Source organism: Rhipicephalus microplus, chromosome 4 (genome assembly GCF_043290135.1).
Source record: "Rhipicephalus microplus isolate Deutch F79 chromosome 4, USDA_Rmic, whole genome shotgun sequence".
Lineage (NCBI taxonomy): Eukaryota > Metazoa > Arthropoda > Arachnida > Ixodida > Ixodidae > Rhipicephalus > Rhipicephalus microplus.
Window position 1 is genome coordinate 189,205,440 of NC_134703.1, and position 965,720 is coordinate 190,171,159.

Below are 965,720 nucleotides of genomic sequence, written 5' to 3' on the forward strand. Positions count from 1 at the left end.
AGGGCACAGAACTAAAAGCCTGGGTAGACAAGCAAACTGAAAAAGCTCACGCCAAAAAAGCAAGCAGAGTGAGAGGTTACGAAGGAACGCTTGGAGATTGAAGAGCGAGTCCTAGTGTTACTGGTCAACTTGGCCTAATCTGGAAATAGGCAAGTAAAATGAGGCTGGCATACAACAGGTCAGAATCAAGTAGTCGATTATTATTAACCCTTACAGTGTCATTCCCGTCTTCAAGGAGGATCGCGATAGTCTCGACAAGTACCTCAAATGTTTTGAATTCTTCGCTACTGGTCAAAAATGTTCGCAAGACTAGTAGGCTACAGCACTCAGCTTGGGTTTCGAGGGTTAGGCCCTGACGGTTCTTGGTCGCTTGTCCCTTGCAAAATCAGGGGACTACAGCTAGGCTAAAAAGACATTACTTCAATGGTTTCGCTGCACGGCTGAGGGCTACCGGGAAAAATTCCGGCGTAGCAGTCCCCAAGATGAGACAACAAAGCAGAATGCGTTGAGAATCAAAGGATTCTTCGATCGTTACCAACCAATTGATTGATTGATTGATATGTGGGGTTTAACGTCCCAAAACCACCATATTATTATGAGAGACGCCGTAGTGGAGGGCTCCGGAAATTTCGACCACCTGGGGTTCTTTAACGTGCACCCAAATCTGAGCACATGGGCCTACAACATTTCCGCCTCCATCGGAAATGCAGCTGCTGCAGCCGGGATTCGAACCCGCGACCTGCGTGTCAGCAGCCGAGTACCTTAGTAACTAGACCGCCGCGGCGGGGCGATCGTTACTAACCGAGGAAAAGTGTTTGAGGTCGTCTGTTCCCGTTACTTAAATAGACGACGAAGGTAAATGACACGTCTAAACATGATAATCATGATATGCGTCTCATATGAAACATGATTACATGCTTCGCACATACCATGCTTGCGGCCGTTTCGCTAGCTCCACATGTACCAAACTTGGTATCAAACGATGTGAAAAGACGACAAAAGTAAATGACATATTCAAACTTGCTAACCATTATAGGCATGTCATGTAAGACAAGACATGGGCTAAGCTCATAGCGTGCTCACGGCCGCTTCGCTATCTCCACATGTAGAAAATAAGGTAGTACGTGCTGTGAATTGACGACGAAGGTAAATGACACGTCCTATTATGATAATCATCACATGCGTGTGATGTAACACACTACTACGTGCTATGCTCATAGCGTGGTCGCGGCTGTTCCGCTAGCTCCACATGTCAGGTCACGTGATACTGTCAGGCCATGGGCTTGGTGGCTGTGCCACATTAGCACCCACTAATCCACTCCTCTTCGCCATGCAGGCTTTCCATTCGAGCTGACCTCCTGCTAGTGCTTGTTCCTGACATGAATGCTATTTCAGCGTGCGCGGTACCGTCTCATCCACCAAATATCTGCGCTGGTGGTGCTCGTGCTGCGTATCTGTGGTAGCTGCCATGAGGCGACATATCAACAGTCATTTCAAATTGCACTCGCACCCGCTGGTCATCAATCTACCTTGGCTCGTCCCATCGCCAACGACAACCTTCGCAGTGTCGCCTATAAAGGAGCCGCATGGATCTGCGCCGCCCTGTGGGCTTGGTTGTTGTGCCGCATTAGCACCCACTAATCCACTCCGCTTGGCCATGCAGGCTTCCATCCGAGTTGCCCTCCTGCTAGTGCTTGTTCCTGACATGGATGCTGTTTCAGCGTGCAAGGTACCGTCTCATCCACAAAAACTCTGCGCCGGTGGTGCTCGCGCCGCATATGTGTGGGAGCGGCCAGGAGGCAACATATCAACAGTCTTTCCACAATAGCACCCGCACGCGCTGGTCATCAATGTACTTTGGCTGGCCCCATAGCCAACGACAACCTTCACAGTGTCGCCTATAAAGAAGCCGCATGGATCTGCGCCGCCCTGTGGGCTTGGTTGCTGTGCCACATTAGCACCCATTATTCCACTCCGCTTCGCCATACAGGCTTCCATCCGAGTTGCCCTTCTGCTAGTGCTTGTTCCTGACCTAGATGCTGTTTCTGCGTGCACGGTAACCTCTCATCCACAAAATCTCTGCGCTGGTTATGTTCGTGCCGCGTATCTGTGGGAGCTGCCAGAAGGGAACATATCAACAGTATTTTCACAATAGCACCCGCACCCGCTGGTCATTAATCTACTTTGGCTGGCCCCATGGTCAACGACAACCTTCACAGCGTCGCCTATAAAGAAGCCGCATGGATCTGCGCCGCCCTGTGGGCTTGGTTGCTGTGCCACATTAGCACCCACTAATCCACTCCGCTTCGCCATGCAGGCTTCCATCCGAGTTGCCCTCCTGCTAGTGCTTGTTCCTGACCTGGATGCTATTTCAGCGTGCACGGTACCGTCTCATTCACAAAATTACGGCGCCGGTGGTGCTCGTGCCGCGTATCTGTGAAATCTGCCAGGAGGCAACATATCAACAGTCTTTCCACAATAGCACCCGCACCCGCTGGTCAGCAATATACTTTGGCTGGCCCCATAGCCAACGACAACCTTCACAGTGAGCCTATAAAGAAGCCGCATGGATCGGCGCCGCCCTTTGGGCTTGGTGGCTGTGCCACATTAGCACCCACTAATCCACCCCGCTTCGTCGTGCAGGCTTCCATCCGAGTTGCCCTCCTGCTTGTGCTTGTTCCTCACCTGGATGCTGTTTCAGCGTGCGCTGTACCATCTCATTCACCAAATCTCTGCGCCGGTGGTGCTCGTGCCGCGTATCTCTGGGAGCTGCCATGAGGCAACATATCAACAGTCTTTTCACAATCGCACCCACACCCGCTGGTCATCAATCTACCTTGGCTGGCCCCATGGCTAACGACAACCTTCACAGTGTCCCCTATAAAGGAGCCGCTGTTAAGTTTGGCCTGGAAATTCGTCTGGGCAGACGCCATTGTGCGTAAACCGGTCCACTGGGGAGGCTCTCAATCCCTTCAGCGCCCAGTCTGACAGACGCTGTCGACGATTTGAACAAGTATCTAGACCATGCGGCAAGCAAAGGCGAGTTCCCGTCTTTCAAATGCCGACCCTTTTGTCGTCTCTTTGAGCAGAAGCGGTGACTGATGGCCTTGGCGACTCATCGGTTGACGGAAAGCTGGCGTGACCGGCGCCAGAGCTGACGGCGGAGCGGCGCTTCTTTAATCCTCAGTAAAGTAGCCGACCGGCCGACTGCCTATGCCCGCTAGGCATTGTCCCTGCTGGCCGGAGGATGAGACGTCGTGTCGCCGCGACGCCACGACGATAGAGGACAGCAGGGACGGCGTCTTCCTGGAAGAGACCGCGGCGACCACCGCAGATCGCCCCGCTTATTGGGCGAGCTGTGCGGCGGACGCTTTGAAGTATGCTGCCAGGATCGTGGGAACTCTCGACTAGCGGCAGACACACGACGAGGAAGAGCCCTGCTGGCGCCACCTTGCAGTGAAGTGTTCACGTGGACCGTGCATGCTCGTCCCCCTCACCTGTGTGTGTGTGTTTGGTGTTTCACTCGGAGAGGAGGAGCCCAACAGGGCTTAAAACGACGCCGCAGAGTGCTGGACGTCGCTCTGAACTATGTAACGTTCAACCACCACGCTCGTGGTTTGTGAAACCACTAACCTTTCTTTTGTGTAAATAAGTGTAAATAGTGCCATAAACATGCTTGTTTTCGTATCCTCCAGCGACCTTCCTTTCAACTTTGACAACTGGTTGGCAGCGGTGAGATGGATTTCACGACGTGGTGCTGTGCTATGGTGAGTGCTTGGTCTTTGCTATAACTTTCCAGGCTTTATTTCTTGAGTGTGCGTTGATTAGAAGCTGGATTTTGTGTGAGTTAGAGAGATCATCTATTTGTGTGTTAGAGGAATCCCCTACATTTGTGTGAGATGCAGGACCAAAGTACAACGGCAATCATGGAGGTTAAGACACTGCTAAAAGATGGTCTTTTGTACATTTGTGAAGACTTTGGTATAGGATTAAGGAAGGAGTGGGCAGGTCAGAAATTTTAGAGCTAATTTTGAAAAGCGCCAGTGAGGAGGATATTGGGTACGCGTAAAAGCTTTAAAAAGGTTGGAGGAACGAAATCAGGAGCGAGAGGAACGGAACCGAGAGGAACATGAAAGAGAGGAACGGGAACGAGAAGAACGGAAACAAGAGGAACGCGAAAGAGAGGCACGGGAAAGGGATAGAAAAGAGCGTGATCGAGCACGTGCCTTGGTGCTCGAACAATTGGAACAGAAAATCGAGGCAATGAGGCGGAAGCTCCGGCTATTCGCAAGTGTAGCGCACGAGAAGTGCGAGGTGCAGCCCAGAGCTTTAGAGAAGGCTAGCACGTGTGAACATAGCAGCGGATTCGAAGGCAAATTGAGTTTGAGTGCTGCAAATCATGCTGCGCTGAGTAGAGAGGCCGACGAAGGCCAGAGCGAGTGCGACAAGGTGCTGTGCTAGTTAACTGTTAGCGAAACAGCTAGAATAGCTGTAGACAATCTGGCACAGACCTCAAGTGTGTTTGTCGCAACGGTGGAACTTGCAAACAGTGTGGAAGTACGCAAGGACACCGAAGAAAGCTCAGAAGCAGCGAAAGTAGGTAGCGGGGATATCAGTGCAGTCGCAGACAGCTCTCGGCAATGCGAGCTAGAGTGTTTGAAGGAAAGCAGCTGCACTGTTCCTAAGAGCGTCAAGCTGTCCGCCAGTCTAGAGTGTGAAATAGGTGATTTTTTCGAAAATCATTTAGACAGCGCGGCGTCGACAGCTAACGGGTGCAGTGAGACTGTTAGCGACTTTGAGCTGCGAGCGGTAGGTTCAGAGACGAGTCACAAGAAGTGGCACAAACGCAAGAGACGCCCGAAAGCCGCGAGAGAGAAAAGAAGTACTACGCTTGTAAACGAGGGCGCAAAACCTTTGAGCGTAGCAAGTAGTACTAAACACTTTGCATGGACGTCTAAGTCGGCTTGCATGCGTCCGCACAACCGGACGAAAAGTAAGGGAAAAGTGGGTTCGCGAATGAATTTACGTGGGGAGCGCCGGTCTTTCAGTTCTATCCACAACACGATTCAGGGCGCCAGCGAGTGCAGTCTTAGCACCGGTGAATCGGCCCGACTTGACAACAGTGCTAAGAGACCAAAGGGCCGAAGTAAGGTGGCAGGTGGTGCAGAAGAACCCTTGAGGTGTAAAGCCAGCAATAGCGCAACCCGAGATCAATGTCCTAGTTGTGCGAAAAGGGTCGGTCACAAAAGTTGCCGTAAGAAAGCGAAGCGACGAGAGGGTAGGCCACAGCATGCATTCTCGCGACAGAATTCGCGGCAGAGGTTTAAGGCTCTCCGCGGACAAGAGTGTCGAAGGGGTCCCAAGAAAAAGGCCACAATAACGGAGCAGCGCGCGGGTGCAAGCCCAAAAAGGGCATCGTCACGCTTTTCAGCGGATCACTACTGTCCCCTCCGCGAACCTGACAAGGGCAGGCTGAAGCGCGAATGATGCGTGACTGCACTGTTCAGCATGTAACACTTGCGCGACATTGCCTCGGGCGTCCTCGAAATCCGGCAAGACCGCGACCGCTGCGTGTGCGATTGAGGTGAGTGACAGCTGTAAGCTAGAGTCGGGCAAAGGAATTTTCTTAGAAGCATGTGTGTTTGAATATTTTTGGTTTTAAAGTAGTATTCCTTTGTCATCTCCCCAGCTAGTTCATATAGCAGAAGTGTTTCCCTTCAAGATTTTTTTTAAAAAGCATGGCAAGTGTCTTTAGTTGAGTTACAGGGAAATGGCCTACGGTTAGGTGTGCGATTGGTATGCTACCGTTCTTTGAATGAGAGTATGATGTTGTGCTAGGGCGCACAGCAAAGTCTTGTGCGTTCTTTAAAAACATGGGCTGACATGAAACTACATTTAACAAATGAGCGCGTTAGTACACGGGTTGCATTTCCCTTTATTATTTTAGTAGGTGCTCAGGGATCAGGCGAATTCTTTAGCTGAGCGTTATGTTATATCAAACGTTGAGTTTAGAGATGCGTTTTAAGGATTTACACAGTTCAATATATTGACAGAATGAAGAATGCGCCCAGATAACTTGTGTATAGGATATGGCAGAATTCGTGTGAAACCTTTGTATTTGGATGTGTTTCATGAAATTAGTCATGAAATTAAATGTCAGTTACAACTTAGTAGTGCGGGTGGTAGGAGAAAACTGGTTTTGTAAAATTAAGATTACGGATATATGGGGACAATTTGTATTTGCCTTTGTGTGCTTTTTTCGCACGGCAATTTGTTCCATCTTTGGTAGGCATCTCCACGTCCAGGATTGTTTTAATTTTGGCGGCACAAAATCGTCTCAAAATTTTAGCGTACAGGTTTCTGTTTTGTTTGTGTTGAGAAACCTGGAGGATTTTAAGCGGGTCCAATGTGCTTGACTGCAGCATGGTATTGTGTTGTGTGGTTTGCATTGCTGTTGTCAATTATTGTGAGCTGGTTTGAGAGTTGGTTTCGAGTTCGCAGCTGGAGGGAGAAAGCCAGGCCATCATCCTCGTCACCTACCATTCTCTTCGAGCCCAGCGGTTGGGAGCGCTGGGCACGAAGGAACTGTTATGTTTGGCCTGGAAATTCGTCTGGGCAGACGCCATTGTGCGTAAACCGGTCCACTGGGGAGGCTCTCTATCTCTTCATCGCCCAGTCTGACAGACGCTGTCGAAGATTTGAGCAATTATCCAGACCATGCGGCAAGCAAAGGCGAGTTCCCGTCATTCAAATGCGGACCCTTTTGTCGTCTCTTCGAGCAGAAGCGGTGACTAATGGCCTCGGCGACTCATCGGGCAACGGGGAAGCTGGCGTGACCGGCGCCAGAGCTGACGGCGGAGCGGCGCTTCTTTAATCCTCAGTCAAGTAGCCGACCGGCCGACTGCCTATGCCCGCTAGGCATTGTCCCTGCTGGCGGGAGGATGAGACGTCGTGTCGCCATGACGCCATGACGAAAGACGACAACAGGGACGGCGTCTTCCTGGAAGAGACCACGGCGGCCACTGCAGATCGCCCCGCTAATTGGGCGAGCTGTGCGGCGGAGACTTTGAAATATGCTGCCAGGATCGTGGGAACTCTCGAATAGCGGCACACACACGACGAGGAAGAGCCCTGCTGGCGCCACCTTGCAGTGCAGTGTTCACATGGACCATGCATGCTCGTCCCCCTCACCTGTGTGTGTGTGATTGGTGTTCCACTCGGAGAGGAGGAGCCCAACAGGGCTTAAAACGACGCCACAGAGTGCTGGACGTCGCTCTGAACTATGTAACGTTTACCCACCAGGCTCGTGGTTTGTGAAACCACTAACCTTTCTTTTCTGTAAATATGTGTAAATAGTGCCATAAACAAGTTTGTTTTCGTATCCTCCAGTGACCTTTCTTTCAACCTTGACACCGCATGGATCTGCGCCACTCTGTGGGCTTGGTGGCTGTGCCACATTAGCACCCACTAATGCACCCCGCTTCGTAGTGCAGGCTTCCATCCGAGTTGCCCTCCTGCTTGTGCTTGTTGCTGACCTGGAAGCTGTTTCAGCGCGCGCGGTACCGTCTCATCCACCATATCTCGGCGCCGGTGGTGCTCGTGCCGTGAATCTGTGGGAGCTGCCATCAGGCAACATATCAACAGTTTTTTCACAATCGCACCCGCACCCGCTGGTCATCAATCTACCTTGGCTGACCCCATCGCCAACGACAACCTTCACAGTGTCGCCTATAAAGGAGCCGCATGGATCTGCGCCGCCCTGTGGGCTTGGTGGCTGTGCCACATTAGCACCCACTAATCCACTCCGCTTCGCCGTGCAGGCTTCCATCCGAGCTGCCCTCCTGCTAGATCTTGTTCCTGACCTGGATGCTGTTTCAGCGTGTGGGGTACCCTCTCATCCACCAAATCTCTGTGCCGGTGGTGCGTGCCGCGTATCTGTGGGAGCTGCCAGGAGGCAACATATCAACAGTCTTTCAACAATAGCACCCCCACGCGCTGGTCATCAATCTACTTTGGCTGGCCCCATAGCCAACGACAACCTTCACAGTGTCGCCTATAAAGAAGCCGCATGGATCTGCGCCGCCCTGTGGGCTTGGTGGCTGTGCCACATTAGCACCCACTAATCCACCCCGCTTCGTCGTGCAGGCTTCCATCCGAGTTGCCTTCCTGCTTGTGCTTGTTGCTGACCTGAATGCTGCTTCAGCGTGCGCGGTACCGTCTCATCCACCAAATATCTGCGCCGGTGGTGCGTGCCGCGTATCTGTGGGAGCTGCCGTGAGACAACGTATCAACAGTCTTTTCACAATCGCATCCGCACCCGCTGGTCATCAATCTACCTTGGCTGGCCCCATCGCCAACGACAACCTTCACAGTGTCGCCTATATAGGAGCCGCATGGATCTGCGCCGCCCTGTGGGCTTGGTGGCTGTGCCACATTAGCACCCACCAATGCACTCCGCTTCGCCGTGCAGTCTTCCATCCGAGCTGCCCTCCTGCTAGATCTGGTTCCTGACCTGGATGCTGTTTCAGCGTGTGGGGTACTGTCTCATCCACCAAATCTCTGCGCCGGTGGTGCTCGTGCCGCATATATGTGGGAGCCGCCAGGAGGCAATATATCAAACTTTCAACAATCGCACCTGCACCCACTGGTCATCAATCTACCTTGGCTGGCCACATCGCCAACGACAACCTTCACAGTGTCGCCTATAAAGAAGCCGCATGGATCTGCGCCACCCTGTGAGCTTGGTTGCTGTGTCATATTAGCACCCACTAATCCACTCCGCTTCGCCATGCAGGCTTCCATCCGAGGTGCCTTCCTGCTAGTGCTTGTTCCTGACTTGCATGCTGTTTCATCGTGTGGGGTACCGTCTCATCCACCAAATCTCTGCGCCGGTGGTGCGTGCCGCGTATCTGTGGGAGCTTCTAGGAGGCAATATATCAAGTCTTTTCACAATCGCACCGCACCCGCTGGTCATCAATCTACCTTGGCTGGCCCCATCGCCAACGACAACCTTCACAGTATCGCCAATAAAGGAGCCGCATGGATCTGCGCCGCCCTGTGGGCTGTGGGTGGCTGTGCCACATTTGCACCCACTAATCCTCTCCGTTTCGCCATGCAGGTTGGTCCATCGTAATAATTATACTCCAAAAAACCAGTAACTTCATGTTGGTTCAGCTGCCGAGCCCGCAGTGTTTGTTGTGTATCTGTTGCGATTGTATTGCTGTTCTCCGCATTATAATATTGCTTGCGGGACATATAGAAACTAACTCAAGACCAGAAACGGCAAGCATTCTCATCGAGCTGAAAAAACTGTCTGCTGGACAGTCCAAGTTACTAGCAGTAATACAGGACATCGAAACCCAACCCCTTGTGAACAGCGCTGCCAATTTTGACCTCAGCACACGTTTGGCTAGTTTTGAGACGAGCTGCCATCGTATTGAACCCATGTGGGAGCAGCTGTAATCGATACATTCGGACATAGTTTTTTCGGCTAGTCGAATTCTAACATTGGAAAACTGCCTTGAAGAAGCCAAAAATCATTCAAGGCTTAATAACTTGTTGTTCCGCGGCATCCCTGATACTGACCTTTAGGAACCATTCGTGCGCTCCGAAGAAATAATTATTTGCCACTGCGCTGAACAGCTCACCTTCACATTAGACCCTCAAATAATTGAGCGAGCACATCTGCTGGGTAGGCACATTTAAGGTCGAAAACCACTAACTATGGTAAAATTCAATCTTTATAAAAACAAGAAAGCGATACTATTGAACGGCCGTAAATTGAAAGGCACTCCTTTCGGTATTAACGAAGACTTCTCCCGGCAAGTGCGAAACGTGCGAAAGCAGCTCGCTGGTTTTGCAAAAAACAAATCCGTTCCTTACTTGCTCGGTTATAAAACTCTGTACGTCAACTCGAAGCGATATGGCTTTAACGAGTCATCTGAAAATGTCGAGGAACTAACATAGCTATAAAGCCGTATTAAAACGCCTTGCCACGCTACGCGTCCTGCTCGTGCGCATACGTCTTTTTCGGTTATCTACACTAACATACGAAGCATTCTTTCAAAACGAGACGCTATATCAAACCTTGTTTCATTGTCTGGGAGTAACCTGCTCGTACTAACAGAATAGTGGCTTAATGCCGATGTTCCTGATGCGGAAATACTGGAAGACCTGCCAAATTTTGGACTAATCCGCTAAGATCGGCAAGGAAGCAGAGGTGGCGGCGTCTTCATTGCCGTTAAGAAAGAACTATTGTTTTGCACCATTGATATACGTTCCGACCTGGAAATTTCATGCATCCTACGTCGCTTCAAACCATAACTTGCTCTCGTTGGTGTGTGCTATCCCCCCAAACAGTTCTTCAGACATTTCTACGAAATTAAACATCTTAAGCCAGCTAGTCCAAACGTACCCGGACGCGCTCCTTCTACTCCTCGGAGATTTTAATTACCCGAACATTGTTCGCTCAAACCTTCCACTATGTACTGGAAGTCTGGAATCTAAAGAGTTCATAAATATCTGCTTAAACTTCAACCTCACTCAAATGGTAACCGAGCCAACACGTGTCACGCTGACTAGTGCTAACATCCTTGATCTAGTATTGTCCTCAAGCCCTGAAACACTATCTTCCATCACCTATACCTAATGAATTAAGTGACCACAAAGTAATTCATGCAGCTTTTACTCAAACCCAGCCCATGAATCAGTCACATAAGAAAATGATCCGTCTCTATAATAAAGGGGATTATTTAGCGATCAATAATGAATTTGAACAATTTTTTTAGGAATATGAAGCAACGTTTCAATAGCACGACATTCGTAAAAACAGATCTTTTTTCAAAGAAAAAATAGAATATTTAACAGATAAATACATTCCAAGATTATCAATCAACGCTAACCGGCATTAGCCATGGTTAAAAAAAACGTTAATGAACTTCAAAACAAGAAAAAGCGACTTTTTCGCCAGGCTAAACAAAACCCACAGCACGATTCATGAGAAATGTACTACGAAGCTAAACGTACATATCTTACGGCTATCTGGCAAAGCAAGTACACCTTCTTTCACTACGACCTGGCTAAGATGATCAGTGAAAACGCTAAGAAATTTTGGCAAACCATCAACCCACAGTGAACTCACACTATATCTTTACCCGACGAACAAGGTGAAATTCTATCAGATGAAGACACCGATAACATGTTGAACACCGCGTTTTCTTCTGTTTTCACCAAAGAACCTGATGAATCATTACCTACGTTTCTTGAACCTTTTGAGGCTACAATGCCTCCTATCACCTTCTCGATAGACGGCATTTCAAACATAATTGCCAACATTAAACTGACATCATCCGCTAGTTTCGATGAAATCACATCGAAGTTTCTGAAGAACGCCAAATTCATTTCCGCGGCTTATCTAACCGCTGTTGTTTTCCAAGTCACTGTCATCTGGAAACCTACCGAAAGAGTGGAAAAAGGCCAAGGTCGTTGAAGTCTACAAATACGGCAGCAAGAGTTCACCCTTAAACTACCGCCCCATTTCCATCACATCAGTGCCTTGTAAGATCATGGAGCATGTCATATACACTCATATAATTAGCTTCCTTGATTAAAAAAAAAATTTCACCATTCTCAGCATGGGTTCCGCAAGGGAATATCCCGCGAAACACAATTAGCTGCCTTTCTCTATAAACTGCACCTCAATCTAGACGCTAACACTCAAACTGATGCAATCTTTCTTGATTTCGTGACAGCATTCGATAAAGTTGCCCGTAAACGCTTACTACTGAAACTCTCCCGACTGAATCTAAACCCCACAGTTCTAACATGGATTGAGCAGTTTCTCACTAACCGCCAGCAGTCAGTGCGCGTATGATGCGGCGTCCCTCAGAATTTGGTATTAGGCCCCCTACTCTTTCTAATATATATTAATGACCTACCATTGCATGTTACTATCAAAATCCGCATGTTTGCTGATGACTGCGTTATTTATCGTTTAGTTTTTAACATTACTGACCAGTCTGCTCTTCAACAGGACTTGCAAAACATTAAAGACTGGTGTCAACGCTGGTTAATGATTGTGAATACTGGTAACTGGAAAACAAGGTCGTTTTTCGCAGTCCTAACCCAATAAAACTCAAATATGAAATAGCTAACCAGCTACTAGAGACCGTAGACCAATAAAAATACTTAGGTGTGACGATATCGAATAATCTCGACTGGTGTATGCAAGCGAACAACGTTATTGCATCATCTAACAAAACATTTTGGTTTTTACGACGTCATTTACAAAACGCTGCTCAGCATGTCAAGTTACTAGCTTACAAAACACTAATACGGCCCAAACTAGAGTGCACATCAGCCATTTGGGATCTTCACGAGATATTACTCACAAACGCCCTTGAGGCTTTTCAGAATCGTGCCATTCGTTTCATTCCTTCCCCCTTTTCATACGATATCAGCGTAACATCTTTTAAATCGGAACCTGGTTTACAAACACTTTCTAATCGACGCCACATTGCTAGTTTATCATTATTGCGTAAATTCTACCTCAGCGCGCTATATTAGGCACCGTATATTTTGCCACCATCACGCATATCCTATCGCATTCATCACCATCATCATCAGTCTGACTACGTCCACTGCAAGACAAAGGCCTCTCCCATGTTCCGCCAGTTAACCCGGTCCTGTGCTTGCTGCTGCCAATTTATACCCGCAAACTTCTTCATCTCATCTGCCCACCTAACCTTTTGTCTCCCCTTAACCCGCTTGCCTTCGCTGGACATCCAGTTAGTTACCCTTAATGACCAGCGGCTATCCTATCTACGCGCTACATGTCCGGCCCATGTCCATTTCTTCTTCTTGATTTCAGCTATAATATCCTTAACCCCCGTTTGTTCCCCAACCCACTCTGCTCTTTTCTTGTCTTTTAAGGTTACACCTACCATTTTGTTTTCTATTGCTCGCTGCGTCGTCCTCAATTTAAGCTGAACCCTCTTTGTAAGTCTCCAAGTTTCTGCTCCGTAGCTAAGTACCGGTAAGATACAGCTGTTATATACGTTCCTCTTGGGGGATAATGGCTATCTACCTGTCATAATTCGAGAGTGCTTGCCAAATGTGCTCCACCCCATTCTTATTCTTCAAGTTACTTCAAACTCACGGTTCGGCTCCGCGGTTATTACCATCCCTAAGTAGACATAGTCTTTTTACAACTTGAAGTGCACTATTACCTATCTCGAAGAGCTGCTCTTTTCCGGGGTTATTGTACATTACTTTCGTTTTCTGCAGATTCATTTTAAGAGCCACCTTTCTGCTCTCCTTGTCTAACTCCGTTATCATGAGTTGCAATTCGTCCCCTGAGTTACTCAGCAATGCCATGTCATCGGCGAAGCGCAGGTTACTAAGGTACTCTCTATTAACTCTTATCTCTAGCTGTTCCCATCCTAGTCTTCTGAAAACCTCCTGTAAGCACGCGGTAAGTAGCATTGGGCAGATTGTGTCCCCCTGCCTTACACCCTTCTTGATTGGTATTTGGTTGCTTTCTGTATGAAGCACTATGGTAGCACTTAATCCTCTGTAGATTTTTTCCAGAATGTTTATATATACTTTATCGACGCCCTGATTCCGCAGTGTCTGTATGATGGCTCATATTTCTACTGAATCAAACGCTTTGTCGTAATCTATGAAGGCTATGTGTAGTGGTTAGTTATTTTCTGAGCATTTCTCTATACCTGATTGATAGTATAAATGGGGTCGATTGTTGAGTAGCTTGTTCGAAATCCTACTTGTTCTTTTGGTTGATTGAAATCTAATCTTTTCTTTACTCTGTTAGCAATTACCTTTGTAAATAGCTTGTATACTACTGAGAGCAAGCTCATCGGCCTGTAATTCTTCAAGTCCTTGTCATCTCCTTTCTTATGTATTAGGATGATGTTAGCGTTCTTCCAAGACTCTGGTACTTTTCCCGTCAGGAGACACCTCGTAAACAGGGTGGCTGGTTTTTCTAAAGCAATCTGTCCTCCATCTTTTAGCAGATCTGATGTTACTTGATCTTCACCAGCAGCTTTGCTTCTTTGCATGCAATCCAAAGCTTTTCCGACTTCTTCTATCATTACTGGTGGGGTGTCATCTGGGTTACCACTAGTTCTTACAGTATAAAAGTTGAGGTTGTCCCGGCTACTGTACAGATCTTTGTAAAACCCTTCCGCTATTTTAACTATCCCATTCATATTGGTAGTTATTTTGCCTTCTTTGTCCCTTAGTGCACACATCTGATTTTTGCCTCACCCAAGTTTCCTCTTCACTGTTCTGACGTTTCCTCCGTTTTTCAGAGCGTGTTCAATTCTGTCTATGTTACACCTTCTACATCAGATACCTTACGCCTATTAATCAACTTCGAAAGCTCTGCCAGTTCTATTTTGTCTGTTGTACTTGAGACTTTCATGACTTGACGCTTCTTAATGAGATTCTTCGTTTCCTGGGAAATCTTTCCAGTGTCCTGTTTAACTACCCTGCCGCCAACTTCCACTGCAAACTCCGTAATGATACTCGTCAGATTATCATTCATTGTATCTACGCTAAGGTTGGTTTCCTCACTAAGAGCCGCGTACCTGTTCTCAATCAAGACTCTGAATTCCTGTACTTTCCCTCTCAGTGCTAGCTCATTGAGTGGCTCCTTGCGTATTAGTTTCTGTCGTTCCTTCCTCAAGTCTAGGCGAATTCGAGACCGTAACATTCTATGGTCTCTGCATTGTACCTTGCCAACCACTTCCACATCCCACACGATGCCTGGGTGTGTACTCATTATAAGGTCTAGTTTATTCGTATTTTCGCAATTAGGGCTCCTCCATGTCCACTTGCTGTTTGCTCGTTTTCGGTAGAAGGTATTCAAAATCCATAAACTATTGCATTCTGCGAATTGTACTAGTAGCTCTCCTCTGGCGTTTCTAGTACGGATGCCATAATCTCCTACTACCTGGTCTCCAGCCTGCTTTTTTCCTACCTTTGCTATAAAATCTCCCATCAGTATAGTATACTGTGTTGTTACCTTACTCATTGCCGATTCCACGTCTTCATAGAAGCTTTCAACTGAAGCGTCATCACGACTGTGGGCGCGTTAGCCTGTACCACCTTCATCTTGTATTTTTTATTCAGTTTAATTACGATACCTACCACCCTTTCAATAATGCTGTAGTTTTCCTCTATGTTGCCAGCTATGTTTCTGTGAATTAGGAGCCGCACTCCCAGTTCTCTTCTGTCAGACAAGCTCCTATAGCAAAAGACGTGCCCAATCTGTAGCACCGTATTGGCCTTATCTGTCCTCTTAATCTCACTGAGTCCTAGTTTACCTTATTTAACACCCTCTAGCTCCTCGAATAGTACAGCTAGACTTCCCTCAATAGATAAGGTTCTAGCATTGAACGTTGCCAAGGTCAGGTTCCTATAGTGGCCTGTCCGGATCCAGAGATTCGTAGCACCCTCTGCTGCGTTGCAGATCTGACCACCGCCATGGTCAATTGCTTCGCAGCTGCTGGGGACTGAGGGCCATGAGTTATTTGCCGTACGCGTGGGAGGTAGTGGCCAGACACTGCCCCAGGGTGGCCGATCCTTCTCTGGTGAGGGAGTGCGTTCCCGGCGGTGGTTACTGGTGAGGCCGCACCCCAGGCCTCTTAATGCAGTTAAATCACCACGCGGATTTTTTTTTATCCGGTTGGGAACTGCGTGGCACCGAGATTTGAACCACAGACCTTTTGCATGTGAGGCGGATGCTCTAACCAAAACGCCATCGCTGCATCGCTGCAAATTAAGCACCGTATATTTTGCCACCATCACGCATATCCTATCGCATTGGTCATCACTTAAATGTTGCCCGTCCTCATGCTCGCACAGTCATCTTTGCATCTTCTTTTTTTCCTCGAGCAGCCAAGGACTGGAATGACCTTGCAGAATAAATCACTAACCCAAGCCCTACTGCCTTATTGAAGCGATCACAACACAGTATACCATATAATAAAGTGTTCAACCTGTTGTATATATTGTAACCCACCCCTTAGGAAATACCCCTGTTGGGGTCTTTAAGGAATAAAAATGAAAGTAAAAAGTGAAGTGAAAGTGAAAGGGATTGTTAGTCAGGTGCCAGAACGCAATAAGTTCACGTGGTGCGTGATGCCATACAGGCTCATGGAGTGTTCTACTCTCGCCGCTATGGCTGCTGGTGGCGCTGACTGACACTCCCATCTGTATTTCACATATATATCTGGTGAAGTGGCTGAGGGGATAGCCGCCGTGGTAGCTCAGTGGTAGAGCATTGAACGCGTTATTCGAGGGTCACATGATCGGTTCCTGAGCACGACAAATTATCTTTTCATCCGCTTTTTATTTCTTACACACAAGTTGCAATTAGGTCTATAACTTCCCCTATACTATCCTTGGCATTATTGTCTGTTAGATCGCATTATTATTATGTCAACACACTGAATACGAGTCCTTAAGTATAATACACTTCGGCTCCACTAATTCCAACAGGTCTACAGGAGCAGTGGTTGTTCCATGTGAAAATGTGTTGCTTCAATACAAGTTTTCTCACACCAGGACGTCGACAGCAGCAGAACTCGCAGCTTTTCAAGGTGCAGTAAAGTATTCTTCGGCAGCAACCTAACCAATGGGCTATTTTTTGCGACTCGAGGTCAGCCTTACAGACACTACGGTTTGTTATGCAGCACGGGTTACAAGAACAATCAGTATACCAGGTAAGGCACGACTACCACGAAACGCTCAAAGAAGGGAATGATATTGTTTTCAGTGGTTCAATCAATCAATCGATCAATCAATGTTTCTTTAATAGGCATCAGAAGTGTACATTGTGAGTAAGTATGCAGGAGGAGGTCCCAAGGTAGTAAACCGCAGGGGGGACCTCCTATGTTATTACAATGAAAAATCTAAAATATGAATAACGAAAGAGCAAGTCACGAAACATTTCGAACTTTTTTTTTCTACAAACAAAGCAAGATATCAAAACTTAACGAAATCTAGCAGTTATACGTTTAATAGAGACTTTTTCAATTTCCTCTTAAAAACATAAATGTGCATTAAGTCTTTCACATCATGTGATAAAGAATTCCATAATGAAATTGATGGAAAAAAATGCTCATTTTTCCATACTTATTGCGAACTTAAGGTAATAACAGGTTATGGGCGACTGCGAATCTAGTATTATTAGAATTATCCAACAAGGTAATAGGAAAGATGTCGATAGAGAGGGTACGGTGCAAAATTTTTAAAAACAAAACACACACATTGTAAACGTACATTTGGGAGATCGGTAATACGTCAAGCTGGCGAAAACTCTCATGTGATGGCGCTTGACATGAAGCGAAAGTTATGAGTCAAATTGCTGGTATTTGCAATACCTTTAACGGCCAAATGTGCACCGAATATGAATTACCCCATTATGTAACGCTATAACTGAGATGACTGTGTATGAATGCATAATACAATGCCTTCAGAGTTTTGATGTTAAAACACATTTGTAACTTGACCAATGCCCTGATACCGTACGAAATGTTTTTACAAACAGAATCGATATGTTGCTAAAATTTCAGATGTGTGTCCATCATAACTCCTAAAAATGACGTATGATCACTTAAAGGAATAACTACTGAGTTCATATTAACGTAAGAAATAAATGATAGTTTTTGTTTGGTGAATAAGAAAGCATAAAACAGGTTTTGTAAGGATTAATCAACAATCTATTACAGTTGCACCAGTCAACAAGACAATTAAGGTCAGCTTGAAGTCTTGACACGAGAGTCGCTAAATCCAAGTGATGAGAAAAGAGAGTCGTGTCATCAGCGTAAAGTAAACAAGAAGAATTAGTAAGGCAACGTGGTAAATCATTTATGAATAATAAAAATAATAATGGACCCGAAATTGAACCTTGCGGAACACCTCTTGTAATAGGGTAAGGACTGGATGTAAAATTATCGACCGAGACCACCTGCAACCTATTAAGAAGAAAGCTCTGTAATAGCGTTAATGCGGGACTAGTTATGCCATAGTACCGGAGTTTGCGAAATAGGATGAAATGATCAATACTGTCAAATGCTTTAGTAAAGTCGACGAAGACAGATCCTTCGATGTTACCATTATCAATTAATGATCAGATTTTGTCAGTGAAACAAGCAATTGCAGTATCAGTGGAAAGACCAGCCCTAAAACCAAACTGACAAGGAGAAAGTATGTTAAATTTGCTTAAATATTTATATATTCTTACTTCAATTAGTTTTTCCAAAATTTTATCTAGGAAGGGAAGGACAGATATGGGCCTGTCATTGCACATGCTGAGGGTATCACCTTTTAAAATACCGGCACTACCTTCGCAGCTTTTAATTTATCCGGGAAAACACCTTTCTTCAAACAGCGGTTAAAAACATGGCCTAATATAGGAGCTACAAGAGATCTTACAAGTTTAATGTGCTTTGAATGGATATTGTCTCATCCAGCTCCGGTAGCTTTTAATCCAGAAATAATTTAGGAAATTTCTGAAGCACATGTAGAAAAAAGAAACATCGACTGAGGGCCGTGACAACACGGAGGTACGTAGTCTCAGGAGAAGGGGACTGCAAGGCTAGTGGAAAAGTGTACATTAAAGGCGTTGGCCACGTCAATGGCCTCAGTGAGGGTGACGTCGACACGAATAGAGGTCACTTTTCTGTGCGACTGAGTGGAATTTAAAAATTCTTTTAAAATCTGCCATTTTTTCCTGAGTTATGTCCACAATCCTGTAGTTCTTGCTCATAATAACTTTGTTTAGCCTTTGTCAAAAGTGTGGCTAATGTGCTGGAGTAAGTTTCATAGCGTGATTTCAAGCGTGAGTTAAAAGGCTGACGTTTAGTCTTTTTATATAGGTTCTCTTTTTTGCGAAGAGATCGTATCAGTGATTGTGATAACCGAGGGCACCGTGGGGCGAAGTAGCGTCTGTTAGATGATTGCAATGTAGTTAAACGCTCAACTGCTGAATAAATAGCGTCGTAGAACCTAATCAAGGCCTCTTCAGGATCATTCGCGGCATATACACTGGACCAATCTTCATCGACAATAAGCATGCAGTACTTGTCTGAAACAAAGCGGTACTTTTGACGTATTATGTTGCTACGAGTGATGACCTGTTCAAAATATAGGAATACAGGAAAGTGATCTGTGATGTCACTCTCAATGACACCAGCGTGACTGACGTCATCAATGTTTGTGAGGACGTGATCCATTGATGACCGTGAGCCGCTATCAGAACAGCGTGTTGGTACAGATATTAGCGATTTAAACCCAAAACTATGAAAACAAGTCCTATACTCGAGAGCAGAATGGTTAGAGGAATCTAGTAAATCAAAGTTCATATCGCCCGTAATTATTATATTCTTGCGCTCAGCAGTAAGTTTATCAAGCAAGTTTATCAAGCAAGCTCCACTCTCCATCATTCACTCCGTGGTTATGTTGCCATTTTTTGTTTCTCTGCGAACGTTCAACTTACAGCGCTTTCATGAAAGCGTGCGGTAGCACACGGCGGCCTTCCGTGGCGGCCTCAGTAACTTAGTAGATCATGAACCAGCCGACGGCCTTCAATTGTAGTACGGTGGTCATGGCGTCGTTATTTTGATGTATGGCATCGTTTCTCGATAGAATATGTAACAGTTTCGTGTTGACCGAGAAAAATTATTAAATCCAGGCCGTGTGCGACACTAACATTTCGCTCGCTTGTTCTCAAGAGCCTAGACTACCTATCGGCAGCATTTTCTGACCATGCTGAAAAGCTGTGACAGGGCCCTTTTAAGCACATGTACTAAGAGCATGAGGTTACAAATGCTTTTGTAAATTTGCCACCATTAAGGGTGAAGTAAAAATAGGAAAAAGAAAACTTACGTTCAAAACCTTATTTCATATCTTATATAGGTGGTCGTCATTTTGTAGAACGAAAGTCTTTTAGCACGCGTTTCCCCACAATGTGTACGTGGGCATGTGTAGACGTTCAACGGATCAAGCACAGCCACGCATCCAAGCACAGCCACCTTCAAATAGGCAACTTCAGCGACCTGCTTGCATGCGTGACGCCTGTAGCGACATATATCTGAAAAAAACCATTTAGAAGTTGTCCAAATAAGGCCTCGTATGTAAGTCCAGATGTAGAACACCAGATTAAAAAATATATATATGCGGCAATCTTCAATGAAAGCTGAGTCACAAAAGTAAACGCTGCAGGCTGCTTTTTCGTACTCGGTGATAAAACGTCGGATATTGCTCGAGCAGCTTATTGTCTGTGCAAGGTACCCTAATATTGATGACAATGAAATCCAAGAAGTATTGTTAGGCTCTGTGCCAAATCACGACCAAAGTGCCCGGCCATTTGCTGACACCATCACAAGGTTTCCTCTTTACATAGGTATTAACATGCAGCATCTTCGTTAAAGCTACGACGGTGCAAGCGTTATGCCTGTAAAAACTAATTGTGTTCAAGCCGCTGTTCGTGAGACATATCTAGTTGCACTCAACATTTACTGCGCCAGTCACTCTTTTAATCTAGTTCTGTGTGCGGCATGCTTCATCACTAATACCAGAAACTGTTTTGGGACTCTAAAGCATTGTCTGTGTTTTTCCGTAAATCTTCTAGCAGCTCATACGTTCCGCAAAAGATAAGTTTGAGGTGCCACAAGTCTACAAAGTAGCGCTTCTGAGATTCTGTGAAACGCGCTGGTCCGAGAAGTACGATGCAGTTCTTTCTTTTGTGAACCATTTTGAGTCGTTGATCGCCTCACTAGAGAGCATTCAACGGAAGCAGTGACGGTCCAGCGCAGGTCCCCAGTATAATTTTGGTATTTTTGTCACCAGCCTTCCTTTTAAGCCTCCATGTTGCGGAGCATGTGTTAGCGCTGACTTTACCACTGCCAACAAAGTTGCAGACGTGTAGTATTGACACTCGCGCTGTCATTGATGGCACATATGTGGTGCAGCAGACAATTCAAAATTACCGCAATGATACGAATGCACCATCTACCATAATATTTGCAGAGGTACAGGCATTTGGAGAAAAAACTCAATGTAAAAATCACCTGCGGTCAAGCCAGTGTGCGGAATTATGACCGTGAGACCAATGCATTCGAGAGCGTGGTTGAATCTCTTCGCAGAAATTTGTTCATTCCATTTATGCACTACTTATAAGCCCAAATAAACCAATAGTTTGAAAAGCTCAGGGCAGTTCTAAAGGACTTTTTATTGCGCTACGCACAATATGGAGCAGGAAATTTTCTGACCATTCTTGCGCGTGACGTCGAAACTAGGGCTGCTTTTAGAAGAATTGCGACTACTTTGGGCAAAGTGGCAGAATAAAGCCAAAAACCGGCGTTCCAGAACAGGAACCGATGCCCTCTTCTCATTGCGAGAGCAGGTTCCAGCCGAATGTGTACAAACTGCCGCAGATTCTAGTCACTCTTGCAGTGACAACTGCCAGTGCAGAGAAAACGTTTTAAGCACGAGGTTACTAAAGAACTGTTTACACTCCATGATGTTTGAGGACCCAGGTGGTCGAAATTTCTGGAGTCCTCCACTTGGGCGTCTCTCATAATCTTGTGGTGGTTTTGGGACCTTAAACCCCACACATCAATCAATCAATATATGATGTCTGAGGAACGCATGGTTGGCCTGGCATTTGTCAATATGAGCATGTCAGAAGGTATAAACCATTTCGCTAAACTTCCTCACCAAGTCAATTTTATTGATTGATACCAAGCAAATAAAATTAATAGCTAGGAAAAAACTGCCGTTCTCGAGTTCAGGTCAATGAGCGAGTAAGTAAGATGCAAAATTATTGTTCACCACTTTTTAAAACCTTGAAGTTCTTCAACCTTTCAACAGTTAGCAGCGTGACGTAACGTGAACATACAATTACGACCATCAGGTGGGCCTTAGCTAATCGGCATCTTCTCATTGTTCGCTGCGAGGTCGGCATACGCGGCCTCACCAAACCAATTCAGCTACTGTGCATCGTCTGTGACTTTGATTTATTCTCTTTATTCGTCACTGAGTTTTGAACAATATGCAACACACTGCTTTTATATTAAGAGCAGAATAATAGTTAACACTTTCAAAACACTTTTGACACACTTTCTTGCATTATTTCTGCGCTATTTCTTTGTAGTTCTGCCCGCAAGATGCGCCCGCGACAGCAGCTTCACCCAAGCACATCACAGTGTTTGCGATTGCGCTGCGTGTTCTTTCGCCTTATCTTCGACATCATTTATAGTGATCCTTGCTTAGTTATCAACATTGATTTCATATTCAAATACACGTTTGCAAGCTCATGTGTAAGCAAACCGCGCACACTTTGTTTCCGGTGACCTATGCTCTGCCCGTAATTAGGGTGTACTTCCCTATTATTGGTTTTTCTTGGCGGCAGCAATAGTGAAAAAATAATAACATTTTTGTGTAAAGAACCTGCGTTGAAGTAGTCTTCGTCCTGGTTATTTTATGCGCTTCATTTTTTGTTATCGGGCTCTTCTTGAGCTGAATACTGAGGCATTAGCAAAGTTGACGTGATATTTGTGATATATCATTTCTCTTTCTTTCACACCAAAAAGCACAAAAATTCGATATATGAATTATTATACAAGAAAAGATTATGCAGGAATGCCAAAAAATGACATATTTTGCTCGTTATTGGCCGTGCGCAGCATTTAAGACAAAAACGCAATGAGGAAGCCACGCTGCAACGTGAGACCCTCCGAAGGAATTTCCTGGCTACGACACTGGTACAGCCGTTGCTGAGCAAATGTGGTTACGCCAGCAACACATTGCAGTATATTACCTGCATAGAGATTATCTTTTTTGTTATCTCGTCCTAACTATACCTTTGCTCATAGCACCATCGCCACTGAATTACTGTCATCCTAGCTGCACCCAGCTTACCCGAGTCGCTTAGGCTTCCCGGCATTTCCGAAGTAGTTAGGGGCACTGTTTCGTGAGAATCCTTATATTGTATGAGCCAGCCTCAGTATGCATATTTATGAGGAATGGCAGACCGCAAACCCCGACGCCATCGAGGCGAAGATAGGGTATTCAGAAGAGCGCCCCTGGGGGTTTTTACGCTCGACCGAGAGCGACTGCTGACGCGTGCGCCGTGGCTGCAGTTAGGAAATGAGACACAGGGAAGCCCAACGATGCTTGTTGCGCCGGCTTAGATGAACACGGCGAGCGTTCATATTTCACGCGCTCATTAGGGTAGAGTGCACCCGAAGACCGTGCGCAAAGCAGGGGCGCTCTCCTCTCTCGCCCGTTCCCCTTCAACCCTCGTCGCCGCCTTGACTACACCAACACGTGGGGTCGACTTCGCGTTCGCCGCCAACCAGGCACGATTAGTGCGCAGCTATGCATTCGTTATGCTTGTCCATGTGGTATTCGTCATGTCTGGTGTGTAAAAAGCTACACTAAATTACAGCGCTAAGAAGTAGTTTTTGCAGATAGGCCCTTGTCGGAGCATAATGGTATGCTTTACAACGAGCTCGTCCGATCATTGCTGATTTTTCTTTTTTTTTAAAAGCAAACAGGCGTCGCGATTTCGCAAAATCTGCATATAGCTTTATAGCATGATTCCTAATAGTGCACTAAAAGGTAAATCACAAACATAGTAATGAAAACCAGACAAGGTGGGAAATTGAACTCAATAATTATTTTGTTCTAACGCTAACCTTGGCTTATGCTGGGCTTACGATATGCCTGATGCTAATTTCACAGTAGGTAAGACGTCTTTTTCCTCTGAATAGAATTTGTCTTGAAATTTTTTTCGCTGTTCACTACACTGCCTCTAGTGACACTTGGAAAAAACAAATTCTTACAGCAACAGACAAAGAAATTTTTTATAGCAAAAATGTATTAGGTGGTGACAACAATAAAGGCTGGGTGAAAATGAACAATTCCAGCACCTTTTGCTTCGATAGTTGTGAAAGACATTGTAAAAAACACGGCTATGCTGAACCCTTGTGAAATCGGTTCGGCAAGGAAATCATGAAAACTATACATACCAATATGCCTTACCCCAAGCGCAATGTTCGGCGGAACTGATCCAAACCCACAATAATACTTTCAGAACTTGAAACAAAAGAGAAAGTGAAGAAATCATTTTAAACTAAACTATTCAGATTACTTCCAGGTCAACACACAAGAACACTCCAGACATCGCCATAATATGTATATACCACCCCTAGTCCCACGTAACGATTGCTTTAAGTTCAGTTACTTTCCACGTGCTATTGAAGATTGGAATATGCTGCCAGAGTCTATAATTGGTTGTTCCTCGCTTACATCATTTGAACAGAATCTAAAACGTTTATTTTCCGAATAACAGTGACATATGTTTTTTTTTTGGCGTGTGTGTGTACTTTTTGTTGGTTGCATGATTCTGCAGTAGTTGTCTTTCAAATCTTCAGCGCGGTGCAAAAGTGCCGCCTCAAATGCGTCATGTGCTGTTCTGCGCGTATGTATTGCATCGCATGGGTGTTCCATTTATATATGTTATGTATAACTTCGAGTTGCTGGTCACAATAATACCGAGAAATTATCTCGAGACCTGTACGGTACTTCTTTTTTGCAAATAATTGTTTGTACTTCCACCCTGTAACGGCCCACTTTTGGGCTAACAGTATAAATAAATGAATGAATGAATGAATGAATGAAAAAAAACGTCCTGCTTGTTTCCCCCTTACAATAATGCCCAGTTGGGCGCTGTAGGTATCTGAAAAATAAACAAAATAAATAAATGAATTGTTTATCTAGGAACCGGTATAACAGATTTGATGGTTTGATATGTGGGGTTGAACGTCTCAAAACCACCACATGATTATGAGAGACACCCTGGTGGAGGGCTGCGGAAATTTCCATAACCTCGGGATTTCGAACGTGCACCCAAATCTGAGCGCACGGGCATACAGCAATATCGCCTCCACCGAAAATGTAACCGCCACAACAGGGATTCAATCCCGCGACTTGCGCGTTAGCAGCCGAGTACATTAACCACTATCCTATCGCGGCGGGGTCCGGTATAATGGAGGAGTTTGAGCGTTTATTGGGCATAGTTTCACGACAAGAGTGAAGAAATGAATGCTACAGAAAGCAATTGTGATGTCACACGAATAACTACAAGCAGTTCGAAACCCCTAGCACTCACTTCAAGCAGAAAGCACGTGCTAAATGTGCATACACCGGACAAGCGTGAGCTAAAAACTATCACAGCTCGGCACTTGAAGCGCGCTGCTCAAACAGAGATACTGTATAACCGTCTTGAATTGGGTTGGTTGGGATATACTGACTTTGAATGCAGAAAAAGTGCTGGAACAGAACGCAGACGTGAAGAAACAAACATGGCACTGACTAACAAGCATGATTTATTGCGTTTGCAAATGTATATATATATATATATATATATATATATATATATATATATATATATATATATATATATATATATATATATATATATATATATATATATATATATATATATATATTTATATATATATATATATGTATATATATATATATATATATATGAGATGCAACAGACAATAATGCCAAAGAAAGTATAGGGGAAGATATTAGACAGAATTGTAATGTAACCATGAAGAAAGAAAAGTGGGTGAAAAGATAACTTGCCATGGGCAAGTTATCTTTTCGGCCACTTTTCGTTATATATATATATATATATATATATATATATATATATATATATATATAAATATATATATATATAAATATATATATATATATATATATATATATATATATATATATATATATATATATATATATATATATATATATATATATATATATATATATATGCAAGAAAGGGACGACGAAACTTTCACACGGAAGCGTCTTTACCTAACGTTTTCAGCTGGTGGACAAGCCTTCGTCAGAGTAATGTGACAAGAATTCATACATGGCTTTAAAATATTCTTTAAATAACAGAACAGCGCCATCTGCGCTGGTTGGCATTACAATGTGCATCATAAAATTTCACGTGCTTCAGAAAAAAAGAAGAAAACAGAGAAAAAGAAAAAAAAAGGAAAAGGAGAAAGGCACACATACTGAACACACGGTTTAAGATTCCCTTGCATGTACTTTGGCGTAGTACCGCGCTTATATGTAGGTAAAATATGTAGAAGCGCAGTAGTGTAATGACATTGCATGCCAATATGCGAACAATCTTAGTGATATGTGAGCGTATAATAGAAGCCATTGTGAAATGATTGAAAATAAATTTCAAAAAAAGGCAAACCTAAAAGGCGAAATTCAGGTGGTACAATGTGAAAGAAGTGCATCATCGCTTCTAATCTAGTGAAAGACAGGTCAGTTTCCCTTTGTTTTCGTTGATTCCAGCACAAACAGTCTTAAATTTATGAATGAGATATGATTCGCGCAGTTCACGATCATGGCTGGTACGGAATCCCGACTCTAGTATCGTGACTTTGAGGTTACTAAATGAGTGGCCGAGCATGTTGACATGTTTTGTTAATGGAAGGCTTGGTTGGGGTTTAGGATGCGATCTGTGATTGTTGAAACGTATTCTGAATGGGGTATCAGTGTGGCCTATGTATTGCATATGGCAGGTGCCACACTCAAGCAAATACACTACATTGGATGAATCACAATTAAAGCTGCCCTTAATTGTGAAAATGAATTGGTTAGATGTGCTGATGGCCGTTAATGACAGTTCTATATGAAGACACACTTTACAACGTGGTTTCTTACAGCGGCTACTATCTGGACGGTTAGTGATAGCAATTTTAGAAGACGTCAGGATGTCACCTATGTTTTTTGGGCGCCTATACACTATTCGAGGGGGCTCAGGAAACACCGCTTTTAATCTGTCGCTTTGGGTGAAGATGTTGTAATGGTTACGCCGTATACCTTGAGCTTTGGGTATGGACGCTGAGTGTGTTAGTACCAAATTGGCTGACTGCAGCCCGTTGCTTTTTTTTGCTACCTTTTAAACGGTCCATCCGATCGCGTCCTCTGGCTCGGTGTATCGCGTCGTCAATAATGTTTCCGGATATTTTCGTTTAAGAAGCTTCTTCTTCAGATCATGGCAGCAGGAACATATCATGATCTTGATAGGATCTTGATTTTCGGAACATATGCGCCTAAAGCGCTGTGCCTGGCTATATAGAATTCCACTCTTCCAATGGCGCACGTGTCTACTTTCAAAATAAAGGAACTGGTGATTATCTGTTGGCTTTTTAAAAAGCTTTGTAATTAGGTGTCCGTGGGAAATGATAATCATGACGTTGAGGGAGGCTGCAGACAAGGGTGAGTAAGTATAGAAGAATGTTATAGCAGGATGTACCTGGTTGAATTTCGCTATATTGTTAGAAGTTCGGTTTCACCATGTGTCTAAATAAAAATATGTCATCGATGCAGCGTTTGAAATGCACAGGCTTTAGCGGCACAGTCTTAAGAATCGAGTCTTCTAGCACTTCCTTGAAGATTTTTGCGTATGTAGGGCCTATTTTTGTACCCATCGATGTTGCACTGATCTGTACGTCATGAGAGTTATTGAATTTAAAGTTATTCAACTCGAGAATCAGCTTCAGCAGTGTTTCGAGAGTTGACGTGTCAATTAGCTTGTGAGATTCGGAGCGCTCATATGAATCTAGAACAGCCTGTATGCCGTCCTTGTGGGGGATATAAGTGTAGAGGGAGGTGACATCCATCGTCACCAAAAGCAAAATCAGGCACTGTTAAGTTCGATATTCCACTGAGGAAATCGTTGGCATCCTTAACAAAGAAAGCGAATGTGGGCGGAAGAAATTTCATCAAACTCTCAGTGTAACAAGATATGTTTTCTTCTGTTACTGTTCAAATGCCCGAATATATGTATATATATATATATATATATATATATATATATATATATATATATATATATATATATATATATATATATATATATTTATTTATTTGTGTGAGTGAAGCGAAGATTAAGTTCACAATGAAGCAAGCCAATTCAATTGAGCCTTTCATGAAATTTTTAGGCGTTTTTCATCCAGGAAAGTGGAGGACACTGTGTCAGCATAGCTTCGCTATCGCTTCGAAAAAAAAAATCAGAGGGTGTATCTCTTGAAAGTGGGAATGGACATGCTTCATCGATAACTTGTTCTTAGATACACTCACCGAGTTTGCTATGCTGCATGCGTTGACGTGCAGACGCTAAAAACATGTTTGTAAGTCAGCAATGTTTCTTCATTTAAATTCAAAAACAAATTGATTGATATGTGTGGTTTAACGTCCCAAAGCTACCATAAGGTTATGAGAGACGCCGTAGTGGAGGGAACCGGAAATTTTGACCAATTGGTGTTCTTTAACGTGCACCCAAATCTGACCACACGTGCCTCCAAACTAAAAAATTAGCCCCGTATCTGCATGTTTCACCTCCAATGTCGTCGAAAGATGATAGTCTGGCATGTGGAGAGAGTGAACAAAACGTTTATTTGATGTTCTGCGCGATAAAATCGGTGAATTGCATTCTGGGAGAGCTGCGTTAGAAAGTCTCGATCCGTACAGTGAAGGTGAATGAGCGCATCGAGGCACGTTAGACACGGGCGCCATCTGAAAGTTATCTTCGAAAACGAAGGAAGGCGCGAGCGCTCGCGGAGAAAGATGCGTGCCTGTCTTGCAGGCGATAAGGAATAGATCACAAAGCGACGGGCAGGTGCCACCACCGGGTCGTCTTAGCAAAGCGTTGGAAACGCTTGCCTTTTTTAGCATAGCGTTGCACTGTCAGCGCAGCGTGATAAACGCTACCATTGAGTCACAACGGTGCTTGTAGCGTGCTAAACGCTACGGTCCTTAGAATTACTTGTGTGTACCTTCTCTGGTATAAAGGCACACATACAAAACATAGACCTGTATTTATGGTGCTTCAGATATGCGCAATAATTGCCTTTCAATTGACAATCATACAACTACGAACGCTGAATTTTGAGCAATATTTGTGGGCGCTGCGGATGGGGTTTGCAGTCAAGATATCGTTTGGTGCCTTCAGGGAAGTCGTTACCGCGGACAAAGAGGCAAATGTACAGACAGACTGAAAGACAGACAGACCAAAACATTGGCGTTGAAGGTCCCCAAGAAAGACTATCGTCATTGAAAAGGACGCATGAAAAAAACGCACAAGTGTACACAATACGACGCAAACTGTTTCAAGCAGGGCAGATCAGAGAAGATCCGGCAGCCACGCGGGCACCCTCGCTAACGCTATCCTGTTTTGCTGTAGGCAACGCTCAGCTGTATGCAGACCATCATGGTCTTTGGCAGCTGCGCAAGTAGACGACTGACATTACCACTTCAACCCATGGCAAGATCAGCGTCCTTCCAGGGCTAGCTGGTGGGGGGTAAGGCGTTTCTGGAAGCGTCATAAAGGGAGATGGCACTGTTGGGCTGGTATCAGAGCAGACCCGGCACCCACGCGGGCGCACTCGATGGATGATTGATTTTTTTGGTTTAGCATTTTGGGGTTAGATTTTTGGGGTTTAGCGTCCCGAAACCACCATATGATTATGAGAGACGCCGTAGGGGAGGGCTCCGGAAATTTCGACCACCTAGGGTTCTTTAACATGCACCTAAATCTGACCACACAGGCCTACAACATATCCGCTTCTATAGGAAATGTGGCCACCGCAGCCAGGATATGATCCCGCGACCTGCGAGTCAGCAGCCGAGTACCTTAGCCACTGGACCACCGCGGCAGGGCACGTGGGCACTCTCGCTCACGCTGTCCTATTTTTGCAGCAGGTAGGCATCCAGTGTCATTACATATATGTATAAACTAAACCTTTCACTGTCATGGCTGTTAGTCTGCTCTGGTTCCTTCCGCGGTTTTGAGTGCTTTTTGAGGTTCCCATTTTAACATTGTGCTGTGCATTTACCATGACTGGAAAGAGCGACCTGAAGGATGCTGGTTCTGATGCATTAGTGACTTTTACGATGGCTTTGAGTAATAAAACCCGTAACAGCATAAAGGAAATTGCAAAAGTGTTATTGGAAATGATCACAAAACTTACCAGTGCAATGAACGATGTCAAGTTCGAAATGAACAAACTTGATTTCTTGAACAATGGCATGAAAGCTGAGCTGCTTTCAGTAAAGATGTCAGTGGACTTTGTTAACAAGAGATTTGAAGAACTCAAGATTTAAAATCGTTTCGGCAAGAACTTGCAGACGTAAGGAAAGAAAACATTGAGAACCCGAATACAAATAAAAAGTTGAGCAGTGAAAAACAAGAAGTTAGGAAAGAGGTAACGAAAGTAAAGCAGTACGGAAGAAAGAATAATGTTGAAGTGAAGGGTGTTCCGCTTGCGGAAAACGAAAGCGTACTCTACTCAATTAGAAAGGTTGCCAAATCCTTGTGCATTGAACACTCTAACAAAGGAATTGATGCTGCACATTACCTTCTCACAAAAAGTAGCTCGCCCCAAAATATTCTCGCTCGATTTCTGTCTCGCACCTCTAGAGACAACTTTTTGAAAGCAGCCAAAAAGCATCACCAAAACACTTTGATGCTTGGTTTTGAAAATAACACGTCGGTGTTTGTCGATGAACATTTGTGTGCAGAGAACAATGTCTTGCTTGGTAAAGCCTTACATTTATACAAGAGAAGAACTAGAAGTTCGCAAGGATATCCGATGGAAGGATACTAATGCGTAAAAGTGAGCCAGAAGTCCCGGGCATTTCAAGTGTCATGTATAGACGACCGCAATAGGATAAATTCACATGCTTTAAGGCTGAGACTAAGAAATATAATCCTAAAAAAACGCAAATCTTTTCCCCTGCAACATGCGCAGTATTAGCAAAAATCTTCATCTTCTTCTCGTGTCTATCTCACGGCATGACAAACATTATCATGTCATAGCAGCCACGAAAACATGGCTGAGAAAGGAAGAAAGGGTTACTATATATAACTATAAAAGTATATCACAGCCACGTGCATATAACTATCGCAGTGGAGGCACTGCTTTTTTCGTAAAGAACGGCATTCACCTATCTGTACTATCTGAATCCACTTTCAGCCTTAAATATGTAGGAGCACTTTTTGTAATGGTAGAAATCTCTGTTGTCGTTGGTTTGGTGTATCGGCCACCGAATGCAGACGCTACTTGTTTTTTTTGAAAACTTGAGGGTATTCTTACTACTCTGGCAAGGAATGAATGATTGTACTTAGGGTATTATTCCTGGGAATATAAACATTCATGCCTATAGTGCTAGTTACAAAGGCTACTGTTGCCTAATACACTCATGCAACTTCCGCAATCTAATCATTGCGCCTACTTGAGTGACAATAACAACAGAAAACATTTTGGACCACGTTCTCACAAACTTTCCTAATATTATAACGGCAGGTGTTCTTATTGAGCCCGTCACTGACCACATGCCAACTTTTATCACTCTAGGTAGAGGGCGTATATTGGATCATCGGATAAATACTATTTCTTATAAAACTGAATACTCAAAGATTGCTACTCTCTTACCTCTTTTTTATGGCACGATGTTTATCGTAATGACGTAGACCAGTAATTTAATAGCTAATTATTATTATAACAAAATTTATACATAGCTCGACAAAAGTAATCCGAAAGTAGTCAATTACAAATTACAAAAGTAATCATACACCAATATGTCCATGGGTGACCCAACCTTTATTAGAGGCGCTTAAGGAGAAAGAGTACTGGCATAAGTAGTGCAAACGCGATATGGATAAAGCGCATTTACTACATGAATCTAAAACTGCTCGTAAGAGTTCGGTATCCATGTCGCCTAAATGTAAATAAAGAGACTATTATATGAAGCCTACTGATAGAGCTTCCAGAAACTCGCGGATAATATGGCAAATTATACATGAAGCACTCGGGCATGCTTGTGCTGAAAGAACGGTATACCTGACATTGTCACTGAGGAAGCAGTCAACGACTTTTATACTTACGTTACAAATGATGGTCCTTCTTTGGCGAATATGCTGCCTATTCCTAACAATCCGTTGTATGAACCAGTTTATTTAGCAAATAGCTTCGTAACAAACAACATAAAGTAGAATAAAATTTTGCTTATTGTGATTAAACTAATAATTACCAAAGCGCCGGGTCAAGACGCGATTCCGTTGCGCGTAATAAAATATAACATTGATTTTATTGGAGAAGTAATATCTAACCTATTTAACCAATTATTACATGCTAGTCAATACTCATCAGTACTCGAGATAGCCGAAGTAACCTTTGTTTACAAAAAGGGAGATAGATTTGATCCTTCTATGCTAATGCACGACATCAGTACTGAGTGTTCTTTATAATATCTTCGAAAAAATTATATCGATACGTATCAATTCATTTTTCAGCAAGTATCAAGTAGTATGTCCACACCAACATGGATTTCGGCCAATGCGCTCTACAAGTACAGCAGTGCTCATAATAAGTCATGTTTTCAATACTGCCCTGCAAGATAACAATTTCGCCGCAGAGGTTTTTCTAGACCTCAGAAAATTGTTCGACACAGTAGACCACCATATTTTACTTTACAAATTACGCAAATGTGGGTTTCACAACAATATGTGCAATTTTTTCTGGAGTTACTTTCAAGATCAGCAACAGATGATAATTATCAATAATATTAATTCTTTCCTCCAGACCATACAAACAGGAGTGCCGCAAGGTTCCGTATTAGGTCCGTTACTATACTTGCTTTACATAAATGACCTACCTCTAGTTCTAACGAATGCCGAGATGATTATGTATGCTGATGATACTGCCTAAATATTACCGGAAAAAAATCTGTACGACATAGAAAAACAAATAAATACTGAACTAGCTAAGCTGACTGTTTGATTTGTAGCTTATAAGCTTACTCTGAATGACAAAAAAACAACAAAATATATGGTATTTCATTCCCGTACAAATCTAACTCCATGTGATATACAACTCTACATCAATAATTGCTGCCTTGAGTGTACTGGCTCTTTCACTTATCTTGGTGTTGTTCTAGACAGCTGTTTGAATTGGTAAACTCAGATAGACGCAGTCTGCTCAAAACTAGCGTTGAGTTGTTACACTTTTTTGCAAGCTCGCAAATGTTTTGCTATTACAATTTTGCGCATTTTGTACTTTAATTTAATAATAGCCACCACCTGTACTGCGTGGAGTCTTCGGGTTTGACATACGGCTCTTATCTCGAGTCAGTACGATGGCTGAAAATACGGGCAATACGCACGATCATATTCTCACGTTACTACTAGCATAGCAAACCACTGTTCTCTAGGCTGAATATCTTATCATTTGACTTTGTGCGGGAAGTAAAATTAGCCACATGTATTAACAGTATTGTAAGAAACAATGAACTATTTCCTATTCCATTACTGAGTATACCCTGACGCCTAATGAACCATACTTTTAGCAATTTCAATATACCTTTCACAGAAAACATCAATAGCCAACGACTGCTACAATACACGGGAGTGAATGCTTGAAATAGCATACCAAATTACATAATGAATTCCCAGACCTTGTCCTGTTCATTGAAAAAAATAATTCTTTGTATTACTGTTTTTTGCTACAGTTCACTGATACCTCAGGTTTTAATTTTGTACTATGCATATATATGTTTCCCTTTCTATGTTTTCTTTGCTAGGTATAACAGTATTCTTGTTCTTTTAATTTATTTATTTATTTATTTATTTCAGGTACCCTCATGGCCCAAAGGGCATTGTTGAGGGGAGTGGTACAGGATCAAGATGTTGAAAGGTGTTCGAATTGTACAAACATTGCACACATATCAGCAAATATACAAAAGCACTGAACAAACAAGTATACGGCGGTGCGTAGAAGTATACAAAAGTTTAACACGAATCTACACAGGTATTGCCTCTAGCATGAAAAGATAACAAAACTAACATTGACAACTGCATGCATATGACACATTATAAGGTAAATAAACACTGTGAAGTTGAAGCTACACAGAAGTGAAGTAATCAGACACTTTTTTCCTATACTGGTCAATATTGTTAGTAAGCACTAGGGATGGTGGCAGGCGATTCCACTCTGATGTAGTTCTAGGAATAAGCGAATTCGAATATGATACAGTGCGACATTTCGGGATACCAACTTTGCAAGAATGATCTATGCGCAATTAAACATGAGCAGGGGGTAAGATAAGAGCAGTTTTAAGGGTGGCGTTCAATTTATAGATTTTAAAGAAAAGGCACATGCGCCATATCTTCCTGCGCAGTGTGAGTGGTTCAAGGGATAGAGTTGCTTTCTTTTGCGTTATGCTTGATAAACGGCCGTAATCGTGAAGGATGAAACGCGATGCCCTGTTTTGGGTTGCTTCAAGTGCATTTATTAGTGAATTATTGCATGGATCCCATACTGAAGACGCGTATTCGAGTTTAGATCGAGCAAGTGACTTGTACAATAACAGCTTAACAGAAGCGGGGGCTAGAGAAAAATGTCGCCGAATAAAACCAAGCGTCCGGTTAGCATTTAAGACAATAGAGGAGACATGCATATTCCAACTCAGGTCTGCTGTTAAAATAACCCCGAGGTATTTCTAGGACGACACTGGTAGCAATGGGGAGCTGCTTATACTGTAAGAGAAAGGGTTTAATTTACGTTGGCGTGAGAACCGCATTACTTTACATTTATTAATATTAAGTGTCATATGCCAAGTCGAGCACCAATTATCGATAGCGTCAAGGTCCTGTTGAAGCAAAGAAACGTCAGTAGCATTTTTTATTTCGCGGTAAATAACACAGTCATCGGCAAAACGTTTCACAGAAGAAGTCAGATTGCTAGGCAGATCATTATATATATAAAAAAAAGCAGTGGACCTAAAACTGAGCCTTGTGGGACGCCTGAAGTGATAGGTAGAGTTGCAGAGTTAAAACCATTAACATGAACAAATTGAGAGTGATCTGTTAGAAAACATTTAATCCACTTAAAAACGTTAGGGTCGATATTCAGTTGGCTTAGTTTGTGAAGAAGCAGGCTGTGGGGAACTTCATCGAATGCCTTACAAAAGTCTATGAATATGCACTCAGCCGCGAAACCATTATCAAGTAAAGAATGAAGATTGTTTGTGAAGGCTACCAACTGCGTTTCACACGAAAATAATTTTCTAAAGTTATGTTGCTCAGGTGAAAAAAATGAGAATGATTCAAGAAATTTTGCCAAGTGGGAAGCGATGACGTGTTCAAATATTTTACAAGAAATACTCGTTAACGAAATGGGGCGATAGTTCGAAGCAGAATGTTTGTCACCAGATTTATGGAGTGGAATCACTTTACCTATTTTCCAGTCATCTGGAATCTCCCCTGACTGAAGAGACGGAATAAATATTTTGGACAATATTATAGCAGAATAAGCCGAGGTGTTTTTGAGCACTTTTCTATTAATGTCATTGGGACCACAAGTAGAAGATAATTTAGGCTCTCAATAATGCGTACAATGCCATCAAAATCAAAATGAACAGGGTCCATGGGGAAAGCATAATGAGTGTGACAGGCAGGGAGTGACGAGTTAGTACAACTGGAAAATGCTTTTGCAAACGTGTCATTCAGAGCGGCGGCGCAATCAGCGTTGCTAATTCGGTTTGACTGCAAGAGAAATTGTCGAATCATCTGTATCCTTAATCAGACTCCAAAATTTTTTAGGGTTTGCGGAAAGAAGTTCAGGTAATGTAACAATCACAAACTTATGTTTTGCTTGCTTTAGAGTTTTCTTATATGTACATACGACATCCTTAAGTGCTGACCAGTGCTCCGATTTTTGAGACCGCTTTGCTCTGATGAAGAAACACCTTTTTTTGTTAGCAAGGCGTTTTAATGCACGGCTGAACCAAGGAAACTGACGGTTAGTGGTAATGACCTTTTTGGGAATATGATGTTTAATAAAGTGTGAATTGTACTTTTAAACAGGTGCCAGTTTTCAGAGACCAATCTCTCGTCGAAACCAACAAGAAACTCATCCAAAATATCTTCAGCCCATCATTAATGGCCGAAAAGTTAGCCTTTCCGTAATCGTAAATAATCTAAGGGTTATTATGGGATAAACAAGTTGGGACATTCAACATTACGTGTATTACGGAGTGATCGCTAATTTTCGGTAAATAGCTGATGTCGGTGACAAGATCGGGAGCTGTTGTTAACAGTAGGTCAAGTGTGTTAGACGTGGAACCAGCTATTCTTGTTGGCTCAGTGATAACCTGAGTCAAAGAAAACGTTGAACAGAGTGCCACAAAATTTTATGATTCGCATGTTTCTTCACTTGAGATAGCGGGTGACTGCCAGTTAACATCGGGAAAATTGAAGTCACCGAAAAGAAATATCTGCTGATTAGAAAACTTTGTGTGAATGGTGTTAAGAGTGTCGTGAAGATCATTACAAAAGCCTAGTGGCGTAGACGGCGGACAATAACATACACAGAGTAGAAACTTCGTGAAGTTAACAGATATTTGGACGCAAGTGAACTCAAGATTTGTAGTGACATTGACTTGTGAGCATTCAAAATTGTGGTTAACAGCAACTAAGACACCACCGCCACGCTTTAAGGAGCGATCGCATCGAAAAATATTGTAGCACTTTTGAGCAGAAAAAATTTCACTATCCCGCACAGATTCGTTCAACCAAGTCTCAGTTAATACAGTAATGTCAGCGGCAGTAGTGTCAGCAGCACAAGAAATAGAATCGTGGTTACGGACTACACTTCGTATGTTAGTGAAAAGAACTGAAATGTTACTTGGCGCCCGCGGCACGTTATGTGGACGGACGGTGAGCTATTCTGTGGATGCATGTGGAAAGAGAGTTGAATGCGGAGCTTTAGAGGCACTGGGGTTTCTGCATTTTTCCTTCACTTCACCGCTTACCTCGCAATAATCATAATACCTATTGTTTAAAGTGAGTTTGTTATGGCGGAGTTTGAATTTTTCATCTGGCGCTGAGCGTTTCGCAAAGTCTACTAGAATTTTACGGGCATGTCGGGTAGCTGGCGAGAAGAATTCACTAATTGTGATGGCTGATCCTTTAAGTTTAGTTTTTGCGCTGAGTACTTTTTTATTTGTTTTGTAATTTGCAAACTTTACTATTATTGGTCGAGCTTTGTCGCGATGCAGTGTGCCAACTCTATGCGCACGCGCGATATCGCTATCGACAAGATTAATTGACATTTGGTCAAGTACAATCTTCTTGACCTCCTTTTCCGAGTCCGCCCATGTTTCCGAGGGGTTATCAGGCACATTTAAAATAAAAGGTTGTCCCTTCCCGCTCTATCTTCCAGGTCTGACAAACGTACTTTTAACAAAGTATTTTCCTCTCACTGAGAGTATATAATTATTGTAGATATGGTAACTATTATTGTTACTTGTAACTACAGGATTCATTCTTTTGTTCTGTACGCCTATAATTGACCACATTTTGTGTTAACTATGATTTATGTACTTTCTGTTTTTCTTTTTTGTCTGCTTTATCAAATTCAAGTGGCTGTTGTTTCCAGATAAGCATTCTGTCTTGTATGACCATATGAAATCTCAATTGTTTACTTCTGTCTATGTTAATTAGAAATAATACAGTTTCTGTTATGTACACTTTTGATGAGACCGGTACTAGCCTCAGCCTAAGGGACCATACAGTTTTTGCATATCTTGTTTGGATTATGTGTGAAATATAGAACATTCATTCATTCAATCACTCATTTCCTACTTCTTTGTGTCTGTACACTATAGTGTGTGGGCAGCGTGCTGCTTTCGTAAACGCGGCCCATCATAAAGTCAGAGGACCTTCGTGCGCACTCTTAACCACTGTGACTTCAAAGCGAACTTGCAGTGTAAGCACCAAATTTCATAAGGGCTGAACCGCGAGAGAAGGGCGGGTGGAGTGGGTGCGCGCGTTCATTGCAACCCATGGAGCGACGACCCTTAGATTGTGCCCAACCAGCACTTGCCCAATGCCAATGGCTGCTAATGGGGACTGCATGCGCGTTAACTAAAAGTCGAACGCTTCTGTCTCCGATTCCCCATTAGCAGTCATTGAAATGTTCATTGGGCACAATTCTTTATTGTTGAACAATGCTCAGAAGAAATTTCCCACCGGCACCACCTTCGAGGTCAAAATGTAACAATTGTTACACACTACGACTCAACGAGGGACGAACGGGTGCCGCTATTCACCTTTTCATAAACGCCTCCTTGAGCGCCGCCATAGCCCTCCTTAGACTGTGCAAATTGCCGCGTCCCCTAGAAAATGCACTGGCAACGCTGCGCCCTTAGCCTTTGTACTCCCGCGCACAGCCCATCATGGCGGTGTTTTTTTCCTTCCTGTGAAAAGGTGTATAAAGAGCTTCGCCCTTAAAAAGAAGTTCTTCATCCCCAGCTACCCATAGCAGGCTACGAAGCTCACGAGCTCACTTGGCTACGCAGACAATGTTTGACGATAATTATGTGCTCGAAGATGTGCAGACATTTCCACCTGGCCGCTCAAGCCACTGGTTAACTTGGTCATGTCGCTTGCGTTGCGGAGCTGAAAAATTGTTCCCTCAGTCAGATCACCCAGTTTATAGTAAGGCGTTTACTCATACTCAAATTTTTTTTCGTTGTCAAGTAATTAGGACTTGAAATATGCACAGAGAGTGAAAAACAAGATTGCAGTCCAGAAGTACCAATAGAAACTTCAACGAGTTCATTGGCACGCCTTATAAGCTCAAGTATGATGGTTATTGGGGTTTCGTGGCACAGGGGCCATAAGTGGCCAAAGAGTGCGACGTTCTTTTATGTGGTGCTGGTGGTGACCATTGTTTGCAATGACAGAATGTATTATGGCTGTATAGAGGGCTAAAATCAAAGTGCAAGAAACTGTGTATAGCTGGTAAAATTATGGTAATAATGCGTAATGTGAACCATGGGTGTACAATGAGTTACAAGTGATTGTGATATATACAGGTGAAAGATGGACAACAGCACCGACGCCTCCTCGCGGCCTTTGTGGCTAAAGGCAGGGAGACTGGTGCTTTCTCTAATGAAAATACTGCAGCAACAGCCTCTCTTCAGAGGTCGTGCTACGGGTTGCATGGGTATAAGACGTGAAAATTCTCAATTTTTTGAAAACGCAAACAACAACTGATGTTTTAAAACTGGTTTACTACCCCTGAAATACAATGAATGAAGTGGCACTTGTTTTCGGAGGATAGATGGAAATTACTTTTTACTTATGTGATCGAGTTGAGTGCATTGTATAAGAATATGTAGCATGGTGAGTGGTTAACCGCACTTATCACACAGAGGTCGATCGGCACAGGACGAGAAGTATGAGCGTGTACTATTTGTGTGTCCTATTTTGAGTATGTCAAGTGTTGCTTCTGTTTGATGTGACTTCAATACTCGCGGCCGATTCCCAGGACGTGATTTTATGAGATGACGTTTATTTTGTGTTCGCCTGTCCCATGATATGTGACAAAGTTCTCTCAGCTTTCGCCTAAGAAAAGGTTTCAGGTGAAGTACAGTGACATTTATGGCTGTATTAGCAGTGCCATCATGGGCAGATTATGCTAGCTGATCTGCCAAGACGTTTTCGTAGATATCGTGGTGCCCTGAAAACCAGCACACTATGCCATGTAGTTGAAGGGTGTAAACTTCACATAACATTTCGTAAAGTAAGAAAAGAACAGAATTTTTGTATTTTCATAGTTTTTAAAGCCTTTACCACACTCAGGGAATCGGTGTATATTACTGTCTTTTGTAGATTTAGTTGCTTGATGTGTTTTACGGCTGCAAGTATCGCATGAGATTCTGCTGCGAAAATGATTGTAAAAGTGTGCAAAATACTGGCATCTCAAAAAAGCGGACTGACTGCTGCCTATGACACAGAAGTGTGACATTTAGAAGCATCCATGAAAAATTCAGAGCAGCTGTACTTGTACACCAGTTCAAGGAAATATGTATGAATATGTGCAAGAGGGGAGTGTTTCGAAACTTTCACGAAGGACACATAGAGCGCCACTGCCATGGTGGAAGATTTGCAGCGGGGGCTACCAAACATTGTTCCTGAACAGGGACACCAAATTCTTCGGCTAGACCCTTCACATGAAGTACGTAGGGCTCTCTCACAGATGAACTGTTATAAAAAGGGTAGAAGTAGATAGATCATTGACAGTGCAGTACGAAGGGTGTTCCTTGTTTGCGTTTACCAGGAGGAATTATAGAAACGCTAAGTAGTACGTGAAGTATGAAAACATACAAAAGCTAAGTGTTCTGCAGATGGAGTGACCACGCAGTTGATTCAACATAAGGGCTTTCTACTAGGCTGGTACGAAAGGCACCCGTAAATAGGCAAATGCCTAGATGGTGGATAGGATTTAGCCATTGCAAGACGATTGGTTCTATAGACTGATAATCAATTGCCCTGTAGTCAAAGTAAATGTGTATGAGGCTTTTATACAAGTTATCGGAAATGTTTTGTCAGTGCCCCATGTAGTGCCTGACGGAACATTCAAAGCATTCATTGTTTTGATGCATTTGTTTATGTGAATACTTCATGCATTACATGAAAGTTAGCTTGCTATTCTGGGTTGGGCCTAGCAATTTGTGCTCCGTCTTCACAGTGAGATCTCGACCATGGAGATGAATATCTGGTTCAATATGAAGGCCTCGCGTATACGTTAGAACAGAAGGAAGGTGCTTTTTTAACATTAAAACTGAAATAATTCTCCTTTACCCACATTTCAAGCTTCTTCAGACATAGCTGGGCTTCGTTCTCACACATTGAATATAGCATGATTTAAAACCGATTTGCACATCGTCGCCATAAGTGCAATAAACTAGATCTTGTGGGGTGTAAAACCACAAGGAGTTCATATTGATGATAAACAGTGTACAACTAAGTACACCACCTTGAGGCACTCCTGTTTCTTAAAAAAATGCGCGGGAGAAAACATTGCCTACTCGAAAATCAAATGTTCGGTTGAAACAGCAACTTTCAGTTATGATTAGCATTCTATCACGCCAGCCAAGGTTGAAAAAGTCACTCAATATTCGAGAGCACCATGTGGTGTCATAAGCCTTTTCATATCGTGGAGCACATAACTACTTGGTTGCATATAGGAGCATCTCGATTCTGTGCCTCGATATGGGCCAGGTGGTCGGTGGTGGATCGATCTTCTCGAAACCCGCACTGTAATTGGTCAAGGAGATCGTTTGTTTCAAGAAAATACAGAACTCTGCGATTTATCATCTTTTCGAGGAGTTTTTTTAGGTAATTTGTTAGTGCGGTAGGTCTGTAGCTGGCGACGGAGAATGCATCCTTGTCTTGTTTTAAAATGGCAATGACGATAGCCATTTTCCAACAAGAAGTCATCCATCCGGAAACTCACACAGCATTGTACATGGAAACGAGGATCTTTTGTTTTTCGAAAGGTAGGCTTCTCAGCATTTTATATATTGCCTGGTCTGATCCTGGGCGCATTTATTGCAGCAAATACGCGTTATTATTAGTACAGGTAAACAAGAAGGTTCACTATATGCTTCGTATTTTGTACACTTTAGCTCCAGTTTCTGTTTTTCTATTCTTGTTTTGTAGCACAAAATGCCTCAGAGTAGTGAAATGAACTCGACACCTGTTGGAAGCATTCGCCAAGGTAGTTCACATGACCTTCCAAGCTTTCATGCTCTGTGTTTACCAGTAAGAGTGATTATACGTTTTTCACCCAATACCCCATTTACCCTTCTATACACTTTATCCTAATGGGTGTATGAAAAGACGCCTGATAGAGTCTTCTGCCAACTTTTCCATCTCGCTTGTCGTCCTGCCTTGCGACTTTATGTTTTTGAAGTTTGTGAGGTTTTCCGCTTTTGGAATGTCCCGCAGCAACCTCCAGGCTTTGTTTCATTTTTTGCGAGAGTTTCGACATTCGTTATTCCACCTTGGAACACGTCATTTTCCGGGCTGTTTATTTGTTTGTGGGATACATTTTGTTGCAGCGTCGATGAGAAAAGCTGTAGAGTAGTCGACCACAGCTCCTATGCTTAAGGTACAAAGGTCAGTCCAACTTAAGAGAGTGAGGCTTAAAAACAGTTCCCAATTGGATGCATCCCTATGCCAATTGGGAACTTCTGAAGGACAAGGATTTGTTATTGATGCGCTTAGAATTATTGGTCACCTCCACATGGTTGCCCAATAACTTCCCAATTGAGGAGGAGAAGACGAGACGGAAAGCGCTGCTGAAATCTATGGAAGAGAATGTTTCATTCGCAAGGTGGTGCTATATTGCGACATTTTGATTCAATAGACATGCACCAGAAGAAAAAAGAAATTGTTCAATCATTTGGCCTCGTGCATCGAAACGACAGCCACCCCAGAGACTGCTATGTGCGTTGATGTCCCCAAGGTTGAGATAAGGTTCTCGTAGCTGATCTATTAGGAACTGGAGTTTATGTTTTTGCAAATTGTGGTTTGGGGGTATATAGACAAAACAGATTCTGGTGAGTTTATTGAATATAACGGCTCCAACAGCCACTGTTTCAAGAGAAGTTGAAAAGGTAGTTGCGTGCATATTTCTTTATTATCAATAAGAGCTACACCACTGAATGATGCCACGGCATCATCTAGATTCCTTCGAAAGGTAACCTAATTCCGTAAAACGTTTTTGTTGTTTGCTCTCAAGTAGGTCTGCTTCACAAACAGCACTTGTGGATTGTGTTTGTGGAGCAGTTTTTGTAGGTCATCAAAGTTTCGAAGGCCTCGAAAGTTCCACTGCAGTATTTGTGCCTGCATGGTTAGCATGAAATGGTGCCGTGTGAAAATAATAGGTTTAGTATACTTCAGGGTTCGGGAGGAAGGATCAATGTATAAATCCGTGATTGACTTTCTTGATTTTTTTTGACGCGTTCTAGAGAATCGCGGTGGAGTGGCGGCAACAGAAATACCGGTGTTGTTTCCATTGCTTCCTGAGTGGCACTGGAATACCACAGGTGTGGGTTTTTTGTTGGACTTTCAGTCCTCGCCTATTGTGACAAGGCGTTGGTACCCGATGGAGTCAATGGTTGCTGTTCACAAGTTAGTGGTGTGAACTTGCCTACTGCTGCATTGGGGGCAGCGACCACAGCCATTGGATCATTCTGCGCGGGCCTGGAAGTGGCGGCATGTGGTGCGGTGTCTCCCCATGACAAGCCACTTTAGCGTAGGTTGGGCCGTAGAACGGTTAGCACCTCCTTCTAGCCTCCCAGAAGATGTTTTCCGTCACTCTCAATGTAATTACGTCCTTTTTACACACTGGACACGATCGGCAGTGTGCTGGGTGGTCCCCCCAAACGTTCGCACAGTGACATGGAGAATTGCAGTTTTCGGAGATGTGGTCTGTTGATGCTCATTCGATAGATGTGGATTGCCCTCGGCCAGAAAGGAAGCCATGATCGTACCGTTGACACTTGAAGACTTTCGCGGGTTTGATACGTATGGCTGCACTCGGAGTTCAGTGTAGCCTGTTTCAATGTGTTCTAGCAGTTCACTGGAATCAAACGCAAGTACAATGTATGATGTTGCCTTTTCTCTGTTGTCTCGTCTGATATTTATTCTCTGAACGTTTACAACAGTTTGCTCTTTTCATCCGTCGAGTATCTCAACTTCAGTTAGGTTCAGACGGTCATCATCGGAGACAACTCTTCGAACCATATTCATTGACCCATGTGGACTGATCATGATAGGGATTTTTCCTATGTATTGCTTCCAGTCTCGCAGTTCAAGCAGCAGATTGCCGCTAGCCATCTTAGAGGCCTTGTAGCCATGTCCTAGCACGGATGACTGCTTTGTTCCGAGGTTTCGAAATAACTACATGTCTCAAACAATGCAATACAATCTGCCGAGGATTGTCAATAATCACAATCACGTAAACAGGTTCTCAATAAAAGAACTGCAATCCTTTATGCGACTATGAGGTAACTTTTTCACGGTTTACATTTCGCCGTCTTTCAAGCTTTCATTTTTTTTTTCAGTGTGGTCGTCTATAAACTATCAAATAGGCTACACTATCAATAAGCTATAGTATGTATTTTAGTATCTGCAAATACTTATTTCTTACATCTGTCCAAAAGAACGTATTGCAAGTAATACACAGGAAAACAATTTGTTTATAACTTCCCTGACATTTGTGAGTTCCTTAAATTTTGTGGCGGTTTCTAGCTTTTAGTCAGCATGTGAGGCAGTGATCTCTAAGCCGAACCTGGTCGACTAACGCCAAATTGTAGCCTGCACCCAGCAGGTGGTCCAGGTCAGAAGGTTCCTGAATTAAGGGTCCGTCTCACATTCACTTACTGGCCATCTATAAAGGTTTTCTCTCTCTCTCTCTCATTTAGGTCACGCCCATGCAGTTATATTTTACGCTATTTTTGTATCTAAATGCTCTCGTACAATTTTTTATGTTTGCAGTTTATCCTGCACCGTGATTGGTTATTGCAGTATTTGTTCATCTGTGTTATGTTCCGTCAGTCATATTACACATCTTCGTCATTATTTTTACTGCATTGTAAGAAGTTCACTGGGCTCGTGAAGTTCACGGAACCTTTTTCTTCGTGGGATGGTGAAAATGATTAGAATTTCTTCGATTTGATATTTCATTTCATTCACAGCGACAATGTGGGTGATGTCACTTTCTTTTCTTCGTAATGCTTTCTTTTCACGCCTGTCTTTATCTTTCCTTTTTTTGTCTGTCTCACCCTCAAATCTGTATTCATCACTCTTCTCATGCACCACCTTGCTATATTGAACTATGCAAGACTGTGGTATGCTCTGCTAGCGTGGCTCGATGGCTAAGTAGTTAGAGCGCTTACCTTCAGGTCACGGGCTATGTCTCCTTGCCGGGAAGTATTTTTCTTACAGTTTCTCGTTTTGTCTATATTTATTTCTTTTTCTCTTTTATTAGATTTCGCGGCGGAGAAGTTGGTGCTTATGTTCTGGAAGCAAAGCAGAAAAAGAAGACAATAATGAAGATGATAAAAAGAGCAAGGGATGCACCACCATGATGACAGCCCTCGCTGAGGATGACTTTCTGTTTGTTCTAAACAGATTAACGCTCCGTTTGCGCAGCACCTCGGTCCTCTCCTGCAAGTTACGGAACATCCTTTGTAAGACCACAGCGCAGTAAGGTATACCTTGTCGAAGGATTTCTGGGTGTACACGCAATAAATAACATGATCTAGCACATCTTGCCCCGGCTACTCAGCGTGAGAAATTGATAGGAAGCTAACTTCATCCTCTAAATATTTTATTTGTGAAGCAGAAGAAAGGAGTCTGTTTGAAATAACATCTACAACTTCGTGCTGTCGCACAAGTTCTAAGTGTTGAAAGCCTATCTCGAGCTTAAAATTCATTTTTTTTCGAAGGGATTTAAAGCTGTTTTCTCGTGAGAAAATTCGTGCCTCTGCTCTTAAAAAACTCATGAATTATTCTTAGGCCATCTTGGAGTTTTTGCTGAACTGTTTGCGTACATTGTGCCCACATGGGCCGATTGTCTAATTATAGTGGACAATACAAAGTGCCAAGTAATATAAGGGACAATTCATCCAAAATGCAACAAATTGAAAAGAGGGGCTTGTACAGATGTACCTTGACAGCTCTTCCTCACAGTTCTGCAGCCTAGAATTCTATACCAGGCGCAATCTCATCGGCTAACTAACTTCATGCTCATTGGTTTTGCCTTCCTCTGTGTCACTGAAGATTTTCCTTTGCCATGAAATCCGAGATTCATCTTAGTGATCGGCCAACTATTCCCTACATAAGTAAACCGTGTAGTAAATCAACGTGGCTTGTTGTGTAGAATACTCTCTTTATATGTTCTTAGCCTTCTTAGCGGACAATGAACAAGATAAGCGCCTGAGATCAGTAGTCGTGTGTAGTCATATATCAAGATTATGCATTCTTTATATTGCATTTAGAGCCCCAGCAGAACTTTTTGTGTGTTGCGCTAAAAAGCAAACTCTCGCTAGCAACCGTTCGTTGGCATGTGACTTCCCTTCATACTGAAACTCTAGTGCACACAAAAAGAGGGCACAGGCAAAAGATTCACAAGAACCAGCGCAGACCGACTGACCTTTATTCAATTATAAAAAGCAGTATATACTCCTTCAAGCACTTCATGACCACTACGCTGGTCTCTGTGAATCTTTCAGGGGGGTCCTCGTGTCGTGTGCGCTAACGTTTCAGTATGCAGTAAAAGTAACTAGCCCTTATTATTGATTTTTCCTGCTTGCAATGGCTTACTACAGGTTATTTCGGCATTTCTCATTCTTTCGTAACAACTTCTGTGTGTGTGTGCGCCGCCGTATCAGAGAAACTGAATAGCCGATGTAATTCAAACATCCATCTCTGTGCAGCTAGTTAGAACAGATCGGAACGGTTTGCTTAATTTATCTAAACTTTATGAATGACCATTGCTTTTGTTAGCATTAAAGCGCAGAATCAGACATTCGCATACAACGTGAGACGCTCGAACGTTCACCTAATAATTTTTAAATAGGAAGCATTTCATGGCAAACTTTGGAGACATTGAGCGCATCTATCTATGTATCTATCTATCTATCTATCTATCTATCTATCTATCTATCTATCTATCTATCTATCTATCTATCTATCTATCTATCTATCTATCATCTATCTATCTATCATCTATCTATCTAACTATCTATCTATCTACCTATCTATCTATCTATCTATCTATCTATCTATCTATCTATCTATCTATCTATCTATCTATCTATCTATCTATCTATCTATCTATCTATCTATCTATCTATCTATCTAGCTAACTATGAATTAGAGTTTTCCTGGCCGTATCTATATTGGTATCAATACCAAACATAGTAGGGTGTAAAACGAGGAAAGTGACTTGTCATAACTGGAAAATCATAACATGCATGTCATGATATACATTTCATGATCTTGCTGTTTTGCGGTAGTTTGGTTCACATGACATGTTGCAAAACTGAAATGGTATGATATGACTGCAGGGTGAACACAGGCGACAGACCCTAACAGGAAAATCACGATATGCGCATTATGTAAAAACATGACTACATGCCGCACGTGATGCCCTCCTAGCCGTTTCACTAGCTTAAAATATACCAAGTTTGGTATTACGGGACGTAAATGGATGACGAAGATATGTGACTGGTGCAAACACGATAGTCATCAGATGCGTGTTATGTAACAACATGATTACATGCGACGCTCATGATACGCTCGCGGCTGCTTCGCTAGCTTCACATGTACCAGATTCGGTATTACGTGACGCGAACAGACGGCATAAGTAAATGACACGTTCAAACATGATCACCATGACATGCCTGTCATGCATCAACATGACTACATTCCACACTCGAGATACGCTCGTGGCAGTTTCGCTAGCTTCACATGTTCCAAATAGGCTCTTACGTCACGTGAATGGATGAGGAATATATTTGACTTCATGGTGTAAACATGATAGTCATGAGATGCGTGTCATGTAAAAACTACCTCCACACTCAAGGCGCCCATGCAACTCGACGTGACCAGGCAGGCGTGCGTGCCGGCTTTTGTTTCGTCGCGTCACGCCGGCGTTGCCACGCCAGGCGCTGATCTGCCTGCCCGGCATTGGAGTGCACTGGCTTCGCAAAGTCAGAGTTTTACAAAAACACTTCATCTGATTCGCCGAATCGCATCAAAAGCAGCTGGAGCTCGTACAGGTGTAGCTTGACAGCTCGTCTTCACAGTTCTGCAGCCTATAATTCTATACCAGGTGCAATTTCGATGGTTAGCAATGGCACAGGTGGCACAGTTGGAGACAATTAACCATAATGCTATGCGCAAAATAAGTGCGTTACTTCTCGTCCCTCCCATACTACCTCTACAAGAGCAGGGTCAGCTAAACGAAATCACAGAGCTAATTTCGCCAAGCGAAAAAGCTGGTGAGATAAAAAAATTGGCCCCGTATCTGGATATAATCTGCAAAGGTCGTCGAAAGACGATAATCTTGCATGTAGAGACAATGAGCAAAACATTTATTTAATGATCTAAGCAAGAAAATTGGTGAATGGTATTCCAGAGGCGCTGCCTTACAGTGCCTCGCGCATGCATCGCAGGTAAACGAGCGCATCAAGTCACGTCACACCAGAGACGTGAGCACCATCTAGCAGTTTTTTTTCTGGATAAGAAAGCGCGTGGCCCTGAGACGGGCGTGCGCGCCCGTCTCAGTGGTGATAAGGTGTAGAACGCAAGGTGACGGGTAGGTGCCACCACCATGTCGTCTTAGCAAAGCGTTGGAAACACTCGCTTCTTCGAGCAAGCGTTGCATGGTCAGCGCAGCGTGATAAGTGCTACGATCCTTAAAATCACTTATGAATGCAATTTCTAGTAAAACATGAACATGCAGAATGTTTACGTGTTCTTATGGTGCCTCAGATATGCGCCATGATTGCTTTTTAATTGACAATCGCACACGTATGAACGCTAAATCTTGAGCAACACTGGTAGATGCTGCGGATGGGGTCGGTCGTTTGGGGTATCGACTGGTGCTGTTTAGAGTACCCAGTTCACGGTAACGGTAGACAAATAGACAAATGTACAGGCAGGCAGACAGACAAACAGACAGACTAAAGTTTTTGCGTCGAAGGTCCCCAAGAAAGATTATCGTCCTTAAAAGCAACAATCGCAGTTGTTGTGTTGCATGCTCACTTTCAACGTGGCTCTCGCATTGACAACCAGCCCGAGTCAATGCCTCCCTGGGAATTCATCACCATTACATCTAATAAAACAACAAAGTTACGGTGCAGCGATATATCAGGTATATTCACCAACGCTCCAGCGTCAAAACGCAATGCGCTAACACCTGCAAAACATATACAGATGCTGCTATACTACAAGACGGCAGAAGGACATCATTCCTGAGTACTAGGCATAATTTTGTCAGTGGCCACATTGTTATATATCTACGGAAGTTATTCCTTTTGTGGTGGAACTTCGAGCCATCCATGATGCGATCAAGGATGCCACCTCTAATCTGCCTACAATTAGGCAAATTGACGTACACGCTGATTCTTTGAGAGCTAGTAGGAGCTCAAAAAAGTTCACAAAGCGATGGAAATACACGAGGTGATTTATAAGATGAATCAGCTACTTGCGTCAAAGTAAATTGGAGTCGAGGCCATGCTGCGAACCCGCGCAACATTGCTGCTGGCCAGCACACGCACTGCCCTCTAGATGTAAACCTTCCAGCTATATCCTTTCCACCTCAGTGCTTAAACTCACTCCATACCCGTAAAAATGCTCTACGGCAGGCTACATATGTTCTTATTCCACCGTGTGTCTTCTCTCCCTCCTTACCTTAATAGGCTGGAGGATGTTTTGCTTAGCAGGCTTCGGGATGGCTTGGCCTTTACACCGGCTGTTATATCATCATAGAAGTGGTCGCATTTACGAATTGATGATAGGCGTCTGTATTGCAGCACTCCAGTGGTACAAGGAGATGCATACCACCTTATATATCCATGTCAAAGGTTGCAGCCGGAACACGTAAAAGTGCGTAGAAGAACAGGCCCGTTCTATTACACACTTCATGACCTACATGCAATCGTTTCGCTAATTGCAGAAACCATGTGTGAAGCATGCTCTCTTTTTGCACTCGTCGCAAAATAATACCACAAGAAATAGTCCACCTCTCGGTAGGCTTCGTTACGTCACCGGAACACTCGTTTAGAATCTGCAAGATGCTAAGTTCGAAGCTGTACGCAATGTGCGGCTCCACCAAGAAGTTCTGACCAAGAGCTTGCGTTGCACCAGTGATCCCGTGGGTGCACACCGAAGGATGCGGGCGTTTTCACGGTTTGTCGACCCCAGAATGGAGTGGCTGCGGCAACAACTGAAGCAACTTCGGAGCCACCTACAGGGAAATAAACCGACTCAGAGGAGCCCTCTTCACGGGGCTTCGCAGCTTAGTCTTCCTGGGTTCGTCTACGATGTGCTCTCACTGGATCCGAAGTACGCTGTCGAAAACAAGAGGCCACCAAAACAACGGTTTTCCATGGTGAGACAGCTCGCTAAACACGTCCCTGAAGAGGAAGCTTCCCACGTTGTATCCGAAGGTGTACACGTCAGTTCACGTCATCGTGTCCCACGTCCCAAGTACTCTGTAAAACGTGTTTCGGAGTATTTGACGAGCAATTTCTTGTGTGTTGCCTGTTGACAAGGAAGGTCGTTTTGCTGTTTTGCCTACAGCCACGTTTTGCACTTATGCAGACAAAGCCATCTCCAGTATTTTTAAAAGGCATCATCAGGTCACTCTACCTAAGGTTAAGGCGCGACCAAAAACTGTGTACTAAGCTTAATCTTGACAAGTCAATGGAATGTAGTAATGACAGCAGGTTATGTCACCTTGAAGTTTTCTTCAGCGCTAAAACCCACAAACCAGACGTCCCTTTAGGAGTATTATATAAGAGAATGACACATGGCAGAATTCTGCCGCTTTGTTTCTTCAAAGAAACAAAGCGGCAGAATTTCAAAGAAACAAAGCGGCTTTGTTTCTTCAAAGAAAGAAAGCGGCAAGATCCCTCCCGAAGGATCTGGATGTGCCGATCATACATCTTATTCGCTATTGTGTTTTAAACGAACATGCATTTTATGTTAAAATTACAAGGCGAAGCGTTTTTGAACTTTTGTATATTCATTAGTGAATACTTCTTATGCTCGTATGTTTACTATGTACTTTTGTGTATTTTTGTGTTGAAGATGTATAGCGACGCGTTTCAAACTTTGTATATAAATTTGTTCATTGTTTTCGGATGCAAGTGTTTTAAATTATCTCTATTTCTTACTGTGCGTGTGTGTACATAAATCTGTTCTTGCATTGCATTTTTGATCTTGCCCGCCAACTGTTTGTTGCAAAAAAAAGGGGCACAGACCTCGTCAAGCCGTAATGTGGCTTTTTGTCTGTGTCTCTGTTATCTGTACAATGTATAGATGCGAAATAAAGTTCAAAGTTCAAGAGCTTGCCTATTTACCCGTTAATGACTATTTCTTGACTAGAAATTCCGATAAGGTAATTGAATTCTTGAATAATTACAACCATGGCCGTTACCGATCCTTTTCGGTCGACAATAAATACTTGTATTACTCCATCATTCATAGTGCTATGTTGTCTGCTATTGAACGTGTCATAGATGATTACGGTGCCACGCGCTTTCAAAATGAAGCTTCATTGTGAACTAGTCAATTCTTAGAACTTTCCATTGTACTTGCAAAAAAAAGGGTGTGTCCATCGGCTCATGCATAGCGACCATTCTTAGCAATCTGTTCTTACCCGCTCTTAGCACTGTCTTTTCTAACACCCCGATGTGCAAAGCATTTCTTTTTGTCGATGATTTCCTGTTTTTAATTGACTGTGCACCTATTGACTTAGAAGCGAGGGTGGACGAAGCGTTACCTGCAATAAAGTGATGCATGGCGCCCCTTGAAGTTACTTGCGAACTTTCCCAAGATCTCTTTATTAGGTTTTTGGATATGCGGTTGTGTTTGTTAGAAAAGCACACATGTTGGTCGTATGAGCAACAGGCAAACGAGCCTTTTCTTTCTTTTGTCTCAGCGCATTCAAACTATAAAAACAGAGGAATCGCAAACGTGTGCTTTAGAAATGCCCTAACCAAACCGTGTTACCACAACATGGCGTGTAGTTTTTAGACTGCGAGCAAACGTCTCACCGAAGCAGAGTGCCCAGTCTACTGCGGCTTTCTGTAGCTGAGCGCATTCTGAAAGTTTTGCACAAAGACAGGCAACAAGTGTTCGAGCGTTCGCTTAGTAGAATAGGTGTAATTTCATACATGGACAATATCTCTCATAACTTCAAGAGTGTGGCCCAGCGGGCTAGCGTACGCGTGGTGTTTTCAGCCTCCTAAAAACTAGGGAAGCATTGCAAGTTGACCTGCCCAAATAATGTTATTCGCTTGGTTTTTCATAAGAGACACCAAGTTAGAAATGTAGATTGTGTGAGCTGCGTTGTGTACTTGTTTTAGTTATTGAGCGGAAAGTAATATATAAGGCAGACCAAGTGGCGTATTAATGATATGCTGCATGAACATGACTGCAACGCAAGAAAAACTTTCAGCGGGAGGGTTCTTAGCAGCGTACTGCAAAGGTTGTGGGTGCTCCCCTGATATGTACAGCTGCATCATTACCGGCCGGTCTCATAATCAGCTGACACGTAAAATCAAAGAAGCTGAAGCCATAGCAGAAATGTGAGATTTTTGTGTGAGTTCACCACCAATAGCATTGACGGATAAAGAAATGAGGTTTCTTGTAACAAAATAACGAGCATTATCAGTTGTGTTTTCTGGATGTCAAGAAAATGAAATAAACAGTTGGAAGTTTAGTGCATACCTTTTTAGACGTCTCTATCATCTTTCACTTTTCATTTTCACATGTGCCGCACTAATAAGAGCTTAATTTATGATAACCAACTCGCCCGAGCCACAACACTTTCGAACTTTATTCCCTGAAACCGAGAGTAGCATTGAGTTCCCGACATCTTGGGAAGCACAAAATGTACAAAGTGCCGGAATCCCAATATAAGCCTGGGCGCGAGTGAGCCAACTTGCTAGAGATCATCTATACGCACTTCGACCATGTCATGTGAAGGCGCGCGCGCGCTTAGTGAAATGTGAGGTGGCACGGCACGACGACATTTAGAGCGTGCGCGCCTGTTGAGCCATCTAACTGCTAATGACGAAAATGCGTGGAAATTACTGAGCTCGGGGACCGCCAGTGGTATATGGTGTATATAAATGGCTTGCTGTTCACTCATTAGAAAAGGTTCTCTCTGTGGCTTAGTAGTAAAGCCCGAAACACAAGCATCGCTTTTGCCAGTGATTTCTCGGTGCTGCCTCCATCGGCTTGATCGGGTCAACGGCGCAAGAGAGGTTGGCAACGGAACTGCTAACAGAATTGGTAAAGCCAACAGAACTGCTAAAGCAAGTCGGATTACTAACCATAGAAAGCAGTGCTAAAATAGCAAGATTAAAGCTTCTATTTAATGTATGAATGGAGGCATTAAATCTGATAAAACCAGGTTCATCTCATTAAACACTACAAGACAAAAAAAACGGAAACACTCCCAAACAATGACTGAAGACTGAACCTACACAAACTCCTTAAAAAACTGTTATTTTTCTGGTGCAATTAGAGACTGGAATGAACTATATAAATCGATCACTAATACAAAGTCCGTAAACGCGAGTGTGACATCATTACAAAATGATCTCATGACCATGTAATTGAAATAGCCCTTCTATACATATGTATGAATGGAGGCATTAAAACTGAGGAAACCAAGTTCATCTCAATAAACACTACAAGACCAACAAAACGGAAACACTCCCAAACATTGACTGAATACTCAACCTACACAAACCACCTAAAATACTGTTATTTTTCTGGTGCAATCAGAGACTGGAATGAACTATATAAATTGATCACTAACAGAAAGTCCGTAAACACGTGTGTGACATCATTACAAAATGATCTCATTACCATGTAATTGAAATAAACCTTCCTATTGTTATTTTTGCACTTTTTGTATTGAAAATTTGCTGTTGCAGTCTTCTCAATGCATCTACACAATACAAGCATCACACTATTTATTTCCTCATCTTATACTTCCGCCTATACTTACGATGTCTTTATGCCTATGATGTGACGTACTTTATTTTCATTACTTGAGCCACAATGATTCGCTGCGGACGTTAGTTGGATGATATGAAGGGTGCATAGTGCTAAGGAGCAAGCTATGTACTACGTATTTATTTTTCTTGTTATTTGTTTATTACTATTGTATGTGACAACGTCTTCCTCCTACAATGATCTCGAAATAAATTGGCACTTTGTCTGATAACTAAATAACTATAAGTAAATAAATATAAATAAATAAATAAAATATTATGAAGTGCGCCAAGGCCCGCGTCAGCTCAGCGCCCCACAGTGTGTTGAAGAGATTAACCAAAGACCTCGCAAGGCACTCTGCAATGTCGGCCAATGCAGCAACAACAAATAATCCTGAAAATCGGTTTCATGCCTTACTTGCAGTTCTGGCGTCAGAAAAACAAACCACAGTAAAGAGATTTTTTTTCTTCTAGCGTCAGCTGTTGAGTATAAGAAGAACCAGGACGTTGATATATACGGCCCCCGAGCTTGGACATTCTTGTACATCTTTGAGGCCACGTATTCAGCCAATACACTCAAGCCTGTTAAACCTACTGATGAACTTGAGTATGGCGCTCGAAAGCTGTTCGAAGAAATCCTGACTGCTTCCTGTCGATGCTTCTGAGGAATAAGCTATGTTGAATTCAAGCTTCAGTTGCAAATTTTTGGGCAACACAGAGCATGGCGACAACTTAATAGATCTGTGGTGGGCGGCAGCCATTTCGGCAGCAGCAACGCTGCCGTTACGTAGCGGAAGTCGCTCGCAGCCGTGAGCTGATTGTATCTTCATCCATCGACTCTCCTCCAGTGCCGAGTGACGCCAGGGTACGATAAGCCGGGAAAACGCTGCATATGTTTCGGGTTTATACTTCGCGCAACGCCGCTGGTTTTACGCCCGACTGCGGAACATTTGCGTCTTGTTCTTGTTTTTTTAGCAGTTCATTCTTATGTATTTTACAACGTCATATTCATGGCAGAAATACGTCAGTCAAACCGTGGTAGACTCCGGCATGGAATACTATCGTGTTAAAAGTTTTTGAATGATTACTTGCAACCACTGTCAGTAATTCACTGCCTCTCCAGTGCAGGATTGGCCACCCTGGTCCAGAACGTGGTCACAACTTTCCTCATAAACGCATCAATTGACCCTCTGCCTTCAGTTTCCAGCAGCTGTGAAGGCGGTGGTCAGACACACAGCTCAGCAGAGAGTGCTAAATATCTCTGGGCTGAGACAGGCCACGCCATGTTTAACACTAGAACGTTATCTAGTAAAGCGAGTCTAGCAGTGTTGTTGAGGAACTGCAGTGTGTTAACAACAATGTAGCAGCGCTGAGCAAAGTTAGGAAGGCACGTGAGGTTTATTCGTTTGTGTAAAATGAACACGTTCCATGCTATAGTGGCCTGGTTGACAGGAGAGAACTTGGGGTGGAGTTTTTTATCTATAAAAATATAGCTGGTAACTAAAAGGGATGCTGCAGCATAAGTGAGAGAGTGGGAAGTATTGTAGTTAAGTTTATTAAGAGGCTCAAGATCAAGGTGTTCCAGGCGTATGTGACTAAATCCAACGATGAATATGTGGTTAAATGGGTATACGATATACGAAAACGAAGAATCGGCCATTAGTAAAGTGAAGACACAGAATAACGTACTAATGGGTGACTTTGATGCCAAGGTAGGCAAGAAGCAGGGTGGAGACCATCCAGTGGAGGATTGAGGCATTGGTTCTAGAAATTCCAGGCGAGAGTTACAAGTAGAGGCAGCAAAACGTAATACTTTATGAATCTCGAGTACCTTCTTCAAGAAACGGTCTAAGTGTAAGTGGACACTGATGGGCACTAATAGAGAAACTAAAAATGAAATACATTTTATTCTATGTGCATACAAGAACAATGTAGAAGATGTGGAAGCAGTTGCGAAATCCTATGCAGTGACCATACAATGGTAAGGTCTTGAATTCACCTATATATAAAAAAAGCAAACGCACAAACTGATAGGCAAGCAGCCTATTAATGAAGCAGCGGTGCGAGGTAAATACAGTAATTCTGAACCTCGCCTCAGAGTATATTCATTGGTGTATTTGAAATAACCAACGTTAGCCCCGACTTAGTGAACGGTAATGATAATCCCGGAAGAATGGCACTACCCAGCAGAGAGGATCGGCTGCTAGGCGTGCTGCTGTAGAATTTGTGAAACAAAAAAAGACTAAACAGAAGAGAAAAATGAAAAAAGAGGGCAAAATATGAGAAAAAGATAATCTAAACAGAAACAAAATATTCATGACAATTTTGGTGTCTTTCAATGCAACGCTATCTTAAGTGAAACATAAACTACTTATTTGATGTCATTGAGGTGAAAGGATAGATGAAGCATATTATTTTAGATTTACTGAAATATTTACCATACCATGAAATAAATATAGCCCTGTAAATGACCCTGATTCAGTGTCCTAGTGCCGATGATCTCAGGGAAAGTTATGCCGATGCAGAAAGCTCAAGGCCCCTTTATTAAAAAAGTGGTATTACAAATCTTTGCCTTAGGTTCTCATAACTTCGACACTCCATAAAGAAGTGCTCGATCATTTCTGCTTCATTTTAAAAGATATAATAGGGTGATGGAATGCATCCCAGCATGTGTAAGTAGAAGTTTAATGACGGTAATCTGCATTGATACTTTGTTACCGTGACTTCCAATTGTCTTGTGCTGCACCATGAGCTATTCCACGAATACCGGAGGTGCTGGACACTTGCGTCACTCAGTAAATAAAATTCAGTTTTTTCCTCGTGAAGACAAAGGTTTCTGATATGCGCGTACGTGTTATAGCGGGATGGTTTTGGAATATTTAGGACAGGTCCTTTAACTAATGCTACCGCTAGGCTGTCCGCTGCTTCATTTCATTCCAATCTAGTGTGGCCAGGTACCAAACAAGACAGACATTTCACACATGATTTGTCATATACGAATAAAGTTCTGCGAGGCAGCTGGACAAGTGAGATGCTACTGGCGCAGTGCACACGGACAATGCATCTGTCAACACCACTTCTGAAGAAATGTGTGATGAGAGTTTACGCAGTGCAAGAGTAATTGTCAATAATTATGCCTGAATGATTGGTGCGAAGTCGGGCGACTGAAGGCAAAGGGACTAACTATGATGCGATGAATATATTCCTACTCGAGCCTTCAAAGAAGTATCTGTGGCTACTACTGGATTTATCGGCATGCTCGTGAGGTGGTCTCCAAACAACTTTAAATACGTGGTGGGGAGTAGTTTAGAGTTTCTCGGAAATTATCAATTATATTACCGGTTTGGGAGCAAGTAAGTTTGGATAAATTATATGACAAAGTGATACTTGTATTTGTTAAAAAATTATCCGCAAATAATATTTCAACAGTAGTCTGACTATATTCATTATAGAGCGCGCAAGAGAAGTTGCGAGTACAGTCATCAAAAGACATAAAGTCTTCATAAAAGGACGTGAAATTATGAAAGCCTCAATTGCATTACACAAAACACAACTGACAAAGCTTTCGAAGTTGATGAACAAGCATGAGGTAGCCAACACAAAAAAAATATGACATAGAGAGAATTGGACTAGCTATAAAGAACAAAAGACGCCCAAAAGTCGTGAAGCCAAAACTGTTCACAGGTACAAATCAGATTTATGTATTAGGAGCAAGGAATAATATATCACAGCCAATATAAGTAGGATACTTGAGGTGACGAAGATGTTTTAAAGAGCTGTACAGAAGCCGGAACATCAAGGATAATATTGTGAGAAGCCATACTAGCCAAGAGGAATTTGACATTCTACTAGTAACGACCTGAAAAGTTAGAAAAGCCCTAGAGGAGATGGAGTGGCAAAGCCACTGGCGAGGATAAGGCAACAACGGGCTTCCTGAAAGATGGCGGATACATCATGTTAGAAAAAAAAACTGACCACCTCATATACGAAGTGTCTCCTAATGGGCAGCGTACAACAATTTAGCAAGAGTGCTAACAACATAAGAATCACAGCATATCCACGGAGTCAATAGTGATGAGCCAGGCGAAGCGTCCGTCAGCTCGTCCGTGCTTCCGTCCACCCGCGCGACCGTCAGTGTGTCAATCCATGCGTCCGTCCATTTGTCTGTGCGTCCGTACGTTCGCCTATCAGTCCGTCCTTCTTCTAGCCTGTCTGTCCGTCCGTACGTGCGTACATCTAGTGAACACTCCAAGTAACGCCATCTCCCATCTCGCATCCCGGTGGCTACGTAAGACAACGGCGGAGGATGGACAGACCCGCGCCTTAAGAAGATTCGTCCCTGAATTCCATAAAAATGGGGATGTCAACGACTTAAAGAATTAAGGCCAATCAGCTTACTGTCTATTGTCTATAAGGTATTTACGAAAGTATCAGCTAATAAAATTATAACGTGATTAGAGTTCAATCAACCAAAGAGCCAAGTGGAATCCCATTCAGGCTACCGAGGAACATCCTGTATTCACCTATCAATGTGCCCCGTCACTATGGTATAGTGTCTAAGGTACTCGGTTGCTGACACGCAGGTTGAGAGATCGGATCCTGGCTGCGGTGGCTGCATTTTCAAAGGACGCTAGAGTGCTGTAGGCCCGTGTGCTTATATTTGGGTGCACGTAAAGTACTCCAGATGGTCAAAATATCCGGAACCCTGCACTAAGAAGTCTCTCATATTGATATGGTGACTTTGGGATTGATGTGAAACGCAACTTATTGTTACGGGGATTATGAACGCACGTAAAAAAAACGAGTGTATTTTCAATATTTGTGGCAACACAGGGCAGCCAGCGTCTCGCGCGGCGAGTCTGCATCTTCTTCATCAATTTGTCTACAGCGGTGGAGCCATACCCACTGCCTCATAACATCACCCCCGGTGGACAAAGCGTCGTGATGGTGCCGCTAAGTCAATCAGGACTAGCAGTATAGTTGCGTGTTAGTCGAGACACATGAAGCACATCAGTAGGTGGTGTGGCAGAAGATGAGTGTGGTTGAACGGCAGTGATGAGGTAGTTGACGTCGGTAACCTTGTGGAGAACTTTGTAGGGCACTGTGTATCGAGGGAAGAGCTTCTCGCACAAGCCTTAACGTCGATACGGCGTCCAAGTAGGGTGAGAGAGTCAGCAGGTTAGTCAACGTCACGGTGCCAGTCACCATAGCGAAGTTTTTGTGATGCCTGAGAAGCAGTGAGCCTAGTGTGCGCGATTTGGCGAACAACGCAGGCTCGAGAAGCAACGTCCTGAGCATACACCGTTGGATCAGTAGTATCAGAAGGAACGAGTGTGTTGAATGCCAACGCAGGGTTGTGGCCGTACAGAAGAAAGAACGGAGAATAGCCGGCGGTGTCATGCCTTGACGAAATGTATGCAAACGTAACGTAGGGGAGCATTGCGTCCCAGTCATGGTGGTCATAATAGACGCACATAGGCAACATGTCTGTAAGAGTTCAGTTGAGGCGCTCCGTGAAACCGTTGGTCTGGGGATGGTAGACAGTAGTAAGGCGATCTTCGGTAGAGCAGCTACGGATGATTTTGTCGATAACTTTTGCGAGGAAGCAGCGTCCACGATCCGCCAGTAGCTGGCACGGAGCCTCATGCCGCAAAAAAGACGTCATTCTATAGAACGTCTGTGACGTCTGTAGCACAGCCTTTGGTAAGGCACGAGTTATAGCGTATTTGGTCGCAAAGTCAGTTGCGACAGCGATCCTTTTGTTGCCTGACACATACGTCAGGAAAGTAGCAGTAGTAGTAATAGTAGTAGTAGTAGTAGTAGTAGTATTTTTATTTACAGTAAGCCGGATACAGAGCTCACTGCAGGGGCAAAGGGCTAAAGGCGAACAGCCTGACAAAGGCCCTTGTCCCTCCGCAGTCCGTGACAGTGCAAAGCTTAGACATCAGCACTGACAAACAATATATATATATTCAATACATTGGTTTGAAGCAACCTGAAATTGTAAACACAAAATTCAAACATAAATAGCATAAGAAGTTTACATAACACATTTTAAGAATTAGAGGTCACTCTCGTTAAAATTCACAACTAAACAATATCAATGAAACAAGTCAAAAACAGACACAAAATGCATGCGGATACAATGAATTCCGCTGTATACACTCGTATAATCGACATAGAAGTTTATGAACAATTTAAGCATTTGCAGAGGCATGAGACTCCATTACGTAGTTTCGATAGTGTAGACCGGTGGTTATGAATAAGTTCGTTATTTGTTTCTTGAAAGTCGCACTACTAGCCCTAAAGTTCAATTGATCTCCAAGGGTATTTAAAACCTGAGGTACCTGGTAAGCAATACTTTGTTTTCCATACTTGGTTCTTGTTCTAGGAGCTCGTTTCTTTTGTTCTCGCAGACTGTAGTGTGGTCTTTCGGTGCAACTTTCTTCATATAGCTTAGTCTTTTGTATTAACTGAAGTAATTTAAAATGATATAATTGATCAATTCTGAGTATGGAATGTTTAATGAGTAGTGGAGCAGTGCGCAAGTCTTGTAGATTCCCCCTGTAATTTTCAAAGCAGCGCAATATTTTCTTTTGTATAGTTATTAACTTATGGTAATTCCCTTGTGATGTCGTTCCCCAGACTAACATCCCATAACTTACTTTAGAATGGAAGAGTGCATAGTACATACTTATTTTTACACTCAATGAGATTAAGTGCATTGTTCTAAAAAAACAACGAACTATTCGCGCTAATGCGGTTATCAGATGATTTACATGTGTGTTCCAGTTGAATTCCTCCTGAAACCATACGCCAAAAAACTTTTGTTCCCTAACATGTGCGATGCAATTTCCTTCGAATTTTACAGCTATGTTACTAATAGGTTTGTTTATAGGTCGGAGTATCATATAGGTTGTTTTTTTGCATTCAAGCGCAGTCCATTTTGCCTTAACCAATTTGAAAGATTGCTTAGATAATTATTTACACTGACCTCAAGTGATATTAGATTGTCTGTTGAAAAGAAAACATTCCTATCGTCAGCGTACATTATAAGTTCAGGAGAATGAGGTATATCGACAATATCATTTATATAGGCAAGGAACAATAATGGCCCCAGTATAGACCCTTGGGGGACTCCTTGGTTCAACTTTATCTTTGCAGAAATAGTGTTATTCAGTTTTACATATTGATAACAATCTTCTAGGTAACTTTTAAACAGTTGTAGTGCAACTCCACGCACCCCATAACTTGATTATTTATGAATCAATGATTTGAATTGTATGGAGTCAAATGCCTTTTGAAGATCGAGGAAGAGCTCAAGAGTATATATTTTGTTTTCCATATTTTCGATTATCTTATCTTTGATATACAGTAGAGCTTGTTCTGTTGATTTCTTTTTTTGAAAACCATACTGAATTTTTGTTATTATTTGGTGCTTATCAAAGAAGGATGCAAGTCTATCATAAATAACCCCTTCAAATATTTTTGATATTGTTGCAAGCACGGATATAGGTCGATAGTTCGCTAAAGTATTGATATCACCACCTTTATGTACTGCAGTGACTTTTGCTACTTTTAGCTGCTCTGGAAATACACCGTTAGTGAGGGTGAGGTTGATAATATAGTCCAAGGCATTAGATATCAATGGTGACACCATTTTTAACTCAACAGAACCTATCTCATCAATCCCTGATGCAACATTGTTTTTAAGTTTTCTGATTATTCTTTCTACTTCAACCGAATCTGTGGGTGCGAGAAATATAGAATACGGCAAAGGAGACTTATCAGGAGTTGGAGCATTATCTCGCTTTTCATCCGTTAAAATAAAGGAACACGTATTTATGAAATGTTCATTCATGACATTGGCCAACCTTTCACCACTGAAAATGTCACCATTAATTGTTAAGTCTTGTGTCCTATTACAACCCTTATTTCTGTTCGTAAGCCCATTTATGACCTCCCATAGCTTTCTCTGGTCATTGTAAATGCTTTCAAATAATTTTTCATAGTATTTCTGTTTAGCCTTCCGTATTTCTGAATTTAAAACGTTTCTGTATTTCTTGTACTCAGCTAAGGCGTTTGTGTTCCGCGAACGGATAAAATCATGATACAATTTATTCTTTATTTTTATGCGCCGGTAAAGATCACGATTCATCCAAGGCTTTCTGCATTTCTTATTTCTGCCACGTGAGCGCTTCTGAAGTGGAAATGCCGTATTATAGCTAGTACTCAATAACGTCATGAATGTGTTATAAGCATCATCAGGATTTTCTTGTCTATAAACAGTGGTCCAATTTATGTTCTGAACTAGCTGAAAAAAATGTTCCCGAGTTTTGCTGTTTTCAATTCGGTGGAAAGATGTCTCTGTTTTCTGAACAATTTGAGAAGTAACTCGTGCAAGAAAGAAGATGGGCATATGATCACTTATGTCATACGCAAATACCCCGTATTTTATATTCTGTGAACTTATTTGAGGCGCATATATCAAGGAGCGTAGCACTTGTTGATGTAATCCTAGTAGGTGAACGTATAAAATTTGTACTTCCATATGTGTGTAAGAGCGTTTCAAAATCTTTGGCATAAGGATCATTGGAACAGAGGTCAATGTTTATGTCACCCATAACTATGCAAGGAGTATTCCCGCAAACAGTGGATAACACAACATTAAGAAACTCAATGAATTTCTTTTTGTGGCGATGTGGTGGCCTATATACGCCAATTGCTATGAATGGGCCAACACACATTGTAATGCATTCAACATCATTGTTCATAACAGTATACTTATCAAGCAGTTCACTCGAAAGCGTATCCTTAAAATAAATAGCAAGACCTCCACCTTTTTGCTGGTTACGACAGAGAAGTTCATGACTATAGCCTGGAAAGAACGGCGCATCTTCTTTATAAGTAATCCGTGTCTCGGAGAAAACTAGCACATCAAATCCGATAACTATAGACCATATAAAATTAGCAATGTCGTCGACCTTTCTTTTTATGCTTCTACAATTTATATGCAATGCTTTAAACAAGCCTTTTCCGGATTGAAATGCCCTATTAAAGTCTTCAACACTGTAATACTTTTGGTTATTTACAAGATGAGTCGTAGTGGAATGTTTTTCAATTTGTTATGACATATGCCACATCTAATTTCTAATTTTAGCCAGGCTTGTCTCATCCGCAATGTGTATCGCTCGCGATCCTTCATCTTTGCGTGCAAGGATTTTGCCACCGGATGTCCAGACAAATTTCCATGCGGCTTCTTTCTTTTTTTGTATTGCCGCTGCAAGCAATGCCTTGCCCTTCTGCGTCAAATGCTCATTTACAAAAATGGGCGTTTTTTTGTCATTCCCAAGCATAGAACTATCGAGCCTCTTCTTTGTACATTTCGCCAGTATGTCCTCACGTTTTGTTCTTTTTACAAAACGAACGATTATTTTCTTCACACCAGGCTTAGGAGTGGGAATCCAGTGGCATGCGTCAATATCCGACAGATCAACTGCCGTGCCAACAGCTTCGCTTATCTTTCTTACAACATCCACTGGATCATTCCCGACCGGCGCACCCTTTATCTCAAGATTGTTTAGGCGCTGATATTGTTCGAGCTCATCGCATTTTTGTGACAGTCTCTTATTTTCCGCTTTCAATTCCATGTTTTGTCTTGTGAGCTCTTGCATTTCAGCTCTCATATTCTTAGTATCAGTGGCTACATCTTTCACCTCACTGCAGGTGTCAGAGCAAAAGGCTATGCTGTCTTTAATTTCCCGAATCTCACTTCTGAAATCGCGTTTGAAATTTTCAAATGCCTTCGACAGCTCTTTTAAATCCTTTACATCTGCTGCGTCCCTTTCCGCGTCTTTCCCCGCATATTTTGCGGAATCCTTTCCCATAGCAAAGCAAGAACACTTCACTCAAAGCAAATACACTTCACGCTGTGTTCGGCAGCAGTGCACAGGCACAGGAGCAAACTTAGACGTGAGTAACACCGTTTCTCACCTGCGAAAGCAGAACATTTGTTACGTTGCGTCCGGTTCGTACACTGCCGCCGAACTGCGTGGTCCACTCGGCGATGCCATCTTTTTAAGCGTTTTCCAGGTCCAGGTCACGTGAAACTCCAAGCGCAGGCGCAGGACCATGATGACCAAAGTGGTGGCGACGCGACCCGCGTCCGTCTATCAAGGCGATAAGGGCGGTATCCGTGAGCCAAGTTGTAGCCAGCAAGCTGCGAAAGCAGAAGATTTGTTACGTTGCATCCGGTTCGTGCACTGCCGCCGAACTGCGTCCAAGGTCCAAGCAAGTCGAGGCCGACGCGGAAGAATGGTTCTGGGGGAATATCAATAGGTTGGAGCAGGCTAGCCGTAAGGAGAGCAAGACGTTTGCAACGCTGGCAGCGCTCGCAAGCACCGGCATAGTGGCGCACAAATTTATACAGGCCAGACCAAAAGAACCGTTGCCGCACGCGGTGATAGGTGCGTGAAAAACCCAGGTGTCCTGCCGTCGGGGCGTCGTGCAGATGTTGAAGAATGGTGGCACGAAGATGCCGAGGAATAACTAGCGAAAATTCCGGGCCATCAGGCACCATGTTGCGGCGATACAAAATTTTGTTGTGGAGGACATATTGACGGAGCGAAGGGTCGGAAGATCCTCAACATACTCACTCAATGACTGTCTTGAGGGTTGCGTCCCGGTGCTGCTCTGTGCCGATGTAACGCAAATCAAATATGGCGAGCACACAAGAATCGTTCTCATGGACAGCGATTCTAGCAGGGTCCTTCGGATAACGCGAAACAATTGGCATCTTGGTGCAACCTGCCAGACTTTTAAATTACGTCAAAGTTATACTCCTTGAGACGTAGAGCCCAGTGACCGAGGTGACCAGTTGGGTCCTTGAGCGACGATAAACAACACAGAGCGTGGTGGTCCGTAATAACTGAAAACTACCGGCCATACAAGTATGGGTGAAATTTTGCTACAGCCCAAACCAACGCAAGACACTCGCGCTCGGTTATCGAATAGTTTCGCTCAGATGTGGAGAGAAGGCGGTTGGCATACGCAAAAACAAGCGTTTGGCCTCCCTGGTGTTGAGCGAGAACGGCACCGATGCCGTCAGCACTGGCGTCTGCGCAAACTACAGTCGTAGCGGACGGGTCAAAGTGAGCCAGTACTGGTGGTGAAGTGAGCAGGTCGATCAGCGTGGAAAACGCAGCTGCTTAATCTTGGCCCCACGAGAAGGGCGCATTCTTTTTGAGAAGATCAGTTAGTGGTCGTGTGATTGCAGCGAAATTGCGTATAAAACGTCGGAAGTACGAGCATAAGCCCACAAAACAATGAACATCTTTGGTAGAAAGCCGAGAAAAGTTTTTGACAGCACTAATCTTGTCAGGGTCTGGTTAGACGCCAGCAGCACTTACACGATGACCAAGGAGCATGATTTATCGTGTGCTGAAATTGCATTTTTTAGAGTTCAGCTTGAGTCCCGCTCAACGAAAAACGGCTAAAATGGTCTACAATTAAGTTAGGTGGCTTTCAAATGTCGGGGAAAAGAGAATCGTATCGTGGATGTAGCAAAGACAGATGGACCATTTATAATCACGAAAAAGAAAGTCCATCATGCATTCGAATGTTGCCGGGGCATTCCACGGCCCAAAAGACATAACCTTGAACTCATGAAGGCTGTCCGGTGTGACGAAGGCAGTTTTTTATCGGTCTAAGTTGTCGAGAGAAATTTGCCAATAGCCCGAACGCAGATCTATAAATGAGAAGTATCGCACGCCATGAAGGCAGTCAAGGGCGTCGTCAATTTGTGGCAGCAGATAAACGTCTTCGCGGGTTATCTTGTTCAAAGCACGGCAGTCAACGCGAAATCTTGAACTGCCATCCTTCTTTTTGACTAAAACAACAGGTGACACCTAAGGACTTGAAGAGGCCTCAATGACTACTTTGGAGAGCATCTTCTCAACTTCTCGTTGTATGACCTGCCGATCGGACTGGGAAACACGGTATGGTCACCGTCTAACAGGACTAGCATCGCCGGTGTGTGTTTGAGGTCGCACGACGGACGTTTGACCTAAAGGGCAGTCATCGATGTCGAAAATATCTGGGTTGGTGGTCAGAACAAGGTGGCCTAACAGGGCAGAAGATCAGGGGCAGTCATCATCGTGATTTCGACGGTAGGTGCGGTTGCCCGGCTGGCTACAATAGGGGGTGAGCAGTCTTCAGGGTCCAATATCACGATATTACTTGCATCAAGTGGGGAAACGTTGGCTAAAAAAATGCCTTGCGAGAGAACTAGGTTTGAACTACTAAAGTTGAGGAGCGGAAGCTGAACATAGTTGTTCACGACAGTCACGATGGTATGCGGCACAGCAACACTTCGGGCCAAGGGCGCATCCACCAATGGAGACACTATGTAGTCACTGTCAGGAAGCGCTGGTGATATCGTTAAGGCCGCACACGTGGTGGCTTGCGATGACAGCCGAACATAATCAACAGTGCACAAGCGGTGCGATGGTGAGGACGGCGCAGCCCCAAGTCGAGGCAGCTCAAGTTCGAGAACGCCGGTTGCACATTCGATGAGAGCGGCATGAGTGGACAAAAAATCCAATCCAAGAATCAGGTCATTGGGGCACTGCTCAATAACTGCAAAGCGAACAAATGTGGGCTGATCGGCGATTGTGATGCATGCTGTGTACATTTCTGTCATGGCAAGACTTCTTCCGTCGGAGGCACGAATAAGGCTAGGAGCAGCCAGTGTGAGCACTTTCTTCAGGCGGTGACGAAGCCAGGCACTCATCACAGAAATATGCGCCCCGGTGTCAATAAGCGCAAAACAGTCAGGCCGTCAACGTCGACGTCGACCCAATTTCGTCGTGTAGGCTGTACAAGGAGAGGATTTGAGGTCGGTATCGAGGATGCAGCTTCACCTCTAAGAGCTGCACCGCTTAGTTTCCCTGATGAGGATTGAGCGGGGAGGTCGGGCGTCATCGTAGGAAAGAAGCGGATGACGGGCGACGTCCAGGCGGCGGACGAAACTGGTGACGTCGAGGTGATGGTGAGCGACTGTGCTGCGTATCAGAGGCACCGAAGGCGTAGGAATCGAAGGTTAGAAGGCGGCGGTAGTTGTCGGGATCGGCGCAGGAGACTGTAAAATGCGGTAGAGGTCGGTGCGGCGAGCAGTGCTATACTGGGTTCGGAACGAAGACCAATGGTTGTGGCAATACCATGCAACATGACCTATGCGGTGGCAGTTAAAGCAGATCGGGCGATCAACCGCAGTTCGCCATTCGGCCGAATCGCGAGAGCGTGGATAAGACCATTTCTGGGGTGGTGACCTGAGGTGAAGCGGCGACCTTGAACGGACACCAATTGGCCGAGACTGAGCAACGGCGCAGATTGAAACCCAAATTGCTAAGTTTTTCCCGAACAATCGACTGTACCAAGCAACGTGGGCGTTGGTGGGAAGAGCAGGTATAATAGCTTCGACTTCCCGCCGGACAATTCACGTAATTTCAGACGCCGGTGAAGACTGCTGACGAGAGGGCAGTGAATCTTCGCAGGAGGACGTCGCAGCGGTGTTGGGCAGTCGAGTGAATGATTTTGAAACACGCCTGCTTTTTGCCAGTTCAACACGCCGGCATTCCTGAATAATTTCGCCGACGGTCGCACAGTTCTGGCACAATAGCAGGTTTAACGCGTCATCCGCTTTCCACTTGAGGACATGGCCAACCTTATCAGACTCTGACATGTCGTTACTGAATTTACGACATAGAGCCAGCGCGTCCTGTATATACGTGATGTACGGCTCTGTGGACGTCTGAGCGCGTATAGACAGCTCCTTTTCTGCAGCCGCCTTTCGACCAATGGGCTTCTCTAATAAGTAGCGAAGCTTCTTCTTGAATGTGTCCCAACTGCCAATCTCCTCCTAATGGTTCTCATACCGAAATTTGGCCATGCCTTTCAGGTAAAACAGCACTTTGGCCAGCATGAGAGTCCGGTTATAACGGTTAAGCACACTGGTACGTTCTTAGTCGGCTATCCAGTCGTCGACATCAGTTGTGTCCGCACCGCAGAACGTTCCTGGATGTTTCGGATGCGTCAGCACGTACGGTGGGGGTCGGGGGTGGAAGCGTTTTCATCGATGGTGCAGGCGTTGCCTAGGCCAATGGAGAGGTGGCCGTGGGATCACTTCCGTGCCCCATCACGGAAACTCCGAATCGACGATCACTGCGGAGCTCCTTTGTATGGCACTTCGTTACCCAGCACGTACACCAATATGTTACGGGGATTATGAACACACGGAAAAAAAATCGAGTGTATTTCCAATATTTACAGGTAGGTGTGACACCCCTAGGCTGCCAGCATCTCGCGTGGCGAGTCCGCATCTTCTTCATCGAATCGTCTACGACGGCAGAACCATGCCCACTGCCTCGTAACCATATCAGTCAATCAATCAATCAATCAATCAATCAATCCTATAAGTGAGGTGGCCTAAAATTCACGGAATACAACTAGCCCCTGTACTTAGCTTTCACAGATTAAGAGAGATTATTAAGAGAGAGAGATTATTATATAGTTGAGATATCAGCAGTCATGAATGCACTGCAGCATGAGGGTATTGATGAAGCATGTATGAAAGAAATCTACTGAAAGAAATCTACAGTGAATCTAGAGCCACCATTGTCCTCCAAAAAGCGACAGAATCGCAAAAAAGAAGGGCGTCAGACAGGGGAACACGATTGTTTCAATGCGATTTACCACCTAGATTGCGAAGAGTTAGGGAAATGAGTTACCATAAAGTATCTTAGGTAAAAGGCTATTCGCTGATGACAATGCCTTGATGAGCAACTCAGGGGACAAACTATACCTCAAGATTACTGAGCTTTACATAAATTCAGAAAAGTAGGTTGGAAAATTAGTATGAATAAAGCTAAAGTAATGTGCAGCAGTCTCAACAAGAAACAGCGTTTCGTGATAGGTGGGAAGACACAGCTAGTTGTAGAGGAAAAAGTCTACTTAAGACAGGTATAGTAACCGTGGAGCCGAACCGTGAGAGTGAAATACCATGAAAAATAAGGATGGGATTGATCACATTTGACAAGCATTCTCAAATTATGAATTGTAGTGTACAACTACCCCTCTGGAGGACAGGATATGACAGCACCATCTCGGAGGTTCTTATTAAGGACGATAGTCTTTCTTAGGGACCTTCCACGCAAAAATTTTGGTCTGTCTGTCTGTCTGTCTGTCTGTCTGTCCGTCTGTCTGTCTGTCTGTCTGTACATTTGTCTGTTTGTCCACTCTTAGCAGCATCGGGTATTTGAAACGGACGCCCCATCCTCAGCGCCCACATATGTTGCTCAAGATTCAGCGTTCATACTTGTACAATTCTCGGTTAAAAAGCAATTACTATGCGTATCTGGGGCACCATAACAACACGTATCTATTCTGCATGTGCGCCTTTGAATAGAAAAGGTATATATATGTAATTTTAAGGACCATAGCGCTTATCACGCTGCGCTGACCATCCAACGCTTGCACGGAAAGGTGAGTGTTTCCAACGCTTTGCTAAAACGAGTTGGTGGTGGCACCTACCCATCGCCTTGAGTTCTACACCTTATCACCTCTGACGAGGGACCGCACACCAGTCTCAGAGCCACGTGCTTTGTTTAAAAAAAACTGCCAGATGGCGGTCATGTCTCACGTGTGACGTGACTTGATGCACTCGTTCGCTTCCGCTGCACGCTCGAGGCACTCTAACGCAGCGCCTTCAGAATACCGTTCACCAATTTTCTCGAGCAAAACATCAAATAAATGTTTTGTTCACTCTCTCCACACGCAAGACTATACTCAGTCGACGACATTTGCAGATTAAATGCAGATACGTGGCCAATTGTTTCACTTAGCAGAACCCCAGAGGCTGACATAGGGAGTTCAACTTAGTTTGAAGACGACTCAATGAGCGATACAAAATAAAAAAATCACCCTATATCCATGAAGTCCAAAAGCCAACCCCAGCAATTTTCCGTTCTTGTCAAGGTAATGGTGTTTTTATGTTCCTGAAACACTATTGTCACGAGCCCAATAGCAGAAATGCTCAGTAAAACTGAAAATAATTTTTAATAGGCAAAAACGTGCAAAACCGAAACAGAAACTCAACCAGGTGTCCTGTCTGCGTATGACGTACTACTTGGTAAGCACCGGAGGCCGTTTATTGATTCCACCGGCGCGTAGTATGAAAACTGTGAAAGACAGACCAGCGAAGCGCCGGCCAAATACCACAAAAGAAGGATGAAAGCTTTCCCGTGCTATACCCGTGTCAAACGCTGCCACCGTCACCTTGTTGTCGGCACAATAAACGCTGTAGCGGCCAAAATAACAATACCATCAGCTGCATCACTTCCGTTGACATGCCAAACACGACGTCACATAGACAGTGTTGCCAATTATTCTGGCAAGCCAGACGAGCTTTTCGAGGCAAACTTTAAAATTCATTTACAAACAGTCAGCGCACCTCTCAAGCCCGTAATTTAGCATAAATGACCTGAATATGCAAAAAAACGTAGCACGTGAATTTCATTGAGATCCATTGACCTCAAAAATTTGCCGGAGTTTGCCTTTAAGGATCTTCTTCAGATTGCCTTTTTCTGTCAGGGCATCGTGAAGATATGTATGATTATACTGTACACTCACAAACAAGTGAAGTTCGTGGAGAAACCGAATGTTCTGTCCCCGCACGTGTGTGCGCGCGTGAGTCTCTCTCTCTATGTGTGTGTGTGTGTGTGTGTGTGTGTGTGTGTGTGTGTGTGTGTGTGTGTGTGTGTGTGTGTGTGTGTGTGTGCCTGTGTGCGTGTGTGCGTGCGTGCGTGTGTGTGTGTGTGTGTTTGTGTGTGTGTGTGTGTTTACATATTAGCAGAACATGCGAAGGTTCCATATAAATGGTATTCTCCGGCTTGAGTTTATCTTAGCACATGTATCAGGAGTTTATATGAAATGCCCTTCAACGTGGCCTAGCAGACCTTGGAACTGTGTCTGGCTTTTACCATTAAAACGAATCTCTGCCTAGTGAAAGTTATTGTGGTGGTTGACTAAGGCGAGATTTGTTCCTGTGGAAACAAGTATGACAAAACAAAAAAACAAAAAAAATTGCTGTGGCTTGCTAAAGAAAAAGTAAGGGAAGCAAACTATCACTTCGTGTGGTCTTCCAAGGGCAGGATCTTTGCAAGAAAAGAACCTAACGCCCGTGCGATAAGGATCGCCTCAGAAGACGATGTAGCTAAGATCTCGTGAACTGCTGCCAAGAGCAGCAAGAAGTGACTGTAATCTTGAGTAGACATGACGTCGTACTTTGATGCAGACCTCTTTATTAATTTAATAAGCAACGATAGTCATCCTCCTAATAGAACCCTTTCCCTATACCATTTAAACGCGCAAATTTTTAAAAACAAAGCAGAGGAATGTGAGGCGAATTTGCAAATAATAAAATATTGCTTTGCCATCATTGGCTTCTCAGAGACGTGGTTTAGATCCCACATAGATGTCAGGCATTTTTCTGGTTACAAAAAGATTTCTATGTTCCGTGAAAATAAACGGGGAGGTGGTGTGGCTCTGTACGTAAAAGCAAACATGCTTTATTACATTGTTCATGAGTTTACTGTTATCAATGATGCCTATGAAGCAATTTGTATTGTTACTAACAAGGTCGCTGTTCTTTTATTATATCGTCCTCCTCATAGTAAAGTAAAAACATTTTCAGAATTTGTTGAGTGTTTTTTTTTTGGAATTTGCGGCTCTCAACAAATGCAATGTGATAATATTTGGTGATCTAAATATAGATTTACTTGCAAACAGCAATGTTAAAACAAATCTGATTGAGGTAATGTCGTCTTATGGGTGCGAAATTGTCATTAATGAACCCACAAGGGTCACTAAACAATCTGCCACATTGCTTGATGTCTGTTTTACAAGTTTTCATCCGAAAAACATAGTGTCTGGTATGTTTTTGTCGGGAGTGAGTGACCACTTGCCTTTTTTTGCTCTGTTCGCCATAAAAAACCAAGTATAAAAATATAATTACACGCGTCGGATAATAAACCCCACTAGCATTATGAAGAACTTCTGTTATTTAATGAGTGAAACTAGCTGGGGTGAATTGTACCGTGAATCTGATACATCAAAACCCTATGATATCTTTATTCAAAAAATTAGTGAGAACTATAAATATGCTTTTCTACGTGTTAGGGTTAAGAACCACAGAAAAGTTAGAAAAGAGTGGATCACACCGTCTTTATTTAAACGCATTAAAGAAAAATACTTCATGTTCGCTTGTTTCCTGAAAACAAAGAATGAGGCATACTTAGTCGCATTTAAAAAGTCTAGGTATATATTAAGCTTGGACCTAAAGAAAACAAGAAATGCATATTATCAAAATAGGATTTCGCCGCTAAGTAATAACCCTATGCGGCTTTGGGGTGCTGTTAACAAAATTATAGGAATTGAACGACCACGTATACCTGCTAAACTACACATAAATAGAACAACCATCTCTGGCACGACGCTTGCAATTCAGTTTAATATGCATTTTTTGACATCAGGTGTTTTTCTTGGCTCCAAGGAAGCATCATCTTCAAAGTCTGCTATTTCCAACATTCCTACAGTCTACAAGGATTCAAAGTTTCTAACACCTACCTCAGATGTAGAGATAGCATCTGCGGTGTTCGCACTGAAAGACACGTGCTCACCCAGTTACGATGAAATCAGCGTTTCGCCGATTAAAGCTGCTATCTCTGACATTTCTGCCCCACTAACTTATATTTGCAACAGAATGTTGGAGACTAGCAATTTCCCTGACAAAATGAAGGTTGCACGTGTTACTGTCGTTCATAAAGGTGGAAGTAAAAATGACCTGAATAATTATCTACTAATATTGGTACTGCCTTTTATTTCAAAAATCGCAGAGTGCATTATTTATAAACGATTGTAAGATTTTATTCAAGTTAAAAATATTATCTCTAAACACCAGTATGGCTTTCAATGTGGAAAATCAGTGGAATCTGCTCTACCGCAGGTAAGGAGAAAAGATACTTAGTAATTTCGAACAGTGATATTTTACAGTTGGAATTTTTCTTGACTTTCGAAAAGCGTTTGATTCGATCAAACACCAAATTTTGTTTCATAAGCTAACGACATATGGTATCCGTGGACTGGCCCTTACAATATTAAAGAGTTACCTCGAAGGCAGAATGCAATATACACAGCTTTAGGGATTAAAGTCAGACTTAGGTAAGATAAACTTTGGGGTCCCACAGAGATCTATTTTGGGTCCTTTGCTCTTTGTTTTATATATTAATGATATTGCTAACATTTTTTCCACTCCCGCCATTGCTATGTACGCCAATGACACTAACGTTTTCTTTTCTGGTCCAGATCTAAATTCATTAGAGCACCATGCTAATATCTGGCTAAACGAACTTCATACCTGGCTTACTGTCAACGAAATAAAATTAAACGTACAAAAAACACAGTACGTAATATTTCGTCCAAAAAATAAACCACTCCTTCATAACGTAGAATTGAGCATCAATATCAATATAATAACGCCCGTCAACTCTTGCCGCTTCTTGGGAGTCGTTTTTAGGTTTGACCTCAGCTGGTCTGAGCACATAAATTATGTTCGTGCTAAGCTATCTAGATCTCTTTCTATGTTATACAGGCTAAAATATTTATTGCCGTTGCGTGTTAGAAAACAGTTGTACGTCGCTTTTATTCATTTCCGCTTCACATATTGTCACCTAGTCTGGGGTACATGCAACAAGACTGATGTTGAAGGTGTTTCCTTTATACAAAAAAGGAGCCTAAAAATGATTTCTTCCCATCCTCCCCCATTAACTGACTCTCTGTATAAAAGTCTGAACGTACCACCATTCTCAGTGTTATATCAGCTTTCTTTAGCAGCAATGATTTTCCGCGAATTCAAACGTGATCGCACCATGTTCTCAAGCAAATATCTAAACTATTTCATTGACGGATCAAGGCCAAGAACTAATTATGGTACTAAAACTATGTATTATCAGATTATTTCATTGCTGAATGCATACACATCCCTAATTGAATTGGCTAATCAGAACTCAAGTATGTCTCGTTTAAAAAAAACAAGTAAATCTACTTTTCTTGCCTCCTTGAAATTACAATTATTTTGCTTTGAACACGAAAATATGTAATTTTGTATATTTATGTAACTTTATAAAACTGTTAAACCTGAACAATTTACATTTTCTGTATATTTTGTCCTAATGTGTTTTCAACTGCTCGTTTTTTGTTTATATAAGTTGTGCAATGAGCATTGTACTTATTTTCTCTGATTTTGCTCCTGGCTGTCCGACGTGTAAGTCCGGGGTAAAGGCCTCGTCAGTCTCCTTTTGCCTTGCCTCGTGGACATATTTCATGTCATGTAACTATGCCCGAAATAAACTGAAAACAAACAAACAAACAAACCACCGCTGCAGCAGTATTCCCATCGCCAAGCCAACTTAAAACGCTCGCAGCCGAGATTACTGCCCAAAATCTCCCACAGCAGCAATGCCTGGACAAACACCATGACACGTTTTTAGATGCGGAGCACCGTATACTCGCGCCTTGTAGTGCGCCGTCCGCACCGCTTCTCGAACATTCGACAGCTGACGCGCGCGCATGCGCCGTCGCGCCGTCGCCCACTCTTCCACCATCTGTGCATCCCTTCCTCCTCTACACACCGCGCGCGCTTCACTCCTCCACCATCTGTGCACCCTTCCTCCTCTACACACCGCGTTCGACATCTACAATTCTCCTGATTCTCCAGTGGACGCGCATGTGGCGTCGCGCTTCGAGAACATTCAACAGCTGACAGTGCATGCGCCGTCGTGCTGTATATATACTCAAGGTCGGCGCTCGCTCGCTCAGTTGCCGCTCGTCGGTTGGTTTGTACGGCGCGTCGACGTCCAAGGTCGCGGTGAAATGAATTCCAACGAATCCACAAACACAATGATCGACGTCCCTTCGACCAGCGCCGCCCTTTCGCATACGTGTGTACGTGTTCACTCATTTAACACCCCCTCCTACAACCACGTTAACCAATTTAGCCAGACATTATTAACTGCAAAAGCGCCCACAACTGATATTGTGATAGTAGCACCGGCTAGTTTCTAACTTATGTCAGCGCAAATTGACGAAAAAAAAATCACAGCATATACACGAAGTGGAGGATGATTGGTGGGGCAAAGCGTTCCTGAGTCCATCCGTGCTTTCGTTCGCCCCATCGTTCTTGCTTCCGCCCGTACATTCGTCCGTCCATGCGTCCATCCGTGTGTCCGTCCATCCGTGTGTCCGTCCATCCATGTGACCATCCGTGCTTCCGTCCTTCCGTGCGTTCCTCTATGCGTCCATCCGTATGCCCGTTCTTCATTCTGTCCATCTGTCCGTCCATGCATGCTCTCGTGCGGCCGTCCCTTTGTCTGTCCGTCCAATCATCCGTCCATGCGTCTGCCTATCTGCTTGTCTGCGCGTCCGTCAGTCCATCTGTACGTCTATTTAGTGAACACTCCAAGTATAGCGATCTCACATCTTTTAATGATGTATTCATCATAAACAAGGGCCGCCATTCAGCGGGCATTCTGAGGGCCGCTCTTTCGGGTATGTGCCACCGGTGGCTACACACAGCATCGGAGATTGGACAGACCTACACCCTAAAGCGATTCGCCCCTAAAAAAAGAGAGAAAGTGGTGAGAAGGGAGGGTTGAGCAAAATATTTGGGGGAGGGGTGAACCTTTCAAATTCCCCCTTGGCTACGCCACTGAAACGTTTTGCACCTCAACTGGTTTCGCACTGCTTCCTAGATTATACCCACTTTTCATGGATCAATAATGCCTTGTGATGAAGTCATGATACGACACAGCGACGCTGTGGCGATGAGTGACCCTCAGATTATGGTCATCTGTGAAGCCAACACATGATGACGGTCTTGTGCAGAACTCGTATTTACGCTTGTGCCTCGTAACTCCACTAGTGGTTGTTTTCGCAATTGACAAGGTACCCTGCCCACACCATTGACTTTGATAAATGAATAAAAGAAAACAGCTAGATTTTTTCGCTTTGTTCAAACCTGGGGCCCCACAGTATGCGCGTGGTATCAGTTGAAACGCATCAATTTTTTTGGAATCATTCTGCCGAATGCACCCTGAAGGAGCTCAAATCTGCCGTAAAACAAGAGTCTTTTTCAACGTTATCGCTCGTCAAAGCCGGTCAGCAGGCCTGTTAGGCAACGCATGCTCCTGGGCGACCCGCGTCAGAGCCCCCAACAGCCGACAAGTGTCGGCCTGCTGAACAAGAGCGGCAGCTGACGTGCTCTACGCATACGAGAGTGCAGCTGCACTGTACATGTCACAACTGCATTGTACATTACAAAGAGCATTGCGCGATAGAGTGAGGTTTTATACAGATCCAGCTTGAGCACCCAGCGTTGAATGATTGCCATTTTTTGGCAGCCTTATGAAAATTATTACTAGGAAGTACGTGAACGTGTCTATACGTGCTGATACCGAGTGTAGTATTGTTGTCTTGCGACAAAATACTGGGACCTTGCGGTAAACCTCAAAGATCCAATTTTGTTAAGTGGCTCATTTTAATGGCCACAGCAGTAAAAAATTGAAAAAGCGAGAAAAAGAGAGAGTGATAAAAAAACGTGAACAGAAAAACGGACTATAGCTTATAGTTGTTTTGTTGTTGCAACTTTCGTATCTCCAGTTTCAAGCTGAACGGTCTATGGGTTCAACAGTTGTATTAATTATGTGATAAGTTGATTGAATTACATAATCGCTCTTTTATTGATAACCCAGTCGATTCTCGGAATACAAATTATTGGAATTGCTCTTTCAGGAAACACACTTCTCTTTCAGTGGACTCTCGCTCTATGAGCTGCCTATAATATATTCACGCAGCTGAGGCACATCTCGCTGCCTCTGTATCAGTCTCGGTCACCGACCAACGGCTGCCGTCATCCGAGCACAGCGCCGGAAAGCTCATCGACCAGGCATTTCGAAACGCACTACAACGACCGCACCAGGCACGAGCCACCGTTTCGGAAAAGAACGCTCGGTAGCCCAGCAATTAGTGTCGCTGCCAATTAGCGGACTGCTCGACGATCGCAAAGCTTGATTAGCGCTGACTGGTTCGTCAGGGAAGCCGGTGGCGGTTTCGGTCTGCTCGCCTTCCGTCCATCTAGACTCTCCCATCGTGCTCTACTATATAGCTGCCATCTTACATTTATCCATTTATTCTTTTTGTCCATGTCGGCCAAACCACCAGGTGCTGACGTCTGGTCCAATTACGCGTAGCCACGCTATGCCTTCCTTGCGGCGACGACGGCGTATCGGGCGTGTTTTCTGATTTTCTGGACCAGGCTTGTATTGTGAACGTACCTGCTGTAATTTCTATGGCCAACCGCGTGTTCTAGGCGAGGGCAAACCGGAAATGAGATCAGATGAACTCGAACGGAACAGCTCGAACTGCGACGTTACGCGTGGTACATTAAGAAAATGAAGCCGTACAGGAAGAGGCTTTCCAATGCATGTAGGTATCCATAATTGTTTTACATACAGACCAGTTTCCGTACGGCGCACTGTCACTGTTCTGTGTTATATATCATGCTACAGACATGCATAGAGACATGACACATATCAATGTGCTATATCCTATTTATTTATTTTCATTTACAGAATACTGCAGGCCCAAAAGAGGGTCCAAGCAAGGATCAATGTACAAAGAAGTGCATTTTAACAACATGAAACGCGTACACACGTTAGAAAATGTCGATAATACATAATGAGCAAAAAATAACACTAATAAATATAAAACAAAAACAAACATGAAAAAAGAAGACACAACCATACAATTGTTAGGAAGAAACAATGCGAAATGTAGACACCAAAAGTAGTCAAAACCAAAAGTAGACACCTAAATATAGTCAAACGTACGATTTTCGGATATTTCAAGATAAAGTCACTATAATAAGAGCACGTGATATGTAGATACTCATATAAACGTGACAAAAAAAGAAATAAATCTTTTCCAGAAGCGGGTGGAATAAATTACAGACTGCGGATCAGAGAGCACAAGATAACCAAGTAATGAAGGTAAAAACAGAGCATATGAATGACTGTAGGGTCAAATGACTACATATTCTGAAAGATCGGCGTTAGAAAGACGTAAAATAGGTAGGTTGTTCCAATCTGTTATGGTGCGTGAAAAGGGGAAATATTTCAAAAGATGGATTTTTCTACAATAAGGTGTTAAAGAGTCAGCGTCACGATGCCGGGTTCTTTGAGTTGTAAGTGGTTGTAAATAATGACTTGGGTTTATAGCTAATAAAAGCTTATTTTTGAGCGAAACCAAAAATTTTAATCGCTGGATCTTTCTATGCAACTGAAGTGGTTGAATGCTATGCTGTGTCATTAGACTTGAGTGTGAATCAATATTACGATATTTAGAAAAGATGAATCACACACCTTTCCGCTGAATCGTTTCGAGAGTATCCATGTTGTTTTTGTTGTATGAATCTCATACAACGCAGGTATATTCGAATTTAGGTCGAACTAGTGATGTGTAAGCCATTATCTAGTACTAGCAGGTATATGTTCTAGCTTATGTCTGAGAAAGCAAAGTTTCTTGAACGAATAGTTGCATAAGTTAGAAATTTGAGTATTCCAGCTGAGGGTGTTGGTTATTGTGAGTCCAAGGTACTTACACTCGCTGACTTTTGTAAGCAGTTCGGAGCTTATAACCTGAACGAAGGTTTTAATTTTCCCTCGGCCGAGTGTATATATAGTTAACGGTGCTTTTCCGAGAGCCAAATACATCGAGCAAGAAAGATGCAGGTAAAGTGAGCACAGATTTACGAGTCACTCTCAATATTTGAAAGGGCACATTATACGAGGTTGAAGTAATCACAGCAATTTCACTCTTCGATATTTGCAACTTCGAGATTGAGCGACAATCAGTGCCTCGAGTGAAGACATTCGCAAGAAACAGGAGGTTAAATATATAAAACGAATAGCACGGTTTTCACTTCGCTCTGAATGGTTAGGCACATTACTGACAATGTGCATTAAGTGAGCACTTCAGATTAAGAAACTGGATGTGGACTGAAATTCAAAAGGAGACGAATATATATTGTGTTATAGCACGAGATGTTGAACAGTTTGTTTTGATGGGTTAATTCCTAACTTGCCAAACACTTAACCTAGCAAACTCTTTTACCAGCTGAAATTATTTAATGTCGCAATCGTAAAGTAATGCTGGCAATTTTCATCTACGTGCAAATAAAGGAAACCTTGCTACCGTTTAGATAAAAATCAGAGCAGACGTGAGGCTGCTTTTAGACATAGCGTTTCGTTATGAATTACCGCAAGTAGTGCATCAATGGCATGTGCGAAACAGAGTACGTGAGCTCCACACTGGGACACGCTTTACGTGATGGGTGAAATGACCACTAGATCATGTTTGTAAAGCATGCTTTATCCAACCAAAAACATTTGAGACGAAAAAGAGGCAGTTTCTTTTCACACACACACACACACACGCACACACACACGCACACACACACACACACACATACACACACTCTCACACACACACACACACACTCACACACACATAGCATACAGTTTCGTAACGATATTAGGGCAAATGATGCGAATATAGTTGGTCACTTGTTCTTTTCTTTTAACATGTTTATATTAAAGATGTCAATAGTAGGCGATGGCTGAGGCTTGAAGAAATATCTGCAGTATGCGTCATATAATTTGTGCCTTTGAAAGCAAAGAAAACATCTGAACTTCGGGATGACTAGGAATATACTACATCTGAAACGTGCAGTTCCCCGCCATGGTTTTAAAGACAAACAAAACCCAACCCAAAAATTCTTGAGTTTATAGAAGCTTCTGTGGAATGAGTACATTTCGATAATCAATCCATCGATCGATCGATCGCTCTATCTATCTATCTATCTATCTATCTATCTATCTATCTATCTATCTATCTATCTATCTATCTATCTATCTATCTATCTATCTATCTATCTATCTATCTATCTATCTATCTATCTATCTATCTATCTATCTATCTATCTATCTATCTATCTGTCTGTCTGTCTGTCTGTCTGTCTATCTATCTATCTATCTATCTATCTCTCTATCTATCTATCCATCTATCTCTCAGTCTATCTATCTATCTATCTATCTATCTATCTATCTATCTCTCTATCTATCTATCTATCTATAGCAGCGGAGCTTAAAGAGAACAAACGGCATATCGAATAGGGTCCCCCAGATATATGCAGAATGGCTCGTCGACTTCTTAGTCATCATGTACAAGGCTTTGCTCCGATGGAGTCGGCTGGCTTGCGGCAAGCATTGGGTCTACCCACCATCATACAGACTGATAGGAAGTCGAGAATCATCATACAATTTCTTTGTTCATCGTGTGACATTCGCATGTGCATTATCTATAAATCTGCCTACATCTATCCTGACAACACAAAAACACTTTTTTTACATATTAATTCAAAGAAACCTTTCAAGACGAAATGACCTTGTGGAAGCTTATATTTACAAATCTGAGAGGAGTATAGCAAGGCTCTGTTGTAATTCTAGGCATTTTAAATTTAGGTGGACAATATTACACATAATGTAACACATTTTACATCGCTAAAACAACGAGGGTTTTAGCTAATGACAGCTCAATGTACATGGTGTACTGTAGCACATCGGCGCCAGCTCTGTGCTAGTGAGAGAAAAGACGGCGACGTTCGTGTGTCGCACTCTCGGCCTTCTATTTTTTGTGCTGCAGCTTTCTTGCTTGCCCTGGCGAATCTGTTGCTGAAACTCCTCCGAAGAAGACGCTTGTTACATTTGGTGGAGCGCTGCTTGGTTGTTCCCCTCCCCTACCTGGCGTTCCGCAACCAGACTAAACCATCTGCCCCCAAAATGGCCGAGATAGCCGCTCCTCCCCGAGCAACACCTACGTCCACGTCGGTAATGTGTGTTGGAATGCTTCATCAACATGACCCTCCAATGTTCAGCGGCACCGACGAACTTTACGTAGAGGACTGGCTGGTAGAGCTTGAGCGTGTTGTGGTCTCAATAAATGGAATGACCCTTCTAAGTTGACGCGTGTCAGCTTTTACCTGACTGATGTGGCCAAGCTGTGGTACTACAACCACGAAGCCAAGTTCAATACCTGGTTGGCATTCAAACATATCATCGCTTCGTTCTTCGGTCAGCATGGCCTGCGCAAGCTTCGCGCTGAACATCGTCTCCATGGCAGAGCCCAGAGGAGCGGAAAGACTTTTACTAGTTAGTTTGAGGATGTCGTCGACCTCTGTAAGTCGGTAAATGCACCTAAGGCGGAGTCGGACAAAGTAATTCACATACTGAAAGGTATAGATTGCGATGCATTTGATATGCTGGTAGCCAAATGCCCTCAGACAGAAGTGCAAGTCAATGAAGTGTGGCAAAGGTTTGACAAGCTGCGCAAAAAGCGTCTTTCTACCCGCCGCGCCGGTATGCCCGCTGTAGAAGCCTCAAATTTGGAGGCTAGGAGCACTCGCGCTCCATATTCCACTTTGCGGCCGCAAATTAAGCAGTGCATTCGTGAAACAGTAGCTCGTCAGCTCTCTATTGTGACATTTGCCACCGAGAGTGCTACAGTACTGGATCACTCACTTCGACTTGCCATTCAGGCTCAAGTTGCTGAGGCGCTCCAACCTCCTGTACCACTAGCGCAGCTTGCGGTTCTCTCACCCAAGCTGAGTCCGTTACACGTTCTTATTTTCGACCGACATCACCACCATCCGCCACAGTCAACAACTTCTACTCGCCGCCACCCCTTGTTCACCCAATACGCCCAGATCCCGCACAACCCCTCCACTTCCGGGTCACCTCACAACCCCTTAGTGCACTCTATATAGCAGGCCCATCTGCTACGCCTGCGGCTATCTTGGTCTTGTTGCACGTCGATGTCGTTGTCACCATTGTCTTTAAGCCAACGATGACATCCTAAACCTCGACCACATGCAACAGTAGACAGCACATTCTGTTTCTGCCGACTCATCGGGAGTTTATTCGCGCCGTGCCAGTTCCCCCTATCGTGGATCTCCTCCTGTCCGGCACTGCTTCATTTTTTTCTATGTTCCTTTGTTCTAACCCCACGCCAGAGGAAAACTAAGAGCCAAAGTTACTGAAGCACGAACTGCGCCCTCCTCGAAAGTTTCAAGGCCTCAACTTTCACCTCCGAGCAAAATCACTGTTATTATTGATGGTGTCGTGACGAACGCTTTTGTCGACCGAGAAGCTACAGTTTTTGTTTTAAGTGATCTTACGAGCCGCAAAATGCAGAAAGTGACGATACTCGTTTCTGATCTTTTAATACGGAAGGTGAGCTCGCAACATATTCAGCCTTTTGCAGCGTGCACGGCCCATCTATTTATCAATGACGCATTCTTCATTGTGGAACTCGTTGTCCTACCGCGTGCCTTCCATGATGTTACCCTCAGTTGGGACTTCCTTTCTACACATCATGCGGTCGTTGTCTGCGCTAGAGCTCAACTAACTCTGTCCACGTTGAGTACCACAGTCGTCGACGTACTCAGCCTGGTGCCTAAATTGGTTGTTGCTGCTGACACTAGCACTTCTCCGTTCTATACCACCCTGGTGTCCGTTTCCCGCTAACTGTGTAATTCGACCACCCTGTTTGTACCATCTGAACACCGTGCACGCCGACAGAACCTCTTACTCCCGTTTGCCGTCGTTACCCTTGGGAATCGTGCCGGTGTGGTCTACGCGTGCAATCCCTTTTCTTGCTCGGCTACTTTATTATGTGGCGAATGTGTTGTACATTTATACAGTTTTGACGCAACGTGTGATAACGTGGTGTTGTCTAACGTGAATGCAACATGAAGATAACGTGGATGCAACGTGCGATAAGACACCGTTGCCAATAAATGCTCTCACTTCCACAACGGCTACCACTACCCCTGTCCAAGACATTCCGCTGCGCAGCATCGATAACAAGCTTACGCAACTCCAGGGCACAAATGTTGTTCAACTGCTTGAATGCTTTCGTGGCTCTTTCGACGTCGGCCAGCCATAATCGGGGTGCATGTCTGAAGTGGGCGATTGTATCGACACTGGTCATCATGCTCCCTGGCGACAGCGTCCCTTCCGAGTATCAAAGGCCAAACGCCGCGTTATTACTGACAACCTCGATGACATGCTGCAACCTGGTGCGATTCAAGAATCGAACCGTGGTGGAGCCTCTTCTGTCGTGCTGTTGTGGAAAAAAGATGGTTCGATAAAATATTGCGCTGACTGCCACCCGCTAAGCAAAATTACACGAAAAGATGTTTATCCTCCCCACGCCTCGACGACGCCCTCAACTGCTTTTGCGGAGTGGAATATTTTGGAATATTTCTCATCACTGTACCTGCGCTAAGGCACCTGGCAATTGCCCTTGTGTGAAGCCGACTACCCGCAAACCACAATCGTCACCACTGACAGTTTAGAATAGTTTAAGGCAACGCCTTTCGGCATTTGCAATGGGCCCGCTACCTTGGAGAGAATGATGTCTGCCATTCTCAAAAGCCCCAAATGGCAGACCTGTTTATGGTACATCGGACATGGCGGTTTTGTTGTCTGCAGATTTTCCTTATTGTAGCTCGCCTTGAGAGAGTTCTCGAGTTCCTCACTAATGCAGCTGGCAGTTATACCAAAAGAAATGTTATTTTGGCGCCCATCAGCTTACCGCGCTCGGTCACGTTTTCTCCAAAGAAGAAATTTTGCCAGATCCGGCCAAACTTTGAGCGATTGCCGAATGCCCCAAGCCCAGCATTTTAAACCAAGTCATAAACTTCATAGGACTGTGCTCATATTTTCGGCGCTTCTTCCGCAATTTCAACTCCAATATATCTCCCCATGACCTAGATTCTCGCCGCCAGCAACGACCTCTAAGCTTGGAATGCCGATTGCGATGAGCAATTTATGACGCTCTGCCTACGTATCACGTCTACTTTAATTCTGCGCCACTACAATCTCAATGCGCCTACAGAAATACACACAGACGCTAGTGGTGTCGGAGTTGGCGTGGTAGTCGCTCAGCGGAAAGCAGACTTTCGCGAGTACGTTGTAGCATATGCCGGTCGTACTCTCACAAAGGCGGAGGCAAATTACTCCGTCACAAAAAAGGAGTGTTTGGCAATCGTTTCAACAATCGGCGAATTTCGCACCTACCTCTATGGGCGTCAGTTGGATGTTGTTACCGACCACCACACGCTATGCTGGCTGTCGTTCTTAAAAGAGCCAACTGGAAGCCTCGCTCGCTGGGCTTTACAATTACGGAAGTATGATATACGTGTGATTTATCCCTCTGGACGAAAACACTCGGACGCTGACGCACTATCTCGATCACCCCTGCCTTCCGACTGTGGCAGCTTACTAGCTTCTACTTGTTACTCATTATCTATGACCATCACCAACATGCCGGAAGAACAGCGCAAAGATCACTGGATCGCTTTTCTGCTTGACATTTTGTCTCAACGGCCCCCACATTCCGTCTCACGCATGCTTCGTCGTCAAGTTCAACACTTCGCCCTTCGTGAAGGCTTGATGTATCGGCGCAACTACATGATCGATGGCCTCAGGCGGCTCTTCGGGATCCTCCGTCATTTGCGTGCGGAAATTTGCAGCGCCTTCCACGACGACCCTCAATGTGGTCCCGGTGGAATGTTCAAGACGTACTTGCGTCTTCGCCTGAGGTACTATTGGCGATGCATATATTGATTCGTTCTCCGGCTTGTTCAGTGGTGCCCTGCGTGTCATCGTCGCAAGGCTCCTACTCACAGAACCGCTGGTCCTCTACAGCCATTGCCCTGCCATGCCCGACCATTCTACCGCGTCAGAGTCGATCTCTTTGGCTCACTACCGACTACTATCGGTGGCAGCCACTGGATAATAGTCACCATCGACCACCTCACGCGGTGCGCAGAAACAACAGCGCTACGAGCCGCCACAGCGAAAGACGTCGTATGGTTCCTTCTTCGTCATCTCAGTTTGCACCATGGATCCCCACGTGAATTACTCAGTGACCACGGCCACGTCTTTCTCTTAAATGCCTTCGCGGTTCTGCTGAAATAAGGCCGCATTGTACACCACACCGCTTCCACATACCATCCTCAAACTAACAACATGACGGAATGTTTCAATTGTACCCTTACCAACACGGTGGCGATGTGCATGTTGGAAGACCACACAAACTAGGACGGCGTACTCCTTTTCGTCACCTACGCTTACAACTTTGCGTTCCAAACTACCACTGACTTGTGTCCCTTCTTTCTCCTGTATGGACGCAAACCATCATGTTCCATGGACACCACTCTGCCGTACCAACTAGATGTTTCTGCAGACAAGCCAATCACTCAAGCTGCTGCGTACGCTGAAGAATGCCGTAAACTGGCTAGCTCGTCACGCCGAAAATGTCGTCATGACAACTCTCCGTCTGATGCCCATTACTCTCGGGAAAACTGGTTTAGCTTTGGGTCCCGTCCCCAACTTACGGACTTTCCACCAAGCTTTTGTCCCGGTGCCACGGTACTTACCACATACTGAAGAAGACATCTCCCGTGAACTACGTCGTCGAGCCACTCGATCCATCGCCCGACTATAGCTGTGGTGGCCGTGAAACAGTTCACGTCACGCGACGTAAACCCTGCTATGACCCACGTACAGCGTCTTTTTCTCAGTTCACCAGGATGGCTCTTCCTTGAGCGGAGAAAAACTGTACCACGGCACATCGGTGCAGCTCTGTGCCAGTGAGAGAAAAGACGATGACGTTCGTGTGTCGCACTGTCGGCCTCCTGTTTTCTGTGCAGCAGCTGCGTTGCTTGCCCTGGCGAGTCTCTTGCTGACACTCCCCCGAAGAACACGCTTGTTACAAAGGTTATAAGCACCTCAAGAATGGGTAGTAATAACAAGAAATTGCATTGACACCAAAGAAGTTAGTTTTCAATATTAATGTGTCCAACCAAGCAGAAATTGAGGTCTTAAATTTCTGCTTCTTTCCTTGCCTGTCTCCTATTTTGCTACCATAAGAGATTGGTGCTGTGAATGAGGAACGATGATATGTCACAATAAAATCACCACAAAACTACGAGGTGGAGGTAAATTATGCTGTACACTACTTCTGTGTCATGATTATCATGTTTGGATGTGTTGTTTACCTGCGTCATCTAATTACGTCACCTGATGCCAAATTTAGTATATGTGAAACTAGGGAAACGGCCGTGATCACGATATAAACGTGGTATGTTGTATTGTTCTTACATGACACGCGTGTCATGATTATAATGCTTGCACCAGTCATATACCTCCGTCACCCATGGACGTAACGTAGTACCAAATTTGGTATATGTGGAGCTAGCATAACGGCCGCGAGCGCATATTGAAGGGCTCAATATACTCCCACATAACGTTGAGGCGCCTGCACGCTGGGCGCAATGACGCTATGAGTGAGAAAACGTAAGAACTCTATATACTGATGCCAGGCGTGACCAGTGCGACCAGCGTCCGTTGGCGCGGCCCGACGGCAACCGGCGCCAAATGCCACATGCTGCATTTCGCGCCTATGCGTTACCCAGAGCACTGCGTCTGCCTCGTTTCGTGACGGAGGCACGCAAGACACGCTGAAACGCGCATGCGTGCAAGCAACGCTGTGCGGCGCACACCTGCGAGTATATGGCAGACTCTGCACCAGGCACGGCAACGCCGGTGTGATGCGACCAAGTAAACGCCGGCGCGCACGCACGCCGTCTCACGTCGAATTGTATTGGTGCCTCGACTGTGGCATGTGGTCATGTTGTCACATGACACGAATTTCATTATTATCTGGTTTGCACCAGCCACATAGCTTCGTCGTCCATTACCGTCACGTAATACTAAATTTCGCGGATGGGAAGCTAGCAACACGGCTGCGGGTGCATCATGTAGTCGTGGTGTTACATGGCAAGCATGTCGTGATTTTCTTGTTTGGATGTGTCATTTACTTGTATCGTCCGTTCGCGTCACATAATACCGAATGTCGTACATGTGATGTTAGAGAAACGGCTGCGAGCGCATCATGAGCGTAGCATATATCTCGTGTTGTTACATGAAACGCATCTCATGTTTATCATGTTTGCAGCAGTCTCATGCCTTCGTCATCAATGCACGTCCCTTAATACCAATTTTGGTATAAGTGAAGCTATAGAAATGGCCGCCAGCGCATCTTGGGCGTGCCTTGTAGTCATGTTGTTACATGTCAGGCTTCTTATGCTTATCATGTTTGCACCAGTCACATACCTTCGTCATCGTATCACGTCCAGAAATACGAAGTTTGGTATATGTAAATCTAGCGAAACGGCCGTGAGCGCACCATGAGCTTGGCAAGTAGTTATGTTTTTGCATGACACGCATCTAATGAATAATATGCTTGCATCCGTCACATACCTTCATCATCTATTCACGTCTCGTAATACGAAATTTGGTATAAGCGAAGCTAGCGAAACGGTGACGAAAGCATCATAATTGTGGCATGTAGTCATGTTGTTACATGACACGCAAATCATGATTCTCATGTTAGGGTTTGCTGCTTGTGTACGCCATGCAGTCATGTCATACCATACAAGTTTTGCAACATATCATGTGAATGAAACCACCACAAGAGCAGCAAGACCATTAAATGTATATTTTGACAATCATGACATACTTGTCTCAATTTTATAGTTATGACTAGTCAAGTGTTGCTCGTCATACAGTCATGTTATGCCATAGCAAGTATGGTATCGATACCAATATCCAAATAGCCAAGGAAGCTAAATGTCGTAGGCAGATAGATAGTTAGATAGATAGATAGATAGATACATAGATTTATTTTTTTTATTTATTTATACATACTGTCAATCCCAGAGGGAATATAACAGGTGGACAATCTAAGGCAGTGATTAAGTACAATCAACAGAAAGGGAAAAAATTAAGAAAAAATCAACAAAACAACAACAAAAACAGAAAACATATAAGCACATTTGTCAAAGTACAACAATATTGGCACTTTACCTAAATAACAAGAAAGATCACATAGCACCATATTATGTTTGCGAGGCTATCAAGTCACTTTCTACTAGTTTTGTGAAAGGGGCTAAGGATGTGCTACTGGTAATGGAGAAGGACAGGCTAGTTCATTCTCTGATCTCAAGCGGGAAGAACGAGAGTTTGAAGGCATATGTGTAAAATCTGTAAGGGGCAAGGGTATGAGAGTATTTGTGGCGGGTAGTTCTAGCTGCGGATAGCTTTGTGTAGCGGGACTTGTCTATGTTTAGTTGACCATGTAACAGTTGGCACATCAGCTTTAAGTGTGCCAATATCGCCCGGTTTTTTTATGGTTAGTAGTCCAGCCTTCTTATGCAGCTCCGTAGGTGAATCTGTTCGGTTAAATTTGTTAAATATGAACCTAAGCACTTTTTGTTGAACACCTTCGAGCTTGATGGTTAGTTTTTTTGTGTACGGGAACCAGGCAGTGTTTGCGTACTCCGAAATGGGTCGTATAAGTGTATTGTAGGCCAGTAACTTTGTGTGTGGTGGTGCTTGCTGTAATAGCCTTTTTATAAATAACAGTCTTTTCAGCGCAGATGATGTGATGTAATGAATATGAGCGTCCTACCGTAGGTCATGTGACAGAATGACCCCTAGATACTTATGTTTCGTGACTTTAGAAAGAATAGCTGAATTGATGACGTAATGGAAATGGAATCTATTGTTTTTTCTAGTTATAGATAAGAGCGCAGACTTTTTTTCGTTGATGTTCACTTGCCAATCACTGCACCAGGCTGAAACTGCATCTAGCACTGTATTTAAGGCGATATGGCATCGTGTGAGTGGATTTCTTTGTACAGAATGCTGTCATCTTCATATAATCTGCGTCCAACATTAACATATGAAGGAAGATCGTTCACGAAAATTAAGAATAATACCAGTGCCAAAACTCTGCTGTGCGGTACACCAGAGGTCACCGGTACGATTGAAGATTGGACATGGTTTAATTCCACGAAAAGCCACCTGTCTCTTAGGAAGTTAGTAATCCAGCCAACGATTTGCACTTGCCTAGAAGAAGTTGGAATTTCAAGATGAGTTTGCTGTGCGACACCCGATCAAATGCTTTCGAGAAATCTATCAGAATAAAATCAATTTGTTTTTGGCGATCGATGCTTAATGAGGCGTCATGGACCATTTTAATGAGTTGTGTTACAGTAGACATGTCCTGGCGGAAGCCGTGTAGAAAAGAGGACAGTATTTTGTGTTTTTCTAGGTGTTTTGTTATGTGCTTTAGGATTATGTGTTCGAGCAGTTTACCAACCGTACATGTTAATGAGATGGGCCAATAATTGGAAGGTTCGCTTTTATTTCCGGACTTATGTATAGAAATCACTTCTGCTATTTTCCAATCATTTGGTAGGGTACGTGACGACAATGATTGTTTAAAAAGCAGGCACAGGTATTTTGTTATCCATTCGGCATATCTTTTCAAAAACGCGTTAGGTATGTTGTCTGGTCCGGAACTTTTTTGCCATCCAACTTTAATAGTAAGCTGAAAACTCCCTCTTCTGAAACGAATAATTGCTTAATAGATTTCTCGTCTGTCATTTCTATGTGAGGCTGCTTTCCATCGTCAACTGTAAAAAATAATTGAAAATAACTACTTATTACGTTTGCGGAATAGGCATTTTCTTCAGGCGTTTCGTGGGTCATTTTACGGACATTAGGATTCATGTATTGTCAAACTTTCGTTGGGGAACTTTTTATGAACCGAGGTAGAGTTTTTTTTTTCGAAATGAGTAGACTTGGCTGCCTTTATTTTATTTTTTATGTCAGTTATACCTGCGCTCAGATTTTGTCGGTTCTAAATATTTGGTTTCTCTATTAGATTTTTCCTCAAACGCTTCACCTTTCTTTTAGCATGTATAACGATACGTGTGACCCACGGATTCATCTTTCTGGTCTTCTTTTTCTTCGATAGAGTATGGTTTTGTAAGCAATAAAGAACAATTTCTTTCAATTTATTCCACAACATTTTTATAGTCGCAGTGGAGTCTTAGGCTAATTCTTGAATTGTGAAAATTCGTCGAACAGTAAGTAATTTATGGCTACGTCATTGGCATTACAGAAGTCTGGAAATGTTTTCTCTGCATATGCAGGCGTTTTACTGTCCTTTATAGGTATCCTAGAATAAGTTATCTTTTGGTATCAAATGCCGTCTAGCAGTTCTATCTTTGCTTCATGTACTGGAAGGTTATCAGTGAGAAAGATTAAGTCCCGCACACTCAAGTTGTGTCCCTGTACACGCATAGGCTGCGTCACTATTTGTGAAGGGTTTAAAGTGAGAATTAAATCGTAAATAATTTCCGAGCAGTTGATATGGTACTGCATTGATTCCCGGTTGAAGTCAGGCAGATTAAAGTCCCCCACTAGAATAACTCTGGAATTAGATGCGTGATGCCGCATATACGTGCACATGGTATCCATACACTCAAGGTTTAATAAATAGATAGATAGATAGATAGATAGATAGATAGACAGATAGATAGACAGATAGATAGATAGATAGATAGATAGATAGATAGATAGATAGATAGATAGATAGATAGATAGATAGATAGATAGATAGATAGATAGATAGATAGATAGATAGATAGATAGATAGATAGATAGATAGATACGCACAATGTCGCCGAATTTTGCTGAGAAGTTCTTCGCAATTAATAAATGAGACAAATGCTGTACATAAGAAAAAATGTAAAGAAATGTATGGCAAGCCGCCAGCATCTCGGAGAAGACGAAGAAGTTGTGCCGCTGCTGCTCCGCGTGTGCGAGCCAGCACGAGAGAAGAGGACACCAGCAAGAACGACAGCGTCTGTGGACGTCCATTACAGAGCAAGGATAAATAAAATATGTAGGAATCCAAACGACGCACGCATTCCTACAAGTAGTGACCCGGACTTCGAGTGGCAACGCGCTCCTCTCCATCCTTTTGTCAACGCACCGAATGTCACGACCATTTCTGCTTCTTCAGCCCCGTTCATTTTGCCTAACAATGAACACCACACCCAACAGTGATGCCTCGACGAATCCCACGGCAATTGACCCTGTTGTCGCTACCCTCATGCTCCCGGAGCCTTGGCAGGGGTACTCTGAACACTGAATTCTGAGCTCGAGCCACTCTTCCGATGACACCGGGTAACGTCGCCCAATTACAATTACGTCATCGGCGCTTTATCACCTGCTATCATCACCATCGTAAGAGATATTCTGCGTTCTCCACCTCCTGACAATTCCTAGGACACCCTTAAAGAGAAGCTCATACGCCGGACAACTGAGTCGAAACAGCGTAGGGCGCAGCAGCTACACACCTCGGAAGAACTCGGTGACCGAATGCCTATGGAGCTTCTGCGTCGCATGCGACACCTGATTGGGGACCACTCTGCTGCATTGGACGCATTGATCTTACGCGAATTCTTCGTACAGCGATCGCCACAGCAGGTGCAGATGATTTTGAGCGTATCGTCTACAGAAACCCTCGAGTCACTAGCACGGATGGCGGATAAGATTATGGATGTTGGGGCACCGTCCATATCTGCGACCAAGGGATTACGTGAGTCTATCTTCTCAGCACCGGTTCACGACGACCGCTTGGACCGCCTTCTTCCAGGTAACGAGGAGCTCAACTACAAGTTGGATCAGTTGGCCACTGAACTGAGCGCGCTCAAGGTAGACCACCGCCAGAACGCGTCACGACAATGGCGTCAAAGCCGCGAAAGAAAGCCAAATCTGCTTCTCGGCGTCTGCTGGTACCACCACCGATACGGAGCTCGAGCTCGTCAGTGCAAAAGCCATGCCAGTTTACGGGAAACACGCGGGCCACGCACTGAAAATGGCCAGTGTTTCAGGCCTTACATACAGACGCCTATTACACGTCACGGACTGCGTCACCAAAGTCCGCTACCTCATTGACACAGGTGCCGTAGTGTGTGCTGTTTCTCCTACGTTGGAGGACCGCGAACGACGCCAGACCTCGCTGCCTGTCACCGCGGTCAATGGTTCGACCATACAGACCTTCGGACAGAGGTCTGTTACACTTGACATCAGCCTGAGACGCACGTTTCAGTGGATCTTCTTAATCACTGACGTGCGTTTAATCATAATCGGTGTGGATTTTCTTTGGCATTTTAAGCTTGTGGTAGAGCTAAGACATAGCCATCTCGTGAATTCTGAGACCCTCCGCACAGTTCAGGACGTGACATCAAATTTGCCACCCTTGCGTCTCGCGCAAGCTCATGCCAAAGTCTCCCCGCCATGGTCTACGCTTCTGCAAGAATTCTCCAACCTCTTTCGTGCTCCATCTCTTGAAGGCGCGGTACGCCACAATGTAACTCATCACACGCTGACAGTAGGGGAGCCGGTCTTTGCACGAGCTCGTCGCCTTGCTCCTGACCGCTACAAGATTGCACGCCAAGAATTTGAGCACATGCTTGAACTCGGATACGTCCGCCCCTTTTCCGGTGCCTGGTCTTCACCGCTACACATGTTTCCCAAGCTCTCAGGTGACTGGAGACCATGCGGTACCGCGCCCTCAACAAAGTACGGTACTAGACCGCTAACTGATACCGCACATCCTAGACCTCACGGCGTTGCTGCATAGTGCTACCGTATTCAGCAAAATCGACTTAGTAAATGCATACCACCAAATACCTGTCGAGCCTTCCAACGTAACGAAGACTGCCATATTAATACCTTTTGTTATGTTTGAATACACGCGTATGCCTTTCGGTCTACAATACGCCGCACAAAACTTTCAACGGTCTGTGGACTTGGTACTTCATGGTTTGACCTTCTGCTTCGAGTACATCGACGACATTCTTGTTTTCAGAACCACTCCAGAATATCAAGAACTTCCCCTGCGTCAGGCTTTCACACGACTCCGCAAATATAGACTAGTCATTAACGGACCAAAGAGCGAGTTGGGCGTTTCCTCACTGGACTATCTTGGCCATCACGTCGATTCGCGTGGTATCTCACCACCGGCTGTGCGTGTTGAGACTATATTGAAGTTTCCACGACCAACAAATGTTAAAAAACAAATATCAAGAAACGAAGCCGAAAGCTTCCATGTTTTGGACGCGCGATGCAGAGACAGACGGTAATTATAACGATAGTTATCGTCATAACTATCGTCATAGCTATCGTCATGCCATACCAACTAGCCCAAGCTGCCACACTTCTAAGCAGAGACAGCTTTCAGTTTCATCAAGGAAGCTCTGGCTAACGCAATGCTCCTCGCGCATCTAAAGAGCGACGCCATCACGTCACTCACAGTGGACTCCTTGGACATCGCCATAGGCGCACTCTGGCAGCCGGTCGCTTTCTTCTCACGGAAGCTCTCACAGACTGAGCGCCGTTACAGCACATTCGGTCGCGAAGTGCTCGCTGCCTATTTTGCTGTCAAGCACTTTCGACGTTTCTAGAAGGTTGGCAGTTCCATTTCCTCACTGACCACAAGCCACTGACGTGGCAATCGACCACTACCAATTCTTCCTACACTACACGTGAGATCCGCCAGCTTGCCTACATATCGGAGTTCACGAGTGATACCCGGCACATCAGTGGCAAAGGCAACCCCGTTGCTGACGCTCTTTCCCAATTAGAAATCAACGCAACTATGGTTGAGAGCCCACCAGTCGATTTTGCGGCTATGGCTACTGCACAACAAGACCACAGCGAGCTCCCGGTGTTGAGATTCCAAGAGATCTTACTCAAGCTCTAAGATTTCCAACTTTCAGGCTGTGCGATCTCTCTCCTTTGTGACACCTCCACCAGTTGTGCTCGCCCTTACGTTCCAGCACCATTTCACCGCAGAGTCTTTGACGCCTTGCATTCCTTGTCGCATCCCGGTATACGTGTGACTCAGCGCTTCATCACAGGGCGATATCTATGGCCTAGAATGAACATCGACGCCCACCGCTGGACACGTGCGTGCCTCAAGTGCCAGCAAACCAAAGTCCAGCGCAACACAGTCAGCCCACTGGGTACCTTTACGCCTCCCGGCTCGCGGTTCAGTCACGTGCATCTGAACCTCGTAGGCTGTTTGCGCCATCGCAAAATGACTGGTATATGCTAACCTGCGTATAGCTGTTAACGCGGTGGCCTGGGGCACTGCCCCTCACCGACATCACGGTAGAGTCAGTCGCTGATGGACTCATGGCCGCGTGGATAAGCCACTACGGTGTTCCCAAAGCCATCAGAACGGATCGAAGTCATCAATTTGATTCCACGCTCTTCCGCACCTTGTCCCGAGTGCTTGGTGTTAACCACATAAGGACGACGGCCTACCACCCGATGTCGAATGGCATAAATGAGCGATTTCACCGTCAACTCGACGCTTCGCTCATGGCCTTCCAACCACTTATACCCTGGACGGAGTGAATACCACTCGTCCTCCTCACCCGGCGCAGCACGATACGTACAAATGCGCCCTGCTCTTCAGCTGAGCTCGTATTTGGCACTATCCTAAGCTTTCCTGCACAGTTTTTCGACACATCACTGGTATCACCATCGGACGTAGCTGCTTATGCTAGTCTCCTCAGGAATGCCATGAGAGATGTGTCCCCTATTCCGGCACGTCAACACTTACGCCCAAGTTTCGCCGGTCATGCGCTCCGCGACTGCACCTACGTCTTCGTGCGACATGTGGCAATCAGACCACCACTGCGACCTCCTTACGATGGATCCTTTAAAGTCGTTAAGCGTTGCCCGAAGCATTTCGTTCTGCTGCTTAATAGACGCGAAGACAGTGTCTTCCTTGACCGCATAAAGCCGCCTTTCCTCGACACTGAAGCCGTCCTCGAAGACTTCAAGCCATCCGTGAAATCCAGATGAACGTGCTTCGCAATAGCAGAACCTGCAACCTGCTCATAGGGTTCGCTCCTTCGCACACGGGCTACCTCGTTAGAGGGTGGGGGGGCTATGGCAAGTCGTCAACATTTCGGAGAAGACGAAGAAGTTGTGCTGCAGCTACTCCGCATATTCGAGCCATCACGAGAGAAGAGGAAACCATCAAGAACGACAACGTCTGTGGACGTAAATTCCAGAGCAAAGATAAATAATATATGTAGAAAACCAAACGCCGCACGCCTTCCTACAAATGCATACGTCCTCGCAGGCCATTGTACTGTTGGCTCCAGCCCTATCATCAATGTTGATGAAGCACAATCTTCGCATGCAACCACATTAAATATTGTAAAATGGGAGAGCCCTAATGGTAACATCTGCTCAGCAGCAAGAAAAAAGCTGCAGCATATACAAGTTAGCATTTACAAAAAGGGAAGATGACGTTGCACAACAAATTGTTCGACGGCGGTTCCAAGAGCAAGCATTCGTTGCTTCCCCATACCCAGAATAAGGCTGAAGCAGATTCGCGATTTGTACAATGTTCATTGTAGAATAATTCACAACACGCCGATCAGTTCAAATTCGTGGGCTATAAGTAGCGCTGCGTGTTTTCGGATCAATCAGACAAGAATTGATAAACGCTCGGTGGTAAAATTATCGACAATTTTAATTGACCCAACAAACTTCGATTTCAAAAAAGTACCTTCAGCGTTTGAAGGGCACTTTCAAAGCTTAAAGTCGCTTGCCGAAAAGAGCGCACCTGTATCAGCGGCAGACATGTCCTGAAGTATACTTGAGCCTAATATACCAGTCTTTCAGGTTGTGATACGAAGAAATGCAAGTGCTACGTATTGCAGCATTTGTGCTTTCTTGTATTTGTGTTCGCGTGTTCAAACGTTTCAGATATTTAGAATAAACTTAATGTGTTTGAATGTTTTCGTGTTATTTTATCGAAGGTTAGTGGTACTGCGAGTTATAGCAATAGTCATAACAAAACCACCTTAATATGCAGAAAAGGTGAAGGAGTTGGGTAAAAAAAAGCCGAGAAGCAGCTTGCTTACGTCTTGCTCTCCCTATAAGTACAATTTGGCCAGCTCCCAGCCGGGCACAACAGCAGCCTTATTAACAGGGTAAATGAATAGGACATTGTAACAACGCATATAGATAAATAAACGACGAATTTCAGAAAATCAGAAATTTACAGCAAAATCAACTCTGATAAACGCTGAATGTCCCTAAAAATAACGGTCTCCGAAAAACACGCCCCGAATCCCAAAAACAAAGGAAAGCCCCCCAAAAAATCCCTATGTTTTCAGTTTTTTGCTAAGTTTTCTTCGTAGAAAGCGTCCGATTGGGTTTTTCTCGCACGAAAGAGCTACACCTGGCAACTCTCGTTGCCGACCAGCTATACAGTTTGTTATACGTCGTTACTCAATGTAATGAGCTTGCACGACCGTTACAATCGCATTCTGGTCAAGGTGCGTGGCACCAAGGTCGCAAACCTTGACGTTTAAAGCCTTTTAAAGTCAGCCCGCCTTCAAGTTGCCATGAATTAGCTGAGTCACGAACTTTTAACTGCATTGGAGCTTCTTATGCGGCAGCTAAAAGGATTCGGGTGGGTGCTGCTTGCGTCAGCGTCGGCGTGCAAAACAACAAACTGAAATGTTTTCCGGAGGAACTGCATGGATACCCCAAAAAGGGTTATTTGCTTCTCCAAAAGACAAAACGTGCGCAAAAGATTGCTCATGGCACGGCTTGTAGGGGCAATTTGCTCCTTGTGAAGTAAAGCGCTAGTTTTTTTTTCTTCAGTAACTGCTGGAATGCTCCCAACGTGTGAAAACAGTCCATCGGTGCCTACACAAGCCTTGTTTCCTTTCAGAAGGTGCCGTAGTATTGTGGGGTGTAGTTGTTACTGTACACGCATGCTGACCGAGTCATCATGAGTTCGGATCCCCTGTGTTTGCTGCAAATTTTCCGAAACTTATTTCTGAATACGTTGGTTACAAATTCATTGTACATCTAATCGATTGTCTGTAGGCCCTGAGAAAGGCTGGTTAAGTCACAGAGAACCTGATTTTTCTTTTTTGTGACTTTTGCTCCTTTGAGCAGTAACCGCGAGAGCATGGTTACTTTTTTGCAGTTACTCCCATACTGGTGCAATGTGTGTGGCAGGTTAGTTACCCTCCTGAAAGAGCAACCTCGATACCCCTTTTGCTCCTCTACATTTTTGAGTGAAGCAGGCGCTTCCTCACCCGGAGGATGGCGCCAAGATTCGTAACTGGAGCTGCGCTTCTATTTTCCTTGGTGCAGTGTTCACGTTCTAGCCGAGAGAAAAACTGCAAACTGAAAGGGCAGAGCCTATATCTGCACGCTAAAGCATAGCCAGGTGAATGTTTTCACCTACCTTAATTTTTATTAGCGCACTTAAAAAGCTCACGCCCTGCTGTGACTATTAAACAGCTGCGTCGGGAATTGAGCAGAGAGTTGGGTTATGGTTATCATGTCAAGATTGCGAAAGGTAAGGTCAAGAAAACGCAATGTTTCTTTTTTTAATCTGGCCAGCTATTTCCACTGTTTCGCCGTAATGTCTACAGATAGTGCAGTTCTGTCTCGCTTCCAACTTTGCTGAATGAAGAGATTGTTATGGCGTTTATTAGCCGGCACACAGCGAGTCTACACAATGGCGACAGTAACGGCCAAAACACGGGGTCTCCGCGCGAGCGGCGTTCTCTTTGGGCAGACCCACTAGAAGGCACATAAGAGTTCGACCCACTTCAGTGTTCGGCGGCTTCTGTACAATTACCCCGGGGTCGAAGAGGGAGCCGCCTGGCGACCTAACAGCTTGTCACTACGAGCGGGTCATAGTAAGCCTTCAGGCGTTCCACGTTGACTATGTCGCGCCCGCGGCGGCGCATGTCCGAAGATTGTTCAATTGGCTCGATAAGATAGTTGACCGGAGATGTGCGCTCGATCACACGGTAGGGACCTTCATATTTCGGGAGTAGTTTGGAAGAAAGGCCAGCTACAGAGGTCGGGATTGAGAGCCATACAAGGGAACCAGGAAGGAAGGTGGGCTCAGAAGTGGCAGAGCCATCACGAATACTCTTCTGCCGCTCTTGCTCATGCGTCGTAAAAGTCTTGGCAAGCTCGCGACACTCTTCAGCAAGCCTGGCGGTCTCGGAAATAGGTGTACACTCAGATGGATCCGGCGTGTACGGGAGTATCGTGTCGATGGTGTGTGACGGGTGCCTTCCGTACAGCAAAAAGAAAGGTGAAAAACCAGTCGTGCTCTGAGGGGCGGTGTTGTAGGCGTAAGTGACGAAGGGCAGTATGGTATCCCAATTGGTGTGGTTGGCGGCGACGTACATCGACAGCATGTCGCCGAGGGTGCGGTTAAAGCGTTCGGTCAGACCATTCGTCTGCGGGTGGTAAGCAGTAGTTTTGCGATGGACAGAATGGCACTCAGTGAGAATGGCATCGACGACTTCTGACAAGAAGACACGGCCTCGATCGCTGAGAAGCTCCTGGGGTGGACCGTGGCGCAATATAAATCGATGTAGTAGGAAGGACGCAACATCACGCGCAGTAGCCGCAGGGAGAGCGGCGGTTTCGGCGTATCGCGTTAAATGATCTACGGCGACGATGGCCCAGCGGTTGCCAGTGGACGTCAGAGGAAGTGGTCCGTACAAATCGATACCTATGCGCCCAAAGGGACGGTCAGGGCAAGGTAGCGGTTGCAGACCGGCTGGTGACATGTGTGCGGACGGTTTGCGGCGTTGGCAAGCGAGACAGGAGCGAACGAACTGCTGGACGTAGCGGTACATCCCGCGCCAGAAGTAGCGTTGTCTAATGCGATGGTAGGTTTTGAATACCCCAGAGTGCGCGCACTGTGGATCAGAATGGAAGGATTCACATATCTCCGACCGCAGACTGCGGGGTATCACGAGTAGCCACTGCCGGCAATCGGCGTCGTAATTGCGTCGGTGTAGGAGGCCGTCACGAATGGCGAAATGGTGAGCGCGACGACGCAAGGCACGCGTGGATGGCGTTGCGGATGGATCAGAGAGCAAGTCGATCAGTTGGGCGATCCAATTATCCTTTCGCTGTTCGGTAGCGATGATGTCAACATCAATGGCAGAAACAACAACCGAGGATACTGAGCAGAGCAAGTTAGCTTCAGGCAGAGGTGAGCGCGAGAGGGCGTCGGCATCAGCATGCTGGCGTCCGTTGCGGTAGAGGACGCGGATGTCGTAGTCTTGTAAGCGAAGAGCCCAACGGGCGAGGCGGCCTGAGGGATCCTTCAATGATGACAGCCAGCATAGTGCATGATGGTCAGTGACGACATCGAATGGGCGACCATACAAATAAGGTCGAAACTTTGTAAGAGCCCAGACGATTGCCAGGCACTCTTTTTCCGTGACGGTGTAGTTTGTCTCGGCTCTTGTGAGCGTACGGCTTGCATATGCCACAACATAATCAGGGAACCCGGGTTTGCGCTGCGCCAGGACAGCGCCGAGGCCTACACCACTGGCGTCCGTGTGCACTTCTGTTGGGGGGCCGTAGGGTCATAGTGGCGGAGAATGGGAGGAGACGTCAACAAGTGGCGGAGCTTCAAGAACACGTTGTCGCACTCTGACGACCACGAATTGAGGGGCCCGTTACTTCCGAGGAGCTTCGTCAGCGGTGATATAATCGTGGCGAAGTTTCGTATAAAGCGTCGGAAGTATGAGCACAGGCCCACGAAACTACGCAGTTCTTTGACGGACGCAGGTTTTGGGAATTCGGCCACGGCCCGAAGCTTGGCTGGGTCAGGAAGAATGCCATCCTTGGACACGACGTACCCTAGGTTGGTGAGTTGGCGTGCTGCAAAGCGGCACTTCTTCAGATTTAGTTGCAAGCCGGCATTGCTCACACGTGCGAAAACTTCTTTTAGACGTTGGAGATGGGTGGAGAAATCTGGAGCGAAGACAACAACGTCATCGAGGTAACACAAGCACGTGTGCCATTTCAAGTTGCGCAGTACGGTGTCCATCATGCGCTCAAACGTCGCAGGTGCATTACACAGACCAAACGGCATGACGTTGAATTCGTACAAGCCGTCGGGTGTGATGAAGGCAGTCTTCGGTCGAGCGTCATCAGCCAGGGGTACTTGCCAGTACCCCGAGCGCAGATCGAGAGAAGAAAAAAATTGGGCTCCGTGAAGGCTGTCAATTGCGTCGTCGATGCGCGGCAGTGGGTAAACATCCTTGCGAGTGATCTTATTGAGCCGTCTGTAGTCCACACAGAACCGCACAGAACCATCTTTCTTCGCAACAAGAACAACAGGAGACGCCCAAGGACTGTCCGAGGGCCGAATGACGTCGCGTCGGAGCATATCGTCAACCTGCTCGTTAATTTGCCGGCGTTCAGCAGGCGACACGCGGTATGGACGTTGCCGTAATGGTGGATGGGCACCAGTGTCAATACGATGCGTAACAGTGGACGCGCGACCGAGAGAACTTCGCCCGACATCGAAAGAAGAACGGTATTCTTGCAACAGGTCTAGAAGCTGGGAACGCTGCACTGACGTAAGGTTGTCATCAATGAATGGGCCAAATACATCAGGAGATGATGGGTCAGAAGTAGAAACAGCACTGATGGTACGTGAATCGGGACAACGCGAGTCTTCGGGTACGTCCAGGACTTGTGCGTCGTCGACTGCTTCCACTCTGCCGAGACGTTCCCCTTGAACCAAGGTAACAGTGTACGGGGATGGGTTGGTCACAAAAATAGCGGCGTTGCCTTGGATGATTTGCACGGTCGCGAAAGGTACTAGCAACCCTTTCCTCCTGGAAGCACGGTAGGATGGCGAAACAAGTGCAATTGTGTTGGAGAGACCGGTGCAGTAGACCGATACGCCCATCGTCGAGCTTGGAGGCACTATAGTATCGTCTTTCACAAGAATCTTGTTCAGTGTCGAGGGACCGTCTTCTGGCGTCAAATGCGAGAAGGGCGAGAGTTCAATTTCGGCGGCGGCACAATGAATGACGGCGTCGTTGCGGGAGAGAAAATCCCATCCCAAGATGACGTCATGAGAGCATGCAGGAATGATGATGAATTGGGCGACATACAGAACGTCCTGAACGACAACGCGAGCTGTGCAGCCTGCTGTAGGATTAATACGATGTGAGCTAGCGGTACGAAGGGACAGTCCAGAAATCGGCGTCGTCACTTTCTGAAGCAAGCGGCAAAGGTTTTCGCTCATAACTGATACCGCAGCTCCAGTGTCAATAAGAGCAGATGCATGAACACCGTCCACAAGCACGTCAATGACATTAGATGGGCGGCTCTGAGGGCTTTCACAATGCGATAGCGTCGCAGTCCTTGCCTCTGGGACTGCGACAACTAGTTTTCCCGCTCATGAGCAGAAGAACTTGGCCGCATGGGGGACAGAGACCGACGTCGTGGAGACGGCGACCTTCGAGCAGACGGACCTGGGCGAGACAGTGGCACAGACGGCAGTTCCTCGTTATACGAACGGCTAAGGTGGCCAGCAACAGGAGAAGTGGGAGCCGGCTGTAGTCGAGAGCAATAACGGGCTACGTGACCGGCGTAACCGCAAGCAAAGCAGATGGGCCGGTTGTCGGGTGTGCGCCATCGGTTTGCCGGGGTGGGTCTCGCCCGGAACGGTGTCTGGAAAGGCTGCATGGTGGGCTGAAAATGAGGCTGAGGGGTTGCGCCAACATATGCAGCCGGCACACCCGCTGCAAAGGACGGAGGTCGTGCGGCAGCTTCGGCGTAAGTCACTGGTGCAGGCGCTTGAACGACTGGAGGTGGCCTTGCGACCACTTGGGCGTAACTTGGGGGTGCAGGGGCCGGAAGTTGTTGTGGGTGGTACGCAGGCATGACCTCCGCTATTTTCTGCTCAATCGCTCGGCGGATGGGTGGAAGAATGGTAGGGGCCGATTGTTGAGCAGCCGGTGGGTGGGCAAAGGGCAGGAGAGAGAACTGCCTCGCGATTTCCTCACGTATGAAGGACTTGAGATCTGCCAGCAGTGCCACCTGATCACAGCTCGCTTCCAAGCCTACAAGCCCTGCATCTCGTGATGTGGAGCGACGGGTCATCGAACGCTGCCGGCGGAGCTCCTCGTAGCTCTGGCACAGCGTGATGACCTCAGCTACTGTGCCGGGGTTTTTGGCAAGCAGCATCGTGAAGGCATCATCGTCAATGCCCTTCATGACGTTCCGGATCTTGTCTGATTCGGACATGCTGTCGTTCGACTTCTTGCACAAGTCCAGGACATCTTCAATGTAACTGGTGAATGACTCACCGGCCTGCTGAGCGCGTTCGCGTAAGCGCTGCTCGGCTTGCAGCTTGCGAACGGCAGGGCGGCCAAAAACGTTGGTGATAGCAGTCTTGAAACCGGACCAGGTTGCAAACTCGGACGCGTGGTTGGTGTACCACAAACTTGCAACGCCCGCAAGGTAGAACACCAAGTTTGTCAACTTGCCGTCCTCGTCCCATTTGTTGGGGACGCTCACGCGCTCGTAAATGGTGAGCCAGTCCTCCACGTCAGATGGGTGGATCGCGGATCCTGGGGACACCGGGACATGGGGGTGGCATGGGAGGAGGCGTTTGCTGAGAGGCGTCGTGGGACATGGTAGATTGCAGCGTACGTGAGCGTAGTTCCAAGGGCATCGAAGGGGATCGTAGCACTCTTCACCAATTTGTTATGGCGTTTATTAGCCGGCACACAGCGAGTCTACACAATGGCGACAGTAACGGCCAAAACACGGGGTCTCCGCGCGAGCGGCGTTCTCTTTGGGCAGACCCACTAGAAGGCACATAAGAGTTCGACCCACTTCAGTGTTCGGCGGCTTCTGTACAAGATAAATACTTTTTTGTTTTACTAGGATAACTATAGGATGACTATAGGATGACAATATTGGTGCGTTCTTTAATTGGGTATATTATGCTCAACCACAAAAGGAACAATAAATTATGCAGGTAATTCTTACCGTAGTCATATTGCGGTAAATATAGCTGCACTTTTTAAATTCACTGACTAACGCTAGTAGCTTGCAGGACACAGCGCAAAAGTTAAACGAAAAACTACACCAATCTAAACGAAGCTAAACCAGTCACAGCTTCACTGTCTGCATTCTAAGAACAGATGTATAAGACTGAAGATTCTCAAGAACACAAAACACCGACTCTCAAAAGTGAATACACGAAAAAATCATGGCTAGACAAGGTTTCTTTCATGTAAGAACAGCAACTGAAAATTCGAACATTCCTCTTAACGCCTTCCTTTTGAGGACGTTGGTTCGTCCCCACCTCCATGCGTAGCTGACTGTGCCACGAAATTAGAAATCACTTGGAAAAGAGCGCTCTCGAAATCACATATCATTACTATCACATAATAAACGCCACGTTGATTTATTCCTTCCACCTATGATGTTGGTTCTTCTTCTCAAATGAGAGTACTAAGCGTTTATTTAGGCAGTCTCTACAGTTTAAAAAAACAGATTTGCGATTCTAGAACAAGAGACCACTGAAAAAGTTTGATATCGTGATGGCGCACAACTTACGGCAAACAATCACTGGCTTTCAATGTACCGAAACTCTTGAGGAAATATCAAAACAGGGTATTGATCTTGGCAACATTGGTAAACAATGTCCATGTTGTATTTGTGTCTGATATTTACTAAATTAACTATCAGCTTCTACCACTACACATTGCATTCATTGTATGGTGTAAAAACGTCTTTTCAATTCATGTTCTATAATTTTATGTAGAAATATAAAAATGTTCAATGCAAGTACTTTAGAATTTACTATAATACTTCTTTTTATTTCTGTTTTTACATTACATATACATGAGTTACGCTTGTTTTAACATGTTTAAATTGTATGTTTTAGGTTTTCTAGTATTTCTATGTTTTAAATTGTTCTATGCTCACAAAAATGTACGCCAACACTGCCTCGTGGATGGGCCCCCAAGCACTTTCAAGCTGCATTTTTTGCCACATCTGGGGTGACCCCCAACAACTGTTAGATATAAACTTTCTTTGATCTTGATCCTTGATAGGCCAGAAGAGCTATGTCAAAGTTACCGCTCCGACAGCAGCTTTTCTCCAAGTTAAAAATACACAAAATAATAGCCAGAATAACAAGGAGGAAAACTAAAAAACCAAGATTATAATTTAGTTTTCATATACGTGCTGTATGCATGACTGGCGTAATCGTATGCTGGATAAACGGAACTCCACGTGAAAGCTTCTCCCACACCGACGTTATTTTGCTGTATCTGCGCTTGTAATTTAACATCTGCGCCATGAGGTAGAGAAAATGTGGAATTTTCGCGCTTGCTATTTTCGAAAGCGTTCTGATACGGAGGAATGGCTGGAAACTTGTCACCGCTGGTAATGTTCCGGAATGAAGCAATAGAATTTCGACAACCTTCCTTCGAAAAATGCAGCCGCCTAATGGAAATATTTCTAGTTAGCGAAGAAATGAGGGCTACTTTGTAATTAGAGCAGTTATGCATACTTGCTGGGAAGGGATTAAACAAGGGACACATACGCAGGCAAGTCTCTGCACAGACCCTCTTTTTGTGTGTTTTTGGAATAGTATTTAGTGCTAGTGTGACGACAGAAGTCAGATGGCCTGACTTTTTTTGTAATTGAACAAAAAAGCATTACAGTAAGTTGAGACAAAATCAAAAAAAGTTCTCAGGTTCGCTTAGACTTAGGTTTCCAGAGTGACAATACAGCAAGCCATTCACTGAAATTAGGAGAGGCAGCCGTCCTTGTTCTTTTTGAAATGTGTTGGTATTTAAGAGATTATTTTTGTAGCTGGATCCAGGTCGCTCATTTTCTGCTCCTTTGAAGACGATATAAACCTAATGATTGTTAAGAACTTAGGTTGGTATAATAGCACTTAGTACGCCAGCACTTTTGACAAATTAAGCATTACTAGAATCAGACCAAAGCAGGCAGGAATGGCATATTATCTATTATTTTAATGATTCGAAGCGCGATCGCAAAATATATTGGTACAGGTCCATTAGGTAACTATTGAAAAGCTTAATATTGAATGCTTTATTGAGCCCGTTGGCAAAAAATCATCAAAAATGATTATGTATGTTCTGAAACAATTCATTTCTAGTTGAGTCTTCTAGATAAATAGTATTGTCAGTGGTTGTGATCATAAAGTTCTTCAACTTTCTATAATAAATTTCTAATGTTTCAGGTAGTGATTTTGTGCAATAGTTGACTTTAGCCACATTTAGGGCTTTTAAGTGCTCTCAAGATTATTTGTAGATTGGCTAGTGAAATGTTGCGGTTTGACCAGTGCAAAGCGCAAGTCTGTCATTAGGTCTAACAGACTTGCACAGTGATAGTGCAAGTCTATCTATAGGGCACATGCACAACCTCACAATTAATAATTTTCTTCCACGTCTACGGGCTAATTTACAAGAACCGTTTGCCTCCAGTCAATGAAAGGTGACTACTAAACTGTGCATGCCGTCTTTGAAAGACTACAGGGGACGTTGTGGCTTGTCAATGAGTGCTCCGGTAAATATAACAGGTTTTGTTTATTGTGGTATCCATAATAATCGCATGAACTACTAGGCTTCTGCTTTGGCCATTTTTGCCACTGTTACACCAATGTTCTACTACAAGAGTGCGGAGCGAAATTTCAAATAATGGCATGCTTCTAAGTGGCGCATACCTCACGTGTAGAGGCCACCGTGTCTGCTAGCGTGCTCACCGATATTGAGGAAATGTGACGCTATCACACATGATTACAAGCATAATTAGCACCCCAGTATAGTTCGCAAGGATAGCCACGGCAGGCTGTAACTGTGGAGAGCTATAGGTACTCTCTCGTGTTCTTTATACAAAATAGGGATGCCTGTCCAGCTTGACGGTGAACCTGGAATGTCCGTGAACATCGAACTACAGTTACCAGAAAGAAAGTACGTACGCTGAAACTTCGGAAGATTGCGAGTGGTCACGACAAAAAAGCCAGCACGCATTTTTTTCACTGAACAGTGTCTGTGCTTTGATAACAGAAATGAACCAATTAATAAACTTGATTGCTATGTGAGGCCTAACGTTCTAAAACCACCATATGAATATAGGAGACGCCGTAGCGGAGGGCTCCCAAAATTTCGACCACCTGGGGTTCTTTAACCTGCACTGAAATCTGAGCACACGGGCCGACAGCATTATTGCCTCCATCAAAATGACAGCCGCTGCAGCCCGTATATCATCATCATCATCATCATCGTCATCCTGACTTCCCCCGCTGCAGGACAGAGGCCTTTCTCATGTTCCGTCTGTCAACTCAATCCTGCGCTTGCTGCTGCTACTTTGTACTCGCAAACTTGCTAATCTCATCTGCCCACCTAACTTTTTGTCCTATCTCACTCGCTTGCCTTCTCTTGGAGCACAGTCTGTGGTCCTTAATGACCGGTGGTTATCTTGCCTTCGCACCACGTGCCATGCTCATGATAATTTCTTCCTTTTTTCTACTATGATGTTTTTAACACTGGTTTGTTCCCTGATACACTGTGATTTTTTGTTTCTCAGGGTTACACCTATCATTTTACTTTCCGGTGCTCGCGATGTCGTCCCCAACTTAAGCTGAACATTCTTTGTAATCCTCCAGTTTTCTGCTCTATAGGTAAGTGCTGGCTGGTAGACGCAGCGGTTATATAATTTCCTCTAGAGGAACAATGGCAATCTGACATTCACGATTGGAGAATGCTTGCTGAATGTGCCTCACACCATTCCTAATATTTTAGTTTCTTCACTCTCATGGTTAAAATGCGTGGTTACTACCTGTCCTGAATAGGCGTACTTCTTTACAACATCAAGTGCACTGCTGCCTATCTCGAAGAGTTGCTCTACAATGGTTGTTGTTCATTACTTTCGTTTTCTGCAGGTTAATTTTAGGACCTACTTTTCTGCTCGTCCTGCCTTTTTCAAAAATAATAAATTGCAATTCATCTTCTGACTTAGTAGGGCAATGTCTTAGCACGAAAAATACAGAGACGAAAGAAAGAGACGTAGACAACATCATCGCAAACTTCAAACTAAGTTTATTTGGAAATAAACATGAATGTATTTCAAGTCAAATCACGGTAATCTCATGCCTTCCTCTATTGCAGATAAAGTTCTAGCGAACATCATTCATAAACATGAAAACACAAAGTCCGTAACTAAACAGATAAATGGTGCATGCGTAACTTGAACGAAGAAACAACTTAGAAAATAACCTACAAAAATAACCCATAAACTTACAAAAACTTGCAAAACATCCCACGAAAAAAACATACAAAAGCTAGAACACTTATTGCGCCGGCATATCGCGATTAAACTAAGAAAACATGTTAATTAGGAACAAAAACTCTTTATTATGAAGTAGTACAGACGACCGACTCACGCATTTGGAGGCCTGCTTTCGGATAATGAAGGCCTCAGTTATTTCCTGGGTTACTTGCCCCGCCGCGGTGGTCTAGTGGCTAAGGTACTCGGCTGCTTACCTGCAGGTCGCGGGATCGAATCCCGGCTGCGGCGGCTGCATTTTCGATAGAGGCGGAAATGCAGTATGTCCGTGTGCTCAGATTTCGGTTCAGGTTAAACAACCCGAGGTGGACAAAATTTCCGGAGCCCACCACTACGGCGTCTCTCATAATCATATGGTGGTTTCGGGACGTTAAACGCCACATATCTATCTATCTATATAACTATCTATCTATCTATCTATCTATCTATCTATCTATCTATCTATCTATCTATCTATCTATCTATCTATTTATCTATCCATTTCCCGGGTTACTTGCCCTCTGTAACAAAATAGCAGTTCTGTTTGTTGACAAAGTGGACTGCAGCCACACTACCGGCAATGTAAGGTCTAAGCCCGTGTACTCAGATTTGGGTGCACGTTAAAGAACCCCAGGTGGTCAAAATTTCCGGAGCCCTCCACTACGGCATCTGTCATAATCAAATGGTGGTTTTGGGACGTTAAACCCGACAAATCAATCAATCAATCAGCAATATAATGTCAAGTGCGATGACGGCATCTTTCAATGAGCTGCGGTGCTCGCGTAGACGGACATTATTACATCACCCAGAACGCGATACGACGATAGCTAGCTTATCGGCTTTTATTTATTGAAGTCTTGTGGTGCCCTTTCTTATAGATTAGGATGATGTTAGCATTCTTCCAAGATTTTAATGACCTCCCCGTCCGGAGACACTTCGTTAACAGGGTGGCCAGTTTTTCTAAGCCATTCTGTGCTCTTCTTTCATTTGATCTGATGTTACCTGATTATCACCCACAGATTTTCCTCTTAGCATTCCCTCCAAGACTTTCCTGTCCTATCTGACCTTACGGGTGGGGTGTCATCTGGGTTACTGCTAGTTCTTACATCACAGACATGGTGGTTCCGGCTCCCGGTGGAAATCTTTGTAAAACTCATTCGCTCCTTTAGCTATCCTATCTATATTGGTAGTTACTTTTCTTTCCTTGTCCCTTAGTGAATTCATCTGATTCTTGCCTATTTGAAGTAGCGGTTGCATTGTGCGCCATACGCGACGCACGGAGAAAACTAGGCTTGGCACCCGAAGCGTGGGCGGGGAAGGAAAAAGAAGACACACAGATGAGACGCGGGTGGAAGCTCCCTCTTATTCTTTCCATGCGTGGTCTTATATACTCCCATGAAGTGCCCTCTGAGGTTGACGACCCGGAAGCAAAACCAGAACCATTTGGCTGAATACCACATTATCCTTCCTTGAAAGAATTTAACATAAAGGAGTCTAACATTCGTATAATTTTGAAAGCAGAACACCCACTGATGTGTAGCGAATTCTGCAACCTTATGCATTACAAAGCAGAGGTACAACAAATACACAACGAGTACAACCTTGAACAACTGTAACGCCATAATCTTACCACCACCCCTCGTTTTGAATTGAAGTTCAGAGAACCGCTATTAGAAGGGGAAAAACATAGCCACGCGTGCAGCGCATCATGGCTGAACTTACTTATATAAACAAAATACAGTGGAAGAGGAGGAGGAAAATGCGATTAAGCAAGTGAGTTTGTGTTGTTTACGCACCTTGGGCCCCCTCTTGGCCATCACATTGCGCGTAGGTGTCCAGACCAGTGTTGCGGAATTGTCACCTCCATTTCACTCCGATATCATTCCGCGGAATCGGGATTCGCCGCACACCTCTTTCTTTTATTTCCTCGGAATAAAAACTTAGCCAATTTCCAATTCGAGAATGGCTTGCCAGTTAAATTTCGTTCCTGTAACTCCTCAACGCACGAAATGCATCATGATATTTTTTCAGCTAATACTGAAGGGCTCCTTAAAACTGGCCTCATGAGATGCATTAGAAACTGCAAAAGTACGCAAGACACGCCACCAATGCCGGGCGATAGTAGCTAGGTGTTGTATATCAGTTACGAAGTGCGATAACGCCACATACTGTTTCGCTCGTGCTGTGCTATCAGTTTTCTCCCTCGCCACCTGAAGCGTTCATAAGCCGTTGCGACGACCTAGATGCGAGCCACTCTGTAATTTGACCTTACGTTGTCCACCGGCAGACAGGTGGCTGTATAGTTACTTTGGTATGCAATAAAAGCATGCTGATCAACCGGCTAGATTCCTTCAATGGGGCGTGCATGACCCACAATTTAAACTAGTGACGAAGATAGGATTCTAGCTTATGACTTGAGGGCGTCCTCGGTGGCAAGGACCCCGGAACTAACATGCACGCACGCGAGCAAGAGCCTGGTCTAGGCAATGACGTGGTCGAATGCGTGCAAGACGCCCACAGTGGCTGTGCAGCTTGGACAAGTAGAACCTTTCGAAGCCTTTTCCGGTGATAGGCAAAGTTTCCAATAGCGCATTCAGGCATTCCGACGAGCTAACCAGGCTGACGAAAAGCGTAAAGTGGACGTCTTCATAAGCGTAGTAGGACCCAAGTAGTATGCCTTATTGAAGTCTCTAACTGCTCCCGTGGCACCACCCGATAAATCTTTATAAATGCTAACTCAATTGTGCTGTCACCTGTCGCCGAAGCCAGCGTTTATTGGAGAAGGAGCGAAGTTTCATCCCCTCTCACAGCATGAACAAGAAACCACTCCGCTGTTTGTTTCTGACCTGAGGACGTTAGCGCAAACTTGCGAGCTTGGCGCCTTTTTGAATGAAGCCTTAATTAAAGGACCGGTTTGTTTGCGGTCTGCAGCGAGTTGATTTCGAACGTCACTTGTTCAATGGAGACAAAAAAATTAACTTTCCAGCAGGCAGTTAACCATGCTATAGTGCCGGAAACTGCGCTGAAAAATGCATTGGCTACGCACGAAACAGCAGCAGCAGGGTTTGAGGTCCACAATTTACGCCCCCTGATAAAAAAGTTCGTGTCGTGTTTTCGCTGTGGCTTAACAAAGCAAGGAGCGAGAGCTTGTCGTCAAGCAAGTGCGATCAGCTTTGATTGTAGCAAAAAAAAAGACACCTTAAGTGCGCATGCGGTGGTCGTTAAAACTGAGGCTACTATTTTAAACCTTAGCCGAACCAAGTCAGAGTGAATCGCAGAGGGTCAAGATGGAGCAAGTGACTGGATTGATATGTTGGGTTTAATGTCCCAAAACCACCATATGAATATGAGAGATGCCGAAGTGAAGGGCTTCGGAAATTTCGACTACCTGGGGTTCTTTAACGTGCCCCCAAATCTGAGCGCATGGGCCTACATTTCCGCCTCTAGCGGAAATGCAGCCGCCACCGCTGGGATTTGACCATGCGACCTGCGTATCAGCAGCCGAATTCCTTAGCCACTAGACCACCGCAGCGAGGTGAGCAAGTGACTGGAGACAGCCAAATATGCTCGATGTAACAGTTTAAGGAAGGCCCTTACGCATGGAGCTCAATACTAGTGCTTCCATATCGGTGATACCGGAGTCGCTGTTTTGTTCAATGTTTTCAAGTGTCGCTCTTCGCAGATCTACGCGACCATACACTGGCGATCCCATAAAGGCAACTGGCATCGCCTCCTTCTCAGTGCAGTACAATGGTCCATCCCAATGTGTGCCTCTCTACGTGCTGCGTCATAGTGGCTGCCACTTCTTCATCGCAACCAGCTGCAGCAGTGTGAGCTTAATTGGACGCAAGTGCAAGGCCTACTGAACCTGAAGCACCCCCGAAAACCCAGCACCGAACTGCAGCACCGAACTGCCGAACTGCATTGGCTCCTGAACAGCTACGAAAACGCGTTGATGGACGAGTTCCTGCCATTCAAAGTGAAAAAGCTACTTTTCTGTGAGGATAACAAAAAAACACGTATCCCTAAAGCACGGAGCGTTACCTTCGTTTTCAGAGCAGCGTTGGAAGAAGAAATGTCTCAACTAGAAGCGTTGGGAACAAGTTCACCAGTTGCAAGCAGCGAACATGCTCCGCGAATTGTACCTATCGTTAAGGGAGATCGGTCAGTTCGGGTTTGCGGGGACTACAAAGTCACTGTAAACCCAATGTTGGACATAGAAGAGTACTCGCTTCCCAAAGCACATCAGTTATTCTCACTGCTTGCTGGAGGAGAAAAATTCTCCAAAATTGACTTAAGCCGATCATACCACCAAGTTGAAATGGATGAAGAATCTCGACAATACCTCACGTTGAACACCCATAAGGGTCTTTTTGCAGTCAACCTGTTACTGTTAGGTATTGCATCTCCACCGGCGGCCTTTCAGCGAATCATGGATAATGCGCTAAAAGGGATCCCATCAGTATCGTGTTACCTTGACGACATTTTAATCACTGGTCAAACGCAAGAAGAGCCCCTATGTAGCGTGGAAGATGTTTTAAAGAGACTGTCGGAAACGAAACGGGATTCGAGTGAAGCAAGCAAAATGCGATTTTTTTTCAAGATAAGCTGCAGTACTTAGGACATGGGATCGCCAAAGACCTCACACCATACGCAAGCAGAGAGACTGAAGAGATCAGAGACGTGAGAAAACAAAACAAACTTTACTCTAGTGATATTGCAGCACACAGTATCTAGTACAACACTTGAATACAACAAACAAAATGCATCGACACTTGATACAATTAAAGAATTATATAAAAGAAACAATAAATCAGCTTACGAGAGCGAACTATTACAAACTACGCAAACTAACAAAAATAGAACTACGGAGGAGAAAGTTCGAAGAGATAAACAGGTGAAGGCATACGTGTGATGACCAGCAGCGTTGCGTCCCCGACGATCGGATGCGAGAAGTCGAACAGAGTTCTGACACGACTGCGATGTCGGCGGTGTTGCAACGCTGGTGGCTCCTGGAGGCTAGTGCTTGCAGGTGACCTCGGGCAGGTTGAGCTAACTCGAGGCGAAGTCCCGATGTTTCCGTTGCAGACGTTAATATCGCGTCACAACTAGACGAACGGCTAAGTTTAGGTGGCCAGCCGATACAGAGCCACACTAAAAACTTCTAGAAGAGATGCTTGTTGATCTGTTTCTACACCATGTTGGTCAGCGACTAGTCTGCCTAGCAGGGCAAAATCCTGCGCTTAAATACCCCTCGTGTCCCCTCGCTCTCTTCCTTGGGGACAAGAGGCCTCTACATGGGTCCAATCATGCACGCTTCATTGATGGGAACTCCGCCCCAAAAATATATTGACCCCACCCCTTTTTAATTGGAAGAGGGCCCTCAACTAGCGAGAGTGACAGCCTGTTGAGATGTTGTCATACGGCTTGGCCACCAGAGGTTTTCCCACGGTTTTCCTCGTGAGAAACGGTCAGACTGGCTCTCAGCAAGTGCGTCCCGTAGTCTAATCCTTGTTCGGGGTACATCGCGGCCTTCCACGACCTTGCAGACGCCGCCGCAGTTACAAAAGAATCAAACGTCGGCGGCGACGTTCCAAGAAGGGCACGCCATTCTGCACTTCTCGGCTCTCTTTTATGCGTCCGCCGTTCCCACCGTCAGTGGGGAAGTACGGCACCCGTTCATTGCCATGACGCCGGGTCGCCAAAATTGACCGTCCGTGACAGGGTACTACAACAAAAGAAAACATTGACAAGCTCACAGTTTTACAAAAACTCGTGATTCTATTAGCATGCAAGGCTCCATACCTCTGACACACCAGTGACCTCTTTATAAGACCCAACATTGTTCCGGTAAAGTCAATCTTTAACTATATTATATGTGGGCAGTAAAAATCAAGCTCAGTCAAAAAACTAGTAATCTACAAACGCCAGCAGGATCACATGCTACCCTAATAAAGTGTAATATACGCAAACCTGAAGAATGGCAAATTAAGAAATGTCGCACTAGCTATATTCAACAAATGCTTTGGTTCACGCTCTAAGCTTTAATAAATGGAATCAGTAAAGAGCAGCTTTTTAACACTCGGGAAACTTCAATAAAATAAATACGCAGAATTTTCACCACAGTATTGTTATCATGAATGCGCCTCATAAATAGTGCCGCCTTCTTTCGTGATTCGCTGTTTCTGAAGGGAAACATTCTTTATGGTGTTTTCTTTATCATGTTCATTAAATATTATTACTTTTCTGCATGAGGGGTAGTCCTGTTCAATTATTTATGTGCATATATTTTTTTCGATAAAACATATTCATGCACAATGTATTATGAATCCATTTCTCTTTTCTGTTCTTTTTTTTCTTTTCGTTCGGTACCACCTTTAACGCTGTAGCACGTGCAGGGTGGCCAGGACACCCTCAAGCTGATGGTATCAGCCTTTTTCTCTTAGTCACTCACAACATTGTGTTGTAAACTAATAAATAAATAATAAAATAAATTCGTACTATGGCAGTTGCTAGACTTTAGCGTTGGGTGGTTGCATTTTCGGCGTGTACGTTCACCGTGAAGTTCAGACCGTCAGTTCCCAAAGTGGACGCTGACTGCTTGTCACGCCTTCCACTTCCGCAATCTGATGTTGACGGGTCTAATTAAAACTTTTTAGTTTTGCGTTTCGACATCAAGTCAGTAAGCAGCAGACAAATTAGGGCAGAAACGACACGGGATTCAGTTCTGCGTGAAGTAGTGAAGTGCAATCTGCATGGGTGGTCGAGCCGAGTATGTGATGAGATAAAGCCTCCATTTTTTTTGTAGCAAGCTCGAACTGCCTCTCTATATAAAGGAATAATTATGCTAGGAATCGTTCTTTTGTTCTGAAGAAGTACCAATGGTCCGTATTAGATGAACTACGTCAGGGACATCCTCGTAGTTGTGAGAACAAAGGAATCATCTCGAAGCTGTGTGGTCATCAGCAATACATAAAGATAAAGAGCACTACATCTCGTCGTGCAAGCTGTTCATGGAAGAGCGAAATTTGGTGATCAAAGTGCCACTTCACCCGTTGGCCTGGCCTACACAACCTTGGCAGCAAGTTGACATACTTTGCTGGCCCTGTCAAAGGACTCTGGTACATGGCGATCGTTGACGCACATTCAAAGTGGCCGGAAGTGTTTCCAATGACGTCGATTTCGACGCAAGCAGCAATTTCATGTCTGCACAGTGTTTTTTGTGGCTTCCTTTTTCACGAGACCCTAGTATGTAACAACAGTAGTCAATTCATGTCTGCCGAATTTCAATCTTATCTGCAGGGTATTGGCACGACACACGCGAAAACAGCGCCATATCGCCCAAGCAGCATCGACTTGGGCAAGCGCTTCATCCAGACACTGAAGTCAGCGCTTCGAAAACAAGCCATCCCTGCAGGGGCGTCTGTGCAAGCGGGCGTTTGATGTGTAGCGACACCAAGGACTCGAGCTAACGGGGGGGGGGGGGGGGGGGTTCGACTCCTTCTTATGCCTACCCGTGCGTGCCTTTGCCGTGTCCTGAAAAAAGGGGATCCTGGGAGTTGAGCCGGCGCCGAGTCATTGGACCTTTAAGGCCTTCAGCAGAGGCACCACACTCCTTTGACCCCGGCTTCACGTAGATGGCACCGCTGAGCCGACCATCCCAGGCAAAATCGGCACTCGCCTTTTCCTAACTCTCTCCCCGACAACTTTCTCTTTACGTGTCACTTTCAGTCTGTCCTGTCTTTTTCTCTCTTCTGTTTACTCCCAATTTTTCTGGCGACAAGGATTAACCCTATGCAAATAGCCTATCTTCACCTAGGCGCATTGTGTTATGGCAGTATTGTATGGCTGACGTCTGCAAGCTTTCAGCATCCGCAAATTTGCAGCGTCCCCTTGTTGGGCTCTGTGGTTGGTGGCTACCAACGTTGCTGAATGAAAATAAGACCAGCTTGCATAGAGCATTCCCCCTACTTACTGACCGTACCGGCTTAAAGCGCGTACACACCGATGACATATTTTTTTAACCAGCCAATAGAAACGTTTCTTTCCTTCCATGTCATTCACTGTAAGAAAACTGGAAAGCAAGCCAGGACCGTATCTCCTTTCGTAGTTGCCAGGTGTCTTACCGAAACTCTCGGGGCTGAATACAAGGTCACCAAAATGGCTAGTGGAGACCTCCTTCTCGGAATTTGCGACAAAAAACAATTTGAAAAGCTAGACGGCCTCTCAACTTTCGGTGACGCACCGATCACCGTAATACCACACAGATCAATGAACATAACTCGCGGAGTGGTATCTGACGCAGACTTACTTGACCTGACCGAAACTTGACTTTTGGAGCGAAGAGCCAAAATGCCACTAATGTACAGAGAAGTATTATCAGAAGAGATAACAAGAAAACACCAACGAAACTGCTAATACTCACGTTTTCTTCCAGTAAAACGCCACAATCTACTCAAACAGGGCACAGGAAGACATCTGTCAGGCCCTACATCACAAACTCTCGTCGTTGCTTCCAATGTCAGAGGTATAGTCATGGCTCGAAAACCTTTCATGGTCACCAGAGTTGTGCACAATGTGCAGTCCTAGGCCACGTGTCTGAGAACTGCAAAGAACCGTCACACTGTGTAAACTGTGAAGGAAACCATGTCGCATATTTGCGCTTCTGCGCATATTGGAAGAAAGAAAAATAGATAATTACATTGAAGGTGAAGGAGAACATGTCATTTAACGAAGCACGGCGAACAGTATCACCATTCTAGGGACTTACATATGCTGATGCGGCGCGTCAGAAGCACCGCCGCAACAGTCACTCCTTCGGCCCGCCCATATCGAGCCGGCGGTTGTGGCACCTGCGTCCAATGCGGCTGTAGTCCAGACTATTCTGCCTACCTGCGAACAGATACCAGAGACTCCAGGGTCCTCAGGTCTAAAGGCCTCGCCTCACCAGGCGAGGCCCACAATTTAAACTATCAGCTTGCACGTGCTGGCATCCACTGCCTCCGAGCAAGCAATGGATACGTCGGTACCCTTTGTGTTGGAAGAGCGGCAAGGCTGCTTGGAGCGTGCCAAAAAAAGCATATAACAGTGCCTAGTGACGGCCCTGTTACGCGAATTCAAGCTACCAACCTAAACAGCCACTCACTTTTCGCCCACACAGCACTACTTAACACTCACTATGAACATTCAAATTATACATTGGAACATCAGGCGCCTTCTCAGAAAACTTGACGACGTCCAAGAACTTTTACACGAACACTCACCAAAAGTGCTGTGTGTCCAAGAAACTCACCTAAATTGAAAACACACCAACTTTCTCCATAAATATGTTATTTTCCGAAAAGGCCGTATAATGCCATGACATCATCCGGAGGTGTTGCCAATATAGTGAATCAAAGAATTGCAGACGCACACTTTCAACTCCGATCATCTCTAGAGCCAGTGGCTCTTCGAGCTGTGCTTTTCAGCAAACTGATCACAATTTGCACTCTACGTACTTCCAGCTATCACGTACAAAAACATGACTTCTAGTCCTTAGTCGAGGAACTTTCGGAACCTTTTGTTCTCCTCGGAGACTTGAATGCGCAAAGCAGGCTAGGGGGCAACTCTCGTGGTGACGCCCGAGGTCAACTGATTGAACACTTTCTTCTCTCTTCCAGCGCGTGTCTCCTGAACCGAAAAGAACCAACCTATTATAACCTTGCTAACAATGCCTATTTCTCCATGGACCTAAGCATAGTATCTCTATCGCTTGTGCCTCTGCTTCACTGGAAACTCATCACAATTCTCTAAAGAAGTGACCGTTTTTCCGTAGTTTTGAGCACACCTACATCACTTGAATGCCCGCCACAGGTTCCCAAATGGCTAATAAGCAAAGCCGACTGGGAACAGTTCTATACCATCACTCATTTAGGTTGGCGCGACATATGCACTTTAAGCATTGATCCGACTGTCAAGTACTTCACGGCATTTCTGATTGATGCAGCAACAAAATGCATCCCCAAAATGAATGGACACCCTGGAAAACGACGTGTGCCATGAGGGAACTCTGAGTGTCGAAATTCGTGCAAGCAGCAAGACAAAGCATGGAGCTTACTTCGAAACTCATTGAAAGCAGAAAATCTGGACACCTGGAGTCTCAGGCCAGGAGAACGCGTTGGCAGGCCAGAAGAGAAAGTTGGCAGAAGTTTTTATTAGGGATCAATTCATATACACAGGAGGCAAAAGTCTGAAACATGGTTGGTAGGGTAGCAGGAAGACAAGTACACACACTCCCACTCTTAAACACACTTGATGACACCTTTGAAGATCAGGCGAACTTCCTCGGTGCACACTTCGAACGTGTGTCCAGCTCTTTACACTACACTGATTCTTTCCAAAAATGCAGAACAAATATAGAAAAGCAAAAACTCGAACACAAATGTACATGATATGAGGCGCACAACCAGGCTTTTAGCTTAGCTGAGCTACAAACATCACTGAAACCCTGCAATGATTCCGCTCCAGGTTCTGATCATGTGGTTTACGAAATGTTAAAGACCTACCTATTGAAACGCAAAAAAACTTTTTTTGTTTTTTCAATGCTACCGGGTTCTCTGGCGATATCCGTACTTCCTGGAAAGAGGCTATTGTTATTTCCGTTTTGAAGCAGGGCAAGGACCCTTCTTCAGTTTCGAGTTATAGGCCTACTGCGCTTACAAGCTGCCCATGCAAACTTCTCGAAAAAATGATAAACTGCCGACTTGTGCATTTCCTTGAAACAAACAATTTGCTCAACCAATTCTAGTGCGGATTTTGAGAAGGTAGGTCCGCCACTGACCACCTTGTTCGTATCCAGGCGCAGATCAGAGATGCTTTCATCCACAAGCAATACTTCCTTTCGGCATTCCTCGACATCGAAATGCTGATGACACAACTTGGTGCTTTGGAATATTAAAATAACTGTCCCACTTTGGCGTGCGTAGTAGAATGTTTACTATGATGGAAAGTTACTTGTCAAACCGAATTTGCCAAGTTCGACTGGGCAGCGTTCTTTCTCAAACATTTGTCCAAGAAACAGGCGTGCCGCAAGGTGGTGTGCTTAGTTTCACATTTTTTATTATGAAAATTAATTCTTTGTGCTTGTCCATTCCTCGCAATATATTTTATTATATATATGTCGACGACATCCACCTTGGTTTTAAGTCGTGCAATCTGGCCACATGTGAGTGGCAGGTTAAGCTTGGTTTGAACAAAGTCTATAATTGGGCAGGTGAAAGTGGGTTCCGACTGAATGCACAGAAAAACACGCGTGCCTTATTATCCAGGAAGAGAGGCATTCATTCCAAACCCGATATTCTATTGCATGGGCAATGACTTTCTGTTAATACCGAACACAAATTCTTAGGCCTAATCTTGGACACCAAGCTAACCTCCGTACTACACATCAAGTATTTAAAAAACAACTCCATAAAAGCTATCTATCAACGTTCTAAAAGTGTTGTGAAGCACTACGTTGGGAAATGACAAGAAGTGTTTAATGAATTTATATAAAAACCTCATATATAACCACTTAGACTATGGGACAATAGCATATCAGTCTGCGACACCTGCTGCCTTTAAGACGCTTGACCCTATTCGTCATTAGGCATGCGCCTCTCTACAGGTGCTTTCAGCACTAGCCCCGTAGAGAGCCTGTACGTGGAATCAAACGAATGGTCGCTCCACCTACAGAGATGTTACATGTCTTTTAAATATTATCTTAATGTAAACGCAGACAAGGATCTACCATCACATTTCACAATCAATGACATGTTAAGCCTTGCTGTGTTTGAAAAACAACCTTCTATGAGACGGCCCTACTCACTCCGTGTGAGGATCCTAGCGAAGGAAACCGGTGTGCCACTTGAACTCTGTTTGATGGCTCCCGCAGTATGGCTGCCACCGTGGCAATGGCAGGCGATAGATTGCGACGTGTCTTTCTTGGTGGTTATGAAGCATGTACCAGTTGCACATATCCAGACATATTTCTTAGAACAACAACACAAATACACATGTCCTGAGTTCTTTACGGATGCATGAAAGTTCGACACTTCTGCTCGTATGCAGCCGTCGGCCCATCCTTTTCGGAAGCCGGCGTTCTGCACTCTGATTCAAGCACTTTCTCCACAAAGCTTATGTGATACTTGCGGCTGTAAAACACAATAAACAAATAAAACTACAAAAGCCAATAATATATACAGATTGCCTGAGCGTAGTAAAAACTCTGAAAACCCTTAAAAAGCACAAAAACCCTGTCCTTCTCTCGCTTTATTCGCTTTCATGCGCAGTTGACTCATCTAAGCGGCATGTTGTAGTCTGATGGGTGCCAGAACACCAAAAAAATCAAGGCAACGTTCTTATGGGCCAGCTAGCTGGATCCGCCAAGAAAACCACTTCAAATGCATCGATGCCAGTTCCTGCACTCGACTTGAAACCTTTTCTAAAACGAAAGCTCAGGAGTTATGGCAGAGCACATGGGAGACAAACGCAGGTAATAATTTACATGTCAAAAAGCCGCAACTTGGACATTGGCGGCCAATATCAAAACCACGCCACACAGAAGTAATCCTGACGAGGTCAAGAACATGACATTCACACAAAACACATTCATTTCTTTTTTATGGGGCCGATCCACCTTTCTGTGATAGATGTGAAAAAGCACTCACCATACCTCACATTCTAATCCAGTGTAAAGAATTAGACACGATGAGAAGACAACACTTTCTGTTACCCTACCGACAACAGATACCAGTTCATCCTGCAATGTTCATCGGTAGGAAACCACTTTTTGCACATGAATCGTTGTTAGCTTTTTGAGAGAAGTTCTTTGTTTTCATACATATTCTGGCCTTCCGTAGCACGATCTCTCCAGAGAGGTCTCTGCTGCGGCGGCTACACTGAACAAAGCACTCGTTTTATGGCCCTTGGACGCAAGGGTGTGAACAATTGAGGCACTTGTGCTAGCACCATACAAGTCAACCATCATTTTTATTGCCACAAACTTTTGTCATCCATTACCACCACACACTTTTCACGGCATGGTAATGATTTTCTAACCTCTATGTTTTACCTGTATTAGCATGAGGAATTTTATGGTCCTTAAACAGCCGCTTATCACAATCATTGTCCATATCTCTAGTAAGATGAACTGGTGCTCTTTGGCCATGAAATATCCCTTGCGCCACACAACATCAAACATCATCATCGAAAAACAAGCCATGGCACGTCACCATCTGAGCTAGCAGCTTTTGTACTAGGCTATCGCAACACGCCACACGCTACAACAGGAGAAGCTCCTGCCATGCTGCCCGTGTGAAGGAGGCCCCGTACCAGGTGGGACTTCGTTAGACCATTCATTGAGGAGAACGTCGCACGTAGGCAGTTCCAGCAGGCCCGGTACTGAGGCATTATTCAGCGAAGGTTATGAAGTACGAGTGCGTAATTTTCGTGTGGGAGCAAAGTGGATGCAAACACCAGTGCTAGCCCAAACGGGACCAGTGTCGCTCTGACTGCACATTTTCTCTGCACTGTCGCCTGCCATTCTAGACCACCTTCTTTTTGGTTTCCCCGCCAATATTTAGTGTATTGGCCGGGAAGCCAAAGAAGGACCTCCCATTTGTCCCATGTGCTGTGGTCGGGCAGCCCACAGCACATGGGACGAATGGGAGGTCCTTCTAAAGCATCAGGATCTGGACTCGCAGGTTCTCTGTGTGGGCCGGCACGCCATTGCTCTGGCTCTGCGTGGTCTGGACCACTGTTGCGAAGTTACATCTCGGGAATTGGAATTATTCCAGAAAATTCCACATTTCCATGACCCCGGATTGGAATCGAAATGGAAAGGTGACAACGCTTGAAGGAATGTATTAGGAATGGAGTTGAGCACATTTTACCCGGAATAGAATTACGTCTTTTTCTGGAAATAAAGAACGTTTTCTTCCACGTGTCGTTGTTCAAACTTTATACAGTAGCATATCAGAGCCTCGCATTTAACTGTAAAGCATCATTTTTAAACTGGCTCGACTGTTTACGTCACCCCTAGTGTATTTGATTTATGTGGTCGTATTTTCTGCAACACTTGACCAACGTCTAGAGCGACTACGCACAGTATTGGAAGTTATTCATTCAGCAGGCTTGACAAGTAAACCTGAAAAATGCCGCTTCGGCTTCGAAGAGCTGCGATTCTTTGGGCATGTTATTAGTTTCGATGGCGTTAGTCTGAATTCCGAAAAGACAGCCGCTGTTCCGAAGTTCCCCACACACAAACACAAAAGGTCATTGCGTCGATTTTGGGGTTTATGTGCTTATACTTAGACGATTTGCGCAAAGCTTCTTGAAAGAAACAAATCCCCTTACAATACTAACAAAAAACGACGGGCCCTTCACACGGAACAGCGATGAACAGGAAGTTTTTGACGAATCAAGAAAACCGCTACAAAGTTCACAAATACTTACCCATTTTAATCAGAGAGCTGACACTGAAGTTAATACCAACGCCAGCAGTGTTGGCCTCGGTGCCATGCTGATCAATTGACACTATGGTCAATAAAAGGTGCCAGCCTATGCCAGCTGCAAACTCTCAAAAGCTGTGACAAAACTACTCCGCAACTGAAAAAGAGTGTCTCGCAGTCATCTGGCCAAGAAGCAAATTTTGACCCTACCTTCATGGTAGACCGTTCAGAGCAGTCAGTGACGACCATGCTCTATGCTGACTGGCAAATGTCAAAGATCCGTCAGGTCGACTTACAAGATTGAGCTTAAGGCTGAAGGGTTATGACAATACTGTAGTATACAAATCCGGGAGAAAACACAGTGATGCCGACTGCCTGTCACGCGCTGCCGTCGATAAAAGTTGGCCTGAAGAAGATTTCCCCTTTCTAGGCGTTGTCGACGCATTAGAAACTGCTGAACAAGAACGAGGTGACCCAGATTTGCTGGAGCTTACACAACAGCTACAGAGCGTGGACGATCAAGTCCCTTGCATATTCTTTAGAGGGCGCTCTACGTTCTGTCTTCGAGGAAGTGTCCTTTACAAAAGAAACTTCGAACACAACGGCGAAAGGTTTTTACTAGACGTACCAACAGCCCTGCGAGAGCGAATTCTGAGCATGCCGTGACGAGACAGCATGAGGACGCATGGGTGTGAGGTGAACGTTTGCCAGGATTCGCCTGAAGTACTATTGGCCTAAGTTGCTCGCGTCAGTGCAGCGCTAAGTGATAAATTGGTTATGTCAACGGCGCGAAACTCCACCCGAAAAAGCAGTCGGCCTTCCCGAGCCAATCAACCTTCCGGATGCTCCATTCCAGCGGATCGGCATGGACTACTTGGGACCCTTTCAGACATCGTATGCAAGCAAAACGAGAATAGTCGTAGCCACAGACTATATGACGTGTGACGCTGAGACTTACTGTCTGCATAGTGCAACAGCTGCCGAAGTCACCAATTTCCTTGTGAACAACATAGTCTTCAGAAATAGTGTGCCATTGGTCTTTATTACGAATCGGGGAATAGCATTTACGGCAGAACTAATGCAATGCCTAATGTGTGTGACAAATACTGATCTTAAAAGAAACACGACTTATCACCCTCAATCCAACGACTTGACCGAACACCTAAACAGAACTTCGATCGGCATGCTATCAATGTATTTCGATGTTCTACATGAACAGTGGATTGAAATATTAGTCTACATCACATACGCATATAATATATCCGTTCAAGAAACAAACCACGTTGCCCCTTTCGAACTTGTATTCGGCCGAAGAGTAACCACCCCACTAAATGCCATGTTGCCACTACAGGATGAAAGCAGCTATCCACCTGACCCAGATGACTTCTGGCAAAGATCCGATGAAGAACGACAAATGACAAGATACAGAATATGCTGCCAACGGCGCATCGGTTATAATCTGTACAACAAGCGACGCAGTGCTGCACTTTATCAGCCTGGTGACAAAGTGTAATTGTAGACCCCAGTGGGCTGCAGTGGACTCTCTGAAAAGCTTTTTTGGCGATATTTCGGCCTTATGAAGTATTCCTTCATATCAGCGGCGTAACTTACGAAGTCAGATCCACTGGACACGAGAGCTAGAGACGCCGCAATCCCACGGAAGTGGTACACGTAGTCCGCATTGTTACGACCGGCCCTGGGGAGCCAAGCAGGAAGAGGTTTGGGGGAGAACCGGTTCTTGACCTAACGGTGTCGTCCACCCCCACCTCCCCATTCGGGTTTCTCCTCGCCGGGAGAGCTCCGGGGTCTGCTGTGCGTTCGTGACCATGTTTGGTAACATTTTAGGGCGCCGTGACCATACATGGACCTCGTGTTGGGATGTGCCACTCCATGTGTTGTGAGGTGTGTTTCCCCCTCTCTCGTGGCCGAGGGGCCGGAGACACCGTATTGGCTGACGATGCGGACGGGGCGCCCAGTGTCAACGGCGCGGCGCTATAAAATGCCGAAGACGTTTTGTATCACAGGCACTCTTCTCTCTTTGGGTCAGTTGACCACTTCTCCACATGTAAATAAATATCTGTTGTTCGTTCGGGCGCTTCTTCTCGCTGAATTGTTGGACGATGGATCCTGCGACGGGGCCAGCTACCGACAACGAGACCGGCAAGACCCGGAGTCCCAACAACTGGTGGCAGTGGTGGGATGCCGATAACCCCGAAAGCGACCACTGGACGGAGTGAGCCCGAAGTTCAACAACGGGACGACAGGAGAAGGATTACAAGAGCTCATCGACTTCCAGAGGGAATCGAACGGCACTTCTGAGAGAAGCACGACGCCGGAGACATGACTGCGAACTGGGTGAGTGCCGGCTTTCTCTGTTAAATTTTACCACGCATTTACTCTATGTGTTAAGTAAAAGCTGGTAGAGAGGGGCTGTCTTGGTCATTTGGTTAACAGGTAACTTGCGTCAGGCAGAAATTGTGTGATAGCTTGGTTAAGCTCTTTCTGTCAGTGGCGTCAAGGTTAACAGTGACAGGGCAGGATTCCGTGTAAGAGCTTTCGAAGCTTTATTTGTAGACTAAGTTAACGGAAAACTTGAGTCAAGGCAGGTATCTAGAGCTGTCGTTGCCGTCAAGGTTATAAGTTGCAGAACAGGAATCTTTGTGGAACAGAGACAGCGGTACTGGAAGCAGCCATGAATCTTAAATCCCTGCGAAAGTCCATGTTGTTGCTACTTGCAAGGGAGTTGAATCTGGAGGTGTCGGACTCTCAAAGAAAGCCAGAGCTGATAGAGGCGATTCTCGCTTTGGGGGCGGAGGATGACGAGCTGTCAGAATGTGTCGCGGAGATTCAGGAGAGGCAAGCGGCAGAGGCCGAAAGAAAGGCGGCTGAGGCCGAAGAAAAGGCGGCGGAGGCCGAAAGGAAAGCGGCAGAAGCCGACGCAGATAAGATGCGAAAGCACGAGCTTGAAATGAAGCGCCTCGAGCTAGAGATTAGCCATAATAGTAGAACAGGAGGCAGCGAGGCATCCGGTACAGCAGAGCGGGTCAGGTTCAAAATGACGGACCTAATGAGACCGTAAAAGCTAGGGGAGGACATTGGGCTGTTCCTCGTCAACTTTGAGAGAACTTGTGAAAGGCAAGGTTTCAGCCAGGATACATGGTCTCAACGCTTGTTGTGCCTACTTCCGGGGGAGGCCTCAGAAGTAATCGCGCGCCTCACGAAAGAGGAGGCTGACGAGTACAGTGAGGTAAAGTCGAGCCTTTTCAAGAAATACAGGTTGTCAGCGGAAGGTTTCAGGCAAAAATTTCGCAACGCCGTAAAAGAGAACAATGATTCATACCCGGAGTTTGCTTACAAGTTAATGGCCAACATGGGGGAGTGGCTCAAAGAGGCAAAGGCGTATGGGAATCATGACAAGGTGCTCGAGTGTATCGGTCTGGAACAATTCTATCAAAGGTTACCAGAAAAGGTGAGGTTCTGGGTGCAGGATAGACCGGACGTGAACACCGTAACGAAAGCCGCAGAGCTCGCTGAAGAATTCGTTACGCGCCGCGCCCTCGGGGCAAACAGCGAGCCTAAAAGGGAAAAATTCCTACGGCCGAATAAGGCGCCGTTTAGAAAACAACCGACAAGTCTCGCACAAAAGGGTGAGGAAAAAAATTCATCTAACCATGGGGCGTCGGCAGAGGCAAGCAAAAGGAAATTTGAGGCGAGAAAACCGGCTGCTTGTTTCGATTGCCACGAAACAGGGCACTTCGCGAAACACTGCCCGAAAGAAAAGGTGGCCTTTTTATCTATAAATGAAGCCGACGAGAACATGAAGTTGTTAGAGCCCTATATGTACGACCTTACCGTGAACGGCAAGCAGTGTCGGGTTCTTAGAGACTCCGCAGCCACTATGGACGTAGTTCATCCGTCTTTTGTTCGGTCCGGACAGTATTCAGGAGACTGTGCCTGGATTAGACAAGCCGTAGAAGCAAACAGTCAGTGCTTCCCCGTAGCTAAAGTTGTCCTTAAAGGCGCATTTGGTACGTTGGAAACGGAAGCCGCGGTATCGCCATATCTACCCCCTCAGTATCCTTACTTGTTTTCAAATAAGTCAGATCAAATGCTGAAGGAGAAAGGTCTAACGTTGGGAGAAGACATAGTGCAGGCACTGACTAGATCGAAGGCACGTGCGCTGGCTGCGAGAGCAACATTCACTGAGGCAAACAAGCCTCAAATCGACAAAGGGCCTGGTTGTGAGTTGGGCACCACGGTAACAAATCGACTTGTGCGAGAACAGGCTGCAGAAGCCGTTGTAGCGGAGGCAACCATTCCTAAAGGCGACGTTGAACCTCCTCCCGAATTGGAAGGGGTCAATTACGCCTCGTTGACCGAGCAAATAGAAAATGCCGTTGCTCCCAAGCCGATTCCTGCTAGTACAGAGGATAGCACAGAGGGTGACACATTCCAGGTACTAGGAAATACAAAAGAGTTGTGTGGCATGCCAACTTCGGATAATTTCAGTCGGCTGCTGAAGGTGAGCCCCGCTTCATTAATAACCGAACAGAAGGGGGACCCGACGCTTAAGCAATTCCAGGACAGTTCGAAAGAGGGAATCGCCAAACGAAATGTGAGATTCCAAGAGAGGAGCGGCATACTCTATCGAAGCTATCTAGATAGGCGAGGAGTAGAATTTGACCAGGTAGTCGTACCTCAGGCGTATCGTCAGGATTTGCTTAGTTTGGTGCATGGAGAATCATGGTCAGGTCACTTAGGCGTAAAGAAGACGAAAAATCGTCTTTTACAGGAATACTACTGGCCTGGATGCTTTAAAGATTTAGAGAGGTTTGTAAAATCTTGCGATGTGCGTCAGCGAGTGGGTAAGCCGGGAGATAAGGCGAAATTTCCAATGAAGCTGGTACCCGTAATCACGGAGCCCTTTCGTCGGTTGGTAATTGACACAGTAGGTCCTTTGCCCAAGACAACTTCAGGCTACCGTCACATCCTGACCTTAATCTGCCCAGCTACTAAATTTCCAGAGGCGGTCCCGCTAAAAGAGCTAAGTTCCGTGGAAGTAGTGAACGCACTTCTGTCCGTGTTTGCCCGGGTAGGCTTTCCTGCCGAGATACAATCAGACCAGGGCACCATTTTCACGAGTGCCTTAACGACAACCTTTCTAGAGCGGTGTGGCGTGAAATTATTGCATAGTTCAGTCTACCATCCGCAGTCGAGCTCGATAGAAAAGCTTCACTTCGTGATGGAGCGAGTGTTAAGAGCCAACCTGTGCTTAGTTCACCGGACTACTCGAGGCCTTTCATAGTCTAATGCGACGCTAGTGATAGAGGCATGGGGGCAGTTCTTAGTCAAAAGGATGAGGGGGATCAAGAGCATCCCGTCCTCTATGCTAGCCGGAAACTCACCCTTCGCGAGCAGGTTTTCAGCGCTAGCGAAAAGGAATGTGCGTGCTTGGTTTGGGCAGTCCAGAAACTGGCTTGTTATATTGCCGGAAGCAAGTTCATTGTGGAAGTGGACCACTGTCCTCTCACCTGGCTACAGACCATGTCCTCTAAGAACGGCCGCCTGCTGCGTTGGAGCCTCGTTTTGCAACAATATACGTTTGAAATACGCTGCAAAAAGGGTGTACTCCATGGCAACGCTGATGGCTTAAGTCGATGCCCCTGACGCGAGAGGATGTCTCGAGAACTCTGGCATTTTTTTTCCTGACCTAGACAAGAGCTAGTGATTGTTTTTTTTTACTCTTTTAGGTGTACTTGTTTGAAAACGTGAAGACACGGCTATCCAGGGTTTCGGGTTCGGTGTGCTTCCAGTGTTGTTGTTTTGTGTCACCTTAAAGTGTGAGTAACATTTTGAATAAATTGTGTATTTCCTTTAATATCAGTTAAAGGGGAAAGTTGCCTGGTGGAGTTTGGCGGAATTGTCCGGCGCTCACTGGCTGAGTAGTTGTGTTTTCTTGTGCGTATGTGATGTCTGTTGAGCCCTCAATGAAGCAGGTGTTGCCCTCTACTTCATCAAAGACGGTCGTCACCAAACCGACTGCCGGCGCTGATCTCTCCGGACAGTGGCTGCAAACCTCAGCCCATCGAGATCTTCACCCCCCCGCGCGAGAGCCTGTTACGACCGGCCCTGGGGAGCCAAGCAGGAAGAGGTTTGGGGGAGAACCGGTTCTTGACCTGACGGTGTCGTCCACCCCCACCTCCTCATTCGGGTTCCTCCTCGCCGGGAGAGCTCCGGGGTCTGCTGTGCGTTCGTGACCATGTTTGGTAACATTTTAGGGCGCCGTGACCATATATGGACCTCGTGTTGGGATGTGCCACTCCATGTGTTGTGAGGTGTGTTTCCCCCTCTCTCGTGGCCGAGGGGCCGGAGACACCGTATTGGCTGACGATGCGGACGGGGCGCCCAGTGTCAACGGCGCGGCGCTATAAAATGCCGAAGACGTTTTGTATCACAGGCACTCTTCTCTCTTTGGGTCAGTTGACCACTTCTCCACATGTAAATAAATCTCTGTTGTTCGTTCGGGCGCTTCTTCTCGCTGAATTGTTGGACGATGGATCCTGCGACGGGGCCAGCTACCGACAACGAGACCGGCAAGACCCGGAGTCCCAACAGCATTAAGCCCTATCATGACAGATTGTCGGAAAACGAGTGAGAGTGCACATGCATCCTTTCACTGTCTCAAGCATCGGGAAGATGCGTCTGAGGAGTGGGATAATGGCGTGACTGATCGGTCACGTTCAAGTAGCGTGCCGCGATCATCGTGGCACAAGCACTAAGCCAGACCCGGGTCGCATGCCACACGCGGAGACACTTCTCGACCGACGAGCTGGAAGGTTGTCGCTGCGCGCTGCTGCAACGAACGCTTCTGGCGGCTGTCAACAGTTTTCTCGTACCGCTCATCACCAAGGCGGCTCCCCTTGTAGGGGAGCCCACTCAAGAAAGGCGATGATCGCACCGTCAAGATTCCAACCCCTCAGCCAACTGGATGATGCTTCTAATAGCCAGCCAGCGGAGCCCACCATCCAAGGATCATCCCCGTCAAGGCTTCAGAGCGATATTCTACCAAACGGCCCCACCACCGCAGAAAACCAAGTAATCCTGCGCCTTTTTGCTGAGCGTCATGCGGCATCCGAGCATACAGCTATGGATGGCAAGGAAAGCTGGACTGTAGTCCAGAACCGAACACTCCAGCAACCCAAGCCGCCAACCTCCCCACAGTGCCAGACCCTAATTGGGACAATAATGTTGAGGCCTAAAGTATTTACCATCACCCAGATTCCGCCGCACCAGTATGCGTATAGACTCCGTCTAAGTCTTCCTCAAATAAAGGGGTCGGACATCCACTGCAGACTCCTCACCAAGTCTAACCTAGCAGTAGTTGATTTCTACACAGAGCAAGCTGCACATCTACTGCTGAATCTGGAGCACCTGGTTATTGACGATAAAATCTTGCAGTTTAATACATATGTTGCGCTCCGTGAAGTGCGCATAAGAGACGCCATTCACAGAATCAAGGGATTAACTGAAGAGCAGGTAAAGCAAGGCCTGACAAACTTAACTGACAAAATTGTGTCAGCACGGCCCCTTGGGTCGTCTAGCACAGCGCTAGTCACGTTCAACGGTTCAAACCTGCCAGAATACGTGGCTTGCGAATCAGTACGTTTCCCTGTGCACAAATACAGACCCAAGATAACGTCATGCTTGAACTGCTTAGGCATAGGACACAGACCTGACGTTTGCACAGCCCCAAAAAGGGACGCACGAGTTTGCACAAAGTACCATACGAAACATGCGGAGGATTTCATCTGCACTACGAAATGAATGCACTTCAGTGGACTCCTTGACTCGCGCTCGCCCGACTATCCTAAGGTAGCAGCAGCTTCTGCTGCTCTTCTTAAGCGAGTGAACAAACCACACAAGCCAGCGGCACCATTTATCTCATCAAACCGCTGCGCTTTAGGCAACAAGACCCAGAAGACGCAACAGTCAGAAGAACAGAAACTTTTCGTCTCTTGCAAGTGATCAACTAACACTCACACCACAGACGCGCCCGCAGTCGGCAACACAAACTCCGACGCAGCTAGCGTGCCCCACCACATATGCAGCTAAGGTGCATAACATGCAGTCTCCACCTAAAGCCTCGACTGCACCACAGACGCATCCAAGCGTTCTGTAAGAACTAGTGGAACTACTAAACATCCAGAAGAAGTATCTGCAAAGTATCAGTGACCAGCCGAAAAGTACTGATGAACTTAAAACTGTTATTATCCAACTGAAAGAACAAAACGCTGCCAGAGACACTCTAACCTTGAGTCAAGGGCAAATCTCCCCCAAGCATGATCAATACGAGCATCGCTTCGAGCTATTCGCTGCGCAGCTACAGCCCATGCAACGCATTATGGAGCCAATCAAACCGAAAACGTCGGTTAAAGGTAACAAACGCGTCAGGCCTATTGCCTGTGCAGATCAAAAAGAGATCAGAGATTCAGAATCAGGTCTCTAATAATTCAGTGGAGTGTGAGAAGCCTTCCAAACAAAGTTGATGACTTTCTTTACATAATAAACGCTCTAAAAAACTCTTGATGTCATTTGCATGCAGGAGCCGTTTAAATATTGCCCAATTCCAGGCTATGCTGGCGTTTCATCCGGTCGATGTGTTACGTATACAAAGAAGAACCTTGCGGCGCTTCACAACCTCCTTTCTTCAGTTTCATTCTCGTGCATTCAAACTCGTACCGAAATAGAGGGCAAGACATACGAAACATTAAACTGCTACATTCCTCCCAAATCAAGTAATGTGGAGCTACCCCTCAGTAAAGTAGACCTTGAAGGTCCAATATCAATTCAGAGAGACTTTAACGCACCATGCATCTTCTTGAGATACTCACAATATTCTCCTATAAGGAAACAACTCAAAAAAGTTTTGGAAAACGCCTTTTTTTACCCTCCTCAACACGCCAGGCCAATACACAAGAATTGGTGGCGTGAAACAGAATAAAACATGGCCAGACCTCACGTGGGTTTGGCACCTACCAAAAGGTACGCACTGGAACTTATGGCCCGACAATATTGGCAGCAGCCACCTGCCAATTGTGATTGCCTGGGGCAAAATTTTTACTATGTCAAAGGAGTGTTGCTTCATTGACTGGGACAAGTATCGGTCTTATATGGATGGATGCCCTGAATTAGTCACCCTTGATGAATTAAAAAAAAACATGTACGAGAAGCAACAAGGAAGGCAAGCAAAACCTACCAAAAGATTCCTCAAAAGCCTGCGCCTGATAGGCACCTCTTTAATTGTGGGGGGCACGCATAGCTGCTTTACATGCATACAGGACTGAAAAATTAGCTCGCAATCGTCTGAAGCTTAAGCTTCTGACGGGACAAGCATCAAAGTACGCATGCAAGCTATGTATGCAACAGTGGCAGGATTGCTGCAACCAGCTACACAGTCGGATAAATAATTAAAGACTATGGAACAATATGCCGGGGCGAATCTCGAACGGCCACTGAAAAACTGTTTGTTTTCCCATTCATCAGCACCAGCCAACGCTGATACGTGTGCTAACACAATTCCTTCACAACCAGAAAGGCATCCGGAGTGACCAAAATGGCGAGAGAAAAAACAAAGCAACGACGTAATGAATGCTCCCTTTACATCTCAAGAACCTATGTTAGCACTAATAGAGTGAAATTGTAAAACAGCTTCCGGCCCTGATATGATTACCTACAAACAAAACAGCAACTGACAGAAAAACAACTAACCCCTCTTCTTTCCATCATCAATCAAGTATTGAAAGATGGCAATCTCCCTAAAAAGTGGAAACATTCAAATGTTATACCACTGCCTAAACCGAACAAACCTCCAACGACTGCAAGTAACCTTCGACCAATTTCGTTAACTTCAGAAATCGAAAAGCTGATGGAGCGAATGGTAAACAAGCGGCTAACATGGATGCCAGAAAATAAGGGGCACTATCACTAGACGCAAACTAGCTTTAGACCCCACCTGTCTAGTCAAGACACACTTCATCGACTATACGAGGACGTACTAAAGAACCCCTTACCTTATTGGCGGATCGCTATCACAGGTATTGACGTAAAGAAGGCTTTTGATTCGGTGCCCCAAGATACTATACTACGAGAGCTCTCAGAACTGCCGGTTGGTAGAAGGCTGTATAATTATATCCGGAGTTTTCTTTAGGACTGGACCTTTTCTATCAAAATAGGCTCTTTCACCAGTCAATCATACTACAACAAAATCGGAGTTCTGCAGGGAGCCGTTATTTCTCCAGCACTGTTTACGATAACAATGCGCCCACTTGCCTTTCTTCAAAGAGAAGTCCAGTCCATCTCCACGGGAATCTATGCCGACGACATTACAATTTGGTGTAACCCACAAGACATCTCTATGCAACAGCAGCAACTCCAGAAGGCAAATACTGTTATCACCACTTTCTTTAACAGGCCAGGTCTCCAGATTTCACCGGAAAGGACAGAATTTATTGTTGTTCTGAAACCTACAAACCACAGCAAGCAGCACTTTATTCGAGATAAAATCCAACTTCCTGTACGCAACACAAAAATACAGTGCAAAGAGCACATTTAGGTACTAGGCATAATTTATCAACAAAACGCCAAGTGGACACTGGTAGAAAAAGCGCTGTGCACTACGAAACAGACAACAAGATTGCTGTGAAAGTTGACAAATTGCGTCAGGGGCCTATCCGAAGGTCAAATTAAAAGGCTCGCACAAACGTTTGTCCACTCAAGGCTCACATATGGACTACCCTTCCTGCCAGTGACAGCAACCCAGCTTAAAAAACATGAATGCATTACCAAAACATGCATTTCCATTGCCACAGGGCAACCGAAATACACCAAAGTTGAAGACCTGTACGGAAGAAGTCTACTTCTTCCATTACGTGACTATGTAGAGCCTGCACTGCAAGCTCGAAATGAGCGCCTCAAGCCAACCCGCCCTGCAAGAGCCATCAGAAGCGAGCTAGGTCTAAGCAACCAAGACCTGCCTCGAATTCTACTCACCATTCCGCCTTAGGAAGATATTACCGTGACTAGATGAATCCAACACAGGGGCATTGTTCAACCTGAAAACAGGCAAAGCATTCTCATTCTTTATTACTCAATGCTGCTTACTGCTCGAAGCAGCTGAAGAGTACGTTATTTCGAAAGCTCTGACCCATCACATTCAAACAGGATCATTGCCAGAAGCTACACACATCTTTACGAATTCGCAGCAAGTGCTCCAAAACACTATAAACTAGAAGAAAGCTACCAGCTAGAAGAAAGCTACTCCAGACACATCCTGCATTATGCCGTGAAACTTCAAGAACAATCAGTCCCGGTACAAGTTCATTAGATTCCTGGACACACAAATATACCTGGACACGACCTACTTTATCAACGAGCCTTGCAGCATCATAGCAAAGAACTACTCGGGGATGCGAGCTCGAAGCAGGCCGCAACGATGACCCAAGATGAGACCCATGAAGGCAACTACTGAGCGACTGTTTAACGCCGGCGGCAATTCAGGGCCAAATTGGAAGAAGCCACAAAACACGATGCCCCGCCCCCAAGATCCACCCGCCTCTGCGAGATCACACTCAGAAGATTGCAAATATGATGTTTCATGACAATCTGGACCCTTCACAAGATACACTCGACGAAGTACTCCGACCCCAATTGTGACTACTGCCACGAGCCAGCAATGACGGAGCATATCCTCTGGGAATGCCCCGTTCACAAATAAAGCCGAGCTGCTTTTATAAAAAAAAGCCCAACGTACCCTGCCTCAGCTACAGCAAGACATGAAAGGGACTACCAACTTGATACTTGAACCAAGCGGGCCAGTTTGAGGTCACTCGAGTTTTTTTTTTCATGGTGCTGAAACTAAAGAGCGAGAGCACATTTTAAATAGTCCAATAAAGTTTTCAATCAATCAAGGATGCGACACGCGTTCGTGTGCTCTGGCTGCAAGAAGAAGAAGCAGTTGGACAGCTGTGAAATTCAACTGACTCAGACTTTGACGACTATAGTTCACCCTTAAAAATACGTTTTTTATTAGCCTGTTTGTCTCAGCATTGCTACCGTACATAAATAAAAAACTAAGTTCAGTTTATCCTGAATTTATGCAAACTTTATGCCAGTGAAGCGTTCTTAAAGACCCCAAAGAAGGTATTAGAATGGGCCATTTTAGACGGATACGACGGCAAGAGCTCGTACAAATATGCCGTGCCGATGCAGCCTCGAAAACAAACTTGCTGGGGAAGCCGAAATTCAACCATCTCCTCAGTGGAATTATATGCTGACTTATAGCATCAAAGCAAACTTTATGTGTACGTTATTTTTTGTGTTTTTTTTAAGTTTATGTGACTTTTATTGCCTTCAGCTCAAAAATGAGCAGCTCAATAAAGCTACACAAAGGTTATTTTGTCCCCTGTTCAGCTCTAAAGAAAGTTCTTTCTGAAGGGAATAGAAACAGTAGTTTCTGCGGAGAAACAAGATACGTCATTAAGCACTGTCGGACGTTTGAAGCGCTGAAAGCGCAGCAAATTACAACAAATTTCAGCCGCCTGCCTAATGTCACTAATGTCACAAGCGTCAACAGGTATCCAGCCCCATCGGATCTCGCGTCCATAATTCGCCAAGTAGTGCGTGAAAAGCTCGACCTACGGGATGCAATTTCTCGGCTCACGTTCAAGAATCTTATGTTTTGGCGAATTGACGAATCTGAAGAGTCCAGACCTTTACACGTGGGGCGACTCCACCTTTATTTTTTCCGCATCTGGTCTGTCTCGGCAGCAGCTTGTTCCCCGCAATTCTACCGCCTCCATTCCTGCAATGCGATGCGTGCCTTCGATTCCATGAAAGACTTGGCGTCGCGTCTTGCAAGTGTACGTGGACGCGGCGGCCCCGGACGCTATGCCAGAAGAAACGAAGGCGCGCCTTCTCAACGCCCTTGGAGTGGAGAGGTCGCAAGCTTACTGCGAAGCTCCTAACGAGCAGACACTGCTTGAAGACGTCCAGGTTTCAGAAGATGGCGCAACTTGCGACGTGTACCAGCAGGCCTTAGACTTTCTGGACGCATGCTTCGGGCCGCCTGAAGACGCTTTCTGGGTACGCGCCCGAATCCGGTGGAGAGTTCAAGAGATGGATTAGACTGCCGTTCTATTCATTCTAGCGCTGCGGCGTTTCGCCAACAAATGCAATTTCAGCACCACAGAAGATGATACAATGATACAGGACCAGATTCTGCACGGCCTGCGAAACATCGACCTGCTTCGGACAATCATTCATATCAGGGACGCTTTCACTGTCCAGGCGGCGTCATAACATGCCAGAGAAGAGGAGCACGTCGACCACACGTTGTAACAACTGCGTGCTCTGCAGGTCAGCTTGGTTACGCGACGTGAGCATCAACGCCGCGGCGTTCGTCCTCCTCGACCTATACGGCTAGAACGTGATGCTTCCGACCCTGCTTTGCCACCGGCCCCTCCGACTTCTGCGGAAATCGTGCCAATTCTACCACTTTATACTTCCACTTCACGTGCAGCGACTATCCCTGGCCAGATAGAGAGTGTGCTCACTTGCGCTGTACCTGCTAGCGTGCCAGCGGGCTTTGCTTCTGAGGCGCCTGCTTCTGAGGCGCTTGAATTTGAGCATACTCTGACTCAAAACGCTTCAACTGAGAGTACTTTTACTGCGAGGATGGTAGTTCCGGTCGGGTCTGCTGATGCTGACAATGCTTAAGCTTCATCAGCTGTCCATCCTTCGGTTGTGCCTGCTGCTCCCGTCTTGCCTGCTGCTGCTTCCACCCCAGCTGTGCTTCGTTCAACTGGCGGTGGTCTCTGGTATGCTGTGTCTATTCACGACCCACTGGAGGTGCATCCACGAAGCGTACTGGCCGAGATTCAGGAAGTGGTTCTTGTTGTTTATGCTGCGGAGGTGCTACCAACGTTCACGTCTGCGCCATCTGTGCGAGTTCTTGTTCTGTGCACGGCGCCTGCATCGGTGGCACCGAGCAGTGTCCCGTCGCAGCTTCAGGGCATGCTTGTTCCGGCCCCTACTATGCTTGAAGTGCACTGGAAAGAGAGCACATCGGTCGATTCTTTCGCACTACCAGACTGCATAGGGTGGCGACAGTGCCTGGCGTAGTTATGGCATCACTACAGGCATTTACGCCATAGACTCAAACACCACGGTGACTATGCATACATCCTCTCTCAAGAGAGCAGATAATGTGGTGGTGATTTGGCCCCGCCTTGGTGGTCTAGTGGCTAAGGTACTCAGCTGCTGATCCGCAGGTCCCGGGATTAAATCCCGGCTTCGGCGGCTGCATTTCCAATGGAGGCTGAAATGTTGTAGGCCCGTTTGCTCATCTTTTGGGTGCACGTTAAAGAACCCCAGGCGGTCAAAATTTCTAGAGTCCTCCACTACGGCGTCTCTCATAATCATATGGTGGTTTTGGGGCGTTAAACCCCATAAATCAATCAATGTGGTGGTGATTTGGCAATGCGCCTTGCTGTTGTATTGTTGGTCGGCATGCTACACATTTTTAACCTATCATTAGTTGTGCTACGTGCGGTTTGTGCTTGTGTTACGCGTTATTTTTTCTCAAGTGTGCATTGTCTTGGCATTTTTGTGTGTTTACGGTGTTATGCTTCACGCTGTTATGCTGTGCATTACTTTTCTATGTATTCTGTACATTTTATTCGTATTGTGCATTGGTTGCATGAAGGACCCCATATCATCTTCATTTCAAGGGGGGAGGGTGGTGATGTGCTGTCGCGGCTTCGGTTCCGGTTCGGGAACCTGTTGTTCAGCCCACTAGAGGGCTTCGTATATATGTATATATAGCCATGCTCGTGTCGTGTAAAGAGAGTTCCTGCTTGGCTGCCGGCTGCTGCATACTTCTTGACAGCCAGCGTTTTGGCGCCGTGCCCTGTGTTCTACGTGCGTCGCATCCGACGCACGATACTACATAACATATGCCTGTGTCACCTTGGCAATTTCGTCGTCATTGTACCAGATTTCACAACAAATCTTGTCTGCCTGAAACATGTCCTGATGTGTTTGAAAAATGCTCCGCTCCAACTGAAGCTAAATAAATGCCACTTCACTGCGCCGAAGCTCACAATTCTCGGTCACGTCGTATCAAAGGACGGCGTTTTTCAGACCCGGCTAAGGTACACGCTATCGCTGAATTCCTCAAACATTGACTAAAAAGCAGCTGCGCAGCTTTGTAAGATTATGCTCCTACATTTGTCGGTTTTTGCACAGCTTCGCCTCCATATTTGTCGATTTGATCTTACTTTTAATCCGTGCCAATGACGTTTCGTCTTAGTCTTCCGAGTGTTATCACGCATTTACCATTGTTCGCCGTCTCTTGACATTACCGCCTAATTTGCGCAACTACTATCCCACGGCTGCAAAGGATTGTTACAGACGCCAGCGGTGTCGGTCTCGGGGCAGCTCTCATTCAACTAAAGCCTTGGTTCCCTGAGTATGTTGTCGCCTTCGCCAGGAGAATGCTCACCAAGGCTGTATTAAACTACAGCGTTACCGAAAAAGAGTGCTTGGCCATGTTTTGGGCGCTTGTAAAGTTTCGCCCGTACTTATATGGCTGTACGTTTGCTCTAGTAACAGACCATTGTGCTCTAGTTACAGACCATCTTGTTGGTTGTCGTCGCTGAAGGATCCATCATGTCACCTTGCTGGTTGGGCTCTTACACTCAAGAATATGACATCCGCGTCGTGTACCGTTGCGGCCACAAACATGCCGATGCTGATGCGCTCTCGCGATCATTACTGTCCACTGAGGCTGCCTCCAAAGGCTCTATAGAACACACGCTGTCAGCTCTTGACGTCGACACAGTCTCCTCTGCACAGCTTGACAATTCATTGATTAATTTGCTTCTGGACGTTTTATCTGAGGCGCCTACCCTTCCAACCACTTGAGCAATGCGACCCCAGGCTTCGCACTTCCCCATATGCACCAGTGATTCATAGTTTTGTCACAAAGGTTGTCAGCGCTTCAAGGATTTCTGAATAACGAATGTATAACATTATCAAAAAAGACGTAGAAAACAAGTGACTGCACAACTGCTTTATCTCATGTAACAGTGTATTGAACAGAACAAGTAATTCGAAACAAGTGTTCCCAACGTTGCAGCCACCATAACAGCACACAAGAATGTCTTACAGGAGATGAAGAAATAAACATGAAATAGTAACAGGCCTAAAGCTGTTAACGCCCTACGGAGGCTTCAAAAAATTATTACATCTTTCAACTGTGATTTATACTGACACTGAAGGAGTACTGTCCTAATATTTGTCACCGTAGCATCAAGAAGAAATGCAGCGAGCATAATCTGACTTACAATGCTAAGACACGTGCTGGATGATGTGTCGCTGTAATGAGGGTGAAAATATTAACTGTAATAAGGGCGAAAATAATTGATATGTATTCTCGATGCATGACCAGCCTGTCATCCCTCTGTATCAAATCGAGCCATACACTGTTAAATGCATGCGGAATGAATCTTTTGGCATTCACTGGTGCAATATTTATTTTCAAGCTCTCGGATCTGAAAGTATTCCGTAGACTGTCGCACATAGAGATTCCTCCTTGTATGGTGCACTCGTGGGTACAAGTAGCGCGCGGTGAGAACCACAGTCTTCATGTTATGCAAGAAGCGTGAAAGATAGGTCATAAAAGACGTGTTTATAATTTTAACGTTGTAACTTCGAGAGGCAGAACAGGTGGCTTTGTATACTGTTAGGGAAGATTTTTCGATTCAGAGCTTGAGATTTGAGGAGGCTAATCCGAAGTCAATAATCGCTTTCTCCGCCGACAATTGCTGAGACACAAGGCTTTGTGCGAGCAGAAAAAAAATTTGAGAGTATGCAAAGCCGTTTTTTATAGTTTGTCCAGTAGAACCATCACGGTAGAAGGTTAATACATCAGACGTTCACGGCGTTTTCTTTTCAGCCTTCGCGAATGGGCCCGTACTCTATATAGTAGGAGCCTCAAGCTCATCTAAGCTTGTGGGCAGCAATCACTGAATTTAGGGAGAGAATTCTCATGATCACAAGCCAGGGCACCAAACGCAGGCCATCAAACGCGTTGACGAGTTGGCGACCAGGCTTGACCTGATAGCCCTCGCCCCTTAGGAAACCGTCAGCTGCCCTAATAAAGTTGTTTACTACTACTATCAGTCGTCGAAGAGTAAGAGGTGGACGAGAAAGGAAAGAAATAAAAGGCAGAGAGGTCAGCCAGACGCGTGTCCGGCTTGCTACCCTGCACTGGGAGAAGGAGTGAGGGGGTTGAGAAAAGGAAGACGTAAGAGAGTACCGCGTCGGTACATGTGCGTCTGTTCATTTCACGGTTATAAGCGGTCACTTAGTACAGTCGACTTTCGGAAACCTTGCAATGCCCACGTCGCTTTGCTGGCCTGCGACGTGTAGAATCTTGAACAGAGGATCTCAATTCCTATCGCAAAAAGATTGTTTAACGTTTCGCGTAGCATGTTAATTGTGTTCGCGTGCAAAACGTCCAGAAGAACACACTAGATGTTCTAGTGTCTCGTCACTATCGCATGAGTCTCATCAGTCTCATCGCATGAAACACTATCGCATGAGTCATTCCTATACGAAAAGAGTACGCCTTCGTGCAGTTTATTCCTAAGCACAGACGGCACAGTGTAGTTGCGTCCCAGCGGGAGCACTCCGATGGAACTAGAAGCTTCCTCTAAGCGTCCAATTAGTGATCGTGGCAGTTCCCGACACTATAGGGTCACGAAGCCAAGTTTCCCACTTAGTATCAGCGAACAACCAAGGCCCCTGGCAGCATCGGTTCTTGACGCTGCAAAGTCGGTTCTTGACCAAGGGTCGGAATAATTAAGCCCAGGCAGTGAAGGGTAGCTATTGAAATGCCTATAATGCCACCATTTAAATGTGTTATCCAACTTCGTTTGGACGGTACTAGAATATTCAGCCGTGGTCTGTATCAAGTGATGCTTAAGAAAAAGCGGGAGATATTACAGAGACTAACAGTGCGCTTCATTTGTTAAGGGTACCGAAGGGAGCAGTTGGTCAAGCTGGTGTTGCGGAGATTCAGCTTAGATTCTCTTGAAATACATCGAAATAAACATAGACTGAACGTAATTTTCCGAATATTGCATGATCACCTTAATGTTGATTATCTCAATAGCTAAAGGAGACTTGGTGTTTAGATTTGAGAAATTTATGAATAGACTGACCTCCAGATTGTCTCAAATCTGGATGCCGACCATATGGGGTTCTTCAGGAAAAAAACACCAGACTTGCAAGGAAGGCGCATCACAGTCACAGCGAAAGCTAGAAGTGCGGACTTTCAGAGTTTTTTCTAAGCACTCATTTTAACTGCTTCCAGCACACTTTCTGGGTTCCAACTACGGCATTATTAATAATAACTTCTCGGCAGTAGAGCAGCATTCGCTGTGCTATTTTTCGTCAACCTTCCGAGAATCATTGTATCCGCTAAATACTTGCAAGGAATATTGTGCCACTTGTTCATGCAGTGGCTGACAATGATGACGAATTATTCCTGAAGTGATTATGTGCCACAGATTATAACTCAACCTTGCATAGGCAAGTTGGCAAACAGGTCGTGGTGGTGCTGGAAAACATTTATTAAGAAAAGCACAGAGATTTGCACTACAAATGCACTTGGGTGGTCTCCTTATTCCAGAAGTCGACTGGAGGTCATCTCTGCTCGGGCGCGGATCAGCAGAGAGCGCTGCCCCGCCGCGGTGGACTAGTGGCTAAGGTACTCGGCTACTGACTCGCACGTCGCCGGTTCAAGTCCCGGCTGTGGCGGCTGCATTTCCGATGGAGGCAGAAATGTTGTAGGCCCGTGTGCTCAGATTTGGGTGCACGTTAAAGAACCCCAGGTGGTCGAAATTTCCGGAGCCCTCCACTACGGCGTCTCTCATAATCAAATGGTGGTTTTGGGACGTTGAACCCCATACATCAATCAATCAGTATATTGTAGCGGCGAGAGAAGGAGAGACGTGAGATGACGTCGAAGGCGGCCGATGGGGACGTGCCGATCTCGCCACTTTATTGCAGGCCTGAAGCGGAGCCACGTCGGCTACCAGCGTCCGCCACGCCAGGCGTGTCAGCTCGTTCTAATTCTCGCGCAGCTCGAGCTCACATCAGCTGCGCGAGAGGCGCGGCGCGGTGATTGAAAAAATGATGATGCTGATCATGCACTACAGGGCTCCCCCCCTAGCGCTTTGCGCGATTTGAAGTGTATATAACAAAGAAAGGGAAAGAGACTATATACATGAACGACAATCCGCAACGTGTCCGTTTAGGAAGTCCAGTTTGTCAACGTGTAGTGACCATCGGGAACCAGTGGGTCTCTGGTGGGCGACACTGGGAGTTGCGCAGAGGACGAAGGAGGAAGTGCCGGGTCACTGTGGTAGCCGACAAGCGGGTCTCACGGTGACCTGGTCGGACAGGCCGAGAGTGGACCGTGTGTCGCGAGGTCATGACAGGATGGTGGGTGACAATGTTGGCGCTGGGTGCAGAGGACACTATAGTACCACCCGTCGAGATTAGAGGTCCCGACAGGGCCCCATGATGGTGGTGGTGGTGGTGGTGATGGTGGTCATGCGCCAGTATCTGCGGCTGGGTGAACGTCGGTATCTGCACCAGGGATTGGTGCTGGTCTGTCTGGAACGCACCCAGTGTGGGCTGGGCCAGCATGGTCTGCGTGGGCAGTATGGCCTGCAGCTGTTGCAGCGTCAGTGGCTGTCCCGGGACTATGGCAAACGAGGGGGGCGACATCATGCGTGGCAGTGTCAGAAAGATGTTGGGCCTTGGCCCCAGGTTCTGTGGAATGACAAGCGTTGGGGTGCCAGGCGGTCCTGGATGTTCCCCATGGGGCCTGGGTCCCGTCTGAGGTCCCAGGGTCAGGCCCGTGGCATGGGGTGGCCGCAGGGCCATCTGGACCCCCTGTACCTGTCCCAGAGAGCTCTGGGTCTGCCCCGATGCGCCTTGTATCAGAATCGGGCTGTGGCCCAGGCCCGGAATGTACTGGTTCAGCAGGAAAGTGCCCTGCGCAGGTCCAGCCGGAAACATGCCCGGCTGCGCTGCCGCGGGGTTCCCGATGAGCAGCGGACTCCCCGTGTTGAGCCCCATCGCGGCTCCGCGCTGCACCGTGGTCGCAGGCTGCGGCGCCGGTACAGGCGCGGGCCGCGGTGTGGCCTTGTGCTGAGCCGTCCGAGGAGACTGGGACCGGGTGGTCGCCGCTGCCGAAGGCGACGTCATGTTCGCGCTGCCGCTCGACAGCTTGGGCAGGATCTGTGGCTGTTTCGGCTGGATGAGCCGGGGGGCACCAGAGGTGCGAGGACTGGGGCTGGCCGAAACCAACTGTGCGACGGTGGGTCTCGACGCAGGTGCCTGCTGCGGCGCCACGGGCAGAGGGGCGACGGTGGCTGTTGCTTTGGTGGTTGCCGATGTCGACGCCGACAATGAGGGCAGGCTCTGGCTCCGCGAAGACACGGCGCTGGGGCCCGTCATAGACCACGAAACAGAGACAGGGACAGGGGCGGGGAGCGGGGACGCCGAGGGTGGTCGGCTGCTGGCCGGGGAGGTGCGAGTGGAATGTGGCGAGGCACCCGGCAGGCCATTGCTGACACCAGTGGCAGGTGGCGGAGCGGCAGGGGGCACTGTCGAGGAGCTGACCAGCAGCTGCGGCGAGGAGGAGGCCGAGACGTCTGAGCTGGTGGTCGCGGAAACGGCGAGGGCCACGGTGTCACGTGCCGTCGCTTGCTCTGCGTGCGCTTGCGTGCGTACCTTGCTCTGCGACGCCGGGGAAACCTGCCTGGTGCGGGTAAACGGAAGCGGATGGTATGTGTTGCCGCTGCGGGCGAGCACCGCAGTGCAGAGGGCGTCGTAAGGCTGCGGGCTGGTGCTTGAAGTGGCAGCGAGATGGCGCAACTCTACCGGGAGGGCGTCGAGAAGAATGGCGTGCATCTGCAGCTGGTCCGTGACGCCATTCAGCGCCAGAACGGCATCGAGCTGCATGAACCATACCTTGGGGTAGGTCGATTGGAACGGTGGCACTGGCGGGCAGAGTTGCGGGAACATGGCCGCGGGCCGCTCGGCGAAGGGCGTGTTCTCCGGGTCACCAATGTAGCGGCGAGAGAAGGAGAGCCGTGAGATGACGTCGAAGGCGGCCGATGGGGCCATGACGATCTCGCCACTTTATTGCAGGCCTGAAGCGGAGCCACGTCGGCTACCAGCGTCCGCCACGCCAGGCATGCCAGCTCGTTCTAATTCTCGCGCAGCTCGAGCTCGCATCAGCTGCGCGAGAGGCGCGGCGCGGTGATTGAAAAAATGATGATGCTGATCATGCACTACAATATCAATCAGCAGAGAACGCTGAGCGTCCCGGGTGGAGCAGCCGATCAGGAACTCCTCCCAAGCCTTTCCTTTGGGTAGGGAAATGGGGATGAAAAAGGAAGAGGTATAGCTTGGCATACGGCAATTATGAGGTACGTGTCGGCCAGCACCCCACAGTGCGAACAGTAGCCGTGTATACCCGGCATGAAATGCTGGGCGGCTGCAGGACAAAAGAAGGTGTTTCTCTGCAAGCGTCTCAGAAGTCGCTCGTCCGCTTTAGCGAGACCCCGTGCAGTTTGTGGGTAAAGACTGCGTGAGTTTCGATAGTAATCAAGGATTTCGCGGTACTGCGTAAGAGCTGAGGTGCCTGGGGATGACGCGGGGTCGAAAGAGGTAACGGCCCGGGAGAAAGAATACGCAGGCAGCGGCATGAGCCGCTTCGTTACCGGGGAGACGCGCGTGGCCAAGAGACCATACTATGCGGATGGAGTGAGGTTCAAAGCGCCATGAGGCAGCCTGGAGAATGTCCGCGGCCAGAGGAGCAATGGTACCTTGCAGGTATAGGGAACAGGCGATGCGCGAGTCCGTGATGATCACTCTTGCTGAGCGGTGAGAGACTGCCAAAGTGATGGCTACCTCTTCAGCCCGAGTTGCATTCGGTGAGCGGAAAGAGATGCCGTCAACGTGGTGACCCTCGGATATCGCTGCGGCCGTAAAGTGTCCTGTGGACGTTGGGCCTGAGACATCTACGTAGCAGCCACCAGGATTGTTGGAGTATCAAGTATGGAGAAGTTGTGTTCGGGCTAAGCGTCTGCCTGCATTTTGACTTGGATCCATGGTGTGGGAAAAGGCTCGACCCAAAGTTTTTGCCGCCACAGCTCCGGAACGGAGGAATCTGGTGGTCGAGTAGAGATCGTGTTCAGTGACAGCCTGTCCAGAAGGCGGCGTCCACGAACCTCTCGGGACAGGTGGTTAATTTGATTGGCGTGATGAGCCTACCGCAACTCAGCATACGAGTTGTACACACCCAAGGCCATAACGCGGCGATTGGAGGCGGCGATGGGGAGGTCTAGTGCTCGCTCATAAACCGATCGTAACAAGGTGTCCGATTGGTTCTCGTGGTGGCGAGTCAAGCGAAGGTATGGGGTAGCATAGAGGACTAGGCTGGTTACAAACGCGTGAGCCAAGCGAAGGGAGTGCCGACCGTGAAGGCCGCCACGTTTGGTGGAGACCCGCCGAATCATATCGGCTAACCTGCTCACTAGTGCGCCGAAGACACGCAATGGTGGAGCCCAATATGCGGAGTTCTGCGACAACCGGTATGGGGCCAGACGGCAGAGATATCTGAGGTGGCGGTAGAGACGATACCGAGAGAAGAGATGATTTGGTAGGGGAACACTCCAGGCCGCATAATGAGGCGTAAGTGTCCTCAATGAGTGCCGCGCGCTGTATGCGGTCTTCAATTTCTGCAGGGGAGCCCTAATTGGTCCAGGCAGTGACGTCATCCGCGTATAGAGCGTGCTGTATGACTTCGACCTGAGCGAGGAGCGCAGGAATTTTGAGCATGGCCAAATTGAAAAGAATGGGCAATAGAACCGCTCCCTGTGGTGTACCGCGGGTGCCTAATGTGTACGGACCATGTTCAGCGGAGTCGATGTGAATGAAAGCGGTGCGATGTGAAAGGAATGACCTAATGTACCAGAAAGCTTTCGAGCCACAGTTCGTGCTGTTAAGATTGGTAAGGATGATGCTATGCTTTACATTGTCGAATGCACCCCGGAGATCGAGGACTAGGGTGACTTTGTCATTGTGGTGTATTGTAGTAGGTACAATGATGTCGTGCTGGAGTTGGAGAAGGACGTCCTGCGCAGACAGATGGGGTCGAAACGCGAACATCGAGTCACCAAAGACGCCCTTCCTTTCCAGATACGCAGACAGGCGGTCGTGGACCATGGTCTCTGTAAGTTTGGCCGTGCAAGAGGTAAGCGAGTTGGATCGCAACGCCTGAATGCTGACGGGCTTGCCTGGTTCGGGAATGAATGTGATTACCGAAGTGGTCCAATCCGGGGGTAACGGTTCACCGTCCCATACTGCGTTAATCAAATGTAAGAGCGAGAGTAGTGTCGAATCGGGAAGGTTGGCTAATAGAGTGACTGTGATGCCATCCCTACCTGGTTCAATACCTCGCTTCATTTTTGCTAACGCCGCCAGAAGATCGGGGAGCGTGAAGAGGGCATCAAGTTCGGAGTTGGGGAGCCCGGAGTAGACGTACTCGGAGCCCATGGGATCAATCGTACGGCAGAAATAGCGCTCGCAGAGGTCGTTTGCGAGTTGGCTCGTCGGGCCCTGGTACGCGTAGTAAGCGCGGCGAAGCTGGTGTCGTGTTTCCCCAAAGGTGGTAGAGGGTTCCAAGAGGCTTCGAAATAGTCGCCCTGTATTGTTCGAGCTCATCTGACCTGCACCCTTCATGCAGGCATCGACCCAATTTGCATCCGCAAGCTGGGCAGAGCCTTCGAGGTAAGCATTTCAATGCAGCCTCCGAGGTAAGCATTTCAATGCGGGAGCGAAGCTTACGATTTAGCTTAGATCATCGCCACTAGTGGGTAAGGCTGTGGCGTGCATCACAAAGGTGGAGGAGGTGAGATCCACTGCAGGGGATTCACCTGCAGGAGATCCACCTTCCGAAAAATTGTTGTATCCGCTAAATACCTGCAAGGAATGTTGTGCCACTTGTTCATGCAGTGGCTGACAATGATGACGAATTAAGCCTGAAGTGAGTATGTGCCACAGATTATATTTCAAGCTTGCATAAGGCAAGATTGCAAACAGGTCTCTAGCACCGGCGTGGCTCAGTTGTAGAATACAGGGCTGACACGCAGGGGACCCGGTTTCGAACCCAACTGTGTCTTTGGTAGTAGGTGTTTTTTTTTTATTTCGCGTCGGTGGTTACAGACATCGGCAGCGGTGGCGTTGGCGGCATCAGCGCCGGATAACTACGGCGCTGCATGGTGTGGCCCGAGTACTGGTCTCATACCAGCTTTTACTGGAAAAAAAACTCATGAGACGAGTGCAAATATTTTCCGCCGTAAAAATAACAGACTCCTTGTCGGTCTTAGGTGTGTTCACGGCATCCGGTGATTCAACAGTTTCAGGCGAATTCAACTCCCTAGTACCGAATCACCTAACTCAGGTGCGATTAGTATGGGTGCCGAGGTATAGATGCATACCTCTATTTGAAACAACCGATGGACGAGCGAAAGCGGCGTTAGACGGACCAGCTATCAATGTTGCCCTTGCAGCAGCCTTTAATGTAGCCCGTATATTTCTGAGGCAAGTGATGATGCGAGAATTCTCTACACGATCTTTAAAAAACTCTCTGTATTTCAACCATCTATTGACACCTTGGAAAACTTCCTCATGTCATAACCGATGCCTGCAAGTTTTAATCACTTGAGTTCGCTGCCGTATCTTTCCAATAAATTTTTATTTGTTTAGAGCAGGCTTGACTCCCTGTACACTTTGTTCTTCTTGTGGAGAAGAAGGAACTGTAGAGCACTTTTTGATCTCTTGAAGAAAGTTTTCAGCATTAAGAAAGGTATTACTAGAAATACCATTACGAATCCTTGGCTTACCTTTGACAACGTCAAATTCACTATCCCTAGGTGCACATACCCCAGGGCACAGCAACGGGAAAGTGTGCGAGGCCGTGCAGGATTTCATTGTATAGTCGGGAAGATTTACTTCATAACCTTGATACCGAAAGATTCTCAGTTAGCCAATGTGGGCAATGGAAACATTTTCTTTCGTATCAATAATTTATTGCTCATTCGGTAAAACTAATTCATCAAATTTTTCCCAAGGATAATTTACAAAAAAAGCTATATTTCTAGTAAATATTTTTCGCCAGTATTTAAATATATACATTCCTTTTTGTTTTTGTTAAGCTACCCGATTCTTAGCCGGTCCCCAGGCAGGGTGTGAGCCACAAGATTAGGATTTACATCTACATCTACATGTAGCCGACCCGAGCAAACTGTTGATAACCGCCATAGACAAGCTCGTAGGACAAGTATCATCTAGCAAAGCCACAAACATTTTATTCCCTGTGAAACCACCCATCGGATCATCCCCACGGGCCGCTTGTTCGAGGTCACTGCTTTTGAGTGAGGCCATGAGCTAGCTGCACGGCTGAAGACCCTGGCTAAATGAATACGTATGATTACTTCTGTAACATGATGCTGATCGGTTACCACGCTTCGCACATTTTTAGGGGCCTTTGCGGATTTCTGGCCCCCAACAAACTACAGTGTATTTATTTTTTTATTTCCCCCACACCCGACAGAGATTGAAATTATTTCTTTATTTATTTTTATTTTTTATTTATCATATACTGCGAACCATTTAAGGTCCAAGCAGAAAAGGTACAGCAAGTTCGAAGGTAAAATAAAGGTACAACAAAGTTACAACAAAATTGATACTGGTATACACGAAATGTAAAAAAAACATAGAAATCACCATCAAATTATACTCGTTTCCAGAGGGCTGAGTACACCCACTGTAACACAATCCATAAGCAAAGCACCACACTCTTAGGCACACAACAAGTTGTTAAATCAAACAAGTATTGTGAAAGCCAGGAAACACAAGGCGCATTTTATGGTGAAAAGGAAAGAAGAGTAGAGTTTCGGGGCAACAAGTTCCACTCAGAGATTGATTTCGGGAAAAAAGAGTGTTTGTATAAATTAGTTCTTGCGAAAATTGGCTTGATGCTACAGCTGTGCTTGTGACGGGAAGGCCTGGAAGAATCCCTTACCATGTAGTTGTCTGGCTTTATTTCGAGTTTAGAAAAATATATTAGACGGAGTAAGTTAAGTCGAGCAGCTCGTCGTCTGTCCTCAAGAGGTTCAAGATTTGCCAACCGCAACATCGCAGAGGGGCAATCGCGGCGTCTATACCTACGGTAAATAAAACGGGCTGCTAGGCGCTGAATTTTTTCTATCTTTTGTATATTGCTTTTTGTGTGAGGGTCCCATACAACGGAGGCGTACTCCAAGGAAGGCCTTACCATTGTTTTGTAAACTTTAAGCTTTAAGGAACTGGGGGCATTAGCTAATCGATGCTTTAGAAACCCTACTTTTTTACGTGCGGAAGAGCATGTATTTACTATATGGGTTGTCCAGTTGAGGCTTGAGGTTATTGTAACACCCAAATATTTATATTCTTCGACTTGTGTAATCTGTGACTCTTTTATAACATATTAAAAGTGAAACTTGTTGATTTTGTTGGTGATACACAATTGAGCAGTTTTTTCTAGATTAATTACCATGTTCCACTCGGAACACCAAGTTTCCAAGTTACCGATGTTTCTGTTTAAAACTTGTTGATCTGCCATTGAGTTTATGGCTTTGAAAAGAATGCAGTCGTCTGCGAACAGTTTAACTGATACGCTGGTATCTATTGCTTGAACCAAATCATTATTATAAATGTTAAATAAAACAGGACCGAGTACGGACCCCTGCGGTACTCCGGAAAAAACGTCTAAAAAACGCGAGCGCGAACCCTCAATCTCTACGTATTGTTTACGGTTTAGTAGGTAAGATGTGACCCAATTTGTTATATCTGAAGGAACGCCAATTGACTTCAGTTTATTTATTAATTTTTTATGGGGAACTTTGTCGAACGCCTTCGAGAGGTCAAAAAAGATCGCGTCAACCTGGCTACCAGCATCTAGGGCCTTCGCAAATTCATTAATTGTAGTTAATAACTGCGTAGTAGTAGAAAGACCTCGTCGGAAACCGTGTTGGTGCTCAGTGAGAATATTTTGGGATTGAAGAAAGTTATTGAGGTATTTTGCGATAATATGTTCCAGCAGTTTACAACAATGACAGGTGAGAGAGATGGGCCGATAGTTACAAAAATTGAGACGGTTACCCTTCTTATACACAGGAGTCACACGTGCAATACGCCAATCATCAGGTATCGCACCAGACGAAACGGATTTCTGCAAAATGACTACAAGGAACCTGGCTAACAGTGTAGCATAGCGTCTGAGAAATGCGGAAGGGATATCGTCAGGGCCTGTCGATTTTTTGGGATCCAATCGCAAAAGCAATTCTTTGACACCTTCCAAAGAAATCTGAATGACACCACAATCACCATTTTCACAAACAGCCCCGTTTAAAGGATCTGACGTTGAAAACACACTTTGGAAATACTCGTTAAACACCTCCGCCACTTCTCTTGGATCAGTAAGTACCCGATCACCCTTGGCGATTTGATCAAGCCTCGTGCCACCCTTATTTGATAAAAATTGCCAAAATTTAGAGGGACTTTCGGATACAAAACGATTGAGTGTCACATTAAAGTAGTGATCCCTAGAAGCAGCTCATTTGGACTTTAATGTAGCCTGTAAATCAAAAATGTCTGCTTGAGCAGCATTTGAACATTTCCGCAAGCGTTTTAATTTGCGTTTCACATGAATTATTTCTCTATTTATCCACGGATTCGTCCTGCCAACTTTTTTCACTTTATCTGGAATAAAATGCTGGATACAGAAATGACAGTGCGCTTTAAACTTTGTCCATAATGTATTGATGTCATCACTATCATCAAACAAAACAATGGCTTCCTCGAGATAATTAGTTATATTTACATCATCTGCAGATGTGTACTGCTTTATAGTGATAGGTTTGTATTGGGGTGGGTTGGATTGACGTGGGAGCAATGACGTAAAGTATACCAATTTATGATCTGAAATTCCCTCACAAATATCGGTGGTAATGTCAGTTATAGTTGAGGAGCACAAGACGAGATCTAGAATCGAAGACGTACAGCTTGTCACCCGAGTGGGAAATAAAACGGTTTGGGTCAGATTAAACGCCAAGAGCATGTCCAGAAAAATTTCGGAATTCGGTATGTCTGTTGGGCCGCACTTTAGCGTTTCCCAATCAATACAAGGCAGATTGAAATCCCCAACAACTAAAAGAATTTGGTTGCGATACTGATTTAGCTTGTCGTAAAGTTTTAACAAGAAATCTGGCTCAGCATTGGGTGGTCTGTACAGACCTACGACGATGATTCGGTTTCCTAAAAATTCACATCTGCAAAGCACACTTTCGTGGTCGACATCAATCTCGGGCAATTGATATGACGGCACACCACTTTTGACAAGAACTGCAGTGCCACCGCCCCTTGTTTTGCGATTCTTACGATAGCACGTATATGAAGGCGGAAACACGCAACTATCTCGATCGTCAGGGTGCAACCAGGTTTCTGAAATTACGGCTATGTGAGGGTCATAGGATAGCAGAACATGTTGAAACTGTTCTTGTTTGTTCCGCAGGCTCTGTGCATTGAGGTTTTTCAAACGAAGCCGTTTGTGCGCTAAGGTTTGCTCGTCACCATGATGTCAATCTTCTGAGCGCGCAGCGCTGCGCAACAGTTTCCTACGGTTTTGATGCTCGTCCCATACGTAGACGTCACCATTGATGTAAAGCTTGTCATAAACTAAGTACGCCTTATCACCCTGACTTCTGTTATCCTTTACTGTTTTCCAGAGCTTTTTTCGTAGCTGAAGTGTTGCTTGCGAGTAGTCGTGAGATATTGATACACCCGAATCTTTTAGTATGCTACACTTCTTGAAAAGCAAAAGTTTTTCGTTGTAATTGTACAACCGCACAATGACCGGCCTTGGGCGTTGTTCATTCACCCGTCCAATTCTATGAATGCGCTCCACGGAAGTAACTGTGACCTTTAAAGTGTCTTGGAAAACTTTAGAAACAACTTTGTCTTCCAAAATTTCTCTGTTTTCGTCTGGTCCTTCCGGTATGCCGAATACGACCAAATTATTCCTTCTTGAACGATCCTCGTAATCGACAAGCTTTTTGTCTTGTCCTGTCAGGGCTTTTTCTACGCGCTCTATTCTTCCCTCCAGTTTATTTTTTCTTCGTTCGCGTTTGATACCATTATTACTTCGTCTAGTTTGGAAAGTTTTTTGTTAATATCTAAAAGTATGGTGTCGCGTTTCTTTTGTTCCTCTTTAGATTGTTTTAGTTCAGCTAGTATACTATTTATAAGTTCCTCAAGATCTGTACCAGGGTTGCTCTCCACATCACCACACAGCAAAATCGTTAAGACAGACCAGCAATCGTCAACAATTTGGGCACATTGCCGAGGGCATGGCAGAATCAAAAGCGCGTAGCAACTAGTACGGACAGATGAATTAGGGGTGTGAAAACTGACCTGCACGACAATCCATGCAAGCTTAGACATGTTGTTCTGAAGAACGTTGCCGTGCCCTCTGAGGCGGAAGGCGAAATCTTGGTGCTTTATACTCGGCTCCACTGACGTCACCGATGACTGAAGCCAACGGCGTGGTTCACTGGAGACGAGGGTGCGTAGCTGCGATGTCGACGGTGGTTTCCACGTGCCTGGAGCGCGATCCAGCGGCGCATGCCCAGAGTGGGATGGCCGTCCAGTATCAGGCAGCGGACCAGGCTTGACAAGAAGAAACACCTGCACGACAATCCATGCAAGCTTAGACATGTTGTTCTGAAGAACGTTGTCGTGCCCTCTGAGGCGGAAGGCGAAATCTTGGTGCTTTATACTCGGCTCCACTGACGTCATCGATGACTGAAGCCAACGGCGTGGTTCGCTGGAGACGAGGGTGCGTAGCTGCGATGTCGACGGTGGTTTCCACGTGCCTGGAGCGCGATCCAGCGGCGCATGCCCAGAGTGGGATGGCCGTCCAGTATCAGGCAGCGGACCAGGCTTGACAAGAAGAAACACCTGCACGACAATCCATGCAAGCTTAGACATGTTGTTCTGAAGAACGTTGCCGTGCCCTCTGAGGCGGAAGGCGAAATCTTGGTGCTTTATACTCGGCTCCACTGACGTCACCGATGACTGGAGCCAACGGCGTGGTTCACTGGAGACGAGGGTGCGTAGCTGCGATGTCGACGGTGGTTTCCACGTGCCTGGAGCGCGATCCAGTGGTGCATGCCCAGAGTGGGATGGCCGTCCAGTATCAGGCAGCGGACCAGGCTTGACAAGAAGAAACACCTGCACGACAATCCATGCAAGCTTAGACATGTTTTTCTGAAGAACGTTGCCGTGCCCTCAAATCTCATTCAAACCAAACAATCTGTATAACATAGCCTTAGAAATCAGGAGATGAATGAGGCTGCATTACTGAATTTTCGAGCAAATAGCAGGTTCAACAAATGTGGTCTGCAAAAAAGCACTTGCGGGGTTCTTTTTTTTATTCCCAAAATATCATGTTTTTAGATGTATATTTCCCAATTGTCGCTTTTAGGTGGTTACGTGACAATAACTTCTGAGAAGGCTTGTGGTCAGTGCTTCATTGAACCTATGCGTACACAAAGGTGCAAATACCAACGACGAGCTTCCTATACACTATTATTAGCCGATCTTCAAAAACGAAATACAGTGTGAAACTCATGGAGTGAGTATTTGTTGCTACCACTTGCACAGCAGCTGCATAAAAAAGAAGGTGCGGTCTATTGCATGCCGCCGAAGCACCTTCTCGGGCATAGTTCATCTCGCCCCCACTCTGGTGCCAAAACTTCTCCCAGAAAAAAAAACGCCTTCCCACGCATTGCTACGCGTGATAGTGACTTCAATCAGGCCATTAATGACGCGTTTTGTAGTTCCATATCACGGCTTCGACTTGGCATTGTTAATAGAAGTACCTATTCAACGTCAATCACTCAAGATTGTTACACAATAAAATTTTACACAATGAAATTTACAGACGAGGGTCCAATAATCCACGACTTCAGCGAGACTCTGCGTTTAAAATAGTTTAAAAGGACATCTAAAAGGAAAAAGTGAGCAGTTGAATTGATACGAAAAAAAATCTGACAAAACTAATCGAAATAAAAGTGATCCATTGGGATGATAAGAATGAACAACCCACATAAGAAGCAATATAATGAGTATCTAAATATACATTTGCAAATAAAAAAAGTGTAATGGCCTGTTAGACCTGGTGAAAAGATGATGAAGTTTATATAGTCAGAGGTATATAATTCCACAGTTTAAAGCCGATTGATGTCGAGGTCAGTTTGCCGTAGTTATTAAGATAACCGGCAAAAAAAGTTGGATCTGTATGTAAACCTCGTGTTATTTTCAATAGTTAGATAACAGGAATCAATAGGCTCGTATAAGAGCTGTTTATTGTACATTTTATAAAACATTATATTGAGATGATAGCTAAATAAGCCTGATATATGCAATAAATAGTGGTCATGAAGCAACGGAGACGCATTGGTAAAAAGCTGCTGTCAGTGAAGATGCAAATGGCTTGGTTTTATAAATGCTGAGTGAGTGATAAATGGCAATGATACGTATTGATTGATTGATAAGTAAGGTTTAACGTCCCAAAACCACCATATGATTATGAGAGACGCCGTAGTGGAGGGCTCCGGAAATTTCGACCACCTGGGGTTCTTTAACGTGCACCCGAATCTGAGCACACGGGCCTACAACATTTCCGCCTCCATCGGAAATGCAGCCGCCACAGCCGGGATGTGAGCCCGCGACCTGCAGGTCAGCAGCCGAGTACCTCAGACACTAAACCACCGCGGTGGGGTGGCAATGATACGTAGTACTCCAGGAGACAATGCTATAGGTGATCCAACTGTGAACGAACTCAAAATATAATGATCATAACGCATCTGTAGCGAAGTACGATCTTGATCTAGTTAGTGCTCTCAAACCTAATGTACAGTTATGTTTGTTGAAAGAAATGTGATCAGAGACCTTAAAGTTACATTCTAGTTTGATGCCCAATATTTACTATTAGAGTCCGGGATGATAAGACAATTTAAAATCAAATCAGGTCTATTTGGTAGTATTTTTTTAACAGTTTAAAAGATCATTAACGTAGTTTTGTTATTACTTATACTTAATTTGTTTGAAACACACCATGCAACCATTAGTTCAAGTTCAATCTTCAGTTAAAAACTAAGCTAGATAGAGGTTTACTATATTATGAGATCGTAGTGTCATCTTCATACAGCCCACACTTTGCAGGGTTAAGACGTGATGGTAAGTCGTTAATGTAAAGAGAATAAAATTAGGGACCAAGTATGGATCCCTGTGGTACACATTGAATTATAATTTTGACTTTACAATAAACACCACCTGTAAACATTGTTTTCTCTCCAGTAAGCAAGTAACTTCGATTGAGGGTCTGGTATTGCTAAACGACTCCCATTCTACAAAAAACTACTATGAATAGTAGTATGAATCATTTATTAAAGCCTACGAAAATATTGCTACAAGGCAGTAGTGGGATTGGGGCATAAAGCGGTAGAGGGTCCCTGGCAAAAAGAGAAGACTACGAAGTGGATAGAGACTGGTTCCAGCCCGCCAGTGCGCCAGGCATTGTCATCGCGTGTAATCGTTGTAAATATCTGTAAATATACGTTTTCTTGTAAGATTATTGGTGGAGGTGCTGGGTACGCCTACCTGGCTTTTCCGGCAAACCAACACGGAACTTCGGAGTGGTCGCCACCTTCATTTTTCTGCAATGGCTCAACAGGCCCACCCACAAGAGCAACAGCAGCCGCAGCTGCAGCAGCAGCAGTACCAGCACCAGCAGCAGCAGCTGCCTCCTCTGATTCTCCTGCCTCCACGAGACCCCGGAACCTTCTCGGGCACAGGCAAGGACAAGGTGAATGTTGAAGATTGGGTCGCTTTGTACGAGCGCGTGAGCGAATACTATAGGTGGGACCCTACGTTGATGCTGGCCAACGTTGTATTTTACTTGCGGGATACGGCGCTCACCTGGTATGAGACGCATGAGTCGGAGTTGACCAGCTGGGACGTTTGCAAACTGAAGCTTCTCGAGTTATTTAGCAGGCCATTTGGGCGACAGCAGGCCGCGAGGAAAGACCTGGAATGTCGCGTGCAGACATCGACAGAATCGTATGTATCTTACATACAAGACGTATTGGGCCTCTGTAGAAAGGTGGACGAGAACATGAGCGAAACTGACAAAATCGCTCACATATTGAAGGGAATTGCCGATGACGCGTTCAATCTGTTGATCGTTAAAGATTGCGCCACCGTCGACGCGGTTGTGAAGGAGTGTCAGCGCTTCGAGCACGCCAAGAACCGTCGCATAACCCGCCAGTTTGCGCGTCTGCCTAATACTGCAGCCACTTCGACCTGTGAAGACAGCCCCAAGTTCACGCAAGCTACATCGTCCGAAAATGTCACCCGAATCGTTCGTCGCGAACTCGAAGCAATGGCTCCTGCAGCCATCGCCTCTGACGGTCCTCAAGACAACGCATCCACCGTCTCTCTCATCCAAGCCGTCGTTCGCCAAGAAATAGCAAATCTCGGCATCACACCTGTTTGCGCTGTTCGCACCACCGAGAGCCGCCCTTACCGCGTCTCCGCCGCCGAACGCTCTGTCATCCAGAAAGAGGTCGAGAAAATGCTCGCCAAAGGCGTCGTCGAACACTCATCTAGTCCGTGGGCATCCCCGGTAGTGCTTGTCAAGAAGAAGGACAACACATGGCGATTTTGTGTCGACTATAGACATCTCAACAAGGTCACTAAGAAGGACGTTTACCCTTTACCAAGAATAGATGACGCCCTTGACTGCCTTCATGGCGCAAAGTTTTTCTCGTCCATTGACCTTCGATCTGGTTATTGGCAGATCGCTGTTGACCCACGGGACCGAGAAAAAACAGCATTTGTAACCCCCGATGGGTTATATCAATTTAAAGTAATGCCGTTTGGGCTTTGTAATGCGCCGGCCACCTTTGAGCGCATGATGGACTCCCTTCTGCGCGGCTTCAAATGGTCCACTTGCTTATGCTACTTCGATGATATAATTGTTTTTTCACCGACGTTCACAAGCCATCTAGAGCGACTGTCCAGTATTCTCCAAGTATTTCGCAACGCTGGTCTTCAGCTGAACTCTTCCAAATGCCGTTTCGGCCGTCGCGAAATAACTGTACTTGGTCACCTCGTTAACGCATCTGGGGTACAGCCCGATCCGGACAAAATTCGCGCATTGACTCAATTTCCCGTGCCCTCTTCTCATAAGGATGTCCGGAGCTTCCTTGGTTTGTGCTCCTATTTTCGCCGCTTCATCCGAAATTTCGCCGATATTCCGCGGCCTCTCACCGAGCTTCTTAAAAAAGACGCCCCATTTACTTGGAATTCGCCTCAGAGTGCTGCATTTTCGGCGCTCATTGCAGCCCTCACGACTACGCCAATATTAGCCCACTTCGATCAGACTGCCCCGACAGAAGTTCGTACGGACGCGAGTGGCCACGGAATTGGTGCTGTTTTAGCCCAGCGTCAGCATGGACGTGACTGTGTCATCGCCTACGCCAGCCGCCTTTTATCCCCTGCCGAGAGGAACTATTCAATCACCGAAAGAGAGTGTCTTGCTCTTGTTTGGGCTGTCGCTAAATTTCGCCCGTACCTCTTCGGCCGCAGTTTTACTGTTGTAACTGATCACCATGCACTCTGCTGGCTTTCCTCGCTAAAGGATCCCACGGGACGTCTCGGTCGTTGGTCTCTACGCCTCCAAGAATACACCTTCTCGGTCGTGTATAAATCTGGTCACCTCCATCAAGACGCCGACTGCCTGTCACGGTATCCAGTGGATCCACCAGACGCCACAGAGAGAGCTACGGAGGCTTGCGTCTTATCAATATCAGACTTTCTTGATATCGCTTCTGAGCAACGCCGCGACCCGGATTTACTTCCCATCATAGAAATCCTGAGTTCCGCTACTCCACCCACTTCTCTGAACTTGTATTTCCTTCATGAAGGAGTTCTCTACCGCCACAACATGCGCCCTAACGGCCCTGACCGCCTTCTCGTCGTGCCTTCCCATTTGCGTGTAGATGTTCTCCGACAGCTTCACGATGAACCTGCCGCTGGTCACCTGGGAGTCACTCGCACTTATGATCGCGTCCGGCGTCGTTTTTTCTGGCCACGCCTATATCGCTCTGTGCAAAAGTATGTTGCCAGCTGCGACCTTTGTCAACGTCGAAAACGACCAACATCGCTTCCAGCTGGCCTTCTTAACCCTATTGAGATCCCTGCTGAACCATTCTACCGCGTAGGGCTCGACCTTCTCGGGCCATTTCCCACTTCTGCATCCGGGAACAAATGGGTTGCCGTGGCGACCGACTACGCGACACGTTATGCGATCACCCGCGCTCTTCCAACCAGCTGCGCTACCGATGTCGCCGACTTTCTGCTACATGACATCATATTGCATCACGGCGCTCCTCGACAGCTCGTTACTGACCAAGGCCGATACTTTTTATCTCGCGTCGTCCAGGATATTGTACGTTCCTGTTCCACGAACCACAAGTTCACAACGGCATACCATCCACAAACTAATGGACTTACAGAGCGCCTGAATCGCACTATCACGGACATGTTGTCAATGTATGTTTCTCCAGACCACCGTGACTGGGACGCAACGTTGCCCTACGTCACCTTCGCTTACAACTCTTCCAGACATGACACCGCAGGCTATTCCCCGTTCTACCTTCTTTATGGACGGGAACCCTCTCTGCCTCTTGATACACTCCTTCCCGCTGGTTCAAGCTCCCCTGTCACATACGTCCGCGATGCCATAGAGCGAGCCGACGCAGCACAACAGATTGCCCGAGAACGACTCATGCTTTCTCAAGCCTCTCAGAAAGATCGATACGATCGTCACCACCGTGAAGTTTCGTATGCACCAGGTTCTCTCGTACTCTTGTGGACCCCATGTCGTCACATCAGCCTCTCCGAAAAACTTTTATTTCGCTATGACGGACCATACAAAGTCCTTCGCAAGATCAGCAACCTCACCTACGAGATACAGCGAGTCGTCGACGAAGCGCACTCAATGCCACCACCATCCACTGTTGTGCACGTCGTAAGACTGAAGCCTTATGTGTCACCCAACACTCCCCTTTCGTGACAAGCGCCGGGTCGGCGCTTTAACGCCGCGGGGTAGTGCCACAAGGCAGTAGTGGGATTGGGGCATAAAGCGGTAGAGGGTCCCTGGCAAAAAGAGAAGACTACGAAGTGGATAGAGACTGGTTCCAGCCCGCCAGTGCGCCAGGCATTGTCATCGCGTGTAATCGTTGTAAATATCTGTAAATATACGTTTTCTTGTAAGATTATAAGCGATAAAATTTCTCTTGTCAAGCGAGTGACAAATAATGTCTCCTAGTGATAAAAAAGCTGAGTTAGTAGAACTCCCCGCATGAAAAAACGAATTGACAAAGATTTAACAAACACCACATATGTCAACAGTTTTCCCTGGTACCGCCTATTCTTCACAGGTTAGGCCTCAACACTATCCATGAATGCTGTCCGTTTGACTCACATGAAATTAAAAGGGCCACAGATCCCGTCGATGCGAAGGCAATCGCTGGACAGACTTCGAATGCTAACGTCTCAGCTCACCCGTACGCACCGCGAAAGTACTCAGAATTTAAATGTAGGTCATTTTATTGGGCCAACTACACAGGTTGTTGTCCAAAGACCGAGTTTAAAGCAAGAGTGTAAAAACAAAATATATCCTAACTAAAAGTAGTACAAGCATCATACAAACTTTCACATTGGGCAGGTATCAATTATAATTCAGAAAATCACTTCAGGGTATTTAAAACAACGCGAACTTTCTTACCGTGCTACAAGTGCCACCTCGGGCATCAAAAAAGGTACAAGAACACTTGGAGGCTTTGTTTATTTAACACACGTGGGTACGTCACGAAACATTGAACGTTTCGCGAACATTTCTTTTCAAGAAAACAATGAAACCAGCTCCATCGCTGATCATCGTCCCGGCGACACTCTTTAAAACAGCACTCCCACGGTGGCACTACACGACTCACTCGAGCCACTCGAACTACACAACTGTTTCACCAAGTTTACCACCCCGGCCTATCCTCCGTCACGTCTCATTTGGATCCTTCCCTGTTTCGCGAAGATTACAAGTAACTGTACAGCGCATATCACGTACCACAGCGACAGCCAGGAAAATGACTTTTGTTTCGCCGGTTTGACTGTAGAGAGGGTCGCCCGTAAAGGAGGCCCCGCTATGATGAATAGGATCATCCCAATATACGCTGTTTGCCGCCGTGAGTAGAAGTGAGGAGCATGCTGTGGGTGCCTTTTCTTGACACTTGTTTTCTTGTTTCCCTCCACGTGCCCATGTAAGGAATGGTTGCAACGCTGATTAGATGCAGTCATGTAGAGGCCGTGGCACGCGTCTGATTCAGCACTAATTTGTGATACAAAGTAAGTGCTCTGTTACAAATAATACGCTTGCCGGTACGCTCATCGAGACTGTTGATCGCAGAAGAGTAAGTTGTAGAACAGCTGCATGGCGTCAGGCCACTAAAGAAAGCCGTCTGCCAAACATCCGCGCACCAAGGAATATCACTCGAGAACAGGAAACATGAGGCAAAGTGCCTCCACACGTGATGACATACAAAAAAGCATAAGAAAGCACACCAAAAAACACTCGAACATGCACTAATTCTTACGCAACAACACTGTAACACGAAGTGTCATCCGATTTCATGACTGGAGCCTCAAGGCCCTCCCCAAAAAAGCAGAGGCAACTGCGAACTCAGCGGAAACACCCTCGCCCATTGAAAGGGACGCGATGCAACAGGCCGCACCTTCTTTTTTATCCAGTGGTTGTGCTACTTTCATGGGCTACTTTCTATGTAGCCAAAGCAATTGCGTCACAAATTTTGACAATCTGTGCTGATGTCGTAATGACATCTTTATGATGTGAATGCGTGTTGACTTTTTCTCTCGTTTGTGTTGCGCCGATGCTGATTGTGTGTTTTAGCGTTTCTTCGTGCATCTAAGATTATGGCCCTAATGTGTAGGGTCAATCAACAATATACTTGGAAAATGTCATAATTGTAGATATAACCTCATGTGCCGTGTGGTCGTGACTGTTTATTGCCAGCACCGTCAAACGTAGTCAACATTACGCAGCACAGGCCAACAATAGCCTATTGTTTTTTAGGGCTAGCCAAACTTAGCAATTGGTAGGCAGCACTCACAGTTAACTAACATTACTAAGCGCAGCCAACCCAATGAGGCATCATTAGACTGTGCTAGCCCACACTGGGCACCACAAGTCATAAGGAGCTCACGATAGTGATAGACAACCAGGATTAGCCACATATATTCAAGCATGACCTACTCTACCAACTCTTCGTGCTTCGTGCTGTTGTTCCAAAATTTGTTTATATTGCGCAAATATGGCCTTACTGAAACGCATGATGTTGTATGCCACAACTCGAGTATAGAGATTAGGAGACCTACAATTCTGCGTAATATTGTTTGCTGTTTAGTGTTTATTTTTTAGTTTATCGCTACAGTACTAAGCTTTGCTTCAATGCTTGACATTATATTGAAAAATAAAACGAATGAAATCAAGGTATTGGGTACCGATATCATCTCTGCAAGCGACCCTCTGCAGATGATCTGCAGGTGGTCCGAAAGTATGTGGCAAAAAATAATCTGAGAAAAAAATGACTTGAATAGCTTTTGAAGGCTTTTGAAGGTTTTGAAGGTCGGCTTTTGAAGGTTGGAATAGCTTTTGAAGGCCGGAAGAAGAGCTAGCTGTACAAGTCACGGCATGATGATAAGGCCGATGCAATGAAGGACAACGCGGGCGTTAGCACATGGATGGGGATCGTTTTGTTGCAAAGCACTGCTAACTGATTTGTTCACGGTGATTTAGGCTTCTTTTAAGAGCTCATTTATTCCTGTAAGAAATGTTCCAATCTATAGTGATCAAATTCAATTCTTACTTCTCTACACCCACGATCTTAGACAACATAGATCTTACCCGCTTTGACGTATTTAGGTGGCATGAGCACACTGGCAAAAAACTTGTTGCAGTATACCCAATAATATTGGCAGTAGAAAAAATGGTTTTTCTTAGTTTTAAACAAAGCAACTTGGTCCTTCCTAAAAAAAGCTGCTAATTTACTCTTGATCTTAAGTATCATAACAGAAATATTTGCAACCGACACTGATAATCAAAGCCCGCCTTCATGTACAAAAGTAAAACACCTCACACGGCCCCGCCGCGGTGGTCTAGTGGCTAAGGTACTCAGCTGCTGACCCGCAGGTCGCGGGTTCAATTCCCGGCTGCGGCGGCTGCATTTCCGAAGGAGGCGGAAATGTTGTAGGCCCGTGTGCTCAGATTTGGGTGCACGTTCAAGAACCCCAGGTTGTCGAAATTTCCGGAGCCCTCCACTACGGCGTCTCTCATAATCATATGGTGGTTTTGGGACGTTAAACCCCACAAATTAATCAAAACACCTCACATGCTAATGTATTCCCGTGTGCTTTACAGGTAACATATGGCAGAGTCGGAGGGTTTGCGACAATTGGAAGATTGGCAATCGCGTCTCTCCCTAGCAGCAGAGTTGTCAGTTACACTCATCATAAGCTTGATTGGGCTCTCTTATTTTGGCGAGTCGCTTGTAAAAAGGAAGGAACACGAGAGAAAAGAAACGCCAGTTGGTACAGCAAGTACGGAATTATCCTTAAGAATTTGTCTTACTGTTCCAATGGAAACACTTGAAATCGCTAGGGAAGTGGTATTTAAACAGCTACTCACAATAGATACGAAAAGTAGAGTAGCCCCGATGATATATCAACTGTATTCCTCAAGCGACACGCACAATAGATGTCACATCATCTAACCATCATCTTTCAAAAATCTTATACAACGCACTCACTGCCATGAGATTGGCACCCTGCATTTGTCATTGCTGTAATTAAAGGCGGCAATCGCAAACTGGACACAAATTTCCATCCAGTATCACTCACTTCCGTTGCTTGCAAAGTGTTTCAACACATAATAGCCAAACACATACGCGCATTTTTTTATCAGAACGATTTGCTGTACCTTTACCAACATGGCTTCAGGAGGGGTTATCAACCGTAACCCATTTAACAGAAACAATTCATAATTTGGCGGGTGCTATAGATATAAGACAACAGGTTGATGTTATTTGTGTGGATTTCGCGAAAGCGTTTGATAAAATATCTCATGTCCAATTAATCTTCAAAATATGTCATGCAGGAATAAATGAACGCTTAATGAAATGGATTGAAGCTTATTTAACAAATCGTACCAGGCAGTGAAAGGGGATGATCACTTATCACAACCCTTGGTGGTACTTTCAGGAGTGCCCCAGGGCTCTGTGTTGGGACCACTATGGTTTCTTCTGTACAGAAAGTATATCAGTAGTGGGGCACAAGAGGGGGTTCATGTTAAAATTTTCGCAGATAACTGCTTAATCTATGCCGCAATTACCAAACTAGACGGCCAAAACAAAACTCAGGTTTCTTTGCAAAATTTATATAAGTGGTGTAGGAAACAGAAAATGGCAATAAATTATTCTAAATATACATGTACACACATCAGCAAAAAGAAAACAACCCGTTCTTTTTTTGTACAGCATTGGTGAACACTTGTTGGTAAATGCGATCCAGTTAAAGTACATTTGGGGAACAATTACGCAAAAATTAACATAGAATGAGCATATAGATAACGTTTTCGCGAAAGCCTATAAAAAGTTATATCTATAGAGCAATAAACTGCAGGATGCATCGCGCGACATAAAACACATTGCGTACACCACCTTCGTTAGGACTGTACGAGAATATTCATCCGTTGTTTGGCACCCCCATCAAATTACTCTTAAAAAGAAGCTAGAAAAAATACAGAGACAAGCGGCACGCTTTATTTATTCAACGTACTGAAGGAAGTAATCAGTCACAGTGATGTTACGGAGATGCAATTTGGATTCTCTCGAAATACGTAGAAATAAATAGAGGCTGAAAGTATTGTTACAAATATTGCACGATCAGCAGAAGATAGATAAGCTGAAATATTTACGTGCTCCAGGCAAAAGAAATCCGCGAACTAACCACGATTGTGTCGTATAAGCTTACTGAACAATTGCTGACACATTTCGATATTCTGTTTTTTCAGATGTCATAGAAATTTGGAACAAACTGCCAAACTTAATTGATGCTTTAAAATATGTTACTGACTTCGAAAATACGTTAGAAACGCCTTTACCTGATTGCAAAATGTAAACTTTTTTCAGTGCCATGTGATGTAAGCAACTTCATGTTCATAGCAAATATTGTGAAAAACGATTGCGAATTCTGAATTGTTCCTGAATTGTTATTTTGAATGTTGAGTCGTTAATTAAGAGAATACCAGTTTTCATTGTAAGTTGTTAAAATATTAAGAAACTTTCGTAATACTGTATATTCTCTATTTATGACCTCTCTGTTATGAGCTTCTTTGAGGGTTGAAAGTATTACCAAATAAATAAATAAATAAATATGCCTCGATAGCAGCCCTGGAGTCTGAATATATTGTGTTTGTACACCATCTGTCAAGGCAACTAGGTAATTTTTTCTTTGACCTGGAATATGCCAATAATATATTTTAGGTGGCTGTCTAATCTAAGTCTAGATAATTACAATATTAATTTGCCCTTATAGAAGTGGCTGTGACGAATATATGAGTAACTAAGGAAAGTTTTCAGTAGTTAGACGGCAATGAAGCAAACTTTGTTTTCTATGCACTTATGTGTAATTGGTTTAAAAGTTTCACACCATTCGAGCACATTTTACACGTCTTTATTGATGTAAATTGTGAGTGTTGTGAGACATTTGTATGAGTTGATGATAGTGCTGTCGTCTGTCTAAAATATAGATTTAGAAACGGACAGACAGTTCGGGAAATCATTCACGTATAATTAGAACAGCAGAGTATGTAAATTGGAACCTTGGGATATTTTATTGTTGGTGAACGTGATTTTTGAATAAATACCTGAAATATTTATTACTTGCATTTTTATCCTAATTAGTTTTGCAGCAAAAGTAGGGCTGGTCCAGTAATTCATATCTATTCAAATCTATGCACCCATAATTTATAATTTATTTTCTCAAAAGCCTTTGTTAAGTTTACAAACACCGAAGCAGCCTAAGGACCTTCATCAATTGCAAGTTTCAGGTCATTTGTTAGTGCAATAGGAGCAACCTCAGTTGAAAGCCCTCCTCCCTCCCCCCCCCCCGCAGGGGCGCCTGCGCTAGCAGGCGTAGGGTGTGTAGCGGCCCCACGGGCTCGAGCTAACGGGGGGTTGAACACCTTCCCACGCCTAGCCGTGCGTGGCTTTGCCGTGATCGGGGAAAGGGGCATCCTGGGGATCGAGCTGACGCTAAGTGATCTGACCTTTAAGGCCCCCCGGCCGAGGCAACACACCCTTTTGGCCCTGACTTCACTTAGATGGCACCCCCGGATTGACCCGCCTGGGGGGAATCGGCAGTCGCCCATTTCTGTATCCCCCTCACATCTTCGTCTTTTCACTTACTTTAATTCTTTCCTGTCCCCTACTATCTCTCATTGACTTCCGTGCTTCCTGGCGGCAAGGGTTAACCCTGTGTGGCTATCCTACTTTGGTTACACCATATTCGGTTATAGTGGTGGCGTACAGCTGGCGTCTGCAGGGCCTGTGCTTACAGACTCTGCAGCGTCCCCTTGTAGGACTCCATGGTGGGTGGCTGGCACCGCTGCCGAAAATAAACATTTTCATATGGCTAGTTCCTTCCCCCCACTCCTTAATCGCCCTCAGAAAAGAGGGCGCACCGATGAAGTCTTCCAGTTTTTTGGTCACCAGAGAGCATCTTTTCTCCGATTCCATGTTATCCACGCTGACACACCCGGCGAATCTGTGCGAACACTTTCACATTTTCTAGTTTCGAAGTCTTTGACGGAAATCTTTGGCCCAGGATATAAAGCATCGAGAATGGCAAGTGGTGACCTTCTGTTGGAGCTCCGCGTCCAGAAAAATATGAAAGACTGCCTAATCTAGTGAAATTTGGAGATACCAAATCAATCATAACCCCACACCGAAACATGAACACCACCCGTGGAGTTGTTTCAGACGATGACCTGTTAGGAATGACGGAGGCTGAACTCTTGGAGGGTTTCAGTGAACATAATGTCATCAACGTGAAACGAATTAAGATGAGGCGTGATGGCAAAGAAGTCCACACTAAGCACCTGATACTTACTTTCAATTCAAGTGTACTGCCCTACTCCATCGAGGCTGCGTACATCAGGCTTCGAGTAAGGCTATATATATTAAACCCTCTCCGATGTTTCAAATGCCAGTGGTTCGGCCACCGTTTACAGAACTGCCGAGGCCGCCTAGCTAGCACTAAATGCAGTGCTGAAGAACACTCATCTGATGCTTGCGAAAACTCTCTTCACTGTGCGAACTGTAATGGTGAGCATGCCGCATACTCAAAATCATGGCCATGCTGGAAAAAAGAAAAGGAAATTGTCACAATTAATATAAAATAAAACATTTTATTTGAAGAGGCACGAAGGCAAGTGACCTACCTACCAGAAACCAACTTTGCCGAAGTGGCGCGTCAGGGTGCAGCGCCACGAAGGCCTCCGGTGGCTGCCTGGCACACGTGTAGTGAGCGGGCGGTGACGCCATCCGCCCCCTCGGCGTTTGCAGCCAGTGCTGCTCCGCCATCCAAGAAGGACCCACCATCCTCCGGGCTGGGAGCCGCGAAGGTCTCGTCTTTTGAGGCGAGGCCTTCAAAACAAACGCAGTGCTCGCAAGAGTGCGTGTCCAGTGCGTGGCAAAAAGCAATGAACGCAACACCGAGCATGAGGGTGCAGCCAGCGCCTAAGGATCGGCGGGACTCCGTCGACCGATCCAAAGCAGAAAAATCTCATGTCACGGCCCCTGAAAAGGGTCCGTGAGCTAGTTTTTCATCCTTGAGCACACAGCACAAAACACATTTAAAATGGACGCACAGATCTCACAGCAGACTGTGAAGGGACTTCTCCATAACTTCGATGGTATTAGAGAACTTCCTAATAAACATACTCCAAAGGTGCTGTGCGTTCAGGAAACACATCTCAAGTCGAGACAAACTTTCTAAAGCAATATGCCATCTTCCGCAAAAACCGTGACGACGCTGCCGCCTCGTCGGGTGGGGTCGCTATAATAGTTGATAAAGGTGTTGCCTGTAAGCGATTACACCTCCGAACTTCTCTTCAGGCAGTTGCTGTCCGGAAAGCTACTAACAATTACTCATATTTACAGTCCTCCGTGCTATCAACTTTCGAAGACACAATTTCAAAGCTTCATTGATGAACTTCCTCCACCAAATATAGTCGTTGGTGATCTAAACGCACATAATTCCCTATGGTACGACTCCCGTTTGGATGCGCGAGGACACCTAATAGAATACTTCCTGTTTTCGTCAGGTGCATCTTTACTGAACAACAAAGAACCAAGATTTTATAGCACTACATACAGCACAAAAAATAAAAAACACATACTCTTCTATAGACCTGAGTATTGTCTCGAGTAGACTAATTTCATATCTGGAGTGGTCCGTTCTCAAGAACACCTTTGGGAGTAACCACTTCCCGATTATGTTGAAGTTAACGAAATAAGATACACGCTCGCCTGACTTTCCTCGTTGGAACTCCAAGTCAGCCAATTGGGAACTCTTCCGAGAAAACATATTTTTAGACGGAGATGACATTGCTGATTCTATTATAGACGTTGCTGTGGCATACGTAACAGGTTTTATTATTGACGCTGCAGTGAAATGTATCAAGCAAACTAACGAAATGGCTAATAAGCGTCGCATAACCCGGTGAAACGACGAATGTCAGAAAGCACGCAATAGTCAAAATAAAGCTTGGAATATACTCTGAAATTACCTAATGGCTGAAAACGTCGTAAATTTCAAACAGGTCAAGCCACAAGCTAGAAAAACGCGTCGTCTTGCAAAGAAAGAAAGTTGGAATAGGTACATCTCCGGTATGCATTCTTACACCGACCAAACGAAGGTTTGGAATAAAGTAAACAAGTCAATGGGTCGGGAGTCCAACCCCGTACCTTTGGTAAGTAGCCGAGGTGAGAGCCTAGAGGAGCAGGCGGACTGCTTAGGCGAACCCTTTGAATATGTCTTAAGTGCATCACACTATACAGAAATGTTCCTAAGATTCAAAGAACGCCAAGAGCGGTAGCCCCTAATTGTAAACGTCCATTCAGTGAGACTTACAACTGCTCATTTACATTAGCTGAACTTAAGGCATCTCTTGCGTGCTGCAACAACTCGGGGCCAGGTGGCGATTGTATAATGTAAGAAATGATCAAGTACCTTCACCCCGAAGCACTTAAACACTCCTAATCCTCCTCAATACCATGTAGGCCGCTAGGTATATTCCATTGTCATTGAAAGATGCGATACTCATCCCGGTACATAAACAAGCAAAGACCAGTCCTTTGCCGCCAGCTACATGTCAATAGCGTTAACAAGCTGTCTATGCAAACTATATCAAAATATACCATATAGACCCCCTTCAGTGTGGTTTCAGAGAAGGAAGGTTGTCAATAGAGCACCTTGTTCGCAAAGAGACATACATCAGAGATGCATTTATTCAGAGGCAGTTTGTACTTTCGGTATTTCTAGACTTGAAGAAGGCGTACGATACCACATGACGATTTGGGATTCTACGCGATCTTGCAGCCATGGGCAAGCATTGGAACATGTAAACACAATTGAAAGTTATCTGTCTAACCGAATCTTCCGCGTAAAAGTGGGAAATGCTCTCTCTTGAACAATTACGCAAGAGACTGGTGTTCCGCAGGGGGCGTGCTTAGCTGCACAATCTTTCTTGTAAAAGTGAACTCCCTGCAGTCAGTAATTCCATGCGCGATGTTTTAATCTGTGTATGTTGATGATGTGCAGATGAGTTTCAAATCATGCTATATGTCTATCTACGAACGACAAGTGCAGCCTGGAAATAATAAATTCTCTAAATGGGCGGAGAAGGCTTTTAAATTAAACACCCAGAAAAGTACTGGCGTACTCTTCTCCAACAAACGAGCAAACGAGGAATAATGCCACTACAAAATATTGCGATCAAGGGAGACCAACTCTCTGTGAGCAGTGAGCATAAATTCTTGGGAACCACTTTAAATTCTAAGCTCACGTTTTTTTCCCTAAATAACTATGTAAAAATGCAATGTCTGAGAGCGATAAACGTTCTATAGCTCCTATCACGCGCAACATGGGGTAGTGATCGAAACTGCCGCTTGAAGTTGTACAAAAGCCTTGTCTGGTCGCGCCTTAATTATGCCACTATATTTATCATTCAACGCCAAGTGCATTAAAAATTCTAGACCCTGTTCACCATCTGGGTATCCGACTTCAACCGGTGCATTCAGGACAGGTCAAATTCAGAGCCTCTATTTAGAGTCAAATCAGTAGTCACTTCACTTGCAGCGATCCTATAGCAGTTTCACATATTTTATAGTGGTACGTGCAAACATCAAGCATCTTTCTTATTCAACTATAAACGATACGACCGCTGCCCCCCTCCCATAATCAGCCCGCAGCGAGAAAGCCGTTCTCTTTTTGTGTGAGAAACTTAAGTGAGGAAATGGTTGTTCCACTGCTAGAACTTTGTCCTATGCCAAAGCGAAACATTTACCGCCGTGGCAGTTGCAGCTTATACGTTGTGACACCTCATTTTTCGAGATCACTTAACACGCAACAGAAGCACATATTAAAATGCTCTTCCGAGAACTCCAGTTCAAGTACTCATGCGTAGAGTTTTATATTGACGCTTTTTAGTCACATGCACGTGTTGCTTATGCAGCCGTCGGAACATCCTTCTCATAATCTGATGTGCTGCACCCGGAAACAAGTATCTTTACGGCTGAGGGTTATGCACTATTGTCGGCGGCGAAGCATATACGGAAATAAAACATACAAAAATCAGTTATACTTACAGACTCGTTAGGCATAGTAAATGCATTAGGATCACTTTTCAGATTAAGAAATCCGGTAACAACTGAGCTGTATTCCGTTTTGTGTACAGCGTATATGTCCAACCAGCATGCTACTGTTTGCTGGGTATATGGCCATAGAAGCACCGAGGGCAATGTGTTAGCTGCCCAAATGGCCTGGTCAATTATATTGCGGGATATTAACCCTACCGCTACTGTCCCTGCAACAGATCTAAACATTTCGTACGTAAGAAACTTCGAAGCCACTGGCAACGCTTGTGGGACACAGAAATAAATAATAAGCTGCAGTTAAGCTACCGGCTCTCCGCTACGAGAACACGGCGAACTGATGTCCTATTCTGTCGCCTCAGAATATGACACACTTATGGTACCCATAGCTTTCTGCTGACAGGCGAAGAACCTCCTACTTGTGGTAGACGTGGCGAGAGGCTAACCATCCTCCACGTCTTCCTGGAGTGCCCATAATCTAAAAGAGAGAGAAAGAAGTATCCTTTCCTTTAGCATACCGCAATGATCTTTCTCTACATTCTAGTATGCTTCTCGGCGAAGAGCCGCTTTTTGACGCAAAATCAGTCCTTGGCTGTCTAAAATATCTCGTATTGAATGTGTTTAGCTCAACGAGTTCATAGCGCATCCCTTGTCCAGAAGATGCCGCTGTGATGGCAGCTTTGAATGAGCCCAGGCCTCCATTCCTTTGTTTTAAGGGCTCTGTCGAGGCACTAATGCTCCACGCCAAGTTTTTATTTCTTATACGTATCATTTTAATTAATTTTGTGTCTCCATAGCAGACATCATTTGTCATTGCCATAAGTTTACTCTATGTATATTTTACGCACCTACGCACCTACAGCGACTCTTTTAGGCCCATTTACAGCCACGTCCCATCTGTTTTATCCACACTACGCAACGCAGAGTCCATTATCATCGCTCTAGCGCTCTTTGGCCACATCTGGCCTTTGCGCCAATAAACTCGTCTAATCATCATCATTTGAATGCCCTGGGCGAAAGCCATATTGTAAAGGCGACAAAATAATAAATTTCCCTCAATAAGTAGTCTAGCATTTTTCAAAAGCTTTTCAAACATGTTACTGAAAAAATCGTAATACACAGATGCCCCATCCCTGAATTCGAATTACTTTGAAATAAACAGCGATCACCCTTCTTGAAAAGTGTTGTAATCCTGCCTTGTTTGAGTACGTTCTGGGTAGAGTCAACTTTAAACACTTGTTTTATTATGTGCGTAAAGCTATTGGGTAAGAAGGGTTTGGGAATAATTTTAAGGGGAACGGGTAATTTATAAATTCCTGCGTCGTTTAACTTGGTCTTGTTTGTAATGCTTAAAACTTCCTGAGCGGTGGTCGATAATAAAAAAAAAGATTTGGGGAGGTGGTGCAAGAAGGAGTTCATAAGAGCCGTCATTTGCTGTTCCTCCCCGAAAAAGAAACAATACATGACTAAATAATTTTTAAAAAGTTCTTCCCGGTATCAACTGTTACGCACAGTGGAGAAAATGAGCGAGGTAAAAAAACTATTAGGCTGCATGAAGAGCACCTGCAGAAAACCATCTCTGGAAATTGACGTATCATTCCAACTCGGGATGAGAGGTTCATAGGAATGGAGTACTTCATTGAACTGACAATTCGTCCAGTGAGGTGAAACTGTGGGGCTAATTAGGGGCTAGTTGATTGTACTTACCTGACATATCAAACATGCTGTTTTACCACGAAGAAAGACACACGGAAAAATTGACCCTGTATCTGCATGTTAATCTGTAAATGTCGTCGAAAGACGATAGGCTTGCGTTTGGAGAGAGTGAACAAAACGTTTATTTGAAGTTCTGCGCAAGCAAATCGATGAATGGCATCCTGGAGGGGCTGCGTTAGAGTGCCTCGTGCGTGTAGCGGAGGCGAACAAGCGTATCAAGTCACGTCACACGTAGGACATGAGCGCTATCTCGCAGTTATCTTGGAAAACGAAGCGTGCGGCCCTGAGACGGGCGTGCGCGCCCGTCTCAGAAATGATAAGGTATAGAACGTAAGGCGACGTGTAGGTGCCACCACCTTGTCGTCTTAGCAAAGTGTTAGAAACGCTTCTCTTTTCGTGCAAGTGTTGCATGGTCAGCGCCGCGTAATAAACGCCAAGCTCGTTAGAATAGCTTATGTGCACCTTTTCTAGTAAAAGACGCACATACTGAATATATGCGTGTGGATATGGAGCGTCAGACGTGCTGCGTTAATAGCTTTTAAATTGACAATCGCACAAGTATGAACGCTGGATCTTGAGCAACATTGGTGGGCACTGCGGTTGAAGTTGGCCGTTTGGGGTATCCGCTGGTGCCATTTAAAGTGCCCGGTGCACTCTAAAAAATTTTACCCAAAGCGGGTGTACTCAATAAACGCACCCACTTGAACACCCTTTTTACACCCCATATTTAAAATTTGAGGTGTTCGTGCACAGTAAAAATTTTTACACCCAGAAGGGTGTAAATGAGCTTGTCCCGTGGACGACACCCTAAGGGTGTTAATTCAGCACCTTCCAAAAAGGGTGCTTTACCATGCACCCTTAGAATAGGGTGTACATGTAAAAAAACTGTAGGGTGTTAAAAAAACACCCTTAAGAAAGGGTGCCTTCGATGTCCATCACATTTTAGCACCCTCTGAGGAGGGTGCGAGAAGGGTGCACAAGGGTGCACAAGGGTGTTGAGTGCCCATGGCAGGGGTGGCGACTACTGCCACCAATAGATATCAGCATGCACTGATTAAACACTACTTGAAGAAAGTGGTCCTGTTTATCGATGGTGCACCACCTGTCGAGCTCCATTCATTGCGTGTGGGCAAAAATATAAACGCGTACAATCGTGTATGAACTTGTGCTGGATCTATATATACTTCAGTGTATATGCATAATGTGCGTTACAGAAAATGAAGCCTTGCTGCCCTTGCATATTGCGTTTATTTAATAGGCAAATAAAACATAAACTTTTCTTCTGCCACACAACTTTTTCACCAGATATACGTTCACGTATACGTACAATACACATGCAACACCTCAAATGTTTATATTTTTTCAGTTTCACTTTATTGACAATTCTTTGCAACATACAATTACACTGGTTTCAGTTTAGTATACTGCTTCAAGTACATAGAGACTACAAATGAAATACACGCTAATATATCCCTATAATTCTTTCAGGTATCTACAATCCCAGTGGTTTCCAGTTTAATACTCCTTCGTGTACACAATCGGTTAATAGGAATGAAATACAGGCAAATATATACTTATGATTCTTTCAAATATATACAATCACCATGATTTCACTATATACGCCTTCATGTACACAATCGTTCCCAAGAAGTGATGCACACAAAAATATATATGGATAGTGTTTTCAAATGTATACAATCACAGTGGTTTAAGCTTTGTATTCCTGGATGTATAACAATTGGTTATGAGAAATGATGTACATGCAATCATATACGGGTTTTCGCACATATAACTAGCGAATACTTAAGAAACCAATACAATGATCAGAAACACAATATGCTAAAAACGAACACAAAACTGAGTCAGGACACACAAAAAACAAAAGAGGTAATGCATAATTATGGCTAATGACACAGCTGGGTCACTATATGCCAAATGTCCCAGCCATTTTGGCAACCATCTCAAATGTATTCGAAAAACTCGTGCTGCATTGAAAATAGTGAACTTCTGGAATATTTAGGAGAGGAAAAATATTTGGTCACGTGGCTGCCTTCTGAACTTTCTGGAATGCCGTCTAGGTGTTGTATGTGAAAAATTTTATTTTAAAAGCACCGCTCCTTCTTTCCATACGAAACTCCGTCTACGTGTTACGTAACAAGAGCTTAATTTGGGAGAGTTGGTTCATCGTGGTTGTGTGCTAGTGACAGCGCGACAGCTTTAGGAAGAGACAGAAAGGACAGGAAAGAGCACAGACTGTCAACTGAATTTAATGAATGTGCTACGAGCGCTTTTATACGGAGTACAAGAACCGTGTTCATGCGCGACGACACGTGTGAGCACTTCAAAATAACTTTAACTGTGAAAAGAATACTCCCTCTCGGAAAGGATAAGTGAACGTGTAGTGATGCACTGATCATTGGTTTACCTGATAAAAAATATTTCTACAAACGTTAAATTGGCATTAAGTAAACCTATTCTAGTGACGAATGGGGCAAGATTGACTATTCCTGTTGCTGTTTAGTACACACACTTTTGAAAGCTTGCAAGGGGTGGAAAAGAACACGCTAATATCATATCTGCTGGCTATTTTTCTAGTTGTGAGACACGTGATGTGGTATAACATGCAAAGGTTTTGGTCATTGTTTTTTGTTGGTCCTGTCTTCTTTAACTTTACTTTCTGCAGGAGGGTTTTGCAAACGGGTGTGAAGATTCTGTTGGGATACCCAGCATCTTTTAGTCTTTTAATCTGGTTTTTAAGCCTGACCTCACCCTTGTGCTAACATGACTTCTGAAGGGTGGCCTGAATACATGTGGTATCAATTCCTCTTTCTATTAATTTTGAATGCCCACTATCAAAAGGCAGAACATTCTTAGCACTCCTGGGCTGATAGCACTAGCCAATACCCCAACAGCATCATCACACTTGTTTGCGAAACCCTCCTGCAGAAAGTAAAGTTAAGGAAACAGGACCAAAAGAAAAAGAGAATGACCAATCACCTTTGCATGTCACATGGTACTACGTACATAAGGTGTCTCACAATTTTAGGAAAAGAGCCAGCAGATATGACATTGTTGTTTTCCACCCCTTGGAAGCTTTCAAAAGTGCATGTACTTACAGCAACAGGAATAGTCAATCTTGCACCATTCGTCACTAGAATAGGTTTACTGAATGCCAATCTAATGTGTATGAGATACCGCTAACACGTGGAAAAGTAAACATAGGACAAACTGGGCAATGCTTCAATGATCAAGCAAGACAGCATGCTTCAAATGTTAAGAAGGGCTATAGTAGTCTCATGGCCGGACACCGTAAAGAATGTAAGTGTAGTCCTAGGTTTCATAAAACACGGTTTTTGAAAAAAATGCAAGCAGAAAAATGAGAGATTTTAGAACTCTTTATCAGGAAGGCCAAGGATCAATGCATCAGTACACTTTCACTTATCTTTTCCGAAAAAGAGTATTCTTTTCTCGGTTAAAATTATTTTGTCATGGTCACACATGTGTTGTTGCAGATGATCCCTGGTCTTGTGCTCAGTATAAAAACGCTCGTAGCACCTTCAATAAAATTCAGTTGACAGCGCTCTTTCCTGTCCTTTTTGCGATCAGATTTTTATTACAGAAAAGAATTTCATTTTCTTACAGTTTAGGTATAATGATGAGTTTTTATTGTATCACAACATGGAGCAAATTGCATCTCAATACGGACAAAAATCACGATTTTGTGAAATTAGTGATATTTTCTCGTATATTTCAGCAGCTTGAGAGGTATAAAGATATTTTTTCCTCAGAATATACCTTCTGTGGAGTAAGTATTCACTGCTCAGATATTCATACAAAGTGCAATATTGCAATAAAAAATGCAAACATAACACATTTTGGCTTTATTCTTGGAAGCGAATGTTGCAAAAAAATTGCCCTATTATTATTGAGCTTCAAATACCTTACGGAAGCACATTTACTTAACAGGTAGACCGAATCTGCTTTAGAAAAAATAAGCGGTAGTTTTAAAACAAAATTTTTCACAACCAGCACACAGACAGCATTATGCCAGGAAGTTATAAGCCAGCCAAATGAACAAAACTTTTTTTCTCGCTGAAGTATTCTAGCAGTTCACTGTTTTCAACGCAGTAAGTCAGCACATTTTTTTTTTCAAATACAATTCAGATGGTCGCCAAAGTGGCTGGGACGTTTGGCATGGAATGGTCCAGCTATATTTAAGCAAAATAACTTACACAAATAACAATATTTGTTCATCTACCATGAACACACTAGAAAAAGTTGTTCAGGCATTGTGACACTAAAATTTTCAGCGTCGTACTGCCTGAACAACTTCTTTGATAAACTCCAAACTCACGCCGAGAAAAAGCCGCTCAATCACGGTGGTTGTTAAAGGCCTTGCGGCCGTAGACAATGTTGAAAATAAAAAAAAAATCAACTCATCAGTGCTGTCACTCCTTCCTTCTTCGTCATTACTGACACGGAAGATTTTTCGGCTGACACGGAAGATTTTTCGGTTATCCTTGTGGAGGTTCAGGAAGTAGGCTTGCTCTAGGCTGAGTCCAGGGTAGACTACGCAGGACGTCAGCGGCACCCTCTCATCCTGTAATAAGAGCAAATATGACTTCTCATAAAAAATTTTCGTGCTGTTCTGGCAGCACCATATATAAAGAATGTGTAGTGTGTATCCTTCGAAATGGCGTGTAATTGACATTACACTGAACTCGAAGCATACAACCCATACATTCCAATAATTTCGTATGATAAAGATAAGAGTTTTCCAGCATACAGCGAATTCCCGAAATGAGGTGAAGTGTAAGACTACAGCTCAAAAATGGCACTTACGAAAGCCTGAACTCACTTAAGAATCAAATTCCTTCTAGGGTAGTGAGCCAGTGTGAAAAACAATTCTTAAAGTACAACGTTTAGAACATGTAGCATTACTCAAAACGCACAAGAAACTTACCTCTTCATGTACAAACAGTGAAGACATCTCTGCTTTCTCTTTTACATGAGAACAAATGATCTTGGGCGTGGCACTAGCGAAGAGGTCTGCAAAAAAAAAGTAAACGATTTACTTACTTAAATCACGCCTCTAACAATCTGAGGAATTGATTGATTTGTGGGGTTTAACGTCCCAAAACCACTATATGATTATGAGAGACGCCGTAGTGGAGGGCTCCGGAAATTTTGACCACCTGGGGTTCTTTAACGTGCGCCCAAATCTGAGCACACGGGCCTACAACATTTCCGCCTCCATCGGAAATGCAGCCGCCGCAGCCGGGAATCGAACCCGCGACCTGCGGGTCAGCAGCCGAGTACCTTAGCCACTAGACCACCGCGGCGGGGCACAATCTGAGGAATTGTTACAAGTCACCAATCAGTGCAATTCTGACTGCCTCTATAAGGGCATCAAAAATGAACAATTTTCTCGTTCTTTCTACTCTCACAAGACGCTCCGTCAATGGAATCTAATCCAAATTTGACGCTGTGCTTCCTATTTGCCTGCTTTCTAGACGTAGGGCTGCGAACATGTGTTTTGTGCACCTAATCTAGCACAGAAATTCGTCATCTATAATTCAATCATCTTAATTCATTGTAATTTGATAAAAGATGTGATAGCTCGTCCAGTTTTTTAAAGAGTTGCGGGCCTGCAATAGGCACTGCCTTGCACGTATGAAAGTACTTCTTTAAAAAAAAATTCAAAGCTTGCTTTCAGAAAAAGCGTCTGGCATATTTCGACAACCAAGCCCATCCTCTGATGGCAATCAGGGGCACGCTATTAGCGATTATTGACTACGAGATTTACAAACGTAACCCGTGCCTAAATACTCAGTTAAACACAATCACGCAAGTAAGAGCGCTCGAACGACACCAACGCGCGCGGACGCCGACTACGTTGCAGCAGCCATGGCTTATGCTAGAGAAACCGCACATAGCTCCAACAGTCACGTATACTTTCTCGATTCTGTTATAACGCCGAACATTATCGCAGATGAAAGTGAAGCACGAAAACAGCAAACAGAAACGAGGGAAAACAACGCACGGCGATGGCCACAACAACACGCCTTTGGAAGTCTGCTAGATCTTTCCTGTTGCTGGTGGCACTTGTCCTAAATAGCTTACCGAGGCACACGTGCTGGGAGCATCGCGGCATATCAGCACCTCCAACTATACCGTTTTTAAGCAAAAAAAAGCCATTTCGCACAGTGCGCCTTTGTACATAATTTTTGCTTTTTCTTTCTTTTTTAGCGCTTACACCTACAGAAGCACGTTGCACATATGAGTATTAATAGAAATGTTATTACGATGTAGCCCAAAGCACATCTTAAAACAATATCAATCACTTTGTGCAGTGTAGAGACAATGTGCGATCAGCAACTAATCCCGCCCTTGTTAAGTGATCACATCACTCACTGTATGAGTGATGCAGGCACTTACACAACACCGCGCATAGCAGTGTGAACTCGTTAAGTCCCACGTTTAATCGGGCATCTGCAACAGGCCCGCGAACGCATGCTGTTGTAAATGGCTGGCAGCCTACTTCGGCAGAGCTGCTGCAGGCGCCCAGCTAGCGCTGTATGATTACTATTTACGAAAACAGTACACTCACCGTTAACAGGCCCACGTTGTCCGTGTCCGCCACTCCATGAATATTCCTTAATCCGAGCGTCACTTCGAACACGGTGTCATGCGTGACCACCATTGAATATGCGACTGTTCGCTAGAACACACACAGCGACCAAGACCCCCGACCAACGCAACGCATTTGAAAGACTGATGAGACAGAGAGGGCAACACTGAGAGAGAGAAGGAGGAGGCACGGGCGGCGGCGTGGCGGCGCCGCAGCTGTCGACGCAGGTGTCCGGTGACGCAACTCTTCGCGTATCTATGCCGCCGTTGTGGGAGACACGCTGGCCGGGTTGAGCGGGGGGGGGGGGGAGGAGCGGCAAACCCGCCAAGACGGCACCGAAAGGCAAAAGCTATGGCGCATACGGCGGACGGCCGTTCAACGCGGAATGACTCCTTGTAAACGGCCACTCTCCTTCCAGCCAGTCGCACAGCGACGCAGGTTATTTACCAGCCTCGGGTTCTTTGAGTATTTTGACGGAATGCGATTGCAGTGGGCGAAAAATAGTGAAGCAAAACTTGCGCAAAACAAAGCGCAGCATGGAATGGCCAGAAACAATAATTATTTCGTTTTCGGTGGCATTAGCGGGAGAGCATCGCTACACCTTTTTCCAGAGAAATTTCTTTTTGCATTGTCTGTGTCAGGCGATTCCGCGTATGGTGCCGCAAACACTGAATGCGTGGTTGAAGCTGGAACAAATTAATCCACAGTAGCGGATGTTTAGAAGGCTTGTCATGCACCACGAAACGTGCCGAGGTTGTTATAACAAACTTTTTGCTGACCACATGATCAGCACATAATTCCATATGGTTGCCCAATGAGCTAAGCACCTGTAGCAAAGGCAGTGCACGTTCTTGTTAAACGTTGTTAATATAAACGATGGTTGGGCATAAGTGCAGTGACAGCTTTCCGTGTGAATTGGTCATAACCCACGTTTTCGAGCGTAGAAGCGCCTCAACGGAGCTAATCAGTTACCACAGCAAGTTCGTAAGCAATGATGAGGTACGAAAATGTGCAGCTGTTTTCCATGTACTGAATAGTTAGTGTACAGTGCTTTGACCACCGCCATTTCTTAAGCCACCTCCCATATAGACTCCCAGTCTGAACAGGTGTGGGACCTTAAACACTAAGAAGCAGTGCCCCCCCCCCGCACACACACACGAAATTTGAGGGCGCACGGGCTGATGCACACGCATACTTGTTCACAGGCGCACACACATACACGTATACACACATACGGCAACACACACACGCGACCGTAAACGCACGCATGCATGGGCATACACATGTGCACAGGCACGCTTAACACAAGCAGGGACTCGCACATACACGCGGCACGCACACATGCACGGGTGTACAGACAATCGCGCTTACACGCGAACACATGCGCAGGCTCACGCACACACACCCATACTCGGGCGAACATTATGTTCCTGTATATAATCCACAGCAAACATGTAGCTTATAACCAACGCTAAGGTGAGCTTTCGTAATGTGGATTGCAGTTAATTGCCATTATAGATGAAACGCGATTTGCTTCTGCTGGCATTCTGCTGTATTCGGAGAGCACCTTCACACATTCTAAGTCAATTAGGCCGTCATTTAACGCAAGGTCCACATACTCGTGCAGTAGCTACGCTGCTCGGCCGCCAATCCGAAGGTCGCGGGTTCGATGCCGGCCGTGGCAGTCGAATTCAGATGGAGGCGAAAAAGTAGAAGCCTGTGCACTGCGCGATATCAGCGCCCATTAAAGAACACCAAATGGTCAAAATCTCTAGAGCTTTCCACTACGACGACCCTCATAATCATATCGACGTTTTTGAGACGTAAAATACCAAATATTATAATTATGTGTTCTTCTTATGCTGCCAATTCCATCTGATGAATCGTCACCTACACCCTTCTCAGGCACAAAAGCACCCTTAGAGCCTATTTTAGGGTGCTATCGAGGCAAGCACCCAAACAAATGGGTGCTTTTTTTTTCAATCGACCATTTATGGGTGTTAAAGGGTGTTGCAAAGGGTGCTTTCTCGTAAAAGCACCCTTTTTACACCCTTTTGGGTGTAAAAATTTTTACTGTGTGAATAAAACATCCTCAAAACACCCCATTTACACCCTTATATTTGGGGTGTAATGAACAAGGCTACAAATGATCAATTGATATGTGGGGTTTAACATCGCAAAACCTCCATACGATCATGAGAGACGCTGTAGTGGAGGGCGCCGGAAACTTCGGCCGCCTTGGGTTCTTTAACGTGCACCCAAATCTGAGCACACGTGCCTATACAAGGCTACAAACGCACGACATTTTCGGGCCCTTTTGCTTATACTGTTAGTATACATTAACCATCTTGATACCAGCAAGGCTCCTACTAGTAGCTGCTTGCGAGTCTAGCAATGAATCGAAGCAGGAAGTAATGTGACAAAACGCAGTTATCATCGATAAAGCACGCAAACTACTATGAGTCTGAAGATACAATAGGAGCGCCACTTGTCCAATAGAGTAAGGGCCAATTCTCCTGTACCTGTTTCTTTCATCTGTGTCATATGCGTGATAAGTCAACACTCACAAAGTGCACTGATTTGCCTGAACAAGGTAATTTTATTTATTTCATTTACAATACTGCTAGCCCTTGCGGGCTGTAGCAGGGGTGGGAGGTGAACAGGTTAACAATACACAAACAATGTTAGGCAAAAAACAAGTCCAGCCATCGTTGAAAATCCTGTGAGGATCTACATCCTGTAAGTACCTCGGGAGGAGACGCATTCCAGTCAACAATAGATCGCACCAGAAACGAAAACTTAAATACATCCACCCGCGGTACATAAGCTTGGACAGAAAATGAGTGATTGGTACGAGCGGATACTCGTCCTGGGGGGCGCAGGTATACACTGGGATCCAGCTTGTAGTTTTTATGATACAGGTCATAAATAAATTTTAAGCGAGCTATTTTTCTACGTGTAGCTAACGATTGAAGGTCAGCCCTAGCAAGCAAAAGTGATACAGACTGTGTTCTCATGTAATTTGAATAAATAAACCTCGCGGCCAATCTTTGTACTCGTTCAAGTTTGTTAATTTCAGTTTTAGTATGCAGATCCCAGATGATAGCTGCGTACTCCAGCGTTGGTCTAACAATAGTCTTATACACCAACAATTTAACAGAGGGCGGTGCATTACGGAGTTTCCTTCTCAGAAAACCCAGCTTTCGCTTCGCCAGTCCTGTAATATTGTCAATATGCTTGTCCCACTTTAAACTGCTGGATATAGTAACACCTAAGTATTTAAGCTCATTAGAACTCTTAATTTCTCTATTGTTTATTGTGTATTTATAGTTAAGGGGGTTTTTTTTATTTGAAATTGTCATGCACACAGTTTTATCAAAATTAATTTTCATGTCCCATTTTTCACACCAGTTGTCAATACATCGAAGAGCATCGTTGAGGAGCATTTGATCAGAAACACTTTTCACATGACAAAACAAGAGACAATCATCTGCATATAACCTTACATCAACAAAAGGAGGCACAACCGTTGCAATATCATTCACATAAATGAAAAAGAGTAGAGGTCCCAACACGGAGCCTTGTGGCACACCTGAGGATACGCGTAAAAGAGACGAACGTGCGTTACTTATTTCAACAAACTGCAACCTATTGCGCAAGTACGCTTCAACCCATCTTACAATTGCGGGATCAATACCAAGTATTAACATTTTTTGTCTGATGACATACTCTATCAAAGGCCTTAGAGAAATCAATTGCTATGACATCGACTTGTTCTTTTGAGTTTATCGCTGTAGCGAAAGCATGAACAGATTCAAAAAGCTGAGTGACGGTTGAAAGGCCTTTTCTAAAACCGTGTTGCGCACATTGGTGTAGCCATGCATAGAACACCCCCCCCCCCCCCGTGCTCCATAAGATCGAAGCTTTTAAAGCTGGAGTTAAAATGTCCGCCACCAGCAAAACAAAACAAAACAAAAACAAACAACAACAACAGCACAGTTGTTTAGCCATAACCACTACGTAAGCAGACCATCAGGTCCCTTAAAAACGAACATTGACGTCATGTAGTTTTAGCAGGCACGTTTTATTTAATTACTATGGCGAATGTTCCTCTTCATGTGTCCTTAAGAGTGTGTCTTGGAAATTAGAAAGAGGACACCGACCATAAAGGAAAATGCCGAATAAGGACATTTCAGTGACCTTGACGAAGCCTTGCACACAATGACGGGAGCCTTGTGGACTAAACTGCGAACAAAGCTCTCCTCAGGGGAGCCGAAACGCATTCTCTAGTTCCCTCTCACTCTCTCTCTCTGCGTTTTTTTTTGTGGATCCCCTTCTTTTTTCTATGTAACTTCCCCAGCAGACGTGCTTCGGTCAAAGCCTCGACATTGTAGGTAGTGAGAAAACAACATCGATGAATTATTTTCAGCCGTGGTCTTGCTCCAAGGACTGCAAGCTAAATACAAATGTATTGCCGCAACGTGAAGAGAGAAGTGGTAATTAAAAGGTTGAGAAAGTAGCAGCAGGTCAGTATTTTTATTTACTGCGCGCCAGAGCGTTCCTCTTCTTTCTTGTTATTGCTTGCTGCATAAAAGCGTGCAGATGCGCGTATGCGCTGTCGTCTTCGTCTTCCTAGCAGTACACAAGTAGCAATATGTTCTCATCGAATAGTGTGACGGCCGATGAATGAAATGTTGCAATGTCTTTACCAAAATGAAAGTGCTGATAAAATATCGCCTGCGTGACCCTGAATGTGCAGTCCCTAAAGACTGATAGAGCTAAGCAAAAAGCATCAGCTTAGCTTTTTTACCAAAATTCACTACATTAGGTCGGTGAAGGTGTGCAAAATATTGCTGCTGAATATTACAAATGCGCGTTCTGACTAGTAGCTCGTGCTGGCCGCACTGCACCGTTACAATGTTCACTGCGATTCAGAGGCACTGTTAAAGAACGAGTATAACGCAACAAATCACTGCCGCAAAAAAAAAGAAAAAAACCAGCGCCCGCGCTAATAGCAGAAGGCCGGAGCTAGCGTTAAACCGCATCTAGCCGGTCTGAGAGCGCCACAAGGTGCCATGAAGTCTCGTCACCTAGACAACCTTGGCTGCCCGGTATTGCTGCGTGCCGGGCGCACAGCGCGGGAAAGGGGTCGACATCGTCTTACATGTCACTTCGTGCGCTGGCGAAAAACCCTCCCGCGTGTGTGCGTGTGATGCGAGTGGCTTCTCGATCGGTTGAGTTTATTAGTCGGTGTTTAGTTTGAAATGTGCCTGCGCTTTGTACTCCACCAGTGTGTTCTGTCAGTGCTGATTATTGCGAAGGTGCACCATCCTAAAGACAGGAACTGTGGATTCATATTGTGGAGCACTCGCAGTGAAATAGTGAGTACCGCTCTCACGTTGTTCCGTTCAGCGCTTTGTTAACTTTGTGAGCACGAAAATAACGCCTTGAAACAATTTTGTTTTCAACTAGTTGATGACAAGTCAGCATTTTTTTACTTAGCGAGAATATTTGTCCGGACTGTTTCACGGGGATGATGGCAAAGTGTGAATGTGGGCAAGTTTTTGTTTGTTTGTTTAGATTGTTTGGAGTACAAAGCAGAGTGAGCGTGCACCGCTGAGGTTCAGCGAAGAAATTGAACGGATTTTTGCGGTGCCCTTTGTTGGCAGCCGTTTTTAACGGGGCCCGCTCGTTATGCACATCAATTTTAGTTTACTAATTACTACATGTGCGGGGACGGCGCCTGTTAGCTCTAAGCATCAACCGTATCTAAGACGCATATGCTTGGGCATATTGGTAGTTCATTTACTCTTTTTTTGTTACTGCACAAAAAGACCGAGAACGGAAAACAAGGTTGTAGGCCCGTGTGCTCAGATTTGGGCGCACGTTAAAGAACCCAAGGTGGTCAAAATTTCTGGAGCACTCCACTACGGCGTCTCTCATAATCATATGGTGGTTTTGGGACGTTAAACCTCACATATCAATCAACGGAAAACAAGGGCGTGATGTCCATGTCGTTCTTTTCGGTTCTCTTTCGTTTTGTGCGGTAACACTACCGTGATAACTCGGGTTGATGCATCGGGTGACAAAACAGCATATTGCTTCTCGTTATAAGCGTCCCGCGAAGTTTGCCTACTTGCTAATACATTCAATTTCGCTAAATTTGTCTTCACCGGTGTTTTCGTTCACCCGCAACATAGCGTGACACTGCCGACAGCCGTGCCTGTGTAGCGGATCGAGCACTGAAGCTGGACTTTTGTTTGAACAGACCTTTCGTCTGTGTGTGTGGTCGAATCGCCTACTTGAACAGCGCAAACGCTTGTTTGAACATAACTGCAAACGTTCGAGCACATTTTGTTGAGATTGTTTCCATCATGTGTAACTTTCAAACTATTCTTGTTATTCAGAGTTTTATTGCCATCGGCTCGCTTTGGCGTTTAACTTCGCTAAGTACTTCAGATATTAAGGGAAGGTATCTTCGCTATGTGAAGCGTATTATTAGTTTTTTTTTGCACAAAAACACTTTAATGTTATGCATACTGCACGGTATCTAATTTTGGCTGCATGTGTTGCAGCCACAGTGTAAGACTGGGCAGCATATTTATCAGGGAGCACAACACGCGCAGCCACTGAACAGCCTACGCTGCCTCGCGAAGGAGTTTTGCTTTCTCAGCCTGCCAGCATGATTGAAACAAATGGCGCTAATTTAGCAGTATGCACTGGTCATTCAGTGAAGGTAACAGGGTCACTTTATTTGAAATTTCCCAGCTAATTTTGCGGCTATGACAAATGTGTTTGAAAAAAAAATCGTGCTGATTTAATGCACCGAAAACAGTGAACTGCTTGAATATTTCGGAGAAAAAAGTTTTTCATCACGTGGTTGCCTTTCAAACTTTTCAGAATGTTGTTTGAGTGTTGTTTGTGAAAAAATATTTTAGAAGTTCCGCTCCTTTTTTTATACCAAGTTTGGTACATGTAAGGTAACGGGGCTTATGTAAGGTGCTTGAAACTCGGCAGTATTAACACAAATTTTCGGCCAGATACGTCTGCACGAATTTAGCCAAAGTGTGTTATGTTTGCATTTTCTCATTGCGATACTGCACTTTGTATAAATATCTGAGCTGTGACTACTTACTTCAAAAAAATATATTTTGATGAAAAATTATTTTTAGATATTTTAGGCTGTTAACCTCTACGGGAAAAGATCACTCATTTCACAAAATTGTCATTTTCGTCCGTACTGAGACGCAATTTGCACCGTGTGGTGCTTCAATTAAAAATCACTTTTTACCTAAATTGAAAGCAAATAAACAGTTCTTTGTATGTGACAAGTTTCATCATTACAATTTCTACTTCAAGGAATAAATTTTGTTTTTAAATTTTTCCATAACGGCAATGGGGAACTTCGAGGCATCGGCTGCCAGATGACCAAATGGCGAATGGGGAACTTGGAACTTCAAAAATCATTTAGGGGCAAAGCTCTTGAGGCCGTGGGTCGTTCCCTCCTGTGTAGTACTACTAGTATTATGTAGTCACTTGATGAGTTGCAAAATGAATAGCGTTAGTGGTTTTCACAGCATATACACGGACAAAATGATGATTCGTGGGGCGAATCGTTCGTCCGTACATTTGTACTTTCGTCCATTTGTCTGTGTATCCATCCGTCCGGGCTTCCGTGTGTCGCTCTGTCCGTGAGTCCGTCCGTCTTTCTGTTCGTCCATACTGGCGTCAGACTGTCTGTCCATCCGTTTGTGCGTCCGGACGGACGAACGCTACGCCCCACTCACCATCATTGACTCCGTGGATTTGCTGTGATCTTTTTCTCAAAACATAAATTGCTATTAGAAAATTTGGCACATGAAAATAACTGTTCATTTTCTTTCGATTTATGTACAAAGTCTATTTTAATTCAACCCCCATATGGTGCAAGTTGCGTCTCATTATAGACAAAACAACTATTTTGTGAAGTTTACGATTTTTTCTCGTAAAATTTGACAGCTTGAGAGGTCTAAAATATTTTTCCTCTAAATATACCTTATGTGGATTAAGTATTCACTCTTCAGATATTCATTCAAAGCGCAGTATTGATACAGAAAAATGCAGATATAACACATTTCGGCTAAATTATTTGAGGCGTATGTGGTCGAAAAATGGTAATAATGTTACTGAGTTTCAAACACTTTACGCAAGCCCTTCACTTGTAGACCAAATTTGGCACGGAAGAAGAGATACTTATGAAATAATTTTTTTCACAAACATCTAGACGAGATTCCGGGATGTTCGGGAGGCAGCCACGTAACCAAAAAAATTTGCGAAATATTCTAGCAGTTACCTTTTAAATGCAGTAAATTCAGCGCGATTTTTTTAGAATACATTTGAGGTGGTCGCCAAAATGACTGGGACGTCTGACATGGAAGAACCCAATAGCCAATTATTCCATTACATAATCGTGTAAATGTGAGCCAGTTCAAGAACACTAGTATCATTCGCTTTTTAATACGTAACTGTACAGTACTTAATTTTACAAGTTACCTGCACTGATTACGTTCTCAATGCGCATGCCGTCATGTATGCTCAGTGGCATTGTGCTTTTGTGCAATACAGATAAAATATGTATCTGTTGCTCGTCGTACTGTTCTCCTTTGAATAAATTAATCGAATGAGTACCATGGTAGATCTGCAGAAATACAATTGCAGCTGTTTTGATGTATACTTAAGCATATAAATTGACATTCACTTAGATTGGTTGATGCATGCAGCTAATGGAACATTATCAACTTGGAGCAGCACCTTTTTATTTGCCTGCGTGAGCAAGGTTAAAAGGTAAAGTAAGGTTCATATCTACGCATGAAAGGCGTAAAGACTTTGCCACAGCGCGTTTTTTATGGCGTTTATTGCTCAGCATACCTTTTCTAGCATTTCTCACTGCAGTGGAGGCCGATGCCACTGAATATGCTTGCTATGCACTCAATTTATACTTACACATAAGAAAGCAGTTAGTTATGCAGGGTGCATACTGTATGTTGCACTCTTTGTGAAATTTCGGTCATTGTTCCTTGTGTATTTATTTTAGGTTTCCAGGATTGAATTTCCTGTACAGAAAGAACAGCTTCGCCCCACTTCTCTCGAAGGCACCAGTCATTTTAGCAGCTGAAGATGATTTTGCCAGCAGTAGTGACGAGTGGTTTTGCAGTTAGAAGTATACCAACACTGACATTACATTATTACAACCCCAAGTACACTACCTTGCCGAATGTTCTCTTTTTTAATGTCGAAATATATACTGCGAGATGTAATAGGTTGTAAATGTGACTCCAGAAACTCGCTTACTCTTTCTACGTGTTTTTTTCTATTGTATAGGTGTCAATCAACGCCATACCTCGCAGTCGTTTTCCCGGCTAGCGCAAATGTTTTTGAAAGTTATGAAAATTTATTGTATTGAAAACAATAAATTTCTAGTACAGAGAGAAAAAAAGAACTTTGTCACGTGAGATATTTCAAAATGTAGCAGAATGCCATCAGAGTCCTGTTTGTCAGGCTTGCAGTTTTTCTATAATAAAGGCAGATGTTAACATATGGTCCTAATTGTTTTTTGCTTCGCCGTTATGTTTGATTGAACCTTACGCTACAGGTTACACCACTACTTGCACTACTGTGGTGTGGTGTGGTGTAATGTGGTGCGCGCGCGCTCGCGCGCGCGTGTGTGTGTGTGTGTGTGTGTGTGTTTGTGTGTGTGTGTGTGTAAGTGCCTTCCGCGTCTTTGTCGTTTTCGGCCAAGTCTACGTACACACATATACACTGGTCTCATGCAGCTCATTCAAGACCACGGCACCTTATTTTATCAGCTGCATGCATGCAGGTATAAGTGCAGTGGGTGAAACCAGTATCTTCCTTCTTCTCTGTCAGCAGCAGAGAAGGTTCATTTCTTCTCCCTGAGAACAATTGAGGCTTGGGCAAGTTGGTGATGCATATTTGATGGAATGAAGTGCTATGAACGGCTCTCCTCAACACACAAGACTAAGCGTCACTCTTGTGTCTCTGCTTTTGTTGTCCCATTAATCACGCTTCATTTTATCAAGTAGGCTTATCCATATAACTGCCATCGTTTCAAAAGGGTTTATAGTGTTGCGCCCCACTCGCGTGGCTGTAGCTTCATCCTACACCCATAGTTTAGAGGTGTTTATAACACCTAATAAAGTAGGATGTAAAACATTATACCCTACGGTTTCGGGGTGTTTCTAAACACCTTATTGTTTTGGGTGTTCCTAGATACCCTAAAAGGGTGTTGCCCATGGAACAAAAAATACACCCTTATGGGTGTAAAATATTTTAAAGTGTACCGTTAAAATCAGACAGACAGAAAAATGCACAATTAGACGGACAGACCAAAATTTTTCCGTCGAAGGTGTGCAAGACATAAAGAAACATAGTACATTTCTTTATGCCCAAGAAAGACTATCGTCTTTATGTTAACTGCCGGCGTCTTACCACGGGGGGAACTCGAACAAACGAGTCGCAGAGCGGGAGGGTATCGCGCTAATGTTGCGTAATTGGTTATGATTTATGAATGCTTATTCAATATTTCGTGTTACAATACTTATTTATTGAGTGAAGGAGAAGCGTTGCCTTCAACGAGTGTTGGAACGCTGACGTCGTATCAGTGCCTACATATACGGGGTGGCCAGTGATCCATAGAAAATATTGGCAGCATATCGACGGAGTGAATGATGGAGAGTAAGGTGAAGCATTCGTCCGTCTATTTGTTCTTTCTTCCGTTCATCCATGTGTCTATCCGACCTTCCGTGCGTGCATCTGTTCGTGCGTCCGTCCCTGCGTTCGTCCATGCATCCGCCCCTGCGTCTGTTCATGCGTCCATCCATGCATTTTTCTGTGTGTCCCTACGTCCATCTATTCAACATTCCAAGTACGACCATCTCGCATCTTTCCATCATATATTCCCCATATAGAAGCACTGCGATCCGGTGGACATTTCAAGGACTAAACGAGAGGTGGCACATGCACATTTTCTTACGGCTTGCGCTTCGGGTCTACCTCCCACCCACAGTGCTCCCACCTTTAACCACCTCGTGTTCATGCTTTATACTAGGGTACTGTATTCATGGCACTGCGGCCCAACGCTCGCTAAACTTTTCTAAAACCAAGGAAGTCAAGCCCGGCGAGTATAACGTAGCAACCTTTCCCTGTCAGATAGTGCTCAATGTACATGCCAATGGCTGCTAAGAGGAACCGAGAGATAGGAAAATTCGGCTTTTAGTTTCTTACGGCTTGCGCTTCGTATCTACTTCCCACCTTCAACCACCTCGAGTTGGTGGTATATACTACTTTATTGAATTCATGGCACTGCGGCTCAACGCTCGCTAAACCTTTCTAAAACTAAGGAGGTTACACCCAGCGAGTATAACGTAGGAACCCTTTCTTGTGAGATAGTGCTCAATGTACATGCCAATGGCTGCTAATGGGGAATGAGAGACAGGAGCATTCCGCTGTTACTTAAGGCGCACGCCACGAATTTTTTGTTGTTCAACAAAGCACAGGAGCAACAAAGCACCGGCACCACCTTGCAGGTCAAAATGTAACACTTGTTACACACTACGACTACGAGGGACGAACGGGTGCCGCTTGAGGAGCTTCGCCCCTAAAAGAAAGAAGTTAAAACTTTTTTTCTTTCTTTCTCCAAGGGTGAACGGTTGTTCAGCTCGAGCAGTCGTGTTTTACTAGCAGACGCTGCCTACGTAGGTCTTGCGAGGTGAGAGGGGGTGCGTGGGGAGGAAACAGTCGGCACGAAACACAAGCAAGCGGCATGGTGCGCGAGCATGCGCAGTGGAAGTGTGAGCATCGCCACCGACGCACGACGCATGACATCGTGCTACTAGAAAACTCTCCGCATTTAAAAATCACAGGCCGTACTTAACACGAGCGTGACTCAACAACTGTTTATTTGCTGGAGTTTGAAGAAGCAATTAGACAGACTATGGGACAGCGTTTATCCTTATTTCCTGATCACAAGGTTGGTCACACTTTGGTGCCTAGGGCATGCAAAACAAACGCCGACGAGAGAGAGGCGTGCTGTGCGAGCCGATGTTGGACGCACCGACTGCGAACGGCACTGCCACCGCCCTGTGAATGACGAGCTATAAAAGCGAAAATTTTGTGCGGTTTACGAGCAATGGTGCCGTGACACGCACTTGTGGAGTGCACGTGGGCCGTTCACAGCATCATCTTGGCTCATATTGTGCATCTACAATGATATTAAATGAACTTGCTGCTTTGAACTTCGCGTTTCATTCACTGAATGCGAGAGAGCAACGGTGCAAGTGGGCCGGCTCATCACAATGGGCAGGTTGTTTTCCGAAAAAAGGTAAGTTCGGGGTGCGGAACATATTGTCACAGTGAAATGTTATTTGGCCTTGTTACTTAGTCAGATGAAGCACCTTGTGATCATTCCTTGCCCGTTTATGTCGGGATACGTGCGCGCGAGTATTGGTCACAGCAGCGCGGGTCGGCTGACTCTGACCATATCGAAAAAAAACTTGGTCGAACCTGAGGTTACGACGCACAAACCGTAAACAGGATGCTATATTTCAAACGATAAATCACCTGTGTCGGGCTCGTCTGTAATTTATGACTTGGCAAGCTACGGTGAGCACAGTGCCATGCACGTACTGCTTTCCGATATTTGTGACCGTCGTACAAGCTAATGGCTGACCACTGCCTCTGGCATCAAGTGCGATGGGCACTGCCACTCTCGTGTTAGAATTCTAACCTTCTATCACTGAGGCACGGAATAGCACACTGCCCAAGCAAAACAGTGAAGCTGTGACGCCAACCATTATCGGAGAAGTAGTCGCGAGCTTCGAAAACACCCACCTTTTACCGCAGGCGATATGAACTAAACTCGCAACCGGGACGACCAACGCTCACTGTCGGCTTCAAACACATTGCATCATTTTCGAAGTGCAACAGCTGTATAAAAATGCCAATGCGGAAGTGCAGCCTGCTCTTGACAACGCGGTCTTATGAGTGGTAATGCAGGCGACATAAGACGACTACGTGACCAAAGAATCCCACAATTGCGCTGCTAAAACACGTGACTTCCGCCACAATTTTCGCTCAGCAGGTCGTACTGCGAGGTCCTATTCTTAGCCTTGCTTCCTCCATAGTGGGGGCTAATGGCTTCCCGGTAATTTGCAAATGGCAGGGCTAAGTGCCAGCCCATTGTTGTAGAACTGTGGGGTTAACCATCGCCCGGCGAGGTGTTATTGGGAGAACTGAATATGAGCCTCTTGAGGTGATCTGTGGGGACTAATGGTTGCCTGGTAAAGTGTAAACTGGAGAATTAAATCTTAGTCTGTTGAGGTGCAACTGCGGACTAATGGTTGCCAGGTAAATATAAGCATGATCACTATTTGATAGTACCGTGAGGCGATGTTTGGGTACTAACTGTTAGACTAGGTGCCTTTGGTCTTGAAAGGCATTAAAGTTTGCGGGCAGCCCCATGAGTCTCCGAAGAGATAAACAGCACAGCATATTGAATGAAATAACAAATTTTATTTCTGGTGAGATACAGAAAAACGAAGCGAAGCTAAAGGCCATTCGGCAGGACGTGGCTTCGCTACGCGAAATGATAAAAGTTCAGCAAACAGTGCTACATTGATTCAAAATACAAGGAGGAGCATACCAAAAACACAGAAATATCTCAAAAGCAAAAATAGGTGACATATAATAACAAAAAAAAGGCTGCATAGACACACAAAATCAGACACCGAGGCTCTTTTCATTACATATTCAAAAAGACACATACTTACTTATTGATATATTCATATAATACACTCATATATTCATGCATACATCTGCCCATATGCGCGTACATACTACTGTATATACACGCGTTTTGTACCTAAACGTGAGAGTATATGTGGAACCAAGTCAGAAGTTTATTGGAAACATGATGTTTACTTTACTCAATAAATGAGGATATGTTTTATGTGATATTTGAATTGCGTTATTGAAAGTTTAAAATTTAATTGTTCACCTAAATGATTCATAAGCTGTGGGGCGTGGTATGCAAAGAGAATTCTATCATGTCCAGTCCTAGTAGTTGAAACGCGAATTTATCGCCTATGGAGCGAGTATTTGAGTGCGCCTTCTTGTGCCGTAATAGTGTGGAGTTTATTTTTATAAATGTAAAGTAATAGCTAGTATTCATACACCTGTTTAGCTTTCAGTATATCATGTTTTAAAAATAGTGGACCGCTAGGCATCTCCCTTAGGTTGCCATATTAATCATCGTATAGGCGGAGAACTTTTTTCTGTAAGATTTCTAGTGAATTTGAATTCTTCTCACTTGTAGCGCCCCATACTAGCATACTAGAATTCAAACGCGAATAAAAAAGAGCATAGTATATCTTTTTTTAGCCAAATTGGTATAAGTGGATTTATTTTAAATATGCACCCAACAGACTTACTTAGTTCGGATGCGAGACTATCAACATGGGTATTCCAAGACAAATTTTCTTAGAACCACACTCCGAGGAATTTTTGTGAGTTAACCTGCTCCAGCCTCTTCTTTTTAAAAAAGATGTTGATGTCGACCTCGTAGGGTTGTTGATTGGCTGGAATACAGTGTACTTACTTTTAGATATATTAAGCATAAGCTTACTTTCATGAAACGATTTTTTTAATTTGAGTAAGTCATCATTTACTTCAGTTTCAAGGTGCATGAGTATTCTACCTGTAAAAAATATGTTGGTGTCGTCAGCGTAAATAATTAATTTTGGGAACTTGGAATGTCACACAGATTAATAATATATGTAATAAATAGTAACGGTTCAAGGATTACACCCTGCGGTACACCATTTTTTACAGTTTTTATTGGGGAAACAAGGCTACCCACCTTAACATATTGTTTTCTTTCAGTAAGGTAGCTTTTTATCAGTTTATCTGCCACGCCCCTTACACCATATTCATGCAACTTAGATATCAGAATATTACTTTTGATTGTGTCAAAGGCCTTTTTCAAGTAAATGAAAAGACCTATGGTGTGGGTTCTGTTTTCCATGTTTTTTTTATCTCCTATCTCCTCTTTCGTATCTAATAGCGCCGACTCCGTAGAGTTACCCTTTTGAAACCCATACTGTGCTTTATTGATTATCAGGTACTTAGTGAAAAAGCATTCAAGTCTGGAGTGCATTATTCCTTCAAATACATTGGAGAGTACCGGTAGAACCGATATCGGGCGGTAGTTCGATAATACATTTTTGACACTCCCTTTATGAATAGGACAAACGTGGGCTATTTTTAGTTCCGAGGAAAAAATGCCGGTTTCTAACATAGTGTTTATTATGTATGAAAACGGGTGTGAAATTACTGACGCTACATGTTTTATCGGGCTGGCTGCCATTTCGTCAACACCTGCAGTAACATTGTCACGTATTTTACAGATTAATGTTTCAAGTTCACAAGGTTTAACTGGAGTAAGGAAGAGTGAGTGTGATAGACGCTTTCTATCTGCTACAGGCGGATCTGTTGCCCCACAAGATGAGTCTGTGAAGTCGCCAGCGTTAACAAAATACTCATTCATGGCTGATAGTGCTTCGGCGTCTGCCTTATCGTCTGCAAAATCAGTGATATTAACATACCCTTTTTTGTTACGTTCAGTTAAGTTAATTACCTCATTCCACATTTTCCTGGGATAATCGTAGATTTTTTCATATGTGTATTGATAATATGATATCCTGGCTCATTCAATTACAGCATTTGGCTTATGGCGAAACTTTTGGTTGCCTTCAAGAAGTGATCGCAATATTTTACAAACGTGTGATACATTTTGTTTTTTTTTTGTATTCGGTCATACAGTGCGTTGTTAATCCACGGCTTGCGTATCTTGTTCTTCGAAGGCTTTTTTGTTAAAGGGAAGGCGTGGTCATATATGCTCTTAAGTTGCTCAAGAAAAAGATTGAAAGCCCGGTTTGTATCTCTTTCTGTGCACACTATATTCCAGTTCGTCGAAGCAACTTCAGCTGGGAATCGGTTTAGTGCGCTATTATTTATTTTGCGATACTGTTCAACGATCTGCTTTTTATTTTTTGTTGAATGTAATGATAAAAGACAAAATATGGGTAGGTGTTCACTTACATCGTATGACAATAACCCTGAAAGACATTTTGTGCTTGGAAGATTTGTGACACTTATATCAAGCAGCGTCGAAGACTTTTCCGAAATGCGACTAGGCCTTGTTATCGTGTTTGCGCATGCGTATGATTTCAAAATTGACTGCAGTTGTTTAGAGCTGGGAGAATCGCCTAGCATAATAACGTTGACGTCACCAATAATTAAAAAAGGCATGCGCATTGTGTGTAGCTTTTGTAGGAGAGTATCTATGTAGTCAAGGAATTCGTGCTTTTTACCAGCTGGTGGCCGATACACCACGACAACAATTACGTTAGTAACTTTGACTACAAGACATTCAATGCACGGTGAATTGTACGAGAGAACATCAATTACTTCATTATTTAGTTGTTCTTTGACGCGTACAGCGATGCCTCCGCCTCGACCGGAATGACGTACCAAGCCACTGTAAGTATAACCAGCAAATCTTGGCAGGACATTATTTGGTGTTAGCCAAGTTTCGAAAAATGTTAGGGCGGCAAACTTTATTGCTAAAGAGTCGAGAAAGTCATCAAAATTTTCATTTTTGTTCTTGATACTTCGAGCGTTTAGATACAGGACACAAAAAGTGTGCGAGCTTTGATTAACCAGCTTGTTGAAACCGCTTATGTCATAGTACTGGCTATTGACAAGATCCATTTCGAAGTCTCGTTAGTATAAGGCTTGAGTGGAAAGTCTACATTGTCATTTTTGCAATATCTGCAGGCTCAACAATCTTTATCTCAGACGACTCTGTTTTGTGCGCAAACACCTTGCCACCGTTTGCCCACACGAACTTCCATTTTGTTTCTCGCCTCTTAGCAACTGCTAAGCCGAGCAGCTGCCTCGCGTGTTTGGTTAACTTCTCATTCACGTATATGGGCTCATTTGATTTGAAACCCATATCTTTCGCAGACGGCCTTTTCATTCGTGCTTTAGTTAAGACAGCGTTCCTTCTGTCACGTCGGACGAAACGAACGATTACACTCTTGTCTCCAGATCTGCCAACAGGTATTCTATGACACGTGTATATGTCTGATGCCAAGATTTCTTCCTCATTGGCATCGCCAAGCTTCTTTACAATTTTTATTGGGTCTTCATCACTAGGGATACCTTTAATTTTCAAGTTATTCGCACGAGTGTACTGCTCGAGCTCATCAACCTTACGTTGCAATTTCTTGTTTTCTGTTTCAAGATGGTCGTTTTTTTTTGTCTAGCATGTTGCAGCTCTTCACGAGGCAACTTAAATTCATCTGACAGATGCTTAACGTTGTCACAGACTTCGCTACAAAATTTTACAGTTTAGCGTATATCTCTTAGTTCAGCTCGCATTTCACGGCGGAAATCATCGAAAGCTTTTGTCATCTCCTTTGTCATGATGGAAACAGTCAACTTCAAATATACAAACACATACCTACAGCCCGGCAGCCGCGGAAAGGTCTACCGAGAAAACACTATAGGAAAGGTTTTGCTCACCTGTGTAAATGAACAAATATAAGTGCTGCGAAGACCAAGAGCGCTGCTGCCAAACAGAGGGGGCCGACACAGGAAAGCCCACTTTGTAGTTTTCTCGGATGACGTCGCTGGCGAATCCCCGCGCCGGCGCAGAGCGTCAACAGCGGATCTTGATGCAAGCCCGGCCGAGATATTGCAGATTCCCGTGTATACGAAGTGGACAGCTGAGAGTAGGCGTATCTTTTCGGTCAGGTGGATGTCGGATGCCGGGTTCGGTGGACAGCGTTGCCAAGTTTCTCTGCGTAAATGAATAAATATAAGTGCTGCGAAGACCAAGAGCGCTGCTTACAAACACAGGGGGCCGACACAAAAAAGCCCGCTCTTATAGTTTTCTCATATGACGTCGCTGACGAGTCCCCGCACAGGCGCAGAGCCTCAACAGCAGATCTTGATCCCAGCCCGGCCGAGATATTGCAGATTCCCGTGTATACGAAGTGGACAGCAGAGGGTAGGCGTATCTTTTCGGTAAGGTCGATGTCGGATGCCGGCTTCAGTAGACGCGTTGCTCAGTTCCTCTGCGTAAATGAACAAATATAAGTGCTGCGAAGACCGAGAGCGCTGCTGCCAAACTCCTTTTAGGTTAGGGTGTATATTTAGGGTGTATATAGTAACTTGAGGTGTATATGCTAACTCCTTTTGCCTTAGGGTGTATATTATCTTTCTTGCAGTTACAAAGTCGAATAGAATATTATGACAGCTTGAGGAATTGTTAAACACATTTGCAGAGTCATTAACCGAGGCCTAATTTATATAGCTTTTTGTGTTTCAGCGACTGAAAAAAAAAACAGTTTCGCCGCAAGAGTGAAGCAACGAATACGACAGCTACAACTTGGAATGTAACGCTGAGAACGGCTTGCAGGTCAAAACGTGTAGTGCGCTGCTCACGCACAAATGATGCTCGAAAGCAACATACACAGGGCGAGAGCTAGCTATCGGTGATTTAGCTCGACACATAACGCCCTGTTTAAATAAAAATCATAGCATATTCATGGAGCAGGGCGAAACTGTGACGGTTTTATCGGTAAACCGTAAATCGTCCGTGTGCCCATCCGTCCGTCCGTCTGTCTCTCTGCCTGCCTGTCTGTCTGTCTATCTACCTGCCTGTCTGTTTGTCTCTCTGTCTGCCTGTTCATTCGTACGTACGTCAGTCCATTCATTCGTCCGTCCGCCCCTCCTAAGTGAATCATGACTTAGCCAGTCTCGTACCGAAACGATACACAAGGAATGAATATACCCAAGGCTTTAGGAGCTTCGACCATCCGTCCATCCATCCTTCTGTCTGTCTGTCTGTCTCTCCGACTCTCTGTCTGCCTGCCTGTCTGTCTGTATGACTCAGTCAGCCAGTCAGTCAGTCAGTCAGTCAGTCAGTCAGTCAGTCAGTCAGTCAGTCAGTCAGTCTGTCCGTCTGTTTATCCGTCTGTCCATTCTTCTGTCTGCCTGTCTGTCTAACTGTCTGTTCATCCGTCCGTCCACCCACACCTGCTGAGTGGTTCGTAGAACTAGGCCAGCACTTACCATACGAGACGCAAAGAATGGACAGACTCACGGCTTTAGAAGCTTCACCCCTAAAAGGACGCACGAAACATAATCACAGCCACAGACATGACTGTGACCTAACAAGTGTCCCTGTTGTTAGGGCTGTTCAGCTGGCGAACTGATGTTTGTGTGCCTGGCCACTAAACGTATTTGTTTCGTTATTAGAGAGAGAAAGAGAGAAACTGGTTCTTGAAAAAAGGAAAAAAGCACCTAATTTCTGTTGGCGACACGGCACAATACCTTGTAGGGGAGAGGGAAAGGAGCGATAAAAGGAATAGTGCAAATATCTAGATGCAAAAATAGGACAGGCAAGCGACAGAAAAAGAAGATGGGAAAACTGGGAGCCGGTCGACATCCGAAGACGGGGCACAATTCAGCGAGAGCTGCATGGCATTAGATGGTGGCGGAATGCGAACCGGTCGGCGAGAAATACGCTGGTGTCGGAGGTCGCGATTGGCTCAACCGTTCAGCTTTAAATACACTGAGCAACTCCACGCGATACTCTGCCACCACAGGACAAACAGACAGAGAGAAAAATTTTATTAGCAAGTGTGTTTGGACCCTCCAGGGTCTCTGGAGCGCCACGCGGTCCCGCACCACGTCTACATGGCCATGCTTCTCGCCGCAATGACATCAGCTGCCCTCGTCACCGCAGTGTTATGGCTGTGAGCGATGAGGCCTGGGCTGATATCAACTGTTACGAAGCGCGCCTCCGACGATGTTACGAAGGGCGCCACGAACCTTGCCGCTGCCACCACTGTTACGAAAGAAGGCGACGCCAACACGGTCCCTAAGGCGCCACTGCTTCGAACTCCGCCGCGAAGGTCACCAGCCGTTCTCTAGCGTAGGTTTCTCAGCTCGCGAATGCTTCTGCACAGAGCTGATAGACTAGCGGACGAGACTACGGTGAGTTAACAAGGCTTATTTACAGCAAAGAAATAGAGGCGTTACAAATTCGGCACTGGGGCCGACAGTTTAGAGACTCGAAGAGCCAAGCTCTCTTCTCTGACACATAAGTCAACTGCTCGCGACGCACCGCAGGGCTTTTTTATATGCACCGGGTAGGTTCTTCGAGTAACCAAATGTCCAACCAGAAGCGCCGCTGGCCGTGAGGTCAGAATCCTTCAATAAGGTCGTCGCTTGGCCACGTCATTCTCATCAAATCAGGAGCCGCTGCGTGTGGTTGCAGCCAAGGACGAGTGACGACGCTACGCATTGCATGAGACTTGTCAGATTGGAAGGCGCCTATTGCTGCAATGGGCTCGTGGGCTGAGGTGGCTCGCTGTGCGTGCGCGACAGAAAGGCGCCGCCGCGTGATGACGCCGTTGAGTTGTTCGCGTCAGGCGGGCTCGCGTGCTGGCCTTGACACAGAGTGCCTTTTTCAGAGGCATGGACGTTCGGTGTGGACTCGCAGGCATAACAGCACCCCCGCCGCCAGACAATGCGCCGGAAAGACAAGCTGCTTCCACGTGGCTCGGATGTTAGGCGCGCTCGTTCGCCAGGTCCCTCCAGGTCCGCCTCCAGGGCCATGGGGAGAATGCAGCTGCAGACTCCGTTCTGAGAACAAATCCCATTGTTGAGGACGGATTCCAGCTCCACTGGCATGTCGCCACAACTTGCCGGCCAGCTTCGCTCGTCTCTTCTGACGATCTTTGGTCTCAGCACTTGTCGATGGTTCTGCAACTTGTCAATAGCGGTTCGACAACAGGCAACACACAACACAAGCAAGTGCACTCGGTCACCCGACAGAACACCAGACAAAGTATATTACAACATATACCTAGATACGTGTCTATCGGAATTTCGTTCTCTCTACATCAAGAGGCACATGTGGGACACAAGACTCTTAAAATGAGAACTCACATTTTTACACGCACGACAACGTAACGAAATAGAATACAACATAAAGTTGGCTCCTTGAGCTCACTCTGGACGAGAGCGCTCAGCTAAGGCCGTGATGAGGACAAAATTTCGCCCCGAATCGCCAGCGAAAAACTGAAAGGCAGAGAAGAACTAAACGCACGGCTCAATGCGTCTGCATTAGCGTTTAGCTTTCCTTTTTTGTAGCGAACGTCAAAGTTGTGCTGTTAGAGTATCATGCTCCACCTCAGTAACCGGCCACTTTTAGGCGACATGTTATTTAACCAGGTTAGAGGACAGTCGTCCGTTTCGACCACAAACCTCGAACCGGAGATATACCAAGCTAGCTTTTGAATGGCCCGCGCGAGGCAAGCGCATTCCTTTTCAGTGGTACTGTATGCCTCTTCCCGGCCGCTGAGTTTTGGACTTAAATACAAAACTGGCCTTTCGTTACCAGCACTGTCTTCCTGGCACAATATAGCTCCCACGCCGCGATCACTCGCGTCGCATTGAATCACAAATCTCTTAGAGAAACCGGGTGCCATGAGAACGGGCTTTTCGCTGAGGGCCTGTTTTAGCTGGCAGAACGCATTCTCCTTTTCCAAGTCCCATACTACTTTAACCGGCTCGGATTTTCGAAGCGCGTCAGTTAGAGGGCCGGCAATGCTAGAGTAGTTTTGCACGTAATGCTGATAGTATCCAGCAGGCCCAAGAATGCCCTTATCTCAGATTTTGTGGTTGGTCGTTGATAGTTCACGACGACGGCTACCTTAGTTTCTGAAGGTGTACGCCGGCCATGCCCCACAACATGTCCCAGGTAAGACACCTCGCCGCACCATAGGTGACATTTAGTAGGTCTCACGGTAAGACCAGGTTCTTTCAACCTTGTCAGCATGACGCGTAAATGCTCGACCTCTTCTTCCTACTTGTTTGAGAAGATGGCGACATCATCAAGATACGGCAGAGCGAACTCAGAGAGGCGTTTAAGAAAGCGGTTCATTAGGCCCTAAAAACAAAAAGGCGCATTTTTAATCCAAAGCTCAGCTTAAGTGGACGATACATTCCAAACGGAGAAACAAATACGGCATAGCGGCTAGCACGCTCCGTAAGGGCGACTTTCCAAGACCCTCGCACAAGGTCTAACGTGGAAATATAGCTGGACGGCGACGCAGTTTCTACCCTCTTTTCTAGGTTTGGTAGCGGATGTGTTTGGTCTAGAGTAATGGCGTTAAGACGCCGAGAATCGAAGCATGGCCTCGGATCTTTTCCTGGCGCTTGAACTAATATTAGAGGGGATGTATATTCACTCTCGCCCGGTACTAAGACTCCCAATTCCACCATTTTATCGATCTCCTCTTTCATGATGTGCTTTTGCACAGGGGAACAACGATATCGCTTGCTACGGATTGGCTCCTCACAAGTTAGCTTGATATCGTGTTAGAGTGTTCGATCACCGTCATGTTTCCGGGACGGTCCGAAAACACGTCTTCAAACTCGGAAACAATCCTTCTCAGGTCCTCCTTCTGGACTTCACTTAACCTAGGCTCTAGGTTCAACTGCTCCAAGATTAACTCCAATCCCCTTTCGATTACATCCCTATAACTCAAAACTTCTGCTCCCTCTTCCTCTGAAGCATTCAACAGCAGATATACGACGGCTTGACGTTAAACGTATGGTTTCATCAAGTTACTGTGGTAAATTTTGTTCGGCGGGCTTCCTAATTTCACTTCATAATTGGTATCAGGAAGCTTCGATAATACTTTGGCGGGCCCTTCTCAATGAACCTCAAGCTTCTTTTTTTTAGACGGCCGCAGCAGCATTACCTGACTTCCTACTTCAAAAGCGCGCTTCTTCGCCGATTTGTCGTAGTACTCCTTCGACAACACTTGTGCAGCCTTCATGTGGCTTCCCACTAGATCTTTCGTTTTACCAAGCCTCTGAAGGAAGTCTACAACATATGCAACTACATTAGGGCCCTCATAGAATCCCTCCCAGGACTCGCGTAGCATTCGCAATGGTGTTCTTAAACTCCTGCCATACACAAGCTCTGTAGGGCTAAAACCAGTGCTCTCATGAGGAGCTTATCTCAAAGCAAACATAGCGGGAGGAATACTCGCATCGCAGTCGAATTTATGCTCGTAGCTAAGAGCTCTCAGTATCCATTTCAGAACGTAATGCATATGCTCTACCGGATTAGATTGCGGGTGACGGATCGAGCTGTGCACTACTTTTATTCCACATTTATCCATAAAGGTAGAGGTAAGGCAGCTGGTGAAGACACTACCATTGTCGCATTAGATTTAAGAAGGAAATCCGACGTTTGCAAATATGGATAGCAGTGCATCCACGACAGGAGGGGAATTGAGTTCCTTAAGTGGTATCGCTTCAGGAAATTTTGTGGCTACACAGAGTTCCATCAGGATGTGCCGACAACCTTCTCTTGACTCTGGCAATGGCCCGACGATATCAATTACTAGGCGCCGAAAAGAATCTGTGATAATTGGCACAAGCTTCATGGGTGCCTTCCACTTGTCCGTTGATTTCCCCGCTCTTTGACAAGTGTCACATGAGCGTACAAAGTCTTCGATATCTTTCCACCATTTCGGCCAATAAAACTCAAGGGAAACTCTAGCCTAGGTCTTTTTTTATGCCGAGATGCCCTGCCTACGCGTTTTCATACGCCACTTTCAATATTTGGCGACGATACTTTTGTGGCACCAAGAGCTGCGCATACTTGCGACCTTGCGCATTTGTGTAGCTCCGATACAGGAGCCCTGCTTTTCAAAAAAAGAAACATTGTTTTCCTTTTTTCCCAAGTTTACGCTTTCCATTAGCGCTTTAATCGAGAGGTCCTCACGCTTCTCTCGAAAGAGCGTTTCTCGATCAACCCTCGACAGCTCACTCCAACTTTCCGCTACAGGCGAGAGCGTTGCGCCCCTCTCACTCTGACTCAATGGCGTCATGTCGTCTCCTCCTGCTACGGAAACTGCGCCAGTCGCTTCGGCGACGAGCCGCTCACATGACTCACACGGCGAATTTCCTCTTAAAAGTTTCGTCAACTCACCGCCAAGGTCACTTGATGCTTCATTACATTGAACAAAATCAAGCTCCTGCGAAAGTATCCGCGCTTGAGATCGCGTGAGGGTCATGTACGCTAAGTTGGAGAAGAACGATTTACCCTGCTCTTTGAGAAGCTGTTCTGAGTTGTTAGAGAGAAGACAAGGAAAACGATCGGGAAGCCTGGCAGACACAGCCGTTTCGGTGCGAAGCTTACCGAACGGGCCTTCAATGACAACCGTAGCGATTGGCAAGCAAGCACTCTGCTCCTTGGCGACTTGCCTGATCCACGCGCATTCTCCTGTAAAGTCATCCGCTGACACCCAGGAAGGATGGACAAGGTCCATCGTTGCCGCTGAGTCTCGAAGTGCTCGACACGTTTCCCCATTCACACTAATTTCTTTGAGATACGGCTCTAACAACCGCATGTTCTTTTCCGATTCTAGGATTGTTGCGAAAGCAAACTTTTGCTTACAGTTTATCGCGATGTGCCCTTTCTTTTTGCAGTTGTAGCAGATAAGCGGCTTCTGTGATTCAAACACCCGTGTGGTATCAGTGCGTTGTTTAGGAACCACACTCGATTTCTCTGCTTCCGTTTGCCCTTCCCCTACAGTGTCCTTCGTATGAGACGGGTCCTTCTTGACATTATGGTGCGGAGCGGGTTTCCGTTGATAAGGTTTCTTTGAAAAGCCCTCTTTCCTTTCATCCTTTTCAACACGCACTGCCGTGCTGTGAAACTATTGGCGAGTATAATACTCCTCAGCTATCTCTGCAGCCTTGTTTAGCTGTACTTCACCAAGTTTGTCCTGCAGCCAAAGCTTGACATCCTCCTCGATGCAGCGGTAGAATTGCTCCAATGCAATGCATTCCACCACTTTATCGCGATTGTCATAAACACGTTCGCCCTTGAGCCATTCATATAAATCGGCTTTAAGACGAAACGCGAAGTCAACGTGTGACTCATTCCCCTTTTTATCATACTGGAACCTTTGCCTGAAAGCCTCGGATGACAGCTTATAACGTCTCAAGAGCACTTCCTTAACCTCGTCATAGCTCTCAAATGCTTCCCCCGACAAGCAAGTTATCGCGTCGGAAACTTTGCCGGGAAGAAGAGCTAACAGGTTCTGCGCCCAAAGAGATTGCCCCGAAGCATTTCGCTCACAGACGTGTTCAAACTTGAAGAGATACTTCGCCATGTCCTCGCCTACTACGAACAGTGGCAGTTGGTCACGAATCATTTGACCGCTGGCCCCGCCGCGGTGGTCTAGTGGCTAAGGTACTCGGCTGCTGACCCGCAGGTCGCGGGTTCGATTCCCGGCTGCGGCGGCTGCATTTCCGATGGAGGCGGAAATGTCATAGGCCCGTGTACTCAGATTTGGGTGCACGTTAAAGAACCCCAGGTGGTCAAAATTTCCGGAGCCCTCCACTACGGCGTCTCTCATAATCAAATGGTGGTTTTGGGACGTTAAACCCCACAAATCAATCAAATCAATTTGACCGCTGACCTGAACTGGCGCAGAAGCTACGCTAGGCACCTGCGAACACTGTAGGATTGCCAATTTTATTCGTTTCAACTCAAGGCGCCCCTGTCTATCGGCCTCCTCATGGCGTTCTCGCCTTTCAGCTTCTTCACGTTCGCGAACTTCTCGCTTTCAGCTGCCTGGCGGCGTGCTTTATTATCCACTCAGGCCTCATCAACTTTCTCAGCCGACACTCCTTCATTCTTCATGATCTCAAGGATCGATTGCTTTTGTTTCGCACGGCCCAAAGTAATGCCTAGTTCCTCACAAATTTCGATGCGTTCCTTCACTCTAAGGTTCTTCATCGTTCACATTAGCCTCTTGATGTTTGCCCCTGTTAAGAATCTACTTGCCAGACCCACTATAGGTCTAGTAGCAAGACGCGCAAGCAATTTTTAACACTCGCGTGTTTACACCCTCCGCATTACTTTGCTTTCAAAGCGCTCTGACTTGGCTTGAAACGATTAAAGCTCACTCACCAATGCTTCACACAGCCCTTCTCTAAACTACTATAACCTGAGCTAGAGTAGTGTGATGAATTGAGGGGAAAACATCAGGCACTCACCGCATCGATGTCGCTGACGCCGGCCGATCCCGCCGCTGCACACCACTGTTACGAAGCGCGCCACGAAAAAGGGCGCCACGAATCCCACCGCTGCCACGGTGACGCCAACACGGTCCCGAAGGCGCCACTGCTTTGAACTCCGCCGGGAAGGTGACCAGCCGTTTGGTAGCGTAGGTTTCTCAGCTCGCGACTGCTTCTGCGCATACATGATAGACGAGTGGACGAGACGAGACGACGGTGAGTTAACAAGCTTTATGTATAACAAAGTATTGAGTCGTTACAAATTCGGCACTGGGGCCGACAGTTTGGAGATTAGAAGAGCCAAGCTCTCTTCTCTGACACATAAGTCAACAGTTCGCGACGCGATGCAGGGCTTTTTTTTTATAGGCACCGGGTGGATTCTTTGAGTAACCAAATGTCCAACCAGAAGCGCCGCTGGCCGTGAGGTCAGAATCCTCCAATGGGGTCACCGCTGGGCCGCGTCACTCTCATTGAATCCGGAGCCGCTGTGCGTGGTTGAAGCCAAGTACGAGTGACGACGCCACGCATTGCGTGAGACTCGCCAGACTGGAAGGCGCCTATTGCTGCAACGGGCTCTTGGGCTGAGGTGGCTCGCTGTGCGTGCACGACAGAAAGGCGCCGCCGCGTGATGACGCCGTTGAGTTTTTCGCGTCAGGCGGGCTCGTGTGCTGGCCTTGACACAGATTGCCTTTTTCAGAGGCATGGACGTTCGGTGTGGACTCGCAGGCATAACAGCAGCAAGCTGCAACGTCTGGTTCCCAGACTGGAGGAGGATCTTCCAGTCCTCCCAGCTTGAGATGGCAGGCTAACCTTCTGGGGGATGCAAGCACGGCAGCCGAACAGCATATGGGAAAGGGTGGCGTGAGGTTCGTTGCAGAGGGAATATTCTAGGGAAGTGCCACAGTAGTGGGACTGCAGCTGAGGGAAAGAAGAGTGCCAGTTTGGAGACGTGTTCATAGCATTTGTTGGGAGTGCGTAAGAGAGAGATTTGCAGGAGGGTAGATCTGACGGTTCAAACGGGGTATTTGCGTGAGCTCGGCGAAAGTGTGAGGCCGTTCCTTCGAGAAGCCCGAATCGAGGCTGTCCTGAGCCCGGCAAATCAACCCTCAGGCGAATTTATCGGCAGCGTCATTTACGGGGTTCGCTGATTGATCCGGTACCCACTAGAGCTCTACCAATCTCGGTAAGTATTGTGTGGGGGTGTTCAACAACTGCCAGGTAGAGAGGTGTATCCTTCCCCTGGCATAGTTGTACAGAGGTGATTTCTAATCAGTGGAGGCGTACTGCACATCGGATTGGGTAACGGCGAAGGCGATTGCGGTCTCCTCTGCCTCCTCAGCTGTAGAGGATGAGGGGGGGGGCAAATAATGGTATGAGATAGCGTATGGTTGTAGGCAACTGCCATACCTTCCTGTGCTGTACAAGCGGCAACTTGTCAAATGGCATCCTCAGCTTGTCCGTAGTTCTTGTGGAGGGCTTTCGCGCGAGCTACGCAGCGAGCGATGGGATGCTGAGTGTGGGTATTGTGAGGCAAGGCTTTAACTGATATAGAGGCATGAATGTGGCTTGGAATGACCAGGCAGGTTTGTTGATTAGTGGGTATGTTTATGTGCACAGCGGTGAGAATATGACGGCCAGTGGCACTGGCAGAAAGCCTTAAATAGTGTGCCCGAAGATGTGCCTCAACTAGCTCAGAAAGGGTGTTGTGCGTACCCAGTTCAAAAAGTTTGGCTGTGCTTGTGCCACGAGGAAGTTTCAGGGCTGCCTTAGTTGCAAGCAGGATCATGACATTCACCTGTTCAGTCACTGTGCGGTTCAGCTTAAGATATGGGGTAGTGTATAGAATGCGGCTAATCGTGAAAGCAGGTACAAGTTCCATGTTGTATGCTTCGTCTAAACCCTTCTGCATAGAAGATACGCGCCGTAAAAGCTGCAATACCCAATGCGAAGAAGCGTCAAGTGTTTTGAGGGTGTGGTAATTCTATCCGGAATGCTGCAAATAAAGGCCAAGGATTCGCCGTATTTGCGTGAGGGGATAGCAGTTCCTTGTAATGTGATATCGATGGGTGAGTTAGCGGCTGATTTTGGTCTCATAAGAAGGAGCGTTGATTTAGAGGGGAAGCATAGGAGTCGAATAGATGACGCGTGAGCTGAGATGGTGTTGGCTGCTAATTGAAGAGTTTGTTGTATTTGCACATCAGGGCCATACGTAGTCCATTTCGTTATGTCATCCGCCTACAAGGTATGCTTTAGGTGTAGGATGAAATTAAGTTTCTGGGCTAAGGGCCCACCGCAGGATAAGTGCGCGGATAAAGCCCCTTCTTCCGCGAAGGAAAGCACGCGTGGAAGATGAGCGTACATCGGTGCGTCGCAACGAGCTGTGTGCCTAGCTATACACTGAGCGCATTTATCACGCCGTCTCGCTGGTATTGCTGAAAACACTGTATTTCTCCCCGAGATAGGCGCCACCAGCACTGAGTGGTAGTTATGAATCACTTGGTGTTTCAATGCTAACAGAGGTGCTTTTTTCATGGCTCGGTGGCTAACGCCGCGTGCTCCCGAACTAAAGGTCGGACGTTCGAGTCCGCGCGCCGGATTCTTTTTATAGATTATTTTAATTTCTGGCATCTCGATCTATATAGATACTTACAAATATATGGGGAATGACGGCGGACGCCGACGCCGGTGGCATAATTCAGTCGGTAGTTCGTATAATTGCTATTACAATAAAAAAAAGCACCACGAACCGCCAGTTTTCACCTCCCTCAGCTCAATGGCCACACACTTTACGCAGGCTCTGAACATCTCGCCCATAACTGGATCGCAGAAGAGCGCAGCACTCGTGTGCAACACACACACACACACACACACACACACACACACACACACACACACACACACACACACACACACACACACACACACACACACACACACACACACACACACACACACACACACACTGAAAGATGTGTTCTAACGCACTCTGTGTCAAACATTGGCCTTACACTCTGCATATGCGATATGCAAACGGCTTGTGAACGTAATGCCAGTGCATGTGTTCTACCAAAGAAGTTCAGTACAACACAACAAGATCAGAAAAAAAACAGAAAACAACGGAAAAGGAAAGTTAGAGGTGAAATTGCAAAATTAGTGCGAACATTTGAAGCTAACGAAACCTAACAGCTTAGAGGATTTTATTGTTGTCCGTGGCAGTTGTTATATAAACGAAACGTGGGGCGAAACGTAGGGTGCGTGGTACAGGCGTGATGAATGGCTACCCCATTTGCATGAGATGTGAAATTCAGTAACACAACTTGACGATGCTCAATAAGCAAAATTTATAACCACTTTTTTATAACGAATTTAATATATTTTATAACGACTTTTTGTTTGCTGCAGTTGGTGGAACCCGAAATGTTGCGACCAGACAGTGTTTCCCAAATATAAGAGAAGTGACCTGAATTTCTTCAGAATACATGCTCACGCAATTTTATTGAAAACAGTGTCAAACGCGTGTATTTTTCTGTGCATTATGCCTTGGATTACGCCAGACTATGAAAGAAATCATCTGGTTTATTTTTGCCCACTAAAGCTAGGATGTAACATGCTTGTTTTAAATCTCGATTCATGTTTTGTTTACATTATGTTTCTGAAAAAGTCTTGCTTTATCTGCTTATGATGAAGGAAGTAATTTAAAATTGAAATTAAGGCTAGCGTTGACATTATTTTTCACAAAACTTGCCTTTTGTAAGCGCTATGATGTGCTATGCATGTCGGAGACATAGGATGATAAAGTCAGTGTCCGATTTTTTTTTATTACGTTAGTTGGCATAAAACGTACCAAGCAAAACATAAAGTTGTGCAGTATCTTATTTTTAAACAAGGGCTTTCAGGAATATACTGCCAATGTTCCCTGAATATATGCTGAAAAGCATGGAATATGAAGGCATGTGAATCTCGTCAATGAATAAGAAAACAGAACGCATAAGTCATCGGCATCGCGTTTATTTCTATTTTTATTTCTTGCCTAGAACTTTAAATCCCGACACACGTTTGTGCGAAATACAATGCGTTGTCTTGGCCTTCGTTGCCCAGCAAAAACAGAAAGGCGCCTTCGTTGCGGCGCCTCCCGGTAGTGCGAAAACACCCCGGGCGCATGGCGTTGGCTGATGCCCGGTCGGCCCGCAGCGTCGTTGAGAGAAAACCGAAAGAGATCCAGCGGCGCAAAACCTAACCACGCGAGCATTGGCCCGAACCGCGCCTTTTTCGCTGCCTTTATTCTGGCGCATCAGGTGGCGAGGGCGGAGCCCGGGACGCGGCGCTGCGAGCGCGCGGTCGAGAGCGACGCGGGGTTTTGTCGGGTGAGAGGCCTCTCATTTGATCGCCGTCGAGCGGCTTCAGAGTCGTACAGGGCCGCCACCGAGCTATGCACGCCGCCGTGTGGTCCCAGCCCGGCCGACGCGCCAAACTGAGCACCGCGCGATCGGTGTCTGTCGAGCCGCAGGCTACCTCGGGAAAAGCGCTGCTCGCCGTCTCCGTCTTCCTGGCCATCACGGGCGGCTTCCTGGCCGCACTCGGTCTCACTGGGTGCTTCGTGCGTGGACAGCACAAGCTGCACTTGGGCTGGGGAATTCCCGCCGGAGCCTGCGCTATGATCAACGGCATCGCAGGGTCACGCATGGCCAGTCTGCGCTGCAAGCCTTCTTGCTACGTGCTGCTCTGCCTAACTGCCTGCGCCGGCTGCCTCACCATGGTTGTGCTGGGAGCGCTGGCCCTAAGGAACGAAGGTTCGTCTCTCATATCCGTATTAGCTGGCACAGAGACAGGCCTGGGTGCCATCGCGGCAGGCCTCTGCTCACTGGCAGTTGCACTCGCTCTGCACTCCAACAGATATCCGACTCCGCCTAGAGTGCAGTCCCGAAACGTCGTTCAGCAACAGACGCCTTGAATGGCCTACTTACAAGGATGATACGCTGGCTGCCACGTCGTCACACGACACGGGTGCCTCTGCAGACGTGTATGCCTTGTCAATACCTTGAAATTGAAAAGCCCCGGAGGAGAAATTGGATGTCGCACTGAAAGAGTTGCTTTCAATGTGACCCACGTTAGAGACGGGTAATTCAGCGAGTGTGGCTGCGCTAGAGGAGCCCTGACATCATTCCTGATCATATGAAACCGAGAAGTATTGAACAGTGCTAAAAGCGCGGCTCGTCGCGCTGAAGTACTCGTGAAAATGGGCTGCCGAAGTGTCATGCATACTTTATACCACTTTTGAGCAGCAGTGTGAAAAGAGTCGTCACTATCCAAAGTGACAAACTGTATGCCAAAAACAGTTCAGATCTTTGAAAAGCCAACTTAATAAAGTGGCCTATAGTAGAGCTTGAAGAGTACGAAGGGGGACCACTACGCAAGAACCTGTGTTTATTATACATTAGTTTTGTGTTTTTGTGGTTTTTTTCACTTCAAGTTTGTTTCCAGAAGCCATGTGAATGGAGGTACCCTCGCATAAAGCGCTCTCATAGTACTTACAATTCTCAGGCGTATGTGTTACTCTGTGTGAATTTTTTACAACGGGCTGAAATACACGAAACTGTGCCAATCACAGGCTGGTGATTCTTCAGCGTGTGTTTTCAATCAAGCAACACATGTAACGATGGCGACAGCTGTGCATCTGTTTTACAGCGCCCGAGACAATGAAATCAACACCAGCAAGAGGGCTTCCACACATTCACGCTCGTCGAAGTTCCTGAGAACAATCGTTATGTTTGCAGAGTGTCCTGCAAGAGAGCATCATTGAATGTTGAAGAAAGTGTACATCAAGCGATCTCTTCGGTGCGCATTGTGATGTCGCTTTTCCAGAGCTTATCTGCGTCAAGAATTGACTGGTGAGTGTGCAGACAAGTTTTGACACTGATTGCGACTCGAAGTTGTAAGGAAATAAAAGAGAACTTCTCGCTTCCGGGTGCGAAAGCAAGACAGTTCGGCGTAGTATCTGTGCTATTCAGGCAAGAACTGTACCGTGTGTTTCATATGCATACATGGCAACTACTTAATAGTCGCCAGTTTTTCTTGTGCTCAGAAAAGGCATATGCTTTTCTATTGCACACACAATTGTTTTCAATGGAGCTATCAGGACAAATTGCATTCATCGTGTACAGGGACGAAGCACCGCTATTTATGTCTGCTCTTTTTGGATAGTGGCGTTAAATGGCGGATTGAGGGAGTTTTTGCTAACTTAGATGAAACGATTGATTTCGTCAGTGGTAGCTAAGACGTCACTAACGCCCGTAATAAGCACAGAAAGGAATTTCGCTTTCGTTGTATAAATATTTAATTTATTCAAAACCAGCTTTGTAATACAGAAACTAACAACAGCTCACATTTCTTGTGCTTTTCTACTAATGAACTGCCAATACAAGTAGGAGAACCTACAGATTATGCATTACCATTCTCAACTTTTTTAGAGACAAGATGTAATTGATTACATCAGCGATATCTTTTAAGTACAAAATAACAAACCATGTCTACTTTAGCATAAAAAGGCAGTAGTCTATTACTTTGAAAGTAGAAGCAGAATAATGTAAATCACACTAAAAACTAAAATATCGCACTGTATATCAGTGACAGCATTTTAAATGAATGTTAGTCAATTCTGCTGTCACTATACTTTTTGTTACAAGCAAAGCTGATTCTGAGATAATCGTAGGCGATGCTTCCCACTTGCCTGTCTTTGAATGAGTCAGCAACATTTATATAGGCCACAATAAACAACGTTGCTTCTAAGGTTCCAGCGCAATCGAAACGCCTTGCATAGTATATGATTTGTAGAAACGATGAGATGTTGTTTGAACTTATTTGCCATGCAGAGAGATGACTATGTATCTAGATGCGAAAAAAAGAGAGAGAGACAAGGGTACATCGTGGTTATGTTGTTGATACATACCATTACCCGTTTTCGTAACGTTCAAGTATTTTCCAGTGTTTTCTCTTCACCAAGACGAACTTATTTATGTGTAGCGGTAGTCATCAGCACTGACTGTTTATTAAACTCATGCTTGATGATGTTCAAGTAAAAAGGCTCAACCAGTCGTGTATTCATTTCGCGGTTAATATATTGAGACCTCATAACATTTTGCGAAATGCACTACAAGAACATCAATGAATTAAAGAATAGAAACTTGTATAGATCAAAAATAAAACTTTTTAAGCATCATACCCTGCAATTCTTCTTTTCAGAAAAAATTCAAACATATGCTGATTTTTTTTCAGCGTAAACAAGAATGAGGTATCACACTGGGTCGTAGTTCACAACGCTTACAAGGAGGTTTTGGCTCGGGTGTGCATTCGTTCAGGTTCATTGGAAGCCAAAGAGAGCTTAAGCACTACTTTTTTGTCGCTTGAACAAATATTTTTTTTAAATTTTGGAATAGGCCGCATGACTGTGGAAAATTATTTTCATTTGTTAGAACACATCTTTCTGCAAAGATTATCAACTACTTCTGGGATTTCAAAAGCGAGCAGTGTGCCTCAGCACCATGAAACAGAGCATTACTTTTTCAAAGTGAACCGCCAAAATAGAGGCATTTAAGCCGGACTGTTTTCTACTCCTGAACTTTAGGGTAATGCATGATGAAACGAATGAATAATTGTGCAGTTGCACGTTAGCAAGAATAGTTACACTGGCAGGAGCGAGAAACAGAGTATACCACACCCTTGCCACATTCTGATAAGCTATGCCTGAGTTCGAACCCGCACTTCTGTGCACAACGTTATTATAATCTGGGAGACCTGCCACCGTCCCAATGGAAGATTTAAAGCCTACTGCTTATCAATGCGAAGACACCCTTCAACGATTCTGTTTTTACACTGAAGCGATTGTAAGTGTAGCTCAGTTTATGGCCAAATGAAAATTCTGGCACGGCACAAGGAACGTACCACACGTGAGGTTCGGGAAGCTTATTTCATTTTCAAAGACGTAGATAGTTGTGTTTCCAAGCCCTCTGAGGCATTACACGAAGCAGAAATTGTGTGTAACTTGATTCGAATATGCTGGTCTTTTCTCGTGGCTAATTTTGCACATGTGGTTCCTAGCATTTTTTAATAAATTTTCAGGTGTTAATACGCGTTTGTGTTCATTTCTTCAAATATGTACGTATTTCGAGCAGTTTAACTCAAATTGAACTACCAACTTGCGCAGCAGTCCGTTCTACGTCCTGTACCTCCAGGAACATCATGCGACAGAACAAGAGCCTTTCCTTTCTTATTTAGTGGAGGCTTTGCAAGAACCATGGCTTAATATTACCGCTTTGTAGTGAGACTTACATCAATTAGTTCATGAATCAATCATTTAAACAGCAATTCAATCAATTGATCAAACAATAATCTATCAATTGTTATTTTGCTACAGTGCCTCTTTGTGTCATATAACAAGTAGTGTCAAAGCATACGAGTGCCGCACACTCTGCAAACTCATTACTTCAACTTATTACTCATTACTTCAACAGTGATTCATCTCTTTTGTAAGCTTTCTTTCATCGTTAGTGCTGTACGTGAATTGCCCAGGTTACTGGCGCGAAACCACGATATGACGCCCAGGCATTTTGTAGTGAAAGACTGGGTATTAACGTCGATCAAACTGGGTTCGTCGACGTGCATTTAAATATAACTATACGGGTCCTACTGAAAATTATTAGGTGGTTGGTGGATGGTGGCATTGTTGGCAGATGCGGTGGAAAGAGTGGCGGACAGGGTGGCAATAATACTGTATGCGGCGAAAACAAAACTGAATAAACTGGAAGCTTTGGTGGTTTTAATGGAATATTATGGGGAGAGTGAAAAAAATGACAGCGATTAGGGGTGGTGCCAAGCTTCTTTTGATGGAGGGGGCAAGCCATTGATGGTGACAGTGGAAAATGCTGGCGGATGGTGGTGATGCAGAACGTTTTGACGGAATGCTTGGCGAAAACAAGTGGGATGACGGTGACAAAATAGAAGCCTGGTGAATGATCGCAGCATGGTTTAACTGCACCTTGAAGTATATGTTAAACGACTGCCCTGTATAATGTTTCCCTCTTCTATGTTTGCGGTCCAAAGTAGCTAACACCAATCATGGTGTTTTCTAGCCCACATTTTTTTAATTCACGGGACGTCAAAAATTGGCTCAATGTTTGTGGAGCACAGTAGGTGTGAATGTTTACATTTTCAGCGCGTACCTACAACAATTTGAAATCAGCGACATGCTGCTCTATGGTGATGTTTAGATCACAAATGATGAACACGTCACGGTTGATTGCAGATAATCTGAATGCAAACGGGTTTTCAGTAACAATTTTATGACGCTGAAACATGAAGAATAAAAGGCGCGTGAACTATCCAAAATGTTTTTCATCAGAAATTAGGGCTATAATTCTATATATGAACTGTCTGTTTGTCTACTACATCATCAAGTACTCAATCTGAACGCAAGACTCTGGTTTGGGCGAGTTGGCGAATGCTTAGTCGAAAAAAAAACAGCGCAAAGAAGACAAGGACAGAGGAACACAGTAATCTGGATGAGTGTGGAACTTACAGCTAACATCTTTTGTGTTCCTACCGCTCGTTTTATCGCCGCACCAAACAACGTCCACCATTACAAACAGCCCGCCTAACAAAAGCCTCATGTACGCAAGCTACCAAACTAGTTTTTACACGATGCAGTAGGTAATTAACCTTGATTGGCAGGTGGCAATGACCAGCTGTGTTAGACGCGTAACATCGGGGTTGCAGCTTCGCAGCAAGATCGCGATCCTTTTTATCTTTATGTTTCTTGGTAATAACGTCGTTGCTGAAAAAACGGTTCGCATTTACATGATTTGCAAACAACAATGACGTGTTCATCTTCTGCGATATAAACATTGCAATAGAGCAACACGAACGTTGCTGATTTTAACATGCTATAAGTGCGGGTAGAAAATTTAAACATTCACGCGTGCTGTGTTCCACCAAAATCAATCCGGTTATTGACGTCACACTAATCAACATACCATTCGTTTTCATAAACGGGTTGCTATGTTCAGTAAATATGTTACTTTTAGTAGGCCGAAAAAACCACGCCTGTTCTGAGTGTGTGACTGACAAAGCCGAAATGAAACGGCGTGTTTGTATGTTGAGAAGTCACTGTATGCTTCTAGTAAAGTATGCGTCAGCGTGAAGTAGTCGTTTTTAAGGGCCCTATTCCTTCTGCGTGTAGTGATAAATGTTTCTTTATTGTTATTTGCAGGCTTTCTGTAAGACATCATTATGTTATTGGCTGTGCAGAGCATTTGGAGACGCACCATGGATGTAGTTCACCTTGAAGTCGATTTTCGACGTGCTCCTGAATGCTCGCAAGAGTCGCTGACTTCATTTATAGAGTTGTGAAACTTGAATACGCTGTACTGAATTGGGTACCTCACATGGTATCTGTATTGCAATTTGGAGACACTCTGTACTTGCTATCATTTCTGAAAACTGAAGCACTGCGCCAAAGAACAATAGGAATGTGGCGTATTGGTAAAATACACGGCTCAAACAGTGATGCTGGAACTTTCAACTGCTAGTGGCCACAATGACTGTTTCGTGCTGTCCTTTTTTGTACCGATGCTTGCTACACTTTTTTCTGTGCAGTTATGTATGTGTGAAAGTAAGCACAATAGTACTGGCGCTGCAAGGCCGTTCGCGTTACTTAATTTTTCCGTATCCATACGCCACATACACCACATGTGGTGTAGCCAGCATACACCACATACCACCGTAGTTCAGCACCGTAATCCACCAGGATGCTTAGTCGTGGAATTCACATTCGTTTGGTGGGCGTACTTTCAATAGGGTCGGTGTTTGTGAATTTTGTCACCGTGAATATGTGGCTCGCGTAAATAGTAATCCGTCCCGCGTCCTCACCCTGCGTTACTAAAGCTAAACAAGGGCCAGACTTTTATGGCTACAGTGTGTGCTCCTATGAGATGTATATAGACGAGAACATACTAAAAACGCAAAAAGGCAGACAAGAGCTTCTCGAGACTTCCTTTTACGCAAAGCAGAAAAGAGAGACTGCGATAATCAAAGCCTTTCTTGGCGGAAATAGCGACGGCGACGAAATGTTTTCATTTCTGCTTTCGCTTTGAACATACGAGCTACACTTTCCAAGCATCGCTTGTTTGCTGAGTGAGTCAACAAATATTTGAACAGCCTCAAGAATTTCTATTACTCTAATGCGTAGAGTCTCTTTGCGCTGGCACTTTTATTCGGTCTCAACCGCCCCTACTACGCACAGACACACGAGCGCAAGTGATACGTTACCAATTTACTGCTTTTTGGTATTTCATTACTAAGGAGCCGTGATTCTAACTTGACAATAGAAACCATCATAACGAACAACATTTGAAGGAAAGGACATTGTAGGGACGCGAATAAATATTAGCTGCTTGTTATTTTAGGGAAAAAACAGAATTATGACAAAAGAAGGAAAACAGAATGATGACAAGCAAATTCACATCCCGTTTTGTTATTCTGTGAAATAGACTTGCTTACCCTTCTGGCGTAAAACTCTGTGTCTCTATGTATATACGCTTATTGCATGTGAACTGTTATATATCCCGGAAAAGAGCTAGGTACAAACAGCGCTGCTCATACCACAGCATCGCCTTAGTGGCCACAGTGCACGGGTAGGCATAGGTTCGGTACCTGTCTTGGTCATTGCACTTCAATGCAAAGGAAGTGCTGCGCGCTTGGTAGTACTGTAGTAGTACTGATGCCAGTGCGGTACTGTAGTACTGATGCCAGTGCGTGTAAAGAAACACTTTCGTGGTCGAAGTTATCTGGAGCCTTTCAATACGGGACCCCTTATAGCTTTGGGACGTGAAGTTCCTTGAAAAACCAACGAACAGATATTTAACTGCAATAAGCAGAAAGTAGAGTTACTGAACAAAAACTGAATGTACCATGTGAGACCTAATAATGGATGCCCATTCGCACACTTCATAATTAGCTGAGAATCCTAATATTCTGGTTATTAAGAACGATCTAGTCTTGAATTCGTTATTCTCGGGCACATTTATACTCAGAAAAAAGTATAGATTTCATAACAAACTCTTGAGCAGTGTTCTTCGGAAAGTTAAGCGTTTGAACCATAGTGTGTATTGGCGCAAATCATTGGAGGAGTACAAGGCGCTTAATTTTTAGTGAACATTGCTGCACGTTAAAGACGCACTTACGAAAGCTCATAGTCGCGCAGCAAGGGCGAGGCACGACTGCTTTTTGGAACGGAATGGCTTTCTGACTGTCAATTGAAATACCGCGAAATAAGCGGTGAAAGCGCAGCCCCTAGAAGCGTAGGATCCATCTACTAATGCTTGTCATAAGACCATGCAGTTACCCTTGATAGTAGTTCGCAGTTGTTGCATCGGAAATATATCCAACTAAGCTTTTACACCACAAGCCCAATCCAGTTGATGTTCCTTCGACTGACGCAGACTGCCGGCTCGTTTGATGCCCGCTTGAAACGGACCAGTCTTCTCATGCATTGGATCATACGAAGACACGTACGACACATAGGGCCATTTTATCTACTTGGACTTTGCATGAATTATGATGGTTACGGCACAAATTAGCCTCGAAAGCCCATCTCAATAAATATGAATGGCATCACTCATACTAGGGAACTATACTTTGACAATCAGAAATTCTCCGATATCAACATCAGAAGCTTAGTAAAATAAACGTTTATATTCTGGGTTGACGATACGTCGAAGTTTGAAATGAACCGAGTAAGTCGTCTAGAACAGCGTCTGTTTAGGCCTATACGAACTTCTTTGTCGGTAAAAATGAATTACAATTCGCCTATCGGGAGTGGGAGACCTATAAAATGATGTATAGAAAATTGTATTCAGTATACACTTGTCCATTATAAATATATATATATATATATATATATATATATATATATATATATATATATATATATATATATATATATACTATGCACAAACGAACATAAATCACTTCTTCGCGCCCGCATCATAACTCTGTTAGAACTGGAAATGGGTAATGATAAAATTACAAAGATAACATGACCATCAAAATATCAAAACACCGCGTGACCTACAGTCAGATTGTACGTCACATACACAGCTCAGTCAATGGAATATGAATAAGATGAGTAGTTGATGCTTTTATTGGAGCGTGCATGTTGAAATACAGCCATCCATTTTCATGATAACCGCGGGGAATAATCAACACAAGTAACTGTCAAGCTTGTATACACAAATATACGCAAGAGAAGAGGTATTAGAGACGGTACCCAACAAACTTGACACATCCTAATAGATCACGACACAGGCAGTGGGTTCAGGTTGATAATGCTCGGTGGCAACTAGAAAACGTTCATGTACTTTCGTTTATGCCTGATGACATGGTGTTGAATTTATAGATGAGGTACAATTGGCGGATTTCACAATCGTAATGAGAATGAAAGTCCGGTTCAAGTATTGTGATGCTGTTTTTTTTTTTCGAAAGAATGCTTTAGAAGCGATTATGTTCTGAGAGTGAGAGGTAAGGTAGCGTATTGTTGTGCGGTCTACGGTTGTTGAAGCGTGTTCAGAATGATGTTTCTGTTTGGCCAATGTGCTGTTCTTGGAAGACGGTGCACTTGAGCATGTATAAAGTTAGAGCTATCGCAATTAAAGGAGCAGCGAATTTCAACGGTGAAGCTTGACGACGTACTAGCGGCTTTCTGGGTGGTTTGCATATGTAGACAAGGCTTGCAACGTGGTTTGTTGCAAGGTGCACAGCCAAATGTTGTGGGTTCGTTTAATTTTGACGGTGTTAACACATCGCAGAGACTCTTCGAGAGCCGGTTAACTAGGAAAGGTGGTTCAGGAAATATATTTTCAGATGCTCACTTTGGGCAGCGATGTTGTGATGGTGTTTGAGTGTAACAAGAACCTTTCGCACTGATGCCGAGTAAGTTAAGGCAACATTAGTTCCAGCAAGTTCTTCAGGCAAACGGTTTCCGCTGCGAATGTCGGTTCTATTCAATTGCTCCGCTCGGTCTATGGCGTCATCAACCAAGCCCACCATATACCATCGTTTGAGTGTGCTTTTACGTTGCTCGCACTTAGATAAGAAATCTTCGCGGTCGGAACACAATCGCCTAAAACGATGAGCCTGACTGGAGGTATACCTGCCTTACAATGTCGCACATGAATGCTCCGGAAATGGTGAAGCTAGTGTCTATCACTAAGTTTGCGGTATGATTTTGGGAGCAAATTTCTCTCGGAAAGCGTGACAGTCACATCCAGAAAGCTTAGCAAATTTGTCGAATAACTGTGCGAAAGCTTGATTGACGATAAAAATGATTGAATCCATCTATAAATTCTAAGAGCGTGTCCTCCTCATACGTCCAAATTTGAAATATATCATCCATAAACCGTCTATCGAACAAAGGCGGCAGGTCAGTGCTGGAAAGATATTTATTCTCTAGAATATGCACGAAAAAGCTCGGTTAAATAGGGCCTATTCGGGTTCACATTAACGTGCCGCTGATCTCATTGTAATAGCAATTATAAATTCAACGTAATTGAGTTCACGAATAAGCTTCAATCGCAATTACAGGGCTTCTTTATCGATTTGCTTCTCGCAGCAAGAATCCTCGTATGCCTGAAGCATTGCAGCGATTCCGTCGGCATGTCGTATATTAGTATAAAGTGCGTCGACGTACAGTGTTACAAGTATCGCATTTTGGTGAATGTTAAGATTTATTATTTCTTGAAGAAAATTATTTGTGTTCTTCACGAATGATGTAAATGTCTCAGGAAAACGTTTATTGGCGGAATCAACATAGCGCGATGAGTTAAAGGTTGTAGTGTTTATACCGGAGATGATAGAACGGTCCGGTTAGAGCTTGCTTATAAATTTTCGGGAGTATGTAAAGTTTACCGGCCACAGGTCTGAGCGGAATAAGTGACCAACGATTTTTACCCTAGTTTTTTTTCTCTTGATAGTCAAAGGCCTATTTTGCAAGATGGGCTTAACACTGTCTGTAGGGTTACTCGGGAGGGCTCTATAAAAACTGTGGTCCGAGAGTTGTCAGGTACTTATGAAGCGTGGAAACTTAAGCAAGTTGGTAGGACATAACTGAATGGAAGAAACAGCGCAACATAGAAGTAGTTACTTCTTAACTACGGAAGTTCTTAAAGAGTTATGCTGAGTGCACGAAAAAGTGATTTCTATTTTTTAGTGTTCCATATTTCCATATAGATATTTTTTCAGCATGATATCTGACTGTACCGTCATGATCACGTCACGCCATGGATTGTCTAATTGCTGATATACGTCATCACCCTACACTATATGCAATATGAATCATCGTATTTTCAAGGAAACGTACTTTTTACTTTGAAAAAGGCTGATTCACTGGCTGAAACGTCCGAAAATATAACGTTCAAAACCAACGTGCGTCGTGCTCTATTTTTCTTATTCAACCAGGGCCAGCGGGTTTTTCTTGCTGTGACTACACACACACACACACATATATATATATATATATATATATATATATATATATATATATATATATATATATATATATATATATATATATATATATATATATATATATATATATATATATATATATATATATATATATATTAAGAAAAAGAGAGATAACGTTGATGACTTTTATGCTACTGCAGGATGTCTTACTTGTTTGTATCGGTGGATGTATTAATAACAATATATTGTGGCTTTTCAAAGGCACCTGGATGTCAGCCAGTGAATTCTCAGTCAGAACGAGCGAGCACATAACTAAAATGAGCTTTGTTTCTCTGAAACATCTTACATACATCCAAAAAAATGGTGTTTAAAAGTCTATGCCTCGGACCATTATCAAGCAACCTGCTTTTAACAGAATGTGACAAACTACTATGATAGCGCAATGACACTTGAATTGTTGGCTGACTTTTTTGCTATTTTGATCACCATTCTTCTGTTTTAGACGTAAGTAACCAATCTACTGACGCAAATATTGTGGGCGCTGTGGTTTTCATCAAGAAATGCCTGAATCATCTGCATGATTTTAAAAAAAGCCCACAATATAACCGCCTGAGTTTTGAAGACCTTAAACTACATTTCATGTCATCATAGGTGTGTGGTTCTTGATTCGTGAGGCAATAAGGCCATACTAAACTTTCATTAGGCTCACTATAAACTGGTAAAAATAATCATTGTCAGTAGTGCCTAAGAATTCCCTGACAAATCCTGTGTCGACACTGTTTTGTCCTGCTTCACCAAACAATTTCAGTGCTTAAAACTGGCAGCCTACTCTCACAATTGTTTAAGGTCCAAGGCAGAAAAAGTTGTTAAAGTCTGTCAAGGATGCTAATCGTGCTACTATGATTTTCGGTGGAGCCACACAATCGGAAGAGGAAAAGTTTCCAGTAATCCCGTACTTACATCGAATTAGCAACAACGTTAAGCGTACTGGCACGCGAGCTGGTGCAAATGTTTTTTCAGACCCCGAGAAGTTTCTGAAAACGTGCCATTTTATGAATTCTGACACAAGACCCAGAAAACTGCGCACCACCAAGCATAAATAAAGGTTGGTTTGTCCCGTGTGAAGAACTCGTATTCGATGATGTACGCTATCTTGTCACACTGAATATGCCGGTCAGACCGGAAGATACCTTAAAGAGCGTCTTATGTAACGCAGGTACAAGGTAAAATGTAGATAGTGATAAAGATGGGCATTTGAAAATTAGTGGTCGGGATCGTGTGTCCCAGCCTCTTTTAAATCCTCAACGTGTAGTGGCAAGAATCAAAAACAGGACAGCGCGCGAAATAATAAATGCAGAGGAAATCTTGAAAAGCAATAAAAACTGCATCAATGCAGCTTCGCTTGCTCTTTCGAGCAGAAAAAAATGAATTTTCATCATTTACTGTTTGTTCATCCAGGTTCTGTGTGCGGGGAGACGTTGAAATTTTTACCTAGTTCGCGTATGAAGGTTGAGCCCAAGGAGGTTTAAAAAAAAAACTTCTGGAGTGGAGGTCCCCTATTCACGCCTACGCAAGCGGGTGAAGCCGGGGAAACCGGTTGGCGGCCATCTTGCTCCAGGCAAGAGAGAGCGCAGACAACATATCCAGCGCGCTTCCGTGGCGGCTTTTTCGAATGAAACGGGGCACTTAGTGTAATTAATTTCACTCGCATTTTTTTCTTCGTGTTAGATAAACAAGATCTGTACAAAGCCGTCAGTTACGATATTACACGTGAGCCGTACGCGACTACGTATTAGCGAATATGCATTACAACGGTTAGCTGCTGTAAGTGCGGATTCGCTTGCAATTCTCGAAATGAGGCTCACGGTGGAAGCAACACAGGGGTATATGAGTTTTTATTCATTCAAGGCTTTATACAATTTCCAAAAGCACATACAATAAAACAGAAACAATTCACACGAAAACGGCCTGATTCCCAAAACGCAGGTTATATCAGGCAACTCTATAACAACACACTAAAATTGCAAAAAATATAGAATATACCAGCTGCTCCGCTTTGTTCAACGCTGGTTCTCATCTGTACATTACAGATTTTCAAATATAATAGTCCTTGTCAGCTGGGTTCGTACCCCACTGCGCGAGTTCTTGCGGTTGATTTCTTTGGAAATGTGGTGAAGCCTGATTGTGTTAGTGCAGCTCTTTCAGATCCAGAAAGAGACTCGATGAAGAAATACCCCAGAGGTATTTTTAGTCGCATATTCATGCCGACCAGCATAAAAACGCAGACATTTGTCGCTTCGGGCAGGCTATCATCGGAGATACCTGTTCCAAGATCGATGTAGCCTACCACTTTCTTCCCAACAAGCTGAACATGTTTTTTGATGGCCATGTCATCCATCATGAGTGCTGCGATCAGGGGTTTCTCCTGGCTTTTGGCTAAATTTTTAATAAAATCAAAAGCCTCAGAGGTAAAACCCGGATCGCCATTTACAGATTTGTACCACTCACGCAACGTACGTTGCGAAGGCAAAGCGTTGTTAAATTTCGACCGCACATACTCATACGCTGCAGCAGAGTAGTAGTGCAGAGTGAGTGCGAATGCGCGTAGCTCTGGGGGGTACATCTTGTTTGTTTTTTCATGGGCTCGGACAAGAAGCTGTTGAATTTCAGGCGAGAAAGTTGCTTCAAAGACCTCAAGGCCTTTTTCTGACAAAAGTTTCCTCTCTTTTAGCTCCTTGATCAAATTTTCTGACGCATCACACCGCTTGTTTAGCCTTCTTTTGGATTGCTGCAGCGTCTTAACTTTCTTCTTTAGTTGGAGAACCTCTTGTGCAGACTCCTCTGCCTTGGAACGGTACCAATCCTTCGACGGCGAAGAAGGCTCAGATGGCATTTGAACCGCTGCCTCAGCACTGACGACAGGTGACAGTGCAGTCCGACACTTGGGGGCCTCTCGCTTTCTTTTCGCCTGCAAGAAAAAAAAAATCAGTTATGCTCCAAAGTTCAGAAGCCGGGTATAATGGTCCCACCCACTGCTTAGACTGACTAGAAACGGGATTACTACCTCGGGGATCTTTTTATAGTTTCGGTGCGGAAGTTTAGCGTGCCCGTATTTATGCACGCACAGTGAAAAAAAAAAGTTGGACAAGTAAGTGTACGTGACGTGCGCTTTGTCAGAGAGTGGTGCGATTTTGAACAGCACGTAGGAAACGAGAAACTGTGCCTACACATTCGGAAATCTATAGCCTATTTACCGTAACGAAAATGTACATTCGTGATGGTACTCACTGGTTTCTGGAGATGCGCAGGGAACGCAGGAAAAATGGTAGAAATGCTCCCTGGTCGCAGTCTGGTCGTTTGGCCCGTCCTGTCAAAGCAGTTGGCTTCAAAGTGCTCCGAGCAGAGAACGACCGCATTCTTAGGCTCCCAGCCATCTCTCCGAACAGCACGCTGCCATGCGTCACGCAGCGTCTTGTCTTTCGGAAACCTGCTGTACCACACGCACAAAATAGGTTATTCAACTTCTACTCTCCAGCTGAAAAATGCTAATGAAAGTAAGTTTTCAGCTGAAACCGCGCTTCTCGAATGAGGTAGCGCGCCGAAGGAGACAAGCGATTGAAAGCGCTTTTTTCCGCGTACTTACACGTGAAAAGTGATTCCTGGCTTCTGCTTCGCACGATTAGTGCAGCCGAAGGCGACACACGAGCTCACCATAACGTCCGGAATCGTGTCAACTTCCTTTAGAACTGCACAAAATCCGCACAGAACAAAAGAACGAGGGACAAACGCGACAACTGTTGTTCAGTGGCGCGAACGGCGGGGGCCCAAATGACCGACGGCACGTTTTTTGCCTGGAGCAACATGGCGGCCGTCGGCGTCACCATAGGGCAGGCGCTTCCACTCCAGAAGTTTTTTTTAAACCTCCTTGGTTGAGCCCTTCAGAAAGTTGGCCTCACCGGGGTGGTCTAGTGGCTAAGAAACTAGTTTGCTTGCCCGCAAGTCGTGGCATCGAATCTCGGCTTCGGCGGCTGCATAATCAATGGAGGCGAAAATGCTGTAGGCCCATATGATCAGATCTGGGTGCACGTTAAAGACTCAGAAGTGGTCAAAATTTCTGGAGCCCTTCACTACAGTGTCTCTTATAATCGTAAGATGGTTTTGGGACTTTAAACACCACATAATAATCAATTGATTTCAGAATAATGTTATTATGGAACAGAAACAGAACACGCACAGTGAAATTTGAACAATTGCTTGATTTGAACGCGAAAGCCTTAAAGAGCTGGCTTGGCAGGTATTACGGCGTTGGTTCTTGTGAGCGAAAAATCTCCATTTTGTGCGCGACTGAAGTGTCAATAGAAAGGCCAATAAAATAAATGTTGAAAATTTCGTTATCGAGTCAGAATCGAACCGATGTCGTTTACGTATCACGCAGGTGTTCTACCACACAGTCAGGTGCCCGCTTGAATGTACAATCAGAATATATTTGTCTCCACGAAAAAGCACTAAACATAACGTTCATGTTTTGAAGACATGTTTTGCAGACGTCACAATGCAAGAGGAAATATCGCAAGATTATTGCGTTTTACATGCGTGCATTACCATCGGGCGTCAATGCGTGCAATTATATTAACGACTACGTGGTTTAAAGGTGGCTTTCTATAACAAAATGCACGCACGTAACTGCGTATGCGTATTCCTTCAAGGCCGCGTAGTGGGTGCCGGGCAAGTTCTAAAACATTTAACGCGCGTAATTGTTCGTGGTATAAAGCATGCCAGCCATTAAACTGAATGCAGCCGTATGCGATACCTTCACTGGTACACGTCACTTGCAACTTTATCTATTACATTGTAGTAGTCCACGATACTTCTCAAGTTGCATAGCTATTGCGTTCAACTCTTCGAGGTGATGCTTGGGGCTGCCTTATTTTTTTTTAAAGAACGTCATTTTCACGTCTTGTGACTCACGACAAATGGAAGTTTGTAGTTGAGTACCAAATTCCTTAAGGATGGTGCAAAGAATCTTCGTCTTTGGAACATGGTACGTGCTCCTCAAATAATTTCTACTGCGCAATCGTCGTTAGAAACAATTTTAGAGGTTTCTTTCAGATGCAAACACAATAACATTCGGAGCTGTGGCTTACGTGCAATAAAAGACGAAGAATTGAGAAATAAAAGCAAGACTTGTCGCAAAATCAACAGTGGCAATCCAGATGACTTACTAACTCTAGGGTTACCTGTGCAAGCCTTCGGTCAAAACTTTTTCTGTTGGAAGGGTCCTAGATTGCTGTATCAGCCATGATCAACAAGGCCTACAGAAGCAGAAGGATTTTCTACTCCATACCAAAATATGCGTTAATGCGTGACCTGCGACGCATTATCCTTTACGGAGAAACACAAGAGGGGTGCTATTCTGCAGGATAATTATTGTGATGATCAATAGTTGTGAGAACTACACGCAAACGGTGTGCTGCCCGGGAAGAGACGCCTTGGTTGCCATAAAGGATGGAGACTGGCACCCACGGTGGCCGATTGTCGCTGCTCGGAATGATGGGTGTCGCCTTTGCACTGATCCTACCGTACACCGAGTTTAGTTTAATAAATGTTTGTTTTTGTTAAGACGTGAAGCCTCCGCCGTCCTCCCTTACGTATACCGACGGGACGATAGCTGCCATCCAATGTTACGAAGGCACGACGCCAACACGGTCCCGAAGGTGCCACTGCTCCGAACTCTGCCGCCAAGGTCACCAGCCGTTTGGCAGCGTGTCTTCCTCAGCTCGCGACTGCTTCTGCGCAGAGCTGATAGACGAGCGGACGAGACGACGGTGAGTTAAGCAAGGTTCAAGTACAGCATAGATATAGAGGCGTTACATATTCGGCACTGGGGCTGACAGCTTAGGGACTTGAAGAGCCGAGACAGCTTAGGGACTCGCACGCATACGTCGGCTTCTCCCTGACGCATAGATCAACTGCTGGCGACGCGCCGCTTGTCTTTTTTTATAAGCACCGGGTGGATCTTTGCGTCACCAACGTCAAACCAGAAGCGCCGCTGGCCGTGACGTCAGAATCCTCCAACAGGGACCCGCCGCAGGGCTGCGTCATGATCATCAAATTCGGAGCCGCTGTGAGTGGTTGCACCCAAGGACGAGTGACGTTGCCACGCATTGCGTAAGACCAGTAAGATACGCCAGACTGGAAGTCACCGATTGCTTTATCGTTTATCGCGCTCGTGGCAGAGGGGGCTTACTGTGCGTTGCGTAGGACAGACCGGCGCCGCCGCTTGATGACGTCGTTGAGTTGATCGCGTCAGGAGGGCTCGATCGCTGGCATTGACACAGATTCCGTTTGCAGAGGCATTGACGTTCGGTGTGCACTCCCAGGTGTAACAGCGCCCAACGCAACTTCCGCTCCCGCCCATAGGAATGGTAAGAATGGCACGGTGGACGTAAGTCAAGATTTTGGAATTGATTACCGTGCTTTCGTCTTCAGGAACTTTTTAGTGCGTGTATTTTTTGTTGCGCGGTATTTTTTCTGCTCATGGCGCAGGAAGACAAATATTTCCTGTTCCAGGACTTTCTTGCTCACCGCCGACAAGGATTCGTCTCTCCAGGCGGCGAAACAGCTGTTAGCACAGAAGTTTGACACAATTCGGCGTGTTGCTGAGTTATGCAACACGATCGTAGACCACGTGAGCACTACGGCCGTGGAGCCACAGAGGGTAAGTGAACCACAGTTCTCGCCGCAGGTCCACCTTCCAATGTATATAGGCTACAACAGACCAAAATCAGTAGCTCACTGTCTAGACCAAGTAGACAGCTATGCCAGAGCTACTGGCACCTCGGAAGCTTACAGTGATGGCTCGAATCCTGTCGATCGCTTTAGGGGATATCACAGGACGATGGTGGAGGCTTTAATCGCCTTTAGTCACTGGGGCAGATTTCGAAAAGCTTTGCGGTGAGAAGTTTCTGTCTTTGGGTACGAGCAGCGAGTCCAGCGTGAGATAGAACTGAGGACCCTGCACCCGGACGAAAGTTTTCTCGAATGCGCGAACAATACAGGAATTGTATTTCTGAGCAGCACCGACTGCCCCGGAACGAGACAGTCACTCAGGTCATTCGGCAGAGTCATCCCAGATTCAGGTCATTTCTTTACGGGTGCACAGTCAAAACCCTTGGCGATCTCGCACGGGAGGCCCATGGTGTACAAGTCACCCTGCTACTGAGAGCACTTAAATTCTACCACCATCGCCTCTATCTGCTCTTGAGCCGTCACCGGCTTGGCGTGCCCTCATTGCCATCCCTTCGGTTGACCTGACGAACCCAGGCGCAGTCACGGCTGCCTCTTCGGACGCCTGGATTCCTTCGCATGCGAACAAGGGCAGCGCGGGGCCTCATTAAGTACCGTATGTGGAGTCAGCTGTTCTTGGGGGCAAATGTCCGCAGAGCAGCGTCATAGTACGGAGCACTCGCTCTTCACTCGAGCATAGTCATCTGGACACCAGTGCCGATATGCCGGGTTCACAAGTCCTGCGCGAGCCAACTGTGATAGGCACTCTTGTAATGGGTAGTTTGGAGGTCACTCCACCGAAAGGCGTGACTTCAGTGATAGGCTCACTGGCCAACGCAGACATGCCGAAGGCGTATGGTACCAGTGTGGCAAACTAGTCACATGAGGCGGCACTGCTTGGCGCGCCGTACAGCAAATACCGATCATTCGGGAAACTGCTGCAGCCAGAGAGACTGAACACTGGCAGTGTGTCCCAGCCCATGACCATCAATGGCAGGAGCGTGAAATGCTGTCCAGTACGTACAGACGAGGAACAACAAGCTCGGTGAGTCAGTCGTAATTCCCTTTGTTTGCGCATAGCACAGGCGCATTCACCAGAAACCACACTGAACGTTTAAGCGCTGGGAAATATCGACCAACCCTTCTTAATACTGCCTCGTGAATATATTTGAACAGTTTCAAGCTAAAAATCTGAAGCTTCGAAAAGCAAATGTTTATTTGAGATTGGTAACAAACCACGTATCAAACGCTGAAACTTCTGTTTGCTTGGCGATAAGCTTTAACGGCAAAACGAAGCGCCACTGATAAGTTGGTTTGCCGGGTCACTCAGTGCCAATGCTTTAAAGGCGAGATTTTTTTGCAGACGAGGGGTTCACGTTTCACTTTTCGGCAGGAGGCTACCACCTTCACGGGCAGCCTGATATAAAACACTTTGCGTAGGAAAGCGACCCCATCCCTATACCGGGAAGCAGGGAAGACGTGGAATCCCTGCAAACCACCCTGCAGTCATCCGTCGTGCAGTCCTAGATGTACTCCACGTGTACAGACCACCACCGGAAGCAGTTGGAGGCCGTTCTGACACCATTGTCTGGAATGTTCACAGAATTTCCCGGGAGGACCAACAACCTAGTGCATCGCATCAACACTAGTAACGCCCAGTCTTAGAATTGTAACCCGATACCGCTGAGCCAGCACAAGCAAGCCCTTCTTGGTAAAGCACTGGACGAAATGGTCGACAACGGAGCTGTGCAACCCTCGGAAAGTCCGTGAGCCTTCGCATTTGTGCTAGCACGAAAGAAATGCGGTACGCTACGCCTTTGTGTGGACAACGCTTCCTCTATTTCAATGTCAATGCAAACGTGTGCTTCTCAACAGGAGCCATCAGTTCGCCCTAATTCAGGGAGTGGACGTGAAGCGGCGCTATATGAGGGGTCACGCTGTCCGCGTCACACGTGCGTCCGAGCCTTTTCCCCCGAAGATGCGATACACTTGTTTCCACCACAGATATCATACTACTGTCAGATTCGCTTATTCATGCTGCTTCTTTATTGCTAGAGATATTACCGCCACCGAGTCACAGAGCAGCGCATGCAGAAACGTTGCAGATGTTTTCATATTGGTTGCCCGGATAGCGCCACCAACAGTGACATGCTATTTTAAAACACCGTATATTTCTTCAAGCTAGTGTGACTGCCAACACTCCTAGAAAATGTCTGTTTCCGCAACATATTGCTGGTAAATTGTGGCAGAGGATTTCCGTAATTCAAGAAACAACAGGCTACATTTCACGGAGGATCTGTAAATTTATTTTCTGCAACGCCTGACACAAAAAGCTTCCGTTATTACGTGTACGTCATCTGTCTGTTCCTAAACAAGGCTGCTGTATTGTCCCTAACACAGAATGACACTGTAAATAAAAATACCGAATCTCCACTATATGAAAACCAAATAAAAGGTAGTTGCCTCAGAACGGGCTGCCCGTAAATTATTCTATTATTGAATGAAAACATAGCCTTTCAATGCTTCTGCCACCTTAGAGGAAAAATTTAGACACAATACCGAATATAGGAGGAGAGCAAGATGACGCTCTTTTCCACGGTTTCCTGGTGCTTAAGCGCCTAAAATTTTTCTCTAGCTGTTATGCCAACTATTTCAGCAACACGTTATTCGAGGTACTCGAGTCAGATTTCCCACTTTTCTTTACATTTTTTATTTATTTATTTATTTATTGATTCCTCAAAGGTCCCATAGGGACATTACATGCGGGGTGGGCATGACACGGCACTTGAAAGAAGGGTAACAACATGGTAACGGCAACAGACTATGTACAGGAGTTATTTTTGTCGCCACTCGGAGCGAAAAACAGGTGGCTTTGTAAAGTTGGCATATCTGTACTTAAATGTGCTGTTGTGCTTTTTCGTTGTATTGAAAAAAAATTTTTACTGCTTTACAAACCATAAGGAACACGTTGTTTGGAGGTAACCTAATTTGCCAAAATTAACGAAAGCTTTTGCTGAATTTTGGGCAGGTGTTGAACACTAGTATTGCGAAAAAGCTAATGTTTCAAAGGACAGTTGATGCTTATTATGTTTTGAAAGCAGGGATTTTACTTATATTCAATGTACACAGCAAGAATTGATGTTGCATAACGCATGGTGTTTGCACGTTTGACATTGCTGTTTTACCTTACACTATAATATTGTCTGCATGTACTGTGCACATACCACTCATGCTGCTGCAGGCCAAATACATAATGGTTACCCATTCAATGAAATATTGCTTTGTTTTTTTGAACAAAATAAAGAAATGTCGTTAATTGGCTTCTGGCATTTTGACGGACTTTATTCTGCCACTATCGCACTTTGTTTACTCCTGAAAAGTATGTAGAAAATAAAAAGTTATCCGAACATTTCCGTTAATCAACAACGTACCCTATTGCAAAAACAGCATGATGCCAGTACGTTTCTTGGCACTGGTACACGCTGGAGATGCTGGTACACGCTTGCAATCACTGGACCTTCACTGGGCGCACTGGGAAAAAGCTGAGTCGCACTGACAGGGGCGCTGGCTCAACCGCTGTAATGCTGGTGCGCACTGCGAAGCGCTGGAAGCGCTGGAATTTTCACTGGCAAGCGCTGGTGAATACTGGCACCCACTGTTTCTACCAGAGCAGCTGCAGCGTGCATGTTAATATAGCGTGTGCTGTGGATTGTTTCGGTGTCGTTGAATATAAAACGCTTGATTCGACGGCAGGGAGATATGCTACCCTAACAGATACTGAGCATACGCAATTTTTTTAACAGATACCGAGCATACGTAAGCGGTCTCACCCAGTGCCCGGCCCAGCGAGCAATAAACGTGTCATGCCAGCCACGTTGCTATATATGTTACCGGCAGTTCTTGCTTCCTGTACACACAACTTTAAAGTGTGAGAATAACTGTAAAGTATAGTTCAGACATCCAAGAACCTAAATAAACTATTTTGTCTTTTTTCGATGTTCGCACAAGGAGCGCTGACGATGGAATGACGCGCTGTCAGCTACGCTAGCTGTCACCGAAGGCTGCCGGCCGAACTTAGCCGGTACTTCTCCGACTGATATGTAACAACACGCAATTTTCATTTGGTAATTTAGTACGCCTTAGTGAACTGACTCCCTGGCATACGCTTTCAGCGGATGGCATTGGTATTTCTATGGGTGTTTTTTTTTTTCATTGTCGGTATTGATATAACTGCATATATCTGTACACTGGCACGCCCGCTGTTTACTGCCAGCGGAGGCCAGAAAAACGGCTGTCCCTCGCCATCGCCACTCCGTTAATGCATATCTGGCATTGATGGACCTTCCACTTACTTCAGGTACAGTTTAGGTAACAGTTAAAAATATTGCGAAGCTCAAATGCAGAAACTTCAAGCATTACAACTCAGCTGCTTCGAAAGCAGCCTTACCCAGTGCTTCGTCCCAGCGAGGCCTATCGTGCCGCCCGCGTCGTTGTACCTGCTGCCGGCGCTTTTTACTTTAGGTGGGCACAATTCTAAAGTGTAAGCATGACTGTAAAGTACAGTTTAGACATCCCTGAGCCTAAATCGACCTTCATCCGCGTGTGCGGAGCCTGCACAAGGAGCGGCGACGATCGATGTGTCGTGCTTTCAGCAACGTAGGCTGTCACCGAAAGCCTCCTTCTGAGCGCAGGAGCTGGTACTTCTCTGACTCGTACGTAATAACACGCGATTTTGAGTTGCCAATTTGGTACGCGTTAGTGAACTAACATACTGGCATACTTTTTCAGCGGATTGCATTAGTCATTTCTTCGGCGGTTTCTTAGTGTCAAGTATAGATATAACTGCAAATATGTAATCTGGCACGCTAGATGTGTACTGCTACGTCGTCGCTTGCGCGCAATAAAAACACTCAATATTCCCTCGTGTGCGTGGATATCTACCAAACAAGACGTGCAAATCATCTGACTTGTTGACCAATAGCAAGTGCTAGAAACGACTATCAAAGGAAAAAAGACTTTCGGCAGCAACAGCTGACAATCTGTGGCTGCTCCTCCAGTCAATTTGAGATTTGTCAGAGTTAAGATGTAGATGCTTCAAAATACTTTGCGCTCTTGCTAATATCTGCACGTTATTCGGTGCCCGGAGGCCGTTCATCACTGTCGAATTAAGACGCATTTGTTATGTGGAAAGGAATATTGTGTTAGTCTTGACTGTGCGACTTGTAAACACGAAGTTAAATGGTGCGTTCTTCGGATAAATAGTCGTTTTACAACCCGACAAGGGCGTTCTGGCGTGTCGTAGTGGGTAGCGTACTGGGTTAGAGATCAGGAGGTAGCGAGTTCAAATCCCGTCAGCTGGGGTATACATTTTATTTTTATTTTTTTTTAATTTTTATTGTGAATGCACGTTATTTCACCGATATATTTATTTATTTCGCTTGATTCGACGAAATGCAGCTTTTTTCCCTTCGCACCAAACCACGTATACATTGTATTTTCGTGTACTTGTCACGTGGTTGAATAAACTCAAACTCAAACTCAATTTATGGCGAATGGGCGCCCCCGTTTTATCCCTGGGAAGCCATTTTGCGCAGAGTACTGGGACGCTGGAGCGGCCGCTTCCCAGTACCTGCACTGGAAGGCGCTGGTACCAGCGTCATACTGGGCCCATAATCAGGCAAGGCGCTGGACGCTGGTACCCAGTGGCGTTGGTTTTTGCAATAAGATACACACTCCTGATTTGCAATATTGTGACGTCCCCGGAAGCGCGGACCGGGTCTTTCAAGATGTTTAAGTCCATTTATTCAACCCACGCCTTGGTAAAACGAAAAAAACTCCCGGGGTAATGAAAGCGCATTTAGGAGTGGAGTTGCTGGAAGAATTATCTCGATGGTTTCGTGGGTCCACCGCTCAAACGCCAGGACCGTGTGGTAGCTTCTTGTCTACGGACACTACGGTACCGATGCACCATGCGCGCCCTTCAGAATTATGGCAGGGTGGCAGTGCAGCGCCTTTTGAGTGGTTTCGTTTATGCGATCCTGCTGTAGCGCTTGTGTCGGGCCACGCCTGACGTTCCGTCAGCCTCCGTGGCTGCCGGGCTCATTACTGCGTTCTCCCTGGATGACCACTTGTGGCGTTGAAGGACGAAGTGGTGGCGACTGCAAAGAATGGTGCGGAAGACACCGGGTTGGCGGCGTCAAAACACTATTGGACATTGGGTCGCCGTGCACCAAAAACTGGGGAAATTGGGGCAGCCAGAAATTTTTTCAGCGCACCACTCCTCCGCGCGTCGGTCATCAGAGACGACACGCTTTGTCTGGGACTCCTCGCCGCCCATTCTTCACGTCTCATCAGACAGCTCACCGTTTCTCTCTCTCTCTGTAAATTTGAATTTTGCACATTGTTATTTGCATTACTTTGCTTTAGAGAGAGCTTTCTACCGGTGGGGATGCGGGGGCAGTCGTCGAGCTGACACACACCGGCTGACAGAGAAATATGTCGCGTCAACAGTGGCAATTGGTTAGGTGCCACGGAGGTGCCACGTAGGGGCGGAGTCGGGTCCTACTAAAAGGAACCGCGGGAGCACGGAGAGAGGAAGATGCAATGAGAGTTATGGAGACGATGCAATGAGATCAAGATGGTAAAGAAACAGAATGGAAAAGGAAGATAATGGTGTGAAGAGTTGGCGTTGAGAGTCGATGAGATGATGACTGAAGGAAGAATGGTATGAGGACGAATGAAAGTTAGGAATGGGAGACGAGGAGCCGAGTGATTGGGACAATATAAAAGAGGAATAAGATGGAATTTAATGAGAAAGACGACGAAGGTGACGATGACGAAGACGATGAAGACCTTGACGAATTGAACAGTGACCACTGAAAAAAATTCTGAGCCCCGACTCAAACAGCCAGCTCTTAGGGCTCCGACAACATGAATCATTCGTGAGACGAAGTTTACGTACCTTATTTAGACGAGCTTTGCAGGAAAGAAGCCAGCGCTTTGAGACATTGTGCGATTTGACAAACTGACGACTTCATCGTGTATGCGTCGTCGCGCCGTTTCTTTGCATTGTCACATCATTGTATTGTCGCAGTTATTTTCCTTATGTGCCCTGTGTCGCACGTCGCGAGTGCCTAAATCATGTGTTACAATTTTGCGCAGCTAAATTGTTTTACGGGGGCACCACGTGTGTACGCCGTTTGCCATCACTCATAAATGAAATCCATAAGTAATTATAAAAAGGTCGTGGCGTCTCTTACTTCCCGGCCCCAGCGCGAATCTCTGTATGTGGAAAGTCGTTGAGATGCATAGCCTAGAGGGACCTGAGAAAAGGGATTGAGTTGTCTTCCCTCTCTTTGGCGGTTGGTAGCGGGGGACGTCTCGATATATATATGGCCCTTGCTGTGCACATTACCATAGTTCTAGAAACCAGGGGAAGTGTGCTACAGGCATTGCCCGACTGGCTCTGATCACGTCCACAGTCAGCAGCATCATTTTCAGATATGCTTGTTGGTATATTAGAAAGAATATAGAACTTGAAAAACGTGAAACTGCACACGCCAAAAAACTATCATTGTCTCTCTGTGTGAAGCGATCGGTGAAGAAAACATAACAATACAGAAAAAAAACACTATCTAACAAACAGCGGCCGTTAGCATTTTGTTTCCTTTGTTTTGTTATTTGTCGCGTTTGTTTTGTGTGCTGCTTAGCACAGGCAATATACGATTAATTGCCCCCACGTGGACGAGTTGTCAACCTTTGTGCTTTTATAGCATAGGCGGCTGTCCTGCCGAACTATACAAGCTCAGGTACAACTTCATCGATATCAGTGTATAATACACTTCGTGATCCCAACAGCTGTTCGGCGCAACAGCTCTGCAGCTGCTCGTGTTCTGGCTTGGCAACGTTTTCACGTTGCCAAGCCAGAACACGAAAGTGAAAAAAAAATTCAGTGAAAAAAAAATTGTGTTTCAGCGGAAAATATTGAAGTTGCGGTGTATAATTCAAACTGCGCTTTGAAAGAGAACACAAGGACGTGCACTGCTGCAATGCACTTCGGCAAAAACTTCAGGTACTACTTGCAAGTGCCTACGTTTCCTACTATGTCTACCAGCATGCTCGCTGCAACTGTACGTTCGATGTCCAGGCGCTATATGCGCCACCGTAATTGAAAAAAAAAGATGAAAACTAACGTGGCAAGTAGTTAATACTGTAAATCAATTGATTATTACGTTTCTGAGGCTGTGTTCGTCATTTCAATTGCCTGCTTTTTTTAGTAACCTGCACAAGTCTTTTAATAGACTGCCACAATGCGCATGTATAAGAAAACTGTTCCTGTCGCTTCATATTTACGTTGCTTACTAAGTTATTAAGAGGTTTGGTGTGAGAAGACACATTGAAATTGACTGCCCGTCATTGCAAAGCATCCAGCAACGAGCTTGAATATTGTATATGCTGACATAGGCCTCTGAATTAGAAGAATGTAGCAAGCGAGATTTGAATGACATGCATGCTCTTCCCCATGTACAACTTCATAAAACTGGAGAGAGAACCAGATTCCCTATGGGTAATCCATGAACACACCATTAATAAAGCTGTGAACATGAATGCACCATTAAATAGGCTGCCGCGCCTATTTTCAGCTACTATGCGCCCATAGCTGCGTTAAGCAGCCTTGGTGTTGCCATAACCTTCGGTGGCGTAACCGCTTGAACATCAGAAAGTAACGGATAGAAAAAAAAACATGCCTGATTCTTCTGTGATAGGAAGCAGTAAAACACGAAAGTTCTGTCTGTCTTCACAATGGAATAGATCGTGTATTGCGATTTTCGTTTTGCCGCAAAGGCGAAAGAGCAAACTGTAATGTCACGCGAAAGATGACAAGCAGTCCGAAATTTTCAGCGCGCTTTCTATCAAGAAAGACGTGTGGAAAGAACATGCACTGGCCAAGCTCTAAATGCTATCGTGTTCGAAAATTACCACATGCTGCCCAAGCACAAAGGAAGACACGCCAAATAAACGCACAAGTATACAAGGGACGAGCACGAACTAAAAAAAAAAACACACAAGGCTTGCGCGAAACAAACAGCACTGTCGATGATGATGATGATGATGGTGCTGTTAATGATGATGATGATGATGATGAAGAAGATGCCTCCAGTATGGCTCTTGCCCACTCAGGGGGATCGGCCAAGAATTCAGGATATAAAATTTAAGGCCTTTTGAATGATACCTGATCCTAACAGAAGGAGGATAAAGCACACGTAAATACAGAAAGAGTGCAATATTTTTTTTGCCATTTCGACCAGACAGAATAATATAGATTTTGAATTGAAATTGCAGTAATTTCGAACACGTTTAAAATTGATGTTTATAACTTGCCAAATATTATAATAACAACTATAGATTAGAAATTTAGAGGCGCATTCGTTTGGTTTCATGAAGATAACGGCAAACGGCATCAAAGGCATTCCTGTGGCGGTAGCCCAGAGCCGAAGCACCAAAGGAGAGTATATTCCCAATTGTGAAGGGCAGTCCAATAGTAGCAATTGGGATGACAAGGAGACGTTTTCTTAATAGACTGTAACGGCAACATGACAAAAAATGATGGTTTATTGATTCCAGGTCTGTACAAAAGCTGCATAGGCGAGATATTCCCAGACATGCCCTCAACGAAAGCTTCTTCTTCTTCTCCTCATCTCATGGCTCTTACCCAATGCAGGGGATCGGTTGAGTGTTAGGTGATTATTTATGTTTTTTGTCTTCGCAATACAACTTGTATATGCTAGGCATAGGTTACACAACAAAAATTTACTCAGACTAAAGAATAAAGAGCTACATTATTCCTTTTTATAAGCATTTATATATTATTATTCGGTAAATATTTGTTGTGTAACGAAAGCTAGAAGAGCGGCCTTTCAGAGCCTCTTCTAAAAATCTTCGGCAAACTGCTAAAGGTACAGTTGCTGAGTACCCACTACGCCATAAATATTCATAATTTATTTGTAGTAGGCCAGCGTTTATTATGCTATCCTTCGTCATTTTTCGGAGAAGCGTGGTATGCGCTACACTTGCCAAGAATTTCGTGCAATTTTTTTATGCGCCATCTGACGACGATGAAGAAGTAGGCCTGAAGAGGGTATGCACCACCGTTAATAGGTGATCAAGTACAAAGTTTTGTAATGGGTTGGAGCATTGAACGACCCACTAGTTACGCAATTTGCATCGTTTGACGCCTAGATGTTCCTTTGCTGTTTTAAACGCGTTATTACCTGTAAGAACGCGATTCATTTTCCGACTTCAAGCCTGCCTAAGGCCGGTTTAGAACCAAGGTTTAAGCACTGGCGTGACTCAATGGTAGAATAGTGGTGTGGCACGCAGTGGACCCGGGTTCGAATTCTACTGGGGCTTTGGTGTTTCTTATTTACTAAACGTTTTCTTTTATTTCGTGCGATGGTGGTCACGGACACCAGTGGCGATGGCGGTGGACAACTACGGCGCTACACATGACTGGTGTTGTGCTCTCATAGCAGCTTTCACTGTTAAATAATAGGGGAGTCTAAAGTTTAAAAACCACGACATGATTAAGAGAGACACCTTCGTGGCGAACTCTAGAAATTTTGACCACCGTGGTTTTTAACGTGCACCTAAATATAAGAGCAGAGGCGAGTGAGAACAGTGGTCGCAGTGCCCCGCCGCGGTGGTCTAGTGGCTAAGGTACTCGGCTGCTGACCCGCAGGCCGCGGAATCGAATCCCGGCTGTGGCGGCTGCATTTCTGATGGAAGCGGAAATGTTGTAGGCCCATTTTCTCAGATTTGGGTGCACGTTAAGGAACCCCAGGTGGGCGAAATTTCCGGAGCCCTCCACTACGGCGTCTCTCGTAATCATATGGTGATTTTGGGGCGTTAAACACCACATATCAATCAACAGTGGTCGCAATTTTTACTTCTTTCGTGTGAGCGGTGCGCGTCTTTTTTATACGCGGGTGCTGCAGCGAGGGAAGTGAGTTTTGTACTCCCCGTGGCCTCTACGCCTACCGCGTGTGTCAGCAAACGTTACCTAAAGCACCATTCCGCAACGGGGAATATCTGTGGTAGGAAGTAAGATCATTTTCAGTTGTCTCATGTTACAGTTGTCTCATGTAACAAAAACAACAGTTAGCAGAAGCCGCCAGACCATAGCAGCTCTGTGTAAATAAAAACTAAGATACGAAGTCCGACAACGTAGTCTAGTGATCGCAACTCTTGATTGAGAAAGTTTACTGTTCCACCGTTGTCTGTGGTGCTCAAATTTTAATGTGGCTGTTTTAAGGTCTGAAAAAGTCTTCTAATAACATTTTTCACCTTGTTCTAGTACCTATTATGAATTTAGACGTTGGCAGGAGACGCGTAACCGTGAAATTCAAAGATGTCTTTGGTAGCACGTCCGCCACTTCATTAAGAAATATGCCCTTATGACCTAGAAGCCAAAGCAACCTATTCAAATTTATAAGGGCCGTACCTAAGGAATTAAATGCACTGAAAACTTATGATTCCTCGATTCCTGAAAGGGAAGAACACACCGATAAGGAATCCGTCAAACATACTGCAGAACATAGGGATGATCTTAACATTCAAAGCGCTAGAATTATCTCAAGAAGTTCTACGACAAACATGGGCACGAAATGTGGAACGTGAAGGGAAAAAGACCAAGCTAGAGTTTGAACGAAAATGCCAATGCCACACCTTTCTTCACTTTGAGAGGCATCAGTTGCAATCACTGTCTTTATTGGCATGTGTGCCAGGTGATCACTTAAAATGCAGTTTAAAGTTGGTATGACATGAACTCAGCGTTTCTTGAAAAAAATATCATCGCACTGTATGTTGGCATAGTTGCTGTTATTACTGACCTTAGTCAATTCACCAATATTAACATTAATTCGGCCAAGAAGACTTCGTATAGCCAGTATTTGAGGCGTGCGATATCTCGGCCAGTATGATCCAATAAGTGAGCTTAGATGGGAAATAAAATGTGTTTCCGGACGTCTTATGGTGAATTCGTACAGACTTACAAAGGTTTGCAAAGCTAAAAATTTCAACCTGGTAACAAGTGAGTGTATCCGAACTTCCATATGCAAAACCTTAATTGCTACGAATTTGGGGAGACCTAAACATAACCTCAAGGCTTGTGTTTCAATCATTACGAGAGGATCAAGCTTATACGCAGGTGCTCCAACAAATAAGCACCCAAACTCCAAAATCAGGCTACTGCAAAGCTCTCGGCTTAACTTCTTCATTTTCATCACCCAGATGCAGCATAAGCAAAGTGAACGTATTACTTTACTGGCGTTCAGCATGTACCTTGCTCGACCAAACAGTATCAAAAACTGCTACAAAGGCTGTTCTAGACTTTATAAAAAGCACTGGACTAGATACTAGACTGTAGGTTACTATGCTAAGTGGCTACTGTACATACGGACCACCTCTTCTTGTTCCCATCATCACCCTTCATCGTTCTTTTCTTCCCCTTTTCCTTATCCCCTGTGTAGAGTAGCAGGCTAGAACGAACTAGCTCAAGCCGACCTCTCTGCCTTCTAATAAACTCTCACTCTCTCTCTCTCTCTCTTGCGGAAAGCCAAAACAACAAACACACTTGGTCTTGGCCCATTATGAGGCTGCTCTAGAATGCAAATTTAGCAGTAGTGTAATCAGTGATTGTTCAATAAGGGATGACACTAACATTATATATTTAGTCGAGCCCTGAGCCTTGAAGTATAATGGACTATGTGCCATCACTCAGTACATTTGGCACCTACTGTAGGAGCTTAGTAGCAGTGGCGTTAAGCAGTTATGTGGTAAGGCGGGTTAAATTTCTTCACAGGCAGATATATCTCGAATGCGGCTTAGTATAAAAATGTTCGTGCACTGCAATTATTATGGCGTATAAGAAAATGAACGGAAGAACACTACTTCAGAGTTTCTGCTCCAGTGATTTCACGCACGAAAGAACGAAACAAAATTATTTACGATGCACAAAATTCTGGAATATTAAGAGATGAACATCATTTAAGGGCTATTCATATCTAAAAAACTCTTCTGTTACACGTTGTCTTTATATTTATACCTAAAATGCCACTCACAGATTAAAAAATTCCCCCGCATCTCTGTGTTTCACTTCACATGTAGTCGAAAAACGGTAGTCTTGCGTCTGAAGAGAGTGAACAAGACGTTTATTTGATGTTTGATATAGCAAGCGTGCGGCGTGCGGGCCCGTCTGCGAGGCGATAATGAGTAGAACGCAAGGTGATTGGTAGGTGCCACTACGGTGTCGTCTTAGCAAAGCGTAGGATACACTTTTCTTTTCGTGCATAGCGTTGAATTGTGAGCGCAGCGTGATAAATGCTACGGTCTTTAGCATTATTATGTATGTTTTCCCTAGTATCGAGAAACACATCATAGAATATTGGCGTGTTGATATTGTGCCCTAAGATATGCGCAATCTTTGATTTTAAATCTACCATCACATATGTATGAACTCCCAAACTTGAGCAATATTAGTTGGCGTGGCGGATGCGGTTAGATTTTAGCTGTTTCTACTATCGTTTCGGGGGACAGACAGACAAATAGACCAACCTACCGGCGTATTGATAAACACACCAACTAAAATTCTTGCGTTGAAGTATCGCAAGAGAAGCTCAGTTTACATGGACGCGTCACTTGCAAAAGGAGGCATAGAGTGTCGCATAATGACGCACTACGTGTTAATATTGAAATATTAATGAGCATGTTGTTATTGATTCTTTTGTCCGTCCCTTATGCAATACACTGAAAAGGGCATTTAATTGATGACGATGATGAAACAAACGCGAGCCGCTACCTGCTCGTTTGCTTTTTGGAGCGGTCTGCAAGTTCTAAAAAAAATGAGAAGCGATTGAGCGCTAGCTGTAGTAGAATGAAAATGCAAATACCAGTATAGTCTATAATGGTTTGTAACGGTTAAATCTTCACCACCCAAAAAAAAGGCAAACCGAACCGGGTCACAGGGTGAGACCATGGCAATATTCTTCTTCACTCGCTTCTATCGTCGCTTGCGAAGCTTTCAAGCTCTTGTTCACACGTGCGCTGCCATATTTTACACTTACCTCTGACAAATAGAAGAACGCACTTGGTAAATAATACAAACACAAAAGCGAGCTCTTCGTTCCGGAGTGCCTACAGCTTCCTTTATGGCTGCTCTGTAGAAAGAGCGATTCATCGAAGAAAAATAGTAGCGAAATGTGCTCTGCAAACGCGTTCTCGGCTTCCGCCCTTCCCATCGCTCGCTTTTTTTTCCTACAGAGAAACGCGGAAGTGTAGCCGCCCCATGGTGGGTTGTGCTTCACTGCTTTTGTGCACGTATTTCACTGGTCGGCGGCAACACGGCGCTATAAGTGTCGGACGGGGAGGGCGGCCTCCAACCGTGCAACACGCACTGCGAGACGTCGTCTTCTCCGCAAGCAATCCGGAAACCCGCGTTTTCTCCAGACTTCATCGTAGTGCCCGATGACAAAGTAGATCAACGCAGTGTTTCGGCAAAATCCATTTATAACTGGAAGGTGGTTTGGAAGTTCCTGTGTCGTGGACTCTCTTTCGAGGCGAACCGCAGCAACAGCGCGTGACAGGGCGGACTCACATCGTGCTTTACGCTTTAGGGCGAAGGGCGGGATGAAGAACAGCGTGGCAAAAGACAAAAAAAAAGAAAATTTATGAACAGAGTAGCTAGTGATGCGCAATGACAGAGGTCTCCGGAAGGTCGCAGTTGCTCGACCTTCTTTGCAGGCGCTCTATAGTTATTTGTTTTTATACTTGTGCAATTTTGTACTGCGGTCACTGAAGCTGGCACAAGCTTTACTAAACGTCCCACCTAAACATATCACTTCTATTTTACAATCTTCAATAATATCGTATAAGTTCTAGACTCATGTTTTTTTAGTTTTTTTTTCCTTTCGTGGTCGCCAAAAGTGCACAGCTACAAAAACATGCTCGTTTGGTGTTGTGCTCTCTATCATTGAAACTCTTGTCCGCAAAACTAACCCTTCTGCCAGCAATACTGGTGTTTGTTTGTCGGTTATTTGCATATAAATATGCAGTGGCTAGATTTTGTGTTGTATTGTGAATCAGACGAAATAAAGAATAAAAGTGAAGGCCGAAAATGACGTGAACCGAGTGATACTGGAAGTCACATTGTAGCTCACGGCATTTTTTCATATACATGGAAAAGTGCAGGAACGCAAAAACCTCATTCAATGAACATGTGAACATATTTTTCTGCATAACCCATGTACACATATCACGTTCTTGAGACGTACTGTATCTAGTATTACTCTACTCTTCTGTTTCTATTTTCCTTTCCTCACACGTTTGCTAAGGAAAACTGTGGCTATACTCAGGTATCAAATTTCTTATTTGAATTGCCGTTGAAGTGACTCAGCCTTGTCATGTTTTTCGGAACATTTATTGTATACTGCTTGTATAACTTATGTGATCAGTATGCTGTAGTTATTGTTGTTGTCAACATGGCTTTTTTTTGCGCTTTGTATGTGACAAAATATTGAACTGCGACGAATTAACTGTAAACGCCTTTACCACTGTTATGTCTCTGGCGCTGCGAGTAGGGAATAATAATAATAATAATAATAATAATAATAATAATAATAATAATAATAATAATATAATGATGATGATGTTGATGATGTAGGTTATTATTACCATATTTAGGCCAAACCACACAATTTTGACGACTTTGAAGAAATTTCTCATGTGAGACTCAATTATATGAACTAACAACTGATCTGCGCGCTAACATGGACGAAGATCTACAAACTGATTGTGCTTTCCTTAATTTTTCAAAAGCATTTGATCGAGTTCTCCATCGCCACTAAATTTTATATTTATCAGTTCTCCAAATAGATTCTTTCACACATACACGCATTCGAATTTTTTCGCGCAATCATAAACTATTCACAGTAGTTAACATGCATTCATTTCACTTCACTTGCGTCACCTCAGGTGTACCACCGGGAAGCGTTCTTGGACCATTACTATTTCGGATATAAATTAACGACTTACCGAGAAAAATTTTCTGATACGTGCGCATATTTGCAGATGACTGCATCCTTTACCGTCCTACTAAAAGTAACGCCGATCACCAAGTCCTCGAGAAAGACCTTGAAGACGACTATCTTGCATGACAAACAATATAAATACATTGGTGGTAATTTAGCTTCTACCCTTTCATGATCAAGTCATATTGAATACATTTGCGCCAAGTTTTCCAGATGTTTAGGATACATACATCAGAAGTTACATCATTCTACTAATAATATTCTTAAATTAGCATATCAAACATTTGTACAACCTCAGCTTGAGTACACAGAATTCTTTTGGTCCCCCTTCAAGAATATCCAATAAAAATTCTATCTGTATAAAATAGGGCGGCACGTTTCATTTCACGTTGTTACGACTATAGCAAAAGAATCACGCAAACTAAATTTTGACTTATCTCTTAAACCTTTGCGCATTCTTCAGGATGTTTCTCTTCTAACACTGTTTTATAAATACATCTATAAGACACCGTCATCATTCTAACACCTTCAAACTCCCCCATATAGGCCACAACGTTTATATAAACAGTTTACCTTCATGCGCATTTACGGAAAGACTTACTCATTTAACTATTCCTCCTTTCCAAAGGCCATTCGATTTTTAAACGACCTTTTTACCACTATTGCTTCTGAGAATAACCAATAAAACTTCACGCATCTACTAAATTGACGTTTGCTAATAAGATATTTTGTTTTACAACTACACTTGTTTTTTCACACCCCTATTATCGATATTATTATCAATTTCTTATTATTTCGCTTTACTCCTCATTTTGCATCCTCTCAGTATATTGTGTAAATGAGCTGACGTGATTGAAGGTGTATATTTCGTGCCTTTTTTGTTGAATTGAACATAACGCAATCACATTACATACAGCATTCCCAATTGCGTTACAAAAACAATTTTGTGCTGTTCTCATATACTTTTGATCTTTTTATACATCATACACGTTCAAAATCTTTCTTGTATGGCCCTCTTACACAATGCCTTTAGGTGCCTGTAAGGTATTTTAAAATAAATAAATAAACAAATAAATAAATAACAAAGCATGATACAATAAAGCTAAAGAGACCATGAAGGTCTTCGAACACAAAAGTGGTCTCACTAGTTCACGTCTTGACAACGTTGAAGACCGGGAGTGCCGTGATAAGAAAACTTACACTTGTTTTCTTCTGTTAAAACGATCTTTCATGGGCTGCCAAACGACAAGGAATCTGGGGCACAAACCGAGGAAACAGTAAAAATACGCACTACGCAATGAAAAAAGAAATGGTATGCCAGGTTCAGTAGCGTGACACATTAGAAGAGGCGAAACATGCTGTGTGCTTCGTTGTTCGTCACAGTGAAATATCCACCACTTGCTTGCCTGCTTGATTCTTTTTGTTGGCTCTCACCAGCTAATGGCGATTGATATTAATCAATACCTTAAGAATCAATACTTTAAGAATAAGAAGGGAATTAGGATTACTTTGTTTTAAGTTGGCGGGATTATTTTTGCACAATGTGAAAAAAAGTGAAAGAAGAGAAATAATGGAACTTTTCAAATAGCTGACGTGTAATCGTTATATTAAATTATTCTGCAGGATAATTCATTACAGCGCAATAGTTAAAGGATAAGTGTTATAATGGCTAGTAAAAATCGAGAGCTGATCACTGACTCGGCAAGGTAAGCTTCTTGTGTTACATAGGAATTCGCAGAAAGCCCCGCAGATGGTCCTGTCGCTGAGTCCTTACGAAGCTACCCCAAAGGACAAAATATTGGTAGCAGTAAGTGATATTCCTAGTTAAAAAAACTTTTGAAACAATTTTTTCTTAGATTTTTAAAACGGTGGCATGTGAAAAGAAAAGGGTCAATGTTTTCGGGTTCATTGCAGTTTGAGCGCAACGGGGATAGCAACAGACCAGATCTGTTTAGGCAGAAATTAAGAGGTGGTACATGGCAATGTAATTTTGTTATGGAGACTTCATTTTACGCGTGGGACACCATTAATTATTCCATGCGAAGTGCAGGTACGAGAAATCTGCATTCGGTATCGTAATTTTTCTTAGCCTTCAAGGAGAAAAGTTTTCTGAAGCTCGCTGCTGTTACATAAGCTGTAAGAGGCATGATTGGCACAATCGGAAGATCAAGGGATGCTCGCGCGAGTGTGTCAGCCATCTCATTTATAAGTGTACTACGATGGCCTGGCACCCATATCATTCGCACCAGCAAATGTTTGCTGGGATTAATGATTTAAAAGTTTGTACTACTGCTGATTCCGAAGACGATGATAAAAATGAACACACGGAATACGAGTCAGTCACTATCACAGCTGTCGAATGAGTCGCAGGAACTTTACGAATAGCTCGTCTAACGGCCGTTATTCCGCTTCAATTATTGAGGTATAATGTGGGAGGCGTAATGAAAATGACCAGAATAATGAGAAAGAAAAAACACCCACACACGCCTTCTCGCCACTCATAGATGCATCCGTTGCAAGGGCTATATTAATACCTAATTGAGACAGGTGTTGTTCTAATAAGGCAATCAAATATTTAGAGGGCAAGTGTTTCGCACTCGCTGAAAATATATCGTCAAATTCTGTTCTCACTTGACCGATTGTTTTGTCACATGGTGTGATCTCGAACATATTAACATTTCAAGCGTCTAAAAGTGTTAGAACAAATAGCACCTTGGGTTTATATACACGGAACCAATGCTCATTTAAAAAATACCTGGCTGAGCAAAGAATACGAACTGACGTCTTCTTAAAGTGGATTCCAAAAATTTCAAATAGGTTTTAACTGTTAAAATACGGAATCTGCAAGCAAGAGTGTGCATCCGAGCTTCTTGATACAAAAGATTGTTAGCTGTGACTTTTGGCACACCTAAACAACTTCGAAGAGCTTCCCGCTCTAAGAGAATGAAGGGGTTTATTTTGTATGCTCGTCAACCAGAGAATAGTACACATCCGAATTCACGAATAGGACGAACGTACATGCAGTAAATATTGATCAGCGTATCTCTGCAAAGACCGGAACGGAGCCGGCTAAGCCTACCTATCATCTCAACCACGTGCGTAGCCTTATATTTATTATGTTCAATGTGATCACGCCAGCTCAGTTTTTGATCATACAGTACACCCAGATATTTAATACAGTTAACTTGGGGAATTATTTCTTGATGGTAGTGAAGAGAGTGGCACGTCCAATGGAAAAACTGTTATAGCACATTTAGTTACGTTTAGTTCCATGCGAATTTCCTGAAACCAAGTTTCCAATGTTGCCAAATAAAACTGTAATGTTGAATGTAGTAAATGAATATCACAATCAGATGCAGAAGACGCAATATCATCTGCATATAGATCTACTGGTACCTTATCACTCAGTGTTATTGAAATTAACAAAACGTTAAATAGCACTGGCGATAGAACAGAGCCTTGAGGAACACCTCTCGTTTGGCTATATACTTCGGTGTTGAAACAGCTCGTTGAGAGCAATAAAATTCTCTGTCTTTTAAAAATTCATAGACCCAATTTGTTATATGCTGCGGGAAGTTTGTCTTTTAGGGCATTGATAAGAATAGCATGTTCAGCACTATCATATGCTTTGGCTAATTCAAGGGTTAATAGGGCCGCATATTGTCGTCTGTGGTGAGCAAGCTTTACACGAGCCTCTAAATCAACGTGCACCCACCATATAGAGTAATATGGTCTAAATCCAATCTGTCACGTACTGAGTATTGCATAATCTGTTATGAACTTCACAGTTTTAGTGTAAAGTATTCTTTCTATCAACTTAACTACATGTGATGTTAAAGCCATTGGCCTATTCTTGTCTATCTACATTCCTAGATCTGTTTTTAAGAAGTGGTATTATTTTTACAAGTCTCCAGTGAGGAGGTACCCATTTATTTTAGAAGTGAGTGGTTGGCACCATTAAAAAGGTCTTTAGGAGAAATATCGAATATTATTTTTAAGATTCCTGAAGTGACACCATCTGGTCCAGCACCTGTGTTTGGCAGAAGACGAACGACGTGCGCAAGTTCATCCCTACTTACTTCAATAAAATCATTTCCGAATGAAGATTTTACAAACTTTATTTGTATTGGCGATGTAAATCTTAAATACAAATAAACATCTGGTCCTGCACCTGTGTTCGGCAGAAGACGAACGAGATGCGGAAGTTCATCCCTACTTCAATAAAATCATTTCCAAATGAAGATTTTACAAACTTTATTTGTATTGGCGATGTAAATCCTAAATACAAATAAAGTTTGTAAAACCTTCACTCGGAATGCTTTACTCGCCACCCGTTAACTGGCGCATCATCGCTTTGATGGTATGTTTCAAGTAGTGCTTCAAACAGACGGCTTTAAAGTAAAGATGCACATTTGCATCTTTAGTTTTATATAAGAAGCTTCAGTTTCTTGGCCAATTTTGTCGGTTATTCTGACAGTGTCTGTAAGAGAAAAAGTATTTTACGCAGCAAAGACAAATCTTCAACTTATAACATGTATAGTAGTTGGATATGCCCATTTTCGCGGCACATAACCACTTGCGATATACCCTGACAATGATATGACACGCCGACAAGCCGATACCCTAAGCTGCTTCGCACTTAAAGTAAATGATGGAATAAGCGACAATTGGTATAATCCATCGCTTATGTATATGACCAAAGGATGGTCTGTGCACATAAAATCGAAACTATATTCTGATTGGGCTCATGATGAAATTGAAAGAATTACGTTAAAATCAGATACAGAAACTACGGAGCGCTATGTTCTCGTTTTGCGACATCGTTTGTACTTTCACAACTACCACTTTGTCCTTGCCTATAAAATGTGAGCGTGGTAGCACTTCATCACAACTACGGAGAGACACTAAAAAGACTGTTTTTTATTTATCATAATGAGTCACGGGAATGCTCAGTTTTAGAGAAGCTGGAATTATTTACGCTCGTTAAACCCCACATATCAATCAATTATTTACGTTGGCTGCTTAGACTTTATTGGCAGCTGGAAGACCATAGCTAATCCGAGGAACCAGAGTGCCGCAATTGAAACACCAAGTTCTAATTTGGAACGAGTAAATACTATTTACTTTGTGCTACAACCGGCACATCGTCTGGTTGCATAATTAGCATCCTCAAAAATGCAGTATGTCACTACAGAACAGAAATTCCATAGGCAGTATAAACTGAGTGGACAGAGCATGAAGGTCACTTGAACAAATGCACATGCTTCGGGTACAAGTAACTTTCGCGCAGTATTGCAGTGTTTAAGTCGAATTGATTTCACAAAAAGCGCAACAAAACGGACGGGATTTTATTCAAGTGAGTTGTGAAAGATCCTATTTTTTACTAAATGATATAAAATTATCTGCGGCTGTGTTTCACTGTTTGCGCGCTTAGAAGCGAATTTCTAACAAGAATGAAGCGCCTTCATCCTACGACTCTTTCAGCCACGCCTCAACGCTTCAAATTGGGTGGATATGTTTATTCCAGCTCCACGGTTTCTTCAAACAAACTTTCATATGGCAATCTTGTACAAGAAGTAATCGTCCTAGTGACCAGATTGTAAGTGATATTGATGCTTCCAAATTTATTCATTGAGAAACGAAGTCTGAGGAAAACCACGTGTATAGATTTCAAAAAGGCAGGAGCATTAAGCCAACACTAAAGGAATAATGCTTTTAGGATTCAAGCATATATACTTGCGATAACACAGTAATGAGGAACTTGTGATTAGGTAAGAGTTATCTTTCAGCAACAGCCTCTCATATGACCGATTTTTCAAGTACCATCTAAATCGCAGGTGTCTCAGCTCAGGCAAATGAGTGAACTTTTGACGCTTGTGTCTAACAAAGCTGGAAGAATTGTCGCGAACTGCAATCTGTGTATTTTCAACTTGCAAAAAAAAGAATGTCCCTATTTTTTTTTAAAGTGACTAAAACTCAGAGCTGTTGCAAAAGTATTTAGACAGTTGGTCACAAGTAAACCGGGGCACCCTTACGCTATACTCATAATGAAACCAGCATCAAAGATGTGGTTTGTTAGCTGTTAAAAACTCCATTCATTCTACTGCTACTGCTGAAAAGTGCTAGACACTGCAACAGCTGATACACAGCGCAGGGTACCCGGTAATCACAACATTCAACTTAGGCGTAAAAACTAGACACCCGTACTGAAGCTCAGCTACCACCCACGTCTTTTCCTGTTCATGTTTTGAAAATTTTCTGTAATATAGCAAAGCACAAACGTTCTAATCCGCTATCTCAGACCACGTTATTAGAATAAAGTCAGTTTTCAAAGCTCCGCCAAGAGGTGGGCCAGGTGGCTAACGCGAGAACTAGTGGCGGTGCAGTCCGATATTGCTCCCACGACGTGAGCGCGCATGTTGTGATCGGCGGCGGCGATGGCGAGCAGTTACCGCGAATGGTTGCGCTGTATTCAGACGTCACTTCTCGGCCTTTTCTCGGCAAGGCGTAATTTCTTGTACGAAAACACGTCTGTCATGTATGAAGCGCAGCGAGAAGGAGCAGATTTAAGTTCAGGAAATTCCTACCGAAATTCCTAATACAGCAATTTCAATTTGCTACTGTTTTACAAAAAGCAGAAGCAGGGACGAAAGATAGGAAAGTCTGACCACGACCTTGGTTTTTCTCTACAGCCTCAACTAAAAAAAACACTTAAGAGAAAGCGTAAGCAATGTAACCATAAGTTTAGGTGCACCAGCAGGCGTCGCAAATAGTGTTTTGCCAAACGTAACTTGCAGTAGGTGTACTGACAGTAGTTCTGGGGCTAAAACGTGTACCTGAGTACACGTGCCCTACTTCATCAATTTAGCCGCTCGTCTTTTGGCGCGTGAACATTTCTTTTAGCATTGTTGGACAAACGATGGGCCATTGTCGTGACTACAGCTGCTATTTTCAGAAGTTGTATTCTATCAACTACAGCAAGAAGGAACCCAGCAGGGTCAAACAGGTCCACTTTACGAATGCACTCAGAGTAATTACACAACTCCCCGAAAACGCTGAAGACAGCCGAGTTCCCTGACGCCACGGAAAATACCTAGAGAGCATAGTAGCTTTTCCCGGTAGAGTATGCCTCTATAAACACACACACACACACACACACACACACACACACACACACACACACACACACACACACACACACACACACACACACACACACACACACACACACACACACACACACACACACACACACACACACACACACACACACACACACACACACACACACACACACACACACACACACACACACACACACACACACACACACACACACACACACACACACGCACGCACGCACGCACGCACGCGCACACACACACACACACACACACACACACACACACACACACACACACACACACACACACACACACACACACACACACACACACACACACACACACACACACACACACACACACACGTCACACCCAAAGAGGGTTTTTAAAGCTCCTATAGGGAGTTTGTAACCACGTGACCTGAAACTCCCTGGGGAGTTTAACAAGGTCATGTCGTTCATAAACTCTGTGATTAAGCAGGGGCCGTCTTACGATGACATGTGCCGAGTTCACTCCCTATCAGGGAGTAAATATTTGGGGCAGGGGAGTTTTGTGGGCTCATGTGCTGGAGAAACTCTCATCTCGGCTAACTTTTGCTTACAGTGCAGGCGTTGCGAAAGAACCGGAACAGCGTGAAAGACATGTAATAATGTGCAACAGCTGTAATAAAGCGGTTTTACTGAAACGCAAGAACTGTTGAATCCCGCTTTCACTCTTCTCCCGTCTGCCGAAATAGCTTAGTTGGGAGAGCGTTAGACTGAAGATCTAAAGGTCCCTGGTTCGATCCCGGGTTTCGGCGTCCAAAGCACTTTTTTGTTAAATCTGTCGGTATGCAAGTGTTTTGCAATAATTCTAACGAGTGAAACGGTTACGCAGGTGAACACACATGCTTGATAAAAAAAATGCTGATTCAGAATTCCTCGCGGCAGTAGGCGTTGCAAAAGAACCGGAACAGCGTGAAAGACTTGTAATAATGTGCAACAGCTAAAATAAACCGGTTTTACCGAAACGCAAGAACTGTTGAATCCCGCTTTCACTCTTCTCCCGTCTGCCGAAATAGCTCAGTTGGGAGAGCGTTAGACTGAAGATCCAAAGGTCCTTGGCTCGATCCCGGGTTTCGGCGTCCAAAGCACTTTTTTTGTTAAATCTGTCGGTATACAAGTATTTTGCAATAATTCTAACGAGTGAAACGGTTACGCAGGTGAACACACATGCTTGATAAAAAAATGCTGATTCAGAATGCATCGCAGCAGTAGGCATTGCGAAAAAACCGGAACAGCGTAAAGACATGCAATAATGTGCAACAGCTAAAATAAAGCGGTTTTACCGAAACGCAACAACTGGTAAGTCCCTCTTTCACTCTTCTCCCGTCTGCCGAAATAGCTCAGTTGATTCCACTTCCGGGTGCGAAAGCGTGCGGACGTGTGTATCATGAGCTTCGTTGGAGCGGCATCGGCGGCTCACCTCAGCCGCGGCTCCAGGATTGAAATGCCCCAGGACAATGCTGTTATTTTGCCCCCTCTGCCGACTGGGTATGTGGTTCAAAACACTGTTTTTCTGCATGCGGATGTAAAAGGAAGACCTTATCACGTGGAAGACTTTCGCGAGCCACTTTTTCGACGTGTTCAGCCCACCGAGGTTCTTGCACTCGGCGCTTATCAAATGAACCACGTGTGGGCAGTGACGTGCCGAAGCACTGAAGGTGTAAAGAAACTTTTAGCTGATCCGCAATTGACTGTGAAAGGCCTCAAATGCATGATAATCGACCCAAGCCACCGCGACGTCCGTCTGAAGCTGCATTGGTTGCTCTACCACGTACGAGAAGAGGACGTACGAAATGCACTGACCCCATACGGGACGGTGCTTGACGTAGGAATGGATAAGTGGCGAATTGACGGCTACACCCAGCAGAATACCATGACGAGAACCGTGACGCTACGGCTAAAGGCTAACGTTACGCTGGACGATATACCTCACCAGTTACGAGTTGGAGGAGAGCTCGCACTTATTGTGGCAACCGGAAGAGCGCCGCGGTGTTTGCGCTGCCAGCAGATTGGCCACATTAGGAGGGACTGTCGAGTCCCGCGGTGTGACACTTGCAAGCGGTTTGGACACGCCCTTGGGAACTGCACGAAGACGTATGCAGCTGCTGCACTGAACACCGGGAGCATGGATAAATCCGAGCTCACTATGGAAGAGACCGAAGCAGAAGAATCGGTGAAATCGAAAGCGGCTTGTGAAGGAAAAACACCTAGTGCAGCAGGCATGACGCGATTGCAGAAAAAACCGCCAAGGTCAACTGACAGTGGGGGAGTGCAACCTATCGCGGATGCATTGACGAAATCACAGGTGACTTCTGCGGAAAAAACATTCAGTACAGGAGGCGTGATGGATGTGAAAGAAGCAGGACAAACAAGTGAACCAGCGTGTTTGCAAGCGGCCGCAGAATCACTGACGAGCGCAAAAGAGACTGATGTTTTAAACGACGCAACCGCTGCTACAGACGAGAGTGAAACATCTACTCAAACTGTCCAGGAACCTGCCGAGGGTGGTGCCATGGAGTGGCACGACGCCGAGGAACCAGGTACGGGAGGAACCAGGTACGGGAAACGACCACGAGACACAACCTCAACAGAATCAAGTGACATGAGCAATCAAGAACCGCCACCGAAAGCAGCTCTCCTTCGGAGGCAACGACTGGCGGTCAAACATAATATAACAGAAGGGGAAAAGAGGACGGGAAAACCGGCCTCTTGACAACACATTATGTGTCGCCTTCTACCAAGAAGGTGCACCGGACGACTAAATAGGCGGAGTTCGGCTAAGACGGTATGGTGAGCAGCTACTTGTTTAAAAAAAAAAAATGAGCCTGAAGCTTAACAGAGCAATGCGTTTTGCCAGCTTAAATGTACGCGGATTATCTTCAAGAAGGCGGCAGTACCAGTTGAGTAGGCTGTTTTCGGAGCATGACTTGGATGTGATTGCTGTGCAGGAAACTAAGATAGCGGCAGAGAAAGATACCAATCATATGACGTTGCCTTTTCGCTCAATGTATGACATTTGTGTATCCCATGCTGATGGCTTATCAGGAGGGTGTGCGCTCTTCATACGACGATCGATAGGCGTTGTGGAAAGAAGTGTAGCAAGCAGCGATAAAGGACGCTTCGTAGTGTGTGATTTTTCTTTCTTGAATTTCGATAGGCGTGTCATATGCGTTTATGCTCCGAATCGAGACAGTGAAAGGAAAGTTTTCTTTGAAGAAATAAGTAACTTACTGGAATGTGACAAATATGTAGTCCTTTTTGGTGATCTTAACTGTGTTTGTAGAAAGGAGGACCGTGCCAAGCCGGCCCAGTCATTTGATAAAAGCGCAGTGTTCTTAAATGAGATGATTGCAGAAAATTGCCTGGAAGATGTTGGTTTATGTATGTCTAATTGCAAGGTTCAGTTTACGCACTTTCAGGGTCTAAGCCACGCACGTTTAGACAGAGCGTACATATCACTGGACCTTATTATGTGCTGTGATGAATATTGTCACGTTAAAGAGACAGGAGACGTTTTTAAGGCGTCCTCACAAAAGTCCGAAGAGCGGTCGGCTCAGCGCAGCCAAAAACAGAACAATGGCACGAGGGGAACTGCCACTTCGTCTGCCTCTTTTGCGCTGGCAGATCAAGCGCGCGGCACTGCCCCTCCTCCCTGAAGAGCATCGCCTCGATGCTAAACGAAGCGTGTATCGTAAAAAAAAACATTGTCACAGTGTGTGGTACGGTTTTAACCGCACCACGTGCACAATCTCGGGTCGTAGCTGTCGGCGTCGGGGTGGTTGGCTTCCGTCCGGAAGGACTTCGTAATTGACGTCGCTCACTTGTCGTAGCACTTTGTACGGGCCAAAATACCGACTGAGAAGCTTCTCAGAGAGACCTTTGCAGCGCACAGGGGTCCAAACCAACACCTGGTCACCTGGTTTATAATCGACTTGTCTGTGGCAGCGGTTGTAGCGCTGTGCATCGACGCCTTGTTGTTTCTTGATGTTTACGCGGGCTAGTTGACGTGCTTCCTCGGCTCGTTGCACGAAACACTCAGCATCTTCGTCGAGATTCTCGATGTTGTCAATGTCGCATGGGAGCATTGCGTCCAACATCGTCTGAACGTCCCGACCGTATAGAAGACGAAACGGAGTGAATCGTGTGGTCTCTTGCGTAGCGGTATTATACGCGAATGTTACGTAAGGCAGTATTTCATCCCACGTCTTGTGCTGTACGTCTATGTACATAGACAGCATATCAGTCATCGTTTTGTTAAGCCGCTCGGTCAGTCCATTTGTCTGAGGGTGATACGCTGTTGTCTTGCGATGCGTGGAGTAACTTAACTGAAAAACTTGTTCAAGGAGCCTTGCTGTAAACGCTGTTCCTCGGTCTGTGATGACACAGGATGGAGCACCGTGGCGTAATACAATTCTCTCGATGAAAAACTGAGCAACTTCACAAGCCGTGCTTTTAGGAAGCGCCTTAGTTTCAGCATAGCGGGTTAGATAATCTGTAGCGACGATTATCCACTTGTTGCCGGAAGATGACAAGGGAAACGGACCCAGGAGGTCCATGCCGACTTGATCGAAGGGTGTTCTGGGTGGCTCGATAGGGTGAAGTAATCCCGCAGGCTTAACAGATGGGGATTTTCGGCGCTGGCATTCGCGGCAGGCTTGAACGTACTGTTTAACGCAAGCGGCAAGTTTCGGCCAGTAGTAAGACTTTCGTACCCTAGCGATGGTTCGGGTGATGCCCAGATGGCCCGATGGAGGCTCGTTGTGGCAGGCAAATAGAATTTCCTCACGCAGCTCTGCGGGGACGACCAACAGGTAAGTTTTGTTGCTGGCGGCTGCGTTCTTCTTGTACAACACGCCCTGTCGTAAGCAGAAGGATGACAATCCGCGAGTTATATGCTGGGGCAGTGATACGTTGCGGCCCTCTAGATGTTCAATGATAGGTCGCAATTGAGCATCTGCTCGCTGCCGTAAAGCCAAGTCTGTTACGCTTACGGAGCCAAGGAAAGGGCAGTCCTCTTCGAAGCTCTGAGCGGCAGGCTCAACTGGCGCGCGTGACAACGTGTCCGCATCTTCGTGTGCACGACCGGACTTGTACACGATAGTGACGTCGTACTCCTGCAGACGTAGGCTCCACCTTGCCAGTCGTCCGGAGGGGTCTCTGAGGTTCGCAAGCCAGCACAGCGAGTGATGATCCGTCACTACTCTGAATGGACGGCCGTAAAGGTAAGGTCGAAACTTAGCAATTGCCCACACGACAGCAAGGCACTCCTTCTCCGTGGTACTGTAGTTTGACTCCGGGCGTGTTAGGGTTCGGCTTGCGTAGGCGATAACCTTTTCAATTCCCTCCTGCCGTTGGACGAGTACCGCGCCCAGACCGACGTTACTGGCGTCGGTATGAATTTCTGTTTCGGCTTCCTCGTCGAAATGTCCAAGAACAGGTGGTGATGCCAGGCGAAGCCGAAGCTCTGTGAATGCTGATTCTTGTTCAGTACTCCAAACGAACGGCGTATCGTCTCTAGTGAGTCTAGTTAATGGTTCGGCAATTTTCGAAAAATTGCCTATAAAGCGCCGGTAGTACGCGCATAGACCAAGAAACCGCCGCACACTTTTCTTATCGGCAGGAGTCGGGAAGGCTGCGACAGCGGCGGTTTTCTCAGGGTCAGGACGGACGCCTTCTGCGCTTACGACATGTCCAAGGAACTTTAGTTCTTCGTAACCGAAATGGCATTTTTGCGGCTTTAACGTAAGGTTAGCCGTCCGAATCGCCTCAAGTACTTGTCGTAGTCGCTTCAGATGTTCGGAGAAGCTGGTTGAAAACACGACCACATCATCCAAGTACACAAGGCAGCTTTGCCATTTTAAGTCAGTCAACACAGTGTCCATCATGCGTTGGAAGGTAGCTGGCGCAGAGCAGAGTCCGAACGGTAGCACCCGAAATTCGTAGAGGCCATCCGGCGTGACAAAGGCGGTTTTTTCGCGGTCGCGCTCATCAACCTCAATTTGCCAGTAGCCACTCTTTAAATCCAGGGAAGAAAAATACTTCGCTCGTCGTAGTCGGTCAAGCGAGTCATCAATACGCGGCAGCGGATAAACATCTTTTTTTGTGACGTTGTTGAGCTTTCTGTAATCTACACAGAAGCGAAGCGTACCGTCCTTCTTCTTAACCAGAACGACCGGTGAGGACCAGGGACTGTTCGAAGGCTGGATAACGCCGTCGTCGATCATTTCTTTCACTTGCTGCTTGATAGCTGCGCGTTCTGTCGGCGAGACGCGGTATGGCTGTTGGTGAATAGGTCTTGCGTCGTCGTAAGTGATTATCCTGTGCTGTGTAATTGGCGTCTGACTCACTTTAGACGACTGAGCAAAGCACGCCCTGAATTCAAACAATAGCTCTCGCAAGGCCCTCTGGTTCTCTTCTGGCAGTGCACTGTTCATGTCAACATCTATTACGGTTTGTCCATTGCGGCTACTGTCTTCACAGGCAAAACACTCAATGACGTCCTCCAAGGCTTCAGCGTAGGCGACCGCAGTGCCCCGGAAAAGGTGACGATGCTCATTGGTGAAATTTGTAATCATGACCTCGGCTGTACCGTTCCGAATGTCAATGATGCCTCGTGCCACAGAAATTCCAAGCGCCAGCAGCAGGGAGACGTTGCACTCTGCCACTGTTTCACCGTCACTGGTTCCTTCGGAAGTCACCTGAATTAGGATACTTGCACGAGGTGGTATTGTGACACTGTCGTCGGAAACACGGAGGGCGGTTGTACGGCGGTTGGAGTCCCTTGACGTAGCGTTGACTGTCGAAAAGGAAATGCAGCGTCGCCGTAGGTCGATTACGGCGCCATATTCCCGAAGAAAATCGAGGCCGAGAATTAATTCGCGGGAGCAGTCACGTAGCACGATGGAGCTGACCAAAAACGTGCAGCCTCGTATTTGTAGCCTGGACGTGCACAAACCAACCGGCGTTACATGTCCGCCAGCTGTACGTACATGCGATCCTGTCCAAGGCATTATCACTTTCTTCAAGGTACGTGCCAATTGTCCGCTAATAATCGAGTAGTCAGCACCAGTGTCTATTAAGGCAGTTAAATTGCGACCGTCGAGCAGCACAGGTATGTCCATTGAAAAGTCGCTCAGCTGGGATACAGGCGCCGGCGTAGTCGAATTTCCGTTGGTCCGATGTCGCGTCGATTGGAGGGCGAGGTCTTCATCACGTCGAGAATCAGCAGCCTCGCCTCGAAAGGTCGCTGGCGTTAGTTTTCCAGGCGAGGGCTCGGAGACCGTCCTTGCGGCCTTCGATTTCCGTTGCCTGAATAAGATGACGACCGCGGTGACGGTGAGCGCGACTGACGCCTGAGTGGGACGTTCTGCCGAGCGATAAAATCTTCAATTTCTGGTGGTCTCTGTCCAAACCGGGGGCGGGGTGAATTGGCAGGAAAACCCTGCAGCCCAAGTCGGCGGTACTGGCAGTCTCGGTAGAGGTGACCCGCTTCACCGCAGTGGTAGCAAAGCGGTCGTCGGTCGGGCATGCGCCATATGTCGGATTTACGCATGACGGGTCGAGTGTCTGCAAAATAAGGGACCACCTGTGCGGACTGCAGTGTGGCGTACGGGGTTGCGGCTGGTAGTGGGACTGGTGCAGGTGCGTTGTGTTCGAACGTGTCGGTATAAGTGGTGCGCTGGAAACCACTCACTGGGGATGGTGTCGTGGACGACGGAACGGTGCGTCTCAATACGTCTGCGTAGGTCACCCCTAGAGGTTCACTTGAAGTTGCGAACGCCTGAAGTGGTGCAGCAACCTGCGTTGGTGTCTCGCGGCGAGGTGTGCCGAGCGCATGCTGAACTTCGTCACGTATGATGGTGGCGATGCAATTCGTGGAAGGCTGCTGCTGCGCCTGGTTCAGCTGTTGCAGCTGTTGTAGCTCGTCGCGAACAACCGAACGTATCAGCTCGCGAAGCGCTCCCACGTCGGTCGGGAACGAGCCTAGCCCGGTGGTATAGGTAGCATTCACTTGCCGATCGTACTGGTTCCGCTGCTGCAGCGCCTTTTCCATGGCGACGGCTTCAGTGAGGAACTCCGCGACCGTTCTAGGCGGACTACGAATGAGTCCAGCGAAGAGCTGCTCTTTCACACCTCGCATCAAATGTCGCAGCTTCTTGTCTTCCGGCATGGTTGGATCGGCGCGAGTGAACAGATGAACCATATCCTCCACGTATGTAGCCACACCTTCATTAGGCATCTGCATGCGGGACTGGAGGGCCCTTTCAGCGCGCTCTCGACGATCGAGACTCGAGTACGTTTCGCGGAGCCTGTGACAGAACTCATGCCACGACGTTAGGAGGCCCTTGCGGTTCTGGAACCATGTGCGAGCACCATCCAGAAGACTAAAGTACACATTCTTGAGCTTCGCTACTTCGTCCCACCCGTTGAAATCCGCTACGTACTCGTACTCAGCCAGCCAATCTTCCACATCTTCATAGAGGCCACCACGAAAGGGACTCGGAACACGTGGTTTTTGTAGCGTGTAATGAGTGGGTGCAGCTGCGGGTGCAGCGGTTGGAGCAGCGGCGGCTCCAGCGGTAGGGGAAGCGGTGACAGCAACAGTATTCTCCATACCAGTCGACGTACTTGTACTGTGAGGCACAAACTCGGGGGACAGTCCTCGAATCCTCCGACTGAAACGGTGTACCGGCGTAAGCTCTGGGTTTTGGGTCACGTTCCGGCTGCTAGAAGGAGTCTGTTGCATAGGTGAGGTTACCCAGCACCTCCACCATTAAAATGTCACGTTAAAGAGACAGGAGACGTTTTTAAGGCGTCCTCACAAAAGTCCGAAGAGCGGTCGGCTCAGCGCAGCCAAAAACAGAACAATGGCACGAGGGGAACTGCCACTTCGTCTGCCTCTTTTGCGCTGGCAGATCAAGCGCGCGGCAATATGTTGTTACACCAGTGTCTTTCAGCGACCACTGTATGATTAGTTTCACACTTGGCGCTAAAGACAGGACTCCTAAATTTAACTGGCACTTGTGGAAACTAAACAGCCAAATCTTGAAAGATGAATCTTATGGTAAAGATGTAACCGAAGCCCTCACGAAACTCTACGGTAATCAAAAAGATGACTGGAAAACAAAGTGGGAATTTTTCAAACAAGAGGTTAAAATGAATGCATTAGAACGCTCTACAAAAATAAATTCGAGAAGAAACAGGCGGAAAGGAACCTGCGAAGGCAATTACAAGTGCTCTTGCAGGAAGAAACTGTGAAACCCGGCTCCTTTACCAATGAAATAACAGATACTAAAAACAAACTGGAGATTTTAGATAAAGAGAAGTATAAAGGCGCTATAATAAGAGCTAGAAGTGAAAAACTTTGGATAGGTGAGACACCCACAAAACGAGCTTTGGGTGATGAAAAAAAAATACGCACAAAGAAATGAAATCAGAGAAATAGTACGCAATGACATACTGACGAATGAAAAAGATCAGATAATGGAGGCGTTTGTGGACCATTATCGTAATCTGCTCGGAAAACGAGTACCGATGGCCACGGGTTTTGGGATGTCTTTCTTGATACAATGCCCGAGCTTGACGACGATACACGAGGAAAATTAGGGGCTCCTATCAGCGTACAGGAAATAAAAAAAGCTATTGACGACCTAAGTACAGGCAAGACGCCCGGCCCTGATGGAATCAGGGCGGAGTTATATAAAGTTTATAAAGAAGACGTGGCAGTTGCGCTATACGAAGTTATCGTAGAAGCATACAAAAAGAAAAAACTGCCACGCTCTTACACGCAGGCGCATACTGCCTTGATTCCGAAGACAGATGATAGCAGCAAACTTCATTCTGTAACATCATATCGACCTATCAGTCTTTTGAACACGGATTATAAAATATTCATGAAGGTTTTAGCCAGGAGAATTCAGAACATCATTGAAAAGATTGTAGGGACACACCAGACATGCGGCATAAAAGGTCGCAGCATCACCACGAACATACATATAGTAAGAAGTGTACTAGAGATTTGTGACCCCTGTGAAGAATGAATAGCAATCATGCAGATAGATCTACAGAAAGCTTTTGACCGTGTCTCCCATGAAGTATTGTTCAGTGTGTTGAAGCTTGTGGGAGTTGGTGACGTAATTTTTGATGGTTTGAAGATGGCATATTCACAGTGTGTAACGCAGTTGATAGTCAATAAGCAGCTCAGTGAAGAAATTGAAATACTAAGTTCTATCAGACAGGGATGCCCGGCCTCAGCATTGTTATTCGCCATCTACCTAGAACCCTTTTGCTTATCAATCATTCAAAATTCAAGTGTGCAAGGCTTTCGGTTACAGAACACCGAGATAAAATTACTCGCATATGCTGACGATGTGGCAGTACTCTGCCAAGATAGACAAAGTATATGTGAAGTCGTTTACATGGCAAATAAATTTTGTGACATGACAGGCAGTGTAATTAACTGGCATAAAACAACTGCCTTTCGGTATGGCAATTGGGATGTGAGGCCTGAGGTATACCTTAACGTAAAATGGGAAAGCAAACCCCTAAAATACCTCGGTGTACCCTTGGACAGCTATCGCGACAACGCGGATTACTGGAAAGGTGAAGCAGAAACCCTCAGGCAAAAAACAAATGCCTGGGGTGGTCGGGATCTGTCTATATTCGCACGTGCAACTGTGTGCAACATGTTTTTGATATCAAAAATCTGGTATGTCATGCAAGTTATCTGTATGTCACGCGTCAATGTACAGAAGTTTCACAGGATTTTTGCTGTGTTTGTGTGGAAATCGCCGTGGGAACGTACAAGCCGGTCTAATTTATTCCAGTCCGTTAGTAATGGCGGACTCGGTTTATGTCATTTATTTATTAGACAAGTTGTCTCTCGGTTTATTTTCCTTCGCGATCAAAGAAACAAATTTCTGCAAACAGTGATAAAAGTAAGGCTGTCATCACGCATCCCTGATTTTGTTGTGTCTACAAACAGTGATATGTGCCGATATGTGTCTGGTTTTTTGAGAGAAGTTATACAGTCTTTTGAGTTTTTGAAAGATATTCCGCTTTTCGCAGGAATATCTTGCCACTGTTAAGCGAAAAAATCTGTACAGGGATCTCCGTGATGTCTTGTTCCCAACACCTTTGTACAGATCTATGTTCAATGCAGGACCCGGACAGGATGTTTTGAAAAGGGTCAAAAAGATGAAAGTAAAAGCAGGGGCAAAAACTTTCTTTTTTAAATTGCATTCCGGGACTCTCCCCGTAAAGCAGTGGCTAGCGGACAAAGGAATTGATGTACCATGGACAACCAATTGTTTACTTTGTAAAACACCTGAGACAATAGACCATGTGTTTAATCATTGCTGGGACGCTGTCTTTCATTGGGACATCCTTCAAAGAACATTGAAAAAAGATCTCCCCATTACAAGCCATGGCATTCGTTTTCTCTGTGTGGATGAGGACGACGGCATACCATACGACATGGTTATGTTAATTAGCCTTCACAGCATCTGGCAGACCACTATGGCTTACAGACATCTTGACCAGAACATACGTCCTGTCCGGGAGAACTTCATTGCAAATATGCGGTATATCACTGAGGTGTATAAACAAGAAGAAGAACCTCCCAGCTGGCTAACAATGTTAGAGGAATTGTGCAACTTGAAAAAATTTTAATGTGAGCACTTCGGATCAAATATTGGTCCAAGTGTATTTTATCATTCATGTTTCTGTGTGAACACCTGTAAAGGAAAACAGGTAATAAAGAAAAAAAAGCCGAAATAGCTCAGTTGGGAGAGCGTTAGACTGAAGATCTAAAGGTCCCTGGTTTGATCCCGGGTTTCGGCGTCCAAAGCACTTTTTTGTTAAATCTGTCGGTATACAAGAATTTTGCAATAATTCTAACGAGTGAAACAGTTACGCAGGGGAACACACATGCTTGATAAAAAATGCTGATTCAGATTGTATCGCGGCAGTAGGCGTTGCGAAAGAACCGGAACAGCGTAAAGACATGTAATAATGTGCAACAGCTCAAATAAAGCGGTTTTACCGAAACGCAACAACTGGTAAGTCCCTCTTTCACTCTTCTCCCGTCTGCCTAAATAGCTCAGTTGGGGACTCCGCGTTCGGCTTCGGTGGGAGACGGACGTGTGATGGCTCGCTCCGTGCGAGGTGCTTCGGCGGCCGCTGCTGGCCGTGGTGTTAGGTTCCCTTCTGCACCATCGGATTACCGGTTTTTGTTGCCTACATTGCCATCGGGTGACAGTATGGGAGAGTGTGTGTTTCTGCACGGGGATTTGGAAAAAAGACCATACCGGTTGGAAGACTTTCGGGCCCCGTTGGAAGAAGTGGGACTCATCAAGGCGATCACTGGCATCGGAGCGCTCCAGATGAATCACATCTGGCTGGTGAAGATGCGAAGCAAGGATGACAAAGATGCATTACTCAAAACAGGTGGACTCCGAGTCAAGGGTGGCTTTTGCGCTATCATCGACCCTATCCAACATGATGCAACCGTGAAAATCCACTGGGTTGATTTTGCGGTCTCGAATGAGAGCATTCGACAAGCGTTAGGTGAGTTTGGTGAAGTTCTGGAGGTTTCCAACGACAACTGGACCGTCGCGGGCTTTGAACACGCGATATCGATGACGAGGATGGTGCGACTGAAACTGAAGGAAGGCGTGGTGCTAGAACACTTGCCGCACCTTTTTAAGATTGGAGGGGGCACCGTCCTTCTTGTGGTCCCGGGTCGGGCACCGCTTTGCCTAAGGTGTCACATGCAAGGACATATACGACGAGACTGCCAGACTCCCCGCTGTGGTGTATGCCGAGCGTTTGGTCATGAAAGTCAAGATTGCGTCAGGAGTTATGCTAGAGTTACGAAGACCGTGCTGCCAACAGACGACGCCCAAGATAATCTAATGGACGCCGAAGAGGCTGAAAAGGTGGCCCCTGGCAGCAACGCCGTGGGACCGGACGCCACGGTTCAGGCAACTGGAGAAGAGACAGCCGACGCGACAACGCAAGATGGCAAAGACTCAACGAAAGAATCCGAGGAGTTGGCCGCAACAGGCGGCCAGCAGGACATTCAAGAATCGATGGAGGAAGATATGGGTACCAGTGGCGAGATCGCTACGCCAGAAGCAAGCACAAATTCTCCGGAAGCGACCACGGGATGCGGCAGGCGTTACCGAGTGGAGAGCACGGAACGCAACCTGAAACGCCCGGAGCGTCTGTGGCATCGCGTCACAGGCGCTAAGAGTAAAAAATATGCCCTCGAAACCCGGTCGGCGTCATCGTCGCCGGTTCGGGGACAGGATCTACACGTGTAAGACCCCGGTTTTCCCACTGCACAGTATACGAGACACGGTAAGCGCAGCATTGTAGTTTTCATCTTTGTCATCAACATGGCTAGCATGACTGCGCCTTTACGCATTGGTACGCTGAATGTACGTGGTCTAAGAACGCGTCGCAAACAGTACCAGTTGAAACGCTTGATGCAAGAAAAAAACCTTGACTTGCTCGTGGTCCAGGAGACTAAAGTTAGTACTGAGGACGCGACTGATAGCTTGGTAGCAGGATTTTCATTGCGGTACAATGCGTGTGTGAGCTATGCAGTGGGAGCATCAGCCGGATGTATTATTTCTGTCAAGAACTCTCTTGGTATTGTAGTGGAAGAGGTCAAAAGTTGTCCTTATGGGCGTTTTGTTTTGTGTGACTTTTGTTACGAGAACACTAAATTTAGAGTTATCTGTGTATACGCACCTACAAATTCGAGAGACAGATGTTTGTTTTTTCTGGAAATGCAAGCGTACTTTGAATGTAAGAAATGTGTGATTCTGTTGGGTGACTTCAATTGTGTTTTGACCCAAGAAGATTGCACCTATACTGCTAAATTAGGTGATGAAAGCGTTGGTTTGCTTAGAGACAGCTTTAATAAGTACTTTTTACATGACGTAGCTCTGTTTGCGATAGGTGGCAGTCGCCAGCACTTCACACATTTTCAAGGTTCGAGTCACGCACGACTAGATCGAGCATATGTTTGTTCTGAGATAGTACCTTTATGTCAGAACTATGACGTTTATGCTGTTTCCTTCAGTGATCATTGCTTAGTTTTGTTTGAGATAGGTAGAAAGTGCAAAAAGAAGGTTGTATGGGAAACATGGAAACTGAATACTAAGATAATTACGCACGAAGGGTTTGTAGATAAGACAAAGAAGGAAACCGAGAATTTTTTCAAAAACGCAGAAAGAAGTGCCACGGAAAGATGGGAATTATTTAAGCAAAAGATAAAAATGAACGCAATAGAGTGTGGTTGCTACATGCAGTATCAAGCTCGAAAACAGGAACGTGAGCTACGGGCAGAGCTAAATGATTTGGTGAATATTGAAGCAGAAAACCCGGGCTTATTCACACATCAACTGCATGTTGTCAAAAACAAAATTGAATGTCTTGAAGAAGATAAATATAAAGGCGCAATTATACGAGCAAGAGCTGAGAGATACCTCGTGGGTGAAGCCCCGACAAAGCGAGCCTTGTCAGATGAAAAGGCATATGCTCGAGCTCACGACATACTAGAGATAGAATGGAATGGTAAAATATTGAAAGAACATAAAGATATTATGACAGCTTTTGAAAACTGTTATCAGGACTTGTTTGCTTATCGCGAACCAAAGGAGCCGGGTTTTGTAGATGAGTTCTTGATAGAAATGCCGACACTTTAGGCTGAGGACACAAATTTATTGGAAATTTCTATTAGTGTAGGGGAAATTGAGAAGGCTATCGATGATCCCGGCATGGGCAAATCACCTGATCCAGATGGCATTAATGCCGCCTTTTACAAGGCGTTCAAGGAGGATATGGCCGCCGCATTGCATGAGGTTTTTTCAGAGTCTTTAGATCGCGGAGCTCTGCCTCCGTCGTTTAATCGAGCACACACCGTGCTGATTCCTAAAGGGAAAGAGCAACATGTTTTACGCAAAGTGACAGGATACAGGCCAATCACGCTAACAAACGTAGAATATAAGGTGTTTATGAAAGTTCTGGCTAGGAGGTTGCAAGGAGTTATATACAAGTTGGTCGGGTCCCATCAGACTTGCGGCATCAAGCGTGGGAGCATATTCACGAATATTCATGTTGCCAGGAGCATTTTGGAGTATTGTGACGCTGCGCTTCTAAAAGTAGCTATGTTGCAAATTGATCTAGCCAAGGCTTTCGACATGGTTCCACACAATATACTCTTCATGCTAGCTGAGTACGTTGGTCTTGGTGCGATCATATGTAAAGGTATTAAAATGGCATATCAAAATTCAACACACAAATTTAATTGTAAATAGAGAACTCTCACAGCGCATACAAGTACTTTCCTCCGTGCGCCAGGGGTGTCCTTAAGTCATTTGCTCTTGACTCTATTTTTGGAACCATTGTGTCAGAAAGTGATTCACCATGCAGGGATTAATGGCTTCAGGTTGCAGTCATGTGAAGTGCGTGTTTTGGCATACTCCGACGATATTGCCTTTTTTGCAGTTGATAGAGAGAGTGTCACTTCGTTATTAAAAATCACTCAAAGGTTTTGTGACACGAGTGGAAGTTTAATGAACAAAGAAAAAAGCATTGGTTTATGGCATGGTAATTGGGACCTTACGCCCAGTTCTTTTGGAAATATTCAGTGGCTCACGACGCCTAGTCATTACCTAGGGGTACCGTTGAACAGGTATCAAGACAGTGAAGCATTTTGGCTTGAAAAGGCTGAAGAACTGCGCGCGACCGCCGAAGGATGGGGCGGTCGTGGCTTATCAATTTTCTCTCGGTCAGCTGTATGCAACGTGTTTGTAGCTGCTAAAATTATGTACCTTTTGCAAGTACTTAGTTGTAAGCGTAAAACCATTCACAAAGTCCACAGGATATTCGCTACGTTCATCTGGAGCTCTACGTGGGAGAGAACATCTAGAACGAACTTGTTTCGGCGGGTTAAGCAAGGAGGGCTGTCTCTGTGCCATCTGTTTCTTAACCAAGTAATATCACGTTTCCTGCTCATTAGAGACCAGAGAGACTCTTTTTTACGTTCTTTATTTCAAACAACGCTGTTACACCACATTCCTGACTTCTTTGTATCTTCAGACAGGCGAGAACGACACACCTTGTCACCGTTCTTGCGCGAAGTTGTGTTCTCATAACGTTTCTTAAGGGCGAGGTTTTCGATAGATTACCTAACTAATGTGAAAAGAAAGCGCCTTATGAAAGACCTAATACAGAATGTTTTTCCTGTGCCCCTGTACCGTTCAAGGTATGAAAAATCATATGGTCATGACGTACTAAAGCGAGTGAAAAACATGTGCATACCACCCAATGTGAAAACCTTCTTTTTTAAACTTCATACGGGAACCTTGCCAGTAAACACGTGGCTTGAAGAGAGAGGGATTCAGTACCATGGGGAAGCAGCTGTCTCCTGTGTAACAAACCTGAGACCATTGAACATGTGTTTATTGATTGTAGGAACGCTATTTTCTTTTGGGACATTTTACAGAGGACTTTAAAAAAAGATTTACCTCTTACTTCATATGGAATTCATTTTTTGCCTTGTGATAGTTCTGTGCAAAATTTGGATGTTATATTTGTACTTGGTCTTCATTCGGTTTGGCGTAGTATGCTATCGTACAGACACTGTGATGTGAGAGACACTGTGATGTGAATGTGATCCGTTAATGAGTGTTTCGTGCAAGCTGTTATAAAAGTGCGAGATGTGTATAGGACTACCGACTGTAATGAAGATGTAATATCTTTGTTTGACGCGTTGTCACGCATGAAACACGTGTGATAGTGATTGTCATATTAGCTTGACCTGTAGTAAAGAAGGCAATAAAGAAAAAAAAAGCTAAAATAGCTCAGTTGGGAGAGCGTTAGACTGGAGATCTAAAGGTCCCTGGTTCGATCCTGGGTTTCGGCGTCCAAAGCACTTTTTTGTTAAATCTGTCGGTATACAAGAACTTTGCAATAATTCTAAAGAGTGAAACGGTTACGCAGGTGAACACACATGGTTGATAAAAAATACTGATTCAGATTGTATCGCGGCAGTAGGCGTTTCGAAAGAACAGGAACAGCGTAAAGACATGTAATAATGTGCAACAGCTAAAATAAAGCGGTTTTACCGAAACGCAAGAACTGGTAAGTCCCTCTTTCACTCTTCTCACGTCTGCCGAAATAGCTCAGTTGGGAGAGCGTTAGACTGAAGATCTAAATGTCCCTGGTTCGATCCCGGGTTTCAGCGTCCAAAGCACTTTTCTGTTAAATCTGTCGGTATTCAAGTATTTTGCAATAATTCTAACGAGTGAAACGGTTACGCAGGTGAACACACATGCTTGATAAAAAATGCTGATTCAGATTGTATCGCGGCAGTAGGCGTTGCGAAAGCACCGGAACAGCGTAAAGACATGTAATAAAGTGCAACAGCTAAAATAAAGTGGTTTTACCGAAACGCAACAACTGGTAAGTCCCTCTTTCACTCTTCTCCCGTCTGCCGAAATAGCTCAGTTGGGAGAGCATTAGACTGAAGATCTAAATGTCCCTGGTTCGATCCCGGGTTTCGGCGTCCAAAGCACTTTTTTGTTAAATCTGTCGGTATACAAGAATTTTGCAATAATTCTAACGAGTGAAACGGTTACGCAAGTGAACACACATGTTTGATAAAAAATGCTGATTCAGATTGTATCGCGGCAGTAGGCGTTGCGAAAGAACCGGAACAGCGTAAAGACATGTAATAATGTGCAACAGCTAAAATAAAGCGGTTTTACCGAAACGCAACAACGGGTAAGTCCCTCTTTCACTCTTCTCCCGTCTGCCGGAATAGCTCAGTTGGGAGAGCGTTAGACTGAAGATCTAAAGGTCCCTGGTTCGATCCCGGGTTTCGGCGTCCAAATCACTTTTTTGTTAAATCTGTCGGTATACAAGAATTTTGCAAGAATTCTAACAAGTGAAACGGTTACGCAGGTGAACACACATGCTTGATAAAAAATGCTGATTCAGATTGTATCGCGGCAGTAGGCGTCGCAAAAGAACCGGAAGAGGGTGAAAGACATGTAATAATGTGCAACAGCTAAAATAAAGCGGTTTTACCGAAACGCAAGAACTGTTGAATCCCACTTTCACTCTTCTCCCGTCTGCCAAAATAGCTCAGTTGGGAGAGCGTTAGACTGAAGATCCATAGGTCCTTGGCTCGATCCCGGGTTTCGGCGTCGAAAGCAATTTTTTTGTTAAATCTTTCGGTATACAAGTATTTTGCAATAGTTCTAACGATTGAAACGGTTACGCAGGTGAACACACATGCTTGATAAAAAATGCTGATTCAGACTGTATCACGGCAGTAGGCGTTGCAAAAGAACCGGAACAGCGTGAAAGACATGTAATAATGTGCAATAGCCAAAATAAAGCGGTTTTACCGAAACGCAAGAACTGTTGAATCCCGTTTTCACTCTTCTCCCGTCTGCCGAAATAGCTCAGTTGGGAGAGCATGAGACTGAAGATCCGAAGGTCCTTGGCTCGATCCCGCGTTTCGGCGTCCAAAGCACTTTTTTGTTAAATCTGTCGGTATACAAGAATTTCGCAATAATTCTAACGAGTGAAACGGTTACGCAGGTGAACACACATGCTTGATAAAAAATGCTGATTCAGATTGTATCGCGGCCGTAGGCGTTGCGAAAGAACCGGAACAGCGTGAAAGACATGTAATAATGTGCAACAGCTAAAATAAAGCGGTTTTACCGAAACGCAAGAACTGTTGAATGCCGCTTTCACTCTTCTCCCGTCTGCCGAAATAGCTCAGTTGGGAGAGCGTTAAACTGAAGATCCAAAGGTCCCTGGTTCGATCCCGTGTTTCGGCGTCCAAAGCACAATTTTGTTAAATCTGTCGGTATGCAAGTATTTCGCAATAATTCTAACGAGGGAAACGGTTACGCAGGTGAGCACACATGCTTGATAAAAAAATGCTGATTCAGAATGCATCGCGGCAGTAGGCGTTGCAAAAGAACCGGAACAGCGTGAAAGACATGTAATAATGTGCGACAGCTAAAATAAAGCGGTTTTACCGAAACGCAAGAACTGTTGAATCCCGCTTTCACTCTTCTCCCGTCTGCCAAAATAGCTCAGTTGGGAGAGCGTTAGGCTGAAGATCCATAGGTCCTTGGCTCGATCCCGGGTTTCAGCGTCGAAAGCACTTTTTTTGTTAAATCTGTCGGTATACAAGTATTTTGCAATAGTTCTAACGATTGAAACGGTTACGCAGGTGAACACACATGCTTGATAAAAAATGCTGATTCAGATTGTATCGCGGCAGTAGGCGTTGTAAAAGAACCGGAACAGCGTGAAAGACATGTAATAATGTCCAATAGCCAAAATAAAGCTGTTTTACCGAAACGCAAGAACTGTTGAATCCCGTTTTCACTCTTCTCCTGTCTGCCGAAATAGCTCAGTTTGGAGAGCATTAGACTGAAGATCCGAAGGTCCTTGGCTCGATCCCGCGTTTCGGCGTCCAAAGCACTTTTTTGTTAAATCTGTCGGTATACAAGAATTTCGCAATAATTCTAACGAGTGAAACGGTTACGCAGGTGAACACACATGCTTGATAAAAAATGCTGATTAAGATTGTATCGCGGCAGTAGGCGTTGCGAAAGAACCGGAACAGCGTGAAAGACATGTTATAATGTGCAACAGCTAAAATAAAGCGGTTTTACTGAAACGCAAGAACTGTTGAATGCCGCTTTCACTCTTCTGCCGTCTGCCGAAATAGCTCAGTTGGGAGAGCATTAGATTGAAGATCCGAAGGTCCTTGGCTCGATCCCGCGTTTCGGCGTCCAAAGCACTTTTTTGTTAAATCTGTCGGTATACAAGAATTTCGCAATAATTCTAACGAGTGAAACGGTTACGCAGGTGAACACACATGCTTGATAAAAAAATGCTGATTCAGAATGCATCGTGGCAGTAGGCGTTGCAAAAGTACCGGAACAGCGTAAAGACTTGTAATAATGTGCAACAGCTAAAATAAAGCGGTTTTACCGAAACGCAAAACTGGTAAGTCCCTCTTTCACTCTTTTCCCGTCTGCCGAAATAGCTCAGTTGGGAGAGCGTTAGACTGAAGATCTAAAGGTCCCTGGTTCGATCCCGGGTTTCGGCGTCACAAGCACATTTTTGTTAAATCTGTCGGTATGCAAGTATTTTGCAATAGATCTAACGAGTGAAACGACTACGCAGCTGAACACACATGCTTGATAAAAAATGCTGATTCAGAATGCATCGCGGCAGTAGGCGTTGCGAAAGAACCGGAACAGCGTAAAGACTTGTAATAATGTGCAACAGCTAAAATAAAGCGGTTTTACCGAAACGCAAAACTGGTAAGTCCCTCTTTCACTCTTTTCCCATCTGCCGAAATAGCTCAGTTGGGAGAGCGTTAGACTGAAGATCTAAAGGTCCCTGGTTCGATCCCAGGTTTCGGCGTCCAAAGCACTTTTTTGTTAAATCTGTCGGTATACAAGAATTTCGCAACAATTCTAACGAGTGAAACGGTTACGCAGGTGAACACACATGCTTGATAAAAAATGCTGATTCAGAATGCACCGCGGCAGTAGGCGTTGCGAAAGATCCGGAACAGCATAAAGACTTGTAATAATGTGCAACAGCTAAAATAAAGCGGTTTTACCGAAACGCAAAACTGGTAAGTCCCTCTTTCACTCTTCTCCCGTCTGCCGAAATAGCTCAGTTGGGAGAGCGTTAGACTGAAGATCCAAAGGTCCCTGGTTCGATCCCGGGTTTCGGCGTCCAAAGTACACTTTTTGTTAAATCTGTCGGTATGCAAGTATTTTGCAATAATTCTAACGAGGGAAACGGTTACGCACGTGAGCACACATGCTTGATAAAAAAATGCTGATTCAGAATGCATCGCGGCAGGAGGCGTTGCGAAAGAACCGGAACAGCGTAAAGACTTGTAATAATGTGCAACAGCTAAAATAAGGCGGTTTTACCGAAACGCTAAACTGGTAAGTCCCTCTTTTACTCTTCTCCCGTCTGCCGAAATAGCTCAGTTGGGAGAGCGTTAGACTGAAGATCCAGAGGTCCCTGGATCGATCCCGGGTTTCGGCGTCCAAAGCACATTTTTGTTAAATCTGTCGGTATACAAGAATTTCGCAATAATTCTAACGAGTGAAACGGTTACGCAGGTGAACACACATGCTTGATAAAAAATGCTGATTCAGAATGCATCGCGGCAGTAGGCGTTGCGAAAGATCCGGAACAGCGTAAAGACTTGTAATAATGTGCAACAGCTAAAATAAAGCGGTTTTACCGAAACGCAAAACTGGTAAGTCCCTCTTTCACTCTTCTCCCGTCTGCCGAAATAGCTCAGTTGGGAGAGCGTTAGACTGAACATCCAGAGGTCCCTGGATCGATCCCGGGTTTCGGCGTCCAAAGCACAATTTTGTTAAATCTGTCGGTATGCAAGTATTTTGCAATAATTCTAACGAGGGAAACGGTTACGCAGGTGAGCACACATGCTTGATAAAAAAATGCTGATTCAGAATGCATCGCGGCAGTAGGCGTTGCAAAAGAACCGGAACAGGGTGAAAGACATGTAATAATGTGCAACAGCTAAAATAAAGCGGTTTTACCGAAACGCAAGAACTGTTGAATCCCACTTTCACTCTTCTCCCGTCTGCCAAAATAGCTCAGTTGGGAGAGCGTTAGACTGAAGATCCATAGGTCCTTGGCTCGATCCCGGGTTTCGGCGTCGAAAGCACTTTTTTTGTTGAATCTGTCGGTATACAAGTATTTTGCAATAGTTCTAACGATTGAAACGGTTACGCAGGTGAACACACATGCTTGATAAAAAATGCTGATTCAGATTGTATCGCGGCAGTAGGCGTTGCGAAAGAACCGGAACAGCGTAAAGACATGTAATAATGTGCAACAGCTAAAATAAAGCGGTTTTACCGAAACGCAAGAACTGTTGAATCCCGCTTTCACTCTTCTCCCGTCTGCCAAAATAGCTCAGTTGGGAGAGCGTTAGGCTGAAGATCCATAGGTCCTTGGCTCGATCCCGGGTTTCGGCGTCGAAAGCACTTTTTTTGTTAAATCTGTCGGTATACAAGTATTTTGCAATAGTTCTAACGATTGAAATGGTTACGCAGGTGAACACACATGCTTGATAAAAAATGCTGATTGAGATTTTATCGCGGCAGTAAGCGTTGTAAAAGAACCGGAACAGCGTGAAAGACATGTAATAATGTGCAATAGCCAAAATAAAGCGGTTTTACCGAAACGCAAGAACTGTTGAATCCCGTTTTCACTCTTCTCCTGTCTGCCGAAATAGCTCAGTTGGGAGAGCATTAGACTGAAGATCCGAAGGTCCTTGGCTCGATCCCGCGTTTCGGCGTCCAAAGCACTTTTTTGTTAAATCTGTCGGTATACAAGAATTTCGCAATAATTCTAACGAGTGAAACGGTTACGCAGGTGAACACACATGCTTGATAAAAAATGCTGATTCAGATTGTATCGCGGCAGTAGGCGTTGCGAAAGAACCGGAACAGCGTGAAAGACATGTAATAATGTGCAACAGCTAAAATAAAGCGGTTTTACCGAAACGCAAGAACTGTTGAATGCCGCTTTCACTCTTCTCCCGTCTGCCGAAATAGCTCAGTTGGGAGAGCATTAGACTGAAGATCCGAAGGTCCTTGGCTCGATCCCGCGTTTCGGCGTCCAAAGCACTTTTTTGTTAAATCTGTCGATATACAAGAATTTAGCAAGAATTCTAACGAGTGAAACGGTTACGCAGGTGAACGCACATGCTTGATAAAAAATGCTGATTCAGATTGTATCGCGGCAGTAGGCGTTGCGAAAGAACCGGGACAGGGTGAAAGACATGTAATAATGTGCAACAGCTAAAATAAAGCGGTTTTACCGAAACGCAAGAACTGTTGAATCCCGTTTTCACTCTTCTCCTGTCTGCCGAAATAGCTCATTTGGGAGAGCATTAGACTGAAGATCCGAAGGTCCTTGGCTCGATCCCGCGTTTCGGCGTCCAAAGCACTTTTTTGTTAAATCTGTCGGTATACAAGAATTTAGCAAGAATTCTAACGAGTGAAACGGTTACGCAGGTGAACGCACATGCTTGATAAAAAATGCTGATTCAGATTGTATCGCGGCAGTAGGCGTTGCGAAAGAACCGGAACAGGGTGAAAGACATGTAATAATGTGCAATAGCCAAAATAAAGCGGTTTTACCGAAACGCAAGAACTGTTGAATCCCGTTTTCACCCTTCTCCTGTCTGCCGAAATAGCTCAGTTGGGAGAGCATTAGACTGAAGATCCGAAGGTCCTTGGCTCGATCCCGCGTTTCGGCGTCCAAAGCACTTTTTTGCTAAATCTGTCGGTATACAAGAATTTCGCAATAATTCTAACGAGTGAAACGGTTACGCAGGTGAACACACATGCTTGATAAAAAATGCTGATTCAGATTGTATCGCGGCAGTAGGCGTTGCGAAAGAACCGGAACAGCGTGAAAGACATGTAATAATGTGCAACAGCTAAAATAAAGCGGTTTTACCGAAACGCAAGAACTGTTGAATGCCGCTTTCACTCTTCTCCCGTCTGCCGAAATAGCTCAGTTGGGAGAGCATTAGACTGAAGATCCGAAGGTCCCTGGTTCGATCCCGGGTTTCGGCGTCCGAAACACATTTTTGTTAAATCTGTCGGTATACAAGAATTTAGCAAGAATTCTAACGAGTGAAACGGTTACGCAGGTGAACGCACATGCTTGATAAAAAATGCTGATTCAGATTGTATCGCGGCAGTAGGCGTTGCGAAAGAACCGGAACAGGGTGAAAGACATGTAATAATGTGCAACAGCTAAAATAAAGCGGTTTTACCGAAACGCAACAACTGGTAAGTCCCTCTTTCACTCTTTTCCCGTCTGCCGAAATAGCTCAGTTGGGAGAGCGTCAGACTGAAATTCTGAAGGTCCCTGGTTCGATCCCGGGTTTCGGCGTCCGAAACACATTTTTGTTAAATCTGTCGGTATACAAGAATTTCGCAATAATTCTAACGAGTGAAACGATTAGGCAGGTGAACACACATGCTTGATAAGAAATGCTGATTCAGATTGTATCGCGGCAGTAGGCGTTGCGAAAGAACCGGAACAGCGTGAAAGACATGTAATAATGTGCAACAGCTAAAATAAAGCGGTTTTACCGAAACGCAACAACTGGTAAGTCCCTCTTTCACTCTTTTCCCGTCTGCCGAAATAGCTCAGTTGGGAGAGCGTCAGACTGAAATTCTGAAGGTCCCTGGTTCGATCCCGGGTTTCGGCGTCCGAAACACATTTTTGTTAAATCTGTCGGTATACAAGAATTTAGCAAGAATTCTAACGAGTGAAACGGTTACGCAGGTGAACGCACATGCTTGATAAAAAATGCTGATTCAGATTGTATCGCGGCAGTGGGCGTTGCAAAAGAACCGGAACAGGGTGAAAGACATGTAATAATGTGCAACAGCTAAAATAAAGCGGTTTTACCGAAACGCAACAACTGGTAAGTCCCTCTTTCACTCTTTTCCCGTCTGCCGAAATAGCTCAGTTGGGAGAGCGTCAGACTGAAATTCTGAAGGTCCCTGGTTCGATCCCGGGTTTCGGCGTCCGAAACACATTTTTGTTAAATCTGTCGGTATACAAGAATTTCGCAATAACTCTAACGAGTGAAACGATTACGCAGGTGAACACACATGCTTGATAATAAAATGCTGAATCAGAATGCATCGCGGCAGTAGGCGTTGCAAAAGAACCGGAACAGGGTGAAAGACATGTAATAATGTGCAACAGCTAAAATAAAGCGGTTTTACCGAAACGCAAGAACTGTTGAATCCCACTTTCACTCTTCTCCCGTCTGCCAAAATAGCTCAGTTGGGAGAGCGTTAGACTGAAGATCCAAAGGTCCCTGGTTCGATCCCGGGTTTCGGCGTCCAAAGTACATTTTTTGTTAAATCTGTCGGTATGCAAGTATTTCGCAATAATTCTAACGAGGGAAAGGGTTACGCAGCTGAGCACACATGCTTGATAAAAAATTTCTGATTCAGAATGCATCGCGGCAGGAGGCGTTGCGAAAGAACCGGAACAGCGTAAAGACTTGTAATAATGTGCAACAGCTAAAATAAAGCGGTTTTACCGAAACGCAAAACTGGTAAGTCCCTCTTTCACTCTTCTCCCGTCTGCCGAAATAGCTCAGTTGGGAGAGCGTTAGACTGAAGATCCAGAGGTCCCTGGTTCGATCCCGGGTTTCGGCGTCCAAAGCACATTTTTGTTAAATCTGTCGGTATGCAAGTATTTTGCAATTATTCTAACGAGGGAAACGGTTACGCAGGTGAGCACACATGCTTGATAAAAAAATGCTGATTCAGAATGCATCGCGGCAGTAGGCGTTGCAAAAGAACCGGAACAGGGTGAAAGACATGTAATAATGTGCAACAGCTAAAATAAAGCGGTTTTACCGAAACGCAAGAACTGTTGAATCCCACTTTCACTCTTCTCCCGTCTGCCGAAATAGCTCAGTTGGGAGAGCATTAGACTGAAGATCCGAAGGTCCTTGGCTCGATCCCGCGTTTCGGCGTCCAAAGCACTTTTTTGTTAAATCTGTCGGTATACAAGAATTTCGCAATAATTCTAACGAGTGAAACGGTTACGCAGGTGAACACACGTGGTTGATAAAAAATGCTGATTCAGAAAGCATCGCGGCAGTAGGCGTTGCGAAAGAACCGGAACAGCGTGAAAGACTTGCAATATTGTGCAACAGCCAAAATAAAGCGGTTTTACCGAAACGCAAGAACTGTTGAGTCCCGCTTTCACTCTTCTACCGTCTGCCGAAATAGCTCAGTTGGGAGAGCGTTAGACTGAAGATCCATAGGTCCTTGGCTCGATCCCGGGTTTCGGCGTCCAAAGCACTTTTTTTGTTAAATCTGTCGGTATACAAGTATTTTGCAATAATTCTAACGAGTGAAATGGTTACGCAGGTGAACACACATGCTTGGTAAAAAAATGTTGATTCAGATTGTATCGCGGCAGTAGGCGTTGCGAAAGAACCGGAACAGCGTAAAGACATGTAATAATGTGCAACAGCTAAAATAAAGCGGTTTTACTGAAACGCAAGAACTGTTGAATGCCGCTTTCACTCTTCTGCCGTCTGCCGAAATAGCTCAGTTGGGAGAGCGTTAGACTGAAGATCCGATGGTCCTTGGCTCGATCCCGCGTTTCGGCGTCCAAAGCACTTTTTTGTTAAATCTGTCGGTATACAAGAATTTCGCAATAATTCTAACGAGTGAAACGGTTAAGCAGGTGAACACACATGCTTGATAAAAAAATGCTGATTCAGAATGCATCGTGGCAGTAGGCGTTGCAAAAGTACCGGAACAGCGTAAAGACTTGTAATAATGTGCAACAGCTAAAATAAAGCGGTTTTACCGAAACGCAAAACTGGTAAGTCCCTCTTTCACTCTTTTCCCGTCTGCCGAAATAGCTCAGTTGGGAGAGCGTTAGACTGAAGATCTAAAGGTCCCTGGTTCAATCCCGGGTTTCGGCGTCACAAGCACATTTTTGTTAAATCTGTCGGTATGCAAGTATTTTGCAATAGATCTAACGAGTGAAACGACTACGCAGGTGAACACACATGCTTGATAAAAAATGGTGATTCAGAATGCATCGCGGCAGTAGGCGTTGCGAAAGAACCGGAACAGCGTAAAGACTTGTAATAATGTGCAACAGCTAAAATAAAGCGGTTTTACCGAAACGCAAAACTGGTAAGTCCCTCTTTCACTCTTTCCCCATCTGCCGAAATAGCTCAGCTGGGAGAGCGTTAGACTGAAGATCTAAAGGTCCCTGGTTCGATCCCAGGTTTCGGCGTCCAAAGCACTTTTTTGTTAAATCTGTCGGTATACAAGAATTTCGCAACAATTCTAACGAGTGAAACGGTTACGCAGGTGAACACACATGCTTGATAAAAAATGCTGATTCAGAATGCATCGCGGCAGTAGGCGTTGCGAAAGATCCGGAACAGCATAAAGACTTGTAATAATGTGCAACAGCTAAAATAAAGCGGTTTTACCGAAACGCAAAACTGGTAAGTCCCTCTTTCACTCTTCTCCCGTCTGCCGAAATAGCTCAGTTGGGAGAGCGTTAGACTGAAGATCCAAAGGTCCCTGGTTCGATCCCGGGTTTCGGCGTCCAAAGTACACTTTTTGTTAAATCTGTCGGTATGCAAGTATTTTGCAATAATTCTAACGAGGGAAACGGTTACGCAGGTGAGCACACATGCTTGACAAAAAAATGCTGATTGAGATTGCATCGCGGCAGTAGGCGTTGCAAAAGAACCGGAACAGGGTGAAAGACATGTAATAATGTGCAACAGCTAAAATAAAGCGGTTTTACCGAAACGCAAGAACTGTTGAATCCAGTTTTCACTCTTCTCCTGTCTGCCGAAATAGCTCAGTTGGGAGAGCATTAGACTGAAGATCCGAAGGTCCTTGGCTCGATCCCGCGTTTCGGCGTCCAAAGCACTTTTTTGTTAAATCTGTCGGTATACAAGAATTTCGCAATAATTCTAACGAGTGAAACGGTTACGCAGGTGAACACACATGCTTGATAAAAAATGCTGATTCAGATTGTATCGCGGCAGTAGGCGTTGCGAAAGAACCGGTACAGCGTGAAAGACATGTAATAATGTGCAACAGCTAAAATAAAGCGGTTTTACCGAAACGCAAGAACTGTTGAATGCCGCTTTCACTCTTCTCCCGTCTGCCGAAATAGCTCAGTTGGGAGAGCATTAGACTGAAGATCCGAAGCTCCTTGGCTCGATCCCGCGTTTCGGCGTCCAAAGCACTTTTTTGTTAAATCTGTCGGTATACAAGAATTTAGCAAGAATTCTAACGAGTGAAACGGTTACGCAGGTGAACGCACATGCTTGATAAAAAATGCTGATTCAGATTGTATCGCGGCAGTAGGCGTTGCGAAAGAACCGGGACAGGGTGAAAGACATGTAATAATGTGCAACAACTAAAATAAAGCGGTTTTACCGAAACGCAAGAACTGTTGAATCCCGTTTTCACTCTTCTCCTGTCTGCCGAAATAGCTCAGTTGGGAGAGCATTAGACTGAAGATCCGAAGGTCCTTGGCTCGATCCCGCGTTTCGGCGTCCAAAGCACTTTTTTGTTAAATCTGTCGGTATACAAGAATTTAGCAAGAATTCTAACGAGTGAAACGGTTACGCAGGTGAACGCACATGCTTGATAAAAAATGCTGATTCAGATTGTATCGCGGCAGTAGGCGTTGCGAAAGAACCGGAACAGCGTGAAAGACATGTAATAATGTGCAACAGCTAAAATAAAGCGGTTTTACCGAAACGCAAGAACTGTTGAATGCCGCTTTCACTCTTCTCCCGTCTGCCGAAATAGCTCAGTTGGGAGAGCATTAGAATGAAGATCCGAAGGTCCTTGGCTCGATCCCGCGTTTCGGCGTCCAAAGCACTTTTTTGTTAAATCTGTCGGTATACAAGAATTTCGCAATAATTCTAACGAGTGAAACGGTTACGCAGGTGAACACACATGCTTGATAAAAAATGCTGATTCAGATTGTATCGCGGCAGTAGGCGTTGCGAAACAACCGGAACAGGGTGAAAGACATGTAATAATGTGCAACAACTAAAATAAAGCGGTTTTACCGAAACGCAAGAACTGTTGAATCCCGTTTTCACTCTTCTCCTGTCTGCCGAAATAGCTCAGTTGGGAGAGCATTAGACTGAAGATCCGAAGGTCCTTGGCTCGATCCCGCGTTTCGGCGTCCAAAGCACTTTTTTGTTAAATCTGTCGGTATACAAGAATTTAGCAAGAATTCTAACGAGTGAAACGGTTACGCAGGTGAACGCACATGCTTGATAAAAAATGCTGATTCAGATTGTATCGCGGCAGTAGGCGTTGCGAAACAACCGGAACAGGGTGAAAGACATGTAATAATGTGCAACAACTAAAATAAAGCGGTTTTACCGAAACGCAAGAACTGTTGAATCCCGTTTTCACTCTTCTCCTGTCTGCCGAAATAGCTCAGTTGGGAGAGCATTAGACTGAAGATCCGAAGGTCCTTGGCTCGATCCCGCGTTTCGGCGTCCAAAGCACTTTTTTGTTAAATCTGTCGGTATACAAGAATTTAGCAAGAATTCTAACGAGTGAAACGGTTACGCAGGTGAACGCACATGCTTGATAAAAAATGCTGATTCAGATTGTATCGCGGCAGTAGGCGTTGCGAAAGAACCGGAACAGGGTGAAAGACATGTAATAATGTGCAATAGCCAAAATAAAGCGGTTTTACCGAAACGCAAGAACTGTTGAATCCCGTTTTCACTCTTCTCCTGTCTGCCGAAATAGCTCAGTTGGGAGAGCATTAGACTGAAGATCCGAAGGTCCTTGGCTCGATCCCGCGTTTCGGCGTCCAAAGCACTTTTTTGTTAAATCTGTCGGTATACAAGAATTTCGCAATAATTCTAACGAGTGAAACGGTTACGCAGGTGAACACACATGCTTGATAAAAAATGCTGATTCAGATTGTATCGCGGCAGTAGGCGTTGCGAAAGAACCGGAACAGCGTGAAAGACATGTAATAATGTGCAACAGCTAAAATAAAGCGGTTTTACCGAAACGCAAGAACTGTTGAATGCCGCTTTCACTCTTCTCCCGTCTGCCGAAATAGCTCAGTTGGGAGAGCATTAGACTGAAGATCCGAAGGTCCCTGGTTCGATCCCGGGTTTCGGCGTCCGAAACACATTTTTGTTAAATCTGTCGGTATACAAGAATTTAGCAAGAATTCTAACGAGTGAAACGGTTACGCAGGTGAACGCACATGCTTGATAAAAATGCTGATTCAGATTGTATCGCGGCAGTAGGCGTTGCGAAAGAACCGGAACAGGGTGAAAGACATGTAATAATGTGCAACAGCTAAAATAAAGCGGTTTTACCGAAACGCAACAACTGGTAAGTCCCTCTTTCACTCTTTTCCCGTCTGCCGAAATAGCTCAGTTGGGAGAGCGTCAGACTGAAATTCTGAAGGTCCCTGTTTCGATCCCGGGTTTCGGCGTCCGAAACACATTTTTGTTAAATCTGTCGGTATACAAGAATTTCGCAATAATTCTAACGAGTGAAACGATTAGGCAGGTGAACACACATGCTTGATAAGAAATGCTGATTCAGATTGTATCGCGGCAGTAGGCGTTGCGAAAGAGCCGGAACAGCGTGAAAGACATGTAATAATGTGCAACAGCTAAAATAAAGCGGTTTTACCGAAACGCAAGAACTGTTGAATGCCGCTTTCACTCTTCTCCCGTCTCCCGAAATAGCTCAGTTGGGAGAGCATTAGACTGAAGATCCGAAGGTCCCTGGTTCGATCCCGGGTTTCGGCGTCCGAAACACATTTTTGTTAAATCTGTCGGTATACAAGAATTTAGCAAGAATTCTAACGAGTGAAACGGTTACGCAGGTGAACGCACATGCTTGATAAAAAATGCTGATTCAGAATGCATCGCGGCAGTAGGCGTTGCGAAAGAACCGGAACAGGGTGAAAGACATGTAATAATGTGCAACAGCTAAAATAAAGCGGTTTTACCGAAACGCAACAACTGGTAAGTCCCTCTTTCACTCTTTTCCCGTCTGCCGAAATAGCTCAGTTGGGAGAGCGTCAGACTGAAATTCTGAAGGTCCCTGGTTCGATCCCGGGTTTCGGCGTCCGAAACACATTTTTGTTAAATCTGTCGGTATACAAGAATTTAGCAAGAATTCTAACGAGTGAAACGGTTACGCAGGTGAACGCACATGCTTGATAAAAATGCTGATTCAGATTGTATCGCGGCAGTAGGCGTTGCGAAAGAACCGGAACAGGGTGAAAGACATGTAATAATGTGCAACAGCTAAAATAAAGCGGTTTTACCGAAACGCAACAACTGGTAAGTCCCTCTTTCACTCTTTTCCCGTCTGCCGAAATAGCTCAGTTGGGAGAGCGTCAGACTGAAATTCTGAAGGTCCCTGTTTCGATCCCGGGTTTCGGCGTCCGAAACACATTTTTGTTAAATCTGTCGGTATACAAGAATTTCGCAATAATTCTAACGAGTGAAACGATTAGGCAGGTGAACACACATGCTTGATAAGAAATGCTGATTCAGATTGTATCGCGGCAGTAGGCGTTGCGAAAGAGCCGGAACAGCGTGAAAGACATGTAATAATGTGCAACAGCTAAAATAAAGCGGTTTTACCGAAACGCAAGAACTGTTGAATGCCGCTTTCACTCTTCTCCCGTCTCCCGAAATAGCTCAGTTGGGAGAGCATTAGACTGAAGATCCGAAGGTCCCTGGTTCGATCCCGGGTTTCGGCGTCCGAAACACATTTTTGTTAAATCTGTCGGTATACAAGAATTTAGCAAGAATTCTAACGAGTGAAACGGTTACGCAGGTGAACGCACATGCTTGATAAAAAATGCTGATTCAGAATGCATCGCGGCAGTAGGCGTTGCGAAAGAACCGGAACAGGGTGAAAGACATGTAATAATGTGCAACAGCTAAAATAAAGCGGTTTTACCGAAACGCAACAACTGGTAAGTCCCTCTTTCACTCTTTTCCCGTCTGCCGAAATAGCTCAGTTGGGAGAGCGTCAGACTGAAATTCTGAAGGTCCCTGGTTCGATCCCGGGTTTCGGCGTCCGAAACACATTTTTGTTAAATCTGTCGGTATACAAGAATTTAGCAAGAATTCTAACGAGTGAAACGGTTACGCAGGTGAACGCACATGCTTGATAAAAATGCTGATTCAGATTGTATCGCGGCAGTAGGCGTTGCGAAAGAACCGGAACAGGGTGAAAGACATGTAATAATGTGCAACAGCTAAAATAAAGCGGTTTTACCGAAACGCAAAACTGGTAAGTCCCTCTTTCACTCTTCTCCCGTCTGCCGAAATAGCTCAGTTGGGAGAGCGTTAGACTTAAGATCCAGAGGTCCCTGGTTCGATCCCGGGTTTCGGCGTCCAAAGCACATTTTTGTTAAATCTGTCGGTATACAAAAATTTCGCAATAATTCTAACGAGTGAAACGGTTACGCAGGTGAACACACATGCTTGATAAAAATGCTGATTCAGATTGTATCGCGGCAGTAGGCGTTGCGAAAGAACCGGAACAGCGTAAAGACTTGTAATAATGTGCAACAGCTAAAATAAAGCGGTTTTACCGAAACGCAAAACTGGTAAGTCCCTCTTTCACTCTTCTCCCGTCTGCCGAAATAGCTCAGTTGGGAGAGCGTTAGACTTAAGATCCAGAGGTCCCTGGTTCGATCCCGGGTTTCGGCGTCCAAAGCACATTTTTGTTAAATCTGTCGGTATACAAAAATTTCGCAATAATTCTAACGAGTGAAACGGTTACGCAGGTGAACACACATGCTTGATAAAAATGCTGATTCAGATTGTATCGCGGCAGTAGGCGTTGCGAAAGAACCGGAACAGCGTAAAGACTTGTAATAATGTGCAACAGCTAAAATAAAGCGGTTTTACCGAAACGCAAAACTGGTAAGTCCCTCTTTCACTCTTCTCCCGTCTGCCGAAATAGCTCAGTTGGGAGAGCGTTAGACTTAAGATCCAGAGGTCCCTGGTTCGATCCCGGGTTTCGGCGTCCAAAGCACATTTTTGTTAAATCTGTCGGTATACAAAAATTTCGCAATAATTCTAACGAGTGAAACGGTTACGCAGGTGAACGCACATGCTTGATAAAAATGCTGATTCAGATTGTATCGCGGCAGTAGGCGTTGCGAAAGAACCGGAACAGCGTAAAGACTTGTAATAATGTGCAACAGCTAAAATAAAGCGGTTTTACCGAAACGCAAAACTGGTAAGTCCCTCTTTCACTCTTCTCCCGTCTGCCGAAATAGCTCAGTTGGGAGAGCGTTAGACTTAAGATCCAGAGGTCTCTGGTTCGATCCCGGGTTTCGGCGTCCAAAGCACATTTTTGTTAAATCTGTCGGTATACAAAAATTTCGCAATAATTCTAACGAGTGAAACGGTTACGCAGGTGAACACACATGCTTGATAAAAAATGCTGATTCAGAATGCATCGCGGCAGTAGGCGTTGCGAAAGATCCGGAACAGCGTAAAGACTTGTAATAATGTGCAACAGCTAAAATAAAGCGGGTTTACCGAAACGCAAAACTGGTAAGTCCCTCTTTCACTCTTCTCCCGTCTGCCGAAATAGCTCAGTTGGGAGAGCATTAGACTGAAGATCCAGAGGTCCCTGGTTCGATCCCGGGTTTCGGCGTCCAAAGCACATTTTTGTTAAATCTGTCGGTATGCAAGTATTTTGCAATTATTCTAACGAGGGAAACGGTTACGCAGGTGAGCACACATGCTTGATAAAAAAATGCTGATTCAGAATGCTTCGCGGCAGTAGGCGTTGCAAAAGAACCGGAACAGGGTGAAAGACATGTAATAATGTGCAACAGCTAAAATAAAGCGGTTTTACCGAAACGCAAGAACTGTTGAATCCCACTTTCACTCTTCTCCCGTCTGCCAAAATAGCTCAGTTGGGAGAGCGTTAGACTGAAGATCCGTAGGTCCTTGGCTCGATCCCGGGTTTCGGCGTCGAAAGCACTTTTTTTGTTGAATCTGTCGGTATACAAGTATTTTGCAATAGTTCTAACGATTGAAATGGTTACGCAGGTGAACACACATGCTTGATAAAAAATGCTGATTGAGATTGTATCGCGGCAGTAAGCGTTGTAAAAGAACCAGAACAGCGTGAAAGACATGTAATAATGTGCAATAGCCAAAATAAAGCGGTTTTACCGAAACGCAAGAACTGTTGAATCCCGTTTTCACTCTTCTCCTGTCTGCCGAAATAGCTCAGTTGGGAGAGCATTAGACTGAAGATCCGAAGGTCCTTGGCTCGATCCCGCGTTTCGGCGTCCAAAGCACTTTTTTGTTAAATCTGTCGGTATACAAGAATTTCGCAATAATTCTAACGAGTGAAACGGTTACGCAGGTGAACACACATGCTTGATAAAAAAATGCTGATTCAGAATGCATCGCGGCAGTAGGCGTTGCAAAAGAACCGGAACAGCGTGAAAGACATGTAATAAAGTGCAATAGCTAAAATGAAGCGGTTTTACCGAAACGCAAGAACGGTTGAATCCCGTTTTCACTCTTCTCCCGTCTGCCGAAATAGCTCAGTTGGGAGAGCGTTAGACTGAAGATCCGAAGGTCCTTGGCTCGATTCCGCGTTTCGGCGTCCAAAGCACTTTTTTGTTAAATCTGTCGGTATACAAGAATTTCGCAATAATTCTAACGAGTGAAACGGTTACGCAGGTGAACACACATGCTTGATAAAAAATGATGATTCAGATTGTATCGCGGCAGTAGGCGTTGCGAAAGAACCGGAACAGCGTAAAGACATGTAATAATGTGCAACAGCTAAAATAAAGCGGTTTTACCGAAACGCAAAACTGGTAAGTCCCTCTTTCACTCTTTTCCCGTCTGCCGAAATAGCTCAGTTGGGAGAGCGTTAGACTGAAGATCTAAAGGTCCCTGGTTCGATCCCGGGTTTCGGCATCCAAAGCACATTTTTGTTAAATCTGTCGGTATGCAAGTATTTTGCAATAATTCTAACGAGTGAAACGGTTACGCAGGTGAACACACATGCTTGATAAAAAATGATGATTCAGATTGTATCGCGGCAGTAGGCGTTGCGAAAGAGCCGGAACAGCGTAAAGACTTGTAATAATGTGCAACAGCTAAAATAAAGCGGTTTTACCGAAACGCAAAACTGGTAAGTCCCTCTATCACTCTTCTCCCGTCTGCCGAAATAGCTCAGTTGGGAGAGCGTTAGACTGAAGATTCAAAGATCCCTGGTTCGATCCCGGGTTTCGGCATCCAAAGCACATTTTTGTTAAATCTGTCGGTATGCAAGTATTTTGCAATAATTCTAACGAGTGAAACGGTTACGCAGGTGAGCACACATGCTTGATAAAAAAATGTTGATTCAGAATGCATCGCGGCAGTAGGCGTTGCAAAAGAACCGGAACAGCGTGAAAGACATGTAATAATGTGCGACAGCTAAAATAAAGCGGTTTTACCGAAACGCAAGAACTGTTGAATCCCGCTTTCACTCTTCTCCCGTCTGCCGAAATAGCTCAGTTGGGAGAGCGTTAGACTTAAAATCCAAAGGTCCCTGGTTCGATCCCGGGTTTCGGCGTCCAAGTACATTTTTGTTAAATCTGTCGGTATCCAAGTATTTTGCAATAATTCTAACGAGTGAAACGGTTACGCAGGTGAGCACACATGCTTGATAAAAAAATGTTGATTCAGAATGCATCGCGGCAGTAGGCGTTGCAAAAGAACCGGAACAGCGTGAAAGACATGTAATAATGTGCGACAGCTAAAATAAAGCGGTTTTACCGAAACGCAAGAACTGTTGAATCCCGCTTTCACTCTTCTCCCGTTTGCCGAAATAGCTCAGTTGGGAGAGCGTTAGACTGAAGATCTAAAGGTCCCTGGTTCGATTCCGGGTTTCGGCGTCCAAAGCATATTTTTGTTAAATCTGTCGGTATGCAAGTATTTTGCAATAATTCTAACGAGTGAAACGATTACGCAGGTGAACACACATGCTTGATAAAAAAATGCTGATTCAGAATGCATCGCGGCAGTAGGCGTTGCAAAAGAACAGGAACAGCGTGAAAGACTTGTAATAATGTGCAACAGCTAAAATAAAGCGGTTTTACCGAAACGCAAGAACTGTTGAATCCCGCTTTCACTCTTCTCCCGTCTGCCGAAATAGCTCAGTTGGGAGAGCGTTAGACTGAAGATCTAAAGGTCCCTGGTTCGATCCCGGTTTCCGCGTCCAAAGCACATTTTTGTTAAATCTGTCGGTATGCAAGTATTTTGCAATAATTCTAACGAGTGAAACGATTACGCAGGTGAACACACATGCTTGATAAAAAATGCTGATTAAGATTGTATCGCGGCAGTAGGCGTTGCAAAAGAACCGGAACAGCGTGAAAGACATGTAATAATGCGCAACAGCTAAAATAAAGCGGTTTTACCGAAACGCAAGAACTGTTGAATGCCGCTTTCACTCTTCTCCCGTCTGATGAAATAGCTCAGTTGGGAGAGCATTAGACTGAAGATCCGAAGGTCCTTGGCTCGATCCCGCGTTTCGGCGTCCAAAGCACTTTTTTGTTAAATCTGTCGGTATACAAGAATTTTGCAATAATTCTAACGAGTGAAACGGTTACGCAGGTGAACACACATGCTTGATAAAAAATGCTGATTCAGATTGTATCGCGGCAGTAGGCATTGCGAAAGAACCGGAACAGCGTAAAGACATGTAATAATGTGCAACAGCTAAAATAAAGCGGTTTTACCGAAACGCAAGAACTGTTGAATGCCGCTTTCACTCTTCTCCCGTCTCCCGAAATAGCTCAGTTGGGAGAGCATTAGACTGAAGATCCGAAGGTCCCTGGTTCGATCCCGGGTTTCGGCGTCCGAAACACATTTTTGTTAAATCTGTCGGTATACAAGAATTTAGCAAGAATTCTAACGAGTGAAACGGTTACGCAGGTGAACGCACATGCTTGATAAAAAATGCTGATTCAGAATGCATCGCGGCAGTAGGCGTTGCGAAAGAACCGGAACAGGGTGAAAGACATGTAATAATGTGCAACAGCTAAAATAAAGCGGTTTTACCGAAACGCAACAACTGGTAAGTCCCTCTTTCACTCTTTTCCCGTCTGCCGAAATAGCTCAGTTGGGAGAGCGTCAGACTGAAATTCTGAAGGTCCCTGGTTCGATCCCGGGTTTCGGCGTCCGAAACACATTTTTGTTAAATCTGTCGGTATACAAGAATTTAGCAAGAATTCTAACGAGTGAAACGGTTACGCAGGTGAACGCACATGCTTGATAAAAATGCTGATTCAGATTGTATCGCGGCAGTAGGCGTTGCGAAAGAACCGGAACAGGGTGAAAGACATGTAATAATGTGCAACAGCTAAAATAAAGCGGTTTTACCGAAACGCAACAACTGGTAAGTCCCTCTTTCACTCTTTTCCCGTCTGCCGAAATAGCTCAGTTGGGAGAGCGTCAGACTGAAATTCTGAAGGTCCCTGGTTCGATCCCGGGTTTCGGCGTCCGAAACACATTTTTGTTAAATCTGTCGGTATACAAGAATTTCGCAATAATTCTAACGAGTGAAACGATTAGGCAGGTGAACACACATGCTTGATAAGAAATGCTGATTCAGATTGTATCGCGGCAGTAGGCGTTGCGAAAGAACCGGAACAGCGTGAAAGACATGTAATAATGTGCAACAGCTAAAATAAAGCGGTTTTACCGAAACGCAAGAACTGTTGAATCCCACTTCCACTCTTCTCCCGTCTGCCGAAATAGCTCAGTTGGGAGAGCGTTAGACTGAAGATCTAAAGGTCCCTGGTTCGATCCCGGGTTTCGGCGTCCATAGCACTTTTTTGTTAAATCTGTCGGTATACAAGTATTTTGCAATAACTCTAACGAGTGAAACGATTACGCAGGTGAACACACATGCTTGATAATAAAATGCTGAATCAGAATGCATCGCGGCAGTAGGCGTTGCAAAAGAACCGGAACAGGGTGAAAGACATATAATAATGTGCAACAGCTAAAATAAAGCGGTTTTACCGAAACGCAAGAACTGTTGAATCCCACTTTCACTCTTCTCCCGTCTGCCAAAATAGCTCAGTTGGGAGAGCGTTAGACTGAAGATCCAAAGGTCCCTGGTTCGATCCCGGGTTTCGGCGTCCAAAGTACATTTTTTGTTAAATCTGTCGGTATGCAAGTATTTCGCAATAATTCTAACGAGGGAAAGGGTTACGCAGGTGAGCACACATGCTTGATAAAAAATTTCTGATTCAGAATGCATCGCGGCAGTAGGCGTTGCGAAAGAACCGGAACAGCGTAAAGACTTGTAATAATGTGCAACAGCTAAAATAAAGCGGTTTTACCGAAACGCAAAACTGGTAAGTCCCTCTTTCACTCTTCTCCCGTCTGCCGAAATAGCTCAGTTGGGAGAGCGTTAGACTTAAGATCCAGAGGTCCCTGGTTCGATCCCGGGTTTCGGCGTCCAAAGCACATTTTTGTTAAATCTGTCGGTATACAAAAATTTCGCAATAATTCTAACGAGTGAAACGGTTACGCAGGTGAACACACATGCTTGATAAAAAATGCTGATTCAGAATGCATCGCGGCAGTAGGCGTTGCGAAAGATCCGGAACAGCGTAAAGACTTGTAATAATGTGCAACAGCTAAAATAAAGCGGGTTTACCGAAACGCAAAACTGGTAAGTCCCTCTTTCACTCTTCTCCCGTCTGCCGAAATAGCTCAGTTGGGAGAGCATTAGACTGAAGATCCAGAGGTCCCTGGTTCGATCCCGGGTTTCGGCGTCCAAAGCACATTTTTGTTAAATCTGTCGGTATGCAAGTATTTTGCAATTATTCTAACGAGGGAAACGGTTACGCAGGTGAGCACACATGCTTGATAAAAAAATGCTGATTCAGAATGCTTCGCGGCAGTAGGCGTTGCAAAAGAACCGGAACAGGGTGAAAGACATGTAATAATGTGCAACAGCTAAAATAAAGCGGTTTTACCGAAACGCAAGAACTGTTGAATCCCACTTTCACTCTTCTCCCGTCTGCCAAAATAGCTCAGTTGGGAGAGCGTTAGACTGAAGATCCGTAGGTCCTTGGCTCGATCCCGGGTTTCGGCGTCGAAAGCACTTTTTTTGTTGAATCTGTCGGTATACAAGTATTTTGCAATAGTTCTAACGATTGAAATGGTTACGCAGGTGAACACACATGCTTGATAAAAAATGCTGATTGAGATTGTATCGCGGCAGTAAGCGTTGTAAAAGAACCAGAACAGCGTGAAAGACATGTAATAATGTGCAATAGCCAAAATAAAGCGGTTTTACCGAAACGCAAGAACTGTTGAATCCCGTTTTCACTCTTCTCCTGTCTGCCGAAATAGCTCAGTTGGGAGAGCATTAGACTGAAGATCCGAAGGTCCTTGGCTCGATCCCGCGTTTCGGCGTCCAAAGCACTTTTTTGTTAAATCTGTCGGTATACAAGAATTTCGCAATAATTCTAACGAGTGAAACGGTTACGCAGGTGAACACACATGCTTGATAAAAAAATGCTGATTCAGAATGCATCGCGGCAGTAGGCGTTGCAAAAGAACCGGAACAGCGTGAAAGACATGTAATAAAGTGCAATAGCTAAAATGAAGCGGTTTTACCGAAACGCAAGAACGGTTGAATCCCGTTTTCACTCTTCTCCCGTCTGCCGAAATAGCTCAGTTGGGAGAGCGTTAGACTGAAGATCCGAAGGTCCTTGGCTCGATTCCGCGTTTCGGCGTCCAAAGCACTTTTTTGTTAAATCTGTCGGTATACAAGAATTTCGCAATAATTCTAACGAGTGAAACGATTACGCAGGTGAACACACATGCTTGATAAAAAATGATGATTCAGATTGTATCGCGGCAGTAGGCGTTGCGAAAGAACCGGAACAGCGTAAAGACATGTAATAATGTGCAACAGCTAAAATAAAGCGGTTTTACCGAAACGCAAAACTGGTAAGTCCCTCTTTCACTCTTTTCCCGTCTGCCGAAATAGCTCAGTTGGGAGAGCGTTAGACTGAAGATCTAAAGGTCCCTGGTTCGATCCCGGGTTTCGGCATCCAAAGCACATTTTTGTTAAATCTGTCGGTATGCAAGTATTTTGCAATAATTCTAACGAGTGAAACGGTTACGCAGGTGAACACACATGCTTGATAAAAAATGATGATTCAGATTGTATCGCGGCAGTAGGCGTTGCGAAAGAGCCGGAACAGCGTAAAGACTTGTAATAATGTGCAACAGCTAAAATAAAGCGGTTTTACCGAAACGCAAGAACTGTTGAATCCCGCTTTCACTCTTCTCCCGTCTGCCGAAATAGCTCAGTTGGGAGAGCGTTAGACTTAAAATCCAAAGGTCCCTGGTTCGATCCCGGGTTTCGGCGTCCAAGTACATTTTTGTTAAATCTGTCGGTATCCAAGTATTTTGCAATAATTCTAACGAGTGAAACGGTTACGCAGGTGAGCACACATGCTTGATAAAAAAATGTTGATTCAGAATGCATCGCGGCAGTAGGCGTTGCAAAAGAACCGGAACAGCGTGAAAGACATGTAATAATGTGCGACAGCTAAAATAAAGCGGTTTTACCGAAACGCAAGAACTGTTGAATCCCGCTTTCACTCTTCTCCCGTTTGCCGAAATAGCTCAGTTGGGAGAGCGTTAGACTGAAGATCTAAAGGTCCCTGGTTCGATTCCGGGTTTCGGCGTCCAAAGCATATTTTTGTTAAATCTGTCGGTATGCAAGTATTTTGCAATAATTCTAACGAGTGAAACGATTACGCAGGTGAACACACATGCTTGATAAAAAAATGCTGATTCAGAATGCATCGCGGCAGTAGGCGTTGCAAAAGAACAGGAACAGCGTGAAAGACTTGTAATAATGTGCAACAGCTAAAATAAAGCGGTTTTACCGAAACGCAAGAACTGTTGAATCCCGCTTTCACTCTTCTCCCGTCTGCCGAAATAGCTCAGTTGGGAGAGCGTTAGACTGAAGATCTAAAGGTCCCTGGTTCGATCCCGGTTTCCGCGTCCAAAGCACATTTTTGTTAAATCTGTCGGTATGCAAGTATTTTGCAATAATTCTAACGAGTGAAACGATTACGCAGGTGAACACACATGCTTGATAAAAAATGCTGATTAAGATTGTATCGCGGCAGTAGGCGTTGCAAAAGAACCGGAACAGCGTGAAAGACATGTAATAATGCGCAACAGCTAAAATAAAGCGGTTTTACCGAAACGCAAGAACTGTTGAATGCCGCTTTCACTCTTCTCCCGTCTGATGAAATAGCTCAGTTGGGAGAGCATTAGACTGAAGATCCGAAGGTCCTTGGCTCGATCCCGCGTTTCGGCGTCCAAAGCACTTTTTTGTTAAATCTGTCGGTATACAAGAATTTTGCAATAATTCTAACGAGTGAAACGGTTACGCAGGTGAACACACATGCTTGATAAAAAATGCTGATTCAGATTGTATCGCGGCAGTAGGCATTGCGAAAGAACCGGAACAGCGTAAAGACATGTAATAATGTGCAACAGCTAAAATAAAGCGGTTTTACCGAAACGCCAAACTGGTAAGTCCCTCGTTCACTCCTCTCCCGTCCGCCGAAATAGGTCAGTTGGGAGAGCGTTAGACTGAAGATCTAGAGGTCCCTGGTTTGATCCCGGGTTTCGGCGTCCAAAGCACTTTTTTGTTAAATCTGTCGGTATGCAAGTATTTTGCAATTATTCTAACGAGTGAAACGGTTACGCAGGTGAACGCACATGCTTGATAAAAAATGTTGATTCAGAATGCATCGCGGCAGTAGGCGTTGCAAAAGAACCGGAACAGGGTGAAAGACATGTAATAATGTGCAACAGCTAAAATAAAGCGGTTTTACCGAAACGCAAGAACTGTTGAATCCCACTTTCACTCTTCTCCCGTCTGCCAAAATAGCTCAGTTGGGAGAGCGTTAGACTGAAGATCCAGAGGTCCCTGGTTCGATCCCGGGTTTCGGCGTCCAAAGCACATTTTTGTTAAATCTGTCGGTATGCAAGTATTTTGCAATTATTCTAACGAGGGAAACGGTTACGCAGGTGAGCACACATGCTTGATAAAAAAATGCTGATTCAGAATGCTTCGCGGCAGTAGGCGTTGCAAAAGAACCGGAACAGGGTGAAAGACATGTAATAATGTGCAACAGCTAAAATAAAGCGGTTTTACCGAAACGCAAGAACTGTTGAATCCCACTTTCACTCTTCTCCCGTCTGCCAAAATAGCTCAGTTGGGAGAGCGTTAGACTGAAGATCCGTAGGTCCTTGGCTCGATCCCGGGTTTCGGCGTCGAAAGCACTTTTTTTGTTGAATCTGTCGGTATACAAGTATTTTGCAATAGTTCTAACGATTGAAATGGTTACGCAGGTGAAAACACATGCTTGATAAAAAATGCTGATTGAGATTGTATCGCGGCAGTAAGCGTTGTAAAAGAACCAGAACAGCGTGAAAGACATGTAATAATGTGCAATAGCCAAAATAAAGCGGTTTTACCGAAACGCAAGAACTGTTGAATCCCGTTTTCACTCTTCTCCTGTCTGCCGAAATAGCTCAGTTGGGAGAGCATTAGACTGAAGATCCGAAGGTCCTTGGCTCGATCCCGCGTTTCGGCGTCCAAAGCACTTTTTTGTTAAATCTGTCGGTATACAAGAATTTCGCAATAATTCTAACGAGTGAAACGGTTACGCAGGTGAACACACATGCTTGATAAAAAAATGCTGATTCAGAATGCATCGCGGCAGTAGGCGTTGCAAAAGAACCGGAACAGCGTGAAAGACATGTAATAAAGTGCAATAGCTAAAATGAAGCGGTTTTACCGAAACGCAAGAACGGTTGAATCCCGTTTTCACTCTTCTCCCGTCTGCCGAAATAGCTCAGTTGGGAGAGCGTTAGACTGAAGATCCGAAGGTCCTTGGCTCGATTCCGCGTTTCGGCGTCCAAAGCACTTTTTTGTTAAATCTGTCGGTATACAAGAATTTCGCAATAATTCTAACGAGTGAAACGGTTACGCAGGTGAACACACATGCTTGATAAAAAATGATGATTCAGATTGTATCGCGGCAGTAGGCGTTGCGAAAGAACCGGAACAGCGTAAAGACATGTAATAATGTGCAACAGCTAAAATAAAGCGGTTTTACCGAAACGCAAAACTGGTAAGTCCCTCTTTCACTCTTTTCCCGTCTGCCGAAATAGCTCAGTTGGGAGAGCGTTAGACTGAAGATCTAAAGGTCCCTGGTTCGATCCCGGGTTTCGGCGTCCAAAGCACTTTTTTGTTAAATCTGTCGGTATACAAGAATTTCGCAATAATTCTAACGAGTGAAACGGTCACGCAGGTGAACACACATGCTTGATAAAAAATGATGATTCAGATTGTATCGCGGCAATAGGCGTTGCGAAAGAGCCGGAACAGCGTAAAGACTTGTAATAATGTGCAACAGCTAAAATAAAGCGGTTTTACCGAAACGCAAAACTGGTAAGTCCCTCTATCACTCTTCTCACGTCTGCCGAAATAGCTCAGTTGGGAGAGCGTTAGACTGAAGATTCAAAGATCCCTGGTTCGATCCCGGGTTTCGGCATCCAAAGCACATTTTTGTTAAATCTGTCGGTATGCAAGTATTTTGCAATAATTCTAACGAGTGAAACGGTTACGCAGGTGAGCACACATGCTTGATAAAAAAATGTTGATTCAGAATGCATCGCGGCAGTAGGCGTTGCAAAAGAACCGGAACAGCGTGAAAGACATGTAATAATGTGCGACAGCTAAAATAAAGCGGTTTTACCGAAACGCAAGAACTGTTGAATCCCGCTTTCACTCTTTTCCCGTCTGCCGAAATAGCTCAGTTGGGAGAGCGTTAGACTTAAAATCCAAAGGTCCCTGGTTCGATCCCGGGTTTCGGCGTCCAAGTACATTTTTGTTAAATCTGTCGGTATGCAAGTATTTTGCAATAATTCTAACGAGTGGAACGGTTACGCAGGTGAGCACACATGCTTGATAAAAAAATGTTGATTCAGAATGCATCGCGGCAGTAGGCGTTGCAAAAGAACCGGAACAGCGTGAAAGACATGTAATAATGTGCGACAGCTAAAATAAAGCGGTTTTACCGAAACGCAAGAACTGTTGAATCCCGCTTTCACTCTTCTCCCGTCTGCCGAAATAGCTCAGTTGGGAGAGCGTTAGACTGAAGATCTAAAGGTCCCTGGTTCGATTCCGGGTTTCGGCGTCCAAAGCATATTTTTGTTAAATCTGTCGGTATGCAAGTATTTTGCAATAATTCTAACGAGTGAAACGATTACGCAGGTGAACACACATGCTTGATAAAAAAATGCTGATTCAGAATGCATCGCGGCAGTAGGCGTTGCAAAAGAACAGGAACAGCGTGAAAGACTTGTAATAATGTGCAACAGCTAAAATAAAGCGGTTTTACCGAAACGCAAGAACTGTTGAATCCCGCTTTCACTCTTCTCCCGTCTGCCGAAATAGCTCAGTTGGGAGAGCGTTAGACTGAAGATCTAAAGGTCCCTGGTTCGATCCCGGTTTCCGCGTCCAAAGCACATTTTTGTTAAATCTGTCGGTATGCAAGTATTTTGCAATAATTCTAACGAGTGAAACGATTACGCAGGTGAACACACATGCTTGATAAAAAATGCTGATTAAGATTGTATCGCGGCAGTAGGCGTTGCAAAAGAACCGGAACAGCGTGAAAGACATGTAATAATGCGCAACAGCTAAAATAAAGCGGTTTTACCGAAACGCAAGAACTGTTGAATGCCGCTTTCACTCTTCTCCCGTCTGATGAAATAGCTCAGTTGGGAGAGCATTAGACTGAAGATCCGAAGGTCCTTGGCTCGATCCCGCGTTTCGGCGTCCAAAGCACTTTTTTGTTAAATCTGTCGGTATACAAGAATTTTGCAATAATTCTAACGAGTGAAACGGTTACGCAGGTGAACACACATGCTTGATAAAAAATGCTGATTCAGATTGTATCGCGGCAGTAGGCATTGCGAAAGAACCGGAACAGCGTAAAGACATGTAATAATGTGCAACAGCTAAAATAAAGCGGTTTTACCGAAACGCCAAACTGGTAAGTCCCTCGTTCACTCCTCTCCCGTCCGCCGAAATAGGTCAGTTGGGAGAGCGTTAGACTGAAGATCTAGAGGTCCCTGGTTTGATCCCGGGTTTCGGCGTCCAAAGCACTTTTTTGTTAAATCTGTCGGTATGCAAGTATTTTGCAATTATTCTAACGAGTGAAACGGTTACGCAGGTGAACGCACATGCTTGATAAAAAATGTTCATTCAGAATGCATCGCGGCAGTAGGCGTTGCAAAAGAACCGGAACAGGGTGAAAGACATGTAATAATGTGCAACAGCTAAAATAAAGCGGTTTTACCGAAACGCAAGAACTGTTGAATCCCACTTTCACTCTTCTCCCGTCTGCCAAAATAGCTCAGTTGGGAGAGCGTTAGACTGAAGATCCAGAGGTCCCTGGTTCGATCCCGGGTTTCGGCGTCCAAAGCACATTTTTGTTAAATCTGTCGGTATGCAAGTATTTTGCAATTATTCTAACGAGGGAAACGGTTACGCAGGTGAGCACACATGCTTGATAAAAAAATGCTGATTCAGAATGCTTCGCGGCAGTAGGCGTTGCAAAAGAACCGGAACAGGGTGAAAGACATGTAATAATGTGCAACAGCTAAAATAAAGCGGTTTTACCGAAACGCAAGAACTGTTGAATCCCACTTTCACTCTTCTCCCGTCTGCCAAAATAGCTCAGTTGGGAGAGCGTTAGACTGAAGATCCGTAGGTCCTTGGCTCGATCCCGGGTTTCGGCGTCGAAAGCACTTTTTTTGTTGAATCTGTCGGTATACAAGTATTTTGCAATAGTTCTAACGATTGAAATGGTTACGCAGGTGAACACACATGCTTGATAAAAAATGCTGATTGAGATTGTATCGCGGCAGTAAGCGTTGTAAAAGAACCAGAACAGCGTGAAAGACATGTAATAATGTGCAATAGCCAAAATAAAGCGGTTTTACCGAAACGCAAGAACTGTTGAATCCCGTTTTCACTCTTCTCCTGTCTGCCGAAATAGCTCAGTTGGGAGAGCATTAGACTGAAGATCCGAAGGTCCTTGGCTCGATCCCGCGTTTCGGCGTCCAAAGCACTTTTTTGTTAAATCTGTCGGTATACAAGAATTTCGCAATAATTCTAACGAGTGAAACGGTTACGCAGGTGAACACACATGCTTGATAAAAAAATGCTGATTCAGAATGCATCGCGGCAGTAGGCGTTGCAAAAGAACCGGAACAGCGTGAAAGACATGTAATAAAGTGCAATAGCTAAAATGAAGCGGTTTTACCGAAACGCAAGAACGGTTGAATCCCGTTTTCACTCTTCTCCCGTCTGCCGAAATAGCTCAGTTGGGAGAGCGTTAGACTGAAGATCCGAAGGTCCTTGGCTCGATTCCGCGTTTCGGCGTCCAAAGCACTTTTTTGTTAAATCTGTCGGTATACAAGAATTTCGCAATAATTCTAACGAGTGAAACGGTTACGCAGGTGAACACACATGCTTGATAAAAAATGATGATTCAGATTGTATCGCGGCAGTAGGCGTTGCGAAAGAACCGGAACAGCGTAAAGACATGTAATAATGTGCAACAGCTAAAATAAAGCGGTTTTACCGAAACGCAAAACTGGTAAGTCCCTCTTTCACTCTTTTCCCGTCTGCCGAAATAGCTCAGTTGGGAGAGCGTTAGACTGAAGATCTAAAGGTCCCTGGTTCGATCCCGGGTTTCGGCGTCCAAAGCACTTTTTTGTTAAATCTGTCGGTATACAAGAATTTCGCAATAATTCTAACGAGTGAAACGGTCACGCAGGTGAACACACATGCTTGATAAAAAATGATGATTCAGATTGTATCGCGGCAATAGGCGTTGCGAAAGAGCCGGAACAGCGTAAAGACTTGTAATAATGTGCAACAGCTAAAATAAAGCGGTTTTACCGAAACGCAAAACTGGTAAGTCCCTCTATCACTCTTCTCACGTCTGCCGAAATAGCTCAGTTGGGAGAGCGTTAGACTGAAGATTCAAAGATCCCTGGTTCGATCCCGGGTTTCGGCATCCAAAGCACATTTTTGTTAAATCTGTCGGTATGCAAGTATTTTGCAATAATTCTAACGAGTGAAACGGTTACGCAGGTGAGCACACATGCTTGATAAAAAAATGTTGATTCAGAATGCATCGCGGCAGTAGGCGTTGCAAAAGAACCGGAACAGCGTGAAAGACATGTAATAATGTGCGACAGCTAAAATAAAGCGGTTTTACCGAAACGCAAGAACTGTTGAATCCCGCTTTCACTCTTTTCCCGTCTGCCGAAATAGCTCAGTTGGGAGAGCGTTAGACTTAAAATCCAAAGGTCCCTGGTTCGATCCCGGGTTTCGGCGTCCAAGTACATTTTTGTTAAATCTGTCGGTATGCAAGTATTTTGCAATAATTCTAACGAGTGGAACGGTTACGCAGGTGAGCACACATGCTTGATAAAAAAATGTTGATTCAGAATGCATCGCGGCAGTAGGCGTTGCAAAAGAACCGGAACAGCGTGAAAGACATGTAATAATGTGCGACAGCTAAAATAAAGCGGTTTTACCGAAACGCAAGAACTGTTGAATCCCGCTTTCACTCTTCTCCCGTCTGCCGAAATAGCTCAGTTGGGAGAGCGTTAGACTGAAGATCTAAAGGTCCCTGGTTCGATTCCGGGTTTCGGCGTCCAAAGCATATTTTTGTTAAATCTGTCGGTATGCAAGTATTTTGCAATAATTCTAACGAGTGAAACGATTACGCAGGTGAACACACATGCTTGATAAAAAAATGCTGATTCAGAATGCATCGCGGCAGTAGGCGTTGCAAAAGAACAGGAACAGCGTGAAAGACTTGTAATAATGTGCAACAGCTAAAATAAAGCGGTTTTACCGAAACGCAAGAACTGTTGAATCCCGCTTTCACTCTTCTCCCGTCTGCCGAAATAGCTCAGTTGGGAGAGCGTTAGACTGAAGATCTAAAGGTCCCTGGTTCGATCCCGGTTTCCGCGTCCAAAGCACATTTTTGTTAAATCTGTCGGTATGCAAGTATTTTGCAATAATTCTAACGAGTGAAACGATTACGCAGGTGAACACACATGCTTGATAAAAAATGCTGATTAAGATTGTATCGCGGCAGTAGGCGTTGCAAAAGAACCGGAACAGCGTGAAAGACATGTAATAATGCGCAACAGCTAAAATAAAGCGGTTTTACCGAAACGCAAGAACTGTTGAATGCCGCTTTCACTCTTCTCCCGTCTGATGAAATAGCTCAGTTGGGAGAGCATTAGACTGAAGATCCGAAGGTCCTTGGCTCGATCCCGCGTTTCGGCGTCCAAAGCACTTTTTTGTTAAATCTGTCGGTATACAAGAATTTTGCAATAATTCTAACGAGTGAAACGGTTACGCAGGTGAACACACATGCTTGATAAAAATGCTGATTCAGATTGTATCGCGGCAGTAGGCATTGCGAAAGAACCGGAACAGCGTAAAGACATGTAATAATGTGCAACAGCTAAAATAAAGCGGTTTTACCGAAACGCAACAACTGGTAAGTCCCTCGTTCACTCCTCTCCCGTCCGCCGAAATAGCTCACTTGGGAGAGCATTAGACTGAAGATCCGAAGGTCCTTGGCTCGATCCCGGGTTTCGGCGTCCAAAGCAGTTTTTTGTTAAATCTGTCGGTATGCAAGTATTTTGCAATAATTCTAACGAGTGAAACGGTTACGCAGGTGAACGCACATGCTTGATAAAAAATGCTGATTCAGAATGCATCGCGGGAGTAGGCGTTGCAAAAGAACCGGAACAGCGTGAAAGACTTGCAATATTGTGCAACAGCTAAAATAAAGCGGTTTTACCGAAACGCAAGAACTGTTGAATCCCGCTTTCACTCTTCTACCGTCTGCCGTAATAGCTCAGTTGGGAGAGCGTTAGACTGAAGATCTAAAGGTCCCTGGTTCGATCCCGGGTTTCGGCGTCCAAAGCACTTTTTTGTTAAATCTGTCGGTATACAAGAATTTCGCAATAATTCTAACGAGTGAAACGGTTACGCAGGTGAACACACATGCTTGATAAAAAATGATGATTCAGATTGTATCGCGGCAGTAGGCGTTGCGAAAGAGCCGGAACAGCGTAAAGACTTGTAATAATGTGCAACAGCTAAAATAAAGCGGTTTTACCGAAACGCAAAACTGGTAAGTCCCTCTATCACTCTTCTCCCGTCTGCCGAAATAGCTCAGTTGGGAGAGCGTTAGACTGAAGATTCAAAGGTCCCTGGTTCGATCCCGGGTTTCGGCATCCAAAGTACATTTTTGTTAAATCTGTCGGTATGCAAGTATTTTGCAATAATTCTAACGAGTGAAACGGTTACGCAGGTGAGCACACATGCTTGATAAAAAAATGTTGATTCAGAATGCATCGCGGCAGTAGGCGTTGCAAAAGAACCGGAACAGCGTGAAAGACATGTAATAATGTGCGACAGCTAAAATAAAGCGGTTTTACCGAAACGCAAGAACTGTTGAATCCCGCTTTCACTCTTCTCCCGTCTGCCGAAATAGCTCAGTTGGGAGAGCGTTAGACTGCAGATCCAAAGGTCCCTGGTTCGAACCCGGGTTTCGGCGTCCAAAGTACATTTTTGTTAAATCTGTCGGTATGCAAGTATTTTGCAATAATTCTAACGAGTGAAACGGTTACGCAGGTGAACACACATGCTTGATAAAAAATGCTGATTCAGATTGTATCGCGGCAGTAGGCATTGCGAAAGAACCGGAACAGCGTAAAGACATGTAATAATGTGCAACAGCTAAAATAAAGCGGTTTTACCGAAACGCAACAACTGGTAAGTCCCTCGTTCACTCCTCTCCCGTCCGCCGAAATAGGTCAGTTGGGAGAGCGTTAGACTGAAGATCTAGAGGTCCCTGGTTCGATCCCGGGTTTCGGCGTCCAAAGCACTTTTTTGTTAAATCTGTGGGTATACAAGGATTTTGCAATAATTCTAACGAGTGAAACGGTTACGCAGGTGAACACACATGCTTGATAAAAAATGCTGATTCAGATTGTATCGCGGCAGTAGGCGTTGCGAAAGAACCGGAACAGCTTAAAGACATGTAATATTGTGCAACAGCTAAAATAAAGCGGTTTTCTCGAAACGCAACAACTGGTAAGTCCCTCTTTCACTCCTCTGCCGTCTGCCGAAATAGCTCACTTGGGAGAGCATTAGACTGAAGATCCGAAGGTCCTTGGCTCGATCCCGGGTTTCGGCGTCCAAAGCAGTTTTTTGTTAAATCAGTCGGTATGCAAGTATTTTGCAATAATTCTAACGAGTGAAACGGTTACGCAGGTGAACGCACATGCTTGATAAAAAATGCTGATTCAGAATCCATCGCGGGAGTAGGCGTTGCAAAAGAACCGGAACAGCGTGAAAGACTTGCAATATTGTGCAACAGCTAAAATAAAGCGGTTTTACCGAAACGCAAGAACTGTTGAATCCTGCTTTCACTCTTCTACCGTCTGCCGAAATAGCTCAGTTGGGAGAGCGTTAGACTGAAGGTCCATAGGTCCTTGGCTCGATCCCGGGTTTCGGCGTCCAAAGCACCTTTTTTGTTAAATCTGCGGTATACAAGTATTTTGCAATAATTCTAACGAGTGAAACGGTTACGCAGGTGAACACACATGCTTGATAAAAAATGCTGATTCAGATTGTATCGCGGCAGTAGGCGTTGCGAAAGAACTGGAACAGCTTAAAGACATGTAATATTGTGCAACAGCTAAAATAAAGCGGTTTTCTCGAAACGCAACAACTGGTAAGTCCCTCTTTCACTCCTCTCCCGTCTGCCGAAATAGCTCACTTGGGAGAGCATTAGACTGAAGATCCGAAGGTCCTTGGCTCGATCCCGGGTTTCGGCGTCCAAAGCAGTTTTTTGTTAAATCTGTCGGTATGCAAGTATTTTGCAATAATTCTAACGAGTGAAACGGTTACGCAGGTGAACGCACATGCTTGATAAAAAATGCTGATTCAGATTGTATCGCGGCAGTAGGCGTTTCAAAAGAACCGGAACAGCGTGAAAGACTTGCAATATTGTGCAACAGCTAAAATAAAGCGGTTTTACCGAAACGCAAGAACTGTTGAATCTCGCTTTCACTCTTCTACCGTCTGCCGAAATAGCTCAGTTGGGAGAGCGTTAGACTGAAGGTCCATAGGTCCTTGGCTCGATCCCGGGTTTCGGCGTCCAAAGCACTTTTTTTTGTTAAATCTGTCGGTATACAAGTATTTTGCAATAATTCTAACGAGTGAAACGGTTACGCAGGTGAACACACATGCTTGATAAAAAAATGCTGATTCAGAATGCATCGCGGGAGTAGGCGTTGCAAAAGAACCGGAACAGCGTGAAAGACATGTAATAAAGTGCAATAGCTAAAATGAAGCGGTTTTACCGAAACGCAAGAACTGTTGAATCCCGTTTTCACTCTTCTCCCGTCTGCCGAAATAGCTCAGTTGGGAGAGCGTTAGACTGAAGATCCGAAGGTCCTTGGCTCGATTCCGCGTTTCGGCGTCCAAAGCCCTTTTTTGTTGAATCTGTCGGTATACAAGAATTTCGCAATAATTCTAACGAGCGAAACGGTTACGCAGGTGAACACACATGCTTGATAAAAAATGATGATTCAGATTGTATCGCGGCAGTAGGCGTTGCGAAAGAACCGGAACAGCGTAAAGACATGTAATAATGTGCAACAGCTAAAATAAAGCGGTTTTACCGAAACGCAAAACTGGTAAGTCCCTCTTTCACTCTTTTCCCGTCTGCCGAAATAGCTCAGTTGGGAGAGCGTTAGACTGAAGATCTAAAGGTCCCTGGTTCGATCCCGGGTTTCGGCGTCCAAAGCACTTTTTTGTTAAATCTGTCGGTATACAAGAATTTCGCAATAATTCTAACGAGTGAAACGGTTACGCAGGTGAACACACATGCTATAAAAAATGCTGATTCAGAATGCATCGCGGCAGTAGGCGTTGCGAAAGAGCCGGAACAGCGTAAAGACTTGTAATAATGTGCAACAGCTAAAATAAAGCGGTTTTACCGAAACGCAAAACTGGTAAGTCTCTCTTTCACTCCTCTCCCGTCTGCCGAAATAGCTCACTTGGGAGAGCATTAGACTGAAGATCCGAAGGTCCTTGGCTCGATCCCGGGTTTCGGCGTCCAAAGCAGTTTTTTGTTAAATCTGTCGGTATGCAAGTATTTTGCAATAATTCTAACGAGTGAAACGGTTACGCAGGTGAGCACACATGCTTGATAAAAAAATGCTGATTCAGATTGCATCGCGGCAGTAGGCGTTGCAAAAGAACCGGAACAGCGTGAAAGGCATGTAATAATGTGCGACAGCTAAAATAAAGCGGTTTTACCGAAACGCAAGAACTGTTGAATCCCGCTTTCACTCTTCTCCCGTCTGCCGAAATAGCTCAGTTGGGAGAGCGTTAGACTGAAGATCTAAAGGTCCCTGGTTCGATCCCGGGTTTCGACGTTCAAAGCACATTTTTGTTAAATCTGTCGGTATGCAAGTATTTTGCAATAATTCTAACGAGTGAAACGATTACGCAGGTGAACACACATGCTTGATAAAAAAAATGCTGATTCAGAATGCATCGCGGCAGTAGGCGTTGCAAAAGAACCGGAACAGCGTGAAAGACATGTAATAATGTGCAACAGCTAAAAAAAGCGGTTTTACCGATAACGCAAGAACTGTTGAATCCCGCTTTCACTCTTCTCCCGTCTGCCGAAATAGCTCAGTTGGGAGAGCGTTAGACTGAAGATCTAAAGGTGCCTGGTTCGATCCCGGGTTTCCGCGTCCAAAGCACGTTTTTGTTAAATCTGTCGGTATGCAAGTATTTTGCAATAATTCTAACGAGTGAAACGATTACGCAGGTGAACACACATGCTTGATAAAAAAATGCTGATTCAGAATGCATCGCGGCAGTAGGCGTTGCGAAAGAACCGGAACAGCGTAAAGACATGTAATAATGTGCAACAGCTAAAATAAAGCGGTTTTACCGAAACGCAAAACTGGTAAGTCCCTCTTTCACTTTTCTCCCGTCTGCCGAAATAGCTCAGTTGGGAGAGCGTTAGACTGAAGATCCAAAGGTCCTTGGCTCGATCCCGGGTTTCGGCGTCCAAAGCACATTTTTGTTAAATCTGTCGGTATGCAAGTATTTTGCAATAATTCTAATGAGTGAAACGATTACGCAGGTGAACACACATGCTTGATAAAAAAATGCTGATACAGAATGCATCGCGGCAGTAGGCGTTGCAAAAGAACCGGAACAGCGTGAAAGACATGTAATAATGTGCAACAGCTAAAATAAAGCGGTTTTACCGAAACGCAAGAACTGTTGAATCCCGCTTTCACTCTTCTCCCGTCTGCCGAAATAGCTCAGTTGGGAGAGCGTTACACTGAATATCTAAAGGTCCCTGGTTCGATCCCGGGTTTCGGCGTCCAAAGCACATTTTTGTTAAATCTGTCAGTATGCAAGTTTCACAGAACGAGCGCTAAAAATGGGCGCGCCGCCAAATTCTTGCGATAACGCCGGAGTGACGCCGCGAAGTCAACGATAAAAGAAAAAGAAAAAAAGAAAACCAGCTCCCCGGGCGCGCTCCCTCCCTCCGCGGAAGCGTGGCTTCGCCGACGAACCTTCTCACCCCACAACGGCGGCCGAGCAAGCACTGGATTTTTCTATATGGAAAGGGGCGTGGTTATACCGAGTTGAGTCATCGGCCGCGGAGGGCATTCCAACCGTCTCGCCCTCTTCCCAGCCTTCGCTGCGTATCGCGCCGACGAAATGACGAGAACCTTCTGCAATCTCGCGCGGAAGGTATTTAATCGAGCAGCCGAGATGAGAGAGGAGGAGAAGAGGGAAGTTAGCGCCAGAGCGCGTAGGGTATACCGCCGTGTAGTCGGCGAAGGTTTTGTCCGTAGAGACAAAGCGGGAGAAGAAGAGGATTTCCACCTGAGGGGTGACGACTCGAGCTACAGGCAAGAGTGTGTGTTTACCGCTATCGAACGAAGACGCGTGGCGACAGCTGCGTGTGTGAAGCCGACGTGTTCGGGCGAAGAAGTTTGAAGCTTGGAGAGTGGCCAATTAAAGACGCGAGGTTTCCTGGAAGAGAAACTTCGAGGGCGCGGAACGACAACAACGCTGGACTTTGAGTGAGTGATTCTCGGAAGAGTATCATCCAGACTTTTGTTCCAAGAACTTTGGACTGGATAGGTTTTCGATCTCTTTAGTCTTTAAGTGTCTTGGTGGTTCAATGCATGCGACTGCATTGTAGTGCGTATCGTTGTCTGTGTCCGTTGTTTTGAGTGTGGCTGATTGTACTGTGTAGTACGTTGTTTGATTGGTGACGTATTCTATGTAACTATTGTGGAGTGTGCATTCTTGTGTATTGTCTTCGATATGCCATTTTTGAGAATATAATATTTGTTTTGTTTATCAACTCTCGGCTCTGACTTGTTCTTTGGGCCACAGCCGGCGTCCGCTGGCACGCCAAAAAGGACCACTTCTAAATTGTCCACGCTTTCGTGGTGCGGTTCGGAAGGCCAATACTTCGGCCCTTGGAATTAGCCCGGCGATCGCCTCCCTAATTAACGGGACAGTGTGACAGCAAGTATTTTGCAATTATTCTAATGAGTGAAACGATTACGCAGGTGAACACACATGCTTGATAAGAAATGCTGATTCAGAATGCATCGTGGCAGTAGGCGTGGCAAAAGAACCTGAACAGCGTGAAAGACATGTAATAATGTGCAATAGCTAAAATAAAGCGGTTTTACCGAAACGCCAGAACTGTTGAATCCCGTTTTCACTCTTCTCCCGTCTGCCGAAATAGCTCAGTTGGGAGAGCATTAGACTGAAGATCCGAAGGTCCTTGGCTTGATCCCGCGTTTCGGCGTCCAAAGCACTTTTTTGCTAAATTTGTCGGTATACAAGAATTTCGCAATAATTCTAACGAGTGAAACGGTTACGCAGGTGAACACACATGCTTGATAAAAAAATGCTGATTCAGAATGCATCGCGGCAGTAGGCGTTGCGAAAGAACCGGAACAGCGTAAAGACATGTAATAATGCGCAACAGCTAAAATAAAGCGGTTTTAACGAAACGCAACAACTGGTAAGTCCCTCTTTCACTCCTCTCCCGTCTGCCGAAATAGCTCAGTTTGGAGAGCGTTAGACTGAAGATCTAAAGGTCCCTGGTTCGATCCCGGGTTTCGGCGTCCAAAGCACTTTTTTGTTAAATCTGTCGGTATGCAAGTATTTTGCAATAATTCTAACGAGTGAAACGATTACGCAGGTGAACACACATGCTTGATAAAAAAATGCTGATTCAGAATGCATCGCGGCAGTAGGCGTTGCGAAAGAACCGGAACAGCGTAAAGACATGTAATAATGTGCAACAGCTAAAATAAAGCGGTTTTACCGAAACGCAAGAACTGTTGAATCCCGCTTTCCCTCTTCTCCCGTCTGCCGAAATAGCTCAGTTGGGAGAGCGTTAGACTGAAGATCTAAAGGTCCCTGGTTCCATCCCGGGTTTCGGCGTCCAAAGCACATTTTTGTTAAATCTGTAGGTATGCAAGTATTTTGCAATTCTTCTAACGAGTGAAAGGATTACGCAGGTGAACACACATGCTTGATAAAAAATGCTGATTCAGATTGTATCGCGGCAGTAGGAGGTGCGAAAGAACCGGAACAGCGTAAAGACTTGTAATAATGTGCAACAGCTAAAATAAAGCGGTTTTACCAAAACGCAAGAACTGCTGAATCCCGCTTTCACTCTTCTCCCGTCTGCCGAAAAAGCTCAGTTGGGAGAGCGTTAGACTGAAGATCTAAAGGTGCCTGGTTCGATCCAGGGTTTCCGCGTCCAAAGCACATTTTTGTTAAATCTGTCGGTATGCAAGTATTTTGCAATAATTCTAACGAGTGAAACGGTTACGCAGGTGAACACACATGCTTGATAAAAAAATGCTGATACAGAATGCATCGCGGCAGTAGGCGTTGCAAAAGAACCGGAACAGCGTGAAAGACATGTAATAATGTGCAAAAGCTAAAATAAAGCGGTTTTACCGAAACGCAAGAACTGTCGAATCCCGCTTTCACTCTTCTCCCGTCTGCCGAAATAGCTCAGTTGGGAGAGCGTTACACTGAATATCTAAAGGTCCCTGGTTCGATCCCGGGTTTCGGCGTCCAAAGCACATTTTTGTTAAATCTGTCAGTATGCAAGTTTCACAGAACGAGCGCTAAAAATGGGCGCGCCGCCAAATTCTTGCGATAACGCCGGAGTGACGCCGCGAAGTCAACGATAAAAGAAAAAGAAAAAAAGAAAACCAGCTCCCCGGGCACGCTCCCTCCCTCCGCGAAAGCGTGGCTTCGCCGACGAACCTTCTCACCCCACAACGGCGGCCGAGCAAGCACTGGATTTTTCTATATTGAAAGGGGCGTGGTTATACCGAGTTGAGTCATCGGCCGCGGAGGGCATTCCAACCGTCTCGCCCTCTTCCCAGCCTTCGCTGCGTATCGCGCCGACGAAATGACGAGAACCTTCTGCAATCTCGCGCGGAAGGTATTTAATCGAGCAGCCGAGATGAGAGAGGAGGAGAAGAGGGAAGTTAGCGCCAGAGCGCGTAGGGTATACCGCCGTGTAGTCGGCGAAGGTTTTGTCCGTAGAGACAAAGCGGGAGAAGAAGAGGATTTCCACCTGAGGGGTGACGACTCGAGCTACAGGCAAGAGTGTGTGTTTACCGCTATCGAACGAAGACGCGTGGCGACAGCTGCGTGTGTGAAGCCGACGTGTTCGGGCGAAGAAGTTTGAAGCTTGGAGAGTGGCCAATTAAAGACGCGAGGTTTCCTGGAAGAGAAACTTCGAGGGCGCGGAACGACAACAACGCTGGACTTTGAGTGAGTGATTCTCGGAAGAGTATCATCCAGACTTTTGTTCCAAGAACTTTGGACTGGATAGGTTTTCGATCTCTTTAGTCTTTAAGTGTCTTGGTGGTTCAATGCATGCGACTGCATTGTAGTGCGTATCGTTGTCTGTGTCCGTTGTTTTGAGTGTGGCTGATTGTACTGTGTAGTACGTTGTTTGATTGGTGACGTATTCTATGTAACTATTGTGGAGTATGCATTCTTGTGTATTGTCTTCGATATGCCATTTTTGAGAATATAATATTTGTTTTGTTTATCAACTCTCAACTCTGACTTGTTCTTTGGGCCACAGCCGGCGTCCGCTGGCACGCCAAAAAGGACCGCTTCTAAATTGTCCACGCTTTCGTGGTGCGGTTCGGAAGGCCAATACTTCGGCCCTTGGAATTAGCCCGGCGATCGCCTCCCTAATTAACGGGACAGTGTGACAGCAAGTATTTTGCAATTATTCTAACGAGTGAAACGATTACGCAGGTGAACACACATGCTTGATAAGAAATGCTGATTCAGAATGCATCGCGGCAGTAGGCGTTGCGAAAGAACCGGAACAGCGTAAAGACATAAAATAATGTGCAACAGCTAAAATAAAGCGGTTTTATCGAAACGCAACAACTGGTAAGTCCCTCTTTCACTCCTTTCCCGTCTGCCGAAATAGCTCAGTTGGGAGAGCGTTAGACTGAAGATCTAGAGGTCCCTGGTTCGATCCCGGGTTTCGGCGTCCAAAGCACTTTTTGTTAAATCTGTCGGTATACAAGAATTTTGCAATAATTCTATCGAGTGAAACGGTTACGCAGGTGAACACACATGCTTGATAAAAAATGCTGATTCAGATTGTATCGCGGCAGTAGGCGTTGCGAAAGAACCGGAACAGCGTAAATACATGTAATATTGTGCAACAGCTAAAATAAAGCGGTTTTACCGAAACGCAACAACTGGTAAGTCCCTCTTTCACTCCTCTCCCGTCTGCCGAAATAGCTCAGTTGGGAGAGCATTAGACTGAAGATCCGAAGGTCCTTGGCTCGATCCCGCGTTTCGGCGTCCAAAGCACTTTTTTGTTGAATCTTTCGGTATTCAAGAATTTCGCAATAATTCTAACGAGTGAAACGGTTACGCAGGTGAACACACATGCTTGATAAAAAAATGCTGATTCAGAATGCATCGCGGCAGTAGGCGTTGCGAAAGAACCGGAAACGCGTAAAGACATGTAATAATGCGCAACAGCTAAAATAAAGCGGTTTTACCGAAACGCAACAACTGGTAAGTCCCTCTTTCACTCCTCTCCCGTCTGCCGAAATAGCTCAGTTTGGAAAGCGTTAGACTGAAGATCTAAAGGTCCCTGGTTCGATCCCGGGTTTCGGCGTCCAAAGCACATTTTTGTTAAATCTGTAGGTATGCAAGTATTTTGCAATTCTTCTAACGAGTGAAAGGATTACGCAGGTGAACACACATGCTTGATAAAAAATGCTGATTCAGATTGTATCGCGGCAGTAGGAGGTGCGAAAGAACCGGAACAGCGTAAAGACTTGTAATAATGTGCAACAGCTAAAATAAAGCGGTTTTACCGAAACGCAAGAACTGTTGAATCCTGCTTTCACTCTTCTCCCGTCTGCCGAAAAAGCTCAGTTGGGAGAGCGTTAGACTGAAGATCTAAAGGTGCCTGGTTCGATCCAGGGTTTCCGCGTCCAAAGCACAATTTTGTTAAATCTGTCGGTATGCAAGTATTTTGCAATAATTCTAACGAGTGAAACGGTTACGCAGGTGAACACACATGCTTGATAAAAAAAATGCTGATTCAGAATGCATCGCGGCAGTAGGCGTTGCAAAAGAACCGGAACAGCGTAAAGACTTGTAATAATGTGCAACAGCTAAAATAAAGCGGTTTTACCGAAACGCAAAACTGGTAAGTCCCTCTTTCACTCTTCTCCCGTCTGCCGAAATAGCTCAGTTGGGAGAGCGTTAGACTGAAGATCCAAAGGTCCCTGGTTCGATCCCGGGTTTCGGCGTCCAAAGCACATTTTTGTTAAATCTGTCGGTATGCAAGTATTTTGAAATAATTCTAACGAGTGAAACGATTACGCAGGTGAACACACATGCTTGATAAAAAAATGCTGATTCAGAGTGCATCGCGGCAGTAGGCGTTGCGAAAGAACCGGAACAGCGTAAAGACATGCAATAATGTGCACTAGCTAAAATAAAGCGGTTTTACTGAAACGCCAAACTGGTAAGTCCCTCTTTCACTTTTCTCTCGTCTGCCGAAATAGCTCAGTTGGGAGAGCGTTAGACTGAAGATCCAAAGGTCCTTGGCTCGATCCCGGGTTTCGGTGTCCAAAGCACATTTTTGTTAAGTCTGTCGGTATGCAAGTATTTTGCAATAATTCTAACGAGTGAAACGATTACGCAGGTGAACACACATGCTTGATAAAAAAATGCTGATACAGAATGCATCGCGGCAGTAGGCGTTGCAAAAGAACCGGAACAGCGTGAAAGACATGTAATAATGTGCAACAACTAAAATAAAGCGGTTTTACCGAAACGCAAGAACTGTTGAATCCCGCTTTCACTCTTCTCCCGTCTGCCGAAATAGCTCAGTTGGGAGAGCGTTACAATGAATATCTAAAGGTCCCTGGTTCGATCCCGGGTTTCGGCGTCCAAAGCACATTTTTGTTAAATCTGTCGGTATGCAAGTATTTTGCAATAATTCTAACGAGTGAAACGGTTACGCAGGTGAACACATATGCTTGATAAAAAAAAGCTGATTCAGAATGCATCGCGGCAGTAGGCGTCGCAAAAGAACCGGAACAGCGTGAAAGACATGTAAAAATGTGCAACAGCTAAAATAAAGCGGTTTTACTGAAACGCAAGAACTGTTGAATCCCGCTTTCCCTCTTCTCCCGTCTGCAAAAATAGCTCAGTTGGGAGAGCGTTAGACTGAAGATCTAAAGGTCCCTCGTTCGATCCCGGGTTTCGGCGTCCAAAGCACATTTTTGTTAAATCTGTCGGTATGCAAGTATTTTGCAATAATTCTAGCGAGTGAAACGATTACGCAGGTGAACACATATTCTTGATAAAAAAATGCTGATTCAGAATGCATCGCGGCAGTAGGCGTTGCAAAAGAACCGGAACAGCGTGAAAGACATGTAATAATGTGCAACAGCTAAAATAAAGCGGTTTTACCGAAACGCAAGAACTGTTGAATCCCGCTTTCACTCTTCTCCCGTCTGCCGAAATAGCTCAGTTGGGAGAGCGTTAGACTGAAGATCCAAAGGTCCTTGGCTCGATCCCGGGTTTCGGCGTCCGAAGCACTTTTTTAGGGGCGAAGCTCCTTAGGGCGTGGGCTGTGCGTCCCCTGTAGCCTGTATGTAGCCACCTCTAGTTTAGTTCTTGCAGTGTTCACTAGATGGCGGTACCGTCCCCTGTATGTAGCCACCTCTAGTTTAGTTCTTGCAGTGTTCACTAGATGGCGGTACCGTCTCCTGTATGTAGCCACCTCTCGTTTAGCTCTTGTAGTGTTTACTAGATGGTGGTACTTGTAGCTGATGATGAAAAGATGCAAGATGTTATAAACTAGAAAGCGGTACTTGTAGTTGATAAAAGACGTGAGATCTTATAAAATAGGAATGATGTCACATATGGCGCGTGTCATTGGTTGAAGGCAATCGTTCGATTTAGTGCGGCGACGTACGCTATGGGGAGCGTTGTAATAAAATCCGTTCGCTGTTGGCGCGCGCTCGGAGTCGCCGGATGGATAATGCTGCACAGCGGAAAGAGCGGAAGGCACAGACCATAATGCCGTCATAATGAAGGGACATCGCAAGCCATCCATCGTCTAAGAACAAATAAAAGTTGAATTGTGTATATACACACACAGCGTTTCTCACGTCTTTACATGATGATCGACTGGGCGAATTACACGGAAGATTCACAGTTTACCGATGAATCCCTCCGGAGCTTCGCCCATTCATCATCATTCACCCCGTGAATATGCCGTAATTTTTTTTGTTATATCTGTCGGTATACAAGTATTTTGCAATAATTCTAACGAGTGAAACGGTTATGCAGGTGAACACACATGCTTGATAAAAAAATGCTCATTCAGAATGCATCGCTGCAGTAGGCGTTGCAAAAGAACCGGAACAGCGTGAAAGACATGTAATAATGTGCAACAGCTAAAATAAAGCGGTTTTACCGAAACGCAAGAACTGTTGAATGCCGCTTTCACTCTTCTCCCGTCTGCCGAAATAGCTCAGTTGGGAGAGCGTTAGACTGAAGATCTAAAGGTCCCTGGTTCGACTCGGGTTTCAGCGTCCATAGCACTTTTTTTGTTAAATCTGTCGGTATGCAAGTATTTTGCAATAATTCTAACGAGTGAAACGGTTATGCAGGTGAACACACATGCTTGATAAAAAAATGCTGATTCAGAATGCATCGTGGCAGTAGGCGTTGCAAAAGTACCGGAACAGCGTGAAAGACATGTAATAATGTGCAACAGCTAAAATAAAGCGGTTTTACCGAAACGCAAAACTGGTAAGTCCCTCTTTCACTCTTCTCCCGTCTGCCGAAATAGCTCAGTTGGGAGAGCGTTAGACTGAAGATCCAAAGGTCCCTGGTTCGATCCCGGGTTTCGGCGTCCAAAGCACAATTTTGTTAAATCTGTCGGTATGCAAGTATTTTGCAAAAATTCTAACGAGTGAAACGATTACGCAGGTGAAGACACATGCTTGATAAAAAAATGCTGATTCAGAATGCATCGCGGCAGTAGGCGTTGCAAAAGAACCGGAACAGCGTGAAAGACATGAAATAATGTGCAACAGCTAAAATAAAGCGGTTTTACCGAAACGCAAGAACTGTTGAATCCCGCTTTCACTCTTCTCCCGTCTGCCGAAATAGCTCAGTTGGGAGAGCGTTAGACTGAAGATCCAAAGGTCCTTGGCTCGATCCCGGGTTTCGGCGTCCGAAGCACTTTTTTAGGGGCGAAGCTCCTTAGGACGTGGGCTGTGCGTCCCCTGTAGCCTGTATGTAGCCACCTCTACTTTAGTTCTTGCAGTGTTCACTAGATGGCGGTACCGTCCCCTGTATGTAGCCACCTCTAGTTTAGTTCTTGCAGTGTTCACTAGATGGCGGTACCGTCTCCTGTATGTAGCCACCTCTCGTTTAGCTCTTGTAGTGTTTACTAGATGGTGGTACTTGTAGCTGATGATGAAAAGATGCAAGATGTTATAAACTAGAAAGCGGTACTTGTAGTTGATAAAAGACGTGAGATCTTATAAAATAGGAATGATGTCACATATGGCGCGTGTCATTGGTTGAAGGCAATCGTTCGATTTAGTGCGGCGACGTACGCTATGGGGAGCGTTGTAATAAAATCCGTTCGCTGTTGGCGCGCGCTCGGAGTCGCCGGATGGATAATGCTGCACAGCGGAAAGAGCGGAAGGCACAGACCATAATGCCGTCATAATGAAGGGACATCGCAAGCCATCCATCGTCTAAGAACAAATAAAAGTTGAATTGTGTATATACACACACAGCGTTTCTCACGTCTTTACATGATGATCGACTGGGCGAATTACACGGAAGATTCACAGTTTACCGATGAATCCCTCCGGAGCTTCGCCCATTCATCATCATTCACCCCGTGAATATGCCGTAATTTTTTTTGTTATATCTGTCGGTATACAAGTATTTTGCAATAATTCTAACGAGTGAAACGGTTATGCAGGTGAACACACATGCTTGATAAAAAAATGCTGATACAGAATGCATAGCGGCAGTAGGCGTTGCAAAAGAACCGGAACAGCGTGAAAGACATGTATTAATGTGCAACAACTAAAATAAAGCGGTTTTACCGAAACGCAAGAACTGTTGAATCCCGCTTTCACTCTTCTCCCGTCTGCCGAAATAGCTCAGTTGGGAGAGCGTTACATTGAATATCTAAAGGTCCCTGGTTCGATCCGGGGTTTCGGCGTCCAAAGCACATTTTTGTTAAATCTGTCGGTATGCAAGTATTTTGCAATAATTGTATCGAGTGAAACGATTACGCAGGTGAACACATATTCTTGATAAAAAAATGCTGATTCAGAATGCATCGCGGCAGTAGGCGTTGCAAAAGAACCGGAACAGCGTGAAAGACATGTAATAATGTGCAACAGCTAAAATAAAGCGGTTTTATCGAAACGCAACAACTGGTAAGTCCCTCTTTCACTCCTCTCCCGTCTGCCGAAATAGCTCAGTTGGGAGAGCGTTAGACTGAAGATCCAAAGGTCCTTGGCTCGATCCCGGGTTTCGGCGTCCAAAGCACTTTTTTAGGGGCGAAGCTCCTTAGGGCGTGGGCTGTGCGTCTCCTGTAGCCTGTATGTAGCCACCTCTAGTTTAGTTCTTGCAGTGTTCACAGATGGCGGTACCGTCCCCTGTATGTAGCCACCTCTAGTTTAGTTCTTGCAGTGTTCACTAGATGGCGGTACAGTCTCCTGTATGTAGCCACCTCTCGTTTAGCTCTTGTAGTGTTTACTAGATGGTGGTACTTGTAGCTGATGATGAAAAGATGCAAGATGTTATAAACTAGAAAGCGGTACTTGTAGTTGATAAAACACGCGAGATCTTATAAAATAGGAATGATGTCACATATGGCGCGTGTCATTGGTTGAAGGCAATCGTTCGATTTAGTGCGGCGACGTACGCTATGGGGAGCGTTGTAATAAAATCCGTTCGCTGTTGCCGCGCGCTCGGAGTCGCCGGATGGATAATGCTGCACAGCGGAGAGAGCGGAAGGCATAGACCATAATGCCGTCATAATGAAGGGACATCGCAAGCCATCCATCGTCTAAGAACAAATAAAAGTTGAATTGTGTATATACACACACAGCGTTTCTCACGTCTTTACATGATGATCGACTGGGAGAATTACACGGAAGATTCACAGTTTACCGATGAATCCCTCCGGAGCTTCGCCCATTCATCATCATTCACCCCGTGAATATGCCGTAATTTTTTTTGTTATATCTGTCGGTATACAAGTATTTTGCAATAATTCTAACGAGTGAAACGGTTATGCAGGTGAACACACATGCTTGATAAAAAAATGCTCATTCAGAATGCATCGCTGCAGTAGGCGTTGCAAAAGAACCGGAACAGCGTGAAAGACATGTAATAATGTGCAACAGCTAAAATAAAGCGGTTTTACCGAAACGCAAGAACTGTTGAATGCCGCTTTCACTCTTCTCCCGTCTGCCGAAATAGCTCAGTTGGGAGAGCGTTAGACGGAAGATCCAAAGGTCCTTGGTTCGATCCCGGGTTTTGGCGTCCAAAGCACGTTTATTGTTAAATCTGTCGGTATACAATTATTGTGCAATAATTCTAACGAGTGAAACGATTACGCAGGTGAACACACATGCTTGATAAAAAAATGCTGATTCAGAATGCATCGTGGCAGTAGGTGTTGCAAAAGCACCGGAACAGCGTGAAAGACATGTAATATTGTGCAAAAGCTAAAATAAAGCGGTTTTACCGAAACGCAAGAACTGTTGAATGCCGCTTTCACTCTTCCCCTGTCTGCCGAAATAGCTCAATTGGGAGAGCATTAGACTGAAGATCTGAAGTTCCCTGGTTCGATCCCGGGTTTCGGCGTCCAAAGCACGTTTTCTGTTAAATCTGTCGGTATGCAAGTATTTTGCAATAATTCTAACGAGTGAAACGGTTACGCAGGTGAACACACATGCTTGATAAAAAAATGCTGATTCAGAATGCATCGTGGCAGTAGGTGTTGCAAAAGCACCGGAACAGCGTGAAAGACATGTAATATTGTGCAAAAGCTAAAATAAAGCGGTTTTACCGAAACGCAAGAACTGTTGAATGCCGCTTTCACTCTTCCCCTGTCTGCCGAAATAGCTCAATTGGGAGAGCATTAGACTGAAGATCTGAAGTTCCCTGGTTCGATCCCGGGTTTCGGCGTCCAAAGCACGTTTTCTGTTAAATCTGTCGGTATGCAAGTATTTTGCAATAATTCTAACGAGTGAAACGGTTACGCAGGTGAACACACATGCTTGATAAAAAATGCTGATTCAGAATGCATCGTGGCAGTAGGCGTTGCAAAAGCACCGGAACAGCGTGAAAAACATGTAATAAAGTGCAATAGCTAAAATAAAGTGGTTTTACCGAAACGCAATAACTGTTGAATGCCGCTTTTACTCTTCTCCTGTCTGCCGAAATAGCTCAGTTTGGAGAGCGTTAGACTGAAGATCTAAAGGTCCCTGGTTCGATCCCGGATTTCGGCGTCCAAAGCACTTTTTTTGTTAAATCTGTCGGTATGCAAGTATTTTGCAAAAATTCTAACGAGTTAAACGGTTACGCAGGTGAACACACATGCTTGATAAAAAAATGCTGATTCAGAATGCATCATGGCAGTAGGCGTTGAAAAAGCACCGGAACAACGTGAAAGACATGTAATAATGTGCAACAGCTAAAAGAAAGCGGTTTTACTGAAACGCAACCACTGGTAAGTCCCTCTTTCACTCTTCTCCCGTCTGCCGAAATAGCTCAGTTATGCCAAGGGTTGAGGACTGCAGGAAAGACAGCCTAGAATGTCCTATTTCTGAACCGGAAGTGACAAAAGCAATTATTGCCCTCCATTTGGGAAAGTCCCCAGGACCTGATGGCTTAACAGCCGCATTTTATAAGGAATTCAAACACGAACTAGCACCGATCCTGGCAGCGGTTTTTAACGAAGCCTTAGACATAAAGACTTTGCCACCTTTTTTTCTGCTTTCTCATACTATTTTAATACCAAAAACTGAGGACGCAGTTAAATTACGTGAAGTGAAATCGTACAGGCCAATTAGTCTCTCAAATATCGACTACAAGATTTTGATTGAAGTGCTAGCAAGGAGACTGCAGACAGTTATTAATAACATTGTAGGCGACCACCAGACATGTGGGATCAAACGGCGCACTATATTCACAAACATTCACAAGGCACGAAGTGTATTGGAGTGCTGCGATGCCACAAATGATCACATCGCGATGATCCAGATAGATTTAGAAAAAGCATTTGACCGAGTACCGCACGAAATTCTTTTTCTTTTGTTAGACTATGTCAATGTTGGCAAAGTAATTCGAGATACAGTTCGAATGGCATATACTGGATGTAAAACTCGGCTAATCATCAACAAAGTTCTTGGGAAACGAATTAATGTCAGACGTTCTGTACGACAAGGCTGCCCTTTGTCTTCCCTCCTATTTTCAATTTATATAGAGTCATTTTGCCAAAAAGTCATGACAAGCAATAACATAGTGGGGTACAAACTACAAGAAGCTGAAGTACGGGTGCTGGCATACGCAGATGATATAGCTGTGTTTTGTAAAGATTATGATAGTATCGCTGAAACCATAAAAATTGTGAACCTTTATTGTAATGCAAGTGGTAGTTTGGTAAACTGGAGCAAGTGCCTGGGTTACTGGCACGGCGAATGGCCTGTGACTCCACAATTTGTGGCTGGTATTTCATGAACTACTACTCCGGTACGATACCTAGGTGTGCCATTAGAATAGTATTGTGACAGTGAACCGTACTGGCGGCGTCAGGCCGTGGAGCTACGAGAAAAAGCTGAAAAACTCAATGGTTTCCAGCTATCAATTTTCGCCAGAGCGACATTTTGTAACGTATTTTTAGTCAGTAAGCTCTAGTATGTCCTTCAGGTAATGCATTGTTCACGTGTGAATCTACAGAAGCTTCATCGAATATTTGCTGTTTTCTTGTGGGGTTCTTCTTGGGAGCGAACAAGTAGAACTAACTTATTCAGACGGGTTCGCTCTGGAGGACTTGGTCTGTGTCATTTGTACCTTCGTCAGTTAGTTAATCGGTTTATGTTTTTCCGAAATAATCGAGACCCATTCATGCGTACTGTTATACAGCTTAGGCTTGGAAGACGGTTGCCAGAATTTGTGGTAGCATCTGTTCACATGAAAGCAAGTGTTAGAGGTTTCTTAAAAGAAGTTGTTGATTCATGTCTCTTTCTAAAAACGCGTTTTTCATTGGAATACCTCAGTACGGTTTCGCGTAAAAAGTTATACAAAAATTTAGTAGAAACAGTTCTTCCTGTTCCCCTATATAGAGCATTATACCGTGTAGGCCCAGGCCAAAATGTCTTAAGCCGTGTTAAAAAAATGGAGGTAACACCTGGAGCGAAATCCTTTTTCTTTAAGTTGCACACTGGGACCTTGCCCGTGAAAACATGGATGCAAGAAAAAGGCTTATTCGTTCCTTGGGGTGTTGATTGCCTTCTCTGCAAAAAGCCGGAAACAATCGAACATGTTTTCCTGGACTGCTGGGATGCAGTCTTTTTCTGGGATGTTCTCCAAAGGACTTTGAAAAAGTATCTGCCTCTCGATGCCTATGGCATCAGATTTCTACCAGTATCAAATGAAGAAGGAATACCTTTCGACCTAGTTATGTTACTGGGCCTCCACGGTATATGGCAATCTAGAATGGCGGTGCGCCATGCTGATGTTAATGGACGTCCGGTCAGGCAATATTTCTTTCAATCTGTCTGTTCGTTCGTGGAAGCACAAAAGGTTCAACAAGAGGTGCCCGAATGGCTTCATCAAGTAGAAAGCCTTCTACAGATGAAGGAATTTTAAAAAGCCTGTTAAATATGATGCTTTTTACCTCTTTTTTTTGTTTCATGTTTCTACTTTGTTTGATGTATGTATGTTTGTGAATGTTGTATGTAAACAGGCAATAAAGAAAGAAAAAAAAAGCCGAAATAGCTCAGTTGGGAGAGCGTTAGACTGAAGATCTAAAGGTCCCTGGTTCGATCCCGAGTTTCGGCGTTCAAAGCACTTTTTTTTTGTTAAATCTGTCGGTATGCAAGTATTTTGCAATAATTCTAGCGAGTGAAATGATTACGCAGGTGAACACACATGCTTGATAAAAAATGCTGATTCAGAATGCATCGCGGCAGTAGGCGTTGCAAAAGAACCGGAACAGCGTGAAAGACATGTAATAATGTGCAACAGCTAAAATAAAGCGGTTTTACCGAAACGCAAGAACTGTTGAATCCCGCTTTCACTCTTCTCCCGTCTGCCGAAATAGCTCAGTTGGGAGAGCATTCGACTGAAGATCTAAAGGTCCCTGGTTCGATCCCGGGTTTCGGCGTCCAAAGCACGTTTTCTGTTAAATCTGTCGGTATGCAAGTATTTTGCAATAGTTCTAACGAGTGAAACAGTTACGCAGGTGAACACACATGCTTGATAAAAAAATGCTGATTCAGAATGCATCTTGGCAGTAGGTGTTGCAAAAGCACCGGAACAGCGTGAAAGACATGTAATAATGTGCAACAGCTAAAATAAAGCGGTTTTACCGAAACGCAAGAACTGTTGAATCCCGCTTTCACTCTTCTCCCGTCTGCCGAAATAGCTCAATTGGGAGAGCATTCGACTGAAGATCTAAAGGTCCCTGGTTCGATCCCAGGTTTCGGCGTCCAAAGCACGTTTTCTGTTGAATCTGTCGGTATGCAAGTATTTTGCAATAATTCTGACGAGTGAAACGGTTACGCAGGTGAACACACATGCTTGATGAAAAAGTGCTGATTCAGAATGCATCGTGGCAGTAGGCGTTGCAAAAGCACCGGAACAGCGTGAAAGACATGTAATAATGTGCAACAGCTAAAAGAAAGCGGTTTTACTGAAACGCGACAACTGGTAAGTCCCTCTTTCACTCTTCTCCCGTCTGCCGAAAAAGCTCAGTTGGGAGAGCGTTAGACTGAAGATCTAAAGGTCCGGGGTTCGATCCCGGGTTTCGGCGTCCAAAGCACTTTTTTTTGTTAAATCTGTCGGTATGCAAGTATTTTGCAATAATTCTAACGAGTGAAACGGTTACGCAGGTGAACAAACATGCTTGATAAAAAAATGCTGATTCGGAATGCATCGTGGCAGTAGGCGTTGCAAAAGTACCGGAACAGCGTCAAAGACATTTAATAATTTGCAGCAGCTAAAATAAAGCGGTTTTACCGAAACGCAAGAACTGTTGAATCCCGCTTTCAGTCTTCTGCCGTCTGCCGAAATAGCTCAGTTGGGAGAGCGTTAGACGGAAGATCCAAAGGTCCTTGGTTCGATCCCGGGTTTTGGCGTCCAAAGCACGTTTATTGTTAAATATGTCGGTATACAATTATTGTGCAATAATTCTAACGAGTGAAGCGGTTACGCAGGTGAACACACATGCTTGACAAAAAAATGCTGATTCAGAATGCATCGTGGCAGTAGGCGTTGCAAAAGCACCGGAACAGCGTGAAAGACATGTAATAATGTGCAACAGCTAAAATAAAGCGGTTTTACCGAAACGCAAGAACTGTTGAATCCCGCTTTCACTCTTCTCCCGTCTGCCGAAATAGCTCAGTTGGGAGAGCATTCGACTGAAGATCTAAAGGTCCCTGGTTCGATCCCGGGTTTCGGCGTCCAAAGCACGTTTTCTGTTAAATCTGTCGGTATGCAAGTATTTTGCAATAGTTCTAACGAGTGAAACGGTTACGCAGGTGAACACACATGCTTGATGAAAAAATGCTGATTCAGAATGCATCGTGGCAGTAGGCGTTGCAAAAGCACCGGAACAGCGTGAAAGACATGTAATAATGTGCAACAGCTAAAATAAAGCGGTTTTACCGAAACGCAAGAACTGTTGAATCCCGCTTTCAGTCTTCTCCCGTCTGCCGAAATAGCTCAGTTGGGAGAGCGTTAGACTGAAGATCCAAAGGTCCTTGGTTCGATCCCGGGTTTCGGCGTCCAAAGCGTGTTTTTTGTTAAATCTGTCGGTATACAAGTATTGTGCAATAATTCTAACGAGTGAAACGGCTACGCAGGTGAACACACATGCTTGATAAAAAAATTCTGATTCAGAATGCATCGCGGCAGTAGGCGTTGCAAAAGAACCGTAACAGCGTGAAAGACATGTAATAAAGTGCAATAGCTAAAATAAAGCGGTTTTACCGAAACGCAAGAACTGTTGAATCCCGCTTTCACTCTTCTCCCGTCTGCCGAAATAGCTCAGTTGGGCGAGCATTAGACTGAAGATCCGAAGGTCCCTGGTTCGATCCCGGGTTTCGGCGTCCAAAGCACTTTTTTTGTTAAATCTGTCGGTATGCAAGTATTTTGCAATAATTCTAACGAGTGAAACGGTTACGCAGGTGAACAAACATGCTTGATAAAAAAATGCTGATTCGGAATGCATCGTGGCAGTAGGCGTTGCAAAAGTACCGGAACAGCGTGAAAGACATTTAATAATGTGCAACAGCTAAAATAAAGCGGTTTTACCGAAACGCAAGAACTGTTGAATCCCGCTTTCAGTCTTCTCCCGTCTGCCGAAATAGCTCAGTTGGGAGAGCGTTAAACTGAAGATCCGAAGGTCCCTGGTTCGATCCCGGGTTTCGGCGTCCAAAGCACGTTTTCTGTTAAATCTGTCGGTATGCAAGTATTTTGCAATAATTCTAACGAGTGAAACGGTTACGCAGGTGAACACACATGCTTGATGAAAAAATGCTGATTCAGAATGCATCGTGGCAGTAGGCGTTGCAAAAGCACCGGAACAGCGTGAAAGACATGTAATAATGTGCAACAGCTAAAAGAAAGCGGTTTTACTGAAACGCGACAACTGGTAAGTCCCTCTTTCACTCTTCTCCCGTCTGCCGAAAAAGCTCAGTTGGGAGAGCATTAGACTGAAGATCTAAAGGTCCCTGGTTGGATCCCGGGTTTCGGCGTCCAAAGCACGTTTTCTGTTAAATCTGTCGGTATGCAAGTATTTTGCAATAAATCTAACGAGTGAAACTGTTACGCAGGTGAACACACATGCTTGATGAAAAAATGCTGATTCAGAATGCATCGTGGCAGTAGGCGTTGCAAAAGCACCGGAACAGCGTGAAAGACATGTAATAATGTGCAACAGCTAAAAGAAAGCGGTTTTACTGAAACGCCACAACTGGTAAGTCCCTCTTTCACTCTTCTCCCGTCTGCCGAAAAAGCTCAGTTGAAAGAGCATTAGACTGAAGATCTAAAGGTCCCTGGTTGGATCCCGGGTTTCGGCGTCCAAAGCACGTTTTCTGTTAAATCTGTCGGTATGCAAGTATTTTGCAATAAATCTAACGAGTGAAACGTTTACGAAGGTGAACACACATGCTTGATAAAAAATGCTGATTCAGAATGCATCGTGGCAGTAGGCGTTGCAAAAGTACCGGAACAGCGTGAAAGACATTTAATAATGTGCAGCAGCTGAAATAAAGCGGTTTTACCGAAATTCAAGAACTGTTGAATCCCGCTTTCAGTCTTCTCCCGTCTGCCGAAATAGCTCAGTTGGGAGAGCGTTAGACTGAAGATCTAAAGGTCCTTGGTTCGATCCCGGGTTTCGGCGTCCAAAGCACGTTTTTTGTTAAATCTGTCGGTATACAAGTATTGTGCAATAATTCTAACGAGTGAAGCGGTTACGCAGGTGAACACACATGCTTGATAAAAAAATGCTGATTCAGAATGCATCGCGGCAGTAGGCGTTGCAAAAGAACCGGAACAGCGTGAAAGACATGTAATAAAGTGCAATAGCTAAAATAAAGCGGTTTTACCGAAACGCAAGAACTGTTGAATCCCGCTTTCACTCTTCTCCCGTCTGGCGAAATAGCTCAGTTGGGAGAGCATTAGACTGAAGATCTGAAGTTCCCTGGTTCGATCCCGGGTTTCGGCGTCCAAAGCACGTTTTCTGTTAAATCTGTCGGTATGCAAGTATTTTGCAATAATTCTAACGAGTGAAACGGTTACGCAGGTGAACACACATGCTTGATAAAAAAATGCTGATTCAGAATGCATCGTGGCAGTAGGCGTTGCAAAAGCACCGGAACAGCGTGAAAGACATGTAATAATGTGCAACAGCTAAAAGAAAGCGGTTTTACTGAAACGCGACAACTGGTAAGTCCCTCTTCCACTCTTCTCCCGTCTGCCGAAAAAGCTCAGTTGGGAGAGCGTTAGACAGAAGATCTAAAGGTCCCTGGTTCGATCCCGGGTTTCGGCGTCCAAAGCACTTTTTTTTTGTTAAATCTGTCGGTATGCAAGTATTTTGCAATAATTCTAACGAGTGAAACGGTTACGCAGGTGAACAAACATGCTTGATAAAAAAATGCTGATTCGGAATGCATCGTGGCAGTAGGCGTTGCAAAAGTACCGGAACAGCGTGAAAGACATTTAATAATTTGCAGCAGCTAAAATAAAGCGGTTTTACCGAAACGCAAGAACTGTTGAATCCCGCTTTCAGTCTTCTCCCGTCTGCCGAAATAGCTCAGTTGGGAGAGCGTTAGACCGAAGATCCAAAGGTCCTTGGTTCGATCCCGGGTTTTGGCGTCCAAAGCACGTTTATTGTTAAATATGTCGGTATACAATTATTGTGCAATAATTCTAACGAGTGAAGCGGTTACGCAGGTGAACACACATGCTTGACAAAAAAATGCTGATTCAGAATGCATCGTGGCAGTAGGCGTTGCAAAAGCACCGGAACAGCGTGAAAGACATGTAATAATGTGCAACAGCTAAAATAAAGCGGTTTTACCGAAACGCAAGAACTGTTGAATCCCGCTTTCACTCTTCTCCCGTCTGCCGAAATAGCTCAGTTGGGAGAGCATTCGACTCAAGATCTAAAGGTCCCTGGTTCGATCCCGGGTTTCGGCGTCCAAAGCACGTTTTCTGTTAAATCTGTCGGTATGCAAGTATTTTGCAATAGTTCTAACGAGTGAAACGGTTACGCAGGTGAACACACATGCTTGATGAAAAAATGCTGATTCAGAATGCATCGTGGCAGTAGGCGTTGCAAAAGCACCGGAACAGCGTGAAAGACATGTAATAATGTGCAACAGCTAAAATAAAGCGGTTTTACCGAAACGCAAGAACTGTTGAATCCCGCTTTCAGTCTTCTCCCGTCTGCCGAAATAGCTCAGTTGGGAGAGCGTTAGACTGAAGATCCAAAGGTCCTTGGTTCGATCCCGGGTTTCGGCGTCCAAAGCGTGTTTTTTGTTAAATCTGTCGGTATACAAGTATTGTGCAATAATTCTAACGAGTGAAACGGCTACGCAGGTGAACACACATGCTTGATAAAAAAATTCTGATTCAGAATGCATCGCGGCAGTAGGCGTTGCAAAAGAACCGTAACAGCGTGAAAGACATGTAATAAAGTGCAATAGCTAAAATAAAGCGGTTTTACCGAAACGCAAGAACTGTTGAATCCCGCTTTCACTCTTCTCCCGTCTGCCGAAATAGCTCAGTTGGGCGAGCATTAGACTGAAGATCCGAAGGTCCCTGGTTCGATCCCGGGTTTCGGCGTCCAAAGCACTTTTTTTTGTTAAATCTGTCGGTATGCAAGTATTTTGCAATAATTCTAACGAGTGAAACGGTTACGCAGGTGAACAAACATGCTTGATAAAAAAATGCTGATTCGGAATGCATCGTGGCAGTAGGCGTTGCAAAAGTACCGGAACAGCGTGAAAGACATTTAATAATGTGCAACAGCTAAAATAAAGCGGTTTTACCGAAACGCAAGAACTGTTGAATCCCGCTTTCAGTCTTCTCCCGTATGCCGAAAGAGCTCAGTTGGGAGAGCGTTAAACTGAAGATCCGAAGGTCCCTGGTTCGATCCCGGGTTTCGGCGTCCAAAGCACGTTTTCTGTTAAATCTGTCGGTATGCAAGTATTTTGCAATAATTCTAACGAGTGAAACGGTTACGCAGGTGAACACACATGCTTGATGAAAAAATGCTGATTCAGAATGCATCGTGGCAGTAGGCGTTGCAAAAGCACCGGAACAGCGTGAAAGACATGTAATAATGTGCAACAGCTAAAAGAAAGCGGTTTTACTGAAACGCGACAACTGGTAAGTCCCTCTTTCACTCTTCTCCCGTCTGCCGAAAAAGCTCAGTTGGGAGAGCATTAGACTGAAGATCTAAAGGTCCCTGGTTGGATCCCGGGTTTCGGCGTCCAAAGCACGTTTTCTGTTAAATCTGTCGGTATGCAAGTATTTTGCAATAAATCTAACGAGTGAAACTGTTACGCAGGTGAACACACATGCTTGATGAAAAAATGCTGATTCAGAATGCATCGTGGCAGTAGGCGTTGCAAAAGCACCGGAACAGCGTGAAAGACATGTAATAATGTGCAACAGCTAAAAGAAAGCGGTTTTACTGAAACGCGACAACTGGTAAGTCCCTCTTTCACTCTTCTCCCGTCTGCCGAAAAAGCTCAGTTGAAAGAGCATTAGACTGAAGATCTAAAGGTCCCTGGTTGGATCCCGGGTTTCGGCGTCCAAAGCACGTTTTCTGTTAAATCTGTCGGTATGCAAGTATTTTGCAATAAATCTAACGAGTGGAACGTTTACGAAGGTGAACACACATGCTTGATAAAAAAATGCTGATTCAGAATGCATCGTGGCAGTAGGCGTTGCAAAAGTACCGGAACAGCGTGAAAGACATTTAATAATGTGCAGCAGCTGAAATAAAGCGGTTTTACCGAAACGCAAGAACTGTTGAATCCCGCTTTCAGTCTTCTCCCGTCTGCCGAAATAGCTCAGTTGGGAGAGCGTTAGACTGAAGATCTAAAGGTCCTTGGTTCGATCCCGGGTTTCGGCGTCCAAAGCACGTTTTTTGTTAAATCTGTCGGTATACAAGTATTGTGCAATAATTCTAACGAGTGAAGCGGTTACGCAGGTGAACACACATGCTTGATAAAAAAATTCTGATTCAGAATGCATCGCGGCAGTAGGCGTTGCAAAAGAACCGGAACAGCGTGAAAGACATGTAATAAAGTGCAATAGCTAAAATAAAGCGGTTTTACCGAAACGCAAGAACTGTTGAATCCCGCTTTCACTCTTCTCCCGTCTGGCGAAATAGCTCAGTTGGGAGAGCATTAGACTGAAGATCTGAAGTTCCCTGGTTCGATCCCGGGTTTCGGCGTCCAAAGCACGTTTTCTGTTAAATCTGTCGGTATGCAAGTATTTTGCAATAATTCTAACGAGTGAAACGGTTACGCAGGTGAACACACATGCTTGATAAAAAAATGCTGATTCAGAATGCATCGTGGCAGTAGGCGTTGCAAAAGCACCGGAACAGCGTGAAAGACATGTAATAATGTGCAACAGCTAAAAGAAAGCGGTTTTACTGAAACGCGACAACTGGTAAGTCCCTCTTCCACTCTTCTCCCGTCTGCCGAAAAAGCTCAGTTGGGAGAGCGTTAGACAGAAGATCTAAAGGTCCCTGGTTCGGTCCCGGGTTTCGGCGTCCAAAGCACTTTTTTTGTTAAATCTGTCGGTATGCAAGTATTTTGCAATAATTCTAACGAGTGAAACGGTTACGCAGGTGAACACACATGCTTGATAAAAAAATGCTGATTCAGAATGCATCGTGGCAGTAGGCGTTGCAAAAGTACCGGAACAGCGTGAAAGACATGTAATAATTTGCAACAGCTAAAATAAAGTGGTTTTACCGAAACGCAAGAACTGTTGAATCCCGCTTTCAGTCTTCTCCCGTCTGCCGAAATAGCTCAGTTGGGAGAGCGTTAGACTGAAGATCCAAAGGTCCTTGGTTCGACCCTAGGTTTCGGCGTCCAAAGCACGTTTTTTGTTAAATCTGTCGGTATACAAGTATTGTGCAATAATTCTAACGAGTGAAACGGTTACGCAGGTGAACACACATGCTTGATAAAAAAATGCTGATTCAGAATTCATCGCAGCAGTAGGCGTTGCAAAAGAACCGGAACAGCGTGAAAAACATGTAATAAAGTGCAATGTGCAATAGCTAAAATAAAGTGGTTTTACCGAAACGCAAAAACTGTTGAATGCCGCTTTCACTCTTCTCCTGTCTGCCGAAATAGCTCAGTTTGGAGAGCGTTAGACTGAAGATCTAAAGGTCCCTGGTTCGATCCCGGATTTCGGCGTCCAAAGCACTTTTTTTGTTAAATCTGTCGGTATGCAAGTATTTTGCAAAAATTCTAACGAGTTAAACGGTTACGCAGGTGAACACACATGCTTGATAAAAAAATGCTGATTCAGAATGCATCATGGCAGTAGGCGTTGAAAAAGCACCGGAACAACGTGAAAGACATGTAATAATGTGCAACAGCTAAAAGAAAGCGGTTTTACTGAAACGCAACCACTGGTAAGTCCCTCTTTCACTCTTCTCCCGTCTGCCGAAATAGCTCAGTTATGCCAAGGGTTGAGGACTGCAGGAAAGACAGCCTAGAATGTCCTATTTCTGAACCTGAAGTGACAAAAGCAATTATTGCCCTCCATTTGGGAAAGTCCCCAGGACCTGATGGCTTAACAGCCGCATTTTATAAGGAATTCAAACACGAACTAGCACCGATCCTGGCAGCGGTTTTTAACGAAGCCTTAGACATAAAGACTTTGCCACCTTTTTTTCTGCTTTCTCATACTATTTTAATACCAAAAACTGAGGACGCAGTTAAATTACGTGAAGTGAAATCGTACAGGCCAATTAGTCTCTCAAATATCGACTACAAGATTTTGATGAAAGTGCTAGCAAGGAGACTGCAGACAGTTATTAATAACATTGTAGGCGACCACCAGACATGTGGGATCAAACGGCGCACTATATTCACAAACATTCACAAGGCACGAAGTGTATTGGAGTGCTGCGATGCCACAAATGATCACATCGCGATGATCCAGATAGATTTAGAAAAAGCATTTGACCGAGTACCGCACGAAATTCTTTTTCTTTTGTTAGACTATGTCAATGTTGGCAAAGTAATTCGAGATACAGTTCGAATGGCATATACTGGATGTAAAACTCGGCTAATCATCAACAAAGTTCTTGGGAAACGAATTAATGTCAGACGTTCTGTACGACAAGGCTGCCCTTTGTCTTCCCTCCTATTTTATATTTATATAGAGTCATTTTGCCAAAAAGTCATGACAAGCAATAACATAGTGGGGTACAAACTACAAGAAGCTGAAGTACGGGTGCTGGCATACGCAGATGATATAGCTGTGTTTTGTAAAGATTATGATAGTATCGCTGAAACCATAAAAATTGTGAACCTTTATTGTAATGCAAGTGGTAGTTTGGTAAACTGGAGCAAGTGCCTGGGTTACTGGCACGGCGAATGGCCTGTGACTCCACAATTTGTGGCTGGTATTTCATGGACTACTACTCCGGTACGATACCTAGGTGTGCCATTAGAATAGTATTGTGACAGTGAACCGTACTGGCGGCGTCAGGCCGTGGAGCTACGAGAAAAAGCTGAAAAACTCAATGGTTTCCAGCTATCAATTTTCGCCAGAGCGACATTTTGTAACGTATTTTTAGTCAGTAAGCTCTAGTATGTCCTTCAGGTAATGCATTGTTCACGTGTGAATCTACAGAAGCTTCATCGAATATTTGCTGTTTTCTTGTGGGGTTCTTCTTGGGAGCGAACAAGTAGAACTAACTTATTCAGACGGGTTCGCTCTGGAGGACTTGGTCTGTGTCATTTGTACCTTCGTCAGTTAGTTAATCGGTTTATGTTTTCCCGAAATAATCGAGACCCATTCATGCGTACTGTTATACAGCTTAGGCTTGGAAGACGGTTGCCAGAATTTGTGGTAGCATCTGTTCACATGAAAGCGAGTGTTAGAGGTTTCTTAAAAGAAGTTGTTGATTCATGTCTCTTTCTAAAAACGCGTTTTTCATTGGAATACCTCAGTACGGTTTCGCGTAAAAAGTTATACAAAAATTTAGTAGAAACAGTTCTTCCTGTTCCCCTATATAGAGCATTATACCGTGTAGGCCCAGGCCAAAATGTCTTAAGCCGTGTTAAAAAAATGGAGGTAACACCTGGAGCGAAATCCTTTTTCTTTAAGTTGCACACTGGGACCTTGCCCGTGAAAACATGGATGCAAGAAAAAGGCTTATTCGTTCCTTGGGGTGTTGATTGCCTTCTCTGCAAAAAGCCGGAAACAATCGAACATGTTTTCCTGGACTGCTGGGATGCAGTCTTTTTCTGGGATGTTCTCCAAAGGACTTTGAAAAAGTATCTGCCTCTCGATGCCTATGGCATCAGATTTCTACCGGTATCAAATGAAGAAGGAATACCTTTCGACCTAGTTATGTTACTGGGCCTGCACGGTATATGGCAATCTAGAATGGCGGTGCGCCATGCTGATGTTAATGGACGTCCGGTCAGGCAATATTTCTTTCAATCTGTCTGTTCGTTCGTGGAAGCACAAAAGGTTCAACAAGAGGTGCCCGAATGGCTTCATCAAGTAGAAAGCCTTCTACAGATGAAGGAATTTTAAAAAGCCTGTTCAATATGATGCTTTTTACCTCTTTTTTTTGTTTCATGTTTCTACTTTGTTTGATGTATATATGTTTGTGAATGTTGTATGTAAACAGGCAATAAAGAAGGAAAAAAAAAGCCGAAATAGCTCAGTTGGGAGAGCGTTAGACTGAAGATCTAAAGGTCCCTGGTTCGATCCCGAGTTTCGGCGTTCAAAGCACTTTTTTTTGTTAAATCTGTCGGTATGCAAGTATTTTGCAATAATTCTAGCGAGTGAAATGATTACGCAGGTGAACACACATGCTTGGTAAAAAAATGCTGATTCAGAATGCATCGCGGCAGTAGGCGTTGCAAAAGAACCGGAACAGCGTGAAAGACATGTAATAATGTGCAACAGCTAAAATAAAGCGGTTTTACCGAAACGCAAGAACTGTTGAATCCCGCTTTCACTCTTCTCCCGTCTGCCGAAATAGCTCAGTTGGGAGAGCATTCGACTGAAGATCTAAAGGTCCCTGGTTCGATCCCGGGTTTCGGCGTCCAAAGCACGTTTTCTGTTAAATCTGTCGGTATGCAAGTATTTTGCAATAGTTCTAACGAGTGAAACAGTTACGCAGGTGAACACACATGCTTGATAAAAAAATGCTGATTCAGAATGCATCTTGGCAGTAGATGTTGCAAAAGCACCGGAACAGCGTGAAAGACATGTAATAATGTGCAACAGCTAAAATAAAGCGGTTTTACCGAAACGCAAGAACTGTTGAATCCCGCTTTCACTCTTCTCCCGTCTGCCGAAATAGCTCAATTGGGAGAGCATTCGACTGAAGATCTAAAGGTCCCTGGTTCGATCCCAGGTTTCGGCGTCCAAAGCACGTTTTCTGTTGAATCTGTCGGTATGCAAGTATTTTGCAATAATTCTGACGAGTGAAACGGTTACGCAGGTGAACACACATGCTTGATGAAAAAGTGCTGATTCAGAATGCATCGTGGCAGTAGGCGTTGCAAAAGCACCGGAACAGCGTGAAAGACATGTAATAATGTGCAACAGCTAAAAGAAAGCGGTTTTACTGAAACGCGACAACTGGTAAGTCCCTCTTTCACTCTTCTCCCGTCTGCCGTAAAAGCTCAGTTGGGAGAGCGTTAGACTGACGATCTAAAGGTCCGGGGTTCGATCCCGGGTTTCGGCGTCCAAAGCACGTTTATTGTTAAATCTGTCGGTATACAATTATTGTGCAATAATTCTAACGAGTGAAGCGGTTACGCAGGTGAACACACATGCTTGATAAAAAAATGCTGATTCAGAATGCATCGTGGCAGTAGGCGTTGCAAAAGCACCGGAACAGCGTGAAAGACATGTAATAATGTGCAACAGCTAAAATAAAGCGGTTTTACCGAAACGCAAGAACTGTTGAATCCCGCTTTCACTCTTCTCCCGTCTGCCGAAATAGCTCAGTTGGGAGAGCATTCGACTGAAGATCTAAAGGTCCCTGGTTCGATCCCGGGTTTCGGCGTCCAAAGCACGTTTTCTGTTAAATCTGTCGGTATGCAAGTATTTTGCAATAGTTCTAACGAGTGAAACGGTTACGCAGGTGAACACACATGCTTGATGAAAAAATGCTGATTCAGAATGCATCGTGGCAGTAGGCGTTGCAAAAGCACCGGAACAGCGTGAAAGACATGTAATAATGTGCAACAGCTAAAATAAAGCGGTTTTACCGAAACGCAAGAACTGTTGAATCCCGCTTTCAGTCTTCTCCCGTCTGCCGAAATAGCTCAGTTGGGAGAGCGTTAGACTGAAGATCCAAAGGTCCTTGGTTCGATCCCGGGTTTCGGCGTCCAAAGCGTGTTTTTTGTTAAATCTGTCGGTATACAAGTATTGTGCAATAATTCTAACGAGTGAAACGGCTACGCAGGTGAACACACATGCTTGATAAAAAAATTCTGATTCAGAATGCATCGCGGCAGTAGGCGTTGCAAAAGAACCGTAACAGCGTGAAAGACATGTAATAAAGTGCAATAGCTAAAATAAAGCGGTTTTACCGAAACGCAAGAACTGTTGAATCCCGCTTTCACTCTTCTCCCGTCTGCCGAAATAGCTCAGTTGGGCGAGCATTAGACTGAAGATCCGAACGTCCCTGGTTCGATCCCGGGTTTCGGCGTCCAAAGCACTTTTTTTTGTTAAATCTGTCGGTATGCAAGTATTTTGCAATAATTCTAACGAGTGAAACGGTTACGCAGGTGAACAAACATGCTTGATAAAAAAATGCTGATTCGGAATGCATCGTGGCAGTAGGCGTTGCAAAAGTACCGGAACAGCGTGAAAGACATTTAATAATGTGCAACAGCTAAAATAAAGCGGTTTTACCGAAACGCAAGAACTGTTGAATCCCGCTTTCAGTCTTCTCCCGTCTGCCGAAATAGCTCAGTTGGGAGAGCGTTAAACTGAAGATCCGAAGGTCCCTGGTTCGATCCCGGGTTTCGGCGTCCAAAGCACGTTTTCTGTTAAATCTGTCGGTATGCAAGTATTTTGCAATAATTCTAACGAGTGAAACGGTTACGCAGGTGAACACACATGCTTGATGAAAAAAAGCTGATTCAGAATGCATCGTGGCAGTAGGCGTTGCAAAAGCACCGGAACAGCGTGAAAGACATGTAATAATGTGCAACAGCTAAAAGAAAGCGGTTTTACTGAAACGCGACAACTGGTAAGTCCCTCTTTCACTCTTCTCCCGTCTGCCGAAAAAGCTCAGTTGGGAGAGCATTAGACTGAAGATCTAAAGGTCCCTGGTTGGATCCCGGGTTTCGGCGTCCAAAGCACGTTTTCTGTTAAATCTGTCGGTATGCAAGTATTTTGCAATAAATCTAACGAGTGAAACTGTTACGCAGGTGAACACACATGCTTGATGAAAAAATGCTGATTCAGAATGCATCGTGGCAGTAGGCGTTGCAAAAGCACCGGAACAGCGTGAAAGACATGTAATAATGTGCAACAGCTAAAAGAAAGCGGTTTTACTGAAACGCGACAACTGGTAAGTCCCTCTTTCACTCTTCTCCCGTCTGCCGAAAAAGCTCAGTTGGGAGAGCATTAGACATAAGATCTAAAGGTCCCTGGTTGGATCCCGGGTTTCAGCGTCCAAAGCACGTTTTCTGTTAAATCTGTCGGTATGCAAATATTTTGCAATAAATCTAACGAGTGAAACGTTTACGAAGGTGAACACACATGCTTGATAAAAAAATGCTGATTCAGAATGCATCGTGGCAGTAGGCGTTGCAAAAGTACCGGAACAGCGTGAAAGACATTTAATAATGTGCAGCAGCTGAAATAAAGCGGTTTTACCGAAACGCAAGAACTGTTGAATCCCGCTTTCACTCTTCTCCCGTCTGGCGAAATAGCTCAGTTGGGAGAGCATTAGACTGAAGATCCGAAGGTCCCTGGTTCGATCCTGGGTTTTGGCGTCCAAAGCACGTTCTTTGTTAAATCTGTCGGTATACAAGTATTGTGCCATAATTCTAACGAGTGAAACGGTTACGCAGGTGAACACACATGCTTGATAAAAAAGTGCTGATTCAGAATGCATCGCGGCAGTAGGCGTTGCAAAAGAACCGGAACAGCGTGAAAGACATGTAATAAAGTGCAATAGCTAAAATAAAGCGGTTTTACCGAAACGCAAGAACTGTTGAATGCCGCTTTCACTCTTCACCCGTCTGCCGAAATAGCTCAGTTTGGAGAGCGTTAGACTGAAGATCTAAAGGTCCCTGGTTCGATCCCGGGTTTCGGCGTCCAAAGCACTTTTTTTTGTTAAATCTGTCGGTATGCAAGTATTTTGCAATAATTCTAACGAGTGAAACGGTTACGCAGGTGAACACACATGCTTGATAAAAAAATGCTGATTCAGAATGCATCGTGGCAGTAGGCGTTGCAAAAGCACCGGAACAACGTGAAAGACATGTAATAATGTGCAACAGCTAAAATAAAGCGGTTTTACCGAAACGCCAGAACTGTTGAATCCCGCTTTCACTCTTCTCCCGTCTGCCGAAATAGCTCAGTTGGGAGAGCATTAGACTGAAGATCCGAAGGTCCCTGGTTCGATCCCGGGTTTCGGCGTCCAAAGCACTTTTTTTGTTAAATCTGTCGGTATGCAAGAATTTTGCAATAATTCTAACGAGTGAAACGATTACGCAGGTGAACACACATGCTTGATAAAAAATGCTGATTCAGAATGCATCGTGGCAGTAGTCGTTGCAAAAGAACCGGAACAGCATGAAAGACATGTAATAAAGTGCAATAGCTAAAATAAAGCGGTTTTACCGAAACGCAAGAACTGTTGAATGCCGCTTTCACTCTTCTCCCGTCTGCCGAAATAGCTCTGTTTGGAGGGCGTTAGACTGAAGATCTAAAGGTCCCTGGTTCGATCCCGGGTTTCGGCGTCCAAAGCAGTTTTTTTGTTAAATCAGTCGGTATGCAAGTATTTTGCAATAATTCTAACGAGTGAAACGGTTACGCAGGTGAACACACATGCTTGATAAAAAAATGCTGATTCAGAATGCATCGTGGCAGTAGGCGTTGCAAAAGCACCGGAACAACGTGAAAGACATGTAATAATATGCAACAGCTAAAATAAAGCGGTTTTACCGAAACGCAAGAACTGTTGAATCCCGCTTTCACTCTTCTCCCGTCTGCCGAAATAGCTCAGTTGGGAGAGCATTAGACTGAAGATCCGAAGGTCCCTGGTTCGATCCCGAGTTTCGGCGTCGAAAGCACATTTTTTGTTAAATCTGTCGGTATGCAAGTATTTTGCAATAATTCTAACGAGTGAAATGATTACGCAGGTGAACACACATGCTTGATAAAAAAATGCTGATTCAGAATGCATCGCGGCAGTAGGCGTTGCAAAAGAACCGGAACAGCGTGAAAGACATGTAATAATGTGCAACAGCTGAAATAAAGCGGTTTTACAGGAACGCAAGAACTGTTGAATCCCGCTTTCACTCTTCTCCCGTCTGCCGAAATAGCTCAGTTGGGAGAGCGTTAGACTGAAGATCTAAAGGTCCTTGGTTCGATCCCGGGTTTCGGCGTCCAAAGCACGTTTTTTGTTAAATCTGTCGGTATACAAGTATTGTGCAATAATTCTAACGAGTGAAGCGGTTACGCAGGTGAACACACATGCTTGATAAAAAAATGCTGATTCAGAATGCATCGCGGCAGTAGGCGTTGCAAAAGAACCGGAACAGCGTGAAAGACATGTAATAAAGTGCAATAGCTAAAATAAAGCGGTTTTACCGAAACGCAAGAACTGTTGAATCCCGCTTTCACTCTTCTCCCGTCTGGCGAAATAGCTCAGTTGGGTGAGCATTAGACTGAAGATCCGAAGGTCCCTGGTTCGATCCTGGGTTTCGGCGTCCAAAGCACGTTCTTTGTTAAATCTGTCGGTATACAAGTATTGTGCCATGATTCTAACGAGTGAAACGGTTACGCAGGTGAACACACATGCTTGATAAAAAATTGCTGATTCAGAATGCATCGCGGCAGTAGGCGTTGCAAAAGAACCGGAACAGCGTGAAAGACATGTAATAAAGTGCAATAGCTAAAATGAAGCGGTTTTACCGAAACGCAAGAACTGTTGAATGCCGCTTTCACTCTTCACCCGTCTGCCGAAATAGCTCAGTTTGGAGAGCGTTAGACTGAAGATCTAAAGGTCCCTGGTTCGATCCTGGGTTTCGGCGTCCAAAGCACTTTTTTTGTTAAATCTGTCGGTATGCAAGTATTTTGCAATAATTATAACGAGTGAAACGGTTACGCAGGTGAACACACATGCTTGATAAAAAAATGCTGATTCAGAATGCATCGTGGCAGTAGACGTTGCAAAAGCACCGGAACAACGTGAAAGACATGTAATAATGTGCAACAGCTAAAATAAAGCGGTTTTACCGAAACGCAAGAACTGTTGAATCCCGCTTTCACTCTTCTCCCGTCTGCCGAAATAGCTCAGTTGGGAGAGCATTAGACTGAAGGTCCGAAGGTCCCTGGTTCGATCCCGGGTTTCGGCGTCCAAAGCACTTTTTTTGTTAAATCTGTCGGTATGCAAGTATTTTGCAATAATTCTAACGAGTGAAACGATTACGCAGGTGAACACACATGCTTGATAAAAAAATGCTGATTCAGAATGCATCGTGGAGTAGGCGTTGCAAAAGAACCGGAACAGCGTGAAAGACATGTAATAAAGTGCAATAGCTAAAATAAAGCGGTTTTACCGAAACGCAAGAACTGTTGAATGCCGCTTTCACTCTTCTCCCGTCTGCCGAAATAGCTCAGTTTGGAGAGCGTTAGACTGAAGATCTAAAGGTCCCTGGTTCGATCCCGGGTTTCGGCGTCCAAAGCACTTTTTTTGTTAAATCTGTCGGTATGCAAGTATTTTGCAATAATTCTAACGAGTGAAACGGTTACGCAGGTGAACACACATGCTTGATAAAAAAATGCTGATTCAGAATGCATCGTGGCAGTAGGCGTTGCAAAAGCACCGGAACAACGTGAAAGGCATGTAATAATGTGCAACAGCTAAAATAAAGCGGTTTTACCGAAACGCAAGAACTGTTGAATCCCGCTTTCACTCTTCTCCCGTCTGCCGAAATAGCTCAGTTGGGAGAGCATTAGACTGAAGATCCGAAGGTCCCTGGTTCGATCCCGGGTTTCGGCGTCCAAAGCACTTTTTTGTTAAATCTGTCGGTATGCAAGTATTTTGCAATAATTCTAACGAGAGAAACGATTACGCAGGTGAACACACATGCTTGATAAAAAAATGCTGATTCAGAATGCATCGTGGCAGTAGGCGTTGCAAAAGAACCGGAACAGCGTGAAAGACATGTAATAATGTGCAACAGCTAAAATAAAGCGGTTTTACCGAAACGCAAGAACTGTTGAATCCCGCTTTCACTCTTCTCCCGTCTGCCGAAATAGCTCAGTTGGGAGAGCATTAGACTGAAGATCCGAAGGTCCCTGGTTCGATCCCGGGTTTCGGCGTCCAAAGCACTTTTTTGTTAAATCTGTCGGTATGCAAGTATTTTGCAATAATTCTAACGAGTGAAACGGTTACGCAGGTGAACACACATGCTTGATAAAAAAATGCTGATTCAGAATGCATCGTGGCAGTAGGCGTTGCAAAAGCACCGGAACAACGTGAAAGACATGTAATAATGTGCAACAGCTAAAATAAAGCGGTTTTACCGAAACGCAAGAACTGTTGAATCCCGCTTTCACTCTTCTCCCGTCTGCCGAAATAGCTCAGTTGGGAGAGCATTAGACTGAAGATCCGAAGGTCCCTGGTTCGATCCCGGGTTTCGGCGTCCAAAGCACTTTTTTGTTAAATCTGTCGGTATGCAAGTATTTTGCAATAATTCTAACGAGAGAAACGATTACGCAGGTGAACACACATGCTTGATAAAAAAATGCTGATTCAGAATGCATCGTGGCAGTAGGCGTTGCAAAAGAACCGGAACAGCGTGAAAGACATGTAATAATGTGCAACAGCTAAAATAAAGCGGTTTTACCGAAACGCAAGAACTGTTGAATCCCGCTTTCACTCTTCTCCCGTCTGCCGAAATAGCTCAGTTGGGAGAGCATTCGACTGAAGATCTAAAGGTCCCTGGTTCGATCGCGGGTTTCGGCGTCCAAAGCACGTTTTCTGTTAAATCTGTCGGTATGCAAGTATTTTGCAATAATTCTAACGAGTGAAACGGTTACGCAGGTGAACACACATGCTTGATGAAAAAATGCTGATTCAGAATGCATCGTGGCAGTAGGCGTTGCAAAAGCACCGGAACAGCGTGAAAGACATGTAATAATGTGCAACAGCTAAAAGAAAGCGGTTTTACTGAAACGCGACAACTGGTAAGTCCATCTTTCCCTCTTCTCCCGTCTGCCGAAAAAGCTCAGTTGGGAGAGCGTTAGACTTAAGATCTAAAGGTCCGTGGTTCGATCCCAGGTTTCGGCGTCCAAAGCACTTTTTTTTGTTAAATCTGTCGGTATGCAAGTATTTTGCAATAATTCTAACGAGTGAAACGGTTACGCAGGTGAACACACATGCTTGATAAAAAAATGCTGATTCAGAATGCATCGTGGCAGTAGGCGTTGCAAAAGTACCGGAACAGTGTGAAAGACATTTGATAATGTGCAACAGCTAAAATAAAGCGGTTTTACGGAAACGCAAGAACTGTTGAATCCCGCTTTCAGACTTCTCCCTTCTGCCGAAATAGCTCAGTTGGGAGAGCGTTAGACTGAAGATCCGAAGGTCCCTGGTTCGATCCCGGGTTTCGGCGTCCAAAGCACTTTTTTTGTTAAATCTGTCGGTATGCAAGTATTTTGCAATAATTCTAACGAGTGAAACGATTACGCAGGTGAACACACATGCTTGATAAAAAAATGCTGATTCAGAATGCATCGTGGAGTAGGCGTTGCAAAAGAACCGGAACAGCGTGAAAGACATGTAATAAAGTGCAATAGCTAAAATAAAGCGGTTTTACCGAAACGCAAGAACTGTTGAATGCCGCTTTCACTCTTCTCCCGTCTGCCGAAATAGCTCAGTTTGGAGAGCGTTAGACTGAAGATCTAAAGGTCCCTGGTTCGATCCCGGGTTTCGGCGTCCAAAGCACTTTTTTTGTTAAATCTGTCGGTATGCAAGTATTTTGCAATAATTCTAACGAGTGAAACGGTTACGCAGGTGAACACACATGCTTGATAAAAAATGCTGATTCAGAATGCATCGTGGCAGTAGGCGTTGCAAAAGCACCGGAACAACGTGAAAGACATGTAATAATGTGCAACAGCTAAAATAAAGCGGTTTTACCGAAACGCAAGAACTGTTGAATCCCGCTTTCACTCTTCTCCCGTCTGCCGATATAGCTCAGTTGGGAGAGCATTAGACTGAAGATCCGAAGGTCCCTGGTTCGATCCCGGGTTTCGGCGTCCAAAGCACTTTTTTGTTAAATCTGTCGGTATGCAAGTATTTTGCAATAATTCTAACGAGTGAAACGATTACGCAGGTGAACACACATGCTTGATAAAAAAATGCTGATTCAGAATGCATCGTGGCAGTAGGCGTTGCAAAAGAACCGGAACAGCGTGAAAGACATGTAATAATGTGCAACAGCTAAAATAAAGCGGTTTTATCGAAACGCAAGAACTGTTGAATCCCGCTTTCACTCTTCTCCCGTCTGCCGAAATAGCTCAGTTGGGAGAGCATTAGACTGAAGATCTAAAGGTCCCTGGTTCGATCCCGGGTTTCGGCGTCCAAAGCACGTTTTCTGTTAAATCTGTCGGTATGCAAGTATTTTGCAATAATTCTAACGAGTGAAACGGTTACGCAGGTGAACACACATGCTTGATGAAAAAATGCTGATTCAGAATGCATCGTGGCAGTAGGCGTTGCAAAAGCACCGGAACAGCGTGAAAGACATGTAATAATGTGCAACAGCTAAAAGAAAGCGGTTTTACTGAAACGCGACAACTGGTAAGTCCATCTTTCACTCTTCTCCCGTCTGCCGAAAAAGCTCAGTTGGGAGAGCGTTAGACTTAAGATCTAAAGGTCCGTGGTTCGATCCCAGGTTTCGGCGTCCAAAGCACTTTTTTTTGTTAAATCTGTCGGTATGCAAGTATTTTGCAATAATTCTAACGAGTGAAACGGTTACGCAGGTGAACACACATGCTTGATAAAAAAATGCTGATTCAGAATGCATCGTGGCAGTAGGCGTTGCAAAAGTACCGGAACAGTGTGAAAGACATTTGATAATGTGCAACAGCTAAAATAAAGCGGTTTTACGGAAACGCAAGAACTGTTGAATCCCGCTTTCAGTCTTCTCCCGTCTGCCGAAATAGCTCAGTTGGGAGAGCGTTAGACTTAAGATCCGAAGGTCCCTGGTTCGATCCCGGGTTTCGGCGTCCAAAGCACGTTTTCTGTTAAATCTGTCGGTATGCAAGTATTTTGCAATAATTCTAACGAGTGAAACGGTTACGCAGGTGAACACACATGCTTGATGAAAAAATGCTGATTCAGAATGCATCGTGGCAGTAGGCGTTGCAAAAGCACCGGAACAGCGTGAAAGACATGTAATAATGTGCAACAGCTAAAAGAAAGCGGTTTTACTGAAACGCGACAACTGGTAAGTCCCTCTTTCACTCTTCTCCCATCTGCCGAAAAAGCTCAGTTGGGAGAGCGTTAGACTGAAGATCTAAAGGTCCCTGGTTCGATCCCGGGTTTCGGCGTCCAAAGCACTTTTTTTGTTAAATCTGTCGGTATGCAAGTATTTTGCAATAATTCTAACGAGTGAAACGTTTACGCAGGTGAACACACATGCTTGATAAAAAAATGCTGATTCAGAATGCATCGCAGCAGTAGGCGTTGCAAAAGAACCGGAACAGCGTGAAAGACATATAATAAAGTGCAATAGCTAAAATAAAGCGGTTTTACCGAAACGCAAGAACTGTTGAATCCCGCTTTCACTCTTCTCCCGTCTGGCGAAATAGCTCAGTTGGGAGAGCATTAGACTGAAGATCTAAAGGTCCCTGGTTCAATCCCGGGTTTCGGCGTCCAAAGCACTTTTTTGTTAAATCTGTCGGTATGCAAGTATTTTGCAATAATTCTAACGAGTGAAACGATTACGCAGGTGAACACACATGCTTGATAAAAAAATGCTGATTCAGAATGCATCGTGGCAGTAGGCGTTGCAAAAGAACCGGAACAGCGTGAAAGACATGTAATAAAGTGCAATAGCTAAAATAAAGCGGTTTTACCGAAACGCAAGAACTGTTGAATCCCGCTTTCACTCTTCTCCCGTCTGGCGAAATAGCTCAGTTGGGAGAGCGTTAGACTGAAGATTCAAAGGTCCTTGGTTCGATCCCGAGTTTCAGCGTCCAAAGCACGTTTTTTGTTAAATCTGTCGGTATGCAAGTATTGTGCCATGATTCTAACGAGTGAAACGGTAACGCAGGTGAACACACATGCTTGATAAAAAAAATGCTGATTCAGAATGCATCGTGCCAGTAGGCGTTGCAAAAGTACCGGAACAGCGTGAAAGGCATTTAATAATGTGCAGCAGCTAAAATAAAGCGGTTTTATTGAAACGCAAGAACTGTTGAATCCCGCTTTCACTCTTCTCCCGTCTGCCGAAATAGCTCAGTTGGGAGAGCATTAGACTGAAGATCCGAAGGTCCCTGGTTCGATCCCGGGTTTCGGCGTCCAAAGCACGTTCTTTGTTAAATCTGTCGGTATACAAGTATTGTGCCATGATTATAACGGGTGAAACGGTTACGCAGGTGAACACACATGCTTGATAAAAAATTGCTGATTCAGAATGCATCGCGGCAGTAGGCGTTGCAAAAGAAACGGAACAGCGTGAAAGACATGTAATAATGTGCAACAGCTAAAATAAAGCGGTTTTACCGAAACGCAAGAACTGTTGAATCCCGCTTTCACTCTTCTCCCGTCTGCCGAAATAGCTCAGTTGGGAGAGCATTAGACTGAAGATCCGAAGGTCCCTGGTTCGATCCCGGGTTTCGGCGTCCAAAGCACTTTTTTTGTTAAATCTGTCGGTATGCAAGTATTTTGCAATCATTCTAACGAGTGAAACGATTACGCAGGTGAACACACGTGCTTGATAAAAAAATGCTGATTCAGAATGCATCGTGGCAGTAGGCGTTGCAAAAGAACCGGAACAGCGTGAAAGACATGTAATAATGTGCAACAGCTAAAATAAAGCGGTTTTACCGAAACGCAAGAACTGTTGAATCCCGCTTTCCCTCTTCTCCCGTCTGCCGAAATAGCTCAGTTGGGAGAGCGTTAGACTGAAGATCTAAAGGTCCCTGGTTCGATCCCGGGTTTCGGCGTCCAAAGCACATTTTTGTTAAATCTGTCGGTATGCAAGTATTTTGCAATAATTCTAACGAGTGAAATGATTACGCAGGTGAACACACGTGCTTGATAAAAAAATGCTGATTCAGAATGCATCGCGGCCGTAGGCGTTGCAAAAGAACCGGAACAGCGTGAAAGACATGTAATAATGTGCAATAGCTAAAATAAAGCGGTTTTACCGAAACGCAAGAACTGTTGAATCCCGCTTTCACTCTTCTCCCGTCTGCCGAAATAGCTCAGTTGGGAGAGCATTAGACTGAAGATCCGAAGGTCCCTGGTTCGATCCCGGGTTTCGGCGTCCAAAGCACTTTTTTTGTTAAATCTGTCGGTATGCAAGTATTTTGCAATAATTCTAACGAGTGAAACGGTTACGCAGGTGAACACACATACTTGATAAAAAAAATGCTGATTCAGAATGCGTCGTGGCAGTAGGCGTTGCAAAAGCACCGGAACAGCGTGAAAGACATGTAATAATGTGCAACAGCTAAAAGAAAGCGGTTTTACTGAAACGCAACAACTGGTAAGTCCCTCTTTCACTCTTCTCCCGTCTGCCGAAATAGCTCAGTCGGGAGAGCGTTAGACTGAAGATCTAAACGTCCCTGGTTCGATCCCGGGTTTCGGCGTCCAAAGCACATTTTTGTTAAATCTGTCGGTATGCAAAAATTTTGCAATAATTCTAACGAGTGAAACGAATACGCAGGTGAACACACATGCTTGATAAAAAAATGCTGATTCAGAATGCATCGCGGCAGTAGGCGTTCCAAAAGAACCGGAACAGCGTGAAAGACATGTAATAATGTGCAACAGCTAAAATAAAGCGGTTTTACCGGAACGCAAGAACTGTTGTATCCCGCTTTCACTCTTCTCCCGTCTGCCGAAATAGCTCAGTTGGGAGAGCATTACACTGAAGATCCGAAGGTCCCTTGTTAGATCCCGAGTTTCGGCGTCCAAAGCACTTTTTTTGTTAAATCTGTCGGTATGCAAGTATTTTGCAATAATTCTAACGAGTGAAACGATTACGCAGGTGAACACACATGCTTGATAAAAAAATGCTGATTCAGAATGCATCGCGGCAGTAGGCGTTGCAAAAGAACCGGAACAGCGTGAAAGACATGTAATAATGTGCAACAGCTAAATTAAAGCGGTTTTACCGGAATGCAAGAACTGTTGAATCCCGCTTTCACTCTTCTCCCGTCTGCCGAAATAGCTCAGTTGGGGGAGCATTAGACTGAAGATCCGAAGGTCCCTGGTTCGATCCCGAGTTTCGGCGTCCAAAGCACTTTTTTGTTAAATCTGTCGGTATGCAAGTATTTTGCAATAATTCTAACGAGTGAAACGATTACGCAGGTGAACACACATGCTTGATGAAAAAATGCTGATTCAGAATGCATCGCGGCAGTAGGCGTTGCAAAAGAACCGGAACAGCGTGAAAGACATGTAATAATGTGCAACAGCTAAAATAAAGCGGTTTTACCGGAACGCAAGAACTGTTGAATCCCGCTTTCACTCTTCTCCCGTCTGCCGAAATAGCTCATTTGGGAGAGCATTAGACTGAAGATCTTAAGGTCCCTGGTTCGATCCCGGGTTTCGGCGTCCAAAGCACGTTTTCTGTTAAATCTGTCGGTATGCAAGTATTTTGCAATAATTCTAACGAGTGAAACGGTTACGCAGGTGAACACACATGCTTGATAAAAAAATTCTGATTCAGAATGGATCGTGGCAGTAGGCGTTGCAAAAGCACCGGAACAGCGTGAAAGACATGTAATAATAAGCAACAGCTAAAATAAAGCGGTTTTACCGAAACGCAAGAACTGTTGAATTCCGCTTTCACTCTTCTCCCGTCTGCCGAAATAGTTCAGTTGGGAGAGCGTTAGACTGAAGATTCAAAGGTCCTTGGTTCGATCCCGGGTTTCGGCGTCCAAAGCACGTTTTTTGTTAAATCTGTCGGTATACAAGTATTGTGGAATAATTCTAACGAGTGAAACGGTTACGCAGGTGAACACACATGCTTGATAAAAAAATGCTGATTCAGAATGCATCGCGGCAGTAGGCGTTGCAAAAGAACCGGAACAGCGTGAAAGACATGTAATAATGTGCAACAGCTAAAATAAAGCGGTTTTACCGAAACGCAAGAACTGTTGAATTCCGCTTTCACTCTTCTCCCGTCTGCCGAAATAGCTCAGTTTGGAGAGCGTTAGACTAAAGGTCTAAAGGTCCCTGGTTCGATCCCGGGTTTCGGCGTCCAAAGCAATTTTTTTGTTAAATCTGTCGGTATGCAAGTATTTTGCAATAATTCTAACGAGTGAAACGGTTACGCAGGTGAACACACATGCTTGATAAAAAAATGCTGATTCAGAATGCGTCGTGGCAGTAGGCGTTGCAAAAGCACCGGAACAACGTGAAAGACATGTAATAATGTGCAACAGCTAAAATAAAGCGGTTTTACCGAAACGTAAGAACTGTTGAATCCCGCTTTCACTCTTCTCCCGTCTGCCGAAATAGCACAGTTGGGAGAGCATTAGACTGAATATCCGAAGGTCCCTGGTTCGATCCCGGGTTTCGGTGTCCAAAGCACTTTTTTTGTTAAATCTGTCGGTATGCAAGTATTTTGCAGTAATTCTAACGAGTGAAACGATTACGCAGGTGAACACACATGCTTGATAAAAAAATGCTGATTCAGAATGCATCGTGGCAGTAGGCGTTGCAAAAGAACCGGAACAGCGTGAAAGACATGTAATAATGTGCAACAGCTAAAATAAAGCGGTTTTACCGAAACGCAAGAACTGTTGAATCCCGCTTTCCCTCTTCTCCCGTCTGCCGAAATAGCTCAGTTGGGAGAGCGTTAGACTGAAGATCTAAAGGTCCCTGGTTCGATCCCGGGTTTCGGCGTCCAAAGCACATTTTTGTTAAATCTGTCGGTATGCAAAAATTTTGCAATAATTCTAACGAGTGAAACGAATACGCAGGTGAACACACATGCTTGATAAAAAAATGCTGATTCAGAATGCATCGCGGCCGTAGGCGTTGCAAAAGAACCGGAACAGCGTGAAAGACATGTAATAATGTGCAATAGTTAAATAAAGCGGTTTTACCGAAACGCAAGAACTGTTGAATCCCGCTTTCACTCTTCTCCCGTCTGCCGAAATAGCTCAGTTGGGAGAGCATTAGACTGAAGATCCGAAGGTCCCTGGTTCGATCCCGGGTTTCAGCGTCCAAAGCACTTTTTTTGTTAAATCTGTCGGTATGCAAGTATTTTGCAATAATTCTAACGAGTGAAACGGTTACGCAGGTGAACACACATACTTGATAAAAAAAATGCTGATTCAGAATGCGTCGTGGCAGTAGGCGTTGCAAAAGCACCGGAACAGCGTGAAAGACATGTAATAATGTGCAACAGCTAAAAGAAAGCGGTTTTACTGAAACGCAACAACTGGTAAGTCCCTCTTTCACTCTTCTCCCGTCTGCCGAAATAGCTCAGTTGGGAGAGCGTGAGACTGAAGATCTAAACGTCCCTGGTTCGATCCCGGGTTTCGGCGTCCAAAGCACATTTTTGTTAAATCTGTCGGTATGCAAAAATTTTGCAATAATTCTAATGAGTGAAACGAATACGCAGGTGAACACACATGCTTGATAAAAAAATGCTGATTCAGAATGCATCGCGGCAGTAGGCGTTGCAAAAGAACCGGAACAGCGTGAAAGACATGTAATAATGTGCAACAGCTAAAATAAAGCGGTTTTACCGGAACGCAAGAACTGTTGTATCCCGCTTTCACTCTTCTCCCGTCTGCCGAAATAGCTCAGTTGGGAGAGCATTAGACTGAAGATCCGAAGGTCCCTTGTTCGATCCCGAGTTTCGGCGTCCAAAGCACTTTTTTGTTAAATCTGTCGGTATGCAAGTATTTTGCAATAATTCTAACGAGTGAAACGATTACGCAGGTGAACACACATGCTTGATAAAAAAATGCTGATTCAGAATGCATCGCGGCAGTAGGCGTTGCAAAAGAACCGGAACAGCGTGAAAGACATGTAATAATGTGCAACAGCTAAAATAAAGCGGTTTTACCGGAATGAAAGAACTGTTGAATCCCGCTTTCACTCTTCTCCCGTCTGCCGAAATAGCTCAGTTGGGGGAGCATTAGACTGAAGATCCGAAGGTCCCTGGTTCGATCCCGAGTTTCGGCGTCCAAAGCACTTTTTTGTTAAATCTGTCGGTATGCAAGTATTTTGCAATTATTCTAACGAGTGAAACGATTACGCAGGTGAACACACATGCTTGATGAAAAAATGCTGATTCAGAATGCATCGCGGCAGTAGGCGTTGCAAAAGAACCGGAACAGCGTGAAAGACATGTAATAATGTGCAACAGCTAAAATAGAGCGGTTTTACCGGAACGCAAGAACTGTTGAATCCCGCTTTCACTCTTCTCCCGTCTGCCGAAATAGCTCATTTGGGAGAGCATTAGACTGAAGATCTAAAGGTCCCTGGTTCGATCCCGGGTTTCGGCGTCCAAAGCACGTTTTCTGTTAAATCTGTCGGTATGCAAGTATTTTGCAATAATTCTAACGAGTGAAACGGTTACGCAGGTGAACACACATGCTTGATAAAAAAATGCTGATTCAGAATGGATCGTGGCAGTAGGCGTTGCAAAAGCACCGGAACAGCGTGAAAGACATGTAATAATGTGCAACAGCTAAAAGAAAGCAACCGGGTTTTACTGAAACGCGACAACTGGTAAGTCCCTCTTTCACTCTTCTCCCGTCTGCCGAAAAAGATCAGTTGGGAGAGCGTTAGACAGATCTAAAGGTCCCTGGTTCCATCCCGGGTTTCGGCGTCCAAAGCACTTTTTTTGTTAAATCTGTCGGTATGCAAGTATTTTGCAATAATTCTAACGAGTGAAACGGTTACGCAGGTGAACACACATGCTTGATAAAAAAATGCTGATTCAGAATGCATCGTGGCAGTTGGCGTTGCAAAAGTACCGGAACAGCGTGAAAGACATGTAATAATGTGCAACAGCTAAAATAAAGCGGTTTTACCGAAACGCAAGAACTGCTGAATCCCGCTTTCAGTCTTCTCCCGTATGCCGAAATAGCTCAGTTGGGAGAGCGTTAGACTGAAGATCCAAAGGTCCTTGGTTCGATCCCGGGTTTCGGCGTCCAAAGCACGTTTTTTGTTAAATCTGTCAGTATACAAGTATTGTGCAATAATTCTAACGAGTGAAACGGTTACGCAGGTGAACAAACGTGCTTAATAAAAAAAGGCTGATTCAGAATGCATCGCGGCAGTAGGCGTTGCAAAAGAACCGTAACAGCGTGAAAGACATGTAATATAGTGCAATAGCTAAAATAAAGCGGCTTTACCAAAACGCAAGAACTGTTGAATGCCGCTTTCACTCTTCTCCCGTCTGCCGAAATAGCTCAGTTTGGAGAGCGTTAGACTGAAGATCTAAAGGTCCCTGGTTCGATCCCGGGTTTCGGCGTCCAAAGCACTTTTTTTGTTAAATGTGTCGGTATGCAAGTATTTTGCAATAATTCTAACGAGTGAAACGGTTACGCAGGTGAACACACATGCTTGATAAAAAAATGCTGATTCAGAATGCATCGTGGCAGTAGGCATTGCAAAAGCACCGGAACAACGTGAAAGACATGTAATAATGTGCAACAGCTAAAATAAAGCGGTTTTACCGAAACGCAAGAACTGTTGAATTCCGCTTTCACTCTTCTCCCGTCTGCCGAAATAGCTCAGTTGGGAGAGCATTAGACTGAAGATCCGAAGGTCCCTGGTTCGATCCCGGGTTTCGGCGTCCAAAGCACTTTTTTTGTTAAATCTGTCGGTATGCAAGTATTTTGGAATAATTCTAACGAGTGAAACGATTACGCAGGTGAACACACATGCTTGATAAAAAATGCTGATTCAGAATGCATCGTGGCAGTAGGCGTTGCAAAAGAACCGGAACAGCGTGAAAGACATGTAATTATGTGCAACAGCTAAAATAAAGCGGTTTTACCGAAACGCAAGAACTGTTGAATCCCGCTTTCCCTCTTCTCCCGTCTGCCGAAATAGCTCAGTTGGGAGAGCGTGAGACTGAAGATCTAAACGTCCCTGGTTCGATCCCGGGTTTCGGCGTCCAAAGCACATTTTTGTTAAATCTGTCGGTATGCAAAAATTTTGCAATAATTCTAATGAGTGAAACGAATACGCAGGTGAACACACATGCTTGATAAAAAAATGCTGATTCAGAATGCATCGCGGCAGTAGGCGTTGCAAAAGAACCGGAACAGCGTGAAAGACATGTAATAATGTGCAACAGCTAAAATAAAGCGGTTTTACCGGAACGCAAGAACTGTTGTATCCCGCTTTCACTCTTCTCCCGTCTGCCGAAATAGCTCAGTTGGGAGAGCATTAGACTGAAGATCCGAAGGTCCCTTGTTCGATCCCGAGTTTCGGCGTCCAAAGCACTTTTTTGTTAAATCTGTCGGTATGCAAGTATTTTGCAATAATTCTAACGATTGAAACGATTACGCAGGTGAACACACATGCTTGATAAAAAAATGCTGATTCAGAATGCATCGCGGCAGTAGGCGTTGCAAAAGAACCGGAACAGCGTGAAAGACATGTAATAATGTGCAACAGCTAAAATAAAGCGGTTTTACCGGAATGAAAGAACTGTTGAATCCCGCTTTCACTCTTCTCCCGTCTGCCGAAATAGCTCAGTTGGGGGAGCATTAGACTGAAGATCCGAAGGTCCCTGGTTCGATCCCGAGTTTCGGCGTCCAAAGCACTTTTTTGTTAAATCTGTCGGTATGCAAGTATTTTGCAATTATTCTAACGAGTGAAACGATTACGCAGGTGAACACACATGCTTGATGAAAAAATGCTGATTCAGAATGCATCGCGGCAGTAGGCGTTGCAAAAGAACCGGAACAGCGTGAAAGACATGTAATAATGTGCAACAGCTAAAATAAAGCGGTTTTACCGGAACGCAAGAACTGTTGAATCCCGCTTTCACTCTTCTCCCGTCTGCCGAAATAGCTCATTTGGGAGAGCATTAGACTGAAGATCTAAAGGTCCCTGGTTCGATCCCGGGTTTCGGCGTCCAAAGCACGTTTTCTGTTAAATCTGTCGGTATGCAAGTATTTTGCAATAATTCTAACGAGTGAAACGGTTACGCAGGTGAACACACATGCTTGATAAAAAAATGCTGATTCAGAATGGATCGTGGCAGTAGGCGTTGCAAAAGCACCGGAACAGCGTGAAAGACATGTAATAATGTGCAACAGCTAAAAGAAAGCAACCGGATTTTACTGAAACGCGACAACTGGTAAGTCCCTCTTTCACTCTTCTCCCGTCTGCCGAAAAAGATCAGTTGGGAGAGCGTTAGACAGATCTAAAGGTCCCTGGTTCGATCCCGGGTGTCGGCGTCCAAAGCACTTTTTTTGTTAAATCTGTCGGTATGCAAGTATTTTGCAATAATTCTAACGAGTGAAACGGTTACGCAGGTGAACACACATGCTTGATAAAAAAATGCTGATTCAGAATGCATCGTGGCAGTTGGCGTTGCAAAAGTACCGGAACAGCGTGAAAGACATGTAATAATGTGCAACAGCTAAAATAAAGCGGTTTTACCGAAACGCAAGAACTGTTGAATCCCGCTTTCAGTCTTCTCCCGTATGCCGAAATAGCTCAGTTGGGAGAGCGTTAGACTGAAGATCCAAAGGTCCTTGGTTCGATCCCGGGTTTCGGCGTCCAAAGCACGTTTTTTGTTAAATCTGTCAGTATACAAGTATTGTGCAATAATTCTAACGAGTGAAACGGTTACGCAGGTGAACAAACGTGCTTAATAAAAAAAGGCTGATTCAGAATGCATCGCGGCAGTAGGCGTTGCAAAAGAACCGTAACAGCGTGAAAGACATGTAATAAAGTGCAATAGCTAAAATAAAGCGGCTTTACCAAAACGCAAGAACTGTTGAATGCCGCTTTCACTCTTCTCCCGTCTGCCGAAATAGCTCAGTTTGGAGAGCGTTAGACTGAAGATCTAAAGGTCCCTGGTTCGATCCCGGGTTTCGGCGTCCAAAGCACTTTTTTTGTTAAATGTGTCGGTATGCAAGTATTTTGCAATAATTCGAACGAGTGAAACGGTTACGCAGGTGAACACACATGCTTGATAAAAAAATGCTGATTCAGAATGCATCGTGGCAGTAGGCATTGCAAAAGCACCGGAACAACGTGAAAGACATGTAATAATGTGCAACAGCTAAAATAAAGCGGTTTTACCGAAACGCAAGAACTGTTGAATTCCGCTTTCACTCTTCTCCCGTCTGCCGAAATAGCTCAGTTTTGAGAGCATTAGACTGAAGATCCGAAGGTCCCTGGTTCGATCCCGGGTTTCGGCGTCCAAAGCACTTTTTTTTGTTAAATCTGTCGGTATGCAAGTATTTTGGAATAATTCTAACGAGTGAAACGATTACGCAGGTGAACACACATGCTTGATAAAAAATGCTGATTCAGAATGCATCGTGGCAGTAGGCGTTGCAAAAGAACCGGAACAGCGTGAAAGACATGTAGTAATGTGCAACAGCTAAAATAAAGCGGTTTTACCGAAACGCAAGAACTGTTGAATCCCGCTTTCAGTCTTCTCCCGTATGCCGAAATAGCTCAGTTGGGAGAGCGTTAGACTGAAGATCCAAAAGTTCTTGGTTCGATCCCGGGTTTCGGCGTCCAAAGCACGTTTTTTGTTAAATCTGTCAGTATACAAGTATTGTGTAATAATTCTAACGAGTGAAACGGTTACGCAGGTGAACAAACGTGCTTAATAAAAAAAGGCTGATTCAGAATGCATCGCGGCAGTAGGCGTTGCAAAAGAACCGTAACAGCGTGAAAGACATGTAATAAAGTGCAATGGCTAAAATAAAGCGGTTTTACCAAAACGCAAGAACTGTTGAATGCCGCTTTCACTCTTCTCCCGTCTGCCGAAACAGCTCAGTTTGGAGAGCGTTAGACTGAAGATCTAAAGGTCCCTGGTTCGATCCCGGGTTTCGGCGTCCAAAGCACTTTTTTTGTTAAATCTGTCGGTATGCAAGTATTTTGCAATAATTCTAACGAGTTAAACGGTTACGCAGGTGAACACACATGCTTGATAAAAAAATGCTGATTCAGAATGCATCGTGGCAGTAGGCGTTGCAAAAGCACCGGAACAACGTGAAAGACATGTAATAATGTGCAACAGCTAAAATAAAGCGGTTTTACCGAAACGCAAGAACTGTTGAATCCCGCTTTCACTGTTCTCCCGTCTGCTGAAATAGCTCAGTTGGGAGAGCGTTAGACTGAAGATCTATAGGTCCTTGGTTCGATCCCGGGTTTCGGCGTCCAAAGCACATTTTTGTTAAATTTGTCGGTATGCAAGTATTTTGCAATAATTCTAACGAGTAAAAACGATTACGCAGGTGAACACACATGCTTGATAAAAAAATGCTGATTCAGAATGCATCGCGGCCGTAGGCGTTGCAAAAGAACCGGAACAGCGTGAAAGACATGTAATAATGTGCAATAGCTAAAATAAAGCGGTTTTACCGAAACGCAAGAACTGTTGAATCCCGCTTTCACTCTTCTCCCGTCTGCCGAAATAGCTCAGTTGGGAGAGCATTAGACTGAAGATCCGAAGGTCCCTGGTTCGATCCCGGGTTTCGGCGTCCAAAGCACTTTTTTGTTAAATCTGTCGGTATGCAAGTATTTTGCAATAATTCTAACGAGTGAAACGGTTACGCAGGTGAACACACATACTTGATAAAAAAATGCTGATTCAGAATGCGTCGTGGCAGTAGGCGTTGCAAAAGCACCGGAACAGCGTGAAAGACATGTAATAATGTGCAACAGCTAAAAGAAAGCGGTTTTTCTGAAACGCAACAACTGGTAAGTCCCTCTTTCGCTCTTCTCCCGTCTGCCGAAATAGCTCAGTTGGGAGAGCGTTAGACTGAAGATCTAAAGGTCCCTGGTTCGATCCCGGGTTTCGGCGTCCAAAGCACATTTTTGTTAAATCTGTCGGTATGCAAAAATTTTGCAATAAATCTAACGAGTGAAACGAATACGCAGGTGAACACACATGCTTGATAAAAAAATGCTGATTCAGAATGCATCGCGGCAGCAGGCGTTGCAAAATAACCGGAACAGCGTGATAGACATGTAATAATGTGCAACAGCTAAAATAAAGCGGTTTTACCGGAACGCAAGAACTGTTGAATCCCGCTTTCACTCTTCTCCCGTCTGCCGAAAAAGCTCAGTTGGGAGAGCGTTAGACAGAAGATCTAAAGGTCCCTGGTTCGATCCCGGGTTTCGGCGTCCAAATCACTTTTTTTGTTAAATCTGTCGGTATGCAAGTATTTTGCAATAATTCTAACGAGTGAAACGGTTACGCAGTTGAACACACATGCTTGATAAAAAAATGCTGATTCAGAATGGATCGTGGCAGTAGGCGTTGCAAAAGCACCGGAACAGCGTGAAAGACATGTAATAATGTGCAACAGCTAAAAGAAAGCGGTTTTACTGAAACGCGACAACTGGTAAGTGCCTCTTTCACTCTTCTCCCGTCTGCCGAAAAAGCTCAGTTGGGAGAGCGTTAGACAGAAGATCTAAAGGTCCCTGGTTCGATCCCGGGTTTCGGCGTCCAAAGCACTTTTTTTGTTAAATCTGTCGGTATGCAAGTATTTTGCAATAATTCTAACGAGTGAAACGATTACGCAGGTGAACACACATGCTTGATGAAAAAATGCTGATTCAGAATGCATCGCGGCAGTAGGCGTTGCAAAAGAACCGGAACAGCGTGAAAGACATGTAATAATGTGCAACAGCTAAAATAAAGCGGTTTTACCGGAACGCAAGAACTGTTGAATCCCGCTTTCACTCTTCTCCCGTCTGCCGAAATAGCTCATTTGGGAGAGCATTAGACTGAAGATCTAAAGGTCCCTGGTTCGATCCCGGGTTTCGGCGTCCAAAGCACGTTTTCTGTTAAATCTGTCGGTATGCAAGTATTTTGCAATAATTCTAACGAGTGAAACGGTTACGCAGGTGAACACACATGCTTGATAAAAAAATGGTGATTAAGAATGGATCGTGGCAGTAGGCGTTGCAAAAGCACCGGAACAGCGTGAAAGACATGTAATAATGTGCAACAGCTAAAATAAAGCGGTTTTACCGAAAAGCAAGAACTGTTGAATCCCGCTTTCAGTCTTCTCCCGTCTGCCGAAATAGCGGAGTTGGGAGAGCGTTAGACTGAAGATCCAAAGGTCCTTGGTTCGATCCCGGGTTTCGGCGTCCAAAGCACTTTTTTTGTTAAATCTGTCGGTATGCAAGTATTTTGCAATAATTCTAACGAGTGAAACGGTTACGCAGGTGAACACACATGCTTGATAAAAAAATGCTGATTCAGAATGGATCGTGGCAGTAGGCGTTGCAAAAGCACCGGAACAGCGTGAAAGACATGTAATAATGTGCAACAGCTAAAAGAAAGCGGTTTTACTGAAACGCGACAACTGGTAAGTCCCTCTGTCACTCTTCTCCCGTCTGCCGAAAAAGCTCAGTTGGGAGAGCGTTAGACAGAAGATCTAAAGGTCCCTGGTTCGATCCCGGGTTTCGGCGTCCAAAGCACTTTTTTTGTTAAATCTGTCGGTATGCAAGTATTTTGCAATAATTCTAACGAGTGAAACGGTTACGCAGGTGAACACACATGCTTGATAAAAAAATGCTGATTCAGAATGCATCGTGGCAGTAGGCGTTGCAAAAGTACCGGAACAGCGTGAAAGACATGTAATAATGTGCAACAGCTAAAATAAAGCGGTTTTACCGAAACGCAAGAACTGTTGAATCCCGCTTTCAGTCTTCTCCCGTCTGCCGAAATAGCTCAGTTGGGAGAGCGTTAGACTGAAGGTCCAAAGGTCCTTGGTTCGATCCCGGGTTTCGGCGTCCAAAGCACGTTTTTTGTTAAATCTGTCGGTATACAAGTATTGTGCAATAATTCTGACGAGTGAAACGGTTACGCAGGTGAACACACGTGCTTAATAAAAAAATGCTGATTCAGAATGCATCGCGGCAGTAGGCGTTGCAAAAGAACCATAACAGCGTGAAAGACATGTAATAATGTGCAACAGCTAAAATAAAGCGGTTTTACCGGAACGCAAGAACTGTTGAATCCCGCTTTCACTCTTCTCCTGTCTGCCGAAATAGCTCAGTTGGGAGAGCATTAGAGTGAAGATCCGAAGGTCCCTGGTTCGATCCCGAGTTTCGGCGTCCAAAGCACTTTTTTGTTAAATCCGTCGGTATGCAAGTATTTTGCAATAATTCTAACGAGTGAAACGGTTACGCAGTTGAACACACATGCTTGATAAAAAAATGCTAATTCAGAATGGATCGTGGCAGTAGGCGTTGCAAAAGCACCGGAACAGCGTGAAAGACATGTAATAATGTGCAACAGCTAAAAGAAAGCGGTTTTACTGAAACGCGACAACTGCTAAGTCCCTCTTTCACTCTTCTCCCGTCTGCCGAAAAAGCTCAGTTGGGAGAGCGTTAGACAGAAGATCTAAAGGTCCCTGGTTCGATCCCGGCTTTCGGCGTCCAAAGCACTTTTTTTGTTAAATCTGTCGGTTTGCAAGTATTTTGCAATAATTCTAACGAGTGAAACGGTTACGCAGTTGAACACACATGCTTGATAAAAAAATGCTGATTCAGAATGGATCGTGGCAGTAGGCGTTGCAAAAGCACCGGAACAGCGTGAAAGACATGTAATAATGTGCAACAGCTAAAAGAAAGCGGTTTTACTGAAACGCGACAACTGGTAAGTCCCTCTTTCACTCTTCTCCCGTCTGCCGAAAAAGCTCAGTTGGGAGAGCGTTAGACAGAAGATCTAAAGGTCCCTGGTTCGATCCCGGGTTTCGGCGTCCAAAGCACTTTTTTTGTTAAATCTGTCGGTATGCAAGTATTTTGCAATAATTCTAACGAGTGAAACGGTTACGCAGGTGAACACACATGCTTGATAAAAAAATGCTGATTCAGAATGCATCGTGGCAGTAGGCGTTGCAAAAGTACCGGAACAGCGTGAAAGACATGTAATAATGTGCAGCAGCTAAAATAAAGCGGTTTTACCGAAACGCAAGAACTGTTGAATCCCGCTTTCAGTCTTCTCCCGTCTGCCGAAATAGCTCAGTTGGGAGAGCGTTAGACTGAAGATCCAAAGGTCCTCTGTTCTATCCCGGGTTTCGGCGTCCAAAGCACGTTTTTTGTTAAATCTGTCGGTATACAAGTATTGTGCAATAATTCTAACGAGTGAAACGGTTACGCAGGTGAACACACGTGCTTAATAAAAAAATGCTGATTCGGAATGCATCGCGGCAGTAGGCGTTGCAAAAGAACCGTAACAGCGTGAAAGACATGTAATAAAGTGCAATAGCTAAAATAAAGCGGTTATACCAAAACGCAAGAACTGTTGAATCCAGCTTTCACTCTTCACCCGTCTGCCGAAATAGCTCAGTTGGGGGAGCATTTGATTGAAGATCCGAAGGTCCCTGGTTCGATCCCGGGTTTCGGAGTCCAAAGCACGTTCTTTGTTAAATCTGTCGGTATACAAGTATTGTGCAATAATTCTAACGAGTGAAACGGTTACGCAGGTGAACACACGTGCTTAATAAAAAAATGCTGATTCAGAATGCATCGCGGCAGTAGGCGTTGCAAAAGAACCGTAACAGCGTGAAAGACATGTGTGATGACGTTTATTCGAGCCGAGAAGTCGCAGCGAGGTCGCAACAGAAAGTGGGCGTACGGCAAGTCTGGCAGAGGCGGCACAAACTCTCGCGCAAGCAGAGCACGGGCTTTTTGTTGTCTTCCGAAGGCGCATACGCGTTGGTGCGTATGCTCCACTACAATACCCCCGGGATGAAGGGTAGCCATCCTGGCGACTCAGGGAGTAGGCACAATGATGGGGTCGTAGTAGGGCTTGAGACGGTCGACGTGTACGGTCTCGCGTCCTCGACGGCGCAAATCTGGTGATTGTGTTAACGGCTCGATGATGTAATTCACCGGGGAGGTCGCGTCAATGATACGGTACGGACCATGGTACCGGGCCAGAAGTTTGGAAGATAGGCCAGGAACGTGCGGGGGCACCCAAAGCCACACAAGGGAGCCAGCACGAAATGTAGGAGCTATGCGGTGAGCGTCGTCGTGTCGAGTCTTTTGTAGACCTTGAGCCTCACTTGTCAGAGACCGAGCCAACTGACGGCAGTCTTCAGCGTATCTGGCGACTTCCGAAAGCGGGGAGCACTCAGATGCATCAGGGCGGTACGGTAGTATAGTGTCAAGGGGGTGGGAAGGTTCGCGGCCGTACAATAGAAAGAACGGAGAAAAACCGGTAGTCGCTTGCGTCGCGGTGTTATAAGCGAAGGTAACAAAGGGCAATACAGCGTCCCAGTTAGTGTGGTCGGAGGAGGTGTACATCCTCAGCATGTCGCCAAGTGTGCGGTTGAACCGCTCAGTAAGACCATTTGTCTGTGGATGGTATGCGGTAGATTTCCGGTGGATAATGTTGCATTCAGCGAGGATAGCTTGGATGACCTCCGACAGGAACACTCGACCCCTATCACTGAGTAATTCCCGCGGAGCACCATGGCGTAGAATGAAGCTGCGGAGAATGAAGAGTGCAACTTCGTGGGCGGTCGCTGCCGGTAGAGCTGCAGTCTCAGCGTAGCGTGTCAGATGATCGACTCCGACAATAATCCACCGGTTTCCAGAGCTACTATATGGGAGTGGGCCATAGAGGTCTATACCCACGCGGTCGAATGGGCGAGCCGGGCACGGCAGCGGCTGTAACATGCCGGTAAGGTGCCGCGGAGGTGTTTTGTTCTGTTGGCAAGTGGTGCAAGACTGAATGTATTTCTGCACAAAACGATACATTCCTCGCCAGTAATAGCGTTGGCGCAGCCGTTCGTAGGTTTTCAGGACACCTGCGTGAGCACTTTGGGGATCTGCATGGAAATTCATGCAGATGTCAGAGCGCATATGAGTTGGGACAGCAAGGAGCCACTTCCGACCACCAGGCGTGTAGTTGCGGCGGTACAGAATGTTGTCACGTAAGGAAAAGTGGGCTGCTTGCCGGCGTACCGCTCTCGTGGAAGGGACAGAAGATGGATCGGTAATGTAGTCGACTAACAAGGCAAGGTATGGGTCTTTACGCTGCTCCGAAAGCATGTCAGTGCTGTCGAGTGGTGACAAGGTGGTAAAAGGGGGTGACAGAGAAGCCACATCTGGTGTTAATGGCGATCGGGAAAGTGCATCGGCGTCCGCATGCTTGCGACCGGAACGATATACGACACGGATGTCGTATTCCTGCAATCGAAGTGCCCAACGGCCCAGACGTCCGGACGGGTCTTTCAAGGTGGACAGCCAATATAGAGCGTGGTGGTCTGTGACCACATCGAAAGGACGGCCGTAAAGGTACGGGCGAAACTTCGTAAGCGCCCAGATTATGGCCAAACACTCCTTCTCTGTCACGGAGTAATTCAATTCAGCCTTCTTAAGAGCGCGACTTGCATAAGCGACTACGTATTCGGTTTGGGTACCTTTCCGTTGTGCCAAAACTGCGCCAAGACCAACGCCGCTTGCATCAGTGTGAACTTCTGTGGCAGCAGTGGGGTCGTAGTGGCGAAGAATAGGTGGCGAGGTCAGCAGGCGGCGCAGCTGGTGAAATGCGTCGTCACATGCAGGTGACCATGCAGATATACCTTTGCTGTTGGAAAGCAGACTAGTCAGAGGTGCAATGATGGACGCGAAGTTGCACACGAAGCGACGAAAGTAAGAGCAAAGACCAACGAAACTTCTTAGGGCTTTCAGTGATGTGGGCATGGGGAAGTCAGCGACAGCTCGAAGCTTATCGGGGTCCGGAAGAACACCGTCTCTTGTGATGACATGTCCCAAGATGGTTAGTTTGCGGGCTGCGAAGTGGCACTTCTTGGTGTTAAGTTGTAGGCCTGCAGAAGCTAGACACGCCAGAACCTCGTGGAGACGACGAAGATGTGTCGGGAAATCAGCTGAAAAGACTACGATGTCATCTAGGTAACACAAGCAAGTTTTCCACTTGTGGGCCCGCAATATGGTATCTATCATGCGTTCAAACGTCGCAGGCGCGTTGCAGAGCCCAAATGGCATGACTTTGAACTCATACAGGCCATCTGGCGTTACAAAGGCTGTTTTAGGGCGATCACATTCAGCCATTGGCACCTGCCAATACCCAGAACGCAGATCCAAGGATGTGAAGTACTCGGCGCCTTGTAAACAGTCAAGAGCATCGTCTATTCGTGGTAGCGGGTAGACGTCTTTCTTTGTAATCTTGTTTAAGCGGCGATAGTCCACGCAAAATCGAACGGTGCCATCTTTTTTCTTTACCAGAACCACGGGTGACGACCAAGCGCTTTGAGAAGGCTGTATGACTCCACGTTTAAGCATGTCATCTACTTGCTCCGTAATGACGCGGCGCTCTTCGGCAGAAACGCGGTAAGGACGCTGTCGCAGAGGCGAATGTGAGCCGGTGTCAATAGTATGAGTGACAGTCGTGGTGCGGCCCAAAGCAGGTTTCTGAAAGTCGAAAGAAGAGCGAAACTTGTTAAGGAGAGCAACAAGTTGGCTGCGATGCGAGGGGGGAAGGTCTGCGTCAATAGCATCGTCGAAGGCTGGTGAGCTTGATGGCTCAGACGCCTGAGTGATTGCGGCAATCTGACATGGCGTTTCGTCGGGGAGAATAATATCATTGATATGGTCGACAGGTTGCACATATCCTAACGTTTCACCACGAAGCAAGCCAATGGGGTAGTTGCAGTGGTTGGTAACCAGCATTACGGTTAAACCAGACGCAATCGTAAGAACGGCAAATGGGAGCACGATGCCCTTGCGTTCAGTAAAAACAGGGGATGGCGTAAATACCACCGTGGCGTCAGGTTGCGCCACACATGAAAGGCTAATAGGGACTGAAGCTTCCGGAGGCAAGGTGATGTCGTCGTCAGCGATGAGTTTGCAGAGCAGTGGTGAATGGTCGGACGATGGAAACTCACAATTTGGCACTAGGGACACTTCCGCACGGCAACAATCGATGATAGCTTCATGACCTGATAAGAAATCCCAACCCAGGATGAGGTCATGAGAGCAAGATGGTAGTACGAAAAATTGGACGATGTACAAAACGTCTTGGATGACGACGCGCGCCGTACACACAGACGAGGGCTGAATGCGTTGCGCGCTAGCCGTGGACAGCACGATGCCACAGAGAGATGTGGTCACTTTCTTCAGTTTGCGACAAAATTTTGCGTTCATCACAGAAACGGCGGCCCCAGTATCAATTAACGCTTGTGTGGCGACTCCCTCAACATTGACATCAACAACATTTCGCGGCGAAAATGGAGGCCTTGATAATTGCGCAGAAGTTGCAGTTCTTGCCTCTGGAACTGCACTGATTAGTTTCCCTCCTCAGGAGGTGGTCTACGACGCATAGGAGATGGTGATCGGCGACGAGGAGATGGGAAACGAGAAGTTGATGGGCGACGATCCGAGTCAGAGTGCCTCTGTTCGTATGCAGACGAGGTGGCCTGCTGCGACGCATAGGTAGGAGTTCCAAAGGAGGCGTACGCAGGTGTGGGACGGCGGCGGCAGTAGCGTGCAATGTGGCCAGCGATGCCACACGCGAAGCAGATAGGACGGTTGTCATGGGTGCGCCACTCATTAGATTGACGGAAAAAGCGAGGTGAGGGCCTGTAAACCGGTGGCGCTGCCGGAGGAGTTGGAGCCGATAAGGCGACTGGATGCGGTGGGGGCCGCGCGACCACAGCTGCGTAGCTGAGAGGTGAAGGCGGCGCAGTTGGTGCGTAGCCAGCAGTTGAGAGATCAGATGGCACTGAAGTGCACGGGTAAGAGGCCGGAACTGTAGGGAGTGCATTGCAAATTTCAGTGCGTATGGCCTGCTGCATATTCGAAGGGAGGCTTGTCGTGGGCGCGTCACTATGCGGCAGCAGGGAAAGCTGTCGGGCGACTTCCTCCCTGATGAAGTCTTTAATCTGGTTCGACAGAGTTCCTTGGTGAACGTTGCCATTGGCGAGTGCGACGGCCGAGATGGAATCTGGTGATGGAACACTCTGTCGGGCGATGGAACGCTGACGACGCAATTCATCGAAGCTCTGGCACAGGCTTACGAGGACCGCCACCGTGGTCGGGCTCTTCGCCAGCAACATCTGGAATGCGCCATCCTCGATGCCTTTGAGAATATGTCGAATTTTCTCTTCTTCAGGCATGGATGAGTTAACACGCCTGCAGAGGTCGAGCACATCCTCAATATAGCTAGTAAAGGTCTCACCAGGTTGCTGGGCTCGGTGGCGCAGACGCTGGTCAGCGCGGAGCTTGCGGACCTCTGGTCGGCCGAACGCTTCGGTCACGAGGGTCTTGAAGGTGGACCAGCTGGCGATGGCGGTTTCGCGGTTGGTGAACCATAGCTTGGCGACGTCAGCCAAGTAAAAGATGACATAGGCAAGCTTGGAGTCGTTGTCCCATTTGTTGCTGGCACTCACGCGTTCGTACAAGGAGAGCCAGTCTTCGACGTCTTGCTCACCACTGCCGCTGAAGATTGGGGGTCCCGCTGACGGGTAGCACCGGGGCAGGTCGACGGGGCAGCCGATGGTGCTGGCTGGGCTGGGACGGGCTGGTGGGCGACTGCGTCAGTCATGTTTCGCGGTAGTCTTTCAGGCAACTTGCGAGAGCGGAGCTCCAGGTCTTCTTGGGGATCTCAGCACCCTCCACCAAATGTGATGACGTTTATTCGAGCCGAGAAGTCGCAGCGAGGTCGCAACAGAAAGTGGGCGTACGGCAAGTCTGGCAGAGGCGGCACAAACTCTCGCGCAAGCAGAGCACGGGCTTTTTGTTGTCTTCCGAAGGCGCATACGCGTTGGTGCGTATGCTCCACTACACATGTAATAAAGTGCAATAGCTAAAATAAAGCGGTTTTACCAAAACACAAGAACTGTTGAATCCAGCTTTCACTCTTCTCCCGTCTGCCGAAATAGCTCAGTTGGGGGAGCATTTGATTGAAGATCCGAAGGTCCCTGGTTCGATCCCGGGTTTCGGCGTCCAAAGCACTTTTTTTTGTTAAATGTGTCGGTATGCAAGTATTTTGAAATAATTCTAACGAGTGAAACGGTTACGCAGGTGAACACACATGCTTGATAAAAAAATGCTGATTCAGAATGCATCGTGGCAGTAGGCGTTGCAAAAGTACCGGAACAGCGTGAAAGACATGTAATAAAGTGCAATAGCTAAAATAAAGCGGTTTTACCAAAAAAAACGCCAGAACTGTTGAATCCAGCTTTCACTCTTCTCCCGTCTGCCGAAATAGCTCAGTTGGGGGAGCATTTGATTGAAGATCCGAAGGTCCCTGGTTCGATCCCGGGTTTCGGCGTCCAAAGCACTTTTTTTGTTAAATCTGTCGGTATGCAAGTATTTTGCAATAATTCTAACGAGTGAAACGGTTACGCAGTTGAACACACATGCTTGATAAAAAAATGCTGATTCAGAATGGATCGTGGCAGTAGGCGTTGCAAAAGCACCGGAACAGCGTGAAAGACATGTAATAATGTGCAACAGCTAAAAGAAAGCGGTTTTACTGAAACGCGACAACTGGTAAGTCCCTCTTTCACTCTTCTCCCGTCTGCCGAAAAAGCTCAGTTGGGAGAGCGTTAGACAGAAGATCTAAAGGTCCCTGGTTCTATCCCGGGTTTCGGCGTCCAAAGCACTTTTTTTGTTAAATCTGTCGGTATGCAAGTATTTTGCAATAATTCTAACGAGTGAAACGATTACGCAGGTGAACACACATGCTTGATGAAAAAATGCTGATTCAAAATGCATCGCGGCAGTAGGCGTTGCAAAAGAACCGGAACAGCGTGAAAGACATGTAATAATGTGCAACAGCTAAAATAAAGCGGTTTTACCGGAACGCAAGAACTGTTGAATCCCGCTTTCACTGTTCTCCCGTCTGCCGAAATAGCTCATTTGGGAGAGCATTAGACTGAAGATCTAAAGGTCCCTGGTTCGATCCCGGGTTTCGGCGTCCAAAGCACGTTTTCTGTTAAATCTGTCGGTATGCAAGTATTTTGCAATATTTCTAACGAGTGAAACGGTTACGCAGGTGAACACACATGCTTGATAAAAAAATGGTGATTCAGAATGGATCGTGGCAGTAGGCGTTGCAAAAGCACCGGAACAGCGTGAAAGACATGTAATAATGTGCAATAGCTAAAATAAAGCGGTTTTACCGAAACGCAAGAACTGTTGAATCCCGCTTTCAGTCTTCTCCCGTCTGCCGAAATAGCTCAGTTGGGAGAGCGTTAGACTGAAGATCCAAAGGTCCTTGGTTCGATCCCGGGTTTCGGCGTCCAAAGCACTTTTTTTGTTAAATCTGTCGGTATGCAAGTATTTTGCAATAATTCTAACGAGTGAAACGCTTACGAAGGTGAACACACATGCTTGATGAAAAAATGCTGATTCAGAATGGATCGTGGCAGTAAGCGTTGCAAAAGCACCGGAACAGCGTGAAAGACATGTAATAATGTGCAACAGCTAAAATAAAGCGGTTTTACCGAAACGCAAGAACTGTTGAATCCCGCTTTCAGTCTTCTCCCGTCTGCCGAAATAGCTCAGTTGGGAGAGCGTTAGACTGAAGATCCAAAGGTCCTTGGTTCGATCCCGGGTTTCGGCGTCCAAAGCACGTTTTTTGTTAAATCTGTCGGTAGACAAGTATTGTGCAATAATTCTAACGAGTGAAACGGCTACGCAGGTGAACACACGTGCTTAATAAAAAAATGCTCATTCAGAATGCATCGCGGCAGTAGGCGTTGCAAAAGAAACGTAACAGCGTGAAAGACATGTAATAATGTGCAACAGCTAAAATAAAGCGGTTTTAACGGAACGCAAGAACTGTTGAATCCCGCTTTCACTCTTCTCCCGTCTGCCGAAATAGCTCAGTTGGGAGAGCATTAGACTGAAGATCCGAAGGTCCCTGGTTCGATCCCGAGTTTCGGGGTCCAAAGCACTTTTTTGTTAAATCTTTCGGTATGCAAGTATTTTGCAATAATTCTAACGAGTGAGACGGTTACGCAGTTGAACACACATGCTTGATACAAAAATGCTGATTCATAATATATCGTGGCAGTAGGCGTTGCAAAAGCACCGGAACAGCGTGAAAAACATGTAATAATGTGCAACAGCTAAAAGAAAGCGGTTTTACTGAAACGCGACAACTGGTAAGTCCCTCTTTCACTCTTCTCCCGTCTGCCGAAAAAGCTCAGTTGGGAGAGCGTTAGACAGAAGATCTAAAGGTCCCTGGTTCGATCCCGGGTTTCGGCGTCCAAAGCACTTTTTTTGTTAAATCTGTCGGTATGCAAGTATTTTGCAATAATTCTAACGAGTGAAACGGTTACGCAGTTGAACACACATGCTTGATAAAAAAATGCTGATTCAGAATGGATCGTGGCAGTAGGCGTTGCAAAAGCACCGGAACAGCGTGAAAGACATGTAATCATGTGCAACAGCTAAAAGAAAGCGGTTTTACTGAAACGCGACAACTGCTAAGTCCCTCTTTCACTCTTCTCCCGTCTGCCGAAAAAGCTCAGTTGGGAGAGCGTTAGACAGAAGATCTAAAGGTCCCTGGTTCGATCCCGGGTTTCGGCGTCCAAAGCACTTTTTTTGTTAAATCTGTCGGTATACAAGTATTTTGCAATAATTCTAACGAGTGAAACGGTTACGCAGTTGAACATACATGCTTGATAAAAAAATGCTGATTCAGAATATATCGTGGCAGTAGGCGTTGCAAAAGCACCGGAACAGCGTGAAAGACATGTAATAATGTGCAACAGCTAAAAGAAAGCGGTTTTACTGAAACGCGACAACTGCTAAGTCCCTCTTTCACTCTTCTCCCGTCTGCCGAAAAAGCTCAGTTGGGAGAGCGTTAGACAGAAGATCTAAAGGTCCCTGGTTCGATCCCGGGTTTCGGCGTCCAAAGCACTTTTTTTGTTAAATCTGTCGGTATGCAAGTATTTTGCAATAATTCTAACGAGTGAAACGGTTACGCAGTTGAACACACATGCTTGATAAAAAAATGCTGATTCAGAATGGATCGTGGCAGTAGGCGTAGCAAAAGCACCGGAACAGCGTGAAAGACATGTAATAATGTGCAACAGCTAAAAGAAAGCGGTTTTACTGAAACGCGACAACTGGTAAGTCCCTCTTTCACTCTTCTCCCGTCTGCCGAAAAAGCTCAGTTGGGAGAGCGTTAGACAGAAGATCTAAAGGTCCCTGGTTCGATCCCGGGTTTCGGCGTCCAAAGCACTTTTTTTGTTAAATCTGTCGGTATGCAAGTATTTTGCAATAATTCTAAAGAATGAAAGGGTTACGCAGGTGAACACACATGCTTGATAAAAAAATGGTGATTCAGAATGGATCGTGGCAGTAGGCGTTGCAAAAGCACCGGAACAGCGTGAAAGACATGTAATAATGTGCAACAGCTAAAATAAAGCGGTTTTACCGAAACGCAAGAACTGTTGAATCTCGCTTTCAGTCTTCTCCCGTCTGCCGAAATAGCTCAGTTGGGAGAGCGTTAGACTGAAGATCCAAAGGTCCTTGGTTCGATCCCGGGTTTCGGCGTCCAAAGCACTTTTTTTGTTAAATCTGTCGGTATGCAAGTATTTTGCAATAATTCTAACGAGTGAAACGGTTACGCAGGTGAACACACCTGCTTGATAAAAAAATGCTGATTCAGAATGCATCGTGGCAGTAGGCGCTGCAAAAGCACCGGAACAGCGTGAAAGACATGTATTATTGTGCAACAGCTAAAAGAAAGCGGTTTTACTGAAACGCGACAACTGGTAAGTCCCTCTTTCACTCTTCTCCCGTCTGCCGAAATAGCTCAGTTGGGAGAGTGTTAGACTGAAGATCTAAAGGTCCCTGGTTCGATCCCGGGTTTCGGCGTCCAAAGCACATTTTTGTTAAATCTGTCGGTATGCAAGTATTTTGCAATAATTCTAACTAGTGAAACGATTACGCAGGTGAACACACATGCTTGATAAAAAAATGCAGATTAAGAATGCATCACGGCAGTAGGCGTTGCAAAAGAACCGGAACAGCGTGAAATACATGTAATAATGTGCAATAGCTAAAATAAAGCGGTTTTACCGAAACGCAAGAACTGTTGAATCCCGCTTTCACTCTTCTCCCGTCTGCCGAAATAGCTCAGTTGGGGGAGCATTTGATTGAAGATCCGAAGGTCCCTGGTTCGATCCCGGGTTTCGGAGTCCAAAGCACGTTCTTTGTTAAATCTGTCGGTATACAAGTATTGTGCAATAATTCAAACGAGTGAAACGGTTACGCTGGTGAAAACACATGCTTGATAAAAAAATGCTGATTCAGAATGCATCGCGGCAGTAGGCGTTGCAAAAGAACCGGAACAGCGTGAAAGACATGTAATATTGTGCAACAGCTAAAAGAAAGCGGTTTTACTGAAACGCGACAACTGGTAAGTCCCTCTTTCACTCTTCTCCCGTCTGCCGAAAAAGCTCAGTTGGGAGAGCGTTAGACTGAAGATCCAAAGGTCCTTGGTTCGATCCCGGGTTTCGGCGTCCAAAGCACGTTTTTTGTTAAATCTGTCGGTATACAAGTATTGTGCAATAATTCTAACGAGTGAAACGGTTACGCAGGTGAACACACGTGCTTAATAAAAAAATGCTGATTCAGAATGCATCGCGGCAGTAGGCGTTGCAAAAGAACCGTAACAGCGTGAAAGACATGTAATAAAGTGCAATAGCTAAAATAAAGCGGTTTTACCAAAACGCAAGAACTGTTGAATCCAGCTTTCACTCTTCTCCCGTCTGCCGAAATAGCTCAGTTGGGGGAGCATTTGATTGAAGATCCGAAGGTCCCTGGTTCGATCCCGGGTTTCGGCGTCCAAAGCACTTTTTTTGTTAAATGTGTCGGTATGCAAGTATTTTGCAATAATTCTAACGAGTGAAACGGTTACGCAGGTGAACACACATGCTTGATAAAAAAATGCTGATTCAGAATGCATCGTGGCAGTAGGCGTTGCAAAAGTACCGGAACAGCGTGAAAGACATGTAATAAAGTGCAATAGCTAAAATAAAGCGGTTTTACCAAAAAAAACGCCAGAACTGTTGAATCCAGCTTTCACTCTTCTCCCGTCTGCCGAAATAGCTCAGTTGGGGGAGCATTTGATTGAAGATCCGAAGGTCCCTGGTTCGATGCCGGGTTTCGGCGTCCAAAGCACTTTTTTTGTTAAATCTGTCGGTATGCAAGTATTTTGCAATAATTCTAACGAGTGAAACGGTTACGCAGTTGAACACACATGCTTGATAAAAAAATGCTGATTCAGAATGGATCGTGGCAGTAGGCGTTGCAAAAGCACCGGAACAGCGTGAAAGACATGTAATAATGTGCAACAGCTAAAAGAAAGCGGTTTTACTGAAACGCGACAACTGGTAAGTCCCTCTTTCACTCTTCTCCCGTCTGCCGAAAAAGCTCAGTTGGGAGAGCGTTAGACTGAAGATCTAAAGGTCCCTGGTTCGATCCCGGGTTTCGGCGTCCAAAGAACGTTTTCTGTTAAATCTGTCGGTATGCAAGTATTTTGCAATAATTCTAACGAGTGAAACGCTTACGAAGGTGAACACACATGCTTGATGAAAAAATGCTGATTCAGAATGGATCGTGGCAGTAAGCGTTGCAAAAGCACCGGAACAGCGTGAAAGACATGTAATAATGTGCAACAGCTAAAATAAAGCGGTTTTACCGAAACGCAAGAACTGTTGAATCCCGCTTTCAGTCTTCTCCCGTCTGCCGAAATAGCTCAGTTGGGAGAGCGTTAGACTGAAGATCCAAAGGTCCTTGGTTCGAACCCGGGTTTCGGCGTCCAAAGCACGTTTTTTGTTAAATCTGTCGGTAGACAAGTATTGTGCAATAATTCTAACGAGTGAAACGGCTACGCAGGTGAACACACGTGCTTAATAAAAAAATGCTCATTCAGAATGCATCGCGGCAGTAGGCGTTGCAAAAGAAACGTAACAGCGTGAAAGACATGTAATAATGTGCAACAGCTAAAATAAAGCGGTTTTAACGGAACGCAAGAACTGTTGAATCCCGCTTTCACTCTTCTCCCGTCTGCCGAAATAGCTCAGTAGGGAGAGCATTAGACTGAAGATCCGAAGGTCCCTGGTTCGATCCCGAGTTTCGGGGTCCAAAGCACTTTTTTGTTAAATCTGTCGGTATGCAAGTATTTTGCAATAATTCTAACGAGTGAAACGGTTACGCAGTTGAACACACATGCTTGATACAAAAATGCTGATTCAGAATATATCGTGGCAGTAGGCGTTGCAAAAGCACCGGAACAGCGTGAAAGACATGTAATAATGTGCAACAGCTAAAAGAAAGCGGTTTTACTGAAACGCGACAACTGGTAAGTCCCTCTTTCACTCTTCTCCCGTCTGCCGAAAAAGCTCAGTTGGGAGAGCGTTAGACAGAAGATCTAAAGGTCCCTGGTTCGATCCCGGGTTTCGGCGTCCAAAGCACTTTTTTTGTTAAATCTGTCGGTATGCAAGTATTTTGCAATAATTCTAACGAGTGAAACGGTTACGCAGTTGAACACACATGCTTGATAAAAAAATGCTGATTCAGAATGGATCGTGGCAGTAGGCGTTGCAAAAGAACCGGAACAGCGTGAAAGACATGTAATCATGTGCAACAGCTAAAAGAAAGCGGTTTTACTGAAACGCGACAACTGCTAAGTCCCTCTTTCACTCTTCTCCCGTCTGCCGAAAAAGCTCAGTTGGGAGAGCGTTAGACAGAAGATCTAAAGGTCCCTGGTTCGATCCCGGGTTTCGGCGTCCAAAGCACTTTTTTTGTTAAATCTGTCGGTATACAAGTATTTTGCAATAATTCTAACGAGTGAAACGGTTACGCAGTTGAACACACATGCTTGATAAAAAAATGCTGATTCAGAATATATCGTGGCAGTAGGCGTTGCAAAAGCACCGGAACAGCGTGAAAGACATGTAATAATGTGCAACAGCTAAAAGAAAGCGGTTTTACTGAAACGCGACAACTGCTAAGTCCCTCTTTCACTCTTCTCCCGTCTGCCGAAAAAGCTCAGTTGGGAGAGCGTTAGACAGATGATCTAAAGGTCCCTGGTTCGATCCCGGGTTTCGGCGTCCAAAGCACTGTTTTTGTTAAATCTGTCGGTATGCAAGTATTTTGCAATAATTCTAACGAGTGAAACGGTTACGCAGTTGAACACACATGCTTGATAAAAAAATGCTGATTCAGAATGGATCGTGGCAGTAGGCGTAGCAAAAGCACCGGAACAGCGTGAAAGACATGTAATAATGTGCAACAGCTAAAAGAAAGCGGTTTTACTGAAACGCGACAACTGGTAAGTCCCTCTTTCACTCTTCTCCCGTCTGCCGAAAAAGCTCAGTTGGGAGAGCGTTAGACAGAAGATCTAAAGGTCCCTGGTTCGATCCCGGGTTTCGGCGTCCAAAGCACTTTTTTTGTTAAATCTGTCGGTATGCAAGTATTTTGCAATAATTCTAACGAGTGAAACGGTTACGCAGGTGAACACACATGCTTGATAAAAAAATGCTGATTCAGAATGCATCGTGGCAGTAGGCGTTGCAAAAGTACCGGAACAGCGTGAAAGACATGTAATAAAATGCAATAGCTAAAATAAAGCGGTTTTACCAAAACGCCAGAACTGTTGAATCCAGCTTTCACTCTTCTCCCGTCTGCCGAAATAGCTCAGTTGGGGGAGCATTTGATTGAAGATCCGAAGGTCCCTGGTTCGATCCCGGGTTTCGGCGTCCAAAGCACTTTTTTTGTTAAATCTGTCGGTATGCAAGTATTTTGCAATAATTCTAACGAGTGAAACGGTTACGCAGTTGAACACACATGCTTGATAAAAAAATGCTGATTCCGAATGCATCGTGGCAGTAGGCGTTGCAAAAGCACCGGAACAGCGTGAAAGACAAGCAATGATGTGCAACAGCTAAAAGAAAGCGGTTTTACTGAAACGCAACAACCGGTAAGTCCCTCTTTCGCTCCTCTCCCGTCTGCCGAAATAGCTCAGTTGGGAGAGCGTTAGACTTAAGATCTAAAGGTCCCTGGTTCGATCCCGGGTTTCGGCGTCCAAAGCACATTTTTGTTAAATCTGTCGGTATGCAAGTATTTTGCAATCATTCTAACGAGTGAAACGATTACGCAGGTGAACACACATGCTTGATGAAAAAATGCTGATTCAGAATGCATCGCGGCAGTAGGCGTTGCAAAAGAACCGGAACAGCGTGAAAGACATGTAATAATGTGCAACAGCTAAAATAAAGCGGTTTTACCGGAACGCAAGAACTGTTGAATCCCGCTTTCACTCTTCTCCCGTCTGCCGAAATAGCTCATTTGGGAGAGCTTTAGACTGAAGATCTAAAGGTCCCTGGTTCGATCCCGGGTTTCGGCGTCCAAAGCACGTTTTCTGTTAAATCTGTCGGTATGCAAGTATTTTGCAATAATTCTAACGAGTGAAAGGGTTACGCAGGTGAACACACATGCTTGATAAAAAAATGGTGATTCAGAATGGATCGTGGCAGTAGGCGTTGCAAAAGCACCGGAACAGCGTGAAAGACATGTAATAATGTGCAACAGCTAAAATAAAGCGGTTTTACCAAAAAAAACGCCAGAACTGTTGAATCCAGCTTTCACTCTTCTCCCGTCTGCCGAAATAGCTCAGTTGGGGGAGCATTTGATTGAAGATCCGAAGGTCCCTGGTTCGATGCCGGGTTTCGGCGTCCAAAGCACTTTTTTTGTTAAATCTGTCGGTATGCAAGTATTTTGCAATAATTCTAACGAGTGAAACGGTTACGCAGTTGAACACACATGCTTGATAAAAAAATGCTGATTCAGAATGGATCGTGGCAGTAGGCGTTGCAAAAGCACCGGAACAGCGTGAAAGACATGTAATAATGTGCAACAGCTAAAAGAAAGCGGTTTTACTGAAACGCGACAACTGGTAAGTCCCTCTTTCACTCTTCTCCCGTCTGCCGAAAAAGCTCAGTTGGGAGAGCGTTAGACTGAAGATCTAAAGGTCCCTGGTTCGATCCCGGGTTTCGGCGTCCAAAGAACGTTTTCTGTTAAATCTGTCGGTATGCAAGTATTTTGCAATAATTCTAACGAGTGAAACGCTTACGAAGGTGAACACACATGCTTGATGAAAAAATGCTGATTCAGAATGGATCGTGGCAGTAAGCGTTGCAAAAGCACCGGAACAGCGTGAAAGACATGTAATAATGTGCAACAGCTAAAATAAAGCGGTTTTACCGAAACGCAAGAACTGTTGAATCCCGCTTTCAGTCTTCTCCCGTCTGCCGAAATAGCTCAGTTGGGAGAGCGTTAGACTGAAGATCCAAAGGTCCTTGGTTCGATCCCGGGTTTCGGCGTCCAAAGCACGTTTTTTGTTAAATCTGTCGGTAGACAAGTATTGTGCAATAATTCTAACGAGTGAAACGGCTACGCAGGTGAACACACGTGCTTAATAAAAAAATGCTCATTCAGAATGCATCGCGGCAGTAGGCGTTGCAAAAGAAACGTAACAGCGTGAAAGACATGTAATAATGTGCAACAGCTAAAATAAAGCGGTTTTAACGGAACGCAAGAACTGTTGAATCCCGCTTTCACTCTTCTCCCGTCTGCCGAAATAGCTCAGTTGGGAGAGCATTAGACTGAAGATCCGAAGGTCCCTGGTTCGATCCCGAGTTTCGGGGTCCAAAGCACTTTTTTGTTAAATCTGTCGGTATGCAAGTATTTTGCAATAATTCTAACGAGTGAAACGGTTACGCAGTTGAACACACATGCTTGATACAAAAATGCTGATTCAGAATATATCGTGGCAGTAGGCGTTGCAAAAGCACCGGAACAGCGTGAAAGACATGTAATAATGTGCAACAGCTAAAAGAAAGCGGTTTTACTGAAACGCGACAACTGGTAAGTCCCTCTTTCACTCTTCTCCCGTCTGCCGAAAAAGCTCAGTTGGGAGAGCGTTAGACAGAAGATCTAAAGGTCCCTGGTTCGATCCCGGGTTTCGGCGTCCAAAGCACTTTTTTTGTTAAATCTGTCGGTATGCAAGTATTTTGCAATAATTCTAACGAGTGAAACGGTTACGCAGTTGAACACACATGCTTGATAAAAAAATGCTGATTCAGAATGGATCGTGGCAGTAGGCGTTGCAAAAGAACCGGAACAGCGTGAAAGACATGTAATCATGTGCAACAGCTAAAAGAAAGCGGTTTTACTGAAACGCGACAACTGCTAAGTCCCTCTTTCACTCTTCTCCCGTCTGCCGAAAAAGCTCAGTTGGGAGAGCGTTAGACAGAAGATCTAAAGGTCCCTGGTTCGATCCCGGGTTTCGGCGTCCAAAGCACTTTTTTTGTTAAATCTGTCGGTATACAAGTATTTTGCAATAATTCTAACGAGTGAAACGGTTACGCAGTTGAACACACATGCTTGATAAAAAAATGCTGATTCAGAATATATCGTGGCAGTAGGCGTTGCAAAAGCACCGGAACAGCGTGAAAGACATGTAATAATGTGCAACAGCTAAAAGAAAGCGGTTTTACTGAAACGCGACAACTGCTAAGTCCCTCTTTCACTCTTCTCCCGTCTGCCGAAAAAGCTCAGTTGGGAGAGCGTTAGACAGATGATCTAAAGGTCCCTGGTTCGATCCCGGGTTTCGGCGTCCAAAGCACTGTTTTTGTTAAATCTGTCGGTATGCAAGTATTTTGCAATAATTCTAACGAGTGAAACGGTTACGCAGTTGAACACACATGCTTGATAAAAAAATGCTGATTCAGAATGGATCGTGGCAGTAGGCGTAGCAAAAGCACCGGAACAGCGTGAAAGACATGTAATAATGTGCAACAGCTAAAAGAAAGCGGTTTTACTGAAACGCGACAACTGGTAAGTCCCTCTTTCACTCTTCTCCCGTCTGCCGAAAAAGCTCAGTTGGGAGAGCGTTAGACAGAAGATCTAAAGGTCCCTGGTTCGATCCCGGGTTTCGGCGTCCAAAGCACTTTTTTTGTTAAATCTGTCGGTATGCAAGTATTTTGCAATAATTCTAACGAGTGAAACGGTTACGCAGGTGAACACACATGCTTGATAAAAAAATGCTGATTCAGAATGCATCGTGGCAGTAGGCGTTGCAAAAGTACCGGAACAGCGTGAAAGACATGTAATAAAATGCAATAGCTAAAATAAAGCGGTTTTACCAAAACGCCAGAACTGTTGAATCCAGCTTTCACTCTTCTCCCGTCTGCCGAAATAGCTCAGTTGGGGGAGCATTTGATTGAAGATCCGAAGGTCCCTGGTTCGATCCCGGGTTTCGGCGTCCAAAGCACTTTTTTTGTTAAATCTGTCGGTATGCAAGTATTTTGCAATAATTCTAACGAGTGAAACGGTTACGCAGTTGAACACACATGCTTGATAAAAAAATGCTGATTCCGAATGCATCGTGGCAGTAGGCGTTGCAAAAGCACCGGAACAGCGTGAAAGACAAGCAATGATGTGCAACAGCTAAAAGAAAGCGGTTTTACTGAAACGCAACAACCGGTAAGTCCCTCTTTCGCTCCTCTCCCGTCTGCCGAAATAGCTCAGTTGGGAGAGCGTTAGACTTAAGATCTAAAGGTCCCTGGTTCGATCCCGGGTTTCGGCGTCCAAAGCACATTTTTGTTAAATCTGTCGGTATGCAAGTATTTTGCAATCATTCTAACGAGTGAAACGATTACGCAGGTGAACACACATGCTTGATGAAAAAATGCTGATTCAGAATGCATCGCGGCAGTAGGCGTTGCAAAAGAACCGGAACAGCGTGAAAGACATGTAATAATGTGCAACAGCTAAAATAAAGCGGTTTTACCGGAACGCAAGAACTGTTGAATCCCGCTTTCACTCTTCTCCCGTCTGCCGAAATAGCTCATTTGGGAGAGCTTTAGACTGAAGATCTAAAGGTCCCTGGTTCGATCCCGGGTTTCGGCGTCCAAAGCACGTTTTCTGTTAAATCTGTCGGTATGCAAGTATTTTGCAATAATTCTAACGAGTGAAAGGGTTACGCAGGTGAACACACATGCTTGATAAAAAAATGGTGATTCAGAATGGATCGTGGCAGTAGGCGTTGCAAAAGCACCGGAACAGCGTGAAAGACATGTAATAATGTGCAACAGCTAAAATAAAGCGGTTTTACCGAAACGCAAGAACTGTTGAATCTCGCTTTCAGTCTTCTCCCGTCTGCCGAAATAGCTCAGTTGGGAGAGCGTTAGACTGAAGATCCAAAGGTCCTTGGTTCGATCCCGGGTTTCGGCGTCCAAAGCACTTTTTTTGTTAAATCTGTCGGTATGCAAGTATTTTGCAATAATTCTAACGAGTGAAACGGTTACGCAGGTGAACACACCTGCTTGATAAAAAAATGCTGATTCAGAATGCATCGTGGCAGTAGGCGCTGCAAAAGCACCGGAACAGCGTGAAAGACATGTATTATTGTGCAACAGCTAAAAGAAAGCGGTTTTACTGAAACGCGACAACTGGTAAGTCCCTCTTTCACTCTTCTCCCGTCTGCCGAAATAGCTCAGTTGGGAGAGTGTTAGACTGAAGATCTAAAGGTCCCTGGTTCGATCCCGGGTTTCGGCGTCCAAAGCACATTTTTGTTAAATCTGTCGGTATGCAAGTATTTTGCAATAATTCTAACGAGTGAAACGATTACGCAGGTGAACACACATGCTTGATAAAAAAATGCAGATTAAGAATGCATCACGGCAGTAGGCGTTGCAAAAGAACCGGAACAGCGTGAAATACATGTAATAATGTGCAATAGCTAAAATAAAGCGGTTTTACCGAAACACAAGAACTGTTGAATCCCGCTTTCACTCTTCTCCCGTCTTCCGAAATAGCTCAGTTAAGAGAGCGTTAGACTGAAGATCCGAAGGTCCCTGGTTCGATCCCGGGTTTCGGTGTCCAAAGCACTTTTTTTGTTAAATCGGTCGGTATGCAAATGTTTTGCAATAATTCTAACTAGTGAAACAGTTACGCAGGTGAACACACATGCTTGATAAAAAATGCTGATTCAGAATGCATCGTGGCAGTAGGCGTTGCAAAAGCACCGGCACAGCGTGAAAGACAAGCAATAATGTGCAACAGCTTAAAGAAAGCGGTTTTACTGAAACGCAACAACTGGTAAGTCCCTCTTTCACTCTTCTCCCGTCTGCCGAAATAGCTCAGTTGGGAGAGCGTTAGACTGAAGATCTAAAGGTCCCTGGTTCGATCCCGGGTTTCGGCGTCCAAAGCACATTTTTGTTAAATCTGTCGGTATGCAAGTATTTTGCAATCATTCTAACGAGTGAAACGATTACGCAGGTGAACACACATGCTTGATAAAAAAATGCTGATTCAGAATGCATCCCGGCAGTAGGTGTTGCAAAAGAACCGGAACAGCGTGAAAGACATGTATATTGTGCAACAGCTAAAATAAAGCGGTTTCACTGAAACGCAACAACTGGTAAGTCCCTCTTTCACTGTTCTCCCGTCTGCCGAAATATCTCAGTTGGGAGAGCGTTAGACTGAAGATCTAAAGGTCCCTGGTTCGATCCCGGGTTTTGGCGTCCAAAGCACATTTTTGTTAAATCTGTCGGTATGCAAGTATTTTGCAATCATTCTAACGAGTGAAACGATTACGCAGGTGAACACACATGCTTGATAAAAAAATGCTGATTCAGAATGCATCGCGGCAGTAGGTGTTGCAAAAGAACCGGAACAGCGTGAAAGACATGTAATAATGTGCAACAGCTAAAATAAAGCGGTTTTACCGAAACGCAAGAACTGTTGAATCCCGATTTCACTCTTCTCCCGTCTGCCGAAATAGCTCAGTTGGGAGAGCGTTAGACTGAAGATCTAAAGGTCCCTGGTTCGATCCCGGGTTTCGGCGTCCAAAGCACATTTTTGTTAAATCTGTTGGTATGCAAGTATTTTGCAATAATTCTAACGAGTGAAACGGTTACGCAGGTGAACACACATGCTTGATAAAAAAATGCTGATTCAGAATGCATCGCGGCAGTAGGTGTTGCAAAAGAACCGGAACAGCGTGAAAGACATGTAATAATGTGCAACAGCTAAAATAAAGCGGTTTTACCGAAACGCAAGAACTGTTGAATCCCGATTTTACTCTTCTCCCGTCTGCCGAAATAGCTCAGTTGGGAGAGCGTTAGACTGAAGATCTAAAGGTCCCTGGTTCGATCCCGGGTTTCGGCGTCCAAAGCACATTTTTGTTAAATCTGTCGGTAAGCAAGTATTTTGCAATCATTCTAACGAGTGAAACGATTACGCAGGTGAACACACATGCTTGACAAAAAAATGCTGATTCAGAATGCATCGCGGCAGTAGGTGTTGCAAAAGAACCGGAACAGCGTGAAAGACATGTAATAATGTGCAACAGCTAAAATAAAGCGGTTTTATCGAAACGCAAGAACTGTTGAATCCCGATTTCACTCTTCTCCCGTCTGCCGAAATAGCTCGGTTGGGAGAGCATTAGACTGAAGATCCGAAGGTCCCTGGTTCGATCCCGGGTTTCGGTGTCCAAAGCACTGTTTTTGTTAAATCTGTCGGTATGCAAGTATTTTGCAATAATTCTAACGAGTGAAACGATTACGCAGGTGAACACACATGCTTGATAAAAAAATGCTGATTCAGAATGCATCGTGGCAGTACGCGTTGCAAAAGCACCGGAACAGCGTGAAAGACATGTAGTAATGTGACAAAGCTAAAGGAAGCGGTTTTACTGAAATGCAACAACTGGTAAGTCCCTCTTTCACTCTTCTCCCGTCTGCCGAAATAGATCAGTTGGGAGAGCGTTAGACTGAAGTTCTAAAGGTCCCTGGTTCGATCCCGGGTTTCGGCGTCCAAAGCACATTTTTGTTAAATCTGTCGGTATGCAAGTATTTTGCGATAATTCTAACGAGTGAAACGATTACGCAGGTGAATACACATGCTTGATAAAAAAATGCTGATTCAGAATGCATCGCAGCAGTAGACGTTGCAAAAGTACCGGAACAGCGTGAAAGACATGTAATAATGTGCAAAAGCTAAAATAAAGCGGTTTCACCGAAACGCAAGAACTGTTGAATCCCGCTTTCACTCTTCTCCCGTCTGCCGAAATAGCTCAGTTGGGAGAGCGTTAGACTGAAGATCTAAAGGTCCCTGGTTCGATCCCGGGTTTCGGCGTCGAAAGCACATTTTTGTTAAATCTGTCGGTATGCAAGTATTTTGCAATAATTCTAACGAGTGAAACGATTACGCAGGTGAACACACATGCTTGTTAAAAAAATGCTGATTCATAATATATCGTGGCAGTAGGCGTTGCAAAAGCACCGGAACAGCGTGAAAGACATGTAATAATGTGCAACAGCTAAAAGAAAGCGGTTTTACTGAAACGCGACAACTGGTAAGTCCCTCTTTCACTCTTCTCCCGTCTGCCGAAAAAGCTCAGTTGGGAGAGCGTTAGACAGAAGATCTAAAGGTCCCTGGTTCTATCCCGGGTTTCGGCGTCCAAAGCACTTTTTTTGTTAAATCTGTCGGTATGCAAGTATTTTGCAATAATTCTAACGAGTGAAACGATTACGCAGGTGAACACACATGCTTGATGAAAAAATGCTGATTCAGAATGCATCGCGGCAGTAGGCGTTGCAAAAGAACCGGAACAGCGTGAAAGACATGTAATAATGTGCAACAGCTAAAATAAAGCGGTTTTACCGGAACGCAAGAACTGTTGAATCCCGCTTTCACTGTTCTCCCGTCTGCCGAAATAGCTCATTTGGGAGAGCATTAGACTGAAGATCTAAAGGTCCCTGGTTCGATCCCGGGTTTCGGCGTCCAAAGCACGTTTTCTGTTAAATCTGTCGGTATGCAAGTATTTTGCAATATTTCTAACGAGTGAAACGGTTACGCAGGTGAACACACATGCTTGATAAAAAAATGGTGATTCAGAATGGATCGTGGCAGTAGGCGTTGCAAAAGCACCGGAACAGCGTGAAAGACATGTAATAATGTGCAATAGCTAAAATAAAGCGGTTTTACCGAAACGCAAGAACTGTTGAATCCCGCTTTCAGTCTTCTCCCGTCTGCCGAAATAGCTCAGTTGGGAGAGCGTTAGACTGAAGATCCAAAGGTCCTTGGTTCGATCCCGGGTTTCGGCGTCCAAAGCACTTTTTTTGTTAAATCTGTCGGTATGCAAGTATTTTGCAATAATTCTAACGAGTGAAACGCTTACGAAGGTGAACACACATGCTTGATGAAAAAATGCTGATTCAGAATGGATCGTGGCAGTAAGCGTTGCAAAAGCACCGGAACAGCGTGAAAGACATGTAATAATGTGCAACAGCTAAAATAAAGCGGTTTTACCGAAACGCAAGAACTGTTGAATCCCGCTTTCAGTCTTCTCCCGTCTGCCGAAATAGCTCAGTTGGGAGAGCGTTAGACTGAAGATCCAAAGGTCCTTGGTTCGATCCCGGGTTTCGGCGTCCAAAGCACGTTTTTTGTTAAATCTGTCGGTAGACAAGTATTGTGCAATAATTCTAACGAGTGAAACGGCTACGCAGGTGAACACACGTGCTTAATAAAAAAATGCTCATTCAGAATGCATCGCGGCAGTAGGCGTTGCAAAAGAAACGTAACAGCGTGAAAGACATGTAATAATGTGCAACAGCTAAAATAAAGCGGTTTTAACGGAACGCAAGAACTGTTGAATCCCGCTTTCACTCTTCTCCCGTCTGCCGAAATAGCTCAGTTGGGAGAGCATTAGACTGAAGATCCGAAGGTCCCTGGTTCGATCCCGAGTTTCGGGGTCCAAAGCACTTTTTTGTTAAATCTTTCGGTATGCAAGTATTTTGCAATAATTCTAACGAGTGAAACGGTTACGCAGTTGAACACACATGCTTGATACAAAAATGCTGATTCATAATATATCGTGGCAGTAGGCGTTGCAAAAGCACCGGAACAGCGTGAAAGACATGTAATAATGTGCAACAGCTAAAAGAAAGCGGTTTTACTGAAACGCGACAACTGGTAAGTCCCTCTTTCACTCTTCTCCCGTCTGCCGAAAAAGCTCAGTTGGGAGAGCGTTAGACAGAAGATCTAAAGGTCCCTGGTTCGATCCCGGGTTTCGGCGTCCAAAGCACTTTTTTTGTTAAATCTGTCGGTATGCAAGTATTTTGCAATAATTCTAACGAGTGAAACGGTTACGCAGTTGAACACACATGCTTGATAAAAAAATGCTGATTCAGAATGGATCGTGGCAGTAGGCGTTGCAAAAGCACCGGAACAGCGTGAAAGACATGTAATCATGTGCAACAGCTAAAAGAAAGCGGTTTTACTGAAACGCGACAACTGCTAAGTCCCTCTTTCACTCTTCTCCCGTCTGCCGAAAAAGCTCAGTTGGGAGAGCGTTAGACAGAAGATCTAAAGGTCCCTGGTTCGATCCCGGGTTTCGGCGTCCAAAGCACTTTTTTTGTTAAATCTGTCGGTATACAAGTATTTTGCAATAATTCTAACGAGTGAAACGGTTACGCAGTTGAACATACATGCTTGATAAAAAAATGCTGATTCAGAATATATCGTGGCAGTAGGCGTTGCAAAAGCACCGGAACAGCGTGAAAGACATGTAATAATGTGCAACAGCTAAAAGAAAGCGGTTTTACTGAAACGCGACAACTGCTAAGTCCCTCTTTCACTCTTCTCCCGTCTGCCGAAAAAGCTCAGTTGGGAGAGCGTTAGACAGAAGATCTAAAGGTCCCTGGTTCGATCCCGGGTTTCGGCGTCCAAAGCACTTTTTTTGTTAAATCTGTCGGTATGCAAGTATTTTGCAATAATTCTAACGAGTGAAACGGTTACGCAGTTGAACACACATGCTTGATAAAAAAATGCTGATTCAGAATGGATCGTGGCAGTAGGCGTAGCAAAAGCACCGGAACAGCGTGAAAGACATGTAATAATGTGCAACAGCTAAAAGAAAGCGGTTTTACTGAAACGCGACAACTGGTAAGTCCCTCTTTCACTCTTCTCCCGTCTGCCGAAAAAGCTCAGTTGGGAGAGCGTTAGACAGAAGATCTAAAGGTCCCTGGTTCGATCCCGGGTTTCGGCGTCCAAAGCACTTTTTTTGTTAAATCTGTCGGTATGCAAGTATTTTGCAATAATTCTAAAGAATGAAAGGGTTACGCAGGTGAACACACATGCTTGATAAAAAAATGGTGATTCAGAATGGATCGTGGCAGTAGGCGTTGCAAAAGCACCGGAACAGCGTGAAAGACATGTAATAATGTGCAACAGCTAAAATAAAGCGGTTTTACCGAAACGCAAGAACTGTTGAATCTCGCTTTCAGTCTTCTCCCGTCTGCCAAAATAGCTCAGTTGGGAGAGCGTTAGACTGAAGATCCAAAGGTCCTTGGTTCGATCCCGGGTTTCGGCGTCCAAAGCACTTTTTTTGTTAAATCTGTCGGTATGCAAGTATTTTGCAATAATTCTAACGAGTGAAACGGTTACGCAGGTGAACACACCTGCTTGATAAAAAAATGCTGATTCAGAATGCATCGTGGCAGTAGGCGCTGCAAAAGCACCGGAACAGCGTGAAAGACATGTATTATTGTGCAACAGCTAAAAGAAAGCGGTTTTACTGAAACGCGACAACTGGTAAGTCCCTCTTTCACTCTTCTCCCGTCTGCCGAAATAGCTCAGTTGGGAGAGTGTTAGACTGAAGATCTAAAGGTCCCTGGTTCGATCCCGGGTTTCGGCGTCCAAAGCACATTTTTGTTAAATCTGTCGGTATGCAAGTATTTTGCAATAATTCTAACTAGTGAAACGATTACGCAGGTGAACACACATGCTTGATAAAAAAATGCAGATTAAGAATGCATCACGGCAGTAGGCGTTGCAAAAGAACCGGAACAGCGTGAAATACATGTAATAATGTGCAATAGCTAAAATAAAGCGGTTTTACCGAAACGCAAGAACTGTTGAATCCCGCTTTCACTCTTCTCCCGTCTGCCGAAATAGCTCAGTTGGGGGAGCATTTGATTGAAGATCCGAAGGTCCCTGGTTCGATCCCGGGTTTCGGAGTCCAAAGCACGTTCTTTGTTAAATCTGTCGGTATACAAGTATTGTGCAATAATTCAAACGAGTGAAACGGTTACGCTGGTGAAAACACATGCTTGATAAAAAAATGCTGATTCAGAATGCATCGCGGCAGTAGGCGTTGCAAAAGAACCGGAACAGCGTGAAAGACATGTAATATTGTGCAACAGCTAAAAGAAAGCGGTTTTACTGAAACGCGACAACTGGTAAGTCCCTCTTTCACTCTTCTCCCGTCTGCCGAAAAAGCTCAGTTGGGAGAGCGTTAGACTGAAGATCCAAAGGTCCTTGGTTCGATCCCGGGTTTCGGCGTCCAAAGCACGTTTTTTGTTAAATCTGTCGGTATACAAGTATTGTGCAATAATTCTAACGAGTGAAACGGTTACGCAGGTGAACACACGTGCTTAATAAAAAAATGCTGATTCAGAATGCATCGCGGCAGTAGGCGTTGCAAAAGAACCGTAACAGCGTGAAAGACATGTAATAAAGTGCAATAGCTAAAATAAAGCGGTTTTACCAAAACGCAAGAACTGTTGAATCCAGCTTTCACTCTTCTCCCGTCTGCCGAAATAGCTCAGTTGGGGGAGCATTTGATTGAAGATCCGAAGGTCCCTGGTTCGATCCCGGGTTTCGGCGTCCAAAGCACTTTTTTTGTTAAATGTGTCGGTATGCAAGTATTTTGCAATAATTCTAACGAGTGAAACGGTTACGCAGGTGAACACACATGCTTGATAAAAAAATGCTGATTCAGAATGCATCGTGGCAGTAGGCGTTGCAAAAGTACCGGAACAGCGTGAAAGACATGTAATAAAGTGCAATAGCTAAAATAAAGCGGTTTTACCAAAAAAAACGCCAGAACTGTTGAATCCAGCTTTCACTCTTCTCCCGTCTGCCGAAATAGCTCAGTTGGGGGAGCATTTGATTGAAGATCCGAAGGTCCCTGGTTCGATCCCGGGTTTCGGCGTCCAAAGCACTTTTTTTGTTAAATCTGTCGGTATGCAAGTATTTTGCAATAATTCTAACGAGTGAAACGGTTACGCAGTTGAACACACATGCTTGATAAAAAAATGCTGATTCAGAATGGATCGTGGCAGTAGGCGTTGCAAAAGCACCGGAACAGCGTGAAAGACATGTAATAATGTGCAACAGCTAAAAGAAAGCGGTTTTACTGAAACGCGACAACTGGTAAGTCCCTCTTTCACTCTTCTCCCGTCTGCCGAAAAAGCTCAGTTGGGAGAGCGTTAGACTGAAGATCTAAAGGTCCCTGGTTCGATCCCGGGTTTCGGCGTCCAAAGAACGTTTTCTGTTAAATCTGTCGGTATGCAAGTATTTTGCAATAATTCTAACGAGTGAAACGCTTACGAAGGTGAACACACATGCTTGATGAAAAAATGCTGATTCAGAATGGATCGTGGCAGTAAGCGTTGCAAAAGCACCGGAACAGCGTGAAAGACATGTAATAATGTGCAACAGCTAAAATAAAGCGGTTTTACCGAAACGCAAGAACTGTTGAATCCCGCTTTCAGTCTTCTCCCGTCTGCCGAAATAGCTCAGTTGGGAGAGCGTTAGACTGAAGATCCAAAGGTCCTTGGTTCGATCCCGGGTTTCGGCGTCCAAAGCACGTTTTTTGTTAAATCTGTCGGTAGACAAGTATTGTGCAATAATTCTAACGAGTGAAACGGCTACGCAGGTGAACACACGTGCTTAATAAAAAAATGCTCATTCAGAATGCATCGCGGCAGTAGGCGTTGCAAAAGAAACGTAACAGCGTGAAAGACATGTAATAATGTGCAACAGCTAAAATAAAGCGGTTTTAACGGAACGCAAGAACTGTTGAATCCCGCTTTCACTCTTCTCCCGTCTGCCGAAATAGCTCAGTTGGGAGAGCATTAGACTGAAGATCCGAAGGTCCCTGGTTCGATCCCGAGTTTCGGGGTCCAAAGCACTTTTTTGTTAAATCTGTCGGTATGCAAGTATTTTGCAATAATTCTAACGAGTGAAACGGTTACGCAGTTGAACACACATGCTTGATACAAAAATGCTGATTCAGAATATATCGTGGCAGTAGGCGTTGCAAAAGCACCGGAACAGCGTGAAAGACATGTAATAATGTGCAACAGCTAAAAGAAAGCGGTTTTACTGAAACGCGACAACTGGTAAGTCCCTCTTTCACTCTTCTCCCGTCTGCCGAAAAAGCTCAGTTGGGAGAGCGTTAGACAGAAGATCTAAAGGTCCCTGGTTCGATCCCGGGTTTCGGCGTCCAAAGCACTTTTTTTGTTAAATCTGTCGGTATGCAAGTATTTTGCAATAATTCTAACGAGTGAAACGGTTACGCAGTTGAACACACATGCTTGATAAAAAAATGCTGATTCAGAATGGATCGTGGCAGTAGGCGTTGCAAAAGAACCGGAACAGCGTGAAAGACATGTAATCATGTGCAACAGCTAAAAGAAAGCGGTTTTACTGAAACGCGACAACTGCTAAGTCCCTCTTTCACTCTTCTCCCGTCTGCCGAAAAAGCTCAGTTGGGAGAGCGTTAGACAGAAGATCTAAAGGTCCCTGGTTCGATCCCGGGTTTCGGCGTCCAAAGCACTTTTTTTGTTAAATCTGTCGGTATACAAGTATTTTGCAATAATTCTAACGAGTGAAACGGTTACGCAGTTGAACACACATGCTTGATAAAAAAATGCTGATTCAGAATATATCGTGGCAGTAGGCGTTGCAAAAGCACCGGAACAGCGTGAAAGACATGTAATAATGTGCAACAGCTAAAAGAAAGCGGTTTTACTGAAACGCGACAACTGCTAAGTCCCTCTTTCACTCTTCTCCCGTCTGCCGAAAAAGCTCAGTTGGGAGAGCGTTAGACAGATGATCTAAAGGTCCCTGGTTCGATCCCGGGTTTCGGCGTCCAAAGCACTGTTTTTGTTAAATCTGTCGGTATGCAAGTATTTTGCAATAATTCTAACGAGTGAAACGGTTACGCAGTTGAACACACATGCTTGATAAAAAAATGCTGATTCAGAATGGATCGTGGCAGTAGGCGTAGCAAAAGCACCGGAACAGCGTGAAAGACATGTAATAATGTGCAACAGCTAAAAGAAAGCGGTTTTACTGAAACGCGACAACTGGTAAGTCCCTCTTTCACTCTTCTCCCGTCTGCCGAAAAAGCTCAGTTGGGAGAGCGTTAGACAGAAGATCTAAAGGTCCCTGGTTCGATCCCGGGTTTCGGCGTCCAAAGCACTTTTTTTGTTAAATCTGTCGGTATGCAAGTATTTTGCAATAATTCTAACGAGTGAAACGGTTACGCAGGTGAACACACATGCTTGATAAAAAAATGCTGATTCAGAATGCATCGTGGCAGTAGGCGTTGCAAAAGTACCGGAACAGCGTGAAAGACATGTAATAAAATGCAATAGCTAAAATAAAGCGGTTTTACCAAAACGCCAGAACTGTTGAATCCAGCTTTCACTCTTCTCCCGTCTGCCGAAATAGCTCAGTTGGGGGAGCATTTGATTGAAGATCCGAAGGACCCTGGTTCGATCCCGGGTTTCGGCGTCCAAAGCACTTTTTTTGTTAAATCTGTCGGTATGCAAGTATTTTGCAATAATTCTAACGAGTGAAACGGTTACGCAGTTGAACACACATGCTTGATAAAAAAATGCTGATTCCGAATGCATCGTGGCAGTAGGCGTTGCAAAAGCACCGGAACAGCGTGAAAGACAAGCAATGATGTGCAACAGCTAAAAGAAAGCGGTTTTACTGAAACGCAACAACCGGTAAGTCCCTCTTTCGCTCCTCTCCCGTCTGCCGAAATAGCTCAGTTGGGAGAGCGTTAGACTTAAGATCTAAAGGTCCCTGGTTCGATCCCGGGTTTCGGCGTCCAAAGCACATTTTTGTTAAATCTGTCGGTATGCAAGTATTTTGCAATCATTCTAACGAGTGAAACGATTACGCAGGTGAACACACATGCTTGATGAAAAAATGCTGATTCAGAATGCATCGCGGCAGTAGGCGTTGCAAAAGAACCGGAACAGCGTGAAAGACATGTAATAATGTGCAACAGCTAAAATAAAGCGGTTTTACCGGAACGCAAGAACTGTTGAATCCCGCTTTCACTCTTCTCCCGTCTGCCGAAATAGCTCATTTGGGAGAGCTTTAGACTGAAGATCTAAAGGTCCCTGGTTCGATCCCGGGTTTCGGCGTCCAAAGCACGTTTTCTGTTAAATCTGTCGGTATGCAAGTATTTTGCAATAATTCTAACGAGTGAAAGGGTTACGCAGGTGAACACACATGCTTGATAAAAAAATGGTGATTCAGAATGGATCGTGGCAGTAGGCGTTGCAAAAGCACCGGAACAGCGTGAAAGACATGTAATAATGTGCAACAGCTAAAATAAAGCGGTTTTACCGAAACGCAAGAACTGTTGAATCTCGCTTTCAGTCTTCTCCCGTCTGCCGAAATAGCTCAGTTGGGAGAGCGTTAGACTGAAGATCCAAAGGTCCTTGGTTCGATCCCGGGTTTCGGCGTCCAAAGCACTTTTTTTGTTAAATCTGTCGGTATGCAAGTATTTTGCAATAATTCTAACGAGTGAAACGGTTACGCAGGTGAACACACCTGCTTGATAAAAAAATGCTGATTCAGAATGCATCGTGGCAGTAGGCGCTGCAAAAGCACCGGAACAGCGTGAAAGACATGTATTATTGTGCAACAGCTAAAAGAAAGCGGTTTTACTGAAACGCGACAACTGGTAAGTCCCTCTTTCACTCTTCTCCCGTCTGCCGAAATAGCTCAGTTGGGAGAGTGTTAGACTGAAGATCTAAAGGTCCCTGGTTCGATCCCGGGTTTCGGCGTCCAAAGCACATTTTTGTTAAATCTGTCGGTATGCAAGTATTTTGCAATAATTCTAACGAGTGAAACGATTACGCAGGTGAACACACATGCTTGATAAAAAAATGCAGATTAAGAATGCATCACGGCAGTAGGCGTTGCAAAAGAACCGGAACAGCGTGAAATACATGTAATAATGTGCAATAGCTAAAATAAAGCGGTTTTACCGAAACACAAGAACTGTTGAATCCCGCTTTCACTCTTCTCCCGTCTTCCGAAATAGCTCAGTTAAGAGAGCGTTAGACTGAAGATCCGAAGGTCCCTGGTTCGATCCCGGGTTTCGGTGTCCAAAGCACTTTTTTTGTTAAATCGGTCGGTATGCAAATGTTTTGCAATAATTCTAACTAGTGAAACAGTTACGCAGGTGAACACACATGCTTGATAAAAAATGCTGATTCAGAATGCATCGTGGCAGTAGGCGTTGCAAAAGCACCGGCACAGCGTGAAAGACAAGCAATAATGTGCAACAGCTTAAAGAAAGCGGTTTTACTGAAACGCAACAACTGGTAAGTCCCTCTTTCACTCTTCTCCCGTCTGCCGAAATAGCTCAGTTGGGAGAGCGTTAGACTGAAGATCTAAAGGTCCCTGGTTCGATCCCGGGTTTCGGCGTCCAAAGCACATTTTTGTTAAATCTGTCGGTATGCAAGTATTTTGCAATCATTCTAACGAGTGAAACGATTACGCAGGTGAACACACATGCTTGATAAAAAATGCTGATTCAGAATGCATCCCGGCAGTAGGTGTTGCAAAAGAACCGGAACAGCGTGAAAGACATGTATATTGTGCAACAGCTAAAATAAAGCGGTTTCACTGAAACGCAACAACTGGTAAGTCCCTCTTTCACTGTTCTCCCGTCTGCCGAAATATCTCAGTTGGGAGAGCGTTAGACTGAAGATCTAAAGGTCCCTGGTTCGATCCCGGGTTTTGGCGTCCAAAGCACATTTTTGTTAAATCTGTCGGTATGCAAGTATTTTGCAATCATTCTAACGAGTGAAACGATTACGCAGGTGAACACACATGCTTGATAAAAAAATGCTGATTCAGAATGCATCGCGGCAGTAGGTGTTGCAAAAGAACCGGAACAGCGTGAAAGACATGTAATAATGTGCAACAGCTAAAATAAAGCGGTTTTACCGAAACGCAAGAACTGTTGAATCCCGATTTCACTCTTCTCCCGTCTGCCGAAATAGCTCAGTTGGGAGAGCGTTAGACTGAAGATCTAAAGGTCCCTGGTTCGATCCCGGGTTTCGGCGTCCAAAGCACATTTTTGTTAAATCTGTTGGTATGCAAGTATTTTGCAATAATTCTAACGAGTGAAACGGTTACGCAGGTGAACACACATGCTTGATAAAAAAATGCTGATTCAGAATGCATCGCGGCAGTAGGTGTTGCAAAAGAACCGGAACAGCGTGAAAGACATGTAATAATGTGCAACAGCTAAAATAAAGCGGTTTTACCGAAACGCAAGAACTGTTGAATCCCGATTTTACTCTTCTCCCGTCTGCCGAAATAGCTCAGTTGGGAGAGCGTTAGACTGAAGATCTAAAGGTCCCTGGTTTGATCCTGGGTTTCGGCGTCCAAAGCACATTTTTGTTAAATCTGTCGGTAAGCAAGTATTTTGCAATCATTCTAACGAGTGAAACGATTACGCAGGTGAACACACATGCTTGATAAAAAAATGCTGATTCAGAATGCATCGCGGCAGTAGGTGTTGCAAAAGAACCGGAACAGCGTGAAAGACATGTAATAATGTGCAACAGCTAAAATAAAGCGGTTTTATCGAAACGCAAGAACTGTTGAATCCCGATTTCACTCTTCTCCCGTCTGCCGAAATAGCTCGGTTGGGAGAGCATTAGACTGAAGATCCGAAGGTCCCTGGTTCGATCCCGGGTTTCGGTGTCCAAAGCACTGTTTTTGTTAAATCTGTCGGTATGCAAGTATTTTTCAATAATTCTAACGAGTGAAACGATTACGAAGGTGAACACACATGCTTGATAAAAAAATGCTGATTCAGAATGCATCGTGGCAGTACGCGTTGCAAAAGCACCGGAACAGCGTGAAAGACATGTAGTAATGTGACAAAGCTAAAGGAAGCGGTTTTACAGAAATGCAACAACTGGTAAGTCCCTCTTTCACTCTTCTCCCGTCTGCCGAAATAGATCAGTTGGGAGAGCGTTAGACTGAAGTTCTAAAGGTCCCTGGTTCGATCCCGGGTTTCGGCGTCCAAAGCACATTTTTGTTAAATCTGTCGGTATGCAAGTATTTTGCGATAATTCTAACGAGTGAAACGATTACGCAGGTGAATACACATGCTTGATAAAAAAATGCTGATTCAGAATGCATCGCAGCAGTAGACGTTGCAAAAGTACCGGAACAGCGTGAAAGACATGTAATAATGTGCAAAAGCTAAAATAAAGCGGTTTCACCGAAACGCAAGAACTGTTGAATCCCGCTTTCACTCTTCTCCCGTCTGCCGAAATAGCTCAGTTGGGAGAGCGTTAGACTGAAGATCTAAAGGTCCCTGGTTCGATCCCGGGTTTCGGCGTCGAAAGCACATTTTTGTTAAATCTGTCGGTATGCAAGTATTTTGCAATAATTCTAACGAGTGAAACGATTACGCAGGTGAACACACATGCTTGTTAAAAAAATGCTGATTCAGAATGCATCGCGGCAGTAGGCGTTGCAAAAGAACCGGAACAGCGTGAAAGACATGTAATAATGTGCAACAGCCAAATTAAAGCGGTTTTAGCGAAACGCAAGAAGTGTTGAATCTCGCTTTCACTCTTCTCCCGTCTGCCGAAATAGCTCAGTTGGGAGAGCGATAGACTGAAGATCTAAAGGTCCCTGGTTCGATCCCGGGTTTCGGCGTCCAAAGCACATTTTTGTTAAATCTGTCGGTATGCAAGTATTTTGCAATAATTCTAACGAGTGAAACGGTTACGCAGGTGAACACACATGCTTGATAAAAAATGCTGATTCAGAATGCATCGCGGCAGTAGGCGTTGCAAAACAACCGGAACAGCGTGAAAGACATGTAATAATGTGCAACAGCTAAAATAGAGCGGTTTTACCGAAACGCAAGAACTGTGGAATCCCGCTTTCACTCTTCTCCCGTCTGCCGAAGTAGCTCAGTTGGTAGAGCGTTAGACTGAAGATCTAAAGGTCCCTGGTTCGATCCCGGGTTTCGGCGTCCAAGCACATTTTTGTTAAATCTGTCGGTATGCAAGTATTTTGCAATAATTCTAACGAGTGAAACGATTACGCAGGTGAACACACATGCTTGATAAAAAAATGCTGATTCAGAATGCATCGCGGCAGTAGACGTTGCAAAAGTACCGGAAAGCGTGAAAGACATGTAATAATGTGGAACAGCTAAAATAAAGCGGTTTTACTGAAACGCGACAACTGGTAAGTCCCTCTTTCACTCTTCTCCCGTCTGCCGAAATAGCTCAGTTGGGAGAGCGTTAGACTGAAGATCTAAAGGTCCCTGGTTCGATCACGGGTTTCGGCGTCCAAGCACATTTTTGTTAAATCTGTCGGTATGCAAGTATTTTGCAATAATTCTAACGAGTGAAACGGTTACGCAGGTGAACACACATGCTTGATAAAAAAATGCTGATTAAGAATGCATCGTGGCAGTACGCGTTGCAAAAGCACCGGAACAGCGTGAAAGACATGTAATAATGTGACAAAGCTAAAAGAAAGCGGTTTTACCGAAACGCAAGAACTGTTGAATCCCGCTTTCACTCTTCTCCCGTCTGCCGAAATAGCTCAGTTGGGAGAGCGTTAGACTGAAGATCTAAAGGTCCCTGGTTCGATCCAGGGTTTCGGCGTCCAAGCACATTTTTGTTAAATCTGTCGGTATGCAAGTATTTTGCAATAATTCTAACGACTGAAACGATAACGCAGGTGAACACACATGTTTGATAAAAAAATGCTGATTCAGAATGCATCCCGGCAGTAGGCTTTTCAAAAGAACCGGAACAGCGTGAAAAACATGCAATAATGTGCAACAGCTAAAATAAAGCGGTTTTACCGAAACGCAAGAACTGTTGAATCCCGCTTTCACTCTTCTCCCGTCTTCCGAAATAGCTCAGTTGAGAGAGCGTCAGACTGAAGATCTAAAGGTCCCTGGTTCGATCCCGGGTTTCGGCGTCCAAAGCACTTTTTTGTTAAATCTGTCGGTATGCAAGTATTTTGCAATAATTCTAACGAGTGAAACGGTTACGCAGGAGAACACACATGCTTGATAAAAAAATGCTGATTCAGAATGCATCGTGGCAGTAGGCGTTGCAAAAGCACCGGAACAGCGTGAAAGACATGTAGTAATGTGACAAAGCTAAAAGGAAGCGGTTTTACTGAAACGCAACAACTGGTAAGTCCCTCTTTCACTCTTCTCCCGTCTGCCGAAATAGCTCAGTTGGGAGAGCGTTAGAGTGAAGTTCTAAAGGTCCCTGGTTCGATCCCGGGTTTCGGCGTCCAAAGCACATTTTTGTTAAATCTGTCGGTATGCAAGTATTTTGCAATAATTCTAACGATTGAAACGGTTACGCAGGTGAACACACATGCTTGATAAAAAATGCTGATTCAGAATGCATCGCGGTAGTAGGCGTTGCAAAACAACCGGAACAGCGTGAAAGACATGTAATAATGTGCAACAGCTAAAATAAAGCGGTTTTACCGAAACGCAAGAACTGTGGAATCCCGCTTTCACTCTTCTCCCGTCTGCCGAAGTAGCTCAGTTGGTGGAGCGTTAGACTGAAGATCTAAAGGTCCCTGGTTCGATCCCGGGTTTCGGCGTCCAAGCACATTTTTGTTAAATCTGTCGGTATGCAAGTATTTTGCAATAATTCTAACGAGTGAAGCGATTACGCAGGTGAACACACATGCTTGATAAAAAAATGCTGATTCAAAATGCATCGCGGCAGTAGGCGTTGCAAAAGAACCGGAACCGCGTGAAAGACATGTAATAATGTGCAACAGCTAAAAAAAGCGGTTTTACCGAAACGCAAGAACTGTTGAATCACGCTTTCATTCTTCTCCCGTCTGCCGAAATAGCTCAGTTGGGAGAGCGTTAGACTGAAGATCTAAAGGTCCCTGGTTCGATCCCGGGAATGGCGTCCAAAGCACATTTTTGTCAAATCTGTCGGTATGCAAGTATTTTGCAATAATTCTAACGAGTGAAACGATTACGCAGGTGAATACACATGCTTGATAAAAAAATGCTGATTCAGAATGCATCGCAGCAGTAGACGTTGCAAAAGTACCGGAACAGCGTGAAAGACATGTAATAATGTGCAAAAGCTAAAATAAAGCGGTTTCACCGAAACGCAAGAACTGTTGAATCCCGCTTTCACTCTTCTCCCGTCTGCCGAAATAGCTCAGTTGGGAGAGCGTTAGACTGAAGATCTAAAGGTCCCTGGTTCGATCCCGGGTTTCGGCGTCCAAAGCACATTTTTGTTAAATCTGTCGGTATGCAAGTATTTTGCAATAATTCTAACGATTGAAACGGTTACGCAGGTGAACACACATGCTTGATAAAAAATGCTGATTCAGAATGCATCGCGGTAGTAGGCGTTGCAAAACAACCGGAACAGCGTGAAAGACATGTAATAATGTGCAACAGCTAAAATAAAACGGTTTTACCGAAACGCAAGAACTGTTGAATCCCGCTTTCACTCTTCTCCCGTCTGCCGAAATAGCTCAGTTGGGAGAGCGTTAGACTGAAGATCTAAAGGTCCCTGGTTCGATCCCAGGTTTCGGTGTCCAAAGCACATTTTTGTTAAATCTGTCGGTATGCAAGTATTTTGCAATAATTCTATCGAGTGAAACGGTTACGCAGGTGAACACACATGCTTGATAAAAAAATTCTGATTCAGAATACATCGCGGCAGTAGGCGTTGCAAAAGAACCGGAACAGCGTGAAAGACATGTAATAAAGTGCAATAGCTAAAATAAAGCGGTTTTACCGAAACGCAAGAACTGTTGAATCCCGCTTTCACACTTCTCCCGTCTGCCGAAATAGCTCAGTTGGGAGAGCGTTAGACTGAAGTTCCGAAGGTCCCTGATTCGATCCCTTGTTTCGGCGTCCAAAGCACTTTTTTGTTAAATCTGTCGGTATGCAAGTATTTTGCAATAATTCTAACGAGTGAAACGGTTACGCAGGGCAACACACATGCTTGATAAAAAAATGCTGATTCAGAATGCATCGTGGCAGTAGGCGTTGCAAAAGCACCGGAACAGCGTGAAAGACATGTAGTAATGTGACAAAGCTAAAAGGAAGCGGTTTTACTGAAACGCAACAACTGGTAAGTCCCTCTTTCACTCTTCTCCCGTCTGCCGAAATAGATCAGTTGGGAGAGCGTTAGACTGAAGTTCTAAAGGTCCCTGGTTCGATCCCGGGTTTCGGCGTCCAAAGCACATTTTTGTTAAATCTGTCGGTATGCAAGTATTTTGCGATAATTCTAACGAGTGAAACGATTACGCAGGTGAATACACATGCTTGATAAAAAAATGCTGATTCAGAATGCATCGCAGCAGTAGACGTTGCAAAAGTACCGGAACAGCGTGAAAGACATGTAATAATGTGCAAAAGCTAAAATAAAGCGGTTTCACCGAAACGCAAGAACTGTTGAATCCCGCTTTCACTCTTCTCCCGTCTGCCGAAATAGCTCAGTTGGGAGAGCGTTAGACTGAAGATCTAAAGGTCCCTGGTTCGATCCCGGGTTTCGGCGTCCAAAGCACATTTTTGTTAAATCTGTCGGTATGCAAGTATTTTGCAATAATTCTAACGAGTGAAACGATTACGCAGGTGAACACACATGCTTGTTAAAAAAATGCTGATTCAGAATGCATCGCGGCAGTAGGCGTTGCAAAAGAACCGGAACAGCGTGAAAGACATGTAATAATGTGCAACAGCCAAAATAAAGCGGTTTTAGCGAAATGCAAGAAGTGTTGAATCTCGCTTTCACTCTTCTCCCGTTTGCCGAAATAGCTCAGTTGAGAGAGCGATAGACTGAAGATCTAAAGGTCCCTGGTTCGATCCCGGGTTTCGGCGTCCAAAGCACATTTTTGTTAAATCTGTCGGTATGCAAGTATTTTGCAATAATTCTAACGAGTGAAACGGTTACGCAGGTGAACACACATGCTTGATAAAAAATGCTGATTCAGAATGCATCGCGGCAGTAGGCGTTGCAAAACAACCGGAACAGCGTGAAAGACATGTAATAATGTGCAACAGCTAAAATAGAGCGGTTTTACCGAAACGCTAGAACTGTGGAATCCCGCTTTCACTCTTCTCCCGTCTGCCGAAGTAGCTCAGTTGGTAGAGCGTTAGACTGAAGATCTAAAAGTCCCTGGTTCGATCCCGGGTTTCGGCGTCCAAAGCACTTTTTTGTTAAATCTGTCGGTATGCAAGTATTTTGCAATAATTCTAACGAGTGAAACGGTTACGCAGGGGAACACACATGCTTGATAAAAAAATGCTGATTCAGAATGCATCGTGGCAGTAGGCGTTGCAAAAGCACCGGAACAGCGTGAAAGACATGTAGTAATGTGACAAAGCTAAAAGAAAGCGGTTTTACCGAAACGCAAGAACTGTTGAATCCCGCTTTCACTCTTCTCCCGTCTGCCGAAATAGCTCAGTTGGGAGAGCGTTAGACTGAAGATCTAAAGGTCCCTGGTTCGATCCAGGGTTTCGGCGTCCAAGCACATTTTTGTTAAATCTGTCGGTATGCAAGTATTTTGCAATAATTCTAACGACTGAAACGATAACGCAGGTGAACACACATGCTTGATAAAAAAATGCTGATTCAGAATGCATCCCGGCAGTAGGCTTTTCAAAAGAACCGGAACAGCGTGAAAAACATGCAATAATGTGCAACAGCTAAAATAAAGCGGTTTTACCGAAACGCAAGAACTGTTGAATCCCGCTTTCACTCTTCTCCCGTCTTCCGAAATAGCTCAGTTGAGAGAGCGTCAGACTGAAGATCTAAAGGTCCCTGGTTCGATCCCGGGTTTCGGCGTCCAAAGCACTTTTTTGTTAAATCTGTCGGTATGCAAGTATTTTGCAATAATTCTAACGAGTGAAACGGTTACGCAGGGGAACACACATGCTTGATAAAAAAATGCTGATTCAGAATGCATCGTGGCAGTAGGCGTTGCAAAAGCACCGGAACAGCGTGAAAGACATGTAGTAATGTGACAAAGCTAAAAGGAAGCGGTTTTACTGAAACGCAACAACTGGTAAGTCCCTCTTTCACTCTTCTCCCGTCTGCCGAAATAGCTCAGTTGGGAGAGCGTTAGACTGAAGTTCTAAAGGTCCCTGGTTCGATCCCGGGTTTCGGCGTCCAAAGCACATTTTTGTTAAATCTGTCGGTATGCAAGTATTTTGCAATAATTCTAACGATTGAAACGGTTACGCAGGTGAACACACATGCTTGATAAAAAATGCTGATTCAGAATGCATCGCGGTAGTAGGCGTTGCAAAACAACCGGAACAGCGTGAAAGACATGTAATAATGTGCAACAGCTAAAAAAAGCGGATTTACCGAAACGCAAGAACTGTTGAATCCCGCTTTCATTCTTCTCCCGTCTGCCGAAATAGCTCAGTTGGGAGAGCGTTAGACTGAAGATCTAAAGGTCCCTGGTTCGATCCCGGGAATGGCGTCCAAAGCACATTTTTGTCAAATCTGTCGTTATGCAAGTATTTTGCAATAATTCTAACGAGTGAAACGATTACGCAGGTGAATACACATGCTTGATAAAAAAATGCTGATTCAGAATGCATCGCAGCAGTAGACGTTGCAAAAGTACCGGAACAGCGTGAAAGACATGTAATAATGTGCAAAAGCTAAAATAAAGCGGTTTCACCGAAACGCAAGAACTGTTGAATCCCGCTTTCACTCTTCTCCCGTCTGCCGAAATAGCTCAGTTGGGAGAGCGTTAGACTGAAGATCTAAAGGTCCCTGGTTCGATCCCGGGTTTCGGCGTCCAAAGCACATTTTTGTTAAATCTGTCGGTATGCAAGTATTTTGCAATAATTCTAACGATTGAAACGGTTACGCAGGTGAACACACATGCTTGATAAAAAATGCTGATTCAGAATGCATCGCGGTAGTAGGCGTTGCAAAACAACCGGAACAGCGTGAAAGACATGTAATAATGTGCAACAGCTAAAATAAAACGGTTTTACCGAAACGCAAGAACTGTTGAATCCCGCTTTCACTCTTCTCCCGTCTGCCGAAATAGCTCAGTTGGGAGAGCGTTAGACCGAAGATCTAAAGGTCCCTGGTTCGATCCCAGGTTTCGGTGTCCAAAGCACATTTTTGTTAAATCTGTCGGTATGCAAGTATTTTGCAATAATTCTATCGAGTGAAACGGTTACGCAGGTGAACACACATGCTTGATTAAAAAATTCTGATTCAGAATACATCGCGGCAGTAGGCGTTGCAAAAGAACCGGAACAGCGTGAAAGACATGTAATAAAGTGCAATAGCTAAAATAAAGCGGTTTTACCGAAACGCAAGAACTGTTGAATCCCGCTTTCACACTTCTCCCGTCTGCCGAAATAGCTCAGTTGGGAGAGCGTTAGACTGAAGTTCCGAAGGTCCCTGATTCGATCCCTTGTTTCGGCGTCCAAAGCACTTTTTTGTTAAATCTGTCGGTATGCAAGTATTTTGCAATAATTCTAACGAGCGAAACGGTTACGCAGGGCAACACACATGCTTGATAAAAAAATGCTGATTCAGAATGCATCGTGGCAGTAGGCGTTGCAAAAGCACCGGAACAGCGTGAAAGACATGTAGTAATGTGACAAAGCTAAAAGGAAGCGGTTTTACTGAAACGCAACAACTGGTAAGTCCCTCTTTCACTCTTCTACCGTCTGCCGAAATAGATCAGTTGGGAGAGCGTTAGACTGAAGTTCTAAAGGTCCCTGGTTCGATCCCGGGTTTCGGCGTCCAAAGCACATTTTTGTTAAATCTGTCGGTATGCAAGTATTTTGCGATAATTCTAACGAGTGAAACGATTACGCAGGTGAATACACATGCTTGATAAAAAAATGCTGATTCAGAATGCATCGCAGCAGTAGACGTTGCAAAAGTACCGGAACAGCGTGAAAGACATGTAATAATGTGCAAAAGCTAAAATAAAGCGGTTTCACCGAAACGCAAGAACTGTTGAATCCCGCTTTCACTCTTCTCCCGTCTGCCGAAATAGCTCAGTTGGGAGAGCGTTAGACTGAAGATCTAAAGGTCCCTGGTTCGATCCCGGGTTTCGGCGTCCAAAGCACATTTTTGTTAAATCTGTCGGTATGCAAGTATTTTGCAATAATTCTAACGAGTGAAACGATTACGCAGGTGAACACACATGCTTGTTAAAAAAATGCTGATTCAGAATGCATCGCGGCAGTAGGCGTTGCAAAAGAACCGGAACAGCGTGAAAGACATGTAATAATGTGCAACAGCCAAAATAAAGCGGTTTTAGCGAAACGCAAGAAGTGTTGAATCTCGCTTTCACTCTTCTCCCGTTTGCCGAAATAGCTCAGTTGGGAGAGCGATAGACTGAAGATCTAAAGGTCCCTGGTTCGATCCCGGGTTTCGGCGTCCAAAGCACATTTTTGTTAAATCTGTCGGTATGCAAGTATTTTGCAATAATTCTAACGAGTGAAACGGTTACGCAGGTGAACACACATGCTTGATAAAAAATGCTGATTCAGAATGCATCGCGGCAGTAGGCGTTGCAAAACAACCGGAACAGCGTGAAAGACATGTAATAATGTGCAACAGCTAAAATAGAGCGGTTTTACCGAAACGCTAGAACTGTGGAATCCCGCTTTCACTCTTCTCCCGTCTGCCGAAGTAGCTCAGTCGGTAGAGCGTTAGACTGAAGATCTAAAAGTCCCTGGTTCGATCCCGGGTTTCGGCGTCCAAAGCACTTTTTTGTTAAATCTGTCGGTATGCAAGTATTTTGCAATAATTCTAACGAGTGAAACGGTTACGCAGGGGAACACACATGCTTGATAAAAAAATGCTGATTCAGAATGCATCGTGGCAGTAGGCGTTGCAAAAGCACCGGAACAGCGTGAAAGACATGTAGTAATGTGACAAAGCTAAAAGAAAGCGGTTTTACCGAAACGCAAGAACTGTTGAATCCCGCTTTCACTCTTCTCCCGTCTGCCGAAATAGCTCAGTTGGGAGAGCGTTAGACTGAAGATCTAAAGGTCCCTGGTTCGATCCAGGGTTTCGGCGTCCAAGCACATTTTTGTTAAATCTGTCGGTATGCAAGTATTTTGCAATAATTCTAACGACTGAAACGATAACGCAGGTGAACACACATGCTTGATAAAAAAATGCTGATTCGGAATGCATCCCGGCAGTAGGCTTTTCAAAAGAACCGGAACAGCGTGAAAAACATGCAATAATGTGCAACAGCTAAAATAAAGCGGTTTTACCGAAACGCAAGAACTGTTGAATCCCGCTTTCACTCTTCTCCCGTCTTCCGAAATAGCTCAGTTGAGAGAGCGTCAGACTGAAGATCTAAAGGTCCCTGGTTCGATCCCGGGTTTCGGCGTCCAAAGCACTTTTTTGTTAAATCTGTCGGTATGCAAGTATTTTGCAATAATTCTAACGAGTGAAACGGTTACGCAGGGGAACACACATGCTTGATAAAAAAATGCTGATTCAGAATGCATCGTGGCAGTAGGCGTTGCAAAAGCACCGGAACAGCGTGAAAGACATGTAGTAATGTGACAAAGCTAAAAGGAAGCGGTTTTACTGAAACGCAACAACTGGTAAGTCCCTCTTTCACTCTTCTCCCGTCTGCCGAAATAGCTCAGTTGGGAGAGCGTTAGACTGAAGTTCTAAAGGTCCCTGGTTCGATCCCGGGTTTCGGCGTCCAAAGCACATTTTTGTTAAATCTGTCGGTATGCAAGTATTTTGCAATAATTCTAACGAGTGAAACGATTACGCAGGTGAATACACATGCTTGTTAAAAAAATGCTGATTCAGAATGCATCGCAGCAGTAGACGTTGCAAAAGTACCGGAACAGCGTGAAAGACATGTAATAATGTGCAAAACTAAAATAAAGCGGTTTTACCGAAACGTAAGAACTGTTGAATCCCGCTTTCACTCTTCTCCCGTCTGCCGAAATAGCTCAGTTGGGAGAGCGTTAGACTGAAGATCTAAAGGTGCCTGGTTCGATCCCGGGTTTCGGCGTCCAAAGCACATTTTTGTTAAATCTGTCGGTATGCAAGTATTTTGCAATAATTCTAACGAGTGAAACGATTACGCAGGTGAACACACATGCTTGTTAAAAAAATGCTGATTCAGAATGCATCGCGGCAGTAGGCGTTGCAAAAGAACCGGAACAGCGTGAAAGACATGTAATAATGTGCAACAGCCAAAATAAAGCGGTTTTAGCGAAACGCAAGAAGTGTTGAATCTCGCTTTCACTCTTGTCCCGTCTGCCGAAATAGCTCAGTTGGGAGAGCGATAGACTGAAGATCTAAAGGTCCCTGGTTCGATCCCGGGTTTCGGCGTCCAAAGCACATTTTTGTTAAATCTGTCGGTATGCAAGTATATTGCAATAATTCTAACGAGTGAAACGGTTACGCAGGTGAACACACATGCTTGATAAAAAATGCTGATTCAGAATGCATCGCGGTAGTAGGCGTTGCAAAACAACCGGAACAGCGTGAAAGACATGTAATAATGTGCAACAGCTAAAATAAAGCGGTTTTACCGAAACGCAAGAACTGTGGGATCCCGCTTTCACTCTTCTCCCGTCTGCCGAAGTAGCTCAGTTGGTGGAGCGTTAGACTGAAGATCTAAAGGTCCCTGGTTCGATCCCGGGTTTCGGCGTCCAAGCACATTTTTGTTAAATCTGTCGGTATGCAAGTATTTTGCAATAATTCTAACGAGTGAAGCGATTACGCAGGTGAACACACATGCTTGATAAAAAAATGCTGATTCAGAATGCATCGCGGCAGTAGGCGTTGCAAAAGAACCGGAACAGCGTGAAAGACATGTAATAATGTGCAACAGCTAAAAAAGGCGGTTTTACCGAAACGCAAGAACTGTTGAATCCCGCTTTCATTCTTCTCCCGTCTGCCGAAATAGCTCACTTGGGAGAGCGTTAGACTGAAGATCTAAAGGTCCCTGGTTCGATCCCGGGAATGGCGTCCAAAGCACATTTTTGTCAAATCTGTCGGTATGCAAGTATTTTGCAATAATTCTAACGAGTGAAACGATTACGCAGGTGAACACACATGCTTGTTAAAAAAATGCTGATTCAGAATGCATCGCGGCAGTAGGCGTTGCAAAAGAACCGGAACAGCGTGAAAGACATGTAATAATGTGCAACAGCTAAAATAAAACGGTTTTACCGAAACGCAAGAACTGTTGAATCCCGCTTTCACTCTTCTCCCGTCTGCCGAAATAGCTCAGTTGGGAGAGCGTTAGACTGAAGATCTAAAGGTCCCTGGTTCGATCCCAGGTTTCGGTGTCCAAAGCACATTTTTGTTAAATCTGTCGGTATGCAAGTATTTTGCAATAATTCTATCGAGTGAAACGGTTACGCAGGTGAACACACATGCTTGATAAAAAAATTCTGATTCAGAATACATCGCGGCAGTAGGCGTTGCAAAAGAACCGGAACAGCGTGAAAGACATGTAATAAAGTGCAATAGCTAAAATAAAGCGGTTTTACCGAAACGCAAGAACTGTTGAATCCCGCTTTCACACTTCTCCCGTCTGCCGAAATAGCTCAGTTGGGAGAGCGTTAGACTGAAGTTCCGAAGGTCCCTGATTCGATCCCTTGTTTCGGCGTCCAAAGCACTTTTTTGTTAAATCTGTCGGTATGCAAGTATTTTGCAATAATTCTAACGAGTGAAACGGTTACGCAGGGCAACACACATACTTGATAAAAAAATGCTGATTCAGAATGCATCGTGGCAGTAGGCGTTGCAAAAGCACCGGAACAGCGTGAAAGACATGTAGTAATGTGACAAAGCTAAAAGGAAGCGGTTTTACTGAAACGCAACAACTGGTAAGTCCCTCTTTCACTCTTCTCCCGTCTGCCGAAATAGATCAGTTGGGAGAGCGTTAGACTGAAGTTCTAAAGGTCCCTGGTTCGATCCCGGGTTTCGGCGTCCAAAGCACATTTTTGTTAAATCTGTCGGTATGCAAGTATTTTGCGATAATTCTAACGAGTGAAACGATTACGCAGGTGAATACACATGCTTGATAAAAAAATGCTGATTCAGAATGCATCGCAGCAGTAGACGTTGCAAAAGTACCGGAACAGCGTGAAAGACACGTAATAATGTGCAAAAGCTAAAATAAAGCGGTTTCACCGAAACGCAAGAACTGTTGAATCCCGCTTTCACTCTTCTCCCGTCTGCCGAAATAGCTCAGTTGGGAGAGCGTTAGACTGAAGATCTAAAGGTCCCTGGTTCGATCCCGGGTTTCGGCGTCCAAAGCACATTTTTGTTAAATCTGTCGGTATGCAAGTATTTTGCAATAATTCTAACGAGTGAAACGATTACGCAGGTGAACACACATGCTTGTTAAAAAAATGCTGATTCAGAATGCATCGCGGCAGTAGGCGTTGCAAAAGAACCGGAACAGCGTGAAAGACATGTAATAATGTGCAACAGCCAAAATAAAGCGGTTTTAGCGAAACGCAAGAAGTGTTGAATCTCGCTTTCACTCTTCTCCCGTCTGCCGAAATAGCTCAGTTGGGAGAGCGATAGACTGAAGATCTAAAGGTCCCTGGTTCGATCCCGGGTTTCGGCGTCCAAAGCACATTTTTGTTAAATCTGTCGGTATGCAAGTATTTTGGAATAATTCTAACGAGTGAAACGGTTACGCAGGTGAACACACATGCTTGATAAAAAATGCTGATTCAGAATGCATCGCGGCAGTAGGCGTTGCAAAACAACCGGAACAGCGTGAAAGACATGTAATAATGTGCAACAGCTAAAATAGAGCGGTTTTACCGAAACGCTAGAACTGTGGAATCCCGCTTTCACTCTTCTCCCATCTGCCGAAGTAGCTCAGTTGGTAGAGCGTTAGACTGAAGATCTAAAGGTCCCTGGTTCGATCCCGGGTTTCGGCGTCCAAGCACATTTTTGTTAAATCTGTCGGTATGCAAGTATTTTGCAATAATTCTAACGAGTGAAACGGTTACGCAGGTGAACACACATGCTTGATAAAAAAATGCTGATTAAGAATGCATCGTGGCAGTACGCGTTGCAAAAGCACCGGAACAGCGTGAAAGACATGTAATAATGTGACAAAGCTAAAAGAAAGCGGTTTTACCGAAACGCAAGAACTGTTGAATCCCGCTTTCACTCTTCTCCCGTCTGCCGAAATAGCTCAGTTGGGAGAGCGTTAGACTGAAGATCTAAAGGTCCCTGGTTCGATCCAGGGTTTCGGCGTCCAAGCACATTTTTGTTAAATCTGTCGGTATGCAAGTATTTTGCAATAATTCTAACGACTGAAACGATAACGCAGGTGAACACACATGCTTGATAAAAAAATGCTGATTCAGAATGCATCCCGGCAGTAGGCTTTTCAAAAGAACCGGAACAGCGTGAAAAACATGCAGTAATGTGCAACAGCTAAAATAAAGCGGTTTTACCGAAACGCAAGAACTGTTGAATCCCGCTTTCACTCTTCTCCCGTCTTCCGAAATAGCTCAGTTGAGAGAGCGTTAGACTGAAGATCTAAAGGTCCCTGGTTCGATCCCGGGTTTCGGCGTCCAAAGCACTTTTTTGTTAAATCTGTCGGTATGCAAGTATTTTGCAATAATTCTAACGAGTGAAACGGTTACGCAGGGGAACACACATGCTTGATAAAAAAATGCTGATTCAGAATGCATCGTGGCAGTAGGCGTTGCAAAAGCACCGGAACAGCGTGAAAGACATGTAGTAATGTGACAAAGCTAAAAGGAAGCGGTTTTACTGAAACGCAACAACTGGTAAGTCCCTCTTTCACTCTTCTCCCGTCTGCCGAAATAGCTCAGTTGGGAGAGCGTTAGACTGAAGTTCTAAAGGTCCCTGGTTCGATCCCGGGTTTCGGCGTCCAAAGCACATTTTTGTTAAATCTGTCGGTATGCAAGTATTTTGCAATAATTCTAACGAGTGAAACGATTACGCAGGTGAATACACATGCTTGATAAAAAAATGCTGATTCAGAATGCATCGCAGCAGTAGACGTTGCAAAAGTACCGGAACAGCGTGAAAGACATGTAATAATGTGCAAAAGCTAAAATAAAGCGGTTTTACCGAAACGTAAGAACTGTTGAATCCCGCTTTCACTCTTCTCCCGTCTGCCGAAATAGCTCAGTTGGGAGAGCGTTAGACTGAAGATCTAAAGGTCCCTGGTTCGATCCCGGGTTTCGGCGTCTAAAGCACATTTTTGTTAAATCTGTCGGTATGCAAGTATTTTGCAATAATTCTAACGAGTGAAACGGTTACGCAGGTGAACACACATGCTTGATAAAAAATGCTGATTCAGAATGCATCGCGGCAGTAGGCGTTGCAAAACAACCGGAACAGCGTGAAAGACATGTAATAATGTGCAACAGCTAAAATAAAGCGGTTTTACCGAAACGCAAGAACTGTTGAATCCCGCTTTCATTCTTCTCCCGTCTGCCGCAATAGCTCAGTTGGGAGAGCGTTAGACTGAAGATCTAAAGGTCCCTGGTTCGATCCCGGGAGTGGCGTCCAAAGCACATTTTTGTTAAATCTGTCGGTATGCAAGTATTTTGCAATAATTCTAACGAGTGAAACGATTACGCAGGTGAACACACATGCTTGTTAAAAAAATGCTGATTCAGAATGCATCGCGGCAGTAGGCGTTGCAAAAGAACCGGAACAGCGTGAAAGACATGTATTAATGTGCAACAGCTAAAATAAAACGGTTTTACCGAAACGCAAGAACTGTTGAATCCCGCTTTCACTCTTCTCCCGTCTGCCGAAATAGCTCAGTTGGGAGAGCGTTAGACTGAAGTTCCGAAGGTCCCTGATTCGATCCCTTGTTTCGGCGTCCAAAGCACTTTTTTGTTAAATCTGTCGGTATGCAAGTATTTTGCAATAATTCTAACGAGTGAAACGGTTACGCAGGGCAACACACATACTTGATAAAAAAATGCTGATTCAGAATGCATCGTGGCAGTAGGCGTTGCAAAAGCACCGGAACAGCGTGAAAGACATGTAGTAATGTGACAAAGCTAAAAGGAAGCGGTTTTACTGAAACGCAACAACTGGTAAGTCCCTCTTTCACTCTTCTCCCGTCTGCCGAAATAGATCAGTTGGGAGAGCGTTAGACTGAAGTTCTAAAGGTCCCTGGTTCGATCCCGGGTTTCGGCGTCCAAAGCACATTTTTGTTAAATCTGTCGGTATGCAAGTATTTTGCGATAATTCTAACGAGTGAAACGATTACGCAGGTGAATACACATGCTTGATAAAAAAATGCTGATTCAGAATGCATCGCAGCAGTAGACGTTGCAAAAGTACCGGAACAGCGTGAAAGACATGTAATAATGTGCAAAAGCTAAAATAAAGCGGTTTCACCGAAACGCAAGAACTGTTGAATCCCGCTTTCACTCTTCTCCCGTCTGCCGAAATAGCTCAGTTGGGAGAGCGTTAGACTGAAGATCTAAAGGTCCCTGGTTCGATCCCGGGTTTCGGCGTCCAAAGCACATTTTTGTTAAATCTGTCGGTATGCAAGTATTTTGCAATAATTCTAACGAGTGAAACGATTACGCAGGTGAACACACATGCTTGTTAAAAAAATGCTGATTCAGAATGCATCGCGGCAGTAGGCGTTGCAAAAGAACCGGAACAGCGTGAAAGACATGTAATAATGTGCAACAGCCAAAATAAAGCGGTTTTAGCGAAACGCAAGAAGTGTTGAATCTCGCTTTCACTCTTCTCCCGTCTGCCGAAATAGCTCAGTTGGGAGAGCGATAGACTGAAGATCTAAAGGTCCCTGGTTCGATCCCGGGTTTCGGCGTCCAAAGCACATTTTTGTTAAATCTGTCGGTATGCAAGTATTTTGGAATAATTCTAACGAGTGAAACGGTTACGCAGGTGAACACACATGCTTGATAAAAAATGCTGATTCAGAATGCATCGCGGCAGTAGGCGTTGCAAAACAACCGGAACAGCGTGAAAGACATGTAATAATGTGCAACAGCTAAAATAGAGCGGTTTTACCGAAACGCTAGAACTGTGGAATCCCGCTTTCACTCTTCTCCCATCTGCCGAAGTAGCTCAGTTGGTAGAGCGTTAGACTGAAGATCTAAAGGTCCCTGGTTCGATCCCGGGTTTCGGCGTCCAAGCACATTTTTGTTAAATCTGTCGGTATGCAAGTATTTTGCAATAATTCTAACGAGTGAAACGGTTACGCAGGTGAACACACATGCTTGATAAAAAAATGCTGATTAAGAATGCATCGTGGCAGTACGCGTTGCAAAAGCACCGGAACAGCGTGAAAGACATGTAATAATGTGACAAAGCTAAAAGAAAGCGGTTTTACCGAAACGCAAGAACTGTTGAATCCCGCTTTCACTCTTCTCCCGTCTGCCGAAATAGCTCAGTTGGGAGAGCGTTAGACTGAAGATCTAAAGGTCCCTGGTTCGATCCAGGGTTTCGGCGTCCAAGCACATTTTTGTTAAATCTGTCGGTATGCAAGTATTTTGCAATAATTCTAACGACTGAAACGATAACGCAGGTGAACACACATGCTTGATAAAAAAATGCTGATTCAGAATGCATCCCGGCAGTAGGCTTTTCAAAAGAACCGGAACAGCGTGAAAAACATGCAATAATGTGCAACAGCTAAAATAAAGCGGTTTTACCGAAACGCAAGAACTGTTGAATCCCGCTTTCACTCTTCTCCCGTCTTCCGAAATAGCTCAGTTGAGAGAGCGTTAGACTGAAGATCTAAAGGTCCCTGGTTCGATCCCGGGTTTCGGCGTCCAAAGCACTTTTTTGTTAAATCTGTCGGTATGCAAGTATTTTGCAATAATTCTAACGAGTGAAACGGTTACGCAGGGGAACACACATGCTTGATAAAAAAATGCTGATTCAGAATGCATCGTGGCAGTAGGCGTTGCAAAAGCACCGGAACAGCGTGAAAGACATGTAGTAATGTGACAAAGCTAAAAGGAAGCGGTTTTACTGAAACGCAACAACTGGTAAGTCCCTCTTTCACTCTTCTCCCGTCTGCCGAAATAGCTCAGTTGGGAGAGCGTTAGACTGAAGTTCTAAAGGTCCCTGGTTCGATCCCGGGTTTCGGCGTCCAAAGCACATTTTTGTTAAATCTGTCGGTATGCAAGTATTTTGCAATAATTCTAACGAGTGAAACGATTACGCAGGTGAATACACATGCTTAATAAAAAAATGCTGATTCAGAATGCATCGCAGCAGTAGACGTTGCAAAAGTACCGGAACAGCGTGAAAGACATGTAATAATGTGCAAAAGCTAAAATAAAGCGGTTTTACCGAAACGTAAGAACTGTTGAATCCCGCTTTCACTCTTCTCCCGTCTGCCGAAATAGCTCAGTTGGGAGAGCGTTAGACTGAAGATCTAAAGGTCCCTTGTTCGATCCCGGGTTTCGGCGTCCAAAGCACATTTTTGTTAAATCTGTCGGTATGCAAGTATTTTGCAATAATTCTAACGAGTGAAACGGTTACGCAGGTGAACACACATGCTTGATAAAAAATGCTGATTCAGAATGCATCGCGGCAGTAGGCGTTGCAAAACAACCGGAACAGCGTGAAAGACATGTAATAATGTGCAACAGCTAAAATAAAGCGGTTTTACCGAAACGCAAGAACTGTTGAATCCCGCTTTCATTCTTCTCCCGTCTGCCGCAATAGCTCAGTTGGGAGAGCGTTAGACTGAAGATCTAAAGGTCCCTGGTTCGATCCCGGGAGTGGCGTCCAAAGCACATTTTTGTTAAATCTGTCGGTATGCAAGTATTTTGCAATAATTCTAACGAGTGAAACGATTACGCAGGTGAACACACATGCTTGTTAAAAAAATGCTGATTCAGAATGCATCGCGGCAGTAGGCGTTGCAAAAGAACCGGAACAGCGTGAAAGACATGTATTAATGTGCAACAGCTAAAATAAAACGGTTTTACCGAAACGCAAGAACTGTTGAATCCCGCTTTCACTCTTCTCCCGTCTGCCGAAATAGCTCAGTTGGGAGAGCGTTAGACTGAAGATCTAAAGGTGCCTGGTTCGATCCCAGGTTTCGGTGTCCAAAGCACATTTTTGTTAAATCTGTCGGTATGCAAGTATTTTGCAATAATTCTATCGAGTGAAACGGTTACGCAGGTGAACACACATGCTTGATAAAAAAATTCTGATTCAGAATACATCGCGGCAGTAGGCGTTGCAAAAGAACCGGAACAGCGTGAAAGACATGTAATAAAGTGCAATAGCTAAAATAAAGCGGTTTTACCGAAACGCAAGAACTTTTGAATCCCGCTTTCACACTTCTCCCGTCTGCCGAAATAGCTCAGTTGGGAGAGCGTTAGACTGAAGTTCCGAAGGTCCCTGATTCGATCCCTTGTTTCGGCGTCCAAAGCACATTTTTGTTAAATCTGTCGGTATGCAAGTATTTTGCAATAATTCTAACGAGTGAAACGATTACGCAGGTGAACACACTAGCTTGTTAAAAAAATGCTGATTCAGAATGCATCGCGGCAGTAGGCGTTGCAAAAGAACCGGAACAGCGTGAAAGACATGTAATAATGTGCAACAGCTAAAATAAAGCGGTTTTATCGAAACGCAAGAACTGTTGAATCCCGCTTTCACTCTTCTCCCGTCTGCCAAAATAGCTCAGTTGGGAGAGCGTTAGACTGAAGATCTAAAGGTCCCTGGTTCGATCCCGGGTTTCGGCGTCCAAAGCACTTTTTTGTTAAATCTGTCGGTATGCAAGTATTTTGCAATAATTCTAACGAGTGAAACGGTTACGCAGGGGAACACACATGCTTGATAAAAAAATGCTGATTCAGAATGCATCGTGGCAGTAGGCGTTGCAAAAGCACCGGAACAGCGTGAAAGACATGTAGTAATGTGACAAAGCTAAAAGGAAGCGGTTTTACTGAAACGCAACAACTGGTAAGTCCCTCTTTCACTCTTCTCCCGTCTGCCGAAATAGCTCAGTTGGGAGAGCGTTAGACTGAAGTTCTAAAGGTCCCTGGTTCGATCCCGGGTTTCGGCGTCCAAAGCACATTTTTGTTAAATCTGTCGGTATGCAAGTATTTTGCAATAATTCTAACGAGTGAAACGATTACGCAGGTGAATACACATGCTTAATAAAAAAATGCTGATTCAGAATGCATCGCAGCAGTAGACGTTGCAAAAGTACCGGAACAGCGTGAAAGACATGTAATAATGTGCAAAAGCTAAAATAAAGCGGTTTTACCGAAACGTAAGAACTGTTGAATCCCGCTTTCACTCTTCTCCCGTCTGCCGAAATAGCTCAGTTGGGAGAGCGTTAGACTGAAGATCTAAAGGTCCCTTGTTCGATCCCGGGTTTCGGCGTCCAAAGCACATTTTTGTTAAATCTGTCGGTATGCAAGTATTTTGCAATAATTCTAACGAGTGAAACGGTTACGCAGGTGAACACACATGCTTGATAAAAAATGCTGATTCAGAATGCATCGCGGCAGTAGGCGTTGCAAAACAACCGGAACAGCGTGAAAGACATGTAATAATGTGCAACAGCTAAAATAAAGCGGTTTTACCGAAACGCAAGAACTGTTGAATCCCGCTTTCATTCTTCTCCCGTCTGCCGCAATAGCTCAGTTGGGAGAGCGTTAGACTGAAGATCTAAAGGTCCCTGGTTCGATCCCGGGAGTGGCGTCCAAAGCACATTTTTGTTAAATCTGTCGGTATGCAAGTATTTTGCAATAATTCTAACCAGTGAAACGATTACGCAGGTGAACACACATGCTTGTTAAAAAAATGCTGATTCAGAATGCATCGCGGCAGTAGGCGTTGCAAAAGAACCGGAACAGCGTGAAAGACATGTATTAATGTGCAACAGCTAAAATAAAACGGTTTTACCGAAACGCAAGAACTGTTGAATCCCGCTTTCACTCTTCTCCCGTCTGCCGAAATAGCTCAGTTGGGAGAGCGTTAGACTGAAGATCTAAAGGTGCCTGGTTCGATCCCAGGTTTCGGTGTCCAAAGCACATTTTTGTTAAATCTGTCGGTATGCAAGTATTTTGCAATAATTCTATCGAGTGAAACGGTTACGCAGGTGAACACACATGCTTGATAAAAAAATTCTGATTCAGAATACATCGCGGCAGTAGGCGTTGCAAAAGAACCGGAACAGCGTGAAAGACATGTAATAAAGTGCAATAGCTAAAATAAAGCGGTTTTACCGAAACGCAAGAACTTTTGAATCCCGCTTTCACACTTCTCCCGTCTGCCGAAATAGCTCAGTTGGGAGAGCGTTAGACTGAAGTTCCGAAGGTCCCTGATTCGATCCCTTGTTTCGGCGTCCAAAGCACATTTTTGTTAAATCTGTCGGTATGCAAGTATTTTGCAATAATTCTAACGAGTGAAACGATTACGCAGGTGAACACACTAGCTTGTTAAAAAAATGCTGATTCAGAATGCATCGCGGCAGTAGGCGTTGCAAAAGAACCGGAACAGCGTGAAAGACATGTAATAATGTGCAACAGCTAAAATAAAGCGGTTTTATCGAAACGCAAGAACTGTTGAATCCCGCTTTCACTCTTCTCCCGTCTGCCAAAATAGCTCAGTTGGGAGAGCGTTAGACTGAAGATCTAAAGGTCCCTGGTTCGATCCCGGGTTTTGGCGTCCAAAGCACATTTTTGTTAAATCTGTCGGTATGCAAGTATTTTGCAATAATTCTAACGAGTGAAATGGTTACGCAGGTGAACACACCTGCTTGATAAAAAAATGCTGATTCAGAATGCATCTGGCAGTAGGCGTTGCAAAAGCACCGGAACAGCGTGAAAGACATGTATTATTGTGCAACAGCTAAAAGAAAGCGGTTTTACTGAAACGCGACAACTGGTAAGTCCCTCTTTCACTCTTCTCCCGTCTGCCGAAATAGCTCAGTTGGGAGAGTGTTAGACTGAAGATCTAAAGGTCCCTGGTTCGATCCCGGGTTTCGGCGTCCAAAGCACATTTTTGTTAAATCTGTCGGTATGCAAGTATTTTGCAATAATTCTAACGAGTGAAACGATTACGCAGGTGAACACACATGCTTGATAAAAAAATGCTGATTAAGAATGCATCGCGGCAGTAGGCGTTGCAAAAGAACCGGAACAGCGTGAAATACATGTAATAATGTGCAATAGATAAAATAAAGCGGTTTTACCGAAACGCAAGAACTGTTGAATCCCGCTTTCACACTTCTCCCGTCTACCGAAATAGCTCAGTTGGGAGAGCGTTAGACTGAAGATCCGAAGGTCCCTGATTCGATCCCTAGTTTCGGCTTCCAAAGCACTTTTTTTGTTAAATCTGTCGGTATGCAAGTATTTTGCAATAATTCTAACGAGTGAAACGGTTACGCAGGTGAACACACATGCTTGATAAAAAAATGCTGATTCAGAATGCATCGTGGCAGTAGGCGTTGCAAAAGCACCGGAACAGCGTGAAAGACAAGCAATGATGTGCAACAGCTAAAAGAAAGCGGTTTTACTGAAACGCAACAACTGGTAAGTCCCTCTTTCACTCCTCTCCCGTCTGCCGAAATAGCTCAGTTGGGAGAGCGTTAGACTTAAGATCTAAAGGTCCCTGGTTCGATCCCGGGTTTCGGCGTCCAAAGCACATTTTTGTTAAATCTGTCGGTATGCAAGTATTTTGCAATTTCTAACGAGTGAAACGGTTACGCAGGTGAACACACATGCTTGATAAAAAAATGCTGATTCAGAATGCATCACGGCAGTAGGCGTTGCAAAAGCACCGGAACAGCGTGAAAGACATGTAATAATGTGACAAAGCTAAAAGAAAGCGGTTTTACCGAAACGCAAGAACTGTTGAATCCCGCTTTCACTCTTCTCCCGTCTGCCGAAATAGCTCAGTTGGGAGAGCGTTAGACTGAAGATCTAAAGGTCCCTGGTTCGATCCAGGGTTTCGGCGTCCAAGCACATTTTTGTTAAATCTGTCGGTATGCAAGTATTTTGCAATAATTCTAACGACTGAAACGATAACGCAGGTGAACACACATGCTTGATAAAAAAATGCTGATTCAGAATGCATCCCGGCAGTAGGCTTTTCAAAAGAACCGGAACAGCGTGAAAAACATGCAATAATGTGCAACAGCTAAAATAAAGCGGTTTTACCGAAACGCAAGAACTGTTGAATCCCGCTTTCACTCTTCTCCCGTCTTCCGAAATAGCTCAGTTGAGAGAGCGTTAGACTGAAGATCTAAAGGTCCCTGGTTCGATCCCGGGTTTCGGCGTCCAAAGCACTTTTTTGTTAAATCTGTCGGTATGCAAGTATTTTGCAATAATTCTAACGAGTGAAACGGTTACGCAGGGGAACACACATGCTTGATAAAAAAATGCTGATTCAGAATGCATCGTGGCAGTAGGCGTTGCAAAAGCACCGGAACAGCGTGAAAGACATGTAGTAATGTGACAAAGCTAAAAGGAAGCGGTTTTACTGAAACGCAACAACTGGTAAGTCCCTCTTTCACTCTTCTCCCGTCTGCCGAAATAGCTCAGTTGGGAGAGCGTTAGACTGAAGTTCTAAAGGTCCCTGGTTCGATCCCGGGTTTCGGCGTCCAAAGCACATTTTTGTTAAATCTGTCGGTATGCAAGTATTTTGCAATAATTCTAACGAGTGAAACGATTACGCAGGTGAATACACATGCTTGATAAAAAAATGCTGATTCAGAATGCATCGCAGCAGTAGACGTTGCAAAAGTACCGGAACAGCGTGAAAGACATGTAATAATGTGCAAAAGCTAAAATAAAGCGGTTTTACCGAAACGTAAGAACTGTTGAATCCCGCTTTCACTCTTCTCCCGTCTGCCGAAATAGCTCAGTTGGGAGAGCGTTAGACTGAAGATCTAAAGGTCCCTGGTTCGATCCCGGGTTTCGGCGTCCAAAGCACATTTTTGTTAAATCTGTCGGTATGCAAGTATTTTGCAATAATTCTAACGAGTGAAACGGTTACGCAGGTGAACACACATGCTTGATAAAAAATGCTGATTCAGAATGCATCGCGGCAGTAGGCGTTGCAAAACAACCGGAACAGCGTGAAAGACATGTAATAATGTGCAACAGCTAAAATAAAGCGGTTTTACCGAAACGCAAGAACTGTTGAATCCCGCTTTCATTCTTCTCCCGTCTGCCGCAATAGCTCAGTTGGGAGAGCGTTAGACTGAAGATCTAAAGGTCCCTGGTTCGATCCCGGGAGTGGCGTCCAAAGCACATTTTTGTTAAATCTGTCGGTATGCAAGTATTTTGCAATAATTCTAACGAGTGAAACGATTACGCAGGTGAACACACATGCTTGTTAAAAAAATGCTGATTCAGAATGCATCGCGGCAGTAGGCGTTGCAAAAGAACCGGAACAGCGTGAAAGACATGTATTAATGTGCAACAGCTAAAATAAAACGGTTTTACCGAAACGCAAGAACTGTTGAATCCCGCTTTCACTCTTCTCCCGTCTGCCGAAATAGCTCAGTTGGGAGAGCGTTAGACTGAAGATCTAAAGGTGCCTGGTTCGATCCCAGGTTTCGGTGTCCAAAGCACATTTTTGTTAAATCTGTCGGTATGCAAGTATTTTGCAATAATTCTATCGAGTGAAACGGTTACGCAGGTGAACACACATGCTTGATAAAAAAATTCTGATTCAGAATACATCGCGGCAGTAGGCGTTGCAAAAGAACCGGAACAGCGTGAAAGACATGTAATAAAGTGCAATAGCTAAAATAAAGCGGTTTTACCGAAACGCAAGAACTGTTGAATCCCGCTTTCACACTTCTCCCGTCTGCCGAAATAGCTCAGTTGGGAGAGCGTTAGACTGAAGTTCCGAAGGTCCCTGATTCGATCCCTTGTTTCGGCGTCCAAAGCACATTTTTGTTAAATCTGTCGGTATGCAAGTATTTTGCAATAATTCTAACGAGTGAAACGATTACGCAGGTGAACACACTAGCTTGTTAAAAAAATGCTGATTCAGAATGCATCGCGGCAGTAGGCGTTGCAAAAGAACCGGAACAGCGTGAAAGACATGTAATAATGTGCAACAGCTAAAATAAAGCGGTTTTATCGAAACGCAAGAACTGTTGAATCCCGCTTTCACTCTTCTCCCGTCTGCCAAAATAGCTCAGTTGGGAGAGCGTTAGACTGAAGATCTAAAGGTCCCTGGTTCGATCCCGGGTTTTGGCGTCCAAAGCACATTTTTGTTAAATCTGTCGGTATGCAAGTATTTTGCAATAATTCTAACGAGTGAAATGGTTACGCAGGTGAACACACCTGCTTGATAAAAAAATGCTGATTCAGAATGCATCTGGCAGTAGGCGTTGCAAAAGCACCGGAACAGCGTGAAAGACATGTATTATTGTGCAACAGCTAAAAGAAAGCGGTTTTACTGAAACGCGACAACTGGTAAGTCCCTCTTTCACTCTTCTCCCGTCTGCCGAAATAGTTCAGTTGGGAGAGTGTTAGACTGAAGATCTAAAGGTCCCTGGTTCGATCCCGGGTTTCGGCGTCCAAAGCACATTTTTGTTAAATCTGTCGGTATGCAAGTATTTTGCAATAATTCTAACGAGTGAAACGATTACGCAGGTGAACACACATGCTTGATAAAAAAATGCTGATTAAGAATGCATCGCGGCAGTAGGCGTTGCAAAAGAACCGGAACAGCGTGAAATACATGTAATAATGTGCAATAGATAAAATAAAGCGGTTTTACCGAAACGCAAGAACTGTTGAATCCCGCTTTCACACTTCTCCCGTCTACCGAAATAGCTCAGTTGGGAGAGCGTTAGACTGAAGATCCGAAGGTCCCTGATTCGATCCCTAGTTTCGGCTTCCAAAGCACTTTTTTTGTTAAATCTGTCGGTATGCAAGTATTTTGCAATAATTCTAACGAGTGAAACGGTTACGCAGGTGAACACACATGCTTGATAAAAAAATGCTGATTCAGAATGCATCGTGGCAGTAGGCGTTGCAAAAGCACCGGAACAGCGTGAAAGACAAGCAATGATGTGCAACAGCTAAAAGAAAGCGGTTTTACTGAAACGCAACAACTGGTAAGTCCCTCTTTCACTCCTCTCCCGTCTGCCGAAATAGCTCAGTTGGGAGAGCGTTAGACTTAAGATCTAAAGGTCCCTGGTTCGATCCCGGGTTTCGGCGTCCAAAGCACATTTTTGTTAAATCTGTCGGTATGCAAGTATTTTGCAATCATTCTAACGAGTGAAACGATTACGCAGGTGAACACACATGCTTGATAAAAAATGCTGATTCAGAATGCATTGCGGCAGTAGGTGTTGCAAAAGAACCGGAACAGCGTGAAAGACATGTAATAATGTGCAACAGCTAAAATAAAGCGGTTTTACCAAAACGCAAGAACTGTTGAATCCCGCTTTCACTCTTCTCCCGTCTGCCGAAATAGCTCAGTTGGGAGAGCGTTAGACTGAAGATCTAAAGGTCCCTGGTTCGATCCCGGGTGTCGGCGTCCAAAGCACATTTTTGTTAAATCTGTCGGTATGCAAGTATTTTGCAATAATTCTAACGAGTGAAACGATTACGCAGGTGAACACACAAGCTTGTTAAAAAAATGCTGATTCAGAATTCATCGCGGCAGTAGGCGTTGCAAAAGAACCGGAACAGCGTGAAAGACATGTAATAATGTGCAACAGCTAAAATAAAGCGGTTTTATCGAAACGCAAGAACTGTTGAATCCCGCTTTGACTCTTCTCCCGTCTGCCAAAATAGCTCAGTTGGGAGAGCGTTAGACTGAAGATCTAAAGGTCCCTGGTTCGATCCCGGGTTTCGGCGTCCAAAGCACATTTTTGTTAAATATGTCGGTATGCAAGTATTTTGCAATAATTCTAACGAGTGAAACGATTACGCAGGTGAACACACATGCTTGATAAAAAAATGCTGATTAAGAATGCATCGCGGCAGTAGGCGTTGCAAAAGAACCGGAACAGCGTGAAATACATGTAATAATGTGCAATAGCTAAAATAAAGCGGTTTTACCGAAACGCAAGAACTGTTGAATCCCGCTTTCACTCTTCTCCCGTCTTCCGAAATAGCTCAGTTAAGAGAGCGTTAGACTGAAGATCCGAAGGTCCCTGGTTCGATCCCGGGTTTAGGTGTCCAAAGCACTTTTTTTGTTAAATCTGTCGGTATGCAAGTGTTTTGCAATAATTCTAACGAGTGAAACGGTTACGCAGGTGAACACACATGCTTGATAAAAAAATGCTGATTCAGAATGCATCGTGACAGTAGGCGTTGCAAAAGCACCGGAACAGCGTGAAAGACATGTAATAATGTGCAACAGCTAAAATAAAGCGGTTTTACCGAAACGCAAGAACTGTTGAATCCCGCTTTCACTCTTCTCCCGTCTGCCGAAATAGCTCAGTTGGGAGAGCGTTAGACTGAAGATCTAAAGGTCCCTGGTTCAATCCCAGGTTTCGGCGTCCAAAGCACATTTTTGTTAAATCTGTCGGTATGCAAGTATTTTGCAATCATTCTAACGAGTGAAACGATTACGCAGGTGAACACACATGCTTGGTAAAAAAATGCTGATTCAGAATGCGTCGCGGCAGTAGGTGTTGCAAAAGAACCGGAACAGCGTGAAAGACATGTAATAAAGTGCAATAGCTAAAATAAAGCGGTTTTACCGAAACGCAAGAACTGTTGAATCCCGCTTTCACACTTCTCCCGTCTGCCGAAATAGCTCAGTTGGGAGAGCGTTAGACTGAAGTTCCGAAGGTCCCTGATTCGATCCCTTGTTTCGGCGTCCAAAGCACATTTTTGTTAAATCTGTCGGTATGCAAGTATTTTGCAATAATTCTAACGAGTGAAACGATTACGCAGGTGAACACACTAGCTTGTTAAAAAAATGCTGATTCAGAATGCATCGCGGCAGTAGGCGTTGCAAAAGAACCGGAACAGCGTGAAAGACATGTAATAATGTGCAACAGCTAAAATAAAGCGGTTTTATCGAAACGCAAGAACTGTTGAATCCCGCTTTCACTCTTCTCCCGTCTGCCAAAATAGCTCAGTTGGGAGAGCGTTAGACTGAAGATCTAAAGGTCCCTGGTTCGATCCCGGGTTTTGGCGTCCAAAGCACATTTTTGTTAAATCTGTCGGTATGCAAGTATTTTGCAATAATTCTAACGAGTGAAATGGTTACGCAGGTGAACACACCTGCTTGATAAAAAAATGCTGATTCAGAATGCATCTGGCAGTAGGCGTTGCAAAAGCACCGGAACAGCGTGAAAGACATTTATTATTGTGCAACAGCTAAAAGAAAGCGGTTTTACTGAAACGCGACAACTGGTAAGTCCCTCTTTCACTCTTCTCCCGTCTGCCGAAATAGCTCAGTTGGGAGAGTGTTAGACTGAAGATCTAAAGGTCCCTGGTTCGATCCCGGGTTTCGGCGTCCAAAGCACATTTTTGTTAAATCTGTCGGTATGCAAGTATTTTGCAATAATTCTAACGAGTGAAACGATTACGCAGGTGAACACACATGCTTGATAAAAAAATGCTGATTAAGAATGCATCGCGGCAGTAGGCGTTGCAAAAGAACCGGAACAGCGTGAAATACATGTAATAATGTGCAATAGATAAAATAAAGCGGTTTTACCGAAACGCAAGAACTGTTGAATCCCGCTTTCACACTTCTCCCGTCTACCGAAATAGCTCAGTTGGGAGAGCGTTAGACTGAAGATCCGAAGGTCCCTGATTCGATCCCTAGTTTCGGCTTCCAAAGCACTTTTTTTGTTAAATCTGTCGGTATGCAAGTATTTTGCAATAATTCTAACAAGTGAAACGGTTACGCAGGTGAACACACATGCTTGATAAAAAATGCTGATTCAGAATGCATCGTGGCAGTAGGCGTTGCAAAAGCACCGGAACAGCGTGAAAGACAAGCAATGATGTGCAACAGCTAAAAGAAAGCGGTTTTACTGAAACGCAACAACTGGTAAGTCCCTCTTTCACTCCTCTCCCGTCTGCCGAAATAGCTCAGTTGGGAGAGCGTTAGACTTAAGATCTAAAGGTCCCTGGTTCGATCCCGGGTTTCGGCGTCCAAAGCACATTTTTGTTAAATCTGTCGGTATGCAAGTATTTTGCAATCATTCTAACGAGTGAAACGATTACGCAGGTGAACACACATGCTTGATAAAAAATGCTGATTCAGAATGCATTGCGGCAGTAGGTGTTGCAAAAGAACCGGAACAGCGTGAAAGACATGTAATAATGTGCAACAGCTAAAATAAAGCGGTTTTACCAAAACGCAAGAACTGTTGAATCCCGCTTTCACTCTTCTCCCGTCTGCCGAAATAGCTCAGTTGGGAGAGCGTTAGACTGAAGATCTAAAGGTCCCTGGTTCGATCCCGGGTTTCGGCGTCCAAAGCACATTTTTGTTAAATCTGTCAGTATGCAAGCATTTTGCAATAATTCTAACGAGTGAAACGATTACGCAGGTGAACACACATGCTTGATAAAAAAATGCTGATTAAGAATGCATCGCGGCAGTAGGTGTTGCAAAAGAACCGGAACAGCGTGAAATACATGTAATAATGTGCAATAGCTAAAATAAAGCGGTTTTACCGAAACGCAAGAACTGTTGAATCCCGCTTTCACTCTTCTCCCGTCTTCCGAAATAGCTCAGTTAAGAGAGCGTTAGACTGAAGATCCGAAGGTCCCTGGTTCGATCCCGGGTTTCGGTGTCCAAAGCACTTTTTTTGTTAAATCTGTCGGTATGCAAGTGTTTTGCAATAATTCTAACGAGTGAAACGGTTACGCAGGTGAACACACATACTTGATAAAAAAATGCTGATTCAGAATGCATCGTGACAGTAGGCGTTGCAAAAGCACCGGAACAGCGTGAAAGACATGTAATAATGTGCAACAGCTAAAATAAAGCGGTTTTACCGAAACGCAAGAACTGTTGAATCCCGCTTTCACTCTTCTCCCGTCTGCCGAAATAGCTCAGTTGGGAGAGCGTTAGACTGAAGATCTAAAGGTCCCTGGTTCAATCCCAGGTTTCGGCGTCCAAAGCACATTTTTGTTAAATCTGTCGGTATGCAAGTATTTTGCAATCATTCTAACGAGTGAAACGATTACGCAGGTGAACACACATGCTTGGTAAAAAAATGCTGATTCAGAATGCGTCGCGGCAGTAGGTGTTGCAAAAGAACCGGAACAGCGTGAAAGACATGTAATAATGTGCAACAGCTAAAATAAAGCGGTTTTACCGAAACGCAAGAACTGTTGAATTCTGCTTTCACTCTTCTCCCGTCTGCCAAAATAGCTCAGTTGGGAGAGCGTTAGACTGAAGATCCGAAGGTCCCTGATTCGATCCCTAGTTTCGGCTTCCAAAGCACTTTTTTTGTTAAATCTGTCGGTATGCAAGTATTTTGCAATAATTCTAACGAGTGAAACGGTTACGCAGGTGAACACACATGCTTGATAAAAAAATGCTGATTCAGAATGCATCGTGGCAGTAGGCGTTGCAAAAGCACCGGAACAGCGTGAAAGACAAGCAATGATGTGCAACAGCTAAAAGAAAGCGGTTTTACTGAAACGCAACAACTGGTAAGTCCCTCTTTCACTCCTCTCCCGTCTGCCGAAATAGCTCAGTTGGGAGAGCGTTAGACTTAAGATCTAAAGGTCCCTGGTTCGATCCCGGGTTTCGGCGTCCAAAGCACATTTTTGTTAAATCTGTCGGTATGCAAGTATTTTGCAATCATTCTAACGAGTGAAACGATTACGCAGGTGAACACACATGCTTGATAAAAAATGCTGATTCAGAATGCATTGCGGCAGTAGGTGTTGCAAAAGAACCGGAACAGCGTGAAAGACATGTAATAATGTGCAACAGCTAAAATAAAGCGGTTTTACCAAAACGCAAGAACTGTTGAATCCCGCTTTCACTCTTCTCCCGTCTGCCGAAATAGCTCAGTTGGGAGAGCGTTAGACTGAAGATCTAAAGGTCCCTGGTTCGATCCCGGGTGTCGGCGTCCAAAGCACATTTTTGTTAAATCTGTCGGTATGCAAGTATTTTGCAATAATTCTAACGAGTGAAACGATTACTCAGGTGAACACACAAGCTTGTTAAAAAAATGCTGATTCAGAATTCATCGCGGCAGTAGGCGTTGCAAAAGAACCGGAACAGCGTGAAAGACATGTAATAATGTGCAACAGCTAAAATAAAGCGGTTTTATCGAAACGCAAGAACTGTTGAATCCCGCTTTGACTCTTCTCCCGTCTGCCAAAATAGCTCAGTTGGGAGAGCGTTAGACTGAAGATCTAAAGGTCCCTGGTTCAATCCCGGGTTTCGGCGTCCAAAGCACATTTTTGTTAAATCTGTCGGTATGCAAGTATTTTGCAATAATTCTAACGAGTGAAACGATTACGCAGGTGAACACACATGCTTGATAAAAAAATGCTGATTCAGAATGCATCGTGACAGTAGGCGTTGCAAAAGCACCGGAACAGCGTGAAAGACATGTAATAATGTGCAACAGCTAAAATAAAGCGGTTTTACCGAAACGCAAGAACTGTTGAATCCCGCTTTCACTCTTCTCCCGTCTGCCGAAATAGCTCAGTTGGGAGAGCGTTAGACTGAAGATCTAAAGGTCCCTGGTTCAATCCCAGGTTTCGGCGTCCAAAGCACATTTTTGTTAAATCTGTCGGTATGCAAGTATTTTGCAATCATTCTAACGAGTGAAACGATTACGCAGGTGAACACACATGCTTGGTAAAAAAATGCTGATTCAGAATGCGTCGCGGCAGTAGGTGTTGCAAAAGAACCGGAACAGCGTGAAAGACATGTAATAATGTGCAACAGCTAAAATAAAGCGGTTTTACCGAAACGCAAGAACTGTTGAATTCTGCTTTCACTCTTCTCCCGTCTGCCAAAATAGCTCAGTTGGGAGAGCGTTAGACTGAAGATCCGAAGGTCCCTGATTCGATCCCTAGTTTCGGCTTCCAAAGCACTTTTTTTGTTAAATCTGTCGGTATGCAAGTATTTTGCAATAATTCTAACGAGTGAAACGGTTACGCAGGTGAACACACATGCTTGATAAAAAAATGCTGATTCAGAATGCATCGTGGCAGTAGGCGTTGCAAAAGCACCGGAACAGCGTGAAAGACAAGCAATGATGTGCAACAGCTAAAAGAAAGCGGTTTTACTGAAACGCAACAACTGGTAAGTCCCTCTTTCACTCCTCTCCCGTCTGCCGAAATAGCTCAGTTGGGAGAGCGTTAGACTTAAGATCTAAAGGTCCCTGGTTCGATCCCGGGTTTCGGCGTCCAAAGCACATTTTTGTTAAATCTGTCGGTATGCAAGTATTTTGCAATCATTCTAACGAGTGAAACGATTACGCAGGTGAACACACATGCTTGATAAAAAATGCTGATTCAGAATGCATTGCGGCAGTAGGTGTTGCAAAAGAACCGGAACAGCGTGAAAGACATGTAATAATGTGCAACAGCTAAAATAAAGCGGTTTTACCAAAACGCAAGAACTGTTGAATCCCGCTTTCACTCTTCTCCCGTCTGCCGAAATAGCTCAGTTGGGAGAGCGTTAGACTGAAGATCTAAAGGTCCCTGGTTCGATCCCGGGTGTCGGCGTCCAAAGCACATTTTTGTTAAATCTGTCGGTATGCAAGTATTTTGCAATAATTCTAACGAGTGAAACGATTACTCAGGTGAACACACAAGCTTGTTAAAAAAATGCTGATTCAGAATTCATCGCGGCAGTAGGCGTTGCAAAAGAACCGGAACAGCGTGAAAGACATGTAATAATGTGCAACAGCTAAAATAAAGCGGTTTTATCGAAACGCAAGAACTGTTGAATCCCGCTTTGACTCTTCTCCCGTCTGCCAAAATAGCTCAGTTGGGAGAGCGTTAGACTGAAGATCTAAAGGTCCCTGGTTCAATCCCGGGTTTCGGCGTCCAAAGCACATTTTTGTTAAATCTGTCGGTATGCAAGTATTTTGCAATAATTCTAACGAGTGAAACGATTACGCAGGTGAACACACATGCTTGATAAAAAAATGCTGATTAAGAATGCATCGCGGCAGTAGGCGTTGCAAAAGAACCGGAACAGCGTGAAATACATGTAATAATGTGCAATAGCTAAAATAAAGCGGTTTTACCGAAACGCAAGAACTGTTGAATCCCGCTTTCACTCTTCTCCCGTCTTCCGAAATAGCTCAGTTAAGAGAGCGTTAGACTGAAGATCCGAAGGTCCCTGGTTCGATCCCGGGTTTCGGTGTCCAAAGCACTTTTTTTGTTAAATCTGTCGGTATGCAAGTGTTTTGCAATAATTCTAACGAGTGAAACGGTTACGCAGGTGAACACACATACTTGATAAAAAAATGCTGATTCAGAATGCATCTGGCAGTAGGCGTTGCAAAAGCACCGGAACAGCGTGAAAGACATGTATTATTGTGCAACAGCTAAAAGAAAGCGGTTTTACTGAAACGCGACAACTGGTATGTCCCTCTTTCACTCTTCTCCCGTCTGCCGAAATAGCTCAGTTGGGAGAGTGTTAGACTGAAGATCTAAAGGTCCCTGGTTCGATCCCGGGTTTCGGCGTCCAAAGCACATTTTTGTTAAATCTGTCGGTATGCAAGTATTTTGCAATAATTCTAACGAGTGAAACGATTACGCAGGTGAACACACATGCTTGATAAAAAAATGCTGATTAAGAATGCATCGCGGCAGTAGGCGTTGCAAAAGAACCGGAACAGCGTGAAATACATGTAATAATGTGCAATAGATAAAATAAAGCGGTTTTACCGAAACGCAAGAACTGTTGAATCCCGCTTTCACACTTCTCCCGTCTACCGAAATAGCTCAGTTGGGAGAGCGTTAGACTGAAGATCCGAAGGTCCCTGATTCGATCCCTAGTTTCGGCTTCCAAAGCACTTTTTTTGTTAAATCTGTCGGTATGCAAGTATTTTGCAATAATTCTAACAAGTGAAACGGTTACGCAGGTGAACACACATGCTTGATAAAAAAATGCTGATTCAGAATGCATCGTGGCAGTAGGCGTTGCAAAAGCACCGGAACAGCGTGAAAGACAAGCAATGATGTGCAACAGCTAAAAGAAAGCGGTTTTACTGAAACGCAACAACTGGTAAGTCCCTCTTTCACTCCTCTCCCGTCTGCCGAAATAGCTCAGTTGGGAGAGCGTTAGACTTAAGATCTAAAGGTCCCTGGTTCGATCCCGGGTTTCGGCGTCCAAAGCACATTTTTGTTAAATCTGTCGGTATGCAAGTATTTTGCAATCATTCTAACGAGTGAAACGATTACGCAGGTGAACACACATGCTTGATAAAAAATGCTGATTCAGAATGCATTGCGGCAGTAGGTGTTGCAAAAGAACCGGAACAGCGTGAAAGACATGTAATAATGTGCAACAGCTAAAATAAAGCGGTTTTACCAAAACGCAAGAACTGTTGAATCCCGCTTTCACTCTTCTCCCGTCTGCCGAAATAGCTCAGTTGGGAGAGCGTTAGACTGAAGATCTAAAGGTCCCTGGTTCGATCCCGGGTTTCGGCGTCCAAAGCACATTTTTGTTAAATCTGTCGGTATGCAAGCATTTTGCAATAATTCTAACGAGTGAAACGATTACGCAGGTGAACACACATGCTTGATAAAAAAATGCTGATTAAGAATGCATCGCGGCAGTAGGTGTTGCAAAAGAACCGGAACAGCGTGAAATACATGTAATAATGTGCAATAGCTAAAATAAAGCGGTTTTACCGAAACGCAAGAACTGTTGAATCCCGCTTTCACTCTTCTCCCGTCTTCCGAAATAGCTCAGTTAAGAGAGCGTTAGACTGAAGATCCGAAGGTCCCTGGTTCGATCCCGGGTTTCGGTGTCCAAAGCACTTTTTTTGTTAAATCTGTCGGTATGCAAGTGTTTTGCAATAATTCTAACGAGTGAAACGGTTACGCAGGTGAACACACATACTTGATAAAAAAATGCTGATTCAGAATGCATCGTGACAGTAGGCGTTGCAAAAGCACCGGAACAGCGTGAAAGACATGTAATAATGTGCAACAGCTAAAATAAAGCGGTTTTACCGAAACGCAAGAACTGTTGAATCCCGCTTTCACTCTTCTCCCGTCTGCCGAAATAGCTCAGTTGGGAGAGCGTTAGACTGAAGATCTAAAGGTCCCTGGTTCAATCCCAGGTTTCGGCGTCCAAAGCACATTTTTGTTAAATCTGTCGGTATGCAAGTATTTTGCAATCATTCTAACGAGTGAAACGATTACGCAGGTGAACACACATGCTTGGTAAAAAAATGCTGATTCAGAATGCGTCGCGGCAGTAGGTGTTGCAAAAGAACCGGAACAGCGTGAAAGACATGTAATAATGTGCAACAGCTAAAATAAAGCGGTTTTACCGAAACGCAAGAACTGTTGAATTCTGCTTTCACTCTTCTCCCGTCTGCCAAAATAGCTCAGTTGGGAGAGCGTTAGACTGAAGATCCGAAGGTCCCTGATTCGATCCCTAGTTTCGGCTTCCAAAGCACTTTTTTTGTTAAATCTGTCGGTATGCAAGTATTTTGCAATAATTCTAACGAGTGAAACGGTTACGCAGGTGAACACACATGCTTGATAAAAAAATGCTGATTCAGAATGCATCGTGGCAGTAGGCGTTGCAAAAGCACCGGAACAGCGTGAAAGACAAGCAATGATGTGCAACAGCTAAAAGAAAGCGGTTTTACTGAAACGCAACAACTGGTAAGTCCCTCTTTCACTCCTCTCCCGTCTGCCGAAATAGCTCAGTTGGGAGAGCGTTAGACTTAAGATCTAAAGGTCCCTGGTTCGATCCCGGGTTTCGGCGTCCAAAGCACATTTTTGTTAAATCTGTCGGTATGCAAGTATTTTGCAATCATTCTAACGAGTGAAACGATTACGCAGGTGAACACACATGCTTGATAAAAAATGCTGATTCAGAATGCATTGCGGCAGTAGGTGTTGCAAAAGAACCGGAACAGCGTGAAAGACATGTAATAATGTGCAACAGCTAAAATAAAGCGGTTTTACCAAAACGCAAGAACTGTTGAATCCCGCTTTCACTCTTCTCCCGTCTGCCGAAATAGCTCAGTTGGGAGAGCGTTAGACTGAAGATCTAAAGGTCCCTGGTTCGATCCCGGGTGTCGGCGTCCAAAGCACATTTTTGTTAAAACTGTCGGTATGCAAGTATTTTGCAATAATTCTAACGAGTGAAACGATTACTCAGGTGAACACACAAGCTTGTTAAAAAAATGCTGATTCAGAATTCATCGTGGCAGTAGGCGTTGCAAAAGAACCGGAACAGCGTGAAAGACATGTAATAATGTGCAACAGCTAAAATAAAGCGGTTTTATCGAAACGCAAGAACTGTTGAATCCCGCTTTGACTCTTCTCCCGTCTGCCAAAATAGCTCAGTTGGGAGAGCGTTAGACTGAAGATCTAAAGGTCCCTGGTTCAATCCCGGGTTTCGGCGTCCAAAGCACATTTTTGTTAAATCTGTCGGTATGCAAGTATTTTGCAATAATTCTAACGAGTGAAACGATTACGCAGGTGAACACACATGCTTGATAAAAAAATGCTGATTAAGAATGCATCGCGGCAGTAGGCGTTGCAAAAGAACCGGAACAGCGTGAAATACATGTAATAATGTGCAATAGCTAAAATAAAGCGGTTTTACCGAAACGCAAGAACTGTTGAATCCCGCTTTCACTCTTCTCCCGTCTTCCGAAATAGCTCAGTTAAGAGAGCGTTAGACTGAAGATCCGAAGGTCCCTGGTTCGATCCCGGGTTTCGGTGTCCAAAGCACTTTTTTTGTTAAATCTGTCGGTATGCAAGTGTTTTGCAATAATTCTAACGAGTGAAACGGTTACGCAGGTGAACACACATACTTGATAAAAAAATGCTGATTCAGAATGCATCGTGACAGTAGGCGTTGCAAAAGCACCGGAACAGCGTGAAAGACATGTAATAATGTGCAACAGCTAAAATAAAGCGGTTTTACCGAAACGCAAGAACTGTTGAATCCCGCTTTCACTCTTCTCCCGTCTGCCGAAATAGCTCAGTTGGGAGAGCGTTAGACTGAAGATCTAAAGGTCCCTGGTTCAATCCCAGGTTTCGGCGTCCAAAGCACATTTTTGTTAAATCTGTCGGTATGCAAGTATTTTGCAATCATTCTAACGAGTGAAACGATTACGCAGGTGAACACACATGCTTGGTAAAAAAATGCTGATTCAGAATGCGTCGCGGCAGTAGGTGTTGCAAAAGAACCGGAACAGCGTGAAAGACATGTAATAATGTGCAACAGCTAAAATAAAGCGGTTTTACCGAAACGCAAGAACTGTTGAATTCTGCTTTCACTCTTCTCCCGTCTGCCGAAATAGCTCAGTTGGGAGAGCGTTAGACTGAAGATCTAAAGGTCCCTGGTTCGATCCTGGGTTTCGGCGTCCAAAGCACATTTTTGTTAAATCTGTCGGTATGCAAGTATTTTGCAATAATTCTAACGAGTGAAACGATTACGCAGGTGAACACACAAGCTTGTTAAAAAAATGCTGATTCAGAATGCATCGCGGCAGTAGGCGTTGCAAAAGAACCGGAACAGCGTGAAAGACATGTAATAATGTGCAACAGCTAAAATAAAGCGGTTTTACTGAAACGCAACAACTGGTAAGTCCCTCTTTCACTCCTCTCCCGTCTGCCGAAATAGCTCAGTTGGGAGAGCGTTAGACTTAAGATCTAAAGGTCCCTGGTTCGATCCCGGGTTTCGGCGTCCAAAGCACATTTTTGTTAAATCTGTCGGTATGCAAGTATTTTGCAATCATTCTAACGAGTGAAACGATTACGCAGGTGAACACACATGCTTGATAAAAAATGCTGATTCAGAATGCATTGCGGCAGTAGGTGTTGCAAAAGAACCGGAACAGCGTGAAAGACATGTAATAATGTGCAACAGCTAAAATAAAGCGGTTTTACCAAAACGCAAGAACTGTTGAATCCCGCTTTACTCTTCTCCCGTCTGCCGAAATAGCTCAGTTGGGAGAGCGTTAGACTGAGGATCTAAAGGTCCCTGGTTCGATCCCGGGTGTCGGCGTCCAAAGCACATTTTTGTTAAATCTGTCGGTATGCAAGTATTTTGCAATAATTCTAACGAGTGAAACGATTACGCAGGTGAACACACAAGCTTGTTAAAAAAATGCTGATTCAGAATTCATCGCGGCAGTAGGCGTTGCAAAAGAACCGGAACAGCGTGAAAGACATGTAATAATGTGCAACAGCTAAAATAAAGCGGTTTTATCGAAACGCAAGAACTGTTGAATCCCGCTTTCACTCTTCTCCCGTCTGCCAAAATAGCTCAGTTGGGAGAGCGTTAGACTGAAGATCTAAAGGTCCCTGGTTCGATCCCGGGTTTCGGCATCCAAAGCACATTTTTGTTAAATCTGTCGGTATGCAAGTATTTTGCAATAATTCTAACGAGTGAAACGATTACGCAGGTGAACACACATGCTTGATAAAAAAATGCTGATTAAGAATGCATCGCGGCAGTAGGCGTTGCAAAAGAACCGGAACAGCGTGAAATACATGTAATAATGTGCAATAGCTAAAATAAAGCGGTTTTACCGAAACGCAAGAACTGTTGAATCCCGCTTTCACTCTTCTCCCGTCTTCCGAAATAGCTCAGTTAAGAGAGCGTTAGACTGAAGATCCGAAGGTCCCTGGTTCGATCCCGGGTTTCGGTGTCCAAAGCACTTTTTTTGTTAAATCGGTCGGTATGCAAGTGTTTTGCAATAATTCTAACGAGTGAAACGGTTACGCAGGTGAACACACATGCTTGATAAAAAAATGCTGATTCAGAATGCATCGTGACAGTAGGCGTTGCAAAAGCACCGGAACAGCGTGAAAGACATGTAATAATGTGCAACAGCTAAAATAAAGCGGTTTTACCGAAACGCAAGAACTGTTGAATCCCGCTTTCACTCTTCTCCCGTCTGCCGAAATAGCTCAGTTGGGAGAGCGTTAGACTGAAGATCTAAAGGTCCCTGGTTCGATCCCGGGTTTCGGCGTCAAAAGCACATTTTTGTTAAATCTGTCGGTATGCAAGTATTTTGCAATAATTCTATCGAGTGAAACGGTTACGCAGGTGAACACACATGCTTGATAAAAAAATTTTGATTCAGAATACATCGCGGCAGTAGGCGTTGCAAAAGAACCGGAACAGCGTGAAAGACATGCAATAAAGTGCAATAGCTAAAATAAAGCGGTTTAACCGAAACGCAAGAACTGTTGAATCCCGCTTTCACTCTTCTCCCACCTGACGAAATAGCTCAGTTGGGAGAGCGTTAGACTGAAGATCTGAAGGTCCCTGATTCGATCCCGGGTTTCGGCTTCCAAAGCACTTTTTTTGTTAAATCTGTCGGTATGCAAGTATTTTGCAATAATTCTAACGAGTGAAACGGTTACGCAGGTGAACACACATGCTTGTTAAAAAAATGCTGATTCAGAATGCATCGCGGCAGCAGGCGTTGCAAAAGATCCGGAACAGCGTGAAAGACATGTAATAATGTGCAACAGCTAAAATAAAGTGGTTTTACCGAAACGCAAGAACTGTTGAATCCCGCTTTCACTCCTCTCCCGTCTGCCGAAATAGCTCAGTTGGGAGAGCGTTAGACTTAAGATCTAAAGGTCCCTGGTTCGATCCCGGGTTTCGGCGTCCAAAGCACATTTTTGTTAAATCTGTCGGTATGCAAGTATTTTGCAATCATTCTAACGAGTGAAACGATTACGCAGGTGAACACACATGCTTGATAAAAAATGCTGATTCAGAATGCATTGCGGCAGTAGGTGTTGCAAAAGAACCGGAACAGCGTGAAAGACATGTAATAATGTGCAACAGCTAAAATAAAGCGGTTTTACCAAAACGCAAGAACTGTTGAATCCCGCTTTCACTCTTCTCCCGTCTGCCGAAATAGATCAGTTGGGAGAGCGTTAGACTGAGGATCTAAAGGTCCCTGGTTCGATCCCGGGTGTCGGCGTCCAAAGCACATTTTTGTTAAATCTGTCGGTATGCAAGTATTTTGCAATAATTCTAACGAGTGAAACGATTACGCAGGTGAACACACAAGCTTGTTAAAAAAATGCTGATTCAGAATTCATCGCGGCAGTAGGCGTTGCAAAAGAACCGGAACAGCGTGAAAGACATGTAATAATGTGCAACAGCTAAAATAAAGCGGTTTTATCGAAACGCAAGAACTGTTGAATCCCGCTTTCACTCTTCTCCCGTCTGCCAAAATAGCTCAGTTGGGAGAGCGTTAGACTGAAGATCTAAAGGTCCCTGGTTCGATCCCGGGTTTCGGCATCCAAAGCACATTTTTGTTGAATCTGTCGGTATGCAAGTATTTTGCAATAATTCTAACGAGTGAAACGATTACGCAGGTGAACACACATGCTTGATAAAAAAATGCTGATTAAGAATGCATCGCGGCAGTAGGCGTTGCAAAAGAACCGGAACAGCGTGAAATACATGTAATAATGTGCAATAGCTAAAATAAAGCGGTTTTACCGAAACGCAAGAACTGTTGAATCCCGCTTTCACTCTTCTCCCGTCTTCCGAAATAGCTCAGTTAAGAGAGCGTTAGACTGAAGATCCGAAGGTCCCTGGTTCGATCCCGGGTTTCGGTGTCCAAAGCACTTTTTTTGTTAAATCGGTCGGTATGCAAGTGTTTTGCAATAATTCTAACGAGTGAAACGGTTACGCAGGTGAACACACATGCTTGATAAAAAAATGCTGATTCAGAATGCATCGTGACAGTAGGCGTTGCAAAAGCACCGGAACAGCGTGAAAGACATGTAATAATGTGCAACAGCTAAAATAAAGCGGTTTTACCGAAACGCAAGAACTGTTGAATCCCGCTTTCACTCTTCTCCCGTCTTCCGAAATAGCTCAGTTAAGAGAGCGTTAGACTGAAGATCCGAAGGTCCCTGGTTCGATCCCGGGTTTCGGTGTCCAAAGCACTTTTTTTGTTAAATCTGTCGGTATGCAAGTGTTTTGCAATAATTCTAACGAGTGAAACGGTTACGCAGGTGAACACACATACTTGATAAAAAAATGCTGATTCAGAATGCATCTGGCAGTAGGCGTTGCAAAAGCACCGGAACAGCGTGAAAGACATGTATTATTGTGCAACAGCTAAAAGAAAGCGGTTTTACTGAAACGCGACAACTGGTAAGTCCCTCTTTCACTCTTCTCCCGTCTGCCGAAATAGCTCAGTTGGGAGAGTGTTAGACTGAAGATCTAAAGGTCCCTGGTTCGATCCCGGGTTTCGGCGTCCAAAGCACATTTTTGTTAAATCTGTCGGTATGCAAGTATTTTGCAATAATTCTAACGAGTGAAACGATTACGCAGGTGAACACACATGCTTGATAAAAAAATGCTGATTAAGAATGCATCGCGGCAGTAGGCGTTGCAAAAGAACCGGAACAGCGTGAAATACATGTAATAATGTGCAATAGATAAAATAAAGCGGTTTTACCGAAACGCAAGAACTGTTGAATCCCGCTTTCACACTTCTCCCGTCTACCGAAATAGCTCAGTTGGGAGAGCGTTAGACTGAAGATCCGAAGGTCCCTGATTCGATCCCTAGTTTCGGCTTCCAAAGCACTTTTTTTGTTAAATCTGTCGGTATGCAAGTATTTTGCAATAATTCTAACAAGTGAAACGGTTACGCAGGTGAACACACATGCTTGATAAAAAAATGCTGATTCAGAATGCATCGTGGCAGTAGGCGTTGCAAAAGCACCGGAACAGCGTGAAAGACAAGCAATGATGTGCAACAGCTAAAAGAAAGCGGTTTTACTGAAACGCAACAACTGGTAAGTCCCTCTTTCACTCCTCTCCCGTCTGCCGAAATAGCTCAGTTGGGAGAGCGTTAGACTTAAGATCTAAAGGTCCCTGGTTCGATCCCGGGTTTCGGCGTCCAAAGCACATTTTTGTTAAATCTGTCGGTATGCAAGTATTTTGCAATCATTCTAACGAGTGAAACGATTACGCAGGTGAACACACATGCTTGATAAAAAATGCTGATTCAGAATGCATTGCGGCAGTAGGTGTTGCAAAAGAACCGGAACAGCGTGAAAGACATGTAATAATGTGCAACAGCTAAAATAAAGCGGTTTTACCAAAACGCAAGAACTGTTGAATCCCGCTTTCACTCTTCTCCCGTCTGCCGAAATAGCTCAGTTGGGAGAGCGTTAGACTGAAGATCTAAAGGTCCCTGGTTCGATCCCGGGTTTCGGCGTCCAAAGCACATTTTTGTTAAATCTGTCGGTATGCAAGCATTTTGCAATAATTCTAACGAGTGAAACGATTACGCAGGTGAACACACATGCTTGATAAAAAAATGCTGATTAAGAATGCATCGCGGCAGTAGGTGTTGCAAAAGAACCGGAACAGCGTGAAATACATGTAATAATGTGCAATAGCTAAAATAAAGCGGTTTTACCGAAACGCAAGAACTGTTGAATCCCGCTTTCACTCTTCTCCCGTCTTCCGAAATAGCTCAGTTAAGAGAGCGTTAGACTGAAGATCCGAAGGTCCCTGGTTCGATCCCGGGTTTCGGTGTCCAAAGCACTTTTTTTGTTAAATCTGTCGGTATGCAAGTGTTTTGCAATAATTCTAACGAGTGAAACGGTTACGCAGGTGAACACACATACTTGATAAAAAAATGCTGATTCAGAATGCATCGTGACAGTAGGCGTTGCAAAAGCACCGGAACAGCGTGAAAGACATGTAATAATGTGCAACAGCTAAAATAAAGCGGTTTTACCGAAACGCAAGAACTGTTGAATCCCGCTTTCACTCTTCTCCCGTCTGCCGAAATAGCTCAGTTGGGAGAGCGTTAGACTGAAGATCTAAAGGTCCCTGGTTCAATCCCAGGTTTCGGCGTCCAAAGCACATTTTTGTTAAATCTGTCGGTATGCAAGTATTTTGCAATCATTCTAACGAGTGAAACGATTACGCAGGTGAACACACATGCTTGGTAAAAAAATGCTGATTCAGAATGCGTCGCGGCAGTAGGTGTTGCAAAAGAACCGGAACAGCGTGAAAGACATGTAATAATGTGCAACAGCTAAAATAAAGCGGTTTTACCGAAACGCAAGAACTGTTGAATTCTGCTTTCACTCTTCTCCCGTCTGCCAAAATAGCTCAGTTGGGAGAGCGTTAGACTGAAGATCCGAAGGTCCCTGATTCGATCCCTAGTTTCGGCTTCCAAAGCACTTTTTTTGTTAAATCTGTCGGTATGCAAGTATTTTGCAATAATTCTAACGAGTGAAACGGTTACGCAGGTGAACACACATGCTTGATAAAAAAATGCTGATTCAGAATGCATCGTGGCAGTAGGCGTTGCAAAAGCACCGGAACAGCGTGAAAGACAAGCAATGATGTGCAACAGCTAAAAGAAAGCGGTTTTACTGAAACGCAACAACTGGTAAGTCCCTCTTTCACTCCTCTCCCGTCTGCCGAAATAGCTCAGTTGGGAGAGCGTTAGACTTAAGATCTAAAGGTCCCTGGTTCGATCCCGGGTTTCGGCGTCCAAAGCACATTTTTGTTAAATCTGTCGGTATGCAAGTATTTTGCAATCATTCTAACGAGTGAAACGATTACGCAGGTGAACACACATGCTTGATAAAAAATGCTGATTCAGAATGCATTGCGGCAGTAGGTGTTGCAAAAGAACCGGAACAGCGTGAAAGACATGTAATAATGTGCAACAGCTAAAATAAAGCGGTTTTACCAAAACGCAAGAACTGTTGAATCCCGCTTTCACTCTTCTCCCGTCTGCCGAAATAGCTCAGTTGGGAGAGCGTTAGACTGAAGATCTAAAGGTCCCTGGTTCGATCCCGGGTGTCGGCGTCCAAAGCACATTTTTGTTAAAACTGTCGGTATGCAAGTATTTTGCAATAATTCTAACGAGTGAAACGATTACTCAGGTGAACACACAAGCTTGTTAAAAAAATGCTGATTCAGAATTCATCGTGGCAGTAGGCGTTGCAAAAGAACCGGAACAGCGTGAAAGACATGTAATAATGTGCAACAGCTAAAATAAAGCGGTTTTATCGAAACGCAAGAACTGTTGAATCCCGCTTTGACTCTTCTCCCGTCTGCCAAAATAGCTCAGTTGGGAGAGCGTTAGACTGAAGATCTAAAGGTCCCTGGTTCAATCCCGGGTTTCGGCGTCCAAAGCACATTTTTGTTAAATCTGTCGGTATGCAAGTATTTTGCAATAATTCTAACGAGTGAAACGATTACGCAGGTGAACACACATGCTTGATAAAAAAATGCTGATTAAGAATGCATCGCGGCAGTAGGCGTTGCAAAAGAACCGGAACAGCGTGAAATACATGTAATAATGTGCAATAGCTAAAATAAAGCGGTTTTACCGAAACGCAAGAACTGTTGAATCCCGCTTTCACTCTTCTCCCGTCTTCCGAAATAGCTCAGTTAAGAGAGCGTTAGACTGAAGATCCGAAGGTCCCTGGTTCGATCCCGGGTTTCGGTGTCCAAAGCACTTTTTTTGTTAAATCTGTCGGTATGCAAGTGTTTTGCAATAATTCTAACGAGTGAAACGGTTACGCAGGTGAACACACATACTTGATAAAAAAATGCTGATTCAGAATGCATCGTGACAGTAGGCGTTGCAAAAGCACCGGAACAGCGTGAAAGACATGTAATAATGTGCAACAGCTAAAATAAAGCGGTTTTACCGAAACGCAAGAACTGTTGAATCCCGCTTTCACTCTTCTCCCGTCTGCCGAAATAGCTCAGTTGGGAGAGCGTTAGACTGAAGATCTAAAGGTCCCTGGTTCAATCCCAGGTTTCGGCGTCCAAAGCACATTTTTGTTAAATCTGTCGGTATGCAAGTATTTTGCAATCATTCTAACGAGTGAAACGATTACGCAGGTGAACACACATGCTTGGTAAAAAAATGCTGATTCAGAATGCGTCGCGGCAGTAGGTGTTGCAAAAGAACCGGAACAGCGTGAAAGACATGTAATAATGTGCAACAGCTAAAATAAAGCGGTTTTACCGAAACGCAAGAACTGTTGAATTCTGCTTTCACTCTTCTCCCGTCTGCCGAAATAGCTCAGTTGGGAGAGCGTTAGACTGAAGATCTAAAGGTCCCTGGTTCGATCCTGGGTTTCGGCGTCCAAAGCACATTTTTGTTAAATCTGTCGGTATGCAAGTATTTTGCAATAATTCTAACGAGTGAAACGATTACGCAGGTGAACACACAAGCTTGTTAAAAAAATGCTGATTCAGAATGCATCGCGGCAGTAGGCGTTGCAAAAGAACCGGAACAGCGTGAAAGACATGTAATAATGTGCAACAGCTAAAATAAAGCGGTTTTACTGAAACGCAACAACTGGTAAGTCCCTCTTTCACTCCTCTCCCGTCTGCCGAAATAGCTCAGTTGGGAGAGCGTTAGACTTAAGATCTAAAGGTCCCTGGTTCGATCCCGGGTTTCGGCGTCCAAAGCACATTTTTGTTAAATCTGTCGGTATGCAAGTATTTTGCAATCATTCTAACGAGTGAAACGATTACGCAGGTGAACACACATGCTTGATAAAAAATGCTGATTCAGAATGCATTGCGGCAGTAGGTGTTGCAAAAGAACCGGAACAGCGTGAAAGACATGTAATAATGTGCAACAGCTAAAATAAAGCGGTTTTACCAAAACGCAAGAACTGTTGAATCCCGCTTTACTCTTCTCCCGTCTGCCGAAATAGCTCAGTTGGGAGAGCGTTAGACTGAGGATCTAAAGGTCCCTGGTTCGATCCCGGGTGTCGGCGTCCAAAGCACATTTTTGTTAAATCTGTCGGTATGCAAGTATTTTGCAATAATTCTAACGAGTGAAACGATTACGCAGGTGAACACACAAGCTTGTTAAAAAAATGCTGATTCAGAATTCATCGCGGCAGTAGGCGTTGCAAAAGAACCGGAACAGCGTGAAAGACATGTAATAATGTGCAACAGCTAAAATAAAGCGGTTTTATCGAAACGCAAGAACTGTTGAATCCCGCTTTCACTCTTCTCCCGTCTGCCAAAATAGCTCAGTTGGGAGAGCGTTAGACTGAAGATCTAAAGGTCCCTGGTTCGATCCCGGGTTTCGGCATCCAAAGCACATTTTTGTTAAATCTGTCGGTATGCAAGTATTTTGCAATAATTCTAACGAGTGAAACGATTACGCAGGTGAACACACATGCTTGATAAAAAAATGCTGATTAAGAATGCATCGCGGCAGTAGGCGTTGCAAAAGAACCGGAACAGCGTGAAATACATGTAATAATGTGCAATAGCTAAAATAAAGCGGTTTTACCGAAACGCAAGAACTGTTGAATCCCGCTTTCACTCTTCTCCCGTCTTCCGAAATAGCTCAGTTAAGAGAGCGTTAGACTGAAGATCCGAAGGTCCCTGGTTCGATCCCGGGTTTCGGTGTCCAAAGCACTTTTTTTGTTAAATCGGTCGGTATGCAAGTGTTTTGCAATAATTCTAACGAGTGAAACGGTTACGCAGGTGAACACACATGCTTGATAAAAAAATGCTGATTCAGAATGCATCGTGACAGTAGGCGTTGCAAAAGCACCGGAACAGCGTGAAAGACATGTAATAATGTGCAACAGCTAAAATAAAGCGGTTTTACCGAAACGCAAGAACTGTTGAATCCCGCTTTCACTCTTCTCCCGTCTGCCGAAATAGCTCAGTTGGGAGAGCGTTAGACTGAAGATCTAAAGGTCCCTGGTTCGATCCCGGGTTTCGGCGTCAAAAGCACATTTTTGTTAAATCTGTCGGTATGCAAGTATTTTGCAATAATTCTATCGAGTGAAACGGTTACGCAGGTGAACACACATGCTTGATAAAAAAATTTTGATTCAGAATACATCGCGGCAGTAGGCGTTGCAAAAGAACCGGAACAGCGTGAAAGACATGCAATAAAGTGCAATAGCTAAAATAAAGCGGTTTAACCGAAACGCAAGAACTGTTGAATCCCGCTTTCACTCTTCTCCCACCTGACGAAATAGCTCAGTTGGGAGAGCGTTAGACTGAAGATCTGAAGGTCCCTGATTCGATCCCGGGTTTCGGCTTCCAAAGCACTTTTTTTGTTAAATCTGTCGGTATGCAAGTATTTTGCAATAATTCTAACGAGTGAAACGGTTACGCAGGTGAACACACATGCTTGTTAAAAAAATGCTGATTCAGAATGCATCGCGGCAGCAGGCGTTGCAAAAGATCCGGAACAGCGTGAAAGACATGTAATAATGTGCAACAGCTAAAATAAAGTGGTTTTACCGAAACGCAAGAACTGTTGAATCCCGCTTTCACTCCTCTCCCGTCTGCCGAAATAGCTCAGTTGGGAGAGCGTTAGACTTAAGATCTAAAGGTCCCTGGTTCGATCCCGGGTTTCGGCGTCCAAAGCACATTTTTGTTAAATCTGTCGGTATGCAAGTATTTTGCAATCATTCTAACGAGTGAAACGATTACGCAGGTGAACACACATGCTTGATAAAAAATGCTGATTCAGAATGCATTGCGGCAGTAGGTGTTGCAAAAGAACCGGAACAGCGTGAAAGACATGTAATAATGTGCAACAGCTAAAATAAAGCGGTTTTACCAAAACGCAAGAACTGTTGAATCCCGCTTTCACTCTTCTCCCGTCTGCCGAAATAGATCAGTTGGGAGAGCGTTAGACTGAGGATCTAAAGGTCCCTGGTTCGATCCCGGGTGTCGGCGTCCAAAGCACATTTTTGTTAAATCTGTCGGTATGCAAGTATTTTGCAATAATTCTAACGAGTGAAACGATTACGCAGGTGAACACACAAGCTTGTTAAAAAAATGCTGATTCAGAATTCATCGCGGCAGTAGGCGTTGCAAAAGAACCGGAACAGCGTGAAAGACATGTAATAATGTGCAACAGCTAAAATAAAGCGGTTTTATCGAAACGCAAGAACTGTTGAATCCCGCTTTCACTCTTCTCCCGTCTGCCAAAATAGCTCAGTTGGGAGAGCGTTAGACTGAAGATCTAAAGGTCCCTGGTTCGATCCCGGGTTTCGGCATCCAAAGCACATTTTTGTTGAATCTGTCGGTATGCAAGTATTTTGCAATAATTCTAACGAGTGAAACGATTACGCAGGTGAACACACATGCTTGATAAAAAAATGCTGATTAAGAATGCATCGCGGCAGTAGGCGTTGCAAAAGAACCGGAACAGCGTGAAATACATGTAATAATGTGCAATAGCTAAAATAAAGCGGTTTTACCGAAACGCAAGAACTGTTGAATCCCGCTTTCACTCTTCTCCCGTCTTCCGAAATAGCTCAGTTAAGAGAGCGTTAGACTGAAGATCCGAAGGTCCCTGGTTCGATCCCGGGTTTCGGTGTCCAAAGCACTTTTTTTGTTAAATCGGTCGGTATGCAAGTGTTTTGCAATAATTCTAACGAGTGAAACGGTTACGCAGGTGAACACACATGCTTGATAAAAAAATGCTGATTCAGAATGCATCGTGACAGTAGGCGTTGCAAAAGCACCGGAACAGCGTGAAAGACATGTAATAATGTGCAACAGCTAAAATAAAGCGGTTTTACCGAAACGCAAGAACTGTTGAATCCCGCTTTAACTCTTCTCTCGTCTGCCGAAATAGCTCAGTTGGGAGAGCGTTAGACTGAAGATCTAAAGGTCCCTGGTTCGATCCCGGGTTTCGGCGTCAAAAGCACATTTTTGTTAAATCTGTCGGTATGCAAGTATTTTGCAATAATTCTAACGAGTGAAACGATTACGCATGTGAACACACATGCTTGTTAAAAAAATGCTGATTCAGATGCTTGTTTAAAAAATGCTCATTCAGAGTGCATCGCGGCAGTAGGCGTTGCAAAAGAACCGGAACAGCGTGAAAGACATGTAATAATGTGCAACAGCTAAAATAAAGCGGTTTTACCGAAACGCAAGAACTGTTGAATCCCGCTTTCACTCTTCTCCCGTCTGCCGAATTAGCTCAGTTGGGTGAGCGTTAGACTGAAGATCTAAAGGTCCCTGGTTCGATCCCAGGTTTCGGTGTCCAAAGCACATTTTTGTTAAATCTGTCGGTATGCAAGTATTTTGCAATAATTCTATCGAGTGAAACGGTTACGCAGGTGAACACACATGCTTGATAAAAAAATTTTGATTCAGAATACATCGCGGCAGTAGGCGTTGCAAAAAAACCAGAACAGCGTGAAAGACATGCAATAAAGTGCAATAGCTAAAATAAAGCGGTTTAACCGAAACGCAAGAACTGTTGAATCCCGCTTTCACTCTTCTCCCACCTGACGAAATAGCTCAGTTGGGAGAGCGTTAGACTGAAGATCTGAAGGTCCCTGATTCGATCCCGGGTTTCGGCTTCCAAAGCACTTTTTTTTTGTTAAATCTGTCGGTATGCAAGTATTTTGCAATAATTCTAACGAGTGAAACGGTTACGCAGGTGAACACACATGCTTGTTAAAAAAATGCTGATTCAGAATGCATCGCGGCAGCAGGCGTTGCAAAAGAACCGGAACAGCGTGAAAGACATGTAATAATGTGCAACAGCTAAAATAAAGCGGTTTTACCGAAACGCAAGAACTGTTGAATCCCGCTTTCACTCTTCTCCCGTCTGCCGAAATAGCTCAGTTGGGAGAGCGTTAGACTGAAGATCTAAAGGTCCCTGGTTCGATCCCAGGTTTCGGCGTCCAAAGCACATTTTTGTTAAATCTGTCGGTATGCAAGTATTTTGCAATCATTCTAACGAGTGAAACGATTACGCAGGTGAACACACATGCTTGGTAAAAAAATGCTGATTCAGAATGCGTCGCGGCAGTAGGTGTTGCAAAAGAACCGGAACAGCGTGAAAGACATGTAATAATGTGCAACAGCTAAAATAAAGCGGTTTTACCGAAACGCAAGAACTGTTGAATTCCGCTTTCTCTCTTCTCCCGTCTGCCGAAATAGCTCAGTTGGGAGAGCGTTAGACTGAAGATCTAAAGGTCCCTGGATCGATCCCGGGTTTCGGCTTCCAAAGCACTTTTTTTGTTAAATCTGTCGGTATGCAAGTATTTTGCAATAATTCTAACGAGTGAAACGGTTACGCAGGTGAACACACATGCTTGATAAAAAAATGCTGATTCAGAATGCATCGCGGCAGTAGGCGTTGCAAAAGCACCGGAACAGCGTGAAAGACAAGCAATAATGTGCAACAGCTAAAAGAAAGCGGTTTTACTGAAACGCAACAACTGGTAAGTCCCTCTTTCACTCTTCTCCCGTCTGCCGAAATAGCTCAGTTGGAAGAGCGTTAGACTGAAGATCTAAAGGTCCCTGGTTCGATCCCGGGTTTTGGCGTCCAAAGCACATTTTTGTTAAATCTGTCGGTATGCAAGTATTTTGCAATCATTCTAACGAGTGAAACGATTACGCAGGTGAACACACATGCTTGATAAAAAAATGCTGATTCAGAATGCATCGCGGCAGTAGGTGTTGCAAAAGAACCGGAACAGCGTGAAAGACATCTTATAATGTGCAACAGCTAAAATAAAGCGGTTTTACCGAAACGCAAGAACTGTTGAATCCCGCTTTCACTCTTCTCCCGTCTGCCGAAATAGCTCAGTTGGGAGAGCGTTAGACTGAAGATCTAAAGGTCCCTGGTTCAATCCCAGGTTTCGGCGTCCAAAGCACATTTTTGTTAAATCTGTCGGTATGCAAGTATTTTGCAATCATTCTAACGAGTGAAACGATTACGCAGGTGAACACACATGCTTGGTAAAAAAATGCTGATTCAGAATGCGTCGCGGCAGTAGGTGTTGCAAAAGAACCGGAACAGCGTGAAAGACATGTAATAATGTGCAACAGCTAAAATAAAGCGGTTTTACCGAAACGCAAGAACTGTTGAATTCTGCTTTCACTCTTCTCCCGTCTGCCAAAATAGCTCAGTTGGGAGAGCGTTAGACTGAAGATCCGAAGGTCCCTGATTCGATCCCTAGTTTCGGCTTCCAAAGCACTTTTTTTGTTAAATCTGTCGGTATGCAAGTATTTTGCAATAATTCTAACGAGTGAAACGGTTACGCAGGTGAACACACATGCTTGATAAAAAAATGCTGATTCAGAATGCATCGTGGCAGTAGGCGTTGCAAAAGCACCGGAACAGCGTGAAAGACAAGCAATGATGTGCAACAGCTAAAAGAAAGCGGTTTTACTGAAACGCAACAACTGGTAAGTCCCTCTTTCACTCCTCTCCCGTCTGCCGAAATAGCTCAGTTGGGAGAGCGTTAGACTTAAGATCTAAAGGTCCCTGGTTCGATCCCGGGTTTCGGCGTCCAAAGCACATTTTTGTTAAATCTGTCGGTATGCAAGTATTTTGCAATCATTCTAACGAGTGAAACGATTACGCAGGTGAACACACATGCTTGATAAAAAATGCTGATTCAGAATGCATTGCGGCAGTAGGTGTTGCAAAAGAACCGGAACAGCGTGAAAGACATGTAATAATGTGCAACAGCTAAAATAAAGCGGTTTTACCAAAACGCAAGAAATGTTGAATCCCGCTTTCACTCTTCTCCCGTCTGCCGAAATAGCTCAGTTGGGAGAGCGTTAGACTGAAGATCTAAAGGTCCCTGGTTCGATCCCGGGTGTCGGCGTCCAAAGCACATTTTTGTTAAATCTGTCGGTATGCAAGTATTTTGCAATAATTCTAACGAGTGAAACGATTACTCAGGTGAACACACAAGCTTGTTAAAAAAATGCTGATTCAGAATTCATCGCGGCAGTAGGCGTTGCAAAAGAACCGGAACAGCGTGAAAGACATGTAATAATGTGCAACAGCTAAAATAAAGCGGTTTTATCGAAACGCAAGAACTGTTGAATCCCGCTTTGACTCTTCTCCCGTCTGCCAAAATAGCTCAGTTGGGAGAGCGTTAGACTGAAGATCTAAAGGTCCCTGGTTCAATCCCGGGTTTCGGCGTCCAAAGCACATTTTTGTTAAATCTGTCGGTATGCAAGTATTTTGCAATAATTCTAACGAGTGAAACGATTACGCAGGTGAACACACATGCTTGATAAAAAAATGCTGATTAAGAATGCATCGCGGCAGTAGGCGTTGCAAAAGAACCGGAACAGCGTGAAATACATGTAATAATGTGCAATAGCTAAAATAAAGCGGTTTTACCGAAACGCAAGAACTGTTGAATCCCGCTTTCACTCTTCTCCCGTCTTCCGAAATAGCTCAGTTAAGAGAGCGTTAGACTGAAGATCCGAAGGTCCCTGGTTCGATCCCGGGTTTCGGTGTCCAAAGCACTTTTTTTGTTAAATCTGTCGGTATGCAAGTGTTTTGCAATAATTCTAACGAGTGAAACGGTTACGCAGGTGAACACACATACTTGATAAAAAAATGCTGATTCAGAATGCATCGTGACAGTAGGCGTTGCAAAAGCACCGGAACAGCGTGAAAGACATGTAATAATGTGCAACAGCTAAAATAAAGCGGTTTTACCGAAACGCAAGAACTGTTGAATCCCGCTTTCACTCTTCTCCCGTCTGCCGAAATAGCTCAGTTGGGAGAGCGTTAGACTGAAGATCTAAAGGTCCCTGGTTCAATCCCAGGTTTCGGCGTCCAAAGCACATTTTTGTTAAATCTGTCGGTATGCAAGTATTTTGCAATCATTCTAACGAGTGAAACGATTACGCAGGTGAACACACATGCTTGGTAAAAAAATGCTGATTCAGAATGCGTCGCGGCAGTAGGTGTTGCAAAAGAACCGGAACAGCGTGAAAGACATGTAATAATGTGCAACAGCTAAAATAAAGCGGTTTTACCGAAACGCAAGAACTGTTGAATTCTGCTTTCACTCTTCTCCCGTCTGCCGAAATAGCTCAGTTGGGAGAGCGTTAGACTGAAGATCTAAAGGTCCCTGGTTCGATCCTGGGTTTCGGCGTCCAAAGCACATTTTTGTTAAATCTGTCGGTATGCAAGTATTTTGCAATAATTCTAACGAGTGAAACGATTACGCAGGTGAACACACAAGCTTGTTAAAAAAATGCTGATTCAGAATGCATCGCGGCAGTAGGCGTTGCAAAAGAACCGGAACAGCGTGAAAGACATGTAATAATGTGCAACAGCTAAAATAAAGCGGTTTTACTGAAACGCAACAACTGGTAAGTCCCTCTTTCACTCCTCTCCCGTCTGCCGAAATAGCTCAGTTGGGAGAGCGTTAGACTTAAGATCTAAAGGTCCCTGGTTCGATCCCGGGTTTCGGCGTCCAAAGCACATTTTTGTTAAATCTGTCGGTATGCAAGTATTTTGCAATCATTCTAACGAGTGAAACGATTACGCAGGTGAACACACATGCTTGATAAAAAATGCTGATTCAGAATGCATTGCGGCAGTAGGTGTTGCAAAAGAACCGGAACAGCGTGAAAGACATGTAATAATGTGCAACAGCTAAAATAAAGCGGTTTTACCAAAACGCAAGAACTGTTGAATCCCGCTTTACTCTTCTCCCGTCTGCCGAAATAGCTCAGTTGGGAGAGCGTTAGACTGAGGATCTAAAGGTCCCTGGTTCGATCCCGGGTGTCGGCGTCCAAAGCACATTTTTGTTAAATCTGTCGGTATGCAAGTATTTTGCAATAATTCTAACGAGTGAAACGATTACGCAGGTGAACACACAAGCTTGTTAAAAAAATGCTGATTCAGAATTCATCGCGGCAGTAGGCGTTGCAAAAGAACCGGAACAGCGTGAAAGACATGTAATAATGTGCAACAGCTAAAATAAAGCGGTTTTATCGAAACGCAAGAACTGTTGAATCCCGCTTTCACTCTTCTCCCGTCTGCCAAAATAGCTCAGTTGGGAGAGCGTTAGACTGAAGATCTAAAGGTCCCTGGTTCGATCCCGGGTTTCGGCATCCAAAGCACATTTTTGTTAAATCTGTCGGTATGCAAGTATTTTGCAATAATTCTAACGAGTGAAACGATTACGCAGGTGAACACACATGCTTGATAAAAAAATGCTGATTAAGAATGCATCGCGGCAGTAGGCGTTGCAAAAGAACCGGAACAGCGTGAAATACATGTAATAATGTGCAATAGCTAAAATAAAGCGGTTTTACCGAAACGCAAGAACTGTTGAATCCCGCTTTCACTCTTCTCCCGTCTTCCGAAATAGCTCAGTTAAGAGAGCGTTAGACTGAAGATCCGAAGGTCCCTGGTTCGATCCCGGGTTTCGGTGTCCAAAGCACTTTTTTTGTTAAATCGGTCGGTATGCAAGTGTTTTGCAATAATTCTAACGAGTGAAACGGTTACGCAGGTGAACACACATGCTTGATAAAAAAATGCTGATTCAGAATGCATCGTGACAGTAGGCGTTGCAAAAGCACCGGAACAGCGTGAAAGACATGTAATAATGTGCAACAGCTAAAATAAAGCGGTTTTACCGAAACGCAAGAACTGTTGAATCCCGCTTTCACTCTTCTCCCGTCTGCCGAAATAGCTCAGTTGGGAGAGCGTTAGACTGAAGATCTAAAGGTCCCTGGTTCGATCCCGGGTTTCGGCGTCAAAAGCACATTTTTGTTAAATCTGTCGGTATGCAAGTATTTTGCAATAATTCTATCGAGTGAAACGGTTACGCAGGTGAACACACATGCTTGATAAAAAAATTTTGATTCAGAATACATCGCGGCAGTAGGCGTTGCAAAAGAACCGGAACAGCGTGAAAGACATGCAATAAAGTGCAATAGCTAAAATAAAGCGGTTTAACCGAAACGCAAGAACTGTTGAATCCCGCTTTCACTCTTCTCCCACCTGACGAAATAGCTCAGTTGGGAGAGCGTTAGACTGAAGATCTGAAGGTCCCTGATTCGATCCCGGGTTTCGGCTTCCAAAGCACTTTTTTTGTTAAATCTGTCGGTATGCAAGTATTTTGCAATAATTCTAACGAGTGAAACGGTTACGCAGGTGAACACACATGCTTGTTAAAAAAATGCTGATTCAGAATGCATCGCGGCAGCAGGCGTTGCAAAAGATCCGGAACAGCGTGAAAGACATGTAATAATGTGCAACAGCTAAAATAAAGTGGTTTTACCGAAACGCAAGAACTGTTGAATCCCGCTTTCACTCCTCTCCCGTCTGCCGAAATAGCTCAGTTGGGAGAGCGTTAGACTTAAGATCTAAAGGTCCCTGGTTCGATCCCGGGTTTCGGCGTCCAAAGCACATTTTTGTTAAATCTGTCGGTATGCAAGTATTTTGCAATCATTCTAACGAGTGAAACGATTACGCAGGTGAACACACATGCTTGATAAAAAATGCTGATTCAGAATGCATTGCGGCAGTAGGTGTTGCAAAAGAACCGGAACAGCGTGAAAGACATGTAATAATGTGCAACAGCTAAAATAAAGCGGTTTTACCAAAACGCAAGAACTGTTGAATCCCGCTTTCACTCTTCTCCCGTCTGCCGAAATAGATCAGTTGGGAGAGCGTTAGACTGAGGATCTAAAGGTCCCTGGTTCGATCCCGGGTGTCGGCGTCCAAAGCACATTTTTGTTAAATCTGTCGGTATGCAAGTATTTTGCAATAATTCTAACGAGTGAAACGATTACGCAGGTGAACACACAAGCTTGTTAAAAAAATGCTGATTCAGAATTCTTCGCGGCAGTAGGCGTTGCAAAAGAACCGGACAGCGTGAAAGACATGTAATAATGTGCAACAGCTAAAATAAAGCGGTTTTATCGAAACGCAAGAACTGTTGAATCCCGCTTTCACTCTTCTCCCGTCTGCCAAAATAGCTCAGTTGGGAGAGCGTTAGACTGAAGATCTAAAGGTCCCTGGTTCGATCCCGGGTTTCGGCATCCAAAGCACATTTTTGTTAAATCTGTCGGTATGCAAGTATTTTGCAATAATTCTAACGAGTGAAACGATTACGCAGGTGAACACACATGCTTGATAAAAAAATGCTGATTAAGAATGCATCGCGGCAGTAGGCGTTGCAAAAGAACCGGAACAGCGTGAAATACATGTAATAATGTGCAATAGCTAAAATAAAGCGGTTTTACCGAAACGCAAGAACTGTTGAATCCCGCTTTCACTCTTCTCCCGTCTTCCGAAATAGCTCAGTTAAGAGAGCGTTAGACTGAAGATCCGAAGGTCCCTGGTTCGATCCCGGGTTTCGGTGTCCAAAGCACTTTTTTTGTTAAATCGGTCGGTATGCAAGTGTTTTGCAATAATTCTAACGAGTGAAACGGTTACGCAGGTGAACACACATGCTTGATAAAAAAATGCTGATTCAGAATGCATCGTGACAGTAGGCGTTGCAAAAGCACCGGAACAGCGTGAAAGACATGTAATAATGTGCAACAGCTAAAATAAAGCGGTTTTACCGAAACGCAAGAACTGTTGAATCCCGCTTTAACTCTTCTCTCGTCTGCCGAAATAGCTCAGTTGGGAGAGCGTTAGACTGAAGATCTAAAGGTCCCTGGTTCGATCCCGGGTTTCGGCGTCAAAAGCACATTTTTGTTAAATCTGTCGGTATGCAAGTATTTTGCAATAATTCTAACGAGTGAAACGATTACGCATGTGAACACACATGCTTGTTAAAAAAATGCTGATTCAGATGCTTGTTTAAAAAATGCTCATTCAGAGTGCATCGCGGCAGTAGGCGTTGCAAAAGAACCGGAACAGCGTGAAAGACATGTAATAATGTGCAACAGCTAAAATAAAGCGGTTTTACCGAAACGCAAGAACTGTTGAATCCCGCTTTCACTCTTCTCCCGTCTGCCGAATTAGCTCAGTTGGGTGAGCGTTAGACTGAAGATCTAAAGGTCCCTGGTTCGATCCCAGGTTTCGGTGTCCAAAGCACATTTTTGTTAAATCTGTCGGTATGCAAGTATTTTGCAATAATTCTATCGAGTGAAACGGTTACGCAGGTGAACACACATGCTTGATAAAAAAATTTTGATTCAGAATACATCGCGGCAGTAGGCGTTGCAAAAGAACCAGAACAGCGTGAAAGACATGCAATAAAGTGCAATAGCTAAAATAAAGCGGTTTAACCGAAACGCAAGAACTGTTGAATCCCGCTTTCACTCTTCTCCCACCTGACGAAATAGCTCAGTTGGGAGAGCGTTAGACTGAAGATCTGAAGGTCCCTGATTCGATCCCGGGTTTCGGCTTCCAAAGCACTTTTTTTTGTTAAATCTGTCGGTATGCAAGTATTTTGCAATAATTCTAACGAGTGAAACGGTTACGCAGGTGAACACACATGCTTGTTAAAAAAATGCTGATTCAGAATGCATCGCGGCAGCAGGCGTTGCAAAAGAACCGGAACAGCGTGAAAGACATGTAATAATGTGCAACAGCTAAAATAAAGCGGTTTTACCGAAACGCAAGAACTGTTGAATCCCGCTTTCACTCTTCTCCCGTCTGCCGAAATAGCTCAGTTGGGAGAGCGTTAGACTGAAGATCTAAAGGTCCCTGGTTCGATCCCAGGTTTCGGCGTCCAAAGCACATTTTTGTTAAATCTGTCGGTATGCAAGTATTTTGCAATCATTCTAACGAGTGAAACGATTACGCAGGTGAACACACATGCTTGGTAAAAAAATGCTGATTCAGAATGCGTCGCGGCAGTAGGTGTTGCAAAAGAACCGGAACAGCGTGAAAGACATGTAATAATGTGCAACAGCTAAAATAAAGCGGTTTTACCGAAACGCAAGAACTGTTGAATTCCGCTTTCTCTCTTCTCCCGTCTGCCGAAATAGCTCAGTTGGGAGAGCGTTAGACTGAAGATCTAAAGGTCCCTGGATCGATCCCGGGTTTCGGCTTCCAAAGCACTTTTTTTGTTAAATCTGTCGGTATGCAAGTATTTTGCAATAATTCTAACGAGTGAAACGGTTACGCAGGTGAACACACATGCTTGATAAAAAAATGCTGATTCAGAATGCATCGCGGCAGTAGGCGTTGCAAAAGCACCGGAACAGCGTGAAAGACAAGCAATAATGTGCAACAGCTAAAAGAAAGCGGTTTTACTGAAACGCAACAACTGGTAAGTCCCTCTTTCACTCTTCTCCCGTCTGCCGAAATAGCTCAGTTGGAAGAGCGTTAGACTGAAGATCTAAAGGTCCCTGGTTCGATCCCGGGTTTTGGCGTCCAAAGCACATTTTTGTTAAATCTGTCGGTATGCAAGTATTTTGCAATCATTCTAACGAGTGAAACGATTACGCAGGTGAACACACATGCTTGATAAAAAAATGCTGATTCAGAATGCATCGCGGCAGTAGGTGTTGCAAAAGAACCGGAACAGCGTGAAAGACATCTTATAATGTGCAACAGCTAAAATAAAGCGGTTTTACCGAAACGCAAGAACTGTTGAATCCCGCTTTCACTCTTCTCCCGTCTGCCGAAATAGCTCAGTTGGGAGAGCGTTAGACTGAAGATCTAAAGGTCCCTGGTTCGATCCCGGGTTTTGGCGTCCAAAGCACATTTTTGGTAAATCTGTCGGTATGCAAGTATTTTGCAATAATTCTAACGAGTGAAACGGTTACGCAGGTGAACACACATGCTTGATAAAAAAATGCTGATTCAGAATGCATCGTGGCAGTAGGCGTTGCAAAAGCACCGGAACCGCGTGAAAGACATGTAATAATGTGCAACAGCTGAAAGAAAGCGGTTTTACTGAAACGCAACAACTGGTAAGTCCTTCTTTCACTCTTCTCCCGTCTGCCGAAATACCTCAGTTGGGAGAGCGTTAGACTGAAGATCTAAAGGTCCCTGGTTCGATCCTGGGTTTCGGCGTCCAAAGCACTTTTTTGTTAAATCTGTCGGTATGCAAGTATTTTGCAATAATTCTAACGAGTGAAACGGTTACGCAGGTGAACACACATGCTTGATAAAAAATGCTGATTCAGATTGCATCGCGGCAGTAGGCGTTGCGAGAGAACCGTAACAGCGTAAAGACATTTATTATTGTGCAACAGCTAAAATAAAGGGGTTTCACCGAAACGCAAGAACGGTTGAATCCTGCTTTCACTCTTCTCCCGTCTGCCGAAATAGCTCAGTTGGGAGAGCATTAGACTGAAGATCCGAAGGTCCCTAGTTCGATCCCGGGTTTTGGCGTCCAAAGCACATTTTTTGTTAAATCTGTCGGTATGCAAGTATTTTGCAATAATTCTAACGAGTGAAACGATTACGCAGGTGAACACACATGCTTGATAAAAAAATGCTGATTCAGAATGCATCGTGGCAGTAGGCGTTGCAAAAGCACCGGAACCGCGTGAAAGACATGTAATAATGTGCAACAGCTGAAAGAAAGCGGTTTTACTGAAACGCAACAACTGGTAAGTCCTTCTTTCACTCTTCTCCCGTCTGCCGAAATACCTCAGTTGGGAGAGCGTTAGACTGAAGATCTAAAGGTCCCTGGTTCGATCCCAGGTTTCGGCGTCCAAAGCACATTTTTGGTAAATCTGTCGGTATGCAAGTATTTTGCAATAATTCTAACGAGTGAAACGGTTACGCAGGTGAACACACATGCTTGATAAAAAATGCTGATTCAGATTGTATCGCGGCAGTAGGCGTTGCGAGAGAACCGTAACAGCGTAAAGACATTTATTATAGTGCAACAGCTAAAATAAAGCGGTTTTACCGAAACGCAAGAACTGTTGAATCCTGCTTTCACTCTTCTCCCATCTGCCGAAATAGCTCAGTTGGGAGAGCATTAGACTGAAGATCCGAAGGTCCCTGGTTCGATCCCGGGTTTCGGCGTCCAAAGCACTTTTTTTATTAAATCTGTCGGTATGGAAGTATTTTGCAATAATTCTAACGAGTGAAACGGTTACGCAGGTGAACACACATGCTTGATAAAAAAATGCTGATTCAGAATGCATCGTGGCAGCTGGCGTTGCAAATGCACCGGAACAGCGTGAAAGACATGTAATAATGTGCAACAGCTAAAAGAAAGCGGTTTTACTGAAACGCAACAACTGGTAAGTCCCTCTTTCAATCTTCTCCCGTCTGCCGAGATAGCTCAGTTGGGAGAGCGTTAGACTGAAGATCTAAAGGTCCCTGGTTCGATCCCGGGTTTCGGCGTCCAAAGCACATTTTCGTTAAATCTGTCGGTATGCAAGTATTTTGCAATAATTCTAACGAGTGAAACGATTACGCAGGTGAACACACATGCTTGATAAAAAAATGCTTATTCAGAATGAATCCGGCAGTAGGCGTTGCAAAAGAACCGGAACAGCGTAAAAGACATGTAATAATGGGCAACAGCTGAAAGAAAGCGGTTTTACTGAAACGCAACAACTGGTAAGTCCTTCTTTCACTCTTCTCCCGTCTGCCGAAATGGCTCAGTTGGGAGAGCGGTGGACTGAAGATTTAAAAGTCCCTGGTTTGATCCCGGGTTTCGGCGTCCAAAGCACATTTTTGGTAAATCTGTCGGTATGCAAGTATTTTGCAATAATTCTAACGAGTGAAACGGTTACGCAGGTGAACACACATGCTTGATAAAAAAATGCTGATTCAGAATGCATCGCGGCAGTAGGCGTTGCAAAAGAACCGTAACAGCGTGAAAGACATGTATTATTGTGCAACAGCTAAAATAAAGCGGTTTTACCGAAACGCAAGAACTGTTGAATCCCGCTTTCACTCTGCTCCCGTCTGCCGAAATAGCTCAGTTGGGAGAGCGTTAGACTGAAGATCTAAAGGTCCCTGGTTCGATCCCGGGTTTCGGCGTCCAAAGCACATTTTTGTTAAATCTGTCGGTATGCAAGTATTTTGCAATAATTCTAACGAGTGAAACGGTTACGCAGGTGAACACACATGCTTGATAAAAAAAGCTGATTCAGAATGCATCGCGGCAGTAGGCGTTGCAAAAGAACCGGAACAGCGTGAAAGAGATGTATTAATGTGCAACAGCTAAAATAAAGCGGTTTTACCAAAACTCAAGAACTGTTGAATCCCGCTTTCACTCTTCTCCCGTCTGCCGAAATAGCTCAGTCGAGAGAGCGTTAGACTGAAGATCTAAAGGTCCCTGGTTCGATCCCGGGTTTCGGCGTCTAAAGCACATTTTTGTTAAGTCTGTCGGTATGCAAGTATTTTGCAATAATTCTAACGAGTGAAACGGTTACGCAGGTGAACACACATGCTTGTTAAAAAAATGCTGATTCAGAATGCATCGAGGCAGTAGGCGTTGCAAAAGAACCGGAACAGCGTGAAAGACATGTAATATTGTGCAACAGCTAAAATAAAGCGGTTTTACCGAAACGCAAGAAATGTTGAATCCCGCTTTCACTCTTCTCCCGTCTGCCGAAATAGCTCAGTCGGGAGAGCGTTAGACTGAAGATCTAAAGGTCCCTGGTTCGATCCCGGGTTTCGGCGTCCAAAGCACATTTTTGTTAAATCTTTCGGTATGCAAGTATTTTGCAATAATTCTAACGAGTGAAACGGTTACCCAGGTGAACACACATGCTTGTTAAAAAAATGCTGATTCAGAATGCATCGCGGCAGTAGGCATTGCAAAAGTACTGGAAAAGGGTGAAAGACATGTAATAATGTGCAACAGCTAAAATAAAGCGGTTTTACCGAAACGCAAGAACTGTTGAATCCCGCTTTCAGTCTTGTCCCGTCTGCCGAAATAGCTCAGTTGGGAGAGCGTAAGACTGAAGATCTAAAGGTCCCTGGTTCGATCCCGGGTTTCGGCGTCCAAAGCACATTTTTTGTTAAATCTGTCGGTATGCAAGTATTTTGCAATAACTCTAACGAGTGAAACGATTACGCAGGTGAACACACATGCTTGATAAAAAAATGCTGATTCAGAATGCATCGTGGCAGTAGGCGTTGCAAAAGCACCGGAACCGCGTGAAAGACATGTAATAATGTGCAACAGCTGAAAGAAAGCGGTTTTACTGAAACGCAACAACTGGTAAGTCCTTCTTTCACTCTTCTCCCGTCTGCCGAAATACCTCAGTTGGGAGAGCGTTAGACTGAAAATCTGAAGGTCCCTGGTTCGATCCCGGGTTTCGGCGTCCAAAGCACATTTTTGTTAAATCTGTCGGTATGCAAGTATTTTGCAATAATTCTAACGAGTGAAACGGTTACGCAGGTGAACACACATGCTTGATAAAAAATGCTGATTCAGATTGTATCGCGGCAGTAGGCGTTGCGAGAGAACCGTAACAGCGTAAAGACATTTATTATAGTGCAACAGCTAAAATAAAGCGGTCTTACCGAAACGCAAGAACTGTTGAATCCCGCTTTCAGTCTTGTCCCGTCTGCCGAAATAGCTCAGTTGGGAGAGCGTAAGACTGAAGATCTAAAGGTCCCTGGTTCGATCCCGGGTTTCGGCGTCCAAAGCACATTTTTTGTTAAATCTGTCGGTATGCAAGTATTTTGCAATAACTCTAACGAGTGAAACGATTACGCATGTGAACACACATGCTTGATAAAAAAATGCTGATTCAGAATGCATCGTGGCAGTAGGCGTTGCAAAAGCACCGGAACCGCGTGAAAGACATGTAATAATGTGCAACAGCTGAAAGAAAGCGGTTTTACTGAAACGCAACAACTGGTAAGTCCTTCTTTCACTCTTCTCCCGTCTGCCGAAATACCTCAGTTGGGAGAGCGTTAGACTGAAGATCTGAAGGTCCCTGGTTCGATCCCGGGTTTCGGCGTCCAAAGCACATTTTTGTTAAATCTGTCGGTATGCAAGTATTTTGCAATAATTCTAACGAGTGAAACGGTTACGCAGGTGAACACACATGCTTGATAAAAAATGCTGATTCAGATTGTATCGCGGCAGTAGGCGTTGCGAGAGAACCGTAACAGCGTAAAGACATTTATTATAGTGCAACAGCTAAAATAAAGCGGTCTTACCGAAACGCAAGAACTGTTGAATCCTGCTTTCACTCTTCTCCCGTCTGCCAAAATAGCTCAGTTGGGAGAGCATTAGACTGAAGATCCGAAGGTCCCTGGTTCGATCCCGGGTTTCGGCGTCCAAAGCACTTTTTTTGTTAAATCTGTCGGTATGCAAGTATTTTGCAATAATTCTAACGAGTGAAACGGTTACGCAGGTGAACACACATGCTTGATAAAAAAATGCTGATTCAGAATGCATCGTGGCAGCCGGCGTTGCAAAAGCACCGGAACAGCGTGAAAGACATGTAATAATGTGCAACAGCTAAAAGAAAGCGGTTTTACTGAAACGCAACAACTGGTAAGTCCCTCTTTCACTCTTCTCCCGTCTGCCGAGATAGCTCAGTTGGGAGAGCGTTAGACTGAAGATCTGAAGGTCCCTGGTTCGATCCCGGGTTTCGGCGTCCAAAGCACATTTTTGTTAAATCTGTCGGTATGCAAGTATTTTGCAATAATTCTAACGAGTGAAACGATTACGCAGGTGAACACACATGCTTGATAAAAAAATGCTTATTCAGAATGAATCCGGCAGTAGGCGTTGCAAAAGAACCGGAACAGCGTAAAAGACATGTAATAATGGGCAACAGCTAAAATAAAGCGGTTTTTTGAAACGCAAGAACTGTTGAATCCCGCTTTCACTCTTCTCGCGTTCCGAAATGGCTCAGTTGGGAGAGCGTTAGACTGAAGATCTAAAGGTCCCTGGTTCGATCCCGGGTTTTGGCGTCCAAAGCACATTTTTGGTAAATCTGTCGGTATGCAAGTATTTTGCAATAATTCTAACGAGTGAAACGGTTACGCAGGTGAACACACATGCTTGATAAAAAAATGCTGATTCAGAATGCATCGTGGCAGTAGGCGTTGCAAAAGCACCGGAACCGCGTGAAAGACATGTAATAATGTGCAACAGCTGAAAGAAAGCGGTTTTACTGAAACGCAACAACTGGTAAGTCCTTCTTTCACTCTTCTCCCGTCTGCCGAAATACCTCAGTTGGGAGAGCGTTAGACTGAAGATCTAAAGGTCCCTGGTTCGATCCTGGGTTTCGGCGTCCAAAGCACTATTTTGTTAAATCTGTCGGTATGCAAGTATTTTGCAATAATTCTAACGAGTGAAACGGTTACGCAGGTGAACACACATGCTTGATAAAAAATGCTGATTCAGATTGTATCGCGGCAGTAGGCGTTGCGAGAGAACCGTAACAGCGTAAAGACATTTATTATTGTGCAACAGCTAAAATAAAGGGGTTTCACCGAAACGCAAGAACGGTTGAATCCTGCTTTCACTCTTCTCCCGTCTGCCGAAATAGCTCAGTTGGGAGAGCATTAGACTGAAGATCCGAAGGTCCCTAGTTCGATCCCGGGTTTTGGCGTCCAAAGCACATTTTTGTTAAATCTGTCGGTATGCAAGTATTTTGCAATAATTCTAACGAGTGAAACGATTACGCAGATGAACACACATGCTTGATAAAAAAATGCTGATTCAGAATGCATCGTGGCAGTAGGCGTTGCAAAAGCACCGGAACCGCGTGAAAGACATGTAATAATGTGCAACAGCTGAAAGAAAGCGGTTTTACTGAAACGCAACAACTGGTAAGTCCTTCTTTCACTCTTCTCCCGTCTGCCGAAATACCTCAGTTGGGAGAGCGTTAGACTGAAGATCTAAAGGTCCCTGGTTCGATCCCGGGTTTCGGCGTCCAAAGCACATTTTTGGTAAATCTGTCGGTATGCAAGTATTTTGCAATAATTCTAACGAGTGAAACGGTTACGCAGGTGAACACACATGCTTGATAAAAAATGCTGATTCAGATTGTATCGCGGAAGTAGGCGTTCCGAGAGAACCGTAACAGCGTAAAGACATTTATTATAGTGCAACAGCTAAAATAAAGCGGTTTTACCGAAACGCAAGAACTGTTGAATCCTGCTTTCACTCTTCTCCCATCTGCCGAAATAGCTCAGTTGGGAGAGCATTAGACTGAAGATCCGAAGGTCCCTGGTTCGATCCCGGGTTTCGGCGTCCAAAGCACTTTTTTTGTTAAATCTGTCGGTATGGAAGTATTTTGCAATAATTCTAACGTGTGAAACGGTTACGCAGGTGAACACACATGCTTGATAAAAAAATGCTGATTCAGAATGCATCGTGGCAGCTGGCGTTGCAAAAGCACCGGAACAGCATGAAAGACATGTAATAATGTGCAACAGCTAAAAGAAAGCGGTTTTACTGAAACGCAACAACTGGTAAGTCCCTCTTTCACTCTTCTCCCGTCTGCCGAGATAGCTCAGTTGGGAGAGCGTTAGACTGAAGATCTAAAGGTCCCTGGTTCGATCCCGGGTTTCGGCGTCCAAAGCACATTTTCGTTAAATCTGTCGGTATGCAAGTATTTTGCAATAATTCTAACGAGTGAAACGATTACGCAGGTGAACACACATGCTTGATAAAAAAATGCTTATTCAGAATGAATCCGGCAGTAGGCGTTGCAAAAGAACCGGAACAGCGTAAAAGACATGTAATAATGGGCAACAGCTGAAAGAAAGCGGTTTTACTGAAACGCAACAACTGGTAAGTCCTTCTTTCACTCTTCTCCCGTCTGCCGAAATGGCTCAGTTGGGAGAGCGGTGGACTGAAGATTTAAAAGTCCCTGGTTCGATCCCGGGTTTCGGCGTCCAAAGCACATTTTTGGTAAATCTGTCGGTATGCAAGTATTTTGCAATAATTCTAACGAGTGAAACGGTTACGCAGGTGAACACACATGCTTGATAAAAAAATGCTGATTCAGAATGCATCGCGGCAGTAGGCGTTGCAAAAGAACCGTAACAGCGTGAAAGACATGTATTATATTGCAACAGCTAAAATAAAGCGGTTTTACCGAAACGCAAGAACTGTTGAATCCCGCTTTCACTCTGCTCCCGTCTGCCGAAATAGCTCAGTTGGGAGAGCGTTAGACTGAAGATCTAAAGGTCCCTGGTTCGATCCCGGGTTTCGGCGTCCAAAGCACATTTTTGTTAAATCTGTCGGTATGCAAGTATTTTGCAATAATTCTAACGAGTGAAACGGTTACGCAGGTGAACACACATGCTTGATAAAAAAAGCTGATTCAGAATGCATCGCGGCAGTAGGCGTTGCAAAAGAACCGGAACAGCGTGAAAGACATGTATTAATGTGCAACAGCTAAAATAAAGCGGTTTTACCGAAACTCAAGAACTGTTGAATCCCGCTTTCACTCTTCTCCCGTCTGCCGAAATAGCTCAGTCGAGAGAGCGTTAGAATGAAGATCTAAAGGTCCCTGGTTCGATCCCGGGTTTCGGCGTCTAAAGCACATTTTTGTTAAGTCTGTCGGTATGCAAGTATTTTGCAATAATTCTAACGAGTGAAACGGTTACGCAGGTGAACACACATGCTTGTTAAAAAAATGCTGATTCAGAATGCATCGAGGCAGTAGGCGTTGCAAAAGAACCGGAACAGCGTGAAAGACATGTAATATTGTGCAACAGCTAAAATAAAGCGGTTTTACCGAAACGCAAGAACTGTTGAATCCCACTTTCACTCTTCTCCCGTCTGCCGAAATAGCTCAGTCGGGAGAGCGTTAGACTGAAGATTTAAAGGTCCCTGGTTCGATCCCGGGTTTCGGCGTCCAAAGCACATTTTTGTTAAATCTTTCGGTATGCAAGTATTTTGCAATAATTCTAACGAGTGAAACGGTTACCCAGGTGAACACACATGCTTGTTAAAAAAATGCTGATTCAGAATTCATCGCGGCAGTAGGCATTGCAAAAGTACTGGAAAAGGGTGAAAGACATGTAATAATGTGCAACAGCTAAAATAAAGCGGTTTTACCGAAACGCAAGAACTGTTGAATCCCGCTTTCAGTCTTGTCCCGTCTGCCGAAATAGCTCAGTTGGGAGAGCGTAAGACTGAAGATCTAAAGGTCCCTGGTTCGATCCCGGGTTTCGGCGTCCAAAGCACATTTTTTGTTAAATCTGTCGGTATGCAAGTATTTTGCAATAACTCTAACGAGTGAAACGATTACGCAGGTGAACACACATGCTTGATAAAAAAATGCTGATTCAGAATGCATCGTGGCAGTAGGCGTTGCAAAAGCACCGGAACCGCGTGAAAGACATGTAATAATGTGCAACAGCTGAAAGAAAGCGGTTTTACTGAAACGCAACAACTGGTAAGTCCTTCTTTCACTCTTCTCCCGTCTGCCGAAATACCTCAGTTGGGAGAGCGTTAGACTGAAGATCTGAAGGTCCCTGGTTCGATCCCGGGTTTCGGCGTCCAAAGCACATTTTTGCTAAATCTGTCGGTATGCAAGTATTTTGCAATAATTCTAACGAGTGAAACGGTTACGCAGGTGAACACACATGCTTGATAAAAAATGCTGATTCAGATTGTATCGCGGCAGTAGGCGTTGCGAGAGAACCGTAACAGCGTAAAGACATTTATTATAGTGCAACAGCTAAAATAAAGCGGTTTTACCGAAACGCAAGAACTGTTGAATCCTGCTTTCACTCTTCTCCCGTCTGCCAAAATAGCTCAGTTGGGAGAGCATTAGACTGAAGATCCGAAGGTCCCTGGTTCGATCCCGGGTTTCGGCGTCCAAAGCACTTTTTTTGTTAAATCTGTCGGTATGCAAGTATTTTGCAATAATTCTAACGAGTGAAACGGTTACGCAGGTGAACACACATGCTTGATAAAAAAATGCTGATTCAGAATGCATCGTGGCAGCCGGCGTTGCAAAAGCACCGGAACAGCGTGAAAGACATGTAATAATGTGCAACAGCTAAAAGAAAGCGGTTTTACTGAAACGCAACAACTGGTAAGTCCCTCTTTCACTCTTCACCCGTCTGCCGAGATAGCTCAGTTGGGAGAGCGTTAGACTGAAGATCTAAAGGTCCCTGGTTCGATCCCGGGTTTCGGCGTCCAAAGCGCATTTTTGTTAAATCTGTCGGTATGCAAGTATTTTGCAATAATTCTAACGAGTGAAACGATTACGCAGGTGAACACACATGCTTGATAAAAAAATGCTTATTCAGAATGAATCCGGCAGTAGGCGTTGCAAAAGAACCGGAACAGCGTAAAAGACATGTAATAATGGGCAACAGCTAAAATAAAGCGGTTTTTTGAAACGCAAGAACTGTTGAATCCCGCTTTCACTCTTCTCGCGTTCCGAAATGGCTCAGTTGGGAGAGCGTTAGACTGAAGATATAAAAAACCCTGGTTCGATCCCGGGTTTTGGCGTCCAAAGCACATTTTTGGTAAATCTGTCGGTATGCAAGTATTTTGCAATAATTCTAACGAGTGAAACGGTTACGCAGGTGAACACACATGCTTGATAAAAAAAGCTGATTCAGAATGCATCGCGGCAGTAGGCGTTGCAAAAGAACCGGAACAGCGTGAAAGACATGTATTAATGTGCAACAGCTAAAATAAAGCGGTTTTACCGAAACTCAAGAACTGTTGAATCCCGCTTTCACTCTTCTCCCGTCTGCCGAAATAGCTCAGTCGAGAGAGCGTTAGAATGAAGATCTAAAGGTCCCTGGTTCGATCCCGGGTTTCGGCGTCTAAAGCACATTTTTGTTAAGTCTGTCGGTATGCAAGTATTTTGCAATAATTCTAACGAGTGAAACGGTTACGCAGGCGAACACACATGCTTGTTAAAAAAATGCTGATTCAGAATGCATCGAGGCAGTAGGCGTTGCAAAAGAACCGGAACAGCGTGAAAGACATGTAATATTGTGCAACAGCTAAAATAAAGCGGTTTTACCGAAACGCAAGAACTGTTGAATCCCGCTTTCACTCTTCTCCCGTCTGCCGAAATAGCTCAGTCGGGAGAGCGTTAGACTGAAGATCTAAAGGTCCCTGGTTCGATCCCGGGTTTCGGCGTCCAAAGCACATTTTTGTTAAATCTTTCGGTATGCAAGTATTTTGCAATAATTCTAACGAGTGAAACGGTTACCCAGGTGAACACACATGCTTGTTAAAAAAATGCTGATTCAGAATGCATCGCGGCAGTAGGCATTGCAAAAGTACTGGAAAAGGGTGAAAGACATGTAATAATGTGCAACAGCTAAAATAAAGCGGTTTTACCGAAACGCAAGAACTGTTGAATCCCGCTTTCAGTCTTGTCCCGTCTGCCGAAATAGCTCAGTTGGGAGAGCGTAAGACTGAAGATCTAAAGGTCCCTGGTTCGATCCCGGGTTTCGGCGTCCAAAGCACATTTTTTGTTAAATCTGTCGGTATGCAAGTATTTTGCAATAACTCTAACGAGTGAAACGATTACGCAGGTGAACACACATGCTTGATAAAAAAATGCTGATTCAGAATGCATCGTGGCAGTAGGCGTTGCAAAAGCACCGGAACCGCGTGAAAGACATGTAATAATGTGCAACAGCTGAAAGAAAGCGGTTTTACTGAAACGCAACAACTGGTAAGTCCTTCTTTCACTCTTCTCCCGTCTGCCGAAATACCTCAGTTGGGAGAGCGTTAGACTGAAGATCTGAAGGTCCCTGGTTCGATCCCGGGTTTCGGCGTCCAAAGCACATTTTTGTTAAATCTGTCGGTATGCAAGTATTTTGCAATAATTCTAACGAGTGAAACGGTTACGCAGGTGAACACACATGCTTGATAAAAAATGCTGATTCAGATTGTATCGCGGCAGTAGGCGTTGCGAGAGAACCGTAACAGCGTAAAGACATTTATTATAGTGCAACAGCTAAAATAAAGCGGTTTTACCGAAACGCAAGAACTGTTGAATCCTGCTTTCACTCTTCTCCCGTCTGCCAAAATAGCTCAGTTGGGAGAGCATTAGACTGAAGATCCGAAGGTCCCTGGTTCGATCCCGGGTTTCGGCGTCCAAAGCACTTTTTTTGTTAAATCTGTCGGTATGCAAGTATTTTGCAATAATTCTAACGAGTGAAACGGTTACGCAGGTGAACACACATGCTTGATAAAAAAATGCTGATTCAGAATGCATCGTGGCAGCCGGCGTTGCAAAAGCACCGGAACAGCGTGAAAGACATGTAATAATGTGCAACAGCTAAAAGAAAGCGGTTTTACTGAAACGCAACAACTGGTAAGTCCCTCTTTCACTCTTCTCCCGTCTGCCGAGATAGCTCAGTTGGGAGAGCGTTAGACTGAAGATCTAAAGGTCCCTGGTTCGATCCCGGGTTTCGGCGTCCAAAGCGCATTTTTGTTAAATCTGTCGGTATGCAAGTATTTTGCAATAATTCTAACGAGTGAAACGATTACGCAGGTGAACACACATGCTTGATAAAAAAATGCTTATTCAGAATGAATCGGGCAGTAGGCGTTGCAAAAGAACCGGAACAGCGTAAAAGACATGTAATAATGGGCAACAGCTAAAATAAAGTGGTTTTTTGAAACGCAAGAACTGTTGAATCCCGCTTTCACTCTTCTCGCGTTCCGAAATGGCTCAGTTGGGAGAGCGTTAGACTGAAGATATAAAAAACCCTGGTTCGATCCCGGGTTTTGGCGTCCAAAGCACATTTTTGGTAAATCTGTCGGTATGCAAGTATTTTGCAATAATTCTAACGAGTGAAACGGTTACGCAGGTGAACACACATGTTTGATAAAAAAATGCTGATTCAGAATGCATCGTGGCAGTAGGCGTTGCAAAAGTACCGGAAAAGCGTGAAAGACATGTAATAATGTGCAACAGCTAAAATAAAGCGGTTTTACCGAAACGCAAGAACTGTTGAATCCCACTTTCAGTCTTCTCCCGTCTGCCGAAATAGCTCAGTAGGGAGAGCGTTAGACCGAAGATCTAAAGGTCCCTGGTTCGATCCCGGGTTTCGGCGTCCAAAGCACATTTTTGTTTAATCTGTCGGTATGCAAGTATTTTGCAATAATTCTTACCAGTGAAACGATTACGCAGGTGAACACACATGCTTGTTAAAAAAATGCTGATTCAGAATGAATCCGGCAGTAGGCGTTGCAAAAGCACCGGAACAGCGTGAAAGACATGTAATAATGTGCAACAGCTGAAAGAAAGCGGTTTTACTGAAACGCAACAACTGGTAAGTCCCTCTTTCACTTTTCTCCTGTCTGCCGAAATAGCTCAGATGGGAGAGCGTTAGACTGAAGATCTAAAGGTCCCTGGTTCGATCCCGAGTTTCGGCGTCCAAAGCACAATTTTGTTAAATCTGTCGGTATGCAAGTATTTTGCAATAATTCTAACGAGTGAAACGATTACGCAGGTGAACACACATGCTTGATAAAAAAATGCTGATTCAGAATGCATCGCGGCAGTAGGCATTGCAAAAGAACCGGAACAGCGTGAAAGACATGTAATAATGTGCAACAGCTAAAATAAAGCGGTTTTACCAAAACGCAAGAACTGTCGAATCCCGGTTTCACTCTTCTCCCGTCTGCCGAAATAGCTCAGTAGGGAGAGCGTTAGACCGAAGATCTAAAGGTCCCTGGTTCGATCCCGGGTTTCGGCGTCCAAAGCACATTTTTGTTAAATCTGTCGGTATGCAAGTATTTTGCAATAATTCTAACGAGTGAAACGGTTACGCAGGTGAACACACATGCTTGTTAAAAAAATGGTGATTCAGAATGCTTCGCGGCAGTAGGCGTTGCAAAAGAACCGGAACAGCGTGAAAAACATGTAATAATGTGCAACAGCTAAAATAAAGCGGTTTTAGCGAAACGCAAGAACTGTTGAATCCCGCTTTCACTCTTCTCCCGTCTGTCGAAATAGCTCAGTTGGGAGAGCGTTAGACTGAAGATCTAAAGGTCCCTGGTTCGATCCCGGGTTTCGGCGTCCAAAGCACATTTTTGTTAAATCTGTCGGTATGCAAGTATTTTGCAATAATTCTAACGAGTGAAACGGTTACGCAGGTGAACACACATGCTTGATAAAAAAATGCTGATTCAGAATGCATCGCGGCAGTAGGCGTTGCAAAAGAACCGGAACAGCGTGAAAGACATGTATTAATGTGCAACAGCTAAAATAAAGCGGTTTTACCGAAACGCAAGAACTGTTGAATCCCGCTTTCACTCTTCTCCCGTCTACCGAAATAGCTCAGTCGAGAGAGCGTTAGACTGAAGATCTAAAGGTCCCTGGTTCGATCCCGGGTTTTGGCGTCTAAAGCACATTTTTGTTAAGTCTGTCGGTATGCAAGTATTTTGCAATAATTCTAACGAGTGAAACGGTTACGCAGGTGAACACACATGCTTGTTAAAAAAATGCTGATTCAGAATGCATCGTGGCAGTAGGCGTTGCAAAAGAACCGGAACAGCGTGAATGACATGTAATAATGTGCAACAGCTAAAATAAAGCGGTTTTACCGAAACGCAAGAACTGTTGAATCCCGCTTTCACTCTTCTCCCGTCTGCCGAAATAGCTCAGTCGGGAGAGCGTTAGACTGAAGATCTAAAGGTCCCTGGTTCGATCCCGGGTTTCGGCGTCCAAAGCACATTTTTGGTAAATCTGTCGGTATGCAAGTATTTTGCAATAATTCTAACGAGTGAAACGGTTACGCAGGTGAACACACATGCTTGTTAAAAAAATGCTGATTCAGAATGCATCGCGGCAGTAGGCGTTGCAAAAGAACCGGAACAGCGTGAAAGACATGCAATAATGTGCAACAGCTAAAATAAAGCGGTTTTACCGAAACGCAAGAACTGTTGAATCCCGCTTTCACTCTGCTCCCGTCTGCCGAAATAGCTCAGTTGGGAGAGCGTTAGACTGAAGATCTAAAAGTCCCTGTTTCGATCCCGGGTTTCGGCGTCCAAAGCACATTTTTGTTAAATCTGTCGGTATGCAAGTATTTTGCAATAATTCTAACCAGTGAAACGATTACGCAGGTGAACACACATGCTTGTTAAAAAAATGCTGATTCAGAATGCATCGCGGCAGTAGGCATTGCAAAAGTACTGGAAAAGGGTGAAAGACATGTAATAATGTGCAACAGCTAAAATAAAGCGGTTTTACCGAAACGCAAGAACTGTTGAATCCCGCTTTCAGTCTTGTCCCGTCTGCCGAAATAGCTCAGTTGGGAGAGCGTAAGACTGAAGATCTAAAGGTCCCTGGTTCGATCCCGGGTTTCGGCGTCCAAAGCACATTTTTTGTTAAATCTGTCGGTATGCAAGTATTTTGCAATAACTCTAACGAGTGAAACGATTACGCAGGTGAACACACATGCTTGATAAAAAAATGCTGATTCAGAATGCATCGTGGCAGTAGGCGTTGCAAAAGCACCGGAACCGCGTGAAAGACATGTAATAATGTGCAACAGCTGAAAGAAAGCGGTTTTACTGAAACGCAACAACTGGTAAGTCCTTCTTTCACTCTTCTCCCGTCTGCCGAAATACCTCAGTTGGGAGAGCGTTAGACTGAAGATCTGAAGGTCCCTGGTTCGATCCCGGGTTTCGGCGTCCAAAGCACATTTTTGTTAAATCTGTCGGTATGCAAGTATTTTGCAATAATTCTAACGAGTGAAACGGTTACGCAGGTGAACACACATGCTTGATAAAAAATGCTGATTCAGATTGTATCGCGGCAGTAGGCGTTGCGAGAGAACCGTAACAGCGTAAAGACATTTATTATAGTGCAACAGCTAAAATAAAGCGGTTTTACCGAAACGCAAGAACTGTTGAATCCTGCTTTCACTCTTCTCCCGTCTGCCAAAATAGCTCAGTTGGGAGAGCATTAGACTGAAGATCCGAAGGTCCCTGGTTCAATCCCGGGTTTCGGCGTCCAAAGCACTTTTTTTGTTAAATCTGTCGGTATGCAAGTATTTTGCAATAATTCTAACGAGTGAAACGGTTACGCAGGTGAACACACATGCTTGATAAAAAAATGCTGATTCAGAATGCATCGTGGCAGCCGGCGTTGCAAAAGCACCGGAACAGCGTGAAAGACATGTAATAATGTGCAACAGCTAAAAGAAAGCGGTTTTACTGAAACGCAACAACTGGTAAGTCCCTCTTTCACTCTTCTCCCGTCTGCCGAGATAGCTCAGTTGGGAGAGCGTTAGACTGAAGATCTAAAGGTCCCTGGTTCGATCCCGGGTTTCGGCGTCCAAAGCGCATTTTTGTTAAATCTGTCGGTATGCAAGTATTTTGCAATAATTCTAACGAGTGAAACGATTACGCAGGTGAACACACATGCTTGATAAAAAAATGCTTATTCAGAATGAATCCGGCAGTAGGCGTTGCAAAAGAACCGGAACAGCGTAAAAGACATGTAATAATGGGCAACAGCTAAAATAAAGCGGTTTTTTGAAACGCAAGAACTGTTGAATCCCGCTTTCACTCTTCTCGCGTTCCGAAATGGCTCAGTTGGGAGAGCGTTAGACTGAAGATATAAAAGTCCCTGGTTCGATCCCGGGTTTCGGCGTCCAAAGCACATTTTTGGTAAATCTGTCGGTATGCAAGTATTTTGCAATAATTCTAACGAGTGAAACGGTTACGCAGGTGAACACACATGTTTGATAAAAAATGCTGATTCAGAATGCATCGTGGCAGTAGGCGTTGCAAAAGTACCGGAAAAGCGTGAAAGACATGTAATAATGTGCAACAGCTAAAATAAAGCGGTTTTACCGAAACGCAAGAACTGTTGAATCCCACTTTCAGTCTTCTCCCGTCTGCCGAAATAGCTCAGTTGGGAGAGCGTTAGACTGAAGATCTAAAGGTCCCTGGTTCGATCCCGGGTTTCGGCGTCCAAAGCACATTTTTGTTAAATCTGTCGGTATGCAAATATTTTGCAATAATTCTTACCAGTGAAACGATTACGCAGGTGAACACACATGCTTGTTAAAAAAATGCTGATTCAGAATGAATCCGGCAGTAGGCGTTGCAAAAGCACCGGAACAGCGTGAAAGACATGTAATAATGTGCAACAGCTGAAAGAAAGCGGTTTTACTGAAACGCAACAACTGGTAAGTCCCTCTTTCACTTTTCTCCTGTCTGCCGAAATAGCTCAGATGGGAGAGCGTTAGACTGAAGATCTAAAGGTCCCTGGTTCGATCCCGAGTTTCGGCGTCCAAAGCACAATTTTGTTAAATCTGTCGGTATGCAAGTATTTTGCAATAATTCTAACGAGTGAAACGATTACGCAGGTGAACACACATGCTTGATAAAAAAATTCTGATTCAGAATGCATCGCGGCAGTAGGCATTGCAAAAGAACCGGAACAGCGTGAAAAACATGTAATAATGTGCAACAGCTAAAATAAAGCGGTTTTACCGAAACGCAAGAACTGTTGAATCCCGCTTTCACTCTTCTCCCGTCTGCCGAAATAGCTCAGTTGGGAGAGCGTTAGACTGAAGATCTAAAGGTCCCTGGTTCGATCCCGGGTTTCGGCGTCCAAAGCACATTTTTGTTAAATCTGTCGGTATGCAAGTATTTTGCAATAATTCTAACGAGTGAAACGGTTACGCAGGTGAACACACATGCTTGTTAAAAAAATGGTGATTCAGAATGCTTCGCGGCAGTAGGCGTTGCAAAAGAACCGGAACAGCGTGAAAAACATGTAATAATGTGCAACAGCTAAAATAAAGCGGTTTTACCGAAACGCAAGAACTGTTGAATCCCGCTTTCACTCTTCTCCCGTCTGCCGAAATAGCTCAGTTGGGAGAGCGTTAGACTGAAGATCTAAAGGTACCTGGTTCGATCCCGGGTTTCGGCGTCCAAAGCACATTTTTGTTAAATCTGTCGGTATGCAAGTATTTTGCAATAATTCTAACGAGTGAAACGGTTACGCAGGTGAACACACATGCTTGATAAAAAAATGCTGATTCAGAATGCATCGCGGCAGTAGGCGTTGCAAAAGAACCGGAACAGCGTGAAAGACATGTATTAATGTGCAACAGCTAAAATAAAGCGGTTTTACCGAAACGCAAGAACTGTTGAATCCCGCTTTCACTCTTCTCTCGTCTACCGAAATAGCTCAGTCGAGAGAGCGTTAGACTGAAGATCTAAAGGTCCCTGGTTCGATCCCGGGTTTTGGCGTCTAAAGCACATTTTTGTTAAGTCTGTCGGTATGCAAGTATTTTGCAATAATTCTAACGAGTGAAACGGTTACGCAGGTGAACACACATGCTTGTTAAAAAAATGCTGATTCAGAATGCATCGTGGCAGTAGGCGTTGCAAAAGAACCGGAACAGCGTGAAAGACATGTAATAATGTGCAACAGCTAAAATAAAGCGGTTTTACCGAAACGCAAAAACTGTTGAATCCCGCTTTCACTCTTCTCCCGTCTGCCGAAATAGCTCAGTCGGGAGAGCGTTAGACTGAAGATCTAAAGGTCCCTGGTTCGATCCCGGGTTTCGGCGTCCAAAGCACATTTTTGGTAAATCTGTCGGTATGCAAGTATTTTGCAATAATTCTAACGAGTGAAACGGTTACGCAGGTGAACACATATGCTTGTTAAAAAATGCTGATTCAGAATGCATCGCGGCAGTAGGCGTTGCAAAAGAACCGGAACAGCGTGAAAGACATGTAATAATGTGCAACAGCTAAAATAAAGCGGTTTTACCGAAACGCAAGAACTGTTGAATCCCGCTTTCACTCTGCTCCCGTCTGCCGAAATAGCTCAGTTGGGAGAGCGTTAGACTGAAGATCTAAAAGTCCCTGTTTCGATCCCGGGTTTCGGCGTCCAAAGCACATTTTTGTTAAATCTGTCGGTATGCAAGTATTTTGCAATAATTCTAACCAGTGAAACGATTACGCAGGTGAACACACATGCTTGTTAAAAAAATGCTGATTCAGAATGCATCGCGGCAGTAGGCGTTGCAAAAGAACCGGAACAGCGTGAAAGACTTGTAATAATGTGCAACAGCTAAAATAAAGCGGTTTTACCGAAACGCAAGAACTGTTGAATCCCGCTTTCACTCTTCTCCCGTCTGCCGAAATAGCTCAGTTGGGAGAGCGTTAGACTGAAGATCTAAAGGTCCCTGGTTCGATCCCGGGTTTCGGCGTCCAAAGCACATTTTTGTTAAATCTTTCGGTATGCAAGTATTTTGCAATAATTCTAACGAGTGAAACGATTACGCAGGTGAACACACATGCTTGATAAAAAAATTCTGATTCAGAATGAATCCTGGCAGTAGGCGTTGCAAAAGCACCGGAACAGCGTGAAAGACATGTAATAATGTGCAACAGCTAAAATAAAGCGGTTTTACCGAAACGCAAGAACTGTTGAATCCCGCTTTCACTCTTCTCCCGTCTGTCGAATTAGCTCAGTTGGGAGAGCGTTAGACTGAAGATCTAAAGGTCCCTGGTTCGATCCCGGGTTTCGGCGTCCAAAGCACATTTTTGTTAAATCTGTCGGTATGCAAGTATTTTGCAATAATTCTAACGAGTGAAACGGTTACGCAGGTGAACACACATGCTTGACAAAAAATGCTGATTCAGAATGCTTCGTGGCAGTAGGCGTTGCAACAGCACCGGAACAGCGTGAAAGACATGTAATAATGTGCAACAGCTAAAAGAAAGTGGTTTTACTGAAACGCAACAACTGGTAAGTCCCTCTTTCACTCTTCTCCCGTCTGCCGAAATAGCTCAGTTGGGAGAGCGTTAGACTGAAGATCTAAAGGTCCCTGGTTCGATCCCGGGTTTCGGCGTCCAAAGCACGTTTTTGTTAAATCTGTCGGTATGCAAGTATTTTGCGATAATTCTAACGAGTGAAACGGTTACGCAGGTGAACACACATGCTTGATAAAAAATGCTGATTCAGATTGTATCGCGGCAGTAGGCGTTGCGAGAGAACCGTAACAGCGTAAAGACATGTAATAATGTGCAACAGCTAAATTTAAGCGGTTTTATCGAAACGCAAGAACTGTTGAATCCTGCTTTCACTCTTCTCCCGTATGCCGAAATAGCTCAGTTGGGAGAGCATTAGACTGAAGATCCGAAGGTCCCTAATTCGATCCCGGGTTTCGGCGTCCAAAGCACTTTTTTTGTTAGATCTGTCGGTATGCAAGTATTTTGCAATAATTCTAACGAGTGAAACGGTTACGCAGGTGAACACACATGCTTGATAAAAAATGCTGATTCAGAATGCATCGTGGCAGTAGGCGTTGCAAAAGCACCGGAACAGCGTGAAAGACATGTAATAATGTGCAACAGCTAAAAGAAAGCGGTTTTACTGAAACGCAACAACTGGTAAGTCCCTCTTTCACTCTTCTCCCGTCTGCCGAAATAGCTCAGTTGATTCTTTCGTCGGCACTCACGCGCGTCGGACGCAGGAATCATGTGCTCCGTAGGAGCGGCGTTTGCGGCAGATACTAGCCGCGGAAACAGGTCTTTTGATGACGATAAGGAATATCAAGTTGTGTTGCCAACCCTTCCTACAGGACGAATTGTTTTAAATACGGTTTTTCTGCACGCTGACGTACGAGCCCGACCTTATCGAGTGGAAGATTTCCGTGACACCTTGGCCAGCCTGCGACTGCTCCCCGAAGTGGTTGCTTTGGGGGCATATAGGATGAGCCACGTGTGGGCGGTAACGTTCAAGAACATGGACGCTGTCAAGACGATTCTATCGCAAGGCGATATCAAGGTAAAAAATTGTCGCTGTCTTGTCATTGATCCGGCAAACCAGGATGTGCGTATGAAAGTGCACTGGCTGCTGCACAATGTTCTCGATGAGGATGTGCGACGTGCTTTCGAGCCGTACGGCCAAGTGGTTGACGTCAACAGAGAGCGGTGGCGTGTAAACGGCATCAGCGAAAAAGGCTCCACTACCCGTATTTTGACACTTCGGTTGAAAGTGGGCGTCAAAATTGAAGACCTGCCTCACCAAGTGAACGTAAGCGGTGAGCAAGCTTTGGTGGTTGTTCCGGGCAGAGCGCCAGTGTGCTTACGCTGTCGAGCAAACGGGCACATACGGCGAGATTGCCGTGTGCCACGCTGTGGTGCCTGCCGAAGATTTGGCCACGAGGAGAACGACTGCACGTTGTCTTATGCCAGCGTCACCGGACCTCCGAGTGGCAACGACCACGCAGAGCTGTTAATGGATGAGCATGAAGCTGAAGAGGCAGCGAGCGCGACTGCGAGGAAGGAAGAGGCGACCCCAGAAATGGTGAAACTGAGCAGGCCTAGTAGGATGGACAATGAAAAGGTCGAGAACAAGGCATCCGAACCACAGCCAGAAAAACCGATAACGACAGACAAGCCAGAACAGCACCTGCCGACTGTGAAGGCTCCCAGCGACGCAGACACACTGCAAGACGACATTGAAATCAGCGACAACGCAGGCAGTGGACTAGCTGGAAAGCGACCAAGAGACATTGTTGGGGAAGACTTCACTACCTCCGGAGACGTTGGTCGAGAAGAACCACCAGCAAAAACCATAGGAATGAGGCGACCAACGTTGAAGCCACGGCCGAACTTGCAGACTAATCCACGGGCGGAGGCCAAGCAGCCTTCGCAAAAGCTTCCTGGGACTTGAGTTTTTTGTGCCTTTTTTCCGGATGGAGAGTAACCCGTAAGTGAACGGAGTTTACGCACACCATGCCTCTGTAAAACCAGGACCGATTGCCGCAAAATTTTCAGTAAAACTAAAGCCGTTTTTTTAGAAACGTTCACCTAAAGTAAACACTGTGTTTTGTACTCCCTTCCCTAAACAAAAATCATGGCTTTCAATATAGAGTCAGCCTTACGCGTCGCAACTTTTAACGTTAGAGGTTTACGCTCGAAGAGGCGACAGTATCAGTTACGTCGTTTGTTTCTTGAAAATGACGTTGATATCGCCGCTGTGCAGGAAACGAAAATTGAATCTGAAGAGCAGATGGACACCATATTTTTGAACTTCCGCTCCAGATACAATATATGTGTGAGTCATTCTGTAGGTACTTCAGGCGGATGTCTTCTCTTTATAAGGAACACAATTGGCATTGTCGAAAAAAGTGTACACAGTGATAATGAAGGGCGATTAATTGCATGTGATTTTCTTCTTTCCGGCATTAGTTGGCGCGTTGTGTGCGTATATGCGCCAAATAGACAACAAGATAGGAAAATATTCTTCGAAAGTCTTGATACGTATCTATCATGCGAGAAGGCAGTTATACTTCTAGGCGATTTCAACTGTGTGTGTAATGCCGAAGACAGGGCATGTAAAAACTTTGTACGTGACTCTAGTGCCTTGGTATTGGATTCAATGACGCGTGAGCGGAACTTGGATGACGTGGGATATGTACTGGCGCAGGGTACTCACTATACGCATTACCAGCTCAACAGTAAAGCTAGACTTGACAGAGCATACGTGTCTACGTCCCTGCTTCCTATGTGCCAGGGCTACGCAGTGAAGAATGTTTCATTTAGTGACCATAGTCTAGTAATGTTCACCATTAATAAAAAAGAAAAGCCCAAATTCAATTGGGGACTCTGGAAGTTAAATGAAAAGCTACTCGAGGATGAGAAGTTTGTAGAAAATGCTGAAAAGGAATTAAAAGAAGTGGCGAAAGGTGACGCGAGTAGTTCAATTTACACATGGGAGTGCTTCAAGGAAAAAGTAAAAATAGAAGCAATTGGAAGATCAGTTTCAATAAAACGCACTAACCTGAAAAAAGAAAGACAACTGCAATGTGAGCTTGATTTTTTGCTATGTCAAGAATGCGCGCAACCAGGAGAGCGCAGTAAAGAAATAAGAAGAGTGAAGCAAGAATTAGAAGCCGTAGATACGGAAAGGTACAGAGGAGCGGTGGTACGCGCACGCGCAGAAAGATTATTGTGTGGCGAGGTTCCCACAAAACGTGCCGTCACAGATGAAAAGAGCTACGCGACAAGAAACGAGATAAGGGCGATAGAACACAAAAATGAAGTCACCACAGATAAAACCGAGATTGAGCGCGCGTTTGTGGAATATTTCCAAGAACTGTTGGGAGGCGTCAGAGCGGACACGAGTACGTATAGTCGGCGTTTCTTGTCACTTATGCCGAAGCTTGAGGATGACGTAAAAGCGAGATTAGAAGCACCCATCGCGGTCAGAGAAATCGAAATCACCATTGAAAAAATGAAAAACGGTAAAACACCTGGTCCAGATGGACTAGGTGTAGCATTCTATAAGAAATTTAAAAATCTTGTGGCAGAAGCTTTGTGGAATGTGTTCGATGAGGCATACGAGAGGAAAGAGTTGCCAATATCTTTTCGGAGAACACACATCGTGTTAATCCCAAAAACTGAAGATCCCAGGAAACAGCTGTCCGTCACATCCTACAGACCCATAACCCTAGCGAATGTTGACTACAAAATATTCATGGGTGTTTTGGCCAGGCGAATTCAAACAGTGATTAAAAAAATAGTCGGACCACATCAGACTTGTGGCATAAAAGGCAGAACAATTATGACGAACATTCATATAGCCCGAAATATGTTAGAATGCTGCGATGAGTTTGACGGTAAAGTAGCTATGCTACAAATCGATCTCGAGAAGGCATTTGACCGCGTGAACCATGACATACTTTTCAGCATTCTTGACTATGTCAATATAGGGTCTGTGGTGTTGGAAGGGGTCCGAATGGCGTACACGGGATGCACTACAAAAATTGTAATAAACAAACAGCTTAGTGATAATATACAAGTCTTATCGAGTGTAAAACAAGGATGCCCTGCATAAGCACTGCTTTTTGCTATCTATTTAGAACCTCTATGCCAGAAAGTGATACAGAATGATCAGGTGCGGGGGCTTCATTTGATGTCTGCAGAGGTCAAAATACTTAGTTACGCCGACGATATTGCTGTGTTCTGCGAAGATCGGGAGAGTATTAGAGAAGCACTAAACGATGTGAAATTCTTCTGTGATTGCACTGATAGTAGAGTCAACTGGAGTAAATGTCTTGGAATATGGCACGGAAATTGGCAGAACACACCATCAATATTTGAAAGCATTACATGGAAGGTTATACCTGACAAGTACTTAGGGGTACCTCTCCAACACTACAGAGACACAACAGAATATTGGAAACAAGAGACAGAACAACTAAGAGACAAGACAAAAACGTGGGGTGGGCGCGATTTCTCAATGTTTACGAGGTCAACAGTGAGCAACATATTTCTTATTTCACGAGTATGGTATGTTTTACAAGTGCTATTCATGTCACGTGTTGCTGTACAAAACTACACAGAGTGATCGCAGTGTTTATCTGGGCGTCCACGTGGGAAAGGACAAGCCGAACGAATCTGTTCCGTTCTGTGAAAAGTGGGGGGCTTGGTCTTGTACACTTGTTCCTGAGACAGATAGTATCTAGGTTTGTTTTTTTACGAGATCAAGATGATCGTTTTTTGAGAACGTTGATACATGTGCGGCTGTCCCATTTTTTGCCTGATTTCATTGTAACCACTGTCAATGGGGTGACAAAAAGACCTAAGGGGTACATGAAAGAAGTGATTGCTGCTGTGGAAATATTGAGAGTGCGATTTTCGATGGAGTATCTCTCTAGGGTTTCGCGAAAGAGACTGTACAAGGACCTTGTAGAAACCATGTTGCCAGAGCCTCTGTATAGAACTTTGTACCCTAATGGGCCCGGGGATGACGTCTTGAAAAGAGTGAAGAAGATGCCAATTAGACCATCAATGAAGACATTCTTTTTCAAACTTCACAGCGGCACACTCCCTACCAATCCATGGCTCCGAGAAAAAGGAATGTTCGTCCCGTCAGTTGATTGCATTATCTGCAGAAAACTCGAAACAGTTGACCACATCTTTCTAGACTGTACCGATGCAGTCTTTCTCTGGGACATCCTTCAAAGGACCCTGAAGAAAGACCTGCCAGTTACACAGTATGGCATCCGTTTTTTGCCAGTCATAAATGTAGGCGGTGTGCCCTACGATATGTTCATGGTACTGGTTCTTCACAGTGTGTGGCGAACACGGATGGCAGTGCGAAACGTAGACGTGAATCCCCGGCACGCTCGAGAGTACTTCATAGAAAGTGTACAGTATTTGATGACTGCATACGAGGCACAAGATAAGCCAGAGTGGTTGCCATGTTTAGATAAGTTGGTGGGCATAAAGCGTCTGCCTTTTTAACCCCCATGTGCTGGAAGATGTAACGGCACTTTTACACGTGACACTGCACTGTATTCTTATATTGATTTGTACTGTTTGCGAAGCAGGCAATAAAGAAAAAAAAAGCCGAAATAGCTCAGTTGGGAGAGCGTTAGACTGAAGATCTAAAGGTCCCTGGTTCGATCCCGGGTTTCGGCGTCCAAAGCACATTTTTGTTAAATCTGTCGGTATGCAAGTATTTTGCAATAATTCTAACGAGTGAAACGATTACGCAGGTGAACACACATGCTTGTTAAAAAAATGCTGATTCAGAATGCATCGCGGCAGTAGGCGTTGCAAAAGAACCGGAACAGCGTGACAGACATGTAATAATGTGCAATAGCTAAAATAAAGTGGTTTTACCAAAACGCAAGAACTGCTGAATCTCGCTTTCACTCTTCTCCCGTCTGCCGAAATAGCTCAGTTGGGAGAGCGTTAGACTGAAGATCTAAAGGTCCCTGGTTCGATCCCTGGTTTCGGCGTCCAAAGCACATTTTTGTTAAATCTGTCGGTATGCAAGTATTTTGCAATTATTCTAACGAGTGAAACGGTTACGCAGGTGAACACACATGCTTGATAAAAAATGCTGATTCAGAATGCATCGCGGCAGTAGGCGTTGCAAAAGAACCAGAACAGCGTGAAAGACATGTAATAATGTGCTACAGCTAAAATAAAGCGGTTTTACCGAAACGCAAGAACTGTTGAATCCCGCTTTCACTCTTCTCCCGTCTGCCGAAATAGCTCAGTTGAGAGAGCGTTAGACTGAAGATCTAAAGGTCCCTGGTTTGATCCCGGGTTTCGGCGTTCAAAGCACATTTTTGTTAAATCTGTCAGTATGCAAGTATTTTGCAATAATTATAACGAGTGAAACGGTTACGCAGGTGAACACACATGCTTGATAAAAAATGCTGATTCAGAATGCATCGCGGCAGTAGGCGTTGCAAAAGAACCGGAACAACGTGAAAGACATGTAATAATGTGCAACAGCTAAAATAAAGCGGTTTTACCGAAACGCAAGAACTGTTGAATCCCGCTTTCACTTTTCTCCCGTCTGCCGAAATCGCTCAGTTGGGAGAGCGTTAGACTGAAGATCTAAAGGTCCCTGGTTCGATCCCGGGTTTCGGCGTCCAAAGCACATTTTAGTTAAATCTGTCGGTATGCAAGTATTTTGCAATAATTCTAACGAGTGAAACGATTACGCAGGTGAACACACATTCTTGATAAAAAAAATGCTGATTCAGAATGCATCGCCGCAGTAGGCGTTGCAAAAGAACCGGAACAGCGTGAAAGACATGTAATAATGTGCAACAGCTAAAATAAAGCGGTTTTACCGAAACGCAAGAACTGTTGAATCGCGCTTTCACTCTTCTCCCGTCTGCCGAAATAGCTCAGTCGGGAGAGCGTTAGACTGAAGATTTAAAGGTCCCTGGTTCGATCCCGGGTTTCGGCGTCCAAAGTACCATTTTGTTAAATCTGTCGGTATGCAAGTATTTAGCAATAATTCTAACGAGTGAAACGGTTACGCAGGTGAACACACATGCTTGATAAAAAAAAGCTGATTCAGAATGCATCGTGGCAGTAGGCGTTGCAAAAGAGCCGGAACAGCGTGAAAGACATGTAATAATGTGCAACAGCTAAAATAAAGCGGTTTTACCGAAACGCAAGAACTGTTGAATCCCGCTTTCACTCTTCTCCCGTCTGCCGAAATAGCTCAGTTGGGATAGCGTTAGACTGAAGATCTAAAGGTCTCTGGTTCGATCCCGGGTTTCGGCGTCCAAAGCACATTTTTGTTAAATCTGTCGGTATGCAAGTATTTTGCAATAATTCTAACGAGTGAAACGATTACGCAGGTGAACACACATGCTTGTTAAAAAAATGCTGATTCAGAATGCATCGCGGCAGTAGGCGTTGCAAAAGAACCAGAACAGCGTGAAAGACATGTAATAATGTGCTACAGCTAAAATAAAGCGGTTTTACCGAAACGCAAGAACTGTTGAATCCCGCTTTCACTCTTCTCCCGTCTGCCGAAATAGCTCAGTTGAGAGAGCGTTAGACTGAAGATCTAAAGGTCCCTGGTTTGATCCCGGGTTTCGGCGTTCAAAGCACATTTTTGTTAAATCTGTCGGTATGCAAGTATTTTGCAATTATTCTAACGAGTGAAACGGTTACGCAGGTGAACACACATGCTTGATAAAAAATGCTGATTCAGAATGCATCGCGGCAGTAGGCGTTGCAAAAGAACCAGAACAGCGTGAAAGACATGTAATAATGTGCTACAGCTAAAATAAAGCGGTTTTACCGAAACGCAAGAACTGTTGAATCCCGCTTTCACTCTTCTCCCGTCTGCCGAAATAGCTCAGTTGAGAGAGCGTTAGACTGAAGATCTAAAGGTCCCTGGTTTGATCCCGGGTTTCGGCGTTCAAAGCACATTTTTGTTAAATCTGTCAGTATGCAAGTATTTTGCAATAATTATAACGAGTGAAACGGTTACGCAGGTGAACACACATGCTTGATAAAAAATGCTGATTCAGAATGCATCGCGGCAGTAGGCGTTGCAAAAGAACCGGAACAGCGTGAAAGACTTGTAATAATGTGCAACAGCTAAAATAAAGCGGTTTTACCGAAACGCAAGAACTGTTGAATCCCGCTCGTTATAATTATTGCAAGTATTTTGCAATAATTATAACGAGTGAAACGGTTACGCAGGTGAACACACATGCTTGATAAAAAATGCTGATTCAGAATGCATCGCGGCAGTAGGCGTTGCAAAAGAACCGGAACAGCGTGAAAGACTTGTAATAATGTGCAACAGCTAAAATAAAGCGGTTTTACCGAAACGCAAGAACTGTTGAATCCCGCTTTCACTCTTCTCCCGTCTGCCGAAATAGCTCAGTCGGGAGAGCGTTAGACTGAAGATCTAAAGGTCCCTGGTTCGATCCCGGGTTTCGGCGTCCAAAGCACATTTTTGTTAAATCTTTCGGTATGCAAGTATTTTGCAATAATTCTAACGAGTGAAACGATTACGCAGGTGAACACACATGCTTGATAAAAAAAAGCTGATTCAGAATGCATCGTGGCAGTAGGCGTTGCAAAAGAGCCGGAACAGCGTGAAAGACATGTAATAATGTGCAACAGCTAAAATAAAGCGGTTTTACCGAAACGCAAGAACTGTTGAATCCCGCTTTCACTCTTCTCCCGTCTGCCGAAATAGCTCAGTTGGGATAGCGTTAGACTGAAGATCTAAAGGTCTCTGGTTCGATCCCGGGTTTCGGCGTCCAAAGCACATTTTTGTTAAATCTGTCGGTATGCAAGTATTTTGCAATAATTCTAACGAGTGAAACGATTACGCAGGTGAACACACATGCTTGTTAAAAAAATGCTGATTCAGAATGCATCGCGGCAGTAGGCGTTGCAAAAGAACCAGAACAGCGTGAAAGACATGTAATAATGTGCAACAGCTAAAAGAAAGTGGTTTTACCGAAACGCAACAACTGGTAAGTCCCTCTTTCACTCTTCTCCCGTCTGCCGAAATAGCTCAGTTGGGAGAGCGTTAGACTGAAGATCTAAAGGTCCCTGGTTCGATCCCGGGTTTCGGCGTCCAAAGCACGTTTTTGTTAAATCTGTCGGTATGCAAGTATTTTGCGATAATTCTAACGAGTGAAACGGTTACGCAGGTGAACACACATGCTTGATAAAAAATGCTGATTCAGATTGTATCGCGGCAGTAGGCGTTGCGAGAGAACCGTAACAGCGTAAAGACATGTAATAATGTGCAACAGCTAAATTTAAGCGGTTTTATCGAAACGCAAGAACTGTTGAATCCCGCTTTCACTCTTCTCCCGTATGCCGAAATAGCTCAGTTGGGAGAGCATTAGACTGAAGATCTAAAGGTCCCTGGTTTGATCCCGGGTTTCGGCGTTCAAAGCACATTTTTGTTAAATCTGTCAGTATGCAAGTATTTTGCAATAATTATAACGAGTGAAACGGTTACGCAGGTGAACACACATGCTTGATAAAAAATGCTGATTCAGAATGCATCGCGGCAGTAGGCGTTGCAAAAGAACCGGAACAACGTGAAAGACATGTAATAATGTGCAACAGCTAAAATAAAGCGGTTTTACCGAAACGCAAGAACTGTTGAATCCCGCTTTCACTTTTCTCCCGTCTGCCGAAATCGCTCAGTTGGGAGAGCGTTAGACTGAAGATCTAAAGGTCCCTGGTTCGATCCCGGGTTTCGGCGTCCAAAGCACATTTTAGTTAAATCTGTCGGTATGCAAGTATTTTGCAATAATTCTAACGAGTGAAACGATTACGCAGGTGAACACACATTCTTGATAAAAAAAATGCTGATTCAGAATGCATCGCCGCAGTAGGCGTTGCAAAAGAACCGGAACAGCGTGAAAGACATGTAATAATGTGCAACAGCTAAAATAAAGCGGTTTTACCGAAACGCAAGAACTGTTGAATCGCGCTTTCACTCTTCTCCCGTCTGCCGAAATAGCTCAGTCGGGAGAGCGTTAGACTGAAGATTTAAAGGTCCCTGGTTCGATCCCGGGTTTCGGCGTCCAAAGTACCATTTTGTTAAATCTGTCGGTATGCAAGTATTTAGCAATAATTCTAACGAGTGAAACGGTTACGCAGGTGAACACACATGCTTGATAAAAAAAAGGTGATTCAGAATGCATCGTGGCAGTAGGCGTTGCAAAAGAGCCGGAACAGCGTGAAAGACATGTAATAATGTGCAACAGCTAAAATAAAGCGGTTTTACCGAAACGCAAGAACTGTTGAATCCCGCTTTCACTCTTCTCCCGTCTGCCGAAATAGCTCAGTTGGGATAGCGTTAGACTGAAGATCTAAAGGTCTCTGGTTCGATCCCGGGTTTCGGCGTCCAAAGCACATTTTTGTTAAATCTGTCGGTATGCAAGTATTTTGCAATAATTCTAACGAGTGAAACGATTACGCAGGTGAACACACATGCTTGTTAAAAAAATGCTGATTCAGAATGCATCGCGGCAGTAGGCGTTGCAAAAGAACCAGAACAGCGTGAAAGACATGTAATAATGTGCTACAGCTAAAATAAAGCGGTTTTACCGAAACGCAAGAACTGTTGAATCCCGCTTTCACTCTTCTCCCGTCTGCCGAAATAGCTCAGTTGAGAGAGCGTTAGACTGAAGATCTAAAGGTCCCTGGTTTGATCCCGGGTTTCGGCGTTCAAAGCACATTTTTGTTAAATCTGTCAGTATGCAAGTATTTTGCAATAATTATAACGAGTGAAACGGTTACGCAGGTGAACACACATGCTTGATAAAAAATGCTGATTCAGAATGCATCGCGGCAGTAGGCGTTTCAAAAGAACCGGAACAACGTGAAAGACATGTAATAATGTGCAACAGCTAAAATAAAGCGGTTTTACCGAAACGCAAGAACTGTTGAATCCCGCTTTCACTCTTCTCCCGTCTGCCGAAATAGCTCAGTTGGGATAGCGTTAGACTGAAGATCTAAAGGTTTCTGGTTCGATCCCGGGTTTCGGCGTCCAAAGCACATTTTTGTTAAATCTGTCGGTATGCAAGTATTTTGCAATAATTCTAACGAGTGAAACGATTACGCAGGTGAACACACATGCTTGTTAAAAAAATGCTGATTCAGAATGCATCGCGGCAGTAGGCGTTGCAAAAGAACCAGAACAGCGTGAAAGACATGTAATAATGTGCTACAGCTAAAATAAAGCGGTTTTACCGAAACGCAAGAACTGTTGAATCCCGCTTTCACTTTTCTCCCGTCTGCCGAAATCGCTCAGTTGGGAGAGCGTTAGACTGAAGATCTAAAGGTCCCTGGTTCGATCCCGGGTTTCGGCGTCCAAAGCACATTTTAGTTAAATCTGTCGGTATGCAAGTATTTTGCAATAATTCTAACGAGTGAAACGATTACGCAGGTGAACACACATTCTTGATAAAAAAATGCTGATTCAGAATGCATCGCGGCAGTAGGCGTTGCAAAAGAACCGGAACAGCGTGAAAGACATGTAATAATGTGCAACAGCCAAAATAAAGCGGTTTTACCGAAACGCAAGAACTGTTGAATCCCTCTTTCACTCTTCTCCCGTCTGCCGAAATAGCTCAGTTGGGAGAGCGTTAGACTGAAGATCTAAAGGTCCCTGGTTCGATCCCGGGTTTCGGCGTCCAAAGCACATTTTCGTTAAATCTGTCGGTATGCAAGTATTTTGCAATAATTCTAACGAGTGAAACGGTTTCGCAGGTGAACACACATGCTTGATAAAAAATGCTGATTCAGAATGCATCGCGGCAGTAGGCATTGCAAAAGAACCGGAACAGCGTGAAAGACATGTAAAAATGTGACCCAGCTAAAATCAAGCTGTTTTACCGAAACGCAAGAACTGTTGAATCCCGCTTTCACTCTTCTCCCGTCTGCCGAAGTAGCTCAGTCGGGAGAGCGTTAGACTGAAGATCTAAAGGTCCCTGGTTCGATCCCGGGTTTCGGCGTCCAAAGCACATTTTTGTTAAATCTGTCGGTATGCAAGTATTTTGCAATAATTCTAACGAGTGAAACGGTTACGCAGGTAAACACACATGCTTGTTAAAAAAATGCTGATTCAGAATGCATCGCGGCAGTAGGCGTTGCAAAAGAACCGGAACAGCGTGAAAGACATGTAATAAAGTGCAACAGCTAAAATAAAGTGGTTTTACCGAAACGCAAGAACTGCTGAATCCCGCTTTCACTCTTTTCCCGTCTGCCGAAATAGCTCAGTTGGGAGAGCGTTAGACTGAAGATCTAAAGGTCCCTGGTTCGATCCCGGGTTTCGGCGTCCAAAGCACATTTTTGTTAAATATGTCGCTATGCAAGTTTTTTGCAATAATTCTTACGAGTGAAACGGTTACGCAGGTGAACACACATGCTTGATAAAAAAATGCTGATTCAGAATGCATCGCGGCAGTAGGCGTTGCAAAAGAACCGGAACAGCGTGAAAGACATGTAATATTGTGCAACAGCTAAAATAAAGCGGTTTTACCGAAACGCAAAAACTGCTGAATCCCGCTTTCACTCTTCTCCCGTCTGCCGAAATAGCTCAGTCGGGAGAGCGTTAGACTGAAGATCTAAAGGTCCCTGGTTCGATCCCGGGTTTCGGCGTCCAAAGCACATTTTTGTTAAATCTGTCGGTATGCAAGTATTTTGCAATAATTCTAACGAGTGAAACGGTTACGCAGGTGAACACACATGCTTGATAAAAAATAGCTGATTCAGAATGCATCGCGGCAGTAGGCGTTGCAAAAGAACCGGAACAGCGTGAAAGACATGTAATAATGTGCAACAGCTAAAATAAAGCGGTTTTACTGAAACGCAAGAACTGTTGAATCCCGCTATCACTCTTCTCCCGTCTGCCGAAATAGCTCAGTCGGGAGAGCGTTAGACTGAAGATCTAAAGGTCCCTGGTTCGATCCCGGGTTTCGGCTTCCAAAGCACAATTTTGTTAAATCTGTCGGTATGCAAGTATTTTGCAATAATTCTAACGAATGAAACGGTTATGCAGGTGAACACACATGCTTGTTAAAAAATGCTGATTCAGAATGCATCGCGGCAGTAGGCGTTGCAAAAGAGCCGGAACAGCGTGAAAGACATGTAATAATGTGCAACAGCTAAAAAAAAGCGGTTTTACCGAAACGCAAGAACTGTTGAATCCCGCTTTCACTCTTCTCCCGTCTGCCGAAATCGCTCAGTTGGGAGAGCGTTAGACTGAAGATCTAAAGGTCCCTGGTTCGATCCCGGGTTTCGGCGTCCAAAGCACATTTTAGTTAAATCTGTCGGTATGCAAGTATTTTGCAATAATTCTAACGAGTGAAACGATTACGCAGGTGAACACACATTCTTGATAAAAAAAATGCTGATTCAGAATGCATCGCGGCAGTAGGCGTTGCAAAAGAACCGGAACAGCGTGAAAGACATGTAATAATGTGCAACAGCCAAAATAAAGCGGTTTTACCGAAACGCAAGAACTGTTGAATCCCTCTTTCACTCTTCTCCCGTCTGCCGAAATAGCTCAGTTGGGAGAGCGTTAGACTGAAGATCTAAAGGTCCCTGGTTCGATCCCGGGTTTCGGCGTCCAAAGCACATTTTCGTTAAATCTGTCGGTATGCAAGTATTTTGCAATAATTCTAACGAGTGAAACGGTTACGCAGGTGAACACACATGCTTGATAAAAAATGCTGATTCAGAATGCATCGCGGCAGTAGGCATTGCAAAAGAACCGGAACAGCGTGAAAGACATGTAATAAAGTGCAACAGCTAAAATAAAGTGGTTTTACCGAAACGCAAGAACTGCTGAATCCCGCTTTCACTCTTTTCCCGTCTGCCGAAATAGCTCAGTTGGGAGAGCGTTAGACTGAAGATCTAAAGGTCCCTGGTTCGATCCCGGGTTTCGGCGTCCAAAGCACATTTTTGTTAAATCTGTCGGTATGCAAATATTTTGCAATAATTCTTACCAGTGAAACGATTACGCAGGTGAACACACATGCTTGTTAAAAAAATGCTGATTCAGAATGAATCCGGCAGTAGGCGTTGCAAAAGCACCGGAACAGCGTGAAAGACATGTAATAATGTGCAACAGCTGAAAGAAAGCGGTTTTACTGAAACGCAACAACTGGTAAGTCCCTCTTTCACTCTTCTCCTGTCTGCCGAAATAGCTCAGATGGGAGAGCGTTAGACTGAAGATCTAAAGGTCCCTGGTTCGATCCCGGGTTTCGGCGTCCAAAGCACAATTTTGTTAAATCTGTCGGTATGCAAGTATTTTGCAATAATTCTAACGAGTGAAACGATTACGCAGGTGAACACACATGCTTGATAAAAAAATGCTGATTCAGAATGCATCGCGGCAGTAGGCATTGCAAAAGAACCGGAACAGCGTGAAAGACATGTAATAATGTGCAACAGCTAAAATAAAGCGGTTTTACCAAAACGCAAGAACTGTCGAATCCCGGTTTCACTCTTCTCCCGTCTGCCGAAATAGCTCAGTAGGGAGAGCGTTAGACCGAAGATCTAAAGGTCCCTGGTTCGATCCCGGGTTTCGGCGTCCAAAGCACATTTTTGTTAAATCTGTCGGTATGCAAGTATTTTGCAATAATTCTAACGAGTGAAACGGTTACGCAGGTGAACACACATGCTTGTTAAAAAAATGGTGATTCAGAATGCTTCGCGGCAGTAGGCGTTGCAAAAGAACCGGAACAGCGTGAAAAACATGTAATAATGTGCAACAGCTAAAATAAAGCGGTTTTACCGAAACGCAAGAACTGTTGAATCCCGCTTTCACTCTTCTCCCGTCTGCCGAAATAGCTCAGTTGGGAGAGCGTTAGACTGAAGATCTAAAGGTCCCTGGTTCGATCCCGGGTTTCGGCGTCCAAAGCACATTTTTGTTAAATCTGTCGGTATGCAAGTATTTTGCAATAATTCTAACGAGTCAAACGGTTACGCAGGTGAACACACATGCTTGATAAAAAATGCTGATTCAGAATGCATCGCGGCAGTAGGCGTTGCAAAAGAACCGGAACAGCGTGAAAGACATGTATTAATGTGCAACAGCTAAAATAAAGCGGTTTTACCGAAACGCAAGAACTGTTGAATCCCGCTTTCACTCTTCTCCCGTCTGCCGAAATAGCTCAGTCGAGAGAGCGTTAGACTGAAGATCTAAAGGTCCCTGGTTCGATCCCGGGTTTTGGCGTCTAAAGCACATTTTTGTTAAGTCTGTCGGTATGCAAGTATTTTGCAATAATTCTAACGAGTGAAACGGTTACGCAGGTGAACACACATGCTTGTTAAAAAAATGCTGATTCAGAATGCATCGTGGCAGTAGGCGTTGCAAAAGAACCGGAACAGCGTGAAAGACATGTAATAATGTGCAACAGCTAAAATAAAGCGGTTTTACCGAAACGCAAGAACTGTTGAATCCCGCTTTCACTCTTCTCCCGTCTGCCGAAATAGCTCAGTCGGGAGAGCGTTAGACTGAAGATCTAAAGGTCCCTGGTTCGATCCCGGGTTTCGGCGTCCAAAGCACATTTTTGGTAAATCTGTCGGTATGCAAGTATTTTGCAATAATTCTAACGAGTGAAACGGTTACGCAGGTGAACACACATGCTTGTTAAAAAAATGCTGATTCAGAATGCATCGCGGCAGTAGGCGTTGCAAAAGAACCGGAACAGCGTGAAAGACATGTAATAATGTGCAACAGCTAAAATAAAGCGGTTTTACCGAAACGCAAGAACTGTTGAATCCCGCTTTCACTCTGCTCCCGTCTGCCGAAATAGCTCAGTTGGGAGAGCGTTAGACTGAAGATCTAAAAGTCCCTGTTTCGATCCCGGGTTTCGGCGTCCAAAGCACATTTTTGTTAAATCTGTCGGTATGCAAGTATTTTGCAATAATTCTAACCAGTGAAACGATTACGCAGGTGAACACACATGCTTGTTAAAAAAATGCTGATTCAGAATGCATCGCGGCAGTAGGCGTTGCAAAAGAACCGGAACAGCGTGAAAGACTTGTAATAATGTGCAACAGCTAAAATAAAGCGGTTTTACCGAAACGCAAGAACTGTTGAATCCCGCTTTCACTCTTCTCCCGTCTGCCGAAATAGCTCAGTTGGGAGAGCGTTAGACTGAAGATCTAAAGGTCCCTGGTTCGATCCCGGGTTTCGGCGTCCAAAGCACATTTTCATTAAATCTGTCGGTATGCAAGTATTTTGCAATAATTCTAACGAGTGAAACGGTTACGCAGGTGAACACACATGCTTGATAAAAAATGCTGATTCAGAATGCATCGCGGCAGTAGGCATTGCAAAAGAACCGGAACAGCGTGAAAGACATGTAATAAAGTGCAACAGCTAAAATAAAGTGGTTTTACCGAAACGCAAGAACTGCTGAATCCCGCTTTCACTCTTTTCCCGTCTGCCGAAATAGCTCAGTTGGGAGAGCGTTAGACTGAAGATCTAAAGGTCCCTGGTTCGATCCCGGGTTTCGGCGTCCAAAGCACATTTTTGTTAAATCTGTCGGTATGCAAATATTTTGCAATAATTCTTACCAGTGAAACGATTACGCAGGTGAACACACATGCTTGTTAAAAAAATGCTGATTCAGAATGAATCCGGCAGTAGGCGTTGCAAAAGCACCGGAACAGCGTGAAAGACATGTAATAATGTGCAACAGCTGAAAGAAAGCGGTTTTACTGAAACGCAACAACTGGTAAGTCCCTCTTTCACTCTTCTCCTGTCTGCCGAAATAGCTCAGATGGGAGAGCGTTAGACTGAAGATCTAAAGGTCCCTGGTTCGATCCCGGGTTTCGGCGTCCAAAGCACAATTTTGTTAAATCTGTCGGTATGCAAGTATTTTGCAATAATTCTAACGAGTGAAACAATTACGCAGGTGAACACACATGCTTGATAAAAAAATGCTGATTCAGAATGCATCGCGGCAGTAGGCATTGCAAAAGAACCGGAACAGCGTGAAAGACATGTAATAATGTGCAACAGCTAAAATAAAGCGGTTTTACCAAAACGCAAGAACTGTCGAATCCCGGTTTCACTCTTCTCCCGTCTGCCGAAATAGCTCAGTAGGGAGAGCGTTAGACCGAAGATCTAAAGGTCCCTGGTTCGATCCCGGGTTTCGGCGTCCAAAGCACATTTTTGTTAAATCTGTCGGTATGCAAGTATTTTGCAATAATTCTAACGAGTGAAACGGTTACGCAGGTGAACACACATGCTTGTTAAAAAAATGGTGATTCAGAATGCTTCGCGGCAGTAGGCGTTGCAAAAGAACCGGAACAGCGTGAAAAACATGTAATAATGTGCAACAGCTAAAATAAAGCGGTTTTACCGAAACGCAAGAACTGTTGAATCCCGCTTTCACTCTTCTCCCGTCTGCCGAAATAGCTCAGTTGGGAGAGCGTTAGACTGAAGATCTAAAGGTCCCTGGTTCGATCCCGGGTTTCGGCGTCCAAAGCACATTTTTGTTAAATCTGTCGGTATGCAAGTATTTTGCAATAATTCTAACGAGTGAAACGGTTACGCAGGTGAACACACACGCTTGATAAAAAAATGCTGATTCAGAATGCATCGCGGCAGTAGGCGTTGCAAAAGAACCGGAACAGCGTGAAAGACATGTATTAATGTGCAACAGCTAAAATAAAGCGGTTTTACCGAAACGCAAGAACTGTTGAATCCCGCTTTCACTCTTCTCCCGTCTGCCGAAATAGCTCAGTCGAGAGAGCGTTAGACTGAAGATCTAAAGGTCCCTGGTTCGATCCCGGGTTTTGGCGTCTAAAGCACATTTTTGTTAAGTCTGTCGGTATGCAAGTATTTTGCAATAATTCTAACGAGTGAAACGGTTACGCAGGTGAACACACATGCTTGTTAAAAAAATGCTGATTCAGAATGCATCGTGGCAGTAGGCGTTGCAAAAGAACCGGAACAGCGTGAAAGACATGTAATAATGTGCAACAGCTAAAATAAAGCGGTTTTACCGAAACGCAAGAACTGTTGAATCCCGCTTTCACTCTTCTCCCGTCTGCCGAAATAGCTCAGTCGGGAGAGCGTTAGACTGAAGATCTAAAGGTCCCTGGTTCGATCCCGGGTTTCGGCGTCCAAAGCACAATTTTGGTAAATCTGTCGGTATGCAAGTATTTTGCAATAATTCTAACGAGTGAAACGGTTACGCAGGTGAACACACATGCTTGTTAAAAAAATGCTGATTCAGAATGCATCGCGGCAGTAGGCGTTGCAAAAGAACCGGAACAGCGTGAAAGACATGTAATAATGGGCAACAGCTAAAATAAAGCGGTTTTACCGAAACGCAAGAACTGTTGAATCCCGCTTTCACTCTGCTCCCGTCTGCCGAAATAGCTCAGTTGGGAGAGCGTTAGACTGAAGATCTAAAAGTCCCTGTTTCGATCCCGGGTTTCGGCGTCCAAAGCACATTTTTGTTAAATCTGTCGGTATGCAAGTATTTTGCAATAATTCTAACCAGTGAAACGATTACGCAGGTGAACACACATGCTTGTTAAAAAAATGCTGATTCAGAATGCATCGCGGCAGTAGGCGTTGCAAAAGAACCGGAACAGCGTGAAAGACTTGTAATATTGTGCAACAGCTAAAATAAAGCGGTTTTACCGAAACGCAAGAACTGTTGAATCCCGCTTTCACTCTTCTCCCGTCTGCCGAAATAGCTCAGTTGGGAGAGCGTTAGACTGAAGATCTAAAGGTCCCTGGTTCGATCCCGGGTTTCGGCGTCCAAAGCACATTTTTGTTAAATCTTTCGGTATGCAAGTATTTTGCAATAATTCTAACGAGTGAAACGATTACGCAGGTGAACACACATGCTTGATAAAAAAATTCTGATTCAGAATGCATCCTGGCAGTAGGCGTTGCAAAAGCACCGGAACAGCGTGAAAGACATATAATAATGTGCAACAGCTAAAATAAAGCGGTTTTACCGAAACGCAAGAACTGTTGAATCCCGCTTTCACTCTTCTCCCGTCTGCCGAATTAGCTCAGTTGGGAGAGCGTTAGACTGAAGATCTAAAGGTCCCTGGTTCGATCCCGGGTTTCGGCGTCCAAAGCACATTTTTGTTAAATCTGTCGGTATGCAAGTATTTTGCAATAATTCTAACGAGTGAAACGGTTACGCAGGTGAACACACATGCTTGACAAAAAATGCTGATTCAGAATGCTTCGTGGCAGTAGGCGTTGCAACAGCACCGGAACAGCGTGAAAGACATGTAATAATGTGCAACAGCTAAAAGAAAGTGGTTTTACTGAAACGCAACAACTGGTAAGTCCCTCTTTCACTCTTCTCCCGTCTGCCGAAATAGCTCAGTTGGGAGAGCGTTAGACTGAAGATCTAAAGGTCCCTGGTTCGATCCCGGGTTTCGGCGTCCAAAGCACGTTTTTGTTAAATCTGTCGGTATGCAAGTATTTTGCGATAATTCTAACGAGTGAAACGGTTACGCAGGTGAACACACATGCTTGATAAAAAATGCTGATTCAGATTGTATCGCGGCAGTAGGCGTTGCGAGAGAACCGTAACAGCGTAAAGACATGTAATAATGTGCAACAGCTAAATTTAAGCGGTTTTATCAAAACGCAAGAACTGTTGAATCCTGCTTTCACTCTTCTCCCGTCTGCCGAAATAGCTCAGTTGGGAGAGCGTTAGACTGAAGATCTAAAGGTCCCTGGTTCGATCCCGGGTTTCGGCGTCCAAAGCACATTTTTGTTAAATCTGTCGGTATGCAAGTATTTAGCAATAATTCTAACGAGTGAAACGGTTACGCAGGTGAACACACATGCTTGATAAAAAAAAGCTGATTCAGAATGCATCGTGGCAGTAGGCGTTGCAAAAGAGCCGGAACAGCGTGAAAGACATGTAATAATGTGCAACAGCTAAAATAAAGCGGTTTTACCGAAACGCAAGAACTGTTGAATCCCGCTTTCACTCTTCTCCCGTCTGCCGAAATAGCTCAGTTGGGATAGCGTTAGACTGAAGATCTAAAGGTCTCTGGTTCGATCCCGGGTTTCGGCGTCCAAAGCACATTTTTGTTAAATCTGTCGGTATGCAAGTATTTTGCAATAATTCTAACGAGTGAAACGATTACGCAGGTGAACACACATGCTTGTTAAAAAAATGCTGATTCAGAATGCATCGCGGCAGTAGGCGTTGCAAAAGAACCAGAACAGCGTGAAAGACATGTAATAATGTGCTACAGCTAAAATAAAGCGGTTTTACCGAAACGCAAGAACTGTTGAATCCCGCTTTCACTCTTCTCCCGTCTGCCGAAATAGCTCAGTTGAGAGAGCGTTAGACTGAAGATCTAAAGGTCCCTGGTTTGATCCCGGGTTTCGGCGTTCAAAGCACATTTTTGTTAAATCTGTCAGTATGCAAGTATTTTGCAATAATTATAACGAGTGAAACGGTTACGCAGGTGAACACACATGCTTGATAAAAAATGCTGATTCAGAATGCATCGCGGCAGTAGGCGTTGCAAAAGAACCGGAACAACGTGAAAGACATGTAATAATGTGCAACAGCTAAAATAAAGCGGTTTTACCGAAACGCAAGAACTGTTGAATCCCGCTTTCACTTTTCTCCCGTCTGCCGAAATCGCTCAGTTGGGAGAGCGTTAGACTGAAGATCTAAAGGTCCCTGGTTCGATCCCGGGTTTCGGCGTCCAAAGCACATTTTAGTTAAATCTGTCGGTATGCAAGTATTTTGCAATAATTCTAACGAGTGAAACGATTACGCAGGTGAACACACATTCTTGATAAAAAAAATGCTGATTCAGAATGCATCGCGGCAGTAGGCGTTGCAAAAGAGCCGGAACAGCGTGAAAGACATGTAATAATGTGCAACAGCCAAAATAAAGCGGTTTTACCGAAACGCAAGAACTGTTGAATCCCTCTTTCACTCTTCTCCCGTCTGCCGAAATAGCTCAGTTGGGAGAGCGTTAGACTGAAGATCTAAAGGTCCCTGGTTCGATCCCGGGTTTCGGCGTCCAAAGCACATTTTCGTTAAATCTGTCGGTATGCAAGTATTTTGCAATAATTCTAACGAGTGAAACGGTTACGCAGGTGAACACACATGCTTGATAAAAAATGCTGATTCAGAATGCATCGCGGCAGTAGGCATTGCAAAAGAACCGGAACAGCGTGAAAGACATGTAAAAATGTGACCCAGCTAAAATCAAGCTGTTTTACCGAAACGCAAGAACTGTTGAATCCCGCTTTCACTCTTCTCCCGTCTGCCGAAGTAGCTCAGTCGGGAGAGCGTTAGACTGAAGATCTAAAGGTCCCTGGTTCGATCCCGGGTTTCGGCGTCCAAAGCACATTTTTGTTAAATCTGTCGGTATGCAAGTATTTTGCAATAATTCTAACGAGTGAAACGGTTACGCAGGTAAACACACATGCTTGTTAAAAAAATGCTGATTCAGAATGCATCGCGGCAGTAGGCGTTGCAAAAGAACCGGAACAGCGTGAAAGACATGTAATAAAGTGCAACAGCTAAAATAAAGTGGTTTTACCGAAACGCAAGAACTGCTGAATCCCGCTTTCACTCTTTTCCCGTCTGCCGAAATAGCTCAGTTGGGAGAGCGTTAGACTGAAGATCTAAAGGTCCCTGGTTCGATCCCGGGTTTCGGCGTCCAAAGCACATTTTTGTTAAATATGTCGCTATGCAAGTTTTTTGCAATAATTCTTACGAGTGAAACGGTTACGCAGGTGAACACACATGCTTGATAAAAAAATGCTGATTCAGAATGCATCGCGGCAGTAGGCGTTGCAAAAGAACCGGAACAGCGTGAAAGACATGTAATATTGTGCAACAGCTAAAATAAAGCGGTTTTACCGAAACGCAAAAACTGCTGAATCCCGCTTGCACTCTTCTCCCGTCTGCCGAAATAGCTCAGTCGGGAGAGCGTTAGACTGAAGATCTAAAGGTCCCTGGTTCGATCCCGGGTTTCGGCGTCCAAAGCACATTTTTGTTAAATCTGTCGGTATGCAAGTATTTTGCAATAATTCTAACGAGTGAAACGGTTACGCAGGTGAACACACATGCTTGATAAAAAAACGCTGATTCAGAATGCATCGCGGCAGTAGGCGTTGCAAAAGAACCGGAACAGCGTGAAAGACATGTAATAATGTGCAACAGCTAAACTAAAGCGGTTTTACTGAAACGCAAGAACTGTTGAATCCCGCTATCACTCTTCTCCCGTCTGCTGAAATAGCTCAGTCAGGAGAGCGTTAGACTGAAGATCTAAAGGTCCCTGGTTCGATCCCGGGTTTCGGCTTCCAAAGCACAATTTTGTTAAATCTGTCGGTATGCAAGTATTTTGCAATAATTCTAACGAATGAAACGGTTATGCAGGTGAACACACATGCTTGTTAAAAAATGCTGATTCAGAATGCATCGCGGCAGTAGGCGTTGCAAAAGAGCCGGAACAGCGTGAAAGACATGTAATAATGTGCAACAGCTAAAATAAAGCGGTTTTACCGAAACGCAAGAACTGTTGAATCCCGCTTTCACTCTTCTCCCGTCTGCCGAAATCGCTCAGTTGGGAGAGCGTTAGACTGAAGATCTAAAGGTCCCTGGTTCGATCCCGGGTTTCGGCGTCCAAAGCACATTTTAGTTAAATCTGTCGGTATGCAAGTATTTTGCAATAATTCTAACGAGTGAAACGATTACGCAGGTGAACACACATTCTTGATAAAAAAAATGCTGATTCAGAATGCATCGCGGCAGTAGGCGTTGCAAAAGAACCGGAACAGCGTGAAAGACATGTAATAATGTGCAACAGCCAAAATAAAGCGGTTTTACCGAAACGCAAGAACTGTTGAATCCCTCTTTCACTCTTCTCCCGTCTGCCGAAATAGCTCAGTTGGGAGAGCGTTAGACTGAAGATCTAAAGGTCCCTGGTTCGATCCCGGGTTTCGGCGTCCAAAGCACATTTTCGTTAAATCTGTCGTTATGCAAGTATTTTGCAATAATTCTAACGAGTGAAACGGTTACGCAGGTGAACACACATGCTTGATAAAAAATGCTGATTCAGAATGCATCGCGGCAGTAGGCATTGCAAAAGAACCGGAACAGCGTGAAAGACATGTAATAAAGTGCAACAGCTAAAATAAAGTGGTTTTACCGAAACGCAAGAACTGCTGAATCCCGCTTTCACTCTTTTCCCGTCTGCCGAAATAGCTCAGTTGGGAGAGCGTTAGACTGAAGATCTAAAGGTCCCTGGTTCGATCCCGGGTTTCGGCGTCCAAAGCACATTTTTGTTAAATATGTCGCTATGCAAGTTTTTTGCAATAATTCTAACGAGTGAAACGGTTACGCAGGTGAACACACATGCTTGATAAAAAAATGCTGATTCAGAATGCATCGCGGCAGTAGGCGTTGCAAAAGAACCGGAACAGCGTGAAAGACATGTAATAATGTGCAACAGCTAAAATCAAGCTGTTTTACCGAAACGCAAGAACTGTTGAATCCCGCTTTCACTCTTCTCCCGTCTGCCGAAGTAGCTCAGTCGGGAGAGCGTTAGACTGAAGATCTAAAGGTCCCTGGTTCGATCCCGGGTTTCGGCGTCCAAAGCACATTTTTGTTAAATCTGTCGGTATGCAAGTATTTTGCAATAATTCTAACGAGTGAAACGGTTACGCAGGTGAACACACATGCTTGTTAAAAAAATGCTGATTCAGAATGCATCGCGGCAGTAGGCGTTGCAAAAGAACCGGAACAGCGTGAAAGACATGTAATAAAGTGCAACAGCTAAAATAAAGTGGTTTTACCGAAACGCAAGAACTGCTGAATCCCGCTTTCACTCTTTTCCCGTCTGCCGAAATAGCTCAGTTGGGAGAGCGTTAGACTGAAGATCTAAAGGTCCCTGGTTCGATCCCGGGTTTCGGCGTCCAAAGCACATTTTTGTTAAATATGTCGCTATGCAAGTTTTTTGCAATAATTCTAACGAGTGAAACGGTTACGCAGGTGAACACACATGCTTGATAAAAAAATGCTGATTCAGAATGCATCGCGGCAGTAGGCGTTGCAAAAGAACCGGAACAGCGTGAAAGACATGTAATAATGTGCAACAGCTAAAATAAAGCGGTTTTACCGAAACGCAAAAACTGCTGAATCCCGCTTTCACTCTTCTCCCGTCTGCCGAAATAGCTCAGTCGGGAGAGCGTTAGACTGAAGATTTAAAGGTCCCTGGTTCGATCCCGGGTTTCGGCGTCCAAAGCACATTTTTGTTAAATCTGTCGGTATGCAAGTATTTTGCAATAATTCTAACGAGTGAAACGGTTACGCAGGTGAACACACATGCTTGATAAAAAATAGCTGATTCAGAATGCATCGCGGCAGTAGGCGTTGCAAAAGAACCGGAACAGCGTGAAAGACATGTAATAATGTGCAACAGCTAAAATAAAGCGGTTTTACTGAAACGCAAGAACTGTTGAATCCCGCTATCACTCTTCTCCCGTCTGCCGAAATAGCTCAGTCGGGAGAGCGTTAGACTGAAGATCTAAAGGTCCCTGGTTCGATCCCGGGTTTCGGCTTCCAAAGCACAATTTTGTTAAATCTGTCGGTATGCAAGTATTTTGCAATAATTCTAACGAATGAAACGGTTATGCAGGTGAACACACATGCTTGTTAAAAAATGCTGATTCAGAATGCATCGCGGCAGTAGGCGTTGCAAAAGAACCGGAACAGCGTGAAAGACATGTAATAATGTGCAACAGCTAAAATAAAGCGGTTTTACTGAAACGCAAGAACTGTTGAATCCCGCTATCACTCTTCTCCCGTCTGCCGAAATAGCTCAGTCGGGAGAGCGTTAGACTGAAGATCTAAAGGTCCCTGGTTCGATCCCGGGTTTCGGCTTCCAAAGCACAATTTTGTTAAATCTGTCGGTATGCAAGTATTTTGCAATAATTCTAACGAATGAAACGGTTATGCAGGTGAACACACATGCTTGTTAAAAAATGCTGATTCAGAATGCATCGCGGCAGTAGGCGTTGCAAAAGAACCGGAACAGCGTGAAAGACATGTAATAATGTGCAACAGCTAAAATAAAGCGGTTTTACCGAAACGCAAGAACTGTTGAATTCCGCTTTCACTCTTCTCCCGTCTGCCGAAATAGCTCAGTTGGGAGAGCGTTAGACTGAAGATCTTAAGGTCCCTCGTTCGATCCTGGGTTTCGGCGTCCAAAGCACATTTTTGTTAAATCTGTCGGTATGCAAGTATTTTGCAATGATTCTAACGAGTGAAACGGTTACGCAGGTGAACACAAATGCTTGATATAAAAATGCTGATTCAGAATGCATCGCGGCAGTGGGCGTTGCAAAAGAACCGGAACAGCGTGAAAGACATGTAATAATGTGCAACAGCTAAAATAAAGCGGTTTTACCGAAACGCAAGAACTGTTGAATCCCGCTTTCACTCTTCCCCCGTCTGCCGAAGTAGCTCAGTCGGGAGAGCGTTAGACTGAAGATCTGAAGGTCCCTGGTTCGATCCCGGGTTTCGGCGTCCAAAGCACATTTTTGTTAAATCTGTCGGTATGCAACTATTTTGCAATAATTCTAACGAGTGAAACGGTTACGCAGGTGAACACACATGCTTGATAAAAAAATGCTGATTCAGAATGAATCGCGGCAGTAGGCGTTGCAAAAGAACCGGAACAGCGTGAAAGACATGTAATATTGTGCAACAGCTAAAATAAAGTGGTTTTACCGAAACGCAAGAACTGTTGAATCCCGCTTTCACTCTTCTCCCGTCTGCCGAAGTAGCTCAGTCGGGAGAGCGTTAGACTGAAGATCTAAAGGTCCCTGGTTCAATCCCGGGTTTCGGCGTCCAAAGCACATTTTTGTTAAATCTGTCGGTATGCAAGTATTTTGCAATAATTCTAACGAGTGAAACGGTTACGCAGGTGACCACACATACTTGTTAAAAAAATGCTGATTCAGAATGCATCGCGGCAGTAGGCGTTTCAAAAGAACCGGAACAGCGTGAAAGACATGTAATAATGTGCAACAGCTAAAATAAAGCGGTTTTACCGAAACGCAAGAACTGTTGAATCCCGCTTTCACTCTTCTCCCGTCTGCCGAAATAGCTCAGTTGGGAGAGCGTTAGACTGAAGATCTAAAGGTCCCTGGTTCGATCCCGGGTTTTGGCGTCCAAAGCACATATTTGTTAAATCTGTTGGTATGCAAGTATTTTGCAATAATTCTAACGAGTGAAACGGTTACGCAGGTGAACATACATGCTTGATAAAAAAATGCTGATTCAGAATGCATCGCGGCAGTAGGCGTTGCAAAACAACCGGAACAGCGTGAAAGACATGAATTAATGTGCAACAGCTAAAATAAAGCGGTTTTAGCGAAACGCAAGAACTGTTGAATCCTGCTTTCACTATTCTCCCGTCAGCCGAAATAGCTCTGTCGGGAGAGCGTTAGACTGAAGATCTAAATGTCCCTGGTTCGATCCCGGGTTTCGGCGTCCAAAGCACATTTTTGTTAAATCTGTCGGTATGCAAGTATTTTGCAATAATTCTAACGAATGAAACGATTACGCAGGTGAACACACATGCTTGTTAAAAAAATGCTGATTCAGAATGCATCGCGGCAGTAGGCGTTGCAAAAGAACCGGAACAGCGTGAAAGACATGTAATAATGTGCAACAGCTAAAATAAAGCGGTTTTACCGAAACGCAAGAACTGTTGAATCCCGCTTTCACTCTTCTTTCGTCTGCCGAAATAGCTCAGTTGGGAGAGCGTTAGACTGAAGATCTAAAGGTAACTGTTTCGATCCCGGGTTTCGGCGTCCAAAGCACATTTTTGTTAAATCTGTCGGTATGCAAGTATTTTGCAATAATTCTAACGAGTGAAACGATTACGCAGGTGAACACACATGCTTGTTAAAAAAATGCTGATTCAGAATGCATCGCGGCAGTAGGCGTGGCAAAAGAACCGGAACAGCGTGAAAGACATGTAATAATGTGCAACAGCTAAAATAAAGCGGTTTTACCGAAACGCAAAAACTGTTGAATCCCGCTTTCACTCTTCTCCTGTCTGCCGAAATAGCTCAGTTGAGAGAGCGTTAGACTGTAGATCTAAAGGTCCCTGGTTCGATCCCGGGTTTCGGCGTCCAAAGCACATTTTTGTTAAATCTGTCGGTATGCAAGTATTTTGCAATAATTCTAACGAGTGAAACGGTTACGCAGGTGAACACACATGCTTGATAAAAAAATGCTGATTCAGAATGCATCGCGGCAGTAGGCGTTGCAAAAGAACCGGTACAGCGTGAAAGACATGTAATAATGTGCAACTGCTAAAATAAAGCGGTTTTACCGAAACGCAAGAATTGTTGAATCCCGCTTTCACTCTTCTCCCGTCTGCCAAAATAGCTCAATTGGGAGAGCGTTAGACTGAAGATCTAAAGGTCCCTGGCTCGATCCCGGGTTTCGGCGTCCAAAGCACATTTTTTTTAAATCTGCCGGTATGCAAGTATTTTGCAATAATTCTAACGAGTGAAACGGTTACGCAGGTGAACACACATGCTTGTTAAAAAAATGCTGATTCAGAATGCATCGCGGCAGTAGGCGTTGCAAAAGAACCGGAACAGCGTGAAAGACATGTAATAATGTGCAACAGCTAAAATAAAGCGGTTTTACCGAAACGCAAGAACTGTTGAATCCCGCTTTCACTCTTCTCCCGTCTGCCGAAATAGCTCAGTCGGGAGAGCGTTAGACTGAAGATCTAAAGGTCCCTGGTTCGATCTCGGGTTTCGTCGTCCAAAGCACATTTTTGTTAAATCTGTCGGTATGCAAGTATTTTGCAATAATTATAACGAGTGAAACGGTTACGCAGGTGAACACACATGCTTGATAAAGAAATGCTGATTCAGAATGCATCGCGGCAGGAGGCGTTGCAAAAGAACCGGAACAGCGTGAAAGACATGTAATAATGTGCAATAGCTAAAATAAAGCGGTTTTACCGAAACGCAAGAACTGTTGAATCCCGCTTTCACTCTTCTCCCGTCTGCCGAAATAGCTCAGTTGAGAGAGCGTTAGACTGAAGATCTAAAGGTCCCTGGTTCGATCCCGGGTTTCGTCGTCCAAAGCACATTTTTGTTAAATCTGTCGGTATGCAAGTATTTTGCAATAATTCTAACGAGTGAAATGATTACGCAGGTAAACACACATGCTTGTTAAAAAAATGCTGATTCAGAATGCATCGCGGCAGTAGGCGTTGCAAAAGAACCGGAACAGCATGGAAGACATGTAATAATGTGCAACAGCTAAAATAAAGCGGTTTTTCCGAAACGCAAGAACTGTTGAATCCCGCTTTCACTCTTCTCCCGTCTGCCGAAATAGCTCAGTTGAGAGAGCGTAAGACTGAAGATCTAAATGTCCCTGGTTCAATCCCGGGTTTCGTCGTCCAAAGCACATTTTTGTTAAATCTGTCGGTATGCAAGTATTTTGCAATAATTCTAACGAGTGTAACGGTTACGCAGGTGAACACACATGCTTGATAAAAAAATGCTGATTCAGAATGCATCGCGGCAGTAGGCGTTGCAAAAGAACCGGAACAGCGTGAAAGACATGTAATAATCTGCAACAGCTAAAATAAAGCGGTTTTACCGAAACGGAACAACTGTTGAATTCCGCTTTCACTCTTCTCCCGTCTGCCGAAATAGCTCAGTTGGGATAGCGTTAGACTGAAGATCTAAAGGTCCCTGGTTTGATCCCAGGTTTCGGCGTCCAAAGCACATTTTTGTTAAATCTGTCGGTATGCAAATATTTTGCAATAATTCTAACGAGTGAAACGATTACGCAGGTGAACACTCATGCTTGTTAAAAAAGTGCTGATTCAGAATGCATCGCGGCAGTAGGCGTTGCAAAAGAACCGGAACAGCGTGAAAGACATGTAATATTGTGCAACAGCTAAAATAAAGCGGTTTTACTGAAACGCAAGAACTGTTGAATCCCGCTTTCACTCTTCTCCCGTCTGCCGAAATAGCTCATTTGAGAGAGCGTTAGACTGAAGATCTAAAGGTCCCTGGTTCGATCCCGGGTTTCGGCGTCCAAAGCACATTTTTGTTAAATCTGTCGGTATGCAAGTATTTTGCAATAATTCTAACGAGTGAAACGATTACGCAGGTGAACACACATGCTTGTTAAAAAAATGCTGATTCAAAATGCATCGCGGCAGTAGGCGTTGCAAAAGAACCGGAACAGCGGTAAAGACATGTAATAATGCGCAACAGCTAAAATAAAGCGGTTTTACCGAAACGCAAGAACTGTTGAATCCCGCTTTCACTCTTCTCCCGTCTGCCGAAATAGCTCAGTTGAGAGAGCGTTAGACTGTAGATCTAAAGGTCCCTGGTTCGATCCCGGGTTTCGGCGTCCAAAGCACATTTCTGTTAAATCTGTCGGTATGCAAGTATTTTGCAATAATTATAACGAGTGAAACGGTTACGCAGGTGAACACACATGCTTGATAAAAAAATGCTGATTCAGAATGCATCGCGGCAGGAGGCGTTGCAAAAGAACCGGAACAGCGTGAAAGACATGTAATAATGTGCAACAGCTAAAATAAAGCGGTTTTACCGAAACGCAAGAACTTTTGAATCCCGCTTTCACTCTTCTCCCGTTTGCCGAAATAGCTCAGTTGAGAGAGCGTTAGACTGAAGATCTAAAGGTCCCTGGTTCGATCCCGGGTTTCGTCGTCCAAAGCACATTTTTGTTAAATCTGTCGGTATGCAAGTATTTTGCAATAATTCTAATGAGTGAAACGGTTACGCAGGTGAACACACATGCTTGATAAAAAAATGCTGATTCAGAATGCATCGCGGCAGTAGGCGTTGCAAAAGAACCGGAACAGCGTGAAAGACATGTAATAATCTGCAACAGCTAAAATAAAGCGGTTTTACCGAAACGCAACAACTGTTGAATTTCGCTTTCACTCTTCTCCCGTCTGCCGAAATAGCTCAGTTGGGATATCGTTAGACTGAAGATCTAAAGGTCCCTGGTTCGATCCCAGGTTTCGGCGTCCAAAGCACATTTTTGTTAAATCTGTCGGTATGCAAATATTTTGCAATAATTCTAACGAGTGAAACGATTACGCAGGTGAACATTCATGCTTGTTAAAAAAATGCTTATTCAGAATGCATCGCGGCAGTAGGCGTTGCAAAAGAACCGGAACAGCGTGAAAGACATGTAATAATGTGCAACAGCTAAAATAAAGCGGTTTTACCGAAACGCGAGAACTGTTGAATCCCGCTTTCACTGTTCTCCCGTCTGCCGAAATAGCTCAGTTGAGAGAGCGTTAGACTGAAGATCTAAAGGTCCCTGGTTCGATCCCGGGTTTCGGCGTCCAAAGCACATTTTTGTTAAATCTGTCGGTATGCAAGTATTTTGCCATAATTCTAACGAGTGAAACGGTTACGCAGGTGAACACACATGCTTGATAAAAAAATGCTGATTCAGAATGCATCGCGGCAGTAGGCGTTGCAAAATAACCGGAACAGCGTGAAAGACATGTAATAATGTGCAACAGCTAAAATAAAGCGGTTTTACCGAAACGCAAGAACTGTTGAATCCCGCTTTCACTCTTCTCCCGTCTGCCGAAATAGCTCAGTTGGGAGAGCGTTAGACTGAAAATCTAAAGTTCCCTGGTTCGATCCCGGGTTTCGGCGTCCAAAGCACATTTTTTTTAAATCTGTCGGTATGCAAGTATTTTGCAATAATTCTAACGAGTGAAACGATTACGCAGGTGAACACACATGCTTGTTAAAAAAATGCTGATTCAGAATGCATCGCGGCAGTAGGCGTTGCAAAAGAACCGGAACAGCGTGAAAGACATGTAATAATGTGCAACAGCTAAAATAACGCGGTTTTACCGAAACGCAAGAACTGTTGAATCCCACTTTCACTCTTCTCCCGTCTGCCGAAATAGCTCAGTTGGGAGCGCGTTAGACTGAAGATCTAAAGGTCCCTGGTTCGATCCCGGGTTGTGGCGTCCAAAGCACATTTTTGTTAAATCTGTCGGTACGCAAGTATTTTGCAGTAATTCTAAGGAGTGAAACGATTACGCAGGTGAACACACATTCTTGATAAAAAAATGCTGATTCAGAATGCATCGCGGCAGTAGGCGTTGCAAAAGAACCGGAACAGCGTGAAAGACATGTAATAATGTGCAACAGCTAAAATAAAGCGGTTTTACTGAAACGCAATAACTGTTAAATCCCGCTTTCACTCTTCTCCCGTCTGCCGAAATAGCTCAGTTGGGAGAGCGTTAGACTGAAGATCCCAAGGTCCTTGGCTCGATCGCGGGTTTCGGCGTCCAAAGCACTTTTTTTTGTTAAATCTGTCGGTATACAAGTATTTTGCAATAATTCTAACGAGTGAAACGGTTACGCAGGTGAACACACATGCTTGATAAAAAAAATGCTGATTCAGAATGCATCGTGGCAGTAGGCGTTGCAAAAGAATCGGAACAGCGTGAAAGACATGTAATAATGTGCAACAGCTAAAATAAAGCGGTTTTACCGAAACGCAAGAACTGTTGAATGCCGCTTTCACTCTTCTCCCGTCTTCCGAAATAGCTCAGTTGCGAGAGCGTTAGACTAAAGATCTAAAGGTCTCTGGTTTGATCCTGGGTTTCGGCGTCCAAAGCACTTTTTTTGTTAAATCTGTCGGTATACAAGTATTTTGCAATAATTCTAACGAGTGAAACGGTTACGCAGGTGAACACACATGCTTGATAAAAAAATGCTGATTCAGAATTCATCGTGGCAGTAGGCATTGCAAAAGTACCGGAACAGCGTGAAAGACATGTATTAATGTGCAACAGCTAAAATAAAGCGGTTTTACCGAAACGCAAGAAGCGTTGAATCCCGCTTCCACTCTTCTCCCGTCTGCCGAAATAGCTCAGTTGGGAGAGCATTAGACTTAAGATCCGAAGGTCCCTGGTTAGATCCCGGGTTTCGGAGTCCAAAGCACTTTTTTTGTTAAATCTGTCGGTATGCAAGTATTTTGCAATAATTCTAACAAGTGAAACGGTTACGCAGGTGAACACACATGCTTGATAAAAAAATGCTGATTCAGAATGCATCGTGGCAGTAGGCGTTGTAAAAGCACCGGAACAGCGTGAAAGACATGTAATAATGTTCAACAGCTAAAGGCAAGCGGTTTTACTGAAACGTAACAACTGGTAAGTCCCTCTTTCACTCTTCTCCCGTCTGCCGAAATAGCTGAGTCGGGAGAGCGTTAGACTGAAGATCTAAAGGTCCCTGGTTCGATCTCGGGTTTCGGTGTCCAAAGCACATTTTTGTTAAATCTGTCGGTATGCAAGTATTTTGCAATAATTATAACGAGTGAAACGGTTACGCAGGTGAACACACATGCTTGATAAAAAAATGCTGATTCAGAATGCATCGCGGCAGGAGGCGTTGCAAAAGAACCGGAACAGCGTGAAAGACATGTAATAATGTGCAACAGCTAAAATAAAGCGGTTTTACCGAAACGCAAGAACTGTTGAATCCCGCTTTCACTCTTCTCCCGTCTGCCGAAATAGCTCAGTTGAGAGAGCGTTAGACTGTAGATCTAAAGGTCCCTGGTTCGATCCCGGGTTTCGGCGTCCAAAGCACATTTTTGTTAAATCTGTCGGTATGCAAGTATTTTGCAATAATTCTAACGAGTGAAACGGTTACGCAGGTGAACACACATGCTTGATAAAAAAAGGCTGATTCAGAATGCATCGCGGCAGTAGGCGTTGCAAAAGAACCGGTACAGCGTGAAAGACATGTAATAATGTGCAACAGCTTAAATAAAGCGGTTTTACCGAAACGCAAGAACTGTTGAATCCCGCTTTCACTCTTCTCCCGTCTGCCGGAATAGCTCAATTGGGAGAGCGTTAGACTGAACATCTTAAGGTCCCTGGTTCGATCCCGGGTTTCGGCGTCCAAAGCACATTTTTTTTAAATCTGCCGGTATGCAAGCATTTTGCAATAATTCTAACGAGTGAAACGGTTACGCAGGTGAACACACATGCTTGTTAAAAAAATGCTGATTCAGAATGCATCGCGGCAGTAGGCGTTGCAAAAGAACCGGAACAGCGTGAAAGACATGTAATAATGTGCAACAGGTAAAATAAAGCGGTTTTACCGAAACGCAAGAACTGTTGAATCCCGCTTTCACTCTTCTCCCGTCTGCCGAAATAGCTCAGTCGGGAGAGCGTTAGACTGAAGATCTAAAGGTCCCTGGTTCGATCTCGGGTTTCGGTGTCCAAAGCACATTTTTGTTAAATCTGTCGGTATGCAAGTATTTTGCAATAATTATAACGAGTGAAACGGTTACGCAGGTGAACACACATGCTTGATAAAAAAATGCTGATTCAGAATGCATCGCGGCAGGAGGCGTTGCAAAAGAACCGGAACAGCGTGAAAGACATGTAATAATGTGCAACAGCTAAAATAAAGCGGTTTTACCGAAACGCAAGAACTTTTGAATCCCGCTTTCACTCTTCTCCCGTCTGCCGAAATAGCTCAGTTGAGAGAGCGTTAGACTGAAGATCTAAAGGTCCCTGGTTCGATCCCGGGTTTCGTCGTCCAAAGCACATTTCTGTTAAATCTGTCGGTATGCAAGTATTTTGCAATAATTCTAATGAGTGAAACGGTTACGCAGGTGAACACACATGCTTGATAAAAAAATGCTGATTCAGAATGCATCGCGGCAGTAGGCGTTGCAAAAGAACCGGAACAGCGTGAAAGACATGTAATAATCTGCAACAGCTAAAATAAAGCGGTTTTACCGAAACGCAACAACTGTTGAATTCCGCTTTCACTCTTCTCCCGTCTGCCGAAATAGCTCAGTTGGGATATCGTTAGACTGAAGATCTAAAGGTCCCTGGTTCGATCCCATGTTTCGGCGTCCAAAGCACATTTTTGTTAAATCTGTCGGTATGCAAATATTTTGCAATAATTCTAACGAGTGAAACGATTACGCAGGTGAACATTCATGCTTGTTAAAAAAATGCTGATTCAGAATGCATCGCGGCAGTAGGCGTTGCAAAAGAACCGGAACAGCGTGAAAGACATGTAATAATGTGCAACAGCTAAAATAAAGCGGTTTTACCGAAACGCGAGAACTGTTGAATCCCGCTTTCACTGTTCTCCCGTCTGCCGAAATAGCTCAGTTGAGAGAGCGTTAGACTGAAGATCTAAAGGTCCCTGGTTCGATCCCGGGTTTCGGCGTCCAAAGCACATTTTTGTTAAATCTGTCGGTATGCAAGTATTTTGCCATAATTCTAACGAGTGAAACGGTTACGCAGGTGAACACACATGCTTGATAAAAAAATGCTGATTCAGAATGCATCGCGGCAGTAGGCGTTGCAAAATAACCGGAACAGCGTGAAAGACATGTAATAATGTGGAACAGCTAAAATAAAGCGGTTTTACCGAAACGCAAGAACTGTTGAATCCCGCTTTCACTCTTCTCCCGTCTGCCGAAATAGCTCAGTTGGGAGAGCGTTAGACTGAAAATCTAAAGTTCCCTGGTTCGATCCCGGGTTTCGGCGTCCAAAGCACATTTTTTTAAATCTGTCGGTATGCAAGTATTTTGCAATAATTCTAACGAGTGAAACGATTACGCAGGTGAACACACATGCTTGTTAAAAAAATGCTGATTCAGAATGCATCGCGGCAGTAGGCGTTGCAAAAGAACCGGAACAGCGTGAAAGACATGTAATAATGTGCAACAGCTAAAATAACGCGGTTTTACCGAAACGCAAGAACTGTTGAATCCCACTTTCACTCTTCTCCCGTCTGCCGAAATAGCTCAGTTGGGAGCGCGTTAGACTGAAGATCTAAAGGTCCCTGGTTCGATCCCGGGTTGTGGCGTCCAAAGCACATTTTTGTTAAATCTGTCGGTACGCAAGTATTTTGCAGTAATTCTAAGGAGTGAAACGATTACGCAGGTGAACACACATTCTTGATAAAAAAATGCTGATTCAGAATGCATCGCGGCAGTAGGCGTTGCAAAAGAACCGGAACAGCGTGAAAGACATGTAATAATGTGCAACAGCTAAAATAAAGCGGTTTTACTGAAACGCAATAACTGTTAAATCCCGCTTTCACTCTTCTCCCGTCTGCCGAAATAGCTCAGTTGGGAGAGCGTTAGACTGAAGATCCCAAGGTCCTTGGCTCGATCGCGGGTTTCGGCGTCCAAAGCACTTTTTTTTGTTAAATCTGTCGGTATACAAGTATTTTGCAATAATTCTAACGAGTGAAACGGTTACGCAGGTGAACACACATGCTTGATAAAAAAAATGCTGATTCAGAATGCATCGTGGCAGTAGGCGTTGCAAAAGAATCGGAACAGCGTGAAAGACATGTAATAATGTGCAACAGCTAAAATAAAGCGGTTTTACCGAAACGCAAGAACTGTTGAATGCCGCTTTCACTCTTCTCCCGTCTTCCGAAATAGCTCAGTTGCGAGAGCGTTAGACTAAAGATCTAAAGGTCTCTGGTTTGATCCTGGGTTTCGGCGTCCAAAGCACTTTTTTTGTTAAATCTGTCGGTATACAAGTATTTTGCAATAATTCTAACGAGTGAAACGGTTACGCAGGTGAACACACATGCTTGATAAAAAAATGCTGATTCAGAATTCATCGTGGCAGTAGGCATTGCAAAAGTACCGGAACAGCGTGAAAGACATGTAATAATGTGCAACAGCTAAAATAAAGCGGTTTTACCGAAACGCAAGAAGCGTTGAATCCCGCTTCCACTCTTCTCCCGTCTGCCGAAATAGCTCAGTTGGGAGAGCATTAGACTTAAGATCCGAAGGTCCCTGGTTAGATCCCGGGTTTCGGAGTCCAAAGCACTTTTTTTGTTAAATCTGTCGGTATGCAAGTATTTTGCAATAATTCTAACGAGTGAAACGGTTACGCAGGTGAACACACATGCTTGATAAAAAAATGCTGATTCAGAATGCATCGTGGCAGTAGGCGTTGCAAAAGCACCGGAACAGCGTGAAAGACATGTAATAATGTTCAACAGCTAAAGGCAAGCGGTTTTACTGAAACGTAACAACTGGTAAGTCCCTCTTTCACTCTTCTCCCGTCTGCCGAAATAGCTGAGTCGGGAGAGCGTTAGACTGAAGATCTAAAGGTCCCTGGTTCGATCTCGGGTTTCGGTGTCCAAAGCACATTTTTGTTAAATCTGTCGGTATGCAAGTATTTTGCAATAATTATAACGAGTGAAACGGTTACGCAGGTGAACACACATGCTTGATAAAAAAATGCTGATTCAGAATGCATCGCGGCAGGAGGCGTTGCAAAAGAACCGGAACAGCGTGAAAGACATGTAATAATGTGCAACAGCTAAAATAAAGCGGTTTTACCGAAACGCAAGAACTGTTGAATCCCGCTTTCACTCTTCTCCCGTCTGCCGAAATAGCTCAGTTGAGAAAGCGTTAGACTGAAGATCTAAAGGTCCCTGGTTCGATCCCGGGTTTCGTCGTCCAAAGCACATTTTTGTTAAATCTGTCGGTATGCAAGTATTTTGCAATAATTCTAACGAGTGAAACGGTTACGCAGGTGAACACACGCTTGATAAAAAAATGCTGATTCAGAATGCATCGTGGCAGTAGGCGTTGCAAAAGTACCGGAACAGCGTGAAAGACATGTAATAATGTGCAACAGCTAAAATAAAGCGGTTTTACCGAAACGCAAGAAGTGTTGAATCCCGCTTTCAGTCTTCTCCCGTCTGCCGAAATAGCTCAGTTGGGAGAGCATTAGACTTAAGATCCGAAGGTCCCTGGTTAGATCCCGGGTTTCGGCGTCCAAAGCACTTTTTTTGTTAAATCTGTCGGTATGCAAGTATTTTGCAATAATTCTAACGAGTGAAACGGTTACGCAGGTGAACACACGTGCTTGTTAAAAAAATGCTGATTCAGAATGCATCGCGGCAGTAGGCGTTGCAAAAGAACCGGAACAGCGTGAAAGACATGTAATAATGTGCAACAGCTAAAATAAAGCGGTTTTACCGAAACGCAAGAACTGTTGAATCCCGCTTTCACTCTTCTCCCGTCTGCCGAAATAGCTCAGTCGGGAGAGCGTTAGACTGAAGATCTAAAGGTCTCTGGTTCGATCTCGGGTTTCGGTGTCCAAAGCACATTTTTGTTAAATCTGTCGGTATGCAAGTATTTTGCAATAATTATAACGAGTGAAACGGTTACGCAGGTGAACACACATGCTTGATAAAAAAATGCTGATTCAGAATGCATCGCGGCAGGAGGCGTTGCAAAAGAACCGGAACAGCGTGAAAGACATGTAATAATGTGCAACAGCTAAAATAAAGCGGTTTTACCGAAACGCAAGAACTGTTGAATCCCGCTTTCACTCTTCTCCCGTCTGCCGAAATAGCTCAGTTGAGAGAGCGTTAGACTAAAGATCTAAAGGTCCCTGGTTCGATCCCGGGTTTCGTCGTCCAAAGCACATTTTTGTTAAATCTGTCGGTATGCAAGTATTTTGCAATAATTCTAACGAGTGAAACGGTTACGCAGGTGAACACACATGCTTGATAAAAAATTGCTGATTCAGAATGCATCGTGGCAGTAGGCGTTGCAAAAGCACCGGAACAGCGTGAAAGACATGTAATAATGTTCAACAGCTAAAGGAAAGCGGTTTTACTGAAACGTAACAACTGGTAAGTCCCTCTTTCACTCTTCTCCCGTCTGCCGAAATAGCTCAGTCGGGAGAGCGTTAGACTGAAGATCTAAAGGTCCCTGGTTCGATCTCGGGTTTCGGTGTCCAAAGCACATTTTTGTTAAATCTGTCGGTATGCAAGTATTTTGCAATAATTATAACGAGTGAAACGGTTACGCAGGTGAACACACATGCTTGATAAAAAAATGCTGATTCAGAATGCATCGCGGCCGGAGGCGTTGCAAAAGAACCAGAACAGCGTGAAAGACATGTAATAATGTGCAACAGCTAAAATAAAGCGGTTTTACCGAAACGCAAGAACTGTTGAATCCCGCTTTCACTCTTCTCCCGTCTGCCGAAATAGCTCAGTTGAGAGAGCGTTAGACTGAAGATCTAAAGGTCCCTGGTTCGATCCCGGGTTTCGTCGTCCAAAGCACATTTTTGTTAAATCTGTCGGTATGCAAGTATTTTGCAATAGTTCTAACGAGTGAAACGGTTACGCAGGTGAACACACATGCTTGATAAAAAAATGCTGATTCAGAATGCATCGTGGCAGTAGACGTTGCAAAAGTACCGGAACAGCGTGAAAGACATGTAATAATGTGCAACAGCTAAAATAAAGCGGTTTTACCGAAACGCAAGAAGTGTTGAATCCTGCTTTCAGTCTTCTCCCGTCTGCCGAAATAGCTCAGTTGGGAGAGCGTTAGACTGAAGTTCCAAAGGTCCTTGGCTCGATCCCGGGTTTCGGCGTCCAAAGCACGTTTTTTGTTAAATCTGTCGGTATACAAGTATTGTGCAATAATTCTAACGAGTGAAACGGTTTCGCAGGTGAACAAGCATGCTTGATAAAAAAATGCTGATTCAGAATGCATCGCGGCAGTAGGCGTTGCAAAAGAACCGGAACAGCGTGAAAGACATGTAATAATGTGCAATAGCTAAAATAAAGCGGTTTTACCGAAACGCAAGAAGTGTTGAATCCCGCTTTCACTCTTCTCCCGTCTGCCGAAATAGCTCAGTTGGGAGAGCATTAGACTTAAGATCCGAAGGTCCCTGGTTAGATCCCGGGTTTCGGCGTCCAAAGCACTTTTTTTGTTAAATCTGTCGGTATGCAAGTATTTTGCAATAATTCTAACGAGTGAAACGGTTACGCAGGTGAACACACGTGCTTGTTAAAAAAATGCTGATTCAGAATGCATCGCGGCAGTAGGCGTTGCAAAAGAACCGGAACAGCGTGAAAGACATGTAATAATGTGCAACAGCTAAAATAAAGCGGTTTTACCGAAACGCAAGAACTGTTGAATCCCGCTTTCACTCTTCTCCCGTCTGCCGAAATAGCTCAGTCGGGAGAGCGTTAGACTGAAGATCTAAAGGTCCCTGGTTCGATCTCGGGTTTCGGTGTCCAAAGCACATTTTTGTTAAATCTGTCGGTATGCAAGTATTTTGCAATAATTAAAACGAGTGAAACGGTTACGCAGGTGAACACACATGCTTGATAAAAAAATGCTGATTCAGAATGCATCGCGGCAGGAGGCGTTGCAAAAGAACCGGAACAGCGTGAAAGACATGTAATAATGTGCAACAGCTAAAATAAAGCGGTTTTACCGAAACGCAAGAACTGTTGAATCCCGCTTTCACTCTTCCCCCGTCTGCCGAAATAGCTCAGTTGAGAGAGCGTTAGACTAAAGATCTAAAGGTCCCTGGTTCGATCCCGGGTTTCGTCGTCCAAAGCACATTTTTGTTAAATCTGTCGGTATGCAAGTATTTTGCAATAATTCTAACGAGTGAAACGGTTACGCAGGTGAACACACATGCTTGATAAAAAATTGCTGATTCAGAATGCATCGTGGCAGTAGGCGTTGCAAAAGCACCGGAACAGCGTGAAAGACATGTAATAATGTTCAACAGCTAAAGGAAAGCGGTTTTACTGAAACGTAACAACTGGTAAGTCCCTCTTTCACTCTTCTCCCGTCTGCCGAAATAGCTCAGTCGGGAGAGCGTTAGACTGAAGATCTAAAGGTCCCTGGTTCGATCTCGGGTTTCGGTGTCCAAAGCACATTTTTGTTAAATCTGTCGGTATGCAAGTATTTTGCAATAATTATAACGAGTGAAACGGTTACGCAGGTGAACACACATGCTTGATAAAAAAATGCTGATTCAGAATGCATCGCGGCAGGAGGCATTGCAAAAGAACCGGAACAGCGTGAAAGACATGTAATAATGTGCAACAGCTAAAATAAAGCGGTTTTACCGAAACGCAAGAACTGTTGAATCCCGCTTTCACTCTTCTCCCGTCTGCCGAAATAGCTCAGTTGAGAGAGCGTTAGACTGAAGATCTAAAGGTCCCTGGTTCGATCCCGGGTTTCGTCGTCCAAAGCACATTTTTGTTAAATCTGTCGGTATGCAAGTATTTTGCAATAATTCTAACGAGTGAAACGGTTACGCAGGTGAACACACATGCTTGATAAAAAAATGCTGATTCAGAATGCATCGCGGCAGTAGGCGTTGCAAAAGAACCGGAACAGCGTGAAAGACATGTAATAATCTGCAACAGCTAAAATAAAGCGGTTTTACCGAAACGCAACAACTGTTGAATTCCGCTTTCACTCTTTTCCCGTCTGCCGAAATAGCTCAGTTGGGATAGCGTTAGACTGAAGATTTAAAGGTCCCTGGTTCGATCCCAGGTTTCGGCGTCCAAAGCACATTTTTGTTAAATCTGTCGGTATGCAAATATTTTGCAATAATTCTAACGAGTGAAACGATTACGCAGGTGAACACTCATGCTTGTTAAAAAAATGCTGATTCAGAATGCATCGCGGCAGTAGGTGTTGCAAAAGAACCGGAACAGCGTGAAAGACATGTAATAATGTACAACAGCTAAAATAAAGCGGTTTTACCGAAACGCAAGAACTGTTGAATCCCGCTTTCACTCTTCTCCCGTCTGCCGAAATAGCTCAGTTGAGAGAGCGTTAGACTGAAGATCTAAAGGTCCCAGGTTCGATCCCGGGTTTCGGCGTCCACAGCACTTTTTTTGTTAAATCTGTCGGTATGCAAGTATTTTGCAATAATTCTAACGAGTGAAACGGTTACGCAGGTGAACACACATGCTTGTTAAAAAAATGCTGATTCAGAATGCATCGCGGCAGTAGGTGTTGCAAAAGAACCGGAACAGCGTGAAAGACATGTAATAATGTGCAATAGCTAAAATAAAGCGGTTTTACCGAAACGCAAGAAGTGTTGAATCCCGCTTTCACTCTTCTCCCGTCTGGCGAAATAGCTCAATTGGGAGAGCATTAGACTTAAGATCCGAAGGTCCCTGGTTAGATCCCGGGTTTCGGCGTCCAAAGCACTTTTTTTGTTAAATCTGTCGGTATGTAAGTATTTTGCAATAATTCTAACGAGTGAAACGGTTACGCAGGTGAACACACATGCTTGTTAAAAAAATGCTGATTCAGAATGCATCGCGGCAGTAGGCGTTGCAAAAGAACCGGAACAGCGTGAAAGACATGTAATAATGTGCAACAGCTAAAATAAAGCGGTTTTACCGAAACGCAAGAACTGTGAATCCCGCTTTCACTCTTCTCCCGTCTGCCGAAATAGCTCAGTCGGGAGAGCGTTAGACTGAAGATCTAAAGGTCCCTGGTTCGATCTCGGGTTTCGGTGTCCAAAGCACATTTTTGTTAAATCTGTCGGTATGCAAGTATTTTGCAATAATTATAACGAGTGAAACGGTTACGCAGGTGAACACACATGCTTGATAAAAAAATGCTGATTCAGAATGCATCGCGGCAGGAGGCGTTGCAAAAGAACCGGAACAGCGTGAAAGACATGTAATAATGTGCAACAGCTAAAATAAAGCGGTTTTACCGAAACGCAAGAACTGTTGAATCCCGCTTTCACTCTTCTCCCGTCTGCCGAAATAGCTCACTTGCAAGAGCGTTAGACTGAAGATCTAAAGGTCCCTGGTTCGATCCCAGGTTTCGGCGTCCAAAGCACATTTTTGTTAAATCTGTCGGTATGCAAATATTTTGCAATAATTCTAACGAGTGAAACGATTACGCAGGTGAACACTCATGCTTGTTAAAAAAATGCTGATTCAGAATGCATCGCGGCAGTAGGCGTTGCAAAAGAACCGGAACAGCGTGAAAGACATGTAATAATGTGCAACAGCTAAAATAAAGCGGTTTTACCGAAACGCAAGAACTGTTGAATCCCGCTTTCACTCTTCTCCCGTCTGCCGAAATAGCTCAGTTGAGAGAGCGTTAGACTGAAGATCTAAAGGTCCCTGGTTCGATCCCGGGTTTCGGCGTCCAAAGCACATTTTTGTTAAATCTGTCGGTATGCAGGTATTTTGCAATAATTCTAACGAGTGAAACGGTTACGCAGGTGAACACACATTCTTGATAAAAAAATGCTGATTCAGAATGCATCGCGGCAGTAGGCGTTGCAAAAGAACCGGAACAGCGTGAAAGACATGTAATAATGTGCAACAGCTAAAATAAAGTGGTTTTACTGAAACGCAAGAACTGTTGAATCCCGCTTTCACTCTTCTCCCGTCTGCCGAAATAGCTCAGTTGGGAGAGCGTTAGACTGAAAATCTAAAGGTCCCTGGTTCGATCCCGGGTTTCGGCGTCCAAAGCACATTTTTTTTAAATCTGTCGGTATGCAAGTATTTTGCAATAATTCTAACGAGTGAAACGATTACGCAGGTGAACACACATGCTTGTTAAAAAAATGCTGATTCAGAATGCATCGCGGCAGTAGGCGTTGCAAAAGAACCGGAACAGCGTGAAAGACATGTAATAATGTGCAACAGCTAAAATAAAGTGGTTTTACTGAAACGCAAGAACTGTTGAATCCCGCTTTCACTCTTCTCCCGTCTGCCGAAATAGCTCAGTTGGGAGAGCGTTAGACTGAAAATCTAAAGGTCCCTGGTTCGATCCCGGGTTTCGGCGTCCAAAGCACATTTTTTTTAAATCTGTCGGTATGCAAGTATTTTGCAATAATTCTAACGAGTGAAACGATTACGCAGGTGAACACACATGCTTGTTAAAAAAATGCTGATTCAGAATGCATCGCGGCAGTAGGCGTTGCAAAAGAACCGGAACAGCGTGAAAGACATGTAATAATGTGCAACTGCTAAAATAAAGCGGTTTTACCGAAACGCAAGAACTGTTGAATCCCGCTTTCACTCTTCTCCCGTCTGCCGAAATAGCTCAGTTGGGAGAGCGTTAGAGTGAAGATCCCAAGGTCCTTGGCTCGATCGCGGGTTTCGGCGTCCAAAGCACTTTTTTTGTTAAATCGGTCGGTATACAAGTATTTTGCAATAATTCTAACGAGTGAAACGGTTACGCAGGTGAACACACATGCTTGATAAAAAAATGCTGATTCAGAATGCATCGCGGCAGTAGGCGTTGCAAAAGAACCGGAACAGCGTGAAAGACATGTAATAATGTGCAACTGCTAAAATAAAGCGGTTTTACTTAAACGGAAGAACTGTTGAATCCCGCTTTCACTCTTCTCCCGTCTGCCGAAATAGCTCAGTTGGGAGAGCGTTAGACTGAAGATCCCAAGGTCCTTGGCTCGATCGCGGGTTTCGGCGTCCAAAGCACTTTTTTTTTGTTAAATCTGTCGGTATACAAGGATTTTGCAATAATTCTAACGATTGAAACGGTTACGCAGGTGAACACACATGCTTGATAAAAAAATGCTGATTCAGAATGCATCGCGGCAGTAGGCGTTGCAAAAGAACCGGAACAGCGTGAAAGACATGTATTAATGTGCAACTGCTAAAATAAAGCGGTTTTACCGAAACGCAAGAACTGTTGAATCCCGCTTTCACTCTTCTCCCGTCTGCCGAAATAGCTCAGTTGGGAGAGCGTTAGACTGAAGATCCCAAGGTCCTTGGCTCGATCGCGGGTTTCGGCGTCCAAAGCACTTTTTTTTTGTTAAATCTGTCGGTATACAAGTATTTTGCAATAATTCTAACGAGTGAAACGGTTACGCAGGTGAACACACATGCTTGATAAAAAAATGCTGATTCAGAATGCATCGTGGCAGTAGGCGTTGCAAAAGAACCGGAACAGCGTGAAAGACATGTAATAATGTGACACAGCTAAAATAAAGCGGTTTAACCGAAACGCCAGAACTGTTGAATGCCGCTTTCACTCTTCTCCCGTCTTCCGAAATAGCTCAGTTGCGAGAGCGTTAGACTAAAGATCTAAAGGTCCCTGGTTCGATCCTGGGTTTCGGCGTCCAAAGCACGTTTTTTGGTAAATCTTTCGGTATACAAGTATTGTGCAATAATTCTAACGAGTGAAACGGTTTCGCATGTGAACACACATGCTTGATAAAAAAATGCTGATTCAGAATGCATCGTGGCAGTAGGCGTTGCAAAAGTACCGGAACAGCGTGAAAGACATGTAATAATGTGCAACAGCCAAAATAAAGCGGTTTTACCGAAACGCAAGAAGTGTTGAATCCCGCTTTCAGTCTTCTCCCGTCTGCCGAAATAGCTCAGTTGGGAGAGCGTTAGACTGAAGATCCAAAGGTCCTTGGCTCGATCCCGGGTTTCGGCGTCCAAAGCACGTTTTTTGGTAAATCTTTCGGTATACAAGTATTGTGCAATAATTCTAACGAGTGAAACGGTTTCGCAGGTGAACACACATGCTTGATAAAAAAATGCTGATTCAGAATGCATCGCGGCAGTAGGCGTTGCAAAAGAACCGCAACAGCGTGAAAGACATGTAATAATGTGGAATAGCTAAAATAAAGCGGTTTTACCGAAACGCAAGAAGTGTTGAATCCCGCTTTCACTCTTCTCCCGTCTGCCGAAATAGCTCAGTTGGGAGAGCATTAGACTTAAGATCCGAAGGTCCCTGGTTAGATCCCGGGTTTCGGCGTCCAAAGCACTTTTTTTGTTAAATCTGTCGGTATGCAAGTATTTTGCAATAATTCTAACGAGTGAAACGGTTACGCAGGTGAACACACATGCTTCATAAAAAAATGCTGATTCAGAATGCATCGTGGCAGTAGGCGTTGCAAAAGCACCGGAACAGCGTGAAAGACATGTAATAATGTTCAACAGCTAAAGGAAAGCGGTTTTACTGAAACGTAACAACTGGTAAGTCCCTCTTTCACTCTTCTCCCGTCTGCCGAAATAGCTTAGTTGGGAGAGCGTTAGACTGAAGATCTAAAGGTCCCTGGTTCGATCCCGGGTTTCAGCGTCCAAAACACATTTTTGTTAAATCTGTCGGTACGCAAGTATTTTGCAATAATTCTAACGAGTGAAACGATTGCGCAGGTGAACACACGTGCTTGATAAAAAAATGCTGATTCAGAATGCATCGCGGCAGTAGGCGTTGCAAAAGAACCGGAACAGCGTGAAAGACATGTAATAATGTGCAACAGCTAAAATAAAGCCGTTTTACCGAAACGTAAGAACTGTTGAATCCCGCTTTCACTCTTCTCCCGTCTGCCGAAATAGCTCAGTTGGGAGAGCGTTAGACTGAAGATCTAAAGGTCCCTGGTTCGATCCCGGGTTTCGGCGTCCAAAGCACATTTTTGTTAAATCTGTTGGTATGCAAGTATTTTGCAATAATTCTAACGAGTGAAACGATTACGCACGTGAACACACATGCTTGATAAAAAAATGCTGATTCAGAATGCATCGCGGCAGTAGGCGTTGCAAAAGAACAGGAACAGCGTGAAAAACATGTAATAATGTGCAACAGCTAAAATAAAGCGGTTTTACCGAAACGCAAGAAGGGTTGAATCCCGCTTTCAGTCTTCTCCCGTCTGCCGAAATAGCTCAGTTGGGAGAGCGTTAGACTGAAGATCCAAAGGTCCTTGGCTCGATCCCGGGTTTCGGCGTCCAAAGCACGTTTTTTGTTAAATCTGTCGGTATACAAGTATTGTGCAATAATTCTAACGAGTGAAACGGTTTCGCAGGTGAACACACATGCTTGATAAAAAAATGCTGATTCAGAATGCATCGCGGCAGTAGGCGTTGCAAAAGAACCGCAACAGCGTGAAAGACATGTAATAATGTGGAATAGCTAAAATAAAGCGGTTTTACCGAAACGCAAGAAGTGTTGAATCCCGCTTTCACTCTTCTCCCGTCTGCCGAAATAGCTCAGTTGGGAGAGCATTAGACTTAAGATCCGAAGGTCCCTGGTTAGATCCCGGGTTTCGGCGTCCAAAGCACTTTTTTTGTTAAATCTGTCGGTATGCAAGTATTTTGCAATAATTCTAACGAGTGAAACGGTTACGCAGGTGAACACACATGCTTGATAAAAAAATGCTGATTCAGAATGCATCGTGGCAGTAGGCGTTGCAAAAGCACCGGAACAGCGTGAAAGACATGTAATAATGTTCAACAGCTAAAGGAAAGCGGTTTTACTGAAACGTAACAACTGGTAAGTCCCTCTTTCACTCTTCTCCCGTCTGCCGAAATAGCTTAGTTGGGAGAGCGTTAGACTGAAGATCTAAAGGTCCCTGGTTCGATCCCGGGTTTCAGCGTCCAAAACACATTTTTGTTAAATCTGTCGGTACGCAAGTATTTTGCAATAATTCTAACGAGTGAAACGATTGCGCAGGTGAACACACGTGCTTGATAAAAAAATGCTGATTCAGAATGCATCGCGGCAGTAGGCGTTGCAAAAGAAACGGAACAGCGTGAAAGACATGTAATAATGTGCAACAGCTAAAATAAAGCCGTTTTACCGAAACGCAAGAACTGTTGAATCCCGCTTTCACTCTTCTCCCGTCTGCCGAAATAGCTCAGTTGGGAGAGCGTTAGACTGAAGATCTAAAGGTCCCTGGTTCGATCCCGGGTTTCGGCGTCCAAAGCACATTTTTGTTAAATCTGTTGGTATGCAAGTATTTTGCAATAATTCTAACGAGTGAAACGATTACGCACGTGAACACACATGCTTGATAAAAAAATGCTGATTCAGAATGCATCGCGGCAGTAGGCGTTGCAAAAGAACAGGAACAGCGTGAAAAACATGTAATAATGTGCAACAGCTAAAATAAAGCGGTTTTACCGAAACGCAAGAAGGGTTGAATCCCGCTTTCAGTCTTCTCCCGTCTGCCGAAATAGCTCAGTTGGGAGAGCGTTAGACTGAAGATCCAAAGGTCCTTGGCTCGATGCCGGGTTTCGGCGTCCAAAGCACGTTTTTTGTTAAATCTGTCGGTATACAAGTATTGTGCAATAATTCTAACGAGTGAAACGGTTTCGCAGGTGAACACACATGCTTGATAAAAAAATGCTGATTCAGAATGCATCGCGGCAGTAGGCGTTGCAAAAGAACCGGAACAGCGTGAAAGACATGTAATAATGTTCAACAGCTAAAGGAAAGCGGTTTTACTGAAACGTAACAACTGGTAAGTCCCTCTTTCACTCTTCTCCCGTCTGCCGAAATAGCTTAGTTGGGAGAGCGTTAGACTGAAGATCTAAAGGTCCCTGGTTCGATCCCGGGTTTCGGCGTCCAAAGCACATTTTTGTTAAATCTGTTGGTATGCAAGTATTTTGCAATAATTCTAACGAGTGAAACGATTACGCACGTGAACACACATGCTTGATAAAAAATGCTGATTCAGAATGCATCGCGGCAGTAGGCGTTGCAAAAGAACCGGAACAGCATGAAAGACATGTAATAATGTGCAACAGCTAAAATAAAGCGGTTTTACCGAAACGCAAGAAATGTTGAATCCCGCTTTCACTCTTCTCCCGTCTGCCGAAATAGCTCAGTTGGGAGAGCGTTAGACTGAAGATCTAAAGGTCCCTGGTTCGATCCCAGGTTTCGGCGTCCAAAGCGCAATTTTGTTAAATCTGTCGGTATGCAAGTATTTTGCAATAATTCTAACGAGTGAAACGGTTACGCAGGTGAACACACATGCTTGATAAAAAATGCTGATTCAGAATGCATCGCGGCAGTAGGCGTTGCAAAAGAACCGGAACAGCATGAAAGACATGTAATAATGTGCAACAGCTAAAATAAAGCGGTTTTACCGAAACGCAAGAAATGTTGAATCCCGCTTTCACTCTTCTCCCGTCTGCCGAAATAGCTCAGTTGGGATAGCGTTAGACTGAAGATCTAAATGTCCCTGGTTCGATCCCGGGTTTCGGCGTCCAAAGCACATTTTTGTTAAATCGGTCGGTATGCAAGTATTTTGCAATAATTCTAACGAGTGAAACGATTACGCAGGTGAACACACATGCTTGTTAAAAAAATTCTGATTCAGAATGCATCGCGGCAGTAGGCGTTGCAAAAGAACCGGAACAGCGTGAAAGACATGTAATAATGTGCAACAGCTAAAATAAAGCGGTTTTACCGAAACGCAAGAACTGTTGAATCCCGCTTTCACTCTTCTCCCGTCTGCCGAAATAGCTCAGTTGAGAGAACGTTAGACTGAAGATCTAAAGGTCCCTGGTTCGATCCCGGGTTTCGGCGTCCAAAGCACATTTTTGTTAAATCTGTCGGTATGCAAGTATTTTGCAATAATTCTAACGAGTGAAACGGTTACGCAGGTGAACACACAAGCTTGATAAAAAATGCTGATTCAGAATGCATCGCGGCAGTAGGCGTTGCAAAAGAACCGGAACAGCGTGAAAGACATGTAATAATGTGCAACTGCTAAAATAAAGCGGTTTTACTTAAACGCAAGAACTGTTGAATCCCGCTTTCACTCTTCTCCCGTCTGCCGAAATAGCTCAGTTGGGAGAGCGTTAGACTGAAGATCCCAAGGTCCTTGGCTCGATCGCGGGTTTCGGCGTCCAAAGCACTTTTTTTTTTGTTAAATCTGTCGGTATACAAGGATTTTGCAATAATTCTAACGATTGAAACGGTTACGCAGGTGAACACAGATGCTTGATAAAAAAATGCTGATTCAGAATGCATCGCGGCAGTAGGCGTTGCAAAAGAACCGGAACAGCGTGAAAGACATGTATTAATGTGCAACTGCTAAAATAAAGCGGTTTTACCGAAACGCAAGAACTGTTGAATCCCGCTTTCACTCTTCTCCCGTCTGCCGAAATAGCTCAGTTGGGAGAGCGTTAGACTGAAGATCCCAAGGTCCTTGGCTCGATCGCGGGTTTCGGCGTCCAAAGCACTTTTTTTTGTTAAATCTGTCGGTATACAAGTATTTTGCAATAATTCTAACGAGTGAAACGGTTACGCAGGTGAACACACGTGCTTGATAAAAAAATGCTGATTCAGAATGCATCGCGGCAGTAGGCGTTGCAAAAGAACCGGAACAGCGTGAAAGACATGTAATAATGTGCAACAGCTAAAATAAAGCCGTTTTACCGAAACGCAAGAACTGTTGAATCCCGCTTTCACTCTTCTCCCGTCTGCCGAAATAGCTCAGTTGGGAGAGCGTTAGACTGAAGATCTAAAGGTCCCTGGTTCGATCCTGGGTTTCGGCGTCCAAAGCACGTTTTTTGGTAAATCTTTCGGTATACAAGTATTGTGCAATAATTCTAACGAGTGAAACGGTTTCGCATGTGAACACACATGCTTGATAAAAAAATGCTGATTCAGAATGCATCGTGGCAGTAGGCGTTGCAAAAGTACCGGAACAGCGTGAAAGACATGTAATAATGTGCAACAGCCAAAATAAAGCGGTTTTACCGAAACGCAAGAAGTGTTGAATCCCGCTTTCAGTCTTCTCCCGTCTGCCGAAATAGCTCAGTTGGGAGAGCGTTAGACTGAAGATCCAAAGGTCCTTGGCTCGATCCCGGGTTTCGGCGTCCAAAGCACGTTTTTTGGTAAATCTTTCGGTATACAAGTATTGTGCAATAATTCTAACGAGTGAAACGGTTTCGCAGGTGAAAACACATGCTTGATAAAAAAATGCTGATTCAGAATGCATCGCGGCAGTAGGCGTTGCAAAAGAACCGCAACAGCGTGAAAGACATGTAATAATGTGGAATAGCTAAAATAAAGCGGTTTTACCGAAACGCAAGAAGTGTTGAATCCCGCTTTCACTCTTCTCCCGTCTGCCGAAATAGCTCAGTTGGGAGAGCATTAGACTTAAGATCCGAAGGTCCCTGGTTAGATCCCGGGTTTCGGCGTCCAAAGCACTTTTTTTGTTAAATCTGTCGGTATGCAAGTATTTTGCAATAATTCTAACGAGTGAAACGGTTACGCAGGTGAACACACATGCTTGATAAAAAAATGCTGATTCAGAATGCATCGTGGCAGTAGGCGTTGCAAAAGCACCGGAACAGCGTGAAAGACATGTAATAATGTTCAACAGCTAAAGGAAAGCGGTTTTACTGAAACGTAACAACTGGTAAGTCCCTCTTTCACTCTTCTCCCGTCTGCCGAAATAGCTTAGTTGGGAGAGCGTTAGACTGAAGATCTAAAGGTCCCTGGTTCGATCCCGGGTTTCAGCGTCCAAAACACATTTTTGTTAAATCTGTCGGTACGCAAGTATTTTGCAATAATTCTAACGAGTGAAACGATTGCGCAGGTGAACACACGTGCTTGATAAAAAAATGCTGATTCAGAATGCATCGCGGCAGTAGGCGTTGCAAAAGAACCGGAACAGCGTGAAAGACATGTAATAATGTGCAACAGCTAAAATAAAGCCGTTTTACCGAAACGCAAGAACTGTTGAATCCCGCTTTCACTCTTCTCCCGTCTGCCGAAATAGCTCAGTTGGGAGAGCGTTAGACTGAAGATCCAAAGGTCCTTGGCTCGATCCCGGGTTTCGGCGTCCAAAGCACGTTTTTTGTTAAATCTGTCGGTATACAAGTATTGTGCAATAATTCTAACGAGTGAAACGGTTTCGCAGGTGAACACACATGCTTGATAAAAAAATGCTGATTCAGAATGCATCGCGGCAGTAGGCGTTGCAAAAGAACAGGAACAGCGTGAAAAACATGTAATAATGTGCAACAGCTAAAATAAAGCGGTTTTACCGAAACGCAAGAAGGGTTGAATCCCGCTTTCAGTCTTCTCCTGTCTGCCGAAATAGCTCAGTTGGGAGAGCGTTAGACTGAAGATCCAAAGGTCCTTGGCTCGATCCCGGGTTTCGGCGTCCAAAGCACGTTTTTTGTTAAATCTGTCGGTATACAAGTATTGTGCAATAATTCTAACGAGTGAAACGGTTTCGCAGGTGAACACACATGCTTGATAAAAAAATGCTGATTCAGAATGCATCGCGGCAGTAGGCGTTGCAAAAGAACCGGAACAGCGTGAAAGACATGTAATAATGTTCAACAGCTAAAGGAAAGCGGTTTTACTGAAACGTAACAACTGGTAAGTCCCTCTTTCACTCTTCTCCCGTCTGCCGAAATAGCTTAGTTGGGAGAGCGTTAGACTGAAGATCTAAAGGTCCCTGGTTCGATCCCGGGTTTCGGCGTCCAAAGCACATTTTTGTTAAATCTGTTGGTATGCAAGTATTTTGCAATAATTCTAACGAGTGAAACGATTACGCACGTGAACACACATGCTTGATAAAAAAATGCTGATTCAGAATGCATCGCGGCAGTAGGCGTTGCAAAAGAACCGGAACAGCGTGAAAGACATGTAATAATGTGCAACAGCTAAAATAAAGCGGTTTTACCGAAACGCAAGAAATGTTGAATCCCGCTTTCACTCTTCTCCCGTCTGCCGAAATAGCTCAGTTGGGAGAGCGTTAGACTGAAGATCTAAAGGTCCCTGGTTCGATCCCAGGTTTCGGCGTCCAAAGCGCAATTTTGTTAAATCTGTCGGTATGCAAGTATTTTGCAATAATTCTAACGAGTGAAACGGTTACGCAGGTGAACACACATGCTTGATAAAAAATGCTGATTCAGAATGCATCGCGGCAGTAGGCGTTGCAAAAGAACCGGAACAGCATGAAAGACATGTAATAATGTGCAACAGCTAAAATAAAGCGGTTTTACCGAAACGCAAGAAATGTTGAATCCCGCTTTCACTCTTCTCCCGTCTGCCGAAATAGCTCAGTTGGGATAGCGTTAGACTGAAGATCTAAATGTCCCTGGTTCGATCCCGGGTTTCGGCGTCCAAAGCACATTTTTGTTAAATCGGTCGGTATGCAAGTATTTTGCAATAATTCTAACGAGTGAAACGATTACGCAGGTGAACACACATGCTTGTTAAAAAAATTCTGATTCAGAATGCATCGCGGCAGTAGGCGTTGCAAAAGAACCGGAACAGCGTGAAAGACATGTAATAATGTGCAACAGCTAAAATAAAGCGGTTTTACCGAAACGCAAGAACTGTTGAATCCCGCTTTCACTCTTCTCCCGTCTGCCGAAATAGCTCAGTTGAGAGAACGTTAGACTGAAGATCTAAAGGTCCCTGGTTCGATCCCGGGTTTCGGCGTCCAAAGCACATTTTTGTTAAATCTGTCGGTATGCAAGTATTTTGCAATAATTCTAACGAGTGAAACGGTTACGCAGGTGAACACACAAGCTTGATAAAGAAATGCTGATTCAGAATGCATCACGGCAGTAGGCGATGCAAAAGAACCGGAACAGCGTGAAAGACATGTAATAATGTGCAACAGCTAAAATAAAGCGGTTTTACCGAAACGCAAGAAGGGTTGAATCCCGCTTTCAGTCTTCTCCCGTCTGCCGAAATAGCTCAGTTGGGAGAGCGTTAGACTGAAGATCCAAAGGTCCTTGGCTCGATCCCGGGTTTCGGCGTCCAAAGCACGTTTTTTGTTAAATCTGTCGGTATACAAGTATTGTGCAATAATTCTAACGAGTGAAACGGTTTCGCAGGTGAACACACATGCTTGATAAAAAAATGCTGATTCAGAATGCATCGCGGCAGTAGGCGTTGCAAAAGAACCGGAACAGCGTGAAAGACATGTAATAATGTTCAACAGCTAAAGGAAAGCGGTTTTACTGAAACGTAACAACTGGTAAGTCCCTCTTTCACTCTTCTCCCGTCTGCCGAAATAGCTTAGTTGGGAGAGCGTCAGACTGAAGATCTAAAGGTCCCTGGTTCGATCCCGGGTTTCGGCGTCCAAAGCACATTTTTGTTAAATCTGTTGGTATGCAAGTATTTTGCAATAATTCTAACGAGTGAAACGATTACGCACGTGAACACACATGCTTGATAAAAAATGCTGATTCAGAATGCATCGCGGCAGTAGGCGTTGCAAAAGAACCGGAACAGCGTGAAAGACTTGTAATAATGTGCAACAGCTAAAATAAAGCGGTTTTACCGAAACGCAAGAAATGTTGAATCCCGCTTTCACTCTTCTCCCGTCTGCCGAAATAGCTCAGTTGGGAGAGCGTTAGACTGAAGATCTAAAGGTCCCTGGTTCGATCCCAGGTTTCGGCGTCCAAAGCACAATTTTGTTAAATCTGTCGGTATGCAAGTATTTTGCAATAATTCTAACGAGTGAAACGGTTACGCAGGTGAACACACATGCTTGATAAAAAATGCTGATTCAGAATGCATCGCGGCAGTAGGCGTTGCAAAAGAACCGGAACAGCGTGAAAGACATGTAATAATGTGCAACAGCTAAAATAAAGCGGTTTTACCGAAACGCAAGAAATGTTGAATCCCGCTTTCACTCTTCTCCCGTCTGCCGAAATAGCTCAGTTGGGATAGCGTTAGACTGAAGATCTAAAGGTCCCTGGTTCGATCCCGGGTTTCGGCGTCCAAAGCACATTTTTGTTAAATCTGTCGGTATGCAAGTATTTTGCAATAATTCTAACGAGTGAAACGATTACGCAGGTGAACACACATGCTTGTTAAAAAAATTCTGATTCAGAATGCATCGCGGCAGTAGGCGTTGCAAAAGAACCGGAACAGCGTGAAAGACATGTAATAATGTGCAACAGCTAAAATAAAGCGGTTTTACCGAAACGCAAGAACTGTTGAATCCCGCTTTCACTCTTCTCCCGTCTGCCGAAATAGCTCAGTTGAGAGAACGTTAGACTGAAGATCTAAAGGTCCCTGGTTCGATCCCAAGTTTCGGCGTCCAAAGCACATTTTTGTTAAATCTGTCGGTATGCAAGTATTTTGCAATAATTCTAACGAGTGAAACGGTTACGCAGGTGAACACACATGCTTGATAAAGAAATGCTGATTCAGAATGCATCACGGCAGTAGGCGATGCAAAAGAACCGGAACAGCGTGAAAGACATGTAATAATGTGCAACAGCTAAAATAAAGCGGTTTTACCGAAACGCAAGAACTGGTAAGTCCCTCTTTCACTCTTCTCCCGTCTGCCGAAATAGCTTAGTTGGGAGAGCGTTAGACTGAAGATCTAAAGGTCCCTGGTTCGATCCCGGGTTTCAGCGTCCAAAACACATTTTTGTTAAATCTGTCGGTATGCAAGTATTTTGCAGTAATTCTAACGAGTGAAACGATTGCGCAGGTGAACACACATGCTTGAAAAAAAAATGCTTATTCAGAATGCATCACGGCAGTAGGCGTTGCAAAAGAACCGGAACAGCGTGAAAGACATGTAATAATGTGCAACAGCTAAAATAAAGCCGTTTTACCGAAACGCAAGAACTGTTGAATCCCGCTTTCACTCTTCTCCCGTCTGCCGAAATAGCTCAGTTGGGAGAGCGTTAGACTGAAGATCTAAAGGTCCCTGGTTTGATCCCGGGTTTCGGCGTCCAAAGCACATTTTTGTTAAATCTGTCGGTATGCAAGTATTTTGCAGTAATTCTAACGAGTGAAACGATTACGCAGGTGAACACACATGCTTGATAAAAAAATGCTGATTCAGAATGGATCGCGGCAGTAGGCGTTGCAAAAGAACCGGAACAGCGTAAAGTCTTGTAATAATGTGCAACAGCGAAAATAAAGCGGTTTTACCGAAACGCAAGAACTGTTGAATTCCGCTTTCACTCTTCTCCTGTCTGCCGAAATAGCTCAGTTGGGAGAGCGTTAGACTGAAGATCTAAAGGTCCTTGGCTTGATCGCGGGTTTCGGCGTCGAAAGCACTTTTTTTTTGTTAAATCTGTCGGTATACAAGTATTTTGCAATAATTCTAACGAGTGAAACGGTTACGCAGGTGAACACACATGCTTGATAAAAAAATGCTGATTCAGAATGCATCGTGGCAGTAGGCGTTGCAAAAGAACCGGAACAGCGTGAAAGACATGTAATAATGTGCAACAGCTAAATTAAAGCGGTTTTACCGAAACGCAAGAACTGTTGAATGCCGCTTTCACTCTTCTCCCGTCTTCCGAAATAGCTCAAATGGGAGAGCGTTAGACTGAAGATCCAAAGGTCCTTGGCTCGATCCCTGGTTTCGGCGTCCAAAGCACGTTTTTTGTTAAATCTGTCAGTATACAAGTATTGTGCAATAATTCTAACGAGTGAAACGGTTTCGCAGGTGAACACACATGCTTGATAAAAAAATGCTGATTCAGAATGCATCGCGGCAGTAGGCGATGCAAAAGAACCGGAACAGCCTGAAAGACATGTAATAATGTGCAACAGCTAAAATAAAGCAGTTTTACCGAAACGCAAGAACTGGTAAGTCCCTCTTTCACTCTTCTCCCGTCTGCCGAAATAGCTTAGTTGGGAGAGCGTTAGACTGAAGATCTAAAGGTCCCTGGTTCGATCCCGGGTTTCAGCGTCCAAAACACATTTTTGTTAAATCTGTCGGTATGCAAGTATTTTGCAGTAATTCTAACGAGTGAAACGATTGCGCAGGTGAACACACATGCTTGATAAAAAAATGCTTATTCAGAATGCATCACGGCAGTAGGCGTTGCAAAAGAACCGGAACAGCGTGAAAGACATGTAATAATGTGCAACAGCTAAAATAAAGCCGTTTTACCGAAACGCAAGAACTGTTGAATCCCGCTTTCACTCTTCTCCCGTCTGCCGAAATAGCTCAGTTGGGAGAGCGTTAGACTGAAGATCTAAAGGTCCCTGGTTCGATCCCGGGTTTCGGCGTCCAAAGCACATTTTTGTTAAATCTGTCGGTATGCAAGTATTTTGCAGTAATTCTAACGAGTGAAACGATTACGCAGGTGAACACACATGCTTGATAAAAAAATGCTGATTCAGAATGCATCGCGGCAGTAGGCGTTGCGAAAGAACCGGAACAGCGTAAAGTCTTGTAATAATGTGCAACAGCGAAAATAAAGCGGTTTTACCGAAACGCAAGAACTGTTGAATTCCGCTTTCACTCTTCTCCTGTCTGCCGAAATAGCTCAGTTGGGAGAGCGTTAGACTGAAGATCTAAAGGTCCTTGGCTCGATCGCGGGTTTCGGCGTCGAAAGCACTTTTTTTTTGTTAAATCTGTCGGTATACAAGTATTGTGCAATAATTCTAACGAGTGAAACGGTTTCGCAGGTGAACACACATGCTTGATAAAAAAATGCTGATTCAGAATGCATCGCGGCAGTAGGCGTTGCAAAAGAACCGGAACAGCGTGAAAGACATGTAATAATGTGCAATAGCTAAAATAAAGCGGTTTTACCGAAACGCAAGAAGTGTTGAATCCCGCTTTCACTCTTCTCCCGTCTGCCGAAATAGCTCAGTTGGGAGAGCATTAGACTTAAGATCCGAAGGTCCTTGGCTCGATCCCGGGTTTCGGCGTCCAAAGCACGTTTTTTGTTAAATCTGTCGGTATGCAAGTATTTTGCAGTAATTCTAACGAGTGAAACGATTACGCAGGTGAACACACATGCTTGATAAAAAAATGCTGATTCAGAATGCATCGCGGCAGTAGGCGTTGCAAAAGAACCGGAACAGCGTGAAAGACATGTAATAATGTGCCACAGCCAAAATAAAGCGGTTTTACCGAAACGCAAGAACTGTATAATCCCGCTTTCACTCTTCTCCCGTCTGCCGAAATAGCTTAGTTGGGACAGCGTTTGACTGATGATCTAAAGGTGTCTGGTTCGATCCCGGGTTTCGGCGTCCAACAACATTTTTGTTAAATCGGTCGGTATGCAAGTATTTTGCAATAATTCTAACGAGTGAAACGATTACGCAGGTGAGCACACATGCTTGATAAAAAAATGCTGATTCAGAATGCATCGCGGCAGTAGGCGTTGCAAAAGAACCGGAACAGCGTGAAAGACATGTAATAATGTGCCACAGCCAAAATAAAGCGGTTTTACCGAAACGCAAGAACTGTATAATCCCGCTTTCACTCTTCTCCCGTCTGCCGAAATAGCTCAGTTGGGATAGCGTTAGACTGAAGATCTAAAGGTCCCTGGTTCGATCCAGGGTTTCGGCGTCCAAAGCACATCTTTGTTAAATCTGTCGGTATGCAAGTATTTTGCAATAGATCTAACGAGTGAAACGATTACGCAGGTGAACACACATGCTTGTTAAAAAAATGCTGATTCAGAATGCATCGCGGCAGTAGGCGTTGCAAAAGAACCGGAACAGCGTGAAAGACATGTAATAATGTGCAAGGGCTAAAATAAAGCTGTTTTACCGAAACGCAAGAACTGTTGAATCCCGCTTTCACTCTTCTCCCGTCTGCCGAAATAGCTCAGTTGGGAGAGCGTTAGACTGAAGATCTAAAGGTCCCTGGTTCGATCCCGGGTTTCGGCGTCCAAAGCACATTTTTGTTAAATCTGTTGGTATGCAAGTATTTTGCAATAATTCTAACGAGTGAAACGATTACGCACGTGAACACACATGCTTGATAAAAAAATGCTGATTCCGAATGCATCGTGGCAGTAGGCGTTGCAAAAGAACCGGAACAGCGTGAAAGACATGTAATAATGTGCAACAGCTAAAATAAGCGGTTTTATTGAAATGCAAGAACTGTTCAATCCCGCTTTCACTCTTCTCCCGTCTGCCGAAATAGCTTAGTTGGGACAGCGTTTGACTGATGATCTAAAGGTGTCTGGTTCGATCCCGGGTTTCGGCGTCCAACAACATTTTTGTTAAATCGGTCGGTATGCAAGTATTTTGCAATAATTCTAACGAGTGAAACGATTACGCAGGTGAGCACACATGCTTGATAAAAAAATGCTGATTCAGAATGCATCGCGGCAGTAGGCGTTGCAAAAGAACCGGAACAGCGTGAAAGACATGTAATAATGTGCAACAGCCAAAATAAAGCGGTTTTACCGAAACGCAAGAACTGTAGAATCCCGCTTTCACTCTTCTCCCGTCTGCCGAAATAGCTCAGTTGGGATAGCGTTAGACTGAAGATCTAAAGGTCCCTGGTTCGATCCAGGGTTTCGGCGTCCAAAGCACATCTTTGTTAAATCTGTCGGTATGCAAGTATTTTGCAATAGATCTAACGAGTGAAACGATTACGCAGGTGAACACACATGCTTGTTAAAAAAATGCTGATTCAGAATGCATCGCGGCAGTAGGCGTTGCAAAAGAACCGGAACAGCGTGAAAGACATGTAATAATGTGCAACAGCTAAAATAAAGCGGTTTTACCGAAACGCAAGAACTGTTGAATCCCGCTTTCACTCTTCTCCCGTCTGCCGAAATAGCTCAGTTGAGAGAGCGTTAGACTGAAGATCTAAAGGTCCCTGGTTCGATCCCGGGTTTCGGCGTCCAAAGCACATTTTTGTTAAATCTGTCGGTATGCAAGTATTTTGCACTAATTGTAACGAGTGAAACGGTTACGCAGGTGAACACACATGCTTGATAAAAAAATGCTGATTCAGAATGCATCGCGGCAGTAGGCGTTGCAAAAGAACCGGAACAGCGTGAAAGACACGTAATAATGTGCAACAGCTAAAATAAAGCGGTTTTACCGAAACGCAAGAACTCTTGAATCCCGCTTTCACTCTTCTCCCGTCTGCCGAAATAGCTCAGTTGGGAGAGCGTTAGACTGAAGATCTAAAGGTCCCTCGTTCGATCGCGGGTTTCGGCGTCCAAAGCACATTTTTGTTAAATCTGTCGGTATGCAAGTATTTGCAATAATTCTAACGAGTGAAACGGTTACGCAGGTGAACACACATGCTTCATAAAAAAATGCTGATTCAGAATGCATCGCGGCAGTAGGCGTTGGAAAAGAACCGGAACAGCGTGAAAGACATGTAGTAATGTGCAACAGCTAAAATAAAGCGTTTTTACCGAAACGCAAGAACTGTTGAATCCCGCTTTCACTCTTCTCCCGTCTGCCGAAATAGCTCAGTTGAGAGAGCGTTAGACTGAAGATCTAAAGGTCCCTGGTTTGATCCCGGGTTGCGGCGTCCAAAGCACATTTTTGTTAAATCTGTCGGTATGCAAGTATTTTGCAATAATTGTAACGAGTGAAACGATTACGCAGGTGAACACACATTCTTGATAAAAAAATGCTGATTCAGAATGCATCGCGGCAGTAGGCGTTGCAAAAGAACCGGAACAGCGTGAAAGACATGTAATAATGTGCAACAGCAAAAATAAAGCGGTTTTACCGAAACGCAAGAACTGTTGAATCCCGCTTTCACTCTTCTTCCGTCTGCCGAAATAGCTCAGTTGGGAGAGCGTTAGACGGAAGATCCAAAGGTCCTTGGCTCGATCCCGGGTTTATGCGTCCAAAGCACTTTTTTTGTTAAATCTGTCGGTATACAAGTATTTTGCAATAATTCTAACGAGTGAAACGGTTACGCAGGTGAACACACATGCTTGTTAAAAAAATGCTGATTCAGAATGCATCGCGGCAGTAGGCGTTGCAAAAGAACCGGAACAGCGCGAAAGACATGTAATAATGTGCAACAGCTAAAATAAAGCGGTTTTACCAAAACGCAAGAACTGTTGAATCCCGCTTTCACTCTTCTCCCGTCTGCCGAAATAGCTCAGTTGAGAGAGCGTTAGACTGAAGATCTAAAGGTCCCTGGTTCGATCCCGGGTTTCGGCGTCCAAAGCACATTTTTGTTAAATTTGTCGGTATGCAAGTATTTTGCAATAATTCTAACGAGTGAAACGGTTACGCAGGTGAACACACATGCTTGATAAAAAAATGCTGATTCAGACTGCATCGCGGCAGTAGGCGTTGCAAAAGAACCGGAACAGCGTGAAAGACATGTAATAATGTGCAATAGCTAAAATAAAGCGATTTTACCGAAACGCAAGAAGTTTTGAATTCCGCTTTCACTCTTCTCCCGTCTGCCGAAATAGCTCAGTTGGGAGAGCATTAGACTGAAGATCCGAGGGTCCCTGGTTCGATCCCGGGTTTCGGCGTCCAAAGCACTTTTTTGTTAAATCTGTCGGTATGGAAGTATTTTGCAAGAATTCTAACGAGTGAAACGGTTACGCAGGTGAACACACATGCTTGATAAAAAAATGCCGATTCAGATTGCATCGTGGCAGTAGGCGTTGCAAAAGCACCGGAACAGCGTGAAAGATATGTAATAATGTGCAACAGCTAAAGGAAAGCGGTTTTACCGAAACGCAACAACTGGTAAGTCCCTCTTTCACTCTTCTCCCGTCTGCCGAAATAGCTTAGTTGGGAGAGCGTTAGACTGAAGATCTAAAGGTTCCTGGTTCGATCCCGGGTTTCGGCGTCCAAAGCACATTTTTGTTAAATCTGTCGGTATGCAAGTATTTTGCAAGAATTCTAACGAGTGAAACGGTTACGCAGGTGAACACACATGCTTGATAAAAAAATGCCGATTCAGATTGCATCGTGGCAGTAGGCGTTGCAAAAGCACCGGAACAGCGTGAAAGATATGTAATAATGTGCAACAGCTAAAATAAAGCGGTTTTACTGAAACGCAAGAACTGTTGAATCCCGCTTTCACTCTTCTCCCGTCTGCCGAAATAGCTCAGTTGGGAGAGCGTTAGACTGAAAATCTAAAGGTCCCTGGTTCGATCCCGGGTTTCGGCGTCCAAAGCACATTTTTTTTAAATCTGTCGGTATGCAAGTAGTTTGCAATAATTCTAACGAGTGAAACGATTACGCAGGTGAACACACATGCTTGTTAAAAAAATGCTGATTCAGAATGCATCGCGGCAGTAGGCGTTGCAAAAGAACCGGAACAGCGTGAAAGACATGTAATAATGTGCAACAGCTAAAATAAAGCGGTTTTACCGAAACGCAAGAAGTGTTGAATCCTGCTTTCAGTCTTCTCCCGTCTGCCGAAATAGCTCAGTTGGGAGAGCGTTAGACTGAAGTTCCAAAGGTCCTTGGCTCGATCCCGGGTTTATGCGTCCAAAGCACTTTTTTTGTTAAATCTGTCGGTATACAAGTATTTTGCAATAATTCTAACGAGTGAAACGGTTACGCAGGTGAACACACATGCTTGTTAAAAAAATGCTGATTCAGAATGCATCGCGGCAGTAGGCGTTGCAAAAGAACCGGAACAGCGTGAAAGACATGTAATAATGTGCAACAGCTAAAATAAAGCCGTTTTACCGAAACGCAAGAACTGTTGAATCCCGCTTTCACTCTTCTCCCGTCTGCCGAAATAGCTCAGTTGGGAGAGCGTTAGACTGAAGATCCAAAGGTCCTTGGCTCGATCCCGGGTTTCGGCGTCCAAAGCACGTTTTTTGTTAAATCTGTCGGTATACAAGTATTGTGCAATAATTCTAACGAGTGAAACGGTTTCGCAGGTGAACACACATGCTTGATAAAAAAATGCTGATTCAGAATGCATCGCGGCAGTAGGCGTTGCAAAAGAACAGGAACAGCGTGAAAAACATGTAATAATGTGCAACAGCTAAAATAAAGCGGTTTTACCGAAACGCAAGAAGGGTTGAATCCCGCTTTCAGTCTTCTCCTGTCTGCCGAAATAGCTCAGTTGGGAGAGCGTTAGACTGAAGATCCAAAGGTCCTTGGCTCGATCCCGGGTTTCGGCGTCCAAAGCACGTTTTTTGTTAAATCTGTCGGTATACAAGTATTGTGCAATAATTCTAACGAGTGAAACGGTTTCGCAGGTGAACACACATGCTTGATAAAAAAATGCTGATTCAGAATGCATCGCGGCAGTAGGCGTTGCAAAAGAACCGGAACAGCGTGAAAGACATGTAATAATGTTCAACAGCTAAAGGAAAGCGGTTTTACTGAAACGTAACAACTGGTAAGTCCCTCTTTCACTCTTCTCCCGTCTGCCGAAATAGCTTAGTTGGGAGAGCGTTAGACTGAAGATCTAAAGGTCCCTGGTTCGATCCCGGGTTTCGGCGTCCAAAGCACATTTTTGTTAAATCTGTTGGTATGCAAGTATTTTGCAATAATTCTAACGAGTGAAACGATTACGCACGTGAACACACATGCTTGATAAAAAAATGCTGATTCAGAATGCATCGCGGCAGTAGGCGTTGCAAAAGAACCGGAACAGCGTGAAAGACATGTAATAATGTGCAACAGCTAAAATAAAGCGGTTTTACCGAAACGCAAGAAATGTTGAATCCCGCTTTCACTCTTCTCCCGTCTGCCGAAATAGCTCAGTTGGGAGAGCGTTAGACTGAAGATCTAAAGGTCCCTGGTTCGATCCCAGGTTTCGGCGTCCAAAGCGCAATTTTGTTAAATCTGTCGGTATGCAAGTATTTTGCAATAATTCTAACGAGTGAAACGGTTACGCAGGTGAACACACATGCTTGATAAAAAATGCTGATTCAGAATGCATCGCGGCAGTAGGCGTTGCAAAAGAACCGGAACAGCATGAAAGACATGTAATAATGTGCAACAGCTAAAATAAAGCGGTTTTACCGAAACGCAAGAAATGTTGAATCCCGCTTTCACTCTTCTCCCGTCTGCCGAAATAGCTCAGTTGGGATAGCGTTAGACTGAAGATCTAAATGTCCCTGGTTCGATCCCGGGTTTCGGCGTCCAAAGCACATTTTTGTTAAATCGGTCGGTATGCAAGTATTTTGCAATAATTCTAACGAGTGAAACGATTACGCAGGTGAACACACATGCTTGTTAAAAAAATTCTGATTCAGAATGCATCGCGGCAGTAGGCGTTGCAAAAGAACCGGAACAGCGTGAAAGACATGTAATAATGTGCAACAGCTAAAATAAAGCGGTTTTACCGAAACGCAAGAACTGTTGAATCCCGCTTTCACTCTTCTCCCGTCTGCCGAAATAGCTCAGTTGAGAGAACGTTAGACTGAAGATCTAAAGGTCCCTGGTTCGATCCCGGGTTTCGGCGTCCAAAGCACATTTTTGTTAAATCTGTCGGTATGCAAGTATTTTGCAATAATTCTAACGAGTGAAACGGTTACGCAGGTGAACACACAAGCTTGATAAAGAAATGCTGATTCAGAATGCATCACGGCAGTAGGCGATGCAAAAGAACCGGAACAGCGTGAAAGACATGTAATAATGTGCAACAGCTAAAATAAAGCGGTTTTACCGAAACGCAAGAAGGGTTGAATCCCGCTTTCAGTCTTCTCCCGTCTGCCGAAATAGCTCAGTTGGGAGAGCGTTAGACTGAAGATCCAAAGGTCCTTGGCTCGATCCCGGGTTTCGGCGTCCAAAGCACGTTTTTTGTTAAATCTGTCGGTATACAAGTATTGTGCAATAATTCTAACGAGTGAAACGGTTTCGCAGGTGAACACACATGCTTGATAAAAAAATGCTGATTCAGAATGCATCGCGGCAGTAGGCGTTGCAAAAGAACCGGAACAGCGTGAAAGACATGTAATAATGTTCAACAGCTAAAGGAAAGCGGTTTTACTGAAACGTAACAACTGGTAAGTCCCTCTTTCACTCTTCTCCCGTCTGCCGAAATAGCTTAGTTGGGAGAGCGTCAGACTGAAGATCTAAAGGTCCCTGGTTCGATCCCGGGTTTCGGCGTCCAAAGCACATTTTTGTTAAATCTGTTGGTATGCAAGTATTTTGCAATAATTCTAACGAGTGAAACGATTACGCACGTGAACACACATGCTTGATAAAAAATGCTGATTCAGAATGCATCGCGGCAGTAGGCGTTGCAAAAGAACCGGAACAGCGTGAAAGACTTGTAATAATGTGCAACAGCTAAAATAAAGCGGTTTTACCGAAACGCAAGAAATGTTGAATCCCGCTTTCACTCTTCTCCCGTCTGCCGAAATAGCTCAGTTGGGAGAGCGTTAGACTGAAGATCTAAAGGTCCCTGGTTCGATCCCAGGTTTCGGCGTCCAAAGCACAATTTTGTTAAATGTGTCGGTATGCAAGTATTTTGCAATAATTCTAACGAGTGAAACGGTTACGCAGGTGAACACACATGCTTGATAAAAAATGCTGATTCAGAATGCATCGCGGCAGTAGGCGTTGCAAAAGAACCGGAACAGCGTGAAAGACATGTAATAATGTGCAACAGCTAAAATAAAGCGGTTTTACCGAAACGCAAGAAATGTTGAATCCCGCTTTCACTCTTCTCCCGTCTGCCGAAATAGCTCAGTTGGGATAGCGTTAGACTGAAGATCTAAAGGTCCCTGGTTCGATCCCGGGTTTCGGCGTCCAAAGCACATTTTTGTTAAATCTGTCGGTATGCAAGTATTTTGCAATAATTCTAACGAGTGAAACGATTACGCAGGTGAACACACATGCTTGTTAAAAAAATTCTGATTCAGAATGCATCGCGGCAGTAGGCGTTGCAAAAGAACCGGAACAGCGTGAAAGACATGTAATAATGTGCAACAGCTAAAATAAAGCGGTTTTACCGAAACGCAAGAACTGTTGAATCCCGCTTTCACTCTTCTCCCGTCTGCCGAAATAGCTCAGTTGAGAGAACGTTAGACTGAAGATCTAAAGGTCCCTGGTTCGATCCCAAGTTTCGGCGTCCAAAGCACATTTTTGTTAAATCTGTCGGTATGCAAGTATTTTGCAATAATTCTAACGAGTGAAACGGTTACGCAGGTGAACACACATGCTTGATAAAGAAATGCTGATTCAGAATGCATCACGGCAGTAGGCGATGCAAAAGAACCGGAACAGCGTGAAAGACATGTAATAATGTGCAACAGCTAAAATAAAGCGGTTTTACCGAAACGCAAGAACTGGTAAGTCCCTCTTTCACTCTTCTCCCGTCTGCCGAAATAGCTTAGTTGGGAGAGCGTTAGACTGAAGATCTAAAGGTCCCTGGTTCGATCCCGGGTTTCAGCGTCCAAAACACATTTTTGTTAAATCTGTCGGTATGCAAGTATTTTGCAGTAATTCTAACGAGTGAAACGATTGCGCAGGTGAACACACATGCTTGAAAAAAAAATGCTTATTCAGAATGCATCACGGCAGTAGGCGTTGCAAAAGAACCGGAACAGCGTGAAAGACATGTAATAATGTGCAACAGCTAAAATAAAGCCGTTTTACCGAAACGCAAGAACTGTTGAATCCCGCTTTCACTCTTCTCCCGTCTGCCGAAATAGCTCAGTTGGGAGAGCGTTAGACTGAAGATCTAAAGGTCCCTGGTTTGATCCCGGGTTTCGGCGTCCAAAGCACATTTTTGTTAAATCTGTCGGTATGCAAGTATTTTGCAGTAATTCTAACGAGTGAAACGATTACGCAGGTGAACACACATGCTTGATAAAAAAATGCTGATTCAGAATGGATCGCGGCAGTAGGCGTTGCAAAAGAACCGGAACAGCGTAAAGTCTTGTAATAATGTGCAACAGCGAAAATAAAGCGGTTTTACCGAAACGCAAGAACTGTTGAATTCCGCTTTCACTCTTCTCCTGTCTGCCGAAATAGCTCAGTTGGGAGAGCGTTAGACTGAAGATCTAAAGGTCCTTGGCTTGATCGCGGGTTTCGGCGTCGAAAGCACTTTTTTTTTGTTAAATCTGTCGGTATACAAGTATTTTGCAATAATTCTAACGAGTGAAACGGTTACGCAGGTGAACACACATGCTTGATAAAAAAATGCTGATTCAGAATGCATCGTGGCAGTAGGCGTTGCAAAAGAACCGGAACAGCGTGAAAGACATGTAATAATGTGCAACAGCTAAATTAAAGCGGTTTTACCGAAACGCAAGAACTGTTGAATGCCGCTTTCACTCTTCTCCCGTCTTCCGAAATAGCTCAAATGGGAGAGCGTTAGACTGAAGATCCAAAGGTCCTTGGCTCGATCCCTGGTTTCGGCGTCCAAAGCACGTTTTTTGTTAAATCTGTCAGTATACAAGTATTGTGCAATAATTCTAACGAGTGAAACGGTTTCGCAGGTGAACACACATGCTTGATAAAAAAATGCTGATTCAGAATGCATCGCGGCAGTAGGCGATGCAAAAGAACCGGAACAGCCTGAAAGACATGTAATAATGTGCAACAGCTAAAATAAAGCAGTTTTACCGAAACGCAAGAACTGGTAAGTCCCTCTTTCACTCTTCTCCCGTCTGCCGAAATAGCTTAGTTGGGAGAGCGTTAGACTGAAGATCTAAAGGTCCCTGGTTCGATCCCGGGTTTCAGCGTCCAAAACACATTTTTGTTAAATCTGTCGGTATGCAAGTATTTTGCAGTAATTCTAACGAGTGAAACGATTGCGCAGGTGAACACACATGCTTGATAAAAAAATGCTTATTCAGAATGCATCACGGCAGTAGGCGTTGCAAAAGAACCGGAACAGCGTGAAAGACATGTAATAATGTGCAACAGCTAAAATAAAGCCGTTTTACCGAAACGCAAGAACTGTTGAATCCCGCTTTCACTCTTCTCCCGTCTGCCGAAATAGCTCAGTTGGGAGAGCGTTAGACTGAAGATCTAAAGGTCCCTGGTTCGATCCCGGGTTTCGGCGTCCAAAGCACATTTTTGTTAAATCTGTCGGTATGCAAGTATTTTGCAGTAATTCTAACGAGTGAAACGATTACGCAGGTGAACACACATGCTTGATAAAAAAATGCTGATTCAGAATGCATCGCGGCAGTAGGCGTTGCGAAAGAACCGGAACAGCGTAAAGTCTTGTAATAATGTGCAACAGCGAAAATAAAGCGGTTTTACCGAAACGCAAGAACTGTTGAATTCCGCTTTCACTCTTCTCCTGTCTGCCGAAATAGCTCAGTTGGGAGAGCGTTAGACTGAAGATCTAAAGGTCCTTGGCTCGATCGCGGGTTTCGGCGTCGAAAGCACTTTTTTTTTGTTAAATCTGTCGGTATACAAGTATTGTGCAATAATTCTAACGAGTGAAACGGTTTCGCAGGTGAACACACATGCTTGATAAAAAAATGCTGATTCAGAATGCATCGCGGCAGTAGGCGTTGCAAAAGAACCGGAACAGCGTGAAAGACATGTAATAATGTGCAATAGCTAAAATAAAGCGGTTTTACCGAAACGCAAGAAGTGTTGAATCCCGCTTTCACTCTTCTCCCGTCTGCCGAAATAGCTCAGTTGGGAGAGCATTAGACTTAAGATCCGAAGGTCCTTGGCTCGATCCCGGGTTTCGGCGTCCAAAGCACGTTTTTTGTTAAATCTGTCGGTATGCAAGTATTTTGCAGTAATTCTAACGAGTGAAACGATTACGCAGGTGAACACACATGCTTGATAAAAAAATGCTGATTCAGAATGCATCGCGGCAGTAGGCGTTGCAAAAGAACCGGAACAGCGTGAAAGACATGTAATAATGTGCAACAGCTAAAATAAAGCGGTTTTACCGAAACGCAAGAACTGTTGAATCCCGCTTTCACTCTTCTCCCGTCTGCCGAAATAGCTTAGTTGGGACAGCGTTTGACTGATGATCTAAAGGTGTCTGGTTCGATCCCGGGTTTCGGCGTCCAACAACATTTTTGTTAAATCGGTCGGTATGCAAGTATTTTGCAATAATTCTAACGAGTGAAACGATTACGCAGGTGAGCACACATGCTTGATAAAAAAATGCTGATTCAGAATGCATCGCGGCAGTAGGCGTTGCAAAAGAACCGGAACAGCGTGAAAGACATGTAATAATGTGCCACAGCCAAAATAAAGCGGTTTTACCGAAACGCAAGAACTGTATAATCCCGCTTTCACTCTTCTCCCGTCTGCCGAAATAGCTCAGTTGGGATAGCGTTAGACTGAAGATCTAAAGGTCCCTGGTTCGATCCAGGGTTTCGGCGTCCAAAGCACATCTTTGTTAAATCTGTCGGTATGCAAGTATTTTGCAATAGATCTAACGAGTGAAACGATTACGCAGGTGAACACACATGCTTGTTAAAAAAATGCTGATTCAGAATGCATCGCGGCAGTAGGCGTTGCAAAAGAACCGGAACAGCGTGAAAGACATGTAATAATGTGCAAGGGCTAAAATAAAGCTGTTTTACCGAAACGCAAGAACTGTTGAATCCCGCTTTCACTCTTCTCCCGTCTGCCGAAATAGCTCAGTTGGGAGAGCGTTAGACTGAAGATCTAAAGGTCCCTGGTTCGATCCCGGGTTTCGGCGTCCAAAGCACATTTTTGTTAAATCTGTTGGTATGCAAGTATTTTGCAATAATTCTAACGAGTGAAACGATTACGCACGTGAACACACATGCTTGATAAAAAAATGCTGATTCCGAATGCATCGTGGCAGTAGGCGTTGCAAAAGAACCGGAACAGCGTGAAAGACATGTAATAATGTGCAACAGCTAAAATAAGCGGTTTTATTGAAATGCAAGAACTGTTCAATCCCGCTTTCACTCTTCTCCCGTCTGCCGAAATAGCTTAGTTGGGACAGCGTTTGACTGATGATCTAAAGGTGTCTGGTTCGATCCCGGGTTTCGGCGTCCAACAACATTTTTGTTAAATCGGTCGGTATGCAAGTATTTTGCAATAATTCTAACGAGTGAAACGATTACGCAGGTGAGCACACATGCTTGATAAAAAAATGCTGATTCAGAATGCATCGCGGCAGTAGGCGTTGCAAAAGAACCGGAACAGCGTGAAAGACATGTAATAATGTGCAACAGCCAAAATAAAGCGGTTTTACCGAAACGCAAGAACTGTAGAATCCCGCTTTCACTCTTCTCCCGTCTGCCGAAATAGCTCAGTTGGGATAGCGTTAGACTGAAGATCTAAAGGTCCCTGGTTCGATCCAGGGTTTCGGCGTCCAAAGCACATCTTTGTTAAATCTGTCGGTATGCAAGTATTTTGCAATAGATCTAACGAGTGAAACGATTACGCAGGTGAACACACATGCTTGTTAAAAAAATGCTGATTCAGAATGCATCGCGGCAGTAGGCGTTGCAAAAGAACCGGAACAGCGTGAAAGACATGTAATAATGTGCAACAGCTAAAATAAAGCGGTTTTACCGAAACGCAAGAACTGTTGAATCCCGCTTTCACTCTTCTCCCGTCTGCCGAAATAGCTCAGTTGAGAGAGCGTTAGACTGAAGATCTAAAGGTCCCTGGTTCGATCCCGGGTTTCGGCGTCCAAAGCACATTTTTGTTAAATCTGTCGGTATGCAAGTATTTTGCAATAATTGTAACGAGTGAAACGGTTACGCAGGTGAACACACATGCTTGATAAAAAAATGCTGATTCAGAATGCATCGCGGCAGTAGGCGTTGCAAAAGAACCGGAACAGCGTGAAAGACACGTAATAATGTGCAACAGCTAAAATAAAGCGGTTTTACCGAAACGCAAGAACACTTGAATCCCGCTTTCACTCTTCTCCCGTCTGCCGAAATAGCTCAGTTGGGAGAGCGTTAGACTGAAGATCTAAAGGTCCCTCGTTCGATCGCGGGTTTCGGCGTCCAAAGCACATTTTTGTTAAATCTGTCGGTATGCAAGTATTTGCAATAATTCTAACGAGTGAAACGGTTACGCAGGTGAACACACATGCTTCATAAAAAAATGCTGATTCAGAATGCATCGCGGCAGTAGGCGTTGGAAAAGAACCGGAACAGCGTGAAAGACATGTAGTAATGTGCAACAGCTAAAATAAAGCGTTTTTACCGAAACGCAAGAACTGTTGAATCCCGCTTTCACTCTTCTCCCGTCTGCCGAAATAGCTCAGTTGAGAGAGCGTTAGACTGAAGATCTAAAGGTCCCTGGTTTGATCCCGGGTTGCGGCGTCCAAAGCACATTTTTGTTAAATCTGTCGGTATGCAAGTATTTTGCAATAATTGTAACGAGTGAAACGATTACGCAGGTGAACACACATTCTTGATAAAAAAATGCTGATTCAGAATGCATCGCGGCAGTAGGCGTTGCAAAAGAACCGGAACAGCGTGAAAGACATGTAATAATGTGCAACAGCAAAAATAAAGCGGTTTTACCGAAACGCAAGAACTGTTGAATCCCGCTTTCACTCTTCTTCCGTCTGCCGAAATAGCTCAGTTGGGAGAGCGTTAGACGGAAGATCCAAAGGTCCTTGGCTCGATCCCGGGTTTATGCGTCCAAAGCACTTTTTTTGTTAAATCTGTCGGTATACAAGTATTTTGCAATAATTCTAACGAGTGAAACGGTTACGCAGGTGAACACACATGCTTGTTAAAAAAATGCTGATTCAGAATGCATCGCGGCAGTAGGCGTTGCAAAAGAACCGGAACAGCGCGAAAGACATGTAATAATGTGCAACAGCTAAAATAAAGCGGTTTTACCAAAACGCAAGAACTGTTGAATCCCGCTTTCACTCTTCTCCCGTCTGCCGAAATAGCTCAGTTGAGAGAGCGTTAGACTGAAGATCTAAAGGTCCCTGGTTCGATCCCGGGTTTCGGCGTCCAAAGCACATTTTTGTTAAATTTGTCGGTATGCAAGTATTTTGCAATAATTCTAACGAGTGAAACGGTTACGCAGGTGAACACACATGCTTGATAAAAAAATGCTGATTCAGACTGCATCGCGGCAGTAGGCGTTGCAAAAGAACCGGAACAGCGTGAAAGACATGTAATAATGTGCAATAGCTAAAATAAAGCGATTTTACCGAAACGCAAGAAGTGTTGAATTCCGCTTTCACTCTTCTCCCGTCTGCCGAAATAGCTCAGTTGGGAGAGCATTAGACTGAAGATCCGAGGGTCCCTGGTTCGATCCCGGGTTTCGGCGTCCAAAGCACTTTTTTGTTAAATCTGTCGGTATGGAAGTATTTTGCAAGAATTCTAACGAGTGAAACGGTTACGCAGGTGAACACACATGCTTGATAAAAAAATGCCGATTCAGATTGCATCGTGGCAGTAGGCGTTGCAAAAGCACCGGAACAGCGTGAAAGATATGTAATAATGTGCAACAGCTAAAGGAAAGCGGTTTTACCGAAACGCAACAACTGGTAAGTCCCTCTTTCACTCTTCTCCCGTCTGCCGAAATAGCTTAGTTGGGAGAGCGTTAGACTGAAGATCTAAAGGTTCCTGGTTCGATCCCGGGTTTCGGCGTCCAAAGCACATTTTTGTTAAATCTGTCGGTATGCAAGTATTTTGCAAGAATTCTAACGAGTGAAACGGTTACGCAGGTGAACACACATGCTTGATAAAAAAATGCCGATTCAGATTGCATCGTGGCAGTAGGCGTTGCAAAAGCACCGGAACAGCGTGAAAGATATGTAATAATGTGCAACAGCTAAAATAAAGCGGTTTTACTGAAACGCAAGAACTGTTGAATCCCGCTTTCACTCTTCTCCCGTCTGCCGAAATAGCTCAGTTGGGAGAGCGTTAGACTGAAAATCTAAAGGTCCCTGGTTCGATCCCGGGTTTCGGCGTCCAAAGCACATTTTTTTTAAATCTGTCGGTATGCAAGTAGTTTGCAATAATTCTAACGAGTGAAACGATTACGCAGGTGAACACACATGCTTGTTAAAAAAATGCTGATTCAGAATGCATCGCGGCAGTAGGCGTTGCAAAAGAACCGGAACAGCGTGAAAGACATGTAATAATGTGCAACAGCTAAAATAAAGCGGTTTTACCGAAACGCAAGAAGTGTTGAATCCTGCTTTCAGTCTTCTCCCGTCTGCCGAAATAGCTCAGTTGGGAGAGCGTTAGACTGAAGTTCCAAAGGTCCTTGGCTCGATCCCGGGTTTATGCGTCCAAAGCACTTTTTTTGTTAAATCTGTCGGTATACAAGTATTTTGCAATAATTCTAACGAGTGAAACGGTTACGCAGGTGAACACACATGCTTGTTAAAAAAATGCTGATTCAGAATGCATCGCGGCAGTAGGCGTTGCAAAAGAACCGGAACAGCGTGAAAGACATGTAATAATGTGCAACAGCTAAAATAAAGCGGTTTTACCGAAACGCAAGAACTGTTGAATCCCGCTTTCACTCTTCTCCCGTCTGCCGAAATAGCTCAGTTGAGAGAGCGTTAGACTGAAGATCTAAAGGTCCCTGGTTCGATCCCGGGTTTCGGCGTCCAAAGCACTTTTTTTGTTAAATCTGTCGGTATGCAAGTATTTTGCAATATTTCTAAGGAGTGAAACGGTTACGCAGGTGAACACACATGCTTGATAAAAAAATGCTGATTCAGAATGCATCGTGGCAGTAGGCGTTGCAAAAGTACCGGAACAGCGTGAAAGACATGTAATAATGTGCAACAGCTAAAATAAAGTGGTGTTACCGAAACGCAAGAACTGTTGAATCCCGCTTTCAGTCTTCTCCCGTCTGCCGAAATAGCTCAGTTGGGAGAGCGTTAGACTGAAGATCCAAAGGTCCTTGGCTCGATCCCGGGTTTCGGCGTCCAAAGCACGTTTTTTGTTAAATCTGTCGGTATACAAGTATTGTGCAATAATTCTAACGAGTGAAACGGTTTCACAGGTGAACACACATGCTTGATAAAAAAATGCTGATTCAGACTGCATCGCGGCAGTAGGCGTTGCAAAAGAACCGGAACAGCGTGAAAGACATGTAATAATGTGCAATAGCTAAAATAAAGCGATTTTACCGAAACGCAAGAAGTGTTGAATTCCGCTTTCACTCTTCTCCCGTCTGCCGAAATAGCTCAGTTGGGAGAGCATTAGACTGAAGATCCGAGGGTCCCTGGTTCGATCCCGGGTTTCGGCGTCCAAAGCACTTTTTTGTTAAATCTGTCGGTATGCAATTATTTTGCAATAATTCTAACGAGTGAAACGGTTACGCAGGTGAACACACATGCTTGATAAAAAAATGCCGATTCAGATTGCATCGTGGCAGTAGGCGTTGCAAAAGCACCGGAACAGCGTGAAAGATATGTAATAATGTGCAACAGCTAAAGGAAAGCGGTTTTACCGAAACGCAACAACTGGTAAGTCCCTCTTTCACTCTTCTCCCGTCTGCCGAAATAGCTTAGTTGGGAGAGCGTTAGACTGAAGATCTAAAGGTTCCTGGTTCGATCCCGGGTTTCGGCGTTCAAAGCACATTTTTGTTAAATCTGTCGGTATGCAAGTATTTTGCAATAATTCTAACGAGTGAAACGATTACGCAGGTGAACACACATGCTTGTTAAAAAAATGCTGATTCAGAATGCATCGCGGCAGTAGGCGTTGCAAAAGAACCGGAACAGCGTGAAAGACATGTAATAATGTGCAACAGCTAAAATAAAGCGGTTTTACTGAAACGCAAGAACTGTTGAATCCCGCTTTCACTCTTCTCCCGTCTGCCGAAATAGCTCAGTTGGGAGAGCGTTAGACTGAAAATCTAAAGGTCCCTGGTTCGATCCCGGGTTTCGGCGTCCAAAGCACATTTTTTTTAAATCTGTCGGTATGCAAGTATTTTGCAATAATTCTAACGAGTGAAACGATTACGCAGGTGAACACACATGCTTGTTAAAAAAATGCTGATTCAGAATGCATCGCGGCAGTAGGCGTTGCAAAAGAACCGGAACAGCGTGAAAGACATGTAATAATGTGCAACTGCTAAAATAAAGCGGTTTTACCGAAACGCAAGAACTGTTGAATCCCGCTTTCACTCTTCTCCCGTCTGCCGAAATAGCTCAGTTGGGAGAGCGTTAGAGTGAAGATCCCAAGGTCCTTGGCTCGATCGCGGGTTTCGGCGTCCAAAGCACTTTTTTTTTGTTAAATCTGTCGGTATACAAGTATTTTGCAATAATTCTAACGAGTGAAACGGTTACGCAGGTGAACACACATGCTTGATAAAAAAATGCTGATTCAGAATGCATCGCGGCAGTAGGCGTTGCAAAAGAACCGGAACAGCGTGAAAGACATGTAATAATGTGCAACTGCTAAAATAAAGCGGTTTTACTTAAACGCAAGAACTGTTGAATCCCGCTTTCACTCTTCTCCCGTCTGCCGAAATAGCTCAGTTGGGAGAGCGTTAGACTGAAGATCCCAGGGTCCTTGGCTCGATCGGGGGTTTCGGCGTCCAAAGCACTTTTTTTTGTTAAATCTGTCGGTATACAAGGATTTTGCAATAATTCTAACGAGTGAAACGGTTACGCAGGTGAACACACAAGCTTGATAAAAAAATGCTGATTCAGAATGCATCGCGGCAGTAGGCGTTGCAAAAGAACCGGAACAGCGTGAAAGACATGTAATAATGTGCAACTGCTAAAATAAAGCGGTTTTACCGAAACGCAAGAACTGTTGAATCCCGCTTTCACTCTTCTCCCGTCTGCCGAAATAGCTCAGTTGGGAGAGCGTTAGACTGAAGATCCCAAGGTCCTTGGCTCGATCGCGGGTTTCGGCGTCCAAAGCACTTTTTTTGTTAATTCTGTCGGTATACAAGTATTTTGCAATAATTCTAACGAGTGAAACGGTTACGCAGGTGAACACACATGCTTGATAAAAAAATGCTTATTCAGAATGCATCGTGGCAGTAGGCGTTGCAAAAGAACCGGAACAGCGTGAAATACATGTAATAATGTGACACAGCTAAAATAAAGCGGTTTTACCGAAACGCAAGAACTGTTGAATGCCGCTTTCACTCTTCTCCCGTCTTCCAAAATAGCTCAGTTGGGAGAGCGTTAGACTAAAGATCTAAAGGTCCCTGGTTCGATCCTGGGTTTCGGCGTCCAAAGCACTTTTTTTGTTAAATCTGTCGGTATGCAAGTATTTTGCAATAATTCTAACAAGTGAAACGGTTACGCAGGTGAACACACATGCTTGATAAAAAAATGCTGATTCAGAATGCATCGTGGCAGTAGGCGTTGCAAAAGTACCGGAACAGCGTGAAAGACATGTAATAATGTGCAACAGCTAAAATAAAGCGGTTTTACCAAAACGCAAGAAGTGTTGAATCCCGCTTTCAGTCTTCTCCCGTCTGCCGAAATAGCTCAGTTGGGAGAGCGTTAGACTGAAGATCCAAAGGTCCTTGGCTCGATCCCGGGTTTCGGCGTCCAAAGCACGTTTTTTGGTAAATCTTTCGGTATACAAGTATTGTGCAATAATTCTAACGAGTGAAACGGTTTCGCAGGTGAACACACATGCTTGATAAAAAAATGCTGATTCAGAATGCATCGCGGCAGTAGGCGTTGCAAAAGAACCGGAACAGCGTGAAAGACATGTAATAATGTGAAATAGCTAAAATAAAGCGGTTTTACCGAAACGCAAGAAGTGTTGAATCCCGCTTTCACTCTTCACCCGTCTGCCGAAATAGCTCAGTTGGGAGAGCATTAGACTTAAGATCCGAAGGTCCCAGGTTAGATCCCGGGTTTCGTCGTCCAAAGCACTTTTTTCGTTAAATCTGTCGGTATGCAAGTATTTTGCAATAATTCTAACGAGTGAAACGGTTACGCAGGTGAACACACATGCTTGATAAAAAAATGCTGATTCAGAATGCATCGTGGCAGTAGGCGTTGCAAAAGCACCGGAACAGCGTGAAAGACATGTAATAATGTTCAACAGCTAAAGGAAAGCGGTTTTACCGAAACGCAAGAACTGTTGAATCCCGCTTTCACTCTTCTCCCGTCTGCCGAAATAGCTCAGTTGGGAGAGCGTTAGACTGAAGATCTAAAGGTCCCTGGTTCGATCCCGGGTTTCGGCGTCCAAAGCACATTTTTGTTAAATCTGTTGGTATGCAAGTATTTTGCAATAATTCTAACGAGATAAACGATTACGCACGTGAACACACATGCTTGATAAAAAAATGCTGATTCAGAATGCATCGCGGCAGTAGGCGTTGCAAAAGAACAGGAACAGCGTGAAAAACATGTAATAATGTGCAACAGCTAAAATAAAGCGGTTTTACCGAAACGCATGAAGGGTTGAATCCCGCTTTCAGTCTTCTCCCGTCTGCCGAAATAGCTCAGTTGGGAGAGCGTTAGACTGAAGATCCAAAGGTCCTTGGCTCGATCCCGGGTTTCGGCGTCCAAAGCACGTTTTTTGTTAAATCTGTCGGTATACAAGTATTGTGCAATAATTCTAACGAGTGAAACAGTTTCGCAGGTGAACACACATGCTTGATAAAAAAATGCTGATTCAGAATGCATCGCGGCAGTAGGCGTTGCAAAAGAACCGGAACAGCGTGAAAGACATGTAATAATGTTCAACAGCTAAAGGAAAGCGGTTTTCCTGAAACGTAACAACTGGTAAGTCCCTCTTTCACTCTTCTCCCGTCTGCCGAAACAGCTTAGTTGGGAGAGCGTTAGACTGAAGATCTAAAGGTCCCTGGTTCGATCCCGGGTTTCAGCGTCCAAAACACATTTTTGTTAAATCTGTCGCTATGCAAGTATTTTGCAATAATTCTAACGAGTGAAACGATTGCGCCGGTGAACACACATGCTTGATAAAAAAATGCTTATTCAGAATGCATCGCGGCAGTAGGCGTTGCAAAAGAACCGGAACAGCGTGAAAGACATGTAATAATGTGCAACAGCTAAAATAAAGCCGTTTTACCGAAACGCAAAAACTGTTGAATCCCGCTTTCACTTTTCTCCCGTCTGCCGAAATAGCTCTGTTGGGAGAGCGTTAGACTGAAGATCTAAAGGTCCCTGGTTCGATCCCGGGTTTCGGCGTCCAAAGCACATTTTTGTTAAATCTGTTGGTATGCAAGTATTTTGCAATAATTCTAACGAGTGAAACGGTTACGCAGGTGAACACACATGCTTGATAAAAAAATGCTGATTCAGAATGCATCGCGGCAGTAGGCGTTGCAAAAGAACCGGAACAGCGTGAAAGACATGTAATAATGTGCAACAGCTAAAATAAAGCCGTTTTACCGAAACGCAAAAACTGTTGAATCCCGCTTTCACTTTTCTCCCGTCTGCCGAAATAGCTCTGTTGGGAGAGCGTTAGACTGAAGATCTAAAGGTCCCTGGTTCGATCCCGGGTTTCGGCGTCCAAAACACATTTTTGTTAAATCTGTCGCTATGCAAGTATTTTGCAATAATTCTAACGAGTGAAACGATTACGCACGTGAACACACATGCTTGATAAAAAAATGCTGATTCAGAATGCATCGCGGCAGTAGGCGTTGCAAAAGAACCGGAACAGCGTGAAAGACATGTAATAATGTGCAACAGCTAAAATAAAGCGGTTTTACCGAAACGCAAGAAATGTTGAATCCCGCTTTCACTCTTCTCCCGTCTGCCGAAATAGCTCAGTTGGGAGAGCGTTAGACTGAAGATCTAAAGGTCCCTGGTTCGATCCCAGGTTTCGGCGTCCAAAGCACAATTTTGTTAAATCTGTCGGTATGCAAGTATTTTGCAATAATTCTAACGAGTGAAACGGTTACGCAGGTGAACACACATGCTTGATAAAAAATGCTGATTCAGAATGCATCGCGGCATTAGGCGTTGCAAAAGAACCGGAACAGCGTGAAAGACATGTAATAATGTGCAACAGCTAAAATAAAGCGGTTTTACCGGAAAGCAAGAAATGTTGAATCCCGCTTTCACTCTTCTCCCGTCTGCCGAAATAGCTCAGTTGGGATAGCGTTAGACTGAAGATCTAAAGGTCCCTGGTTCGATCCCGGGTTTCGGCGTCCAAAGCACATTTTTGTTAAATGTGTCGGTATGCAAGTATTTTGCAATAATTCTAACGAGTGAAACGATTACGCAGGTGAACACACATGCTTGTTAAAAAAATGCTGATTCAGAATGCATCACGGCAGTAGGCGTTGCAAAAGAACCGGAACAGCGTGAAAGACATGTAATAATGTGCAACAGCTAAAATAAAGCGGTTTTACCGAAACGCAAGAAATGTTGAATCCCGCTTTCACTCTTCTCCCGTCTGCCGAAATAGCTCAGTTGGGATAGCGTTAGACTGAAGATCTAAAGGTCCCTGGTTCGATCCCAGGTTTCGGCGTCCAAAGCACAATTTTGTTAAATCTGTCGGTATGCAAGTATTTTGCAATAATTCTAACTAGTGAAACGGTTACGTAGGTGAACACACATGCTTGATAAAAAATGCTGATTCAGAATGCATCGCGGCATTAGGCGTTGCAAAAGAACCGGAACAGCGTGAAAGACATGTAATAATGTGCAACAGCTAAAATAAAGCCGTTTTACCGAAACGCAAAAACTGTTGAATCCCGCTTTCACTTTTCTCCCGTCTGCCGAAATAGCTCTGTTGGGAGAGCGTTAGATTGAAGATCTAAAGGTCCCTGGTTCGATCCCGGGTTTCGGCGTCCAAAGCACATTTTTGTTAAATCTGTTGGTATGCAAGTATTTTGCAGTAATTCTAACGAGTGAAACGATTACGCAGGTGAACACACATGCTTGATAAAAAAATGCTGATTCAGAATGCATCGCGGCAGTAGGCGTTGCAAAAGAACCGGAACAGCGTGAAAGACATGTAATAATGTGCAACAGCTAAAATAAAGCGGTTTTACCGAAACGCAAGAAATGTTGAATCCCGCTTTCACTCTTCTCCCGTCTGCCGAAATAGCTCAGTTGGGATAGCGTTAGACTGAAGATCTAAAGGTCCCTGGTTCGATCCCAGGTTTCGGCGTCCAAAGCACATTTTTGTTAAATGTGTCGGTATGCAAGTATTTTGCAATAATTCTAACGAGTGAAACGATTACGCAGGTGAACACACATGCTTGTTAAAAAAATGCTGATTCAGAATGCATCGCGGCATTAGGCGTTGCAAAAGAACCGGAACAGCGTGAAAGACATGTAATAATGTGCAACAGCTAAAATAAAGCGGTTTTACCGAAACGCAAGAAATGTTGAATCCCGCTTTCACTCTTCTCCCGTCTGCCGAAATAGCTCAGTTGGGATAGCGTTAGACTGAAGATCTAAAGGTCCCTGGTTCGATCCCGGGTTTCGGCGTCCAAAGCACATTTTTGTTAAATGTGTCGGTATGCAAGTATTTTGCAATAATTCTAACGAGTGAAACGATTACGCAGGTGAACACACATGCTTGTTAAAAAAATGCTGATTCAGAATGCATCGCGGCATTAGGCGTTGCAAAAGAACCGGAACAGCGTGAAAGACATGTAATAATGTGCAACAGCTAAAATAAAGCGGTTTTACCGAAACGCAAGAAATGTTGAATCCCGCTTTCACTCTTCTCCCGTCTGCCGAAATAGCTCAGTTGGGATAGCGTTAGACTGAAGATCTAAAGGTCCCTGGTTCGATCCCAGGTTTCGGCGTCCAAAGCACATTTTTGTTAAATCTGTCGGTATGCAAGTATTTTGCAGTAATTCTAACGAGTGAAACGATTACGCAGGTGAACACACATGCTTGATAAAAAAATGCTGATTCAGAATGCATCGCGGCAGTAGGCGTTGCAAAAGAACAGGAACAGCGTGAAAGACATGTAATAATGTGCAACAGCTAAAATAAAGCCGTTTTACCGAAACGCAAAAACTGTTGAATCCCGCTTTCACTTTTCTCCCGTCTGCCGAAATAGCTCTGTTGGGAGAGCGTTAGACTGAAGATCTAAAGGTCCCTGGTTCGATCCCGGGTTTCGGCGTCCAAAGCACATTTTTGTTAAATCTGTTGGTATGCAAGTATTTTGCAATAATTCTAACGAGTGAAACGATTACGCACGTGAACACACATGCTTGATAAAAAAATGCTGATTCAGAATGCATCGCGGCAGTAGGCGTTGCAAAAGAACCGGAACAGCGTGAAAGACATGTAATAATGTGCAACAGCTAAAATAAAGCGGTTTTACCGAAACGCAAGAAATGTTGAATCCCGCTTTCACTCTTCTCCCGTCTGCCGAAATAGCTCAGTTGGGAGAGCGTTAGACTGAAGATCTAAAGGTCCCTGGTTCGATCCCAGGTTTCGGCGTCCAAAGCACAATTTTGTTAAATCTGTCGGTATGCAAGTATTTTGCAATAATTCTAACGAGTGAAACGGTTACGCAGGTGAACACACATGCTTGATAAAAAATGCTGATTCAGAATGCATCGCGGCATTAGGCGTTGCAAAAGAACCGGAACAGCGTGAAAGACATGTAATAATGTGCAACAGCTACAATAAAGCGGTTTTACCGAAACGCAAGAACTGTTGAATCCCGCTTTCACTCTTCTCCCGTCTGGCCAAATAGCTCAGTTGGGAGAGCGTTAGACTGAAGATCTAAAGGTCCCTGGTTCGATCCCGGGTTTCGGCGTCCAAAGCACATTTTTGTTAAATCTGTCGGTATGCAAGTATTTTGCAGTAATTCTAACGAGTGAAACGATTACGCACGTGAACACACATGCTTGATAAAAAAATGCTGATTCAGAATGCATCGCGGCAGTAGGCGTTGCAAAAGAACAGGAACAGCGTGAAAGACATGTAATAATGTGCAACAGCTAAAATAAAGCGGTTTTACCGAAACGCAAGAAATGTTGAATCCCGCTTTCACTCTTCTCCCGTCTGCCGAAATAGCTCAGTTGGGATAGCGTTAGACTGAAGATCTAAAGGTCCCTGGTTCGATCCCGGGTTTCGGCGTCCAAAGCACATTTTTGTTAAATCTGTTGGTATGCAAGTATTTTGCAATAATTCTAACGAGTGAAACGATTACGCACGTGAACACACATGCTTGATAAAAAAATGCTGATTCAGAATGCATCGCGGCAGTAGGCGCTGCAAAAGAACCGGAACAGCGTGAAAGACATGTAATAATGTTCAACAGCTAAAGGAAAGCGGTTTTACTGAAACGCAACAACTGGTAAGTCCCTCTTTCACTCTTCTCCCGTCTGCCGAAATAGCTTAGTTGGGAGAGCGTTAGACTGAAGATCTAAAGGTCCTTGGTTCGATCCCGGGTTTCGGCGTCCAAAGCACATTTTTGTTAAATTTGTCGGTATGCAAGTATTTTGCAATAATTCTAACGAGTGAAACGGTTACGCAGGTGAACACACATGCTTGATAAAAAAATGCTGATTCAGAATGCATCGCGGCAGTAGGCGTTGCAAAAGAACCGGAACAGCGTGAAAGACATGTAATAATGTGCAACAGCTAAAATAAAGCGGTTTTACCGAAACGCAAGAACTGTTGAATCGCGCTTTCACTCTTCTCCCGTCTGCCGAAATAGCTCAGTTGAGAGAGCGTTAGACTGAAGATCTAAAGGTCCCTGGTTCGATCCCGGGTTTCGGCGTCCAAAGCACTTTTTTTGTTAAATCTGTCGGTATGCAAGTATTTTGCAATATTTCTAAGGAGTGAAACGGTTACGCAGGTGAACACACATGCTTGATAAAAAAATGCTGATTCAGAATGCATCGTGGCAGTTGGCGTTGCAAAAGTACCGGAACAGCGTGAAAGACATGTAATAATGTGCAACAGCTAAAATAAAGTGGTGTTACCGAAACGCAAGAACTGTTGAATCCCGCTTTCAGTCTTCTCCCGTCTGCCGAAATAGCTCAGTTGGGAGAGCGTTAGACTGAAGATCCAAAGGTCCTTGGCTCGATCCCGGGTTTCGGCGTCCAAAGCACGTTTTTTGTTAAATCTGTCGGTATACAAGTATTGTGCAATAATTCTAACGAGTGAAACGGTTTCACAGGTGAACACACATGCTTGATAAAAAAATGCTGATTCAGAATGCATCGCGGCAGTAGGCGTTGCAAAAGAACCGGAACAGCGTGAAAGACATGTAATAATGTGCAATAGCTAAAATAAAGCGATTTTACCGAAACGCAAGAAGTGTTGAATTCCGCTTTCACTCTTCTCCCGTCTGCCGAAATAGCTCAGTTGGGAGAGCATTAGACTGAAGATCCGAAGGTCCCTGGTTCGATCCCGGGTTTCGGCGTCCAAAGCACTTTTTTGTTAAATCTGTCGGTATGCAAGTATTTTGCAATAATTCTAACGAGTGAAACGGTTACGCAGGTGAACACACATGCTTGATAAAAAAATGCCGATTCAGATTGCATCGTGGCAGTAGGCGTTGCAAAAGCACCGGAACAGCGTGAAAGATATGTAATAATGTGCAACAGCTAAAGGAAAGCGGTTTTACCGAAACGCAACAACTGGTAAGTCCCTCTTTCACTCTTCTCCCGTCTGCCGAAATAGCTTAGTTGGGAGAGCGTTAGACTGAAGATCTAAAGGTCCCTGGTTCGATCCCGGGTTTCGGCGTCCAAAGCACATTTTTGTTAAATCTGTCGGTATGCAAGTATTTTGCAGTAATTCTAACGAGTGAAACGATTACGCAGGTGAACACACATTCTTGATAAAAAAATGCTGATTCAGAATGCATCGCGGCAGTAGGCGCTGCAAAAGAACCGGAACAGCGTGAAAGACATGTAATAATGTTCAACAGCTAAAGGAAAGCGGTTTTACTGAAACGCAACAACTGGTAAGTCCCTCTTTCACTCTTTTCCCGTCTGCCGAAATAGCTTAGTTGGGAGAGCGTTAGACTGAAGATCTAAAGGTCCCTGGTTCGATCCCGGGTTTCAGCGTCCAAAACACAATTTTGTTAAATCTGTCAGTATGCAAGTATTTTGCAATAATTCTAACGAGTGAAACGATTACGCACGTGAACACACATGCTTGATAAAAAAATGCTGATTCAGAATGCATCGCGGCAGTAGGCGTTGCAAAAGAACAGGAACAGCGTGAAAGACATGTAATAATGTGCAACAGCTAAAATAAAGCGGTTTTACCGAAACGCAAGAAATGTTGAATCCCGCTTTCACTCTTCTCCCGTCTGCCGAAATAGCTCAGTTGGGATAGCGTTAGACTGAAGATCTAAAGGTCCCTGGTTCGATCCCGGGTTTCGGCGTCCAAAGCACATTTTTGTTAAATCTGTTGGTATGCAAGTATTTTGCAATAATTCTAACGAGTGAAACAATTACGCACGTGAACACACATGCTTGATAAAAAAATGCTGATTCAGAATGCATCGCGGCAGTAGGCGCTGCAAAAGAACCGGAACAGCGTGAAAGACATGTAATAATGTTCAACAGCTAAAGGAAAGCGGTTTTACTGAAACGCAACAACTGGTAAGTCCCTCTTTCACTCTTCTCCCGTCTGCCGAAATAGCTTAGTTGGGAGAGCGTTAGACTGAAGATCTAAAGGTCCTTGGTTCGATCCCGGGTTTCGGCGTCCAAAGCACATTTTTGTTAAATTTGTCGGTATGCAAGTATTTTGCAATAATTCTAACGAGTGAAACGGTTACGCAGGTGAACACACATGCTTGATAAAAAAATGCTGATTCAGAATGCATCGCGGCAGTAGGCGTTGCAAAAGAACCGGAACAGCGTGAAAGACATGTAATAATGTGCAACAGCTAAAATAAAGCGGTTTTACCGAAACGCAAGAACTGTTGAATCCCGCTTTCACTCTTCTCCCGTCTGCCGAAATAGCTCAGTTGAGAGAGCGTTAGACTGAAGATCTAAAGGTCCCTGGTTCGATCCCGGGTTTCGGCGTCCAAAGCACTTTTTTTTGTTAAATCTGTCGGTATGCAAGTATTTTGCAATATTTCTAAGGAGTGAAACGGTTACGCAGGTGAACACACATGCTTGATAAAAAAATGCTGATTCAGAATGCATCGTGGCAGTAGGCGTTGCAAAAGTACCGGAACAGCGTGAAAGACATGTAATAATGTGCAACAGCTAAAATAAAGTGGTGTTACCGAAACGCAAGAACTGTTGAATCCCGTTTTCAGTCTTCTCCCGTCTGCCGAAATAGCTCAGTTGGGAGAGCGTTAGACTGAAGATCCAAAGGTCCTTGGCTCGATCCCGGGTTTCGGCGTCCAAAGCACGTTTTTTGTTAAATCTGTCGGTATACAAGTATTGTGCAATAATTCTAACGAGTGAAACGGTTTCACAGGTGAACACACATGCTTGATAAAAAAATGCTGATTCAGAATGCATCGCGGCAGTAGGCGTTGCAAAAGAACCGGAACAGCGTGAAAGACATGTAATAATGTGCAATAGCTAAAATAAAGCGATTTTACCGAAACGCAAGAAGTGTTGAATTCCGCTTTCACTCTTCTCCCGTCTGCCGAAATAGCTCAGTTGGGAGAGCATTAGACTGAAGATCCGAAGGTCCCTGGTTCGATCCCGGGTTTCGGCGTCCAAAGCACTTTTTTGTTAAATCTGTCGGTATGGAAGTATTTTGCAAGAATTCTAACGAGTGAAACGGTTACGCAGGTGAACACACATGCTTGATAAAAAAATGCCGATTCAGATTTCAGATTGCATCGTGGCAGTAGGCGTTGCAAAAGCACCGGAACAGCGTGAAAGATATGTAATAATGTGCAACAGCTAAAGGAAAGCGGTTTTACCGAAACGCAACAACTGGTAAGTCCCTCTTTCACTCTTCTCCCGTCTGCCGAAATAGCTTAGTTGGGAGAGCGTTAGACTGAAGATCTAAAGGTTCCTGGTTCGATCCCGGGTTTCGGCGTCCAAAGCACATTTTTGTTAAATCTGTCGGTATACAAGTATTGTGCAATAATTCTAACGAGTGAAACGGTTTCACAGGTGAACACACATGCTTGATAAAAAAATGCTGATTCAGAATGCATCGCGGCAGTAGGCGTTGCAAAAGAACCGGAACAGCGTGAAAGACATGTAATAATGTGCAATAGCTAAAATAAAGCGATTTTACCGAAACGCAAGAAGTGTTGAATTCCGCTTTCACTCTTCTCCCGTCTGCCGAAATAGCTCAGTTGGGAGAGCATTAGACTGAAGATCCGAAGGTCCCTGGTTCGATCCCGGGTTTCGGCGTCCAAAGCACTTTTTTGTTAAATCTGTCGGTATGCAAGTATTTTGCAATAATTCTAACGAGTGAAACGGTTACGCAGGTGAACACACATGCTTGATAAAAAAATGCCGATTCAGATTGCATCGTGGCAGTAGGCGTTGCAAAAGCACCGGAACAGCGTGAAAGATATGTAATAATGTGCAACAGCTAAAGGAAAGCGGTTTTACCGAAACGCAACAACTGGTAAGTCCCTCTTTCACTCTTCTCCCGTCTGCCGAAATAGCTTAGTTGGGAGAGCGTTAGACTGAAGATCTAAAGGTTCCTGGTTCTATCCCGGGTTTCGGCGTCCAAAGCACATTTTTGTTAAATCTGTCGGTATGCAAGTATTTTGCAATAATTCTAACGAGTGAAACGATTACGCAGGTGAACACACATGCTTGTTAAAAAAATGCTGATTCAGAATGCATCGCGGCAGTAGGCGTTGCAAGAGAACCGGAACAGCGTGAAAGACATGTAATAATGTGCAACAGCTAAAATAAAGCGGTTTTACTGAAACGCAAGAACTGTTGAATCCCGCTTTCACTCTTCTCCCGTCTGCCGAAATAGCTCAGTTGAGAGAACGTTAGACTGAAGATCTAAAGGTCCCTGGTTCGATCCCGGGTTTCGGCGTCCAAAGCACATTTTTGTTAAATCTGTCGGTATGCAAGTATTTTGCAATAATTCTAACGAGTGAAACGGTTACGCAGGTGAACACACATGCTTGATAAAGAAATGCTGATTCAGAATGCATCGCGGCAGTAGGCGATGCAAAAGAACCGGAACAGCGTGAAAGACATGTAATAATGTGCAACAGCTAAAATAAAGCGGTTTTACCGAAACGCAAGAACTGTTGAATCCCGCTTTCACTCTTCTCCCGTCTGGCCAAATAGCTCAGTTGGGAAAGCGTTAGACTGAAGATCTAAAGGTCCCTGGTTCGATCCCGGGTTTCGGCGTCCAAAGCACATTTTTGTTAAATCTGTCGGTAGTCAAGTATTTTGCAGTAATTCTAACGAGTGAAACGATTACGCAGGTGAACACACATTCTTGATAAAAAAATGCTGATTCAGAATGCATCGCGGCAGTAGGCGCTGCAAAAGAACCGGAACAGCGTGAAAGACATGTAATAATGTGCAACAGCTAAAATAAAGCGGTTTTACCGAAACGCAAGAAATGTTGAATCCCGCTTTCACTCTTCTCCCGTCTGCCGAAATAGCTCAGTTGGGATAGCGTTAGACTGAAGATCTAAAGGTCCCTGGTTCGATCCCGGGTTTCGGCGTCCAAAGCACATTTTTGTTAAATCTGTTGGTATGCAAGTATTTTGCAATAATTCTAACGAGTGAAACAATTACGCACGTGAACACACATGCTTGATAAAAAAATGCTGATTCAGAATGCATCGCGGCAGTAGGCGCTGCAAAAGAACCGGAACAGCGTGAAAGACATGTAATAATGTTCAACAGCTAAAGGAAAGCGGTTTTACTGAAACGCAACAACTGGTAAGTCCCTCTTTCACTCTTCTCCCGTCTGCCGAAATAGCTTAGTTGGGAGAGCGTTAGACTGAAGATCTAAAGGTCCTTGGTTCGATCCCGGGTTTCGGCGTCCAAAGCACATTTTTGTTAAATTTGTCGGTATGCAAGTATTTTGCAATAATTCTAACGAGTGAAACGGTTACGCAGGTGAACACACATGCTTGATAAAAAAATGCTGATTCAGAATGCATCGCGGCAGTAGGCGTTGCAAAAGAACCGGAACAGCGTGAAAGACATGTAATAATGTGCAACAGCTAAAATAAAGCGGTTTTACCGAAACGCAAGAACTGTTGAATCCCGCTTTCACTCTTCTCCCGTCTGCCGAAATAGCTCAGTTGAGAGAGCGTTAGACTGAAGATCTAAAGGTCCCTGGTTCGATCCCGGGTTTCGGCGTCCAAAGCACTTTTTTTGTTAAATCTGTCGGTATGCAAGTATTTTGCAATATTTCTAAGGAGTGAAACGGTTACGCAGGTGAACACACATGCTTGATAAAAAAATGCTGATTCAGAATGCATCGTGGCAGTTGGCGTTGCAAAAGTACCGGAACAGCGTGAAAGACATGTAATAATGTGCAACAGCTAAAATAAAGTGGTGTTACCGAAACGCAAGAACTGTTGAATCCCGCTTTCAGTCTTCTCCCGTCTGCCGAAATAGCTCAGTTGGGAGAGCGTTAGACTGAAGATCCAAAGGTCCTTGGCTCGATCCCGGGTTTCGGCGTCCAAAGCACGTTTTTTGTTAAATCTGTCGGTATACAAGTATTGTGCAATAATTCTAACGAGTGAAACGGTTTCACAGGTGAACACACATGCTTGATAAAAAAATGCTGATTCAGAATGCATCGCGGCAGTAGGCGTTGCAAAAGAACCGGAACAGCGTGAAAGACATGTAATAATGTGCAATAGCTAAAATAAAGCGATTTTACCGAAACGCAAGAAGTGTTGAATTCCGCTTTCACTCTTCTCCCGTCTGCCGAAATAGCTCAGTTGGGAGAGCATTAGACTGAAGATCCGAAGGTCCCTGGTTCGATCCCGGGTTTCGGCGTCCAAAGCACTTTTTTGTTAAATCTGTCGGTATGGAAGTATTTTGCAAGAATTCTAACGAGTGAAACGGTTACGCAGGTGAACACACATGCTTGATAAAAAAATGCCGATTCAGATTGCATCGTGGCAGTAGGCGTTGCAAAAGCACCGGAACAGCGTGAAAGATATGTAATAATGTGCAACAGCTAAAGGAAAGCGGTTTTACCGAAACGCAACAACTGGTAAGTCCCTCTTTCACTCTTCTCCCGTCTGCCGAAATAGCTTAGTTGGGAGAGCGTTAGACTGAAGATCTAAAGGTTCCTGGTTCGATCCCGGGTTTCGGCGTCCAAAGCACATTTTTGTTAAATCTGTCGGTATACAAGTATTGTGCAATAATTCTAACGAGTGAAACGGTTTCACAGGTGAACACACATGCTTGATAAAAAAATGCTGATTCAGAATGCATCGCGGCAGTAGGCGTTGCAAAAGAACCGGAACAGCGTGAAAGACATGTAATAATGTGCAATAGCTAAAATAAAGCGATTTTACCGAAACGCAAGAAGTGTTGAATTCCGCTTTCACTCTTCTCCCGTCTGCCGAAATAGCTCAGTTGGGAGAGCATTAGACTGAAGATCCGAAGGTCCCTGGTTCGATCCCGGGTTTCGGCGTCCAAAGCACTTTTTTGTTAAATCTGTCGGTATGCAAGTATTTTGCAATAATTCTAACGAGTGAAACGGTTACGCAGGTGAACACACATGCTTGATAAAAAAATGCCGATTCAGATTGCATCGTGGCAGTAGGCGTTGCAAAAGCACCGGAACAGCGTGAAAGATATGTAATAATGTGCAACAGCTAAAGGAAAGCGGTTTTACCGAAACGCAACAACTGGTAAGTCCCTCTTTCACTCTTCTCCCGTCTGCCGAAATAGCTTAGTTGGGAGAGCGTTAGACTGAAGATCTAAAGGTTCCTGGTTCTATCCCGGGTTTCGGCGTCCAAAGCACATTTTTGTTAAATCTGTCGGTATGCAAGTATTTTGCAATAATTCTAACGAGTGAAACGATTACGAAGGTGAACACACATGCTTGTTAAAAAAATGCTGATTCAGAATGCATCGCGGCAGTAGGCGTTGCAAGAGAACCGGAACAGCGTGAAAGACATGTAATAATGTGCAACAGCTAAAATAAAGCGGTTTTACTGAAACGCAAGAACTGTTGAATCCCGCTTTCACTCTTCTCCCGTCTGCCGAAATAGCTCAGTTGAGAGAACGTTAGACTGAAGATCTAAAGGTCCCTGGTTCGATCCCGGGTTTCGGCGTCCAAAGCACATTTTTGTTAAATCTGTCGGTATGCAAGTATTTTGCAATAATTCTAACGAGTGAAACGGTTACGCAGGTGAACACACATGCTTGATAAAGAAATGCTGATTCAGAATGCATCGCGGCAGTAGGCGATGCAAAAGAACCGGAACAGCGTGAAAGACATGTAATAATGTGCAACAGCTAAAATAAAGCGGTTTTACCGAAACGCAAGAACTGTTGAATCCCGCTTTCACTCTTCTCCCGTCTGGCCAAATAGCTCAGTTGGGAAAGCGTTAGACTGAAGATCTAAAGGTCCCTGGTTCGATCCCGGGTTTCGGCGTCCAAAGCACATTTTTGTTAAATCTGTCGGTAGTCAAGTATTTTGCAGTAATTCTAACGAGTGAAACGATTACGCAGGTGAACACACATTCTTGATAAAAAAATGCTGATTCAGAATGCATCGCGGCAGTAGGCGCTGCAAAAGAACCGGAACAGCGTGAAAGACATGTAATAATGTTCAACAGCTAAAGGAAAGCGGTTTTACTGAAACGCAACAACTGGTAAGTCCCTCTTTCACTCTTTTCCCGTCTGCCGAAATAGCTTAGTTGGGAGAGCGTTAGACTGAAGATCTAAAGGTCCCTGGTTCGATCCCGGGTTTCAGCGTCCAAAACACAATTTTGTTAAATCTGTCAGTATGCAAGTATTTTGCAATAATTCTAACGAGTGAAACGATTACGCACGTGAACACACATGCTTGATAAAAAAATGCTGATTCAGAATGCATCGCGGCAGTAGGCGTTGCAAAAGAACAGGAACAGCGTGAAAGACATGTAATAATGTGCAACAGCTAAAATAAAGCGGTTTTACCGAAACGCAAGAAATGTTGAATCCCGCTTTCACTCTTCTCCCGTCTGCCGAAATAGCTCAGTTGGGATAGCGTTAGACTGAAGATCTAAAGGTCCCTGGTTCGATCCCGGGTTTCGGCGTCCAAAGCACATTTTTGTTAAATCTGTTGGTATGCAAGTATTTTGCAATAATTCTAACGAGTGAAACAATTACGCACGTGAACACACATGCTTGATAAAAAAATGCTGATTCAGAATGCATCGCGGCAGTAGGCGCTGCAAAAGAACCGGAACAGCGTGAAAGACATGTAATAATGTTCAACAGCTAAAGGAAAGCGGTTTTACTGAAACGCAACAACTGGTAAGTCCCTCTTTCACTCTTCTCCCGTCTGCCGAAATAGCTTAGTTGGGAGAGCGTTAGACTGAAGATCTAAAGGTCCTTGGTTCGATCCCGGGTTTCGGCGTCCAAAGCACATTTTTGTTAAATTTGTCGGTATGCAAGTATTTTGCAATAATTCTAACGAGTGAAACGGTTACGCAGGTGAACACACATGCTTGATAAAAAAATGCTGATTCAGAATGCATCGCGGCAGTAGGCGTTGCAAAAGAACCGGAACAGCGTGAAAGACATGTAATAATGTGCAACAGCTAAAATAAAGCGGTTTTACCGAAACGCAAGAACTGTTGAATCCCGCTTTCACTCTTCTCCCGTCTGCCGAAATAGCTCAGTTGAGAGAGCGTTAGACTGAAGATCTAAAGGTCCCTGGTTCGATCCCGGGTTTCGGCGTCCAAAGCACTTTTTTTTGTTAAATCTGTCGGTATGCAAGTATTTTGCAATATTTCTAAGGAGTGAAACGGTTACGCAGGTGAACACACATGCTTGATAAAAAAATGCTGATTCAGAATGCATCGTGGCAGTAGGCGTTGCAAAAGTACCGGAACAGCGTGAAAGACATGTAATAATGTGCAACAGCTAAAATAAAGTGGTGTTACCGAAACGCAAGAACTGTTGAATCCCGTTTTCAGTCTTCTCCCGTCTGCCGAAATAGCTCAGTTGGGAGAGCGTTAGACTGAAGATCCAAAGGTCCTTGGCTCGATCCCGGGTTTCGGCGTCCAAAGCACGTTTTTTGTTAAATCTGTCGGTATACAAGTATTGTGCAATAATTCTAACGAGTGAAACGGTTTCACAGGTGAACACACATGCTTGATAAAAAAATGCTGATTCAGAATGCATCGCGGCAGTAGGCGTTGCAAAAGAACCGGAACAGCGTGAAAGACATGTAATAATGTGCAATAGCTAAAATAAAGCGATTTTACCGAAACGCAAGAAGTGTTGAATTCCGCTTTCACTCTTCTCCCGTCTGCCGAAATAGCTCAGTTGGGAGAGCATTAGACTGAAGATCCGAAGGTCCCTGGTTCGATCCCGGGTTTCGGCGTCCAAAGCACTTTTTTGTTAAATCTGTCGGTATGGAAGTATTTTGCAAGAATTCTAACGAGTGAAACGGTTACGCAGGTGAACACACATGCTTGATAAAAAAATGCCGATTCAGATTGCATCGTGGCAGTAGGCGTTGCAAAAGCACCGGAACAGCGCGAAAGATATGTAATAATGTGCAACAGCTAAAGGAAAGCGGTTTTACCGAAACGCAACAACTGGTAAGTCCCTCTTTCACTCTTCTCCCGTCTGCCGAAATAGCTTAGTTGGGAGAGCGTTAGACTGAAGATCTAAAGGTTCCTGGTTCGATCCCGGGTTTCGGCGTCCAAAGCACATTTTTGTTAAATCTGTCGGTATGCAAGTATTTTGCAAGAATTCTAACGAGTGAAACGGTTACGCAGGTGAACACACATGCTTGATAAAAAAATGCCGATTCAGATTGCATCGTGGCAGTAGGCGTTGCAAAAGCACCGGAACAGCGTGAAAGATATGTAATAATGTGCAACAGCTAAAATAAAGCGGTTTTACTGAAACGCAAGAACTGTTGAATCCCGCTTTCACTCTTCTCCCGTCTGCCGAAATAGCTCAGTTGGGAGAGCGTTAGACTGAAAATCTAAAGGTCCCTGGTTCGATCCCGGGTTTCGGCGTCCAAAGCACATTTTTTTTAAATCTGTCGGTATGCAAGTAGTTTGCAATAATTCTAACGAGTGAAACGATTACGCAGGTGAACACACATGCTTGTTAAAAAAATGCTGATTCAGAATGCATCGCGGCAGTAGGCGTTGCAAAAGAACCGGAACAGCGTGAAAGACATGTAATAATGTGCAACTGCTAAAATAAAGCGGTTTTACCGAAACGCAAGAACTGTTGAATCCCGCTTTCACTCTTCTCCCGTCTGCCGAAATAGCTCAGTTGGGAGAGCGTTAGAGTGAAGATCCCAAGGTCCTTGGCTCGATCGCGGGTTTCGGCGTCCAAAGCACTTTTTTTTGTTAAATCTGTCGGTATACAAGTATTTTGCAATAATTCTAACGAGTGAAACGGTTACGCAGGTGAACACACATGCTTGATAAAAAAATGCTGATTCAGAATGCATCGCGGCAGTAGGCGTTGCAAAAGAACCGGAACAGCGTGAAAGACATGTAATAATGTGGAACTGCTAAAATAAAGCGGTTTTACTTAAACGCAAGAACTGTTGAATCCCGCTTTCACTCTTCTCCCGTCTGCCGAAATAGCTCAGTTGGGAGAGCGTTAGACTGAAGATCCCAAGGTCCTTGGCTCGATCGCGGGTTTCGGCGTCCAAAGCACTTTTTTTTGTTAAATCTGTCGGTATACAAGGATTTTGCAATAATTCTAACGAGTGAAACGGTTACGCAGGTGAACACACATGCTTGATAAAAAAATGCTGATTCAGAATGCATCGCGGCAGTAGGCGTTGCAAAAGAACCGGAACAGCGTGAAAGACATGTAATAATGTGCAACTGCTAAAATAAAGCGGTTTTACCGAAACGCAAGAACTGTTGAATCCCGCTTTCACTCTTCTCCCGTCTGCCGAAATAGCTCAGTTGGGAGAGCGTTAGACTGAAGATCCCAAGGTCCTTGGCTCGATCGCGGGTTTCGGCGTCCAAAGCACTTTTTTTGTTAATTCTGTCGGTATACAAGTATTTTGCAATAATTCTAACGAGTGAAACGGTTACGCAGGTGAACACACATGCTTGATAAAAAAATGCTTATTCAGAATGCATCGTGGCAGTAGGCGTTGCAAAAGAACCGGAACAGCGTGAAAGACATGTAATAATGTGACACAGCTAAAATAAAGCGGTTTTACCGAAACGCAAGAACTGTTGAATGCCGCTTTCACTCTTCTCCCGTCTTCCGAAATAGCTCAGTTGGGAGAGCGTTAGACTAAAGATCTAAAGGTCCCTGGTTCGATCCTGGGTTTCGGCGTCCAAAGCACTTTTTTGTTAAATCTGTCGGTATGCAAGTATTTTGCAATAACTCTAACAAGTGAAACGGTTACGCAGGTGAACACACATGCTTGATAAAAAAATGCTGATTCAGAATGCATCGTGGCAGTAGGCGTTGCAAAAGTACCGGAAACGCGTGAAAGACATGTAATAATGTGCAACAGCTAAAATAAAGCGGTTTTACCGAAACGCAAGAAGTGTTGAATCCCGCTTTCAGTCTTCTCCCGTCTGCCGAAATAGCTCAGTTGGGAGAGCGTTAGACTGAAGATCCAAAGGTCCTTGGCTCGATCCCGGGTTTCGGCATCCAAAGCACGTTTTTTGGTAAATCTTTCGGTATACAAGTATTGTGCAATAATTCTAACGAGTGAAACGGTTTCGCAGGTGAACACACATGCTTGATAAAAAAATGCTGATTCAGAATGCATCGCGACAGTAGGCGTTGCAAAAGAACCGGAACAGCGTGAAAGACATGTATTAATGTGAAATAGCTAAAATAAAGCGGTTTTACCGAAACGCAAGAAGTGTTGAATATCGCTTTCACTCTTCACCCGTCTCCCGAAATAGCTCAGTTGGGAGAGCATTAGACTTAAGATCCGAAGGTCCCTGGTTAGATCCCGGGTTTCGGCGTCCAAAGCACTTTTTTTGTTAAATCTGTCGGTATGCAAGTATTTTGCAATAATTCTAACGAGTGAAACGGTTACGCAGGTGAACACACATGCTTGATAAAAAAATGCTGATTCAGAATGCATCGTGGCAGTAGGCGTTGCAAAAGCACCGGAACAGCGTGAAAGACTTGTAATAATGATCAACAGCTAAAGGAAAGCGGTTTTACTGAAACGTAACAACTGGTAAGTCCCTCTTTCACTCTTCTCCCGTCTGCCGAAATAGCTTAGTTGGGAGAGCGTTAGACTGAAGATCTAAAGGTCCCTGGTTCGATCCCGGGTTTCAGCGTCCAAAACACATTTTTGTTAAATCTGTCGGTATGCAAGTATTTTGCAATAATTCTAACGAGTGAAACGATTGCGCAGGTGAACACACGTGCTTGATAAAAAAATGCTGATTCAGAATGCATCGCGGCAGTTAGCGTTGCAAAAGAACCGGAACAGCGTGAAAGACATGTAATAATGTGCAACAGCTAAAATAAAGCCGTTTTACCGAAACGCAAGAACTGTTGAATCCCGCTTTCACTCTTCTCCCGTCTGCCGAAATAGCTCAGTTGGGAGAGCGTTAGACTGAAGATCTAAAGGTCCCTGGTTGGATCCCGGGTTTCGGCGTCCAAAGCACATTTTTGTTAAATCTGTTGGTATGCAAGTATTTTGCAATAATTCTAACGAGTGAAACGATTACGCACGTGAACACACATGCTTGATAAAAAAATGCTGATTCAGAATGCATCGCGGCAGTAGGCGTTGCAAAAGAACAGGAACAGCGTGAAAAACATGTAATAATGTGCAACAGCTAAAATAAAGCGGTTTTACCGAAACGCAAGAAGGGTTGAATCCCGCTTTCAGTCTTCTCCCGTCTGCCGAAATAGCTCAGTTGGGAGAGCGTTAGACTGAAGATCCAAAGGTCCTTGGCTCGATCCCGGGTTTCGGCGTCCAAAGCACGTTTTTTCTTAAATCTGTCGGTATACAAGTATTGTGCAATAATTCTAACGAGTGAAACAGTTTCGCAGGTGAACACACATGCTTGATAAAAAAATGCTGATTCAGAATGCATCGCGGCAGTAGGCGTTGCAAAAGAACCGGAACAGCGTGAAAGACATGTAATAATGTTCAACAGCTAAAGGAAAGCGGTTTTACTGAAACGTAACAACTGGTAAGTCCCTCTTTCACTCTTCTCCCGTCTGCCGAAATAGCTTAGTTGGGAGAGCGTTAGACTTAAGATCTAAAGGTCCCTGGTTCGATCCCGGGTTTCAGCGTCCAAAACACATTTTTGTTAAATCTGTCGGTATGCAAGTATTTTGCAATAATTCTAACGAGTGAAACGATTGCGCAGGTGAACACACATGCTTGATAAAAAAATGCTTATTCAGAATGCATCGCGGCAATAGGCGTTGCAAAAGAACCGGAACAGCGTGAAAGACATGTAATAATGTGCAACAGCTAAAATAAAGCCGTTTTACCGAAACGCAAAAACTGTTGAATCCCGCTTTCACTCTTCTCCCGTCTGCCGAAATAGCTCAGTTGGGAGAGCGTTAGACTGAAGATCTAAAGGTCCCTGGTTCGATCCCGGGTTTCGGCGTCCAAAGCACATTTTTGTTAAATCTGTTGGTATGCAAGTATTTTGCAATAATTCTAACGAGTGAAACGATTACGCACGTGAACACACATGCTTGATAAAAAAATGCTGATTCAGAATGCATCGCGGCAGTAGGCGTTGCAAAAGAACCGGAACAGCGTGAAAGACATGTAATAATGTGCAACAGCTAAAATAAAGCGGTTTTACCGAAACGCAAGAAATGTTGAATCCCGCTTTCACTCTTCTCCCGTCTGCCGAAATAGCTCAGTTGGGAGAGCGTTAGACTGAAGATCTAAAGGTCCCTGGTTCGATCCCAGGTTTCGGCGTCCAAAGCACAATTTTGTTAAATCTGTCGGTATGCAAGTATTTTGCAATAATTCTAACGAGTGAAACGGTTACGCAGGTGAACACACATGCTTGATAAAAAATGCTGATTCAGAATGCATCACGGCAGTAGGCGTTGCAAAAGAACCGGAACAGCGTGAAAGACATGTAATAATGTGCAACAGCTAAAATAAAGCGGTTTTACCGAAACGCAAGAAATGTTGAATCCCGCTTTCACTCTTCTCCCGTCTGCCGAAATAGCTCAGTTGGGATAGCGTTAGACTGAAGATCTAAAGGTCCCTGGTTCGATCCCAGGTTTCGGCGTCCAAAGCACAATTTTGTTAAATCTGTCGGTATGCAAGTATTTTGCAATAATTCTAACGAGTGAAACGGTTACGCAGGTGAACACACATGCTTGATAAAAAATGCTGATTCAGAATGCATCGCGGCAGTAGGCGTTGCAAAAGAACCGGAACAGCGTGAAAGACATGTAATAATGTGCAACAGCTAAAATAAAGCGGTTTTACCGAAACGCAAGAAATGTTGAATCCCGCTTTCACTCTTCTCCCGTCTGCCGAAATAGCTCAGTTGGGATAGCGTTAGACTGAAGATCTAAAGGTCCCTGGTTCGATCCCGGGTTTCGGCGTCCAAAGCACATTTTTGTTAAATGTGTCGGTATGCAAGTATTTTGCAATAATTCTAACGAGTGAAACGATTACGCAGGTGAATACACATGCTTGTTAAAAAAATGCTGATTCAGAATGCATCGCGGCAGTAGGCGTTGCAAAAGAACCGGAACAGCGTGAAAGACATGTAATAATGTGCAACAGCTAAAATAAAGCGGTTTTACCGAAACGCAAGAACTGTTGAATCCCGCTTTCACTCTTCTCCCGTATGCCCAAATAGCTCAGTTGGGAGAGCGTTAGACTGAAGATCTAAAGGTCCCTGGTTCGATCCCGGGTTTCAGCGTCCAAAACACATTTTTGTTAAATCTGTCGGTATGCAAGTATTTTGCAATAATTCTAACGAGTGAAACGATTGCGCAGGTGAACACACATGCTTGATAAAAAAATGCTTATTCAGAATGCATCGCGGCAGTAGGCGTTGCAAAAGAACCGGAACAGCGTTAAAGACATGTAATAATGTGCAACAGCTAAAATAAAGCGGTTTTACCGAAACGCAAGAACTGTTGAATCCCGCTTTCACTCTTCTCCCGTCTGCCCAAATAGCTCAGTTGGGAGAGCGTTAGACTGAAGATCTAAAGGTCCCTGGTTCGATCCCGGGTTTCAGCGTCCAAAACACATTTTTGTTAAATCTGTCGGTATGCAAGTATTTTGCAATAATTCTAACGAGTGAAACGATTGCGCAGGTGAACACACATGCTTGATAAAAAAATGCTTATTCAGAATGCATCGCGGCAGTAGGCGTTGCAAAAGAACCGGAACAGCGTGAAAGACATGTAATAATGTGCAACAGCTAAAATAAAGCCGTTTTACCGAAACGCAAGAACTGTTGAATTCCGCTTTCACTCTTCTCCCGTCTGCCTAAATAGCTCAGTTGGGAGAGCGTTAGACTGAAGATCTAAAGGTCCCTGGTTCGATCCCGGGTTTCGGCGTCCAAAGCACATTTTTGTTATATCTGTCGGTATGCAAGTAGTTTGCAGTAATTCTAACGAGTGAAACGATTACGCAGGTGAACACACATGCTTGATAAAAAAATGCTGATTCAGAATGCATCGCGGCAGTAGGCGTTGCAAAAGAACCGGAACAGCGTGAAAGACATGTAATAATGTGCAACAGCTAAAATAAAGCGGTTTTACCGAAACGCAAGAACTGTTGAATCCCGCTTTCACTCTTCTCCCGTCTGCCGAAATAGCTCAGTTGGGAGAGCGTTAGACTGAAGATCCAAAGGTCCTTGGCTCGATCGCGGGTTTCGGCGTCCAAAGCACTTTTTTTGTTAAATCTGTCGGTATACAAGTATTTTGCAATAATTCTAACGAGTGAAACGGTTACGCAGGTGAACACACATGCTTGATAAAAAAATGCTGATTCAGAATGCATCGTGGCAGTAGGCGTTGCAAAAGCACCGGAACAGCGTGAAAGACATGTAATAATGTTCAACAGCTAAAGGAAATCGGTTTTACTGAAACGCAACAACTGGTAAGTCCCTCTTTCACTCTTCTCCCGTCTGCTGAAATAGCTTAGTTTGGAGAGCGTTAGACTGAAGATCTAAAGGTCCCTGGTTCGATCCCGGGTTTCAGCGTCCAAAACACATTTTTGTTAAATCTGTCGGTATGCAAGTATTTTGCAATAATTCTAACGAGTGAAACGATTGCGCAGGTGAACACACATGCTTGATAAAAAAAATGCTTATTCAGAATGCATCGCGGCAGTAGGCGTTGCAAAAGAACCGGAACAGCGTGAAAGACATGTAATAATGTGCAACAGCTAAAATAAAGCCGTTTTACCGAAACGCAAGAACTGTTGAATCCCGCTTTCACTCTTCTCCCGTCTGCCGAAATAGCTCAGTTGGGAGAGCGTTAGACTGAAGATCTAAAGGTCCCTGGTTCGATCCCGGGTTTCGGCGTCCAAAGCACATTTTTGTTAAATCTGTTGGTATGCAAGTATTTTGCAATAATTCTAAAGAGTGAAACGATTACGCACGTGAACACACATGCTTGATAAAAAAATGCTGATTCCGAATGCATCGTGGCAGTAGGCGTTGCAAAAGAACCGGAACAGCGTGAAAGACATGTAATAATGTGCAACAGCTAAAATAAGCGGTTTTACCGAAATGCAAGAACTGTTCAATCCCGCTTTCACTCTTCTCCCGTCTACCGAAATAGCTTAGTTGGGACAGCGTTAGACTGATGATCTAAAGGTGTCTGGTTCGATCCCGGGTTTCGGCGTCCAACAACCTTTTTGGTAAATCGGTCGGTATGCAAGTATTTTGCAATAATTCTAACGAGTGAAACGATTACGCAGGAGAGCACACATGCTTGATAAAAAAATGCTGATTCAGAATGCATCGCGGCAGTAGGCGTTGCAAAAGAACCGGAACAGCGTGAAAGACATGTAATAATGTGCAACAGCCAAAATAAAGCGGTTTTACCGAAACGCAAGAACTGTAGAATCCCGCTTTCACTCTTCTCCCGTCTGCCGAAATAGCTCAGTTGGGATAGCGTTAGACTGAAGATCTAAAGGTCCCTGGTTCGATCCAGGGTTTCGGAGTCCAAAGCACATTTTTGTTAAATCTGTCGGTATGCAAGTATTTTGCAATAGATCTAACGAGTGAAACGATTACGCAGGTGAACACACATGCTTGTTAAAAAAATGCTGATTCAGAATGCATCGCGGCAGTAGGCGTTGCAAAAGAACCGGAACAGCGTGAAAGACATGTAATAATGTGCAACAGCTAAAATAAAGCGGTTTTACCGAAACGCAAGAACTGTTGAATCCCGCTTTCACTCTTCTCCCGTCTGCCGAAATAGCTCAGTTGAGAGAGCGTTAGACTGAAGATTTAAAGGTCCCTCGTTCGATCCCGGGTTTCGACGTCCAAAGCACATTTTTGTTAAATCTGTCGGTATGCAAGTATTTTGCAATAATTGTAACGAGTGAAACGGTTACGCAGGTGAACACACATGCTTGATAAAAAAATGCTGATTCAGAATGCATCGCGGCAGTAGGCGTTACAAAAGAACCGGAACAGCGTGAAAGACACGTAATAATGTGCAACAGCTAAAATAAAGCGGTTTTACCGAAACGCAAGAACTCTTGAATCCCGCTTTCACTCTTCTCCCGTCTGCCGAAATAGCTCAGTTGGGAGAGCGTTAGACTGAAGATCTAAAGGTCCCTCGTTCGATCGCGGGTTTCGGCGTCCAAAGCACATTTTTGTTTAATCTGTCGGTATGCAAGTATTTGCAATAATTCTAACAAGTGAAACGGTTACGCAGGTGAACACACATGCTTGATAAAAAATGCTGATTCAGAATGCATCGCGGCAGTAGGCGTTGCAAAAGAACCGGAACAGCGTGAAAGACATGTAATAATGTGCAACAGCTAAAATAAAGCGGTTTTACCGAAACGCAAGAAATGTTGAATCCCGCTTTCACTCTTCTCCCGTCTGCCGAAATAGCTCAGTTGGGATAGCGTTAGACTGAAGATCTAAAGGTCCCTGGTTCGATCCCGGGTTTCGGCGTCCAAAGCATATTTTTGTTAAATCTGTCGGTATGCAAGTATTTTGCAATAATTCTAACGAGTGAAACGGTTACGCAGGTGAACACACATGCTTGATAAAGAAATGCTGATTCAGAATGCATCGCGGCAGTAGGCGTTGCAAAAGAACCGGAACAGCGTGAAAGACACGTAATAATGTGCAACAGCTAAAATAAAGCGGTTTTACCGAAACGCAAAAACTCTTGAATCCCGCTTTCACTCTTCTCCCGTCTGCCGAAATAGCTCAGTTGGGAGAGCGTTAGACTGAAGATCTAAAGGTCCCTCGTTCGATCGCGGGTTTCGGCGTCCAAAGCACATTTTTGTTTAATCTGTCGGTATGCAAGTATTTGCAATAATTCTAACAAGTGAAACGGTTACGCAGGTGAACACACATGCTTGATAAAAAATGCTGATTCAGAATGCATCGCGGCAGTAGGCGTTGCAAAAGAACCGGAACAGCGTGAAAGACATGTAATAATGTGCAACAGCTAAAATAAAGCGGTTTTACCGAAACGCAAGAAATGTTGAATCCCGCTTTCACTCTTCTCCCGTCTGCCGAAATAGCTCAGTTGGGATAGCGTTAGACTGAAGATCTAAAGGTCCCTGGTTCGATCCCGGGTTTCGGCGTCCAAAGCACATTTTTGTTAAATCTGTCGGTATGCAAGTATTTTGCAATAATTCTAACGAGTGAAACGGTTACGCAGGTGAACACACATGCTTGATAAAAAATGCTGATTCAGAATGCATCGCGGCAGTAGGCGTTGCAAAAGAACCGGAACAGCGTGAAAGACATGTAATAATGTGCAACAGCTAAAATAAAGCGGTTTTACCGAAACGCAAGAAATGTTGAATCCCGCTTTCACTCTTCTCCCGTCTGCCGAAATAGCTCAGTTGGGATAGCGTTAGACTGAAGATCTAAAGGTCCCTGGTTCGATCCCGGGTTTCGGCGTCCAAAGCACATTTTTGTTAAATCTGTCGGTATGCAAGTATTTTGCAATAATTCTAACGAGTGAAACGGTTACGCAGGTGAACACACATGCTTGATAAAGAAATGCTGATTCAGAATGCATCGCGGCAGTAGGCGATGCAAAAGAACCGGAACAGCGTGAAAGACATGTAATAATGTGCAACAGCTAAAATAAAGCGGTTTTACCGAAACGCAAGAACTGTTGAATCCCGCTTTCACTCTTCTCCCGTCTGCCTAAATAGCTCAGTTGGGAGAGCGTTAGACTGAAGATCTAAAGGTCCCTGGTTCGATCCCGGGTTTCAGCGTCCAAAACACATTTTTGTTAAATCTGTCGGTATGCAAGTATTTTGCAATAATTCTAACGAGTGAAACGATTGCGCAGGTGAACACACATGCTTGATAAAAAAATGCTTATTCAGAATGCATCGCGGCAGTAGGCGTTGCAAAAGAACCGGAACAGCGTGAAAGACATGTAATAATGTGCAACAGCTAAAATAAAGCCGTTTTACCGAAACGCAAGAACTGTTGAATTCCGCTTTCACTCTTCTCCCGTCTGCCGAAATAGCTCAGTTGGGAGAGCGTTAGACTGAAGATCTAAAGGTCCCTGGTTCGATCCCGGGTTTCGGCGTCCAAAGCACATTTTTGTTAAATCTGTCGGTATGCAAGTAGTTTGCAGTAATTCTAACGAGTGAAACGATTACGCAGGTGAACACACATGCTTGATAAAAAAATGCTGATTCAGAATGCATCGCGGCAGTAGGCGTTGCAAAAGAACCGGAACAGCGTGAAAGACATGTAATAATGTGCAACAGCTAAAATAAAGCGGTTTTACCGAAACGCAAGAACTGTTGAATCCCGCTTTCACTCTTCTCCCGTCTGCCGAAATAGCTCAGTTGGGAGAGCGTTAGACTGAAGATCCAAAGGTCCTTGGCTCGATCGCGGGTTTCGGCGTCCAAAGCACTTTTTTTTGTTAAATCTGTCGGTATACAAGTATTTTGCAATAATTCTAACGAGTGAAACGGTTACGCAGGTGAACACACATGCTTGATAAAAAAATGCTGATTCAGAATGCATCGCGGCAGTAGGCGTTGCAAAAGAACCGGAACAGCGTGAAAGACATGTAATAATGTGCAACAGCTAAAATAAAGCGGTTTTACCGAAACGCAAGAACTGTTGAATGCCGCTTTCACTCTTCTCCCGTCTTCCGAAGTAGCTCAGTTGGGAGAGCGTTAGACTGAAGATCCAAAGGTCCTTGGCTCGATCCCGGGTTTCGGCGTCCAAAGCACGTTTTTTGTTAAATCTGTCAGTATACAAGTATTGTGCAATACTTCTAACGAGTGAAACGGTTTCGCAGGTGAACACACATGCTTGATAAAAAAATGCTGATTCAGAATGCATCGCGGCAGTAGGCCTTGCAAAAGAACCGGAACAGCGTGAAAGACATGTAATAATGTGCAATAGCTAAAATAAAGCGGTTTTACCGAAACGCAAGAAGTGTTGAATCCCGCTTTCACTCTTCTCCCGTCTGCCGAAATAGCTCAGTTGGGAGAGCATTAGACTTAAGATCCGAAGGTCCCTGGTTAGATCCCGGGTTTCGGCGTCCAAAGCACTTTTTTTGTTAAATCTGTCGGTATGCAAGTATTTTGCAATAATTCTAACGAGTGAAACGGTTACGCAGGTGAACACACATGCTTGATAAAAAAATGCTGATTCAGAATGCATCGTGGCAGTAGGCGTTGCAAAAGCACCGGAACAGCGTGAAAGACATGTAATAATGTTCAACAGCTAAAGGAAATCGGTTTTACTGAAACGCAACAACTGGTAAGTCCCTCTTTCACTCTTCTCCCGTCTGCTGAAATAGCTTAGTTTGGAGAGCGTTAGACTGAAGATCTAAAGGTCCCTGGTTCGATCCCGGGTTTCAGCGTCCAAAACACATTTTTGTTAAATCTGTCGGTATGCAAGTATTTTGCAATAATTCTAACGAGTGAAACGATTGCGCAGGTGAACACACATGCTTGATAAAAAAAATGCTTATTCAGAATGCATCGCGGCAGTAGGCGTTGCAAAAGAACCGGAACAGCGTGAAAGACATGTAATAATGTGCAACAGCTAAAATAAAGCCGTTTTACCGAAACGCAAGAACTGTTGAATCCCGCTTTCACTCTTCTCCCGTCTGCCGAAATAGCTCAGTTGGGAGAGCGTTCGACTGAAGATCTAAAGGTGCCTGGTTCGATCCCGGGTTTCGGCGTCCAAAGCACATTTTTGTTAAATCTGTTGGTATGCAAGTATTTTGCAATAATTCTAAAGAGTGAAACGATTACGCACGTGAACACACATGCTTGATAAAAAAATGCTGATTCCGAATGCATCGTGGCAGTAGGCGTTGCAAAAGAACCGGAACAGCGTGAAAGACATGTAATAATGTGCAACAGCTAAAATAAGCGGTTTTACCGAAATGCAAGAACTGTTCAATCCCGCTTTCACTCTTCTCCCGTCTGCCGAAATAGCTTAGTTGGGACAGCGTTAGACTGATGATCTAAAGGTGTCTGGTTCGATCCCGGGTTTCGGCGTCCAACAACCTTTTTGGTAAATCGGTCGGTATGCAAGTATTTTGCAATAATTCTAACGAGTGAAACGATTACGCAGGAGAGCACACATGCTTGATAAAAAAATGCTGATTCAGAATGCATCGCGGCAGTAGGCGTTGCAAAAGAACCGGAACAGCGTGAAAGACATGTAATAATGTGCAACAGCCAAAATAAAGCGGTTTTACCGAAACGCAAGAACTGTAGAATTCCGCTTTCACTCTTCTCCCGTCTGCCGCAATAGCTCAGTTGGGATAGCGTTAGACTGAAGATCTAAAGGTCCCTGGTTCGATCCAGGGTTTGGCGTCCAAAGCACATTTTTGTTAAATCTGTCGGTATGCAAGTATTTTGCAATAAATCTAACGAGTAAAACGATTACGCAGGTGAACACACATGCTTGTTAAAAAAATGCTGATTCAGAATGCATCGCGGCAGTAGGCGTTGCAAAAGAACCGGAACAGCGTGAAAGACATGTAATAATGTGCAACAGCTAAAATAAAGCGGTTTTACCGAAACGCAAGAACTGTTGAATCCCGCTTTCACTCTTCTCCCGTCTGCCGAAATAGCTCAGTTGAGAGAGCGTTAGACTGAAGATTTAAAGGTCCCTCGTTCGATCCCGGGTTTCGGCGTCCAAAGCACATTTTTGTTAAATCTGTCGGTATGCAAGTATTTTGCAATAATTGTAACGAGTGAAACGGTTACGCAGGTGAACACACATGCTTGATAAAAAAATGCTGATTCAGAATGCATCGCGGCAGTAGGCGTTGCAAAAGAACCGGAACAGCGTGAAAGACACGTAATAATGTGCAACAGCTAAAATAAAGCGGTTTTACCGAAACGCAAGAACTCTTGAATCCCGCTTTCACTCTTCTCCCGTCTGCCGAAATAGCTCAGTTGGGAGAGCGTTAGACTGAAGATCTAAAGGTCCCTCGTTCGATCGCGGGTTTCGGCGTCCAAAGCACATTTTTGTTTAATCTGTCTGTATGCAAGTATTTGCAATAATTCTAACAAGTGAAACGGTTACGCAGGTGAACACACATGCTTCATAAAAAAATGCTGATTCAGAATGCATCGCGGCAGTAGGCGTTGGAAAAGAACCGGAACAGCGTGAAAGACATGTAGTAATGTGCAACAGCTAAAATAAAGCGTTTTTACCGAAACGCAAGAACTGTTGAATCCCGCTTTCACTCTTCTCCCGTCTGCCGAAATAGCTCAGTTGAGAGAGCGTTAGACTGAAGATCTAAAGGTCCCTGGTTTGATCCCGGGTTGCGGCGTCCAAAGCACATTTTTGTTAAATCTGTCGGTATGCAAGTATTTTGCAGTAATTCTAACGAGTGAAACGATTACGCAGGTGAACACACATTCTTGATAAAAAAATGCTGATTCAGAATGCATCGCGGCAGTAGGCGTTGCAAAAGAACCGGAACAGCGTGAAAGACATGTAATAATGTGCAACAGCAAAAATAAAGCGGTTTTACCGAAACGCAAGAACTGTTGAATCCCGCTTTCACTCTTCTTCCGTCTGCCGAAATAGCTCAGTTGGGAGAGCGTTAGACTGAAGATCTAAAGGTCCCTGGTTCGATCCCGGGTTGCGGCATCCAAAGCACTTTTTTTGTTAAATCTGTCGGTATGCAAGTATTTTGCAGTAATTCTAACGAGTGAAACGATTACGCAGGTGAACACACATTCTTGATAAAAAAATGCTGATTCAGAATGCATCGCGGCAGTAGGCGTTGCAAAAGAACCGGAACAGCGTGAAAGACATGTAATAATGTGCAACAGCCTAAGGAAAGCGGTTTTACTGAAACTCAACAACTGGTAAGTCCCTCTTTCACTCTTCTCCCGTCTGCCGAAATAGCTCAGTTGGGAGAGCGTTAGACTGAAGATCCCAAGGTCCTTGGCTCGATCCCGGGTTTCGGCGTCGAAAGCGCTTTTTTTTTTGTTAAATCTGTCGGTACGCAAGTATTTTGCAGTAATTCTAACGAGTGAAACGATTACGCAGCTGAACACAATTTCTTGATAAAAAAATGCTGATTCAGAATGCATCGCGGCAGTAGGCGTTGCAAAAGAACCGGAACAGCGTGAAAGACATGTAATAATGTGCAAAAGCTAAAATAAAGCGGTTTTACCGAAACGCAAGAACTGTTGAATCCTGCTTTCACTCTTCTCCCGTCTGCCGAAATAGCTCAGTTGGGAGAGCGTTAGACTGAAGATCCCAAGGTCCTTGGCTCGATCCCGGGTTTCGGCGTCGAAAGCGTTTTTTCTTGTTAAATCTGTCGGTATACAAGTATTTTGCAATAATTCTAACAAGAGAAACGGTTACGCAGGTGAACACACATGCTTGATAAAAAAATGCTGATTCAGAATGCATCGCGGCAGTAGGCGTTGCAAAAGAACCGGAACAGCGTGAAAGACATGTAATAATGTGCTACAGCTAAAATAAAGCGGTTTTACCGAAAAGCAAGAACTGTTGAATACCGCTTTCACTCTTCTCCCGTCTTCCGAAACAGCTCAGTTGGGAGAGCGTTAGACTGAAGATCTAAAGGTCCCTGGTTCGATCCCGGGTTTCGGCGTCCAAAGCACTTTTTTTGTTAAATCTGTCGGTATGCAAGTTTTTTGCAATAATTCTAACGAGTGAAACGGTTACGCAGGTGAACACACATGCTTGATAAAAACATGCTGATTCAGAATGCATCGTGGCAGTAGGCGTTGCAAAAGTACCGGAACAGCGTGAAAGACATGTAATAATGTGCAACAGCTAAAATAAAGCGGTTTTACCGAAACGCAAGAACTGTTGAATCCCGCTTTCACTCTTCTCCCGTCTGCCGAAATGGCTCAGTTGGGAGAGCATTAGACTGAAGATCTAAAGGTCCCTGGTTCGATCCCGGGTTGCGGCGTCCAAATCACATTTTTGTTAAATCTGTCGGTATGCAAGTATTTTGCAGTAATTCTAACGAGTGAAACGATTAGGCAGGTGAACACACATTCTTGATAAAAAAATGCTGATTCAGAATGCATCACGGCAGTAGGCGTTGCAAAAGAACCAGAACAGCGTGAAAGACATGTAATAATGTGTAACAGCTAAAATAAAGCGGTTTTACCGAAACGCAAGAACTGTTGAATCCCGCTTTCACTCTTCTCCCGTCTGCCGAAATAGCTCAGTTGGGAGAGCGTTAGACTGAAGATCTAAAGGTCCCTGGTTTGATCCCGGGTTTCGGCGTCCAAAACACATTTTTCTTAAATCTGTCGGTATGCAAGTATTTTGCAGTAATTCTAACGAGTGAAACGATTACGCAGGTGAACACACATTCTTAATAAAAAAATGCTGATTCAGAATGCATCGCGGCAGTAGGCGTTGCAAAAGAACCGGAACAGCGTGAAAGACATGTAATAATGTGCAACAGCTAAAATAAAGCGGTTTTACCGAAACGCAAGAACTTTTGAATCCCGCTTTCACTCTTCTCCCGTCTGCCGAAATAGCTCAGTTGGGAGAGCGTTAGACTAAAGGTCCCTGGTTCGATCCCGGGTTTCGGCGTCCAAAGCACAATTTTGTTAAATCTGTCGGTATGCAAGTATTTTTCAATAATTCTAACGAGTGAAACGGTTACGCAGGTGAACACACATGCTTGATAAAAAAATGCTGATTCAGAATGCATCGCGGCAGTAGGCGTTGCAAAAGAATCGGAACAGCGTGAAAGATATGTAATAATGTGCAACAGCTAAAATAAAGCGGTTTTACCGAAACGCAAGAACTGTTGAATCCCGCTTTCACTCTTCTCCCGTCTGCCGAAATGGCTCAGTTGGGAGAGCATTAGACTGAAGATCTAAAGGTCCCTGGTTCGATCCCGGGTTGCGGCGTCCAAATCACATTTTTGTTAAATCTGTCGGTATGCAAGTATTTTGCAGTAATTCTAACGAGTGAAACGATTAGGCAGGTGAACACACATGCTTGATCAAAAAATGCTGATTCAGAATGCATCGCGGCAGTAGGCGTTGCAAAAGAACCGGAACAGCGTGAAAGACATGTAATAATGTGCAACATCTAAAATAAGCGGTTTTACCGAAATGCAAGAACTGTTGAATCCCGCTTTCACTCTTCTCCCGTCTGCCGAAATAGCTAAGTTGGGACAGCGTTAGACTGATGATCTAAAGGTCCCTGGTTCGATCCCGGGTTTCGGCGTCCAAAGCACATTTTTGTTAAATCTGTCGGTATGCAAGTATTTTGCAATAATTGTAACGAGTGAAACGATTACGCAGCTGAGCACACATGCTTGATAAAAAAAATGCTGATTCAGAATGCATCGCGGCAGTAGGCGTTGCAAACGAACCGGAACAGCGTGAAAGACAAGTAATAATGTGCAACAGCCAAAACAAAGCGGTTTTACCGAAACGCAAGAACTGTTGAATCCCGCTTTCACTCTTCTCCCGTCTGCCGAAATAGCTCAGTTGGGACAGCGTTAGACTGAAGATCTAAAGGTCCCTAGTTCGTTCCCGGGTTTCGGCGTCCAAAGCACATTTTTGTTAAATCTGTCGGTATGCAAGTATTTTGCAATAATTCTAACGAGTGAAACGATTACGCAGGTGAACACACATGCTTGATAAAAAAATGCTGATTCAGAATGCATCGCGGCAGTAGGCGTTGCAAAAGAACCGGAACAGCGTGAAAGACATGTAATAATGTGCAACAGCTAAAATAAAGCGGTTTTACCGAAACGCAAGAACTGTTGAATCCCGCTTTCACTCTTCTCCCGTCTGCCGAAATAGCTCAGTTGGGACACCGTTAGACTGAAGATCCGAAGGTCCTTGGCTCGATCCCGGGTTTCGGCGTCCAAAGCACTTTTTTGTTAAATCTGTCAATATACAAGAATTTTGCAATAATTCTAACGAGTGAAACGGTTACGCAGGTGAACACACATGCTTGATAAAAAATGCTGATTCAGAATGCATCGCGGCAGTAGGCGTTGCGAAAGAGCCGGAACAGCGTAAAGACATGTATTATTGTGCAATAGCTAAAATAAAGCGGTTTTACTGAAACGCAACAACTGTTGAATCCTGCTTTCACTCTTCTCCCGTCTGCCGAAATAGCTCAGTTGGGAGAGCGTTAGACTGAAGATCCCAAGGTCCTTGGCTCGATCCCGGGTTTCGGCGTCGAAAGCGCTTTTTCTTGTTAAATCTGTCGGTATACAAGTATTTTGCAATAATTCTAACAAGTGAAACGGTTACGCAGGTGAACACACATGCTTGATAAAAAAATGCTGATTCAGAATGCATCGCGGCAGTAGGCGTTGCAAAAGAACCGGAACAGCGTGAAAGACATGTAATAATGTGCAACAGCTAAAATAAAGCGGTTTTACCGAAAAGCAAGAACTGTTGAATGCCGCTTTCACTCTTCTCCCGTCTTCCGAAACAGCTCAGTTGGGAGAGCGTTAGACTGAAGATCTAAAGGTCCCTGGTTCGATCCCGGGTTTCGGCGTCCAAAGCACATTTTTGTTAAATCTGTCGGTATGCAAGTGTTTTGCAATAATTATAACGAGTGAAACGGTTACGCAGGTGAGCACACATGCTTGATAAAAAAATGCTGATTCAGAATGCATCGCGGCAGGAGGCGTTGCAAAAGAACCGGAACAGCGTGAAAGACATGTAATAATGTGCAACAGCTAAAATAAAGCGGTTTTACCGAAACGCAAGAACTGTTGAATCCCGTTTTCACTCTTCTCCCGCCTGCCGAAATAGCTCAGTTGGGAGAGCGTTAGACTGAAGATCTAAAGGTCCCTGGTTCGACCCCGGGTTTCGGCGTCCAAAGCACATTTTTGTTAAATCTGTCGGTATGCAAGTATTTTGCAATAATTCTAACGAGTGAAACGATTACGCAGGTGAGCACACATGCTTGATAAAAAAATGCTGATTCAGAATGCATCACGGCAGTAGGCGTTGCAAAAGAACCGGAACAGCGTGAAAGACATGCAATAATGTGCAACAGCTAAAATAAAGCGGTTTTACCGAAAAGCAAGAACTGTTGAATGCCGCTTTCACTCTTCTCCCGTCTTCCGAAACAGCTCAGTTGGGAGAGCATTAGACTGAAGATCTAAAGGTCCCTGGTTCGATCCCGGGTTTCGGCGTTCAAAGCACTTTTTTTGTTAAATCTGTCGGTATGAAAGTATTTTGCAATAATTCTAACGAGTGAAACGGTTACGCAGGTGAACACACATGCTTGATAAAAAATGCTGATTCAGAATGCATCGTGGCAGTAGGCGTTGCAAAAGTACCGGAACAGCGTGAAAGACAAGTAATAATGTGCAACAGCCAAAATAAAGTGGTTTTACCGAAACGCAAGAACTGTTGAATCCCGCTTTCACTCTTTTCCCGCCTGCCGAAATAGCTCAGTTGGGAGAGCGTTAGACTGAAGATCTAAAGGTCCCTGGTTCGATCCCGGGTTTCGGCGTCCAAAGCACATTTTTGTTAAATCTGTCGGTATGCAAGTATTTTGCAATAATTCTAACGAGTGAAACGATTACGCAGGTGAACACACATGCTTGATAAAAAAATGCTGATTCAGAATGCATCGCGGCAGTAGGCGTTGCAAAAGAACCGGAACAGCGTGAAAGACATGTAATAATGTGTAACAGCTAAAATAAAGCGGTTTTACCGAAACGCAAGAACTGTTGAATCCCGCTTTCACTCTTCTCCCGTCTGCCGAAGTAGCTGAGTTGGGAGAGCGTTAGACTGAAGATCCAAAGGTCCCTGGTTCGATCCCGGGTTTCGGCGTCCAAAGCACATTTTTGTTAAATCTGTCAATATGCAAGTGTTTTGCAATAATTATAACGAGTGAAACGGTTACGCAGGTGAGCACACATGCTTGATAAAAAAATGCTGATTCAGAATGCATCGCGGGAGGAGGCGTTGCAAAAGAACCGGAACAGCGTGAAAGACATGTAATAATGTGCAACAGCTAAAATAGAGTGGTTTTACCGAAACGCAAGAACTGTTGAATCCCGCTTTCACTCTTCTCCCGCCTGCTGAAATAGCTCAGTTGGGAGAGCGTTAGACTGAAGATCTAAAGGTCCCTGGTTCGACCCCGCGTTTCGGCGTCCAAAGCACATTTTTGTTAAATCTGTCGGTATGCAAGTATTTTGCAATAATTCTAACGAGTGAAACGATTACGCAGGTGAGCACACATGCTTGATAAAAAAATGCTGATTCAGAATGCATCGCGGCAGTAGGCGTTGCAAAAGAACCGGAACAGCGTGAAAGACAAGTAATAATGTGCAACAGCCAAAATAAAGCGGTTTTACCGAAACGCAAGAACTGTTGAATCCCGCTTTCACTCTTCTCCCGTCTGCCGAAATAGCTCAGTTGGGACAGCGTTAGACTGAAGATCTAAAGGTCCCTAGTTCGTTCCCGGGTTTCGGCGTCCAAAGCACTATTTTAGTAAAATCTGTCGGTATGCAAGTATTTTGCAATAATTCCAACGAGTGAAACGATTACGCAGGTGAGCACACATGCTTGATGAAAAAATGCTGATTCAGAATGCATCACGGCAGTAGGCGTTGCAAAAGAACCGGAACAGCGTGAAAGACATGTAATAATGTGCAACAGCTAAAATAAAGCGGTTTTACCGAAAAGCAAGAACTGTTGAATGCCGCTTTCACTCTTCTCCCGTCTTCCGAAACAGCTCAGTTGGGAGAGCGTTAGACTGAAGATCTAAAGGTCCCTGGTTCGATCCCGGGTTTCGGCGTTCAAAGCACTTTTTTTGTTAAATCTGTCGGTATGAAAGTATTTTGCAATAATTCTAACGAGTGAAACGGTTACGCAGGTGAACACACATGCTTGATAAAAAATGCTGATTCAGTATGCATCGTGGCAGTAGGCGTTGCAAAAGTACCGGAACAGCGTGAAAGACAAGTAATAATGTGCAACACCCAAAATAAAGCGGTTTTACCGAAAAGCAAGAACTGTTGAATGCCGCTTTCACTCTTCTCCCGTCTTCCGAAACAGCTCAGTTGGGAGAGCGTTAGACTGAAGATCTAAAGGTCCCTGGTTCGATCCCGGGTTTCGGCGTCCAAAGCACTTTTTTTGTTAAATCTGTCGGTATGCAAGTTTTTTGCAATAATTCTAACGAGTGAAACGGTTACGCAGGTGAACACACATGCTTGATAAAAAAATGCTGATTCAGAATGCATCGTGGCAGTAGGCGTTGCAAAAGTACCGGAACAGCGTGAAAGACATGTAATAATGTGCAACAGCTAAAATAAAGCGGTTTTACCGAAACGCAAGAACTGTTGAATCCCGCTTTCACTCTTCTCCCGTCTGCCGAAATGGCTCAGTTGGGAGAGCATTAGACTGAAGATCTAAAGGTCCCTGGTTCGATCCCGGGTTGCGGCGTCCAAATCACATTTTTGTTAAATCTGTCGGTATGCAAGTATTTTGCAGTAATTCTAACGAGTGAAACGATTAGGCAGGTGAACACACATTCTTGATAAAAAAATGCTGATTCAGAATGCATCACGGCAGTAGGCGTTGCAAAAGAACCAGAACAGCGTGAAAGACATGTTATAATGTGTAACAGCTAAAATAAAGCGGTTTTACCGAAACGCAAGAACTGTTGAATCCCGCTTTCACTCTTCTCCCGTCTGCCGAAATAGCTCAGTTGGGAGAGCGTTAGACTGAAGATCTAAAGGTCCCTGGTTTGATCCCGGGTTTCGGCGTCCAAAACACATTTTTCTTAAATCTGTCGGTATGCAAGTATTTTGCAGTAATTCTAACGAGTGAAACGATTACGCAGGTGAACACACATTCTTGATAAAAAAATGCTGATTCAGAATGCATCGCGGCAGTAGGCGTTGCAAAAGAACCGGAACAGCGTGAAAGACATGTAATAATGTGCAACAGCTAAAATAAAGCGGTTTTACCGAAACGCAAGAACTTTTGAATGTCGCTTTCACTCTTCTCCCGTCTGCCGAAATAGCTCAGTTGGGAGAGCGTTAGACTAAAGGTCCCTGGTTCGATCCCGGGTTTCGGCGTCCAAAGCACAATTTTGTTAAATCTGTCGGTATGCAAGTATTTTTCAATAATTCTAACGAGTGAAACGGTTACGCAGGTGAACACACATGCTTGATAAAAAAATGCTGATTCAGAATGCATCGCGGCAGTAGGCGTTGCAAAAGAACCGGAACAGCGTGAAAGATATGTAATAATGTGCAACAGCTAAAATAAAGCGGTTTACCGAAACGCAAGAACTGTTGAATCCCGCTTTCACTCTTCTCCCGTCTGCCGAAATAGCTCAGTTGGGACAGCGTTAGACTGAAGATCTAAAGGTCCCTGGTTCGATCCCGGGTTTCGGCGTCCAAAGCACATTTTTGTTAAATCTGTCGGTATGCAATTATTTTGCAATAATTCTAACGAGTGAAACGGTTACGCAGGTGAGCACACATGCTTGATCAAAAAATGCTGATTCAGAATGCATCGCGGCAGTAGGCGTTGCAAAAGAACCGGAACAGCGTGAAAGACATGTAATAATGTGCAACATCTAAAATAAGCGGTTTTACCGAAATGCAAGAACTGTTGAATCCCGCTTTCACTCTTCTCCCGTCTGCCGAAATAGCTAAGTTGGGACAGCGTTAGTCTGATGATCTAAAGGTCCCTGGTTCGATCCCGGGTTTCGGCGTCCAAAGCACATTTTTGTTAAATCTGTTGGTATGCAAGTATTTTGCAATAATTGTAACGAGTGAAACGATTACGCAGCTGAGCACACATGCTTGATAAAAAAATGCTGATTCAGAATGCATCGCGGCAGTAGGCGTTGCAAACGAACCGGAACAGCGTGAAAGACAAGTAATAATGTGCAACAGCCAAAATAAAGCGGTTTTACCGAAACGCAAGAACTGTTGAATCCCGCTTTCACTCTTCTCCCGTCTGCCGAAATAGCTCAGTTGGGACAGCGTTAGACTGAAGATCTAAAGGTCCCTAGTTCGTTCCCGGGTTTCGGCGTCCAAAGCACATTTTTGTTAAATCTGTCGGTATGCAAGTATTTTGCAATAATTCTAACGAGTGAAACGATTACGCAGGTGAACACACATGCTTGATAAAAAAATGCTGATTCAGAATGCATCGCGGCAGTAGGCGTTGCAAAAGAACCGGAACAGCGTGAAAGACATGTAATAATGTGCAACAGCTAAAATAAAGCGGTTTTACCGAAACGCAAGAACTGTTGAATCCCGCTTTCACTCTTCTCCCGTCTGCCGAAATAGCTCAGTTGGGACACCGTTAGACTGAAGATCCGAAGGTCCTTGGCTCGATCCCGGGTTTCGGCGTCCAAAGCACTTTTTTGTTAAATCTGTCAATATACAAGAATTTTGCAATAATTCTAACGAGTGAAACGGTTACGCAGGTGAACACACATGCTTGATAAAAAATGCTGATTCAGAATGCATCGCGGCAGTAGGCGTTGCGAAAGAGCCGGAACAGCGTAAAGACATGTATTATTGTGCAATAGCTAAAATAAAGCGGTTTTACTGAAACGCAACAACTGGTAAGTCCCACTTTCACTCTTCTCCCGTCTGCCGAAATAGCTCAGTTGGGAGAGCATTAGACTGAAGATCTAAAGGTCCCTGGTTCGATCCCGGGTTCCGGCGTTCAAAGCACATTTTTGTTAAATCTGTCGGTATGCAAGTATTTTGCAATAATTCTAACGAGTGAAGCGATTACGCAGGTGAACACACATGCTTGATAAAAAAATGCTGATTCAGAATGCATCGCGGCAGTAGGCGTTGCAAAAGAACCGGAACAGCGTGAAAGACATGTAATAATGTGCAACAGCTAAAATAAAGCGGTTTTACCGAAACGCAAGAACTGTTGAATCCCGCTTTCACTCTTCTCCGTCTGCCGAAACAGCTCAGTTGGGACACCGTTAGACTGAAGATCCGAAGGTCCTTGGCTCGATCCCGAGTTTCGGCGTCCAAAGCACTTTTTTGTTAAATCTGTCAATATACAAGAATTTTGCAAGAATTCTAACGAGTGAAACGGTTACGCAGGTGAACACACATGCTTGATAAAAAATGCTGATTCAGAATGCATCGCGGCAGTAGGCGTTGCGAAAGAACCGGAACAGCGTAAAGACATGTATTATTGTGCAATAGCTAAAATAAAGCGGTTTTACTGAAACGCAACAACTGGTAAGTCCCACTTTCACTCTTCTCCCGTCTGCCGAAATAGCTCAGTTGGGAGAGCATTAGACTGAAGATCTAAAGGTCCCTGGTTCGATCCCGGGTTCCGGCGTCCAAAGCACATTTTTGTTAAATCTGTCGGTATGCAAGTATTTTGCAATAATTCTAACGAGTGAAACGATTACGCAGGTGAACACACATGCTTGATAAAAAAATGCTGATTCAGAATGCATCGCGGCAGTAGGCGTTGGAAAAGAACCGGAACAGCGTGAAAGACATGTAATAATGTGCAACAGCTAAAATAAAGCGGTTTTACCGAAAAGCAAGAACTGTTGAATGCCGCTTTCACTCTTCTCCCGTCTTCCGAAACAGCTCAGTTGGGAGAGCGTTAGACTGAAGATCTAAAGGTCCCTGGTTCGATCCCGGGTTTCGGCGTCCAAAGCACATTTTTGTTAAGTCTGTCGGTATGCAAGTGTTTTGCAATAATTATAACGAGTGAAACGGTTACGCAGGTGAGCACACATGCTTGATAAAAAAATGCTGATTCAGAATGCATCGCGGCAGGAGGCGTTGCAAAAGAACCGGAACAGCGTGAAAGACATGTAATAATGTGCAACAGCTAAAATAAAGCGGTTTTACCGAAACGCAAGAACTGTTGAATCCCGTTTTCACTCTTCTCCCGCCTGCCGAAATAGCTCAGTTGGGAGAGCGTTAGACTGAAGATCTAAAGGTCCCTGGTTCGACCCCGGGTTTCGGCGTCCAAAGCACATTTTTGTTAAATCTGTCGGTATGCAAGTATTTTGCAATAATTCTAACGAGTGAAACGATTACGCAGGTGAGCACACATGCTTGATAAAAAAATGCTGATTCAGAATGCATCACGGCAGTAGGCGTTGCAAAAGAACCGGAACAGCGTGAAAGACATGTAATAATGTGCAACAGCTAAAATAAAGCGGTTTTACCGAAAAGCAAGAACTGTAGAATGCCGCTTTCACTCTTCTCCCGTCTTCCGAAACAGCTCAGTTGGGAGAGCGTTAGACTGAAGATCTAAAGGTCCCTGGTTCGATCCCGGGTTTCGGCGTTCAAAGCACTTTTTTTGTTAAATCTGTCGGTATGAAAGTATTTTGCAATAATTCTAACGAGTGAAACGGTTACGCAGGTGAACACACATGCTTGATAAAAAATGCTGATTCAGAATGCATCGTGGCAGTAGGCGTTGCAAAAGTACCGGAACAGCGTGAAAGACAAGTAATAATGTGCAACAGCCAAAATAAAGCGGTTTTACCGAAACGCAAGAACTGTTGAATCCCGCTTTCACTCTTTTCCCGCCTGCCGAAATAGCTCAGTTGGGAGAGCGTTAGACTGAAGATCTAAAGGTCCCTGGTTCGAACCCGGGTTTCGGCGTCCAAAGCACATTTTTGTTAAATCTGTCGGTATGCAAGTATTTTGCAATAATTCTAACGAGTGAAACGATTACGCAGGTGAACACACATGCTTGATAAAAAAATGCTGATTCAGAATGCATCGCGGCAGTAGGCGTTGCAAAAGAACCGGAACAGCGTGAAAGACATGTAATAATGTGTAACAGCTAAAATAAAGCGGTTTTACCGAAACGCAAGAACTGTTGAATCCCGCTTTCACTCTTCTCCCGTCTGCCGAAGTAGCTGAGTTGGGAGAGCGTTAGACTGAAGATCCAAAGGTCCCTGGTTCGATCCCGGGTTTCGGCGTCCAAAGCACATTTTTGTTAAATCTGTCAATATGCAAGTGTTTTGCAATAATTATAACGAGTGAAACGGTTACGCAGGTGAGCACACATGCTTGATGAAAAAATGCTGATTCAGAATGCATCACGGCAGTAGGCGTTGCAAAAGAACCGGAACAGCGTGAAAGACATGTAATAATGTGCAACAGCTAAAATAAAGCGGTTTTACCGAAACGCAAGAACTGTTGAATGCCGCTTTCACTCTTCTCCCGTCTGCCGAAGTAGCTGAGTTGGGAGAGCGTTAGACTGAAGATCCAAAGGTCCCTGGTTCGATCCCGGGTTTCGGCGTTCAAAGCACTTTTTTTGTTAAATCTGTCGGTATGAAAGTATTTTGCAATAATTCTAACGAGTGAAACGGTTACGCAGGTGAACACACATGCTTGATAAAAAATGCTGATTCAGAATGCATCGCGGCAGGAGGCGTTGCAAAAGAACCGGAACAGCGTGAAAGACATGTAATAATGTGCAACAGCTAAAATAAAGCGGTTTTACCGAAACGCAAGAACTGTTGAATCCCGCTTTCACTCTTCTCCCGCCTGCCGAAATAGCTCAGTTGGGAGAGCATTAGACTGAAGATCTAAAGGTCCCTGGTTCGATCCCGGGTTTCGGCGTCCAAAGCACATTTTTGTTAAATCTGTCGGTATGCAAGTATTTTGCAATAATTCTAACGAGTGAAACGATTACGCAGGTGAACACACATGCTTGATAAAAAAATGCTGATTCAGAATGCATCGCGGCAGTAGGCGTTGCAAAAGAACCGGAACAGCGTGAAAGACATGTAATAATGTGTAACAGCTAAAATAAAGCGGTTTTACCGAAACGCAAGAACTGTTGAATCCCGCTTTCACTCTTCTCCCGTCTGCCGTAGTAGCTGAGTTGGGAGAGCGTTAGACTGAAGATCCAAAGGTCCCTGGTTCGATCCCGGGTTTCGGCGTCCAAAGCACATTTTTGTTAAATCTGTCAATATGCAAGTGTTTTGCAATAATTATAACGAGTGAAACGGTTACGCAGGTGAGCACACATGCTTGATAAAAAAATGCTGATTCAGAATGCATCGCGGGAAGAGGCGTTGCAAAAGAACCGGAACAGCGTGAAAGACATGTAATAATGTGCAACAGCTAAAATAAAGTGGTTTTACCGAAACGCAAGAACTGTTGAATCCCGCTTTCACTCTTCTCCCGCCTGCCGAAATAGCTCAGTTGGGAGAGCGTTAGACTGAAGATCTAAAGGTCCCTGGTTCGACCCCGGGTTTCGGCGTCCAAAGCACATTTTTGTTAAATCTGTCGGTATGCAAGTATTTTGCAATAATTCTAACGAGTGAAACGATTACGCAGGTGAGCACACATGCTTGATAAAAAAATGCTGATTCAGAATGCATCGCGGCAGTAGGCGTTGCAAAAGAACCGGAACAGCGTGAAAGACAAGTAATAATGTGCAACAGCCAAAATAAAGCGGTTTTACCGAAACGCAAGAACTGTTGAATCCCGCTTTCACTCTTCTCCCGTCTGCCGAAATAGCTCAGTTGCGACAGCGTTAGACTGAAGATCTAAAGGTCCCTAGTTCGTTCCCGGGTTTCGGCGTCCAAAGCACTATTTTAGTAAAATCTGTCGGTATGCAAGTATTTTGCAATAATTCCAACGAGTGAAACGATTACGCAGGTGAGCACACATGCTTGATGAAAAAATGCTGATTCAGAATGCATCACGGCAGTAGGCGTTGCAAAAGAACCGGAACAGCGTGAAAGACATGTAATAATGTGCAACAGCTAAAATAAAGCGGTTTTACCGAAAAGCAAGAACTGTTGAATGCCGCTTTCACACTTCTCCCGTCTTCCGAAACAGCTCAGTTGGGAGAGCGTTAGACTGAAGATCTAAAGGTCCCTGGTTCGATCCCGGGTTTCGGCGTCCAAAGCACTTTTTTTGTTAAATCTGTCGGTATGCAAGTATTTTGCAATAATTCTAACGAGTGAAACGGTTACGCAGGTGAACACACATGCTTGATAAAAAAATGCTGATTCAGAATGCATCGTGGCAGTAGGCGTTGCAAAAGTACCGGAACAGCGTGAAAGACAAGTAATAATGTGCAACAGCCAAAATAAAGCGCTTTTACCGAAACGCAAGAACTGTTGAATCCCGCTTTCACTAATTTTCCCGCCTGCCGAAATAGCTCAGTTGGGAGAGCGTTAGACTGAAGATCTAAAGGTCCCTGGTTCGATCCCGGGTTTCGGCGTCCAAAGCACATTTTTGTTAAATCTGTCGGTATGCAAGTATTTTGCAATAATTCTAACGAGTGAAACGATTACGCAGGTGAACACACATTCTTGTTAAAAAAATGCTGATTCAAAATGCATCGCGGCAGTAGGCGTTGCAAAAGAACCGGAACAGCGCGAAAGACATGTAATATTGTGCAACAGCTAAAATAAAGCGGTTTTACCGAAACGCAAGAACTGTTGAATCCCGCTTTCACTCTTCTCCCGTCTGCCGAAAAAGCTCAATTGGGACAGCGTTAGACTGAAGATCTAAAGGTCCCTGGTTCGATACCGGGTTTCGGCGTCCAAAGCACTTTTTTTGTTAAATCTGTCGGTATACAAGTATTGCGCAATAATTCTAACGAGTGAAACGGTTACGCAGGTGAACACACATGCTTAATAAAAAAATGCTGATTCAGAATGCATCGCGGCAGTAGGCGTTGCAAAAGAACCGGAACAGCATGAAAGACATGTAATAATGTGCAACAGCTAAAATAAAGCGGTTTTACCGAAACGCAAGAACTGTTGAATCCCGCTTTCACTATTCTCCCGCCTGCCGAAATAGCTCAGTTGGGAGAGCGTTAGACTGAAGATCTAAAGGTCCCTGGTTGGATCCCGGGTTTCGGCGTCCAAAGCACATTTTTGTTAAATCTGTCGGTATGCAAGTGTTTTGCAATAATTCTAACAAGTGAAACGTTTACGCAGGTGAGCACACATGCTTAATAAAAAAATGCTGATTCGGAAGGCATCGCGGCAGTAGGCGTTGCAAAAGAACCGGAACAGCGTGAAAGACATGTAATAATGTGCAACAGCTAAAATAAAGCGGTTTTACCGAAACGCAAGAACTGTTGAATCCCGCTTTCACTCTTCTCCCGTCTGCCGAAGTAGCTGAGTTGGGAGAGCGTTAGACTGAAGATGCAAAGGTCCCTGGTTCGATCCCGGGTTTCGGCGTCCAAAGCACATTTTTGTTAAATCTGTCGGTATGCAAGTGTTTTGCAATAATTATAACGATTGAAACGGTTACGCAGGTGAGCACACAAGCTTGATAAAAAAATGCTGATTCAGAATGCATCGCGGCAGGAGGCGTTGCAAAAGAACCGGAACAGCGTGAAAGACATGTAATAATGTGCAACAGCTAAAATAAAGCGGTTTTACCGAAACGCAAGAACTCTTGAATCCCGCTTTCACTCTTCTCCCGCCTGCCGAAATAGCTCAGTTGGGAGAGCATTAGACTGAAGATCTAAAGGTCTCTGGTTCGACCCCGGGTTTCGGCGTCCAAAGCACATTTTTGTTAAATCAGTCGGTATGCAAGTATTTTGCAATAATTCTAACGAGTGAAACGATTACGCAGGTGAGCACACATGCTTGATAAAAAAATGCTGATTCAGAATGCATCGCGGCAGTAGGCGTTGCAAAAGAACCGGAACAGCGTGAAAGACAAGTAATAATGTGCAACAGCCAAAATAAAGCGGTTTTACCGAAACGCAAGAACTGTTGAATCCCGCTTTCACTCTTCTCCCGTCTGCCGAAATAGCTCAGTTGGGACAGCGTTAGACTGAAGATCTAAAGGTCCCTAGTTCGTTCCCGGGTTTCGGCGTCCAAAGCACTATTTTAATAAAATCTGTCGGTATGCAAGTATTTTGCAATAATTCCAACGAGTGAAACGATTACGCAGGTGAGCACACATGCTTGATGAAAAAATGCTGATTCAGAATGCATCACGGCAGTAGGCGTTGCAAAAGAACCGGAACAGCGTGAAAGACATGTAATAATGTGCAACAGCTAAAATAAAGCGGTTTTACCGAAACGCAAGAACTGTTGAATGCCGCTTTCACTCTTCTCCCGTCTGCCGAAGTAGCTGAGTTGGGAGAGCGTTAGACTGAAGATCCAAAGGTCCCTGGTTCGATCCCGGGTTTCGGCGTTCAAAGCACTTTTTTTGTTAAATCTGTCGGTATGAAAGTATTTTGCAATAATTCTAACGAGTGAAACGGTTACGCAGGTGAACACACATGCTTGATAAAAAATGCTGATTCAGAATGCATCGCGGCAGGAGGCGTTGCAAAAGAACCGGAACAGCGTGAAAGACATGTAATAATGTGCAACAGCTAAAATAAAGCGGTTTTACCGAAACGCAAGAACTGTTGAATCCCGCTTTCACTCTTCTCCCGCCTGCCGAAATAGCTCAGTTGGGAGAGCATTAGACTGAAGATCTAAAGGTCCCTGGTTCGATCCCGGGTTTCGGCGTCCAAAGCACATTTTTGTTAAATCTGTCGGTATGCAAGTATTTTGCAATAATTCTAACGAGTGAAACGATTACGCAGGTGAACACACATGCTTGATAAAAAAATGCTGATTCAGAATGCATCGCGGCAGTAGGCGTTGCAAAAGAACCGGAACAGCGTGAAAGACATGTAATAATGTGTAACAGCTAAAATAAAGCGGTTTTACCGAAACGCAAGAACTGTTGAATCCCGCTTTCACTCTTCTCCCGTCTGCCGAAGTAGCTGAGTTGGGAGAGCGTTAGACTGAAGATCCAAAGGTCCCTGGTTCGATCCCGGGTTTCGGCGTCCAAAGCACATTTTTGTTAAATCTGTCAATATGCAAGTGTTTTGCAATAATTATAACGAGTGAAACGGTTACGCAGGTGAGCACACATGCTTGATAAAAAAATGCTGATTCAGAATGCATCGCGGGAAGAGGCGTTGCAAAAGAACCGGAACAGCGTGAAAGACATGTAATAATGTGCAACAGCTAAAATAAAGTGGTTTTACCGAAACGCAAGAACTGTTGAATCCCGCTTTCACTCTTCTCCCGCCTGCCGAAATAGCTCAGTTGGGAGAGCGTTAGACTGAAGATCTAAAGGTCCCTGGTTCGACCCCGGGTTTCGGCGTCCAAAGCACATTTTTGTTAAATCTGTCGGTATGCAAGTATTTTGCAATAATTCTAACGAGTGAAACGATTACGCAGGTGAGCACACATGCTTGATAAAAAAATGCTGATTCAGAATGCATCGCGGCAGTAGGCGTTGCAAAAGAACCGGAACAGCGTGAAAGACAAGTAATAATGTGCAACAGCCAAAATAAAGCGGTTTTACCGAAACGCAAGAACTGTTGAATCCCGCTTTCACTCTTCTCCCGTCTGCCGAAATAGCTCAGTTGCGACAGCGTTAGACTGAAGATCTAAAGGTCCCTAGTTCGTTCCCGGGTTTCGGCGTCCAAAGCACTATTTTAGTAAAATCTGTCGGTATGCAAGTATTTTGCAATAATTCTAACGAGTGAAACGGTTACGCAGGTGAACACACATGCTTGATAAAAAAATGCTGATTCAGAATGCATCGTGGCAGTAGGCGTTGCAAAAGTACCGGAACAGCGTGAAAGACAAGTAATAATGTGCAACAGCCAAAATAAAGCGCTTTTACCGAAACGCAAGAACTGTTGAATCCCGCTTTCACTAATTTTCCCGCCTGCCGAAATAGCTCAGTTGGGAGAGCGTTAGACTGAAGATCTAAAGGTCCCTGGTTCGATCCCGGGTTTCGGCGTCCAAAGCACATTTTTGTTAAATCTGTCGGTATGCAAGTATTTTGCAATAATTCTAACGAGTGAAACGATTACGCAGGTGAACACACATTCTTGTTAAAAAAATGCTGATTCAAAATGCATCGCGGCAGTAGGCGTTGCAAAAGAACCGGAACAGCGCGAAAGACATGTAATATTGTGCAACAGCTAAAATAAAGCGGTTTTACCGAAACGCAAGAACTGTTGAATCCCGCTTTCACTCTTCTCCCGTCTGCCGAAAAAGCTCAATTGGGACAGCGTTAGACTGAAGATCTAAAGGTCCCTGGTTCGATACCGGGTTTCGGCGTCCAAAGCACTTTTTTTGTTAAATCTGTCGGTATACAAGTATTGTGCAATAATTCTAACGAGTGAAACGGTTACGCAGGTGAACACACATGCTTAATAAAAAAATGCTGATTCAGAATGCATCGCGGCAGTAGGCGTTGCAAAAGAACCGGAACAGCATGAAAGACATGTAATAATGTGCAACAGCTAAAATAAAGCGGTTTTACCGAAACGCAAGAACTGTTGAATCCCGCTTTCACTATTCTCCCGCCTGCCGAAATAGCTCAGTTAGGAGAGCGTTAGACTGAAGATCTAAAGGTCCCTGGTTCGATCCCGGGTTTCGGCGTCCAAAGCACATTTTTGTTAAATCTGTCGGTATGCAAGTGTTTTGCAATAATTCTAACAAGTGAAACGTTTACGCAGGTGAGCACACATGCTTAATAAAAAAATGCTGATTCGGAAGGCATCGCGGCAGTAGGCGTTGCAAAAGAACCGGAACAGCGTGAAAGACATGTAATAATGTGCAACAGCTAAAATAAAGCGGTTTTACCGAAACGCAAGAACTGTTGAATCCCGCTTTCACTCTTCTCCCGTCTGCCGAAGTAGCTGAGTTGGGAGAGCGTTAGACTGAAGATCCAAAGGTCCCTGGTTCGATCCCGGGTTTCGGCGTCCAAAGCACATTTTTGTTAAATCTGTCGGTATGCAAGTGTTTTGCAATAATTATAACGATTGAAACGGTTACGCAGGTGAGCACACAAGCTTGATAAAAAAATGCTGATTCAGAATGCATCGCGGCAGGAGGCGTTGCAAAAGAACCGGAACAGCGTGAAAGACATGTAATAATGTGCAACAGCTAAAATAAAGCGGTTTTACCGAAACGCAAGAACTCTTGAATCCCGCTTTCACTCTTCTCCCGCCTGCCGAAATAGCTCAGTTGGGAGAGCATTAGACTGAAGATCTAAAGGTCTCTGGTTCGACCCCGGGTTTCGGCGTCCAAAGCACATTTTTGTTAAATCAGTCGGTATGCAAGTATTTTGCAATAATTCTAACGAGTGAAACGATTACGCAGGTGAGCACACATGCTTGATAAAAAAATGCTGATTCAGAATGCATCGCGGCAGTAGGCGTTGCAAAAGAACCGGAACAGCGTGAAAGACAAGTAATAATGTGCAACAGCCAAAATAAAGCGGTTTTACCGAAACGCAAGAACTGTTGAATCCCGCTTTCACTCTTCTCCCGTCTGCCGAAATAGCTCAGTTGGGACAGCGTTAGACTGAAGATCTAAAGGTCCCTAGTTCGTTCCCGGGTTTCGGCGTCCAAAGCACTATTTTAGTAAAATCTGTCGGTATGCAAGTATTTTGCAATAATTCCAACGAGTGAAACGATTACGCAGGTGAGCACACATGCTTGATGAAAAAATGCTGATTCAGAATGCATCACGGCAGTAGGCGTTGCAAAAGAACCGGAACAGCGTGAAAGACATGTAATAATGTGCAACAGCCAAAATAAAGCGGTTTTACCGAAACGCAAGAACTGTTGAATCCCGCTTTCACTCTTCTCCCGCCTGCCGAAATAGCTCAGTTGGGAGAGCGTTAGACTGAAGATCTAAAGGTCCCTGGTTCGATCCCGGGTTTCGGCGTCCAAAGCACATTTTTGTTAAATCTGTCGGTATGCAAGTGTTTTGCAATAATTCTAACAAGTGAAACGTTTACGCAGGTGAGCACACATGCTTAATAAAAAAAATGCTGATTCGGAAGGCATCGCGGCAGTAGGCGTTGCAAAAGAACCGGAACAGCGTGAAAGACATGTAATACTGTGCAACAGCTAAAATAAAGCGGTTTTACCGAAACGCAAGAACTGTTGAATCCCGCTTTCACTCTTCTCCCGTCTGCCGAAAAAGCTCAGTTGGGACAGCGTTAGATTGAAGATCTAAAGGTCCCTGGTTCGATCCCGGGTTTTGGCGTCCAAAGCACATTTTTGTTAAATCTGTCGGTATGCAAGTGTTTTGCAACAATTCTAACGAGTGAAACGGTTACGCAGGTGAACACACATGCTTGATAAAAAAATGCTGATTCAGAATGCATCGCGGCAGTAGGCGTTGCAAAAGAACCGGAACAGCGTGAAAGACATGTAATAATGTGCAATAGCTAAAATAAAGCGGTTTTACCGAAACACAAGAACTGTTGAATCCCGCTTTCGCTCTTCTCCCGTCTGCCGAAATAGCTCAGTTGGGAGAGTGTTAGACTGAAGATCTAAATGTCCCTGGTTCGATCCCGTGTTCCGGCGTCCAAAGCACATTTTTGTTAAATCTGACGGTATGCAAGTATTTTGCAATAATTCTAACGAGTGAAACGATTACGCAGGTGAACACACATGCTTGATAAAAAAATGCTGATTCAGAATGCATCGCGACAGTAGGCGTTGCAAAAGAACCCGAACAGCGTGAAAGACATGTAATAATGTTCAACAGTTAAAATAAAGCGGTTTTACCGAAACGCAAGAACTGTTGAATCCCGCTTTCACTCTTCTCCCGTCTGCCGAAATAGCTCAGTTGGGAGAGCGTTAGACTGAAGATCTAAAGGTCCCTGGTTCGATCCCGGGTTTTGGCGTCCAAAGCACATTTTTGTTAAATCTGTCGGTATGCAAGTATTTTGCAATAATTCTAACGAGTGAAACGATTACGCAGGTGAACACACATTCTTGATAAAAAAATGCTGATTCAGAATGCATCGCGGCAGTAGGCGTTGCAAAAGAACCGGAAAAGCGTGAAAGACATGTAATAATGTGCAACAGCTAAAATAAAGCGGTTTTACCGAAACGCAAGAACTGTTGAATCCCGCTTTCACTCTTTTCCCGTCTGCCGAAATAGCTCAGTTGGGAGAGCGTTAGACTGAATATCTAAAGGTCCCTGGTTTGATCCCGGGTTTCGGCGTCCAAAGCACATTTTTGTTAAATCTGTCGGTATGCAAGTGTTTTGCAATAATTCTAACAAGTGAAACGATTACGCATGTGAACACACATGCTTGTTAAAAAAATTGCTGATTCAGAATGCATCGCGGCAGTAGGCGTTGCAAAAGAACCGGAACAGCGTGAAACCCATGTAATAATGTGCAACAGCTAAAATAAAGCGGTTTTACCGAAACGCAAGAACTGTTGAATCCCGCTTTCACTCTTCTCCCGTCTGCCGAAATAGCTCAGTTGGGAGAGCGTTAGACTGAAGATCCAAAGGTCTCTGGTTCGATCCCAGGTTTCGGCGTCCAAAGCACATTTTTGTTAAGTCTGTCGGTATGCAAGTATTTTGCAATAATTTTAACGAGTGAAACGGTTACACAGGTGAGCACACATGCTTGATAAAAAAATGTTGATTCAGAATGCATCGCGGCAGTAGGCGTTGCAAAAGAACCGGAACAGCGTGAAAGACATGTAATGATGTGCAACAGCTAAAATAAAGCGGTTTTACCGAAACGCAAGAACTGTTGAATCCCGCTTTCACTCTCCTCCCGTCTGCCGAAATATCTCAAGTGGGAGAGCGTTAGACTGAAGGTCTAAAGTCCCTGGTTCCATCCCGGGTTTCCGCGTCCAAAGCACATTTTTGTTAAATCTGTCGGTATGCAAGTATTTTGCAAAAATTCTAACGAGTGAAACGGTTACGCAGGTGAACACACATGCTTGATAAAAAAATGCTGATTCAGAATGCATCGCGGCAGTAGGCGTCGCAAAAGAACCGTAACAGCGTGAAAGACATGTAATAATGTGCAACAGCTAAAATAAAGCGGTTTTACCGAAACGCAAGAACATTTGAATCCCGCTTTCACTCTTTTCCCGACTGCCGAAATAGCTCAGTTGGGAGAGCGTTAGACTGAAGATCTAAAGGTCCCTGGTTCGATCCCGGGTTTCCGCGTCCAAAGCACATTTACGTTAAATCTGTCGGTATGCAAGTGTTTTGCAATAATTCTAACGAGTGAAACGGTTACGCAGGTGAACACACATGCTTGATAAAAAAATGCTGATTCAGAATGCATCGCGGCAGTAGGCGTTGCAAAAGAACCGGAACAGCGTGAAAGACATGTAATAATGTGCAACAGCTAAAATAAAGCGGTTTTACCGAAACGCAAGAACTGTTGAATCCCGTTTTCACTCTTCTCCCGTCTGCCGAAATAGCTCAGTTGGGACAGCGTTAGACTGAAGATCTAAAGGTCCCTGGTTCGATCCCGGGTTTCCGCGTCCAAAGCACATTTTTGTTAAATCTGTCGGTATGCAAGTATTTCGCAATAATTCTAACGACTGAAACGATTACGCAGGTGAGCACACATGCTTGATAAAAAAATGCTGATTCAGAATGCATCGCGGCAGTAGGCGTTGCAAAAGAACCGGAACAGCGTGAAAGACATGTAATAATGTGCAACAGCTAAAATAAAGCGGTTTTACCGAAACGCAAGAACTGTTGAATCCCGCTTTGACTCTTCTCCCGTCTGCCGAAATAGCTCAGTTGGGAGAGCGTTAGACTGAAGATCTAAAGGTCCCTGGTTCGATCCCGAATTTTGGCGTCCAAAGCACATTTTTGTTAAATCTGTCGGTATGCAAGTATTTCGCAATAATTCTAACGACTGAAACGATTACGCAGGTGAACACACATGCTTGATAGAAAATGCTGATTCAGAATGCATCGCGGCAGTAGGCGTTGCAAAAGAACCGGAACAGCGTGAAAGACATGTAATAATGTGCAACAGCTAAAATAAAGCGGTTTTACCGAAACGCAAGAACTGTTGAATCCCGCTTTCACTCTTTTCCCGTCTGCCGAAATAGCTCAGTTGGGAGAGCGTTAGACTGAAGATCTAAAGGTCCCTGGTTCGATCCCGGGTTTCCGCGTCCAAAGCACATTTACGTTAAATCTGTCGGTATGCAAGTGTTTTGCAATAATTCTAACGAGTGAAACGGTTACGCAGGTGAGCACACATGCTTGATAAAAAAATGCTGATTCAGAATGCATCGCGGCAGTAGGCGTTGCAAAAGAACCGGAACAGCGTGAAAGACATGTAATAAAGTGCAACAGCTTAAATAAAGCGGTTTTACCGAAACGCAAGAACTGTTGAATCCCGCTTTCACTCTTCTCCCGTCTGCCGAAATAGCTCAGTTGGGAGAGCGTTAGACTGAAGATCTAAAGGTCCTTGGTTCGATCCCGGGTTTTGGCGTCCAAAGCACATTTTTGTTAAATCTGTCGGTATGCAAGTATTTCGCAATAATTATACCGACTGAAACGATTACGCAGGTGAACACACATGCTTGATAGAAACTGCTGATTCAGAATGCATCGCGGCAGTAGGCGTTGCAAAAGAACCGGAACAGCGTGAAAGACATGTAATAATGTGCAACAGCTAAAATAAAGCGGTTTTACCGAAACGCAAGAACTGTTGAATCCCGCTTTCACTCTTTTCCCGTCTGCCGAAATAGCTCAGTTGGGAGAGCGTTAGACTGAAGATCTAAAGGTCCCTGGTTCGATCCCGGGTTTCCGCGTCCAAAGCACATTTACGTTAAATCTGTCGGTATGCAAGTGTTTTGCAATAACTCTAACGAGTGAAACGGTTACGCAGGTGAACACACATGCTTGATAAAAAATGCTGATTCAGAATGCATCGCGGCAGTAGGCGTTGCAAAAGAACCGGAACAGCGTGAAAGACATGTAATAATGTGCAACAGCTAAAATAAAGCGGTTTTACCGAAACGCAAGAACTGTTGAATCCCGCTTTCACTCTTCTCCCGTCTGCCTAAATAGCTCAGTTGGGACAGCGTTAGACTGAAGATCTAAAGGTCCCTGGTTCGATCCCGGGTTTACGCGTCCAAAGCACATTTTTGTTAAATCTGTCGGTATGCAATTATTTTGCAATAATTCTAACGAGTGAAACGATTACGCAGGTGAACACACATGCTTGATATAAAGATGCTGATTCAGAATGCATCGCGGCAGTAGGCGTTGCAAAAGAACCGTAACAGCGGGAAAGACATGTAATAATGTGCAACAGCTAAAATAAAGCGGTATTACCGAAACGCAAGAACTGTTGAATCCCGCTTTCACTCTTCTCCCGTCTGCCGAAATAGCTCAGTTGGGAGAGCGTTAGACTGAAGGTCTAAAGGTCCCTGGTTCGATCCCGGGTTTCCGCCTCAAAAGCACATTTTTGTTAAATCTGTCGGTATGCAAGTATTTTGCAATATATCTAACGAGTGAAACGATTACGCAGGTGAACACACATGCTTGTTAAAAAAATGCTGATTCAGAATGCATCGCGGCAGTAGGCGTTGCAAAAGAACCGGAACAGCGTGAAAGACATGTAATAATGTGCAACAGCTAAAATAAAGCGGTTTTACCGAAACGCAAGAACTGTTGAATCCCGCTTTCACTCTTCTCCCGTCTGCCGAAATAGCTCAGTTGGGAGTTGTTAGACTGAAGATCTAAAGTTCCCTGGTTCGATCCCGGGTTTTGTCGTCCAAAGCACATATTTGTTAAATCTGTCGGTATGCAAGTACTTCGCAATAATTCTAACGACTGAAACGATTACTCAGGTGAACACACATGCTTGATAGAAAATGCTGATTCAGAATGCATCGCGGCAGTAGGCGTTGCAAAAGAACCGGAACAGCGTGAAAGACTTGTAATAATGTGCAACAGCTAAAATAAAGCGGTTTTACCGAAACGCAAGAACTTTTGAATCCCGCTTTCACTCTTTTCCCGTCTGCCGAAATAGCTCAGTTGGGAGAGCGTTAGACTGAAGATGTAAAGGTCCCTGGTTCGATTCCGGATTTCCGCGTCCAAAGCACATTTACGTTAAATCTGTCGGTATGCAAGTGTTTTGCAATAACTCAAACGAGTGAAACGGTTACGCAGGTGAACACACATGCTTGATATAAAAATGCTGATTCAGAATGCATCGCGGCAGTAGGCGTTGCAAAAGAACCGGAACAGCGGGAAAGACATATTGTGAGACGACGTCAGGTACGAAGGAGCGACCGTTTTATTGTCAACCCAGACGCGCGAGCCAGCCACCGAACAAGCAGCGAGCCGCTACGATGATGATGATCACGGTGCTTTGTATGCGCAGGTGAAAGTGAAAATGATGAGCAGCACAATCAGCGCTCACACTATTTTCCCCCTACACGAAAGCGGTCTGCAAGACGTTCATTTAGTAAGTGTATGAGCGCTGGATATAAGGTTTCAGGCGAGACACATGGACGATCTCGGTCCCGCGACGACGGCGATCAGAAGCCGAAGTAACCGGCGCGACGCGATAATTTACGGCCGATGTTCGTTCAAGCACGGTGTAAGGACCCAGGTATCTGTGAATGAATTTTTCACAGAGGCCGGGTGTGCGAACAGGTGTCCAGAGGAGCACTTCGTCGCCTGGGTAGAATGACACAACTCGACGTGTCGCATCACAACGAACTTTTCGCTGGGCCTGAATGGTAGAGGTGTTGGCGCGGGCGATTGTGCGGCAGTGGTTGACACGGGCAGCGAATTCTTCCGGAAGGGACGCAGATGGGACAGAAGGCGTGGACAAAAAGCTGGTGTCTAGAACAAAAGATGGTGCACGGCCATACACAAGAAAAAACGGGCTGTAAGTTGTAGTGCGTTGTATGGCGGTGTTATAGGCAAACGTGACGAAAGGTAGTATTGTGTCCCAGTTCTTGTGATCGGGTTGGACATACATAGAGATCATGTCTGACAAAGTTCTATGAAAACGCTCAGTAAGACCATTGGTTTGCGGATGATATGCCGAGGTGGTCTTATGGATTGTGTCAGAGGCCTGTAAAACTTCAGCGAGCACACGAGAAAGAAATGTCTTGCCACGGTCACTCAGGAGAACACGAGGGGCGCCGTGGCGCAGGATAATGGCACGCAGAACAAAGTCGGCTACTTCGCTGGCAGCTCCAGTAGGAAGAGCTGCCGTCTCAGCGTAGCGAGTAAGATGGTCTACGGCAGTAACAATCCAGCGGTGACCGGCGGCGGTAAGCGGAAGGGGTCCGTATAAGTCTATGCCGACGAACTCGAAGGGAGCGGATGGGCACGGGAGAGGCTGTAGAGGGCCGGCGGGAAGAGATGTCGAACGTTTTCGGTGCTGACATGATGAACAGGAAGTGACGTACCTGGAAACACTAGTGGAGAGGCCAGGCCAGAAGCAGCGAGTCTTAATGCGATCGTAGGTTTTATGAAAACCCAAGTGGCCAGCCGTCGGGTCGTCATGAAAGGCTTCTAAGACTCGGAGTCGAAGTGAGCGAGGTATGACCGGGACCCATCGGCTACCGAGAGGATGGTAAGTTTGTCGAAGTAGCGTTCCGTCATGAAGTTTGAAACGCGTGAGTTGTCGTCGCAAGCGGCTGTTGGGAGCACGAGATGAGCCGGTGAGCCGATCGATGATTGTACGGCAGTATGTGTCTGCACGTTGGAGCGAGGTGAGGTCTGCGGATTGAAGGAAGTCATCCGGTGCAGTGGGCTCGATGGGAATAAGACTGGTCATCTGCGTGGTCTCTTGGCTGGGAGGTGCTGCGCAGCATGTAGATGCGTCATGATTTTGCAACAGCGGACAGCGTGACAAAGCGTCGGCATCTTGGTGTTTGCGGCCCGACCGGTATGTGACACTGTAGTCATACTCCTGCAGTCGGAGCACCCAACGACCGAGGCGTCCTGACAAGTTTTTTAATGATGACAACCAACAGAGCGCATGATGATCCGTGACGATCGTGAAGCGGCGGCCATACAAATAGGGGCGAAATTTTTGCACGGACCATACGATAGCGAGACATTCCTGTTCAGTGATGCTGTAATTGCGTTCCGCTGGGGAGAGAGTACGGCTCGCGTAAGCCACGACTTGCTCTTGTGAAGCCTGGTCACGCTGCAGCAGAACAGCGCCGATTCCGTGCCCACTTGCGTCAGTGTGTAATATAGTAGGGGCTGTGGGATCAAAATGGCGAAGAACTGGCCCTGACGTGAGGCATCGCTTCAGGGTCTGGAAAGCAGCTTCACAGTCATCTGTCCAAAGAAATGATGCACTTGTGGTCAGGAGTTTGTGAAGAGGAGCCGCGATAGTGGCAAAATCACGGACAAAACGGCGGAAGTAAGAGGCTAAGCCGAGGAAGCTGCGAAGGTCTTTGAGCGTGGTGGGCTTAGGAAAGTGCAGCACAGCGGCCACTTTGTCGGGATCAGGTTCGATGCCAAGCTTGCTGACAACGTGGCCTAACACTTTGATGCTGCGGCTCGCAAACCGACACTTCTTGGTATTTAGCTGGAGACCGGCTTTGGCTAGACATGTGAGCACCTCGTCTAGACGTTCTAGGTGTTGCGAGAAGCTGGATGAAAAGATGACGATGTCATCCAGGTAACAAAGACAGGTCTTCCATTTTAGGCCACGCAGCACCGTATCGATCATCCGCTCAAATGTGGCTGGGGCATTGCAGAGCCCAAAAGGCATCACATTGAATTCGAAGAGACCATCAGGAGTAGCAAACGCTGTCTTCTCTTTATCAGACTCATGCATCGGGATCTGCCAATACCCAGATCGTAGGTCGAGACTTGAGAAATATTCTGCACCCTGTAAGGTGTCAAGTGCATCGTCAATTCGAGGCATAGGATATACATCCTTGCGCGTAATTTTGTTTAGTGCCCTGTAATCAACGCAAAATCGCACTGATCCGTCCCTTTTCTTAACTAGGACAACAGGAGAAGACCAAGGGCTTGTGGAAGGTCTGATAACGTTGCGTGCGAGCATGTCATTGACTTGTTCCTCGATGACCTTGCGTTCTGAAGACGACACGCGGTAAGGGCGACGGCGGATAATACGAGAACCGTCTGTGGCGATGTGATGAGAGGTCACCGTAGTTTGACCTAAGCCATCCGAACAAACGTCAAAACAAGTCTTGTGTTTTGTTAAAAGGGCCATTAAGTCATTAGTTTGCGTTGGAGTGAGATATGGACTCAAAGTGGCTTTAAGCGCATTAGATGAGCCTCCTGGTGGCGTACACTTAGCGACTGACGGCGGAGACGATACAGTGACGACACATACCGGTGCTATGTCGATAAGGCTGGCAACAGTGGACCCCTCTGGCAGTAGTTGTGGCTCTGTTGTCGTGTTGTAGGCGGTGAGACTGGCATGACCACGCGAAAACCGCACTAGACAACATGCGATGGCGATTCCTCGGAAAATGCAGCGCTGATCGGGGACAACCACTGCGTCACCGTCAATGGTATCGCTGGATCTAATGGTGAGGATACGTTCTTGGGCCGGGGGCAGTACAAAGTCTGCAGCTGCAACAAGGTGAGGCGACGAAAAATCGTAAGCACTAGAATTTTCAGTGTCCGTAATGCGAATAACGGGCGGACCACACGAAATGACAGCGGAAGCGGCTGACAGGAAGTCCCAGCCCAATATAATCGGATGAGCACATGAAGAAAGCACAGCCAATTGTATATGGTGACGAATTCCGTCGATCAGAACACGAACAGTGCATTGTCCAATAGGGTAAATTCTATTTTCATTAGCACCACATAACACCGGACCAACATATGGAGTTTGCACTTTTCGTAGACGATGACATAGTTCGCGATCAATGACCGAAATGGCTGCTCCAGTGTCCACGAGTGCGTCAACCGAAATGCCTTCTACACAAACAGTTAGTAAATTTGCAGGGCGCGCAGGAGGAATTGGGACACTTCGACGACAGGCAGTTTCTCCTCCAAAAACTGCAGCTGCTAGTTTTCCGAGTGGCTGTCGAGGGGCATCAGGGCAGAACGTAAAGGCGAAGTAGTACGGCGGAAGGGCGATGGTGAACGACGGCGGGGTGAGCGGGAAGAACGAGGTTCACCGTGGGACAAAGGAGGCGAAGGCGAACGTCGTGACGAGGGAATGTAGGTTCCTGGAACGTAGGGGTCAGACCTCGCAGCCCGGTCACTCTCGTACGAAGAATAACCTCGTCGTTCATCTTGCTGGCGCCGACGGCAAAAGCGGGAGATATGTCCTCTTATGCCACAGTAGTAACAGACGGGGCGCGTAGGGCGCCAGGCAGGGAAGTGTGGTTGTGGTGGTGCCTTGGCTGCCATCGCGGCCAAATGGTCGTATACGACGTCCGTAGTTACAGGTGGAGTAGGTGGAGGAGGCCGTGACACGACTTCGGCATACGTAGGCACATGTAAGGGCACAGGAGGCGGGGCACGTGCGACGCTCGTCATCGACGCCAATTCGTCCTTTATAATTTCCCGCAGGTTAGGAGGGGGTGAGCGGGCAGGTGAAGTCGGTGCGCTGGCAGGAACAAGGCTGTGAAGTTCCTCTCTCACTATGGTGCGAATTAGAGCTCGCAGCTCATGCTCGCCAGTAAGACGAGTGTCATAGGAGGCGTGTGGAAGGCGCATTGAGTAAAGTGCGTCCAGGCGCTGGCAGGTGGTAATAATGTCCTGAACTGTTGTCGGGCTCTGCATGACAAGAGCATTAAAGGCGACGGAGTTGATGCCTTTCATTACTTGCCGAATACGATCGGCCTCCGGCATGTCCTTTTGGGCGCGGCGGCAGAGGGCCAGAACGTCTTCAATGTACGATGTGTACGATTCGTCAGGCCCCTGGATGCGGGTAGCGAGCTTCTGTTTAGCTACCTCAGAGCGTCCTGTAGAAGTGCCGAATATTTGACGCAGCTGCACCGTGAATGCTGACCAATCAGGAAAGTCGCGTTCGTGGTTATGATACCACGTCTTAGCAACCTCCTTCAGATAAAAGGGTACATAGCGCAGCTTATGTGCCTCATCCCAGTAATTGCAAGCGCTGGTACGGTCGTAACTGTCCAGCCATTCTTCTACGTCCTCACCGCGAAGGCCAGAAAACACTGGAGGGTCTCGTTGCGAGGTACTCACGGTGTGGTGAGGCCCAGCAGGCTGAGCGGGTGGTGCGAAGAAGGCGGTAGGGGGTGGGTCGTTTTGCGCCATCACTGTTGGCAAGCACAGCCGTCGACCTGATCGGAGCTCCAGGGGTGACCGGTAGTGCACGAGGACTTGGGAATCACAGCACGCTCCACCACTTGTGAGACGACGTCAGGTACGAAGGAGCGACCGTTTTATTGTCAACCCAGACGCGCGAGCCAGCCACCGAACAAGCAGCGAGCCGCTACGATGATGATGATCACGGTGCTTTGTATGCGCAGGTGAAAGTGAAAATGATGAGCAGCACAATCAGCGCTCACAATATAATAATGTGCAACAGCTAAAATAAAGCGGTATTACCGAAACGCAAGAACTGTTGAATCCCGCTTTCACTCTTCTCCCGTCTGCCGAAATAGCTCAAGTGGGGGAGCGTTAGACTGAAGATCCAAAGGTCCCTGGTTCGATCCCGGGTTTCGGCGTCCAAAGCACATTTTTGTTAAATCTGTCGGTATGCAAGTATTTTGCAATAATTCTAACGAGTGAAACGGTTACGCAGGTGAGCACACATGCTTGATAAAAAAATGCTGATTCAGAATGCATCGCGGCAGTAGGCGTTGCAAAAGAACCGGAACAGCGTGAAAGACATGTAATAATGTGCAACAGCTAAAATAAAGCGGTTTTACCGAAACGCAAGAACTGTTGAATCCCGCTCTCACTCTTCTCCCGTCTGCCGAAATAGCTCAGTTGGGGGAGCGTTAGACTGAAGATCTAAAGGTCCCTGGTTCGATCCCGGGTTTCGGCGTCCAAAGCACATTTTTGTTAAATCTGTCGGTATGCAAGTATTTTGCAATAATTCTAACGACTGAAACGATTACGCAGGTGAACACACAAGCTTGATAAAAAAATGCTGATTCAGAATGCATCGCGGCAGTAGGCGTTGCAAAAGAACCGGAACAGCGTGAAAGACATGTAATAATGTGCAACAGCTAAAATAAAGCGGTTTTACCGAAACGCAAGAACTGTTGAATCCCGCTTTCACTCTTTTCCCGACTGCAGAAATAGCTCAGTTGGGAGAGCGTTAGACTGAAGATCTAAAGGTCCCTGGTTTGATCCCGGGTTTCCGCCTCAAAAGCACATTTTTGTTAAATCTGTCGGTATGCAAGTATTTTGCAATAATTCTAACGAGTGAAACGATTACGCAGGTGAACACACATGCTTGTTAAAAAAATGCTGATTCAGTATGCATCGCGGCAGTAGGCGTTGCAAAAGAACCGGAACAGCGTGAAAGACATGTAATAATGTGCAACAGCTAAAATAAAGCGGTTTTACCGAAACGCAAGAACTGTTGAATCCCGCTTTCACTCTTCTCCCGTCTGCCGAAATAGCTCAAGTGGGGGAGCGTTAGACTGAAGATCCAAAGGTCCCTGGTTCGATCCCGGATTTCGGCGTCCAAAGCACAATTTTGTTAAATCTGTCGGTATGCAAGTATTTTGCAATAATTCTAACGAGTGAAACGGTTACGCAGGTGATCACACATGCTTGATAAAAAAATGCTGATTCAGAATGCATCGCGGCAGTAGGCGTTGCTAAAGAACCGGAACAGCGTGAAAGACATGTAATAATGTGCAACAGCTAAAATAAAGCGGTTTTACCGAAACGCAAGAACTGTTGAATCCCGCGTTCACTCTTCTCCCGTCTGCCGAAATAGCTCAGTTGGGAGAGCGTTAGACTGAAGATCTAAAGGTCCCTGGTTCGATCCCGGGTTTCGGCGTCCAAAACACAATTTTGTTAAATCTGTCGGTATGCAAGTATTTTGCAATAATTCTAACGACTGAAACGATTACGCAGGTGAACACACATGCTTGATAAAAAAATGCTGATTCAGAATGCATCGCGGCAGTAGGCGTTGCAAAAGAACCGGAACAGCGTGAAAGACATGTAATAATGTGCAACAGCTAAAATAAAGCGGTTTTACCGAAACGCAAGAACTGTTGAATCCCGCTTTCACTCTTTTCCCGACTGCCGAAATAGCTCAGTTGGGAGAGCGTTAGACTGAAGATCTAAAGGTCCCTGGTTCGATCCCGGGTTTCCGCGTCCAAAGCACATTTACGTTAAATCTGTCGGTATGCAAGTGTTTTGCAATAATTCTAACGAGTGAAACGGTTACGCAGGTGAACACACATGCTTGATAAAAAAATGCTGATTCAGAATGCATCGCGGCAGTAGGCGTTGCAAAAGAACCGGAACAGCGTGAAAGACATGTAATAATGTGCAACAGCTAAAATAAAGCGGTTTTACCGAAACGCAAGAACTGTTGAATCCCGCTTTCACTCTTCTCCCGTCTGCCGAAATAGCTCAGTTGGGACAGCGTTAGACTGAAGATCTAAAGTCCCTGGTTCGATCCCGGGTTTCCGCGTCCAAAGCACATTTTTGTTAAATCTGTCGGTATGCAAGTATTTTGCAATAATTCTAACGAGTGAAACGGTTACGCAGGTGAGCACACATGCTTGATAACAAAATGCTGATTGAGAATGCATCGCGGCAGTAGGCGTTGCAAAAGAACCGGAACAGCGTGAAAGACAAGTAATAATGTGCAACAGCTAAAATAAAGCGGTTTTACTGAAACGCAAGAACTGTTGAATCCCGCTTTCACTCTTCTCCCGTCTGCCGAAATAGCTCAGTTGGGAGAGCGTTAGACTGAAGATCTAAAGGTCCCTGGTTCGATCCCGGGTTTCGGCGTCCAAAGCACATTTTTGTTAAATCTGTCGGTATGCAAGTATTTTGCAATAATTCTAACGAGTGAAACGGTTACGCAGGTGAGCACACATGCTTGATAAAAAAATGCTGATTCAGAATGCATCGCGGCAGTAGGCGTTGCAAAAGAACCGGAACAGCGTGAAAGACATGTAATAATGTGCAACAGCTAAAATAAAGCGGTTTTACCGAAACGCAAGAACTGTTGAATCCTGCTTTCACTCTTCTCCCGTCTGCCGAAATAGCTCAGTTGGGACAGCGTTAGACTGAAGATCTAAAGGTCCCTGGTTCGATCCCGGGTTTCCGCGTCCGAAGCACATTTTTGTTAAATCTGTCGGTATGCAATTATTTTGCAATAATTCTAACGAGTGAAACGATTACGCAGGTGAACACACATGCTTGATATAAAAATGCTGATTCAGAATGCATCGCGGCAGTAGGCGTTGCAAAAGAACCGGAACAGCGGGAAAGACATGTAATAATGTGCAACAGCTAAAAAAAAGCGGTATTACCGAAACGCAATAACTGTTGAATCCCGCTTTCACTCTTCTCCCGTCTGCCGAAATAGCTCAGTTGGGAGAGCGTCAGAGTGAAGATCTAAAGGTCCCTGGTTCGATCCCGGGTTTCCGCCTCAAAAGCACATTTTTGTTAAATCTGTCGGTATGCAAGTATTTTGCAATAATTCTAACGAGTGAAACGGTTACACAGGTGAGCACACATGCTTGATAAAAAAATGTTGATTCAGAATGCATCGCGGCAGTAGGCGTTGCAAAAGAACCGGAACAGCGTGAAAGACATGTAATGATGTGCAGCAGCTAAAATAAAGCGGTTTTACCGAAACGCAAGAACTGTTGAATCCCGCTTTCACTCTCCTCCCGTCTGCCGAAATATCTCAAGTGGGAGAGCGTTAGACTGAAGGTCTAAAGTCCCTGGTTCCATCCCGGGTTTCCGCGTCCAAAGCACATTTTTGTTAAATCTGTCGGTATGCAAGTATTTTGCAAAAATTCTAACGAGTGAAACGGTTACGCAGGTGAACACACATGCTTGATAAAAAAATGCTGATTCAGAATGCATCGCGGCAGTAGGCGTCGCAAAAGAACCGTAACAGCGTGAAAGACATGTAATAATGTGCAACAGCTAAAATAAAGCGGTTTTACCGAAACGCAAGAACTGTTGAATCCCGCTTTCACTCTTTTCCCGACTGCCGAAATAGCTCAGTTGGGAGAGCGTTAGACTGAAGATCTAAAGGTCCCTGGTTCGATCCCGGGTTTCCGCGTCCAAAGCACATTTACGTTAAATCTGTCGGTATGCAAGTGTTTTGCAATAATTCTAACGAGTGAAACGGTTACGCAGGTGAACACACAGGCTTGATAAAAAAATGCTGATTCAGAATGCATCGCGGCAGTAGGCGTTGCAAAAGAACCGGAACAGCGTGAAAGACATGTAATAATGTGCAACAGCTAAAATAAAGCGGTTTTACCGAAACGCAAGAACTGTTGAATCCCGCTTTCACTCTTCTCCCGTCTGCCGAAATAGCTCAGTTGGGACAGCGTTAGACTGAAGATCTAAAGGTCCCTGGTTCGATCCCGGGTTTCCGCGTCCAAAGCACATTTTTGTTAAATCTGTCGGTATGCAAGTATTTTGCAATAGTTCTAACGAGTGAAACGGTTACGCAGGTGAGCACACATGCTTGATAAAAAAATGCTGATTCAGAATGCATCGCGGCAGTAGGCGTTGCAAAAGAACCGGAACAGCGTGAAAGACATGTAATAATGTGCAACAGCTAAAATAAAGCGGTTTTACCGAAACGCAAGAACTGTTGAATCCCGCTTTCACTCTTCTCCCGTCTGCCGAAATAGCTCAGTTGGAAGAGCGTTAGACTGAATATCCAAAGGTCTCTGGTTCGATCCCAGGTTTCGGCGTCCAAAGCACATTTTTGTTAAATCTGTCGGGATGCAAGTATTTTGCAATAATTTCAACGAGTGAAACGGTTACACAGGTGAGCACACATGCTTGATAAAAAAATGTTGATTCAGAATGCATCGCGGCAGTAGGCGTTGCAAAAGAACCGGAACAGCGTGAAAGACATGTAATAATGTGCAACAGCTAAAATAAAGCGGTTTTACCGAAACGCAAAAACTTATGAATCCCGCTTTCACTCTTCTCCCGTCTTCCGAAAAAGCTCAGTTTGGAGAGCGTTAGACTGAAGATCTAAAGGTCCCTGGTTTGATCCTGGGTTTCGGCGTCCAAAGCACATTTTTGTTAAATCTGTCGGGATGCAAGTATTTTGCAATAGTTTCAACGAGTGAAACGGTTACACAGGTGAGCACACATGCTTGATAAAAAAATGTTGATTCAGAATGCATCGCGGCAGTAGGCGTTTTAAAAGAACCGGAACAGCGTGAAAGACATGTAATAATGTGCAACAGCTAAAAGAAAGCGGTTTTACCGAAACGCAAAAACTGTTGAATCCCGCTTTCACTCTTCTCCCGTCTGCCGAAAAAGCTCAGTTTGGAGAGCGTTAGACTGAAGATCTAAAGGTCCCTGGTTTGATCCCGGGTTTCGGCGTCCAAAGCACATTTTTGTTAAATCTGTCGGTATGCAAGTATTTTGCAATAATTATAACGAGTGAAACGATTACGCAGGTGAACACACATGCTTGATAAAAAAATGCTGATTCAGAATGCATCGCGGCAGTAGGCGTTGCAAAATACCCGGAACAGCGTGAAAGACATGTAATTATGTGCAACAGCTAAAATAAAGCGGTTTTACCGAAACGCAAGAACTGTTGAATCCCGCTTTCACTCTCCTCCCGTCTGCCGAAATATCTCAAGTGGGAGAGCGTTAGACTGAAGGTCTAAAGTCCCTGGTTCCATCCCGGGTTTCCGCGTCCAAAGCACATTTTTGTTAAATCTGTCGGTATGCAAGTATTTTGCAATAATTCTAACGAGTGAAACGGTTACGCAGGTGAGCACACATGCTTGATAAAAAAATGCTGATTCAGAATGCATCGCGGCAGTAGGCGTTGCAAAAGAACCGGAACAGCGTGAAAGACATGTAATAAAGTGCAACAGCTTAAATAAAGCGGTTTTACCGAAACGCAAGAACTGTTGAATCCCGCTTTCACTCTTCTCCCGTCTGCCGAAATAGCTCAGTTGGGAGAGCGTTAGACTGAAGATCTAAAGGTCCCTGGTTCGATCCCGGGTTTTGGCGTCCAAAGCACATTTTTGTTAAATCTGTCGGTATGCAAGTATTTCGCAATAATTCTAACGACTGAAACGATTACGCAGGTGAACACACATGCTTGATAGAAACTGCTGATTCAGAATGCATCGCGGCAGTAGGCGTTGCAAAAGAACCGGAACAGCGTGAAAGACATGTAATAACGTGCAACAGCTAAAATAAAGCGGTTTTACCGAAACGCAAGAACTGTTGAATCCCGCTTTCACTCTTTTCCCGTCTGCCGAAATAGCTCAGTTGGGAGAGCGTTAGACTGAAGATCTAAAGGTCCCTGGTTCGATCCCGGGTTTCCGCGTCCAAAGCACATTTACGTTAAATCTGTCGGTATGCAAGTGTTTTGCAATAACTCTAACGAGTGAAACGGTTACGCAGGTGAACACACATGCTTGATAAAAAATGCTGATTCAGAATGCATCGCGGCAGTAGGCGTTGCAAAAGAACCGGAACAGCGTGAAAGACATGTAATATTGTGCAACAGCTAAAATAAAGCGGTTTTACCGAAACGCAAGAACTGTTGAATCCCGCTTTCACTCTTCTCCCGTCTGCCTAAATAGCTCAGTTGGGACAGCGTTAGACTGAAGATCTAAAGGTCCCTGGTTCGATCCCGGGTTTCCGCGTCCAAAGCACATTTTTGTTAAATCTGTCGGTATGCAATTATTTTGCAATAATTCTAACGAGTGAAACGATTACGCAGGTGAACACACATGCTTGATATAAAAATGCTGATTCAGAATGCATCGCGGCAGTAGGCGTTGCAAAAGAACCGTAACAGCGGGAAAGACATGTAATAATGTGCAACAGCTAAAATAAAGCGGTATTACCGAAACGCAATAACTGTTGAATCCCGCTTTCACTCTTCTCCCGTCTGCCGAAGTAGCTCAGTTGGGAGAGCGTCAGAGTGAAGATCTAAAGGTCCCTGGTTCGATCCCGGGTTTCCGCCTCAAAAGCACATTTTTGTTAAATCTGTCGGTATGCAAGTATTCTGCAATAATTCTAACGAGTGAAACGATTACGCAGGTGAACACACATGCTTGTTAAAAAAATGCTGATTCAGAATGCATCGCGGCAGTAGGCGTTGCAAAAGAACCGGAACAGCGTGAAACCCATGCAATAATGTGCAACAGCTAAAATAAAGCGGTTTTACCGAAACGCAAGAACTGTTGAATCCCGCTTTCACTCTTCTCCCGTCTGCCGAAATAGCTCAGTTGGGAGAGCGTTAGACTGAAGATCCAAAGGTCTCTGGTTCGATCCCAGGTTTCGGCGTCCAAAGCACATTTTTGTTAAATCTGTCGGTATGCAAGTATTTTGCAATAATTTTAACGAGTGAAACGGTTACACAGGTGAGCACACATGCTTGATAAAAAAATGTTGATTCAGAATGCATCGCGGCAGTAGGCGTTGCAAAAGAACCGGAACAGCGTGAAAGACATGTAATAATGTGCAACAGCTAAAATAAAGCGGTTTTACCGAAACGCAAAAACTGTTGAATCCCGCTTTCACTCTTCTCCCGTCTGCCGAAAATGCTCAGTTTGGAGAGCGTTAGACTGAAGATCTAAAGGTCCCTGGTTCGATCCCGGGTTTCGGCGTCCAAAGCACATTTTTGTTAAATCTGTCGGTATGCAAGTATTTTGCAATAATTCTAACGAGTGAAACGATTACGCAGGTGAACACACATGCTTGATAAAAAAATGCTGATTCAGAATGCGTCGCGGCAGTAGGCGTCGCAAAAGAACCGGAACAGCGTGAAAGACATGTAATAATGTGCAACAGCTAAAATAAAGCGGTTTTACCGAAACGCAAGAACTGTTGAATCCCGCTTTCACTCTCCTCCCGTCTGCCGAAATATCTCAAGTGGGAGAGCGTTAGACTGAAGGTCTAAAGTCCCTGGTTCCATCCCGGGTTTCCGCGTCCAAAGCACATTTTTTGTTAAATCTGTCGGTATGCAAGTATTTTGCAATAATTCTAACGAGTGAAACGGTTACGCAGGTGAACACACATGCTTGATAAAAAAATGCTGATTCAGAATGCATCGCGGCAGTAGGCGTCGCAAAAGAACCGGAACAGCGTGAAAGACATGTAATAATGTGACACAGCTAAAATAAAGCGGTTTTACCGAAACGCAAGAACTGTTGAATGCCGCTTTCACTCTTCTCCCGTCTGCTGAAATAGCTCAGTTGGGACAGCGTTAGACTGAAGATCTAAAGGTCCCTGGTTGATTGATTGATTGATTGATTGATTGATATGTGGGGTTTAACGTCCCAAAACCACCATATGATTATGAGAGACGCCGTAGTGGTGGGCTCCGGAAATTTCGACCACCTGGGGTTCTTTAACGTGCACCCAAATCTGAGCACACGGGCCTACAAGATTTCCGCCTCCATCGGAAATGCAGCCGCCGCAGCCGGGATTTGTACCCACGACCTGCGGGTCAGCAGCCGAGTACCTTAGCCACTAGACCACCGCGGCGGGGCCTAAGGGTCCCTGGTTCGATCCCGGGTTTCCGCGTCCAAAGCACATTTTTGTTAAATCTGTCGGTATGCAAGTATTTTGCAATAATTCTAACGAGTGAAACGGTTACGCAGGTGAGCACACATGCTTGATAAAAAAATGCTGATTCAGAATGCATCGCGGCAGTAGGCGTTGCAAAAGAACCGGAACAGCGTGAAAGACATGTAATAATGTGCAACAGCTAAAATAAAGCGGTTTTACCGAAACGCAAGAACTGTTGAATCCCGCTTTCACTCTTCTCCCGTCTGCCGAAATAGCTCAGTTGGGAGAGCGTTAGACTGAAGATCTAAAGTTCCCTGGTTCGATCCCGAATTTTGGCGTCCAAAGCACATTTTTGTTAAATCTGTCGGTATGCAAGTATTTTGCAATAATTCTAACGAGTGAAACGGTTACGCAGGTGAGCACACATGCTTGATAAAAAAATGCTGATTCAGAATGCATCGCGGCAGTAGGCGTTGCAAAAGAACCGGAACAGCGTGAAAGACATGTAATAATGTGCAACAGCTAAAATAAAGCGGTTTTACCGAAACGCAAGAACTGTTGAATCCCGCTTTCACTCTTCTGCCGTCTGCCGAAATAGCTCAGTTGGGAGAGCGTTAGACTGAAGATCTAAAGGTCCCTGGTTCGATCCCGAATTTTGGCGTCCAAAGCACATTTTTGTTAAATCTGTCGGTATGCAAGTATTTCGCAATAATTCTAACGACTGAAACGATTACGCAGGTGAACACACATGCTTGATAGAAAATGCTGATTCAGAATGCATCGCGGCAGTAGGCGTTGCAAAAGAACCGGAACAGCGTGAAAGACATGTAATAATGTGCAACAGCTAAAATAAAGCGGTTTTACCGAAACGCAAGAACTTTTGAATCCCGCTTTCACTCTTTTCCCGTCTGCCGAAATAGCTCAGTTGGGAGAGCGTTAGACTGAAGATCTAAAGGTCCCTGGTTCGATCCCGGGTTTCCGCGTCCAAAGCACATTTTTGTTAAATCTGTCGGTATGCAATCATTTTGCAATAATTCTAACGAGTGAAACGATTACGCAGGTGAACACACATGCTTGATATAAAAATGCTGATTCAGAATGCATCGCGGCAGTAGGCGTTGCAAAAGAACCGGAACAGCGGGAAAGACATGTAATAATGTGCAACAGCTAAAATAAAGCGGTTTTACCGAAACGCAATAACTGTTGAATCCCGCTTTCACTCTTCTCTCGTCTGCCGAAATAGCTCAGTTGGGAGAGCGTCAGAGTGAAGATCTAAAGGTCCCTGGTTCGATCCCGGGTTTCCGCCTCAAAAGCACATTTTTGTTAAATCTGTCGGTATGCAAGTATTTTGCAATAATTCTAACGAGTGAAACGATTACGCAGGTGAACACACATGCTTGTTAAAAAAAATGCTGATTCAGAATTCATCGCGGCAGTAGGCATTGCAAAAGAACCGGAACAGCGGGAAAGACATGTAATAATGTGCAACAGCTAAAATAAAGCGGTTTTACCGAAACGCAAGAACTGTTGAATCCCGCTTTCACTCTTCTCCCGTCTGCCGAAATAGCTCAGTTGGGAGAGCGTTAGACTGAAGATCCAAAGGTCTCTGGTTCGATCCCAGGTTTCGGCGTCCAAAGCACATTTTTGTTAAATCTGTCGGTATGCAAGTATTTTGCAATAATTTTAACGAGTGAAACGGTTACACAGGTGAGCACACATGCTTGATAAAAAAATGTTGATTCAGAATGCATCGCGGCAGTAGGCGTTGCAAAAGAACCGGAACAGCGTGAGAGACATGTAATAATGTGCAACAGCTAAAATAAAGCGGTTTTACCGAAACGCAAAAACTGTTGAATCCCGCTTTCACTCTTCTCCCGTCTGCCGAAAAAGCTCAGTTTGGAGAGCGTTAGACTGAAGATCTAAAGGTCCCTGGTTCGATCCCGGCTTTCGGCGTCCAAAGCACATTTTTGTTAAAATCTGTCGGTATGCAAGTATTTTGCAATAATTCTAACGAGTGAAACGATTACGCAGGTGAAAACACATGCTTGATAAAAAAATGCTGATTCAGAATGCATCGCGGCAGTAGGCGTTGCAAAAGACCCGGAACAGCGTGAAAGACATGTAATTATGTGCAACAGCTAAAATAAAGCGGTTTTACCGAAACGCAAGAACTGTTGAATCCCGCTTTCACTCTTCTCCCGTCTGCCGAAATAGCTCAAGTTGGAGAGCGTTAGACTGAAGGTCTAAAGTCCCTGGTTCGATCCCGGGTTTCCGCGTCCAAAGCACATTTTTGTTAAATCTGTCGGTATGCAAGTATTTTGCAATAATTCTAACGAGTGAAACGGTTACGCAGGTGAACACACATGCTTGATAAAAAAAATTCTGATTCAGAATGCATCGCGGCAGTAGGCGTCGCAAAAGAACCGGAACAGCGTGAAAGACATGTAATAATGTGCAACAGCTAAAATAAAGCGGTTTTACCGAAACGCAAGAACTGTTGAATGCCGCTTTCACTCTTCTCCCGTCTGCTGAAATAGCTCAGTTGGGACAGCGTTAGACTGAAGATCTAAAGGTCCCTGGTTGATTGATTGATTGATTGATTGATTGATTGATATGTGGGGTTTAACGTCCCAAAACCACCATATAATTATGAGAGACGCCGTAGTGGAGGGCTCCGGAAATTTCGACCACCTGGGGTTCTTTAACGTGCACCCAAATCTGAGCACACGGGCCTACAACATTTCCGCCTCCATCGGAAATGCAGCCGCCGCAGCCGGGATTTGAACCCGCGACCTGCGGGTCAGCAGCCGAGTACCTTAGCCACTAGACCACCACGGAGGGGCCTAAAGGTCCCTGGTTCGATCCCGGGTTTCCGCGTCCAAAGCACATTTTTGTTAAATCTGTCGGTATGCAAGTATTTTGCAATAATTCTAACGAGTGAAACGGTTACGCAGGTGAACACACATGCTTGATAAAGAAATGCTGATTGAGAATGCATCGCGGCAGTAGGCGTTGCAAAAGAACCGGAACAGCGCGAAAGACATGTAATAATGTGCAACAGCTAAAATAAAGCGGTTTTACCGAACCGCAAGAACTGTTGAATCCCGCTTTCACTCTTCTCCCGTCTGCCGAAATAGCTCAAGTGGGAGAGCGTTAGACTGAAGGTCTAAAGTCCCTGGTTCGATCCCGGGTTTCCGCGTCCAAAGCACATTTTTGTTAAATCTGTCGGTATGCAAGTATTTTGCAATAATTCTAACGAGTGAAACGGTTACGCAGGTGAACACACATGCTTGATAAAAAAAATGCTGATTCAGAATGCATCGCGGCAGTAGGCGTCGAAAAAGAACCGGAACAGCGTGAAAGACATGTAATAATGTGCAACAGCTAAAATAAAGCGGTTTTACCGAAACGCAAGAACTGTTGAAAGCCGCTTTCACTCTTCTCCCGTCTGCCGAAAAAGCTCAGTTTGGAGAGCGTTAGACTGAAGATCTAAAGGTCCCTGGTTCGATCCCGGGTTTCGGCGTCCAAAGCACATTTTTGTTAAATCTGTCGGTATGCAAGTATTTTGCAATAATTCTAACGAGTGAAACGATTACGCAGGTGAACACACATGCTTGATAAAAAAATGCTGATTCAGAATGCATCGCGGCAGTAGGCGTCGCAAAAGAACCGGAAAAGCGTGAAAGACAAGTAATAATGTGCAACAGCTAAAATAAAGCGGTTTTACCGAAACGCAAGAACTGTTGAATCCCGCTTTCACTCTCCTCCCGTCTGCCGAAATATCTCAAGTGGGAGAGCGTTAGACTGAAGGTCTAAAGTCCCTGGTTCCATCCCGGGTTTCCGCGTCCAAAGCACATTTTTTGTTAAATCTGTCGGTATGCAAGTATTTTGCAATAATTCTAACGAGTGAAACGGTTACGCAGGTGAACACACATGCTTGATAAAAAAATGCTGATTCAGAATGCATCGCGGCAGTAGGCGTCGCAAAAGAACCGGAACAGCGTGAAAGACATGTAATAATGTGACACAGCTAAAATAAAGCGGTTTTACCGAAACGCAAGAACTGTTGAATGCCGCTTTCACTCTTCTCCCGTCTGCTGAAATAGCTCAGTTGGGACAGCGTTAGACTGAAGATCTAAAGGTCCCTGGTTGATTGATTGATTGATTGATTGATTGATATGTGGGGTTTAACGTCCCAAAACCACCATATGATTATGAGAGACGCCGTAGTGGTGGGCTCCGGAAATTTCGACCACCTGGGGTTCTTTAACGTGCACCCAAATCTGAGCACACGGGCCTACAAGATTTCCGCCTCCATCGGAAATGCAGCCGCCGCAGCCGGGATTTGTACCCACGACCTGCGGGTCAGCAGCCGAGTACCTTAGCCACTAGACCACCGCGGCGGGGCCTAAGGGTCCCTGGTTCGATCCCGGGTTTCCGCGTCCAAAGCACATTTTTGTTAAATCTGTCGGTATGCAAGTATTTTCAATAATTCTAACGAGTGAAACGGTTACGCAGGTGAGCACACATGCTTGATAAAAAAATGCTGATTCAGAATGCATCGCGGCAGTAGGCGTTGCAAAAGAACCGGAACAGCGTGAAAGACATGTAATAATGTGCAACAGCTAAAATAAAGCGGTTTTACCGAAACGCAAGAACTGTTGAATCCCGCTTTCACTCTTCTCCCGTCTGCCGAAATAGCTCAGTTGGGAGAGCGTTAGACTGAAGATCTAAAGGTCCCTGGTTCGATCCCGAATTTTGGCGTCCAAAGCACATTTTTGTTAAATCTGTCGGTATGCAAGTATTTCGCAATAATTCTAACGACTGAAACGATTACGCAGGTGAACACACATGCTTGATAGAAAATGCTGATTCAGAATGCATCGCGGCAGTAGGCGTTGCAAAAGAACCGGAACAGCGTGAAAGACATGTAATAATGTGCAACAGCTAAAATAAAGCGGTTTTACCGAAACGCAAGAACTTTTGAATCCCGCTTTCACTCTTTTCCCGTCTGCCGAAATAGCTCAGTTGGGAGAGCGTTAGACTGAAGATCTAAAGGTCCCTGGTTCGATCCCGGGTTTCCGCGTCCAAAGCACATTTTTGTTAAATCTGTCGGTATGCAATCATTTTGCAATAATTCTAACGAGTGAAACGATTACGCAGGTGAACACACATGCTTGATATAAAAATGCTGATTCAGAATGCATCGCGGCAGTAGGCGTTGCAAAAGAACCGGAACAGCGGGAAAGACATGTAATAATGTGCAACAGCTAAAATAAAGCGGTTTTACCGAAACGCAATAACTGTTGAATCCCGCTTTCACTCTTCTCTCGTCTGCCGAAATAGCTCAGTTGGGAGAGCGTCAGAGTGAAGATCTAAAGGTCCCTGGTTCGATCCCGGGTTTCCGCCTCAAAAGCACAATTTTGTTAAATCTGTCGGTATGCAAGTATTTTGCAATAATTCTAACGAGTGAAACGATTACGCAGGTGAACACACATGCTTGTTAAAAAAAATGCTGATTCAGAATTCATCGCGGCAGTAGGCATTGCAAAAGAACCGGAACAGCGGGAAAGACATGTAATAATGTGCAACAGCTAAAATAAAGCGGTTTTACCGAAACGCAAGAACTGTTGAATCCCGCTTTCACTCTTCTCCCGTCTGCCGAAATAGCTCAGTTGGGAGAGCGTTAGACTGAAGATCCAAAGGTCTCTGGTTCGATCCCAGGTTTCGGCGTCCAAAGCACATTTTTGTTAAATCTGTCGGTATGCAAGTATTTTGCAATAATTTTAACGAGTGAAACGGTTACACAGGTGAGCACACATGCTTGATAAAAAAATGTTGATTCAGAATGCATCGCGGCAGTAGGCGTTGCAAAAGAACCGGAACAGCGTGAGAGACATGTAATAATGTGCAACAGCTAAAATAAAGCGGTTTTACCGAAACGCAAAAACTGTTGAATCCCGCTTTCACTCTTCTCCCGTCTGCCGAAAAAGCTCAGTTTGGAGAGCGTTAGACTGAAGATCTAAAGGTCCCTGGTTCGATCCCGGCTTTTGGCGTCCAAAGCACATTTTTTTTAAAATCTGTCGGTATGCAAGTATTTTGCAATAATTCTAACGAGTGAAACGATTACGCAGGTGAAAACACATGCTTGATAAAAAAATGCTGATTCAGAATGCATCGCGGCAGTAGGCGTTGCAAAAGACCCGGAACAGCGTGAAAGACATGTAATTATGTGCAACAGCTAAAATAAAGCGGTTTTACCGAAACGCAAGAACTGTTGAATCCCGCTTTCACTCTTCTCCCGTCTGCCGAAATAGCTCAAGTGGGAGAGCGTTAGACTGAAGGTCTAAAGTCCCTGGTTCGATCCCGGGTTTCCGCGTCCAAAGCACATTTTTGTTAAATCTGTCGGTATGCAAGTATTTTGCAATAATTCTAACGAGTGAAACGGTTACGCAGGTGAACACACATGCTTGATAAAAAAAATTCTGATTCAGAATGCATCGCGGCAGTAGGCGTCGCAAAAGAACCGGAACAGCGTGAAAGACATGTAATAATGTGCAACAGCTAAAATAAAGCGGTTTTACCGAAACGCAAGAACTGTTGAATGCCGCTTTCACTCTTCTCCCGTCTGCCGAAATAGCTCAGTTGGGAGAGCGTTAGACTGAAGATCCAAAGGTCTCTGGTTCGATCCCAGGTTTCGGCGTCCAAAGCACATTTTTGTTAAATCTGTCGGTATGCAAGTATTTTGCAATAATTTTAACGAGTGAAACGGTTACACAGGTGAGCACACATGCTTGATAAAAAAATGTTGATTCAGAATGCATCGCGGCAGTAGGCGTTGCAAAAGAACCGGAACAGCGTGAGAGACATGTAATAATGTGCAACAGCTAAAATAAAGCGGTTTTACCGAAACGCAAAAACTGTTGAATCCCGCTTTCACTCTTCTCCCGTCTGCCGAAAAAGCTCAGTTTGGAGAGCGTTAGACTGAAGATCTAAAGGTCCCTGGTTCGATCCCGGCTTTCGGCGTCCAAAGCACATTTTTGTTAAAATCTGTCGGTATGCAAGTATTTTGCAATAATTCTAACGAGTGAAACGATTACGCAGGTGAAAACACATGCTTGATAAAAAAATGCTGATTCAGAATGCATCGCGGCAGTAGGCGTTGCAAAAGACCCGGAACAGCGTGAAAGACATGTAATTATGTGCAACAGCTAAAATAAAGCGGTTTTACCGAAACGCAAGAACTGTTGAATCCCGCTTTCACTCTTCTCCCGTCTGCCGAAATAGCTCAAGTGGGAGAGCGTTAGACTGAAGGTCTAAAGTCCCTGGTTCGATCCCGGGTTTCCGCGTCCAAAGCACATTTTTGTTAAATCTGTCGGTATGCAAGTATTTTGCAATAATTCTAACGAGTGAAACGGTTACGCAGGTGAACACACATGCTTGATAAAAAAAATTCTGATTCAGAATGCATCGCGGCAGTAGGCGTCGCAAAAGAACCGGAACAGCGTGAAAGACATGTAATAATGTGCAACAGCTAAAATAAAGCGGTTTTACCGAAACGCAAGAACTGTTGAATGCCGCTTTCACTCTTCTCCCGTCTGCTGAAATAGCTCAGTTGGGACAGCGTTAGACTGAAGATCTAAAGGTCCCTGGTTGATTGATTGATTGATTGATTGATTGATTGATATGTGGGGTTTAACGTCCCAAAACCACCATATAATTATGAGAGACGCCGTAGTGGAGGGCTCCGGAAATTTCGACCACCTGGGGTTCTTTAACGTGCACCCAAATCTGAGCACACGGGCCTACAACATTTCCGCCTCCATCGGAAATGCAGCCGCCGCAGCCGGGATTTGAACCCGCGACCTGCGGGTCAGCAGCCGAGTACCTTAGCCACTAGACCACCGCGGAGGGGCCTAAAGGTCCCTGGTTCGATCCCGGGTTTCCGCGTCCAAAGCACATTTTTGTTAAATCTGTCGGTATGCAAGTATTTTGCAATAATTCTAACGAGTGAAACGGTTACGCAGGTGAACACACATGCTTGATAAAGAAATGCTGATTGAGAATGCATCGCGGCAGTAGGCGTTGCAAAAGAACCGGAACAGCGCGAAAGACATGTAATAATGTGCAACAGCTAAAATAAAGCGGTTTTACCGAACCGCAAGAACTGTTGAATCCCGCTTTCACTCTTCTCCCGTCTGCCGAAATAGCTCAAGTGGGAGAGCGTTAGACTGAAGGTCTAAAGTCCCTGGTTCGATCCCGGGTTTCCGCGTCCAAAGCACATTTTTGTTAAATCTGTCGGTATGCAAGTATTTTGCAATAATTCTAACGAGTGAAACGGTTACGCAGGTGAACACACATGCTTGATAAAAAAAATGCTGATTCAGAATGCATCGCGGCAGTAGGCGTCGAAAAAGAACCGGAACAGCGTGAAAGACATGTAATAATGTGCAACAGCTAAAATAAAGCGGTTTTACCGAAACGCAAGAACTGTTGAAAGCCGCTTTCACTCTTCTCCCGTCTGCTGAAATAGCTCAGTTGGGACAGCGTTAGACTGAAGATCTAAAGGTCCCTGGTTGATTGATTGATTGATTGATTGATTGATTGATTGATTGATTGATTGATATGTGGGGTTTAACGTCCCAAAACCACCATATATTTATGAGAGACGCCGCAGTGGAGGGCTCCGGAAATTTCGACCACCTGGGGTTCTTTAACGTGCACCCAAATCTGAGCACACGGGCCTACAACATTTCCGCCTCCATCGGAAATGCAGCCGCCGCAGTCGGGATTTGAACCCGCGACCTGCGGGTCAGCAGCCGAGTACCTTAGCCACTAGACCACCGCGGCGGGGCCTAAAGGTCCCTGGTTCGATCCCGGGTTTCCGCGTCCAAAGCACATTTTTGTTAAATCTGTCGGTATGCAAGTATTTTGCAATAATTCTAACGAGTGAAACGGTTACGCAGGTGAACACACATGCTTGATAAAGAAATGCTGATTGAGAATGCATCGCGGCAGTAGGCGTTGCAAAAGAACCGGAACAGTGCGAAAGACATGTAATAATGTGCAACAGCTAAAATAAAGCGGTTTTACCGAACCGCAAGAACTGTTGAATCCCGCTTTCACTCTTCTCCCGTCTGCCGAAATAACTCAGTTGGGAGAGTGTTAGACTGAAGATCTAAAGGTCCCTGGTTCGATCCCGGGTTTCGGCGTCCAAAGCACTTTTTTGTTAAATCTGTCGGTATGCAAGTATTTTGCAATAATTCTAACGAGTGAAACGATTACGCAGGTGAACACACATGCTTGATAAAAAAATGCTGATTCAGAATGCATCGCGGCAGTAGGCGTTGGAAAAGAACCGGAACAGCGTGAAAGACATGTAATAATGTGCAACAGCTAAAATAAAGCGGTTTTACCGAAACGCAAGAACTGTTGAATCCCGCTTTCACTCTTCTCCCGTCTTCCGAAACAGCTCAGTTGGGAGAGCGTTAGACTGAAGATCTAAAGGTCCCTGGTTCGATCCCGGGTTTCGGCGTGCAAAGCACATTTTTGCTAAATCTGTCGGTATGCAAGTATTTTGCAACAATTCTAACGAGTGAAACGATTACGCAGGTGAACACACATGCATGATAAAAAAATGCTGATTCAGAATGCATCGCGGCAGTAGGCGTTGCAAAAGAACCGGAACAGCGTGAACGACATGTAATAATGTGCAACAGCTAAAATAAAGTGGTTTTACCGAAACGCAAGAACTGTTGAATCCCGCTTTCACTCTTCTCCCGTCTGCCGAAATAGCTCAGTTGGGAGAGCGTTAGAGTGAAGATCTAAAGATGCCTTGTTCGATCCCGGGTTTCCGCGTCCAAAGCACATTTTTGTTAAATCTGTCGGTATGCAAGTATTTAGCAATAATTCCAACGAGTGAAACGATTACGCAGGTGAACACACATGCTTGATAAAAAAATGCTGATTCAGAATGCATCGCGGCAGTAGGCGTTGCAAAAGAACCGGAACAGCGTGAAAGACATGTAATAATGTGCAACAGCTAAAATAAAGCGGTTTTACCGAAACGCAAGAGCTGTTGAATCCTGCTTTCACTCTTCTCCCGTCTGCCGAAATAGCTCAGTTGGGAGAGCGTTAGACTGAAGATCTAAAGGTGCCTGGTTCGATCCCGGGTTTCCGCGTCCAAAGCACATTTTTGTTAAATCTGTCGGTATGCAAGTATTTTGCAATAATTCCAACGAGTGAAACGGTTACGCAGGTGAACACACATGCTTGAAAAAAAAAAAGGCTGATTCAGAATGCATCACGGCAGTAGGCGTTGGAAAAGAACCGGAACAGCGTGAAAGACATGTAATAATGTGCAACAGCTAAAATAAAGCGGTTTTACCGAAACGCAAGAATTGTTGAATCCCGCTTTCACTCTTCTCCCGTCTGCCGAAATAGCTCAGTTGGGAGAGCGTTAGACTGAAGATCTAAAGGTCCCTGGTTCGATCCCGGGTTTCGGCGTGCAAAGCACATTTTTGCTAAATCTGTCGGTATGCAAGTATTTTGCAACAATTCTAACGAGTGAAACGATTACGCAGGTGAACACACATGCTTGATAAAAAAATGCTGATTCAGAATGCATCGCGGCAGTAGGCGTTGCAAAAGAACCGGAACAGCGTGAAAGACATGTAATAATGTGCAACAGCTAAAATAAAGTGGTTTTACCGAAACGCAAGAACTGTTGAATCCCGCTTTCACTCTTCTCCCGTCTGCCGAAATAGCTCAGTTGGGAGAGCGTTAGACTGAAGATCTAAAGGTTTCTGGTTCGATCCCGGGTTTCCGCGTCCGAAGCACATTTTTGTTAAATCTGTCGGTATGCAAGTATTTTGCAATAATTCCAACGAGTGAAACGGTTACGCAGGTGAACACACATGCTTGATAAAAAAATGCTGATTCAGAATGCATCGCGGCAGTAGGCGTTGCAAAAGAACCGGAACAGCGTGAAAGACATGTAATGTTGTGCAACAGCTAAAATAAAGCGGTTTTACCGAAACGCAAGAGCTGTTGAATCCTGCTTTCACTCTTCTCCCGTCTGCCGAAATAGCTCAGTTGGGAGAGTGTTAGACTGAAGAGCTAAAGGTCCCTGGTTCGATCCCGGGTTTCAGCGTCCAAAGCACATTTTTGTTAAATCTGTCGGTATGCAAGTATTTTGCAATAATTCTAACGAGTGAAACGATCACGCAGGTGAACACACATGCTTGATAAAAAAATGCTGATTCAGAATGCATCGCGACAGTAGGCGTTGCAAAAGAACCGGAACAGCGTGAAAGACATGTAACAATGAGCAACAGCTAAAATAAAGCGGTTTTATCGAAACGCAAGAACTGTTCAATCCCGCTTTCACTCTTATCCCGTCTGCCGAAATAGCTCAGTTGGGAGAGCGTTAGACTGAAGATCCAGAGGTCCTTGGCTCGATCCCGGGTTTTGGCGTCCAAAGCACTTTTTTGTTAAATCTGTTGGTGTGCAAGTATTTTGCAATAATTCTAACGAGTGAAACGATTACGCAGGTGAGCACACATGCTTGATAAAAAAATGCTGATTCAGAATTCATCGCGGCAGTAGGCGTTGCAAAAGAACCGGAACAGCGTGAACGACATGTAATAATGTGCAACAGCTAAAATAAAGTGGTTTTACCGAAACGCAAGAACTGTTGAATCCCGCTTTCACTCTTCTCCCGTCTGCCGAAATAGCTCAGTTGGGAGAGCGTTAGACTGAATATCTAAAGGTCCCTGGTTCGATCCCGGGTTTCCGCGTCCAAAGCACATTTTTGTTAAATCTGTCGGTATGCAAGTATTTTGCAATAATTCTAACGAGTGAAACGATTACGCAGGTGAACACACATGCTTGATAAAAAAATGCTGATTCAGAATGCATCGCGGCAGTAGGCGTTGGAAAAGAACCGGAACAGCGTGAAAGACATGTAATAATGTGCAACAGCTAAAATAAAGCGGTTTTACCGAAACGCAAGAACTGTTGAATCCCGCTTTCACTCTTCTCCCGTCTTCCGAAACAGCTCAGTTGGGAGAGCGTTAGACTGAAGATCTAAAGGTCCCTGGTTCGATCCCGGGTTTCGGCGTGCAAAGCACATTTTTGCTAAATCTGTCGGTATGCAAGTATTTTGCAACAATTCTAACGAGTGAAACGATTACGCAGGTGAACACACATGCATGATAAAAAAATGCTGATTCAAAATGCATCGCGGCAGTAGGCGTTGCAAAAGAACCGGAACAGCGTGAACGACATGTAATAATGTGCAACAGCTAAAATAAATTTGTTTTACCGAAACGCAAGAACTGTTGAATCCCGCTTTCACTCTTCTCCCGTCTGCCGAAATAGCTCAGTTGGGAAAGCGTTAGAGTGAAGATCTAAAGATGCCTTGTTCGATCCCGGGTTTCCGCGTCCAAAGCACATTTTTGTTAAATCTGTCGGTATGCAAGTATTTAGCAATAATTCCAACGAGTGAAACGATTACGCAGGTGAACACACATGCTTGATAAAAAAATGCTGATTCAGAATGCATCGCGGCAGTAGGCGTTGCAAAAGAACCGGAACAGCGTGAAAGACATGTAATAATGTGCAACAGCTAAAATAAAGCGGTTTTACCGAAACGCAAGAGCTGTTGAATCCTGCTTTCACTCTTCTCCCGTCTGCCGAAATAGCTCAGTTGGGAGAGCGTTAGACTGAAGATCTAAAGGTGCCTGGTTCGATCCCGGGTTTCCGCGTCCAAAGCACATTTTTGTTAAATCTGTCGGTATGCAAGTATTTTGCAATAATTCCAACAAGTGAAACGGTTACGCAGGTGAACACACATGCTTGAAAAAAAAAAGGCTGATTCAGAATGCATCGCGGCAGTAGGCGTTGGAAAAGAACCGGAACAGCGTGAAAGACATGTAATAATGTGCAACAGCTAAAATAAAGCGGTTTTACTGAAACGCAAGAATTGTTGAATCCCGCTTTCACTCTTCTCCCGTCTGCCGAAATAGCTCAGTTGGGAGAGCGTTAGACTGAAGATCTAAAGGTCCCTGGTTCGATCCCGGGTTTCGGCGTGCAAAGCACATTTTTGCTAAATCTGTCGGTATGCAAGTATTTTGCAACAATTCTAACGAGTGAAACGATTACGCAGGTGAACACACATGCTTGATAAAAAAATGCTGATTCAGAATGCATCGCGGCAGTAGGCGTTGCAAAAGAACCGGAACAGCGTGAAAGACATGTAATAATGTGCAACAGCTAAAATAAAGTGGTTTTACCGAAACGCAAGAACTGTTGAATCCCGCTTTCACTCTTCTCCCGTCTGCCGAAATAGCTCAGTTGGGAGAGCGTTAGACTGAAGATCTAAAGGTTTCTGGTTCGATCCCGGGTTTCCGCGTCCGAAGCACATTTTTGTTAAATCTGTCGGTATGCAAGTATTTTGCAATAATTCCAACGAGTGAAACGGTTACGCAGGTGAACACACATGCTTGATAAAAAAATGCTGATTCAGAATGCATCGCGGCAGTAGGCGTTGCAAAAGAACCGGAACAGCGTGAAAGACATGTAATAATGTGCAACAGCTAAAATAAAGCGGTTTTACCGAAACGCAAGAGCTGTTGAATCCTGCTTTCACTCTTCTCCCGTCTGCCGAAATAGCTCAGTTGGGAGAGTGTTAGACTGAAGAGCTAAAGGTCCCTGGTTCGATCCCGGGTTTCAGCTTCCAAAGCACATTTTTGTTAAATCTGTCGGTATGCAAGTATTTTGCAATAATTCTAACGAGTGAAACGATCACGCAGGTGAACACACATGCTTGATAAAAAAATGCTGATTCAGAATGCATCGCGGCAGTAGGCGTTGCAAAATAACCGGAACAGCGTGAAAGACATGTAAAAATGAGCAACAGCTAAAATAAAGCGGTTTTATCGAAACGCAAGAACTGTTCAATCCCGCTTTCACTCTTATCCCGTCTGCCGAAATAGCTCAGTTGGGAGAGCGTTAGACTGAAGATCCAAAGGTCCTTGGCTCGATCCCGGGTTTTGGCGTCCAAAGCACTTTTTTGTTAAATCTGTCGGTGTGCAAGTATTTTGCAATAATTCTAACGAGTGAAACGATTACGCAGGTGAGCACACATGCTTGATAAAAAAATGCTGATTCAGAATTCATCGCGGCAGTAGGCGTTGCAAAAGAACCGGAACAGCGTGAAAGACATGTAATAATGTGCAACAGCTAAAATAAAGCGGTTTTACCGAAACGCAAGAACTGTTAAATCCCGCTTTCACTCTTTTTCCCGTCTGCCGAAATAGCTCAGTTGGGAGAGCGTTAGACTGAATATCTAAAGGTCCCTGGTTCGATCCCGGGTTTCCGCGTCCAAAGCACATTTTTGTTAAATCTGTCGGTATGCAAGTGTTTTGCAATAATTCTAACGAGTGAAACGGTTACGCAGATGAACACACATGCTTGATAAAAAAAATGCTGATTCAGAATGCATCACGGCAGTAGGCTTTGCAAAAGAACCGGAACAGCGTGAAAGACATGTAATAATGTGCAACAGCTAAAATAAAGCGGTTTTACCGAAACGCAAGAACTGTTGAATCCCGCTTTCACTCTTCTCCTGTCTGCCGAAATAGCTCAGTTGGGACAGCGTTAGACTGAAGATCTAAGGTCCCTGGTTCGATCCCGGGTTTCCGCGTCCAAAGCACATTTTTGTTAAATCTGTCGGTATGCAATTATTTTGCAATAATTCTAACGAGTGAAACGATTACGCAGGTGAACACACATGCTTGATAAAAAAATGCTGATTCAGAATGCATCGCGACAGTAGGCGTTGGAAAAGAACCGGAACAGCGTGAAAGACATGTAACAATGAGCAACAGCTAAAATAAAGCGGTTTTATCGAAACGCTAGAACTGTTCAATCCCGCTTTCACTCTTATCCCGTCTGCCGAAATAGCTCAGTTGGGAGAGCGTTAGACTGAAGATCTAAAGGTCCCTGGTTCGATCCCGGGTTTCGGCGTGCAAAGCACATTTTTGCTAAATCTGTCGGTATGCAAGTATTTTGCAACAATTCTAACGAGTGAAACGATTACGCAGGTGAACACACATGCATGATAAAAAAATGCTGATTCAGAATGCATCGCGGCAGTAGGCGTTGCAAAAGAACCGGAACAGCGTGAACGACATGTAATAATGTGCAACAGCTAAAATAAATTGGTTTTACCGAAACGCAAGAACTGTTGAATCCCGCTTTCACTCTTCTCCCGTCTGCCGAAATAGCTCAGTTGGGAAAGCGTTAGAGTGACGATCTAAAGATGCCTTGTTCGATCCCGGGTTTCCGCGTCCAAAGCACATTTTTGTTAAATCTGTCGGTATGCAAGTATTTAGCAATAATTCCAACGAGTGAAACGATTACGCAGGTGAACACACATGCTTGAAAAAAAAAGGCTGATTCAGAATGCATCGCGGCAGTAGGCGTTGGAAAAGAACCGGAACAGCGTGAAAGACATGTAATAATGTGCAACAGCTAAAATAAAGCGGTTTTACCGAAACGCAAGAATTGTTGAATCCCGCTTTCACTCTTCTCCCGTCTGCCGAAATAGCTCAGTTGGGAGAGCGTTAGACTGAAGATCTAAAGGTCCCTGGTTCGATCCCGGGTTTCGGCGTGCAAAGCACATTTTTGCTAAATCTGTCGGTATGCAAGTATTTTGCAATAATTCTAACGAGTGAAACGATTACGCAGGTGAACACACATGCTTGATAAAAAAATGCTGATTCAGAATGCATCGCGGCAGTAGGCGTTGGAAAAGAACCGGAACAGCGTGAAAGACATGTAATAATGTGCAACAGCTAAAATAAAGCGGTTTTACCGAAACGCAAGAACTGTTGAATCCCGCTTTCACTCTTCTCCCGTCTTCCGAAACAGCTCAGTTGGGAGAGCGTTAGACTGAAGATCTAAAGGTCCCTGGTTCGATCCCGGGTTTCGGCGTGCAAAGCACATTTTTGCTAAATCTGTCGGTATGCAAGTATTTTGCAACAATTCTAACGAGTGAAACGATTACGCAGGTGAACACACATGCATGATAAAAAAATGCTGATTCAGAATGCATCGCGGCAGTAGGCGTTGCAAAAGAACCGGAACAGCGTGAACGACATGTAATAATGTGCAACAGCTAAAATAAATTGGTTTTACCGAAACGCAAGAACTGTTGAATCCCGCTTTCACTCTTCTCCCGTCTGCCGAAATAGCTCAGTTGGGAAAGCGTTAGAGTGAAGATCTAAAGATGCCTTGTTCGATCCCGGGTTTCCGCGTCCAAAGCACATTTTTGTTAAATCTGTCGGTATGCAAGTATTTAGCAATAATTCCAACGAGTGAAACGATTACGCAGGTGAACACACATGCTTGATAAAAAAATGCTGATTCAGAATGCATCGCGGCAGTAGGCGTTGCAAAAGAACCGGAACAGCGTGAAAGACATGTAATAATGTGCAACAGCTAAAATAAAGCGGTTTTACCGAAACGCAAGAGCTGTTGAATCCTGCTTTCACTCTTCTCCCGTCTGCCGAAATAGCTCAGTTGGGAGAGCGTTAGACTGAAGATCTAAAGGTGCCTGGTTCGATCCCGGGTTTCCGCGTCCAAAGCACATTTTTGTTAAATCTGTCGGTATGCAAGTATTTTGCAATAATTCCAACAAGTGAAACGGTTACGCAGGTGAACACACATGCTTGAAAAAAAAAAAGGCTGATTCAGAATGCATCGCGGCAGTAGGCGTTGGAAAAGAACCGGAACAGCGTGAAAGACATGTAATAATATGCAACAGCTAAAATAAAGCGGTTTTACCGAAACGCAAGAATTGTTGAATCCCGCTTTCACTCTTCTCCCGTCTGCCGAAATAGCTCAGTTGGGAGAGCGTTAGACTGAAGATCTAAAGGTCCCTGGTTCGATCCCGGGTTTCGGCGTGCAAAGCACATTTTTGCTAAATCTGTCGGTATGCAAGTATTTTGCAACAATTCTAACGAGTGAAACGATTACGCAGGTGAACATACATGCTTGATAAAAAAATGCTGATTCAGAATGCATCGCGGCAGTAGGCGTTGCAAAAGAACCGGAACAGCGTGAAAGACATGTAATAATGTGCAACAGCTAAAATAAAGTGGTTTTACCGAAACGCAAGAACTGTTGAATCCCGCTTTCACTCTTCTCCCGTCTGCCGAAATAGCTCAGTTGGGAGAGCGTTAGACTGAAGATCTAAAGGTTTCTGGTTCGATCCCGGGTTTCCGCGTCCGAAGCACATTTTTGTTAAATCTGTCGGTATGCAAGTATTTTGCAATAATTCCAACGAGTGAAACGGTTACGCAGGTGAACACACATGCTTGATAAAAAAATGCTGATTCAGAATGCATCGCGGCAGTAGGCGTTGCAAAAGAACCGGAACAGCGTGAAAGACATGTAATAATGTGCAACAGCTAAAATAAAGCGGTTTTACCGAAACGCAAGAGCTGTTGAATCCTGCTTTCACTCTTCTCCCGTCTGCCGAAATAGCTCAGTTGGGAGAGTGTTTGACTGAAGAGCTAAAGGTCCCTGGTTCGATCCCGGGTTTCAGCGTCCAAAGCACATTTTTGTTAAATCTGTCGGTATGCAAGTATTTTGCAATAATTCTAACGAGTGAAACGATCACGCAGGTGAACACACATGCTTGATAAAAAAATGCTGATTCAGAATGCATCGCGGCAGTAGGCGTTGCAAAATAACCGGAACAGCGTGAAAGACATGTAACAATGAGCAACAGCTAAAATAAAGCGGTTTTATCGAAACGCAAGAACTGTTCAATCCCGCTTTCACTCTTATCCCGTCTGCCGAAATAGCTCAGTTGGGAGAGCGTTAGACTGAAGATCCAAAGGTCCTTGGCTCGATCCCGGGTTTTGGCGTCCAAAGCACTTTTTTGTTAAATCTGTCGGTGTGCAAGTATTTTGCAATAATTCTAACGAGTGAAACGATTACGCAGGTGAGCACACATGCTTGATAAAAAAATGCTGATTCAGAATTCATCGCGGCAGTAGGCGTTGCAAAAGAACCGGAACAGCGTGAAAGACATGTAATAATGTGCAACAGCTAAAATAAAGCGGTTTTACCGAAACGCAAGAACTGTTAAATCCCGCTTTCACTCTTTTTCCCGTCTGCCGAAATAGCTCATTTGGGAGAGCGTTAGACTGAATATCTAAAGGTCCCTGGTTCGATCCCGGGTTTCCGCGTCCAAAGCACATTTTTGTTAAATCTGTCGGTATGCAAGTGTTTTGCAATAATTCTAACGAGTGAAACGGTTACGCAGATGAACACACATGCTTGATAAAAAAAATGCTGATTCAGAATGCATCACGGCAGTAGGCGTTGCAAAAGAACCGGAACAGCGTGAAAGACATGTAATAATGTGCAACAGCTAAAATAAAGCGGTTTTACCGAAACGCAAGAACTGTTGAATCCCGCTTTCACTCTTCTCCCGTCTGCCGAAATAGCTCAGTTGGGACAGCGTTAGACTGAAGATCTAAGGTCCCTGGTTCGATCCCGGGTTTCCGCGTCCAAAGCACATTTTTGTTAAATCTGTTGGTATGCAATTATTTTGCAATAATTCTAACGAGTGAAACGATTACGCAGGTGAACACACATGCTTGATAAAAAAATGCTGATTCAGAATGCATCGCGGCAGTAGGCGTTGCAAAAGAACCGGAAGCGTGAAAGACATGTAATAATGTGCAACAGCTAAAATAAAGCAGTTTTACCGAAACGCAATAACTGTTGAATCCCGCTTTCACTCTTCTCCCGTCTGCCGAAATAGCTCAGTTGGGAGAGCGTCAGAGTGAAGATCTAAAGGTCCCTGGTTCGATCCAGAGTTTCCGCCTCAAAAGCACATTTTTGTTAAATCTGTCGGTATGCAAGTATTTTGCAATAATTCTAACGAGTGAAACGATTACGCAGGTGAACACACATGCTTGTTAAAAAAATGCTTATTCAGAATGCATCGCGGCAGTAGGCGTTGCAAAAGAACCGGAACAGCGTGAAAGACATGTAATAATGTGCAACAGCTAAAATAAAGCGGTTTTACCGAAACGCAAGAACTGTTGAATCCCGCTTTCACTCTTCTCCCGTCTGCCGAAATAGCTCATTTGGGAGAGCGTTAGACTGAAGATCCAAAGGTCCCTGGTTCGATCCCGGGTTTCCGCGTCCAAAGCACATTTTTGTTAAATCTGTCGGTATGCAATTATTTTGCAATAATTTTAACGAGTGAAACGGTTACGCAGGTGAGCACACATGCTTGATAAAAAAAATGCTGATTCAGAATGCATCGCGGCAGTAGGCGTTGCAAAAGACCAGGAACAGCGTGAAAGACATGTAATAATGTGCAACAGCTAAAATAAAGCGGTTTTACCGAAACGCAAGAACTGTTGAATCCCGCTTTCACTCTTCTCCTTTCTGCCGAAAATGCTCAAGTGGGAGAGCGTTAGACTGAAGGTCTAAAGGTCCCTGGTTCAATCCCGGGTTTCCGCGTCCAAAGCACATTTTTGTTAAATCTGTCGGTATGCAAGTATTTTGCAATAATTCTAACGAGTGAAACGGTTACGCAGGTGAACACACATGCTTGATAAAAAAATGCTGATTCAGAATGCATCGCGGCCGTAGGCGTTGCAAAAGAACCGGAACAGCGTGAAAGACATGTAATAATGTGCAACAGCTAAAATAAAGCGGTTTTACCGAAACGCAAGAACTGTTGAATGCCGCTTTCACACTTCTCCCGTCTGCCGAAATAGCTCAGTTGGGAGAGCGTTAGACTGAATATCTAAAGGTCCCTGGTTCGATCCCGGGTTTCCGCGTCCAAAGCACATTTTTGGTAAATCTGTCGGTATGCAAGTGTTTTGCAATAATTCTAACGAGTGAAACGGTTACGCAGGTGAACACACATGCTTGATAAAAAAAATGCTGATTCAGAATGCATCACGGCAGTAGGCGTTGCAAAAGAACCGGAACAGCGTGAAAGACATGTAATAATGTGCAACAGCTAAAATAAAGCGGTTTTACCGAAACGCAAGAACTGTTGAATCCCGCTTTCACTCTTCTCCCGTCTGCCGAAATAGCTCAGTTGGGACAGCGTTAGACTGAAGATCTAAGGTCCCTGGTTCGATCCCGGGTTTCCGCGTCCAAAGCACATTTTTGTTAAATCTGTCGGTATGCAATTATTTTGCAATAATTCTAACGAGTGAAACGATTACGCAGGTGAACACACATGCTTGATAAAAAAATGCTGATTCAGAATGCATCGCGGCAGTAGGCGTTGCAAAAGAACCGGAACAGCGTGAAAGACATGTAATAATGTGCAACAGCTAAAATAAAGCGGTTTTACCGAAACGCAATAACTGTTGAATCCCGCTTTCACTCTTCTCCCGTCTGCCGAAATAGCTCTGTTGGGAGAGCGTCAGAGTGAAGATCTAAAGGTCCCTGGTTCGATCCAGGGTTTCCGCCTCAAAAGCACATTTTTGTTAAATCTGTCGGTATGCAAGTATGTTGCAATAATTCTAACGAGTGAAACGATTACGCAGGTGAACACACATGCTTGTTAAAAAAATGCTGATTCAGAATGCATCGCGGCAGTAGGCGTTGCAAAAGAACCGGAACAGCGTGAAAGACATGTAATAATGTGCAACAGCTAAAATAAAGCGGTTTTACCAAAACGCAAGAACTGTTGAATCCCGCTTTCACTCTTCTCCCGTCTGCCGAAATAGCTCAGTTGGGAGAGCGTTAGACTGAAGATCCAAAGGTCCCTGGTTCGATCCCGGGTTTCCGCGTCCAAAGCACATTTTTGTTAAATCTGTCGGTATGCAGTTATTTTGCAATAATTTTAACGAGTGAAACGGTTACGCAGGTGAGCACACATGCTTGATAAAAAAATGCTGATTCAGAATGCATCGCGGCAGTAGGCGTTGCAAAAAACCCGGAACAGCGTGAAAGACATGAAATAATGTGCAACAGCTAAAATAAAGCGGTTTTACCGAAACGCAAGAACTGTTGAATCCCGCTTTCACTCTTCTCCCTTCTGCCGAAATAGCTCAAGTGGGAGAGCGTTAGACTGAAGGTCTAAAGGTCCCTGGTTCAATCCCGGGTTTCCGCGTCCAAAGCACATTTTTGTTAAATCTGTCGGTATGCAAGTATTTTGCAATAATTCTAACGAGTGAAACGGTTACGCAGGTGAACACACATGTTTGATAAAAAAATGCTGATTCAGAATGCATCGCGGCCGTAGGCGTTGCAAAAGAACCGGAACAGCGTGAAAGACATGTAATAATGTGCAACAGCTAAAATAAAGCGGTTTTACCGAAACGCAAGAACTGTTGAATGCCGCTTTCACACTTCTCCCGTCTGCCGAAATAGCTCAGTTGGGAGAGCGTTACACTGAAGATCCAAAGGTCTCTGGTTCGATCCCAGGTTTCGGCGTCCAAAGCACATTTTTGTTAAATCTGTCGGTATGCAATTATTTTGCAATATTTCTAACGAGTGAAACGATTACGCAGGTGAACAAACATGCTTGATAAAAAAATGCTGATTCAGAATGCATCGCGGCAGTAGGCGTTGCAAAAGAACCGGAACAGCGTGAAAGACATGTAATAATGTGCAACAGCTAAAATAAAGCGGTTTTACCGAAACGCAAGAACTGTTGAATCCCGCTTTCACTCTTCTCCCGTCTGCCGAAATAGCTCAGTTGGGACAGCGTTAGACTGAAGATCTAAAGGTCCCTGGTTCGATCCCGGGTTTCCGCGTCCAAAGCACATTTTTGTTAAATCTGTCGGTATGCAATTATTTTGCAATATTTCTAACGAGTGAAACGATTACGCAGGTGAACACACATGCTTGATAAAAAAATGCTGATTCAGAATGCATCGCGGCAGTAGGCGTTGCAAAAGACCCGGAACAGCGTGAAAGACATGTAATAATGTGCAACAGCTAAAATAAAGTGGTTTTACCGAAACGCAAGAACTGTTGAATCCCGCTTTCACTCTTCTCCCGTCCGCCGAAATAGCTCAAGTGGGAGAGCGTTAGACTGAAGGTCTAAAGGTCCCTGGTTCAATCCCGGGTTTCCGCGTCCAAAGCACATTTTTCTTAAATCTGTCGGTATGCAGTTATTTTGCAATAATTTTAACGAGTGAAACGGTTACGCAGGTGAGCACACATGCTTGATAAAAAAATGCTGATTCAGAATGCATCGCGGCAGTAGGCGTTGCAAAAGACCCGGAACAGCGTGAAAGACATGTAATAATGTGCAACAGCTAAAATAAAGTGGTTTTACCGAAACGCAAGAACTGTTGAATCCCGCTTTCACTCTTCTCCCGTCTGCCGAAATAGCTCAAGTGGGAGAGCATTAGACTGAAGGTCTAAAGGTCCCTGGTTCAATCCCGGGTTTCCGCGTCCAAAGCACATTTTTCTTAAATCTGTCGGTATGCAAGTATTTTGCATTAATTCTAACGAGTGAAACGGTTACGCAGGTGAACACACATGCTTGATAAAAAAATGCTGATTCAGAATGCATCGCGGCAGTAGGCGTTGCAAAAGAACCGGAACAGCGTGAAAGACATGTAATAATGTGCAACTGCTAAAATAAAGCGGTTTTACCGAAACGCAAGAACTGTTGAATGCCGCTTTCACTCTTCTCCCGTCTGCCGAAATAGCTCAGTTGGGACAGCGTTAGACTGAAGATCTAAAGGTCCCTGGTTCGATCCCGAGTTACCGCGTCCAAAGCACATTTTAGTTAAATCTGTCGGTATGCAAGTATTTTGCAAAATTTTAACGAGTGAAACGGTTACGCAGGTGAACACACATGCTTGATAAAAAAATGCTGATTCAGAATGCATCGCGGCAGTAGGCGTTGCAAAAGAACCGGAACAGCGTGAAAGACATGTAATAATGTGCAACAGCTATAATAAAGCGGTTTTACCGAAACGCAAGAACTGTTGAATCCCGCTTTCGCTCCTCTCCCGTCTGCCGAAATAGCTCAGTTGGGACAGCGTTAGACTGAAGATCTAAAGGTCCCTGGTGCGATCCCGGGTTTCGGCGTCCAAAGCACATTTTTGTTATATCTGTCGGTATGTAAGTATTTTGCAATAATTCTAACGAGTGAAACGATTACGCAGGTGAACACACATGCTTGATAAAAAAATGCTGATTCAGACTGCATCGCGGCAGTAGGCGTTGCGAAAGAACCGGAACAGCGTAAAGACTTGTAATAATGTGCAACAGCTAAAATAAAGCGGTTTTACCGAAACGCAAGAACTGTTGAATCCCACTTTCACTCTTCTCCCGTCGGCCGAAATAACTCAGTTGGGAGAGTGTTAGACTGAAGATCTAAAGGTCCCTGGTTCGATCCCGGGTTTCGGCTTCCAAAGCACTTTTTTTTTGTTAAATCTGTCGGTATGCAAGTATTTTGCAATAATTCTAACGAGTGAAACGGTTACGCAGGTGAGCACACATGCTTGATAAAAAAATGCTGATTCAGAATGCATCGCGGCAGTAGGCGTTGGAAAAGGACCGGAACAGCGTGAAAGACATGTAATAATGTGCAACAGCTAAAATAAAGCGGTTTTACCGAAACGCAAGAACTGTTGAATCCCGCTTTCACTCTTCTCCCGTCTGCCGAAATAGCTCAGTTGGGAGAGCGTTAGACTGAAGATCTAAAGGTCCCTGGTTCGATCCCGGGTTTCGGCGTGCAAAGCACATTTTTGCTAAATCTGTCGGTATGCAAGTATTTTGCAATTATTATAACGAATGAAACGATTACGCAGGTGAACACACATGCTTGATAAAAAAATGCTTATTCAGAATGCATCGCGGCAGTAGGCGTTGCAAAAGAACCGGAACAGCTTGAAAGACATGTAATAATGTGCAACAGCCAAAATAAAGCGGTTTTACCGAAACGCAAGAACTGTTGAATCCCGCTTTCACTCTTCTCCCGCCTGCCGAAATAGCTCAGTTGGGAGAGCGTTAGTCCGAAGATCTAAAGGTCCCTGGTTTGATCTCGGGTTTCGGCGTCCAAAGCACATTTTTGTTAAATCTGTCGGTATGCAAGTATTTTGCAATAATTCTAACGAGTGAAACGATTACGAAGGTGAACACACATGCTTGATAAAAAAATGCTGATTCAGAATGCAGCGCGGCAGTAGGCGTTGGAAAAGAACCGGAACAGCGTGAAAAACATGTAATAATGTGCAACAGCTAAAATAAAGCGGTTTTACCGGAACGCAAGAACTGTTGAATCCCGCTTTCACTCTTCTCCCGTCTGCCGAAATAGCTCAGTTGGGAGAGCGTTAGACTGAAGATCTAAAGGTCCCTGGTTCGATCCCGGGTTGCGGCGTCCAAAGCACATTTTTGTTAAATCTGTCGGTATGCAAGTATTTTGCAATAATTCTAACGAGTGAAACGATTACGCAGGTGAACACACATGCTTTATAAAAAAATGCTGATTCAGAATGCATTGCGGCAGTAGGCGTTGCAAAAGAACCGGAACAGCGTGAAAGACTTGTAATAATGTGCAACAGCTAAAATAAAGCGGTTTTACCGAAACGCAAGAACTGTTGAATCCCGCTTTCAATTTTCTCCCGTCTGCCGAAATAGCTCAGTTGGGAGAGCGTTAGACTGAAGATCTAAAGGTCCCTGGTTCGATCCCGGGTTGCGGCGTCCAAAGCACATTTTTGTTAAATCTGTCGGTATGCAAGTATTTTGCAATAATTCTAACGAGTGAAACGATTACGCAGGTGAACACACATGCTTTATAAAAAAATGCTGATTCAGAATGCATTGCGGCAGTAGGCGTTGCAAAAGAACCGGAACAGCGTGAAAGACTTGTAATAATGTGCAACAGCTAAAATAAAGCGGTTTTACCGAAACGCAAGAACTGTTGAATACCGCTTTCAATTTTCTCCCGTCTGCCGAAATAGCTCAGTTGGGAGAGCGTTAGACTGAAGATCTAAAGGTCTCTGGTTCAATCCCGGGTTTCGGCGTCCAAAGCACAATTTTGTTAAATCTGTCGGTATGTAAGTATTTTGCAATAATTCTAACGAGTGAAACGATTACGCAGGTGAACACACATGCTTGATAAAAAATGCTGATTCAGATTGTACCGCGGCAGTAAGCGTTGCGAAAGAACCGGAACAGCGTAAAGACTTGTAATAATGTGCAACAGCTAAAATAAAGCGGTTTTACCGAAACGCAAGAACTGTTGAATCCCGCTTTCACTCTTCTCCCTTCTGCCGAAATAGCTCATTTGGGAGAGCGTTAGACTGAAGATCTAAAGGTCCCGGGTTCGATCTAGGGTTTCGGCGTCCAAAGCACATTTTTGGTAAATCTGTCAGTATGCAAGTATTTTGCAATAATTCTAACGAGTGAAACGATTACGCAGGTGAACACACATGCTTGATAAAAAAAATGCTGATTCAGATTGCATCGCAGCAGTAGGCGTTGCAAAAGAACCGGAACAGCGTGAAAGACATGTAATAATAGGGAGTTTTAGTGCTGGGTACCCAAGCGGCTTGCGTACGCAGGACGTTGGGGCGGCGGTATTGCGCATGCGCGAAACCCCAAACAGATGCGTCGCAAGATCGCAGGGGCGATGGGGCCATGCGTCCGCGCGGTCCACCTTCGCAAGAACTCACGGCGTCCGCACTGCGGATACTCTAGCCGTCGAGTTAAAACAAGCCAAAGTGCCAGCACTTATAGCGATTACACGGTTTCAGCCAGATCTCCAGAGCTAGAATGGCCTGGAACATAGAAACTATAAAACATATGTTAGCCCCCGACAAACTGAATAGGTGGCGCCATCTAGCGCGGCTATAGTGAAACAGAAAACCACAACTTTGTTATTGCAGAAACATTGTGCATTGTACATCTGGTGCAAAAACTGCGCAGTGACAATATTACAAAGGAGTAACCATTTTATTCATTTTCACCTCAAAAACATTACGCGTAAGCTAACATATTCATGACTGCGGTTGCACGAAGTGTCAGAAGATGTCGAAACTGTCGTTACAGTAACGTTGTATTTTTCATTTTTTGCGTATACCGGATTACTGTACACAATAAAAAAAGTGTCCTGATCTCTATGTATGTCTAATTTAACATTTTAAAATCATAAAAAGACTTAAATAATTCTTACGCGACAAGACGCTACGGCTCTGCGAGCGCGTGTGAACTTCGTGCGGCTTGCGTTTGCCTGCGTGCCACCGTGGCGCCAACTAAAAGGCATTCCGGTTGGGTATGGGTTGGGAACGCAACGCCGCACGCTCCCAAGCCCGCAAGGCCCCAAGAGAATGCGTACCCAGCACTAAAACTCCCTAATGTGCAACAGCTAAAATTAAGCGGTTTTACCGAAACGCAAGAACTGTTGAATCCCGCTTTCACTCTTCTCCCGTCTGCCGAAATAGCTCAGTTGGGAGAGCGTTAGACTGAAGATCTAAAGGTGCCTGGTTCGATCCCGGGTTTCCGCGTCCAAAGCACATTTTTGTTAAATCTGTCGGTATGCAAGTATTTTGCAATAATTCCAACGAGTGAAACGGTTACGCAGGTGAACACACATGCTTGAAAAAAAAAAGGCTGATTCAGAATGCATCGCGGCAGTAGGCGTTGGAAAAGAACCGGAACAGCGTGAAAGACATGTAATAATGTGCAACAGCTAAAATAAAGCAGTTTTACCGAAACGCAAGAATTGTTGAATCCCGCTTTCACTCTTCTCCCGTCTGCCGAAATAGCTTAGTTGGGAGAGCGTTAGACTGAAGATCTAAAGGTCCCTGGTTCGATCCCGGGTTTCGGCGTGCAAAGCACATTTTTGCTAAATCTGTCGGTATGCAAGTATTTTGCAACAATTCTAACGAGTGAAACGATTACGCAGGTGAACACACATGCTTGATAAAAAAATGCTGATTCAGAATGCATCGCGGCAGTAGGCGTTGCAAAAGAACCGGAACAGCGTGAAAGACATGTAATAATGTGCAACAGCTAAAATAAAGTGGTTTTACCGAAACGCAAGAACTGTTGAATCCCGCTTTCACTCTTCTCCCGTCTGCCGAAATAGCTCAGTTGGGAGAGCGTTAGACTGAAGATCTAAAGGTGCCTGGTTCGATCCCGGGTTTCCGCGTCCAAAGCACATTTTTGTTAAATCTGTCGGTATGCAAGTATTTTGCAATAATTCCAACGAGTGAAACGGTTACGCAGGTGAACACACATGGTTGATAAAAAAATGCTGATTCAGAATGCATCGCGGCAGTAGGCGTTGCAAAAGAACCGGAACAGCGTGAAAGACATGTAATAATGTGCAACAGCTAAAATAAAGCGGTTTTACCGAAACGCAAGAACTGTTGAATCCCGCTTTCACTCTTCTCCCGTCTGCCGAAATAGCTCAGATGGGAGAGCGTTAGAGTGAAGATCTAAAGGTTCCTAATTCGATCCCGGGTTTCGGCGTCCAAAGCGCATTTTTGTTAAATCTCTCGGTGTGCAAGTATTTTGCAATAATTCTAACGAGTGAAACGGTTACGCAGGCGAACACACATGCTTGATAAAAAACTGCTTATTCAGAATGCATCGCGACAGTAGGCGTTGCAAAAGAACCGGAACAGCGTGAAATACATGTAATAAGGTACAACAGCTAAAATAAAGCGGTTTTACCGAAACGCAAGAACTGTTGAATCCCGCTTTCACTCTTCTCCCGTCTGCCGAAATAGCTCAGTTGGGAGAGCGTTAGACTGAAGATCTAAAGGTCCATGGTTTGATCCCGGGTTTCGGCGTTCAAAGCACATTTTTGCTAAATCTGTCGGTATGCAAGTATTTTGCGATAATTCTAACGAGTGAAACGGTTACGCAGGTGAACACACATGCTTGATAAAAAAATGCTGATTCAGAATGCATCGCGGCAGTAGGCGTTGCGAAAGAACCGGAACAGCGTAAAGACTTGTAATAATGTGCAACAGCTAAAATAATGCGGTTTTACCGAAACGCAAAAACTGTTGAATCCCGCTTTCACTCTTCTCCCGTCTGCCGAAATAGCTCAGTTGGGAGAGCGTTAGACTGAAGATCCAAAGGTCCTTGGCTCGATCCCGGGTTTCGGCGTCCAAAGGACTTTTTTTTTGTTAAATTTTTCGGTATACAAGTATTTGGCAATAATTCTAACCAGTGAAACGGGTACGCAGGTGAACACACATGCTTGATAAAAAAATGCCGATTCAGAATGCATCGCGGCAGTAGGCGTTGCGAAAGAACCGGAACAGCGTAAAGACATGTAATAATGTGCAACAGCTAAAATAAAGCGGTTTTACCGAAACGCAAGAACTGTTGGATCCCGCTTTCACTCTTCTCCCGTCAGCCGAAATAGCTCAGTTGGAAGAGCGTTAGACTGAAGATCTAAAGATCCCTGGTTCGATCCCGGGTTTCCACGTCCAAAGCACATTTTTGTTAAATCTGTCGGTATGCAAGTATTTTGCAATAATTCTAACGAGTGAAACGATTACGCAGGTGAACATACATGCTTGTTAAAAAATGCTGATTCAGAATGCATCGCGGCAGTAGGCGTTGCAAAAGAACCGGAACAGCGTGAAAGACATGTATAATGTGCAACAGCTAAAATAAAGCGGTTTTACCGAAACCCAAGAACTGTTGAATCCCGCTTTCACTCTTCTCCCGTCTGCCGAATTAGCTCAGTTGAGAGAGCGTTAGACTGAAGATCTAAAGGTCCCTGGTTCGATCCCGGGTTTCGGCGTCCAAAGCACATTTTTGTTAAATCTGTCGGTATGCAAGTATTTGGCAATAGTTCTAACCAGTGAAACGGTTACGCAGGTGAACACACATGCTTGATAAAAAAATGCCGATTCAGAATGCATCACGGCAGTAGGCGTTGCGAAAGAACCGGAACAGCGTAAAGACATGTAATAATGTGCAACAGCTAAAATAAAGCGGTTTTACCTAAACGCAAGAACTGTTGGATCCCGCTTTCACTCTTCTCCCGTCAGCCGAAATAGCTCAGTTGGGAGAGCGTTAGACTGAAGATCTAAAGATCTCTGGTTCGATCTCGGGTTTCGGCGTCCAAAGCACATTTTTGTTAAATCTGTCGGTATGCAAGTATTTTGCAATAATTCTAACGAGTGAAACGATTACGAAGGTGAACACACATGCTTGATAAAAAAATGCTGATTCAGAATGCAGCGCGGCAGTAGGCGTAGCAAAAGAACCGGAACAGCGTGAAAAACATGTAATAATGTGCAACAGCTAAAATAAAGCGGTTTTACCGGAACGCAAGAACTGTTGAATCCCGCTTTCACTCTTCTCCCGTCTGCCGAAATAGCTCAGATGGGAGAGCGTTAGAGTGAAGATCTAAAGGTTCCTAATTCGATCCCGGGTTTCGGCGTCCAAAGCGCATTTTTGTTAAATCTCTCGGTGTGCAAGTATTTTGCAATAATTCTAACGAGTGAAACGGTTACGCAGGCGAACACACATGCTTGATAAAAAACTGCTTATTCAGAATGCATCGCGACAGTAGGCGTTGCAAAAGAACCGGAACAGCGTGAAATACATGTAATAAGGTACAACAGCTAAAATAAAGCGGTTTTACCGAAACGCAAGAACTGTTGAATCCCGCTTTCACTCTTCTCCCGTCTGCCGAAATAGCTCAGTTGGGAGAGCGTTAGACTGAAGATCTAAAGGTCCATGGTTTGATCCCGGGTTTCGGCGTTCAAAGCACATTTTTGCTAAATCTGTCGGTATGCAAGTATTTTGCGATAATTCTAACGAGTGAAACGGTTACGCAGGTGAACACACATGCTTGATAAAAAAATGCTGATTCAGAATGCATCGCGGCAGTAGGCGTTGCGAAAGAACCGGAACAGCGTAAAGACTTGTAATAATGTGCAACAGCTAAAATAATGCGGTTTTACCGAAACGCAAAAACTGTTGAATCCCGCTTTCACTCTTCTCCCGTCTGCCGAAATAGCTCAGTTGGGAGAGCGTTAGACTGAAGATCCAAAGGTCCTTGGCTCGATCCCGGGTTTCGGCGTCCAAAGGACTTTTTTTTTGTTAAATTTGTCGGTATACAAGTATTTGGCAATAATTCTAACCAGTGAAACGGTTACGCAGGTGAACACACATGCTTGATAAAAAACTGCTGATTCAGAATGCATCGCGACAGTAGGCGTTGCAAAAGAACCGGAACAGCGTGAAATACATGTACTAAGGTGCAACAGCTAAAATAAAGCGGTTTTACCGAAACGCAAGAACTGTTGAATCCCGCTTTCACTCTTCTCCCGTCTGCCGAAATAGCTCAGTTGGGAGAGCGTTAGACTGAAGATCTAAAGGTCCATGGTTTGATCCCGGGTTTCGGCGTCCAAAGCACATTTTTGTTAAATCTGTCGGTATGCAAGTATTTTGCAATAATTCTAACGAGTGAAACGGTTACGCAGGTGAACACACATGCTTGATAAAAAAATGCTGATTCAGAATGCATCGCGGCAGTAGGCGTTGCAAAAGAACCGGAACAGCGTGAAAGACACGTAATAATGTGCAACAGCTAAAATAAAGCGGTTTTACCGAAACGCAAGAACTGTTGAATCCCGCTTTCACTCTTCTCCCGTCAGCCGAAAGCGCTCAGTTGGGAGAGCGTTAGACTGAAGATCTAAAGATCCCTGGTTCGATCCCGGGTTTCCGCGTCCAAAGCACATTTTTGTTAAATCTGTCGGTATGCAAGTATTTTGCAATAATTCTAACGAGTGAAACGATTACGCAGGTGAACACACATGCTTGTTAAAAAAATGCTGATTCAGAATCCATCGCGGCAGTAGGCGTTGCAAAAGAACCGGAACAGCGTGAAAGACATGTAATAATGTGCAACAGCTAAAATAAAGCGGTTTTACCGAAACGCAAGAACTGTTGAATCCCACTTTCACTTTTCTCCCGTCTGCAGAAATAGCTCAGTTGGGAGAGCGTTAGACTGAAGATCTAAAGGTCCCTGGTTTGATCTCGGGTTTCGGCGTCCAAAGCACATTTTTGTTAAATCTGTCGGTATGCAAGTATTTTGCAATAATTCTAACGAGTGAAACGATTACGAAGGTGAACACACATGCTTGATAAAAAAATGCTGATTCAGAATGCAGCGCGGCAGTAGGCGTAGCAAAAGAACCGGAACAGCGTGAAAAACATGTAATAATGTGCAACAGCTAAAATAAAGCGGTTTTACCGGAACGCAAGAACTGTTGAATCCCGCTTTCACTCTTCTCCCGTCTGCCGAAATAGCTCAGTTGGGAGAGCGTTAGACTGAAGATCTAAAGGTCCCTGGTTCGATCCCGGGTTGCGGCGTCCAAAGCACATTTTTGTTAAATCTGTCGGTATGCAAGTATTTTTCAATAATTCTAACGAGTGAAACGATTACGCAGGTGAGCACACATGCTTTATAAAAAAATGCTGATTCAGAATGCATTGCGGCAGTAGGCGTTGCAAAAGAACCGGAACAGCGTGAAAGACTTGTAATAATGTGCAACAACTAAAATAAAGCGGTTTTACCGTAACGCAAGAACTGTTGAATCCCGCTTTCAATTTTCTCCCGTCTGCCGAAATAGCTCAGTTGGGAGAGCGTTAGACTGAAGATCTAAAGGTCCCTGGTTCGATCCCGGGTTGCGGCGTCCAAAGCACATTTTTGTTAAATCTGTCGGTATGCAAGTATTTTGCAATAATTCTAACGAGTGAAACGATTACTCAGGTGAACACACATGCTTTATAAAAAAATGCTGATTCAGAATGCATTGCGGCAGTAGGCGTTGCAAAAGAACCGGAACAGCGTGAAAGACTAGTAATAATGTGCAACAGCTAAAATAAAGCGGTTTTACCGAAACGCAAGAACTGTTGAATACCGCTTTCAATTTTCTCCCGTCTGCCGAAATAGCTCAGTTGGGAGAGCGTTAGACTGAAGATCTAAAAGTCTCTGGTTCAATCCCGGGTTTCGGCGTCCAAAGCACATTTTTGGTAAATCTGTCAGTATGCAAGTATTTTGCAATAATTCTAATGAGTGAAACGATTACGCAGGTGAACACACATGCTTGATAAAAAAAATGCTGATTCAGATTGCATCGCAGCAGTAGGCGTTGCAAAAGAACCGGAACAGCGTGAAAGACATGTAATAATGTGCAACAGCTAAAATAAAGCGGTTTTACCGAAACGCAAGAACTGTTGAATCCCGCTTTCACTCTTCTCCCGTATGCCGAAATAGCTCAGATGGGAGAGCGTTAGAGTGAAGATCTAAAGGTCCCTAATTCGATCCCGGGTTTCGGCGTCCAAAGCGCATTTTTGTTAAATCTCTCGGTATGCAAGTATTTTGCAATAATTCTAACGAGTGAAACGGTTACGCAGGCGAACACACATGCTTGATAAAAAACTGCTTATTCAGAATGCATCGCGACAGTAGGCGTTGCAAAAGAACCGGAACAGCGTGAAATACATGTAATAAGGTACAACAGCTAAAATAAAGCGGTTTTACCGAAACGCAAGAACTGTTGAATCCCGCTTTCACTCTTCTCCCGTCTGCCGAAATAGCTCAGTTGGGAGAGCGTTAGACTGAAGATCTAAAGGTCCATGGTTTGATCCCGGGTTTCGGCGTTCAAAGCACATTTTTGCTAAATCTGTCGGTATGCAAGAATTTTGCGATAATTCTAACGAGTGAAACGGTTACGCAGGTGAACACACATGCTTGATAAAAAAATGCTGATTCAGAATGCATCGCGGCAGTAGGCGTTGCGAAAGAACCGGAACAGCGTAAAGACTTGTAATAATGTGCAACAGCTAAAATAATGCGGCTTTACCGAAACGCAAAAACTGTTGAATCCCGCTTTCACTCTTCTCCCGTCTGCCGAAATAGCTCAGTTGGGAGAGCGTTAGACTGAAGATCCAAAGGTCCTTGGCTCGATCCCGGGTTTCGGCGTCCAAAGGACTTTTTTTTTGTTAAATTTGTCGGTATACAAGTATTTGGCAATAATTCTAACCAGTGAAACGGTTACGCAGGTGAACACACATGCTTGATAAAAAAATGCCGATTCAGAATGCATCGCGGCAGTAGGCGTTGCGAAAGAACCGGAACAGCGTAAAGACATGTAATAATGTGCAACAGCTAAAATAAAGCGGTTTTACCGAAACGCAAGAACTGTTGGATCCCGCTTTCACTCTTCTCCCGTCAGCCGAAATAGCTCAGTTGGAAGAGCGTTAGACTGAAGATCTAAAGATCCCTGGTTCGATCCCGGGTTTCCACGTCCAAAGCACATTTTTGTTAAATCTGTCGGTATGCAAGTATTTTGCAATAATTCTAACGAGTGAAACGATTACGGAGGTGAACATACATGCTTGTTAAAAATGCTGATTCAGAATGCATCGCGGCAGTAGGCGTTGCAAAAGAACCGGAACAGCGTGAAAGACATGTAATAATGTGCAACAGCTAAAATGAAGCGGTTTTACCGAAACCCAAGAACTGTTGAATCCCGCTTTCACTCTTCTCCCGTCTGCCGAATTAGCTCAGTTGAGAGAGCGTTAGACTGAAGATATAAAGGTCCCTGGTTCGATCCCGGGTTTCGGCGTCCAAAGCACATTTTTGTTAAATCTGTCGGTATGCAAGTATTGTGCAATAATTCTAACGAGTGAAACGATTACGCAGGTGAACACACATGCTTGATAAAAAAATGCTGATTGAGAATGCATCGCGGCAGTAGGCGTTGCAAAAGAACCTGAACAGCGTGAAAGACACGTAATAATGTGCAACAGCTAAAATAAAGCGGTTTTACCGAAACGCAAGAACTGTTGAATCCCGCTTTCACTCTTCTCCCGTCTGCCGAAATAGCTCAGTTGGGAGAGCGTTAGACTGAAGATCCAAAGGTCCTTGGCTCGATCCCGGGTTTCGGCGTCCAAAGGACTTTTTTTGTTAACTTTGTCGGTATACAAGTATTTGGCAATAGTTCTAACCAGTGAAACGGTTACGCAGGTGAACACACATGCTTGATAAAAAAATGCCGATTCAGAATGCATCGCGGCAGTAGGCGTTGCGAAAGAACCGGAACAGCGTAAAGACATGTAATAATGTGCAACAGCTAAAATAAAGCGGTTTTACCTAAACGCAAGAACTGTTGGATCCCGCTTTCACTCTTCTCCCGTCAGCCGAAATAGCTCAGTTGGGAGAGCGTTAGACTGAAGATCTAAAGATCTCTGGTTCGATCCTGGGTTTCGGCGTCCAAAGCACATTTTTGTTAAATCTCTCGGTATGCAAGTATTTTGCAATAATTCTAACGAGTGAAACGGTTAGGCAGGCGAACACACATGCTTGATAAAAAACTGCTGATTCAGAATGCATCGCGACAGTAGGCGTTGCAAAAGAACCGGAACAGCGTGAAATACATGTAATAAGGTGCAACAGCTAAAATAAAGCGGTTTTACCGAAACGCAAGAACTGTTGAATCCCGCTTTCACTCTTCTCCCGTCTGCCGAAATAGCTCAGTTGGGAGAGCGTTAGACTGAAGATCTAAAGGTCCATGGTTTGATCCCGGGTTTCGGCGTCCAAAGCACATTTTTGTTAAATCTGTCGGTATGCAAGTATTTTGCAATAATTCTAACGAGTGAAACGATTACGGAGGTGAACATACATGCTTGTTAAAAATGCTGATTCAGAATGCATCGCGGCAGTAGGCGTTGCAAAAGAACCGGAACAGCGTGAAAGACATGTAATAATGTGCAACAGCTAAAATGAAGCGGTTTTACCGAAACCCAAGAACTGTTGAATCCCGCTTTCACTCTTCTCCCGTCTGCCGAATTAGCTCAGTTGAGAGAGCGTTAGACTGAAGATATAAAGGTCCCTGGTTCGATCCCGGGTTTCGGCGTCCAAAGCACATTTTTGTTAAATCTGTCGGTATGCAAGTATTGTGCAATAATTCTAACGAGTGAAACGATTACGCAGGTGAACACACATGCTTGATAAAAAAATGCTGATTCAGAATGCATCGCGGCAGTAGGCGTTGCAAAAGAACCTGAACAGCGTGAAAGACACGTAATAATGTGCAACAGCTAAAATAAAGCGGTTTTACCGAAACGCAAGAACTGTTGAATCCCGCTTTCACTCTTCTCCCGTCTGCCGAAATAGCTCAGTTGGGAGAGCGTTAGACTGAAGATCCAAAGGTCCTTGGCTCGATCCCGGGTTTCGGCGTCCAAAGGACTTTTTTTGTTAACTTTGTCGGTATACAAGTATTTGGCAATAGTTCTAACCAGTGAAACGGTTACGCAGGTGAACACACATGCTTGATAAAAAAATGCCGATTCAGAATGCATCGCGGCAGTAGGCGTTGCGAAAGAACCGGAACAGCGTAAAGACATGTAATAATGTGCAACAGCTAAAATAAAGCGGTTTTACCTAAACGCAAGAACTGTTGGATCCCGCTTTCACTCTTCTCCCGTCAGCCGAAATAGCTCAGTTGGGAGAGCGTTAGACTGAAGATCTAAAGATCTCTGGTTCGATCCTGGGTTTCGGCGTCCAAAGCACATTTTTGTTAAATCTCTCGGTATGCAAGTATTTTGCAATAATTCTAACGAGTGAAACGGTTAGGCAGGCGAACACACATGCTTGATAAAAAACTGCTGATTCAGAATGCATCGCGACAGTAGGCGTTGCAAAAGAACCGGAACAGCGTGAAATACATGTAATAAGGTGCAACAGCTAAAATAAAGCGGTTTTACCGAAACGCAAGAACTGTTGAATCCCGCTTTCACTCTTCTCCCGTCAGCCGAAAGAGCTCAGTTGGGAGAGCGTTAGACTGAAGATCTAAAGATCCCTGGTTCGATCCCGGGTTTCCGCGTCCAAAGCACATTTTTGTTAAATCTGTCGGTATGCAAGTATTTTGCAATAATTCTAACGAGTGAAACGATTACGCAGGTGAACACACATGCTTGTTAAAAAAATGCTGATTCACAATGCATCGCGGCAGTAGGCGTTGCAAAAGCACCGGAACAGCGTGAAAGACATGTAATAATGTGCAACAGCTAAAATAAAGCGGTTTTACCGAAACGCAAGAACTGTTGAATCCCACTTTCACTTTTCTCCCGTCTGCTGAAATAGCTCAGTTGGGAGAGCGTTAGACTGAAGATCTAAAGGTCCCTGGTTTGATCTCGGGTTTCGGCGTCCGAAGCACATTTTTGTTAAATCTGTCGATATGCAAGTATTTTGCAATAATTCTAACGAGTGAAACGATTACGAAGGTGAACACAAATGCTTGATAAAAAAATGCTGATTCAGAATGCAGCGCGGCAGTAGGCGTTGCAAAAGAACCGGAACAGCGTGAAAAACATGTAATAATGTGCAACAGCTAAAATAAAGCGGTTTTACCGGAACGCAAGAACTGTTGAATCCCGCTTTCACTCTTCTCCCGTCTGCCGAAATAGCTCAGTTGGGAGAGCGTTAGACTGAAGATCTAAAGGTCCCTGGTTCGATCCCGGGTTGCGGCGTCCAAAGCACATTTTTGTTAAATCTGTCGGTATGCAAGTATTTTGCAATAATTCTAACGAGTGAAACGATTACGCAGGTGAACACACATGCTTTATAAAAAAATGCTGATTCAGAATGCATTGCGGCAGTAGGCGTTGCAAAAGAACCGGAACAGCGTGAAAGACTTGTAATAATGTGCAACAGCTAAAATAAAGCGGTTTTACCGAAACGCAAGAACTGTTGAATCCCGCTTTCACTCTTCTCCCTTCTGCCGAAATAGCTCAGTTGGGAGAGCGTTAGACTGAAGATCTAAAGGTCCCTGGTTCGATCTAGGGTTTCGGCGTCCAAAGCACAATTTTGGTAAATCTGTCGGTATGCAATTATTTTGCAATAATTCTAACGAGTGAAACGATTACGCAGGTGAACACACATGCTTGATAAAAAAAATGCTGATTCAGATTGCATCGCAGCAGTAGGCGTTGCAAAAGAACCGGAACAGCGTGAAAGACATGTAATAATAGGGAGTTTTAGTGCTGGGTACCCAAGCGGCTTGCGTACGCAGGACGTTGGGGCGGCGGTATTGCGCATGCGCGAAACCCCAAACAGATGCGTCGCAAGATCGCAGGGGCGATGGGGCCATGCGTCCGCGCGGTCCACCTTCGCAAGAACTCACGGCCTCCGCACTGCGGATACTCTAGCCGTCGAGTTAAAACAAGCCAAATGCGAGCACTTATAGCGATTACACGGTTTCAGCCAGATCTCCAGAGCTAGAATGGCCTGTAACATAGAAACTATAAAACATATGTTAGCCCCCGACCAACTGAATAGGTGGCGCCATCTAGCGCGGCTATAGTGAAACAGAAAACCAGAACTTTGTTATTGCAGAAACATTGTGCATTGTACATCTGGTGCAAAAACTGCGCAGCGACAATATTACAAAGGAGTAACCATTTTATTCATTTTCACCTCAAAAACATTACGCGTAAGCTAACATATTCATGACTGCGGTTGCACGAAGAGTCAGAAGATGTCGAAACTGTCGTTACAGTAACGTTGTATTTTTCATTTTTTGCGTATACCGGATTACTGTACACAATAAAAAAAGTGTCCTGATCTCTATGTATGTCTAATTTAACATTTTAAAATCATAAAAAGACTTAAATAATTCTTACGCGACAAGACGCTACGGCTCTGCGAGCGCGTGTGAACTTCGTGCGGCTTGCGTTTGCCTGCGTGCCACCGTGGCGCCAACTAAAAGGCATTCCGGTTGGGTATGGGTTGGGAACGCAACGCCGCACGCTCCCAAGCCCGCAAGGCCCCAAGAGAATGCGTACCCAGCACTAAAACTCCCTAATGTGCAACAGCTAAAATTAAGCGGTTTTACCGAAACGCAAGAACTGTTGAATCCCGCTTTCACTCTTCTCCCGTCTGCCGAAATAGCTCAGTTGGGAGAGCGTTAGACTGAAGATCTAAAGGTCCCTGGTTTCGATCCCGGGTTTCGGCTTCCAAAGCACATTTTTGTTAAATCTGTCGGTATGCAAGTATTTTGCAATAATTCTATTGAGTGAAACGATTACGCAGGTGAACACACATGCTTGATAAAAAAATGCTGATTCAGAATGCATCGCGACAGTAGGCGTTGCAAAAGAACCGGAACAGCGTGAAAGACATGTAATAATGTGCAACAGCTAAAATAAAGCGGTTTTACCGAAACGCAAGAACTGTTGAATCCCGCTTTCACTCTTCTCCCGTCTGCCGAAATAGCTCAGTTGGGAGAGCGTTAGACTGAAGATCTAAAGGTCCATGGTTTGATCCCGGGTTTCGGCGTTCAAAGCACATTTTTGCTAAATCTGTCGGTATGCAAGTATTTTGCGATAATTCTAACGAGTGAAACGATTACGCAGGTGAACACACATGCTTGATAAAAAAATGCTGATTCAGAATGCATCGCGGCAGTAGGCGTTGCAAAAGAACCGGAACAGCGTGAAAGACATGTAATAATGTGCAACAGCTAAAATAAAGCGGTTTTGCCGAAACGCAAGAACTGTTGAATCCCGCTTTCACTCTTCTCCCGTCTGCTGAAATAGGTCAGTTGGGAGAGCGTTAGACTGAAGATCTAAAGGTCCCTGGTTCGATCCCGAGTTTCGGCGTCCAAAGCACATTTTTGTTAAATCTGTCGGTATGCAGGTATTTTGCAATAATTCTAACGAGTGAAACGGTTACGCAGGTGAACACACATGCTTGATAAAAAAATGCTGATTCAGAATGCATCGCGGCAGTTGGCGTTGCGAAAGAACCGGAACAGCGTAAAGACTTGTAATAATGTGCAACAGCTAAAATAATGCGGTTTTACCGAAACGCAAAAACTGTTGAATCCCGCTTTCACTCTTCTCCCGTCTGCCGAAATAGCTCAGTTGGGAGAGCGTTAGACTGAAGATCCAAAGGTCCTTGGCTCGATCCCGGGTTTTGGCGTCCAAAGGACTTTTTTTTGTTAAATTTGTCGGTATACAAGTATTTGGCAATAATTCTAACCAGTGAAACGGTTACGCAGGTGAACACACATGCTTGATAAAAAAATGCCGATTCAGAATGCATCGCGGCAGTAGGCGTTGCGAAAGAACCGGAACAGCGTAAAGACATGTAATATTGTGCAACAGCTAAAATAAAGCGGTTTTACCGAAACGCAAGAACTGTTGGATCCCGCTTTCACTCTTCTCCCGTCAGCCGAAATAGCTCAGTTGGGAGAGCGTTAGACTGAAGATCTAAAGATCCCTGGTTCGATCCCGGGTTTCCACGTCCAAAGCACATTTTTGTTAAATCTTTCGGTATGCAAGTATTTTGCAATAATTCTAACGAGTGAAACGATTACGCAGGTGAACACACATGCTTGTTAAAAAATGCTGATTCAGAATGCATCGCGGCAGTAGGCGTTGCAAAAGAACCGGAACAGCGTGAAAGACATGTAATAATGTGCAACAGCTAAAATAAAGCGGTTTCACCGAAACCCAAGAACTGTTGAATCCCGCTTTCACTCTTCTCCCGTCTGCCGAATTAGCTCAGTTGAGAGAGCGTTAGACTGAAGATCTAAAGGTCCCTGGTTCGATCCCGGGTTTCGGCGTCCAAAGCACATTTTTGTTAAATCTGTTGGTATGCAAGTATTGTGCAATAATTCTAACGAGTGAAACGATTACGCAGGTGAACACACATGCTTGATAAAAAAATGCTGATTCAGAATGCATCGCGGCAGTAGGCGTTGCATAAGAACCTGAACAGCGTGAAAGACACGTAATAATGTGCAACAGCTAAAATAAAGCGGTTTTACCGAAACGCAAGAACTGTTGAATCCCGCTTTCACTCTTCTCCCGTCTGCCGAAATAGCTCAGTTGGGAGAGCGTTAGACTGAAGATCCAAAGGTCCTTGGCTCGATCCCGGGTTTCGGCGTCCAAAGGACTTTTTTTTGTTAAATTTGTCGGTATACAAGTATTTGGCAATAATTCTAACCAGTGAAACGGTTACGCAGGTGAACACACATGCTTGATAAAAAAATGCCGATTCAGAATGCATCGCGGCAGTAGGCGTTGCGAAAGAACCGGAACAGCGTAAAGACATGTAATAATGTGCAACAGCTAAAATAAAACGGTTTTACCTAAACGCAAGAACTGTTGGATCCCGCTTTCACTCTTCTCCCGTCAGCCGAAATAGCTCAGTTGGGAGAGCGTTAGACTGAAGATCTAAAGATCTCTGGTTCGATCCCGGGTTTCGGCGTCCAAAGCACATTTTTGTTAAATCTCTCGGTATGCAAGTATTTTGCAATAATTCTAACGAGTGAAACGGTTAGGCAGGCGAACACACATGCTTGATAAAAAACTGCTGATTCAGAATGCATCGCGACAGTAGGCGTTGCAAAAGAACCGAAACAGCGTGAAATACATGTAATAAGGTGCAATAGCTAAAATAAAGCGGTTTTACCGAAACGCAAGAACTGTTGAATCCCGCTTTCACTCTTCTCCCGTCTGCCGAAATAGCTCAGTTGGGAGAGCGTTAGACTGAAGATCTAAAGGTCCATGGTTTGATCCCGGGTTTCGGCGTCCAAAGCACATTTTTGTTAAATCTGTCGGTATGCAAGTATTTTGCAATAATTCTAATGAGTGAAACGGTTACGCAGGTGAACACACATGCTTGATAAAAAAATGCTGATTCAGAATGCATCGCGGCAGTAGGCGTTGCAAAAGAACCGGAACAGCGTGAAAGACACGTAATAATGTGCAACAGCTAAAATAAAGCGGTTTTACCGAAACGCAAGAACTGTTGAATCCCGCTTTCACTCTTCTCCCGTCAGCCGAAATAGCTCAGTTGGGAGAGCGTTAGACTGAAGATCTAAAGATCCCTGGTTCGATCCCGGGTTTCCGCGTCCAAAGCACATTTTTGTTAAATCTGTCGGTATGCAAGTATTTTGCAATAATTCTAACGAGTGAAACGATTACGCAGGTGAACACACATGCTTGATAAAAAAATGCTGATTCAGAATGCATCGCGGCAGTAGGCGTTGCGAAAGAACCGGAACAGCGTAAAGACATGTAATAATGTGCAACAGCTAAAATAAAGCGGTTTTACCTAAACGCAAGAACTGTTGGATCCCGCTTTCACTCTTCTCCCGTCAGCCGAAATAGCTCAGTTGGGAGAGCGTTAGACTGAAGATCTAAAGATCTCTGGTTCGATCCTGGGTTTCGGCGTCCAAAGCACATTTTTGTTAAATCTCTCGGTATGCAAGTATTTTGCAATAATTCTAACGAGTGAAACGGTTAGGCAGGCGAACACACATGCTTGATAAAAAACTGCTGATTCAGAATGCATCGCGACAGTAGGCGTTGCAAAAGAACCGGAACAGCGTGAAATACATGTAATAAGGTGCAACAGCTAAAATAAAGCGGTTTTACCGAAACGCAAGAACTGTTGAATCCCGCTTTCACTCTTCTCCCGTCTGCCGAAATAGCTCAGTTGGGAGAGCGTTAGACTGAAGATCTAAAGGTCCATGGTTTGATCCCGGGTTTCGGCGTCCAAAGCACATTTTTGTTAAATCTGTCGGTATGCAAGTATTTTGCAATAATTCTAACGAGTGAAACGGTTACGCAGGTGAACACACATGCTTGATAAAAAAATGCTGATTCAGAATGCATCGCGGCAGTAGGCGTTGCAAAAGAACCGGAACAGCGTGAAAGACACGTAATAATGTGCAACAGCTAAAATAAAGCGGTTTTACCGAAACGCAAGAACTGTTGAATCCCGCTTTCACTCTTCTCCCGTCAGCCGAAAGAGCTCAGTTGGGAGAGCGTTAGACTGAAGATCTAAAGATCCCTGGTTCGATCCCGGGTTTCCGCGTCCAAAGCACATTTTTGTTAAATCTGTCGGTATGCAAGTATTTTGCAATAATTCTAACGAGTGAAACGATTACGCAGGTGAACACACATGCTTGTTAAAAAAATGCTGATTCACAATGCATCGCGGCAGTAGGCGTTGCAAAAGCACCGGAACAGCGTGAAAGACATGTAATAATGTGCAACAGCTAAAATAAAGCGGTTTTACCGAAACGCAAGAACTGTTGAATCCCACTTTCACTTTTCTCCCGTCTGCTGAAATAGCTCAGTTGGGAGAGCGTTAGACTGAAGATCTAAAGGTCCCTGGTTTGATCTCGGGTTTCGGCGTCCGAAGCACATTTTTGTTAAATCTGTCGATATGCAAGTATTTTGCAATAATTCTAACGAGTGAAACGATTACGAAGGTGAACACAAATGCTTGATAAAAAAATGCTGATTCAGAATGCAGCGCGGCAGTAGGCGTTGCAAAAGAACCGGAACAGCGTGAAAAACATGTAATAATGTGCAACAGCTAAAATAAAGCGGTTTTACCGGAACGCAAGAACTGTTGAATCCCGCTTTCACTCTTCTCCCGTCTGCCGAAATAGCTCAGTTGGGAGAGCGTTAGACTGAAGATCTAAAGGTCCCTGGTTCGATCCCGGGTTGCGGCGTCCAAAGCACATTTTTGTTAAATCTGTCGGTATGCAAGTATTTTGCAATAATTCTAACGAGTGAAACGATTACGCAGGTGAACACACATGCTTTATAAAAAAATGCTGATTCAGAATGCATTGCGGCAGTAGGCGTTGCAAAAGAACCGGAACAGCGTGAAAGACTTGTAATAATGTGCAACAGCTAAAATAAAGCGGTTTTACCGAAACGCAAGAACTGTTGAATCCCGCTTTCACTCTTCTCCCTTCTGCCGAAATAGCTCAGTTGGGAGAGCGTTAGACTGAAGATCTAAAGGTCCCTGGTTCGATCTAGGGTTTCGGCGTCCAAAGCACAATTTTGGTAAATCTGTCGGTATGCAATTATTTTGCAATAATTCTAACGAGTGAAACGATTACGCAGGTGAACACACATGCTTGATAAAAAAAATGCTGATTCAGATTGCATCGCAGCAGTAGGCGTTGCAAAAGAACCGGAACAGCGTGAAAGACATGTAATAATAGGGAGTTTTAGTGCTGGGTACCCAAGCGGCTTGCGTACGCAGGACGTTGGGGCGGCGGTATTGCGCATGCGCGAAACCCCAAACAGATGCGTCGCAAGATCGCAGGGGCGATGGGGCCATGCGTCCGCGCGGTCCACCTTCGCAAGAACTCACGGCCTCCGCACTGCGGATACTCTAGCCGTCGAGTTAAAACAAGCCAAATGCGAGCACTTATAGCGATTACACGGTTTCAGCCAGATCTCCAGAGCTAGAATGGCCTGTAACATAGAAACTATAAAACATATGTTAGCCCCCGACCAACTGAATAGGTGGCGCCATCTAGCGCGGCTATAGTGAAACAGAAAACCAGAACTTTGTTATTGCAGAAACATTGTGCATTGTACATCTGGTGCAAAAACTGCGCAGCGACAATATTACAAAGGAGTAACCATTTTATTCATTTTCACCTCAAAAACATTACGCGTAAGCTAACATATTCATGACTGCGGTTGCACGAAGAGTCAGAAGATGTCGAAACTGTCGTTACAGTAACGTTGTATTTTTCATTTTTTGCGTATACCGGATTACTGTACACAATAAAAAAAGTGTCCTGATCTCTATGTATGTCTAATTTAACATTTTAAAATCATAAAAAGACTTAAATAATTCTTACGCGACAAGACGCTACGGCTCTGCGAGCGCGTGTGAACTTCGTGCGGCTTGCGTTTGCCTGCGTGCCACCGTGGCGCCAACTAAAAGGCATTCCGGTTGGGTATGGGTTGGGAACGCAACGCCGCACGCTCCCAAGCCCGCAAGGCCCCAAGAGAATGCGTACCCAGCACTAAAACTCCCTAATGTGCAACAGCTAAAATTAAGCGGTTTTACCGAAACGCAAGAACTGTTGAATCCCGCTTTCACTCTTCTCCCGTCTGCCGAAATAGCTCAGTTGGGAGAGCGTTAGACTGAAGATCTAAAGGTCCCTGGTTTCGATCCCGGGTTTCGGCTTCCAAAGCACATTTTTGTTAAATCTGTCGGTATGCAAGTATTTTGCAATAATTCTATTGAGTGAAACGATTACGCAGGTGAACACACATGCTTGATAAAAAAATGCTGATTCAGAATGCATCGCGACAGTAGGCGTTGCAAAAGAACCGGAACAGCGTGAAAGACATGTAATAATGTGCAACAGCTAAAATAAAGCGGTTTTACCGAAACGCAAGAACTGTTGAATCCCGCTTTCACTCTTCTCCCGTCTGCCGAAATAGCTCAGTTGGGAGAGCGTTAGACTGAAGATCTAAAGGTCCATGGTTTGATCCCGGGTTTCGGCGTTCAAAGCACATTTTTGCTAAATCTGTCGGTATGCAAGTATTTTGCGATAATTCTAACGAGTGAAACGATTACGCAGGTGAACACACATGCTTGATAAAAAAATGCTGATTCAGAATGCATCGCGGCAGTAGGCGTTGCAAAAGAACCGGAACAGCGTGAAAGACATGTAATAATGTGCAACAGCTAAAATAAAGCGGTTTTGCCGAAACGCAAGAACTGTTGAATCCCGCTTTCACTCTTCTCCCGTCTGCTGAAAAGCTCAGTTGGGAGAGCGTTAGACTGAAGATCTAAAGGTCCCTGGTTCGATCCCGAGTTTCGGCGTCCAAAGCACATTTTTGTTAAATCTGTCGGTATGCAGGTATTTTGCAATAATTCTAACGAGTGAAACGGTTACGCAGGTGAACACACATGCTTGATAAAAAAATGCTGATTCAGAATGCATCGCGGCAGTTGGCGTTGCGAAAGAACCGGAACAGCGTAAAGACTTGTAATAATGTGCAACAGCTAAAATAATGCGGTTTTACCGAAACGCAAAAACTGTTGAATCCCGCTTTCACTCTTCTCCCGTCTGCCGAAATAGCTCAGTTGGGAGAGCGTTAGACTGAAGATCCAAAGGTCCTTGGCTCGATCCCGGGTTTCGGCGTCCAAAGGACTTTTTTTTGTTAAATTTGTCGGTATACAAGTATTTGGCAATAATTCTAACCAGTGAAACGGTTACGCAGGTGAACACACATGCTTGATAAAAAAATGCCGATTCAGAATGCATCGCGGCAGTAGGCGTTGCGAAAGAACCGGAACAGCGTAAAGACATGTAATAATGTGCAACAGCTAAAATAAAGCGGTTTTACCGAAACGCAAGAACTGTTGGATCCCGCTTTCACTCTTCTCCCGTCAGCCGAAATGGCTCAGTTGGGAGAGCGTTAGACTGAAGATCTAAAGATCCCTGGTTCGATCCCGGGTTTCCACGTCCAAAGCACATTTTTGTTAAATCTTTCGGTATGCAAGTATTTTGCAATAATTCTAACGAGTGAAACGATTACGCAGGTGAACACACATGCTTGTTAAAAAATGCTGATTCAGAATGCATCGCGGCAGTAGGCGTTGCAAAAGAACCGGAACAGCGTGAAAGACATGTAATAATGTGCAACAGCTAAAATAAAGCGGTTTCACCGAAACCCAAGAACTGTTGAATCCCGCTTTCACTCTTCTCCCGTCTGCCGAATTAGCTCAGTTGAGAGAGCGTTAGACTGAAGATCTAAAGGTCCCTGGTTCGATCCCGGGTTTCGGCGTCCAAAGCACATTTTTGTTAAATCTGTTGGTATGCAAGTATTGTGCAATAATTCTAACGAGTGAAACGATTACGCAGGTGAACACACATGCTTGATAAAAAAATGCTGATTCAGAATGCATCGCGGCAGTAGGCGTTGCATAAGAACCTGAACAGCGTGAAAGACACGTAATAATGTGCAACAGCTAAAATAAAGCGGTTTTACCGAAACGCAAGAACTGTTGAATCCCGCTTTCACTCTTCTCCCGTCTGCCGAAATAGCTCAGTTGGGAGAGCGTTAGACTGAAGATCCAAAGGTCCTTGGCTCGATCCCGGGTTTCGGCGTCCAAAGGACTTTTTTTTGTTAAATTTGTCGGTATACAAGTATTTGGCAATAATTCTAACCAGTGAAACGGTTACGCAGGTGAACACACATGCTTGATAAAAAAATGCCGATTCAGAATGCATCGCGGCAGTAGGCGTTGCGAAAGAACCGGAACAGCGTAAAGACATGTAATAATGTGCAACAGCTAAAATAAAACGGTTTTACCTAAACGCAAGAACTGTTGGATCCCGCTTTCACTCTTCTTCCGTCAGCCGAAATAGCTCAGTTGGGAGAGCGTTAGACTGAAGATCTAAAGATCTCTGGTTCGATCCCGGGTTTCGGCGTCCAAAGCACATTTTTGTTAAATCTCTCGGTATGCAAGTATTTTGCAATAATTCTAACGAGTGAAACGGTTAGGCAGGCGAACACACATGCTTGATAAAAAACTGCTGATTCAGAATGCATCGCGACAGTAGGCGTTGCAAAAGAACCGAAACAGCGTGAAATACATGTAATAAGGTGCAATAGCTAAAATAAAGCGGTTTTACCGAAACGCAAGAACTGTTGAATCCCGCTTTCACTCTTCTCCCGTCTGCCGAAATAGCTCAGTTGGGAGAGCGTTAGACTGAAGATCTAAAGGTCCATGGTTTGATCCCGGGTTTCGGCGTCCAAAGCACATTTTTGTTAAATCTGTCGGTATGCAAGTATTTTGCAATAATTCTAATGAGTGAAACGGTTACGCAGGTGAACACACATGCTTGATAAAAAAATGCTGATTCAGAATGCATCGCGGCAGTAGGCGTTGCAAAAGAACCGGAACAGCGTGAAAGACACGTAATAATGTGCAACAGCTAAAATAAAGCGGTTTTACCGAAACGCAAGAACTGTTGAATCCCGCTTTCACTCTTCTCCCGTCAGCCGAAATAGCTCAGTTGGGAGAGCGTTAGACTGAAGATCTAAAGATCCCTGGTTCGATCCCGGGTTTCCGCGTCCAAAGCACATTTTTGTTAAATCTGTCGGTATGCAAGTATTTTGCAATAATTCTAACGAGTGAAACGATTACGCAGGTGAACACACATGCTTGATAAAAAAATGCTGATTCAGAATGCATCGCGGCAGTAGGCGTTGCGAAAGAACCGGAACAGCGTAAAGACATGTAATAATGTGCAACAGCTAAAATAAAGTGGTTTTACCGAAACGCAAGAACTGTTGAATCCCGCTTTCACTCTTTTCCCGTCTGCCAAAATAGCTCAGTTGGGAGAGCGTTAGACTGAAGATCTAAAGGTCCCTGGTTCGATCCCGGGTTTCGGCGTTCAAAGCACATTTTTGTTAAATCTGTCGGTATGCAAGTATTTTGCAATAATTCTAACCAGTGAAACGGTTACGCAGGTGAACACACATGCTTGATAAAAAAATGCCGATTCAGAATGCATCGCGGCAGTAGGCGTTGCGAAAGAACCGGAACAGCGTAAAGACATGTAATAATGTGCAACAGCTAAAATAAAGCGGTTTTACCGAAACGCAAGAACTGTTGGATCCCGCTTTCACTCTTCTCCCGTCAGCCGAAATAGCTCAGTTGGGAGAGCGTTAGACTGAAGATCTAAAGATCCCTGGTTCGATCCCGGGTTTCCACGTCCAAAGCACATTTTTGTTAAATCTGTTGGTATGCAAGTATTTTGCAATAATTCTAACGAGTGAAACGATTACGCAGGTGAACACACATGCTTGTTAAAAAATGCTGATTCAGAATGCATCGCGGCAGTAGGCGTTGCAAAAGAACCGGAACAGCGTGAAAGACATGTAATACTGTGCAACAGCTAAAATAAAGCGGTTTCACCGAAACCCAAGAACTGTTGAATCCCGCTTTCACTCTTCTCCCGTCTGCCGAATTAGCTCAGTTGAGAGAGCGTTAGACTGAAGATCTAAAGGTCCCTGGTTCGATCCCGGGTTTCGGCGTCCAAAGCACATTTTTGTTAAATCTGTTGGTACGCAAGTATTGTGCAATAATTCTAACGAGTGAAACGATTACGCAGGTGAACACACATGCTTGATAAAAAAATGCTGATTCAGAATGCATCGCGGCAGTAGGCGTTGCAAAAGAACCTGAACAGCGTGAAAGACACGTAATAATGTGCAACAGCTAAAATAAAGCGGTTTTACCGAAACGCAAGAACTGTTGAATCCCGCTTTCACTCTTCTCCCGTCACCGAAATAGCTCAGTTGGGAGAGCGTTAGACTGAAGATCCAAAGGTCCTTGGCTCGATCCCGGGTTTCGGCGTCCAAAGGACTTTTTTTTGTTAAATTTGTCGGTATACAAGTATTTGGCAATAATTCTAACCAGTGAAACGGTTACGCAGGTGAACACACATGCTTGATAAAAAAATGCCGATTCAGAATGCATCGCGGCAGTAGGCGTTGCGAAAGAACCGGAACAGCGTAAAGACATGTAATAATGTGCAACAGCTAAAATAAAGCGGTTTTACCTAAACGCAAGAACTGTTGGATCCCGCTTTCACTCTTCTCCCGTCAGCCGAAATAGCTCAGTTGGGAGAGCGTTAGACTGAAGATCTAAAGATCTCTGGTTCGATCCCGGGTTTCGGCGTCCAAAGCACATTTTTGTTAAATCTCTCGGTATGCAAGTATTTTGCAATAATTCTAACGAGTGAAACGGTTATGCAGGCGAACACACATGCTTGATAAAAAACTGCTGATTCAGAATGCATCGCGACAGTAGGCGTTGCAAAAGAACCGAAACAGCGTGAAATACATGTAATAAGGTGCAACAGCTAAAATAAAGCGGTTTTACCGAAACGCAAGAACTGTTGAATCCCGCTTTCACTCTTCTCCCGTCTGCCGAAATAGCTCAGTTGGGAGAGCGTTAGACTGAAGATCTAAAGGTCCATGGTTTGATCCCGGGTTCCGGCGTCCAAAGCACATTTTTGTTAAATCTGTCGGTATGCAAGTATTTTGCAATAATTCTAATGAGTGAAACGGTTACGCAGGTGAACACACATGCTTGATAAAAAAAATGCTGATTCAGAATGCATCGCGGCGGTAGGCGTTGCAAAAGAACCGGAACAGCGTGAAAGACACGTAATAATGTGCAACAGCTAAAATAAAGCGGTTTTACCGAAACGCAAGAACTGTTGAATCCCGCTTTCACTCTTCTCCCGTCAGCCGAAATAGCTCAGTTGGGAGAGCGTTAGACTGAAGATCTAAAGATCCCTGGTTCGATCCCGGGTTTCCGCGTCCAAAGCACATTTTTGTTAAATCTGTCGGTATGCAAGTATTTTGCAATAATTCTAACGAGTGAAACGATTACGCAGGTGAACACACATGCTTGTTAAAAAAATGCTGATTCAGAATGCATCGCGGCAGTAGGCGTTGCAAAAGAACCGGAACAGCGTGAAAGACATGTAATAATGTGCAACAGTTAAAAGAAAGCGGTTTTACCGAAACGCAAGAACTGTTGAATCCCGCTTTCACTCTTCTCCCGGCTGCTGAAATAGCTCAGTTGGGAGAGCGTTAGACTGAAGATCTAAAGGTCCCTGGTTCGATCCCGGGTTTCGGCGTCCAAAGCACATTTTTGTTAAATCTGTCGGTATGCAAGTATTTTGCAATAATTCTAACGAGTGAAACGGTTACGCAGGTGAACACACATGCTTGATAAAAAAATGCTGATTCAGATTGCATCGCGGCAGTAGGCGTTGCGAAAGAACCGGAACAGCGTAAAGACTTGTAATAATGTGCAACAGCTAAAATAAAGCGGTTTTACCGAAACGCAAAAACTGTTGAATCCCGCTTTCACTCTTCTCCCGTCTGCCGAAATACCTCAGTTGGGAGAGCGTTAGACGGAAGATCCAAAGGTCCTTGGCTCGATCCCGGGTTTCGGCGTCCAAAGGACTTTTTTTTGTTAAACTTCTCGGTATATAAGTATTTGGCAATAATTCTAACGAGTGAAACGGTTACGCAGGTGAACACAAATGCTTGATAAAAAAATGCCGATTCAGAATGCATCGCGGCAGTAGGCGTTGCAAAAGAACCGGAACAGCGTGAAAGACATGTAATAATGTGCAACAGCTAAAATAAAGCGGTTTTACCGAAACGCAAGAACTGTTGAATCCCGCTTTCACTCTTCTCCCGTCTGCCGAAATAGCTCAGTTGGGAGAGCGTTGGACTGAAGATCTAAAGGTCCCTGGTTCGATACCGTGTTTCGGCGTCCAAAGCACTTTTTTTGTTAAATCTGTCGGTATGCAAGTATTTTGCAATAATTCTAACGAGTGAAACGGTTGCGCAGGTGAACACGCATGCTTGATAAAAAAATGCTGATTCAGAATGCATCGCGGCAGTAGGCGTTGAAAAAGAACCGGAACAGCGTGAAAGACATGTAATAATGTGCAACAGCTAAAATAAAGCGGTTTTACCGAAACGCAAGAACTGTTGAATCCCGCTTTCACTCTTCTCCCGTCTGCTGAAATAGCTCAGTTGGGAGAGCGTTAGACTGAAGATCTAAAGGTCCCTGGTTCGATCCCGGGTTTCGGCGTCCAAAGCACATTTTTGTTAAATCTGTCGGTATGCAAGTATTTTGCAATAATTCTAACTGTGAAACGGTTACGCAGGTGAACACACATGCTTGATAAAAAAATGCTGATTCAGAATGCATCGCGGCAGTAGGCGTTGCGAAAGAACCGGAACAGCGTAAAGACTTGTAATAATGTGCAACAGCTAAAATAAAGCGGTTTTACCGAAACGCAAAAACTGTTGAATTCCGCTTTCACTCTTCTCCCGTCTGCCGAAATAAGCTCAGTTGGGAGAGCGTTAGACTGAAGATCCAAAGGTCCTTGGCTCGATCCCGGGTTTCGGCGTCCAAAGGACTTTTTTTGTTAAACTTCTCGGTATACAAGTATTTGGCAATAATTCTAACGAGTGAAACGGTTACGCAGGTGAACACACATGCTTGAAAAAAATGCTGATTCAGATTGTACCGCAGCAGTAGGCGTTGCGAAAGAACCGGAACAGCGTAAAGACTTGTAATAATGTGCAACAGCTAAAATAAAGCGGTTTTACCGAAACGCAAGAACTGTTGAATCCCGCTTTCACTCTTCTCCCTTCTGCCGAAATAGCTCAGTTGGGAGAGCGTTAGACTGAAGATCTAAAGGTCCCTGGTTCGATCCGGGGTTTCGGCGTCCAAAGCACTTTTTTGGTAAATCTGTCGGTATGCAAGTATTGGGCAATAATTCTAACGAGTGAAACGATTACGCAGGGGAACACGTATGCTTGATAAAAAATGCTGATTCAGAATGCATCGCGGCAGTAGGCGTTGCAAAAGAACCGGAACAGCGTGAAAGACACGTAATAATGTGCAACAGCTAAAATAAAGCGGTTTTACCGAAACGCAAGAACTGTTGAATACCGCTTTCACTCTTCTCCCGTCTGCCGAAATAGCTCAGTTGGGAGAGCGTTAGACTGATGATCCAAAGGACCCTGGTTCGATCTCAGGTTTCGGCGTCCAAAGCACATTTTTGTTAAATCGGTCGGTATGCAAGTATTTTGCAATATTTCTATCGAGTGAAACGGTTACGCAGGTGAGCACACATGCTTGATAAAAAAATGCTGATTCATAATGCATCGCGGCAGTAGGCGTTGCAAAAGAACCGGAACAGCGTGAAAGACATGTAATAATGTGCAACAGCTAAAATAAAGTGGTTTTACCGAAACACAAGAACTGTTGAATCCCGCTTTCACTCTTCTCCCGTCTGCCGAAATAGCTCAGTTGGGAGAGCGTTAGACTGAAGATTTAAAGGTCCCTGGTTCGATCCCGGGTTTCGGCGTCTAAAGCACAATTTTTGTTAAATTTGTCGGTATGCAAGTATTTTGCAATCATTCTAACGAGTGAAACGCTTACGCAGGTGAACACACATGCTTGTTAAAAAAACGCTGATTCAGAATGCATCGCGGCAGTAGGCGTTGCAAAAGAACCGGAACAGCGTGAAAGACATGTAATAATGTGCAACAGCTAAAATAAAGCGGTTTTACCGAAACGCAAGAACTGTTGAATCCCGCTTTCACTCTTCTCCCGTCTGCCGAAATAGCTCAGTTGGGAGAGCGTTAGATTGAAGATCTAAAGGTCCCTGGTTCGATCCCGGGTTTCGGCGTCTAAAGCACAATTTTTGTTAAATTTGTCGGTATGCAAGTATTTTGCAATCATTCTAACGAGTGAAACGATTACGCAGGTGAACACACATGCTTGTTAAAAAAACGCTGATTCAGAATGCATCGCGGCAGTAGGCGTTGCAAAAGAACCGGAACAGCGTGAAAGACATGTAATAATGTGCAACAGCTAAAATAAAGCGGTTTTACCGAAACGCAAGAACTGTTGAATCCCGCTTTCACTCTTCTCCCGTCTGCCGAAATAGCTCAGTTGGGAGAGCGTTAGACTGAAGATCTAAAGGTCCCTTGTTCGATCCCGGGTTTCCGCGTCCAAAGCACATTTTTGTTAAAACTGTCGGTATGCAAGTATTTTGCAATAATTCTAACGAGTGAAACGGTTACGGAGGTGAACACACATGCTTGATAAAAAATGCTGATTCAAAATGCATCGCAGCAGTAGGCGTTGCAAAAGAACCGGAACAGCGTGAAAGACATGTAATAATGTGCAACAGCTAAAATAAAGCGGTTTTACCGAAACGCAAGAACTGTTGAATCCCGCTTTCACTCTTCTCCCGTCTGCCGAAATAGCTCAGTTGGGAGAGCGTTAGACTGAAGATCCAAAGGTCCTTGGCTCGATCCCGGGTTTCAGCGTCCAAAGCACTTTTTTTGTTAAACCTGTCGGTATACAAGTATTTTGCAATAATTCTAACGAGTGAAACGGTTATGCAGGTGAACACACATGCTTGATAAAAAAATGCTGATTCAGAATGCATCGCGGCAGTAGGCGTTGCAAAAGAACCGGAACAGCGTGAAAGACATGTAATATTGTGCAACAGCTAAAATAAAGCGGTTTTACCGAAACGCAAGAACTGTTGAATCCCGCTTTCACTCTTCTCCCGTCTGCCGAAATAGCTCAGTTGGGAGAGCGTTGGACTGAAGATCTAAAGGTCCCTGGTGCGATACCGGGTTTCGGCGTCCAAAGCACTTTTTTTGTTAAATTTGTCGGTATGCAAGTATTTTGCAATCATTCTAACGAGTGAAACGCTTACGCAGGTGAACACACATGCTTCTTAAAAAAACGCTGATTCAGAATGCATCGCGGCAGTAGGCGTTGCAAAAGAACCGGAACAGCGTGAAAGACAAGTAATAATGTGCAACAGCTAAAATAAAGCGGTTTTACCGAAACGCAAGAACTGTTGAATCCCGCTTTCACTCTTCTCCCGTCTGCCGAAATAGCTCAGTTGGGAGAGCGTTAGATTGAAGATCTAAAGGTCCCTGGTTCGATCCCGGGTTTCGGCGTCTAAAGCACAATTTTTGTTAAATTTGTCGGTATGCAAGTATTTTGCAATCATTCTAACGAGTGAAACGATTACGCAGGTGAACACACATGCTTGTTAAAAAAACGCTGATTCAGAATGCATCGCGGCAGTAGGCGTTGCAAAAGAACCGGAACAGCGTGAAAGACATGTAATAATGTGCAACAGCTAAAATAAAGCGGTTTTACCGAAACGCAAGAACTGTTGAATCCCGCTTTCACTCTTCTCCCGTCTGCCGAAATAGCTCAGTTGGGAGAGCGTTAGACTGAAGATCTAAAGGTCCCTTGTTCGATCCCGGGTTTCCGCGTCCAAAGCACATCTTTGTTAAATCTGTCGGTATGCAAGTATTTTGCAATAATTCTAACGAGTGAAACGGTTACGGAGGTGAACACACATGCTTGATAAAAAATGCTGATTCAAAATGCATCGCAGCAGTAGGCGTTGCAAAAGAACCGGAACAGCGTGAAAGACATGTATTAATGTGCAACAGCTAAAATAAAGCGGTTTTACCGAAACGCAAGAACTGTTGAATCCCGCTTTCACTCTTCTCCCGTCTGCCGAAATAGCTCAGTTGGGAGAGCGTTAGACTGAAGATCCAAAGGTCCTTGGCTCGATCCCGGGTTTCGGCGTCCAAAGCACTTTTTTTGTTAAATCTGTCGGTATACAAGTATTTTGCAATAATTCTAACGAGTGAAACGGTTATGCAGGTGAACACACATGCTTGATAAAAAAATGTTGATTCAGAATGCATCGCGGCAGTAGGCGTTGCAAAAGAACCGGAACAGCGTGAAAGACATGTAATATTGTGCAACAGCTAAAATAAAGCGGTTTTACCGAAACGCAAGAACTGTTGAATCCCGCTTTCACTCTTCTCCCGTCTGCCGAAATAGCTCAGTTGGGAGAGCGTTGGACTGAAGATCTAAAGGTCCCTGGTGCGATACCGGGTTTCGGCGTCCAAAGCACTTTTTTTGTTAAATCTGTCGGTATGCAAGTATTTTGCAATAATTCTAACTAGTGAAACGGTTGCGCAGGTGAACACGCATGCTTGATAAAAAAATGCTGATTCAGAATGGATCGCGGCAGTAGGCGTTGCAAAAGCACCGGAACAGCGTGAAAGACATGTAATAATGTGCAACAGCTAAAATAAAGCGGTTTTACCGAAACGCAAGAACTGTTGAATCCCGCTTTCACTCTTCTCCTGTCTGCCGAAATAGCTCAGTTGGGAGAGCGTTAGACTGATGATCCAAAGGACCCTGGTTCGATCTCAGGTTTCGGCGTCCAAAGCACATTTTTGTTAAATCGGTCGGTATGCAAGTATTTTGCAATATTTCTATCGAGTGAAACGGTTACGCAGGTGAGACACATGCTTGATAAAAAAATGCTGATTCAGAATGCATCGCGGCAGTAGGCGTTGCAAAAGAACCGGAACAGCGTGAAAGACTTGTAATAATGTGCAACAGCTAAAATAAAGCGGTTTTACCGAAACGCAAGAACTGTTGAATCCCGCTTTCACTCTTCTCCAGTCTGCCGAAATAGCTCAGTTGGGAGAGCGTTAGACTGAAGATCTAAAGGTCCCTGGTTCGATCCCGGGTTTCGGCGTCCAAAGCTCATTTTTGTTAAATCTGTCGGTATGCAAGTATTTTGCAATAATTCTGACGAGTGAAACGGTTACGCAGGCGAACACACCTGCTTGATAAAAAACTGCTGATTCAGAATGCTTCGCGACAGTAGGCGTTGCAAAAGAACCGGAACAGCGTGAAAGACATGTAATAATGTGCAACAACTAAAATAAAGCGGTTTTACCGAAACGCAAGAACTGTTGAATCCCGCTTTCACTCTTCTCCCGTCTGCCGAAATAGCTCAGTTGGGAGAGCGTTAGACTGAAGATCTAAAGGTCCCTGGTTCGAGCCCGGGTTTCGGCGTCCAAAGCACATTTTTGGTACATCTGTCGGTATGCAAGTATTTTGCAATAATTCTAACGAGTGAAACGATTACGCAGGTGAACACACATGCTTGATAAAAAAAATGCTGATTCAGATTGCATCGCAGCAGTAGGCGTTGCAAAAGAACCGGAACAGCGTGAAAGACATGTATTAAAGTGCAACAGCTAAAATAAAGTGGTTTTACCGAAACGCAAGAACTGTTGAATCCCGCTTTCACTCTTCTCCCGTCTGCCGAAATAGCTCAGTTGGGAGAGCGTTAGACTGAAGATCTAAAGGTCCCTGGTTCGATCCCGGGTTTCCGCGTCCAAAGCACATTTTTGTTAAATCTGTCGGTATGCAAGTATTTTGCAATAATTCTAACGAGTGAAACGGTTACGCAGGTGAACACACATGCTTGATAAAAAAATGCTGATTCAGAATGCATCGCGGCAGTAGGCGTTGCAAAAGAACCGGAACAGCGTAAAGACTTGTAATAGTGTGCAACAGCTAAAATAAAGCGGTTTTACCGAAACGCAAGAACTGTTGAATCTCGCTTTCACTCTTCTCCCTTCTGCCGAAATAGCTCAGTTGGGAGAGCGTTAGACTGAAGATCTAAAGGTCCCTGGTTCGATCCCGGGTTTCGGCGTCCAAAGCACTTTTTTGGTAAATATGTCGGTATGCAAGTATTGTGCAATAATTCTAACGAGTGAAACGATTACGCAGGTGAACACACATGCTTGATAAAAAAATGCTGATTCAGAATGCATCGCGGCAGTAGGCGTTGCAAAAGAACCGGAACAGCGTGAAAGACACGTAATAATGTGCAACAGCTAAAATAAAGCGGTTTTACCGAAACGCAAGAACTGTTGAATACCGCTTTCACTCTTCTCCCGTCTGCCGAAATAGCTCAGTTGGGAGAGCGTTAGCCTGATGATCCAAAGGACCCTGGTTCAATCTCAGGTTCCGGCGTCCAAAGCACATTTTTGTTAAATCGGTCGGTATGCAAGTATTTTGCAATAATTCTATCGAGTGAAACGGTTACGCAGGTGAGCACACATGCTTGATGAAAAAATGCTGATTCAGAATGCATCGCGGCAGTAGGCGTTGCAAAAGAACCGGAACAGCGTGAAAGACATGTAATAATGTGCAACAGCTAAAATAAAGCGGGTTTACCGAAACGCAAGAACTGTTGAATCCCGCTTTCACTCTTCTCCCGTCTGCCGAAATAGCTCAGTTGGGAGAGCGTTAGACTGAAGATTTAAAGGTCCTTGGCTCGATCCCGGGTTTCGGCGTCCAAAGCACTTTTTTTGTTAAATCTGTCGGTATACAAGTATTTTGCAATAATTTTAACGAGTGAAACGGTTACGCAGGTGAACACACATGCTTGATAAAAAAATGCTGATTCAGAATGCTTCGCGGCAGTAGGCGTTGCAAAAGAACCGGAACAGCGTGAAAGACATGTATAATGTGCAACAGCTAAAATAAAGCGGTTTTACCGAAACGCAAGAACTGTTGAATCCCGCTTTCACTCTTCTCCCGTCTGCCGAAATAGCTCAGTTGGGAGAGCGTTAGACTGAAGATCTAAAGGTCCCTGGTTCGGTCCCGGGTTTCGGCGTCCAAAGCACATTTTGTTAAATCTGTCGGTATGCAAGTATTTTGCAATAATTCTAACGAGTGAAACGATTACGCAGGTGAACACACATGCTTGATAAAAAAATGATGATTCAGAATGCATCGCGACAGTAGGCGTTGCAAAAGAACCGGAACAGCGTGAAAGACTTGTAATAATGTGCAACAGCTAAAATAAAGCGGTTTTACCGAAACGCAAGAACTGTTGAATCCCGCTTTCACTCTTCTCCAGTCTGCCGAAATAGCTTAGTTGGGAGAGCGTTAGACTGAAGATCTAAAGGTCCCTGGTTCGATCCCGGGTTTCCGCGTCCAAAGCTCATTTTTGTTAAATCTGTCGGTATGCAAGTATTTTGCAATAATTCTGACGAGTGAAACGGTTACGCAGGCGAACACACCTGCTTGATAAAAAACTGCTGATTCAGAATGCATCGCGACAGTAGGCGTTGCAAAAGAACCGGAACAGCGTGAAAGACATGTAATAATGTGCAACAGCTAAAATAAAGCGGTTTTACCGAAACGCAAGAACTGTTGAATCGCGCTTTCACTCTTCTCCCGTCTGCCGAAATGGCTCAGTTGGGAGAGCGTTAGACTGAAGATCTAAAGGTCCCTGGTTCGATCCCGGGTTTCGGCGTCCAAAGCACATTTTTGGTACATCTGTCGGTATGCAAGTATTTTGCAATAATTCTAACGAGTGAAACGATTACGCAGGTGAACACACATGCTTGATAAAAAAATGCTGATTCAGAACGCATCGCGACAGTAGGCGTCAAAAGAACCGGAACAGCGTGAAAGACTTGTAATAATGTGCAACAGCTAAAATCAAGCGGTTTTACCGAAACGCAAGAACTGTTCAATCCCGCTTTCACTCTTCTCCCGTCTGCCGAAATGGCTCAGTTGGGAGAGCGTTAAACTGAAGATCTAAAGGTCCCTGGTTCGATCCCGGGTTTCGGCGTCCAAAGCACATTTTTGTTAAATCTGTCGGTATGCAAGTATTTTGCAATAATTCTAACGAGTGAAACCGTTACGCAGGCGAACACACCTGCTTGATAAAAAAACTGCTGATTCAGAATGCATCGCGACAGTAGGCGTTGCAAAAGAACCGGAACAGCGTGAAAGACATGTAATAATGTGCAACAGCTAAAATAAAGCGGTTTTACCGAAACGCAAGAACTGTTGAATTCCGCTTTCACTGTTCTCCCGTCTGCCGAAATAGCTCAGTTGGGAGAGCGTTAGACTGAAGATCTAAAGGTCCATGGTTCGATCCCGGGTTTCGGCGTTCAAAGCACATTTTTGTTAAATCTGTCGGTATGCAAGTATTTTGCTCTAATTCTAACGAGTGAAACGGTTACGCAGGTGAACACACATGCTTGATAAAAAAATGCTGATTCAGAATGCATCACGGCAGTAGGCGTTGCAAAAGAACCGGAACAGCGTGAAAGACATGTAATAATGTGCAACAGCTAAAATAAAGCGGTTTTACCGAAACGCAAGAACTGTTGAATCCCGCTTTCACTCTTCTCCCGTCTGCCGAAATAGCTCAGTTGGAAGAGCGTTAGACTGAAGATCCAAAGGTCCTTGGCTCGATCCCGGGTTTCGGCGTCCAAAGCACTTTTAGATGCGGAAGCATCTTATACTCGCGCCTTGTAGTGCGCCGTCCGCGCCGTCCGCGCCGTCCGCACCGCTTCTCGAACATTCGACAGCTGACGCGCGCGCATGCGCCGTTGCGCCGTCGCCCACCATCTGTGCCGCGCGCGCGCTTCTCCTTCGAGAACATTCAACAGCTGACAGTGCATGCGCCGTCGCGCTGTATATATACTCAAGGTCGGCGCTCGCTCGCTGAGTTGCCGCTCGTCGGTTGGTTTGTACGGCGCGTCAACGTCCAAGGTCGCGGTGAAATGAATTCTAACGAATCCACATACACAATCATCGACGTCCCTTCGACCAGCGCCGTCCTTTCGCATACGTGTGTACGTGTTCACTCATTTAACACCCCCTCCTACAACCACGTTAACCAATTTAGCCATCGACCCAAGTAAGTCGCAATTTAACACCCCATTTCACAACCACGTTAACTAATTTAGCCATCGACCCAAGTAAGTCCCACTTTAACACCCCGTTAACCAATTATATGCTCCGCATCCTCCTCAGTGTTCCCCCGCGGGAAGCTGCGGGCAATTTTTTTTTGTTAAATCTGTCGGTATACAAGTATTTTGCAATAATTTTAACGAGTGAAACGGTTACGCAGGTGAACACACATGCTTGATAAAAAATGCTGATTCAGAATGCATCGCGGCAGTAGGCGTTGCAAAAGAACCGGAACAGCGTGAAAGACATGTAATAATGTGCAACAGCTAAAATAAAGCGGTTTTACCGAAACGCAAGAACTGTTGAATCCCGCTTTCACTCTTCTCCCATCTGCCGAAATAGCTCAGTTGGGAGAGCGTTGGACTGAAGATCTAAAGGTCCCTGGTTCGATACCAGGTTTCGGCGTCCAAAGCACTTTTTTTGTTAAATCTGTCGGTATGCAAGTATTTTGCAATAATTCTAACGAGTGAAACGGTTGCGCAGGTGAACACGCATGCTTGATAAAAAAATGCTGATTCAGAATGCATCGCGGCAGTAGGCGTTGCAAAAGCACCGGAACAGCGTGAAAGACATGTAATAATGTGCAACAGCTAAAATAAAGCGGTTTTACCGAAACGCAAGAACTATTGAATCCCGCTTTCACTCTTCTCCCGTCTGCCGAAATAGCTCAGTTGGGAGAGCGTTAGACTGAAGATTTAAAGGTCCCTGGTTCGATCCCGGGTTGCGGCGTCCAAAGCACATTTTTGTTAAATCTGCCGGTATGCAAGTATTTTGCAATAATTCTAACGAGTGAAACGATAACGCAGGTGAACACACATGCTTGAAAAAAATGCTGATTCAGATTGTACCGCGGCAGTAGGCGTTGCGAAAGAACCGGAACAGCGTAAAGACTTGTAATAATGTGCAACAGCTAAAATAAAGCGGTTTTACCGAAACGCAAGAACTGTTCAATCCCGCTTTCACTCTTCTCCCGTCTGCCGAAATAGCTCAGTTGGGAGAGCGTTAGACTGAAGATCCAAAGGTCCTTGGCTCGATCCCGGGTTTCGGCGTCCAAAGCACATTTTTGTTAAATCTGTCGGTATGCAAGTATTTTGCAATAATTCTAACGAGTGAAACGTATACGCAGGTGAACACACATGCTTGATAAAAAATGCTGATTCAGAATGGATCGCGGCAGTAGGCGTTGCAAAAGAACCGGAACAGCGTCAAAGACATGTAATAATGTGGAACAGCTAAAATAAAGCGGTTTTACCGAAACGCAAGAACTGTTCAATCCCGCTTTCACTCTTCTCCCGTCTGCCGAAATAGCTCAGTTGGGAGAGCGTTAGACTGAAGATCTAAAGGTCCCTGGTTCGATCCCGGGTTTAGGCGTCCAAAGCAATTTTTTTGTTAAATCTGTCGGAATACAAGTATTTTGCAATAATTCTAACAAGTGAAACGGTTACGCAGGTGAACACACATGCTTGATAAAAAAATACTGATTCAGAATGCATCGCGGCAGTAGGCGTTGCAAAGGAACCGGAACAGCGTGAAAGACATGTAATATTGTGCAACAGCTAAAATAAAGCGGTTTTACCGAAACGCAAGAACTGTTGAATCCCGCTTTCACTCTTCTCCCGTCTGCCGAAATAGCTCAGTTGGGAGAGCGTTAGACTGAAGATTTAAAGGTCCCTTGTTCGATCCCGGGTTTCCGCGTCCAAAGCACATTTTTGTTAAATCTGTCGGTATGCAAGTATTTTGCAATAATTCTAACGAGTGAAACGGTTACGCAGGTGAACACACATGCTTGATAAAAAAATGCTGATTCAGAATGCATCGTGGCAGTAGGCGTTGCAAAAGAACCGGAACAGCGTGAAAGACATGTAATAATGTGCAACAGCAAAAATAAAGCGGTTTTACCGAAACGCAAGAACTGTTGAATCCCGCTTTCACTCTTCTCCCGTCTGCCGAAATAGCTCAGTTGGGAGAGCGTTAGACTGAAGATCCAAAGGTCCCTGGTTCAATCCCGGGTTTTGGCGTCCAAAGCACATTTTTGTTAAATCTGTCGGTATGCAAGTATTTTGCAATAATTCTAACGAGTGAAACGTATACGCAGGTGAACACACATGCTTGAAAAAAATGCTGATTCAGATTGTACCGCGGCAGTAGGCGTTGCAAAAGAACCGGAACAGCGTCAAAGACATGTAATAATGTGCAACAGCTAAAATAAAGCGGTTTTACCGAAACGCAAGAACTGTTCAATCCCGCTTTCACTCTTCTCCCGTCTGCCGAAATAGCTCAGTTGGGAGAGCGTTAGACTGAAGATTTAAAGGTCCCTTGTTCGATCCCGGGTTTCCGCGTCCAAAGCACATTTTTGTTAAATCTGTCGGTATGCAAGTATTTCGCAATAATTCTAACGAGTGAAACGATAACGCAGGTGAACACACATGCTTGAAAAAAATGCTGATTCAGATTGTACCGCGGCAGTAGGCGTTGCGAAAGAACCGGAACAGCGTAAAGACTTGTAATAATGTGCAACAGCTAAAATAAAGCGGTTTTACCGAAACGCAAGAACTGTTCAATCCCGCTTTCACTCTTCTCCCGTCTGCCGAAATAGCTCAGTTGGGAGAGCGTTACACTGAAGATCCAAAGGTCCTTGGCTCGATCCCGGGTTTCGGCGTCCAAAGCACATTTTTGTTAAATCTGTCGGTATGCAAGTATTTTGCAATAATTCTAACGAGTGAAACGTATACGCAGGTGAACACACATGCTTGAAAAAAATGCTGATTCAGATTGTACCGTGGCAGTAGGCGTTGCAAAAGAACCGGAACAGCGTCAAAGACATGTAATAATGTGCAACAGCTAAAATAAAGCGGTTTTACTGAAACGCAAGAACTGTTCAATCCCGCTTTCACTCTTCTCCCGTCTGCCGAAATAGCTCAGTTGGGAGAGCGTTAGACTGAAGATCTAAAGGTCCCTGGTTCGATCCCGGGTTTAGGCGTCCAAAGCAATTTTTTTGTTAAATCTGTCGGAATACAAGTATTTTGCAATAATTCTAACAAGTGAAACGGTTACGCAGGTGAACACACATGCTTGATAAAAAAATACTGATTCAGAATGCATCGCGGCAGTAGGCGTTGCAAAAGAACCGGAACAGCGTGAAAGACATGTAATATTGTGCAACAGCTAAAATAAAGCGGTTTTACCGAAACGCAAGAACTGTTGAATCCCGCTTTCACTCTTCTCCCGTCTGCCGAAATAGCTCAGTTGGGAGAGCGTTAGACTGAAGATTTAAAGGTCCCTTGTTCGATCCCGGGTTTCCGCGTCCAAAGCACATTTTTGTTAAATCTGTCGGTATGCAAGTATTTTGCAATAATTCTAACGAGTGAAACGGTTACGCAGGTGAACACACATGCTTGATAAAAAAATGCTGATTCAGAACGCATCGTGGCAGTAGGCGTACAAAAGAACCGGAACAGCGTGAAAGACATGTAATAATGTGCAACAGCAAAAATAAAGCGGTTTTACCGAAACGCAAGAACTGTTAAATCCCGCTTTCACTCTTCTCCCGTCTGCCGAAATAGCTCAGTTGGGAGAGCGTTAGACTGAAGATTTAAAGGTCCCTGGTTCGATCCCGGGTTTCGGCGTCCAAAGCACATTTTTGTTAAATCTGTCGGTATGCAAGTATTTTGCAATAATTCTAACGAGTGAAACGATTACGCAGGTGAACACACATGCTTGTTAAAAAAACGCTGATTCAGAATGCATCGCGGCAGTAGGCGTTGCAAAAGAACCGGAACAGCGTGAAAGACATGTAATAATGTGCAACAGCTAAAATAAAGCGGTTTCACCGAAACGCAAGAACTCTTAAATCACGCTTTCACTCTTCTCCCGTCTGCAGAAATAGCTCAGTTGGGAGAGCGTTAGAGTGAAGATCTAAAGGTCCCTTGTTCGATCCCGGGTTTCCACGTCCAAAGCACATTTTTGTTAAATCTGTCGGTATGCAAGTATTTTGCAATAATTCTAACGAGTGAAACGGTTACGCAGGTGAACACACATGCTTGATAAAAAAATGCTGATTCAGAATGCATCGCGGCAGTAGGCGTTGCAAACGAACCGGAACAGCGTGAAAGACATGTAATATTGTGCAACAGCTAAAATAAAGCGGTTTCACCGAAACGCAAGAACTGTTGAATCCCGCTTTCACTCTTCTCCCGTCTGCCGAAATAGCTCAGTTGGGAGAGCGTTAGACTGAAGATTTAAAGGTCCCTTGTTCGATCCCGGGTTTCGGCGTCCAAAGCACAATTTTGTTAAATCTGTCGGTATGCAAGTATTTTGCAATAATTCTAACGAGTGAAACGGTTACGCAGGTGAACACACATGCTTGATAAAAAAATGCTGATTCAGAATGCATCGTGGCAGTAGGCGTTGCAAAAGAACCGGAACAGCGTGAAAGACATGTAATAATGTGCAACAGCAAAAATAAAGCGGTTTTACCGAAACGCAAGAACTGTTGAATCCCGCTTTCACTCTTCTCCCATCTGCCGAAATATCTCAGTTGGGAGAGCGTTAGACTGAAGATCCAAAGGTCCCTGGTTCAATCCCGGGTTTCGGCGTCCAAAGCACACTTTTGTTAAATCTGTCGGTATGCAAGTATTTTGCAATAATTCTAACGAGTGAAACGGTTACGCAGGTGAGCACACATGCTTGATAAAAAATGCTGATTCAGAATGCATCGCGGCAGTAGGCGTTGCAAAAGAACCGGAACAGCGTGAAAGACATGTAATAATGTGCAACAGCTAAAATAAAGCGGTTTTACTGAAACGCAAGAACTGTTGAATCCCGCTTTCACTCTTCTCCCGTCTGCCGAAATAGCTCAGTTGGGAGAGCGTTAGACTGAAGATTTAAAGGTCCCTGGTTCGATCCCGGGTTTCGGCGTCCAAAGCACATTTTTGTTAAGTCTGTCGGTATGCAAGTATTTTGAAATAATTCTAACGAGTGAAACGATTACGCAGGTGAACACACATGCTTGTTAAAAAAACGCTGATTCAGAATGCATCGCGGCAGTAGGCGTTGCAAAAGAACCGGAACAGCGTGAAAGACATGTAATATTGTGCAACAGCTAAAATAAAGCGGTTTCACCGAAACGCAAGAACTGTTGAATCCCGCTTTCACTCTTCTCCCGTCTGCCGAAATAGCTCAGTTGGGAGAGCGTTAGACTGAAGATTTAAAGGTCCCTTGTTCGATCCCGGGTTTCCGCGTCCAAAGCACATTTTTGTTAAATCTGTCGGTATGCAAGTATTTTGCAATAATTCTAACGAGTGAAACGGTTACGCAGGTGAACACACATGCTTGATAAAAAAATGCTGATTCAGAATGCATCGTGGCAGTAGGCGTTGCAAAAGAACCGGAACAGCGTGAAAGACATGTAATATTGTGCAACAGCTAAAATAAAGCGGTTTTACCGAAACGCAAGAACTGTTGAATCCCGCTTTCACTCTTCTCCCGTCTGCCGAAATAGCTCAGTTGGGAGAGCGTTAGACTGAAGATTTAAAGGTCCCTTGTTCGATCCCGGGTTTCCGCGTCCAAAGCACATTTTTGTTAAATCTGTCGGTATGCAAGTATTTTTCAATAATTCTAACGAGTGAAACGGTTACGCAGGTGAACACACATGCTTGATAAAAAAATGCTGATTCAGAATGCATCGTGGCAGTAGGCGTTGGAAAAGAACCGGAACAGCGTGAAAGACATGTAATAATGTGCAACAGCAAAAATAAAGCGGTTTTACCGAAACGCAAGAACTGTTGAATCCCGCTTTCACTCTTCTCCCGTCTGCCGAAATAGCTCAGTTGGGAGAGCGTTAGACTGAAGATCCAAAGGTCCCTGGTTCAATCCCGGGTTTCGGCGTCCAAAGCACACTTTTGTTAAATCTGTCGGTATGCAAGTATTTTGCAATAATTCTAACGAGTGAAACGGTTACGCAGGTGAGCACACATGCTTGATAAAAAATGCTGATTCAGAATGGATCGCGGCAGTAGGCGTTGCAAAAGAACCGGAACAGCGTGAAAGACATGTAATAATGTGCAACAGCTAAAATAAAGCGGTTTTACTGAAACGCAAGAACTGTTGAATCCCGCTTTCACTCTTCTCCCGTCTGCCGAAATAGGTCAGTTGGGAGAGCGTTAGACTGAAGATTTAAAGGTCCCTGGTTCAATCCCGGGTTTCGGCGTCCAAAGCACATTTTTGTTAAATCTGTCGGTATGCAAGTATTTTGCAATAATTCTAACGAGTGAAACGATTACGCAGGTGAACACACATGCTTGTTAAAAAAACGCTGATTCAGAATGCATCGCGGCAGTAGGCATTGCAAAAGAACCGGAACAGCGTGAAAGACATGTAATAATGCGCAACAGCTAAAATAAAGCGGTTTCACCGAAACGCAAGAACTCTTGAATCACGCTTTCACTCTTCTCCCGTCTGCAGAAATAGCTCAGTTGGGAGAGCGTTAGACTGAAAATCTAAAGGTCCCTTGTTCGATCCCGGGTTTCCACGTCCAAAGCACATTTTTGTTAAATCTGTCGGTATGCAAGTATTTTGCAATAATTCTAATGAGTGAAACGGTTACGCAGGTGAACACACATGCTTGATAAAAAAATGCTGATTCAGAATGCATCGCGGCAGTTGGCGTTGCAAAAGAACCGGAACAGCGTGAAAGACATGTAATATTGTGCAACAGCTAAAATAAAGCGGTTTTACCGAAACGCAAGAACTGTTGAATCCCGCTTTCACTCTTCTCCCGTCTGCCGAAATAGCTCAGTTGGGAGAGCGTTAGACTGAAGATTTAAAGGTCCCTTGTTCGATCCCGGGTTTCCGCGTCCAAAGCACATTTTTGTTAAATCTGTCGGTATGCAAGTATTTTTCAATAATTCTAACGAGTGAAACGGTTACGCAGGTGAACACACATGCTTGATAAAAAAATGCTGATTCAGAATGCATCGTGGCAGTAGGCGTTGGAAAAGAACCGGAACAGCGTGAAAGACATGTAATAATGTGCAACAGCAAAAATAAAGCGGTTTTACCGAAACGCAAGAACTGTTGAATCCCGCTTTCACTCTTCTCCCGTCTGCCGAAATAGCTCAGTTGGGAGAGCGTTAGACTGAAGATCCAAAGGTCCCTGGTTCAATCCCGGGTTTCGGCGTCCAAAGCACACTTTTGTTAAATCTGTCGGTATGCAAGTATTTTGCAATAATTCTAACGAGTGAAACGGTTACGCAGGTGAGCACACATGCTTGATAAAAAATGCTGATTCAGAATGCATCGCGGCAGTAGGCGTTGCAAAAGAACCGGAACAGCGTGAAAGACATGTAATAATGTGCAACAGCTAAAATAAAGCGGTTTTACTGAAACGCAAGAACTGTTGAATCCCGCTTTCACTCTTCTCCCGTCTGCCGAAATAGCTCAGTTGGGAGAGCGTTAGACTGAAGATTTAAAGGTCCCTGGTTCGATCCCGGGTTTCGGCGTCCAAAGCACATTTTTGTTAAGTCTGTCGGTATGCAAGTATTTTGAAATAATTCTAACGAGTGAAACGATTACGCAGGTGAACACACATGCTTGTTAAAAAAACGCTGATTCAGAATGCATCGCGGCAGTAGGCGTTGCAAAAGAACCGGAACAGCGTGAAAGACATGTAATATTGTGCAACAGCTAAAATAAAGCGGTTTCACCGAAACGCAAGAACTGTTGAATCCCGCTTTCACTCTTCTCCCGTCTGCCGAAATAGCTCAGTTGGGAGAGCGTTAGACTGAAGATTTAAAGGTCCCTTGTTCGATCCCGGGTTTCCGCGTCCAAAGCACATTTTTGTTAAATCTGTCGGTATGCAAGTATTTTGCAATAATTCTAACGAGTGAAACGGTTACGCAGGTGAACACACATGCTTGATAAAAAAATGCTGATTCAGAATGCATCGTGGCAGTAGGCGTTGCAAAAGAACCGGAACAGCGTGAAAGACATGTAATATTGTGCAACAGCTAAAATAAAGCGGTTTTACCGAAACGCAAGAACTGTTGAATCCCGCTTTCACTCTTCTCCCGTCTGCCGAAATAGCTCAGTTGGGAGAGCGTTAGACTGAAGATTTAAAGGTCCCTTGTTCGATCCCGGGTTTCCGCGTCCAAAGCACATTTTTGTTAAATCTGTCGGTATGCAAGTATTTTTCAATAATTCTAACGAGTGAAACGGTTACGCAGGTGAACACACATGCTTGATAAAAAAATGCTGATTCAGAATGCATCGTGGCAGTAGGCGTTGGAAAAGAACCGGAACAGCGTGAAAGACATGTAATAATGTGCAACAGCAAAAATAAAGCGGTTTTACCGAAACGCAAGAACTGTTGAATCCCGCTTTCACTCTTCTCCCGTCTGCCGAAATAGCTCAGTTGGGAGAGCGTTAGACTGAAGATCCAAAGGTCCCTGGTTCAATCCCGGGTTTCGGCGTCCAAAGCACACTTTTGTTAAATCTGTCGGTATGCAAGTATTTTGCAATAGGTAGGTAGGTATAAACTTTATTTTTCCTTTGTAAAGGAAAGGTGCAATGGAAGAGAGATGAGGAGAGATTGCTACGCTCGATAGTCCTCCGCAACCCTCTCTGCCCAACCCAGGATGGCCTCCTGGACGTCGGGTTTCAAGCTGCGCATGGCAGCCTCCCACTGCTCCTCATTACTAATTAGTTTTCGAAGGGACGGTGGAGGGGGGTGCTTAGGGCACCCCCACATGATATGATTAAGATTTGCTTTCTGTGCGGAGCAATATTTACAGGAGGAGGACGGGTAAAGAGAAGGGTACATGAGGTGAAGAATGTAAGGAGAAGGAAAGGTGTGAGTCTGCAGCTGTCGCCACAGTACTTCGCGCCTTCGTATGGATTTCGACGTTAGCGGCGGTAAGGATAAACGACCAAGGCGGTAGTGACTACAGATGTCGTGAAATGTTAAAAGGCGATCCCGCGCAGCAAACGGTGCCGTTGTCGAAACGGGGCCTGGCTCTTCCAGCGCCTGCGCCCGGAACGTAAATCCTCGGGCGCTGGCGTGAGCCGCCTCGTTACCGGCAAGGCCCGCGTGCGCGGGAGTCCATATTAAAGCCGTGTCTTGTTGCGGGGGATGGGCCAAAAGGAGGGAGAGGGCTGTTTTGGACACCCTACCCGCTCCAAAATTGTAGATGGCAGTTTTTGAATCACTAATAATAAGTGAATAATTTGGAACTGTAAGGGCCAGAGCTATGGCTGCTTCTTCCGCCTCCTCAGAAGAGGAAGCAGAAATAGAAGCAGCAGCAGATATCTGACCTAGCGAATTCACAACTGAGAGGGCGAAAAAAGGACGAGTACTGTATTCGGCAGCGTCAACGTAGAGCACTTCTTTAGAAGTAGAAAATCGTTTTTCGAGAGTTTTTGCACGCTGTCGTCGACGTTGCTCGTGGTGCACAGGGTGCATGTTTTTAGGGAGCGGCGGAATGAGTAGATTCTTGTGTATTTCATGCGGAATAGTGTGTTTGGCGTTAGTGGTTGGAGTTGGCCTGATACTGAGGGTATCGAGTATGTATCTTCCGGTCTGTGTGTTGGAAAGACGAGCATATTGTGAAGTTAAGTGTGCTTCAATAAGTTCAGTTAAGGTGTTCAATGTGCCTGTCTCCATGAGCCGTGCGGTGGACGTTCGAATGGGGACTCCGAGAGCGAATTTGTAGATTTTACGTAACAAAGTGTCTACGTTATTTTGTTCTCTTCTCAGAAGGAACAGATAAGGGAGAGAATAAGTCACTTTATTGAGGACGAAGGCTTGGATGAGGCGGAGGAGCTCTGCCTCTCGTAGCCCGCCATGCTTATTAGATATCCTGCCTATAAGGCGTAGAGTGTGGTCCACAGTTGTTTGAAGTGCTTTAATGGTGTGTGTGTTTAGTCGATTTCGTTGTATGTGTAGTCCAAGCACCCTGAGTCTGTCAACTTTAGGCACGGGTGTATTGTTCAGTGTTATTTGTATATCAGAGATGTGCTTTTCAGAGCCCCGATGGGCAGGAAGGAGGAGCAGTTCAGATTTAGTGGGTGAACAGGTCAGATTCATGTTACCCGCACAAACCACCACCCTGTCAGCAGCAGTTTGCAGAGTTTCCTGAATGTGACCATCGGAGCCGCCTGTCATCCAGAGGGTAATATCATCTGCATAAAGTGAAAATTTGAGATCTGATATGGATCTCAGCGTTCGAGCCAGCGGCATCATCGCGATGTTAAAAAGGAAAGGTGATAACACTGATCCTTGAGGTGTGCCGAAACTCCCCAAGGAGTAAGAACAAGAGTGTTCAGACCCAATGTAAATAGTTGCCGTACGGTTCGAAAGGAACGCAGATATGTAATCATGAATCTTTTTACCAACGCCTATAGCGCTCAGTTCACTCAATATGGCAGTGTGGCTGACGTTGTTAAAAGCCCCATGGAGATCGAGACTGAGAATTGCTTGAGTATCGAGGCTAGAGTTAGGGGTAATGATGTCATGCTTCAGTCGAAGCATGACATCTTGACTGGAAAGAGATTTACGGAAGCCTATCATTTCGTGAGGGTATAAGTTGTGTTCTTCTATAAATTTGCTAAGGCGGTTGAGGATTACATGTTCAAGTGTTTTTCCGATGCATGAAGTGAGGGAAATCGGACGTAGGTTGGCTGTGTTTATGGGCTTACCAGGTTTTGGTATGAAAATAACTCTGGCGTCCTTCCACGCAGCCGGCAAGGTAGAAGTGTCGAAGCAGTGGTTAAAAAATTTAGTGAGGGCTATAATTGAGTTTTCATCTAAGTTGCGGAGAAGTTTATTATTGACGAGGTCAGGGCCTGGTGCAGATGAGGTGCGAAGGTTCGCAAGCGCGTGTCTAACCTCAGCCTCCGTTATGGGGCTATTGAGATCATCATTTGGTTGTCCGATATAGTCAGGTGCATCGTATTGATACGCGCTGGGTAGGTGTTTGTCGCGAAGATCATTAAAAAGAGTGTTTAAGTTACCTTTGTGCGAGTGAAGTAGTTTGTTAATGTGATGATTATTTGCGGTACGTGATATGGTAGGGTCTAATAAATGCCGCAGGAGCTGCCATGTCATCTTGCTGTCTAGGTGGCCATGCATGCTTTCGCATTTCTGGGTCCATTGTTGACAAGCAAGCTGTATGGCATAGTCCTGAATTTGCAAATCGAGTCTCGCAATTCTCAGTCTCAGTCGGCGATTGTGTCGCCTCTTCTTCCAGCGTTTGAGGAGAGATTGCTTAGCTTCCCACATGTGAAGAAGTCGGGTGTCAACTATTGTAAAAGGCGTATCAGGTGGTAACATGGTGGTATGCGTTTTTGTGTCAGTGTGCAATTGCTGTACCCATTCCGAGATATCATCTATCTCAGTAGGCGCCGAGCAGTGACGGGCCTCGCGAAACTTGTTCCAGTTAATAAGGCTCAGGCGCTTGGGAGCTAAAGGTTTGTGTCGGAAGTGTATGGTAGTTTGAATAATGTAGTGGTCACTACCGAAGTTAATGTTCAGGTTGGTCCATGTGACAAAGTGAACGCGATGGCTGAGTGTAAGATCGGGAGATGTATCTTTAGCTACACTATTACCTAATCTAGTGGGCATGTCTATATTGTTGTGGAGGGTGAGGCGGTGATCCTGTATGTGAACCCACAAAGCCTTACCCTTGGGTGTAGAAACAGAGTGGCCCCATACTTGATTTGGTGCATTAAAATCACCAAGTATTAGGAGAGGGTGATGTTTCGCGGCCGCAATGGCTCGGGCAAAGAGAGTATTGAAGCGATGGTGTTTCGCCTGTGGCCTACTATAGACGTTTAATACGTATAAAGGCGATTCTTGAGTTTTACAAGGAAGGACCTCCAAAAAGTTGTGCTCCACATCGACGCCGTCGAAATTAGAGTGAGTTACCGTCAAATGTTTTTGCGTTAATATTGCAGTATCGGGAGAATTTAGAGATTTAGTTTGGTGTACACTGTAACCGGGAAAAGTTATGTTTCCGTGGGTCTCTTGTAGGGCAATGACTGCAGGGGGTTTGGGGCAGGAGGCCAAATATTGTTGAAGAGTCGCTTTCTTTTTGCGGAACCCCCTGCAGTTCCATTGCCATACTACAAAGTTCGAGCGATTAGGGTTTGCAGCCATTGTCGGGAGGGGGTGTAGGAGAGAAGGCGGGTACGGCTATATTTGGATTATTGGCCGTGACGGCCGCAATCCATGCAGTGGTCTGCTGCATTTGAGTTTGTACAAAATCTAGAAACTTGTCAAGTTTGTCATTTATGGCAGCTTGGCCCGTCTCCTGAGCTGTGAATCTGCTCTCTATGTGAGAAATCTTACTTTCAATGACGGCGAATTTCTTCTGTGTTTTATTTTCGAGGGCGTTTATCCTATCGTTAAGAGTTAGAACTGTGTCGCTGAGAGATTCTTCTTCGCGTGGTGTGGCAGGGGTTTTGCGCTTATTTGAGGGTGGCAGCTGGGAGGTGTCTCGAGGCATTGTAGTGTCCATGTCAGTAGGAGGAAGAGGTATCGTGGGTTCAACAGCAGGGGGCGATTGAGCAGGAATGAAAGATCGTGGTTCGGAATGCTGCGATAGATTGCTAAGGGGCATTCGGGATTGTAGCTCGAGCTTTAACTTTTGAATTTCTGCCTTGAGGCTAGCGTTTTCAGCTAGAACTTTTTCTAGGCTAATGTTTTGAGATAAGGAGCAGTTAGAGGAAGCTGCCTGTGCCCAGCTTACCTTTAATGGGTTTGGCAGATGACTGGTGGAATGGGGGTTCGTTGACTGGGTCGGGAAGTCAAGTTCTTTGGGAGTCGAGTTTGGGCCCCGCCTCTTGCTCTTGCTGCGACCTCGCTGTGGGCCACGCTCTTGCGAGCGATTAAGGCTCGGTGTCCGGGATGATGGAACTTCTGAGGGCTTAGGTGTCTGGTATTTAGGTGTCTTAGTCTTGTAACGCTGTTTGCACAATGGGGAACCGGTGATGTGAGCTCCACCACACACGACACAGACGGGTTCACATTCATGGTCCATTGAGGAATCCTTCAGTCCGCACTTGTGACAGATTGCATCGGGAGTAGAGGGGCAGACATCCTGGCGATGTCCAATTTTTCGGCAACGGGTGCAGGCTTCCACCTTCAGTCGGAATGGGCGGCAGCGAAGCGTGCAGCCTTCGTAGTTGATGTAAAAAGGGACGTGCGTGCCACGGAAAACAACCAAGATGGTTTCGGTGGTGCTCAGTCGGCGAGCGGCCCCAATGGTCATGGCTGGATTACATCTTTGGAGGGTTGGAAGGATTTCCTCGTCAGCGTAATCCAGAGGGAGATGAAACCTTCCACGACAAGAATCTACAGGGTCGGCAACGTGGGTGACGACTTCGTAGGGGACTCCGTTGAACTTTAAGGTCCGGATGTTGTGGTATAAATCTGCTCGGTCCATGCTTGACGTACTCACGAGCACTGTGTGACTGGTGGGATTGACCCTGATTTGATCAGGGCTGCTGATGGGAAGTCCAACTGCTTTGAGAACGAGTTGTCGTAAGACACAGGGGTGCAACTTGGTACAGTCGAGACCCCCGCGTATCCGAAGAATCACCTTGTAGTCCGCATCGGGCAGTGGTGGAGGTTTAGGCTCCCATGAAGATGGTTTCTTCAGATCCGCTGCGCAGGTGTCAGCCGATGAACCAGTGGGACGAAGGTCAGCATGTAGAGCACGCCATGAGCGAGCGGCGTCGCCTCCAGCAGCGACGCCCGCTGCGACGCTGGCCGCGTCGCGCTGGGCGCCTCCACTCATACTAGGCCGGCGGTTAGGCCTAGCGCGGAAGCGGTCGAGCTGAACAATAAACAGTCAGCACTGTTCTCAAGGAGCATTATCACATCCCAACAAGGTGTCGAGTGGGTGCCAGGTCCACTTACAGTTGGTGTGATGTGTGATCCAGGGTCCAAGGACCTGAAGAGGTGGTCATAACACGGTAAGTAGCCGGAGCCAAACGTACACACGTCAGCGTTTGATCGGGATCAAGACGCGTCTCATTTTGCAATAATTCTAACGAGTGAAACGGTTACGCAGGTGAGCACACATGCTTGATAAAAAATGCTGATTCAGAATGGATCGCGGCAGTAGGCGTTGCAAAAGAACCGGAACAGCGTGAAAGACATGTAATAATGTGCAACAGCTAAAATAAAGCGGTTTTACTGAAACGCAAGAACTGTTGAATCCCGCTTTCACTCTTCTCCCGTCTGCCGAAATAGCTCAGTTGGGAGAGCGTTAGACTGAAGATTTAAAGGTCCCTGGTTCAATCCCGGGTTTCGGCGTCCAAAGCACATTTTTGTTAAATCTGTCGGTATGCAAGTATTTTGCAATAATTCTAACGAGTGAAACGATTACGCAGGTGAACACACATGCTTGTTAAAAAAACGCTGATTCAGAATGCATCGCGGCAGTAGGCATTGCAAAAGAACCGGAACAGCGTGAAAGACATGTAATAATGCGCAACAGCTAAAATAAAGCGGTTTCACCGAAACGCAAGAACTCTTGAATCACGCTTTCACTCTTCTCCCGTCTGCAGAAATAGCTCAGTTGGGAGAGCGTTAGACTGAAAATCTAAAGGTCCCTTGTTCGATCCCGGGTTTCCACGTCCAAAGCACATTTTTGTTAAATCTGTCGGTATGCAAGTATTTTGCAATAATTCTAATGAGTGAAACGGTTACGCAGGTGAACACACATGCTTGATAAAAAAATGCTGATTCAGAATGCATCGCGGCAGTTGGCGTTGCAAAAGAACCGGAACAGCGTGAAAGACATGTAATATTGTGCAACAGCTAAAATAAAGCGGTTTTACCGAAACGCAAGAACTGTTGAATCCCGCTTTCACTCTTCTCCCGTCTGCCGAAATAGCTCAGTTGGGAGAGCGTTAGACTGAAGATTTAAAGGTCCCTTGTTCGATCCCGGGTTTCCGCGTCCAAAGCACATTTTTGTTAAATCTGTCGGTATGCAAGTATTTTTCAATAATTCTAACGAGTGAAACGGTTACGCAGGTGAACACACATGCTTGATAAAAAAATGCTGATTCAGAATGCATCGTGGCAGTAGGCGTTGGAAAAGAACCGGAACAGCGTGAAAGACATGTAATAATGTGCAACAGCAAAAATAAAGCGGTTTTACCGAAACGCAAGAACTGTTGAATCCCGCTTTCACTCTTCTCCCGTCTGCCGAAATAGCTCAGTTGGGAGAGCGTTAGACTGAAGATCCAAAGGTCCCTGGTTCAATCCCGGGTTTCGGCGTCCAAAGCACACTTTTGTTAAATCTGTCGGTATGCAAGTATTTTGCAATAATTCTAACGAGTGAAACGGTTACGCAGGTGAGCACACATGCTTGATAAAAAATGCTGATTCAGAATGGATCGCGGCAGTAGGCGTTGCAAAAGAACCGGAACAGCGTGAAAGACATGTAATAATGTGCAACAGCTAAAATAAAGCGGTTTTACTGAAACGCAAGAACTGTTGAATCCCGCTTTCACTCTTCTCCCGTCTGCCGAAATAGCTCAGTTGGGAGAGCGTTAGACTGAAGATTTAAAGGTCCCTGGTTCAATCCCGGGTTTCGGCGTCCAAAGCACATTTTTGTTAAATCTGTCGGTATGGAAGTATTTTGCAATAATTCTAACGAGTGAAACGATTACGCAGGTGAACACACATGCTTGTTAAAAAAACGCTGATTCAGAATGCATCGCGGCAGTAGGCGTTGCAAAAGAACCGGAACAGCGTGAAAGACATGTAATAATGTGCAACAGCTAAAATAAAGCGGTTTCACCGAAACGCAAGAACTCTTGAATCACGCTTTCACTCTTCTCCCGTCTGCAGAAATAGCTCAGTTGGGAGAGCGTTAGACTGAAGATCTAAAGGTCCCTTGTTCGATCCCGGGTTTCCACGTCCAAAGCACATTTTTGTTAAATCTGTCGGTATGCAAGTATTTTGCAATAATTCTAACGAGTGAAACGGTTACGCAGGTGAACACACATGCTTGATAAAAAAATGCTGATTCAGAATGCATCGCGGCAGTAGGCGTTGCAAAAGAACCGGAACAGCGTGAAAGACATGTAATAATGTGCAACAGCTAAAATAAGGCGGTTTTACCGAAACGCAAGAACTGTTGAATCCCGCTTTCACTCTTCTCCCGTCTGCCGAAATAGCTCAGTTGGGAGAGCGTTAGACTGAAGATCCAAAGGTCCTTGGCTCGATCCCGGGTTTCGGCGTCCAAAACACTTTTTTGTTAAATCTGTCGGTATACAAGTATTTTGCAATAATTCTAACGAGTGAAACGGTTACGCAGGTGAACACACATGCTTGTTAAAAAAATGCTGATTCAGAATGCATCGCGGCAGTAGGCGTTGCAAAAGAACCGGAACAGCGTGAAAGACAAGTAATAATGTGCAACAGCCAAAATAAAGCGGTTTTACCGAAACGCAAGAACTGTTGAATCCCGCTTTCACTCTTCTCCCGTCTGCCGAAATAGCTCAGTTGGGAGAGCGTTGGACTCAATATCTAAAGGTCACTGGTTCGATACCGGGTTTCGGCGTCCAAAGCACTTTTTTTGTTAAATCTGTCGGTATGCAAGTATTTTGCAATAATTCTAGCGAGTGAAACGGTTGCGCAGGTGAACACGCATGCTTGATAAAAAAATGCTGATTCAGAATGCATCGCGGCAGTAGGCGTTGCAAAAGCACCGGAACAGCGTGAAAGACATGTAATAATGTGCAACAGCTAAAATAAAGCGGTTTTACCGAAACGCAAGAACTGTTGAATCCCGCTTTCACTCTTCTCCTGTCTGCCGAAATAGCTCAGTTGGGAGAGCGTTAGACTGAAGATCCAAAGGTCCTTGGCTCGATCCCGGGTTTCGGCGTCCAAAGCACTTTTTTGTTAAATCTGTCGGTATACCAGTATTTTGCAATAATTCTAACGAGTGAAACGGTTACGCAGGTGAACACACATGCTTGATAAAAAAATGCTGATTCAGAATGCATCGCGGCAGTAGGCGTTGCAAAAGAACCAGAACAACGTGAAAAACATGTAATAATGTGCAACAGCTAAAATAAAGCGGTTTTACCGAAACGCAAGAACTGTTGAATCCCGCTTTCACTCTTCTCCCTTCTGCCGAAATAGCTCAGTTGGGAGAGCATTAGACTGAAGATCTAAAGGTCCCTGGTTCGATCCCGGGTGTCGGCGTTCAAAGCACATTTTTGGTAAATCTGTCGGTATGCAAGTATTTTGCAATAATTCTAACGAGTGAAACGATTACGCAGGTGAACACACATGCTTGATAAACAAAATGCTGATTCAGATTGCATCGCAGCAGTAGGCGTTGCAAAAGAACCAGAACAACGTGAAAGACATGTAATAATGTGCAACAGCTAAAATAAAGCGGTTTTACCGAAACGCAAAAACTGTTGAATCCCGCTTTCACTCTTCTCCCGTCTGCCGAAATAGCTCAGTTGGGAAAGCGTTAGACTGAAGATCTAAAGGTCCCTGGTTCGATCCCGGGTTTTGGCGTCCAAAGCACATTTTTGTTAAATCTGTCGGTATGCAAGTATTTTGCAATAATTCTATCGAGTGAAACGATTACGCAGGTGAACACACATGCTTGATAAAAAAATGCTGATTCAGAATGCATCGCGACAGTAGGCGTTGCAAAAGAACCGGAACAGCGTGAAAGAGTTGTAATAATGTGCAACAGCTAAAATAAAGCGGTTTACCGAAACGCAAGAACTGTTGAATCCCGCTTTCACTATTCACCCGTCTGCCGAAATAGCTCAGTTGGGAGAGCGTTAGACTGAAGATCTAAAGGTCCCTGATTCAATCCCGGGTTTCGGCGTCCAAAGCACTTTTTTGTTAAATCTGTCGGTATGCAAGTATTTTGCGATAATTCTAACGAGTGAAACGGTTACGCAGGCGAACACACATGCTTGATAAAAAACTGCTGATTCAGAATGCATCGCGACAGTAGGCGTTGCAAAAGAACCGGAACAGCGTGAAAGACATGTAATAATGTGCAACAGCTAAAATAAAGCGGTTTTACCGAAACGCAAGAACTGTTGAATCCCGCTTTCACTCTTCTCCCGTCTGCCGAAATAGCTCCATTGGGAGAGCGTTAGACTGAAGATCTAAAGGTCCATGGTTCGACCCCGGGTTTCGGCGTTCAAAGCACATTTTTGCTAAATCTGTCGGTATGAGAGTATTTTGCAATAATTTTAACGAGTGAAACGATTACGCAGGTGAACACACATGCTTGATAAAAAAATGCTGATTCAGAATGCATCGCGGCAGTAGGCGTTGCAAAAGAAACGGAACAGCCTGAAAGACATGTAATAATGTGCAACAGCTGAAATAAAGCGGTTTTACCGAAACGCAAGAACTGTTGAATCCCGCTTTCACTCTTCTCCCGTCTGCCGAAATAGCTCAGTTGGGAGAGCGTTAGACTGAAGATCCAAAGGTCCTTGGCCTGATCCCGGGGTTCGGCGTCCAAAGCACTTTTTTTGTTGAATCTGTCGGAATACAAGTATTTTGCAATAATTCTAACGAGTGAAAGGGTTACGCAAGTGAACACACATGCTTGATAAAAAAATGCTGATTCAGAATGCATCGCGGCAGTAGGCGTTGCAAAAGAACCGGAACAGCGTGAAAGACATGTAATAATGTGCAACAGCTAAAATAAAGCGGTTTCACCGATACGCAAGAACTGTTGAATCCCGCTTTCGCTCTTCTCCCGTCTGCCGAAATTGCTCAGTTGGGACAGCGTTAGACTGAAGATCCAAAGGTCCTTGGCTCGATCCCGGGTTTCGGCGTCCAAAGCACTTTTTTTGTTAAATTTGTCAGTATACAAGTATTTTGCAATAATTCTAACGAGTGAAACGGTTACGCAGGTGAACACACATGCTTGATAAAAAAATGCTGATTCAGAATGCATCGCGGCAGTAGGCGTTGCAAAAGAACCGGAACAGCGTGAAAGACAAGTAATAATGTGCAACAGCCAAAATAAAGCGGTTTTACCGAAACGCAAGAACTGTTGAATCCCGCTTTCACTCTTCTCCCGTCTGCCGAAATAGCTCAGTTGGGAGAGCATTGGACTCAAGATCTAAAGGTCCCTGGTTCGATACCGGGTTTCGGCGTCCAAAGCAGGTTTTTTGTTAAATCTGTCGTTATGCAAGTATTTTACAATAATTCTAACGAGTGAAACGATTACGCAGGTGAACACACATGCTTGAAAAAAATGCTGATTCAGATTGTACGGCGGCAGTAGGCGTTGCGAATGAACTGGAACAGCGTGAAAGAGTTGTAATAATGTGCAACAGCTAAAATAAAGCGGTTTTACCGAAACGCAAGAACTGTTGAATCCCGCTTTCACTATTCTCCCGTCTGCCGAAATAGCTCAGTTGGGAGAGCGTTAGACTGAAGATCTAAAGGTCCCTGATTCAATCCCGGGTTTCGGCGTCCAAAGCGCTTTTTTGTTAAATCTGTCGGTATGCAAGTATTTTGCGATAATTCTAACGAGTGAAACGGTTACGCAGGCGAACACACATGCTTGATAAAAAACTGCTGATTCAGAATGCATCGCGACAGTAGGCGTTGCAAAAGAACCGGAACAGCGTGAAAGACATGTAATAATGTGCAACAGCTAAAATAAAGCGGTTTTACAGAAATGCAAGAATTGTTGAATCCCGCTTTCACTCTTCTCCCGTCTGCCGAAATAGCTCAGTTGGGAGAGCGTTAGACTGAAGATCCAAAGGTCCTTGGCTCGATCCCGGGTGTCGGCGTTCAAAGCACATTTTTGGTAAATCTGTCGGTATGCAAGTATTTTGCAATAATTCTAACGAGTGAAACGATTACGCAGGTGAACACACATGCTTGATAAAAAAAATGCTGATTCAGATTGCATCGCAGCAGTAGGCGTTGCAAAAGAACCAGAACAACGTGAAAGACATGTAATAATGTGCAACAGCTAAAATAAAGCGGTTTTACCGAAACGCAAAAACTGTTGAATCCCGCTTTCACTCTTCTCCCGTCTGCCGAAATAGCTCAGTTGGGAAAGCGTTAGACTGAAGATCTAAAGGTCCCTGGTTCGATCCCGGGTTTTGGCGTCCAAAGCACATTTTTGTTAAATCTGTCGGTATGCAAGTATTTTGCAATAATTCTATCGAGTGAAACGATTACGCAGGTGAACACACATGCTTGATAAAAAAATGCTGATTCAGAATGCATCGCGACAGTAGGCGTTGCAAAAGAACCGGAACAGCGTGAAAGAGTTGTAATAATGTGCAACAGCTAAAATAAAGCGGTTTTACCGAAACGCAAGAACTGTTGAATCCCGCTTTCACTATTCTCCCGTCTGCCGAAATAGCTCAGTTGGGAGAGCGTTAGACTGAAGATCTAAAGGTCCCTGATTCAATCCCGGGTTTCGGCGTCCAAAGCACTTTTTTGTTAAATCTGTCGGTATGCAAGTATTTTGCGATAATTCTAACGAGTGAAACGGTTACGCAGGCGAACACACATGCTTGATAAAAAACTGCTGATTCAGAATGCATCGCGACAGTAGGCGTTGCAAAAGAACCGGAACAGCGTGAAAGACATGTAATAATGTGCAACATCTAAAATAAAGCGGTTTTACCGAAACGCAAGAACTGTTGAATCCCGCTTTCACTCTTCTCCCGTCTGCCGAAATAGCTCCATTGGGAGAGCGTTAGACTGAAGATCTAAAGGTCCATGGTTCGACCCCGGGTTTCGGCGTTCAAAGCACATTTTTGCTAAATCTGTCGGTATGAGAGTATTTTGCAATAATTCTAACGAGTGAAACGATTACGCAGGTGAACACACATGCTTGATAAAAAAATGCTGATTCAGAATGCATCGCGGCAGTAGGCGTTGCAAAAGAACCGGAACAGCGTGAAAGACATGTAATAATGTGCAACAGCTAAAATAAAGCGGTTTTACCGAAACGCAAGAACTGTTGAATCCCGCTTTCACTCTTCTCCCGTCTGCCGAAATAGCTCAGTTGGGAGAGCGTTAGACTGAAGATCCAAAGGTCCTTGGCCTGATCCCGGGGTTCGGCGTCCAAAGCACTTTTTTTGTTAAATCTGTCGGAATACAAGTATTTTGCAATAATTCTAACGAGTGAAAGGGTTACGCAAGTGAACACACATGCTTGATAAAAAAATGCTGATTCAGAATGCATCGCGGCAGTAGGCGTTGCAAAAGAACCGGAACAGCGTGAAAGACATGTAATAATGTGCAACAGCTAAAATAAAGCGGTTTCACCGATACGCAAGAACTGTTGAATCCCGCTTTCGCTCTTCTCCCGTCTGCCGATATAGCTCAGTTGGGAGAACGTTAGAATGAAGATCTAAAACTCCCTTGTTCGATCCCGGGTTTCCGCGTCCAAAGCACAATTTTCTTAAATCTGTCGGTATGCAAGTATTTTGCAATAATTCTAACGAGTGAAACGGTTACGCAGGTGAACACACATGCTTGATAAAAAAATGCTGATTCAGAATGCATCGCGGCAGTAGGGGTTGCAAAAGAACCGGAACAGCGTGAAAAACATGTAATAATGTGCAACAGCTAAAATAAAGTGGTTTTACTGAAACGCAAGAACTGTTGAATCCCGCTTTCACTCTTCTCCCGTCTGCCGAAATTGCTCAGTTGGGACAGCGTTAGACTGAAGATCTAAAGATCCCTGGTTCGATCCCGGGTTTCGGCGTCCAAAGCACATTTTTGTTAAATATGTCGGTATGCAAGTGTTTTGCAATAATTCTAACGAGTGAAACGATTACGCAGGTGAACACACATGCTTGATAAAAAATGCTGATTCAGAATGCATCGCGGCAGTAGGCGTTGCAAAAGAACCGAAACAGCGTGAAAGACGTGTAATAATGTGCAACAGCTAAAATAAAGCGGTTTTACCGAAACGCAAGAACTGTTGAATCCCGCTTTCACTCTTCTCCCGTCTGCCGAAATAGCTCAGTTGGGAGAGCATTGGACTCAAGATCTAAAGGTCCCTGGTTCGATACCGGGTTTCGGCGTCCAAAGCACGTTTTTTGTTAAATCTGTCGTTATGCAAGTATTTTACAATAATTCTAACGAGTGAAACGATTACGCAGGTGAACACACATGCTTGAAAAAAATGCTGATTCAGATTGTACCGCGGCAGTAGGCGTTGCGAATGAACTGGAACAGCGTAAAGACTTGTAATAATGTGCAACAGCTAAAATAAAGCGGTTTTACCGAAACGCAAGAACTGTTGAATCCCGCTTTCACTCTTTTCCCGTCTGCCGAAATAGCTCAGTTGGGAGAGCGTTAGACTGAAGATCTAAAGGTCCCTGGTTCGATCTCGGGTTTCGGCGTCCAAAGCACATTTTTGTTAAATCTGTCGGTATGCAAGTATTTTGCAATAATTCTAACGAGTGAAACGGTTACGCAGGTGAACACACATCCTTGATAAAAAATGCTGATTCAGAATGCATCGCGGCAGTAGGCGTTGCGAAAGAACCGGAACAGCGTAAAGACTTGTAATAATGTGCAACAGCTAAAATAAAGCGGTTTTACCGAAACGCAAGAAATGTTGAATCCCGCTTTCAATCTTCTCCCGTCTGCCGAAATAGCTCAGTTGGGAGAGCGTTAGACTGAAGATCCAAATGTCCTTGGCTTGATCCCGGGTTTCGGCGTCCAAAGCACATTTTTGTTAAGTCTGTCGGTATGCAAGTATTTTGCAATAATTCTAACGAGTGAAACGATTACGCAGGTGAACACACATGCTTGATAAAAAATGCTGATTCAGAATGCATCGCAGCAGTAGGCGTTGCAAAAGAACCGGAAAAGCGTGAAAAACATGTAATAATGTGCAACAGCTAAAATAAAGCGGTTTTACCGAAACGCAAAAACTGTTGAATCCCGCTTTCACTCTTCTCCTGTCTGCCGAAATAGCTCAGTTGGGAGAGCCTTAGACTGAAGATCTAAAGGTCCCTGGTTCGATCCCGGGTTTCGGCGTCCAAAGCACATTTTTATTAAATCTGTCAGTATGCAAGTGTTTTGCAATAATTCTAACAAGTGAAACGGTTACGCAGGTAAGCACACATGCTTGATAAAAAAATGCTGATTCAGAATGCATCGCGGCAGTAGGCGTTGCAAAAGAACCGGAACAGCGTGAAAAACATGTATTAATGTGCAACAGCTAAAATAAAGCGGTTTTACCGAAACGCAAGAACTGTTGAATCCCGCTTTCACTCTTCTCCCGTTTGCCGAAATAGCTCAGTTGGGACAGCGTTAGACTGAAGATCTAAAGATCCTTGGTTCCATCCCGGGTTTCTGCGTCCAAAGAAACGGTTACGCAGGTGAACACACATGCTTGATAAAAAAATGCTGATTCAGAATGCATCGCGGCAGTGGGCGTTGCAAAAGAACCGGAACAGCGTGAAAGACAAGTAATAATGTGCAACAGCCAAAATAAAGCGGTTTTACCGAAACGCAAGAACTGTTGAATCCCGCTTTTACTCTTCTCCCGTCTGCCGAAATAGCTCAGTTGGGAGCGCGTTGGACTCAAGATCTAAAGGTCCCTGGTTCGATACCGGGTTTCGGCGTCCAAAGCACTTTTTTTTGTTAAATCTGTCGGTATGCAAGTATTTTGCAATAATTCTAACGAGTGAAACAGTTGCGCAGGTGAACACGCATGCTTGATAAAAAAATGATGATTCAGAATGCATCGCGGCAGTAGGCGTTGCAAAAGCACCGGAACAGCGTGAAAGACATGTAATAATGTGCAACAGCTAAAATAAAGCGGTTTTACCGAAACGCAAGAACTGTTGAATCCCGCTTTCACTCTTCTCCCGTCTGCCGAAATAGCTCAGTTGGGAGAGCGTTAGACTGAAGATCTAAAGGTCCCTGGTTCGATCCCGGGTTGCGGCGTCCAAAGCACATTTTTGTTAAATCTGTCGGTATGCAAGTATTTTGCAATAATTCTAACGAGTGAAACGATTACGCAGGTGAACACACATGCTTGAAAAAAATGCTGATTCAGATTGTACCGCGGCAGTAGGCGTTGCGAAAGAACTGGAACAGCGTGAAAAACATGTAATAATGTGCAACAGCTAAAATAAAGCGGTTTTACCGAAACGCAACAACTGTTGAATCCCGCTTTCACTCTTCTCCTGTCTGCCGAAATAGCTCAGTTGGGAGAGCCTTAGACTGAAGATCTAAAGGTCCCTGGTTCGATCCCGGGTTTCGGCGTCCAAAGCACATTTTTGTTAAATCTGTCGGTATGCAAGTATTTTGCAATAATTCTAACGAGTGAAACGATTACGCAGGTGAACACACATGCTTGACAAAAAATGCTGATTCAGAATGCATCGCGGCAGTAGGCGTTGCAAAAGAACCGGAACAGCGTGAAAAACATGTAATAATGTGCAACAGCTAAAATAAAGCGGTTTTACCGAAACGCAAGAACTGTTGAATCCCGCTTTCACTCTTCTCCCGTCTGCTGAAATAGCTCAGTTGGGAGAGCGTTAGACTGAAGATCTAAAGGTCCCTCGTTCGATCCCGGGTTGCGGCGTCCAAAGCACATTTTTGTTAAATCTGTCGGTATGCAAGTATTTTGCAATAATTCTAACGAGTGAAACGATTACGCAGGTGAACACACATGCTTGAAAAAAATGCTGATTCAGATTGTACCGCGGCAGTAGGCGTTGCGAAAGAACTGGAACAGCGTAAAGACTTGTAATAATGTGCAACAGCTAAAATAAAGCGGTTTTACCGAAACGCAAGAACTGTTGAATCCCGCTTTCACTCTTCTCCAGTCTGCCGAAATAGCTCAGTTGGGAGAGCGTTAGACTGCAGATCCAAAGGTCCTTGGCTCGATCCCGGGTTTCGGCGTCCAAAGCACGTTTTTTGTTAAATCTGTCGGTATACAAGTATTTTGCAATAATTCTAACGAGTGAAACGGTTACGCAGGTGAACACACATGCTTGATAAAAAAATGCTGATTCAGAATGCATCGCGGCAGTAGGTGTTGCAAAAGAACCGGAACAGCGTGAAAGATAAGTAATAATGTGCAACAGCCAAAATAAAGCGGTTTTACCGAAACGCAAGAACTGTTGAATCCCGCTTTCACTCTTTTCCCGTCTGCCGAAATAGCTCAGTTGGGAGAGCGTTGGACTCAAGATCTAAAGGTCCCTGGTTCGATACTGGGTTTCGGCGTCCAAAGCACTTTTTTTGTTAAATCTGTCGGTATACAAGTATTTTGCAATAATTCTAACGAGTGAAACGGTTACGCAGGTGAACACACATGCTTGATAAAAAAATGCTGATTCAGAATGCATCGCGGCAGTAGGTGTTGCAAAAGAACCGGAACAGCGTGAAAGATAAGTAATAATGTGCAACAGCCAAAATAAAGCGGTTTTACCGAAACGCAAGAACTGTTGAATCCCGCTTTCACTCTTTTCCCGTCTGCCGAAATAGCTCAGTTGGGAGAGCGTTGGACTCAAGATCTAAAGGTCCCTGGTTCGATACTGGGTTTCGGCGTCCAAAGCACTTTTTTTGTTAAATCTGTCGGTATGCAAGTATTTTGCAATAATTCTAACGAGTGAAACGGTTGCGCAGGTGAACACGCATGCTTGATAAAAAAATGCTGATTCAGAATGCATCGCGGCAGTAGGCGTTGCAAAAGCACCGGAACAGCGTGAAAGACATGTAATAATGTGCAACAGCTAAAATAAAGCGGTTTTACCGAAACGCAAGAACTGTTGAATGCCGCTTTCACTCTTCTCCTGTCTGCCGAAATAGCTCAGTTGGGAGAGCGTTAGACTGAAGATCTAAAGGTCCCTGGTTCGATCCCGGGTTTCTTCGTCCAAAGCACATTTTTGTTAAATCTGTCGGTATGCAAGAATTTTGCAATAATTCTAACGAGTGAAACGATTACGCAGGTGAACACACATGCTTGATAAAAAATGCTGATTCAGAATGCATCGTGGCAGTAGGCGTTGCAAAAGAACCGGAAAAATCGTCAAAAACATGTAATAATGCGCAACAGCTAAAATAAAGCGGTTTTACCGAAACGCAAGAACCGTTGAATCCCGCTTTCACTCTTCTCCCGTCTGCCAAAATAGCTCAGTTGGGAGAGCGTTAGACTGAAGATCTAAAGTTCCCTGGTTCGATCCCGGGTTGGGGCGTCCAAAGCACATTTTTGTTAAATCTGTCGGTATGCAAGTATTTTGCAATAATTCTAACGAGTGAAAAGATTACGCAGGTGAACACACATGCTTGAAAAAAATGCTGATTCAGATTGTACCGCGGCAGTAGGCGTTGCGAAAGAACTGGAACAGCGTAAAGACTTGTAATAATGTGCAACAGCTAAAATAAAGCGGTTTTACCGAAACGCAAGAACTGTTGAATCCCGCTTTCACTCTTCTCCCTTCTGCCGAAATAGCTCTGTTGGGAGAGCGTTAGACTGAAGATCTAAAGGTCCCTGGTTCGATCCCGGGTTTCGGCGTCCAAAGCACATTTTTGGTAAATCTGTCGGTATGCAAGTATTTTGCAATTATTCTAACGAGTGAAACGATTACGCAGGTGAACACACATGCTTGATAAAAAAAATGCTGATTCAGATTGCATCGCAGCAGTAGGCGTTGCAAAAGAACCGGAACAGCGTGAAAGACATGTAATAATGTGCAACAGCTAAAATAAAGCGGTTTTACCGAAATGCAAAAACTGTTGAATCCCGCTTTCACTCTTCTCCCGTCTGCCGAAATAGCTCAGTTGGGAGAGCGTTAGAATGAAGATCTAAAGCTCCCTTGTTCAATCCCGGGTTTCCGCGTCCAAAGCACATTTTTGTTAAATCTGTCGGTATGCAAGTATTTTGCAATAATTCTAACGAGTGAAACGGTTACGCAGGTGAACACACATGCTTGATAAAAAAATGCTGATTCAGAATGCATCGCGGCAGTAGGCGTTGCAAAAGAACCGGAACAACGTGAAAAACATGTAATAATGTGCAACAGCTAAAATAAAGCGGTTTTACCGAAACGCAAGAACTGTTGAATCCCGCTTTCACTCTTCTCCCGTCTGCCGAAATAGCTCAGTTGGGACAGCGTTAGACTGAAGATCTAAAGATCCCTGGTTCGATCCCGGGTTTCGGCGTCCAAAACACATTTTTGTTAAATCTGTCGGTATGCAAGTGTTTTGCAATAATTCTAACGAGTGAAACGATTACGCAGGTGAACACACATGCTTGTTAAAAAAAGGTTGATTCAGAATGCATCGCGGCAGTAGGCGTTGCAAAAGAACCGGAACAGCGTGAAAGACATGTAATAATGTGCAACAGCTAAAATAAAGCGGTTTTACCGAAATGCAAGAACTGTTGAATCCCGCTTTCACTCGTCTCCCGTCTGCCGAAATAGCTCAGTTGGGAGAGCGTTAGACTAAAGATCCAAAGGTCCTTGGCTCGATCCCGGGTTACGGCGTCCAAAGCACTTTTTTTGTTAAGTCTGTCGGTATACAAGTATTTTGCATGAATTCTAACGAGTGAAACAGTCACGCAGGTGAACACACATGCTTGATAAAAAAATGCTGATTCAGAATGCATCGCGGCAGTAGGCGTTGCAAAAGAACCGGAACGGCGTGAAAGACAAGTAATAATGTGCAACAGCCAAAATAAAGTGGTTTTACCGAAACGCAAGAACTGTTGAATCCCGCTTTCACTCTTCTCCCGTCTGCCGAAATAGCTCAGTTGGGAGAGTGTTAGACTCAATATCTAAAGGTCCCTGGTTCGATACCGGGTTTCGGCGTCCAAAGCACTTTTTTTGTTAAGTCTGTCGATATGCAAGTATTTTGCAATAATTCTAACGAGTAAAACGGTTGCGCAGGGGAACACGCATGCTTGATAAAAAAATGCTGATTCAGAATGCATCGCGGCAGTAGGCGTTGCAAAAGCACCGGAACATCGTGAAAGACATGTAATAATGTGCAACGGCTAAAATAAAGCGGTTTTACCGAAACGAAAGAACTGTTGAATCCCGCTTTCACTCTTCTCCTGTCTGCTGAAATAGCTCAGTTGGGAGAGCGTTAGACTGAAGATCTAAAGGTCCCTGGTTCGATCCCGGGTTTCGGCGTCCAAAGCACATTTTTGTTAAATCTGTCGGTATGCAAGTATTTTGCAATGATTCTAACGAGTGAAACGATTACGGAGGTGAACACACATGCTTGATAAAAGATGCTGATTCAGAATGCATCGCGGCAGTAGGTGTTGCAAAAGAACCGAAACAGCGTGAAAAACATGTAATATTGTGCAACAGCTAAAATAAAGCGGTTTTACCGAAACGCAAGAACTGTTGAATCCCGCTTTCACTCTTCTCCCGTCTGCCGAAGTAGCTCAGTTGGGAGAGCGTTAGACTGAAGATCTAAAGGTCCCTGGTTCGATCCCGCGTTGCGGCGTCCAAAGCACATTTTTGGTAAATCTGTCGGTATGCAATTATTTTGCAATAATTCTAACGAGTGAAACCATTACGCAGGTGAACACACATGCTTAATAAAAAAAATGCTGATTCAGATTGCATCGCAGCAGTAGGCGTTGCAAAAAAACCGGAACAGCGTGAAAGACGTGTAATAATGTGCAACAGCTAAATTAAAGCGGTTTTACCGAAACGCAAAAACTGTTGAATCCTGCTTTCACTCTTCTCCCGTCTGCCGAAATAGCTCAGTTGGGAGAGCGTTAGACTGAAGATCTAAAGGTCCCTGGTTCGATCCCGGGTTTTGGCGTCCAAAGCACATTTTTGTTAAATCTGTCGGTATGCAAGTATTTTGCAATAATTCTAACGAGTGAAACGATTACGCAGGTGAACACACATGCTTGATAAAAAATGCTGATTCAGAATGCATCGCGGCAGTAGGTGTTGCAAAAGAACCGGAACAGCGTGAAAGATAAGTAATAATGTGCAACAGCCAAAATCAAGCGGTTTTACCGAAACGCAAGAACTGTTGAATCCCGCTTTCACTCTTCTCCCGTCTGCCGAAATAGCTCAGTTGGGAGAGCGTTGGACTCAAGATCTAAAGGTCCCTGGTTCGACACTGGGTTTCGGCGTCCAAAGCACTTTTTTTGTTAAATCTGTCGGTATGCAAGTATTTTGCAATAATTCTAACCAGTGAAACGGTTGCGCAGGTGAACACGCATGCTTGATAAAAAAATGCTGATTCAGAATGCATCGCGGCAGTAGGCGTTGCAAAAGCACCGGAACAGCGTGAAAAACATGTAATAATGTGCAACAGCTAAAATAAAGCGGTTTTACCGAAACGCAAGAACTCTTGAATGCCGCTTTCACTCTTCTCCTGTCTGCCGAAATAGCTCAGTTGGGAGAGCGTTAGACTGAAGATCTAAAGGTTCCTGGTTCGATCCCGGGTTTCTTCGTCCAAAGCACATTTTTGTTAAATCTGTCGGTATGCAAGTATTTTGCAATAATTCTAACGAGTGAAACGATTACGCAGGTGAACACACATGCTTGATAAAAATTGCTGATTCAGAATGCATCGTGGCAGTAGGCGTTGCAAAAGAACCGGAAAAATCGTGAAAAACATGTAATAATGTGCAACAGCTAAAATAAAGCGGTTTTACCGAAACGCAAGAACCGTTGAATCCCGCTTTCACTCTTCTCCCGTCTGCCAAAATAGCTCAGTTGGGAGAGCGTTAGACTGAAGATCTAAAGCTTCCTTGTTCGATCCCGGGTTTCCGCGTCCAAAGCACATTTTTGTTAAATCCGTCGGTATGCAAGTATTTTGCAATAATTCTAACGAGTGAAACGGTTACGCAGGTGAACACACATGCTTGATAAAAAATGCTGATTCAGAATGCATCGCGGCAGTAGGCGTTGTAAAGAACCGGAAGAGCGTCAAAGACATGTAATATTGTGCAACAGCTAAAATAAAGCGGTTTTACCGAAACGCAAGAACTGTTCAATCCCGCTTTCACACTTCTCCCGGGTGCCGGAATAGCTCAGTTGGGAGAGCGTTAGACTAAAGATCCAAAGGTCCTTGGCTCGATCCCGGGTTACGGCGTCCAAAGCACTTTTTTTGTTAAATCTGTCGGTATACAAGTATTTTGCAATAATTCTAACGAGTCAAACGGTTACGCAGGTGAACACACATGCTTGATAAAAAAATGCTGATTCAGAATGCATCGCGGCAGTAGGCGTTGCAAAAGAACCGGAACCGCGTGAAAGACAAGTAATAATGTGCAACAGCCAAAATAAAGCGGTTTTACCGAAACGCAAGAACTGTTGAATCCCGCTTTCACTCTTCTCCCGTCTGCCGAAATAGCTCAGTTGGGAGAGCGTTAGACTCAATATCTAAAGGTCCCTGGTTCGATACCGGGTTTCGGCGTCCAAAGCACTTTTTTTGTTAAGTCTGTCGATATGCAAGTATTTTGCAATAATTCTAACGAGTGAAACGGTTGCGCAGGGGAACACGCATGCTTGATAAAAAAATGCTGATTCAGAATGCATCGCGGCAGTAGGCGTTGCAAAAGCACCGGAACAGCGTGAAAGACATGTAATAATGTGCAACGGCTAAAATAAAGCGGTTTTACCGAAACGAAAGAACTGTTGAATCCCGCTTTCACTCTTCTCCTGTCTGCTGAAATAGCTCAGTTGGGAGAACGTTAGACTGAAGATCTAAAGGTCCCTGGTTCGATCCCGCGTTGCGGCGTCCAAAGCACATTTTTGTTAAATCTGTCGGTATGCAAGTATTTTGCAATAATTCTAACGAGTGAAACGATTACGCAGGTGAACACACATGCTTAATAAAAAAAATGCTGATTCAGATTGCATCGCAGCAGTAGGCGTTGCAAAAGAACCGGAACAGCGTGAAAGACATGTAATAATGTGCAACAGCTAAAATAAAACGGTTTTACCGAAACGCAAAAACTGTTGAATCCTGCTTTCACTCTTCTCCCGTCTGCCGAAATTGCTCAGTTGGGACAGCGTTAGACTGAAGATCCAAAGGTCCTTGGCTCGATCCCGGGTTTCGGCGTCCAAAGCACTTTTTTTGTTAAATTTGTCAGTATACAAGTATTTTGCAATAATTCTAACGAGTGAAACGGTTACGCAGGTGAACACACATGCTTGATAAAAAAATGCTGATTCAGAATGCATCGCGGCAGTAGGCGTTGCAAAAGCACCGGAACAGCGTGAAAGACATGTAATAATGTGCAACAGCTAAAATAAAGCGGTTTTACCGAAACGCAAGAACTGTTGAATGCCGCTTTCACTCTTCTCCTGTCTGCCGAAATAGCTCAGTTGGGAGAGCGTTAGACTGAAGATCTAAAGGTCCCTGGTTCGATCCCGGGTTTCTTCGTCCAAAGCACATTTTTGTTAAATCTGTCGGTATGCAAGAATTTTGCAATAATTCTAACGAGTGAAACGATTACGCAGGTGAACACACATGCTTGATAAAAAATGCTGATTCAGAATGCATCGTGGCAGTAGGCGTTGCAAAAGAACCGGAAAAATCGTCAAAAACATGTAATAATGCGCAACAGCTAAAATAAAGCGGTTTTACCGAAACGCAAGAACCGTTGAATCCCGCTTTCACTCTTCTCCCGTCTGCCAAAATAGCTCAGTTGGGAGAGCGTTAGACTGAAGATCTAAAGTTCCCTGGTTCGATCCCGGGTTGGGGCGTCCAAAGCACATTTTTGTTAAATCTGTCGGTATGCAAGTATTTTGCAATAATTCTAACGAGTGAAAAGATTACGCAGGTGAACACACATGCTTGAAAAAAATGCTGATTCAGATTGTACCGCGGCAGTAGGCGTTGCGAAAGAACTGGAACAGCGTAAAGACTTGTAATAATGTGCAACAGCTAAAATAAAGCGGTTTTACCGAAACGCAAGAACTGTTGAATCCCGCTTTCACTCTTCTCCCTTCTGCCGAAATAGCTCTGTTGGGAGAGCGTTAGACTGAAGATCTAAAGGTCCCTGGTTCGATCCCGGGTTTCGGCGTCCAAAGCACATTTTTGGTAAATCTGTCGGTATGCAAGTATTTTGCAATTATTCTAACGAGTGAAACGATTACGCAGGTGAACACACATGCTTGATAAAAAAAATGCTGATTCAGATTGCATCGCAGCAGTAGGCGTTGCAAAAGAACCGGAACAGCGTGAAAGACATGTAATAATGTGCAACAGCTAAAATAAAGCGGTTTTACCGAAATGCAAAAACTGTTGAATCCCGCTTTCACTCTTCTCCCGTCTGCCGAAATAGCTCAGTTGGGAGAGCGTTAGAATGAAGATCTAAAGCTCCCTTGTTCAATCCCGGGTTTCCGCGTCCAAAGCACATTTTTGTTAAATCTGTCGGTATGCAAGTATTTTGCAATAATTCTAACGAGTGAAACGGTTACGCAGGTGAACACACATGCTTGATAAAAAAATGCTGATTCAGAATGCATCGCGGCAGTAGGCGTTGCAAAAGAACCGGAACAACGTGAAAAACATGTAATAATGTGCAACAGCTAAAATAAAGCGGTTTTACCGAAACGCAAGAACTGTTGAATCCCGCTTTCACTCTTCTCCCGTCTGCCGAAATAGCTCAGTTGGGACAGCGTTAGACTGAAGATCTAAAGATCCCTGGTTCGATCCCGGGTTTCGGCGTCCAAAACACATTTTTGTTAAATCTGTCGGTATGCAAGTGTTTTGCAATAATTCTAACGAGTGAAACGATTACGCAGGTGAACACACATGCTTGTTAAAAAAAGGCTGATTCAGAATGCATCGCGGCAGTAGGCGTTGCAAAAGAACCGGAACAGCGTGAAAGACATGTAATAATGTGCAACAGCTAAAATAAAGCGGTTTTACCGAAATGCAAGAACTGTTGAATCCCGCTTTCACTCTTCTCCCGTCTGCCGAAATAGCTCAGTTGGGAGAGCGTTAGACTAAAGATCCAAAGGTCCTTGGCTCGATCCCGGGTTACGGCGTCCAAAGCACTTTTTTTGTTAAGTCTGTCGGTATACAAGTATTTTGCATGAATTCTAACGAGTGAAACAGTCACGCAGGTGAACACACATGCTTGATAAAAAAATGCTGATTCAGAATGCATCGCGGCAGTAGGCGTTGCAAAAGAACCGGAACGGCGTGAAAGACAAGTAATAATGTGCAACAGCCAAAATAAAGTGGTTTTACCGAAACGCAAGAACTGTTGAATCCCGCTTTCACTCTTCTCCCGTCTGCCGAAATAGCTCAGTTGGGAGAGTGTTAGACTCAATATCTAAAGGTCCCTGGTTCGATACCGGGTTTCGGCGTCCAAAGCACTTTTTTTGTTAAGTCTGTCGATATGCAAGTATTTTGCAATAATTCTAACGAGTGAAACGGTTGCGCAGGGGAACACGCATGCTTGATAAAAAAATGCTGATTCAGAATGCATCGCGGCAGTAGGCGTTGCAAAAGCACCGGAACATCGTGAAAGACATGTAATAATGTGCAACGGCTAAAATAAAGCGGTTTTACCGAAACGAAAGAACTGTTGAATCCCGCTTTCACTCTTCTCCTGTCTGCTGAAATAGCTCAGTTGGGAGAGCGTTAGACTGAAGATCTAAAGGTCCCTGGTTCGATCCCGGGTTTCGGCGTCCAAAGCACATTTTTGTTAAATCTGTCGGTATGCAAGTATTTTGCAATGATTCTAACGAGTGAAACGATTACGCAGGTGAACACACATGCTTGATAAAAGATGCTGATTCAGAATGCATCGCGGCAGTAGGTGTTGCAAAAGAACCGAAACAGCGTGAAAAACATGTAATATTGTGCAACAGCTAAAATAAAGCGGTTTTACCGAAACGCAAGAACTGTTGAATCCCGCTTTCACTCTTCTCCCGTCTGCCGAAGTAGCTCAGTTGGGAGAGCGTTAGACTGAAGATCTAAAGGTCCCTGGTTCGATCCCGCGTTGCGGCGTCCAAAGCACATTTTTGGTAAATCTGTCGGTATGCAATTATTTTGCAATAATTCTAACGAGTGAAACCATTACGCAGGTGAACACACATGCTTAATAAAAAAAATGCTGATTCAGATTGCATCGCAGCAGTAGGCGTTGCAAAAAAACCGGAACAGCGTGAAAGACGTGTAATAATGTGCAACAGCTAAATTAAAGCGGTTTTACCGAAACGCAAAAACTGTTGAATCCTGCTTTCACTCTTCTCCCGTCTGCCGAAATAGCTCAGTTGGGAGAGCGTTAGACTGAAGATCTAAAGGTCCCTGGTTCGATCCCGGGTTTTGGCGTCCAAAGCACATTTTTGTTAAATCTGTCGGTATGCAAGTATTTTGCAATAATTCTAACGAGTGAAACGATTACGCAGGTGAACACACATGCTTGATAAAAAATGCTGATTCAGAATGCATCGCGGCAGTAGGTGTTGCAAAAGAACCGGAACAGCGTGAAAGATAAGTAATAATGTGCAACAGCCAAAATCAAGCGGTTTTACCGAAACGCAAGAACTGTTGAATCCCGCTTTCACTCTTCTCCCGTCTGCCGAAATAGCTCAGTTGGGAGAGCGTTGGACTCAAGATCTAAAGGTCCCTGGTTCGACACTGGGTTTCGGCGTCCAAAGCACTTTTTTTGTTAAATCTGTCGGTATGCAAGTATTTTGCAATAATTCTAACCAGTGAAACGGTTGCGCAGGTGAACACGCATGCTTGATAAAAAAATGCTGATTCAGAATGCATCGCGGCAGTAGGCGTTGCAAAAGCACCGGAACAGCGTGAAAAACATGTAATAATGTGCAACAGCTAAAATAAAGCGGTTTTACCGAAACGCAAGAACTCTTGAATGCCGCTTTCACTCTTCTCCTGTCTGCCGAAATAGCTCAGTTGGGAGAGCGTTAGACTGAAGATCTAAAGGTTCCTGGTTCGATCCCGGGTTTCTTCGTCCAAAGCACATTTTTGTTAAATCTGTCGGTATGCAAGTATTTTGCAATAATTCTAACGAGTGAAACGATTACGCAGGTGAACACACATGCTTGATAAAAAATGCTGATTCAGAATGCATCGTGGCAGTAGGCGTTGCAAAAGAACCGGAAAAATCGTGAAAAACATGTAATAATGTGCAACAGCTAAAATAGAGCGGTTTTACCGAAACGCAAGAACCGTTGAATCCCGCTTTCACTCTTCTCCCGTCTGCCAAAATAGCTCAGTTGGGAGAGCGTTAGACTGAAGATCTAAAGGTCCCTGGTTCGATCCCGGGTTGCGGCGTCCAAAGCACATTTTTGTTAAATCTGTCGGTATGCAAGTATTTTGCAATAATTCTAACGAGTGAAACGATTACGCAGGTGAACACACATGCTTGAAAAAAATGCTGATTCAGATTGTACCGCGGCAGTAGGCGTTGCGAAAGAACTGGAACAGCGTAAAGACTTGTAATAATGTGCAACAGCTAAAATAAAGCGGTTTTACCGAAACGCAAGAACTGTTGAATCCCGCTTTCACTCTTCTCCCTTCTGCCGAAATAGCTCAGTTGGGAGAGCGTTAGACTGAAGATCTAAAGGTCCCTGGTTCGATCCCGGGTTTCGGCGTCCAAAGCACATTTTTGGTAAATCTGTCGGTATGCAAGTATTTTGCAAATATTCTAATGAGTGAAACGATTACGCAGGTGAACACACATGCTTGATAAAAAAATGCTGATTCAGATTGCATCGCAGCAGTAGGCGTTGCAAAAGAACCGGAACAGCGTGAAAGACATGTAATAATGTGCAACAGCTAAAATAAAGCGGTTTTACCGAAACGCAAAAACTGTTGAATCCCGCTTTCACTCTTCTCCCGTCTGCCGAAATAGCTCAGTTGGGAGAGCGTTAGAATGAAGATCTAAAGCTTCCTTGTTCGATCCCGGGTTTCCGCGTCCAAAGCACATTTTTGTTAAATCCGTCGGTATGCAAGTATTTTGCAATAATTCTAACGAGTGAAACGGTTACGCAGGTGAACACACATGCTTGATAAAAAATGCTGATTCAGAATGCATCGCGGCAGTAGGCGTTGTAAAGAACCGGAAGAGCGTCAAAGACATGTAATATTGTGCAACAGCTAAAATAAAGCGGTTTTACCGAAACGCAAGAACTGTTCAATCCCGCTTTCACACTTCTCCCGGGTGCCGGAATAGCTCAGTTGGGAGAGCGTTAGACTAAAGATCCAAAGGTCCTTGGCTCGATCCCGGGTTACGGCGTCCAAAGCACTTTTTTTGTTAAATCTGTCGGTATACAAGTATTTTGCAATAATTCTAACGAGTCAAACGGTTACGCAGGTGAACACACATGCTTGATAAAAAAATGCTGATTCAGAATGCATCGCGGCAGTAGGCGTTGCAAAAGAACCGGAACCGCGTGAAAGACAAGTAATAATGTGCAACAGCCAAAATAAAGCGGTTTTACCGAAACGCAAGAACTGTTGAATCCCGCTTTCACTCTTCTCCCGTCTGCCGAAATAGCTCAGTTGGGAGAGCGTTAGACTCAATATCTAAAGGTCCCTGGTTCGATACCGGGTTTCGGCGTCCAAAGCACTTTTTTTGTTAAGTCTGTCGATATGCAAGTATTTTGCAATAATTCTAACGAGTGAAACGGTTGCGCAGGGGAACACGCATGCTTGATAAAAAAATGCTGATTCAGAATGCATCGCGGCAGTAGGCGTTGCAAAAGCACCGGAACAGCGTGAAAGACATGTAATAATGTGCAACGGCTAAAATAAAGCGGTTTTACCGAAACGAAAGAACTGTTGAATCCCGCTTTCACTCTTCTCCTGTCTGCTGAAATAGCTCAGTTGGGAGAACGTTAGACTGAAGATCTAAAGGTCCCTGGTTCGATCCCGCGTTGCGGCGTCCAAAGCACATTTTTGTTAAATCTGTCGGTATGCAAGTATTTTGCAATAATTCTAACGAGTGAAACGATTACGCAGGTGAACACACATGCTTAATAAAAAAAATGCTGATTCAGATTGCATCGCAGCAGTAGGCGTTGCAAAAGAACCGGAACAGCGTGAAAGACATGTAATAATGTGCAACAGCTAAAATAAAACGGTTTTACCGAAACGCAAAAACTGTTGAATCCTGCTTTCACTCTTCTCCCGTTTGCCGAAATAGCTCAGTTGGGAGAGCGTTAGACTGAAGATCTAAAGGTCCCTGGTTCGATCCCGGGTTTTGGCGTCCAAAGCACATTTTTGTTAAATCTGTCGGTATGCAAGTATTTTGCAATAATTCTAACGAGTGAAACGATTACGCAGGTGAACACACATGCTTGATAAAGAAATGCTGATTCAGAATGCATCGCGACAGTAGGCGTTGCAAAAGAACCGAAACAGCGTGAAAGACTTGTAATAATGTGCAACAGCTAAAATAAAGCGGTTTTACCGAAACGCAAGAACTGTTGAATCCCGCTTTCACTCTTCTCCCGTCTGCCGAAATAGCTCAGTTGGGAGAGCGTTAGGCTGGAGATCTAAAGGTCCGTGGTTCGATCCCGGGTTTCGGCGTCCAAAGCACATTTTTGTTAAATCTGTCGGTAAGCAAGTATTTTGCGATAATTCTAACGAGTGAAACGGTTACGCAGGCGAACACACATGCTTGATAAAAAACTGCTGATTCAGAATGCATCGCGACAGTAGGCGTTGCAAAAGAACCGGAACAGCGTGAAAGACATGTAATAATGTGCAACAGCTAAAATAAAGCGGTTTTACCGAAACGCCAGAACTGTTGAATCCCGCTTTCACTCTTCTCCCGTCTGCCGAAATAGCTCAGTTGGGACAGCGTTAGACTGAAGATCTAAAGATCCCTGGTTCGATCCCGGGTTTCGGCGTCCAAAGCACATTTTTGTTAAATCTGTCGGTATGCAAGTGTTTTGCAATAATTCTAACGAGTGAAACGATTACGCAGGTGAACACACATGCTTGTTAAAAAAAGGCTGATTCAGAATGCATCGTGGCAGTAGGCGTTGCAAAAGAACCGGAACAGCGTGAAAGACATGTAATATTGTGCAACAGCTAAAATAAAGCGGTTTTACCGAAATGCAAGAACTGTTGAATCCCGCTTTCACTCTTCTCCCGTCTGCCGAAATAGCTCAGTTGGGAGAGCGTCAGACTAAAGATCCAAAGGTCCTTGGCTCGATCCCGGGTTACGGCGTCCAAAGCACTTTTTTTGTTAAATCTGTCGGTATACAAGTATTTTGCAATAATTCTAACGAGTGAAACGGTTACGCAGGTGAACACACATGCTTGATAAAAAAATGCTGATTCAGAATGCATCGCGGCAGTAGGCGTTGCAAAAGAACCGGAACAGCGTGAAAGACAAGTAATAATGTGCAACAGCTAAAATAAAGCGGTTTTACCGAAACGCAAAAACTGTTGAATCCTGCTTTCACTCTTCTCCCGTCTGCCGAAATAGCTCAGTTGGGAGAGCGTTAGACTGAAGATCTAAAGGTCCCTGGTTCGATCCCGGGTTTTGGCGTCCAAAGCACATTTTTGTTAAATCTGTCGGTATGCAAGTATTTTGCAATAATTCTAACGAGTGAAACGATTACGCAGGTGAACACACATGCTTGATAAAAAATGCTGATTCAGAATGCATCGCGGCAGTAGGTGTTGCAAAAGAACCGGAACAGCGTGAAAGATAAGTAATAATGTGCAACAGCCAAAATAAAGCGGTTTTACCGAAACGCAAGAACTGTTGAATCCCGCTTTCACTCTTCTCCCGTCTGCCGAAATAGCTCAGTTGGGAGAGCGTTTGACTCAAGATCTAAAGGTCTCTGGTTCGATACTGGGTTTCGGCGTCCAAAGCACTTTTTTTGTTAAATCTGTCGGTATGCAGGTATTTTGCAATAATTCTAACGAGTGAAACGGTTGCGCAGGTGAACACGCATGCTTGATAAAAAAATGCTGATTCAGAATGCATCGCGGCAGTAGGCGTTGCAAAAGCACCGGAACAGCGTGAAAGACATGTAATAATGTGCAACAGCTAAAATAAAGCGGTTTTACCGAAACGCAAGAACCGTTGAATCCCGCTTTCACTCTTCTCCCGTCTGCCAAAATAGCTCAGTTGGGAGAGCGTTAGACTGAAGATCTAAAGGTCCCTGGTTCGATCCCGGGTTGCGGCGTCCAAAGCACATTTTTGTTAAATCTGTCGGTATGCAAGTATTTTGCAATAATTCTAACGAGTCAAACGGTTACGCAGGTGAACACACATGCTTGATAAAAAAATGCTGATTCAGAATGCATCGCGGCAGTAGGCGTTGCAAAAGAACCGGAACCGCGTGAAAGACAAGTAATAATGTGCAACAGCCAAAATAAAGCGGTTTTACCGAAACGCAAGAACTGTTGAATCCCGCTTTCACTCTTCTCCCGTCTGCCGAAATAGCTCAGTTGGGAGAGCGTTAGACTCAATATCTAAAGGTCCCTGGTTCGATACCGGGTTTCGGCGTCCAAAGCACTTTTTTTGTTAAGTCTGTCGATATGCAAGTATTTTGCAATAATTCTAACGAGTGAAACGGTTGCGCAGGGGAACACGCATGCTTGATAAAAAAATGCTGATTCAGAATGCATCGCGGCAGTAGGCGTTGCAAAAGCACCGGAACAGCGTGAAAGACATGTAATAATGTGCAACGGCTAAAATAAAGCGGTTTTACCGAAACGAAAGAACTGTTGAATCCCGCTTTCACTCTTCTCCTGTCTGCTGAAATAGCTCAGTTGGGAGAGCGTTAGACTGAAGATCTAAAGGTCCCTGGTTCGATCCCGCGTTGCGGCGTCCAAAGCACATTTTTGTTAAATCTGTCGGTATGCAAGTATTTTGCAATAATTCTAACGAGTGAAACGATTACGCAGGTGAACACACATGCTTAATAAAAAAAATGCTGATTCAGATTGCATCGCAGCAGTAGGCGTTGCAAAAGAACCGGAACAGCGTGAAAGACATGTAATAATGTGCAACAGCTAAAATAAAACGGTTTTACCGAAACGCAAAAACTGTTGAATCCTGCATTCACTCTTCTCCAGTTTGCCGAAATAGCTCAATTGGGGGAGCGTTAGACTGAAGATCTAAAGGTCCCTGGTTCGATCCCGGGTTTTGGCGTCCAAAGCATATTTTTGTTAAATCTGTCGGTATGCAAGTATTTTGCAATAATTCTAACGAGTGAAACGATTACGCAGGTGAACACACATGCTTGATAAAGAAATGCTGATTCAGAATGCTTCGCGACAGTAGGCGTTGCAAAAGAACCGAAACAGCGTGAAAGACTTGTAATAATGTGCAACAGCTAAAATAAAGCGGTTTTACCGAAACGCAAGAACTGTTGAATCCCGCTTTCACTCTTCTCCCGTCTGCCGAAATAGCTCAGTTGGGAGAGCGTTAGGCTGGAGATCTAAAGGTCCGTGGTTCGATCCCGGGTTTCGGCGTCCAAAGCACATTTTTGTTAAATCTGTCGGTAAGCAAGTATTTTGCGATAATTCTAACGAGTGAAACGGTTACGCAGGCGAACACACATGCTTGATAAAAAACTGCTGATTCAGAATGCATCGCGACAGTAGGCGTTGCAAAAGAACCGGAACAGCGTGAAAGACATGTAATAATGTGCAACAGCTAAAATAAAGCGGTTTTACCGAAACGCAAGAACCGTTGAATCCCGCTTTCACTCTTCTCCCGTCTGCCAAAATAGCTCAGTTGGGAGAGCGTTAGACTGAAGATCTAAAGGTCCCTGGTTCGATTCCGGGTTGCGGCGTCCAAAGCACATTTTTGTTAAATCTGTCGGTATGCAAGTATTTTGCAATAATTCTAACGAGTGAAACGATTACGCAGGTGAACACACATGCTTGATATAAAATGCTGATTCAGAATGCATCGCGGCAGTAGGCGTTGCAAAAGAACCGGAAAAATCGTGAAAAACATGTAATAATGTGCAACAGCTAAAATAAACCGGTTTTACCGAAACGCAAGAACCGTTGAATCCCGCTTTCACTCTTCTCCCGTCTGCCAAAATAGCTCAGTTGGGAGAGCGCTAGACTGAAGATCTAAAGGTCCCTGGTTCGATCCCGGGTTGCGGCGTCCAAAGCACATTTTTGTTAAATCTGTCGGTATGCAAGTGTTTTGCAATAATTCTAACGAGTGAAACGATTACGCAGGTGAACACACATGCTTGTTAAAAAAAGGCTGATTCAGAATGCATCGCGGCAGTAGGCGTTGCAAAAGAACCGGAACAGCGTGAAAGACATGTAATAATGTGCAACAGCTAAAATAAAGCGGTTTTACCGAAATGCAAGAACTGTTGAATCCCGCTTTCACTCTTCTCCCGTCTGCCGAAATAGCTCAGTTGGGAGAGCGTTAGACTAAAGAACCAAAGGTCCTTGGCTCGATCCCGGGTTACGGCGCCCAAAGCACTTTTTTTGTTAAATCTGTCGGTATACAAGTATTTTGCAATAATTCTAACGAGTGAAACGGTTACGCAGGTGAACACACATGCTTGATAAAAAAATGCTGATTCAGAATGCATCGCGGCAGTATAGGCGTTGCAAAAGAACCGGAACAGCGTGAAAGACAAGTAATAATGTGCAACAGCCAAAATAAAGCGGTTTTAACGAAACGCAAGAACTGTTGAATCCCGCTTTCACTCTTCTCCCGTCTGCCGAAATAGCTCAGTTGGGAGAGCGTTAGACTCAATATCTAAAGGTCCCTGGTTCGATACCGGGTTTCGGCGTCCAAAGCACTTTTTTTGTTAAGTCTGTCGATATGCAAGTATTTTGCAATAATTCTAACGAGGGAAACGGTTGCGCAGGGGAACACGCATGCTTGATAAAAAAATGCTGATTCAGAATGCATCGCGGCAGTAGGCGTTGCAAAAGCACCGGAACAGCGTGAAAGACATGTAATAATGTGCAACGGCTAAAATAAAGCGGTTTTACCGAAACGAAAGAACTGTTGAATCCCGCTTTCACTCTTCTCCTGTCTGCTGAAATAGCTAGGTTGGGAGAGCGTTAGACTGAAGATCTAAAGGTCCCTGGTTCGATCCCGCGTTGCGGCGTCCAAAGCACATTTTTGTTAAATCTGTCGGTATGCAAGTATTTTGCAATAATTCTAACGAGTGAAACGATTACGCAGGTGAACACACATGCTTAATAAAAAAAATGCTGATTCAGATTACATCGCAGCAGTAGGCGTTGCAAAAGAACCGGAACAGCGTGAAAGACATGTAATAATGTGCAACAGCTAAAATAAAGCGGTTTTACCGAAACGCAAAAACTGTTGAATCCTGCTTTCACTCTTCTCCCGTCTGCCGAAATAGCTCAGTTGGGAGAGCGTTAGACTGAAGATCTAAAGGTCCCTGGTTCGATCCCGGGTTTTGGCGTCCAAAGCACATTTTTGTTAAATCTGTCGGTATGCAAGTATTTTGCAATAATTCTAACGAGTGAAACGATTACGCAGGTGAACACACATGCTTGATAAAGAAATGCTGATTCAGAATGCATCGCGACAGTAGGCGTTGCAAAAGTACCGAAACAGCGTGAAAGACTTGTAATAATGTGCAACAGCTAAAATAAAGCGGTTTTACCGAAACGCAAGAACTGTTGAATCCCGCTTTCACTCTTCTCCCGTCTGCCGAAATAGCTCAGTTGGGAGAGCGTTAGGCTGGAGATCTAAAGGTCCGTGGTTCGATCCCGGGTTTCTGCGTCCAAAGCACATTTTTGTTAAATCTGTCGGTAAGCAAGTATTTTGCGATAATTCTAACGAGTGAAACGGTTACGCAGGCGAACACACATGCTTGATAAAAAACTGCTGATTCAGAATGCATCGCGACAGTAGGCGTTGCAAAAGAACCGGAACAGCGTGAAAGACATGTAATAATGTGCAACAGCTAAAATAAAGCGGTTTTACCGAAACGCCAGAACTGTTGAATCCCGCTTTCACTCTTCTCCCGTCTGCCGAAATAGCTCCGTTGGGAGAGCGTTAGACTGAACATCTAAAGGTCCCTGGTTCGATCTCGGGTTTCGGCGTCCAAAGCACATTTTTGTGAAATCTGTCGGTATGCAAGTATTTTGAAATAATTCTAACGAGTGAAACGGTTACGCAGGTGAACACACATGCTTGATAAAAAATGCTGATTCAGAATGCATCGCGGCAGTAGGCGTTGCGAAAGAACCGGAACAGCGTAAAGACCTGTACTAATGTGCAAAAGCTAAAATAAAGCGGTTTTACCGAAACGCAAGAACTGTTGAATTCCGCTTTCACTCTTCTCCCGTCTGCCGAAATAGCTCAGTTGGGAGAGCGTTAGACTGAAGATCCAAAGGTCCTTGGCTCGATCCCGGGTTTCGGCGTCCAAAGCACATTTTTGTTAAATCTGTCGGTATGCAAGTATTTTGCCATAATTCTAACGAGTGAAACGATTACGCAGGTGAACACACATGCTTGATAAAAAATGCTGATTCAGAATGCATCGCGGCAGTAGGCGTTGCAAAAGAACCGGAACAGCGTCAAAGACTTGTTATAATGTGCAACAGCTAAAATAAAGCGGTTTTACCGAAACGCAAGAACTGTTCAATGCCGCTTTCACTCTTCTCCCGTCTGCCGAAATAGCTCAGTTGGGAGAGCGTTAGACTGAAGATCCAAAGGTCCTTGGCTCGATCCCGGGTTTCGGCGTCCAAAGCACTTTTTTGTTAAATCTGTCGGAATACAAGTATTTTGCAATAATTCTAACGAGTGAAAGGGTTACGCAGGTGAACACACATGCTTGATACAAAAATGCTGATTCAGAATGCATCGCGGCAGTAGGCGTTGCAAAAGAACCGGAACAGCGTGAAAGACATGTAATAATGTGCAACAGCTAAAATAAAGCGGTTTCACCGATACGCAAGAACTGTTGAATCCCGCTTTCACTCTTCTACCGTCTGCCGAAATAGCTCAGTTGGGACAGCGTTAGACTGAAGATCTAAAGGTCCCTGGTTCGATTCCGGGTTTCGCCGTTTAAAGCACATTTTTGTTAAATCTGTCAGTATGCAAGTGTTTTGCAATAATTCTAACGAGTGAAACGATTGCGCAGGTGAACACACATGCTTGATAAAAAAATCCTGATTCAGAATGCATCGCGGCAGTAGGCGTTGCAAAAGAACCGGAACAGCGTGAAAGACATGTAATAATGTGCAACAGCTAAAATAAAGCGGTTTTACCGAAATGCAAGAACTGTTGAATCCCGCTTTCACTCTGCTCCCGTCTGCCGAAATAGCTCAGTTGGGAGAGCGTTAGACTGAAGATCCAAGGGTCCCTGGTTCGATCCCGGGTTTCGGTGTCCAAAGCACATTTTTGTTAATTCTGTCGGTATGCAAGTGTTTTGCAATAATTCTAACGAGTGAAACGATTACGCAGGTGAATACACACGCTTGATAAAAAATGCTGATTCAGATTGTATCGCGGCAGTAGGCGTTGCGAAAGAACCGGAACAGCGTAAAGACTTGTAATAATGTGCAACAGCTAAAATAAAGCGGTTTTACCGAAACGCAAGAACTGTTGAATCCCGCTTTCACTCTTTTACCGTCTGCCGAAATAGCTCAGTTGAGACAGCGTTAGACTGAAGATCTAAAGGTCCCTGGTTCGATCCCGGGTTTCGGCGTCCAAAGCACATTTTTGTTAATTCTGTCGGTATGCAAGTGTTTTGCAATAATTCTAACGAGTGAAACGATTACGCAGGTGAATACACACGCTTGATAAAAAATGCTGATTCAGATTGTATCGCGGCAGTAGGCGTTGCGAAAGAACCGGAACAGCGTAAAGACTTGTAATAATGTGCAACAGCTAAAATAAAGCGGTTTTACCGAAACGCAAGAACTGTTGAATCCCGCTTTCACTCTTCTCCCGTCTGCCGAAATAACTCTGTTGGGAGAGTGTTAGACTGAAGATCTAAAGGTCCCTGGTTCAATTCCGGGTTTCGGCGTCCAAAGCACATTTTTGTTAAATCTGTCGGTATGCAAGTATTTTGCAATAATTCTAACGAGTGAAACGATTACGCAGGTGAACACACATGCTTGATAAAAAAATGCTGATTCAGAATGCATCGCGGCAGTAGGCGTTGCAAAAGAACCAGAACAGCGTGAAATACATGTAATAATGTGCAACAGCTAAAATAAAGCGGTTTTACCGAAACGCAAGAACTGTTGAATCCCGCTTTCACTCTTCTCCCGTCTGCCGAAATAGCTCAGTTGGGAGAGCGTTAGACTGAAGATCTAAAGGTCCCTGGTTCGATACCGGGTTTCGGCGTCGAAAGCACTTTTTTTGTTAAATCTATCGGTATGCAAGTATTTTGCAATAATTCTAACGAGTGAAACGTTTGCGAAGGTGAACACGCATGCTTGATAAAAAAATGCTGATTCAGAATGCATCGCGGCAGTATTCAATGCAAAAGCACCGGAACAGCGTGAAACACATGTAATAATGTGCAACAGCTAAAATAAAGCGGTTTTACCGAAACGCAAGAACTGTTGAATCCCGCTTTCACTCTTCTCCCGTCTGCCGAAATAGCTCAGTTGGGAGAGCGTTAGACTGAAGATCCAAAGGTCCTTGGCTCGATCCCGGGTTTCGGCGTCCAAAGCACTTTTTTGTTAAATCTGTCGGAATACAAGTATTTTGCAATAATTCTAACGAGTGAAAGGGTTACGCAGGTGAACACACATGCTTGATACAAAAATGCTGATTCAGAATGCATCGCGGCAGTAGGCGTTGCAAAAGAACCGGAACAGCGTGAAAGACATGTAATAATGTGCAACAGCTAAAATAAAGCGGTTTCACCGATACGCAAGAACTGTTGAATCCCGCTTTCACTCTTCTACCGTCTGCCGAAATAGCTCAGTTGGGACAGCGTTAGACTGAAGATCTAAAGGTCCCTGGTTCGATTCCGGGTTTCGCCGTTTAAAGCACATTTTTGTTAAATCTGTCAGTATGCAAGTGTTTTGCAATAATTCTAACGAGTGAAACGATTGCGCAGGTGAACACACATGCTTGATAAAAAAATCCTGATTCAGAATGCATCGCGGCAGTAGGCGTTGCAAAAGAACCGGAACAGCGTGAAAGACATGTAATAATGTGCAACAGCTAAAATAAAGCGGTTTTACCGAAATGCAAGAACTGTTGAATCCCGCTTTCACTCTGCTCCCGTCTGCCGAAATAGCTCAGTTGGGAGAGCGTTAGACTGAAGATCCAAGGGTCCCTGGTTCGATCCCGGGTTTCGGTGTCCAAAGCACATTTTTGTTAATTCTGTCGGTATGCAAGTGTTTTGCAATAATTCTAACGAGTGAAACGATTACGCAGGTGAATACACACGCTTGATAAAAAATGCTGATTCAGATTGTATCGCGGCAGTAGGCGTTGCGAAAGAACCGGAACAGCGTAAAGACTTGTAATAATGTGCAACAGCTAAAATAAAGCGGTTTTACCGAAACGCAAGAACTGTTGAATCCCGCTTTCACTCTTTTACCGTCTGCCGAAATAGCTCAGTTGAGACAGCGTTAGACTGAAGATCTAAAGGTCCCTGGTTCGATCCCGGGTTTCGGCGTCCAAAGCACATTTTTGTTAATTCTGTCGGTATGCAAGTGTTTTGCAATAATTCTAACGAGTGAAACGATTACGCAGGTGAATACACACGCTTGATAAAAAATGCTGATTCAGATTGTATCGCGGCAGTAGGCGTTGCGAAAGAACCGGAACAGCGTAAAGACTTGTAATAATGTGCAACAGCTAAAATAAAGCGGTTTTACCGAAACGCAAGAACTGTTGAATCCCGCTTTCACTCTTCTCCCGTCTGCCGAAATAACTCTGTTGGGAGAGTGTTAGACTGAAGATCTAAAGGTCCCTGGTTCAATTCCGGGTTTCGGCGTCCAAAGCACATTTTTGTTAAATCTGTCGGTATGCAAGTATTTTGCAATAATTCTAACGAGTGAAACGATTACGCAGGTGAACACACATGCTTGATAAAAAAATGCTGATTCAGAATGCATCGCGGCAGTAGGCGTTGCAAAAGAACCAGAACAGCGTGAAATACATGTAATAATGTGCAACAGCTAAAATAAAGCGGTTTTACCGAAACGCAAGAACTGTTGAATCCCGCTTTCACTCTTCTCCCGTCTGCCGAAATAGCTCAGTTGGGAGAGCGTTAGACTGAAGATCTAAAGGTCCCTGGTTCGATACCGGGTTTCGGCGTCGAAAGCACTTTTTTTGTTAAATCTATCGGTATGCAAGTATTTTGCAATAATTCTAACGAGTGAAACGTTTGCGAAGGTGAACACGCATGCTTGATAAAAAAATGCTGATTCAGAATGCATCGCGGCAGTATTCAATGCAAAAGCACCGGAACAGCGTGAAACACATGTAATAATGTGCAACAGCTAAAATAAAGCGGTTTTACCGAAACGCAAGAACTGTTGAATCCCGCTTTCACTCTTCTCCCGTCTGCCGAAATAGCTCAGTTGGGAGAGAGTTAGACTGAAGATCTAAAGGTCCCTGGTTCGATTCCGGGTTTCGGCGTTTAAAGCACATTTTTGTTAAATCTGTCAGTATGCAAGTATTTTGAAATAATTCTAACGAGTGAAACGACTACGCAGGTGAACACACATGCTTGATAAAAAAAAGTCTGATTCAGATTGCATCGCAGCAGTAGGCGTTGCAAAAGAACCGGAACAGCGTGAAAGACATGTAATAATGTGCAACAGCTAAAATAAAGCGGTTTTACCGAAACGCAAGAACTGTTGAATCCCGCTTTCACTCTTCTCCCGTCTGCTGAAATAGCTCAGTTGGGAGAGAGTTAGACTGAAGATCTAAAGGTCCCTGGTTCGATTCCGGGTTTTGGCGTTTAAAGCACATTTTTGTTAAATCTGTCAGTATGCAAGTATTTTGAAATAATTCTAACGAGTGAAACGACTACGCAGGTGAACACACATGCTTGATAAAAAAAAGTCTGATTCAGATTGCATCGCAGCAGTAGGCGTTGCAAAAGAACCGGAACAGCGTGAAAGACATGTAATAATGTGCAACAGCTAAAATAAAGCGGTTTTACCGAAATGCAAGAACTGTTGAATCCCGCTTTCACTCTTCTCCCGTCTGCCGAAATAGCTCAGTTGGGAGAGCGTTAGACTAAAGATCCAAAGGTCCTTGGCTCGATCCCGGGTTACGGCGTCCAAAGCACTTTTTTTGTTAAATCTGTCGGTATACAAGTATTTTGCAATAATTCTAACGAGTGAAACGATTACGCAGGTGAACACACATGCTTGTTAAAAAAAGGCTGATTCAGAATGCATCGCGGCAGTAGGCGTTGCAAAAGAACCGGAACAGCGTGAAAGACATGTAATAATGTGCAACAGCTAAAATAAAGCGGTTTTACCGAAATGCAAGAACTGTTGAATCCCGCTTTCACTCTTCTCCCGTCTGCCGAAATAGCTCAGTTGGGAGAGCGTTAGACTAAAGATCCAAAGGTCCTCTGCTCGATCCCGGGTTACGGCGTCCAAAGCACTTTTTTTGTTAAATCTGTCGGTATACAAGTATTTTGCAATAATTCTAACGAGTGAAACGGTTACGCAGGGGAACACGCATGCTTGATAAAAAAATGCTGATTCAGAATGCATCGCTGCAGTAGGCGTTGCAAAAGCACCGGAACAGCGTGAAAGACATGTAATAATGTGCAACGGCTAAAATAAAGCGGTTTTACCGAAACGAAAGAACTGTTGAATCCCGCTTTCACTCTTCTCCTGTCTGCTGAAATAGCTCAGTTGGGAGAGCGTTAGACTGAAGATCTAAAGGTCCCTGGTTCGATCCCGCGTTGCGGCGTCCAAAGCACATTTTTGTTAAATCTGTCGGTATGCAAGTATTTTGCAATAATTCTAACGAGTGAAACGATTACGCAGGTGAACACACATTCTTAATAAAAAAAATGCTGATTCAGATTGCATCGCAGCAGTAGGCGTTGCAAAAGAACCGGAACAGCGTGAAAGACATGTAATAATGTGCAACAGCTAAAATAAAGCGGTTTTACCGAAACGCAAAAACTGTTGAATCCTGCTTTCACTCTTCTCCCGTCTGCCGAAATAGCTCAGTTGGGAGAGCGTTAGACTGAAGATCTAAAGGTCCCTGGTTCGATCCCGGGTTTTGGCGTCCAAAGCACATTTTTGTCAAATCTGTCGGTATGCAAGTATTTTGCAATAATTCTAACGAGTGAAACGATTACGCAGGTGAACACACATGCTTGATAAATAAATGCTGATTCAGAATGCATCGCGACAGTAGGCGTTGCAAAAGAACCGAAACAGCGTGAAAGACTTGTAATAATGTGCAACAGCTAAAATAAAGCGGTTTTACCGAAACGCAAGAACTGTTGAATCCCGCTTTCACTCTTCTCCCGTCTGCCGAAATAGCTCAGTTGGGAGAGCGTTAGGCTGGAGATCTAAAGGTCCGTGGTTCGATCCCGGGTTTCGGCGTCCAAAGCACATTTTTGTTAAATCTGTCGGTAAGCAAGTATTTTGCGATAATTCTAACGAGTGAAACGGTTACGCAGGCGAACACACATGCTTGATAAAAAACTGCTGATTCAGAATGCATCGCGACAGTAGGCGTTGCAAAAGAACCGGAAAAGCGTGAAAGACATGTAATAATGTGCAACAGCTAAAATAAAGCGGTTTTACCGAAACGCCAGAACTGTTGAATCCCGCTTTCACTCTTCTCCCGTCTGCCGAAATAGCTCCGTTGGGAGAGCGTTAGACTGAACATCTAAAGGTCCCTGGTTCGATCTCGGGTTTCGGCGTCCAAAGCACATTTTTGTTAAATCTGTCGGTATGCAAGTATTTTGAAATAATTCTAACGAGTGAAACGGTTACGCAGGTGAACACACATGCTTGATAAAAAATGCTGATTCAGAATGCATCGCGGCAGTAGGCGTTGCGAAAGAACCGGAACAGCGTAAAGACCTGTAATAATGTGCAATAGCTAAAATAAAGCGGTTTTACCGAAACGCAAGAACTGTTGAATTCCGCTTTCACTCTTCTCCCGTCTTCCGAAATAGCTCAGTTGGGAGAGCGTTAGACTGAAGATGTAAAGGTCCCTGGTTCGATTCCGGGTTTCGGCGTTTAAAGCATATTTTTGTTAAATCTGTCAGTATGCAAGTGTTTTGCAATAATTCTAACGAGTGAAACGATTGCGCAGGTGAACACACATGCTTGATAAAAAAAATGCTGATTCAGATTGCATCGCAGCAGTAGGCGTTGCAAAAGAACCGGAACAGCGTGAAAGACATGTAATAATGTGCAACAGCTAAAATAAAGCGGTTTTACCGAAACGCAAAAACTGTTGAATCCTGCTTTCACTCTTCTCCCGTCTGCCGAAATAGCTCAGTTGGGAGAGCGTTAGACTGAAGATCTAAAGGTCCCTGGTTCGATCCCGGGTTTCGGCGTCCAAAGCACATTTTTGTTAAATCTGTCGGTATGCAAGTATTTTGCCATAATTCTAACGAGTGAAACGATTACGCAGGTGAACACACATGCTTGATAAAAAATGCTGATTCAGAATGCATCGCGGCAGTAGGCGTTGCAAAAGAACCGGAACAGCGTCAAAGACTTGTAATAATGTGCAACAGCTGAAATAAAGCGGTTTTACCGAAACGCAAGAACTGTTCAATGCCGCTTTCACTCTTCTCCCGTCTGCCGAAATAGCTCAGTTGGGAGAGCGTTAGACGGAAGATCCAAAGGTCCTTGGCTCGATCCCGGGTTTCGGCGTCCAAAGCACTTTTTTGTTAAATCTGTCGGAATACAAGTATTTTGCAATAATTCTAACGAGTGAAAGGGTTACGCAGGTGAACACACATGCTTGATACAAAAATGCTGATTCAGAATGCATCGCGGCAGTAGGCGTTGCAAAAGAACCGGAACAGCGTGAAAGACATGTAATAATGTGCAACAGCTAAAATAAAGCGGTTTCACCGATACGCAAGAACTGTTGAATCCCGCTTTCACTCTTCTCCCGTCTGCCGAAATAGCTCAGTTGGGAGAGCGTTAGAATGAAGATCTAAAGGTCCCTTGTTCGATCCCGGGTTTCCGCGTCCAAAGCACATTTTTGTTAAATCTGTCGGTATGCAAGTATTTTGCAATAATTCTAACGAGTGAAAGGGTTACGCAGGTGAACACACATGCTTGATACAAAAATGCTGATTCAGAATGCATCGCGGCAGTAGGCGTTGCAAAAGAACCGGAACAGCGTGAAAGACATGTAATAATGTGCAACAGCTAAAATAAAGTGGTTTCACCGATACGCAAGAACTGTTGAATCCCGCTTTCACTCTTCTCCCGTCTGCCGAAATAGCTCAGTTGGGACAGCGTTAGACTGAAGATGTAAAGGTCCCTGGTTCGATTCCGGGTTTCGGCGTTTAAAGCATATTTTTGTTAAATCTGTCAGTATGCAAGTGTTTTGCAATAATTCTAACGAGTGAAACGATTGCGCAGGTGAACACACATGCTTGATAAAAAAATGCTGATTCAGAATGCATCGCGGCAGTAGGCGTTGCAAAAGAACCGGAACAGCGTGAAAGACATGTAATAATGTGCAACAGCTAAAATAAAGCGGTTTTACCGAAATGCAAGAACTGTTGAATCCCGCTTTCACTCTGCTCCCGTCTGCCGAAATAGCTCAGTTGGGAGAGCGTTAGACTGAAGATCCAAAGGTCCCTGGTTCGATCCCGGGTTTCGGCGTCCACAGCACATTTTTATTAAATCTGTCAGTATGCAAGTGTTTTGCAATAATTCTAACGAGTGAAACGGTTACGCAGGTAAGCACACATGCTTGATAAAAAAATGCTGATTCAGAATGCATCGCAGCAGTAGGCGTTGCAAAAGAACCGGAACAGCGTGAAAGACTTGTAATAATGTGCAACAGCCAAAATAAAGCGGTTTTACAGAAACGCAAGAACTGTTGAATCCCGCTTTCAATTTTCTCCCATCTGCCGAAATAGCTCAGTTGGGAGAGCGTTAGACTGAAGATCTAAAGGTCCCTGGTTCAATCCCGGGTTTCGGCGTCCAAAGCACATTTTTGTTAAATCTGTCGGTATGCATGTATTTTGCAATAATTCTAACGTGTGAAACGATTACGCAGGTGAAATCACATGCTTAATAAAAAATGCTGATTCAGATTGTACCGCGGCAGTAGGCGTTGCGAAAGAACCGAAACAGCGTAAAGACTTGTAATAATGTGCAACAGCTAAAATAAAGCGGTTTTACCGAAACGGAAGAACTGTTGAATCCCGCTTTCACTCTTCTCCCTTCTGCCGAAATAGCTCAGTTGGGAGAGCGTTAGACAGAAGATCTAAAGGTCCCTCGTTCGATCCCGGGTTTTGGCGTCCAAAGCACATCTTTGGTAAATCTGTCGGTATGCAAGTATTTTGCAATAATTCTAACGAGTGAAACGATTACGCAGGTGAACACACATGCTTGATAAAAAAAATGCTGATTCAGATTGCATCGCAGCAGTAGGCGTTGCAAAAGAACCGGAACAGCGTGAAAGACATGTAATAATGTGCAACAGCTAAAATAAAGCGGTTTTACCGAAACGCAAGAACTGTTGAATCCCGCTTTCACTCTTCTCCCGTCTGCCGAAATAACTCAGTTGGGAGAGTGTTAGACTGAAGATCTAAAGGTCCCTGGTTCAATCCCAGGTTTCGGCGTCCAAAGCACATTTTTGTTAAATCTGTCGGTATGCAAGTATTTTGCAATAATTCTAACGAGTGAAACGATTACGCAGGTGAACACACATGCTTGATAAAAAAATGCTGATTCAGAATGCATCGCGGATGTAGGCGTTGCAAAAGAACCGGAACAGCGTGAAAGACATGTAATAATGTGCAACAGCTAAAATAAAGCGGTTTTACCGAAACGCAAGAACTGTTGAATCCCGCTTTCACTCTTCTCCCGTCTGCCGAAATAGCTCAGTTGGGAGAGCGTTAGACTGAAGATCTAAAGGTCCCTGGTTCGATACCGGGTTTCGGCGTCGAAAGCCCTTTTTTGTTAAATCTATCGGTATGCAAGTATTTTGCAATAATTCTAACGAATGAAACGGTTGCGCAGGTGAACACGCATGCTTGATAAAAAAATGCTGATTCAGAATGCATCGCGGCAGTAGGCGTTGCAAAAGCACCGGAACAGCGTGAAAGACATGTAATAATGTGCAACAGCTAAAATAAAGCGGTTTTACCGAAACGCAAGAACTGTTGAATCCCGCTTTCACTCTTCTCCCGTCTGCTGAAATAGCTCAGTTGAGAGAGTGTTAGACTGAAGATCTAAAGGTCCCTGGTTCAATCCCGGGTTTCGGCGTCCAAAGCACATTTTTGTTAAATCTGTCGGTATGCAAGTATTTTGCAATAATTCTAACGAGTGAAACGGTTACGCAGGTGAACACACATGCTTGATAAAAAAATGCTGATTCAGAATGCATCGCGGCAGTAGGCGTTGCAAAAGAACCGGAACAGCGTGAAAGACATGTAATAATGTGCAACAGCTAAAATAAAGCGGTTTTACCGAAACGCAAGAACTGTTAAATCCCGCTTTCACTCTTCCCCCGTCTGCCGAAATAGCTCAGTTGGGAGAGCGTTAGACTGAAGATCTAAAGGTCCCTGGTTCGATACCGGGTTTCGGCGTCGAAAGCACTTTTTTTGTTAAATCTATCGGTATGCAAGTATTTTGCAATAATTCTAACGAATGAAACGATTGCGCAGGTGAACACGAATGCTTGATAAAAAATGCTGATTAAGAATGCATTGCGGCAGTAGGCGTTGCAAAAGCACCGGAACAGCGTGAAAGACATGTAATAATGTGCAACAGCTAAAATAAAGCGGTTTTACCGAAACGCAAGAACTGTTGAATCCCGCTTTCACTCTTCTCCCGTCTGCGGAAATAGCTCAGTTGGGAGAGCGTTAGACTGAAGATCTAAAGGTCCCTGGTTCGATCCCGGGTTGCGGAGTCCAAAGCACAATTTTGTTAAATCTGTCGTTATGCAAGTATTTTGCAATAATTCTAACGAGTGAAACGATTACGCAGGTGAACACACATGCTTGATAGAAAAATGCTGATTCAGAATGCATCGCGGCACTAGGCGTTGCAAAAGAACCGGAACTGCGTGAAAGACTTGTAATAATGTGCAACGGCTAAAATATAGCGGTTTTACCGAAACGCAAGAACTGTTTATTCCCGCTTTCAATTTTCTCCCATCTGCCGAAATAGCTCAGTTGGGAGAGCATTAGACTGAAGATCTAAAGGTCCCTGGTTCAATCCCGGGTTTCGGCGTCCAAAGCACATTTTTGTTAAATCTGTCGGTATGCATGTATTTTGCAATAATTCTAACGTGTGAAACGATTACGCAGGTGAACACACATGCTTGATAAAAAATGCTGATTCAGATTGTACCGCGGCAGTAGGCGTTGCGAAAGAACCGGAACAGCGTAAAGACTTGTAATAATGTGCAACAGCTAAAATAAAGCGGTTTTACCGAAACGAAAGAACTGTTGAATCCTGCTTTCACTCTTCACACTTCTGCCGAAATAGCTCAGTTGGGAGAGCGTTAGGCAGAAGATCTAAAGGTCCCTGGTTCGATCCCGGGTTTTGGCGTCCAAAGCACATCTTTTGTAAATCTGTCGGTATGCAAGTATTTTGCAATAATTCTAACGAGTGAAACGATTACGCAGGTGAACACACATGCTTGATAAAAAAATGCTGATTCAGATTGCATCGCAGCAGTAGGCGTTGCAAAAGAATCGGAACAGCGTGAAAGACATGTAATAATGTGCAACAGCTAAAATAAAGCGGTTTTACCGAAACGCAAGAACTGTTCAATCCCGCTTTCACTCTTCTCACGTCTGCCGAAATAGCTCAGCTGGGAGAGTGTTAGACTGAAGATCCAAAGGTCCTTGGCTCGATCCCGGGTTTCGGCGTCCAAAGCAATTTTTTTTGTTAAATCTGTCGGAATACAAGTATTTTTCAATAGTATAACGAGTGAAACGGTTACGCAGGTGAACACACATGCTTTATAAAAAAATGCTGATTCAGAATGCATCGCGGCAGTAGGCGTTGCAAAAGAACCGGAACAGCGTGAAAGACATGTAATATTGTGCAACAGCTAAAATAAAGCGGTTTTATCGAAACGCAAGAACTGTTGAATCCCGCTTTCACTCTTCTCCCGTCTGCCGAAATAGCTCAGTTGGGAGAGCGTTAGACTGAAGATCTAAAGGTCCCTGGTTTGATCCCGGGCTTCGGCGTCCAAAGCACATTTTTGTTAAATCTGTCGGTATGCAAGTATTTTGCAATAATTCTAACGAGTGAAACGATTACGCAGGTGAACACACATGCTTGATAAAAAAATGCTGATTCAGAATGCATCGCAGCAGTAGGCGTTGCAAAAGAACCGGAACAGCGTGAAAGACTTGTAATAATGTGCAACAGCTAAAATAAATCGGTTTTACAGAAACGCAAGAACTGTTGAATCCCGCTTTCAATTTTCTCCCATCTGCCGAAATAGCTCAGTTGGGAGAGCGTTAGACTGAAGATCTAAAGGTCCCTGGTTCAATCCCGGGTTTCGGCGTCCAAAGCACATTTTTGTTAAATCTGTCGGTATGCATGTATTTTGCAATAATTCTAACGTGTGAAACGATTACGCAGGTGAAATCACATGCTTAATAAAAAATGCTGATTCAGATTGTACCGCGGCAGTAGGCGTTGCGAAAGAACCGAAACAGCGTAAAGACTTGTAATAATGTGCAACAGCTAAAATAAAGCGGTTTTACCGAAACGGAAGAACTGTTGAATCCCGCTTTCACTCTTCTCCCTTCTGCCGAAATAGCTCAGTTGGGAGAGCGTTAGACAGAAGATCTAAAGGTCCCTCGTTCGATCCCGGGTTTTGGCGTCCAAAGCACATCTTTGGTAAATCTGTCGGTATGCAAGTATTTTGCAATAATTCTAACGAGTGAAACGATTACGCAGGTGAACACACATGCTTGATAAAAAAAATGCTGATTCAGATTGCATCGCAGCAGTAGGCGTTGCAAAAGAACCGGAACAGCGTGAAAGACATGTGCAACAGCTAAAATAAAGCGGTTTTACCGAAACGCAAGAACTGTTGAATCCCGCTTTCACTCTTCTCCCGTCTGCCGAAATAACTCAGTTGGGAGAGTGTTAGACTGAAGATCTAAAGGTCCCTGGTTCAATCCCAGGTTTCGGCGTCCAAAGCACATTTTTGTTAAATCTGTCGGTATGCAAGTATTTTGCAATAATTCTAACGAGTGAAACGATTACGCAGGTGAACACACATGCTTGATAAAAAAATGCTGATTCAGGATGCATCGCCGCAGTAGGCGTTGCAAAAGAACCGGAACAGCGCCAAAGACATGTAATAATGTGCAACAGCTAAAATAAAGCGGTTTTACCGAAACGCAAGAACTGTTCAATCCCGCTTTCATTCTTCTCCCGTCTGCCGAAATAGCTCAGTTGGGAGAGTGTTAGACTGAAGATCCAAAGGTCCTTGGCTCGATCCCGGGTTTCGGCGTCCAAAGCAATTTTTTTGTTAAATCTGTCGGAATACAAGTATTTTGCAATAATTCTAACGAGTGAAACGGTTACGCAGGTGAACACACATGCTTTATAAAAAAATGCTGATTCAGAATGCATCGCGGCAGTAGGCGTTGCAAAAGAACCGGAACAGCGTGAAAGACATGTAATAATGTGCAACAGCTAAAATAAAGCGGTTTTACCGAAACGCAAGGACTGTTGAATCCCGCTTTCACTCTTCTCCCGTCTGCCGAAATAGCTCAGTTGGGAGAGCGTTAGCCTGAAGATCTAAAGGTCTCTGGTTCGATCCCGGGTTTCCGCGTCCAAAGCACAATTTTGTTAAATCTGTCGGTATGCAAGTATTTTGCAATAATTCTAACGAGTGAAACGGTTACGCAGGTGAACGCACATGCTTGATAAAAAAATGCTGATTCAGAATGCATTGCGGCAGTAGGCGTTGCAAAAAAACCGGAACAGCGTGAAAGACATGTAATAATAGGGAGTTTTAGCTTGTACGTATACTTCTTTACGTTACCGTGTTACCGGTTTACGTTTACCGTGTTACCGGCGCCCGAGTTTCAGCAGCGTTTTGCTACACATACGGGAACCTTTACGTTCGTACGTAAAAGTTTACGTTCGCCGATGATGATGATCATGGATGCACACATATTCGTTTTCTTTTAAATAAAACTTAACCAGCGCTGCGGCGCAAATATAATAACTTTTAACATGTAAAATTATCAAGTATTTTGGTGCTATATATTCACCTAACCCATTAAAGTTGGCTGCGTGCAGAAAGCTATAAGGAGCCACCGCATAATTCTTTAAGCCTCTCTGGATAAGCCTCTCTGGTTGAACGGTCAGCGGCTAGCCGCATTCGCAAAGAAGTGGTCGTCGATATGGCAAAGAGTGTGCTCCAAGATCTAATCCGGGCTCAAAATCTACTGTGGAAGTACATCGACGATCTACTGATTATGGATCTGCTACAGCCGCAGCCGCGGAGGAACCTTCGCGAGAACGGCGTGTTGGATATCGACGGTGGATTGCTCCGTGCGTCGTCTGCTAGCCACGTCATGCTTCTATGTGCGCGTACGTCTTGGAAATTTTCAAAGTGTGGTTTGTCCAGTCATGTCAGTGCGAGTGTAACTGTTTTACCTATGCCTATAACGACGTACGAGAGCATTTTATCTTTCGGATGCTTATGCGTTGTAATAAGATCAGCGAGTGCAACTTTCCAAAGTGCCGTTTATTGTCGTTCTACCCTCCATTCACCAGAATAATTTCAGAGTGGGTGTCGCTTTCTGTTTCAAGCATATCACAAAATGCTCTGGGCATCCTCCCAAACATGAGGACTATTAAATAGTGTATAAATGCAGCGTGTTACTATAGAGACTCGGTAGCCAAAAAAAAAAAAAAAAACAGGCTCTAGGCCATACATTTGGGTGCTGTTGGTAGGTGTACAATTACAGCCCTGTTGTTTATTGATCGTGCTAGGAGCCTTAGTTGTGTTTATTTGGCCGTGGTATTGCTACATATGAATATTACTACCACATAAACAATGACACATCGGTACTTAAACTGTACTGAAAACAGAGTTACCGCGTGCTTAGATTTAAGAATGCTTTAAAGAAGCCAGACATTGGAAATAATTCAGACGGCATGCCTTATATGTAATGTCGTGTAACTTAACTGAAAATTTCATCTTTGTTACATTGTCTTCAGCGTTTATGTGGCATTATTAGTGACTGACTGAAGGCAGTAATAATTTTTGTAAAAAAAAAAAACATGCTTGTCTCATTAATCAGGCTTTTGTTGTAGCACTGTCATGCACGTAATTAATCGATGAAAGCTTTCTGCTGAGCTCTTATATAAGATTTTTATGTTATTACTGGTGCGAGAACATGTGCGTACATGTGGTAAATGCAGTATAGTGTCAGCCCCTGAGCCACTGAACGAAGCGTGGCTGCGAGTATTTGTATATGCGCCGTCGACCGCCTATCCACACTTGCGCGGGTGCGGTGCTGGCACCTATAGCCCGATCTTTGGGAGGTTGCCCGATATGACAAATTCTTGAGCCGCTAGACACCAATGGCTAAGGTACCCTTTATTGGCTGCTGTGCTTCGCTTTAGGCATCTTCATAATTTACCTTGATGAGATCAGCTCCTGTGTCATCCCTTCTCTCTGCACATAACAGTATGGTAAAAACAAAGTAGTGCACAACTGTCTGACACTAGGCATGTAGCTTATGCCTTTCTTCATGACTTATCTTCAGATGAAGGGGTGATTATTTCTACACTGTTATCTTCTGTCTTTTTAAGTGTTATGTGTTCTGGTTTAAGTGCAGTTGTTCTCTAGTGGTGTCTGTTCTTCAAGGAGTGTTTAGAAGACGCCTCTGACATTCCAAAAATAACAAAACTTGCTCGTTGTGCCAACAGAACCTAACAGCTACTCATGTCTGCATTTTCCCATTAGTCTATTGTAAGATGGTCTGTTGAAGGCGCAAATCAAGTTTGGTGAACTACATGTGTGTGTGTGTATGCACATGACAAGGTAATCATGGTGGTGTTATCGGGTCACTCCACACCTAAAAATCTCCAACTTTTTTTATGAACCACGATGTGATGAAAATACGGAGATGAGAGTCAGACACCTTGCTATGTGGAAGGAGTGAAAGCAACTACCTGTAGCAGCACCCTCTGCCGATGCTCGTGCTCTAAACCCATTTTTATTTATTTGCAACACACCTTAAATGTATTTAGAGCAAACTTTTATGTCCATTTTGCAAAATATGCAGATATGTATATCCATTTTGATGCACATAGCTGGGCAATAATGGTCAAATATTTTGCAAAGGTTGCTTGTGCTAAGTCTGCGAAGTAGCGAGTGCCAAAAATGAGACACCCAATCAAAATTACGCACACCCAGAGTTTCACACCGATGGCACGCTTAATTATGCTTGTTGAGTGCTTCTGATGGGACTTTGTACGCGACTTTGAAGACTTCTGTTGTGTCTGTTTCAGCATATCTTGTTCACGCATACCCAACACTCATAAAAAGGCCCTTAAAATACTTTGTGCCTTTTAGGTTATGCATTTTTAGGATTCGTGGTTACATTGATGTATAATTTGATGGGATGTTTGCAGTTGCATAGATGTATATCTGTTTGGTGCTGAAAGATGTGTATACTTTATGCAGGTTTCTGCAGCTGTGTGAAAATGAAGGATTGTTCCGTATTTCACCCAGTGTCGATGTTTTGAAATGGCATACAGTAGTCTGGAGTAGAAAAATCATGGCCTAGGGTAAAGGCTCATTGCTCACTCAAAGTCGCAAAGTGTGCATGAAATTGTGACATAAACCTGGTGAAAAAAATATTTGGTTTTATTTTGTTTCACATATTTCATTACTAAAGTCACTACTCCGCCGGGGCACTCAAGCTTTCCAAAGCATATTTGTAAAATTTCAGGTACAACAAGCATCACAGAATGTATCACATGAGACCACAAAATGAAAACTATTTTAGCCCAGCCAGAAACTTTGATCTGCAAAGTGAAAGCAAGAGGCAACATCTGAACAAGAGCTGGCTAAGCAATGTAAATATACATGAGTTTATTGTCTATCACATAATTAACCGACTAGATTTATTGAGAAGTAGCTCGGGGATATTCAAGATCTTAAGTACATGTAACAAATTTCAGGTACATCTAGTATCACAATAATACATCATGATAGCCCCTGCAATGAAGACACTTTCTGCACAGCCAAAAAATTTCATCTAGCTTTTGACCAAGCTGGGTATGCACAACACCTTAAAAGAAATAGCCAAAGCACAATGCATTTCGTAGCTTGAATGCGTGTCAACCACTACCATAAGAAAACAAATTATGAACAAACTTGGCACAATTTACCACCAGCATGGCCAGAAAATATATATCTCAACAAAAATTGGAAACACCGTTGCAGTGGCTAATATTCATGGACACGTGCACCTCGACTACAACAGAGGCCGACGAAAGGCCAAAGCGGAGGCTTTGATTTGTTTTTTGCATGCTTGTTGACGTGACGGGGTATTGTAATAGTGACAAGGGTCACAGTTACACTGCTGTAAGAATAGACAGGTTTCAAAGGTGAAATTTTAGGCAGCATACGCATGGAACAATCAGAAATAGCAGATGAAGTAGCCATATTGTTGCAGGAAAAAACATGCACACGAGTGCAGAGTTGGTGTTTTGACAGTATTTGTAGTGATTGCGCAGGGTGTGATCAGTCAGGTCACTTTCCTCCAATCTAAGTGAGCTTTCTCGTTCTTTTTAGTGCAACATCATCCTCCCGGCAAGTGTAGCTCCATCCGGGTACAAATCATGGAGCATTAGTGAAGGCGAAGTATATATGGTTTGAGCCTGGCGACATGAACGTCACTATCGACGTGACGTAGCAAAAACACGTCAGCTGGTGCTATTTCGTATACCATGTCACAGAATTGGCGTAAGGTCTTGTACGGACCAGAATGACAAGAGAGCAGTTTTTCCGCTTAGCTAACACGGCACGAGGGCGTCCAGAGCAGTACAAGAGAAGCAAGAGACAATTGTGTCTTTGTGCTGATGATCGTAGCGTCGCTTTTGAGAAGGTTGCGACGTCTTGACGAGCGACCTCTCAAGCATGGACGGCCGAAGTGATTGCATCGTGGGCGTAATTGGTCGTTGAGAATATAACACCAGAGGGTAGGAATGTGTAGAACGGCAAGACAGAGCCGCAGCCATACAAAAAAAGAATGGGGAAAATCGAGCGGTTTCGTGACAGGACGAATTGTAAGCAAAATGATTGTACAGTAAAGCGGTGGACAAAGTGATGGGGATTGTCGGAAACGTACATGGCCAGCATGTCAGTTAGGAGTGTGGTTTAGTCGCTCAGTGAGCCCCTTCCTTTGATGGTGGTATGCGGTAGCAATCTTGTGTTCAGAAGCTCAAAAGCGGAAAGGGCCATCGTCGACCTTTGACAATAAGTAACGGCCACGATCCGTTAGTAACTGTGGAAGGGTGCTGTGGTGTAGAGTAACATCGGGGAGTAGAAAGTCCACAACATCTGCTGCACAGCTGGTCGGCATTGCTTGTGCGATGGCGTATCTTGCTGCATAATCTGTCACAATGGCAATCCACCTGTAGCGAGAAAGGAAGACGGCACTGCGGCCAACGTGGTCGTGTCAAACTCGCTGCTTTATTCGATTGCCGAAGTGGAGCGGCGGCGGTTGCCACGCCAAAACCGCCAGGCGCGTGAGCTCTTTCTAACCCTCGCGCAGCTCGAGCTAGCATCAGCTGCGCGAGAGGCGCGGCGCGGTGATCGAGAGATGACAATGATAATCATGCGTATAGGCCCGCCCCACCCCCCACCCCCAGCGCTTTGCGCGATTAGAAGTGTATATAACAAAGAAAGAGACTATACACGTGAACGACAATCCGCAAGGTGTCCGTTTGGGAAGTCCAGTTTGTCAACATGTACTGACCATCGAGAAGCAGTGGGTCTCTGGTGGGCGACACTGGGAGTTGCGCAGTGGACGAAGAAGTAAGCGTTCGGTCGCTGTGTTTGCAACACAAGTGGGTGACAAGATGACCAGCTGGGGCCAGCTGGGAGCGCACAGGGTGTCGCAAGTGAGCATTGCAGGTAGAGGTGCGTTCAGGGTGAGATGAGGGCGGGTGTACAAAAGTCGATTTGGCCCCTGCACGCGAAGCAAGAACTCAGTAGGAGGCATGTCATGTGATCCAGCAGATGTGAATTCTGGAGAAGGCTCTGTGGGCGTACCTTGACTTGGGGAAGCACCTTCAGTAGTCCGTGCACGTGGGGGCGTCTTCTACCTTGTGGTCATAGATGCAGGAGTGGATGTAGGAGTGGGTGGGGACAAAGAGTGGTGCATGAGCGGCGAACGTGTCCGATGACCTGGCGAAGACGGGGAGTGGTAAGATTTTGGCGAGAAATGGATCTGGTTGACGATAGTGATCTGGTTCGGTGTGAAGGGCGAGAATGTATGATCATCGAGCAGCAGGTGGTTGCGACTGGCATAACCGTTGACGCTTGGTTTGCCATTGTCGCTGACTAAGACATTGGCTGTTGGTTTTCCAGGGTGGCGGCAAGCACATGACGTTTACTGCAAAGCTCCATCGTGGTACCCAGCACATTCACCAAATGTTGCGGGAAGAGTGCAGAGGCACACGAGTGCATAGTTGGTATATTGACAATAATTTCAGCAGTTGTCCAGGGAGTGACGAGTCGCGTCATCTGCTTCCAATCTGAGCGAGCTTCTTCGTTCTCTATATTGCAACAATATTCCACTGGCCCTAAAAAATCAGGTATGCAAAGTTGTCTAATGCAAATCCGAAACAGCAATAAAAAAACTACGCTAAAAGCACGATTCCCAAGGAAGCCTTGGTCATTCTGGCAAAAGCGGGCAGATCCCTAAACGTGACCATCTTGTAGTTCCCCACTCACATCACCAACGGAACGTGATATCCTCCCAAATAAAAACGAGACTACACACTTGATGGCCAGATACATGCTGCGCTGAACACGGACATGCCTCTCGTACAATAAGGAACATACCTTATGTATAAGGATAGGATCACTAGCTATATAATGAGAAAAACAAAAGCATATGTTAACACAAGAAGGATATTCCCACTGCTTAGTCCCAAACAAAACAGCAGACAGGCCATTTTCTGGGGGTAACTCTAGATGAACAACTTCCCTAATCCAGTCCGTCTAAGATGGATATATTCGAACAACCATCAGGATGACACGTAAAATTCGTACCAGAAAGGACGTGCAACACTCTAACACATATTATAGGGTTGTAGTTATGTTGCCAGAATGCTTGCAGTTACTCTGGAGACCCTTTCATTGAGGTTGGCTACTGCTCTGCACATCTAAAACTTTGGCGTCTAAATGTGAGCAGTCCAGCAAGCTCACGAGGCGGCTTTGAGGCAAAGCTTAGACGTTTCCCCGTGCGAGACCAAGCCAATATTGCATTAAACCTTGATAGACATTCGATAAAGTTGTATCCATAATGAAAAAATTGGAAGCGCAAACCAACGGGACACAAGAGAAGAGACAAACAAGCCCGTTGTCCCGTTGGTTTGCGCTTCCAATTTTTTCATTATGAATTTGTACCAACTAGCCCGCCTGTCAACCCTTCTGAAAGTTGTATCCTTTGAACCATAAAGTGAGAGAAAGAGGCAACATCTGAATCTCGAGCTTGTGTCCCATAGCTAAAATGTCTCAGCCTGAAGTAAAATTAGGGAAACAACAAATTCAACAATGAAGAGGAGGCTGTAACTCAATGAAAGCATATATGCACCTGCAGGCATCATATGAGGTCGGTTAGAAAAGTATCCAAACTTTGGTGGAACAGCAAAAACGGGCATTATTGGAGCATTGTAAACCTAAACACCCTCAAAGTAGTCCCCTTGGGACTCTAGAGACTGCTCTTAGAGGTGCTGCCATTGCTGGAAGCATTCTAGCACTGCTCCAGTCGCTCCCTCATTTTCCTTACAATGAAAAACCAATGAGAGCACTGTGCATACCTCACTCAAACAGTGCATCCCAGCGACTGCCGAAATTGCCAGGCGGGAAAAAATTCACGTGCACACGAAGGTTCAAAATCGGCTAATGCAAGCACGCTTGTTCGAAATTCATGAAGTGCTTGCCAAAAAAAAAAAAAAAAGCGTCGGGTACTTTTCTAACAGACCTCGTACATTTTCCACTGGCCTTATGTGAGACAGAGGGGCAATGTATTGGCAACAGCAAGTGGCAAACGGGAGGCGCTATCTGCAGAGCTTGTTGAACAGCTAACAGCAAAGCATCATCAAGAGCAGCTGTTGCAGTTTTGTACAACCATAAAATTGTTCATAAAATATGCATAAACCTCCATGTAACAAAGTACAAAACATCGCCGATACAAATCATCGCATTGAAGGTTCTTCGCATAAAAGTTGGTACTTCTATGGCGAAACTCTCTGCAGTGCTACTCAAATGATTATATGACTTTTGTATTAGATTACCACACTGCATTTTTTTCTACTTCAACTCTTTCCAAAATTTAGAAAAATGTATTTCCCTTCAACTGTAGTGGCTGGTCTCTGTTGCACGGAAGATGACTTGACAAACGCTAAAACTACATGTTTTGACCACTGGCACTAGCAGATGTTTTAGTGTATTGCCTTCCTTTAACGATTTTTTTTATAAAGCGCATGGACATTCACGTGCTAAATAAAAATGAAACTTCACCCTTAATTTTCTACACGAATAATTAATTTCCAACTGTGAAACATGGGGTTAGAGTTCTCAAAGTGCAGTTTGTCAACCTAAAACCAAGTCATTGCACCTCTTTAATGTTCACTCCAAGGAGCCATGACAAGCAATTTTCATAATCTGTATTATAAAAGTTGGTCCTTTGCTGTTGACAAATGAGCTGGTGAAATTTCAGCACATTTGGCTGAATGCTTAATTTATAATGAGGATTGTTATAAACACGCATGTGGCCGGGTAGCCTCACAACAGTACATGTGAACCATGACATAATAAGACACTTGCTTTGTGAGCGTATCTATTCCGCCCAACAACTGTTTCATGGTCAGTTGCGGTACAATGGAGCTACTTCAACTTTTGTATGCCTTGGAATTGAAAAATTGAAGAATTTGCACTGGCTGAAGTTTGGGAGAAGACAGATCTCCTGCATGAGACACATGACGACCCACACCCCATGGCAACATAACGGTAGCTGGCAGTGGGCGGAGTTTATAGCTGGAGACTTATATAGCTGACTTAGCAATTAAATATTATTTTTTAATGTCTGTTTTTCATACATTTACAGGCACAATAGATGCTCTACAATATTTAGCTGAGAATAGCAGTACGGAGGGTGACCTTGTCATGGCCCCAAATAAGTACTTAGTTATGGCGGACTTCGTTACATGGAGGTTTAAACGGATACATCTACTTATTTATGAATGACTTTATGATTTGAAGCTGCGCTTCTTGATAGCTCCTGTTGTGCCTGCGCTCCTCAGCTAGCGCCTCTAGCTCAAGCTCCTTTAGCTTGAATTTTGCCTCCTGCTCCACCTGCCTCTGTTGAAACTCCATTTCTTTCAGCTTCATTTTCTCCTCATGGTGCTTCATCTCAAACCGGAGCCGGTCCTCTTCAAGTTGGAGGCGGCGGTTCTCGATTGCAGTGTCCCGATCACAGCGGGCCTCAATGAGGGCATATGTTGCCTCAGCGTACCGCTGTGGACCTGCACAAATTTACAAAGAACAGTTAACTGTCTTAGGTTTAAATGGATGAGCAAGTGCAACAGTTTACAAAGCACCATGATATTCTACTGAGCACACATGGTTCTTTTTAACTCAGTAGACTCTCAGTAAACTGAAATCTATTAAAGGGAATTGTTTCTTAAATGAAACAACTTCATTCAACACGGTTGCTTTCGTACTTAGATTCTCCACTTTTTTTTTTATCTCGGAGCTACTGTTAAACGGAAAACATTTTCTCGTCTCTTCACATTACATTTAACGAGAGTCTACTGTACAGTACTATTCCAAAACACTAGACTTATTAAACACAGGCAGGTAAATGCTGTAATAATAGTCAAGCTGCCTCTGTACACACAAAATTGCTTGCAACAAAATGTTGCGATTACTTGAAAAAGTATTGGGAGAAATCTTATAAGTTGTTTCTATGCATCAAATGAAAGGTCAAGCCCTCAAAACCAAGAAAGTTCACTTATACACTTGACTACACTTTAAAAAGCAAATGCAACACGTTTTTAAAAAGCTGGTTCTGTTTCATATACTGTATACTGGCGTCGAGGCACACTGTAGCCACATGAGTTGGCGATATGCTCACGCTAGATATGGTGATATGGTGACATTACAGGGGCGTTCCATCATCTATTGCTATACACATATGGGCCTTTCCTGGCCAAGACTAAAGATTCGATAAAGCCATATACTCGGAGATTTTAGGGGACAGAGAAATAAGCTTTCTCAAAGAAAGATTTACTACACAATTAAAGTGTTTTTTTTTTACTCTTGCCTTCAATAGCAAGCATCTTCATATACAATTGTGTACCTGCATTTTGAATGATACTCTTGTTTTCTACAAGGCAAAATACAAGGTACACTGATATGACCAAGCCTTCTTTTTTTTTTTTTGTTACACACCTTGCAGAGGCACACGAGTGTTGGCCACCCATCTGGTTTCGCCAGTGTGGGAATCAGGGGTCCTCCCATGCACAGTTGCATTGCCTGGTAGTCCAAGAGATCACAAGTAACCAAGTTCAGAAGGAGGCTGCTACTTCAGTCTAATGCACATAAAGCAGACTTATTCTCAAGGAGAAAAAGCAAAGATAGAAAAGCAGCAAGGGCAACTAAAAGAAGTGGATCCATGATGAAACTACGCAACTAGTTTTTGAACATACTGAAACTACTTACACTTATTAGGTACTTACTCTCTTATTAATTTATTATTGCATAGGACAAAAATATAGTACTGAAAAACAAAACAATATCCTTCGCTGAGCTCATATTAATTTAATTAAGGACTTGGTGCAAATGTTAGCAACAGCTAAAATCTGACCCTGTATTTCTTTCATAGCACAAAATAGAATTTTTCAGGTCATCTTGAATGATTTCCTAGACTCAATAGCTGTACCTAAAGTCGCTTTTGTTGATGTTGAAAGCACTAATGACGAAAATCATTTGAGTCTGTAGGCATGCACCAACAAAACTAGGGATTACAAACCTGCAGCAGCAACATCTGAAGGACTAGATGTTGGAGTTTGAGCTCGACTGGGTGCAGCAGTTGTGATGCGGTCAGGTGCTGGGCATGAGGCCGTCCGAATGTCTTCGAGTTCTGTACATCACAAGTAAACCAACTTAAGAGCTGTGCTGTGTGCTTTGAGCTTGAACACAGCTTTCATTTCCAATACACATCGGCAATAACTCCTCTCATGCAGCAGCTCTTTTGATGAGAAATACAGGCTCTTCCTAGTGCTTTATTTACATGCTGGAGGCTAGGGCTCAATAGTGCCGGTGCAATTACTTGAAAAACCTTATTTTCTATGATCTCCCAGGTATAACATGGACCCAAAAAATGACAAACAACACAGGGTGATGCACAAGCTATCAACTAGCCCCTATTGCCGCCTTAGTAGCTTCAAAAACCCACTGCAAGGCTAAAAATGACAGGTAGGAGAAAAGAGAAAAATAATGAAAAGTAATTTCAGGCCATGCTGAGAGGCCCACCTGACTGGAAATGACTATTTAGGACTATTTTAAGGGGTCCATGGTGTTGCCATTTCTTCGGTGTGTTTGTGTACGTGCATTTTCCAGTCTTAAAATGAATTAACACCAACTATCCCAATTTTGCATGCTACAGCATCCACTAGTTTATGCAACAGTGTATTCAGCACGTGTGTAATGAAAAAATTTTAGCGTTTCTCACTGTATTTTCACTCACCACAGTCAGGCAGATCCATGTGAATCTCTATGTTCTCCGGCTCATACATTGAAGTAAGAAGTGTCTGAGCGAGCCTGTGACGTGCTTGCACCATCTGCTGGTCAGGAAGAAAACAAATTTTTATTGAGCTCTACTTAATATAGCCAGCAGAAATTTGATTTGTTATAACATAAGGGCTCTAAACCAAGGATTAAGAAACAAAAGAGAGGGAATACAAGTACTTATAGATAATGAGTAGGTTACACATAAATAATAATAATTATAGAAAAATGGAGAACCATGCTAAAAAACATCTACAAACTCCAGCTAGACAATTATTTGAGGTACACTTATAAATAGTCTATTTCAGCCTTGTGCAAAGCTGTTGAAGGCAAAAGTGTCACCTAATTCCTTGAAAAAAAAAATCATCACATTCACATGTTGCTTGATCTTTAAATCTAGCCAGTACCTCAGCCCAACAATCTGTCTGACATCGAATCCCACTGTTTGGTTCAGAAGAATGAAGTTGTTCTAATCTTTGCTAGACACTAAATGGCGTATCACAGCCTTCTTTGGTGAGACAGCTATTCCTCAACCTTTGGCAGAATAGTTCAAGCTCTGACCTAGTAAAATGTTATGTAACTGGTGAAATGATTATGTAACATAGAAAACTATTGCATATTCATAAGAATTTCATGTCTACTGCAGGATGAAGGCTTGCATGAAGATATTCCAATTCGCCCATGTTGTGCAAGCAGACTGCATGCCATGTCTATAGCATTGTCAATGTTGCCACTTGATATAACTCATGTTCAAGGTTCTCTGCGTGACTCTTTTCTGAAGATGTGTGTGTTTGTGAGTAGACATATCTTTTTGCACATGTGATCCTTTTTTACATCACGGTAATCACCTGACACCAGAAGTAGCAAGCAAGGCAACCAAGCAAACATTTCCGGGAATCTTATTAAACATTGCTATATCTCTGTCTCCACCTATCTGGTAAATATACCACAGTGCCACACAAGTAGCACCTAAGTCATACAACAGGCCGCAAAGTGTGCTGCAAGCATGGCTGCTGCCTTCAGATTTCACACAGAAAACTTCCAGAGGTTGTGCCTGCTATGATCGTGCAGAAAGCAAACGTTTACAAATATTTGTCCAGTTTGTTACTCTCTTCTTAACTTACTCAACCGGTGAAGCACTGTAGTATCATGCAATTGATCAAATGACACCACCTGTAAATTCAACGCAGGCCAAGTGTACGGCTCACTATCAGTTAAGTACGAGTAAGAATTGCGAAATCACATTTCTTACCAGGCTAAACACCGTCCCCCGCTGTTAACTCGGCGTAGGCCGCCAGGGCATCTTCTTCCCTGTTGTCGACGCGACGTTTCGCTGGCGGTCGGGCGACCGAGTTTCTTGTGGCTCTTTTTTTGATGTCGTCGCGTTCAGCGAGCTGTCGTGCGGTTGACGGCGGTGGCGTGTAGCCGCACTCGCGCGCTGTCAGCCGCTTGCTGCAGGAGGTCCTCCAGTTCGGACTGCTCCTCTTCTGTACCGGAACTATTGCGGAGCCAGTAATCACAATTTTTGTCAATGGGAAAGAACAGTACATAACAAAGTTCAATACGAGACGCACTTACCTCTTAATTTTCTTCTTCTGATCTCGCAGAAAACGCAGGAGGATTAAGTTAAGCCTTTCCCTGACACTGCGAATGCTGAAGCATCTGCCGAGCACCTCGGAGAGCCGATCGGCTATCTGCAGCCACCTCGCAGGGTCAAGGAAAGGGTTTACATATAATACCTCCTTTACTAGAGCGATGTCATCGCTGAGAGTAAATCGCTTGCGCCCGGACATCGATTCCGCTCATGACAGAGCGAATGTAAACAACGTGTTCGCCGTTGGCGCTTCTGCTTCGGCTTGTCTTGACTCGGTGGCTTGCTCCGGGCCGTGAACGTAAAGCCTATCCGGCGAATAGTTTACGTTATGTAAAGGTTCACGTTCCGTAAAGACTCGCGCATGCGCAGATTCTATCCGGTATCCGGTAACACGGTAACGTAAAGAAGTATACGTACAAACTAAAACTCCCTATTGTGAAACAGCTAAAATAAAGCGGTTTTACCGAAACGCAAGAACTGTTGAATCCCGCTTTCACTCTTCTCCCGTCTGCCGAAATAACTCAGTTGGGAGAGTGTTAGACTGAAGATCTAAAGGTCTCTGGTTCGATCCCCGGTTTCGGCGTCCAAAGCACATTTTTGTTAAATCTGTCGGTATGCAAGTATTTTGCAATAATTCTAACGAGTGAAACGATCACCCAGGTGAACACACATGCTTGATAAAAAAATGCTGATTCAGAATGCATCGCGGCAGTAGGCGTTGCAAAAGAACCGGAACAGCGTCAAAGACATGTAATAATGTGCCACAGCTAAAATAAAGCGGTTTTACCGAAACGCAAGAACTGTTCAATCCCGCTTTCACTCGTCTCCCGTCTGCCGAAATAGCTCAGTTGGGAGAGCGTTAGACTGAAGTTTCCAAAGGTCCTTGGCTCGATCCCGGGTTTCGGCGTCCAAAGCACTTTTTTTGTTAAATCTGTCGGAATACAAGTATGTTGCAATAATTCTAACGAGTGAAACGGTTACGCAGGTGAACACACATGCTTGATAAAAAAATGCTGATTCAGAATGCATCGCGGATGTAGGCGTTGCAAAAGAACCGGAACAGCGTGAAATACATGTAATAATGTGCAACAGCTAAAATAAAGCGGTTTTACCGAAACGCAAGAACTGTTGAATCCCGCTTTCACTCTTCTCCCGTCTGCCGAAATAGCTCAGTTGGGAGAGCGTTAGACTGAAGATCTAAAGGTCCCTGGTTCGATACCGGGTTTCGGCGTCGAAAGCCCTTTTTTGTTAAATCTATCGGTATGCAAGTATTTTGCAATAATTCTAACGAATGAAACGGTTGCGCAGGTGAACACGCATGCTTGATAAAAAAATGCTGATTCAGAATGCATCGCGGCAGTAGGCGTTGCAAAAGCACCGGAACAGCGTGAAAGACATGTAATAATGTGCAACAGCTAAAATAAAGCGGTTTTACCGAAACGCAAGAACTGTTGAATCCCGCTTTCACTCTTCTCCCGTCTGCTGAAATAGCTCAGTTGAGAGAGCGTTAGACTGAAGATCTAAAGGTCCCTGGTTCAATCCCGGGTTTCGGCGTCCAAAGCACATTTTTGTTAAATCTGTCGGTATGCAAGTATTTTGCAATAATTCTAACGAGTGAAACGGTTACGCAGGTGAACACACATGCTTGATAAAAAAATGCTGATTCAGAATGCATCGCGGCAGTAGGCGTTGCAAAAGAACCGGAACAGCGTGAAAGACATGTAATAATGTGCAACAGCTAAAATAAAGCGGTTTTACCGAAACGCAAGAACTGTTAAATCCCGCTTTCACTCTTCCCCCGTCTGCCGAAATAGCTCAGTTGGGAGAGCGTTAGACTGAAGATCTAAAGGTCCCTGGTTCGATACCGGGTTTCGGCGTCGAAAGCACTTTTTTTGTTAAATCTATCGGTATGCAAGTATTTTGCAATAATTCTAACGAATGAAACGATTGCGCAGGTGAACACGAATGCTTGATAAAAAATGCTGATTAAGAATGCATTGCGGCAGTAGGCGTTGCAAAAGCACCGGAACAGCGTGAAAGACATGTAATAATGTGCAACAGCTAAAATAAAGCGGTTTTACCGAAACGCAAGAACTGTTGAATCCCGCTTTCACTCTTCTCCCGTCTGCGGAAATAGCTCAGTTGGGAGAGCGTTAGACTGAAGATCTAAAGGTCCCTGGTTCGATCCCGGGTTGCGGAGTCCAAAGCACAATTTTGTTAAATCTGTCGTTATGCAAGTATTTTGCAATAATTCTAACGAGTGAAACGATTACGCAGGTGAACACACATGCTTGATAGAAAAATGCTGATTCAGAATGCATCGCGGCACTAGGCGTTGCAAAAGAACCGGAACAGCGTGAAAGACTTGTAATAATGTGCAACGGCTAAAATATAGCGGTTTTACCGAAACGCAAGAACTGTTTATTCCCGCTTTCAATTTTCTCCCATCTGCCGAAATAGCTCAGTTGGGAGAGCATTAGACTGAAGATCTAAAGGTCCCTGGTTCAATCCCGGGTTTCGGCGTCCAAAGCACATTTTTGTTAAATCTGTCGGTATGCATGTATTTTGCAATAATTCTAACGTGTGAAACGATTACGCAGGTGAACACACATGCTTGATAAAAAATGCTGATTCAGATTGTACCGCGGCAGTAGGCGTTGCGAAAGAACCGGAACAGCGTAAAGACTTGTAATAATGTGCAACAGCTAAAATAAAGCGGTTTTACCGAAACGAAAGAACTGTTGAATCCCGCTTTCACTCTTCACCCTTCTGCCGAAATAGCTCAGTTGGGAGAGCGTTAGGCAGAAGATCTAAAGGTCCCTGGTTCGATCCCGGGTTTTGGCGTCCAAAGCACATCTTTTGTAAATCTGTCGGTATGCAAGTATTTTGCAATAATTCTAACGAGTGAAACGATTACGCAGGTGAACACACATGCTTGATAAAAAAAATGCTGATTCAGATTGCATCGCAGCAGTAGGCGTTGCGAAAGAACCGGAACAGCGTGAAAGACATGTAATAATGTGCAACAGCTAAAATAAAGCGGTTTTACCGAAACGCAAGAACTGTTGAATCCCGCTTTCACTCTTCTCCCGTCTGCCGAAATAACTCAGTTGGGAGAGTGTTAGACTGAAGATCTAAAGGTCCCTGGTTCAATCCCAGGTTTCGGCGTCCAAAGCACATTTTTGTTAAATCTGTCGGTATGCAAGTATTTTGCAATAATTCTAACGAGTGAAACGATTACGCAGGTGAACACACATGCTTGATAAAAAAATGCTGATTCAGGATGCATCGCGGCAGTAGGCGTTGCAAAAGAACCGGAACAGCGCCAAAGACATGTAATAATGTGCAACAGCTAAAATAAAGCGGTTTTACCGAAACGCAAGAACTGTTGAATCCCGCTTTCACTCTTCTCCCGTCTGCCGAAATAACTCAGTTGGGAGAGTGTTAGACTGAAGATCTAAAGGTCTCTGGTTCGATCCCCGGTTTCGGCGTCCAAAGCACATTTTTGTTAAATCTGTCGGTATGCAAGTATTTTGCAATAATTCTAACGAGTGAAACGATCACGCAGGTGAACACACATGCTTGATAAAAAAATGCTGATTCAGAATGCATCGCGGATGTAGGCGTTGCAAAAGAACCGGAACAGCGTGAAAGACATGTAATAATGTGCAACAGCTAAAATAAAGCGGTTTTACCGAAACGCAAGAACTGTTGAATCCCGCTTTCACTCTTCTCCCGTCTGCCGAAATAGCTCAGTTGGGAGAGCGTTAGACTGAAGATCTAAAGGTCCCTGGTTCGATACCGGGTTTCGGCGTCGAAAGCCCTTTTTTGTTAAATCTATCGGTATGCAAGTATTTTGCAATAATTCTAACGAATGAAACGGTTGCGCAGGTGAACACGCATGCTTGATAAAAAAATGCTGATTCAGAATGCATCGCGGCAGTAGGCGTTGCAAAAGCACCGGAACAGCGTGAAAGACATGTAATAATGTGCAACAGCTAAAATAAAGCGGTTTTACCGAAACGCAAGAACTGTTGAATCCCGCTTTCACTCTTCTCCCGTCTGCTGAAATAGCTCAGTTGAGAGAGCGTTAGACTGAAGATCTAAAGGTCCCTGGTTCAATCCCGGGTTTCGGCGTCCAAAGCACATTTTTGTTAAATCTGTCGGTATGCAAGTATTTTGCAATAATTCTAACGAGTGAAACGGTTACGCAGGTGAACACACATGCTTGATAAAAAAATGCTGATTCAGAATACATCGCGGCAGTAGGCGTTGCAAAAGAACCGGAACAGCGTGAAAGACATGTAATAATGTGCAACAGCTAAAATAAAGCGGTTTTACCGAAACGCAAGAACTGTTAAATCCCGCTTTCACTCTTCCCCCGTCTGCCGAAATAGCTCAGTTGGGAGAGCGTTAGACTGAAGATCTAAAGGTCCCTGGTTCGATACCGGGTTTCGGCGTCGAAAGCACTTTTTTTGTTAAATCTATCGGTATGCAAGTATTTTGCAATAATTCTAACGAATGAAACGATTGCGCAGATGAACACGAATGCTTGATAAAAAATGCTGATTAAGAATGCATTGCGGCAGTAGGCGTTGCAAAAGCACCGGAACAGCGTGAAAGACATGTAATAATGTGCAACAGCTAAAATAAAGCGGTTTTACCGAAACGCAAGAACTGTTGAATCCCGCTTTCACTCTTCTCCCGTCTGCGGAAATAGCTCAGTTGGGAGAGCGTTAGACTGAAGATCTAAAGGTCCCTGGTTCGATCCCGGGTTGCGGAGTCCAAAGCACAATTTTGTTAAATCTGTCGTTATGCAAGTATTTTGCAATAATTCTAACGAGTGAAACGATTACGCAGGTGAACACACATGCTTGATAGAAAAATGCTGATTCAGAATGCATCGCGGCACTAGGCGTTGCAAAAGAACCGGAACAGCGTGAAAGACTTGTAATAATGTGCAACGGCTAAAATATAGCGGTTTTACCGAAACGCAAGAACTGTTTATTCCCGCTTTCAATTTTCTCCCATCTGCCGAAATAGCTCAGTTGGGAGAGCATTAGACTGAAGATCTAAAGGTCCTTGGTTCAATCCCGGGTTTCGGCGTCCAAAGCACATCTTTTGTAAATCTGTCGGTATGCAAGTATTTTGCAATAATTCTAACGAGTGAAACGGTTACGCAGGTGAACACACATGCTTTATAAAAAAATGCTGATTCAGAATGCATCGCGGCAGTAGGCGTTGCAAAAGAACCGGAACAGCGTGAAAGACATGTAATATTGTGCAACAGCTAAAATAAAGCGGTTTTACCGAAACGCAAGAACTGTTGAATCCCGCTTTCACTCTTCTCCCGTCTGCCGAAATAGCTCAGTTGGGAGAGCGTTAGACTGAAGATCTAAAGGGCCCTGGTTCGATCCCGGGCTTCGGCGTCCAAAGCACATTTTTGTTAAATCTGTCGGTATGCAAGTATTTTGCAATAATTCTAACGAGTGAAACGATTACGCAGGTGAACACACATGCTTGATAAAAAAATGCTGATTCAGAATGCATCGCAGCAGTAGGCGTTGCAAAAGAACCGGAACAGCGTGAAAGACTTGTAATAATGTGCAACAGCTAAAATAAAGCGGTTTTACAGAAACGCAAGAACTGTTGAATCCCGCTTTCAATTTTCTCCCATCTGCCGAAATAGCTCAGTTGGGAGAGCGTTAGACTGAAGATCTAAAGGTCCCTGGTTCAATCCCGGGTTTCGGCGTCCAAAGCACATTTTTGTTAAATCTGTCGGTATGCATGTATTTTGCAATAATTCTAACGTGTGAAACGATTACGCAGGTGAAATCACATGCTTAATAAAAAATGCTGATTCAGATTGTACCGCGGCAGTAGGCGTTGCGAAAGAACCGAAACAGCGTAAAGACTTGTAATAATGTGCAACAGCTAAAATAAAGCGGTTTTACCGAAACGGAAGAACTGTTGAATCCCGCTTTCACTCTTCTCCCTTCTGCCGAAATAGCTCAGTTGGGAGAGCGTTAGACTGAAGATCTAAAGGTCCCTGGTTCGATACTGGGTTTCGGCGTCCAAAGCACATTTTTGTTAAATCTGTCGGTATGCAAGTATTTTGCAATAATTCTAACGAGTGAAACGATTATGCAGGTGAACACACATGCTTGATAAAAAAATGCTGATTCAGAATGCATCGCGGCACTAGGCGTTGCAAAAGAACCGGAACAGCGTGAAAGACTTGTAATAATGTGCAACAGCTAAAATATAGCGGTTTTACCGAAACGCAAGAACTGTTTAATCCCGCTTTCAATTTTCTCCCATCTGCCGAAATAGCTCAGTTGGGAGAGCGTTAGACTGAAGATCTAAAGGTCCCTGGTTCAATCCCGGGTTTCGGCGTCCAAAGCACAATTTTGTTAAATCTGTCGGTATGCATGTATTTTGCAATAATTCTAACGTGTGAAACGATTACGCAGGTGAACACACATGCTTGATAAAAAATGCTGATTAAGAATGCATTGCGGCAGTAGGCGTTGCAAAAGCACCGGAACAGCGTGAAAGACATGTAATAATGTGCAACAGCTAAAATAAAGCGGTTTTACCGAAACGCAAGAACTGTTGAATCCCGCTTTCACTCTTCTCCCGTCTGCGGAAATAGCTCAGTTGGGAGAGCGTTAGACTGAAGATCTAAAGGTCCCTGGTTCGATCCCGGGTTGCGGAGTCCAAAGCACAATTTTGTTAAATGTGTCGTTATGCAAGTATTTTGCAATAATTCTAACGAGTGAAACGATTACGCAGGTGAACACACATGCTTGATAGAAAAATGCTGATTCAGAATGCATCGCGGCAGTAGGCGTTGCAAAAGAACCGGAACAGCGTGAAAGACATGTAATAATGTGCAACAGCTAAAATAAAGCGGTTTTACCGAAACGCAGGAACTGTTGAATCCCGCTTTCACTCTTCTCCCGTCTGCCGAAATAGCTCAGTTGGGAGAGCGTTAGACTGAAGATCTAAAGGTCCCTGGTTCGATACTGGGTTTCGGCGTCCAAAGCACATTTTTGTTAAATCTGTCGGTATGCAAGTATTTTGCAATAATTCTAACGAGTGAAACGATTACGCAGGTGAACACACATGCTTGATAAAAAAATGCTGATTCAGAATGCATCGCAGCAGTAGGCGTTGCAAAAGAACCGGAACAGCGTGAAAGACTTGTAATAATGTGCAACAGCTAAAATAAAGCGGTTTTACAGAAACGCAAGAACTGTTGAATCCCGCTTTCAATTTTCTCCCATCTGCCGAAATAGCTCAGTTGGGAGAGCGTTAGACAGAAGATCTAAAGGTCCCTCGTTCGATCCCGGGTTTTGGCGTCCAAAGCACATCTTTGGTAAATCTGTCGGTATGCAAGTATTTTGCAATAATTCTAACGAGTGAAACGATTACGCAGGTGAACACACATGCTTGATAAAAAAAATGGTGATTCAGATTGCATCGCAGCAGTAGGCGTTGCAAAAGAACCGGAACAGCGTGAAAGACATGTAATAATGTGCAACAGCTAAAATAAAGCGGTTTTACCGAAACGCAAGAACTGTTGAATCCCGCTTTCACTCTTCTCCCGTCTGCCGAAATAACTCAGTTGGGAGAGTGTTAGACTGAAGATCTAAAGGTCCCTGGTTCAATCCCAGGTTTCGGCGTCCAAAGCACATTTTTGTTAAATCTGTCGGTATGCAAGTATTTTGCAATAATTCTAACGAGTGAAACGATTACGCAGGTGAACACACATGCTTGATAAAAAAATGCTGATTCAGGATGCATCGCGGCAGTAGGCGTTGCAAAAGAACCGGAACAGCGCCAAAGACATGTAATAATGTGCAACAGCTAAAATAAAGCGGTTTTACCGAAACGCAAGAACTGTTGAATCCCGCTTTCACTCTTCTCCCGTCTGCCGAAATAGCTCAGTTGGGAGAGCGTTAGACTGAAGATCTAAAGGTCCCTGGTTCGATACTGGGTTTCGGCGTCCAAAGCAATTTTTTTGTTAAATCTGTCGGAATACAAGTATTTTTCAATAATATAACGAGTGAAACGGTTACGCAGGTGAACACACATGCTTTATAAAAAAATGCTGATTCAGAATGCATCGCGGCAGTAGGCGTTGCAAAAGAACCGGAACAGCGTGAAAGACATGTAATATTGTGCAACAGCTAAAATAAAGCGGTTTTACCGAAACGCAAGAACTGTTGAATCCCGCTTTCACTCTTCTCCCGTCTGCCGAAATAGCTCAGCTGGGAGAGCGTTAGACTGAAGATCTAAAGGTCCCTGGTTCGATCCCGGGCTTCGGCGTCCAAAGCACATTTTTGTTAAATCTGTCGGTATGCAAGTATTTTGCAATAATTCTAACGAGTGAAACGATTACGCAGGTGAACACACATGCTTGATAAAAAAATGCTGATTCAGAATGCATCGCAGCAGTAGGCGTTGCAAAAGAACCGGAACAGCGTGAAAGACTTGTAATAATGTGCAACAGCTAAAATAAAGCGGTTTTACAGAAACGCAAGAACTGTTGAATCCCGCTTTCAATTTTCTCCCATCTGCCGAAATAGCTCAGTTGGGAGAGCGTTAGACAGAAGATCTAAAGGTCCCTCGTTCGATCCCGGGTTTTGGCGTCCAAAGCACATCTTTGGTAAATCTGTCGGTATGCAAGTATTTTGCAATAATTCTAACGAGTGAAACGATTACGCAGGTGAACACACATGCTTGATAAAAAAAATGCTGATTCAGATTGCATCGCAGCAGTAGGCGTTGCAAAAGAACCGGAACAGCGTGAAAGACATGTAATAATGTGCAACAGCTAAAATAAAGCGGTTTTACCGAAACGCAAGAACTGTTGAATCCCGCTTTCACTCTTCTCCCGTCTGCCGAAATAACTCAGTTGGGAGAGTGTTAGACTGAAGATCTAAAGGTCCCTGGTTCAATCCCAGGTTTCGGCGTCCAAAGCACATTTTTGTTAAATCTGTCGGTATGCAAGTATTTTGCAATAATTCTAACGAGTGAAACGATTACGCAGGTGAACACACATGCTTGATAAAAAAATGCTGATTCAGGATGCATCGCGGCAGTAGGCGTTGCAAAAGAACCGGAACAGCGCCAAAGACATGTAATAATGTGCAACAGCTAAAATAAAGCGGTTTTACCGAAACGCAAGAACTGTTGAATCCCGCTTTCACTCTTCTCCCGTCTGCCGAAATAGCTCAGTTGGGAGAGCGTTAGACTGAAGATCTAAAGGTCCCTGGTTCGATACTGGGTTTCGGCGTCCAAAGCACTTTTTTTGTTAAATCTGTCGGAATACAAGTATGTTGCAATAATTCTAACGAGTGAAACGGTTACGCAGGTGAACACACATGCTTGATAAAAAAATGCTGATTCAGAATGCATCGCGGATGTAGGCGTTGCAAAAGAACCGGAACAGCGTGAAATACATGTAATAATGTGCAACAGCTAAAATAAAGCGGTTTTACCGAAACGCAAGAACTGTTGAATCCCGCTTTCACTCTTCTCCCGTCTGCCGAAATAGCTCAGTTGGGAGAGCGTTAGACTGAAGATCTAAAGGTCCCTGGTTCGATACCGGGTTTCGGCGTCGAAAGCCCTTTTTTGTTAAATCTATCGGTATGCAAGTATTTTGCAATAATTCTAACGAATGAAACGGTTGCGCAGGTGAACACGCATGCTTGATAAAAAAATGCTGATTCAGAATGCATCGCGGCAGTAGGCGTTGCAAAAGCACCGGAACAGCGTGAAAGACATGTAATAATGTGCAACAGCTAAAATAAAGCGGTTTTACCGAAACGCAAGAACTGTTGAATCCCGCTTTCACTCTTCTCCCGTCTGCTGAAATAGCTCAGTTGAGAGAGCGTTAGACTGAAGATCTAAAGGTCCCTGGTTCAATCCCGGGTTTCGGCGTCCAAAGCACATTTTTGTTAAATCTGTCGGTATGCAAGTATTTTGCAATAATTCTAACGAGTGAAACGGTTACGCAGGTGAACACACATGCTTGATAAAAAAATGCTGATTCAGAATGCATCGCGGCAGTAGGCGTTGCAAAAGAACCGGAACAGCGTGAAAGACATGTAATAATGTGCAACAGCTAAAATAAAGCGGTTTTACCGAAACGCAAGAACTGTTAAATCCCGCTTTCACTCTTCCCCCGTCTGCCGAAATAGCTCAGTTGGGAGAGCGTTAGACTGAAGATCTAAAGGTCCCTGGTTCGATACCGGGTTTCGGCGTCGAAAGCACTTTTTTTGTTAAATCTATCGGTATGCAAGTATTTTGCAATAATTCTAACGAATGAAACGATTGCGCAGGTGAACACGAATGCTTGATAAAAAATGCTGATTAAGAATGCATTGCGGCAGTAGGCGTTGCAAAAGCACCGGAACAGCGTGAAAGACATGTAATAATGTGCAACAGCTAAAATAAAGCGGTTTTACCGAAACGCAAGAACTGTTGAATCCCGCTTTCACTCTTCTCCCGTCTGCGGAAATAGCTCAGTTGGGAGAGCGTTAGACTGAAGATCTAAAGGTCCCTGGTTCGATCCCGGGTTGCGGAGTCCAAAGCACAATTTTGTTAAATCTGTCGTTATGCAAGTATTTTGCAATAATTCTAACGAGTGAAACGATTACGCAGGTGAACACACATGCTTGATAGAAAAATGCTGATTCAGAATGCATCGCGGCACTAGGCGTTGCAAAAGAACCGGAACAGCGTGAAAGACTTGTAATAATGTGCAACGGCTAAAATATAGCGGTTTTACCGAAACGCAAGAACTGTTTATTCCCGCTTTCAATTTTCTCCCATCTGCCGAAATAGCTCAGTTGGGAGAGCATTAGACTGAAGATCTAAAGGTCCCTGGTTCAATCCCGGGTTTCGGCGTCCAAAGCACATTTTTGTTAAATCTGTCGGTATGCATGTATTTTGCAATAATTCTAACGTGTGAAACGATTACGCAGGTGAACACACATGCTTGATAAAAAATGCTGATTCAGATTGTACCGCGGCAGTAGGCGTTGCGAAAGAACCGGAACAGCGTAAAGACTTGTAATAATGTGCAACAGCTAAAATAAAGCGGTTTTACCGAAACGAAAGAACTGTTGAATCCCGCTTTCACTCTTCACCCTTCTGCCGAAATAGCTCAGTTGGGAGAGCGTTAGGCAGAAGATCTAAAGGTCCCTGGTTCGATCCCGGGTTTTGGCGTCCAAAGCACATCTTTTGTAAATCTGTCGGTATGCAAGTATTTTGCAATAATTCTAACGAGTGAAACGATTACGCAGGTGAACACACATGCTTGATAAAAAAAATGCTGATTCAGATTGCATCGCAGCAGTAGGCGTTGCGAAAGAACCGGAACAGCGTGAAAGACATGTAATAATGTGCAACAGCTAAAATAAAGCGGTTTTACCGAAACGCAAGAACTGTTGAATCCCGCTTTCACTCTTCTCCCGTCTGCCGAAATAACTCAGTTGGGAGAGTGTTAGACTGAAGATCTAAAGGTCCCTGGTTCAATCCCAGGTTTCGGCGTCCAAAGCACATTTTTGTTAAATCTGTCGGTATGCAAGTATTTTGCAATAATTCTAACGAGTGAAACGATTACGCAGGTGAACACACATGCTTGATAAAAAAATGCTGATTCAGGATGCATCGCGGCAGTAGGCGTTGCAAAAGAACCGGAACAGCGCCAAAGACATGTAATAATGTGCAACAGCTAAAATAAAGCGGTTTTACCGAAACGCAAGAACTGTTGAATCCCGCTTTCACTCTTCTCCCGTCTGCCGAAATAACTCAGTTGGGAGAGTGTTAGACTGAAGATCTAAAGGTCTCTGGTTCGATCCCCGGTTTCGGCGTCCAAAGCACATTTTTGTTAAATCTGTCGGTATGCAAGTATTTTGCAATAATTCTAACGAGTGAAACGATCACGCAGGTGAACACACATGCTTGATAAAAAAATGCTGATTCAGAATGCATCGCGGATGTAGGCGTTGCAAAAGAACCGGAACAGCGTGAAAGACATGTAATAATGTGCAACAGCTAAAATAAAGCGGTTTTACCGAAACGCAAGAACTGTTGAATCCCGCTTTCACTCTTCTCCCGTCTGCCGAAATAGCTCAGTTGGGAGAGCGTTAGACTGAAGATCTAAAGGTCCCTGGTTCGATACCGGGTTTCGGCGTCGAAAGCCCTTTTTTGTTAAATCTATCGGTATGCAAGTATTTTGCAATAATTCTAACGAATGAAACGGTTGCGCAGGTGAACACGCATGCTTGATAAAAAAATGCTGATTCAGAATGCATCGCGGCAGTAGGCGTTGCAAAAGCACCGGAACAGCGTGAAAGACATGTAATAATGTGCAACAGCTAAAATAAAGCGGTTTTACCGAAACGCAAGAACTGTTGAATCCCGCTTTCACTCTTCTCCCGTCTGCTGAAATAGCTCAGTTGAGAGAGCGTTAGACTGAAGATCTAAAGGTCCCTGGTTCAATCCCGGGTTTCGGCGTCCAAAGCACATTTTTGTTAAATCTGTCGGTATGCAAGTATTTTGCAATAATTCTAACGAGTGAAACGGTTACGCAGGTGAACACACATGCTTGATAAAAAAATGCTGATTCAGAATACATCGCGGCAGTAGGCGTTGCAAAAGAACCGGAACAGCGTGAAAGACATGTAATAATGTGCAACAGCTAAAATAAAGCGGTTTTACCGAAACGCAAGAACTGTTAAATCCCGCTTTCACTCTTCCCCCGTCTGCCGAAATAGCTCAGTTGGGAGAGCGTTAGACTGAAGATCTAAAGGTCCCTGGTTCGATACCGGGTTTCGGCGTCGAAAGCACTTTTTTTGTTAAATCTATCGGTATGCAAGTATTTTGCAATAATTCTAACGAATGAAACGATTGCGCAGATGAACACGAATGCTTGATAAAAAATGCTGATTAAGAATGCATTGCGGCAGTAGGCGTTGCAAAAGCACCGGAACAGCGTGAAAGACATGTAATAATGTGCAACAGCTAAAATAAAGCGGTTTTACCGAAACGCAAGAACTGTTGAATCCCGCTTTCACTCTTCTCCCGTCTGCGGAAATAGCTCAGTTGGGAGAGCGTTAGACTGAAGATCTAAAGGTCCCTGGTTCGATCCCGGGTTGCGGAGTCCAAAGCACAATTTTGTTAAATCTGTCGTTATGCAAGTATTTTGCAATAATTCTAACGAGTGAAACGATTACGCAGGTGAACACACATGCTTGATAGAAAAATGCTGATTCAGAATGCATCGCGGCACTAGGCGTTGCAAAAGAACCGGAACAGCGTGAAAGACTTGTAATAATGTGCAACGGCTAAAATATAGCGGTTTTACCGAAACGCAAGAACTGTTTATTCCCGCTTTCAATTTTCTCCCATCTGCCGAAATAGCTCAGTTGGGAGAGCATTAGACTGAAGATCTAAAGGTCCTTGGTTCAATCCCGGGTTTCGGCGTCCAAAGCACATCTTTTGTAAATCTGTCGGTATGCAAGTATTTTGCAATAATTCTAACGAGTGAAACGGTTACGCAGGTGAACACACATGCTTTATAAAAAAATGCTGATTCAGAATGCATCGCGGCAGTAGGCGTTGCAAAAGAACCGGAACAGCGTGAAAGACATGTAATATTGTGCAACAGCTAAAATAAAGCGGTTTTACCGAAACGCAAGAACTGTTGAATCCCGCTTTCACTCTTCTCCCGTCTGCCGAAATAGCTCAGTTGGGAGAGCGTTAGACTGAAGATCTAAAGGTCCCTGGTTCGATCCCGGGCTTCGGCGTCCAAAGCACATTTTTGTTAAATCTGTCGGTATGCAAGTATTTTGCAATAATTCTAACGAGTGAAACGATTACGCAGGTGAACACACATGCTTGATAAAAAAATGCTGATTCAGAATGCATCGCAGCAGTAGGCGTTGCAAAAGAACCGGAACAGCGTGAAAGACTTGTAATAATGTGCAACAGCTAAAATAAAGCGGTTTTACAGAAACGCAAGAACTGTTGAATCCCGCTTTCAATTTTCTCCCATCTGCCGAAATAGCTCAGTTGGGAGAGCGTTAGACTGAAGATCTAAAGGTCCCTGGTTCAATCCCGGGTTTCGGCGTCCAAAGCACATTTTTGTTAAATCTGTCGGTATGCATGTATTTTGCAATAATTCTAACGTGTGAAACGATTACGCATGTGAAATCACATGCTTAATAAAAAATGCTGATTCAGATTGTACCGCGGCAGTAGGCGTTGCGAAAGAACCGAAACAGCGTAAAGACTTGTAATAATGTGCAACAGCTAAAATAAAGCGGTTTTACCGAAACGGAAGAACTGTTGAATCCCGCTTTCACTCTTCTCCCTTCTGCCGAAATAGCTCAGTTGGGAGAGCGTTAGACAGAAGATCTAAAGGTCCCTCGTTCGATCCCGGGTTTTGGCGTCCAAAGCACATCTTTGGTAAATCTGTCGGTATGCAAGTATTTTGCAATAATTCTAACGAGTGAAACGATTACGCAGGTGAACACACATGCTTGATAAAAAAAATGCTGATTCAGATTGCATCGCAGCAGTAGGCGTTGCAAAAGAACCGGAACAGCGTGAAAGACATGTAATAATGTGCAACAGCTAAAATAAAGCGGTTTTACCGAAACGCAAGAACTGTTGAATCCCGCTTTCACTCTTCTCCCGTCTGCCGAAATAACTCAGTTGGGAGAGTGTTAGACTGAAGATCTAAAGGTCCCTGGTTCAATCCCAGGTTTCGGCGTCCAAAGCACATTTTTGTTAAATCTGTCGGTATGCAAGTATTTTGCAATAATTCTAACGAGTGAAACGATTACGCAGGTGAACACACATGCTTGATAAAAAAATGCTGATTCAGGATGCATCGCGGCAGTAGGCGTTGCAAAAGAACCGGAACAGCGCCAAAGACATGTAATAATGTGCAACAGCTAAAATAAAGCGGTTTTACCGAAACGCAAGAACTGTTCAATCCCGCTTTCATTCTTCTCCCGTCTGCCGAAATAGCTCAGTTGGGAGAGTGTTAGACTGAAGATCCAAAGGTCCTTGGCTCGATCCCGGGTTTCGGCGTCCAAAGCAATTTTTTTGTTAAATCTGTCGGAATACAAGTATTTTGCAATAATTCTAACGAGTGAAACGGTTACGCAGGTGAACACACATGCTTTATAAAAAAATGCTGATTCAGAATGCATCGCGGCAGTAGGCGTTGCAAAAGAACCGGAACAGCGTGAAAGACATGTAATAATGTGCAACAGCTAAAATAAAGCGGTTTTACCGAAACGCAGGAACTGTTGAATCCCGCTTTCACTCTTCTCCCGTCTGCCGAAATAGCTCAGTTGGGAGAGCGTTAGACTGAAGATCTAAAGGTCCCTGGTTCGATACTGGGTTTCGGCGTCCAAAGCACATTTTTGTTAAATCTGTCGGTATGCAAGTATTTTGCAATAATTCTAACGAGTGAAACGATTACGCAGGTGAACACACATGCTTGATAAAAAAATGCTGATTCAGAATGCATCGCAGCAGTAGGCGTTGCAAAAGAACCGGAACAGCGTGAAAGACTTGTAATAATGTGCAACAGCTAAAATAAAGCGGTTTTACAGAAACGCAAGAACTGTTGAATCCCGCTTTCAATTTTCTCCCATCTGCCGAAATAGCTCAGTTGGGAGAGCGTTAGACAGAAGATCTAAAGGTCCCTCGTTCGATCCCGGGTTTTGGCGTCCAAAGCACATCTTTGGTAAATCTGTCGGTATGCAAGTATTTTGCAATAATTCTAACGAGTGAAACGATTACGCAGGTGAACACACATGCTTGATAAAAAAAATGCTGATTCAGATTGCATCGCAGCAGTAGGCGTTGCAAAAGAACCGGAACAGCGTGAAAGACATGTAATAATGTGCAACAGCTAAAATAAAGCGGTTTTACCGAAACGCAAGAACTGTTGAATCCCGCTTTCACTCTTCTCCCGTCTGCCGAAATAACTCAGTTGGGAGAGTGTTAGACTGAAGATCTAAAGGTCCCTGGTTCAATCCCAGGTTTCGGCGTCCAAAGCACATTTTTGTTAAATCTGTCGGTATGCAAGTATTTTGCAATAATTCTAACGAGTGAAACGATTACGCAGGTGAACACACATGCTTGATAAAAAAATGCTGATTCAGGATGCATCGCGGCAGTAGGCGTTGCAAAAGAACCGGAACAGCGCCAAAGACATGTAATAATGTGCAACAGCTAAAATAAAGCGGTTTTACCGAAACGCAAGAACTGTTGAATCCCGCTTTCACTCTTCTCCCGTCTGCCGAAATAGCTCAGTTGGGAGAGCGTTAGACTGAAGATCTAAAGGTCCCTGGTTCGATACTGGGTTTCGGCGTCCAAAGCAATTTTTTTGTTAAATCTGTCGGAATACAAGTATTTTTCAATAATATAACGAGTGAAACGGTTACGCAGGTGAACACACATGCTTTATAAAAAAATGCTGATTCAGAATGCATCGCGGCAGTAGGCGTTGCAAAAGAACCGGAACAGCGTGAAAGACATGTAATATTGTGCAACAGCTAAAATAAAGCGGTTTTACCGAAACGCAAGAACTGTTGAATCCCGCTTTCACTCTTCTCCCGTCTGCCGAAATAGCTCAGCTGGGAGAGCGTTAGACTGAAGATCTAAAGGTCCCTGGTTCGATCCCGGGCTTCGGCGTCCAAAGCACATTTTTGTTAAATCTGTCGGTATGCAAGTATTTTGCAATAATTCTAACGAGTGAAACGATTACGCAGGTGAACACACATGCTTGATAAAAAAATGCTGATTCAGAATGCATCGCAGCAGTAGGCGTTGCAAAAGAACCGGAACAGCGTGAAAGACTTGTAATAATGTGCAACAGCTAAAATAAAGCGGTTTTACAGAAACGCAAGAACTGTTGAATCCCGCTTTCAATTTTCTCCCATCTGCCGAAATAGCTCAGTTGGGAGAGCGTTAGACAGAAGATCTAAAGGTCCCTCGTTCGATCCCGGGTTTTGGCGTCCAAAGCACATCTTTGGTAAATCTGTCGGTATGCAAGTATTTTGCAATAATTCTAACGAGTGAAACGATTACGCAGGTGAACACACATGCTTGATAAAAAAAATGCTGATTCAGATTGCATCGCAGCAGTAGGCGTTGCAAAAGAACCGGAACAGCGTGAAAGACATGTAATAATGTGCAACAGCTAAAATAAAGCGGTTTTACCGAAACGCAAGAACTGTTGAATCCCGCTTTCACTCTTCTCCCGTCTGCCGAAATAACTCAGTTGGGAGAGTGTTAGACTGAAGATCTAAAGGTCCCTGGTTCAATCCCAGGTTTCGGCGTCCAAAGCACATTTTTGTTAAATCTGTCGGTATGCAAGTATTTTGCAATAATTCTAACGAGTGAAACGATTACGCAGGTGAACACACATGCTTGATAAAAAAATGCTGATTCAGGATGCATCGCGGCAGTAGGCGTTGCAAAAGAACCGGAACAGCGCCAAAGACATGTAATAATGTGCAACAGCTAAAATAAAGCGGTTTTACCGAAACGCAAGAACTGTTGAATCCCGCTTTCACTCTTCTCCCGTCTGCCGAAATAGCTCAGTTGGGAGAGCGTTAGACTGAAGATCTAAAGGTCCCTGGTTCGATACTGGGTTTCGGCGTCCAAAGCAATTTTTTTGTTAAATCTGTCGGAATACAAGTATTTTTCAATAATATAACGAGTGAAACGGTTACGCAGGTGAACACACATGCTTTATAAAAAAATGCTGATTCAGAATGCATCGCGGCAGTAGGCGTTGCAAAAGAACCGGAACAGCGTGAAAGACATGTAATATTGTGCAACAGCTAAAATAAAGCGGTTTTACCGAAACGCAAGAACTGTTGAATCCCGCTTTCACTCTTCTCCCGTCTGCCGAAATAGCTCAGTTGGGAGAGCGTTAGACTGAAGATCTAAAGGTCCCTGGTTCGATCCCGGGCTTCGGCGTCCAAAGCACATTTTTGTTAAATCTGTCGGTATGCAAGTATTTTGCAATAATTCTAACGAGTGAAACGATTACGCAGGTGAACACACATGCTTGATAAAAAAATGCTGATTCAGAATGCATCGCAGCAGTAGGCGTTGCAAAAGAACCGGAACAGCGTGAAAGACTTGTAATAATGTGCAAAAGCTAAAATAAAGCGGTTTTACAGAAACGCAAGAACTGTTGAATCCCGCTTTCAATTTTCTCCCATCTGCCGAAATAGCTCAGTTGGGAGAGCGTTAGACTGAAGATCTAAAGGTCCCTGGTTCGATACTGGGTTTCGGCGTCCAAAGCACATTTTTGTTAAATCTGTCGGTATGCAAGTATTTTGCAATAATTCTAACGAGTGAAACGATTATGCAGGTGAACACACATGCTTGATAAAAAAATGCTGATTCAGAATGCATCGCGGCACTAGGCGTTGCAAAAGAACCGGAACAGCGTGAAAGACTTGTAATAATGTGCAACAGCTAAAATATAGCGGTTTTACCGAAACGCAAGAACTGTTTAATCCCGCTTTCAATTTTCTCCCATCTGCCGAAATAGCTCAGTTGGGAGAGCGTTAGACTGAAGATCTAAAGGTCCCTGGTTCAATCCCGGGTTTCGGCGTCCAAAGCACAATTTTGTTAAATCTGTCGGTATGCATGTATTTTGCAATAATTCTAACGTGTGAAACGATTACGCAGGTGAACACACATGCTTGATACAAAATGCTGATTCAGATTGTCCCGCGGCAGTAGGCGTTGCGAAAGAACCGGAACAGTGTAAAGACTTGTAATAATGTGCAACAGCTAAAATAAAGCGGTTTTACCGAAACGAAAGAACTGTTGAATCCCGCTTTCACTCTTCTCCCTTCTGCCGAAATAGCTCAGTTGGGAGAGCGTTAGACAGAAGATCTAAAGGTCCCTGGTTCGATCCCGGGTTTTGGCGTCCAAAGCACATCTTTGGTAAATCTGTCGGTATGCAAGTATTTTGCAATAATTCTAACGAGTGAAACGATTACGCAGGTGAACACACATGCTTGATACAAAATGCTGATTCAGATTGTACTGCGGCAGTAGGCGTTGCGAAAGAACCGGAACAGTGTAAAGACTTGTAATAATGTGCAACAGCTAAAATAAAGCGGTTTTACCGAAATGAAAGAACTGTTGAATCCCGCTTTCACTCTTCTCCCTTCTGCCGAAATAGCTCAGTTGGGAGAGCGTTAGACAGAAGATCTAAAGGTCCCTCGTTCGATCCCGGGTTTTGGCGTCCAAAGCACATTTTTGTTAAATCTGTCGGTATGCAAGTATTTTGCAATAATTCTAACGAGTGAAACGATTACGCAGGTGAACACACATGCTTGATAAAAAAAATGCTGATTCAGATTGCATCGCAGCAGTAGGCGTTGCAAAAGAACCGGAACAGCGTGAAAGACATGTAATAATGTGCAACAGCTAAAATAAAGCGGTTTTACCGAAACGCAAGAACTGTTGAATCCCGCTTTCACTCTTCTCCCGTCTGCCGAAATAACTCAGTTGGGAGAGTGTTAGACTGAAGATCTAAAGGTCCCTGGTTCAATCCCGGGTTTCGGCGTCCAAAGCACATTTTTGTTAAATTTGTCGGTATGCAAGTATTTTGCAATTATTCTAACGAGTGAAACGATTACGCAGGTGAACACACATGCTTGATAAAAAAATGCTGATTCAGAATGCATCGCGGCAGTAGGCGTTGCAAAAGAACCGGAACAGCGCCAAAGACATGTAATAATGTGCAACAGCTAAAATAAAGCGGTTTTACCGAAACGCAAGAACTGTTCAATCCCGCTTTCACTCTTCTCCCGTCTGCCGAAATAGCTCAGTTGGGAGAGTGTTAGACTGAAGATCCAAAGGTCCTTGGCTCGATCCCGGGTTTCGGCGTCCAAAGCAATTTTTTGTTAAATCTGTCGGAATACAAGTATTTTGCAATAATTCTAACGAGTGAAACGGTTACGCAGGTGAACACACATGCTTTATAAAAAAATGCTGATTCAGAATGCATCGCGGCAGTACGCGTTGCAAAAGAACCGGAACAGCGTGAAAGACATGTAATAATGTGCAACAGCTAAAATAAAGCGGTTTTACCGAAACGCAAGAACTGTTGAATCCCGCTTTCACTCTTCTCCCGTCTGCTGAAATAGCTCAGTTGGGAGAGCGTTAGACTGAAGATCTAAAGGTCCCTGGTTCGATACTGGGTTTCGGCGTCCAAAGCAATTTTTTGTTAAATCTGTCGGAATACAAGTATTTTTCAATAATATAACGAGTGAAACGGTTACGCAGGTGAACACACATGCTTTATAAAAAAATGCTGATTCAGAATGCATCGCGGCAGTAGGCGTTGCAAAAGAACCGGAACAGCGTGAAAGACATGTAATATTGTGCAACAGCTAAAATAAAGCGGTTTTACCGAAACGCAAGAACTGTTGAATCCCGCTTTCACTCTTCTCCCGTCTGCCGAAATAGCTCAGTTGGGAGAGCGTTAGACTGAAGATCTAAAGGTCCCTGGTTCGATCCCGGGCTTCGGCGTCCAAAGCACATTTTTGTTAAATCTGTCGGTATGCAAGTATTTTGCAATAATTCTAACGAGTGAAACGATTACGCAGGTGAACACACATGCTTGATAAAAAAATGCTGATTCAGAATGCATCGCAGCAGTAGGCGTTGCAAAAGAACCGGAACAGCGTGAAAGACTTGTAATAATGTGCAAAAGCTAAAATAAAGCGGTTTTACAGAAACGCAAGAACTGTTGAATCCCGCTTTCAATTTTCTCCCATCTGCCGAAATAGCTCAGTTGGGAGAGCGTTAGACTGAAGATCTAAAGGTCCCTGGTTCAATCCCGGGTTTCGGCGTCCAAAGCACATTTTTGTTAAATCTGTCGGTATGCATGTATTTTGCAATAATTCTAACGTGTGAAACGATTACGCAGGTGAAATCACATGCTTAATAAAAAATGCTGATTCAGATTGTACCGCGGCAGTAGGCGTTGCGAAAGAACCGAAACAGCGTAAAGACTTGTAATAATGTGCAACAGCTAAAATAAAGCGGTTTTACCGAAACGGAAGAACTGTTGAATCCCGCTTTCACTCTTCTCCCTTCTGCCGAAATAGCTCAGTTGGGAGAGCGTTAGACAGAAGATCTAAAGGTCCCTCGTTCGATCCCGGGTTTTGGCGTCCAAAGCACATCTTTGGTAAATCTGTCGGTATGCAAGTATTTTGCAATAATTCTAACGAGTGAAACGATTACGCAGGTGAACACACATGCTTGATAAAAAAAATGCTGATTCAGATTGCATCGCAGCAGTAGGCGTTGCAAAAGAACCGGAACAGCGTGAAAGACATGTAATAATGTGCAACAGCTAAAATAAAGCGGTTTTACCGAAACGCAAGAACTGTTGAATCCCGCTTTCACTCTTCTCCCGTCTGCCGAAATAACTCAGTTGGGAGAGTGTTAGACTGAAGATCTAAAGGTCCCTGGTTCAATCCCAGGTTTCGGCGTCCAAAGCACATTTTTGTTAAATCTGTCGGTATGCAAGTATTTTGCAATAATTCTAACGAGTGAAACGATTACGCAGGTGAACACACATGCTTGATAAAAAAATGCTGATTCAGGATGCATCGCGGCAGTAGGCGTTGCAAAAGAACCGGAACAGCGCCAAAGACATGTAATAATGTGCAACAGCTAAAATAAAGCGGTTTTACCGAAACGCAAGAACTGTTCAATCCCGCTTTCATTCTTCTCCCGTCTGTCGAAATAGCTCAGTTGGGAGAGTGTTAGACTGAAGATCCAAAGGTCCTTGGCTCGATCCCGGGTTTCGGCGTCCAAAGCAATTTTTTTGTTAAATCTGTCGGAATACAAGTATTTTGCAATAATTCTAACGAGTGAAACGGTTACGCAGGTGAACACACATGCTTTATAAAAAAATGCTGATTCAGAATGCATCGCGGCAGTAGGCGTTGCAAAAGAACCGGAACAGCGTGAAAGACATGTAATAATGTGCAACAGCTAAAATAAAGTGGTTTTACCGAAACGCAGGAACTGTTGAATCCCGCTTTCACTCTTCTCCCGTCTGCCGAAATAGCTCAGTTGGGAGAGCGTTAGACTGAAGATCTAAAGGTCCCTGGTTCGATACTGGGTTTCGGCGTCCAAAGCACAATTTTGTTAAATCTGTCGGTATGCAAGTATTTTGCAATAATTCTAACGAGTGAAACGATTACGCAGGTGAACACACATGCTTGATAAAAAAATGCTGATTCAGAATGCATCGCAGCAGTAGGCGTTGCAAAAGAACCGGAACAGCGTGAAAGACTTGTAATAATGTGCAACAGCTAAAATAAAGCGGTTTTACAGAAACGCAAGAACTGTTGAATCCCGCTTTCAATTTTCTCCCATCTGCCGAAATAGCTCAGTTGGGAGAGCGTTAGACTGAAGATCTAAAGGTCCCTGGTTCAATCCCGGGTTTCGGCGTCCAAAGCACATTTTTGTTAAATCTGTCGGTATGCATGTATTTTGCAATAATTCTAACGTGTGAAACGATTACGCAGGTGAACACACATGCTTGATACAAAATGCTGATTCAGATTGTACCGCGGCAGTAGGCGTTGCGAAAGAACCGGAACAGTGTAAAGACTTGTAATAATGTGCAACAGCTAAAATAAAGCGGTTTTACCGAAACGAAAGAACTGTTGAATCCCGCTTTCACTCTTCTCCCTTCTGCCGAAATAGCTCAGTTGGGAGAGCGTTAGACAGAAGATCTAAAGGTCCCTGGTTCGATCCCGGGTTTTGGCGTCCAAAGCACATCTTTGGTAAATCTGTCGGTATGCAAGTATTTTGCAATAATTCTAACGAGTGAAACGATTACGCAGGTGAACACACATGCTTGATACAAAATGCTGATTCAGATTGTACCGCGGCAGTAGGCGTTGCGAAAGAACCGGAACAGTGTAAAGACTTGTAATAATGTGCAACAGCTAAAATAAAGCGGTTTTACCGAAACGAAAGAACTGTTGAATCCCGCTTTCACTCTTCTCCCTTCTGCCGAAATAGCTCAGTTGGGAGAGCGTTAGACAGAAGATCTAAAGGTCCCTCGTTCGATCCCGGGTTTTGGCGTCCAAAGCACATTTTTGTTAAATCTGTCGGTATGCAAGTATTTTGCAATAATTCTAACGAGTGAAACGATTACGCAGGTGAACACACATGCTTGATAAAAAAAATGCTGATTCAGATTGCATCGCAGCAGTAGGCGTTGCAAAAGAACCGGAACAGCGTGAAAGACATGTAATAATGTGCAACAGCTAAAATAAAGCGGTTTTACCGAAACGCAAGAACTGTTGAATCCCGCTTTCACTCTTCTCCCGTCTGCCGAAATAACTCAGTTGGGAGAGTGTTAGACTGAAGATCTAAAGGTCCCTGGTTCAATCCCGGGTTTCGGCGTCCAAAGCACATTTTTGTTAAATTTGTCGGTATGCAAGTATTTTGCAATTATTCTAACGAGTGAAACGATTACGCAGGTGAACACACATGCTTGATAAAAAAATGCTGATTCAGAATGCATCGCGGCAGTAGGCGTTGCAAAAGAACCGGAACAGCGCCAAAGACATGTAATAATGTGCAACAGCTAAAATAAAGCGGTTTTACCGAAACGCAAGAACTGTTCAATCCCGCTTTCACTCTTCTCCCGTCTGCAGAAATAGCTCAGTTGGGAGAGTGTTAGACTGAAGATCCAAAGGTCCTTGGCTCGATCCCGGGTTTCGGCGTCCAAAGCAATTTTTTGTTAAATCTGTCGGAATACAAGTATTTTGCAATAATTCTAACGAGTGAAACGGTTACGCAGGTGAACACACATGCTTTATAAAAAAATGCTGATTCAGAATGCATCGCGGCAGTACGCGTTGCAAAAGAACCGGAACAGCGTGAAAGACATGTAATATTGTGCAACAGCTAAAATAAAGCGGTTTTACCGAAACGCAAGAACTTTTGAATCCCGCTTTCACTCTTCTCCCGTCTGCCGAAATAGCTCAGTTGGGAGAGCGTTAGACTGAAGATCTAAAGGTCCCTGGTTCGATCCCGGGCTTCGGCGTCCAAAGCACATTTTTGTTAAATCTGTCGGTATGCAAGTATTTTGCAATAATTCTAACGAGTGAAACGATTACGCAGGTGAACACACATGCTTGATAAAAAAAATGCTGATTCAGATTGCATCGCAGCAGTAGGCGTTGCAAAAGAACCGGAACAGCGTGAAAGACATGTAATAATGTGCAACAGCTAAAATAAAGCGGTTTTACCGAAACGCAAGAACTGTTGAATCCCGCTTTCACTCTTCTCCCGTCTGCCGAAATAACTGAGTTGGGAGAGTGTTAAGGTTGGTGCACACCGGCGACTAGCCGCGGTCGCGCGACCATTTGCGACTGGCGACCAAACTGCGAGCGACGTTCACACCGGCAAGGATTCATGCGAGCGACCGGAAGTCGCAAACCCGGAGAGTCACGTACAGATCTCGTTATCAACGAGAACTTGGGCGACCGGCGACGATCAGCTGATCAGATACGGAGCCCGCTGAGCGCGATGCGTTTGTTTTTGACGGCTGTGTTTGCGTAGCGTTCTCCCGGCAGCATCATAGACTTCGAGTCGAGTGATGAAGAAGAGGTTGTGGCGGTGCTGATGTGCTCAGCCAACGTGTCAGCGCTGGCAGCACGAAAACGTTCAAAGCAAGCAAGGCGGTGGTGGGTGAGACCGTCCCTTCGCTCGCGAGAAGTGGCTGGCCACACAGGACGTCTGCTTCCCGACTTGCGCTCGCACGACGAGGAGTATTTCCGAGAGTAAGTTTATGGTTGTTTTACGTGCTTATAAGATAGTGCATAACATGTTATCTCATTCTTTTTTTGGTGGTTAGCTTCATGCGGATGCCGCCACGAACGTTCGACACTTTGCTCGAACTGCTGCGCCCCGCAATATCCAAGCAGGACACAAACCACCGGCCTACAATTTCGGCACACGACAGCCTGGCCATGACCATTAAGTAAGAGCGTGTGGTTTGAAGATTAATATGCTGTGGCTTGTGGCTGCGCTTCGCTTGTAAGGAAGTTTCGCTTGGGCAGATAGAACGAATTGCATTTATGACGTATGCGGGCTCGATGGTGCAGTCGTTACTGCGGTCGGCAGTTTAGGCGTAAATGAGGGGTTTGATTACGGCCGCATCGATCGCCTTTAAGTGGAGGCGAAATGCACTTAAGTTGGCGCGTTTGTTGCGCACGTACGTTAAGAATCTCAGGTGGTGAATGTTTCAAAACCATCTGTTGTGGCTTATTGCGTAATCAGTACGTGGTTTCCGCTTGTAAAATCACAGAAAATGGGGTTCTGCGCTACACAATGACATTACATTGTGGACGTGTCAGTTCCCGTTTTCTGTTATCCTGATGCACAGGTACTATATAGAGCGCAATTATGATGTTATAAAATAAGTGAAACACAATCCTCAGCTTTGCGAGTACAATTATGCACAAATTTTTAGGACAAATTGATGTGCTGTTCAAGGCACTCAGAGTATTCATGCCAAAAATATTTTTCAGCATCGAGGAAGGAGGAGGTTCAACCAACCACCCTTTATGTATCTGCATGCACGACGGTGTGTGTTTGCACAAGTACACATGCGAAATTTCTCACAAACATGACCAGCGTTTAACCCCTGCACCTTGCTACAATTTTACGTATGTTCTGTTAAATTGACAGTGACACAATACACTGTGGACAGTAGCGCAGTGGCAATACATATTGTGGACGGTAGCACATTGTGTGAAAGCAATTTAAACAATAGACTTGAGTGATGTACGTTTTGCGAAATAGGTTCTCCTTGAATTTACAGCTTTTCAGAAATCCATGCTAAGCAAATTGCTACAGGTACATTTAGGTTGCCCTTCTTCAACCTGAGTAATATGAGCACGTACGCTCTTCCATGAAAAGGTTGATGCATGCTTATGATTCGCCAAAATGTGTAGGCACAGAAATATTCACTGCATATACGACAGCTTGCGGAGTGCACAAGCAAGCAGTGCTACTGTTCGCGACCAGTCGCAAATGGTCGCGCGACCGCTCCTAGTTGCCGGTGTGCACCAGCCCTAATTAGGTTTAACTGTACAGCGCAATCGTTCTCTCAAAAGTGCACAATGGTTTTGTCCAAATGCGAGCAGTTGCTGACCTTGGCTGTCATGGAACTTGACATATCGAAATTTCTAAAGTTAGTCAGTAAATATGCATTCTATCAGAAGCTGTGATGATGCCGTAGAAAGTAGACAGCAGAGGTAGCGCTCATTAATACATAAAAATGAGGAACACTTTGGCAATGTAGCGTCATGACTATGACACTGAAATGCAACTATGCGTGAGATTTTCAAGCTCAGCATGCTCCTTTTACAGTGTGTCTTCCATCATGGCTGTGCCGACAGAAATTTCACATGGCACTTATGCGTTTTAGGTATGCCAAGGAAGTGCGAGATAAATTGGCGCACTACTTCGTCACAGACGGTCAGGTGCCTTGGCAGGACAAAGTGGTGAACAGCACTTGAGGCGTACAAGGTGAAGGTGGGTTGTAAATGCATTTTATTGCTTACAGAACTTATGTACATAGCATCTTCTTAAGCTAAACAAACAAGAGAAAAATCACCCGTGACACAACAGATACATTACAGGGAAAACTGTCATGTCCAAATATAATCATGAAAACACAAAAATAAATAATTCATGTTAAAATATTTGGGTTATTGCACGGTTATCACTACAATTATCACAGAAATAAGTTGCCCTAAAGGGGTCATGACACCCAATTTTCAACCATAATGTGTGTTGTATGAGCTGATTCTTGTATGTTCACATACAAGCTGGCAAAATTCAAGCGATTTGGTCAAGCTGCTAATTTTTAATCGCATATTTTTATAAACGAGCTAGTCGCCTGACAGTTGGGCAATACTGACGCACTCACTATCCATGACATCACGAACCGCTTGCTCGACAAGCTGCTGCACAGTGTGCAATCTGGCAGACGGTCGTGTTCCGTCATCAACTGCGCTTGCAATCAAATTTTTTCGCATTGTTGAACTCTCCACTAAACCTAAATGACTTCCAGGGGTCGAAACATGGCTACTGTGTCAGCAATGTAGCGCTGGTACTTGCAGCAAATAATTTCGGATGTCAAAATGGGTCCTGTGAATGTGCAATGAGTATACCATTTGTCATTGCTCCTTCGGCTTGTGACGTCTCGCATGCCATGACAAAATGGCGGTCACTTGTGGTAGGTTGAGTTTTAGGAGCCGAGCACTTCTACGGCATATTTTTGATTAAAATGATCTCTTAAGGCCCCTTTTCACACGTGTACTAGCACATTTTACTCTGTAGTTTTGTTTTTTGCTGACAACCGTCAATTGTTGAGTAACCAGTCATGACCCTTTTAAGTTGAGACTAGAAAAGTGAACACAAGATAAAAAAAGATGGGTGTCATTGACATTATATAAACACTTCAATTTGCTTCACTGCTCTGATGCAATTTTGCCTCTGCTTCACACAGCATAAGTTCTACTGCATGCATTACATCTTGTGCAATGTGCACTGGTAGCTCTCTGAGGCGTGCATCGGTACGTAGAGCGAAGAAACCAATGTTATCTTTTTTGATGACCCCCTTGTTCGCTCTGATGTGTTCAAGGTGCTCCATGCACACTTGCGCCACAGCTTCATGGCTTGTGCCCTCTCCTGCATTGCTGCAAAGCAAGTGTGATCTGCGATTCATGCATATGAATGCTTTAAGGTTGCATTGTTACTTCGTGAAGCACCATTTAGCAAAAAAAAACTGTGTGAGAATGACAAGGTAGAAACAGAAGAAACAAGACAGAGCACTGACTTTCAACTGATGTTTGTGCTTTTCGGCACTAAGAAAGAAAAAAAATATAGAGGAACTGAAGCAAATTAAATAGCACACTTAAAAGATAAATGTGTCAATAGGGCGTCTACCTCTCTGTGAGAAATAAATGGGCTTTTGATCTTTGAAACGGACACTCGTGTTTTGGGACAGGGTGCTGATGTTCTGATATTAACGCCTAAATATTACGGTAGTTACATGGGTTCTGTCTGCCTTAGTATAAATGTGCCCACAATAAAAACATCAGTTTAAAGTCAGTGCTCTATCCTGTTTTTTCTGTTTCTACCTTGTCGTTCTCACACTCTTTTTAGTTACTATGTCTGTGTACCAACTTGACCGAGCGTTAACCTTATAAAGTTTTGTATTTTGTAGCATGCGCAGGATTGTTAGAAAAAAATCTGCAAGTTTATCCTCTAAGAGTCAGCGGTATATCTCACCTAGCGCCCTCGCAGGTCCGTTGTCCTCTTGACGAGCGTGACCTGCAGTGAATTATACATATTGCTTAAATGTACAGAAAAAGATACTTTTCGAAAAGTTGTGATTGTGATCTCTTGCCAGGAGTACCTGATAATTTTTTCGTTTACACACCGTTTTGATGGTGGCTATTCTCTTGAGGTGGTTGCTGAAGCATCACTGCAGAAGGAGGCAGTATTATTATACAACTTATAAAGTGTTACAATTGCATGCAGCAGAATCTGGTGTCAAAACATTAGGCACTTTCTCCAAATGTGCTAGAACATGAAGAAGGTTACAAAACATGTTTTTAAGATTTAATAGATTGGCTATCTATGCATACCCTTCATTTGTCATTACTTAGGTGGATTCATAAAGGTTTTACTCATTGCTGCAGGTGTCGACACCAGTCTCCTCAGTTGTATCAGGGGTACGTTCCAGTTCCGCTGCATGGCTTGGCCGAGGCGGTGATCTGCAGTGATGAAAACTTCTCTCCATGTATTTGATGATGCCACTAGTACATGAACAGTTTTAGGCATTTTTCGGGAGTTAAAATGCCATTATGATTTCACTCAACACGAGGTTTATTTTACACTTGCGTTACCTTTTAATTGAGCACTGCTGTATGGAAGGTGTGCATACAGAAGTTTAATGTGCCTATTATGTTAATAAAATGCTATGTAGGTTGCGCATCTAAATGAGAACAAGAGATATTGTCACGGAGATGAAGTAAAGGTAGAGGAAGAACTCAAGCAGCTGATAAGCACGTGAGGGTGTTAATCAGCCATTGTGAATCTTGCCTGTGGGTTTTCCCCTGTAAACGCATTTTGTACAAAAGTCTCTGACCCCGTGACAATATCTCACTGGCTATGTGAATGAAATTTATACAGTCAGTCCTAAATGGCTGTGCAAACGATGTGTCTGATGAAACTGTGCCTGGTGTCATTATGTTTCTTGAACACATGCTACATACGACTTTTGCAGCATCATTTTACTGCTAGGAATGAGTGAATGCTTCACATTATTCAGCTCATTTGTATTGCAATCAGCACTGGACACTTGTTCATAACGAATTGACATGAATGTGTTGCCAGTGTATGCAGATAATGCATTAGTTTGCTTAATTTCGGCCTGTCGCTGATGAATACTTTGCTTTTTCAGAAATATTTGACGTTGTACAATAACCACATTCTCACAGAAACAAGGCCTGTGCCCTCATGTATTCCTGTGTGCTTTTGTTCAGTGTTGAGTGCTGAATGTATTTAAAAAGATGCAGTGGTTCGGGCAAGCTAACGACCTGAACACCGCCTTTCAAGCACGCTTGTATTTTTCATAATTTTGCAAAGTACAATCACCTAGTAATAAAAAATAATGTTTCTGGGTTGAAGTCCATGCGTGTACAGCTTCAAGTGCATGCACATGGTACTGAAAATTTTTGTGCATGCTCACCTCTCGTTAGCCTCTTCTGCTGTGAAGTGGCTGCTGCAAGAGAACATGCAATATGTGATTCTGTCAGTGCTATTGTTTGCATTTTTAGAGCATTTTCACTGTTTTGCTACAATATAAGTACTTATGCTGCATTCTTGTAATGAATATGTGCAATGCTTGTCTATGAACAGCCTCATGACACATGCAATAAGCGATCTCTTTAGATTTTTAGATTTTGTATTAAGCCTTCCTTCTTTTGGTAAATGAGAGCCGAGAATGACACAGAAAGTACACTCAATTCTCTCATTCTTACTGTTCTGTCTTCAATATTCTGTTTTGTGAAGCTGTCCACGTGTTACTTGTACGGTATGCTATACTTTTTGTGTTGTGCTGATGCATTGTGCTATGCTAACCAAAACATTTCATTTTCTGTTCAATGGAGGGTAAGCATTATTCATTACCTTTGGTCAATGGCACTCATGTTGCACAGTACCTACCCAAGAATGATGCACAGAGTTATTCTTCGTAGCTGTAGCCACAATTACTCGACATCAAAACAGCCCATTGCCACCATGTTCATGATCACATGCATGCCCACTGTGAATTACCTCTTGGGACTTCTATGTTTATGTGCAGTGTACTTATGTGTATTTATATGTGTGTATTTATGTGTATGTATAACAGTCATGTGAATTAAATCAACTTTTTTTTTGTTCAGTACTCAATAGTCAACTAATATTGAACTTCAGCCACAGGCTCAGATTCTCCTTCCATTAATTTAAGCATAGCCTCAAAATGGGGCCATTTTATTGTTGGAATGTCGGCTGCTCCGGCTCCACTTCTTTGTCTTTCACGTATGTCTTGTTGTTTGCTTTTGAAGATATCACGCAGGTTCTTAAATCGTTTCTCAACAAGGACACCTGAAAACAAAACCCTTGCTGTAAGAATGTATTGTGCATACTGTATTGCTGATAAATTTTCTACTTTATTTCAGCACAATTGTGAGCGGTCTTTATTTTCTTTGCCCAGATCCTTTCGGCTGCAGCACCCTAGAAATCTGAATATTGGGCATCAAAATGAATCGGATGCCATCTAAACTTAAGTATTGGTAGGGGCTTAAACATTGCAAAATCTCTGCCCATGATTGAGGGAACCTGCAGCCGAGGGTTCCAGAAATGCCGCCCACCTAGTGTTTTCGACCGTCCACCTACATGTGCACGACATCACAGCTGACGCAATGATTAGTTGCGCAAAGAGTTATGTACACTGTTTCTTGAAGGTAAGCATGTCTGCCAAGCTATTGTAACAAAGAGTTTGTTTATACCTTCGGCAATTGAAGTTCACTTGCAAAAAGTCAATTTCATGAACCAGCACATGATGTCTTTATCACCATCAGAGTGAAACTTTCTAATCATTACTGCATTGTGCAAAACTCCACAGGTGAGTATATACCATTGGTATCGGCCAAGCGAAACTGTCGTGTACAGCGGGAGCGATTGTTGTCAAACAAAAGCAAACATGTTAAACAACTTGAAAAGAAGAATGAAACTAACTAGAGCAAGATGACAATTTTTGAGAGAAAGAAATGCAACAAACATAATATATGACTCAAAGTGTAACATAGAGAGAGCGAGAGGAAGGAAATTATAAGAAAATAAAGGGACCAAAACATGAAAACATACCAACACATAGAAGCAGACATGAAAAATCGACTTTAAAATATAGGAACAAAGAAAACAAACAAAAACGAAGCACAGTTGGAAGCGGAGAGATATAACCTCTGGGAATAAAGGAATAATCGAAATATAAAGGCACCAACAGACAAAAACAAAGGAGAGGAAAGCAACAGTTGTGAAGAAATGAGGATTAGATATGGGCCACATTACAGAGGAATAAATTCCCCCATCTGTGCTTTCCTTCAGTGTTCGCCCAGCCCCTAGAACACTACCATATCTTTTTTTTTTTTTTACGATTGCATGTCATTTGGCATCAACAGCATGTCTGACTCCCAAATCCGGACATTTGAGAGTGCTGCTAAACATGTTTTGTATGTCTCAATTACACGCTCCTCTATGGAGTGCACAAAATGCGCTCAAAGCAGAAGCTACTTTGCATTCTTTTTTAAAACAGCACAACTGCAATGCATAGGCAGAATTAAAGCATAACACCCCCCCTCCCTCACCGCGCACTAGATTATGCATTGCAAATGCCGCACGTTCACAAAAGCACACATTCCCTTGGCCAGACGATGACGTACAAACACAGCAAGGAGCATGCGCTAGGTGAGTTGGCAACTGCGAGCAGTATTTCGAACGTCTGAGCTTTATTATCAGCTATACAATGTTCTGTCATGTCGATTTCGATGTTAAACTCGGAAAGTCGCGAGAACGAACGTGCACACAACTGCGCTCGCATACATCACAGTCAATACATCTAATGCAAACTAAAACCTTGCAGTACAAATACCAATATTTTCATTGTTCATTCATTGGCAACGCCAGCCATGCAGTACACACCTGTTCTTGCTTATATAGCTACTGAAACAAAAAATCTCGGTACTTACTCGACATGCCGAACATGCTTCCGATCTCTGCCCAAGCCCGGTCTTTCTTTGTCCGATCTTTAAAAAAAGGGTGCCGCTTGTCATACAGATATGGGTACATTTTAATCGCGTCGATGAGGAGCTCGGCCGAGTACTTAAAGCTGGCCGTGGTGGCATTCGTCTGATGCGAGGAAAAATCCACGGATGAACGTACGTGTCGTTCGTACCTCACGGCAGTAGGCAAGCGCAACGAGAAAAAAAAAATAACATACGAGGTGGCCGGATGTAAACAAAGGCTGACGTCACTTCTGGTCTTCGCTGATTGGTTAAAGTGTTTTGCGACTGCAGTCGCGCGACCAAAAAATCGGTCAGGAAGCGACTGGCCAAAACAGTCGCTTTGCGACCGTTTGCGACCGTTCGCGACTGCTTGCGACCAGTCGCAAATGGTCGCGCGACCGCGGCTAGTCGCCGGTGTGCACCAGCCTTTAGACTGAAGATCTAAAGGTCCCTGGTTCAATCCCAGGTTTCGGCGTCCAAAGCACATTTTTGTTAAATCTGTCGGTATGCAAGTATTTTGCAATAATTCTAACGAGTGAAACGATTATGCAGGTGAACACACATGCTTGATAAAAAAATGCTGATTCAGAATGCATCGCGGCACTAGGCGTTGCAAAAGAACCGGAACAGCGTGAAAGACTTGTAATAATGTGCAACAGCTAAAATATAGCGGTTTTACCGAAACGCAAGAACTGTTTAATCCCGCTTTCAATTTTCTCCCATCTGCCGAAATAGCTCAGTTGGGAGAGCGTTAGACAGAAGATCTAAAGGTCCCTGGTTCGATCCCGGGTTTTGGCGTCCAAAGCACATCTTTGGTAAATCTGTCGGTATGCAAGTATTTTGCAATAATTCTAACGAGTGAAACGATTACGCAGGTGAACACACATGCTTGATACAAAATGCTGATTCAGATTGTACCGCGGCAGTAGGCGTTGCGAAAGAACCGGAACAGTGTAAAGACTTGTAATAATGTGCAACAGCTAAAATAAAGCGGTTTTACCGAAACGAAAGAACTGTTGAATCCCGCTTTCACTCTTCTCCCTTCTGCCGAAAAAGCTCAGTTGGGAGAGCGTTAGACAGAAGATCTAAAGGTCCCTCGTTCGATCCCGGGTTTTGGCGTCCGAAGCACATCTTTGGTAAATCTGTCGGTATGCAAGTATTTTGCAATAATTCTAACGAGTGAAACGATTACGCAGGTGAACACACATGCTTGATAAAAAAAATGCTGATTCAGATTGCATCGCAGCAGTAGGCGTTGCAAAAGAACCGGAACAGCGTGAAAGACATGTAATAATGTGCAACAGCTAAAATAAAGCGGTTTTACCGAAACGCAAGAACTGTTGAATCCCGCTTTCACTCTTCTCCCGTCTGCCGAAATAACTCAGTTGGGAGAGTGTTAGACTGAAGATCTAAAGGTCCCTGGTTCAATCCCAGGTTTCGGCGTCCAACGCACATTTTTGTTAAATCTGTCGGTATGCAAGTATTTTGCAATAATTCTAACGAGTGAAACGATTACGCAGGTGAACACACATGCTTGATAAAAAATGCTGATTCAGGATGCATCGCGGCAGTAGGCGTTGCAAAAGAACCGGAACAGCGCCAAAGACATGTAATAATGTGCAACAGCTAAAATAAAGCGGTTTTACCGAAACGCAAGAACTGTTCAATCCCGCTTTCATTCTTCTCCCGTCTGCCGAAATAGCTCAGTTGGGAGAGTGTTAGACTGAAGATCCAAAGGTCCTTGGCTCGATCCCGGGTTTCAGCGTCCAAAGCAATTTTTTTGTTAAATCTGTCGGAATACAAGTATTTTGCAATAATTCTAACGAGTGAAACGGTTGCGCAGGTGAACACGAATGCTTGATAAAAAAATGCTGATTCAGAATGCATCGCGGCAGTAGGCGTTGCAAAAGCACCGGAACAGCGTGAAAGACATGTAATAATGTGCAACAGCTGAAATAAAGCGGTTTTACCGAAACGCAAGAACTGTTGAATCCCGCTTTCACTCTTCTCCCGTCTGCGGAAATAGCTCAGTTGGGAGAGCGTTAGACTGAAGATCTGAAGGTCCCTGGTTGGATCCCGGGTTGCGGCATCCAAAGCACAATTTTGTTAAGTCTGTCGGTATGCAAGTATTTTGCAATAATTCTAACGAGTGAAACGATTATGCAGGTGAACACACATGCTTGATAAAAAAATGCTGATTCAGAATGCATCGCGGCACTAGGCGTTGCAAAAGAACCGGAACAGCGTGAAAGACATGTAATAATGTGCAACAGCTAAAATATAGCGGTTTTACCGAAACGCAAGAACTGTTTAATCCCGCTTTCAATTTTCTCCCATCTGCCGAAATAGCTCAGTTGGGAGAGCGTTAGACTGAAGATCTAAAGGTCCCTGGTTCAATCCCGGGTTTCGGCGTCCAAAGCACATTTTTGTTAAATCTGTCGGTATGCATGTATTTTGCAATCATTCTAACGTGTGAAACGATTACGCAGGTGAACACACATGCTTGATACAAAATGCTGATTCAGATTGTACCGCGGCAGTAGGCGTTGCGAAAGAACCGGAACAGTGTAAAGACTTGTAATAATGTGCAACAGCTAAAATAAAGCGGTTTTACCGAAACGAAAGAACTGTTGAATCCCGCTTTCACTCTTCTCCCTTCTGCCGAAATAGCTCAGTTGGGAGAGCTTTAGACAGAAGATCTAAAGGTCCCTGGTTCGATCCCGGGTTTTGGCGTCCAAAGGACATCTTTGGTAAATCTGTCGGTATGCAAGTATTTTGCAATAATTCTAACGAGTGAAACGATTACGCAGGTGAACACACATGCTTGATAAAAAAATGCTGATTCAGATTGCATCGCAGCAGTAGGCGTTGCAAAAGAACCGGAACAGCGTGAAAGACATGTAATAATGTGCAACAGCTAAAATAAAGCGGTTTTACCGAAACGCAAGAACTGTTCAATCCCGCTTTCACTCTTCTCCCGTCTGCCGAAATAGCTCAGTTGGGAGAGTGTTAGACTGAAGATCCAAAGGTCCTTGGTTCGATCCCGGGTTTCGGCGTCCAAAGCAATTTTTTTGTTAAATCTGTCGGAATACAAGTATTTTGCAATAATTCTAACGAGTGAAACGGTTACGCAGGTGAACACACATGCTTTATAAAAAAATGCTGATTCAGAATGCATCGCGGCAGTACGCGTTGCAAAAGAACCGGAACAGCGTGAATGACATGTAATAATGTGCAACAGCTAAAATAAAGCGGTTTTACCGAAACGCAAGAACTGTTCAATCCCGCTTTCACTCTTCTCCCGTCTGCCGAAATAGCTCAGTTGGGAGAGTGTTAGACTGAAGATCCAAAGGTCCTTGGCTCGATCCCGGGTTTCGGCGTCCAAAGCAATTTTTTGTTAAATCTGTCGGAATACAAGTATTTTGCAATAATTCTAACGAGTGAAATGGTTACGCAGGTGAACACACATGCTTTATAAAAAAATGCTGATTCAGAATGCATCGCGGCAGTACGCGTTGCAAAAGAACCGGAACAGCGTGAATGACATGTAATAATGTGCAACAGCTAAAATAAAGCGGTTTTACCGAAACGCAAGAACTGTTGAATCCCGCTTTCACTCTTCTCCCGTCTGCCGAAATAGCTCAGTTGGGAGAGCGTTAGACTGAAGATCTAAAGGTCCCTGGTTCGATACTGGGTTTCGGCGTCCAAAGCACATTTTTGTTAAATCTGTCGGTATGCAAGTATTTTGCAATAATTCTAACGAGTGAAACGATTATGCAGGTGAACACACATGCTTGATAAAAAAATGCTGATTCAGAATGCATCGCGGCACTAGGCGTTGCAAAAGAACCGGAACAGCGTGAAAGACTTGTAATAATGTGCAACAGCTAAAATATAGCGGTTTTACCGAAACGCAAGAACTGTTTAATCCCGCTTTCAATTTTCTCCCATCTGCCGAAATAGCTCAGTTGGGAGAGCGTTAGACAGAAGATCTAAAGGTCCCTGGTTCGATCCCGGGTTTTGGCGTCCAAAGCACATCTTTGGTAAATCTGTCGGTATGCAAGTATTTTGCAATAATTCTAACGTGTGAAACGATTACGCAGGTGAACACACATGCTTGATACAAAATGCTGATTCAGATTGTACCGCGGCAGTAGGCGTTGCGAAAGAACCGGAACAGTGTAAAGACTTGTAATAATGTGCAACAGCTAAAATAAAGCGGTTTTACCGAAACGAAAGAACTGTTGAATCCCGCTTTCACTCTTCTCCCTTCTGCCGAAATAGCTCAGTTGGGAGAGCGTTAGACAGAAGATCTAAAGGTCCCTCGTTCGATCCCGGGTTTTGGCGTCCGAAGCACATCTTTGGTAAATCTGTCGGTATGCAAGTATTTTGCAATAATTCTAACGAGTGAAACGATTACGCAGGTGAACACACATGCTTGATAAAAAAATGCTGATTCAGATTGCATCGCAGCAGTAGGCGTTGCAAAAGAACCGGAACAGCGTGAAAGACATGTAATAATGTGCAACAGCTAAAATAAAGCGGTTTTACCGAAACGCAAGAACTGTTGAATCCCGCTTTCACTCTTCTCCCGTCTGCCGAAATAACTCAGTTGGGAGAGTGTTAGACTGAAGATCTAAAGGTCCCTGGTTCAATCCCAGGTTTCGGCGTCCAACGCACATTTTTGTTAAATCTGTCGGTATGCAAGTATTTTGCAATAATTCTAACGAGTGAAACGATTACGCAGGTGAACACACATGCTTGATAAAAAATGCTGATTCAGGATGCATCGCGGCAGTAGGCGTTGCAAAAGAACCGGAACAGCGCCAAAGACATGTAATAATGTGCAACAGCTAAAATAAAGCGGTTTTACCGAAACGCAAGAACTGTTCAATCCCGCTTTCATTCTTCTCCCGTCTGCCGAAATAACTCAGTTGGGAGAGTGTTAGACTGAAGATCCAAAGGTCCTTGGCTCGATCCCGGGTTTCAGCGTCCAAAGCAATTTTTTTGTTAAATCTGTCGGAATACAAGTATTTTGCAATAATTCTAACGAGTGAAACGGTTGCGCAGGTGAACACGAATGCTTGATAAAAAAATGCTGATTCAGAATGCATCGCGGCAGTAGGCGTTGCAAAAGCACCGGAACAGCGTGAAAGACATGTAATAATGTGCAACAGCTGAAATAAAGCGGTTTTACCGAAACGCAAGAACTGTTGAATCCCGCTTTCACTCTTCTCCCGTCTGCGGAAATAGCTCAGTTGGGAGAGCGTTAGACTGAAGATCTGAAGGTCCCTGGTTGGATCCCGGGTTGCGGCATCCAAAGCACAATTTTGTTAAGTCTGTCGGTATGCAAGTATTTTGCAATAATTCTAACGAGTGAAACGATTATGCAGGTGAACACACATGCTTGATAAAAAAATGCTGATTCAGAATGCATCGCGGCACTAGGCGTTGCAAAAGAACCGGAACAGCGTGAAAGACATGTAATAATGTGCAACAGCTAAAATATAGCGGTTTTACCGAAACGCAAGAACTGTTTAATCCCGCTTTCAATTTTCTCCCATCTGCCGAAATAGCTCAGTTGGGAGAGCGTTAGACTGAAGATCTAAAGGTCCCTGGTTCAATCCCGGGTTTCGGCGTCCAAAGCACATTTTTGTTAAATCTGTCGGTATGCATGTATTTTGCAATCATTCTAACGTGTGAAACGATTACGCAGGTGAACACACATGCTTGATACAAAATGCTGATTCAGATTGTACCGTGGCAGTAGGCGTTGCGAAAGAACCGGAACAGTGTAAAGACTTGTAATAATGTGCAACAGCTAAAATAAAGCGGTTTTACCGAAACGAAAGAACTGTTGAATCCCGCTTTCACTCTTCTCCCTTCTGCCGAAATAGCTCAGTTGGGAGAGCTTTAGACAGAAGATCTAAAGGTCCCTGGTTCGATCCCGGGTTTTGGCGTCCAAAGCACATCTTTGGTAAATCTGTCGGTATGCAAGTATTTTGCAATAATTCTAACGAGTGAAACGATTACGCAGGTGAACACACATGCTTGATAAAAAAATGCTGATTCAGATTGCATCGCAGCAGTAGGCGTTGCAAAAGAACCGGAACAGCGTGAAAGACATGTAATAATGTGCAACAGCTAAAATAAAGCGGTTTTACCGAAACGCAAGAACTGTTCAATCCCGCTTTCACTCTTCTCCCGTCTGCCGAAATAGCTCAGTTGGGAGAGTGTTAGACTGAAGATCCAAAGGTCCTTGGTTCGATCCCGGGTTGCGGCGTCCAAAGCAATTTTTTTGTTAAATCTGTCGGAATACAAGTATTTTGCAATAATTCTAACGAGTGAAACGGTTACGCAGGTGAACACACATGCTTTATAAAAAAATGCTGATTCAGAATGCATCGCGGCAGTAGGCGTTGCAAAAGAACCGGAACAGCGTGAAAGACTTGTAATAATGAGCAATAGCTAAAATAAAGCGGTTTTACAGAAACGCAAGAACTGTTGAATCCCGCTTTCAATTTTCTCCCATCTGCCGAAATAGCTCAGTTGTGAGAGCGTTAGACTGAAGATCTAAAGGTCCCTGGTTCAATCCCGGGTTTCGGCGTCCAAAGCACATTTTGTTAAATCTGTCGGTATGCATGTATTTTGCAATAATTCTAACGTGTGAAACGATTACGCAGGTGAACACACATGCTTGATAAAAAATGCTGATTCAGATTGTACCGCGGCAGTAGGCGTTGCGAAAGAACCGAAACAGCGTAAAGACTTATAATAATGTGCCACAGCTAAAATAAAGCGGTTTTACCGAAACGCAAAAACTGTTGAATCCCGCTTTCACTCTTCTCCCGTCTGCCGAAATAGCTCAGTTGGGAGAGCGTAAGACTGAAGATCTAAAGGTCCCTGGTTCGATTCCGGGCTTCGGCGTCCAAAGCACATTTTTGTTAAATCTGTCGGTATGCAAGTATTTTGCAATAATTCTAACGAGTGAAACGATTACGCAGGTGAACACACATGCTTGATAAAAAAATGCTGATTCAGAAAGCATCGCAGCAGTAGGCGTTGCGAAAGAACCGGAACAGCGTGAAAGACATGTAATAATGTGCAACAGCTAAGATAAAGCGGTTTTACCGAAACGCAAGAACTGTTGAATCCCGCTTTAACTCTTCTCCCGTCTGCGGAAATAGCTCAGTTGGGAGAGCGTTAGACTGAAGATCTAAAGGTCCCTGGTTGGATCCCGGGTTGCGGCATCCAAAGCACAATTTTGTTAAGTCTGTCGGTATGCAAGTATTTTGCAATAATTCTAACGAGTGAAACGATTATGCAGGTGAACACACATGCTTGATAAAAAATGCTGATTCAGAATGCATCGCGGCACTAGGCGTTGCAAAAGAACCGGAACAGCGTGAAAGACTTGTAATAATGTGCAACAGCTAAAATATAGCGGTTTTACCGAAACGCAAGAACTGTTTAATCCCGCTTTCAATTTTCTCCCATCTGCCGAAATAGCTCAGTTGGGAGAGCGTTAGACTGAAGATCTAAAGGTCCCTGGTTCAATCCCGGGTTTCGGCGTCCAAAGCACATTTTTGTTAAATCTGTCGGTATGCATGTATTTTGCAATAATTCTAACGAGTGAAACGGTTACGCAGGTGAACACACATGCTTGATAAAAAAATGCTGATTCAGATTGTACCGCGGCAGTAGGCGTTGCAAAAGAACCGGAACAGCGTGAAAGACATGTAATAATGTGCAACAGCTAAAATAAAGCGGTTTTACCGAAACGCAAGAACTGTTGAATCCCGCTTTCACTCTTCTCCCGTCTGCCGAAATAGCTCAGTTGGGAGAGCGTTAGACTGAAGATCTAAAGGTCCCTGGTTCGATCCCGGGCTTCGGCGTCCAAAGCACATTTTTGTTAAATCTGTCGGTATGCAAGTATTTTGCAATAATTCTAACGAGTGAAACGATTACGCAGGTGAACACACATGCTTGATAAAAAAATGCTGATTCAGAATGCATCGCAGCAGTAGGCGTTGCAAAAGAACCGGAACAGCGTGAAAGACTTGTAATAATGTGCAACAGCTAAAATAAAGCAGTTTTACAGAAACGCAAGAACTGTTGAATCCCGCTTTCAATTTTCTCCCATCTGCCGAAATAGCTCAGTTGGGAGAGCGTTAGACTGAAGATCTAAAGGTCCCTGGTTCAATCCCGGGTTTCGGCGTCCAAAGCACATTTTTGTTAAATCTGTCGGTATGCATGTATTTTGCAATAATTCTAACGTGTGAAACGATTACGCAGGTGAACACACATGCTTGATAAAAAATGCTAATTCAGATTGTACCGCGGCAGTAGGCGTTGCGAAAGAACCGAAACAGCGTAAAGACTTGTAATAATGTTCAACAGCTAAAATAAAGCGGTTTTACCGAAACGCGAAAACTGTTGAATCCCGCTTTTACTCTTCTCCCTTCTGCCGAAATGGCTCAGTTGGGAGAGCGTTAGACAGAAGATCTAAAGGTCCCTGGTTCGATCCCGGGTTTCGGCGTCCAAAGCACATTTTTGGTAAATCTGTCGGTATGCAAGTATTTTGCAATAATTCTAACGAGTGAAACGATTACGCAGGTGAACACACATGCTTGATAAAAAAATGCTGATTCAGATTGCAACGCAGCAGTAGGCTTTGCAAAAGAACCGCAACAGCGTGAAAGACATGTAATAATGTGCAACAGCTAAAATAAAGCGGTTTTACCGAAACGCAAGAACTGCTGAATCCCGCTTTCACTCTTCTCCCGTCTGCCGAAATAGCTCAGTTGGGAGAGCGTTAGAATGAAGATCCGAAGGTCCCTGGTTCGATCCCGGGTTTCGGCGTCCAAAGCGCATTTTTGTTAAATCTGTCGGTATGCAAGTGTTTTGCAATAATTCTAACAAGTGAAACGGTTACGCAGGTAAGCACACATGCTTGATAAAAAAAATGCTGATTCAAAATGCATCGCGGCAGTAGGCGTTGCAAAAGAACCGGAACAGCGTGAAAGACATGTAATAATGTGCAACAGCTAAAATAAAGCGGTTTTACCGAAACGGAAGAACTGTTGAATCCCGCTTTCACTCTTCTCCCGTCTGCCGAAATAGCTCTGTTGGGAGAGCGTTAGACTGAAGATCTAAAGGTGTCTGGTTCGATCCTGGGTTTCCGCGTCCAAAGCACATTTTTGTTAAATCTGTCGGTATGCAAGTATTTTGCAATAATTCTAACGAGTGAAAAGGTTACGCAGGTGAACATACATGCTTGATAAAAAAATGCTGATTCAGAATGCATCGCGGCACTAGGCGTTGCAAAAGAACCGGAACAGTGTAAAGACTTGTAATAATGTGCAACAGCTAAAATAAAGCGGTTTTACCGAAACGAAAGAACTGTTGAATCCCGCTTTCACTCTTCTCCCTTCTGCCGAAATAGCTCAGTTGGGAGAGCGTTAGACAGAAGATCTAAAGGTCCCTGGTTCGATCCCGGGTTTTGGCGTCCAAAGCACATCTTTGGTAAATCTGTCGGTATGCAAGTATTTTGCAATAATTCTAACGAGTGAAACGATTATGCAGGTGAACACACATGCTTGATAAAAAAATGCTGATTCAGATTGCATCGCAGCAGTAGGCGTTGCAAAAGAACCGGAACAGCGTGAAAGACATGTAATAATGTGCAACAGCTAAAACAAAGCGGTTTTACCGAAACGCAAGAACTGTTGAATCCCGCTTTCACTCTTCTCCCGTCTGCCGAAATATCTCAGTTGAGACAGCGTTAGACTGAAGATCTAAAGGTCCCTGGTTCGATCCGGGGTTTCGGCGTCCAAAGCACATTTTTGTTAAATCTGTCGGTATGCAAGTGTTTTGCAATAATTCTAACGAGGGAAACGATTACGCAGGTGAACACACATGCTTGATAATAAATGCTGATTGAGATTGTATCGCGGCAGTAGGCGTTGCGAAAGAACCGGACCAGCGTAAAGACTTGTAATAATGTGCAACAGCTAAAATAAAGCGGTTTTATCGAAACGCAAGAACTGTTGAATCCCGCTTTCACTCTTCTCCCGTCTGCCGAAATACCTCAGTTGGGAGAGCGTTAGACTGAAGATCTAAAGGTCCCTGGTTCGATCCCGGGTTTCGGCGTCCAAAGCTCATTTTTGTTAAATCTGTCGGTATGCAAGTATTTTGCAATAATTCTAACGAGTGAAACGATTACGCAGGTGAACACACATGCTTGATAAAAAAATGCTGATTCAGAATGCATCGTGGCAGTAGGCGTTGCAAAAGAACCGGAACAGCGCGAAAGACATGTAATAATGTGCAACAGCTAAAATAAAGCGGTTTTACCGAAACGCAAGAACTGTTGAATCCCGGTTTCACTCTTCTCTCGTCTGCCGAAATAGCTCAGTTGGGAGAGCGTTAGACTGAAGATCCAAAGGTCCCTGGTTCGATCCCGGGTTTCGGCGTCCAAAGCGCATTTTTGTTAAATCTGTCGGTATGCAAGTGTTTTGCAATAATTCTAACAAGTGAAACGGTTACGCAGGTAAGCACACATGCTTGATAAAAAAAATGCTGATTCAAAATGCATCGCGGCAGTAGGCGTTGCAAAAGAACCGGAACAGCGTGAAAGACATGTAATAATGTGCAACAGCTAAAATAAAGCGGTTTTACCGAAACGGAAGAACTGTTGAATCCCGCTTTCACTCTTCTCCCGTCTGCCGAAATAGCTCTGTTGGGAGAGCGTTAGACTGAAGATCTAAAGGTGTCTGGTTCGATCCTGGGTTTCCGCGTCCAAAGCACATTTTTGTTAAATCTGTCGGTATGCAAGTATTTTGCAATAATTCTAACGAGTGAAAAGGTTACGCAGGTGAACATACATGCTTGATAAAAAAATGCTGATTCAGAATGCATCGCGGCACTAGGCGTTGCAAAAGAACCGAAACAGCGTAAAGACTTATAATAATGTGCCACAGCTAAAATAAAGCGGTTTTACCGAAACGCAAAAACTGTTGAATCCCGCTTTCACTCTTCTCCCGTCTGCCGAAATAGCTCAGTTGGGAGAGCGTAAGACTGAAGATCTAAAGGTCCCTGGTTCGATCCCGGGCTTCGGCGTCCAAAGCACATTTTTGTTAAATCTGTCGGTATGCAAGTATTTTGCAATAATTCTAACGAGTGAAACGATTACGCAGGTGAACACACATGCTTGATAAAAAAATGCTGATTCAGAATGCATCGCAGCAGTAGGCGTTGCGAAAGAACCGGAACAGCGTGAAAGACATGTAATAATGTGCAACAGCTAAGATAAAGCGGTTTTACCGAAACGCAAGAACTGTTGAATCCCGCTTTCACTCTTCTCCCGTCTGCGGAAATAGCTCAGTTGGGAGAGCGTTAGACTGAAGATCTAAAGGTCCCTGGTTGGATCCCGGGTTGCGGCATCCAAAGCACAATTTTGTTAAGTCTGTCGGTATGCAAGTATTTTGCAATAATTCTAACGAGTGAAACGATTATGCAGGTGAACACACATGCTTGATAAAAAAATGCTGATTCAGAATGCATCGCGGCACTAGGCGTTGCAAAAGAACCGGAACAGCGTGAAAGACTTGTAATAATGTGCAACAGCTAAAATATAGCGGTTTTACCGAAACGCAAGAACTGTTTAATCCCGCTTTCAATTTTCTCCCATCTGCCGAAATAGCTCAGTTGGGAGAGCGTTAGACTGAAGATCTAAAGGTCCCTGGTTCAATCCCGGGTTTCGGCGTCCAAAGCACATTTTTGTTAAATCTGTCGGTATGCATGTATTTTGCAATCATTCTAACGTGTGAAACGATTACGCAGGTGAACACACATGCTTGATACAAAATGCTGATTCAGATTGTACCGCGGCAGTAGGCGTTGCGAAAGAACCGGAACAGTGTAAAGACTTGTAATAATGTGCAACAGCTAAAATAAAGCGGTTTTACCGAAACGAAAGAACTGTTGAATCCCGCTTTCACTCTTCTCCCTTCTGCCGAAATAGCTCAGTTGGGAGAGCTTTAGACAGAAGATCTAAAGGTCCCTGGTTCGATCCCGGGTTTTGGCGTCCAAAGCACATCTTTGGTAAATCTGTCGGTATGCAAGTATTTTGCAATAATTCTAACGAGTGAAACGATTACGCAGGTGAACACACATGCTTGATAAAAAAATGCTGATTCAGAATGCATCGCGGCACTAGGCGTTGCAAAAGAACCGGAACAGCGTGAAAGACATGTAATAATGTGCAACAGCTAAAATAAAGCGGTTTTACCGAAACGGAAGAACTGTTGAATCCCGCTTTCACTCTTCTCCCGTCTGCCGAAATAGCTCTGTTGGGAGAGCGTTAGACTGAAGATCTAAAGGTGTCTGGTTCGATCCTGGGTTTCCGCGTCCAAAGCACATTTTTGTTAAATCTGTCGGTATGCAAGTATTTTGCAATAATTCTAACGAGTGAAACGATTACGCAGGTGAACACACATGCTTGATAAAAAAATGCTGATTCAGAATGCATCGCGGCACTAGGCGTTGCAAAAGAACCGGAACAGCGTGAAAGACTTGTAATAATGTGCAACAGCTAAAATATAGCGGTTTTACCGAAACGCAAGAACTGTTTAATCCCGCTTTCACTCTTCCCCCGTCTGCCGAAATAGCTCAGTTGAGACAGCGTTAGACTGAAGGTCTAAAGGTCCCTGGTTCGATCCCGGGTTTCGGCGTCCAAAGCACATTTTTGTTAAATCTGTCGGTATGCAAGTGTTTTGCAATAATTCTAACGAGGGAAACGATTACGCAGGTGAACACACATGCTTGATAAAAAATGCTGATTGAGATTGTATCGCGGCAGTAGGCGTTGCGAAAGAACCGGACCAGCGTAAAGACATGTAATAATGTGCAACAGCTAAAATAAAGCGGTTTTACCGAAACGCAAGAACTGTTCAATCCCGCTTTCACTCTTCTCCCGTCTGCCGAAATAGCTCAGTTGGGGGAGTGTTAGACTGAAGATCCAAAGGTCCTTGGCTCGATCCCGGGTTTCGGCGTTCAAAGCAATTTTTTTGTTAAATCTGTCGGAATACAAGTATTTTGCAATAATTCTAACGAGTGAAACGGTTACGCAGGTGAACACACATGCTTTATAAAAAAAGGCTGAATCAGAATGCATCGCGGCAGTAGGCGTTGCAAAAGAACCGGAACAGCGTGAAAGACATGTAATAATGTGCAACAGCTAAAATAAAGCGGTTTTACCGAAACGCAAGAACTGTTGAATCCCGCTTTCACTCTTCTCCCGTCTGCCGAAATAACTCAGTTGGGAGAGTGTTACACTGAAGATCTAAAGGTCCCTGGTTCAATCCCGGGTTGCGGCATCCAAAGCACAATTTTGTTAAGTCTGTCGGTATGCAAGTATTTTGCAATAATTCTAACGAGTGAAACGATTATGCAGGTGAACACACATGCTTGATAAAAAAATGCTGATTCAGAATGCATCGCGGCACTAGGCGTTGCAAAAGAACCGGAACAGCGTGAAAGACTTGTAATAATGTGCAACAGCTAAAATATAGCGGTTTTACCGAAACGCAAGAACTGTTTAATCCCGCTTTCAATTTTCTCCCATCTGCCGAAATAGCTCAGTTGGGAGAGCGTTAGACTGAAGATCTAAAGGTCCCTGGTTCAATCCCGGGTTTCGGCGTCCAAAGCACATTTTTGTTAAATCTGTCGGTATGCATGTATTTTGCAATCATTCTAACGTGTGAAACGATTACGCAGGTGAACACACATGCTTGATACAAAATGCTGATTCAGATTGTACCGCGGCAGTAGGCGTTGCGAAAGAACCGGAACAGTGTAAAGACTTGTAATAATGTGCAACAGCTAAAATAAAGCGGTTTTACCGAAACGAAAGAACTGTTGAATCCCGCTTTCACTCTTCTCCCTTCTGCCGAAATAGCTCAGTTGGGAGAGCTTTAGACAGAAGATCTAAAGGTCCCTGGTTCGATCCCGGGTTTTGGCGTCCAAAGCACATCTTTGGTAAATCTGTCGGTATGCAAGTATTTTGCAATAATTCTAACGAGTGAAACGATTACGCAGGTGAACACACATGCTTGATAAAAAAATGCTGATTCAGAATGCATCGCGGCACTAGGCGTTGCAAAAGAACCGGAACAGCGTGAAAGACATGTAATAATGTGCAACAGCTAAAATAAAGCGGTTTTACCGAAACGGAAGAACTGTTGAATCCCGCTTTCACTCTTCTCCCGTCTGCCGAAATAGCTCAGTTGGGGGAGTGTTAGACTGAAGATCCAAAGGTCCTTGGCTCGATCCCGGGTTTCGGCGTTCAAAGCAATTTTTTTGTTAAATCTGTCGGAATACAAGTATTTTGCAATAATTCTAACGAGTGAAACGGTTACGCAGGTGAACACACATGCTTTATAAAAAAAGGCTGAATCAGAATGCATCGCGGCAGTAGGCGTTGCAAAAGAACCGGAACAGCGCCAAAGACATGTAATAATGTGCAACAGCTAAAATAAAGCGGTTTTACCGAAACGCAAGAACTGTTCAATCCCGCTTTCACTCTTCTCCCGTCTGCCGAAATAGCTCAGTTGGGAGAGTGTTAGACTGAAGATCCAAAGGTCCTTGGCTCGATCCCGGGTTTCGGCGTCCAAAGCAATTTTTTTGTTAAATCTGTCGGAATACAAGTATTTTGCAATAATTCTAACGAGTGAAACGGTTACGCAGGTGAACACACATGCTTTATAAAAAAATGCTGATTCAGAATGCATCGCGGCAGTACGCGTTGCAAAAGAACCGGAACAGCGTGAAAGACATGTAATAATGTGCAACAGCTAAAATAAAGCGGTTTTACCGAAACGCAAGGACTGTTGAATCCCGCTTTCACTCTTCTCCCGTCTGCCGAAATAGCTCAGTTGGGAGAGCGTTAGACTGAAGATCTAAAGGTCCCTCGTTCGATCCCGGGCTTCGGCGTCCAAAGCCCATTTTTGTTAAATCTGTCGGTATGCAAGTATTTTGCAATAATTCTAACGAGTGAAACGATTACGCAGGTGAACACACATGCTTGATAAAAAAATGCTGATTCAGAATGCATCGCAGCAGTAGGCGTTGCAAAAGAACCGGAACAGCGTGAAAGACTTGTAATAATGTGCAACAGCTAAAATAAAGCAGTTTTACAGAAACGCAAGAACTGTTGAATCCCGCTTTCAATTTTCTCCCATCTGCCGAAATAGCTCAGTTGGGAGAGCGTTAGACTGAAGATCTAAAGGTCCCTGGTTCAATCCCGGGTTTCGGCGTCCAAAGCACATTTTTGTTAAATCTGTCGGTATGCATGTATTTTGCAATAATTCTAACGTGTGAAACGATTACGCAGGTGAACACACATGCTTGATAAAAAATGCTAATTCAGATTGTACCGCGGCAGTAGGCGTTGCGAAAGAACCGAAACAGCGTAAAGACTTGTAATAATGTTCAACAGCTAAAATAAAGCGGTTTTACCGAAACGCAAAAACTGTTGAATCCCGCTTTCACTCTTCTCCCTTCTGCCGAAATGGCTCAGTTGGGAGAGCGTTAGACAGAAGATCTAAAGGTCCCTGGTTCGATCCCGGGTTTCGGCGTCCAAAGCACATTTTTGGTAAATCTGTCGGTATGCAAGTATTTTGCAATAATTCTAACGAGGGAAACGATTACGCAGGTGAACACACATGCTTGATAAAAAAATGCTGATTCAGATTGCAACGCAGCAGTAGGCTTTCCAAAAGAACCGCAACAGCGTGAAAGACATGTAATAATGTGCAACAGCTAAAATAAAGCGGTTTTACCGAAACGCAAGAACTGCTGAATCCCGCTTTCACTCTTCTCCCGTCTGCCGAAATAGCTCAGTTGCGAGAGCGTTAGACTGAAGATCTAAAGGTCCCTGGTTCGATCCCGGGTTTCGGCGTCCAAAGCACATTTTTGTTAAATCTGTCGGTATGCAAGTATTTTGCAATAATTCTAACGAGTGAAACGATTACGCAGGTGAACACACATGCTTGATAAAAAAATGCTGATTCGGAATGTATCGCGACAGTTGGCGTTGAAAAAGAACCGGAACAGCGTGAGAGACATGTAATAATGTGCAACAGCTAAAATAAAGCGGTTTTATCGAAACGCAAGAACTGTTGAATCCCGCTTTCACTCTTCTCCCGTCTGCCGAAATACCTCAGTTGGGAGAGCGTTAGACTGAAGATCTAAAGGTCCCTGGTTCGATCCCGGGTTTCGGCGTCCAAAGCTCATTTTTGTTAAATCTGTCGGTATGCAAGTATTTTGCAATAATTCTAACGAGTGAAACGATTACGCAGGTGAACACACATGCTTGATAAAAAAATGCTGATTCAGAATGCATCGTGGCAGTAGGCGTTGCAAAAGAACCGGAACAGCGTGAAAGACATGTAATAATGTGCAACAGCTAAAATAAAGCGGTTTTACCGAAACGCAAGAACTGTTGAATCCCGGTTTCACTCTTCTCTCGTCTGCCGAAATAGCTCAGTTGGGAGAGCGTTAGACTGAAGATCCAAAGGTCCCTGGTTCGATCCCGGGTTTCGGCGTCCAAAGCGCATTTTTGTTAAATCTGTCGGTATGCAAGTGTTTTGCAATAATTCTAACAAGTGAAACGGTTACGCAGGTAAGCACACATGCTTGATAAAAAAAATGCTGATTCAAAATGCATCGCGGCAGTAGGCGTTGCAAAAGAACCGGAACAGCGTGAAAGACATGTAATAATGTGCAACAGCTAAAATAAAGCGGTTTTACCGAAACGGAAGAACTGTTGAATCCCGCTTTCACTCTTCTCCCGTCTGCCGAAATAGCTCAGTTGGGAGAGCGTTAGACTGAAGATCTAAAGGTCCCTGGTTGGATCCCGGCTTGCGGCATCCAAAGCAAAATTTTGTTAAGTCTGTCGGTATGCAAGTATTTTGCAATAATTTTAACGAGTGAAACGATTACGCAGGTGAACACACTTGCTTGATAAAAAAATGCTGATTCAGAATGCATCGCGGCACTAGGCGTTGCAAAAGAACCGGAACAGCGTGAAAGACTTGTAATAATGTGCAACAGCTAAATTATAGCGGTTTTACCGAAACGCAAGAACTGTTTAATCCCGCTTTCACTCTTCTCCCTTCTGCCGAAATAGCTCAGTTGGGAGAGCGTTAGACAGAAGATCTAAAGGTCCCTGGTTCGATCCCGGGTTTTGGCGTCCAAAGCACATCTTTGGTAAATCTGTCGGTATGCAAGTATTTTGCAATAATTCTAACGAGTGAAACGATTACGCAGGTGAACACACATGCTTGATACAAAATGCTGATTCAGATTGTACCGCGGCAGTAGGCGTTGCGAAAGAACCGGAACAGTGTAAAGACTTGTAATAATGTGCAACAGCTAAAATAAAGCGGTTTTACCGAAACGAAAGAACTGTTGAATCCCGCTTTCACTCTTCTCCCTTCTGCCGAAATAGCTCAGTTGGGAGAGCGTTAGACAGAAGATCTAAAGGTCCCTGGTTCGATCCCGGGTTTTGGCGTCCAAAGCACATCTTTGGTAAATCTGTCGGTATGCAAGTATTTTGCAATAATTCTAACGAGTGAAACGATTATGCAGGTGAACACACATGCTTGATAAAAAAATGCTGATTCAGATTGCATCGCAGCAGTAGGCGTTGCAAAAGAACCGGAACAGCGTGAAAGACATGTAATAATGTGCAACAGCTAAAATAAAGCGGTTTTACCGAAACGCAAGAACTGTTGAATCCCGCTTTCACTCTTCTCCCGTCTGCCGAAATAGCTCAGTTGAGACAGCGTTAGACTGAAGATCTAAAGGTCCCTGGTTCGATCCGGGGTTTCGGCGTCCAAAGCACATTTTTGTTAAATCTGTCGGTATGCAAGTGTTTTGCAATAATTCTAACGAGGGAAACGATTACGCAGGTGAACACACATGCTTGATAAAAAATGCTGATTGAGATTGTATCGCGGCAGTAGGCGTTGCGAAAGAACCGGACCAGCGTAAAGACTTGTAATAATGTGCAACAGCTAAAATAAAGCGGTTTTATCGAAACGCAAGAACTGTTGAATCCCGCTTTCACTCTTCTCCCGTCTGCCGAAATACCTCAGTTGGCAGAGCGTTAGACTGAAGATCTAAAGGTCCCTGGTTCGATCCCGGGTTTCGGCGTCCAAAGCTCATTTTTGTTAAATCTGTCGGTATGCAAGTATTTTGCAATAATTCTAACGAGTGAAACGATTACGCAGGTGAACACACATGCTTGATAAAAAAATGCTGATTCAGAATGCATCGTGGCAGTAGGCGTTGCAAAAGAACCGGAACAGCGTGAAAGACATGTAATAATGTGCAACAGCTTAAAAAAAGCGGTTTTGACGAAACGCAAGAACTGTTGAATCCCGCTTTCACTCTTCTCCCGTCTGCCGAAATAGCTCAGTTGAGACAGCGTTAGACTGAGGATCTAAAGGTCCCTGGTTCGATCCCGGGTTTCGGCGTTGAAAGCACTTTTTTGTTAAATCTATCGGTATGCAAGTATTTTGCAATAATTCTAACGAGTGAAACGATAACGCACGTGAACACACATGCTTGATAAAAAATGCTGATTCAGATTGTATCGCGGCAGTAGGCGTTGCGAAAGAACCGAAACAGCGTAAAGACTTGTAATAATGTGCAACAGCTAAAATAAAGCGGTTTTACCGAAACGCAAGAACTGTTGAATCCCGCTTTCAATTTTCTCCCATCTGCCGAAATAGCTCAGTTCAATAAAGAAAGCCGAAATAGCTCAGTTGGGAGAGCGTTAGACTGAAGATCTAAAGGTCCCTGGTTCAATCCCGGGTTTCGGCTTCCAAAGCACATTTTTGTTAAATCTGTCGGTATGCATGTATTTTGCAATAATTCTAACGTGTGAAACTATTACGCAGGTGAACACACATGCTTGATAAAAAATGCTGATTCAGATTTTACCGCGGCAGTAGGCGTTGCGAAAGAACCGGAACAGCGTGAAAGACATGTAATAATGTGCAACAGCTAAGATAAAGCGGTTTTACCGAAACGCAAGAACTGTTGAATCCCGCTTTCACTCTTCTCCCGTCTGCCGAAATTGCTCAGTTGGGAGAGCGTTAGACTGAATATTTAAAGGTCCCTGGTTCGATACCGGGTTTCGGCGTCGAAAGCACTTTTTTTGTTAAATCTATCGGTATGCAAGTATTTTGCAATAATTCTAACGAATGAAACGGTTGCGCAGGTGAACACGAATGCTTGATAAAAAAATGCTGATTCAGAATGCATCGCGGCAGTAGGCGTTGCAAAATAACCGGAACAGCGTGAAAGACATGTAATATTGTGCAACCGCTAAAATATTGCGGTTTTACCGAAACGCAAGAACTGTTGAATCCCGCTTTCACTCTTCTCCCGTCTGCGGAAATAGCTCAGTTGGGAGAGCGTTAGACTGAAGATCCAAAGGTTCTTGGCTCGATCCCGGGTTTCGGCGTCCAAAGCAATTTTTTTGTTAAATCTGTCGGAATACAAGTATTTTGCAATAATTCTAACGAGTGAAACGGTTACGCAGGTGAACACACATGCTTTATAAAAAAATGCTGATTCAGAATGCATCGCGGCAGTAGGCGTTGCAAAAGAACCGGAACAGCGTGAAAGACATGTAATAATGTGCAACAGCTAAAATAAAGCGGTTTTACCGAAACGCAAGAACTGTTGAATCCCGCTTTCACTCTTCTCCCGTCTGCCGAAATAGCTCAGTTGGGAGAGCGTTAGACTGAAGATCTAAAGGTCCCTGGTTTTATCCCGGGTTTCGGCGTCCAAAGCACATTTTTGTTAAATCTGTCGGTATGCAAGTATTTTGCAATAATTCTAACGAGTGTAACGATTACGCAGGTGAACACACATGCTTGATAAAAAAATGCTGATTCAGAATGCATCGCGGCAGTAGGCGTTCCAAAAGAACCGGAACAGCGTGAAAGACATGTAATAATGTGCAACAGCTAAAATAAAGCGGTTTTACAGAAACGCAAGAACTGTTGAATCCCGCTTTCACTTTTCTCCCATCTGCCGAAATAGCTCAGTTGGGAGAGCGTTAGACTGAAGATCTAAAGGTCCCTGGTTCAATCCCGGGTTTCGGCGTCCAAAGCACATTTTTGTTAAATCTGTCGGTATACATGTATTTTGCAATAATTCTAACGTGTGAAACGATTACGCAGGTGAACACACATGCTTGATAAAAAATGCTGATTCAGATTGTACCGCGGCAGTAGGCGTTGCGAAAGAACCGAAACAGCGTAAAGACTTGTAATAATGTGCAACAGCTAAAATAAAGCGGTTTTACCGAAACGCATAAACTGTTGAATCCCGCTTTCAATCTTCTCCCTTCTGCCGAAATAGCTCAGTTGGGAGAGCGTTAGACAGAAGATCTAAAGATCCCTGGTTCGATCCCGGGTTTCGGCGTCCAAAGCACATTTTTGGTAAATCTGTCGGTATGCAAGTATTTTGCAATAATTCTAACGAGTGAAACGTATACGCAGGTTAACACACATGCTTGATAAAAAAATGCTGATTCAGAATGCATCGCGGCACTAGGCGTTGCAAAAGAACCGGAACAGCGTGAAAGACTTGTAATAATGTGCAACAGCTAAAATAAAGCGGTTTTACCGAAACGCAAGAACTGTTGAATCCCGCTTTCACTCTTCTCCCGTCTGCGGAAATAGCTCAGTTGGGAGAGCGTTAGACTGAAGATCTAAAGGTCCCTGGTTGGATCCCGGGTTGCGGCATCCAAAGCACAATTCTGTTAAGTCTGTCGGTATGCAAGTATTTTGCAATAATTTTAACGAGTGAAACGATTACGCAGGTGAACACACATGCTTGATAAAAAAATGCTGATTCAGAATGCATCGCGGCACTAGGCGTTGCAAAAGAACCGGAACAGCGTGAAAGACTTGTAATAATGTGCAACAGCTAAAATATAGCGGTTTTACCGAAACGCAAGAACTGTTTAATCCCGCTTTCACTCTTCTCCCTTCTGCCGAAATAGCTCAGTTGGGAGAGCGTTAGACAGAAGATCTAAAGGTCCCTGGTTCGATCCCGGGTTTTGGCGTCCAAAGCACATCTTTGGTAAATCTGTCGGTATGCAAGTATTTTGCAATAAATCTAACGAGTGAAACGATTACGCAGGTGAACACACATGCTTGATACAAAATGCTGATTCAGATTGTACCGCGGCAGTAGGCGTTGCGAAAGAACCGGAACAGTGTAAAGACTTGTAATAATGTGCAACAGCTAAAATAAAGCGGTTTTACCGAAACGAAAGAACTGTTGAATCCCGCTTTCACTCTTCTCCCTTCTGCCGAAATAGCTCAGTTGGGAGAGCGTTAGACAGAAGATCTAAAGGTCCCTGGTTCGATCCCGGGTTTTGGCGTCCAAAGCACATCTTTGGTAAATCTGTCGGTATGCAAGTATTTTGCAATAATTCTAACGAGTGAAACGATTATGCAGGTGAACACACATGCTTGATAAAAAAATGCTGATTCAGATTGCATCGCAGCAGTAGGCGTTGCAAAAGAACCGGAACAGCGTGAAAGACATGTAATAATGTGCAACAGCTAAAATAAAGCGGTTTTACCGAAACGCAAGAACTGTTGAATCCCGCTTTCACTCTTCTCCCGTCTGCGGAAATAGCTCAGTTGGGAGAGCGTTAGACTGAAGATCTAAAGGTCCCTGGTTGGATCCCGGGTTGCGGCATCCAAAGCACAATTCTGTTAAGTCTGTCGGTATGCAAGTATTTTGCAATAATTTTAACGAGTGAAACGATTACGCAGGTGAACACACATGCTTGATAAAAAAATGCTGATTCAGAATGCATCGCGGCACTAGGCGTTGCAAAAGAACCGGAACAGCGTGAAAGACTTGTAATAATGTGCAACAGCTAAAATATAGCGGTTTTACCGAAACGCAAGAACTGTTTAATCCCGCTTTCACTCTTCTCCCTTCTGCCGAAATAGCTCAGTTGGGAGAGCGTTAGACAGAAGATCTAAAGGTCCCTGGTTCGATCCCGGGTTTTGGCGTCCAAAGCACATCTTTGGTAAATCTGTCGGTATGCAAGTATTTTGCAATAATTCTAACGAGTGAAACGATTACGCAGGTGAACACACATGCTTGATGCAAAATGCTGATTCAGATTGTACCGCGGCAGTAGGCGTTGCGAAAGAACCGGAACAGTGTAAAGACTTGTAATAATGTGCAACAGCTAAAATAAAGCGGTTTTACCGAAACGAAAGAACTGTTGAATCCCGCTTTCACTCTTCTCCCTTCTGCCGAAATAGCTCAGTTGGGAGAGCGTTAGACAGAAGATCTAAAGGTCCCTGGTTCGATCCCGGGTTTTGGCGTCCAAAGCACATCTTTGGTAAATCTGTCGGTATGCAAGTATTTTGCAATAATTCTAACGAGTGAAACGATTATGCAGGTGAACACACATGCTTGATAAAAAAATGCTGATTCAGATTGCATCGCAGCAGTAGGCGTTGCAAAAGAACCGGAACAGCGTGAAAGACATGTAATAATGTGCAACAGCTAAAATAAAGCGGTTTTACCGAAACGCAAGAACTGTTGAATCCCGCTTTCACTCTTCCCCCGTCTGCCGAAATAGCTCAGTTGAGACAGCGTTAGACTGAAGATCTAAAGGTCCCTGGTTCGATCCCGGGTTTCGGCGTCCAAAGCACATTTTTGTTAAATCTGTCGGTATGCAAGTGTTTTGCAATAATTCTAACGAGGGAAACGATTACGCAGGTGAACACACATGCTTGATAAAAAATGCTGATTGAGATTGTATCGCGGCAGTAGGCGTTGCGAAAGAACCGGACCAGCGTAAAGACTTGTAATAATGTGCAACAGCTAAAATAAAGCGGTTTTACCGAAACGCAAGAACTGTTGAATCCTGCTTTCACACTTCTCCCGTCTGCCGAAATAACTCAGTTGGGAGAGTGTTAGACTGAAGATCTAAAGGTCCCTGGTTCGATCCCGCGTTTCGGCGTCCAAAGCACATTTTTGTTAAATCTGTCGGTATGCAAGTATTTTGCAATAATTCTAACGAGTGAAACGATTACGCAGGTGAACACACATGCTTGATAAAAAAGTGCTGATTCAGAATGCATCGCGGCAGTAGGCGTTGCAAAAGAACCGGAACAGCGCCAAAGACATGTAATAATGTGCAACAGCTAAAATAAAGCGGTTTTACCGAAACGCAAGAACTGTTGAATCCCGCTTTCACTCTTCTCCCGTCTGCCGAAATAGCTCAGTTGGGAGAGCGTTAGACTGAAGATCTAAAGGTCCCTGGTTTTATCCCGGGTTTCGGCGTCCAAAGCACATTTTTGTTAAATCTGTCGGTATGCAAGTATTTTGCAATAATTCTAACGAGTGTAACGATTACGCAGGTGAACACACATGCTTGATAAAAAAATGCTGATTCAGAATGCATCGCGGCAGTTGGCGTTCCAAAAGAACCGGAACAGCGTGAAAGACATGTAATAATGTGCAACAGCTAAAATAAAGCGGTTTTACAGAAACGCAAGAACTGTTGAATCCCGCTTTCAATTTTCTCCCATCTGCCGAAATAGCTCAGTTGGGAGAGCGTTAGACTGAAGATCTAAAGGTCCCTCGTTCAATCCCGGGTTTCGGCGTCCAAAGCACATTTTTGTTAAATCTGTCGGTATACATGTATTTTGCAATAATTCTAACGTGTGAAACGATTACGCAGGTGAACACACATGCTTGATAAAAAATGCTGATTCAGATTGTACCGCGGCAGTAGGCGTTGCGAAAGAACCGAAACAGCGTAAAGACTTGTAATAATGTGCAACAGCTAAAATAAAGCGGTTTTACCGAAACGCATAAACTGTTGAATCCCGCTTTCAATCTTCTCCCTTCTGCCGAAATAGCTCAGTTGGGAGAGCGTTAGACAGAAGATCTAAAGATCCCTGGTTCGATCCCGGGTTTCGGCGTCCAAAGCACATTATTGGTAAATCTGTCGGTATGCAAGTATTTTGCAATAATTCTAACGAGTGAAACGTATACGCAGGTTAACACACATGCTTGATAAAAAAATGCTGATTCAGATTGCAACGCAGCAGTAGGCGTTGCAAAAGAACCGCAACAGCGTGAAAGACATGTAATAATGTGCAACAGCTCAAATAAAGCGGTTTTACTGAAACGCAAGAACTGCTGAATCCCGCTTTCACTCTTCTCCCGTCTGCCGAAATAGCTCAGTTGGGAGAGCGTTAGACTGAAGATCTAAAGGTCCCTGGTTCGATCCCGGGTTTCGGCGTCCAAATCACATTTTTGTTAAATCTGTCGGTATGCAAGTATTTTGCAATAATTCTAACGAGTGAAACGATTACGCAGGTGAACACACATGCTTGATAAAAAAATGCTGATTCAGAATGCATCGCGACAGTAGGCGTTGCAAAAGAACCGGAACAGCGTGAAAGACATGTAATAATGTGCAACAGCTAAAATAAAGCGGTTTTATCGAAACGCAAGAACTGTTGAATCCCGCTTTCACTCTTCCCCCGTCTGCCGAAATAGCTCAGTTGGGAGAGCGTTATACTGAAGATCTAAAGGTCCCTGGTTTGATCCCACGTTTCGGCGTCCAAAACACATTTTTGTTAAATCTGTCGGTATGCAAGTATTTTGCAATAATTCTAACGAGTGAAACGATTACGCAGGTGAACAGACATGCTTGATAAAAAATGCTGATTCAGAATGCATCGCGGCAATAGGCGTTCCAAAAGAACCGGAACAGCGTGAAAGACATGTAATAATGTGCAACAGCTAAAATAAAGCGGTTTTACCGAAACGCAAGAACTGTTGAATCCCGCTTTTACTCTTCTCCCGTCTGCCGAAATAGCTCAGTTGGGAGAGCGTTAGACTGAAGATCTAAAGGTCCCTGGTTCGATCCCGGGTTTCCGCGTCCAAAGCACAATTTTGTTAAATCTGTCGGTATGCAAGTATTTTGCAATAATTCTAACGAGTGAAACGGTTACGCAGGTGAACACAAATGCTTGATAAAAAAATGCTGATTCAGAATGCATCGCGGCAGTAGGCGTTGCAAAAGAACCGGAACAGCGTGAAAGACTTGTAATAATGTGCAACAGCTAAAATAAAGCGGTTTTACCGAAACGCAAGAACTGTTCAATCCCGCTTTCACTCTTCTCCCGTCTGCCGAAATAGCTCAGTTGGGAGAGTGTTAGACTGAAGATCCAAAGGTCCTTGGCTCGATCCCGGGTTTCGGCGTCCAAAGCAATTTTTTGTTAAATCTGTCGGAATACAAGTATTTTGCAATAATTCTAACGAGTGAAACGGTTACGCAGGTGAACACACATGCTTTATAAAAAAATGCTGATTCAGAATGCATCGCGGCAGTACGCGTTGCAAAAGAACCGGAACAGCGTGAAAGACATGTAATAATGTGCAACAGCTAAAATAAAGCGGTTTTACCGAAACGCAAGAACTGTTGAATCCCGCTTTCACTCTTCTCCCGTCTGCCGAAATAGCTCAGTTGGGAGAGCGTTAGACTGAAGATCTAAAGGTCCCTGGTTCGATACTGGGTTTCGGCGTCCAAAGCACATTTTTGTTAAATCTGTCGGTATGCAAGTATTTTGCAATAATTCTAACGAGTGAAACGATTACGCAGGTGAACACACATGCTTGATAAAAAAATGCTGATTCAGAATGCATCGCAGCAGTAGGCGTTGCAAAAGAAGCGGAACAGCGTGAAAGACTTGTAATAATGTGCAACAGCTAAAATAAAGCGGTTTTACAGAAACGCAAGAACTGTTGAATCCCGCTTTCACTCTTCTCCCGTCTGCCGAAATTGCTCTGTTGGGAGAGCGTTAGACTGAAGATCTAAAGGTCTCTGGTTCGATCCTGGGTTTCCGCGTCCAAAGCACATTTTTGTTAAATCTGTCGGTATGCAAGTATTTTGCAATAATTCTAACGAGTGAAACGGTTACCCAGGTGAACACACATGCTTGATAAAAAAATGCTGATTCAGATTTTACCGCGGCAGTAGGCGTTGCGAAAGAACCGGAACAGCGTGAAAGACATGTAATAATGTGCAACAGCTAAGATAAAGCGGTTTTACCGAAACGCAAGAACTGTTGAATCCCGCTTTCACTCTTCTCCCGTCTGCCGAAATAGCTCAGTTGGGAGAGCGTTAGACTGAAGATTTAAAGGTCCCTGGTTCGATACCGGGTTTCCGCGTCCAAAGCACATTTCTGTTAAATCTGTCGGTATGCAAGTATTTTGCAATAATTCTAACGAGTGAAAAGGTTACGCAGGTGAACACACATGCTTGATAAAAAATTGCTGATTCAGAATGCATCACGGCACTAGGCGTTGCAAAAGAACCGGAACAGCGTGAAAGACATGTAATAATGTGCAACAGCTAAAATAAAGCGGTTTTGACGAAACGCAAGAACTGTTGAATCCCGCTTTCACTCTTCTCCCGTCTGCCGAAATAGCTCAGTTGAGACAGCGTTAGACTGAAGATCTAAAGGTCCCTGGTTCGATCCCGGGTTTCGGCGTCGAAAGCACTTTTTTGTTAAATCTATCGGTATGCAAGTATTTTGCAATAATTCGAACGAGTGAAACGATAACGCACGTGAACACACATGCTTGATAAAAAATGCTGATTCAGATTGTATCGCGGCAGTAGGCGTTGCGAAAGAACCGAAACAGCGTAAAGACTTGTAATAATGTGCAACAGCTAAAATAAAGCGGTTTTACCGAAACGCAAGAACTGTTGAATCCCGCTTTCAATTTTCTCCCATCTGCCGAAATAGCTCAGTTGGGAGAGCGTTAGACTGAAGATCTAAAGGTCCCTGGTTCAATCCCGGGTTTCGGCGTCCAAAGCACATTTTTGTTAAATCTGTCGGTGTGCATGTATTTTGCAATAATTCTAACGTGTGAAACTATTACGCAGGTGAACACACATGCTTGATAAAAAATGCTGATTCAGATTTTACCGCGGCAGTAGGCGTTGCGAAAGAACCGGAACAGCGTGAAAGACATGTAATAATGTGCAACAGCTAAGATAAAGCGGTTTTACCGAAACGCAAGAACTGTTGAATCCCGCTTTCACTCTTCTCCCGTCTGCCGAAATAGCTCAGTTGGGAGAGCGTTAGACTGAAGATTTAAAGGTCCCTGGTTCGATACCGGGTTTCGGCGTCGAAAGCACTTTTTTTGTTAAATCTATCGGTATGCAAGTATTTTGCAATAATTCTAACGAATGAAACGGTTGCGCAGGTGAACACGAATGCTTGATAAAAAAAATGCTGATTCAGAATGCATCGCAGCAGTAGGCGTTGCAAAAGCACCGGAACAGCGTGAAAGACATGTAATAATGTGCAACCGCTAAAATATTGCGGTTTTACCGAAACGCAAGAACTGTTGAATCCCGCTTTCACTCTTCTCCCGTCTGCGGAAATAGCTCAGTTGGGAGAGCGTTAGACTGAAGATCTAAAGGTCCCTGGTTGGAACCCGGGTTTCGGCATCCAAAGCACAATTTTGTTAAGTCTGTCGGTATGCAAGTATTTTGCAATAATTTTAACGAGTGAAACGATTACGCAGGTGAACACACATGCTTGATAAAAAAATGCTGATTCAGAATGCATCGCGGCACTAGGCGTTGCAAAAGAACCGGAACAGCGTGAAAGACTTGTAATAATGGGCAACAGCTAAAATATAGCGGTTTTACCGAAACGCAAGAACTGTTTAATCCCGCTTTCACTCTTCTCCCTTCTGCCGAAATAGCTCAGTTGGGAGAGCGTTAGACAGAAGATCTAAAGGTCCCTGGTTCGATCCCGGGTTTTGGCGTCCAAAGCACATCTTTGGTAAATCTGTCGGTATGCAAGTATTTTGCAATAATTCTAACGAGTGAAACGATTACGCAGGTGAACACACAAGCTTGATACAAAATGCTGATTCAGATTGTACCGCGACAGTAGGCGTTGCGAAAGAACCGGAACAGTGTAAAGACTTGTAATAATGTGCAACAGCTAAAATAAAGCGGTTTTACCGAAACGAAAGAACTGTTGAATCCCGCTTTCACTCTTCTCCCTTCTGCCGAAATAGCTCAGTTGGGAGAGCGTTAGACAGAAGATCTAAAGGTCCCTGGTTCGATCCCGGGTTTTGGCGTCCAAAGCACATCTTTGGTAAATCTGTCGGTATGCAAGTATTTTGCAATAATTCTAACGAGTGAAACGATTATGCAGGTGAACACACATGCTTGATAAAAAAATGCTGATTCAGATTGCATCGCAGCAGCAGGCGTTGCAAAAGAACCGGAACAGCGTGAAAGACATGTAATAATGTGCAACAGCTAAAATAAAGCGGTTTTACCGAAACGCAAGAACTGTTGAATCCCGCTTTCACTCTTCTCCCGTCTGCCGAAATAGCTCAGTTGAGACAGCGTTAGACTGAAGATCTAAAGGTCTCTGGTTCGATCCCGGGTTTCGGCGTCCAAAGCACATTTTTGTTAAATCTGTCGGTATGCAAGTGCTTTGCAATAATTCTAACGAGGGAAACGATTACGCAGGTGAACACACATGCTTGATAAAAAATGCTGATTCAGAATGCATCGCGGCAGTAGGCGTTGCGAAAGAACCGGAACAGCGTGAAAGACATGTAATAATGTGCAACAGCTAAAATAAAGCGGTTTTACCGAAACGAAAGAACTGTTGAATCCCGCTTTCACTCTTCTCCCTTCTGCCGAAATAGCTCAGTTGGGAGAGCGTTAGACAGAAGATCTAAAGGTCCCTGGTTCGATCCCGGGTTTTGGCGTCCAAAGCACATCTTTGGTAAATCTGTCGGTATGCAAGTATTTTGCAATAATTCTAACGAGTGAAACGATTATGCAGGTGAACACACATGCTTGATAAAAAAATGCTGATTCAGATTGCATCGCAGCAGTAGGCGTTGCAAAAGAACCGGAACAGCGTGAAAGACATGTAATAATGTGCAACAGCTAAAATAAAGCGGTTTTACCGAAACGAAAGAACTGTTGAATCCCGCTTTCACTCTTCTCCCGTCTGCCGAAATAGCTCAGTTGAGACAGCGTTATACAGAAGATCTAAAGGTCCCTGGTTCGATCCCGGGTTTTGGCGTCCAAAGCACATCTTTGGTAAATCTGTCGGTATGCAAGTATTTTGCAATAATTCTAACGAGTGAAACGATTATGCAGGTGAACACACATGCTTGATAAAAATGCTGATTCAGATTGTATCGCGGCAGTAGGCGTTGCGAAAGAACCGGAACAGCGTGAAAGACATGTAATAATGTGCAACAGCTAAAATAAAGCGGTTTTACCGAAACGCAAGAACTGTTGAATCCCGCTTTCACTCTTCTCCCGTCTGCCGAAATAGCTCAGTTGGGAGAGCGTTAGACTGAAGATCTAAAGGTCCCTGGTTCGATCCCGGGTTTCCGCGTCCAAAGCACAATTTCGTTAAATCTGTCGGTATGCAAGTATTTTGCAATAATTCTAACGAGTGAAACGGTTACGCAGGTGAACACACATGCTTGATAAAAAAATGCTGATTCAGAATGCATCGCGGCAGTAGGCGTTGCAAAAGAACCGGAACAGCGTGAAAGACTTGTAATAATGTGCAACAGCTAAAATAAAGCGGTTTTACCGAAACGCAAGAACTGTTCAATCCCGCTTTCACTCTTCTCCCGTCTGCCGAAATAGCTCAGTTGGGAGAGTGTTAGACTGAAGATCCAAAGGTCCTTGGCTCGATTCCGGGTTTCGGCGTCCAAAGCAATTTTTTTGTTAAATCTGTCGAATACAAGTATTTTACAATAATTCTAACGAGTGAAACGGTTACGCAGGTGAACACACATGCTTTATAAAAAATGCTGATTCAGAATGCATCGCGGCAGTACGCGTTGCAAAAGAACCGGAACAGCGTGAAAGACGTGTAATAATGTGCAACAGCTAAAATAAAGCGGTTTTACCGAAACGCAAGAACTGTTGAATCCCGCTTTCACTCTTCTCCCGTCTGCCGAAATAGCTCAGTTGGGAGAGCGTTAGACTGAAGATCTAAAGGTCCCTGGTTTTATCCCGGGTTTCGGCGTCCAAAGCATATTTTTGTTAAATCTGTCGGTATGCAAGTATTTTGCAATAATTCTAACGAGTGTAACGATTACGCAGGTGAACACACATGCTTGATAAAAAAATGCTGATTCAGAATGCATCGCGGCAGTAGGCGTTCCAAAAGAACCGGAACAGCGTGAAAGACATGTAATAATGTGCAACAGCTAAAATAAAGCGGTTTTACAGAAACGCAAGAACTGTTGAATCCCGCTTTCAATTTTCTCCCATCTGCCGAAATAGCTCAGTTGGGAGAGCGTTAGACTGAAGATCTAAAGGTCTCTGGTTCAATCCCGGGTTTCGGCGTCCAAAGCACATTTTTGTTAAATCTGTCGGTATACATGTATTTTGCAATAATTCTAACGTGTGAAACGATTACGCAGGTGAACACACATGCTTGATAAAAAATGCTGATTCAGATTGTACCGCGGCAGTAGGCGTTGCGAAAGAACCGAAACAGCGTAAAGACTTGTAATAATGTGCAACAGCTAAAATAAAGCGGTTTTACCGAAACGCATAAACTGTTGAATCCCGCTTTCAATCTTCTCCCTTCTGCCGAAATAGCTCAGTTGGGAGAGCGTTAGACAGAAGATCTAAAGATCCCTGGTTCGATCCCGGGTTTCGGCGTCCAAAGCACATTTTTGGTAAATCTGTCGGTATGCAAGTATTTTGCAATAATTCTAACGAGTGAAACGTATACGCAGGTTAACACACATGCTTGATAAAAAAATGCTGAATCAGATTGCAACGCAGCAGTAGGCGTTGCAAAAGAACCGCAACAGCGTGAAAGACATGTAATAATGTGCAACAGCTCAAATAAAGCGGTTTTACTGAAACGCAAGAACTGCTGAATCCCGCTTTCACTCTTCTCCCGTCTGCCGAAATAGCTCAGTTGGGAGAGCGTTAGACTGAAGATCTAAAGGTCCCTGGTTCGATCCCGGGTTTCGGCGTCCAAATCACATTTTTGTTAAATCTGTCGGTATGCAAGTATTTTGCAATAATTCTAACGAGTGAAACGATTACGCAGGTGAACAGACATGCTTGATAAAAAAATGCTGATTCAGAATGCATCGCGGCAATAGGCGTTCCAAAAGAACCGGAACAGCGTGAAAGACATGTAATAATGTGCAACAGCTAAAATAAAGCGGTTTTACCGAAACGCAAGAACTGTTGAATCCCGCTTTTCCTCTTCTCCCGTCTGCCGAAATAGCTCAGTTGGGAGAGCGTTAGACTGAAGATCTAAAGGTCCCTGGTTCGATCCCGGGTTTCCGCGTCCAAAGCACAATTTTGTTAAATCTGTCGGTATGCAAGTATTTTGCAATAATTCTAACGAGTGAAACGGTTACGCAGGTGAACACACATGCTTGATAAAAAAATGCTGATTCAGAATGCATCGCGGCAGTAGGCGTTGCAAAAGAACCGGAACAGCGTGAAAGACTTGTAATAATGTGCAACAGCTAAAATAAAGCGGTTTTACCGAAACGCAAGAACTGTTCAATCCCGCTTTCACTCCTCTCCCGTCAGCCGAAAAAGCTCAGTTGGGAGAGTGTTAGACTGAAGATCCAAAGGTCCTTGGCTCGATCCCGGGTTTCGGCGTCCAAAGCAATTTTTTGTTAAATCTGTCGGAATACAAGTATTTTGCAATAATTCTAACGAGTGAAACGGTTACGCAGGTGAACACACATGCTTTATAAAAAAATGCTGATTCAGAATGCATCGCGGCAGTACGCGTTGCAAAAGAACCGGAACAGCGTGAAAGACACGTAATAATGTGCAACAGCTAAAATAAAGCGGTTTTACCGAAACGCAAGAACTGTTGAATCCCGCTTTCACTCTTCTCCCGTCTGCCGAAATAGCTCAGTTGGGAGAGCGTTAGACTGAAGATCTAAAGGTCCCTGGTTCGATACTGGGTTTCGGCGTCCAAAGCACATTTTTGTTAAATCTGTCGGTATGCAAGTATTTTGCAATAATTCTAACGAGTGAAACGATTACGCAGGTGAACACACATGCTTGATAAAAAAATGCTGATTCAGAATGCATCGCAGCAGTAGGCGTTGCAAAAGAACCGGAACAGCGTGAAAGACTTGTAATAATGTGCAACAGCTAAAACAAAGCGGTTTTACAGAAACGCAAGAACTGTTGAATCCCGCTTTCACTCTTCTCCCGTCTGCCGAAATTGCTCTGTTGGGAGAGCGTTAGACTGAAGATCTAAACGTCTCTGGTTCGATCCTGGGTTTCCGCGTCCAAAGCACATTTTTGTTAAATCTGTCGGTATGCAAGTATTTTGCAATAATTCTAACGAGTGAAACGGTTACGCAGGTGAACACACATGCTTGATAAAAAAATGCTGATTCAGATTTTACCGCGGCAGTAGGCGTTGCGAAAGAACCGGAACAGCGTGAAAGACATGTAATAATGTGCAACAGCTAAGATAAAGCGGTTTTACCGAAACGCAAGAACTGTTGAATCCCGCTTTCACTCTTCTCCCGTCTGCCGAAATAGCTCAGTTGGGAGAGCGTTAGACTGAAGATTTAAAGGTCCCTGGTTCGATACCGGGTTTCCGCGTCCAAAGCACATTTCTGTTAAATCTGTCGGTATGCAAGTATTTTGCAATAATTCTAACGAGTGAAAAGGTTACGCAGGTGAACACACATGCTTGATAAAAAATTGCTGATTCAGAATGCATCACGGCACTAGGCGTTGCAAAAGAACCGGAACAGCGTGAAAGACATGTAATAATGTGCAACAGCTAAAATAAAGCGGTTTTGACGAAACGCAAGAACTGTTGAATCCCGCTTTCACTCTTCTCCCGTCTGCCGAAATAGCTCAGTTGAGACAGCGTTAGACTGAAGATCTAAATTCCCTGGTTCGATCCCGGGTTTCGGCGTCGAAAGCACTTTTTTCTTAAATCTATCGGTATGCAAGTATTTTGCAATAATTCGAACGAGTAAAACGATAACGCATGTGAACACACATGCTTGATAAAAAATGCTGATTCAGATTGTATCGCGGCAGTAGGCGTTGCGAAAGAACCGAAACAGCGTAAAGACTTGTAATAATGTGCAACAGCTAAAATAAAGCGGTTTTACCAAAACGCAAGAACTGTTGAATCCCGCTTTCAATTTTCTCCCATCTGCCGAAATAGCTCAGTTGGGAGAGCGTTAGACTGAAGATCTAAAGGTCCCTGGTTCAATCCCGGGTTTCGGCGTCCAAAGCACATTTTTGTTAAATCTGTCGGTGTGCATGTATTTTGCAATAATTCTAACGTGTGAAACTATTACGCAGGTGAACACACATGATTGATAAAAAATGCTGATTCAGATTTTACCGCGGCAGTAGGCGTTGCGAAAGAACCGGAACAGCGTGAAAGACATGTAATAATGTGCAACAGCTAAGATAAAGCGGTTTTACCGAAACGCAAGAACTGTTGAATCCCGCTTTCACTCTTCTCCCGTCTGCCGAAATAGCTCAGTTGGGAGAGCGTTAGACTGAAGATTTAAAGGTCCCTGGTTCGATACCGGGTTTCGGCGTCGAAAGCACTTTTTTTGTTAAATCTATCGGTATGCAAGTATTTTGCAATAATTCTAACGAATGAAACGGTTGCGCAGGTGAACACGAATGCTTGATAAAAAAAATGCTGATTCAGAATGCATCGCGGCAGTAGGCGTTGCAAAAGCACCGGAACAGCGTGAAAGACATGTAATAATGTGCAACCGCTAAAATATTGCGGTTTTACCGAAACGCAAGAACTGGTGAATCCCGCTTTCACTCTTCTCCCGTCTGCGGAAATAGCTCAGTTGGGAGAGCGTTAGACTGAAGATCTAAATGTCCCTGGTTGGATCCCGGGTTTCGGCATCCAAAGCACAATTTGGTTAAGTCTGTCGGTATGCAAGTATTTTGCAATAATTTTAACGAGTGAAACGATTACGCAGGTGAACACACATGCTTGATAAAAAAATGCTGATTCAGATTGTATCGCTGCAGTAGGCGTTGCGAAAGAACCGGAACAGCGTGAAAGACATGTAATAATGTGCAACAGCTAAAATAAAGCGGTTTTACCGAAACGCAAGAACTGTTGAATCCCGCTTTCACTCTTCTCCCGTCTGCCGAAATAGCTCAGTTGGGAGAGCGTTAGACTGAAGATCTAAAGGTCCCTGGTTCGATCCCGGGTTTCCGCGTCCAAAGCACAATTTCGTTAAATCTGTCGGTATGCAAGTATTTTGCAATAATTCTAACGAGTGAAACGGTTACGCAGGTGAACACACATGCTTGATAAAAAAATGCTGATTCAGAATGCATCGAGGCAGTAGGCGTTGCAAAAGAACCGGAACAGCGTGAAAGACTTGTAATAATGTGCAACAGCTAAAATAAAGCGGTTTTACCGAAACGCAAGAACTGTTCAATCCCGCTTTCACTCTTCTCCCGTCTGCCGAAATAGCTCAGTTGGGAGAGTGTTAGACTGAAGATCCAAAGGTCCTTGGCTCGATCCCGGGTTTCGGCGTCCAAAGCAATTTTTTTGTTAAATCTGTCGAATACAAGTATTTTACAATAATTCTAACAAGTGAAACGGTTACGCAGGTGAACACACATGCTTTATAAAAAAATGCTGATTCAGAATGCATCGCGGCAGTACGCGTTGCAAAAGAACCGGAACAGCGTGAAAGACGTGTAATAATGTGCAACAGCTAAAATAAAGCGGTTTTACCGAAACGCAAGAACTGTTGAATCCCGCTTTCACTCTTCTCCCGTCTGCCGAAATAGCTCAGTTGGGAGAGCGTTAGACTGAAGATCTAAAGGTCCCTGGTTCGATACTGGGTTTCGGCGTCCAAAGCACATTTTTGTTAAATCTGTCGGTATGCAAGTATTTTGCAATAATTCTAACGAGTGAAACGATTACGCAGGTGAACACACATGCTTGATAAAAAAATGCTGATTCAGAATGCATCGCAGCAGTAGGCGTTGCAAAAGAACCGGAACAGCGTGAAAGACTTGTAATAATGTGCAACAGCTAAAATAAAGCGGTTTTACAGAAACGCAAGAACTGTTGAATCCCGCTTTCACTCTTCTCCCGTCTGCCGAAATTGCTCTGTTGGGAGAGCGTTATACCCCTGTCACACGGGCACTTAAATGTCTTTTAAGTAAGCGGTCTTTTTCCGAAAAGGAGTTCCTTACTGCAGACACACGGCACAGAGCGAACTCCTTTTCAGAAGCGGTCTTTTTCGTAAGCGGAGTTCGTCGATCTCTTTTACGGCTCCGAATGAGTAGCCTCGAAACCAGTGGGTGCCAGCAATTTTTGAGTGGTTGGAAAAAAAGTGAACGCTTAATTTTCTGTCACCAAAACTCTTTGAAAAAACAAATTTCATATCCTGTAGAAGGTGTAATGAACTCTTTTAATGGTTATTTCCTTTTCCACTCTCGTAAGCAGCTACAACGCGTCGGCAATATCACGTGGTGACGCTCGGTCTCGCGCCGCGCCATTTTGCACAAGCGAGGAAAGCGTGGCAGTCGTGTGTTTGCCCGTCATTCATGTGATCCGAGTCCGAGCGTCTATGGCCAACTCCGCAGATCAAGCAGCCGGCGCCCCACGAAAAAGGCAGCGTCTGCAATGGTCGGAAGCAGACACGTTATCCTCTCCATGGCGGCTTTTGCGGCGTCTGCCTCGCTCTCCAGAGCGAGAAGGCGGGCCGTGAGGCTTGCGATCCTCGCTTTTTCTCCCGTATGGTCGCCCATAACGTGGCGAGAGTAGTTGAGAGCAGCGAAAAACAAATACGGCAAATAAAAGCCCAGTGGTGCCAGATGGACTTGTGCACGTCGCTAGTTATGGGAATGCTTCCTTAACTAGTGCGACAAACTTTCACATTGGTGTTTCTTCATCTCTTATTCTTAAGTTTATTTGAAGAAACGAGCAGTGGAACAAGTCTAATTTGTACATCGTGATACATCGTTTATTTTCATTGCTTCTCTTTTAACTGCTAGCGCCACGCTTTCGCTAGCGTCTTCGAACGAAAACACTAAAAGGAGATTGTTGCTGTCGTGTGTCTGCGCCGCGAACACCTCTTTGTTAAAAGTCTTTCAACTTCGTAAAAGACCGCTTACTTAAAAGACTTCTTGCGCGCCCGTGTGACACAGGTATTAGACTGAAGATCTAAAGGTCTCTGGTTCGATCCTGGGTTTCCGCGTCCAAAGCACATTTTTGTTAAATCTGTCGGTATGCAAGTATTTTGCAATAATTCTAACGAGTGAAACGGTTACGCAGGTGAACACACATGCTTGATAAAAAAATGCTGATTCAGATTTTACCGCGGCAGTAGGCGTTGCGAAAGAACCGGAACAGCTTGAAAGACATGTAATAATGTGCAACAGCTTAAATAAAGCGGTTTTAACGAAACGCAAGAACTGTTGAATCCCGCTTTCACTCTTCTCCCGTCTGCCGAAATAGCTCAGTTGGGAGAGCGTTAGACTGAAGACCTAAAGGTCCCTGGTTCGATACCGGGTTTCGGTGTCGAAAGCACTTTTTTTGTTAAATCTATCGGTATGCAAGTATTTTGCAATAATTCTAACGAATGAAACGGTTGCGCAGGTGAACATGAATGCTTGATAAAAAAATGCTGATTCAGAATGCATCGCGGCAGTAGGCGTTGCAAAAGCACCGGAACAGCGTGAAAGACATGTAATAACGTGCAACCGCTAAAATAAAGCGGTTTTACCGAAACGCAAGAACTGTTGAATCCCGCTTTCACTCTTCTCCCGTCTGCGGAAATAGCTCAGTTGGGAGAGCGTTAGACTGAAGATCTAAAGGTCCCTGGTTGCATCCCGGGTTTTGGCGTCCAAAGCACATCTTTGGTAAATCTGTCGGTATGCAAGTATTTTGCAATAATTCTAACGAGTGAAACGATTACGCAGGTGAACACACATGCTTGATACAAAATGCTGATTCAGAATGCATCGCGGCAGTAGGCGTTCCAAAAGACACACACACATGCTTGATAAAAAAATGCTGATTCAGAATGCATCGCAGCAGTAGGCGTTGCAAAAGAACCGGAACAGCGTGAAAGACTTGTAATAATGTGCAACAGCTAAAATAAAGCGGTTTTACAGAAACGCAAGAACTGTTGAATCCCGCTTTCACTCTTCTCCCGTCTGCCGAAATTGCTCTGTTGGGAGAGCGTTAGACTGAAGATCTAAAGGTCCCTGGTTCGATCCTGGGTTTCCGCGTCCAAAGCACATTTTTGTTAAATCTGTCGGTATGCAAGTATTTTGCAATAATTCTAACGAGTGAAACGGTTACGCAGGTGAACACACATGCTTGATAAAAAATGCTGATTGAGATTGTATCGCGGCAGTAGGCGTTGCGAAAGAACCGGACCAGCGTAAAGACTTGTAATAATGTGCAACAGCTAAAATAAAGCGGTTTTACCGAAACGCAAGAACTGTTGAATCCTGCTTTCACACTTCTCCCGTCTGCCGAAATAACTCAGTTGGGAGAGTGTTAGACTGAAGATCTAAAGGTCCCTGGTTCGATCCCGGGTTTCGGCGTCCAAAGCACATTTTTGTTAAATCTGTCGGTATGCAAGTATTTTGCAATAATTCTAACGAGTGAAACGATTACGCAGGTGAACACACATGCTTGATAAAAAAGTGCTGATTCAGAATGCATCGCGGCAGTAGGCGTTGCAAAAGAACCGGAACAGCGCCAAAGACATGTAATAATGTGCAACAGCTAAAATAAAGCGGTTTTACCGAAACGCAAGAACTGTTCAATCCCGCTTTCACTCTTCTCCCGTCTGCCGAAATAGCTCAGTTGGGAGAGTGTTAGACTGAAGATCCAAAGGTCCTTGGCTCGATCCCGGGTTTCGGCGTCCAAAGCAATTTTTTGTTAAATCTGTCGGAATACAAGTATTTTGCAATAATTCTAACGAGTGAAACTGTTACGCAGGTGAACACACATGCTTTATAAAAAAATGCTGATTCAGAATGCATCGCGGCAGTAGGCGTTGCAAAAGAACCGGAACAGCGTGAAAGACATGTAATAATGTGCAACAGCTAAAATAAAGCGGTTTTACCGAAACGCAAGAACTGTTGAATCCCGCTTTCACTCTTCTCCCGTCTGCCGAAATAGCTCAGTTGGGAGACCGTTAGACTGAAGATCTAAAGGTCCCTGGTTCGATACTGGGTTTCGGCGTCGAAAGCACTTTTTGTTAAATCTATTGGTATGCAAGTATTTTGCAATAATTCTAACGAATGAAACGGTTGCGCAGGTGAACACGCATGCTTGATAAAAAAATGCTGATTCAGAATGCATCGCGGCAGTAGGCGTTGCAAAAGCACCGGAACTGCGTGAAAGACATGTAATAATGTGCAACAGCTAAAATAAAGCGGTTTTACCGAAACGCAAGAACTGTTGAATCCCGCTTTCACTCTTCTCCCGTCTGCCGAAATAGCTCAGTTGGGAGAGCGTTAGACTGAAGATCTAAAGGTCCCTGGTTTTATCCCGGGTTTCGGCGTCCAAAGCACATTTTTGTTAAATCTGTCGGTATGCAAGTATTTTGCAATAATTCTAACGAGTGAAACGATTACGCAGGTGAACACACATGCTTGATAAAAAAATGCTGATTCTGAATGCATCGCAGCAGTAGGCGTTGCAAAAGAACCGGAACAGCGTGAAAGACTTGTAATAATGTGCAACAGCTAAAATAAAGCGGTTTTACAGAAACGCAAGAACTGTTGAATCCCGCTTTCAATTTTCTCCCATCTGCCGAAATAGCTCAGTTGGGAGAGCGTTAGACTGAAGATCTAAAGGTCCCTGGTTCAATCCCGGGTTTCGGCGTCCAAAGCACATTTTTGTTAAATCTGTCGGTTGCATGTATTTTGCAATAATTCTAACGTGTGAAACGATTACGCAGGTGAACACACATGCTTGATAAAAAATGCTGATTCAGATTGTACTGCGGCAGTAGGCGTTGCGAAAGAACCGAAACAGCGTAAAGACTTGTAATAATGTGCAACAGCTAAAATAAAGCGGTTTTACCGAAACGCATAAACTGTTGAATCCCGCTTTCAATCTTCTCCCTTCTGCCGAAATAGCTCAGTTGGGAGAGCGTTAGACAGAAGATCTAAAGATCCCTGGTTCGATCCCGGGTTTCGGCGTCCAAATCACATTTTTGTTAAATCTGTCGGTATGCAAGTATTTTGCAATAATTGTAACGAGTGAGACGATTACGCAGGTGAACACACATGCTTGATAAAAAAATGCTGATTCAGAATGCATCGCGACAGTAGGCGTTGCAAAAGAACCGGAACAGCGTGAAAGACATGTAATAATGTGCAACAGCTAAAATAAAGCAGTTTTATCGAAACGCAAGAACTGTTGAATCCCGCTTTCACTCTTCCCCCGTCTGCCGAAATAGCTCAGTTGGGAGAGCGTTATACTGAAGATCTAAAGGTCCCTGGTTCGATCCCACGTTTCGGCGTCCAAAACACATTTTTGTTAAATCTGTCGGTATGCAAGTATTTTGCAATAATTCTAACGAGTGAAACGATTACGCAGGTGAACAGACATGCTTGATAAAAAAATGCTGATTCAGAATGCATCGCGGCAGTAGGCGTTCCAAAAGAACCGGAACAGCGTGAAAGACATGTAATAATGTGCAACAGCTAAAATAAAGCGGTTTTACCGAAACGCAAGAACTGTTGAATCCCGCTTTCACTCTTCTCCCGTCTGCCGAAATAGCTCAGTTGGGAGAGCGTTAGACTGAAGATCTAAAGGTCCCTGGTTCGATACTGGGTTTCGGCGTCCAAAGCACATTTTTGTTAAATCTGTCGGTATGCAAGTATTTTGCAATAATTCTAACGAGTGAAACGATTACGCAGGTGAACACACATGCTTGATAAAAAAATGCTGATTCAGAATGCATCGCGGCAGTAGGCGTTGCAAAAGCACCGGAACTGCGTGAAAGACATGTAATAATGTGCAACAGCTAAAATAAAGCGGTTTTACCGAAACGCAAGAAATGTTGAATCCCGCTTTCACTCTTCTCCCGTCTGCCGAAATAGCTCAGTTGGGAGAGCGTTAGACTGAAGATCTAAAGGTCCCTGGTTCGATACTGGGTTTCGGCGTCCAAAGCACATTTTTGTTAAATATGTCGGTATGCAAGTATTTTGCAATAATTCTAACGAGTGAAACGATTACGCAGGTGAACACACATGCTTGATAAAAAAATGCTGATTCAGAATGCATCGCAGCAGTAGGCGTTGCAAAAGAACCGGAACAGCGTGAAAGACTTGTAATAATGTGCAACAGCTAAAATAAAGCGGTTTTACAGAAACGCAAGAACTGTTGAATCCCGCTTTCAATTTTCTCCCATCTGCCGAAATAGCTCAGTTGGGAGAGCGTTAGACTGAAGATCTAAAGGTCCCTGGTTCAATCCCGGGTTTCGGCGTCCAAAGCACATTTTTGTTAAATCTGTCGGTATGCATGTATTTTGCAATAATTCTAACGTGTGAAACGATTACGCAGGTGAACACACATGCTTGATAAAAAATGCTGATTCAGATTGTACCGCGGCAGTAGGCGTTGCGAAAGAACCGAAACAGCGTAAAGACTTGTAATAATGTGCAACAGCTAAAATAAAGCGGTTTTACCGAAACGCATAAACTGTTGAATCCCGCTTTCAATCTTCTCCCTTCTGCCGAAATAGCTCAGTTGGGAGAGCGTTAGACAGAAGATCTAAAGATCCCTGGTTCGATCCCGGGTTTCGGCGTCCAAATCACATTTTTGTAAATCTGTCGGTATGCAAGTATTTTGCAATAATTCTAACGAGTGAGACGATTACGCAGGTGAACACACATGCTTGATAAAAAAATGCTGATTCAGAATGCATCGCGACAGTAGGCGTTGCAAAAGAACCGGAACAGCGTGAAAGACATGTAATAATGTGCAACAGCTAAAATAAAGCGGTTTTATCGAAACACAAGAACTGTTGAATCCCGCTTTCACTCTTCCCCCGTCTGCCGAAATAGCTCAGTTGGGAGAGCGTTATACTGAAGATCTAAAGGTCCCTGGTTCGATCCCACGTTTCGGCGTCCAAAACACATTTTTGTTAAATCTGTCGGTATGCAAGTATTTTGCAATAATTCTAACGAGTGAAACGATTACGCAGGTGAACAGACATGCTTGATAAAAAAATGCTGATTCAGAATGCATCGCGGCAGTAGGCGTTCCAAAAGAACCGGAACAGCGTGAAAGACATGTAATATTGTGCAACAGCTAAAATAAAGCGGTTTTACCGAAACGCAAGAACTGTTGAATCCCGCTTTCACTCTTCTCCCGTCTGCCGAAATAGCTCAGTTGGGAGAGCGTTAGACTGAAGATCTAAAGGTCCCTGGTTCGATACTGGGTTTCGGCGTCCAAAGCACATTTTTGTTAAATCTGTCGGTATGCAAGTATTTTGCAATAATTCTAACGAGTGAAACGATTACGCAGGTGAACACACATGCTTGATAAAAAAATGCTGATTCAGAATGCATCGCAGCAGTAGGCGTTGCAAAAGAACCGGAACAGCGTGAAAGACTTGTAATAATGTGCAACAGCTAAAATAAAGCGGTTTTACAGAAACGCAAGAACTGTTGAATCCCGCTTTCAATTTTCTCCCATCTGCCGAAATAGCTCAGTTGGGAGAGCGTTAGACTGAAGATCTAAAGGTCCCTGGTTCAATCCCGGGTTTCGGCGTCCAAAGCACATTTTTGTTAAATCTGTCGGTATGCATGTATTTTGCAATAATTCTAACGTGTGAAACGATTACGCAGGTGAACACACATGCTTGATAAAAAATGCTGATTCAGATTGTACCGCGGCAGTAGGCGTTGCGAAAGAACCGAAACAGCGTAAAGACTTGTAATAATGTGCAACAGCTAAAATAAAGCGGTTTTACCGAAACGCATAAACTGTTGAATCCCGCTTTCACTCTTCTCCCGTCTGCCGAAATAGCTCAGTTGGGAGAGCGTTAGACTAAAGATCTAAACGTCCCTGGTTCGATCCCGGGTTTCCGCGTCCAAAGCACAATTTTGTTAAATCTGTCGGTATGCAAGTATTTTGCAATAATTCTAACGAGTGAAACGGTTACGCAGGTGAACACACATGCTTGATAAAAAAATGCTGATTCAGAATGCATCGCGGCAGTAGGCGTTGCAAAAGAACCGGAACAGCGTGAAAGACTTGTAATAATGTGCAACAGCTGAAATAAAGCGGTTTTACCGAAACGCAAGAACTGTTCAATCCCGCTTTCACTCTTCTCCCGTCTGCCGAAATAGCTCAGTTGGGAGAGTGTTAGACTGAAGATCCAAAGGTCCTTGGCTTGATCCCGGGTTTCGGCGTCCAAAGCAATTTTTTTGTTAAATCTGTCGGAATACAAGTATTTTGCAATAATTCTAACGAGTGAAACGGTTACGCAGGTGAACACACATGCTTTATAAAAAAATGCTGATTCAGAATGCATCGCGGCAGTACGCGTTGCAAAAGAACCGGAACAGCGTGAAAGACATGTAATAATGTGCAACAGCTAAAATAAAGCGGTTTTACCGAAACGCAAGAACTGTTGAATCCCGCTTTCACTCTTCTCCCGTCTGCCGAAATAGCTCAGTTGGCAGAGCGTTAGACTGAAGATCTAAAGGTCCCTGGTTCGATACTGGGTTTCGGCGTCCAAAGCACATTTTTGTTAAATCTGTCGGTATGCAAGTATTTTGCAATAATTCTAACGAGTGAAACGATTACGCAGGTGAACACACATGCTTGATAAAAAAATGCTGATTCAGAATGCATCGCAGCAGTAGGCGTTGCAAAAGAACCGGAACAGCGTGAAAGACTTGTAATAATGTGCAACAGCTAAAATAAAGCAGTTTTACAGAAACGCAAGAACTGTTGAATCCCGCTTTCACTCTTCTCCCGTCTGCCGAAATTGCTCTGTTGGGAGAGCGTTAGACTGAAGATCTAAAGGTCCCTGGTTCGATCCTGGGTTTCCGCGTCCAAAGCACATTTTTGTTAAATCTGTCGGTATGCAAGTATTTTGCAATAATTCTAACGAGTGAAACGGTTACGCAGGTGAACACACATGCTTGATAAAAAAATGCTGATTCAGATTTTACCGCGGCAGTAGGCGTTGCGAAAGAACCGGAACAGCGTGAAAGACATGTAATAATGTGCAACAGCTTAAATAAAGCGGTTTTAACGAAACGCAAGAACTGTTGAATCCCGCTTTCACTCTTCTCCCGTCTGCCGAAATAGCTCAGTTGGGAGAGCGTTCGACTGAAGATCTAAAGGTCCCTGGTTCGATACCGGGTTTCGGTGTCGAAAGCACTTTTTTTGTTAAATCTATCGGTATGCAAGTATTTTGCAATAATTCTAACGAATGAAACGGTTGCGCAGGTGAACACGAATGCTTGATAAAAAAATGCTGATTCAGAATGCATCGCGGCAGTAGGCGTTGCAAAAGCACCGGAACAGCGTGAAAGACATGTAATAATGTGCAACCGCTAAAATAAAGCGGTTTTACCGAAACGCAAGAACTGTTGAATCCCGCTTTCACTCTTCTCCCGTCTGCGGAAATAGCTCAGTTGGGAGAGCGTTAGACTGAAGATCTAAAGGTCCGTGGTTGGATCCCGGGTTTTGGCGTCCAAAGCACATCTTTGGTAAATCTGTCGGTATGCAAGTATTTTGCAATAATTCTAACGAGTGAAACGATTACGCAGGTGAACACACATGCTTGATACAAAATGCTGATTCAGATTGTACCGCGGCAGTAGGCGTTGCGAAAGAACCGGAACAGTGTAAAGACTTGTAATAATGTGCAACAGCTAAAATAAAGCGGTTTTAACGAAACGCAAGAACTGTTGAATCCCGCTTTCACTCTTCTCCCGTCTGCCGAAATAGCTCAGTTGAGACAGCGTTAGACTGAAGATCTAAAGGTCCCTGGTTCGATCCCGGGTTTCGGCGTCGAGAGCACTTTTTTTGTTAAATCTATCGGTATGCAAGTATTTTGCAATAATTCTAACGAGTGAAACGATAACGCAGGTGAATACACATGCTTGATAAAAAAATGCTGATTCAGAATGCATTGCGGCAGTAGGCGTTGCAAAAGAACCGGAACAGCGTGAAAGACTTGTAATAATGTGCAACAGCTAAAATATAGCGGTTTTACCGAAACGCAAGAACTGTTCAATCCCGCTTTCACTCTTCTCCCGTCTGCCGAAATAGCTCAGTTGGGAGAGTGTTAGACTGAAGATCCAAAGGTCCTTGGCTCGATCCCGGGTTTCAGCGTCCAAAGCAATTTTTTTGTTAAATCTGTTGGAATACAAGTATTTTGCAATAATTCTAACGCGTGAAACGGTTACGCAGGTGAACACACATGCTTGATAAAAAATGCTGATTCAGATTGTACCGCGGCAGTAGGCGTTGCGAAAGAATCGAAACAGCGTAAAGACTTGTAATAATGTGCAACAGCTAAAATAAAGCGGTTTTACCGAAACGCATAAACTGTTGAATCCCGCTTTCAATCTTCTCCCTTCCGCCGAAATAGCTCAGTTGGGAGAGCGTTAGACGAAGATCTAAAGATCCCTGGTTCGCTCCCGGGTTTCGGCGTCCAAAGCACATTTTTGGTAAATCTGTCGGTATGCAAGTATTTTGCAATAATTCTAACAAGTGAAACGATTACGCAGGTTAACACACATGCTTGATAAAAAAATGCTGATTCAGAATGCATCGCGACAGTAGGCGTTGCAAAAGAACCGGAACAGCGTGAAAGACATGTAATAATGTGCAACAGCTAAAATAAAGCGGTTTTATCGAAACGCAAGAACTGTTGAATCCCGCTTTCACTCTTCCCCCGTCTGCCGAAATAGCTCAGTTGGGAGAGCGTTAGACTGAAGATCTAAAGGTCCCTGGTTCGATCCCGGGTTTTGGCGTCCAAAGCAATTTTTTTGTTAAATCTGTTGGAATACAAGTATTTTGCAATAATTCTAACGCGTGAAACGGTTACGCAGGTGAACACACATGCTTGATAAAAAATGCTGATTCAGATTGTACCGCGGCAGTAGGCGTTGCGAAAGAACCGAAACAGCGTAAAGACTTGTAATAATGTGCAACAGCTAAAATAAAGCGGTTTTACCGAAACGCATAAACTGTTGAATCCCGCTTTCAATCTTCTCCCTTCCGCCGAAATAGCTCAGTTGGGAGAGCGTTAGACGAAGATCTAAAGATCCCTGGTTCGCTCCCGGGTTTCGGCGTCCAAAGCACATTTTTGGTAAATCTGTCGGTATGCAAGTATTTTGCAATAATTCTAACAAGTGAAACGATTACGCAGGTTAACACACATGCTTGATAAAAAAATGCTGATTCAGAATGCATCGCGACAGTAGGCGTCGCAAAAGAACCGGAACAGCGTGAAAGACATGTAATAATGTGCAACAGCTAAAATAAAGCGGTTTTATCGAAACGCAAGAACTGTTGAATCCCGCTTTCACTCTTCCCCCGTCTGCCGAAATAGCTCAGTTGGGAGAGCGTTAGACTGAAGATCTAAAGGTCCCTGGTTCGATCCCACGTTTCGGCGTCCAAAACACATTTTTGTTAAATCTGTCGGTATGCAAGTATTTTGCAATAATTCTAACGAGTGAAACGATTACGCAGGTGAACAGACATGCTTGATAAAAAAATGCTGATTCAGAATGCATCGCGGCAGTAGGCGTTCCAAAAGAACCGGAACAGCGTGAAAGACATGTAATAATGTGCAACAGCTAAAACAAAGCGGTTTTACCGAAACGCAAGAACTGTTGAATCCCGCTTTCACTCTTCTCCCGTCTGCCGAAATAGCTCAGTTGGGAGAGCGTTAGACTGAAGATCTAAAGGTCCCTGGTTCGATCCCGGGTTTCCGCGTCCAAAGCACAATTTTGTTAAATCTGTCGGTATGCAAGTATTTTGCAATAATTCTAACGAGTGAAACGGTTACGCAGGTGAACACACATGGTTGATAAAAAAATGCTGATTCAGAATGCATCGCGGCAGTAGGCGTTGCAAAAGAACCGGAACAGCGTGAAAGACTTGTAATAATGTGCAACAGCTAAAATAAAGCGGTTTTAACGAAACGCAAGAACTGTTGAATCCCGCTTTCACTCTTCTCCCGTCTGCCGAAATAGCTCAGTTGAGACAGCGTTAGACTGAAGATCTAAAGGTCCCTGGTTCGATCCCGGATTTCGGCGTCGAGAGCACTTTTTTTGTTAAATCTATCGGTATCCAAGTATTTTGCAATAATTCTAACGAGTGAAACGATAACGCAGGTGAATACACATGCTTGATAAAAAAATGCTGATTCAGAATGCATTGCGGCAGTAGGCGTTGCAAAAGAACCGTAACAGCGTGAAAGACTTGTAATAATGTGCAACAGCTAAAATATAGCGGTTTTACCGAAACGCAAGAACTGTTCAATCCCGCTTTCACTCTTCTCCCGTCTGCCGAAATAGCTCAGTTGGGAGAGTGTTAGACTGAAGATCCAAAGGTCCTTGGCTCGATCCCGGGTTTCAGCGTCCAAAGCAATTTTTTTGTTAAATCTGTTGGAATACAAGTATTTTGCAATAATTCTAACGCGTGAAACGGTTACGCAGGTGAACACACATGCTTGATAAAAAATGCTGATTCAGATTGTACCGCGGCAGTAGGCGTTGCGAAAGAACCGAAACAGCGTAAAGACTTGTAATAATGTGCAACAGCTAAAATAAAGCGGTTTTACCGAAACGCATAAACTGTTGAATCCCGCTTTCAATCTTCTCCCTTCCGCCGAAATAGCTCAGTTGGGAGAGCGTTAGACGAAGATCTAAAGATCCCTGGTTCGCTCCCGGGTTTCGGCGTCCAAAGCACTATTTTGTTAAATCTGTCTGTATGCAAGTGTTTTGCAATAATTCTAACGAGTGAAACGATTACGCAGGTGAACACACATGCTTGATAAAAAATGCTGATTGAGATTGTATCGCGGCAGTAGGCGTTGCGAAAGAACCGGAACAGCGTAAAGAATTGTAATAATGTGCAACAGCTAAAATAAAGCGGTTTTACCGAAACGAAAGAACTGTTGAATCCCGCTATCACTCTTCTCCCGTCTGCCGAAATAACTCAGTTGGGAGAGTGTTAGACTGAAGATCTAAAGGTCCCTGGTTCGATCCCGGGTTTTGGCGTCCAAAGCACATTTTTGTTAAATCTGTCGGTATGCAAGTATTTTGCAATAATTCTAACGAGTGAAACGATTACGCAGGTGAACACACATGCTTGATAAAAATGCTGATTCAGAATGCATCGCGGCAGTAGGCGTTGCAAAAGAACCGGAACAGCGTCACAGACATGTAATAATGTGCAACAGCTAAAATAAAGCGATTTTACCGAAACGCAAGAACTGTTCAATCCCGCTTTCACTCTTCTCCCGTCTGCCGAAATAGCTCAGTTGGGAAAGCGTTAGACTGAAGATCCAAAGGTCCTTGGCTCGATCCCGGGTTTTGGCGTTCAAAGCACTTTTTTTGTTAAATCTGTCGGAATACAAGTATTTTGCAATAATTCTAACGAGTGAAACGGTTACGCAGGTGAACACACATGCTTGATAAAAAAATGCTGATTCAGAATGCATCGCGGCAGTAGGCGTTGCAAAAGAACCGGAACAGCGTGAAAGACATGTAATAATGTGCAACAGCTAAAATAAAGCGGTTTTACCGAAACGCAAGAACTGTTGAATCCCGCTTTCACTCTTCTCCCGTCTGCCAAAATAGCTCAGTTGGGAGAGCGTTAGAGTGAAGATCTAAAGGTTCTGGTTCGATACCGGGTTTCGGCGTCGAAAGCACTTTTTTTGTTAAATCTATCGGTATGCAAGTATTTTGCAATAATTCTAACAAGTGAAACGATTACGCAGGTTAACACACATGCTTGTTAAAAAAATGCTGATTCAGAATGCATCGCGACAGTAGGCGTTGCAAAAGAACCGGAACAGCGTGAAAGACATGTAATAATGTGCAACAGCTAAAATAAAGCGGTTTTATCGAAACGCAAGAACTGTTGAATCCCGCTTTCACTCTTCCCCCGTCTGCCGAAATAGCTCAGTTGGGAGAGCGTTAGACGAAGATCTAAAGATCCCTGGTTCGATCCCGGGTTTCGGCGTACAAAGCACATTTTTGGTAAATCTGTCGGTATGCAAGTATTTTGCAATAATTCTAACAAGTGAAACGATTACGCAGGTTAACACACATGCTTGATAAAAAAATGCTGATTCAGAATGCATCGCGACAGTAGGCGTTGCAAAAGAACCGGAACAGCGTGAAAGACATGTAATAATGTGCAACAGTTAAAATAAAGCGGTTTTATCGAAGCGCAAGAACTGTTGAATCCCGCTTTCACTCTTCCCCCGTCTGCCGAAATAGCTCAGTTGGGAGAGCGTTAGACTGAAGATCTAAAGGTCCCTGGTTCGATCCCACGTTTCGGCGTCCAAAACACATTTTTGTTAAATCTGTCGGTATGCAAGTATTTTGCAATAATTCTAACGAGTGAAACGATTACGCAGGTGAACAGACATGCTTGATAAAAAAATGCTGATTCAGAATGCATCGCGGCAGTAGGCGTTCCAAAAGAACCGGAACAGCGTGAAAGACATGTAATAATGTGCAACAGCTAAAATAAAGCGGTTTTACCGAAACGCAAGAACTGTTGAATCCCGCTTTCACTCTTCTCCCGTCTGCCGAAATAGCTCAGTTGGGAGAGCGTTAGACTGAAGATCTAAATGTCCCTGGTTCGATCCCGGGTTTCCGCGTCCAAAGCACAATTTTGTTAAATCTGTCGGTATGCAAGTATTTTGCAATAATTCTAACGAGTGAAACGGTTACGCAGGTGAACACACATGGTTGATAAAAAAATGCTGATTCAGAATGCATCGCGGCAGTAGGCGTTGCGAAAGAACCGGAACAGCGTAAAGACTTGTAATAATGTGCAACAGCTAAAATAAAGCGGTTTTACCGAAACGCAAGAACTGTTGAATCCCGCTTTCACTCTTCTCCCGTCTGCCGAAATAGTTCAGTTGAGCCAGCGTTAGACTGAAGATCTAAAGGTCCCTGGTTCGATCCCGGGTTTCGGCGTCCAAAGCACATTTTTGTTAAACCTGTCGGTATGCAAGTGTTCTGCAATAATTCTAACGAGTGAAACGATTACGCAGGTGAACACACATGCTTGATAAAAAATGCTGATTGAGATTGTATCGCGGCAGTAGGCGTTGCGAAAGAACCGGAACAGCGTAAAGACTTGTAATAATGTGCAACAGCTAAAATAAAGCGGTTTTACCGAAACGCAAGAACTGTTGAATCCCGCTATCACTCTTCTCCCGTCTGCCGAAATAACTCAGTTGGGAGAGTGTTAGACTGAAGATCTAAAGGTCCCTGGTTCGATCCCGGGTTTTGGCGTCCAAAGCACATTTTTGTTAAATCTGTCGGTATGCAAGTATTTTGCAATAATTCTAACGAGTGAAATGATTACGCAGGTGAACACACATGCTTGATAAAAAATGCTGATTCAGAATGCATCGCGGCAGTAGGCGTTGCAAAAGAACCGGAACAGCGTCACAGACATGTAATAATGTGCAACAGCTAAAATAAAGCGATTTTACCGAAACGCAAGAACTGTTCAATCCCGCTTTCACTCTTCTCCCGTCTGCCGAAATAGCTCAGTTGGGAGAGCGTTAGACTGAAGATCCAAAGGTCTCTGGTTCGATCCCGGGTTTCGGCGTCCAAAGCACATTTTTGTTAAATCTATCGGTATGCAAGTATTTTGCAATAATTCTAACGAATGAAACGGTTGCGCAGGTGAACACGCATGCTTGATAAAAAAATGCTGATTCAGAATGCATCGCGGCAGTAGGCGTTGCAAAAGCACCGGAACAGCGTGAAAGACATGTAATAATGTGCAACAGCTAAAATAAAGCGGTTTTACCGAAACGCAAGAACTGTTGAATCCCGCTTTCACTCTTCTCCCGTCTGCCGAAATAACTCAGTTGGGAGAGCGTTAGACTGAAGATCTAAAGGTCCCTGGTTCGATCCCGGGTTTCGGCGTCCAAAGCACATTTTTGTTAAATCTGTCGGTATGCAAGTATTTTGCAATAATTCTAACGAGTGAAACGATTACGCAGGTGAACACACATGCTTGGTAAAAAAATGCTGATTCAGAATGCATCGCGGCAGTAGGCGTTGCAAAAGAACCGGAACAGCGTGAAACACATGTAATAATGTGCAACAGCTAAAATAAAGCGGTTTTACCAAAACGCAAGAACTGTTGAATCCCGCTTTCACTCTTCTCCCGTCTGCCGAAATAGCTCAGTTAGGAGAGCGTTAGACTGAAGATCTAAAGGTCCCTGGTTCGATCCCGGGTTGCGGCGTCCAAAGCACAATTTTGTTAAATCTGTCGGTATGCAAGTATTTTGCAATAATTCTAACGAGTGAAACGATTACCCAGGTGAACACACATGCTTGATAAAAAAATGCTGATTCAAAATGCATCGCGGCAGTAGGCGTTGCAAAAGAACCGGAACAGCCTGAAAGACTTGTAATAATGTGCAACAGCTAAAATAAAGCGGTTTTACAGAAACGCAAGAACTGTTGAATCCCGCTTTCAATTTTCTCCCATCTGCCGAAATAGCTCAGTTGGGAGAGCGTTAGACTGAAGATCTAAAGGTCCCTGGTTCAATCCCGGGTTTCGGCGTCCAAAGCACATTTTTGTTAAATCTGTCGGTATGCATGTATTTTGCAATAATTCTACCGTGTGAAACGATTACGCAGGTGAACACACATGCTTGAAAAAAAATGCTGATTCAGATTGTACCGCGGCAGTAGGCGTTGCAAAAGAACCGGAACAGCGTGAAATACATGTAATAATGTCCAACAGCTAAAATAAAGCGGTTTTACCGAAACGCTAGAACTGTTGAATCCCGCTTTCACTCTTCTCCCGTCTGCCGAAATACCTCAGTTGGGAGAGCGTTAGACTGAAGATCTAAAGGTCCCTGGTTCGATCCCGGGTTTCGGCGTACAAAGCACATTTTTGGTAAATCTGTCGGTATGCAAGTATTTTGCAATAATTCTAACAAGTGAAACGATTACGCAGGTTAACACACATGCTTGATAAAAAAATGCTGATTCAGAATGCATCGCGACAGTAGGCGTTGCAAAAGAACCGGAACAGCGTGAAAGACATGTAATAATGTGCAACAGTTAAAATAAAGCGGTTTTATCGAAGCGCAAGAACTGTTGAATCCCGCTTTCACTCTTCCCCCGTCTGCCGAAATAGCTCAGTTGGGAGAGCGTTAGAGTGAAGATCTAAAGGTCCCTGGTTCGATCCCACGTTTCGGCGTCCAAAACACATTTTTGTTAAATCTGTCGGTATGCAAGTATTTTGCAATAATTCTAACGAGTGAAACGATTACGCAGGTGAACAGACATGCTTGATAAAAAAATGCTGATTCAGAATGCATCGCGGCGGTAGGCGTTCCAAAAGAACCGGAACAGCGTGAAAGACATGTAATAATGTGCAACAGCTAAAATAAAGCGGTTTTACCGAAACGCAAGAACTGTTGAATCCCGCTTTCACTCTTCTCCCGTCTGCCGAAATAGCTCAGTTGGGAGAGCGTTAGACTGAAGATCTAAAGGTCCCTGGTTCGATCCCGGGTTTCCGCGTCCAAAGCACAATTTTGTTAAATCTGTCGGTATGCAAGTATTTTGCAATAATTCTAACGAGTGAAACGGTTACGCAGGTGAACACACATGGTTGATAAAAAAATGCTGATTCAGAATGCATCGCGGCAGTAGGCGTTGCGAAAGAACCGGAACAGCGTAAAGACTTGTAATAATGTGCAACAGCTAAAATAAAGCGGTTTTACCGAAACGCAAGAACTGTTGAATCCCGCTTTCACTCTTCTCCCGTCTGCCGAAATAGTTCAGTTGAGCCAGCGTTAGACTGAAGATCTAAAGGTCCCTGGTTCGATCCCGGGTTTCGGCGTCCAAAGCACATTTTTGTTAAATCTGTCGGTATGCAAGTGTTTTGCAATAATTCTAACGAGTGAAACGATTACGCAGGTGAACACACATGCTTGATAAAAAATGCTGATTGAGATTGTATCGCGGCAGTAGGCGTTGCGAAAGAACCGGAACAGCGTAAAGACTTGTAATAATGTGCAACAGCTAAAATAAAGCGGTTTTACCGAAACGCAAGAACTGTTCAATCCCGCTTTCACTCTTCTCCCGTCTGCCGAAATAGCTCAGTTGGGAGAGCGTTAGACTGAAGATCCAAAGGTCCTTGGCTCGATCCCGGGTTTTGGCGTTCAAAGCACTTTTTTTGTTAAATTTGTCGGAATACAAGTATTTTGCAATAATTCTAACGAGTGAAACGGTTACGCAGGTGAACACACATGCTTGATAAAAAAATGCTGATTCAGAATGCATCGCGGCAGTAGGCGTTGCAAAAGAACCGGAACAGCGTGAAAGACATGTAATAATGTGCAACAGCTAAAATAAAGCGGTTTTACCGAAACGCAAGAACTGTTGAATCCCGCTTTCACTCTTCTCCCGTCTGCCAAAATAGCTCAGTTGGGAGAGCGTTAGAGTGAAGACCTAAAGGTTCTGGTTCGATACCGGGTTTCGGCGTCGAAAGCACTTTTTTTGTTAAATCTATCGGTATGCAAGTATTTTGCAATAATTCTAACGAATGAAACGGTTGCGCAGGTGAACACGCATGCTTGATAAAAAAATGCTGATTCAGAATGCATCGCGGCAGTAGGCGTTGCAAAAGCACCGGAACAGCGTGAAAGACATGTAATAATGTGCAACAGCTAAAATAAAGCGGTTTTACCGAAACGCAAGAACTGTTGAATCCCGCTTTCACTCTTCTCCCGTCTGCCGAAATAACTCAGTTGGGAGAGCGTTAGACTGAAGATCTAAAGGTCCCTGGTTCGATCCCGGGTTTCGGCGTCCAAAGCACATTTTTGTTAAATCTGTCGGTATGCAAGTATTTTGCAATAATTCTAACGAGTGAAACGATTACGCAGGTGAACACACATGCTTGGTAAAAAAATGCTGATTCAGAATGCATCGCGGCAGTAGGCGTTGCAAAAGAACCGGAACAGCGTGAAACACATGTAATAATGTGCAACAGCTAAAATAAAGCGGTTTTACCAAAACGCAAGAACTGTTGAATCCCGCTTTCACTCTTCTCCCGTCTGCCGAAATAGCTCAGTTAGGAGAGCGTTAGACTGAAGATCTAAAGGTCCCTGGTTCGATCCCGGGTTGCGGCGTCCAAAGCACAATTTTGTTAAATCTGTCGGTATGCAAGTATTTTGCAATAATTCTAACGAGTGAAACGATTACCCAGGTGAACACACATGCTTGATAAAAAAATGCTGATACAAAATGCATCGCGGCAGTAGGCGTTGCAAAAGAACCGGAACAGCCTGAAAGACTTGTAATAATGTGCAACAGCTAAAATAAAGCGGTTTTACAGAAACGCAAGAACTGTTGAATCCCGCTTTCAATTTTCTCCCATCTGCCGAAATAGCTCAGTTGGGAGAGCGTTAGACTGAAGATCTAAAGGTCCCTGGTTCAATCCCGGGTTTCCGCGTCCAAAGCACATTTTTGTTAAATCTGTCGGTATGCATGTATTTTGCAATAATTCTACCGTGTGAAACGATTACGCAGGTGAACACACATGCTTGAAAAAAAATGCTGATTCAGATTGTACCGCGGCAGTAGGCGTTGCAAAAGAACCGGAACAGCGTGAAATACATGTAATAATGTCCAACAGCTAAAATAAAGCGGTTTTACCGAAACGCTAGAACTGTTGAATCCCGCTTTCACTCTTCTCCCGTCTGCCGAAATACCTCAGTTGGGAGAGCGTTAGACTGAAGATCTAAAGGTCCCTGGTTCGATCCCGGGTTTCGGCGGCCAAAGCTCATTTTTGTTAAATCTGTCGCTATGCAAGTATTTCGCAATAATTCTAACGAGTGAAACGATTACGCAGGTGAACACACATGCTTGATAAAAAAATGCTGATTCAGAATGCATCGCGGCAGTAGGCGTTGCAAAAGAACCGGAACAGCGTGAAAGACTTGTAATAATGTGCAACAGCTAAAATAAAGCGGTTTTACAGAAACACATGAACTGTTGAATCCCGCTTTCAATTTTCTCCCATCTGCCGAAATAGCTCAGTTGGGAGAGCTTTAAACAGAAGATCTAAAGGTCCCTGTTTCGATCCCGGGTTTCGGCGTCCAAAGCACATTTTTGGTAAATCTGTCGGTATGCAAGTATTTTGCAATAATTCTAACGAGTTCAACGATTACGCAGTTGAACACACATGCTTGATACAAAAATGCTGATTCAGATTGCATCGCAGCAGTAGGCGTTGCAAAAGAACCGGAACAGCGTAAAAGACATGTAATAATGTGCAACAGCTAAAATAAAGCGGTTTTACCGAAACGCAAGAACTGCTGAATCCCGCTTTCACTCTTCTCCCGTCTGCCGAAATAGCTCAGTTGGGAGAGCGTTAGACTGAAGATCTAAAGGTCCCTGGTTCGATCCCGGGTTTCGGCGTCCAAAGCACATTTTTGTTAAATCTGTCGGTATGCAAGTATTTTGCAATAATTCTAACGAGTGAAACGATTACGCAGGTGAACACACATGCTTGATAAAAAAATGCTGATTCAGAATGCATCGCGACAGTAGGCGTTGCAAAAGAACCGGAACAGCGTGAAAGACATGTAATAATGTGGAACAGCTAAAATAAAGCGGTTTTATCGAAACGCAAGAACTGTTGAATCCCGCTTTCACTCTTCTCCCAACTGCCAAAATAGCTCAGTTGAGAGAGCGTTAGACTGAAGATCCAAAGGTCTCTGGTTCGATCCCGGGTTTCGGCGTCCAAAGCACATTTTTGTTAAATCTGTCGGTATGCAAGTGTTTTGCAATAATTCTAACGAGTGAAACGGTTACGCAGGTAAGCACACATGCTTGATAAAAAAATGCTGATTCAGAATGCATCGCGGCAGTAGGCGTTGCAAAAGAACCGGAACAGCGTGAAAGACATGTAATAATGTGCAACAGCGAAAATAAAGCGGTTTTACCGAAACGCAAGAACTGTTGAGTCCCGCTTTCACTCTTCTCCCGTCTGCCGAAATACCTCAGTTGGGAGAGCGTTAGACTGAAGATCTAAAGGTCCCTGGTTCGATTCCGGGTTTCGGCGTCCAAAGCTTATTTTTGTTAAATCTGTCAGAATGCAAGTATTTTGCAATAATTCTAACGAGTGAAACGATTACGCAGGTGAACAGACATGCTTGATAAAAAAATGCTGATTCAGAATGCATCGCGGCGGTAGGCGTTCCAAAAGAACCGGAACAGCGTGAAAGACATGTAATAATGTGCAACAGCTAAAATAAAGCGGTTTTACCGAAACGCAAGAACTGTTGAATCCCGCTTTCACTCTTCTCCCGTCTGCCGAAATAGCTCAGTTGGGAGAGCGTTAGACTGAAGATCTAAAGGTCCCTGGTTCGATCCCGGGTTTCCGCGTCCAAAGCACAATTTTGTTAAATCTGTCGGTATGCAAGTATTTTGCAATAATTCTAACGAGTGAAACGGTTACGCAGGTGAACACACATGGTTGATAAAAAAATGCTGATTCAGAATGCATCGCGGCAGTAGGCGTTGCGAAAGAACCGGAACAGCGTAAAGACTTGTAATAATGTGCAACAGCTAAAATAAAGCGGTTTTACCGAAACGCAAGAACTGTTGAATCCCGCTTTCACTCTTCTCCCGTCTGCCGAAATAGTTCAGTTGAGCCAGCGTTAGACTGAAGATCTAAAGGTCCCTGGTTCGATCCCGGGTTTCGGCGTCCAAAGCACATTTTTGTTAAATCTGTCGGTATGCAAGTGTTTTGCAATAATTCTAACGAGTGAAACGATTACGCAGGTGAACACACATGCTTGATAAAAAATGCTGATTGAGATTGTATCGCGGCAGTAGGCGTTGCGAAAGAACCGGAACAGCGTAAAGACTTGTAATAATGTGCAACAGCTAAAATAAAGCGGTTTTACCGAAACGCAAGAACTGTTCAATCCCGCTTTCACTCTTCTCCCGTCTGCCGAAATAGCTCAGTTGGGAGAGCGTTAGACTGAAGATCCAAAGGTCCTTGGCTCGATCCCGGGTTTTGGCGTTCAAAGCACTTTTTTTGTTAAATTTGTCGGAATACAAGTATTTTGCAATAATTCTAACGAGTGAAACGGTTACGCAGGTGAACACACATGCTTGATAAAAAAATGCTGATTCAGAATGCATCGCGGCAGTAGGCGTTGCAAAAGAACCGGAACAGCGTGAAAGACATGTAATAATGTGCAACAGCTAAAATAAAGCGGTTTTACCGAAACGCAAGAACTGTTGAATCCCGCTTTCACTCTTCTCCCGTCTGCCAAAATAGCTCAGTTGGGAGAGCGTTAGAGTGAAGACCTAAAGGTTCTGGTTCGATACCGGGTTTCGGCGTCGAAAGCACTTTTTTTGTTAAATCTATCGGTATGCAAGTATTTTGCAATAATTCTAACGAATGAAACGGTTGCGCAGGTGAACACGCATGCTTGATAAAAAAATGCTGATTCAGAATGCATCGCGGCAGTAGGCGTTGCAAAAGCACCGGAACAGCGTGAAAGACATGTAATAATGTGCAACAGCTAAAATAAAGCGGTTTTACCGAAACGCAAGAACTGTTGAATCCCGCTTTCACTCTTCTCCCGTCTGCCGAAATAACTCAGTTGGGAGAGCGTTAGACTGAAGATCTAAAGGTCCCTGGTTCGATCCCGGGTTTCGGCGTCCAAAGCACATTTTTGTTAAATCTGTCGGTATGCAAGTATTTTGCAATAATTCTAACGAGTGAAACGATTACGCAGGTGAACACACATGCTTGGTAAAAAAATGCTGATTCAGAATGCATCGCGGCAGTAGGCGTTGCAAAAGAACCGGAACAGCGTGAAACACATGTAATAATGTGCAACAGCTAAAATAAAGCGGTTTTACCAAAACGCAAGAACTGTTGAATCCCGCTTTCACTCTTCTCCCGTCTGCCGAAATAGCTCAGTTAGGAGAGCGTTAGACTGAAGATCTAAAGGTCCCTGGTTCGATCCCGGGTTGCGGCGTCCAAAGCACAATTTTGTTAAATCTGTCGGTATGCAAGTATTTTGCAATAATTCTAACGAGTGAAACGATTACCCAGGTGAACACACATGCTTGATAAAAAAATGCTGATACAAAATGCATCGCGGCAGTAGGCGTTGCAAAAGAACCGGAACAGCCTGAAAGACTTGTAATAATGTGCAACAGCTAAAATAAAGCGGTTTTACAGAAACGCAAGAACTGTTGAATCCCGCTTTCAATTTTCTCCCATCTGCCGAAATAGCTCAGTTGGGAGAGCGTTAGACTGAAGATCTAAAGGTCCCTGGTTCAATCCCGGGTTTCCGCGTCCAAAGCACATTTTTGTTAAATCTGTCGGTATGCATGTATTTTGCAATAATTCTACCGTGTGAAACGATTACGCAGGTGAACACACATGCTTGAAAAAAAATGCTGATTCAGATTGTACCGCGGCAGTAGGCGTTGCAAAAGAACCGGAACAGCGTGAAATACATGTAATAATGTCCAACAGCTAAAATAAAGCGGTTTTACCGAAACGCTAGAACTGTTGAATCCCGCTTTCACTCTTCTCCCGTCTGCCGAAATACCTCAGTTGGGAGAGCGTTAGACTGAAGATCTAAAGGTCCCTGGTTCGATCCCGGGTTTCGGCGGCCAAAGCTCATTTTTGTTAAATCTGTCGCTATGCAAGTATTTCGCAATAATTCTAACGAGTGAAACGATTACGCAGGTGAACACACATGCTTGATAAAAAAATGCTGATTCAGAATGCATCGCGGCAGTAGGCGTTGCAAAAGAACCGGAACAGCGTGAAAGACTTGTAATAATGTGCAACAGCTAAAATAAAGCGGTTTTACAGAAACACATGAACTGTTGAATCCCGCTTTCAATTTTCTCCCATCTGCCGAAATAGCTCAGTTGGGAGAGCTTTAAACAGAAGATCTAAAGGTCCCTGTTTCGATCCCGGGTTTCGGCGTCCAAAGCACATTTTTGGTAAATCTGTCGGTATGCAAGTATTTTGCAATAATTCTAACGAGTTCAACGATTACGCAGTTGAACACACATGCTTGATACAAAAATGCTGATTCAGATTGCATCGCAGCAGTAGGCGTTGCAAAAGAACCGGAACAGCGTAAAAGACATGTAATAATGTGCAACAGCTAAAATAAAGCGGTTTTACCGAAACGCAAGAACTGCTGAATCCCGCTTTCACTCTTCTCCCGTCTGCCGAAATAGCTCAGTTGGGAGAGCGTTAGACTGAAGATCTAAAGGTCCCTGGTTCGATCCCGGGTTTCGGCGTCCAAAGCACATTTTTGTTAAATCTGTCGGTATGCAAGTATTTTGCAATAATTCTAACGAGTGAAACGATTACGCAGGTGAACACACATGCTTGATAAAAAAATGCTGATTCAGAATGCATCGCGACAGTAGGCGTTGCAAAAGAACCGGAACAGCGTGAAAGACATGTAATAATGTGGAACAGCTAAAATAAAGCGGTTTTATCGAAACGCAAGAACTGTTGAATCCCGCTTTCACTCTTCTCCCAACTGCCAAAATAGCTCAGTTGAGAGAGCGTTAGACTGAAGATCCAAAGGTCTCTGGTTCGATCCCGGGTTTCGGCGTCCAAAGCACATTTTTGTTAAATCTGTCGGTATGCAAGTGTTTTGCAATAATTCTAACGAGTGAAACGGTTACGCAGGTAAGCACACATGCTTGATAAAAAAATGCTGATTCAGAATGCATCGCGGCAGTAGGCGTTGCAAAAGAACCGGAACAGCGTGAAAGACATGTAATAATGTGCAACAGCGAAAATAAAGCGGTTTTACCGAAACGCAAGAACTGTTGAGTCCCGCTTTCACTCTTCTCCCGTCTGCCGAAATACCTCAGTTGGGAGAGCGTTAGACTGAAGATCTAAAGGTCCCTGGTTCGATTCCGGGTTTCGGCGTCCAAAGCTTATTTTTGTTAAATCTGTCAGAATGCAAGTATTTTGCAATAATTCTAACGAGCGAAACGATTACGCAGGTGAACACACATGCTTGATAAAAAAATGCTGATTCAGAATGCATCGTGGCAGTAGGCGTTGCAAAAGAACCGGAACAGCGTGAAAGACATGTATTAATGTGCAACAGCTAAAATAAAGCGGTTTTACCGAAACGCAAGAACTGTTGAATCCCGCATTCACTCTTCTCCCGTCTGCCGAAATAGCTCAGTTGGGAGAGCGTTAGACTGAAGATCCAAAGGTGTCTGGTTCGATCCCGGGTTTCGGCGTCCAAAGCGCATTTTTGTTAAATCTGTCGGTATGCAAGTGTTTTGCAATAATTCTAACGAGTGAAACGGTTACGCAGGTAAGCACACATGCTTGATAAAAAAATGCTGATTCAGAATGCATCGCGGCAGTAGGCGTTGCAAAAGAACCGGAACAGCGTGAAAGACATGTAATAATGTGCAACAGCTAAAATAAAGCGGTTTTAACGAAACGCAAGAACTGTTGAATCCCGCTTTCACTCTTCTCCCGTCTGCCGAAATAGCTCAGTTGAGACAGCGTTAGACTGAAGATCTAAAGGTCCCTGGCTCGATCTCGGGTTTCGGCGTCGAAAGCACTTTTTTTGTTAAATCTATCGGTATGCAAGTATTTTGCAGTAATTCTAACGAGTGAAACGATAACGCAGGTGAACACACATGCTTGATAAAAAATGCTGATTCAGATTGTATCGCGGCAGTAGGCGTTGCAAAAGAACCGGAACAGCGTGAAAGACATGTAATAATGTGCAACAGCTAAAATAAAGCGGTTTTACCGAAACGCAAGAACTGTTGAATCCCGCTTTCACTCTTCTCCCGTCTACCGAAATAGCTCAGTTGAGACAGCGTTAGACTGAAGATCTAAAGGTCCCTGGTTCGATCCCGGGTTTCGGCGTCCAAAGCACATTTTTGTTAAATCTGTCGGTATGCAAGTGTTTTGCAATAATTCTAACGAGTGAAACGATTACGCAGGTGAACACACATGCTTGATAAAAAATGCTGGTTGAGATTGTATCGCGGCAGTAGGCGTTGCGAAAGAACCGGAACAGCGTAAAGACTTGTAATAATGTGCAACAGCTAAAATAAAGCGGTTTTACCGAAACGCAAGAACTGTTGAATCCCGCTTTCACTCTTCTCCCGTCTGCCGAAATAACTCAGTTGGGAGAGTGTTAGACTGAAGATGTAAAGGTCCCTGGTTCGATCCCGGGTTTCGGCGTCCAAAGCACATTTTTGTTAAATCTGTCGGTATGCAAGTATTTTGCAATAATTCTAACGAGTGAAACGATTACCCAGGTGAACACACATGCTTGATAAAAAAATGCTGATTCAGAATGAATCGCGGCAGTAGGCGTTGCGAAAGAACCGGAACAGCGTCAAAGACATGTAATAATGTGCAACAGCTAAAATAAAGCGGTTTTACCGAAACGCAAGAACTGTTGAATCCCGCTTTCACTCTTCTCCCGTCTGCCGAAATAGCTCAGTTGGGAGAGCGTTAGACTGAAGATCCAAAAGTCCTTGGCTCGATCCCGGGTTTCGGCGTCCAAAGCACATTTTTGTTAAATCTGTCGGTATGCAAGTGTTTTGCAATAATTCTAACGAGTGAAACGATTACGCAGGTGAACACACATGCTTCATAAAAACTGATGATTGAGATTGTATCGCGGCAGTAGGCGTTGAAAGAACCGGAACAGCGTAAAGACTTGTAATAATGTGCAACAGCTAAAATAAAGCGGTTTTACCGAAACGCAAGAACCGTTGAATCCCGCTTTCACTCTTCTCCCTTCTGCCGAAATTGCTCAGTTGGGAGAGCGTTAGACAGAAGATCTAAAGGTCCCTGGTTCGATCCCGGGTTTTGGCGTCCAAAGCATATTTGGTAAATCTGTTGGTATGCAAGTATTTTGCAATAATTCTAACGAGGGAAACGATTACGCAGGTGAACACACATGCTTCATAAAAAATGCTGATTGAGATTGTATCGCGGCAGTAGGCATTGCAAAAGCACCGGAACAGCGTGAAAGACATGTAATAATGTGCAACAGCTAAAATAAAGCGGTTTTACCGAAACGCAAGAACTGTTGAATCCCGCTTTCACTCTTCTCCCGTCTGCCGAAATAGCTCAGTTGGGAGAGCGTTATACTGAAGATCTAAAGGTCCCTGGTTCGATCCCGGGTTTCGGCGTCCAAAGCACATTTTTGTTAAATCTGTCGGTATGCAAGTATTTTGCAATAATTCTAACGAGTGAAACGATTACGCAGGTGAACACACATGCTTGATAAAAAAATGCTGATTCAGAATGCATCGCGGCAGTAGGCGTTGCAAAAGAACCGGAACAGCGTGAAAGACTTGTAATAATGTGCAACAGCTAAAATAAAGCGGTTTTACCGAAACGCAAGAACTGTTGAATCCCGCTTTCACTCTTCTCCCGTCTGCCGAAATAGCTCAGTTGGGAGAGCGTTAGACTGAAGATCTAAAGGTCCCTGGTTCGATTCCGGGTTTCGGCGTCCAAAGCTTATTTTTGTTAAATGTGTCAGAATGCAAGTATTTTGCAATAATTCTAACGAGCGAAACGATTACGCAGGTGAACACACATGCTTGATAAAAAAATGCTGATTCAGAATGCATCGTGGCAGTAGGCGTTGCAAAAGAACCGGAACAGCGTGAAAGACATGTATTAATGTGCAACAGCTAAAATAAAGCGGTTTTACCGAAACGCAAGAACTGTTGAATCCCGCATTCACTCTTCTCCCGTCTGCCGAAATAGCTCAGTTGGGAGAGCGTTAGACTGAAGATCCAAAGGTGTCTGGTTCGATCCCGGGTTTCGGCGTCCAAAGCGCATTTTTGTTAAATCTGTCGGTATGCAAGTGTTTTGCAATAATTCTAACGAGTGAAACGGTTACGCAGGTAAGCACACATGCTTGATAAAAAAATGCTGATTCAGAATGCATCGCGGCAGTAGGCGTTGCAAAAGAACCGGAACAGCGTGAAAGACATGTAATAATGTGCAACAGCTAAAATAAAGCGGTTTTAACGAAACGCAAGAACTGTTGAATCCCGCTTTCACTCTTCTCCCGTCTGCCGAAATAGCTCAGTTGAGACAGCGTTAGACTGAAGATCTAAAGGTCCCTGGCTCGATCTCGGGTTTCGGCGTCGAAAGCACTTTTTTTGTTAAATCTATCGGTATGCAAGTATTTTGCAGTAATTCTAACGAGTGAAACGATAACGCAGGTGAACACACATGCTTGATAAAAAATGCTGATTCAGATTGTATCGCGGCAGTAGGCGTTGCAAAAGAACCGGAACAGCGTGAAAGACATGTAATAATGTGCAACAGCTAAAATAAAGCGGTTTTACCGAAACGCAAGAACTGTTGAATCCCGCTTTCACTCTTCTCCCGTCTACCGAAATAGCTCAGTTGAGACAGCGTTAGACTGAAGATCTAAAGGTCCCTGGTTCGATCCCGGGTTTCGGCGTCCAAAGCACATTTTTGTTAAATCTGTCGGTATGCAAGTGTTTTGCAATAATTCTAACGAGTGAAACGATTACGCAGGTGAACACACATGCTTGATAAAAAATGCTGGTTGAGATTGTATCGCGGCAGTAGGCGTTGCGAAAGAACCGGAACAGCGTAAAGACTTGTAATAATGTGCAACAGCTAAAATAAAGCGGTTTTACCGAAACGCAAGAACTGTTGAATCCCGCTTTCACTCTTCTCCCGTCTGCCGAAATAACTCAGTTGGGAGAGTGTTAGACTGAAGATGTAAAGGTCCCTGGTTCGATCCCGGGTTTCGGCGTCCAAAGCACATTTTTGTTAAATCTGTCGGTATGCAAGTATTTTGCAATAATTCTAACGAGTGAAACGATTACCCAGGTGAACACACATGCTTGATAAAAAAATGCTGATTCAGAATGAATCGCGGCAGTAGGCGTTGCGAAAGAACCGGAACAGCGTCAAAGACATGTAATAATGTGCAACAGCTAAAATAAAGCGGTTTTACCGAAACGCAAGAACTGTTGAATCCCGCTTTCACTCTTCTCCCGTCTGCCGAAATAGCTCAGTTGGGAGAGCGTTAGACTGAAGATCCAAAAGTCCTTGGCTCGATCCCGGGTTTCGGCGTCCAAAGCACATTTTTGTTAAATCTGTCGGTATGCAAGTGTTTTGCAATAATTCTAACGAGTGAAACGATTACGCAGGTGAACACACATGCTTCATAAAAACTGATGATTGAGATTGTATCGCGGCAGTAGGCGTTGAAAGAACCGGAACAGCGTAAAGACTTGTAATAATGTGCAACAGCTAAAATAAAGCGGTTTTACCGAAACGCAAGAACCGTTGAATCCCGCTTTCACTCTTCTCCCTTCTGCCGAAATTGCTCAGTTGGGAGAGCGTTAGACAGAAGATCTAAAGGTCCCTGGTTCGATCCCGGGTTTTGGCGTCCAAAGCATATTTGGTAAATCTGTTGGTATGCAAGTATTTTGCAATAATTCTAACGAGGGAAACGATTACGCAGGTGAACACACATGCTTCATAAAAAATGCTGATTGAGATTGTATCGCGGCAGTAGGCATTGCAAAAGCACCGGAACAGCGTGAAAGACATGTAATAATGTGCAACAGCTAAAATAAAGCGGTTTTACCGAAACGCAAGAACTGTTGAATCCCGCTTTCACTCTTCTCCCGTCTGCCGAAATAGCTCAGTTGGGAGAGCGTTATACTGAAGATCTAAAGGTCCCTGGTTCGATCCCGGGTTTCGGCGTCCAAAGCACATTTTTGTTAAATCTGTCGGTATGCAAGTATTTTGCAATAATTCTAACGAGTGAAACGATTACGCAGGTGAACACACATGCTTGATAAAAAAATGCTGATTCAGAATGCATCGCGGCAGTAGGCGTTGCAAAAGAACCGGAACAGCGTGAAAGACTTGTAATAATGTGCAACAGCTAAAATAAAGCGGTTTTACCGAAACGCAAGAACTGTTGAATCCCGCTTTCACTCTTCTCCCGTCTGCCGAAATAGCTCAGTTGGGAGAGCGTTAGACTGAAGATCTAAAGGTCCCTGGTTCGATCCCGGGTTGCGGCGTCCAAAGCACAATTTTGTTAAATCTGTCGGTATGCATGTATTTTGCAATAATTCTAACGTGCGAAACGATTACGCAGGTGAACACACATGCTTGATAAAAAATGCTGATTCAGATTTTACCGCGGCAGTAGGCGTTGCGAAAGAACCGGAACAGCGTAAAGACTTGTAATAATGTGCAACAGCTAAAATAAAGCGGTTTTACCGAAACGCAAGAACTGTTGAATCCCGCTTTCACTCTTCTCCCTTCTGCCGAAATAGCTCAGTTGGGAGAGCGTTAGACAGAAGATCTAAAGGTCCCTGGTTCGATCCCGGGTTTCGGAGTCCAAAGCACATTTTTGGTAAATCTGTCGGTATGCAAGTATTTTGCAATAATTCTAACGAGTGAAACGATTACGCAGGTGAACACACATGCTTGATAAAAAAATGCTGATTCAGACTGCATCGCAGCAGTAGGCGTTGCAAAAGAACCGGAACAGCGTGAAAGACATGTAATATTGTGCAACAGCTAAAATAAAGCGGTTTTACCGAAACGCAAGAACTGTTGAATCCCGCTTTCACTCTTCTCCCGTCTGCCGAAATAGCTCAGTTGAGACAGCGTTAGACTGAAGATCTAAAGGTCCCTGGTTCGATCCCGGGTTTCGGCATCCAAAGCACATTTTTGTTAAATCTGTCGGTATGCAAGTGTTTTGCAATAATTCTAACGAGTGAAACGATTACGCAGGTGAACGCACATGCTTCATAAAAATGCTGATTCAGAATGCATCGCGGCAGTAGGCGTTGCAAAAGAACCGGAACAGCGTGAAAGACAAGTAATAATGTGCAACAGCAAAAATAAAGCGGTTTTACCGAAACGCAAGAACTGTTGAATCCCGCTTTCACTCTTCTCCCGTCTGCCGAAATAGCTCAGTTGGGAGAGCGTTAGACAGAAGATCTAAAGGTCCCTGGTTCGATCGCGGGTTGCGGCGTCCAAAGCACAATTTTGTTAAATCTGTCGGTATGCAAGTATTTTGCAATAATTCTAACGAGTGAAACGATTACGCAGGTGAACACACATGCTTGATAAAAAAACGCTGATTCAGAATGCATCGCGGCAGTAGGCGTTGCGAAAGAACCGGAACAGCGTGAAAGACAAGTAATAATGTGCAACAGCAAAAATAAAGCGGTTTTACCGAAACGCAAGAACTGTTGAATCCCGCTTTCACTCTTCTCCCGTCTGCCGAAATAGCTCAGTTGGGAGAGCGTTAGACTGAAGATCTAAAGGTCCCTGGTTCGATCGCGGGTTGCGGCGTCCAAAGCACAATTTTGTTAAATCTGTCGGTATGCAAGTATTTTGCAATAATTCTAACGAGTGAAACGATTACGCAGGTGAACAGACATGCTTGATAAAAAAACGCTGATTCAGAATGCATCGCGGCAGTAGGCGTTGCGAAAGAACCGGAACAGCGTAAAGACTTGTAATAATGTGCAACAGCTAAAATAAAGCGGTTTTACCGAAACGCAAGAACTGTTGAATCCCGCTTTCACTCTTCTCCCTTCTGCCGAAATAGCTCAGTTGGGAGAGCGTTAGACAGAAGATCTAAAGGTCCCTGGTTCGATCCCGGGTTTCGGAGTCCAAAGCACATTTTTGGTAAATCTGTCGGTATGCAAGTATTTTGCAATAATTCTAACGAGTGAAACGATTACGCAGGTGAACACACATGCTTGATAAAAAAATGCTGATTCAGAATGCATCGCGGCAGTAGGCGTTGCGAAAGAACCGGAACAGCGTAAAGACTTGTAATAATGTGCAACAGCTAAAATAAAGCGGTTTTACCGAAACGCAAGAACTGTTGAATCCCGCTTTCACTCTTCTCCCGTCTGCCGAAATAACTCAATTGGGAGAGTGTTAGACTGAAGATCCAAAGGTCCCTGGTTCGATCCCGGGTTTCGGCGTCCAAAGCACATTTTTGTTAAATCTGTTGGTATGCAGTATTTTGCAATAATTCTAACGAGAGAAACGATTACGCAGGTGAACACACAAGCTTGATAAAAAAATGCTGATTCAGAATGCATCGCGGCAGTAGGCGTTGCAAAAGAACCGGAACAGCGTGAAAGACAAGTAATAATGTGCAACAGCAAAAATAAAGCGGTTTTACCGAAACGCAAGAACTGTTGAATCCCGCTTTCACTCTTCTCCCGTCTGCCGAAATAGCTCAGTTGGGAGAGCGTTAGACTGAAGATCTAAAGGTCCCTGGTTCGATCGCGGGTTGCGGCGTCCAAAGCACAATTTTGTTAAATCTGTCGGTATGCAAGTATTTTGCAATAATTCTAACGAGTGAAACGATTACGCAGGTGAACACACATGCTTGATAAAAAAACGCTGATTCAGAATGCATCGCGGCAGTAGGCGTTGAAAAAGAACCGGAACAGCGTGAAAGACTTGTAATAATGTGCAACAGCTAAAATAAAGCGGTTTTACCGAAACGCAAGAACTGTTGAATCCCGCTTTCAATTTTCCCCCATCTGCCGAAATAGCTCAGTTGGGAGAGCGTTAGACTGAAGATCTAAAGGTCCCTGGTTCAATCCCGGGTTTCGGCGTCCAAAGCACATTTTTGGTAAATCTGTCGGTATGCATGTATTTTGCAATAATTCTAACGTGCGAAACGATTACGCAGGTGAACACACATGCTTGATAAAAAATGCTGATTCAGATTGTACCGCGGCAGTAGGCGTTGCGAAAGAACCGGAACAGCGTAAAGACTTGTAATAATGTGCAACAGCTAAAATAAAGCGGTTTTACCGAAACGCAAGAACTGTTGAATCCCGCTTTCACTCTTCTCCCGTCTGCCGAAATAGCTCAGTTGAGACAGCGTTAGACTGAAGATCTAAAGGTCCCTGGTTCGATCCCGGGTTTCGGCGTCCAAAGCACATTTTTGTTAAATCTGTCGGTATGCAAGTGTTTTGCAATAATTCTAACGAGTGAAACGATTACGCAGGTGAACACACATGCTTCATAAAAACTGATGATTGAGATTGTATCGCGGCAGTAGGCGTTGAAAGAACCGGAACAGCGTAAAGACTTGTAATAATGTGCAACAGCTAAAATAAAGCGGTTTTACCGAAACGCAAGAACCGTTGAATCCCGCTTTCACTCTTCTCCCTTCTGCCGAAATTGCTCAGTTGGGAGAGCGTTAGACAGAAGATCTAAAGGTCCCTGGTTCGATCCCGGGTTTTGGCGTCCAAAGCATATTTGGTAAATCTGTTGGTATGCAAGTATTTTGCAATAATTCTAACGAGGGAAACGATTACGCAGGTGAACACACATGCTTCATAAAAACTGATGATTGAGATTGTATCGCGGCAGTAGGCGTTGCGAAAGAACCGGAACAGCGTGAAAGACATGTAATAATGTGCAACAGCAAAAATAAAGCGGTTTTACCGAAACGCAAGAACTGTTGAATCCCGCTTTCACTCTTCTCCCTTCTGCCGAAATTGCTCAGTTGGGAGAGCGTTAGACAGAAGATCTAAAGGTCCCTGGTTCGATCCCGGGTTTTGGCGTCCAAAGCATATTTGGTAAATCTGTTGGTATGCAAGTATTTTGCAATAATTCTAACGAGGGAAACGATTACGAAGGTGAACACACATGCTTCATAAAAAATGCTGATTGAGATTGTATCGCGGCAGTAGGCGTTGCAAAAGAACCGGAACAGCGTGAAAGACATGGAATAATGTGCAACAGCAAAAATAAAGCGGTTTTACCGAAACGCAAGAACTGTTGAATCCCGCTTTCACTCTTCTCCCTTCTGCCGAAATAGCCCAGTTGGGAGAGCGTTAGACTGAAGATCTAAAGGTCCCTGGTTCGATCCCGGGTTTCGGCGTCCAAAGCACATTTTTGTTAAATCTGTCGGTATGCAAGTATTTTGCAATAATTCTAACGAGTGAAACGATTACGCAGGTGAACACACATGCTTCATAAAAACTGATGATTGAGATTGTATCGCGGCAGTAGGCGTTGAAAGAACCGGAACAGCGTAAAGACTTGTAATAATGTGCAACAGCTAAAATAAAGCGGTTTTACCGAAACGCAAGAACTGTTGAATCCCGCTTTCACTCTTCTCCCTTCTGCCCAAATAGCCCAGTTGGGAGAGCGTTAGACAGAAGATCTAAAGGTCCCTGGTTCGATCCCGGGTTTTGGCATCCAAAGCACATTTTTGGTAAATCTGTCGGTATGCAAGTATTTTGCAATAATTCTAACGAGTGAAACGATTACGCAGGTGAACACACATGCTTGATAACAAAAATGCTGATTCAGATTGCATCGCAGCAGTAGGCGTTGCAAAAGAACAGGAACAGCGTGAAAGACATGTAATAATGTGCAACAGCTAAAATAAAGCGGTTTTACCGAAACGCAAGAACTGTTGAATCCCGCTTTCACTCTTCTCCCGTCTGCCGAAATAGCTCAGTTGAGACAGCGTTAGACTGAAGATCTAAAGGTCCCTGGTTCGATCCCGGGTTTCGGCGTCCAAAGCACATTTTTGTTAAATCTGTCGGTATGCAAGTGTTTTGCAATAATTCTAACGAGTGAAACGATTACGCAGGTGAACACACATGCTTCATAAAAACTGATGATTGAGATTGTATCGCGGCAGTAGGCGTTGAAAGAACCAGAACAGCGTAAAGACTTGTAATAATGTGCAACAGCTAAAATAAAGCGGTTTTACCGAAATGCAAGAACTGTTGAATCCCGCTTTCACTCTTCTCCCTTCTGCCGAAATTGCTCAGTTGGGAGAGCGTTAGACAGAAGATCTAAAGGTCCCTGGTTCGATCCCGGGTTTTGGCGTCCAAAGCATATTTGGTAAATCTGTTGGTATGCAAGTATTTTGCAATAATTCTAACGAGTGAAACGATTACGCAGGTGAACACACATGCTTCATAAAAACTGATGATTGAGATTGTATCGCGGCAGTAGGCGTTGCGAAAGAACCGGAACAGCGTAAAGGCTTGTAATAATGTGCAACAGCTAAAATAAAGCGGTTTTACCGAAACGCAAGAACTGTTGAATGCCGCTTTCACTCTTCTCCCATCTGCCGAAATAACTCAGTTGGGAGAGTGTTAGACTGAAGATCTAAAGGCCCCTGGTTCGATCCCGGGTTTCGGCGTCCAAAGCACATTTTTGTTAAATCTGTCGGTATGCAAGTATTTTGCAATAATTCTAACGAGACAAACGATTACGCAGGTGAACACACAAGCTCGATAAAAAATTGCTGATTCAGAATGAATCGTGGCAGTAGGCGTTGCAAAAGAACCGGAACAGCGTGAAAGACATGTATAATGTGCAACAGCAAAAATAAAGCGGTTTTACCGAAACGCAAGAACTGTTGAATCCCGCTTTCACTCTTCTCCCGTCTGCCGAAATAGCTCAGATGGGAGAGCGTTAGACTGAAGATCTAAAGGTCCCTGGTTCGATCCCGCGTTTCGGCGTCCAAAGCACATTTTTGTTAAATCTGTCGGTATGCAAGTGTTTTGCAATATTCTAACGAGTGAAACGATTACGCAGGTGAACACACATGCTTGATAAAAAAATGCTGATTCAGAATGCATCGCGGCAGTAGGCGTTGCAAAAGAACCGGAACAGCTTGAAAGACATGTAATAATGTGCAACAGCTAAAATAAAGCGGTTTTACCGAAACGCAAGAACTGTTGAATCCCGCATTCACTCTTCTCCCGTCTGCCGAAATAGCTCAGTTGGGAGAGCGTTAGACTGAAGATCTAAAGGTCCCTGGTTCGATCCCGGGTTTCCGCGTCCAAAGCACATTTTTGTTAAATCTGTCGGTATGCAAGTATTTTGCAATAATTCTAACGAGTGAAACGGTTACGCAGGTGAACACACATGCTTGATAAAAAAATGCTGATTCAGAATGCATCGCGGCAGTAGGCGTTGCAAAAGAACCGGAACAGCGTGAAAGACATGTAATAATGTGCAACAGCTAAAATAAAGCGGTTTTAACGAAACGCAAGAACTGTTGAATCCCGCTTTCACTCTTCTCCCGTTGCCGAAATAGCTCAGTTGAGACAGTGTTAGACTGAAGATCTAAAGGTCCCTGGTTCGATCCCGGGTTGCGGCGTCCAAAGCACATTTTTGTTAAATCTCTCGGTATGCAAGTATTTTGCAATAATTCTAACGAGTGAAACGATTACGCAGGTGAACACACATGCTTGATAAAAAAATGCTGATTCAGAATGCATCGCCGCAGTAGGCGTTGCAAAAGAATCGGAACAGCGTGAAAGACATGTAATAATGTGCAACAGCTAAAATAAAGCGGTTTTACCGAAACGCAAGAACTGTTAAATCCCGCTTTCACTCTTCTCCCGTCTGAGGAAATAGCTCAGTTAGGAGAGCGTTAGACTGAAGATCTAAAGGTCCCTGGTTCGATGCCGCGTTTCGGCGTCCAAAGCACATTTTTGTTAAATCTCTCGGTATGCAAGTGTTTTGCAATATTCTAACGAGTGAAAGGATTACGCAGGTGAACACACATGCTTGATAAAAAAATGCTGATTCAGAATGCATCGCGGCAGTAGGCGTTGCAAAAGAACCGGAACAGCGTGAAAGACATGTAATAATGTGCAACAGCTAAAATAAAGCGGTTTTACCGATACGCAAGAACTGTTGAATCCCGCTTTCCCTCTTCTCCCATCTGCCGAAATAGCTCAGTTGGGAGAGCGTTAGCCTGAAGATCTAAAGGTCCCTGGTTCGATCCCGGGTTTCGGCGTCCAAAGCTCATTTTTGTTAAATCTGTCGGTATGCAAGTGTTTTGCAATAATTCTAACGAGTGAAACGATTACGCAGGTGAATACACATGCTTGATAAAAAAATGCTGATTCAGATATCATCGCAGCAGTAGGCGTTGCAAAAGAACCGGAACAGCATGAAAGACATGTAATAATGTGCAACAGCTAAAATAAAGCGGTTTTACCGAAACGCAAGAACTGTTGAATCCCACTTTCACTCTTCTCTCGTCTGCCGAAATAGCTCAGTTGGGAGAGCGTTAGACTGAAGATCTGAAGGTCTCTGGTTCGATCCGGGGTTTCGGTGTCCATAGCACATTTTTGTTAAATCTGTCGGTATGCAAGTGTTTTGCAATATTCTAACGAGTGAAACGATTACGCAGGTGAACACACATGCTTGATAAAAAAATGCTGATTCAGAATGCATCGCGGCAGTAGGCGTTGCAAAAGAACCGGAACAGCTTGAAAGACATGTAATAATGTGCAACAGCTAAAATAAAGCGGTTTTACCGAAACGCAAGAACTGTTGAATCCCGCATTCACTCTTCTCCCGTCTGCCGAAATAGCTCAGTTGGGAGAGCGTTAGACTGAAGATCTAAAGGTCCCTGGTTCGATCCCGGGTTTCCGCGTCCAAAGCACATTTTTGTTAAATCTGTCAGTATGCTAGTATTTTGCAATAATTCTAACGAGTGAAACGGTTACGCAGGTGAACACACATGCTTGATAAAAAAATGCTGATTCAGAATGCATCGCGGCAGTAGGCGTTGCAAAAGAACCGGAACAGCTTGAAAGACATGTAATAATGTGCAACAGCTAAAATAAAGCGGTTTTACCGAAACGCAAGAACTGTTGAATCCCGCATTCACTCTTCTCCCGTCTGCCGAAATAGCTCAGTTGGGAGAGCGTTAGACTGAAGATCTAAAGGTCCCTGGTTCGATCCCGGGTTGCGGCGTCCAAAGCACAATTTTGTTAAATCTGTCGGTATGCAAGTATTTTGCAATAATTCTAACGAGTGAAACGATTACGCAGGTGAACTCAAATGCTTGATAAAAAAAATGCTGATTCAGATTGCATCGCGGCAGTAGGCGTTGCAAAAGAACAGGAACAGCGTGAAAGACATGTAATAATGTGCGGCAGCAAAAATAAAGCGGTTTTACCGAAACGCAAGAACTGTTGAATCCCGCTTTCACTCTTCTCCCGTCTGCCGAAATAGCTCAGTTGAGACAGCGTTAGACTGAAGATCTAAAGGTCCCTGGCTCGATCCCGGGTTTCGGCGTCCAAAGCACATTTTTGTTAAATCTGTCGGTATGCAAGTGTTTTGCAATAGTTCTAACGAGTGAAACGATTACGCAGGTGAACACACATGCTTCATAAAAAATGCTGATTGAGATTGTATCGCGGCAGTAGGCGTTGCGAAAGAACCGGAACAGCGTAAAGACTTGTAATAATGTGCAACAGCTAAAATAAAGCGGTTTTACCGAAACGCAAGAACTGTTGAATGCCGCTTTCACTCTTCTCCCGTCTGCCGAAATAACTCAGTTGGGAGAGTGTTAGACTGAAGATCTAAAGGTCCCTCGTTCGATCCCGGGTTTCTGCATCCAAAGCACATTTTTGTTAAATCTGTCGTTATGCAAGTATTTTGCAATAATTCTAACGAGAGAAACGATTACGCAGGTGAACACACATGCTTGATAAAAAAATGCTGATTCAGAATGCATCGCGACAGTAGCCGTTGCAAAAGAACCGGAACAGCGTGAAAGACGTGTAATAATGTGCAACAGCTAAAATAAAGCGGTTTTACCGAAACGCAAGAACTGTTGAATCCCGCTTTCACTCTTCTTCCTTCTGCCGAAATAGCCCAGTTGGGAGAGCGTCAGACTGAAGATCTAAAGGTCCCTGGTTCGATCCCGGGTTTCGGCGTTCAAAACACATTTTTGTTAAATCTGTCGGTATGCAAGTATTTTGCAATAATTCTAACGAGTGAAACGATTACGCAGGTGAACACACATGCTTGATAAAAAAATGCTGATTCAGAATGCATCGCGACAGTAGGCGTTGCAAAAGAACCGGAACAGCGTGAAAGACATGTAATAATGTGCAACAGCTAAAATAAAGCGGTTTTACCGAAACGCAAGAACTGTTGAATCCCGCTTTCACTCTTCTCCCGTCTGCCGAAATAGCTCAGTTGGGAGAGCGTTAGACTGAAGATCTAAAGGTCTCTGGTTCGATCCAGGGTTTCGGCGTCCAAAGCACATTTTTGTTAAATCTGTCGGTATGCAAGTATTTTGCAATAATTCTAACGAGACAAACGATTACGCAGGTGAACACACAAGCTCGATAAAAAATTGCTGATTCAGAATGAATCGTGGCAGTAGGCGTTGCAAAAGAACCGGAACAGCGTGAAAGACATGTAATAATGTGCAACAGCAAAAATAAAGCGGTTTTACCGAAACGCAAGAACTGTTGAATCCCGCTTTCACTCTTCTCCCGTCTGCCGAAATAGCTCAGTTGGGAGAGCGTTAGACTGAAGATCTAAAGGTCCCTGGTTCGATCCCGCGTTTCGGCGTCCAAAGCACATTTTTGTTAAATCTTTCGGTATGCAAGTATTTTGAAATAATTCTAACGAGTGAAACGGTTACGCAGGCGAACACACATGCTTGATAAAAAACTGCTGATTCAGAATGCATCGCGACAGTAGGCGTTGCAAAAGAACCGGAACAGCGTGAAAGACATGTAATAATGTGCAACAGCTAAAATAGAGCGGTTTTACCGAAACGCAAGAACTGTTGAATCCCGCTTTCACTCTTCTCCCGTCTGCCGAAATAGCTCAGTTGGGAGAGTGTTAGACTGAAGATCTAAAGGTCCCTGGCTCGATCCCGGGTTTCGGCGTTCAAAGCAGATTTTTGTTAAATCTGTCGGTATGCAAGTATTTTGCAATAATTCTAACGAGTGAAACGATTACGCAGGTGAACACACATGCTTGATAAAAAAATGCTGATTCAGAATGCATCGCGGCAGTAGGCGTTGCAAAAGAACCGGAACAGCGTGAAAGACATGTAATAATGTGCAACAGCTAAAATAAAGCGGTTTTACCGAAACGCAAGAACTGTTGAATCCCGCTTTCACTCTTCTCCCTTCTGCCGAAATTGCTCAGTTGGGAGAGCGTTAGACAGAAGATCTAAAGGTCCCTGGTTCGATCCCGGGTTTTGGCGTCCAAAGCATATTTGGTAAATCTGTTGGTATGCAAGTATTTTGCAATAATTCTAACGAGTGAAACGATTACGCAGGTGAACACACATGCTTCATAAAAACTGATGATTGAGATTGTATCGCGGCAGTAGGCGTTGCGAAAGAACCGGAACAGCGTAAAGGCTTGTAATAATGTGCAACAGCTAAAATAAAGCGGTTTTACCGAAACGCAAGAACTGTTGAATGCCGCTTTCACTCTTCTCCCATCTGCCGAAATAACTCAGTTGGGAGAGTGTTAGACTGAAGATCTAAAGGTCCCTGGTTCGATCCCGGGTTTCGGCGTCCAAAGCACATTTTTGTTAAATCTGTCGGTATGCAAGTATTTTGCAATAATTCTAACGAGACAAACGATTACGCAGGTGAACACACAAGCTCGATAAAAAATTGCTGATTCAGAATGAATCGTGGCAGTAGGCGTTGCAAAAGAACCGGAACAGCGTGAAAGACATGTAATAATGTGCAACAGCAAAAATAAAGCGGTTTTACCGAAACGCAAGAACTGTTGAATCCCGCTTTCACTCTTCTCCCGTCTGCCGAAATAGCTCAGTTGGGAGAGCGTTTGACTGAAGATCTAAAGGTCCCTGGTTCGTTCCCGCGTTTCGGCGTCCAAAGCACATTTTTGTTAAATCTGTCGGTATGCAAGTGTTTTGCAATATTCTAACGAGTGAAACGATTACGCAGGTGAACACACATGCTTGATAAAAAAATGCTGATTCAGAATGCATCGCGGCAGTAGGCGTTGCAAAAGAACCGGAACAGCTTGAAAGACATGTAATAATGTGCAACAGCTAAAATAAAGCGGTTTTACCGAAACGCAAGAACTGTTGAATCCCGCATTCACTCTTCTCCCGTCTGCCGAAATAGCTCAGTTGGGAGAGCGTTAGACTGAAGATCTAAAGGTCCCTGGTTCGATCCCGGGTTTCCGCGTCCAAAGCACATTTTTGTTAAATCTGTCGGTATGCAAGTATTTTGCAATAATTCTAACGAGTGAAACGGTTACGCAGGTGAACACACATGCTTGATAAAAAAATGCTGATTCAGAATGCATCGCGGCAGTAGGCGTTGCAAAAGAACCGGAACAGCGTGAAAGACATGTAATAATGTGCAACAGCTAAAATAAAGCGGTTTTAACGAAACGCAAGAACTGTTGAATCCCGCTTTCACTCTTCTCCCGTTGCCGAAATAGCTCAGTTGAGACAGTGTTAGACTGAAGATCTAAAGGTCCCTGGTTCGATCCCGGGTTGCGGCGTCCAAAGCACATTTTTGTTAAATCTCTCGGTATGCAAGTATTTTGCAATAATTCTAACGAGTGAAACGATTACGCAGGTGAACACACATGCTTGATAAAAAAATGCTGATTCAGAATGCATCGCCGCAGTAGGCGTTGCAAAAGAATCGGAACAGCGTGAAAGACATGTAATAATGTGCAACAGCTAAAATAAAGCGGTTTTACCGAAACGCAAGAACTGTTGAATCCCGCTTTCACTCTTCTCCCGTCTGAGGAAATAGCTCAGTTAGGAGAGCGTTAGACTGAAGATCTAAAGGTCCCTGGTTCGATCCCGCGTTTCGGCGTCCAAAGCACATTTTTGTTAAATCTCTCGGTATGCAAGTGTTTTGCAATATTCTAACGAGTGAAAGGATTACGCAGGTGAACACACATGCTTGATAAAAAAATGCTGATTCAGAATGCATCGCGGCAGTAGGCGTTGCAAAAGAACCGGAACAGCGTGAAAGACATGTAATAATGTGCAACAGCTAAAATAAAGCGGTTTTACCGATACGCAAGAACTGTTGAATCCCGCTTTCCCTCTTCTCCCATCTGCCGAAATAGCTCAGTTGGGAGAGCGTTAGCCTGAAGATCTAAAGGTCCCTGGTTCGATCCCGGGTTTCGGCGTCCAAAGCTCATTTTTGTTAAATCTGTCGGTATGCAAGTGTTTTGCAATAATTCTAACGAGTGAAACGATTACGCAGGTGAATACACATGCTTGATAAAAAAATGCTGATTCAGATATCATCGCAGCAGTAGGCGTTGCAAAAGAACCGGAACAGCATGAAAGACATGTAATAATGTGCAACAGCTAAAATAAAGCGGTTTTACCGAAACGCAAGAACTGTTGAATCCCACTTTCACTCTTCTCTCGTCTGCCGAAATAGCTCAGTTGGGAGAGCGTTAGACTGAAGATCTGAAGGTCTCTGGTTCGATCCGGGGTTTCGGCGTCCATAGCACATTTTTGTTAAATCTGTCGGTATGCAAGTGTTTTGCAATATTCTAACGAGTGAAACGATTACGCAGGTGAACACACATGCTTGATAAAAAAATGCTGATTCAGAATGCATCGCGGCAGTAGGCGTTGCAAAAGAACCGGAACAGCTTGAAAGACATGTAATAATGTGCAACAGCTAAAATAAAGCGGTTTTACCGAAACGCAAGAACTGTTGAATCCCGCATTCACTCTTCTCCCGTCTGCCGAAATAGCTCAGTTGGGAGAGCGTTAGACTGAAGATCTAAAGGTCCCTGGTTCGATCCCGGGTTTCCGCGTCCAAAGCACATTTTTGTTAAATCTGTCAGTATGCAAGTATTTTGCAATAATTCTAACGAGTGAAACGGTTACGCAGGTGAACACACATGCTTGATAAAAAAATGCTGATTCAGAATGCATCGCGGCAGTAGGCGTTGCAAAAGAACCGGAACAGCTTGAAAGACATGTAATAATGTGCAACAGCTAAAATAAAGCGGTTTTACCGAAACGCAAGAACTGTTGAATCCCGCATTCACTCTTCTCCCGTCTGCCGAAATAGCTCAGTTGGGAGAGCGTTAGACTGAAGATCTAAAGGTCCCTGGTTCGATCCCGGGTTTCCGCGTCCAAAGCACATTTTTGTTAAATCTGTCGGTATGCAAGTATTTTGCAATAATTCTAACGAGTGAAACGGTTACGCAGGTGAACACACATGCTTGATAAAAAAATGCTGATTCAGAATGCATCGCGGCAGTAGGCGTTGCAAAAGAACCGGAACAGCGTGAAAGACATGTAATAATGTGCAACAGCTAAAATAAAGCGGTGTTAACGAAACGCAAGAACTGTTGAATCCCGCTTTCACTCTTCTCCCGTTGCCGAAATAGCTCAGTTGAGACAGTGTTAGACTGAAGATCTAAAGGTCCCTGGTTCGATCCCGGGTTGCGGCGTCCAAAGCACAATTTTGTTAAATCTGTCGGTATGCAAGTATTTTGCAATAATTCTAACGAGTGAAACGATTACGCAGGTGAACTCAAATGCTTGATAAAAAAATGCTGATTCAGATTGCATCGCGGCAGTAGGCGTTGCAAAAGAACAGGAACAGCGTGAAAGACATGTAATAATGTGCGGCAGCTAAAATAAAGCGGTTTTACCGAAACGCAAGAACTGTTGAATCCCGCTTTCACTCTTCTCCCGTCTGCCGAAATAGCTCAGTTGAGACAGCGTTAGACTGAAGATCTAAAGGTCCCTGGCTCGATCCCGGGTTTCGGCGTCCAAAGCACATTTTTGTTAAATCTGTCGGTATGCAAGTGTTTTGCAATAGTTCTAACGAGTGAAACGATTACGCAGGTGAACACACATGCTTCATAAAAAATGCTGATTGAGATTGTATCGCGGCAGTAGGCGTTGCGAAAGAACCGGAACAGCGTAAAGACTTGTAATAATGTGCAACAGCTAAAATAAAGCGGTTTTACCGAAACGCAAGAACTGTTGAATGCCGCTTTCACTCTTCTCCCGTCTGCCGAAATAACTCAGTTGGGAGAGTGTTAGACTGAAGATCTAAAGGTCCCTCGTTCGATCCCGGGTTTCTGCATCCAAAGCACAATTTTGTTAAATCTGTCGGTATGAAAGTATTTTGCAATAATTCTAACGAGAGAAACGATTACGCAGGTGAACACACATGCTTGATAAAAAAATGCTGATTCAGAATGCATCGCGACAGTAGCCGTTGCAAAAGAACCGGAACAGCGTGAAAGACGTGTAATAATGTGCAACAGCTAAAATAAAGCGGTTTTACCGAAACGCAAGAACTGTTGAATCCCGCTTTCACTCTTCTTCCTTCTGCCGAAATAGCCCAGTTGGGAGAGCGTCAGACTGAAGATCTAAAGGTCCCTGGTTCGATCCCGGGTTTCGGCGTTCAAAACACATTTTTGTTAAATCTGTCGGTATGCAAGTATTTTGCAATAATTCTAACGAGTGAAACGATTACGCAGGTGAACACACATGCTTGATAAAAAAATGCTGATTCAGAATGCATCGCGACAGTAGGCGTTGCAAAAGAACCGGAACAGCGTGAAAGACGTGTAATAACGTGCAACAGCTAAAATAAAGCGGTTTTATCGAAACGCAAGAACTGTTGAATCCCGCTTTCACTCTTCTCTAGTCTGCCGAAACAGCTCAGTTGGGAGAGCGTTAGACTGAAGATCTAAAGGTCCCTGGTTCGATCCCGGGTTTCGGCGACCAAAGCACATTTTTGGTAAATCTGTCGGTATGCAAGTATTTTGCAATAATTCTAACGAGTGAAACGATTACGCAGGTGAACACACATGCTTGATAAAAAAATGCTGATTCAGATTGCATCGCAGCAGTAGGCGTTGCAAAAGAACCGGAACAGCGTGAAAGACATGTAATAATGTGCAACAGCTAAAATAAAGCGGTTTTACCGAAACGCAAGAACTGTTGAATCCCGCTTTCACTCTTCTCCCGTCTGCCGAAATAGCTCAGTTGGGAGAGCGTTAGACTGAAGATCTAAAGGTCTCTGGTTCGATCCAGGGTTTCGGCGTCCAAAGCACATTTTTGTTAATTCTGTCGGTATGCAAGTATTTTGCAATAATTCTAACGAGTGAAACGATTACGCAGGTGAACACACATGCTTGATAAAAAAATGCTGATTCAGAATGCATCACGACAGTAGGCGTTGCAAAAGAACCGGAACAGCGTGAAAGACATGTAATAATGTTCAACAGCTAAAATAAAGCGGTTTTACCGAAACGCAAGAACTGTTGAATCCCGCTTTCACTCTGCTCCCGTCTGCCGAAACAGCTCAGTTGGGAGAGCGTTAGACTGAAGATCTAAAGGTCCCTGGTTCGATCCCAGGTTTCGGCGTCCAAAGCACATTTTTGTTAAATCTTTCGGTATGCAAGTATTTTGAAATAATTCTAACGAGTGAAACGGTTACGCAGGCGAACACACATGCTTGATAAAAAACTGCTGATTCAGAATGCATCGCGACAGTAGGCGTTGCAAAAGAACCGGAACAGCGTGAAAGACTTGTAATAATGTGCAACAGCTAAAATAGAGCGGTTTTACCGAAACGCAAGAACTGTTGAATCCCGCTTTCACTCTTCTCCCGTCTGCCGAAATAGCTCAGTTGGGAGAGTGTTAGACTGAAGATCTAAAGGTCCCTGGTTCGATCCCGGGTTTCGGCGTTCAAAGCAGATTTTTGTTAAATCTGTCGGTATGCAAGTATTTTGCAATAATTCTAACGAGTGAAACGATTACGCAGGTGAACACACATGCTTGATAAAAAAATGCTGATTCAGAATGCATCGCGGCAGTAGGCGTTGCAAAAGAACCGGAACAGCGTGAAAGACATGTAATAATGTGCAACAGCTAAAATAAAGCGGTTTTACCGAAACGCAAGAACTGTTGAATCCCGCTTTCACTCTTCTCCCGTCTGCCGAAATAGCTCAGTTGGGAGAGCGTTAGACTGAAGATCTAAAGGTCCCTGGTTCGATCCCGGGTTTCGGCGTCCAAAGCTCATTTTTGTTAAATCTGTCGGTATGCAAGTGTTTTGCAATAATTCTAACGAGTGAAACGATTACGCAGGTGAATACACATGCTTGATAAAGAAATGCTGATTCAGAATGCATCGCCGCAGTAAGCGTTGCGAAAGAACCGTAACAGTGTGAAAGACATATAATATATAGCAACAGCATATATAAAGCGGTTTTACCGAAACGCAAGAACGTTAAAGAACCCCAGGTGGTCAAAATTTCCGGAGCCCTCCACTACGGCGTCTCTCATAATCAAATGGTGGTTTTGGGACGTTAAACCCCACAAATCAATCAATAGAAACGAAAGAACTGTTGAATCCCGCTTTCACTCTTCTCCCGTGTGCGGAAATAGCTCAGTTGGGTGAGTGTTAGACTGAAGTTCTAAAGGTCCTTGGAAGCGCGGCATTCACGGCGTTTCGTTGAGGAATCGCACCGATGTGCAGCGCGGTTTAACGGTGCGAAATATAATGAAATGTTCCCAGTAAATACCAACCGGTCGTTGCTATTCTTCGCTGCACTTATAATTTCGTTGCCTGTTGACAGATGCTTACACGGTTAGCCACACAAAGCACATGTGTTTGACACTGATGTGCAAACATATGCCCCCCTCTCCCCCCCCTACCGATATATATATATATATATATATATATATATATATATATATATATATATATATAATTATATATATACAGGTTCGATTCCTGCTCACGGTTGGTTATTTTTCCACCCACTTTTCTTTCTTCTTATTGACATTCCATTTGTTCTAATAACTTCCACTATACATTTCTTGGCATTACTGTCTGTTAGATCTCATTAAAATTGTGTCAAAACACGAGAAAACAAGCCCTTAGGTATCCACTTCCTTCCCTTATTCATTAACGATGGTCTCTTACTGGCAGACTTGGTGTCATTATGTTGTATACGAGGGACTATTGGTCAGCTGCCCGCTCGTAATTAGTTCACGTGCTACCTGACGCCAAACATGCGCATAATGGAGTCTGTTAAATTTGAGCTCATTATTAATGTGTCAAAACACGAAAAAACGAGCCCTTAGTTATACACTTCTTTCCCTTATATATATTGTAACGACGAGAAATAAGACACAACGCCTTTGCTGCAGGCCGGCTGTTCTTATTCTGCTTCGTCTTCCTCGTCTTCCTTCCTAGCATGCGAGTCTGTGCCAGAGAGAGTTCCAGTTTCGGTTTTCGTCATTACAATATATATATATAAATATATATATATAATATATATATATATATATATATATATATATATATATATATATATATATATATATATATATATATTTAATTTTCTTTTTGTTTGACTCTGTCAACACCGTGCTTGGGGGCATTACAGGGAGGGCGACACAAAGTACATAACGTTCGCACAAAAAAAAATTCAAAAAGCACATATAACGAGATGAATGACCAACAATAAAAAAATAAGAAAAAAACAACAGTGACTACACACATAAAAATTAACGAATAAATGCTGACAACAGAATTTACCACGCATCACTACAACAAAAACCGTCCAAAGCATTTTCAAAATCCACTGATGTTGTTTGTCGCACAACCAAATTGGGTAAACTATTCCACATATCTGTTCTGTCTGGCAAAAAGGAGTGGCGGAAAGCATTTGTGCGTGTGAAATAAGGTTAAATTGCTCTACTATTATTAAGATGATCACATCACCTTCCAGGGGGCTGAGTATATAAATCCTTACTTATTTTTCTTTGCCCGCTTATAATCCTAAAAAGAAACTTGAGCTGCGATATTCCAAAGACTCAAGCTCACAGGACTTTAACAAAGCTGTGACTGAGTGTGTGCGTTAGTATCTACCGCATATATATATATATATATATATATATTTATATATATACATACATACATACATATATATATATATATATATATATATATATATATATATATATATATATATATATATATATATATATATATATATATATATATATATATATATATATATATATATATATATATATATATATATATATATATATACATTCATCATAGCGTCACACGAGCCCACAGGATGAAGACCTCCTAGCCGCACACAGCGACCAGCACCATGACAGAATCATCGACCGACCTTCCCATCCCCAAGTACACCGGAGCAGCGGACGATGGACTTGTACAGGACCGGTTCGACCTGTTCGAGTTCCACGCTACCGCTGCAACTTGGTCGGAACGGGAAATGGTTACGAAAATCAGCGACTACGTCACCGGTGAGGCATTTAAATTTTACCTCACCCACATATTCGACAACGATGAGTCTTGGCAAAAGATAAAAGAAGAAATAATCGTTTGGTTTAAAAAAGACGATGACGACTACGACTAAGACTTGCTTGTAACCCACCATCCACAGACAACTGCACTCAGTCGTCAGTTTTATAGGCAGCCTTCAACCATTCGAACGCACAACAAGATTCGACCTCTGACAAACCACGAAGTGGCACACGAGTTCAGTGGCAGACGACAATGCGTATTTTGGGAAAAACACAGCCATCGAGCGCGCCTCCCTTCTGCACGAAAGTCGGCATTTGCGAAGTCATCGCTTCAGCATATGACCCGAGACGTTGCCCAACCACCTGATGCTGTTCACTCTTCGTCTGGCATACGTGGTCCACCACCTGGGTTTTCATCACGTGGTTCTTCAAGCGCTCCTAACGCTCATCACTTGCCTTGTAAGGACGCCGTATTCATGGTAGATGACCTGGCGCATCGGGAAAATACCGTGTCAAGCCATTCTTCTTCCATACAATTTCATGCATCGCCGTCCGGTGCACACACTGTCAAGAATCCAAACAAAACAGAAGGCTCAGACGCATCGAACGTCGCACGCTACCAGGCGCATCAACTACTCACAGCGAACCGCGAAAAAGAAGCCCTTGAAGAGCTTTGCGTCATTTCTATGGCACCGCAGACTTGCCAAAGTCTGCAGTTCAAACCTAGTAATGCCATGTCACCTGTGGCGCCCACATGCAGAGCTCACCAATTCATGAATCGAACAAATTCAGAAGTGCATGATACATCGAACCTCGTACACAGTTGTCTTTCGGAAGCGCCCGTAATGAACCTCGTCAACGAAGCCTCTGAAGAGCATGCTAGCGATGATGACGCATTACCAACTATGCCCGACAAGCAAGACACCAGTTCACCATTCATCAGCTGTCTACAGGACGCGTCAAACACCGGAGGAAATGAATGCCCCATTCCGGAACGGGTGCCACTACAGCCATTTCTTGAACAGCCTCAGCAAAGCAAGCAAAGCCCACTTCACAAACTCACGCTACAACGAGAGAGACTGCAACGAGGGCATCGACGAACGCAAACCTCAACGGAAGTGCACTCACCAATTGAAGAAAATCAGAAAATAAGATCTCGAAACCAAAGACCAATTCAAGACGTCAGACACTTTCGCACAAAAAAAAGTCACCAGAGACACTCTCTGCACTTGCTATTACACCGACTGCACCATCACAGAAAACGCCGAGAAAGACGCGGAAGCCCTGCTTGCACACCGCTATCACTCAGGCACTTCGCCACAGTCTGTCAAAAAGCATGAAAGCAAGAAGCACTGAGATGGTACCATTCACAGCGAAAAAGACAACCCCGACGACATCCGAACTTCAAATGCTACAGGCACTCCCAACCTTGTCTGTTCCTCACAAAAACTCGACCGATGTCATCACCAGTTCAGATTTCCAGAGTGTGGTTATGCCATCCAGGACGCAACAGTCAAGCTCGTCCACCGGAGTCGTCATAGAAATCACCGGACTGCTCCCTCAGCCTTGAAGATTCAGTGAGACTGTGAAACTCCGTCGGGATGTGAAACTGTGAACTTTTGTTGTAGTCACAAACTGTGAATTTGTTGTAGTTTGTAACCGGTGCCAGCTTTCGGGGGGAGGGGGAATCCTGTGACGTAAGAAGGCAGGGATGGTTGGGAGAAGTAGATGAGGAAGATGTGCTTGAGAATAAACATGGCGTATGAGCCAGGCCACGTCTCCCATTCATCATAGCGTCACACACACTTATATATATATATACATATATATATATATATATATATATATATATATATATATATATATATATATATATATATATGTATATATATATATAAGTGTGTGTGTGTGTGTGTGTGTAAACATTCCCATGTTCATTTCACATACACACCCAATTAAGTAGCTGGGAGATAGCCACTTTGGTAGATCAGTTGGTACCGAACGCGTTATTCGAAGGTTGCAGGTTCGGTTCCTGCCCAACGCAAGTAGTCATCTTTTCACCCACTTGTTTTCTTAACAGTTCGACTACAATTCGGTTTTAGGATTTTCCCTTTACTTTCCTTAGCAATATTTTCTGTTAGATCTCATATATATATATATATATATATATATATATATATATATATATATATATATATATATATATATTGGGAGTAATAATTCAATGGGCCAGTTAGTCTTCGTGAAGGTATGGGATATGGCACAACGGGAGCGTTGTCAACAAGGATAAATATATTTATTTCCCAACAGTTTCGGGAGGGGACCTCCCTTCATCAGGGGATGAGTTATACTGACATGAACTTCCTTGCTGCCGCGTCCCTCTCGCCTTGAAAGACGTTTGCGAGAGTGAGAGGGAACTGGAAGAAGGAAAAAAAAAAGAGAGAAAAAAGACGAAAAAAGAAAGAAAAGAAAGAAAGTAAAAAACAGGAAGAACCACTGTCCACACTGAGAACGAAGCCAACTGTCCGTCTACATCCACCTACGGTTCATATCACGTGCTGTTCAGTTCTTGGCGTGTGTCGGGCCACCCAAGATTGTCGCCGCGGTGCCGGGAAGGTCCGGGACGGCGTGCCTAAAGAAAGGGGTTTCCCCGTAATTGGTCGTTCGGCGGGCGGCGGGCGGTGTGTGTAAAGGAAAGGTTTCTCGTTAATGGGTCGGTCGGCTATTTACCTTTAATCTTCGTCCGTTTCCCTTCAACGGTCATGAAGTGGTAGGCGAACGTAAACACTTTGTATGTGCATGTGAAAAAAAAAAGGACAGTGTACACGTACGAGTCAGTCAGAAAAAAGCATGCTCTCCAGCTATCAATCTTTGTCACCAATTTTCTCCTGGCTTACTTCTCGGAGGCAGTTGAGTTTTCCGGGGTCCTCGTTGATACCGGCTACTAATGTACGAAATTTGAAAATAAAATATGCCTCACGCTGTTCGCGCTCGCGTATGTTTGAAAAACCGGACTGCAAAAGAGTTACGCTAATATTTTTAAAACTGTGGTTTGGCAGGCGCAGATGTCTAGATAAAGGTAGCTTCGGCAGTGAAGTGGCGTGGTACCGGTGATTATTGAACCGCAGCCGGAATGGCGTGTCTGTTTGGCCGATATATTCTTGTCCGCAGATGTTGCAATGTAGCATGTATATTATATATATATATATATATAGCATGTATATATATATATATATATATATATATATAGATATATATATATATATATATATATATATATATATATATATATATATATATATATATATATATATATATATAGCATCGAACGCGTAATTCGAAGATCGTAGGTTCGATTCCTGCTCACAGTTGGTAATTTTTTCATCCACTTTTCTTTCTTCTTATTTACATTCCATTGGCTTTAATAACTTCCCCTGTACACTCCTTGGCATTACTGTCTGTTATATCTCATTAATATATATATATATATAATGATTAGTGATTCGAGGTTCAGTCTCGTTGTAAAATTCTTCTCCGTGGCCATGATGCGTGCGTTGTCCCAGCTTATCTCGTGGCCCATCTTCTCGGCATGCTCTGCGAGTGCATTTGTCACTGTGTGGCCCTTGGTGACGTCATTCTTGTGTTGCATCAGACGTCTGCAGTAATTTCCACTCGTGCCGATGTACACTGATTCGCAATCGGCGCACATGGTATCTTGTAGACCACACCAAGAAAGTGTTGCCGAGGGAGAGGATCCTTCACATTTAGCAACTCAGCCTTAAGCTTGCTTGCTGGAACATGTGCGATCTGTACACCACGTTTTCTGAATAGACGGGCTAGGGCTTCGCTTACATTTCGAATATAAGGAATCGATGCACGCTTTTGCGTAGACGATGTGTTATGGAGAAAGTGAACGAGACGAAGTCCGTACGAGAGCAGTAGGTATACTATCGAGGATTCGCAAGTCTGGCTGCCAGCAAGTTCTCTCGGAAGACGAGGGAAAAGCAATTAAGGCATTGCACAAAAACAAGAAGATTGCCGTACTTCCTGCGGACAAAGGCAACGTGACGGTTGTGCTTGACCGGTCGACGTATGAGTCGAAGATGACGGAGATAGTGGGGGACTGTACAACGTACGCCAAGATTAACAAGGATCCTACCTCGAAAGTCCAAACTGGCCTGCAAAAGATGCTCTCTGGTATTTTTCAGACGCTTCCTGCATCAGCAAAAAGGTTATACTTCCAGCTGCTGTGCACCAATGGTTCTGCTCCAGCGATATACGGTTTACCGAAGATTCACAAAAGCGGAACGTCTTTAAGACCCATAGTAGATTTCACTAGGTCACCCCTGTACAGCCTCTCAAAGTATCTTCACGGCATCCTGGCTCCCCTTGCAGGCAAGACTGAAACTAACCTCCGGAACACCAATGACTTCATAAGCAAAATGAAGAGTACCACTGTGGATGTCGACGAAATACTGGTTTCATTTGATGTCTGCTCCCTCTTCACAAGTGTTCCCGTCGACCTTGCTGTAGACACTTCCAGACAAATGCTTCACAAGGACACGACATTGGCCGATCGCACACCGTTCGACGTCACCGAGCTGTGCACCTTGTTACGGTTTGGCCTATCCAACACTTACTTCTCGTACAAGGGTGAATTCTACAGGCAAGTTTTCGGTACCGCAATGGGAGCGTCGATTTCGGTCACAACTGCGAATATCACAATGGAAGCAATTGAGCAGAGAGCATTGGGAACATTTCAGCTGAGACTCAAGGTTTTTCTGAGATACGTCGACGACTGCTTCTGCGTGATAAAGAAGAAAGACGTCCAAGCTTTCCTTGACTGCCTAAATGGCGTCGAGACTTCCATCAAGTTTACTGTGGAAGAAGAAAAAGACGGTTGCCTCCCTTTCTTGGATACAGTTGTAAAAACGTACTCCCACAGGCCTCGCCTTCGCTGTGTACCGAAAGCCAACACACTCCGGTAGATACCTCGACTATGAGTCAGTCCACCCGGTAGCCCACAAACGCTCAGTGATTCGGTCTTTAGTTCAACGAGCGAATCGCACTTGTTCCGATGAAGGAAGCCTGCAGGAGGAACTCCGGATCATTGAAGATGACCTGATCAGGAATGGGTATCCCAAGATTTTTATTAGGAAAACAACTAAATCCGTCATGCATAAACTGCAGTCAACTAGTCAAGCCATGCATAACACATCGTCTACGCAAAAGCGTGCATCGATTCCTTATATTCGAAATGTAAGCGAAGCCCTAGCCCGTCTATTCAGAAAACGTGGTGTACAGATCGCGCATGTTCCAGCAAGCAAGCTTAAGGTTGAGTTGCTAAATGTGAAGGATCCTCTCCCTCGGCAACACTTTCCTGGTGTGGTATACAAGATACCATGCGCCGATTGCGAATCAGTGTACATCGGCACGAGTGGAAATTACTGCAGACGTCTGATGCAACACAAGAATGACGTCGCCAAGGGCCACACAGTGACAAATGCACTCGCAGAGCATGCCGAGAAGACGGGCCACGAGATAAGCTGGGACAACGCACGCATCATGGCCACGGAGAAGAATTTTACAACCAGACTGAACCTCGAATCACTAATTATTCAGACAACAAGTAACACAATGAATAGATCATCTGGCACACTAAACCACGTGTACTCCCGGACTTTGCGTCATGCGCTCAACGTTACATAAGAACCTGTTGCTCAGCCGTCATTCCATTGTGAACAAGAGATCCGTACGGGTCCTGAAACGTCATTGTTTTGTTTGACATTGGTCAGTGACCTGTTTTATTCAACAATGCCTTTACCTGACCAGACGGCATTCCGTCGAACTCTCGACTACTCCTAGTGTGTACAAAGTATAACATGTTGACCTCCAGGGTGGTGCCGGTGAGATTTCTTCTGTGCGTTGTTGAACAATAAAAGATAGTGCTCAATGTACTTGCCAATGGCTGCTAGGGGTGAAAGAGAGACAGGAGAATTCGGCTTTTAGTTAACGCGCACGCTGCGAATTTTTTATTGTTCAACAACGCACAGAAGACAAGAGACGGTTGCTACGTTATACTCGCTGGGCGTAGCCTCCTAGGTTTCAGAAAGGTTTAGCGAGCGTCGGGCCGCAGTGCCATGATGACATTGAACTAGTATATACCATGAGCTTGAGGCAGTTAAAGGTATTGTAGAGAGGAAGAAGAATATGTGCCGCAGTGGGTCACGCCTTTATCAAGAGGAGCCGAGCGCGAGCTGTGGCCCCGAGCGTTGTGTTTTCCTGCGTCGGTTCCTGCCGCCCGGTTTCCGCATCAATAGACCTGCTGTGCAAGTACTACTTGCGCAAATAAACCCCGTTCATAAGAATATGTGCAAGTAGTACTTGCACAGCAGGTCTATTGATGCGGAAACCGGGCGGCAGGAACCGACGCAGCAAAACACAACGCTCGGGGCCACAGCTCGAGCTCGGCTCCTCTTGATAAAGGCGTGACCCACTGCGGCACATATTCTTCTTCCTCTCTACAGTAAAAAGTAGACACGAAGCGCAAGCCGTAAGAAAGTGTGCGTGTGCCTCCTCTCGTAAGAAAGTGTGCTTCCTCTCGTTCATTCCTAGGAATGTCCGCTGGATGGCGGTGCTTCTATATGAGGAATATATGATGACAAAATGCGAGATGGTGGTACTTGGAGTGTTGAATAGGTGGACGAACGGACACACGGACAGATGCATGATCGGACGAACGGATGGCTGCATGGACGGACGCAGAAGCGGATGCATGGACGAAAGCAGGGATGGACGCACAGATGAACGTGCGGAAGCACGAACAGACGCACGCACGGACGGCCGGATGTACGCATGGGCAGCCACACAGACTCACGCATGGATGGACGGAAGCAAGAACGAATGTACGAACGGATGCTTCGCCCCACTATCCATCATTCACTCCAAGGATATGCTACCATTTTTTTCGCTGTGGTTGAGGTCAGGGTTTTTGTCTTCCGGGTCGTTTCAGGTGGATTCGGGTTCTCTGGCGGAAGACCTTGCTGCAGTAAGCAGGAATGCTTCTTAGCGTTGGTTTCGATGCCCCCTTTACGGTGTGGGCTTGGCTCACGGCTGGAGGAGGGCGTTTGGGTCATGGGTCGGGAAGCACCTCTAGTAGATGTCAGGAGGTCTTGACGTGAACGAAGGAAGCAGAGTGTAGGTGGGAGATGAAACTGTTTAATTAGGCCATACTTATAACCGGTCAACGAAACGTGAGATTCCAGCGATGTGCACTAGCATCGACAGCAGCGAACAGAGTCGGCCATCGAATTACTAAAAAACAGCGAAGCGTGTCGACATTTATTTATACATGAGCCGTGGAATATTCCAGCCTTATCACGAGTCGTCACGCAAGCTCTGGAATAGTTTATACGGTTAGTGTCTTCCGCGCAATGTTGAAGGGGTACTGGCACAAAAACTTTGGCCTCGCGTTTTTCTGCTGCAATGCGTTGCTGTGGGCCTGTTTGTCATGACACGGCACATCGTTTGCTGCAGCACGCGACAGATGAATATTTACAGGCCCCTTATTATAGATCAGTTTCAGTGTCGGTTTTAGAGAGCTCCAAAAAATGAATGCGACTGTCGCCACCTAGCGTGCGCAGCTTTTGACCACGTCAGCACCCAGAACTGGGACACACTTCCGCACGATACGCATCAATAATTACATTGCAATAGGAAACGGGGCTGCAATATCGCCAAACACGGACATTTCTAAGCCTGCGCCATGCCGACGCACCTAAAACCAGCCGCCGAGAAATATATACTGCGGTAACAAATGCGGCAAAAGAAAAATGGCGCCTATGACGTCGTCATTACTTGCTTTGTTGACTGCAGCGTAGTGACGTGAGGGAAGTTGGGGGTCACTGAGATGTCCCCTTCTATGGTGTCAATGACACGATGGAGTCGAGGGCTCGCGCAAACTTCAAAATTCTGCTAAAATACTTTCCCAGCTATATTCGCCGTTGATATTTTGCAGATGATATGCGATTGTTCCTGGGAATCAACCCTACAGGCTATCTCGGCCGCGAAATTTTATGTCAGTGCCCCTTTAACAGAACGATCTACAACAACCGCAAGCCTTTTTGAACAATGACGCGCGCTTGGCGCTGAGCGTTCCTGACAGGCTTTGTGGGCGAAAACAGTATGAAACAAAAATTAGAATGAAGAATGTGTGTGGCAGTATACCACCGTAAGCATTTGATTGATTGATTGACGGATTGTATAATTGATATATAAAGATCAACGTCCAGAAACCACATTATGATTATGAGAGACACCATAGTGGAGGGCTCCGGAAAATCCAACCACATGGGGGTCCTGTAACGTACACTCAAATCTGAGCAGACGGGCTGAGAGCATTTCCAGCTCCATCGAAAATGCAGCCGCCGCAGCCGGGATTTCACCCCGCGACCTTCGGGTCAGCAGCCGAGTACCTTATAATCACTAAGCCATCGCGGCAGGGTTACCATAAGCCTTTAGTATGGCGTAAAATATGTCGTCGTGGTCACAAGATAAGGATCACTTTAAGCTGTAATTCCTGAGCAGAAAAGTTTTTTATCCAGCTACAGTTTACAAAAATGTGTTAATTGCACTTTGCTATTGTCATATCTGAACCTTCCATCCACACGCTGAACTCACGGCCCCAGGCATATGGTCAAATGCCGGGCTCTCGTCTGCAGCGCTAAGCAGCTTTCTCTTGTTGTATGAGAAGTACAGTGAGCATAACCATTTATACACTGACGCTTACACTAAATATCATGGGTCTGCAGGGTTGGCGATTTTTCCTGCAACAGCGACAACGGCGAAGATTCAGTTCTTTCGCCACACGTCATCGACAGCAGCGAACCTTGGTGCTCCATGTAGCGAATTTAAAATCATTAAACTTTAAGAAGCCAAGAAATAGAGTGTGTTCATGGACTCCAAGGCAGCATTACAGTGTTTGGTGTTCGCCTTATGCTGGAGGCCTCATGAACAACTACTGCTGGAAATCATAGTGCTGCTTCATCAACTATTTGACGAATGACAAGAAATCGCCGTTCAGTGGCTTCCAAGTCAGTGTGGCATTTTGGGCATCGAACATGCAGACGCAGCTGCTCGATCAGCACACGAACATGGTGAAGAAGAATCTATTTCAATTTCCAAGACTGATTCTGCAATCAAAACCTGTAAAATCACTAATGAAAGAGTGAAATCCCCATGGAACGCTGAGCGCTTACTGCACACGCGATTGCATAGGCTGGACACGTCTCGTCGACAGCGGCCTCCGTCCGGACTCTTTCGACTTGAGACAACAGTGCTTTGCCGACTGTGGATTGGTGTCGTTTTTAACAATGTTTTCGCCTTCCAAATTGGCATGGAAGATAGTGCTGCTGGCGTTCATTGTGGCAGAAATGAAACAATATAGCACGTTCTCTGTCACTGCTCTCGTTAGAGCGTGCAAAGATGGCAGCTTCCTGCTGCGTTATATCGCCTTGACAACAAGCCCTTGTCATAGCAGTTGGTGTTTGAAAACTACATGATCTGTCTTCGTACAGAAAAGAGGTGAAGGCCTTATTGAACTATTTGCGTGGTAGTGGCCCATTGCATAGTCTATAGCACCCTAGTTCACTTTTTTTCCTTTTTCGCACGTCTATTTTGCTGTTTCCTTTCTCTCCAACATTTCTTCCTTATTCTCCCTACCCTTAGTGCAGGGTAGCAAACTGGATGCTTCAATTTCTTTTTTTTTTGACCTTTCTGCGATTCCCTCATTTTATTCTCTCTCTCTCTGAGGGCTCATAAACAGAAAAAAAAATGGGTGGCCAAACAGTCAGAAATGACTGGCGATTCGAGGAGACCCCGGAAACTTATTTCCAGTTTCGGTTTTAAGGAGCATACACGCTCGTAGTTGTTGCCGGGCGGAGCGAGGCTGAAGTGAGTGTTCGCAATTATTTGCTTTCACAAGATTCTACAAATGAAGAAATTTGATACACCTGTAAAAACTCTGCTTTTGCTCATATGTCTTTCTGATTTCTTTTTTGTGAATTTTAAGTAATGTGAAGTGCGGCCAAATTGTTGGCTTGAGTTGGTCAATTAACTAGCAAATAAGCCTAATTACACACGCCTCTAGCGTTGCGCCTCTATGGAGATGCGGCTGCCATGGTAGGATTCGCGCGTTATTTTAACAAAACTACCTAAAACACACTTTAAAAAATTTATTTTTCTGGATCTTTTACATTGACCGATCATGAGAAGGACTTGCAATGCGACGGCAGCTATGCAAAGCGTGCATAACCTACCGAGTCGTTGAGTGCGTTCATCGTTCAAAAACCGCAGGATCCGTGTTCTTTTGCGCAACCGTTCACGTGCTGTTTCATGTCAAGGGTTATATCCTCGACTGGAGCTCTAATGAAGGAATCACTTACCATGACATGCTAGTTCATGGATTCGCTAGCTCGTCCATTCAGTGTTATAGTTCGTATCGCGCTGCCAGATTCAAAATCGCGCTGCCAGATTCATCACCTCACAATACAGTTCTCGCTTAAGTATTACCAGTATCAAACTATCCCTCAGCCTCCGTCCTCTAGAAATTCGCCACAAGGTCACTCGGCTCTGCCTTCTGCACAAACTATACCATAATTTTCCGTCACAACGCAATACCGTTTTTCTGCCTCCCGCCCGTTCATCGCGTCGCCTCTTTAACTCCCTATGTTTACAGCGCTTACATGGTTCAACTAACGCTTTCAATAAATCATTTTTACCTACTGCCATTGATGACTGGAATAACCTGCCTGAATCCATAGTTCACGAACAAAACCCTTAAAATTTAAACAGCTAATCACAAATCACTTGATATGTTAGTTAATTTACAATTTTCGCCGTTTTCTTCCACGTATATATATATATTTTTTTTCTTCTAGTAACTTTGTTTTTTATTATGTAGTTCACTTTTGGTTATGCTTTGTACCTTTGGCAATCATGCACCTGTTGAATTGTGTTTTTGCCTGCCCCTTGTGTAATACCCCGCAAGCGGCCTTTAAGGGTTCAATGAAAGATGATGATGTATGTCGAAAACGTAAACAAGGTGCACATTCGGATTAGTTCTGATCCATATAAAAAGAAAAGAACCACAGGTGTTCGCATGTATTAACCATAAACGATGTAAGCCTTCAGGCGCATTATTTATGTGAAAGCAGTAGATTCCTCACCAGAGGCTAAAATTGGTCGTCGCGACACTGCCTTCCGTCCAAGCGTCAACGCATGCTGTTGCTTGCACTGACAGTCATTTTGAGTTGTCTGCACATACTGCCGCGACACCTTTCCCTCCTTCAAATCACGCGCATAGGGCACGCATGCGAGCTGTTTGGTTGTACCGTGCAGAGACCTCCATGGCACAAGCACCTCGCCGTACCCTGTTCGTATGCGACGTGTGCTCGCACTTCTCGCGAAGGGAAAGAATACAGCTGATGGTTCTCCTTAATCTCGAGTTTTACGAACGTAGTCCTCAAAGTTGTGCGCACAAATACAACCCTGATAAATACATTTCACAAGTCTCTGTGCTTCAGTATCACTACAATATTGTATACCCCGAAGTGCGGTACACAGGGCTGTCATGGGCCAACGTTTCACACGTTTAGATAAATTTAGATTGAGATAGACGGCTGGCGCAATCGCTCCCAGCGCGCAGCGTGGCAAGCAAGCGCTCTTTCTGCGAAAGGGCGTCTGCTACGCAGGAGCGAGCCAGGTGGCGCCAAGTTCGAAAGGATAGTGCGGAGAGGAGACCAAGAAAAAACGAGAGCAGAGTAGGATAGTTTCACTTTTCGAAGATCTAGGGGCTCTTCCCAAAGGCCCCCCAAGCACCTACCTCCTTTCCTTCCGCAATTTTGGTTTCGCTTCCTTCAGGACAACATTTGGCTGACGCCTGTGGGATCATCACAACACGTTTACACCTGCGAAGAGATGCGTCCTTGGAGAGAAAGAAAACAAATAAAAACGAAATAAAGTAAAACAGCTTTTGCTGTAAATTAGCCGTGACATCTTATTGCATTCTAATTACGCTTTGACTCTATTCTCTGCACGATCGTGTGCTGATGCTCCGACTGTTCACAATATTACACATAAAAAAATGATGCACTGCAACAAAACATCATCTAATAACGTATATAAATATTCAGAAAAGTTGGTTTTTGGGTAAACTGGAGTCCCAAACCCTATTATACTGTCACGGGGTCGTGACGTGGCCGAAGACAGGAGACTTCTTGTTGGAATTTAACTGTTTATTTGGGCGAACCTGTGCCCGGTAAACAGAAAGTCCAATTACAGCAGCAGTCTCGCACAGATAGCAGTCTCAGACTGATAGCGGCGAACGGAGCGTCGGCCTTCGATCAACAACTGACAAGCGGCGAAGCGCGTCGGCATTTATACTCCCGCCGTCGAATGTTCTAGCGCTATCGCTGGCGGCGGCGTGCGTTCCAGAACAATCTGTACCATTCGCACAGAGGGCGTGATCTTATCGAAATGATCTACTACAGTCCGGAACCATCTAGAAAACTGCAGGCGCGGTTTGCGCTGAGAATCGTGTGGTGTTTTGGGACGATAACAAAAACTTGGGAAATGGAATGTGGCATTGCCCCCCTCTGAAAAAGGCATCGTCTCGATGCTTTAACTAAAGATGAAGGTACAATAATAATGCAAGAAAGTACAATGAATAAATTACGATACAACAATAATACAAAAAACACTGGTTCAGTTTGTTAACGCGCATGAAACGGCTTGAGGCGCGCGACATGGACGACTTCAGGTCGCGATCGGCGTCGTTGAGAGTTCGTAATGCCGTCGGGGACAACCTCGTAATCAAGTGGGCCGAGACGTCGAACCACCCTGTACGGTCCGAAGTACCGTCGCAGAAGCTTTTCACTTAGTCCACGTCGGCGTATCGGCGTCCACACCCAAACACGTTCACCGGGCTGGTATTCCACGAAGCGTCGTCTAAGGTTGTAACGGTGGCTGTCAGTCGTCTGTTGATTCTTGATACGAAGACGCGCAAGTTGTCGGGCTTCTTCAGCGCGATGAAGGTACTCGCTCACATCGAGGTTTTCTTCGTCGGTGACGTTGGGTAACATGGCATGGAGCGTCGTTGCCGGGCTCCTTCCGTAGACCAATTTGTATGGAGATATCTGCGTCGTCTCCTGCACCGCCGTGTTGTATGCGAAGGTCACATACGGAAGAATGGCATCCCACGTCTTGTGTTCGACATCGACGTACATTGACAGCATGTCGGCGATCGTCTTGTTAAGCCGCTCGGTGAGGCCGTTGGTCTGTGGGTGGTACGCTGTCGTCCGGCGGTGGTTTGTTTGGCTGTATGCCAAGATCGCTTGAGTTAAGTCGGCAGTGAATGCCGTTCCTCTGTCGGTGATAAGGACCTCCGGGGCGCCGTGACGTAGGACGATATTTTCGACGAAGAACTTAGCTACCTCGGATGCACTGCCTTTTGGCAGGGCTTTTGTCTCGGCGTAGCGGGTGAGGTAGTCGGTGGCTACCACGATCCACTTGTTTCCGAAAGCCGACGTCGGGAACGGCCCCAATAGGTCCATACCAATCTGCTGAAAAGGTCGGCAAGGTGGATCAATTGGCTGCAGAAGTCCCGCTGGCCTTGTCGGCGGTGTCTTGCGTCGCTGACAGTCCCGGCATGTCCTCACATAACGAGTGACGTCGGTGGTAAGACGCGGCCAGTAGTACCTTTCTTGTATCCTCGCGAGCGTGCGAGAAACACCGAGGTGCCCTGCCGTCGGATCGTCGTGCAGGGCCTGCAGGAGTTCTGGTCGCAGAGCTGAAGGCACCACAAGGAGATACTTAGCCCGAAGCGGTGAAAAGTTTTTCTTTTGTAGAAGACCATTTCGTAGAAAAAACGACGCAAGTGCGCGCTTGAATACCTTCGGGACTTCGGTGGTCCTGCCTTCGAGGTATTCTATTAGGGCCTTAAGTTCCGGGTCGGCCCGCTGTCGTTCAGCGAAGTCGTCGGTAGTTATCGTTCCCAAGAAGAAGTCGTCATCCGGGTCGTCGGGTAGCGGTTGGTCGACAGGCGCACGAGAGAGACAGTCGGCGTCGGAGTGTTTTTTGCCGGACTTGTAAATGACAGTAATGTCATATTCTTGAAGTCTCAGGCTCCATCGTGCGAGGCGACCTGAAGGGTCCTTCAAAGTGGCTAGCCAACACAAGGCGTGGTGGTCGCTCACAACTTTGAAGGGCCTGCCGTAGAGGTATGGGCGAAATTTCGACGTAGCCCAGATGATGGCGAGGCACTCCTTTTCTGTTGTGGAATAATTTGCTTCTGCTTTGGATAGCGATCGGCTGGCGTAACTAATAACCCTTTCAAGTCCGTCAGCCCTCTGCACAAGAACGGCGCCAAGACCTACGCTGCTTGCGTCAGTATGTATTTCTGTCTCGGCGAATTCGTCGAAATGGGCAAGTAACGGAGGCGTCTGGAGGCGATGTTTAAGCTCCTGGAAAGCGTGTTCCTGTGGCGTTTCCCACTTGAACTCCACGTCGGCCTTAGTAAGGTTAGTGAGAGGATCGGCGATGCGGGCGAAGTTTTTCACGAACCGCCTATAATAAGCGCACAGGCCCAGAAATCGGCGCACGGATTTCTTGTCAGTGGGCGGCGGGAATTCGGCGATGGCGGCTGTTTTCCGTGGATCAGGACGAACTCCAGACTTGCTGATAACGTGCCCCAGAAACAAGAGCTCTTCATACGCAAATCTGCACTTTTCTGGCTTCAGTGTGAGTCCGGAAGTCTTGATGGCTTGAAGTACAGCTTCAAGGCGCCGAAGATGCTCGTCGAAACTCGAAGAAAACACGACGACGTCGTCCAAGTACACAAGGCAAGCCTGCCACTTCAATCCTGCCAGTACTGTATCCATAACGCGTTGAAAAGTTGCAGGCGCTGAGCAAAGGCCGAAGGGCATCACCTTAAACTCGAAGAGGCCGTCCGGTGTTATAAACGCCGTCTTCTCTCGGTCTCTTTCGTCGACTTCGATTTGCCAATAGCCAGTCTTGAGGTCCATTGACGAAAAGTACTTGGCGTTATGGAGCCGATCAAGTGCGTCGTCTATTCGTGGGAGAGGATACACGTCCTCTCTTGTGATTTTGTTCAGGCGGCGATAATCGACGCAAAAACGTAGGGTCCCATCCTTTTTCTTCACTAACACCACGGGGGATGCCCATGGGCTGTTGGACGGCTGGATAATATCATCCCGCAGCATTTCATCAACTTGTCTCTTGATGGCCTCACGTTCTCGCGTCGAAACCCTGTACGGACTCTGACGGAGTGGTCTGGCATTTTCTTCGGTTATGATGCGATGTTTCGTGATTGGGGTCTGCCGAATTTTCGATGACGACGAAAAGCAATCTTCGTATTGCAGGAGCAGGGCCTTGAGCTGTTCTTGCTTATCGTTCGGAAGTCTGGGATTGACGTCGAAAGCTATGGGAGGGGCTTGGTTCCTCTGAGCAGGTTCCGCAGAATCGGCGAGGGCGAAAGCACTGGTGGCTTCGAATATTTCTTCGATGTATGCGACCGTTGTTCCTTTGTTCACATGTTTGTACTCATTGCTGAAATTCGTGAGCAAAACCGTTGCTTTGCCTCCCCGCAGCTCTGCAATTCCTCTTGCGACGCAAATATTTCGGGTGACCAACAGATGCTGACTGCCTTCAACGACGCCTTCGAAGTCAGGTGATTCAGGAGCGCCGACTGAAATAATTACGCTTGAGCGAGGCGGAATGGTGACTTGTTCTTCCAGCACATTCAAGGCATGGTGTCTAGACGGCGTGCGCGGCGGTAGTGCTTCTTCTGTGGATAACGTTATCGACTTTGTTTTTAGGTTGATGACAGCACCATGGAGGCATAAGAAGTCCATGCCAAGGATGACATCTCTCGAGCAACGCTGTAGGACTACGAAGTCTGTAGGATAAATACGGCCGTTAATGGTGACTCTCGCTGTGCAGATTCCTGCAGGCGTTACGAGATGACCTCCGGCTGTGCGGATTTCAGGGCCTTTCCAAGCTGTCCTAACTTTCTTTAACTTCGCGGCGAACGACCCACTGATGACAGAATAGTCGGCTCCAGTATCGATGAGAGCGGTCACACTGTGGCCGTCGATAAGAACGTCGAGGTCGCTAATTCGCCGTCTCGCATTACAGTTAGGGCGTGGCGTCGGGTCACGGCTGCGTCGACTTGTTCCGCTGCTTCCATGTTGCGTCGTCAGGCCACCTTCGGTAAGTGAGCTTTCGTCGTCAGGGCTTTGCCTGGTTGGCGTTGTGTTCGGAAAGCTCCGTCGCGGCGTCGTCGTCGTCGGAGGATCTTCGGTAGTTCGTCGCACAGCAACCGCACCTCCACCGGTTGCTGCCCTTAGTTTCCCGGATACGGGCTAGGAGACCGGCCCCGCGTTGGGCCAGAGTACTGTCGGTGGTGCGGTGACGTGCGGCGGCTGGGCGACGGCGAACGCGAAGGGCTTCGTGGTGTCCACCGAGCTCCTGTCAGGTAGTCGGCGATGTCACGTGGTCGTTCTCCTGGCTGTGGGCGCGGTGCATTGACGGCGAAGCCACGCAATCCCATCTGTCGGTACTGGCAACGGCGGTATGTGTGTCCGGCCTCGCCGCAGTGGTAGCAGAGCGGGCGATGGTCAGGGGTGCGCCAGACGTCAGTCTTCCTTGGTGCACTGCGCTGGGCCGCTGGCGAACGGTATGACGTCGGTGGGGGTGGTGGCGGCGGTGGCGTCTGTCGACGGAAGTGCGATGGGGCGGCGTTTTGGCGTGGACGGGGAGTAGCGTTGTGGCGCAGTGCAGCGGCGTAGCTCATAGCTTCCGGCTCGGGCAGCGGTGCGTGGGGAATTTGAAGCGATTGCCGAACTTCTTCTCGCACAATGTCGGCGATCGAATCCACTTGAGGCTGCGCCGAAGGCAACAGCTTGCGCAGCTCTTCCCGCACGATCGCTCGGATCGTTTCACGCAGGTCTCCGGAGTTACTGGCTTGAGAAGCAGCGCAGTCTGCAGTCAGGCGACGATTATACTGTCTGGTGCGCATGTCCAGGGTCTTTTCAATAGTGGTCGCTTCGGCTACAAATTCTTGGACGGTTTTCGGTGGGTTTCTCATCAGCCCCGCGAAGAGCTCCTGTTTGACCCCTCGCATGAGGAAACGAACTTTTTTCTCCTCAGGCATGTCTGGGTCAGCGTGACGGAATAGTCGGGTCATTTCTTCTGTGAAAATGGCGACATTTTCATTTGGTAGCTGAACCCGGGTCTCTAATAAAGCAGCGGCCCTCTCTTTTCGAGCAACGCTCGCGAACGTTTGCAGGAATGCGCCGCAGAAAACATCCCACGTTCGGAGCGTGGACTCCCGATTTTCGAGCCAGGTCCTTGCGGTGTCTTCTAAATAGAAGAACACACGACGCAGCTTTTCGTCATGGTCCCAGTGGTTGAGGGCGGCCACACGGTCGTATGTCTCTAGCCAGGACTCCGGGTCTTCGAACGATGACCCATGGAAAATTGGTGGTTCCCTGGGTTGATGCATGACCATCGTGGGCTGGGACGCTGCGGTTGTCATTGTCGCTGCAGTCGCGGTCATGGCCTTGGTCTTCCGCGGCTTGTCGTGTAGAAGCCCGTACTCCGGTGGTAGCCCTTGCTGTCGGCGGCTTGTTCGCTGCTCCTGGTTGGCGTCGGTGTCTTCTCCGCGACGTGGGCTGGGTTCACGGCTTGACGGGGGCGTGCGGTACATGAACAAAGCAGCACCTCCACCAGATGTCACGGGGTCGTGACGTGGCCGAAGACAGGAGACTTCTTGTTGGAATTTAACTGTTTATTTGGGCGAACCTGTGCCCGGTAAACAGAAAGTCCAATTACAGCAGCAGTCTCGCACAGATAGCAGTCTCAGACTGATAGCGGCGAACGGAGCGTCGGCCTTCGATCAACAACTGACAAGCGGCGAAGCGCGTCGGCATTTATACTCCCGCCGTCGAATGTTCTAGCGCTATCGCTGGCGGCGGCGTGCGTTCCAGAACAATCTGTACCATTCGCACAGTGGGCGTGATCTTATCGAAATGATCTACTACAGTCCGGAACCATCTAGAAAACTGCAGGCGCGGTTTGCGCTGAGAATCGTGTGGTGTTTTGGGACGATAACAAAAACTTGGGAAATGGAATGTGGCAATACAATGGCGCGCTACATTAAAAAGCAAACCTCGACGTCGACGCGGAGATAGGTGTGCGAAAAACTTCGAAGTGTTTATTTCGTGACGCATGACTAATAGTTGGGCTATTCGGTAATACATTTTGGGCGGTAACAGTGCGTAAACTCGCGAGAAGAAGAGAAGGGACACAAACAAGCTCTGATTCTCACCTGAAGATTGATTGAAATATACAAATTATCTGAACACATAAGATAAACATACAGAACATGCGCAGAGGGGAGAGCGAAGGACCTTGTTGACGTCGTTAACAATTTTACGTGGCGGGTAACAGTGCCAGAGCGTTAAAGTTGAGTTCAAACAAACAGCCTACCGATTACCACTTCTTGTTTTTCATGTAAAAACATTGATGTTTAACTAACGCAGCATTCCCCTTTTTTATATACAGAAAGCTTCCACAAGTTCTCCTGTCACCTGACCACTATGTTTGAAGAGCACTGTCGTTTTATTGAACAAAGGCGTGCGCCCACACGTGTGGCAGTGCGAAGGCAGATTCGCGTACGAGCAAGCCTTGAAGGTTCTGGAGTGTTCTTTTAGCCGTGCATAGAGACAACGCCCTTTTTGCCCGATATACACTTTTTTACATGTTAAGGGAATTCTCACACCACCCGCAGTACACAAAGTAGTGAAGCGTCCCTGTGTTTTACACCGCACCTATTTTGGCTGGAGCTCTTCCTATCATGCTTTTCGTTCACCATAGGGCCCAATTTTTTATTTGTTTCTTTCTGTGAGTTGTACCTGTACATCGCATCGGGATGGCACATTTTTTTTTAATTCGTGGGCTATTTTATGCTTGTAGGGCATAGTGGCACATTTTTTTACCTCTCTTGTTTTTTAACATTTTTTTCCCTTCTTGATCTGACGTATCAGACCTTCGCAAGCAGAAGTGATAACAGGCGTCGGGAAGCCGGCTACCTGATGGTGACACACCTGTTCATAAAAGGTTTGTTCCGCCCGGTGCCTGCGCGACTTCTGAATCGCGGCCCGGATGCTAGACGTAGCGGTGCCCTTCTTCACTATTTTTGAATGACCAGACTTGTAACTAGGCAACGATTTTCTTGATCTCGGGTTATGTGCCAAACAAGGGGGGTGGTTAGCAAAACTTGTCTTTACGTCTAGGAACTGTAATACATGCTGTGAAGGCATTTCGCCGGTGAATTTCAGCCCCAATCGAGTTTTTCGAAAGATCTGCAGGACCGTTTCAACATTCGTGAGCTCCTTAATTTTGGGCTCTGCTATTAGGTAATTATACTTGTAACAGGCGACAGGAACAACCTTTACCTCTAACTTCCTCTCTAGTCTGCAATCCACGTTCCCGAGAAACGTTTTACTGAGAACTGGTGCCACCTTAGGTACAATACAGACACCTGCTTTTTAACCATCGTTTCACCTTCCCGAACCATGACGGTTGATTGCAAATAGAACACAAATAACTCTACAAATGTTTACACCTTCACACCACAATTTTTTTAGAAATTTTGCTCGTCGTCGTCCTCCGTAATGCATTCTTTCAAGCATTTCATTAGCTCCGGCTGTGGAAGGAAATAATATAATTACACTACGTCTACACTGAATGCTGTGCAGTACAACGTAATTCTTCAACGATTACCAGCGAGTTTCTTACTATGAATGGATCCTGCACTTTAGTTCTTCTAGTTGCTTCTGCAAAAATGCTGAAACGATCAATTGCCTTGTTCCTCTTCCGGAAACAATAGTGCGAGAAGCCTGCTCCACTTTAAGGGTCTTTATCAAAAACGAAGGTTCCAGTTATCATTCCGGGCCCTTCGCTACACTTCCAGACAGACTTTCTAGGTTCAATTTCTGCAAGATGTTCTTAGCGCTTTCCTTAACATTTTCGGCTCACCCTTCACTACCCGGTAATTTTTCATCAGAGTCACACATGCTTTCTCGCAGAACTGTCACCAGAGACGGTTCTCTAGGGACAGACCTGCACGTACGCGAATCTACCTTCGCACTGCCACACGTGTGGGTGCACGTCTTCGTTCACTAAAACGACAGTGCTCTTCAAACATGGTGATCAGGTGACAAGAAAACTTGTGGAAGCTTTCTATATAAAAAAAAGGGGAGTCGTGCGTTAGTCAAACATCAATATTTTTAGATGAAAAGGAAGAAATCCTAACCAAGAACTTGTTTTTTTTTTGTTTCAGTGAATTTTTTTTCATTCCTGTGCAGTTACCCGCAGCGTAAAATTGTTAATGACGCCGACAAGGTCTCTCACTGGCCACTCTGCATCTGTTCTGTATGTTTATCGTCTGTGTTCAGTTAATTTGTACATTTCAATGAATCTTCAAAAGAGAGTCCGCGCTTGCTTGTGTAACTTCTCTTCGACCCTTGAGTTTGTGCGCTGTTACCGCACATAGTTTATTTCGTGCTCGTAAACGTAGCCGTGCATCATCGTAATCATTATATTCGTCATAATCATAATCATCAGCTTGACTACGCCCACTGCTGGGCAAAGGCCTCCAAACTGCCGATCCACCAATCAACCCACTGCTGGTCTTTGTGCTGACACGTGTATATACCTGCTAACTTCCTAATCTCATCTGCCCACCTAATATTCTCCTCATCACGAATTCGCTTCTTTAGAAATCCAGTCAACCCTGAATGACCCACTCTTATCATGCCTACAGTATCCAGGCCCGGTTCGTGTTTATTTCCTCTTTCGATTTCCACTTCTCGGTGACGTATAGACCAGAGCACGCCTATCGCAGTCACGGGCGTCTATAGGCTCCTGGCAGCATACTCTTGTACGCCAACGCCATATTGTTTTGAAATGTCGATGCGTGTATCTCTTGCGCCAAGTTAGTATGACAAGCGGCCTACCTGGGACAAGAAAATGCAAGAGAGCTAGTGTTCACCTTGCTCCCGTTCACAAGAAGTCGTCTGGACACCGCTGCACCGTCTTCGAATGCGAAAAAAATTAGTGCAAGAAGAGGCTCTTTCTCAGCAATGTCTGTGAAGATCACTATACGACGCGGTAATCATGCTGAGGCAGTTTTCAGATTGTACAGATTTACAACACTGACAATAAACAGCCAGCTCCAGCACCAGCGCATCATTGCAATCAGGAGAAAAACTACGGGCTCAGTAAAAAAGTAAGAGTAAGAATACACTGTGCGTTTTCAATTGTGATGCCAGCTACACCAGTAATTTCCGTGTGTTATGCCTATAGTATACGGCACCAAACCATATCTTGCCCAGGTCGCATGCCAATAATAGGAACCAACGTGCGCGTGCTTGCACACACCACGCAGGTTGAGGACAAATGTCACGGCGTACAACCACGATGCTAAGTATGAACTGTGCAAGCGTTACTTTAGACTGAGTCGAACTGGGATGTGCTTTGATTCTGTGTAGGCAAATCTGTGTTTGTGAAAACTATGAAATCTTGTTCTGGCTGGCACTCTGACAGCACGCGTGTGTTCTGAATGCCAGACATGACTGACAAATGATAAGCACATGCAGTGCAAGAGCATAAGTTGGAGTGGGATACTAGCACTTCGGTCCGAGTGAGCACAATTTTTGCCTAGAGTTTTAACTGTACTTTTTACATATATATTCCAGGAGATTCACGTTACACTGTTAAAAATTGGAGTGACGTTCTCTCCATTAAAGAAAAACGGCGATGTCCCTAATGTTCGTCTTTAAATGGAGAAACGTTGCTCTTTTTGCCACGAAGAAACATGTTTCTCCCGATCATAATCAAGATGGCTGACCCCGGGTAAGCGAAACGAGTAGACCCAGCAAGTTCATCGGTCCTCGACTGATAAAAAGTACACGACGCTGATAGTTACAAAAAAACGGACCCGCTCAGCTTGATATCGAAAGAAATGATTATAAAAACCAGCAGACGAACCTGTCGTGATGAAAACATCGCGAAACAGAACGATGGAGCAAGAAGGTTTCGTTCGGTCACCGAGATGACGTTCACATTGAAAGACATGAATACTTCGGAATTCTCACCCGGTGAGTGCCTGCTAGGCATGCTGTATTTATTTCTCGCAGATTCTCCTAGTATAGCGACCTTATCCATGCGTTTACGGGGCCACAGGCCACGAGATGTGCCTTCGAACCATAGACTTGATCGCAGCGAATTCATTCCGGCTCAGCAGTGCAGCTTTAATAGACGAATATTCAACGTTCTGTAACTAGCTGGAGGTGTAAGAGTGTCACAGCCGTGAAGTAGGTGGTAGCTGGCGCCTTCTGGAAGGACTGAATGATACTGAAAAAAAGGTTGCCTGCGGCGATGCTTGTTGACACACACACAAATTCCCTAGCGGATAGTTGGCTATTCAGTCTATTCATTCATTACTCACTGACATCGGACGCCTAATATATCCTGCTGCAATGCATATAGCTACACATACACCTAAAGACACATGGTACAAATACATACATATAGAGGTAACTTGATGAAGCAAATTACAATCAACAATTCGCCTTGGCGACACACACTTAAACGTGTTTACTCACACCCTACTTTCGAAAGCGCACAAGCTTATATACCAAGAAGTTTGGACTGACCATGGTGACACAAGGGACAAGTCAGCTTTGGTCAACTTTTTTTACGCCCCGCCACGGTGGTCTTGTGGCTAAGGTACTCGGCTGCTGACCCGCAGGTCGCGGGATCAAATCCCGGCTGTGGCGGCTGCATTTCCGATGGAGGCGGAAATGTTGTAGGCCCGTGTACTCAGATTTGGGTGCACGTTAAAGAACCCCAAGTGGTCGAAATTTCCGGAGCCCTCCACTGCGGCGTCTCTCATAATCATGTGGTGGTTTTAGGACGTTAAACCCTACAAATCAATCAATAAACTTTTTTTACGTTTCGTGGTCGTACCACAACATGGACACACATAAATGTATTGTATATAATTCTTAGACAATGGAATGTTTCTCAACGGTTGCACTATGACGAACAGAATATATACTAGAGCTTATCAGGAGGAGGAGGAGGAGGAGGAATAAATGAGGAAGGACAAGGAGGTTAGCCAGTTCTCAGACGGGCTGGCTACCCTGTACTGGAAAGGGGGTACGGGGGATAAAGGATGAGAGGAAAGAGACGTTGTAAAAAAAGAGAGAGAAGGTCATCAGACGATCCACGACGCTGTTTACAGTCTGTCTCTAAGACCACTTGCCCGCAGAAAGCGCAACAACGCTCCAATGCCTTGCGTGCAGAGGACGGTCTCGGCCAGTGTCCTAATACCCTTTCTTCCAACAATTGGCGATTGTCTATTCTATCTAAAGCTTTTGACAGTTTTTTTCTTGGCATGCTGAAGCGAGGACACTCGCAGAGAAGATGAGAGAAAGTCTCTGCGCAGCCACAGTTGTCACATGTGGGGCTTCTGGTCATTCCGATTCGAAACGAATAAGCAATCGTAAAGGCCACCCCAATCCACAGACGGCACAAAAGTGTCTCCTCTGCTCTGGTTATTCCTGATGGAAGACGGAGCTGTAAGTGTGGGTCCAAATTATGAAGGCGGACGTTGGTGAATGCCGGTGAATTCCACTAAGCGAGTGTCAGTTCTCGTGCAAGTGATCGAAGCCTTGCAGCGGCGTCCACTCTTGATAATGGTATAGCTACACAAGGGGCATCATCATGAGCAGTTCGGGCTGCTTCATCTGTACGGTCGTTTCCATCAATGCTGCAGTGGCTTGGTATCCATTGATACGCTATGTCATGTTGGTTCTCTATAGCCCGGTGATGAAGCAGTCGTGTTTCAGCAATTAGCTGTTCATTTGGTCCTTGACGATATGGCGAGGCAATGCCCTGGAGAGCTGCTTTGGAGTCGGAGAATATTGACCATTTCTGTTGCGGTTCTTCAACTAGGAACTCCACAGCGGCATGAATGGCGGCGAGTTCTGCCACCGTGGATGATGTCAGATGCGAGGTCCTGAACTTTAACGTGATGGATTTCTCTGGAATCACCACTGCGTCTGTTGAACTTGTTGAAGTGACCGACCCATCCGTGTAAATGTGAATGCGTCTACTGTGTTTCTCATGCAGAAACAGTAATGTTGTTTGTTTTAGGGTCAAATTTGACAATTTTTTCTTCTTTTGCATTCCGGGGATTGTTATCAGGGCTTCCAGTGGATGTAGACACCACAATGGTAACGACGGTCTTGGTGCGTGCGTAAAGTTCGTGGGAATCACCGTGCGATGTGGGGCAATAATAGAGGAGAACGCAGAGCATGGCCTGGAAGTTGGAAGGGAGGCGAGGTGATGCAATTGAATCCGGGTGGCATGTCTTATGTGCGTTCTTAAAGCATCGACACGAATGTAGGTTGTGATAGGGTGTTCATGAGCGATTGCGACAGTCGCTGCTGAGGATGCGCATCTCGGCAGCCCGAGGCATATTCTCAGTGCTTGAGCTTGTAATGACTGGAGGACGTGTACGTTTGTTATGCGGGCCTTGCCAAGCACAGGTAGGCTGTAGCGCATGAAGCCAAGAAAAAGTGCAGCATACAGTTGAAGCATGGTTCGTACCGATGCACCCCATGATCTTCCCGCAAGAAACCTTAGGACGTGGGTGATCATGATCAGTTTCTTCTTCATGTAAGCGATAAGAGGGCTCCAAGACAAATCACGACCTATTATTACTCCCAGAAAACGGTGAGTCTTTTGATAGCTGATTGTGTGTCCATTAATTCTGATGCAGTATGGCGTCATTGCCTTGCGCGTAAACGCAACTAGTGAGCGTTTCTCATATGACAGCTCCAGTCCTCGTCCTTGAAGGTAGTTTGACGTCAGTGTAGCCGCTGTCTGTAGCCTGGCTCGTACGTGTAGACGCTGACCCCTGATGCCCAGATGTAGATGTCGTCCGTGTATATCGACAGATGTACGGAGTGTGGCAGGACGTTAACGAGGCCGATGAGCGCAAGGATGAAAAGTATGGGGCTTAGGGCCCCACCTTGAGGTACGCCGCGATACGTATGATGTTGCCTTGTTGCGCCATCTTCTGTCTGAACGAAGAAAGTTCTGTCCTTCAAATAGCTGTAGATCCATTGGTAAACGCGGCCTCCCAATCCAATGCTGCCCAAGGCGTCCAGGATGGTTTCATGTAATACATTGTCGTATGCAGCCTTAATATCCAAGAAAAGTGCCACTGATAATCTTTTTAGGCTGTTCTGCTGTTGTACAGACGTGACAAGATCAACAACATTGTCTATGGAAGACCGTCCACGTCGAAAGCCGGTCAAGGCTACGGGGTATATATTGTTATGTTCCAAGTACCACTCCAGGCAAGTCAGCAACATTCTCTCCATCACCTTTCCAAAACAGCTGGCAAGCGCGATGGGGCGATAGGAGGCCATGTCCAGAGGCGATTTGCCTAGTTTGAGCAGGGGCACAAGGCGGCTACACTTCCACGAAGGAGGAACCAAACCGTTGCTCCACGAGTCATTGTATACAGCTAGAAGCGCACGCCGAGCTGTTCGTCCTAGGTTAGCAAGGGCCATGTAAGTGACTCCATCGGGTACAGGCGATGACGAGCGCTTGCATGCTGCCAATGCTGCCTGAAGCTCCTCTAGAGAAAACATATTGTCCATTCGAGTGTCTTTGGACGCCGGCGCCTTTCGTAGGTTACTCATGTTGATCCCGGACCCCTTGTTTGCAACCCTGGCACAGCAGTCTTCCGCTACATCGATTTCACGCCGGCCTTGGTGGAGAGCAAGGCATTCGAACGGACGATTTTGTTGTGGCGATGTTCGTAGGCCGCGGAATATTCTCCATATTGCGAAAGAGGTTTGTGGCGATCGAGCGACTCGCATAGTGACTTCCATCGTTGCGACTGTAGTGCATTGATTCGACGTTGAATCTTCTTTTATAGACGTCTCGCTTCCCTCAAGTCGTAGATGGATTTCGTGCGTCTATAACGTCGTTCGGCGCGACGACGGATTGCGCGAAGTCGCTCCAACTCCACATCATATTTGCAAAATCAGGCAAAAGTCCACAATTAAACGTTGCCTCTTGAATAGCGGTTTTCATTATACCTTCCAGGCTTTCAAGAGAACCTTCTTGGTTTCTCTCGCATGGCTTCTCTGTGGATGATCTGTACTTCGACCAGTCTATCCGTGAAGTGGGCGCGATTTGCGACTTGCTTAGCCCCTTGATTTTTATATAGGTGGGGATGTGGTCACTGCCATGCGTTTCATTGTCCGCAAACAACTGCACCTTGGTGTTTAGGCTACTTGACTTAAGAGTTAGGTCGAGACAGCTACTATATGTCAAACCCCGTAAAAACGTGGGAGCACCGTCATTTAAACAATATAGTTTGTGGTCAGATGCAAAGGAGGACACATTCTTCCCCGACGGTCCATCTTCTGGCTTCCCCACAGGGGGTGATGAGCGTTAAAATCACCGGTAATAATCCATGGCCCAGGTGTCGCTGATATAATGGCGCTTAATGTTGCTGTGTCGAAGTGGCCTGAAGGCGAAATATATACTGCCACTATCGTGAAGTTCACGTTGTTACGCTTAACTGTCAGGCACACGTATTGGTTGCTGTCGTCTGGTGTTACTGGATGCTCATTATATGTGAGTTCGCACCTGATGTAAACAATGACCTTACTGGTTTCGTTACGGGTTGCAGATCTGAAAACCTCGTATTTAGAAAGTCGTATAGCATTGTGAAGACGAGGTTCACAAATTACGATAATTGGAAACATTCTTGAAAAACATATGGTCGAAAATCCGCAATGCGGGGCTTAAGACCTTGGGCATTCCATTGGAAAATTGATGCCTCTTTCACTTGTTTACGGAAACGCTGCAGAGAAAAAGCCATGGTGCGTCTGTAGATTTGATAGCACCGGATTCAAAGCGTCCAATATTTGAAGAGCGCTGTGGGCAGCCGGAGTCTGAATATTATTTAGGAGTACTCGAATTGTCTTCGTGAGTGTCTTGATCACGTCTATTATTTCGTTATCTTGACTGTCATAACTTACTCGCTCTGAAGTAGCTTTCAGTGGGCGATGCTGCCGCTCTACTGGCGGTGTCACTGACGGCAGCGCTGGCAACGCGTCAGGGTCAATGTTTCTTGCGTCTTTCTGAGGATGCTTGTTGTTGGCACTTGTTGATGCTTGTGGTGGTGAGTGCGTGATATGGGGTAGCGGTGTATCCCTGGCCTTGGCAGAGGATGTCCTAGGAGTTTTCCTATTGCGCGAACGCCGACGTCGCACTTTGGCAGCAGCCTCCCTGTGGGTAGAACCGTCTCTGGCCATCTGCCTCAGCACTTGCATCTCCTTCTTCACATTTGGACACTCCTTTGATGACGCCTCGTGAGGACCTTGGCAATTGCCGCATTTTCGATGTTCTGCATGGCAGGCTTCCGTGTTGTGCGACTCCGAGCATTGGGAGCACACAGCAGAACTTGTGCAAACAGCACTCAAGTGTCCTATTTTACAGCACTTCCGACACTGAAGAGGTTTCGGCACGAACGGCCGTACTGTGTGTCGAAAATGACCAACTCCTACTTGAGTTTGGAGGCTGTCACCCTTAAAAACTAGTTTCACGCATCGTGAGTTCCCGAGATGGTGGGCTTGCAAGATTATAGTAGCTTCCGTCACTGATTTGATTAGAGTGGGAAAATCAATATCGGTGATAGAAGTGTCGATGTCGTAGATAACGCCTGCCCTAGAGTCTTTGCCATCTGGTATGAAAGAACGTACGTTGATGTTCCCGAGCACATTCACCTTGGTCAATACGCCGAGAGCAGTACGTTGCGTAACGTCTATCGCCAGAACGTTCTTGCGGCCATTGATTCTCACGTCTGTTATTTGTCCCGGAACGAGCGCCTCAAGTGACATAGACGTGACCTGGCGATTAAGTCGGTTAATGCTGTTAGCGGCATCTAGCGCGACAAACAAAATAGTGTAAACCGGTGGCTCTTGAATATTCGTGGTGGCCTTACTTTGGGAAGGAGATGTCGTAAGCAGCCTCCTCTTCGCCTTGTGTCTTGCCACGGGCACAAAGTCACTTTCATCGGAGCTCTCATCACTGTCAGTAGAGTACATGAGCGTGTCCTCACTGTCGACGTCACTTGGGTGGCCGGAGCGCTTTCTTAGAATGGCCACAGACGACGTGGAACGTATGGGTGGAGACCCTGGTGATTCTACGTTCTTTTCCGCAGGCAGAAGAGCGGCGTCTTCCACTAGCACCAAAGAAAACGAGAAAGAATAACAGAGACTGAAACCAGCGTTCCACTCAGGAAAAACTTCGTCTTCTTTCCTCAGAGCTTATCAGGTTTCCGTGAAAACTAATACCCAAAACCATGCATAGAATGGCAATGACATCCCTAGGCTGCGGCATCTCTCGACCGCTGCCACAGATAATTTTGTTTTTCTTGGAGCCTTCGAGAAGGCAAACGCTTGCCACATGCTTTCCGTTACAGAGGTCATGTTTTTTTGTTGTTTTTGTTGTTCCACTTGTTACTCGGAGAGGGCGCAGCATGCAGGCAAGATTTAGAGTGCCTTGGTGCGCGAGACTTTGTCTCCTTCGTCATATCGACTTCATTTAGTTGTTTCGTGTTTGCGTTTGCTTACGAGAACACACATGTTACGAGAACACACACGGAAAATTTTAACGCGCGAGCGTTAAGCAATTCCCGACATCAGTAGCGTCGACCCAACAAAGGCATAGAATAAATGTCAGTGTTAAAAAAAAACCCGGCAGAGGCAGTGTTGACCCCATGACGAATGCAAATAAGTTTCAGGGTCCTCGTAGGAATTGAACCCAATAATTCTGCGTGGCAGTGAAGCATTTTACCATAAAGCTACGCCAATTCTTGGAAGTGATTTTCAAATAGACGCTAATCTTCGCGAAACGTTAATAGTAGTTGCAGAGCTGCCTACGCCATTTTATAAACATTACAAATGTACTCCTTTTTACAGACAGCCATCACGTCGGGTTAACGTTCATTGTGGTTAAATACCCTGCGCTGAAGTAGACTTTTGTAGCAGTGTCCCGAGCCAGCATCTTCGCAAGCATGAGCGCTTCATATCATCTTGTGGTGTTGCTACTACACCTGTTGCAGTGCACATCATTGTGCAAGCGCAAATAACTGGTTATGTAAACATCTGAAATTTTTCAGCATATGTCTGTGCGTGCAACATTTACATGTAATTAGCGTCATTTCATGACGTATCGCTCAATTAAAAAAATTGCAACGTGGCCAACTCTCTTCCGCATTCTTCTAATGACGTCGATGTCCAGGTTTGTGTGATCTGCACAATGTTTTTTATAGTGTATCTCTTCACCAGTGACATAAAGTGGATATAAACGCGTCACCCTACGTCGCGGCTATGCGGGCTCAGTATTTATTATTGCTACCTGTTCTACATTCTCTTGCTGATTCTCTCTACCTATGTACATGATGTTAGCTGTTTAGAGTTTTTTGGTAACGTCAAGTGGATTAGTAAGCTTGTCTATTCAAAGAGATGCCCATTTCGCCTGGTTTTCAGGCTCAAAAATGTGAGCTACAGAAAGTGTGACCTGTGTGGAGGGCATGACATGATAGATGCTTGTTTTTTTTGTTCGTTTATATAATGGTATTCGCAACCTATAGCGCTTACATTAGGTGAAATCGCTTTTCAAATGTCTTCGTTTCTGCGAACATCTTCTGCGAGGTTAACCTCACTATGCAGGTGTTTATTGTGCCACTCATCCAAATGTTTAAGCGCACCTTATTCATGATTCTTATTTTGTTGAACTTTTTTCAATAAATTAAAGTCAATATAGCTACTCCAAGATATAACAAAAAGTAAACAAAAATGTATGGAAGTATCACAATCTCATTGATTATCCAACTTGATGAATCCGTGGTGAACTCCACATGAAGAGTAGAGGCAAGAGTAGGAACGGCCGTTCTCACACTGGTCATTTGCTAGCCTAAAATTCACTTCCTTTTCACTTTTCGTATTCAGGTACTTTGAGCGGTATAGGAGTTAACATATTGGTTTCGCGCTTCTAATAATACGTGTTTGATTTTGTAGAGGCCTCCCGCCTAGTCTGCATTCCTCTAACCTTAATCTTCGTCCGCCTCCGTGAATTAGTGGCTAGGGTGCTTGTCTGCTCACGCGAAGACAGCAGGTTCGTTTCCGGTCACATCGGTCACATTTCGGTAGTGGGGAAGTGAGAGTCGGCCGTGTACTGTGCGATGTCATTGGATGTCATAGAACAAAAGATAAACCGTGGCTTTGAGAAGTAAAACTGCACATAATATTATATAGGTTTACCCTGTTTGCCTTTCACTCACGCTTTCATCAAGTCAGCTAAGTTGAATACGTCAATAGTTATTTTCTGGTCAACCAACAAAATTCTCCAGTGCATTTCCTCTAACTCTTTTTTGGCAGTGGCGTTTTCGCGTCAATACTTCACTCTTCACCTTACTTACTCGACACACGAATTGGTTAGCGAATCTAAGAATTCTGATGCACCCGTAAGATTCCTTAAATTGATATAAAGAATTTGGCGTACTTAGTAAGTAATTCTCCTCTAAATCTTGCCCTTGCTCTGTGTAGCGCCGATCAGAAAAGAATGAACACCCGGTCTCAAATTTACGTATTTTGCTCACCTACCGTTGTGCAACGCCCGAACAGACTTCTAACAGCAACAACCCGCAAGCGCACTTACCTTGTAAATTCGCACGCGCCAGCATTGCGCATGTGCTGAGATATGGTGGCGAGTGGAGTGCCGATTGCCCAGTGACCATACAGGGCAGCACATATGCAAATATATATGCTTTACACTGTCATCTGTGCTGGCTGTGGTATAATATACCATTTGGCTCGTAAAATTGTTTTATATCCAACAGTATGCAACGGTTTTTTCTGCGACATTACAGGCCCGAGGCTAGCGATAACGTTGTCATCTCGCAACACACATATAATGAAACGTACACTAATCAAATGGAGTACAGCTGTAATGCAAGCCCGTACTAAAAACGAAGCTTATGCTAGTAAGCATAGTATATAGGTGCAGATAAAAATTACAGCGTATACTCGGTGGGAATGATGATGAGTGGACGAAGTTTTAGAGAGTTTTATAGGCGAATCATCTGCTTGCCTGTCTGTGTCCGTCCGTCAATCTGTCCGTCCTTGCAGACCTGCTGAGTGAATCACAGACCTCAGCGGTCACGTAACAAGAGAAACATGAATGTACAGACCCACGGCTTAAGGAGCTTCGCCCCTAAAAGACACGCGTAAGCCGAAAAAATATTGGACGGTGAACACAGACTCTCATTATCGCGCTCCCACTGGGCCATGGTGTCGACTGTGTGCCACTTCATCACGCTTTCATTCGTTGTTTTGGCTGGCATTCGAAGCCAGAGTTCATTAGTAATTCAGCGCACGACGCCAGCATGGCAAAGCAAACATCTGTTACTTTTATTTTCACAGGGGCATTACGAATGTCACAAACCTCGCTAATGCCCTGAAAGGCGCGCTGGTGTTGCATAGGAAGGATGATTTCCCGATGTCATTACACAATGTTTATATGGTGTGGGTACTTTTCAAAGGCGCGCTATTTATTGCCGAGCGACAATTTTGTTTGGAAATAAGAAGTTCATGGAGCTGCTGCAATAATTCAGGATTATTGTCATACGCTCATGATTCTCTTGACTCAACGCTATCCATTTAGAAGCCAATTGTTAGATGTTTATAAGCCACATTTCAGTGCTGATTTGTCAGTACACTACTATTGTTGTATGCAGGCTAGTATGCTTAGCCAGAAAGGTATATGCGCCGCATTGCAGTCTTGATGGATCTATATTTCATCTTTTGTACTGACTCACGAAAAAAACAACACGTAATATGTTCTGTTTGTCATTTAAATTTCATTTCTAACACCGCCCTCAGTGAGCAACATTATTTTTAATTTTAGAAGATACTTGACCAGCACGACCATACAAGATACGTGAAAACCTAGTTGAGGTCATGTGAATGCACCAGTACGAAGTATTTATCAGCGTGCGCGTAGTTTGTGGTGTAATCTGACCATCGTGTTTTCCTGCAAACACTGACTATGATCTAAAATGACGGCGAAGTTCGTGTACATGGCACAATAGTGCCGCTACATGGTGTCGCTTTTTTATAACAAGCAACAATTTGTGTACTGCAAAACCATTGGGTGTTTTTATCTATCTATCTATCTATCTATCTATCTATCTATCTATCTATCTATCTATCTATCTATCTATCTATCTATCTATCTGTATTTCTGTCTGTCTGTCTGTCTGTCTGTCTGTCTGTCCGTCCGTCCGTCCGTCCTTCTGTCTGTCTGTCTGTCTGTCCGTCCGTCCGTCCGTCCGTCCGTCCATCCGTCCGTCCGTCCATCCGTCCGTCCGTCTGTCTGTGTGTGTGTCTGTCTGTGTGTGTGTCTGTTTGTGTGTCTGTCTGTCTGTCCTTCTACGTCTATGTGCTTTTGTGATCACCTTATTAACTTGTGGTTGACCACAACTAGTATGCCTGGCTGGTCATGACATGAACAACTTGAAAAATATGATCGCGTTCGGCGTCAAAATCTTTCCGCAAGACATGTGTGGCGTGCATACGTATTGTATGGGCTGTAGCAGCCAGATATGTGCCACCAGTGTATTTATAGCCACCCAGGAGGGTCTAGAACTGACATACATGGTTTAAATGTGGAATCGTTAAAAAAATGGCAGATTTCACGTACAGTGAGAATGGATGATATGCGAAGCACAAATTGGAAAGGTTGATATGTCACTTTAAAATCAGCACAACGTTTCAAGGTGGAGGTAAATGATGCCGTACGTGAATTCGTGTCATGATTATCATGCTTGGATCTCTCGCTTACCTTTGTCATCTATTCACGTCACGTGATACCAAATTCCGTATATGTGTAGCTAGTGAAACAGCCACGAGCACGCTACGAGCGTGGTATGCTGTCATGTTCTTACATGACACGCGCGTCAGAATTATCATGTCTGCACCAGTCATATATTTCGTCATGCATTGACGTCACGTAACATCAAATTTGGTATATGTGAAGCTAGCGAAACGGCCGCGAGCACATCATGAAGGGCCAATTAGACTCCAATGTAGCGTTGACACGCGCGCACGCTGGGCACAGTGACGCTACGTTAGCAAAACGCGAGCACTCTATCGTGTGACGCCACGTGTGACCGGCGAGCGTCCACCGGCAACTGGTGCGAAATGCGACATGCTGCTTTCGTGCTGATGCTTTACTCAGACAACACTACGTCTCCATCTTTTATGACGGAGGGACGCCGGACGCGTTGAAACGTGCCTCGTTAAAGCAACGCAGCGTGGCACGTACCTGCGAGTATATGGCCAGACCGGCGCCTGGCGTAACAACGCCGGCGTGACTCGACGAAATGCACGCCGGCGAGCACGCGCACCGCGTCACGTCAAAATGTATTGGCGCCTTGACTGTAGCATGCAGTCATGTACTCAAACAACACGAATCTCATGATTATCATGCTTGCACCAATCACATACCTACGTCATCCATTGACGTCACGTAATACCTAATTTGGCATATATCAAGCTAGCTAAACGGCTGCGAGTATGTCATGAGCGTGGCATGTACTCATGTTGTTACATGAATAGTAGCATGTACTCATGTAACAACATGTCGTGCAGTACGCATGTCATGATTATCATGTTTGAATGTGTCATTTACCTATGTCGTCCGTTCGCGTTGCGTAATAGCGAATATGGTACATGTGAAGCTAGCAAATTGACCACCAGCGCATGATAAGCATGGAATGTAGTCATGTTGTTACATGACAAGCATCTCATGATTATCATGTTCGCACCAGTCACATACCTTCGTCATTCTTTGACGTCACGCAATACCAAATTTGGCATATGTGAAGCTAGCGAAAAGGCCGAGAGCGCATCGTGAGTGTGACATGTAGTCAGGTTGTTGCATGACACGCACGTCGTGATTATCATGTTTGCATGTGTCATTTACCTATGTCATCTGTTCGCGTTGCGTTATACCGAGTTCGCTACATGTGAAGCTAGAAACGGCCACGAGCGTATCATGAGCGTAGCATGTAGGCGTATTATATATGACACGCACCTTATTTGCACCAGTATCATACCTTCGTCTTCCATTCACGTCCCGTAATACTAAATTTGGTGTAAGTGAAGCTGGTGAAACGGAAGCCAGTGCATGATGAGCGTGGCATCTAGTCATATTGTTACATGACACGCATCTAATGAGTATCACGTTCGCACCAGTGACATACCTTCGTTATGCATTCACCTTCACTTATACTAAATTCGGTATATGTGACGCTAGCGAAACGGCCGCGAGCGCACTATGAGCGTGGCATGTAGTCACGTTGTTACATGACACGCATGTCATGATTTCCATGTTAGGGTCTGTCGCTTGTGTTCATCACGCAATTGTGTCACAGCATAGAAGTTTTGCAGTATTCCATATGAACGGAACCACCGCAACATGTGCAGGACTATGAAATGTAAATCACATGACATTCATGATATACATATCATGATTTTCTTGTTGTGACTCATCAAATATGTTTTTGACACAGTCATGTTATGCCATACGAAGTTTGGTATCGATACCGTTATCGAAACGGCCAGGAGAGTTAAAAGTCGTGGATGTCGTGGAAGCACATGGATGTCACGTGCCTTTCCTTGCATGTTTTGCAGCGTACGTTAGCGCGGCCTATCTTCGTCGTGTGGTGAGGTCTGGTGCATCTGAAGCACCTTCGCTCCTGTTGCAAGATTTCTTTCTTTTGTTGCATAGCAATGCTTCTACTGCAATATTCCGCGTAATGTTCAGTTACTTCACAAAAGTTTCATTCGTTCTTCGAGGTACTGTGAAGCATAGATGTTCTAGTCCGCCACATAGTGTGCGGTGAATGGGTCACATCGTATTTATGTTCTCAAGTTTCTTCTTTGCATATATATATATATATATATATATATATATATATATATATATATATATATATGCTCATATTTTATCATTTTCGGTTTCATAGAAACTTGTCGTTCATCTTTTTCTTCCTGGTCCTAGGCTGTTGAAAATGTTAGAAGCAGCTTTTAATTAAAACATTTTCAGCACCTCCGGACTATAAATAAAGAGGGGGACGAAAATGTAAATGTCCCCACAGAAATGGGAACAGACGTGTCATTTGTGGCCAGGAGAACGAATCATCTCCAATGTGTACACCTAGAATACATCATTTCATCATGCACACCAGTCGTAAGCCATCACGTAATAGACTATACCTGAACCATAAACTCAGCTTAGGTGAACTATGCTATACTTATGTCGTCATCTATTATTAAGAGCATGTGTTTCATTTATCAGAAGCCAAATACAACGCCCCATTACTGTCTTGCAAGCCGTCGACTGCATGTGCCACTTGGGATTGAGAAGCGGTTGAAATGACCTGCCCTTTAATGGTCCGCGGAAGAAGTTACTATTCTATAAAACTATACTATTGCCCTTTTTTGGCGTTCTATGCAGCAGTTTTACTTAAAAATGTGACAAGCAGTTGTATCACACGCAGTACTCGCTGCCGAAAACCCCCGTTGGAACCTCCCACTGACGTGTTGTGCAGTGAAGGTGCGGCAATGGCAAGCTTGTACTACCTTTTCGTTGTTCAGATGAATTTTCGCCTAAAAAGAAAATATACTCTTCCGAGACTTTCTACAGCTTTTACTTACAAACCATACTGTGCAACAATATATAAGCCATGTTTTTACTGGCAACGCTACTCTTTGAAGTTTACGCCACAATATAAGTCAAAATGCTATTTTTTGCAACCTTCCCTCAAAATTCAGGAAATGTTTGTGATTCATTCACTCTCAAAGTAGTTTATTTGTATGATAGAGGAACATATAGGACACAAAATGTAAATACATTACCCCCGAAAGAAAACAAACGTGCTTCTTCTAAAAAACACCAAACGCGCAGCATAATGCAATCTTTCGCCAGAGTTAGAATGAAAGAAAGTTGAAAAAAATTGAATGAACTGTCATATTCTTGAAGGTTCGGCGCCTTGAGATTTAGTGAAAAATTGTTTCATTGTAATTGGTGAAACAAGTAAAATTATATAAAAGTATACAGCATGACACAGTTCCACTTAGGTGCCCAAGTTTCAATGCACCCTCTAGGCAACACTGAACTGTTTTGAGAAATATAACGTCTCAATAGCTACTTATCGACTTATCACTTACCTGCACGATTTATTTCACTGTGAACGAAGATGGCCGAAAATAAATGGGATACACTTCGTTGCATGGCAACACTGCAACCATGGTCACGGCAACTCTCATGCGACTCCTTTTTGTATTACAGGTACTGTTATGGTCCCGCGCTACTCCATGCGGCCACGTACTACCTGGTCACCCACCGGCCAAGTGCTACCTGGCCTTCTTGCTCCCGGTGTGGGTGCATGCTGCACAAAGTCTGAAATCCCCTGTTCAAGCGCACTGCCAGCGAACACTGGATCCGTCAAGTTTTCCGGAACGTCCAATACTCAAACCAGTGCACCAGACATCGATATGAGCTCACGCGACTACAACAACAGCTCATCTTGGGATCACGTCCAGCTCACCACCGAAACCCATTATGTGCATGCAGGCCCGGCCCGAACCCGATCGGGTTTTGACAACACCGCAGCCATGGTCACGGCAACACACCTGCGATACCTTTTCGTATTGCAGGTAAAAAAATCAAATTCATTATACGCACGTTGCACTTGTTATGCGACCTTCCTTTGTTGCTAAGCCCAAAGTGCTGTTTAGATATTGGAGCTGATTGTGCACTTGTTATCAAGCAGATATTGGCCTTGTCAGGTGAATGAGAACTGAACCCAGGCCCTAACACTCTTTCTGGAGAGACGCAGGCACCCGGTGGCTTACTTCTGGTTCTTAAAGGACACCTGTCTGGTCAAGCTTCATTGCTGCAAGAACTTACATTGATTCAGTAGACGTCATCCCAGCATGGCCGCGCTATCCAAAAAAATCAACAAAAGACTCAATAAAACAGAAATTGATTGCGAATGAATGTTTGGTATAACAAAGCAAATTAATGATATCTGGGCACTCTCTGATAAAAGATTGAAATACATACCGAAAGTCAGAGAGAGGTTAGATGGCTTTGAAGACCACACGCGCTGTTTTAATCGTAGATTTTTTGGTTTCCTTAATCGCGAGCGTCGAACATGGGCAGAATCCGAAGCATCAGTGCTGCAATTCAGCAGCAAAGCATTGAACACCACTATTGAGCCTATGGAAGTCTAGAGAGCCCATATATTGGGAACGTACAACTTAAACAAAAGCCCTCTAATCATGGTTAGATTCACTCTCTTTAACACTTAGGTTCTGTCATGTGCCCATAAACCGAAAGGCTCTGGTTTCTGAATTTCTAAACATTTCTTCTCCAAGAAACTGCAAAGCACAAAATATTTTACTAAATTGGAAGGAGCCTAACAGCAATCATTTAAACTGCAGCATGACAAGCTAATCATGTGTATTGATACCTTCAGATACGACCACAATGCTCAAAAGGTTGTACAACACCCTTTAGACGCATAAGCTCCAGCCATTCAAATCCGCGGAGAAAGTCGTTCTCGTTCCTATGTACCTACAGAAGAAGCATCCTTCCTAAAGCAGATGTTCTTCAATGGCTAATTAACACAAAAAGTGAGATTTCTTCGCAAATACAGAGACATGGCTCAACCCTTCTCTTACCGAAACCAAGTTGCTACAACGTTTTCCAGATTTCCGCGTATTTTCACGACATCGTACTAATAAACGTGGTGTTGGCGTACTAATAGGAAGCCATAAAGTTCTGCAGTGTAACGAAACTCAAACTTCCTCATACTTATAAATATTGTTTGTTCTACGTAATGCCACTTATTTTCTGACAATATTCTGTGTTTGTTGTTGTCCCCCTGGTGGCGACCACTTTTTTGTACCCGAATTCCACGAGGCTATCCGCTCCATAACCGAATGTTATCGACATATCAACATTGTGCGATGCTGCTTTCAGGCGGCTTCAATATTCCGGCAATATAGTGGATTACCTTAGCATTTGTGTCTTCGAAAGATAGTATAGAGAGCGATTTCGACAATTCATGTCGTTTTACACTAACGCAAATGGTCAGTAAACCTACATGCCACAGTGATAAATCTCTTCATATCATTGACCTTCTTCTCACTTGAGAGCCTGAAAAAGTGTCCCAGGTGCCGTTCCTACCAGGGCTCAGACACCACATAGTAACCCATGCGACATACTTTTATAAACTATAGAGCATCGAACAAAAATAACAAAATATATAACACTCCATGTTGAAGGCTATTATGCTGCTATAAACTCGGAGCTCGAATAATTCGCTATTTTGTTTCATACCGAACTTTCAAAGCGTTCTCTCGTAGCAAATTGGCTACTGTAAAGAAACAAATTAAATCTATTACTAGAACTGCGTCCAAAACTACTGTAACCGCAAAAAATTATCGCCGTGGTTTGGCATCATAATAAAACGCCTAATTAATAAAAATAATTGCTTCTTTGCTTAAGCAAACCGGTCCTATTGCACATGCACATTCAACAGCTACTACGCTGCAAAAAATATTTCTAAAAAAACATCATTTTTTACAAACACTACCCGCTGTATTAAGCAATAACCCTAAAACATTCTGGAACACAATTAACACCAGCAACTCGCAATGTTTAGCACTGTACCACGAACGGAAGCATGTAATTCCTGATCATGAGACCGTTGAACAATTCAACAGATTTTTCTCTTCTGTGTTTACCGTCGAACCTGTCGACAACTTGCCTTCATTCTTTAATTTCAACCACAGTGTGATTCCTAACATCACATAGTGCCCAAAGAGCATCGCTAAACTAATAGACTCATTAAAATCTGATCTTCATGCGGCATCAATTGTATCAGCAAAAAATGCTTAAAAAATGTTTGTACACTATTTTGCCGTTATTTTCAGCACTCACTATCATCGGGATTGGTGCCGGAAGACTGGAGATTTCGTAAAATTGCTCCAGTCCCCAAAAGAATGTCCTTCGTGTTTTTGAGCAGCTGTCGTTCCTTTTCCTTTACTAGTGTTTTCTCTAATATAATGGAGCATGTGATCTATTTTAACATTGTCATGTTCTTAGCCAGCAATGACTGCTTTCAATCCAGTCAGCTTGGCTTTCCCTGAATAACTACATGTGACACACAACTAGCTCTATTTTAGTACGACATAAGTTCCAACCTTGACTTAAACGTACACTTGCTGACGCCCTCTCCTTAGCCTTTGCAGAAGCCTTCGATAAGGTTCCACAAAACTGACTACTGCTAAAACGATAACAATAATATAAATTCTTTAATTAGATTCAAAGCTTTCTTAGCAATCTTGAACAGTTTGTACATGCTAACTCTGTCTGATCTAGCCGTTCCTCTGTAATCTCTGGTGTGCCACAATGTAAAGTGGTCAGACCACTATTTTTCTCATTTATATCAGTGACCATCCATCAAACATCTTTTCTAGCACTTACCTCTTTGCAGACGACTACGTCGTGTACCGTTCGATAGCCTTTACGCGGATGATATCACCCTCTGGGTCCCCGGAGGAAGATGTGATGACCACGTGAAGCGAATGCTGCAGATGGGCGGGGACGCGGTGCAGTTATTCTTGAGAGGCATGGGCCTCGAATGTTCGGTGGCTAAGTCCGAGCTATCGATATACAGACCCACCAGAAGGGGCCACAAAACCGTCCTTCCCGGTGGAACGAGATCAGAAATCAGAGTATTAACGGTGGGACGGCGTTCACATACCGAGCGTAGAGAACATAAGGATATTGGGACTACATCTGCAGGCCAACGGTTACAACGGTGAGACAGTTCGAAGATTTAAACGTTCGGTAGACGACACGATTCGACTCACGCCACATAACGAACAGACGCAACGGTATGCGGGAAAGCTGTGCGATCCGCCTCGTACGGGTGTACGCGATCAGTCGCATAACGTTCGTCGCCCCTTATCTAAACTGGCTGGCATCCGAACGGAACAAGGTCAATTGCATGACTCACAAGGCCTTCATGAGGGCGGTTGGCATACCTGTCAACATGAGCATCGACATTTTCTTCGAGCTGGGCCTGCATAACACACTGGACTAACTGATCGAGGCTCACAACATTGCACAATACGATGGTTCCTATCGCGGTCCACGACCGTCTCATCGTCCCATCGCTCCTCAGGAACATGCACCCGACACACCACGTCGGGCGCCACAACAGAAGAGCGAGCGACCTCCAAAGAATTTATGGCAACGAAGCGATGTACGTGGACGCCACGCGATACACAGGGGAAACGCGTGCTCACGTTATCGCCGTTGTAAATCGAACAGGCAAATGCCTAGCGAGCGCCTAGGTGCGTACGGAACACACAGAGGTGGCCGAAGAGCCGGCGATTGCTCTTGCACTGGTCGCAGCACCAGAGGCTGCGGTCGTGATCAGCGACTCGCAACCTGCCGTCCGTGGCTTCGCGCGCGGTCGCATCTCGTGTCTGGCGACCCGGATACTACAAGCAAGTGATGACAACAAGGACGGCGGTGAGCTTCGAGGAGCGATGGCCTCGGCGTCATCGTTCTCGTATCTCAAAACTTAAAATGCGAATGTCTTCCTTCTGTGGACCCTGGCTCACACCAGCGCCCGCTCGCAGGTAACCAGGCGGCCCACACTGCGGCTCGAGATTTCACTCACCGAGCAGTGGCCAATTCGGTGGAGAGTGGGGTGATGGCACTATCCACACAACAACAACAACTGGAGTGGTCGTGGGTGTATCACTTGACCAAATTCATCGACATTACACAACATTACAAACTACACAGGCGCAAACGCCCATCACCACACAACAAATTGGACAAAATACAGGCCATAACTCGGAGGTTACTGACAAGTACGTACCCCAGCCCTGTGATCCTATGCCTGTGTTATCGTCATCTATAGGGGAGGCCCGCTCAAGTTTGCCCGGCGATGCCAGCACTTGCCCTTCCCCTACCAGAAAAAAGCGCACAATAGGAGAGTCTTCCGACCCTTCCGCTCCCTTTGGCTTCCACGCATTTGCGAAGCGCGCGCTGCACGTGAAACGTCCCTCGTTCCGCGATGTCACCCGAACAGAAAGGAGGGAACTATTGCTGCGACGTCAACTGTCACAACAACCATGCAAACACGAAGGGGTCGAGTCCACCAGTGAAATCCTACCGCTTCCCAAACCGATGGTACGAAACAAACAGACGACAAGAATGGATTAAATCAGTGCGCCAAGAAAGTAAGAAAACAATTTTTTAATTAAAATTAGCATGCTCACAATTCATTCGTCATAACGGGTGTTAATTCCTGCGTCACTGTACCTCTTATCTATCGAGTTACTGGGAGATGCGCATCCCCATCGTAAAAGAATAAATTACCATAATACTTTCAACTTCTGTCTTCAAAGCAATGATAAAGAATTGCGAAAAAAATATGTTTATGCTGCTACTAATATTGGATATTATAGGGGACGTAGTAGTTGAGGCTGTGTACACATGTGGTATACATTGGTGATGTGTGGTTATATATTTTTTATATCTACGCAGCGCCAACGGAAGTGTGTGGTTGCCAAAAGCTTGGACAATGATTTGTAGCAAACATTTTGTGGGAAACTGCAAAAATGACTCAAGTATGCACCCGTCTTATATGCCGACAGTGTTTCCAGTGGCTTACAATAAATGGGCACCTCACGCAGAAACGGCGCAGAGGTATGATAGGCAGTGAACCTCATGGCTATCTATGCATTTTAAAGCATTTTCTGGGGACTGTTGATTTCTGATTTCAAGCTCAGCGAGAATTCGTTCCGCGTATGCGCAATCATCAAGTAAAGCTAAAATAGAAGGATTTTGATCAAACATGATACTTTCACAACACCAAAGCTTAGGGATAAGATTGGAACGTGGGTAGTAACAAGCACATTGCTTTTTTGATAGTTTTCATACAAAGTAAAAATGATTCAAGCAACAGACAAAGCAAAATGTTTAATCAATAGGTGTTCATACGTAGGTATCTCCGTGAAGTTCTCGTATAAAATGTTTCTGTGCGCACAGATGGACACAAGTGCTAGTTTTATTTTTAATGGGGCATTTTGCGATCGTACATGTTTTCACAGAATTTGATTTCATATGCAGTATTTGTTTTATTTTGTGAATGTAGGGTGATACCAAGAGGATCACGGAAAACCCTTAAACGTATACTAATTTTCAGACTTCTTGTACATTTTATGCTTGGAGATGATAAAAAAATTATTATTATCTGGCGCACTACAGATATATATGCTCAATGTTGATCACCGTAAAATATCTGAATAAAAAAAAACTCCAACGTATGAACGTTGTTGGGAATGGCATGATCTTATCCCTGCCACAACCTTATTTTGCTTAAGTGGAAGCGTCATTCTGTGAGAGCAGCCAGATCAGCACAAAATTACGTGGAGCAGGCTGTGCCGCAAGGTATTGCTCAAGACGACCCAGCAATACAAAATGAAGAGAAATCTGTTTTCCTCGATGTCTATGACACGCTTTCAAGTAATTTAGAATTGCTAGAGACACCAGCGATGCAATTACATTTGCCACTGGAGATGCGAAGCTCCCGTTTGAGTGGACACGACCACTACAACTACGAAATAAAATGCATTAGCCGTTGTTGCACGTCAATTGGCAGACACAGTGAACTAGTAGTTACTGAGTGTGCAGGGGCAGTCCGAACAACACGGTGCATTTAGTGACCAAGGTAAAATGCCTTTATAGGCCCCGCCGTGGTGGTCTAGTGGCTAAGGTACTCGGCTGCTGACCCGCAGGTCGCGGGTTCAAATCCCGGCTGCGGCGGCTGCATTTCCGATGGAGGCGGAAATGTCGTAGGCCCGTGTGCTCAGATTTGGGTGCACGTTAAAGAACCCCAGGTGGTCAAAATTTCCGGAGTCCTCCACTACGGCGTCTCTCATAATCATATGGTGGTTCTGGGACGTTAAACTCCACAAATCAATCAAAATGCCTTTATAGCAATGTGCTCTTCCCCTGCAGATTATACACACACACAAAAGTTTCTTTGAAAGCTGAGCGCTCATCATGATGGTACGCACGCTGTTCGTGAACTCGAAGTACCCGCAAAGAGAACGGGGATAATGCAAGGAAGGACACGTGAGATAGATGTAAATTTTCGTTGTGGGTCAGAAAGAAGCCCCAAATAGACGATTAATTTTTGAAGTGCTGTGTATATACCCCACGATAACTCGGGTGGGTGCAAGTAAATTAAGGTATCCCAACTAATAGCAGTCACAGCGCAGGAACCGCTTAACCTAAAGCACGAGAAGTGGCGTGACGCATGCATCCAGTAACAAACATAGTGCATAGTACACACAGCAAAACAAATAAAACAGGTATACAATTATGAACGTACAGAAAGCTGCATTCACCTCTAACTCCACGTCGTAAACAGCGTCGTCTTTCACTTGCGAAACGCACTTCACTTTGACGAGCACGGCGTCGTCTGCTACAACTTGCTTCGCATCGGCTACATGGCTGAGCAGACGCTGCCTTTCTACCAAATCGCTGCCACGAAAAAAATTCTCAATTGCGGCGATCCTATTAAACGTGGATAGAAGCGTATACATCATAACCACGCGCTACGCAAAACTCTCAAAAACACGTGCAAAAAGCGTGCAGCGTGCAAGCAAAGCAACGCGTTTTCTAGGCAGGTTGAACGGGACAGCGGAAGGGTCAACACTCGAGTAACCAGTTTTCACCCCGCATTGGCTGACAGCGCCAGGCTCTGCAGCACTTCCCTCGGCGTGGGTTTCCCCTATACCCGACGGACGCGTGTAAAGCGGAGAGTGGGAAGGAACAGGGCTTAATCCCCTCTTTTTCCACCTCGCCCGGTAAAACTGCGGGACTTTAAATAAAGTTCATTCATTCATTAATTCATTCATTCATTCATTCATTCATGTATTACTCCAGCTGGGGCCTTTGGGGTTTGAATAGACGTAGCGGGAGAAGAAGCGCACTGGCTTCGCAGTAAAAGCGGAAGCGAGAACGCAGGACCTACGTTGAAACACTTTCAATATTAACATACATTTCGGCTGGTGGGCCAGCCTTCGTCAATATGATAGGTAGAGCAGCTTTCGTAGCCATTATTATATGCATTTCTAAAATGTTTTGGGACATGCGTCATTGCAATCGGTAGTGATGCGACATGATTATACAAAAAGGCTAAATACATTTGTGTAAAAATGTAATGCGTAAAGTAACACGGGCACAGCATCCACCTCTTATCATTACGGTGGCACCAGTATTAGGGGAAAAGATTTTAAATAAATATAAATGGCGCATGGTGTATAAAAGCATTGTGACAACAGTGCGTGCCGATTAAAGCACGTGTACAAACAATACATACTAAAGATGACCAGGTCAACTGAGTTTTTCACGTAGGGAACAAGGATGGTTGTGTCACAGAAACAAAAATAGTAAGTAAAATAATAAAAAAACAAATTAAAAACTCGGAAGGGCATGAAACACCTAAAGTGGTGGAAGGTAGACTATAGTGAGTGCGCCTGCGTGCTCAATAATTTCAGAGTTTACGATGCCGAACTTCTAGATAATAAGTTATTCGCGGATATCCCGCTCATGATGTGAGCGGAAAGCCGATTCCAATACCATTGCTTTATTATTGTCGAAATAATGACCAGGTCATGCTAAATGTTTCGATAGAGGCGGACTTGGAAGGGTTTTGACATGAGTCTCATGATTATTAAATCGCGTTCTAAACGGTGTTTCCGTATGACCAATATATTGTAGATTACAGATATTACATTCAAGCATGCATATCACGTTGGAACTGCCACAATATAGAGTGCCCCTGATCGTAACTGAAAGCCAGTGGATGAACTGGTGACAGTTTGTGTAGTTATCTAATGCGCACGTACATTGCACCGCGGCTTCCCAAGGAGCGCAGCCATTTTGCGAGCTTGGAGGATGACAGAACGTCGCGGAGATTCGTGCGCGTCGGTTGACGATCCTGGGTGGTTCTGGAAATACATTTCTAAGGCGTTCACAATGAGGTAATATGTTGTCATGTCGCTTCGAAATGGCGGTGACGTTTGGTGCTGACGTTGAATGGGTGAGCACTAGATTAACCTGGGATGTACTTGAAGGTTTGGGGTCGGCGTTGAGCAGGTCAACCCGGTATACTTTGTCGGCGCATTTTATGGCGTCATCGACTGTTCTCAGAGTGGGTATTTACGTTGAATGAGCGTGGAAAAAACAGTATTCTGAGCATCCTTAAAGAGAGTATTACCTTTGGTTATAACGTAGTCGTCTGATTTCAATTCAGTATCATCGATCATTTTCTATCCGTCATTTACAGAAATAACGAACAAAAGTGGACCAATCACCGAGCCCAGTGGCTCTTTTCGGATGTGATATGTACGTCAGATGATTTCAAGTGGTTGAATTCAACCAATTTTTAGTGTGACACTAATATGCTATTCAATTATTCAGCTTGTTGTCGCCAAAATATTTGTGAAAAAGCTAAAAGTTTACGATGGTAAGTTATGTGAGACATTTGAACTGTCATAAAATATGACATCAACCCATTTTCGGTCGCTAAGGGCAGAAGAAATGCCACGCGTAAATTGAGGCAACTGTGTCACAGTAGAATAGCCAGCATGAAAGCCGTGTTGTGATCACGAAAGTATATTTCGTGCATTTATGTTTTGAACAATGTAGTTATTGATATGCTACGATAGTTTACAGCTGCTAAAAAGCAAGAATGACGACATATAATTACGTATTATTTGCTTGTTTCCGAACAGTACGGGCATGAAGTTTGCCAATTTTCCCAACAGGGCCCTGCTGCCCAGATGACTATTTTAAAAAAATTACAATAATGCAATCAACACACCATTTTGAATGCCACTTTAGAAACGTATTTGTAATACCGCCTGGACTAGATTGTTGGGATTCCTTGAGATATAATATTAGGTTATGTATTTGTATTTCAGAGAAGCTTTATTCTATGTAAAAAGGGTAATGGAGTTAGCTGAACACGGAAATTAAAGGAGTAATGTAGTTATTGGTCGAAGAAATACTTTTAAGGTATTTAAAACGGCATTTGATACAGCTTCGGCATTGAAGGAGGATTAGCCAGCAGGAATAAGAGTTGAGGGCAGAGACGATGCAGGGCTGATCGACCTCTGGAACCCAGGTGGAATTTTTTATAAATGTATCAAAACTAATGCTAAGATAGTGGTTCCTGGTCTCTTTCATTTTGGCGTCTAGTTTACTTTTCAGTTCGAAAAATGAAGAAGTATTGCCATTACGCTTCAAATGATTTTACGTAAGCGCTTTGGGTGGCGTGTTCAATATTATATTTATTGTATAACGGGAGATTTGTGTTTATTTTATTTTGAGGCCCTATATACGAGACATTCACGCAAGATATCACAAAACTTAAGAAGAAGTGTATCTACATTGTAAAATTCGCTACAACATTCATGGTACTCGAAAAATGAGGCTAATGTGTCTAGCACGGAAGTGTCATCAACTTCAAAAAAGTTCTAAGCAGTAATAATATCAGATGTTTGAGGAACGCACGCTAAGTTTGAACCGACTTGAACAGTTTTAATCAGAAAGCACTTCGATGACTTAACATCTTGCACCGTGCGATAGGAAGACACTGCAATGAAACAAACTTAGGCTGCAGCTAACTACTTCTCATCTGCTCGTCTGATATTGCCAAATGCTGTTGTATGTGAATGCGGCCGCTCCCAGAAAAAAGCAGTGTTTGTGCAATCATATCATAGCGCTTAGCAGGGCACACGAGCCGTTTGCTAATGCATGCGCAATAGCGCTCGCGACCACGCCCTTGTAGCCTTAGTTCGCAGTTACGGGTCGAGCAATGCAGTCTCCTACCTGAGTATCTCCTATACTGCTTCGTGCAGCAAAATACTGACAGGGCTTCCTTTTGGTTGTGGAGAAATTGATGACAGGTATCTCAAACGGACACATTTTATCACATGCGCCCTCCGTGTCATGGTGATGCGAAGCTTGATTCATATATATACGCTTCAGCAGTGTTCCTCCCTAGCGCTCGCGAGATATTATCCACGAGAACAGCATACAGTATGCGTAAAAGAATTGATGCTTTGCACTTTAGACTGTACGTGGCAGCGACAATGAAAGCTAGCAGAGAGTGTCCATACAATTCTTTTAAAACAAAAAATTTAAAAAAAAACACAGAAGTGGGCTGGCCGTATTTACGGAGAACGTCGTCGTCTTCGCTCGAATTCGTGCATTCGTCGAATTCATGCATTGAGAGAATGAAATAACCCAGGTTTTCTTTCTCAGGTTCTGTCCTCGACTACATTCCTTTCACTAGAATTCTTACAGGCTGCACCTCTTTGACATTTCTGTCTTCATAAAGCACGTGTGCAATATGTGAGCGCTAAGCCTTGTGCTTATCATGATTATTTGCACTTTCGCACTTGGAGGCTCGCAAAATGCAGTAATATCACAAGTTTCACGGTCGTAATAATCGTGCGAGAGGTGAGGAAGAACAAAAAGGGGGAGTGGGTGAATGCATGCCAAAGCAGGGTAGAAAACAAGTAGCAATTCATATTTTTCGTATGTGCCATTCGACAGTATGTGCCGTAATCATGTCACGTGAATCGTCGTTCTCGCGTCACGAGGAGCGCAGAAAGAACAACAAAAGCCAAGAAAGAATTGCACGCTTGATTGTGCATCTTCAGAAGCTGTTTTAGAGCACCTTTATAGACATGGCATGCAAGCATGGGCACAAGAAAGCAGCCAAGCCACCGTAAACGCCGCACAAAAAAATCTTGAAGTGGCAAAAAAGACGGTGCAGTGATGTGTTTTAGGCCCCGATTTCCCACTCTGCGTAAATTAAGACAAACGGTGGTGCGCCGCAATTATTGTGCAGCTGCAGCTGTTGCCTGCTTTCTCTCGGAGCTTCGACGGTGGCACAAATGGCGTGAGCCAAAACGGGCGGCGCAGCGGTACACAGCTCTAGAGCAGACCTTGCAGTGCATCGCCAAGTGCGAGTACAGGGTTCCTTTCAGCTAACTGATGTACGCGACGCGGACATTTAGGCAACGACCTGTTTGGGCGAAGTATTGCTTTCCCCTTGTGAAAGGAATACTGCACATGAAAGAGTATTTCTCAGTAGGACAAATTAGACCCCAATGAAAGAGTTCAGGTTATATTGCTAGCAGACATGCGCTTTTTTTGTACTTTGCGCAGCTCTGTCAAGAAGAGTTGCGCATCTCCCGTCATATTGAATTGTTTTGGCATCCGCTGTAACCATAACTATCGATGGCGCATCTCAGTAAACGTCCACTTTGAAGGCCGCGCTTACTTAAATTGCGACATATTGTTTGAAGACAGTGCTCAAAGCAATACTCCGAGTTTGCACACCGTTTGCTGTCGCGCCCCAATCACAAGACGTTTTGAACTGGTTCTAGCACCACCTATAGCCATTACGATGAGAGTGGAACACTATTTTTTCTCCGTTTGGCGTCACTTAATGCTCGATTTATTTACGAGGTGACAGTCGTCCATTAAAGCCTTATCTCGCTCTATAAGTGTAAACTAGGGGTTCGTTTTTTTTTCTTTAGGCACAATATTGTTGAGAGATAACCAACAATCATGCAAAGGAAAGTATAGGCGACCTTATTAGAACTAATTGTAGTGTAATGAGGACAAAAAGTGGACGTAAAGATGACTTGCCGCCGGCAGAGTCCAAACTTGCGATCTTCGATAACGCTTGCAATACTCTACTAACAGAGCTATCACGGCGGCTATCCCCCGTCCATTTTATGGGGTATATATGTACTCTGATGAAGTAGGTGTGCTTCCACCAAGCAGCACGGCGAAGAATAATTCCAGCTGCGGCGGCTGCATTTTCGATGGAGGCGGAAAAGTTGTAGGCCCGTGTGCTCAGATTTGGGTGCACGTTAAAGAAGCCCCGGTGGTCGAAATTTCCGGAGCCCTCTACTACAGCGTCTCTTATAATCATATGGTGGTTTTGAGACGTTCAACCCCACATATTAATCAAATATATTTTGAAAGATTTTTTATCGGTGTGTTTTCATCTCTCGGGAAAATGAAGGCTCACGAGTTCCGAGTGCGCTTAAATGCTTAACTTTACCTCTTATAAATTTGATTAGAATAGTTGGCTTCCAGGCTATTTAGGGCCGATTACTGATTCAAATCCTGGATGCACTAGCAAAGACTTCTTTCAATGGCCCGGTTACAGAGGTAGTGCCGGCAATCAAATTCACCATTGGCGTTAGAATAGAAAGAACAGTGATGTTAGAAGAATGTTTGCTCTATTATGAATGGGTACATTACAATTTCGGCACCAGACACCGTTGGCGCAGTAAAATATGTCAAACAAGAGAACTTGAAGCTGCGATCACTAGACAACGTTGGCACACTTCATGTTTAAATTTTAATTTACACAGAGCTAGTCTGGAAATTACTCCTAACTGTTCTTTTTTTTTGCAGAGTGCATGCATGAGACAACAGATTATTATCTCATTTCCCACAACAGATACTCTACGTTGCGAAAAAATACTTTAGGTGCCGTTTGCCGACTCCTTTGACTAGGTCTACACTATACTTGTACCAAATGTGCTTTTATTCCGAGTTTCAGTCCTCGGCCTCAGGGATGGAAATGTTGCCGATGACTTGGAGGAGTTCTTTAAATATCAAAGAGATGTGGATCGTAGAACCAGCTGTTACTCCAATTTTTTTTAAAGTGCGTTTCAAAAATTGCTCAGCTCAGAGTTACTATAATTTACTGAACTATTGACAATATTAGTCATTTTGATACTTTATTACTTCTTTCTCTTTTAACTTGAAATGATTCAAAATCGGGCGCTACGTGCAATAGAAAACTTAGGACGTATGATAAGCATCCAAACATATTAAAAAAATATGAAAGCTGCCCAAAACTTCATACCCAGAAACTATTTCTTGAAGCTAGGTGGCAGTTTAAATCTGACAATCAATTTTTTCCAGAATATATACAGTGTGGAAATGACAGGCTATAACTGCAGAAATAGTTTTGTCTCTATACCACATACTAGAACAAATTACGGGGCACAAAGGCTTGCTGTTTCAAGTTCTGACCAACACAATGACTATACCTTTACCATATAGATCTCCAATTCGAAATTAGGAAGCAAGCGTACCAAAAAACAATAAAAGAAATAATATTTTAGAGGACTAAAGCAAACAAAAAGTAACACGGTTTTTATCACATATTACGTATTGTTCTGATTTCCTTTATTTCTCTCTTCTCCCATGTGGCTAGTAAGCCCAACAAGTTGTTCTTAGCTTGTTGTGTTTTTTTTTACTTTTGTGGATTAGTATAATGCAATTTCCTTTTGCCCGAGGGTTGTTCGTGAATATTGTTTGTTAAAATTTTTATTATGTTCTTTTTAGAGCATTATGATTGTGACACTGATCTGAAGTGTAGTATTTGATTTTCATGTAAGCTTCTACATTTGTACGTGTCTTTTCCTGCTGCTGCCACTGCATGGATGTCACGGCCCAGTCAAGCAATGTTTAACTTCAGCCGTGTGTCCTTGGACAATTTTGTAATTGTTCCTAACAAACTAATAATTAAAGAAGCTAGACGATTTTTAAAATAATAATTAAAATTTATTTGAAAACTACCTTCTTCGTTGCCAATCCTCCGGTGTGGGTGTGTGTCACTGTCCTAGGCTCTACTCTATACTTCACGCTACGCTTCGCTCACTGCGCTCGAGCTCATGATCGTTGCTGTGCTTCTGTGTGGTTCTTCCCGCTGACTCTTAACTATAATACTATATTACTTAACTGTTAACGTCACATTTGGTGGATGGTGCTGTTCGTCGTCATCGCTATACCCTGGAGCTATGAAGCCGCACGCTTTCCGCCATCATGACTGACAACGACAACCCACCCACGTCTTCGCCCTAGTTTGCCACCTGCTCCGAGCATTCTCAGCTGGGGGATCCGAAGGTCTTCAGCCATACAGATATGAGACCAACGTCGAAGACTGGCTTGCCCACTATGAACTGGTAAGCGCGAATATTAAGTGGGATGACCCCAAAAAGCTGGGTCATGCCATATTCTATCTCATTGGCATCACCGAATTGTGGTATAACAACCACACAAGAAGTGTTTTGAAGACGTCATTCTCAGAAGTGTTCGGTCGGCTGGCTGTCCACAAGCAGTGCGTCGAAAAGCGCTTGCACATCTGCTTACACTGGTTGGGAAAAAACTTCATAAGCTACATTGAGGATGTCATCGACGTTTGCAGACGTGCCAACGACACCATATCAGAAGCTGACAAGACCAAGCAGGTGCTCAAGGACAGAGACGACGGTGCATTTCAAATGCTCTTGGCTAGAAATCAGACCTCCATTTCAGAAGTCGTCAGTTTTTGTCAGACCTACGACGAGCTGTAGAAGCAACACGCCCTAAAACGGCAGCCTCATCGGGGTGGCGAGTCACTGTTCAGTCTTCACACTCTGGATAACTGTTCCGCGCTGCTTCAGCAGGTCTGAGAGTTTGTCCGTGAGAAAGTTGCCCACCAAATGTTTTTACTGCCCTACACTGACGAGCCCACCTTTGCTCGGCCCGCCACGTTCCACACTGCCATTCTTGAGAAGGTTGCCCACACTTTTCCCCTTGCGCACCAAGAGCCGCCTGAAGTCACACCTGTCAACAGTGCACGTGCCTTACAGCTTGGATCCACTCCGGTCACCTGTTCGCCACCCGTGTAGTCTGTGGCCATGCTACTGGCGCAGGCCGTGGTTAGGCTTCTACAACCTACATACACTACGCGCTCATAGCCTGTGCAATCACCCGTCCATACTGCAGCATCTTGGGCCGCTCCACCAGTCAACCCTTCTCTGCGGACGCCCGATAATCGTCCTATTTGTTATGCCTATTACACTTCCGGACAGATTACCAGCTATTGTACCGTAGCCCTCAGACACACAGTGATGATGCACCAACAGAGCAGGAAACGGGGGGGGGGGGGTCTTTCGATAACCATGCAAACCAGACCTTAAGTTTCTCCTCCAGCAGTGTTTTCAAACGCAGCAGAAGCTTTCCCAACCTTCCGCTTTTAAGAAAAGAAAACATTGACGTCAAGATTCTCGCTATCTCCTTAAATCTATGAGACAGCCGGGTGCAGAACTTCAGGTGTGGGTTGCACGGTTACGCATTGAAAGTCTCCTCCCCCCCTCGTTTCTGTTATGTTGTTGTGGTCTATAAATTACCCTCTCCTGCGACAGAATGCATATAGACCAGTCGGGCCGGCAGCACAATAGTACCTTAAAGAGAACGCTAACGTCAAACCTCGCGACAGATTGTAGGCGTGTGGAAGTAGCTGGTTCTTTGACAGCACTGTCATCTTGCACATAGAGATAGAAGAGCATGAGAACTCGCGGAAACGCACTTCATTCAAGATGCGGGAGAAGATTGCATATCTGGGCCGTCTGTTAACCTTTTAGATTGTTAACAACGTATGCAGTATAAGTTCATTGATTACAGGTAATTACTGCGCATGCGTGGTTGGTTTTCAATGTGATTGAAATTTCCTTCAATAGACTTCAGTTGTTATAAAATGGTTGTTTGTGTCGTATTTTTTGGGCTCAGTCTCGTTCGCGCGAAAACGTCATCAATAATGCGTCAGTTCCAACTCACCCACCTCTCTACTTTACCGTAGAATATTGTTAATTAAACAATTTTTTACTACTGCAGGCACTTCAAGCGCTATCTATCTATCTATCTATCTATCTACCTATCTATCTATCTATCTATCTATCTATCTATCTATCTATCTATCTATCTATCTATCTATCTATCTATCTATCTATCTATCTATCTATCTATCTGTCTGTCTGTCTGTCTATCTATCTATCTATCTATCTATCTATCTATCTATCTATCTATCTATCTATCTATCTATCTATCTATCTATCTATCTATCTGTCTGTCTGTCTGTCTGTCTGTCTGTCTATCTATCTATCTATCTATCTATCTATCTATCTATCTATCTATCTATCTATCTATCTATCTATCTATCTATTTACTTGTAGGTGCTCTCGTGATCAATCCCTCTTGGCGTAAACAAAAATTAGCGTGAGTGCGTAACATGATTTGGGAATATGACCCACTAGTCACGACATGAATAATGTAAACACTTCATCGTATATGTCGTCAAACCTTTCCAGCCAGAGAAGTAGCACATAACCACTGGTTGGTATGTGTCACAATGATGTGAGTATAAGCCACATGTGTTTGGCACTGTATATCTACACAGTAGTGACGAAAACAGATATTGAGCATTTTAACGCGTGAACTTTAACAAAAGCTGCCATGGCCAGCATGCACCAGACTGATGCAGAGAATATATGTATTAACCAGCAGGAATCTAACCCAAAAATTTTGCGTGACAATCAAGTATTCTCCCGCAGAGTCACGCCTAGTCTCGGGGAGGCTTTGCGAATAGACCCCAATATAGTGCAGCGTCAATCGTGGTCCCAGTGCAGGGTGTCCCATTTTATAAACATTACACTTATACTATCATGCAGCCGTCACTTGGACTTAACGACAGCTGTAGTTAAGCGCTATCTACTGAAGCTGATTTATTTATGCAGGATTTAGGGCTATATTATCCTCGCGAGCACAAGTGCCCCTAATCAGCTTACAACTTTTGATGCTGGAAATTTTAAAGTTGCTGGTGGCATCGTTATGCGACTGGAGGCAAGTGATTAACATAATTGGCTGTTCAACATATGTATGTGCATACAATACTGGTACGTATATTTAGCGTCATTGCATAATGTGTCACTCAATAAAAAAATAGGTGACCAGTAAAAGAGCGAAGGGTTGTGGGATGCACCGTCTGCTGCCGGCTTCGGTTCTAGAAGAGTAGACGACGGTGAATCGCTTTGCGCAAGCCTCATACTATTCGAGATTCGTGTGTGCAGTTGCCTGTTTATCTTCGTCCTGATAAACCATGGTTGGTTGTTGAGCCGTTGGCTGCTCTAACTCGAGCGTGAAAGGCAAACACATGAATCGATTGCCAGAAAACGAAGAAAAAAAATGAGGTGGGCCATGGCTGTGAAAAGAGCCAGGGTGACAAGTAGCCTTTGAGTATACACGGAACGCTAAATACAGAGTTTGGAAAAAGATTTTATCACAGATACATGTGTCATCCACAGTAAAAAAAAGCTTACGTATGAATTTGCTGTGAATATTATATTGAGAAATAAACTGGTGCACAGGCACGCCTAGAAAAGATATTATAGGAATGCGCGGGGGAAATTTACCTGCCATACGAGATGAGCGCCGGCCATTGTACCCATACATACGACAAAAAAGGCAAAAGCTTTACCCATGAGTAAGTTTACATGAAGCGCTGGACGAGTGCATTTGCGTTTATTTGGTCAAACTGTGCGCCAAAACGGCAATGAAAGAAAGAAGTGCGTTAAAGAAGCGCAGGGTTTAGATTATTTGGCGCCGTATATGTCTGACTGTATTGTTTATGTGCCGCCGTGCCACGCAGCTTAATCAAGATCAGCGTTTATATAAGCATCTGGCTTCGACTAAGAAATGCATCTTATAGCGGGCAGATGGCGAGAAAAAAAATATCTCAATTTGCTCAATAGGTGCCGCGCTTCATGCCGTTACCGGATCGCTACTTCCGGATCGCTACTTCATGCCAATACCAAATCGCTACTTCGACCGACGATGTCGGTCGAAGTAGCGATCCGGTAATGAACTTTTAGCACACTTCTACAGTCATCCCCATTCCCTGAGATCTTTAAAATAGTGATTTTTTATCTGCAGTAACGTATCATACAATGAAAACTGTTTTCTGTATTGATTGATCTGCTAGCCAAACTGACAGTACCCCCGAGCAGCATAAATGCGTTGCAGATTATCTTAGTGCGATAAAAAAGTTTTCCTAGCATTCATGGCTTTCTTAACTTGTCATTGTCACAATCATGGTTAGCACACAAAAAAAAAACAACTTCTAAAGCACTGACATTGCACGGAGAGGTGTTTTTTTTTTCAACGGAGGGGTACCAAAACGCGCGCGTGACGCTGCTAACCAGCGTGGTCCATCGAACCGGAAGCCGTTGTATCCCATAGTTCCCTGCGATTGCCCATACTACCGGTCACCGATTACACCACTGCCACCTTCTCTCCCAACGCTTCGCATAACCTCGATTCCTAAGGTACGACATCTGCCTTTTTTTTTTTAATAATGATCATTTATTAGAGTCAGAAAACACTTGATTGAAGTATTACCTAGGCAGTTTGTGATCTGCATAAGGTACTAGTTAAGCTATTGCGAAGGTTTGTTGCTTATATTGTTAAAATAAATAGCCAAATGCGGTGTTATCACTCTTATGCACCCAAATTACGCGCATGCTCAACGTCATTATTAGAAACAAGTGAAATCAGCTCCATTGCTGGCCCGACCAAAACTCCAGATTAAAGAACGACCTATGCATGAAAGGCGCCCGGCCGCGGTGGTCTAGTGGCTAAGGTACTCGGCTGCTGACCCGCAGGTCGCGGGATTGAATCCCGGCTGCGGCGGCTGCATTTCTGATGGAGGCGGAAATGTTGTAGGCCCATGTGCCCAGATTTGGGTGCAGGGTAAAGAACCCAAGATGGTCGAAATTTCCGGAGCCCTCCACTACGGCGTCTCTCATAATCATATGGTGGTTTTGGGACGGTACACCCCACAAATCAAATCAATCTATGCATGAAGGACAGCTTCGTATGGCTCCCAAGAATCTGCACAGAATCGCTGCGCGTCAATTTCAACAAAAAACTGTCTAGTTTTCTTGTATCCTAAGCGTGATTACTTGTATTGTCTCTTCGCCCTATTTAACATCTCGCGGTTTTCGATTTAGTGAGGACGACAAAGTACAATAATATGGAGGCATCTGCATTGCTGATTACGCTAAGAGTTTTTCTCTGATTATTTTTGGGAGCCAATATCTGCGCAGTAGAGCCACTGGGCACTTTCCATGCACCAAAATTACGGCAGGCTCCTTAGTTTTTCGCCAATGAAGTGTAAACGAGTGCAATAGGCAAATCACAGGCTGAAAAGTAGATGAAAACGAGTGCATGAACATGGAGCACCAAATGTGTCGTTTTTATTTTTCTTCCGAACTCGGTCCATGAGAGGAGCGAGGAACGTGCTGCAGCTCCCTCGAAGCCGCGTTTATCGAATTGCCATACACCACTAGACGTCCAGGAAACGTGCTGTCCTCCGGGAGCTGAGATGAAAAGGTAGCTCATTCGAAAATAAACTTTTTGCCTAACTTACCAAAAAAGAATAAGAAAATTATTCTGAAAAGAAAACGTGCCTCACAAAAATAAATAACCCATCTGCCTTTGCAGATCGTTCTCTGTTCCCCTTGATCAGAAGCGCACATTTCTCTGGAGAATATTGCTCATCGTTTCCGGGGGGAAATTCCCGCAAACGGGGGCCCGGCTTCGGATCCCAGTTTGTAGAGTAAAATGAAAGATAAATATTGCAGCATAGCCATGCGAAATCGGAAAAATAGCAATTTAGGACGAGACAGTACGTATCTCATTCGTTGGCTGTGGCGGACAGCGCTCTCAGATAACGCTCTCAGACAAAGGAGTAAGATTTGCTGGTGGTGAACGAAACTGCACTTTGTTTTAAACAAACACTAGAACGAGTTTGACTTTCAAACGTTTACCGTGAAAACTGTCGGTTTTTCACGCCCCACATGTTGCGCTGAAGACCAAAGTTGTTTGAACTGTGCCAGAAGTTTCACCGGGGCAATCATTCGTTGCCTGTTATTGACATTTCTGTGAGTTTCAAATACAGTAAGATGAGTAAACTAACATAGAGGGTTTAGGCTAGCTGCGTGATGAAAAATGTGAGAGCAATTTTTCGTAACCTATTTTTTTTCTGCACTTGTTGACTCAAGACTATACGTTTGTGTCTGTGGTAAGGTCGTGATTAAAATTTATTTTAAAAAGTTTACATTTCAGTCATCCAATGCCCAGTATCACCAGCAGCTGTTCATTTTCATCTGCAAATGTTCAGTAACAGTTGCAGTCGATAGCCCCGCCGCGGTGGTCTAGTGGCTAAGGTACTCGGCTGCTGACCCGCAGGGTGCGGGTTTGAATCCCGGCTGCGGCGGCTGCATTTCCGATGGAGGCGGAAATGTTGTAGGCCCGTGTGCTCAGATTTGGGTGCACGTTAAAGAACCCCAGGTGGTCTAAATTTCCGGAGCCCTCCACTACGGCGTCTCTCATAATCATATAGTGGTTTTGGGACGTTAAACCCCACATATCAATCAATCAGTTGCAGTCGATATGAAAATTTCTATTTTAATTTTTTTGTCTATTGTGTACGTAATCTTTTCTAGTATGAGAGTGCAGCAAACCTGGCACAGGATGCGAAAGAACATGAAACGAACGCACGCTTACCACTAACTTTTCGCAAGGAGTGTGCACTTGAGGGATCGTGGCATATATCGACGAGCGTGGTTCATGACGAGGGCATCATGATTATTCTTCTCACGATAGCCGCTACATGTGTGAGGGTGAATGTGCGTCATAATCAAGCTGTGCAGAAGAATCGAAACCCTTTTCTGTTAATGAGTACGGATAACTTACTGATACCAGCATTCCGATAGATGACTTTCCAATGCTCTTTAATTATAATATAGCCAGGTCATTCCCACCGCATATTGATAACAATAAAGAGATAGCCAGAAAACTTTTTTCGGTGATTTGCGATGCAACTGCGAGACTGCTGCAAACTTTTAACCCCGAATCAGTTCAACTGACTGTTAAAGCCTCGTTGTCAGCAGAAAACTTACTCGGTGGTTATGCACCTAAGTGTGGCAGCTTGGGCTAGCTGGTAAGACATGATGATAGTTAAAGCGCGAGAACGGAACGACAACGCAGAGAAAAGAAGGTCATTCGTGTCCTTCCTGTCTCTGCGTCATCGTTCTGTTCTCGCGCCTAAAACTCGCCCACTACAAAACATTGATTCGCCCTAAATTAGAATATGCTGCCTCGGTTTGGGATCCTGTAAATGCCAATCTAATACACTCAGTTGAAATGGTTCAAAATAATTCTACCCGCTTTATTCTTTCTAAATATAACCGCAGCGCAAGCATATCGGCAATGAAATGTTGCTCGAATCTACCATCTTTAGCATCTCGCCGTCAGATTCTTCGTTTGTGTCTTTTTCACAAAATATATCACCATCCTCAATTACATAATGAACTTATTTCACTACCAGATTATGTATAACCTCGTCTAGATCATCGTCACAAGGTTGGAGTTCCATTATGCAGAACAAATGGCTGCCACACATCATTCCTACCACGCACGAGCATCGAATGGAATCACCTTCCCGCATCAATAGCAACTATCCAAGATCATGAACTGTTTAAAAACGCCATTAGCTAAGACTGTATAAGTAGGAGCCGCACCACTGTAATAACTGCATATCCATTGCTGGATTTCTGTATTCTTTTTTTTTCTCCATGTGATAATACCACTCCTCTCTGTAATACCTCCCGGTCCTGAGGGTACCAATAAATGAAATGAAAATGAAATATGTTTCACCAGGTTATTCATCGTTGCAATTGGACAAGCCCCTCTACCGAGCACAGCGAGTGCTTAACAAAAGCTCTCTTCGGTGAAACGCGGGAAGCCCGCGAAAAAAAAAAGAGAGGGAGAAAGCAACCTGAAAAAGTGAAAGACAGAAACAAATGGAAATAAAGACACATTAGGATAGAAAGACGTGAAAAAAGGCACAGAGAGACGGATGAAATAAAAAGCCAGAGCATTATAAAAAGTCAAAAAAGTCAAAATTTCACCAAGAGGGCGAAGCAATGAATGTGATAGCCAAATATATGCCAATGTTTTACGAAGCAAGGCTGGCATACGATGCCACGTAACTCTACAAAAAGCTGGCGTTAAGGCGCGTTTACAATAGACCGACACGACACTGACGCGACCCCGACGAGGACACGAGGCAGACGCAGATCACTGGCCGACGAGTCACCCACTGATGAAGTAGCCAAACCCCATGTTCACACTAGGCCTACGACAACGACGCCGCTTCAAAAGACAGCATGGCGCCGTAGTGTGACATGATGACAGACGGAAACGCATCGGCGGGCCTGTCGTCTGCAGATCTGCGGCTGAGCGAAAGTTTGCCCTTGTTTTGCTTCAAATTTCCACGAAGGCAGAATTTTCGGGGAGATAACGATGCCCCTTCCGAAGCTTCAACGGCGTTTGAGTAGGCATCTTGCACACCCCACAGATGTCTTATCTTCACTTCCCTTTTCTGTATCTTCACCCACGTCCTTCGATGCCGCGTATGATGCCGGGGGCTCCGGAGAGGGACAATAATAGAGCGGGGAGCATGGCTGAAAACGAGGGGCGGTCGTCAAAGTGAAAATTTAAGCCGTCTATTATTGTTACGCAATCAGACGTTGTACAGAAAAATATACAGACGAAGGTCCCATAGTCGCAGACAGCAGTGGGACCCTGGGTTACCAATAGATAACATTAAGTATAAAAAGGGATAGAACTGTCAGCAGGTGAACACCCACAGAAAAAGCTATTAGAGAACAAGTAATATACAAAGCTAAATACACGGATTCAACACTGTTGCAAAGTGGAATAACTGAGAAGAAAAACAAAACTAATCGTTACACAAGTGATGCTATGTGATTATAAGAAAGAACGACCTGTACAAGTAGCGATTTACTCAAATACATAAATTTACATTTGCAAATAAAAACGCTTAGTGGCATATCTGAATTGACGAAAACGTGATGAAGTTTTGATAGGGAGGGGTAAATAATTGCACAATTTCAGGGTACAGTTTTATGTGCGCGAGTTAAGTCGGTGTCACTGCGTGTGCCTCCAGTGTGACTACAAAATTGACCAACTGAAGGCTGTGAGCACGACAAGCCACGGTCGAAGTCTTGCAGAGGCCATCGGTGGACTGTATGTGTCACTGTAGTGTAAATATGACAACGACAAGACAAATGACACTCCCAAGTACAGTCGGCCGACCAAAATTGGTGTTGGGTCTTCCTAGTGTAGACGTTCCTTAAGAAAACACGGCCACTCCCGGTACACGTTTGGCACCATTTTTTTTTCGTGTGGAGAGAGCAGCCCGTGAAAACTTCCGCCTGTGTGTGTGTGGGGGGGGGCGCTCCTTGTTCGCTCACGAGATAAACGCGTGCGCAGATGACCCCGTCCGGAAAGGCAATGTTCGCTCTCTAGAGAGAGAAGACTAGCGCCTCCTTCCTCGTATATATATATATATATATATATATATATATATATATATATATATATATATATATATATATATATATATATATATATATATATATATATATATATATATATATATATATATATATATATATATACGAGATTGACCATCAGTGGCTTATTTTAGTTTGCGCTAATAAAATTGCATATTGTCAGTGAGCCTTTAGCGGTGAGCCGAAGACACGTTTATTGGAGAGAACGCTGAGGTAAAACCTACCACCTGTCAAGCAGAGCGAACGCGAGCAGCAACAATACTCTTCCTTCCTTTCCTTCGCTGGTGCTCCTGCCTGTGTTATATATCAATGCTGCAATATGCATACTCAATCAAATCCAAATAATTTCTAAACGTAACACACGCATACGTGCGTTCACTCATTTGCCAAGCAGTAAGGATTCGCCCACACCTCGTTTTTTCGTAATTTAGTAGTGCCGTTGATGCTTAGAGCCTTTCTGAGAACGGCCAGAGCCTGCCTGACCTGCTACTCTATTGTCCTTGCTGGCACATGCAGTAACGCCGCTAAGCAACTTGATGGAACCACTCCTTAGGACCGTGTGACTGCAGAGCGCGCAAAGTGGCACACATGTTTCACCATGCAAAAAAATAAGGAATGAGACACCCACACGGGAATGCTGAGCAAGAGCAGTAGAAAGAAATCAGATGATTGTAGGTTGCCAGAATCGGTGGACTAAAAAAGGATTGATGGAACTCGGGCTGATAGAGTGAGGGTAAAACGACGCAAGCAATCGTTGGGTTTTCCGGAACCCGGAATCACTGTCTATGTTCTTCAGTGTACGACGCTGCTTTTGCTATTTTCTCGGCCCCGGATTTGTGAAATTCGGCTTCATTTCGTATTTAGAAGACCATGTGACAGTCGAATTCATTTTACTGTGCTCGCGACAGTGGCTCCACAGTCAAACCGCAGAAAAGCTGTGGCACCTAAAAAAATTCAAAAATTTGGGGAGACAACGTAGCTGTCGTGGTGGCGTTTTGAGGCTAAAATGTCCGCGCTTGCGTTCATCGTGAATTTTCAGAACTTCTTTTCCAGTTGATCGCCACATGACCCATTGTTGGTATATCTATACTTTTGAGGCATCAAGGGCTGGTCACGAAACGAGAACGCATCCCTTTGTGGGGGCTCTGCGCCCGTCACCCGGTTGGTATTGTTGGTACATGAGAACAGTTCATAGGTCGGCAAACTCACTGATGAGTCGATTCACTCGGACTCAGTGAGGCTCAGGTGGAGCCTTGTGCGTGAGTCTGAGTGAGTGCGGGTGAGTTAAGTTGTGGCGAGTCTGAGCCCGAGTGAGTGCGGTTGAAGAAAAGTTTCGTGAGTGCGAGTCTGAGTGTGTTCGGTTCAGGAAAACTTTAGTGAGTCAGAGTACTTTGAGTCCAAAGCGCAAAATTTATTTCTTCAGTGAGTCTTCGTGAGGTCTACTTTTTTTTAAGACCCAGGAACCTTTCTAGTCATCTACAGCATTACTATAAGCCTTACTTGGATTCACGTTTATACTCGCGTCTGCTCACAGGTATTTGAAGCAGTGCTGCTCATATTCCGTTTCAATATTTACTAATTAGAGGCGTGAATAACGTAAGGGGGCCCCTTTTTCTTCATTCATCAACTTTTCAAGGAAATTCCTTGTATATGTGTTATGCTGTCATGTTTTTTTAAAGAAAACTGACCTCAGTGGTTCAAAAGCACTGAGAACTTGTTTTTGAAGATGAAATTTCAAACGCCACCACAAAAAGCACTGATTATGGGGAATACTGAAGATAAAAAGCAATGAAGCCACGGTAAGAGAAGCTAATTATAGGCTGATCAACTCATAAGTCGACTCACTCGGACAAACTCAGCTTCAGATCAAGCCGTAAATCTCAGTCTGAGTGAGTACGCGCGAGTACGTTTTCTTGAGTTTGCGTTAGAGCGAGGCAGGCTGAAGAAAATTTTCGTGATTGTGAGTCCGAGATAGTACTGCATAGGAAAGTTTCCCAGAGTCTGAGTCCGAGTGAGTCTAAAGCTCAAAATATATTTTATGAGTGAGTCTGAGCGAGCTCCAAGAATTTTGCCTAGCTATGCATGAGGTGTGCCCTGGCTGTGTGCATGGCCCAACCCTTTAGCCCACCGCTGCGTGGCAAGGCTGTGGTGGTCACGCAGCATAGCGTGGGACATCGGTTTGTACGAATCAGGTGTGCCGTCATGTGCACAACCAATAGGGGCAAGTGTAGGCGGCCCTCACTTTTGGGCTGTTTTTCTCTTGTTTCCACCTTGAAACGTTATGTTATCAGTGAGTTTGGTTATAAAATCATTCTTTGTTCCCCCATATTTGAAAAACTATCGTCATGATTAACGTGTGTGCACCACCGATATTGGGTAAGTCCTACTACTCAACACTGGCACACAAAAAAGGAATAAATTAATAGTTACCCCATCAAATTGGTATGCATCGAACAAATTTGTGTGGCCTATCAGAAAACTACCGTCATCAGAAACGGCTATGATTCACAGACTTATTTTAGGAGACAAATAAAGAAACATATATGGTAAGTTAAACTGTTCTCCAATGGTCCAATAAGATGAAGTGGGAATAATTCGCCCGTCATATATGGCTTTGAAACGACGGTGGTCAGTCTAAGACACCAAGTGCATACAACGAGAAAATGCCAGGGAATGACATAGGGAATGGTGGCGTGCCCGTAAATTAATGAGAGATGCGTACGATTTGTTCGAGAGGTTGTTTCTCTATCTGTACCTTCAGCATCCGTGCCATGTCTGTGAGTGTTTGTGATTTCGCCTGAACCTCTTCGTAAAGAAAATGAACGTACAAACAACCTTGCTTCACCTGTATTGTTGAATAATTGTATTGGCCTAAAAGCAACCTTACAACAAGCTCCTCCTTAACCCAGCGAAGTCCTCTCCTCTAAACTTATATCAGAGATAAATGAAGTAAGCAGACTTCATTCAAACAGTCTCAGATGAATGAAGGTAAATGTTTTAAAGTCTGTGGAGATTCATCGTTCGTCAATATTAGAAAGTTATATCAGCTAGGAATGAATATAGCCCTGGAAAATAAGGAAGGTCACGGAAAGCATAGTACGCTTTAAAGGGGTCCTACAACGCCTAAAAACTGGTAGTGGTGGTCGCCAGAACTATTGCCAGCGTGCATGACGACTGATGACACATGCCTGTGATTAGATAAATGTAACTGTAAATGTAGGTGATGTGTAATATCCGCAAAAGATCTGCAGTCGTCCTGTGTGTGCAGTGGCGAACAAGAACGATGAGGACACCGGTGCATGTACAAGAATGCGCCACCGTGGTCAGCTTGGGAGATGTAAAAGAGAAAGAAGAGCCACGTGCGGACACAAAGGCAGGAGAGAGAGTAGGGCGCGTGTAGTGGGGCCTACCCGAAGAGTGCCATACGGTTGGAAAGGTGGTGTTCGTTCAGGGATAAGCAGGGTGGAGGCTGTTCACCAGCGCCACGGTCGTGCTTTGCCCCGAGTGCCTAGCAGAGGTCAAGAGTCGGAGCGGCCTGCTTAGCTTGACCTCAAGCTTAGATGTTCCTCGGAGCCAGCCGGAAGCTACCGCTACCACCAAGTCCGCTGTCTGGCGTTAACAAGAATGCTTGGCTGTGGCCCCGGGTCCGCGCGTCCGAGGAGAAGATTGCTTGATTCCGCCAACCTTGTCTTCGGCACATACCTGCCCCGTGGTGCCCACATATGAGTGTCGCCTTGCTTTTTGCCGGAGCCATCCGACGATGTCCTCACCGTACGCGTATCTGCTCTCTGTAGACATCCCCGACGCTTCACTGGTATTACTTCCCTGTGGGACTGTTTAGTTTACGGTTGGACAAGACTTGTTAGACTACTTAGGAATTTTTACAGAGGCTGTGCATTGTTTTGTTAACAGTAGTGGGTGGCGTGTGCTTCATGTTCGTGTGCTGTTGTGATAAAGTCAGGGAAAAAACAGCCTCACCGTCTTTCCTTCGGATGCTGTGGTCAATGACGCAACGGAGTCCAGCTACTGCCTGAAGATCCCGAATCTCCCGAAGATCAAATGCAGAAACTTCAAGCATCGCAACTAAGCTGGGTGGAAAGTGGCCCGCGTCCCAGCGAGCATTAGGTCTATTGTGCCGGCCGCGTCGGTGTACACGTTGCCGGCACTGCTTGATTTAAATACACGTTCTAAAGTGTAACACTAACTGCAAAGCATAGTTTAGACTTCTGATAACCTGAATCAACCATTTTTTCTTGTGGGCAGCGCCCGCACCAGGAGCGATGATAATCGTCGCTATGCGCTTTCAGCCACGCAGGCCGCCTCGGAAAGCTGCCGGCCGCACTAGCCGGCACTTCTCAGCCTCTTATGTATAAGAACACTCAATTTACAGTAGGTAATTTATTACGCCTTAGTGAACTAACACACTGGCATAGGTTTTCACTGGATCATATTAGTACAATTTTTAACTGATTTTTAGTAGTAGGTATCGATATAACTGCCAATCTGCACACTCCCATGCCCACTTTATACTGCCATATTGTCGCTGGCATCAGAACACTCTTGAATATCCCATCGTGTAAGCACATAAGTATCGAACAAGTCATCATAAAGCTTTCCTACACGTTGACCAAGAGCAAGAGCGAAAAACTAACAATCAAAGAAAATGAAATTGGCAATAACAGCCGGCAATCAATGGCTGCTCGTATCGTTCATTCGATACTTTTGGGAGTCCAGATGTTAATTCCTCGAAATACTTTGCTCTAGTGCCAATATCCACATCTCGTTTGGTGCCCGGCAGCCGTTCGTTATTGTCTAATAAAGACGCGATTGTTATTTCGAAAGGTATATTGCGCCTATCTTGACTGTGCGACTGGTAGAAAGCTGAACGTCGTGTTCGTAGGACAAAATAGTCATTTTAAAAGCACCTAAACCAGTTCTGACATGTTGTAGTGACATGTTGTAGGTACTTGGTTGAGAGCTGAAAGGTGGTGAGTTCAAATCCAATGGCAGATGTTTTTTTTAAGTTGTTTTTAAGGCCTGAATGCGCACAATATCACTTCGGAAATTAATAAATTTATTGATGTCACATTCTCGAGGTAGTAGAGAACAAGTGAACATGTTCCTTCATGATTATAAAGGTTAGAAGCCCTGATTACTACGAAGGAATACGAGGGTTTGATCTGCTTTAGCAGTGCTTGATGGCAAGAGCAGCTGTTCTGTCATGTTCGTTGTGCTGTATTAGTTGTAATATATTTACCTCGTCATCCCGTATGTTACGTTCCACCTGCAAATAATAAAAATAAAAGAATAGGCACTCCCATTTTAATACTATGAAGCCGTCTTGCCCTGTGTACCCGGCACCTTACAGTACCATGTCGCTCCAGCGTCCTAACAATATCCAGGGCGATACTGGGCCCATAATCTGCCATGGAAAAAAAGGCGGTTTATTCCTCTGATATTAAAAATAGCGGAGCATATGAAAGTTAAACGTGTCTCCAACACGCATGTAGCCAGGATATTTTTTTTTTGGGGGGGGGGGGGGAAGACGCCTAGTTGTTCGAAAGAGTTTACAAGGAAATTTGAAGAAAGTTGCCCTGGATTCCTTCATTCTATCTATAACGTAAGAGCGCTCTGAAGTTGCCGCTGTTCAATAAGGGTTTTTCGAAAGAAAGACACCCCGCATTCATCTCACCTCTCAGTGTGAGATCTTGATGGCTACACAGTGCAACTGTCTCGAAAATCGCGCGCATTTTTGCTTTGTTGTTTTCGAGCTCGTCCTTCGCTTTCATATCAAGATGTACATGGACACTGCTTGATTTGCCCCTGGCAATACTAAGAAAAATTCCGCGTCAACCGTTGCTGTCTTGTGGTATTCCGTTCGTGCATGATTATTGAATGTCTCAATGACATGCGTCCATTACGCAAACGAAGCTTTATGAGGTTCCTACAGGACTATAGTGAGAGGCTCTACCGGCTGCGCTTTTACGACAGAACAGTCAGTATGCAGATTTCCCCCCCCCCCCAAAAAAAAGCTTCTTTCCGCACGTGCGCAAATGCAAGCCACTCCTATCGCTACAGTCATTGTAAAATGTGCGCATTTTACCGTTCTTGGCTACCAAGACTTCAAACTTGTAGCCCGGTGGCGGCATCCATGCGTTAGAGTATGCTCGTTCTTTGATGTCATCGCCTATATCACCGTTATTGACAAATGCTCCGATATCATTATGACACAGAAGGCTAACAGTTTCCAAATTGTCTGCGGATACATGTGTTCTTTCGGCATTCAAGTCTGCAGCTAATTTGATGATTCGGGAGTTGGAGCCAACTTTTGTTAATACAAAGCTTCCTTCCTAGAGATACAATATGAATAGAAAGTGCATAAGCTTTCCAGCAATTGTTTTTAACTTCATGTTCCCTTAAGTGCACTAAATAAGAACGCACTGCATGACCATATAGAACCATAATTATGCTGTTTGAACAGTTATCTCAGAAAGAGAAATTAATGGCCAAAACAGTCTCGTACTATTGCTCAAATCTAACAATCGAGAATTTTTTAGGTGCCCTCTTCAAAGCAGACGTAACAAGCAAAGACAATAAAAAGCACGAGACTCACCTTTGGAACTTTAGTGGTAAAGCTTTTCAGTTTCATCGTTTACCCTGGTTGCTTCCTGGCTGTTGAAGTTGAAACTTGGCTGGCTATATTTTTCTCCATTACGTTGCGATTAGATGAATTTGTCTAGACCAGATCCATTCAAGTCAGGTGGCGTCGACGATAGAAGAGTCGAAGCCGATATCAGGAACGTTTATTCATCGTATTTTACGCGTTGAAGGCAGCGTGATGAGGCGGTACAGGTATGATTAAAGGAACCTTTCAGAATCTCGGCGCTCGTGTTTCAAAGCCAGGGTGTTTCTATGATTCCCTACAGGGGAAAACAAGAGTCGAAGGCAACCCAATGAAAAACAGTTGTCTTCATATCCACGCACAAGTGGGAAGGTTGAACACCTCCTTCTTTACAACCCCCCCCCCCAAAAAAAAAAAAGGAAGAGGAGTGCCTAGTTCGTCCCATGGTGAGAGAGAAGCGCAACGCCAGGCACAAAGTGACTATACGACACGAAACAGCACACTGAAAGTCGCAGTGTACCAGGTCGAGTGCTGGCTGGTCGATGTGGCTATGGTGCCCAGCAGGCTTTGGTGTGCAGTAATTGAAGACATGAAGACGCCACGGAACATGGGAAACATCCTCGCAGACACGTCCCAGGCACTCGGTTAATTGTACGGTGCACCTTGATGAACAAAGTAGCGCAGAGTGAGCACCCCTTCTAAGCAGCTCTGACTGCAAATAGCCCTTTCTAGGCCATCATTCAGTCGGGCATGCCCAAAGAGGCTGTCATGAAGGGAGCCACCAGGCCTGAAAAATTCTAAATACGACTATCGTGTTGTCGATGCTTCTGGACACCTCTGGGAACGTTGCTAAGCCGTAACAAATCAGGGTAGTTTAGCCGAAAACATCCAATGCATGGGTCCAAGTGGCACAAATACATGAAGACCGATCACAACAATAGCTCAGACGAGACAATTAGAAAACTCCAACCAAAATGTTATTCAGAAAACCCGAAGATTCGAAGCCAGACCGGCTTGTTCCTGAGGGGTGAGAAGGCCACAGATGTGCGGCGCTTATATACGCGTGCTCACCTTGCGTGTCAGGTTCACCCCGACCCGTCGCAAACCCTGGTAGTAAAGGGAGGGCAATGTCCCAGTGGATCAGTTGGTGTTCCCCACGGTCTGTTGAATGTGCCAGGATTCGAGGAGCAGTCACTGGCGTGTGTTCCTTTTTCAAGAATCACTGCGTTGTCCGAGTGTATGTGGTGGTCAAAACCGCTTGCAGTGTTCTGCTAATGCGCTACGTTTCCTGTTTAGTTGACAGAGGTCGTTTTTGTGCTGCCGCATCCTTTCAACGAAGTTCTTTGTTTCCCAATAATAAAGGAAGCAGGGCAGTCGGCGCACTAGGTCTGGTACATGATGCCTTGAGATATCGCCGCAGGTCCGTTATCTTTGGGGTGAGAGATGAAGCTGCCGATAGTGGTGGATGGCTTGCGTGTGACTTACGCCTCTATCCTTTTCAGTATGTGGGCTATTGTTTCGCTGGTGCCGGCAACGTATGATATTAGAAGTTTTCAGCTAGCTACGGGAACACGTTACGGAAACGCTGCAATCCGGAAACGGCTGACGAGTGCGCATGCGCCAGCATTTTACGTGCATATGGAAAGAAACCGTTTCGTATTTCCATAAGGCAGTAACTACGGTGACGGGGCGCGTTAACGCAGTCATATTGTTAGAGTAAGCGGGCCCGTCAGCACAGTACTATCGTTAAAGCAAGGGGGCCCGTCAGCGAAGTGTAATCGTGATTACAGTGAAGGTGCGCGTCACGGTAGTGATATCGTAACATTGACGGAGCCCATCATAATAGTGATGCAACTATAGCGACGACCCCGTCACCGTAAGGCAATTACTACGGTGAGGGGGCCTGTCACCGTACTGTAACGGTAAAATTGAGGGCGGGTGGGGGGGTGTTGCCGTAAATTTGTAACCGTTTTAAACACCTCCGCCTATAGCTGTTATGATGGCGTAGTGCTTTAACGCGCTGTTAGAGATGCGGTGGTGCTGCATGTCGTCAGTCCGATTCCCGCTTTGTGATTTTTAAATTTTTCTAGTAATGCGTCCGTATTAACGTTACTGATTTCAAGGAGTCGTAGTTTTGCTTTTTTCGCAAGAAGTCACGTCGCTGTTTGTGTCATTTGTTAGTCCTACCACGTTGATTTGCCGAGGCGCAGCGGGTATGTTGTTGATTGATTGGTTGATATGCGGGCTTTAACATCCCAAAACCACCATATGATTATGAAAGACGCCGCAGTGGAGGGCTCCAAAAATTTCGACCACCTAGGGTTCTTTTAACGTGCACTCAAATCTGAGCACATGGGCCTACAACATTTCCGCCTCTATCGGTAATGCTGCCGCTGCAGCCAGGATTTGATCCCGCGACCTGCGCGTCAGCAGCCGAGTACCTTAGCCACTAGACCACCGCGGCGGGGTGTGGGTACGTGGTTGGTGTGCAACGTGTTGCGTTGTTGGTGTGCGACTTCAGTTTGAGCCACGCTGACCAACTGAACTTTTCCTTTTTTTCTGCTTTCAATAGTGTTTCGAGTAATATGGCTTTTTTAAAGGCAGCATCCTACAGTAGACTTATGGGAAAAGCCGCTGGCCAGCAAGAGGATGGCCGATCAGCTGAGTCGAGGTTGTCGCCGATGAACCCGGCTCGCTGGTAGTGGCATCTGCCGCAGAGCCCTGGTCTGAGCTCCCTCCACCGCAAAATTCAGTGCAGTACTGCAGGTGTAGCGAGTTTTCACCGCCACCATTAAAAGCGCGTGTAAGTACCACATTGAGGCAATTACTGCAGCGCCGAATCGATGTAAATATGAGGTGGCCCGCTTTGACAACGCTGCCTATAGTGAAGGGCCTCGCCATAGTGCTGCTGCTTGCGCTCTAACTGAAGTGATTATAGAAGTTTTCATTTGTTTTTAGGGGCGAAGTTCCTAAAGGTGTGGGTCTCTCCATCCCTTGTATGTGTGTATTTGACTACGTATAGTTCCACTTTTGCAAACTGCCCACAACATCCTGCTTGCGAACATGCCACTACGCTCCACAACCAATCTACCACTTCTTCGATCTTGAAGAAAATACTGTTTAGAAGTAGCCAATATGAAATTCAAGATGGCCGTGAACTTGTGTTCGGATGCATGTCAAACAACCATGCATAGACTGGTCCCACTGTGTCCATAACTTTTCTTACGTAATCGCCTATAGTTCCACCTTTGCAAACTGCCGACTACTTCACCCTTACAAACATCCCACTACGCCCTGTCACCGATTCACCAATTCCCTGACTATAAAGCAGTTATAGTAAAGGGGGAACGGAAGAGACCTATATAGCTACCACTCACAAATACTAAAATTACTTGTGTAAATAAATACAGTGTTTGTCGCGTCTTTAATGATGTTGTGGATAATAATCGCGGATGCTTCACGGTTTAGCGATGAAACCCTCCAGCACTTCGCCCCACTCATCATCATTCACTCCATGGATATGTTCTGATTTTTTTTTTACTGCTGCACGAGGTGACTGCATTCAATTTCCCAACTGCTACCTTCCATCATGGTAGGATGCATCGAGACAGTGTGATGCAGGTTTATTCTCGCGTATTCGTTTCATCAACTCGGTCACACCTTGTGCTTCACCCAAGCCCGCAGCCGCACGAGCCAGCACGTGCAAATAAAGCGTCGAAGCGACCGGTCACGCCCACAATTTCGGCGCGCTCTCATTTCAATCGCCGAGAACGATATGAAACACGTTTCGCTCCCGCCGGAGAAGCGCCGTCTCAGGATCTAAAAACCGCTACAGAGAACACCACCGTGCGAGTATTCACATCACCGTAGAGAGCTAGAATGTCTATTTGCGTTTGCTTAGCAAGAGCACACATACGTGATTTGAAAACGCCGTGCATTTTCCTTTGTTTGGAGGAGCCGTTTCAATAACATGAATAAGCCTGTTTGTGTGATTACAGGCGAAGTATGCCTGAAGTGGGAGCTACATGCATTACAGTCGTGGTTTTGGGACTTACTGAAACGTACTGTCCAACTACACAGCCCTCAGAGTTGGAATGCACTTTATGTTGACCTGCACAACGTTGGGTATCAGCCCATATGTCACCTTTATAGAGCGACCAGAAAAATACGCGGAACGAATTGATTTGGTAGGATCACATATTGTGTTACAAGTTACTATATGGACTTACGGTACTAATGAAAAAGAAAAAAAAGCCCACAGAGGGTGGTTGTTCGACGCGACAATCAAGTTATTTCGCACACATTGACCGGAATCTGCACACACAGCGCGGTATCAATCTGAAATCACCAAAAATGCTCTGCATTTCATGTTGGACGTAAAACAGAGCTGATAGTTATATCCCCGATGAATGAACACATTTTTTTTTATTTTTTCACTCCGTCCCTACGTGAAAGCGACCCTCAATCCTACCCTTATAAAACGGAGGGGGGATCCTTCAGGACCCCAATTAAAGTTTTCATCCATCCATCACTTCAAAACAAGTAGCAATACTTAAAAAAATACCGTGCAGAAAATAATAAAGACCGCGATTTGAACCGAAGTCGGACATCAGTGACACGGCGCCACGAATTACACATGGTAGGACCTTCTAACAATCGCCGTTGACGGCAACATGATTTACTTGCAGTTTTACTTTGAAAAAAAGAGAAAACAATGGTAAAACATTCGGCAACAGAAATTCTAACTGACGACCTGTGTCACGACCGCTTCCCCAACTGCGCGTCAAGCGGGCACCAAAAGAGCTAGACGGTGGCGTCTAAAACGACTACAAAGTTACGGTTACGGGCTCCCTCATTTTTACAATTACACTACGGTGACGAGCCTCCTCACAGTATTCATTGCTTTACGATGACGGGGCCGTCCCTATAGTGGCATCGCAATTATGACAGGCCCCGTCATTGTTACGATTTCACTACGGTGACCGGCCCCCTCGCTTTAACACGCGTTGTCGTAGTGGCGACGCAGGTACCGCATTTTAGGGTCAAAGTTTTTTATAACGACACCTGTTTGTCCCTCGTAGCTGTTGTAGTATGTAACAAGTGTAACATTTTGACCTTCAGGGTAGGGCCGGGGAGAGATTTCTTCTGTGCGTTCTTGAACAATAAAAATAGTGCTCCATGTACATGCCAATGGCTGATAATGGGGAATGAGAGACAGGAGCATTCGGCTTTTAGATAACGCGCACGCTGCGATCCTCATTGGCAGCCATTGGCATAAACATTGAGCACTATCTGACAAGAAAGGGTTGCTACGCTATACTCGCTGGGTGTAACCTCCTTAGTTTTAGAAAGGTTTAGCGAGCGTTGAGCCGCAGTGCCATGAATACAATGAACTAGTATATACCATGAACGAACTCGAGGTGGTTAAAGGTGGGCAGTAGATACGAAGCGCTAGCCGTAAGACAGTGTGCGTGTGCCACGTCTCGTTTTGTCCTTGGAATGTCCGCTGGATGGCGGTGCTTCTATATGGGGAATATATGATCAAAAGAGGCGAGATGGTGCTATTTGGAGCGTTGAATAGATGGAAGAACGGACACACAGACAGATGCATGGATGGACCCATGAACGGACGCAGGGACAGATGCATGGGCGAACGCAGGGACGGACGCACCAACAAATGCACGCACGGACGGGTGGATGGACGCATGGACGGTCACACAGACAGACGCATGAACGGACGGAAGCAAGAACGAATGGACGGACAAATGCTTCGCCCCTCTCTCCACAATTCACTTCATCGATATGCTGCCAATTTTTTTTACGCTTGCGGAGGGTTGGCGAACAAACGCTGTTGTGTAGCCGTTGGCACCAAGGTCACTGATGATTCCATCCTTTTTCTCCTTCCACTGCTGCAGTGACGAGCAAATTCATTCGGCCCTCCGAAAGAGGCTTCGCACCACAGAAAGCTGAAACGAAGGTAGCGTCCTGTGTGGGTGGGTTTCCTGCACACCGAAAAGCACAGGCTATAGTGTTGCCTTCTCAGTCATAAATATAGGAAGAGGAGAGCCGAATGGTTCTCTCTTTCCGTTGTGAACTGTATGTCAGACTCCGCAGAGTTCCTGCATGTGAGCAAGTGGTAGACCTCGCCAGACTTCACCACACAGCAGCAGTCATCCGTGTAGCGCAGAAACACCTCGCGTTTGTGGCTGCGTGCTATTGTCACAGAGCAACCCTCGACACTTGCTTGGCCTGACGCAGCTCCGAACGTTGAAGGCCTCACTGTTCAGGACAGCCGCAGCCGTTATTGGTTTTCCCTTCGTTCGGGTGCTAGACAATTCTGCGCTGGCAAGGGCAGAAAGTATGCGTGGCTCTACGAAAGTGTATTTGTGCACGGCGTTTTTAACAAACTAGAGCGTAACTAAGCGCACGTCCACAATTTCTAACGACAGCACAATAGCCAAGCGCCAACGCGTGATGGTTCGCGTGTGACAGAGCACGAGCTTCGAAAAAGAAACAACAAAACAACAACAGAACTATCAAAAGGCGCCAAAAACAGGCCCTTTAGCTATTCCGCAAAACACGCTGTCGGGCTACAACACCGCGCAATATCAAGAGCACTCGATAAGTTGAATGACACCGTCTGATTTTCAGAAGGGGAAGGGGGGGTGGCAGGGTTGGGTCTCTCGGGGTCTCTCTTTAGCTACGTGCCTCTTCTCCACAGAAGAATTCCAATGCCTATTGTACATTGATATATTGTCACGGGGAGCACGCACACACGGGAGACAGAAGCGAGTATATTTGTAATATTTAGAGATAACTGTGTCACCCAAAAGCTGCCAACATCTCTCGCTGATGATGATGATGATGATGATGATGATGATGACGCCTCCACGAAAGCTCTTTTCCTTTCATGGGGATCGGCGAAGAATGAGGGTATAAAACTTGAGGCCTTTCAAATGATACGTAATACGTAAATACAGAAAGAGTGCAATACTCCCTTTTTGCCATCCAGAGAGAATATTATATATCTTGAACTGAAATCGCAGTAATTTCGAACACGTTTAAAATTGATGTTTAGTATTTGCTTATTATTACTGTAATAACAAATATACACATAGTAATTTAGAGGCGCATTCGTTTTGTTTCTTCAACATAACTGCAAACGGCATAAAAAGCGTTCCTGTGGCTGTAGCCCAAAACCGAATCACAGAAGGAGAGTATAGTCTCAATGGTGAAGGGCAACCCAAGGTTAGCAATTGGGATGGCAAGGAGACGTTTTATTAATAGTCTGAAACAGCGATATGATAAAAAGCATGCTCTATTGATTCCAGATCTGTACAAAAGCTGCATAGGGGAGATATTTCCAGACCAGCCCTTTGTGAATATAGATTTAAGGGGGACACACGACATCGTAATCCTGTTAACACGACTTCTAGTTGTCTAGTACGACACCAGTTAGTTTTCCATCGGTGTTTCAATTGTCTAAATTCAGTGCATGGTGTTACTGATTCTATGGCATCAACCCTGAGTGAAAAGTTTTGATATCTTAAGGCCGTTATACTGGCCAGCCCCGGAAGGACAGGAAGTATTGGTTCATTTAATGCCATTTGAGCTAACGAGTCCGCCATTTTATTTAATTCTAGCCCGCAATATCCAGGTACCCATAATAAATTTAAGAGCTTCAGCTGTGAAGGGATCAGCGTAAGAAATGTCCTTAAGGCATCTGATTTAGATGGAGCTGTCAGTGACGTGCAACGGACAGGAAGTCTGTAATTATTAAAACAGTGTGGGTCTTCAAAGTTAGTTTTCGTAGCGCCAGAACAATTGCCAAAAGTTAAGCGTCAAAAATAGCTTTGAAGTCTGGTAGTCTTACTGAAAACGACCAGTCAAGTGAAGGAGAGTAAATGCCTACTCCTGCCTATTCGTTTATTACTGAAGCATAGCGGCTATTACAATAGTTGTTTCCACGTGTGCAAGGTAATCTTGTACGCGGCTATTTTGGACACTGTGTGATTGAAATTTCGGCTTATAAGGAAAAATCGCATCATATTTTATGATAACAATTGGATTTGGCACGTTTGCTGCTGGTATATGTCTAATTTTCACGTTTATTCTGTGTATTTGCTTCTGAACAAAATTAATTTGAGGTGCATGAAAACGTGGCCAATAAGCGAAAAAAAGAGTCTGGGTTGTTCATGAATACATATTTTGGTCGTCTTAACGAATAGCTATAAAATTTTAGATAAGCCTGAACCGTCAGGATATGGAATCGACAAGGCAAAGTTAGTAAGCACGCCTCCTGATTCAAAGCACTCTTCGCAACAAACTTAGGAAGCCCTAGGCATAGTAGCTGGACCTCACGCATCACAACAATCAAAGGCCATAGTTTATAAGCAGGCCCACGGAGAATAACACACATCCAAATTCTAGTATGGGACGCTTATAATTTTTTAATCATAACCAGAGTGTCCCGCCCTAAACCATCGCGTCTGCTGGTAAATCTGCGAATCATGCTTCAGGCACGTTGTGCCTTACATGCCATGCTCTCTAAGTGAGGAGTCTAGTTAAATTTATCATTAAAAATTATTCTGAAATATTTAAACGACTCAACGTGCGGAATAGGCTCTTCTTTAAAACAAATATTATTTGAGGTAGGATTTGTTAACGGAAATATCAACAGTGCACTTTTGTTTACATTTAGTGACATGACAATTGTCTTTAGCCACCACTCTAGCAAATTTATATAGCTATGCAGTTTTTCATATAAGGAACCATTATCAATGTCTGCTGCAAAGAAGGCAAAGTCATCAGCATACACGTGTACATGCACATCCTGGCTGTGAGAGATTTAACTCATTAGGATGTTGAATAATATTGAAGATAAGACAGCCACTTGGGGAACTTCACGAGTTTTTTTATATTTTGGCGAAGGGCAGCCATTATTAAAGCAATAAAATTGTCCTTTCTTCGAAATTCTCCAAGCCACGCAATCATGTACTTTGGAAATTTCTGGCTTAGAAGTATCTCCAATTTCACTGAAAATTCCACACTGTCATATGCTTTGGCTAAGTCAAAATTCACTAGAACAGCATGTTGCCTTCTTTTGTGAGCAACATTCATGCGGCTTTCTAAATCAGCGTGAACGCATCATACCGAACAATGTTTTCTGAGGCCAATATTCTAGGGTTCATTCTCTTATGAAGCGCCCTCTCAAAAAGCTTTACCACTTTAGTAGTAAGAAAAATTGGTCGTATGTTTTCTACGTCTAAACCTTGTTTTTTCTTTATCGGTATTAATTTTGCTGATTTCCAATCGTATGGAATCCAGAAGTGTTTTAACGAATAATTTAGAGTGTTCAGCAGGTCACCTGGCGATAGTTTAAATAATAGTTTTATCATGGTAGCTGTAGTTCCGTCTGGACAGGGAGCGAATGAGGGTGAATTTCAAACAACCTGAGCTGATTCTTCCAATGTAACTCGAGTAAAATTTGTTATTTCCAAAGGAGATCTTGGTTCATACAACTTGCTTGATGTGAATCGACACTCTAGGCCTTTTGCTATGATTTTTTAAAGATTTTTTTTCATCTCATCGGGTGACATGATTTCACAGTCTACATTGGTTGGTGATGGCAGAATTTTATGTGATCGAAGGAACCTAAACAGGATCCTAAAAAGATAGTCATAATGTTTTCTATCATAATCGTTTTTAGCTAAGGAAACTGTGCGCTTGAAATTTGCAGCATAAAACTTGTAATCGGACCAATTACGTGGACACTGATTATACCAAAGTTTTTTCCACGCGGCCTGACGTCGTCGGTAATCCTATGCCCACTCAGGAATCCACCATGGTCGGTTATTTGTGCTGTTGGCAGACTTAACTATGAATTTAGCGTTTTCATAAGTTCTTTTGAGCTACGCACTTAGTCTCTTAGCTCTTGCATCTTCTGTCTCTACAGAATGAATGGTCAAGGCAGATCCTAAATCTTGTTTAAATTTATTATTATTTATATATACTCCGTTTTGACTGCATGATGGTGCTGTAGGACAAACAATATAAAATATCAAATATCAAACATCTCTCGCGGCGAGTCATCTTCTTCGTTGATTCGTTTGCAAGGGGCGGCTCATCATCACTGCCTCGTAACAGTATAATGTCAATTGGTGTTTTCGGCTACAGCACCATGCCTACACCTGGTGGCACATCTGCCCCACGATAACCAAGGACTTGCAACCAAAATACACTTTACGGAGACACTGCATTGCACGCAGTATTGCGCAAATCTCATGCGTTCGCAAACCGTAAAAGCGAAAGTGAAAGGTTTCCGCTGAATGGTTTTACAGCGAGAACTGTTGAGAGACCACAACTCGGGTCACACGCAGTTCTCCACCATGGCCGCCACCGGCGACTGTTACCACATCGTGCGAAATTAGAAAAAAAATTCGGCACATCCCATGTACCTGGGAATCTACGTTTTGCAAAGAGTGTGGAGAAAAGGTGACCGTGTTTCAATTTTTTATTGAGTGATATGTCACGAAAAGACGTCATTTATATGTACAAATAATGCACGCACAGACAGTTGTTGAAGAGTTGCAGATGTCTATATAACAAGTTGTTTGCACTTGCGCAACGATGCCAACGGGAACATTCATTTTTGCAACACCATAAAATGATATGACGCACATATACTCGCGAGGATGCTAGCCCTGGACAATTCACAAATCAACTTCAGCGCATGGCAACTAACCACGATTAATGGTAACCCGACGTCACGGCAGTATCAAAGAAGTACTACATATGTCATGTTTATAAAATTGGGTAGACAGCACTGCAACCACTATTGACGTTTCACGAAGATTAGCGTATATTTAAAAAGTATTTCCAGACTTGGCGTAGCTCTGTGGTAAAATTCTGTATTGCCACGCTGAATGCATGGGTTCGATTCCAGTTGCGACCCCGGCATTCATTCTTTGCATTTGTCGGGTTGACGCTACCAATGTCGGGTAATTCTTAGCACTCGGCCGCTAAAATTGCCCATGTCTGTTCTCGTCGTTCCTGGGTAGATACTAAGTGTCAGTCACTTGTGGCACATACCCTTATACCAGCGGCGCATAACCGCCCATGGGTAACTGCCACCGTTTAGCGAGAAGTGTTTGACGACGTACGCCACAGGCTCGGGACATTATTCGTGTCTTGACCAGTGTGCCATACTCGTCAAATCATGTTACCTTCCGATGCTAATTTTGATTCACGCCAAGTTAAGGGGGTGACCGCGAGAACACCCAAACGTAAGTGGATAGATATATAGATAGATAGATGGATAGATAAATAGGTAGATAGATAGATAGATAGATACGCTCAAAGTCATCTTAGTTCGCTAAAAATGCTTCGCAATAAAAAAAACTAGCACTAATGCCACAGTGAGGCTGGAACCTGGGTCCACTGGGTGCCAGCGCAGTATTATACCACTGCGCTACGCCAGTGGTTGTGACTTGTTGGCAAACTTGCCTTAGGTAGGCTTCATGTCAGTAAAGCAATCTTGTTAAAACGACGCATAAGGTGTTTTAAAACAGCGAAAGAACAACCAGTCGTCGCACAATGCGAATATCGTAACGAGTGGGCCGTCCATTGCTCCAACCTCTTACAAAAACCTAATCTTGATCTCCTATTAACTGTGGCACATGTCCATTTCAGCCCTAATTCCTCATCGTTGGTATAGCCACGGCATGAAGAATTGGCCCAAAATGCCTTGCAAGTGTTTAGCGGATACCACGCTTCTCATAATAATGACAAAAAATAGCATGGCGAATGCCGGCCTTACCCCCCCCCCCCCCAAATAATAATCATTATTAACCTAGTGGGCATGAAGCAACTGTGCTTGCACGAGTGTTTTGAAGAGGCTCTGAAAGGCCACTCTTCTAGCTTTCGCTGTGACTGTGCTGTGCCTTCCGCGCAGGCCTGGCGTTTTTAGCGGCGAAGCTCCTGACGTCGTGGGTCTGTACATCCTCCGATGTATGTAGTAGTAAGCAGCCTCCGGTGGCACATACCCGCTCTAGACTGGGTATTTGCCACAGGGGATGCGAGATGGGAGATGGCGGTACTTGGAGTGTTCACTAGATGGACGCCTGCACGGATGGACAGAATAGCAGACGGACAGACGGATGAATGGACGCGCGAACATACGGATGGATGGACGCACGAAGAGATGGACCAATGGATGGATGGACTCACAGACGGCTGCATGGACAGACGGACAGACGCATAGATGGACGCACGGTGGTCACGCGGATGGACAGAAGCATGGACGGGCTAACGAATGCTTCACCTCACTCATCATCATCCACTCCTGGGACATGCTGTGATTTTTTCATATCTCAGTCCACTGCAGCGAAGGATGCGTGATGTGTGGTTTGGCGACCATCCTGTCAATGTGCTTGGCATACGGCATCGTGTTGGTGAGCATCTCCTGCTGGTCAATCCCTTCTGTGCGGATACGTTCCTTTCGCTCCTGCACCAGTGTCGTTATGAGAGCCAGTTGGATCGCGATTCACTTCACAAGCGCGAGAGACAGACTTTTGGCGGAATCGCGAGTTGGGCAAGTTGGTTGATGTTCATCATATATGTGACGGCTCAACGGGTTAGATACGGACGCGCTGTGTCCCTTCTCTGTCCGTATCTAGCCCGTTGCACTGTAAAATATTCTGGGACGACAGAGCTTTGGCTCTAGCCGTGAATCTACAAATGTCTCTCGCTTCCCCCGGGCATGTCCATCACTGCACCAAACTCACTTGCACGACAATCGTCTGTTGACGCAGTTTTCTTTCGGCGCTTATTACAGCTGTTCTCGTAATCAGTGCCATCGCGATTGCAGCAGTAGCAGCTGGTATCCATCATTGATGCATATGAAGGCTGCACTATGCTGCACACGCTAGCTCAGCGCAAATGACGAAGCACTTAACTCACAGCAATACAGTGCGCTAGACAAGGCATCCAAATGCATCGTCACCTACTCAAATCAGCACGTAGAGCTGGTGAAAATGACACCCAACGTCTGTGGCCTCCGAAATTAGCTACAGAAACTTTGTCGGAGGCGATTGCGGAGACCACGGTAAACTTTGATTCAACTAGGGTCAACGTCACTTGGGCGGCGGTGGCATGAGCTTTGAAGCCAACGTCCGTCAGAATGCTACCATCAAGTTACCGCATTGTGGAGACCATGCCATAGCGTTCTTCAATCAGTGTTATGTAGTTCAGTTAATTGTGCAGTAGTTCTATTCTCCGTTGTCAGGTGGCGACACCACCTCGACAAAAGGAAAACGAAGCTACTGAGTGAAGGAGTGGGATATATATAAGACCCGTCTGAAGGATTCAGTGCAAATGCGCCGTACTTTCTTCCTCCGCTCTTAGGCGGTAGCCCCACCCCAACAAACAAAAAGCGCTGCAGCAGACGAAGAATTGCGATAAATATATGATGTGTTTGAGGGATCCTGTGCTAATGCGCCTGTGGCTCATTCAGTTATTAAGCGGCTTTATATAGCCACGGAAAGAGAGTTCGTGGGTTTGACTCCCATGTTTCCCAAATTCACCTAATTTTCCTTGTTTTCCCTTTCTTTGTTTTGTGTTCTTCTACAATTTAACAACGGCATATTCGTGACGTAAATACGTCAGTTAAACCTTGGTGAACTGCGGCGTAAAGCGCTTCCGTGTTGAAATAGCGCTTATATTGTACATTCCCTAGATAAAGATTGATTGCATGTAAATTAGCATGAATGTTGTGAAAAGGTGTAAAATTGTTTTACCTCCCCACAAAAATGAAGTGTTGCTATGCTAATCAACAAGAGTTACCCGCGCCTTATCAATCTGCTCACATGATGTATTCTCCACGGCGTAGGTTTCGTACGCGCATATGCGATCCCTCCTTTTTAAATCCGAAGCAATTCTTTGCATACTGCAAGTAGTTTTGGTGACTATCTATCTATCTATCCATCTATCTATCGATCAATGTATGTATGTATGTATGTATGTATGTATGTATGTATGTATGTATGTATGTATGTATGTATGTATGTATGTATGTATGTATGTATGTATGTATGTATGTATGTATGTATGTATGTATGTATGTATGTATGTATGTATGCATGTATGTATGTATGTATGTATGCATGCATGTATGTATGTATGTATGTATGTATGTATGTATGTATGTATGTATGTATGTATGTATGTATGTATGTATGTATGTATGTATGTATGTATGTGTGACGCATTCACAAGGTGATTCTAGGAGAAGCCGACGACGAGGAGGTGCGCGTGCATTAGAATAAACGCATGGCATCTGGACCACGACGTGTCTCCATTTTGTAGCGTCACACAAGTCGACAGGATTGACCTCATCAACGTGCCATGGCTAAGCCAAAGCCTCCGCTCAACATACAGAAGTTCAAGGGAACACCAGAAGACGTCCCCATCGACAAGTGGCTTCTTCTTTTCGACATGAAGGCAGCCGAGGCATCATGGACTCACCGCGATCGGGTCACTCACTTCAACGAATACATTGAAGGGGAAGCGTTCAAGTGGTACCTGACAGAGATTTTCGGCAACGGCGAGACAACTTGGGACGATATCAAGCGTGACATGCAAGCCCGCTTTGCTTCGACTGACGGAGATGCCTTCCGTCTCTTCATTCACTACCGACTGAAAGGAGGGCAGACCATCAAGGACTACTACGACGAGAAAAAGCGACTGGGCTCCTTGGCTGACCTGAAAGAGTGCCACATCATTTCTGGGCTGACTGATGGTGTTCCTCCTGATGTGGAACTGGCGCTCGCCGGACTGTCATTCAACTCGTCATTAGAGTAGCTCACCGCTGCTCAACGGGTCGAGACATCTTTAAAACGGGTGAGAGGAGTTTCCTTTACTCGTAACGCTAGTATCGCATCAAGAACTCCACGTCTCTTCAGCAGATCACAGCAACCGGCAATAACTCTTCAACCGCGTGCCCCGCAAAACGAATGTAGATACTGCTCAGCTGCTGGTTACCCACGACAGTTTCACTGGCACAACGAATGTCCGCGCCGCGGCATTGTGTCCGCTATTGATACTGAACGGGGAAACGAGGAGGGCGACCCAAAGTTTCATTAATACACTTCAGTGCTCTCATCAACGGAAAGCCAGTAAATGCAATTCTCGATACAGGAGCAACAATTACTTGTATCAGCGAGGATGTGTACAAACAGCTAAAGCTTCAGTTGATGAGAGACTCCAGCATCATGGTCCAGCAAGTTGCATCAAGCATTCGAACTTTGGGTCGCGTAAACATTCAGTTACAAATTGGGAACGTCATCAAGAAAGTTTATGCACATGTGCTGCGAGGCATGAGAACGCAATTAATTCTTGGCCTAGACAGCGCTTCATATTTCTATCTTTCTGTAAATCTGGAAAGCAAGTCAGTGACACAAGCACGTGAGAATATGAACCTTCCGCATCACAATGAAAAGAAAACCATTCAAGCCCCGCTGATGCGAACCCTGACTTCAGAAAACTTATCAGAGCATGAGGCTGTGGCGCTCGACTCTCTTTTAAGCAAGTATGACAAGATATTTTCGAAATCTCAGACAGATATTGGATGCATCACTACTGAGAAACATAGGATCAAACTTACCAATGCTGTCCTTATTCGTCGAGCACCATACCGATGTTCACAGGCAGACAAAGTGGAGATCAACAAACAAGTTGACGCTCTCCTTAAGGAAGGTGTTGTGAGGCCTTCATTATCGCCCTACGCCGCACCTGTCATTTTAGCAGAAAAGAAAGGTGAAAGACGCACTCGTCTATGTATTGACTGCCGGAAACTCAATGCCATAACGGTACCCGACTTTCAACCAATTCCACGTATAGACGATATTCTTGACCACTTAGGAAAGGCGGAGTTTTTCACTACGTTGGACGTAACGTCGGGATACTGGCATGTCCAAATGCATCCTGACGATGTTCCGAAAACTGCATTTGTCACGCCTGTTGGTCATTTTGAGTGGTTGGTAATGCCGTTTGGGTTGAAGAACGCTCCAGCTACATTTGAAAGAGCCATGAAATCAATGATAGCGAAACATCAGCTCACCAATGTTATTAATTACTTTGACGATGTGGTCGTATACTCAGAGACTTTTATAGATCATATACGACACCTTGAGGCGCTATTGAAAGCTCTCAAAACCGAGAACGTAAAACTCAAAGGAAAGAAATGCCAATTTGCACGCTGCAGCATTGAATACCTGGGCCACAAAATTTCACAAGGAACAGTGACACCTAAGCAAAGTAATGTGGCTGCCATACTCAAATTTCCTACACCAAAACGAGAAAAAGATCTCCAGCGTTTTCTGGGCACAGTAAACACCTACCGTCAGTACATCCCCCACTTCAGCGATATCGCTCTTCCACTCACAAAACTACTCCACAAAGGCAGCAAGTGGGTGTGGACAGAAGCATGCGAGCAAGCCTTTCGTGAACTGAAGGAGCGGATAACTGAAGAACCGGTGCTTCACATATACGACCCTTCGAAACCATGTACTGTGTATTGTGACGCATCTGGCGAAGGCATCGGTGCAGTGCAGAAACAACCTGATGACAAAGGCAAAGAACATCCTGTCGCTTACTATTCCTACAAACTACTTAAGCACGAGGTGAACTATGCTATTACAGAAAGAGAATGTCTTGCCATTGTAGATGCCATTGATAAATGGCATTGCTACCTTCATGGAAAGTCATTCACTGTTGTAACAGATCACTCTGCACTCCAGTGGCTGAAGAATGGTAAAAATCCTCAAGGTCGTCTCTTCCGGTGGTCTTTGAAACTGTCAATGTATGATGTGAACATCAAACATCAAAAGGGCGCAAGTAATGTCGAAGCAGATGCGCTCTCCGGAGCCCCAATAGTCAATCTTCTATCACACGACGACCTTCAGCGATGCAACAATGAGCGTTTAAAAGGAACGCACTCATTGGAAAATAACACCATCATTGTTAAAAGAAAAGGACTACGGAAAATATACGTGCCCCATGAACTACGCCCAACCATTCTGAAGAATGCACATCAACATTTTGGGCATGTCGGAGTGAAGAAGACGCTATCACTCCTGTCTCCGCAATATTATTGGCCGCATATGGTAACCGAGGTTTCCACTTACATTCGGCATTGTGATACATGCCAGAGATGCAAGAAGACGAAAACAAAAAAGTTTGGGACGCTTGAATCACTGCCTCCAGCTGAAGAGCCCTTCGACCTCTTTGCAATAGACACCATAGGAGGATTTTCTGGATATGGCTCGTCAAAAAGGTTTATACACTTGGTTATTGATCATGCGACTCGCTACGTATGGGCGTTTGCTCATAAAAGTGAGAACAGCGACGCCTACATTTCTTGCTTAAAAACAATTTTTTTCTTCTGGAAAACCACGGAAGCTCCTTTCAGACCGTGGAACAGGATTTACCGCAGGAAAATTCAAGCAGTTTTTAAAACACAATCGTATACACCAACTATTCACCTCATCTCATCATCCACAATGCAACGGCATGAACGAGCGGACAAACCAGACTATCGTAACAAGACTTAAATGTAAGATCAATGATGAACCACAGAAGTCTTGGACTAAGCTGCTTCCGGAGGTAATTGACGAATACAACAGAACACTCCACGAAGTGACCGGCTACGCACCTTCCTTCCTGATGTATGGAATTCCATCTTATCCTACTGTACTGGAACAACGAGAAGAAACCGTCGAAGAAGCGCGAAAAACTGCAGTTACCAATTCTATCGCCTATCATAATAAGAACAAAATCATTTATGAAAGAAAATTTCTTCCGATTCAGTTCCAAGTCGGTGACTTTGTCCTTTACGAGACACCATGGCATCCCAACAACGGCAAACTGAGTTTTGTCATGGAAGGACGCTACAAGATTCTACGCAAGGTCTCAACAGTGAAGTATGAGATCAACCGCTCCGTGCTACCCTTACGTAGAAACTCTGACATTGTGCATGTTAGCAAACTGCGGCGTTATTTTGAACCTTCTGAACTGAGACTTTCTCGAGGGGAGGGGGAAGTGTGACACATTCACAAGGTGATTCTAGGAGAAGCCGACGAAGAGGCAGTGCGCGTGCATTAGAATAAACGCATGGCATCTGGACCACGACGTGTCTCCATTTTGTAGCGTCACATATGTATGTATGTATGTATGTATGTATGTATGTATGTATGTATGTATGTATGTATGTATGTATGTATGTATGTATGTATGTATGTATGTATGTATGTATGTATGTATGTATGTATGTATGTATGTATGTATGTATGTATGTATGTATGTATGTATGTATGTGTGACGCATTCACAAGGTGATTCTAGGAGAAGCCGACGACGAGGAGGTGCGCGTGCATTAGAATAAACGCATGGCATCTGGACCACGACGTGTCTCCATTTTGTAGCGTCACACAAGTCGACAGGATTGACCTCATCAACGTGCCATGGCTAAGCCAAAGCCTCCGCTCAACATACAGAAGTTCAAGGGAACACCAGAAGACGTCCCCATCGACAAGTGGCTTCTTCTTTTCGACATGAAGGCAGCCGAGGCATCATGGACTCACCGCGATCGGGTCACTCACTTCAACGAATACATTGAAGGGGAAGCGTTCAAGTGGTACCTGACAGAGATTTTCGGCAACGGCGAGACAACTTGGGACGATATCAAGCGTGACATGCAAGCCCGCTTTGCTTCGACTGACGGAGATGCCTTCCGTCTCTTCATTCACTACCGACTGAAAGGAGGGCAGACCATCAAGGACTACTACGACGAGAAAAAGCGACTGGGCTCCTTGGCTGACCTGAAAGAGTGCCACATCATTTCTGGGCTGACTGATGGTGTTCCTCCTGATGTGGAACTGGCACTCGCCGGACTGTCATTCAACTCGTCATTAGAGTAGCTCACCGCTGCTCAACGGGTCGAGACATCTTTAAAACGGGTGAGAGGAGTTTCCTTTACTCGTAACGCTAGTATCGCATCAAGAACTCCACGTCTCTTCAGCAGATCACAGCAACCGGCAATAACTCTTCAACCGCGTGCCCCGCAAAACGAATGTAGATACTGCTCAGCTGCTGGTTACCCACGACAGTTTCACTGGCACAACGAATGTCCGCGCCGCGGCATTGTGTCCGCTATTGATACTGAACGGGGAAACGAGGAGGGCGACCCAAAGTTTCATTAATACACTTCAGTGCTCTCATCAACGGAAAGCCAGTAAATGCAATTCTCGATACAGGAGCAACAATTACTTGTATCAGCGAGGATGTGTACAAACAGCTAAAGCTTCAGTTGATGAGAGACTCCAGCATCATGGTCCAGCAAGTTGCATCAAGCATTCGAACTTTGGGTCGCGTAAACATTCAGTTACAAATTGGGAACGTCATCAAGAAAGTTTATGCACATGTGCTGCGAGGCATGAGAACGCAATTAATTCTTGGCCTAGACAGCGCTTCATATTTCTATCTTTCTGTAAATCTGGAAAGCAAGTCAGTGACACAAGCACGTGAGAATATGAACCTTCCGCATCACAATGAAAAGAAAACCATTCAAGCCCCGCTGATGCGAACCCTGACTTCAGAAAACTTATCAGAGCATGAGGCTGTGGCGCTCGACTCTCTTTTAAGCAAGTATGACAAGATATTTTCGAAATCTCAGACAGATATTGGATGCATCACTACTGAGAAACATAGGATCAAACTTACCAATGCTGTCCTTATTCGTCGAGCACCATACCGATGTTCACAGGCAGACAAAGTGGAGATCAACAAACAAGTTGACGCTCTCCTTAAGGAAGGTGTTGTGAGGCCTTCATTATCGCCCTACGCCGCACCTGTCATTTTAGCAGAAAAGAAAGGTGAAAGACGCACTCGTCTATGTATTGACTGCCGGAAACTCAATGCCATAACGGTACCCGACTTTCAACCAATTCCACGTATAGACGATATTCTTGACCACTTAGGAAAGGCGGAGTTTTTCACTACGTTGGACGTAACGTCGGGATACTGGCATGTCCAAATGCATCCTGACGATGTTCCGAAAACTGCATTTGTCACGCCTGTTGGTCATTTTGAGTGGTTGGTAATGCCGTTTGGGTTGAAGAACGCTCCAGCTACATTTGAAAGAGCCATGAAATCAATGATAGCGAAACATCAGCTCACCAATGTTATTAATTACTTTGACGATGTGGTCGTATACTCAGAGACTTTTATAGATCATATACGACACCTTGAGGCGCTATTGAAAGCTCTCAAAACCGAGAACGTAAAACTCAAAGGAAAGAAATGCCAATTTGCACGCTGCAGCATTGAATACCTGGGCCACAAAATTTCACAAGGAACAGTGACACCTAAGCAAAGTAATGTGGCTGCCATACTCAAATTTCCTACACCAAAACGAGAAAAAGATCTCCAGCGTTTTCTGGGCACAGTAAACACCTACCGTCAGTACATCCCCCACTTCAGCGATATCGCTCTTCCACTCACAAAACTACTCCACAAAGGCAGCAAGTGGGTGTGGACAGAAGCATGCGAGCAAGCCTTTCGTGAACTGAAGGAGCGGATAACTGAAGAACCGGTGCTTCACATATACGACCCTTCGAAACCATGTACTGTGTATTGTGACGCATCTGGCGAAGGCATCGGTGCAGTGCAGAAACAACCTGATGACAAAGGCAAAGAACATCCTGTCGCTTACTATTCCTACAAACTACTTAAGCACGAGGTGAACTATGCTATTACAGAAAGAGAATGTCTTGCCATTGTAGATGCCATTGATAAATGGCATTGCTACCTTCATGGAAAGTCATTCACTGTTGTAACAGATCACTCTGCACTCCAGTGGCTGAAGAATGGTAAAAATCCTCAAGGTCGTCTCTTCCGGTGGTCTTTGAAACTGTCAATGTATGATGTGAACATCAAACATCAAAAGGGCGCAAGTAATGTCGAAGCAGATGCGCTCTCCGGAGCCCCAATAGTCAATCTTCTATCACACGACGACCTTCAGCGATGCAACAATGAGCGTTTAAAAGGAACGCACTCATTGGAAAATAACACCATCATTGTTAAAAGAAAAGGACTACGGAAAATATACGTGCCCCATGAACTACGCCCAACCATTCTGAAGAATGCACATCAACATTTTGGGCATGTCGGAGTGAAGAAGACGCTATCACTCCTGTCTCCGCAATATTATTGGCCGCATATGGTAACCGAGGTTTCCACTTACATTCGGCATTGTGATACATGCCAGAGATGCAAGAAGACGAAAACAAAAAAGTTTGGGACGCTTGAATCACTGCCTCCAGCTGAAGAGCCCTTCGACCTCTTTGCAATAGACACCATAGGAGGATTTTCTGGATATGGCTCGTCAAAAAGGTTTATACACTTGGTTATTGATCATGCGACTCGCTACGTATGGGCGTTTGCTCATAAAAGTGAGAACAGCGACGCCTACATTTCTTGCTTAAAAACAATTTTTTTCTTCTGGAAAACCACGGAAGCTCCTTTCAGACCGTGGAACAGGATTTACCGCAGGAAAATTCAAGCAGTTTTTAAAACACAATCGTATACACCAACTATTCACCTCATCTCATCATCCACAATGCAACGGCATGAACGAGCGGACAAACCAGACTATCGTAACAAGACTTAAATGTAAGATCAATGAAGAACCACAGAAGTCTTGGACTAAGCTGCTTCCGGAGGTAATTGACGAATACAACAGAACACTCCACGAAGTGACCGGCTACGCACCTTCCTTCCTGATGTATGGAATTCCATCTTATCCTACTGTACTGGAACAACGAGAAGAAACCGTCGAAGAAGCGCGAAAAACTGCAGTTACCAATTCTATCGCCTATCATAATAAGAACAAAATCATTTATGAAAGAAAATTTCTTCCGATTCAGTTCCAAGTCGGTGACTTTGTCCTTTACGAGACACCATGGCATCCCAACAACGGCAAACTGAGTTTTGTCATGGAAGGACGCTACAAGATTCTACGCAAGGTCTCAACAGTGAAGTATGAGATCAACCGCTCCGTGCTACCCTTACGTAGAAACTCTGACATTGTGCATGTTAGCAAACTGCGGCGTTATTTTGAACCTTCTGAACTGAGACTTTCTCGAGGGGAGGGGGAAGTGTGACACATTCACAAGGTGATTCTAGGAGAAGCCGACGAAGAGGCAGTGCGCGTGCATTAGAATAAACGCATGGCATCTGGACCACGACGTGTCTCCATTTTGTAGCGTCACATATGTATGTATGTATGTATGTATGTATGTATGTATGTATGTATGTATGTATGTATGTATGTATGTATGTATGTATTATGAAGCCTTGGTTTAGAAGACTTTTATTAGGCCCGAGGAACCGGCAGCAGACAGCTACGATGAACGAACCAAGATGATGATACTACGTGACAACAATCAGGATGCATGAGCAACACATAATCATGGTGATACTGTACAGATGAAGCGGATGGGAATACTAAATTCTAAAACTGATTCCTTCCCCCCCCCCCCCCCCCCGTTAAAGGGGTCAGGCTGGTCACGGCAAGTCAAGGGGACAAATAATGTCGCATGAAGGGCTTCATACGGGAGACATGGACGACCTCAGTAGTTCGATAACGCTGATCTGCTGGGGCTACAAGTGGCGTCACGCGTTGAAGTCTCTTCAAGAACTGTGTACGGCCCATAAACCGTGGCTGGCATTTGTGGCACAAACCAGGTGTGTGAATAGGCGTTGAGAGGAGCACTTCGTCTTCAGGTTGAAAGGATACAGCACGATGCGATTCATCGTAAACTAACTTTATCTCTTGCTGTCGGGCTTCAGTGTTTATACGAGCACGTTGGTGACGCTGGGCGAGTCGTAAAACGCAGTCCTCGGAAGCGGATGGAGATGAATTCGCGTGGCAGGTAAAGAAAGAGACGTCCAGGAGAAAGAAGGGGAGCTTCCATAAACTAGAGAAATGGTGAGTAGCCGGTTGTCCGCTGAATGTCCGTATTGTAGGCATCAGTGACGAATAGTAGAACTATGCCCCAGTTCTTGTGGTCTGGTTGAATATAGGTGGCAATCATGCCAGCAAGTGTGCGGTGGAATCGCTGAGTGGTGCCGTTAGTCTGGCGATGATAACTAAAGGCAGTCTTGTGATTTTCGCCGGAGGCGTGATGTTCGTTCACTAGTTGTGAAAGGAAGGCCCTCCCGTGGTCACTGAGCAATACACGTGCAGCACCATGGCGTAGCAAATGGCTCAGAAAATGAAATGGGCGATTTCAGAAGCTGAACCAGTAGGGACGTATGCCGTCTCGGCATAGCACGTCATATAGTCAACGGCTCTTACTATCCACCGCTTTCCAGCAGCACTGACGGGAAGGAGGCCATGAAGATCGACGCCTACAACTTCAAATTGTGTGGCTAGGCACAGAAGAGGATGTAGTGTACCGGCGGGAGCAGTTGTTGGTACTTTACTACATTGGCAGGAAGTGCAGGACCCGAAGTAGCAGGCTATGCTTGTGGTAATGCCTGGCCAATAAAACCAACTTGAAAAGCGATCAAAGGGTTTATGCTAACCAACGTGACCAACAGTCAGATCATCATGAAGTGCTTTGAGAACTTCTAAGCAAAGCAATCGGGGTAGAACTGGAACGCAGCGCTGATAGTCAGTATGGTAAATTTGACGGTACGGCACCGAGTTTTCCAACTTAAATTGCAAGAGCTGGCAACAGAGCCTCGCACTAGGTGGACAGGAACTGCCAGTGAGGTAGCCTAAAATACGCCGTCAGTATGGCTAGGTCAGCTGTCGAGAAGGAAAATCGTGGTGGTCATCCGGAGGCAGCTGGTCGACAGGTGCGAGAGAGAGGACCGCTGTAGACGTGGACACCAAGGGGGTGCTGGACTCTAAGTGGCGACCCGAACGTAGCTGCAGGCGGTAGAATGGTCTAGATGACGACAAGGAATCAAACAGCACCCTCCACCACGTATGAAGTCTTACTTCGGGAGGCCTTTATTAGGCCTGAGGAACCAGCAGCCGACAGCTACGATGAGTGAACCAAGACGATGATCCTACGCGACAAAGATGAGGATGCATGAGCAACACATAATCATAATGAACATATGAAGAATTTTGGTATATCAAATGTGAATTAAACGCAGCTGAGTGGTAATGACAACACCTGTAATCTCAAAGCTTCTAAACTTGATTTTTTCTTTTTTTCCCGTTTGCTTTCTTTATACGTGTTTTTTCTTACTCTAGTCAAACTATATTACAAATTCGTTACACATAGTTATAATGGTCACAGAAAAAATACACTACGCATACTTGGCCAATCACCCTGAGTGGGTGCGAGCCATGAATCCAGGGAAACAAATAAATGCCCTCAATATAAACTCATATGTGTGTGTGTGTGTATTTGTGCACGTATGTCCGTATGTATATATCTATCCGGCACACGTGAATAGATAGTGGCAGCTGCATTTCCGATAAAGGCGGAAAAGTTGTAGGCTCGTGTGCTCAGATTTTGGTGCACGTTAAAGAACCCCAGGTGGTCGAAATTGTCGTAGCCCTCCACTACGGCGTTTCTCATAATGATATGGTTGTTTTGGGACATTGAACTCCACATATCGATCAATCATTACGTGCACACACACACACACACACACACACACACACACACATATATATATATATATATATATATATATATATATATATATATATATAGTCACGTTACAACATAACTGTACCCTGCAGATAATGGCACATAAGGACGTCAAACTGACTCAAACAACGGCAGTATGATTATTGTTTTTCTCTGCACGCACATCTTTGTCCTCTTCTGAACAGCGGCACATACAAGCATGCCAGCCTCTGTGGAAATACTACTTGCAAGACTTGTACTAGAGGCAATATATATATATATATATATATATATATATATATATATATATATATATATATATATATATATATATATATATATATATATATATATATATATATATATATATATAGCGAAATAAACGCTTCTGCTCGCTTGATGACGCTTTTGACTCACTGCAAGGGGCAAAATATTTTTCGAGCACTGAATAACAGTAAGTCTACTAACATATCCGTACGTGGGCACGGTGGCACTTCAGGCATGCGGACGTCTGATAACCCGTTCGTCTTCCTTGTGCAGTTTTTCCTCGGCCTGCTTCTCACCTCCGGTGGGGGCAGCTTGCGATCCGGGGAGAGCACTACGGCGCAGGCCCACAGTCTGGCGTACTACCATGCGCCAACAATCCCGTCCTGCACGTCATTGGAGATGTCACCTCATCATTCACCGTTACCCATCCTGATTCTGACTGCGCATGATCAGCACCCAGGACCACCCACCAGCTCACCTACAAAAGCTCGTGCAGCGCACTCGACGCTTCTTGGGCACGGTGGCACTTCAGGCATGCGGACGTCTGATAACCCGTTCGTCTTCCTTGTGAAGTTTTTCCTCGGCCTGCTTCTCACCTCCGGTGGGGGCAGCTTGCGATCCGGGGAGAGCACTACGGCGCAGGTCCACAGTCTGGCGTACTACCATGCGCCAACAATCCCGTCCTGCACGTCATCGGGGATGTCGCCTCATCATTCACCGTTACCCATCCTGATTCTGACTGCGCATGATCAGCACCCAGGACCACCCACCAGCTCACCTACAAAAGCTCGTGCAGCGCACTCGACGCTTCTTGGGCACGGTGGCACTTCAGGCATGTGGACGTCTGATAACCCGTTCGTCTTCCTTGTGCAGGTGAGGAAGAAATACGGAAAATGTATACGCTCTGTTGATCCTTTTTTGTTTGTGCTACCGTGCCCACGGTTTTCTTGTATGCCATGTTGTGTTAGGATGTTTTTGCGAAAATTACTACTCTTAGGGGGAGACATCGAGACTAACCCGGGACCTGCGCAAGATCAAATCGCAAGCGCACTAAAACAAATCGCCGCGGATATTAAGTTCATCAAGGAAAAGCGTCTTGTCGATATTGATAAAAAGCTAGACGCTTTATCAAGACTGGAAGAGAAGGTTAGTCTCTGTCAGCATGAGCTTGTCAGCATGAAACGTGCATATGAATCGCTGGAAAGGAAGGTCGACGACCTAGAAAACAGAAGTAGGCGATCGAACGTAATTGTTTATGGCCTACCTGAAGTTGACGGAGAGACGAGTGAAATTCTTGAGCAAGCAGTGAATAAGACTATTGTTCAGGACACCCTCGGCCTTGAACGAGTTTCTATCGAATGAATACACCGCCTAGGACGAGCGGAACGGAACAAAAATAGACCAGTCATTTTCAAGCTGCTAGATTTTAGGCAGAAATCATTGATACCTAAAAGCGGATACAAACTGAAAAACACCAGCTTCTCAATCGGAGAAGACTTTTCGCCTAGAATCCGAGACATCAGGCGAAAGCTATGGAACAGCGCCAAAGAAAATCGAGAAAAGAAGGAGAAGGTGTCGTTAGTGTTTGATAAATTGTTCGTTAATAACCAAGCCTTTACCTGGGATGAAGAAAAGAACGACAAGGTTCTCGCCCAAAAAAAGGACGAGGTGCGATCAAGAGCGCAAACTCGGCAAGCTCGTCTACGCGCAAAATCGAAGCCTTGACTATATTCAATGTTAACGCAAGAAGTGTTCTAAACAAAATCGATGCTCTCGAAAATCTTCTACTAGAATACAGTCCTGATATAGTAGGTGTCACTGAAACATGGCTTTCTTCCGAGATATACGATAGTGAAGTTGTTCCTCCAAATTATTACGTTATCCGTAAGGATAGACCTTCTCGTGGCGGGGGCGTCGCTCTACTCATGAAGAAATGCCATTCATTTGTATCGCTTCCAGCTGTAACAGATGCTGAGGCAATTTTCTGACGGATTCTTTGCGATAGCACTTCTATATTCGTTGGATGCGTTTATCGAGGTCCGTCATCCGGACACGAATGCATAACTGCAGTTCATGACTTCATGCAGCGTCATGTTCGCAACTCTCGTGTCCTGCTTATGGGAGATTTTAATCTCCCAGACATTGACTGGACTACGCTAAACCACACATCATCTGCCTCGGACGCTCTTATAAACATAATGTTGAACTTTAGCCTTCAGCAAATCGTGTTATCTCCAACCCGCTTACAGAACACTGCCGAGAGCATATTAGATCTGATACTGATTAGTCAGCACTTCCCGGAAGACCGTGTTCGCACTGACGTAGTTGACGGCATATCAGACCATCACATAGTCATATGCTTGCTGCCGCTTGACTCCAGTATTGCATGTGAGCAGTGTGGATCAACTGTAATTGATTTCAAAAAAGCTGACGATAGCAGCATATTAACCCATCTCGCACATGAGTTCGAAAACTTTTTGCAGCTAGCTTTTGACGCATCCAGTGATACTAATCTACTTTGGCTAAGTTTCAAATGTACTGTTATGTACTGTGTCGCTAACTTCATAACAAAGAAACACAAGAAAGCTCCAGGGAATAATCCTTGGATAACACGTGAGGTTATCCAGGCCAAGCGTAGGTTAAAAAGGTTGCGTGTGGCTGCGAAAAACCATAAGTGTAAATCATCCATTCAACAGAAGCAGCAGTGTGCAAAATCAGAGTTTAAGCAAAAAAAAAGAAAACTGCCAGACAATATTATTTTAGTGTTACACTTCCCAGCTTTATTGAAAACAATTCAAGCAAATTTTGGGGATACCTTCGCACTAGCATTAATACACAGTCGCACACGGATTCAGGGGAAAGAACGGAAAAGGCTAACGAATACAACATTTTTTTCCAATCAGTGTTCACGACTGATAATGGTGCCACTCCTCCAGTATTATCCCACGATTCGCCAAGCATCGATTACCTAGAAGTCACAGATACAGGAATACTGAACTTGCTTCTTAACTTAGATCCTAAAAAATCAAGTGGTCCAGATGATATTCCTGACGAGTTCCTTAAGAGGTACGCGGAATGGTGTAGCAAGTTTCTTGGGTTAATCTTTCGAAAGTCGCTTACTTCATCCCAGCTGCCAGATGACTGGAAGATTGCAAAAATAATACCTATTCATAAATCAGAAGAACAGTCATTGGTTTCAGATTACCGGCCGATATCCCTCACTAGCATTTCATGTAAGCTACTAGAGCATATCATCCTCAAACACATAACCGTTTTTCTCGAGAAAATAAAATTCTTGTCTCCTAATCAACACGGATTTCGTAGTGGCCTGTCCACTGTTACGCAGCTAACGGAGGTAGTTCATGATCTAGATTCTACCATAAATAATCGTGGCCAAACAGACATAATTTTACTTGATTTCTCTAAGGCTTTCAATTGCGTATGTCACAGAAAGTTACTAATAAACTGAAAAGTGCGATAGGAGAGGGGTTATTGTTGTCTTGGATAGAAAATTTCCTAACAAATCGCTCACAGTTCGTGCAGTATGAAGGTCATATATCAAACATAGTCCCCGTAACTTCTGGGGTCCCTCAAGGTTCCGTCTTGGGACCACTATTATTTTTTATTTTCATAAATGACCTCACGTCAAACATTAACTGTAATATCAAACTGTTTGCAGATGACTGCATTATTTATAAGGAGGTAACCAGCTACACAGACCACATTAATCTCAATGAATGTCTAACCAAGTTAGCAGATTGGTGCGCTAAGTGGTAAATGTCCATCAATGTGAAAAAATCCGCAGCTATGACGGTAACACGTAAGCAGAATCCATCGCAATTCATCTACACCAATCATGGTTCACCACTGACTAATGTTGTGCAGCATAAGTACTTAGGCATTACATTAACGTCTGACCTGAGATGGGATACACACATAGCTAACGTCACTGGGGCCGCACTGCGTAAACTTTTCTACCTAAAAGACGACTTAGAATTGCACCAGCGCCCGCAAAACTCTTGGCTTATGCCATGTTCGTAAGACCAGTATTAGAATATGCCAACGTAGTTTGGTTTCCTTATACGCTAAGTGGTATTAGTAAATTAGAGGCAGTACAACGCAAAGCCATACGGTTTGTACACAACAAGTTCGAACGTACAGATTCTCCCACTAACCTTATGGCTTCTTTTGGCATTGAAAAACTAGCTACTGGGGCAAAAGAGGCACGCCTGAGGTTCTTGTACCAGTTGTTACATGACCACTACAAGTTAGATGTGTCTAAGTACGTCACATTTTCACAGTCACGCCCTACTCGTCATAAGCACAAATACAGTCTGCAAGAATATTCCTCACAGTGACGTCTTTGGAAAATCGTTTTTCTCACTAACAATACGCGAATGGAATAAACTGAATGCAAATGCTACTAATGCCGACACACTATCCACATTCACCGCAGTGTTAGAAACCATGCGTAATCTACAGTAGTGCTTCAATGCTTCACATACCTTTGCTATTTTCCTCTTTTCTTTTTCTTTTTTGCACGGCGCACTGTAGCAGGCCAGAAGGTACTGGGTGAGGCTTATGTATGTCAGTTGGAATGTTATTGTTTGTTCTTCATGAATGTATACTACCTGCAATGTGCCCTCTGTAATGACTCCAACATTGGAGTCGACAGTATTGCAAATAAATAAATATCCCCATGAACGAGGCTTTAAATAAACAAACTGCATATGCTACGCAGGACGCCCTTTATGAACCTAATGTAATGCCATTTGGCTTGTGCAATGCTCCAGCCACAATAAAATGCATGATTGATACTGTTCTCCGTATCCTAAAATGGAAGATCTGCCACCGTTATTTAGAAGATATCGTTGTTTTTTCATCCACCTTTGCCAACATCTTCAACAATTTAGTGAGTTAGTTCAATGTCTTTCCAAGGCTGGCCTTAAGATAAATAGAACAAAGTGCACATTTGCTTGCAAAAGTATTCAAGTTCTCGGTAACATAGTTTCCAAAGACGGAATCCAATCAGATCCCGAGAAGATCGCAGCTGTGCTGCAGTTCTCTCGACCATCCAACCAAAGGCGTTGCAGAGATTTATTGGTCTCGCGTACTATTTTCACCGCATGATACGCAACTTTGCTTCCCTAGCGGCCCCACAAAACGAGTTATTGGCCACGGGTACTCCTTTCGCATGGTCCAACAACTCCGAGACCGCATTTGAAACTTCGAAAGTACGCCTGACTTCCGGACCAGTGCAGCGCCACTTCGACGAGAGAGCGCCCCCTACACTGACTAACGCAAGCGCAGAAGGTATTGGAGCAGTCCTTCTGCAGCGTTACTTCACTTCTGAAGAGCAGGTTGTGACCTACCCTAGTAGGACTCTGTGAACAGCTGAGCGGAACTACACCATCACGGAGCAGGAGTGCCTGGATATCTTCTGGTCGATACAGAAATTGCGCCTATACCTCTACGGTCGGCACTTCACCATCGTCGCCGACCACCACGCACTCTGTTGGCTCTCATCATTGAAGAATATGTCCGGACGTCTAGTGCACTGGATACTGCGCTTACAAAAGTACGACTTTACCATCACCTACAAGTCTGGAAAATATCTTCATGATGCCGATGCTCTCTCCCGGTGCCCACTTTTGCTCTCTTTCGGCAATACGTCCACCACAATGACTCGAACACCTATAGCTTGCCTCACAACACGCATCGCTCGCCTCGCTAGACCCAATGTACCTATCTTCGAGCTACGATTTACGTTCACTTCAGCTGGCAGATTCCTACTGTCCGGCTTTCATTGATCGCCTTCGTGGTGTCATTAAACCATCCAACAGCTGCTTGCGACGCCAGCTTGGACGATTTCGCCTTGAGGACGCCGTGCTCCAGCGCTACCTTTACCATCTAACTGGTACCAAGTGTGTGTCTGTTCTTCCCCGCTTCATTCGTCTTCGAGTTTGGGAAGCATTCCACGATGATGTTGCTACCGGTCATCTAGGCTTCCACTACACATACGATCGCATCCAGACACACTGCTTTCGGCCTGGCTTTTCCACAACGACATAAAATTACGAGGGCTCATGCGCGTCGTGTCAGCACCAAAAGTGATCCACATCCCCACGCGCTGGTTTTCTTCAGCGGCTTCCCTGTCCGACCAAACCATTTGAATGGGTCGGAATAAACTTTTAAGGTCCTTTGCCGCTGACGTCATCGGGTTACCGTTGGATCGTCACTGCAGTCGACCATCTAACAAGGTGCGCCGAGACTTCACCTCTTCGTTCTGCTACCGCCACAGAAATCACTGAATTTTGCTTGCACTCTACTGTCTTGAGCCAGGGAGCCCCTCGCGTTCTTTTGAGTGACCATGGCAAAGCTTTAATTTCCGACGTCCTCGAGGAAGTCCTGCGGGCATGTAATACAACGCATTAAAACACTTCTACATAATACCATCCGCCCACGAATGGCCTTAAAGAGCGCTTCCACCGAACATTAACTGACATGAAATACATGTACTTACGTCTTGACCACAAAAACTGGGATAATGTTTTACCGTTTGTCACCATCGCCTACAATACTGCAATACAATGATCAACTGACTAAAGCCATTTTTGTTTCCTGTATAGCCGATCTGCCTCCTCGGTCTTCGACACGGCATTCTTCTTTGCACCTGCTCCGAGCTGTACCTTACTCCCAGAAGAGTTCGCAGCCCGAGTCACACGCTGCCGTGAAATGGCTCGCAAAAACACGGTAGCACCCAAAAGGAGAAAAAACGTCGCTGTAATAGCAAGTGATGCGCTTAATCCTGGATAGGGTTTTATTAGAGACTCCAGTTCAAGCACCAGGGCTTTGCAAAAAATTTCTTCACTGGTATGTTGCCTCATACACCGTTGTTTATCAGACATCCCAAGTTAACTATCTCATATATTAGGTAACTATATATATATATATATATATATATATATATATATATATATATATATATATATGGAGGTGCATTCATGATCAACCCCTTAACTTGTGGTAAACAAAAGTTAGTACGGGAGGGTAAGACGTTCTGACGAATACGACACACTGGCTAAGACATGAATAATGTACCGATCTCGTCGCGTGCATCATGAACCACTTTCCCATAGACAGTGGCACATAACCGGTGACAGCTATGTGCCACTGGTAGGCAGGTATTTGACACAAGTGATAGGCATTTATATCTACCCAGGAACAGCGAGAACACGCTTCGGTATAGTTTATAGTTTTAGCGCTTCAGCGTTAAGGAAATGCAGAATTCACTAGTGTTGACCAGACGAATACAAAGAATAAATGTCAGTTACTCAGCAGGAATGTAATCCTGCCATTCTGCGTGGCAATGAACTATTCTAGCAGAAAGTGACGCTTGGTCTCGGAAATGCAAATAGACAATAAAGTTCGTGAGACTTGAATTCTTGTTGCAACATTGGCTGTCAAAATATAGAAACATTACATTTGTACTCCTATGATACAGCCGTCATGTAAGGTCACGGTGTGTCAGGTCAAAGTCAATTTTAGCTATGCGCCATCCGCTTAGGTTGATCTGTGTAGCAGTGTTGAGGGCCATCTCCTCATGAGTCCTAATGTAAACACCAGCGCATCATATCAGCTTACCGCTTCTGGGGTTGCATATATCCATCTTATTGTTGGCATCGTTTCGCAACCGCAAATAACTGCTAATCTAGAACATACGTGGCTGTACAACGTATGTGTGTTAGCATGTATTCATACGTGTGAGCATCACTTCAGAACGTTTCGCTCAATGAAAAAAATTGAAACATATTTACCTTGTACCGCATGCTTCGCATGCCATCGATTTTCAAGCTACGTGAGATCTACCGAATTTTCTTGTTTTCCGCCGCAGGAAATGGCATTTTCAAAAGGTCTTACGGTAAAAAGAACCAGGTAATAGTTACATCGAGCACCTTTCTCTTCATCCACCAGAAGTGTCATTACTCTTTTTCCAACTTATATATATATATATATATATATATATATATATATATATATATATATATATATATATATATCTTCTCAGCTAGAGCTTAAGGTACCCGAGAGAGACCTGCTATTTCGCGGACTGGCTTCAGCAGTTCCTTTCCTTTTTATTACGATCTTCAGTTGACTTTTCTTTTATTTCATATCAGTCAACTTCTTCCGGTTTTGTCCGCGTCCCCGTGTCTGTTGTAACCACATCTTCCTACGCCACCATTACCACGTTCATTGGCGAACCGAAGCGGAGGATGTCGATGGGGATGAGTAAAAAGCAAAAGCAGGAAACAAACAAAAAAGCACTGTATCTGACTCCGCAGGCCCTAATCGTCACAGCGCAGGGTGCTTCAGCAATCCGCCACAGTGGCATGGCGGCTATGGTGGTCGCCTATATCCTGCGACACACAAAAAGCGCGTGGCTACCGAAGCTGCCCAGTACACTTCGATAACGCGGAATCGATTCGATATTGCATCAGAGGCTGTGAACGCGAATGACTTGCTCTATGCTTAATACTTTTTTTGGGTTTATCATTCGGCAATAGCACTGACACAATAAGAGCATAAACTCGACGTAAGGAGCGTTCATTCAAGAGAGAGAGAGAGAGAGATAAATAAAAGGATGAGAGGGAGTTTAACCTAGAAGAACTTCTTTGCTACCCTGTACAGTGATGGGAAAATCAAGGTTGAAAAGATAATAGACATTGAGAGAGGCAAAATAAATGAGGAAAAAATGCACGTGCCATTGATAAAAAGTTGATACGTGGGGTGTTACGTCCCAAAAACACCCTATGCTTATGAGAGACGCCATGGTTCGACCACCTGCGGTTCTTTAACGTGAATCCTACACACGCTATCCAAAAAGGGATCAAAGGTCCCGCACCTGAGAGCAAAATACGTACCTTAGGATAACAGTGCTCAATGTTCGATTTCAAGGACTCTCAATGTGTCCAGATGGTGCTACTGCAAACCCGTAACCAGAAACATTGCTTCTAAAAGTTTTTCACTGATAATTCACGTGGTCTCGTGTGCACACACATTCTCGCTGTCTTTTGTTTTTGTAAAATTTAACAATCTGTCTTGAAACAAAAGAGAAACAAACGACGTATTATCAAATGCCTAATGGCAAGGCCTTTACTGATGCAAAAGCAAAAAAAAAAGGAGGAGGGGCTGTTTTGTACTTCAGCTTCAACCGTCTAGACCAGGTGTACTTTTAAACGAGCTTTTTATTGCGCTTCTGTCATCCCAAAACTGGCGGTCAAGCTGGGTATCGAAAAGCTGGACGTTGTCAAGTGGCCAGGCAAGTCTTGTTCGGCGCATACCTTGTGGCTGAACTCATCATATGAACAGTATCCGTAAAATACAAGCTATTTATTCAGAGTCTTTACGAAACTCACTATTTTCCAGAATTTTGACCGTCTGGAAGTAGCTAATACGTAAATAGGACCAATTATGCACTAGAAAAACACAATTTTACCCGTTTGCGCCTGTTTTACTATTTGAATAAGTCCTGCTGTACGTTACCAATGCAGGGTAATAAATACTTTGGATTTCTTTGGAAATAACAATCAAGCGCTATAAATGATGAATACGTCTGTTTGACGACTTCATTGACCTGAACAACTTGAGCTACTACAACATCATATCAAATCAATATATGCTCGCTTAACAGGCAATTATAAGACCTGTTAGCTACCACCAAAAGAAAGCACCGGTTAAAGTGATGGCCGGTCCGGAAAGTAAGCTGCGGTCAAACCATAATCTGTGGGTTAAAACCTATTTATAAATTTCTGTTGGGCAACCATAGCCCCCATTTAATTTTAATTTGAAACCCACGCCTTTGCTCATAAGCGTGAAAGAGTGAGAGCGTTGAATAGAGTGGGAATATGAAGTAATGTTACGGAGTAGTCATGAGTAAAAAAGCATATCACGAATATTAAAGCTTTCTTTCAAAATATATTTAATAAGGTTATGCTTGCTCTGCAGGTCATTGAGAAGAATAAAACTAGCACAGTTTCTTTTTCATTTAGTGAAAACGCACATATTAGGCGCTTCAAATTCATTCCGTGTCATTTCTTTTTGCATATAAGTCCGTTCTGTTACACAGTTGCCATATGATGCTTTAACCGGAAATTACGTCGCAATCGAAGTAAATAGAACACATATTTTACCTAGCCTATATTGTTTAGCCTATTTTCATTCTATACAAAATTCAATGTTACCTTCAGTAAGTCATTTTTTAATTACTGTTCGCAGATGAAAAAAAAAGGCACAATTGTAGAGGGCCATCAGAAACCACCAAAATAACTATTTCTGCACGATACGCTTACTCTACTCCTTTTCGCCGCGTTGGACGTGAGATACGAAAAACGTGACAAGGCAAAACACGTACGGACTGCTACGATGCCCGCAAGCGTGCATTCGGTATGCGAGGTCGCGAATTGCGAGTCACGGCGAAGCGTACAGTGTTTTGATAGTGGCCAGCACTTAAGCCTCTGAGAGCTCACTCTTAGGGCTGGACTGAGAGCAATACTCGCTGAGGGATCAATTATACTTGTTCAGTGGTTGGACAATTGAGAGCAGCATGACGACTATGAGTATGCGCTCCATCAGGCGTTCTCCCCTTTTTAAAAGTGCGAAGGCCTTTATGGCACCAACTTTTCGCTCATAGATCTCATGTGGTGTAATCAAGCTGTAAGTAAAACGCTCAATGCAGGTGATAACGAGGCTAGCAGAGCGCAAAACTGATTAAATGAACCAACAAGGTGTAAATATTATAACTTAAGAAAGATAACGAGGTAGTAATTCTGTTAACTAACGAGAAATCCCTAAATATGCTTGAAACATGCGCCTGACTCCCATTATGCATAAAAGATGGGCGCCCCATGTCGCAGAGCGTACGATTGCTCTTTCCGAGTGAACTTCACCAGGGCTTGGTCACTACGTCTCAAGGGGAAAACAACCTGCCACAACTCGTTTCAGACAACATGGAGTCTCCACTGCCATAACAAGCAGGCAGTCGATAAAGCACCTCATAAAGTAGTCCGCATATCTCACACGTCCCACACCGAGTTTGCTAATCTCCCTAACGCAATTTGACTTCTGGTGGGGAAAACCTACATGCTTACCTCGAACATAGACGCCATTCTTGGTGGGGTGAACGGTGCAGGGAGAACTGTGCGAACGACAGTCGCTGTGTGACCATGCCACGCACTTACTTCCTCATGTTTCACATACCCTATCGAAAAAAAAACGAATGGTGGGCATGGTCTAAACTACAAGCCACCTTCTAAGTGGAATATTATATTGAGCGAATGCTGGAAAAACGCCCACCATGGTGTATGGTGGGATATGGTGAATGCTGCATTGCCGGCAACGCTTGAGCTCGAAATGGCGTCAGAAGCACCGTGATGAGCTGGCAGAAAAAAAATTATTCTATAAAAAACGTTGTAAAAAGCACCCGTAGAAAGAAAAAAAAACAGGTTATCATGGTGATCCGAACGTGCAACCAGCAGATTCTCAACCAATGATACTAACCACTGCGCCATGCCGACACAACGAAACATTTTTGTTAAACAGCTAGTAAACATACCAACTGACCGTTCACATTTAGTTTTGTTTGTCGCGTAGTCGCCATAGACGTGATCTGTGCAGGCGACAAAAACTTGCACATTTATGAAACACAAGCAACTGCTGCCTGTAACAATCGCCACTGCGATAATGGCACCAGCGCTATGTTTTTGTTTCAATTCACAACCGCAAGAAAACAACCGAGCGGACGGGGGAGCAAGTACAGTTTACCGGCGGCTATACTGTCGAGTTTAATATCCGCTTCTCGTTCGTACTAAAGGGCGACATATGCTCAGGCTTTATGACGCCTGTAGGCTCATTCGAAACATACGCCCACATAATTGATTAAGTAGTGGCATGTTTTTTCGTGCAACGTAGAGCGCAGCCATGCCAGCGCACTGCTGTAGCTCTACCGTTAGCAACAACTACATAACGGCTTGGCCAAGACGAATGCAGTGCGCCGGAAACATTATGCTATCATATTCGTTCAGCGAGCATACGAATCGCCAAGTCCGTGTTCTCGCATAAGAGCCAGAGAAGTGCCGGTGAGTCACGAGTGCGACCGGTTGCTGTCGGTGAGGGGAGACGTACGTTCTTTGGAAGTGCTGGAATCGCATAGCATCGATGTTTGCTGCTTTTTGCGTGGGCACCGTACGCAATAAAAAAATGCTTCATTTAGGTTATTTCATGCCACGGCCGTGCTGTATAATTGTCATTCTTACTCGTCGAAATTGTGTATTTTCAAACCGATAATCGCGGATAACACACTTGTACCCGCTCGGTTGGTAGGCCGAACCTTTGGTGGAAGTTATGGTGGTAGAACATGTGAACAGATCGCAGCTTCGTACACTTTATATGTTGCCCGCCATTATAAGCCCACCCATCATTTGCTTAGTGGTTCCTAGCTTTATCGCAATGATGGGAGGAGCTTCTCAGCTTGGTACGCCATGTGGCCCACCGTAATAAGCACCACCCATCATCTGCTTAGTCCTTCCCAGCATTATCGCAATGGCCGGCAGAGCATCCTATGATTGCCCTATATTTAGCTGACACTTGCCCCCCATCGTTTCCACTTTACTCATTTTCTGTACACCACGCCACCCAGTATGTCCCGCGATATCTGCCATAATTTCCACTATACCCACTATTATTTCCACTATGCCCACCGTGGTTTCCAGTATACATCATGGCAGTTTTTCCGATAGGGTACTGCTTTTGCTTTGTATTGCTTGTTCTATATTTCGCAGGATTTCTCGCCAACTCAGTAAATACCAGTGTCTGAGAAGTCTCGAAAAAAGAACAATTCAACGTGATGTTTCTGAAGAAACTTTCATAATATGAGTACTGTATTTCGGTTTTCAGACACTCTAATTCAAATTCTTGTCAACGAGAAAAGTTGATTGATTGATATGTGGGGTATAAAGTCAAAAAAAAAACCACAATATGACTATTATACACGCCGTAGTGGAAGGCTCCGGAAATTTAGACCACCTTGTGTATTTTGCATGCACTGAAAGCTGAGTGCACGGGCCTACATCATTTTTGTTTTCAATAAGATAGCTTATCCATCTTGGTAGGAATCACTAATAATTCACAAGAGAACACGAAAGAACAGCCACAAGCGCTTAGCATACGAAGTGATCCATACTAACTGGCCCGATATAACTGTTGATCAGGGAAAGTTATTGATTTAGCTGTAAAAAGAGAAAAGTAGCCTGAGTATCTGTAGGCTCATGCAAACAACCTATGCTTCCCGCTCAATATAATTTAGATGCACATTTTTTCTTTGAAGTTTTGCTGTCTCAAGTTGCATGGTGTTACTTGTAAATATTCTCAGACGGACAAACTGCGCGGTGTTGCAGGTAAATCGTTTTTTTAAGAGTGTTAACCGCAGCTACACAAAATCGAACAAAATGTGAATTGCTGTCTTCCGGGCCACGTTAAAGCATTTTTTTCGTTAATCGTGCTTGGTTAGCTACTCAGCTAACATCAATTTTGCAAGGCATTTGATATTCAATATAGGGACAGTTGTGTTTTCTGGCGTTATGGAGGGCATTAAAGGAAGACCGATCGAATTAGTTTTCTCGCAACATAAATGCTGCGCAGTCACTTTCTGACGTTCAAAGAATGCCCGGGAAACATGAAGACCAAGCCACTGCGTTCACTCGCCATTGTGCTGCTGTGCTCCCAACCATACCTTAAACTGAAAAACCGCACGGTTGAACGTTTATTCAATTGTTTCTCTTGGACGGTGGTGTTTCTTTAAACACTGCAAAAACCTGTGTATTTCACCATTTTCCAATGTATTTTATACATTGGAAAATGACACAGCAATGCATGCTGTGTCATCCAGAGAAAAAAGCTCTCTCGTCGTTTTGCTTCTTCCTTCTGTTTTGTCTAGTGAGCTTTTATAAACTACCTTGCAAAAGTTGAGCCATACGACCTCACTCTCTTAACACATCTTCGCAAAAAAAAAGGAAATTAACGTTACTTTATTTCTATAGAAACGTCTGCCTAGAGAGTGGAAGGAAAATGAAGAGCTTTAAATAAAAAAGCAAAAAAAACAGGACACAGCTCGTAACTGGATCACATGCTACGTGCCGATACAAAGAAAAAAAAATTGCTTTTCCCACTCGCCCTCATAGACGACTGACGCGGCTGAGTGACGTTCCCACATTTTAATCCACATATATACAACGTAAAGTAGACAGGGAGAAGGCCGCTGTGGTAGCTCAGCTGATAGGGCTTCGGACGCATTATTCGAGGGTCGCATGCTTGGTCCGCACCATTGGCAAGGAAGGTGCACTTTCATGCACGTTTCTGTCTTCACACGTGCGCAGCATTTACTTCTAATAACACGCCTATACTTTCCCTGATATTGTTTGTAGTTATCGTTATTACTGAATCCCTTAGATTTCTCTGTATTATTTTGGAGCTACTTAATTACACGTTGTACGACTAGGCTGTATTTTCTGTCGTATTTTATGTCCCTATTTGAATAAAGGACACACTCTTGGAATCTTTTTACGACCAAACACACTTATACGAGCGGTCAATTGGTGTGATAAAAGGTTTCTTTCAGGGGCGAAACTTCTTATGGGGTGGCTTGTGCGTCCCCCGTTGTCGTAGTCTTTAATCTGTGGCACATACTCGCATACCAGTGGCACACACCCACCCTCGGGCAAATATCCGCATGTCCACATGTATGGAAAACGTAGCACGGTGCCGTTATCATGGTCGCGATGTTAACAAAGCGCTGGCAGCAGAAATGTGGTACATCCTGCCACTTAGTCTTTGGTTTGTCCACTGGATGGCGGTGATTGTATATGATGAATATATAATGAAAAGAAGTGAGATGGTGGTGCTTGAAGTGTTCACTAGATGGGCGGACAGACATACAGATGGATGGACGCACGGATGGACGCATGAACGGGCGCACGTTCGTACGGGCGGATGCACGGGCGGAAGCATGGACGGATTCACAGACGCTTCGCCCCAGTCATAATCATTCATTCCGTGGATATGCGGCGATTTTTTAAGAATGTGTTTTTAAAAACTCTACGCTAAAAAAGTGCAGCCGGGCTTCGCAAAAAAGCGCCATTTGCTTTAAAAAATACGACAATGGTGGAATAGTTTCTGTGTAACATCATTCACTATCAATAATCAGCATAACTCACAGAACTCACAGTGTTAATGACCTAATGTTCAGTTTGGCATAACACAGTCTGGCGTGTTCTGTGACCGCCCAGAATTCCTAATAAATTAATTGTTTTGGCACTGACTGGTTTAATCATCAATGGAGCTCTCACGAGAACGGGCTCTTGCGACAGCAACCCCCCTCCTCCTGTTGGTCTGGTTGTATAAGCATGAAGGGGCAGCCCTTACTGGCTTTCGTCTTCTTTCTGCATACACGCTGCTTTGTCCACTTATCGTCTCCGCGGGTGTTGTTGTTTTTTTTTTTGCTAACATTAATTGCAGTGAACGTAGCACAGAGCCTAATTGCAGTTATAGTGCGTTCGTAACTCTCTGAAGCTGACGCGAATGATGATTAAAGGTTCTGCAGCACGGGAACGTCAGCCCATAAAGCAGAAAGGCGCGGACGGTTTAGGGGCACCCGGGCAACGAGCTCGAAAATGAAGAGTGCAGTGGAGACACAAGACAGAAGGCCGCCAGACAGTGGTTTGTGCGGGAATGATCAGCGTGGGCGAAAAGCCTAATTGCGACTATGGCTATTGTCAATCATGCCGCCGTTACGCACTGTGTTATGGCTGGAGGACTGCCATGCAAAGCATATATAGGTTTATCCTTCAGCAAAATTTTGAAACTTATGCGTTTTGCTCGCAAAGCGCAACGCGCGTTTTTATTGTTCGTGGTCGCATAAAAAAAAGCTCGCGGCGATATTGTGAACCCTGCTTCGGAATTCGTAAATAAACCTTTCAGTCACGGTAAGTAAAAATGTACACGCCAACTCGAAAGGGACGCAGTTAAAGCACGCACCGCGTGCTTTAACTTAGTGTCCGCACTCATACAGGCCTCCTGAGTGGAGAATTCGCAATCATTTAACTCCAGTGTGGTGCATATTGCTACGCGGTATCACTTAGCTGGATACGCTACTATGTTCGATGATTGTTCGATGTGACGCGTTTCAAGACCAACTAGAAAACTGTTTTTTTTCTTCGAACCAAGTAAACCAAAAAGAAACTGTGCATGCGTTTCGGACCTAATAGTGGATTCTTTTTATGCAAGTACTGAAGCTGACAACCAGCAGAGAGAGAGAAAAATATAGAGGAAATGCAGGGAGGTTAACCAAGCTTGAATTTCTAATTAGTTCCACTCTAATATTTTAATAAATAAACTCACAGAAAACAACCTTTCCTTCATTTGCTTACTGGGAATGTAAAACCGAGTGCCTTGGCATTATGCCACGCAAATCGGACGTGTTTCTGAGAGCGCATCATAATTCGTGACTGAATGGGATAAAGCTGCTTCCGATTCCTACAACAGCTCATGCAGGATCACGTATACCGTGTACATCACGGTGGATTTTAACCGGATAGAAAATTTCATGTTCCATCAAAATAATTTACAAAATACAAGATTAGTTCTAAGACAACGCATCACCAGAAGACTATAATGCGAAAAAAATCAGCAGAGTGCAAATTCACCAATGATCTTGATGTTGATGCTGAGAAAAACGTAGAGTGGCCCGTGATGGCGCTACTTTTAACAGTACACTTGTTAACAGAATCCCTATTTATTCCGAGCATCCATTAAATATCGGTTCTTTCTTTGTCAGAAATAATAAATGCGCAATTATTCTAGAGGTAAAAAGGAGAAATATCACGCACGGCCCCAAAAAGAGAGAAATTTCACGTAAGCTGTCGCACCATTGTGTTTGTAAAGCAACTTTCTGAAGTGCCCACATGTTTTCTGCTCTGGCCAAACGCATGTGTAATTGGGTGGACTAAAGACTAATGGTGAAATTCTCGTATTGGAGATGACAAAAATACAGCAAAATTTGCTTTGTTATGTTACAGTCTAGATTTTCCAGCTTGGATACCACATTCGTCTTTGTAGTTAACACACCTTTCTTTTTTTCTAAAAGCTAAGCATGCGAAACCATATAACGAAAAGAGCTGCTGCTTTACCGTTGCCCACAAGATTTTGCTGACTCATTCAGCATCCCGAAATCAACGGATCTTCATCTCATCCGGATTAAATGTAATCCTGCGCCTCTGCTTACTGGGATTATAACAACGATTTCCGTGTTCTTACGCAAGAGCAACAAGTGATACTGGGTATCTCCGGAATATTTTGACCACTTCAATTCTTTAACTTGTGCCGCAATCGAAATACGTGGCTTTTTTCGCATTTGGTCACCATCGACATGCCACGGCGGTTGATTTAAATCGAAACTGCGTCTTTGAGGGTGGCTATATCATACATTCTATTCGCCAAGTTACCAAGGGAGAGGGGTAGGGGGTAGTATCGATCAAAACATTGTCTGTAGTGTCGCTATCCACGCCATTAGATCATAACAGCTGTGTCGTAATAACCATAGAAGATTAGGCGCATCATCAAAATACTTCATTCAATGAGATATTACAGCCTCCAGTATTTAATTCTTTATTATCGTGGATAGCCCACATATTCTTTCCATTACCTTCCTTCAACACGTTGAGAACCCTCATCAGAATTGAACTAAAATTCTGAAGTAATTCTTTTCCTCTTGCTTTCTTTTTCAAAAGCATTTATTGCTCATTTATGCTCTGTGTAAAGGTACTAGAGCTGTAAAGGCGGATTGCATCTCTACTGTTCTATATATATGTATATGTAATGTGAAACAACCACTCTACGAACTACTCAGCAAAATTACGCAGAAGCTATGCTAACCAGCGATTAATGTTATTTTAACAGCACTCAGCCGTACTTTATTTATTGCAGAAAGAAACATTATCTAGATCATTTTAAAAAGTAACAAGAAAGCTCCTACTTGAAGAATGCCATGATGTTTTCATCTTGTAAAATCTTGTAATAATGGACGTCTTGAATTTTTCCCACCTTGTTCACCCATGCATTGTTTTTTTATTGTTATACTGCTTAGTATATGTAAGGGTCAGGTAATAATAAATATTTATTTTAACGTTTGGTTAAATGGACCTTTTAATGTTTTCAGTGGTAGCGCATAAACGTGCCCTAGTAGTGTTGTTTATTTTTTTCATTGGGACATTTTATGATCACTCAATGCTAGTATTCCCACCATCATTATACAAGTGAAGCTTTATATTTTTGCGAGTTAAATCACAATAGAGTCCAGGAGCTTTTTTATCAGTGTTTTGCCCTATATTGATTATAAGCACACGTTCATTGTACTGCCACAACACTAGCGACCGCTGAGTTAATATAGTGGAGCTCTCTACTGATAATCCTGTCTGATCTTAAAACTCATATGTGTCATTACATTCCGTGCTAATAATCCTAGCGGGCGTATTTCCTGATTTGCTGCCAGGGTGGCACGAGGTATTCAGGTGATTATTTAGCCTTTATTCCTGTCCTCTAAGGCAACTGCTAACACGTTCGCTTAAAAGAAACCAAACAGACCAGACCGAAACAATTAACATATAGCTATCAGTAATTGCAGGGATATACCAAGTTAATTTCACTCGTTACACCATAGGTGAGATAATCTGTAGGCACAAATAATGAAGTTGTATGTACATTTTTATCTCAGCATTTCTCAAAGAACGTTTCTGGTGCATTAAACTCTAGTTCTGGGGTCACATCGAGGAATACGCACAGCAAGTTTAGTCATTTCCTCTTACAAAATAACTACAAGGAGCTGAAGTAGAATAAAAGAACATAAAAGCACGCTCATGCCAGCATACTCTAACAACTCCTCCAATTTGTCCTACTGGCCACCTCCCTCTCTCTCTCGCCGCCCCAGAGGCACATTTCAGGAAAGTGTGGTGGTGTATTCGAAAAGAGACGACCACCGTGGCCGGTACTCAACTTGAACGTTACCACCGGATGAGATTGGAAATAAAATACATACCAGCACACACGAGTGCGTGTGTAAAGAAGGAGAAGCTGCCGCGTATCGTAGAAACAAGGTTATGAGCGCGTCGCTGCAAGCGGATCTGCTCTTTCTTCCTTCTTGTTCTTCTTGCGATCAACTTGCAGGAAACGACGCCTTGCTCAAACTCAGGCAAAGTGCAGAGCTGGAAGGAAAAAGCGTTCCCGAGGTGTTTACTTTCAGAAGCCCGAGCAAGACGCAGTTCACTTTTCTGATGTGTCGCTTTCGCCTTGTTTGTGTACTCAGGCCTGAAAACCAGTGGCATTCACACTCGCGTTATCATGCCAGTGGTTTTCTCTTTACTCGACTGTCCAGTTAGTGGAGAAGTTGAGACGAAATAATGCAACGAATACTGGTGCTTTGTCTTGGACACAAGAAAAAGCGTCGCCTCAGTCTGCGCTGCTTGATGTCATTTATCACAGCAGTGTTACTGTTGGTAAGTAAAGAAGTGAAAATTTAAGGCCACGTTGTTTGTTATACAAAATAATAGAGACAACTAATAATGATACCGGGAAATCTAGGGGGTTTATGTATTGACGGAATAAGACAGACCCAGAGACGCGGACATAGGAAATATAAAAGCGGAAACAACGCAGATGCGCTTTTTTCTCTCTAGTGTTCCTCTCTCTGTGCACGCCTTATACAGTCAAAACATCAATCCATTCTACCTAGCCCAATAGCCATGCTACTATTTGTACTACTTTAATCGTGAATGTGAAGAAGTCTACTAGCTGCTGACAGGTACCAAGCCTGCTACCTTCGAATAACGCATCCAATGCTCTACTCAGTGAGCTAGTGCTGAGGTCATCTCTTCATATACTTAATGGGATAAGTAGGTGCATTTAAACAAGATAGCGTCAGTCTGCGCCCCTAGCAGCTATGATGTAGAGTGTGGAACAGTGTTATTCTGCAACTTGGCGTCATGTAGCGCGTGATTTTATAACTGTTTGGCAGCCAGATAATAATCACTTGAGTGCTACCTGAATCCGTCACCTGTCAGATCGAGCCCCTCGCTATGCATGAAATAACAAGGTATAAACTTAAGGGCGAGTTTTTACGCACTACGTGACACCAACTGGCCGCAAAAGAGTGTTCCACGCCTACTATCATGGTACAATAGGCGTTGGCTGACGCTCCCGGGCTTAAATACTTTTAAACATCAATCGGCGTGACGTACCTAATGAAAAGGACCCAAACAGAGGCCGTGAATGCATTTCTAAACAGTTTTTTTTAATTTACAACACACGATTTTCTGCGAAATAACCAAACGTAATTGACGTGCTTGCAAACCGCACATTACAAAGGACGGCTTAACTGAAATGAAACATAAAAAAACGTACTATACCATTATTTCATTAAAACAAAGTACTTAAGTGACTATATATTTTGATAGAATTTCGAAACCATGCTAAAAAAAAGAAACGCCAGGCCTGTGCCTAAGGTGCAGCAAAGTCACAGCGAAAGCTAGGAGAGCAGGCTCTCAGAATCTTTTCAAAACCTGTTCTTGTTCTTATTCTTGTTGCGCTGAAATTGTTACTCAAACTCATTGTGGGGGATCGGCTAATAATTGAGTGGTCTTATAAAGTTACAATTATTTGAAGAGTAAAGGAACTTACAAATCGAAAACGTTACAAATTTTAAGATGAAATTTTGATGATCACTAATCTGTACTTACTACAAAGATTTTGTATTAGTAATAGATAATAACCTAGACCAAAACATAACATTAAAAAAGGAAAAAGAAGAAGAAGTTATGCCTATGTCAAAACAGAAGAACAATATTAGTTTGTTTGTGTTTTCGTTTCATTCAGATAATTCCGCACTGCCTTACAAACTTTCACACTGGCAAACCAAAAAATAGAGGCTCCAAAGGACAGAATCACGGGCATGGATAAATTCATTCCAATAGCACATAGAGATTTTCTAACTTGAATTTACGAGCTGTAGTAAATTGTCTACATGTCAAAAAGAAATGATCAATTGTTTTTGGCTCGCCACAGAAAGCGCACATTGGAAATGATCCTGACCAGACCTATGTTGGTAGAAATTTAGTTTGGGCACCCTACAGCGCAGCCTCGTGATTGCGACTTCTAGTTTACGTGTGTCACAAAAGGATAGACGCCAGGGATATAATAAGTTCCAATATTCAGTCGAATTTGTGAGTGATATACCTGTGGAGCTTTCCATAATGGTACGCCTGGCAAAATCGCGCAGCCGTTACATAAGCGGACGGTGGAAAACATGGTAAAATTGGCCCACTTATTGCTGACTTAGCTAAGGAATCTGCCATTTTGTTTAAAAGCGATCCTCTATTACCCGGCACCCAAACTTGTCTAACTTTCATCAAATGGGGGGGGGGGGGGTAATAATGCACGAAACACCTTTACTATGTGCGATTCAGCACCAACCGAAAGTGCAGTGCAAAGAAACAGAGACTCTGTAATTATAACAGCCGATAATATTTCCGGGTTTAACTTTTGTAAGGCGAGTACCACTGCCAGAAACTCAGCCATAAAACCGGGTACGAAATCAGGTAGTCGGAGCGAATAGGACCCATCGAAGTTCGGGCTGAATATACCAACAGCTGACTTTTCGTCACTCTGTGATGAGTCTGTAGCAATAATTACACTTGTTTTGATGCTCTGCAAGTGTTCTTGCAATAAATCATCTAGAGTGTGAAGGGGAAGCAACTTCGCATTAGTAGGAAAAATGTCGTCAAATTGAATATCCACATGGGGTGAATAATGGCTAGTCGGCCTTATCTCGCTGATGCGTACAATCAGCGGGTCCAGTAAACGTTATGCAACTATAATTTGTGGGTTGTGAAACCCTGGTAATTTAACACCAAAAAATTATTCCGGAGAGCATATGAATATTGTCTGCGACGGCTGGAGTGGTGACTAATAAATTCTTAAAAACGTCTGAACGGTCAAGATACCAAATCTGAACGAAAAAGAAGGAACTCTCGATTCTAGGTATAAAACGCAGTTAGAAACTATAGGGAGACCAATACATAAGCGTAACGGTTCTCTTTCTAAAAGAATGAGAGGCCTGATTTTATAGGCTGGAGCACCAAAGAAAAGCCCGCATCCAAATTCTAGATTGGGACGAACATACATTCAACATTTCAGTATTATATAATGTATCTCTTCTCATGTGCCTTCGGCAGTTGCTTATCTTACGTAACACGCCGACGGATCGTGCACCCTTTCCAGCTATGTATTCAATGTGTTGGCGTCAGTTTAGAGATGCATTATAAATTACCCCAATATTATTATTAGATGCCACCTGTAGTATGTCCTCAGAAGGGTAACATAATGAGATGTGCATGGGATATTTCAAGGGGAAGACAAAAAGAGCTCATGCACTCGGATTTAGTAAAAAGTAATTGTCATCAAGCTAGTTCTCCAGGGTGTTAAGATAAGACTGTAGGCAATCGTATACCGTCTGAATGGTGTCTGCCGTGGCCAAGAAGGCGATACCGTCTGCATGAATATAAGTTGTCATGTCCTGGTTACGTGCAATGGTGCTTATTATCACAATAAATTACACCGAGGACAGCACTGAGCCTTGCGATACTCCTCTCGATCGTGTGTACATAGTCGATGAAAAGCCGCCTTTGAAGCAATAGAACTTCCTTCCGAAAAGAAATTTGTGAATCCACGTTACTATGTGTGCCGGAAAATTGAGGGATTCCAGTCGATCTATCAGAATACCATGCTCTACAGTATCGTCTTCTTTAGCTGTATCCAATGTGACTAAAGCTTCATATTTTTTGTCCCGTTGGGCTAACTGTATAAGACTTTCTAAATCAAGATGAGCACTTCATATAAAACAACCAGCCCTGAACCCGATTTCACAGGGACTTAGAATTGACCTTTTGTCAATAAATATATTGATTCGAGTGTAGATAATTATCTCAATTAATTTCACCAGATTTGATGTCAAGGCAATAGGCCTTATGTTGTCCAATGTGTACCTGACCTCTTGTTTCTTCAGCAACAGTATAATTTTAGCTAGTTTCCATTCTTGCAGTATCCATGAGTTCTTCAACGAATGGTTCACAATATCTAAAAAACATTACGTGATTCTAGAAGTAAAACTTTAACATGGAATTTGTAACTCCATCCGGGCCAGGCACAGTAATTGATAAACAAAGTGATGTTTCAGTCAATTCAGATACGTAAATACCTGTATGTTTATGCATAGATACCTGTACGTTGTAATTTGTCGAGAGATATTGTATAAAGCGATGTTCTAAATGTTCAGATATCTCTTCCAGAGAGACGAATATCTCTTGCGGCGTCAAGATACATGATTCTAAGGTAAAAGTGTTGGTAGTACCTTCCTTCACCGCAGATACGCCAACAGAGCACGCTTATTGTTTGATTTGGAAAGATAATCGAAATGTCGACTGCCATATTATTCTTTCGCACGTTTAACAGTGCGCTTAAACACGCCGGCAAAAAACTGGTAGTCTTTCCAATATGTCGGGCATTTATTATGCAGAAAAATATTCCAAGCGGCTTTTTGTCTTCGGTAATCACGCGTACATTCATCAGTCCACCAACTATAGGATGACCGTTTACTCAATGGAATAACAAACTATGAATTTTTCGGTCATTCCTTTAGTATGGAGCTGATCTTGGATGCGATTTCCTGACCATTGCCCTTCTAAAATTTGGCAATGGCCGAACGCAGACATGCTTGAAATTTCCTATAGTTGACATGTACTCGAGGTTGTTGTTATAATGTTGTCATTGAACATACAATGTCAAAAACTACCGGAACATGGTCGCTGTCAGTTGCAGAGTCAACCACTGACTATGAAAAAACGTTAATTGCACTGGTACAAAATGTCAAGTCCGACACTGATTGAGTCTTACCTCGAACACATGTTACGTGTCCTTTATTTATACACGAGAAATATTGAACAATGGTCCACTCCCACAGCCATCTACCACCCACGTCTGCTTTTCTGCCCCCAAACAAACGATGAGAAATGAAGTCACCTGTGAGCAGTTTTTCCTTTTGACAGGCTGCCAAAGCGCTGGCAAGGTGACTTGTACTTCGTACACCAGTGGGGAAATAACCGTTTATAATTGAAAAAGGGTGGTAACCTGAAAGGTGCAAATCTAATGCTATTATTTCACAAAGTCCGGCGTCCTGAAAGCAATTTTTGCTGTATGACATAATCTTCTTGATACTAGTAATATTAAACCACCACCACGTGTTTGGCGATCTAATCGAGTAGATCGAAATCTTGTGAAATAATAAGTTTTATTAGCTGTAAGCCAAGTTTTTTGCAGAATATTATTATCGGGATTAAGTTGGTTAGAGAGGTAATGTAAGTCGGTTGAGGCTGAGAATATAAAACGGCAGTTCCACTCAATTATCTTTAGTTTACCCATATTGCTGAGCCCACCGCAGAGGCGCATTCCTTGTCCTTTTTGATATCTTTTTTCGAAATAAACAACTCATCCTTTTTAGTTTCTGACTTTAGGTTCGCAGAGATAGGCGATTGTATACGTTTGTTAGCTCGCATCTCAATTTTTTATATCTTTAGCATTACTTGTGCTTGGCTGAGGCGTACAACGGTCTGAATGCACTTGTGGAACAAGTTGCTCAGCATTATGAACACATTCAGACAATTTATCCAGCACCATGCTATGTAGTTTAGTGGCGTCAATGGTGTCTGATTGTTGGAGAACTGTTGGAGCTTGAGCTCGCACTCATTGCGTCATTTGATTTGAAAGTATTTGCGTTAAACAGTCACTGAGGTTAGATATTAACTTATCCATTGCCTTAGCCATGGCCTGTCGTGTGGTTCGAACTCCCGTTCCACTCTCCTGGACTGACTCTTAAGTTTGCATCAAAGTGAACTGGCCCTTACCACGTCACGCAGTGCCCCTTTCCTGTCATCTATGTGATCCAGTCGCTCAAGCCGTCGACTTCTCTATGTAGTTCTGTATGTATTTCTCTCTCTCTCTCTCTCTCTCTCTCTCTCTCTCTATATATATATATATATATATATATATATATATATATATATATATATATATATATATATATATATATATACGAAGTGTATCCTCAAGAGGCTTGAATTTCGGTCTTTGACACCATATTTGCAGAGAACTAACAGCTAATAATGGCGAGGAAATTATAGGGGAAGTTACTACATGATATTGTAAAGTACATGTAAAGAAAGAAAAGTGGTACGCTATGGTGGTGGGTGATGTGCGCTCGCAGCATACTCTTCACAGCACACCGTTCGACACAATCCACCACGAGTGAGAAGTCTAGAGCCTACGAATTGAGCTAGAAACTCCGGGTTGGGAGCTATGAAGCGCCACTTCTGTAATTGAAGATGCTGTGGTGCTAATGCTGCGGCAGGATGCCACCAAAGACATCAGGTCCCTAGCAATTGTCTCGGCGTCGGTAGCAGGCACCGATCGGCAAAGTGTTGTAGGTTTCTCGCTGACGACCTTGCACAGTCTCTGCGCCTGCCCATGCTGCAACAGCGCCGGGTTTTCATGGGAGATGAGGTTCCACAGCACACGCGGGTGCACGCGGTAATCGCCGAGCGCCTGTTTGACGATGTGCGAGCCAGGGAACATGACCAGGGTTCAAATGGCAAAGCCGAGAATTGTGGAGGAACCTCTACTATGATAGTCATGATGACAGCTGTCCAAGAGACGTGCCGGTGACAGAAGACGTTGTGTCGGGACTCAAATCACCAAAAGCGGCCGCAGGAATACAAGGGTGACATTCCTGAGGAATACTCTTATTGAGTAAACTCGAACGGGAGTCTGAGAACGGGAGTCGAAGAACGTGAACAACACTGCGCGAGATGAGGTATAGCGTCTCTCGCGGACTCAAGAGCTCTGAAGGACACGTCTACTTTTTGGGAACTTTCGAGGGAAACCCTACATGCCAGCGCTTCGTGAAGCATGCTCGCTTGTTGGGACAACTGTCACCACCCCGTCTATATCACCTGGCAAGGCCGAGGCAGAGGACATCTGCTAGTAAAAATCGACTGCTCGCGCTGTAAAACTATTCACTGGTTACCGCGTGTATGTACACATTAAACACGTTTTAGCCTTTAAGGGCGTTGTCGGCTCGTGTTCCAGGGTGTATCCCAAAAGTAAAAAGTGAAACGCCCTTTAAAATGAAGTTTTCACTAAAACCCTTGTCTGCGGTGTTTTTGTAGGGTCTGAGGGAGTTTTGTTTTCCTTGTTTGGACACGAGCTTGCTAAGAGGAAACGTAGAACAAGAAGGCGGGGCTTTTTAAAGCGAAGCCGTCCACTTTAAATCATTCTAGTGCTCAGCCTGCTTTATTAAATTTATTTATTGACACATACTGCTCGTATTTTATTTTGAATGAAGTGATGAAGCTTCTTAACTGTGTATCAACGACAAAAGAGCTCAGTTTTTGAGATACATGGCCCCTTTGTGTTG

At 44.4% G+C, this 965,720-nt stretch overlaps 1 protein-coding gene, 1 long non-coding RNA gene and 1469 other non-coding genes across 1471 annotated transcripts; 1470 read left to right on the forward strand and 1 right to left on the reverse strand.

The window, feature by feature from the left end:
- The first annotated feature begins 182,388 nt into the window (after positions 1-182,388).
- LOC142814082 (uncharacterized) lies at positions 182,389-186,810 on the forward strand. Its single transcript, XR_012894802.1, has 2 exons — positions 182,389-182,610; positions 186,303-186,810. It is a non-coding gene; the product is annotated as an uncharacterized LOC142814082 (long non-coding RNA).
- A 62,891-nt stretch (positions 186,811-249,701) lies between these two features.
- On the forward strand, positions 249,702-249,774 carry TRNAF-GAA (transfer RNA phenylalanine (anticodon GAA)). Its single transcript has one exon. It is a non-coding gene; the product is annotated as a tRNA-Phe (tRNA).
- A 251-nt stretch (positions 249,775-250,025) lies between these two features.
- Positions 250,026-250,098, forward strand: TRNAF-GAA (transfer RNA phenylalanine (anticodon GAA)). The gene has a single exon. It is a non-coding gene; the product is annotated as a tRNA-Phe (tRNA).
- A 10,689-nt stretch (positions 250,099-260,787) lies between these two features.
- Positions 260,788-260,860, forward strand: TRNAF-GAA (transfer RNA phenylalanine (anticodon GAA)). The gene has a single exon. It is a non-coding gene; the product is annotated as a tRNA-Phe (tRNA).
- Positions 260,861-265,885: 5,025 nt separating this feature from the next.
- TRNAS-GGA (transfer RNA serine (anticodon GGA)) lies at positions 265,886-265,958 on the forward strand. The gene has a single exon. It is a non-coding gene; the product is annotated as a tRNA-Ser (tRNA).
- Positions 265,959-266,206: 248 nt separating this feature from the next.
- On the forward strand, positions 266,207-266,279 carry TRNAF-GAA (transfer RNA phenylalanine (anticodon GAA)). Its single transcript has one exon. It is a non-coding gene; the product is annotated as a tRNA-Phe (tRNA).
- Positions 266,280-266,527: 248 nt separating this feature from the next.
- Positions 266,528-266,600, forward strand: TRNAF-GAA (transfer RNA phenylalanine (anticodon GAA)). The gene has a single exon. It is a non-coding gene; the product is annotated as a tRNA-Phe (tRNA).
- A 248-nt stretch (positions 266,601-266,848) lies between these two features.
- On the forward strand, positions 266,849-266,921 carry TRNAF-GAA (transfer RNA phenylalanine (anticodon GAA)). Its single transcript has one exon. It is a non-coding gene; the product is annotated as a tRNA-Phe (tRNA).
- Positions 266,922-267,170: 249 nt separating this feature from the next.
- On the forward strand, positions 267,171-267,243 carry TRNAF-GAA (transfer RNA phenylalanine (anticodon GAA)). The gene has a single exon. It is a non-coding gene; the product is annotated as a tRNA-Phe (tRNA).
- A 572-nt stretch (positions 267,244-267,815) lies between these two features.
- On the forward strand, positions 267,816-267,888 carry TRNAF-GAA (transfer RNA phenylalanine (anticodon GAA)). The gene has a single exon. It is a non-coding gene; the product is annotated as a tRNA-Phe (tRNA).
- An 895-nt stretch (positions 267,889-268,783) lies between these two features.
- On the forward strand, positions 268,784-268,856 carry TRNAF-GAA (transfer RNA phenylalanine (anticodon GAA)). The gene has a single exon. It is a non-coding gene; the product is annotated as a tRNA-Phe (tRNA).
- A 248-nt stretch (positions 268,857-269,104) lies between these two features.
- TRNAF-GAA (transfer RNA phenylalanine (anticodon GAA)) lies at positions 269,105-269,177 on the forward strand. Its single transcript has one exon. It is a non-coding gene; the product is annotated as a tRNA-Phe (tRNA).
- Positions 269,178-269,424: 247 nt separating this feature from the next.
- Positions 269,425-269,497, forward strand: TRNAF-GAA (transfer RNA phenylalanine (anticodon GAA)). The gene has a single exon. It is a non-coding gene; the product is annotated as a tRNA-Phe (tRNA).
- A 247-nt stretch (positions 269,498-269,744) lies between these two features.
- TRNAF-GAA (transfer RNA phenylalanine (anticodon GAA)) lies at positions 269,745-269,817 on the forward strand. Its single transcript has one exon. It is a non-coding gene; the product is annotated as a tRNA-Phe (tRNA).
- Positions 269,818-270,066: 249 nt separating this feature from the next.
- Positions 270,067-270,139, forward strand: TRNAF-GAA (transfer RNA phenylalanine (anticodon GAA)). The gene has a single exon. It is a non-coding gene; the product is annotated as a tRNA-Phe (tRNA).
- A 247-nt stretch (positions 270,140-270,386) lies between these two features.
- Positions 270,387-270,459, forward strand: TRNAF-GAA (transfer RNA phenylalanine (anticodon GAA)). Its single transcript has one exon. It is a non-coding gene; the product is annotated as a tRNA-Phe (tRNA).
- A 250-nt stretch (positions 270,460-270,709) lies between these two features.
- TRNAF-GAA (transfer RNA phenylalanine (anticodon GAA)) lies at positions 270,710-270,782 on the forward strand. Its single transcript has one exon. It is a non-coding gene; the product is annotated as a tRNA-Phe (tRNA).
- A 572-nt stretch (positions 270,783-271,354) lies between these two features.
- Positions 271,355-271,427, forward strand: TRNAF-GAA (transfer RNA phenylalanine (anticodon GAA)). The gene has a single exon. It is a non-coding gene; the product is annotated as a tRNA-Phe (tRNA).
- Positions 271,428-271,676: 249 nt separating this feature from the next.
- TRNAF-GAA (transfer RNA phenylalanine (anticodon GAA)) lies at positions 271,677-271,749 on the forward strand. The gene has a single exon. It is a non-coding gene; the product is annotated as a tRNA-Phe (tRNA).
- A 571-nt stretch (positions 271,750-272,320) lies between these two features.
- On the forward strand, positions 272,321-272,393 carry TRNAF-GAA (transfer RNA phenylalanine (anticodon GAA)). Its single transcript has one exon. It is a non-coding gene; the product is annotated as a tRNA-Phe (tRNA).
- A 249-nt stretch (positions 272,394-272,642) lies between these two features.
- Positions 272,643-272,715, forward strand: TRNAF-GAA (transfer RNA phenylalanine (anticodon GAA)). Its single transcript has one exon. It is a non-coding gene; the product is annotated as a tRNA-Phe (tRNA).
- A 249-nt stretch (positions 272,716-272,964) lies between these two features.
- Positions 272,965-273,037, forward strand: TRNAF-GAA (transfer RNA phenylalanine (anticodon GAA)). The gene has a single exon. It is a non-coding gene; the product is annotated as a tRNA-Phe (tRNA).
- A 249-nt stretch (positions 273,038-273,286) lies between these two features.
- On the forward strand, positions 273,287-273,359 carry TRNAF-GAA (transfer RNA phenylalanine (anticodon GAA)). Its single transcript has one exon. It is a non-coding gene; the product is annotated as a tRNA-Phe (tRNA).
- A 249-nt stretch (positions 273,360-273,608) lies between these two features.
- Positions 273,609-273,681, forward strand: TRNAF-GAA (transfer RNA phenylalanine (anticodon GAA)). The gene has a single exon. It is a non-coding gene; the product is annotated as a tRNA-Phe (tRNA).
- Positions 273,682-273,931: 250 nt separating this feature from the next.
- Positions 273,932-274,004, forward strand: TRNAF-GAA (transfer RNA phenylalanine (anticodon GAA)). Its single transcript has one exon. It is a non-coding gene; the product is annotated as a tRNA-Phe (tRNA).
- Positions 274,005-274,253: 249 nt separating this feature from the next.
- TRNAF-GAA (transfer RNA phenylalanine (anticodon GAA)) lies at positions 274,254-274,326 on the forward strand. The gene has a single exon. It is a non-coding gene; the product is annotated as a tRNA-Phe (tRNA).
- A 250-nt stretch (positions 274,327-274,576) lies between these two features.
- TRNAF-GAA (transfer RNA phenylalanine (anticodon GAA)) lies at positions 274,577-274,649 on the forward strand. The gene has a single exon. It is a non-coding gene; the product is annotated as a tRNA-Phe (tRNA).
- Positions 274,650-274,898: 249 nt separating this feature from the next.
- Positions 274,899-274,971, forward strand: TRNAF-GAA (transfer RNA phenylalanine (anticodon GAA)). Its single transcript has one exon. It is a non-coding gene; the product is annotated as a tRNA-Phe (tRNA).
- Positions 274,972-275,221: 250 nt separating this feature from the next.
- On the forward strand, positions 275,222-275,294 carry TRNAF-GAA (transfer RNA phenylalanine (anticodon GAA)). Its single transcript has one exon. It is a non-coding gene; the product is annotated as a tRNA-Phe (tRNA).
- Positions 275,295-275,542: 248 nt separating this feature from the next.
- TRNAF-GAA (transfer RNA phenylalanine (anticodon GAA)) lies at positions 275,543-275,615 on the forward strand. The gene has a single exon. It is a non-coding gene; the product is annotated as a tRNA-Phe (tRNA).
- Positions 275,616-275,862: 247 nt separating this feature from the next.
- Positions 275,863-275,935, forward strand: TRNAF-GAA (transfer RNA phenylalanine (anticodon GAA)). The gene has a single exon. It is a non-coding gene; the product is annotated as a tRNA-Phe (tRNA).
- A 247-nt stretch (positions 275,936-276,182) lies between these two features.
- On the forward strand, positions 276,183-276,255 carry TRNAF-GAA (transfer RNA phenylalanine (anticodon GAA)). The gene has a single exon. It is a non-coding gene; the product is annotated as a tRNA-Phe (tRNA).
- A 251-nt stretch (positions 276,256-276,506) lies between these two features.
- Positions 276,507-276,579, forward strand: TRNAF-GAA (transfer RNA phenylalanine (anticodon GAA)). The gene has a single exon. It is a non-coding gene; the product is annotated as a tRNA-Phe (tRNA).
- A 571-nt stretch (positions 276,580-277,150) lies between these two features.
- On the forward strand, positions 277,151-277,223 carry TRNAF-GAA (transfer RNA phenylalanine (anticodon GAA)). Its single transcript has one exon. It is a non-coding gene; the product is annotated as a tRNA-Phe (tRNA).
- Positions 277,224-277,794: 571 nt separating this feature from the next.
- On the forward strand, positions 277,795-277,867 carry TRNAF-GAA (transfer RNA phenylalanine (anticodon GAA)). Its single transcript has one exon. It is a non-coding gene; the product is annotated as a tRNA-Phe (tRNA).
- Positions 277,868-278,116: 249 nt separating this feature from the next.
- TRNAF-GAA (transfer RNA phenylalanine (anticodon GAA)) lies at positions 278,117-278,189 on the forward strand. Its single transcript has one exon. It is a non-coding gene; the product is annotated as a tRNA-Phe (tRNA).
- Positions 278,190-278,438: 249 nt separating this feature from the next.
- TRNAF-GAA (transfer RNA phenylalanine (anticodon GAA)) lies at positions 278,439-278,511 on the forward strand. The gene has a single exon. It is a non-coding gene; the product is annotated as a tRNA-Phe (tRNA).
- A 249-nt stretch (positions 278,512-278,760) lies between these two features.
- Positions 278,761-278,833, forward strand: TRNAF-GAA (transfer RNA phenylalanine (anticodon GAA)). Its single transcript has one exon. It is a non-coding gene; the product is annotated as a tRNA-Phe (tRNA).
- Positions 278,834-279,081: 248 nt separating this feature from the next.
- Positions 279,082-279,154, forward strand: TRNAF-GAA (transfer RNA phenylalanine (anticodon GAA)). The gene has a single exon. It is a non-coding gene; the product is annotated as a tRNA-Phe (tRNA).
- Positions 279,155-279,403: 249 nt separating this feature from the next.
- Positions 279,404-279,476, forward strand: TRNAF-GAA (transfer RNA phenylalanine (anticodon GAA)). Its single transcript has one exon. It is a non-coding gene; the product is annotated as a tRNA-Phe (tRNA).
- A 249-nt stretch (positions 279,477-279,725) lies between these two features.
- On the forward strand, positions 279,726-279,798 carry TRNAF-GAA (transfer RNA phenylalanine (anticodon GAA)). The gene has a single exon. It is a non-coding gene; the product is annotated as a tRNA-Phe (tRNA).
- Positions 279,799-280,046: 248 nt separating this feature from the next.
- Positions 280,047-280,119, forward strand: TRNAF-GAA (transfer RNA phenylalanine (anticodon GAA)). Its single transcript has one exon. It is a non-coding gene; the product is annotated as a tRNA-Phe (tRNA).
- Positions 280,120-280,368: 249 nt separating this feature from the next.
- Positions 280,369-280,441, forward strand: TRNAF-GAA (transfer RNA phenylalanine (anticodon GAA)). The gene has a single exon. It is a non-coding gene; the product is annotated as a tRNA-Phe (tRNA).
- A 249-nt stretch (positions 280,442-280,690) lies between these two features.
- Positions 280,691-280,763, forward strand: TRNAF-GAA (transfer RNA phenylalanine (anticodon GAA)). The gene has a single exon. It is a non-coding gene; the product is annotated as a tRNA-Phe (tRNA).
- A 247-nt stretch (positions 280,764-281,010) lies between these two features.
- TRNAL-UAA (transfer RNA leucine (anticodon UAA)) lies at positions 281,011-281,083 on the forward strand. The gene has a single exon. It is a non-coding gene; the product is annotated as a tRNA-Leu (tRNA).
- A 246-nt stretch (positions 281,084-281,329) lies between these two features.
- On the forward strand, positions 281,330-281,402 carry TRNAL-UAA (transfer RNA leucine (anticodon UAA)). The gene has a single exon. It is a non-coding gene; the product is annotated as a tRNA-Leu (tRNA).
- A 246-nt stretch (positions 281,403-281,648) lies between these two features.
- On the forward strand, positions 281,649-281,721 carry TRNAL-UAA (transfer RNA leucine (anticodon UAA)). Its single transcript has one exon. It is a non-coding gene; the product is annotated as a tRNA-Leu (tRNA).
- Positions 281,722-281,967: 246 nt separating this feature from the next.
- TRNAL-UAA (transfer RNA leucine (anticodon UAA)) lies at positions 281,968-282,040 on the forward strand. Its single transcript has one exon. It is a non-coding gene; the product is annotated as a tRNA-Leu (tRNA).
- A 247-nt stretch (positions 282,041-282,287) lies between these two features.
- Positions 282,288-282,360, forward strand: TRNAF-GAA (transfer RNA phenylalanine (anticodon GAA)). The gene has a single exon. It is a non-coding gene; the product is annotated as a tRNA-Phe (tRNA).
- A 573-nt stretch (positions 282,361-282,933) lies between these two features.
- On the forward strand, positions 282,934-283,006 carry TRNAF-GAA (transfer RNA phenylalanine (anticodon GAA)). Its single transcript has one exon. It is a non-coding gene; the product is annotated as a tRNA-Phe (tRNA).
- A 250-nt stretch (positions 283,007-283,256) lies between these two features.
- Positions 283,257-283,329, forward strand: TRNAF-GAA (transfer RNA phenylalanine (anticodon GAA)). The gene has a single exon. It is a non-coding gene; the product is annotated as a tRNA-Phe (tRNA).
- Positions 283,330-283,576: 247 nt separating this feature from the next.
- TRNAF-GAA (transfer RNA phenylalanine (anticodon GAA)) lies at positions 283,577-283,649 on the forward strand. The gene has a single exon. It is a non-coding gene; the product is annotated as a tRNA-Phe (tRNA).
- A 247-nt stretch (positions 283,650-283,896) lies between these two features.
- TRNAF-GAA (transfer RNA phenylalanine (anticodon GAA)) lies at positions 283,897-283,969 on the forward strand. The gene has a single exon. It is a non-coding gene; the product is annotated as a tRNA-Phe (tRNA).
- Positions 283,970-284,219: 250 nt separating this feature from the next.
- TRNAL-UAA (transfer RNA leucine (anticodon UAA)) lies at positions 284,220-284,292 on the forward strand. The gene has a single exon. It is a non-coding gene; the product is annotated as a tRNA-Leu (tRNA).
- Positions 284,293-284,541: 249 nt separating this feature from the next.
- On the forward strand, positions 284,542-284,614 carry TRNAF-GAA (transfer RNA phenylalanine (anticodon GAA)). Its single transcript has one exon. It is a non-coding gene; the product is annotated as a tRNA-Phe (tRNA).
- Positions 284,615-284,864: 250 nt separating this feature from the next.
- On the forward strand, positions 284,865-284,945 carry TRNAF-GAA (transfer RNA phenylalanine (anticodon GAA)). Its single transcript has one exon. It is a non-coding gene; the product is annotated as a tRNA-Phe (tRNA).
- A 561-nt stretch (positions 284,946-285,506) lies between these two features.
- TRNAF-GAA (transfer RNA phenylalanine (anticodon GAA)) lies at positions 285,507-285,579 on the forward strand. Its single transcript has one exon. It is a non-coding gene; the product is annotated as a tRNA-Phe (tRNA).
- A 249-nt stretch (positions 285,580-285,828) lies between these two features.
- TRNAF-GAA (transfer RNA phenylalanine (anticodon GAA)) lies at positions 285,829-285,901 on the forward strand. The gene has a single exon. It is a non-coding gene; the product is annotated as a tRNA-Phe (tRNA).
- Positions 285,902-286,149: 248 nt separating this feature from the next.
- Positions 286,150-286,222, forward strand: TRNAF-GAA (transfer RNA phenylalanine (anticodon GAA)). The gene has a single exon. It is a non-coding gene; the product is annotated as a tRNA-Phe (tRNA).
- Positions 286,223-286,471: 249 nt separating this feature from the next.
- Positions 286,472-286,544, forward strand: TRNAF-GAA (transfer RNA phenylalanine (anticodon GAA)). The gene has a single exon. It is a non-coding gene; the product is annotated as a tRNA-Phe (tRNA).
- Positions 286,545-286,794: 250 nt separating this feature from the next.
- On the forward strand, positions 286,795-286,867 carry TRNAF-GAA (transfer RNA phenylalanine (anticodon GAA)). Its single transcript has one exon. It is a non-coding gene; the product is annotated as a tRNA-Phe (tRNA).
- Positions 286,868-287,116: 249 nt separating this feature from the next.
- TRNAL-UAA (transfer RNA leucine (anticodon UAA)) lies at positions 287,117-287,189 on the forward strand. The gene has a single exon. It is a non-coding gene; the product is annotated as a tRNA-Leu (tRNA).
- A 247-nt stretch (positions 287,190-287,436) lies between these two features.
- TRNAF-GAA (transfer RNA phenylalanine (anticodon GAA)) lies at positions 287,437-287,509 on the forward strand. The gene has a single exon. It is a non-coding gene; the product is annotated as a tRNA-Phe (tRNA).
- A 573-nt stretch (positions 287,510-288,082) lies between these two features.
- On the forward strand, positions 288,083-288,155 carry TRNAF-GAA (transfer RNA phenylalanine (anticodon GAA)). Its single transcript has one exon. It is a non-coding gene; the product is annotated as a tRNA-Phe (tRNA).
- Positions 288,156-288,405: 250 nt separating this feature from the next.
- TRNAF-GAA (transfer RNA phenylalanine (anticodon GAA)) lies at positions 288,406-288,478 on the forward strand. Its single transcript has one exon. It is a non-coding gene; the product is annotated as a tRNA-Phe (tRNA).
- A 247-nt stretch (positions 288,479-288,725) lies between these two features.
- Positions 288,726-288,798, forward strand: TRNAF-GAA (transfer RNA phenylalanine (anticodon GAA)). Its single transcript has one exon. It is a non-coding gene; the product is annotated as a tRNA-Phe (tRNA).
- A 248-nt stretch (positions 288,799-289,046) lies between these two features.
- Positions 289,047-289,119, forward strand: TRNAL-UAA (transfer RNA leucine (anticodon UAA)). The gene has a single exon. It is a non-coding gene; the product is annotated as a tRNA-Leu (tRNA).
- A 249-nt stretch (positions 289,120-289,368) lies between these two features.
- Positions 289,369-289,441, forward strand: TRNAF-GAA (transfer RNA phenylalanine (anticodon GAA)). Its single transcript has one exon. It is a non-coding gene; the product is annotated as a tRNA-Phe (tRNA).
- Positions 289,442-289,691: 250 nt separating this feature from the next.
- On the forward strand, positions 289,692-289,772 carry TRNAF-GAA (transfer RNA phenylalanine (anticodon GAA)). The gene has a single exon. It is a non-coding gene; the product is annotated as a tRNA-Phe (tRNA).
- A 560-nt stretch (positions 289,773-290,332) lies between these two features.
- TRNAF-GAA (transfer RNA phenylalanine (anticodon GAA)) lies at positions 290,333-290,405 on the forward strand. The gene has a single exon. It is a non-coding gene; the product is annotated as a tRNA-Phe (tRNA).
- A 249-nt stretch (positions 290,406-290,654) lies between these two features.
- On the forward strand, positions 290,655-290,727 carry TRNAF-GAA (transfer RNA phenylalanine (anticodon GAA)). Its single transcript has one exon. It is a non-coding gene; the product is annotated as a tRNA-Phe (tRNA).
- Positions 290,728-291,300: 573 nt separating this feature from the next.
- On the forward strand, positions 291,301-291,373 carry TRNAF-GAA (transfer RNA phenylalanine (anticodon GAA)). The gene has a single exon. It is a non-coding gene; the product is annotated as a tRNA-Phe (tRNA).
- Positions 291,374-291,623: 250 nt separating this feature from the next.
- Positions 291,624-291,696, forward strand: TRNAF-GAA (transfer RNA phenylalanine (anticodon GAA)). Its single transcript has one exon. It is a non-coding gene; the product is annotated as a tRNA-Phe (tRNA).
- A 247-nt stretch (positions 291,697-291,943) lies between these two features.
- Positions 291,944-292,016, forward strand: TRNAF-GAA (transfer RNA phenylalanine (anticodon GAA)). Its single transcript has one exon. It is a non-coding gene; the product is annotated as a tRNA-Phe (tRNA).
- Positions 292,017-292,263: 247 nt separating this feature from the next.
- Positions 292,264-292,336, forward strand: TRNAF-GAA (transfer RNA phenylalanine (anticodon GAA)). The gene has a single exon. It is a non-coding gene; the product is annotated as a tRNA-Phe (tRNA).
- Positions 292,337-292,586: 250 nt separating this feature from the next.
- TRNAL-UAA (transfer RNA leucine (anticodon UAA)) lies at positions 292,587-292,659 on the forward strand. The gene has a single exon. It is a non-coding gene; the product is annotated as a tRNA-Leu (tRNA).
- A 249-nt stretch (positions 292,660-292,908) lies between these two features.
- On the forward strand, positions 292,909-292,981 carry TRNAF-GAA (transfer RNA phenylalanine (anticodon GAA)). Its single transcript has one exon. It is a non-coding gene; the product is annotated as a tRNA-Phe (tRNA).
- Positions 292,982-293,231: 250 nt separating this feature from the next.
- On the forward strand, positions 293,232-293,312 carry TRNAF-GAA (transfer RNA phenylalanine (anticodon GAA)). Its single transcript has one exon. It is a non-coding gene; the product is annotated as a tRNA-Phe (tRNA).
- A 560-nt stretch (positions 293,313-293,872) lies between these two features.
- On the forward strand, positions 293,873-293,945 carry TRNAF-GAA (transfer RNA phenylalanine (anticodon GAA)). The gene has a single exon. It is a non-coding gene; the product is annotated as a tRNA-Phe (tRNA).
- A 249-nt stretch (positions 293,946-294,194) lies between these two features.
- On the forward strand, positions 294,195-294,267 carry TRNAF-GAA (transfer RNA phenylalanine (anticodon GAA)). The gene has a single exon. It is a non-coding gene; the product is annotated as a tRNA-Phe (tRNA).
- Positions 294,268-294,840: 573 nt separating this feature from the next.
- Positions 294,841-294,913, forward strand: TRNAF-GAA (transfer RNA phenylalanine (anticodon GAA)). The gene has a single exon. It is a non-coding gene; the product is annotated as a tRNA-Phe (tRNA).
- A 250-nt stretch (positions 294,914-295,163) lies between these two features.
- TRNAF-GAA (transfer RNA phenylalanine (anticodon GAA)) lies at positions 295,164-295,236 on the forward strand. Its single transcript has one exon. It is a non-coding gene; the product is annotated as a tRNA-Phe (tRNA).
- Positions 295,237-295,483: 247 nt separating this feature from the next.
- Positions 295,484-295,556, forward strand: TRNAF-GAA (transfer RNA phenylalanine (anticodon GAA)). Its single transcript has one exon. It is a non-coding gene; the product is annotated as a tRNA-Phe (tRNA).
- Positions 295,557-295,803: 247 nt separating this feature from the next.
- TRNAF-GAA (transfer RNA phenylalanine (anticodon GAA)) lies at positions 295,804-295,876 on the forward strand. The gene has a single exon. It is a non-coding gene; the product is annotated as a tRNA-Phe (tRNA).
- A 250-nt stretch (positions 295,877-296,126) lies between these two features.
- Positions 296,127-296,199, forward strand: TRNAL-UAA (transfer RNA leucine (anticodon UAA)). The gene has a single exon. It is a non-coding gene; the product is annotated as a tRNA-Leu (tRNA).
- Positions 296,200-296,448: 249 nt separating this feature from the next.
- TRNAF-GAA (transfer RNA phenylalanine (anticodon GAA)) lies at positions 296,449-296,521 on the forward strand. The gene has a single exon. It is a non-coding gene; the product is annotated as a tRNA-Phe (tRNA).
- Positions 296,522-296,771: 250 nt separating this feature from the next.
- Positions 296,772-296,852, forward strand: TRNAF-GAA (transfer RNA phenylalanine (anticodon GAA)). Its single transcript has one exon. It is a non-coding gene; the product is annotated as a tRNA-Phe (tRNA).
- Positions 296,853-297,734: 882 nt separating this feature from the next.
- On the forward strand, positions 297,735-297,807 carry TRNAF-GAA (transfer RNA phenylalanine (anticodon GAA)). Its single transcript has one exon. It is a non-coding gene; the product is annotated as a tRNA-Phe (tRNA).
- Positions 297,808-298,054: 247 nt separating this feature from the next.
- On the forward strand, positions 298,055-298,127 carry TRNAF-GAA (transfer RNA phenylalanine (anticodon GAA)). The gene has a single exon. It is a non-coding gene; the product is annotated as a tRNA-Phe (tRNA).
- Positions 298,128-298,377: 250 nt separating this feature from the next.
- Positions 298,378-298,450, forward strand: TRNAC-GCA (transfer RNA cysteine (anticodon GCA)). Its single transcript has one exon. It is a non-coding gene; the product is annotated as a tRNA-Cys (tRNA).
- Positions 298,451-298,698: 248 nt separating this feature from the next.
- TRNAF-GAA (transfer RNA phenylalanine (anticodon GAA)) lies at positions 298,699-298,771 on the forward strand. The gene has a single exon. It is a non-coding gene; the product is annotated as a tRNA-Phe (tRNA).
- A 1,538-nt stretch (positions 298,772-300,309) lies between these two features.
- On the forward strand, positions 300,310-300,382 carry TRNAF-GAA (transfer RNA phenylalanine (anticodon GAA)). Its single transcript has one exon. It is a non-coding gene; the product is annotated as a tRNA-Phe (tRNA).
- Positions 300,383-300,629: 247 nt separating this feature from the next.
- On the forward strand, positions 300,630-300,702 carry TRNAF-GAA (transfer RNA phenylalanine (anticodon GAA)). Its single transcript has one exon. It is a non-coding gene; the product is annotated as a tRNA-Phe (tRNA).
- Positions 300,703-301,270: 568 nt separating this feature from the next.
- Positions 301,271-301,343, forward strand: TRNAF-GAA (transfer RNA phenylalanine (anticodon GAA)). The gene has a single exon. It is a non-coding gene; the product is annotated as a tRNA-Phe (tRNA).
- Positions 301,344-301,594: 251 nt separating this feature from the next.
- Positions 301,595-301,667, forward strand: TRNAF-GAA (transfer RNA phenylalanine (anticodon GAA)). Its single transcript has one exon. It is a non-coding gene; the product is annotated as a tRNA-Phe (tRNA).
- A 248-nt stretch (positions 301,668-301,915) lies between these two features.
- Positions 301,916-301,988, forward strand: TRNAF-GAA (transfer RNA phenylalanine (anticodon GAA)). The gene has a single exon. It is a non-coding gene; the product is annotated as a tRNA-Phe (tRNA).
- Positions 301,989-302,238: 250 nt separating this feature from the next.
- Positions 302,239-302,311, forward strand: TRNAF-GAA (transfer RNA phenylalanine (anticodon GAA)). The gene has a single exon. It is a non-coding gene; the product is annotated as a tRNA-Phe (tRNA).
- Positions 302,312-304,015: 1,704 nt separating this feature from the next.
- Positions 304,016-304,088, forward strand: TRNAF-GAA (transfer RNA phenylalanine (anticodon GAA)). The gene has a single exon. It is a non-coding gene; the product is annotated as a tRNA-Phe (tRNA).
- Positions 304,089-304,337: 249 nt separating this feature from the next.
- TRNAF-GAA (transfer RNA phenylalanine (anticodon GAA)) lies at positions 304,338-304,410 on the forward strand. The gene has a single exon. It is a non-coding gene; the product is annotated as a tRNA-Phe (tRNA).
- Positions 304,411-304,658: 248 nt separating this feature from the next.
- TRNAF-GAA (transfer RNA phenylalanine (anticodon GAA)) lies at positions 304,659-304,731 on the forward strand. Its single transcript has one exon. It is a non-coding gene; the product is annotated as a tRNA-Phe (tRNA).
- A 250-nt stretch (positions 304,732-304,981) lies between these two features.
- On the forward strand, positions 304,982-305,054 carry TRNAF-GAA (transfer RNA phenylalanine (anticodon GAA)). Its single transcript has one exon. It is a non-coding gene; the product is annotated as a tRNA-Phe (tRNA).
- Positions 305,055-306,435: 1,381 nt separating this feature from the next.
- On the forward strand, positions 306,436-306,508 carry TRNAF-GAA (transfer RNA phenylalanine (anticodon GAA)). Its single transcript has one exon. It is a non-coding gene; the product is annotated as a tRNA-Phe (tRNA).
- A 247-nt stretch (positions 306,509-306,755) lies between these two features.
- Positions 306,756-306,828, forward strand: TRNAF-GAA (transfer RNA phenylalanine (anticodon GAA)). The gene has a single exon. It is a non-coding gene; the product is annotated as a tRNA-Phe (tRNA).
- A 249-nt stretch (positions 306,829-307,077) lies between these two features.
- TRNAF-GAA (transfer RNA phenylalanine (anticodon GAA)) lies at positions 307,078-307,150 on the forward strand. Its single transcript has one exon. It is a non-coding gene; the product is annotated as a tRNA-Phe (tRNA).
- Positions 307,151-307,398: 248 nt separating this feature from the next.
- TRNAF-GAA (transfer RNA phenylalanine (anticodon GAA)) lies at positions 307,399-307,471 on the forward strand. The gene has a single exon. It is a non-coding gene; the product is annotated as a tRNA-Phe (tRNA).
- A 249-nt stretch (positions 307,472-307,720) lies between these two features.
- TRNAF-GAA (transfer RNA phenylalanine (anticodon GAA)) lies at positions 307,721-307,793 on the forward strand. The gene has a single exon. It is a non-coding gene; the product is annotated as a tRNA-Phe (tRNA).
- A 248-nt stretch (positions 307,794-308,041) lies between these two features.
- Positions 308,042-308,114, forward strand: TRNAF-GAA (transfer RNA phenylalanine (anticodon GAA)). The gene has a single exon. It is a non-coding gene; the product is annotated as a tRNA-Phe (tRNA).
- A 250-nt stretch (positions 308,115-308,364) lies between these two features.
- Positions 308,365-308,437, forward strand: TRNAF-GAA (transfer RNA phenylalanine (anticodon GAA)). Its single transcript has one exon. It is a non-coding gene; the product is annotated as a tRNA-Phe (tRNA).
- A 250-nt stretch (positions 308,438-308,687) lies between these two features.
- Positions 308,688-308,760, forward strand: TRNAF-GAA (transfer RNA phenylalanine (anticodon GAA)). Its single transcript has one exon. It is a non-coding gene; the product is annotated as a tRNA-Phe (tRNA).
- A 250-nt stretch (positions 308,761-309,010) lies between these two features.
- Positions 309,011-309,083, forward strand: TRNAF-GAA (transfer RNA phenylalanine (anticodon GAA)). The gene has a single exon. It is a non-coding gene; the product is annotated as a tRNA-Phe (tRNA).
- Positions 309,084-310,022: 939 nt separating this feature from the next.
- TRNAF-GAA (transfer RNA phenylalanine (anticodon GAA)) lies at positions 310,023-310,094 on the forward strand. Its single transcript has one exon. It is a non-coding gene; the product is annotated as a tRNA-Phe (tRNA).
- A 250-nt stretch (positions 310,095-310,344) lies between these two features.
- On the forward strand, positions 310,345-310,417 carry TRNAF-GAA (transfer RNA phenylalanine (anticodon GAA)). Its single transcript has one exon. It is a non-coding gene; the product is annotated as a tRNA-Phe (tRNA).
- Positions 310,418-310,667: 250 nt separating this feature from the next.
- Positions 310,668-310,740, forward strand: TRNAF-GAA (transfer RNA phenylalanine (anticodon GAA)). The gene has a single exon. It is a non-coding gene; the product is annotated as a tRNA-Phe (tRNA).
- Positions 310,741-311,679: 939 nt separating this feature from the next.
- On the forward strand, positions 311,680-311,752 carry TRNAF-GAA (transfer RNA phenylalanine (anticodon GAA)). The gene has a single exon. It is a non-coding gene; the product is annotated as a tRNA-Phe (tRNA).
- A 250-nt stretch (positions 311,753-312,002) lies between these two features.
- Positions 312,003-312,075, forward strand: TRNAF-GAA (transfer RNA phenylalanine (anticodon GAA)). The gene has a single exon. It is a non-coding gene; the product is annotated as a tRNA-Phe (tRNA).
- A 938-nt stretch (positions 312,076-313,013) lies between these two features.
- Positions 313,014-313,086, forward strand: TRNAF-GAA (transfer RNA phenylalanine (anticodon GAA)). Its single transcript has one exon. It is a non-coding gene; the product is annotated as a tRNA-Phe (tRNA).
- A 251-nt stretch (positions 313,087-313,337) lies between these two features.
- TRNAF-GAA (transfer RNA phenylalanine (anticodon GAA)) lies at positions 313,338-313,410 on the forward strand. The gene has a single exon. It is a non-coding gene; the product is annotated as a tRNA-Phe (tRNA).
- Positions 313,411-313,661: 251 nt separating this feature from the next.
- On the forward strand, positions 313,662-313,734 carry TRNAF-GAA (transfer RNA phenylalanine (anticodon GAA)). Its single transcript has one exon. It is a non-coding gene; the product is annotated as a tRNA-Phe (tRNA).
- Positions 313,735-313,984: 250 nt separating this feature from the next.
- On the forward strand, positions 313,985-314,057 carry TRNAF-GAA (transfer RNA phenylalanine (anticodon GAA)). The gene has a single exon. It is a non-coding gene; the product is annotated as a tRNA-Phe (tRNA).
- Positions 314,058-316,538: 2,481 nt separating this feature from the next.
- TRNAF-GAA (transfer RNA phenylalanine (anticodon GAA)) lies at positions 316,539-316,611 on the forward strand. The gene has a single exon. It is a non-coding gene; the product is annotated as a tRNA-Phe (tRNA).
- A 252-nt stretch (positions 316,612-316,863) lies between these two features.
- On the forward strand, positions 316,864-316,936 carry TRNAF-GAA (transfer RNA phenylalanine (anticodon GAA)). The gene has a single exon. It is a non-coding gene; the product is annotated as a tRNA-Phe (tRNA).
- A 251-nt stretch (positions 316,937-317,187) lies between these two features.
- TRNAF-GAA (transfer RNA phenylalanine (anticodon GAA)) lies at positions 317,188-317,260 on the forward strand. Its single transcript has one exon. It is a non-coding gene; the product is annotated as a tRNA-Phe (tRNA).
- A 251-nt stretch (positions 317,261-317,511) lies between these two features.
- On the forward strand, positions 317,512-317,584 carry TRNAF-GAA (transfer RNA phenylalanine (anticodon GAA)). Its single transcript has one exon. It is a non-coding gene; the product is annotated as a tRNA-Phe (tRNA).
- A 252-nt stretch (positions 317,585-317,836) lies between these two features.
- TRNAF-GAA (transfer RNA phenylalanine (anticodon GAA)) lies at positions 317,837-317,909 on the forward strand. The gene has a single exon. It is a non-coding gene; the product is annotated as a tRNA-Phe (tRNA).
- A 251-nt stretch (positions 317,910-318,160) lies between these two features.
- TRNAF-GAA (transfer RNA phenylalanine (anticodon GAA)) lies at positions 318,161-318,233 on the forward strand. The gene has a single exon. It is a non-coding gene; the product is annotated as a tRNA-Phe (tRNA).
- A 251-nt stretch (positions 318,234-318,484) lies between these two features.
- On the forward strand, positions 318,485-318,557 carry TRNAF-GAA (transfer RNA phenylalanine (anticodon GAA)). The gene has a single exon. It is a non-coding gene; the product is annotated as a tRNA-Phe (tRNA).
- Positions 318,558-318,808: 251 nt separating this feature from the next.
- On the forward strand, positions 318,809-318,881 carry TRNAF-GAA (transfer RNA phenylalanine (anticodon GAA)). Its single transcript has one exon. It is a non-coding gene; the product is annotated as a tRNA-Phe (tRNA).
- Positions 318,882-319,132: 251 nt separating this feature from the next.
- Positions 319,133-319,205, forward strand: TRNAF-GAA (transfer RNA phenylalanine (anticodon GAA)). The gene has a single exon. It is a non-coding gene; the product is annotated as a tRNA-Phe (tRNA).
- Positions 319,206-319,456: 251 nt separating this feature from the next.
- Positions 319,457-319,529, forward strand: TRNAF-GAA (transfer RNA phenylalanine (anticodon GAA)). The gene has a single exon. It is a non-coding gene; the product is annotated as a tRNA-Phe (tRNA).
- A 251-nt stretch (positions 319,530-319,780) lies between these two features.
- TRNAF-GAA (transfer RNA phenylalanine (anticodon GAA)) lies at positions 319,781-319,853 on the forward strand. The gene has a single exon. It is a non-coding gene; the product is annotated as a tRNA-Phe (tRNA).
- A 250-nt stretch (positions 319,854-320,103) lies between these two features.
- On the forward strand, positions 320,104-320,176 carry TRNAF-GAA (transfer RNA phenylalanine (anticodon GAA)). The gene has a single exon. It is a non-coding gene; the product is annotated as a tRNA-Phe (tRNA).
- Positions 320,177-320,427: 251 nt separating this feature from the next.
- Positions 320,428-320,500, forward strand: TRNAF-GAA (transfer RNA phenylalanine (anticodon GAA)). Its single transcript has one exon. It is a non-coding gene; the product is annotated as a tRNA-Phe (tRNA).
- Positions 320,501-320,751: 251 nt separating this feature from the next.
- TRNAF-GAA (transfer RNA phenylalanine (anticodon GAA)) lies at positions 320,752-320,824 on the forward strand. Its single transcript has one exon. It is a non-coding gene; the product is annotated as a tRNA-Phe (tRNA).
- A 253-nt stretch (positions 320,825-321,077) lies between these two features.
- TRNAF-GAA (transfer RNA phenylalanine (anticodon GAA)) lies at positions 321,078-321,150 on the forward strand. Its single transcript has one exon. It is a non-coding gene; the product is annotated as a tRNA-Phe (tRNA).
- Positions 321,151-321,401: 251 nt separating this feature from the next.
- TRNAL-CAA (transfer RNA leucine (anticodon CAA)) lies at positions 321,402-321,474 on the forward strand. Its single transcript has one exon. It is a non-coding gene; the product is annotated as a tRNA-Leu (tRNA).
- Positions 321,475-321,725: 251 nt separating this feature from the next.
- On the forward strand, positions 321,726-321,798 carry TRNAF-GAA (transfer RNA phenylalanine (anticodon GAA)). The gene has a single exon. It is a non-coding gene; the product is annotated as a tRNA-Phe (tRNA).
- Positions 321,799-322,049: 251 nt separating this feature from the next.
- On the forward strand, positions 322,050-322,122 carry TRNAF-GAA (transfer RNA phenylalanine (anticodon GAA)). The gene has a single exon. It is a non-coding gene; the product is annotated as a tRNA-Phe (tRNA).
- Positions 322,123-322,374: 252 nt separating this feature from the next.
- On the forward strand, positions 322,375-322,447 carry TRNAF-GAA (transfer RNA phenylalanine (anticodon GAA)). Its single transcript has one exon. It is a non-coding gene; the product is annotated as a tRNA-Phe (tRNA).
- A 251-nt stretch (positions 322,448-322,698) lies between these two features.
- On the forward strand, positions 322,699-322,771 carry TRNAF-GAA (transfer RNA phenylalanine (anticodon GAA)). The gene has a single exon. It is a non-coding gene; the product is annotated as a tRNA-Phe (tRNA).
- A 251-nt stretch (positions 322,772-323,022) lies between these two features.
- Positions 323,023-323,095, forward strand: TRNAF-GAA (transfer RNA phenylalanine (anticodon GAA)). Its single transcript has one exon. It is a non-coding gene; the product is annotated as a tRNA-Phe (tRNA).
- Positions 323,096-323,346: 251 nt separating this feature from the next.
- On the forward strand, positions 323,347-323,419 carry TRNAF-GAA (transfer RNA phenylalanine (anticodon GAA)). The gene has a single exon. It is a non-coding gene; the product is annotated as a tRNA-Phe (tRNA).
- Positions 323,420-323,670: 251 nt separating this feature from the next.
- Positions 323,671-323,743, forward strand: TRNAF-GAA (transfer RNA phenylalanine (anticodon GAA)). Its single transcript has one exon. It is a non-coding gene; the product is annotated as a tRNA-Phe (tRNA).
- A 251-nt stretch (positions 323,744-323,994) lies between these two features.
- TRNAF-GAA (transfer RNA phenylalanine (anticodon GAA)) lies at positions 323,995-324,067 on the forward strand. Its single transcript has one exon. It is a non-coding gene; the product is annotated as a tRNA-Phe (tRNA).
- A 251-nt stretch (positions 324,068-324,318) lies between these two features.
- Positions 324,319-324,391, forward strand: TRNAF-GAA (transfer RNA phenylalanine (anticodon GAA)). The gene has a single exon. It is a non-coding gene; the product is annotated as a tRNA-Phe (tRNA).
- Positions 324,392-324,649: 258 nt separating this feature from the next.
- TRNAF-GAA (transfer RNA phenylalanine (anticodon GAA)) lies at positions 324,650-324,722 on the forward strand. Its single transcript has one exon. It is a non-coding gene; the product is annotated as a tRNA-Phe (tRNA).
- A 2,481-nt stretch (positions 324,723-327,203) lies between these two features.
- Positions 327,204-327,276, forward strand: TRNAF-GAA (transfer RNA phenylalanine (anticodon GAA)). The gene has a single exon. It is a non-coding gene; the product is annotated as a tRNA-Phe (tRNA).
- Positions 327,277-327,528: 252 nt separating this feature from the next.
- Positions 327,529-327,601, forward strand: TRNAF-GAA (transfer RNA phenylalanine (anticodon GAA)). The gene has a single exon. It is a non-coding gene; the product is annotated as a tRNA-Phe (tRNA).
- Positions 327,602-327,852: 251 nt separating this feature from the next.
- TRNAF-GAA (transfer RNA phenylalanine (anticodon GAA)) lies at positions 327,853-327,925 on the forward strand. Its single transcript has one exon. It is a non-coding gene; the product is annotated as a tRNA-Phe (tRNA).
- Positions 327,926-328,176: 251 nt separating this feature from the next.
- On the forward strand, positions 328,177-328,249 carry TRNAV-GAC (transfer RNA valine (anticodon GAC)). The gene has a single exon. It is a non-coding gene; the product is annotated as a tRNA-Val (tRNA).
- A 251-nt stretch (positions 328,250-328,500) lies between these two features.
- Positions 328,501-328,573, forward strand: TRNAF-GAA (transfer RNA phenylalanine (anticodon GAA)). Its single transcript has one exon. It is a non-coding gene; the product is annotated as a tRNA-Phe (tRNA).
- Positions 328,574-328,824: 251 nt separating this feature from the next.
- TRNAF-GAA (transfer RNA phenylalanine (anticodon GAA)) lies at positions 328,825-328,897 on the forward strand. Its single transcript has one exon. It is a non-coding gene; the product is annotated as a tRNA-Phe (tRNA).
- Positions 328,898-329,148: 251 nt separating this feature from the next.
- On the forward strand, positions 329,149-329,221 carry TRNAF-GAA (transfer RNA phenylalanine (anticodon GAA)). The gene has a single exon. It is a non-coding gene; the product is annotated as a tRNA-Phe (tRNA).
- Positions 329,222-329,473: 252 nt separating this feature from the next.
- On the forward strand, positions 329,474-329,546 carry TRNAF-GAA (transfer RNA phenylalanine (anticodon GAA)). Its single transcript has one exon. It is a non-coding gene; the product is annotated as a tRNA-Phe (tRNA).
- Positions 329,547-329,797: 251 nt separating this feature from the next.
- On the forward strand, positions 329,798-329,870 carry TRNAF-GAA (transfer RNA phenylalanine (anticodon GAA)). The gene has a single exon. It is a non-coding gene; the product is annotated as a tRNA-Phe (tRNA).
- Positions 329,871-330,445: 575 nt separating this feature from the next.
- TRNAF-GAA (transfer RNA phenylalanine (anticodon GAA)) lies at positions 330,446-330,518 on the forward strand. The gene has a single exon. It is a non-coding gene; the product is annotated as a tRNA-Phe (tRNA).
- Positions 330,519-330,769: 251 nt separating this feature from the next.
- On the forward strand, positions 330,770-330,842 carry TRNAF-GAA (transfer RNA phenylalanine (anticodon GAA)). Its single transcript has one exon. It is a non-coding gene; the product is annotated as a tRNA-Phe (tRNA).
- A 252-nt stretch (positions 330,843-331,094) lies between these two features.
- On the forward strand, positions 331,095-331,167 carry TRNAF-GAA (transfer RNA phenylalanine (anticodon GAA)). The gene has a single exon. It is a non-coding gene; the product is annotated as a tRNA-Phe (tRNA).
- Positions 331,168-331,417: 250 nt separating this feature from the next.
- On the forward strand, positions 331,418-331,490 carry TRNAF-GAA (transfer RNA phenylalanine (anticodon GAA)). The gene has a single exon. It is a non-coding gene; the product is annotated as a tRNA-Phe (tRNA).
- A 251-nt stretch (positions 331,491-331,741) lies between these two features.
- TRNAF-GAA (transfer RNA phenylalanine (anticodon GAA)) lies at positions 331,742-331,814 on the forward strand. The gene has a single exon. It is a non-coding gene; the product is annotated as a tRNA-Phe (tRNA).
- A 251-nt stretch (positions 331,815-332,065) lies between these two features.
- Positions 332,066-332,138, forward strand: TRNAF-GAA (transfer RNA phenylalanine (anticodon GAA)). Its single transcript has one exon. It is a non-coding gene; the product is annotated as a tRNA-Phe (tRNA).
- Positions 332,139-332,389: 251 nt separating this feature from the next.
- On the forward strand, positions 332,390-332,462 carry TRNAF-GAA (transfer RNA phenylalanine (anticodon GAA)). Its single transcript has one exon. It is a non-coding gene; the product is annotated as a tRNA-Phe (tRNA).
- Positions 332,463-332,713: 251 nt separating this feature from the next.
- Positions 332,714-332,786, forward strand: TRNAF-GAA (transfer RNA phenylalanine (anticodon GAA)). Its single transcript has one exon. It is a non-coding gene; the product is annotated as a tRNA-Phe (tRNA).
- A 251-nt stretch (positions 332,787-333,037) lies between these two features.
- On the forward strand, positions 333,038-333,110 carry TRNAF-GAA (transfer RNA phenylalanine (anticodon GAA)). Its single transcript has one exon. It is a non-coding gene; the product is annotated as a tRNA-Phe (tRNA).
- Positions 333,111-333,360: 250 nt separating this feature from the next.
- Positions 333,361-333,433, forward strand: TRNAF-GAA (transfer RNA phenylalanine (anticodon GAA)). The gene has a single exon. It is a non-coding gene; the product is annotated as a tRNA-Phe (tRNA).
- Positions 333,434-333,684: 251 nt separating this feature from the next.
- On the forward strand, positions 333,685-333,757 carry TRNAF-GAA (transfer RNA phenylalanine (anticodon GAA)). Its single transcript has one exon. It is a non-coding gene; the product is annotated as a tRNA-Phe (tRNA).
- A 250-nt stretch (positions 333,758-334,007) lies between these two features.
- On the forward strand, positions 334,008-334,080 carry TRNAF-GAA (transfer RNA phenylalanine (anticodon GAA)). The gene has a single exon. It is a non-coding gene; the product is annotated as a tRNA-Phe (tRNA).
- Positions 334,081-334,330: 250 nt separating this feature from the next.
- On the forward strand, positions 334,331-334,403 carry TRNAF-GAA (transfer RNA phenylalanine (anticodon GAA)). Its single transcript has one exon. It is a non-coding gene; the product is annotated as a tRNA-Phe (tRNA).
- Positions 334,404-334,653: 250 nt separating this feature from the next.
- On the forward strand, positions 334,654-334,726 carry TRNAF-GAA (transfer RNA phenylalanine (anticodon GAA)). The gene has a single exon. It is a non-coding gene; the product is annotated as a tRNA-Phe (tRNA).
- Positions 334,727-334,977: 251 nt separating this feature from the next.
- On the forward strand, positions 334,978-335,050 carry TRNAL-UAA (transfer RNA leucine (anticodon UAA)). Its single transcript has one exon. It is a non-coding gene; the product is annotated as a tRNA-Leu (tRNA).
- Positions 335,051-335,302: 252 nt separating this feature from the next.
- On the forward strand, positions 335,303-335,375 carry TRNAF-GAA (transfer RNA phenylalanine (anticodon GAA)). Its single transcript has one exon. It is a non-coding gene; the product is annotated as a tRNA-Phe (tRNA).
- A 250-nt stretch (positions 335,376-335,625) lies between these two features.
- TRNAF-GAA (transfer RNA phenylalanine (anticodon GAA)) lies at positions 335,626-335,698 on the forward strand. The gene has a single exon. It is a non-coding gene; the product is annotated as a tRNA-Phe (tRNA).
- A 250-nt stretch (positions 335,699-335,948) lies between these two features.
- On the forward strand, positions 335,949-336,021 carry TRNAF-GAA (transfer RNA phenylalanine (anticodon GAA)). The gene has a single exon. It is a non-coding gene; the product is annotated as a tRNA-Phe (tRNA).
- A 250-nt stretch (positions 336,022-336,271) lies between these two features.
- TRNAF-GAA (transfer RNA phenylalanine (anticodon GAA)) lies at positions 336,272-336,344 on the forward strand. Its single transcript has one exon. It is a non-coding gene; the product is annotated as a tRNA-Phe (tRNA).
- A 251-nt stretch (positions 336,345-336,595) lies between these two features.
- Positions 336,596-336,668, forward strand: TRNAL-UAA (transfer RNA leucine (anticodon UAA)). Its single transcript has one exon. It is a non-coding gene; the product is annotated as a tRNA-Leu (tRNA).
- Positions 336,669-336,920: 252 nt separating this feature from the next.
- TRNAL-UAA (transfer RNA leucine (anticodon UAA)) lies at positions 336,921-336,993 on the forward strand. The gene has a single exon. It is a non-coding gene; the product is annotated as a tRNA-Leu (tRNA).
- A 251-nt stretch (positions 336,994-337,244) lies between these two features.
- On the forward strand, positions 337,245-337,317 carry TRNAF-GAA (transfer RNA phenylalanine (anticodon GAA)). Its single transcript has one exon. It is a non-coding gene; the product is annotated as a tRNA-Phe (tRNA).
- Positions 337,318-337,568: 251 nt separating this feature from the next.
- On the forward strand, positions 337,569-337,641 carry TRNAF-GAA (transfer RNA phenylalanine (anticodon GAA)). Its single transcript has one exon. It is a non-coding gene; the product is annotated as a tRNA-Phe (tRNA).
- Positions 337,642-337,892: 251 nt separating this feature from the next.
- On the forward strand, positions 337,893-337,964 carry TRNAF-GAA (transfer RNA phenylalanine (anticodon GAA)). The gene has a single exon. It is a non-coding gene; the product is annotated as a tRNA-Phe (tRNA).
- Positions 337,965-338,216: 252 nt separating this feature from the next.
- On the forward strand, positions 338,217-338,289 carry TRNAF-GAA (transfer RNA phenylalanine (anticodon GAA)). The gene has a single exon. It is a non-coding gene; the product is annotated as a tRNA-Phe (tRNA).
- A 251-nt stretch (positions 338,290-338,540) lies between these two features.
- On the forward strand, positions 338,541-338,613 carry TRNAF-GAA (transfer RNA phenylalanine (anticodon GAA)). The gene has a single exon. It is a non-coding gene; the product is annotated as a tRNA-Phe (tRNA).
- Positions 338,614-338,864: 251 nt separating this feature from the next.
- Positions 338,865-338,937, forward strand: TRNAF-GAA (transfer RNA phenylalanine (anticodon GAA)). Its single transcript has one exon. It is a non-coding gene; the product is annotated as a tRNA-Phe (tRNA).
- A 250-nt stretch (positions 338,938-339,187) lies between these two features.
- TRNAF-GAA (transfer RNA phenylalanine (anticodon GAA)) lies at positions 339,188-339,260 on the forward strand. The gene has a single exon. It is a non-coding gene; the product is annotated as a tRNA-Phe (tRNA).
- Positions 339,261-339,512: 252 nt separating this feature from the next.
- Positions 339,513-339,585, forward strand: TRNAF-GAA (transfer RNA phenylalanine (anticodon GAA)). The gene has a single exon. It is a non-coding gene; the product is annotated as a tRNA-Phe (tRNA).
- A 574-nt stretch (positions 339,586-340,159) lies between these two features.
- On the forward strand, positions 340,160-340,232 carry TRNAF-GAA (transfer RNA phenylalanine (anticodon GAA)). Its single transcript has one exon. It is a non-coding gene; the product is annotated as a tRNA-Phe (tRNA).
- A 250-nt stretch (positions 340,233-340,482) lies between these two features.
- TRNAF-GAA (transfer RNA phenylalanine (anticodon GAA)) lies at positions 340,483-340,555 on the forward strand. The gene has a single exon. It is a non-coding gene; the product is annotated as a tRNA-Phe (tRNA).
- Positions 340,556-340,806: 251 nt separating this feature from the next.
- TRNAF-GAA (transfer RNA phenylalanine (anticodon GAA)) lies at positions 340,807-340,879 on the forward strand. Its single transcript has one exon. It is a non-coding gene; the product is annotated as a tRNA-Phe (tRNA).
- A 251-nt stretch (positions 340,880-341,130) lies between these two features.
- TRNAF-AAA (transfer RNA phenylalanine (anticodon AAA)) lies at positions 341,131-341,203 on the forward strand. The gene has a single exon. It is a non-coding gene; the product is annotated as a tRNA-Phe (tRNA).
- Positions 341,204-341,454: 251 nt separating this feature from the next.
- Positions 341,455-341,527, forward strand: TRNAF-GAA (transfer RNA phenylalanine (anticodon GAA)). The gene has a single exon. It is a non-coding gene; the product is annotated as a tRNA-Phe (tRNA).
- Positions 341,528-341,778: 251 nt separating this feature from the next.
- TRNAF-GAA (transfer RNA phenylalanine (anticodon GAA)) lies at positions 341,779-341,851 on the forward strand. Its single transcript has one exon. It is a non-coding gene; the product is annotated as a tRNA-Phe (tRNA).
- Positions 341,852-342,100: 249 nt separating this feature from the next.
- Positions 342,101-342,173, forward strand: TRNAF-GAA (transfer RNA phenylalanine (anticodon GAA)). The gene has a single exon. It is a non-coding gene; the product is annotated as a tRNA-Phe (tRNA).
- Positions 342,174-342,425: 252 nt separating this feature from the next.
- On the forward strand, positions 342,426-342,498 carry TRNAF-GAA (transfer RNA phenylalanine (anticodon GAA)). The gene has a single exon. It is a non-coding gene; the product is annotated as a tRNA-Phe (tRNA).
- A 250-nt stretch (positions 342,499-342,748) lies between these two features.
- Positions 342,749-342,821, forward strand: TRNAF-GAA (transfer RNA phenylalanine (anticodon GAA)). The gene has a single exon. It is a non-coding gene; the product is annotated as a tRNA-Phe (tRNA).
- Positions 342,822-343,071: 250 nt separating this feature from the next.
- On the forward strand, positions 343,072-343,144 carry TRNAF-GAA (transfer RNA phenylalanine (anticodon GAA)). Its single transcript has one exon. It is a non-coding gene; the product is annotated as a tRNA-Phe (tRNA).
- Positions 343,145-343,394: 250 nt separating this feature from the next.
- TRNAF-GAA (transfer RNA phenylalanine (anticodon GAA)) lies at positions 343,395-343,467 on the forward strand. The gene has a single exon. It is a non-coding gene; the product is annotated as a tRNA-Phe (tRNA).
- A 577-nt stretch (positions 343,468-344,044) lies between these two features.
- Positions 344,045-344,117, forward strand: TRNAF-GAA (transfer RNA phenylalanine (anticodon GAA)). The gene has a single exon. It is a non-coding gene; the product is annotated as a tRNA-Phe (tRNA).
- A 251-nt stretch (positions 344,118-344,368) lies between these two features.
- On the forward strand, positions 344,369-344,441 carry TRNAF-GAA (transfer RNA phenylalanine (anticodon GAA)). Its single transcript has one exon. It is a non-coding gene; the product is annotated as a tRNA-Phe (tRNA).
- A 251-nt stretch (positions 344,442-344,692) lies between these two features.
- TRNAF-GAA (transfer RNA phenylalanine (anticodon GAA)) lies at positions 344,693-344,765 on the forward strand. The gene has a single exon. It is a non-coding gene; the product is annotated as a tRNA-Phe (tRNA).
- Positions 344,766-345,015: 250 nt separating this feature from the next.
- On the forward strand, positions 345,016-345,088 carry TRNAF-GAA (transfer RNA phenylalanine (anticodon GAA)). The gene has a single exon. It is a non-coding gene; the product is annotated as a tRNA-Phe (tRNA).
- Positions 345,089-345,338: 250 nt separating this feature from the next.
- TRNAF-GAA (transfer RNA phenylalanine (anticodon GAA)) lies at positions 345,339-345,411 on the forward strand. The gene has a single exon. It is a non-coding gene; the product is annotated as a tRNA-Phe (tRNA).
- Positions 345,412-345,661: 250 nt separating this feature from the next.
- Positions 345,662-345,734, forward strand: TRNAF-GAA (transfer RNA phenylalanine (anticodon GAA)). Its single transcript has one exon. It is a non-coding gene; the product is annotated as a tRNA-Phe (tRNA).
- A 250-nt stretch (positions 345,735-345,984) lies between these two features.
- On the forward strand, positions 345,985-346,057 carry TRNAF-GAA (transfer RNA phenylalanine (anticodon GAA)). The gene has a single exon. It is a non-coding gene; the product is annotated as a tRNA-Phe (tRNA).
- Positions 346,058-346,634: 577 nt separating this feature from the next.
- Positions 346,635-346,707, forward strand: TRNAF-GAA (transfer RNA phenylalanine (anticodon GAA)). The gene has a single exon. It is a non-coding gene; the product is annotated as a tRNA-Phe (tRNA).
- Positions 346,708-346,958: 251 nt separating this feature from the next.
- On the forward strand, positions 346,959-347,031 carry TRNAF-GAA (transfer RNA phenylalanine (anticodon GAA)). Its single transcript has one exon. It is a non-coding gene; the product is annotated as a tRNA-Phe (tRNA).
- A 251-nt stretch (positions 347,032-347,282) lies between these two features.
- Positions 347,283-347,355, forward strand: TRNAF-GAA (transfer RNA phenylalanine (anticodon GAA)). Its single transcript has one exon. It is a non-coding gene; the product is annotated as a tRNA-Phe (tRNA).
- A 251-nt stretch (positions 347,356-347,606) lies between these two features.
- On the forward strand, positions 347,607-347,679 carry TRNAF-GAA (transfer RNA phenylalanine (anticodon GAA)). Its single transcript has one exon. It is a non-coding gene; the product is annotated as a tRNA-Phe (tRNA).
- A 251-nt stretch (positions 347,680-347,930) lies between these two features.
- On the forward strand, positions 347,931-348,003 carry TRNAF-GAA (transfer RNA phenylalanine (anticodon GAA)). Its single transcript has one exon. It is a non-coding gene; the product is annotated as a tRNA-Phe (tRNA).
- A 251-nt stretch (positions 348,004-348,254) lies between these two features.
- Positions 348,255-348,327, forward strand: TRNAF-GAA (transfer RNA phenylalanine (anticodon GAA)). Its single transcript has one exon. It is a non-coding gene; the product is annotated as a tRNA-Phe (tRNA).
- A 251-nt stretch (positions 348,328-348,578) lies between these two features.
- On the forward strand, positions 348,579-348,651 carry TRNAF-GAA (transfer RNA phenylalanine (anticodon GAA)). Its single transcript has one exon. It is a non-coding gene; the product is annotated as a tRNA-Phe (tRNA).
- Positions 348,652-348,901: 250 nt separating this feature from the next.
- TRNAF-GAA (transfer RNA phenylalanine (anticodon GAA)) lies at positions 348,902-348,974 on the forward strand. Its single transcript has one exon. It is a non-coding gene; the product is annotated as a tRNA-Phe (tRNA).
- A 250-nt stretch (positions 348,975-349,224) lies between these two features.
- Positions 349,225-349,297, forward strand: TRNAF-GAA (transfer RNA phenylalanine (anticodon GAA)). Its single transcript has one exon. It is a non-coding gene; the product is annotated as a tRNA-Phe (tRNA).
- A 251-nt stretch (positions 349,298-349,548) lies between these two features.
- On the forward strand, positions 349,549-349,621 carry TRNAF-GAA (transfer RNA phenylalanine (anticodon GAA)). Its single transcript has one exon. It is a non-coding gene; the product is annotated as a tRNA-Phe (tRNA).
- A 251-nt stretch (positions 349,622-349,872) lies between these two features.
- TRNAF-GAA (transfer RNA phenylalanine (anticodon GAA)) lies at positions 349,873-349,945 on the forward strand. The gene has a single exon. It is a non-coding gene; the product is annotated as a tRNA-Phe (tRNA).
- A 251-nt stretch (positions 349,946-350,196) lies between these two features.
- Positions 350,197-350,269, forward strand: TRNAF-GAA (transfer RNA phenylalanine (anticodon GAA)). Its single transcript has one exon. It is a non-coding gene; the product is annotated as a tRNA-Phe (tRNA).
- Positions 350,270-350,520: 251 nt separating this feature from the next.
- On the forward strand, positions 350,521-350,593 carry TRNAF-GAA (transfer RNA phenylalanine (anticodon GAA)). The gene has a single exon. It is a non-coding gene; the product is annotated as a tRNA-Phe (tRNA).
- Positions 350,594-350,844: 251 nt separating this feature from the next.
- On the forward strand, positions 350,845-350,917 carry TRNAF-GAA (transfer RNA phenylalanine (anticodon GAA)). Its single transcript has one exon. It is a non-coding gene; the product is annotated as a tRNA-Phe (tRNA).
- A 251-nt stretch (positions 350,918-351,168) lies between these two features.
- Positions 351,169-351,241, forward strand: TRNAF-GAA (transfer RNA phenylalanine (anticodon GAA)). The gene has a single exon. It is a non-coding gene; the product is annotated as a tRNA-Phe (tRNA).
- A 250-nt stretch (positions 351,242-351,491) lies between these two features.
- On the forward strand, positions 351,492-351,564 carry TRNAF-GAA (transfer RNA phenylalanine (anticodon GAA)). The gene has a single exon. It is a non-coding gene; the product is annotated as a tRNA-Phe (tRNA).
- A 251-nt stretch (positions 351,565-351,815) lies between these two features.
- On the forward strand, positions 351,816-351,888 carry TRNAF-GAA (transfer RNA phenylalanine (anticodon GAA)). The gene has a single exon. It is a non-coding gene; the product is annotated as a tRNA-Phe (tRNA).
- A 251-nt stretch (positions 351,889-352,139) lies between these two features.
- Positions 352,140-352,212, forward strand: TRNAF-GAA (transfer RNA phenylalanine (anticodon GAA)). The gene has a single exon. It is a non-coding gene; the product is annotated as a tRNA-Phe (tRNA).
- Positions 352,213-358,028: 5,816 nt separating this feature from the next.
- TRNAF-GAA (transfer RNA phenylalanine (anticodon GAA)) lies at positions 358,029-358,101 on the forward strand. The gene has a single exon. It is a non-coding gene; the product is annotated as a tRNA-Phe (tRNA).
- A 256-nt stretch (positions 358,102-358,357) lies between these two features.
- On the forward strand, positions 358,358-358,430 carry TRNAF-GAA (transfer RNA phenylalanine (anticodon GAA)). Its single transcript has one exon. It is a non-coding gene; the product is annotated as a tRNA-Phe (tRNA).
- A 251-nt stretch (positions 358,431-358,681) lies between these two features.
- Positions 358,682-358,754, forward strand: TRNAF-GAA (transfer RNA phenylalanine (anticodon GAA)). The gene has a single exon. It is a non-coding gene; the product is annotated as a tRNA-Phe (tRNA).
- Positions 358,755-359,005: 251 nt separating this feature from the next.
- Positions 359,006-359,078, forward strand: TRNAF-GAA (transfer RNA phenylalanine (anticodon GAA)). Its single transcript has one exon. It is a non-coding gene; the product is annotated as a tRNA-Phe (tRNA).
- Positions 359,079-359,329: 251 nt separating this feature from the next.
- Positions 359,330-359,402, forward strand: TRNAF-GAA (transfer RNA phenylalanine (anticodon GAA)). Its single transcript has one exon. It is a non-coding gene; the product is annotated as a tRNA-Phe (tRNA).
- Positions 359,403-359,653: 251 nt separating this feature from the next.
- On the forward strand, positions 359,654-359,726 carry TRNAF-GAA (transfer RNA phenylalanine (anticodon GAA)). Its single transcript has one exon. It is a non-coding gene; the product is annotated as a tRNA-Phe (tRNA).
- Positions 359,727-359,977: 251 nt separating this feature from the next.
- Positions 359,978-360,054, forward strand: TRNAF-GAA (transfer RNA phenylalanine (anticodon GAA)). The gene has a single exon. It is a non-coding gene; the product is annotated as a tRNA-Phe (tRNA).
- Positions 360,055-360,300: 246 nt separating this feature from the next.
- Positions 360,301-360,373, forward strand: TRNAF-GAA (transfer RNA phenylalanine (anticodon GAA)). The gene has a single exon. It is a non-coding gene; the product is annotated as a tRNA-Phe (tRNA).
- Positions 360,374-360,624: 251 nt separating this feature from the next.
- Positions 360,625-360,697, forward strand: TRNAF-GAA (transfer RNA phenylalanine (anticodon GAA)). The gene has a single exon. It is a non-coding gene; the product is annotated as a tRNA-Phe (tRNA).
- A 251-nt stretch (positions 360,698-360,948) lies between these two features.
- TRNAF-GAA (transfer RNA phenylalanine (anticodon GAA)) lies at positions 360,949-361,021 on the forward strand. The gene has a single exon. It is a non-coding gene; the product is annotated as a tRNA-Phe (tRNA).
- Positions 361,022-361,272: 251 nt separating this feature from the next.
- TRNAF-GAA (transfer RNA phenylalanine (anticodon GAA)) lies at positions 361,273-361,345 on the forward strand. Its single transcript has one exon. It is a non-coding gene; the product is annotated as a tRNA-Phe (tRNA).
- A 251-nt stretch (positions 361,346-361,596) lies between these two features.
- Positions 361,597-361,669, forward strand: TRNAF-GAA (transfer RNA phenylalanine (anticodon GAA)). The gene has a single exon. It is a non-coding gene; the product is annotated as a tRNA-Phe (tRNA).
- A 251-nt stretch (positions 361,670-361,920) lies between these two features.
- On the forward strand, positions 361,921-361,993 carry TRNAF-GAA (transfer RNA phenylalanine (anticodon GAA)). The gene has a single exon. It is a non-coding gene; the product is annotated as a tRNA-Phe (tRNA).
- A 574-nt stretch (positions 361,994-362,567) lies between these two features.
- Positions 362,568-362,640, forward strand: TRNAF-GAA (transfer RNA phenylalanine (anticodon GAA)). The gene has a single exon. It is a non-coding gene; the product is annotated as a tRNA-Phe (tRNA).
- A 251-nt stretch (positions 362,641-362,891) lies between these two features.
- On the forward strand, positions 362,892-362,964 carry TRNAF-GAA (transfer RNA phenylalanine (anticodon GAA)). The gene has a single exon. It is a non-coding gene; the product is annotated as a tRNA-Phe (tRNA).
- Positions 362,965-363,219: 255 nt separating this feature from the next.
- Positions 363,220-363,292, forward strand: TRNAF-GAA (transfer RNA phenylalanine (anticodon GAA)). The gene has a single exon. It is a non-coding gene; the product is annotated as a tRNA-Phe (tRNA).
- Positions 363,293-363,543: 251 nt separating this feature from the next.
- Positions 363,544-363,616, forward strand: TRNAF-GAA (transfer RNA phenylalanine (anticodon GAA)). Its single transcript has one exon. It is a non-coding gene; the product is annotated as a tRNA-Phe (tRNA).
- Positions 363,617-363,867: 251 nt separating this feature from the next.
- On the forward strand, positions 363,868-363,940 carry TRNAF-GAA (transfer RNA phenylalanine (anticodon GAA)). Its single transcript has one exon. It is a non-coding gene; the product is annotated as a tRNA-Phe (tRNA).
- Positions 363,941-364,514: 574 nt separating this feature from the next.
- TRNAF-GAA (transfer RNA phenylalanine (anticodon GAA)) lies at positions 364,515-364,587 on the forward strand. The gene has a single exon. It is a non-coding gene; the product is annotated as a tRNA-Phe (tRNA).
- A 251-nt stretch (positions 364,588-364,838) lies between these two features.
- Positions 364,839-364,911, forward strand: TRNAF-GAA (transfer RNA phenylalanine (anticodon GAA)). The gene has a single exon. It is a non-coding gene; the product is annotated as a tRNA-Phe (tRNA).
- A 251-nt stretch (positions 364,912-365,162) lies between these two features.
- On the forward strand, positions 365,163-365,235 carry TRNAI-GAU (transfer RNA isoleucine (anticodon GAU)). Its single transcript has one exon. It is a non-coding gene; the product is annotated as a tRNA-Ile (tRNA).
- A 251-nt stretch (positions 365,236-365,486) lies between these two features.
- TRNAF-GAA (transfer RNA phenylalanine (anticodon GAA)) lies at positions 365,487-365,559 on the forward strand. Its single transcript has one exon. It is a non-coding gene; the product is annotated as a tRNA-Phe (tRNA).
- Positions 365,560-365,810: 251 nt separating this feature from the next.
- TRNAF-GAA (transfer RNA phenylalanine (anticodon GAA)) lies at positions 365,811-365,883 on the forward strand. The gene has a single exon. It is a non-coding gene; the product is annotated as a tRNA-Phe (tRNA).
- A 251-nt stretch (positions 365,884-366,134) lies between these two features.
- On the forward strand, positions 366,135-366,207 carry TRNAL-UAA (transfer RNA leucine (anticodon UAA)). The gene has a single exon. It is a non-coding gene; the product is annotated as a tRNA-Leu (tRNA).
- Positions 366,208-366,457: 250 nt separating this feature from the next.
- On the forward strand, positions 366,458-366,530 carry TRNAF-GAA (transfer RNA phenylalanine (anticodon GAA)). Its single transcript has one exon. It is a non-coding gene; the product is annotated as a tRNA-Phe (tRNA).
- A 255-nt stretch (positions 366,531-366,785) lies between these two features.
- Positions 366,786-366,858, forward strand: TRNAF-GAA (transfer RNA phenylalanine (anticodon GAA)). Its single transcript has one exon. It is a non-coding gene; the product is annotated as a tRNA-Phe (tRNA).
- A 251-nt stretch (positions 366,859-367,109) lies between these two features.
- TRNAF-GAA (transfer RNA phenylalanine (anticodon GAA)) lies at positions 367,110-367,182 on the forward strand. Its single transcript has one exon. It is a non-coding gene; the product is annotated as a tRNA-Phe (tRNA).
- Positions 367,183-367,433: 251 nt separating this feature from the next.
- On the forward strand, positions 367,434-367,506 carry TRNAF-GAA (transfer RNA phenylalanine (anticodon GAA)). Its single transcript has one exon. It is a non-coding gene; the product is annotated as a tRNA-Phe (tRNA).
- Positions 367,507-367,757: 251 nt separating this feature from the next.
- TRNAF-GAA (transfer RNA phenylalanine (anticodon GAA)) lies at positions 367,758-367,834 on the forward strand. Its single transcript has one exon. It is a non-coding gene; the product is annotated as a tRNA-Phe (tRNA).
- A 246-nt stretch (positions 367,835-368,080) lies between these two features.
- On the forward strand, positions 368,081-368,153 carry TRNAF-GAA (transfer RNA phenylalanine (anticodon GAA)). The gene has a single exon. It is a non-coding gene; the product is annotated as a tRNA-Phe (tRNA).
- Positions 368,154-368,404: 251 nt separating this feature from the next.
- Positions 368,405-368,477, forward strand: TRNAF-GAA (transfer RNA phenylalanine (anticodon GAA)). The gene has a single exon. It is a non-coding gene; the product is annotated as a tRNA-Phe (tRNA).
- A 251-nt stretch (positions 368,478-368,728) lies between these two features.
- TRNAI-GAU (transfer RNA isoleucine (anticodon GAU)) lies at positions 368,729-368,801 on the forward strand. The gene has a single exon. It is a non-coding gene; the product is annotated as a tRNA-Ile (tRNA).
- Positions 368,802-369,052: 251 nt separating this feature from the next.
- On the forward strand, positions 369,053-369,125 carry TRNAF-GAA (transfer RNA phenylalanine (anticodon GAA)). The gene has a single exon. It is a non-coding gene; the product is annotated as a tRNA-Phe (tRNA).
- Positions 369,126-369,376: 251 nt separating this feature from the next.
- TRNAF-GAA (transfer RNA phenylalanine (anticodon GAA)) lies at positions 369,377-369,449 on the forward strand. The gene has a single exon. It is a non-coding gene; the product is annotated as a tRNA-Phe (tRNA).
- A 251-nt stretch (positions 369,450-369,700) lies between these two features.
- On the forward strand, positions 369,701-369,773 carry TRNAL-UAA (transfer RNA leucine (anticodon UAA)). The gene has a single exon. It is a non-coding gene; the product is annotated as a tRNA-Leu (tRNA).
- Positions 369,774-370,023: 250 nt separating this feature from the next.
- On the forward strand, positions 370,024-370,096 carry TRNAF-GAA (transfer RNA phenylalanine (anticodon GAA)). Its single transcript has one exon. It is a non-coding gene; the product is annotated as a tRNA-Phe (tRNA).
- A 251-nt stretch (positions 370,097-370,347) lies between these two features.
- Positions 370,348-370,420, forward strand: TRNAF-GAA (transfer RNA phenylalanine (anticodon GAA)). Its single transcript has one exon. It is a non-coding gene; the product is annotated as a tRNA-Phe (tRNA).
- A 251-nt stretch (positions 370,421-370,671) lies between these two features.
- TRNAF-GAA (transfer RNA phenylalanine (anticodon GAA)) lies at positions 370,672-370,744 on the forward strand. The gene has a single exon. It is a non-coding gene; the product is annotated as a tRNA-Phe (tRNA).
- Positions 370,745-371,317: 573 nt separating this feature from the next.
- Positions 371,318-371,390, forward strand: TRNAF-GAA (transfer RNA phenylalanine (anticodon GAA)). The gene has a single exon. It is a non-coding gene; the product is annotated as a tRNA-Phe (tRNA).
- A 249-nt stretch (positions 371,391-371,639) lies between these two features.
- Positions 371,640-371,712, forward strand: TRNAF-GAA (transfer RNA phenylalanine (anticodon GAA)). Its single transcript has one exon. It is a non-coding gene; the product is annotated as a tRNA-Phe (tRNA).
- Positions 371,713-371,962: 250 nt separating this feature from the next.
- TRNAF-GAA (transfer RNA phenylalanine (anticodon GAA)) lies at positions 371,963-372,035 on the forward strand. The gene has a single exon. It is a non-coding gene; the product is annotated as a tRNA-Phe (tRNA).
- Positions 372,036-372,285: 250 nt separating this feature from the next.
- TRNAF-GAA (transfer RNA phenylalanine (anticodon GAA)) lies at positions 372,286-372,358 on the forward strand. The gene has a single exon. It is a non-coding gene; the product is annotated as a tRNA-Phe (tRNA).
- A 250-nt stretch (positions 372,359-372,608) lies between these two features.
- TRNAF-GAA (transfer RNA phenylalanine (anticodon GAA)) lies at positions 372,609-372,681 on the forward strand. The gene has a single exon. It is a non-coding gene; the product is annotated as a tRNA-Phe (tRNA).
- Positions 372,682-372,931: 250 nt separating this feature from the next.
- On the forward strand, positions 372,932-373,004 carry TRNAF-GAA (transfer RNA phenylalanine (anticodon GAA)). Its single transcript has one exon. It is a non-coding gene; the product is annotated as a tRNA-Phe (tRNA).
- A 250-nt stretch (positions 373,005-373,254) lies between these two features.
- Positions 373,255-373,327, forward strand: TRNAF-GAA (transfer RNA phenylalanine (anticodon GAA)). Its single transcript has one exon. It is a non-coding gene; the product is annotated as a tRNA-Phe (tRNA).
- Positions 373,328-373,577: 250 nt separating this feature from the next.
- Positions 373,578-373,650, forward strand: TRNAF-GAA (transfer RNA phenylalanine (anticodon GAA)). Its single transcript has one exon. It is a non-coding gene; the product is annotated as a tRNA-Phe (tRNA).
- Positions 373,651-373,901: 251 nt separating this feature from the next.
- Positions 373,902-373,974, forward strand: TRNAF-GAA (transfer RNA phenylalanine (anticodon GAA)). The gene has a single exon. It is a non-coding gene; the product is annotated as a tRNA-Phe (tRNA).
- A 251-nt stretch (positions 373,975-374,225) lies between these two features.
- TRNAF-GAA (transfer RNA phenylalanine (anticodon GAA)) lies at positions 374,226-374,298 on the forward strand. The gene has a single exon. It is a non-coding gene; the product is annotated as a tRNA-Phe (tRNA).
- Positions 374,299-374,549: 251 nt separating this feature from the next.
- TRNAF-GAA (transfer RNA phenylalanine (anticodon GAA)) lies at positions 374,550-374,622 on the forward strand. Its single transcript has one exon. It is a non-coding gene; the product is annotated as a tRNA-Phe (tRNA).
- A 251-nt stretch (positions 374,623-374,873) lies between these two features.
- Positions 374,874-374,950, forward strand: TRNAF-GAA (transfer RNA phenylalanine (anticodon GAA)). The gene has a single exon. It is a non-coding gene; the product is annotated as a tRNA-Phe (tRNA).
- A 246-nt stretch (positions 374,951-375,196) lies between these two features.
- On the forward strand, positions 375,197-375,269 carry TRNAF-GAA (transfer RNA phenylalanine (anticodon GAA)). Its single transcript has one exon. It is a non-coding gene; the product is annotated as a tRNA-Phe (tRNA).
- Positions 375,270-375,520: 251 nt separating this feature from the next.
- Positions 375,521-375,593, forward strand: TRNAF-GAA (transfer RNA phenylalanine (anticodon GAA)). The gene has a single exon. It is a non-coding gene; the product is annotated as a tRNA-Phe (tRNA).
- A 251-nt stretch (positions 375,594-375,844) lies between these two features.
- TRNAF-GAA (transfer RNA phenylalanine (anticodon GAA)) lies at positions 375,845-375,917 on the forward strand. The gene has a single exon. It is a non-coding gene; the product is annotated as a tRNA-Phe (tRNA).
- A 251-nt stretch (positions 375,918-376,168) lies between these two features.
- On the forward strand, positions 376,169-376,241 carry TRNAF-GAA (transfer RNA phenylalanine (anticodon GAA)). Its single transcript has one exon. It is a non-coding gene; the product is annotated as a tRNA-Phe (tRNA).
- A 251-nt stretch (positions 376,242-376,492) lies between these two features.
- Positions 376,493-376,565, forward strand: TRNAF-GAA (transfer RNA phenylalanine (anticodon GAA)). The gene has a single exon. It is a non-coding gene; the product is annotated as a tRNA-Phe (tRNA).
- Positions 376,566-376,816: 251 nt separating this feature from the next.
- On the forward strand, positions 376,817-376,889 carry TRNAF-GAA (transfer RNA phenylalanine (anticodon GAA)). The gene has a single exon. It is a non-coding gene; the product is annotated as a tRNA-Phe (tRNA).
- A 574-nt stretch (positions 376,890-377,463) lies between these two features.
- On the forward strand, positions 377,464-377,536 carry TRNAF-GAA (transfer RNA phenylalanine (anticodon GAA)). Its single transcript has one exon. It is a non-coding gene; the product is annotated as a tRNA-Phe (tRNA).
- Positions 377,537-377,787: 251 nt separating this feature from the next.
- Positions 377,788-377,860, forward strand: TRNAF-GAA (transfer RNA phenylalanine (anticodon GAA)). The gene has a single exon. It is a non-coding gene; the product is annotated as a tRNA-Phe (tRNA).
- Positions 377,861-378,115: 255 nt separating this feature from the next.
- TRNAF-GAA (transfer RNA phenylalanine (anticodon GAA)) lies at positions 378,116-378,188 on the forward strand. The gene has a single exon. It is a non-coding gene; the product is annotated as a tRNA-Phe (tRNA).
- A 251-nt stretch (positions 378,189-378,439) lies between these two features.
- TRNAF-GAA (transfer RNA phenylalanine (anticodon GAA)) lies at positions 378,440-378,512 on the forward strand. Its single transcript has one exon. It is a non-coding gene; the product is annotated as a tRNA-Phe (tRNA).
- Positions 378,513-378,763: 251 nt separating this feature from the next.
- Positions 378,764-378,836, forward strand: TRNAF-GAA (transfer RNA phenylalanine (anticodon GAA)). The gene has a single exon. It is a non-coding gene; the product is annotated as a tRNA-Phe (tRNA).
- A 251-nt stretch (positions 378,837-379,087) lies between these two features.
- TRNAF-GAA (transfer RNA phenylalanine (anticodon GAA)) lies at positions 379,088-379,164 on the forward strand. Its single transcript has one exon. It is a non-coding gene; the product is annotated as a tRNA-Phe (tRNA).
- A 246-nt stretch (positions 379,165-379,410) lies between these two features.
- On the forward strand, positions 379,411-379,483 carry TRNAF-GAA (transfer RNA phenylalanine (anticodon GAA)). The gene has a single exon. It is a non-coding gene; the product is annotated as a tRNA-Phe (tRNA).
- A 251-nt stretch (positions 379,484-379,734) lies between these two features.
- TRNAF-GAA (transfer RNA phenylalanine (anticodon GAA)) lies at positions 379,735-379,807 on the forward strand. The gene has a single exon. It is a non-coding gene; the product is annotated as a tRNA-Phe (tRNA).
- A 251-nt stretch (positions 379,808-380,058) lies between these two features.
- TRNAI-GAU (transfer RNA isoleucine (anticodon GAU)) lies at positions 380,059-380,131 on the forward strand. The gene has a single exon. It is a non-coding gene; the product is annotated as a tRNA-Ile (tRNA).
- A 251-nt stretch (positions 380,132-380,382) lies between these two features.
- On the forward strand, positions 380,383-380,455 carry TRNAF-GAA (transfer RNA phenylalanine (anticodon GAA)). The gene has a single exon. It is a non-coding gene; the product is annotated as a tRNA-Phe (tRNA).
- Positions 380,456-380,706: 251 nt separating this feature from the next.
- TRNAF-GAA (transfer RNA phenylalanine (anticodon GAA)) lies at positions 380,707-380,779 on the forward strand. Its single transcript has one exon. It is a non-coding gene; the product is annotated as a tRNA-Phe (tRNA).
- Positions 380,780-381,030: 251 nt separating this feature from the next.
- Positions 381,031-381,103, forward strand: TRNAL-UAA (transfer RNA leucine (anticodon UAA)). Its single transcript has one exon. It is a non-coding gene; the product is annotated as a tRNA-Leu (tRNA).
- A 250-nt stretch (positions 381,104-381,353) lies between these two features.
- On the forward strand, positions 381,354-381,426 carry TRNAF-GAA (transfer RNA phenylalanine (anticodon GAA)). The gene has a single exon. It is a non-coding gene; the product is annotated as a tRNA-Phe (tRNA).
- A 251-nt stretch (positions 381,427-381,677) lies between these two features.
- On the forward strand, positions 381,678-381,750 carry TRNAF-GAA (transfer RNA phenylalanine (anticodon GAA)). The gene has a single exon. It is a non-coding gene; the product is annotated as a tRNA-Phe (tRNA).
- Positions 381,751-382,001: 251 nt separating this feature from the next.
- On the forward strand, positions 382,002-382,074 carry TRNAF-GAA (transfer RNA phenylalanine (anticodon GAA)). The gene has a single exon. It is a non-coding gene; the product is annotated as a tRNA-Phe (tRNA).
- A 573-nt stretch (positions 382,075-382,647) lies between these two features.
- TRNAF-GAA (transfer RNA phenylalanine (anticodon GAA)) lies at positions 382,648-382,720 on the forward strand. The gene has a single exon. It is a non-coding gene; the product is annotated as a tRNA-Phe (tRNA).
- A 248-nt stretch (positions 382,721-382,968) lies between these two features.
- On the forward strand, positions 382,969-383,041 carry TRNAF-GAA (transfer RNA phenylalanine (anticodon GAA)). The gene has a single exon. It is a non-coding gene; the product is annotated as a tRNA-Phe (tRNA).
- Positions 383,042-383,291: 250 nt separating this feature from the next.
- TRNAF-GAA (transfer RNA phenylalanine (anticodon GAA)) lies at positions 383,292-383,364 on the forward strand. Its single transcript has one exon. It is a non-coding gene; the product is annotated as a tRNA-Phe (tRNA).
- Positions 383,365-383,614: 250 nt separating this feature from the next.
- Positions 383,615-383,687, forward strand: TRNAF-GAA (transfer RNA phenylalanine (anticodon GAA)). Its single transcript has one exon. It is a non-coding gene; the product is annotated as a tRNA-Phe (tRNA).
- A 250-nt stretch (positions 383,688-383,937) lies between these two features.
- On the forward strand, positions 383,938-384,010 carry TRNAF-GAA (transfer RNA phenylalanine (anticodon GAA)). Its single transcript has one exon. It is a non-coding gene; the product is annotated as a tRNA-Phe (tRNA).
- Positions 384,011-384,260: 250 nt separating this feature from the next.
- Positions 384,261-384,333, forward strand: TRNAF-GAA (transfer RNA phenylalanine (anticodon GAA)). The gene has a single exon. It is a non-coding gene; the product is annotated as a tRNA-Phe (tRNA).
- Positions 384,334-384,583: 250 nt separating this feature from the next.
- TRNAF-GAA (transfer RNA phenylalanine (anticodon GAA)) lies at positions 384,584-384,656 on the forward strand. The gene has a single exon. It is a non-coding gene; the product is annotated as a tRNA-Phe (tRNA).
- A 250-nt stretch (positions 384,657-384,906) lies between these two features.
- Positions 384,907-384,979, forward strand: TRNAF-GAA (transfer RNA phenylalanine (anticodon GAA)). The gene has a single exon. It is a non-coding gene; the product is annotated as a tRNA-Phe (tRNA).
- A 249-nt stretch (positions 384,980-385,228) lies between these two features.
- On the forward strand, positions 385,229-385,301 carry TRNAF-GAA (transfer RNA phenylalanine (anticodon GAA)). The gene has a single exon. It is a non-coding gene; the product is annotated as a tRNA-Phe (tRNA).
- A 248-nt stretch (positions 385,302-385,549) lies between these two features.
- TRNAF-GAA (transfer RNA phenylalanine (anticodon GAA)) lies at positions 385,550-385,622 on the forward strand. Its single transcript has one exon. It is a non-coding gene; the product is annotated as a tRNA-Phe (tRNA).
- Positions 385,623-385,871: 249 nt separating this feature from the next.
- TRNAF-GAA (transfer RNA phenylalanine (anticodon GAA)) lies at positions 385,872-385,944 on the forward strand. Its single transcript has one exon. It is a non-coding gene; the product is annotated as a tRNA-Phe (tRNA).
- Positions 385,945-386,193: 249 nt separating this feature from the next.
- TRNAF-GAA (transfer RNA phenylalanine (anticodon GAA)) lies at positions 386,194-386,266 on the forward strand. Its single transcript has one exon. It is a non-coding gene; the product is annotated as a tRNA-Phe (tRNA).
- Positions 386,267-386,516: 250 nt separating this feature from the next.
- TRNAF-GAA (transfer RNA phenylalanine (anticodon GAA)) lies at positions 386,517-386,589 on the forward strand. The gene has a single exon. It is a non-coding gene; the product is annotated as a tRNA-Phe (tRNA).
- A 249-nt stretch (positions 386,590-386,838) lies between these two features.
- TRNAF-GAA (transfer RNA phenylalanine (anticodon GAA)) lies at positions 386,839-386,911 on the forward strand. Its single transcript has one exon. It is a non-coding gene; the product is annotated as a tRNA-Phe (tRNA).
- Positions 386,912-387,159: 248 nt separating this feature from the next.
- TRNAF-GAA (transfer RNA phenylalanine (anticodon GAA)) lies at positions 387,160-387,231 on the forward strand. Its single transcript has one exon. It is a non-coding gene; the product is annotated as a tRNA-Phe (tRNA).
- Positions 387,232-387,481: 250 nt separating this feature from the next.
- On the forward strand, positions 387,482-387,554 carry TRNAF-GAA (transfer RNA phenylalanine (anticodon GAA)). The gene has a single exon. It is a non-coding gene; the product is annotated as a tRNA-Phe (tRNA).
- Positions 387,555-387,803: 249 nt separating this feature from the next.
- Positions 387,804-387,876, forward strand: TRNAF-GAA (transfer RNA phenylalanine (anticodon GAA)). Its single transcript has one exon. It is a non-coding gene; the product is annotated as a tRNA-Phe (tRNA).
- Positions 387,877-388,449: 573 nt separating this feature from the next.
- On the forward strand, positions 388,450-388,522 carry TRNAF-GAA (transfer RNA phenylalanine (anticodon GAA)). Its single transcript has one exon. It is a non-coding gene; the product is annotated as a tRNA-Phe (tRNA).
- A 250-nt stretch (positions 388,523-388,772) lies between these two features.
- Positions 388,773-388,845, forward strand: TRNAF-GAA (transfer RNA phenylalanine (anticodon GAA)). Its single transcript has one exon. It is a non-coding gene; the product is annotated as a tRNA-Phe (tRNA).
- Positions 388,846-389,095: 250 nt separating this feature from the next.
- TRNAF-GAA (transfer RNA phenylalanine (anticodon GAA)) lies at positions 389,096-389,168 on the forward strand. The gene has a single exon. It is a non-coding gene; the product is annotated as a tRNA-Phe (tRNA).
- Positions 389,169-389,417: 249 nt separating this feature from the next.
- On the forward strand, positions 389,418-389,490 carry TRNAF-GAA (transfer RNA phenylalanine (anticodon GAA)). Its single transcript has one exon. It is a non-coding gene; the product is annotated as a tRNA-Phe (tRNA).
- A 250-nt stretch (positions 389,491-389,740) lies between these two features.
- On the forward strand, positions 389,741-389,813 carry TRNAF-GAA (transfer RNA phenylalanine (anticodon GAA)). The gene has a single exon. It is a non-coding gene; the product is annotated as a tRNA-Phe (tRNA).
- A 249-nt stretch (positions 389,814-390,062) lies between these two features.
- TRNAF-GAA (transfer RNA phenylalanine (anticodon GAA)) lies at positions 390,063-390,135 on the forward strand. The gene has a single exon. It is a non-coding gene; the product is annotated as a tRNA-Phe (tRNA).
- A 250-nt stretch (positions 390,136-390,385) lies between these two features.
- TRNAF-GAA (transfer RNA phenylalanine (anticodon GAA)) lies at positions 390,386-390,458 on the forward strand. Its single transcript has one exon. It is a non-coding gene; the product is annotated as a tRNA-Phe (tRNA).
- Positions 390,459-390,706: 248 nt separating this feature from the next.
- TRNAF-GAA (transfer RNA phenylalanine (anticodon GAA)) lies at positions 390,707-390,778 on the forward strand. Its single transcript has one exon. It is a non-coding gene; the product is annotated as a tRNA-Phe (tRNA).
- A 250-nt stretch (positions 390,779-391,028) lies between these two features.
- TRNAF-GAA (transfer RNA phenylalanine (anticodon GAA)) lies at positions 391,029-391,101 on the forward strand. The gene has a single exon. It is a non-coding gene; the product is annotated as a tRNA-Phe (tRNA).
- Positions 391,102-391,350: 249 nt separating this feature from the next.
- On the forward strand, positions 391,351-391,423 carry TRNAF-GAA (transfer RNA phenylalanine (anticodon GAA)). Its single transcript has one exon. It is a non-coding gene; the product is annotated as a tRNA-Phe (tRNA).
- A 573-nt stretch (positions 391,424-391,996) lies between these two features.
- On the forward strand, positions 391,997-392,069 carry TRNAF-GAA (transfer RNA phenylalanine (anticodon GAA)). The gene has a single exon. It is a non-coding gene; the product is annotated as a tRNA-Phe (tRNA).
- Positions 392,070-392,319: 250 nt separating this feature from the next.
- TRNAF-GAA (transfer RNA phenylalanine (anticodon GAA)) lies at positions 392,320-392,392 on the forward strand. Its single transcript has one exon. It is a non-coding gene; the product is annotated as a tRNA-Phe (tRNA).
- A 250-nt stretch (positions 392,393-392,642) lies between these two features.
- TRNAF-GAA (transfer RNA phenylalanine (anticodon GAA)) lies at positions 392,643-392,715 on the forward strand. The gene has a single exon. It is a non-coding gene; the product is annotated as a tRNA-Phe (tRNA).
- Positions 392,716-392,964: 249 nt separating this feature from the next.
- On the forward strand, positions 392,965-393,037 carry TRNAF-GAA (transfer RNA phenylalanine (anticodon GAA)). The gene has a single exon. It is a non-coding gene; the product is annotated as a tRNA-Phe (tRNA).
- Positions 393,038-393,287: 250 nt separating this feature from the next.
- On the forward strand, positions 393,288-393,360 carry TRNAF-GAA (transfer RNA phenylalanine (anticodon GAA)). The gene has a single exon. It is a non-coding gene; the product is annotated as a tRNA-Phe (tRNA).
- Positions 393,361-393,609: 249 nt separating this feature from the next.
- On the forward strand, positions 393,610-393,682 carry TRNAF-GAA (transfer RNA phenylalanine (anticodon GAA)). The gene has a single exon. It is a non-coding gene; the product is annotated as a tRNA-Phe (tRNA).
- Positions 393,683-393,932: 250 nt separating this feature from the next.
- Positions 393,933-394,005, forward strand: TRNAF-GAA (transfer RNA phenylalanine (anticodon GAA)). The gene has a single exon. It is a non-coding gene; the product is annotated as a tRNA-Phe (tRNA).
- Positions 394,006-394,254: 249 nt separating this feature from the next.
- TRNAF-GAA (transfer RNA phenylalanine (anticodon GAA)) lies at positions 394,255-394,327 on the forward strand. The gene has a single exon. It is a non-coding gene; the product is annotated as a tRNA-Phe (tRNA).
- A 250-nt stretch (positions 394,328-394,577) lies between these two features.
- On the forward strand, positions 394,578-394,650 carry TRNAF-GAA (transfer RNA phenylalanine (anticodon GAA)). The gene has a single exon. It is a non-coding gene; the product is annotated as a tRNA-Phe (tRNA).
- A 249-nt stretch (positions 394,651-394,899) lies between these two features.
- TRNAF-GAA (transfer RNA phenylalanine (anticodon GAA)) lies at positions 394,900-394,972 on the forward strand. The gene has a single exon. It is a non-coding gene; the product is annotated as a tRNA-Phe (tRNA).
- Positions 394,973-395,220: 248 nt separating this feature from the next.
- TRNAF-GAA (transfer RNA phenylalanine (anticodon GAA)) lies at positions 395,221-395,292 on the forward strand. Its single transcript has one exon. It is a non-coding gene; the product is annotated as a tRNA-Phe (tRNA).
- Positions 395,293-395,542: 250 nt separating this feature from the next.
- Positions 395,543-395,615, forward strand: TRNAF-GAA (transfer RNA phenylalanine (anticodon GAA)). The gene has a single exon. It is a non-coding gene; the product is annotated as a tRNA-Phe (tRNA).
- Positions 395,616-396,188: 573 nt separating this feature from the next.
- Positions 396,189-396,261, forward strand: TRNAF-GAA (transfer RNA phenylalanine (anticodon GAA)). The gene has a single exon. It is a non-coding gene; the product is annotated as a tRNA-Phe (tRNA).
- Positions 396,262-396,511: 250 nt separating this feature from the next.
- On the forward strand, positions 396,512-396,584 carry TRNAF-GAA (transfer RNA phenylalanine (anticodon GAA)). Its single transcript has one exon. It is a non-coding gene; the product is annotated as a tRNA-Phe (tRNA).
- Positions 396,585-396,834: 250 nt separating this feature from the next.
- Positions 396,835-396,907, forward strand: TRNAF-GAA (transfer RNA phenylalanine (anticodon GAA)). The gene has a single exon. It is a non-coding gene; the product is annotated as a tRNA-Phe (tRNA).
- A 249-nt stretch (positions 396,908-397,156) lies between these two features.
- On the forward strand, positions 397,157-397,229 carry TRNAF-GAA (transfer RNA phenylalanine (anticodon GAA)). The gene has a single exon. It is a non-coding gene; the product is annotated as a tRNA-Phe (tRNA).
- A 249-nt stretch (positions 397,230-397,478) lies between these two features.
- Positions 397,479-397,551, forward strand: TRNAF-GAA (transfer RNA phenylalanine (anticodon GAA)). Its single transcript has one exon. It is a non-coding gene; the product is annotated as a tRNA-Phe (tRNA).
- Positions 397,552-397,800: 249 nt separating this feature from the next.
- Positions 397,801-397,873, forward strand: TRNAF-GAA (transfer RNA phenylalanine (anticodon GAA)). Its single transcript has one exon. It is a non-coding gene; the product is annotated as a tRNA-Phe (tRNA).
- A 250-nt stretch (positions 397,874-398,123) lies between these two features.
- Positions 398,124-398,196, forward strand: TRNAF-GAA (transfer RNA phenylalanine (anticodon GAA)). Its single transcript has one exon. It is a non-coding gene; the product is annotated as a tRNA-Phe (tRNA).
- Positions 398,197-398,446: 250 nt separating this feature from the next.
- On the forward strand, positions 398,447-398,519 carry TRNAF-GAA (transfer RNA phenylalanine (anticodon GAA)). Its single transcript has one exon. It is a non-coding gene; the product is annotated as a tRNA-Phe (tRNA).
- Positions 398,520-398,768: 249 nt separating this feature from the next.
- TRNAF-GAA (transfer RNA phenylalanine (anticodon GAA)) lies at positions 398,769-398,840 on the forward strand. Its single transcript has one exon. It is a non-coding gene; the product is annotated as a tRNA-Phe (tRNA).
- A 573-nt stretch (positions 398,841-399,413) lies between these two features.
- On the forward strand, positions 399,414-399,486 carry TRNAF-GAA (transfer RNA phenylalanine (anticodon GAA)). Its single transcript has one exon. It is a non-coding gene; the product is annotated as a tRNA-Phe (tRNA).
- A 250-nt stretch (positions 399,487-399,736) lies between these two features.
- Positions 399,737-399,809, forward strand: TRNAF-GAA (transfer RNA phenylalanine (anticodon GAA)). The gene has a single exon. It is a non-coding gene; the product is annotated as a tRNA-Phe (tRNA).
- Positions 399,810-400,059: 250 nt separating this feature from the next.
- TRNAF-GAA (transfer RNA phenylalanine (anticodon GAA)) lies at positions 400,060-400,132 on the forward strand. Its single transcript has one exon. It is a non-coding gene; the product is annotated as a tRNA-Phe (tRNA).
- Positions 400,133-400,381: 249 nt separating this feature from the next.
- Positions 400,382-400,454, forward strand: TRNAF-GAA (transfer RNA phenylalanine (anticodon GAA)). The gene has a single exon. It is a non-coding gene; the product is annotated as a tRNA-Phe (tRNA).
- Positions 400,455-400,703: 249 nt separating this feature from the next.
- TRNAF-GAA (transfer RNA phenylalanine (anticodon GAA)) lies at positions 400,704-400,776 on the forward strand. Its single transcript has one exon. It is a non-coding gene; the product is annotated as a tRNA-Phe (tRNA).
- Positions 400,777-401,025: 249 nt separating this feature from the next.
- Positions 401,026-401,098, forward strand: TRNAF-GAA (transfer RNA phenylalanine (anticodon GAA)). The gene has a single exon. It is a non-coding gene; the product is annotated as a tRNA-Phe (tRNA).
- Positions 401,099-401,348: 250 nt separating this feature from the next.
- Positions 401,349-401,421, forward strand: TRNAF-GAA (transfer RNA phenylalanine (anticodon GAA)). Its single transcript has one exon. It is a non-coding gene; the product is annotated as a tRNA-Phe (tRNA).
- Positions 401,422-401,671: 250 nt separating this feature from the next.
- On the forward strand, positions 401,672-401,744 carry TRNAF-GAA (transfer RNA phenylalanine (anticodon GAA)). The gene has a single exon. It is a non-coding gene; the product is annotated as a tRNA-Phe (tRNA).
- A 249-nt stretch (positions 401,745-401,993) lies between these two features.
- Positions 401,994-402,065, forward strand: TRNAF-GAA (transfer RNA phenylalanine (anticodon GAA)). The gene has a single exon. It is a non-coding gene; the product is annotated as a tRNA-Phe (tRNA).
- A 250-nt stretch (positions 402,066-402,315) lies between these two features.
- On the forward strand, positions 402,316-402,388 carry TRNAF-GAA (transfer RNA phenylalanine (anticodon GAA)). The gene has a single exon. It is a non-coding gene; the product is annotated as a tRNA-Phe (tRNA).
- Positions 402,389-402,961: 573 nt separating this feature from the next.
- Positions 402,962-403,034, forward strand: TRNAF-GAA (transfer RNA phenylalanine (anticodon GAA)). Its single transcript has one exon. It is a non-coding gene; the product is annotated as a tRNA-Phe (tRNA).
- A 250-nt stretch (positions 403,035-403,284) lies between these two features.
- Positions 403,285-403,357, forward strand: TRNAF-GAA (transfer RNA phenylalanine (anticodon GAA)). The gene has a single exon. It is a non-coding gene; the product is annotated as a tRNA-Phe (tRNA).
- A 250-nt stretch (positions 403,358-403,607) lies between these two features.
- On the forward strand, positions 403,608-403,680 carry TRNAF-GAA (transfer RNA phenylalanine (anticodon GAA)). The gene has a single exon. It is a non-coding gene; the product is annotated as a tRNA-Phe (tRNA).
- Positions 403,681-403,929: 249 nt separating this feature from the next.
- TRNAF-GAA (transfer RNA phenylalanine (anticodon GAA)) lies at positions 403,930-404,001 on the forward strand. Its single transcript has one exon. It is a non-coding gene; the product is annotated as a tRNA-Phe (tRNA).
- A 250-nt stretch (positions 404,002-404,251) lies between these two features.
- On the forward strand, positions 404,252-404,324 carry TRNAF-GAA (transfer RNA phenylalanine (anticodon GAA)). Its single transcript has one exon. It is a non-coding gene; the product is annotated as a tRNA-Phe (tRNA).
- A 573-nt stretch (positions 404,325-404,897) lies between these two features.
- TRNAF-GAA (transfer RNA phenylalanine (anticodon GAA)) lies at positions 404,898-404,970 on the forward strand. The gene has a single exon. It is a non-coding gene; the product is annotated as a tRNA-Phe (tRNA).
- Positions 404,971-405,219: 249 nt separating this feature from the next.
- Positions 405,220-405,292, forward strand: TRNAF-GAA (transfer RNA phenylalanine (anticodon GAA)). The gene has a single exon. It is a non-coding gene; the product is annotated as a tRNA-Phe (tRNA).
- Positions 405,293-405,866: 574 nt separating this feature from the next.
- On the forward strand, positions 405,867-405,939 carry TRNAL-UAA (transfer RNA leucine (anticodon UAA)). Its single transcript has one exon. It is a non-coding gene; the product is annotated as a tRNA-Leu (tRNA).
- A 248-nt stretch (positions 405,940-406,187) lies between these two features.
- Positions 406,188-406,260, forward strand: TRNAF-GAA (transfer RNA phenylalanine (anticodon GAA)). The gene has a single exon. It is a non-coding gene; the product is annotated as a tRNA-Phe (tRNA).
- A 249-nt stretch (positions 406,261-406,509) lies between these two features.
- On the forward strand, positions 406,510-406,582 carry TRNAF-GAA (transfer RNA phenylalanine (anticodon GAA)). The gene has a single exon. It is a non-coding gene; the product is annotated as a tRNA-Phe (tRNA).
- Positions 406,583-406,832: 250 nt separating this feature from the next.
- Positions 406,833-406,905, forward strand: TRNAF-GAA (transfer RNA phenylalanine (anticodon GAA)). The gene has a single exon. It is a non-coding gene; the product is annotated as a tRNA-Phe (tRNA).
- A 250-nt stretch (positions 406,906-407,155) lies between these two features.
- On the forward strand, positions 407,156-407,228 carry TRNAF-GAA (transfer RNA phenylalanine (anticodon GAA)). The gene has a single exon. It is a non-coding gene; the product is annotated as a tRNA-Phe (tRNA).
- A 249-nt stretch (positions 407,229-407,477) lies between these two features.
- On the forward strand, positions 407,478-407,549 carry TRNAF-GAA (transfer RNA phenylalanine (anticodon GAA)). Its single transcript has one exon. It is a non-coding gene; the product is annotated as a tRNA-Phe (tRNA).
- A 250-nt stretch (positions 407,550-407,799) lies between these two features.
- Positions 407,800-407,872, forward strand: TRNAF-GAA (transfer RNA phenylalanine (anticodon GAA)). Its single transcript has one exon. It is a non-coding gene; the product is annotated as a tRNA-Phe (tRNA).
- A 573-nt stretch (positions 407,873-408,445) lies between these two features.
- Positions 408,446-408,518, forward strand: TRNAF-GAA (transfer RNA phenylalanine (anticodon GAA)). The gene has a single exon. It is a non-coding gene; the product is annotated as a tRNA-Phe (tRNA).
- A 249-nt stretch (positions 408,519-408,767) lies between these two features.
- Positions 408,768-408,840, forward strand: TRNAF-GAA (transfer RNA phenylalanine (anticodon GAA)). The gene has a single exon. It is a non-coding gene; the product is annotated as a tRNA-Phe (tRNA).
- A 574-nt stretch (positions 408,841-409,414) lies between these two features.
- Positions 409,415-409,487, forward strand: TRNAL-UAA (transfer RNA leucine (anticodon UAA)). Its single transcript has one exon. It is a non-coding gene; the product is annotated as a tRNA-Leu (tRNA).
- A 249-nt stretch (positions 409,488-409,736) lies between these two features.
- Positions 409,737-409,809, forward strand: TRNAF-GAA (transfer RNA phenylalanine (anticodon GAA)). Its single transcript has one exon. It is a non-coding gene; the product is annotated as a tRNA-Phe (tRNA).
- Positions 409,810-410,059: 250 nt separating this feature from the next.
- TRNAF-GAA (transfer RNA phenylalanine (anticodon GAA)) lies at positions 410,060-410,132 on the forward strand. Its single transcript has one exon. It is a non-coding gene; the product is annotated as a tRNA-Phe (tRNA).
- Positions 410,133-410,706: 574 nt separating this feature from the next.
- Positions 410,707-410,779, forward strand: TRNAF-GAA (transfer RNA phenylalanine (anticodon GAA)). The gene has a single exon. It is a non-coding gene; the product is annotated as a tRNA-Phe (tRNA).
- A 573-nt stretch (positions 410,780-411,352) lies between these two features.
- On the forward strand, positions 411,353-411,425 carry TRNAF-GAA (transfer RNA phenylalanine (anticodon GAA)). Its single transcript has one exon. It is a non-coding gene; the product is annotated as a tRNA-Phe (tRNA).
- Positions 411,426-411,674: 249 nt separating this feature from the next.
- TRNAF-GAA (transfer RNA phenylalanine (anticodon GAA)) lies at positions 411,675-411,747 on the forward strand. Its single transcript has one exon. It is a non-coding gene; the product is annotated as a tRNA-Phe (tRNA).
- Positions 411,748-412,320: 573 nt separating this feature from the next.
- TRNAL-UAA (transfer RNA leucine (anticodon UAA)) lies at positions 412,321-412,393 on the forward strand. The gene has a single exon. It is a non-coding gene; the product is annotated as a tRNA-Leu (tRNA).
- A 249-nt stretch (positions 412,394-412,642) lies between these two features.
- On the forward strand, positions 412,643-412,715 carry TRNAF-GAA (transfer RNA phenylalanine (anticodon GAA)). The gene has a single exon. It is a non-coding gene; the product is annotated as a tRNA-Phe (tRNA).
- Positions 412,716-413,289: 574 nt separating this feature from the next.
- On the forward strand, positions 413,290-413,362 carry TRNAF-GAA (transfer RNA phenylalanine (anticodon GAA)). The gene has a single exon. It is a non-coding gene; the product is annotated as a tRNA-Phe (tRNA).
- A 574-nt stretch (positions 413,363-413,936) lies between these two features.
- TRNAL-UAA (transfer RNA leucine (anticodon UAA)) lies at positions 413,937-414,009 on the forward strand. The gene has a single exon. It is a non-coding gene; the product is annotated as a tRNA-Leu (tRNA).
- A 249-nt stretch (positions 414,010-414,258) lies between these two features.
- On the forward strand, positions 414,259-414,331 carry TRNAF-GAA (transfer RNA phenylalanine (anticodon GAA)). Its single transcript has one exon. It is a non-coding gene; the product is annotated as a tRNA-Phe (tRNA).
- A 250-nt stretch (positions 414,332-414,581) lies between these two features.
- Positions 414,582-414,654, forward strand: TRNAF-GAA (transfer RNA phenylalanine (anticodon GAA)). Its single transcript has one exon. It is a non-coding gene; the product is annotated as a tRNA-Phe (tRNA).
- Positions 414,655-414,904: 250 nt separating this feature from the next.
- On the forward strand, positions 414,905-414,977 carry TRNAF-GAA (transfer RNA phenylalanine (anticodon GAA)). Its single transcript has one exon. It is a non-coding gene; the product is annotated as a tRNA-Phe (tRNA).
- Positions 414,978-415,551: 574 nt separating this feature from the next.
- TRNAL-UAA (transfer RNA leucine (anticodon UAA)) lies at positions 415,552-415,624 on the forward strand. Its single transcript has one exon. It is a non-coding gene; the product is annotated as a tRNA-Leu (tRNA).
- Positions 415,625-415,873: 249 nt separating this feature from the next.
- On the forward strand, positions 415,874-415,946 carry TRNAF-GAA (transfer RNA phenylalanine (anticodon GAA)). The gene has a single exon. It is a non-coding gene; the product is annotated as a tRNA-Phe (tRNA).
- Positions 415,947-416,196: 250 nt separating this feature from the next.
- On the forward strand, positions 416,197-416,269 carry TRNAF-GAA (transfer RNA phenylalanine (anticodon GAA)). Its single transcript has one exon. It is a non-coding gene; the product is annotated as a tRNA-Phe (tRNA).
- A 573-nt stretch (positions 416,270-416,842) lies between these two features.
- Positions 416,843-416,915, forward strand: TRNAF-GAA (transfer RNA phenylalanine (anticodon GAA)). Its single transcript has one exon. It is a non-coding gene; the product is annotated as a tRNA-Phe (tRNA).
- Positions 416,916-417,489: 574 nt separating this feature from the next.
- TRNAL-UAA (transfer RNA leucine (anticodon UAA)) lies at positions 417,490-417,562 on the forward strand. The gene has a single exon. It is a non-coding gene; the product is annotated as a tRNA-Leu (tRNA).
- A 249-nt stretch (positions 417,563-417,811) lies between these two features.
- Positions 417,812-417,884, forward strand: TRNAF-GAA (transfer RNA phenylalanine (anticodon GAA)). Its single transcript has one exon. It is a non-coding gene; the product is annotated as a tRNA-Phe (tRNA).
- A 574-nt stretch (positions 417,885-418,458) lies between these two features.
- On the forward strand, positions 418,459-418,531 carry TRNAF-GAA (transfer RNA phenylalanine (anticodon GAA)). The gene has a single exon. It is a non-coding gene; the product is annotated as a tRNA-Phe (tRNA).
- Positions 418,532-419,105: 574 nt separating this feature from the next.
- Positions 419,106-419,178, forward strand: TRNAL-UAA (transfer RNA leucine (anticodon UAA)). The gene has a single exon. It is a non-coding gene; the product is annotated as a tRNA-Leu (tRNA).
- Positions 419,179-419,427: 249 nt separating this feature from the next.
- TRNAF-GAA (transfer RNA phenylalanine (anticodon GAA)) lies at positions 419,428-419,500 on the forward strand. The gene has a single exon. It is a non-coding gene; the product is annotated as a tRNA-Phe (tRNA).
- A 250-nt stretch (positions 419,501-419,750) lies between these two features.
- Positions 419,751-419,823, forward strand: TRNAF-GAA (transfer RNA phenylalanine (anticodon GAA)). The gene has a single exon. It is a non-coding gene; the product is annotated as a tRNA-Phe (tRNA).
- A 574-nt stretch (positions 419,824-420,397) lies between these two features.
- TRNAF-GAA (transfer RNA phenylalanine (anticodon GAA)) lies at positions 420,398-420,470 on the forward strand. Its single transcript has one exon. It is a non-coding gene; the product is annotated as a tRNA-Phe (tRNA).
- Positions 420,471-420,720: 250 nt separating this feature from the next.
- Positions 420,721-420,793, forward strand: TRNAF-GAA (transfer RNA phenylalanine (anticodon GAA)). Its single transcript has one exon. It is a non-coding gene; the product is annotated as a tRNA-Phe (tRNA).
- Positions 420,794-421,043: 250 nt separating this feature from the next.
- On the forward strand, positions 421,044-421,116 carry TRNAL-UAA (transfer RNA leucine (anticodon UAA)). The gene has a single exon. It is a non-coding gene; the product is annotated as a tRNA-Leu (tRNA).
- A 248-nt stretch (positions 421,117-421,364) lies between these two features.
- On the forward strand, positions 421,365-421,437 carry TRNAL-GAG (transfer RNA leucine (anticodon GAG)). Its single transcript has one exon. It is a non-coding gene; the product is annotated as a tRNA-Leu (tRNA).
- Positions 421,438-421,687: 250 nt separating this feature from the next.
- Positions 421,688-421,760, forward strand: TRNAF-GAA (transfer RNA phenylalanine (anticodon GAA)). The gene has a single exon. It is a non-coding gene; the product is annotated as a tRNA-Phe (tRNA).
- A 574-nt stretch (positions 421,761-422,334) lies between these two features.
- On the forward strand, positions 422,335-422,407 carry TRNAF-GAA (transfer RNA phenylalanine (anticodon GAA)). Its single transcript has one exon. It is a non-coding gene; the product is annotated as a tRNA-Phe (tRNA).
- A 250-nt stretch (positions 422,408-422,657) lies between these two features.
- Positions 422,658-422,730, forward strand: TRNAF-GAA (transfer RNA phenylalanine (anticodon GAA)). Its single transcript has one exon. It is a non-coding gene; the product is annotated as a tRNA-Phe (tRNA).
- A 251-nt stretch (positions 422,731-422,981) lies between these two features.
- On the forward strand, positions 422,982-423,054 carry TRNAL-UAA (transfer RNA leucine (anticodon UAA)). Its single transcript has one exon. It is a non-coding gene; the product is annotated as a tRNA-Leu (tRNA).
- Positions 423,055-423,303: 249 nt separating this feature from the next.
- Positions 423,304-423,376, forward strand: TRNAL-GAG (transfer RNA leucine (anticodon GAG)). The gene has a single exon. It is a non-coding gene; the product is annotated as a tRNA-Leu (tRNA).
- Positions 423,377-423,626: 250 nt separating this feature from the next.
- Positions 423,627-423,699, forward strand: TRNAF-GAA (transfer RNA phenylalanine (anticodon GAA)). The gene has a single exon. It is a non-coding gene; the product is annotated as a tRNA-Phe (tRNA).
- Positions 423,700-424,596: 897 nt separating this feature from the next.
- On the forward strand, positions 424,597-424,669 carry TRNAF-GAA (transfer RNA phenylalanine (anticodon GAA)). Its single transcript has one exon. It is a non-coding gene; the product is annotated as a tRNA-Phe (tRNA).
- Positions 424,670-425,243: 574 nt separating this feature from the next.
- Positions 425,244-425,316, forward strand: TRNAL-UAA (transfer RNA leucine (anticodon UAA)). The gene has a single exon. It is a non-coding gene; the product is annotated as a tRNA-Leu (tRNA).
- A 249-nt stretch (positions 425,317-425,565) lies between these two features.
- Positions 425,566-425,638, forward strand: TRNAF-GAA (transfer RNA phenylalanine (anticodon GAA)). The gene has a single exon. It is a non-coding gene; the product is annotated as a tRNA-Phe (tRNA).
- Positions 425,639-426,212: 574 nt separating this feature from the next.
- On the forward strand, positions 426,213-426,285 carry TRNAF-GAA (transfer RNA phenylalanine (anticodon GAA)). The gene has a single exon. It is a non-coding gene; the product is annotated as a tRNA-Phe (tRNA).
- A 574-nt stretch (positions 426,286-426,859) lies between these two features.
- On the forward strand, positions 426,860-426,932 carry TRNAL-UAA (transfer RNA leucine (anticodon UAA)). The gene has a single exon. It is a non-coding gene; the product is annotated as a tRNA-Leu (tRNA).
- A 249-nt stretch (positions 426,933-427,181) lies between these two features.
- Positions 427,182-427,254, forward strand: TRNAF-GAA (transfer RNA phenylalanine (anticodon GAA)). The gene has a single exon. It is a non-coding gene; the product is annotated as a tRNA-Phe (tRNA).
- Positions 427,255-427,504: 250 nt separating this feature from the next.
- TRNAF-GAA (transfer RNA phenylalanine (anticodon GAA)) lies at positions 427,505-427,577 on the forward strand. The gene has a single exon. It is a non-coding gene; the product is annotated as a tRNA-Phe (tRNA).
- A 574-nt stretch (positions 427,578-428,151) lies between these two features.
- Positions 428,152-428,224, forward strand: TRNAF-GAA (transfer RNA phenylalanine (anticodon GAA)). Its single transcript has one exon. It is a non-coding gene; the product is annotated as a tRNA-Phe (tRNA).
- A 250-nt stretch (positions 428,225-428,474) lies between these two features.
- TRNAF-GAA (transfer RNA phenylalanine (anticodon GAA)) lies at positions 428,475-428,547 on the forward strand. The gene has a single exon. It is a non-coding gene; the product is annotated as a tRNA-Phe (tRNA).
- Positions 428,548-428,797: 250 nt separating this feature from the next.
- On the forward strand, positions 428,798-428,870 carry TRNAL-UAA (transfer RNA leucine (anticodon UAA)). The gene has a single exon. It is a non-coding gene; the product is annotated as a tRNA-Leu (tRNA).
- A 248-nt stretch (positions 428,871-429,118) lies between these two features.
- Positions 429,119-429,191, forward strand: TRNAL-GAG (transfer RNA leucine (anticodon GAG)). Its single transcript has one exon. It is a non-coding gene; the product is annotated as a tRNA-Leu (tRNA).
- Positions 429,192-429,441: 250 nt separating this feature from the next.
- Positions 429,442-429,514, forward strand: TRNAF-GAA (transfer RNA phenylalanine (anticodon GAA)). The gene has a single exon. It is a non-coding gene; the product is annotated as a tRNA-Phe (tRNA).
- A 574-nt stretch (positions 429,515-430,088) lies between these two features.
- On the forward strand, positions 430,089-430,161 carry TRNAF-GAA (transfer RNA phenylalanine (anticodon GAA)). Its single transcript has one exon. It is a non-coding gene; the product is annotated as a tRNA-Phe (tRNA).
- Positions 430,162-430,411: 250 nt separating this feature from the next.
- TRNAF-GAA (transfer RNA phenylalanine (anticodon GAA)) lies at positions 430,412-430,484 on the forward strand. Its single transcript has one exon. It is a non-coding gene; the product is annotated as a tRNA-Phe (tRNA).
- A 251-nt stretch (positions 430,485-430,735) lies between these two features.
- On the forward strand, positions 430,736-430,808 carry TRNAL-UAA (transfer RNA leucine (anticodon UAA)). The gene has a single exon. It is a non-coding gene; the product is annotated as a tRNA-Leu (tRNA).
- A 249-nt stretch (positions 430,809-431,057) lies between these two features.
- On the forward strand, positions 431,058-431,130 carry TRNAL-GAG (transfer RNA leucine (anticodon GAG)). Its single transcript has one exon. It is a non-coding gene; the product is annotated as a tRNA-Leu (tRNA).
- Positions 431,131-431,380: 250 nt separating this feature from the next.
- Positions 431,381-431,453, forward strand: TRNAF-GAA (transfer RNA phenylalanine (anticodon GAA)). The gene has a single exon. It is a non-coding gene; the product is annotated as a tRNA-Phe (tRNA).
- Positions 431,454-432,027: 574 nt separating this feature from the next.
- Positions 432,028-432,100, forward strand: TRNAF-GAA (transfer RNA phenylalanine (anticodon GAA)). The gene has a single exon. It is a non-coding gene; the product is annotated as a tRNA-Phe (tRNA).
- A 277-nt stretch (positions 432,101-432,377) lies between these two features.
- Positions 432,378-432,450, forward strand: TRNAF-GAA (transfer RNA phenylalanine (anticodon GAA)). Its single transcript has one exon. It is a non-coding gene; the product is annotated as a tRNA-Phe (tRNA).
- Positions 432,451-432,700: 250 nt separating this feature from the next.
- Positions 432,701-432,773, forward strand: TRNAF-GAA (transfer RNA phenylalanine (anticodon GAA)). Its single transcript has one exon. It is a non-coding gene; the product is annotated as a tRNA-Phe (tRNA).
- Positions 432,774-433,026: 253 nt separating this feature from the next.
- Positions 433,027-433,099, forward strand: TRNAF-GAA (transfer RNA phenylalanine (anticodon GAA)). Its single transcript has one exon. It is a non-coding gene; the product is annotated as a tRNA-Phe (tRNA).
- A 250-nt stretch (positions 433,100-433,349) lies between these two features.
- TRNAF-GAA (transfer RNA phenylalanine (anticodon GAA)) lies at positions 433,350-433,422 on the forward strand. Its single transcript has one exon. It is a non-coding gene; the product is annotated as a tRNA-Phe (tRNA).
- Positions 433,423-433,673: 251 nt separating this feature from the next.
- TRNAF-GAA (transfer RNA phenylalanine (anticodon GAA)) lies at positions 433,674-433,746 on the forward strand. Its single transcript has one exon. It is a non-coding gene; the product is annotated as a tRNA-Phe (tRNA).
- A 250-nt stretch (positions 433,747-433,996) lies between these two features.
- Positions 433,997-434,069, forward strand: TRNAF-GAA (transfer RNA phenylalanine (anticodon GAA)). The gene has a single exon. It is a non-coding gene; the product is annotated as a tRNA-Phe (tRNA).
- A 574-nt stretch (positions 434,070-434,643) lies between these two features.
- Positions 434,644-434,716, forward strand: TRNAL-UAA (transfer RNA leucine (anticodon UAA)). Its single transcript has one exon. It is a non-coding gene; the product is annotated as a tRNA-Leu (tRNA).
- Positions 434,717-434,965: 249 nt separating this feature from the next.
- Positions 434,966-435,038, forward strand: TRNAF-GAA (transfer RNA phenylalanine (anticodon GAA)). Its single transcript has one exon. It is a non-coding gene; the product is annotated as a tRNA-Phe (tRNA).
- Positions 435,039-435,288: 250 nt separating this feature from the next.
- TRNAF-GAA (transfer RNA phenylalanine (anticodon GAA)) lies at positions 435,289-435,361 on the forward strand. The gene has a single exon. It is a non-coding gene; the product is annotated as a tRNA-Phe (tRNA).
- Positions 435,362-435,935: 574 nt separating this feature from the next.
- TRNAF-GAA (transfer RNA phenylalanine (anticodon GAA)) lies at positions 435,936-436,008 on the forward strand. Its single transcript has one exon. It is a non-coding gene; the product is annotated as a tRNA-Phe (tRNA).
- A 250-nt stretch (positions 436,009-436,258) lies between these two features.
- On the forward strand, positions 436,259-436,331 carry TRNAF-GAA (transfer RNA phenylalanine (anticodon GAA)). The gene has a single exon. It is a non-coding gene; the product is annotated as a tRNA-Phe (tRNA).
- A 250-nt stretch (positions 436,332-436,581) lies between these two features.
- TRNAL-UAA (transfer RNA leucine (anticodon UAA)) lies at positions 436,582-436,654 on the forward strand. Its single transcript has one exon. It is a non-coding gene; the product is annotated as a tRNA-Leu (tRNA).
- A 248-nt stretch (positions 436,655-436,902) lies between these two features.
- On the forward strand, positions 436,903-436,975 carry TRNAL-GAG (transfer RNA leucine (anticodon GAG)). Its single transcript has one exon. It is a non-coding gene; the product is annotated as a tRNA-Leu (tRNA).
- A 250-nt stretch (positions 436,976-437,225) lies between these two features.
- TRNAF-GAA (transfer RNA phenylalanine (anticodon GAA)) lies at positions 437,226-437,298 on the forward strand. The gene has a single exon. It is a non-coding gene; the product is annotated as a tRNA-Phe (tRNA).
- Positions 437,299-437,872: 574 nt separating this feature from the next.
- TRNAF-GAA (transfer RNA phenylalanine (anticodon GAA)) lies at positions 437,873-437,945 on the forward strand. The gene has a single exon. It is a non-coding gene; the product is annotated as a tRNA-Phe (tRNA).
- Positions 437,946-438,195: 250 nt separating this feature from the next.
- On the forward strand, positions 438,196-438,268 carry TRNAF-GAA (transfer RNA phenylalanine (anticodon GAA)). The gene has a single exon. It is a non-coding gene; the product is annotated as a tRNA-Phe (tRNA).
- Positions 438,269-438,519: 251 nt separating this feature from the next.
- Positions 438,520-438,592, forward strand: TRNAL-UAA (transfer RNA leucine (anticodon UAA)). Its single transcript has one exon. It is a non-coding gene; the product is annotated as a tRNA-Leu (tRNA).
- A 249-nt stretch (positions 438,593-438,841) lies between these two features.
- Positions 438,842-438,914, forward strand: TRNAL-GAG (transfer RNA leucine (anticodon GAG)). The gene has a single exon. It is a non-coding gene; the product is annotated as a tRNA-Leu (tRNA).
- Positions 438,915-439,163: 249 nt separating this feature from the next.
- On the forward strand, positions 439,164-439,236 carry TRNAF-GAA (transfer RNA phenylalanine (anticodon GAA)). Its single transcript has one exon. It is a non-coding gene; the product is annotated as a tRNA-Phe (tRNA).
- A 574-nt stretch (positions 439,237-439,810) lies between these two features.
- On the forward strand, positions 439,811-439,883 carry TRNAF-GAA (transfer RNA phenylalanine (anticodon GAA)). The gene has a single exon. It is a non-coding gene; the product is annotated as a tRNA-Phe (tRNA).
- A 277-nt stretch (positions 439,884-440,160) lies between these two features.
- Positions 440,161-440,233, forward strand: TRNAF-GAA (transfer RNA phenylalanine (anticodon GAA)). The gene has a single exon. It is a non-coding gene; the product is annotated as a tRNA-Phe (tRNA).
- Positions 440,234-440,483: 250 nt separating this feature from the next.
- On the forward strand, positions 440,484-440,556 carry TRNAF-GAA (transfer RNA phenylalanine (anticodon GAA)). The gene has a single exon. It is a non-coding gene; the product is annotated as a tRNA-Phe (tRNA).
- Positions 440,557-440,808: 252 nt separating this feature from the next.
- Positions 440,809-440,881, forward strand: TRNAF-GAA (transfer RNA phenylalanine (anticodon GAA)). The gene has a single exon. It is a non-coding gene; the product is annotated as a tRNA-Phe (tRNA).
- Positions 440,882-441,131: 250 nt separating this feature from the next.
- TRNAF-GAA (transfer RNA phenylalanine (anticodon GAA)) lies at positions 441,132-441,204 on the forward strand. Its single transcript has one exon. It is a non-coding gene; the product is annotated as a tRNA-Phe (tRNA).
- Positions 441,205-441,455: 251 nt separating this feature from the next.
- On the forward strand, positions 441,456-441,528 carry TRNAF-GAA (transfer RNA phenylalanine (anticodon GAA)). Its single transcript has one exon. It is a non-coding gene; the product is annotated as a tRNA-Phe (tRNA).
- Positions 441,529-441,778: 250 nt separating this feature from the next.
- Positions 441,779-441,851, forward strand: TRNAF-GAA (transfer RNA phenylalanine (anticodon GAA)). Its single transcript has one exon. It is a non-coding gene; the product is annotated as a tRNA-Phe (tRNA).
- A 250-nt stretch (positions 441,852-442,101) lies between these two features.
- On the forward strand, positions 442,102-442,174 carry TRNAF-GAA (transfer RNA phenylalanine (anticodon GAA)). The gene has a single exon. It is a non-coding gene; the product is annotated as a tRNA-Phe (tRNA).
- Positions 442,175-442,422: 248 nt separating this feature from the next.
- TRNAF-GAA (transfer RNA phenylalanine (anticodon GAA)) lies at positions 442,423-442,495 on the forward strand. Its single transcript has one exon. It is a non-coding gene; the product is annotated as a tRNA-Phe (tRNA).
- A 251-nt stretch (positions 442,496-442,746) lies between these two features.
- On the forward strand, positions 442,747-442,819 carry TRNAF-GAA (transfer RNA phenylalanine (anticodon GAA)). Its single transcript has one exon. It is a non-coding gene; the product is annotated as a tRNA-Phe (tRNA).
- A 248-nt stretch (positions 442,820-443,067) lies between these two features.
- TRNAF-GAA (transfer RNA phenylalanine (anticodon GAA)) lies at positions 443,068-443,140 on the forward strand. The gene has a single exon. It is a non-coding gene; the product is annotated as a tRNA-Phe (tRNA).
- A 251-nt stretch (positions 443,141-443,391) lies between these two features.
- On the forward strand, positions 443,392-443,464 carry TRNAF-GAA (transfer RNA phenylalanine (anticodon GAA)). Its single transcript has one exon. It is a non-coding gene; the product is annotated as a tRNA-Phe (tRNA).
- Positions 443,465-443,713: 249 nt separating this feature from the next.
- TRNAF-GAA (transfer RNA phenylalanine (anticodon GAA)) lies at positions 443,714-443,786 on the forward strand. Its single transcript has one exon. It is a non-coding gene; the product is annotated as a tRNA-Phe (tRNA).
- Positions 443,787-444,036: 250 nt separating this feature from the next.
- On the forward strand, positions 444,037-444,109 carry TRNAF-GAA (transfer RNA phenylalanine (anticodon GAA)). Its single transcript has one exon. It is a non-coding gene; the product is annotated as a tRNA-Phe (tRNA).
- Positions 444,110-444,358: 249 nt separating this feature from the next.
- On the forward strand, positions 444,359-444,431 carry TRNAF-GAA (transfer RNA phenylalanine (anticodon GAA)). The gene has a single exon. It is a non-coding gene; the product is annotated as a tRNA-Phe (tRNA).
- A 250-nt stretch (positions 444,432-444,681) lies between these two features.
- TRNAF-GAA (transfer RNA phenylalanine (anticodon GAA)) lies at positions 444,682-444,754 on the forward strand. Its single transcript has one exon. It is a non-coding gene; the product is annotated as a tRNA-Phe (tRNA).
- Positions 444,755-445,004: 250 nt separating this feature from the next.
- On the forward strand, positions 445,005-445,077 carry TRNAF-GAA (transfer RNA phenylalanine (anticodon GAA)). Its single transcript has one exon. It is a non-coding gene; the product is annotated as a tRNA-Phe (tRNA).
- A 251-nt stretch (positions 445,078-445,328) lies between these two features.
- TRNAF-GAA (transfer RNA phenylalanine (anticodon GAA)) lies at positions 445,329-445,401 on the forward strand. Its single transcript has one exon. It is a non-coding gene; the product is annotated as a tRNA-Phe (tRNA).
- A 248-nt stretch (positions 445,402-445,649) lies between these two features.
- TRNAF-GAA (transfer RNA phenylalanine (anticodon GAA)) lies at positions 445,650-445,722 on the forward strand. Its single transcript has one exon. It is a non-coding gene; the product is annotated as a tRNA-Phe (tRNA).
- Positions 445,723-445,973: 251 nt separating this feature from the next.
- On the forward strand, positions 445,974-446,046 carry TRNAF-GAA (transfer RNA phenylalanine (anticodon GAA)). Its single transcript has one exon. It is a non-coding gene; the product is annotated as a tRNA-Phe (tRNA).
- A 248-nt stretch (positions 446,047-446,294) lies between these two features.
- TRNAF-GAA (transfer RNA phenylalanine (anticodon GAA)) lies at positions 446,295-446,367 on the forward strand. The gene has a single exon. It is a non-coding gene; the product is annotated as a tRNA-Phe (tRNA).
- Positions 446,368-446,618: 251 nt separating this feature from the next.
- On the forward strand, positions 446,619-446,691 carry TRNAF-GAA (transfer RNA phenylalanine (anticodon GAA)). Its single transcript has one exon. It is a non-coding gene; the product is annotated as a tRNA-Phe (tRNA).
- A 246-nt stretch (positions 446,692-446,937) lies between these two features.
- On the forward strand, positions 446,938-447,010 carry TRNAF-GAA (transfer RNA phenylalanine (anticodon GAA)). The gene has a single exon. It is a non-coding gene; the product is annotated as a tRNA-Phe (tRNA).
- Positions 447,011-447,260: 250 nt separating this feature from the next.
- Positions 447,261-447,333, forward strand: TRNAF-GAA (transfer RNA phenylalanine (anticodon GAA)). The gene has a single exon. It is a non-coding gene; the product is annotated as a tRNA-Phe (tRNA).
- A 248-nt stretch (positions 447,334-447,581) lies between these two features.
- TRNAF-GAA (transfer RNA phenylalanine (anticodon GAA)) lies at positions 447,582-447,654 on the forward strand. Its single transcript has one exon. It is a non-coding gene; the product is annotated as a tRNA-Phe (tRNA).
- Positions 447,655-447,904: 250 nt separating this feature from the next.
- TRNAF-GAA (transfer RNA phenylalanine (anticodon GAA)) lies at positions 447,905-447,977 on the forward strand. The gene has a single exon. It is a non-coding gene; the product is annotated as a tRNA-Phe (tRNA).
- Positions 447,978-448,225: 248 nt separating this feature from the next.
- On the forward strand, positions 448,226-448,298 carry TRNAF-GAA (transfer RNA phenylalanine (anticodon GAA)). Its single transcript has one exon. It is a non-coding gene; the product is annotated as a tRNA-Phe (tRNA).
- A 251-nt stretch (positions 448,299-448,549) lies between these two features.
- Positions 448,550-448,622, forward strand: TRNAF-GAA (transfer RNA phenylalanine (anticodon GAA)). Its single transcript has one exon. It is a non-coding gene; the product is annotated as a tRNA-Phe (tRNA).
- A 249-nt stretch (positions 448,623-448,871) lies between these two features.
- On the forward strand, positions 448,872-448,944 carry TRNAF-GAA (transfer RNA phenylalanine (anticodon GAA)). The gene has a single exon. It is a non-coding gene; the product is annotated as a tRNA-Phe (tRNA).
- A 250-nt stretch (positions 448,945-449,194) lies between these two features.
- On the forward strand, positions 449,195-449,267 carry TRNAF-GAA (transfer RNA phenylalanine (anticodon GAA)). Its single transcript has one exon. It is a non-coding gene; the product is annotated as a tRNA-Phe (tRNA).
- Positions 449,268-449,516: 249 nt separating this feature from the next.
- TRNAF-GAA (transfer RNA phenylalanine (anticodon GAA)) lies at positions 449,517-449,589 on the forward strand. The gene has a single exon. It is a non-coding gene; the product is annotated as a tRNA-Phe (tRNA).
- Positions 449,590-449,839: 250 nt separating this feature from the next.
- On the forward strand, positions 449,840-449,912 carry TRNAF-GAA (transfer RNA phenylalanine (anticodon GAA)). The gene has a single exon. It is a non-coding gene; the product is annotated as a tRNA-Phe (tRNA).
- Positions 449,913-450,162: 250 nt separating this feature from the next.
- On the forward strand, positions 450,163-450,235 carry TRNAF-GAA (transfer RNA phenylalanine (anticodon GAA)). Its single transcript has one exon. It is a non-coding gene; the product is annotated as a tRNA-Phe (tRNA).
- Positions 450,236-450,486: 251 nt separating this feature from the next.
- Positions 450,487-450,559, forward strand: TRNAF-GAA (transfer RNA phenylalanine (anticodon GAA)). Its single transcript has one exon. It is a non-coding gene; the product is annotated as a tRNA-Phe (tRNA).
- A 248-nt stretch (positions 450,560-450,807) lies between these two features.
- On the forward strand, positions 450,808-450,880 carry TRNAF-GAA (transfer RNA phenylalanine (anticodon GAA)). Its single transcript has one exon. It is a non-coding gene; the product is annotated as a tRNA-Phe (tRNA).
- A 251-nt stretch (positions 450,881-451,131) lies between these two features.
- On the forward strand, positions 451,132-451,204 carry TRNAF-GAA (transfer RNA phenylalanine (anticodon GAA)). The gene has a single exon. It is a non-coding gene; the product is annotated as a tRNA-Phe (tRNA).
- Positions 451,205-451,450: 246 nt separating this feature from the next.
- Positions 451,451-451,523, forward strand: TRNAF-GAA (transfer RNA phenylalanine (anticodon GAA)). Its single transcript has one exon. It is a non-coding gene; the product is annotated as a tRNA-Phe (tRNA).
- Positions 451,524-451,772: 249 nt separating this feature from the next.
- TRNAF-GAA (transfer RNA phenylalanine (anticodon GAA)) lies at positions 451,773-451,845 on the forward strand. Its single transcript has one exon. It is a non-coding gene; the product is annotated as a tRNA-Phe (tRNA).
- A 250-nt stretch (positions 451,846-452,095) lies between these two features.
- TRNAF-GAA (transfer RNA phenylalanine (anticodon GAA)) lies at positions 452,096-452,168 on the forward strand. The gene has a single exon. It is a non-coding gene; the product is annotated as a tRNA-Phe (tRNA).
- Positions 452,169-452,418: 250 nt separating this feature from the next.
- On the forward strand, positions 452,419-452,491 carry TRNAF-GAA (transfer RNA phenylalanine (anticodon GAA)). The gene has a single exon. It is a non-coding gene; the product is annotated as a tRNA-Phe (tRNA).
- Positions 452,492-452,742: 251 nt separating this feature from the next.
- On the forward strand, positions 452,743-452,815 carry TRNAF-GAA (transfer RNA phenylalanine (anticodon GAA)). The gene has a single exon. It is a non-coding gene; the product is annotated as a tRNA-Phe (tRNA).
- A 248-nt stretch (positions 452,816-453,063) lies between these two features.
- TRNAF-GAA (transfer RNA phenylalanine (anticodon GAA)) lies at positions 453,064-453,136 on the forward strand. The gene has a single exon. It is a non-coding gene; the product is annotated as a tRNA-Phe (tRNA).
- A 251-nt stretch (positions 453,137-453,387) lies between these two features.
- Positions 453,388-453,460, forward strand: TRNAF-GAA (transfer RNA phenylalanine (anticodon GAA)). The gene has a single exon. It is a non-coding gene; the product is annotated as a tRNA-Phe (tRNA).
- Positions 453,461-453,706: 246 nt separating this feature from the next.
- On the forward strand, positions 453,707-453,779 carry TRNAF-GAA (transfer RNA phenylalanine (anticodon GAA)). The gene has a single exon. It is a non-coding gene; the product is annotated as a tRNA-Phe (tRNA).
- A 250-nt stretch (positions 453,780-454,029) lies between these two features.
- On the forward strand, positions 454,030-454,102 carry TRNAF-GAA (transfer RNA phenylalanine (anticodon GAA)). The gene has a single exon. It is a non-coding gene; the product is annotated as a tRNA-Phe (tRNA).
- A 249-nt stretch (positions 454,103-454,351) lies between these two features.
- On the forward strand, positions 454,352-454,424 carry TRNAF-GAA (transfer RNA phenylalanine (anticodon GAA)). The gene has a single exon. It is a non-coding gene; the product is annotated as a tRNA-Phe (tRNA).
- Positions 454,425-454,674: 250 nt separating this feature from the next.
- On the forward strand, positions 454,675-454,747 carry TRNAF-GAA (transfer RNA phenylalanine (anticodon GAA)). Its single transcript has one exon. It is a non-coding gene; the product is annotated as a tRNA-Phe (tRNA).
- Positions 454,748-454,997: 250 nt separating this feature from the next.
- TRNAF-GAA (transfer RNA phenylalanine (anticodon GAA)) lies at positions 454,998-455,070 on the forward strand. The gene has a single exon. It is a non-coding gene; the product is annotated as a tRNA-Phe (tRNA).
- Positions 455,071-455,320: 250 nt separating this feature from the next.
- Positions 455,321-455,393, forward strand: TRNAF-GAA (transfer RNA phenylalanine (anticodon GAA)). Its single transcript has one exon. It is a non-coding gene; the product is annotated as a tRNA-Phe (tRNA).
- A 250-nt stretch (positions 455,394-455,643) lies between these two features.
- On the forward strand, positions 455,644-455,716 carry TRNAF-GAA (transfer RNA phenylalanine (anticodon GAA)). Its single transcript has one exon. It is a non-coding gene; the product is annotated as a tRNA-Phe (tRNA).
- A 250-nt stretch (positions 455,717-455,966) lies between these two features.
- Positions 455,967-456,039, forward strand: TRNAF-GAA (transfer RNA phenylalanine (anticodon GAA)). The gene has a single exon. It is a non-coding gene; the product is annotated as a tRNA-Phe (tRNA).
- Positions 456,040-456,289: 250 nt separating this feature from the next.
- TRNAF-GAA (transfer RNA phenylalanine (anticodon GAA)) lies at positions 456,290-456,362 on the forward strand. The gene has a single exon. It is a non-coding gene; the product is annotated as a tRNA-Phe (tRNA).
- A 251-nt stretch (positions 456,363-456,613) lies between these two features.
- TRNAF-GAA (transfer RNA phenylalanine (anticodon GAA)) lies at positions 456,614-456,686 on the forward strand. The gene has a single exon. It is a non-coding gene; the product is annotated as a tRNA-Phe (tRNA).
- A 248-nt stretch (positions 456,687-456,934) lies between these two features.
- On the forward strand, positions 456,935-457,007 carry TRNAF-GAA (transfer RNA phenylalanine (anticodon GAA)). The gene has a single exon. It is a non-coding gene; the product is annotated as a tRNA-Phe (tRNA).
- Positions 457,008-457,258: 251 nt separating this feature from the next.
- TRNAF-GAA (transfer RNA phenylalanine (anticodon GAA)) lies at positions 457,259-457,331 on the forward strand. The gene has a single exon. It is a non-coding gene; the product is annotated as a tRNA-Phe (tRNA).
- Positions 457,332-457,577: 246 nt separating this feature from the next.
- TRNAF-GAA (transfer RNA phenylalanine (anticodon GAA)) lies at positions 457,578-457,650 on the forward strand. The gene has a single exon. It is a non-coding gene; the product is annotated as a tRNA-Phe (tRNA).
- A 249-nt stretch (positions 457,651-457,899) lies between these two features.
- Positions 457,900-457,972, forward strand: TRNAF-GAA (transfer RNA phenylalanine (anticodon GAA)). Its single transcript has one exon. It is a non-coding gene; the product is annotated as a tRNA-Phe (tRNA).
- Positions 457,973-458,221: 249 nt separating this feature from the next.
- Positions 458,222-458,294, forward strand: TRNAF-GAA (transfer RNA phenylalanine (anticodon GAA)). The gene has a single exon. It is a non-coding gene; the product is annotated as a tRNA-Phe (tRNA).
- A 250-nt stretch (positions 458,295-458,544) lies between these two features.
- TRNAF-GAA (transfer RNA phenylalanine (anticodon GAA)) lies at positions 458,545-458,617 on the forward strand. Its single transcript has one exon. It is a non-coding gene; the product is annotated as a tRNA-Phe (tRNA).
- A 250-nt stretch (positions 458,618-458,867) lies between these two features.
- On the forward strand, positions 458,868-458,940 carry TRNAF-GAA (transfer RNA phenylalanine (anticodon GAA)). The gene has a single exon. It is a non-coding gene; the product is annotated as a tRNA-Phe (tRNA).
- Positions 458,941-459,190: 250 nt separating this feature from the next.
- Positions 459,191-459,263, forward strand: TRNAF-GAA (transfer RNA phenylalanine (anticodon GAA)). Its single transcript has one exon. It is a non-coding gene; the product is annotated as a tRNA-Phe (tRNA).
- Positions 459,264-459,513: 250 nt separating this feature from the next.
- TRNAF-GAA (transfer RNA phenylalanine (anticodon GAA)) lies at positions 459,514-459,586 on the forward strand. Its single transcript has one exon. It is a non-coding gene; the product is annotated as a tRNA-Phe (tRNA).
- A 249-nt stretch (positions 459,587-459,835) lies between these two features.
- TRNAF-GAA (transfer RNA phenylalanine (anticodon GAA)) lies at positions 459,836-459,908 on the forward strand. Its single transcript has one exon. It is a non-coding gene; the product is annotated as a tRNA-Phe (tRNA).
- Positions 459,909-460,158: 250 nt separating this feature from the next.
- TRNAF-GAA (transfer RNA phenylalanine (anticodon GAA)) lies at positions 460,159-460,231 on the forward strand. Its single transcript has one exon. It is a non-coding gene; the product is annotated as a tRNA-Phe (tRNA).
- A 250-nt stretch (positions 460,232-460,481) lies between these two features.
- On the forward strand, positions 460,482-460,554 carry TRNAF-GAA (transfer RNA phenylalanine (anticodon GAA)). The gene has a single exon. It is a non-coding gene; the product is annotated as a tRNA-Phe (tRNA).
- A 249-nt stretch (positions 460,555-460,803) lies between these two features.
- On the forward strand, positions 460,804-460,876 carry TRNAF-GAA (transfer RNA phenylalanine (anticodon GAA)). The gene has a single exon. It is a non-coding gene; the product is annotated as a tRNA-Phe (tRNA).
- Positions 460,877-461,124: 248 nt separating this feature from the next.
- Positions 461,125-461,197, forward strand: TRNAF-GAA (transfer RNA phenylalanine (anticodon GAA)). Its single transcript has one exon. It is a non-coding gene; the product is annotated as a tRNA-Phe (tRNA).
- A 5,190-nt stretch (positions 461,198-466,387) lies between these two features.
- Positions 466,388-466,460, forward strand: TRNAF-GAA (transfer RNA phenylalanine (anticodon GAA)). Its single transcript has one exon. It is a non-coding gene; the product is annotated as a tRNA-Phe (tRNA).
- A 250-nt stretch (positions 466,461-466,710) lies between these two features.
- TRNAF-GAA (transfer RNA phenylalanine (anticodon GAA)) lies at positions 466,711-466,783 on the forward strand. The gene has a single exon. It is a non-coding gene; the product is annotated as a tRNA-Phe (tRNA).
- Positions 466,784-467,032: 249 nt separating this feature from the next.
- Positions 467,033-467,105, forward strand: TRNAF-GAA (transfer RNA phenylalanine (anticodon GAA)). Its single transcript has one exon. It is a non-coding gene; the product is annotated as a tRNA-Phe (tRNA).
- Positions 467,106-467,354: 249 nt separating this feature from the next.
- Positions 467,355-467,427, forward strand: TRNAF-GAA (transfer RNA phenylalanine (anticodon GAA)). Its single transcript has one exon. It is a non-coding gene; the product is annotated as a tRNA-Phe (tRNA).
- A 251-nt stretch (positions 467,428-467,678) lies between these two features.
- On the forward strand, positions 467,679-467,751 carry TRNAF-GAA (transfer RNA phenylalanine (anticodon GAA)). The gene has a single exon. It is a non-coding gene; the product is annotated as a tRNA-Phe (tRNA).
- A 250-nt stretch (positions 467,752-468,001) lies between these two features.
- On the forward strand, positions 468,002-468,074 carry TRNAF-GAA (transfer RNA phenylalanine (anticodon GAA)). The gene has a single exon. It is a non-coding gene; the product is annotated as a tRNA-Phe (tRNA).
- A 250-nt stretch (positions 468,075-468,324) lies between these two features.
- On the forward strand, positions 468,325-468,397 carry TRNAF-GAA (transfer RNA phenylalanine (anticodon GAA)). Its single transcript has one exon. It is a non-coding gene; the product is annotated as a tRNA-Phe (tRNA).
- Positions 468,398-468,646: 249 nt separating this feature from the next.
- Positions 468,647-468,719, forward strand: TRNAF-GAA (transfer RNA phenylalanine (anticodon GAA)). The gene has a single exon. It is a non-coding gene; the product is annotated as a tRNA-Phe (tRNA).
- A 460-nt stretch (positions 468,720-469,179) lies between these two features.
- TRNAF-GAA (transfer RNA phenylalanine (anticodon GAA)) lies at positions 469,180-469,252 on the forward strand. Its single transcript has one exon. It is a non-coding gene; the product is annotated as a tRNA-Phe (tRNA).
- Positions 469,253-469,502: 250 nt separating this feature from the next.
- On the forward strand, positions 469,503-469,575 carry TRNAF-GAA (transfer RNA phenylalanine (anticodon GAA)). The gene has a single exon. It is a non-coding gene; the product is annotated as a tRNA-Phe (tRNA).
- A 250-nt stretch (positions 469,576-469,825) lies between these two features.
- On the forward strand, positions 469,826-469,898 carry TRNAF-GAA (transfer RNA phenylalanine (anticodon GAA)). The gene has a single exon. It is a non-coding gene; the product is annotated as a tRNA-Phe (tRNA).
- Positions 469,899-470,146: 248 nt separating this feature from the next.
- On the forward strand, positions 470,147-470,219 carry TRNAF-GAA (transfer RNA phenylalanine (anticodon GAA)). Its single transcript has one exon. It is a non-coding gene; the product is annotated as a tRNA-Phe (tRNA).
- A 249-nt stretch (positions 470,220-470,468) lies between these two features.
- TRNAF-GAA (transfer RNA phenylalanine (anticodon GAA)) lies at positions 470,469-470,541 on the forward strand. Its single transcript has one exon. It is a non-coding gene; the product is annotated as a tRNA-Phe (tRNA).
- A 251-nt stretch (positions 470,542-470,792) lies between these two features.
- TRNAF-GAA (transfer RNA phenylalanine (anticodon GAA)) lies at positions 470,793-470,865 on the forward strand. Its single transcript has one exon. It is a non-coding gene; the product is annotated as a tRNA-Phe (tRNA).
- A 250-nt stretch (positions 470,866-471,115) lies between these two features.
- On the forward strand, positions 471,116-471,188 carry TRNAF-GAA (transfer RNA phenylalanine (anticodon GAA)). Its single transcript has one exon. It is a non-coding gene; the product is annotated as a tRNA-Phe (tRNA).
- A 250-nt stretch (positions 471,189-471,438) lies between these two features.
- Positions 471,439-471,511, forward strand: TRNAF-GAA (transfer RNA phenylalanine (anticodon GAA)). The gene has a single exon. It is a non-coding gene; the product is annotated as a tRNA-Phe (tRNA).
- Positions 471,512-471,760: 249 nt separating this feature from the next.
- TRNAF-GAA (transfer RNA phenylalanine (anticodon GAA)) lies at positions 471,761-471,833 on the forward strand. The gene has a single exon. It is a non-coding gene; the product is annotated as a tRNA-Phe (tRNA).
- A 250-nt stretch (positions 471,834-472,083) lies between these two features.
- Positions 472,084-472,156, forward strand: TRNAF-GAA (transfer RNA phenylalanine (anticodon GAA)). Its single transcript has one exon. It is a non-coding gene; the product is annotated as a tRNA-Phe (tRNA).
- A 250-nt stretch (positions 472,157-472,406) lies between these two features.
- On the forward strand, positions 472,407-472,479 carry TRNAF-GAA (transfer RNA phenylalanine (anticodon GAA)). The gene has a single exon. It is a non-coding gene; the product is annotated as a tRNA-Phe (tRNA).
- Positions 472,480-472,728: 249 nt separating this feature from the next.
- Positions 472,729-472,801, forward strand: TRNAF-GAA (transfer RNA phenylalanine (anticodon GAA)). Its single transcript has one exon. It is a non-coding gene; the product is annotated as a tRNA-Phe (tRNA).
- A 250-nt stretch (positions 472,802-473,051) lies between these two features.
- TRNAF-GAA (transfer RNA phenylalanine (anticodon GAA)) lies at positions 473,052-473,124 on the forward strand. The gene has a single exon. It is a non-coding gene; the product is annotated as a tRNA-Phe (tRNA).
- Positions 473,125-473,374: 250 nt separating this feature from the next.
- Positions 473,375-473,447, forward strand: TRNAF-GAA (transfer RNA phenylalanine (anticodon GAA)). Its single transcript has one exon. It is a non-coding gene; the product is annotated as a tRNA-Phe (tRNA).
- Positions 473,448-473,697: 250 nt separating this feature from the next.
- On the forward strand, positions 473,698-473,770 carry TRNAF-GAA (transfer RNA phenylalanine (anticodon GAA)). The gene has a single exon. It is a non-coding gene; the product is annotated as a tRNA-Phe (tRNA).
- A 249-nt stretch (positions 473,771-474,019) lies between these two features.
- Positions 474,020-474,092, forward strand: TRNAF-GAA (transfer RNA phenylalanine (anticodon GAA)). Its single transcript has one exon. It is a non-coding gene; the product is annotated as a tRNA-Phe (tRNA).
- Positions 474,093-474,343: 251 nt separating this feature from the next.
- TRNAF-GAA (transfer RNA phenylalanine (anticodon GAA)) lies at positions 474,344-474,416 on the forward strand. Its single transcript has one exon. It is a non-coding gene; the product is annotated as a tRNA-Phe (tRNA).
- Positions 474,417-474,665: 249 nt separating this feature from the next.
- TRNAF-GAA (transfer RNA phenylalanine (anticodon GAA)) lies at positions 474,666-474,738 on the forward strand. The gene has a single exon. It is a non-coding gene; the product is annotated as a tRNA-Phe (tRNA).
- Positions 474,739-474,987: 249 nt separating this feature from the next.
- Positions 474,988-475,060, forward strand: TRNAF-GAA (transfer RNA phenylalanine (anticodon GAA)). Its single transcript has one exon. It is a non-coding gene; the product is annotated as a tRNA-Phe (tRNA).
- Positions 475,061-475,310: 250 nt separating this feature from the next.
- Positions 475,311-475,383, forward strand: TRNAF-GAA (transfer RNA phenylalanine (anticodon GAA)). The gene has a single exon. It is a non-coding gene; the product is annotated as a tRNA-Phe (tRNA).
- Positions 475,384-475,633: 250 nt separating this feature from the next.
- On the forward strand, positions 475,634-475,706 carry TRNAF-GAA (transfer RNA phenylalanine (anticodon GAA)). Its single transcript has one exon. It is a non-coding gene; the product is annotated as a tRNA-Phe (tRNA).
- A 249-nt stretch (positions 475,707-475,955) lies between these two features.
- TRNAF-GAA (transfer RNA phenylalanine (anticodon GAA)) lies at positions 475,956-476,028 on the forward strand. Its single transcript has one exon. It is a non-coding gene; the product is annotated as a tRNA-Phe (tRNA).
- Positions 476,029-476,278: 250 nt separating this feature from the next.
- TRNAF-GAA (transfer RNA phenylalanine (anticodon GAA)) lies at positions 476,279-476,351 on the forward strand. Its single transcript has one exon. It is a non-coding gene; the product is annotated as a tRNA-Phe (tRNA).
- A 250-nt stretch (positions 476,352-476,601) lies between these two features.
- TRNAF-GAA (transfer RNA phenylalanine (anticodon GAA)) lies at positions 476,602-476,674 on the forward strand. The gene has a single exon. It is a non-coding gene; the product is annotated as a tRNA-Phe (tRNA).
- A 250-nt stretch (positions 476,675-476,924) lies between these two features.
- On the forward strand, positions 476,925-476,997 carry TRNAF-GAA (transfer RNA phenylalanine (anticodon GAA)). The gene has a single exon. It is a non-coding gene; the product is annotated as a tRNA-Phe (tRNA).
- Positions 476,998-477,246: 249 nt separating this feature from the next.
- On the forward strand, positions 477,247-477,319 carry TRNAF-GAA (transfer RNA phenylalanine (anticodon GAA)). The gene has a single exon. It is a non-coding gene; the product is annotated as a tRNA-Phe (tRNA).
- Positions 477,320-477,568: 249 nt separating this feature from the next.
- On the forward strand, positions 477,569-477,641 carry TRNAF-GAA (transfer RNA phenylalanine (anticodon GAA)). Its single transcript has one exon. It is a non-coding gene; the product is annotated as a tRNA-Phe (tRNA).
- A 250-nt stretch (positions 477,642-477,891) lies between these two features.
- TRNAF-GAA (transfer RNA phenylalanine (anticodon GAA)) lies at positions 477,892-477,964 on the forward strand. Its single transcript has one exon. It is a non-coding gene; the product is annotated as a tRNA-Phe (tRNA).
- Positions 477,965-478,214: 250 nt separating this feature from the next.
- Positions 478,215-478,287, forward strand: TRNAF-GAA (transfer RNA phenylalanine (anticodon GAA)). The gene has a single exon. It is a non-coding gene; the product is annotated as a tRNA-Phe (tRNA).
- Positions 478,288-478,537: 250 nt separating this feature from the next.
- On the forward strand, positions 478,538-478,610 carry TRNAF-GAA (transfer RNA phenylalanine (anticodon GAA)). The gene has a single exon. It is a non-coding gene; the product is annotated as a tRNA-Phe (tRNA).
- A 250-nt stretch (positions 478,611-478,860) lies between these two features.
- On the forward strand, positions 478,861-478,933 carry TRNAF-GAA (transfer RNA phenylalanine (anticodon GAA)). Its single transcript has one exon. It is a non-coding gene; the product is annotated as a tRNA-Phe (tRNA).
- A 250-nt stretch (positions 478,934-479,183) lies between these two features.
- On the forward strand, positions 479,184-479,256 carry TRNAF-GAA (transfer RNA phenylalanine (anticodon GAA)). Its single transcript has one exon. It is a non-coding gene; the product is annotated as a tRNA-Phe (tRNA).
- Positions 479,257-479,506: 250 nt separating this feature from the next.
- Positions 479,507-479,579, forward strand: TRNAF-GAA (transfer RNA phenylalanine (anticodon GAA)). The gene has a single exon. It is a non-coding gene; the product is annotated as a tRNA-Phe (tRNA).
- Positions 479,580-479,829: 250 nt separating this feature from the next.
- On the forward strand, positions 479,830-479,902 carry TRNAF-GAA (transfer RNA phenylalanine (anticodon GAA)). Its single transcript has one exon. It is a non-coding gene; the product is annotated as a tRNA-Phe (tRNA).
- Positions 479,903-480,151: 249 nt separating this feature from the next.
- TRNAF-GAA (transfer RNA phenylalanine (anticodon GAA)) lies at positions 480,152-480,224 on the forward strand. Its single transcript has one exon. It is a non-coding gene; the product is annotated as a tRNA-Phe (tRNA).
- Positions 480,225-480,472: 248 nt separating this feature from the next.
- Positions 480,473-480,545, forward strand: TRNAF-GAA (transfer RNA phenylalanine (anticodon GAA)). Its single transcript has one exon. It is a non-coding gene; the product is annotated as a tRNA-Phe (tRNA).
- Positions 480,546-480,795: 250 nt separating this feature from the next.
- Positions 480,796-480,868, forward strand: TRNAF-GAA (transfer RNA phenylalanine (anticodon GAA)). Its single transcript has one exon. It is a non-coding gene; the product is annotated as a tRNA-Phe (tRNA).
- A 250-nt stretch (positions 480,869-481,118) lies between these two features.
- TRNAF-GAA (transfer RNA phenylalanine (anticodon GAA)) lies at positions 481,119-481,191 on the forward strand. Its single transcript has one exon. It is a non-coding gene; the product is annotated as a tRNA-Phe (tRNA).
- A 249-nt stretch (positions 481,192-481,440) lies between these two features.
- On the forward strand, positions 481,441-481,513 carry TRNAF-GAA (transfer RNA phenylalanine (anticodon GAA)). The gene has a single exon. It is a non-coding gene; the product is annotated as a tRNA-Phe (tRNA).
- A 251-nt stretch (positions 481,514-481,764) lies between these two features.
- TRNAF-GAA (transfer RNA phenylalanine (anticodon GAA)) lies at positions 481,765-481,837 on the forward strand. The gene has a single exon. It is a non-coding gene; the product is annotated as a tRNA-Phe (tRNA).
- Positions 481,838-482,086: 249 nt separating this feature from the next.
- Positions 482,087-482,159, forward strand: TRNAF-GAA (transfer RNA phenylalanine (anticodon GAA)). Its single transcript has one exon. It is a non-coding gene; the product is annotated as a tRNA-Phe (tRNA).
- A 250-nt stretch (positions 482,160-482,409) lies between these two features.
- On the forward strand, positions 482,410-482,482 carry TRNAF-GAA (transfer RNA phenylalanine (anticodon GAA)). Its single transcript has one exon. It is a non-coding gene; the product is annotated as a tRNA-Phe (tRNA).
- A 250-nt stretch (positions 482,483-482,732) lies between these two features.
- TRNAF-GAA (transfer RNA phenylalanine (anticodon GAA)) lies at positions 482,733-482,805 on the forward strand. Its single transcript has one exon. It is a non-coding gene; the product is annotated as a tRNA-Phe (tRNA).
- Positions 482,806-483,055: 250 nt separating this feature from the next.
- On the forward strand, positions 483,056-483,128 carry TRNAF-GAA (transfer RNA phenylalanine (anticodon GAA)). The gene has a single exon. It is a non-coding gene; the product is annotated as a tRNA-Phe (tRNA).
- A 249-nt stretch (positions 483,129-483,377) lies between these two features.
- Positions 483,378-483,450, forward strand: TRNAF-GAA (transfer RNA phenylalanine (anticodon GAA)). Its single transcript has one exon. It is a non-coding gene; the product is annotated as a tRNA-Phe (tRNA).
- A 251-nt stretch (positions 483,451-483,701) lies between these two features.
- Positions 483,702-483,774, forward strand: TRNAF-GAA (transfer RNA phenylalanine (anticodon GAA)). Its single transcript has one exon. It is a non-coding gene; the product is annotated as a tRNA-Phe (tRNA).
- Positions 483,775-484,023: 249 nt separating this feature from the next.
- Positions 484,024-484,096, forward strand: TRNAF-GAA (transfer RNA phenylalanine (anticodon GAA)). The gene has a single exon. It is a non-coding gene; the product is annotated as a tRNA-Phe (tRNA).
- A 250-nt stretch (positions 484,097-484,346) lies between these two features.
- TRNAF-GAA (transfer RNA phenylalanine (anticodon GAA)) lies at positions 484,347-484,419 on the forward strand. The gene has a single exon. It is a non-coding gene; the product is annotated as a tRNA-Phe (tRNA).
- Positions 484,420-484,669: 250 nt separating this feature from the next.
- On the forward strand, positions 484,670-484,742 carry TRNAF-GAA (transfer RNA phenylalanine (anticodon GAA)). Its single transcript has one exon. It is a non-coding gene; the product is annotated as a tRNA-Phe (tRNA).
- A 250-nt stretch (positions 484,743-484,992) lies between these two features.
- On the forward strand, positions 484,993-485,065 carry TRNAF-GAA (transfer RNA phenylalanine (anticodon GAA)). Its single transcript has one exon. It is a non-coding gene; the product is annotated as a tRNA-Phe (tRNA).
- A 250-nt stretch (positions 485,066-485,315) lies between these two features.
- On the forward strand, positions 485,316-485,388 carry TRNAF-GAA (transfer RNA phenylalanine (anticodon GAA)). Its single transcript has one exon. It is a non-coding gene; the product is annotated as a tRNA-Phe (tRNA).
- Positions 485,389-485,637: 249 nt separating this feature from the next.
- Positions 485,638-485,710, forward strand: TRNAF-GAA (transfer RNA phenylalanine (anticodon GAA)). Its single transcript has one exon. It is a non-coding gene; the product is annotated as a tRNA-Phe (tRNA).
- Positions 485,711-485,959: 249 nt separating this feature from the next.
- Positions 485,960-486,032, forward strand: TRNAF-GAA (transfer RNA phenylalanine (anticodon GAA)). Its single transcript has one exon. It is a non-coding gene; the product is annotated as a tRNA-Phe (tRNA).
- Positions 486,033-486,282: 250 nt separating this feature from the next.
- Positions 486,283-486,355, forward strand: TRNAF-GAA (transfer RNA phenylalanine (anticodon GAA)). Its single transcript has one exon. It is a non-coding gene; the product is annotated as a tRNA-Phe (tRNA).
- A 250-nt stretch (positions 486,356-486,605) lies between these two features.
- Positions 486,606-486,678, forward strand: TRNAF-GAA (transfer RNA phenylalanine (anticodon GAA)). The gene has a single exon. It is a non-coding gene; the product is annotated as a tRNA-Phe (tRNA).
- A 250-nt stretch (positions 486,679-486,928) lies between these two features.
- TRNAF-GAA (transfer RNA phenylalanine (anticodon GAA)) lies at positions 486,929-487,001 on the forward strand. The gene has a single exon. It is a non-coding gene; the product is annotated as a tRNA-Phe (tRNA).
- A 250-nt stretch (positions 487,002-487,251) lies between these two features.
- On the forward strand, positions 487,252-487,324 carry TRNAF-GAA (transfer RNA phenylalanine (anticodon GAA)). The gene has a single exon. It is a non-coding gene; the product is annotated as a tRNA-Phe (tRNA).
- Positions 487,325-487,574: 250 nt separating this feature from the next.
- Positions 487,575-487,647, forward strand: TRNAF-GAA (transfer RNA phenylalanine (anticodon GAA)). Its single transcript has one exon. It is a non-coding gene; the product is annotated as a tRNA-Phe (tRNA).
- Positions 487,648-487,897: 250 nt separating this feature from the next.
- On the forward strand, positions 487,898-487,970 carry TRNAY-GUA (transfer RNA tyrosine (anticodon GUA)). Its single transcript has one exon. It is a non-coding gene; the product is annotated as a tRNA-Tyr (tRNA).
- A 250-nt stretch (positions 487,971-488,220) lies between these two features.
- TRNAF-GAA (transfer RNA phenylalanine (anticodon GAA)) lies at positions 488,221-488,293 on the forward strand. The gene has a single exon. It is a non-coding gene; the product is annotated as a tRNA-Phe (tRNA).
- A 250-nt stretch (positions 488,294-488,543) lies between these two features.
- Positions 488,544-488,616, forward strand: TRNAF-GAA (transfer RNA phenylalanine (anticodon GAA)). The gene has a single exon. It is a non-coding gene; the product is annotated as a tRNA-Phe (tRNA).
- Positions 488,617-488,866: 250 nt separating this feature from the next.
- TRNAF-GAA (transfer RNA phenylalanine (anticodon GAA)) lies at positions 488,867-488,939 on the forward strand. The gene has a single exon. It is a non-coding gene; the product is annotated as a tRNA-Phe (tRNA).
- Positions 488,940-489,189: 250 nt separating this feature from the next.
- TRNAF-GAA (transfer RNA phenylalanine (anticodon GAA)) lies at positions 489,190-489,262 on the forward strand. The gene has a single exon. It is a non-coding gene; the product is annotated as a tRNA-Phe (tRNA).
- Positions 489,263-489,512: 250 nt separating this feature from the next.
- On the forward strand, positions 489,513-489,585 carry TRNAF-GAA (transfer RNA phenylalanine (anticodon GAA)). The gene has a single exon. It is a non-coding gene; the product is annotated as a tRNA-Phe (tRNA).
- Positions 489,586-489,835: 250 nt separating this feature from the next.
- TRNAF-GAA (transfer RNA phenylalanine (anticodon GAA)) lies at positions 489,836-489,908 on the forward strand. Its single transcript has one exon. It is a non-coding gene; the product is annotated as a tRNA-Phe (tRNA).
- A 250-nt stretch (positions 489,909-490,158) lies between these two features.
- On the forward strand, positions 490,159-490,231 carry TRNAY-GUA (transfer RNA tyrosine (anticodon GUA)). The gene has a single exon. It is a non-coding gene; the product is annotated as a tRNA-Tyr (tRNA).
- Positions 490,232-490,481: 250 nt separating this feature from the next.
- TRNAF-GAA (transfer RNA phenylalanine (anticodon GAA)) lies at positions 490,482-490,554 on the forward strand. Its single transcript has one exon. It is a non-coding gene; the product is annotated as a tRNA-Phe (tRNA).
- Positions 490,555-490,804: 250 nt separating this feature from the next.
- TRNAF-GAA (transfer RNA phenylalanine (anticodon GAA)) lies at positions 490,805-490,877 on the forward strand. Its single transcript has one exon. It is a non-coding gene; the product is annotated as a tRNA-Phe (tRNA).
- Positions 490,878-491,127: 250 nt separating this feature from the next.
- On the forward strand, positions 491,128-491,200 carry TRNAF-GAA (transfer RNA phenylalanine (anticodon GAA)). Its single transcript has one exon. It is a non-coding gene; the product is annotated as a tRNA-Phe (tRNA).
- Positions 491,201-491,450: 250 nt separating this feature from the next.
- TRNAF-GAA (transfer RNA phenylalanine (anticodon GAA)) lies at positions 491,451-491,523 on the forward strand. The gene has a single exon. It is a non-coding gene; the product is annotated as a tRNA-Phe (tRNA).
- Positions 491,524-491,773: 250 nt separating this feature from the next.
- On the forward strand, positions 491,774-491,846 carry TRNAF-GAA (transfer RNA phenylalanine (anticodon GAA)). Its single transcript has one exon. It is a non-coding gene; the product is annotated as a tRNA-Phe (tRNA).
- A 900-nt stretch (positions 491,847-492,746) lies between these two features.
- On the forward strand, positions 492,747-492,819 carry TRNAL-UAA (transfer RNA leucine (anticodon UAA)). The gene has a single exon. It is a non-coding gene; the product is annotated as a tRNA-Leu (tRNA).
- Positions 492,820-493,070: 251 nt separating this feature from the next.
- On the forward strand, positions 493,071-493,143 carry TRNAF-GAA (transfer RNA phenylalanine (anticodon GAA)). The gene has a single exon. It is a non-coding gene; the product is annotated as a tRNA-Phe (tRNA).
- Positions 493,144-493,393: 250 nt separating this feature from the next.
- Positions 493,394-493,466, forward strand: TRNAY-GUA (transfer RNA tyrosine (anticodon GUA)). The gene has a single exon. It is a non-coding gene; the product is annotated as a tRNA-Tyr (tRNA).
- A 250-nt stretch (positions 493,467-493,716) lies between these two features.
- Positions 493,717-493,789, forward strand: TRNAF-GAA (transfer RNA phenylalanine (anticodon GAA)). Its single transcript has one exon. It is a non-coding gene; the product is annotated as a tRNA-Phe (tRNA).
- A 250-nt stretch (positions 493,790-494,039) lies between these two features.
- TRNAF-GAA (transfer RNA phenylalanine (anticodon GAA)) lies at positions 494,040-494,112 on the forward strand. The gene has a single exon. It is a non-coding gene; the product is annotated as a tRNA-Phe (tRNA).
- Positions 494,113-494,362: 250 nt separating this feature from the next.
- On the forward strand, positions 494,363-494,435 carry TRNAF-GAA (transfer RNA phenylalanine (anticodon GAA)). The gene has a single exon. It is a non-coding gene; the product is annotated as a tRNA-Phe (tRNA).
- Positions 494,436-494,685: 250 nt separating this feature from the next.
- Positions 494,686-494,758, forward strand: TRNAF-GAA (transfer RNA phenylalanine (anticodon GAA)). The gene has a single exon. It is a non-coding gene; the product is annotated as a tRNA-Phe (tRNA).
- A 250-nt stretch (positions 494,759-495,008) lies between these two features.
- TRNAF-GAA (transfer RNA phenylalanine (anticodon GAA)) lies at positions 495,009-495,081 on the forward strand. Its single transcript has one exon. It is a non-coding gene; the product is annotated as a tRNA-Phe (tRNA).
- Positions 495,082-495,331: 250 nt separating this feature from the next.
- TRNAF-GAA (transfer RNA phenylalanine (anticodon GAA)) lies at positions 495,332-495,404 on the forward strand. The gene has a single exon. It is a non-coding gene; the product is annotated as a tRNA-Phe (tRNA).
- Positions 495,405-495,653: 249 nt separating this feature from the next.
- Positions 495,654-495,726, forward strand: TRNAF-GAA (transfer RNA phenylalanine (anticodon GAA)). The gene has a single exon. It is a non-coding gene; the product is annotated as a tRNA-Phe (tRNA).
- A 900-nt stretch (positions 495,727-496,626) lies between these two features.
- TRNAL-UAA (transfer RNA leucine (anticodon UAA)) lies at positions 496,627-496,699 on the forward strand. The gene has a single exon. It is a non-coding gene; the product is annotated as a tRNA-Leu (tRNA).
- Positions 496,700-496,950: 251 nt separating this feature from the next.
- TRNAF-GAA (transfer RNA phenylalanine (anticodon GAA)) lies at positions 496,951-497,023 on the forward strand. Its single transcript has one exon. It is a non-coding gene; the product is annotated as a tRNA-Phe (tRNA).
- A 250-nt stretch (positions 497,024-497,273) lies between these two features.
- TRNAF-GAA (transfer RNA phenylalanine (anticodon GAA)) lies at positions 497,274-497,346 on the forward strand. The gene has a single exon. It is a non-coding gene; the product is annotated as a tRNA-Phe (tRNA).
- A 248-nt stretch (positions 497,347-497,594) lies between these two features.
- On the forward strand, positions 497,595-497,667 carry TRNAL-UAA (transfer RNA leucine (anticodon UAA)). Its single transcript has one exon. It is a non-coding gene; the product is annotated as a tRNA-Leu (tRNA).
- A 251-nt stretch (positions 497,668-497,918) lies between these two features.
- TRNAF-GAA (transfer RNA phenylalanine (anticodon GAA)) lies at positions 497,919-497,991 on the forward strand. The gene has a single exon. It is a non-coding gene; the product is annotated as a tRNA-Phe (tRNA).
- A 250-nt stretch (positions 497,992-498,241) lies between these two features.
- TRNAF-AAA (transfer RNA phenylalanine (anticodon AAA)) lies at positions 498,242-498,314 on the forward strand. Its single transcript has one exon. It is a non-coding gene; the product is annotated as a tRNA-Phe (tRNA).
- A 250-nt stretch (positions 498,315-498,564) lies between these two features.
- TRNAF-GAA (transfer RNA phenylalanine (anticodon GAA)) lies at positions 498,565-498,637 on the forward strand. The gene has a single exon. It is a non-coding gene; the product is annotated as a tRNA-Phe (tRNA).
- A 250-nt stretch (positions 498,638-498,887) lies between these two features.
- TRNAF-GAA (transfer RNA phenylalanine (anticodon GAA)) lies at positions 498,888-498,960 on the forward strand. Its single transcript has one exon. It is a non-coding gene; the product is annotated as a tRNA-Phe (tRNA).
- Positions 498,961-499,210: 250 nt separating this feature from the next.
- On the forward strand, positions 499,211-499,283 carry TRNAF-GAA (transfer RNA phenylalanine (anticodon GAA)). The gene has a single exon. It is a non-coding gene; the product is annotated as a tRNA-Phe (tRNA).
- A 251-nt stretch (positions 499,284-499,534) lies between these two features.
- On the forward strand, positions 499,535-499,607 carry TRNAL-UAA (transfer RNA leucine (anticodon UAA)). The gene has a single exon. It is a non-coding gene; the product is annotated as a tRNA-Leu (tRNA).
- A 251-nt stretch (positions 499,608-499,858) lies between these two features.
- Positions 499,859-499,931, forward strand: TRNAF-GAA (transfer RNA phenylalanine (anticodon GAA)). The gene has a single exon. It is a non-coding gene; the product is annotated as a tRNA-Phe (tRNA).
- Positions 499,932-500,181: 250 nt separating this feature from the next.
- On the forward strand, positions 500,182-500,254 carry TRNAF-AAA (transfer RNA phenylalanine (anticodon AAA)). The gene has a single exon. It is a non-coding gene; the product is annotated as a tRNA-Phe (tRNA).
- A 250-nt stretch (positions 500,255-500,504) lies between these two features.
- Positions 500,505-500,577, forward strand: TRNAF-GAA (transfer RNA phenylalanine (anticodon GAA)). The gene has a single exon. It is a non-coding gene; the product is annotated as a tRNA-Phe (tRNA).
- A 250-nt stretch (positions 500,578-500,827) lies between these two features.
- On the forward strand, positions 500,828-500,900 carry TRNAF-GAA (transfer RNA phenylalanine (anticodon GAA)). The gene has a single exon. It is a non-coding gene; the product is annotated as a tRNA-Phe (tRNA).
- Positions 500,901-501,150: 250 nt separating this feature from the next.
- Positions 501,151-501,223, forward strand: TRNAF-GAA (transfer RNA phenylalanine (anticodon GAA)). Its single transcript has one exon. It is a non-coding gene; the product is annotated as a tRNA-Phe (tRNA).
- Positions 501,224-501,473: 250 nt separating this feature from the next.
- Positions 501,474-501,546, forward strand: TRNAF-GAA (transfer RNA phenylalanine (anticodon GAA)). The gene has a single exon. It is a non-coding gene; the product is annotated as a tRNA-Phe (tRNA).
- Positions 501,547-501,797: 251 nt separating this feature from the next.
- Positions 501,798-501,870, forward strand: TRNAL-UAA (transfer RNA leucine (anticodon UAA)). The gene has a single exon. It is a non-coding gene; the product is annotated as a tRNA-Leu (tRNA).
- A 250-nt stretch (positions 501,871-502,120) lies between these two features.
- TRNAF-GAA (transfer RNA phenylalanine (anticodon GAA)) lies at positions 502,121-502,193 on the forward strand. Its single transcript has one exon. It is a non-coding gene; the product is annotated as a tRNA-Phe (tRNA).
- A 250-nt stretch (positions 502,194-502,443) lies between these two features.
- TRNAF-GAA (transfer RNA phenylalanine (anticodon GAA)) lies at positions 502,444-502,516 on the forward strand. The gene has a single exon. It is a non-coding gene; the product is annotated as a tRNA-Phe (tRNA).
- Positions 502,517-502,766: 250 nt separating this feature from the next.
- Positions 502,767-502,839, forward strand: TRNAF-GAA (transfer RNA phenylalanine (anticodon GAA)). The gene has a single exon. It is a non-coding gene; the product is annotated as a tRNA-Phe (tRNA).
- A 250-nt stretch (positions 502,840-503,089) lies between these two features.
- Positions 503,090-503,162, forward strand: TRNAF-GAA (transfer RNA phenylalanine (anticodon GAA)). Its single transcript has one exon. It is a non-coding gene; the product is annotated as a tRNA-Phe (tRNA).
- A 250-nt stretch (positions 503,163-503,412) lies between these two features.
- Positions 503,413-503,485, forward strand: TRNAF-GAA (transfer RNA phenylalanine (anticodon GAA)). The gene has a single exon. It is a non-coding gene; the product is annotated as a tRNA-Phe (tRNA).
- Positions 503,486-504,711: 1,226 nt separating this feature from the next.
- Positions 504,712-504,784, forward strand: TRNAF-AAA (transfer RNA phenylalanine (anticodon AAA)). Its single transcript has one exon. It is a non-coding gene; the product is annotated as a tRNA-Phe (tRNA).
- A 251-nt stretch (positions 504,785-505,035) lies between these two features.
- On the forward strand, positions 505,036-505,108 carry TRNAF-GAA (transfer RNA phenylalanine (anticodon GAA)). Its single transcript has one exon. It is a non-coding gene; the product is annotated as a tRNA-Phe (tRNA).
- A 251-nt stretch (positions 505,109-505,359) lies between these two features.
- On the forward strand, positions 505,360-505,432 carry TRNAL-UAA (transfer RNA leucine (anticodon UAA)). The gene has a single exon. It is a non-coding gene; the product is annotated as a tRNA-Leu (tRNA).
- A 251-nt stretch (positions 505,433-505,683) lies between these two features.
- On the forward strand, positions 505,684-505,756 carry TRNAF-GAA (transfer RNA phenylalanine (anticodon GAA)). Its single transcript has one exon. It is a non-coding gene; the product is annotated as a tRNA-Phe (tRNA).
- Positions 505,757-506,006: 250 nt separating this feature from the next.
- Positions 506,007-506,079, forward strand: TRNAF-GAA (transfer RNA phenylalanine (anticodon GAA)). Its single transcript has one exon. It is a non-coding gene; the product is annotated as a tRNA-Phe (tRNA).
- Positions 506,080-506,329: 250 nt separating this feature from the next.
- TRNAF-GAA (transfer RNA phenylalanine (anticodon GAA)) lies at positions 506,330-506,402 on the forward strand. Its single transcript has one exon. It is a non-coding gene; the product is annotated as a tRNA-Phe (tRNA).
- Positions 506,403-506,653: 251 nt separating this feature from the next.
- TRNAL-UAA (transfer RNA leucine (anticodon UAA)) lies at positions 506,654-506,726 on the forward strand. The gene has a single exon. It is a non-coding gene; the product is annotated as a tRNA-Leu (tRNA).
- Positions 506,727-506,977: 251 nt separating this feature from the next.
- TRNAF-GAA (transfer RNA phenylalanine (anticodon GAA)) lies at positions 506,978-507,050 on the forward strand. The gene has a single exon. It is a non-coding gene; the product is annotated as a tRNA-Phe (tRNA).
- A 250-nt stretch (positions 507,051-507,300) lies between these two features.
- On the forward strand, positions 507,301-507,373 carry TRNAF-GAA (transfer RNA phenylalanine (anticodon GAA)). The gene has a single exon. It is a non-coding gene; the product is annotated as a tRNA-Phe (tRNA).
- A 250-nt stretch (positions 507,374-507,623) lies between these two features.
- TRNAF-GAA (transfer RNA phenylalanine (anticodon GAA)) lies at positions 507,624-507,696 on the forward strand. The gene has a single exon. It is a non-coding gene; the product is annotated as a tRNA-Phe (tRNA).
- A 251-nt stretch (positions 507,697-507,947) lies between these two features.
- TRNAF-GAA (transfer RNA phenylalanine (anticodon GAA)) lies at positions 507,948-508,020 on the forward strand. Its single transcript has one exon. It is a non-coding gene; the product is annotated as a tRNA-Phe (tRNA).
- Positions 508,021-508,269: 249 nt separating this feature from the next.
- On the forward strand, positions 508,270-508,342 carry TRNAF-GAA (transfer RNA phenylalanine (anticodon GAA)). Its single transcript has one exon. It is a non-coding gene; the product is annotated as a tRNA-Phe (tRNA).
- A 249-nt stretch (positions 508,343-508,591) lies between these two features.
- On the forward strand, positions 508,592-508,664 carry TRNAF-GAA (transfer RNA phenylalanine (anticodon GAA)). Its single transcript has one exon. It is a non-coding gene; the product is annotated as a tRNA-Phe (tRNA).
- A 250-nt stretch (positions 508,665-508,914) lies between these two features.
- On the forward strand, positions 508,915-508,987 carry TRNAF-GAA (transfer RNA phenylalanine (anticodon GAA)). The gene has a single exon. It is a non-coding gene; the product is annotated as a tRNA-Phe (tRNA).
- Positions 508,988-509,888: 901 nt separating this feature from the next.
- On the forward strand, positions 509,889-509,961 carry TRNAF-GAA (transfer RNA phenylalanine (anticodon GAA)). Its single transcript has one exon. It is a non-coding gene; the product is annotated as a tRNA-Phe (tRNA).
- A 251-nt stretch (positions 509,962-510,212) lies between these two features.
- On the forward strand, positions 510,213-510,285 carry TRNAF-GAA (transfer RNA phenylalanine (anticodon GAA)). Its single transcript has one exon. It is a non-coding gene; the product is annotated as a tRNA-Phe (tRNA).
- Positions 510,286-510,536: 251 nt separating this feature from the next.
- TRNAL-UAA (transfer RNA leucine (anticodon UAA)) lies at positions 510,537-510,609 on the forward strand. Its single transcript has one exon. It is a non-coding gene; the product is annotated as a tRNA-Leu (tRNA).
- Positions 510,610-510,860: 251 nt separating this feature from the next.
- Positions 510,861-510,933, forward strand: TRNAF-GAA (transfer RNA phenylalanine (anticodon GAA)). The gene has a single exon. It is a non-coding gene; the product is annotated as a tRNA-Phe (tRNA).
- A 250-nt stretch (positions 510,934-511,183) lies between these two features.
- On the forward strand, positions 511,184-511,256 carry TRNAF-GAA (transfer RNA phenylalanine (anticodon GAA)). Its single transcript has one exon. It is a non-coding gene; the product is annotated as a tRNA-Phe (tRNA).
- A 251-nt stretch (positions 511,257-511,507) lies between these two features.
- TRNAF-GAA (transfer RNA phenylalanine (anticodon GAA)) lies at positions 511,508-511,580 on the forward strand. The gene has a single exon. It is a non-coding gene; the product is annotated as a tRNA-Phe (tRNA).
- Positions 511,581-511,831: 251 nt separating this feature from the next.
- Positions 511,832-511,904, forward strand: TRNAF-GAA (transfer RNA phenylalanine (anticodon GAA)). Its single transcript has one exon. It is a non-coding gene; the product is annotated as a tRNA-Phe (tRNA).
- A 250-nt stretch (positions 511,905-512,154) lies between these two features.
- Positions 512,155-512,227, forward strand: TRNAF-GAA (transfer RNA phenylalanine (anticodon GAA)). The gene has a single exon. It is a non-coding gene; the product is annotated as a tRNA-Phe (tRNA).
- Positions 512,228-512,476: 249 nt separating this feature from the next.
- TRNAF-GAA (transfer RNA phenylalanine (anticodon GAA)) lies at positions 512,477-512,549 on the forward strand. The gene has a single exon. It is a non-coding gene; the product is annotated as a tRNA-Phe (tRNA).
- Positions 512,550-512,799: 250 nt separating this feature from the next.
- On the forward strand, positions 512,800-512,872 carry TRNAF-GAA (transfer RNA phenylalanine (anticodon GAA)). Its single transcript has one exon. It is a non-coding gene; the product is annotated as a tRNA-Phe (tRNA).
- A 250-nt stretch (positions 512,873-513,122) lies between these two features.
- Positions 513,123-513,195, forward strand: TRNAF-GAA (transfer RNA phenylalanine (anticodon GAA)). Its single transcript has one exon. It is a non-coding gene; the product is annotated as a tRNA-Phe (tRNA).
- A 251-nt stretch (positions 513,196-513,446) lies between these two features.
- TRNAF-GAA (transfer RNA phenylalanine (anticodon GAA)) lies at positions 513,447-513,519 on the forward strand. Its single transcript has one exon. It is a non-coding gene; the product is annotated as a tRNA-Phe (tRNA).
- Positions 513,520-513,768: 249 nt separating this feature from the next.
- Positions 513,769-513,841, forward strand: TRNAF-GAA (transfer RNA phenylalanine (anticodon GAA)). Its single transcript has one exon. It is a non-coding gene; the product is annotated as a tRNA-Phe (tRNA).
- A 249-nt stretch (positions 513,842-514,090) lies between these two features.
- Positions 514,091-514,163, forward strand: TRNAF-GAA (transfer RNA phenylalanine (anticodon GAA)). Its single transcript has one exon. It is a non-coding gene; the product is annotated as a tRNA-Phe (tRNA).
- Positions 514,164-514,413: 250 nt separating this feature from the next.
- Positions 514,414-514,486, forward strand: TRNAF-GAA (transfer RNA phenylalanine (anticodon GAA)). The gene has a single exon. It is a non-coding gene; the product is annotated as a tRNA-Phe (tRNA).
- A 250-nt stretch (positions 514,487-514,736) lies between these two features.
- TRNAF-GAA (transfer RNA phenylalanine (anticodon GAA)) lies at positions 514,737-514,809 on the forward strand. Its single transcript has one exon. It is a non-coding gene; the product is annotated as a tRNA-Phe (tRNA).
- A 250-nt stretch (positions 514,810-515,059) lies between these two features.
- TRNAF-GAA (transfer RNA phenylalanine (anticodon GAA)) lies at positions 515,060-515,132 on the forward strand. The gene has a single exon. It is a non-coding gene; the product is annotated as a tRNA-Phe (tRNA).
- A 249-nt stretch (positions 515,133-515,381) lies between these two features.
- Positions 515,382-515,454, forward strand: TRNAF-GAA (transfer RNA phenylalanine (anticodon GAA)). The gene has a single exon. It is a non-coding gene; the product is annotated as a tRNA-Phe (tRNA).
- A 577-nt stretch (positions 515,455-516,031) lies between these two features.
- TRNAF-GAA (transfer RNA phenylalanine (anticodon GAA)) lies at positions 516,032-516,104 on the forward strand. The gene has a single exon. It is a non-coding gene; the product is annotated as a tRNA-Phe (tRNA).
- Positions 516,105-516,354: 250 nt separating this feature from the next.
- Positions 516,355-516,427, forward strand: TRNAF-GAA (transfer RNA phenylalanine (anticodon GAA)). The gene has a single exon. It is a non-coding gene; the product is annotated as a tRNA-Phe (tRNA).
- A 249-nt stretch (positions 516,428-516,676) lies between these two features.
- Positions 516,677-516,749, forward strand: TRNAF-GAA (transfer RNA phenylalanine (anticodon GAA)). Its single transcript has one exon. It is a non-coding gene; the product is annotated as a tRNA-Phe (tRNA).
- Positions 516,750-517,002: 253 nt separating this feature from the next.
- On the forward strand, positions 517,003-517,075 carry TRNAL-UAA (transfer RNA leucine (anticodon UAA)). Its single transcript has one exon. It is a non-coding gene; the product is annotated as a tRNA-Leu (tRNA).
- Positions 517,076-517,326: 251 nt separating this feature from the next.
- TRNAI-GAU (transfer RNA isoleucine (anticodon GAU)) lies at positions 517,327-517,399 on the forward strand. Its single transcript has one exon. It is a non-coding gene; the product is annotated as a tRNA-Ile (tRNA).
- Positions 517,400-517,648: 249 nt separating this feature from the next.
- Positions 517,649-517,721, forward strand: TRNAF-GAA (transfer RNA phenylalanine (anticodon GAA)). Its single transcript has one exon. It is a non-coding gene; the product is annotated as a tRNA-Phe (tRNA).
- Positions 517,722-517,971: 250 nt separating this feature from the next.
- On the forward strand, positions 517,972-518,044 carry TRNAF-GAA (transfer RNA phenylalanine (anticodon GAA)). The gene has a single exon. It is a non-coding gene; the product is annotated as a tRNA-Phe (tRNA).
- A 249-nt stretch (positions 518,045-518,293) lies between these two features.
- On the forward strand, positions 518,294-518,366 carry TRNAI-GAU (transfer RNA isoleucine (anticodon GAU)). Its single transcript has one exon. It is a non-coding gene; the product is annotated as a tRNA-Ile (tRNA).
- Positions 518,367-518,615: 249 nt separating this feature from the next.
- TRNAF-GAA (transfer RNA phenylalanine (anticodon GAA)) lies at positions 518,616-518,688 on the forward strand. The gene has a single exon. It is a non-coding gene; the product is annotated as a tRNA-Phe (tRNA).
- Positions 518,689-518,938: 250 nt separating this feature from the next.
- TRNAF-GAA (transfer RNA phenylalanine (anticodon GAA)) lies at positions 518,939-519,011 on the forward strand. Its single transcript has one exon. It is a non-coding gene; the product is annotated as a tRNA-Phe (tRNA).
- Positions 519,012-519,261: 250 nt separating this feature from the next.
- TRNAF-GAA (transfer RNA phenylalanine (anticodon GAA)) lies at positions 519,262-519,334 on the forward strand. Its single transcript has one exon. It is a non-coding gene; the product is annotated as a tRNA-Phe (tRNA).
- A 249-nt stretch (positions 519,335-519,583) lies between these two features.
- On the forward strand, positions 519,584-519,656 carry TRNAF-GAA (transfer RNA phenylalanine (anticodon GAA)). Its single transcript has one exon. It is a non-coding gene; the product is annotated as a tRNA-Phe (tRNA).
- Positions 519,657-520,230: 574 nt separating this feature from the next.
- Positions 520,231-520,303, forward strand: TRNAF-GAA (transfer RNA phenylalanine (anticodon GAA)). The gene has a single exon. It is a non-coding gene; the product is annotated as a tRNA-Phe (tRNA).
- A 250-nt stretch (positions 520,304-520,553) lies between these two features.
- Positions 520,554-520,626, forward strand: TRNAF-GAA (transfer RNA phenylalanine (anticodon GAA)). The gene has a single exon. It is a non-coding gene; the product is annotated as a tRNA-Phe (tRNA).
- A 250-nt stretch (positions 520,627-520,876) lies between these two features.
- TRNAF-GAA (transfer RNA phenylalanine (anticodon GAA)) lies at positions 520,877-520,949 on the forward strand. Its single transcript has one exon. It is a non-coding gene; the product is annotated as a tRNA-Phe (tRNA).
- A 250-nt stretch (positions 520,950-521,199) lies between these two features.
- TRNAF-GAA (transfer RNA phenylalanine (anticodon GAA)) lies at positions 521,200-521,272 on the forward strand. The gene has a single exon. It is a non-coding gene; the product is annotated as a tRNA-Phe (tRNA).
- Positions 521,273-521,846: 574 nt separating this feature from the next.
- On the forward strand, positions 521,847-521,919 carry TRNAF-GAA (transfer RNA phenylalanine (anticodon GAA)). The gene has a single exon. It is a non-coding gene; the product is annotated as a tRNA-Phe (tRNA).
- A 251-nt stretch (positions 521,920-522,170) lies between these two features.
- TRNAF-GAA (transfer RNA phenylalanine (anticodon GAA)) lies at positions 522,171-522,243 on the forward strand. Its single transcript has one exon. It is a non-coding gene; the product is annotated as a tRNA-Phe (tRNA).
- A 251-nt stretch (positions 522,244-522,494) lies between these two features.
- TRNAF-GAA (transfer RNA phenylalanine (anticodon GAA)) lies at positions 522,495-522,567 on the forward strand. Its single transcript has one exon. It is a non-coding gene; the product is annotated as a tRNA-Phe (tRNA).
- A 250-nt stretch (positions 522,568-522,817) lies between these two features.
- TRNAF-GAA (transfer RNA phenylalanine (anticodon GAA)) lies at positions 522,818-522,890 on the forward strand. The gene has a single exon. It is a non-coding gene; the product is annotated as a tRNA-Phe (tRNA).
- Positions 522,891-523,139: 249 nt separating this feature from the next.
- On the forward strand, positions 523,140-523,212 carry TRNAF-GAA (transfer RNA phenylalanine (anticodon GAA)). Its single transcript has one exon. It is a non-coding gene; the product is annotated as a tRNA-Phe (tRNA).
- A 250-nt stretch (positions 523,213-523,462) lies between these two features.
- On the forward strand, positions 523,463-523,535 carry TRNAF-GAA (transfer RNA phenylalanine (anticodon GAA)). Its single transcript has one exon. It is a non-coding gene; the product is annotated as a tRNA-Phe (tRNA).
- A 250-nt stretch (positions 523,536-523,785) lies between these two features.
- Positions 523,786-523,858, forward strand: TRNAF-GAA (transfer RNA phenylalanine (anticodon GAA)). Its single transcript has one exon. It is a non-coding gene; the product is annotated as a tRNA-Phe (tRNA).
- Positions 523,859-524,109: 251 nt separating this feature from the next.
- On the forward strand, positions 524,110-524,182 carry TRNAF-GAA (transfer RNA phenylalanine (anticodon GAA)). Its single transcript has one exon. It is a non-coding gene; the product is annotated as a tRNA-Phe (tRNA).
- Positions 524,183-524,431: 249 nt separating this feature from the next.
- Positions 524,432-524,504, forward strand: TRNAF-GAA (transfer RNA phenylalanine (anticodon GAA)). The gene has a single exon. It is a non-coding gene; the product is annotated as a tRNA-Phe (tRNA).
- A 249-nt stretch (positions 524,505-524,753) lies between these two features.
- Positions 524,754-524,826, forward strand: TRNAF-GAA (transfer RNA phenylalanine (anticodon GAA)). The gene has a single exon. It is a non-coding gene; the product is annotated as a tRNA-Phe (tRNA).
- Positions 524,827-525,076: 250 nt separating this feature from the next.
- TRNAF-GAA (transfer RNA phenylalanine (anticodon GAA)) lies at positions 525,077-525,149 on the forward strand. Its single transcript has one exon. It is a non-coding gene; the product is annotated as a tRNA-Phe (tRNA).
- Positions 525,150-525,399: 250 nt separating this feature from the next.
- On the forward strand, positions 525,400-525,472 carry TRNAF-GAA (transfer RNA phenylalanine (anticodon GAA)). The gene has a single exon. It is a non-coding gene; the product is annotated as a tRNA-Phe (tRNA).
- A 250-nt stretch (positions 525,473-525,722) lies between these two features.
- Positions 525,723-525,795, forward strand: TRNAF-GAA (transfer RNA phenylalanine (anticodon GAA)). Its single transcript has one exon. It is a non-coding gene; the product is annotated as a tRNA-Phe (tRNA).
- A 249-nt stretch (positions 525,796-526,044) lies between these two features.
- Positions 526,045-526,117, forward strand: TRNAF-GAA (transfer RNA phenylalanine (anticodon GAA)). Its single transcript has one exon. It is a non-coding gene; the product is annotated as a tRNA-Phe (tRNA).
- A 577-nt stretch (positions 526,118-526,694) lies between these two features.
- On the forward strand, positions 526,695-526,767 carry TRNAF-GAA (transfer RNA phenylalanine (anticodon GAA)). The gene has a single exon. It is a non-coding gene; the product is annotated as a tRNA-Phe (tRNA).
- A 250-nt stretch (positions 526,768-527,017) lies between these two features.
- Positions 527,018-527,090, forward strand: TRNAF-GAA (transfer RNA phenylalanine (anticodon GAA)). Its single transcript has one exon. It is a non-coding gene; the product is annotated as a tRNA-Phe (tRNA).
- A 249-nt stretch (positions 527,091-527,339) lies between these two features.
- TRNAF-GAA (transfer RNA phenylalanine (anticodon GAA)) lies at positions 527,340-527,412 on the forward strand. Its single transcript has one exon. It is a non-coding gene; the product is annotated as a tRNA-Phe (tRNA).
- Positions 527,413-527,665: 253 nt separating this feature from the next.
- On the forward strand, positions 527,666-527,738 carry TRNAL-UAA (transfer RNA leucine (anticodon UAA)). The gene has a single exon. It is a non-coding gene; the product is annotated as a tRNA-Leu (tRNA).
- A 251-nt stretch (positions 527,739-527,989) lies between these two features.
- TRNAI-GAU (transfer RNA isoleucine (anticodon GAU)) lies at positions 527,990-528,062 on the forward strand. The gene has a single exon. It is a non-coding gene; the product is annotated as a tRNA-Ile (tRNA).
- A 249-nt stretch (positions 528,063-528,311) lies between these two features.
- On the forward strand, positions 528,312-528,384 carry TRNAF-GAA (transfer RNA phenylalanine (anticodon GAA)). Its single transcript has one exon. It is a non-coding gene; the product is annotated as a tRNA-Phe (tRNA).
- A 250-nt stretch (positions 528,385-528,634) lies between these two features.
- On the forward strand, positions 528,635-528,707 carry TRNAF-GAA (transfer RNA phenylalanine (anticodon GAA)). Its single transcript has one exon. It is a non-coding gene; the product is annotated as a tRNA-Phe (tRNA).
- A 249-nt stretch (positions 528,708-528,956) lies between these two features.
- Positions 528,957-529,029, forward strand: TRNAI-GAU (transfer RNA isoleucine (anticodon GAU)). The gene has a single exon. It is a non-coding gene; the product is annotated as a tRNA-Ile (tRNA).
- Positions 529,030-529,278: 249 nt separating this feature from the next.
- On the forward strand, positions 529,279-529,351 carry TRNAF-GAA (transfer RNA phenylalanine (anticodon GAA)). The gene has a single exon. It is a non-coding gene; the product is annotated as a tRNA-Phe (tRNA).
- Positions 529,352-529,601: 250 nt separating this feature from the next.
- On the forward strand, positions 529,602-529,674 carry TRNAF-GAA (transfer RNA phenylalanine (anticodon GAA)). The gene has a single exon. It is a non-coding gene; the product is annotated as a tRNA-Phe (tRNA).
- A 250-nt stretch (positions 529,675-529,924) lies between these two features.
- Positions 529,925-529,997, forward strand: TRNAF-GAA (transfer RNA phenylalanine (anticodon GAA)). The gene has a single exon. It is a non-coding gene; the product is annotated as a tRNA-Phe (tRNA).
- Positions 529,998-530,246: 249 nt separating this feature from the next.
- Positions 530,247-530,319, forward strand: TRNAF-GAA (transfer RNA phenylalanine (anticodon GAA)). The gene has a single exon. It is a non-coding gene; the product is annotated as a tRNA-Phe (tRNA).
- A 574-nt stretch (positions 530,320-530,893) lies between these two features.
- On the forward strand, positions 530,894-530,966 carry TRNAF-GAA (transfer RNA phenylalanine (anticodon GAA)). The gene has a single exon. It is a non-coding gene; the product is annotated as a tRNA-Phe (tRNA).
- A 250-nt stretch (positions 530,967-531,216) lies between these two features.
- TRNAF-GAA (transfer RNA phenylalanine (anticodon GAA)) lies at positions 531,217-531,289 on the forward strand. Its single transcript has one exon. It is a non-coding gene; the product is annotated as a tRNA-Phe (tRNA).
- Positions 531,290-531,539: 250 nt separating this feature from the next.
- On the forward strand, positions 531,540-531,612 carry TRNAF-GAA (transfer RNA phenylalanine (anticodon GAA)). The gene has a single exon. It is a non-coding gene; the product is annotated as a tRNA-Phe (tRNA).
- A 250-nt stretch (positions 531,613-531,862) lies between these two features.
- On the forward strand, positions 531,863-531,935 carry TRNAF-GAA (transfer RNA phenylalanine (anticodon GAA)). Its single transcript has one exon. It is a non-coding gene; the product is annotated as a tRNA-Phe (tRNA).
- Positions 531,936-532,509: 574 nt separating this feature from the next.
- Positions 532,510-532,582, forward strand: TRNAF-GAA (transfer RNA phenylalanine (anticodon GAA)). Its single transcript has one exon. It is a non-coding gene; the product is annotated as a tRNA-Phe (tRNA).
- Positions 532,583-532,833: 251 nt separating this feature from the next.
- TRNAF-GAA (transfer RNA phenylalanine (anticodon GAA)) lies at positions 532,834-532,906 on the forward strand. The gene has a single exon. It is a non-coding gene; the product is annotated as a tRNA-Phe (tRNA).
- Positions 532,907-533,157: 251 nt separating this feature from the next.
- TRNAF-GAA (transfer RNA phenylalanine (anticodon GAA)) lies at positions 533,158-533,230 on the forward strand. Its single transcript has one exon. It is a non-coding gene; the product is annotated as a tRNA-Phe (tRNA).
- A 250-nt stretch (positions 533,231-533,480) lies between these two features.
- On the forward strand, positions 533,481-533,553 carry TRNAF-GAA (transfer RNA phenylalanine (anticodon GAA)). The gene has a single exon. It is a non-coding gene; the product is annotated as a tRNA-Phe (tRNA).
- Positions 533,554-533,803: 250 nt separating this feature from the next.
- On the forward strand, positions 533,804-533,876 carry TRNAF-GAA (transfer RNA phenylalanine (anticodon GAA)). Its single transcript has one exon. It is a non-coding gene; the product is annotated as a tRNA-Phe (tRNA).
- A 1,225-nt stretch (positions 533,877-535,101) lies between these two features.
- Positions 535,102-535,174, forward strand: TRNAF-AAA (transfer RNA phenylalanine (anticodon AAA)). The gene has a single exon. It is a non-coding gene; the product is annotated as a tRNA-Phe (tRNA).
- A 251-nt stretch (positions 535,175-535,425) lies between these two features.
- Positions 535,426-535,498, forward strand: TRNAF-GAA (transfer RNA phenylalanine (anticodon GAA)). Its single transcript has one exon. It is a non-coding gene; the product is annotated as a tRNA-Phe (tRNA).
- Positions 535,499-536,073: 575 nt separating this feature from the next.
- Positions 536,074-536,146, forward strand: TRNAF-GAA (transfer RNA phenylalanine (anticodon GAA)). Its single transcript has one exon. It is a non-coding gene; the product is annotated as a tRNA-Phe (tRNA).
- A 250-nt stretch (positions 536,147-536,396) lies between these two features.
- On the forward strand, positions 536,397-536,469 carry TRNAF-GAA (transfer RNA phenylalanine (anticodon GAA)). Its single transcript has one exon. It is a non-coding gene; the product is annotated as a tRNA-Phe (tRNA).
- A 251-nt stretch (positions 536,470-536,720) lies between these two features.
- On the forward strand, positions 536,721-536,793 carry TRNAF-GAA (transfer RNA phenylalanine (anticodon GAA)). The gene has a single exon. It is a non-coding gene; the product is annotated as a tRNA-Phe (tRNA).
- A 250-nt stretch (positions 536,794-537,043) lies between these two features.
- On the forward strand, positions 537,044-537,116 carry TRNAF-GAA (transfer RNA phenylalanine (anticodon GAA)). Its single transcript has one exon. It is a non-coding gene; the product is annotated as a tRNA-Phe (tRNA).
- Positions 537,117-537,366: 250 nt separating this feature from the next.
- On the forward strand, positions 537,367-537,439 carry TRNAF-GAA (transfer RNA phenylalanine (anticodon GAA)). Its single transcript has one exon. It is a non-coding gene; the product is annotated as a tRNA-Phe (tRNA).
- A 250-nt stretch (positions 537,440-537,689) lies between these two features.
- Positions 537,690-537,762, forward strand: TRNAF-GAA (transfer RNA phenylalanine (anticodon GAA)). The gene has a single exon. It is a non-coding gene; the product is annotated as a tRNA-Phe (tRNA).
- A 249-nt stretch (positions 537,763-538,011) lies between these two features.
- TRNAF-GAA (transfer RNA phenylalanine (anticodon GAA)) lies at positions 538,012-538,084 on the forward strand. The gene has a single exon. It is a non-coding gene; the product is annotated as a tRNA-Phe (tRNA).
- Positions 538,085-538,334: 250 nt separating this feature from the next.
- Positions 538,335-538,407, forward strand: TRNAF-GAA (transfer RNA phenylalanine (anticodon GAA)). The gene has a single exon. It is a non-coding gene; the product is annotated as a tRNA-Phe (tRNA).
- Positions 538,408-538,656: 249 nt separating this feature from the next.
- Positions 538,657-538,729, forward strand: TRNAF-GAA (transfer RNA phenylalanine (anticodon GAA)). The gene has a single exon. It is a non-coding gene; the product is annotated as a tRNA-Phe (tRNA).
- Positions 538,730-538,979: 250 nt separating this feature from the next.
- TRNAF-GAA (transfer RNA phenylalanine (anticodon GAA)) lies at positions 538,980-539,052 on the forward strand. The gene has a single exon. It is a non-coding gene; the product is annotated as a tRNA-Phe (tRNA).
- Positions 539,053-539,302: 250 nt separating this feature from the next.
- On the forward strand, positions 539,303-539,375 carry TRNAF-GAA (transfer RNA phenylalanine (anticodon GAA)). Its single transcript has one exon. It is a non-coding gene; the product is annotated as a tRNA-Phe (tRNA).
- Positions 539,376-539,625: 250 nt separating this feature from the next.
- Positions 539,626-539,698, forward strand: TRNAF-GAA (transfer RNA phenylalanine (anticodon GAA)). Its single transcript has one exon. It is a non-coding gene; the product is annotated as a tRNA-Phe (tRNA).
- A 250-nt stretch (positions 539,699-539,948) lies between these two features.
- TRNAF-GAA (transfer RNA phenylalanine (anticodon GAA)) lies at positions 539,949-540,021 on the forward strand. The gene has a single exon. It is a non-coding gene; the product is annotated as a tRNA-Phe (tRNA).
- Positions 540,022-540,271: 250 nt separating this feature from the next.
- On the forward strand, positions 540,272-540,344 carry TRNAF-GAA (transfer RNA phenylalanine (anticodon GAA)). Its single transcript has one exon. It is a non-coding gene; the product is annotated as a tRNA-Phe (tRNA).
- Positions 540,345-540,594: 250 nt separating this feature from the next.
- Positions 540,595-540,666, forward strand: TRNAF-GAA (transfer RNA phenylalanine (anticodon GAA)). Its single transcript has one exon. It is a non-coding gene; the product is annotated as a tRNA-Phe (tRNA).
- A 250-nt stretch (positions 540,667-540,916) lies between these two features.
- On the forward strand, positions 540,917-540,989 carry TRNAF-GAA (transfer RNA phenylalanine (anticodon GAA)). Its single transcript has one exon. It is a non-coding gene; the product is annotated as a tRNA-Phe (tRNA).
- A 250-nt stretch (positions 540,990-541,239) lies between these two features.
- TRNAF-GAA (transfer RNA phenylalanine (anticodon GAA)) lies at positions 541,240-541,312 on the forward strand. The gene has a single exon. It is a non-coding gene; the product is annotated as a tRNA-Phe (tRNA).
- Positions 541,313-541,562: 250 nt separating this feature from the next.
- Positions 541,563-541,635, forward strand: TRNAF-GAA (transfer RNA phenylalanine (anticodon GAA)). The gene has a single exon. It is a non-coding gene; the product is annotated as a tRNA-Phe (tRNA).
- Positions 541,636-541,886: 251 nt separating this feature from the next.
- TRNAF-GAA (transfer RNA phenylalanine (anticodon GAA)) lies at positions 541,887-541,959 on the forward strand. Its single transcript has one exon. It is a non-coding gene; the product is annotated as a tRNA-Phe (tRNA).
- Positions 541,960-542,210: 251 nt separating this feature from the next.
- On the forward strand, positions 542,211-542,283 carry TRNAF-GAA (transfer RNA phenylalanine (anticodon GAA)). The gene has a single exon. It is a non-coding gene; the product is annotated as a tRNA-Phe (tRNA).
- A 250-nt stretch (positions 542,284-542,533) lies between these two features.
- On the forward strand, positions 542,534-542,606 carry TRNAF-GAA (transfer RNA phenylalanine (anticodon GAA)). The gene has a single exon. It is a non-coding gene; the product is annotated as a tRNA-Phe (tRNA).
- Positions 542,607-542,856: 250 nt separating this feature from the next.
- TRNAF-GAA (transfer RNA phenylalanine (anticodon GAA)) lies at positions 542,857-542,929 on the forward strand. Its single transcript has one exon. It is a non-coding gene; the product is annotated as a tRNA-Phe (tRNA).
- Positions 542,930-543,179: 250 nt separating this feature from the next.
- Positions 543,180-543,252, forward strand: TRNAF-GAA (transfer RNA phenylalanine (anticodon GAA)). The gene has a single exon. It is a non-coding gene; the product is annotated as a tRNA-Phe (tRNA).
- Positions 543,253-543,502: 250 nt separating this feature from the next.
- On the forward strand, positions 543,503-543,575 carry TRNAF-GAA (transfer RNA phenylalanine (anticodon GAA)). The gene has a single exon. It is a non-coding gene; the product is annotated as a tRNA-Phe (tRNA).
- Positions 543,576-543,825: 250 nt separating this feature from the next.
- TRNAF-GAA (transfer RNA phenylalanine (anticodon GAA)) lies at positions 543,826-543,898 on the forward strand. The gene has a single exon. It is a non-coding gene; the product is annotated as a tRNA-Phe (tRNA).
- A 252-nt stretch (positions 543,899-544,150) lies between these two features.
- On the forward strand, positions 544,151-544,223 carry TRNAF-GAA (transfer RNA phenylalanine (anticodon GAA)). Its single transcript has one exon. It is a non-coding gene; the product is annotated as a tRNA-Phe (tRNA).
- Positions 544,224-544,474: 251 nt separating this feature from the next.
- Positions 544,475-544,547, forward strand: TRNAF-GAA (transfer RNA phenylalanine (anticodon GAA)). The gene has a single exon. It is a non-coding gene; the product is annotated as a tRNA-Phe (tRNA).
- Positions 544,548-544,804: 257 nt separating this feature from the next.
- Positions 544,805-544,877, forward strand: TRNAF-GAA (transfer RNA phenylalanine (anticodon GAA)). Its single transcript has one exon. It is a non-coding gene; the product is annotated as a tRNA-Phe (tRNA).
- A 250-nt stretch (positions 544,878-545,127) lies between these two features.
- TRNAF-GAA (transfer RNA phenylalanine (anticodon GAA)) lies at positions 545,128-545,200 on the forward strand. Its single transcript has one exon. It is a non-coding gene; the product is annotated as a tRNA-Phe (tRNA).
- Positions 545,201-545,450: 250 nt separating this feature from the next.
- Positions 545,451-545,523, forward strand: TRNAF-GAA (transfer RNA phenylalanine (anticodon GAA)). The gene has a single exon. It is a non-coding gene; the product is annotated as a tRNA-Phe (tRNA).
- A 250-nt stretch (positions 545,524-545,773) lies between these two features.
- On the forward strand, positions 545,774-545,846 carry TRNAF-GAA (transfer RNA phenylalanine (anticodon GAA)). Its single transcript has one exon. It is a non-coding gene; the product is annotated as a tRNA-Phe (tRNA).
- A 251-nt stretch (positions 545,847-546,097) lies between these two features.
- On the forward strand, positions 546,098-546,169 carry TRNAF-GAA (transfer RNA phenylalanine (anticodon GAA)). The gene has a single exon. It is a non-coding gene; the product is annotated as a tRNA-Phe (tRNA).
- Positions 546,170-546,419: 250 nt separating this feature from the next.
- On the forward strand, positions 546,420-546,492 carry TRNAF-GAA (transfer RNA phenylalanine (anticodon GAA)). Its single transcript has one exon. It is a non-coding gene; the product is annotated as a tRNA-Phe (tRNA).
- Positions 546,493-546,742: 250 nt separating this feature from the next.
- Positions 546,743-546,815, forward strand: TRNAF-GAA (transfer RNA phenylalanine (anticodon GAA)). The gene has a single exon. It is a non-coding gene; the product is annotated as a tRNA-Phe (tRNA).
- Positions 546,816-547,065: 250 nt separating this feature from the next.
- Positions 547,066-547,138, forward strand: TRNAF-GAA (transfer RNA phenylalanine (anticodon GAA)). The gene has a single exon. It is a non-coding gene; the product is annotated as a tRNA-Phe (tRNA).
- A 251-nt stretch (positions 547,139-547,389) lies between these two features.
- TRNAF-GAA (transfer RNA phenylalanine (anticodon GAA)) lies at positions 547,390-547,462 on the forward strand. Its single transcript has one exon. It is a non-coding gene; the product is annotated as a tRNA-Phe (tRNA).
- A 251-nt stretch (positions 547,463-547,713) lies between these two features.
- TRNAF-GAA (transfer RNA phenylalanine (anticodon GAA)) lies at positions 547,714-547,786 on the forward strand. The gene has a single exon. It is a non-coding gene; the product is annotated as a tRNA-Phe (tRNA).
- Positions 547,787-548,036: 250 nt separating this feature from the next.
- Positions 548,037-548,109, forward strand: TRNAF-GAA (transfer RNA phenylalanine (anticodon GAA)). Its single transcript has one exon. It is a non-coding gene; the product is annotated as a tRNA-Phe (tRNA).
- Positions 548,110-548,359: 250 nt separating this feature from the next.
- On the forward strand, positions 548,360-548,432 carry TRNAF-GAA (transfer RNA phenylalanine (anticodon GAA)). The gene has a single exon. It is a non-coding gene; the product is annotated as a tRNA-Phe (tRNA).
- Positions 548,433-548,682: 250 nt separating this feature from the next.
- TRNAF-GAA (transfer RNA phenylalanine (anticodon GAA)) lies at positions 548,683-548,755 on the forward strand. Its single transcript has one exon. It is a non-coding gene; the product is annotated as a tRNA-Phe (tRNA).
- Positions 548,756-549,005: 250 nt separating this feature from the next.
- On the forward strand, positions 549,006-549,078 carry TRNAF-GAA (transfer RNA phenylalanine (anticodon GAA)). The gene has a single exon. It is a non-coding gene; the product is annotated as a tRNA-Phe (tRNA).
- Positions 549,079-549,329: 251 nt separating this feature from the next.
- Positions 549,330-549,401, forward strand: TRNAF-GAA (transfer RNA phenylalanine (anticodon GAA)). Its single transcript has one exon. It is a non-coding gene; the product is annotated as a tRNA-Phe (tRNA).
- A 250-nt stretch (positions 549,402-549,651) lies between these two features.
- On the forward strand, positions 549,652-549,724 carry TRNAF-GAA (transfer RNA phenylalanine (anticodon GAA)). The gene has a single exon. It is a non-coding gene; the product is annotated as a tRNA-Phe (tRNA).
- A 250-nt stretch (positions 549,725-549,974) lies between these two features.
- Positions 549,975-550,047, forward strand: TRNAF-GAA (transfer RNA phenylalanine (anticodon GAA)). Its single transcript has one exon. It is a non-coding gene; the product is annotated as a tRNA-Phe (tRNA).
- Positions 550,048-550,297: 250 nt separating this feature from the next.
- On the forward strand, positions 550,298-550,370 carry TRNAF-GAA (transfer RNA phenylalanine (anticodon GAA)). The gene has a single exon. It is a non-coding gene; the product is annotated as a tRNA-Phe (tRNA).
- Positions 550,371-550,620: 250 nt separating this feature from the next.
- On the forward strand, positions 550,621-550,693 carry TRNAF-GAA (transfer RNA phenylalanine (anticodon GAA)). Its single transcript has one exon. It is a non-coding gene; the product is annotated as a tRNA-Phe (tRNA).
- Positions 550,694-550,945: 252 nt separating this feature from the next.
- On the forward strand, positions 550,946-551,018 carry TRNAF-GAA (transfer RNA phenylalanine (anticodon GAA)). Its single transcript has one exon. It is a non-coding gene; the product is annotated as a tRNA-Phe (tRNA).
- Positions 551,019-551,269: 251 nt separating this feature from the next.
- TRNAF-GAA (transfer RNA phenylalanine (anticodon GAA)) lies at positions 551,270-551,342 on the forward strand. The gene has a single exon. It is a non-coding gene; the product is annotated as a tRNA-Phe (tRNA).
- Positions 551,343-551,592: 250 nt separating this feature from the next.
- Positions 551,593-551,665, forward strand: TRNAF-GAA (transfer RNA phenylalanine (anticodon GAA)). The gene has a single exon. It is a non-coding gene; the product is annotated as a tRNA-Phe (tRNA).
- Positions 551,666-551,915: 250 nt separating this feature from the next.
- TRNAF-GAA (transfer RNA phenylalanine (anticodon GAA)) lies at positions 551,916-551,988 on the forward strand. Its single transcript has one exon. It is a non-coding gene; the product is annotated as a tRNA-Phe (tRNA).
- Positions 551,989-553,212: 1,224 nt separating this feature from the next.
- Positions 553,213-553,285, forward strand: TRNAF-AAA (transfer RNA phenylalanine (anticodon AAA)). The gene has a single exon. It is a non-coding gene; the product is annotated as a tRNA-Phe (tRNA).
- Positions 553,286-553,535: 250 nt separating this feature from the next.
- Positions 553,536-553,608, forward strand: TRNAF-GAA (transfer RNA phenylalanine (anticodon GAA)). Its single transcript has one exon. It is a non-coding gene; the product is annotated as a tRNA-Phe (tRNA).
- Positions 553,609-553,859: 251 nt separating this feature from the next.
- On the forward strand, positions 553,860-553,932 carry TRNAL-UAA (transfer RNA leucine (anticodon UAA)). Its single transcript has one exon. It is a non-coding gene; the product is annotated as a tRNA-Leu (tRNA).
- A 251-nt stretch (positions 553,933-554,183) lies between these two features.
- On the forward strand, positions 554,184-554,256 carry TRNAF-GAA (transfer RNA phenylalanine (anticodon GAA)). The gene has a single exon. It is a non-coding gene; the product is annotated as a tRNA-Phe (tRNA).
- Positions 554,257-554,506: 250 nt separating this feature from the next.
- TRNAF-GAA (transfer RNA phenylalanine (anticodon GAA)) lies at positions 554,507-554,579 on the forward strand. The gene has a single exon. It is a non-coding gene; the product is annotated as a tRNA-Phe (tRNA).
- A 250-nt stretch (positions 554,580-554,829) lies between these two features.
- On the forward strand, positions 554,830-554,902 carry TRNAF-GAA (transfer RNA phenylalanine (anticodon GAA)). The gene has a single exon. It is a non-coding gene; the product is annotated as a tRNA-Phe (tRNA).
- A 251-nt stretch (positions 554,903-555,153) lies between these two features.
- TRNAL-UAA (transfer RNA leucine (anticodon UAA)) lies at positions 555,154-555,226 on the forward strand. The gene has a single exon. It is a non-coding gene; the product is annotated as a tRNA-Leu (tRNA).
- Positions 555,227-555,476: 250 nt separating this feature from the next.
- TRNAF-GAA (transfer RNA phenylalanine (anticodon GAA)) lies at positions 555,477-555,549 on the forward strand. The gene has a single exon. It is a non-coding gene; the product is annotated as a tRNA-Phe (tRNA).
- Positions 555,550-555,799: 250 nt separating this feature from the next.
- TRNAF-GAA (transfer RNA phenylalanine (anticodon GAA)) lies at positions 555,800-555,872 on the forward strand. The gene has a single exon. It is a non-coding gene; the product is annotated as a tRNA-Phe (tRNA).
- A 249-nt stretch (positions 555,873-556,121) lies between these two features.
- Positions 556,122-556,194, forward strand: TRNAF-GAA (transfer RNA phenylalanine (anticodon GAA)). The gene has a single exon. It is a non-coding gene; the product is annotated as a tRNA-Phe (tRNA).
- Positions 556,195-556,443: 249 nt separating this feature from the next.
- Positions 556,444-556,516, forward strand: TRNAF-GAA (transfer RNA phenylalanine (anticodon GAA)). Its single transcript has one exon. It is a non-coding gene; the product is annotated as a tRNA-Phe (tRNA).
- Positions 556,517-556,766: 250 nt separating this feature from the next.
- Positions 556,767-556,839, forward strand: TRNAF-GAA (transfer RNA phenylalanine (anticodon GAA)). Its single transcript has one exon. It is a non-coding gene; the product is annotated as a tRNA-Phe (tRNA).
- Positions 556,840-557,089: 250 nt separating this feature from the next.
- On the forward strand, positions 557,090-557,162 carry TRNAF-GAA (transfer RNA phenylalanine (anticodon GAA)). Its single transcript has one exon. It is a non-coding gene; the product is annotated as a tRNA-Phe (tRNA).
- Positions 557,163-557,412: 250 nt separating this feature from the next.
- Positions 557,413-557,485, forward strand: TRNAF-GAA (transfer RNA phenylalanine (anticodon GAA)). Its single transcript has one exon. It is a non-coding gene; the product is annotated as a tRNA-Phe (tRNA).
- A 250-nt stretch (positions 557,486-557,735) lies between these two features.
- Positions 557,736-557,808, forward strand: TRNAF-GAA (transfer RNA phenylalanine (anticodon GAA)). The gene has a single exon. It is a non-coding gene; the product is annotated as a tRNA-Phe (tRNA).
- Positions 557,809-558,059: 251 nt separating this feature from the next.
- Positions 558,060-558,132, forward strand: TRNAF-GAA (transfer RNA phenylalanine (anticodon GAA)). Its single transcript has one exon. It is a non-coding gene; the product is annotated as a tRNA-Phe (tRNA).
- A 251-nt stretch (positions 558,133-558,383) lies between these two features.
- Positions 558,384-558,456, forward strand: TRNAF-GAA (transfer RNA phenylalanine (anticodon GAA)). The gene has a single exon. It is a non-coding gene; the product is annotated as a tRNA-Phe (tRNA).
- Positions 558,457-558,705: 249 nt separating this feature from the next.
- On the forward strand, positions 558,706-558,778 carry TRNAI-GAU (transfer RNA isoleucine (anticodon GAU)). Its single transcript has one exon. It is a non-coding gene; the product is annotated as a tRNA-Ile (tRNA).
- A 249-nt stretch (positions 558,779-559,027) lies between these two features.
- On the forward strand, positions 559,028-559,100 carry TRNAF-GAA (transfer RNA phenylalanine (anticodon GAA)). Its single transcript has one exon. It is a non-coding gene; the product is annotated as a tRNA-Phe (tRNA).
- Positions 559,101-559,350: 250 nt separating this feature from the next.
- Positions 559,351-559,423, forward strand: TRNAF-GAA (transfer RNA phenylalanine (anticodon GAA)). Its single transcript has one exon. It is a non-coding gene; the product is annotated as a tRNA-Phe (tRNA).
- Positions 559,424-559,673: 250 nt separating this feature from the next.
- TRNAF-GAA (transfer RNA phenylalanine (anticodon GAA)) lies at positions 559,674-559,746 on the forward strand. The gene has a single exon. It is a non-coding gene; the product is annotated as a tRNA-Phe (tRNA).
- Positions 559,747-559,994: 248 nt separating this feature from the next.
- On the forward strand, positions 559,995-560,067 carry TRNAF-GAA (transfer RNA phenylalanine (anticodon GAA)). The gene has a single exon. It is a non-coding gene; the product is annotated as a tRNA-Phe (tRNA).
- Positions 560,068-560,317: 250 nt separating this feature from the next.
- On the forward strand, positions 560,318-560,390 carry TRNAF-GAA (transfer RNA phenylalanine (anticodon GAA)). The gene has a single exon. It is a non-coding gene; the product is annotated as a tRNA-Phe (tRNA).
- A 248-nt stretch (positions 560,391-560,638) lies between these two features.
- On the forward strand, positions 560,639-560,711 carry TRNAF-GAA (transfer RNA phenylalanine (anticodon GAA)). The gene has a single exon. It is a non-coding gene; the product is annotated as a tRNA-Phe (tRNA).
- A 249-nt stretch (positions 560,712-560,960) lies between these two features.
- Positions 560,961-561,033, forward strand: TRNAF-GAA (transfer RNA phenylalanine (anticodon GAA)). The gene has a single exon. It is a non-coding gene; the product is annotated as a tRNA-Phe (tRNA).
- Positions 561,034-561,283: 250 nt separating this feature from the next.
- On the forward strand, positions 561,284-561,356 carry TRNAF-GAA (transfer RNA phenylalanine (anticodon GAA)). Its single transcript has one exon. It is a non-coding gene; the product is annotated as a tRNA-Phe (tRNA).
- A 250-nt stretch (positions 561,357-561,606) lies between these two features.
- TRNAF-GAA (transfer RNA phenylalanine (anticodon GAA)) lies at positions 561,607-561,679 on the forward strand. The gene has a single exon. It is a non-coding gene; the product is annotated as a tRNA-Phe (tRNA).
- A 250-nt stretch (positions 561,680-561,929) lies between these two features.
- On the forward strand, positions 561,930-562,002 carry TRNAF-GAA (transfer RNA phenylalanine (anticodon GAA)). The gene has a single exon. It is a non-coding gene; the product is annotated as a tRNA-Phe (tRNA).
- A 252-nt stretch (positions 562,003-562,254) lies between these two features.
- TRNAF-GAA (transfer RNA phenylalanine (anticodon GAA)) lies at positions 562,255-562,327 on the forward strand. Its single transcript has one exon. It is a non-coding gene; the product is annotated as a tRNA-Phe (tRNA).
- Positions 562,328-562,578: 251 nt separating this feature from the next.
- On the forward strand, positions 562,579-562,651 carry TRNAL-UAA (transfer RNA leucine (anticodon UAA)). Its single transcript has one exon. It is a non-coding gene; the product is annotated as a tRNA-Leu (tRNA).
- Positions 562,652-562,902: 251 nt separating this feature from the next.
- TRNAF-GAA (transfer RNA phenylalanine (anticodon GAA)) lies at positions 562,903-562,975 on the forward strand. The gene has a single exon. It is a non-coding gene; the product is annotated as a tRNA-Phe (tRNA).
- Positions 562,976-563,226: 251 nt separating this feature from the next.
- Positions 563,227-563,299, forward strand: TRNAF-GAA (transfer RNA phenylalanine (anticodon GAA)). Its single transcript has one exon. It is a non-coding gene; the product is annotated as a tRNA-Phe (tRNA).
- Positions 563,300-563,548: 249 nt separating this feature from the next.
- TRNAI-GAU (transfer RNA isoleucine (anticodon GAU)) lies at positions 563,549-563,621 on the forward strand. The gene has a single exon. It is a non-coding gene; the product is annotated as a tRNA-Ile (tRNA).
- A 571-nt stretch (positions 563,622-564,192) lies between these two features.
- Positions 564,193-564,265, forward strand: TRNAF-GAA (transfer RNA phenylalanine (anticodon GAA)). The gene has a single exon. It is a non-coding gene; the product is annotated as a tRNA-Phe (tRNA).
- Positions 564,266-564,515: 250 nt separating this feature from the next.
- TRNAF-GAA (transfer RNA phenylalanine (anticodon GAA)) lies at positions 564,516-564,588 on the forward strand. The gene has a single exon. It is a non-coding gene; the product is annotated as a tRNA-Phe (tRNA).
- A 249-nt stretch (positions 564,589-564,837) lies between these two features.
- Positions 564,838-564,910, forward strand: TRNAF-GAA (transfer RNA phenylalanine (anticodon GAA)). Its single transcript has one exon. It is a non-coding gene; the product is annotated as a tRNA-Phe (tRNA).
- Positions 564,911-565,160: 250 nt separating this feature from the next.
- On the forward strand, positions 565,161-565,233 carry TRNAF-GAA (transfer RNA phenylalanine (anticodon GAA)). Its single transcript has one exon. It is a non-coding gene; the product is annotated as a tRNA-Phe (tRNA).
- Positions 565,234-565,484: 251 nt separating this feature from the next.
- On the forward strand, positions 565,485-565,557 carry TRNAF-GAA (transfer RNA phenylalanine (anticodon GAA)). The gene has a single exon. It is a non-coding gene; the product is annotated as a tRNA-Phe (tRNA).
- Positions 565,558-565,811: 254 nt separating this feature from the next.
- On the forward strand, positions 565,812-565,884 carry TRNAF-GAA (transfer RNA phenylalanine (anticodon GAA)). Its single transcript has one exon. It is a non-coding gene; the product is annotated as a tRNA-Phe (tRNA).
- A 252-nt stretch (positions 565,885-566,136) lies between these two features.
- Positions 566,137-566,209, forward strand: TRNAF-GAA (transfer RNA phenylalanine (anticodon GAA)). Its single transcript has one exon. It is a non-coding gene; the product is annotated as a tRNA-Phe (tRNA).
- Positions 566,210-566,460: 251 nt separating this feature from the next.
- On the forward strand, positions 566,461-566,533 carry TRNAF-GAA (transfer RNA phenylalanine (anticodon GAA)). Its single transcript has one exon. It is a non-coding gene; the product is annotated as a tRNA-Phe (tRNA).
- Positions 566,534-566,783: 250 nt separating this feature from the next.
- Positions 566,784-566,856, forward strand: TRNAF-GAA (transfer RNA phenylalanine (anticodon GAA)). Its single transcript has one exon. It is a non-coding gene; the product is annotated as a tRNA-Phe (tRNA).
- A 565-nt stretch (positions 566,857-567,421) lies between these two features.
- TRNAF-GAA (transfer RNA phenylalanine (anticodon GAA)) lies at positions 567,422-567,494 on the forward strand. Its single transcript has one exon. It is a non-coding gene; the product is annotated as a tRNA-Phe (tRNA).
- Positions 567,495-567,743: 249 nt separating this feature from the next.
- On the forward strand, positions 567,744-567,816 carry TRNAI-GAU (transfer RNA isoleucine (anticodon GAU)). Its single transcript has one exon. It is a non-coding gene; the product is annotated as a tRNA-Ile (tRNA).
- A 251-nt stretch (positions 567,817-568,067) lies between these two features.
- TRNAF-GAA (transfer RNA phenylalanine (anticodon GAA)) lies at positions 568,068-568,140 on the forward strand. The gene has a single exon. It is a non-coding gene; the product is annotated as a tRNA-Phe (tRNA).
- A 571-nt stretch (positions 568,141-568,711) lies between these two features.
- On the forward strand, positions 568,712-568,784 carry TRNAF-GAA (transfer RNA phenylalanine (anticodon GAA)). Its single transcript has one exon. It is a non-coding gene; the product is annotated as a tRNA-Phe (tRNA).
- Positions 568,785-569,036: 252 nt separating this feature from the next.
- Positions 569,037-569,109, forward strand: TRNAF-GAA (transfer RNA phenylalanine (anticodon GAA)). The gene has a single exon. It is a non-coding gene; the product is annotated as a tRNA-Phe (tRNA).
- Positions 569,110-569,359: 250 nt separating this feature from the next.
- Positions 569,360-569,432, forward strand: TRNAF-GAA (transfer RNA phenylalanine (anticodon GAA)). Its single transcript has one exon. It is a non-coding gene; the product is annotated as a tRNA-Phe (tRNA).
- Positions 569,433-569,682: 250 nt separating this feature from the next.
- Positions 569,683-569,755, forward strand: TRNAF-GAA (transfer RNA phenylalanine (anticodon GAA)). The gene has a single exon. It is a non-coding gene; the product is annotated as a tRNA-Phe (tRNA).
- A 250-nt stretch (positions 569,756-570,005) lies between these two features.
- On the forward strand, positions 570,006-570,078 carry TRNAF-GAA (transfer RNA phenylalanine (anticodon GAA)). Its single transcript has one exon. It is a non-coding gene; the product is annotated as a tRNA-Phe (tRNA).
- Positions 570,079-570,328: 250 nt separating this feature from the next.
- TRNAF-GAA (transfer RNA phenylalanine (anticodon GAA)) lies at positions 570,329-570,401 on the forward strand. The gene has a single exon. It is a non-coding gene; the product is annotated as a tRNA-Phe (tRNA).
- Positions 570,402-570,651: 250 nt separating this feature from the next.
- On the forward strand, positions 570,652-570,724 carry TRNAF-GAA (transfer RNA phenylalanine (anticodon GAA)). Its single transcript has one exon. It is a non-coding gene; the product is annotated as a tRNA-Phe (tRNA).
- A 250-nt stretch (positions 570,725-570,974) lies between these two features.
- TRNAF-GAA (transfer RNA phenylalanine (anticodon GAA)) lies at positions 570,975-571,047 on the forward strand. The gene has a single exon. It is a non-coding gene; the product is annotated as a tRNA-Phe (tRNA).
- A 251-nt stretch (positions 571,048-571,298) lies between these two features.
- Positions 571,299-571,371, forward strand: TRNAF-GAA (transfer RNA phenylalanine (anticodon GAA)). The gene has a single exon. It is a non-coding gene; the product is annotated as a tRNA-Phe (tRNA).
- Positions 571,372-571,621: 250 nt separating this feature from the next.
- TRNAF-GAA (transfer RNA phenylalanine (anticodon GAA)) lies at positions 571,622-571,694 on the forward strand. Its single transcript has one exon. It is a non-coding gene; the product is annotated as a tRNA-Phe (tRNA).
- Positions 571,695-571,945: 251 nt separating this feature from the next.
- On the forward strand, positions 571,946-572,018 carry TRNAF-GAA (transfer RNA phenylalanine (anticodon GAA)). The gene has a single exon. It is a non-coding gene; the product is annotated as a tRNA-Phe (tRNA).
- A 250-nt stretch (positions 572,019-572,268) lies between these two features.
- TRNAF-GAA (transfer RNA phenylalanine (anticodon GAA)) lies at positions 572,269-572,341 on the forward strand. Its single transcript has one exon. It is a non-coding gene; the product is annotated as a tRNA-Phe (tRNA).
- A 564-nt stretch (positions 572,342-572,905) lies between these two features.
- On the forward strand, positions 572,906-572,978 carry TRNAF-GAA (transfer RNA phenylalanine (anticodon GAA)). The gene has a single exon. It is a non-coding gene; the product is annotated as a tRNA-Phe (tRNA).
- Positions 572,979-573,227: 249 nt separating this feature from the next.
- Positions 573,228-573,300, forward strand: TRNAI-GAU (transfer RNA isoleucine (anticodon GAU)). The gene has a single exon. It is a non-coding gene; the product is annotated as a tRNA-Ile (tRNA).
- Positions 573,301-573,550: 250 nt separating this feature from the next.
- Positions 573,551-573,623, forward strand: TRNAF-GAA (transfer RNA phenylalanine (anticodon GAA)). The gene has a single exon. It is a non-coding gene; the product is annotated as a tRNA-Phe (tRNA).
- Positions 573,624-574,194: 571 nt separating this feature from the next.
- Positions 574,195-574,267, forward strand: TRNAF-GAA (transfer RNA phenylalanine (anticodon GAA)). Its single transcript has one exon. It is a non-coding gene; the product is annotated as a tRNA-Phe (tRNA).
- A 570-nt stretch (positions 574,268-574,837) lies between these two features.
- On the forward strand, positions 574,838-574,910 carry TRNAF-GAA (transfer RNA phenylalanine (anticodon GAA)). Its single transcript has one exon. It is a non-coding gene; the product is annotated as a tRNA-Phe (tRNA).
- Positions 574,911-575,160: 250 nt separating this feature from the next.
- On the forward strand, positions 575,161-575,233 carry TRNAF-GAA (transfer RNA phenylalanine (anticodon GAA)). Its single transcript has one exon. It is a non-coding gene; the product is annotated as a tRNA-Phe (tRNA).
- A 250-nt stretch (positions 575,234-575,483) lies between these two features.
- TRNAF-GAA (transfer RNA phenylalanine (anticodon GAA)) lies at positions 575,484-575,556 on the forward strand. Its single transcript has one exon. It is a non-coding gene; the product is annotated as a tRNA-Phe (tRNA).
- A 250-nt stretch (positions 575,557-575,806) lies between these two features.
- TRNAF-GAA (transfer RNA phenylalanine (anticodon GAA)) lies at positions 575,807-575,879 on the forward strand. Its single transcript has one exon. It is a non-coding gene; the product is annotated as a tRNA-Phe (tRNA).
- A 250-nt stretch (positions 575,880-576,129) lies between these two features.
- TRNAF-GAA (transfer RNA phenylalanine (anticodon GAA)) lies at positions 576,130-576,202 on the forward strand. Its single transcript has one exon. It is a non-coding gene; the product is annotated as a tRNA-Phe (tRNA).
- A 250-nt stretch (positions 576,203-576,452) lies between these two features.
- TRNAF-GAA (transfer RNA phenylalanine (anticodon GAA)) lies at positions 576,453-576,525 on the forward strand. The gene has a single exon. It is a non-coding gene; the product is annotated as a tRNA-Phe (tRNA).
- A 250-nt stretch (positions 576,526-576,775) lies between these two features.
- On the forward strand, positions 576,776-576,848 carry TRNAF-GAA (transfer RNA phenylalanine (anticodon GAA)). The gene has a single exon. It is a non-coding gene; the product is annotated as a tRNA-Phe (tRNA).
- Positions 576,849-577,098: 250 nt separating this feature from the next.
- TRNAF-GAA (transfer RNA phenylalanine (anticodon GAA)) lies at positions 577,099-577,171 on the forward strand. Its single transcript has one exon. It is a non-coding gene; the product is annotated as a tRNA-Phe (tRNA).
- A 250-nt stretch (positions 577,172-577,421) lies between these two features.
- Positions 577,422-577,494, forward strand: TRNAF-GAA (transfer RNA phenylalanine (anticodon GAA)). The gene has a single exon. It is a non-coding gene; the product is annotated as a tRNA-Phe (tRNA).
- Positions 577,495-577,744: 250 nt separating this feature from the next.
- TRNAF-GAA (transfer RNA phenylalanine (anticodon GAA)) lies at positions 577,745-577,817 on the forward strand. Its single transcript has one exon. It is a non-coding gene; the product is annotated as a tRNA-Phe (tRNA).
- A 250-nt stretch (positions 577,818-578,067) lies between these two features.
- On the forward strand, positions 578,068-578,140 carry TRNAF-GAA (transfer RNA phenylalanine (anticodon GAA)). Its single transcript has one exon. It is a non-coding gene; the product is annotated as a tRNA-Phe (tRNA).
- Positions 578,141-578,391: 251 nt separating this feature from the next.
- On the forward strand, positions 578,392-578,464 carry TRNAF-GAA (transfer RNA phenylalanine (anticodon GAA)). Its single transcript has one exon. It is a non-coding gene; the product is annotated as a tRNA-Phe (tRNA).
- Positions 578,465-578,716: 252 nt separating this feature from the next.
- Positions 578,717-578,789, forward strand: TRNAF-GAA (transfer RNA phenylalanine (anticodon GAA)). Its single transcript has one exon. It is a non-coding gene; the product is annotated as a tRNA-Phe (tRNA).
- Positions 578,790-579,039: 250 nt separating this feature from the next.
- On the forward strand, positions 579,040-579,112 carry TRNAF-GAA (transfer RNA phenylalanine (anticodon GAA)). Its single transcript has one exon. It is a non-coding gene; the product is annotated as a tRNA-Phe (tRNA).
- Positions 579,113-579,363: 251 nt separating this feature from the next.
- TRNAF-GAA (transfer RNA phenylalanine (anticodon GAA)) lies at positions 579,364-579,436 on the forward strand. Its single transcript has one exon. It is a non-coding gene; the product is annotated as a tRNA-Phe (tRNA).
- A 250-nt stretch (positions 579,437-579,686) lies between these two features.
- On the forward strand, positions 579,687-579,759 carry TRNAF-GAA (transfer RNA phenylalanine (anticodon GAA)). The gene has a single exon. It is a non-coding gene; the product is annotated as a tRNA-Phe (tRNA).
- A 250-nt stretch (positions 579,760-580,009) lies between these two features.
- On the forward strand, positions 580,010-580,082 carry TRNAF-GAA (transfer RNA phenylalanine (anticodon GAA)). The gene has a single exon. It is a non-coding gene; the product is annotated as a tRNA-Phe (tRNA).
- A 250-nt stretch (positions 580,083-580,332) lies between these two features.
- On the forward strand, positions 580,333-580,405 carry TRNAF-GAA (transfer RNA phenylalanine (anticodon GAA)). The gene has a single exon. It is a non-coding gene; the product is annotated as a tRNA-Phe (tRNA).
- A 251-nt stretch (positions 580,406-580,656) lies between these two features.
- TRNAF-GAA (transfer RNA phenylalanine (anticodon GAA)) lies at positions 580,657-580,729 on the forward strand. Its single transcript has one exon. It is a non-coding gene; the product is annotated as a tRNA-Phe (tRNA).
- A 250-nt stretch (positions 580,730-580,979) lies between these two features.
- Positions 580,980-581,052, forward strand: TRNAF-GAA (transfer RNA phenylalanine (anticodon GAA)). The gene has a single exon. It is a non-coding gene; the product is annotated as a tRNA-Phe (tRNA).
- A 250-nt stretch (positions 581,053-581,302) lies between these two features.
- Positions 581,303-581,375, forward strand: TRNAF-GAA (transfer RNA phenylalanine (anticodon GAA)). The gene has a single exon. It is a non-coding gene; the product is annotated as a tRNA-Phe (tRNA).
- Positions 581,376-581,625: 250 nt separating this feature from the next.
- On the forward strand, positions 581,626-581,698 carry TRNAF-GAA (transfer RNA phenylalanine (anticodon GAA)). Its single transcript has one exon. It is a non-coding gene; the product is annotated as a tRNA-Phe (tRNA).
- Positions 581,699-581,948: 250 nt separating this feature from the next.
- Positions 581,949-582,021, forward strand: TRNAF-GAA (transfer RNA phenylalanine (anticodon GAA)). The gene has a single exon. It is a non-coding gene; the product is annotated as a tRNA-Phe (tRNA).
- A 252-nt stretch (positions 582,022-582,273) lies between these two features.
- On the forward strand, positions 582,274-582,346 carry TRNAF-GAA (transfer RNA phenylalanine (anticodon GAA)). Its single transcript has one exon. It is a non-coding gene; the product is annotated as a tRNA-Phe (tRNA).
- A 250-nt stretch (positions 582,347-582,596) lies between these two features.
- TRNAF-GAA (transfer RNA phenylalanine (anticodon GAA)) lies at positions 582,597-582,669 on the forward strand. The gene has a single exon. It is a non-coding gene; the product is annotated as a tRNA-Phe (tRNA).
- A 251-nt stretch (positions 582,670-582,920) lies between these two features.
- Positions 582,921-582,993, forward strand: TRNAF-GAA (transfer RNA phenylalanine (anticodon GAA)). The gene has a single exon. It is a non-coding gene; the product is annotated as a tRNA-Phe (tRNA).
- Positions 582,994-583,243: 250 nt separating this feature from the next.
- On the forward strand, positions 583,244-583,316 carry TRNAF-GAA (transfer RNA phenylalanine (anticodon GAA)). The gene has a single exon. It is a non-coding gene; the product is annotated as a tRNA-Phe (tRNA).
- Positions 583,317-583,566: 250 nt separating this feature from the next.
- Positions 583,567-583,639, forward strand: TRNAF-GAA (transfer RNA phenylalanine (anticodon GAA)). Its single transcript has one exon. It is a non-coding gene; the product is annotated as a tRNA-Phe (tRNA).
- Positions 583,640-583,889: 250 nt separating this feature from the next.
- Positions 583,890-583,962, forward strand: TRNAF-GAA (transfer RNA phenylalanine (anticodon GAA)). The gene has a single exon. It is a non-coding gene; the product is annotated as a tRNA-Phe (tRNA).
- Positions 583,963-584,213: 251 nt separating this feature from the next.
- TRNAF-GAA (transfer RNA phenylalanine (anticodon GAA)) lies at positions 584,214-584,286 on the forward strand. Its single transcript has one exon. It is a non-coding gene; the product is annotated as a tRNA-Phe (tRNA).
- A 251-nt stretch (positions 584,287-584,537) lies between these two features.
- TRNAF-GAA (transfer RNA phenylalanine (anticodon GAA)) lies at positions 584,538-584,610 on the forward strand. The gene has a single exon. It is a non-coding gene; the product is annotated as a tRNA-Phe (tRNA).
- Positions 584,611-584,860: 250 nt separating this feature from the next.
- TRNAF-GAA (transfer RNA phenylalanine (anticodon GAA)) lies at positions 584,861-584,933 on the forward strand. The gene has a single exon. It is a non-coding gene; the product is annotated as a tRNA-Phe (tRNA).
- Positions 584,934-585,183: 250 nt separating this feature from the next.
- Positions 585,184-585,256, forward strand: TRNAF-GAA (transfer RNA phenylalanine (anticodon GAA)). Its single transcript has one exon. It is a non-coding gene; the product is annotated as a tRNA-Phe (tRNA).
- A 250-nt stretch (positions 585,257-585,506) lies between these two features.
- Positions 585,507-585,579, forward strand: TRNAF-GAA (transfer RNA phenylalanine (anticodon GAA)). The gene has a single exon. It is a non-coding gene; the product is annotated as a tRNA-Phe (tRNA).
- A 251-nt stretch (positions 585,580-585,830) lies between these two features.
- TRNAF-GAA (transfer RNA phenylalanine (anticodon GAA)) lies at positions 585,831-585,903 on the forward strand. The gene has a single exon. It is a non-coding gene; the product is annotated as a tRNA-Phe (tRNA).
- Positions 585,904-586,475: 572 nt separating this feature from the next.
- On the forward strand, positions 586,476-586,548 carry TRNAF-GAA (transfer RNA phenylalanine (anticodon GAA)). The gene has a single exon. It is a non-coding gene; the product is annotated as a tRNA-Phe (tRNA).
- Positions 586,549-586,798: 250 nt separating this feature from the next.
- On the forward strand, positions 586,799-586,871 carry TRNAF-GAA (transfer RNA phenylalanine (anticodon GAA)). Its single transcript has one exon. It is a non-coding gene; the product is annotated as a tRNA-Phe (tRNA).
- A 250-nt stretch (positions 586,872-587,121) lies between these two features.
- TRNAF-GAA (transfer RNA phenylalanine (anticodon GAA)) lies at positions 587,122-587,194 on the forward strand. The gene has a single exon. It is a non-coding gene; the product is annotated as a tRNA-Phe (tRNA).
- A 249-nt stretch (positions 587,195-587,443) lies between these two features.
- Positions 587,444-587,516, forward strand: TRNAF-GAA (transfer RNA phenylalanine (anticodon GAA)). The gene has a single exon. It is a non-coding gene; the product is annotated as a tRNA-Phe (tRNA).
- A 250-nt stretch (positions 587,517-587,766) lies between these two features.
- TRNAF-GAA (transfer RNA phenylalanine (anticodon GAA)) lies at positions 587,767-587,839 on the forward strand. Its single transcript has one exon. It is a non-coding gene; the product is annotated as a tRNA-Phe (tRNA).
- A 249-nt stretch (positions 587,840-588,088) lies between these two features.
- On the forward strand, positions 588,089-588,161 carry TRNAF-GAA (transfer RNA phenylalanine (anticodon GAA)). Its single transcript has one exon. It is a non-coding gene; the product is annotated as a tRNA-Phe (tRNA).
- A 249-nt stretch (positions 588,162-588,410) lies between these two features.
- On the forward strand, positions 588,411-588,483 carry TRNAF-GAA (transfer RNA phenylalanine (anticodon GAA)). The gene has a single exon. It is a non-coding gene; the product is annotated as a tRNA-Phe (tRNA).
- Positions 588,484-588,733: 250 nt separating this feature from the next.
- Positions 588,734-588,806, forward strand: TRNAF-GAA (transfer RNA phenylalanine (anticodon GAA)). Its single transcript has one exon. It is a non-coding gene; the product is annotated as a tRNA-Phe (tRNA).
- Positions 588,807-589,377: 571 nt separating this feature from the next.
- Positions 589,378-589,450, forward strand: TRNAF-GAA (transfer RNA phenylalanine (anticodon GAA)). Its single transcript has one exon. It is a non-coding gene; the product is annotated as a tRNA-Phe (tRNA).
- Positions 589,451-594,943: 5,493 nt separating this feature from the next.
- TRNAF-GAA (transfer RNA phenylalanine (anticodon GAA)) lies at positions 594,944-595,016 on the forward strand. The gene has a single exon. It is a non-coding gene; the product is annotated as a tRNA-Phe (tRNA).
- Positions 595,017-595,266: 250 nt separating this feature from the next.
- On the forward strand, positions 595,267-595,339 carry TRNAF-GAA (transfer RNA phenylalanine (anticodon GAA)). Its single transcript has one exon. It is a non-coding gene; the product is annotated as a tRNA-Phe (tRNA).
- Positions 595,340-595,589: 250 nt separating this feature from the next.
- On the forward strand, positions 595,590-595,662 carry TRNAF-GAA (transfer RNA phenylalanine (anticodon GAA)). The gene has a single exon. It is a non-coding gene; the product is annotated as a tRNA-Phe (tRNA).
- Positions 595,663-595,912: 250 nt separating this feature from the next.
- On the forward strand, positions 595,913-595,985 carry TRNAF-GAA (transfer RNA phenylalanine (anticodon GAA)). The gene has a single exon. It is a non-coding gene; the product is annotated as a tRNA-Phe (tRNA).
- A 250-nt stretch (positions 595,986-596,235) lies between these two features.
- On the forward strand, positions 596,236-596,308 carry TRNAF-GAA (transfer RNA phenylalanine (anticodon GAA)). Its single transcript has one exon. It is a non-coding gene; the product is annotated as a tRNA-Phe (tRNA).
- Positions 596,309-596,558: 250 nt separating this feature from the next.
- On the forward strand, positions 596,559-596,631 carry TRNAF-GAA (transfer RNA phenylalanine (anticodon GAA)). Its single transcript has one exon. It is a non-coding gene; the product is annotated as a tRNA-Phe (tRNA).
- Positions 596,632-596,881: 250 nt separating this feature from the next.
- Positions 596,882-596,953, forward strand: TRNAF-GAA (transfer RNA phenylalanine (anticodon GAA)). Its single transcript has one exon. It is a non-coding gene; the product is annotated as a tRNA-Phe (tRNA).
- A 250-nt stretch (positions 596,954-597,203) lies between these two features.
- On the forward strand, positions 597,204-597,276 carry TRNAF-GAA (transfer RNA phenylalanine (anticodon GAA)). Its single transcript has one exon. It is a non-coding gene; the product is annotated as a tRNA-Phe (tRNA).
- Positions 597,277-597,526: 250 nt separating this feature from the next.
- TRNAF-GAA (transfer RNA phenylalanine (anticodon GAA)) lies at positions 597,527-597,599 on the forward strand. Its single transcript has one exon. It is a non-coding gene; the product is annotated as a tRNA-Phe (tRNA).
- Positions 597,600-597,849: 250 nt separating this feature from the next.
- Positions 597,850-597,922, forward strand: TRNAF-GAA (transfer RNA phenylalanine (anticodon GAA)). The gene has a single exon. It is a non-coding gene; the product is annotated as a tRNA-Phe (tRNA).
- A 572-nt stretch (positions 597,923-598,494) lies between these two features.
- Positions 598,495-598,567, forward strand: TRNAF-GAA (transfer RNA phenylalanine (anticodon GAA)). Its single transcript has one exon. It is a non-coding gene; the product is annotated as a tRNA-Phe (tRNA).
- Positions 598,568-598,817: 250 nt separating this feature from the next.
- Positions 598,818-598,890, forward strand: TRNAF-GAA (transfer RNA phenylalanine (anticodon GAA)). The gene has a single exon. It is a non-coding gene; the product is annotated as a tRNA-Phe (tRNA).
- Positions 598,891-599,140: 250 nt separating this feature from the next.
- TRNAF-GAA (transfer RNA phenylalanine (anticodon GAA)) lies at positions 599,141-599,213 on the forward strand. Its single transcript has one exon. It is a non-coding gene; the product is annotated as a tRNA-Phe (tRNA).
- A 573-nt stretch (positions 599,214-599,786) lies between these two features.
- TRNAF-GAA (transfer RNA phenylalanine (anticodon GAA)) lies at positions 599,787-599,859 on the forward strand. Its single transcript has one exon. It is a non-coding gene; the product is annotated as a tRNA-Phe (tRNA).
- Positions 599,860-600,431: 572 nt separating this feature from the next.
- TRNAF-GAA (transfer RNA phenylalanine (anticodon GAA)) lies at positions 600,432-600,504 on the forward strand. Its single transcript has one exon. It is a non-coding gene; the product is annotated as a tRNA-Phe (tRNA).
- Positions 600,505-600,753: 249 nt separating this feature from the next.
- Positions 600,754-600,826, forward strand: TRNAF-GAA (transfer RNA phenylalanine (anticodon GAA)). Its single transcript has one exon. It is a non-coding gene; the product is annotated as a tRNA-Phe (tRNA).
- Positions 600,827-601,075: 249 nt separating this feature from the next.
- Positions 601,076-601,148, forward strand: TRNAF-GAA (transfer RNA phenylalanine (anticodon GAA)). Its single transcript has one exon. It is a non-coding gene; the product is annotated as a tRNA-Phe (tRNA).
- Positions 601,149-601,398: 250 nt separating this feature from the next.
- On the forward strand, positions 601,399-601,471 carry TRNAF-GAA (transfer RNA phenylalanine (anticodon GAA)). The gene has a single exon. It is a non-coding gene; the product is annotated as a tRNA-Phe (tRNA).
- A 250-nt stretch (positions 601,472-601,721) lies between these two features.
- On the forward strand, positions 601,722-601,794 carry TRNAF-GAA (transfer RNA phenylalanine (anticodon GAA)). Its single transcript has one exon. It is a non-coding gene; the product is annotated as a tRNA-Phe (tRNA).
- Positions 601,795-602,044: 250 nt separating this feature from the next.
- On the forward strand, positions 602,045-602,117 carry TRNAF-GAA (transfer RNA phenylalanine (anticodon GAA)). The gene has a single exon. It is a non-coding gene; the product is annotated as a tRNA-Phe (tRNA).
- A 1,169-nt stretch (positions 602,118-603,286) lies between these two features.
- On the forward strand, positions 603,287-603,359 carry TRNAF-GAA (transfer RNA phenylalanine (anticodon GAA)). Its single transcript has one exon. It is a non-coding gene; the product is annotated as a tRNA-Phe (tRNA).
- Positions 603,360-603,609: 250 nt separating this feature from the next.
- TRNAF-GAA (transfer RNA phenylalanine (anticodon GAA)) lies at positions 603,610-603,682 on the forward strand. The gene has a single exon. It is a non-coding gene; the product is annotated as a tRNA-Phe (tRNA).
- Positions 603,683-603,931: 249 nt separating this feature from the next.
- On the forward strand, positions 603,932-604,004 carry TRNAF-GAA (transfer RNA phenylalanine (anticodon GAA)). Its single transcript has one exon. It is a non-coding gene; the product is annotated as a tRNA-Phe (tRNA).
- A 250-nt stretch (positions 604,005-604,254) lies between these two features.
- Positions 604,255-604,327, forward strand: TRNAF-GAA (transfer RNA phenylalanine (anticodon GAA)). The gene has a single exon. It is a non-coding gene; the product is annotated as a tRNA-Phe (tRNA).
- A 251-nt stretch (positions 604,328-604,578) lies between these two features.
- TRNAF-GAA (transfer RNA phenylalanine (anticodon GAA)) lies at positions 604,579-604,651 on the forward strand. Its single transcript has one exon. It is a non-coding gene; the product is annotated as a tRNA-Phe (tRNA).
- A 250-nt stretch (positions 604,652-604,901) lies between these two features.
- Positions 604,902-604,974, forward strand: TRNAF-GAA (transfer RNA phenylalanine (anticodon GAA)). The gene has a single exon. It is a non-coding gene; the product is annotated as a tRNA-Phe (tRNA).
- Positions 604,975-606,148: 1,174 nt separating this feature from the next.
- Positions 606,149-606,220, forward strand: TRNAF-GAA (transfer RNA phenylalanine (anticodon GAA)). Its single transcript has one exon. It is a non-coding gene; the product is annotated as a tRNA-Phe (tRNA).
- A 251-nt stretch (positions 606,221-606,471) lies between these two features.
- Positions 606,472-606,544, forward strand: TRNAF-GAA (transfer RNA phenylalanine (anticodon GAA)). Its single transcript has one exon. It is a non-coding gene; the product is annotated as a tRNA-Phe (tRNA).
- Positions 606,545-607,712: 1,168 nt separating this feature from the next.
- TRNAF-GAA (transfer RNA phenylalanine (anticodon GAA)) lies at positions 607,713-607,785 on the forward strand. Its single transcript has one exon. It is a non-coding gene; the product is annotated as a tRNA-Phe (tRNA).
- Positions 607,786-608,034: 249 nt separating this feature from the next.
- On the forward strand, positions 608,035-608,107 carry TRNAF-GAA (transfer RNA phenylalanine (anticodon GAA)). The gene has a single exon. It is a non-coding gene; the product is annotated as a tRNA-Phe (tRNA).
- A 250-nt stretch (positions 608,108-608,357) lies between these two features.
- On the forward strand, positions 608,358-608,430 carry TRNAF-GAA (transfer RNA phenylalanine (anticodon GAA)). Its single transcript has one exon. It is a non-coding gene; the product is annotated as a tRNA-Phe (tRNA).
- Positions 608,431-608,681: 251 nt separating this feature from the next.
- Positions 608,682-608,754, forward strand: TRNAF-GAA (transfer RNA phenylalanine (anticodon GAA)). The gene has a single exon. It is a non-coding gene; the product is annotated as a tRNA-Phe (tRNA).
- Positions 608,755-609,004: 250 nt separating this feature from the next.
- TRNAF-GAA (transfer RNA phenylalanine (anticodon GAA)) lies at positions 609,005-609,077 on the forward strand. The gene has a single exon. It is a non-coding gene; the product is annotated as a tRNA-Phe (tRNA).
- A 251-nt stretch (positions 609,078-609,328) lies between these two features.
- On the forward strand, positions 609,329-609,400 carry TRNAF-GAA (transfer RNA phenylalanine (anticodon GAA)). Its single transcript has one exon. It is a non-coding gene; the product is annotated as a tRNA-Phe (tRNA).
- A 251-nt stretch (positions 609,401-609,651) lies between these two features.
- Positions 609,652-609,724, forward strand: TRNAF-GAA (transfer RNA phenylalanine (anticodon GAA)). The gene has a single exon. It is a non-coding gene; the product is annotated as a tRNA-Phe (tRNA).
- Positions 609,725-609,974: 250 nt separating this feature from the next.
- On the forward strand, positions 609,975-610,047 carry TRNAF-GAA (transfer RNA phenylalanine (anticodon GAA)). The gene has a single exon. It is a non-coding gene; the product is annotated as a tRNA-Phe (tRNA).
- Positions 610,048-610,298: 251 nt separating this feature from the next.
- TRNAF-GAA (transfer RNA phenylalanine (anticodon GAA)) lies at positions 610,299-610,370 on the forward strand. The gene has a single exon. It is a non-coding gene; the product is annotated as a tRNA-Phe (tRNA).
- Positions 610,371-611,221: 851 nt separating this feature from the next.
- Positions 611,222-611,293, forward strand: TRNAF-GAA (transfer RNA phenylalanine (anticodon GAA)). The gene has a single exon. It is a non-coding gene; the product is annotated as a tRNA-Phe (tRNA).
- An 867-nt stretch (positions 611,294-612,160) lies between these two features.
- TRNAF-GAA (transfer RNA phenylalanine (anticodon GAA)) lies at positions 612,161-612,233 on the forward strand. Its single transcript has one exon. It is a non-coding gene; the product is annotated as a tRNA-Phe (tRNA).
- A 250-nt stretch (positions 612,234-612,483) lies between these two features.
- On the forward strand, positions 612,484-612,556 carry TRNAF-GAA (transfer RNA phenylalanine (anticodon GAA)). The gene has a single exon. It is a non-coding gene; the product is annotated as a tRNA-Phe (tRNA).
- Positions 612,557-613,129: 573 nt separating this feature from the next.
- TRNAF-GAA (transfer RNA phenylalanine (anticodon GAA)) lies at positions 613,130-613,202 on the forward strand. The gene has a single exon. It is a non-coding gene; the product is annotated as a tRNA-Phe (tRNA).
- Positions 613,203-613,454: 252 nt separating this feature from the next.
- Positions 613,455-613,527, forward strand: TRNAF-GAA (transfer RNA phenylalanine (anticodon GAA)). Its single transcript has one exon. It is a non-coding gene; the product is annotated as a tRNA-Phe (tRNA).
- Positions 613,528-613,777: 250 nt separating this feature from the next.
- TRNAF-GAA (transfer RNA phenylalanine (anticodon GAA)) lies at positions 613,778-613,850 on the forward strand. The gene has a single exon. It is a non-coding gene; the product is annotated as a tRNA-Phe (tRNA).
- A 250-nt stretch (positions 613,851-614,100) lies between these two features.
- On the forward strand, positions 614,101-614,173 carry TRNAF-GAA (transfer RNA phenylalanine (anticodon GAA)). Its single transcript has one exon. It is a non-coding gene; the product is annotated as a tRNA-Phe (tRNA).
- A 250-nt stretch (positions 614,174-614,423) lies between these two features.
- On the forward strand, positions 614,424-614,496 carry TRNAF-GAA (transfer RNA phenylalanine (anticodon GAA)). The gene has a single exon. It is a non-coding gene; the product is annotated as a tRNA-Phe (tRNA).
- Positions 614,497-614,746: 250 nt separating this feature from the next.
- On the forward strand, positions 614,747-614,819 carry TRNAF-GAA (transfer RNA phenylalanine (anticodon GAA)). The gene has a single exon. It is a non-coding gene; the product is annotated as a tRNA-Phe (tRNA).
- Positions 614,820-615,069: 250 nt separating this feature from the next.
- On the forward strand, positions 615,070-615,142 carry TRNAF-GAA (transfer RNA phenylalanine (anticodon GAA)). Its single transcript has one exon. It is a non-coding gene; the product is annotated as a tRNA-Phe (tRNA).
- A 573-nt stretch (positions 615,143-615,715) lies between these two features.
- Positions 615,716-615,788, forward strand: TRNAF-GAA (transfer RNA phenylalanine (anticodon GAA)). Its single transcript has one exon. It is a non-coding gene; the product is annotated as a tRNA-Phe (tRNA).
- Positions 615,789-616,039: 251 nt separating this feature from the next.
- Positions 616,040-616,112, forward strand: TRNAF-GAA (transfer RNA phenylalanine (anticodon GAA)). The gene has a single exon. It is a non-coding gene; the product is annotated as a tRNA-Phe (tRNA).
- A 250-nt stretch (positions 616,113-616,362) lies between these two features.
- On the forward strand, positions 616,363-616,435 carry TRNAF-GAA (transfer RNA phenylalanine (anticodon GAA)). The gene has a single exon. It is a non-coding gene; the product is annotated as a tRNA-Phe (tRNA).
- Positions 616,436-616,685: 250 nt separating this feature from the next.
- On the forward strand, positions 616,686-616,758 carry TRNAF-GAA (transfer RNA phenylalanine (anticodon GAA)). The gene has a single exon. It is a non-coding gene; the product is annotated as a tRNA-Phe (tRNA).
- Positions 616,759-617,008: 250 nt separating this feature from the next.
- TRNAF-GAA (transfer RNA phenylalanine (anticodon GAA)) lies at positions 617,009-617,081 on the forward strand. Its single transcript has one exon. It is a non-coding gene; the product is annotated as a tRNA-Phe (tRNA).
- A 251-nt stretch (positions 617,082-617,332) lies between these two features.
- On the forward strand, positions 617,333-617,405 carry TRNAF-GAA (transfer RNA phenylalanine (anticodon GAA)). The gene has a single exon. It is a non-coding gene; the product is annotated as a tRNA-Phe (tRNA).
- A 251-nt stretch (positions 617,406-617,656) lies between these two features.
- Positions 617,657-617,728, forward strand: TRNAF-GAA (transfer RNA phenylalanine (anticodon GAA)). The gene has a single exon. It is a non-coding gene; the product is annotated as a tRNA-Phe (tRNA).
- A 250-nt stretch (positions 617,729-617,978) lies between these two features.
- On the forward strand, positions 617,979-618,051 carry TRNAF-GAA (transfer RNA phenylalanine (anticodon GAA)). Its single transcript has one exon. It is a non-coding gene; the product is annotated as a tRNA-Phe (tRNA).
- A 573-nt stretch (positions 618,052-618,624) lies between these two features.
- Positions 618,625-618,697, forward strand: TRNAF-GAA (transfer RNA phenylalanine (anticodon GAA)). Its single transcript has one exon. It is a non-coding gene; the product is annotated as a tRNA-Phe (tRNA).
- Positions 618,698-618,947: 250 nt separating this feature from the next.
- Positions 618,948-619,020, forward strand: TRNAF-GAA (transfer RNA phenylalanine (anticodon GAA)). Its single transcript has one exon. It is a non-coding gene; the product is annotated as a tRNA-Phe (tRNA).
- A 573-nt stretch (positions 619,021-619,593) lies between these two features.
- On the forward strand, positions 619,594-619,666 carry TRNAF-GAA (transfer RNA phenylalanine (anticodon GAA)). The gene has a single exon. It is a non-coding gene; the product is annotated as a tRNA-Phe (tRNA).
- A 252-nt stretch (positions 619,667-619,918) lies between these two features.
- Positions 619,919-619,991, forward strand: TRNAF-GAA (transfer RNA phenylalanine (anticodon GAA)). Its single transcript has one exon. It is a non-coding gene; the product is annotated as a tRNA-Phe (tRNA).
- A 250-nt stretch (positions 619,992-620,241) lies between these two features.
- Positions 620,242-620,314, forward strand: TRNAF-GAA (transfer RNA phenylalanine (anticodon GAA)). The gene has a single exon. It is a non-coding gene; the product is annotated as a tRNA-Phe (tRNA).
- Positions 620,315-620,564: 250 nt separating this feature from the next.
- TRNAF-GAA (transfer RNA phenylalanine (anticodon GAA)) lies at positions 620,565-620,637 on the forward strand. Its single transcript has one exon. It is a non-coding gene; the product is annotated as a tRNA-Phe (tRNA).
- Positions 620,638-620,887: 250 nt separating this feature from the next.
- TRNAF-GAA (transfer RNA phenylalanine (anticodon GAA)) lies at positions 620,888-620,960 on the forward strand. Its single transcript has one exon. It is a non-coding gene; the product is annotated as a tRNA-Phe (tRNA).
- Positions 620,961-621,211: 251 nt separating this feature from the next.
- TRNAF-GAA (transfer RNA phenylalanine (anticodon GAA)) lies at positions 621,212-621,284 on the forward strand. Its single transcript has one exon. It is a non-coding gene; the product is annotated as a tRNA-Phe (tRNA).
- Positions 621,285-621,535: 251 nt separating this feature from the next.
- Positions 621,536-621,607, forward strand: TRNAF-GAA (transfer RNA phenylalanine (anticodon GAA)). Its single transcript has one exon. It is a non-coding gene; the product is annotated as a tRNA-Phe (tRNA).
- A 571-nt stretch (positions 621,608-622,178) lies between these two features.
- TRNAF-GAA (transfer RNA phenylalanine (anticodon GAA)) lies at positions 622,179-622,251 on the forward strand. Its single transcript has one exon. It is a non-coding gene; the product is annotated as a tRNA-Phe (tRNA).
- A 574-nt stretch (positions 622,252-622,825) lies between these two features.
- Positions 622,826-622,898, forward strand: TRNAF-GAA (transfer RNA phenylalanine (anticodon GAA)). The gene has a single exon. It is a non-coding gene; the product is annotated as a tRNA-Phe (tRNA).
- A 251-nt stretch (positions 622,899-623,149) lies between these two features.
- On the forward strand, positions 623,150-623,221 carry TRNAF-GAA (transfer RNA phenylalanine (anticodon GAA)). The gene has a single exon. It is a non-coding gene; the product is annotated as a tRNA-Phe (tRNA).
- A 573-nt stretch (positions 623,222-623,794) lies between these two features.
- On the forward strand, positions 623,795-623,867 carry TRNAF-GAA (transfer RNA phenylalanine (anticodon GAA)). The gene has a single exon. It is a non-coding gene; the product is annotated as a tRNA-Phe (tRNA).
- Positions 623,868-624,117: 250 nt separating this feature from the next.
- On the forward strand, positions 624,118-624,190 carry TRNAF-GAA (transfer RNA phenylalanine (anticodon GAA)). Its single transcript has one exon. It is a non-coding gene; the product is annotated as a tRNA-Phe (tRNA).
- A 250-nt stretch (positions 624,191-624,440) lies between these two features.
- Positions 624,441-624,513, forward strand: TRNAF-GAA (transfer RNA phenylalanine (anticodon GAA)). Its single transcript has one exon. It is a non-coding gene; the product is annotated as a tRNA-Phe (tRNA).
- A 250-nt stretch (positions 624,514-624,763) lies between these two features.
- On the forward strand, positions 624,764-624,836 carry TRNAF-GAA (transfer RNA phenylalanine (anticodon GAA)). Its single transcript has one exon. It is a non-coding gene; the product is annotated as a tRNA-Phe (tRNA).
- Positions 624,837-625,086: 250 nt separating this feature from the next.
- TRNAF-GAA (transfer RNA phenylalanine (anticodon GAA)) lies at positions 625,087-625,159 on the forward strand. Its single transcript has one exon. It is a non-coding gene; the product is annotated as a tRNA-Phe (tRNA).
- A 250-nt stretch (positions 625,160-625,409) lies between these two features.
- Positions 625,410-625,482, forward strand: TRNAF-GAA (transfer RNA phenylalanine (anticodon GAA)). Its single transcript has one exon. It is a non-coding gene; the product is annotated as a tRNA-Phe (tRNA).
- A 572-nt stretch (positions 625,483-626,054) lies between these two features.
- TRNAF-GAA (transfer RNA phenylalanine (anticodon GAA)) lies at positions 626,055-626,127 on the forward strand. Its single transcript has one exon. It is a non-coding gene; the product is annotated as a tRNA-Phe (tRNA).
- A 249-nt stretch (positions 626,128-626,376) lies between these two features.
- Positions 626,377-626,449, forward strand: TRNAF-GAA (transfer RNA phenylalanine (anticodon GAA)). Its single transcript has one exon. It is a non-coding gene; the product is annotated as a tRNA-Phe (tRNA).
- A 253-nt stretch (positions 626,450-626,702) lies between these two features.
- On the forward strand, positions 626,703-626,775 carry TRNAF-GAA (transfer RNA phenylalanine (anticodon GAA)). The gene has a single exon. It is a non-coding gene; the product is annotated as a tRNA-Phe (tRNA).
- A 250-nt stretch (positions 626,776-627,025) lies between these two features.
- Positions 627,026-627,098, forward strand: TRNAF-GAA (transfer RNA phenylalanine (anticodon GAA)). The gene has a single exon. It is a non-coding gene; the product is annotated as a tRNA-Phe (tRNA).
- A 250-nt stretch (positions 627,099-627,348) lies between these two features.
- On the forward strand, positions 627,349-627,421 carry TRNAF-GAA (transfer RNA phenylalanine (anticodon GAA)). Its single transcript has one exon. It is a non-coding gene; the product is annotated as a tRNA-Phe (tRNA).
- Positions 627,422-627,671: 250 nt separating this feature from the next.
- On the forward strand, positions 627,672-627,744 carry TRNAF-GAA (transfer RNA phenylalanine (anticodon GAA)). Its single transcript has one exon. It is a non-coding gene; the product is annotated as a tRNA-Phe (tRNA).
- Positions 627,745-627,994: 250 nt separating this feature from the next.
- Positions 627,995-628,067, forward strand: TRNAF-GAA (transfer RNA phenylalanine (anticodon GAA)). The gene has a single exon. It is a non-coding gene; the product is annotated as a tRNA-Phe (tRNA).
- Positions 628,068-628,315: 248 nt separating this feature from the next.
- On the forward strand, positions 628,316-628,388 carry TRNAF-GAA (transfer RNA phenylalanine (anticodon GAA)). Its single transcript has one exon. It is a non-coding gene; the product is annotated as a tRNA-Phe (tRNA).
- A 1,088-nt stretch (positions 628,389-629,476) lies between these two features.
- On the forward strand, positions 629,477-629,549 carry TRNAF-GAA (transfer RNA phenylalanine (anticodon GAA)). The gene has a single exon. It is a non-coding gene; the product is annotated as a tRNA-Phe (tRNA).
- Positions 629,550-629,800: 251 nt separating this feature from the next.
- TRNAF-GAA (transfer RNA phenylalanine (anticodon GAA)) lies at positions 629,801-629,873 on the forward strand. The gene has a single exon. It is a non-coding gene; the product is annotated as a tRNA-Phe (tRNA).
- Positions 629,874-630,123: 250 nt separating this feature from the next.
- On the forward strand, positions 630,124-630,196 carry TRNAF-GAA (transfer RNA phenylalanine (anticodon GAA)). Its single transcript has one exon. It is a non-coding gene; the product is annotated as a tRNA-Phe (tRNA).
- A 250-nt stretch (positions 630,197-630,446) lies between these two features.
- Positions 630,447-630,519, forward strand: TRNAF-GAA (transfer RNA phenylalanine (anticodon GAA)). Its single transcript has one exon. It is a non-coding gene; the product is annotated as a tRNA-Phe (tRNA).
- Positions 630,520-630,769: 250 nt separating this feature from the next.
- On the forward strand, positions 630,770-630,842 carry TRNAF-GAA (transfer RNA phenylalanine (anticodon GAA)). Its single transcript has one exon. It is a non-coding gene; the product is annotated as a tRNA-Phe (tRNA).
- Positions 630,843-631,091: 249 nt separating this feature from the next.
- TRNAF-GAA (transfer RNA phenylalanine (anticodon GAA)) lies at positions 631,092-631,164 on the forward strand. Its single transcript has one exon. It is a non-coding gene; the product is annotated as a tRNA-Phe (tRNA).
- A 252-nt stretch (positions 631,165-631,416) lies between these two features.
- On the forward strand, positions 631,417-631,489 carry TRNAF-GAA (transfer RNA phenylalanine (anticodon GAA)). The gene has a single exon. It is a non-coding gene; the product is annotated as a tRNA-Phe (tRNA).
- Positions 631,490-631,737: 248 nt separating this feature from the next.
- TRNAF-GAA (transfer RNA phenylalanine (anticodon GAA)) lies at positions 631,738-631,810 on the forward strand. Its single transcript has one exon. It is a non-coding gene; the product is annotated as a tRNA-Phe (tRNA).
- A 249-nt stretch (positions 631,811-632,059) lies between these two features.
- Positions 632,060-632,132, forward strand: TRNAF-GAA (transfer RNA phenylalanine (anticodon GAA)). The gene has a single exon. It is a non-coding gene; the product is annotated as a tRNA-Phe (tRNA).
- A 250-nt stretch (positions 632,133-632,382) lies between these two features.
- On the forward strand, positions 632,383-632,455 carry TRNAF-GAA (transfer RNA phenylalanine (anticodon GAA)). The gene has a single exon. It is a non-coding gene; the product is annotated as a tRNA-Phe (tRNA).
- A 250-nt stretch (positions 632,456-632,705) lies between these two features.
- On the forward strand, positions 632,706-632,778 carry TRNAF-GAA (transfer RNA phenylalanine (anticodon GAA)). The gene has a single exon. It is a non-coding gene; the product is annotated as a tRNA-Phe (tRNA).
- A 249-nt stretch (positions 632,779-633,027) lies between these two features.
- Positions 633,028-633,100, forward strand: TRNAF-GAA (transfer RNA phenylalanine (anticodon GAA)). The gene has a single exon. It is a non-coding gene; the product is annotated as a tRNA-Phe (tRNA).
- A 253-nt stretch (positions 633,101-633,353) lies between these two features.
- On the forward strand, positions 633,354-633,426 carry TRNAF-GAA (transfer RNA phenylalanine (anticodon GAA)). Its single transcript has one exon. It is a non-coding gene; the product is annotated as a tRNA-Phe (tRNA).
- Positions 633,427-633,676: 250 nt separating this feature from the next.
- On the forward strand, positions 633,677-633,749 carry TRNAF-GAA (transfer RNA phenylalanine (anticodon GAA)). The gene has a single exon. It is a non-coding gene; the product is annotated as a tRNA-Phe (tRNA).
- A 250-nt stretch (positions 633,750-633,999) lies between these two features.
- Positions 634,000-634,072, forward strand: TRNAF-GAA (transfer RNA phenylalanine (anticodon GAA)). The gene has a single exon. It is a non-coding gene; the product is annotated as a tRNA-Phe (tRNA).
- A 250-nt stretch (positions 634,073-634,322) lies between these two features.
- TRNAF-GAA (transfer RNA phenylalanine (anticodon GAA)) lies at positions 634,323-634,395 on the forward strand. The gene has a single exon. It is a non-coding gene; the product is annotated as a tRNA-Phe (tRNA).
- A 250-nt stretch (positions 634,396-634,645) lies between these two features.
- TRNAF-GAA (transfer RNA phenylalanine (anticodon GAA)) lies at positions 634,646-634,718 on the forward strand. The gene has a single exon. It is a non-coding gene; the product is annotated as a tRNA-Phe (tRNA).
- Positions 634,719-634,968: 250 nt separating this feature from the next.
- On the forward strand, positions 634,969-635,041 carry TRNAF-GAA (transfer RNA phenylalanine (anticodon GAA)). Its single transcript has one exon. It is a non-coding gene; the product is annotated as a tRNA-Phe (tRNA).
- Positions 635,042-635,292: 251 nt separating this feature from the next.
- Positions 635,293-635,365, forward strand: TRNAF-GAA (transfer RNA phenylalanine (anticodon GAA)). Its single transcript has one exon. It is a non-coding gene; the product is annotated as a tRNA-Phe (tRNA).
- Positions 635,366-635,615: 250 nt separating this feature from the next.
- On the forward strand, positions 635,616-635,688 carry TRNAF-GAA (transfer RNA phenylalanine (anticodon GAA)). The gene has a single exon. It is a non-coding gene; the product is annotated as a tRNA-Phe (tRNA).
- Positions 635,689-635,937: 249 nt separating this feature from the next.
- Positions 635,938-636,010, forward strand: TRNAF-GAA (transfer RNA phenylalanine (anticodon GAA)). The gene has a single exon. It is a non-coding gene; the product is annotated as a tRNA-Phe (tRNA).
- A 252-nt stretch (positions 636,011-636,262) lies between these two features.
- On the forward strand, positions 636,263-636,335 carry TRNAF-GAA (transfer RNA phenylalanine (anticodon GAA)). The gene has a single exon. It is a non-coding gene; the product is annotated as a tRNA-Phe (tRNA).
- Positions 636,336-636,583: 248 nt separating this feature from the next.
- On the forward strand, positions 636,584-636,656 carry TRNAF-GAA (transfer RNA phenylalanine (anticodon GAA)). Its single transcript has one exon. It is a non-coding gene; the product is annotated as a tRNA-Phe (tRNA).
- A 250-nt stretch (positions 636,657-636,906) lies between these two features.
- Positions 636,907-636,979, forward strand: TRNAF-GAA (transfer RNA phenylalanine (anticodon GAA)). The gene has a single exon. It is a non-coding gene; the product is annotated as a tRNA-Phe (tRNA).
- A 250-nt stretch (positions 636,980-637,229) lies between these two features.
- TRNAF-GAA (transfer RNA phenylalanine (anticodon GAA)) lies at positions 637,230-637,302 on the forward strand. The gene has a single exon. It is a non-coding gene; the product is annotated as a tRNA-Phe (tRNA).
- Positions 637,303-637,552: 250 nt separating this feature from the next.
- On the forward strand, positions 637,553-637,625 carry TRNAF-GAA (transfer RNA phenylalanine (anticodon GAA)). The gene has a single exon. It is a non-coding gene; the product is annotated as a tRNA-Phe (tRNA).
- Positions 637,626-637,873: 248 nt separating this feature from the next.
- TRNAF-GAA (transfer RNA phenylalanine (anticodon GAA)) lies at positions 637,874-637,946 on the forward strand. The gene has a single exon. It is a non-coding gene; the product is annotated as a tRNA-Phe (tRNA).
- Positions 637,947-638,196: 250 nt separating this feature from the next.
- Positions 638,197-638,269, forward strand: TRNAF-GAA (transfer RNA phenylalanine (anticodon GAA)). Its single transcript has one exon. It is a non-coding gene; the product is annotated as a tRNA-Phe (tRNA).
- A 250-nt stretch (positions 638,270-638,519) lies between these two features.
- Positions 638,520-638,592, forward strand: TRNAF-GAA (transfer RNA phenylalanine (anticodon GAA)). Its single transcript has one exon. It is a non-coding gene; the product is annotated as a tRNA-Phe (tRNA).
- Positions 638,593-638,842: 250 nt separating this feature from the next.
- On the forward strand, positions 638,843-638,915 carry TRNAF-GAA (transfer RNA phenylalanine (anticodon GAA)). Its single transcript has one exon. It is a non-coding gene; the product is annotated as a tRNA-Phe (tRNA).
- A 250-nt stretch (positions 638,916-639,165) lies between these two features.
- Positions 639,166-639,238, forward strand: TRNAF-GAA (transfer RNA phenylalanine (anticodon GAA)). Its single transcript has one exon. It is a non-coding gene; the product is annotated as a tRNA-Phe (tRNA).
- A 250-nt stretch (positions 639,239-639,488) lies between these two features.
- On the forward strand, positions 639,489-639,561 carry TRNAF-GAA (transfer RNA phenylalanine (anticodon GAA)). The gene has a single exon. It is a non-coding gene; the product is annotated as a tRNA-Phe (tRNA).
- A 250-nt stretch (positions 639,562-639,811) lies between these two features.
- On the forward strand, positions 639,812-639,884 carry TRNAF-GAA (transfer RNA phenylalanine (anticodon GAA)). Its single transcript has one exon. It is a non-coding gene; the product is annotated as a tRNA-Phe (tRNA).
- Positions 639,885-640,971: 1,087 nt separating this feature from the next.
- Positions 640,972-641,045, forward strand: TRNAF-GAA (transfer RNA phenylalanine (anticodon GAA)). Its single transcript has one exon. It is a non-coding gene; the product is annotated as a tRNA-Phe (tRNA).
- A 250-nt stretch (positions 641,046-641,295) lies between these two features.
- TRNAF-GAA (transfer RNA phenylalanine (anticodon GAA)) lies at positions 641,296-641,368 on the forward strand. The gene has a single exon. It is a non-coding gene; the product is annotated as a tRNA-Phe (tRNA).
- A 250-nt stretch (positions 641,369-641,618) lies between these two features.
- TRNAF-GAA (transfer RNA phenylalanine (anticodon GAA)) lies at positions 641,619-641,691 on the forward strand. The gene has a single exon. It is a non-coding gene; the product is annotated as a tRNA-Phe (tRNA).
- A 249-nt stretch (positions 641,692-641,940) lies between these two features.
- On the forward strand, positions 641,941-642,013 carry TRNAF-GAA (transfer RNA phenylalanine (anticodon GAA)). The gene has a single exon. It is a non-coding gene; the product is annotated as a tRNA-Phe (tRNA).
- A 251-nt stretch (positions 642,014-642,264) lies between these two features.
- Positions 642,265-642,337, forward strand: TRNAF-GAA (transfer RNA phenylalanine (anticodon GAA)). Its single transcript has one exon. It is a non-coding gene; the product is annotated as a tRNA-Phe (tRNA).
- A 249-nt stretch (positions 642,338-642,586) lies between these two features.
- TRNAF-GAA (transfer RNA phenylalanine (anticodon GAA)) lies at positions 642,587-642,659 on the forward strand. The gene has a single exon. It is a non-coding gene; the product is annotated as a tRNA-Phe (tRNA).
- A 250-nt stretch (positions 642,660-642,909) lies between these two features.
- Positions 642,910-642,982, forward strand: TRNAF-GAA (transfer RNA phenylalanine (anticodon GAA)). The gene has a single exon. It is a non-coding gene; the product is annotated as a tRNA-Phe (tRNA).
- Positions 642,983-643,233: 251 nt separating this feature from the next.
- On the forward strand, positions 643,234-643,306 carry TRNAF-GAA (transfer RNA phenylalanine (anticodon GAA)). The gene has a single exon. It is a non-coding gene; the product is annotated as a tRNA-Phe (tRNA).
- A 250-nt stretch (positions 643,307-643,556) lies between these two features.
- On the forward strand, positions 643,557-643,629 carry TRNAF-GAA (transfer RNA phenylalanine (anticodon GAA)). Its single transcript has one exon. It is a non-coding gene; the product is annotated as a tRNA-Phe (tRNA).
- Positions 643,630-643,879: 250 nt separating this feature from the next.
- Positions 643,880-643,952, forward strand: TRNAF-GAA (transfer RNA phenylalanine (anticodon GAA)). The gene has a single exon. It is a non-coding gene; the product is annotated as a tRNA-Phe (tRNA).
- A 249-nt stretch (positions 643,953-644,201) lies between these two features.
- On the forward strand, positions 644,202-644,274 carry TRNAF-GAA (transfer RNA phenylalanine (anticodon GAA)). The gene has a single exon. It is a non-coding gene; the product is annotated as a tRNA-Phe (tRNA).
- Positions 644,275-644,524: 250 nt separating this feature from the next.
- TRNAF-GAA (transfer RNA phenylalanine (anticodon GAA)) lies at positions 644,525-644,597 on the forward strand. The gene has a single exon. It is a non-coding gene; the product is annotated as a tRNA-Phe (tRNA).
- Positions 644,598-644,847: 250 nt separating this feature from the next.
- Positions 644,848-644,920, forward strand: TRNAF-GAA (transfer RNA phenylalanine (anticodon GAA)). Its single transcript has one exon. It is a non-coding gene; the product is annotated as a tRNA-Phe (tRNA).
- Positions 644,921-645,170: 250 nt separating this feature from the next.
- On the forward strand, positions 645,171-645,243 carry TRNAF-GAA (transfer RNA phenylalanine (anticodon GAA)). The gene has a single exon. It is a non-coding gene; the product is annotated as a tRNA-Phe (tRNA).
- A 250-nt stretch (positions 645,244-645,493) lies between these two features.
- On the forward strand, positions 645,494-645,566 carry TRNAF-GAA (transfer RNA phenylalanine (anticodon GAA)). The gene has a single exon. It is a non-coding gene; the product is annotated as a tRNA-Phe (tRNA).
- A 250-nt stretch (positions 645,567-645,816) lies between these two features.
- Positions 645,817-645,889, forward strand: TRNAF-GAA (transfer RNA phenylalanine (anticodon GAA)). Its single transcript has one exon. It is a non-coding gene; the product is annotated as a tRNA-Phe (tRNA).
- Positions 645,890-646,976: 1,087 nt separating this feature from the next.
- On the forward strand, positions 646,977-647,050 carry TRNAF-GAA (transfer RNA phenylalanine (anticodon GAA)). The gene has a single exon. It is a non-coding gene; the product is annotated as a tRNA-Phe (tRNA).
- A 250-nt stretch (positions 647,051-647,300) lies between these two features.
- Positions 647,301-647,373, forward strand: TRNAF-GAA (transfer RNA phenylalanine (anticodon GAA)). The gene has a single exon. It is a non-coding gene; the product is annotated as a tRNA-Phe (tRNA).
- Positions 647,374-647,623: 250 nt separating this feature from the next.
- On the forward strand, positions 647,624-647,695 carry TRNAF-GAA (transfer RNA phenylalanine (anticodon GAA)). The gene has a single exon. It is a non-coding gene; the product is annotated as a tRNA-Phe (tRNA).
- Positions 647,696-647,944: 249 nt separating this feature from the next.
- On the forward strand, positions 647,945-648,017 carry TRNAF-GAA (transfer RNA phenylalanine (anticodon GAA)). Its single transcript has one exon. It is a non-coding gene; the product is annotated as a tRNA-Phe (tRNA).
- A 251-nt stretch (positions 648,018-648,268) lies between these two features.
- Positions 648,269-648,341, forward strand: TRNAF-GAA (transfer RNA phenylalanine (anticodon GAA)). Its single transcript has one exon. It is a non-coding gene; the product is annotated as a tRNA-Phe (tRNA).
- Positions 648,342-648,590: 249 nt separating this feature from the next.
- Positions 648,591-648,663, forward strand: TRNAF-GAA (transfer RNA phenylalanine (anticodon GAA)). Its single transcript has one exon. It is a non-coding gene; the product is annotated as a tRNA-Phe (tRNA).
- Positions 648,664-648,913: 250 nt separating this feature from the next.
- TRNAF-GAA (transfer RNA phenylalanine (anticodon GAA)) lies at positions 648,914-648,986 on the forward strand. The gene has a single exon. It is a non-coding gene; the product is annotated as a tRNA-Phe (tRNA).
- A 251-nt stretch (positions 648,987-649,237) lies between these two features.
- TRNAF-GAA (transfer RNA phenylalanine (anticodon GAA)) lies at positions 649,238-649,310 on the forward strand. The gene has a single exon. It is a non-coding gene; the product is annotated as a tRNA-Phe (tRNA).
- A 250-nt stretch (positions 649,311-649,560) lies between these two features.
- On the forward strand, positions 649,561-649,633 carry TRNAF-GAA (transfer RNA phenylalanine (anticodon GAA)). Its single transcript has one exon. It is a non-coding gene; the product is annotated as a tRNA-Phe (tRNA).
- A 250-nt stretch (positions 649,634-649,883) lies between these two features.
- Positions 649,884-649,956, forward strand: TRNAF-GAA (transfer RNA phenylalanine (anticodon GAA)). Its single transcript has one exon. It is a non-coding gene; the product is annotated as a tRNA-Phe (tRNA).
- A 249-nt stretch (positions 649,957-650,205) lies between these two features.
- TRNAF-GAA (transfer RNA phenylalanine (anticodon GAA)) lies at positions 650,206-650,278 on the forward strand. Its single transcript has one exon. It is a non-coding gene; the product is annotated as a tRNA-Phe (tRNA).
- Positions 650,279-650,527: 249 nt separating this feature from the next.
- On the forward strand, positions 650,528-650,600 carry TRNAF-GAA (transfer RNA phenylalanine (anticodon GAA)). The gene has a single exon. It is a non-coding gene; the product is annotated as a tRNA-Phe (tRNA).
- Positions 650,601-650,849: 249 nt separating this feature from the next.
- Positions 650,850-650,922, forward strand: TRNAF-GAA (transfer RNA phenylalanine (anticodon GAA)). The gene has a single exon. It is a non-coding gene; the product is annotated as a tRNA-Phe (tRNA).
- A 249-nt stretch (positions 650,923-651,171) lies between these two features.
- On the forward strand, positions 651,172-651,244 carry TRNAF-GAA (transfer RNA phenylalanine (anticodon GAA)). The gene has a single exon. It is a non-coding gene; the product is annotated as a tRNA-Phe (tRNA).
- A 251-nt stretch (positions 651,245-651,495) lies between these two features.
- On the forward strand, positions 651,496-651,568 carry TRNAF-GAA (transfer RNA phenylalanine (anticodon GAA)). Its single transcript has one exon. It is a non-coding gene; the product is annotated as a tRNA-Phe (tRNA).
- Positions 651,569-651,818: 250 nt separating this feature from the next.
- TRNAF-GAA (transfer RNA phenylalanine (anticodon GAA)) lies at positions 651,819-651,891 on the forward strand. Its single transcript has one exon. It is a non-coding gene; the product is annotated as a tRNA-Phe (tRNA).
- A 251-nt stretch (positions 651,892-652,142) lies between these two features.
- Positions 652,143-652,215, forward strand: TRNAF-GAA (transfer RNA phenylalanine (anticodon GAA)). Its single transcript has one exon. It is a non-coding gene; the product is annotated as a tRNA-Phe (tRNA).
- Positions 652,216-652,465: 250 nt separating this feature from the next.
- On the forward strand, positions 652,466-652,538 carry TRNAF-GAA (transfer RNA phenylalanine (anticodon GAA)). Its single transcript has one exon. It is a non-coding gene; the product is annotated as a tRNA-Phe (tRNA).
- Positions 652,539-653,112: 574 nt separating this feature from the next.
- TRNAF-GAA (transfer RNA phenylalanine (anticodon GAA)) lies at positions 653,113-653,185 on the forward strand. The gene has a single exon. It is a non-coding gene; the product is annotated as a tRNA-Phe (tRNA).
- Positions 653,186-653,436: 251 nt separating this feature from the next.
- TRNAF-GAA (transfer RNA phenylalanine (anticodon GAA)) lies at positions 653,437-653,509 on the forward strand. The gene has a single exon. It is a non-coding gene; the product is annotated as a tRNA-Phe (tRNA).
- Positions 653,510-653,757: 248 nt separating this feature from the next.
- On the forward strand, positions 653,758-653,831 carry TRNAF-GAA (transfer RNA phenylalanine (anticodon GAA)). The gene has a single exon. It is a non-coding gene; the product is annotated as a tRNA-Phe (tRNA).
- A 248-nt stretch (positions 653,832-654,079) lies between these two features.
- On the forward strand, positions 654,080-654,152 carry TRNAF-GAA (transfer RNA phenylalanine (anticodon GAA)). The gene has a single exon. It is a non-coding gene; the product is annotated as a tRNA-Phe (tRNA).
- A 249-nt stretch (positions 654,153-654,401) lies between these two features.
- Positions 654,402-654,474, forward strand: TRNAI-GAU (transfer RNA isoleucine (anticodon GAU)). Its single transcript has one exon. It is a non-coding gene; the product is annotated as a tRNA-Ile (tRNA).
- Positions 654,475-654,724: 250 nt separating this feature from the next.
- On the forward strand, positions 654,725-654,797 carry TRNAF-GAA (transfer RNA phenylalanine (anticodon GAA)). Its single transcript has one exon. It is a non-coding gene; the product is annotated as a tRNA-Phe (tRNA).
- A 251-nt stretch (positions 654,798-655,048) lies between these two features.
- On the forward strand, positions 655,049-655,121 carry TRNAF-GAA (transfer RNA phenylalanine (anticodon GAA)). Its single transcript has one exon. It is a non-coding gene; the product is annotated as a tRNA-Phe (tRNA).
- Positions 655,122-655,372: 251 nt separating this feature from the next.
- Positions 655,373-655,445, forward strand: TRNAF-GAA (transfer RNA phenylalanine (anticodon GAA)). Its single transcript has one exon. It is a non-coding gene; the product is annotated as a tRNA-Phe (tRNA).
- Positions 655,446-655,694: 249 nt separating this feature from the next.
- Positions 655,695-655,767, forward strand: TRNAF-GAA (transfer RNA phenylalanine (anticodon GAA)). Its single transcript has one exon. It is a non-coding gene; the product is annotated as a tRNA-Phe (tRNA).
- Positions 655,768-656,018: 251 nt separating this feature from the next.
- Positions 656,019-656,091, forward strand: TRNAF-GAA (transfer RNA phenylalanine (anticodon GAA)). Its single transcript has one exon. It is a non-coding gene; the product is annotated as a tRNA-Phe (tRNA).
- Positions 656,092-656,342: 251 nt separating this feature from the next.
- Positions 656,343-656,415, forward strand: TRNAF-GAA (transfer RNA phenylalanine (anticodon GAA)). Its single transcript has one exon. It is a non-coding gene; the product is annotated as a tRNA-Phe (tRNA).
- A 251-nt stretch (positions 656,416-656,666) lies between these two features.
- On the forward strand, positions 656,667-656,739 carry TRNAF-GAA (transfer RNA phenylalanine (anticodon GAA)). Its single transcript has one exon. It is a non-coding gene; the product is annotated as a tRNA-Phe (tRNA).
- Positions 656,740-656,988: 249 nt separating this feature from the next.
- On the forward strand, positions 656,989-657,061 carry TRNAF-GAA (transfer RNA phenylalanine (anticodon GAA)). The gene has a single exon. It is a non-coding gene; the product is annotated as a tRNA-Phe (tRNA).
- A 251-nt stretch (positions 657,062-657,312) lies between these two features.
- TRNAF-GAA (transfer RNA phenylalanine (anticodon GAA)) lies at positions 657,313-657,385 on the forward strand. Its single transcript has one exon. It is a non-coding gene; the product is annotated as a tRNA-Phe (tRNA).
- Positions 657,386-657,636: 251 nt separating this feature from the next.
- On the forward strand, positions 657,637-657,709 carry TRNAI-GAU (transfer RNA isoleucine (anticodon GAU)). The gene has a single exon. It is a non-coding gene; the product is annotated as a tRNA-Ile (tRNA).
- Positions 657,710-657,958: 249 nt separating this feature from the next.
- On the forward strand, positions 657,959-658,031 carry TRNAF-GAA (transfer RNA phenylalanine (anticodon GAA)). Its single transcript has one exon. It is a non-coding gene; the product is annotated as a tRNA-Phe (tRNA).
- A 250-nt stretch (positions 658,032-658,281) lies between these two features.
- On the forward strand, positions 658,282-658,354 carry TRNAF-GAA (transfer RNA phenylalanine (anticodon GAA)). Its single transcript has one exon. It is a non-coding gene; the product is annotated as a tRNA-Phe (tRNA).
- A 251-nt stretch (positions 658,355-658,605) lies between these two features.
- Positions 658,606-658,678, forward strand: TRNAF-GAA (transfer RNA phenylalanine (anticodon GAA)). Its single transcript has one exon. It is a non-coding gene; the product is annotated as a tRNA-Phe (tRNA).
- A 249-nt stretch (positions 658,679-658,927) lies between these two features.
- TRNAF-GAA (transfer RNA phenylalanine (anticodon GAA)) lies at positions 658,928-659,000 on the forward strand. The gene has a single exon. It is a non-coding gene; the product is annotated as a tRNA-Phe (tRNA).
- A 250-nt stretch (positions 659,001-659,250) lies between these two features.
- On the forward strand, positions 659,251-659,323 carry TRNAI-GAU (transfer RNA isoleucine (anticodon GAU)). Its single transcript has one exon. It is a non-coding gene; the product is annotated as a tRNA-Ile (tRNA).
- A 250-nt stretch (positions 659,324-659,573) lies between these two features.
- TRNAF-GAA (transfer RNA phenylalanine (anticodon GAA)) lies at positions 659,574-659,646 on the forward strand. The gene has a single exon. It is a non-coding gene; the product is annotated as a tRNA-Phe (tRNA).
- A 250-nt stretch (positions 659,647-659,896) lies between these two features.
- On the forward strand, positions 659,897-659,969 carry TRNAF-GAA (transfer RNA phenylalanine (anticodon GAA)). The gene has a single exon. It is a non-coding gene; the product is annotated as a tRNA-Phe (tRNA).
- Positions 659,970-660,218: 249 nt separating this feature from the next.
- Positions 660,219-660,291, forward strand: TRNAF-GAA (transfer RNA phenylalanine (anticodon GAA)). The gene has a single exon. It is a non-coding gene; the product is annotated as a tRNA-Phe (tRNA).
- Positions 660,292-660,541: 250 nt separating this feature from the next.
- Positions 660,542-660,614, forward strand: TRNAF-GAA (transfer RNA phenylalanine (anticodon GAA)). The gene has a single exon. It is a non-coding gene; the product is annotated as a tRNA-Phe (tRNA).
- Positions 660,615-660,862: 248 nt separating this feature from the next.
- TRNAF-GAA (transfer RNA phenylalanine (anticodon GAA)) lies at positions 660,863-660,935 on the forward strand. The gene has a single exon. It is a non-coding gene; the product is annotated as a tRNA-Phe (tRNA).
- Positions 660,936-661,186: 251 nt separating this feature from the next.
- TRNAF-GAA (transfer RNA phenylalanine (anticodon GAA)) lies at positions 661,187-661,259 on the forward strand. Its single transcript has one exon. It is a non-coding gene; the product is annotated as a tRNA-Phe (tRNA).
- A 250-nt stretch (positions 661,260-661,509) lies between these two features.
- On the forward strand, positions 661,510-661,582 carry TRNAF-GAA (transfer RNA phenylalanine (anticodon GAA)). The gene has a single exon. It is a non-coding gene; the product is annotated as a tRNA-Phe (tRNA).
- An 818-nt stretch (positions 661,583-662,400) lies between these two features.
- Positions 662,401-662,473, forward strand: TRNAF-GAA (transfer RNA phenylalanine (anticodon GAA)). Its single transcript has one exon. It is a non-coding gene; the product is annotated as a tRNA-Phe (tRNA).
- A 251-nt stretch (positions 662,474-662,724) lies between these two features.
- TRNAF-GAA (transfer RNA phenylalanine (anticodon GAA)) lies at positions 662,725-662,797 on the forward strand. Its single transcript has one exon. It is a non-coding gene; the product is annotated as a tRNA-Phe (tRNA).
- A 247-nt stretch (positions 662,798-663,044) lies between these two features.
- On the forward strand, positions 663,045-663,117 carry TRNAF-GAA (transfer RNA phenylalanine (anticodon GAA)). Its single transcript has one exon. It is a non-coding gene; the product is annotated as a tRNA-Phe (tRNA).
- Positions 663,118-663,366: 249 nt separating this feature from the next.
- TRNAF-GAA (transfer RNA phenylalanine (anticodon GAA)) lies at positions 663,367-663,439 on the forward strand. The gene has a single exon. It is a non-coding gene; the product is annotated as a tRNA-Phe (tRNA).
- A 251-nt stretch (positions 663,440-663,690) lies between these two features.
- On the forward strand, positions 663,691-663,763 carry TRNAF-GAA (transfer RNA phenylalanine (anticodon GAA)). The gene has a single exon. It is a non-coding gene; the product is annotated as a tRNA-Phe (tRNA).
- A 250-nt stretch (positions 663,764-664,013) lies between these two features.
- TRNAF-GAA (transfer RNA phenylalanine (anticodon GAA)) lies at positions 664,014-664,086 on the forward strand. Its single transcript has one exon. It is a non-coding gene; the product is annotated as a tRNA-Phe (tRNA).
- Positions 664,087-664,334: 248 nt separating this feature from the next.
- On the forward strand, positions 664,335-664,407 carry TRNAF-GAA (transfer RNA phenylalanine (anticodon GAA)). Its single transcript has one exon. It is a non-coding gene; the product is annotated as a tRNA-Phe (tRNA).
- Positions 664,408-664,654: 247 nt separating this feature from the next.
- TRNAF-GAA (transfer RNA phenylalanine (anticodon GAA)) lies at positions 664,655-664,727 on the forward strand. Its single transcript has one exon. It is a non-coding gene; the product is annotated as a tRNA-Phe (tRNA).
- Positions 664,728-664,975: 248 nt separating this feature from the next.
- TRNAF-GAA (transfer RNA phenylalanine (anticodon GAA)) lies at positions 664,976-665,048 on the forward strand. The gene has a single exon. It is a non-coding gene; the product is annotated as a tRNA-Phe (tRNA).
- A 251-nt stretch (positions 665,049-665,299) lies between these two features.
- On the forward strand, positions 665,300-665,372 carry TRNAF-GAA (transfer RNA phenylalanine (anticodon GAA)). The gene has a single exon. It is a non-coding gene; the product is annotated as a tRNA-Phe (tRNA).
- A 249-nt stretch (positions 665,373-665,621) lies between these two features.
- Positions 665,622-665,694, forward strand: TRNAF-GAA (transfer RNA phenylalanine (anticodon GAA)). The gene has a single exon. It is a non-coding gene; the product is annotated as a tRNA-Phe (tRNA).
- A 250-nt stretch (positions 665,695-665,944) lies between these two features.
- TRNAF-GAA (transfer RNA phenylalanine (anticodon GAA)) lies at positions 665,945-666,017 on the forward strand. Its single transcript has one exon. It is a non-coding gene; the product is annotated as a tRNA-Phe (tRNA).
- A 250-nt stretch (positions 666,018-666,267) lies between these two features.
- On the forward strand, positions 666,268-666,340 carry TRNAF-GAA (transfer RNA phenylalanine (anticodon GAA)). The gene has a single exon. It is a non-coding gene; the product is annotated as a tRNA-Phe (tRNA).
- Positions 666,341-666,590: 250 nt separating this feature from the next.
- Positions 666,591-666,663, forward strand: TRNAF-GAA (transfer RNA phenylalanine (anticodon GAA)). Its single transcript has one exon. It is a non-coding gene; the product is annotated as a tRNA-Phe (tRNA).
- Positions 666,664-666,912: 249 nt separating this feature from the next.
- Positions 666,913-666,985, forward strand: TRNAF-GAA (transfer RNA phenylalanine (anticodon GAA)). The gene has a single exon. It is a non-coding gene; the product is annotated as a tRNA-Phe (tRNA).
- Positions 666,986-667,235: 250 nt separating this feature from the next.
- On the forward strand, positions 667,236-667,308 carry TRNAF-GAA (transfer RNA phenylalanine (anticodon GAA)). The gene has a single exon. It is a non-coding gene; the product is annotated as a tRNA-Phe (tRNA).
- Positions 667,309-667,558: 250 nt separating this feature from the next.
- Positions 667,559-667,631, forward strand: TRNAF-GAA (transfer RNA phenylalanine (anticodon GAA)). Its single transcript has one exon. It is a non-coding gene; the product is annotated as a tRNA-Phe (tRNA).
- Positions 667,632-667,881: 250 nt separating this feature from the next.
- TRNAF-GAA (transfer RNA phenylalanine (anticodon GAA)) lies at positions 667,882-667,954 on the forward strand. The gene has a single exon. It is a non-coding gene; the product is annotated as a tRNA-Phe (tRNA).
- Positions 667,955-668,203: 249 nt separating this feature from the next.
- Positions 668,204-668,276, forward strand: TRNAF-GAA (transfer RNA phenylalanine (anticodon GAA)). The gene has a single exon. It is a non-coding gene; the product is annotated as a tRNA-Phe (tRNA).
- Positions 668,277-668,526: 250 nt separating this feature from the next.
- Positions 668,527-668,599, forward strand: TRNAF-GAA (transfer RNA phenylalanine (anticodon GAA)). The gene has a single exon. It is a non-coding gene; the product is annotated as a tRNA-Phe (tRNA).
- Positions 668,600-668,849: 250 nt separating this feature from the next.
- On the forward strand, positions 668,850-668,922 carry TRNAF-GAA (transfer RNA phenylalanine (anticodon GAA)). The gene has a single exon. It is a non-coding gene; the product is annotated as a tRNA-Phe (tRNA).
- Positions 668,923-669,172: 250 nt separating this feature from the next.
- Positions 669,173-669,245, forward strand: TRNAF-GAA (transfer RNA phenylalanine (anticodon GAA)). Its single transcript has one exon. It is a non-coding gene; the product is annotated as a tRNA-Phe (tRNA).
- Positions 669,246-669,494: 249 nt separating this feature from the next.
- Positions 669,495-669,567, forward strand: TRNAF-GAA (transfer RNA phenylalanine (anticodon GAA)). The gene has a single exon. It is a non-coding gene; the product is annotated as a tRNA-Phe (tRNA).
- A 250-nt stretch (positions 669,568-669,817) lies between these two features.
- TRNAF-GAA (transfer RNA phenylalanine (anticodon GAA)) lies at positions 669,818-669,890 on the forward strand. Its single transcript has one exon. It is a non-coding gene; the product is annotated as a tRNA-Phe (tRNA).
- A 250-nt stretch (positions 669,891-670,140) lies between these two features.
- TRNAF-GAA (transfer RNA phenylalanine (anticodon GAA)) lies at positions 670,141-670,213 on the forward strand. The gene has a single exon. It is a non-coding gene; the product is annotated as a tRNA-Phe (tRNA).
- Positions 670,214-670,463: 250 nt separating this feature from the next.
- On the forward strand, positions 670,464-670,536 carry TRNAF-GAA (transfer RNA phenylalanine (anticodon GAA)). Its single transcript has one exon. It is a non-coding gene; the product is annotated as a tRNA-Phe (tRNA).
- A 2,490-nt stretch (positions 670,537-673,026) lies between these two features.
- On the reverse strand, positions 673,027-676,078 carry LOC142814705 (uncharacterized). The gene is made up of 2 exons (XM_075893891.1): positions 675,984-676,078; positions 673,027-675,900 (listed from the first exon to the last, which is right to left on the reverse strand). Exon 2 carries the CDS (start codon positions 675,859-675,861, stop codon positions 674,203-674,205), a length of 1,659 nt encoding a protein of 552 aa, XP_075750006.1. The 5' UTR covers positions 675,862-675,900; positions 675,984-676,078; the 3' UTR covers positions 673,027-674,202.
- Positions 676,079-676,309: 231 nt separating this feature from the next.
- On the forward strand, positions 676,310-676,382 carry TRNAF-GAA (transfer RNA phenylalanine (anticodon GAA)). Its single transcript has one exon. It is a non-coding gene; the product is annotated as a tRNA-Phe (tRNA).
- A 250-nt stretch (positions 676,383-676,632) lies between these two features.
- Positions 676,633-676,705, forward strand: TRNAF-GAA (transfer RNA phenylalanine (anticodon GAA)). The gene has a single exon. It is a non-coding gene; the product is annotated as a tRNA-Phe (tRNA).
- A 250-nt stretch (positions 676,706-676,955) lies between these two features.
- On the forward strand, positions 676,956-677,028 carry TRNAF-GAA (transfer RNA phenylalanine (anticodon GAA)). The gene has a single exon. It is a non-coding gene; the product is annotated as a tRNA-Phe (tRNA).
- Positions 677,029-677,278: 250 nt separating this feature from the next.
- On the forward strand, positions 677,279-677,351 carry TRNAF-GAA (transfer RNA phenylalanine (anticodon GAA)). The gene has a single exon. It is a non-coding gene; the product is annotated as a tRNA-Phe (tRNA).
- A 249-nt stretch (positions 677,352-677,600) lies between these two features.
- TRNAF-GAA (transfer RNA phenylalanine (anticodon GAA)) lies at positions 677,601-677,673 on the forward strand. Its single transcript has one exon. It is a non-coding gene; the product is annotated as a tRNA-Phe (tRNA).
- Positions 677,674-677,923: 250 nt separating this feature from the next.
- TRNAF-GAA (transfer RNA phenylalanine (anticodon GAA)) lies at positions 677,924-677,996 on the forward strand. Its single transcript has one exon. It is a non-coding gene; the product is annotated as a tRNA-Phe (tRNA).
- A 250-nt stretch (positions 677,997-678,246) lies between these two features.
- TRNAF-GAA (transfer RNA phenylalanine (anticodon GAA)) lies at positions 678,247-678,319 on the forward strand. Its single transcript has one exon. It is a non-coding gene; the product is annotated as a tRNA-Phe (tRNA).
- Positions 678,320-678,569: 250 nt separating this feature from the next.
- TRNAL-CAA (transfer RNA leucine (anticodon CAA)) lies at positions 678,570-678,642 on the forward strand. The gene has a single exon. It is a non-coding gene; the product is annotated as a tRNA-Leu (tRNA).
- A 251-nt stretch (positions 678,643-678,893) lies between these two features.
- TRNAF-GAA (transfer RNA phenylalanine (anticodon GAA)) lies at positions 678,894-678,966 on the forward strand. Its single transcript has one exon. It is a non-coding gene; the product is annotated as a tRNA-Phe (tRNA).
- Positions 678,967-679,216: 250 nt separating this feature from the next.
- On the forward strand, positions 679,217-679,289 carry TRNAF-GAA (transfer RNA phenylalanine (anticodon GAA)). The gene has a single exon. It is a non-coding gene; the product is annotated as a tRNA-Phe (tRNA).
- Positions 679,290-679,540: 251 nt separating this feature from the next.
- On the forward strand, positions 679,541-679,613 carry TRNAF-GAA (transfer RNA phenylalanine (anticodon GAA)). The gene has a single exon. It is a non-coding gene; the product is annotated as a tRNA-Phe (tRNA).
- A 249-nt stretch (positions 679,614-679,862) lies between these two features.
- Positions 679,863-679,935, forward strand: TRNAF-GAA (transfer RNA phenylalanine (anticodon GAA)). Its single transcript has one exon. It is a non-coding gene; the product is annotated as a tRNA-Phe (tRNA).
- A 250-nt stretch (positions 679,936-680,185) lies between these two features.
- On the forward strand, positions 680,186-680,258 carry TRNAF-GAA (transfer RNA phenylalanine (anticodon GAA)). The gene has a single exon. It is a non-coding gene; the product is annotated as a tRNA-Phe (tRNA).
- An 898-nt stretch (positions 680,259-681,156) lies between these two features.
- On the forward strand, positions 681,157-681,229 carry TRNAL-CAA (transfer RNA leucine (anticodon CAA)). The gene has a single exon. It is a non-coding gene; the product is annotated as a tRNA-Leu (tRNA).
- A 249-nt stretch (positions 681,230-681,478) lies between these two features.
- On the forward strand, positions 681,479-681,551 carry TRNAF-GAA (transfer RNA phenylalanine (anticodon GAA)). The gene has a single exon. It is a non-coding gene; the product is annotated as a tRNA-Phe (tRNA).
- Positions 681,552-681,801: 250 nt separating this feature from the next.
- TRNAF-GAA (transfer RNA phenylalanine (anticodon GAA)) lies at positions 681,802-681,874 on the forward strand. Its single transcript has one exon. It is a non-coding gene; the product is annotated as a tRNA-Phe (tRNA).
- Positions 681,875-682,125: 251 nt separating this feature from the next.
- Positions 682,126-682,198, forward strand: TRNAF-GAA (transfer RNA phenylalanine (anticodon GAA)). Its single transcript has one exon. It is a non-coding gene; the product is annotated as a tRNA-Phe (tRNA).
- Positions 682,199-682,448: 250 nt separating this feature from the next.
- Positions 682,449-682,521, forward strand: TRNAF-GAA (transfer RNA phenylalanine (anticodon GAA)). Its single transcript has one exon. It is a non-coding gene; the product is annotated as a tRNA-Phe (tRNA).
- Positions 682,522-682,771: 250 nt separating this feature from the next.
- Positions 682,772-682,844, forward strand: TRNAF-GAA (transfer RNA phenylalanine (anticodon GAA)). Its single transcript has one exon. It is a non-coding gene; the product is annotated as a tRNA-Phe (tRNA).
- Positions 682,845-683,741: 897 nt separating this feature from the next.
- TRNAF-GAA (transfer RNA phenylalanine (anticodon GAA)) lies at positions 683,742-683,814 on the forward strand. Its single transcript has one exon. It is a non-coding gene; the product is annotated as a tRNA-Phe (tRNA).
- Positions 683,815-684,063: 249 nt separating this feature from the next.
- On the forward strand, positions 684,064-684,136 carry TRNAL-CAA (transfer RNA leucine (anticodon CAA)). Its single transcript has one exon. It is a non-coding gene; the product is annotated as a tRNA-Leu (tRNA).
- A 248-nt stretch (positions 684,137-684,384) lies between these two features.
- Positions 684,385-684,457, forward strand: TRNAF-GAA (transfer RNA phenylalanine (anticodon GAA)). Its single transcript has one exon. It is a non-coding gene; the product is annotated as a tRNA-Phe (tRNA).
- Positions 684,458-684,705: 248 nt separating this feature from the next.
- On the forward strand, positions 684,706-684,778 carry TRNAF-GAA (transfer RNA phenylalanine (anticodon GAA)). The gene has a single exon. It is a non-coding gene; the product is annotated as a tRNA-Phe (tRNA).
- Positions 684,779-685,027: 249 nt separating this feature from the next.
- Positions 685,028-685,100, forward strand: TRNAF-GAA (transfer RNA phenylalanine (anticodon GAA)). The gene has a single exon. It is a non-coding gene; the product is annotated as a tRNA-Phe (tRNA).
- A 250-nt stretch (positions 685,101-685,350) lies between these two features.
- Positions 685,351-685,423, forward strand: TRNAF-GAA (transfer RNA phenylalanine (anticodon GAA)). The gene has a single exon. It is a non-coding gene; the product is annotated as a tRNA-Phe (tRNA).
- A 194-nt stretch (positions 685,424-685,617) lies between these two features.
- Positions 685,618-685,690, forward strand: TRNAL-CAA (transfer RNA leucine (anticodon CAA)). Its single transcript has one exon. It is a non-coding gene; the product is annotated as a tRNA-Leu (tRNA).
- A 252-nt stretch (positions 685,691-685,942) lies between these two features.
- On the forward strand, positions 685,943-686,015 carry TRNAF-GAA (transfer RNA phenylalanine (anticodon GAA)). The gene has a single exon. It is a non-coding gene; the product is annotated as a tRNA-Phe (tRNA).
- A 248-nt stretch (positions 686,016-686,263) lies between these two features.
- TRNAF-GAA (transfer RNA phenylalanine (anticodon GAA)) lies at positions 686,264-686,336 on the forward strand. Its single transcript has one exon. It is a non-coding gene; the product is annotated as a tRNA-Phe (tRNA).
- A 249-nt stretch (positions 686,337-686,585) lies between these two features.
- TRNAF-GAA (transfer RNA phenylalanine (anticodon GAA)) lies at positions 686,586-686,658 on the forward strand. Its single transcript has one exon. It is a non-coding gene; the product is annotated as a tRNA-Phe (tRNA).
- A 247-nt stretch (positions 686,659-686,905) lies between these two features.
- TRNAC-GCA (transfer RNA cysteine (anticodon GCA)) lies at positions 686,906-686,978 on the forward strand. Its single transcript has one exon. It is a non-coding gene; the product is annotated as a tRNA-Cys (tRNA).
- Positions 686,979-687,229: 251 nt separating this feature from the next.
- On the forward strand, positions 687,230-687,302 carry TRNAL-CAA (transfer RNA leucine (anticodon CAA)). Its single transcript has one exon. It is a non-coding gene; the product is annotated as a tRNA-Leu (tRNA).
- A 251-nt stretch (positions 687,303-687,553) lies between these two features.
- Positions 687,554-687,626, forward strand: TRNAL-CAA (transfer RNA leucine (anticodon CAA)). Its single transcript has one exon. It is a non-coding gene; the product is annotated as a tRNA-Leu (tRNA).
- Positions 687,627-688,200: 574 nt separating this feature from the next.
- On the forward strand, positions 688,201-688,273 carry TRNAF-GAA (transfer RNA phenylalanine (anticodon GAA)). Its single transcript has one exon. It is a non-coding gene; the product is annotated as a tRNA-Phe (tRNA).
- A 247-nt stretch (positions 688,274-688,520) lies between these two features.
- On the forward strand, positions 688,521-688,593 carry TRNAF-GAA (transfer RNA phenylalanine (anticodon GAA)). The gene has a single exon. It is a non-coding gene; the product is annotated as a tRNA-Phe (tRNA).
- Positions 688,594-689,167: 574 nt separating this feature from the next.
- Positions 689,168-689,240, forward strand: TRNAF-GAA (transfer RNA phenylalanine (anticodon GAA)). The gene has a single exon. It is a non-coding gene; the product is annotated as a tRNA-Phe (tRNA).
- Positions 689,241-689,490: 250 nt separating this feature from the next.
- Positions 689,491-689,563, forward strand: TRNAF-AAA (transfer RNA phenylalanine (anticodon AAA)). The gene has a single exon. It is a non-coding gene; the product is annotated as a tRNA-Phe (tRNA).
- A 251-nt stretch (positions 689,564-689,814) lies between these two features.
- Positions 689,815-689,887, forward strand: TRNAL-CAA (transfer RNA leucine (anticodon CAA)). Its single transcript has one exon. It is a non-coding gene; the product is annotated as a tRNA-Leu (tRNA).
- A 251-nt stretch (positions 689,888-690,138) lies between these two features.
- TRNAF-GAA (transfer RNA phenylalanine (anticodon GAA)) lies at positions 690,139-690,211 on the forward strand. The gene has a single exon. It is a non-coding gene; the product is annotated as a tRNA-Phe (tRNA).
- Positions 690,212-690,460: 249 nt separating this feature from the next.
- TRNAF-GAA (transfer RNA phenylalanine (anticodon GAA)) lies at positions 690,461-690,533 on the forward strand. Its single transcript has one exon. It is a non-coding gene; the product is annotated as a tRNA-Phe (tRNA).
- Positions 690,534-690,784: 251 nt separating this feature from the next.
- TRNAF-GAA (transfer RNA phenylalanine (anticodon GAA)) lies at positions 690,785-690,857 on the forward strand. Its single transcript has one exon. It is a non-coding gene; the product is annotated as a tRNA-Phe (tRNA).
- A 249-nt stretch (positions 690,858-691,106) lies between these two features.
- Positions 691,107-691,179, forward strand: TRNAL-CAA (transfer RNA leucine (anticodon CAA)). The gene has a single exon. It is a non-coding gene; the product is annotated as a tRNA-Leu (tRNA).
- An 895-nt stretch (positions 691,180-692,074) lies between these two features.
- Positions 692,075-692,147, forward strand: TRNAF-AAA (transfer RNA phenylalanine (anticodon AAA)). The gene has a single exon. It is a non-coding gene; the product is annotated as a tRNA-Phe (tRNA).
- A 251-nt stretch (positions 692,148-692,398) lies between these two features.
- Positions 692,399-692,471, forward strand: TRNAL-CAA (transfer RNA leucine (anticodon CAA)). Its single transcript has one exon. It is a non-coding gene; the product is annotated as a tRNA-Leu (tRNA).
- Positions 692,472-692,722: 251 nt separating this feature from the next.
- On the forward strand, positions 692,723-692,795 carry TRNAF-GAA (transfer RNA phenylalanine (anticodon GAA)). Its single transcript has one exon. It is a non-coding gene; the product is annotated as a tRNA-Phe (tRNA).
- Positions 692,796-693,693: 898 nt separating this feature from the next.
- On the forward strand, positions 693,694-693,766 carry TRNAF-GAA (transfer RNA phenylalanine (anticodon GAA)). The gene has a single exon. It is a non-coding gene; the product is annotated as a tRNA-Phe (tRNA).
- Positions 693,767-694,013: 247 nt separating this feature from the next.
- On the forward strand, positions 694,014-694,086 carry TRNAF-GAA (transfer RNA phenylalanine (anticodon GAA)). The gene has a single exon. It is a non-coding gene; the product is annotated as a tRNA-Phe (tRNA).
- Positions 694,087-694,660: 574 nt separating this feature from the next.
- TRNAF-GAA (transfer RNA phenylalanine (anticodon GAA)) lies at positions 694,661-694,733 on the forward strand. Its single transcript has one exon. It is a non-coding gene; the product is annotated as a tRNA-Phe (tRNA).
- A 250-nt stretch (positions 694,734-694,983) lies between these two features.
- Positions 694,984-695,056, forward strand: TRNAF-AAA (transfer RNA phenylalanine (anticodon AAA)). Its single transcript has one exon. It is a non-coding gene; the product is annotated as a tRNA-Phe (tRNA).
- A 251-nt stretch (positions 695,057-695,307) lies between these two features.
- On the forward strand, positions 695,308-695,380 carry TRNAL-CAA (transfer RNA leucine (anticodon CAA)). The gene has a single exon. It is a non-coding gene; the product is annotated as a tRNA-Leu (tRNA).
- Positions 695,381-695,631: 251 nt separating this feature from the next.
- Positions 695,632-695,704, forward strand: TRNAF-GAA (transfer RNA phenylalanine (anticodon GAA)). The gene has a single exon. It is a non-coding gene; the product is annotated as a tRNA-Phe (tRNA).
- Positions 695,705-695,953: 249 nt separating this feature from the next.
- TRNAF-GAA (transfer RNA phenylalanine (anticodon GAA)) lies at positions 695,954-696,026 on the forward strand. The gene has a single exon. It is a non-coding gene; the product is annotated as a tRNA-Phe (tRNA).
- A 251-nt stretch (positions 696,027-696,277) lies between these two features.
- TRNAF-GAA (transfer RNA phenylalanine (anticodon GAA)) lies at positions 696,278-696,350 on the forward strand. Its single transcript has one exon. It is a non-coding gene; the product is annotated as a tRNA-Phe (tRNA).
- Positions 696,351-696,599: 249 nt separating this feature from the next.
- TRNAL-CAA (transfer RNA leucine (anticodon CAA)) lies at positions 696,600-696,672 on the forward strand. The gene has a single exon. It is a non-coding gene; the product is annotated as a tRNA-Leu (tRNA).
- A 574-nt stretch (positions 696,673-697,246) lies between these two features.
- On the forward strand, positions 697,247-697,319 carry TRNAF-GAA (transfer RNA phenylalanine (anticodon GAA)). Its single transcript has one exon. It is a non-coding gene; the product is annotated as a tRNA-Phe (tRNA).
- A 247-nt stretch (positions 697,320-697,566) lies between these two features.
- On the forward strand, positions 697,567-697,639 carry TRNAF-GAA (transfer RNA phenylalanine (anticodon GAA)). The gene has a single exon. It is a non-coding gene; the product is annotated as a tRNA-Phe (tRNA).
- A 571-nt stretch (positions 697,640-698,210) lies between these two features.
- TRNAF-AAA (transfer RNA phenylalanine (anticodon AAA)) lies at positions 698,211-698,283 on the forward strand. Its single transcript has one exon. It is a non-coding gene; the product is annotated as a tRNA-Phe (tRNA).
- A 251-nt stretch (positions 698,284-698,534) lies between these two features.
- On the forward strand, positions 698,535-698,607 carry TRNAL-CAA (transfer RNA leucine (anticodon CAA)). Its single transcript has one exon. It is a non-coding gene; the product is annotated as a tRNA-Leu (tRNA).
- A 251-nt stretch (positions 698,608-698,858) lies between these two features.
- Positions 698,859-698,931, forward strand: TRNAF-GAA (transfer RNA phenylalanine (anticodon GAA)). The gene has a single exon. It is a non-coding gene; the product is annotated as a tRNA-Phe (tRNA).
- A 251-nt stretch (positions 698,932-699,182) lies between these two features.
- Positions 699,183-699,255, forward strand: TRNAF-GAA (transfer RNA phenylalanine (anticodon GAA)). Its single transcript has one exon. It is a non-coding gene; the product is annotated as a tRNA-Phe (tRNA).
- Positions 699,256-699,505: 250 nt separating this feature from the next.
- Positions 699,506-699,578, forward strand: TRNAS-GGA (transfer RNA serine (anticodon GGA)). Its single transcript has one exon. It is a non-coding gene; the product is annotated as a tRNA-Ser (tRNA).
- A 250-nt stretch (positions 699,579-699,828) lies between these two features.
- Positions 699,829-699,901, forward strand: TRNAF-GAA (transfer RNA phenylalanine (anticodon GAA)). The gene has a single exon. It is a non-coding gene; the product is annotated as a tRNA-Phe (tRNA).
- A 574-nt stretch (positions 699,902-700,475) lies between these two features.
- On the forward strand, positions 700,476-700,548 carry TRNAF-GAA (transfer RNA phenylalanine (anticodon GAA)). The gene has a single exon. It is a non-coding gene; the product is annotated as a tRNA-Phe (tRNA).
- A 249-nt stretch (positions 700,549-700,797) lies between these two features.
- On the forward strand, positions 700,798-700,870 carry TRNAL-CAA (transfer RNA leucine (anticodon CAA)). The gene has a single exon. It is a non-coding gene; the product is annotated as a tRNA-Leu (tRNA).
- A 251-nt stretch (positions 700,871-701,121) lies between these two features.
- On the forward strand, positions 701,122-701,194 carry TRNAF-GAA (transfer RNA phenylalanine (anticodon GAA)). The gene has a single exon. It is a non-coding gene; the product is annotated as a tRNA-Phe (tRNA).
- Positions 701,195-701,444: 250 nt separating this feature from the next.
- On the forward strand, positions 701,445-701,517 carry TRNAL-CAA (transfer RNA leucine (anticodon CAA)). The gene has a single exon. It is a non-coding gene; the product is annotated as a tRNA-Leu (tRNA).
- A 251-nt stretch (positions 701,518-701,768) lies between these two features.
- TRNAF-GAA (transfer RNA phenylalanine (anticodon GAA)) lies at positions 701,769-701,841 on the forward strand. Its single transcript has one exon. It is a non-coding gene; the product is annotated as a tRNA-Phe (tRNA).
- Positions 701,842-702,092: 251 nt separating this feature from the next.
- On the forward strand, positions 702,093-702,165 carry TRNAF-GAA (transfer RNA phenylalanine (anticodon GAA)). The gene has a single exon. It is a non-coding gene; the product is annotated as a tRNA-Phe (tRNA).
- A 250-nt stretch (positions 702,166-702,415) lies between these two features.
- TRNAS-GGA (transfer RNA serine (anticodon GGA)) lies at positions 702,416-702,488 on the forward strand. The gene has a single exon. It is a non-coding gene; the product is annotated as a tRNA-Ser (tRNA).
- Positions 702,489-702,738: 250 nt separating this feature from the next.
- On the forward strand, positions 702,739-702,811 carry TRNAF-GAA (transfer RNA phenylalanine (anticodon GAA)). Its single transcript has one exon. It is a non-coding gene; the product is annotated as a tRNA-Phe (tRNA).
- A 250-nt stretch (positions 702,812-703,061) lies between these two features.
- On the forward strand, positions 703,062-703,134 carry TRNAF-GAA (transfer RNA phenylalanine (anticodon GAA)). The gene has a single exon. It is a non-coding gene; the product is annotated as a tRNA-Phe (tRNA).
- Positions 703,135-703,710: 576 nt separating this feature from the next.
- TRNAL-CAA (transfer RNA leucine (anticodon CAA)) lies at positions 703,711-703,783 on the forward strand. Its single transcript has one exon. It is a non-coding gene; the product is annotated as a tRNA-Leu (tRNA).
- Positions 703,784-704,358: 575 nt separating this feature from the next.
- TRNAF-GAA (transfer RNA phenylalanine (anticodon GAA)) lies at positions 704,359-704,431 on the forward strand. Its single transcript has one exon. It is a non-coding gene; the product is annotated as a tRNA-Phe (tRNA).
- Positions 704,432-704,681: 250 nt separating this feature from the next.
- On the forward strand, positions 704,682-704,754 carry TRNAS-GGA (transfer RNA serine (anticodon GGA)). Its single transcript has one exon. It is a non-coding gene; the product is annotated as a tRNA-Ser (tRNA).
- A 250-nt stretch (positions 704,755-705,004) lies between these two features.
- Positions 705,005-705,077, forward strand: TRNAF-GAA (transfer RNA phenylalanine (anticodon GAA)). The gene has a single exon. It is a non-coding gene; the product is annotated as a tRNA-Phe (tRNA).
- Positions 705,078-705,325: 248 nt separating this feature from the next.
- TRNAF-GAA (transfer RNA phenylalanine (anticodon GAA)) lies at positions 705,326-705,398 on the forward strand. The gene has a single exon. It is a non-coding gene; the product is annotated as a tRNA-Phe (tRNA).
- A 249-nt stretch (positions 705,399-705,647) lies between these two features.
- On the forward strand, positions 705,648-705,720 carry TRNAF-GAA (transfer RNA phenylalanine (anticodon GAA)). Its single transcript has one exon. It is a non-coding gene; the product is annotated as a tRNA-Phe (tRNA).
- A 250-nt stretch (positions 705,721-705,970) lies between these two features.
- On the forward strand, positions 705,971-706,043 carry TRNAF-GAA (transfer RNA phenylalanine (anticodon GAA)). Its single transcript has one exon. It is a non-coding gene; the product is annotated as a tRNA-Phe (tRNA).
- Positions 706,044-706,293: 250 nt separating this feature from the next.
- On the forward strand, positions 706,294-706,366 carry TRNAF-GAA (transfer RNA phenylalanine (anticodon GAA)). Its single transcript has one exon. It is a non-coding gene; the product is annotated as a tRNA-Phe (tRNA).
- A 248-nt stretch (positions 706,367-706,614) lies between these two features.
- TRNAF-GAA (transfer RNA phenylalanine (anticodon GAA)) lies at positions 706,615-706,687 on the forward strand. Its single transcript has one exon. It is a non-coding gene; the product is annotated as a tRNA-Phe (tRNA).
- Positions 706,688-706,935: 248 nt separating this feature from the next.
- Positions 706,936-707,008, forward strand: TRNAF-GAA (transfer RNA phenylalanine (anticodon GAA)). Its single transcript has one exon. It is a non-coding gene; the product is annotated as a tRNA-Phe (tRNA).
- A 250-nt stretch (positions 707,009-707,258) lies between these two features.
- Positions 707,259-707,331, forward strand: TRNAF-GAA (transfer RNA phenylalanine (anticodon GAA)). The gene has a single exon. It is a non-coding gene; the product is annotated as a tRNA-Phe (tRNA).
- A 251-nt stretch (positions 707,332-707,582) lies between these two features.
- On the forward strand, positions 707,583-707,655 carry TRNAF-GAA (transfer RNA phenylalanine (anticodon GAA)). The gene has a single exon. It is a non-coding gene; the product is annotated as a tRNA-Phe (tRNA).
- A 250-nt stretch (positions 707,656-707,905) lies between these two features.
- On the forward strand, positions 707,906-707,978 carry TRNAF-GAA (transfer RNA phenylalanine (anticodon GAA)). The gene has a single exon. It is a non-coding gene; the product is annotated as a tRNA-Phe (tRNA).
- Positions 707,979-708,228: 250 nt separating this feature from the next.
- On the forward strand, positions 708,229-708,301 carry TRNAF-GAA (transfer RNA phenylalanine (anticodon GAA)). The gene has a single exon. It is a non-coding gene; the product is annotated as a tRNA-Phe (tRNA).
- A 248-nt stretch (positions 708,302-708,549) lies between these two features.
- On the forward strand, positions 708,550-708,622 carry TRNAF-GAA (transfer RNA phenylalanine (anticodon GAA)). The gene has a single exon. It is a non-coding gene; the product is annotated as a tRNA-Phe (tRNA).
- A 248-nt stretch (positions 708,623-708,870) lies between these two features.
- On the forward strand, positions 708,871-708,943 carry TRNAF-GAA (transfer RNA phenylalanine (anticodon GAA)). Its single transcript has one exon. It is a non-coding gene; the product is annotated as a tRNA-Phe (tRNA).
- A 250-nt stretch (positions 708,944-709,193) lies between these two features.
- Positions 709,194-709,266, forward strand: TRNAF-GAA (transfer RNA phenylalanine (anticodon GAA)). Its single transcript has one exon. It is a non-coding gene; the product is annotated as a tRNA-Phe (tRNA).
- A 251-nt stretch (positions 709,267-709,517) lies between these two features.
- TRNAF-GAA (transfer RNA phenylalanine (anticodon GAA)) lies at positions 709,518-709,590 on the forward strand. The gene has a single exon. It is a non-coding gene; the product is annotated as a tRNA-Phe (tRNA).
- Positions 709,591-709,841: 251 nt separating this feature from the next.
- On the forward strand, positions 709,842-709,914 carry TRNAF-GAA (transfer RNA phenylalanine (anticodon GAA)). The gene has a single exon. It is a non-coding gene; the product is annotated as a tRNA-Phe (tRNA).
- Positions 709,915-710,165: 251 nt separating this feature from the next.
- On the forward strand, positions 710,166-710,238 carry TRNAF-AAA (transfer RNA phenylalanine (anticodon AAA)). The gene has a single exon. It is a non-coding gene; the product is annotated as a tRNA-Phe (tRNA).
- A 575-nt stretch (positions 710,239-710,813) lies between these two features.
- On the forward strand, positions 710,814-710,886 carry TRNAF-GAA (transfer RNA phenylalanine (anticodon GAA)). The gene has a single exon. It is a non-coding gene; the product is annotated as a tRNA-Phe (tRNA).
- Positions 710,887-711,137: 251 nt separating this feature from the next.
- TRNAF-GAA (transfer RNA phenylalanine (anticodon GAA)) lies at positions 711,138-711,210 on the forward strand. The gene has a single exon. It is a non-coding gene; the product is annotated as a tRNA-Phe (tRNA).
- Positions 711,211-711,460: 250 nt separating this feature from the next.
- Positions 711,461-711,533, forward strand: TRNAS-GGA (transfer RNA serine (anticodon GGA)). The gene has a single exon. It is a non-coding gene; the product is annotated as a tRNA-Ser (tRNA).
- Positions 711,534-711,783: 250 nt separating this feature from the next.
- On the forward strand, positions 711,784-711,856 carry TRNAF-GAA (transfer RNA phenylalanine (anticodon GAA)). Its single transcript has one exon. It is a non-coding gene; the product is annotated as a tRNA-Phe (tRNA).
- Positions 711,857-712,104: 248 nt separating this feature from the next.
- On the forward strand, positions 712,105-712,177 carry TRNAF-GAA (transfer RNA phenylalanine (anticodon GAA)). Its single transcript has one exon. It is a non-coding gene; the product is annotated as a tRNA-Phe (tRNA).
- A 251-nt stretch (positions 712,178-712,428) lies between these two features.
- Positions 712,429-712,501, forward strand: TRNAF-GAA (transfer RNA phenylalanine (anticodon GAA)). Its single transcript has one exon. It is a non-coding gene; the product is annotated as a tRNA-Phe (tRNA).
- A 249-nt stretch (positions 712,502-712,750) lies between these two features.
- Positions 712,751-712,823, forward strand: TRNAF-GAA (transfer RNA phenylalanine (anticodon GAA)). The gene has a single exon. It is a non-coding gene; the product is annotated as a tRNA-Phe (tRNA).
- A 250-nt stretch (positions 712,824-713,073) lies between these two features.
- Positions 713,074-713,146, forward strand: TRNAF-GAA (transfer RNA phenylalanine (anticodon GAA)). Its single transcript has one exon. It is a non-coding gene; the product is annotated as a tRNA-Phe (tRNA).
- A 250-nt stretch (positions 713,147-713,396) lies between these two features.
- TRNAF-GAA (transfer RNA phenylalanine (anticodon GAA)) lies at positions 713,397-713,469 on the forward strand. The gene has a single exon. It is a non-coding gene; the product is annotated as a tRNA-Phe (tRNA).
- A 250-nt stretch (positions 713,470-713,719) lies between these two features.
- TRNAF-GAA (transfer RNA phenylalanine (anticodon GAA)) lies at positions 713,720-713,792 on the forward strand. The gene has a single exon. It is a non-coding gene; the product is annotated as a tRNA-Phe (tRNA).
- A 250-nt stretch (positions 713,793-714,042) lies between these two features.
- On the forward strand, positions 714,043-714,115 carry TRNAF-GAA (transfer RNA phenylalanine (anticodon GAA)). The gene has a single exon. It is a non-coding gene; the product is annotated as a tRNA-Phe (tRNA).
- A 248-nt stretch (positions 714,116-714,363) lies between these two features.
- On the forward strand, positions 714,364-714,436 carry TRNAF-GAA (transfer RNA phenylalanine (anticodon GAA)). Its single transcript has one exon. It is a non-coding gene; the product is annotated as a tRNA-Phe (tRNA).
- Positions 714,437-714,687: 251 nt separating this feature from the next.
- Positions 714,688-714,760, forward strand: TRNAF-GAA (transfer RNA phenylalanine (anticodon GAA)). Its single transcript has one exon. It is a non-coding gene; the product is annotated as a tRNA-Phe (tRNA).
- A 250-nt stretch (positions 714,761-715,010) lies between these two features.
- TRNAF-GAA (transfer RNA phenylalanine (anticodon GAA)) lies at positions 715,011-715,083 on the forward strand. Its single transcript has one exon. It is a non-coding gene; the product is annotated as a tRNA-Phe (tRNA).
- A 250-nt stretch (positions 715,084-715,333) lies between these two features.
- TRNAF-GAA (transfer RNA phenylalanine (anticodon GAA)) lies at positions 715,334-715,406 on the forward strand. The gene has a single exon. It is a non-coding gene; the product is annotated as a tRNA-Phe (tRNA).
- A 250-nt stretch (positions 715,407-715,656) lies between these two features.
- On the forward strand, positions 715,657-715,729 carry TRNAF-GAA (transfer RNA phenylalanine (anticodon GAA)). Its single transcript has one exon. It is a non-coding gene; the product is annotated as a tRNA-Phe (tRNA).
- A 247-nt stretch (positions 715,730-715,976) lies between these two features.
- TRNAF-GAA (transfer RNA phenylalanine (anticodon GAA)) lies at positions 715,977-716,052 on the forward strand. Its single transcript has one exon. It is a non-coding gene; the product is annotated as a tRNA-Phe (tRNA).
- Positions 716,053-716,302: 250 nt separating this feature from the next.
- On the forward strand, positions 716,303-716,375 carry TRNAF-GAA (transfer RNA phenylalanine (anticodon GAA)). The gene has a single exon. It is a non-coding gene; the product is annotated as a tRNA-Phe (tRNA).
- Positions 716,376-716,623: 248 nt separating this feature from the next.
- Positions 716,624-716,696, forward strand: TRNAF-GAA (transfer RNA phenylalanine (anticodon GAA)). Its single transcript has one exon. It is a non-coding gene; the product is annotated as a tRNA-Phe (tRNA).
- A 250-nt stretch (positions 716,697-716,946) lies between these two features.
- Positions 716,947-717,019, forward strand: TRNAF-GAA (transfer RNA phenylalanine (anticodon GAA)). Its single transcript has one exon. It is a non-coding gene; the product is annotated as a tRNA-Phe (tRNA).
- Positions 717,020-717,270: 251 nt separating this feature from the next.
- On the forward strand, positions 717,271-717,343 carry TRNAF-GAA (transfer RNA phenylalanine (anticodon GAA)). The gene has a single exon. It is a non-coding gene; the product is annotated as a tRNA-Phe (tRNA).
- A 250-nt stretch (positions 717,344-717,593) lies between these two features.
- On the forward strand, positions 717,594-717,666 carry TRNAF-GAA (transfer RNA phenylalanine (anticodon GAA)). Its single transcript has one exon. It is a non-coding gene; the product is annotated as a tRNA-Phe (tRNA).
- Positions 717,667-717,914: 248 nt separating this feature from the next.
- On the forward strand, positions 717,915-717,987 carry TRNAF-GAA (transfer RNA phenylalanine (anticodon GAA)). The gene has a single exon. It is a non-coding gene; the product is annotated as a tRNA-Phe (tRNA).
- Positions 717,988-718,230: 243 nt separating this feature from the next.
- Positions 718,231-718,303, forward strand: TRNAF-GAA (transfer RNA phenylalanine (anticodon GAA)). The gene has a single exon. It is a non-coding gene; the product is annotated as a tRNA-Phe (tRNA).
- Positions 718,304-718,553: 250 nt separating this feature from the next.
- On the forward strand, positions 718,554-718,626 carry TRNAF-GAA (transfer RNA phenylalanine (anticodon GAA)). Its single transcript has one exon. It is a non-coding gene; the product is annotated as a tRNA-Phe (tRNA).
- Positions 718,627-718,877: 251 nt separating this feature from the next.
- TRNAF-GAA (transfer RNA phenylalanine (anticodon GAA)) lies at positions 718,878-718,950 on the forward strand. The gene has a single exon. It is a non-coding gene; the product is annotated as a tRNA-Phe (tRNA).
- A 13,324-nt stretch (positions 718,951-732,274) lies between these two features.
- TRNAF-GAA (transfer RNA phenylalanine (anticodon GAA)) lies at positions 732,275-732,347 on the forward strand. Its single transcript has one exon. It is a non-coding gene; the product is annotated as a tRNA-Phe (tRNA).
- A 250-nt stretch (positions 732,348-732,597) lies between these two features.
- Positions 732,598-732,671, forward strand: TRNAF-GAA (transfer RNA phenylalanine (anticodon GAA)). Its single transcript has one exon. It is a non-coding gene; the product is annotated as a tRNA-Phe (tRNA).
- A 251-nt stretch (positions 732,672-732,922) lies between these two features.
- Positions 732,923-732,995, forward strand: TRNAF-GAA (transfer RNA phenylalanine (anticodon GAA)). Its single transcript has one exon. It is a non-coding gene; the product is annotated as a tRNA-Phe (tRNA).
- Positions 732,996-733,245: 250 nt separating this feature from the next.
- On the forward strand, positions 733,246-733,318 carry TRNAF-GAA (transfer RNA phenylalanine (anticodon GAA)). Its single transcript has one exon. It is a non-coding gene; the product is annotated as a tRNA-Phe (tRNA).
- A 250-nt stretch (positions 733,319-733,568) lies between these two features.
- Positions 733,569-733,641, forward strand: TRNAF-GAA (transfer RNA phenylalanine (anticodon GAA)). The gene has a single exon. It is a non-coding gene; the product is annotated as a tRNA-Phe (tRNA).
- Positions 733,642-733,888: 247 nt separating this feature from the next.
- TRNAF-GAA (transfer RNA phenylalanine (anticodon GAA)) lies at positions 733,889-733,964 on the forward strand. The gene has a single exon. It is a non-coding gene; the product is annotated as a tRNA-Phe (tRNA).
- Positions 733,965-734,214: 250 nt separating this feature from the next.
- On the forward strand, positions 734,215-734,287 carry TRNAF-GAA (transfer RNA phenylalanine (anticodon GAA)). Its single transcript has one exon. It is a non-coding gene; the product is annotated as a tRNA-Phe (tRNA).
- A 248-nt stretch (positions 734,288-734,535) lies between these two features.
- On the forward strand, positions 734,536-734,608 carry TRNAF-GAA (transfer RNA phenylalanine (anticodon GAA)). The gene has a single exon. It is a non-coding gene; the product is annotated as a tRNA-Phe (tRNA).
- Positions 734,609-734,859: 251 nt separating this feature from the next.
- On the forward strand, positions 734,860-734,932 carry TRNAF-GAA (transfer RNA phenylalanine (anticodon GAA)). Its single transcript has one exon. It is a non-coding gene; the product is annotated as a tRNA-Phe (tRNA).
- Positions 734,933-735,182: 250 nt separating this feature from the next.
- Positions 735,183-735,255, forward strand: TRNAF-GAA (transfer RNA phenylalanine (anticodon GAA)). The gene has a single exon. It is a non-coding gene; the product is annotated as a tRNA-Phe (tRNA).
- Positions 735,256-735,505: 250 nt separating this feature from the next.
- On the forward strand, positions 735,506-735,578 carry TRNAF-GAA (transfer RNA phenylalanine (anticodon GAA)). The gene has a single exon. It is a non-coding gene; the product is annotated as a tRNA-Phe (tRNA).
- Positions 735,579-735,828: 250 nt separating this feature from the next.
- On the forward strand, positions 735,829-735,901 carry TRNAF-GAA (transfer RNA phenylalanine (anticodon GAA)). Its single transcript has one exon. It is a non-coding gene; the product is annotated as a tRNA-Phe (tRNA).
- Positions 735,902-736,151: 250 nt separating this feature from the next.
- Positions 736,152-736,224, forward strand: TRNAF-GAA (transfer RNA phenylalanine (anticodon GAA)). Its single transcript has one exon. It is a non-coding gene; the product is annotated as a tRNA-Phe (tRNA).
- Positions 736,225-736,471: 247 nt separating this feature from the next.
- Positions 736,472-736,547, forward strand: TRNAF-GAA (transfer RNA phenylalanine (anticodon GAA)). Its single transcript has one exon. It is a non-coding gene; the product is annotated as a tRNA-Phe (tRNA).
- A 250-nt stretch (positions 736,548-736,797) lies between these two features.
- On the forward strand, positions 736,798-736,870 carry TRNAF-GAA (transfer RNA phenylalanine (anticodon GAA)). Its single transcript has one exon. It is a non-coding gene; the product is annotated as a tRNA-Phe (tRNA).
- A 250-nt stretch (positions 736,871-737,120) lies between these two features.
- Positions 737,121-737,193, forward strand: TRNAF-GAA (transfer RNA phenylalanine (anticodon GAA)). Its single transcript has one exon. It is a non-coding gene; the product is annotated as a tRNA-Phe (tRNA).
- Positions 737,194-737,443: 250 nt separating this feature from the next.
- TRNAF-GAA (transfer RNA phenylalanine (anticodon GAA)) lies at positions 737,444-737,516 on the forward strand. The gene has a single exon. It is a non-coding gene; the product is annotated as a tRNA-Phe (tRNA).
- Positions 737,517-737,764: 248 nt separating this feature from the next.
- Positions 737,765-737,837, forward strand: TRNAF-GAA (transfer RNA phenylalanine (anticodon GAA)). The gene has a single exon. It is a non-coding gene; the product is annotated as a tRNA-Phe (tRNA).
- A 250-nt stretch (positions 737,838-738,087) lies between these two features.
- Positions 738,088-738,160, forward strand: TRNAF-GAA (transfer RNA phenylalanine (anticodon GAA)). Its single transcript has one exon. It is a non-coding gene; the product is annotated as a tRNA-Phe (tRNA).
- Positions 738,161-738,406: 246 nt separating this feature from the next.
- TRNAF-GAA (transfer RNA phenylalanine (anticodon GAA)) lies at positions 738,407-738,482 on the forward strand. The gene has a single exon. It is a non-coding gene; the product is annotated as a tRNA-Phe (tRNA).
- A 250-nt stretch (positions 738,483-738,732) lies between these two features.
- On the forward strand, positions 738,733-738,805 carry TRNAF-GAA (transfer RNA phenylalanine (anticodon GAA)). Its single transcript has one exon. It is a non-coding gene; the product is annotated as a tRNA-Phe (tRNA).
- A 250-nt stretch (positions 738,806-739,055) lies between these two features.
- TRNAF-GAA (transfer RNA phenylalanine (anticodon GAA)) lies at positions 739,056-739,128 on the forward strand. The gene has a single exon. It is a non-coding gene; the product is annotated as a tRNA-Phe (tRNA).
- Positions 739,129-739,379: 251 nt separating this feature from the next.
- Positions 739,380-739,452, forward strand: TRNAF-GAA (transfer RNA phenylalanine (anticodon GAA)). Its single transcript has one exon. It is a non-coding gene; the product is annotated as a tRNA-Phe (tRNA).
- Positions 739,453-739,702: 250 nt separating this feature from the next.
- On the forward strand, positions 739,703-739,775 carry TRNAF-GAA (transfer RNA phenylalanine (anticodon GAA)). Its single transcript has one exon. It is a non-coding gene; the product is annotated as a tRNA-Phe (tRNA).
- Positions 739,776-740,025: 250 nt separating this feature from the next.
- TRNAF-GAA (transfer RNA phenylalanine (anticodon GAA)) lies at positions 740,026-740,098 on the forward strand. The gene has a single exon. It is a non-coding gene; the product is annotated as a tRNA-Phe (tRNA).
- A 250-nt stretch (positions 740,099-740,348) lies between these two features.
- On the forward strand, positions 740,349-740,421 carry TRNAF-GAA (transfer RNA phenylalanine (anticodon GAA)). The gene has a single exon. It is a non-coding gene; the product is annotated as a tRNA-Phe (tRNA).
- A 251-nt stretch (positions 740,422-740,672) lies between these two features.
- TRNAF-GAA (transfer RNA phenylalanine (anticodon GAA)) lies at positions 740,673-740,745 on the forward strand. The gene has a single exon. It is a non-coding gene; the product is annotated as a tRNA-Phe (tRNA).
- A 250-nt stretch (positions 740,746-740,995) lies between these two features.
- Positions 740,996-741,068, forward strand: TRNAF-GAA (transfer RNA phenylalanine (anticodon GAA)). Its single transcript has one exon. It is a non-coding gene; the product is annotated as a tRNA-Phe (tRNA).
- A 251-nt stretch (positions 741,069-741,319) lies between these two features.
- TRNAF-GAA (transfer RNA phenylalanine (anticodon GAA)) lies at positions 741,320-741,392 on the forward strand. The gene has a single exon. It is a non-coding gene; the product is annotated as a tRNA-Phe (tRNA).
- Positions 741,393-741,642: 250 nt separating this feature from the next.
- On the forward strand, positions 741,643-741,715 carry TRNAF-GAA (transfer RNA phenylalanine (anticodon GAA)). Its single transcript has one exon. It is a non-coding gene; the product is annotated as a tRNA-Phe (tRNA).
- A 250-nt stretch (positions 741,716-741,965) lies between these two features.
- On the forward strand, positions 741,966-742,038 carry TRNAF-GAA (transfer RNA phenylalanine (anticodon GAA)). The gene has a single exon. It is a non-coding gene; the product is annotated as a tRNA-Phe (tRNA).
- A 247-nt stretch (positions 742,039-742,285) lies between these two features.
- Positions 742,286-742,361, forward strand: TRNAF-GAA (transfer RNA phenylalanine (anticodon GAA)). The gene has a single exon. It is a non-coding gene; the product is annotated as a tRNA-Phe (tRNA).
- A 250-nt stretch (positions 742,362-742,611) lies between these two features.
- TRNAF-GAA (transfer RNA phenylalanine (anticodon GAA)) lies at positions 742,612-742,684 on the forward strand. Its single transcript has one exon. It is a non-coding gene; the product is annotated as a tRNA-Phe (tRNA).
- Positions 742,685-742,932: 248 nt separating this feature from the next.
- On the forward strand, positions 742,933-743,005 carry TRNAF-GAA (transfer RNA phenylalanine (anticodon GAA)). Its single transcript has one exon. It is a non-coding gene; the product is annotated as a tRNA-Phe (tRNA).
- A 251-nt stretch (positions 743,006-743,256) lies between these two features.
- Positions 743,257-743,329, forward strand: TRNAF-GAA (transfer RNA phenylalanine (anticodon GAA)). Its single transcript has one exon. It is a non-coding gene; the product is annotated as a tRNA-Phe (tRNA).
- A 250-nt stretch (positions 743,330-743,579) lies between these two features.
- TRNAF-GAA (transfer RNA phenylalanine (anticodon GAA)) lies at positions 743,580-743,652 on the forward strand. Its single transcript has one exon. It is a non-coding gene; the product is annotated as a tRNA-Phe (tRNA).
- Positions 743,653-743,902: 250 nt separating this feature from the next.
- On the forward strand, positions 743,903-743,975 carry TRNAF-GAA (transfer RNA phenylalanine (anticodon GAA)). Its single transcript has one exon. It is a non-coding gene; the product is annotated as a tRNA-Phe (tRNA).
- A 250-nt stretch (positions 743,976-744,225) lies between these two features.
- TRNAF-GAA (transfer RNA phenylalanine (anticodon GAA)) lies at positions 744,226-744,298 on the forward strand. The gene has a single exon. It is a non-coding gene; the product is annotated as a tRNA-Phe (tRNA).
- Positions 744,299-744,548: 250 nt separating this feature from the next.
- Positions 744,549-744,621, forward strand: TRNAF-GAA (transfer RNA phenylalanine (anticodon GAA)). Its single transcript has one exon. It is a non-coding gene; the product is annotated as a tRNA-Phe (tRNA).
- Positions 744,622-744,868: 247 nt separating this feature from the next.
- On the forward strand, positions 744,869-744,944 carry TRNAF-GAA (transfer RNA phenylalanine (anticodon GAA)). The gene has a single exon. It is a non-coding gene; the product is annotated as a tRNA-Phe (tRNA).
- Positions 744,945-745,194: 250 nt separating this feature from the next.
- Positions 745,195-745,267, forward strand: TRNAF-GAA (transfer RNA phenylalanine (anticodon GAA)). Its single transcript has one exon. It is a non-coding gene; the product is annotated as a tRNA-Phe (tRNA).
- A 250-nt stretch (positions 745,268-745,517) lies between these two features.
- TRNAF-GAA (transfer RNA phenylalanine (anticodon GAA)) lies at positions 745,518-745,590 on the forward strand. The gene has a single exon. It is a non-coding gene; the product is annotated as a tRNA-Phe (tRNA).
- Positions 745,591-745,840: 250 nt separating this feature from the next.
- On the forward strand, positions 745,841-745,913 carry TRNAF-GAA (transfer RNA phenylalanine (anticodon GAA)). Its single transcript has one exon. It is a non-coding gene; the product is annotated as a tRNA-Phe (tRNA).
- A 248-nt stretch (positions 745,914-746,161) lies between these two features.
- TRNAF-GAA (transfer RNA phenylalanine (anticodon GAA)) lies at positions 746,162-746,234 on the forward strand. Its single transcript has one exon. It is a non-coding gene; the product is annotated as a tRNA-Phe (tRNA).
- Positions 746,235-746,485: 251 nt separating this feature from the next.
- On the forward strand, positions 746,486-746,558 carry TRNAF-GAA (transfer RNA phenylalanine (anticodon GAA)). Its single transcript has one exon. It is a non-coding gene; the product is annotated as a tRNA-Phe (tRNA).
- Positions 746,559-746,808: 250 nt separating this feature from the next.
- On the forward strand, positions 746,809-746,881 carry TRNAF-GAA (transfer RNA phenylalanine (anticodon GAA)). The gene has a single exon. It is a non-coding gene; the product is annotated as a tRNA-Phe (tRNA).
- Positions 746,882-747,132: 251 nt separating this feature from the next.
- Positions 747,133-747,205, forward strand: TRNAF-GAA (transfer RNA phenylalanine (anticodon GAA)). The gene has a single exon. It is a non-coding gene; the product is annotated as a tRNA-Phe (tRNA).
- A 250-nt stretch (positions 747,206-747,455) lies between these two features.
- TRNAF-GAA (transfer RNA phenylalanine (anticodon GAA)) lies at positions 747,456-747,528 on the forward strand. The gene has a single exon. It is a non-coding gene; the product is annotated as a tRNA-Phe (tRNA).
- Positions 747,529-747,779: 251 nt separating this feature from the next.
- On the forward strand, positions 747,780-747,852 carry TRNAF-GAA (transfer RNA phenylalanine (anticodon GAA)). Its single transcript has one exon. It is a non-coding gene; the product is annotated as a tRNA-Phe (tRNA).
- Positions 747,853-748,102: 250 nt separating this feature from the next.
- TRNAF-GAA (transfer RNA phenylalanine (anticodon GAA)) lies at positions 748,103-748,175 on the forward strand. Its single transcript has one exon. It is a non-coding gene; the product is annotated as a tRNA-Phe (tRNA).
- Positions 748,176-748,425: 250 nt separating this feature from the next.
- Positions 748,426-748,498, forward strand: TRNAF-GAA (transfer RNA phenylalanine (anticodon GAA)). Its single transcript has one exon. It is a non-coding gene; the product is annotated as a tRNA-Phe (tRNA).
- A 250-nt stretch (positions 748,499-748,748) lies between these two features.
- On the forward strand, positions 748,749-748,821 carry TRNAF-GAA (transfer RNA phenylalanine (anticodon GAA)). The gene has a single exon. It is a non-coding gene; the product is annotated as a tRNA-Phe (tRNA).
- A 251-nt stretch (positions 748,822-749,072) lies between these two features.
- Positions 749,073-749,145, forward strand: TRNAF-GAA (transfer RNA phenylalanine (anticodon GAA)). The gene has a single exon. It is a non-coding gene; the product is annotated as a tRNA-Phe (tRNA).
- Positions 749,146-749,395: 250 nt separating this feature from the next.
- On the forward strand, positions 749,396-749,468 carry TRNAF-GAA (transfer RNA phenylalanine (anticodon GAA)). The gene has a single exon. It is a non-coding gene; the product is annotated as a tRNA-Phe (tRNA).
- Positions 749,469-749,718: 250 nt separating this feature from the next.
- On the forward strand, positions 749,719-749,791 carry TRNAF-GAA (transfer RNA phenylalanine (anticodon GAA)). The gene has a single exon. It is a non-coding gene; the product is annotated as a tRNA-Phe (tRNA).
- Positions 749,792-750,041: 250 nt separating this feature from the next.
- TRNAF-GAA (transfer RNA phenylalanine (anticodon GAA)) lies at positions 750,042-750,114 on the forward strand. The gene has a single exon. It is a non-coding gene; the product is annotated as a tRNA-Phe (tRNA).
- Positions 750,115-750,364: 250 nt separating this feature from the next.
- Positions 750,365-750,437, forward strand: TRNAF-GAA (transfer RNA phenylalanine (anticodon GAA)). Its single transcript has one exon. It is a non-coding gene; the product is annotated as a tRNA-Phe (tRNA).
- Positions 750,438-750,685: 248 nt separating this feature from the next.
- Positions 750,686-750,758, forward strand: TRNAF-GAA (transfer RNA phenylalanine (anticodon GAA)). Its single transcript has one exon. It is a non-coding gene; the product is annotated as a tRNA-Phe (tRNA).
- A 248-nt stretch (positions 750,759-751,006) lies between these two features.
- TRNAF-GAA (transfer RNA phenylalanine (anticodon GAA)) lies at positions 751,007-751,079 on the forward strand. The gene has a single exon. It is a non-coding gene; the product is annotated as a tRNA-Phe (tRNA).
- Positions 751,080-751,330: 251 nt separating this feature from the next.
- Positions 751,331-751,403, forward strand: TRNAF-GAA (transfer RNA phenylalanine (anticodon GAA)). The gene has a single exon. It is a non-coding gene; the product is annotated as a tRNA-Phe (tRNA).
- Positions 751,404-751,653: 250 nt separating this feature from the next.
- On the forward strand, positions 751,654-751,726 carry TRNAF-GAA (transfer RNA phenylalanine (anticodon GAA)). Its single transcript has one exon. It is a non-coding gene; the product is annotated as a tRNA-Phe (tRNA).
- Positions 751,727-751,976: 250 nt separating this feature from the next.
- TRNAF-GAA (transfer RNA phenylalanine (anticodon GAA)) lies at positions 751,977-752,049 on the forward strand. Its single transcript has one exon. It is a non-coding gene; the product is annotated as a tRNA-Phe (tRNA).
- Positions 752,050-752,298: 249 nt separating this feature from the next.
- On the forward strand, positions 752,299-752,371 carry TRNAF-GAA (transfer RNA phenylalanine (anticodon GAA)). The gene has a single exon. It is a non-coding gene; the product is annotated as a tRNA-Phe (tRNA).
- Positions 752,372-752,621: 250 nt separating this feature from the next.
- TRNAF-GAA (transfer RNA phenylalanine (anticodon GAA)) lies at positions 752,622-752,694 on the forward strand. The gene has a single exon. It is a non-coding gene; the product is annotated as a tRNA-Phe (tRNA).
- A 248-nt stretch (positions 752,695-752,942) lies between these two features.
- Positions 752,943-753,015, forward strand: TRNAF-GAA (transfer RNA phenylalanine (anticodon GAA)). The gene has a single exon. It is a non-coding gene; the product is annotated as a tRNA-Phe (tRNA).
- Positions 753,016-753,266: 251 nt separating this feature from the next.
- TRNAF-GAA (transfer RNA phenylalanine (anticodon GAA)) lies at positions 753,267-753,339 on the forward strand. Its single transcript has one exon. It is a non-coding gene; the product is annotated as a tRNA-Phe (tRNA).
- Positions 753,340-753,589: 250 nt separating this feature from the next.
- TRNAF-GAA (transfer RNA phenylalanine (anticodon GAA)) lies at positions 753,590-753,662 on the forward strand. Its single transcript has one exon. It is a non-coding gene; the product is annotated as a tRNA-Phe (tRNA).
- Positions 753,663-753,913: 251 nt separating this feature from the next.
- On the forward strand, positions 753,914-753,986 carry TRNAF-GAA (transfer RNA phenylalanine (anticodon GAA)). Its single transcript has one exon. It is a non-coding gene; the product is annotated as a tRNA-Phe (tRNA).
- A 250-nt stretch (positions 753,987-754,236) lies between these two features.
- On the forward strand, positions 754,237-754,309 carry TRNAF-GAA (transfer RNA phenylalanine (anticodon GAA)). The gene has a single exon. It is a non-coding gene; the product is annotated as a tRNA-Phe (tRNA).
- A 248-nt stretch (positions 754,310-754,557) lies between these two features.
- Positions 754,558-754,630, forward strand: TRNAF-GAA (transfer RNA phenylalanine (anticodon GAA)). The gene has a single exon. It is a non-coding gene; the product is annotated as a tRNA-Phe (tRNA).
- A 248-nt stretch (positions 754,631-754,878) lies between these two features.
- Positions 754,879-754,951, forward strand: TRNAF-GAA (transfer RNA phenylalanine (anticodon GAA)). The gene has a single exon. It is a non-coding gene; the product is annotated as a tRNA-Phe (tRNA).
- A 251-nt stretch (positions 754,952-755,202) lies between these two features.
- On the forward strand, positions 755,203-755,275 carry TRNAF-GAA (transfer RNA phenylalanine (anticodon GAA)). Its single transcript has one exon. It is a non-coding gene; the product is annotated as a tRNA-Phe (tRNA).
- A 250-nt stretch (positions 755,276-755,525) lies between these two features.
- On the forward strand, positions 755,526-755,598 carry TRNAF-GAA (transfer RNA phenylalanine (anticodon GAA)). Its single transcript has one exon. It is a non-coding gene; the product is annotated as a tRNA-Phe (tRNA).
- Positions 755,599-755,848: 250 nt separating this feature from the next.
- TRNAF-GAA (transfer RNA phenylalanine (anticodon GAA)) lies at positions 755,849-755,921 on the forward strand. Its single transcript has one exon. It is a non-coding gene; the product is annotated as a tRNA-Phe (tRNA).
- A 9,030-nt stretch (positions 755,922-764,951) lies between these two features.
- On the forward strand, positions 764,952-765,024 carry TRNAF-GAA (transfer RNA phenylalanine (anticodon GAA)). The gene has a single exon. It is a non-coding gene; the product is annotated as a tRNA-Phe (tRNA).
- A 248-nt stretch (positions 765,025-765,272) lies between these two features.
- On the forward strand, positions 765,273-765,345 carry TRNAF-GAA (transfer RNA phenylalanine (anticodon GAA)). Its single transcript has one exon. It is a non-coding gene; the product is annotated as a tRNA-Phe (tRNA).
- Positions 765,346-765,596: 251 nt separating this feature from the next.
- On the forward strand, positions 765,597-765,669 carry TRNAF-GAA (transfer RNA phenylalanine (anticodon GAA)). Its single transcript has one exon. It is a non-coding gene; the product is annotated as a tRNA-Phe (tRNA).
- Positions 765,670-765,918: 249 nt separating this feature from the next.
- Positions 765,919-765,991, forward strand: TRNAF-GAA (transfer RNA phenylalanine (anticodon GAA)). Its single transcript has one exon. It is a non-coding gene; the product is annotated as a tRNA-Phe (tRNA).
- Positions 765,992-766,242: 251 nt separating this feature from the next.
- TRNAF-GAA (transfer RNA phenylalanine (anticodon GAA)) lies at positions 766,243-766,315 on the forward strand. Its single transcript has one exon. It is a non-coding gene; the product is annotated as a tRNA-Phe (tRNA).
- Positions 766,316-766,565: 250 nt separating this feature from the next.
- On the forward strand, positions 766,566-766,638 carry TRNAF-GAA (transfer RNA phenylalanine (anticodon GAA)). Its single transcript has one exon. It is a non-coding gene; the product is annotated as a tRNA-Phe (tRNA).
- A 248-nt stretch (positions 766,639-766,886) lies between these two features.
- TRNAF-GAA (transfer RNA phenylalanine (anticodon GAA)) lies at positions 766,887-766,959 on the forward strand. The gene has a single exon. It is a non-coding gene; the product is annotated as a tRNA-Phe (tRNA).
- A 250-nt stretch (positions 766,960-767,209) lies between these two features.
- Positions 767,210-767,282, forward strand: TRNAF-GAA (transfer RNA phenylalanine (anticodon GAA)). The gene has a single exon. It is a non-coding gene; the product is annotated as a tRNA-Phe (tRNA).
- A 251-nt stretch (positions 767,283-767,533) lies between these two features.
- On the forward strand, positions 767,534-767,606 carry TRNAF-GAA (transfer RNA phenylalanine (anticodon GAA)). The gene has a single exon. It is a non-coding gene; the product is annotated as a tRNA-Phe (tRNA).
- A 250-nt stretch (positions 767,607-767,856) lies between these two features.
- TRNAF-GAA (transfer RNA phenylalanine (anticodon GAA)) lies at positions 767,857-767,929 on the forward strand. Its single transcript has one exon. It is a non-coding gene; the product is annotated as a tRNA-Phe (tRNA).
- Positions 767,930-768,179: 250 nt separating this feature from the next.
- Positions 768,180-768,252, forward strand: TRNAF-GAA (transfer RNA phenylalanine (anticodon GAA)). The gene has a single exon. It is a non-coding gene; the product is annotated as a tRNA-Phe (tRNA).
- Positions 768,253-768,500: 248 nt separating this feature from the next.
- TRNAF-GAA (transfer RNA phenylalanine (anticodon GAA)) lies at positions 768,501-768,573 on the forward strand. The gene has a single exon. It is a non-coding gene; the product is annotated as a tRNA-Phe (tRNA).
- A 250-nt stretch (positions 768,574-768,823) lies between these two features.
- On the forward strand, positions 768,824-768,896 carry TRNAF-GAA (transfer RNA phenylalanine (anticodon GAA)). The gene has a single exon. It is a non-coding gene; the product is annotated as a tRNA-Phe (tRNA).
- A 249-nt stretch (positions 768,897-769,145) lies between these two features.
- On the forward strand, positions 769,146-769,218 carry TRNAF-GAA (transfer RNA phenylalanine (anticodon GAA)). The gene has a single exon. It is a non-coding gene; the product is annotated as a tRNA-Phe (tRNA).
- Positions 769,219-769,469: 251 nt separating this feature from the next.
- On the forward strand, positions 769,470-769,542 carry TRNAF-GAA (transfer RNA phenylalanine (anticodon GAA)). Its single transcript has one exon. It is a non-coding gene; the product is annotated as a tRNA-Phe (tRNA).
- A 250-nt stretch (positions 769,543-769,792) lies between these two features.
- Positions 769,793-769,865, forward strand: TRNAF-GAA (transfer RNA phenylalanine (anticodon GAA)). The gene has a single exon. It is a non-coding gene; the product is annotated as a tRNA-Phe (tRNA).
- A 248-nt stretch (positions 769,866-770,113) lies between these two features.
- Positions 770,114-770,186, forward strand: TRNAF-GAA (transfer RNA phenylalanine (anticodon GAA)). The gene has a single exon. It is a non-coding gene; the product is annotated as a tRNA-Phe (tRNA).
- A 250-nt stretch (positions 770,187-770,436) lies between these two features.
- Positions 770,437-770,509, forward strand: TRNAF-GAA (transfer RNA phenylalanine (anticodon GAA)). Its single transcript has one exon. It is a non-coding gene; the product is annotated as a tRNA-Phe (tRNA).
- Positions 770,510-770,760: 251 nt separating this feature from the next.
- TRNAF-GAA (transfer RNA phenylalanine (anticodon GAA)) lies at positions 770,761-770,833 on the forward strand. The gene has a single exon. It is a non-coding gene; the product is annotated as a tRNA-Phe (tRNA).
- A 247-nt stretch (positions 770,834-771,080) lies between these two features.
- On the forward strand, positions 771,081-771,153 carry TRNAF-GAA (transfer RNA phenylalanine (anticodon GAA)). The gene has a single exon. It is a non-coding gene; the product is annotated as a tRNA-Phe (tRNA).
- A 250-nt stretch (positions 771,154-771,403) lies between these two features.
- Positions 771,404-771,476, forward strand: TRNAF-GAA (transfer RNA phenylalanine (anticodon GAA)). Its single transcript has one exon. It is a non-coding gene; the product is annotated as a tRNA-Phe (tRNA).
- A 249-nt stretch (positions 771,477-771,725) lies between these two features.
- TRNAF-GAA (transfer RNA phenylalanine (anticodon GAA)) lies at positions 771,726-771,798 on the forward strand. The gene has a single exon. It is a non-coding gene; the product is annotated as a tRNA-Phe (tRNA).
- A 250-nt stretch (positions 771,799-772,048) lies between these two features.
- Positions 772,049-772,121, forward strand: TRNAF-GAA (transfer RNA phenylalanine (anticodon GAA)). The gene has a single exon. It is a non-coding gene; the product is annotated as a tRNA-Phe (tRNA).
- A 250-nt stretch (positions 772,122-772,371) lies between these two features.
- On the forward strand, positions 772,372-772,444 carry TRNAF-GAA (transfer RNA phenylalanine (anticodon GAA)). The gene has a single exon. It is a non-coding gene; the product is annotated as a tRNA-Phe (tRNA).
- Positions 772,445-772,692: 248 nt separating this feature from the next.
- Positions 772,693-772,765, forward strand: TRNAF-GAA (transfer RNA phenylalanine (anticodon GAA)). The gene has a single exon. It is a non-coding gene; the product is annotated as a tRNA-Phe (tRNA).
- A 250-nt stretch (positions 772,766-773,015) lies between these two features.
- On the forward strand, positions 773,016-773,088 carry TRNAF-GAA (transfer RNA phenylalanine (anticodon GAA)). The gene has a single exon. It is a non-coding gene; the product is annotated as a tRNA-Phe (tRNA).
- A 573-nt stretch (positions 773,089-773,661) lies between these two features.
- Positions 773,662-773,734, forward strand: TRNAF-GAA (transfer RNA phenylalanine (anticodon GAA)). Its single transcript has one exon. It is a non-coding gene; the product is annotated as a tRNA-Phe (tRNA).
- A 571-nt stretch (positions 773,735-774,305) lies between these two features.
- Positions 774,306-774,378, forward strand: TRNAF-GAA (transfer RNA phenylalanine (anticodon GAA)). The gene has a single exon. It is a non-coding gene; the product is annotated as a tRNA-Phe (tRNA).
- Positions 774,379-774,628: 250 nt separating this feature from the next.
- Positions 774,629-774,701, forward strand: TRNAF-GAA (transfer RNA phenylalanine (anticodon GAA)). The gene has a single exon. It is a non-coding gene; the product is annotated as a tRNA-Phe (tRNA).
- A 573-nt stretch (positions 774,702-775,274) lies between these two features.
- TRNAF-GAA (transfer RNA phenylalanine (anticodon GAA)) lies at positions 775,275-775,347 on the forward strand. Its single transcript has one exon. It is a non-coding gene; the product is annotated as a tRNA-Phe (tRNA).
- A 250-nt stretch (positions 775,348-775,597) lies between these two features.
- On the forward strand, positions 775,598-775,670 carry TRNAF-GAA (transfer RNA phenylalanine (anticodon GAA)). The gene has a single exon. It is a non-coding gene; the product is annotated as a tRNA-Phe (tRNA).
- A 250-nt stretch (positions 775,671-775,920) lies between these two features.
- On the forward strand, positions 775,921-775,993 carry TRNAF-GAA (transfer RNA phenylalanine (anticodon GAA)). Its single transcript has one exon. It is a non-coding gene; the product is annotated as a tRNA-Phe (tRNA).
- A 248-nt stretch (positions 775,994-776,241) lies between these two features.
- TRNAF-GAA (transfer RNA phenylalanine (anticodon GAA)) lies at positions 776,242-776,314 on the forward strand. Its single transcript has one exon. It is a non-coding gene; the product is annotated as a tRNA-Phe (tRNA).
- Positions 776,315-776,887: 573 nt separating this feature from the next.
- On the forward strand, positions 776,888-776,960 carry TRNAF-GAA (transfer RNA phenylalanine (anticodon GAA)). The gene has a single exon. It is a non-coding gene; the product is annotated as a tRNA-Phe (tRNA).
- Positions 776,961-777,208: 248 nt separating this feature from the next.
- On the forward strand, positions 777,209-777,281 carry TRNAF-GAA (transfer RNA phenylalanine (anticodon GAA)). Its single transcript has one exon. It is a non-coding gene; the product is annotated as a tRNA-Phe (tRNA).
- A 251-nt stretch (positions 777,282-777,532) lies between these two features.
- Positions 777,533-777,605, forward strand: TRNAF-GAA (transfer RNA phenylalanine (anticodon GAA)). The gene has a single exon. It is a non-coding gene; the product is annotated as a tRNA-Phe (tRNA).
- A 250-nt stretch (positions 777,606-777,855) lies between these two features.
- On the forward strand, positions 777,856-777,928 carry TRNAF-GAA (transfer RNA phenylalanine (anticodon GAA)). The gene has a single exon. It is a non-coding gene; the product is annotated as a tRNA-Phe (tRNA).
- A 248-nt stretch (positions 777,929-778,176) lies between these two features.
- Positions 778,177-778,249, forward strand: TRNAF-GAA (transfer RNA phenylalanine (anticodon GAA)). The gene has a single exon. It is a non-coding gene; the product is annotated as a tRNA-Phe (tRNA).
- A 250-nt stretch (positions 778,250-778,499) lies between these two features.
- TRNAF-GAA (transfer RNA phenylalanine (anticodon GAA)) lies at positions 778,500-778,572 on the forward strand. Its single transcript has one exon. It is a non-coding gene; the product is annotated as a tRNA-Phe (tRNA).
- A 251-nt stretch (positions 778,573-778,823) lies between these two features.
- TRNAF-GAA (transfer RNA phenylalanine (anticodon GAA)) lies at positions 778,824-778,896 on the forward strand. The gene has a single exon. It is a non-coding gene; the product is annotated as a tRNA-Phe (tRNA).
- Positions 778,897-779,147: 251 nt separating this feature from the next.
- TRNAF-GAA (transfer RNA phenylalanine (anticodon GAA)) lies at positions 779,148-779,220 on the forward strand. The gene has a single exon. It is a non-coding gene; the product is annotated as a tRNA-Phe (tRNA).
- Positions 779,221-779,470: 250 nt separating this feature from the next.
- Positions 779,471-779,543, forward strand: TRNAF-GAA (transfer RNA phenylalanine (anticodon GAA)). The gene has a single exon. It is a non-coding gene; the product is annotated as a tRNA-Phe (tRNA).
- Positions 779,544-779,791: 248 nt separating this feature from the next.
- On the forward strand, positions 779,792-779,864 carry TRNAF-GAA (transfer RNA phenylalanine (anticodon GAA)). The gene has a single exon. It is a non-coding gene; the product is annotated as a tRNA-Phe (tRNA).
- A 250-nt stretch (positions 779,865-780,114) lies between these two features.
- On the forward strand, positions 780,115-780,187 carry TRNAF-GAA (transfer RNA phenylalanine (anticodon GAA)). Its single transcript has one exon. It is a non-coding gene; the product is annotated as a tRNA-Phe (tRNA).
- Positions 780,188-780,437: 250 nt separating this feature from the next.
- On the forward strand, positions 780,438-780,510 carry TRNAF-GAA (transfer RNA phenylalanine (anticodon GAA)). Its single transcript has one exon. It is a non-coding gene; the product is annotated as a tRNA-Phe (tRNA).
- A 250-nt stretch (positions 780,511-780,760) lies between these two features.
- TRNAF-GAA (transfer RNA phenylalanine (anticodon GAA)) lies at positions 780,761-780,833 on the forward strand. Its single transcript has one exon. It is a non-coding gene; the product is annotated as a tRNA-Phe (tRNA).
- A 251-nt stretch (positions 780,834-781,084) lies between these two features.
- Positions 781,085-781,157, forward strand: TRNAF-GAA (transfer RNA phenylalanine (anticodon GAA)). Its single transcript has one exon. It is a non-coding gene; the product is annotated as a tRNA-Phe (tRNA).
- Positions 781,158-781,407: 250 nt separating this feature from the next.
- Positions 781,408-781,480, forward strand: TRNAF-GAA (transfer RNA phenylalanine (anticodon GAA)). The gene has a single exon. It is a non-coding gene; the product is annotated as a tRNA-Phe (tRNA).
- Positions 781,481-781,728: 248 nt separating this feature from the next.
- On the forward strand, positions 781,729-781,801 carry TRNAF-GAA (transfer RNA phenylalanine (anticodon GAA)). Its single transcript has one exon. It is a non-coding gene; the product is annotated as a tRNA-Phe (tRNA).
- A 250-nt stretch (positions 781,802-782,051) lies between these two features.
- TRNAF-GAA (transfer RNA phenylalanine (anticodon GAA)) lies at positions 782,052-782,124 on the forward strand. The gene has a single exon. It is a non-coding gene; the product is annotated as a tRNA-Phe (tRNA).
- Positions 782,125-782,372: 248 nt separating this feature from the next.
- Positions 782,373-782,445, forward strand: TRNAF-GAA (transfer RNA phenylalanine (anticodon GAA)). The gene has a single exon. It is a non-coding gene; the product is annotated as a tRNA-Phe (tRNA).
- A 250-nt stretch (positions 782,446-782,695) lies between these two features.
- Positions 782,696-782,768, forward strand: TRNAL-GAG (transfer RNA leucine (anticodon GAG)). The gene has a single exon. It is a non-coding gene; the product is annotated as a tRNA-Leu (tRNA).
- A 276-nt stretch (positions 782,769-783,044) lies between these two features.
- On the forward strand, positions 783,045-783,117 carry TRNAF-GAA (transfer RNA phenylalanine (anticodon GAA)). Its single transcript has one exon. It is a non-coding gene; the product is annotated as a tRNA-Phe (tRNA).
- Positions 783,118-783,366: 249 nt separating this feature from the next.
- TRNAF-GAA (transfer RNA phenylalanine (anticodon GAA)) lies at positions 783,367-783,439 on the forward strand. Its single transcript has one exon. It is a non-coding gene; the product is annotated as a tRNA-Phe (tRNA).
- Positions 783,440-783,690: 251 nt separating this feature from the next.
- On the forward strand, positions 783,691-783,763 carry TRNAF-GAA (transfer RNA phenylalanine (anticodon GAA)). Its single transcript has one exon. It is a non-coding gene; the product is annotated as a tRNA-Phe (tRNA).
- Positions 783,764-784,014: 251 nt separating this feature from the next.
- TRNAF-GAA (transfer RNA phenylalanine (anticodon GAA)) lies at positions 784,015-784,087 on the forward strand. Its single transcript has one exon. It is a non-coding gene; the product is annotated as a tRNA-Phe (tRNA).
- Positions 784,088-784,337: 250 nt separating this feature from the next.
- TRNAF-GAA (transfer RNA phenylalanine (anticodon GAA)) lies at positions 784,338-784,410 on the forward strand. Its single transcript has one exon. It is a non-coding gene; the product is annotated as a tRNA-Phe (tRNA).
- Positions 784,411-784,658: 248 nt separating this feature from the next.
- On the forward strand, positions 784,659-784,731 carry TRNAF-GAA (transfer RNA phenylalanine (anticodon GAA)). Its single transcript has one exon. It is a non-coding gene; the product is annotated as a tRNA-Phe (tRNA).
- Positions 784,732-784,981: 250 nt separating this feature from the next.
- TRNAF-GAA (transfer RNA phenylalanine (anticodon GAA)) lies at positions 784,982-785,054 on the forward strand. The gene has a single exon. It is a non-coding gene; the product is annotated as a tRNA-Phe (tRNA).
- Positions 785,055-785,304: 250 nt separating this feature from the next.
- TRNAF-GAA (transfer RNA phenylalanine (anticodon GAA)) lies at positions 785,305-785,377 on the forward strand. Its single transcript has one exon. It is a non-coding gene; the product is annotated as a tRNA-Phe (tRNA).
- Positions 785,378-785,625: 248 nt separating this feature from the next.
- TRNAF-GAA (transfer RNA phenylalanine (anticodon GAA)) lies at positions 785,626-785,698 on the forward strand. Its single transcript has one exon. It is a non-coding gene; the product is annotated as a tRNA-Phe (tRNA).
- Positions 785,699-785,948: 250 nt separating this feature from the next.
- On the forward strand, positions 785,949-786,021 carry TRNAF-GAA (transfer RNA phenylalanine (anticodon GAA)). The gene has a single exon. It is a non-coding gene; the product is annotated as a tRNA-Phe (tRNA).
- Positions 786,022-786,271: 250 nt separating this feature from the next.
- TRNAF-GAA (transfer RNA phenylalanine (anticodon GAA)) lies at positions 786,272-786,344 on the forward strand. The gene has a single exon. It is a non-coding gene; the product is annotated as a tRNA-Phe (tRNA).
- Positions 786,345-786,592: 248 nt separating this feature from the next.
- Positions 786,593-786,665, forward strand: TRNAF-GAA (transfer RNA phenylalanine (anticodon GAA)). The gene has a single exon. It is a non-coding gene; the product is annotated as a tRNA-Phe (tRNA).
- A 250-nt stretch (positions 786,666-786,915) lies between these two features.
- Positions 786,916-786,988, forward strand: TRNAF-GAA (transfer RNA phenylalanine (anticodon GAA)). Its single transcript has one exon. It is a non-coding gene; the product is annotated as a tRNA-Phe (tRNA).
- Positions 786,989-787,236: 248 nt separating this feature from the next.
- Positions 787,237-787,309, forward strand: TRNAF-GAA (transfer RNA phenylalanine (anticodon GAA)). Its single transcript has one exon. It is a non-coding gene; the product is annotated as a tRNA-Phe (tRNA).
- Positions 787,310-787,559: 250 nt separating this feature from the next.
- TRNAF-GAA (transfer RNA phenylalanine (anticodon GAA)) lies at positions 787,560-787,632 on the forward strand. The gene has a single exon. It is a non-coding gene; the product is annotated as a tRNA-Phe (tRNA).
- Positions 787,633-787,882: 250 nt separating this feature from the next.
- On the forward strand, positions 787,883-787,955 carry TRNAF-GAA (transfer RNA phenylalanine (anticodon GAA)). The gene has a single exon. It is a non-coding gene; the product is annotated as a tRNA-Phe (tRNA).
- A 248-nt stretch (positions 787,956-788,203) lies between these two features.
- TRNAF-GAA (transfer RNA phenylalanine (anticodon GAA)) lies at positions 788,204-788,276 on the forward strand. The gene has a single exon. It is a non-coding gene; the product is annotated as a tRNA-Phe (tRNA).
- A 250-nt stretch (positions 788,277-788,526) lies between these two features.
- Positions 788,527-788,599, forward strand: TRNAF-GAA (transfer RNA phenylalanine (anticodon GAA)). The gene has a single exon. It is a non-coding gene; the product is annotated as a tRNA-Phe (tRNA).
- A 250-nt stretch (positions 788,600-788,849) lies between these two features.
- On the forward strand, positions 788,850-788,922 carry TRNAF-GAA (transfer RNA phenylalanine (anticodon GAA)). Its single transcript has one exon. It is a non-coding gene; the product is annotated as a tRNA-Phe (tRNA).
- Positions 788,923-789,171: 249 nt separating this feature from the next.
- On the forward strand, positions 789,172-789,244 carry TRNAF-GAA (transfer RNA phenylalanine (anticodon GAA)). The gene has a single exon. It is a non-coding gene; the product is annotated as a tRNA-Phe (tRNA).
- A 250-nt stretch (positions 789,245-789,494) lies between these two features.
- TRNAF-GAA (transfer RNA phenylalanine (anticodon GAA)) lies at positions 789,495-789,567 on the forward strand. The gene has a single exon. It is a non-coding gene; the product is annotated as a tRNA-Phe (tRNA).
- Positions 789,568-789,817: 250 nt separating this feature from the next.
- TRNAF-GAA (transfer RNA phenylalanine (anticodon GAA)) lies at positions 789,818-789,890 on the forward strand. The gene has a single exon. It is a non-coding gene; the product is annotated as a tRNA-Phe (tRNA).
- A 573-nt stretch (positions 789,891-790,463) lies between these two features.
- On the forward strand, positions 790,464-790,536 carry TRNAF-GAA (transfer RNA phenylalanine (anticodon GAA)). The gene has a single exon. It is a non-coding gene; the product is annotated as a tRNA-Phe (tRNA).
- Positions 790,537-790,786: 250 nt separating this feature from the next.
- Positions 790,787-790,859, forward strand: TRNAF-GAA (transfer RNA phenylalanine (anticodon GAA)). The gene has a single exon. It is a non-coding gene; the product is annotated as a tRNA-Phe (tRNA).
- A 248-nt stretch (positions 790,860-791,107) lies between these two features.
- On the forward strand, positions 791,108-791,180 carry TRNAF-GAA (transfer RNA phenylalanine (anticodon GAA)). The gene has a single exon. It is a non-coding gene; the product is annotated as a tRNA-Phe (tRNA).
- Positions 791,181-791,429: 249 nt separating this feature from the next.
- Positions 791,430-791,502, forward strand: TRNAF-GAA (transfer RNA phenylalanine (anticodon GAA)). Its single transcript has one exon. It is a non-coding gene; the product is annotated as a tRNA-Phe (tRNA).
- Positions 791,503-791,754: 252 nt separating this feature from the next.
- TRNAF-GAA (transfer RNA phenylalanine (anticodon GAA)) lies at positions 791,755-791,827 on the forward strand. The gene has a single exon. It is a non-coding gene; the product is annotated as a tRNA-Phe (tRNA).
- Positions 791,828-792,077: 250 nt separating this feature from the next.
- Positions 792,078-792,150, forward strand: TRNAF-GAA (transfer RNA phenylalanine (anticodon GAA)). The gene has a single exon. It is a non-coding gene; the product is annotated as a tRNA-Phe (tRNA).
- A 248-nt stretch (positions 792,151-792,398) lies between these two features.
- On the forward strand, positions 792,399-792,471 carry TRNAF-GAA (transfer RNA phenylalanine (anticodon GAA)). The gene has a single exon. It is a non-coding gene; the product is annotated as a tRNA-Phe (tRNA).
- Positions 792,472-792,721: 250 nt separating this feature from the next.
- TRNAF-GAA (transfer RNA phenylalanine (anticodon GAA)) lies at positions 792,722-792,794 on the forward strand. The gene has a single exon. It is a non-coding gene; the product is annotated as a tRNA-Phe (tRNA).
- Positions 792,795-793,043: 249 nt separating this feature from the next.
- TRNAF-GAA (transfer RNA phenylalanine (anticodon GAA)) lies at positions 793,044-793,116 on the forward strand. Its single transcript has one exon. It is a non-coding gene; the product is annotated as a tRNA-Phe (tRNA).
- A 571-nt stretch (positions 793,117-793,687) lies between these two features.
- Positions 793,688-793,760, forward strand: TRNAF-GAA (transfer RNA phenylalanine (anticodon GAA)). Its single transcript has one exon. It is a non-coding gene; the product is annotated as a tRNA-Phe (tRNA).
- Positions 793,761-794,010: 250 nt separating this feature from the next.
- On the forward strand, positions 794,011-794,083 carry TRNAF-GAA (transfer RNA phenylalanine (anticodon GAA)). The gene has a single exon. It is a non-coding gene; the product is annotated as a tRNA-Phe (tRNA).
- A 249-nt stretch (positions 794,084-794,332) lies between these two features.
- TRNAF-GAA (transfer RNA phenylalanine (anticodon GAA)) lies at positions 794,333-794,405 on the forward strand. The gene has a single exon. It is a non-coding gene; the product is annotated as a tRNA-Phe (tRNA).
- Positions 794,406-794,655: 250 nt separating this feature from the next.
- Positions 794,656-794,728, forward strand: TRNAF-GAA (transfer RNA phenylalanine (anticodon GAA)). Its single transcript has one exon. It is a non-coding gene; the product is annotated as a tRNA-Phe (tRNA).
- Positions 794,729-794,976: 248 nt separating this feature from the next.
- On the forward strand, positions 794,977-795,049 carry TRNAF-GAA (transfer RNA phenylalanine (anticodon GAA)). The gene has a single exon. It is a non-coding gene; the product is annotated as a tRNA-Phe (tRNA).
- Positions 795,050-795,299: 250 nt separating this feature from the next.
- Positions 795,300-795,372, forward strand: TRNAF-GAA (transfer RNA phenylalanine (anticodon GAA)). Its single transcript has one exon. It is a non-coding gene; the product is annotated as a tRNA-Phe (tRNA).
- Positions 795,373-795,622: 250 nt separating this feature from the next.
- Positions 795,623-795,695, forward strand: TRNAF-GAA (transfer RNA phenylalanine (anticodon GAA)). The gene has a single exon. It is a non-coding gene; the product is annotated as a tRNA-Phe (tRNA).
- Positions 795,696-795,945: 250 nt separating this feature from the next.
- TRNAF-GAA (transfer RNA phenylalanine (anticodon GAA)) lies at positions 795,946-796,018 on the forward strand. The gene has a single exon. It is a non-coding gene; the product is annotated as a tRNA-Phe (tRNA).
- Positions 796,019-796,268: 250 nt separating this feature from the next.
- TRNAF-GAA (transfer RNA phenylalanine (anticodon GAA)) lies at positions 796,269-796,341 on the forward strand. Its single transcript has one exon. It is a non-coding gene; the product is annotated as a tRNA-Phe (tRNA).
- Positions 796,342-796,914: 573 nt separating this feature from the next.
- TRNAF-GAA (transfer RNA phenylalanine (anticodon GAA)) lies at positions 796,915-796,987 on the forward strand. The gene has a single exon. It is a non-coding gene; the product is annotated as a tRNA-Phe (tRNA).
- A 250-nt stretch (positions 796,988-797,237) lies between these two features.
- TRNAF-GAA (transfer RNA phenylalanine (anticodon GAA)) lies at positions 797,238-797,309 on the forward strand. Its single transcript has one exon. It is a non-coding gene; the product is annotated as a tRNA-Phe (tRNA).
- Positions 797,310-797,557: 248 nt separating this feature from the next.
- TRNAF-GAA (transfer RNA phenylalanine (anticodon GAA)) lies at positions 797,558-797,630 on the forward strand. The gene has a single exon. It is a non-coding gene; the product is annotated as a tRNA-Phe (tRNA).
- A 249-nt stretch (positions 797,631-797,879) lies between these two features.
- Positions 797,880-797,952, forward strand: TRNAF-GAA (transfer RNA phenylalanine (anticodon GAA)). The gene has a single exon. It is a non-coding gene; the product is annotated as a tRNA-Phe (tRNA).
- A 252-nt stretch (positions 797,953-798,204) lies between these two features.
- On the forward strand, positions 798,205-798,277 carry TRNAF-GAA (transfer RNA phenylalanine (anticodon GAA)). The gene has a single exon. It is a non-coding gene; the product is annotated as a tRNA-Phe (tRNA).
- A 250-nt stretch (positions 798,278-798,527) lies between these two features.
- TRNAF-GAA (transfer RNA phenylalanine (anticodon GAA)) lies at positions 798,528-798,600 on the forward strand. The gene has a single exon. It is a non-coding gene; the product is annotated as a tRNA-Phe (tRNA).
- Positions 798,601-798,850: 250 nt separating this feature from the next.
- TRNAF-GAA (transfer RNA phenylalanine (anticodon GAA)) lies at positions 798,851-798,923 on the forward strand. Its single transcript has one exon. It is a non-coding gene; the product is annotated as a tRNA-Phe (tRNA).
- A 250-nt stretch (positions 798,924-799,173) lies between these two features.
- Positions 799,174-799,246, forward strand: TRNAF-GAA (transfer RNA phenylalanine (anticodon GAA)). Its single transcript has one exon. It is a non-coding gene; the product is annotated as a tRNA-Phe (tRNA).
- A 1,605-nt stretch (positions 799,247-800,851) lies between these two features.
- TRNAF-GAA (transfer RNA phenylalanine (anticodon GAA)) lies at positions 800,852-800,924 on the forward strand. The gene has a single exon. It is a non-coding gene; the product is annotated as a tRNA-Phe (tRNA).
- Positions 800,925-801,175: 251 nt separating this feature from the next.
- TRNAF-GAA (transfer RNA phenylalanine (anticodon GAA)) lies at positions 801,176-801,248 on the forward strand. Its single transcript has one exon. It is a non-coding gene; the product is annotated as a tRNA-Phe (tRNA).
- Positions 801,249-801,885: 637 nt separating this feature from the next.
- TRNAF-GAA (transfer RNA phenylalanine (anticodon GAA)) lies at positions 801,886-801,958 on the forward strand. Its single transcript has one exon. It is a non-coding gene; the product is annotated as a tRNA-Phe (tRNA).
- A 250-nt stretch (positions 801,959-802,208) lies between these two features.
- Positions 802,209-802,281, forward strand: TRNAF-GAA (transfer RNA phenylalanine (anticodon GAA)). The gene has a single exon. It is a non-coding gene; the product is annotated as a tRNA-Phe (tRNA).
- Positions 802,282-802,531: 250 nt separating this feature from the next.
- On the forward strand, positions 802,532-802,604 carry TRNAF-GAA (transfer RNA phenylalanine (anticodon GAA)). Its single transcript has one exon. It is a non-coding gene; the product is annotated as a tRNA-Phe (tRNA).
- Positions 802,605-802,853: 249 nt separating this feature from the next.
- Positions 802,854-802,926, forward strand: TRNAF-GAA (transfer RNA phenylalanine (anticodon GAA)). Its single transcript has one exon. It is a non-coding gene; the product is annotated as a tRNA-Phe (tRNA).
- A 250-nt stretch (positions 802,927-803,176) lies between these two features.
- On the forward strand, positions 803,177-803,249 carry TRNAF-GAA (transfer RNA phenylalanine (anticodon GAA)). Its single transcript has one exon. It is a non-coding gene; the product is annotated as a tRNA-Phe (tRNA).
- Positions 803,250-803,496: 247 nt separating this feature from the next.
- On the forward strand, positions 803,497-803,569 carry TRNAF-GAA (transfer RNA phenylalanine (anticodon GAA)). The gene has a single exon. It is a non-coding gene; the product is annotated as a tRNA-Phe (tRNA).
- A 250-nt stretch (positions 803,570-803,819) lies between these two features.
- Positions 803,820-803,892, forward strand: TRNAF-GAA (transfer RNA phenylalanine (anticodon GAA)). The gene has a single exon. It is a non-coding gene; the product is annotated as a tRNA-Phe (tRNA).
- A 250-nt stretch (positions 803,893-804,142) lies between these two features.
- Positions 804,143-804,215, forward strand: TRNAF-GAA (transfer RNA phenylalanine (anticodon GAA)). Its single transcript has one exon. It is a non-coding gene; the product is annotated as a tRNA-Phe (tRNA).
- A 250-nt stretch (positions 804,216-804,465) lies between these two features.
- Positions 804,466-804,538, forward strand: TRNAF-GAA (transfer RNA phenylalanine (anticodon GAA)). The gene has a single exon. It is a non-coding gene; the product is annotated as a tRNA-Phe (tRNA).
- A 250-nt stretch (positions 804,539-804,788) lies between these two features.
- TRNAF-GAA (transfer RNA phenylalanine (anticodon GAA)) lies at positions 804,789-804,861 on the forward strand. Its single transcript has one exon. It is a non-coding gene; the product is annotated as a tRNA-Phe (tRNA).
- Positions 804,862-805,109: 248 nt separating this feature from the next.
- Positions 805,110-805,182, forward strand: TRNAF-GAA (transfer RNA phenylalanine (anticodon GAA)). Its single transcript has one exon. It is a non-coding gene; the product is annotated as a tRNA-Phe (tRNA).
- Positions 805,183-805,431: 249 nt separating this feature from the next.
- TRNAF-GAA (transfer RNA phenylalanine (anticodon GAA)) lies at positions 805,432-805,504 on the forward strand. The gene has a single exon. It is a non-coding gene; the product is annotated as a tRNA-Phe (tRNA).
- Positions 805,505-805,754: 250 nt separating this feature from the next.
- On the forward strand, positions 805,755-805,827 carry TRNAF-GAA (transfer RNA phenylalanine (anticodon GAA)). Its single transcript has one exon. It is a non-coding gene; the product is annotated as a tRNA-Phe (tRNA).
- A 250-nt stretch (positions 805,828-806,077) lies between these two features.
- Positions 806,078-806,150, forward strand: TRNAF-GAA (transfer RNA phenylalanine (anticodon GAA)). The gene has a single exon. It is a non-coding gene; the product is annotated as a tRNA-Phe (tRNA).
- Positions 806,151-806,398: 248 nt separating this feature from the next.
- TRNAF-AAA (transfer RNA phenylalanine (anticodon AAA)) lies at positions 806,399-806,471 on the forward strand. Its single transcript has one exon. It is a non-coding gene; the product is annotated as a tRNA-Phe (tRNA).
- Positions 806,472-806,721: 250 nt separating this feature from the next.
- Positions 806,722-806,794, forward strand: TRNAF-GAA (transfer RNA phenylalanine (anticodon GAA)). Its single transcript has one exon. It is a non-coding gene; the product is annotated as a tRNA-Phe (tRNA).
- Positions 806,795-807,045: 251 nt separating this feature from the next.
- TRNAF-GAA (transfer RNA phenylalanine (anticodon GAA)) lies at positions 807,046-807,118 on the forward strand. The gene has a single exon. It is a non-coding gene; the product is annotated as a tRNA-Phe (tRNA).
- A 573-nt stretch (positions 807,119-807,691) lies between these two features.
- On the forward strand, positions 807,692-807,764 carry TRNAF-GAA (transfer RNA phenylalanine (anticodon GAA)). Its single transcript has one exon. It is a non-coding gene; the product is annotated as a tRNA-Phe (tRNA).
- Positions 807,765-808,015: 251 nt separating this feature from the next.
- TRNAF-GAA (transfer RNA phenylalanine (anticodon GAA)) lies at positions 808,016-808,088 on the forward strand. Its single transcript has one exon. It is a non-coding gene; the product is annotated as a tRNA-Phe (tRNA).
- A 248-nt stretch (positions 808,089-808,336) lies between these two features.
- Positions 808,337-808,409, forward strand: TRNAF-GAA (transfer RNA phenylalanine (anticodon GAA)). The gene has a single exon. It is a non-coding gene; the product is annotated as a tRNA-Phe (tRNA).
- Positions 808,410-808,660: 251 nt separating this feature from the next.
- TRNAF-GAA (transfer RNA phenylalanine (anticodon GAA)) lies at positions 808,661-808,733 on the forward strand. The gene has a single exon. It is a non-coding gene; the product is annotated as a tRNA-Phe (tRNA).
- A 571-nt stretch (positions 808,734-809,304) lies between these two features.
- On the forward strand, positions 809,305-809,377 carry TRNAF-GAA (transfer RNA phenylalanine (anticodon GAA)). Its single transcript has one exon. It is a non-coding gene; the product is annotated as a tRNA-Phe (tRNA).
- A 571-nt stretch (positions 809,378-809,948) lies between these two features.
- On the forward strand, positions 809,949-810,021 carry TRNAF-GAA (transfer RNA phenylalanine (anticodon GAA)). Its single transcript has one exon. It is a non-coding gene; the product is annotated as a tRNA-Phe (tRNA).
- A 250-nt stretch (positions 810,022-810,271) lies between these two features.
- On the forward strand, positions 810,272-810,344 carry TRNAF-GAA (transfer RNA phenylalanine (anticodon GAA)). The gene has a single exon. It is a non-coding gene; the product is annotated as a tRNA-Phe (tRNA).
- Positions 810,345-810,594: 250 nt separating this feature from the next.
- On the forward strand, positions 810,595-810,667 carry TRNAF-GAA (transfer RNA phenylalanine (anticodon GAA)). The gene has a single exon. It is a non-coding gene; the product is annotated as a tRNA-Phe (tRNA).
- A 251-nt stretch (positions 810,668-810,918) lies between these two features.
- TRNAF-GAA (transfer RNA phenylalanine (anticodon GAA)) lies at positions 810,919-810,991 on the forward strand. Its single transcript has one exon. It is a non-coding gene; the product is annotated as a tRNA-Phe (tRNA).
- A 569-nt stretch (positions 810,992-811,560) lies between these two features.
- On the forward strand, positions 811,561-811,633 carry TRNAF-GAA (transfer RNA phenylalanine (anticodon GAA)). Its single transcript has one exon. It is a non-coding gene; the product is annotated as a tRNA-Phe (tRNA).
- Positions 811,634-811,881: 248 nt separating this feature from the next.
- Positions 811,882-811,954, forward strand: TRNAF-GAA (transfer RNA phenylalanine (anticodon GAA)). Its single transcript has one exon. It is a non-coding gene; the product is annotated as a tRNA-Phe (tRNA).
- A 251-nt stretch (positions 811,955-812,205) lies between these two features.
- Positions 812,206-812,277, forward strand: TRNAF-GAA (transfer RNA phenylalanine (anticodon GAA)). Its single transcript has one exon. It is a non-coding gene; the product is annotated as a tRNA-Phe (tRNA).
- A 251-nt stretch (positions 812,278-812,528) lies between these two features.
- Positions 812,529-812,600, forward strand: TRNAF-GAA (transfer RNA phenylalanine (anticodon GAA)). Its single transcript has one exon. It is a non-coding gene; the product is annotated as a tRNA-Phe (tRNA).
- Positions 812,601-812,850: 250 nt separating this feature from the next.
- Positions 812,851-812,923, forward strand: TRNAF-GAA (transfer RNA phenylalanine (anticodon GAA)). Its single transcript has one exon. It is a non-coding gene; the product is annotated as a tRNA-Phe (tRNA).
- A 250-nt stretch (positions 812,924-813,173) lies between these two features.
- On the forward strand, positions 813,174-813,246 carry TRNAF-GAA (transfer RNA phenylalanine (anticodon GAA)). The gene has a single exon. It is a non-coding gene; the product is annotated as a tRNA-Phe (tRNA).
- A 249-nt stretch (positions 813,247-813,495) lies between these two features.
- Positions 813,496-813,568, forward strand: TRNAF-GAA (transfer RNA phenylalanine (anticodon GAA)). The gene has a single exon. It is a non-coding gene; the product is annotated as a tRNA-Phe (tRNA).
- Positions 813,569-813,816: 248 nt separating this feature from the next.
- Positions 813,817-813,889, forward strand: TRNAF-GAA (transfer RNA phenylalanine (anticodon GAA)). The gene has a single exon. It is a non-coding gene; the product is annotated as a tRNA-Phe (tRNA).
- A 249-nt stretch (positions 813,890-814,138) lies between these two features.
- Positions 814,139-814,211, forward strand: TRNAF-GAA (transfer RNA phenylalanine (anticodon GAA)). Its single transcript has one exon. It is a non-coding gene; the product is annotated as a tRNA-Phe (tRNA).
- Positions 814,212-814,461: 250 nt separating this feature from the next.
- Positions 814,462-814,534, forward strand: TRNAF-GAA (transfer RNA phenylalanine (anticodon GAA)). Its single transcript has one exon. It is a non-coding gene; the product is annotated as a tRNA-Phe (tRNA).
- A 250-nt stretch (positions 814,535-814,784) lies between these two features.
- On the forward strand, positions 814,785-814,857 carry TRNAF-GAA (transfer RNA phenylalanine (anticodon GAA)). The gene has a single exon. It is a non-coding gene; the product is annotated as a tRNA-Phe (tRNA).
- Positions 814,858-815,107: 250 nt separating this feature from the next.
- On the forward strand, positions 815,108-815,180 carry TRNAF-GAA (transfer RNA phenylalanine (anticodon GAA)). Its single transcript has one exon. It is a non-coding gene; the product is annotated as a tRNA-Phe (tRNA).
- A 249-nt stretch (positions 815,181-815,429) lies between these two features.
- On the forward strand, positions 815,430-815,502 carry TRNAF-GAA (transfer RNA phenylalanine (anticodon GAA)). The gene has a single exon. It is a non-coding gene; the product is annotated as a tRNA-Phe (tRNA).
- Positions 815,503-815,752: 250 nt separating this feature from the next.
- Positions 815,753-815,825, forward strand: TRNAF-GAA (transfer RNA phenylalanine (anticodon GAA)). Its single transcript has one exon. It is a non-coding gene; the product is annotated as a tRNA-Phe (tRNA).
- Positions 815,826-816,075: 250 nt separating this feature from the next.
- Positions 816,076-816,148, forward strand: TRNAF-GAA (transfer RNA phenylalanine (anticodon GAA)). Its single transcript has one exon. It is a non-coding gene; the product is annotated as a tRNA-Phe (tRNA).
- Positions 816,149-816,397: 249 nt separating this feature from the next.
- On the forward strand, positions 816,398-816,470 carry TRNAF-GAA (transfer RNA phenylalanine (anticodon GAA)). Its single transcript has one exon. It is a non-coding gene; the product is annotated as a tRNA-Phe (tRNA).
- A 248-nt stretch (positions 816,471-816,718) lies between these two features.
- On the forward strand, positions 816,719-816,791 carry TRNAF-GAA (transfer RNA phenylalanine (anticodon GAA)). The gene has a single exon. It is a non-coding gene; the product is annotated as a tRNA-Phe (tRNA).
- A 574-nt stretch (positions 816,792-817,365) lies between these two features.
- Positions 817,366-817,438, forward strand: TRNAF-GAA (transfer RNA phenylalanine (anticodon GAA)). The gene has a single exon. It is a non-coding gene; the product is annotated as a tRNA-Phe (tRNA).
- A 250-nt stretch (positions 817,439-817,688) lies between these two features.
- TRNAF-GAA (transfer RNA phenylalanine (anticodon GAA)) lies at positions 817,689-817,761 on the forward strand. The gene has a single exon. It is a non-coding gene; the product is annotated as a tRNA-Phe (tRNA).
- Positions 817,762-818,011: 250 nt separating this feature from the next.
- On the forward strand, positions 818,012-818,084 carry TRNAF-GAA (transfer RNA phenylalanine (anticodon GAA)). The gene has a single exon. It is a non-coding gene; the product is annotated as a tRNA-Phe (tRNA).
- Positions 818,085-818,333: 249 nt separating this feature from the next.
- TRNAF-GAA (transfer RNA phenylalanine (anticodon GAA)) lies at positions 818,334-818,406 on the forward strand. Its single transcript has one exon. It is a non-coding gene; the product is annotated as a tRNA-Phe (tRNA).
- A 250-nt stretch (positions 818,407-818,656) lies between these two features.
- TRNAF-GAA (transfer RNA phenylalanine (anticodon GAA)) lies at positions 818,657-818,729 on the forward strand. The gene has a single exon. It is a non-coding gene; the product is annotated as a tRNA-Phe (tRNA).
- Positions 818,730-818,979: 250 nt separating this feature from the next.
- On the forward strand, positions 818,980-819,052 carry TRNAF-GAA (transfer RNA phenylalanine (anticodon GAA)). Its single transcript has one exon. It is a non-coding gene; the product is annotated as a tRNA-Phe (tRNA).
- A 250-nt stretch (positions 819,053-819,302) lies between these two features.
- On the forward strand, positions 819,303-819,375 carry TRNAF-GAA (transfer RNA phenylalanine (anticodon GAA)). Its single transcript has one exon. It is a non-coding gene; the product is annotated as a tRNA-Phe (tRNA).
- A 250-nt stretch (positions 819,376-819,625) lies between these two features.
- On the forward strand, positions 819,626-819,698 carry TRNAF-GAA (transfer RNA phenylalanine (anticodon GAA)). The gene has a single exon. It is a non-coding gene; the product is annotated as a tRNA-Phe (tRNA).
- A 250-nt stretch (positions 819,699-819,948) lies between these two features.
- Positions 819,949-820,021, forward strand: TRNAF-GAA (transfer RNA phenylalanine (anticodon GAA)). Its single transcript has one exon. It is a non-coding gene; the product is annotated as a tRNA-Phe (tRNA).
- Positions 820,022-820,270: 249 nt separating this feature from the next.
- TRNAF-GAA (transfer RNA phenylalanine (anticodon GAA)) lies at positions 820,271-820,343 on the forward strand. Its single transcript has one exon. It is a non-coding gene; the product is annotated as a tRNA-Phe (tRNA).
- A 248-nt stretch (positions 820,344-820,591) lies between these two features.
- TRNAF-GAA (transfer RNA phenylalanine (anticodon GAA)) lies at positions 820,592-820,664 on the forward strand. Its single transcript has one exon. It is a non-coding gene; the product is annotated as a tRNA-Phe (tRNA).
- A 574-nt stretch (positions 820,665-821,238) lies between these two features.
- Positions 821,239-821,311, forward strand: TRNAF-GAA (transfer RNA phenylalanine (anticodon GAA)). Its single transcript has one exon. It is a non-coding gene; the product is annotated as a tRNA-Phe (tRNA).
- Positions 821,312-821,561: 250 nt separating this feature from the next.
- Positions 821,562-821,634, forward strand: TRNAF-GAA (transfer RNA phenylalanine (anticodon GAA)). The gene has a single exon. It is a non-coding gene; the product is annotated as a tRNA-Phe (tRNA).
- A 250-nt stretch (positions 821,635-821,884) lies between these two features.
- Positions 821,885-821,957, forward strand: TRNAF-GAA (transfer RNA phenylalanine (anticodon GAA)). Its single transcript has one exon. It is a non-coding gene; the product is annotated as a tRNA-Phe (tRNA).
- Positions 821,958-822,206: 249 nt separating this feature from the next.
- On the forward strand, positions 822,207-822,279 carry TRNAF-GAA (transfer RNA phenylalanine (anticodon GAA)). The gene has a single exon. It is a non-coding gene; the product is annotated as a tRNA-Phe (tRNA).
- Positions 822,280-822,529: 250 nt separating this feature from the next.
- Positions 822,530-822,602, forward strand: TRNAF-GAA (transfer RNA phenylalanine (anticodon GAA)). The gene has a single exon. It is a non-coding gene; the product is annotated as a tRNA-Phe (tRNA).
- Positions 822,603-822,852: 250 nt separating this feature from the next.
- On the forward strand, positions 822,853-822,925 carry TRNAF-GAA (transfer RNA phenylalanine (anticodon GAA)). The gene has a single exon. It is a non-coding gene; the product is annotated as a tRNA-Phe (tRNA).
- A 250-nt stretch (positions 822,926-823,175) lies between these two features.
- On the forward strand, positions 823,176-823,248 carry TRNAF-GAA (transfer RNA phenylalanine (anticodon GAA)). Its single transcript has one exon. It is a non-coding gene; the product is annotated as a tRNA-Phe (tRNA).
- A 250-nt stretch (positions 823,249-823,498) lies between these two features.
- Positions 823,499-823,571, forward strand: TRNAF-GAA (transfer RNA phenylalanine (anticodon GAA)). The gene has a single exon. It is a non-coding gene; the product is annotated as a tRNA-Phe (tRNA).
- Positions 823,572-823,821: 250 nt separating this feature from the next.
- TRNAF-GAA (transfer RNA phenylalanine (anticodon GAA)) lies at positions 823,822-823,894 on the forward strand. The gene has a single exon. It is a non-coding gene; the product is annotated as a tRNA-Phe (tRNA).
- Positions 823,895-824,144: 250 nt separating this feature from the next.
- On the forward strand, positions 824,145-824,217 carry TRNAF-GAA (transfer RNA phenylalanine (anticodon GAA)). Its single transcript has one exon. It is a non-coding gene; the product is annotated as a tRNA-Phe (tRNA).
- Positions 824,218-824,467: 250 nt separating this feature from the next.
- TRNAF-GAA (transfer RNA phenylalanine (anticodon GAA)) lies at positions 824,468-824,540 on the forward strand. The gene has a single exon. It is a non-coding gene; the product is annotated as a tRNA-Phe (tRNA).
- A 248-nt stretch (positions 824,541-824,788) lies between these two features.
- On the forward strand, positions 824,789-824,861 carry TRNAF-GAA (transfer RNA phenylalanine (anticodon GAA)). Its single transcript has one exon. It is a non-coding gene; the product is annotated as a tRNA-Phe (tRNA).
- A 250-nt stretch (positions 824,862-825,111) lies between these two features.
- TRNAF-GAA (transfer RNA phenylalanine (anticodon GAA)) lies at positions 825,112-825,184 on the forward strand. The gene has a single exon. It is a non-coding gene; the product is annotated as a tRNA-Phe (tRNA).
- Positions 825,185-825,430: 246 nt separating this feature from the next.
- On the forward strand, positions 825,431-825,503 carry TRNAF-GAA (transfer RNA phenylalanine (anticodon GAA)). The gene has a single exon. It is a non-coding gene; the product is annotated as a tRNA-Phe (tRNA).
- Positions 825,504-825,750: 247 nt separating this feature from the next.
- Positions 825,751-825,823, forward strand: TRNAF-GAA (transfer RNA phenylalanine (anticodon GAA)). The gene has a single exon. It is a non-coding gene; the product is annotated as a tRNA-Phe (tRNA).
- A 250-nt stretch (positions 825,824-826,073) lies between these two features.
- On the forward strand, positions 826,074-826,146 carry TRNAF-GAA (transfer RNA phenylalanine (anticodon GAA)). Its single transcript has one exon. It is a non-coding gene; the product is annotated as a tRNA-Phe (tRNA).
- Positions 826,147-826,396: 250 nt separating this feature from the next.
- On the forward strand, positions 826,397-826,469 carry TRNAF-GAA (transfer RNA phenylalanine (anticodon GAA)). The gene has a single exon. It is a non-coding gene; the product is annotated as a tRNA-Phe (tRNA).
- A 250-nt stretch (positions 826,470-826,719) lies between these two features.
- TRNAF-GAA (transfer RNA phenylalanine (anticodon GAA)) lies at positions 826,720-826,792 on the forward strand. The gene has a single exon. It is a non-coding gene; the product is annotated as a tRNA-Phe (tRNA).
- A 250-nt stretch (positions 826,793-827,042) lies between these two features.
- TRNAF-GAA (transfer RNA phenylalanine (anticodon GAA)) lies at positions 827,043-827,115 on the forward strand. The gene has a single exon. It is a non-coding gene; the product is annotated as a tRNA-Phe (tRNA).
- Positions 827,116-827,363: 248 nt separating this feature from the next.
- Positions 827,364-827,436, forward strand: TRNAF-GAA (transfer RNA phenylalanine (anticodon GAA)). Its single transcript has one exon. It is a non-coding gene; the product is annotated as a tRNA-Phe (tRNA).
- A 250-nt stretch (positions 827,437-827,686) lies between these two features.
- TRNAF-GAA (transfer RNA phenylalanine (anticodon GAA)) lies at positions 827,687-827,759 on the forward strand. Its single transcript has one exon. It is a non-coding gene; the product is annotated as a tRNA-Phe (tRNA).
- Positions 827,760-828,005: 246 nt separating this feature from the next.
- On the forward strand, positions 828,006-828,078 carry TRNAF-GAA (transfer RNA phenylalanine (anticodon GAA)). The gene has a single exon. It is a non-coding gene; the product is annotated as a tRNA-Phe (tRNA).
- A 247-nt stretch (positions 828,079-828,325) lies between these two features.
- Positions 828,326-828,398, forward strand: TRNAF-GAA (transfer RNA phenylalanine (anticodon GAA)). Its single transcript has one exon. It is a non-coding gene; the product is annotated as a tRNA-Phe (tRNA).
- Positions 828,399-828,648: 250 nt separating this feature from the next.
- TRNAF-GAA (transfer RNA phenylalanine (anticodon GAA)) lies at positions 828,649-828,721 on the forward strand. The gene has a single exon. It is a non-coding gene; the product is annotated as a tRNA-Phe (tRNA).
- A 248-nt stretch (positions 828,722-828,969) lies between these two features.
- TRNAF-GAA (transfer RNA phenylalanine (anticodon GAA)) lies at positions 828,970-829,042 on the forward strand. Its single transcript has one exon. It is a non-coding gene; the product is annotated as a tRNA-Phe (tRNA).
- A 250-nt stretch (positions 829,043-829,292) lies between these two features.
- TRNAF-GAA (transfer RNA phenylalanine (anticodon GAA)) lies at positions 829,293-829,365 on the forward strand. The gene has a single exon. It is a non-coding gene; the product is annotated as a tRNA-Phe (tRNA).
- Positions 829,366-829,613: 248 nt separating this feature from the next.
- TRNAF-GAA (transfer RNA phenylalanine (anticodon GAA)) lies at positions 829,614-829,686 on the forward strand. Its single transcript has one exon. It is a non-coding gene; the product is annotated as a tRNA-Phe (tRNA).
- Positions 829,687-829,936: 250 nt separating this feature from the next.
- TRNAF-GAA (transfer RNA phenylalanine (anticodon GAA)) lies at positions 829,937-830,009 on the forward strand. The gene has a single exon. It is a non-coding gene; the product is annotated as a tRNA-Phe (tRNA).
- Positions 830,010-830,258: 249 nt separating this feature from the next.
- TRNAF-GAA (transfer RNA phenylalanine (anticodon GAA)) lies at positions 830,259-830,331 on the forward strand. Its single transcript has one exon. It is a non-coding gene; the product is annotated as a tRNA-Phe (tRNA).
- Positions 830,332-830,580: 249 nt separating this feature from the next.
- Positions 830,581-830,653, forward strand: TRNAF-GAA (transfer RNA phenylalanine (anticodon GAA)). Its single transcript has one exon. It is a non-coding gene; the product is annotated as a tRNA-Phe (tRNA).
- A 249-nt stretch (positions 830,654-830,902) lies between these two features.
- Positions 830,903-830,975, forward strand: TRNAF-GAA (transfer RNA phenylalanine (anticodon GAA)). Its single transcript has one exon. It is a non-coding gene; the product is annotated as a tRNA-Phe (tRNA).
- A 250-nt stretch (positions 830,976-831,225) lies between these two features.
- Positions 831,226-831,298, forward strand: TRNAF-GAA (transfer RNA phenylalanine (anticodon GAA)). The gene has a single exon. It is a non-coding gene; the product is annotated as a tRNA-Phe (tRNA).
- A 248-nt stretch (positions 831,299-831,546) lies between these two features.
- TRNAF-GAA (transfer RNA phenylalanine (anticodon GAA)) lies at positions 831,547-831,619 on the forward strand. The gene has a single exon. It is a non-coding gene; the product is annotated as a tRNA-Phe (tRNA).
- Positions 831,620-831,865: 246 nt separating this feature from the next.
- TRNAF-GAA (transfer RNA phenylalanine (anticodon GAA)) lies at positions 831,866-831,938 on the forward strand. The gene has a single exon. It is a non-coding gene; the product is annotated as a tRNA-Phe (tRNA).
- Positions 831,939-832,185: 247 nt separating this feature from the next.
- Positions 832,186-832,258, forward strand: TRNAF-GAA (transfer RNA phenylalanine (anticodon GAA)). Its single transcript has one exon. It is a non-coding gene; the product is annotated as a tRNA-Phe (tRNA).
- Positions 832,259-832,505: 247 nt separating this feature from the next.
- Positions 832,506-832,578, forward strand: TRNAF-GAA (transfer RNA phenylalanine (anticodon GAA)). The gene has a single exon. It is a non-coding gene; the product is annotated as a tRNA-Phe (tRNA).
- Positions 832,579-832,824: 246 nt separating this feature from the next.
- On the forward strand, positions 832,825-832,897 carry TRNAF-GAA (transfer RNA phenylalanine (anticodon GAA)). The gene has a single exon. It is a non-coding gene; the product is annotated as a tRNA-Phe (tRNA).
- Positions 832,898-833,148: 251 nt separating this feature from the next.
- On the forward strand, positions 833,149-833,221 carry TRNAF-GAA (transfer RNA phenylalanine (anticodon GAA)). The gene has a single exon. It is a non-coding gene; the product is annotated as a tRNA-Phe (tRNA).
- Positions 833,222-833,467: 246 nt separating this feature from the next.
- Positions 833,468-833,540, forward strand: TRNAF-GAA (transfer RNA phenylalanine (anticodon GAA)). The gene has a single exon. It is a non-coding gene; the product is annotated as a tRNA-Phe (tRNA).
- Positions 833,541-833,786: 246 nt separating this feature from the next.
- TRNAF-GAA (transfer RNA phenylalanine (anticodon GAA)) lies at positions 833,787-833,859 on the forward strand. The gene has a single exon. It is a non-coding gene; the product is annotated as a tRNA-Phe (tRNA).
- A 249-nt stretch (positions 833,860-834,108) lies between these two features.
- On the forward strand, positions 834,109-834,181 carry TRNAF-GAA (transfer RNA phenylalanine (anticodon GAA)). Its single transcript has one exon. It is a non-coding gene; the product is annotated as a tRNA-Phe (tRNA).
- A 249-nt stretch (positions 834,182-834,430) lies between these two features.
- On the forward strand, positions 834,431-834,503 carry TRNAF-GAA (transfer RNA phenylalanine (anticodon GAA)). Its single transcript has one exon. It is a non-coding gene; the product is annotated as a tRNA-Phe (tRNA).
- Positions 834,504-834,752: 249 nt separating this feature from the next.
- On the forward strand, positions 834,753-834,825 carry TRNAF-GAA (transfer RNA phenylalanine (anticodon GAA)). The gene has a single exon. It is a non-coding gene; the product is annotated as a tRNA-Phe (tRNA).
- Positions 834,826-835,397: 572 nt separating this feature from the next.
- On the forward strand, positions 835,398-835,470 carry TRNAF-GAA (transfer RNA phenylalanine (anticodon GAA)). The gene has a single exon. It is a non-coding gene; the product is annotated as a tRNA-Phe (tRNA).
- Positions 835,471-835,720: 250 nt separating this feature from the next.
- Positions 835,721-835,793, forward strand: TRNAF-GAA (transfer RNA phenylalanine (anticodon GAA)). Its single transcript has one exon. It is a non-coding gene; the product is annotated as a tRNA-Phe (tRNA).
- A 249-nt stretch (positions 835,794-836,042) lies between these two features.
- On the forward strand, positions 836,043-836,115 carry TRNAF-GAA (transfer RNA phenylalanine (anticodon GAA)). Its single transcript has one exon. It is a non-coding gene; the product is annotated as a tRNA-Phe (tRNA).
- A 250-nt stretch (positions 836,116-836,365) lies between these two features.
- Positions 836,366-836,438, forward strand: TRNAF-GAA (transfer RNA phenylalanine (anticodon GAA)). The gene has a single exon. It is a non-coding gene; the product is annotated as a tRNA-Phe (tRNA).
- A 251-nt stretch (positions 836,439-836,689) lies between these two features.
- TRNAF-GAA (transfer RNA phenylalanine (anticodon GAA)) lies at positions 836,690-836,762 on the forward strand. The gene has a single exon. It is a non-coding gene; the product is annotated as a tRNA-Phe (tRNA).
- Positions 836,763-837,010: 248 nt separating this feature from the next.
- Positions 837,011-837,083, forward strand: TRNAF-GAA (transfer RNA phenylalanine (anticodon GAA)). The gene has a single exon. It is a non-coding gene; the product is annotated as a tRNA-Phe (tRNA).
- Positions 837,084-837,333: 250 nt separating this feature from the next.
- TRNAF-GAA (transfer RNA phenylalanine (anticodon GAA)) lies at positions 837,334-837,406 on the forward strand. Its single transcript has one exon. It is a non-coding gene; the product is annotated as a tRNA-Phe (tRNA).
- A 250-nt stretch (positions 837,407-837,656) lies between these two features.
- On the forward strand, positions 837,657-837,729 carry TRNAF-GAA (transfer RNA phenylalanine (anticodon GAA)). The gene has a single exon. It is a non-coding gene; the product is annotated as a tRNA-Phe (tRNA).
- A 250-nt stretch (positions 837,730-837,979) lies between these two features.
- TRNAF-GAA (transfer RNA phenylalanine (anticodon GAA)) lies at positions 837,980-838,052 on the forward strand. Its single transcript has one exon. It is a non-coding gene; the product is annotated as a tRNA-Phe (tRNA).
- Positions 838,053-838,302: 250 nt separating this feature from the next.
- On the forward strand, positions 838,303-838,375 carry TRNAF-GAA (transfer RNA phenylalanine (anticodon GAA)). Its single transcript has one exon. It is a non-coding gene; the product is annotated as a tRNA-Phe (tRNA).
- A 250-nt stretch (positions 838,376-838,625) lies between these two features.
- Positions 838,626-838,698, forward strand: TRNAF-GAA (transfer RNA phenylalanine (anticodon GAA)). Its single transcript has one exon. It is a non-coding gene; the product is annotated as a tRNA-Phe (tRNA).
- Positions 838,699-838,944: 246 nt separating this feature from the next.
- On the forward strand, positions 838,945-839,017 carry TRNAF-GAA (transfer RNA phenylalanine (anticodon GAA)). Its single transcript has one exon. It is a non-coding gene; the product is annotated as a tRNA-Phe (tRNA).
- Positions 839,018-839,267: 250 nt separating this feature from the next.
- TRNAF-GAA (transfer RNA phenylalanine (anticodon GAA)) lies at positions 839,268-839,340 on the forward strand. The gene has a single exon. It is a non-coding gene; the product is annotated as a tRNA-Phe (tRNA).
- Positions 839,341-839,589: 249 nt separating this feature from the next.
- On the forward strand, positions 839,590-839,662 carry TRNAF-GAA (transfer RNA phenylalanine (anticodon GAA)). The gene has a single exon. It is a non-coding gene; the product is annotated as a tRNA-Phe (tRNA).
- Positions 839,663-839,911: 249 nt separating this feature from the next.
- On the forward strand, positions 839,912-839,984 carry TRNAF-GAA (transfer RNA phenylalanine (anticodon GAA)). The gene has a single exon. It is a non-coding gene; the product is annotated as a tRNA-Phe (tRNA).
- Positions 839,985-840,556: 572 nt separating this feature from the next.
- TRNAF-GAA (transfer RNA phenylalanine (anticodon GAA)) lies at positions 840,557-840,629 on the forward strand. Its single transcript has one exon. It is a non-coding gene; the product is annotated as a tRNA-Phe (tRNA).
- Positions 840,630-840,879: 250 nt separating this feature from the next.
- TRNAF-GAA (transfer RNA phenylalanine (anticodon GAA)) lies at positions 840,880-840,952 on the forward strand. Its single transcript has one exon. It is a non-coding gene; the product is annotated as a tRNA-Phe (tRNA).
- Positions 840,953-841,201: 249 nt separating this feature from the next.
- TRNAF-GAA (transfer RNA phenylalanine (anticodon GAA)) lies at positions 841,202-841,274 on the forward strand. Its single transcript has one exon. It is a non-coding gene; the product is annotated as a tRNA-Phe (tRNA).
- A 250-nt stretch (positions 841,275-841,524) lies between these two features.
- Positions 841,525-841,597, forward strand: TRNAF-GAA (transfer RNA phenylalanine (anticodon GAA)). Its single transcript has one exon. It is a non-coding gene; the product is annotated as a tRNA-Phe (tRNA).
- A 249-nt stretch (positions 841,598-841,846) lies between these two features.
- On the forward strand, positions 841,847-841,919 carry TRNAF-GAA (transfer RNA phenylalanine (anticodon GAA)). Its single transcript has one exon. It is a non-coding gene; the product is annotated as a tRNA-Phe (tRNA).
- A 250-nt stretch (positions 841,920-842,169) lies between these two features.
- TRNAF-GAA (transfer RNA phenylalanine (anticodon GAA)) lies at positions 842,170-842,242 on the forward strand. The gene has a single exon. It is a non-coding gene; the product is annotated as a tRNA-Phe (tRNA).
- A 248-nt stretch (positions 842,243-842,490) lies between these two features.
- Positions 842,491-842,563, forward strand: TRNAF-GAA (transfer RNA phenylalanine (anticodon GAA)). The gene has a single exon. It is a non-coding gene; the product is annotated as a tRNA-Phe (tRNA).
- Positions 842,564-842,813: 250 nt separating this feature from the next.
- On the forward strand, positions 842,814-842,886 carry TRNAF-GAA (transfer RNA phenylalanine (anticodon GAA)). The gene has a single exon. It is a non-coding gene; the product is annotated as a tRNA-Phe (tRNA).
- Positions 842,887-843,136: 250 nt separating this feature from the next.
- On the forward strand, positions 843,137-843,209 carry TRNAF-GAA (transfer RNA phenylalanine (anticodon GAA)). The gene has a single exon. It is a non-coding gene; the product is annotated as a tRNA-Phe (tRNA).
- A 250-nt stretch (positions 843,210-843,459) lies between these two features.
- TRNAF-GAA (transfer RNA phenylalanine (anticodon GAA)) lies at positions 843,460-843,532 on the forward strand. Its single transcript has one exon. It is a non-coding gene; the product is annotated as a tRNA-Phe (tRNA).
- Positions 843,533-843,782: 250 nt separating this feature from the next.
- Positions 843,783-843,855, forward strand: TRNAF-GAA (transfer RNA phenylalanine (anticodon GAA)). Its single transcript has one exon. It is a non-coding gene; the product is annotated as a tRNA-Phe (tRNA).
- A 250-nt stretch (positions 843,856-844,105) lies between these two features.
- On the forward strand, positions 844,106-844,178 carry TRNAF-GAA (transfer RNA phenylalanine (anticodon GAA)). The gene has a single exon. It is a non-coding gene; the product is annotated as a tRNA-Phe (tRNA).
- Positions 844,179-844,428: 250 nt separating this feature from the next.
- On the forward strand, positions 844,429-844,501 carry TRNAF-GAA (transfer RNA phenylalanine (anticodon GAA)). The gene has a single exon. It is a non-coding gene; the product is annotated as a tRNA-Phe (tRNA).
- Positions 844,502-965,720: the final 121,219 nt, after the last annotated feature.

Excerpts from the sequence above, each read along its gene's own strand:
- LOC142814705 (XM_075893891.1), bottom strand. The coding sequence starts at position 675,861 with ATGAGTGGAGGCGCCCAGCGCGACGCGGCCAGCGTCGCAGCGGGCGTC.